We start from the raw sequence: 964,296 nt of genomic DNA, 5'->3' as shown, positions 1-964,296 counted from the left end.
TTAATAGAGACACCTTGAATGTTAGGGTCGGAATGATGACAATAGCAGGCATAGAATAACATCTATTGAACGCTTTATGTCCATGGGACTCTGCTAAGCACTTTTTGTGATTTACTTCAATTCAGGGGCCTTGTGAACCACGTGCAATTATTCATTTTATTGTCACTCATACTGAAGATGGGGCACGATCTGAGGAGCTCAATTACTTGCTGAGCATTTTTGCCACCGATCCATATTCCCCTGGGGCCCTCCCGCCCAGCACCCTCCTTCTAAAGGGAAAACCGACTCCCAGAGAAGAAAATTTAGATGCTCCAGTTCTCACAGTAAAGCCAGGACACCCTTTCCCCTTGCCTCCTAGAGTCTTAGTCCTCCAGCTGGAATGGGAGAAGATGGCATTGGGTATCTTCTCTTGGCCTTCACTTTTGTTGCCCAGTTAGATGGCCAGGAATTCTGTGGTTTTTACAATAGATGGATAGAGGGTTGGCAATAGAGGATTGGGCATTCCAGTCAAAGAAGCCCGCTTGCCAAAGAGCTTTACTCCTCCTTGCAGATAAGCCAAAGGATGTGAAGAAGGAGAGGAGAGGACACAAACTACCATTTATTGAGTACATACTGAGAGCTGACACTTTGCAAAGTGCCTTACTTTTAAAATTAAAATTAAAATTTAATCCTCCCAACTACTTTTTGAAATACAATGATTAAAAACTAAAAAAAACTTGCTGGGCGCAGTGGTGTGTGTCTGCAGTCCCAGCTACTTGGGAGACTAAGGTAGGAGGCCCAGGAATTTGAGGCTGTATGTGATAGAGTTTGTGAATATCAACTGTGTCAGAGACATTTATCAGAGCGCGACAATAAAATAAGGCGGAGATCTACTGGGCTGCATTCCCAGGAGGTTAAAGCATTCTTAGTTGCAGGATGAGATAGGAGGTTGGCACAAGATATAGGTCACAAAGACCTTGCTGATAAAACAGCAGGCAGTAAAGAACTTGGCCAAATCCCACCAAAATCAAGATAGCAATGAAAGGGACTTCTGGTCGTCTTCACTGCTCGTTATATGCTAATTATAATGCATTAGCATGCTAAAAGACACTCCTGCTAGCGCCATGACAGTTTACAAATGCCATGGCAACATGGAAGTTACCCTATATGGTCTAAAAAGGGGAGGAACCCTCAGTTCCGGGAATTGTCCACCCCTTTCCTGGAAAACTCATGAATAACCCACCCCTTGTTTAGCATATAATCAAGAAGTAACAGTAAGTATAAGCAGCTGAGCAGCCCATGCTGCTGCTTTGCCTATGAAGCAGCTATATTTTTATTCCTTTACTTTCTTAAACATGCTTTCATTTTACTTTCTGGACTCTCCCCAAATTCTTTCTTGCACGAGATCCAAGACCCTTCTCTTGGGATCTGGATGGGGATCCCTTTCTGGTAACAACTGTACTCCAGGCTGGATGACATAGTGAGACCCATCTCCAAAATAAAATAAAAATTTTAAAAGGTGAAGAAGAATTCACACAAATTCAAATATTGGTCCTATCACTTGTTAACAAATTGGGCAAATTACTTCATCTCTCTAATTACTTAAAAAATTTCTTTTTATTTATTTTTTTAAGATGCAGTCTCACTCTGCTTCCCAGGTTGGAGTGCAGTGGCATGAACAAAGCTCACTGTAACTTCAAACAGCAATCTGTGGGTAGGGCGGTGGCTACACTGTAGTCTCAGCCTGCTGAGTAGCTGGGACTGTAGGCATGTTGTTACCATGTCCAACTAAGTTTTTTATTTTCTGTAGAGATGGGGTCTCACTTTGCTGCCCAGGTTGGTCCTGACCTGCTGGCTGGCTTCAAGCAATCCTCTGCCTCAGCCTCCCAAGGTTTTGGGATTACAGGCGTGAGCCACTGTACCTGGCTGTCTCTCTGATTCTTGTTGAAAATAATAATGCCTGCATTTCACGGGTTTGAGATGGGGATTAAGTGAAAAATGCAAATAAGGTAACATCGCGGTCTTAATGTTTGTATTCTTACATGGTCTGAATTCAGTATTGAGAGGTGGGGCTTTTAAGAGATGATTGGATCCTGAGAACCCTCCCCTCATGAATGTATTAATTATTCATGGTTGATGGTTTAAGGGGTTAACGGATTAATGGATTATCACTGGACTAGTGGCTTTATTAAAAGAGGCTGAGGCCAGGTGCAGTGGCTCACACCTGTTAATTCTAGCACTACGAGAGTCAAAGACAGGCGGATCCCTTGAGCCCAGGGGTTTGAGGCCAGCCTGGGAAACGTGGTGAGACCAGGCAAGATGGCTCATGCCTGTAATCCCATCATTTTGGGAGCCCAGAAGTTTCAGACCAGTCCCAGCAACATAGCGTACCCAGTTTCAAGTGTTCTGTTAAAAGCAACAGAAAATGGACTATGACATATGTAACATATTGTCTGGCATATATGTAGTGATCAGTAAGTGATGATTATGTTTATTATTTGGATTGTTATTCTTTTTTTTTTTTTAATTTGAAATGGAGTCTCACTCTGTACCCCAGGCTGGAGTGCAGTGGCGTCATCCTGGCTCACTGCAACCTCTGCCTCCTGGGTGTCAGGCCTCTGAGCCCAAGCTAAGCCATCATATCCCCAGTGACCTGCAAGTATACATCCAGATGGCCTGAAGCAACTGAAGATCCACAGAAGTGAAAATAGCCTGAACTGACAGTCCACCATTGTGATTTGTTTCTGCCCCACCCTAACTGCCCAAAGTACTTTGTAATCTCCCCCACCCTTAAGAAGTTTCTTTATAATTCTCTCCACCCTTGAGAATGTACTTTGTGAGATCCACCCCCTACCCCAAAACATTGCTCTTAACTCCACCGCCTATCCCAAAAGCTATAAGGACTAATGATAATCCACCACCCTTTGCTGACTCTCTTTTCGGACTCAGCCCGCCTGCACCCATGTGAAATAAAGAGCCGTGTTGCTCACACAAAGCCTGTTTGGTGGTCTCTTCACATGGACGTGTAAAACACTGGGTTCAAGTGATTCTCGTGCCTCAGCCTCCCGAGTAGCTGGGATTACCAGAGTAGCTGGGATTACCAGCTCATGCCACCATGCCCGGCTAATTTTTGTATTTTTAGCAGAGATGTGGTTTTGCCATGTTGGCCAGGCTGGTCTCGAACTCCTGATCTCAAGTGATCCGCCTGCCTTGACCTTGGATTGTTATTGTTATTCTTATTGTAAAGTAAAGGAAGAAAGCTTATGTATTTAGACATTTTGCCTAAGGTCATTATTTGGGATCAGACCATAGGTCTAATTAAGTAAAAGATAAGGAACCACATGGCACCAATCAGACCAGATTTTGGTTCTAGATTTTATGTTTGATTTACTATTTTGAGTCCAGATTTTATGTTTGTTGTTCAGAAATTTTTTTTTTTTTTTTTTTTTTTTTTGAGAGACAAGGTCTCACTCTGTCGCCTGGAAGTATAGTGGCGAGATCTCACTCTGTCACCCAAGCTGAAGTGTAGTGGCATGATCATAGCTCACTGCAGTCTCCAACTCCTGGGCTCAAGGGATCCTCCTGCCTCAGCCTCCTGAGTAGCTGGGACCATAGGCCAGCACCAAAACACCCAGCTAATTTTTTTATTTTTAAATTTTTTGTAGAGATGGGTTCTCACTTCGTTGCCCAGGCTGGTCTCAAACTCTTGGCTTCAAGCCATCCTCCCACCTTGACCTCCCAAAGTGTTGGGGTTACAGGCATGAGCCACTTTGCCTGGCCTTTATTTATTTATTTTCATACAAACATCTTTCTGAGCTACCAGGAATATGACATGGCAAGTCAGAATCCTGAATGGCATACTTAACCTGCTCTTCTTCTTTTATTTCCCGTTATTACTCTGTCCCACACAGAACCTTAGATATTCTAAAATGGTCCTGTTTTCCACAGTTTCACTGGATGAGAGTCATGATTTCTGATCTGACGTGGCTTCAAAGAATACTCACTATTTAATATGATTTGCCTGCTGCTTCTATAAATCTTATGGGCACACCAAGTTCTCTGACGTCAAACATATAACTTTTGGTTGTTTCTGGCTTCTCTTTGATGGTATCAGCTTGGGATTCAAAGGGGAAGTGATACGTATGCCTCGTGATAGGCTGGCCATGGTCTGAAAGGAAGAAGAGCTAGAAATTAGAAGCCATAAAAATTTGGGTAAGTTTTGGGCACAGGCTCTTGCTAGTTTCTGTGGCCACACAGATGAGTGTACACATGGATGACTTAGCTTAAAAGTTAGGCTATACACCTGTGATATTACTAGAGTTAGTCATCTGTTTGCTGTTTGTTCAAATATGAGACTACTCTTCAGTCTGTTATGCCAGAAAATCACTGAACTTTGAATAGTGAGAATTCCCCTCTCAGATCAGCCATAGAATTGCTGTGTGACCCTGGGAAAGTCCTTTTTCTCTCTGGGCTTCAAATTACCCATCTGCAAAATAAGATGACTATTGGAGACTTTTTTTTTGTCTTTTTGAGAAGGAGTCTCACTCTGTCACCCAGGCTGGAGTGCAGTGGCTCGATCTGGGCTCACTGCAAGCTCCGCCTCCTGGGTTCATGCCATTTTCCTCCCTCAGCCTCCGGAGTAGCTGGGACTACAGGCGCCTGCCACCAAGCCCGGCTAATTTTTTGTATTTTCAGTAGAGACGGGGTTTCACCGTGTTAGCCAGGCTGGCCTTGATCTTCTGACCTCGTGATTCGCCTGCCTTGGCCTCCCAAAGTGCTGGGATTACTGGCGTGAGCCACCGTGCCCGGCTTTTTTTTTCTTTTTGGAGATGAAGTCTTCCTCTTGTTCCCCAGGGTGGAGTGCAGTGGCGCGATCTGGGCCCACTGCAAGCTCCTCCTCTTGGGTTCACGCCATTCTCCTGCCTCAGCCTCTGGAGTAGCTGGGATTACAGGCGCCCGCCACCACGCCCGGCTAATTTTTTGTATTTTTAGTAGAGAGGGGGTTTCACCATGTTAGCCAGGCTGGTCTCGATTTCCTGACCTCGTGATCCGCCCGCCTCGGCCTCCCAAAGTGCTGGGATTACTGGCGTGAGTCACTGTGCCCGGCTTTTTTTTTTTGGCGGGGGCGGGGGGGACGAAGTCTTCCTCTTGTTCCCCAGGGTGGAGTGCCATGGCTCAGTCTCGGCTCTCTGCAACCTCCGCCTCCCAGGTTCAAGCGATTCTCCTGCCTCAGCCTCCTGAGTAGCTGGGATTACAGGGGCCTGCCACCAAGCCTGGTTAATTTTTGTGTTTTTAGTAGCGACGGGGTTTCACCTTGTTGGCCAGGCTGGTCTCAAATTCCTGACCTCAGGTGATCCGCCTGCCTTGGCCTCCCAAAGTGCTGGGATTACAGGTGTGAGCCATGCTGACTGGCCCAGAAATTTCTTTCATCTCTACTTTTTGAGTTTCACTAAGAACCTGTTCCCTTTTCAGGACCAATGTGAAATGTGTTCAGCCATGTGTTTCCTAAAGTTTTCACCAGTGTGATTGAAACTGACAGGTCATCTTGTTTTAGTTTGTGGCCACTCTTCCTTCTGCAGCCCCCGTTGGCTTTCAGCCCCAGTCCCTCCTCCTAGCACCATCTGGTTAATTGCATTTTCTCTCTTTTCTAGCGTGTCCTCAAAACCCATTCCTGGCACAGTGAATGCGGGAGCTGGGAAAGCATCTAAAGGGGCCAAGAGACTGTCTTCTTGTCTCAATATTTATTGTCTACGAAACACAATAAATCCAACCCATCATGCAAAATGATAGAGGAGACCTGACACGTCTTCATTTTGCCTTTACTGAGCGGGTATCCACAGAGACAGGTGGTGAGTTGTACCTAATGATGACTATAGGTCTCCTGGTGTGAATAAACACACACACACAGCCCCTACACATCCTTCAAAGCCCAGATGAACCTTTTGACAATGGATTCTATCTCTAATTAAATAGTCGAGAACATACTTCAGTCAGTCATTGGATCCACAAACTCAAATAAGCTAGGGGAGAACATCATGAATATTAGCATCCTCAGTCATCATCCTTGTCATCATCATCATCATCATCATCATCATCATCACTATCATGATAGTGGAAGCATAATTTAATTCAAAAATACTAATTAGGCTGTAACTATCTTCCAGGCAGTGGAGTACCTGCTGGGGGTGGAGAGAGGTGAAAAAGAGAGAAACAATATTTAAGTTAACAAATCAATAAACAAGAATAGGCTATAATAAGCGATGTGAAGGAAATAATCAGGTTGATGTGCTAAAGAGTGCCTGGGGCTGTGGAAGACTGGTTGGGGATGGGGGCTTTATTTTAGATTAGATGGGCCAGGGAGGCTTGTCTCAGGAAGTGGCGTTTAAGCTGGGACCCATGCATATTGCTGGGGAAGTGTGTGCCTGACAGAAATATGACTGGTCCTGAAGGTAGCTTTTTTTTGAGGAACAGAAGCAGCAATGTGTGAGGAGTAGAGAGTGAGGTGTGAAGTGATAGGAGATTAATCAAAGAGTTGAACTTGCTGGCCCTTGAGGACCACCTGAAAATTTTAAGCAAGGAGTGACTTGTCCATGAATTTAGAGGATTATTTTGGCTGCTTTGTGGAGAATCAGTGGATGGGAGAGGAGATATGACTTGGAAATGAAAAGACTAACAGACTCCCATCCTTCTCAACCCACAGAGAGTTAGTCACCAAGTCTAAGGGGTTCCCGGAGCACTCCAGGAATTGTACAGGGGCTTGAATCATTATGGGAGCAGCAGAGACGGGGAGAAGTGTTGGATCAATAATTTCATTTAATAGTTGGGTGTGGTGGCATGTGCCTGTAGTCCCAGCTACTCAGAGAAGGTCAAGGCAGGAGGATTATTTGAGCCCAAGGGTTTGAGTCCAGCCTGGGCAATGTAGTGAGATGCCATTTCTTAAAAAAAAAAAAAAAAAGAAAGAAAGAAAGAGAAAAAGACAAAAGTGAGAATTTGTGTTATGTCAGATATTAGTGAAGGATGAATATTAGTAAAGCTGAAAAAGGTTTGAAGAAGGTTAAAAAAAATGAACTTCATTTAATTCACGTTTATTGAGCTCTGACAGTGCACCAAGCACTGTTCCAGGGATTAGGGATATGGAGATGAATGGGACAAGACCCCTGCCCTCCTGGAGCCTACACTCCAGAGGCAACATAGGTAGTAAACAAGTAGGCAGCAGTATAATACCATTTTAGATCATATAAATGCTATGAAGATGATATAGCAAGATAAGGGGACCAAGAATGATCGGGACTGTTTGAGATGGAGTGGTTGTTGAAGATTAGTTAAATTGGATGGATGGGTATGGGGAAAAGGAGGCAGGAAGGGTAGGTTTTAGGGTTTGGGCTTGCGCTTTGGAGGAGACAGGTAGTTGTGTCATTTACTAAGAAGGGAAGCCTGGAGAGTAAATAAGTGGTTGATTCTCCCAGCCACTCCTCACCTCAGGTTGGGGATGCCAGGCATGTTTTGCCACAGGAGTCAGCTGGTTTCAGCAGTTGGTGATTTTCATCTCAGAGGCCTGCAGCGTGGGTGTCACAGACTTCTGCTCTGCCCAGGAATGCGTCCTACCAGGCATTTCCTAGGGAGCAGTGAAGAGTCTCTCCCTGGAGTTCTCCTCTGCCTGACGATCCCTGCCTCCTGGCACCTCCACCTCAAAAGCCCAGTCTCATCATTCTCCCACTCTCTCTTCATTTCCCTAAAAGCCCTGTTTCAGCTGCTGGTTCCAGCCACCACCCACTTGCCCAGCACAGAAAGTTAGGAGTCATTCTCGACTCCTCCTGCCCCCTCACAGTGCACATCCCACTAGTCACCGAGTCCTCCTGCTATTACCTTCCTGTCTCTTCCTTTCTATCCAACCTCACTGCTCTCAACTGAGCACCAGCCTCTGCGTCTCTCATTTATACTCTTAAAGACCCTTTCTGGTGGGCATGGTGGCTCATGCCTGTAATCCAGCACTTTGGGAGGCCGAGGCTGGTGGATCATTTGAGGTCAGGAGTTCAAGACCAGCCTGGCCTACGTGGTGAAACCCTGTCTCTACTAAAAATACAAAAATTAGCCAGGCATGGTGGCACGCACCTGTAATTCCAGCTACTCAGGAGGCTGAGGCAGGAGAATCGCTTGAACCCAGGAGGCAGAGGCTGCAGTGAGATGACATTGCACCACTGCACTCCAGCCTGGGTGACAGAGCCAGACTCCATCTCAAACAAACAAACAAACAAACAAACAAAAAAGACCCTTCCTGGCAGGTATGATGGCTCATGCCTGTAATCCCAATGACTCAAGAGGCTGAGGCAGCTGAGGCAGGAAGATCAGTTGAGGCCAGGAGTTCGAGACCAGGTGGGGCAACACAGCAAGACTCTGTCTCTAAAAAATAAAAAAAGACTCTTCTTGCTTCTTGCCTGGCTTTATCTGACCAACCCTCTTTACCCATGCCAGAGAGAGTTTTCTCAATAGCAAACCAGAATGTATCATTTTCAGGGCTTAGGACTGTGTCTTTTGCCGACATGTTGTCTTCAAGATAAAAATCCCAGCTCCTGAGCCTAGGATATAAGACCAGTCATCATTGGCTTCTGTGTATCTCTTTAGCTGCATCTCATCCCTCTACTCACCCTTCATTATATGTTCCAATCAGACAAAAGCAGCTTCTAGCAAACTAAATGCTTGCTGCTGCCTGATGTCCTCACCCCTTTAACAAGTGGAAGACTCTCTCTTTGAGTTTCATTGAATGCATATTTCTACTTTAAAACCCAACCTAGAAATCCCCTCCTCCAGAAAAGCTTCCTCTCTTCTTTGCTACTTCTGGTCCCTGTATGTGCTTCTAGTTTTCTCACTCGCTGCAAAATAATACAGTGATCCGTTTACTTGCCTGTCTCTTTCACTTCCAGATAAGCTCTTTGAAGGCTAGGATTGTGACTTATTCTGTTCAGTGTCCCCAAGCCTAGCAGAAGATCTGTCCCCAAATGGGGACTTACAAATAATTAAATTGGATGGGTGTTGGCCCAGGTCCTTCACATGCAACCTGGAAAGTCTTATTCTTGTAGAAACTTCTAGAAACAAATAATTAATGACAACACAAGCAGTTTAGCACCTCTCGTAGGAATGAATCACAGTATTTTAGAAGGGTGGGACTAGACAGTGTGGCCTAGGAGCCATCATGTACTTCCTCACACGATGTTTAATCAGGGGCAGCTCTAATTACAGGTGGCCCTCTTCCTGGGCCTGGGATACCTTCTAGTGTATTTATCAAGGCTTCCTTCAGGTTAGAGTAGTTAAAAACTAGGCATTGTAATCAGGCAGAATTAGGTCCCAATCCCGGATTGGTTGTGCAACTTTGGAGTGGTAACTTTGCTTCTCAATTTTCTCATCTATAAAATGGGGGTAAAAATGGCTCCTTTGCCATTGAGACCTTGTGAAGATGAAATCACTTCATGTATCTAAAGTGTTTAACTCAGTACTTGGCATTGGGAACAAAAGAGTGGGCTCGATGTTGACTATTAGACAAAAATTCATGATGACATTTAAGTCTCATTGTAAGTATCACTTCTACCCGCAAACAGATTAGATTACTTTCTCAGATAAGTGCCTGCTTTACTTTCTCAGATAAGTTATTTATGTATTTATGTATGTATGTATTTATTTATTTATTTTGAGACAGTCTTGCTCTGTCATCCAGGCTGTGGTACGATCTCAGCTCACTGCAACTTCCGCCTCCCGGGTTCAAGCGATTCTTGTGCCTCAGTCTCCTGAATATCTGGGATTACAGGCGTGTACCACCACACCCAGCTAATTTTGTAATTTTTAGTAGAGACGGGGTTTCACCATCTTGGCCGGGCTGGTCTCAAATCCTGGCCTCAATTGATTTGCCCGCCTCAGCCTCTCAAAGTGCTGGGATTATAGGTGTGAGCCACTGTGCCCGGCCCTCATAGAACTTTAATACTTTTATTTATAGCATTCATCATGATGTCATTTAGTCTGACTTCCTCACTCAGCTCAGAAAACTCCCAGAGGGCATGGCTGTCTTTTTTATTGTTTACCATTGTGTCCTTAACTCTTAACACAGTTCCTGGTACAGAGACAGTTCTGACCGAATATTTGAATAAACAAAAGAATGAATGAGCAAACCTTTCCTAACGGCTGCTGCCACTAAAGATCTTAGCATGGTGTGTGTGGTGGGGCTATTCAGTGAGGCTAAAAGTGAAAAAGCTGGTAGAAAGCCCATGGTGATAGAGAATGGAGGAAGACTGATTAGGGAGCTCCTCATCAGTATACGGAAGGACTAAGAGCACATAAGGACAGGACCATAGAATTCCGCATCGCAGGATTTTTGAGGCTGCCACTGCCTTAGGCTGTGAGGCTAGTGCATATAAGAATAGTTTGTACTGTTCTGCTGTGGAAATCAGGGCTTTTACTGAAAGCTTAGCCAACTAGCCAGCAAGAATAGCTTTCTGGAACTTAGAGCCTTGTGAAAATTCCCAAACTGAGGATAATTCCAAAAAAGATTTTCTTCCTGGCTTTGAAAAGTGGGATATACTTTTTAAAACCCCTTCTTCATCTATGATACAGATTATCTGGCAGTTCCTGTGCTGAGGTCCACAGAAGGCAGGAAAGAAGGGGCCAGGAATAAATCAGGTGCTTCATATAAAGACCTCAACTAAGGAATAAGAAGAGTAAGAAAACAACACGTCTTCAAATAACATAGTTTCCTTCAACACCGTTTCATTATAATGTTGATGAGAAAAAAAAAAATCTCTTCCCATCTGGGGCCACTGTCTGTGTGGAGTCTGCACATTCTCCCCATGTCTGTATGGATTTTCTCCAGGTACTCCGGCTTCCTCCCACTAGGACGCCATCCCAAAGATGCACACCTGAGGTTAATTGGTGCGTCTGAGAGGTCCCAGTGTGAGTGAATGTGGGTGGGTGTGTGTGAGTGCGCTCTGCAATGGGATGACGTCCTGCCCGGGGCTGGTGCCCACCTTGTGCCCTGAGCTGCCAGGATAGGCCCCAGCCACCCAGGACCTTGAACTGGATTAAATGGGTAAATAATTCTCTTATCTCTTTTTATTAATCTTTCCTGAATGTCTGTATAGCTCACATTTGTTCCAATGTTTAACTTTTAGAAGTGTTTTGAGTCTTTATGCAGAAGTTTAGTGATGATTTTGTTACCAGAAATATGACATAGGAATTTAACTCTTGTTTGTATTAATTAGCCTATGGCCAAATTGGTTTCCTTATACATCTTTTTTTCCTGAAGTCACCGTTTCCAAGATTTTATTGACAATGTTAAGTGAGGACTTACTGTACAGTGTGGGGGTCAGATTGCAGCAATGCTATTCAAAGTGTGGTACACAGATGGCTGCTGATCCCCAAACTGCTTTTGGCTTCCAACGAGATATGGAGCAGGAGGTAAGTCAACTGCATAACTAATCATACTGTTTTTAGTTCAGCTGCTATTTTCTTCTCAGCAAGACTTTCTCCATGAAGGTAGCATGGCATTGATTTACATTTTGACAGGTTGTCACTGCCCTAGGCTTGGACCATTAACAAATAGTTCACTGTAAAGCTGCTGTGAGCAGCTCTGGTCTGGAACATGGGCTTTGGAATCAGTCAGAGTGGGCTCTACCACTTAAGCAAGTTCCTTCAGCTGCCTGAGTTCCCTAGTAGAACACAAGGAAGAGTGTGGATTCTATTCCACAAGCAATTCAAAGCCACTGGGAGGTTTCAAGTCAGATCATAAACTTTCTTGTGAACTATGTTAAAGAGTTTGGACTTTGTTCAAGGAAAAGGGACCCACCAAAGATTTAAAAGCAGGGAAATGTCAGGATTAGAACTGTATTTTAGGAACTCTACTCTGGCTGTGGTAAAGATAACAGCTTAGGTGGGACAGGAGGCAAGAGACCAGCTAAGGGAAGGCATTCTGGTGGTGGAATGAGAGAATAAGCTCAAGAATGAGTGAATTCATCGCATTTACTAGATAACAAGCTTCCCTGTGGCAGGAGCCTCACCACCTTTTGCTTTGGATGTTCTTCAGCACAAACTTTCAGTTTTTGTGTAAGTCAATTTTTAATTCACATTTAACTGGCAGAAATGACTAGCTAATGTAAAATCAAGCTAGATTCTTTGTCCACTCTAGAGAAGTTGAGACTTTGTGTGCAAGGCTGATCTCGCTTATGGTACAGAAGTCTGTCTCTTTTACCTTGTTTACTTTTTGCCTGTTTACCTTCACACCCACTGATCCTCAAGGTTAGCAGATGAGTAAGTTTCCAATAGCAGCTGAACTGGAGTGATTTCTATCTGGAACCAAACAAATAGCTAGACTCTGTTTGGAATTTCTGCTTCCAGAGTTATCCAGCCACAGAGCCTGTTGCACAAGGCAAACTGGCACTTGCCCAGCCTGCCTAATAGAATTCTTAGTACTCTTACCTAGAAGTCCTATTCATTATTTGAGGCCATGCCACTCAACACCAGCTCAACCAATATCAATGACCAAGTAACAATGAAGACAGCTATATGTTGAGCACTTAGCACTGAGTTAAGGAATTTACATGCATTTTCTGATTTTTTTTTCCTTGTCACACAGAATGTTTTTATTTCTGCTAATAGATTCCTTATGATTTGAGATACATTTAAAATATATTTTTATTATACTTTAAGTTCTACAATACATGTGCACAATGTGCAGGTTTGTTACATATGTATACATGTGTCATGTTGGTGTGCTGCTCCCATTAACTCATCATTTACATTAGGTATATCTCCTAATGCTATCCCTCCCCTGACCCCGACCCCATGACAGGTCCCGGTGTGTGATGTTCCCCACCCTGTGTCCAAGTGTTCTCATTGTTCAATTCCCACCTATGAGTGAGAACATGCAGTGTTTGGTTTTCTGTTCTTGTGACAGTTTGCTGAGAATGATGGTTTCCAGCTTCATCCATGTCCCTACAAAGAACATGAACTCATCCTGTTTTATGGCTGCATAGTATTCCATGGTGTATATGTGTCATATTTTCTTAATCTAGTCTGTCATTGATGGACATTTTTGGTTGATTCCAAGTCTTTGCTATTGTGAATAGTGCCACAATAAACATACATGTGCATGTGTCTTTATAGTAGCATGATTTATAATCCTTTGGGTATATACCCAGTAATGGGATGGCTGGGTGAAATGGTATTTCTAGTTCTAGATCCTTGAGGAATCACCACACTGTCTTCATAATGGTTGAACTAGTTTACAGTCCCACCAACAGTGTAAAAGTGTTCCTATTTCTCCACATCCTCTCCAGCACCTGTTGTTTCCTGACTTTATAATGATTGCCATTCTAACTGGTGTGAGATGGTATCTCGTTGTAGTTTTGATTTGCATTTCTCTGATGGCCAGTGATGATGAGTATTTTTTCATGTGTCTGTTGGCTGCATAAATGTCTTCTTTTGAAAAGTGTCTGTTCATATCCTTTGCCCACTTTTTGATGGGGTTGTTTGATTTTTTTCTTGTAAATTTGTTTAAGTTCTTTGTAGATTCTGGATATCAGCCCTTTCTCAGAGGGGTAGATTGCAACAATCTTCTCCCATTCTGTAGGTTGCCTGTTCACTCTGATGGTAGTTTCTTTTGCTGTGCAGAAGCTCTTTAGTTTAATTAGATCCCATTTGTCTATTTTGGCTTTTATTGCCATTGCTTTTGGTGTTTTAGTCATGAAGTCCTTGCCCATGCCTATGTCCTGAATGGTATTGCCTAAGTTTTCTTCTAGGGTTTTCATAGTTTTAGGCCTAAAGTTTAAGTCTTTAATCCATCTTGAATTAATTTTTGTATAAGGTGTAAGGAAGGGATCAGTTTCAGCTTTCTACATATGGCTAGCCAGTTTTCCTGGCACCATTTATTAAATAGGGAATCCTTTCCCCATTTCTTGTTTCTGTCAGGTTTGCCAAAGATCCGACGGTTGTAGATGTGTGGTGTTATTTCTGAGGCCTCTGTTCTGTTCCATTGGTCTATATCTCCGTTTTGGTACCAGTACCATGCTGTTTTGGTTACTGTAGCCTTGTAGCATAGTTTGAAGTCAGGTAGCGTGATGCCTCCAGCTTTCTTCTTTTTACTTAGGATTGTCTTGGCAATGCAGGCTCTTTTTTGTTTCCATATAAATTTTAAAGTAGTTTTTTCCAATTCTGTGAAGAAAGTCATTGGTAGCTTGATGGGGATAGTGTTGAATCTATAAATTACCTTGGGCAGTATGGCCGTTTTCACGATATTGATTCTTCCTATCCATGAGCATGGAATGTTCTTCCATTTATTTGTGTCCTCTTTTATTTCACTGAGCAGTGGTTTGTAGTTCTCCTTGAAGAGGTCCTTCACATCCCTTGTGAATTGGATTCCTAGATATTTTATTCTCTTTGTAGCAGTTGTGAATGGGAGTTCACTCATGATTTGACTCTCTGTCTGTTATTGGTGTTTAGGAATACTTGTGATTTTTGCACGTTTATTTTGTATCTTAAAACTTCACTGAAGTTGCTTATCAGCTTAAGGAGATTTTGGGCTGAGATGATGGGGTTTTCTAAATATACAATCATGTTATCTGCAAACGGGGACAATTTGACTTCCTCTTTTCCTAATTGAATACCCTTTATTTCTTTCTCTTGCCTGATTGCCCTGGCCAGAACTTCCAACACTATGTTGAATAGGAGTGGTAAAGGGGGCATCCCTGTCTTGTGCCAGTTTTCAAAGGGAATGCATCTAGTTTTTGCCCATTCAGTATGATATTGGCTGTGGGTTGGTCATAAAAAGCTCTTATTATTTTGAGATACGTTCCATCAATACCTAGTTTATTGAAAGTTTTTAGCATGAAGAGCTGTTGAATTTTGTCAAAGGCATTTTCTGCATCTACTGAGATAATCATGTGGTTTTTGTCTTTGTTTTTGTTGATGTGTTGGATTATGTTTTTTGATTTGCGTATATTGAACCAGCCTTACATCCCAGGGATAAAGGTGACTTGATCGTGGTGGATAAGTTTTCTGATGCGCTGCTGAATTCGGTTTGTCAGTATTCTATTGAGGATTTTTGCATTGATGTTCATCAGGGATATTGGTCTAAAATTCTTTTTTTGTTGTTGTGTCTCTTCCAGGCTTTGGTACCAGGATGATGCTGGCCTCATAAAATGAATTAGGGAGGATTCCCTCTTTTTCTGTTGATTGGAAGAGTTTCAGAAGGAATGGTACCAGCTCCTCTTTGTACCTCTGGTAGAATTCGGCTGTGAATCCGTCTGGTCCTGGACTTTTGTTTGGTTGGTAGGCTATTAATTATTTCCTCAATTTCAGAGCCTGTTATTGGTCTATTCAGAGATTCAGCTTCTTCCTGGTTTAGTCTTGGGAGGGTGTATGTGTCCAGGAATTTGTCCATTTCTCTTAGATTTTCTAGTTTATTTGTGTAGAGGTGTTTATAGTATTCTCTGGTGGTAATTTGTATTTCTGTGGGATCAGTGATGATATCCCCTTTATTGTTTTTTATTGCATCTACTTGATTCTTCTCTCTTTTCTTCTTTATTAGTCTTGCTAGTGGTCTATAAATTTTGTCGATCTTTAAAAAAAAAAAAACCAGCTCCTGGATTCATTGATTTTTTGAAGGGCTTTTTGTGTCTCTATCTCCTTCAGTTCTGCTCTAATCTTAGTTATTTCTTGCCTTCTGCTAGCTTTTGAATTTGTTTGCTCTTGCTTCTCTAGTTCTTTTAATTGTGATGATAGGGTGTCAATTTTAGATCTTTCCTGCTTTCTCTTGTGGGCACTTAGTGGTGTAAATTTCCCTCTACCTACTGCTTTAAATATATCCCAGAGATTCTGGTATGTTGTGTCTTTGTTCTCATTGGTTTCAAAATCATCTTTATTTCTGCCTTCATTTCATTATTTACCTAGTAGTCATTCAGGAGCAGGTTGTTCAGTTTCCACAGAGTTGTGCAGTTTTGAGTGGGTTTCTTAATCCTGAGTTCTAATTTGATTGCACTGTGGTCCAAGAGACAGTTTCTTGTGATTTCTGTTCTTTTACATTTACTTAAGAGTGCTTTACTTCCAACTATGTGGTCAATTTTGGAATAAGTGTGATGTGGTGCTGAGAAGAATGTATATTCTGTTGATTTGGGGTGGAGAGTTATGTAGATGTCTGTTAGGTCTGCTTGGTGCAGAGCTGAGTTCAAGTCCTGATATCCTTGTTAACCTTCTGTCTCATTGATCTGTCTAACATTGACAGTGGGGTGTTAAGTCTCCCATTATTATTGTGTGGGAGTCTAAGTCTCTTTGTAGGTCTCTAAGGACTTGCTTTGTGAATCTGGGTGCTCCTGTATTGGGTGCATATGTATTTAGGATAGTTAGCTCTTCTTGTTAAATTGATCCCTTTACCATTATGTAATGACCTTCTTTGTCTCTTTTGATATTTGTTGATTTAAAGTCTGTTTTATCAGAGACCAGGATTGCAACCCCCACTTTTTTTTTTTTTTTCTTTCCATTTGCTTGGTAGATCTTCTTCCATCTCTTTATTTTGAACCTATGTGTGTCTCTGCAGGTGAGATGGGTCTCCTGAATACAGCACACTGATGGGTCTTGACTCTTTATCAAATTCGCCAGTCTGTGTCTTTTAATTGGGGCATTTAGCCCATTTACATTTAAGGTTAATATTGTTATGTGTGAATTTGATCCTGTCATTATGATGTTAGCTGGTTATTTTGCCCATTAGTTGATGCAGTTTCTTCCTAGCATCAATGGTCTTTACAATTTGGCATGTTTTTGCAGTGGCTGATACTGGTTGTTCCTTTCCATGTTTAGTGCTTCCTTCAGGAGCTCTTATAAGGCAGGCCTGTGACAAAATCTCTCAGCATTTGCTTGTCTGTAAAGGATTTTATTTCTCCTTCACTTATGAAGCTTAGTTTGGCTGGATATGAAATTCTGGGTTGAAAATTCTTTTCTTTAAGAATGTTGAATATTGGCCCCTACTCTCTTCTGGCTTGTACGATTTCTGCCAAGAGATCTGCTGCTAGTCTGATGGGCTTCCCTTTGTGGGTAACCAGACCTTTCTCTCTGGCTGCCCTTAACATTTTTTCCTTCATTTCAACCTTGGTGAATCTGACAATTATGTGTCCTGGGGTTGCTCTTCTCGAGGAGTATCTTTGTGGTGTTCTCTGTATTTCCTGAATTTGAATGTTGGCCTGCCTTGCTAGGTTTGAGATGTTCTCCTGGATAATACCTTGAAGAGTGTTTTTCAACTTGTTTCCATTCTCCCTGTCACTTTCAGGTACACCAATCAAACGTAGATTTGGTTGTTTCATATAGTCCCATATTTCTTGGAGGCTTTGTTCATTTCTTTTTACTCTTTTTTCTCTAAACTTCTCACTTTATTTCATTAATTTGATCTTCAGTTACTGATACCCTTTCTTCCACTTGATCGAATTGGGTACTGAAGCTTATGCATGCGTAATGTAGTTCTCGTGCCATGGTTTTCAGCTCCATCAAGTCATTTAAGGTCTTCTCTACACTGTTTATTCTAGTTAGCCATTCATCTAATCTTTTTTCAAGGTTTTTAGCTTCCTTGCAATGGGTTCGAACATCTTCCTTTAGCTTGGAGAAGTTTGATATTAATGACCTTCAGAAGCCTACTTCTGTCAGCTTGTCAAAGTCATTTTCCGTCCAGCTTTTTTACGTTGCTGGTGAGGAGCTGTGATTTTTTTGGAGGAGAAGAGGTGCTCTGGTTTTTAGAATTTTCAGCTTTTTTGCTCTGGTTTCTCCCCATCTTTGTGGTTTTATCTACCTTTGGTCTTTGATGTTGGTGACCTACAGATGGGGTTTTGGTGTGAATGTCCTTTTTGTTGATGTTGATGCTATTCCTTTCTGTTTGTTAGTTTTCCTTCTAACAGTCAGGCTCCTCAGCTGCAGGTCTGTTGGAGTTTGTTGGAGGTCCACTCCAGACCCCGTTTGCCTGGGTATCACTAGTGGAGGCTGCCGAACAGCAAATATTGCTGCCTGAAAGGCATCCCTGAAAGGCACCTGGCTGTCTGAGGTGTCAGTCAGCCCCTACTGGGAGGTGTTAGGCTACATGGGGGTCAGGGACCCACTTGAGGAGGCAGTATGTCTGTTCTCCAAGCTCAAACACCATGCTGGGAGAACCACTGTTCTCTTCAGAGCTGTCAGATAGGGATGTTTAAGTCTGCAGAAGTATCTGCTGCCTTTTGTTCAGCTATGCCCTGTCCCCAGAGGTGGAGTCTACAAAGGCAGCAGGCCTCACTGAGCTGCGATGGGCTCCACCCAGTTCGGTCTTCCTGGCTGCTTTGTTTACCTACTCAAGCCTCAGCAATGGCGGATGCGAGCAGTGAGCAAGGCTCTGTGGGCGTTGGATCCGCCGAGCCAGGCATGGGATATAATCTCTTGGTGTGCCGTTTGCTAAGACCTTTGGAAAAGTGCACCATTTGGGCGGGAGTTTCCTGTTTTCCAGGTACCAGCTGTCATGACTTCCCTTGGCTAGGAAAGGGAAATCCCATGACCCCTTGTGCTTCCTGGGTGAGGCAATGCCCCGCCCTACTTTGGCTCACCCTCCGTGGGCTGCACCCACTCTCCAACAAGTCCCAGGGAGATGAACCAGGTACCTCAGTTGGAAATGCAGAAATCACCTGCCTTCTCCATCGATCAGGCTGGGATCTGCAGACCGGAGCTGTTTCTATTTGGCCATCTTGGAATGGAATCTGGAGGTCATATTTTAAAACTGCTACAGTCTGTCTCTGACCACACATTTTATATTTGTCCTACATATTAAACTGCCATTGTCCCATCTTGGGACATTCCCAAACATCTCTTTCTTCTCAATATTTTTTCTAATATCTTCATGACATTCAGTCTCGAATATCTCATGCCATCAGGTTTAGGCTCGAAGTCCAGGAACTTGTGTCCTATATCATTTCTATGTATGGGTGAGGTATCTTGAGTGTGACTCCTTACTCATAGCCCTTAAAGAATGATTCTTCTTGATCTGAAGTCCTGTGAACTAAGACAACAGGTTATTTGTCATCCAAATCCAATGTACAATGGTGGGATAAACATCAGAAAATTGCAGTAAACATTTCCAGTGAAGAGAGCTTGCACTTTAGGTCTTCCCCAGAAGCCATGCTCCCTTAAAAGAAAAAAAAAGAAAAAAAAAAAAAAAGAACATTTGCATTCAAAAAGGAGAAAATAGCTCACATCTGTAATCCCATCACTTTGGGAGACTGAGGCAGGTGGATCACCTGAGCTCAGGAGCTCAAGACCACCGTGGGAAACATGGCAAAACCCTGTGTCTACTAAAAATGCAAGAAAATTAGCCAGGCATGGTGGCACATGCCTGTAATCCCAGCTACTCGGGAGGCTGAGGCACGAGAATCATTTGAACCTGGGAGGTGGGGGTTGTAGTGAGCTAAGATCGTGCCACTACACTCCAGCCTGGGAAACAGGATGAGAGTGAAACTCTGTCTCAAAAAAACAAAAAACAAAAAAGAGAGAGAGAGAGAAAACAGGAGGTGCACAGCAGTTGCTGGTTTGTGGCAATTATGAAATCCAGTCAGGCACATGTTGCTGATTCCTTGATCACAGTCCAGTTCTACTCAGTGATTCTCTACGGCTCTGCCTTCTGGGCTCTTGGTTCCCCTTTCTGAATTTAATCTTCCTTTTTCTAAAACGTAACCTATATTTCCCCCTGGGTGGTTTTCTCAGGCTCCTTTCTGCTTATAGAAGTTTTGAGATTCAAAGCTCTCTTTTCACCTTGTACTGTCTCCTTCCCTTTTAGTCTAAGCAGCTTCTAAAACACTGAGAATTTTTTGTGATTCTTACTGGGGTTTCCTCCATTGGGAAAAAAGCCGTGACCTCACACCTTTTTGGCTCATATGAGTCCTTTCTGCCTCAGATTCGTTTTGAGGCTGCTGTGGGACAATGCCCTTAATATTCTTAGAAATCCAATTGTTTAATAAAGAGAAACAGTAAGCACCCCTTAAGCTTCTCAGAAGGATTTTGTCAGTTTTAAAGGGTTATTGAGTTAAAACTTTCTGTGCTCTTAACAAGAGATGCTGTGCCCACCCTTTGCTGGGAAGATATTTCTTAATTTGAGAATAGTTTGCCCTCTGGAGAGGCTGGGAGTGAGAAGTAATTTCATTTTCAAACCCCAAAAATCTGGGCCTTTTTTTTTTTTTTTTTTGAGACAGGGTCTCACTCTGTCACCCAGGCTGGAGTGTAGTGGTACAATCCTGAGTCACTGTGACCTCCGTCTCCTGGGCTCAAACAGTCCTACCACCTCAGCCTCCCAAGTAGCTGGAACCATAGACATGTGCTGCCTCACCTGGCTAATTTTTTTTGTATTTTTTATGGAGACCAGATATAGTCACGTGGCCCAGGCTGGTCTCGAACTCCTGAGCTCAAGAGATCTGCCCACCTCAACCTCCCAAAGTGCTTGAGCCATCTTACCCAGCCTCTTTTTTATGCCCTCTAAATTTTGCTTGAAATCCAAACAGTTTCATTTTTTAAGCTGCTTTTTTTTTTCTTTCTCATCCTCTGACTCTCATAAGTTGCTTTTTCTCATTTGCCTGGTACTATAGGCAGCTTGGCTAGGTCATCATATTTGTTAGGTACATTTCCTGCTTTCCTACATCACAACTGACAACCATGCCTCTACCTTCCACCATCTCTGAGGGTCCCCTTTCCCCTCTTTCCAGTAGCATTTCCCTCACTTCCCTAAGGTGTCTGCAAGACCCATTAGGCTTCACTAACATGATCATCAAGGTCCCTCAGCTTCTACCTGCTGCTAAAGCACAAAGATGATGCTACATATTTAGGTTTTTGTTATAGTAGCAACTCACTTCTAATATCAATTAATATTGGGTTCCAGTTATCTGTTGCCACCTAACAAATCACCCCAACCTTAGCTCCTTAAAATAACAACAGTAATTTGATTCTTTCTTTTTTATATATACTTCATGTTCTAGGGTACACGTGCACAATGTGCAGGTTTGTTACATATGTATACATGTGCCATGTTGGTGTGCTGCACCCATTAACTCATCACTTACATTAGGTATATCTCCAAATGCTATCCCTCTCCCCTCCTCCCAGTAATTTGATTCTTACTGCTTCTGGTCCTCAGGCTTGGCAAGGTTGTTTAACCAGTTCTCACTCAGGGTCTCCCGTGAAGTTGCAGTTGTCTGGCTGGGGCCAGCGTCATCTTGAAGGTTAGTGCATGCTAACTAGTTGAATTTTTCCTCTGGGAATTTGTAACTGAGATATTGACAGACTAACCTGGTTAATAAGGGGAGCTATGCTGAGAGGCCACGTGGACTTTTAGAGTTAAAATAGGGCTGCATTTGTTATACTGAGCTGTGCGTAAGATGGCTACCCACAGGAAATCATCTGTTAGGAGAGAAAACTGAGATGCAGCGATGACAGAGACCACAGGGTACTCTGATTCCTGGTGGCTTTGTAAGCCCATAAGTCCTGGCTGTGTTTGGTTTCTATCATACCTCTGCATTCCTGCCATAAACTCCCATTTTGACCTGAGTTAGCCTGAGGAGGTTTCTGTTCCTGGCATGCAACATATTGCCTTCCATGGAGCCCTAGAAGGACATTTTGAGGATCTTCATTATTCTCAAGGAGTGGTGGGGAGGAACAAGCATGGACTTCAGGGGCATTAAGTCATACATTCATTTATTAATCCATTATTAATTCAAGAAAGTCTTTATTGAACTTCAGTTAAGTAATAACTTACACTAGGCACTGGACACATAGAGGTGAACAAAATGAACAAGGTCCCTGTCCTCATGGAGCTTACAGTCTAATGACAATCACCCAAAGCCAAATTCAAATTCCTCCTCTGCCAGTTACTAGCTGGGTGAAATTCCCACTGAATTGAGAATTTCATTTTCCCGTCTGGGAAAAATGGGCATCACTTTGTGGAGTTGGGATGAAGATTAAATTATGCGCGTGTGTGTGTATGTGTGTGTGTGTGTGTGTGTAGATCATAGATCATGTGGCACATGGAAAGCCCTTACATGTTTGAGTTTTATTTCCTGTTCCTGTTCTCTTAAATCAGGGTTGGTATCTTGGGCAGGGTAATTCTTTGTTTTAGGGCCTGTCCTGTGCATTGTAGGACATTTAGTGGCATCCTTGGCTTCTACCCACCAGGTGCTAGTAGCTCTACCCGCCAGCACAAGTTATGATAAGCAAAAATGTTTCCACATATTGCCAAATGTGCCCTGGGGTGGAAGGCAAAATTGCTCCCAGTTGCAAACCACTGCTTTAGAGAAAATGCCAGACATTTATGCCTAAAGCTGCAGACCCCAACATCCACCTTTGCACTTCACTTCCCAATTCGTATTACAGGGCGAAGTGTCAGAGCCCCAGCATTGAGAAGTAGTCAACTTGTGGGTTTGTAAAAAGAATTTACCAACCACAGTATATGCTTGAAAAAGGAAGGTTTATTAGAAAGAATGCTGCAGAAGGGTGCAGCGAGGCACCTCAGTGATTTTTCCTTAGGGGTACTTATGGACCTTAAAGTGGGAGCTTAAGGGTAATTTAGACCATATTAGCCACATAGGTCATGATAAATGATTACATTTGTAGACATTTTGGTGCCTTAATGTCAGCAAGGGCTGCACAATGAGTTTCAGCATGGCATTCCAGAGATGCATAGAAATTCTAGTTTTACTTATAAGTTTTTTTGGCGGGGAAAGGAATCTGGAACCGCATGCTTGCTTAAGATACTAGAGAAGTCTAATTACTTCTAATTTTCCCCAGGTAAGGAATTTTGCCTTCAGATGGCCTGTTTGATAGTCACCAGATGGTCTTTGTTGCCTTTTAAATTCCTCGGGTTAGGAGTTTTTGTCTCGGGGCCTGTTCAGTGGTCACCAGGTGATTTTATTCTCCTCACATATGATTCCTTTTCCCTAGGTTTTTGCCTCCTAAACCAGCTGACATGAGGAGGAAAGTAGATACCAATGCCAATTTTGTAGCGCTAGCATTGCAGAAAGGAAAATCTACATAGCCTCCTCCCTCCTTCCATCTCTGAGGCCGAGCCCAGTCCTGCCCTCTTAACTACCTCCAGTGATTTCAGCAGAGAGGGACTGTTGATCCACCCTGGCGTAAAAAAACAACAGGCTTGGCCAGATCTGATAGGGCAGAGAAACCCGAGCCTTTCCCCTGTGCCTTTCACATGGGCCCCAGCTGGGGATTGAGGGTCATGGCTTTGGTGGCTCTTAGCTGCAACACACTGGTTATTGCCTGAGGGAGAGGGGGAAGGGGTTCTGTTTCCAGAGGCTGTTCCAGAATTTCACAATACGGGAGCCATGGGCAGAGCAATCTGATTTTGGTAGAAACTGAATTGGCTTGGTAAGCACATAATTGACCCGTAGATTGTGTTATATGACTATAAAAAAATCTTAGTTTTCTTAAAAAAAAAGTCTTTATTTACACTTTATATAAAATTGAGGGAAAAAATGTTTATGTTAAAGATTATGGCCGGGCGCACTGGCTCATGCCTGTAATCCCAGCACTTTGGGAGGCCGAGGCAGGTGAATCACCTGAGGTCAGGAGTTCAAGACCAGCCTGGCCAACGTGGGGAAACCCCATCTCTACTAAAAATATAAAAGTTAGCCAGGGGTGGTGGTGCATGCCTGTAATCCTAGATACTCGGGAGGCTGAGGCAGGAGAATCATTTGACCTGGGAGGCAGAGGTTGCAGTGAGCTGAGATCACGCCACTGCACTCCAGGCTGGGTGATGGAGCGAGACTCTGTCTCAAAATAAATAAATAAATAAATAAATAAATAAATAAAGATTATAGTGGTAATAATTATTTCATCTGAGGTTGGGACATTTTTTCAGCATTATTTTACAATCAGACCCTGTGGGGTAGTACTGGCATGGTTCTTTGACGCTCTATTTTACCACTTTCTCCTTTGTTCATTTATTGACCACCTTGCTATTTCTTGAACACCAATCTCCTTCAGGGCCTTTGCACTTGATGTTCCCTTTTCCTAGAACATACCCTGTCTTAGTCTGATCGGGTTGCCATAACAAAATACCACAGACTGGGTAGCTTAAATGACACCAACTTATATCTCAGTTTCTGGAGGCTGGAGGTCCAAGATCAAGGTGCTGGCAGAGTAGGATTCACTCTGAGGCCTCTTCTCTTGGCTTGTGGGGAGAGGAAGGTGAAGTGATGGGACACTCTAGTGTTTCTTCTTATGCAGACGCTGGTCCTGTTGAATCAGGGACCCACCCTTGTGACCTCATTTAACCTTAATTACTTTTTTTAGAGGCCCCATCTCCAAATACAGCCACGCTAGGAGTTAGGGCTTCAGCACATGAAGTTTGTGGGGACACAAACATTCCTTTCATAACACTCCATGTTAGACCCTCAACTATCTTTGTCCCTACCTTGATTCAGCTCTTGGCCACCTACAGTACATCTTCTCCTGTTTTCCTGTCACTGTCTTTCTCCTCTGCTTTTACTGCCTGGCACTACCTATAATTATTTTATATTTTAAAAAATTGTGCTTATTGTCTATCCCTACCTCCTAGGTTCGTATTAAGGATTATATGAGCTAGCCTAAATAAACTATTCATTCAACAGATGTCCATTAAGTGCCTTCAACGTGCAAGTCACTACCATAGGTTCTAGAGTTACAATGGTGAAAAAAAGGCAAACGTCTTCTCTGCCTTCACATAGGTTATAATATTATGGGAACATTCATTGAACACTTACCAAGTGCCAGGTATGGTACTGAGAGTTCACTTAGACTATTTTGTTTGGTCATAAAAAAAAAAAAAAAAAAAAAAAATCCTATGAGGGAGGTCCTATTGTACTAAATTTACAGAAGGGACAATTAAGGACCTGAATTGATGAGCCACTTTTTCAAGTTCATCACTAGTTCAAGGTCTAACTAGAGCTGGATCTTGCAGTCTGACTTCAGAGCTGATGCTCTTGACTGGCCCGCTAAACTGCAAGTAGAAGGCACGGTACAGCACAGAGCACATTTGAGGAAATGAAGCAAAGTCATATATGGCTGTAACCTCAACGTTGGAAGACATTTGGCACTGATTATTCTCATTCACCATGAGTATTCTGCACCCACAGATGCATATAAAACTTGTATGTACAAGATAGATATTTTGAGGGATTATTAAGAATATTATTAAAAATCATTGCTGTGGGATTCCTTTACTTTAGAGTGTGCAATAAAAAAACACAATGGGGCTTCAGAGGTGGACAGACCTGGTTTCAAATCCTTATTTTACCACTTAATGTCTTTGGAACCTTGGGCAGCTTCTGAGACTCAGTGTTCTTATCTGTGAAATGGGGATAATAATACCTAGTTCACAGAGTTCTAAAATATCCCTGCAAATAAAGGATACTTAATAAAAACTAGCTACCATTTATTACGTTATCATTTTCACAGTGCATTCAAACTATTATTTGGGTTTTAAAAATACTGACTTTACAGAAACATCTGTATTACATAAAGTGAGGCCAATCTGGAAGAGTGAGTTGCATAAATTGATCACTTAGAAGCAGCTTCTTTTCCATCAATTCCCCTGAGCACCTCTAGGTAATCCCATCAGTCCTCAATTCCCTTTCCCTGAAAGTATCTTTGGGACTGGTGCCCTGCCAAGGTTCTGGGGGTCGGAGGAATCCAGGTCCCTTGGCCTAGTATGTGACTCTTCTTTTTGCTTTCTGTTTCGACAGGAGGGAGTCTGCGCCAGTGTTAGTAGGTTGGATAAGAAAGTAGTGAGAAGAGGGAAAAAAGAAAGATTTGAACTCATGTCCATGCCATCCCAGTTCTCATTAGAGCTACAGAAACTAACTCCTTTTGCTCAGGACCAAAAAAAAAAAAAATTAGAATCTCACCATCATTGGGTTTGTCAGACTGCATGGTACCCTGCCTTTTTTTCTTTCTTTTCTTTAACTTTTAAGCTCAGGGGTACATGTGTAGATTTGTTATGTATGTGTCATAAGTACCCTACTTTTGTCTATGGGTGTGTAGAAAGCAACTGTGGGTTTCATCTGCCCAATATCCATTCTTACTTCTTGGAATAGTAATTTGATTTTTTTTTTCGTGGGGGGGGGGGGGGCGGTGGGGAACAAACCTTCTCCTACTCTCAGGCAGGTAAGTGTGTGACCAGGCCAGGCAATCAGCATGTCCTGTTTCTCTAGTCACAGTGATTCAAAAATGGCAATGTGAGCCAAAGTTGGGCCAAGAAGGCTCAATTTTGATGCTTTTACTAGTCTTTTTTTCTCCCAGGGATGCTAAACTATGGGGATGAAAGCTGCTTCTCCTGCTTTAACCCTCTGGAGAGAGCTTACCTTGGAGTGGAGCCAATGAGACAACAGTAAAACCAACCAGATGAGAGACCCATGCTCATAATACCATTTGAATTCTTCCGTCTTGTTTTCAGTTATTTGAGCCAGTAAACCCAGTTCCTCTGGGTTTTGTTGGTGGTATTCTTTTGTGTTTGTTAAGTCAGTTTGATTTTGGTTTATGACACTTGGAATCAAAAGAGTTCTGAGTCATAGATCTGACTTTCTGAAAGTGGAGTGTGTGGAGGAGGCAGCCAAGACAGGAGGGGGTCTGAAAGCCATGCCATAGCAGGAATTCTTAGGGTGCCTAGCAGTGTTAGGCCTGAGGGAGAGGAGATTTCCTGTCTAAAGGGACTGTCACTGGGCAGCCTGTCTAGTCTGGTAGTGTGCTCCCAGGGAGGCAGAAGTAGACCAAGGAACCAGGCACAGTGGCTCACGCCTGTAATTCCAGCACTTTGGGAGGCCAAGGCGAGTGGATCACTTGAAGTTAGGAGTTTAAGATGGGGCTGGCCAACATGATAAAACCCTGTCTCTACTAAAAATACAAAAACTAGCCGAGTGTGGTGGCAGGTGCCTGTAGTCCCAGCCACTCAGGAGGCTGAGGCAAGGGAATCACTTGAATCCTGGAGGCAGAGGTTGCAGTGAGCTGAGATTGCCCCACTGCACTACAGCTTGGGTGACAGAGCAAGACTCTATCTCAAAAAAAATAAAAAAATAAAAAAGACCAAGGAGAGGAGGTTAAAGAGGAGCAGATTCTAAGGATGTTACTTCCAATAGTAATTGCTGGGGTAAAGATGGGATTTCCAAGTCTGGGAGGTTACTAGAGCTGTCTGAGGAGAGCTGGACTGATCTAGCCAGAAATGTGACAAAACTGGGAGGGGCACATTTGGACTGACTTTGAGCTCCCTTTCTATTTTGGGAGTTTCTGGTGGAATGCAAAAATGTTTGACAATATCATTAAGCCTGGAATATGTGTAAATAAGCCAATATTTCACTAATACAAGGTCCCTTTGTAAGGACTGTGTCGTGTTCCCTCCTCCAGCTTCCATGGTAGCATAGGGCAGGAGGAAGCCGGGTAGTGTGGCAAAGGCCCGAGGGTCTAATCCTGAGTTGTCATTTGCTAGATGAGTGCCCCTGGGCAAGGAACTTCCTCTTGGTGAGGTTGAGTGTCCTCTCTGTAACATGGAGCCCCTGTTACCCACATTTAGGGTGGACCCAGGCACTGGCCGTAAGGTATGTAAAGCACTTGCCAGATGCATGGGCCCTGCTCTGTAAATGACAGTTGTTATTATAGGTGTTTCACACCTGCTTATGCAGTGGATGGGCAGAGGTGTCAGGGAAGCACTGAGGAGACAACTCCTGACAACTGACAACTAGTTTCAGAGAGGAGCTGGGTTGAGGGCAGCTGGGTGCTGCTCTTGCTGCAGGACGCACCATCCTGGTTCTTGCTGCGTTTGCGATTTTTGTCCTTGGGAATTCTAGTTTTTCTTTCCTGATGAAGTTGGACCCAGTTAAGCTTCCCTAAGAAGCAGAGTCTGACGCAGGGACTCATGTCCCAGTGATGCACTGGGTCGGTGCTCTGAGGGGGAGGGGAGGGAGCAGGATCAACTACCTAATTTGTGAGGTCTAGAGCAAAATGAAAATGAGGGACCCCTTCAAGAAAGAAAAGAGGGAAAAAGAGTGTCTTCTTCTTCCTCTCAGAAGCATGCGGCCCTTCTGAACAGCTGACCCTATGTGACTGCATGGGTCTGATGCTCGTGAATCCTGCCCGGGGATGAGAGAAGGGGATAGGGCAGGGAGAAAAAGCTAAGCAAGAATGCCGTCTCACCCAAAGACTAACTTCAGTCTGATCCCATGGGGAAACTGAGTGCAATATATACCACAGTGTTAGTCTCTACTCCAGGCAAGGGGCTGGCCTCTGGTACTTCCAGACCCCGCAGTCATTGGCCATGGTCTCATAGGCTGTGTAGGGTACAACTTCCCTAGAGAGATGGCTCCTACTTGGCTGAGGGCAATTCTCCAGTGAAGGGAGCAGTTATCAGGTGTTATCAGCTAACACAGAAGCTGGGAGTAAGTACCCAGGTCCAGGAAAGGGCATCTGAATTGGGCACCAAAAGCAACCACTATAATCCACTTCTTGCATCAATTCAAATTGACTTGCTTCTCACGTGAATTTTCCCCATGCCTTCCCAGGATTCCTGGTTAGTCACAATTCCGGGAAACCCCAGGGAGGGAGAGTGGGAGAAATCACAGCACTCATTTCTGCAGTTGTTTCCCCTGGCATCACAGATACTCATCATCTTTTTCCTCCACCACTATATGAGGTTTCCCACCCCTCTGACTGGCACATCTGCTGGTCTGAGCGGCTCTCCTGGTGGGTGTGAGTTCCTGTTTACCATGCCATTGTCAGCCCGTGGTTGTTGTTTCTATTCACAGCTATACCAGGGCATAGGCACACACAAGACGCCATGGAGCACCTGAGGGCCAGGCATGTTTCTTCCTGCTCCTGTGATGTAGCAGCAGTCCTACCTCTTCCTTCTCATCAGGGACATTGACCTCTGCCAATGTGGCAATTCCTTTCTGTGTCTGCTTATCTCTGGCCCAAGGAAGCCAAAGTGACCAGGCAGCTGTAACTTGAAGTTTAGTGGGACTCTTACTGTGCTTCTTGGTGGAAACATTTCCCCACTGTGTAAACAGGACTTCTAGACATACAGAGAGTACAATTTCAAAAACAGAAAGCATAAATTTCCCGAGTGAATCCCTGAGAGTGGTGTCATTCTTTGTCTGAAGACCCATATTTCCTGCTTGTGGGGGACATGATACCATACAATGGCCACTGTTTTAAGGTATACGCCATGCCCCATACACACAGGGTTTAAATCTCTGAGCTCGTGTTTCAGTTGCACCTTCAAGTGGCCATTCCATTACTCCATCGGGCTGGCAGCTTCTGGATGGTGTGGCACATAGTAGGACCTCATGGGCCCACCATAGCACCTGCTTTGCTTTAAGTCTGCTTGTTAAGCAATATTATTCAGGACCCCATGTGGGTAGATCAGATAGCCTATGAGCCCTTAGACGGTTGTACTGGCTGAGACAGTGTGGGAAGGAAAGGCAAACCCATTCTTGGAGTTCTGTAACAGCATCTCCTGCAGAAAACAACCACCATTGAGCTTCTCATGACACTGTTGGCTCCTTGCCCACACATTTCCTATCTCCTTGGTCAATGGAGAGCCCTCCTGGCCTTCCCAGGGCCATGGTCACCTGGTGGGTTTTTCTGTCTCATTCAGGAGGCCCATTCTAGCATGCCCATTTCTCTGAGCCTTTTCATCCTTCCCTCCACTTTGCAGTTGTAGTTCTGGCATCTCTACTTTGTTCAGTGTGGGTCATTACTTCTTCCATCTTTTAAGAGTCATCTGGGCAGCACATCTGAAACATCCCCTGGGGCCCTTGCCAGGGTATTAGATCCTGTGACACTGGAGAGAGTCCCTGCACATCAGCAAACTCTACCTTACCCAGTTAATATTTCACCCCCCTTGAGGCATCCCCCAGAATCCTCCACAGTCACTCCCACCCCGCCCCGCCACTGCAAGTTTGGGCTTGTACATGTTGGTCAGGTCTGATATATAATCCCTTTCTTTCCAGAGGAGGCCCAGTGTTTCCTGTGTTGATCCGGGCAGACACTTTTCACCTGGGTTATCAGTTTGGTGGCTAGGAGAAGAGGTGGGGCCAATCCGGAGGGAGGGCAGCATTGTTTTGTAAGGCAGCTACCCTATTTAAGGCCTCTGCATGGTATTCCAGTAAGATGCATGGAGGTGGGGGTTTTATCATCCAGCAGGGGTTACAGGGACACTTCTGCAGTTTCAAAGAGTTCAGGAGTACCTGGAGATTCAAAGTTCTTAAGTTTATACCTTTAAATAGCTCCTCCGTAGGTTCAGGGCCTCCTCTTTCGGTATTAGAGCCTTGTGTTTGGTATAAAGACACATGCTTTGCTGGTAATTGGCATTTGTTGAAGTCCTGCCACTCTTATAATGCAGTCCTGTGCTTGTTCTTCAACTGTGCCCACCCTCCAGCTGCAGGGGATGAGGGTCTCCTTAAATGCTGCCAAGTGGGCTGCTGACTCTTAGACTTTGCTTTAAGTTGTTGTCCAATGTGTCCATCATTTTTCTCTTCAACAAACCAGCACTGCTTAGCAAGCCACTGAGTTCCACACTCTATTTGTTCACAGTCCCCCTGCCCCTGACCTCTCAAATGCCAGAGAGGCCGTATCAGCTCATGCACCCCTTCCAACGTTACCTGACCCTGTTCACCAAGAGCGAAAGTCTTAGCCCCCCACGCACTGGGGCACACCAGGGACTCTCAATAGTGCCAACAATGATAAGTGCTTACTGCCATCTTGTCAGAGAGGGACCTAACCACAGAGTTTGCTTCTCAGTCACTCCTGGTACCAATCGTCTTGGGTTGGTTTTCCTAAAAGCAAAGCCTGAGATGGGGATTGTTGTTAAAGTGTTTTTTTTTTTTTTTTTTTGCAAAAAAAAAGTGGGGTGGAATGAAGGAAACAAGATAAGACTGGTGAAAACTAAGCTTTTCAGAATGTGGCTTCAGTGGGAATCTGGTTTTAGCCTGGTTTCCCTGTGACTCTCTGGAGCACAAATGGTGCCACAGAGATGGTCCCAACTTAAGGTAAGCTAGCCTGCCTTTTCTGTCTCCCAATGCCAAGCGGTCCTTGGCCCTGTCTCCTGCCAAGGAGCACAGATTGTATTGTTCCTTTCTTCTTCAAATCTGTCATAGGAGAAAGGAAATCCTCCGCCTCAGGGTACAGAAGCTCCAAGAAGAGGTTTGGCCTTTGGCCCAATTTCTCTGGAAAACGCTTTCAGGTTTGAAGACATTTTAATTCATTGTGACACCACGTCACTGATATGCTGGGATGGTTGTTGGCATGGGGACAGTGAGGAGGCCTGGCAAATGTGGCTGTGGAGCCAGGTTTGCCCTGTGGGATCAGTCCTATAGTTAGATAGTCACAGACACCCCAGGGAATGTGTTTTTTTTTTTCTTGATTCCTGGGATGTTCAGTACATCTTCAGTAATTATTGACTGAGTTAGAGAATCAACATGAAACCTGAAGAACTTCGGGTATAAGAACCAATTTTATGCTTTTCAACCAGATGTTCTGGGTAGGCAGGAGAGGCAGGGATAGCAGGGAAGGAAGAGTGTATAGTGTTCAAAGCCTGCTCCTGCAGGCCTGGGTTGAAATCCCAGTGATGATTCTTAGCAGCAGCATGACCTTGGGCAAGTGACGACTTTTCTGAGCCTTGGTTCCCTCTTCTGTTAAATGCCGATGAGAGCTACATCTACTTCATAGAGTTGATATGAGGATGAAATGAGATAACACATGAAATATACTTAGGGATCATGCTAGGCATCTAGTGACTCCTGAGTAAATACTATATTATTATTATCATTTATTTGTTTATTTATTTATTTTGAGACAGAGTTTCGTTCTTGTTGCCCAGGCTAGAGTGCAATGGTGCTATCTCGGCTCACTGTAACCTCTACCTCCTGGGTTCAAGCTATTCTCCTGCCTAAGCCTCCTGAGTAGCTGGGACTACAGACACTCACCAAGCCTGGCTAATTTTTGTATTTTTAGTAGAGACGGGGTTTCACCGTGTTGGCCAGGCTGGTCTCGAACTCCTGACCTTAGATGATTCACCCACCTCAACCTCCCAAAGTGCTGGGATTACAGGCCTGAGTCACCACATCTGGCCATATTTTTCATGAGACAGGGTCTTGCTATGTGGCCCAGGCTGATCTCAAACTCCTAGCTCAAGCAATCCTACCTCTACCTCCTGAGAATTCTGATATTGATAATGAAGTGTTATCCGAATTTCTGGGGGCAGTGGGGATTCTGGAGGCAGCATGATAGAGTGGAAGAAGCCAGTACCTTGAAGTCAGAGAGAATTGGCTTATATTTCTGACTCTACTACTTTCTGGCTGTGTGACTATGGACAACTTACTTCCCTTCTCTGAGCCAAGGTGTTCTCATCTGCCAAGAAAGAGTCTTATACCTGTATTGCAGAATTTTGGTGAGTGAAGCATCTAGCCCAGGTTATAGCTCACAATTGGCACTCAAATAATGCCAATTATCTTTCTTCTTCTCATTTTACAACTACATATTTAGCCCACGCCTCTGTCTACTCACATGTGGCTTGAGGCCAAAGCTGGCAATTAGCCTTTTAAGTTTCTCAAGGATAGGAAGGTAGGGCCCGCAATGAATGAGAGCATTCATTAAATGCTAACTTTAGAAGGCAAGGTCCTCCTGCATTCCAGGAAGATGTGTATTAATTGGAACAGAAATATGCAGGATGAAATAAACAAAGACAAGAGGCTTGGAACTGCCATCTTAACAGCCGGAGGTGTAACCCGTCCTTAGGACTGTCTGCTTCTCCTAATCCTTAATTTTGACGATGATGAAAGGAGGGAAGATGACACCAGCTAGTACTTATTGAGCACTTATTCTTTTCTAGGCAAGGGGCTACCAATTGACATGCCATATTTCTTTTAATATTCTTAAATGAGGGAGATATAACCATCCCTATTTTACAGATAAGGAAAGTGAGTCACAGAGAAGGAAACTTCCAGAGTCACTAGCCAGTATAAGGCATGCTGGGATTAGGATAGAAGATGGCCTGAGTACAGAGCCCCAGATCGTAAGCAGCACCCCATATATCACATGCACTTTCCTAGAGTCAAAACGCAAAGCGAATGCCCTGTGAGAGGGCTTCTTAGAGAAATATGGAATCTGTTACCACTTTTATAAAAAGGTGTTTACCTATCAGCTATACATCTCTCCTAAAGGGAATAATTTTTGAAAATCTTTCATACTGTTCTTAAGAGGTTCCTTTTTTTTTTTTTTTTTTTTTTTTTTAGACAAAGTCTCACTCTATTGCCCAGAAATTCTCCTGCTTCAGCCTCCCAAGTAGCTGGGATTACAGGTGCCTGCCACCATGCCTGGCTAAGTTTTGTATTTTTAGTAGAGATGGGGTTTCACCATGTTGGCCAGGCTGGTCTTGAACTACTGACCTCAAGTGATCCGCTTGCCTCAGCCTCCCAAAGTGCTGGGATTACAGGCCCTAAGAGTTTTTTTAATGAGTGAAAAAATATCTATTTCATATGGTTAATAGACTGGACACCTACAGTGGCTTCTTAGTCATATTGAGATATTACTATCTCAGTTGTGAGAAGAAAAAAAATCACTTAGAAAAAGGAAAAACTTAGGAGTGTCATCTCTGGTTACTAGGAAGGATTGTTCTTCTATTTTACATTTTTTAAAAATTCTGTGGGTTTTGTTTCTGATGTCGGTAATCAGGAAGCAAAAAGTTAAAGACAATTGGGGTAAAGGATCTTCTATGTTGTGAGCAATTAGAGATCTATAGCTGTATGGAAAATAAAAACTTAGAGAACCAAATGATGCAGACTGTGGGGCCCAAGAACCTTAGAAGCTTTTCTTGTCTGTCAAGATAGGCTAAAGCCATGAACAAGCGTGCCTTTAGAACAAGAAATTTTCACTAGGACATTCACAGCATTACTGATGACTGAAATCGCTTCAAGTCCAGTGAATTATTCTTTTTTTTTTTGAGACGGAGTGTCACTCTCTCGCCCAGGCTGGAGTGCAGTGGCTGGATCTCAGCTCACTGCAAGCTCCGCCTCCTGGGTTCAGGCCATTCTCCTGCCTCAGCCTCCCGAGTAGCTGGGACTACAGGTGCCCGCCACCACGCCTAGCTAATTTTTTGTATTTTTGGTAGAGACAAGGTTTCACTATGTTAGCCAGGATGGTCTTGATCTCCTGACCTCGTGATCCGCCCGCCTCGGCCTCCCAAAGTGCTAGGATTACAGGCCTGAGCCACTGTGCCTGGCCTTCAGTGAATTATTCTAGCAGGCCTAGCATGAGTACAAAGTGACCCAGTTGTGAATATTCAGGGCTGGGAAGCCACGAGGGGAAATTGATGTTGGGGACAATCTGTAAGAGCAACAGGTTCTCATACAGATGAAAAGCCAGGGAGAATGGTGGGCTGCTTCGCACCAGCTAGTTTTCTGTATGTCCCCAGAATGTCTAATGTCTTCTCACAGTAGAGCTCTTAAAGAAAAGCTCTGTTACCTTTTGTTGAAAATTCTGGGCTCAAATGCTATAATTTAAAGAAAAAAACTAATATGCCCAATACTGACCTTTGCAATACTAGGATACAGCAGGGAGTAGGGTAGGATCTCAGTGGTCATAAACTTTACATTCTAGGTATACATCATTTTTGTTAAGTCAATAGAGATTGCATTACACAAACTAGATAAATATTCCCTTTATTCAGCCAAAAAGTGTGTTACAACACTTTTCTGCAGTGGTGTGATCATAGCTCACCACAGCCTTGAACTCATGGGCTTAAGTGATCCTCCAGCCTCAGCCTCCTGAGTTGTTAGGATTACAGTTGTGAATGACCGCATGTGGCCCTCTTTTTTCTTTTGTAATTAGCTTTTCTTTCTCGTTAATGAAGTGCTTCAATTTTTGGCATTTGCTTAGTTTTCAAGGTACTTACTGCTTTTTGTTCCCAGTGTTTCTACAGATTTGTCAAATGCCTATCAATAACATTTATAAATGTTCAAAGACATCAGATCATCAATTCCATGCTTCTCCCTTTCTCCACACCCCCCAAGAGACCTCTCTTCTGCTTCCCTACGTCTTCCTTCTCGAATCTAACCAACTAATACGTGCCACATGTCTGTGTTGGCCCTCTATTTTCTCTTCCACTGTGTTCCTGCACTCCTTGTACATTTTTCATGCTTCCATAAGAAAGATTGCTTGAGAGACCTTGCACAACTAAGTAGGTGGCTGGACTTCCCTCACACTTGATTGATAGCTTGGCTTTGCGAGAGGTCTTGATTGAAAATAATTTTTCATAAGAATTTTGAAGCCTGTTGAAAAATCTGTCGCAATTATGGCTCCCTTTCCTTTATATGTGAATTTTTTTCTCTCTCTGGGTTCTTTTAGGATTGTTTCTTTAGCCAGTAAAGAGATATTTCACAATGATGAACCTTTGGGATGAGTCTTAAATTTGTTTTGCTTGATGCTTTGTAGAATTTTTCAATTTGAAAACTCATTCAATTCTGGGAAGCTTAATTTACAGCAAAAGCTCTGTTAATTGACTTCTACTTAATTGCCTTGCTAGATTAGGCCACACCTTCTACATTTGTTGTAGTAATTATATCAACTAGTTAAATGTTATATCTACCAATTAATATGAGTATGAAAAGAGAGTTGTTACCATGAAAACAAAGCTGAAAACATTGGAAGAAATTGATGAAGGCAAGTTGCTTATGTAAAAAATGGAGAAAATAGAAATTCTAGAATAATTCAGCTCTCAAGATTACTTCGAAGGTGGCTTTAAGTTCTTGCTCTTCTTTAAGTCATCGGAAAATTGAAAATCTAAAACAACACCACTATAGAAAACACACTGGCAGATACAGTTAGCAGACCCATACTAAAAAAAAAAAAAAAAAAGCCTTGGCCTTGAGTGAAAAGATTGTGAGTGAATACACATTAATGTGGTTTAAGGTAAAGAGAAAATACTAAAATACTAAAAGTGCAGAAAGCTGGCAGATACTACCTTAAGCAAGTGATCAAAGTTGACATCATGAATACTGGGTGGAGCTGACATCATGTACTTCCTGATGGGGTGCACTGAGCACCACACTACGTCATTTCACTGGTACTTCTGCCAAAAAGGCAAACCTTCAACCTAATCACAAGGCCACATGAGATTAACACAAGTTGAGTGACATTCTACAAAATATCTGGCCTGCACAATTAAAAAATATCAATGTCAAGAAGGCAGTGAGCTGGGCGCAGCAGCTCATGACTGTAATCCCAGCACTTTGGGAGGCTGAGGTGGAAGGATTGTTTGAGGCCGGGAGTTTGAGACAAGCCTAGGCAACATAGTGAGACCCCTGTCTCTACCAAAAATGAAAAAACAATTAGCTGGGCATGGTGGCACATGTCTGTAGTCCCAGCTACTCAGGAGTCTGAGGTGGGAGGATCTCTTGAGCCCAGGAGTTCAAGGCTGCAGTGAGCTATGATGGTGACACTGCATTCCAGCCTGGTAAGAGAGGGAAACCTTATCTCATCATTAACTTCAACAATGGGCTGATTAAAGGACACTAAAGAGGCATAACAAATAGATGTAATATGTAATCCTGAACAGTTTTAAAGAACATTTTTAGGACAACTGATAAAATTTGAATGTGGGCTGTAGATGAGATAACAAATAGTATCATATCAATGATAAATGTCCTGATTTTGATAAATATACATGATTATGTATAATCCTTGTTCTTAGGAAATTCACCCTGATGTATTTAGGAGTAAAGGAGAATAATGTCTCCAACATATTTTCAAAGAGTTGAGACAGATAATATAAAAAAACAGAATTTTAAAGCAAAGCAAATGGGGCTAAATAGAAACAATAGGTGAATCTGGGTAAAAGGTATACAGAAGTTTTTTATATTGCTCATGCAACTTTGGGGTAAGACTGCAATGATATAAAACACAGAGTTGCAAAAATGCTTAAGGTAAATATTTATTATGCTAATCTACTCTGACTAACTACTTAAATAATCTAATTTTCTCTTAACTGACCAACCTTGGACCTTCCAGGGCAGAGTAGAGTATGGTACCACGAGAATGTTTGGGATCAAAGGTTGCATGTGGGAGAACAGAGCAATGAGATTGAAGAGAGAGGCAGAGACCAGATGGTAAAGATACTGTACTGAATTTAAAGGACTTGACCTTTGGTGAGCTGCTGGAATATTGTTAAGCATGGGAGTGATGTGAACCCATTTATATTTCAGAACGATCACCTTGGCAACTGGAGTGCAGAATGAATAGGGGAGGGAAGGGGAAGATGCAGGATCGAGGCTACTGGAGTCATTGAAAAGAGAAATAATTGGGTCTTGCATTAAATTTGCGGCAGTAGAGATAAAATGAAGTGGAGGGATGCATGACCCTTCAGAGGTGGAATCATCAAAGGGTAACTGACTGAGGAGTAACCTGGAGGGAGTGGGAGCACTACATGCTGACTCCCAAGTTGCCTTCTTAGGTCACTGGGACATGATGATACCATTAACCTAGTGATGCAGGATTTTTCTTGGTCACTCTGAGGGCCGGAAACTTCTGGTTGGCAATGCCCCTCATGAGCCTTGCTGGAGTACGGGCCCATGGTAGGAGAGGCCCTGACTACTCTGGTGCGGATCTTGTGGTCGCAATGACTGCATGCTCAGCCCATGGTGGGAGGAAGTGTGTTAGTGAGCGAGTATGGGGTCTGGCCAGCTGCTCTAGGATCTGGCTCCATGTGGGGCTGTAGCTGGACCAGGCAAGTTGCAAGTGACTCCCATGGTGAACTCTGGTGTCCAGACAAGGGGAACATGGTGGTCCCAAACAGGGGTGCCTGTGACCCTGAGGCCCCAGAGGGGATGTGACAATAGCTCTTTCAATCCCACCATCCACAGCCTGATGGATGGCAGTGCGTTAAGAGCTCTCTGTCAGTCTCATCACCCTGCTCTGGTGAGCGGCCCAGAGGCTTGTTCAGCCCCAGCACTGCTTCCTGTTGCATGGGGTGGCTGATGGGCTATAATGTTACTGCCTTCTTCGTAGGAACTTCAGCAGGGTCTTGAGTTCTTGTCCTGCATCCAAGAAGAATGAGGATATGCTGATAGCCACGGGTAAGCAAGGTGAAGAGTTTTTTATGGAGTGGCAAAACAGCTCTCAGCAGCGAGGGGACACGAGGATGGTCTACCACCCAAAGTTGGGTGGTCTCTCTGTGTCCCAGTGTGGCTGAGTTTGGGGTTTTTATAGGCACATAATCGGGGAGGTGTGGGCTGTAGGTAGCATTGGAAAAGGCAACATTTGATTGGTTCAAAGCCATTCAGAAAGAACCAACTGGGAAAGAGCAAGTAAATAGGAATGCAAGTTCTCTGGTCCAGACTTCATCCTGAAGCAGCAGCTTGGTTTTCAGGCTTTAAACTGTCTTTGGTTTGAAGGTGGGGTTTTACCAGGGGCCCATCGCTGTCTACCAAGGATTGCCTCCTGTCACTATCACTAGCAGGGACTTCAGTAGGAGAAACAGAGTTGGGGTGGAGTGGGCAGGTAGGGCAAAGTGATAACTTCTGTTTAGATCATGAGGAACTGAAGGTTTACTGGACATTGGTGGAGTGAACATGAGGTTATCTGCAGGCCATCCTCTTCTCAGTTCATGGCACACCAAAAACGTGTATGTTAGAATTGATGAGTGTGAAACTTCTGCCAGATTTCTTTCTGGTTTAGCTCTACTGATTTTCACTCCCATCAGTAGTACAAAAGGATTTGTTGGCATTTCCACGTATCCTTGCCAACACTGGTATTTTCTGACTTCTAAGTTTTTGCTAATCTGATGGATATATCTAATGTTAGTTTATATTTCATTGTTTGCAGTAAGTGTAGGCTTTTTTTTCTTTCTTTTCTTTCTTTCTGTTTTTTCTTTTTTTCTTTTCTTTTCTTTTTTTTTTTTTGCTTATTAGTCACTCAAGTTTCCTCTTTTGGAAATTGTCTAGGTATACCACTTGCTTTTATTTTTCTATTGGGTTTCCAGTTCTTTTCTTGGGGATTTCAAAGAAGTTTTGGAGTATTTCAGATAGTAACTTCTTATCAACTTTAAATACTACTAGTATCTTTCCTAATTTGTCATCTGTATATTTTGCCTGTAAAATCTCTAAGTTTGATGTAGTCAAAATGTAGGATTTTTTTTTTTTTTTCCTAAAAGATGTGTGCTTTTATTGGTTTATCAGGTCCTTCCTCACAGGTCACGCAGATATTATTTTCTATTAATTGTATAGTTATGCCTTTCCCATTTATGTCTTTAATTTTTCTGTAATTCACCATTGCATATGGGGGTATGCGAGCATCCAACCTTATTTTTCTAGGTAAACTGGTTTTCCCAAGATAATCTCTAAGAAAATCTTTCCATTTTATTTGTTATTACATAACAAATTCTCATGGACCTATTTTTGAGCTCTCAATTTTGTTCCATTGGTTTATTTCTTAACACTGAGGAAAGCAAAAATCATCTGGTGACCATACAGCAGCCATGGAGACAAAAACTCCTTATCTGAGGAATTTGGAAGTATAACGAAGGGAGCAAAGACCACCTGGTGGCCATCAGGTAGGCCATTTAGAGACCAAAAAAACTCCTTATTTGAGGAATTTTAGAAGTATTTAGGCTTCCCTATTATCTAAAGTCAGCACCTGGTTCCAGGCCTCTTTTCAACTTAAAATTTGTAGTTCCAGGCCTCTTTTCAACTTAAAATTTGTAAGTAACTAGAATTTCTATACATCTCGGAATGCACGCATGGCAAAACTCATTGTGCAACCCTTGCTGACATTAAGGCATCAGAATGTCTACAAATGTAATCATTTATCAGGTAAACTACCCTTCATCTCCTGCTTTGAAGTCCATAAATGCTGTTAAGAAAAATTCACCATGGTGGGCTCAGTTCTTTCTTGCTAAGGCACCCCCCTGCACCCCATCCGTAGTGTTCTTTCTTTCTAATACAACTTTCCTTTTTCAAACCTATACCGCTGTCAGTAAATCCTTTTTATCAACCTGTAAGTCGATCACTTTCTGATACCAGAGCTCTGATACCTCACCTGGCAAACACCACCACACTGGATTAATTATTGTGATTTTAAAATATGCCACCATATCTAGTAAGGTAAGCATCTCGTCCTTGCTGTTTTGTTCTTCCCAAATTTCCTTAGCTATTTGTAGACGTATATTTTACCAACCACTTATAGGAGACATACTTACTAGATCTTTTTTAAAATAGGCCAGGCATGGGCTGGCTGCAGTGGCTTATGCCTGTAATCTTAGCGTTTTGGGAAGCTGAGGCGAGTGGACAATTTGAGGTCAAGAGTTTGAGACCAGCCTGGTCAACATAGTAAAACCCCATCTCTACTTAAAATACAAAAATTAGCCAGGCGTGGTGGCACACACCTGTAATCTCAGCTGCTTGGGAGACTGAGACATGAGAATCACTTGAACCCAGGAGGCAGAGTTTGCAGTGAACTGAGATTGATCCACTGTACTCCAGCCTGGGCAACAGAGCAAGACTCTGTCTAAAAAAAAAAAAAAAAAACGGACCAAGCATGGTGGCTCATACTTGTAATCCCAGCACTTTGGGAGGCCAAGGTAGGAGGATCACTTGAGCCCAGGGGTTTGAGACCAGCCTGGGCAACATGGCATAACCCTGTCTCTACAAAAATTAGCTGAGAGTGGTGACACATGCCTGTGGTCCCAGCTACTTGGAAGGCTGAGGTGGGAGGATCACGTGAGCCTGAAAAGCCAAGATGGTGCCACTGCAGTCCAGTCTGGGCAACAGAGTAGGACCCTGTCTCAAAAAAATAAAGTAAAAATCCAATAGTCTGTCTCAAAGCAGTGAGTTTACTTTGATTGAAACTAAAATTAATATTATATATGGATTGATTTCTATATTACTTCACATTTACTAAACTTTATTTTGTATTTTTTCCTTTTCTGCCTTATATTAAATTGAATTTTGTCCTGTTTTGAAATGTATCGTCCTATTTTTAACTAATTAAGACAAATGTGTGTGCATGTCTTGTCTAACTTTTGAAAAACTTATCAGTATTACTATCTTCTCCTCTTCTTCTTTTTCTTCTTCCTCCTCCTCCTCCTTTTTTTTAATGTTAGAGGCAGAGATTTGCTATGTTAGTTACCCAGGCTGGAGTGCAGTGGTGCAATCATAGCTCACTGCAGCCTCCAACTCCTAGTCTCAAGCAATCCTCCCACTTCAGTCTACCAAGTAGCTAAAACTACAGGCACACACCACCACACCCAACCAGTTTGTTTTATTTTGGTTTTTGTAGAGACAGCATTTTGCTATGTTGCCCAGGCTGGTCTCAAACTCCTGGGCTCAAGCAGTCCTCCTACCTTGGCCTCCCAAAGTGCTGGGATTACAGGTATAAGCCACCAAGCCTATCGCTATCTTCCTTCTGAACAAGACAACTATGTTAGCATGCATCACTTCCCTGTTCTCTCTCTCGGCCCCACTTCATTTCTCTCTCCCTGTCCCTTGCCCAGCTATGACAGTATTGTCTAGATTTTTAGTTTTGAATTGCTAGGGATTGTAATGATATTGATTTTTTTTCCAGAAAGCATCCATCTCGCCAATATAATTGTTAATTTTATGTGTCAACTTGGTTAAGCCACAGTACCCAGATATTTTATAAAAAACCAGTCTAAATGCCACTTTGAAGGCATTTTCTATATTTTTCTTTTTCTTTTTTTATATGCAGTGGCTAGTTACTAGATTGAAGATATTTTTTAGATTAACATTTAAATCAATAATATACAGGAAACACAAACTTTACTATACTCAACTCTTCTGATACCAGATGTGTGGGAGTTTTTCCTACACCAATTCTGCAATTCTTTAAACACCAAAGGGGTATCCTAAAACTCAGTTATAACACTATTCAGCGTTAGTGCAGACTCCAAGGTTGAGAGCACAAGATTGCTTCCCACTTCAGATGCCAATTGCAATCTGAAGTGTCCCAAGGTTACCCACACTTCTGTCTGATTTAGCTATAAATTGAGGGTCTACACAGCCCCCTCCTCAGCTTTGATAATTTGCTGTGCAGGCTCACAGAGCTCAGAGAAACACTTAATGCTTACCGATTTGTTATAAAAGATGTGACCAAGAATACAGAATAGCCAGATGAGGAGGTACATAGGATGCTGTCTGGAAGGGTTTCAAGTGCAGGAGCTTGTACCCAGGGTTTTAGGGCATGCCATCTTCCCGGTACCCTTCCAGCATGTGGATGTGTTTACCAACCCAGAAGTTCTCTGAATCCTTTGATTAGAGTTTGTTTGTTTGTTTGTTTGTTTGCTTGCTTGTTTTTGAGACTGAGTCTTGCTCTGTTGCACGGGCTGGAGTGCAGTGGCACCATCTTGGCTCACTCTGCCTTCCGGCTTCAAGTGATTCTCCTGCCTCTGCCTCCTGAGTAGCTGGGATTACAGTTGCATGCCACCACACCTGGCAAATTTTTTTTTTGTATTTTTAGTAGAGACAGGGTTTCACCGTGTTGTTCAGACTGGTCTCAAATTCCTGACCTCAAATGATCCACCTACCTCGACCTCCCAAAAAGCTGGGATTACAGGCATGACCACTGCACCCAGTCTCAGTTTGGGTTTTTGTTTTTCGTTTTGTTTTGAGATGCGGTTTCACTGTGTTGCACAAGCTGGATTCAAACTCCTGGGCTCATACGATCCTCTTGCCTCAGCCTCCCAAGGAGGTGGGACTATAGGTACACACCACCAAGCTCAGTTTAGCAGTTTTATGAGGCGTGATTAATTAAGTCATTGGTCATTGGTGATTAAGCTCAATCTCCAGGCCCTCTCCTCTTTCTGGAGGTGGGGTGGTGGAGAAAAGGGCCTGGAACTTCCGGCTCTCTAATCATATGGTTGGTTCCTTTGGCAAACAGTTCCCCCTTCATCCTTAGGGGCTTTCCAAAAGTCACTTCATTAACATAAACTCAAGTGTGTTTGAAAAGGACTTGCGATAAATGACAAAAGACACTCTCTTGACCTTTCACAGAGTTTTAGCAGCTCTGTGCCAGGGGATGAAGACCATAAAATATATTTCTTATTATATCACAATATCACAAGTTGACTTTGAGTCAAGCAGGTTACCGTCTATAATGTGGGTGGGCCTCACCCAATCAGGTGAAGGCCTAAAGGGAAAAAATAGTGGTTGTTCCCTGAGGAAGGAGGAATTGCAACTCCAGACTACCTTAGGACTTGAACTGCAGCATATGGTCTTTCCTGGGTCTCTAGCCTGCTGGCTTGTCCTACAGTTTAGATTTGCTAGCTCACATGATTGCATGAGACAATTCCTTAAAATCTCTCTCTCGTTCTTCACACATGCACATATTTTCACACACACAAATCCTGTTGATTCTGTTTCTTTAGAGAGAAAACTTTTTTTCCTAAACTGTTAGAGAATGGTGTAACCCTGATTCTAATTCTACATGTAAGATTTAGGGTTTGGGCTCTCAAATCTGACTGGCTGGGTTTGAATCCTGTCTCAGTCACTTACTACATGATTTTAAAACATTTTTAGTTGAAACATAATATACATATAAAAATATGAGCAAGGCTGGGCATGGTGCCTCATGCATGAAGTCCCAGCACTTTGGGAGGCTGAGGTGGGAGGACTGCTTGAGACCAGGAGTTTGAGACCAGCCTGGACAGCATAGTGAGACTCTGTCTCTACCAACAAAAAATAAAAAAATTAGCGAGGTGTGGTGGCGTGTGCCTATAGTCCTCGTTACTAGGGAGGCTGAGGTGGAGGATAGCTTGAGCTCAGGAGTCCAAGGTTGCAGTGAGCTGTGACTGTACCACTATACTGTAGCCTGGGCAACAGAGGAAGACCCTCTCTCAAAGAGGAAAAACAAACAAACATATAATAAGGGTACAGCTTAATGAATTTTCAAAACAGAATGCAAAAGGAGCATGATAAAAAACTAGAACATTACTAGCACCCAAGAAGCTACCCTTATGCCCACTTCCAGTGACTACTCATACTCAATAAAGGAAACTACAATTGCTGACTTCTAAAAAAAAATAGATATGCGTCACCAATTTTTGTACTTTATATGCAAGGAATCATACAGTGTATATTATTGTATCTGTCTTCTTATGCTCAACCTTTTGTTTGTGAGATTCATTTATGTGGTTGTATGTAGTATGTTGTTGTGTAGTATTTGTGTATAGTATTTTATTATGTGACACACTAAATTTACTAATTCATTTTACTGTTGATGAGTATTTGGGTATTTTCCAGTTTCTGCTTGGTTTGCCATCATGAATAGAGCTACTATGAACATTCTAGTACATGGCTTCTGGTAAGCATAGGTGGGCGTTCCTGTTGAGTATATAACTAGGAATCGAATTGCTAGTTCATGAGGTATACCTATTTCAGCTTTAGTTAGTACTGCTAAACAGGTTTCCAAAGTGGTTGTGCCACTTTTTACCCCCATCTCCAATGCATAAGAGTTTCAGTTGCGGCTGGACGTGGTTGCTCACACCTGTAATCCCAGCATTTTGGGAGGCTGAAGCAGGAGGATTGCTGGAGCCCAGGAGTTCGAGACCAGCCTGGTCAACATAGGGAGACCCTGTCTCTACCAGAAAAAAAAAAAAAAAAAATTAGCTGGGTGTAGTGGTCTGTGCCTGTAGTCCCATCTACTCAGGAGGCTGAGGTGGGAGGATCCCTTGAGCCCAGGAGGTCGAGGCTGCAGTGAGCCATAATCACTCCAGCCTCGGCAATAGAGCAAGACCCTGTCTCAAAAAAAAGTTCCAGCTGCTCCACAGTCTCGCTTACATGTGATATTTCTCCATCCTTTTCATTTGAGTTGTTCTCATTCTTTTCCCACCCCCAGCTTTATTAAGGTATAATTGGCAAATAAAAATTGTAGATATTCAAGGCATACAATGTATAATTGACAAGTAAAAATTATAGATATTCAAGGTATACAATGCAATGATTTGGTATGTATATAGATTGTGAAATGATTACCACAATCAAATTAACATATCGATGACCACCCATGGTTACCATTTTTTTTTAGTGTATGTGTGATGAGGACACTAAAGATCTACTCTCTCAACAAATTTCAAGTAAACAATACAGTACTATTATCTATAGTTACCATGCTGTACATTAGGTTCCCAGAACTTATTCAACTTACCATTGAAAGTTTGTACCCTTTGACCAACATCTCCCCATTTCTTCCACCTCCAAGCCCCTGGTAACCACTGTTCTACTCTATGCTTGCATGAGTCTGACTTTTTAGGATTCTACATATAGGGAAGATCATGTGGTATTTGTCTAACCATTCTGTTTCTGGTGAATTTGTATCTTGTGTTTTTTGTTTGCATTTTCCTGCAAGGTTGAAAGTTCCAAAACTGGCTGGTCATGGTGGCTCATTCATGCCTGTAGTCCCAGCACTTTGGAAGGGAGGATCACTTGAGGCCAGGAGTTTAAGGTCAGCCTGGGCAACATAGCAAGAACCTGCCTCTACAATAAATAAAATAAAAAAGAAAGCTTCAAAGTTGAATACCATTTCATCTGTTTATTAGACATCTGGGTATCCTGTTTTGGAAAGAGATTTTTTTGTACCTTTTTAAACTGGGTTGTCTGTTTCTAGTTTATTAAGAAGTGGAAGCTTAGCCTATTTGAGGACTTCTTTTCTGATATTGGTATTTAAAGGTATATACTTCTAAGCATTGCTTTAGCTGCATCCCATAAATTTTGATATACTGTTGTTTTTATTCGGTTCAGAATGTTTCTAATTTGTCTTGTGATTTCTTCTTTGACCTATAGATTATTTAGAAACATGGTTATTTTCCAAATATTTGAGGAATTCCCACATTTCTTTCTGTTATTGATTTCTAATTTAATTTCATTGTGGTTGGGGAACATGCTTTGTATGATTTCAATCCCTTTACATTTGTCAAAACTTGTTTTATGGCCTAGCATCTGCATTAGGTTCTAATTGACTCCCAAAAGCTCTGAGCTTAGCTCTTTAGCCTCATGTACCCCTAACCTTAGGATTCAGAGAGTGTCTAATGAGGAAAATCAGGTGTGTCTGAGGCTCTTCATGTTCCTGATTTTGTCACTCAAGCCTTACGCATTAATGGAAAACTTTGATCCAGTCTTCAGCCCATGCTCAGATTTGGCAACTGTCCCCAGGGGAAAATGTCAGTTGCCAATTTGACCATTCTCTGAACTATTCTCGTTTCTCTGGGATTTTTAGTCCATCTAGTCCTTACTGCTTCCACAACCCTTTGACATCTTTAAAATGTGATTTTAAAAATTTACTTAGGTCTTTTGTTTTCTAAATAATATATATATATATATTTTATAGAGATGGGATCTCACTATCTTGCTCAGCCTGGTCTCAAACCCCTGGCCTAAAGCGATCCTCCCACCCTGGCCTCCCAAAGTGCTGGGGTTACAGGCATAAGCCACCGTGTCCAGCTTGTTTAGGTCTTAATAGTTGCTGTTAGTGGCAGTGTAGCCTGTTTCAACATCCAATAGCCTGCCCAGAAGGGGAAGTTCTTTACTTTACTGTGCTATTTACTCACCTTTGCTTCCTGTGTGGCTTGCAGTGTTCCCCTGGATTTATTTCTCTTCTTGCTAGAATGCTACCTACAACAGTATTTTCATGGAGGATCTTTGGGTGATACAACTGAGGCTTGTCGTGTAGATTAAAATTTTGGGTTTGATGTTATTTTCCTTTAAAGCTTTTGAAAGTATTGTTTTTTCTCATAATAGTATTTCCCACAATCACCCCAAATTGAAAACAACCTAAACAGAGAACAGATAAATAAACTTTGATGTATTTATACGACCAGATACTACACAGCAGTGACTCTAACTGCTGATGATTTTGCCTCCCCAGGAGACATTTGACAATATCTGGAGGTATTTTTTCGTTATCACAACTTACATGGGAGGGAGAGGATTGCTACTGGCATTCAGTTGGCAAAGGCTGGAAATGTGGCCGAATACCCTGCAATACACAGCATAGTCACTTACAAAAAAGAATTTTATAGCCCCAAATGTCAACAGTGCCGAGATTGAGAAACTGCTATACATCAATGGGAATCAATGAACTATTGCCACATAGATGGATCTCACATACAGAATGTTGAGCAACAGAAGCCTGATACAAAAGAGTAAAGACAGTATGCTTCTATTTATGTAAAATTCAAAATCAGAACAAAACTGACTCATGGAGTTAGAAGTCAGAATAGGGTTTTCTTCGGGGGGAAATGGTGACTGGAAAGGGGCAAGGGGGACTTGTTGGGTGATGGTAATGTTCTCTTTCTTGTGGGGGTTAGTTACACAGATGTGTTCACAATGCGAAAATCAAGCTGTACTTTATGATGGGTTCATTCTCTCTCTTTCTCTCTCTGTCTCTCTCTTTCTCCTCTCTCTCCCTCTCCTCTCTCTCCCTCTCTTCCTCTCTCCCTCTCTCCCTCCCTCCCTCTCCCCCTCTCCCCCTCTCCTTCCCTCCTTCCATATGTATAATACTTGAATAAATTTTTTCCAAAATCCCATTGTTTGATTTTAAGAGGTGATCTGCTCTTTCTCTCTGAAAATGTTTACATTTTCTTTTTGCTTTTGATATTTTGAAATATTAATATAATGTGACTAAGAGTGAGTTTATTCTTACCTGTTTATCCCTTTATAAGATCTTTTAATCTAAAGTCTTTCTTTTTTTCTAATTGTGGGAACAAATTTCAGTTATTGTTTTTTTAAAATGTTTTCTGCTGGGTGTGGTGGCTCACACCTGTAATCCCAGCACTTTGGGAGGCTAAGGAGGGAGGATTGCTTGAGGCCAGGGTTTGGTGACCAGCCTGGACAACATAGTGAGACCTCATCTTTACAAAAAATAAACAACATTAGCTGGGTATGATAGCATGCACCTGTAGTCCTAGCCACGCAGGAGACTGAGGTGGGAGGATTGCTTGAGCCCAGGAGTTCGAGCCTGCAAATGAGCTGTGATTGTGCCACTGCACTCCAGCCTGGGCAACAGAGTGAGATCCTACCTAAAAATAAATAAGTAAATAAATAAATGTTTTCTTACCTATGTTTAGTTTTTTTCTCCTTCTAGGCTTTTAAATTTTTTTTTGAAGACAGGATCTCACTGTGTTGCCGAGGCTTGTCTTGAACTCCCGGCCTTGAGCCATCCTCCCACCTTGGCGTCCCAAAGCTCTGGGATTATAGGTGTGATTCACCACACCTGTTTCCCTTCTAGGATTTTTACTATCTACATGCTGACACTTCTACTTCTCTCCTCCTTATTTCTTAAGTTCTTTTTTTAAATATACATTTCATACTCTTTAATCTTCAACTTTCTCTGGGTGATTTTCTTGACCCAAACGTTCATCTCACTAATTCATTCTTTAGATTTCTTCATTCTGCTGTTTAATCTAGTAAGTTCCTTTTTAAACCCCATTATATTTTTCATCTGTTTTTTTCACAGGTATATTTTGACCCATTGTTGCTCATTGTTTTTCAATATGCATTTATTCTTGAAACATTTTATAAACTGTGATCTCCTGGTTTGTCTTTGAAGATATTTATTGTGCTTGTTTTGAACTGTGACCCATCAGCTGTGCTTTACTGATTTTTAATGTTTTTCTTTCTTTTTTTTCCAAGACAAGGTCTTGCTCTGTCATCCAGGCTGGAGTGCAGTTGCACGATCACAGCTCACTGCAGCCTCAACCTTCCAGGCTCAAGTGGTCTTCCCACCTCAGCCTCCTGAGTAGCTGGGACTGTAGGTGCGCACCACTATGCCCAGCTAATTTTTTAGATTTATTTTACTTTTTGGGATGGAATTTCTCTCTATCACCCAGGCTGGAGTGCAGTGGTGCAATCCCGGCTCACTGCAACTTCTGTCTCTCAGGCTCAAATGATTCTCATGCCTCAGCCTCCTGAGTAGCTGGGATTACAGGTGCCCACCACCACTCCTGGTGAATTTTTGTATTTGTAGTAGAGACGGGTTTTACTATATTGGCCAGGCTGGGTCTGGAACTGCTGACCTCAGATGATCCACCTGCCTTGGCCTCCCAAAGTGCTGGGATTACAGGCATGAGCCACCATGTCTGGCCTTAGTTTAAATTTTTTGTAGAGATGGTCTTGCTATGTTGCCCAGGCTGGTCTCAAACTCCTGAGCTTGAGGGATCCTCCCACCTCAACCTCCCAAAGTGTTTTGATTACAGGCATGAGCCACTGGGCCCAGTCTCCATTGTTTATTTTCCATCCTTTTGACTTTTTAAATAGTATTTCTCCCACTCAGATGTTATTTTACTTTATGAGCCCAGACACACTAGCCTTCCCCTGGGTGTCTCACCTGTCTGGTAATATGTGTCCAGGAGCATGCAGGGACGGGGAAGGGTGGGCCATGGCTTGTGTTCGGCAGTGTTGAGCATGTGAGTATGTGCAGCAGGATGTGGGCCTCGGGTGATCTCTGGCCTTGCAGCCTGAACCCAGGCCTGCTTATTTCCCTATCCTTGGGAGGCCTTGCTGTGCTTTACTGTTGGACACTGCTGTTTCCAAGAGCTGTCATTTTTTTGGCTGAAATCTCCTTGTCTCCTTGGCTAAGGGGATGAGGAGGAGTGGCCAGAGCCAGGCATTCTGTGTATACCTGCTGTTCTCTACTCTTGAAGCCCTGATAGGCATGCAATTCCTCCCCATCCCATGCCCCCAACCATGGAAATGGGGGAGGGAAAAGAGTGTCTCTAAAATCCCTTACAGTGTCTCTAAAATTCCTGAATTGGTGCCTGCCTGCCCTCTTATTTTCTGAGCTGTTTTCCATCCTACATTGGGACCCAACCATCTTCTGGCTGCCCAGGAGATAATAGTTTTTATATCGTTTCCTCAGATTCATGAACCTTCCTGGCACCTTCATGATTTCTCCAGAATTGGACAAAGGGGAAGGAGCCAGCAGCCCTTGTTTATCACCTTTCCAGAAACCAGAGTGGTCATGAGTCTGGACTTTAAGAGCAGCCTCTTCATGGTCATGTGACCTTGGGCTAATCCCTGAAGTTGTCAGTGTCTCAGTTTTCACATGTATGAAATCTGAATAATTATCTGCTTCGAAGGCTGTTGGAAGGCTGGCATAGCATGGGCACCTGGTATCTGTTAATAAACATCCATTGTTGTTGTTATGATGTCATTTGGGCAGGGTGCTGAGGTTGGTGGTTGGATGGTAGATTTGAATGTCATTTCCCTAAGGGAGTTAATAGAGTAAGGAATAAAGGAAGCTTGGGAAGTGGCTCCATTACTTAAGGGTTAGTGGAGGGAGTAAGAAAATAAGATAGAGAGGGAGGGTGTAGCCTGCCAAAGGGAGAGGCCAGAGGCCAGAGAAAGGACACTCTTGAGGTGTGTGTAGTGAGCCATCCTCAGGATCATATGCCCAGCAGAAACCAGCTTTTTTTTTTTTCCAGTCTATTAGTCTATTGGAATTTTCAGGTAGATGCTCTCTGGTGAACTTAGATCAGTTTTAGTGGAGAGAAGGGGACAGAAGCCAGATTGCACTGACTTGAGAAATAAATGGGAGGTGAGGAAATAGAGACAAATATAGACCTTTTCCCAAAAATGCTTGGCTGTGAAGAAGAGAGATTAAGGCAATAGCTGGCATGGGTGTCAAGTCAGAAGAAATGCAAGTGGAAGAAATGCAAACAGAGAGTCAAATCATGAGTGAACTTCCATTCACAATTGCTTCAAAGAGAATAAAATACCTAGGAATCCAATGTACAAGGGATGCCAAGGACCTCTTCAAGGAGAACTACAAACCACTGCTCAGTGAAATAAAAGAGGACACAAACAAATGGAAGAACATTCCATGTTCATGGATAGGAAGAATCAATATCATGAAAATAGCCATACTCCCCAAGGTAATTTATAGATTCAATGCCATCCTCATCAAGCTACCAATGACTTTCTTCACAAAATTGGAAAAAACTACTTTAAAGTTCATATGGAAACAAAAAAGAGCCTGCATTGCCAAGACAATCCTAAGCAAAAAGAACAAAGCTGGAGGCATCACACTACCTGACTTCAAACTATGCTACAAGGCTACAGTAACCAAAACAGCGTGGTACTGGTACCAAAACAGAGATATAGACCAATGGAACAGAACAGAGGCCTCAGAAATAACACCACACATCTACAACCATCTGATTTTTGACAAACCTGACAGAAACAAGAAATGGGGAAAGGATTCCTTATTTAATAAATGGTGCCAGGAAAACTGGCTAGCCATATGTAGAAAGCTGAAACTGATCCCTTCCTTACACCTTATACAAAAATTAATTCAAGATGGATTAAAGACCTAAATGTTAGGCCTAAAACCATGAAAACCCTAGAAGAAAACCTAGGCAATACCATTCAGGACATAGGCATGGGCAAGGACTTCATGACTAAAACACCAAAAGCAATGGCAATAAAAGCCAAAATAGACAAATGGGATCTAATTAAACTAAAGAGCTTCTGCACAGCAAAAGAAACTACCATCAGAGTGAACAGGTAACCTACAGAATGGGAGAAAATTTTTGCAATCTACCCATCTGACAAAGGGCTAATATCCAGAACCTACAAAGAATTTAAACACATTTACAAGAAAAAATCAACCCCACCAAAAAGTGGGCAAAGGATATGAGCAGGCACTTCTCAAAAGAAGACATTTATGCAGCCAACAGACACATGAAAAATTGCTCATCATCACTGGTCATCAGAGAAATGCAAATCAAAACCACAATAAGATACCATCTCACACCAGTTAGATTGGCAATCATCATAAAATCAGGAAACAACAGGTGCTGGAGAGGATGTAGAGAAATAGGAACAATTTTACACCATTGGTGGGACTGTAAACTAGTTCAACCATTATGGAAGACAGTGAGGCGATTTCTCAAGGATCTAGAACTAGAAAAACCATTTGTCCCAGCGATCCCATTACTGGGTATATACCCAAAGGATTATAAATCATGCTACTATAAAGACACATGCATACGTATGTTTATTGCGGCGCTATTCACAATAGCAAAGACTTGGAACCAACCCAAATGTCCATCAATGACAGACTGGATTAAGAAAATGTGGCACATATTCATCATGGAATATTATGCAGCCATAAAAAGGATGAGTTCGTGTCCTTTGTAGGGACATGGATGAAGCTGGAAACCATCATTCTCAGAAAACTATTGCAAGGACAGAAAACCAAACACTACATGTTCTCACTCATAGGTAGGAATTGAACAATGAGTACACTTGGACACAAGGCAGGGAACATCACACAATGGGGCCTGTCATGGGGTTGGGGGATGGGGGAGGGATAGCATTAGGAGAAATACCTAATGTAAATGACAAGTTAATGGGTGCAGCAAACCATTAGGGCAAATGTATACATATGTAACAAACCTGCATGTTGTGCACATGTACCCTAGAACTTAAAGTATAAAAAAAAAAAATAAGGATTACCCAAAGACCTGGAATCAGTAGAAAGAGATGTCTGGGTTAAGATAAGGGGTTGTGAAGACCAAGGTTTCATCATGCAGATAAAGCCTCCAGGTAGTAGGCTTCAGAGCTCTTGCCAGACCTAAAAAAGTTCAGATTCTTAGTTAACTTTCTCCTGGATCAGGGAAACAACCTGGAAAGGGAAGGGGCTTCTTTACAGAATGCAGATCTTCCCCTCAAGAGATAGCTTTGCAGGGCCGTTTCAAAAAATGTCAAATAAATATATTTTGGGGTAAAATACTTTAGTTTCTTTCAGGGCCTGCTATCTATCGTGTGATACTATACTAGAGTCAGGCTGGAATTTGATGTCTTATTGCTAAAGAAAAGTCTTGTTTTGTCAGTCTTAACTTCTGAGTTTTGATGTGAATGCTGATCAGCTGTGCCTGAATTCCAAAGGAAGGAGGATATAATAAGGCATATCTGACCCCTGCTTCCCATGATGTCCTGAACTACTTTTTCAGTAACTTTGGAAAGCCCTTGGCAGAGAGGAGGGGTCCATTCAGTTGGTTGAAAGGCTTAGAGTTTTATTTTTGGTTTACAAAGTCCAACCTCAGCTGAGACAACTCATTCTCAGCATCCTCCTTCAGATAGCCCCAGCTTAGAATGACCTCAGGACTTCCAACTAGTATCCTCTTCTCCTTCTAGAATTCTCTGGGGGGTGACTAGAAAGAAATATAGTGCTTAGCTCAGAGCCAAGACATTTCGGCAGCTTCCTCTCATTTGTGACACTCATGTGCCAATATAAGGATGGTTGCTGGGTCAGCCTGGGCCTGGTCTCCGGGGATATGGCCCTTCCAGACCTCCACTTCTCTTGAGCTTCCAGACTTCCGGCTGTCCATCACATGGCCTGTTATCCCTGGCCAAGGAGATGGGGTAAAAGAGCAACCACCTAAGTTGCCAGTGCTGGGTCCTGGAGCCTTGAGACTTATTGCACTTAGGCTTAGCTGAGAAAAGGATTAAAGATGTGGGGAAAAGTCATAAGTTACCACACTTCAACAGAGTGTGTGAAATCTCAGTGCCACTCAGACAGCAGGCTGCAGAGTTGAAGTGTCTCCACCCTCCCTGAAAGATTTCACAGAGCCCATGGGCACATCCACGAACCGGCCACATGCACAAACAAGGCCCCTCTTCTCCAGTCAGCAACCCAAACTAAGACAGGATATACTCACATTGTTAGGCCTCTTGTTGAGAAAGAGCTTAGATCTGTTTTGTCAGGCAGACCTAAACTCTTATTTTATTTTTGGTAGATACTGGGTCTCACTATGTTGCCCAGGCTGGTCTCAAATTCCTGGCCTCAAGCAATCCTCCTGCCTCAGTCCTTCATAGCGCTGGGATTACACCCAGCCACGGGGAATTTTTTTTTTTTTTTTAAGAGACAGAACCTCTTTTGCCTAGGCTGTAGTGCAGTGGCGTAATCATAGTTCACTGTAATCTCAAACTCCTGGGCTCAAGGGATCCTCCTGCCTCAGCCTCCCAAGTAGCTGGGACCACAGGAGCATGCCACCACACTTGGCAAAAAAAAAAAAAAAAAAAAATGTATAGAGGCAGGGTCTTGCTATGTTGCCCAGTTATGTCTTAAATGCCTGGCTTCAAGTGACCCTCACACCTCAGCCCCCAAAGTGTCAGGATTCAGAGGTGAGCCACTGCATCCACAGACCTAGATTCTAGGCCTGGCTTTATCACGTACCAGCTGCGGGATATGTGTGTGGTGCTACCTCTCTGAGCCTCACTTTATCCTTGGAGATAACGGTATTCTAAAGAGTGTTTGTATTAAGAGGCTGAGGCAGGAGGATAGCTTGAACCCAGGAGTTCAAGACCAGCCTGGGCAACATGGTGAAACCCTATCTCTACAAAAAATATAAAAATTTATCTGGGCATGGTGGTGTGTGCCTGGAGTCCTAGCTACTCAAGAGGCTGAGGTGGGAGGATCACCTGAGGTCGAGGCTGCAATAAGCCATGATTGTGCCACTGCTGCATTCCAGCCTGGGTGACAGAGTGAGACCCATCTCAAAACAAACAAACAAACAAAACAAAAAGGGTGGTTGTAAGGATGAATGGGATAACACACATAAAGTGACTTTCATAGTGCCCAGAAAGAATAGGCACACAGGTTGCTTGCTTTCCTTGTTAGCTCTTCCCCACACCAATGTCTCTAATAGTATTCATGGGTCAACCACTGCTTGTTGGGAAGAGACAGGAAGGGAAGGTTTCTGCCCCACACTCTTGTAATACGTGCAATTCTTCCCAGCCAGTCACTCCCAGTGGGGAATGCCTTCACCTGCAGAACTAGTGGGGATGACACCATGTGGGGCACCAGGGGCCAGGTGTGATGAAGATTGAGAGGCCATTGCAGAGGCCCAAAGAGACAGGCAAAAACTCATGACCTGAAGGATCTGGCTCCAGGCCCTGTCCTCTAGGGCCCTTTGTGAAATCTAATGGCCTCCTCACCAGATCCCCTGGCTCAGACTTCGCCTTGAATCCATCTTCCACACTGCCCAGGAGAGAGCTTTCTACAACACTATCCTGTTCATGCCTCTCCTCTTAAAACCCTTTAGTGGCTTCCTAGTGTTTAGAACTGTGTTTTTCAATCATGAGTTATGACGCTATTTGTGGGCTGTAGAATCAATTTAGTGAGTTGTAACCAGGATTTAAACTATTTAATAGGCTGAATGCCAGCCTGAATCACATGTAATTATTGCTCTGTGAAACATTTATTTCAGAGTTTAAAAAACATTAAGTATATATTCTAAGTGGGAATTTGAGACACCATATTTGACACGTGATTTAGGATAGTTTTAACATGCTGTCAAATACATGATGATTTTAAACAACTTTGTATTGGGTGTAACATGTATCCAGTAAAGTGCACAAGTCTTAAGGGTACAGGTTTATGAATTTTTACTTATGCATACTCTCATTTAAATCAAGATATACAATGTATTTTGTACTTTTGGTACCCCAAAAAGTCCTCATGCCCCTTCCTAGTCAATCATTCTGACTGCTATAACCATCAGTTAGTTTGGCCTGTTCTTGAACTCCATGTAAATGGAATCTAAGAATGTATACTTTTTGGGGTTTGAGTCTTTGGCTCAACATTATGTCCATGAGATGCATTCATGATGATGCAGATAGACGTAGTTTGTCCATTTTCACTGTTGTATTTCATTGTATACACACACCAGAATTTAATGATTCAGTTCTCCTGTTGATGGACATGTGGGCTGTTTCTCAAATTTTTGGCTACTATGAACAAAGCTCTTGTACATGTCCTTTTTAAATTTAAATTTAAATTTTATTTTTATTTATTTTTTATAGATGGTGTTGCCCAGGCTGGAGTACAGTACAGTACCATGATGATCGCTCACTGTAACCTTGAACTCCAGGGCTTGAGAGGGTCCTCTTGCCTCAGTCTCCTGAGTAGCTGGGACTACAGGCATGTGCCACTATGGGCCTGGCTTCTTGTACATGTCTTTTTGTGGACATAGCCACTCAATTCTTTTGTGGACGTATCCACTCAATACTATCAAGAATAATTTTCTGAGTCACAGGATAGATATATGATAACTATGAAAACTCCCAAACAATTTTCCAAAGTGGTTACATTTGAGACTTATACGTACATATTTCTATGTGTGTGTGTATATATATATATATTTTTAGACAGGGTCTCACTCTCTTGCCCAGGCTGGAATGCAGTGGCGTGATCTTGGCTTATTGCATGTTCCACCTCCCAGGTTCAAGCGATTCTCCTGCCTCAGCCTCCTGAGTAGCTGGGATTACAGGTGCCCACCACCACGCCTGGCTAATTTTTGTATTTTTGGTAGAGATGGGGTTTCACCATGTTGGCCAGGCTAGGATATGTCTATGTATTTATGATGTATATATACATACACGTGTGGTCCAGGTGGCCATGTTAAATACTTTTATTATTATGGGTCTTGGTAAAAAAAACAGAAACAAGCGCAAATAAACTTTGAAAGCTACTCATTAGAGGAAAAAGTCAAATTCCTTAGCACTGCTTAGCATGCCTTACAAGGCTGGGCATGGCCAGGCATGGTCTGCTGCTTCTCTCTACTGCCTCATCTACCGCCCACTATTCCAGGTCTCTTCTCACTTGCCTGACAATTTTTTTTTTCCTCTTCCTTGTCTGTGAACTCCAACTTGTCCCCCAATATTCGTTTCTAATTTTAGTTTTTCCAGGAAGCTTTTCCTGGCCATCATTTTCTCCTCTCCCTTTTAGCCTCTTTATAACTGGCGCATCCTTCTGTCCTAATGCCTAGTGCCTTGTATTCTGCCTCTCTACCGACTCGTTTCCTAATTCATGAGCTCCTGCAGGAAAAACTGTGATCCATCTTTGGATCACAGTTTGGAGCCCAGGGTGAACACTTGTTGTTTGCCTTCCTGCTTCCATTCTTCTTAGTTTTAGTAACAGCTTCTAATTTTAATCTGGGGTGTTACCTTGCGTTCCTTCATTCTCTATCTAGGTAGCTCAGATGTGGTCCCATTCACCTATCAAAGAGATGCTTGTGATCAAGGTCTCAGTGTATCAGAATATCCCATCTCCCTGGCTATACAGCTTGATTGCCTGGCTACTTGGAAAGGTCTTTGGGAGGCACAAGCCACATTTTCTTCTCCATCCTCTGCCACCGTGTGGTCTCTAGCCCATTGTATATTGGGCTAGGACTGGTCCTGTGCTAAAGGACTTTACATCTTGGTATGGTTTGACTGTGTCCCCAGCCAAATCTCATCTTGAATTGTAGTTCCCATGATCCCCATGTGTTGTGGGAGGGACCCAGGGGTAGGTAATTGAATCATGGGGGCGGTTCCCTCCATGCTCTTCTCATGATAGTGAGTGAGTTCTCATGAGATCTGATGGTTTTATATGGGGCTTTTCCCCCTTTTGCTTGGCACTTTTTTCTTCTGCTGCCGTGTGAAGAAGGACATGTTCCTTCCCCTCCTGCCATGATTGTAAATTTCCTGAGGCCTCCCCAGCCATGCTGAACTATGAGTCAATTAAACCTCTTTCCTTAATAAATGACCCAGTCTCAGGTATGCCTTTTTAGCAGCACGAGAATGGATGAATACACATCTCTAATTTCATTTAATTTTCACAGTAGCCCTGTGAAGTATAGATGCTATTATCATCTGCATTTACAGGTGAGGGCTTGGGTTCAGGGAGGTTAAATGGCACATGGCTAATTCACTTGTAGAACTGGGACTTAGACAAAAAGCTCAGAGCTGCTTTTGTATAAATGATACAATATAAAACATTTCTATATTGGGAGCAGATGGATGAAGAAAGTAATTTTTATGTGTGGGTAAGTTTTCCACAGGTGTTGCAGGAGTGGGCCCCTCCCTTTTTTCTAAGCATTTAAAAAATGCTATCTGATTATTTTTTTGGCCTCCACTGTTTCTGATGATTAAGTTATTCCTCAGTATGTAATTTATCTTTTTCTCTGGATATTTATAATTTTTCTTTATCTTTAGTCATCAGTAATTTGATTATGATGTGCCTAGACATGGTTTTCTTTGTATTTATCATATTTTTGGTACTTTCTGAGTTTCTTGAATCTTTTTTTTTTTTTTTTTTTTTTTTTTGAGACAGAGTCTTGCTCTGTAACTCAGGCTGGAGTGCAGTGGCACTATGTCGGCTCACTGCAACTTCTGCCTCCCAGGTTCAAGCAATTCTCATGCCTCAGCCTCCTGAGTAGTTGGGATTACAGGCGTGTGCCACCACACCCAACTAATTTTTTGTAGAGAGGGGGTTTTGCCATGTTGGCCAGGCTGGCCTCAAGTAATTCCCCCTCCTTGGCCTCCCAAAGTGCTGGTATTACAGGCATAAGCCACTGCGCCTGGCTTGAATCTCTTGACTGAATTTTTTTCTATTGAATTTGCAAAATTTTTGGCCATCATTCCTGCAGTTATTTTTTCTCTCTCTTCTTCTGAGACTCTGATGCATATGTCAGACTACTTTAGGTTGTCCCATTGATGCTCTGTTCATATTAAAAACATTTTTTTCCTTTATGGTTCAGTTTGAATAATTTATATCAAACTTTCTTCTCTTATACTTTCAGAGTATCCAATATGCTGTTATTCTGTCATGAATTTTTAAGTTTAATTGCTATATTTTTCAATTTTTGGATTTACATTTGGCTTACTTTTTAGAGTTTTCTTATTTCCCTTATAATCACCAGTTCTTCTTCTGTCACATTAATCTTTTCCTATAAGATTAAAACAAATTTATAGTTATGTACTACATAATGATGTTTTAGTCAGTTATGGACCACATATGACAGTGGTCCCATAAAATTATAATGGAGCTGGAAAATTCCTATCACCTAGTAACACTGTGGTCATCATAACGTCCTCACACAATGCATTACTCAGGTGTTTGTGGTGATGCTGGTGTAAACCTACTGTGCTGGCAGTGATATAAAATTATAGTGCATACAATTATGTACAGTATATAATACTTGATAAAGATGTAACTATACTATACTTTTATTGCTATTTTATCATGTACATCTTCTAGTTGTGAAAAACAATTTTACTGTAAAATGGTATGCTGTGTTACACCAGCAGCAGCTTCATGTATCTTGTGTTTTATTGTATTGTGATATATGTAATCGTATATCTTGATTGCACAATTTTCTCTTGTATGTGATTTAATCTCATTTTGTTTTGTTCATTGTGGGTCCCTAAGCATACAAGATATCCTGCTAATGTTGTCAGTAGGAGGCCACAGTGAGTAACTGACCTGGAAATGAAATTAAAAGTGATTAATTAAGGGACAGGCACAGTTGCTCATTCTTATAACCCCAGCACTTCAAGAACCTGAGGTGGAAGGATGGCTTCAGGCCAGGAGTTCAAGACCAGTCTGGGCAACATAGTGAGACCCTGTCTCTAAAAAAAAAAAAAAAAAAAAAAAAAGAAAAAATTAAAAAAATGATTAAGGACTATGAAAGTGGAAGATCAGTGATGGTTATTTCTTGCCAGAAAGGCATGCCCCATCGACCCTAGCTACGATCTTGAAGGACAAGAACAAAGTGACGAAAGCTGGCTGGGCGCAGTGGCTCACGCCTGTAATCCCAGCACTTTGGGAGGCTGAGGTGGGTGGATCACTTGAGGCCAGGATTTTGAGACCAGACTGGCCAACATGGTGAAACCACATCTCTACTAAAAATACAAAAATTAGCTGGGTGTGGTGGCATGGACCTGTAATCCCAGCTACTTGGGAGGCTGAGGCATGAGAATCACTTGAACCCAGGAGGTGAAGGGTTCAGTGAGCCGAGACTGAGCCACTGTACTCCAGCCTGGGCAACAGAGCCAGACTCTGTCTCAGAAAAAAAAAAAGTGATGAAACCTGTTAAAGGATTTGCTTCATTGAAGGCAATGAGATAACAGAAATTTGGGAAGTGCCTCTATAAGATATGAAGAAACTTCTGATGACCTGGGTTGGAGACCAGGCACAGCAGTGTATCCCTCTCAGCACTATGACAATCATGGCCAAAGCACAAAGTTTGTTTGCAACGTTCAGAAAAAAGGCCGGACCTGACTACAGTGTTGAAGTATTGCTAGCTCTGCGTGATTTAAACAATTTGAGCATCGTAATTCATTACATATTGTGAAAGTGAGTGGCAAGTCTGTGCATGCTGATGTGAAGGCAGCTGAAGAATTTTTGGAAACTCTAGAAAGGCTGATTGTGGAGGAAAATCACTTGCCAGAGCAAATCTTCAATATGGATGAAAACCCCCTATTCTGGAAATGGATGCGTGAAAAGACTTTTATCTAGAAGGAGGCCAAGTCAATGCCAGGTTTCAAGGCTTTTAAGGACAGGACAACAGTCTTTCTTGGAAGCAATGTTGCAGGCCACAAACCGAAATCCTTTGTGATCTGGCACAGTAAGAACGCCAGGGCCTTCAAGCACACCAGTAAGCACACTACAGGAGCAATAAGACGTCACAGATGACCCAGCTACTCCTGAATTGCTATACCAGTGAAATGAAGTACTATTTGGAGAATAACATATCTTTCAAAGTTTTGCATATTGTTTATAGGGTTCCCACACATCCTCCTTTTATTGGTGATCTTCATCCCAACACCAAAGTAGTGTCTCTCCCTCCAAACATCACCTCTTTGATTGAACCAATGAATCAAAGTGTTATATCAGCTTTTAAGGACTGCTACTTGAGGAAACCTTTGTCCAGGCTGTTGCTGCACCTGAGGGAGAGACTGAGATGACAATGATGCAAAACTGGAAGGATTACAACAGGTATGATTGCATCAAGAACCTTGGTTGGGCTTGGGGTGATGTCACCAAGAAGTATGTGAATGGCATCAGGAAGAAGACACTTAGCGTTCCTCCATGACTTCAAAGGATTTGCCAAAGATGAGGAGGTTGCAAAAATCAACAAGTTTGTGGTTGAGATGGCAAACAGCTTTAACCTGGGTGCAGATGAGAATGACACTGAAGAGCTCCTAGAGGTGGTTCTTGAGGAATTAACTAAGGAGGAATTGTTGGAAATGAAACAGGAATGCATAGCTGAAGAAGAGGCAAGAAAAAAGGAAACTGCATGTATTAGTCTGTTCTCACGCTGCTGTAAAGAACTGCCCAAGACCGGGTAATTTATAAAGGAAAGAGGTTTAATTGACTCACAGTCCCGCATGGCTTGGGAGGCCTCAGGAAACTTACAATCATGGCAGACGGCACCTCTTCAGGAGTGGGCAGGAGAGAGAAGAATGAGAATACAGCAAAGGGGGAAACCCCTTATAAAACCATCAGATCTCGTAAGAACTCACTCATTATCACAATAGTATGAGGAAAACTACCCCCATTATTCAATGATCCCCACCTGGTCCCTCCCATGACACATGGGGATTATGGGAACTATAATTCAAGATGAGATTTGGGTGGGGATACAGCCAAACCATTTCGCTGCAGGAGAAGAAAAAGAAGAACCCCCAAGAAAATGGACAGTGAAGGATTTGTAGCACAAGCTTTTGCAGACCTTAGCAAGTTCCTTTAAAAGCTTGGAAGCGTGGAGGCAACACCAAACAGTTTTCTTTTTTTATTATAATTTTTATTTTAGGTTCAGAGGTACCTGTGCAGGTTTGTTACATAGGTAAACTGTTCATCATGGGGACTGAAAAATTTTCATTAATAGAAAGGAATGGTGTATAATCTGCTTACAAGGAAATCTATGAGAAAAAATGAAACAAATCAAGTAAATGACCATAGTCATATTTCTGAAAAGAGTGACACCTCCACAAGAAGAGCCTCAGGCAGGTTTCTTAGGCGTTATTCCAGAAGAAGACATTTGTTATCATGGGAGATGCAGCTGTGTGTTATTGCCATTGAAGACCTTCCAGTGGGACAAGATATGGGGGTGGAAGGCAGTGACATTGATCCTGACCTTGTATAGGCCTAGGCTAATGTGTTTGTGTCTTAGTTTTTAACAAAAAAGTTTAAAAAGTAAAAAAAATTAAAAATAGATAAAAGGTTGTAAGGTTTATAAATATTTTTGTACAGCTGTTTACAGCTGTTTATGTTTTGTGCATGAAGCACAAACACATTATTTGGTAATTATTTTGTAATAAACAAGAGTAATTTATGTAATAAATAACACATAATGAATAATTATTAATAATCAAGATTAGTACTAATATAATTAATATATTATAATTATATGATTATAATTATACTATAATAATTAATATACCAATTAATATTAATTATTTTGTAATAGCATTTTGTTTATGTAATAAATTATAATATATAACAAATAATTATTACCAAAGAATATGTTTGTGCTTAAAACACAAACACATTCAACAGCTGTACAAAGATATTTCTTTATAATCCTTATAAGCTTTTATCTATTTTAAATTTCTTTACTTTTTAAACTTTTTAATTAAAGTTAAATTATTACAAAATAATTTGAGTAATTAAATAATATAATTAATATTTTTATTAATTAGAAATAATTATTTTGTTTTCACTTGTATTTTGTATTATTTATATTTGTATTAATTTTACTTATGAAATTACTTTAGTTACAAAATAATTATTACAAAACTTATTTTAAGCACAAACACATTATTTTGTAACAATTAAGAGTTAAAAAGTTTATAAAGGAAAAAAGTTATAATAAGCTAAGTTTAATTTATTATTGAAGAAAAAATATTTTAAAAATAAATTTAGTACAGCCTAAGAGTATAATGTTGATAAAGTCTACAGTAGTGGACAGTAGTGTCCTAGGCCTTCACATTCACTCACCACTCATTGACTCACCTAGAGCAACTTCCAGTCCTGCAAGCTCCATTCATGGTAAGTTCCCTTTACAGGTGTATCATTTTTTTATCTTGTATATCATATTTTTACTGTAACTTTTCTATGTTTAGATATTTCTAGCTACATAAATATTTGTCATTGTGATATAATTCCCTACAACATTCAGTAGAGTAACATGCTGTATAGGTTTGTAATCTAAGAGTGATAGGTTATACCATATAGCCTAGGTGTGTAGTAGGCTGTACTATATAGGTTTGTTTAAGTATGTTTGATGATATTCACACATAAAATTGCTTAATGATTCATTAAGCAATGATTGTATTGTCATATTTTCCTGGCTGTTCATATGCTGTATTTTTAAAGTTTTTTTTCTAATTTTTTTCAAGGTCCTTGCTATCTCCAATATCTGACTCATCTTTGGGTCTGCTTCTATTGACTATTCTCATGACTGGCATATTTTTTCTGGCTATTTGTATGCTGTATTAGGCCATTCTTGATTTTCTATAAAGAAATATCTGAGACTGGGTAATTTATAAAGAAAAGAGATTTAATTGGCTCACGGTTCTGCAGGCTGTACAATCATGGTGCCAGCATCTGCTTGGCTTCTGGTAGGGTGGGGCTCAGGAATCTTACAATTGTGGCAGAAAGCGAAGGGGGAACAGGTATCTCATACTGCAAGAGTGGGAGCAAGAGAGAGTGAGGGGGAGGTGCCACACGTACTTAACAACATCTCTCAAAAACTCACTCACTATTGTGAGGACAGCACGAAGCCATGAGAGATCCACTCCCATGACTCAAACACCTCCCACCAGACCCCACCTCCAACACTGGGGATTACATTTCAACATGTGATTTGGATGGGACAAATATCCAAACCATATCATATGCCAAGTAATTTTAAAAAATTGAGCCAAGGTCTCACTATATTGTCCAGGCTGGTCTTGAACTCCTGGGCTCAAACAATCCTCCTGCCTTAGCTTCCCCAGTAGCTGGCATTACAGACATGTGCCATTGTGTCTGGCTTATACTTTACGTTTATTCTATGTAGCACACTTTAGAATCTCTGGAGTTTGCTATCTTGCTATGAAAGGCATTAAGTTTTGCCCTAGTAGATGGCTAAATCATTGACAGACCACCTTAGTCCTATGGAAGCTTAGTTTTAGCCTTTATTGGAGTGGATCTCTTTCAGTTTTGTCCTTATTCCTAGGGTATAGACCTAAATTCTAAGATGTGGTCCTTATTCCTAAGGTGTGGCCTGGAAAGTGTTTCAACAAAAAGGGCGCTGTGTCTACAAAGCTTCTCTATTTTGGCAGGGTTTGACTCTTTAGTCTTGCTGCAGTTTCTTGCCTCTAGGAAACTTACAGTCTCACCCTGCGTATGAACTGTTTAGCAGTCAGCCAAGGATTCGAAGAGAATTGGTACACAGATTTTAGGGCATCCCTTCCGTGGTTCCATCACTTAGGATTAAGATTTTTCTCCCTAAATTTCCAGTCACTCTATTCCCCATGCAGGGTATAGACGGGGACACACCTTCAGGGGAAGAGCCAGTGAATGCAGCTCTCACTCAATGTGCTTTCTGCCTTTCATTCAAGGGTTGGATCCCCTCCCTTTCTGCCTTCTTTTGGTTGCTGTACAGTGCTTTAAAGCAATTGTTTTTTTAAACTATTTTGTCCAGATTAGATAATTGTTACATGTGGGAGGGCTAGTTTGATAAACTATTCTGATATTACCAGATCCTGAACCTCTCCCTCAATTTTCACCCTAGAATCTCAACACCACTGACTATGAGAGCACTAAGAAGCCAAGGAACCAATGATAAGAGCCCTAAGTGAAAGTCACCAGGGTTAATCGGGAAGAGGCAGAATGATATAATGGTTAAGGACGGGGCTTTGAAGGCAATTTTGGTTTTGAATCCCAGTCCTGCCACTTATCAGCTGTGTGATCTTTAGAATGATGTTTAACGGATTGAGACCTTGTTTCGCCATTTGCCATTTTCTTTCTTTTTTTTTTTTTTTTTTTTGATGAAGATTAAATGAAATGCTTAGCACCAGACTTGGCAAATAGTAAGGGGTTAACCCACGATGGTCACTATTATGACTAGAGAATGATATGTTCTTTCACAGGGGGGCTAGAAGGAGAGGGACACAGGGCTAAAGGATTTTTCCAGACAGCAGATTGGTGCCTTCTATTGGGACTAGAAGTCTTTGCCTCCAACTCTAGACGTTCACAGTTGTTTGGAAATAAGCAAAATTCCAAATCTCAGAATTTTCTTCTGTTCCAGTTAAGACTTATCAAGGGCTGGAGGGTCTGAACTAGATACATCAAAAAATTTAAAAGTGATGAGATGATGGAGTTAAACAAACTGTCCTGAACTGCATATCCAAAGACAAAAGCTAGGAGATGACAAAAACTGTCCTGAACTGCATATCCAAAGACAAACTGTCCTGAACTGCATATCCAAAGACGAAAGCTAGCATACCCCTGAACCCTACTGCAATGTATATTCCCTCCCTCCCTGAGACCTCCAATCAGAGACAAAATGGTCTTAATGACTAAACCCAAGTATATCTTGATTTTTTTTTTTTTTTTTTAGACAGGGTCTCACTCTGTTGCCCAGGCTAGAGTACAGTGGTGAGATCACAGCTCACTGCAACCTCAACCTCCTCAGGCTCAGGTGATCCTCCCACCTCAGCCTCCCCAGTAGCTGGGACCACAGGCATGCACCACCATGCCTGGCTAAGTTTTGTATTTTTTTTGTAGAAATGAGGTTTTGCCATGTTGCCCAGGCTGGTTTCCAACTCCTGGGCTCAAGCATTCCACCTGCCTTGGCCTCCTAAAGTGTTGAGATTATAGGCGTTGAGCCTCTGCGCCTGGCCTGGATTTTTTTAAGGAGGTAAAATTCACATAGTAATTCACCATTTTTACAAGTATGAAGTGTGTAACTCAGTAACTTCCAGGACATTCATGGTGTACAACTATCACTACTAATTTCAGAACAGTTTCATCATCCCAAAAAGAAATGCCAAACCCCATTAGTCACCCCCATTCCTACTTCCTCCCAGTCCCTGGCAACCACCAGTGTGCTTTGTGTCTCAATGGATTTGCCTACTGTGGACGTATCATATAAATGGATATGTGGCTTTTTGTGTTTGGTTTCCTTCACTTAGCATGTTTTCAAGGTTTGTTCATTGCCTGGAATTATTCGGATATTCATTTTTATATAAACCCCCGTGTCTTTTTGACTTTCCAAGTGAACTTCTTCCCAGCAGGGCTTTCCTATCTGGACCCCAGAGCTTTGGTGAAATGTGTAGTAGTGCACACAGAGCAGGCAGGGGCACACTGACAAACTTCTGCTTGACAGTCTGTTTTTACACCCTATTAACAATGCTCTTGAGGCTCCACTATGTAGGACAGTCTCCTTACCTCAACTGCTATCAAAAGATTTATATCTTTCTAAGGTGCCAATTAAATCCAACAAGGTAGCCGGGTGTGGTGGTGCACGCCTGTAGTCCTAGCTATGCAGGAGACTGAGGTGGGAGGATCACTTGAGCCTGGGAGGTTGAGGCTGGGCTGCAGTGAGCTGTGATTGCACTGCTGCATTGCAGCCTGGGAGAGAGAGCAAGACCCGGACACACACACACACATTCCACCAAGGTAATGTTGTGTAGGAGGAAGTACCTGAGCTTTTGAGTCAAATGTATATTTGAATTCCACTTCAGAGACTGCATACAGGTTTGGGGAATTGGAGAGAGGAGACCTGTGCCCGCTTTGCAGGTGGAACCTGGGAAAGGGGCACATACACGAATCTTTTCCTGTGCCACGAGATGGCACAAAAGAAGTAGGGGTGAAATAGCTGCTCCATCCTGGGTCGGAGTCAGCCTTGAAGAGTTCCCAATACCCTGGGTAAGGTTGGAGCAGTAGAATGATTCTTCTGTGTGTCTAAGAGTAGCAAACAAGTGGGTGAACAGCCTCAGCTCTACCTCATTTCTTTCTTTCTTTTTTTTTTTTTTTTTTTTTGAGATGGAGTTTTGCTCTTGTTGCCCAGGCTGGAGTGCAAGGGCGTGATCTCAGCTCACTGCAACCTCTGCCTCCCAGGTTCAAGTGATTCTCCTGCTTCAGCCTCCTGACTAGCTAGAATTACAGGTGCCCACACCATCACACCCAGCTCATTTTTTTATTTTTGATAGAGACAGGGTTTCACCATGTTGGCCAGGCTGGTCTCCAACTCCTGACCTCAGGTGATCCACCTACCTCGGCCTCCCAAAGTGCTGGGATTACAGGTGTGAGCCACTGTGCCTGGCCTCTACCTCATTTCTTGTAGTGCCAGCATGGCATAGCGGCCTCCAGGTGTCCCCAGACCTCCAAGGGGAGCAGAGTCGTGACATATATACTCTGCAGACCTGGAGAAGATTTGCTGCAGAGACAAAGCAAATGTAGTCTAGACGGCCAGGCCATCTCAGCAGCTGGCGTGAATGTATGAAGACAGCAAGGAGCAAACATCTTCACAGGATGTAAGGCACCTGGAACTCAAGGGGTATCCTGGAGAAGGGAAACGCCAGACACTGAACTGAATGAGATAATTAAGTTTTTGCTATGACGCAGGATGGGGGCTCAAAGTAGGAATTACGTTTAATTTAGAAAAGGCAATGTATATTTTTAGTATTTCTAAATAAGAAGGCTGAGAATCCTAAATTTAAAAAAATAAAAATTTTTCCCTCACTGTACTTCATGACACTTGAGTTCATTTTCTGCTCCTGAAATAGGGAGGGCACCTCCCTCTGAAAACATTGTCAGAGAAAAATGTCCAGGATTGAGCAGATGCTTTGAAGAGGCAGAACGTTCTTAGCTTTAGGGGGCCAACCAGCTGGACCAGGGCACAATTCTTCAGCCAAAGCTCCTAGGGAAACTGCTCTAGACATTCAGCCTGAGGCATTGGGTTGGAAAGCAAGGGGTTAACTTAGTATCAGCTGTGTTCTGTTCTAGAACATCTCTGTAGCTCTTGCTCGAGCTGCAGGGCTTCCTTCCTCATCCTACTCCACCCCCTCTTTTTTCCTTCCCTCTTTCTGTTTTTCTGAGGTGAAGCTTGAATACCATAACATTAACCATTTTAAAGCATATAATTCAGTGTCAGTACATTCTCAATGTCTTGCAACTATTACCTCTATCTAGCTCCAAAATATTTTTATCACCCTCAAAGGAGACCCACGAGATAGTCACTCCCAGTTCCATCTCCCCCAGCCCCTGGCAGCCACCAATCTGCTTGCTGTCTCTGTGGATTTACCTATTCGGTACATTTCCTATAAATGGAGTCACAAGATGTGGCCTTGGTGCCTGGCTTCTCTCTTCGTACCTTTTGTACCCTTCAGTCCTATCTCTTCTCCCTGAAGCTTTGGAGCCCACCCAAGTAGTCCGTAGGTATTTCCAGACTCCATTTTCCAGGAATTGGGCCAGAGAAAGAAAGGAAACAAGGTCAGAGGGCTTGGGGGTGGCAATTAAATCGGCTTAGGAAAAAAGAAACCCAGCAGTTTCTGATCAGGCCCCAGCAGCTGAATTTGGTTTGGAGGCCAATTATCTGAGGCCCACGAGGTTTTAAGTACCATGGCTGGGCCTTCTGTGGCAGGCCACGTGGAAGCTGGGCTTGCCCTGGCTCTTGACTGGAAACAGATGCTCTTATGCCCAGGAAGCAAAGCTGAGTTTCGAAAAAATGCAGCTCGACTGAGACTGTGGTGTGGCTGGATTTTCACAAAGCAGTATTTATAATCAGGCAGAAAATCATGGAGAAACAGCTAAGGATCAAGTTGCCACTTAAATTCCTAGCAGCTACAACTGGCCATGAGAACTGGTGAGGTTTCGGAGACACACATCATAAAGTGTGGGCCAGGTTGGGTGCTTCTCTGATTAATATCACGGCAGGGTTTTGGAACTGTAAGTGGAGGAAATTGTAGGGGGAGGAAGTTGGAGGTGGAGGCTTCTCTCAAACTGTGCGTTTGGTTAGAGATGGCTGGTAACACGCTGCTGGCTCTCTGAGCTCTTTCTCTGGCTTCGATAATTTTTCTGTAGTGCTAAAACCTACTCCCTTCAGTTCCCCAGGAGGGAGAAATGGGTTGGAGTTACAGAACATATTTTGAGCGGGCTCCCTCTGGACTTTGTTCATGCAGGATGGTCTTATTTATCTTGATCTATGAAGGTTTGTCCAGTGGTGTATGGTCTCTGAAAATCACACCATGCACCTATCTCTCCTCTCTCTAATATTGTTTATGCACATTAAATTGTATAAAACTGTATGATCTTGGGCAAGTCACTTAAATTTTCAAGGCCTCAGCTTCCTCAAATGAAGACATTAGGTTCTGCAGTGGGTTGCGTAGTGTCTCTCCCAAAATTCCTGTCCACTTACAACCTTAGAATGTGAGTTTATTTGGAAATAAGATCTTTGCAAATGTAATTAAGGTAAAGGAATATGGGATGAGATTGTGCTAGATTAGGCTGAATCCTGAATCCAGTGGAAGTATCCTTATAAGAGACTGAAAAGGACACACAGACACAGGGAAGAAGGTCATGTGAAGGCAAGGTAGGCAGAGATGACAGCAATGCATCCACGAACTAAGAAAGTTAAGCATGGCTGGTAGCCATCGGAAGAGAAGGTAGGAGGGAGGCATGAATGGCTTCCCTCTCTCAGTCTCCAGAAGGAAGCAACCCTGCCGGCACCTTGAATTTTGGACCTCTGGCCTCCTGAACTGTGAGAGAATAGATTTCTGTTGTTTTATGCCAGTTTGTGGTACTTTGTTATGGTAGCCCTGAGAAAGGAATACAGATCAGATACTGTTTCTAGGATTAATTGATACCTCTATGGCACTTAGAGTTTTTACAAAATATATTTACATAAGTGTATCCCTTATAAAAATGTATTTATTTTTTGAGACAGAGTTTCGCTTTTGTTGCCAGGCTGGTGTGCAGTGGCGTGATCTTGGCTCACTGCAACCTCCACCTCCTGGGTTCAAGCAATTCTCCTGCTTCAGCCTCCCAAGTAGCTGGGATTACAGGCATGCGCCCAGCTAATTTTGTATTTTTAGTAGAGACAGGGTTTCACTATGTTGGCCAGGCTGGTCTCACCTGCCTCAGCCTCCCAAAGTGCTGGGATTACAGGTGTGAGTCACCATGCCCGGCCATAAAAATTTCTTATAAAAAGTTCTTGCCAGAAACTTTTCTGGGACAGAGGTACATTTTATCAGGCCACCTGCCCGCCCTCCTCCTCCTCTTTATTTTGCAGATGCTCAAAGAGTGACATATCTAGTGACATAGCAAGTCAGTGGCAGCCCCAGGACTCCAGTTCATTTGCTTTTTCTCAAGTGCAGGCGAAGGTAGAGGATATTGGTTACATTGCAGTGGCCCCTATCAGCTGAACAGTCCTAATTGTCCACGAAGATGTATATGGACGATGCTCCTCTTGGGCTAAGGCCTGCCTAGCCTATGAGACTCACACCACTGATCTGGGCCACCCAGACCCACAACCTCCTGTATTCTTCAGATGTGTGTCTGGCAGCCTCTCCTCCACCTATGGAAAACGTAGAATAGAGATCATTGTTCTCATAACCAAAGGTGGGGCAGCCTGGCAGAGTGGAAAAGCATGTGCTTTTAGACTCAGCCGACCCACCCAGCTCTGCAGTTTGCTAGCCGTGGAACTCCAGGCAATGACCCTTTTCTCTAAGATTCAGGTTCTTCATCTAGACTATGGGGATAACAACCCCTACCTTGCAGAATTTTTGTAAGGAATGGGAATAAACGTGCAAAAACTCTGGCACATCCCAGTCACTCTGTAAAAGAGAGCTGTTCCCATTATTTTCCCCCATAGTTGCATTGGCTTTACTCCAATGCTTACACAAGGTCTGGTTTCAGTCTTCCAATTAATTAACTCGTCAGCTTTCCTTAATCCCATGAGTTCCAGTATCTTGCACAAGATATCCTGTATGTGGGAAAGAGTTCAACAACAGGCATTCATCAAGGGCTTGTTATGTGCAAATCATGGTGTTGTGGTGGAAAGGACATGGCACTGGGTTTAGACCAACCTGGTTCAAATCACCTCTCTGCCATCTCCTAGCCATGTGATTCAGGTCTTTCTCACTGCTTAAATGAGGACAACTGAACCTGCTGGCAGCTTTGCTTTGGTCTTACACAAAAGGATGTGTATAAATGTGTGATCAAGAGTATGTGCTCGATGAATGTCAGATTTTTCATCTTGTTCTGTGAATTCACCTTCTCACCTGTAACTAGGCAATCTTCCACTTCTCTAATCGCTGCTCTTACATCCTATCATCCACCATCAAAAGGATATAGGAGATGAAATCATTTTCAAAACAAGGTCGCTGGAGAGGGGTCACTCTGAGATACACTTCAAAGGTGAATGAATCCCTCTTCAGCTAGTTATATTTCATTCTACAACTCAAAGTAAGGTTTAGCAGCTATTCTCTTTTTCCCTCTCCCTCCCTCAATTTAGGAGAACAGATATATTTTAGGCTGGGTTTAAAAATTTTAGTTTTTTGAGACAGGGTTTTGCTCTCTGGCCCAGGCTGTAGTGCAGTGGTGTGATCATGGCTCACTGCAGTCTCGAACTCCTGGGCTCACGTGGTCCTCCCAAGTAGCTGGGACTACAGGTAGGCATCACTATGCCCAGCTAATTTTTAATTGTCTTGTAGAAACAGGGTCTTACCACGTTGCCCAGGCTAGTCTCGAACTCCTGGGTTCATGCAGTCCTTCTGCCTCGGCCTTTCAAGATACTGGGATTTTAGATATGAGCCACTATGCATGGCCTAAATTTTTAATTTCAAATGAAAATAGCATTTTGGGTCCAATGAAGAAAGTTTCAGGCCAGGTGCAGTGACCTGAAACTTTGGGAGGCTGAGGCTGTGGATCACTTGAGCCCAGGAGTTTGAGACCAGCCTGAGCAATATGGCGAAACCCTGTCTCTACAAAAAATTAACTGGGCATGGTGGCACATGCCTGTAGTCCCAGCCACTCTGGAGGTTGAGGTGGGAGGATTGATTGAGCTAGGAAGTGGAGGTTGCAGTGAGCCGAGATCATGCCATTGTATTCTAGCCTGGGCAACAGAGTGAGATCCTGTCTCAAAAAAACAAAAAACAAAGTAAGTTTCATAGACTTATTTTCAAGAATGTTAGTAAGAAACAGTGTTTTTTGTTGTTGTTGCTAAAGTATCTGTATTTATCGCTTGTATTTATTTGGTATACTGGAGTCCACAAAGTAGCTATACCAGCTTTATTGCATCATATCAATATCATATCATATTTTCTTAAAAAACTATGGTAACTATTGTCTTATTTTTGCTGGTCCAGGTTCTGTTCCCTCATTTCCTTGGGGAAACGCTTTCTCATCCCCAACCACGTGTTTCTCATGTGACACAGGCTTGTCCAATGAGTGCTGTTTATTTTTTTATTTTTTCATAGCCCATGGGTGCTACTAAAATTACTGTTTATTGACCCTGCTGTTTCATCCAGTGATGGACATTTGCCCCAAGGCAGGCTAATCAGAGCCAGTGAGACTCAATTCTGGGCTCTCTCTCAGAAGCACTGGAGATGAGAAGCTCTCTTTCCCCTGGGCTTGAAATTGGTAGTATCTACAGCTTTCAGTCTGCAGCTGTTGGGAGTCAGTTTGCCTGTTTGCATAGGAGAGGCTTCCTGAGAATGAAGTCAAGGCAAAACAAAGCCAAGTATGCACAAGACACCCTGAGCTCTTATGACAGTGTATGAGCTCTAGGATCCAAACACCCATGTCTGATGCAGTAGGAACTACCCTAGGTCTTCCAGTTACCTGTCTCAACATGTTCCTTTTTCGCCTTAAGTTGGTTTGAATTGCTTTGAGCCTCTTGTAATCTACAGAGCCTTGATGATGTCAGTCTTGTCGTTCTTGTTTCCTAGATAGAGAAACTGAAGTTCACATTGACGTTGCCAAAGTCAAGCAGCAGGATGCAGGGGAGGATGGGGTAAACCACCTGCCCCCTACACACTGGGCAAGTGGACCTGGAGGAGATGAGGCCTGCTCCCTTAGAATCTCCCTCAACCCTGCTCTCAAGCCCCATACGCCTGCCTCAGCCTCCTGAAGCGCTGGGATTTCAGGCATAAGCCACCGTGCCTGGCCTAAATTTAATTTTTAATTTCAAGTGAAATTAGCATTTTGAGTCCAGTGATGACAGTTTCAGGCTGGGGGCAGTGGCTAATGCTTGCAATCCCAGCACTTTGTTCATCTCCTGTCCCCCTGCAGGGACTGGTAAATAAGGACATTTATAGTGTAAATAAGAGCAGCTTCTGTCCCTGCAGCACCTTACAAGGTTACTCTGAGTAGGCTAGATTCCTCTGCCAACCAGTTAATCCTGTCAGTTACTAGAGTCGATTTAGCATCCCTGGATGTATTTTTTTTTTTTTTTTTTTTTTTTTTTTTGAGACCGAGTCTCGCTCTGTCATCCAGGCTGGAGTGCAGTGACACAGTCTCTGCTCACTACAAGCTCTGCCTCCTGGGTTCATGCCATTCTCCTGCCTCAGCCTCCCAAGTTGCTGGGACTACAGGCGCCTGCTGCCATGCCCAGCTAATTTTTTGTATTTTTAGTAGAGACGGAGTTTCACTGTGTTAGCCAGGATGGTCTCAATTTCCTGACCTCGTGATCCGCCCGCCTTGGCCTCCCAAAGTGCCGGGATTACAGGCGTGAGCCACAGCGCCCGGCGGATGCATCTTGAAGTTGAGCTGCTTGTGGCTTTTGAGTCATGATATCTTCACTCCCCTTTGAACCACCATAAAGAAATCCTTAGTCCTCATATCTTGATTTGAGAACCCAATGATCTTTGCCTCCTGCCAGGGCTGCAATGAAGGGTAGAGTTCAGGAAATAGAAGCATAGCATTTTTATTTATCCTGTTCTCTATTTCTCTGTCAGCAGCAGGTCCAAAGGTGAGTGTCACATGCTCTGCCATGCCTTATGTTGCCTAAGCATATTAAATCCAGAATCCACTGCTCTGTATCTATTTTCAGTGACCAAGTGGTAAGGACAAAGAATGGCAGAAAGGATCACGGTGGTCCCCCATTGCGAGAAACGTCTTGGTCTTAGTTTTCCATCAACAATGGTGCTCTGGCTAGGTGTGGTGGCTCACGCTTATAATCCCAGCACTTTGGGAGGCCGAGCCATGTGGATCACCTGAGGTCAGGAGTTCAAGACCAGCCTGGCCAGCATGGTGAACTACTAAAAATACAAAATTTAGCTGGGCATAGTGGCAGGCACCTGTAATCCCAGCTACTTGGGAAGCTGAGGCTGGAGAGTCGCTTGAACCTGGGAGGTGGCAGTTTCAGTGAGCTGAGATCGCACCACCACACTCCACCCTGAGCAATGAGAGCGAAACTCCGTCTCAAAATAAAGCAAAACAACAACAAAAACAATGGTATTCTAAATACAGGTATAGACCACCAGCCTGCCGTGTATTCCAACCCAGGCACCCTGAGAAGCTTACTATTTGTTACCTATTTAGCACTCCAACCTACTTCCTTCCTTGTGAGTGTGATTCTACCCAGGTATTCAGGGAAGGGTCTGATTTGGCTAAGCCAGGGTTTCTCAAACTTAGCACTATGAACATCTTGGGCAGGATAGTTCTTTGTTGTCAAGGAGCTGTCCTGTATATTGTAGGATGTTTAGCAGCACCCCGGTCTCTACCTACTAGATGCTAATAGCACCCTGTGCCCCAGTTATACAATCAAAAATATCTGCAGACATTGCCAGATGTCTCCTGGGTGAAGTCAACACTTCTCCCAGTTGAGAACTTCTGCTATAGATTGATATAACAGGGAATTTGAGATAGAGGGATATACATCTAGGTCCCAAATCTGGGAGGAGGGGCTCCTGAAATAAACATGGGAGATGGACACTGTAGGTTTCTTGACAATAGCTCCTCCTGGCAGGAACACCCAGGCTGTCTGAAATGGTGTGTGTGAGTGTAGAATCCACTCCCTACCTATTTCAGATAAATGCACACTAAAATGTATAAAACTATGTCAAGGGCATCTTTGCTGGAGGCTTAGGGCCCCCAGTCAGTGTGGCCTTGTCTTGCTCAGGGAGACCTGAGGGAAGAAGGCGCAATGGGCTGGGGGCCACAGAGTCTAGCCCCTTTTTTAGCACCTGGTGCCTCTGCTGCCCACCAGTGTCTTGCTCTCAGAGGGGTCTCCACAGGGCAGATGGAAAGCCATCTGCCAGGGAAGTGATGGTGACCTCCTGCTAGCCAGTGGCAGCCTCCAGACCCTTAGCAATCCTCCTTCTAAAAGTGCATAGCCCTTGAGGATGCCTGAGGGCTGAGAGGCTGAGGGGCCTGCTTGCCCCTCCCATCTCTGGGAGCCCCTCTCATGCTGTCTTGCCCAGGCCATCCTCTCTGGCTTCCTAAGTTGCTGAGGCTGCCCGCCTCCCTCAGATGACACCCACACAGGGCAGATATCTAGCAAGTGCCGCAGGGCTAGGTTCCTTCCCCTTCCATTTCTTGGTATTTGCTCCACCCCATGTCCCAATTCCTTAGGGAGGCCTTCTCGACCCCACTGCATGAAGCACCCACCCAGCTATTCTGGAATGTCTCCTCTTCTTTATTGGTGGAAGTGAATTTACCACTATTGGATGTTATCTTATTTGTTGATTGGCACATACCCCCTCAGTTAAAGTTTAAACTCCAGGAGAACAAGGACTTGGTCTTGATCATCTCTGGAGTCCTCAATGCCTAAAACAGTCCCTGGCACATAGTAGAGGCTCAATAAATACTTGTTGAAGGAACCGAAAAAGGAGAAACTTAGGCATTGGAGTCCTATAAGGAGGAATATTCCTTCCCATATCGGTAGAGTGTTCTCTTCCTTTGAACTGGAGTGGCTTTCTCCCCCATGACCCTTGGCACCTTCTGTGGCTATACGGACCACATCCTCTGCTGACCCTAAGCTGTATGTTGGGTCTTCTCTTTGATGGTTCTGGGGAGCTCTGGATCCATTTTTCTCACTTCATGATCCAAGAAACTGATTCTTTTTTTTTTTTTTTTTTTTTTTTTGAGACGGAGTCTCGCTCTGTCGCCCAGGCTGGAGTGCAGTGGCTGGATCTCAGCTCACTGCAAGCTCTGCCTCCTGGGTTCACACCATTCTCCTGCCTCAGCCTCCCGAGTAGCTGGGACTACAGGCGCCCGCCACCTTGCCCGGCTAGTTTTTTGTATTTTTTAGTAGAGACGGGGTTTCACCAGGTTAGCCAGGATGGTCTCGATCTCCTGACCTTGTGATCCACCTGTCTCGGCCTCCCAAAGTGCTGGGATTACAGGCTTGAGCCACCGTGCCCGGCCAAGAAACTGATTCTTTCATCTAATTCCACACCAGACTTTCCCCAGACCCCATGAGTGCAGTCATCTTTGTTCCAGGGGGTTTGAAAATCAGGGGTAAAAATAAAGCAGACACCACAGAGCCGGGCTGAGTTATGGCAGTCATGAGAGCATCTGATAGCTCCTCTGTGACTCATCCATTTATTTTAATGACATCTGAATATGACAGTATATTGAAAAAAGAATGCATGTTATTTATTCCATACCAGGGAAGTGGCACTATAACACTGTTTTAAAAACATTTTTAAAAATTTCCTATTAGAACCTATCGCTGAGTTAGAAAAACAAGCTTTGCCAAATGCCCGATTATGCCTTTACTGGTCCTGCTAGCTGGCATGTTTCACTAACTTTCCTATAGTGTTTCCTTTGGCACCGTTGAGCCCACGCTACAAAACACGAACAAGTCCCACCAAATCACACTATGCCCTCAGCTTCCCCATCATCTGAGGCTACACCAGGAGACTGTTGTCGAGGAGGCAGAGGACACCCTCTGGGCCATTAAGAAAGTGTTAGAGGGTCTAACTCAGGCTTCACTCTGCCTGGACACCCACTGTGGGGTAGCAGGAAGAACTTTGGCCTGGGTGGACACCTGGGGTTAATTATCCGTGTGTTTTTGGTCTATGATCACTGCATTCTTCCATTTGTTCGACCCTCAGTTTTCCTGCCTACCAGTAATGCCCTACGACTCCTTCAGCTCTATCTGGGATCTTGAGTCTGAGGGACAGGTCACGTGTTACTATGGGCTTCTGCTCCCAGCAAAGGCAGTGGGTGACTGCTTGACCTTAGGGTTCAGTCTGGTGATAGCTTTGTATCTGGTAAAGGGAAAGGTTAGATCAATCCTGGTCCTGGCCTTTCCTGAAGGTCACCCTGGGGCTCTTTTCCCCCCTTTTTTTTTTTCCTCTGAGCTTGGGAGTTCTCCCTCTTCTTGCCCCTCTTCTTGTCTTTTCGAAGCCTCAGACTTGAGTTCCTTTCTATGAGATTGAGAAGGCAAAACCGTCTTCTAACAAGGGCCTTTTGGCATGTCCATAACAGCAATAACAACAGTAATAATAACAACAGCATCTTACATTTAAGGTTTTTAGTTTACACTTTACAAAGAACTTTTAAGTACAGAATCTCATTGGCCATCATACGGCCCATTGGTTGAGTCAAAGAGACCTTCTTTTCCCTTTCCTGAATCCTGCTCAGGGGGGACACAGCGTGAGCGGCCTCTTCTGCCCATGTACATTGCCACACAAACACTGAACCACACTTTTTCAGGAGCAAATTAACTGAACTCTTCCTGCCTCGTGGAATGTCCTGTTTCTGCTCAAGGAGAGAGAGTTTTAATCATCATTTGTTAGAGGAACCTCATTCAGGGAGTATTTTCTTAATGGTCCTTGCATTTGGCATTTCTTAAAGTCAGGGCTTCCAAACTTGAGGGAGAAGGCTCAGAATTGTAAGGGACACACCTGGGCCTTTTGCTGTCTTGGTCGATGGGGGCAGGATTCAGGATTGGGCCCGGGGTCATGAGCAGAGGGAGGTCTCAGGTTCCTTGGGAAGGCAGAGGGAAAGCTGGCAGCCTGTTGAGTCCTCCCAGAAAGCCAGTGACCCTGGGCGGGGCTCTTGAGAGGGCCGGCTGAGTAGGCTCCAGGCTGGGTGGGGAGAGGATAGCAGGGGCATTGGTGGTGGGATAAGGCTCAGATACACCTGCCTTGGGGGAGAGGGGGGTTGGGCAGGGTGTTGGGAAGATCCCAGGACCCTCTTCAAGAGCAGAGCTTCTAAGCTACCATAGACATTTGTGATCCATCTGGCTGGCAGTGTTTTCTAGCCACAAAGTAAACTACAGGGAGCTCTCAAGTCCATTTTGGCTGACAGCTCTGTCTCCTCTTTCAGGCGTTTATGCTGCCACAGCTGTCTTCCTAAACCAGAGCTTGTCTTGCTCTTCCCTTCCTCAAACAACCCTGCTGGCACCTGTGGCCTGTTTAGCATGCAAAGCTCTTTGCGGTCAAAACCCTGCCTTCATATCTACCCCATTTCTGTTTGCTCCTCAGTGTGCTTCCCATACTCTTGCCACCCTAGATTTTGATTCTTTCCCAAACAAGCCAGGCCTTGCCATATCTCATTGCTTTTTAACAGGCCACTCCCAGGAAAGTTCAATTCCCTTTCCCACCTCTGGCAAACTCCTGTTCATCCTTGAAGACCTAGGACTAGAAATTCCCTCCTCTGGACAGTCACTTCCATCGCTTATATTGCCACTTGAGAGCGCCTTGTGTAATAAGGCAATTGTCCATTTTTATGACTGTTTTTGTCACAGGCTGTAGGATCCTCAAAGGCAGGACATGTTCGTTTCCCACGAGAAGCAGGATGGTTTAGTGGTTGAGTGAGCAAGTTGGGTCCAGATCCTGGCTCTACAGTTTATTAGACATTTACTCTTGAGCAAGTTCTTTAACTTCTCTGTGTCTCAGTCTACTCAACTGTAAAACGAGTTAATAGTGTTTTAACTACATGGTTGTTTTGATAATTAAATGAATATATATCTATTTCACAATTAGAGTGGTATCTGATGTATAATAAAGTACTAAATAAATCTGCTATTATAATAATGTTTGAAACAGGCTGAGCATAGTGGCTCACACCTGTAATCCCAGCATTTTGGGACTCTGAGGCAGGAAGTTGACTTGAGCCGAGGAGGTTGAGGCTGCAGTGAGTTATGATTGAACCACTCTACTCCAGCCTGGGTGACAGCGCAAGACCCTGTCTCAAATGACAACAAAAAACAAAGCCATCATAAGGCATAGTACCTGGAACATAATGGAGATTTACATGCATATCTTTAGATAAATTCCTCAGCTATATCCCTCTCTCCCTTCTCTTCATCCCCTCCCTCCCTTCCTTCTTTCCATCCTTCTTCCACTTGCCTCATGTTTCTCCATCTTCATTTCTTTTCTTTCTCCCTTCATTATTCCCTGAGTCTTTGGCCCACCATTGGTCTTCACAGAGCAACTAGGCTCCTCTAGGGACCCTGAGGGCTGAAAGGTCCAATGACTTCCAAACTCTTCTCCCTGAAACTCCTATAGTGGAGGCTCCTGGGGGAAGGAGGGATGATGAGAGCCAGGGAATTGGTGTGAACGGCTGAGCCCTGGAAGATATGTGGCTAACCTGATGGGGTGGAAGGGGGCAAATGGGAGGGAGGGAGGGAGAGACTTGGAAAGAAACAGGGGCAGGGAAGTCCCCTTCAGGAATGGAGGCAGAGGCTGGATAGGCTGCCCTTGATGCATAAGCCCTGGTCTCTAGAATCTTTCCAGATACTGGGGAGGGAGAAAGAGGAGTGAACAAGGCAGAACAAGAGCAGGAAAAAACATCATCTTTCCTTTTCCGGCAGGGCTGCTCTGATGGATTTAAGCTGCCTGAATCACCTGTGCTCACCCATTCTAGAGAAAGAATCTCAAGCTTTGGGTCTGGACTTCCGGTCTGGCTCCTCCACTTGTGTGTGGCTTAAGGCAAGTTCCAGAGCCTGTGAGGGCCTAAACTTCCTTCTTAGTGAACTGGACTCTACTCCCTTATCCTTCCCAGGGAGGCAAGGATTGCATAGATAAAATAAGGTAGAGTTTGGATATGCATTGGAAGGTGTCACAGATGGGCAAAGGGTCTCTGTCATCATGATGGTCACCTGGAGGATCAGGTGGCAGAGGCCTATCTTACAGCAAGAGCCTCCAAGAACCTTCCATAGTTGGACATCTACTAGTGCTGTGGGCAGGCTTGGCTCCCAGTCTTCCGCTTCCCAGAAGGGCTACCTTCTCTCCTGGGATACATTCCAATGAAAAATTACCTGGAAGGAGGAGAGGGGGTCAGTGCATGGGTCCTGAGGAGACAGCATGATATTCCCTTCCCTCACCTCCTCTAGGAGGACCCCTCTCCTGGGGAGGAGCAGGAAAAATAGCAGCTGTTTTAAAATTTGGTAAGACAGTTCCAGATGAAACCTGCAGCAGACTTCAATAGTCAGTCCTCGATTGGAAGCCAGGGCCAGTCAGGAAGGAGAAGAGGGGTCCCCCAGTGGGTTCAGACCCTGAAGGGGGGTCTGGGACAGACAGGGACAGCAATATTTGTGAGTGGCAGTGAGACTGAGAAGGCCAGGGCTCAGCAGCTTTTCCTGGAAGAACTGGGCATCTTGGGCACTGACATCCAGGACTCCAAAAAGCTGGGTAATTTTAGGGGAGGAAAAAAAAGGGAGTTAAAAAACAAGAAACAAAGATCTTTTCCTTCTCTCTCTCCCTCTTATTTCTTTTTCTGATCTCAATGAGCAGCTCTTGGTTTACTGCCGACATAATAACGTTTCATAAACATGAAAACGTCTTCCTCCTTCCTCAGGCTATCATTCTTTATTCTTATCCTTTTGTTTTAAAGCATTTTTATTAGTCTTTTTTTTTTCTTAAACTTTTAAACAGCTGTTTATAAAAACACAACAAATACAACACAAAACTTGGTAAAAATAACTCACTATATGGTACATATACTCAGATGGTGTGATATATTTATATAATAAAAGATGAAAATAGTCACTTTCCATAATAAAAATAAGTTCTATTTTTTTGTTTATTTTACAATATACTTAATATTCTCTTCTTCTTTAGCTTCCTCTCCAGCTTCATATCCTTCATGCTGAATCACCAGGGGGTTCCACACGGCTGTCCCAACCCCACCACGCTGGAGTCCAAGAGGTGGCAGGCAGGCGGGCAAGGGCTTAGGAACACCCGAGGCAGCCGCACTCTAAGTGTCTCTCCACCTCTTCTACAAACGAGGAGCCGTCCGTGCACTGGAAGACGTATTTCCGTCGCTTGCTGCGGGTGGGCTGGCAGCACTGGGGCCCGCAGCCCCCATGACATTCCATGATGGGCACCTTGGAGGCTGTGGCACATGATGCATAACCTTTCTGGCGGCGGATCACCTCTCGGACTACTTGTCCCAGGCACGGATTCTCTGCAGAGGGCATAAAAGGGCATTGGTGGTCTAGGTGGCCAGCGGGACCGTCAGCAGTTCCCAGGTAGGCTGCTTTGAAATACTTGTGCTCTGAAGACCATAAGAATGTATTCACTCATCCATCTGCCCACTGTCTATTTTACAAACAGGTACCTTTCCTGTACCAGGCTCTCTGCTAGGCTTACACCTAAGCCCTGAGGATATAAAGATGACAAAAACAGGCTTGTCCCTTCCTTCAAGAAACTTAAAGTCAAAAACTAAAACTAGATGAAGCAAACTGGTAGACCGTGGGCCAAATCCTGTCCCCAGATCAATTTTGATTACCCTACATATGCCTAAAAATTAATTAAATGCCAACATTAAAAAAGCAGGAGATTTCACCTGAAAATCTAGATTTCTGCCTTCCTTGAAAACCAGGAGGTCTGGCAGAGCTGAGCCTGCAACCCTGCGCTGCAGTGATGGCTGAAGCTGAGTGCTTTAGATGGGGCAGGTTATCTCCAGTTTGCCCCAGTCACCACCACTCCCAGTAGTCTGTCTCTCTCAGCCTAGAGTCTAGATACTATTTAAGTGAATATATTTCATAAGAAACTGAGGTAGATGCTATAAAGAAAGGGAAGATGTTCACACAAGAACATACAGTATATGTTTTTGTATGCTGTAAGACATTTGTATGCAAAAGGCATTTGACCTGGCCCAGGGGCCAGGGAGGCTTCTCTAGGAAATGAGCCCGAGTTGAGATCTGAATAAGAAGCAGGTGTTAATGAGGCTTTGGGATGAGCTTTTCCAGAAGGCCTAGAAATAACTGCAGGGCGGGAAAGGGCACCCTCGTATCTGCTTAAACACTCTGGACCCTGACCCACCTTTTCATTTCCACCCCTCTACTGTCCTCACTACAGTGGGAGAATGTCTGCAGCAAGGCACCTGAGGAAGGGAGCCGTGACCCTTGACCCTTGACAAGCAAGTCGCAGTTTCCACGTCTGAAAAATGGTAACACATTTTCCTGTCCTTCCAGCAATTCCCAGGCTGTTACGAGCACCAGAGGAGATTGTGAAGGAGAAAGGGCTTTCTGCATTTTAAAGCTTCAGGTGTTGTTAAAAGTCTTTAAAATTATGAGATTGTTAAAAGGATTAGAAAGAGGTTAATGACTGTGTGCATGTGTGTAATATGGGGAGAGAAGGGGAGCGTAGATGGGGCAACATGCTAATGACTGAGGGGAAGGGATTAAGCTGCTTATACTGCCCTGACAGTTTTTCTATAAATCTGAAATTATTTCAAAATAAGCTATTTAATAACATTTTAAAAATGAGTTTTGGTTAAGAATAGTATTTCCTGTAGGTATAAAATGTGGAAAAGTCCTCAAGGGACGGGGTGGACTGCCTGGGATCCTGGTGGCAGGGAGCAAAACTTCTCAGTGTCTGTGCAGGAGAAAGACCCCCCAAGGTACGACAACTATTTTAATATTAATATGATTTTCCTTTGTTGAGCTCACCTCAAAATTACATGATAAAGGGGCCAAGATGAGTAATTTGATGGTTCTGACTAGGTCAGACCAAAGAACTGGCTTCTGCTGACCCAGTAAGGGCAGGAGGGTTGGATGGAGGCTGTGGAGCAACGTCCTCTGCTTGGATACATATGCGAATCATTGTAAAACGCAGGTTCTGACTCAAAAGGGCTGGGGTGGGGCCTGGGAGCCTGTGTTTCTAAGTGACTCCCAGGTGATGTCAATGGTGCTGGTCAATGTCAGGGGGCCACGCTGAGTGGTTAGGGTTTCATTAGCTTTGAAGGCATGGCATCTCAAGGGCCAACAGCTGGAAAAGAGGAGAAAAGAACCATCCAGACTAGTCATGTGTTCTCCCTGCAGAGGTCCACTGAGGACCATTTTCTATACTTGTTTCATCTTTAAAAAGTCCATGCTTGAGAATCTTAACTTTGGCAGTATAAGTTATCTGCACTTTTGTTTTTTCTCGGAGACAGGGTCTGTCTCTGTCACCTGGGCTGGAGTGCAGTGGTACATTCATGGCAGCTTCAAGCTCCTGAGCTCATGCGATTCTTGCACCTCGGCCTCCCAAAATGCTAGGATTCCAGGTGTGAGCCACCACTCCTGGCCCTATCTAGATGAGGAAGTGAATCACAAGTATGCTGCTCAACGCCATGCAGATTTGAGACAGGGTCTCACTCTGTCACCCAGGTTGATCTTGGCTGACTGTAACCTCCGCCTCCCGGGTTCAAATGATTCTCTTGCCTCAGCATCCAGAGTAGCTGGGATTACAGGTGACCACCATGATGCCCAGCTAATTTTTGTATTTTTAGTAGAGACAGGGTTTCACCATGTTGGCCAGGCTGGTCAAGGTCATACAGGTTCTAAATGACAGCTTGGCCTTCATCGTGACAATGTTGCTTCTGACTTTCCATCTCGCGTACTCCTTCCAACAACCCTATAAGGAAGCACAGTAGCCAGCCTCCAAGATTGCCCCCAGTGACTACCCCCTTCTGCTACTGATGCCCTTTATGTGGTCCCCTCCTTCACTGAATGCACCTGACCGACGTAACAATGCAGTGTGTTGGAAATGACAGCATGAGTGACTTCCAATTGTAGGTCATATAAGACATGTGGCTTGCTCTGTCCTGGACTGTTCACTCTGGGACATGCCAGCTACCCTGGCTCGAGGACCCTCAAAGAGCCTGTGTAGTGACTCATGCAGAGCTGCAGGGCAGAACTGGGACCTCCCACCAACAGCCAGCACCATGGGAGTGCAGCACATTGGAAGCAGATCCTGCTGCCTCGGGTTAGCTCACAGAGAACTGCAGCCCTGGCTGTGTCGAATGCAACCCCGAGAGATCCCAGCTAGGCTCTGTCCGAATTCCCAACCCACAGGAAAAATGTGGGCTAAAACAATGTTTTTTGTGGTTTTGAGCTGCTATGGTTTGGGACTAACTTGTTATACAGCACTAGATAACTGATACAGGAAGGTGTAGCATTGCCTCCGTTTTCAAGTTGAGGGAATTGAGGCTCACAAAGTGACTGAACCAAGGTCATGCAGCCTTTAAGTGGCACAGCCAGAACTGGAACTGAGGTGATCTGGATATGAAGTCCAACTCTGACCCCCACTTCCTCCCTCCCACAGGCACAGCAGACCCACCTTGTTGGCAGTGCTCGCCGCTAAAGCCGGGCTGGCACAGGCAGTAGGGCTCCCCTTGGTCTGAGATGTGGCACTGCCCATGGTGACACTTGAAGGCTGAGCAGGCGTTGGCAGAGTCATTCTTGTTGTCACACAAGGCCCCTCCATAGCCCTCGGCACACTTGCACATGTATGAGGTCCCGGTTGCCACACATTTTCCGTGGTTGCAGCTAGGGGCAGAGAGGAGGATGAGAAGGGAACTGGATCAGAGTTGGTGCTGCTGAGGACTCCCTCTGTCTACCCAGCCAGGGACCAGGGGACCCAGAGCTGAGTACAGTCCAATAGCTTTCTCCATTTCCTAGGCTGAGAATCTCTTTTCTTAACCACCTTGCTTCCCCTGGCCAGCCAGCCAGAAGCCTGCGAGTGTCACCCAGTGTGAGCTGTCACCACAGCAGAGGCTGGCTTGCTGATGTACACACACACCCCATGCAGCCAAGTAGCAAACAATTGCTTGAAAGAATCTAGCCATTCTCTAAACATTTAAACTGCTTTACCATCTTAAATAAGAATTACTACCACCCCACTACTACCAGCAGGTACCCCTGGCTATGTACCAGGAATTGTGTTAAGTGCTTTACACCCAGTATTGCTCTGAATCACAACCTCTTGTCTGCTGCTCCTACGCAGTACCTTTCACCTGTGGGAAAAAATGAAGGTAAAGCCTATATTCTGAATCACGACGCATCACTGCCCCTATTGGAATGACATGCAGAGCCAGGATCCATGTTATAGAGTCAAATACACACACACATATGCTCAAGAGCAACACAAGAACCTCAAACCCTTTATAGCTGTCCCTTATTCCTGATCCAAAAGATCATTTCCTGGCTGGTTCAGCCAACCACATTTCCAGTGTTGGCTCTGGTGTTAGTTTTGGCTGATTCAGGTTTCTTAACGCTGATAGTACTGGGTTTCCTATATTTAGCATGATGCCTGTCACATAGTAGGACCTCAGTAAATCTTTGTTGAATGAGTAGTTGCTTAAACTATTAAATGTGGTTTGATGTGTGGTTATATACACCTCTTGCCTTGCACAGGCTGAGTCTGCCCACGTGGGCGCCTTTTTCTAAATCCCACGGAGACAGCGGGGGCTCACTGTGGCTCTGGACATGTTCTAAGGGCCACCTGGCAGAGACGAGTGTTTTGAGCAGGGCCCTCTTATGCTGATCCCTCCAAGCAGGTCTTGCTGCTCAGACGTGTAAGCTCAGTCTCTTGACCTCTGAAGCAGTTACACTTCCACAGATTCTATCTGCGGTCTGACTGCAACTCCTCCAGCCTCCAGTAGTGCCTATTTCTCAGGTGAGGTAGGGATTGAGGCCATGCTGGGAGCCCGAGCACACAGCCAGGGCTCCTGGGACACTGACCTGTGGCCAAGGCAGGGGTCCCGGGCCTCCTGGTCGCAGAGTGGGCCGGTCCAGCCCGGGTGGCACTCACACACCACGCTGTCCTTCTCCACGGAGCGACACAGGCCGTGCTTGCACACGGTGCAGGACTTGCAGCCTGGTGACACCCCCAGGGACTGCGGCGGGAGGGCCTTGAAGTCCTGCAGCTCATTGTTGATGCGTACCTCGTGGATGCATCCGTGGAAGCCGCCGAGAGGCCGGTCCGTGCCCTGGCGCAAGGCAGAGAGGCCGGTGGAGGTGGGGATGCCTGTGGGAGAGGAGCCAGGACAGTGGCCTGAAGACCCTCCCCTGCCACCCTGCTGTCCTCAGAGAAAGCGCTTTTCACACATTCATGGCTAGAACTGTGGGCCTCTGCTGTTTAAATGAGGTTAACGGGCCAAAACCTCGGACCTCGTCCATATAGGGACATGCATCTTTGGTCCTGCACTGAGACTCCTTAAAAAAACGTGAATTTGTTGCCAATATGTAATATTAGAAAATTTCCCATAAAAATTTGTATATTGGATTTCCCTAGAAAAATATGAGATGATCTGGTCACCCATTGCCCTATGACCCCACTGGCTGAACCGAGGGGACCGTCCCCCCAGCATAGGCAAGTGCACCAAATAACCAGCTGTCCCCACCAGGCTCCTCGGCCCTTTGATCCAGGCCTCACAAGATAAGTCAGGGCAGGCGAGCTACAGCTGAGGAGAGAGCTGCTTCATCAATGAAACTTTAGGGTTCATGGTTTTTAGACCAGTTTGCTGCCTTATATGCTGTGTACCCCTCTTCTCAGGGTCTTCAAGAGACTGTTAGTAAAGACTTAATTTGCTTTTCAATAATTGGTACTTTTGCTCCCCTTCTACACCTTTCCCTGCCCACCTTCTACAGTTGAGAGCCTGGGACTAGCCTGGAAGCAGGGCACCCAGTTCTGTTCTGGCTGCAGGCGGGACACAGGGCACGGTCCTCCTCCAGGGATAAGTGGTGTCCCTTCTGGGGCTGCCCTCGGCCCAGAGCTTTCCCTGGCTTCCGTGTCTGTGAACCACCCGTTAACAATGCCCTCTCCTGCGCCCGTGCTCATCTCTGCAGGTGGACTCTGGGTAAAGTCTCGGGAATCTTAGGATTGAACGAGCAGTTCTGGTAGCTTTTTTCACACTTAACCCTTTGAGAACTATTGGTGCAGGGGCTGCATTTCAGGCCCAGACTCTGCCAAACTGATGGCTACTTTTTTGTGTTTTGTTGTCATTGTTGCTGTTGTTTTAAAGACAAGGTCTCATTCTGTCACCCAGGTTGGAGGGCAGTAGCACAATCATGGCTCACTGCAGCCTCAAACTCCCAGGCTCAAGCGATCCCCCGCCTCACCCTCCCAAGGAGGTGGGACTACGGGTGCTCACTACTGTGCCCAGCTAATTTAAATATTTTGTAGAGATGACGTCTCACTGTGTTGCCTAGGCTGGTCTCAACTCCTGGGCTCAAGCGATCCTCCCACCTCAACCTCCCAAAGTGTTGGGATTACAAGTGTGAGCCACTGCACCTGGCCTACTTCCATTTTTGGCCTTTGATTTTAATCTCAAACTTGTTTTTCTACATTCATTAATTGAACCTCCCAGGGTTTGAGGAGGTGGCAGAGCAGAGGGAATATGACCTGATGACGGCAGACTTCAGCAGAGCCTAGACTCTGCTTCCATCTCCTGCCTCCCCCTTCTCACCCCTTCCCGTCACAACGTGTAGTTTCCAGGAGTCCTGTTCTCTTTCCTGTCCAAGCACCTGTCCTAAATTCTCTTTTCTCCATGGCCTGGCTAGTGCTTATTCACCCTTTTAGAGATCAGCTTCATTGTCCCTTCCTCCAGGAAGCCTTCCGTGATTGGCTTTGGCAGTGGCCTGGGTTTCAGAACTGGAGCACAGAGGGCCAGAGGGAGGTAGAGGTGGTAGGGAAAGAGAGCATTACCTCCAAGGTAGAGGGGGCTGTTGATGCCCACTGCTGGCTGCTTCTGGAGCTTCCCCAGGCTCTTGGGAGTTCCTTTGTCCACTACCAGGTTCAGGGTCTGGTTTAACATCACCAGCTCCACACTGTGAAACTGCCCATCATTCACTGTCTCCACGCTGGCCAGTAGAGAAGGGGAGAAAGCCAGAGAGTTCACTAAGTGCCTTTCATGGCTGGGCCCTGGGCTGTGGACTTGACCTGCATTGCTTACATTTTGTTTTACTTTTTATTTGGAAACAACTTTAAACTTACATAAGTTGTAAAAATAAAAACAGTACAGAAGATGCTTATTACCCAGTTCCTCCCATTACTTTTTACTCAAATGTGCTTATGGTTTTTTCTCTGCATTGTATATATACACACACACGTTTCTGAACCATTTAAAGGTAAGTTACATACATCACAGCCCTTTATCCTTAGATTCCTCAGTGTGCATTTCCTAAGGACAGAGATATTCTCTTACATAAGCACAGTGCAGTTGTCAGCTTCGGTGAATTTAACATGGATGCCGCACTGTTATCTAGTCTATTATCTGTATTCCAATTCTGCATTGGACCCAATAATGTCCTTTACAGCATTTATTTCCTTCCCGTCCGAGATTTAGTCTAGGGTCAGGTATTGCATTTGGCTATCATTATTTGCATTCTTTTCTGTTATTTCATAGAGTTAAGTAAACTCCATTCATAGACCACCTTCTCAATTCCTGCTCTACCTGCATGCTGCCTTCGACCACTATTTACTCAACACACTGGTTCTTTTCAATTGCCCAATTTCCCCCTTAAATATCAGTAAGGGTAAAGGTTAGCATTGTTCTAAAAAACAGTTCTGGTGTGATTTTTATTTTTTTTAGTACATATAAAACAAACTCTCTCACAGTTAAAATTTCAGCAGTTTGCTGTTGTTCCCCCTAAAGTAACCTCATGTACCACCAGTGGTATGCATGCCACGTTTGGGGAAATAGTGCCTTATAATACTCGTGCTAGGTAAGTGTGGGGAAAAGAAAGAGAGATCAGACTGTTACTGTGTCTATATAGAAAGAAGCAGACATAAGAGACTCCATTTTGTTCTGTATTTGAGATGCTGGTAATCTGTGACCCTACCCCCAACCTTGTCCTTGCAAGAGACATGTGCTGTGGTGACTCAAGGTTTAACGGATTTTGGGCTGTGCAGGGTGTGCTTTGTTAAACAAGTGCCTGAAGGCAGCATGCTTGTGAGAAGTCATCACCATTCTCTTAATCTCAAGTACCCAGGGACACGTACACTGCCAAAGGTCACAGGGATCTCTGCCTAGGAAAGCTAGGTGTTGTCCAAGGTTTCTCCCCATGTGATAGTCTGAAATACAGCCTCGTGGGAAGGGAAAGGCCTGATCCTCCCCCAGCCTGACACCCGTGAAGGGTCTGTGCTGAGGAGGACTAGTATAAGACGAAAGAAGGCCTCTTTGCAGTTGAGATAGAGAAAAGCATCTGTCTCCTGCCCATCCCTGGGCAATGGAACATCGCGGTGTAAAACCCAATTGTATGTTCTGTTTACTGAGAAAGGAGAAAACCGCCTTAGGGCTGAAGGTGGGACGTGCTAGCGGCAGTGCTGCTCTTTATGCACTAAAAAGGTTTATGGAGATGTTTGCATATGCATATCAAGGCACAGCACTTTTCCTTAAACTTATTCACGTCACAGAGATCTTTATTCATATATCTTACTGCAGACATTCTCCCTACGATGATCCTATTATCCTGCCACGTCCTTTTTTCTAAAATGGTAAAGATAATGATCAATAAATACTGAGGGAACTCAGAGACCGGTGCAGGCGCGGGTCCTCTGTATGCTGAGCGCTGGTCCCCTGGGCCCACTTTTTCTTTCTCTATACTTTGTCTCTGTGTCTCATTTCTTTTCTCTAGTCTCTCGTTCCACCTAACGAGAAACGCCCACAGGTGTGGAGGGGAAGGCCACCCCTTCAGGTAAGTGTGTTATCTCTACTTCAGACATGAGGAAACGGTAGCTCAGGGAGGCTAAGGAATTTACCTAAGGCACCAAAGTTGGTAAATGATAGAGCAAGGATTTGAACTGCCGTCCAGGTCAAATGTCGCTAATCTGAAAATCTCCAAAAGCTCACACTTTTTGAGTGCCCACATGAGGCTTGAAGGAAATGCTCATTGGAGGATTTTGGATTTCAGATTTTCAGATTAGAGATGCTGAACCAGCATAATGCAAGTATTCAACACTTTGGGTTCCAAAAGTTTTGGTTATGGGATATTCACTTTTTTTTTTTGAGATGTAGTCTCACTCTGTCACCCAGGCTGGAGTGCAGTGGCACGATCGTGGCTCACTGCAACCTCCGCCTCCTGGGTTCAAGCAATTCTCCTGCTCAGCCTCCTAAGTAGCTGGGATTACAAGCTCGTGCCACCACACACAGCTAATTTCATGTTTTTAGTAGAGATGGGGTTTTTACCATGTTGGCCAGGCTGGTCTTGAACTCCTGACCTCAAGTGATCCACTCGCCTCAGCCTCCCAAACTGCTGGGATTATAGGCATGAACCACCATGCCCGGCTGGTTATGGGATATTCAGTCCGCACATCCCACTTCCTCATGCTGCCTCTAACAGGGCCAGCAGCCACTCACCGAGGGCCCAGATGAGCCAGACGTGGTGGTGCTAAGTGGTTCACTTACTTGAACCTTACAAAAATTCTATGAAGTGGGTGCCAGATATTCTGTTTCACAGATGAAGACACCAAGGCCCAGAGAGGTTAAGTGATTTACCCGAGGTCACCCAGCTAGTACAGGCAAGAGACAGAATTTGTAGGCAACACTTTTGTCTCCCAAATTCTGCTCTTTCCAGCGCTCTACCCTCAGCAGGGGCTGGGAGGGAACAGTGGTGGGACATGATGGGAGTTGGGGAATGTGACACCTCTTCCTTCCCTGAAGCTCTCTGAGGAGTAGACTGAGCTCTGTCTTATCTATTCAGGTATCAGGGATACATAAGGAGGCTCCCTCTCTCCTTGAATTCTCCCTGACAAATCCCTGTTGGCTCCAACAAGAGGATCCCGGCAGGGGGTGGCACTGATTATCTAGGCAGGCAGAGGACCGTTTCAGTGACTCACTCAGATTTAGAAATTTCAGCAGCCAAAAAGGCAAGAGAAATGCTTGGGAGAAGACAGGCGAAATTGGGGTATAGTGAAGAAAACAGTCCATTCTAGCCCCTTACTGCTGGATGGAACCATAACCAATCATAGGAACAGAGCATCCCAGTCTCAGTTGCCTCCTCTGTGAAAGGGGAATCATAACCTCACAGAACTATCATGATGTTCAAATTAGAGAGGGTACATGAAAGTGCTTTGTCACCAGGCATGGTGGCATGTGCCCGTATCACTAGCTCCTTGACAAGCTGGGAGGTTGAGGCAGGAAGACCACTTGAGCCTAGGTGTTCGAGTTCAGCCTGGGAAACAGCACAACCCCTATTTCTTAAAAAACAAAAAAGCACTTTGTCAAGTACTGGGAAAATGTGAGCAGTTATTTTAGTGTTATTTAGAAGACTAACAAGGACCATTGCCTGCAAAGCTAGTAATCCCCGCTCTAGTGCTGATCCCTGGGAGAAGGTGATGGCAGAGGACACGCAGGAGCCCAGGACCCACTCAAATCCATTGGGAAATTTCTCCTCCCACTCATTCATCCAATATCCACCCATCCATTCAACCACCCATGCTTCCTTCCCATCTATTCTACCTGTTCACCCATCCACCCTCCTCTCCATCCATCCACCTAGCCATCTCTCCACCCACCCACCTACTCATTTATCTACCCTCTTCATTCATTCCATCACATCCATCCATCCTTCATCTACCCTTCATCCGCCCACCCACCAAGTGTCTGCTATGGGCCACCTCGTCCTGGGTGCTGTGGATCAGTGACAGGGAAGTTAGGGTAACTGCACTCACAAAACTTCCATTCCACTTTCCTTAGCCTTTCCTGTGAATCAAATGACAATGTATCAATGTAAGGTCTAGCCAAGAGATAGGATAGTGGGAGGTGGAGTGGTGGGTAAAAGAGTCCACCGAGGAATCTGGTTTTGTGATGGGGATCCAAAAAGCCCTATGAAGGTAGAGCTATTTCTGTTTCAGAAGCCTCCAGCTGCTCCAAGTTGCAAGCTGAGGGCAACGCAGAGGCCTGTGATCCTATGGATGGGCTGGTAAAAGCAGGAAGGGGAGGGACGAGGGCCCCGTGCAGAGACCATAAACTTGTGACCTTGAACCCTCACACAGTTTTCTAACAACACATGCAAAAATATGCAGGTGTATCCCACAGCGTCCTAGAAATAGATGCTATTTGGATGCAAATGAGCTCACCACCCTGGAGGTGTGTCAACAGATGCTGGGCAGCCACCTGTCAGAAAGGGAGCTGTCAAGAGGCTGCAGCTCAGGCATTCCCTTCCAACATTACGATTCAGGGAGTCAGGGCAGCTGTTTTCCCATTATAGACACACACACCACCTGCTCCTGCCTGGCAGCTGGCTCCAGGCCCGACTCTTTCTCCCCTTCCTGCCATCCCAGGTGCTGGTGTGTGGCCTCCAGGGGTACCCGGCCTGGAGACAGTGGTCTGGCAGAAGTCACAGATCAGAGTGGGCTGTGTGGTCACTGGCTTCTGCCCTAGACAGAGTGCTGGGTTCTGCAGTACCCCAGCGCTGGGCTTCCTGGAGGGCCTCATCTCATGCCCACATGGGAGAGTCCTACGTAGGCTCCAGGTATAGCCTTCAGCCAGGTCATGCTTTGTGGAGAGAGATCTGGAATCACACTGGGTCTGTCAGCTGAGGGACCCTGGGGAAGTCACACCACTTCTGTAAGCCCCTGTTTCTGCTTCTATTCAATGAGTTTTATATTCATTTTACAACATTGGGTTTTTTTTTGGTTGTTGTTTTTAGTAAGAGACAGGGTCTTACTCTGTTGCCCAGGATGGATGCAGTGGTGCAATCGTTGCTCACTGCAGCCTTGAACTCCCAGCTCAAGTGATCCTCCCGCCTTGGCCTCCCAAAGTGCTGGGGTTACAGGTCACTGCACCTGGCCTACACTGCATTTTGTTTGTTTTTGTTGTTGTTTTTTTTGAGATGGAGTCTCGCTCTGTCACCCAGGCTGGAGTACATTGGCGTGATCTCAGCTCACTGCAACCTCCACCTCCCTGGTTCAAGCAATTTTCCTGCCTCAGCCTCCCAAGTAGTTGGGATTACAGGTGCCCACCACCATCCCCGGCTAATTTTTGTATTTTTAGTAGAGACGCGGTTTCGCCATGTTGGCCAGGCTGTTCTTGAACTCCTGACCTCAAGTGATCCTCCTGCCTCGACCTCCCAAAGTGTTGGGATTATAGGCGTGAGCCACCATGCCTGGCCCTACACTGGTTTTAATGGGCAGTACGTGGCCACCGACACCTAGCAAGTGCTCAGTGAAAGGTGGAAATGATGACTCCTCGACCTTACTCTGGGCTTGCTGGAGCTGGGTGTGGCAGCTAGTGGGGTGGGGGGGTAGGTTCGTGAGCCCTGGAAGAGCCTGCCTACGGATTTCACAACCTTACAGCCACCCAGGGCTTTGAGTCTCTATACTCCCACTGGCTCATTCCCATTTCTGAGGAGGGGACTCTTGTGAGTCCCATTTTAGGGAAGGAAGCTAAGTAACCTGATGGAGGCCACACTGCTAAGAAGTGCTGGAACTGAGGTTCCAAGTCAGGATTGCTTCCAAATCCAAACCTCCCACAACGTTATCTATGCCAGTAGGTCCTCATGGGTTAACAGGTCTCTTCTTCCTGGCACCTTTTAACCAGGTCTCTTGGATATAATGGCTGAAGCCAGTGTTTTTCAAACTGGGTCCCTGGAGGTTTAGGGTAGGCAGTGCTAAAGGCTCTGGCTTTTTACCAGCATCCTTAAGTCAGGATTCCTCCATTTCTACTTGCCTTAAAAAAAAAAAAAAAAAATCATGGCTGGGCACAGTGGCTCACACCTGTAATCCCAGCATTTTGGGATTACATCCTTGAATTCTCCCTGACAAATCCCTGTTGAGGATTTGGGAGGCCAAGGTGGGCAGATTACGAGCTCAAGAGTTCAAGACCAGCCTGGCCAACATAGTGAAACCCCGTCTCTACTAAAAATACAAAAAAGTAGCCAGGCGTGGTAGCGGGTGCCTGTAGTCCCAGCTACTCGGGAGGCTGAGGCAGGAGAATCACCTGAACCCAGGAGGTGGAGGTTGCAGTGAGTCAAGATTGCACCACTGCACTCCAGCCCAGGCAAGAGAGCGAGACTCTGTCTCAAAAAAATAAATAAATAAATAAATAAATCATTAAATCTTAGCCTTTGAAAAAAAATAATGGGAAAATGGCTTTACTGTGACAAAAGTCGAGAAAAAAATGGAAAAAACAGTAACAGTAAAAACAGTAACAACCTAAGGTTCACGCTAAAAGAAATATAGTGATCCCAAGCCCCAGTAATTAGTCTCCTGGAGAGATATCTAAGGATTTCAGGGCAGAGAAGGGGGCTCTGAGGGTCTTCCTTATTATCTGCTGGGCCAGACTGAACTGGTGCCAAGTGGGAGGTGGAGAGCTCTGGAGTCGTCAGGGTGGGGTTGGATGCATCCTGCCTGGAATTGGCATGACCACAGGCATTGGCCAGAGTGGCCTGTGGCCTTTTTGCCTTTGCTCTTATTTATTTATTTTTGAGATCGGGTCTTGTTCTCTCACACCCAGGCTGCAGTGCAGTGGTGCAATCACAGCTCACTGCAGCCTTGACCTCCAGGGTTCAAGTGATCCTCCTGCCTCAGCCTCTCAAGTAGCTAGGACCATATGTGTATACTACTATGCTTGGGTAATTTTTTAGTTTTTGCATAGATGGAGTCTCACTGTGTTGCCCAGGATACCCTCAAACTGGGCTCAGGCGATCCTCCTGCCTTGGCTTCCAAGAATGCTGGGGTTACAGGCATGAGCCACCATGCCTGGCTTTCTTTTGCTTTTAATGATAATGGTGGATACGTGTTAATCTCCTAGTAGAGGCCAGGCATTGTGCTACCCTATGCTAAGCAGTTCACTTGTATTCCTTTATTTAACCCTAACAACCCCCAGGAAGGAGGCACACTGTTTCCTCCATTTTTCAAATAAGAGACTTAAGGCTCAGAGACTTAAGGTGCTCAGGCTGAAGTCTTAAGGGACTTGAGGGAGGGAAGGTTTGTTATTCCTCTAGGTGCTGCTTGCTCTAACCTGAATGCTGAGTCGTGACCACTAGGTGGCGATAGAACCTCACAGTAACAAAGAGTTCCTGGGATTTCGGGTAGGCAGCAAGCAGAGACCTCAGGCCCCACTGCAGCAACCCCCTACTCCTGTAGCACAGCCTACACTCTCTCTTGGCTCTGTCCTTCATGTCCCGGAGCCTGCACGGTGGAGAGCTGGTTTGGATGGAAAACTGACCTGGATTTAAATCCTAGTTCTGCCACTTACTAGGCTTCTAACATGACACTTCTCATGCCTAAAACAGGAGTGAGGATCCAATGAGACAAAGACCTTGGCAGTGGATAGGATTGTAGAAATCAAGACTCAAGAGCACGCACTGCGTTGCATTCAAAGAGCACACCCACGCGGTGTTTTAAAGTGGTTAACATTCAAAAACTTAGATATCTAACATAGAAACCCCGCTGGTCCCGCTTCTCTTGATAATCTGCATTCCCGCATGGCAGCGTCTGCTGGAGCTGAGGCCAGCCACTCCTCTGGATGGGGCTCCAGCCTCCAGGCTACTGCAGCCCCCACCACTTCTTATGGGGACTACAGCCCATTTTCCCCATGTCTGTTACCTATGTGGTCATTCGGCCTTGCTGGCACTTGAGTCTGGCCTTCTCACAAGTCTCAGTGCCAAGGAATAGTGAAGTCTGTCCCCATTCTGGGCCAAGGAGGGGCTCAGGTGGGCTTTTCTGTATATTTGCCCTGGGGCCTGGAATAGAATCTTCATGTTCCCTCGTCACCATTTGTGATTACGGCTGTGCAGATGAATAACATCGGGCATGGACAGAATGGAGACCATGGAATCTAGCCTGCAGGTCCCTGCTGGGAACCCAGGCTGCCGTCCTCACTCTGAAGCTGGTCAGTGGGCCTTAGTGGGCCAAAAGCTGCCAACTCCCCTGATTAGAACAGCTTTGGTTGGGCTCCCTGGCTCTGGCCCTGAGGCCAAGGTGGCCTTCCTGGGTGGCTAGAGGTTATTGCACTGATGCTGAGGAAGAGATCTCATTTTTTGTGACTGAACTGGCCTCCTGGTCCCCTCAGCTGCTGGTCAGCTCAGCCTGTGCCCTCCATTAACCCGAGCCCTCCCATGTGACTTCCATGCAGGCTGATGGGGCCTCCTCCTCCCCAGGGCTTCCTTGCTGCTCAGCCTGAGAAAATGCTTTTGAGGCACAGGTCATGTCTCAGCTCAAACACCACCTCCTCCTCCCAGGTCCTCCAAACAAAAATATTTGTTCCTGGTGGGCACAGTGGCTCACGTCTGTAATCCCAGCACTTTGGGAGGCCAAGGCGGGCAGACTGCTTCAGCCCAGGAGTTCAAGACCAGCCTGAGCAACATGACAAAACCCTGTCTCTTCCAGAAAAAAAAACCAAAATTACATGTTGTGATGCACACCTGTAGTCCCAGCTACTCAGGAGGCTGAGGGAGGAGGATCACTTGAGGCTGGGAGGTGGAGGTTGCAGGGAGCTGTGATCATGCCACTGCACTCCAACCTGGGTGACACAGTGAGACACTGTCTCCAAAAAAACCCAAAAAACAAAAAAATCTTTGCTTCATCCTTGGTGTTCCTGTAGCATGACCCCAGGGTCTCCAGTGAGCATGAGCTGATTCTGCTGTGCAGCCACTGCTTGTTGATATGTGTGTCTTCCTCCCTGGACTGTGTGTGTTTAGCTCTGTGGCCCCTGCACTTTACCTAGCCCAGGGTCTGGCCCAAACGTGGGGCCTGACAGATGTGGAATGAGTGAGAGTGTACTACTGGGAACAGAAACAGGGCTGCCTCAGGGAAAATGTTCGGAAGCAAAACCATTTTAATATGGAATTGCTAGAGCCTTAGGCCCCTGAGGATTGTAAACTGAATGAAGGATACTAAAGATCTGTTACAGGCTCAGCATGAAGATCTAGGCCAGGAGTGCCAGGGCATCCTTAGCTGGGTTTCCCCACGGCTAAGACAGAGCCTGGTGTCTCTCCAGGGCCACCTACCTGCTCCAACTCACGGCTCCCTGACAGCAGCTTCTGGACAGCAACTCTCTGACCTTCCATTTCATAACTCAGCACAGTGCTGCGACACTCCTACCAGCCACACCAGCCCTTTACCAAATCACCAGCCCTGACGGCTAACGTTAGCAGAGGGCAAAGGCTGGGCTCTGCTTGGGAGGGCCCCCAGCTCAGGGCAGGGCTCAGCTGCTTCTGGAAACCTGGCTTTAACCTTCTGTCCTCGACATGTCTGTGTAAAGGCTTAATTTGCCAAGCACTTCCTCCAGTGTTATTTCAACCCTCAGTGACTGCCCTACGAGGTATATCCTGCTATTGCTCACATTACAAATGGGAAGGGGGAGGGGGGTAAACTGAGGCACAAAGAGGCTGAATCACTTGTTCACATCTGGATTCATGCGATAGCAAATGCTTCACAGGCTGCCCTGGCCCTGCCTCTTTGGCTCTCTGTCCTCGCCACTTGGCCAGGACCCATGGCTCCAGGGACACAGATTAGGCGGTCCAGGCTCTAGGGAGACCACTAGGGTGAGCTCTTTCTTCTGGTGTCCACTGTGCCCAACTGTCCTAACCTGCCTGGTCTTTATCCACCTTCCACCGGGAGCCTCCTGCTCTGGTCAACACTCTTTTCCTTGCCCCTCGTCTGTCTTTGCCGACCTCCCGGCATGGCTCGTCCACCTGTTCTCTCTGCTCTCACAAGTTCTTCCCTTTCTTCGAGGCCCAACTCAGACCGCTCCTTCTGCAGGAAGATTTCCTGTGGAAACTGGTGTTTCTTAGACGTGTGCATTAGAATCACCTGGAAGGTTCTCTGAAGCACAGGTGTGTTGGGGCCAAGCCCTAGGGTTTTGGATTCAGTAGTTCTGGGGTAGAGTCTGAAAGTCTGTATTTCTATCATGTCTGCAGGTGATGCTGGTGCTGCTGCCTCGGGGACCACACTTTGAGAACCACTGGTTTTAACCAATGGCTTTCAAATTGGGTTTGTTGGATCATTTATCAGGGGCCTTGACAACAGCGTGTGTGGAGGGGGATCTTTGCTTCAACCCTGCAGGGTGGTTTTGCTTCTAAGTATGTATGATTCTTAAGTTCAACATAAGATTTTAATGGAAGAAAAGATTTAGTTAGCAGGGAAAAAAAAAGTCTGAAAGTTGCTGCTCTTCACCAATCCCTGTGAAATGTGCTCTTGCCTCTGACGGGACAGTGTGGCCTCTCTTTTGTACTGTGTCTTCCCTAAGATTTGGCTCTCCTTCTACTGGTAGTTTGACATGATTTTAGGTGTAACACAGACATTTTTAACTTTTAGTAGTCATTCTTATAACTATTATAAAAATATAACTAAAATAATTTTTATTGTAATATTTAGTATTTAACATATCCAACTAGCATATCTGTGATTCCCCAGATGATCATTCCTGAAGGAGCAGCTATATGCAAAAAGTGAGTGGTTGGCTGGGTGCAGTGGCTCACACCTGTAATCCCAGCACTTTGGGAGGCTGAGGTGGGTGGATCACCTGAGGTCAGGAGTTCAAGAGCAGCCTGGCCAACATGGTGAAAACCCATCTCTACTAAAAATAGAAAAATTAGCCAGGCATAGTGGCATGAATCTGTAATTAATTCTAGTTACTAGGGAGGCTGAGGCAGGAGAATCACTTGAATCTGGGAGACAGAGGTTGCAGTGAGCCGAGATTGCTCCGTTGCACTCCAGCCTGGGCAAGAGAACAAGACTCCATCTCAAAAAAAAAAAAAAAAAAAAAAAGTGAGCAGTCGCAAGTTGCTGTAAGGCAGCATCTGAGGTGAAAGTCCAGCTGCTACACCTGTCACACACAAGCCAGGGTGGCTGCTGGAGAGGCTGAAGTTTAGGAAAAGCTGCCCTTCAGAACGGTTTGAAAGTCACCTAAGGGGTGGCCCTGCTCCCTCAGTGCCCTTGAGTTTCTTCCCCTTGAGTTGCATGCTAATTGTCCCCTGTTGTCTTTCTTAAACTAATGAAAGATTAAGATGACATTTCGAAAAGGGCACCTCATTAAGCAGCCTTGTCCCCACTGCAGTGCGCACTCCCGCACAGTAGCTAGCTGCCTGTTTATCTTATGGTGATGAGGTGTCACCTCTCCTCCGCGGGCCTGCCTTCCTCTGCCTCTTCCTCCGACACGCCTTTCTCCCTCCCACCCGCCACTCGGCGAGGAGGAAGTGTGTGTGCGCGCATGTGCATGGTAGGGGCGGGGAGAAGGGACACCCAAGTTCTCCTGAATCCCCCTTCTGAGTTGCAGGCCCAGAGGCAGAAGGATATGGGGGAACACACAGTGGGTCAGGAAGGAGAGAGGCCCTTACCTGTACACTGTGGTTGGAGGGGAACTCAGGCTGTCATAGACCAGCCGCACGTGACCCTGGTACAGCTCCAGTGCCAGGGGGTCATTGTCTCCTTTGTAGAGAAGGATGCCGTTGTCCTTGTCAGTGGCCACCTGGAGAAAGCAGCCAGGGTGTGTTAGTAAGGGCTTACCTGAGACTGAACCTCCCCTGCCCATCTCACAGAGCCCTCTTCCAGGCAGCAGCTTCTGAATCTGTGCTGCATCTAAATTCACGTGCATCTTTCCTCCTCCGTCTAGTCAGTAAATCCCCAGAAGGTAAGGCCTCGACTTACACCTCAGCAAGTGCTGACTGAACAAACCAGTTCAACACATTTTTACTGAGTGCCTACTGTGCACCACTATGTTCATATATTTATGTATGTCAGGAGGCCCGAACTCTAATCTGCCCTCTCCCTCTGTTGCATAACGTGATCCCGCCCAAGTTTAGGCCCTTCTTTAGTTTCTCTGTATAAAGTAGAATAATAAGGCTCTTTTTGTTGTTGTTGTTTTTGTTTTTGAGGCGGAATCTTGGCCCAGGCTAGAGTGCAATGGCACAGTCTTGGCTCACTGCAGTCTCTGCTTCCTGGGTTCAAGCATTTCTAGTGCCTCAGTCTCCTGAGTAGCTGGGACTACAGGTGCATACCACCATACCCTGCTAATTTTTGTATTTTTAGTAGAGACGGGATTTCACCATGTTGACCAGGCTGGTCTTGAACTCCCAACCTAAAGTGATTCACCTGCCTTGGCCTCCCAAAGCACTGGGATTACAGGCGTGAGCCACTGCGCCTGGCTAATAAGAGTTATAAAGAAAATGCTAACAATGATAATTAATTCAGTGTTTGCTAGGAACCAGGCACTATGCTAATAGTCATCTGGGGAATTAAAAAAAAAAAAAAAATTCCAGTGTCTCGACTTCACCCCAGAACTTGCGGATGTGGCCCAGGCAAATATAATTTTATTATTTATTTATTTATTTATTTATTTATTTATTTATTTTTTGAGACAGAGTCCTGCCCTGTTGCCCAGGCTGGAGTGCAGTGGCATGACCTTGGCTTACTGCAACCTCTGCCTCCCAGGTTCAAGTGATTCTCATGTCTCAGCCTCCCAATATCTGGGGTTACAGGCATGCACCACCACGCCCTGCTAATTTTTGTATTTTTAGTAGGACTGGGTTTCACCATGTTGACCAGGTTGGTCTCGAACTCCTGACCTCAAGTGATCCACCTGCCTCAGCCTCCCCAAGTGTTGGGATTACAGGCGTGAACCACCACACCTGGCTGAAGATAATTTAAGAAGTTCTCGAGGTGATTCTAAAGTATTGCCAAGGCTGAAAATTGCTGGTTTCAGAAGTTGCACTCATAGCCAGTCACCCGGAATGAGATTCTTGGATTAGTGGATGGGCCTCAGACAAGGGGTTTTGTCTGTCTTGAACTGAATCCCAATTCCGCAGCACAGCGTCTGGCGTACAATATTTGAATGCATATTTTCTGGAGGATTGAGTGAATGAGGCTGGAAGTGGGGGCTGCAGTTTGCAGCAAGAGCTGGTCAGGAGTTATCTATAGAACTCTCTGGATGAGTTGGTCCAGGTGTCTTCAAGCTGAGTGTTGTCCCTGATGGTGCTTTACTGCTAAGATGGGGCATTCCAGCAATTTTCTGAACAAATCAGAGCTTGGGGACATGTTGAGGTCCTTCCAAGGGCAGGGCAGGGTGGGACACACCTGTAGGGAGATGTTGGCCTGAGGTCGGACCTTGGCAGAGGCCAGTTCCACATAGGAGTCCTTGCCCACGAAGTTGACGGTGATAAGCTTCTCGCATCTGGGGCCGGCGAAGCCTGGTGGGCAGCGGCAGGTGGGCTCCTGCTGCACCACGATGCACTGGGCCCCGTTCTGGCACTCATATTGGTCGCACGGGCTGGTCTGCAGCAGGACCATGGGTGGCGGGTGCTCGCAGAAGGGTCCACTGGAAGGCGGGAGAGAATGCGGAGGGAGATAGGAGAATGGCCAAGAGGAGACAATCACAGTTACTCAGGCCAAAGAACCTTGAGCAGAGAGGTAGAGTGAGATGGGAAATAACACTAGTTCTAGGGGCTACTTCCAGCCCTGCCACTAACCGGGGCAAGATCTTTTCCTTCTCTAAGTCCCACATTTCCCATTTTTAAGAGAGTTGGGGTAGCCATGGTGGCATGAGCCTGTAATCCCAGTTACAGGGGCAGATCGCTCAAGCACAGGAGTGCGAGTTCAGCCTGCGGAACAGAGCAAGACTCTGGCTCCAAGAAATAAAATCATGGAGTTGGACTAGAGTAGAGGTCCCTAAATTTCAGTGTCATCAGAATTGCCTGGGGGTGATTTCTTAAAAGAGCACATTCCCACCCTTGGAAAGATGAATGGACAAACAAAATGTGGCTCATCCGTCCAATGGAACATTGTTCAGCAGTAAAAACAAAGGGAATTCTGACATACCCGACAGCATGGATGAATCTTGAGAACATGATATACTAAGTGAAATAAGCCCGATAAAGGACAAATGCTGTGTGTGGCCATTTAGATAAAGCATCTAGAGTAGCCAAATTCATAGCAACAGAAGTAGAATAGAGGTTACCACTGAGGAACCATCATGTTTATTCTCCAGCCTAGAAAGAAGATTCTGGTCAGTATGGCCATGTGGCTACCTCCACCCTGTAAGCTGGGCTTCGAAAGTTGGTGGCATCTTCCATTAGTTGGAATCCTACCCAAGCATGACAGACATTACATGAGCTGAACCTAAGCCCGGCTTTCATGTGGAGTTGCCACAAGTAGCTCTTCTCCCATCTACAATGTGGGATCACCAATACCTGCTCTATTTCCCTCATGTGGACATGTAAGGACTGCAAAGGTGTCAGGGGAATAAAGGCATCACCCAGAACCAGGGCTACGGCCACCTGGGCCTGAGTCTCCACCCTGGCCACCTTAGCCAGTCAGCCCCAGCCCCTGCCACCTGGCCCAGGCTGTCTCTTTCCTGAGGTGCCCTGCTGCCTTACCTGAAGCCCTGGGGGCAGGTGCATGTGTAGCCATTGATTGTGTCCATGCACTGGGCCCCATGGCGGCACTTGTGGGCCACACAGTCATCATTGTCTGTCTCACAGAGCTTCCCGCTGTAGCCAGGGACACACTCGCACCTGGAACACAGGCAGAGGCAAGGCTGTTCCTCAAGGCAGGGCCAGCTTCCAGGCAGTCACTCTCCAGCCACCCTCAGCAGATGACTGCTCCCCATCTCTTCTATCTACCTAAGTTCCTTTGGGATCTGCAAAGCCTGGCCCCACAGCAGGTTTCCCTGGTGGCCCATGGCCTTTGTTCCATTCATGGTGGGGTGAGTCTTATATTCCAGAGCCAGGGTGAGGAACACAGGGGTGGACTCATCCAGCTTTTGGCTTGGATCTGCCACTTCCTACATGAAACTGATGTTCAGTTTGGTCCTTCCTTTGGGTCAGGCACTGTGGTATGCCCCTTTCTCTGAGTTCTCATTGAGGCCTCCCAGGACCCTGTAAGGGAGGGTCTACCATACTCCATCGTAAGGAAGGAACCAGAGGGCAGAGAGCACTGCAGGCACTTCCCTGAGGATCCCCATACCCCCCATCAAGTGATAATACTTAGTTCACACTTGCGTGTCAGAAACTGTTCTAAGTGGATCAGTCACTCATTACCTCTCTGTGTTTCAATTTCTTCATCTTTAAATGCAATTGATAAATAACTCCACCTTTTATGGTTGCTTTAAAAATGATATGATATGCTTTGTGTAGTGCATTAAACATTAAGTAAATATTCAACATGACATGTAGAAGATGATATGATACTGTTTGCACTCTGAGATTCAGACCAGGATGAGAAAGGCAAAAATCTCTTCTGCCTTAATAAGTGGCTCATATTACCTGGGCAAGAGGATGGGAACACCTGCTCCACCCACCCCAGGCCCTGCACACCAATCTGGCCCTTCCTAAAAGAGTGGTGCGTCAGCAACTCCATTATCGCCCCTTCTAGACAAGGTTTAAAACCTGGCCAGAGGAAGCCACCTTGGCTAAAACCTGGTCTGCTTGAGTGTGGGCCAGAAACATGTATCTCTGGGCTCCTCTGTCTGGGGCAACATTCGGGCAACATTCATCCGAAATCCCACCATAGAAACACACCCGAAGGCACCGAGGGGCTGAGTCACAGAGGCTTAGGTGCACCCACAGGCACATATAAGCAAATGATTACTGGGGCTTCTGCCTTCTGCAAAGCCTGTGTACCTTTGTGGGCCCAACAGCTGAATTCTAGTGGGCAGAGTAAAAACAATAGCCACAACCTATCCAAGTCAGAGGTGGCGGCGGCATGGCAGAAGGAGGCGACACAGGCAGGGAGGTGAGAGCAGAGGGAGCGAGCTCTCTGGGAGGTGAGGGCGGAGGGAGCGAGCTCTCTGAACTCTTAGGCTATCTGAAAAGCAGCCCCATTGGAGAATCAGGGCAAAGGGATGGTCCTCCCTCATCCTCGTCCTCCCTCTCCTCTTTAGGAATGGATAGAAGTGGTGTGGAATCCACATGTGGCGACCCCATTGGCTTTGGGGTTGGCAGAGCATCGTTGGGGTTGGCAGAGCATGACGCAGGCTGTAGGTTCATAGGTAGGTAAGACACAGAGCGGGTGACGTGTCCTTGACTGGAACAAGTGCCAGAAACTGAGGACTTACGGGCCTAGGCTCAAAAATTGAAATCCGCTAAGATCTGACCAATTCATCTTTACTTGACTGGCAAATTTGAAATACGTAACCTATTGCTGCACTAGAAGTACAAACTTACATGTTCAACCAGAGTCTTTTAAGGAAACACATGGAGAATGCCTTCGAGGGGCATGTGCTCAATATAGCACCATGTATACTTCTGCTACTGTGTCAAACTTGGCCCAGGTAGGCATCCGTGTGTCTCCTGAATTCTAAAAAGTAGTCTTAGAGCAACTTAAGCTATTTGACTTTCTCCAAGGCAACGATAGCTGGCCAATACTTACAGCATAAAATCCAGTATTTTAAGCCTGGACTTCGAGGCTACTGGTGAGGTCTTTATTAGGAATTAGGGAAGCTATTCTCACTCTCAGACTAAGCAGTGGAGGTCTGGAGGCAAATGTGTTAACCTCCTTCTTCTTTTAAAATGCTGCAGCCCTCTCCATACCAGCAAGTCTCAAACTTTAATGAGCATACAAAACACCCAGGGATCTTGTTAAAATGTGTCTTCCAATTCAGGGAGTCTGGGTGGGGCCTGGGAACTAGCATTCCTAACAAATGCCCATGTGATGCTGATCCTGCTGGTTCAAGAATCTCTGGTAGCAAGGACCTATATAATATTTCTCCATCAACTAAACAGAGGCAGCTGGTGCTATAACCTGCATTCCCTGTTGTTCTCAAATGCTTGCCTTTATCTTTCTTCCAGTTAAAGTGTAAAGTTTATGTATTTTAATATGTGTTGGGTCTATTGATTCTGCACAAGGGGGAGTAACCGAGTGCTGTCCTTGGTTCCAGGACATCTGGAGTCTCTGGATTTAGCTGAGAAATCAGTCAGGCCCAGACTGATTCACAGCTCCATCCCTTTATATGTGTGTGCAAAGGTGGCTTATGTCACTCCAGTGAGCCTCATAAAATGTGAATGAGTTTCTACGTTCTAAGATTGTTGGATGTCGGATAATACACCTTGCCTGACAAATAAGAAGTTAGCAGTACATGCTAGTCATTGTGATCTTTCTTTTGGCTATTGTTATTTTCAGTATTATGGACAGGTAGTATCTGCCCTTCATTGAGATCTCATTGAGGGAGGGAACGTACAAGGAGAACTCCAAGGATAAACATCTTCACACTTGGGCAAAGGTCACCCTGACTGTGTATCTCTTTGGCTAATATCCCTATAGGCTGCCACAGGATATGAGCTGTTTGGTGATGGGAGATAAGGGAGATAAAATGATAAAATGTTGCACTGGAAGAATTTTTGATTTAAACACATTTTAATGAAAACCTAACATTATTGAGCTGGCCTGTAGACCTTCTCAAGATAATGACGTCACATATAAATACAATATCTCAAGATTATGAAAGCTAGACTGATTTCGTTCTTTCCTATATTGTCCTAGAACTCAAGGGACTTTGGTTACAATAGAGGTTTCTAGGAATAAGTTCTGGGGATCATAAAAACCGGGCAGTGTTAGCTCTCCAGCACTCCAACCCCACACCTGCACCCTTGACCATGTCTTTTTTTTTTTTTTGAGACAGAGTCTTGCTCTGTCACCCACGCTGGAGTGCAGTGGTGCGATCTCCGCTCACTGCAACCCCTGCTTCCTGGGTTCAAGCGATTCTCCTGCCTCAGCCTCCTGAGTAGCTGGGATTACAGGTGTGCGCCACCACACCTGGCTAATATTTGTATTTTCAGTAGAGACGGGGTTTCACCATGTTGACCAGGGTAACCCCTAGACCACTTCTGACCAGCGCTGGTGCAAGCCTGTGTCCTCTGAGCTTGCTGTCCACTCAACCAAGAGGCAATTTATCTCCTCTCCATGGGCAGATCCTCATTCCCTGCCCCTTCCCGGGCATGCCCAAAGCACGCTGCTTGCCAGTCTGGCCTGCTCTGCTTTGGGTTCACATTTGCATTTACACATCTCTTCCCACCCCTTACCCCTTCATTCTTCCCTGTCCCCTCACAGTATCCCATACTTGGTTAAAGATCAGCAGTAAACTGAAGTCAAATCTGGGGGTGGAAGTAGACGGGGAGGTCCTGTGAGGCATCTCTCACCCTTGTACTCAGGTAACTCGACCGCCTAAAAGTCCCCCTGGCATATCTGACGGGGCACAGGGCAGATGAGGTAGGTAGGAATGGGGTAGACACATGGAAGGGCTGAAGCTTCATTTGGTCTCACTGAGCAAAACCAGAGCCTCTTGGCATTTTCCCTGGTGATGAGCTCTAGGCTTGTGATGTGAAAATAGAAAAGGGAGACATAAGAAAAGACATGCTCATGTCTGCCTCTCACCCTTACTTACTCGCTTCTTCTTTCCCCAGTGGGGTCATCCTTCCTTCTTTCAACCCATCCAAATTCCACCCACCCTCAAGGGTCACCCACATTCCGTTCCTAAAGGGGTGGGGCTGCTTCTCTCCTCCAGCAGGCTCTTCCTTCCTTAGAACCCCAGCAACACAGCCCGAATCGTGGGGCCTAGAACTTTCTTCTTTCCTAAATATTTACTCAGTGTCAAATCTTCCTCTCCTAGGTCCATGGCAAGGGCCTTGAGGACAGGAATTAAAACCATCTTCCAATCTCCACTACATTGCACACAATCAAGATCTGTGGTCTGATGGGTGGGCTGGGGAGCAACAACTAGAACTCCTGCTTCTTAGATTCTAAGATTCTAAGAGCTTACAAGTTCAAGTTTCAGAGATTCTCTAATTCTAAATTTCTAAGATTCTGTGATTGGACTTTCTGAGATCTTGGGGTTCCCTGAAGTCCTAAGTTTTACTGTTTAGACTCATAGTTGCAAACACTCCCAGAGTCTGAGAACTCTCTGCCCTGTGACTGAGAACAGGACAGACTCTGGGTGATGACAGCTCCTGGACCCATTGAGACCTAGAGCATGAGCTTCTGCCCCCCAGAGGCTGGAGATGCCACTGGTGGGCATTCTCCTTAAAGACTTGTCAGCACAGGCATGGAGCTCTGGGCCCAGGGCCCTCATCCCTAGGGGAGGCTCTGTAAGGTCATTTATGGGGTCTGCTAAGGGAACATCCTGGGGTCTCTCCAGTTGCCTTGGACTGACTGTTTTCCAAAACCCTGACTCCTTGGTGCTAGTGGCTTCCCTCTGGTGTTAGAGATTGCTGGGGAGAAGAAGGAGGCAGCTGTGTGCAGAAGGCAGGACTGGGGTCGGGAAGAATGTTTTTGGCCACAGAGTTCTGGGATCTCCCTCTTGATGTCAGAAAACCCCCAGTCTCAAAGGTCTCATGATCTTCTCCAGAAGAGGCAGTGGCAAAAGTTTTCATGAAGGAAGGTGAAAGGAAGAGGTGAGTACAGGGCCTGGGAGGGATTTCCCAGGGGTGCCATTGGATCCTCAGCCTCAAGAGCTGGATGGCTTTCTCCTGAGGCAGCCTCTCCATCCACCCTGAGGGCCGCTCACATGCTCCCCTGGCTCCTATTGGCTCTGCTGCTTGCCATGGAGACAGCTCCGCCAGTGGCCATGCTGCTGGACCACAGTGCTCCTGTCCCCTTCCCCTGCAACAGGTGCATAAGCTGAAAAACTTGCTGCAGACTGGAGGGGCAGCATACTGTGAAGGCCGCACATGGAGAAGGTGACCAAATACGCTTTAGACTCTGCTTCCCCAGTGGAATTGCTCTACTTCTTTAGCTCTGGAAAGGAGGGATATGCTGAGAGCACTGGGAAGTTGGTGGGAGAGGAGAGGCAAGGAAGAAGGTGCAGGGAAGAGAAAGAGTGGATCTTTCTCTGTCTGTCTCTCTCTCTCCCTACCTACCTGTCTATCTACAGAGACTTAGAGACGCCCACAGAAAGACAGAGGCACGCATAGGGAAACAGAGACTGAGAGAATTAGATCATGGCTGAATCAGAGACACAGAGAGGCACATGACAGAGAGAGAGAGAGCATGCAGAGAGACCAGAGACTGCCTAAAACCTAGACTGTTAGAGGCAGAGTTTTCATGGACTCTGTGCTGGGGGCACGAAGCCAGGTCTTACCTGAATCCTTTGTCCAGGGGGATGCACTTGGCCTCATGCTGACAGAGGTTCAGCTCAGGCACACAGTGGTCGATCACCTCGTCGCAGAGCTCACCTGGCACGGATGGGGGAGATAGCTCAGGCCTCAGGCAGGGTAGGCATACCCTGGCCAGAAGATCAGAGTATTGGGGGGGATATCCTGGCCAGAAGATCAGACTCATCTAGCCCCCGGTCAGGTGGGCATGGACGTCAGGAGTCCTGCCTTCTCACTCCTTGTGTATCCTCCTGCACCTCTGCCTTGGTTTCTTTGGCAGTGACCATGGGAAGATTCCAGGTGTCCGCCTGGACACTGTCCTAGTAACACTGTCCTAGCATCACCATTTGGCTGTTTTACTTGATCTTTCAAGGGCAGGGGCAGGTGCAGCTGAGAGCACAGGATGCCTGGTCCTGACTTTGGGCCATGCTTATTCATTTGTTTTATTCATTCCACACTTATTTACTGAGCACCTCCTGTGTGGCAGGCCCTGTGCCAGGTGCTGGGGACACAACAGTGGCCAGGTCCTGTCCTACCCACAGCTTATTTGGGAAGGTCTACAAATAAGCAGGCAATTACAACACAGACTTGTAGGTGTGAACAGAAGGGCAAACTTTGTGGAAGCACCAGGGGGACCCATAGCCTCCCCCAGGAGGTCAGAGGAGGCTTTAGAGACACAGACAAGGCTTAGCAGCCCAGTTCACCTGTTATAGATAAGTAAGCCCCTTGGATTTTTCAGGGAAGGAATATGAAAGGAATTTGAAGTTCTGGTCTCTAGACACATTGCCTTTGAAGTCTGCAGTGCTACAAAATACCTAATGGATCATAAATACCCAGGGATGGCCCTTGCAGATAAGCCCCGAAAAGCTTACACCACCTGAAAATGTGTTTTAGGAATGTGGGGGAGGGTGGTAAGGCAGAACAGCAGCTCCCAAGCAACACCAGCTTTTAAGATCTGAGTTTTGGGTTTCCTCAAATTCCACTTGGTCAAGCCAGATGGAGAATGATCTAAGAGAGGGAAAGGTCTAACCATGAACATTCTCTCCAGGAGTGGAGTGGGAGCAGGGCGGGCTCCTGCTCCCAGGGTGTAGGCAGGTAGGTCGAGAGGGCTGGCTGCAGGGTAATGAATAACAGACAGCCCCTAAGTCTGTTCTTTGCTGTGGGGGGGACAGGCTGACTCCAACCATGTCCTGGGAGGGAGCACTGAACGCCTCCCTCTCCAAATTTTGCCTTCAGCCTCTCAAAAGCACAGAGGGCACTGTGTTCCTGAGAAGCCTCCTCTTTCTTCCTTGTCATCTGGAGAGACCCAGAGAAGCAGACAAGCGTCTGTGTGGGACTTGCACATTTTCCGGGACAGAGCAAACCACCAAGCCTCATTCTGTACCTGGGTTTCCTGGGAATGAATTCTGGTTGACACTTCCTAGCTGCTTGACCTTGACGTTGGCAGTTGTGGACATTAAATGAGATTATACAAGCACTCACTGTCAGGACCAAAGTGCAACAAATCAGCAGTGCACCCTGGTCAACAGCAGACACCAGGTAGGCCTCAACTGAGGCAGGAAACCACTTCATCAATGCCTCCTCAGTGTCCTCCTGCTGCCCATCTGCCTGCTCGAAATTCAGTTCAAGCCCCTCCCCTGCCACGAAGCCTTTGTTAGAGCCCCACTGCCGTCTCCATTTTCACTACTGGGATTTCTGTCATCTCTCTTCCGGCACTAAGCTGATTCTTCTTGACCAATGACTCTATACAGTGATTCTTCTCATGGACCAGAAGCCCCTGTGGCTGAGGGCATACCTTAGACTTCTTGGTCTCTCTAAGTGGCTAATTTAGTAGTCTGTATACAGTAGGTGCACAGTAAGTGTTGCCTGTTGCTAATGCAACTCTTGGCTACAATTCCACTCTCAGAAGATGAAAGACGGAAGGGGAGGTAACCCCTCAGCAGTTTTCTTTTCTTTTCTTTTCTTTTCTTTTTTGAGACAGTTTTGTTCTGTCTCCCAGGCAGGAGTGCAGTGGCAGGATCTCAGCTCACAGCAATTCTGCCTCCTGGATTCAAGAGATTCTCCTGCCTCAGCTTCCCAAGTAGCTGGGATTACAGGTGTCCACCACCATGCCCAGCTAATTTTTGTATTTTTAGTAGAGCTGGGGTTTCACCATGTTGGCCAGGCTGGTCTCAAACGCCTGATCTCAGGTGATCTGCCTGCCTTGGCCTCCCAAAGTGCTGGGATTACAGGTGTGAGCCACCACACCCGGTCCCCACAGCAGATTTCCATACACTCTTCCAGCACAGAAGCTTGTCTGGGGTCCTAGGAAGCCCAGGATTATTACAGCAAGTGGTTTTCTCAATTGGTGGTGGTACGTTCCTGCAGTTTCAAGAGTGTGCGTGCTTGGGGATAGTGTCTGTTGGGCTGGAGGCTTGATAAAGGTATGGGCTATGAGGGATAATGGGAGCCATTTGGCTTCCTTCTCTGCCATCTTTAGGGATGCTTCTATTCATCTTCCACAGCTTCCCACCACCCACTTTACTCCTGACATAAAAGCCTAGTTCCAGTAGTCCAGGGCATGGGAGTCCCTGAGCTTCCCCCTCTTCATTTTCTCCTTGCCTTAGGCTGGTATTTCCTAAAAGTGCTTCTTGCAACACAAGATCTCTGGGCTGGGAATAGTGTTCAAGGGTGGGGTAAGGGGAAAGCTCTGAGATCAAATACGTTTGGGAACTGCTGGGTTAAACAAACAAACAGCTTTCTTTAAAGCAGGAATTTTCAGAACCTCTAATATGCTAATTTGTATCATGGTACACCAAGAAGAAGGTTATTATTATATGCAGTACTTCCCAAACTTCTTGTCTCATGGGGACTTTTCCTCAAATTCATGCAATTCCAGTCTGGGATATGCTACTTTTGGTTGATCTCATAACAAAGCGGGCTGTGTTTGCACCAAAATTGGTAGCATTTTGCTTCACAATCTAATGATATATTTAACTGCCCTATTTAGGGGCTATTAATGTAGGAAAATAAAGGTACTGTGTTTGGGGCATGGGTGGGTGGAAAGATCTTCCTGAGGAATGATCTCTTGTGGGAGCCTTCCTGGATTCTCTGGCTGCGTTAGGTTTCTCCTCTGTGATCCCACACCCCCAGGGCTTGTAGATGTTATGTTCTCTTTCTAATGAATCCACGCCTCTGTCCACCAGACTATAAACTTCTTATGAGAAGGAACTCTGTCTTGGTCATTTTTGTATCCCTAGCTCCCAGCTGAGTGCCTGGAAAATGTGGATTTCAAGAGATGGTTGACTAGACCTGAAGGAAGCATAAACACAATGCAAGCACCTCTCTGCCAGCCTCAAACACCACTGGGTCTACAGGGGCCCTAAAGGAGGGAAAGGCCAGCAATGAGATGAACAGCAGCTAAAGAGCCTGGGACTCTGTTTCAAGTGGGAAGGAGGAGTGATTTGCTGGTGGCTGGTGGTGGAGGAGACGGAGAAGCAAACAGGCCTTTGGGGAGCCCCTCCTGGCATAGCACGGTCTTGGGGTCCTAGTCTCTGTCCTCAGGCAGAGAGGAGGAGAGTCCCTGGAAGAAGTTAAGAAAATGGTATTCTAGCGACACCCCTCCACCCAGCCATACACGCAATCATGAGATCCTTACCCGTGTAGTTAGGCGGGCAGACACACACGTAGTTGTTGATCCCATCCACGCAGGTGGCATTGTTTTCGCAGTCATTGTCCTCACAGTCGTCTGGGTTGATCTCACACCGCTGCCCCTCAAAACCCAGAGGGCAGGAGCAGCTTTGGGATGTGTGGGGTGAGGAACAGGGGAGTCAGGGGTGAGGGAGAGAGGGGTTGGAGTGGCAGAGAGGAAGACCGGGTGGGAAATACAATTAGTTTCTCCTTCAGATGAAGGTCTGAGAAAGCACTTTGGACACATGAGACCTTGGGGCCCTGAGCAGGAAGACGCTGAGGAGCCTAAAAGCTCATTTCATCCAACCCCATCTCTAGGCAATGTTCTGTCTCCCCTGGCCCATGCTGGCTGCCTCGCTCCAGGGCTACTGTCCGCCGACAAGGCCGGTGTCATCACTCCCCCAGCTGGAAGTGGTTTCCTGGATATGGCTTAAATTCTTCCAGCTGTCCTCCAAACCGCCCTTCCTTCAGTTCTTCTGAGGCACAATCGCTTTTGCAGGTAGAGACAGCATAATACACATCCTCCTTTAAGTGATTTTTTTTACTCGACGGCAGCCCTTCTATCTCAGGGTCAGGGGGTGGGCAGAACATAATGGCCAAGGTCCCAGACTCTGCACCCGGGTTTCCTGGGGATGAATTCTAGTTGATACATTCTAGCTGCTTGACCTTGACCCTGGGTGGTTGTGGAGATTGAATGAGATTATACAAGCAAAATGTTTAGAAGAGTACATAGCACATAGAAAATGCTCGGAACCCATTAGCAAGCTTTGGTTCTACACAAAATCACCCTACTTCCTTAACTGTTCCTCAGGGATGCCATTTCTCCCCATCATGTATTCCTGCTACTTCTGAGCCCCTCCAGCTTCTGGGGGACGAAGGCTAGAGTGGGAGGATCCCTCTCCTGCCAAGAGTGAGGCCTTCGGGTCAACTTGGCTTCAAACACTGTGGACCAGCAAGATGCATTTCCTTCACTTGCCTCTACAGTATTACATCTCTTGGACAAAAGCCTCAATTGCCTGCATCTCTGCCTGATCTTGGTCATATCCCAGGACTGGGCGTGCAAGATCAGTTAGAACAAATAAAGGCTGTGCGGAAGGGGTGGGGGTGGGGGCCGGAGTGAGCAGCTATTTGATTAAATAAATGCTGCAATGAATCTCGATCCTTCCTTGGCCTAACCCGTTGGTCAGGGATTCTCACTCCATCTACAAGTGTGCACTTCAGCTTCAGACCTGGAATTTCAGGTTCCAGAGATTACTCTGATTTGGGATTTAGCTAAAAAAAGTAAACTATACTCAGCTAACAGGCAGTGAATTTCAGTGATCCTAGAATCCTCCTTAATTGGTCTCCTTTCTGTGACTGAAAACTATATCACATTTTCTACAAAAGGCCAGGGGCCTCTCGGGTCTCAGCTTTTGGGGTACAGCAAAATGACTAATTCCTTTTTCCTGTTAGGGACTCTGGGCACTCAGGAAAAAGGCTACTTCTTCAGAGCCAGACAGAGGTTAGGTTTCGGAAAGTCCTAAACCATGGTGTTGCCCGTTTGTTTTCCTACAGACCAGTTACTTTGGCTTCCCCAGAGCCTTAGGGCTGCCTGGCAGTGAGATATGGTGGCTGGTCAAGGAAAGAGAGGTTGCTAAAGGAGTGACGGGGTGGAAGAAGGCTGATGTCTCCCTGTCCTCATTAGAAACCTTGGAAAGCTGTCGAGGAGACTCCGGGAGCCATGAGTTGGTTGTGGGGATGAGAGCAGACCTCGTCTCCTGTGTTGGTCTTCTGTGTGGCCTGCTCCGCCAGCCTTTGCTGTTCTTGTGAGCAGGCAATGCAGCAAGATTAGAGAAGCATGTGTATGAGGAGGCTGGTGATGCTGATGACTCAGATGTGTTAATGGGTTGAATTGGATATGTTGAAGTCCTAACCCCGAGTACATCAGAACGTGATCTTATTTGGAAATAGGATCTTTGCAGATGTGATGTTAAGTTGAGGTCCTACTGAAAGAGTGTGGACCCCTAATCCAATATAACAGGTGTCTCTAAAAGCAGATGGCCATGGGAAGGCAGACACAGGGAGAGCACTGGTGACTATGCAGGCAGAGAGAGGGGTGCTGCAGCCACAAGCCAAGGAATGCCAAAGATTGCCAGGAACACCGGAAGCCAGGGAGGGACAAGCAAGGACCCTCCCCTAGAGACTCAGAGGGAGCACGGCCCTGCTGACACCTTGCTTTGGAACTTCTATCCTTCAGAACTGTGAGAGAGTAAATTTCTGGTGATTGCAGCCACCCAGTCTGTGGTTGTTATGGAAGCCCTAAGGAATTACTCTAGAATGGAAGAGGGGAGCAAAAGGGAGCTTCCTGACAAGCACCGCTCCCCTTCACCCGCCAGGTGCTGGCCCGATGCAGAAGAGTTTCCCTACTCCTTGAGGAGTGCATGTGATCTCTCCCATCACTAGTAACTGGCGCATTGCCTTAACCTTCCACCCGATTTCCCTGATCCTGTAGATCTGGGCCCCTTTCTTTTTCCTCTAAGTTCTAAAAATATTTTCAGTTCATCTGAAACTCTTCAACTAAAGACGGAAATGGGATATTTCTGCTCACTCGAACCTCCAGCTGAGATGGAGAAACACAGTTGCCTGAAGCAGGGAGCTCTTCCCTCATCTGACCCCCATCTCTTGCCTGGGTGGGGCAGCCCAGGCTGTGTGCCCTGGAGGGGTGTTTCCTGGCTGGGGTCCCGTGGCCACCTCCATATTTCTCTGCACTACATGAGCCGGCAGGAGTGGGTGGTTTGGCTGACTCCAGGCAGGAAAAGGAACTCTGCCTTGAATTTCACTTTTCAGGAGGCAGAGCTTGATGGAGCTGGTTTGGCAGGTGGACACATGGGTAGGTGGGTTCCCTGGGGAAGAGAACCGGGAGCCCAGAACTTGATTTCTTCCCCAGACCACACAGCAGCCTCTGGCCAGAGTGCTTTTGATATTTAATTGGTTGCAACTTGAGCTCTAAGACACCCACACATGGCTTGGCATGGGGTGCCCCCACCTTTATTGCCAAGGGGCTGCCGCCCCCCAACTGGCTCCTCAGAGATGCCAAAGGAGCCCGTTTTCCCAACAGTCTGTTTTTGTCAGGGTCACAGGCCAGTAAAACTTGGCATCTGAAAGCTGCTGGGGAGGTGGAAGCAGGAAGGGGTCCTGAGGTTTGGGTGGAAGCCTAATCCCATTCCTAGGACAGGGAGGAGAAAAACCTAAGTGGCTTCTATTCCCTTTTCTTCTTGAAATGTTAATGTCAGGAAGGAAAGAGGACTGGAGGTGGGCTTGGATGATCCAGGAATGAGCATCAGGAGATATGGCCTAGGGCAAGTCCATTTCTATGCCTCAGCTTCCCTGTCTGTTCAATGAGGATAATACCTACCTACTGGATAGGGTCATGTAGGGATTTAAATGAGATAATACTTGACTAGTTGGTACCTGGCAGAGTAAGCATATAATCAATGCTATTTATTTTATAACTCAGAAAAGCACGGTGGAAGTGCCAGACTGGTGGTCTTTAAGCCTTCACCCAATCCTTCTCCGACTTGAGCCAGCAGCGGACACCTCCCTTATAGGAAGCATGAGGTTGGGACCTGGTTTCAAATCCCTGTACCAATGCTTAATGTAACTCTGGCAAAGGATTTGTCCCTCTGATGCTTGAACATCCTTATCTGCACGGTGGGGATAAATTGTCCTTCCCTTACAGGGTACGAAGAGCCTTGAGATCATTCCCATACAAGGCCAGTACAGCACAGACCCTGGGCATGCCCTCGCTGGGTGTAATCTCTGCTTCTTTAGCCTGCCCAGGGAGCCCTCCAAGGTGAGGGATATGGTTTGGCTGTGTCCCCACCCAAATCTCACCTTGAATTATAATAATCCCCAAATGTCAAGGGTGGGGCCAGGTGGAGATAATTGAATCATGGGGGCAGCTTCTCCCATACTGTTCTCATGGTAGCGAATAAATCTCATGAGATCTGATGGTTTTATAAATGGGAGTTCCCCTGCACAAGCTCTCTTTTGCCTCCTGCCATACAAGATGTGCCTTTGCTTTTCCTTTGCCTTCTGTCATGATTCTGAGGCTCCCTAGCCATGCTGAACTGTGAGTTCATTAAACTTCTTTATAAATTACTCAGTCTCAGGTGTGTCTTTATTAGCAGTGTGAGAACAAAATCATACAGTGAGGGAGGCCAGGGGTGAGCTGTTACCTGAACCCATCCTTGTGGCTGTCACTCAGGTGGCAGGTGCCTCCATGCTGACAGGGGTTCTGGATGCAGGTGTTGATGGGCACAGTGCAGTCCTTGCCCTGAGGAGCAAAAGAGGGAGAAGCACCTGGTTAGGGGGCCTTCCGGGGCTGCCATGGCCCAGGGGACTTCAGGGGTTCCAGCATGCTCTGGGAGGAGGCTGGGGAGATGACAACAAGCAGCCCCTGGGAAAGGCCTGCTGTGTGACTTGGAGCCCACCCATGGGAGCCCTCACCCCTAGTCACTGCACAGTGAGAAGGGGAAGAGTGATGAGAAGCCCAGAGTTCAGGCTCCAGCCTCACTACTTCGCCGACTTTGCACCCTTCTCTATCCCAAACTGCAGGGCAAGAGCCCAGGCTATGGATTCAGGCAAAGCTGAATTCACATACAGCTGGTTTCACATTCCAGCTCTGTCCCATCTGGCTTGGCTGATCGTGACTTCACAAAAGCCTCTTGACCTCTCCAAATCCACCTCACGGGGTTGCTATGAGAATTAAACTTGAGCTTTCACGTAAGGAAAAGGTTACACAGTGTGTAATCCACCTAGAGCTTAGTAGGTATTCTGTAAATGCTAGAAGGGAACATTACCATGAGCCTCACTGAACCTTAAATATAACCCACAGCTTGAGTAGGGAAGAAGGCTGAAGTGTGGCCAGCAGACCTTGTCTCCTACAAAGTGACGACCTCCAGAGAACCATCCTGGATTGATCTGCAGTAGGGTCCAGGCTTTGGTATTTATTCTAAAGTTCTGAAGGGAAGCCTAAGGTTAGGCCAGGTGGGAACCCTGGCACTAGAGAGCTCAGGGTGGTGTGGGATTCTTTGGAGCAGGCCCCTCTGAAGGGGATGTGTGAGCTGAGAAGGAGCCAACTGCATGGAAGGTGGGGAGAGGAGCGTGCCAGGCAGCAGGAGCACCGAGGGCAGCGGCCCTGAGGAAGGCAGCTCCAACGTAGAGACTGAGCTGCAAGAGACCCACTGTCCCAGGGAGCAGCCCAACTCTTCTTGGCCTTCTGGCTCCTGCTTCTCCCTTGGGAGAAGACCAAGCTCACCCAAGTCTTGGCACGCAGTCCCTTGCAGGACCTGGTAGCGTGGGGTCTGGGGAGGCTACTGCTGCATCCTTTCTGGGCCCTGGGCTCAGTGGCTTGGCACAGACCAGGTGGAGGTGATCATGGGAGCCCGCCCACTGCCACACCACCTGCTCGCCATCTGCCTGAGAAAATCCTCTTCCCTCTTCTGCTGTTGCCGGTGATGTGATGGAATGGAACTGGGGCCTCCTGGCTGTGACGTCGCAGCCAACTGGGCCGATGGCCTTAGGCCCAGGACAGCCTCTGCTGTGGACCCTCTCAAATGCCAGCCTCAGGCCCATCTCTAGCAGCTGGAAGGCATGCGCCATGTCTGTCTGGTTCCCTTCGTGCCCTGTCCCAGCTAAGGGGCCAGTCCGAGGTTTCTTGGAGGGGGACAGGGAGAGTGCAGTTTGGGCTGGTATCTGGTTTTATCCTAAACCATAACAACACAGGGCCCCTTTCTGAAAGTCGGTGTGGAATGGAAACTGTAATACTAATTCTCACTCACATTGCTGAGCACATTTTCCATTCCAGGCCTCATGCTAAGTGTTTTATATTCATGATTGTATATCATGTTCACAACAACCTATGAGATTGGTGTGATTGTTATTACACTCATTTTTACAGACAGGAAAGACAGACTTAGAAAGTGAGGTAATATGGCCAAGATCGCACAGCAGTAAGTGAAACGGGGAGCAAGCAGCTGAACCCAGGCATCCAGCCCAAAGTTAGTGCTGGGAGCCTCTATGTGGGACCACTTAGCCTGCCCCTCTCAAAACACACGTTCTGGGGGCACGCAGATGGGAGTGCACATTCTAAGCTGGCTGCTGTGTTCCTTGAGGAAGTGACTAGTTCTCTCTGAGCCTTGTTTTTACCACTTATGAAATAGAAATAATACGACCTACCCTATGGGGAATTAGTTAATGGTTAGAAATCATATATATGTAAGACGTCAAGCATGTAATGGCAGTTCCATAAATAATAGCGATGCTGCTGCTGCTGCTGCTGCTGCTTGGGGTCTGAGGCAGGGCTGAATGTGAGTAACTAAAATACTTTTTCAGGTCTTTGGTTGGTGCCAAATAGTTCCAGAGGTGCATATGTGGGAGTGGTGGTGGCCAACACATGGACCATGAAGGGCAGGACAAAGAACCTTGAGAAGGTCAAGGCAAGACCTCTCCAGCCCCTGCCTGGGCTAGCCCCTGCTCTGGGGAACTGGCAAGTACCAGTGACTTCAGGTCAAACCCTCCCAACGGTGGCAGTGGCGGTGGTGGTAGAGGTGGTGGCAACTCCTACAGCCTTTCACGCCAAGCACAGAAATCCAGGAGACAGAGCCTAGTGCTTGATGACATGGTAATTGGGCCTGGAAGTAGGGATTTCTGTCACTTACATCTCCTTGAAAAATAATCACTATTGCCAATGCCTGGCTAATTAGCCTGATTCAATTCTCTTCAGCCTCATTTTGCTCAAATCTACCAGATCTGTGATGCTCCGTGGTCCTCCACCACACTTTCTACTCCTCATCCCACTTTGTGTGTGTGTGTGTGTGTGTGTGTGTGTGTGTGTGTAGGACATGGCCAGGAATCCTGACTGGCTTCCTTTAAAACAGGTGTCACCAACCCCTGCGCCATGGACTGGTACCAGTCCCTGGCCTGTTAGGAACTGGGCTGCACAGCAGGAGGTGAGCAGACGGGGCGGGAGCATTACCACCAGAGATCCGCCTCCTGTCAGCTCAGTGGTGGCGTTAGGTTTTCATAGCAGTGCAAGCCCTATTGTGAACAGCGCATGCGAGGGATCTAGGTTGCTCATTCCTTATGAGAATCTAACTAATGCCTGATGATTTGAGGTGGAACAGTTTCATCCGAAGACCCTGATGAAGACCCTAGTTCCGTGAAAAAATTGTCTTCCATGAATCTGGTCCCTGGTGCCAAAAAGTTGGGAATCACTGCTTTAAAAGACACTGGGGGGCGGGCGCGCTGCCTCATGCCTGTACCCCCAGCACTCTGGGAGGCCGAGGTGGGCAGATCATAAGGTCAAGAGATTAAGACCATCCTGGCCAACATGGTGAAACCCTGTATCTATTAAAAATACAAAAATTAGCTGGGCATGGTGGTGTGTGCCTGTAGTCCCAGCTACTCAGGAGTCTGAGGCAGGAGAATCACTTGAACCCAGGAGGCAGAGGTTGCAGTGAGCTGAGATCGTGCCACTGCACTCCAGCCTGGCAACAGAGTGAGACTCTGTCTCACAAAACAAAACAAAACAAACAAACAAAAAACACTGGGAACAGCTACCCTCATTGGAAACCTCTTTTTGAGATGGGACCGGGAGTGCTGCTCTAAGTCCTTACTACTCAAAGTGTGCTCCTTGGACTAGTGGCACTGGCATGTCCTGGGAGTTGGTAAAAAATGCACATTCTCAGGACTGACCTCGGATCTAATGAACTAGAACTTGCATTTTAATAAGCTCTCCAGGTGATTCTTTTGCACACAAAAGTTTGAGAAGCACTGTTCTGAGACACTGAACATATGTGCCTGAAACTAAATGGCTGAAACAGAATCAGCCAACAGATATATATTTTTCCCCCAAATCTTAAAATAGTGGCAAAATAATGACCCTTTGTGAAGTATCTACTGAATCCTGGCACTGAGGTAGGCAAAGTACACACATAGCCCCTTTTCATCCTTCTAACAGCACTGCATGTGAGTATGAGTATTCTCAGTTACAGGTGGGGAGAGAGTAAGGCTTAGGGAGAATCTGACTTGGATTGTGAGTGTAGAGATTTTCTTGCAAGAGATAGCTGAGTTCTAGTTATAGCTCATGCACTTCCTAAGTGTGAGAGCTTGGGTAAATTATTTCATCTTTATGAACCTTAGTTTCTTCATTTATTAAAAGAGGATAATAAAACTTATTTCACAGGGTAATTAAGAGTGCTGCAAGAGATAATATGTTTACACTGCTTCACAAAGGCCTGGCATTATAGTAGATGAAGAGTAGTTCCTACCAAATGTTACACAGTGATTCCTGTGCTTTTTTGTAACATTGTGGCTTCCCAAGGTCACACAGCTAGTAGACGGGAAAATGGAGATATCTGGAAATAGGTAGATAAATGCCTGAACTTTGAGCTCGGTTTTGCAGGCATCTGGGGATTTCTGTTAACTTAGCCACTCATGCAGAACTACCACCTCAGTCGCTCTGTTTGGGTGGGCTCTAACCCCGGCAAGAAGGAAAGCAGGAGGGACATACTCAGCACAGAGAATGTGATGCAACCCTCAGTTAAAGGATCCCTTGGGTTCAGCCTGCCCCATTTTACGGCTGAGGAAACTGAGGTGGGGAGAAGAGCGGCATCTGTCCAAGGTCATGCATCCTATAGGCACAGGCTCCAGAGGGTCCTGCTTGGTGTTCTTCCCATGGCTACATTCTACTTGTTTCTAACCTGGCAATTCAGACAGGTCCCCAATCTCAGCCCCTGCAATCACTGCACTTGCCAACAGGTAGTGAGTGCAGTGAACAGGAGCACAGCTTCTAGAGTCAGTTGGTTCTGAGCTTTGAATCCCAACTCCCTTACCTACCATGCTCAGTTTCTTCAACTGTAAAATGAGGGTCATTTTAGGAACTGTATTCTAGGACTCTGATGAGGAGTATGCAAGATAATACATGTACTTTATTTAGTCTACTGTCAGTACATAGTAGGTACTCAATAAATGCTGGCTCTTATGTTACTGTTATTATCATAGTTATCATCATCATCACCATCTGTACCATTAGCACCATTGCCATCATCAACACCATCACCATCATCACCACTGTCACCTTTGTCATCATCCATCCTCACTGATACCATCACCATCATCACGTTCACCAACATCATCTTCACCATTACCATCAACGTCATGCATCCTAGACCTGCCTGGGCTCAACACTTTCCTCAAGATCAAAATCTCTGTTCAAATTCTTCTAAAATTGACATGATGTTCAGAATCTTGAGAACAAAGTTCAAACAAGTGGCCTTATCCTGCAGTAGCCCTGCAGATACTCTCTTTGCCCTGACCCTGACAGTCAGGTCATGCTTCATAGTGCAGTCAAGTGTAGTTGGAAGAAGCCTGGACTTCAAACCCAGCTCTGCTACTTTCAGACTCAGGCCAGTTTTAAAGAGAAGGAAGCAAGAATCAGAATGTGAACAGTTTACCTTCTCTTTAGAATAAGGATGATACTACCCATCTCATACGCTGATTATAAAAGTCAGAGAAGAACATAAATGCATAAGCTCCAGATGAGTGCCTGGCCTTTATTGATGACTCAAAAGAGAACTACACTATGTATGGAATTGAGAATGTTACAAATGCAGTCACAGTTCTAGGAGAATGACTGAAGTTTCTTGGCAGTTCACAGAGACATAGACTGATAATCCTGGATCAAACCAGCAACATACCACCTGCTACTGATGCCCTATTCCACACCCAGGTATGAGGGACCACCATGCAAGGGTAAAGGTAAAAGGCAGCAGTATGCCGGCTTATTGAGTGCTTACTGAATGCCAGGTATCGTCCTAGGTGTATTGCGTACATTACTGTACATTTGATTCTCACGGCAAACCTATGAGACAGGTCCTAGTTTGCAGCTGGGAAGACAGACAAAATTACTAGCCATGGCCACACAGCTAGTAAAGGACAAAGCTGGAATCCACACATGCTTCTCTGTGTAACTGCACAGTCTGAGTTTTCTCTGCTGAATGCATACAACAGAGTTTGAGAGGATCCACACACCCTGAGGATGTCTGCTGTTAATCTCTATTCTCCCCTCCTATTAATAACATTTTGTGTGTGTGTGAGTGCCCTGTGACTGTGAATTTATAACATTCTCAGTTCCATACATAGTATATTTCTCTTTTCAATCCTCAATAAAGGCCAGGTATTCATCTGGACCTTATACATTTATTCTCTCCTCTGATTTTTATAATCAGCGTATGAAATGAGGGTGCATGAGTCTAGGACTCCGTGGTAAGTTTAAGGCTTTGGAGGTGGCTGGTTTCAAAGGGAATCCTTTGGCTCTTTTGTCCCAGGCCCATAGGTGGCACTCTGACACTATCTGCTAGAAGCAAGCCATAGTCTAGAAATAATCAGGTCGTCCCATTCCCCAGAGTGAGGCTGCCTCTAAGCCTGTCACTACACACACACACAATCCCCCTGGGGACAGAGACCTGGGGATGCCAGCTCTCTCTCACTCCACCTGCATCAGATGTGGGCATTAGACAGGCTGCCTGAAACTCTGGGCTTGCATTTGGGGTGGTGACCTGTGCGATGGACTCATCCAGGCTGTCCCTTGGAGAAGGGAGGGTACGCAGGGCGTGGTGCCCCTCTCTAGGGCCAGGGCTGAAGGAGGAGCCTGAGGCATGAATGTGGGGGGCAGGGCCTCCAGCATACCTTGTAGCTGTAGGGGCAGGCACAGCGGTACAGCTCCACAGGGTCCTGGGTGCATGTCCCGTTATTCTTGCATGGGCTGGAGAGGCAGGCATTGCATTTGGCCGCAATGTTGATGTCCACAGGCCCTGGGCAGCAAAACCAGAGTACTGACAGCAGGTCCTGAGTGCACTCACTGCCACACCTCCCTTCCCCTCTGCTTTGGGCCCTCCCTCAGCCAGCGCCAGCCCCTCCCCAACTCCACGCCCAGATGGCAGCTGGCTCTCCTCAACCAGCACATCCAGTCCAGCTAGCGTCCCATTAATTCAGCCACTGTCCAGTGAGGAAAAGTCACAGTGGGACATCATTCAGAAACACTTCTGCAGTCAAATCAATTACTGTAATTAGCCTGATCCGATTTTGGTGCTAATCTGCAAACAATGCACCATAATTAGAAACCCCCTGTGTATCTTTTCACATTCCAGGAAGCTCCGAGCCCAGACTCTACTTGGACCTCCCATTTTTCTACCCACAAATACCCCTCCCCATGGAACAGTCTGTGCCAGGCTAAGCAGAGCATAGTGCTTGGGCCAAAGGCACACAGAGGAAGTCCCCCCTGGAAAACCTTGGAAGAAAGAAATGGATGGCCCCAGAGGACACGGCAATGATGTTGACAATGGATGGAGAACTGCTCAGGTCCATGTGACATCTGTGACCATTTCAGCTGTGCTTGCTTTAGCTGCAAGCACTGGAGGGAGATCAGGCTCCTCCACAGAGCTTTGCAAAGGGGGCTGTGTCCTGCTGCTGCAGCCAGCTTTGACAATGAGCCCTGGATAAACAGGCCATACGTAGTGTCAGCACTATAAACGACCTTGGGGCTAGCAGTCATCAACTTGGAGATGGGCTGAGATGAACTTCAGTGAGTGACCATTTGTGGATGAGTAAACAGAGTGGCCTGATTGAGTGCCGGTACTAGGGGGCTCAACCCGGCTTCACAGTAGAATAGGAAGACTATCTGTCTTGGTTTGCTTGGGGCTGAGGGGGTTTGCAGGACACAGAGCTTTCAGTGCTAAAACCAAGAATGGCCCAGACAAAACCTGGATGACTTGGCTGCCTTACACTACCAGCTACAGTGCTTTTGTTTTTTGAGATGGAGTTTCACTCTGTTGCCCAGGCTGGAGTGCTGTGGCGCAATCTTGGCTCACTGCAACTTCCACCTCCCGGATTCAAGCAATTCTTCTGCCTCAGCCTCCCGAGTGGCTGGGATTACAGGCTTGCACCGCCACACCTGGCTAATTTTTATATTTTTAGTAGAGATGGGGTTTCCTCTTGTTGGGCAGACTGGTCTTGAACTCCTGATCTCAAGTGATCCACCTGCCTCAGCCTCCCAAAGTGCTGGCATTAGAGGCGTGAGCCACCATGCCCGGACCCCAGCTGCAGTGCTTTTAAAAGTCCCCACACCCAGGTTGTACCCCACACCAATTTAACCAAAACCTAGAGGGTGGAGCCATGCTTCAGTAATTTTAAAAGCTCCTATATGATTTCCAAAGTGTGCAGCCAAGATTGAGAACTATACGGTTCTTGGCCTAGGTGAGCCTCTGTAGTATCAGATCAGGTATCTTAGAAGCAGGAAGAGGAAAATTAAAATTAGCTTTAAGCCAATGGAATGTTTCTCTGCTTGCAGCAGAAGTGTGGGACACACTCAAGTTTGAGAGGGTAATTAAAGTATATCTATATATCAAAATAAGTATTACACCTCTCAGAGATGAGCAAAAGATATTAACAGACAGTTGTGTATACAAATGAGAAGTAACTTTTTGATAAAAAATTCAAGTTCACCAATAATCAAAGACAAAAATAAAAGGAGTTTTTTTTTTTAACCTATTGAATTAGCAAGGATGAAAAATAAGAGAAAATAATGACAGAGTCTAATGAAAAATGCAATCGAAGGATGCTATTGGGAATGTAAATGGGTTTAACCCTTTTTGAAAATCAATTTGGCAAAATGTGTGAAGACCTTAAAAATAATAATATACTTTGATTCAGTAATTTCTGTTCTCTGAATCTTATCTGAGAACGTGATTTCAAATAGAGAAAGATCTTCATGTGTCAATGGTAAGAAAAAAAAAATGGAAATACTCTAAAGTTCAAAACCAGAAATAGATTAAGTAAGTGGTAGTGGAATATTGTGGCTTGATGATGAAGACTGTGCATTGTGGAATCAGATAGACCTGGAAGCCTGTTAAGCCTTGATTTTCTCATTTTTAGAAATGAGGATAATATTAAAAGCTGATCACATAGAGGCATTACAGAATTAAATAAGCTGTTATATGAAGAATGAGAAAAAAAATACACAAGAAGGTGCCTAACATCATTCCTGTTGCATAAGAACTCAGTAGTAGTTTGTTGTTATAATAATATGATCAATAAAAAAATCACATGTACAGTAAGTTTGCGGGGTAAAATGAGAAAATGCTTATGTTTTAATAATATTGGATAAAAAAATGCAGGTTGGGAAAGATTTTTCTCAAGGCCAGGTGCGGTGGCTTATGCCTGAAATCCCAGCATTTTGGGAGGCCAAAGCAGGACGATCATTGGAGATCAGAAGTTTGAGACCAACCTGTGCAACATAGTGAGAACTTATCTCTACAAAAGATGAAAAAAAAAAAAAAGATATTCTCCACTATGGAAAGATATGTACAGAAAGAAGTCAGTGAGGACATGTGTGGCAATGCCAGCAGGGGACTTGGAGAGAATGACACTTGGCCCATTAGATGAGGGTCCACATCAGCGTCAGCATCTGACCCTCTTCGTGTGGGACCCATGGAAGAGACAGGGTGAAGGTTTCTGAAGCCGCATCTCTTGAGATGCCCTGCTCTGACAGGTTGCTGGGAACACAACAGACCTCACAAGGGACAGGGGAGGGTGGGGTGTGGGCGTCACCTACCTTTGCACTGGAAGCGGTGGGTTGGGGTGGTGAGCAGGAGCCTGTCAGCCATGGGCTCAGGGCTACTGCAGCGGGCGATGCCAGGCTCCTTGTACCCCGCCTTCACCCACTCTGACAGCCACCGAAGACTGCAGTCACAGTGGAGTGGGTTGGTTCCCAGTGCCCTAGGAAGCAGAACAGGAAGTCAGGGCCCCCTGCCCAGCTTGGCCCGTAGGCTTCATATCTTCAGCTCTCTGGAAATGCATTTTCAGACTTTGGCTAGGCTGGAGGTGTCCAACATGGGGCCAGCGGAGTAGCCGTCTCCACTGTGGCAAAGTTAATGTCTCCAGAGTGTACTTCCAATGCTGTGGATGTTTCAACTCCCATCCCAGCCCCTTCCACTTCTGAGGAGTGGCTCTCACCTACGCAGTTAAGACTCACTCATCAACTCAACCCCATCCTAGCTCCTTTAGGGAGCTTCCTGGATCTCTGGCCACCTGATTATCTGGTTCCCTTGTCCTGCCAAAGGGCCCACTGGAGGATATGCTCTGCAGAGACGGTTCTGAAACCCAGCAACCTAGGAAGCAGCTTCAGACTACTTGACTGAAGAATGCAGGGGAGGAGGGTTAAGTCCAGTATAGACATCTCCAAAGTTGACTGGGAAGAAAATACTAGAAATTGTTTTTTTAAAAAAAATTGTATCTTTTAACAATTCTATTTTTGAAAGTTTTAGAATATGCATATGTAGTATATCCATCTTATAGTGTATGCACACATTATGAAAATAATTAAATACGCATATAGAAGGAATACAGATTTGAAAATGTTCACCGACAGAGGTGTATAAAAAAATGTAGAGATCCCTGATCTGGGGAAGAGAGGTCTGGCCTGGGAGTGAGGGAACCTAGGTTCTAGTCCAACATCTCACTGACCTGATAGTCAACCTTCAGCTACTCAGCTAATATTTATGGGCCTCAGTGTTTCCTGTGTAAAATAAGAAGGGAATACCTGTTGCAGAGTGCAGAGTGGTTAAGAATATGTGCTTTGGAGGCAAACCTGGATCTGATCCTGGGCCCTGCCATCTGCTAGCTGTGCCATGCTTAGACACAATGTTATTATATATAATAAAAGGATAAAAATGCCTTACAGCTGCAAGAAATAAATCAAAAACTTATCTAAAGTGTTCAGCCCATAGTACATGTTTTCTATTAGTTCTTATTAAATATTTACACTGTTTACATAATTGAGGATTCCTTTGAAGGCTTCTGAGGTGGGGAACAAGACAATATGCATGGTGTGGATACATTCTTGTAAAATACACTGTATGCATAAGGAAAGGACATATGCCAAAATGCTGACACTGATGACATTGTCGCTGACACTTCCATGCTTTCATGTTTTGAATGCGCACTGGGGAGAAAGACCGCTACTTACAGATGGGATAGAGATGTGAGGTCGTTGAAGGAGCCTTCAGGAACACTGGAAATGTCGTTGCCATGGAGGGTTCTGAAGCAGAGGGCACAGGTTGGAAAGTTAGCATCCAGTAATTTGAATTTAGCACATTTTCTCAGCGTCTCCAGTACCTGGTCTTGCCACCCTTCAGTTTTGCTCAGAGCCCCACTGCTCCTAGCAGTGGCTGCTGCCCCCTTTGCTTTGTTCTATGCCCAGCTCAGCAGCAAGGATGGAGGGAGTAGAGGGTTTGGGGAAGAAACGGGTGGACTTTTCAATCTGATAGACCTGAGGTGAAATCAGAAACCAGTCTCTTTTAGCTGTGGAACACTGGATAAGTTATGTCACTTTTCTGGGCCTTCCTTTTTGCAGCTGAAAAATGAAGAGACATATCTACCCAAGGGAGTTACTAGAGTTTCAGAGATCATGTGAAGAGCTGTGCTTAAGACCGGAAGTTCTGGAGCCAGGCTGTGTGCAGTCAAACCTGACTTTGTCGCTCACCAGCTGTGTGACTGAGGGCAAAGCAATTTACCCTCTCTGTGCCTCAGCCTCTGTTGTAAAACAAGTATGAGAATAAGAAGACTTGCCACGGAAAGTTGTCATGGGTCTGTTAATCCATGTAGAGAGAGCCAGCATTTTCTAAGTGCTAAATGACTAATCAATATTAATATTTGTGAAAGAGTCTTGAAGGGTATCTGGTATCAAGGAGCTCAGTAAATTAGTTCCCCTCGTATTTACCTAAAGAGATCTTAAGGGGGTTGAGAAATGCTACCAATCCCAGCTTCGGTGACAGAGGGAGGGGGTCCTCAGCTCCCGAGGAGAGTCTCTGGAGCAGAACACTCACTGTTATGGAAACAGCTTTGGCATCAGCCACACACATACACGAGTCTGGCACTTGTGCGCACCTGAGTGCCTCTTCCCACAGCATGTCAGAAGGGCTGGGCACCCCACCTGGTATTAATCATGCCTCTCTCCACCCTGTGGTGTAGGCAGCTACGAGCTATTCTCACTTACACAGTGGTGCCATATACTAAGCCTTCCACAAACGCCTGGAGGATAGGTGCATGAAAAAATTCAATGAACACTGCTCCGTGCTCAAGTAGCAACACGAGCAAATCCACAACACATGGATTATAGTCTCCATTAAAGGATTAATCATCAACTGCATAAAAAAATCTGCAAATTCATAGAAACTCAAAGGCTTCTTAGTGACTGATGGGCACCATCACCTGTGTTGGCGATAATCACCCTTCAGGGTAAGGACTAACAACTTTATTGCAGACAGAGAGTCCTGGTAGAACAAAGAGACAATTAGTGTTGACAGTGGAAGTACAGATGGAATAATAACGAATGAATTTGCTCTTCTTCTCCCTTCAACTGAAGTTAGCTTGCCCTTGGTCTTCAACTGACATAGAGACATGAGCCTAATTACTCTTGATAGAGAACAGTGGCTCTCACACTGAGTGAGCTTTGGAAGCTAGTAAATATGCAGATTCCTGAGCCCCACTTCCAAAGGTTCTGATTCAGTGGGTCTGGGGTGGGGCCTGAGATTCTGCATTTCTGACAAAGTCTGAGGTGATGCTGATGCCAGTAGCAAAGGGTTTAGAAAGATCTGTCCTTTTGCTTTAAGGCAAGGCCCTTATTTCTCTCCTCTTTCCATATAATCTCCTCTTCTCTTTCTCCTCTTAGTTACCCTCTGTGGACATCCTCATCACCATCGGCTCCTTCCCCTCCCACCTCACAGTTCTCTGGTGAAATTCGCAGGGTGAAAGTGAACCTCAATGCTTAGGCAGTTAGGACAGCAGGAAGAAGGCAAACAGCCATCCAGAGTGTTCATGATAGCTTCTCGCCTCCCCGGGGAAGGAAGAGCTAGAAGCACTTCCTAACACTTTGATCAGCATCATTTAGCCTCTAATTCATGAGGCTATTTATGAATCATACCAGCCCCTGCCTGCTATTGACTTTGATGGCTTCATGGCTGCTTGCTGTTTTGCATATGCACCCAGCTTCATTGTTAGTCATTTCCAAATGAGGCCTAATTTTAAAACACCAGACGACCCAAGGACAGCTTTAGCATTGTGACACCTGCAAATCAGGCTCCATTCTCCACTAAAAATACAAAAATTAGCCGGGTGTGGTGGTGGGCACCTGAAATCCCAGCTACTCAGGAGGCTGAGGCAGGAGAATTGCTTGAACCCAGGAGGCGGAGGTTGCAGTGAGCCGAGATCGCACCATTGTACTCCAGCCTGGGAGACAAGAGCGAAACTCCATCACAAACTAACAAACCAACCAACCTGCAGAGTAACAGGAATGTAACTTACTAGGACAACTCATTAAATCTGCCTACACTGCAGGTTCTCCATCCTGGTTTGGCCCCCAAAGAAGTACTCTTGCCTGTCAAACAACCATCCTAAAGGATGCCAGAGAAGTGGAAGAACGAGTGCTCCTTCCCCTTTCTCCTCCCCTTCTCCCTGATGCCTCCCAGGGGCTGGGCTGGCCAGCAACTGTCAACTCTCAGTGACTCATCTTCAAGCACTTGGAACTCCTCCTCCTCACCTAACCCTTAGGGGATGTTAAAGGCAAACTTAAGAATTTCAGAATGCGGATGAGGGCATCACCAGGGCAACATTAGGGCACAACCATTCCTCAGTTCTGGGCCGCATGAACCTTGGGTCTCTGAACCCCTAAGTCCTACAGTTCATACAATGAACAGTGGGAACTATCCTCATTCTAAATGTGGGTAGGGTTGCGTGAATTCTCTTCTGAGCGGGCTAAGCTGTTCCCAGGTGATCTGGGGGTTAAGAACCAAAGGCTCTGGAGTCAGCCTGCCTGGGTGTGAATCCCTCCTCTGTACTGGCTGTGTGAGCTGAGACAACTGACTTTTGGTTTGTCAGATCTTTTGGTTTCTCAGATTTTTCATCTCTAAAATGGAGGAATTCTTAGTAACTACATATAGTAGACATTTTTAGGGGGTGTGGGTTTCTCGGTATCAATGCTCTTTTCTGTAGCAGTTCCTCTGTTTTCTACTGGGGATCACCATGCCCCACCTCTTGGTCCCAGTGGTTTGGCCTCTGTACGAAGCGATGGCTCAGGTCTGGCCAGTCACAGTGATTGGTGTGAGGTTGAGTGTGCAACCTAAGGGAGCCGAGGAGAGACACTTCTGGGGCTTTCTCTGGAACGACGAGGACAGAAGCAGTTTAATTTTGTGGGGCGGCTAAGCTACTAGAATGTAAACTTTTAGCCCATCGGGACCCTCTGTGTCTTAAACAGAGAAAGACTGCCTGAGAATGAAATCCACTTAGGAAAACAGGGCTGAGAGGCAGAGACACATTTCTTTTTATTTTTTATTTTATGACTATTTTTTGAGACAGAGTCTCACTTTGTTGCCCAGGCTGGAGGGCAGTGGCATGATCTTGGCCCACTACAACTTTTGCCTCTCGGGTTCCAGCGATTCTCCTGCCTCAGCCTCCTGAGTAGCTGGGATTACAGATGTGCACCACTATGCCTGCCTAATTTTTGTGTTTTTAGTAGAAATGGGGTTTTGCCATCTTGGCCAAGCTGGTCTTGAACTCCAGATCTCACAAGTGATCCACCTGCTTTGGCCTCCCAAAGTGCTGGGATTACAGGAGTGAGCCACTGCGCCCGGCCTACGTACTTCTTTTTCAGACAGTCTCACTCTGTTGCCAAGCTGGAGTGCAGTGGCATGATCTCAGCTCACTGCAACCTCCACTTCCTGGGTTTAAGCGATTCTTCTGCCTCAGCCTCCTGAGTAGCTGGGACTATAGGTGTGCGCCCACTAGGCCCAGCTAATTTTCGTATTTTTAAAATTTATTTATTTTTTTAGTAGAGACAGTGTTTCACCCTGTTGGCCAGGATAGTCTCCATCTCTTGACCTCGGGATCTTCCCGCCTCAGCCTCCCAAAGTGCTAGGATTACAGACACATTCTGACAGTGTCATTGCAGTGCCTGCATCCAGCCCTAGAGCCCGGTATCTTCCAGTGCATTCTTCAGTTATCTGAGTTGATACATTCTCTTTATGCTTAAGGTGGTTTGAGCTGATTTTCTTCCTCTTTGCCCAGGAGGAAAGCTAATATACCGCTTCATAAGCTAGCTGTGAGGATGGAAAGACTGGATGCCAGGGGTTCGGAAGCACTCAGTCACATCAGCTATGACGATTGTTATCATTGTCATGACTCCTCCTCCATGTTTTTGAGTGGATTTTGGGGCCAGTCCTCTGGGAGTTACCCACATAGGGTAGAAGCCTGAAAGTGCGCAGCTTGTATGTCAAAGGCCACGGTGAGTCCTGTGACCTGATTCCAGGACTGCAGAGGAGACACTGCATTTTGGCAGAGTGGTGGGTGCCTGTCCCCTTTCTCTCTGTGTCTTCCATTTCACCCCACTCCTCAATTCCCATCAGAGGCCTCTCTGGGTGAGGAAGAAAACACCTCATTTTTACATAGGCCAGCTCCCTCCAGTCTGAAATGGGTGCAGATAAAACAGATGCTAGTCTGCGATGGGGAGGCAGGTAGAATGTGGTAGAAAGAGCACTGGGCTAGGAGCCCAGAGGTGAGTCCCAGCCTTGGTTCTGCCTGTGCCTTGGGGCTAACTCAGCAGCATCTCTTCCCACTCCTGCCCCCAGAAGCCACATTGCAGCCACACCTGTGGCTTCTTGTGATTCCCCCAGTGATATGCCTTTCCTGACTTCAGGGCCTCCGTCCAGGACATTTATGTTCTCCTGGCCTAGAATGTTCTTCTCTCCCATCCCTACTTAGGTAACCCCCTCTGGTTTCTCAGTCTCAGTCCTTCCTGGAAGCACAAGTTAAGAAGAGTGATTCTGAAAACAAATAGTCTCGGGTTTAAATTCCAACTTGACTACCTACTGATTGCATCACTTTGGGCAAGTTACTTCATCTCATTCAGCCTCTATTTACTGATCTGTGAAATGGGGAGAACAGTGGTACATCCTTCACAAGGTAGAGGCTGACTAAGATAACATAACCAAAGCACTTAGTCCTGTGTGCGGCGCATAGCCACGGTTTGATGAATGTCAGTGGTGATGATTAACCTTCCTTTCAGAAAGCTTTGGGTGGCTAAGACTGGGTTGCGTGCCTCTCACTTGCACCCCCATGGCTCTTCTCTCAGGTATCACCTTGTATTGTAGTTGCTTATTTACTTACTTCTCCTTCTAGACCAAGAGCTCCCTGAGGGCAGCAATTGTGTCTCATTCACATTCTGTTTTCTTTCCCCCTTCAGAGTTAAGCACAGCAGCTAACGCATAGCAGGTATTCAGGAAAGGATGAATAAGAGAGTGATCTTGAACAAGTCACTAAACCTCTCTGAATCTGTCTTTTCTTTTCTTTTCTTTTTTTTTTTTTTTTTGAGACTGAAACTCGCTCTGTGGCCCAGTCTGGAGTGCAGTGGTGCTATCTCGGCTCACTGCAAGCTCGGCCTCCCAGGTTCACGCCATTCTCCTGCCTCAGCCTCCCGACTAGTTGGACTACAGGCGCCCACCACCATGCCTGGCTAATTTTTTGTATTTTCAGTGGAGATGGGGTTTCACCATGTTAGCCAGGATGGTCTCCATCTCCTGACCTCATGATCCGCCCGCCTCGGTTTCCCAAAGTGCTGTGATTACAGGTGTGAGCCACTGTGCCTGGCCTGTCTTTTCTTCTTATACATGAAACGTTTGGACAGAAAAATTTTCATTATTCACTCTTCAATCCTAAATTCTGCAGTTAAACTTTTGTTTATTGATTTTCATTTTAGAGATGTCAAAGTGCCAGCCCTGGCCCATGGTTGGGAGGCCACAGTGAGTCACCTTCCAGCTCTGCAGAATTTTTCTGATGTTCTAATTCCTGGTCAAAAGTGGAACAGAGTTGCCTGGTAAGGGAGTGAGCTCTTTGTCTCAGAAGGTAATCAAGCAAAGGGCTTCTTTCCATGGATGTTTTAAGGAGAATTTAGGCAATTAGTAGAGCTGTGATGAACAGCCCCATGTGTATCAACAGCACAATTCTCACTTCAGGGACTAGGAGCTAAAAATACTGAGGATGGTGAATGATAAAGGATGCTGAATGATAATCCCACTGGCTCCTTCATGGGCACACACTGAAATTGCCTGCCAGAGCTAACAGATTCCAGGTGGCCCTCCTGTGCCTGGGGCAAGACAGTTGGGACCACACGCATACAAGGCATGTGACTTGGTGTGGGGCAAAGATCAGGGGATGCATGGATCCCGTAAGAAGGATGAGGATGTCCACAGGAATGTTCTCTTTTTGCTATTTTCAGATTCGGAGCCAAGTAGAAAAAGCATTTTTCATACAATGTTTTGTACTCAGGGCTAAATGACCACCCTCCTGTTGTGCTCTCCTGAAATGTATTCATATCCACCCATACACACACACACACACACACACACACACACACACACACACACACTCCCTCTCTCTCTCTTAAATGTCAGTTTTCTCTTCCTGCTTCCCAGATCACTTTTTGGCCTTTGTCTACTCCAAAACTAAACCTTGACGCTCATTCTTCTTCCTGCTGCAAACACCCAACATCTCTGGGTCTCTGGTCATTTCTGAAAGTTTAATTAAAAGAATGAAACCCCTCAGAAATGGGGAGGAATATATAAATGTTCAAATGCAGTTGTAGATAATGTAATTCTTGATTTTAAAAAGCCAATCTTTCTTCCAGCTCCCTCAGTTGTAAATATGTTACCATCTTCATTCATCTTTATTGATTTATTATTATTTTTTTTAAACAAGGTCTTGCTCTGTGTTATCCAGGCTGGAGTGCAGTGGCTCAATCACTGCTCACTGCAGCCTCCACCTGCCTGCCTCAATTGATCCTCCCACCTCAGCCTCCCGAGTAGCTAGGACTACAGGCACACACCACCATGCCTGGCTAACTTTTGTAGTTTTAGTAGGGACAGGGTTTCACCATATTGGTCAGGCTGGTCTTGAATCCTGACTTCAGGTGATCCACCCGCCTTGGCCTCCCAAAGTGCTGGGATTACAGGCGTGAGCCACCCTACCCGGTCTTCATTCATCTTTACCTTTGCCTTCATTTGTTATAAAAATGACTTTATATAAACATTATCCCATTTTTTTCATTTGCTCTCTCACAGTCTTTCTTCATAGGTATAAATGTTTACAAGTTATAACTGTAACACATATACAAGTTAGGTGTATGTCTCCATGTAGCGCTGTGCGATGAGCGCTTCCCCACAGTGCTATCTAGTTTTCGTCTTTGCCTCTTTTAATAATTGCACTTCACTGACTGGTTGCCTCATGGTTTCCTTAAACATTTCCCCACTGTGGCCCTTGTAGGTAATATTTAAAATTTAGGTTAAAAAAACCAGTACAACAAAGATTTTAATGCACAGAACCTTTCCCTCATTTTGGATGATTCTTTAACCTAAATTCCTAGGTGTGTAATTAGTGGGAGAAAGGATACAAATATTGTAAAAGAAATGTAGCCTATAAACATTTTTACTTTCCTGAATTGGCCCTTAGGCAGAAAATCGTTGCTCCCCACTGAGGTAGATGGTTGGACTGAGGTGCTCTAAGATCCCTTGTTATGCACAAAATCTCATGATTCTAAAATGATGATGTTGAAAGCCTATTCTTTTTTTTTTTTTTCTTTTGAGACAGGGTCTGGCTCTATTGCCCAGGCTGGAGTACAATGGCATGATCTCAGCTCACTGCAACCTCTGCCTCCCAGGCCTAAACCATTCTCCCACTTTCGCCTCCCAAGTAGCTGGGACCACAGGAGTATGTTCCCATGCCTGGCTAATTTTTTGTATTTTTTGGTAGAGACAGGGTTTCGCCACGTTGCCCAGACTAGTCTTGAAGTCCTGGGCTCAAGCAATCCTCCTGCTTCGACCTCCCAAAGTGCTGGGATTACACTTTGGTGTGAGCCACCACGCTGGGGCAAGCCTACTCATTCATATTTCAAGAAGTGCCAGCATGTTGTATGGTTACGTGTACCGCTGATGAACTCATGGCAGTAGTAGTGCCGGGCTGGGGCAAACAAGATGTCGAGGAAGGAGAAAACCCTGGCCAGGCTGGTGGTGTTCACCCCATCACCCCCACCACCCCAAAAGACAGACAGATGGACGGGCAAACATTTTCTCTCCCTCTTACATATTGATTTGCCTCAACCATCACTACACTAATTATGGACAGATGCATGCAGATTCCTTCAAATTGGCAGGTCCCACCTACTGGCAGCGAACCCACGCACAGAACTATTAGACTGGGATGGAAGACAATAGGTTGGGATTGAGGGGGAATGGTAGGAGAAGGAAGGGGGAGCAGGTCCGTCTTCAGCCCTGGCCAGTGATACGAGCCCATCTCCTGCTGTGTTCAACTGGAAACAGGGAAATGGTTGTGCTGATGTTTCCATTCTCAAACTCCCCAGAGAAGGTGGATAATAAATAAGTGACAATAACAGATTGCACACTGTCAGCGCGGGCACTTCTTTGCCCCCAGAGAATTGATTTTTAATAACAGCGCAGATGACATGTGGCGGGAGTTGTCGCTGACACCGGTGTTTTGTGGGCCTTAATAATTCACATCAGCCCAGAGACTCCGAAATGGACTAGCTTGTTGGGTGCTGTTTGTGGATTGCTACTGAGCTCTGGAAAGGGCCCCGGGTCCCAGGAGGCTGGATTCCGCAACCTCCTACCTGCTAGACCTTGGCCAGTGACTTCACCAGTCTGGGCCTCGGTTTCTCCAAAATTGGGCAGAATTGTCTTGGTCTCACAGCACTGTTGCAAAAGGTTAGAGGAAGAAAACTGTCCCATAAAATATGTTGATCACCATTATAGTAATAATGATCTAGAAAGTCAGGAAGTTGACAGGTTTGGGGGCGGAGTATCTGGCATCTCTGTTTTCATGAATAGCATTCAAGGGTGATATTCAAAGGACCAAAGGAATTCAAAGGAATGTGCTAATAAAGAAGCAGCAAGATGGGAAAGCACAAAAATCAGGAGTTAATCAGGCCCAGGGTTGGGGGTGGTGGTGGGGTGCCTTCCTGCCCTAGCAAGCTATCATATAAGAATAATAACAAGTGAATGTTTCTTAAGCATTTACAGTGCCAGAGCTGTGTTAAGTACTTCACTTACAGTATCTCATTTAATCCTCATAAGACCCCGTGAGGCAATTACCATAATTATCTGATTTTATGGATGAGAAGACACTCAGCTACCCATGTGTAGGACAGGGCCAGGCAGGCAAGGAGAGCGGGCTGGGTGTGGGGGTTGCAGCCTGCACGACTCTGTTTAAAGGGGCAGGGCTGCTCAGCCATGCAGGAATGCAGAGGCAGGGCCCTGGTATGGCCAGGTCTCTCAATTTTCCAAAAGAATATAGAGGGTGGGATTTGTGCAAGAAACCTCCTGATATTTAAATGTTGACAGCTTATTAAGCTTTGTGGTTTTAAAAAGACACTCTGTGAGCCAACCCCACAACTGCTAACTAATAGCTGTCTGTGAGCTGGACGGGGCCCCTGGGTTTCCAGCTTGTGATCTCTGGGGTAGGAGCTGTGTTTCCATGCAGAGGTTCACCATGCTGCATCGCCCCTCTGAGGAAATGACTGTAAACAGAATGATGTCGAAACGTGGCTATGGCCACACACTATGCCCAAACTAGAGGGCAGGATACAACTGCATATCCTAATCCTCACAAGGGAGGTGCTATTGATCCCATTTTACACATAAAGAAGCAGAAGGTTGAAGGGGCTGAGTGATTTGCTCAAGGTTCCACAGTGGTAGTGGGCTGGAGCCTGGGAATGGCAGACTCTCAAGGGTACTCTCTCTACTCCACTGAGCAAATAAGGGTACTGGGTAGGAAGGTGTGTTTGGGGGTGGAGTGGGCTTTGGGCAAAGGAGAGTGGGGAAGGGGAGTGCTTAGTCTGCTTCCTGCTGTCACTCAGCAATGTGTAAGTCAAAATCAGCACACTGGGGTACTCACAGCACTCGCAGGGACCGCAGCCCATTGAAGGCATGGACGGGGATGCACCTCAGCCGGTTGTAGCTCAGGATCCTGTGGAAAAGGAGGCACGTGCCCTGTTGTGTCTTTCTATTCACTACCATGCATAGATGCACTGTTCACGTTGTGAAGCAAAGCAAATGGTTTATCTTTTTAATGTTGATATATTGACAGAACATCCCCTAAAGGGACAAGAAACCTCTTCACCAATCCAGGAAGTGCACTGGCTTTACTTCCTCAGTTTACTCAGGTTCTGTCGCAGGCTGGTTTTCTAACCAGCTTGCTCATCACCTCTCTCTCCTGTCCAATGATGAGTGCTCACAATGTACAAAGCTAATGGGAAATAAATGGGTCTGAGCAAAATACAATTGTGTAGGAAAACCATTTACTGGGAAAGAAAATTCACAAACCACAAAAGGTATTCCTAAGACAGGCTTCTTCAGAAGCGATGAGGTTCTAGTTCCTCTCTAATTGCCTGGACAGTGGAAGGCTTCCTACTTTATCTTCCTTCTGATGATTAAGGTCTGTCTTATGCTAGGGCAGCCACAGGCCTGAGGGTCATTAGGGCAGAAAACCCAGTCCTGCCGGGAGGGAGGGAAAGAGTGACCATCTCCTGCTGGGCCCACGGGCATGGTAAACACAGCATCTCAGCGTACTCACAGAGTGGAGAGGTGAGACATGTTGCTGAAGGTGTAGTTGGTCAGCGTGCTGATGCTGTTGTTGCTCAGGTCACTAGGAAAAGTAAAACAGAGGGGCCATGCTTTTGTCTTTGTTGCATCTGTAGGAGGCCATTCCCAAGTATCACATACCTGCCATCCACCCACCCATCTACCCATCCACCTATCCACCCACCTATTCATTAATTTACTCATTCATCTATCCATCCCACTGCTGGCCTATTTATCTACTCTCCCACTCACCCATCCGCTTGCCCATCCATCCATCCATCCATCCATCCATCCATCCATCCATCCATCTATCCATCCATCTACCTACCCACCCACCCACTCACCCATCTACCCCTCATGTATTTATCATATTTATCCCACACACTCACCTGCCTGCCTGCCCACCCATCCATCCATCCTACCCTCTTTTTCTCCCTCCCACCATTCATCCACCCACTTATCCACCCGCTCATTCATCCAAATGGTCATTTTCCATTCAAACACTTATTCAATCATTCAAGCAATTGTCGTTCATTTATCCATCTTTTCACTTATGCAGATAGTCAATCATTCAGTTACATGACTATTCATCCATTTCACTGTACTAACAAAATATGATAAATAAAATAACAATCTCTCCTTGTTTTAGTACTTTTTCCCCTGATTAATTCTTTTCACTGTTCCTCTATCCCCCTTCTCTTCTGACATTCATTTATTCCATCTTATCAGGTTCTCTCTTAGGAGGACTGAGGTTGGTGGGAGTGCAGTCCTCTGCCAGCTGCAACCTTGAGCTTCCCTGCGGGGATAAACATCCAGAGCCGCGGCAATGTTAGCTGCACATTAGAATCACCTGGGGAGCTTTTAAATCCTCTGATGCCTGAGTTCCATGCCCAGATATTCTGATTTAATTGATCTAGCATGGGCTTGAGCATCAGTAGTTAAAAAAAAAAAACAAAACTGCTCAGGTGATTTCTCTAATCAGCTGACGGTGAGGACCATTGCTTCACAGCAGTGGTTCTCAACTGGGGGCACTTGTGCTCCCTCAGTGACATTTGGCAAAGTCTGGAGATATTTCTGGTTGTCAATACTGGGGGAAGTATTACTGGCATCTAGTGAGGAGAGGCCAGGGATGTTGTTAAACATCCTATAATGTCTATGACAGCCTCCCAACAACCAAGAATTATCTAACCCCAAATGCCCATAGTTTCGCGGTTGAGAAATCCTTATCTAGCGGCTGGTTTCAGGAGTTTATAGGAATCCAGCCCACAGAGAGATGGTGTTCTTTCACCTTTTCTCAGTAGGTCTCCTATTTTCCCAAGGGTAAGTAAGTTTACCAGTAGGTCTCCTACTTTCCCAAGGGTAAGGGAAAGTCTCCTACTTTCCCAAGGGTAAGTTGGTTCACAACTTGCTCTTTCATTCTGCAAGAACTCCCACTCTGCCTTTGTAGACTGGCTTCTGGTCCTCCTAAGCAGACACAGGCATCTTTCAATTACCACTTGCATCAGCCTGCAGCTCTGTTTTCTCTTACCATCCACTTCAGTTTCCTGAGCGACCCCAGGAGGGAAAAATAAACACCCCACCCAATACTGGGCTCCTTACATAAGCGTCAGGTGTCGGAGGGCGGACAGCTCTCTGGGCACAGCTGTTAGGTGGTTTCCTTCCAGGTACCTGAAAGAGGCGCGGAGTGACAACACCTGAGAAAGAGACACTGTACAAATTCTCACCTTTTCAGAGAAGCCTCCCTGACTTTCCAGGCTGGATTGGGTCCCTCTTTTACTCTTAGAGCCTCCCTCCCCCACTTCAAAGCATTACTATATTTGTCATTTAATATTTATTTGATTATCAAATTAATGACATTTTTTCTCCACTGGACTTACACATTTCATGTTGGCAGGATTCTTGTCTAAAATTGCCCACCATTGGATCCCCCTGTGGCTGTTTACGGAGCTGATACATAGTAGGTATTCAATAAATATTTGTTTAATAAACAAAGCACTCATTTTATACTCAGCCCTCACAATATCCTTATGTGGTAGGAAGTCACAGTTGAAGAAAAGTTCAGAGATGTTAATACACTTGCCCAAGGTCATGCAGCAAGCAAGTGGTTGAGCTAGAACTTGAACCCAGCTCTGACTGTAGTCTTACCACAATTCCACACTTAGCTTCCAGAAGCTGTTGGGAGAACTGAGCCAGGCATGATTCATTTTAAGAACCCTAATTCAACGTTGACTATCTCTGATGTACATTTGGAGACTGAGGAAATGACAGAGATAGCACTGTACTACAGTTCCCAGCAGAAGGACCACATGGCAGGAAGGGACAGGGGTTCAGAGTGAGGGTGCACCCAACAGATGGGGACTCCTTCCGGACAGGCAAAGGCTGAGCCTAGACCTGCCTGGACTTCAGCATCCTACACTGACCTGCTCACCTAGGATGAGGCCGCCTCCTCAAGTGTGGCTTAAGACAAGAAAGTCTCATTGCAATTATGTAATCATGAATTACCAAGGTTATTCCCACCTATAAATAAAAGTTAATGCTATCCTCAAGCGGGGACAGGCCAATTCCTTCACCCCCACCCTTGCTGTAAACCCCTTTCTCCAGGCTTTCTGTTGCTCTCAGGACAAAGCTGAAGAACATTTAAGATGGTTTACAAGAACTGCTTTGATCTCCTTGGTGATCTAAAGCTCCCATAGCATCTTCTAAGAGTCAACACATAGCCACTGCTGTCCATTTGTCAAGTGTCTGCCTTAAGCTCCATGAGGCTAGACCTAGGTCTATCTTTTGCTAGCCCGGTGCTTCTCAAACTTAACATACATGCAAATCACCTGGAATTGCTAGACCACAGATTCTGACCCTAACTCTGGGGTAAGGTTGGAGAATCTGCATTTCTAATGAGCTCCTGGGTGATGGTGGTGACTGCTGGTCTGCAGACCACATTTTGAGTAATAAGGTGCTAGCACACTACCTGGTGTGCAGTAGATCTACCGCAAAATGACTGAATGGGATAGAAATGGGTTAAAACAGAATATGGGTCAAGGTGTCAATGACTGAACCAGCCTTAGCTTTAAGGCCACATTGGAATGTACATTATCTTACATTATCTTTAATTGTTTAATTAAGACCAAGTAACTTTCCTCCTATGGCTGGCTCCTGGGGACTCTCATGGCAGAGGATGCTGGACTGGACCTGATAAGGTCTTAGGTGGCCATGGCATATTGGACTGATGTCCTTTAGGTTTGATCCTTGGTTGTGTACCCATTATGGGCCAAGAGCTATGCTAAATCCTGGGGGAAATACAAAGATGAACCAGATTCCACTTCTGTCTCAGGGAGCCTAAAATTCAGTCATGCACATGCTTAGATTGTGCCCTCAGACAGAAAAGCCAAGAGAAATGCATTCATTCATGCATGCATTAATTCAGGCACAAGTATTTATTGAACGATTATGATGTGCCAAGTATCGTATATACTGGGGAACAAGATAGCCATAATGCCTGCTTTCAGGCAATTAAAAATCAAATATAGGTGGAGAGGGAGAGGGAGGCAGGGAGGGAGGGAGAGGGAGGGAGGGAGGCAGGCAGGGAGGGAGAAGGATGCAGGGAGGGAGGGAGAGGGATGCAGGGAGGGAGGGAGAGGGAGGCAGGGAGGGGGCAGGGAGATGGGGGGAGAGAGAGAGTGCATGCACGAGAGCAAGCAGACAGATGTATAAAGAAATATAAATTATGAATTGCAATCTGTGCTTTCTGGGGAAGGAACAAGGAAACACCAAGGGGCTTACTGCAGAAAGATGCAGCTGAGGGGCCAGCTGTGGTGGCTCATGCCTGTAATCCCAATACTTTGGGAAGCTGAGGCGTGTGGATCACTTGAGGTCAGGAGTTTGAGAACAGCCTGGCCAACATGGTGAAATCCCCCTCCTAAAACAAATAAACAAACAAACAAACAAACAAAAACCCAAAAAACAAAAATACAAAAAATACAGCTGGATGTGGAGGTACATGCCTGTAATCCCAGCTACTCACGAGGCTGAGGCAGGAGAATCGCTTAAACCCAGGAGGCAGAGGTTGCAGTGAGCCAAGATTGCGCTACTACACTCCAGCCTGGGTGACAAAGCAAGACTGTGTCTCAAAAAAAAAAAAAAAAAGGAAAAAAAAGAAAAGAAATATGCTGGCCAGGCACAGTGGCTCACTCTTGTAATCCCAGCACTTTGGGAGGCTGAGGCAAGTGGATCACTTGAGGCCAGGAGTTCGAGAGCAGCCTGGCCAACATGGCAAATCCCCATCTCTACTAAAAATACAAAAATTAGCTAGGTGTGGTGGCACGTGCCTGTAGTCCCAGCTACTAGGGAGGCTGAGGCAGGAGAATCGTTTGAACCCAGAAGGCCAAGGTTGCAGTGAGCCAAGATGGTGCCACTGCACTCTAGCCTGGGCAACAGAGCAAGACTCTGTCTCAGGGAAAAAAAAAAAAAAAAAAAAAAGGAAGATGCACAGCTGAGGAGGACATATTTTAAGATGAGGATTGATAGGTGAAAAGGGTGAAGACTTGGAAAGAGCAGGGGAGGTGGAAGAGTCTGGCAAGAATGCAGCCTGTGGACAGTCCAGAGCTTGAGTTCTGAGGCAGAGAAGGCAGGTTGAGGGGCTGAAGTCTCGTGGGCCAGGAGAGGACAGTGGGAGACAGGGTAGATCACGCTGAGGCCTTGGAGGTTATTTTATTCAAAGCACAATGACAGGCCTTGACTGCAGACAAGGGCAGAGGGTGGTGTTGCAGAGCTTCCTCGGGCCTCTCATCTATACTCACCCTCTGCCCTCCCCGTGTGAAAGGCTGTGGGGCATTTGCATTCTGAGTGGATGCTTGCCCTATTCCGCAGCAGGGGCAGGGGCTCAGCTGGTGGTGGGAAGGAGCAGACACCGGGATGGGGTACTTGTCTAGCTTATTCCTTTGGCCAGGGAGACTCTGCTCTGTGCAGGCTGAAGGAGGGGAGGATAAACTGTTGGGCCATCATTCACACAGCTGCAGGAAGTGTTCTGTGGACAGTGTGGCTATGGGGAGCTTGGAGGCAGAAGCTGGAGGAATGAGCAGGACAGGCAGAGGGGCGCTGGTCCACGGAGCATCTCCTCTCCAGGGAGATCTGAGGGAGTTGCTGGGAAGGGGGTTGACCTGAGATTGACAGCGGCTTCCCACCTTCTATGCTGCTCATTCTATGCTGCCACTACTGGGGCCCAAAGACTGGCTTAGTTTGCATGTAAATCTCCAGCTAAACTTTACCACCACTTCAACTAATAATGGTACCCTAAATCACTGAGGATGTGATTATAGAGACCACTGATCCTATGCCCTGCTGACAAATTCATACAAAGATCACACTACCAAAGGGACTCAAAATCAAAGCCAAAGTACCTTAATCAACAACATATATACATCCTCAGAGAACATTCTCCCCTACAAAACCAATTTCAAACAATTAGAACAAGTGACTGTGACACCATTTGTGCAGGAATCCAAGGAAGGACACAGGAAATATGAAAAAGCAGGGAAATATGATGCTACCAAAGGGCCACAATTGTCTGGCAACAGATCCTAATCAAAAAGAATTCCTTGAAATGCCAGGTAAAGAATTCAAGATGTTATTCTTAAAGAAGCTCAATGAGATGCAAGAGAAATCTGAAAATGAACACAAAGAAATTTAAAAATCAATCTAGGATATAAATAAGAAATTTCCAAGGAGACAGGCATCTTAAAAACAAAACAAAACAAAAAAAACAATGCCAAAGCCCAGGTACAGTGGTTCATGCCTTTAATTCTAGCACTTTGGGAGGCCAGCAGGAGGATTGCTTGAGCCCAGGAATTTGAGACCAGCCTGCGCAATATAGTGAGACCCTGTCTTTACAAAAAATAAAAAGTTAGTTGGGCAAGGTAGCATGTGCCTGTGGTCCCAGCTACTAGGGAGGCTGAGGTGGGAGGATTGCTTGAGCCTGGAAGGTCAAGGCTGCAGTGAGCTGTGATCACACTACTGCACTTCAGCTTGAGTGACAGAGTTAGACCCTGTCTCAAAAACAAAAACAAAAATGCCAAGCAGAATTCTGAAACTAAAAAATTAATTGAAGGAAATACAAAATACATTAGAAAATTTCAATAATAGACTACAACAAGCAGAAGAAAGAATCTCAGAACTTGAAGACAGGTCTTTTGAAATAATCCAGTCAGACAAAAATAAGGATAAAAGAATAAAAAGAATGAACAAAGACTTTGAGATGTGTGGGAGTAAAGTGACCAAACTTATGTATTGTTGATATTATCAAGGGGAAAAAGAGAGAAAAAAGTTAAACTTATGAATTGTTGATATTACCAAGGGGGAAAAGAGATCAAAAAGTTTAGAAAACGTATGTGAGAAAGTAATTGATGAAAATTTCCGAAGTCTATCAAGAGAGTTAGACATCCATTTACAGGAGGCCCAGAAATTTTCAGGCAAATACATTGCAAAAAGAATATCATTATAGCATATTATATTAAGAATGTTTAATATAAAAGTGAAATAAAGGATTTTAAAATTAGCAAGAGAAAAGCATGGAGTCATATACAAAGGAAACCCCTCAGACTAACAGAAGACTTCTCTCAGAAACCTTACAGGTTAAAAGAGAATGTGATGGCATTTTCAAAGTGCTGAAAGAAAAAAAAAACTGTCAGCCAAGAATTTTGTATTCTGCCAAAGTAAGCTTTACAAATTAAGGATAAAGTCCTTCCCTGACAAGCAAACACTAAGGGATTTGCCACCACTAGAGCGATCCTATAGGAAATGTTCAATGAGGTCTTAAATGTGAAAATTAAAGGTCAATATTCACTGTCACAAAAAATCATGAAAGTAGAAAACTCACAGTTCATATAAAACAATTATACAAAGGAGGAAAAGAAAGGAATCAAATGGCAACACCACAGAATTTCACCAAACCACAAAGACAGAAAAAGAAAGAAACAAAGAATTTATAAAACAACTTGAAAACAATCAACAATGTGACAGGAATAAAGCCTCACATATCAATACTAACCCTGAATATAAATGGATTAAATGCTCCACCTAAAAGATACAGATTGTCAGAGTGGATAAAGAAACATGATCCAACTATATGTTGCCTACAAAAAACTTATCCTACCCATAAAGATAGAAATAGACTGAAAGTAAAGGGGTGGAAAAAGATATTCCATACAAACAGAAACCAAAAGTGAGCAGGAATAGCTATACTTATATCAGATAAAAAAGACATATCACATAAAACAGTTAAAAAAAGACAAAAAAGTTCATTATATAATGACAAAGGGAACAATTCAGCAAGAGGATGTAATAATCCTAAATATATACACAACCAATATTGGAGAATTCAAATATACAAAACAAGTAATACTGGACCTAATGAAAGAAATAGACAACAATACAATAAAAGTGGGGTTTTGGTAACACCGTACCGACAGTACTAGACAGATCACTGAGACAGAAAATTAACAAAGAAACACTGGACTTAAATTGGACTTTAGGCCAAATGGACTTAATAGACATTTACAGAAATTCTACCCAACGACTACAGAATATACATTCTTTTCACCAGCACATGGAACATTCTCCAAGACAGACCACAAGCTAGCCCACAAAACAAGTCTTAACACATTAAAATACCTGAAATTACATCAAGTATTTTCTCAGATCACAGAGGAGTAAGGCTAGAAATCAATAGCAAGACAAACTTTTGAAACTATCCAAACACATGGAAATTAAACGGCATGCTCTTGAACAACCACTGGCTCAACAAAGAAATTAAAACGAAAATTTTAAAAAATCCAAATGAATGAAAATGAAAAAACAACATACCTGAACCTATGGGATACAGCAAAAGCAGTGCTAAGAGGGAAATTAATAGCATTGAATGCCTACATCACAAAGGTAGGAAGATCACAAATTAACAACCTAACATCACACCCCAAGAAACTAGAAAAAGAAGAACCAAAAAACCCAAAGTTAACAGAAGAAGAGAAATAACAAAGATCATGGTGAAACTAAGGATTCTAGAATGAACAACAAAACAGAAAAGAAATAACAAAAATCAGAGCAGAACTAAATGAAATGGGGACCAAAAGAACAATACAAAAGATTAACAAAGAAAAAGTTGGTTCTTCAAAAAGATAAACAAAATTGATAACTCACTAGCTAAACTAACCAAGAAGAGGGAAGATCCAAATAAATACAATCAGAAATAAAAAAGGAGACATTACAAATGATATTTCAGAAATACAAAAGATCATCAGACTATTATGAACAACTATACAATCACAAACTAGAAAATCTAGAACAAATGGATAAATTCCTGGAAGCATGCAACCTCCTGAAATTGAAACAGGAATGGTAGAACTTTTGAACAGTAGACCCTTAATAAGTAGAGAGACTGAATCAGTAATACAAAATATCCCCCCCTAAACTGCCACCAAAAAGCCCAGGACCATAAATCCAAAGATGGATTCATAGCTGAATTCTAACAAGCACACAAAAAACTAATATTAATCCTCCTGAAACTATTTCAAAAAATTGAGGAGGAGGTAATTCTCCCTTACTCATTCTATGAGGTCAGTATCACCCTAATACCAAAACCAGACAAGGACACAATGAAAAAAGAAAACTACAGGCTAATATCCTGGATGGACATAGGCATAAAAATTCTCAAAAAAATACTAGCAAATTGAATCCAACAGTACATCAAAGAGATAATAGACCATGATCAGGTGGGATTTATTCCAGGAACGAAAGGATGCTTCAATATACACAAAGGTATCACATAAACAGAAATAAGGACAAAAACCATATGATCATCTTAATAGATGCAGAAAAATCATTTGATAAAATTCAGCATCCCTTCATGATATAATTTAGCAAACTACGCATACAAGGAACATACCTCAAATAATAAAGGCTATATACCACTAACTCACAGCCAACATCATCCTTGAAAAAAGTTGAAAGAATTCCCTCTAAGAATCGGAACAAGACAAGAATATCCACTTTTACCACTCTTACTCAACGTAGTATTGGAAGTCCTTACCAGTGCAACCAGCGAAGAGAAAACAAAAGGCATCCAGATTGGAAAAGAGGAAGTCAAATATTTCTGCTGATGATATAATCTTATATCTAGAAAATAAACACTAAATATTTGACCAAAAAACTCTTAGACTTAATAAATGAATTCAGTAAAGTTTCAGGCTACAAAATGAATGTTTAGAAATCAGTAGCATTCCTAAACACCAATAACTATCTAGTCAGGGACCAAATCAAGAAGGCAATCCCACTTAAAAAAGCTAAGACAAGGACAAAAACAAAAACAAAAACAAAACCCTAGGAATATATTTCACCAAGGAGGTGAAAGATGTCTATCAGAACTACAAAACACTGATGAAAGAAATTGTAGACAACACAAACAAATGGAAAAACATCCCATGCTCATGGATTTGAAGAACTAACATTGTTAAAATGACCATACTGCCCAAAGCAATGTACAGATTCATCGCAATCCCTACCAAATGACCAATATCATTTTTCACAGAATTAGAAAAAAAATCCTAAAATTCATATGGAACCAAAAAAGAGCCCAAATAGCCCAAAGCAATCCTGAGCAAAAAGAACGAAGCTGGAGGCATCGTATTACCTGACTTCAAATTATATTACAAGGCCATAGTAACCAAAACAGCACAGTACTGGTATAAAAATTGACACATACATCAATGGTACAGAACAGAGAACCCAGAAATAAAGTCACGTTCCTACAACTAACTGATCTTCAACAAAGTCAAAAATATACACTGGGGAAATGACACCCTATTCAATCAATGGTGCTGGCAAAATTGGATAGCCATATGCTGAAGAATGAAACTGGACCCATACTTTTCGCCATATAAAAAAAATTAACTCACAATGAATTCAAGGCCCAAATGTAAAACATGCAAATATAAAAATCCTAGAAGAAAACCTAGGAAAACTCTTTTGGCCATTGGCCTAGGCAAAGGATTTATGACTAAGTCCTCAAAAGCAAATGCAGTAAAAACAAAAATTAAAAAATTAGACTTCAACTAAAAAGCTTCTGCACAGCCAAAGAAACAACAGTAAACAGACAACCCGCAGGATGCGAAAAATATTTTTAAAGTATGTCTAAACAAAGGTCTAATGTCCAGAATCTATAAGAAACTTGACAAGAAAAAAAAAAAAAACATTAAAAAGTGGGCAAAGGACATGAATAAACATTTCTCAAAAACACACATACAGTTAGTCCAACATATGAAAAATGCTCACCATCACTAATCATCAGAAAAATGCAAATCAGAACCACAATGAGATACCATCTCACACCAGCAGAATGACCATTATTAAAAAGTCTAAAAACCACAGATTTTTGGTGAGAATGTGGAGAGAAAGGAATGCCCATATGCTGTTGGTAGGAATGTAAATCGGCACAACCTTTATGGAAAACAGTATGGTGATTTCTCAAAGAACTAAGAATGGAACTACCATTTGATCCAGCAATGCCACTACTGGGTAAACACCCAAAGAGAAATAAATACTACATCCAAAAGACACCTGCACTTGTATGTCTATCACAGCACTATTCACAATAGTGAAGATATGGAATCAACCTCAATGTCCATCAACAGAGGATTGGATAAAGAAAATGTAGTGTATATTCATGGACACAGGGAGGGGAACAACACACACCGTGGCCTGTTGAGGGTTGCGGGGCAAGGGAAGGGAAAGCATTAGGACAAATACCTAATGCATGCAGGGCTTAAAACCTAGATGATGGGTTGATGGGTGCAGCAAACCACCATGGCACATGTAAACCTGCATAACAAACCTGCACATTCTGCACATGTATCCCAGAACTTAAAATAAAAAAATTAAAAAAAAAAGAAGATGTGGAATATCTATATACATGGAATACTACTCAGCCATAAATAAGAATGAAATCCTGTCTTTTGCAGCAATGTGTATGGAACTGGAGGCCATTATCCTCAGTGAAATGACTCAGAAACAGAAAGTCAAATACTACATGTTCTCGCTTATGAGTGGGGGCTTGACAATGGGTACACATGGACATACCAAGTAGAATAATGGACACTGGAGACTACAAAAGGTGGGAGGGTGGTGAGGGCTGAAAAACTACCTGTCGGGCACAATGTTCAGTATTTGGGTAATGGGTACACTAAAAGCCTAGACTTTACCACAACACAATATATGCATATAAGAAACCTGTACTTGTACCTCCTAAGTATATTGTTTAAAAAGTCAACTGACTGTAGATATTAATTGCATTTACAAAATACCTTCACAGTGACATCTAGACCAAGTGTGTGATCAAACAACCAGGCACCACAGCCTACCCAGTTGAGACAGGAAATTAACTGTTAGAGCCCTGCCTCCTGTCTTCAGTTCATCTTTTATCAGACATTTCCTTGACCTCTGGTTCCAACTCCACTGGCCTTAACCTTCCTAAAATGCCCCATCCCTTCTGATCGGGGGCAGGTCTTTGTACGCAGTAGTTTCTCTTCTCCCTCCTTGCTGGGTTTACTCCTACAGATGCATGGATCTCAGCTCCAGCATTACTTCTCCAATATCAGCTTCCACACCTACCGGTGATATTACAGATTCCCAAAGCATTGGCTGTCTTTTCGTCACAGCATTTGACCCCCATGGTGACATCTTCCGTGTGATTCTGTGATTAATGTCAGCAGAACCATGTCTGCTTGGCTCACCACAGCATTCTCACACTCTGCCTGGCAACAGTAGATGCTCAGGAAACGTCATCTGTGTGATGAAAACCCCTAAACTCCTCAGGGAGAGCTGCATTTGGCACGATGGAGCCAAGCAGAAGTTGCTTTCAGTGCAGAATGTCCCCAGCGACCTGGCAGCACAGCTCAGAAGACTCAGAATCAAAGCTTTCACATCAGAAATGCAGATGCAGTGGTGGGGAGAGCTCTCTTTGTAACAAGCCCTTCATGAAAACTCTGAACTCCAAAGTTGTGTGTAGCCTGCAGCCCAGGCTCCCAGAGGGACCCTTTCAGGAGACTGCCCTCTTGCCCCACCAGCCTTAGAACTGCCTGAGTGTTTCTGGCAGGTCAACCTTTGCATTTGACCTGCATTTAAATGCTCTGTTTCAGCCCCAGTGCAAACACACAAGGGCACATCTGCCTTGCATGAAACTCCACACAGATCTCTGTGAATGGGTGTTCCCCATTCCTGTTGGGAGCTTTGTGGTGCTGACTGATGCCCCACAAAGAACTCAGACCAGCTGAATGTCCACGGAGAAGGAGGGAAGTCACCTTCCCAGAGACTCCACTCCAGGCCAGAATTTCCACTAGAGTGCTGGAGTGATGTGGGGAGCAGCTCAGGGGTCAGGCCGCTGAGGCTCACATCCTGACTCTACTATCTAACAGCTGTGTGACCTTGGGCAAGGTACTTAACCTCTTTGAGCTTACATCTAGTCACCTGTAAAATGAACCTTATAATAATCACCACCTTGATGTAATTCTGAGGATTAAATGAGAGTCTCTGTGAACAGTTCTCAGAGCAGTACCTGGCACAGTGGTGGCCAACACATTTTAAATATACATACTCACGCACATACATATAGATAGATACACATATGCATGCATGCACACACACACACACATGTGTGCACGCACACACACACACACCTCCATCCAATAATACATGTAGCTTATTGAAAGATAATGTTCCTCTTGCTGTTCATTCTCTTCTTCTTCCAGGGTAGTATTTCTAAAATGAGAATTGGATCATGCCACTTAAAATTCTTCCTAGATTCCTGCATTTCTCTTGGAGGCAGCTCTCCCTATACCTACAAGAACTTACATACCCCTCCCCAAGCTTTCAGCACACATCACCGTCTTTGTCATCCTATTTGCTCCATCTCACAGCCTTCGTGGTTTCTCGAATTTAAGATCTTTCCCCCTTGATGTCTTCATAAAACATGTTCTTTCTACTCTGTTTCCCTCCTTTACTTTCCTGGGAAATCCCCCTCTACTCCGTGTGTAAAATGCCTGATCTTCTGGTCAGCTTTCTTACTGCCTTTCTCCCCTACTCTAAGTTTCTGAGAAAGGGGATCTTATCTGTTATGGTAGCCACTGTATCTTCAGCTGCCTCCACTGCGTCTGGCACAATGAACTCAATGAACGGATGAGTGAAGGGAGCCTTCTCGGCTCTCGGCCTGTGCTCAGGCCGCCCACGGCCCCTCCCACAGATGGCTGTGACTCTCCGATAGTATGAAGTGTCCTCTACTGGTGCCATCTGCTGAGGTTTTCTCTGGGCCAGGGCCTGTGCCAGGACTCGTAAGTGCTGCTGTGCCCAGAGCCGGCCCACCCTCCAAAGATGTGATCAACCCCTCCAGCTGGCTGGAGGCACATTTCAGTTTCTCTCCCTGGGCCAGGGAATGTCAAGGATGTAGTCAGTGCTGGGCAGTTGTTCTATTAAGTGCTCTGGGGAACGGGGGAGATATAGAAGGCAGCAGGCTCTTCTCGGGCAGCAGCTGGCCTTGCTAGAGAAGGCCCAGCTGTCGGGATGGACATGGCCAGAACCACTGACAGGTACCTATAGCCTCATGGCAGGGGGCCTGGGCTTGCCTTCTCCCTGCTGCAATGCAGATGTCAATTTTCAAGAGGACCCATGTAAGTCCCTAGCAAGCCAGGCCACTGGGCAGAACACATAGAGACTTGGGTTTCTGCCACAGGGAGAACTTGGGGTCAGATGGAGCTGGGCTTGAGTCTATACTCTGCTGCTTATTGGCAGTGTGATCTTCAAAGATTATTCAACCTTCAGTAGCTCCGGTTGTCTCATCTGCAAAATGGGAATAATGACACTTGCCTTGAAGAGTTGTTAGCAGGCTGAAATGAGATTACCTATTAAGAAAACCCAGCACAGCATCTGGTACACAGTAAATGCCCTAGAAATGGTAGCGATGGTGGTTTGCCGCATAGACAGGACATTCTTGCTTGCTTTCTTAAAGGCCAGGTGGGCAGAATTTCCTGGATTCCTCCCTTTCCAGAGCACATACTGCCTGAGCCACTCCCTTGTGCTTGTCACCTGCTGCGTCGTGCTCCCCCTTCTCCTGCCTGCATATCTCCCCCAGTAAAACTATGGATGAGGACCAAGCACCACTGAGCTTTCTGGACCCCAGACCTCCAGCCCCTAACTCATTGGAACCCACACAGTGCCAGGCCAGGTCTTTCTTGCTTCTTCACCCAGTGCATTCTTGCCATCACCTCTTGCCACACTCACTCTCAGAGAGTTGCATCGCAGCCCTGTGCCCTCCTACCTGCTGGTTGAGCCCCATCCCTTTCCTGTCTCCTGTCAGTGCTATGTGTGCACACACACACACACACACACGCACATGCATATGTACACTGCCAGACTGCTTCGCACGATGTTCTCAGACCTCACATCCAAATACAAATCCCTTCTTCCAATAGTTGTGCCTAGGGGGAGCTGTGTCATCCTTGCCCCCTCCTCTCCTTGGGTTATCAAGTTATAGGACAACAAATCCATGTTCATGGTCCTTAGACCAAAAATGTGTCTAAACATCGTGGATATTAACCAGGGGTGGATATGGGGGAACGCTGTTCACCAGCACCGGATTCTGAATTTCTTCTCTAGCCCTTATGAAGATGTAGGTTTTGCAGAGTTTGTTTCCAGAACCAGGAAACCTGATGTTTGTAAACATTTCCAAAAATGGAAGCAAGCAGATTTTTAGGTTTCAGTTCTAAAACAGTGAGGTAAGCTTGAATTTAAAAGGACAGCTGCACAGCAATCATTGTACTTTCTGAAGGCAGCGAGGCCCTGCCTTCGCAGAGAGTATTCCAGTGACTTTGAGGGCTGAGATGTCCTGTATTTGCTTCTGTCCTGCTTTCCATAAGATTCTGTAAGCTTGCCTTTTAAATTAGGAACTTCGTGCTGACTTAGAGCAGTTATCTGTCTCTATCCATTGCCCACCAATGTGTAATGACCAGAGTGGTTCTCAAAGTGTCATCCATAGACCCCTGGGGGTCCCTGAGGCTTTTTCGGGGGTCTATGAGGCCAAAACTATATTTACAATAAGGTTAGAATGTTATTTTCCTTTTGCCCTGTGTTGACGTTTGCACTGATGGTACAAAATTAGTGGAGGGTAAAACTGCTGGCACCTCAGTACGAATCAGGACATCACTACCAGATGAAACCAGCGGTCACTGTATTCTTCACCTCTGTGCGCTTGCAGGTTTTACAAAAACCAGGAATGCCCTTGATGAAGTATCAAGAATTATTGTTTGTATTAACGTTCAACTCTTGAGCACACCTTCCTTTAATGTTCCATAGGATAAAATGGAAGATGTGCACATGCAGCACGTTAGTTGTCTAGAGAAAAGTACCTGTGTAATTGAGTTGCAAGCTGAACTAGCTGGCTTTTACATTTTTTCATGGAACACTGTTTTTTACCTAAAAGAAAGACTGGCAAACTCATTGCTCAGACATGGCTATTTAGTAGATAATTTCTTGAAAATGAACAAAGTAAGCCCATCACTTAAAAAAAAGCAACTCACAGTATTTGTCACCAATGATAAATTCGTGCTTCCAAGTAAAAATTAAAATTTTGGAAAACTTTTCACTGCTACATTGAGCTTAACAACCTTCCCTCACTTAAAGACTTTTCTGATGAGATCAGCAGTGATGTCAAAGGAAATTATTTAAAAATATGTTGTATAATGAAATGTGTTAGCATTTGGAAGATCTGCACAACTCAGTGAACCGACATTTTCCCATTGACCAACACATGTTACAAGACTGTGCACAGGGAAAGTTCCATTCAAACTGTAAGACAGATTGGTAGAGTTAATGTAACAGAGGACCAAAGGTTCACTGGTACGGGGGCAGGTTCCACACTACAGCTAGCCTTTAAGAAAATGCCACTTGTTGAGCTTTGGTCTTTATGAAAGAACACCCATAATTATCTGAAAAGGCTATTAAAGTATTCCTCCCTTTTTCTTTCGTTCTTTTTTCTTTTTTTCTTTTTGAGACAGAGTCTCACTCTGTTACACAGGATGGAGTGCAATGGCATGATCTCAGCTCACCATAACCTCCGCCTCCCGGCTTCAAGCGATTCTCCTGCCTCAGCCTCCCAAGTAGCTGGGATTACCGGCGCCCAACACCATGTCTGGCTAATTTTGTATTTTTAGTAGAGACGAGGTTTCTCCATTTTGGTCAGGCTGGTCTCAAACTCCCAACCTCAGCTGATCCACCCACCTTGGCCTCCCAAAGTGCTGGGATTACAGGCGTGAGCCACTGCACCTGGCTCCTCCCTTTTTCAAATACATTTCTGTGTGAAGCCAGATTTCTTATACTTCACCCAAAAAACATAAAACAACAAAGTGAATGGTGAAGCAGATATGAAAATCGAGCTATCTTCTAGGAAGCTAGATATCAAAGAGATTTGCAAAAATATAAAACAATGAAACTCCTCTCATCTGCATTTCTTTTGGTTTGTCTTAAAAATGTGCTTTTTACATAAACATGTCATGGGTATATAATAGCTACTTTGAAATGGAATTAATGCATATTTTAACATTTTCTCAGTGTTAGTTTCTAATATGATCAATATCAATAACTATAACCCACATAAACACAGGTTCTTGGAGTCCTGGATGCTTTTGAAAAGCATAAAGGAGTCCTGAGACCTAAACATTTAAGAACCTTTGTTGGAATGGGCATGAGCACAGGATTTGGGGTCAAAGAGGGCAAGTGGTACTGTAGCCCTGCTTCAAAGAGCACTTGCAAGACTGAATGTGGGAACGAGGCTCCGTTTGGCTTGACTCACCCAGCGTAGAATTGAGAGGAGACTGTGAGAGAAGGGCCAGTGAGGGTTTGCAGAGGGCTGACTGGAGAAAAAAATCACCGCCTGCTTGGATGGTATTGCTGGGGTCTTGCATGCTTGCAACAGACTCTCACACCCTGCCCTTTAGAGAAATGCTGGGCAACTTTGTTTTTGCTTCTTCTCAGTGAATTAAACTTAATTTTGTTTTGTAAGCTGGCAGCCCTGCCTGAGATAACTAACGATGCCTGAGGGAGCTGGAAAGCTTGCATTGGAAACCCTGGATCCGGACTCAGCCAATGTCCCTGAACCAGAGGCTCCCGGCCATAATTCTCCAGGTCTGCCAGCTTTCACTTTCTTTGACACTCATTCTCCTGCTTACCCCCCACCCTCCACCCTAGGAAGACGGTTTGGGGACAGAAGTGAGGGCTGCCTTCCTCAGTGCACTTTGGAAGCCACGCCTGGCCAAGGGGAAGTGATACCATTTCCAAAGCAGAAAATCAGGTCTCCTCCCAAAGTGCTGAAGTTTACTTTATAATTGCATGCAATTATCGTTGTTATTTCAGTGTCTGTTCCACGAGCTTTGGGAAAAAGCATCCATGGGCTATCGTCATGGCATTTCTGTCCTTTGACATGTGTCACTTGGCACTCAATTGGCCCAGGAAGGAGAGTATAACTGGGTCATTCTCTGCAGCTCCATCCCATGGCACAGCCCGGTCCAAGGGAAGGGCAGGAAGCTCACTGCATGCGGGGGCATTTGTGTACACAGAACTTCAAGGGCATGACCCCAACTCAAACCCACGGTGGACATGAACTTTTTAGCAACTTTCAAGACCTCCCTTCCTTCCCTTGGGCTGGCAGCCCTAGTTTCAGTTTCTCTGAGCATTGGGAAATGCCTGGACCTGAGAGTGAGGCCCAGTTTCTCTGGAGCATTGGGAAACACACACTCAAGAATCCACGTGCGGCCGGCATGGTGGCTCACGCCTGTAATCCCAGCACTCTGGGAGGCTGAGGCGGGCAGATTACGAGGTCAGGAGATCGAGGCCATCCTGGTTAACACGGTGAAACCCCATCACTACTAAAAAATACAAACAATTAGCTGGGCATGGTGGCGGGTCCCAGCTACATGGGAGGCTGAGGTAGGAGAACGGTGTGAACCCAGGAGGTGGAGCTTGCAGTGAGCGGAGATAGCGCCACTGCACACCAGCCTACCAGCCTGGGCCACAGAGTGAGACTCGGTCTCAAAAAAAAAAAAAAAAAAAAAAAAAAAAAAAAAAGAAGACAAGACAGATTCAGAGAGGTTTATTTTTCAAGATCATTTTCTTATTCATCTTTTCCTGAATACCTGCTATGGGTTAGTTGCTGTGCTTAACTCTGAAGGGGGAAAGAAAACAAAATGTGAATGAGACACAATTGCTGCCCTCAGGGAGCTCTTAGTCTAGAAGGAGAAGTAAGTAAATAAGCAACTACAATACAGGGTGATACCTGAGAGAAGAGCCATGGGGGTGCAAGTGAGAGGCACGCAACCCAGTCTTAGCCACCCAAAGCTTTCTGAAAGGAAGGTTAATCATCACCACTGACATTCATCAAACCGTGGCTATGCGCCGCACACAGGGCTAAGTGCTTTAGTTACGTTATCTTAGTCAGCCTCTACCTTGTGAAGGATATACCGCTGTTCTCCCCATTTCACAGATCAGTAAATAGAGGCTGAATGAGATGAAGTAACTTGCCCACAGTGATGCAATCAGTAGGTAGTCAAGTTGGAATTTAAACCCGAGACTATTTGTTTTCAGAATCACTCTTCTTAACTTGTGCTTCCAGGAAGGACTGAGACTGAGAAACCAGAGGGGGTTACCTAAGTAGGGATGGGAGAGAAGAACATTCTAGGCCGGGAGAACATAAATGTCCTGGACAGAGGCCCTGAAGTCAGGGAAGGCATATCACCGGGGGAATCACAAGAAGCCACAGGTGTGGCTGCAATGTGGCTTCCGGGGGCAGGAGTGGGAAGAGATGCTGCTGAGTAGCCCCAAGGCACAGGCAGAACCAAGGCTGGGACTTACCTCTGGGCTCCTAGCCCAGTGCTCTTTCTACCACATTCTACCTGCTTCCCCATCGCAGACTAGCATCTGTTTTATCTGCACCCATTTCAGACTGGAGGGAGCTGGCCTATGTAAAAATGAGGTGTTTTCTTCCTCACCCAGAGAGGACTCTGATGGGAATTGAGGAGTGGGGTGAAATGGAAGACGCAGAGAGGAGACAGGCACCGACCACTCTGCCAAAATGCAGTGTCTCCTCTGCAGTCCTGGAATCAGGTCACAGGACTCACCATGGCCTTTGACATACAAGCTGCGCACTTTCAGGCTTCTACCCTATGTGGGTAACTCCCAGAGGACTGGCCCCAAAATCCACTCAAAAACATGGAGGAGGAGTCATGACAATGATAACAATCGTCACAGCTGATGTGACTGAGTGCTTCCGAACCTCTGGCATCCAGTCTTTCCATCCTCACAGCTAGCTTATGAAGTGGTATATTAGCTTTCCTCCTGGGCAAAGAGGAAGAAAATCAGCTCAAACCACCTTAAGCATAAAGAGAATTTATCAACTCAGATAACTGAAGAATGCACTGGAAGATACCGGGCTCTAGGGCTGGAGGCAGGCACTGCAATGACACTGTCAGAATGTGTCTGTAATCCCAGCACTTTGGGAGGCCGAGGCGGGCAGATCCCGAGGTCAAGAGATGGAGACTATCCTGGCCAACAGGGTGAAACACTGTCTCTACTAAAAAAAAAAAAAAAAATACAAAAATTAGCTGGGCGTGGTGGCGCGTGCCTGTGCACCCTGGAGGTTCATGCCATGTGCTAGTCTAAGAAACTGGCATGTTGAAGTTCTGTCCCCAGAGGCATTATTAGCAGTGTGGATCAAAGAAACACTCCCTGGAGGAGCCTGGGTTGTGTTCTGTCGCTTACACCTGAGGGTACTGCGTACCTGGTTTTATTGCACTTTCCTTTATTGCACTTTGTAGATATTGCGTTTTTTAAAACTTGAAGGTTTATGGCAACCCCGCCTCAAGCAAGTCTATCAGCGCCATTTTTCCAACAGCACATGCTGGCTTCTTGTCTCTGTGTTACATTTTGGTAATTCTCACATATTTAACACTTTTTCATTATTATTATACTTTTATGGTGATCTGTGATTAGTGATCTTTGATATCTCTATTGTAATTATTTTGGGGCACCATGAACCATGCCCATCAAAGATGATGAATTTAATTGATAAATGTTGTATGTGTTCTGACTGCTCTACCAACTAGCTGTTCCCTATCTCCCTCTCCTCGGACCTCCCTATTTCCAGAGACACAGTACAATATTGAAATTGGGCCAACTAATAACCCTACAATGGCCTCTAAGAGTCACACATCTCTCACTTCAAATCAAAAGATAGAAATGATGAAGTTTAGTGAGGAAGGCATATCAAAATCTAAGACAGATCAAAGCTAGGCCTCTTGGACCAAATAGCCAAGTTGTGAATGTAAATAAAAAGTTCTTAAAGAAACTTAAAAGTGCTAGTCCAATGAACACATGAATGATGAGAATGACCTATTGCTGATATGCAAAAACTTTTAGCGGTCTGGATAGAAAATCAAACCAGCCACAACATTCCCTTAAGCCAAAGCCTAATCCAAAGCAAGGCCCTAACTCTCCTTAATTCTGTGAAGGCTCAGAGGGGTGAGAAAACTGCAGAAGAAAAGTGTGAAGCTAGCAACAGTTGGTTCATGAGGTTTAAGAAAAGAAGATGGCAGAGCACCATGGCTCATACCTGTAATCCCAGCATTCTGGGAGGCCAGGGTGGTGGTGGGGAGCGGATCATGAGGGTCAGGAGATCGAGACCATCCTGGCTAACATGGTGAAACCTCATCTCTACTAAAAATACAAAAAATTAGCCTGGCGTGCTGGCGGGCGCCTGTAGTCCCAGCTACTGGGGAGGCTGAGGCAGGAGAATGGCGTGAACCCAGGAGGCGGAGCTTGCAGTGAGTCGAGATTGCGCCACTGCACTCCAGCCTTGGTGACAGAGCGAGACTCCATCTCAAAACAAAACAAAACAAAACAGAACAAAAAGAAGCTATCTTCATAACAGAAAAGTGTAAAGTGAAGCAGCAAGTGCTGATAGAGAAGCTGTAGCAAGTTATCTAGATGATCCAGCTAAGATAACTGATGAAGGTGGCCACACTAAACAAGAGATATTCCATGGAGACAAAAATCGCCTTTTATTGAAAGAATATGCCACCTAAGACTTTCACCGATAGAGAGGAGAAGTCAATGCCTGGTTTCAAAGCTTCAAAGGGCAGGCTGACTCTCTTGTTAGGGGTCACTGCTGATGGTGACTTGAAGTTGAAGTCAATACTCATTCACCATTTGGAAAATCCTAGGGCCTTTAAGAATTATGCTAAATCTACCCTGCCTGTGCTCTAGAAATACAGCAACAAAGACTGGATGATGGCATGTCTGTTTACGGCATATTTTGCTGAATATTTTAAGCCCATTGTTGAGACCTGCTGCCCAGACATAAAGATTTCTTTCAAAATATTACTGCTCACTGACAATGTACCTGGTCATCTAAGAGCTCTGATGGAGATGTACACACAAATTAATGTTGTTTTCATGTCTGCTAACATAACATCCATTCTGCAGCCCATGGATCAAGGAGTAATTTCAACTTTCAAGTCTTATTATTTAATAAATACATTTTATAAGGCCATAACTGCCATAGATGGTGATTCCTTTGATGGATTTGGGCAAAGTAAATTGAAAACCTTTTGGAAAGGATTCACTATTCTAGATGCCATTTGAACATTTGTGATTCATGGTAGGAGGTCAAAATAGCAATATTAACAGGAGTTTGGAAGGTGATTCCAACCCTATGGATGACCTTGAGGGGTTCAAGACTTCAGTGGAGGAAGTAGCTGCAGATATGGTGAAAATAGTGAGAATAAAATTAGAAGTGGAGCCTGAAGATGTGACTGAATTGCTGTAATCTCAGGCTAAAACTTGAGCAGATAAGGAATTGCTTCTTACAGATGAGGAAAGAAATTGGTTTCTTGAAATGGAATCTACTTTTGGTGAAGATGCTATGAACGTTGTGGAAATGACAACAAAGGATTTAGAATATTATATAACCTCAGTTGATAAAGTAGAGCAGGGTTTGAGAGGATTGATTCCAATTTTTTTTTTTTTTTTTTTTTTTGAGACAGAGTCTCACTTTATCACCTAAGCTGGAGTGCAGTGGTGCAATCTTGGCTCACTGCAACCTCCACCTCCCAGGTTCAAGCCATTCTCATACCTCAGCCTCCCCCATAGCTGGAATCACAGGCGTGCGCCACCATGGCCCACTAATTTTTGTATTTTTAGTAGAGATGGGGTTTCACTAATTTTTGTATTTTAGTAGAGATGGGGTTTCACCGTGTTGGCCAGGCTGGTCTCGAACTTCCGATCTCAAGTGATCCACCTGCCTTGGCCTCCCAAAGTGCAGGCATTTCAGGCGTGAGCCACTGTGCCTGGCCTTGACTCCAATTTTAAAAGAACTTCTACTATGGGAAAATGATGTTAAACAGCATTGTGTACTACAGAGAAATCTTTCACAAGAGAGTCCATCGATGTGACAAACCTCACTACTGTCTTATTTTAAGAAATTGCCATAGCCACCCAATGTTTGGCCACCACCCTGATCAGATAGCAGCCATCAACATCAAGACAAGACCCCCCACTAGGAAAAAGATTACAACTCGCTGGAGGCTCAGGTGATCATTAGCATTTTTTAGCAATAAAGCATTTTTGAATTAAGGTATGTACATTGGTACATTGGTTTTTTTTCAACACAATGAGATTGCACACTTAATAGACTACGGTATAGTATAAACATAACTTTGATATGCACTGGGAAACCAAAACATTTGTGTGACTTGCTTTATTGCAGTTTGTGCTTTATGGTGGTCTGGAACTGAACCCACAATATCTCCAAGGTATGCCTGTATGTGCTAACCTGGCCCAGAAAAGGGGATGTGCATAGGGCCTGGTAAGAGAGATGTCAAAGTCAAGCGTCAGATGTGTGTGGTGTGGTGGTGTGTGGTGTGGTGGTATGTCGGTGTGGTGTGTGGGTGTGGTGCTGTGGTGGTGTGTTAGTGTGGGGTGTGGGTGTGGTGGTGTGTGGTATGGTGCTGTGTGAATGTGGTGATGGTGTGGTGTGTGGGTGTGGTGGTATTTGGGTGTGGTGCTGTGTGGGTGTGGTGGTGTATCAGTGTGGTGTGGGTGTGGTGTATGTGGGTGTGGTGCTGTGTGGGTGTGGTGATGGTGTGGTGGTGTGTCAGTGTGGTGTGTGGGTGTGGTGGTGTGGGTGTGTGGTGTGTGGTGTATGGTGTTGGTTTGTGGGTGTGTTCCTGTTCGGGCACTTGGGCTGTTCCTGTTGCCTCTCCCTGGCTCTGCCCACTCCTATGCAGGGCCTTTGCTTATGTAGCAATTTCAGCCTGGAGCACCACCTCGCTCTAGCATCATTTCCCCCAGGGCAGCTTTCTTAGAGCTTCCTGTCTCTGTCGTACTTCTCACTTTGCATGTCCTAGCAACCTTGTACCTCTTTTTTTGTAGCGTTTTTCACAGTTGTCACTTCACATGTGCATCTGCAATGATCGCGTGAATGTCTACTTTCCCTAATACTATGAGCCCCGGGAGTGGAGGGGTCACACCCATCTTGCTCGCCGTTGTCTCTCCAATGTGAGCAGAGTACCTGACACCTGAGAAACCTGGTCAATATGTGTTGCGTGGATGAGTGAAGGAGTGGATGGATGCGAGTGTGCACATGGTGTGTGTTGGTTGTGCGAGTGTGTGGTGCTCCTCTGGTCCTAGCTGCAGTGTTCCTGGTGCATTCCAGGGAGGCCCCCTCTCTAGGGGACTGCTTCGTCCTTCTGTCTGTGCTTTCCAGGGGGCAGAAATAGGATTTTCTCCATAATATTAAGAGCCCTTCAGGAAGAGGCTAACACCTTTTTTGTTAAGCTGGGAGTTTCTGGTGCAGAGACAGGACCTGAGGAGTCAGTGGCAGGAGCTTGGGCTGTGGAATAAGAAAGCTCCTGTTCTGAGAATGGATGGGACTCAGGAGCTAAGACCTCATCTGTAAAATGGGGCCTCATGTTTGACAGGGCTGTTTGAACTTGGAAGAGGATCCTATTCAGAAAAGTGCTTTGTAAGCCACAGCGCCCGCTGGACAATGTTTTCACAATTATCCTGTACTGCTGCTGGGATCAGACTAAGAGACTGCTGAGGAGTCTTAGGAAGAGGGTGTACAGAGCAGGGGTTTCAGGGATGATATGGAAAATGAGGCAATAACCTCCCACTTATATTCAGGGTATCTTTAGGAATTATGGGGTCAGAGACTCCTCTCCTGCCAGGCAGAGGCACTGGGGGAGCCGTGTTTCCTGTGCCCTTGTCAAAGCCCATGGCTGCCATCTTGGTGAGGGCTGCACTGCCATCTTGCTGGGATCCATTTAAGTAGGGTCTCCCCAGGGCAGTTTTGCCATGTTGCCTTGCTTGAGATTCTGGGGTAAAGCATGGAGGATGCTGCTGGTGGTGAGACGACAGTGTGCTTGGAGGCACTGGGGGTACTTACAGCTCGGTCACATCCTTGGGCATGCCTTTGGGGAGGGCGCGGAGCCCCTTGTTGCTGCATCGCACCACTGTCTCCACGCAGGTGCACTGCTCCGGGCAGCGCGGGCTCAGCTGGCAGCTACTCTCGTCGTTGCCTGTGGAGAGCCCCAGAGAGGGTGAGCGTTGTGGGAGATAAGCCCCACTGGGGGGCACCAGTGAGCAAGGCTGCGTGTTCTCCGCAAAGACAAGTTGTCCCCTGTCCCAGCTGTGTGCTAGAACCAGGAATAGGGTACCTGCTGGTCTCATCCGTGGTTGGTGGGTGTCGCCTACCTTCTACCTCATTTGAGGTAAGATGAAGACCATCAAGGAGGCTCAGCAAGAGTAACAGGAAAGAGGTCACCATAACCAGATCAGGAATAAGCCCAATTGACTGAAGGAGTGCTCAGGGGGAGGGGGCAGTCTTGTCTTTTCGCTTCCTCTTTCTCCTTTCCTTCTCTCCTCCCAAAACTACATAGTCCCTCCAGGGTGGTGAGTGTGTCCCAAGCCTCCATTATGCCTTAATCTCAGCTAATTATCTGTCTCTAGATAACCCAAAGTTGATCAAGTAAAGAACTGTGCTGGCTTGAATTTATGCAAATAAATAGGCCCTCTGGGATCCTGAGAACCAAAACCTCAGATATCCATATCCCCAGCCAGTGACAAGACTTTTCTTGAAGTCTGTTTCTTATGAGTACATACTCTGAGTCTCATCATGATGCAGAGAGGAAGACTGAGGCCAGGGCTCCCATGTACAGTTGTATAGGTTGTGCACTCCACAAGGGTGCCATATCATTTAAGGGGCACCAATCTCACTGTGGACATGATAGATTAGTATATGTGGTATAACAGTGTTCTCATAGACGGCAGTATCTCATTTTAATGAGCAGTGTCTTGTCGTACTGAAATCAGTATATTATGACAGATTTCTAACCGATGGAAGTAAAATGACTTCTGAAGTGGGCACCTTCTCTTAACTGGCATGAAGGAGGCATGTGGGCTAGCAGCAGATCTGCAAAGCTCTCCAGAGCTCCAGCTGCGTGCCCAAAGCAAAGTGGAATCAGATCTCAGGGAGTATCTGATCCTTTATCTCCGCCATCTTCCTTGCCTTCCCAGGGCCTTCCCTACAGCCCTCGACCCCCAGCCTTCTCACCGTCACAGGTGAAGTCCTGGATGGCCACATCCTGGATGGGAATCTCCTTGAGGAAAAATGGCTTCTGGCACCTAGGGTTCCCACTGACAATCCGCCTCTTCCTTAACCACTTGCCGAGCCAGGCCAGGTGGCAGTTGCAGTTGAAGGGGTTGGACAGGAGGTTTCTAGGAAGAGAGAAGGGTGCTTAGTCTCCACCCTTCTACTGTGGGAGCGGCCCTGAGATCTGCTGCCCAGAGCCCAGCTCTCCCAGTCGGGAAGGAGGAGGTCTCACGAAGGAAATGTAGGCTCTTCCCCAGATGCAGTCTCTGCGAGGGTCTCATTCCAGACCCCCGCCACTGATGGATGTGACCGTGGTCTCTCGTCATGCCCTCCCTTGTATACCAAGCCCTGGCTGTGTGAACTGCCTTTGGGTCCTTAACAGAGATTTACCACGAGAGCCTTCCCACTTGCTACTTTCCTTGCTGGGAACCCGTATCTTTACAGGTTGCTGGCTGGCTTCTCCTCATTCTTTAGTCCTTGGCTTCAGTGACATTTCATCAAGGAAGCCTTCTCTGAGTCCCCCATATCAAGTGGGACACTTCAGCCCTATCCTATCGTTTCCCTCATTCCCCTTCATTCTCCCCGTAGCACCCATGGGAGTGTGCAATGATTGGTTTCTGTGCTCGTCTTGCACCGTGGACTCTACATACATGAGGGTGGGGTCTGTTTGCCTCTGCATATCCGGAAACTACCGTTATGTCATCACAGGCCCTTTATATGCATCTGTGGCCTGACGGAGAGATGAGGGGATGCTGGCAGCTATCCCTCTATCCCTTCATGAGTGTTTACTACAGGACTGGGATCATGCCACGCGCTTTATAAATCCATTGTCTCATTCATTCCTGTCACAGCAACCCCAGGAAGGGGTAACATTGTCTTCCTTTTCTCACATGAGGAAAGTAAGGCTTGGGGAGCTTATGTAAGAGGGGCAGACAGCCCTTGAGTGGCCGTAGGATGATACGGCAATGAAGGGCTTGCGAGTGGCTGTTCCAGGGTTGGAGTCCAGGCTCTGACACTCAGTAGCTGTGAAGCGGGGCAAGTTACTTCACGGGTCAGAGCTGGTTCCCTGAATGCTTTGACTGCCCCTCTGGGCATCTTAGGTGTCTTTGGATTTCCAATGTGGAGGTACCTCGAAGAGGCTAAACATGGACTAAAATGGACCAGCTCACTGGTGTTAGCTCCCAACCCACTGTCGCTCCTGTTGATGTCACTCATTCGATTCATTCCTCTACTGAACAATTATATGCTGGGCTCTGCTTACGCTCTTGGCACAGATCTAAACATTAAGGATACAGCAGTGAATGAAGCAGTCACATATCCCTGTCCTTCGGGATCTTATACGGTGATGGGCAGATAATATATGATTAACAGCAAGTTAGTAAATGACACAGTATATTAGGCCATGGTTAGTGCTATGCAATATTAGGGGGCAGGGCTAGAGGGATTGGGGTTATGGCAGAGGGGTGGAGCAGGGTAAGGCAGGTGACACTTGAGCAAAAGTGGAAGGGAGGGAGGTCGGGGGGAGGGAGGCCGGGGGAGGGTGTTCCAGGGAGTGCAAAGTTCCAAGGTGGGAGTGGGCTGGGATCATGGGAAAATGGCGAGGAGCCCCGTGAAGCTAGAATGGAGGCAGGGAGGGGACAGGCAGGGCATGAGGGGCCAGATGACGTGGGGCTGGCCTTTAGGCCCTCCTCTAACTTCGGCTTTGATTCCAAGTGCAATAGACATAGGGCAGCAACAGAAGGTGCAGCAGCAGCCCTTCCTTCCGCCTTCCGAAGGGTCTTCGGGGAAGGTTAGAGAGGGGACAATGAACCAGCGACTAAGGATAACAGAGCCACATGGAAATACGATGAGCAGCTGTAAAACACGCATGTGTTGAGCACTTTCTACACCTAGGCCCTTGCTGTGTGTTTTCAGGCATCACCAGATTCAATCCTCATAACCATCCTAGGAGGTAGATTATGCAGAAGGGAAATGGAAACACACAGAGATGCAGTCACTTTCCCAAGGTCACACAGCTAACAAGAGGCACAGCCAGGATTTGAACCTAGGAAATTTGGCTCTAGAGTCTTACCCATTATTCCACAGAGGCTCCCTTCCCACAACAGTGCACTACCCGGGCAGGAGCACTCCTTTAGGTGCCCAGAAAGCTGGGTTCTAATTCTGGTTCTGATACCCACTGAAGCAGCTAATGGCACCTTTCTGTTTTTTTTTTTTTTTTTAATTAATTAACTTTTTTTTTTTTTTTTTTTTTTTTTTTTTTTGAGTTGAAGCCTCGCTCTGTTGTCAGGCTGGAGTGGAGTGCAGTGGCACAATCTCGGCTCACTGCAACCTCCGCCTCCCGGGTTCAAGCGATTCTCCTGACTCAGCCTCCCAAGTAGCTGGGACTACAGGCATGCGCCACCACGTCCAGCCAATTTTTGCATTTTTAGTAGAGACGGGGTTTCACCATGTTGGCCAGGATGGTCTGATCTCTTGACCTCGTGATCCACGCGCCTTGGCCTCCCAAAGTGCTGCGATTACAGGCGTGAGCCACCAAGCCTGGCCACCAGTGACACCTTTTTAAGCCCCTGTCTGGTGATGTTACTGGTCTACTTTAAGGTTCCAGTCTTCCTAATGTGCTCTGGACAAAGACCAGATGGTCCACAGCAGTCCTGCAGCCTGACCCTGGCTTCCTCTCCAGCCTTGCCTCACGTCATGCCCTCCCTCATTCAGCGCTGTGACCATGCTGGCAGATGTTCAGTCCCATGTATTTGCTCTGTTGCAACCAACCACAGGGCCCTTGGACATGCCCTTCCCTCTGAAGGAACTGCAATGTCCACTTTCTTCAACAGCTAACTCCCACTTGCCTTCCAGAATACAGCTCCAGTTTTTCTCAGCAAAGCCCATGTTTTTTTGTTGTTGTTTTTTTTTTTGTTTTGTTTTTGACACGGAGTCTTGCTCAGTCACCCAGGCTGTTATGCAGTGGCATGATCTTGGCTCACTGCAGCCTCCGCCTCCCAGGTTCCAGCAACTGTCCTGCCTTAGTCTCCCAGGTAGCTGGGATTACAGATACTTGCCACCAAACCTGGCTAGCTTTTGTATTTTTAGTAGAGAAGGGGTTTTACCATGTTGGTCAGGCTGGTTTCGAATTCCTGACCTCAGGTGATCCACCCACCTCAGCCTCCCAAAGTGCTAGGATTACAGGCATAAGCCACCACGCCTGGCCTTCCAGCTTGGGTTTTCAAATCACTGCGGATCTGCTTTCTGTGTCAATTCACTATGCTGTGAGCTCCAGGAAGGAGGGGCTGAGCGTGTGCAGCCTCAGCACCTAGACGATGCCTGGCACATACAGAAAGCCTGACGAGTTTTTAAGTGGACAGATGGATAGATGAGCTTGGCCAGAGGTAACAGGGAGCTGGGAGGAGAGCGCTCTGCAGAGTGGGACTCCAGAGTGCGTGGGCAGTGGACCCAGGAGAACTTACATGGTGGACAGGGAGACAAGCGTGGTGAAGGCTCCAGGGGTGATGGTGGTGATCCGATTGTCATAGAGGGAGAGCAGTCTCACCGAACTCAGGCCGGCAAAGGTGTCATTACTCACACAGCTGATCGAGTTACTCCTCAGCATCCTACAGGGAGAGGGGTGGGGATGAGAGAGCACAGGCACGATCTTTTCTGTCCCAAATGGTGCCACGGTGGCGAGTGTGTGTGTATAGGTGAGATGCTTTTGTCGATTCTAAGCTCAGTCCAGCCACATTGCTCAGGTTTGTCCTGTGATAGCAGGGACTGGAGCCCCACTGGGGCTGTGTGTATTGTGTGTGTACATTGTTGTTGGTGCATGCTTTCTTGGAAGCACATGTCATGCATATGTATGTATACACACACATATTGTGTGGCTGCTAGGGTGTGCACACGTATTTTTGGGAGGAGAAGAGAGAATCAAGAAGTGGTTGTAGCTATCAGTTTGTATGTATGTGTGTGCCTGTATGTGCCTGTTTGTGTATATGTTTATGTGCATGTTGCAGGTGTCTGCATGTATCATTTTTATAAAGGTCCTTATGCTTATGTTTGTGAGTCAATGTGTGTTTGTGTGCCTCCTTCAGCGAGTTTCTGGTATGGATCTATATATGTGTATACATGAGAGTGGGTGACTACGTTGGTGTGTGTGAGTGTGTATGCTGGAGGGGGTTCAGCATGCTAAATTCTTTCCCATCCAAGGCTGTGGAATATCTGATGACTCTGACTCCAGGAAGAGAGGCAGAGGGATTCGGCAGGCCGAGACAGCGCCTAGGTCCCACTCGCCTTCATAGTCTGTCTCTAATTCCCCTGCCCTCTCATCTCCCTCTGGGTCTTGGCCCAGGCCCCACCACAGGAACTCACAAGGTTTTGAGGCCACTGAGGCCACGGAACATGCGCCCATGCACTGTCTCCAGCTGGTTCCCCGTCAGCATCAGCTCCTGCACGCTGGCTGCTCCATCGAAAGCTCCCTCTCGCACCTCCTTGATCTTATTGTTACTCAGGTTTCTAGAAGGAAGACACAGAATAGGGGAGAATCAAAAAGAGCAGACGGTCTTGATACAGGGAGGGAATGACCTGCCCTGCAGCTGCTGGGGAGACCGAGGACTGGATGGTGGAAGGAGCTTAGTCTTGGGCTCCCTGACCTTTGGTCTTCAGCATCTGGTCCAGGGAGCAGGGACTCCGGCCCTACACAGGTGAGGCTACCCTTGTGAAACAGATTGCCTGGCCAGTGGATGAATGGAGAAAGAAAATGTGATGTATATACACACAATGGAATACTATTCGGCCATAAAAAGAATGAAAACCTGTCATTTGCAGCAACGTGAATGGCACTGGAGGTCATTGTGTTAAGTGAATTGAGCCAGGCACAGCAAGGCAACCATCATATGTTCCTCCTCATACGTGGGAGCTAAAAAACGTTGATCTTATGGAGGTAGGGAGTAGAAGGACGGTTACCAGAGGCTGGGAAGGTTAAGGGGAGATGAAGAGAGGTTGGTTAATGGGGAGCTAAAAGGAATAAGTTCTAGTGTTTGATAGGGTGACAGTCACAGTAGGCAATAATATATATTTCAAAATAGCTAGAAGATTTGAAATACTTCCAACACAAAGAAATGATAAATGTTAGAAGTGACGGATATCCTAAATCTCCTATTTGATCACTGTACATTGCATGCATGTATCAAAATATCACGTATCCCATAAATAGGTACAATTGTTATGTATCAATTTAAAAAAGTAGACTGGATGGGATTTGAAGTTTTTTTCTGTGGAATTGTCTTTTCAATGCCCTGGGGGACTAACAGAGTTAAAATAGTGGCTCTCAAACTTATTTTCTCTCTTCATTAGAGATTCTCGCTAAGCACTAATTTTCAAGAGGAAGGCAGGAGAAAAATATAAAGCATGCCCCCAACTCCTTAGGACTAGGGCATTTGTGGAACTTCTAGCTTTCTCACCAGTTAAGGATCCCTGATACAAATGAATAGGTGCTTTCCAGTTACTACTTGTTGACCACTCCTTATGTAGGCACCTCATGAGGGATCTAACCAACACAACCACATCAAACCCTGAAAACAATGGCTGTCAGACTGATTTATTAATTTATTATTATTGTTCCATTTTATGGATGATGGGACTGAGGTTCAGAGAGATTAACTAACTTGCTCGCAGTCACGCAGCTGACAGAACTGGGATTTGAAGCCAGGTTTTCTGGCATATCAAATGTACTCCATTTAACCTTTTTTTTCATAAGTAAGTATTTCTTTGGCTATGTGGATATTACTTCTTTGCAAAATTCAAGATTTTGGATATTGTATTTGCTTAAAGTGAGCTTGGTCCTATCAAGCCCTCAGTGCTGCCATTTCTTTCTTTTCTTTTTTTTTTTTTGAGATGGAGTTTTGCTCTTGTCGCCCAGGCTGGAGTGCAATGGCGCAATCTCGGCTCACTGCAACCTCTGTCCCCGGGTTCAAGTGATTCTCCTGCCTCAGCCTCCTGAGTAGCTGGGATTACAGGTGCCTGCCACCACACTCTGCTAATTTTTTGTATTTTTAGTAGAGATGGGGTCTTGCCATGTTGGTCAGGCTGGTCTCGAACTCCAGACCTCAGGTGATCCACCCACCTCGGCCTCCCAAATTGCTGGGATTACAGGCATGAGCCACCGTGCCTGGCTGGTGCTGCCATTTCTGAGTCTGCCCCTGAGGTCTGAAAGCAGCCCTTCCGCCCGAGGCTGCATGCTGACATCCTGCACAGACCTCACGAGAGATCAGAAGAGCAAGCAGATGCTGCAGAGCCATTAGCACCGCGAGTTCCCAGTTCTCCCTAGCAGGGTTGCTGGGGGCTTCTGTGGACCATCAAAATGCCCGGCCCTGGAAAGCATCCCTGGCCAGATGGATGAGCTGAAGGTGATGACAGTGTTTATACTAGCTCAGGGGAGAGTCCAGCCTCCCAAGCAGACAGCCTATTCAGAGCCTTGCATGGGGAACCATCTTCTGCAAACAAGGAAATCACAGGTGGAGGTGGAGCCCGTGAACTCATAGAGCACACGAAAGCTGGTAGAATTGGCGGGCTCAGAGATAGACTAGGACCATTTTACTGCTGAAGATACTGAGCCGCAGAGCAGGAAGGCACTGCTCCAGGTCCCAGAGCACCGGAAGGGGATCTGGGACCACACACACCAAGTCCCTGGTCTGCGCTCTGGGCAGACCCACAGCGATGCCGGGGGTGAGGCTTCCCTTAGGGACTGACTTGCAGCAAGTGACAGAGCTGGGGGCTCAATGCAGGCCGCCTTCCCTCTTCCCAAGGAGGGACCAGGCCCCAGGGCAAGGCCATGCCTGCACTTGTGGCCAGGTGTGGAGGAAACAGTTGGTGCCTTGGTTCCCTCCCTGCTCCTCGGCATGACCCCGTTCTCCTTCTCTCCTTTCCATCCTGCCAGGAAAACAGGAGTGAGCATTCCCAGCATCCCTCGCCCAAGGTCTGAGACAGCAGACTCACAGACTGGATTTCCACTCCCTGCCTGGCTCTCCTTTAACTTGGCCAGTTTTCTTATAAATCCTGGTAGCCCTGGTCTGGGATAACCCAGGAATGAAGGTAATGCACTGGGGAGACTGCAAATTACCTCCAAATTAGACGCGGGAGGAGAGATAAAGGCTCTCCAGCAGCTGTAACTCACCCGAATGCCAGAGGAGAAGGCTTTTGCTCCAGAGAGTTGAGCTTCTTGCGGGGGTTAAAATACAAGGGATGGGCAATGAAGATGAGTTAAAGCAGCTATGAAGTGGGAGGGTTCCCATTTCCTGACATCTGTTTCTTTAAATGAGCAAAATTAACATCACATTACTGTAAGGTTTGTGAATTGGATTTCCTCAGGCTGGGAGAATGGAAAACAGAAGGAGAGTAAAAAAGAGGGGGATAGAATTTTCCAGAAGAGCTGGCTGCTGCCGTCTCTCCATCCATCAAAGCACCGCTCACAACTACAGGCAGCAGTAGCTGAAGGACAGAAAGTGCAGCTTGGGGCAAGCACTCCAGAAACAAAACAAATGCACGGAGGTTTTCTAAGAGCCCTATCACAGTCTCAGAGCAGTATCTTACTGATGATGACGCAAGTCCCAGGAAACCACAAAATGCAAAGCCAGGGCCACCCAGGGGGCCTCTCTCCATCTTCGCGTTAGTCCAGAGCCCCTGAGGGTTTCTTGGTGAGGGTTAAGTGCATTCTGTACAGATTCCTAATCTGTACTGTCTGGCACAGGGTAAAGTGTTTAATTTGTGCTCACTGCTAGCTATTATTATTATTTTTATGGCCTTGCATGCAGACACGTTCCATATTTGTGCTACTCCCAGGCTCCTGAAAGTGTCTGGGTGTGCAACCCCTGTTTTAAATATATAACCAGCTACTCTGGGTCACTCAACTCAGATGCCCTCTCTTGTCTTTCCACACCCAGTCTCCCCAGTACCACAGCCATGTCTTTCATCTTTATTGCCTCATATTTCTGATCCTCATAATAACTTATAAGGAAGATAGATTTATTCCTATTATGTAAATGATGAAACTAAGGCTCAGAAAGGCTAAGGACATTCCTAGTGTCACATAGCTGGGAAGGGCAGAGCTGAACTCAGAACGCACACAGGCTTGTCTGCCCATTTTCCCTCCACACCTGGACTTGTGACAGCTCCTGAGAAGAGGAAACATTCGGCAGCCCTCACCTTTATTCCAACATGGCAAGTACTGGGATGAGCTGAGTGACATCTGTCCCTTTTGATGAGATCTAGGCCCACACTTTTCCAGAGACCTCACCACTCCCTTTTGTTGCTTGGTTGCTGATGCTGGGAGTTCGTTGACACTTATTATGTGTTTGTGCTGTTGTTTTCTCGGGCGCACAGAAATATTCCCTATACTCATGTTCCTATCAAAACTGGGAGGATGAAAGGCTCAAAGTGCTTGAGTTTCACCTCAAATGGGAGAGTACATATTTCTTCACAGAAGCAAACACTAGCAGATCCTGTTCAGTAGATAAGCTGGCACTTGGCCAGCTTGATTCATCTTAATATCTGCTCACGCCCATAGGCCTGTAAGTTTCTGTCTTCAGGTTAAAAACGAAGTGTGCGTTTCTCTGGGTTGAAATAAAAAGAATCATTCCTGCCAGGTGATGGCTGATGCTTGTGTTGGGACCCTGAAGCTAGTGGGGCACTGGACCCCAGTGACAGCCATGATCCTCACCCAAGTGTGCCCTCTCTCAGCCGGCCCCCCAACATGCTCTCCACTGCTCCCCGTTACAGAGCAGTCGCCGGAGCCATGACCAAGGTGGTGGCTGCAGGCAGGGAGTGAGGGAGGGCGGGAGGGAAGCGATCTGAGTAGCACCAGTGAGATCCAGATGCTGCCCAGGGCCTGTAAGGCCTCTGTCCTATTTGTCGGCAGGGAACGCATGGGTGGGAGCACGGGGAGCAAGAAAGAAACAAGGTGGTACAGTCCACTCTCTTTATAGGCAAGCATCCCTAACCAGAGTGTCCAAAACTTTTTGAGGGCTCATATGATGCCACAAGTAGAAAATTCCACACCTGACACCTTTGCTTTCTGAAGGTTCAATGCGCATTAACTTTGTTTCATGCTCAAAATTACTAAAAATATCGCATAGCTACCTTCAGGCAGGCTGTGTTTACGGTGTATATGAAACGTAAGCGAATTTCGTGTTTAGACTTGCCCACTAGCCTCATGACATCTCATTGGGTACACGCAAACATTCCCAAATCCAAAAATATCTGAAATCTGAAACACTTCTGACCCCACGCATTTCAGATAAGGGACACTGAAGCCGCACTCGCAGTAGTTATGTTGTACACAGTTGCTGGGAACACTGCATTAGTGAATACCAAAGCGTTGCTCTTTGGGGAAATACAAGTTTAGGGTCCTGTGAGCCTCTGGTCTCCACATTTTAATCAACCTATCAACATATAACCTTATTATATGTGTGCTTCTGTTTAAAGATACCTTATTTCACACATACGGCTGATCCATAACGTTGAACTCATGACCAGCAGCACTATAACTCAAGCTCTCAGGCACATGTCCTCTGGAAGACACATCACGGCCTTTGCACGCTTAGGATGGCTAGACGGCCCTTTAGCACTGTGTCTGGGGGGCGCATTTTAAACAGCAAAATCACCAACAAAAACCTCAAACATGCAAAACACATGGCACTGAATATAATGCAAAAGGACGCTGGCTGACAGCATGAGAGGTGACAGAAGAAGGCAGAGCGTGGCCTCACTTGACCCCAGTTGGGAACATGGGTGTAGGTGACTCCGTTTTTTTTTTTTTTTTTTGCTGTTCTGTGCATGCCCGAGAATGACAAAGGCATGGAGAGTCTTGACTTTGGACTTACACAAATTTTAGCGAATTCTCAAATATGGAATCCATGAATCATGAGGATGGACTTATTTCCCTGGTTTTCACGGCAGACCTGAACTCCGGGGCCAGCAGGCATGAAGTTTGGGGTGGGGGAAGGGAGAGGGGCTAAAGAGAAGAGTGCCCGCCTGGGGATGAGATGGTAAAGAGCCTCCCCTTCTGTGCTGCTACCTCTGCTGGGGGGCCCGGAAGGGAAGACGAGGAGAAGCAAGCCAGCCTCACACTAGCATGATTGCAGGTGGACCCAAGTCTGAATGCCAGCTCTGGGACCCGTTAGCTGTGTGGTCTTAGAGAAGTCACAGAAACTTTTTGAGCCTTGGCTTCCTCACCTGCACAAAGGGGACTGTGAAGCCAGCGCTGGACGGGTGGGTGAAGACTCAGTGAGACAATGCGTGTGAGGCAGGCAGCATGGTCCCTAGCTCAGGACAAGGACTCTACTGGTCCACCAACATCATTCTCATTACCTTTATGACTAGGCCCAAGCCTAGTCAGGGTTAGGCAGGGAGAGGGTTAGGATGATGTGCATCTCTGGCAGTGGAGAAGCCAATATAGGTGTGCAGGCCCTTGCCTAGGCCAAGGCACGGTCAGACCCACGAACTCCTAGACGGAAACCCATTGTGGGAAGCTGCTGGCATGTTCACTCTGATGTGTATCAGTGATGCGGGGTCTTTTGATTCCATTTGAAAACAGACATCTAACTGTCACCACACAAAAATCGCCAAATAGCATAGACCTTAGACACCTGTGCCACATCACTAGTCCTTACCTGAGTCCTACACACTAGCCCTGGGGTAGCTGTTGGATGGGGTGTAGGGGTGGGGTGAGCAGAGGGTCCAGGGTGGGGTCAGGGATGGTATGGAATGCTTGCTCTGTATAACACTCAACTAAAACCATGAAGCATCACTTTGGTCTGTGTCTATGTGTCTTGTTTCCTAACAGAGGCCACAGCGGGGCTGAGGAGGAGGCTGGGAGGGGCTGGAGCAGAGGCTGGGGGAGAGGCCGGTTCCCTGGTTCCTCTTGTCTAGAACACAGGCTCTGGCTAGAGAACAGAGGCTGCTGCCAAGTTCCTGAAGTTGACTTACATTTTCCGCAGGTTGGGCAACTTCTTGAAGATGCCAGTGGCCTCCAGAACAGATATCTCATTGTCATTCAGTCGCCTGTGTAGGAAGCAAGAAGATGAGTCACAGGTTAACTGTGGACAGGGCCCCTCCTGGCACTCCCCATGGCTTTGGGTGCACTGGCGCCTGAACCTCACACCCAGTGAAGGTCCACAGAGCCATTGGAAGCTTTGACATCAGTCCCATCGACAGAGGGGCCCAGCAGCTGGGGGAGGCATATGCAGTGCTGCTTCCTCCTTCTCCTGGAGGAAGTCTCCTTTGGCTGGGGTGTAGGGGACTTTCTGAGTACTCCGTGTGGGCATGCGTTGTTTTCAGCACCCATCAATTACCAAGTATCTGTTTTCATTTTGTGGACATATCAATGACAACTTAAAATCCCCAGGAAGGCTTCTCCAGGGTCTCCCAATCCTCCAAGCCCTTCAGTTCCTCCCTAAGTACTTCCCTCTACCTGGAGCAGCTCGGGAACTTCACAGGTGTTCAGGGAGAGCAGCAGGGCAGGGAAAGGGGCCTTGCTGTTTCCTCTGATGACTTGTGAAGTTAGAGAGGACAACAACAATAAGAATAATGAAGACCACAACCACTCATCCGGGGCTTACTCTGTGCCAGGATTCAAGATGAGTTCCACGCTTGCATTCTCTTTCTTGGTCTCCCCAGCCACCCTAGGAGGTAGGCATTAATTATCTCCCCCATTTGACAGCTAAGAAACTGAGTCTCAGGTCCGAGGAGCAAATGGCCTAATCTTAGGAAGCCTGCCAGAGTCAGGTGTCAGCCCCACGTCTGTCGGTCCCCACATGCTGTGCTTTTGTCCTCCACGAGGCTGTAACTTTTAAAAATTTTTTTTAATTAAATTTTTTTTTTTTGTTTCAGAGACCAGGTCTGACTCTGTGGCCCAGGCTGGAGTGTACTGGTATGATCATAGCTCACTGCAGCCTCAAATTCCTAGACTCATGTGATTCTCCTGCCTCAGCCTCTCCAATAGCTGAGACATGGCTCATTGGAGGCTCAGATATATTTAATCATTCTAGTTGTTTTCTCACTTCGCTACAATTCTTTATTTAGCACCCAACTTTCTGGTTTTACTGTAAGCTCCATAAGGGCTGGCAGGGACTACCTGCTCTGCTCTGTTGTAGAAACTGGTGGGCTTAGCATGATGCTGGCTCACAGGGGGTGTTCAGAAAATATGTGTAGAATGAACATTTGCAAGCAAGCTGTCCACAGGAGATGCCTGGGTATCTACCTTCAGACCAGTATGGGAAAGACAGCCAAGCAGCACATGACTGAGCCAGGAAGGGGTCACCTCCAGGAGACCCTGCCCACGCTGGCTCCAGGTGGCTGGTGTGTGGGGAGGAGTAGTGAGTTCATGCCGAAGTTGGACTTACAGGTCGGTGACATATTCAGGGAGGTGGCTTGGGATGCGGGCCAGCTTCTGGTTGGAGCAGTCCACAATAGTGCCCTCGCAGCGGCACTTCTCGGGGCACACGAGGTCCATGAAGCACTCACTGCTGAACCTGCTGCGGTAATCCTCGGAGCCTGGGAGGGGCCAAAGAGGGGACGTCAGTGTCACCCAAGTTCCATGCAGAGCCCCAGGTTGTGGGTAGTGGGGGTGGGGGACAGAGATGGGCGAATGAGTTGGGGGGTGTTAGGGGTCAATTAACAGACATGGCATCGCCTTTGCTATATGGGCACCTTGCTGGTGCTTTCTCTGCCCCCAGCCTTACTGCCTCCTTCCCATGGATCTTTGTTATTCATCACCATCCTCAGGGAGACCAGGCTCAAGATCTGTGGGCCCTTATGCTTTTGGGGGTGACAGATCTTTTTGAGAAGCTGATGAGTTATGAATGTTCTCCTTGGGGAGGTGATCCTTGGTGCAGGTGTACAGAATTCAGTCTACAATTTCGGGGAGGGGGCGCTACCTGCTCCACGACTCCTATCATTCATGGACCCTCTAAATGTTCATGAAAATCCAAATTACAAGATTTTGATGATGCTTTGATGGGGACTATGCCAGGGGGAGGGACAAATTATGGGAAGGGGTTGCAAACTCAGGGGCCTTTATTACCCCAGCAGGTAATAAAATGAGTACAGGCCAAGCATTCGGCAACAAATGACCATCGACACTTGGCTGTAAGATTGGGAAGACAACAATGAGGGCTGGGAACCTGGGGAATTGGAGCCCCAGCCTTAACGCTTGGAAATTTGGCTCAGAGTTGCCTGATGTTGCTTTGTTTTTGTTTTTTAAAAAGAGAATCCATATAAACAATATTGGTAATAAATTCCAATTTAAAATACTGTGAAGATGAGCAAAATGTATCTGAGGGTCAGATTTGGCCTCTTTTTCAGAGCACATTCTATGTAACTATAGTGAAAGGCGAGTTCCGATGAGCTAAAAGTTGGTGCTGAGATTTGCTTTTCTGAAAAGGAATTTCTCCCAAAGTTGCACAGTAATGGTAACAGGACCGACAACGTGGTGTCTCTGAGAGATGCCTCGGGGAGTTGCCTCAGTGATCACAAAGGATCCCTGGGCACCTGGGAAAACTTCAGTGAGACCTTGAATCATGCTGGTGGGAACTGAGGGAGCTCTGGTTCTCCCACCAGACATAAGCTTATTGATGGGGCCGGGTTTCCTTCATCCTTTCACCCTCAACATTTCACTAGCACAATGCGAGGCACAAAACAAGAGATGGGTCCACATTTGTCCAATACACAAGTGGGGTGTCATGAGTAACTGCGTGTCCTCTACATGAGTATTGGGAAGTGTTTCCGAGAATGTGAACATTATTTGTTTGCTCCACTAGGTGAGGCAACTTGGTGATTTTATTTGCATTAGGAGCATTAGCTTTTCATGGATTTTAGCAGAAGGGAGCACAGGCTTGTTCAGGCCTTGGCAACTTACTAGTCTCAGTCTCTCTCCATGTAAAATGGGAACCAAATAACTGCCTTTATCTTCTAGGAGCTGTTGCGCAGATGAAAATAAGATTAAGGAGGTGGAGAACCTCAGGAGTTGTAGGGATGCTTGTGACTCTAGCACTTTTTTTTTTTTTTTTTCCTATAACCTGGCAGAATATTTGGCAGCTCAGAGGCTGTGAAAACATGAGTGTAGCTAGCAGTAACAGTGGCCATTTACTGAACATATACTGAGCTGGACACTATTCTTCCCATATCAAATGAATGATCTCATTTAATCCTTGCAACACTCTGAGGTTAGGATAACTCTATTTTATAGGCAAGGAAACTGAGGCCCACAGGTCACTCAGTCTGGGCAGGCTGCTGCCTGGCTCCACGTGGTTAACATGTTTTGCTGCAGACGTGCTGCTCCCCAAAGGTTTTCCCAGGTCCCTGTAGGAATGATCATATAGCCAGACTTGGTGCAGGTGGATTGAATGGGGTATTTTTCCACAGTGGGCTATGGTGGGGCAGGACACAGATCTCTTCCACCCTCTTAGTCGTGCACACCTCGTATGATAGCCCTGTGGTAATTACTGACTGAGAATGAACTTGGTGGGTCTCTGATTCTGAAGTGATACTACCTACCTAAGACAGGGAGTCAGAAGCCTACACCTGTCCTCCTTTCCTTCTCTGCTCTCTCTCCATCCCCGTTCCTCCATCTCCTCTTCTACCTCTAGGCTTGTGTAAGCAAAATCTGTGGACACATCCCCACAGTTATTCGAGTGGCTTCCTGGTTCAATGTATTATGTAAATCTCCTGCCCTTGGCTTGCCAGCTTCGTTCCACTTGGTAACCCTGACCTGCACCATTTTCTTCCAGACCCATCAGCATGCCGAGTCCTGGGCAAATTTCATTTTGCAAACCCTGTTAGATGACTACCTTCTCTTGTCCTCTGCACCAGTGGATCCACAGAGTGATGGCACGAAGGGGCATTACACACACACACAGAGATTTTTCCTTCACAACGTGTCTATATTGGGATCCTTGTAAAGCGAAGGAACCCTGACTGCTGATTAAAGGCAGGAAGACAGGAGGAAGCACGGTTTGCTCTTCAAGGCGATGAGCCTGAAGGCGTGCACCGGCTGGGCTGTGGCTGGGGACAGCCGCCTATTAAATGCATTTTCATTTTAATCAAGGTGAGAGCAGCCTGTAGTTAGCAGGAATCGCTCTCAGTAGTATAGTTAGATTATAACTGGTGGACCTCTGCAATGGAGCCGCTGACCCATTTTAATGAAATGATTTTGCAATTAGATTCGATGGACTAATGTGTTCTTTCCAGCATTTTTCCCCCTGCTGTTTTTGTTATTGCCCTGGTTTGTAATAACAAGGGGGTCGGAATGTGATATTTTATAGAAGTGGGAGCCAGAAATGTTAATAACGGCGTATGTACATAACCGAAAAACTTTGTTCCCCAGTCAGAGCCAGCCCGAAATGCCATCTCCATCACTTCATATTTCATTACCGAAACTACCCAGGGTTTCTCGGAGCCATTTGTTATGCCTAATGCTCATAACTACCCAAAAGTATTTTTAACTTTTCCAGAGCTTTAAAAGTCAATTTCAATCTCAATGCATATTTGTCACTGCCAGAAATACTTAGTAGTAGAGGACCAACTGCAATAGGCTGTTGCTTCTTCTCTTTGGGGTGAGTTCAGACAGAAGGGATCCCAGAAGATTTGAAGAAGGGCCATAAAACTCAACCTCGCTGAAACCGGCCTTGGAAGAGCTGATGTCATCTGGCGTCTTGCCTGCTCCTGCCCCTGGAGCCCTCCTCCCCTTTCGCGGGCAGCTCAGAACAACGACACTTGGTATGTGATCACAGACAAGCTTTAATAGTCGGGGGCTGGGGGTAGGAGGTGGAAATTCATAGCAACACAATTTTATTATACATCCCTGCCCTACAGCCACTTCCCAGGAGGAATACTTGTCACATTTGGATGACCAGGGGTGTGGGACAGGTAGGGAGCCACGCTCCCATGCTTTGAATGGACTTGGCTGGGCTGGGATCAGAGGCCAGCACCAGGTCCAGGATGGCTGCTGCCATCAACAGTATGCATTTTGTATCATCCTTTGGGCAGCCAGTTTGCTAACTGGGAGTCATAAATTCATTGTTATCTGATCATCATGACCTTGCTAACTCACATGTCCAGAGCACTCCTCCCTTATTCCCAATATCCCTAAGATGAGGGGAATAAAGGAAAGGAGGAAAGAAGCAGAAAGAGGAATTGGGGGGAGCATAAGGCCTGTCAGGCCTCATCAGCTTGAAAAGACAGTGACGTGAATAAGCAAAGGGTCATAAGTGATGAATGATTCAAGAGAACACTGCCAGGCACACAGACATCCACTCATGGGCAAGGCTGGGGGACCAGCTGCCAGTGGCTGGAAGATGCCAACTGTTTTACTAGGAGTTTGGTCACCAGTTGGGCAGGGAGCTGTCCTAGTAAGCTATCCCCATTGGAGTCTATTACGAGTGCAGCCATCTGCCTGAAAACAGAGGGAAATACCCACGGTCTGAGGCTGGCACTGCCTCATCACAGCCTGTGGCTGTGGGGCCAGTAAAGCACTGATGGAAGGGCACCATTATGGACCCACTCCCAGAGGCCTGGTCCCAGCCACGTTGGGGGCAGTGCCGAGGGCCTCAGAATGCCCCTCTCTGTGAGGTGGGAAAGAGAACTTCTCCAGGCTCAAGGATTTGCTCTGTGTTAAAGGGGATCTTTGTATGTCCATGCTGGAGAGGAAGAGCCATTTGAATAATGCTTGCTTACTCAAGTTCTTTCTACTAACGGATGAAAGTCTGAAAGGGAGAGTTTAAGCAAATTTCAAGTCCCTATCAAATCGAGGTTTTTAAATTTTCTAATTCAAGGGAATGGGGTTGTCCACAGCTGGGAAGGTGGGTATTACAGCAGTACAGTGCAGCCACTCTGGAGTCAGATGTCCCAGGGTAAGTTAGTTAACCTCTCTGAGCCTCAATATCCTCACCTGTAAAATGGGACTTTAGATTTTGTGAACATGAAACAAGGTAATAATGTGGAACAGTTCACTGCCTGGCCTATAGCAAGCACTCAATGTTAAAAAATTACTCAGCAATGGTTGGGCTCCTGGTTCTGAGGGGTAACCTCAGATAGAGGCAGTAATAAGAGTCACACCTCATGATGGGGGCCCAGGGCTCAGCTTCTAGTTCTGAGCTGGGCTAAGGTTCCCACCTTAGCTCTCTCTTGCAGGATAGGACAAAGACTCCAGGATAGGAATGAACAACACAATCTTCTGGTTACACTGCGTCTAGGATTATCAAGAAACAAGCAAAATAAGAGGTACCAAGATCCCTCTCTTTATTATCAGAGATAGCAGGTTTCCACATCCACACATACTCCCCTCCCCTGAAACAGAAATAGCACCAGGTGAGGAGCCCAGCACCTCCATGTTAACTGTGCTTTGAAGGTCACAGAAACACACTGGACTTTAGGTTTCATGGGGTTCAGGGACAGCATTTTCATAAAACATGGGAGTGAGGTTCAGAAGGAACCTCAGGTTAAACCCAAAGTCTCAGACTCACATGAGTTTCACCCATTCTCAAGCTCACATTCCTTTCAAATAAAGTGAATACCAATAAAGGTGGTGGTGGGAGGGGCAGGGGGTCACAAGTAGTAGTAATTCCCCTTTGGGTTAGCTGCCACTTGGAAAAATGACCTTGGGTTGGGACTCTCCCATGAAACCATGGGGCATATGCCTTGGGTATACTCATTCCTTTCCAATGGAAGAAGAGACACAGTAGTTTCTGAGCTTGAACCTAGTTATTACTCCTTGTCTGGCATCTAGACTAGATTTGGGGGAGGGTGACTCCATTTTGTGAAAGAGATGTGGATACAGATCTTAGCTGGGCCCCATGGTGCTTCTCCAGACCCATTTCACACTGTATCTGCATCCTTTGAGACTCCTACCCTCCTGCCCTTGGTGAGTTGAGACTGGGAGAGGTGGGTCTGGCAGGTGGTGGGCTGCGGTGCTCCAGAGCAGAGGAGAGGTGTCCAGCGGTGGTGGCGGCGGTGGCGGGCCATGCTGCAGGAGAGCACGGTGCTTTCCGCGGTGCTTGACAGAACCATGTTCCGTTTCCATCGTTCCACCACATGGTTAGATCAAGCACAAAGGAAAGCCCCGCAGCGACTGGTCAGAGTCAAGGTCAGGAAGCAGCGTCAGAGAGAGGACAGGAGCGCTCAGAGGAAGCAGCGTGGAGAAGCGGAAGCCGGAGCAGGCCCCCACTGAGCGTGATTAGTATCAGGAGTGGGGTTCCACTGGAACACTTCCGAAGATAGCAGCCCTGCTGCCCTTGTGCCCCACCCCAGGGGAGACACAGTAGGAAGGGAGAAGAACAGGAGGCAAATCACTGGATGCCCATACTCAGGAGCTTCAGGGCAGCATGGTTCCTTCCCAAGGAAAGAAAGAACACTCAGACATCTGTGATCCTATCACATGCCTGAATTGAGCCTCTAAACTGTAGTCACACCAGTTGGTCTGACAAGACATTAAACTTAGCAAAGCATCTTCTGCATGCTTTACAACATAGGCCCAATTCCCCAACAGCTGAGTGGTTCCACCACAGTCGTTCTAGTCCCTTAAATCAAGAGACAATCCACAGTTCCCAATGGTCTAGCAAACCTTCAATGCTCTTCTTTAGGAAAAAGCCCCCTTTGACATTCCACAATTCAGGAGTCTCCTTGATATCCTTTGGGGTCACCAGAAATGCTCTGGCTGATAGATACTTATCCCAGATCATTTGAGGTTTAATAGAGGAGTAGTGTGGTGTCAAAAGAAAATACATCTCGGCCGGGCGCGGTGGCTCAAGCCTGTAATCCCAGCACTTTGGGAGGTCGAGACGGGCGGCTCACGAGGTCAGGAGATCGAGACCAGCCTGGCTAACATGGTGAAACCCCGTCTCTACTAAAAAATACAAAAAAAACTAGCCGGGCGAGGTGGCGGGCGCCTGTAGTCCCAGCTACTCGGGAGGCTGAGGCAGGAGAATGGCGTAAACCCGGGAGGCAGAGCTTGCAGTGAGCTGAGATCCGGCCACTGCACTCCAGCCTGGGCCACAGAGCCAGACTCAGACTCCCTCTCAAAAAAAAAAAAAAAAAAAAAAAAAAAAGAAAATACATCTCTCTAGCCAGAGAGAAAGACAGGAAAACAAATGGGGCCTTAAGGTTTGGACTGAGGAACCTGCAATCACAGTTGTTGAGAACACCGACTTTCACAGAGATGGTGGCCAGTGCACCTCGTGATGAAGGGCCTCTTTCAGACTAAGAGAAGGAAGGAAAGGGAAGCCAAGGGATGAGACTGAGGGGAAGACACTGAATTCTGGGATCCTTCTTGATCTCTCCCTTGAGTGGAAATTATGGGAGTGAACAGGATGAACTAGTAACCACTGTCAGGATGCCAAGGACCCAGGTGAGGATATCCAGTTTTTATATTCCTATCTCTGATAGATCAGAGTCAGTTTCCATGCACCTGCTGACTTGGGACTTCCTCCCACTTGGCATTAGGCTGTAGATGTGCATCTTGAAGAAACCGGAGCTAAGGTCAGGTGACTGAGACCCTCCCTGCCTCACCTCTGACATGAGAACCAGTATCAACATTCTTCCACTGTGTGTTTTTGGGACTGGGCATATCCTCTAGATGGTCTCAGCATCTCGATGGTGCATAGGTTGTCTGCCATGATGGACCAGTTAGGAAGAGCCAGCCCACAGCTCTGGGTCTGGCCTCTCCTCCTTCCTAAGCTCTCCCATCACACGCACTAGAGTCAGCCACTAGAATCTGGACTCCACTCCACTTTGACACCTAGACATGCAGGGCTCTGTGAACACTGTGGTTCTGGGACTTCAAATTTGAGTTTGATTCGGACCCTGGTACCAGAGCAGGGGAAATCCATCTTGTTCCTGCAAACCCCCACCCTCACCAAGCCTTAAAATCTAATTTTCTTTCTCTTTGGTTTCTTTCTACAAAAAGAAATGGAGGGATTTGTAGGTAAATTATCAAGTTTTCACGGTATGTCCGAAGTCCTGGGTTTCAGATCTTGCCCTGAAAATAATACTCAATATCTTAGATAAGATTTTTCTGCTACGTGGACCTCAATTTACCCATCTCTAGAATAAACTGGATGGCCTCTAAGGTCTCTAAAAATTCTGTAGTTCATTGAGAGCTATCTTGCTGTTTGCCGTCTTTGGACACATTGTGTCACCACCCTCCGTACTTTTCAACAAGAGAGTTTCTTCTCACACAAAGCGGGGAGGCGTAAGGGAAGACAGACAGCACCCTACAACTGCCAAGTGCTCCTGGGGGTAGGCTTGGGGTCCCAGGCAGCCAGACGGAGCCTTTTCAGGAGGACTTAATCTGATGGTCAGATTACCCCAGACGGCAGCATCCAACCCTAAGCTGATGTTGCTGCCCAAGGCGGCGGATGCAGCTGATAGAGAGGCAGACACAGGCAGCTGGGAAACCAGACGCCCTGCCTAAGGAGGGGCAGGATGTGTTACGGAGCAGCCCTCAAATTGCCTCCTAATTACATCAGCTGTCTTTTCAATGGGGGTGCTTTTAGGAGAAAGTAAAATGCAGAGTTATTATCTGTCACATCCAGTCTGTGTCACCTGCCCCCCTTCTTTCTTCTGGAGCTTCCTGGAAACACAGAGCTTTAGATCTTTTTTTTTTTTTCCCCTCCAAGGCCAAGGCAGGTCTGGAACCCCGTGTTTCTCAAAGTCAAGGCCTTTGGAGCTCAGCAGTCATGCTTTCTTGGCAACAACATAAAATAAAAGCATATAGAGTGCTACGTGTCAGGCTCATGCTAGCTCCAAACATCTCTACTTTTTAGGAATAATCTTTCTGCTTAGCATTGGTTTTCTTTTTTTAAAAAGGTATCTTAGAGTCAATCCAAGAACCCAGCTCCTTCTCCCTGTTTCTTTTTTAAAGTGTTCAACCACCCCTCCCCCGCATAGGAAAAGCAGCCAGGATCCTGCAGGTAGGAAGATAGTGGCAGAGCTAGAGTTAGAACTAAGTTCTACTGCTTCCTAGGTCCACTTTCTATTTTCCTTTTCTCCTCCTTAGTTCTTTCTGTAGCCCCACCCCCATCTTGCCACCGCCAACCACAGTCATGCCCAGAAAATTGCCAAGACTGTGTTCCTGGGGAGACACTAGTCCTTGGATCCTGCACTCTTTCCCTGCTGTGCCATGCAGGGCCGCAATATCCATCTGGGGTCCAAGGTATTAACAGGATACTTATGAGACCAAAGGGTCAAGGTTGGCAGATAACACCCCGCCCTCCTGTGGCTCTCACTGCCCTTCTTTTTGGGTACCACTGCTTGGCAGAACTAATTAACTCAACCCTGGTCAGAAAGGGGTAGGAATAGAGGCCCAGGTCGGCGTGAGTCATGGGGAAAGGCCCTGGGGAAAGGATGATTGTGCCTTGGGTGAGATTTTTGTCCCAGAGATGTTGCTGGGCCCAGGAAGGAACCTGAGGACAGTGTTCAGGGAGTGGGTAGGGGTGGGAGCATGAGACCAGGGAAGGAAGTCATCCAAACAGCTGATTGTCCTCCCCGAATACTCCTTCTCTCCTAGATGCTGCGTGGTGTGAGGAGCCAAATGAACCTGAGGTTTAGTCCTGCCTCCGCTGTTTGCTGGCTTGTGAACTTAGAGTGCCCCTTCACCTCTAAGTCCTCAGTTCCCTCTCCCATAGAGCGAAGGGCTGTCCTACTGACTTCCGAGGACCACTGGAAGAAGCAAATCCGACTAAAAGCCCCCAGCACCACGCTCATCACAGGTGAAAGATGGCTCTTGTAAGTGACATCATTATTCTAGGGAAAGGAAGCTGGTACTAACTTTTCACAGTGCCACAAAGTCTCTGTATTATCTCCAAGCCCTCCCAAGGTATTTGTTTCTGTTAAAAAAATTTAAAGAGCTAAAGCTTATCATTCTGGAGACACGGACTAAAGAATTTGACTTAAAGGACAAGAAGATGTTGTTAAGAAGCACAAGTCTGCCCACTGGTCTTCTCCCAGTGACCTCTCCCCTCACTGGCATTCTCCCCTGGGAAGACTCGCCTGCATCTGAAGCTCCTGGGCAGGGGGAGAAGCACTGCTCTTGCTGCCGCACACACTGTGAGGGTTGGCTGTAACCCACCTCGGCACTTCGTGCCATCAGTCTCTCATCACTGGGTGCACAATGCAGTTTGGTGATTTTTTTTTTTTTTTTTTCAGTAGAAAAGGACACAGATGATAGTAATTTTTAACTGCCTGTTCATGTAGCTGTCGGGTCAACGAGAGCTACTTCTCTTTCCAAGATGGGCTGAGAATTCCCCTGCTGTTCTCCCCCACGTCCTTCCTAGGTGCAGTGAGAAGGAAGGTTTCTAGAGAGATCCTGGGCACTGAAGAACAAGGCTTTGTTTCTTCCCAAGCACGACTCTTTACTGTTCTCTCCATATTCAGAACAGAGTAGTCTGGGGTGGAGGAGCTAGTTAGTGAAATGTTTTTCGTGAACATGTGAAACCTATAATATACTGGGGCCAAAGGGCTGCACCACGGTCCGTCTCCGAAGGAAGTGGGAGGTCCCCAAGATTACACACCGTCTGTAGCCTCGCCTGAGCTATATTTATTTCTCTATTTGCCCTTTGGGGAGCACACTTTGGAAACGACAAAAATAAATCTTAGCTTGTAACAGGCACATGTGCAAAGGCCGCCCCAGCCCCACCTTCTGTTTAGCTCTTGGAGACGCACTGATGCCTGGGTTCTGTCTCCCCTGCAACCGTCTCCCCCTCCCCATGCTTTTATTGTGTGTGTATGTGTGTGTGGGTTTTATTTTAAATCCATAAGGTAATTGGTTTTCTGCAGGGCTAACTGAATTTCTCCAATTTAATTTGCAAAGATGCTCCCCAGGAACCATTACAGCGCTCGCTGTCCTCCAGATTGGATTATTGGCCTCTCTGGGGCTGCTGCATTCTGAGTCAGAAAGCGGGGCCCAGCCCCGTAACCTGATTACCTGAGCAGCGGAACTTCTTGCTCTTGATCTGGCTGATGCGCTTGTTGGCGAGTCGGCGCGGGCTGCTGCAGCGGGCCCCGCTTGTCTCAATGGGGTTGTCCTGGAGGTAGTCGGCCAGCCACTTCAAGTGGCAGTCGCACACAAATGGGTTTTGGGCTAAGTGGCTGCGAGAGGGATGGGGCTGTTAATCAGGAGTGACCCGTGGCGTCTTGCTCCACCACCACCACCCTGCCTTGCGCTGGGCCCTGGCAATCCACTGCAGGGATTGGTCTCCCGCCTCATCGCCCCAGGAGGCCTTGGGGCGTGCTACTTTCAGACAGGGCTTTCAGAGGGGGTCTGAGGCCCGCTGTCTGCAAAAGACAGTCACAGATGCAGCTAGCATCTGGTCTGGGGAATCGGTCTCCCAGCTCTTCCCACCTGGGGCAGGATCCACCACCGATCGCTTCTACTCTCACCCACGCCAATTCTGACAGGCAAAGCCAGTCGCAGGCTTAGAGTTTGCACTTAGGGTAGAATGCATTTTATTTCTCCAAGCTCAGTGATACCAGGCACATAAAGCAGCTGGCACGGCGCCTGGCATATGGTGGGTGTTCCATATATAGTAGCGGGTATTGTTGTAATTATCCTTATCATCATAAGAGCACCATGGGTCTTGCTTCCCCTGGCTCGGTAAGAAAAACCGTGAAGCACCGAACACAGTGTTTGGCACGTGGTCAGCGTCAATATATAGCAGCTGCTCTTACTGTGTCTTGGTTCCTGTCTCTGGCTACAGGGGCAACAAGCACCAGATGACTTACAGGGTCTCCAGAAGCCCCCAGGCTAATTGCAGACCTGGGCATGGGGCCGAGGTCTATGCCTGAGGCTGGAGCCATCAAAAACTGGGCTGAAATCTGTACTTGGAGGTCATCTATTTAACTGAAATATTTATGAATACCTTTAGTGCATGGAAGTGGGGAAATACTGCCCAAAGAGGAAGAGTGCCCACCTCAGAGGCTTGGTTCTGCAGGGTGGAGGGGGTTAAGGGCGGGCAGGGGTGGGCTATTTGCAGAAATGGAGTCTGCTCAGTGTACATTGACCGCAGGCGTTACAAGGGTAGCTCAGGACCTCCTCCACCTGGATTCAAAACCTGCTCCTTACTAGCTGTGTGACCTTGAGGAAGTTACCTAACCATTCTATGCCTTGGTTTCCTTACATAGAAACGAGGGATAGTAACAGCACCAAGTAGGGTCCTTGTGAGGCTTAAGGGTTTTAAGACAGGGTAAGTACTCCGTGTGGTGTCAAGCACAGCGTAAGTGCTTGGTACCGATAAGCTATTCCTGTTTTTATTATTCTAGCTTCACTGCAGGTTCTAGAACCCTCCTGGATGTGCTCATGCTGCCCTTATTTGGGTGTTTTCCATGATGGGCATGTGGGGTCTCCCGCTGCTTGGGCACCCACTGGCACCTGAGGCAGTGTACTCACAGCGTCTGGATGGACTGCAGAGGGGCAAAGAGCCCCTTGCTGATGGTCTGCAGCTTGTTGTCATACAGGGAGAGCAAGTTGAGGTTCTGCAGGTCCTGAAACGTGTTCACCCGCAGGCAGTTGATCTTGTTGGCATTGAGGAGGCTGCAAGCAGAAGAGAGCCTGGTTAATTCACTAATCCTGGTAATGACCTGCGGAGTAAGGGTTGCCTCTGCAGGGGATGGGCTGCAAAGCTCCCATCACTCATCCTTGCAGCCTTCAGCTCCTGCTGCAGAACAGAAAAAGAGAGAGACCTGCCTTCCTGTGTCTACCAAAACCCCGAACACTCTGGGCACCTGCACACACTGTCACCACAGATACTACGCCACACACTGCTCTCACTTGGCACATGCTCTTGCACCTATGACCTTGAAGGAAGACCTGAAAAGGCACCCTAAATGCCTCACTTTCTGTTTTAGGATTCAGAGCTTCCAGGAATCGGAAAGGAAAAAAAAAATCATTTGGCATAATTGTTTTAGAGCTGTAGTTGACTGACTACGGGCAATTTGATTCAGAAAATTCCTTACAGTTCTTTTGGATCACTGATCCTACTGGAAATCTGATGAAAGTTATAGGTCGTCCTCCTGAAAAAACTGCATTTATGTGTAGGCAGGCACATGTGCATACATATGGATTCTGTCATACACACGTGTGCACACCCACACAGAGCAGAGCCCCATGTGGTTTGACCTTGGCCCTTTCTCCAACCTCAACCTAACTCTACTCACCCCAAACTCACTACCCTTGAGGGCCACCACTGCATTTTTTTTTTTTTTTTTTTTTTTTGAGATGGAATCTTGCTCTTGTCGCCCAGGCTGGAGTTCAGTGGTGCAATCTCGGCGCACTGCATCCTCCACCTCTCGGGTTCAAGCAATTCTCCTGGCTCAGGCTCCCGAGTAGCTGGGATTACAGGCACACACCACCACACCCAGCTAATTTTTGTATTTTTAGTAGAGACCGGGTTTCACCACGTTGACCAGCCTGGTCTCGAACTCCTGACCCCAGGTGACCTTCCTGCCTTGGCCTCCTAAAGTGCTGGGATTATAGGTGTGAGCCACCACGCCCAGCCCCCCACCACATTTTCGATCCTCAGACACACCAGAATTTTCCCTAGGACTTTTGTCACTGCCTCTTTACCTTCTTTCAGCAGGGCTGCCTTCTTTTCCTGCTTTCCACTGTAGCTCAAATGTTCCCTCCTCAGAGAAGCCTGCCCTGACCCCCTCGTCTACAATGAGACCCTCACTCTGTTTTCGTCTCTCACATCCCCCTGTTTATTTCCCTCCTGACACTCATCGCGATTTGTGATTATAGGATATTTATCATTTACTTTCCACACAGGATTAGGAACTCTATAATGGCACCAATGACAGTTATTCTATTCCTCCCTTTCTTTTCAGTGCTTATTCTTTATTAAGATGTATACTAAACTCCACATGCAGCTTCAAGGGTCTCACTTCTCTGAGGCGGCACCCATCCCTCACCCCTTCCAGGGTCAGCCTCCCTATCCACGAGGAAGCTGTTTTTAGTTCTTCAGACTCCCTAAAAAAGCATCATAGGAAGCTACCCTTTGGGTGGAAGTCTGGGAAAACAGAGGATGCCATGAGGGTGACAGGCAGTTTTCAAGAGCAGGGCTGGCAAGTCAAGCACATTGAAATCCTAAGAATTACCTTTACTGATCCTAGACTGACTAGGTGTGCCTTGCAGTCGATGTAAAATCATTTCTTACCCCCTCTCAAATGAAACTGGGGGAAGGGGAAAATAAACTAACCAGCAGAAATGTTGAATTTCAAAAATTTTACTTTCAAGGCTGGCTCAGGCCCTCCCTGGTGGGGAATGACCCATGAGATCCATGCCAGGCTGGCCTGCCTCAGGAGTCTCTCCATACCAGGACCCAGGGGGACTGCAGTTGGCAATGGTGGGGCTGTCCATGGTGCTAAATCACCTATGCCACCTCTCCCTTGCTGCAGGCCCCATACTCCCCACGGTCCCAGTGCACCCCGCGTGTAGGCAAGCAGCTGTGGCAGTGACAGGTGGAAGAAGAACTGCCTGTTTAATCTGGCTAATAATGGGCAAGGTCCCAAGGGTTCACACAGATGTCCTCCTGCCTGGCAGTGGGAAAAAAAATGCTCATACTGCTAGAATACTGTGTTTTCCAAAGTGCTTTCCCAATGTCCCATTATTCTCAGAACCTGACTCACAAGTGACAGGGGAGGAAACTGAGGCTGAGAGTTTGGCGGGTGTTTTCAAGGTCACACACGTTTCTAGGGAGCATGAGAGAAGTGGTTACGATAATTGAGGTCTCTAGAGGGCTCAGTTTCTTCTTTATGAATGTCTTGTCTACCCATCCTATCGGTCTATACTCTTTGCAACTTCCCTCCCCATTGCAAATTCAAATTCCTATGCTTTGTGTATTAAATTTTAGTCAATGTCACTGCATTTTGGGGGCATTTGAAGGAAATGTGATAGAGCAGAGAAACAGGGAGAAAAGCTGGAGGACTCGACAGGGCTCAGCAACCAGGGCTCAGGAATGGACCCTTCACACACACAGTGTTTTGATTTTTTTTTAAAGTACACACACGGTAAGTGTTTTGTTCTAAACCTTGACATTCAGGGCCTTCTGAGTACATCATCTTGTCAGGAAATACTGAACTATTCAGTACATAACAGGTCAGAGGTGCCTATCCAATGGCCTGAGGATGGAATCCTTATTGCAACATTTTGCATCATGCCACATAAATAAAATGTGTTTATTCAATCCTCTTGTGTTTTAAAAATTGGAAAATTTCATACAACACACACACACACACACACATACACACACCCCCCACACCAAACCACATTTCTATTTTCTCTTGAAAAACAAAATTCAGGAGCTCAGGCAACCCTAGGTTCCCTGGAGGCAGCCATGGAGTCGCCCCCTTTAGATACGACATATGCTCTCTATTTGCCACAGTCCTCACTATTCCCTATTGTGTCTCCTTCACTAGTTTACTTGACCTTCCTCGCCTTAGTGGGCATTTAGGTTTGCAACCCCAGTGCAGATTCATAAGCCCAATTGTAGCAATTGGTTCTAGGGCATATTAGGCACTAGACAAGGATGATGGCCACGGGGAGAAAGAAATGGCAACTTGACTTGCCTTCATACACATGGAATGCCACGCTGGCAATCCTTCTCGCTCATGAGGCCTATTTAGCCTCTTTTTTTTCTCATCCAGATGCTCCTTTGTTTCCTATTGCTCCTAGATCTCTCAGCATGGGATGTTACTTCAAATAAGTAAGGCACCAAAACAACCCAGGCTGGCAGAATTACTAGGCAAAGATAGCCCAAGGCGCAGAGCTCATGAAGCATGGAGCAAAAGAAAACACAAAAGGGCAGAGTCTCCCGGTCACTCATTCTCTCCCGGGATGCTTGGCTCCCTCAGGCAAGGTGCGTAGGTGCAGAGAGAGATAAAATTAAGCTGCTTATCCAGAATTAGATGCTGAGGGCAGCCTCACTGGTCCCCAGGATCAGCAAGATCTAACAGCCTATCCCTGTGCCCTGTTTCCTTCGGGAGGAAGGCTGGCAGCTAGTCAACTCGGCCTGGCTTCCATGAAAGGAGCTCTTGGCTATCTGGTACGTGGACAAGAGCTGGAGGGGAATTTTAAAAGCATCATATTATGGAGCAAACAGAGAGTAAACAAACATTTGAAATGAGGTTTAGCAGTTCTATAAGGAATCCTGAACACAGGCCTCCCTCTTTCACCAGAGGGATGGGTTCTCCCTCTGTGCAGCAGAGATTCCAGGATGCCTTCTCTGTCCTGGTTCATCCCCATTTCAGGAGCAGTGGTGCAACTGCTGTGTGAAATGATAGTAATTCAGCATCCTCTCTAGAGACTACATCTCTGTGTGCTTTTCCCAGGCAGTTTCCAGGCACTATCTTATTTAACCCTCACAACGGCACTATGATTATCTTCATTATTCTGATAAGAAAACTGAGGTTCAGAGTGGTGTCGGACTCAACCGAGGTCCCCCAGCAATAAGTGAAGCTCCAGCCTGTTTCACTCCAAAGCCACCTCTTATCTACTATTTAAAGTCTATATTCTCTTTTCCATTTTCCCTATGTGTGAAGAGCAGCTATTTTTGCTAGCCTTGACCGTCCCTGGGTGTGCTTCAGGTGGACAAAGGTCTGGTTGGGTTTGGAAGACCCTGCTTGCCTCTTGGGAGTGCAGAGGCATCTGAAGTCCTCCTGACTGTCAGGAGGGAGCCTCAGCGTGGGATGCTGATCAAGCCTTCATTGCTACAAGGTGGCAGGTCCTTTACTGAGTGGCTGGCACCTGTACGAGGCAAGGCTTTCCCCTTCAGAATCACCGACTGAATGCCGATGTGGGAGCTGATATGCCTGGCTCTGCGCTCCCCTCACTCTGAGCAGGCCAGGGGACAACCGTAGGACAGAGATAATAGCAATAGCACACAAGGTGGGATGTCCCAGCTGGCGTCATTCAAGAGGCTGCCTGGTACTCAAATTGACAACTGTGACATCCCAGCCAAAGACCTCACCTCAGCCCAATCTGCTGGTGGGTCCAGTGAGTCAGGCTGGACTGCCTGGTGAATTCTGTGTTCATCAGTATTTCCCCAGAGCAGATCCAATGATCTTTTGGGGCCACCTGCTCCAGATCTATCTCTCAAAGGACCCTTGGAGATCATATAAATGAAAAGAGAGGGAAGGCTGAGATGATCCAACTAGGTGAACCACAACCACCAGGTGAACAGCAGGGGCCACATGGCCTAACAGGTAATGCATATTAAACACTTCACAAGGCCAGGTACCCCCATTTAATCTCCCTTTGACAGGAGACACTTCTGGGACTCAGAGAGCTTAAATAACTTTGACCAAAGTTCCACAACCCGTAAGAGGTAGGACAGTATTTGGACTCATGCCATCATAGCCCAAAGATTTTGTTTCCAATCATCATGCTGCCCTGAGAGCCAGTCCCCTCTCACTAAGGGCCTGAGGGAGCCATCTGAGGCTGACGGGAGGTGGTGGAGGCACCCTGTTTGTAGCCACTCCCATCAACACAGCAGGTGATTTTACAATAAGGCAGAACAACAACAAAAAGAGCCGTGCTCCCGTCAGAGGAAATTAAGGAGAGTGGCACATTGGAGAGTGGGAGTGCATGTACAGCACCTTCTAAATTTATTTCCAAGTGTGAGCTCTAGGAGGCCCTCTGCCACCCCCTGCCTTGGAGCACTTTCGGCTGCCACATATGTTCCATGTCAAGAGGTATTAGCACTCAGTCCATTGACTAACCAGCATAGCTGTGCTGCTGAGAGTTCTTGCTTTCTGGGAGCTGTGGCCTTCAGGAAAGGCAAAGCAGAAAACAGAAGCCACTGGAAGTCAAAAAGCTAGAGCTGGAGGAGGAAAATGAAATGCCCATGGGCTAGGGAGAACCCTCGTGACTCAAGTCTTTCTGCTAGGGGACCAGGGCTGGCCTGTGCAGAAAAGTCCCAGGTGTTCTCATCACTAGTAGCAGCTTCCAGCTTCATTCGTTTGGGGTCCAGGTAGCATGGGGAGATGGCCCACAGGGGGAAAACCAGGTCCATTTTGATCCACTAAAAGGATCCACCACACCCAGGCTTTTGAAAAGTCCCGTGGGGAGAAGATCGCTGAGCCCCACTGTTAGCTACTGCCTTTGCTCTGATCCACTCTACAATGAAGGATCCCCCCGGGAGCCCACAGGCCTTTTTTGCAAAGTTTGGAAAACACAGACATCTGGAGTCAGGCTTAATGATCAATTGCATCAAAATCACTTTGGCAACTCCAGCAATTCACATGTTGACTCAGTCGCCCAGGGCAATCATTCTGGTGGCATTTATATTCTCTACACTTGACCAAGGGTCTGTGGAGGACACTGGTCATGTTGTTCCTCCCACTTCTATGGTATTTGTCTAGAAATGCTGAAAGCATATTCCAAACTCCAGAGAGCAAGGCCTCCTCAGAAAACCAGTGCCAAGAAAGAATGCGGTGGCCCTTCCGGGAGAATGGATGAAGCTCAGAAAAGACTGTGGATGAGAAGATGGGCCCAGGCTCCTGCCAAGAAAGATGCTCTGCGGGCCTTCTTTTCCCAAAACAGGGATGGGGAGTCTGTTTCTGCTTCATGAACACTCAGATGCAGATACACAACAGGAGAAAGATGGCACCAACAGGCATCCGGCATAACACTTTCTCTAGCTCCTTTAGTAGGAGAATTTATAAAAAGTGGGTTATAAAGGCTCTTTGTTATTTAAAAAAGTGTTCTGTGTGTCCCTGGAAGTAGTTATCACCTCTACACATTGGCATGAACTCCTAGTGAGGACACCAACTAGGGGAGCTATTCTGTACCCCTAATTAAGCTACAGGATATAGAGCCAAACCTCCCGCATTAATATGCCTTCCTTCTTTTTATTTCTCTAGTATTAATCCTCTGTCATGCTGAATTTCTGTATCTATTGATTGTAATAAGGACCACTCTCCCACCTTAGAACATTATGTTATCATCCTTTCCGTATAAAATGTGGGGATTAATTTAGTCCTTCAGCAACCTACTAAGGCTGGATGTGGGGAAGAACCCAAGGAGAGCTGATGCCATGAATTCTGACCCTGCCCAGAATCTTCTCCATGCTTGAAAATGGGTGCTCTAGGTCACATCTTGCTAAACACCCAAGGGGAAGAAGGAGGAGCCCTCTAAGTCCCAACTAGGGGCAACAGTGACTCTTCCCTTCTCTCCTATTGGTGACTGCACTGCTTGTCAATGGCTGTGGGTTGTCATGGCGATTCCTGAGGCAAGAGTAACCAGGCATGCAGCAACACCATTGGGCGGCCTGTCTGAAAAACAAGACTTCTTTCTACCCCAGATACACAGGAGGGTGCTAGGAACGGGCTGTAAGCCACTGGGTTTTCCTAAGGGAAACAGATGAAAGCTGAGATTCCCAGAGACCAGAGAGGGAGAACTATGATTTGGTTACCAGATCAAGTGACCTCATCTATGGTGACTTGCCCATTCCTTCCCTCATGACTGTTAGGGTGGTAACTTTCCTATCTGACTGCCACATGGTTACCAATCAGTCCTCTAAATGGGGTGAACCATTCATTCAATGACTAGCATGGATTCCAGAATTTAAGTCTACCCAAGGGCTTTCCAGGTACACAAGAGAGGAAGAACCCTTCCCTCAAGAACGCATTGCCAAGTCAGTCTGCTTCTTCTGCTGGAGAGAATTCTCATTGTCCCACCTCGACTGGGTCTCTAAGCGCAAGCAGCTCCTTGACTATCCTCTCACAGGGATCAGGGCAAACATTAGTGGGCTGACAACAATGAACCAGAGAAAGTTCCACGGACACAGAGCCGTGAATTATGCTGAGCCATAACAAAAGGAGGTGATCTGCAGTTCAGCAGCACCCTCTCTGTGGCTTGAGCCATTGAGAAATTCTTGCTCTGCATATCAAAAAACTGGCTCTGCAGATCTGCCCGTGACTGGGTGAAGCAGACGTTTCTGGATGGATGTGCTGTGGTTAAGGCATGGACTGCCCAGGTTCCAATCCTGGCTCCATCATGCTAAGTGACAATGGTCAAGTCACTTAACCTTCAGTTTCCCCATCTGTAAAATGGGCCTTTCCACAATACCTTCCTCTTAGCATTGTGGTAAAGATTAAATGAGATGATGCACATGAAATCGCTTAGCAGTTTCAGGTCCTGAAGCATATTAAGTATTCAATAAATGTTAGCTGCTATTATTAGCAGAAGTAGTTCTTATGAAACAGCTGGTGGGGAAAAGTGAACTATAGGGAGTGAAGTTTTGCTCACTGCTCTGTAATTGGCATGTTGCTTGGCAAACTCCGAGCGCCTCAAATGGTCTTGTCTGCCTTCCAAGAAAATTAAACAACAGGTGCTAGAGTTGTCTTAACTTATTCCAGCCCGAAGACAGTCTGGTTTGGTTTAAGACCACCTGGAGCGGGTTTAAAAGCTTCCACCTCAAATGACTGCCCTCCCCACTTAAGTGACTTTCCTATGCATGTCATGTGATCGATGAGCACTAAATGAATGCTCCTTACTCCCTGGAGGGGAGCTGTAACAACGCAGCTTGCAGCTGTCCATCAGCGGAGGAAATGACAGCCTTTTCCTGCTTTGGGGAGGATGGACCTCTGAGCTACAAGGTGAGGGATCTCAGGGCACGATGGCTGGCTGCCCACAGAGGATCACCATCTCCACTGATGTCCCAGAAGCCTATGAGCCTGGGTGGGCAGGGGAATGCAGAAGAGCAAGACCGTTCACCCTGAGCTTCCAGTGAGGAGGAAGACAGGTAATTTCTCTAATAATTGAGCTGCTCCCACCCCTGGAGTTGGGATCATGTGCCAAGTGATATGTCCTGTTCTCACCTTGGGTTCTGAGATGCCTCCATGTGGGATATTTCAATTCTAAACATCCTTCCTAGTGTCCAAATGGGCACCAACTCACTTCCTAGCGGCCAGTTTTAAGGACGGAAGCTGCCAGATTACCTTGCATCCCCCAAAGACAATAAGGGTTGCTAGTAATAAACAATAAATGTGTGTTTATACAATGAATGGCTGCAGGAACTGAACACGTTTAGGATTAATTATAGGAAGACATACTAGCTATTTTCAAACATCTGAAGACGATGATAACAGACTTTTCTGAGTTTTCTAGAAACATTACTGATGTTTAGTATAAGAAAGAGCTTCCTCACCTTCCAACTAGGCAGTGAGGACTTATCAGAGGAACCATCAGCAAATGAGTGACAGGAGGATTTGTGAGAGCGTGCATGGGAGGGATTCCTGTCCTAGCCAGGTAGGAGGCTATGCTTGGAGCCCTGAGATTCCTTTGAACGCTAAGATTTTGGAACTTAAACTGAAGGGGGTAACTCTTGTGAGGCTCTAGGGGACCAAGGACAGAATATCATGTTTAGGACAGCTGAGGCTTGTTCCTTGTGGATGCACTTACTGCAGCCTCCAAAAAACGGAGACGTTCTCTCCAGAATGGCCAAGAATTTTGGGCATTTGCCCAAAGGAACACACCAAGAAAAGCTCCCAGGAGGCTGGCTGTGTACATACTGGACTGGGCAAGTTTGATAGGATGGCCAAAAAGTCTAGAGGAGTAAGGGAAGTGGGGAGGCAGGCAGGAGAACCAACTAATGTACCCACTTTATTACCGCCAGCATCACCGCAAGTGCCAGAAAGGAAATCTCCAGCGCCACTTCGTGTGGCAGAGGCAGTTCAGCTTTGTGAGTACCCATAATTTGAGAGATGGAGTGAGAAGAAAAAATGCAAACCTCTCACAAAGAGCCTCTGAGTCAAAGGAGACGAAAATTACCCTGACTACCAGGGTATTCTAATCAGAGCCTTCTTATCAGTGTCTCCAGTCCAACAGGGAGAAATCCAATCTACAGTAGGCTGAACACTAAATTAGATCGAATCAGGGCCTGCTTTCCAACCACCCAATGGCAGGTCAAAACCCAGTGACAGCTATTTGAGTCCCAGTTACTGGTTCTTTCTGGTAAGGCCTGCCTGAGTTGTGTCAACTCTTGGTTTCAAGAGAGGAGAGATGCTTCCTCTTTAACCCAAGCTACTTGATTCCACCTGCTCAAAACGGTGACATTAAACTGGAGTTGCCTTCCCAACCCATGCAAACTCCTGTTAGTTCTATTAACCTCATGACTGCTATCAGCTTGGAGCTGAGATACACGTTTGTTTTTTTTTTAAATTTTTTTGAGGGTTTCTTTTTTTTTCAGTTTTAAAAACAACTTTATTAAGATATAATTCACCTACCATACAGTTCACCCATGTAAAGTATACAATTCAGTTTCTTAGTATAGTCACAGAGTTGTATAACCATCACCACCAACAATTTTAGAACATTTTTATCACCCTGAAAAGAAACTCTGTATCCCTAAGCTATCATCGACTAGTTTCTCCCTTTTTACTTAGCTCTAGGAAACCACCAGTCTCCTTTGATTGGAGATACACATCTTTTTAAGTATACATGCACTGTTCTAGGCACTGGGATGCACATTCTGTGTCTCCTTAATCCGTGCAAAGTCATTTTCCTTCCTGCACACAAACACAGATTATAAAAGGAAAATCACACCAGCTTGGTGGAACACAACACTGCCAAATTCACCTCAAGGTGGATACTATTGATACTCTTCTTTCAAGGGATTAATAGCTACAGTTAACTAGCCTTATGGTGGCAGTTATAATGTACAGTTTCTTTGCTACAAGCAAAGAATACCATCTGTGAAACACCCATCTCCCTGCAGAGCCCTGGCCTGTTATTCTAACACATAGCCTTAAAAGCCCACCAAAGGCTGGGACCATTGAACGGAAATGTGCCCACACAGAGACACACAGAGTGGGGCAGACAGGAAGGCAGAGATGAGGGAGATGCAGAGAAAGAGACTTTTCTCTCTCTTGCTTTCAGCTTCACTGAAACAAGCCTCGTTGCTGATACGACAGATCTGCTCCCTGAAAACTTGCTGGGCATCTCATGCCTACATAATTCACATTATTGTGTGTTCCGGGAGAATCTGTCCAGAGCTGAGTCTTAAAGGACATGGGAAGGGTAGAGGAAAGATGTAAGAAAGGGCTGGAGGAAAACTCTCACTTCCTCCTTGAAGAATCCCTGGGCATTAACCACATAAGATGCGTCCCTTGTTCTTCTCTCCTTCTTTGCTCTTGTGCCTGCCACCGCTTTGGAGCCCCAGCTTGAGCCCTGGCCCGCAAACCCATGCGGTGGGTCATCTGAACTGCACGTGGGAGGCGGGGAGGTGCCAGGCCTCTTCCTCACTGCCTGTGACTTGGAGGTGATTTTAAAAAGACACACACACACCCCTGCAAACATACATCATGTGCTATTCAGAGGACTGGGAGGTTTCTGAATGAAGGGCATGGCCATGTAGGTTCTTTTCCGGTTTTCATACCTATTCTGCTGTGTGACTGGGGGAGAGTCATGTACCTCTCCGAGAGTTGGTCTTCTCCATTGCTTAAAGGATGCTCAAGATCAGTTCCTAATACCTAGAGGAACTGTGATGGTCACAGAGCAAACGTGCACAGGCACGCACACACACACATACACACACTCCCACACCCATGGTACATGTGTGTAGATGCTATAGCTGCCTCATCACAAATCACAGATGATTCTACCAGCACAGAAATTAAACTATACTATGAGCTAAATTCCTTTCCTTCCTCCTCCACATCAGAGTTCAATTATCTTCTTCAAACATTTAAGCGCAAATGACCAGAATGAAATAAATGCAAACAAATAATCCCTGAGCTTAAAATTCGAGGCAACAACCCTTCCTTTAAATTAAGTAAACACTCCCCTCCACCCTGTCTTTCCCAGATGGAGTTACATTGGTGACTGATTCTGCTCCTCTCGAATTATTCCCCCCGCCCCCACCCCTCTTCAAGGTCACATGTCCATCAGCAGCTCTGTCTCAGCTTTAGTACTGGAACTTAGTATGTGAATGTTTTAGTTCCCTGTGTTCTTAGCACACTACTGAAAAATGTTTTTCTTTTTGTTGGATTTGACTCTTTCCTAATTTCTAGTCCCAAACCCTGTGCTTAGTATCTTCATGCCTGGGCCAGGGCCCTCAGCTCTATCATCTGGGTTTGTGCACACTGACCTCAGTCTTCCTCTGTCCACTCGCTGGCTCTCCTTTCACAAAAATAGGAAATGGGGGTGAAGCGTGGACAGCTCAAAAATTTTGTTTCTCTTTGTCTGCACATAGTCAAAAGAACTCTCCAGAGCATGACTCAAAGTTTTCAGGTGGGAGCCTTCCAACAGTACCAAAGACACAAACAGTGACAAGGTTCCTACTCACAGCAGCTGTAGTGACACCAGCCCATCAAACAGTCCCTTGGCAATCTCGGTGATCTTGTTCCCATAGAGGACCCTGAAAGAGAGAAGGAGAAGACAGCAATCACCGCAGATGTGAGGCCACCAGAACCCAGTCCTGCAGGAAGCCATCACCTCGGCCAGTTCTGGGTATGAGATCTCAGGACAACCCCTTCCACGGCCTGCCTAATCCCTTCTCATCAGTGAGACAGAGGCAGCCAAGAGCAGCCAGGGGCTGGAAGGGCAGGTTGTCTGGGAGGCAAGGAGAAATGGGCTCTATCCTGCTCCATTCCTGGGCAACCTAGCCCAATACATAATCCCCAACAGGAAGAAGCGGTCTCTTTGTGGTATCTCCCTAAGCTGCTAATATGACTCACACCCCGGCAATAAATACACAGTGTGGGAGACTGGCCCTGTGTCTTCAATGGGTATTGATCAGGTTGAGCCCAGCCTACAGGACGTTTCCTTTTAATATCCCTTTGCATCTTAGGAATTCCTAAGCTGAGTCATTTAATCATCCATCTAGACAGGGCTTTGTGCATCTGGGGTCATCTCCAGATGGTGCAGGGACTGCTGAGTCAAGGACTGGCTCTCAGGAAAAACTAGGGAGCTTTGCTGTCTCACAGTAATGGCAGCTTTTACTTTCTATCCACTTTTCCTATTCTTTGAGTTCCAGGAACCTAGGAACTCAGAACCCTTTTACCCCTTTCTCCTACGGGCCTCCAGTGACCCTCATACTGCTGTCTCTGATTCATGGGTCTCGTCTTTGGTGTCTTGGTGAGGCCTGGGGAGGAAGGCTACTGGGTCTGCCACTCCAGCACAGTGCTCAGGGGCATCTCTGCGCCTGGCCCTTGCTGGTACTCTGCACAGGCACCAGAGAAGCTTGGCTGGCCTCTCTCCGCTCCCATCCACAGCACGGGCTTTGCCGTCTCTTGGGTCCAGCCTCCTCTGTGAACCAGGGAACTGAGCATGGGAGAGTTTGGTTGTTTTTCTTAAGTCCTCTCCAGAGCCCTGAAGTGCACTGACTGCATGCAATATTCCATTTTCACTCGGATCGCAATCCAGGCTGTTATCTTTCTTTGGGGAGACAAAATATTAGGATGCGGAAATGGTAAATGGGCGCGATAAACCAAATCCCCCTTTTCCAGACGCCACTGGGAGTGAAGAGTGAATGTCTCCGTCAGCCTACGGGTGTGTTTCATTAATGTTTCAACAAATTAATGACTAAATAAAAGTCAGCATGATAGCTCAGGCGCACATTTGTAATTCATATTAATGCCCCACCACTCACTGTGCCAAATGCAGTAATGTCCCTGTCTGCCTGTCTCAGCTGATGTCAGGACTTCTAGGGTAGCAGAAGCTGGGGGGCTTGGGGCAGAGGGGTCCTCACACCACCTGCCATGCCTTGGGAGGGCAGGCTTCTGAGCCCAGTGCATCAAAACCGCTGGGAGTGGAGGTGGGCTGAGGCTCTCCTGCCTGTGTGGTCACCTCAGGCATCTGGGTGTACACCTGTCTGACTTCCCATGCCAGGTCTTGCCTTGACTACCTTCTTCTTGCCTTTCAGGTCTGAGGTCAAACATCTCTTCCTTGGGAGATGTCTCTGTAATATTTTAATGTTTTATACCACCTCTTACCCTATTTTAGTTTCTTCATATCACTTCTCTTTATGTCATATTACGTTACTTAAATATTTATTTAATTTTAATTTTTTCTGCCTCCCTCCCCTGCACCTCCCATTTTCCTTGCATGTAGGCCCCATGAATGCAGTGACGTTATATGGCTGTTCATGACTGGGTCTCTAGACCCCAAAATAGAACAGAGTCTAGCACAATAAATATTTGTTGAATGAATGAATGCACACACAGGTAAGGAGTAAAGGCTCTCCAGCCCTTTACCTTGGCTGCTCCTGAGCTGGGATTAGGTGTGTTTGTGTTCAACTTTAAGCTCTGTCAGGCCAAGGATCCTGTGTGTCCAGTTCACTGCCATACTCGCAGTGCCTATAATACTGCCAGTACACAGTAGGCATCTACTGCGTGGATGAATGAATACATCGGGAGTGAGAGGTGCTTCACTTAAACAATGCTCACGTGTATTTCAGAATCGGGCAGCAGCATGTCAATTTCATGTTTGGCAACCAGATTTTTGAATTCCTTTTCCTACAAGACAGGAAGCACCTCATTGCCCTCAGACTGTCTCCAAATCCTGGCTGAGGGAAACCAGACAAGGGAAGAGAGAGGGTGGGGGCAGAGACAGGATCCTGGTGGCAGACGGCCCCTCTCCCTTCTCCTCTGTGATCTTCAGCACAAGCAGACACTAATCTCACACATGGTCCCATCTTTGATATCCCAGCCAGATGTTCTATTCGATAAATGAAACTAATTTACTCTGCAAGCAGCAGGCAACAGCTGAATCAGAGACTTCCCAGTCCTCATCTCCTTCCCGGTGGGATGGGGCCAGGTGGGGGGAAAATGTGCATCTTGTTACCTGTCCACTCATAAATTAGGTAAACAGGTTGCGTGGCTGCATAGAGAGGCAAAATATAGAGAGACTGATCAAGAGTGTGGGTTCTGGAGTCAGACAGCGTGGGTTCAAATCTTGCCTTTCCTACCTGTTACTGTGGACTTTGGATAAGTTACATTTCTGAATAAGTACATGGTTGAATAAAACAAGATTTTTTTTGGCATATTAACTCTGTGCCAAATACAGTTTGTGGTGCTAGGGATACCTCCATGAACAAAACCGATAATAATCCCTGTCTCGGTGGAGCTTAGATTGCCCAAGTTCTTTAGCTGTAAAAGCGAGATGACAATATATTTTATATTTTAGGCTGTGGTGAGGACTAAACCTGACAGACTTCTAGAACAGTAGCTGGTACCCAGTCAATGCTCAGTAAACGCTGCTAATTATCGTTTTACTGTACACATGATCATCACTGGATATGTTAGGTGGGAATGGGATCACTGTCCCTGTCCTGCCTACTAAGAAGCATCCATAGAAGGCTCAAGTGACTTCCCTATGCCACACACGAGTCACTGACAGAATGAGGACATTCTATACCTTCCTGCCTGCAGGGGTCTCGGAACCCCTGGTGGGTGAAGCTTTGCTTCCCACCAGTGGGTTGCCTATGGGTTTCAAAATCAAAGACAGGAAGGGCTATAGGATGGGGTGGATTTTTTTTAGGACAATGGCCATGAGGGTAGTCTGGAGAGAAAGCCTGAAAATCAGCGGAAAAAAATGAGCTCCTCACTTGGCAAGGCCATGCAAATGGGTGGGATGCGGTAACAAACACGCATCACCATCTCTCCTTACACCAGAAAGACAGCGCTGCGGTGGCATGTGGGGAGGGAGCGGGACATGAGGTGGGAGGGGGATGTGAGGTTGGAGTAGAAGATGCATTCGAATTAGAAGCCAATAACTGGGAAAGCTGCTAGGCACTTAATCAATAAAAATAATGCATTTGGGTTGTAGAAATATTCCCCAAGATCAATTTCCCCTGAAGAAATATTTGTTTCTTTTACCAGGTTGCCACAAGTGTGTAAGGGAACATAAAGTCTTGATAAACACCTCCTGAAAAATACAGTCGCATCTCTCTTCCCTCCAGCGCCCCCCTCCCCACCACCCTCAGCCCTCGGCTCGGGCCCCACTTACAGTGAAGTGAGTGATTTCAGGCCCTGGAAGGCATCTGGAGCAATATCCGATATCTGATTCTTGCTGATGTCTCTGAAAACATTAACGGTAAAGTCTGAGAACGTGGCTCAAAGGTGCGATAACGGTCACTCCTAAGTGTGAATCAAGCATTTCAGGCATTCAAAATGGTAAGAATTAATTAATCAATCAAGCAATTCATTTATTCACAGTGCAAGAGAAGGAGCTTAAAGAGCCTTCAGTTCAACTATCTCATGACAAAGTGCACCACGTTTACATCACTCTTCTTGGTTTTCAAAGAACACTCACCCACGGCATCTTGATCAGGACACGAAGCTGTGAACACGTGAGCCATCACTTTGTAGGTGGAAAATAGAACCCAGTCAAATTAGGGCCTTACGTCTCATTACCAAGCAATGAATGGCACAGATGAAACAGGAACCGGCTTCACCCAACCAACCACAGGCCAGGGTTCCTGTAGGCATCTTCTTGCCTCATGCCTCAGCAGCTGCTCATTTTTCTCCCAGAAAGTCCTGAGTCATTTCACCTCCCCAGTGACTTTTCCTCCCTGACCTGAAAGGAGGTTTTGAGCAGTGACTTAAGTCTCTGTCTGGTCCAGTGCAAGCTCTAGGCTGTGTGATATAAGCCCATCCTGGGATTCTCAGGGGACACCTTGGAGATGTGGGCTTGTCACTGGCTGGCAGTGTGTTCCTCACCCGGGAGCAAACCCAGGGCATGAGAATGTCCCAGGCTTTGGATAATGTGAGCAAGAGGGATGCTGTGGGCCGGGAGAATTCTATTAATGCTGGGCCTGGGGCCTGGGGCAGCTAACCTGGCTTTGCAGGTGCAGAGGAATCTCCTCGACCCTAGCTCCTTCCCAGAGGCCCTGAGGCTGCTCAATTGCTGGCATCCCAGTGACTTCTGAGAACCCAGACACCAGTTCTTGCTAATGGCCCTTCACTGAGGGGAAATTCTTTCTCTTAGAGTCATTAGCTCAGGGATGGCCTCTGGGCTCCTGTCACTGGAAGGAGAGATGCTCCAATTTCCTGTGACATCAAACCTCTCCAGTTCTTTTTCTTTAACAAAATAAATCAATGGGTCTTGGAAGGTCAACAAGGAGGTGAGGAGAGAATATGGAGAAAAAAAGCACAACAGAGCAGATTCTTAAGCAATTGACTCCAGCGAGGCCAGACACTCCAGCCTTCCAGCCTCTTAAGCACATGCAGTGGGAATCTTCCTGAGCCTGTTTCCTTCCTTCTTCTAATAGACTTCAAAAGAACCACACCACAACCTTTGCTGAGGCCTCTGCTTCCTCCCCTCCCTGCCTCCAAAGCTTATACTTTGAACGATATTTCACAGGTTAAGGCTTCTTCAGCACAGCTGTCTGGTTTATCCCTTTAGCTGGCGAAATCACCTCCAACAAATCCGCAGATTGCGCTCACAAACTCGTCAGCTTACATCGGGCTTTTCTTCCGAGCTCCGGTTTTGTTTAAGGGTCTTAACAAGCAAATACTGTGGATTATCCTAATCTTACTTGCCCTCAGCGTGGCTGCCTATGCAAAGCATTCCAGGCAAGCACGAAGGATCTGTTCAGACTGGACTAGCGGGAAGGCCTGTGTTGTCTTTTTCCCCCCCCGATTATGAATTGTCCCTTCAAGGTGCTGAGACCTCTAGTTGCAAGAGGAAGCTCTGTGGCCATCAGGGAAACCCTCTGCTTTAGCTTTGGGAGGGCAAACTGGTTTTCAGTCCATGACTTGACTTCTGGACCCATCTCTCCCTACAGTATGAGGTGAGATGCCTCACGGTTTGGAGGTGATGGACAGGGGAAATCGGAGAAATGATAGATAGTTTAGCTGGGAATTGACCTTGGTCACTTTGTCTTTTTTATTTTTATAAAAACGGTATATTTAGGCTGGTCCAAAGGTAGTGAGTTCTCTCAATGGATTGTTCACAGTCAGTTACAGATCAAACTCCTTGTTCTACTCTTTCCTCCTTTTTCACTACTGTACTCAACTAGTCTTTTAAAAACGTATACATATTTGGGGTGCAACACAATGTTTTGATATATGCTTTCATTGTGGAATAGCTAAATCAAGCTACTTAGCATATGCATTACCTCACATGCTTATCATTTATTTGTGGTGAGAACACTTAAAATCTATTCTCTGACCTATTTTCAAGTATAAGATACACTGTTGTTAACTACATTCACCATGTTGTATAATACAATGGATCTCTTGAACTTACTCCTGTCTACCTGAAATTTTGCATCCTTTGGCGAACATCTCCGTTATCTTCATCTCCACCCCACCCCTGCACCACCAGCCTCTGAACATCACCATTCTACTTTCTGCTTCTAAGAGTTCAGCTCTGTTTAGATTCCATGTATAAGTGAGAACATTTAGCACACTTTGTCTTAATTCTTAATTCTGCAAGAAGGAAACAGCAGCCCTGAGAGGTGAAGTACCTGGAGCCCTAAGTGACTGGACACAGCCATTTGGGCACAGAGCAAGCATCTCAAGCCTCCTATCAGCTCAAGGCCCCCTCTGCTCTTCTGTTGTGATGGATGTACAACACAGGGCACTGAGGTGGAAGGCAGCTGGGAGATGGCTCCAGTTGCCCACTGACCTCCATGCTTGACCCTGTCCCTAGCCACAGCAGCTGCCCCTAGAACTGATTCTGGGCACTGGGATGACTCTTCACCAGTGCTTCTCAAACCTCATGAGGGTGTAGATTAAAAATGCACTGCAGAGAGTCTGATTTGTAGGCTGGGAGGTTGGGGCTAGGAATCTGTATATGTAACACATCTCCAGGTGATTCCCATGTAGGTGGTCCCTAGGTCATATACTTCAGGCCACGATGTTTTAGAAAATGGTCTCAGACCCACTTTGGTCCTCTGGGGCTTATAAACTGGATGACCAAGAAGGGGTAGCTTTCCCAGACTGTTTGGAATAGAGGTGGCAAATTCAAGTGCCTACAAATGTCATGCAGGGAATATAAGTGTGAGACACTAGGAAGTCCTGGAGCTTGTGGAACAAGTTGCTCTAAGAGCATGTAAAAGAAAAGAACTCCCAACACCCCATTCTGGCACAATAATAGATAGCCCAGGTGTCAGGCCTACCAGTTAGTTAACCAAACTTGCAAGACCAAGGGGCTGCCTCTAGTGCTTTTCACTGCTTCTCTGTGTCTTCTCTGCTTTGATATAGGTTGAGTATCCCTAATCCAAAAATCCAAAATCTGAAATGCTCCAAAATCTGAAACTTTCTGAGCACGGACATGACGTCACAAGTGGAAAATTCCACACCTGACCTCATGTGACTGATGGGTTGCAGTCAAAACTTCGTGTCATGCATAAAATTATTAAAAACTTCATATAAATTACCTTCAGCGTATGTGTGTAAGCTGTATATGAAACATAAATAAGTTTCATATTTAGACTTGGATCCCATTCTCAAGATATCTCATTACCCACGAAAATATTCCAAACTCTGAAAAATTCAGAACTCTGAAAGGCTTTTGGCTCCAAGCATTTTGGATAAGGAATACTCAACCTTTTAGTTTGTAGTAGGAATGCTTTTTATACTAAGGTGACCACTAGGAATAGGCAGAGACAAAGCCATTCATTCAGGGAGAATTCTTTCTTTTTCTCCCTCCTCCCCTTTCTTCTTTTTTTTTTCTTTTTTGGTAAGAGATAAGAGCAGGATGTGGTTCAGCCACAGTTGAGCGGGGAACTTCCTTCTGTTAGTTATTAGGGATAAACTGGTCATGTATATTTAGGAAAAATTAGGGTTTTGAAATCCATTCTCATCAGGGACCCTACCTCTCCCAAGCCATTGATTGCACTTCAGTCTAGGTTTCTGAAGTTCCATTAGTCGAAAATTTTTAAGTGTGCTCTCTTCTCTATTGCCATCCTCTTGGGGGAAAAAAAGGGCATCATAATAAATATCAGTAGCATCATAAGTGATCAAAAATTAAATTCACTTTCCGGGTCGTGACTGAGAAGGTCTTATGAATTCTGAATGCACAGATCATGGCAAGTCCAATAGGATGGAGAAGGAACAGTAAAACATAGTCAAGCTTTAAATTACCTGGACTTCACAAAAAATTAGAGCAGTAACTTAAATCATGCAAGAGATATAGGTTGGGGCAGTGACTGAACTTGTCATTTTTCACTGAAATTACTATCTGGCTGCATAATCAAGCTGAGTTTTAAAAATGAATTGGGGGGGGGTGCATGGAGAGCAGGCTGGGGAAGCAGGGACACCAGGAGATTAATGGCCCGAGGTTTTAAATATTAAGGCCTATATTTATACAGCTCCTCCAGCAGGAATGCTGCCAAGGGGAGGGAAGAAGTACGTGCTTCGAGCTGCCTCATTATGTTGGTTTCCACTTCTGGAATTGCACCAGGAGAAAAGCTTGTTTGGTTTGGATTTCCAGGGAGATGGGAAGTTGGCTTCCTGAGATCTGAGGGTAAAGCCTACCAATGCCACTGTTTCTCAGGGATATTTATTTTTAACATAAAAGGAATCAGCAGACACTTAACCTCTTTAATGTGGGCCCTCCCACTCAAGGGAAAGCAATGAATCAGCCTCGTGCGGAAGGAAGAAGCAGGACCGAGTCCATGCATATTTCTACCTGACTCTCTCCTTCCTCTGTAGGAGGGTGAGGCGCAGGGAGGGGGGCGGTGTGCAAAAAGAGTAAGTGGAATGAAAACAGCAACTTGGTTACTGGGCTCTACTAAATGATTTCCTAGCCTGAAAAAGGGAAGGAGTATCTGTCCAGAATTTTAATACCTGAGATGGCAATGGTTGGGCTGTTTCTTAATCCTACTGGCTTCCCTGCAGAGCCCCCAGCTCTGAGTGACTCACAGAGCAGTGCTCAAAGTCGTCATGGGATGGGGAAGAATGATGACATTGTCACATGGTGGGGATGAGGGCGGTGATGCAATGGTGCCGTCCAAGCTGCCGTGGTGAGGAAGGAACAGCGGGGTTGGTGTCACCGGGCATCGATGTGATGCAGTGGTGGAGTGATGTGACTTACAGAGCTAACGGGGACGTAGGGGGTGCTCACATGTTGACCATACCCTCCAAGGCTTCTCATTTCATGCAGGAAGAACAGAAAGTCTGTGCCATGGTCTAAGGATGCATGTGATCTAGTACCAACCTTTCCAACACAAGCCCCATCCTCTCCCCTCACTCGTTCCACTCCTTGCTATTCCACAAACCATCGACACATGCTCCCTCAGGCCTTTTACTTGCTTTTCCTGCTGCTTGGGACAGTCTTTCCTGAGAGCTCAGGGCTCACTCCCTTCCTTCTTTTAGGCCACCTGCATGTAGAGACTTTCATGGGCACACCTACCTAAAAGACCCTCCCACCATCACTAATACTCTGATTTCTGATATTTGTTTCTGTATTTTCTGTGTTCTCCACTTGAATGCAAGCTCCATGAGAGCAGACTTAGTTTCTGTTCACTGCTCTATCCATAGATCCTTGCTTGCAGCAGACATTCACTCAGTATTTGTTATATGAATGTATGCAAGGCTACAGGGATGTTGGTGACGGTGGTGTAGACAGCTGTGGGGCCACTGTCACGTCTCTGCCGAAACTCCTATTTTAGGTCCACATCACTGAAGCCAAGGGACAATAAAAACAGTGATATGGATTTTCCAGGCTAATTCATCTCTACCTCCCACACAGATAATTTTACTTTGCTTTAGTTGGAGAGGCTCTTAGCACTATATGTCCAAGCCCACACACCTCACAATCTTCAGAGAACGCTTCCACGTCTTACCACCCAGGCTTAGGACAGTGTTCCAGCTCTGAAACAGAACTGCCCAGGAGGAATGGACGTGGTCCATCACCTGGACAGATTGCCCACTACACGATGCAAACAACCCCGGAAATTGAAAACATGTGGGCTCATTTCTCCACAGGGGAAACTCACATTCGCTTCAGTTTCTTGTACTGGGTGAAGGCTCCTGCAGGGATGGATTTGATGGAGTTCTGTTCTAGGCGTCTGGGAAACAGAGCAGAGAAGAGTCAATTAACCATCCACCTGTCAACAAGTGGTCACTGAGGGCTACTGTGTTCTCTGGCCTTAAGGACAGGGAGGTCTCTCTTATCACAGGTGCACGTTCTGGTTGTGGGAGCCCAGACAAAACACTGCAGGAGCCAGAGAACTCAGGTCCTAGTATGTGGAGCACCTGTCCTAGGGTCTAATTCTCTTTGAGAAAGCTGGAAAGGATGACCTTTCCTTGAGGATTTTTGATTCTTGCTTATGATAAACTGCCTTTGGTGGCAGCTGTTTTCTTCAGAGAAAGCTGTACCAGTAACCAAGCAGAATGCGGAATAAGTCAAAGGGATAAACAGGAGGAAGAGTAAAAAGAGATGGACCATGGGCCAGCAATGCTTATCTGTCATGGAACCATGTCACTACTCAGTTAAACACTCAGCCACATTGCTAATGTGGCAGAAATGTCAACGGTTGACTTCATTTCTGGGCTTTTCCATGGGCTGTTTAAATACAGTGCAGGAACAGCCTTAACATCTTTAGGCTCCCAGCCTGACATTCATCAAACTGGCTCCCTGACATCCTGCAAGGCCCAGGGGCCCAGACTGGACCACTCCCTTGGGCTGCTGCTGGAATCTGTGGCTTTAACCTCTTATGAAGTTTCCTGAAATGCTTCCTCTCCTATTACTTTGAAAGGAACAAGAGACGCTGCAGGCCCAGGGCCCAGAACTTCCTTGGAAGAGAAGGGGCTGTGGGGAATGAGTGAGCATTTCCATTCTTTATTCTTTCATCTCTCAAATGACTTCCTGTCACCAAGAACAGGTGTGGTGGGAAACAGGCATGTGGAGGAGGCGGGGTGCTCTATTAGGGGTGATGAATGGCACCCCAGCCCAGGCTCAGGATCTCATCCTCATCCATCTCCCTTCTCTCCAAGGTGCAGATCTTTTCATCACCTCCTCATTTGGCCTTGATGCTCCCCAAACCCTCAACTGGGAAGACACACAAAAATGTGTGGCAGGGGATGTAGCGGGAACAAAAGGGATAGATGGGAAGAACGGGCTCCCTTGAAGCCTACAGCTAGTGGATGCACATTTCTGGCTGGGATGAACCCATTCATCTTGAAGAGTAATCCCCGCTGCAGAGTAGGGGAGACAGTCGTATTAATTTGTGCCTCTGCGATCTCATCTTCATTGGGGGAACGGAGTATTTGTTACTGGAACCGCTAATGGAGCAGTTTGCCAGCAATTTTCCCATTTCAAACAACATCTCAGCTGCTAATGTGGAATGGTTTGTCAGGCCAACCCATAACACAGACAAATCACTCTCCAGGCAAAAGGAAGGGGGAAAGCGGGGAGAAAGGGGAAAGGCGGGTGAGAGGAGAGAGGGAGTATCAGGACATATCATTCTTGGCTGCCGGATGAATAGAGTCTACAAATGAGACTGCCACGGTCTATTAACAATGCCTTTGTACCCTGCTGGAGGGGGGCGGGGAGTGCACTTTACCAGGAGCACCGTCACAGACCTGGCTGGCCAGCTCACAGAGAGCCACAAAAGCTTGCCACAGGGTCTCAGAGACTGTGGGCTACTGGATACAGCCACCCACAGAGACAGCAGACTCGAGGCAGCCTGCCTTGCCTGAGAAGTTCCAAGGACATGCTCATTTTCCAGCTGAGCATAGAGTTCAGTAGAGATTTCTTAGTCAAGGCAGCAGCTCCATGGATCTCTGGGGCTGCCAGTCAGGTGGTGCGTGCTCTCCAGGAATCCCATCATTCACCTGCCACTGTGGCAAGGGATTTCAGCTGGATGATGCCTCCAGGGAAAGCCACTGTCTGTAACAATGGCAACCCCCTCAGTTTTTGCAAGAGGAGCCACTGCTCCCAGCTGCTGGCCAATGAGCCTATGCAAGTCAGGCCAGCACCGGGTGTGAGGTCTGCGGGCTCTCTATGCAGTTCCTAATCAATTACCCTCCATCTTAATGATGGGTGCAAGAACTGAGGGAGAGATAAATCAATGAACATGATGTGACGCTGGCCCCAAGGAGTTGGAGAATCTGGTGATAGAGGCCAGCCCAAGATGGTGCATCACAGAACCAAATTTTATTGCTACCATAATAAACATCAAGAGCCATCATTTATGGGGTCTAGTTGACTTTGTCTATTATCCCTTTTAATCCTTCCACTTGTGAGGTAAACCATATTGGCCCAATTTTGCAGATGAGGAGAAGAAAACCTAGAGAAATCAAATAGCTTGTCCAAAGTGACAGGGCCAGGAACTGGCAGAACTGATATCTCTGTTTCTATCCATTGGATACGCTGCCTCTATATACTTGTGAAAATGGAGGAACTGAAGGGGACTTTCTCAAAGTCACAGAACAGTTTCAGGGATTAGGGCTCCAGGACTCACACACTGAGACATCATGTGGCCTCTGTGGAAGTAGGTCCTCAGGGAAAAACTGCAGGAACCCAGAGAAGATGAAATATAGATGTGAATATACATAAGACATGCAAATGGAGTGCAAAGATGTGGCTTCCAAACACAGAAAAAAGAATTCCAGGCTTAGCCTGTTAAGCCTGGCAGAGATCTTGCTCTGCATCCTGCACACTTGCTCACTTTGCCTTTTGGTTTTCTTTTCTTCTTCTTCTTCTCCTGCTTTTTTTTTTAAGAGACAGAGTCTTGCTCTGTCGCCCAGGCTAGAGTGCAGCGGTGTGATCATGACTCACTGCAGCCTTGAATGCCTGGACTTAAGTGATCTTCCCACCGCAGCTTCCTGAGTAGATAGGACCACAGGCCCATACTACCATGCCTGGCTAATTTTTAACTTTTATTTTTGTAGAGACAGGGTCTCACTACATTGGCCAGGCTTATCTCAAACTGCTGGCTTCAAGCAATCCTCCTGCCTCAGCTCCTAAAGTGCTGAGATTATAGGTGTGAGCCACCATGCCTGGTCTGGGTTTCATTCTTGTCTGCAGTCACTCAGCTTCTCAGGCTGTTTTGGGCACTGGCTGAACACCCAGCCCCTCCCAGAGTGCCAAGGCCATTGCATGATGAGGGTCAACCCTACCCAAGGAGGCAGCAGGAATTTGTCTGCGGTGGGAGCGTGGTTGTGAACACTTTGTGTACCTTCAGTGTAAAGCAAAGGAAAGGGAAGGGATAACCATCACCACCACCACCACCACCACCACCACCACCACCACCACCACCACCACCACCAAGAGCTATGATGGATCAGGTGCTCAGATATTAGACACCAGGCTGAGAGTTTCACATGGTTTGTCTGACTTAATAGTTACATTCTATGAGGCAGAGCTTATTGGTTATTACCGCCTCCACATTAAACATGAGAACATTGAGGCCCAGAGAGATTAAGTCACTTGCCCAAATTCACAAAGTCAGGGAGAGGTAGAGTTGGGACTCAAAGCCAACTTCATCTGATTTCAAAGCCCAAACTCTCAATCACCAGTCTTTGCTGAATACCATTTGGAGCTGAAGGACCTTCATTTTCTTAGTCCTTTCCAGCTCATCCATAGGGAAAATGGCCCCTTTGTCATGGGAGCAAGGTTGGAAAGTGTGCACACATGTGTGCGTGTTCACATGTGTCTCTGTGCAGCAGGTACGCCTGGAAGGCTTTGCACTTAGCCTAGTCCTGTAACCTAGAACAAGGATGCAAAGGTCCACACTCCTAGTGTGAAAAACTCAATGGAAAGGACAAAAAGAAGCATTCACATCAGCAAAAACTGTCACATTTAGGGATGGTCTGAAGCCAACAGCTGATTTAGGTCTCTCTTAACTGGCACATGTGTCTTTCTTTGTCTGGTAAACATTCTTCAGGCTGCAAACTGATTTAATAGAACTAGCATAAAAACAAACATACAAATCAAACATCTGAGTGTCTTCCCGCACCAGCAAAAACAATGGGAACATCTGATGGGGATTTCAGCCATTTGTGCTCTGTATTGATTTGCCCTAGTTCCTCACATGCTTCCTTAATGATCTGCCATTTGCAAACATGTGACTAAACACAATATATTTCTAGCAATACAGAAGTCAACATTATGTCAGGGAGACTGGCAGGGGCATGGCCGGCACAGGGGCATGTCAGCAAGTCACCTGGTTAAAAGGTCCTGGAGTGTGTGCAAACGGTGGTGGTGGTGGTGGTGTTGATAATATGATGAACATCTACCATTTATTGAGGGCTTCTGATATGTCAGACACTGTCTTCCTCATACACTGGCTCAAATTATTTTTTTCCAACAGTACTATGAACCAAGTAGTATTATTAATATACCCATTTTACAGATGAGGAAATAATGGTACAAAGAGGTTAATTTTCCTAAGGTCAGATAGCTAGTGAATGGTGGAGCCTGAGTTTGAATCCAGGTTGGTCTGGTTGAAGTGCCTGTGTCCTTGACCCTTAGGCTATCCTGCCTCCCACCTAGAAGACACTTTTGTGGTTTCTTAACTCTTTCCCATATCTCTCAGCCTTCCTTGACTTGGGAACTCTTGTTAGGATGTCCAGATCATGCTGAAGGAAGGAAGCCCTTTGTTTATTCTTCCTCTAAGTCATCCTGGGCTAGTTGGATGAACCAGACAACTCAGACCCCAAAGGTTCAGTTCCTAATGCTTCCCTATGTTGGAAGAAGGCTGAAAAGGAAGGTTCCTTTTAAGGTTATGCTCTGGACCCACCTTCTGGGGAAGTCCCTTTCTGGCCTCTCTCTTTCTTTACCATTGGTCCTCATGGTTCTTCAGAAAGGTAGACTGTTGGCTGGGCACGGTGGCTCATGCCTGTAATCCCAGCACTTTGGGAGGCTGAGGTGGTTGGACCACCTGAGGTGAGGAGTTCGAAACCAGCCTGGCCAACATGGTGAAACTCCATCTCTACCAAAAATACAAAAAATTAGCTGGGCATGGTGGTGGGTGTCTGTAATCCCAGCTACTTGGGAGGCTGAGGCAGGAGAATCGCTTGAACGTGGGAGGCGGAGGCTGCAGTGAGCTGAGATCACACCATTGCACACTCTAGCCTGGGCAACGAGAGCAAAATTCTGTCTTAAAAAAAAAAAAAAAAAAAAAAAAGAAACAAAGAAAGGTAGAGTGTCTTAGACTCTCCCATCCAGTTTATATGTTTGATCCACAGAGAAGATGAGGAATGTAGGCATATCTGAGAAAAGCTATTCCCAACCTGTGCTGTGTGTAGACACCTGGAATTGCCTGCAGAAAGCAGAAGTACAGACACAGCACAGAGCAAGATTTGCTTTTCTTATTCTGTGCATGTGCTCAGGTGCCACAGAGGAAATTATTTTTTTGTCTTAGAAAAAAATGGATGAAGAATTGCATGGGAACTTGAGACTAAATCATTCTGTGATGACACATACATATACATGTGCATAGGTTTTTGCTTTCCGCATTTTTTTTAATAGCTTCGAAACAGTGCAGTGTGCTCACTTTCTCCATGTTATGTTATTTAATCTACACGGGAGATTTCTAGGTAGGTATGACGACCCCCTTTATGCAAAGCGGGGAACTGAATGAGGCATGGAGATGTTAAGGAATGTGCTTTAAAGTAAGAGGCAGAACAGGGATTCAAACCCCCCGAGTATGGATCCCAAGGCTCTGTTCCCAGCCACTCTGTCTCATCAGCTTCTCCTTCATACCACCTGCTCCCATGCCACACTATCAACCCTCCTTCCATGTGGCAGTCCCACACATGGAAACCTGGTGCTCTCAGAAAATCCAAGAGTCACTGATGTCTATGATTTCTAGAACATTCCAGCTCTTTGGTTCTGTTAGCTAGTTTGTTGTGTTTTTAATTCTGTGTGTCTTTCAAAACCCCTGGAAGCTGGTAAGAATGGAATATTTGCTATTGTTAAGTGGCTGCCTCCCTATCTCAGAGAGACAATGTGGTTAAGGTGGGGCAGGGGGAAAACTGGGGCCATTTCCCCCACCAGATGCTCTCAATTATGACTGGACATGGAAATCTGTCCATAGCCTTTCTTCATGGAAGACATTTAGCTTCCATAGCGGAAGATATGAGACACGGGATACCACCATGGGGAGATACAGAGCAAAAGTGGGAGAAGATGGGACTCTAAGGACAGATGGTCCCTCCAGAGCTTTTGAAGACTCATAAGGGCGTCTGAAGACCACAGAGCAGAGGAACATGTGGGTCTCTGGGGCTTCCCATAATCTAACCCTGCTGGAAGCCAGAGCTGGTTCAGAGAACCGACAGGGTGCAGCGAGAACGGTGCCATTGGTGGGAGCTCAGCTTCGAAGAAAATCTGCAGTGAATCATCATTTCGCTGTGGGTTCTCTGGAAGAAAGCTATTTTTAGAGGAACTGGCTCTGGTATTCGGGGACACCAGCACACACTCCTCTGAGCTGCTTTGGCTTGGGAAGCATCGGAGAGAGTCTGCAAGACTGCTTTGTGTGAGAGAAAGTCAACTCCCTCCCCTTCCCCTAAAGTTGGGAGTGCAGAGCCCCTCCCAAGGTTAAGGCAATTTACGAGAATTAATAGTGCTAAGGATTGAGAAGAGGGAGTGGAGAGCTTAATATGGTACCAAACATTCCTAAGGAGGAAGGACAAATCTGGATTATATAGGTGGCCATGGACAAGGGGTGGAATTCTCAATAAGAAAAAGAAAAAAAAGCCACATTTGGATGTCTTTGGAATGATAAATCAGATACCTCCTATTCATCCTGGGGTGCATCCTGCTGTTTCAACTCTCTGCTCCCTTTTTTCTCATCTTCCCACCCATCTGCTGACCTGTCACATGACAAAAGACTGTTAGGCCATCACACAGGTCCCCAGATACATGGAAGAAGCAGGATCCCCCCTCCAACCCACTCTCAAGTTCTCTCTTACATGTCACCTCTCGAACTTCCCTATCCAACCATAGAGACTCATCGCCTCTGCTTTAATTTTTCAGTTTCATTTTATCACAGAAGAGGAGGCGGCAAGCACAGCAAGAAAAGTCCTGGGCAATCCATCTGGTGGACCGTGGGTGCCTGATACACAGGGGCAGTCTTATTTACATATATGAATACATTTGCATGAAGATGAGCTACTCCCAGGTTCAAGTCATAATGCAAGTGGCAAGTCTAGTTCCAGAACCTATTCTCTCAACCATAACCCTTCAAAGAACTGACCCATGTTTATGGAGGAATCTTTTGTGTAGGTAGCTCCAGCTCCTAGGATGTGGTTTCTAACCATTGTCATCATCCTAATAAAGGTCGTGGTGATAGTTGTAGTAGTTGCCAGTGTGAACTAACAACAAGCATTGTTAATATAGTATATCCTATGGACCAGACACAATGCTAAGCATTTTACTATATTCATTCACCTAACTTTCTTAAGAACCAGTAAGGAGGTGCCATTAGCCTCTGCGTTTTGCAACTGAGGAAACTAAGGCTCAGAAAAGTTATCTGTCCATGGCTACAAGGCAGAGTCAAAGCTGGAATGCATGTCTGCTGGGATCTACAGTCTATACTCTTAACTTCTTGGTTGGTTGTCTCTGTTTATTTCTGGAAACACTCTAGCTAGGATGGTCATTCTCAGACTTTTGGATTTCAAAGACTAGGTGGTGACAAGACCTTTTATTTGGCCAGTTATGGCAATCTGTGGTGTGTGTACTATGCAATACACATAAATGATAATTATACAATAATTACACATATATAACACACAGACTACTCTGTCTTCAGTGGTTATCATTTTATAAAATAAAAGACATTTTTAAAAACAATGATAACAGAATAAGGAAGTCCAAAAACTTAAAGGATGCTCCCTTAAACTGAATATTTTTGCTCAATAGAAAAATATCACATTGTTCTTGTTTTTCTCACTTTACCTGATATCAGGGAAAAACTCAATCATAATAGACAGGCTTTTGGCAATTACTGTTCCAGCTTGTCAAATTGCTTTTAAACTTCAACACATCCAGGTGTGAGTCCAACCTTCCAGGTATGGTCTGGCCTGCACAAAGCCCACCTCTGATGTGATTATCTGCAATTTCTCTCTCCTGGAGAGCTGAGCTGTGCATCCATAAGGTCCAAGCTGAGAGTATAGAGATGTGAAGTGGAAGCGGGGTGGCAGGCCCAGAGCCCCTTAATCAGGGCTGGGGTGGGTTCACTGGCTACAGCCTGGCTACCTGGACTGGACTCTTTCATCAGACTGCAGTTTTGGAACCTAGCCAAGGGACAGTCTGTGGCTGCCAAAGAGAAAACATAAAACTTGGCAGATGGAAGGAGAAAAGAATACGATGGGGCAGGGAAGGAAAGGAACGATACATAGGAATCTGAAATGAGATGAGGGCTGGTGAGAATTGTCTTGAACATCCACTGTGGGAGGGCCAGAGGCCCATTGTGGTGTGGATGGTGAGGGAAGGGAAGTGAAGGTTAACTGGGTGGAGAAAGAGACGGGCGGAGGGGGGAAGAGAAGAGGGAAGACCGTGAGTAGAGCAAGGGGGAGAAGGGGAGAAATGCATCAAGGGAGGGAGAAAATGATGAAGAGGAGGCTGGGCATGGTGGCTCATGCCTGTAATCCCAGCACTTTAGGAGGCCGAGGTGGGTGGATCATCTGAGGTCAGGAGTTCAAGACCAGCCTGGCCAACATGGTAAAACCCCATCTCTACCAAAAGTACAAAAAAATAGCTGGGTGTGGTGGCAGGCACCTATAATCCCAGCTACTTCGGGAGGCTGAGGCAGGAGAATTGCTTGAACCCAGGAGGTGGAGGATGCAGTGAGCCAAGATTGTGCCATTGTACTCCAGCCTGGGTGAGAAGAGCGAAACTCTGTCTCCAAAAAAAAAAAAAAAAAAAAAAAGAAAGAAAGAAAGAAAGGGAAACAGTGCAAAAAGGAAAGAAGAGGGCAAGGATAGGAAAGAGGAGGAATGATGGAAGGAGGGAGATATTTAAAGTAAATTAGATAGTATGTTGGAAGGCCATAGGAGGAGCAGGAGAGGTAGGTGAGGACTAAGTAGATTCTGTAGAGGGAGAGCTCTCTAAAGCTAGAGCACTGGACCACAGGGACCGAAGGAGAGGTGCATAAAAACCCTAAGGGAATGAATTGTCAGTGTTTGTGGAAAGGAAGGCGGAGGGCCACAGAAGGCGGGGATGGCAGGAAGAAAGGACTCTTTACTGACCAGCTCCTGCCTGCCAGATGGTATGGAGGCACGGGTTGTGTCTGCTAGGGCTGGAAAATGAGACTGTAAAGGAATCAAAGAAAAGTTGGCAAAGTAGGTGAAGAAAGAAGAAGTGAAGACTCCACTCTACTGGTAAGTCATGTGCTTCTTCCCATTTCAATCAAGGTAAAGCCAAAGTCTTTAACACATCCCAGGATGTGGCCCCTCCTTACCTCTCTGATCTCATCCTGTTACCATCCCTTTTGTCTACTCTACTCCAGCCACACCGGCTTTCTGGAGCATCCGGCCCACTCCAGCCTCAGGGCCTTTGCACATGTGATTCCCTCAACCTGTAATACTCTTCCTCCAGATAGCCATTTGGTTCTCTCGCTTATTTCCTGTCCTTTTCTTGTTTTATTTTTCTCCATAGAATCTACCTTCTGACATGTTATCTAACTTACTTTACTTTGCTGCTCATTTATCCCCGCCACCACTAGAATGCAAGTGTTATACAGGCAGAAATGTGTCTGTTTTGTTTGTTCCTGTCTTTCCAAGCACAGAACAATGACAGGAAAACAGTGGGCTCACAACAGATGTTTACTGAATGAATACAAGAATGAATGAAAGAGTCAATGGCCCTCAATTGGAATGCAATAGGAACAGAAGGGCACACACAGGGAAGGGGAAGAGGAGGAGGAAGAGGAGGAGGAAGAGGAGTAGGAAAGAAGAAAGGGGGGAGATTAGGACAAAGCAGAAAGGCAAGGGGAATATGTATCTTTTATTTGGGGGGATTTTACTGAATGATGTTCTCAGTAGAAGGGTTCCATATAATGATCTTTTTAATCAAGCCAACTAAAGGTGAAGGCAGAAAAATGAAAACAACAGTTGCTATTTAAAGAGTAATCTTGAGGTCAACGTTGACTGGCCCTCTACTCATTTTAGAATGAGATACTGGCCATTTTCTAATGTATGAGGGGAGAGTGGACTAGACCAAACTATGTGGACAAATACATTTTACTGGAATTTTTGACATTCATGTATACACAGAGACATACACAATCTTGTGTCGTTACCTAAAAAAGATCTAATCGAGAGGACAAAAATCACATCTGAGGTAATTAGGAGCTCAGTCCTCCTCTCAGATAATGGTAGCTAAGAAATGAGTGAATCATTTATTTACGTCCTGCTACTTCCACCACTATTTTACAGAGTACCTGCCCATGTGCAGAGGACTGTATGAAGTGCTCCACAGGTAGTATTTCATTTAGTTTTCACAATGACCCATTGAGGTGTCATACCATAAGTATCACATTAATATAGGTGAGAAAACTAAAGATGAAAGAGACGTTATTTTACCTGATGTCACACAGCTAGTAAACGGTATGGCCAGGATACAAATACAGTGTGACTCTAAGGCGAGGATTGGCAAAGTCATTGGGATGGGCCAGACAGAACATACTTCAGGCCTTGTGGGCCATGCAGTCTTCTGTGACAGCTGCTCAATACTGCCATACGAGGTATTCAAAAACATTTTATTTACAAAAATAGGCGGTGGGAATCCTTGGCCCCAGGCTACAGCTTGCTGATTCTGATCTTGAGTCTATGCTCTTGACCACTGAGCTATCATAGCTGGGAAAGTGTGGGAGGACAGCAAAGAGATTCTTGAGTGTTTTTAATGGTTAGCTCCCACAGCCCCACATGCTGATGGCCTAGTGGGTGATCGGCTGGGACAGGGAGCTGAACTCGCCAGGGACAGTTGTGGGGAGTGTCAGACAGGTGCACTTACATTTCGACGATGCCCTCTGGCAAGTTGGCAGGAATCTCCGTCAAGCCCTTCCCTCGACAGTCCACGATGTTATTGCTGCACGTGCAGGGCGAAGGGCAGGAGATGGAGTTGGCATTGCAGGATGGGGGCTCCGAGTGGGGGGCTGTGGAGCCAAGGCACAACAGTCAACTTATGTCAGTGTCAGGAGCTGCCTGGGCTTCTGTGTGCTTAACCAGCATCCTAAGGGCACAGCATGACCTGACAGCCGTCTGAAAAATGATCACCAGCTGACATCTCCTGTCACCTGGGAGACACAAGTGCCACAGGCTAAATATTCAGCAAAGAGGAGAGAGTCTGACCTTCACCTCGTTGTCTGAGTTGCTCCACCTGCTCTGTTGCCCTGTCATCTCCATCTTTCAGAGAAAGAGGGGCCCTCAGAATCAATCACACATGAAAATACGCTGCTAGAATCCAAAGAGCTTACGATGGGACCACTTTCCCAAGGTGCATCTTGGGTTCTGACTTTTAGCTGGTGACTGGATGCTGAGTGTAAATATAGCTTTTAGACCTTTCTCTAGTGGCTGCAAGCCACAGGGCTACCAAAACCAGGTGGTAGAATTTCCCCATTTGGGGCATTGATGTTGTCGAAGTGTTAATACCCCCATCAGCAGCTACACCCAAGGCATTTCCAAATGGCTTCTATGTCTAGGGAACATGCAAATAAAACCTATCTCACCTGAAAAAAAGGTGAATAAGTTACTACATATTTTGAAGCCAGCTGTTAATTTTGTTTGAGGTGAGAATCAGTGTGAATTTCAAGCAAAGTGATAGAAAGCCAAGCAAATAGTACCCAAGGAGCTCATTTAGAAAGCCAAATGTAGATAGACATATCCATTACTAACCCAACTCAAGACTCAAAGAGTCACCAGGAATCTAAATCACTTTCTCTGGTGGTCACATTAAATCCTGAATACAAGAAGTAAATGCAAATATTTTAAAGACATTGTAAACATTTTCATGCTATGACTATTCCCTCAAAGTGAGGTAAGACTCTTAATCATATGGTTAGCTTTCCAAATGTGGATTTTTTGGTCCAATATAGAAGCTCAACCCCACATCCCTCCCAGGACCTCATCCCACTGCTGCTGGATGCAGCCAGTGGGGGTTATTTCAGTGCCTTTCCAGACTGCCCTCAGGGAAAAGAGCCATGACTGAGACCAAACTTAGATGAGGTCTGCAGATTGCCTCACTGCTTGGACATGGGGCCTCTGGCTCGGGGCTCTTAATTGTAGATTAAACACAGAACATGAAAAAAGTCTGCAGGGAAAAAGTGATTTTTGGTCTGGCCCCTGTTCACTGGAGAAACTGAGTCTGGGAAGCCAGAGTGGGTCTAGCTATTGGGGTTGAGCCAGACGACCAGCTGAACCTGGTGTCCTATTGGGACACCGAGGCTTCAAACAGAGGGTCGTGCTCTCCGCGTTCAATAGTCCTCATGGGCCCGAGAGTGGATCCTCCTGTAGGGGCTCCAGTTGATATCTACAGCTTAATTTGGAACGTTCACCTTCCCAGTCAACCCAATGACCAAAGATTCTTACTTCCCTCGACCTCACTTACATATACACAAAACAAAAACTGAGAAAATGGCCTCAGAGTGGGGATGTTCGAGAAAATATTCTTGGCCAGGGTACATGGACCTCCAAGTTGCCAGTGCCACACAAGTGGATCTAATGGAGACCACGGAAAATGCCAGAAAGATGATGACTTACACTAAATTCCCAGCTGGAACATTCTCCTAGAGAGAGTGATGATACTGGCTTTCTTCCAAACTGGGAAAGCCTTTACACTTCTCAGAAAGTGGAAACCACAGAGAGCCAACCTGTAAGAGCCTCGGCTCAGGAATGGGAGAGTGTTGTAGCTGACAGTGTGGGCTCTGGGTCCCACCGCCTCTATCTGATTCCTGGTTCTATCACTTCATCCTTATTTCCCTGTGCCTCAGTTTTCGCATCTGTAAAATGGGGAAAATAACAATACTTATTTCATAGCATGGTTTTGTTGTGAAGGCAAAGGTAGGTAATGCCTGAGACATCTTTAGAAGAATATACAGCACAGGGTAAGAGCTTGGTAATGTTCGTTGTTATTATTGGGTCTGCTGTGCCGCAAATTGTCTGTAAGACCTTTGGCAAATCACAGTACCTCTCTCTGAGCTTTTTTTGGTACCATGTCAGTGAATAAGGAGTTTGGATTGCATGATTACTGAAGTTCTTTCTGGGAAGGAGTGAAAATACCTAACATCTTTACCTCCTCTGCTCCAGCTCTCTTTGCAGACAGCAAAGGGAATTCTACAGTGTGAAAGGCTCCCATCCCATCACCCACATCAAAGGGAGGTTGGGAGCGGTTGGCCTCAGATGTCAGGGTGTTTGAAGTACAGATGGCGTTCCCTAAAGAAAACTGCCAAACCTGGCCTTCCACATCAAGAGAAGAGCACACCTGACAAAGCCAGGGAGAAGCCCCACACTTGGGACACCTTCCTGTTTGGAAATGTCAGGAATGGGAGTCTGAACTCTTGCGTTTTCCATCTGTTCAGGCGGAGGGACTGGACAGCCCTCCCTCTTCTGATCTGTGAAAATATTACTTGAATGGGGTGTGTCGGAAAAGGGGAAAGAAAGATGCCATATCCAAGGGCTTATAACGGCGGTGGAAGTTCTAACACGGAAGTCTTCCAAAAGTACCCCTTTCTGACTTCCGTTCTGAAATTAATTCTGTTTTAAACCAGACCCAGGGCACAGCCTTGAGTCCCTCTGGGAACTCGCTGGGTCTTCCGCAGGGCGAGTCCCATTCTGTTTGACTGTGTGTGCTACATTTCGAGGGATGCTGTCAAGGCAAAAAAAGTCTTTGAAAAAGATTCCTTAACCAGGTCACTAACAACACCTTTAATTACGCAGAGAGAAGCAATGGTAATTATAGCCTCCGATAGCACCCTGGGCTGGCAGCTCACCAGCCAGGCACTCACACATGGTGAGGACAGTTACCTTCCTGTTTCAACAGAACACTCCTGGCTTACAATGAGGTTGAAAGATGGCTTCGTTTTCCCTAGAAACATTCTCCTGTGATCAGTGTCCATGGACCAAGCCCACTCCCTGTGGGCCATGGAGAGCTAGATGGCAGAAGTCCCTCCCCTTTGCTCCCTGTCTGGACTGAGATTGGAATGTAAATTCCATAATGGCAGTGTGTTTTTTTCAGTCTTAATCACTGGTGTACTCTCAGTGCCTAAAACAGAGCTCCATACAACACACGGACCCAGAAGCATACCTTGGCTAAATGAGAAGATGAGTACATGAAGGACACCAGCCCAGAAGCCTGGCAGATGTGGAGGGGCTAAATGTCACAAAGCTACAGAGGCGAGCCTTCCTTCTGGAAGGGTCCTGAGGGAAGCTCCCTGAGTTCTGAGTACCTGGGCTCTGGTAGGTAGGATGAGCTGTAGAATGGGGAGGTGGAGTGGCTGTGGGAGATGGGAATCTGTCTGCAGCTGTCTTCTTTCCACCACAGCTTTCTGTGCTGGCAAAATCACTTGTCCAAGACACCTGGGGCCCCTCTGAGCCCATCTCACCTGCACAAGCCAGGGTGTCCTAGGCACTCTACTGAGCTCTGTCAACAAACCCAGCCCTTACTATCCACACATGTTGGGGAAGGTAGAGGCAGCGGATTTCCAAGGAGGACAAAGTAAGGAAACACCTATCATTTTACCCAGCAAATTATGTGACTGTAAGCTGGGAAACAGAGGGGAATGGGAATAGCAATTTTATATTGGGATAGAAGGAATCACTCTCTGTATCTCTGATGAAAGGGGAACATCTGTCTGCATGCACATGTGTATTCGTCTTGTACAGCATGCTCTTACGGTGGTCTCATGACCCACACTGTCCTTGAGCGAGCCTATCTACTGGCAAGAAAGGTGGCCTTAACTCAGAGCACAGTGATGCACTAGGCTATAGAACCCGTGTCATAAGATGTTTTGCTTAGGAGCACGTGGACTTGCTCTTCGTGTCTTCATTGTGAAATAAGCGTCCACGCTATCTGTTCTTGGAGCTCTTTCAGTGGCACTAAAATGCTGCTCTGCTGAGGCGGATTTCTTCTCCAGAAAAGGGGGATGGGGATGCGGCTGAAGTACGTGTCTCCCCTCTGGGAGGTCTTGGTCACCACTTTAGCTCTGGGCTGTCCATCTGAAGCCAAAGCTGTCTCTGGACCAAACAGGGCAGGACAGCAACTACAATTCCTAACCTTCAGATGTCTTTAAGGCCCCCTGGACCACGGCCTGATGACTTCAAGCGGGACAGAGCAGAGCCTGGGACAGTGGAGGCCCCTCCCAGCTCCTCACTGATCATTAGCGGCGCTGCCTCCGGTCCAGGGGACACTCAAGTGAGTAAGAGGGGAGGTGTGCGTCTCCAGCCCAACCTCTCACAGGGCAAGTCCCTGCAACCACTCGCGTGGGTATTGTGCCTGGTATCCCATCTCTGCTGCTTGTATAACTGCCCCTGAAGTTATCAGAGGGAAGAAAGACTGAGCCATAACCAGGGACCTGGCTCCTGCCCAGCCACTTTGTTCTCCCAATTGGTAAGATGGGGATGATGATCACGCTGAAAGCAAAAGGCCCTAACTTGTCTGCTGAGATAAGTGGGAAAAAGACCACCGAATTTCAGACTTAGATGGGCCCATAGAGATGGCAAGGAAAGAGAAGCCCTGAGAGAGGAGGGGACTTGCCCAAGGACACAGTGGGGGCCAAAATGAGAGTAGCCATCAGTCTCATGATAGCAACTAACATGCAGTCAATGTGTACTATGTGCCAGACACTGCCTTGAGTGCTCTGTATATATTATCTTACTTGATCCTCATAAAACCCATGATTTAGGTTCCATTCTTTTTTTCTCCCTTAGCATGAGATGAGGAAACTGAATACGGAGGTTAAGCAAACTGCCCAAGATCATAAAGCTAGCAAACAACAATGTTTTAATGTTTAGCCCTGTGCTCTTCTTTCTCTGCCAAAAGGAACCCCAAATTCTTCTATTTATTGCCATGAAATTGAAAACCATCAGAGTCTTGGAATCTCAAGAGGTAGGAAGAGCGGGCTCAGGGACTGAGACACAGACTGTGTAAGCTACACTAGAGATGATCAAACACTCTTGTGTTAGAGCTGTGTTTATTTCTATCTTTAAAAAAACCTCATCCACAACGAGCTATCACCCCATCCCGGTTAGAATGGCTATTACCAAAAAGACAAAAAATAACAAATGCTGGCACCAATATGGAGAAAGGGGAAATCTTATACACTGTTGGTAAGAATGTAAATTAGGACAGCTACAATGGAAAACAGTATGCAGGTTCCTCATAAAATTTGAAACAGAAGTACCATAGTCAATGATTCGACTATTGGGTACACATCCAAGGGAAATGAAATCATTGTGTTGGTGAGGTATCTGCACTCCTATGTTCATTGCAGCATTAGTCACAGTAACCAAGATATGGGATCAACCTAAGTGTCCATCAGTGAATGAATGGATGAAGACAATGTGCTGTATACACACAGTGGAATACTATTCAGCCACAAAATATCCTGTCATTTGTAGCAACATGGATGGAACTGGAGGACGTTATGTAAGGTGAAATAAGCCAGACACAGAAGACAAAATACCACATGATCTAAGTTATATGTGGAATCTAAAAAAGTTGCTCTCATAGAAGTAGGAAGTAGAATGGTGCTTACCAGGGCCTGGGGAGGGTTTTCGGGAGGACATAGGGAGAGACTGATCCACAGACACAAAGTTACGGTTTGAGAGAAGGAGTAAGTTGTGGTGTTCTAGTGCCCAGTAGGATGACTACAGTTAACAATATTGTGTTGTATATTTCAAAATAACTACAAGAGAGCATTCTGAATATTCCCACCGCAAATGTATGAGGTGACAGACATGCTAAATCCTCTGATTTGATTTTTACGTAATATATACATATATTGAAACATCACACTGTACACTATCAGTATGTTCAATTATTGTGTGTTGATTCAAAACAAACAAAAAAAAATTACAGAATATTTTGAAAGTCCGAACAACAACAAAAAACCTCACTTGGTAAAAGTGCAGAGTCGAAAGCTCCTATGGCCTTGTGAGCATGTGGAAATAAATTAATTCCAGTATTCAAATTAAGCATCCTTACTGGCCTCTGGCCTTTCAAAAGCCAACAACAGACTGCGATGACAATGGGACTTGAGCAATTATGATGAGAATATAAATGAACGTGATTTAAATACCAGAGGCATGATAATTTTGGGAATGGCTAAATAAACCTAATAATCTCATTCCTGCAATGTCCAATTATGGTGTTTTAATTAAAACTTCCTAAGGAGATGGGTGGCTGGTCATGGCTTACCTTAATTATCTTTGTACTTAGTAACTAGTCCCAAATTTTATAAAAAAGATGACAAAAAGGGAAAGTTTCTTGTTTCTAGGGAGATAAGCATATTTCATTTTTAATAATAAATGAAGTGCTTATTGAGAGGCTATTAGGTTCGAGCTTTGTTCTAGGCATTTGGGGCACCTGAAAAAGTATACGACGTGGCCCCTCATTACTAGAAGACAAGATTAATGTCTGTAGGAGAGGATATCTCACATTTAAGGCCAAGGGCAGGAAAGTGTGAAACAGATGGACAAACCAATGGGTTCAAAGATATTCAAAGCAAAGAGATAACTGATTCAGGAGGTCAACTAATAACCCTGAATTACAAATTATGACTGGTAGAAACCCTTCCAGATTAAGGTACCAGAAAATTAACACGTGGAAGATAAACCCTACAATTTAAACCCTCAAATAAACCCTTTAGATAAGGATGAAAAAAAAAAAAACTCCAACAAATTGCAACTCATGTAACATGAACTTCTTCTCTGGTCTATGATCATGAACTTTGATAAAGTTCTGGTCTGGTTCAGGCCACAAGCAACCAGACACCTCTAGACGTAGGACCCTAACCTTCCTCTTGAAAGAAGAAAAGTTCACAGAAATCCTTTCAGCAGAGGCTGAAGGGAGCCAAGTAGTCAAGTTGTATAACACAGGGAAAAAAATTAATAAAAAAATAAAGATCTATTTCCCCACCCTTGTGAAAAATTCCCAATAGTCTCCCTAGAGGAAGAAAATAAATGCCTTCAACTGGAAAGGTACAATTGACAGAGGAGATGAATTTTGCCAAAGTGCACTGCTAGCAAATTTCTGGGTTAGCTGAAGTGATAAGGAGCCCATATCCAGGGCTTCTGGGGAGAAGAAGCTGGGCTCCAGACAGCTGGATTTAATTCAAAGGGAGATATCAGGGACTTGGGCAGACAGAGCCCTCACGGGCTAAGCGAGATAAAGCTCTTTCCTGTCTCTGGAGCCATGTGTTTGGTGAAATTTTCGATACCATTTAAAGGCTCAGGGAGCTTTTCTTATGCTGCCTGGATGGGGACTGCTGGTGATGAAGCTATGCCCAGGGATGGCTTAATTGGTACCCCGATGCCTCTTTTCCTCCCGAGTGGATGACCTCTATTTTGTAAGAGAAGTTCTTGTCTTCAGTTCTTGACTGAATTTCTCCTCCTGTGGTTTAACAGGTGAATAGCTTGAATGAGGGGCATTTGGGGTTTTTGCAGTTAAAAACCACCACAGAGCCGAGCGCGGTGGCTCATGCCTATAATCCCAGGATTTTGGGAGGGCGAGGTGGGTGGATCACCTGAGGTCAGGGGTTCGAAAGCAGCCTGGCCAACATGGTGAAACCCCATCTCCATTAAAAATCCAAAAACTAGCTGGGCGTGGTGGCAGGTGCCTATCATCCAGCTACTCAGGAGGCTGAGGCAGGAGAATCACTTGAACCCGGGAGGCGGAGGTTGCAGTGAGTCAAAATACTGCCATTGCACTCCAGCCTGGGAAACGTGAACGAAACTGTCTCAAACAAACAAACAAACAAACAACCCACCACAGACAGGTCCATACAAAACAGTGTCCTTCAGGTGCCTTGTAGGGCTCAGGCATTGGGGCAGGACTGGCACTGTTGGTGGTGGCGTGTGGAGTGTGGTCAGTCCTTGAAGATAGCTCTTCTCCTTAATGTCCTTCTCTAGGGCCTCAAAGACTGACCACTTGTGTTTTAACTGCACACTCGCAGACTGAACCTTCCTCCACATTGCTTCCTCTCAAGGTTTTGTCACTGTCTCACAAAGTGCATTCAACAATTTTTGAAAACGTATTAGGTTGGCACAAAAGGTGCAAAAGTATTTGCAGTTTTTGCCATTCAAAGTAAAGACAAAAACCACAATTATTTTTGCACCCACATAATAGCAGAAGTTTTCGGAGGGCATGTTCCACATTCACCTGACTCTTGATAGTGGGAGTTCAATCTTCATGGATGTTCAATGCACTAGAGCCCCCAGACCTTTGTATCTGACCTTGACCTTTTCAGAGAGTGACTCCTCATGGCATTCTAGTTTGTAACCCATGGGAGCCTGCTCAGGCACTTAAAGAATCCCTCACGCATAGGGGTCTCCATATGTCCCTGCCCTTAATTCATACTACAGGTGAGAGGGTGGAGGTTAACAGCATAGGCATGTCTGGAGTCTTTGGACTACACTCTCATGTTCTTAAAAGACACCTGGCTTCATACTAAGAAGCTCCAGGGACCATCACAAGCAATGGGATTAACTGCTATAAACAGAAGTGGATCAAGGTGCTCCCACATAACTATGAACCTGTCTGCTGGACCTAGCCTTTCCAAAGGAGAGAGTGAGCCATTCAGATTTCCTGGACTTTGGAGGGTCAGCCTTTCTCCCACGGTTTGGGATCCTGACTGCTGCTAGGTGAGCAGCGTCTTGCCGCACTTTGACGGGAAGGTGCTCTCTGACGAAGCGGCGTGTGTGGTCATACACTACATTAAACCTGGCACTCACCTGTAATGATGTGTTTTATCATTCTAATTGGTTTTTCTCACTACCTCTTGGATGACTCCTGCACTGTATAATTATTTCTTTCACTTATGCCGATATTGCACCCTTTGCCGAATAATTACTGTAATTATAGTCACTATATTTGAATTTGGTGACTGCATGATAAATGGTTTTATTATATGTGTTTGATGGGAAGTGATTTCTAAGTGGGCGTCTATAGGAAGTTATTGAGGTACTGTTTGAGACATGTTAAAATATTTTCAGATAATAAATAACATGATAAAATAACAACAGGACAGGAGGAAGTGGCAGAGAATGAGATGAACTTGAATTCAAGGAAAATTCTTGTGAATCGCAGTGTGATCTAAGAGCAGAAGAGGCCAGACAGTTTGTACTTCTGGCCATACTGGAGTCCAGCAGCCCAAGCTAAGGCCCAGTAAACCCTTAGTACTGAAGGTGGGCACCAGTTTAGAAAGCTGAGAGAAATGCAGAGCCCACAGTGGTTAAGCTCCCTGGGGTGCTTGTTCCCTCTTGCATGCTAACTCCCCAGGCTCAGCCTTTAGAGGACACTGGGCCCCAATTCCAGAACTGGCTTCCTGAAAATCAAAATACCTCTTTGGGAAATTTCTCAACTGAATGCTTTCTGTTTGTTTGTTTGGTTGGTTGGTTGGTTTTTTTTTTAAGGACGTCAAGGAATTAGCTCTACTTACTTACCACAGAAAAAGGAAGAGTTGGTGAGAATGGAAGGTGTCAATGCAAAGTAAAAACAAGTAAAATTTGGGACCCTAGTTTTATGTATTTATTTTTTTATTTTTGAGACAGAGTTTCACTCTTGTGGCCCAGGCTGGAGTACAGTGGCGTGATCTTGGCTCACTGCAGCCTCCACCTCCCCGGTTCAAGCGATTCTCCTGCCTCAGCCTCCTGAGTAGCAGGGATTACAGGTGCCCACCACCACGCCCAGCTAATTTTTGTATTTTTAGTACAGACGGGGTTTCACTATGTTGGTCAAGCCGGTCTTGAACTCCTGACCTCACGTGATCCACCAGCTTTGGCCTCCCAAAGTGCTGGGATTACAGGCATGAGCCACCGCACCCAGCCACGACTCTGTTTTAAAGCTACATCCCCTGGGAAGATTTTCCTGGGTTACTCAGCCACCTTCCATCCGCAGAGATCTGAGTTGTCTTCAGCTATGTGTCTGCACCATTCTGTTTTCTGTGCTACACAGGCAATCTGTGCTTCTGTAACATCTCCATCACCCACAGATCAAACTCTTATGTTTGCTCAGCACATTTTGTGGGCCCACTAAACTAGAATAATTAAGCTCCACTTATTTAGCTTTTACCAAGGGCTACGTATTACGCTAAGTGCTTTATATGCATTATTTCACTTAATTCTCCCACCTGTTCTTTGAGTTATGAACTATTATTATTTCCATATTGTGGATGAGCAGTAACTTGCCAAAGTCACACACCACTAAGGGACAGAGCTGAGATTTCCAGCCAAGCAGCTGACTCCAGAGCCTCCATTATCTTGTCTTCCAATTTCTATGAGCAATGGGACAACAGGAACGTGTTTAGCAGATGCTAGAACACCTCCATTATACCTGTTTCCATTTTGTGTGTGGCTCAACAAATGTTCGATTTCTTAGTATCAATGGACTAGGGGGCTGAAAAAGCAGTTCATGAATTCTTTTAGCATTTCCCTTTACCAGATGAAAAGAGTTTCTATTTTAAAACCCTTTGAGGCACATTACAGCTCTTTAAGTGACTACCGAGTACTGAGGATGACCTATGGGGTTCCTTCCACACCAAGCTCTGGGCTAGGGTATGTGTTCGAGGTCAGGGTGATGTTGGGGGAGCTCACGGGTGGGTGGGTCATAGCACAGGAGGGGAGAGCAGGTAAGGCATCCTCACCTGGGCACACGTACTCCTTCTTCTGCACATCTGCCACGTTGAAGCCCCTCAAATGCACGGGAGCCATGCAGAGCGTGAACTGGCCAACTGTCCGTCGCTGTCGCAGCCAGTCCGAGAGCCAGGCCAGGTGGCAGTCGCAGTACAGGTGGTTGGAGTGGAGGCGCCTGGGAGAGGGTGGGACAGAGAGAAGGGATGATCACAGAGTGAAGTGTGGAGGCTGCCACTGGTCAGACAGAGTGGCCAAAACCCCTGCTGCCCCTTTCTCCAGTGTGAAAATCCCCAGGAGTCTAGGGAAGCACTTCCCTCTGCACTACCAAAAACATGGGAGCCCTGACCCTTTTACTGCCAGGTCACATCCAAAGGATACCTCCAGGGTTCTGAGCAATGCCTATTTCTTAATAGCAAGTCTATCCTCTTTTCTTTTCACTCAAGCAAGCCTCAGCGCATAAGAGAAGGGGAGTGACATTATCACAGAGGCATTCTGATTGGAGTCAAACTTACAAAAGGGCTATTTATTTGTAAATTTCAGCACTTTAGCCAGCATGAATTACAGGTTGCTTGAAAGGCGCTTCTCAATCCCAATGCCCCCACCTCCAGTCTCATGTAGCTGAGAGACGCTGTTGCCTTCACCTGAGTTGTTCTTCATTCCCCCACTAAGTGTCCTTTAATAAACCCACGGTGTGTAATGCTTGTGGGCTTAAAACCAGTACCACTTTGTGTGCACTAGCTGGAGTAAGCAGGCTGCAGACAGAAGGGACATTTCTGGAGGATGTACCTTCTTTCCACCCTCCCACTTAAATAAGGTGTTGTCTGTATCAGACTCTTGCGATCCACAGCCATCTCTCCACAGTGTCCTCGCTTTCCTTCCCGTGTTCAATCCTGTCTGGTGCATTTGCTATTCTGACTGATTCAGGTACAGCTGAAAATATTTTCTAACCAGTTCTAGGATGCTTAGGCTTTACCCCTCTGGTAGCTGTGGTTCTGGATGAATTTCTTGCCCCTGAGTAGATAAGAATCCCTGGAGGGATCTGTGTGTTTCACTTCTGAGGGGAATCTCATTGGGTTAAGTGACTTGAACTTCCTTTCCACTACCAGGGAGGCAAACTAAGGATATCCAGGGGCTTCTAAAGGTTCTTCCCCAAGGTCTCTCTATCAGGGGTTTCCCACTTTCATGTTCCCTACAATCCTAGGTCATTAGAAGCTGGTCGTGGGTAAGTTTTCATCACATCAGCTTATCATGTACTTGGATTTCGGACGCACATTTTAAATGCCTAAATCCTGGACATGCTAATCAGCTAGCAGGATCTAAAGACTTTCAAGTAGTCTGGGTCAAGTCAGTTATTACTGAATGTCAGCCCTGTGGAGAGGCTCAGGCCCCCTCCACGCCTGGAATAGAGAGAGCTGAAGGGCTCTTGACCACGCTCCACTTAGTGTAAGGCCAACATTGCCAAACATTGGCCAAATGCAGCTACCTCCTGCTGGATGCCAGCAGGGCCTTCCCACCACTGCATGGGCAAAAGCCTCTCATAGGCCTGGGCCACTGAGGCCTTGGTTGCCCCGGGGGGCTCCAGACCCCATCATATCAGACAGATTAAATGAACCTATATCCCATATAAAATGTAATTTTTTTTCTGCTAACAATTTTGAAAAAGACTTTTATGATTTTGTTTCAAAAATAATTAAGCTGGATGTAATTTTCTTTTTGCATTTCCCAGTGGGCTGCACACACTTTCACAGGCTCCTGGGCCCGAGATACAGTGAGCACAATGGGTCCCACGCAGTTCTCCCCTTTGAGTTTGAAAGCTTCGAGTTCCTAAGCTGAAACAAGCGCTGCTTCCTCTTAGCCTGGACTCTGGAAAGAAGTGAGACAGGTAGGAAGGGGTTGGTGAACCAGAATCCTAAGCTGGTGGGAAGGACCCCGGTTTTAGGAGGGAAAGTAAAACCTCTGTTTATTCATTAAGCATTAACCACTTTGTGCCAAAAACAGAGAGGAGGCTTGGCAGTGGACTTTCAGCCGATTCCAATTTCCTAAAAGTAGGAAGAAAAGGAAGGGGTTCCATGACCAGTACGCCCTCACCAGGTATAAATGTTGCCCAAGGAACACGGCAACGGTAGGTCTGTCTGGGACAAAGCAGAGCACAGGCTGCAGTGGCATGCGCAGGCTGAGGTGCTGTTCTTTTGTGTGCCAGGAGAAGCAGAATCTTTTAATGAGCGTTTGGCTTTTATTTGGAAAGGTGGTTGCCCTCTTGTGCAGTGAGGCGTGGAAGCTGAGGCAACAGGGATTCTCTACGAGCCAAGGAGCAATGGGTGCATGCGGCGGATCACAGATCAATGCAAACAAATGCCCGTCGGTTCCGATCAAGGGTAAGAGATCAATGGAACAACAAAAATGATGTTTAGGTAAGTCAGATCCTTACTGAGCTGATTAATTTATGGGATAATAAAAATGTCAGAGGCTTCCCTTTTGGAAGATTCTATTAGGTTGATCCTTTCTCAATCCTGGCTGGCCGGCCCCAAGCTCTCTCTCTTCTTAATCTTGCTACAGATAGTTCCGATCCCTTTGTCCCTCTTCATAGAAATTTTTCTCCTCCCAAGAGCACCAGAGAAAAGAGGTGACCCAAACTGAATTGGAGCCATCAGAGGGCTCTCGTCAAAAGCCCAGGGCAATGGAGCCCAGGGTGGTGGACAGACTCTGTTCCCTCTTCTTGGAATTGTATCCACCAGAAACGCTAAAAGAGTCAAGCTGGGTAGATTCTTGCCTTTCACAACATGTTTGGGAGAGCAAGTTAAGCAATATCATCTCAAATAGTAATATAAAAAGAAAAATAATCGTAATGAGCATGAAATTAGAGCTTAGGCACGGTCAGGGGTAGCGCTAATCCTCTTGAGTGAGAAAGGACATTATTTTAATTACTTTCAATAATTTTGGTGAGGTGTGATGGCAACGACACAAGGGAGGGTGGCCTCCCTTCCTCTCTCATCCCCCTTCCTTTGTTCACCTGGCAACTGCTCTTCTCCTTTTGTTCCTGATGAATGGCCTGAGCTCAGGCTGTGATGGCAAACTGCCTGTCTGACATTGGCTCCATGCTTTCTGACTTTGACTTTGGGCAGCAATTTAATTCTAGGCCTCAGTGTTATCATCTGTCAAATGGGGATATTAGTGGTGCCTTCTTCCTAGGGCTGTTGTGAGAATTGAAATGATTCATGGGAAGTGCTTAGTACAAGGCCTGGCATGTAGCAAACCACTGAAGAAATGTTCACTGTTATTACAACGGAGAGGAGACCAGCTCCAGACTTCACTCTCTTCCCAGCCCTTAGCCCTGCATGGACAAGGCTACAGTTTCTCATTTAGATACCGAAGCACTGAGGTGGCTAGTTGGGTCTTGCATGTTGTTCTGCAATCTTTTGCTGATGGACACATCATATTCCATGCTGATGAAAGCACCTCTACAGAACATAAGGTGAATGAATACAAATGCCAATTTATAAAAGGTGCCTTTTAGCCACAGACGCTAAATTAAATTTCCAGCAAATCCTTTTAGAGAGGGTCAGTGTTCATTTTCTATAAAATGTGGCTTTCTGAATTCAATATAAAAGCTTTCCTTTAGAAATCCCATTTATGACTTCCTTCCTCTCTCCTCTTCCCCGCTTCTCCACCACCACCAGCCGTCCCCCCCAACCCCATACACACTTTAATTACAGTGAAGGGGGATTAGTCAGCTCAAGTCTCCAGGGAGTTCTGTACAGAGCCATCTCTGAAATTAAACTAAAGAGAAAATGGCAGCAGGCAGGGAGCAAAGAGAACAGACGAGATTGATTGATTGATCTGAACTCATCAGATGAACGTTCAGGATGGCAGAGAAGAATGACAACAGAAACCAGTAGAAAAAAACCCTCCTGTTCTCGTGCCCCTCCCTACTGCAGCCCAAACAAAGCACCCCAGATCCAGTCCTAACCCTGTCCCCACAACTCCTAGGGAATGAGCCCAGCTTCTGTTATTGCTGCTCCTAAACTGAAAATGACAAAGAAGGGAAGGATAAATCACAGCAACAGCTCACAGGAGCTGGACGGCTGATTCCTGCAGGTGAGAGTCATTTTTCTTCGATGCAACCCACTTGTCTGGGGTAATACAGGCCCAGCACCCTGAGGCGCACTCTCGGCTTCTTGCCCAGAAGCCCTGGGCCCCACTCTTCCCCAGCTCATTTGTGGTTTGCTGGGAACTTTGAAGAGGTCTTTGAAGACCAAATGGCTTCTTAAAATTCCATTACTGCACTATCCTATTTTAAGAGGGAGGGAAAAGAACAGATTGTCTTGGCTGAGTTATGCTATTATATGAGGGATCCAGGGAAGAATTTGGGAAGCAAAGATGGAAGCAGGGCGGCTCAGATTATTATTCTTTATAATAACTAGTATTTGTCGTGTGCACACCATGTACCAGGCACTTTACGTGTTAAACTGCACTTCATCCTCACAGCAACTTTGAGGTAAGCATTCATGAACTCACTTTCCTTGAAGCATAGACAAATGAAGAAACTTGCTCAAATTAAGTGGCAGAGCTCCCATTTAAACTCAGGCCTGACTAACTGCAAACTCTCTGTCCTTCTTACGGTTCTCTGCATTGCCTCTTTATATAAATTGCTTCTTTGGTCTTTATCTTTGCCTGAAGATAAAGTTGCTTTCTCATGAATGCAGTGGTTCTCAAACTTTATGAGCATTAACGTCTCCTGGAGGGCTTATGACAAACGGATTGCTGGGTGCCACCCCCAGAGATTCTGATCTGGTGTGTCTGGTGTGGGGCCTGAAATCTTGCTTTTCTAACAAATTCTGGGTGATATTGATGCTGCTGGTCTAGGTATCCCACTGGGGAAGTTCTGCTGTAAGGATTTCCAAATCTCATGGATTCTATGTTGCTCAGGGAGCACAGATCAGATGGCTGCTTGGAACTTTCAGTCCAGATTTCTGATCATGTGATAATAATGTAACAATCAATATCATTTATTGTCTACGGCTTGCCAGGCACTTTAAATATCTAATATCATCTGATCCTCACCGCCATCCCTATTTATAGAGGAGGGAACAGAGGACACAGAGCTAATAAAGGGGACTGCAGGAATTCTAGCCCTTGGCCTTGGTCCTAAATGCTTTTGGCTGACACCCTTGGGAGCTGGCTCTTTCCCTGACTAGTGTGATGCAAATACCACCAAAGCTCCTCCAACGCAAGCCAAGTATCAAGTCTGAACCTCTCTGGAAAGGCTGACAGAATCCACTTACAGAGAAACTTACAAAGAGGTTCCTGCCTGGGAGCAGAGGGGAACTCCCCAGGTAATAAGAGCACGAGAACTGCTCTGGGTATTTGGTCACGATGAGATTTGTTTCCTGAGTATGCACCCTGGAAAACTTAAGCCCACCTAAGACACTAAAGGTAAAGAACCAAGTATGAGAATGACTGCATTCTAATATCAGAATATCATCCAGGGAGCAGGTGAGCAGGGAAATGTGGTGGGTGGGGACTGGGTGGGTGGAGAGAAGGAGTGACTCTTCCTGTACTGGTCATTCCCCAGGGGAAAACCATTGTAACCACTGGCAATGTGACAGAACTGCCGAAGTTACGTGATATTAGCTAAGCAAATGGTGAATCATTCGGTCAGAGTTCTATATGTTTTGTGACAATGTAAAACTAATAATCTTTTCTATCAAGACGGAAAACATGCGCACAATACAGGAAGAATTCCCACAGTTCCAGGGTAAGAGAAATGAGTCTGCCTGATGCAGAACAGTGGTTCAGAACCATGGGTGGTGGCACTATGACCTGTCTCTGCATCCACCCTCACTCGCCAAGGCACCCCTCGGTTAATAGCAGAATAAGGAGGTATTTGAATATAGGAACCATCTGCATAGTCATAGCATGGTAGGTTTGACGAGCAGCTTAGAGTGCTGCACTTTGGGGATGAGGTAGGGAGTAAGTGGGAAAGATGCATAGACTTTTTACTCACAGAGTTCGGATCTTTGGCATGTGGTTGAAGCTGGTGACCAGGATGCGACTGATGTTGTTGTTGTTGAGGGTGCTGTGGAGATAGAGAAGGGAGATGGTCAGCCAGGGAGCATCGGGGGAGGCGCCAAGATGCTTGTAGAAGGTGGGGGGAGGGATGGATGTGACCACAAGACCATGAGTCAACAGTCATGGCCTGGCCAGTGAAGCAGCTGAAGACAAGTGGACAGATCTCCAGACGAGAAGAGCATGTCTTGATTTTTTTATTCAGGTGGAGCCCTCCTTCCCTCTACTGCCCTCTCAGGACTTGCCTACCCACCTTGAGTAAGAGTATTGCTTCCTGAAACCCTCCTATGCACTGAGTGCTTCATTATAATATCTCTAATTCTTACATCTACAATGCTGGTTACCTATTCCTGTCCTCAGTTTACAGAGAAGGAAACAGATATGCTTAATAACACACAAATCTACAAAGGTGTTATCCTCATATTATGGATGAGGAGGTTTAGCTACAGAGAGGCAAAATCAGTTTTCCAAGAACAATCACTGTAAAGCTCTGGAGATGGGATCTGAGCCCAGCACGACCTTGCTGCATTCTCCTTGTCCCACCCATTGCATGTGTTGCCCTGCACAGGATGCTGTGGGGATAAGTGATTCCATATTTTCTAGGCATCTTCTGACTCTTTCAACACATCTAATCTTTTTTGTTTTGAGATGGGGTTTCGTTCTTGTTGCCTAGGCTGGTGTGCAGTGGCGCAATATCGGCTCACCGCAATCTCCACCTCCTGGGTTCAAGCTGTTCTCCTGTCTCAGCCTCTCAAGTAGCTGGAATTACAGATGCCTGGCTAATTTTTGTATTTTTAGTAGAGACGGGATTTCATCATGTGGGCCAGGCTGGGCTCGAACTCCTGACCTCAGGTGATCCACCCCCTCCCAGCCTCCCAAAGTGCTGGGATTACAGGTGTGAGCCACCGTGCCCGCCCTTCAGCACATCCAATCTCAAGTAAGTCTGTGAGCTCTGTGCGTCTCTTCTTTCTGGTGCATCTCCACGACCATGAATGAAGCTCCTGTGGTGCATGTTAGCACTGACAGGTACTTTTGTGCAGGGAAAAGCAAAGAGAAAGGTGTGAGATCTATAAATGAACTTAACTGAAATGAGGCTGAAGAATGAAGCCAGGCTATAGACAAGTGCCCAGGCTTACCCTTCTGGAGAAACCTATTACGGAAGCCTAGGGAAAGCGTGGCAGCTAAGGAAGGCCATCTGCAGAGCAGAAACATCATGTAGCAGGAGGGCCTTTTGCATCAGTTACTTCAGTGACTACCCAGGTGGAGAGACACAATATGTGGGAAAGTCAAGCCTAGCTCTCAGCTCCCTGACCCCACACCTGTCTCACTGTACCTCCCAAAGAGGAAGAGTTGGTTACAGCCCTTGGTACAATCCCTCATGGTGGCCACTTGTTCCTGTGCCCTTCTTTTCTCCGCTCCTCCCAGAACCACATCAGACATCCCCTACTCAACAACCCAATTCCTCTTACCCTCTCTTAGGCCTCCATGGGTCCCTACTGGCCCAAGAAGGACACTTTCTTTGGAAGCCTTCATGGATTAAGCCAGATGTCTTTTGCCCTTGGCTTTTGGTAAACACATGATCTTCTTCTTAAAATGCCCTATACATCATATATCTGCAAAGACAGGACCATTTTCTATCCTGTGCACTACTATAGCCTCACGTCCTGCTCTGTACATGGTTGAAATCAAATCCTACTACTTCAAATTGTGTGGCCTTGGGCAAGTTATCAACATCTGTTATCTGCAGGTTCTTTATTTGTGGGAGGAGACAGGTAATGGTACCTACCTCACAGGCTGGTAAAAGGCTTAGCATGGGGTATGTGCTCAGTAAGTGGAGGTCACTGTGTTACTGACATTCGTGGAGAGAATCTAGTCCTGGCCTGGCCTATTATATTCCCCCCTACTCCAACCCCCATGGAAATAGAAACAGAGGTTTACCCAGCATACAGTGCCCCCCATACTCTCCATCCTACCCAAGGGGACCTGTAACGATTCCTTCTCCAGCCCCTTGTGACCCCAGTCCAAAGCAGGATTCCAGTGACTACACCTCCCTTGCCCCAGACTATTCCTGTAATCGCCCACATCCACTTAACATCTGCGTGGCAAAAGGCACAGAACCTAATTCTTTTTTCTCCCTCCCTCCTTCCCTCCCTCCCATATTTACGGTGCACCTGCCATGTGTCTGACACTGTTAGGCATATGGGATGGTAAAGAAGAATGAATAGACAAAATTTACATTGCCTACTTCTGCCTACTTTGTAACTTCACTAACTTACCAATGCAGGTATTTGGCATTTTATGAAGTTGAGCCCACTTAGCTGTTTTTTTTCATGTGACTTCTTTTCTGTATGTGTGTATGTGGGGAGATGCTCAGTGGGGGATAATCTATCCTGCCTCTGTCCATCCAGAAAGACTTCAGAATATCCCATCAAACAACACTGAAGAATTTGTCACTGCTATCAGACCAGGCACTCTGCCTTGGCAGGGAGCTTCCTGGGGGTGAGGGCTATGCTTCTCTCCCCTTCCTCATTGGATTAGAAATGCCTCCAGGACAGAAATGATGCCTCCATTTCACCTTCTGTCCATTTCAGAGTTCCGGGCTCCACACTTAGGGGAAACCAAGTTAAGGTTGTTGACTGACCACCAGACAAAAAAATCTGAGCATCCTCCCTATTGCAGAAAAGGGGCTTCTTTCCAAGCATGCCCAGTCATTCAACATCAGGTGGAGTTCACAGCCCGGCTCTAATTTAGCTGAATATACAGTACAATTATAAGCAGGACCTCGACTATAACTGCATCCGGCTGTAGTCCGGCAGCGATGACTTATTAATGTATTACTACACTGATATTTAAATGTGAGTCGTAATGAGGGCTATAAAACATTTACGATAATAGCAATTATTCCAGAACCAAAATGACTAAACACAGTATTCAGACTTTCATGATTTGCTGCTTGGGGCTGGCCAGCCCGGGGATGTCAGAGGGTTGGTAACCTCTCAGACGCTGATTGCTACGGCAGCTACAGTTTTCGTTTCCCTAATAAACACAGATTTATTTGATTTCCAGTCTTGGCAGCTTTTGCCCACACACAGAGCACTGCATTCTATTTGGTTCTTGTGCCGCTGCCTAAGTAGCTGGCATTCAATGAAGGAATTGTGCTACAACCCCAATGCCAAGGAGAGGTGGTGAGCGTGGACCTTGAAGGCAGAGACCTAGTTTAGACTGGCTCTGCCACTTACAGCCTATGCAACCACGGGTAAATTTCTTCATCTCGTTACGCTTCCTCCTTTGTAACATGGAGATAATAATAGCACTGGGCTCATAGAGCTTTAGTGGCAATTAGATGAGATGTTACTGATAACTGCTAACATTAACTGAGAGCTTATTATATGCCAGACGGGCTCTGAGCTAAGGGTACTGCATTGTATCGTTTCTTTTTTTTTTCCCGAGACAGTCTCACTGTGTCGCCCAGGCTGAAGTGCAGTGGCGTGATCTCGGCTCACTGCAACTTCTGCCTCCTGGGTTCCAGCAATTCTCCCTGCCTCAGCCTTCCCAGAAGCTGGGATTACAGGTGCCCACCACCATACCCGGCTAACTTTTGCATTTTTAAGTTGAGACGGGGTTTCGCCATGTTGGCCAGGCTGGTCTTGAACTCCTGACCTCAGGTGATCCGCCTGCCTCAGCCTCCCAAAGTGCTGGGATTACAGGTGTGAGCCACCATGCCCAGCCTGTATTGTTTCATTTAATTCCTCCAATTATCCCACGAGGCAGGGACTTTTGATATCACCTCCATTTCATGAATGAAGCAAGTAGAAGTGCCAAGATTTGAATCCAAGCAAGACTGAGTCCAGGAATGAGGCTTGTGTTAGTTTCCTAAGGCTGCTGTAACAGATTACCATGAATTTGGTGGCCTAAAGCACCACACATTTATTCCCTTACAGTTTTGCAGTCAGAAGTCTAAAATGAGTTTCTGGGGCTGCGTTTCTTTCAGGGGAGAATTTGCTGCCTTGCCTTTTGCAGATTGTAGAGGCCACCCACGTCCCTTGGCTCGTAGCTGCTTCATTGCATCACATCAACCTCTTGCTTCTTTTTGTTACTCCACAATTTTTAAAAATATATATTTGAACACAACTCCAAACAGCCATTGAAGCCTCTTCCTTCTGTTGTCACATCTCCTGCCACTCACTGTGATCTCCACTTACTGGGGCCTTCCTCTTACAAGGCCCCTTGTGATTATCCTTAGAGCTTATCTGAACAATCCAGGATAACTCCTCCATCTCAGGATCCTTAATATTGTCCCATGTGCCAGGTCCCTTTTGCCACGGAAGGCAACATTCACAGGTTTCTGGGATGAGGTCATTGACATCTTTGGGGGCCTATTAGCCCAATGCCAGGGTACTGAGATGGGACAAGGGCTCCCCAGGAGGGATAAATACATGAAGATTCACATAATGGATGCTCCAGGGGTTGGCAAACAACTGCCCACAAGCTTAATCCCATCCAATGCAGCCGGTTTTTGTAAAAATGGTTTTACGCATTCACTTCTGTATCGTCTATCTGCTTTTGCATTACAATAGCTGAGTAGTTGACACACAGACCATATGGCTTGCAAAGCTAAAATATTTTCTATCTGGATTTTTATAGAAATTTTGTTGGCCCTTGACTGCTGTAGAACTGAACCATCCTGTCTCTGCCTTTGTCGGTGATTAAATGTGACATGCTAGGCAAGGCACATAACTGCTCGGTAAGAAGAGGGGTTTAGGTCAGAGGCATTCAAAACTTAAAAACCACAAAAAACATTTTCAGGAAATCCCAAGAGGCAAGTAGTAGCACTGGGATTCAAAAGCAGGCAGTCTCACTCCTACCTTGGAAGATCAGTCCCACTGTTTCCAGAACCTGCAATGCCGTGGTGGAATCGAAACCTAGGGGAAGGCCCTGCTCAAGAGAGAGTACAGGTGAATCTACCTTGGGCTATGCATGGAAGGAACTTGGGCAGCGGTTCTGAAAATGTGGTCTCCAGACTGGGTGCAGTGGCTCATGCCTATAATCCCAGTACTTTGTGAGGCCACAGCGGGAGGATTGCTTGAGCCTAGAAGTTTGAGACCAGCCTGGGCAACATAGGGAGATGCTGTCTCTACCAAAAAAATAAAAAATAAAATAAATACATAAAAAAATAAAAACTAGCTGGGTATGGTGGTGAGCACCGGCAGTCCTAGCTACTTGAGGCGCTGAGGTGGGAGGATCACTTGAGCCTGGTAGGTCAAGGTTGCTGTGAGCCAGGATCATGCCATTGCACTCAGCCTGGGTGACAGAGTGAGATCCTATCTCAAAAACAAAACAAAACAAAAAAAAGAGAAGAAAAAGAGAAAAGAAAAAAAAATGTGGTCTCTAGACCAGGCCCATTACCTGGTAATGTGTTAGGGCACAAGCCGCTACTGAATCAGGAACCCTGGGGTGAGTCCCAGCCTTGTGTGTTTAATGAGCCTTCCAGAGGAGTCTCATGCAAGCTCATGTTGGCAAACCATTGAACTAGGGGAAGAGCTAAGAATAGAGCCTTTACTTAAGCGTAGAGGGTAGTATACAGGATGCTGTTTTGCAGCAACTGGGACTGAAGGCCTCTTCTGGGGCAGGCACGGTGTTTCCCCACTTAGGAAGAAGCCCAAGCTCTGAAATGATAGACAGTCCTCAATGGAGGTGGCTGTAACCACCCTTGGAGAGCTCCAACTTGGCTTCTGCCCCTGGCTTCCACTGTTCCCTTCTGAGTGTCAACGTGGGGCTCTCCATTGCATCCCTCAAGATAGCCATCTTTGATCTGGAGGAGACACGTCCAGCTGCAGCCACCCCACCCTGGCAACCTTAATAAGGCTGACATTTCCCTCTGTCTCCTCCGATTAGGCCATCGCTTTATCACTCTGTGCTTTCCTGGCTCTGGGTGTAATCTGCGTGTTGTGTGTCCATAACACCATGTAATTGGCTCTAATGCAACAATATTATCTGCGAGCATGTATCACATAATTGCAAAACCAGGCATCTGCAGTAAGTGTCACTGTAGCCTCTCTGTGTGCCAACCTTCCTGGGGGTATTCTTGGAATCCCTCCTCTTCCCGTCCACATAGGTGGGGATCCAGACTTCCTGGGTCCAGACTCCCTAGACCCTCTTGGCGGGCTGGCCCACTCACGTCCTGTGTCAAGGCAGGTAGACTTCTGTGTAAGTCTACACAAGCAAGGTGGTTCCCTCCTTAATGGCCCCCAAGAAGGAGACTCTTGGTGAGTCATCAGCCACCATGACGACAGGATGTCTATTTAATAAAGTGGGCTGAGAGATGCCCTGAGTTGTACTTACAAATGTGGGCATCCAATGGCCAGCATGGCAAGCCTGGAAGAAAGCACGATCTCTACCAGTGCCTACAGTGAATTAACAGAGGTGGATGCAGCCAAAGTACCAGACTCCTTTCCTGAAGAGCAGCTGAGTGTGTAAGTGCTGTGGCCGGACCCTGTGAGAAACACCTAAACCACAGGCAGGGGACGATGTGCACGGAGGGGCTCTGGCATGTGCGGACCTCAAGGGGGACTCACTGCTGGCCCTCCCTCTTGCTTGGCTCAGGCAGGGCACGAGAAATGAAACTGCGGACGTTGCAGGTTCTTGGGGCTGTCCTTTACATGCCAGATCTCCTCTCTGGCTCACAGGTCAAAGCAAGCCACTCTTCTCAGTCTTGCTGGGCAGCTGCTGATGGGCAGCCACCATGGGACCAGGAATCAGGGCCTACTGCTGATGACCAGGCCCTACGACACTCTACCAGGTCCTATGAGTGTGATTGTTATCGGCTGACTCAGCTCTATTTGAATCTATATGGATGACTTCTCTTTGTGGACTTGGCCCCAGGAGAGCATACACTGAATCTCATCCCCACTCTCTTAACCTCACTGAGGTTGAGAGGGGCATCCCCAAGCCTCCTGCTCAGCCCAGGGCCTCCATCCTTGGCACCTCCTCCTAAGTACCCTATCATTTTTAAGTGAAACTCCCTTTACTGTTTCCCTCCTCTCCAGGTTGAACTTGCCTTTCTCATCCAGCTGTACAGTGCTCTGATGTGCCTGGGGGCTCTAGCAAGCTCCAGAAACCAGGAATAAGAACGATGCAATAAAGCATCTTTAGAGAAAACCTAAGCAGAATGGTATAGGTTCTCCTGTGAATACACTACTTTCCTCTAATGAGCCAGAGTAGTCAAGGATATTGCTTTGAAGTAAGCTTGCCAAAATCTTCCAATAAAGGTATCTATGATGTTCACAATAGCAGAAATAATGCTGATACTATTTATGATGTGTTTACTAAGTCCCAGCACTAGCCTGAGCACTTTTCATACATTATCTCATTTAATTCTCTCAACACTCCTGAGATATTATTACTTCCATTTGGAAGCCCAGGAAATGACAGAAACTCTGCTCAGATCTCACAGCTAGAGTTGTGGAGCCAAGATTCAAAGCCCAGAGGTGTGATACCAGGACCTATATTTTTCATCACTACACAAAACTGCCTCTCACAGGATTGTCTTCAGACAGACAGATGTCACCTTTCCAGCTTCCACATTTTTCCAAGGTGGAGGCGAATCACATGAGTTTGTGACGGACCCATCCTTTACTGGTCCCTGAAGTGGCAGGGACCGTGGTGTTGGCCTCACTGCTGAGGCTGCTACAAGACAACAGCATCACACAGCCCTCCTCCTGTCCGAGGAGCAGGGAGAGCTCAGCTCAGAGAGCGAGGCAGGTAGGAGAGGCAACGCGAGGAGCAGGGAGAGCTCAGCTCAGAGAGCGAGGCAGGTAGGAGAGGCAACGCGAGGAGCAGGGAGAACTCAGCTCAGAGAGAGAGGCAGGTAGGAGAGGCAACGCGAGGAGCAGGGAGAGCTCAGCTCAAAGAGCGAGGCAGGTAGGAGAGGCAACGTAGGAGAGAGGACAACCAGGTCCTCAAAGGCGTCTAAGGTCAAGGTTTGGCTAACACGTATCAGTGTTGCCAAAAGCCTAGTGGCCCTTACTGTTGGATGGGTTGACTGGAATTTTTAAGAAAACCCTGTAGAATAGAAAGTACAGATCTGCCTGCTCCTTAAGCAAAGCTTCTCCTTTGCTTGTTTGGAGTGGGCGATGGGTCTCCAAGGGCATATGAGGCGGGAGGAATACGAGAGATTGGTGGGGGTGGGGGACAGTGGAGGGAGAGGTGAGACAAGGGTGGGAAGCCATCTCTTTCGCATTACCTGCTTTCCTGGACTATCCTGGGTGCTGCATATTACTGAGTTCCTTGATCTCCCTGTGGACCGTTTAAATTAAAGCTCATAACCATTGTGTGGGCATATAATGAAAACAACTGATGCTGCACTGATTAGTCCATTACTCTCAACTGTTAGAAAACATAATGATCTCACAAGGGGCCTTATTCACTGACGTATAGCAGTCGAGCTCTCATTTGACACCTCAAATTAGCAGCCAAAGCAATAACAGCTGGGGTTTTTGTCTCAATATTTGTACCCGACTCTAAAGTGATTTGGCACCGGGTGAGCGTTATTTTTAAACACACAGCTCTCACCGCCAAGTAACATTTTAAATGGTCTCCAGGTGTCATGTAAAACCTACAGAAATAAATAAAAACAATCAGCTGCCAATTTGGGCCTTTGATAATACAGATTCCTTAACAAAAGGGCTTGTCTTTGGTTCTTCTTTTATTATATATTCATATTATGACGGGCAGAAATTCACCTCCAACCATTCGGCAGAGCCTCAGTGTTCAAAGAAAAATAATGCCTCCGAAAATGTTAAAAGTGGAAGATCAAAAGAGAAAGATAAATCCTCAAATCCCATCACTACTCAATCAGATCCTGTGTTTGGGGTCTCTGAAGAACTCCTTACTCATTTATTGAGGTGATCACAGATACTGCCTAGCAGTGACTCAGAATGGCTCAACTGCCTTCCAATGATGGAGTTTATTTTAAAATGTACTTTAAATGACATGTGAATGAGATGGCCTTGGTCTCCCAATTCTGTTTTTTCATCTAGAGCCTGGGACCATGGACAGTCTTGACTTAGAAATCAGGCAATTGCCAACGTGTCCACGGATGCAAGAGTGACCTCCAACTTACATTACTGGACCGGTGAGTTTGCAGTTGAAAAGGGAAGAAACAGGCAATTTCCACCTCAGCTGCATTTGGTGCCTAGCCCAGTAAGAGAGGAAGAAGAGGGACATTTTGAAAATATCCATGAACGTGTACACTAGGCGAGGACAGACAGCAAGTCTGTTTCACGTAGTTACATAGCCAGGCCCAGTGTTTGGTATGTAGGAAGGCTCACTGTTTACTGAAGGGGTTGGCGAATATCAAAGCATGAACGGTCATGTTTTTGGCATCTTTTGATACAAATAAATTTCCACTCTGAACGGCCTTCTGGGCTAACCCAGGAGTACAAACACAATTGCTATGGGAGTGCGGTTTGTCATATAAGTGAGAGAGCTGCGCTGGGACTGTTGTAAACCCAGCCTTACTAAATGGGATCCTCACTTCTTGTTTCAAGAGACTGTGCTATGCTGGAATGGGGGTGCAGCATTGCCAGTTCTTCCCTTTTGTTGTTTTTAAAGAGAAAGCCAGACGTCTTGAATTTTCCTATGAGGTCTCCTGGTTTTTTTTAATATTGGCAACTAAATCACCTTGAGTATTAAAACCCACAAATGAAACACCTGGGGGCTGGATCTGGCTTGCAGGTGCCAGTTTTTGGCCTCTGAACCAAACAAATTAATTCGATAATTTAAATCAGAAAAAAATATTGTAAGAAAATCAAAGTGCTGGGACCATGGACAGTCTTGACTTAGAAATCAGGCAATTGCCAACGTGTCCACGGATGCAAGAGTGGCATTATGGCATTATGGTGAAATGTGGTTGAAACCTTCCCTCTATACTGCAACTCCCAAAGGGCAGCCACCAGTGATGAATTACCTTTAAATGATTGTAAATTATTCAATGTTTCTCCCGCCGCAACCATTATTACTTGGGGACAAAGAACCCTGAATAAGTTTCTGTTTCTAAACGTAAGACTGTTTTCCACCAGGCAGGTGAGCTCTTGTCTGGTTTTTGCATGCTACTCATTAGTTCTGTGACCAAACATATAGGTCACTTTTTGTGGACAGTTGGAACTAAGCCACTTCAGAGCTGTTAGGAAAAGCTGCACAGGGTGCATGAAGCTCTGTTCCTGGGCTGAGATGCCAGAGAGGTCCTGCTTTTTATCCTCTGATATTTGCAAGCGAGGGAGTCTCCCAGGGAACTGAGTGCAATTTACAGCTTGGGCTATTTGGGCTCAGCGATGGGCAGAGAACTCTAGTGCTTACTCAATGGGTTTCTGGTCAACCCCAGTAGCCAGGGATCAGTGATGTGGAATCTGGTCTCTTCCAGACTGCCATCTGACTGGATAATCTACTGGGGCACTAGAGTGGCCATTTCCTAAGCAATGGCCAAAGGCCCGGAAGGCCCTGGAAAGGGAGGGTGTTGTCCCCATGCTGAATGCAAAACGTTCCCTCTAGCAAAATGCTGGAGATGTAGAGCTGATGGCATGAACAGGACATGAAAGCTGGTTTCACTTACTTTTGTTACCTGTCTGCTAATACAGGGGCAAGCAGACAGCAATAAAGAGAACCGGATAAAGAGCCAAAAGACCTGCTTTCTGGCCTGGTTTTTCCATGAATTTTTCCTATGGCTGTGGGCAAGTCATTTAACCTTTGTGGGGGAGTTTCTTTCTTTTAAATGAAGTGGTGGAACCAGCTGACCTCCAGGGTCTTTCTAGCCTAAAATTTCACTCTCTAATTCCAATTGGGTTGGTGCTGGCTCTAAAATAGCATTTCCGGACTGGGAATCGTTTTCCAGATGTTAGAAGAAGTGGTCATGGATGTCCAGATCTGCCCAGCTCTGCACAAAGACAAGACATCTGGCCAAAGTCTGAAAGTCACAAGTAGCCCCCAGTGTGTAGCATGTGAAAACAGTTAGGCAGGGTCAGCTCTTTTTCCTTCTCTCTTTATGCAAGTACCTGGCTCAGCTTCTGTGGGGTTAACGGGCTTGGTTCCCTAACCGGCTGCTGCATCTCTAGTGTACCTATGGAGACAGGAGGGGCTCAGACAAGGGGGTAATTTTCCTACCCAGTTGACTTTGTGGAAGTCATTTGCAAGGCTGTGAGAAGCAAATAATGGGGATCAGGAAACGAATTTACACCTAGACGGTTTCATTTTGGTGGGCCATGGTTGCAAGGATCACACTCCTGGGTTTTGATAAAAATGGGTCTTTTGTGGGTATAAGACCCAGGTGTTTAAATTTACATGGAGAAAGGGCTGGGCACGGTGGCTCATGCCTGTAATCCCAGCACTTTGCGAGGCCGAGGAGGGCAGATCACTTGAGGTCAGGAGTTTGAGACCAGGGGGATCCAACATGGTGCAACCCCGTGTCTACTAAAAATACAAAAATCAGCCAGGTGTGGTGGTGCACACCTGTAATTCCAGCTACTCGGGAGGCTGAGGCAGGAGAATCACTTGAACCTGGGAGGTGGAGGCTGCAGTGAGCTGAGAGCGTGCCACTGCACTCTAGCCTGGGCGACACAGCGATACTCAGTCTCAGAGAAAAAAAAAAAAGATGGAGGTGGAGGGTGAGGGGAGTGGCAGATATTTCAGATTTACTTTTAGAAAAGACACTATTTAAACATTCTTAATGGATGTGAAATGGCTGGAGAGATTTGGAGCAGGACCGGGAAGCAGGCCTGGTGGGAGCTATGGTGATTTGCAGAGCATGCCCTGTCCAGACAGGGTACCCACCCATAGTTCCCAACTTGCACTGTCCAATAAGGTAGCCATGAGCTACATGTGGCAATTCACATTGGAATCAATTAAATTTAAATGCAAATTTAAAAATTCAGTTTCTCAGTTGTGGAAGATGTACTTCAAGTGCTTAAGAGTCATGTGTGACCAGGGGCTTCCATCCTGGATAACACAGAGATGTAATGTTTCCCTCATCACAGAAAGTTCTATCGGACGGCACTGCTGGAGAGATCCTAGCCACAGGCGGGCCCAGGGTTGGCAAAGCTGCTAGATATTCACTGGAAGTTGAATTATAAACTTTTACACAAAATTACTTGAGTTTTAAATGTTGGCAACAAATTCTAATTATTTGTAAACATTCTAATTATTTGTAAACAAAAAAAAAATTAAAGGAAAACATGAAATCCCACATCTGTTGGTTTTATTCAACCCATGGGCCAGCAGTTGGAGTCCTCTGATTTAGTTATAAGTCAAAAGAAAATGGACTCTCTACAGCTTTTTCACAATGAGTTTGAAGAATCCAAATATGACCTTGGAGAAATGGAATCATTATTTCCTTCATCCCTCCTTCATCCACCATCCCTTACTTCAAAAAACAAAAAACACTGTTTTTTTTTTTTTTTTTTTTTTTTTTTTTTTTGCTGGGTGCGGTGACTCATGCCTGTAATCCCAGCACTTTGGGAGGCCAAGGCGGGCAGATCACTTGAGGTCAGGAGTTCAAGACCAGACTGGCCAACATGGTGAAACCCCGTCTCTACTAAAAATACAACAAAATTAGCCAGATGTGGTTGGCGGGCACCTGTAATCCTAGCCACTCGGGAGGCTGAGACAGGAGAATCGCTTGAACCAGGGAGGTGGAGCTTGCAGTGAGCCGAGATCGCGCCACTGCACTCCAGCCTGGGTGACAGAGCAAGACTCTGTCTCGAAAAAAAAAAAAATGTTTTTGTTTTTGTTTTTGTTTGTGTAGAAGTCTTGCTATGTTGTCTAGACTGGTCTCAAACTCCTGGGCTCAAGCAATCCCCCAGCCTTGGCACTGGGATTACAGGCGTGAGCTACCTCGCCTGGCCCATCCCTTACTTTTTAATACCTTCAAAGATAGGAAATGAAAGCTCAGGGAACAGTAGGAATGTTGCTCCAATTCTTCCCAGCCTTGTGTCTCCATCGCCTTCTCCACATCATCCTTCCTTCCATTAAGCCAATGAGTAGGAGAGGGTCAAACTCCTGTGAGAGCTCCTAGGATCTTGACTTTCAAGACTCAGGTCTACAGAAAAGCAGACTCTCGGCCACAGGTAAGCTGAGCTGTCCAGTCTTGGGCATCCCTGGTGGGAATGGCAGCAGCCGTGGCAGGCAGGTTTGGCTGCTCAAGAAGGACAAGGCTCCCTGGCTTGGAGGTCCATGAGTATCATGGGATGAGCGCTGATCTAGAGGCAAGATATTCACTAAACATGCTCAAATACTGGTCACCAAAGCCCCTGCTGGGAGCTGAGGGGATGGTGAAAGGGCAGAGGCTGACCATCAGGCAGGGGCACCTTTGCAAATTAGCACAGAAGCCTGGTCTTGGGAGTGAACTGACTGCCGTAGGCATGTGGCTGCATTTCCCCTGCCCTCCTGAAAGAATACTCTGGAATCTTTCTTCAAACATGCAGAACTATTTTTCCAGTTTGTTCTAGGTGGGACAAAGCATTTCAAAGGATTGCTCCCAAACCAAGTTTGTCAAGTCTGAATTCCAGTGCAGAGACCCGGCAGCTGGAATCTGTGGCCCCTGGGAACAGCAAGACCACCAAACTTGCCGACTCCACCTAAGTGCTACTCACGGGAGAAGCTAACAGGTGGTTTGTTGATTCAAGACCCTTTGCTGATCAAAAACAATTCAATTATCTTCTCCAAATCCTCTTAACCCAGGAACATACACCAATACACTTTCAACTTCAGAGATGAAACTAGCTTTTGGTTAACAGGAAAGTGAAATCAACTAGAAATCACAAGTTTCCCCCAGATTCTAGGTATTTTAAAGGTGGAAGTGCTACTTATTTAAATGGAAAAAAAAATTTAGATTTCAAAGTAATGCTTACTTTTTCCTTAAGCTGGGGTTCTCATAACCAAGCTAGTCACTTGAAGAGCATGACTGTCATGGAACTTGGAGTCTGGATAACTAAGAAGGAGGTGTGTGTTGAGTGGCACAAGAACATTTATAGAAAACCCAGTTCCTTTCCTAGTATTCTGGGGACTGAATGGAAGTTACAGATGCTTTCTACAAAGTGTAATTTCAATCCTGATTGCATGAACATATCACAATTTACAGTACAGTACCAAAAGAAAAATATCTGGAGATATTTTAAGACTTTCATTAAGCAATGACAGTTCTATATTCAAAACTATGTCATGACTAAACACCCTGATAAAATGTTTGTAGCTCCCAGAGAAACCCAGGTGAAACATTTTATAAATAAAAAAAATGAGTCTGGTCTCTGTTTGTAACACACCAATTTTCACTGTAGCTCTGATTTTGTTCCTTATTAAAATGAGAAAGAAAGATCACCATTTAGCCAGAGAAATGCAAAATCAAAGGTAATGTGAAAAGTGGACTGGTTCAGTAAAATACTACGCTGTTCAACATTTAAAATGATTCTAGGACAACCACATCTTGTTCTGTTCAGTGACAAGTCATAACAGGGACTCTAGAGACTGGTGGTGTGGGCTTCAATTCAGTTAATTAATTTCAACTCGATTTGGTTCCACATACTTTAACTGGCCACCGAGTACATGCCAGGCATGAGTGAGGTGTAGATATAAAGCAGAGAAACAGTACAGAAGTATTTACCAACTTTACTTATTATGAGCGTCTTGATTGGGAGCCTGCTATTTGCTAGGCACACACCAGCGACATCTCTTTTAACCCACACAGCTATTCTCAGGAGTGGGTATTACAGTTTCCATTTTTCAATAAGGAAAGGAACCCCAAACCACCTAGTCTGGTAAAGATGAGCTGGAAGCTGGTTCTATGAGAGGACTCCAACCCCTCCAAAGCTCAACTATGGCTCCATACCTTCATGTCTGGGGCAGTTTTGTGGACCTGGATCTGATACTGATAAAGCTGAGGTCATAAATTTAGACCTAAGCACCCCGTGGGTCAGTGTTTCAATAACTATGGTTTCTGAATTATTCTGGGCATTCACTATAGACAATAATCTCAGTAGTGCATATAATTGTTTCTATGTATGTGTGTTCTGGTAGATGCTTTTAATTTTAATTTTTGTTAAGAGCAGGGGCTCAGATATCAGGCAGAACTGGATCTGAGTTTGGAATGAGTAGTCCCCTTGTACTTGCCACTGTGACTCTGGGCAAGTCAGTCAACTTTTCTAAGGATCAGTTTCCTGACTGGTGAAATGAGGCAATTCCTAGGATGTGCCTCATAAAGTTGTGGTGAAGATTTAATTGAGATGCCTCATTCTACTGACTCGTCACGGTGCCTGAAGATGCTCAAAAATAGAAGTAGACTCTCAAAAATAGATGCTCAAACTTGGAGGCTCTAACAAGAATAATATAATCATAGTAGTAATTGTTGTACCATGGTACTATATATTATTGCTACATCATTATTATTATTCATTAATCCTCCGGCTCTGCATCCAGAGGAAGCTCAGCTGAAGTGGCCAACACACTGCGACTTGCATTAAACTCTGGGTTCTCTGAAGTGGGCAACATTGAACACCCTAATACCCTGTACCAGGACACCAACCCCGCTCTAGGAGACTGAGCACACCCTGACCTAGGTCTCAGGACTGCTGTCAATTTGTTTCCACTGCCTTCCTCTTGTACTAGAAAAGGACCTTTTCCCCATTCACTCTTCTGCGTCTACCTGTGTGGTTCTGCGTTAGGCCACATTGAACCCACCAGGATATGACTGAATTAGAACTACCCTAAAAGTCTGGTTAGTTCTGCTATTGCTTTAATTCTCGAATCTCTCCTCTCTAAACATGGGCTCGGCGGCCTCAGTACACCAGTTGATCCAGGGGCCTGGGGAACAAGAACCAGGGCAGGTGGGGTGGCTCTTGTGATGAACAGCTAGAGTCACCTCTTATTTTTCACCCTCATAGGCATAAAACCAATGACAACTGCCATAACCTCAAACGCAATTTGGAGACTAGTTTAACCCTTGAGAAGAGCTTCTCAGAAGGTAAGATGCGACGGATTCGTGACTGCCTCTGGGGTGTCCTTGCTTAGGTTCGGGTGTCCTGGACTCCACGTCACTAAGCTCTCTCTGTGTGCCCAACTCCACCACGCTGGTGAGCTCTGGCCTATGGAGCTCAGACCACCAAGCACCTGCTCACTTCAAGCTTTACTGTACCCAGCGCCCAGCACTGTGCTGGCCACACAGCGTGTCTTTGCTTCTTGGATGGGTCAGCACAGGGGTCATGTGGGCTGGCAGTTAATGTAAATGGGTAGGGGTCAGTGGCAGAATGGGGTCTACATGCCCCATCCAAGAAGGACAGGTGCTCCCCAGCCACAGCTGACTGCAGTGCGGAAATGCCACCCCACAGTTGCCAGTGCTTCTGGTTTTTCCAGAGAAGCTGGAAATCTGGACTTTTATGTAAGATATCTCAATGTTTAAATGTGAAATGCTCATCTCAATTTTTAAAAAACATTACGCAGGACAAAAGAAAAATCTCATCTATGGGAGCAATATGGTCTGTGGCCTACTTTGTAGCCTCTGGTTTAAAGAGAGCTAAAAGCTGGATCATTCCTTGATTCTGTCATGGACAAATGTGTGCCCTACCCCAATTTCCTAAATAACACCCAAAACTAAACGGTGGGTTTTGAAAGGATGAACTGTGCTTGGGATCCCCAATCTTACCAGGGGATCCCTTCTGAATAATCTAACTGCATGGAGGTGCCCAGTGTGGACAGAAACACGGGTCAGGAGTCCCAGATTCTAAGTTCCCCTGTTACCGCGGACTCGCTGCTGACCTCAGGCAAGTCTCCCAGCCCAGGGCCAGGCCTAGGGTGAGCCAAGACAGGTGCTCAGGGTGCAGACTGCTAGGCTGCTTGGGCCTCTCTCCAGTGCCTACTCTCTATGTCTTAATCTGGACAATGAGCGGTCATCCTGGAGACACCGAAGATCCCACCAGTGCCAGCCTATAATAATGTCAATGAATTTCTAAAATTGGCAAGTGACATAAGTGGGAGTGAGGGCTTCCAAACAGCACACGCTGGTTATCTATGGACCTGTTGGGATCTCCATGACATTTAGCTGGCACCAGTGATTTCTCAAGGACAGACCAATCACTGGGAGATGAGAGCATTTTCAGGATGTGTTTCTGTTGTCTGTGGTCCGGCATTTTTGACAACGTATTTATTGAACTTCTGACTTGCTACCTTTCATCAGGACACAATGTCCAAAAGGACTTTTTATTCTCCTATAATACTATTGAAAAACAATTCATGACATATGTTATTAATGAGGTTTTCTCATTTTTGTTTAATTTGTTCTTACTTTTTAAAATTTTCATTAGAGTTAAGCATTTTTTTTTTTCTGACCCACGATGGCACGTTGGGCAGGGAGGTGCCACTATAACTGGTGAAATGCCTGGCCATCCTCAGCCTGGCTGGTATGGGCTAGAAACCCAGGGCTCAGAGCACCAGCACAGCGCGTCCTGACCCCACAGAGCCAGGAATGCAGTCCTGGCATATTCAACTGCAGTATAAGCATAACTTACCTGGAGAAAACCTAGTGTGTGCAAACTGCTAAAAGCACAGAACAGGTGGAGATTAAAGGGCAATGATTTTAGTAACAGCAGAGGGTCTGACTCACAGAGGCTCAGTCCCTCAGTTAAGAACCTTAAATGCCACAAAGCTGAGGCTGTATTTTTTTAGTGGGGGAGACAGGTCTGGAAAGCAGAGCCCCCAAACTGTGGAGTGCCGAAGTCTATGGCAATGACCACAAGAGGGAATAAATCATCTCTGGGACGACAAGTATATCAGTGAAAAAGCAGGATGAGTTCCTTACTCCTGCAGGTTTGATTTACCTTCAACTTTGTGGGCACCCGTTAACTGGGTGAAGGGAATGACAGGGCCAATTTCACAAACCTGTGAAAGGCTCCAACGTTCTCCCCAGCGGGATTGTGAGTCATTGCTAGCTTGCCTCCATCAGTTCTTGGAGGCCAGTTCACACCATCCTGTAGCCCACACCCACCGTACTTCAGGGCAGCCAATCACCATGACAGCCTTGGCAACATGCATCCAAAAGGCAGCTTTGTAAAATGGTTAGCACACAGGCTCTGCTGCTAATTAGGTAAGCAGTTACTTGGCTTCTCTGAGATGGGCTACTTTTTTGGTAAAAGCAGGGTGATGGTAACAGTAGCTCTATTGAGAGATTGTGAGGATGGCAAGAGCTAGCGCATGTAAAAGCACTGGTGGTATCACTGGGCTTGAGTAACTGCTAGCTATTTTCATTTTCCTCATTATCCCTCCCCCGTAGTGGCACGGAAGGCCATGAGAAGTTTCACCGCCCATGCTATGCTTTTCTTCTTACTTCCTGGAAAGAGGAGGGGATGGCTCCTTTCCCTGTCCACCATACTCTGTGCTGGGCATCCGCCATTGGGAATGAGTCAAAAATGAGATTGAAGTGCGCAGATTTCAGTCTTTCCCAACCTTGTACCAGTTCATTTCTCCTCATAGTCGGTGGCTACCTCTCAGGCTCACCTCCGATGTTCTCATTCAATGTAACTGGTAAAACCATCGTCGGCCTCGATGGAAAGACGTTTTATGGTGTTTCCATCCACAGGAGGGATGGAATAACAGGGTTATGGCATGTGAAATACTTCTATTTGCAGTTGACATCCATAAACTTTCCTTAAGTTAATTTGAGAGCTTTCTGGGACAACTAATGTGTCTTTCCTTGATTTCTACTTCACGCTGCCTAATGTCAGAGAAAACACACCCGAAACATTATAATTTATCTTCTTAATTTGCAGACATTTAAGGTTTAGATACGTTAAAATGCTCTTTCTGGGGATAGGATGTTTTGAACTCTCCTCTTTCACTCAGAAACGTATCAAGCTAATGTGTGATACTGTCACTGAGTTCCTATTTATTATTTCATTGCCAGGATTCTTTATGGTGCCTAAATTGTGATTACAGAGAAGCATTATAAAATGTCAATGTGTGGATGAGATTTGGAAGGTCCTAGGGGTGGGGAGGGGAGGTTCTTTAAATGGAGATGTCAGCTCCAGCCAATTTCAGAATGGCTCACCATTAAGATGGATGGTTTAAAAGCCGTGTGCCTCTGCTGGAAATTAAAAACCCACGGAATAACTGATTATGATTAATTTTAAGTACTTAGCCATGTGAAGCCAAATGAGAGTGTCTTTAAAACAAAGCTATTGATCTGGCTTTGTTTGGAATTGAGAAGATAAGCTAATCAGATCCTATGGGCTCTTTGCAATGATAGGGAATGAGAACTTTGTTTTTTTTCTTTTAGTCACAGGTTTTTAAAGCTTCAACTTGGAGACACCTGGTGCATCTGGATATCTTTTTTTTTTTTTTTTTTTTTTTGTATCTGAGTAGAGGAGAGCTGTCCAAATCTGTCCTGGGCAAGGGCTTGATGGGGGTGAGGGTGTATAGGGGCAAAAGTTAGGAAAGTAGAAGGGATGGCACTTATGAGAGCCCTTCCTATGTAGTACCCACACTGGCTGTTTTTAAAAGTTGAGGAGATAGACTCAGAGAGATTAAGACACTTGACCCAAGCCCCACCTAGGTGTGTCTGACTGTAAAACCCTCTCTTCTCCCTCAGACTGCCTTCCTGGTGAGGAGAGACAACACCATTCCTAGCACAGAAAATGAACATGAGGGCTGTCAGGTTGTCACAGCTGTTTCGTGGCAGCTGGTGACTTCCATTTCCTGGTCTCTTCCCAAGGAATTTTCTCATCTTTCTCATCCTCTCTGTCAAGGGAAGAAAAAGGTGATGTGCTCTGAGCAGCCCTTCCTACAAATGCTATTTTGCAGGCAGGGAAAATCCTGCCTACCCTTCTCAGCCCCAGCCTCCTGATAAGAGGAGTCCTAGGTTACTAAATTTGGGCTGGCATCCTCTCCCTCGCAGACAGGCATTTGTTGCTGGTTCCAGGGTCAGAGTTTGGGTGAGGAGAGACAATCTATTTCAGAAATGACAATCTGACCTCCCTGACTGTGGGTCCTGTCTTTTCTGGACCGGGAATTCTCAGCTTTCATCTGATTTCAAGCAGCTTGCAGCATCAGCATCCCCTTTTATTTCCCGTGATTCCTCTTGGAATCACCTTCCTCTCAAACAACGTGGCGAGGCTCTCTCCAACCCGTTGCTAGTGTCTGCGGGGCCAGGTGAAGAGGAAGGCGGAGGGAAGACCTTTCACTCATTCTTTCACATACAAAGGAACGTTTTAAAATACTCATTCACTTATTTATCTGGCATTCATTGATTCTTCTGGAATCAGAGATAGGTAACCTGCGACTGTGTAATTTCTTATTTTTAGGAGGATGCTCGAGAAACCCCACTCTGCTATCAGTCACTGGCTAGAATCGTACCATGGGAATTATTTTTAGAACCAAGCAGCTACAGAATTTGGAAAGGGGCAGTCACTCCCAAGACAGAGCAACCAACCCTTTCATTTTACAAATGAGGAAACTGAGGCTCCCAGAGCCGAAGAGACTTGCCCAAGGTCACACGACTAATCAGTGGCAGAATCCGGACTCGACCACACGTCTCCTGACAGAAGGGACACAAGTTCTTCTGTGCTGTACTGCCTTCCTCTCTGGGCTTCTCTGAATCAGGGACAGCTAGAAGTGTAGCTTTGGTGAGAATAACCAAAATGTTTTCTTACACAATTCAACTTTAGTTTGAATGACCCCAAGATGACTCCTAGCTGACTTTCCTACTGGGAGTTGGGTTTTCTTAGTTCGACTCATTTGAAAATTCAGAACTCAGAAAGGCAACTACACATTCTTTCTAGACAAGGTGCGTAGGGTGGGATTATGGGGAAGGGGCTGCTTCCTCTCATCTCCCCCCATTGCCCACCCCCACCCCCACCACCCCTGGCCCCTTTAAGGTCACGGTCACTGTTTAAAGTTTCAACTGAAGCCTGAGATGAGATTCCAGGAGCAATAGCAATGACTGGGCTTTCCCAGGCTGTGTGGCGTTCCCCTGCCCTGTACCAAGGTCCCTTTCTGATTCAGGTAATTCCAGCTGTCCTCCTGGCACTAACCTCTCTCTCTCTGGCCCCAACCCCGGACCCTGTTTCCCAGTGTGCCCGCACTCAAACACACTGTCCCTGATGCTGTGGCAGGCTCTGGGGGGGTCTGCTCCAGCCCATCTGTTTCTCCCAGCAACAAATACTGCGGGAGCACTGGGGGAGAAGGAGAAAGACTCGATTGAGACTTAATTAGCAGGAACCCCAGTTTGTGGGAGGTAAGAAATCACACTTGGCTGCCTGCAAACACTTTGACCAAGGTGAGCCGGAGGGATCTCCTGGTTCCCAATTTTAATAGCACTGCAGCAAAAGACCAGAAATGCATCCACACAGACCCTCCTGTACATACTCTCCCCCTCTCTCCTCCCCACAGGGACACACACACATACACACATATGCACGCACACACAAGGCAGCGATCGCAAAATCAACTCACAGGATCTCCAAATCGCGCAGCGCTCGGAAGGCTCCATCTTCAATGCAGCTGATGTGGTTGTTGTCCAATTGCCTGTGGAAAAGCAGGGGAGAGCATGAAGGCTGAGCGGGGGGCAGCGTGAGGGGCCGGCGGCCCGGGCCACCCGAGTGCCTGTCCCTCCACCCCCTTGCAGGCGCTGCTGGTCCCTGCCAGGAGCTCGTGCAGAGCCAGCCTGTCTGCCACGCTGCTCCGTCTCTCCTCTCTGACTGTCTGAGAGAACTACACAGACGAGCGCACCAAAAGGCTGTCAGGTCTCAGTAAATATTAATTGCGCATTTTTTTTTTTTTTTTTTTTTTTAAGGCAGAAGGGAGTAATTTCATTACATTAGGGCATCCAATCCATTACGAGCTCTTACCGTCATGTCACTGAAACAATTTCATTAAGCTAAAGGCCTGTAAATCATTGGAGGTCACTGCTCTGCCCTCCGCGACCTCCCAGAATGCTTTTTTCCTCTCTCCCGTTCCCTCGTCTCCCTTTTACTGGAAGTTGCAGTCTTCTGCTCTGACACAGTGCTAAATCTCAAGGCTTTATCTGCCCAAGAGCGGCAAGGGTGCATGGGGAATATACCAATTCCAAATTAGACTCAACTAATCTAATTTTATAGTCTTTTTATTATTCTAAGCACCACATGTCTGTGGTGGTTTGATGCCTCTGTGCATTGTTACGGGTCCCATCTGGTAGGTCATTCTATTGAAGCATTTTCTGACTAAATACAGATTCCCTCAAACTGCACTAACCATCATCAACATTAAAGAAATTCATTGAGGGAAGCGTTCATGAAGAGGGGAAGAAGGAATATCGTTATTGCCTTAAAGATGTACCACTTTGATTTAAATTGGGGAGAATTAAATGCACCTATTTCCAGACTCCTTTTTTATTTCCCTTTCCATCCTGTGAGCATGAAAATAATGTCTCTTAAAAAGATGCCTTGACTAATATACATTCTAGTTGGAGACTGAGCTATTTTAGTTGAGGGATAATACATAGATACCGTTTTTCTAAAAAATTAAAATATATATAATGTGTAAGTCAGGATATCAACTATGATCACACCCCAACTTAAATATCATGTATTATATATATAACCCATTTTATTCCTTAAAAAACCATAAAAAACAATAAGATGTTATACAGGAATTGGTTATTGACACCAGATTGTCGTACTCTGTCCACAGCGCACACCATAGTCTTTGGGGCTGCGGGTCAGGTGAAAAGAACTATGGCTGTACTAAAAAACTCCAAGACTCTTAATTTTCTCCACCTCTTAGGTGGAAGGTTTTCCTGGTGTTGGAATTTTCATGTGTTACTTGAGCTAAACGATCGCAGAACAACTCTCCACAAAAGATGTGCCAAAGCTACCTTTGGGAACCCTCTCTCAGGGCTTTATTTTCTACTGAAGGAAGGCAGGATTAAAATGAAAATACTATTATCTTTGGAAAAGTATCCAGATGTAGAATTGTATAAATGCACACAAAACACAATAGAGTGATGCCGTGCATTACAACAGACAGGCTCTGTCACAATATTATGGGGAATTATTAATATATCATCTCAATAGATGCTCATGATACAAGATTCAGATATTTAGAATAAAAGAAAAAAACAATCCACAGGCATCTCGAGAAGCAGAAGCACATTTTTGGTTGGCGAGTTCTGTATCTAGCGTTCAAAGTTCTCAATGATGCCCACTCACAGAGTCTCACCGCGTCCTCTCGACCCCTAATTCTTCTGGAGCCTTTCTTCACATGAGTTTGCTGAGCCTCTTTTTCATAGATTTCTCGCAGTGTTGGGGCTGCCGATTCCCTGCAGAGGTTCTATGAAGGCAGTCTAGTCCTGCTGCCCAGTTTCTAGATTTATCATCAGCTCAGAGGCCGGTGAATCAACAACCCCTACCCCACGCCAAGGCCACCAAACCTTACCAAGCATAAATGCAGTGGAGCTGGCTTTTGGCTCCAAGAAACTGTTCAATGAACATGCTGAATTCGGCAAAAATGGCACCATCCGCCTAAGTAGAAAAGGATCTAAATCATCACACTGGGAAGTCTGGGGTGTGTAGAGATGGCAGTTTGTGGTGCATCGGTTTTCATGCAGACATTTCATAAAGGTCCTTGCTATTAGTATATTATTTATTTACTGGATCTGTGAAGCATTTTCTATTGCTTTTCTTTTTGAGAACACCAGAAATCAAACAGGGGACTCTAAATGTACAGAATTTTATGTGGAAAGAATGGAATCTGCAGGGAAGAAGAAAATGCCGTAGAACGAAGAGAATAAACCACAGTGGTAGAAAAAGAATTAAAAAGTATGTGGTGAAGGGAGATAGCCAAAAGATTTTTTAAAAAGACTAAACACACGCTACTCAATATCCCATCGCAGTCCTGCTACTCAGCAAACTGAAGTGGTGGGACAAGAGTCTTTGAGAGGGCTCTGATCATTTTCAGGCTAAAAGCAGAGACATCTAATACGTTACTAATTACGTGACGTTTAAATATTTTCAGTGGGTGGCACAAGTTGACATCTAGTTTATTTGCAACAGGGAAAACTGAGCTTTACTATAAGCATCTCTGTGGGTGTATTTTATAGACTATTTTAAAACATGAAACATCAAAATTTAAAATATTTATGCAGAAGTGTGCTTTTCTAGAAGACATTTATTATAACTGAGATTGCCTCCTTTTGTTCTAACCACAGATAAATGAAACAGACAGGGTATTCCAGTCGTGATGGTCAAGCAGCCATTCTCAAGACAAGATGCCCCATTTGTTACCGGGGTCTTTAAGGGTTTAACACCTATGGGGGCCCCATAAGGTAAACAAAAACCACAGCAGTTACTCCACTTCCCAGCTCTTATATCTCCATGGCGCCGAGCATCAGCGTATTTGTAAAAAGCCCAATTGATCGTCCATCAGCTTTCCTGATATTTCATGCAAATACCCTAGGTCTCTAAAACAAAGTAAATACACACTTGGTTCAGACAGGTTTCTTTTTCTTTGCAAAATGACACCTCAGCAACATAAAAGTGAGTCCTGACACACAGGAGAAGGGAGGCAAAATAAACACAAGCCCAGCAATTCTTTGAGGATGGTGGAGTGGAGCGTTACTAAACACACAGAGAACCTTCCGAAGCTGAGGCCAAAACATCTGACTTAGCAGTTTGCTTCTGGGGGCTGATGTGACCACAGGCCGCTGATGTGTATTCTAAGCTCTCAGGTCAAAGGTCCATATCGTGCCTTTGAAAGACCTCCTTCAAAGACCCTCTCAAAAACAAATCAACAAAGCCCATTGCCTACCTTGCAACATGCACGCCATCACTTGGGAGGCATCTGCAAAAAGGGCTTTGGAAATGTGCGCAGAGAGAACTCAGCAGTTGGAGGATGCCTGAGGGCTCTCTCGATTTTTCCTGGGCCATAAGAAGTGTATTTCCCACAGCTGCTGAATCTTTGCTTCTTATCATGCAACATAACTTACCCCCGTGCCTAGCGCAGTGCCAGCCACCTCACAGATGGTCACCAATGGCTGCAGAATGAGTCCTTCCAGGAAGAGGTGTCAGGGCTGAACCCAAGCTGTATGGAATAAAGTTCTAAGCCATATCGTCACGACTGTGGCCCTGTGGCCCTTCTAGTGACAATAAAGACTGAGCACTCCTACTGTGCCTGGACAGGGCTAAGCACTTTCCCTGCTTCCTTGTCTTTCTGAGACACAGACCTCTACCAGGGAGCCCTTGGGAAGGAGACTTGGAATAGAACAAGATTTCTATGGGTCCAGGATGAAGACGGGGAACAGGAAGGCAGGAGATTTTGGGAAGCCTGGCTATTGTTTTAGAGGCCACTATTATTGTCCTCTACTTTATACGGGATACTCAATTTGATTTACACTCCCCTGTCTCTGAATAACCCAAGAAGCTCCAAAACATTTCATGATATTAAATTAACTGCTCTAATTCCCCCAGGAAGCTCGAATTTCGGCAAACAATATGAGTGCTAAAATGATACCAGAGTCCATTTAGAGAGGAATCCTCCGACAAGCACTAAATGCAGACTTCCCGAGAGCAGCTTTCTGACTACTGTATTTTTATACTCTGAGAATATAAACAAGGCGGAAAGGAAAGCCAGCGTGAGTGAGGACTTAAAATAATCTCCACAAACGGCAGACTGGGAGATAGCACTTTTGTAAGAATTCCCATTAGTAAGCATAATATACTCCTATTATCACAGTTCATCTCTTTCAATTACAATGTGAAATTTCATAATTGAAGCAGGATTAGAAATATTTTTGTGCTTCAAAAATTAAAGCAGCCTATCTAAATCCTTTACAAAGGGTTAAAAAACTGGCTACAATTTAAAAAGCTTCTAACTATCTCCCAACAATAACAAAAAAAAAAAAAAAAGAAGAGATAAAGAAATGTATAATGTATAAAAAGAAAAAGAATTTTTTTTTTTTAAATTTAGGATTTCAGTGATGCATTTAAGTTCCCATGAAGAATGCCTTGAAAATAGACATCTCCAGAAATAGGCTTTGGGTATCTGGAAGAAAAGCCGAATTCCAAACTAGGTATCTACATGCAAGGTCTGTATCAGGGGATACCCATCCAGTTGTTCACTCCTCATCCAGATGTTCTGGGGACCCAGCATCTCATCAGGTGGATGGTTAAACTTCGCCTGAGGGCACTGTCCCTCCAGGGGCCCCCAATCCGGCAGCAGCGTTCCGCTCTGAGCGTTCTGTTCATGTTCCTCCACATGCTACATGGGAGAAGTAGCTGAGGCTCAGCACCCGTTAGAGTTTAACGATTTGCTAATTTCTGAATAAAGCTATCCCTACCAAATGTGCCAAATAAGCGTGGGGACTTCTGTATGAAATTCACAAGGGAAGCCTTACTAGAAACCCAAAGCAAGTCAACAGTCATGAAATCCAACAAGGAATTAACCCGTAAGAGTAAGACAGTACTATGAGATGTTCACACTATCTTAGGTACTCAGGATGAAGAATAAAGTATGAGACATTCTTTGAAAATATTTGGAAGAAGGTTGCCACCTTTGGCTTTTACAGCTCAATTATACTGAAAGGTTTAAGGGAATTTAAAAACCTAAACTATAATAATTTGAATTCATTTTTGACGAAATACACATATATTCATCAATGTACATATTCAAGGTATTCTTTTTCTAGACTGAGGAGAAACAGAATGTTTTAACTATAAAAAGAAAACCAGGGGAATCCCTACTTTCATGAAACAAGGCAGAAGACAAAATGTGAAACAGCCTTGACGTGCTATTTCTTTCCTCCCTATTATCCAATTGTCCTTTAAGCAGAGAATAGGAAATCTAGAAGCGCTTTTGAAGGTTGTTTTTTTATGACAGTTTAACATTCTAAAAAATCATTATTGAAGAACAAATTATAGAAGCATTTGTCTGCTGCTAGCTGGGGTCTTTGAAAAAAATAAAGCTCAAGGTTATTTTAACTGACAAAAGGAAAAAAAATTATCTTCAAAAGAAATGCATATACTTCATATAACTGAGTATTGGTTACACCTCCTCAGACAAATCAAACACTTGATCTAAGCCGCAGTCTGCTAATGAATTGTCACTGCTTCTCATCATTAGAGGGTTACTGTAATTCTACATTAAAACAACATCTCAAATGAGCAAAAAGAGGGGAATCTATCATTTTGCTCATTTTGCACACTTGCCCACCAGACCCTACAATACATATAGATATTTACTGATCCATGAATTATTTAAGTATCCACAGAGACCCCTGTCTCTAAAACTGACAACTCTATGCCTATTTTTCCTACATATGTAGTTACATGTAATATTGTATCCATGTAGATACAAATATATATAACTGGTAAAGCAATTGTTGACCTCTGACATTTAATGTGGTACGGCCAGTTATATTTACAGAGATATTTAGCTAATTGATTGTTAGCATTCCAAAGACTTCAACCAACCAAATCTACTTTGTAAAGGACAAAGTCCTAGCTTAATTAAGCTCTCTGATCAGAACAGCCTGCTTAGAACTTAGCTGAAAATTGAACAAGTCTATTTCAACAAATGTCGTTATGCATGCTTTGCCACATAGCTAGCACGACACCTTCTATTTCGTATAGATCATAATGCCGTTCAACATATGCAACTTCTCAGCAGGAAAATAACTGCATCCACTCCAGTAGATGCTCCTGAAAGCAAGCTCTGCAATAATGCAAACAGTGATGATGGATTAGCCACAAAGAGGCACACCAGACCTTAGAGAATAAAGAGGTGTTTTACACATCGCTGGGAAATATCAATAACTTCACTTCTATGTTTACATAGTTGCCTGTATGTTGGGCATTTGGCAAATGAATTTGTGTTGAAAAATGCAGGAGGAAGATCCCTGCAAACCAATTTAGCATTAAAGATAGTTACGGGGGACAAGCAGAGATCCCACTTAATTGTGGCGAGTTTAAATTGGAAACAAATCTCTGGCATTTCTAGATAAATAAAAGAACAATAATAACAAAACAAACAAATCCAAAGCAAATCAAATGAAAACACCCCATATTCACAGCGAGAGTATCATTTGTTTTCCAGCAACTTTTAGACCCGGGGACCAAGGAAGTTTGGTTACTGTTTGCAAAATGTGCTGTCACACTTTGAGGCTTGCCTCAAATCTACCCTCATCCTGTGGTCATCCCCATGTTAGGACCAAAGGGTTTTATACCTAGGTGGACAAACTCCCCAAGGTTTGCCTGGGACTTTCCCTGATTTAGCATTGAAACTCCTGTGTTCAATCCTGGGAAACAAATCAATTCCAGGCAAACAGCGATGGCTGCTTACCCTGTTATACCCCATGGGACTGACTCAGTTGAAAGTAGATTTATTCTTGACATTTCATTCCCTCAACCATATCCCTCAACCTTAAAATGTCTGTTGACTCACAAACCCAGCTTTCAGTTCTGTTGGCTCTAAAAGGCTCCTCACTGCAGCTTCTGTAAAATGGGCTGTCCCTGTGCAAACACACCCATCATAAGGCAGGGGGAGTCTTGAAAGTCACTGAAACATTGGACCTTGTGTTCTCTGCCTTCCTCATTGGGAATCAGAATTTCTTTTTAAGAAGTATCAGTGTTTTACTCGCCGGCCTTGCTGATGTCATGAATACTCAGAGGCTGGACAAATAAATGGCTGTCTCCATAGTGATTGGGGCAGGTTTGTGGTTTCCCTAGTTACACTCTTGAGCGATAACCATCTGTGGTTCCTCCCCGGCAGAGGCGCAGGAGGGAGGAAGAAGCGAGAAACTGGGAAGATGAAATGTGCTTTTGTTAACGGGCATGAAAAGTTATCTCCCACATCTCTGTTTTTTTCTCTGTTTTTCTAAATCACCCAGCACAAACTATAGTGAGGTAGTTTTTTTCTTTTCATCCCCATAGGGGTTTCAGAAAAATCTTCCCACTGGGCTCTAAAGATTAAACGATTCCAGCTGTGTGAATATGACCACTAAGCAGGAGCCAGAGCTGAGATATTTCTTCCTGGATGGGAGGTCAGTGCCCAGGTGAGATGTTCGTTTTCATTCAAATACAAGATTGCAAGCATCCCCACTCTGGGTCCAGGCCATGAATCGGCCCATCCTGGGGAGCGCTCCCTGACAGCACACTGAGACCACATCATCTCCTTCAGCCTTGAGAGATCTTTGTTTCCCTTTAAAAACATCACATAGATTGCTCTTCAAGAAAATTAAGGTTTCCTTGAATTTATTCACATTTCCAGCCCATACTAACTCACCCTTTAAAGGCTCTCATTATTGACTAGCCGTTTTTTTTTTTCCTTATAAAAATGGAAGACTACGGCTTGTATAATTTGTAACTATGCAAACTGATTCACATCCATGCCCCCGAGTCTCAGTTGTTTTTTAAAAAGCAGATAACATTTAGTCCAAAAGGAATTTTTGTGTATTAATGAAATGTGTGCACTCTGAAAATGTATTTGTGGCATTGCTTAATTTTATTTGCTTTAAAACAAGTAATATTAAATTTAGGAATTCTTTTTTACATAATCTCCAAGCTCTCTTTCAGCTCTGAAGTTATATGACCTGAAATTGGTTTCTTATGAAATTTTAAAAACATTCTTCTTCATCTAACTTAGACCCTTCTGTGATTGGAACCTCTCTCTTTATCCCTTCTTCTTCCATCCCAGACCAAAGAATCTATTATTTGAGATATTCAATATAATCTTTCTGGACTAAGGGCAGTTCAGCAGTTCAGACTCACAAGCTTTTCGTACTTCTCCTGCTGTTATGAGATTGCAATACAAGAAGCCACCAAAAACCTACACCAAAGAAAATACAAATTGCTCCCTTACTGAAAGAAGGATACCAATGTGTGCACATACTCATAGTTTCCATAGTTGAGACAACTAAGGAGAGAAATTGCAAAATTTAATCTCATTTCTCGGTGGCTACTTCCAAGTAATAACCAATCAAGTAATGTACCACCTAAAATAGTCAAATGCCACACCATCTATGGCATATAAGTTCTTAATCTTAACATTCCATAATCTGTACACAAACCTTCAGTGGCTCCCGTGGCTGACATTATAAATTGTAGCAATCACAAAACCATCACAACCATGATAATAATTGCACACAACATTTATTCAATGCTTATTAAGCATCAAGTATTGAACTGAGCACCATTTAAATGTCTTATGCCTGTCTGATCTCACAATAATTCCTACCGAAGAAGAAAGCGAGGCATTGAGAGCTACGTCTTTAAACTTGGCATTGAACCCAGTTCTGTCCATGTCCACGATGACTGTAAGAGATGCTGCTCCTCTGGAAACAGCCTACACTCCTTAGCCTGACCTTAGGACCTAACTCCTTAGCTGCACCTCTCTCTGTGTAATACATGAATGCACCAAGTACTTTCATGTTTCCATGTTCACTTATGCTTGTCCTTGCCCTGTTTGTGAAATCCCTCTCCATCCATCAAGACCTTCCACAAAGGCCACATACCCTAGGAGACCTTCCTGCACAAACTCAGGCAAAATAAACTGCTCTTTCTGAGTTCTCGTGACCCTTCGGTCATCCCCTCATTCAAGCACTTACTTCACACAGTAGGACGAATTGTGAATACAGGAGAAAACAGAGGTTCAGAGAAGTTGTTATGTAGCATCAAAAAAGGAGCTTGGCTACTACATTGGAGAGTCAAGTTCAAACCTGCCTTCCCAATCCAGGAGCCTCAGGGCTCACCCATCAGGCTATTTCACCTTTCTCTGACTTTCAAAATACAAAGACAGGGAGCCTAATATCACTGTGTGGGTGTAACTCAAGTTATTGTAGGCTGGGAAGAGGATGGTGAGAAAGCCAAATTTTAGTCTCAGTATTTGTCACTGGGAACTAGTTGCTTTCATTGGCCTGCAAAGTATCTTACTCAGAAGATGGGGTTAGGGGTATGGGATTGGGGGAGCAGCACAGTCAACAGTGTCTCCACCACTGCCTCTTGTGTCTCTCAGATTCCTTGGGAGTCCCGGTCCATTTGACTTTTAGGGTCACTGGGGATGGTAACTGATTTTAGCTCCAGTCACAGAGGATCATGGATGGGTGCCTGCACCTTGAGAGGATGCTTCAATTCCAGGTCATCTAGTAGGACCCAATGGGTGGTCTTCCGACCAGGCTGGGACAGCGTAGTGCGCTCTTGGGCACAGGCATGGCCTCTCTGGAGAAATGGTTCTCTTTGCTCCAGGCAAATGTGGTAAATTACGCCGATTTGAATCCATCATTTCTGGGCATGGCCTTCCCCAGAGGTGATAAGGCTTGTCTTCCAAGGGTATACAAGCCGCAGGAACCAAAGGAATGGGACAACAGTAACCAGATTGTGTCGTAGGTTATTCAGGGTGAGTGGCCATTAGCGAGGCATCACTCAAAGGTATGTCTGTGGCAGCAGAGGCCAATTAAAACATGTTTTGTAAGTTCAGTGTACGGGGGATATCAAGGTCCTTGTAATTAACTGCTGAGAAAAGGAGCATCAAAACTCAGCAGCACGTGCTGTGCTGATAGCCGCTTTCGATCTAGCTAACACGCAGCATGGAAATACTCTAGAAGAGGCCAGTTTCCTTTTCTTTACTATTATTTTTGAAGAATAATGGATGCCTGAACTTATCCGCAACAGGAGAGCGGGTACAGTCTCTGTTTCACACACTACTGTACCTGGCCCACAGTGCCTGGCACACAGGAGGTACTCAGTAAAAAGCCCTAGGATCACATGAGATTCCACTTCACACGCACTAGAAAGGCTATAATTAAAATGATGAAAAACAGTAAGTGCTTGGTGAGGATGTGGAGAAACTGGAACACTCTTACATGGCTGGAGGGGATGTAAAATGGTGCAGCTGCTGTGGAAAAGTTTGGTGGTTCCTCAAAAAGTTAAACATAGACTTACCATATGACCCAGCAATTCCATCCCTAGGGATATAGCCTAAGGAATTAAAAACTGGTGTTCAAACAAAAACTTGCACACAAACGTTCACAGCAGCACCATTCACAATAGCCAACACGTGGAAACAGCCCGAGTGCCTGTCAGCGGATGAGTGGATACACCAATTGTGGTACGTACACGTAAAGGAATATTATTCAGCCACAAAACAGGAATGAAGTACTGATGCACGCGGCAACATGGATGACTCTTGAAAACATTATGCTAAGTGAAAGAAGCCAGACATAAAAGGTCACCTATTGTGTGATTCCATGAATAGAAAATGTCCAGAACAGGTAAATTCATAGAAACAGAAAGCAGATCAGCAATTGCCAGAGGCTGGGGGCAGGGAGGGAATGGGGAGTGACTGCCAAGTGGGTAAGGAATTTCCCTTGGGGGTGATGAAAATGTTGTAGAAATAGATAAAAGTGTACCATCCCCACTCTCTTTGCCTAAACTGACATTTTTTTCCCCTTGAGTCTTGAGTGATTTTTGGGAGCCTGAGGCGGGTGGATCGTGAGGTCAGGAATTCGAGACCAGCCTGGCCAATATGGTGAAACCCCTGTCTCTACTAAAAATATTTAAAAAATTAGCCAAGTGTGGTGGTGGGCGCCTGTAGTCCTAGCTACTCAGGAGGATGAGGCAGGAGAATCGCTTGAACCTGGGAGGCGGAGGTTTCGGTGAGCCAAGATCACACCACTGCACTCCAGCCTGGGTGACAGATTGAGACTCCATCTCAAAAAAGAAAAAAACAGGCCGGGCGCGGTGGCTCACGCCTGTAATCCCAGCACTTTGGGAGGCCGAGGCGGGCGGATCACAAGGTCAGGAGATCGAGACCATGGTGAAACCCCGTCTCTACTAAAAATAGAAAAAAAAATTAGCCGGGCGCAGTGGCGGGCGCCTGTAGTCCCAGCTACTCGGGAGGCTGAGGCAGGAGAATGGCGTGAACCCGGGAGGCGGAGCTTGCAGTGAGCCGAGATTGCGCCACTGCACTCCAGCGTGGGCGACAGAGCGAGACTCCGTCTCAAAAAAAAAAAAAAAAAACAAAACAAAAATAAATAGATAAAAGCGATGGCTGCACAACACTGTGAACGTACTAAATGCCACTGAATTATACTTTTAAATGGTTAGTTCTATGTTATGCGAATGTTACCTTAGGAAAGGAAAAAAAAGTGAAGATTGCTCTTTCCACGACAGGCAGGAACTTTATGAGACCATCCCATTTTGAGGGTGGTTTCCCTCCGACGACGTCACAGTGAAAGACAGGGAAGCCTAGGATCTGTTCTTACACGATGAGATAGCAACCCTGATTCTATCTGGCTGTGAAAAGAATAACTTGGCATTGAAGAGCAATGCAAATGAAGGAGAGAAGCATGAGGAAACTGAATTCACCTATTTTGGGGGATTATTTATAACAAATTTTAGAACTCTCTCCCCCAGCTTGCTTTGGGGATACTCCCAATCACTCAAGATTCATGGGGAAAAATGTCAGTTTAGGCAAAGAGAATGAGGACGGTAAACTTGATGGAAGGAGAAAAATCACCTGCTAGGCTCCCAAGTCCAGCGTAAAATAGTGTGGGATTAGCCACTGTTTTGTATTTTCCACACCACTGCTCCTGCTTTTGCATCAGTAGCCAGCACAGATAACTCAGTAGATTGCATTTGCATTTCAGAAGCCGAGTTCCTCGTGTGTGTGTGTGTGTGTGTGTGTGTGTGCACGCGCGCGCCTTTGCTCAGACTGGTTCTCTTAAAAGGGGAGAAAGGAGGCCAGGCTGTTACCCTCACTCAGGGCAGTGAGGGAAGTGCCTCTGACCAGAAACCCCTGCTTGCAGAGGCTGCTGGTCTGGGTGGGCTATGGACGCACGACGGCTCCTGGGGAAGAGATGGTGGGAGGGCCTGGTGAAAATGGTGAGTAGTTTTCCCTCATGCTGTCTCTAAATTCTCTCTCAGGACTCTCCGGAGCAGCCAAGTCAGTCTCGCTGGCAAATCCAAAAACATCTGGGGGACCCACAGAGATGGTTCCTACTTGGGTACCACCTGGGTGAAGGCCAGTTCTGCCCACAAACTTCTGGGTCCAGAGCTCTTCATTGCAGCTACTTCTACTTAATTGGCTGAAGAAATTTCTGAAGAAATTTCTAATTCCTTCCCTGATTCCAAAAGGGGAAATAAGGGCATTGTTCACACTTCAGAACTGAGGATGAGAGCCACTGTTCTGGGGGAGGATAAGAAAGAGGGATTTTCTTTTATTCATTTGCCAGCAGTAGAGATTTGTTTTGTTTTGTTTTTAAGATGGTGTGGTTTAGTGGAAAAAATACAGTTTGCTCAGGAATCAGATGCTAAGGATATTTGACCTTGTTGGACTATGGCCTAACTTCTCTGGGCTAAAATTTCCCTATTGGTAAAGCAAAGGCAAGAAATAGATGATTTCTATGGGCCCACAAGAGCTGACATTCAGCGCTGCTGAGTTTTCATTTAGTCCCTGAGTCTGTCCTCACATGAGGTTTTTCTCATTTTGTTGTTACAGGTACTGTCTGAGGAGTCAGATTTTATTTTTAATGCAGTACATTGAGAATGTAAGTGTAAATCTCCTCCTGTTTGGAACAGTTAAGACAAGGACTCTCCAGGGGGTCAGAGGTCTCAACAGCAGGGCGGAAAAAAACACAAGTATGAATGAATGTGGTATTAACTTCTACCAAAGCGCTCCACGGAAAACCACCAACCTCAAAAGCCCTCAACGGTGCCCATCAGGTAGAGATTCACGTAGAAGTTCTTAGGCGGGACAAGACCAGCTTTCCAACTTCTGGATGCATACGGGGTTAGACACAAGGTGTCAGGCCACTGGGGATCCTGCTACTCCATCTCTTGGAGATGCCTCTTCTTCCTGCTCAGCTCTTCTGTGTCTTGGAAACAGCATATTTTCCTGTTCCATTTGTCACAGAAACAGCTTTTAAAGAGCATTCAACAGTGTTTCCAGCATTCAATAATTTCATAGCTTTTAGAAAGCTAAGACTAGACTCCCACATCTACTGGAAAAATGAGAGTCTAGAAGTGGCGAACAGTGTCTGAAGGCAGAAGAGGAGAAAGCCATCTCCAGGGATAGTCCCAAATGGAGCGACTCACTGAGAAGTTCCGGGAGATGCAAGGGCAGAGAATGGGCCTTCCAGGACTTTCCCCAACATTCCCCAGTAAATTACATTAGAAATGGGCCACCCCACTCCTTTGTCTCTTTCAGAAATGATCTTTGGACTTGTACTGCCCTTTCTGGCAAGTTCATTCTACTTTTCTATCCCAGTTAAAGGCTAGTTCTCTTATAAGCCTTGGTTTGGGAAAAGTAAGGTCCTTTCAAGTAAGACTTGGGGGGGAAAATTCCTTGTTTCCAGATCAAATGTGTTATTTTCTCAGCCATCCAAAAGCCACTTACATAGTGCCCTGGACTCTATCCACAGACTCCCCTGCAGCAGCCTTCCTTACGCATTGGGCACCCAGCAGCTTTCTGAGCTCCCTCAGCTGTTCCTGGCCCTCGGAAGCCTGTCCCTGATGGATACAAATGGATAAGCTGTGTCTTCCTATACTTCCTTCAGCTCCCTCATTCTGTTCTTTGCTTTAAAATGTTCCATTTCAAGTTAATCACCAAAGGTTTTGATTTTCCACCCTAGGTTACTCACAGGCATTCTTGGCATTTACATCTCAGGGACTCAGCACATCCCCATCAACCATATTATGCTTTGGTTCCTAGGCTCCTGGGTGGGCTGGGTGCAGGGGGGTGCAAGATCCACACATGAAATGCCAAAGTGGGTGGCTGCTGCTGCAACCCTTCTCTAAACAGAGAGTGAGGCTTGCGGTGGGGTGGACACATAGTCTTACAACATGAGTGATGCTATCTCTAGGACTTCAAAGCAGAGAAGTCTGAACCCACCCGATCAGGAAAGGTTGGATAATCAACGCTAACGTTTCCTTTGCCTGTGATGGATAGCCACTTTGGAAATATTTTCCATCCTGACTTTTCCTTGGGTCAGCACTGCGGCAGAAGGAGGGGGTGGAGAGATGGGGTCTCTCTTGGTCATGATGTTCTATACTAACCCCTCCAAGAAGAGAGAGGCCCCAGAATTGTCTCTATACAAAAGGTTTGCATTAACTGTAATGAAGCAAATGACAAAATCAATAAAGTGGGAATTGCGTGGCTGTCATAAAGATGATGTAAATCCAGGGTTCACGATGGTTATGAAGCTATTTAGAATTGTAATTAAAACCAGCACCATTTTTTTTCAAGATAAAAGCCCCTTTGACAACCATAAATGCAAGCTACAGGAAATTTTCAACAAATATATTCAAAATTAATGTATGGCACAAAGATGGCATAAATTAACCGAGGATAATCCATAAGCCCAGGCTCCAGAATGTAAGAGCACTGAGTAAAGAGATTTCGATTTCACGTTTGGTTTTCAAGCAATGTGGTTTTCAATTTTAATCAAGTTAAAGCTTGACAGAGCACTTAGAGACTCTCAGTGAATGGCATATTTCTGACAACTACTTTTCAATGAGACTAAAAATGCTGTCTCTGTATTTGCCCAACTTGAGATCTGACGGCATTTGCTATTTTATGCATCCCACACATTTCAGAACAGAATTCAGGAGCGTGCATGTAGGAGATGACCTTTTTGTTTTATTTGGGAGTGGGAGTAGGACGGGGAGGGAGAGGAAGCGGATGGGCTGTCCAAGTCTTCCAGTCCTAACGAGTTATCTTCCTTGGACTTATTTTCTGAGCCCTGATTACCAACTTTAACACTGAGATTTCTTGGGAAACATTCACCTACTTACTTAGGTATGATCCTACCTTCCTCTTTCCCTACCTATCCACGCACCTAAATTCAGAACATCACCGTTTGCCTTTAGATCATTAACAAAATCACCTGCTATGAACTTCAACTCTGCTGAAGGAGATTCCAGCCCTCAGGGTGGTTGCAGCTATAGAATTGTAACATGCCACTGTTGAAAGTGATCTCAGAGATTATCAGATGCAAGCCCATAATTTTCAACAGAAGAGGAAAGTAAGGATTAGAGAGAAGAATTACTTAAAGTCCTAAGATAGCATTTGGCAGAGAAGTAAGGACTTGATTGCTAACCCCTTGGGTCACACTGTTTAGAGACGAGTGACACCTGATACACCAGTAAAAAAAGTAAAGCAATAAAAGGTGATTAAATTATATCTTCAAGTCTGAAATGCTACTAGAACTCAGGGATGCTTGACTCTTTCATTCCATCTGGGGCTTCAGTGTGGTGAGAAGTGGAGGGATTGAGGAGTCCCAGGGATTTAGGGGCGTATTAATTATGTTTTTAAATTTTCTCTACTTTAAAATAGTTTGACATCTTGTTGGGGAAGGGAAGGGTTCTTGGCATGGGAGAGACTGCCCCTTCCAGAGCTAGCTCATTCCTAGAGACAGTAAACAAATTGCCAGTGAGCCTATCTTTCATATACAGACCAACTAATCCCAAGTCCATATCCTAACCACCAGCTGTATCTAGCTCACACACCAAGCCAGCCTCTACTCTGCCCTAAATCAACCCAAGGCTGTATACAGGACGACTAGGAATAGCCCTTATGCCCCAAGGCCCACGGGAATTATTCAAACTAGCCATTCTTAAGCCGTTTCCCCTGCCCTGCCTTGCCTTTCCTATGAAACCTCAATAAAGGCTTTGGCCCCAGCTTTTCCCTTGCTCCTGTTTCTGCATTCTGCCCGACTCTGGTGCTTCCCCTGCGGCTCTGAATGACATGCTGTGCCACCATTTCTAGGGACCAGTGAGTAACAGTAAACTTTCTGTAAATGGCATTGACCTGTCTGTATCATCCATCAGTCGCCTTTACAAATTAAGACCCAGACACAGACCAAGGGAACCTAGGTGCTGGTCTTGCCAATTGGCCACATGTTTAAAAGGAGAAATTGGGACCATATGATGTATTTCTTAAAGCCCTCTCTAGCTTGGTAAGTCTATGACTTTCAGTAGGGCAACCTGAATTCCACGCAGTTCCCCCGGCCCCGCTCCCCCACCTCGGCCCGCCCAATTTGCCCCATTTCAATAGGCAGTGAGGCTGGCTGCAGTAGAGGAATTGCATGCTAGCCAAACCACTTATTATAAAAGCACATCTCATACCTGCCTTGGTAGTAAAATGGGCAAAGAAAGGAAATCATTTCAGGAAATCTAATTGCATTAAGGAGCTGATTCCAGAAAAGGGTCCTGGCTTGACATACCAAGACGACTCATCTTCCGTGACAACAAACAATTCACCAGAGAACATTTGCACATCCACAACCCAATTGTATGGGTTGACAGCAAGTTCCCCAAGCTGCACGTGGACCATTCTAATGGCTGGAAAGGTGTAAATGGTATGAAGCAATTTCACAATGGACCCAAATGGAAGTTCAGTGCTAGTGCTCACTTTAAGATGGCCAGAACATGTAAAGAGAGCCCAGGAAGGGTTAAACTGTTCAACTTCGGAGGCACACAATAAGGAAGGGCTTAGCTTGGGAACCTTGGTGTTTTGGTGTGCATGGCAATGATGTACCTCTTTCAACATTAGCAGCTGCTTAGCAGCAGTGAGAGCATCATTTAATGGGGCCATAGGAGATGTAACTACAAGAGACCAACACTGTCCTTAGAGAACAAAACAAGACCATTTCTGAAGCAGAGCTAAAGCTGAGAATCTTGGCTTTGTGGTCTGTTTATTTTTCATGTAGCTGGAAACCATGTTTAAGGCTAACACCGGGTCAAAGGAATCTCTTGAGATATTTAAGGCATGATACAAAAGCATAAGAATGATACATCGGATTTTGGGGACTTGGGGGAAAGGGCGGCAGGTGGCAAGGGATAAACACTACACACTGGGTGCAGGGTACACTGCTCAGGTGATGGGTGCACCGAAATTTCAGAAATCACCACTAAAGAACTTATTCATGTAACCAAACACTACCTGTTCCCCGAAAACCTATTGAAATAAAAAATAAGGTATGGGCAGCAAAAGGCAGATTAAAGGGAATGGGGCCAGGGACATTCTGTTTAAAAAAAATTTTGGAAAGCTCCTTGTATTTCAATTCCTGTGAAATGTCTTAAAAGTCAAGTACAGAAAACTCCAGAAACTAATTACAGTTAATTGAAATGTTACTACATGATGGTGTCCTTCTTACTCTTATTGCTTTGGGTTGAATCACCATTACTCAGCCACGACTCTCTCCCTATTCATTTTTCTCTATGCAAATCCTAGAGATCACTCAATAGAACACTGGTTTTTTGTTTATTTGTTTGTTTTGAGATGGAGTTTTGCTCTTGTTGCCCAGGCTGGAGTGCAATGGCACAATCTTGGCTCACAGCAACCTCAGCCTCCCAGGTTCAAGTGATTCTCCTGCTTCAGCCTCCCAAGTAGTTGGGATTACAGGCAGCCACCACCACACCTGGCTAATTTTTGTATTTTTAGTAGAGACAGGATTTCACCATGTTGGCTAGGCTGGTCTCGAATCCCTGACCTCAGGTGATCTGCCCGCCTCAGCCTCCCAAAGTGCTGGGATTACAGGCATGAGCCACTGCGCCCAGACTGAACATTGGGTTTTATTTTCTTCATTGTCTGGTGTAGGTAACAATGTGGGCTGGGAGTGCAGATGGAGATGAATGCATAAAACACCTATTCTATGAGCCTGAAGGCATCCATGGACCCAAATCACATGCAGTCTGTTGAAAATGACCCAAAGTTTGATTTGCCAGATGACTGAATAATGACTCAATATTTGTATTTTTCCAATGAATCAATTTTTTTCAGTGACCATATGGAGCCAGGAGCATACTTTGAACTTGGGTGTGGAGTCTTTTTTCAAGAAAGAAGCAACTAAACATTTATGGCTTTGTGAGCTGAATATGCTTAAGTAGACAAAAGCGATATTCAGCCAGTGATCTAATTGACATTTTACTTGGGCAAGAGAACTGGGGCCGGCCCAATGGCAGGCAAATTCATTTTCCAAAGGTCATGGGGTTGGCTTCTGGTGATTCGTTGTTGAAAGATATCTCAGGGCTGGTCAAGGCCACAATCAGAAATGCCCGTTGAATACAAATAATTCCCTTCATTCAAAACTGACAGTCACAGCCGTGGGTCAATGTCTATGCAAATGGTAATGATCATGGTTTCCAGTTATGGAGGGTCAACCGTGGCAGAGACAGAGGCAGTGTGGGGCATGGCCAGCTCAGAGTCCTGTGAGTTCTTGCTGGGAAAGTGCTCTCTGGCATCAGATGCTGGGGAATCAAGTGAAATGGGGGCACCCCCATTCTTTGGGCTGAGATCAGATGGATTTAACTCATAAAATTGTTTTATATTACACAAATATATGCACATGACAAAAGAAAATCCAGAGAGATCAAAGAGTATGGAATGAAAAGCAATACCCTTCTGCCCTGTTCCCCAAGTTGAGAAGTTTGCCTTTCCAGAAGCAATTACTGTCAGCATTTCCTATGAATTTGTCCACAAATATTTCACATATATAAAAGCACGTGTGGGCCAGGTGCGGTAGCATGCCTGCAATTCCAGCACTTTGGAAGACCAAGGCGGGTGGATCACCTGAACTCAGGCGTTTGAGACCAGCCTAAGCAACATAGTAAAACCCTATCTCCATAAAAAATACAAAAAAAAAAAAAAAAAAGATTAGCTGGGTGTGGTGGCATGTGCCTGTAGTTCCAGCTACTGCAGGGGCTGAGGCAGAAGGATCGCTTGAGCCCAGGATGGGGTAGGTTGAGGCTGCAGTGAGCCACTGCACTCCAGCCCGGCTGACAAAGTGAGACCTTGTCACAAAAAAAAAAAAAAAAAAAAAGTACATGTGAACAAATACAAGCATAACGCTTGAAAACACAAGTGGTAAAACACTGTACAGACCATCTGCACCTAGTTTTCTCATTTATGAGCTCTGGATATGTTTCATATTATATTTAAAGATCAACCTCATTCCTTATAACAACTCTACAATAGTTCGGTGAATGAACATACCATGATTCATTTGCCTTGGGTCCTATTGGCGGGAATTTAGGTAGCTCCCAAGACATTTTCTCTGCAAATAACACTTACCTAAACATCTCTGGGGACTTAAATGAGATTATGGCTTTTTTTGTTTTTTGTTTTTTTTTGAAACGGAGTCTCGCTCTGTCGCCCAGGCTGGAGTGCAGTGGCCAGATCTCAGCTCACTGCAAGCTCCGCCTCCCGGGTTTACGCCATTCTCCTGCCTCAGTCTCCCGAGTAGCTGGGACTTCAGGTGCCTGCCACCATGCCTGGCTAGTTTTTTGTATTTTTTAGTAGAGATGGAGTTTCACCGGGTTAGCCAGGATGGTCTCGATCTCCTGACCTCGTGATTCGCCCGTCTTGGCCTCCCAAAGTGCTGGGATTACAGGCTTGAGCCACCGCGCCCAGCCGCGAGATTATGTTTAAAGTAAATTTATCAAAGTTAAGTTGATAGATTGAAGAATATGTGTATTTTCAATTTTGGTAGCTGTTGCCAGATTGCCTGTTGAGGGAGTTATACCAATTGGCATTCCATTCCCACCGTCAGTGTAAAAGACGGCCCAACACCCTTAGCCAATTTAGTATCCTCTGAATTCTTACCAAGAACTCAAGAAATCTCTCTAATCACATCTAAATTTCATGGGAAGGAGTTGAATACGCCGTCTGAAGTCAAGATAACCATGAGTCATATGTACTCATGTAGGCTTTCTTCGCAATTTACATTAGTTTTCTAAGACAATGGGATAGAGGACAGATTTTCCCTACTCTGGTATTTGCCATCATTGTTGTTAGGTAATGTTTGGTCATTGTAGAAATATTAGAAAATGGATAGGGATGGTGGCTCATGCCTGTAACCCCAGCACTTCGGGAGACTGAGGTGGGTGGATCACCGGACGTCAGGAGTTCAAGACCAGCCTGGCCAACGTGGTGAAACCCTGTCTCTACTAAAAATACAAAAATTAGCCAAGCGTGGTGGTGGACACCTGTAATCCCAGCTACTTGGGAGGCTGAGGCAGGAGAATCAATTGAACCTGGGAGGCAGAGGTTGCAGTGAGCCAAGACTGTGCCATTGTACTCCAGCCTGGACAACAAGAGTGAAACTCTGTCTCAAAACAAAACAAAACAAGAAAAAAAAGAAAATGGGTAAGGAAAAAATATAAAATCACTCTTAAGTATTTACACAAGGGAAATGAAAACTTGCATTCACACAATGACTCATCTAATTCAATGTTCATAGCAGCTTTATTCATAATAACCCAAACTTGGAAACCACCCGAACGCCCATCAACAGGAGAATGGATAGACACACTGAAGTATACCCATATGCTAGAATACTACTCAGTAGTAACAAAGAACAAATTACTGACAATACGACATAGGGTGAATTTCAAAATACTGTGCTAAGTGAAAGATGTTAGCTGCGTAAGGTAACATACTATGTGATTGCATTTCTTTCATTTATATGAAATAGTTACACAGGCAAAACTGTAGTGACAGAAAGCAGATTGGTGTTCGCCAGAGTCCATGCATGGGAGAGAGGACTGACTGAAGACAGAAGGACATTTTGGTGGTAGTTACGTGGCTATTCACTGGTCAAAATAAATAGAACCATATAGATGAAATGGATGCATTTTTTAGGTAGATTAAACTTCAATAAAGTTGATTTAAAAACTAAAATCATCTAAATTCCTATCACTTAGAGTTGACAGTTGCTACCATTTGGTTTATGTCCTTCAGACTTTTTTCCCCATGCAAATATATATATAAAATCATATTCAAACTTTTAAGTGTACCTTCTATTTTATTTAATTAAATGGGAACATATGATTTGATAATCTGCTTTGTTAAACAAAATACTAATAATATATTGGTCAGATTATTTAATGGTTTAATTCCTTATCTCAAACTGTTATCTCATTCCTAAACAGCTTCACCTTCTCCCACCTACCCCAACTGCGGTACAGTAACCCAATCTGAGGAAACTCTGTGAGTCTTGGCATCTCTTTTTCAAGACAGCTTTTTCACTTTTTCCTTCTCTGTATAAGATGTGTGGATTAAACTGGCCCGGGACAGATGACAGCCAGCTCACAGTCTAGCCGGGGTCATGTTTCCAAGGTGCAGGTGGAGTCGGCATTAGCTGAAAGCTGGGCCAGACTCCATCCTCAGCTTGTAGGGCACTCACACGGAGAAACCCAAAAGGGCTCCAAAGAGAACCAGAGGTCCTCCACCCTCTACTGTTTGGAGAAAAAGCATCAAAGTAACTGAAAGGCAGGCTTTGTTCTTTGCCTTTGTTCCAGATGAGGCCCTCCCACATTCTCCATTGTCATGATGTGGGACCTCCTTGGCTGACAACATTCTAAGGGATTGACAAATTAAGAGCAATGAAGGCTTGGATATTAGGCACAAAGGACTCAATGTGAGCCACAACCATTGCCTGTCTCATCCCCACTCCTGGCCAGATGCTGAACAGCACAGGAAAATCCAACACAGACAACAGACACTTGCCTTACATGCGTGGAAGTTCCCCCCTTTTTATTCTCAGGCCTCTTCACTCTCATTTTAATTTTGGATTGATTTCCCCCCATTGTTTTAAACACTGTTAAGAGTGAGTCACATTAATGTAGATTCATATTTTGACTCTGCTGTGTGACCTTGGACAAACTACCTAACCCTGCTGAGTCCGAGTTTCTTCATCTTTTAAAGGATAATCCCACCAACCCCACTGGGTTGTTAGAGCAATTAAATGATATAAGAATAACAATTAACATTTGAAGTGCTTACTACGTGTTAGTGCTAACTCTTTTACAAACATTGTCTGCATTAGGTACTACATTTAGTCTCTATGAAGAAACCAAGTTTAGTAGAGAAGTTAGCAATTGGCTCAGGACTAGTGGGGAGTCTGAGACTCGAACCCAGATCTCTCCTCATTTCAATGCCAAGTCTGTATTCTGCATGCCAGTGGTTCTCAAAAGTTACAGAATCAGCTGTGGAACAGTTTAAACATGTAGATTCCTGGCCTTGACCAGAAATTAGGATTCAGTTAGTTGTTAACAGGGCTCAGGAACCTGCATTTTAAATAAGGTCCAGGAGGTTCTGGAGCAGGTGGTTTTCAAACCATGCATGGAAAGGTTGCCCGTGGCTATGGAAACATTGCCCGTGGCTACAATGAAACTATGCAATTATTACTTTACCATTATGAATTTAAAAAACAAGTGCAGAAAAATTCTAGAGTAGGCCAGGGAAAGGAACTGTAGGACTCATGAGTCGTTGACTCTACTTGGTTCTCAAAGAACAGGCAATCAATGACAGAGTCGAGATGGCGCTGGTGACAGAGAGGCACACAGATGTGCATGTATTGAGGAAACAGTCTATCTAAATAAACGATGATGAGTCAAGCTGAAGAATGTGTTGGTCCCTCAGTATTTGGAGTCTTTGGGATGCTTCAGTGAAAATGACCAGTGGTGTGTGACTTTGAAGAAGTAGGGCAAAGTCACTCACTTCTGGAACATGCCAGGGCCATACCCTGATGTAGGCAGAGTCCTCAGCCTCAAAACACTACAGGATGGAGTAGAAAGGGAAGTTCAAGTCCAGGAACAGTGCTCTGCTTTGTGCATTTAGCAATGGCCCATGTGAATTGGCTTTGGGAAGATCTGCTCCCATATTTGCCTCCCCCCAGCCTTCTTGATTGCCACCATTAGAGTCACTTTTTCAAGGCGTCAGCAGGCAGTTGGATTTTAACTGATTCAAGGAATTATGGCATCGAGACTTGCTAACATATTAGCAAGATTATTGACACCTGCAGCTGCAGGAAAAACCACCAGAATCTTCCATTCACTTCCTTGGCCTGCAGCAGGCTCACCCCAGGGACTGCAAGGCATGACCTACATCAGAGGCCAGTAGTTGAATGGGACCCACAGATGGGTGGATTTGGCCAACACAGTATGGACACTTAGTGCTTAAGAAGATTTTGCATTAGGTGCCAACATCTCGAAATCAAGTAATTTCAAATAAAATGTTAAATTTCTTGTTTCTGAATCAGAGAAAATCCCAAGACTACCAAACCCAACCCCAAAACGCTCCCTCTCCTCTAACCTCACAAGCCAATAGCCCAACCGTAAGATAATCTCTCTGTGCATCAATAAGGATGAAGGATCCATGAGGATGGGGGTGCAGAATACTAACATTGCTTTTATTGAGCATCTACTTTGTGCCGAGCTCTACCGACTAAGTCCTTTCCACATGTCATCTCATTTGAATTATTTATTTTCTGAGTCGGGTCTCACTGTGTTGCCCAGGCTGGAGTGCACTGGTACCATCATGGCTCACTGCAAGTTTGAACTCCCAGGCTGAAGCAATTCTCCCACTTCAGTCTACCGAGCAGCTGGGACTATAGGTTCATTTAACTTTCACATTAAAAATTATGGCTTGGCCGGGCGCAGTGGCTCACGCCTGTAATTTCAGCACTTTGGGAGGACAAAGGGGGAGGATCATGAGGTCAGGAGTTTAAGAACAGCCTGGCCAACATGGTGAAACTCCATCTCTACTAAAAATACAAAAAATCAGCTGGATGTGGTGGCAGACGCCTGTAAGCCTAGCTACTTGGGAGGCTGAGGGAGGAGAATCTTTCGAACCCAGGAGGCAGAGGTTGCAGCGAGCTGAGATCGCGCCACTGCATACCAGCCCGGGTGGCAGTGCGAGAATCTGTCTCAAAAAAAAAAGAAAGAAAAAGAAAGGCAAAAATTATGGTTTGGTTACAGGTTAATCATCCTTATTTTATTGAAAAGGAAATGAAGGCTTAGGGAGGGGAAGCAGTGTGCCCAAGACCACCAGCCAGCAAAACAGAAAGAGAAAATCTCAACTATTCTATTGAAGAATGGGGTCTTTCTGGGATAAGAGGTGGCCACATATCAGTGGGACTCCGTAGAAGCTTGTAGGACTAATGGAGCAGGCCCCCTGCAGATAGGAGAACATATACTATGTTTAAGAGGGAACCTGCCACTCTGGTCGGCCTGTTGTTGCCAGGCAGGACTGGGCGCCCAGTGTTAACACATTTCATTTCTCCAGAGAAGCTGGAAATCCAGATTTTCAAGCAAAATTTACTGATTTTTGAAACCCCATAAAAAGAAAATTGAACTTGTCTGGAGGTGGGATTTGGACTACGGTTTTTGCCTTTCATTTCTTCTCTAATCTTAGGCAGTATAGCAAAGCGAGTGGTTCAGGTTATAGGTTCTAGATGTAAACTGAGTTCAAATCCCAGTTCTGCCTCTCAGTGACTATGTGACCCTTCACTTTTGGGTGCCTCCGTTTTATCTTCTGTAAACTGGTGATGGTAATCATTAGCTTGTCACCAGGATTAAGTGAGATAATAGGTAGAAATTAGTAAGAACTGTGTGCGATGTGCAGTCGGGACTTGACAAAAGCTTATTACCTACCAAGAGGGAATGTCTCTGTTTGAGGCTTCATTCCTTCCTTGACGCAGCCTCTGTTTATTTGGTGTACATGTCAGCAGTGGGAAGATATGTTCACCTGGGGCTAAATCATGGGCTTTAGTAGTTATCTCAGACAAATACCCCATCTCTGAGCCCAAGAAATGGTGTTGTCTCTATTAGCAGAAAAAGGAGTGCAGCCTTAAAAACAGAATGCTAATTAGCTGGGAAATCTCAGAACTGCTACTGGACCATGTGCTGTATATACCAAACCTTATCCACTGGGTATCTATGTGTCTGGCTAGGAAGTTTTCCTGGCAGACACAGTACCCAAGAACTGATCATTGGCATTTAAAAGTAATTTAGGCTTGCGCACTTGTGCCTCGGGGACTGCTTACAGAGAGAACTTTAAAGGAGAATGTTAACAATGGCAAATAATAGCTGTCGGTGTAAATGGACACATTGTAACACGTCCATTTATAGAGCTGAATGCTTGTGGCAGACACGGAAGCTCCGTGCAGGCACGGCAGGCGCTATGCATATGGATGTGTCAGTTCTGATACAAGCCTGCTCTGAAACATCCGCTCCAATAAAAGACCCACACGTACCGTGAGCAGTATTGTGGCAGAGATCTCAGGCTCTGAAAACCACTGTCCTGCACCCTGCACAAACAACTTATTTATTCATCTAGCAAATATTTTTGATGATTGGCTCACCATGTCTTCACATGCGTCTCTAATAATTCTCTTTCCAGAACTGGCGATTGCCCCCAGATGCAAAGTAGTTTATCTGGGGCTACAAGAAGGAAGGGAGAATGGGCAAGAAAGTCAGTTAAACTTAGCCCTGCTGCAGAAATCCCTAACCTGAAATATCTGAGAACTTTCAAAAGCCCTCAGCCCCATTTCAGGTAATTACCTTCCAGTCAACACCAACCCTTCTCCTTTCCTTTCCTCCCACGGTGAGCCCAGCTGAGACCCTCAACCTTGGAGTCAAGCTTCCAAAGTCCAGCTCTGAGACCAGAGACCTGGCATTATTCTGATTCTCTTCTCTGCTGTCCCCACCTGGTACTGGCTTCTTGACCCTGCCACTGAATTTTATCTCGATGACCAAACCTAGCTCCTTCCTGGTGGAAGATGACCTCAAAGAACCATTAAACTTTGCAATATGAGTAGAACTGAAAGATTATTTATCAAGTCCAGTGGTTTTTTTTTTCAAGCCTTTTTTCTCCCCATTAGGCTCTCTGTGACACAAAATCTCATGTCGCACACTAATGTCTAAAAGAGACAATTTAAATCTTTATCACTGTTGAAAAGTAACTATCCGTGGGCTCTTGAAGCACCAGAGTTTCTCAGAATACAAAGTGAAATGCACTGATTTTATGTCAATGATTTATTTTAATAGAAGAGGAAATCCAGATGACAGGGTTGGGTGACAGCCTGAGGGTGGTTCTAGTACTGCTTTCCCACGGCTGCTATAACAAATTACCACAAACTGAGTGTCTTAACACAACACGAACTTATTGTCTGAGAATGCTGGAGGTCAGAAGTCCTAGATCAGTTTCACTGGGCTCGTGTCAAGGTGTCAGCAGGACTGCGTTCCTTCTGGACGCCCCAGGGAACAATCTGTTTTCCTGTCTTTTCCAGGATGGGGCGGTCCTCCTTCCCTGAATCACATGGTGTTTTCTCTCTCTCTGCTTCCAGCACATGTCGTTTTTCTTATAAAGACCCTTCTGATTATATTGGATCTCCTCAAATCATCTAGGATAATCTATCCATTTGAAGAAACTTAATTCTTAATTTGTAATCCTTTTTGCTATGTGGAGTACACACTCACATATGTTACAGATTAGGATGTAGGCATTTTTAGAAGAGCCAATTTTCAGCCTATCCTAGGCAGGCAGCGGTTAATAGCGGAGCTGGGACTCCTGAGTTCTTTTGGTCTTTTCCATGTCTCGGTGTGGACAAGAGGAAGGGACAGGGCAGGGAAGTTAGACCCTCTTTTTCTCTGGCCTACTTTATATCTAGCCCATTATAATGAAGCCATATGCCGGAACACGTCAGCCCCACTGAAAGAAATAACAGAAGGAGTGATGAACTTAAATATTTTTACTAGGTAGGGAGGGTCATTTCAGAGCCAGGAAACTGTAAATATGACTTTTTTCTTGGGTACGTATTTGTCTAGGAAGGGAAGATTTAGTCTCTAAGATGTGATAACCTGGGCCTAATTAATTCTCAGAGATGGAATAAAAGCAGCAATAATAATTACTAATCTTCAAACCAACATCATAAAGGGGGATAACATTATTTCCACTTAACATATGGGTTAACTGAGGCTAAGAAGGAGGTATGCAATTTGCTTAAGGTCATAAAGGTGGTAAGAACCAGGGTTTGGACTGCAGGCAGCCTGACTCCAGAGTCTGAGCACTTCACCATTATGTCAACCTCCTGAGAGTTTTTATAGGGAAGCACAGCTCCAGGAATGGGCAAGTCTTTGGACCACGGGTCTTTTCTCTGAAGGAGAGACTTTCACACTCATACACCTCACACTGTGGCTGGGAAGTTGGGTCAGGGCTTGGCTGTCCTGCTGACTTGCTCTATGCACTTTGACACATGGGAGTCACTCACCCTCTTTCAAGGAAGAAAAGGGAGACTCTTATCTGAGAGTATGAAAAACCAAATAAATATAAGCTGTTGTGAAGATGAAAGAATTTATCTGCATGATTAAAAGCTCACTCTTTAGGGCTTGGGGGAATGGAAGGAAGGATGAATAGGTGGGACATAGGGAATTTTAGGGCACTGACACTATTCAGGATAACACTGTAATGGTGGATACATGTCATTACACACTTGTCAAAACCCATCCAACATACAAACCAAACAGTGAACCCTAATGTAAACTAGGGACTTTAGTTAATAATGTATTAATATTGGCTCAGCAGTGGTAACAAACACACCACACTAACGCAAGGTGTTAATAGTAAGAGAAACTGTGCGTTTGTGTGTTGGGGGTATATGGAAACTCTCTACATGTTCCACTCAATTCTTCTGTAAACCTAAAAATGCTCTAAAAATACAAAAATGCTCTAAAAATTAGTCTATTCACTTTTTTTTAAGTTCATACTTTCTTTTCTTTTTCCTTTTTTTTTTGGGGGGGGGACAGAGTCTCACTCTGTCACCCAGGCTGGAGTGCAGTGGCACAATCTCAGCTCACTGCACCTCTCTTCCCAGGTTCAAGTGATTCTCCTGCCTCAGCCTCTCCCAAGTATCTGGGACTACAGGCACCTACCACCACGCTCGGCTAAACTTTTGTATTTTTAGTAGAGACGGGGTTTCACCGTGTTAGCCAGGATGGTCTTGATCTCCTGACCTCGTGATCCACCCGCCTCGGCCTCCCAAAGTGCTAGGATTACAGGTGTGACCCACTGTGCCTGGCCAAAAGTTCATACTTTCAGACAATCTTGATGGTCTTCTTGGAAATTCTGTCCCAACTGTGACCTTCATGGCCTGCTCCTACCTTGGGTCTTGGCCGATACTAAGCCAGAAATGCTTTTCCAACATTCCCCATGGATCTGTCTGTATCTGCTGTTTCCTTTTTCACCAAATCTCAGGGTTTTTCCTGGCCAAATCACTCAGAAAAACACTGCCTGAGAGGCCACACTAATCTTGGGATCCCACTGCAGCCTTTCCATGACCAGCTCTGTGGCCTTGGGAGAGTTTCTGAATCTGAGCCTCCATTTCCACCTCTCTATCTAGAGGATAAGCAACTTTTCCCTAGTGGTCCTGCAAGACTGTTGTGGTAATTAAACAAGATAATACATATGGCCCGGTACAGTGACTCACACCTGTAATCCCAGCATTTTGGGAGGCTGAGGCAGGCGGATCACTTGAACCTAGTAGTTCAAGACCAGCCTGGGCAACATGGCAAAACCCTATCTCTATAAAAAGATAAAAATAAAAATAAATAAATAAATTAGCTGGGTGTAGTGGCTCACACCTGTAGTCCTACCTACTTGTGAAGCTGAGGCAGAAGGATCGCTTGAGTCCAGGAGGCAGAGGCTGCAGTGAGCCAATGTCCTGCCACTGCACTCTAGCCTGGTTGACAAAGCTAGACTTACTTTCTCTCTCCCTCAAAAATAAGATAATATACATGAAGGCTGTGTGAAAACCAGAAAGCAATGTACAAACGCGAGACACATAGTTTCTCCCTCCTGGACTCCTCACTAGTATTTTCTCTATTTTATAGACTAAGAGTTGAGAAACCTGCCCAAGCTCACACAGGTAGTGAGAGACAAAGCTGAAAAAAAAAAAAAATCAAACCTGATTCCAAAACTCATACTTATAATCACTATACTCACTTGGCCCCAATAAGATAAAGAATCAGAACACCAACAGATACTAGAGTCTCAATGTGTGATCTCCACGTTAATACTCATCTCCTCCTAAGTCCCTTACATTCTCTGTGGAGCTAAAAATCACGAGGCAAAGACTCGGTCCAATGGCAAATGTCTCCTAAGACCCCTGAGTCCTACTTTGAGGGGGTCAGAATCACTGTGCCTTTTTGCCAGAGTATATGAAAGACAGGATTCTATTTTATATGCTTGTTTGAAACACCTTGCTTGCTGTGCATTTAGTGCTCAAAGGGGTTAAATACTTGCGATGAGTTTAAAAAAAAAATCGTCCACAAATCAAATTGTCTCAGATAATAAATTGCAATGCTGGATTTAAAATAATGGTCTCCATTATCCTGAAAAAACATCAATGCTTCTCTGGGCTCCTTCTTGCTGCCTTGATTTTATTCTTCTTTGCTAGGATATAATCATGCCCCTTCATTCATTCACTCATTCAGGGTTTCAGCTATTCCCTAAAACTGGAAACTCTTTGTTCTGCAAGTCATTTATTCCTTTGCTTATTGATTATTGAGCATCTACTATGTACAGGCACAGGACTAACTCTTGAAAATAGAACAATGAAAAAGGCAGACTCAGCCTCTCCTTTTACATAACTTACAGGCTACAGGAGGAGGAGGACAGCTGAGTAGACAGTTATAACACAGGGAGGAGTGTTTTAGGAAATATGCAGAGTCTGCCAGAAGACCTGTTGTACTGTCTATGAAACTGTGTCATCTTGGCCTAGAAGAAATTCTACTTGTCATCAATGTAACTTCCAATCCCAGGCAGAATTTCTGGGATGGGGCATTTACTACTACTCTCTCCTTGCTTTTAGATAATACTGTATGTGCCTTTATCAGACGAATGGAGTCAAATGTACCTGTTTCTTCTACTATTTTTCTAATTTCAGGAAATTTAACTAATCAGCTGGTATTTATCGAGCACTTATGCTATTGGCCCTGGGGCAAATAGAGAAGAGTGCCCTGGGGCATGCTTATCCTATGATATATGCTTGCTGTGTATGTCTCCCCCTGTAGACAAAAATTCATAGGAGCAGGACTGTGTCTTACTCATCTTTCTTAAGATTTGCTTCAGGTCTGACAAGAGTAAGGGCTCAGTGGTAATTTGTGTAAGGATGAATGGAAAAAAAGGAAGAGTGGAAGAAAGGAAGGAAAGAAGGGAGGAGGACAGGGAGAAAAGGAGGGAGGAAGAAAGAATGAGAGGGAGGAAGAGAGGGGAGGAAGGAAAAGAGGAAGGAAAGGAGGAAGACAGAAGAGGAAAAGAGAAAGCGGGGAAGAGGGAAGAAGGGAAGGAGGAAGAGAGAGGGAAGAAGAGAGGGCGAAGGGAAGAAAACAGGAAAGAAGGGAGGGAGAGAAAGAAGGAGGAAGAAAGAGGGGGAAGGAGGGAGAAATGAAAGAAGGAAGGTGGCCCGGCATGGTGGCTCATGCCTGTAACCCCAGTACTTTGGGAGGCTGGGGCGGGTGGATTACCTGAGGTCAGGAGTACGAGACCAGACTGGTCAACATGGTGAAACCCCGTCTCTACTAAAAATACAAAAAAATTAGCCAGGTGTGGTGGCAGCCACCTGTAATCCCAGCTACTCGGGAGGCTGAGAGAGGAGAATCACTTGAACCCAGGAGGCGGAGGTTGCAGTGAGCCGAGATTGCGCCACTGCATCCCAGCCTGGGCAACAAGAGCAAAACTCCGTCTCAAAAAAAAAAAAAAAAAAAAAAAAAGAAGAAGAAGAAGAAAAAGAAATGAAAGGAGAAAGGGTGACAGGAAGAGAGGAAGGGAGCGAGGGCAACAGGAAGGAATGAGAGGGAAGGGAGGATAAGAGGGAGGAAAAAAAAAGAAGAAAGGAAGGGAAAGAGAAAGGTGGAGTGAGGCAGTCAGGCAGGGAGGCATGACCCCTTTCTTTAGATAGCATTTTTGGGTAGCACTTAGCAAACTGGAGCCCAGTGCAAGTTCCTCTAGCAGCAATTCTGAACCTGACACTCTCAGCCAGGAATGCAAAGCAGGGAAGGGTGGGAAACTTGCTGCTCTTTGGGAAGATGATGAATCTGCATGGCCTTGCCTCAAATGAGCAGATTTTCCTAAATCCCCCTTCAAGATGCAGCACCCCTTGTGATGAGAGCCAGGAACTCTTCCTGCATCAGAGCCGGCTTGCGCTGAAGTACGCCTCTGTCTCTGGTTGATAAGCCCTGGTAACAGGCACTCAGCTCCCCCACCCAGCTAGCCCCTGAGTCCCTGCAGTTTGACTCTGCCTTTTTAGATCCACTTTACCTGCTCGATTTAGGCCTCCCATGATTTCTGAACAACTGCACAAGTCTCCTCACTACCCACACAGCTTCAGTCTCTGCCTCTCAGCAATCCACGCTCCCCACTGCTGCTGGAGCTGTTTTTCTTAAGTGAAAATCTGATCATGCCACTCCCCTATTAGGAACCCCTCAATGAACCCCCATTGCTCTATGGATCATGGGGTTCAAGGTCCTCCCTTCCTGAACCTCCCCATCTCCCTAACCTCATTGCTCTTTATTGCCTTTCTTGCTAGCTATACTCCAGTCACAAATCTCCCACAAGCATCAACTCTTTCACACACCTCTATCCCTTTATATATGTTGGTGAATTTTCACACACTGTTCCTTCTGCCTGCAATATCTTTCCCCTAGATGAACTCCTATGCAACCTTCAAGACCCAATTTATGTCATTTCCTGAATGAAGCCAGAATGAGACCTGTCTCCCTCGGCTTCCGCACATAGTTGTCCTTACCTCCAACGAAGCCTTAACCCATGTCCCATGACTGCTGGTTTACTAATTGATTCCCTCACTAGTAAACTTAGTTTTGTCATCTGGAAAATGGGAATATCATTAGACTGTGAGTTCTTCGGATACGAGAATGGTACCTTATTCTTTCCAGTACTATTCTTACACAATAATAATACTACTATGGTATATTATTTCTATGGTACAGTATATATACTTTTCATATAAAACATTTTAACAATGTGTATGATTTCTGATATGTAACAGGCCATCGGCAAACACCTGTGAAATGAATGAACAAAGTCATTCTTTCAATACATTTCTAGTCCACTTTACCCTCTGCCATGAACCATTTGAGTACTGGGGATGCCGCAGTGATTGAAACAGGCAGGATATCTGTGTACACAGGTTTACTATGTGCATCCAGAGACAAGTAATAACAGGATAACATCAGTAACAAGAAATAAATGAGGTAATTTCAGAGGGTGAAAAGTGCTCTGAAGAAATACGACTGGGTGATGGGATAGAGTGGGAAGGCAGTGGGGGACAGTAGGCAACATTTGAGCCGGGACGTGAAGGATCAGAAGGAGCTGGCTGTGTGGAAGTCTGAGGGTGTAGCATCTTATGTTAAGGGAGCAGCAAGTGCAAAGGTCCTGGGGCAGTAAGGAGCTTGGGATGTTCAGGGAATGTAAAGGAGCATGGGAAGCATGAGATAAGTGACAGCACCCAGTCCATGTACAGCCTTGCAGGACAAGACCAGGAGTGTGGACGCAGTGACAAAACAAATGGCTGCCAAGATGAGCAGACAGAGATGCTACCGGTGAACGGGTGCTGGTGTCCCTCCCCACACCTCCCTCATCCTCACATGAGATTACCGCCTGCTCACCGGGGCGGAGACAGCCCTCATTAATCTCAGGAAGCAGGAGGGTAGACGCGGGCGGTGCGGCAACACAGACTAACTAGAGAACACAAAGGCTGCCTGCCCAGCTTTGTTTTCAAAGCGTCAATTCCGAATTCTGCTAGCTGGCAGAGACAGGGGTTATTGATTTTCCCTTCTGGAATGCATGTCCTACAGAGTCCTCGCAAATAGAAACTGAAAAACAGAGGAAAACATAACTGCTGAGAAAGACAGGGCAAGGGGACATTTAAAAAAAAAAAAACAATCTATACTGGTTTTTGTCTTTTTCTTATTAGGCTCGGCTGGATTGTGGTCTGTCATCTCTCTTGTTTTCCCAATTCATTTCCTTTGGTTCTATCTCTATGTCTTTCTATGATTTCTTTTTCTTCCTCTCCTTCTTTCTCTTTTTCGCTGTGCCTTTGTCCAGTACCTGGCACAGTTTCTGCATACAGTAGGCATATCATAGTGGTGTGATGAGTGTTGCTCTCTGCAGGACAGTCTCTCTAACGGTCTCTTTCTTCGTCCAGATAGATCACTTCGTCCATCGAACTGCCTGTCTGTCTTTAAATACAGCACCTCCTGCCCTTCTAGGCAGGTAGTGGAGAATGAGACCAGCCCATTAAACCAGCTTTCAGTAATTGCGTAGAGTGGCATCCCCAGATAATTACTTTCTCTCTTTTCTCTGGAGAAGCAGGAAGCAATTAGGGGCCTCCTTCTGTGGTCTGGAGGGGCAGGTGTCCAGTCCCTTCGTTGAGAGCATCATGTTAGTGGCTCCTCAGGTCCACAGGGCTCAGAGGCCGCCTGCATCCTTTCTCTTGGCCCTGATAAAAGTTGCACGCTTGCCTACTTGCTTAGGTGAATAGGGACTCTGCTCTGCAGCAGCTTCTGTGGTCCCTTTATTGGTCCTGTTTGCTGGCACGGCTGTGGGGAAAGGCACCTGGGTAGATGGAAGCGTCCACAGTGGAAGTCCAAAAGATGGTTGGGCGTGTTACTGACGGTAGGTTAGTTCCAGAGGCCTAGGCTTAATTTTATCTGCTGACTTTTACCAAATTATACACATTGATGAAAACTTAATTTTATGTGGAAAATGTGGGTATCACAGCTTCTTCTTCTTCTTCTTCTTCTTTTTTTTTTTTTTAAAAGACTGAGTTTCACTCGTCTTCCAGGCTGGAGTACAATGGTACGATCTTGGCTCACTGCAACCTCTGCCTACTGGGTTCAAGCAGTTCTCTTGCCTCAGCCTCCTGAGTAGCTGAGAGTATAAGTGCCTGCCACCACACCCAGCTAATTTTTGTATTTTTAGTAGAGACAGGTTTCACCACGTTGGCCAGGCTGGTCTCGAACTCCTGACCTCAGGTGATCCGCCCACCTCGGCCTCCCAAAGTGCCGGGATTACAAGCATGAGCCACCGCGCCTGGGCACAGCCTCTTCTTTCTTGAAGGGAAATGTCAGTGCAAGCAAAGAAAATAGATGTCAGAACTACAAAAAAAATTTTTTTAAACCAGATAGTTTTTGATTTTCTCCTTTTAATAAAGCATATGGTGTTACACATAGGCCCAACTGGTTGTCATTTTACATAGCATGCAGTTTGAAGCTGGATGTGCCAGCAGTTCATCTTCTGCTCTTTAAGATAATAGTGGAATGGTGTGAATTCCCTGGGCTCACCCACTGGGGTGGAATAGGCTCGGGGCTGGGGAGTGGTTCTCAAACAGGCTGATGACAAGGATGTGCATCTCTGAGATTTCAAATTTGTTATTTATCATTCACAAGGTAGACAATCTCCATAATTGAGGACTGGTAGTAGGAGGAGTGTTTCCTTAGCAGGTTTTATAGAAATTTAATTTGTGCTAAGTGTCTCCTATTTTCTATGTGCCGATGCATATTTAAACACACAGCTTCATTATCACCTCTGTCCAGACGCTTCCCCTCTATGAAGCATCAGATCCTCAGCTCAGGTCCTATAGCTCTAATTACTCACATGAGTTTTTCTCTTGGGCTGTAAGATTATTTAATCTGACTCCCTCTTATTAAAACCAAGGAAGCTGAGGACCAGAGACATAGCGCGGCTTTAGCGAAGTCCTTCAACCAGCAGGAACTGGACGGGATGTCAGGTCACAAACTTCCTCACACAGAGAAGATGCTCTGTCCACAATGCTGACGGAAGACGTGACAGCACTTCACACCCAATGTGATTACAAACCAACTCAGGATCTTCCAAGCTCGGCTCTTGCTCCTGAACTTTCCATTTCTGTGAAGTGGAAGCTCCAAGAAGACAGAGCTCACAGATTTACACTGATACATCTTAATCCCTGCCGTCTTCCCCAGAACTAGCACTTAGAAGGAACTCAAAAAACAGTTTGATGGGCGTGTGAATGAATGATTATGAGAATTTGCCGTCATTCTCTGTGTTGTCTGAACTTGGAACTAATCATTTTTCACTTCTTTTTCCATGGCCTCTAATAACTCACTGACCGCCAAGATCTGTTGATTTTGTCCCCAGGGACTGCTTACTTTGGCCTCTTTCTCCACTTCCGGCTGCTCTCTCCCGGGAGAGTGTGAGAGAGAGATACGAGCATGAACCCTCACATTGGACTACAGCCTCATCTCCTGCCCCGACCTTTCCTTCTGCCACCTCCTCCTGTCCTCGGTTCCTCTTCCAGAATAAATATTTTCACCATGATCTGTCCCAGGGCAAAAGCCATCCACATTCTTAGTGTCTACATCTAAAGCCCATGCTCCTTGCAGTCAAGGCTCTCCAGCAACCGGCTTCCACCTCTTTCTAACCCAATCACACACTCTTCTGCCTCCGATCCCTCCACTCCACTCCCATGAAATGTCTGCTGGAAACACACCTTATACAGTTTTGCCTTTACACTTTGCACGCACCATCTTCATTACTTTGTGAATTCTAACCGCCATTCAGGCCCAGCTACAGTCTTTACTATTGTAACAAAGGAATACAGGAGCAACAGTAGTTAGACTTTTCTAAACACCTTCCACGCATCAAGCATAGGACTGTTATTCATATGCGTTACTTTATCAACCTCCACAAAAACCCTAGGAGGTAAGTCCAACTATTATCCTCATTTTATATAGCAGAAACCTAGGCTTAGAAGTGTCAAGTAACGTGTTTAACATCACAGACTCAGAACCTAGAACACACGGAATTCATACATACGTCTATCAGACTGCCAAAACCATGCTTCTAACCACTAGGCTACATTGCCTAAAGCTGGCTGTTCCTTCTGAGCTCTGAGAGCCCCTCGTTACGTACAGCTACTCATTAGCCAACTTTCATGTTGACTGGTACTTTACTAAACATTTTCTTGTATGTACATGATTCTTGTCCCCAGTTTCACTGTAAGCTACTGGAGGACATGAATTGTACTTCTGGGGCCTTATGGGTTCTGCCTGACAAGTGCCTGCTGACTGAACTGATTAGAAGTACACAGTACTCAATTCCCCTTAGGTGTTTTTGGTTAATTCATCCTTTAGGCAGTGAGTTCACTTCCCTTTCCTTCTTCCCCGAAGCCCAGCTGCTAGTAGTGAGTATAAACAAAGAGAAGACCCTCACTGAGTTCAGGATCCTGAGTAATACACATGTGCATGACTCAGAGGGCGGGCTGATGGTGGGTGCTGGAGTGACTTAGGAGTCTGGGCTTGTAGAATCTTGAACCTTTTAAGTCCTGAGGCCTTTGCATAGTTAGAGATATTATAAGGAGGGGAAGAGACCCTGTAAAACGAAATCTGAGAAACCCTAGCAACTATTAAGAACCATTGTGGGGCCGGGCGTGGTGGCTCACGCCTGTAATCCCAGCACTTTGGGAGGCGGGTGGATCATGAGGTCAGGAGATAGAGACCATCCTGGCTAACACGGTGAAACCCCATCTCTACTAAAAATACAAAAAATTAGCCGGGCGGGGTGGTGGGCACCTGTAGTCCCAGCTACTCAGGAGAGGCTGAGGCAGGAGAATGGTGTGAACCCGGGAGGTGGAGCTTGCAGTGAGCCGAGATCGTGCCACTGCACTCCAGCCTGGGTGACAGAGCAAGACTCTGTCTCAAAAAAAAAAAAAAAAAAAAAAAAAAAAAGAACCATTGTGGGATTATTTGCTTTCTTAACAATCAAAAACATAGCTGGTAATTAACTGTCCAGCCCTGCTTATACATCAATACAATATGTTCTTTTTGGTTAATGGATCCATTTAAAATTAGTGTCATGAGATCTGGCCGATATATCACTTTATATACGCAAAATGTTCTTTCGGGGCTCAATCATCAGAAAGCTGGTTGACCTTGAGTTAGTCACTGCCCTCTCTGGGCCTCCATTTTCTTGCCTCCTGACATTCTGGCAGGCTAATTAACATAGTTGTTTTTGGTTCATGTGAACAGTCTTGAGTTCTTGGACTGCATGGAACCAAATGCTAGAAAAGCACTCTGAAATGTTAAAAGTGCCAGTTCAGGATGAGAGAAGAAGATCTCTATTTATTTAGTGGTTTTGAAGGTTTGGCTTTTCTGTATCTCATTTTCTCAGGAAGATATAAACTCTGGAGGCTATTTCTTGAGAGAAACCTATACCTGTCCTGCAAAGGAACTCCCATTCTTTGTGGCTGTGGCTGCTCTACCCCGTCCTCTCCTGCTCTTGAGAAAACACCCTCAGAAGCAGCAGCGGGCGGCCTCCTTGTCCTCGAACCCCTTGCAAAGTCCTCTCTGCTTCTCCGTTCCTTCCACCCAGCCCCAGAGACGCCTCTGCCCTCTTGTGTGCTTTGCATGTTAAACACCAAAAGCTTTCCGCTAAGGCCACAGGGGAGGCAGATAACCTGCATCTGGAAGCCATCACCAGCTGCCTTCAGTGTGCCAGTAAACTAAAACCTCTGCATTCATTATAGGGAAAAGTGACAATGTCTTTTTTTTTGAGCCTCCCTTAAGACGTCTCAAATTGAATCTGGGGCTGCAGAGAAGGTTACTGGGCAGAAGTGCTTGCTCAGCCAAACCAGACCGTCTTCCCTATCCCTCTCCAAAAGCATGTTCCGACCCCATGGGCACAATGGTTTAGGCAGAAAATTCAAGGCATAGTCCTTGTAGGGACCCAGGAATCACAAATAAGGGGTCAGTAGTAGAAGCCAGGTAGGAAATAGTCAAAGTTCAAAAATGTCATGCTGGAATAGTCCTGCCTCTTGACTGTGGTGACAGCTGCACGAATCTGCACGTGATGAAATCACACAGAACTACACATGCCTGCGCTCACACAGGCGTACGCAAGTGAGTACACGTGGAGCTGTGAAATCTGAAAACTAAGGTCTGTGGGTTGTACCAATGCCAGTTTCCTAGTGTTGATACTGTACTGTGGTTATGTCAGATGCTACCATTGGAGGAAACTAGTACACGGACTTGTTTACTATTTTTTGGAACTTCCTGCGAATCAAAAATCATTTCAAAGTAAAAAGTATTAAAAAAAAATCCTAGGGCAGTGGAAGTGGATCTGGCTATGTCTCCCCAACTTCCTGACATACAAGTCTCCATGCTGTCTCTCAGGTGCCGATGACGATGCTATTAATAAGAGTGAGAGCTTCGGCACCATCATCATCAATGTTCCAATTGATTGACCACGTGCTATGTATGAGACACTAAGATACTTCTTTCTTTTAAACACTTTCTCAGTTGCACAAAACATGCCCACAAGGTTACCATCCCCATTTTACAGAAGATGCTAATGATGCTGGGCAAAGCTGGCTTGCACCAAGGGCCAGGCTCTAAGTCACCAGGCACTGAGGCTCCAGTGCTTATATCTGGGGATGACTAACCAGCAAAGTACAGGTTTCTGTGACACTATTGTGGCATCCAACGTGTGTTCCCTAGAAACCACTCGAGCACAGCCCTCAATCTCATCTCTGAAGGCACCTGGACCGCCCTCCTGTCCCATCCCTCACCCTCACTCTGGTCAGAGAGCCCGAGTTAGCCACATCTGTAGTGAAGCAAGGAAAACATCACTTACAGGTTCTTCACATCGGTGATGCCGCGGAACGCCTTCCTCGGGATCCCCTGGATCTGGTTTTCACTCAAATCTCTAAACAAGAAGAGAAGAGGCACACTGCGTTAAAGACCCAGGCTGTCTGGATCTGCATCTCATTAAATGATAACAATCCCCCCCACCCAGGCTGCTGCCTCTGCGGTCAGAGTGTATGGGGGCTGCTATAAGCATTCACATTGTTCTTCTAGTGATGGCCTTTGCTGAAATGGTTACCAGGCAGAGCAGCTCGCCTCCAGGGCGGGCTCTGTGGGTGGTCTCGCACCTCCAGGCCACGAGCCAAGATGCTGGCTTATTTGTTGCACATACTGCACCCAATTCTCTGTTTTCCCACCTCCCGGAGACAACCCCCTGCCCCCACTCCCCGCCCCTGCTCCCAAGCCCCACAGGCACTCCTCCCCCACTGTGGGGTCAACGCCGCAGCTCAATCTCCCGTCTCTCAGGGCTGTCCTCTGCTGCTCAGGACAATCTGCCTTTGTCATGTGGGATTGCAACAGAGCCTGCCCATTCTGATTTTCTGATGTGGGATGACCACTTCAGCTTATTCTAGAGAGTCCCAGAGATTCCTGGGGGCCCCTGGATCTTCTTAGTGACAGGCATGATACATTCGAATTGCATTTCCACAGATCCATCCGAAGTGCGGGTCCCACAGGCACCTCATCTAGCATTAAGCAGTGCCAGCATGTTGCTTTAAGGAGGGTCAGGGATACTGTCAGGTCCCACAGCTGGCTAAACCTAAGTCTTGTCCTGGGCTGTAAGCCTTCCCAAAGCCTTATTTCCTTTCTAAGAAAGAGACAGGCTTGTTTGTTTGTTTTGCTTCCCACTTTTAGTTTTTGCTAGACCAAACATGTGCACTTGTTTTCACTCAGAACTCAGGCCTGCTTGGATCTCAACAAGTAATCAATCTGTAAAGACCCATCAGGCCTCCAGAGCGTGCAAACCGGCCCTGCAAAACACTCATGCCAGGCCTCCTTCCTGGCTGGTCCCGCACAGCCACGGGCTGCAGAAGCCTCTCTGAGGACTATGGCGTGGCGGGGGGCGCAGAGCCAGGGGCTAGGGACACAGCGAGCTCTTTACACTTTCTTCAGATATAAAAGGTGTGTCACACACACACACACCACTATATATACGCAATTATTTTTTAAAAGAACACCCGAAAAACCCTCAAATATAAGGTAAAAAAAATTAACAATGCAGATCTAACTACTGCTACCAATCATGAGTTATACATATAAAATTCCACCAATATAACCTCATAATATACAGTCTAGTATAACCTATTATTCTTGCTTGCTATATTGAGAACATCTGTCCCTGTCATTAGTAGCGCATTGATACCAACATTTTTAATGGCTGTATATTGTCCAATTGTATGAGTGGCTACATGGTCCCAAATCGTTGGGTAGGCATTTATTTACTTGCTATTTAAAGAAACACTAGGGTGAATTTCTCTGCGTGCACATTTTGGGGATACTTGTCTAACTATTTCCTTGGTATGGGGTCCTATAAGGAGACCTTGCTGGTCACAGGTTAAACGGGTCCTGAGTTGACCTAGAGACAGATTGTACCTGTGGACACTCCCATGCTGATTTTCCAAGGGCACCTAATCAAAAACTTTAGATGACTCCAGGTATATTTGGCAGGAGAGATCAGACGACTGCCCTCCACTAAAATCCGGGCAGTCTAAATGAACATTTTGCAAAGAGGCAGGAGGGAAAAGAGGAAACAGAAAAGAGGTGTCCACTTTTTTCTGATCTCCCATCCCCTGCTGAGACAAGCCATGTGCTCTGAGCAGCTAGCTAAAACGAAACTTGAGGATCATCTGGGGCCACTTTTAGGCCCACAAAACAAGGCTCAGACTTGGGGTAGAGTGCAGGTGTGAGTACTAGTGGTTTCTGGGGCTGAATAACAGGGTGCTCCCCATCTCAAATCCACTTTCCTCTGTCTGCAACCGATGTAAGTAAATTCAGATGCACAATGAGCCCTGTCTCAGGCTCCCCCAGCCAGGCCTGATTCAATGAGCTGGGCTCCAGCCTGGAGTCCGGGCGCTGAACAAAGCCCATGATGACAGCAGAGGTCAGGTGGTGTCACCAAGGCCACTCAGCTGCTCTCCATCAGCCTCTGGAGCAGGGGCCCAGGTCCTGTCATCCGACTAATGCAATTTCCACCAGGCATCTGGGCAGCACCCGAGGCTCTGGAAGTCACAATGAGTCCAGTCTTTTCTGCCAAATGAAGCTGGTCTGTAGGCCACCGAGCCTTTGCCCACTACCCTCCCAGGCTTGGCTGCTCTCTCTGGCGGCTCTGGAAGATGAGCCCCAGTCACACTTTTGGAAAATGGTTGATGTGATCAAAATCAGAGGCAGGGGCAGCAAACAGGAGAGAGGTATAGAGCTGTCAGCTTGAACCACAGCTGGAAGCTGGATGAGGGGGCATGTATCCAGTAATGCACTAACCTTGTTTGAGTAGACAACATCCCAAAATATACTGGGAGGAGCAGCAGTTGTACAAAGGTTCTGGTTTGCAATACGGTGGGATGAGGAGAGGAGAGTGATATTTAAGCAGAAAAATCTGACCATGTTACTGGGAGACCTCCTACACAGGCAAAATCCTGCACTTGGGTGGGGCAACGCTTTGGTTTCTGTTCACTATTTTCTTGCTGTAAATATAACCAGCCTTGCTCCTACTTTAAGGAGCCCAGTTAAAACACAGCTTTTTTTTTTCCCCATCTCCCTGTCACTGCTTTTCTCCTGTCCCAATTGAGCAAAACAGTAGATTGTAGGGAATTTATCTGTTCCCCATGACAATCTGCTTGTAAATTTTATTAATTTTATTTTCCATTGAGCCTCTCTTCTCCAGCTAACAATACTGCTGCCATCCATCTGCAGGACTGTATATTGATTTCATAAATACCTCCAGTGGGCTGACAAACTGACAGCTTTAATGGTGTTACTGATGGGGCGTGGAGGAGGGTTCAGGGCTGGGTGCTTCATTTTCGGTAACGGTCCCTTCACAATTATCACAGGGCCTTTGTGAGAGTTTCTAATAGTGTGTTTATCTCAGCGTGGTGCCAAAGCACGGAGCTATTGTTAAGTACTATCCTTGAGAGAGACAAGAGCCACCATTTTCCACTGACACTTAAATAAAAATAACAAAATCTATCCACAATGCCCAAGAGCCTAGTGCTGGCCAATTGCTTGTTGGGGTTTTAGTGCCTCCCCTTTCATGAGGGAAGCAGCTCAGGGCTGAGGAGGGCAGAAATGCTCAGAAGTGACCCGAGAAGGGGATTTTTGGTTTTTTAAACACTAGAAGAAAGGTATGAGATTGGAGTAGGGTGCATCTGGGTAAGTAAAGGAAGATGGCTGGTGGGAAAGGCTTTCTTGGTTGGGGAGTAGGGCTAGGAATTGGGATGCCTTTTTAAATAATTAGGGTTCTGAGAGAAAAGGAGAACTGCATTAGCTAAAGTGCATTTTCCAGCTTCCGGAAAATGATTAACTGACCGATTATTCCATCCAAAAACACAAGACCAAAGAGGACTTATTAAGGAGACAGTAAGTCAAATAGGAGTTGGCAAGAACCAATATATCCCCCTTCCAGCCACCCTCCCCGCTTTTTAATTTACTAAAATGCTTTGGACACAGATTAACTTTCTTCACAAATTTATTATTGCTTCGTCTACCTTGAAATGGGAACTGCAGACACTTTGATAAATGGATTGAAAGCCTGTCTAGTTCCAGTGGAGGTTTTGAAATGCTTCCTGGGGCCCTCCCTGCAATGTCAGACATGCTTTGTTCTCGGAGGAGCAGAGAATGACGGTTCCCACCTTCACCCCTACCCCTGCAAGACTAGGAGCAGGAACATGTTCTCCTCTTTGCCCTGTTGGGGACAATGCACTTGTCTTGGTCACATTCATGCTACCAGGAAATCCTCTCTGTGTTAAATGGCAGTTTGTGGAGGGACTTTGATCCTAGATGTCACTCCCAAATTAATTCTGAAGCTACAAAACGGGGCTTGGAAGCGCCTCAAAACTTGGAGATTTGTTGTTTCTGAAGTGGGGGGGGGGGGTTACTTACGAGCTGTATGATCATTCAAGTTATTAAAATGCTCTTTGCCTCAGTTTCCCCATCTTTACAGTGGGGATGTTAGTGTTACCAACCTCAACAGTTAATTGTGAGAGCGAAATGATTACATGTAGAGCACCGTGTGGAATCATTTGCACGTTAGTTGTGTGAATCTAGTCAATTGCATAACTGTCTCACATCTCCAGCTGTCAAATGGGACTGCTTTCCTAAGTCATATGGATACTGCACCCAGAAATATCACAGTCCCACCTGGAAGTCTATACAAGTGCCATTATGACATTAAACTACAGCTTGTAGTGCTCTGCAGAGCACTCTGCACAGCATCTAGAACACTGTAGGCACTCAATGAATAGCTGCATTTCCTTTTGTGTAGTTTCCTCCCATTTAGCATTGGATTGACATTGCTGAAAATGTCCTTTTTCAGCATCCCCAGGACATATGCCTTCAACTCTACAAAGAATAAGACACATAAATGTTGCTGTACTCTTTCCATAAAATCTGAGGGAGGGATTAAAGTTTCTCTCATCTATCATCTGGACAGGGGTAGCCATGTTTGATTCTAGATTCTTTTGGATAAAACGGGAGAGCTGGATTCAGAAATAAAAGGTCTGTCTTGTGTGGGATTCTCTCAGAAGCAGACACCGAGCCAAGGACACGGGGGTTAAGTGATTGATTAATGAAGTGCTCCCGGGAGAGACCAGTGAGGGATGGAAACCGAATGGAAAAGGCAAATAAAAGTACAATCAGGTGAAGTCTTGGCCTTAGTCCAATACCATGGGGAACTCCTGTCTCTGAGCAAGGAAGCTGGGCTTTTGCAGCCTTGCAACAGACGGTCCTTGGTTAGGGACCACTCAGGAGAAATGTAAATTCCCAGGCTCTGCCTGCCCTCCATGAATGCTGGGGGTGGTGACTCCAGCACCCCAAGGACAGACTGCTGAAGATGTTGCCAGCTAGGAGACTTTAGCAGTGAAGTTCAAAGAAGCAGGTGATAGGATCCAGTAGCAATAGAAGGAACCCAAGGAGATCCACCCCAAAGTATTCCTAAGGCGGCTTCGGGAATAGGTCTGAATCTACAAGTCCTCAGCAGGTTAAAATATCACTCTCAAAAGATAGCATATCTAGGACCGAAGATCAAGAGGCTACATGGGAAACTAACTGACCAAAGAACATGGGAACAACCCAATCTGGCATCTGATGAGATTTACACTTCTTTGTCTACCTCCTCAATCCCTCTGCACTGAGACCAATGTGGTGTCTTTTCAGTAACATTAAAAAAAAATTCCATCAACTCTTGATTAGTTAGGCTAAAATAGGGGATGATCTTAAAAGCATTTATATTTGGAACCATTATTGGATTTGTGATCAAGGCAATGGATTACCATTCTGATTCTCTTTGGCCTGAATATATATTTAAATTACTTTCACATTCTCTGCCTAGTAGGAGGATACCTGCCCATTGGTGCATTCAGTATCAATCAAAACTCATTTAGGGATTTAAAAATTTTTGATGGATAATCTACGAATCTAAAATTTCCTGTACTCTCAATAATACTACCATCTTACATAAAGCTGCAGTCTTTGCTCCCGCCCCCTGAACTCCAACTTTCTAATATATAGTAACCCGGTGACACATCGCTCTGTGCTAGGAACTAAAGGGACAGACACTGTTTTGCTTACCTTATTTTATACAGCAGGAGGGACAAACATGCAGGAAAAATTATCCCCTGGGGATTCTACAATGTGGACTTCAGGGAGGATTTATCTTAATAGGTACATCTCTTCTGCAGGCAATTTATCTTAATAAGCAAGATTATATGTTTGCAGTTGGGTCACTGTCAAAATCAAATGAGCACCAAGCATATGTCCCAGCTAAGCTCTGGTACCTCCAGCTGGGTGTCTAGTCAATGGCAGCCTTTGTCTGAGGAAGATTACAATGGAGTAACTGACTCATTTCCTGAAAGAACTACCACCTATCTCAGGGATCCAGGGAATCAAAGTATCAATGGGGGACAAAAAAACGCCCATTATTTCCCACTGCTCCAGTTGTGTTTCTGAATATTTCATTGCAGTGAGAGCTTACACTGCGTGTTCCCTCGATGTTAAAAAGTTACTGGATGAAGGATATCAATAAAAGCTCTTTCTGCAATCCTTCCCTTCACAAATTCATCAGAAAAGTCCTGGCCATGCCATTCAGATGTTTAATACTGACAGATTAAGTGTCAGGTCAGCTGCTCATTTCCCAAAAGAATGAATTGAATACCTACTATGTGTTCCACTATGGTTGAAGTTGAGATCGAAAAGTGGATAGTCCCAAGTTTCTGTCGTCCTGTAGTTTACATCCTTATTTATCCCAGATAAATAGACTCCCTTACTTTTACAAATATAAAATAAACATCTAGACACCTCAAAAAGTGAGAGCAAGGATGGGTGGTGGCTCATGCCTGTAATCCCAGCACTTTGGGAGGCTGAGGCGGGCAGATCACCCGATGTCAGGAGTTTGAGACCAGTCTGGCCAACATGGTGAAACACCAACTCTACTAAAAATACAAAAATTAGCCAGGCATGGTGGTGGGCACCTGTAATCCCAGCTACTTGGGAGGCTAAGGCAGGAGAATGGCTTGAACCCGGGAGTGGGAGGTTGCAGTGAGCTGAGATCGTGCCACTGCACTCTAGCCTGGGTGATGGAGCGAGACTTCATCTAAAAAAAAAAAAAAAAAAAAAAAAAAGAGAGAGAGAGAGAGCACCAGTTTCACTGTTTCTTCCTTTTTATCCAGAAGAAAGCTTGTCTCTAAACTCACACTATGGGTTGCTCCAGACACCAAGCAAAAGATTTTATAGTTTATTTTAGTCGGGGCCCAAAATCTTTTTAAATTTTCAGAAGGAAAAGAGAGAGATGCCACTCTGAATCACCAGGACTCACAGGGAATGCAGGCTTGTTTCATCAGGTACTTTGGTTTTATCTTTCAAGGTGGACAGTTTGGGAAAAATCAGAACAGTACAAAGATATTATCAAGAGTTGGGATGGTACCGGGCAGTTGTCATAGAAGAATGTTCTGATCAGATGGACCATGAACCCTGCTATGAGAGCAAAATAAACATTCATTCCTGTTAATTTTTTAAAATTTAAAGTGAGAATAGAACTGTGGTTATGTTTTCTTTCATTTGTGTCTTTATCTTTGAGAGATACATACTGAAATAATTAAGAATAAAACGATGATCTCTAAGTTTTGCTTCAAAATAATATAGGAGAGGAAGAAGTGGCAGAAGAATAGATGAAACGAGGTTGGCTGTGGGTTGATATTTATTGGAGCTAGGTGATAAAGTACGAGGGAGGTTCATTTATCATCTGTGCTTTGCTTTTATGTACGTGTGACATTTTCCGTAATAAAAAAAGCATGCAGATTCCTGGGGTCTATGCCAGACCTATTGAATCAGAAACCCTAAGGATGGGCTTGAGTCTAATTTTAAACAAGTTTGAGAACCATGGGTGGAATGATTATTGCATCGGATTAGGTGCTAAGTTCACATCCCGGTTCTGCTACTCAACAGGCTGTGTGTCTTTAAGAGTACCAGTTCAATTCTCTGAACCTCAACTTGCACTTCTAAGAAACTGGGATAGGCATCAGAGGTAATGGACAAGCGAGTGCTTTGTAAACTCTAATGCAGTATATAATGCAAATTCCTATCTTCAGGTTCTAGCATGAAGTTCACAAATATAGCATCCTACTACCTTAAATGTTAAAGTCTAATTTTAGGGAAAATTTTGGGAGCAGGATGCAAAGGCCTCCTGTGTCCCAGACATGAGACTGCTGATGTTGGACAAAATGCCTGTGGGATAGGCAGAGTCACAGGAGAAGGCTGAAGTGGGGAGAATGATGACATTTAATCTGTATTTCAGAAATCCACTCAGGAGCCCAGGGAGGCTGACCTAGAAGGGTAAGAGTTCACGGATGGCTACACCCTCCTCTGGGAGCCAGAGACATGGCAGAAGAAAACCAAGCACTTTGTCCTTGGACTCCTTCAAGCTTGAAGGGGAGACAGGTTGCTGGGATTAGGACATTCCTGATAGGGCCTCACAGACTAGGGATTCCCTAGTTTTCTAGGAAGGCTGAAATCTGGAAGAAATCACTACAGGGCAGGTGATGAGCAGGGTTGAGCAGCCAGGCTGAGAAACAGTCCTGGAGCGGTGACTGAGGGTGAAGGCCTGAGGTCCAAGCACTATGAAGATAAGACACTTGGTCCCAGGGGAGCATTCTGACCAAAGGGAAAAAGGAAAAGAACCTGTCAGGCTGCAAGCTTCTACAAAAGGCTACAGATGGAGTTGAGGTTATGGGTTTGCTCTGTGACTGGTTACCAATGTGAGTGCCTGTTTTGTCTCTTTCTGGGCGGCTGTTCCAAAGATTGCAAACTCAAATGCTTCAGGGTTGTGCAGGTAAAGTAAATGAGGAGGTCAGGCTGCATGTGGACAACAGGAGTAGTCAGAAAGTGAGCTGGGGATGTTATTTCAACAAAATCAAAACAAAATAATTAGCCTCTGTGCCGGCCAATTGGATGCTTCACCCTGGGAAGAACTTGACCTGCAGGTTCAGATTTGTGGCCATTGAGGATGTAGACTGTCAACTCTTCAGGGGCAATCTGCTAATTCCAGAACAGCACTGTCCCATGAAAATATATCACAAGCCAAGAATGCAATTTAAAATTTTCTATTAGCCACATTAAAAAACAGTAAAAAGAAACAGTTGAAATTAATTTTAATATGATATTTAACTCAATATATCCAAAAGATTGCCATTTCAAGATGTAATCAATATAAACATTTATTAATGAGATGTTTTACATTCCTTTCTTCATACCAAGTCTTTAAAGTGTGATGTGTATTTTACACACAGCTCAATCTAGACTGGCCACATTCTGCGTGCTCAGTGATCACACATAGCTAGTGCCTACTGTATTGGACAGTATGTTCTAGAATAAGGAACTTGATGCTGTAGCTGCATGGCATCTCATTGCCAAGGGAGGGAAAACGTCTTCAGATGTTGGAACCAATCTAAGGAGCCTGATACAAGACTGCTTGGGAGGTTTGAGTATACAGATAGGAAATGTGGAGGAAAATCAGTCAAGGTTGAAAGCCCTGAATCCAGGGCAGAAATCCATGGTTTAGAATATTCCATTCATTCAGTCATTCCTCCTGTGAACAAATAGCTCTTTGCAGCCATAGGATTTAATCTGAGTTTTTCCAAACCACCACTCTTCCAGTACTATCAGGGTTAACTGATGCTTCCAGTCCAAACAGAAGCTTTCTTCATTTAATTATCATCTGCAACTCCAACTAAGGCTCTTTGTGTTCATGAAACAGCATTATAATTGACTGATCATCTCCAGCAAATGGGACAGAGGCTGAGCTTCTCAACAGCTCACTAATCCCTGGGATTATCTCAATTTAGCGACATGGCAGTTAGTTACATTAGATGGGATTGAGGAGCTCTCATTATCAGCCCAATTATGCCCTCTGTTCTGGTCCAGGCTTCCCTGTGTCACTAAGTGGTCCAGGAAATATCAGTGGGGTTCCAACCACAGGCGTCTCATTCCACAGTGCCCGTGTACCTCATTATATATGCTTCAGGGGGTACAACTGCGATTTTGGTGTTTTCACATAGTGTGCAGAAATCTGGTGCTGAAAATCATCTGATTGTAAAGATCTAATTATGTACCTGAGATAGTCCCCTGCCAATTTTGGGCCCAATGAGAAGTTCTGGTTTAATTTATCAACCTTGGTTGGGTGTGGACAGGGGGCTTGTTCACCTGATTCAAAAGGATGGAGACTGGCGTTTTGTTTGGTTTCTTATTGTTTGAAGCTATGTGTCTGCCCAGTGGGATTTGGGAAAGGGAACCCATTTCTATACAATTTATCCTCCTCTGAGGCTGACATACTGGTCCCCACCCCCTCTGTCCCTCTTCCTTGGCAGCCATCTGAGGTTTTCATCCCTAATTTGATTGTCGTAGCTGACACTGTCAATCTGAAATCCAGTAGCATGTCTAATGCTGGCTGGACAAGGGGAAGGCAGGGGGAGGAGAGGGGGAGGCAAATTCATCTCGAGAAGTAGCTTTATGTAAATTGATCCTTTGGCCCGAAAGCTGGAGCCAAGCATTTGCTGATGAATTGGAGAAGCGTCCTTGTTCCCGTGTCTTCTGTAGAGAGATGGCCCAAATTGAGTCCTCTCTTCTTCACAAAGACATTCCCATGCCAAAAAGCTTTTGCAATTAGGAGATGAAATCTTGTGAGTGAGGGGGAGGTATCGGGGCAGGGGAACGTTTATGAAATTGTTCTGAAATGAAGTGTGTGCATTTGGCCTGCTCTGTGATTCACTGCAGACCTGGGCACCCTCATTTGCCTCCTAGCCTGTGGCCTGATAGCCTAGGTTCAGAGGCATAGTATCCCATAGGTGAAGATCTACTTAAGTGACAATTAGCAAAAATTAAGGGGATGGGGAGTGTGCTTCTAACATGTTTTTCTTAAATTTATATTCTTAGTTACCATTTGGGCCCATTTCTGTTGGTGTCAGGAAGGAGGGGAGTGAGGCTGATCGATTCAACCTTTTTTCTACATCCTCTTCTTATCTTTTCCTGAAAAATAAAGCTCAAATCAAATGGCAGATTGTCCACCAACGCGGTCTTTTTCAACTCAGTAACTTGTCCCAGGGCCCTGTCATATTTGACTTTATCAAAAAACTTATAGGCAGAGTAGCTACCTGGGCACAGGAAAGAGTGAGTTTGGTTCTGGAAAGGTTGCTTGCTGCTTCACCATGCTGACTATGTGGAGGTTGGCAATGAGGTGTTTTATGATGGCTCTCGGACTAAATTATTAGCTTCGTGTAGGCAGGAGCTTTTGCTGAGCGTGAGGCCTGATGCATAGCTTTAAAAATATTTGTTAAGTGGATGGAAAAAATAAGTGAACATGATTTTATGCCATTTCTTGGTCCATGGATGACTGAGAACGCATCTCAAGCTATGGAAATCTTTTTCCCCCCCAAGTCCAGTCTGTCCCTTCGGATTACAAAGAGCTCTGGCTGTCCTCCTCCATCCTTCTACCTCTACAGCCCTGGTGGCATATCATGCTTGAGAACTAATGTTCCTAGAACAGGCTTGTGAACTAAGGAGCCACAGATAAAGCCTTTGACGGGGAAAGGTTTAGTGAGCTAAGCTGAGGCGTGGGAATGAGCAGTTACAGTGGGAAGGCAGGCGAAGTGGACAGATCACTTGACTTTTCAGAATACAGATTAAACCTGGCCTGCGAGGGTACAATAGATTTGGAAAATGCATTCAATCCAGAAAAGGGCTGTGTGCCTGACAGTGTTTCATCTCCAAGAACAACTTCTCCCCTCCTCCTTTCTGAATTCTGGCACTCATAGAGATTAGGATAATACAGATAATGAAAGTCAGGTGCAGAAGGAGATACTTTAAACAATAGCCTCCAGGAGATGTTAGAAGGGGGTCATTGGCAGTGAAGAAGTTCTGATGATCTTTGGGATAATCTACCCTGTGATCTGACTCCTTCCAGGCAAATTGTCTAAAAGCTCTGGAAACCCTCCCAGAGGCTGAAGATGCGCAGAAATAAAGTTGGGGGTGGTAGTGAGGTGAGGAGGTGAGAAAAAGAGAGGAAGTCAGAGGGCTAAGGCACTGCAGTTTGGGAGATGTTGAAGCCACTTCCTAGTGTCTACCCCACTGTAACCTTAAATGTTCAGCTTGATCATGTAGAAAGGATTCTTTGAACATTGCTCTGGATCTGCCTAACCCTAATACTCTTTATGATATGGCACTAGAGTTCCTCTTATGTGGCCCACTCTGCTCCACCGAGGAAATGTGAACATGCCAGTGCAGGGTGGGGAGGGGCTGTGCCTGGGCTGCGGCTGCCCAGAGGCTGGAGTTTGGCAGCAGTGCTGCAGCTCGAGGACATGGGGCTTGTATACGCCTGTGCTTTCTTGTAACTTTTCAGAAGACCATTAAACAAGTGAAACCTCAATGGTAGAGGTGAGATGCTATCCTGGGGCCATCTGCCGATAAAATCGATATGCTTCAGAAAGGCTCAAAATTATCTTCCACCAAAGCAGCAAAGCAATTCAGCAAGACCTCAGCACCCTGAGTTGCAAAGCTGGCCTCTGGAAGCCCAGTAACGGATGAAGTATATAGGAGCTTAAGCCATTAAGCTATGTTAATACTATAGAATGATGTTTCTCATCATGACCCCCTGCACTATTTATTGTTCCATTCAAAGCAATTACAGTTATTGCTAATAACTCACACCTGTGGATGTGCTGCTGTTGAATACAGGAGAATAGATGCTGTTCTCTTGCTTATTTATGTAAAAATGGATGCAGTTCAATAGATTTACACCAAGTTGGAAGTTAACACTAATAATTAATCCCAGACCTGTTTCTGGCCATTAGCCTGAAAGGCACTAGACAAGGGACATGAGCGCTGGGAAGACCCAATGAACTGCAGAGATGAAATTCATTAGTGACAAATGTGAGACTGCTGCCACTAGCCTCGTGCCAAATACAATCAACTGCCCTGTCCCCAGCAAAGAGAAAAGGACCTCTGAGGTAGGAGGTGGGGGGTGGGGGGTGACTTCTAAAACACTTCCCTTGTGTTTCTGAGACTATTCATCCACTATAGCCCAAGCCGTACTTTTCTTGGTAACTCCACTCCTTGCCTTACATGCCTGCTAGAAGTCGTGCCTATGGCCAAGACCCCAGGAGGCAGTGAGGTATCGTAGTGAAGGCATAGCTTAGGAGCCTAAAAGACCTTGGTGTGAACTCCAGCTTTGTCACTTGCGTGACTGGGCCTCAGTTTTTGCATCTGTATAATGTGGACCATGAAAATACCTATGTGGTGGAATTATTATAAAATAGTTCATGAATTTTGAGTTCATCACATGCTGTGTTGTTCACAAAAAGCACTGGATAAGTACTGATTGTTAACAGTCCTTGTATCTGTTCAAGTCAGCATTCAACACTGTGAGTAAAAGAAAAACCCTGCCTTCTTGCCGCACAGAATATTCCAGAAGAACACTAAAACTGTAAAGCAGCAACTCCAGGTCAAGTTCAATACGAAAGAAAGTAGTCATTGGTTTCCACTTAGCCTGTCATGCCTCAAAGTTTCCTGGGTCCTGCAAGGATACTCTCTCTCGTGGAATCTACCACAATCTCCCAAAGATGGCGAAGATGGGAACACAGGCTAAAGCCGCCCAGCCCCTATGAGGCTGGTTGGAAAATCGTTGACTGTGCAGCAATTGCTGTGCAGAGGAGAAGTTGACAGGAGACTCCCACAAAGAGGAGGGAAAAGAAGGGGGGCCTGAAGGGCGTCGGTGGGACAGTGGGAAGACACTGGGAAGTGGTCCCTGCCCAAGTACAGGATCTGGGCCAAGAGTAGAATGTTGGTCCAGCCGTTCTGTGCAGACTCAGGACAAGTCAAAGTACCCTTCTGCCTTCCAAAGGAGGCTGAGGCCTGGGTGAGCTTCAAACGGGTCCAGAGCCGTGCAGGTAAAACCATCATTACGCAAGGTGGGAATGGGAGGTTCATTTGCCACCACTGAAACAAATTCCTCAGTTGTGGCTACTCTCTTTGGAGAAGGAAATCCTCACAACCCTGGTTAAAGCTGTCTTGGGGCTTACATTTCAATGAAGCGTCATCATTACTAGGGTGACTACAATGTACCCAGGGTGTTAGGCATTGCGGGTCAATACTAAGAAAATGAGAAGATAGTCCCTGGGAATGGACAAGCGGGGCAACAAGTATGATGTCACCTCTGCAAATGGACCCAGCTGCTTGAGGCAGGACTCAGTGGGTATCTTTCCTCTTTTCCATCTCCAAACCCTGTGGAGGAGGCTGCTCCAGGAGCCAGGGACGGACCAGTGAGTCAGTCTCTGAGTGCTGAGGCGCTGAGTCCATGAATGTGTGATCCCTTTAAAGATAGACAGATATAAAGATGAGATAGAGAGAGACAGAGAGAGGGAGAGAAAGACAGTTAAAGAGGGAGACTGACACAGTGAGACAGAGACAATAAAACCAGAGAAAGCAAAAGAGAAAAAAAAAGTCAGAGACTGAAACGCACATACACAGAGACAGGTATTTCACAGAAGAGACCGTGAAAGGAAGAGACACACAGAGAAAGACACGGATATGGGGCAAAGAGAAAGAGGATGGAGACAGGTGCACATGCACACACACACACGTATGCACACACACATGTGCACACACACACACACACAAAAGAATGGACATACAGAGACAGGCTGAGAGAACCAAAGGGAAAGGTGCAGGCAGAAGTCAAGCAGGGGTGGGGCTGTAGACAGAGGTTCTTGGAAAAGATCTTAGCATTTGAGCCTCCCCAGGATCTCCTCCTGACGTTCCTTTGGGGATGAGGACGTGCCATCCTCCCTGGACCTGCGCTGAGCTCAGGTCTTTGTGCTTCAGCCCAGCCTCGTCCTCCGAGACACCCCCAACCTTTGCATCCAGCCAGAGGGGAGCTCCCCAGAACAGGGGGAGGTCGGCTGGGACTTCCCCTAAGCTCCCATCTCTAGCAACTCCAGTCCTTCCAGTCCCCCTCAGCTCTGGAAGCCAGAGACAAGGTTTTGGCAGAGAAAACTTGTGGTTTCAAACTTTTTACATTACAAAGCGAGTTTTTAAAAGCTCCATAAAATTTCAAGGCACATACTTAATGTTCAAATGGCAGAATATATCGATTCTGCCCATCCTCTAGTATCTTAAGTTTACCCAGAGGACCATTTTATTTAATTAACTTGGTGCTTTATTAATATAAATATTCTCCTATTGATCATAAGAGGGCCTGACAGGCACTCAAGCTGGGTATACATCACCTTCCCTCTGAGCAGCGCCACTTAGAGGAGTGGCTGGCTCGAAATCAAGGAGAGTGGCAGGAAGTGGTCCCCTGGGATGTCAGGCACAGATGAATCTATAGCATTTTTATGGAGGGAGACTTTTTTTTTTTTTTAAAGATCCAGCTCCTCGCTTCTCTTAAAGCAGAAAGCATATGGAAATGAGATATAAAAATGGTCTTGGCTTAGCGTATCAATTAAGCATGTCAATACCTTAATTAAATCGTTCAACAAATGAGATTTATACCAATGAATATGTTTTATAGTTATAATAGCTTTTTTGGCCACTGTTCAAAATGTCAAATAAATCGTGAAAAGGGGATTAAAAGAGGACATAATTGACGTTCTGAACTGTAGCCAGTTTTTTTCTTCCTTTCTTTCCCCTCATTCATGTGATTTTTGGAGAATGTATATAAAGTAATGGGGCCTATAATGGCTTGGCTTTGTAAGAGTCTTTTTATCCTTCAATTCTAATCCTTCTTATCAACTTTTCTAAGTCTCACACCATTGAACCTGCAAACGCCCTCACTTTCTTCTGGTCCTTAGAGCTTGCTTTTTAATAACATGCAACCAGAGCTCCCCAGTACACCCACAGAAAGGAGAAGTACAGCCTCCGCCCTGACAAAACCCCAAAGAAAACAGGGTGTAAGGTTAAAAGGCATTACGTGAGAAGGCTACTACCATAACATCCAAATATTTGGGTAAAAGTATTCTTAATCTCATTTGTAAAAGTCAAGTCTAACAGCATATTTTCTCTAAATGAGCCAGAAAGTAAAAATTCTGGCTTCTCTTTTCTTCTCCTACCCTTTTGCTCTCTCGGTTTTTCTAAATCATTTATTCATCAGTTTATTTCTGTAGATAACCACAGTGTATTATCTTAAGAACAGAAAACAAAGAGAAGAACTTCTAGACAGGTACAAACCTAAAAACATAAAAAGTGTGCTGGATGTGGTGGCTCTTACCTGTAATCCCAGCACTCTGGGGGGCTAAGGCAGGAAGATCACTTGAGGTCAGAAGTTCAAGACTAGCCTGGGTTCATAGGGAAATTCCATCACTACAAAAAATAAAAAATAGCCGGGCATGGTGGTGTATGCCTATAGTCCCAGCTACTTGGGAGGCTGAAGCAATGGGATCACTCAAACCCAGGCGTTTGGGGTTACAATGAGCTATGGTAACCTCCAACCTGGGTGACAGAGTGAGACCCTGCCTCCTAAAAAAAAAAAAAAAAAAAAAAACCCACAAAAAGCAAAGATGACAAGTACGTGATGCTGGACATTTGTACTGCTGTTGTGGATCCCTTCCAATAAATCAGAGACAGAATGAAAATAAGCATTGCCATGTAGGTTCAGAGTTATTATCAACAGTGATGATTGCAATAAAGAGAAAGAAAGAAAAGAGTATAAATTTCTTCGAGGCCTTCATGCAATACTTCACAAATATATTTCAAATCTTGGTTAAATGCTTGAGTTCCGAAACCTTAGCCAGGCCATTGGATGGAACATTGCCCCAAAGTGAGATGACAGGAAGCAGGAAGTGAGCACCCCTTGGACTTCTGTGCTCTGTGATGTTCCTGAGGCCCTGGCCTATGAGGCTGTGTCTGTGGTCTCTCACCCTTTCACCACTAACCCCCTCCCAGTTCCTGAGGAGTGGTGGCTCCACACAGGGGCCCCGGGAAAAGAGAAGCAAGAATATTCATTCTCTGTGAATAGACATTTTGCAAAAGAAGGCATACAAATGGCGAGAATATATACCAAAAAAGTGCTCAAGATCACTAATGCAAATTAAAACCACAATGAGATATCATACCCCAGTTAGAATGGCTAATATTAAAAAGTCAAAAAATAACAGATGCTGGCAAGGATGTGGAGATAAGGGAGAACTTATACATGGTTTGTAGGAATGTAAATTAGTACAACCTCTATGGAAAACAGTATGGTGATTTCTCAAAGAACTAAATTAGAACTACCCATTCGATCCAGCAATCCCACTATTGGGTATCTACCCAAAAGAAAAGAAATTATTATATAAAAAGACACTTATGGCCGGGCACTGCGGCTTATGTCTGTAATCCCAGCACTTTGGGAGGCTGAGGTAGGCGGATCACCTGAGCTTCGGAATTTGAGACCAGTCTCGGCAACATGGTGAAAACTCATCTCTACGAAAAATACAAAAATTAGCTGGGTATGGTGGTATGTGCCTGTAGTCCCAGCTATACAAGAGGCAGAGGCAGGAGAATCGCTTGAGCCTGGGAGGCAGAAGTTGCGGTGAGCATAGATTGTGCCATTGCACTCCAGCCTGGGAGATGGGAGTGAAACCCGGTCTCAAACAAGACAAAACAAAACAAAAACAATTGCACTTGTATGTTTATCTTAGCACTATTCACAATAGCAAAGATATGTAATCCAATCTAAGTGTCCATTAATGGATGATCGGATAAAGAAAATGTGGTCTATATACACAATGGAATACTATTCGGTCATAAAGAAGAATGAAATCATGTATTTTGCAGCAACATGGATGAAACTGGAGGTCATTATTGTAAGTAAAACAAGTCAGACTTGGACAAATTTCACAGGTTCTCACTTAAAAGTGGAAGCTAAACAATGTGTACACAGGGACATAGAGTAGAATGACAATGGAGCCTCAGAAGTGTGAGGGGGTGGAAGGCGGCTGGATGATGAGAAATTACTTAATGGGTACAATGTACGTTACCGGGGTGACAGATATCCTAAAAGCCCTGACTTCATCACCCTGTGATGTATGCATGTAACAAACTTGCAGGCCAGGTGCGGTGGCTCACACCTGTAATCCCAGAACTTTGGGAGGCCGAGGTGGGCGGATCACGAGGTCAGGAGATTGACAGCATCCTGGCTAACATGGTGAAACACTGTCTCTACTAAAAATACAAAAACAAAATTAGCTGGGCATGGTGGCGGGCACCTGTAGTCCCAGCTACTCGGGAGGCTGAGAATGACGTGAACCCGGGAGGCAGAGCTTGCAGTGAGCCGAGATGGCGTCACTGCACTCCAGCCTGGACAACAGAGCGAGATTCCGTCTCAAAACAAAACAAAATTGCACTTCTACCCCATGGGTTTATACAGATAATAGTAATAAAAAGAATCTCCATCCTCAACCCAACAATCCAGTCAGTCCTGCCAGTTTGACTTCTTTTGCTGACATCATCTGGCCATGATTAGGGAAGAGGACCAACACCCCAACTATTATTGGATCCTATTAAAAAGGAAGCATCTTTTCTTCAGAACCTGTAATTCTCAACAAATTTTAGAGCTAAAAGGTCCAACCATCTTGGTTTACAGATGAGAAAATTGAGTCTCCAAAAGAAAAAGGACTCGCCCAAAGTCATATAGCCTAAAGCAAGAACACAGTCCTGACTGTGTGGAGCACTCTGATCCTCCCTGTATGTCTCTCTGCTGTATATAAAGAGGGCAGTGTGTGAGGGAGATCTGGGTGGAGCAGCTCATCTGGCTAACTAGGCAGGTGCCCTCTCTCCTTGGCTACCTCTTTGCCACATGCTCTGTGACATTTGAATGGACAGTCCTCCTAGTGCTCTGCCCATAGTTGAAATGGATATTCTTTGAGATGGAGTCTTGCTCTGTCACCTAGGCTGGAGTGCAGTGGTGCGATCTCGGCTCACTGCAACCTCTGCCTCCCGGGTTCAAGTGATTCTCCTGCCTCAGCCTCCTGAGTAGCTGGGACTACAGGCGCGTGCCGCCACGCCCAGATAATTTTTGTATTTTTAGTAGAGATGGGGTTTCACCATTTTGGCCAGGATGGTCTTGATCTCTTGACCTTGTGATCTGCCTGCCTTGGCCTCCTAAAGTGCTGGGATTACAGGTGTGAGCCACCACGCCCGGCCTGAAATGGAGTCTTTCTAGATCCATGTACCCGTCCATTCATCCAAATATCAACGAACATTTGTTGAACAATGTATGCCAGGCACGGTGTCAGGCAAAAGGGATAGGTGGGGAACATTAGAGATCTTTTTTTATAAAATGTATAGAATTGTAGGGAAGATAGACGTAAGAAAACAACTGTATAGATGAATGTTTATACTTTTGTTACGTGCTGTAAAGAAGTACAAGATGTTTGTATGATGGGAATATGCATAATAGGAGAGTTCAATCCATGAGAAGCAGTCAGAGGGAGTAAAGTTTAAACAGAGATGTGAAGGAAGAGAAGGAATTACGCAAGGGAAGCGTGTGTGTTAATGGGGGACTGATGCAGCGGTTCTCAAAGTATGGTCTCTAGACCAGCAGCATTTGTATCATCTAGGAACTTGTTAGAAATGGAAATGCTCAGATCTAATCTCAGCTGTTCTAAATCAGAAGCTCTGGGGTTGGGGCACAACCACCTGTGCTTTAAATAACCCCTCCACATGACGCTCGTGAGCACCAAAGTTTGAGAACCCACTGGTGTACAGCTTGCTGGGCAGCGGGGACAGTGCACCAGGATTCCAAGGTGGTTGAGCACGTGACATACATGAATTTGAGAAGCAGATGAAGGTGAGTGTGGTTAGCATGGGGCAGGGGAGGCTGTTGAATGAGAGTGGGGGTAGTGGCTGAGTGAATGAGAATGGGAATAGTGACTGGTTAGGAGGACAGGAGGCGATGGGCAGATGGGATCATATTTGGATATGATCTGAGGACGAGAAGGAGCCATGGAAGGGTCTCCAGCAGGGGAGAGCTTAGTTCTTCATTGACTATTGATGAGAATCTGTAAGCCAACATCACTTAATCAGCAGACCAACAGGCACAAGTTTTCCTTGTACTGATTTGAAGAGCCAATTAAAAAATAACTGATATTTCAGCTAATTCATATTTACATGTAAATTTTCATTTAAAAAGTCACAGACTGGCACTCTCTCGCCATATTCCTCTTCCTCGTTTAGTTCTCTGCAGTGAGGGATAAGCCATGGGTCTCCACATACGCATAGGGCTGGAGACGAAAAGACAAGGAATTCACAAGCAGCCGGGCTTCCTGGGGGTGCAAACCTGGTGTCCCTGGAAGCCGAAATTCCTGTTCCAGTACAGTTTTCCCTGTCAGGGCTTTACTTATTTTGGCATTTTCTGATGAGTTATAAACCTCTCGGCACCTGTGTTTCATTAGAGGTGAGAGCTGGATCCCATTCTCTAGATCAGAGGGCTGAGGCTTTGTGGCATGATGCCAAGGTCACAGTAAGCCAGGGCAGGACCCCCGACTTGCCTGCTCTTTGTTCTACCTGCTCAGGTAAAAAGAGGACACCTGTGGGGGCACGGAGTGAAGAATGGGGGCAGCAGGGTCTTCAGGAATGGTCCTTCTGCTGTGCATGCACAGTTGGAACACAAAGGCCTGTCTCTGGCCCTCCTGGAGGGCCCTGCCCATCTCGTTCCTTTCTTCTCCTGTTATTGTCCCTGACCCCCTAGTATGATCCTCCTCTACAATCCAGAAAGATCAGAGAATCATGGTGGCCCCTCCCAGCACCTCGTTCACTGGTTTCTGAACTATTATTAAATAATCCAACGTAGAATTGCTTTGTCATATGGGCATTTCCATTAAACCTTGATGGACAGAAATGATCACACTGAAGCTTCCCTGATCCAAGTGGGGACACTCTGTGGGGTGACAGGGGAACTGAGTTGGTTGAACCCCAATAGCTTAGAGCACTTTGATGTATTTTGGACTTTACCAACCCCTTCAATTTACTACTGCGGAGGCTGAGGCACGAGGTCAATACCTTGACTGAGGCCCTTGGCAAAGTGGGAACCGAAACCGAGGCCCTGTGGCCCCTGTGTAAACTGCCCTCCTCACTCTCCTCCGTTCCCAGAAGCTTAGAGATGTGCCAAGTAGGGGAGACAATGAAGACTCCAAGTTGTGTTCGCCTGCGCTTGCTGACTACCATGCCAACTTGGGGACCACACATTCTGGATTCAAAAATAAACTTTCGTTTCCCTCCTGGACTTTTCTGCTAAGTTTGCTTCTGGTAGAAGACTGGTGAGAAGGTTCCAATGGGGGAAAAATACCCAAATAGACTATTTCTCCAGTCCTGATAGTCAGTCTTTGGGTATTCACAGCAGTAAATCAGCTCCCCTCAGAGACACAGTTACAAAATTTCAAAGCTTCTGCCTCTCCTCTGTGGGGTGAATCCAGAAAACCTTATTTTAGAAATAATAATAATAATACCTCACTCATCCTTAACTACTTATCACGTGCTAGCATGTTTCTAAGCCTTTTGGCATAGTCTTCAATGTCCCTTTCTGAACACAGTAAACACTCCCAGACTTCACTGCAAAATGCTAATTCCAGCTCTGGGGACAGGAATGACGGCAGGAAGGTGAACTGCTACGGAGATCATACGTTTCTGATAGACATGTGTGTGCAATTAGAGAAACCCCAAACAAGACGAATCAGGCCTCTGGTCTCCGGGGGAGGGCAGTCTATGCTAGTTTCAGAAGCACAAGGACGTCACAGGCTGCCACAGGAGTTCTAGACATTCCTGGGGTTTCTCAATGTTACAAACTCACAGCCTTCTTTACAAAGATGGGGATGTCCGGCTGGGTGTGGTGGCTCACGCCTGTAATCCTAGCACTTTGAGAGGCTGAGGCAGGCGGATTGCCAGAGCTCAGGAGTTCGAGACCAGCCTGGGCAACATAGTGAAACCCCATCTCTACTAAAAAAAAAAAAAAAAAAAAAAAAATTAGCCGGGCATGGTGGTGGGCGCCTGTAGTCCCAGCTACTTGGGAGGCTGAGACAGGAGAATTGCTTGAACCTGGGAGGCGGAGTTTGCAGTGAGCGGAGATTGCACCACTGCAGTCCAGCCTGGGGACAGAGCGAGACTCCATCTCCAAAAAAAAAAAAAAAAAAAAAAATGCGGATGTCCAAGCCCCGCTCGTCAACAGGAGTGCACCCATGAAGCACTATAAGAGCATAATCCCTTTCTGTCCTTTTTCCTCCTCCATGTTGCTGGTTGATCAGGTACAAATGTACCTAGATCTTCCCCAGTCAGAGGGCCTTTTTTCTTATTTTTGTCAACACCTGTATGCTTGCTGGTGCAGCCTTCTTCTTTTGAAAATTGTTTTTTCATTATCAAGATGTCCTTAATATTTTGTTAATCAGAAGGCAAGTCATTCAACAGTAGCGAAGTATGATCATGTGTCTGCAAAGAAAAGGCCACAAAGGTACTGTGTGACTATGAAATATGAGGAGTCATGGTTCAGGTCTGTACGCAGACTCAGAGAGGTGAACACATCTACTGTGTGCTCATCTCAACTTCAAAACATCACAGGCAGGTACTGCTATTCTGGTTTTACATATATAGACACTACAGCTCAAGTACTAGGCGACTTTCCCTAGGACACAGAAAAGTGGTATTGGAATTCCACATGGCTGTCTGCCTCCAGAAACTCGTATACCCCTTGCTGAACCATGATGTTTCCTTGGAGGAGCCTGGGTTAGCACGCCTGCCCTGCCTTTCCACCATCACCCAGTTAGAAAGAAGGACAGATTTAGGCACACGTGGGCACAGAGATGATGTCTAGACTTTTTGACTTTGGAAAGAAGAAGACAGTATCTGCCTAGGTTAATATTATCAATCATTCTGGAGTGCTAGGAAGCAAAGCATTAAAGGAGGTGAAAGTGAAAGAGATACGAAGGTCTATTGAGGACTCAGCTGGAGCTGTAAAAACACCAAGCCCTGAACCCTAATTATCAGCAAGCCTGAATTTCCACCCCACATTCCATGGAGTCTGCAAAATAGGGTAGGTGGTGTCTTTTTTCAAAAGGAAAAGATCACATTCCTCTCCCCACCTTACCCAATATTTTAATGTTCAAGAAAGGAAAGAAGAATGAAAAGAAAATCTGAATATATCGTACTACACTATTATACTTAAAAATACAGTAAGGATTAAAACTGCCAGACCAAATTAAAACTAATGACTGGTTTGGCGCGACCCTTCCTTACCTTTGCGTTGCCCATTGTCTCTAGTGATAAAAGAACACCACAGGCAATTTATTGGGAGTTATTCTCAAATGAATTGTATTTGCTGAGAAAAGCACATTTAGCATTTGGTGATTCATACATGGGAAACATTATTGCTCTGGAAAAGAGTTGAAAATAAGTGAGATTTAGAGCTCAGAGAATGAAAAACCAGAGAGTTTAATTAAAAAAAAACCAAAATGCATCCATTATGTGTTTGTGCATGACTGTGAATTTGAACGCAAGTGCATCAGAAAAGGTCTGCTGAGATCCCAGACGATCACAGCGGTTACCTCTTCATGGATAAATGGCTTTGGGAGAAGAGGGTTTAGTGGGAATCTTCTATATTATTTTATTCTGAAATAGAGGAAAAGAAAAATTTCTGGCCAAAAACATGTACTTTATAACTCTAGATATTTCTGTATTTTAAATCATTTTAATAATAAAGTGTTTATAGGTTGTGTGTGTTGGAAAGTTGAAATTCAAGGAGTGATTGCATTTTTGAAGTGCTCCTTGCCCATGGGAGCAAGGTAGGGATTTTTAAATTAATTAATTAATTAATTAATTTGAGATGGAGTCTTGCTCTGTCGCCCAGGCTGCAGTGCAGTGGCACGATCTTGGGTCACTGCAACCTCCACCTCCCAGGTTCAAGCGATTCTCCTGCCTCAGCCTCCCGAGTAGCTGGGACTACAGGCGCCCACCACCACGCCCGGCTAATTTTTTGAATTTTAGTGGAGATGGGGTTTCACTGTGTTGCCCAGCCTCGTCTTGAATTCCTGAGCTCAGGCAATCCACTCACCTTGGCCTCCCAAAATGCAGGGATTATAGGCATGAGCCACCACGCCTAGCTGGGATTTTTTATACTTTCTCACCAAGTCTTTTAAGTATCTGTGCTCCATGTGGCTGATGACAGCCTTTCTGCCCTCCCAAGCCCTGTGCCAGTGTAGAGCCACAGCTTTGGGTCAGCTTGGAGGGGTAGTCTCAGCCATAAGGCCTCACACTGACAAGCAGACCATAAGAGCCTAATTCCTGTCTATCCTTTTTCCTCTTCCATGTTCCTGGTTGATTGGGTACAAATGTACCTGGATCCTCCCCAGTTAGAGGGCCTTTCTTTCTTATGTAGTAAAGTATAATCATGTATCTGCAAAGAAAAGGCCAGGAAGGTAGTGTGTGACTATGTTAAGTGCCATCAGTCACGAGTTCTGGGTTTGTGATAAAATGAATGACTTCTATTTTCCTCTTTTTGATGACTGGTCATGTCCAATCTTGCTTCAGTAACTTCAATGACTATGTATTATATGTATGATAAAGAAATGCATTTATTATTTCCTGAAAGAAACACATATAGCATAAGGACATTCTGGAAAACACAGGAAGGTAGAAGCAATTACCTGTAGTTTTTCTATTCAAAATAACCACTGTAAACATTTTGCTTATTTCTTTCAGTCTTTCTTCTACGGATAAATCGTGTGTTTATACGTGTGTGTGTGTGTGTGTGTGTGTGTGTGTAGAGAATGAGGCTTCATTACACACACACACATATATGTATATATATATCTCTCTATATATCTATATATATAGAGAGAGAGAGAGAGAGAGAGAGACAGACAGACAGAGAGAGAGGTGGGGGGCTTCATTTCATATTCTTTTTTCACCAAACATCACAAACTGGGTGGCTGTGCACAGGAGAGGCAAGCAGACTTTCATTTTATACCCTTTGATATCTTCTGAATTTTGAATCATTTGAATGTAATGCCTATTTTCCAATAGATTAAAATATAATTCCATACTGCAGTAAGCATTTTCCACGCTGTTGCATTTTGAATACTCGTCTTTTTAAATGGTTGCATTATATTCCTTGCAAACATTCTGGAAGGGACCGTGACTACGGCAGATGCTTAGCAGTGGTAGACCGGCCACCTGGGTCATCCTGACCTTCTCATACCCTTGCCCTTTCCTAATCTGTCTGAATGCCATGCAGTCCACCGTTTGGTCTGCAGAAGAGTGAGGGCAGGTTTCCAGCAGAGATGATGTCACCCTGTGGGAATGAATTGTGATGTCAAGACAGATGAGCGGTGGAGGAGGACGGGAGACACTGAAGAGCCTGAATTAATAGTGTCTCCAATTCCCAGACCTTTCGTGGACTGCACTGCTAAACTGAGAAGGGACACAGTGCTCTGGATTGATTGTTCCTGAGGTGGCTCCAGGGACTTCTCCCTGCTATTAAGACAAGGGACTTTGGAACACCTTTAATCAGGGTAACAAACTGCAAGGAAACAAGGCAAAGACCTATACTTAAAAGCAATTCTGAAGACCAGCAAGCAGGGTTCATTACAGAACTTCTTTATCCTGAAATCATATGAAAAGTAGACTAGATAATAAAGTTCACTGCAACCTTCATTACCCTATACCATATATTACAAATGGTGAAGGTGTTCAATTCCTACTTCAACTAAAAATGCTTCCCATGGTAAGACCCGAGGAGGAATGGCAGAGGTTTCTCACGGAGAGACACACACCTTACAAGTCCATTGTAAGAGGGCCCTGAAAAATGCTCATAATGCCTACCTATCCCCTATTTGGATGTGTGACCGCCCTTACAGCTGTGAAGGTGACATGAAAACCACTAGGTGCTCACCAGGCTTCTTGCATTTTCGCCAAATAGAACAACTCAAAGGCTCGTCTATGTGGACCCATGTCATTCGCATAGGCATGTGTCCTCTGGTCACACATCTATCACGCCTGCAGGCATACGTGAACAAACAGCAGCTAGGACAGCAAGGGATACCCCCGAGCTGCTCTCACACATAGGACTGATATTTTGGGCATAGTCCTACTTTTTATGGATTCCTCCTTTGCTTACAGCATGTGTTGGAAACTGGTGTTTAATTTGGCTTGCAAATTCTAAAAAAAAAAAAAAAAATACGAGTCAACATTTTATAATCAGGAAATTCACATAAACATCTATCTGGATTTTTGGTTTCTTTTGCAAACTCCAGATATCCATCAATTTAGGTCCTCTCCCCCAGGGCACAAAGCTTAGTGGCAGCCGCCCTCTGTAGAAGGTACAGGCAATTCTTATTTCCAGTTCAGCATCGCCCACAGGAGTCCCTGTTGCCTCCTAACACTAAGGCCTCTGTGTCCACCGCCATTTATCATTGAGCTTGCATTGTTGTTTTTCTTATCGTAGAGAAATAATTTTATTATGCCTGCCCACTTCACTCAATTACTTTACTTGAAGACATTTGAGTGGTAATCCCTGGCCTAGAGTTTTGAGAATAGAGCCTGAAGATTTATTTAGGCATTATAAGAAGAAAGAGACACAAAGAACAAAACGATACCTCCTGCTTTCCTCTCCACTAGTCTCCAAACTCAGCTCCTCCCGGCAGCAAACCTGGGTTTCTGGTCTGGGTTTGAGCACATTCTAAGGGATTGAAGCTCACCATCCTTTGAGCCGAGATCTCTGGACTTATCTCTTTAGACTCGGCTCTGCTTTTCAGGTTTAAGTCTGAGCCACATCACATTTTAGAGAAGCTTTTCTGTCTCCCAAAAGAAGCCCACCTTCCTTTTTGCACGACCCGCTTTAAACCCATTCACTAAATTTGTGACAAACGTGCAGCATTTCCCTTCTTGTTAAACGTGGACAGAGAGGTACATGACTCCAAAGCTGAAAGTAGCACATCATCAAATGATTGTGTGCAGGACCAAACCATCTGGGCTGAAAACAAGCTTCTTAAACGAATTGTCTTCTCCCCTTGATGATGGATCACATTATTTAGTTCTTCGGCTGATTCAGTCTAGCTATGTAGTGAAGTCTGTGTGTTTACACAATATAGAAACTGAAGACTCAATGTAACTTTCTCTCTCTGTTGTCACAGAGCAATCATCCTTAAGACTCAAGTATCTAAATGAACAATTTCTACTACATAAACTCACTCCAGTCGTTTAAAGAAATATTTTCATACATAAACACATACATACACATTTACATAATCACTTACATGCATCTGTATATTTACATACTCGCACACACACACATATTTGGCCATACATCAGTGATGGATTAAACCATCACAATTGCAGCTGGGTACGGTGGCTCACACCTGTAATCCCAGCACTTTGGGAGGCCAAGGCGGGTGGATCACGAGGTCAGGATATTGAGATCGTCCTGGCTAACATGGTGAAATCCTGTCTCTACTAAAAATTACAAAAAAATTAGCCGGGCGTGGTGGCGGGTGCCTGTAGTCCCAGATACTTGGGAGGCTGAGGCAGAAGAATAGCGTGAACCCAGGAGGCAGAGCTTGCAGTGAGCTGAGATCGCACCACCGTACTCCAGCCTGGGTGACACAGTGAGACTCTGTCTCAAAAACAAAACAAAACAAAAAAAGATAAAAGAAAAAAAAAAAACCATCACAATTTCAAAGTGAGATGGCCATAACAAGCATATCTGTATACTTGATCAGAATTCCTTCTGATAAGAGAACCTCTTTTAAAACACAGTTTATGCTTTGTGTCCTTCAGAAGGGCAGCTAGAGCCCCACCTATGAAACTGGAATGGAAATCACAGCCCTCATGCCTCTTTTGTAAAGAAAACACTAATGAAAATATTAGACCTTAGAAATGGGGAGAGCAGCCTATTGTTCTGTACCAGGTACAAAACCAAAAGCAGAAAAGCTACATTTAAAACCAAGCAGCCTCTCGACGGGTTTGATGAATGCCAGCCTCCTCTCTCTGCCCCAACTCTCTTCTCTCTGCCCCTTCCTCTCAACGTCCCAAGACAAATACTGCACATTAATTAAATACAAAATGATTATTTAAAAACACTTGTGAAGGAATAATTATTGTGCATATAATAGATATATGTATGTTAAACTCCTATGCACACATTTTGAATGACGTACGGGGTCCTGGAGCTGCCAGTAGCTATCCTATTAGCGTTCACACCCCTCCCCCTCCACCCAACCTTTCCGCACGGTCTCTAAATGCTGGTGTGACTACCACACACAAGAGAACAACTGCATTGTGGATTTAAATGTACTTTCTGTGACTTATCATTAGCTCCCAGTGAATAAGCTTTTAATGAAGAATCTCTGATTAAAAAACAGGGTTTCACAGTATCTAAATTAAATGCATAGCTTAAGAAATTATTTCTTGAAACCGGCTTGCCACATGCAAGTCATGTTAGCATAATGAAAATACTCTGGCAGCAAGAAATGCCATCATTTAATCATCCTTCAGTTACCCTTCTAAATAATTCCAGTCCAAGATTTTGGAATAAGGAAGGTTTATAGTAGATGGCATATAAGACGTCGGGATCATAGAGGGAAATCCAGCAGTTTAGAGCATAGCAAATTCAGGTTCAAGTCTGAGTCACATTACATTTTAGAGAAACCTTTCCCTCATGTGTCGTAGCTCTTTCTTGCCTCAATTATCTTAGAGAGTCTTAGAAAGGATTTGATAGAATAATGTTTTAAAACTGCATGAAACCTACACTGCATGAGTAAAATGTTGCCTGCGCTGAACTCCCTTTTATTTTTTGCATTGACTTTCACTTACACACAATCCACTGCCATGTATGAAGTAAAGTTGACCCCTGAACACCACGAGCTTGAACTGCACTGGTCCACTCATATGTGGATTTTCTTCCACCACTGCCACCCCAAGACAGCAAATCCAACCTCTTCTTCTTCCTGCTCAGCCTACTCAACGTGAAGATGAAGATGGAGGTTTTTATGATGACCCACTTCCATTTAACCAACAGTAAATTTATTTTTTCTTCCTTATGATTTTCTTGATAACATTTTGCCTCTAGCTTACTTTACTGTAAAAATACAATATTTTAACACATTTTATACAGTGTATTTACATACAACAAACAAAATATGTGTTAATTGACTATTTATGTTATTGGTAAGAGCCTACTGTTAACCGGATGCCTTAATAGTTAAGTTTTGGGATCATCAAAAGTTATATGTGGATTTTCTACTGTGCAGGAGTGACGGTTGGTGTCCCTAACCCCTATTTTGGTCAAGGGTCAAATGTATATAGTATGCACCAGTTTTTTCACCTTCTCTCAACTTACCAGAAAAGAAAACCAAGGATCCAAGAGGTCGGGGAAGCTTCATGTCACAGAGCCAGGAAGTAGTAGAGTCAAGAATTGGAACTAGACTATGTGACTCAGAGCTCTGCCATGAGCTATACTTTCTTTCTCTTTCCTCCCATGTATACTTACATAGAGCCAGCAAAGTTTGGGTGTGTATTACACACATACTGAACACTGATCATGCATTATACACTTGAATCCTTACAATGGCTCTATGATGTATTTTATATGTTTTATGAGGAAACTAAGGTTTGCCCATGGCCCCTCCACAAGTGGCCAAGCTGGGCTGTAAACCTATTTCCTCTCCACACCACCATCCTCAAACTTTCTGCACAGCTCCCTTACTCCGTCCTTCTCACTCCCACTGCTCTGGTCCTGTTCATCCTTCCCCCATACTGCTCTCCCTCCCCTTTGTGCCCATCCAGCCTGGATTCTGTTGTTATAGCTCATTTGGTTGAGGTATTCCAACCTGCCTAGCTGGTTTCCTGATAGAAGATTTTCTTTTGTATTCTGAGGCACTGAAAGTCTAGGAAGACTCCACCAGCCTTGAATTCTAGACCCCTGCTACTGATGAGTTATTTTTGGCCTTTTCTCCAAAACTTGACTGCAAGTTCCTTACTGCTTGTCTGTACTGCCCATTGCACCCAGCTAAGTGCTCAGCACTTATTAGGTTGGTGCAAAATTAATGGCGATTTTTGTCATTAGAAGCAGTAATGGCAAAAACCGCAATTAATTTTGCACCAATCAATACATACAGAGTTCAACAGATGCGCCTAGTAAGTCAACTGGCTGCCCTTGGTTTGAGAAGCACTACTAACGCCCTCATATTAAGTGACCAGAACACCAGATTAAAAAAAAAAAAAAAAAAAAAGGGTACCATTAGCTTTTCCCTAACCCAGGTGATTTATTCAAACACTCAAACTTGTTGATAAATTTAATATTAAAGAATATATGTCCATGATTTAAAAAATAATCTGGCTGGGTGCTGTGGCTCATGCCTGTAATCTCAGCACTTTGGGAGGCCGAGGCAGGTGGATCACCTAAGGTCAGTTTGAGACCAACCTGGCCAACGTGGTAAAACCGTCTGTATGGTGGTGGGCACCTGGAATCCCAGCTACTCAGGAGGCTGAGGCAGGAGATCGCTTGAACCTGGGAGGCAGAGGTTACAGTGAGCCCAGATTGCACCATTGCATTCCAGCCTGGGAAACAAGAGTAAAACTCCGTCTCAAAAAAAAAAAAAAAAGATGTAAAATGAAAAGTAAAACCCATATATTTCTCCCCCACCCTGACCTCTGGTCTCTTCCTCTAAAGATGTTAATATTTTCTTATATATCTTTCTTTAAAATGTTTGTGCATATACTGGTATATATACATATTTAAAATAAGCACAATTAAAAAAATACACACTGTTCTACATGTTCCTTTTCTCACCTAACTGTGTATCTTACAATATCAGTACAGGTAACTCTACCTCTTTTAAATGGCCACATTCTCTTTCTTCATATAGATGTGCCATAAATTATTAACTGGTACCCAGTCGAAGGTTGCTTCCAGTTTTCTGTGAGAACAGTGAACTTCAAGGTACACATGTCTTGGAATATTTTGTGAATATAGTTGTTAGAAAAGTTCCTAGCACTGGGAGTGCTCAGTCAAAATGGCGATATGCACTTAAATTTTTGATAAATACATTGCCCAAGGGGGTCTCCAGATTAATTAGGTTGCACTAATCTTATTTATTTGGAGTAGTTCACGTTGACTCTATAGATCATAGTCCCAGAGGAAGGCCTGGAACTAGAGCTAATATTGTGGGCAGCCTCTGAATCCGCCCAGGGTTTGGAAAAAATTAAATCACGGTCAGAGAGAACCACAGTGGCAACAGCAATAGGCTTTCTTCTACACACAGAAAATGCACAGCATATGCTAAATGGGCACCGTCCACTAGCTGCTGCTGCCATTACCGGACTTTTCTGGGAGCATCTCTTGGTAACTGAGGATGAGACCACTGGTCCTCCTGGGAAGGAGGATATTTGGATTCTATTCTCAACTCTGCCACTCGTTTTGCTATTCCACCATCAGCCAGTCCCTTCTCTTTTCTGTATGGTACTTCTGTGCTCTTTTCTGTACTGTACTTCTCTTTTCTGTACTTGTTTCTCTTTTCTGTCATTTCCTTATTTATGACATAGGTGATTGGACTTGGAGCCACAAACTCACATACTCACAGGGACATGGCAGACAACCTAATCCTGTGTCTGGGTGGGGAGAGTCATTCATAAAAGAACACATGCCCCATCTGAGGATAGAGCCCAAACTCCACTGTAGAGGACACTGGGGGGTAAAAGTGTAGGCCTACTGTCACTAGAGTTCCCAGGTTTCCACGGGAATCCAGAAATATGGATTGTATGCAAAACTGCTAGATTTCTTTTCCTTGATTTTGTTAAATGCTAGAAACTAATTCAAACATTTAACAAATTCTATTTATATTTAGCATATAAAATCCATGAGTTCATAATCATACTCAAAATGTGAAAGCAGGAAATACTTAATTTGTCAAAAGAGGTAGCTTTTAGCAACTCTTTATTTTGAAACTTTAAAGGGGAGAATTAAGCCTTTATCTGGTCTTTCCCATAGTAACTGTACTTCAGGGTACCACATAGTCTGGGTTTCTGAACTTTGCTTTTCATATGAATCGTGATGAATATATGTAAATAAAGTGTGGAAAAATCATTTTACAACCTCTAATTAAATAACTGATCCAGGCAACAGTCATCAATGAACGCTGAAACCTTGAAGTTAAAGTTTGATTCTTAGGATGCCAAATTATCAGATGATCGCTGCTAGTGAGGGTAGACAAGCAACTTTACAATAGAGGAACTGATCAATCTCGGCATGACAACAGTGAACCAATCGAGAGGTGCCTCGTACTAATTGGTTCACTGTTGCCAGGCCAAGATTTACCAGTCCCTCTATTGTAAAGCTTTTCTATCCCAATACATTAATAGTTGTTATAAAACAGCATTTTATATACAAGCTATAACTTTAAATATATTTAACGTTTTATTACGCAAACATATCCAAAATATAATTTCAACAGATAATCAATTTAAGATTGTTAACGAGATACTATGCATTTTTTTTGAATACCGTTTTGGAAATCCAGTTTGCATTTTATACTTACAGCACACCTTAATTTGGACTAGCCATATTTTAAGTACTCATCAGCTACATGTGTCCAGAGGCTGCTGTATGGAACTGCATTGTTGTGGACAAAAAGAGGCCTAACAAGTAAATGTCATGTGTGAACTGTGTATAGATTGTAGTTTAAACAAACCAATTGTTGGAAAACATTTTTAGGACAATTGAGGGACTTGTAATACGGACTGCATATGGGATGACACTCAGGAATTAATATTCATTTTTTTAGGTATGATAATAGTGTTATGGTTTTCTTTTTTCATTATACTTTAAGTTCTAGGGTGTATGTACACAGCGTGTAGGTTTGTTACATAGGACATGTTTTTACTTTTTGGTGAGGCATACTGAAATATTTAATAAAGTGTGACAATGTCTATAATTTAAAATGGCAAAATCACAACCACCACGCAAATAGCAAAATATTTATAATTGTTAAATCTAAGTGGTGGGCATATGTGGAGCCCACATTTGAGTGATCTCTAAGGCTCTTTTTAGATGGAAAATGTTAGAATGCCAGCTGCATATTGTGCCTCTGAATGTCATTGCTGTAGGAAGGGAGACGCACACAGAGCAAGCACCACACTCTTACTCCAACAGAGCTCTCTCCTCTCCTCTGGAGGGAAGGTCTGGGAGAACCTGCAGCTATGGGAGGCGCTTCGCTCTGCAAGACAGAGCTGCTGCTAAGGCATCAGGACCCAGTGAAGACAGGTCCCAGCCAAGTGCGGAGACAGAGGGGCGGGGCCCTGCAGGCGCCAAGCACGTCACTTACTGGACTCAGCCAGGATGCATCCAGCACTGTCCTTCATTAGCGCTAATGGAATTTCAAGGTCAATGACCAGTCATAAACATCAGCCCTAAATTAAGTGTATCCCAGGCTCCTTGCCCAGAGGATTATTTCTTTTTTCTTAAAAGCCAAGTTGCTTGGGAGTTAGGAGAGTGTCAAAAATACAGTTAACCTTTCAAGATAAAAACATTATCAATTCCATTGATTTAGATCACAACTTGCTTCCACTTAACTCATCAAAAAGGATTGCCAATTTAAAAAATAATGTATTTCTCAGTCTTAAGGAGATTCTTCATTTTTTCCCTTCTTTCTCCAGGCAACTTTTCTTCCAGCTCCACTGGGGAAGCCGCATACAGGTAGATTGACTTGGGGCTGGCTAGATTGCTGACAACACCAAAATGCTGCACACCTCACCCACGGTGCTTTGTTTTATTGATAGCGGCGCCTCTCCCTGTCATTTCTCCCTCTCTCCTTCTGAACAGCTGGGAATTCCTTGTCATACAACATGACTAATATGTTCAGCTTCAGAGGTACAAAGGAGACGGAAATAAATGAAGGGATCGCTAAATAGGAGTTTTTCTATCCCTCTAGTGGGATGATGAGTAACTAGGAACAGACAGCGACCCAACATCATTGCATAATAATCATCAGGTTGAGAGTCTGAGAGACTTGAAAAGAATCTCAAGTCAATACCCTACCTAAGGTCAAGTGTAAGGTGAGCTTTGGTTCCCAGACCAGAATCAACAGCAATTCCTAGCCAAGTCCTAGTCTTACTATACCTTGAGACTTACGAGTTGGATTTTAACTGCTCTGAACCACCCTTCCTGCTCTGCTCTGGTCCTGGGCATTGTGTCTCAGCCCCAGCTTGTGCCCTTGCCTACCTCTGAATCTGTGTGTGGCACTACAGGCACGGAAAGAACTGGTCCCCTGACATAAATCTCAGTCAAAGTCCTTGTTTTTATTGATATTCCATGCTGAGGAATTCCAACCAGTACTCCAAACGAGACACATCTTGATGCAGACAGTAATGACAATTTTTTACAAGACTGTATTAAAGAAAGATGGCCACAGCCCTTCCCCCTGTTTCTGGGGTTCCCTGTCAGCCTTCTCTCTAAAACCTGGAGTCTGTTGTAATGTTTCCTATTTCCCATCAAAAAACACAAATCCAGTATTGCTTTTATGTCCATATTATCTCTAGAAGCACACCCTCCAATTGGGAAGGTTTTGGCACGTTAAAATCTAACTCCTCTTTGGAGAAGCCAAGGAAATCTTTGCAGCAGTATTGTGTGATTCTTTTTTCCCCAGGCTGAAAGGGTGAGCTTTATCAAGCTAATACAATCTTCTCTCCCAGGACAGACCAACTCTGACTTAAAACAATCTGTGAATAAATAGCTCGGCCTTCCCCCAAGTCTCTCTCCCTTCATCTCAGCAGAAGAAAGAGGGAGTATGGATTATCATTTTGATTACAAATATATTTCTATCTAGAGGAAGATCTACAAAGGGCTAAAGTCACCTCTATAAATTTAAACAGTCTTCAGTTAGCCCTGAAGAGTTAAATCCTCCTCTCCCCGCTTTTTTTTCCCCAACATCCTGGTGCTTCAGAGATGTTATATTAGACAGATGTCAAGTTGATATAATAAACAGCAATGCCAAATCTAATGAATTAAGGGAAAAGAGAACCACATGCTGAGATTTTCAGATGAAATCAGGTAATGACAGGGAAGAAAAATGAAGCTGCATTTAAAAACGGCTTGAGAGTCCAAAATTCAAGGTGTGGAGAGACTCATAGCAGGAGAAATTTCAACTGCGCACTGCGTTCATCTCACATATATATGCATTTCTGCCTGATGTTCTGACTTGGGCAAAAGAAAAAGAAAATGAAATTTAAAGGGTCCCTGGGGCTAGTAATACTTTGATAAGGGAAGTTGGTATATCAGTTGTCACTGAGGGCCCCAGCCTGGTTGTCAACGGCTGCACTAAGGTGAGGGTTTGAGAAGATATTTTATAAGAGGTTTGTGAACCCGATTTGTGTTTCTGACAACTTCCTTGCACTTGCCATTAATTATACTCAGGTGGAAGAATTCAACTCTTAGTGGTTTGGATCCATAAACAGACATGTGGCTATGGCCTCCCTAAGCATCAGTGTGACAGTATAGCATTTGGGGCCTGGATAAGAGAGAGCTCTTCTTAAAGTTCTTCAGGAAAGGAGACATTACAGCTGTGGTGACACATTCAAGGTTATACAAGGATAATAAAATTCTACTTTTTGTCTAGCTCAAAGAACTCTGTATTTAATTTATGCCTGTTTCACTTTTTCTTAAAAATTTCTGCAGACGTATCAACATCCTTCTTCAAAGTCAAAAAATCCTCACCATACATAACCACTTAGCAATACCTATTCATACATAAAACGTTAATGCCCTTTGCCCCAGACATTCCACTTCTGGAGATTTTATCCTATAGATATACTAGTAGTAATACGCAAAAGATACATAGGATACTTTGAGGCAGGCGGATCATGAGGTCAGGAGATCAAGACCATCCTGGCTAATGGGATGAAACCCCGTCTCTACTAAAAATACAAAAAATTAGTCGGGAGAGGTGGCAGGTCCCAGCTACTCGGGGGGCTGAGGCAGGAGAATGGCGTGAACCCGGGAGGAGGAGATTGCAGTGAGCTGAGATCACACCACAGAATTCCAGCCTGGGTGACACAGAGAGACTCCGTCCCAACCCCCCCCCCCCCCAAAAAAAAAGATACATAGGATATATACAAATGTAATGAAGTTTGTTGCAGCATTGTATTAGCAGTAGTAGAAACAATTTAAATCTCTATCAGTGATTACCTTGTTAATGTTACACTAAATTTGAGTGCACTTAGCTACCAGGACACCATGTCGTTTATAAGAAAAAGAATCATGTTTTGAGATGGAGACATAACTATGATATATTGTTAAGCAAAACAGTAAACTTTAAAATGGTATGTAACCTGATTCCATTTGATTCTGCCGAGAAACTCTCTGGAAAGAGATTTAAGCTTTTAATAATGGCTACCTTTGTATGGAGGAATATGTGGGTGTATGGGAGCTGTTGTATTGCAAAATTAGGTAACATGTGATTGTTTTTAAAAACACAAAGTACATTATTAACTTTATTATAAAAACTTTAAGAAATGTCCCTTGTCTAACAAAGATAAAGTTACACTTTAGCCTTTTCTTTTTCAAACTCCAAAAGCCTTACTTTTTCGATTCTAATAGTAATAATAACATTATGTTTGGGATTCTACATATTTGTCATATCAGGTCACTTTTTCATTGATTAAAAAGTGAGAACACATAAAAAAAGGAATCTTCTTTGATGCCAGGTTTTGATGTATGTTCAATTTGATACTATTCAATATGTTTTCTTCTATTCTAGTACCTTCCTCTGAGAAGAGTTAATGTCAATATTCAGCAGATATAGTACTAAGTTGTTTAGAGGTGTTCGAATCAAGTGAGGTTTTGGGCTTCTACTACGTGGAAGTGAGTATTTATTTTTTTCTAGAAGGGATCTCTAGCATCTTGTGTTGCTGAAACATCAGGCTCTCTGCAACAATGACCTTCTGTCTGGGATATAAAGGCTTTTTGTGTATCTGATCCTCATTTGGGCAGAATTCTAGAAGAGGACAATAAATAACTACAAAATAAGGAAGTCAGTCCTGTCTATGGGTAAGCTATGCACACTTACCTGATTCACCTAGTTTTTATTTTGGTAGTCAAGACTTTTAGTGAGCTGGAGCCTCTGACCCCTTCTCGGCAGTCCCCATGTACAGAGGCCCCTTATCTACGGACTTCACCAGGTGGCTGACTCCCTTCTTCAGGACGCCTCACACGTAAGGAATCACAGCAGCCACACACGTCTGGGCTAATTTTGCTGAGAGCAAGGGCAACAACTTAACTAGAGGCAGGGAGGATAATCTCAGAATGAATTATTCACCAGTGAGACCATCACGGCGGCACGGAGGGAATACAGATGCCCGCTCTTGGGCTACAGCTCCCCGACTTCCTTATTCAGTATTAATGCGTCTTTCCAGCCGGTATGAAGAAAGTGTATTCGCATTCAGGCAGCTTCCGCCCTGGTTCCAAAACTGCTGCTTCTCTCTGCTTCTGGTTCAGGCTTACTTCTCTTGGATGGGTGAACTTCTCTTTTGACTTTTAAGTTCTCTTTTGTACCAGTCAGTCTGTCTCTGCTTCTTTCTTTTTCTAGCTTATTTAAACTCCCAGTCTCTCTCCCTATTTTTTTAAAAAACAGGAATCAGAAATATTACCCACTAAGCTTTCCATGCTGTACTCACTGATAGATTAGATATAGGCCATTGCATAAATACCCACCACACATTGCTCATTCCTTCATTTATATCCTACGGGATAACTGCTTGCAGCCTTACTATAGTGACACATTGCTCTGCTCCTTGAGTTGTTAAGAGGTTTAGCTTCTTGGCTAATCTGGCTCTGGAGTCAGATTGCTGGAGTTTAAATCACAGGTCCCGGATTTAAAACCCTGATTTTTTTCCCCCTTAAAATCTGTCTATTTTGACATCATCTGTCATCTGACATGTGGAAAGGAAAATGATAGAAAACTTCTGTCCGCCAGGACACTTCTCTGCACATGATCCTGCACAGAAAATAGCTCTCCTTTCCTTGCTGTGTTCTCCCCGGCCTTCTACAAAATGCTTATAATCCCGCACTCTACGTTCCTGAACACTCTACTTCTCTCAAGCTTCCACTCCGAGGCACATACCCAGGCTCATCCATTCACCTCACGTGCAAAATGAAGAGGGCAATTTTCTGTAGTAAAGATATATGGGAGAAGCCAACCTCAAGTTCACATCCGTTAAAGCATTTCTCTGTTGGCAACATTTTTACAAGCCTCTCAAAGCTATATGCTTAATTAAAATAAAAGGGTGATATACATCACTGCACCAAGTCTTTGCTGATATAGAAGAAGGAAGGGGAAAAATGAGTGCATTAGTTCTCTTTTATTAAAAGAGTTATTTCAGCATGACATCTCAAATAAAGACTAGCCATTAGCAAAATTAAAAATTAGGTGAAGTTGATTTTGGGAAATGTACACATTTAATGCCTTCCTCTTGCCTCTGGCTGCGTCTCCTGTCCTGGCTCCAAGCTGTTCACTTTCCTCCCACTCCCTCAGGGAGCATCCTTGATCTTCGAGTTCCCAAAACTGATTATCATAATGATGGAATGACTAGTAGAAGGAGAACAGTTTGTTTATAAATGCTATCCTTCTTCAAATTAAATAAGAACAAAAAGGCTGACCTTTACTGAGCACGTACTACATGTGAGACACTGGTCTGAGCTCATTTAATTATGAGCTCATTTAATTATGTAAATCACTCTTAGGAAGTATAAGGGAAGAAAAGCAATATTTATGGAACACCTGCCACATCCTAAATGCATTATGGGAGTTTTCTATATTAATCCATATGCCAACCATGCAAGGTTTTTATGAAATGAACTCCATTTTACAGATGAGCAAACTGAGGCTCTGAGAAGTTAAGTAACTGGCCCCGTGCTGCAGTGTTAGTAAGTCGAGGGGCAAGGTTTCAAACTGCAAATAATTAATTTCAATTCTGTATAGAACACAAGAAGTGGAAGGTGGGAACCATAGCAAGTAAAAATCTGTAGAGGTGGGAACGTGCATGATGCATTTGAGAATAGGCTGACCAAGATGAAGGAGCCTGGAAAGAGGAGAGAGAGAGAAAAAGGGCACAGATCAGAGCTGGTCTGCAACTGCAGATGGTGGAGTGCTAGGGGAAGGGCCAGGAGCTTCAGTTTGGAGGGAATGGGCAACCATCAGAAGTTTTTCCAGCAGGTACACAGGAACACAGCTTCATAAGCTTGATCAGGCAGTGATGTATCAACTGATTATAAGGGAGATAAGTACACAGGTAAGAGGTCTGGACCTGAGACGAAGAGGGCTCGGCTAGGGCCAGGCACTTGTGTTGAATATGAAACTACCAGTGCTGCATGCTAGGTGAACTCTCACTATCCTAAATGCAGGAACTGAAGTGATTCCGACAAACATTTTGGGATTCCCTTAATACCTGAACATAAGTAGCGGAAGTCTTGGCATCTGAACTCAGGAACTGAGTAGATGTGGAAAGCAAGGATACTTTCATTAAGAGGTGTTGAGTAGCGGAGTTACCAGATCATGTGCCTGACTAGATGGGAGTAGTAGGGACTTGTAGGAAATAAGGAGTCAAGAATCATTCCAGCTCAGAGCCTTTAGGACTGGGGCAATGACAGGTGAATCCATACCAAGAAGAGAAATGCCTTGATTGAGAATGTTTTGGGGAAAATAGTTTAACAAACCACAGGATGGGAGATAAAAAGAAGGGTGAGCAAGCTAAGCCCAAGAACATCCCATGAGTCAGTTCTAGGTGTCAGTCTTGAAGCTCCCCCTCCCTAATCCTTATATCTGGCCAATCACCAAATTCTAGCATTTTTACTCCCAAATATCCATTCAATCCACTTTTCAGCTCTACTGGCAGTATCCTTCCCCAAGCTACCATCCCTTCAACCAGGCTACTCAAATCCCTCTGCTTCCTGCCAATTACCTTCCATCCTTAAGTCACAGGGCTCTTCACAAACATAAATATGATTAGATAACCCCCTTCCTAAATATCTCTTTTTTTTTTTTTTTTTGAGATGGAGTCTTGCTCTGTTGCCCAGGCTGGAGTGCAGTGGTGTGGTCCCAGCTCACTACAACCTCCGCCTCTCAGGTTCAAGCAATTCTCCTGCCTCAGCCTCCCGATTAGCTGGGATTATAGGCACCTGTCACCATGCCTGGCTAATTTTTTGTATTTTCAGTAGAGACTGGGTTTCACCATGTTGGCTAGGCTGGTCTCGAGCTCCTGACCTTGTGATCCACCTGCCTCAGCCTCCCAAAGCACTGGGATTATAGGCCTGAGCCACCGCGCCTGACCAATATCTTTTAAAGGCTTCTCAGTGTCCTTAGACTAGGCCAGGCATTGGCAAACTATGGCCTATGGGCCGAACCCAGCCTGCTGCCTGTTACCGGAACACAGCCATGCTCAATCATTTACGTGTTGTCTACGGCTGCTTTTGCACCACAACAGCAAAACGGAATAGGGTGACTGTCTGACCTGCAAAGCCTAAAATAATATCTGGTCCTTTACAGAATGGGGTTGCCAACCGCTGGACTAGACAGAAGTCCGTAGCCTGGTCCACAAGGCCCTGCATGATCTGACCCCTGCCTACTTCTCCAGTCTCTCTTCACACCTCCGACCCTCCTGCTGTCATTTCAGTCATGGTGGCAGACTTTGGGCCACTCACAGGAGCCACAGACATGGAGCTAAGTGGTCATCTATTGGCCTGGACTGGTCCATGTATTTCTGGGGCACAGACTTTTGGGATCCAGAGTACTCCTTGCCCCCAGTCTTTGCCTGGCTTCCTCTTCCTGTGTCCTACTTCTCTCCCTTCTAGGGGTTGGGACCCAGGACCCTCCATCTCTCTCACTCCTCCCCTCTCAAACCCTTCTTTTACAAAAGGAGCCCAAATCCACCACTCATACCACAGTTCAACACAAGCCAGTATAATCAATACAGGAACATTTAAGGTTTGTGTGAGGCTGGAGTGCAGTAGCACAATCACAGTTCACTGCAATCTTGAACTCCCAGGCTCAAGCAATCCTCCCACCTCAAAATCCCAAGTAGCTGGGACTACAGACACACGCCACCATGCTCTACTGATTTTTTTTTGTACTTTTTGTAGAGATGGGGTTTTGCCATGTTGCCCAGGCTGGTCTTGAACTTCTGAGCTCAAGCAATCTGCTGGCCTTGGCCTCTCAAAGTGTTAGGATTACAGGCGTGAGCCACTGCACCCAGCTGCATTTGGGTTTTGAGCCTTGTTTCTAATTGGCAAAATTGTTTTCTTCAAGAAATCAATGAGCAGGTAGGACTCTGCAGAGTAGAGGGGAGAAAGAAATAATGCATCCCTGAGATCTCATCATAAGATAAGCAGTTGCCTCCTCCATTAAGATGAAATCAGCTCCGATTTCAGTTTCAGAGTCAACCAATATTTATCGAGCACCTTCTAAGAACCAGGAACTGTGCTAGGAGTGTTAGCTTGTTATTTTCTGTTATCCTCCCGAATCCTGTAAACCAGTCTGGGTTTGGTTGCAAGTAACAGAAGCCATTATAGACAGTTTAAGCGGGAAGTCCAACAATTTGGTAAGCATCTGTCAATTCTGTAGCAAAAGGGATTACATGCTGACAAACTGTTGAACGGGCTCAGGGAGCAGGTTTCAGTGTGCACCTCTGGAAGTAACTTGCAGGAACAGCCCTGCAGAACTGACCCACCAAGGGAGCTGCTACTATGCACAAGCTGGGGAAGTGGGAAGCAGCCACCCCAGCTGCCAGATCTGGAATTCAAATATCTGAGCTGCCATGTGGAGATTCTGAATCTATATCCAGAGCTGTAGCTCCAGAGCAACACCATGACTTGCACCAGCAAGAGGGTTCCCTGGCAGGTCTCCTCTCTTCCCACCTAACTCATTTCTCGATTCCAGTCTTCTACCATCACAGGCAGATACTGAATCACAGCCAGAGCCCTGGATGCAGAGGAGTCTGGGGACTGTCATTTTTGACATTCCCATCTCTGCAGGACCAGAAGGTAGATGAGAAAGATGCCACAGTAGATATTGAATAAGGCAATCTGTAGTCTGCCCTGTAAAAAAAAAGTGGGGTTGTTTCCTTGATTTTACAAAAATGGAAGCTGAGCTTCTGAGGGTGAGGTGCTCTAGGTTTGCCAACTCTAAGCTCCATTGCTTTTTCCAATAAAAGGAAAGAGAATGTCATTTGTTATATTTAAAGGCAGTGACAAGTGAGGTCTTAGTCCCCTTACTACCAAAACAACACATTCCAGAGCTCAGCTGGCTGCTGAGAAACTTATGAGAGTCAAAGGACAAGGGACAGCCCAGGAACCCAGTCAGGTAGAATCCTGGAATCTCCACTGTTTGTTTCAGCATCTCACTACTCAGAAAGTGATCTACTGAGGGCATGTTTTCAACCAACAGGGTTCTCAGTGACAACACTGCTTTTCTCTTGGGAGCGGTGACTTGGAATTCAGGGTAGCCAAAAAACTACAAGCTATGGTTCCCAGAGCAGGATGGATGTGTCTGTCTATCCAACTGGGGGGAAAGGTGTGGGTATGAGGTCCTGAGGAGGGGCTCATTTCTCTAAGAGAGAACATATATCTCCGATTAGAGGGACTGCAGTCTTCGGGAGTGAGTAGACAGTAATTATTAATTATTCAGATAGCCATTACCACTGCCTTAGTTCTAGCTCTCATCATTTCTCAGCTGGACCATCACAAAACCAACTCCCTGGGAGCCCTACTCTGTGTTTCTACCAGTCAATTCATCTTTCCTACTGCCAGACCTATATTTCTACAATCTGGATCTAACCGTGTTAAAGCCCCGCTTAAAAACCTTTTAGCTTGTCATTGCTTAAAAGATAAATCCCACTCAACAGCAACAACAAAACAACATGATTAAAAAATGGGTAAAGGACTTGGATAGACTCTCCTATGAAGAAAACATACAAATGGCCAACAAGTGTATGAAAAGATGTCAACATCATTAATCACAAGGGAGATACAAATCACAATCACAATGAGACATCAACTCCCACCTATTAAGATGGCTACTATTGAAAAAACAAAACAAGTGTTGTCAAGGATGCAGAGAAATTAAAATCTTTATGCACCGTGGGTAGGAACGGAAGGCAGTGCAATTGCTTTGCAAAACTGCAAAGCATGGTGGTTTGCAAAAGTATGGTGGTTCTTCAAAACATTAAAAAACAGAATTACCATATGATCCAGCAGTTCCACCTTTAGGTATAATTGAACGCAGAGTCTTGAAGAGATATTTGCATACCTAAAACAGCATTATTCACAACAGCCAAAAAGTGCAAGCAATGCAAGTGTCCACTGATGGATGATGGATAAATATGTGGTATATACAGATAATGAGATATTACTCAGCCTTAAATAAAAGAAGGAAATTTGGACCCATGCTAATGGGTAGAACCTTGAGAATGTTATGCTAAGTGAAATCAGCCAGTCATAAAAAGACAAATACTGCATGATTCCACTTACAGGAGTACCGAGAGTAGCTAAATTCACAGAGACAGAAAGTAGAGTAGTCGTTTCCAGGGTCTGGGGGTAGGAGGGGATAGGGAGTTTTTGCTTAATGGGCACAGAGGTTCAGTTTTGCAAGATGAAAAGAGTTCTGAAGACTGGTCGTACAATGTGAATAGACTTGACACTACTAAATTATACACTTAAAGATGATTAAGATGGTAAATTTTATGTTATTTGCATTTTATCACAATAAAAAAAAAGATAAAGTACAAGGTGCCTAGTGTGGCATTCAACACCGGAGATCCCTGGGCTCCAATCTGCTCTTAGACTTCACCTACTGCTTCTTCCTAAAATCAGCCAACCAGCCATTCCTGGAGCTCACCATGCCCATTCACGTCTCTGTCTCCTTGAACTGCTCTACATTGTAGGGACCCCGCCCTTACCGTGTAGCTTGTTTCTTCCATGACATTTGTCAGAACTTACAATGACATCACATATGTCCTTGACCATCAAGATTTTGCCTGCAAGAATGTAAGGGCCATGACATAGGGACATGAAATATTAGCACATACTTTAGGACTCGGTGCCTGTGATGAACTGAATAACTGAGGCATGTTGAACATCCAGTTCAAATGTCATTTCCTTTCTTCAGCTTTTCTCGGCTGCCCTGGCAGGATGGATCTCTGCTTTATCTGGCTTAGTTTGTCCCTTTTTGAGCTGGCAGCACATCACCTACCCCACTGCATTCCAGTTAGCGTGGATGCAGCTATTCCTCACACCGGATGAAGACCTTCAAGTCAGAGACCATACATTTTTACGTGTTACCTTCCCAGCACCCAGGAGAGTGCTTGACAAATACTAGGTACTCTTTGTTGAATGTGGCATGTTCCAAACTTTTGCAATGTTTTTCACCTTCAGGATTTGCGTCATATTTACGAATACTCTTCCCTTTAAAATTGGCTAATATGTTAAAAATTGTTTTAAGAAGAAAATAATTTAAGAAGGAAATACCAGTAAAAATAAAGATTTTAATATGCTAGTTGTATTTTTCTCTATTATGCATTAAATGAGTAATGATTACATTTTAAAAGGTTCTTCTGTATGGCACTGAAATTATGACTGTCATTATTTGAAAACCAGTGGTTTAAACAAGAACCACCTTGAGTCCTCACTACTTGGGTGTCCCTTGAGGATCTCTGGCAAGGACCAGGTTTGGGGCCAAGCCCCAGGTAGGCAACAAAGGCTGCCGTGTATGTCGTCTCTGCCCACCTTCCCTCCCTCTGCCTGGAAAAGTGGCTCAGTAGGTCACTGCCTGCCTCTTTGTGTATGTGCAAATCTTTCTAGAAGGAGGAAATGCCAAAAACCTTTAAAAATATCTCCAGTGTTTAACATTCTACAGTCTTTTCTGGAGGACTGAAATGTTTTTAAAAAGCATTTAGGCAGGAATGGCTGTAGTTAATATTGTAGGTACTACTTTACTTAAAATAGCACCTTTAGAGTCAAAGCACTTTCATACCTGTTTCTCCCATTTTCATGATATTTCTGGAAGGAAGCTGAGAAGTAGGCAGAATTTTACGGATAGAGAAAATAACCCATGCTGAGATAATCCAAGCACCTCTGCTCAAAGGCCCTGGGTTAGTCTGTTTCTGCCTCTGGGTGTAAGACTCTTCCCATTAGGTTATGTATGACTGGCCCAGATTCAATAATGAATAATTATTTATAAAAATGTTAAGTAATAACGATGATAATATAATAGCCAACACTTGGTGGACACTTATTTCCAGGCATTGTTCTAGGAATCTGTTCAATCCTCACAACCACCTTGAATTGGTCACTTTAATTGTGTCCATTTCACAGATGGGGAAACCAAGGCTAGTAGAGTTTGGGTGACCTGCTCAAGGTTACACCAGCAAGTACCTCCCAACTCTACCTTAAACCCACTTTACTCCCAAGTGTAGAAATGTTATTATTAATGTTCTATAATAATATTAAGAACTGCTATTACTGTTGCTGTTATAATGGAGATAGCTAACATTTACTGAGGACTTAACATGAGCCAAATGCTCTGTTAAACTTTTTATTTTATGTGATTTAAATCATTTAATCACCATGACAATCCAATGAGTAGCTGCTATCATGACCTTCATTTTACTGATGAGGAAACTCAGGTACAGAGCAGTTAACCAACCGAGCAAAAGCTGTTCATAATTACACAGAGGTAGAGTTAGAATTCAAACCCAGGTACGCTCTGGAATCAAGGTCAGCATGGGCCAGACAAGACCAGAAAGAGAGGGTCAATTCTGCACAACTGGAAATGAGACTTCTTGGAATTAAAACTTTCCTCGGCTAATCTGGAGGGAGAGCTGTCTCTGTTGAGTGGCAGGTTATTTATCTGAAGTCTACCTGAGAAGTCTATTTGTACATGAGCAGATAGTAAAACCTAGCACCTACGGGGAAGGAAAATGAATGGGAAACTGCAAACAGTTCATACTGGCTCGTGGGCTGTAGCTGAAAGAAGGTGCCGTGGAATGCATATGGGCACAGGGAAGTGGCGTGGGCCGGCCTCCACAGCAGAGGAGGCGGGCGCTTCCCCAAAGCCAGGCTCCAGCTGGCCTGCCTTATTCTGTGGGGTGTCCTTCCTCGGGGACCACACCTACCTTTGAGCTCAGTGTCTATACTTAAGGAAGGCAGACTTAGAAGAGCCTCAGTGAGTCCAGGGACTTGCAGCACAAGTCACTCCCACGAGACAGAGGTGAGGTCCTAGTCAGTGTCACACAGGCCAGGGAGGTCTCCCCTGCATTCCTGGGGAGAAGTGGCAGTCCAGATTTCTGGCCATTTCTCTAGGTGAAACAGCACCTCGGGGAGTAAGGACTGGGAATTTAAGTGTCTTCAAGTGATTCTTATCCCTCCTACCTTTGACACCCGAAAGTGGGTAGAGCAGAGCCATCAGTGAGGAGGAGAGTAAACCCTTGGTAATTTTCTCTACACAAGCGTGCCAGAGAAAAAGGTGTACATTCATGCAAACAGTAAACATAGGAAGACACGCTTGGATGCTGAATGGTTTGCTGTTTGAGGCTCTGAGGTCAGGCAATCTGGTTTCCAATACGGACTCTGCCATTTCCAGCTGTGTGACTTTGGACAAGTGATTTAAACCCCTCCCAGCCTTAATTTCCTCATCAGGGCAGTAGAGACAGTAATTACTCCTACTGTATGTGGGGAGGTTCTGAAGAGATAAAACACGCAGAGGGCCGAGCTTAGTGTCTGGCACATAATAGGTACTCAATGAATACAGACCCTTAGGACAGTACTGCTGTTATGATTAGGAAGGAAGTCTGCGGCCTGGAATCCCTCTCCCTCACGTCTAGAAATAAGCCTGGAGGGCGCTTGGCAGCTGACACCTGTGGCTCAGTTCACGTGAGAAGCTAAGGTCCAGTTCTGGAAACTCTCAAACCAGGAGCCCCCCAAAGGCCTGATCCACCCAGGACACTGAGTCCCTTGGCCACTTTCTTGGTGCCACATGCCATGAGTGATGTGCCTCCTAGACAATAACTCGTGAGCTTTTGGACCCAATGAAGATGAAACATCCTATTTCAGAGGATAAATACCGCAAATCCACAGAGAGCCTGCAAAGCCTCCTGGAGTGCCATAGGTCTGGCAATGCCACTGCCTTCGACTGCCCCTCTCCTGATAACCTGCTGACAGCCGACCCTCCTGGTCCCTGTCAGGGAAAACTCAGGGGACTCTCTCTAATCATCTTATTGGTATAGCCCATGATTTGGCAGGAAGTAAACAAAGTCATAGATCAAACTCCCTAGGGAAGTCAGAGAAGCTGCTGTAAAGGTGCTTGAAAGAGAGAAAGAACACATTTAATTTCATGTTCCCCTTAATCTGATGTTATGTATAGACTGCCTTTTACCTGGAAATTGCCTTTTCAGAAAAAACAAAACAAAACAAAACCAAAATCTGCAAGATGAGGGAGCTGGAATAACAAATAGTTGACTGACTGATCTTTCTATCCATCCATCATGCAAACGTTATTGTACATTGTTATGTGCAAGACACTGCAGGAGTATCTGGGGATTTAGGGGTGAGCGAAAGCGAGACATGGCCTCTGGTGTCACCGAGCCTAAGGTTGAAGGGGGAGAGTGACCTTTCCTCTACTTGCCCCCTCTGCAAAAATCTCAAGTCACAATTTTAGAGATCGGATCAAAACTCTCTTGGAGAAGGAAAGGGAGAGGGTGTACTGAGTATAGGATCAGGGGATAGGACCTAGGCTGGGTGCCGAAGGGTGGGTCAGGCAATCTCATGGCTGCAGGCCCAGCCTCCCAGCTTTAATAGCTCTGTCCCTACATTGTGCTAACTAAGTGTCAGTGAATAACACAGTGACTCATAGCAAGTAGGTGTATGGTGAGGGTGTCTACTAGCACACACCATGCACAGGAAGAACTGCCCATGATATTCTGGCCTGAGTTGACTCCCGGAGGTTCCTTTGCAATAATCACTTTAGTAGCTCCCTACAGATGTTTGTGTCACGTACCCAAGAGCTGAAGCCAGACTTTAGAAAATGCTCCTTGACACTCTACTCTTCTGAGTAACAGAACGGTTGGGGAGGGAATCCTACCTCCCTCTGTAGTGAACCCTGACTCTGCCAGGTCTGTAGCCATCACAACTGTAGCCATCACAATGTTCCGGATGGGATGGTGGTTTCAAATATGGTTGGATTAAGACCATGCTTTATCACTAAGAACCCCAGGCTCTTCATAAGATGGAGGCTGCCCCCTGCAGGGGTTGTGGCTGCCATATGCCAGGTGCTCCCTGGTAAGCAGCCGGGACCTGTTTGGACCATTTCTCCCCAAATGCCAACTCCCTATCCATTCCTGACACAGTTTTTGTTGTTGTTGTTGTTGTGTTTGTTTTTTGTTTTTTTTGGCACAAGGCACTATATATTTCAAATCATTCTTCTGGACCAGATAAGAAGAGGAAAGGGAAGAGGGGAAAAAGACACACGCACAGACATACACACACACACACACACACACACACACAGATTTCTTCTTTGTAATCGTTCTCTTTCCGTAGAAGACAGAAAGAGTAGGAGGTAGGAGGAACAGGAGTCCTTTGCTTTCTTGGTTTGTAAAATTTTTCAGTCAAGTCCTAGTGTACTCACGTCAGTCAATCAATTTATATAAAGGTAGACATTATAGATAAGCGACTGCCCAGGGACACCCCGTGGGGCAGCCTGGTGGGCAGCCAATGAATTTGGAAGGAAACCGGCCTGCGGTCAGATCCCAGCAACTCCATATCCTAGCTGTGAAACCCTGGCCAAATTCCTACCCTCACAGTTTGTTTCCACATCTGTAAAATGGGAACGCCTGCCCCATAGGGCTTCTGTGAGAATTAAGCACACATCTAAACCACACTGTGCATGTAAAGACCAGCAGCCTAGACTATGATTTGAGTATCGCCCCACCTAGAGCTGAACATTGACAACATCCATAACCTTATGTGGTAGTCTGGCCCATAGGAAGAGCTCAGTCAGCAGCTGCTGCTATAAGATACAGTCCCCGTCTTCGGAAGCTTACACTGTAACTGAGCTTTCCACACGAATAATACTGGCAAGCATACCAGGGAAAGAGAAAGCACTGCCAGCTTACAGAGGTGAACGATATTCACTATCAATGGATCAAGAGAGGCTTGTGGGATTGAAGAGAACACAGCATTAGCAAAGATGCAAGGCGGAGATGTGCAGGGGGTGGTGAAATAGGGAAATGGGGCTGAGGGTGAGGGTATTTAATAACATTAGCATATGAGAAAGGACTAAGTCCTTAGCCCACTAACGGTTTCTGATCAGCATCTCTGCTAATTCTTTTTTTTTTTTTGGTCACTTTTTTTCTTTTTTCATTATTACACTTTAAGTTCTAGGGTATATGTGCACAATGTGCAGGTTTGTTACATACGTATACATGTGCCATGTTGGTGTGCTGCACCCATTAACTCGTCATTTACATTCGGTATATCTCCTAATGCTATCCCTCCCCACCCCGCCCTCCCCACAATAGGACCCGGTGTGTGATGTTCCCCTTCCTGTGTCCAAGTGATCTCATTGTTCAATTCCCACCTATGAGAACATGCAGTGTTTGGTTTTCTGTTCTTGCAATAGTTTGCTGAGAATGATGGTTTCCAGCTGCATCCATGTCCTTCCAAAGGACACGAACTCATCCTTTTTTATGGCTGCATAGTATTCCATGGTGTATATGTGCCACATTTTCATAATCCAGTCTGTCACTGATGGACATTTGGGTTGATTCCAAGTCTTTGCTATTGTGAAAAGTGCTGCAATAAACATACGTGTGCATGTGTCTTTATAGCAGTATGACTTATAATCCTTTGGGTATATCCCCAGTAATGGGATGGCTGGGTCAAATGGTATTTCTAGTTCTAGATCCTTGAGGAATCGCCAGACTGTTTTCCACAATGGTTGAACTAGTTTACAGTCCCACCAACAGTGTAAAAGTGTTCCAATTTCTCCACATCCTCTCCAGCACCTGTTGTTTCCTGATTTTTTAATGATTGCCATTCTAACTGGTGTGAGATGGTATCTCATTGCTAATTCTTAAAACAGCTAGAGGAGGCCAGGCACGGTGGCTCACGCCTGTAATCCCGGCATTTTGGGAGGCCAAGGTGGGTGGATCATGAGCTCGGGGGATCGAGACCATCCTAGCCAACATGGTGAAACCCCATCTCTACTAAAATACAAAAATCAGCCTGGCATGGTGGCAGGTGCCTGTAGTCCCAGCTATTCAGGCGGCTGAGGCAGGGGAACTGCTTGAACCCGGGCGGCAGAGGTTGCAGTGAGCCGAGATCACGCCACTGCACTCCAGCCTGGCGACAGAGCAAGACTCTGACTCAAAACAAACAAACACAGCCAGAGGAGGTAAGAGCTGTGATTCCCTTTTTAGGTATGAGGAAACTGAGGCTCCAAAGAGCTGGGTACTTTCTCCTAAAAGCGTGGTTAGGAAGTGCTGGAGCCAGAACTTGGGTCTAGTGTCTCTAGCTCTGAAGCACTGGCGTGAACAAAGGGTTGGAGAGAAAACAAGGATAATCTTGGGTGAGACCCTGGAGGTCATCAAAGGCCAACGGGAGAGTTTGGATTTTTATTGAACAAGCAATAAAGGAAAAGAAGGTCTTCAGCACAAGAGTGATGTGGTAACAGATGATTTAAGAGGAGGAATCTGGCTAGGAAGGACTGAGTGGCCCATGGAATGCGGAGGGGCAAGGAGGAGGTCATCCTTCATTTATTATTCAGCCAATACTTCTCGAGCAGGGTACTAAGCTGGTGCCGAGTGCCCAGTTCCTCCCTTTCTGACTGAGAGCTTGCACTCTGCTCTAATAGGCAGTAGTGGCTCTGGAGTTGTGACAAGTACACAAACTGCAGTGTTCCTTAGGGAGTGATGGGCTCCACCTGCTGCCCGGAAGCCCACCAGGATTTCAGCTTTATTGTCCTCTAAAGAGATCCATTTGCCAAAGAGGGAGAGCCCTCCTGGTAGACGGCACAGCAGTAATCACCTGCCAACAACTCCCAAAAGGCATAATTAACCTATGGGAAGCTCCCGCCTGAGGGAAGAGGCTGGAGAGCTCAACAGCCTGATGATTTTGAGCCACCCAAGCCTGGCTTTCCTCCTTGCTGGTTGAGGTTCTACTTAAATAGCCAGTCTTTAAATGATCCAGTCAATGATTCACATTTTCTCTGCAGGGAGTGGAATTATGAGAGAAAAATTGTTAATTCATTTACTCATTCATTAATTCTATTGATAATTACTGACTGCATTGTGGGAAGAAACAGAGGACAATCTTACAGTGTCTGCCTTCTGTGGATGTCAGGCTGGTGGGAGAGACAGGCTGATACCACAAGATGATGGGAAACGTATGCGGCTGTGGGAGCACACAGGATCACAGCAGCCGTCCTACTAGAACTGACATGCAAGTTCAATCCCAAAAGAAGAGTAAAGGCAGCCTCTGAGACTGGGGAGGAGTGCTGTAGGATAGAGGAGCACTTGTGTAAAGGTCTGGAGGCAAGAGAGAGTCTATTTTGGGAATTAAAACAACAAAGCATGCTGGCTATTCTTGAGCACTTACTGCGGGTCAGGCGTTACGTTAAATGCTTTATGTATGTTACCTTACATATCTTTAAAAACAAAACAACAAGACCGGGCGCAATGGCTCACGCCTGTAATTCCAGCACTTTGGGAGGCCGAGGCGGGCAGATCACAAGGTCAGAAGTTAGAGACCAGCCTGGCCAACATGGTGAAACCCCATCTCTACTAAAAAAAAAAAATACAAAAATTAGCCGGGCGTGGTGGCGTGCACCTGTAATCCCAGCTAGTCGGGAGGCTGAGGCAGGAGAATGGCGTGAACCCGAGAGGCGGAGGGAGCTGACATCGCACCACTGCACTCTAGCCTGGGTGACAGAGCAAGACTCCATCTCAAAACAACAAACAAAACAAAACAAAACAAAAACAAAAAGAAAAAACCCAACAACAAAAAAGAAGAATAACCCAATTAAAGAGGTATTGCCCTCATTTTTCAGATGAGAAGTTGAGACTCAGAGAGGGTAACTAACTTGTGTAAGGGCTCACCCTACAATGTGGTGAATTGGGATTCATCTTCTCCCTCCAGGTCCTAAAGTCTGAACCACTACACTGTGCATTGAGGGCCTCTGGCCACAGCCCCTCCAGGAAGCCTTCCCTGACTTCATCAGCCTGCAGGGATGATTTGTTCTATTGTGGTCAGCTCTGGATTCCATCTTATCTCTACAACCAGAGAGTACCTTCTTCAAAGGCAGGGAGCGCAGCCTCCATTCTGTTGTTTCAGTGTGTTAATTCATTCCTTTAATTATACCATAGCACCCCAATAAGTATTAATGGATTGACCATTCTTAGGTCATGATGCCACACTGATGAAATGATCCTTTTGAGTGGAAAAGTCTGTTGGATCTACACATGCCTCTAACTCCTGGCCAAAAGGAAAGTCTGAGTGCATTTCAGCTTTCATGGTGTTTTCATAAATAGGGATATATAGGATTACAATGAGTAGGAAGAAAAGAAAGCTTCAGCACAAATCATGACATTCTGTTCTAAGCTCTTAGGGCTCTGGAGAAATTCAGAACAATCCCATCACCGTGCCCACAGACAACTGTGGTACGGTTTCTTTGAGCAACATCCTTTGTATTTGTGTCTGATTTTTGTTTGAAGAATATTCTTTCCAAGATGGCAAACATTAAAGAAGCAAATGTTTATATTTGTCTGGCAACTGAAAAAATGCATCAGACTGAAAGCAAATTTCAAACAATGCAATGAACCTGGCCTACCAAATAAAGGCTCTGAAATCCCATAGTTGTAATTAGTTTCCCCTGCACAATTAGGGCTGCTAGCCTAGGGAGAACCACGTGGATGTGAAATTAGTGAAACGAACAAAGAGATTCTAACCAAAGTTGGCTCATGGCATTAAGGTACTTGGATCCCATTACTTCTAGACAGGAAATCAACATCCATTAGGCCAAGACCAAATGCTGCACCAGCTCATTCACGTGGCTTCCTGGGCCACGGTTTTTCCCTTTTTTTTTTTTTTTTTAGATGGAGTCTTGCTCTGTCACCTAGGCTGGTGTGCAGTGGTGCAGAGTTCACTGCAAACTTTGCCTCCTGAGTAGCTGGGATTACATGCACACACCACCACGCCTGGCTAATTTTTGTATTTTTAGTGGAGACGGAGTTTCACCATGTTGGTCAGTCTGGTCTCGAACTCCTGACCTCGTGATCCACCCGCCTAGGCCTCCCAAAGTGCTGGGATTACAGGCGTGAGCCACCGCTCCCGGCAGCTTTTCCTCTTAGAGCAAGTGACCAGTGAAAGACCTCCCAAGCTACGGTGACCACTGAGAAAGAATGAATCTCCCCAGAAGGGAGAAAATGAATGATAAAAGCAGCTGACATTATGCTGGAATAACAAGCAGAGCAGCTTTCCATATCTGGTGACTTCCTGTACTGGCCTGTTCCCAGACTGGGTGACATGCTAATACTGACCCTTAATGGGTACAGGGTGGTTGGTGTTCAGTGAAGCGAGGGGCACTGGAATCATTCAGTCATTTAATTGGCAAATATATACTTAATGAGCACCTACTAGGTGCTTGTCTCATCCTAGGAACTGGGGCTACCATGGTAAAAATTTAAGTGTAATCCCTGCTGTCCTGGAGCTTCTACTTTGGGGGATGTACTTAGAGATTAAACAACTGTACAAATAGCTTGTTAACTATAGCTGGACTTAGTGCAATGAAAGTGAGTTTATCACACAAGGCAGTGTATATGGGGGCAAGGATGCAATCAGAGAAGGCTTCCTGAAGGAAGTGACACCTGAGCTGGCATTGGAAGAATTCGCTGGTTGGGGACTCAACCAGGTGAAGTTGGGGGGAAAAGCTCATATGAAGCCTTGGAGTTGGAAGGAGTCCAGCATACTGGAGGGGGAGGGAGAAGGTCAGCGCACCCAGAGCACAGAGGCCAGGGGGTGAGTGCTGGGGTCAAATCACCCAGGGCCCTATAAGGCCATGTGGGAGGATTTTCAATTTCTACCCTAAGAGAAGGGAACACCATTAAAGTGTTCTGAGCAGGGGAGTGAGGGATCAAACACTCATTTTGGAAGAGAGACATCCACTGTGGAAAATGAATTGAACAAGGAGAAGAGTGAGTGAGTGAGGAGAGAACATTGAGGAGGGAGCAGTCCAGGCAAAAGGTGGTGGCAGCCTGGCCTTGGAGGGTGGCAGAGAGGCAGAGGTGAAGTGGACTGAGTGTACACCTACCAGGTCCAGTCAACTAGGGAGATCAGATAAGGGGTTGGAGTAAGGGGCAGTTGGATCTAGATGGCATTGGCCTTGTGCAGCAGAACGGGAGGCCTGGCATTCTCTGAGCCTGCGAACCTGGAGGCAACTAGGATGGTGGTAGAGGGCATCACAGACCTGGGTGACGATCCTGAAGGAGTTGGCCACTCATTCGCTGCATGACTTCTGGTGAGCCACATAGCTCTCCATGCACCTGTTTTCTTTTCTGAATAATGGGAATCTTAACAGCTACCCTGTATATTTTTAAGGACTAGAATAAAGAATGGTGTCTAGCACAGGACCTGGCAAAGAAAAGACCCTAATAAACGATAGCAATTATAATCATTATGAGTATTTTTTTCCCCAAAGCAAACCCTCAGATTCACACTAAAGTTTCTGATCAGAAATACCTTAGGTGCAACTTCCGACTTGCAGAATGCAAGTATACAATGTAGTCATAAATCTAGGGGCTCCATCCACATGGTAGATACTGTGGATCTGAATATTTATTACATTCCCTTTTCCTCAGAATACGGCAATAAATCTTGTTCTAACATACCAATATATCACAACAATTTTCTGACAGGTGGGAGTAAACTACTTGGAGAAAGGGTGAACTTCTTCTGATACATAACATTTGCTGTGTTTTGCCCATGATGACAGAATATGAGGCAAAGAACATATTCTGGCTAAATACTAGGCAAATAAGCATCCATCCTCACCAAAAAAATCCTGCCGGCATTTAGGTGCTATTCTATGGATAGATTTTAATGATATGGATAGATCTCTAACTTTCACAGAGAATGTTTGATTCTAAGAGCAGACATCAGTGTGTGAGAGAAAGTGGCATTTAAACAGGAAATAGGAAAGAAATATATAGAAAGTGCCTAGCATATTGCCTGGTACTGAGGAAGTGACAAATACATCCTTGCCTGATTGTACGGTTGCAACAGTGGCCAATGTTGATACTGTTGCTTTCTAGAATAAATATTCATACATGGGTATCGTGGTTTATAAGAGTATAAATTCAAGGTATTTAGATACAGTGATTTTATTTTGAATCTCCTTCCCCTTCTGCCTTATCCTTTTCTCTATACAGTGATGATTATTTTTTTGAGACAGAGTCTTACTCTGTCACCCAGGCTGGAGTGCAGTGCCCCGATCTCAGCTCACTGCAACCTCCGCCTCCTGGGTTCAAGCGATTCTCCTGCCTCAGCCTCCCCAGTAGCTGGGACTACAAGGTGTGTATCACCACGCCTGGCTAATTTTTGTATTTTTAGTAGAGACAGGGTTTCACCATACTGACCAGGCAGGTCTCAAACTCCTGATCTCGTGATCTGCCCGCCTCAGCCTCCCAAAGTGCTAGGATTATGGTTGTGAGCCACTGTGCCCAGCCTATACAATGATTATATAGAGATCTACCCTGATTTGGAAGGCAGAGATACTTGTTCACAGTGGAAGGCATGATAGAGTTACAGATCCACTGCAGGACAATGATATGGAAAAATCTCACCACCGGGTACATAAAACCCTGCAGGCAGCAAAGGAACGGGCGCCTCAGGAGAAGCATGCGAGGAGCCGGAAACACAGACCAAAAGACAACCCAACGCAGACAAAGCAGCACCAGGTCAAATACAAACCCCCTGGGCAACTTATGTAGCCGGGCTGTGGGTCAGTGCTATGATTGATGAGAAGAGGCCTTCAGGTATCACTGCTGGGCTTGGGCACATTTTACCAAGGGAAGCCAGCATCATCAGGCCTCTGAATCATTACAACAGGTAATAGGGAAGAGCACAGATGTATACTGGATAAGGAATTCCGGCTAGAACTGCTGTCTGGTGAGCATAATAGATCCCACAAGTACAGCAAAACTTACAGGTTCTCACACTTCAGAAATTTGGAATTTTTGCTAACTCAGAAAGGCTTAAGATTATCTAAGTAGATTCTATAGAGGAAGGCTTGGCTAAGCAACTTAACAATGCAAACAAGATAGAGGAAGACAAGTTTCTAGAAAAACCAAGCATTGCCAACACATTCAGCAACTTTAAGAGTTCTCCTATAAAATAAGCTTCCTTAAGCACCTTGACTGGTCACAAGTTCACTCTCAGATGTACATAATCTTAAAATGCAAACAAATGGCTCTTTTTCATAGATGCTCTATAATCAAGACTTTCCACAGATGCACATTGTCTACTTTTATGCAAGGGACTTTGGTACACAAATTGGAAAGTAACATTTAAGACCACATTTTATGCTATCAGTGTTATTATCCTTGTCTTAATCATAATACCAGTGGCTACCATGTTACTGAACACTTTCCATGTGCCTGGCACCGTGTTAAAGATTTTGTATATATTACTTAATTTAATTCTATTATCCTATTTTTTCCACTGTTTTAAAAATGAGCCAACTGAGATTAGCAGTTAAGTTATATAGCTGTGGTTACCTAGGTAGTAAGTAGCAGAGATGGGATTGAACTGAACTGGGCTAACTCTAGGGCCCAGGCTTTCAGCAGATGGTAATACAGTGGGGGAGGATAAAATAAAAGATAAATAAAACTGTCAGGCAATAAATGATAAGTGTCAAATGAGATGCGGGTGATAAATGCTAACAGAGGGTAATAGCCCTTGGTAAGTGCCATTAGCTGGTTTGGTAATAACAGGTTTGCTCTGTTCAAGTCTTCATCTTGAAAAAGTATGATAGCAGCCCAGGGCTTAAGAACAAGTATACTGAAATGATGGACTGCTTCTGGATGGTGCTTCTATAGTTTGTCATATTGAATGCCAGATGTCACTAGTTCTTTGTGCAGAGTGGTGATTCCAGAGAAAGAAGGTGATTCCCCATAGCAGCAAATCAACAGTTAAGAAGAACCACATCTCTGAACATACTTCCTATTATTTCTGTTTAAATGACATAGCTGAGAGCAAAGAAGAAAAAACAACTCTATCTCCTAGACACAAAAAATTATAAAGTATCTTTATCATTTTTTTTTTTTTTAAGTAAAAAACATTTAGAGCAACTAGAGTCTTCAGATTCTTTTATAGCCTGGTCTATTTTGCAAATACCAACCATCGTATTATGGGTATCAACAAGACAAGGATGATTTAGTCCCAACTTGAAGATGTGAAATAAAGTACTAGGCAGGTTGCATTAAATCAGTCCTGAAATGAATCTTCCAGATATCAAATCTGGGCTTTTCAGGACAGTTTTATTTGCTAATATGCCTAATAAATTGAAAGCTGCCAGTGTTGTCATGAGATGTATATACCCTGAAAACCATAACCAATGTGAAAATGCCAATCTGCAGCAACCAGACGTGGCAAAGGACAGGGTTTCCAGGAGGAGGGTGCGCGCTGTGTTGAAGTGAAGATCCGGCTGGCATGCCCATTTCTCCAGATGCAACCACTCAGGATTCCCCAGGACTGTTGTCATTCCTGAGTTACAGAAGCAAGAGAGACACAAGGCTCTCAGATAAAAGCAAACCAGGCCACAGGACTTGGACAATGAAAACCTAGTCAATTTTAACTTTTGAAACCTTTGAAAGACAATATTTCTGTTTTAACCTGTAGCTTATTTGTTTCTCCTTATTTTATTTTCAGGCCTCTTAAGTCATCACCAATTTGTCTAAAATTTAATTTTCTTCCACTTTTTGAGGGGCTTCCACAAAGTTTGGGATTGATGACTTTCTTATCTCTTGTCTACCCAGCATTCTATTGAATTCTAATTGGTCTGTGGCTGAAATCAAAGATATTAGGGCCATCCATCTCTCAGCAGGAAGAATAGCAGAATCGAAGGCAGAGCTGAGTTCAAACTCTGGCTCTATATACTCCTTAGCTTAGGTCATTTCATCCTTCCCACACCTCCTTTTCTCAGCATCTAATGGGGTAAAACACACTATTTCGTAGGGCTGTTTTTAGTATGAAATGGGACACACTTTGTAAAGTTCTTAGCTTGTGCCTGGCACATAGTACCTGTTCAAGGAACTATTGCTGGTATTATTTCTGCACTGTACCTAAGTATTGAAGAACAGCAGGGGATACAATTCTCCTTATCATACATTTGGGGTTCAAGACTTGTTCCAAAGTGGAGAAATGGAAATCCAGCCTCTGACTCGCCCTTTCAGGTAATTGAAAGAGGAAATTAAAGTCTGCACCTTAAAATTCTCACGGATCATGATAAAAGGCTCATGGAAAGGGTACAGAATCTGGAGTTAGACCAAAGGAAGGTTAAGCACCAGGTCTATCTGAGCGGATTTCAGAGACCCTCTGAACATAACTTTCCTCATCTGTATAATCATGATAATAAAATACCTACACCTCATGGTGTTTGTCAGGGTCAAATAAAATTATTTACATGAAAGAGGTCTACAGACTGTTAAGCTTTGGACCCATCCGTAACATCCCCTTTCAGCACCCAGCACTGGGCCTGGGGCATAGCAAGGAGCCAATTGAGAGGCTGTCACCTTTCCTCCAGCCACCACATCTGCATCTTTTTCAGTGTTGCTGTTTGGGATGAAAGGGAGGAGTGGGGTCAGGCTAGTCTCCAGGGAGGTCACATGACCCAGGCCTGGCCAATCTGAACAGTACATCCCCCAGAAGCAGTGACTTGTTCAGGGATGGGCAAATGACCAAGCTGGGCCAATAAGAATAAGCTCCAGAACCTTTACAGGAACTATTAGAAAAAGAAGCTCCTTCCTTTATCTGCCAAACTCCATGCTGAAGAGGGTAAATGAAAATGCTGAGAGCCACCATGTAAAAACAGTCTCAGTAACATTATTGAGCCACTAGATCCAGCCTTGCCTGGAGTCCTTGAATTTTTAGTTTTATGAGCAAGTTTCCTTTCTTTATTAAAAAAGCCATTTTGAATTAGCGTTCCATTATTTGCAAATGAGAATCTCGACTATACTTCAACAGTAGATATTGTCTTTAACTTTGTTCTGTAAGCTAGATATTCTTTAAGAAGTAAAAATGTGTGCAAAATGTATCTATGCCCATTTCTTTCTGGGGAAGAGGGGTAGACAGAATCATTAGTCTACAGCATTCTAGATTTCTGCTTACACAGAAACCTCTCTCTTTTAGCAAATTGGCGTCTGGCCTAAACTTTATTATAACTATACTATGACTATATACACTTACTAAATCTAAAGCCTTTTAAATCATTCCACATTTCCCTTGGCCTTTCCTGGTATCTTAAATTGCTGATCACCAAATGGGCCATAAAGATGGCATTAGACATTGGCTGGTCTGGTTTTGCCTTTCAAGGCCTCTGGAGTTTGGGGAGGGTGACCAGAGCCTAGGATCAGAATGGTAAATAGAGACCATCTTACTAGCCAATGTCTGACTCCTGATGGCTGCTTGGCAATTTGTTTTGAGATGCTGCGGAAGTCCAGGCCTAGGCTAAGTAGGAAAGTGTGTGATGATCCACTAACAATGTCTGCAATGGGCAACTGGCTAAGGGGAGGAAGTTGAGGCACTGCTGATCCTAACAAACATTTAGAGCTCAGATTTATCTCTTTAGAGTTTTAATTCTTACTAGTTCACCCAGGGGGAGTTTGAGGCCCAAGAAAGTAAGGTGCTAAGATAAATTATTAATATAAAAGATTGATTGGTAATTTACATCTTTCCACTGACACCAATATCCACGTCCCTAATCCCAGGATCCTAAAAGGAGCTGGGACTCTTATTCTAGGAAGATGAAATGATCAGTTTTCCTAAAGCAGGACAAACTGTAGTGAATACACCAGAAAAAGGGTTTGGAATAACTTCCAGAGAACAGTTCCATGGTGTTGTCTACATGTAACATTTTCCTGAGCTCAAGAAGAAGGAGAAAAAAGTACTTACCAAGTAAATTAGTTGTTCAAAACTGATATCTGATACAATTCTCATAGGGAATAGAGAAAGAAAACTGATCTCAACCAGCTGGTGAATCCAAATAGTCAACTGTCACGAGCTGACCATACTTTGTGTTTAAAATATATGTGTAAACTGGATTCACGCTAGGCGAGGAATAGCAAATTTGAGTAGTAATCTCAGTTCTGGGACAATCTAGCTGGGTGACCCTAGATTAGCTTCTCTAAGTCTCAGTTTCATTATCTGTAAAATCAGTATAATAATGCCTATTTATCCCAAAGCATTGCTGTGTAGGTCAAATGAGAAATGTGCAAGTGCTTTGTAAAGCTAGGAAGCATTATGCAAATGCAAGGTATTATATGAGTGAACACATACTCTCTCTATATGTGCACATATACACAGTTTATGAATAATATATGAGCTCCCTGTGTCTCAGATCCATTTTGATCAATAATCTCACCTCCATGCTCACACAGAACATTAGGGACAAACACCTTGAATTAGTGCTTTGACAATAACTACAATGGCATTGAAGAATCGTGTTGAAAAAAGGAAAACAAACAGGAAACTGCTGACAGTTGCTTTAAGCCACAGACTCCATCTGAACAAAACTCCTTGGTGAATCCCTAAGCAGTAATTCAATAAACAAAGCCATTCACTCGGTTTTACCCCCACAGTCCTTGGTGGCCCAGCAGCGCACATTCTGAAGGTTCACTTTGTTATACACAGTCCCCATCCTAGGACTAATCTTTTTATAATGAACTTAATCCAGTTAGAACTCCCTAGAATGGCCACATGTCAAAGTAATTGGATAATGGCCTGAGATTTTGTAATTATTCTTACTCTTCAAGCAGAGCTGGTTTGAGTCTGCCCACCCCTCCTATCGCTGACAAGCCTTTCCAATGATAAAGCTAATGCCAACTGGTGGGGAGAGTCAGACAGCTCTGTCTAGTGGGGCAGGGTGTTAGCAGGGGAGAAGTGAGAGAGAGAGAAAGGGAAGAGAGGTGGAGAGTCAGCCATTCCTGGTAGACTATCTGTCTCTCTTAATAGGCTGCTCCTTGCAATCAAGAAATGCAGACTTCTGAAGGCGTAGGTGTCTCTGCACCATGGGGAAGAACAATTAACCCAGTTGAGAAAACGGTTTTGAACAATTTTGCAGCTGCTTGGGCACTGCTTCCCTTCTCATTTTCCAATTTACCTTTCCTCCACCGAAGCATGCCATACTTGCCTCTGCTGTCCCTATTACCCTACGGCAAAGACACCACGCCACTTTTGGGGTAGTAGTCCCAAAACAATGACCTGAAAGAGGAAGTACGGGTTGAGTCAGTGAATATGGAGTTAAGATGCCCAAAGTGTTCCCTAAAAACAGAAAATTCAGCTGTATAACAAAACTAAAAGGGTACCTTCCACCTCCCAGTTTCTCCATTGTCTATGGGTGAAAGTCATGAGCAAGTCTGGGCTTGCCATCCCCTAAGCTACTTTGTACGGTGACTTGATGGCTCTTTACTATCAAATGGGCCTCTCAGTTGTATCCCTAACTTACTCGGAGGTGAGAGCAGTGGCCCCATTCGATAAACTCATGCCAACTTTGCGAAGGGTCTGTCCCTCCAGTTGTATCCCTAACTTACTCGGAGGTAACAGCAGTGGCCCCATTCGATAAACCCACGCCAACCTTGCGAAGGGTCTGTCCCTCCAGTTGTATCCCTAACTTACTCGGAGGTAACAGCAGTGGCCCCATTCGATAAACCCACGCCAACCTTGTGAAGGGTCTGTCCCTCCAGTTGTATCCCTAACTTACTCGGAGGTAACAGCAGTGGCCCCATTCGATAAACCCACGCCAACCTTGCGAAGGGTCTGTCCCTCCAGTTGTCCACAGGCTGCTGATGAAATAGACATGAGTATCAGGACCCCAACTGAGACTGACCTGTGACACCCGAGGAAAGGAAGAGGAAGGAGGAAGGAGAGGCCCCAGGGTGGCACCTATTCAGCTCAGCAGATCGGCAACACCGACACTCAACTTCTGGAAAGAGAATGGGACCCTGCTAGCTCATGCCCCTCAAAGTCACATCACACTGACACATATCAGGGAGTTGCTTTAATGACTGACCACGCAAAATTACATTTCAGAGAAGAAAACCAAAGGGAGATCAAAAGCTTCTTGATTGGTATCCACTTTTTTTTTTTTTTTTTGAGACAAAGTCTCACTCTGTTGCCCAAGCTGATGTGCAGTGGCGCGATGCTCACTGCAACCTCCACCTCCCAGACTCAAGCGACTCTCCTGCCTCAGCTTCCCGAGTAGCTGGGACTACAGGCATGCGCCACCAAGCCTGGCTAATTTTTGTATTTTTAGTAGAGACAAGGTTTCACCATGTTGGCCAGGCTGGTCTTGAACTCCTGACCTCATGATCTGCCCACCTCAGCCTCCCAAAGTGCCAGGATTACAGGCATGAGCCACCACACCTGGCCCAGAATCCAGTCTTAAGGCAAGAAAGATGATCACACATTCTGGTCTGGCCTCTCCACAGAGGTTCTGTGTCTCTGCCTGGACCCCTCTCCACATGCTATACTTTTAATATGTTCTAAGTCTGCTTTCAGTTATCCCAAATATATCAATACTGAGAGAGAGAAAACAATCCCGACTGCTTTAGGGCTAAACTCGGGTGCTTCCTCCTCCCAACACATGCAACAAAACGCATGCATGTGTGGCTCTGTGAAGAGGCAGCCAGCATCTTAGGGAAACCCAAAACCATGTACAAAGACAAGAGGGCATTGGCTCCATTAGGCCTGGGCCAAATATCTCTTGATTTGCTCTAATCTTTGGGCTTGTGCTTAATGTCATGATTGGATTAGAAACAAGATTTTCCTCCCAGGCTATGGACTTGGAAACTTCTTCGCGTACTGTTTCTAAATTCATTGTTACAATCATAGCCGCACTCTACGTACTAAGTTTTATGTGCTGTATTCTATTTAATTCTTACCACAATGCTATGGGGAAGTCACGTCAAATGTAGGTGGTAGCAATGAGGCTGAGATGAAACGATTTCCCTGAGTTTACCTGGATGGTTTTCAATGAGGCTGGGATTGGGACTTCTGTCTGTGCTTGTAATCACTACACACGTTGACCCTTTAGCTCTTTCTTATGGCTGCTGATTTGAGAACCTGTCCAAGGGCCTGAGAGACCAAGAGAGGGGACTCAGTTGACCCCAGTCCTCTCAGCCTCTCCAGCCTCTTTGTAATAGAGAATCAGTCCTTTCTGCAGGACCTACAGGACCAGACAGCCTTAGTATCACCCACAGATGCGACTATGGGGCAGCACCAGTGGGCTGGGGACATTGGGCCCCAACTTCCCAAATGCCTGCAGACAGCTTGGGCCCTGCCTTTTCCTACTGTGCCTCCCCCAGCCCCAAGGGGCAGCTGCTTTTAGGGAGGGATTCTCATGGTCCCATAGTGTTCCCCAGCTCGTTCGCACAGCACAACAGTGACATCCAGGGGAGAGGCTTGGTGATGGCAGGGACCGCCTGGCTCCAGCATCTTCTGCAGGTTTCCGGGCTGATTTGCAAGCACAGGCTCTGAATCATCAGAGGACCGGCATCTGAGGGCTTGTGGGTCCACAACTCCCTCTGCAGCCTGCCTGGGGTCTTTCAACACCGGACACACGCTCACCCCCTAGCCTGGCCCTCATCCCTCGTTCTCACCCCTTCCCTACTCTTTGCTCAGTTACTCCAGGGTTTAGAAAGGGTGTCTCCAACTTGACCTACTGTAACACAGAGCCGCTCCCCTCCCCTTCGAACACCTCTCCATTTGCAGAGCCTTTTATCAGCTCCATCTGATGACAGAGAACAGGTTTCTGGAACTAAAAATTAGCTCAGTCTTTTTTTCAAAGAGAAAAGATTTCACAATTAAATGGTGAATGTACGGGGGTGTATTGTTATTATTACTATTATGTCTCACACTAGCATTTTCTAGTTTCTATATATTGTGGTGTCCCCTTTGTTTTGATCTGCACGAGTCAGTATTGTCTATGGAAGTAAGGAACATACACTGCACATAAGGAATTAGACCCTACACACACACACACACACACACACACACACACACACACACACACACACACACAAATATGCAAGTATTTAAACATCTAAACAGAAACCAAGGGCAATATAAACTAGATGGCAGAAAGAAACCCAGCGAGAGAGAAAACAGATGCTTGCCTCTGCTGGGGGACATTTTCTGGGAGAACATTTGGGCCAATGCTGCCCATCACCTTTCCATGGCCTGTGGGTGTCATCTCCGCAGACTGCACTCTGGGATGTTCCCTGGGTCCCTCGGGAGCTGCAGGGAGAGCTGCCTTCTGCCGCCCTGGTGCCTGGGCTCCACTCCCACAGGCCCCGCTCACTACTCTCTTTGGCCAGGAGGTGGCAGTGCAGAGATGAAATGGGACTGTGGCACGCAAGGGAGGCATAGGAAGAAAAAAACAGGCGGGGATCGTGGGCCTTGAGCATTTCTGTCCCACAGCTGTGCGCAGGTTAGGGGCAGGGCCACCTGGGTCCTGGCTGACAGAGGCACCAGGGCTGCCAGTGTGAAAAGTGGGGGCCCGGTTCTTCATACGCTGAGCTGGCTTGGTGGAACCCTCCTGGAAGAATGTGCCCCACATGTAGGGCATGAGGCTGGATGCAGACCCAAGGACTGGGCAATGGGGCAATGGGGAAGGAGAGCCTGAAAGGTAGTTTTTTTTTTTTTTTTTTTGAGATGGAGTCTTGCTACGTCACCCAGGCTGGAGTGCAGTGGTGCAATCTCGATCTCGGCTCACTGCAACCTCTGTCTTCCGGGTTCAAGATTCTCCTGCCTTAGCCTCCTGAGTAGCTGGGATTATAGGCATGTGCCAACACACCTGACTAATTTTTGTATTTTTAGTAGAGATAGGGGTCTCGCCATGTTGGCCAGGCTGGTCTCGCACCCCTGACCTCAAGTGATCCGCCCACCTCAGCCTCCCAAAGTGCTGGGATTACAGGCATGAGCCACCATTCCTGGCCAAGTAGTTGTTATTATTATTATCCTGAAAACTGCCGCCCGCAGGAAGGGCAGTGAATGACTGTGTGCCACCCTTTCCCTTCTCTGCCGGACCTGGCACGCCGCCCCAGCAACACCCCTGCGTGGTCCAGGGCCTGATGCCCTGGGGGCGCACAGTGGGTGCCTGCCCACTATTAATAGTCATGGCAACAGAAGGGCACTGGCACAGCAAACGGGGGCTGTGGATTTTTGGGTTCAGAGGAGACTCAGCGAAGGAAGAGGCTCCATTGGAACAGGCAGTGTTTAGGTGTGATGTGATTTAGGTACGTACAGAGAACAGAGCCGGAGACTGAGGGGGCTGCAGACGGATGTGAGGCTGCAGGTAGCAGCTCCCTCTCAGTACCTGAGAGAAACGATCGTGAGGTTGGGAGACACTTTGCAGGTCCTTCTGAGGCAGGTGTCAGTGGTGGAATTTTCCATTTCTGGAGATTTTTAAGAAAAGGGAGCTTTAGTGGATTGATTGCACTGCAGGATGCGGGGCTGAGAATTTCAATTGTTTTTTTCCCCCCAATTAGCAGATGTTTGTCTCACCAGCTCTTGCGCTAGGAACAAAGTCTAATGTGACCCTAATATTTGAAGCATATACATGGATTCTGATTAACCATGAAGAAGGCCAGAACTCTGTTATTAGGGCTGCCCCCGGGTTATCATTCTCTCAGCCAGGATAGTGTCAAAGGCATCTGTGAGTGCCACAGGGCTCTGCTCAAGCGGGTGTGGAAACCATCGGTGGGGACTAACTGTCGGGGCCTGGGATTTGGTCCTGTCTGGTCATTTGCTGGGTCAACTTTGGGTCTGTCTTCCCGAGCTATGAAGGGAGGAGTGTGGACTAGCTGAGCAGTTCCCACACCTGGCTGTCCTTCAGGCTTTTCTGCAGAGCTCGTTAAAAACACAGAGTCCCATGCCCACCTCGCCTCTCCAGGATCAGAACTTCCTGGGGCATGTGAGCATCTGTATTTTTAATGAGCGTGTCTGGGGACTCTAACAGTCAGGACAGCACACCCCTGAACAAGCTGACCTGTGGGGTGAACGGAATTTCACCTGCGGGTGTTCCGAGGCTCTTATCTCCAGGCAAACCTAACTGGATTTGGTTAAGCTAAGCTTCTCTTCCGGTAAGTGTCACTGAGCATGGGCCACAGACAATCCCTGCAGTTATGGGGACTGTTCGCCATCTTCACAGACAGTCCAGGAGGAATGAAACCATGAGAAATTCAAAGCAACTGGGGTCTCCATGAAGTTCCCATCTGTAGTATGTCATACACGTGTGGTTCCATGAAACCTCAGTCCTGGGAACATCGCAGAGATGGTTTTGCTCTTATTATAGCCAGTCCATCCTCTAGAGAAAGATTCCTTTCAGAATCTTTCAAAAGCATGTGCTGTGACTAGATATACAAGGCCAGAAACAGCTGACCAGTGTAGGCAAAAGACCTAAAGAACAACAGTCAAATATATCATGGTAATTTTTTTTTTTTTTTTAAGGCAGGGGCTCGCTCTATTGCCCAGGCTGGAGTGCAGTGGTGTGAGATTACGGCTCACTGCAGCCTCAACTTCCTGGGCTTAGGTGATTCTCCCACCTCAGCCTCCTGAGTAGCTGGGACAACAGGCACATGCCACCACACCCAGCTAATTTTTGGTAGAAATGGGGTCTGACTATGTTACTCAGGATGGTCTCAAAGTCCTGGGTTCAAGTGATCCACCCACCTTAGCCTCCCAAAGTGCTGGGATTACAGGTGTCAGCCACCGTGCCTGGCCAAGGTGAATCTTTTCTAGGTTTAGATTCAGAAACCAGTGTGTAAGGTGAGGTCACAGCTAGTAAAAATTACCCTTGAAAGTTCCTCAAACCACTGACAAAATACAGCATTGGATGGTTTTGAATATACATACAGTCTTTGATTTAAATATTTATCTCCCACCCCACGCCACCCAAATTCATATGTAGAAGCCTAATCACTAATGTGGTGCTATTTAGAGGCGGGGAGTTTGGGAGGTGATTAGGTCATGAGGGAGGAACCTTCATGAATGAAATTGTGTCCTTATAAAAGGGACCTCAGAGAGCTGCCTCGTCCCTTCCACCATGTGAGGAAGCAGCTGGAAGGTACCTTCTATGATCCAGGAAACACCCTCAACAGACACCAAATCCTCTGGAGCTTTGATCTTACACTTCTAACCTCCAGAACTGTGAAGAGTAAGTTTCTGATGTTCTAAGTCACCCAGTCTATGGTATTTTGTTATAAGAGCCCCAGTGGACTAAAACAAGCTCTGCATAGTCATATGTGCATGTTAATATATAAAGCAGAGGTACAGAAACGTTTTCTTAGAAGGCCAGTCAATACTTTAGCCTTTGTGGGCTACATACACAGTCTCTGTTGCCACTCAATTCTGTTTGTAGGAAAAAAGCAGCCATTGATAGTATGAACGAATGAGCTCTGTTTCAATAAAACTTTATTTACAGAAACAGACTGTGGGCCAGACTTGGTCTAGGGGCCAGTTTCCCAGGCCATAGTTTGCTGAACTTCTGTTACAAAACACAATAAAGAGGGGGAAAACCCATTTTACAAAAAATACCTGCCTCAAAACATTGCCATGTAAGGATGTGAAAGTAGGTCTGAGGAGCCGATTCATGTTTTTACCTCAGGCTTACCCTGCACATACACTGAACAAAATGGCAAGTGCAATCAGCCAATACATAAATGATTTATCTCCCTCTCACGGCTAGCACAGAGTTGGATTCCACAAGTTGCATACTAGCCTTCACGATTCGATATATAATATAAAAACAAACACCAAACCTGGGCCAGGCACGGTGGCTCACACCTGTAATCCCAGCATTTTGGGAGGCCAAGGCCAGTGGATTACTTGAGGTCAGGAGTTGGAGACCAGCCTGGCAACATGGTGAAATCCCATCTCTACTAAAAATACAAAAATTAGCCCAGTGTGGTGGCACACGCCTGTAATCCTGGCTACTCAGGAGGCTGAGGCAGGAGAATCACTTGTACCTGGGAGGTGGAGGTTGCAGTGAGCCAAGATTGCACACCACTGCACTCCAGCCTGGGCGACAGAGTGAGACTGTCTCAGAAAATGAAACAAAACAAAACCCATCAAATCCGTTTAATTTCAGTGAGTCATAGTGTATCTTACAGATTTAGCATACAGTGCATCTAAATCATGGGGGGCAGGAAGAAGGAATATCACACATAAGGCTCTGTCCCTTTATCTCAGGAGATAACAATTACAAGGAGAAAAATTGGCCCCAGGTAGAAGATCAGGCAAGGACAGCCATTGGTGTGGGGGAGGTGGGTTCAGGCTATGTTTTTCTCCCAGCATTCTGCAAGAGACTAGCACCCAAATGGTCAAGGCACGAAGGTTCTTGTGAAACCCTTACAGATACTTGGCCTAGTATTTAAGGCATAGTGACTTAATGTCAACACTGGTTAGAGCAACAACTGATTCCCAGCTATAAACAATTTTTATTAGTAAGAAAAATATTGCTTCTGACTACAAGAAGGAGTTGCAGCATTTGATGGGAAAATCCAAGAAATGAGCTCCTGCCCTACTCCTTCTAGGAGGGAACCCTCTTTATAATAAGGAGGTTCCTGCAGTCCAAAGCCCGACCCAGGCCTAGCCTCATCTGTTGCTGTCTGTCTATCCCTATAAAACTGTCTCAAGAAGAGAGACCTTTGCCAAAGAAAGATGCAGAATAAAGACACCCATGATTTAAGGTCTTTGATGCACAGGGCTGTTAGGGATGTAAGAAATATATGGTGCCACCCCAGAGAAACCAAGTAGGAAGGTCACTCTGACTTCCCTCAGCCCTAGCATCCATGCTTACCACCCCGGATCCCCACCTCGCCTGGCTGCTCAAGCCTGTCTTGAATCTTCTAGTGTTTCTTGGGGAAGTAGGAGGCAGCTCCAAAGAGTTAGGAAACAGATTTGATGAGAAATATTCCCCCAAAGTTCCCAAGTGCTGTGGGTTATAAATGAAGCCATGCATCATGGGGCTGCCTGTAATATTTTATAAGTGGTATTGGAAAACCACCTCTAATAAACTTGGGAGAAGATGGATCACCTTTCTGAAAACGCAAAAAGGGATGTTGTGGGCATAAATATATGCAAAGACCAGATTTTGATCCATCCTGAGTTAAGAAGGCCTCGTTCCTCTTTTCTGGCATTCCTGCTGTTCCAGCTGTAAGAACTTTATTACTGGAGCTCAGCTCATGTCTACATTTCAGGCTGATTGTTGGCACCAGCGTCACATCTGGCATTACTTCCCCCAGGTGGCTGCATTCTGCACCAGGCACCCGGCCCTGTCACCCTCAGAAGTCCCCTCCAACACTTGCCTACAATCTCAGAGAAGAAAGGAAAATGCTAAAAATAAAAAATAAAATAATAGGGGAGAAGGCAAAGGGATTAAAAAAAAGAAAGGGAGAGAACAAAAGGCAAAAGGAAATACCATGAAGAAGAAAGAAAGGGCAAAGGTAGTAAGGAAAGGAAAAGTGAGAGGAAGCAAAGGGAGTGGACAAACCCATGAATGGGCTGTCCCAATTGGAGGCTGTCTGCTCTGATACTTTTCCCAGAGATTAAGCCTTGTTAAAGATAAAAGTTATTCAGGACCCTTTTATTCAGGACCATTGCGATGGGTGTGGGACCACAGCAATGAGGTTTTGCAGTAGGGGAGAGAGATTGGGCTCAAATCTGAATACAGTGTGGGCAGGTGGAGGTTTACAGCCAAAGAACAGGGAGGGCGTCAGCAGATGGAAAATGACCAAGAGGACGCGTCAGGGGTAAAGGGGGGTTCTGGCTAGAGCCACCTAACAGGGCTTTTGCTGAGGACAGGCCAGGGAGACCAGACATCACCTGGGGGATTGTGGAGGATGAGGACCTTGATCAGATATCAAGGGTGGAGGATTCTAGCTAAACAGGCTTAGTAGGATTCTTGCAAAAATTAGACATGAAAGTCCCAAAGTCAAGGCCTAGTTGGGAAGAGGACTCAAAGGATCCTGACTAGAGCTTGGTCATGGAGAGAGATTCTTGGTCAGTATAACCCAAATGGATGCTTCTCCCACACTAATGGCTGCAAGCAAATTAGTGCGACCTTCATGCATTGACTTAGCAGGTATTTCTGAGCAATTTACTATGCCCATCTCATCGGTGCCGTTGTGAGGATTCAGAGAAATAGCAAGTGCTTAGTAAAGGGCCCGCCACCCAGGAAGGACTTAACAGCATCTCAGCTACTATGATCATCCATTACTCCTCAATGAGCCTACAGTTTAGTGGGGAAAGGGAGAATATGTCAGAATATTACATTCTTGGCCCATGTCTTTATACAACACATCACTTAGAAATAGGAACACACAGCTGGTTCTCCTCCGTAAAGTGAAGCTAATGATAACTATCTCACAAGGCTGTGGCAATTAAGTGAGAAATTGGTGCAAAGCACTGTACAGGTCTCCAGGCACAGAGAAGCACTTCATAGCCTGTTACCACTGCTGCAGAGCCCAGTGCCTGGCAGATGCTTGATATAGCCTTGCAGGATGAAGGTAGGTGCTGAATGCATATTCACACCCACACTGTCTTTTGGGCTCCATAATTTACTCTTGGCCCAGGGAATTGGGGCCACAGAATCAAACATTTACTGTGCACAAAGAGCTCTCATACATAAATATTTATTTGCCCTTCAAAATGTTTTCACTGCTGCCGGCGGCTGAGCACTGAAGAAATGCTATATTTAAGCATCTGAGTTGACGGCTTCTAGAATACAGCCATAATAGGCCCCCAAATAGGCTTTTCCTGTGGAGCTGGGAGCTGAGAACATTTTACTTCAAAGGTGTCATTTCTGCTCTGGGGAAACAGGTGTCACTCCAGAGCCCAACAATTTCTGGAGAATGGTCTTACTCTAGATGATCAAGCATCGGGAGGAAGGAGGCAGTGAAGGGGGGCAGAATGCTTTGGCACTGGTTTCTTCAAAGTATTTGACCTTGGGCAGGTTACTTACCCTTCTGAGCCCTAACCACTTAGCAACAAACTGGGAATAATTACCTCAAATGTTACCAGACTGGAGGAGGGGAGCACAGATAATGGACACAATGTGAGAGGGCTGTATCCGGCACTTATGAGGCTCTCCAAAACAGTTAGCTATTATAATCATTAATCTATCATTATATATATAATTAATAATTATTTGTTAGAAATACTGGCTTAGTTTTGGGTGGGGCCTGGGGAGCACAAACACTAGGACTCTCCAAGAGTAAAGGAAGAACACTCACTCCTAACACCTGTCAGATTCCTAGCTCACAGCTTTAAGCTGGTTAGCTCCTGCAAAGCAGGTTCCTGGAGATAATCTATCCGTAATCAACATAATACTTCAAGGTTTTCATTTTACAGATGACACAAGTAACACTTGAAGGAAGGATGCAGCCTTTCCAACGTCATTTGAAGCCAAGGTTTTCTGTCTCCAAAGCCTAAGACCCTAGCACTCAGCGAGCTTAAACTCAGACTAATTGGGAAAGTAACTGTTTGGTAAACTGATGAGTAAAGAGATTGTTTAAAGGCAACATTCTAGCTGATTGTTGCTTTGAGAGAATGCAGGTCACGGTGGCCAGATCTTCTGAGTTTTCAAGCAAAATGAACGCTCTGGAGTTTCAATGGTGAAAACTTTAGGAAACGTGTCTATGTGTCAGATTTAGCCTCACGTCCAAAGTCTTCCAGGTTCTGGCCTCATCCCTCGACCTTTTCTTCCAGAGACTTCAGAATGTCTTTGGGCATTCCGGAGGAAGGCCTGTTCCCTGGCTACACAGTCCAGGCCACCTAGAGGCACTCCTGGCCTTCCCGATGGTGGGGCGGGGGTGGTGAGGGGGGCAGCTTACCAGGTGTTGCCTATTTAATTTTGATGTACAGATTTTAACAAGAGCAATTTATAAGTTTGACATTGTCAATGGTGGTCTGAACGGCTGCTCAGACTAATACAAAGGCTGCCAGAACCCATTAGCAAATCAATTGGGTAGTGTGGCATTTTTGAAAAGAAAATTATTTTTCTATTTTTGCAGGTTAGACAGCAGTGCTCCCTGGAGGCTCTCCCAAGGGGGACTGTGTGGCTGCCTTCTCTAAGTTGCAAATATTAATGGTCAGGACTCAACTGCTCCCTGCTGTCCCTCCCCACAGCTCTGCTTCTCCTCTCTTCCTCACCTCCAACAGGCTCAGCCTCTTCACTCACTCCGGCTGCAGGTGTTTGCTGAGTCTCTTCTATGGATCAAGCTGGCCCTGAACCTAAGCCAAGCGGAAGGAATGAGCTCAAACCCCATAGCCCTGGTGGACACACTTCAGTACCCACCGAGGGCAGGTGAACTGGTGCCTGCAAGGGGGCAGGCTTGGGAGACCTGTCACTGTTGAACCAACTTCCAAGTCTTTGTTGAGCCCAGAAAGCACAATGGCCTTAGGCCCACTGCCAAAAGACTCAGGGTAAGAGCTGGGAATTGAAAGACTGTGTGTTGAGGTGAAGGAGGGAGATGCAGCCCCACACAGTACCCACAGGGAGGAGATCTCTAATGGCGAGTCTGTTTAAATTTTGCATTGTGACATGTGATAGAATCTCCCTTCCTGCTCCCACCAGAATGTCTCCATTAGGAGCTATGACTTCAGGCTTGGGGATGCCATGCCTGCTGAATATGGTCTTCCAGTGCTAGAAGATGGAGAGGAGAGGCCAGCCAACAAGCATCTGGGCTCTGTCCATAGCAGCAAAATGAAAGGGCAGCGATTGACTGGTCTGGTCCAATCCCAACGCTGGATGCAGCCACACCATCAACAAGCAAAACTCATTTTGAGTTTTAAAGGGGAAAATATAGACAAATAGCACTTGTAAAACTAGAAAATAAGCAATAAACTTTCCCAGAGAGAAATCAGTTCCTTTCCACCTCATCTCGAAGGTAACGGTTGTCTATCCCCCACTTCACATATATCCAGTGTTGAAAGTAACATTACAACAAAAGTCATCTTCAAAACCAGCCCTTTATTCTAAAGGGCATAAAAGGCCAGTAGCGTCTCTGAGAAATCAGAATACTAGAAAGTTAAGGTAAAGATGTTCTCCGTATGTGAGAAGAGGACAGCTTGGAGAAAACTGTCTACATTTATGTAGGCAACAGTAAGACTGACACAAAGTACATGTGATGAAATATTTAGATTTATTTAAAAAATCAAATTATCTTCTACCTACAATGAGAAGGCTCAACCACCTGATCCATAAAGAATCACAGAGGGGCCCAGGCATGGTGACTCACACCTGTAATCCCAGCACATTGGGAGGCCGAGGCGGATGGATTGGGAGGTCAAGAGATTGAGACCATCCTGGCCAACATGGTGAAACTCCATCTCTACTAAAAACACAAAAATTAGCTGGGTGTGGTGGTGCATGCCTGTGGTCCCAGCTACTTGGGAGGCTGAGGCAGAAGAATCACTTGAATCCAAGAGGTGGAGGTTGCAGTGGGCTGAGATAGTGCCACTACACTCCAGCCTGTCCAGCCTGGTGACGGAGTGAGACTCTGTCAAAAAAATAAACAAATAAAAAAAAGAATGAGAGTGTAGCAAGATTTTGAAATACTGCTGAGACACCCACAAGATCAAGGCCTAATTTTACCTCTTTCCAGGTCTGCATATTCTCTTCACCTCAAGGCATTATTAATCTCAGCCTCCACATCCACTTAAAAAAAAAAAAAAAAGGTGGTGGCTCACACCTGTAATCCCAGCACTTTGGGAGACCAAGGCAGGTGGACCACCTGAGGTCACGAGTTCAAGACCAGCCTGGCCAACACGGTGAAACCCCGTCTCTACTAAAAATACAAAAATTAGCTGGGCATGGTGGCAGGTGCCTATAATTCCAGCTACTCGGGAGGCTGAGGCAGGAGAATCGCTGGAACCCAGGAGGCAGAGGTTGCAGTGACCCGAGATGGCGCCATTGTACTCCAGCCTGGGCAACAAGAGCAAAACTCTGTCTCAAAAAAAAAAAAAAAAAAAAAATAGGGGTGGGGTCTGGCTATGTTGACCAGGCTGATCTTGAACTCCTGGTCTCAAGTGATGCTTCTGCTTTGGCCTTCCAAATTGCTGGGATTACAGGCAAGAGCTACTGTGCCCAGCCCCTTCAGCCCCTTTTAGTGTGTTGACCTTGGAACTGGCTGTGAAAGGCTTCGTGTTTCTGTGTCTTGTAGACCAAAGTGACTCAGACTTCAGTTTGCACATACATCCCCCAGGGGATCCTGTGAACACGCAGATTCTGGTATAGGAGGTCTGGGGTGAGGCCCAGCACCCTGCATGTCTGGCAAGCTCAGGTGACGCTGATGCTGCTGCTTCCCAGGCCCGCTTTGAATAGCCAGGGCCTAGCAATGATTGCCATGCCTGGTTGTGTCTCAGAATCGCTTGAGGAGCTGGTTAAAGCAGACAGCTTCCAGGCCCCGCCCCCACAAGAGGTCCTGATGACACGGTCCTGGGTGTGTGTTTTTAATAAGCTCCTCTGGTGATTCTGTTGCACCCTCCACTGCGTGTGTGTGTTTGGGGTTGGGGGGGTGGGAGGGCCACAGGTGCCACCGCTGCTCGATCTGCTTTGGCTACTCATTCACTGTATGACCTTATCCAAGTCACTCAATCACTCTGAGTCACAAGTCGTTCAACTCATGCACTGGGGTGGGGGTTCTATAAAACAGCCCATTTTGGTTAATGAAACATCATTAGCCAAATTTTAAAACATAGGAATCATCATTAAACCATTTCATTTTCTCTCCCCACTACCCAAATGTCTTTCTGAAATGTTTTTGAGAGACTGCTAAGAATTGTTGCCTTCATACCTGTCACTAAGATAACTCCAGTATATTGAGTGGATAGACTAGTGTGATCAATGAAGCATTCTTATTAACCATATATGGTCATCCTATAAGCCATTTACTCATCATATATTTCAAAGGATTAGGATGTAAGAAAACCCACTTAGCATCAAAGTTTTATAAAGCTATCACTGATTCAGAAAACCTTCTAGTGGTGAATAGGGTTTCAAGGACCTCATTATACATGCACATCAGTTATCTTACTGGAAGGATAGTTGGTGAATAGTCAACAACTTGAGGAAACTGTGTGGCATTTTATATTTTAAAGATATATTCATGTCCAGCTGCCAGTTTTTTCAGAATTTATTATATGTCAGCCACTGTCCTCCAGGTTTTATATGCATTCTCTCTTATTCCTCACAGAAACCTGTTAAAGAGGTATTATCACCCCCACTTTACAGATACAAAGCTGAGGTCCACAGAGGTTAAATGATTTGCTTAACGTAAGCCAACCATCATGTGAAAAGCTGGTGTTCAAACCCAGACCTCTCTGCCTGCACAGACTATGCCCTTCATCACCATCCTACGCTTCCACCTTTCACTTCTACCACAATCTTTGACACAATCCACAACAGTTCTTTGATATAGATTGGGAAGACTTTTCCCCCTATAGAGAGAAGAAGGATTTGGTAGGAGAAAGATTAGAAGGTTGCCTGCAAGGGGCAATTCAATGGGGTGTGTGTGCTGTGGGACAAGGTGTTGTGTGTACGACATTCTTTTCTTCGAACTCCATCCTTCCCCCTCCCAATACATAATCTAACCTAACCCCCCTTGGATCTCCTTCCTATCCACATGGCTTATGAATGAAGCTCCACCATGAGTGGTATGGTACCCCTTTTACTTCCATTTGGCCAAGGGTAATGAATGTGTGTGACAGAGGGTCCCCCCTCTCCTATCCATGGCAGGCATTGCTAATCAATTACAGCTCTTTCCTTCAGGGAGCTGAATGTGGCCGTACCACCCTTCCTGGCAGATGACTCCAGCCAGTCAATTTGAGCTGAGATTTGAAAAGAATGTGAAAAGGCTTTTCAGCCTTAAGCCTTACACACAGTAATAGAAATAGCATGTAGAAATGGTGAAGTAGAAATACCACATATGTGAGAACTCTGAAGCCTGGGTTTTAATCCTGGCTCTGACTCCAACTTGTGACTTTGTGCAGGTTATGTCTCACTCTGGGCCTCAGTTTATCCATCTGTAAGTGAGGAGGTTGGCCTGTGCTATAGAGAACTTAAAGTCTCTTCCAAGAACAACATCCTAGGTTCTGACAGGTGTTCAAAGCCAGATGGAGCTCATCAGGGGAAAGAAAGGCCCTGTCTGTGTTGACATGACTGTGTGACCAAACCTGTGTAAGGAAATATCCCCACACGTAAAAACCACCCTGGAGAGCCCACTGTGCCTCATTGTCTGCGTCTGTGCAGGATAAAGCATCTACAAGTGGAAGAAAAAGCAAACACAATGTCATTTGTTCACATTATGAGAAACCACCTGTCAGAGGCCCCACCTCCAGGCTGCCTGGAGTAGGTGGTCTCTGCAGATGAGAACTTCAGATGTGGGGGGCCAGGAATTCATCCTAAGTGACATAGGAAGAGGGGGTCTGGAGCTTGAGGACACAGCTGCTCAGTTCTTCTGTAGCTCCCAGGCCCCAACTATTTCTCTTCCCTTCCAAGCTGGGAGTCAGCTTGGAGTTGCTTCTCCTTTGTTGAATTGAGACATTCAGGACCCTGGCTGTGGCATTTCATGTCACCCCAGATGATAACAGCCAACATTGACTGAGTTATCGCAGGGTGCCAGGCGCTGTGAGGTGCCTGGACTCTTCTAACAGTCCTGCGAGGTAGGAACTACTCTCATCCTCACTTTAGAGCTAAGGGAATGAAGGCTGAGAGAGGTTAACTTGCCCAAGAAGGCACAGCAGTAAGAGACAGGGCCAGGAATCAGTCATGGGCAGGCAGGCTCCAGAGCCCCGAATTGTAGCCATATAACATGGCTGGTGGCTCCAGAGAGTCTCAGGCATTTTGTTGTATGTTGTCTATGCAGCACAGGCAAATGACGGTCTTGCCTTTTGGATTTAACTGTAGGAGGGCAGGGGCCATGTCTTACTCATTCCCCTCTGTACCTGTGGCACCTGGCGTACCGCATGGCAGGTAATAGTTGGTGCTTAGTGATTCTCTGGATAACAGATGCACACATAGATGAGTGAGTAGAATCCAGAAGGTAGAAGTTAAGGAGCCATGCCTCTTCTCTGAATTATAAACTTCTTGAAAAGGAAGAATTTAAACTATGTATTAAATGCCTACTAGATACCAGGAATTGTTCTAAGGGTTTGCTGTGATTGGTTTCTTTTTTTATTTTATTTTATTTTTTTATTATTATGCTTTAAGTTCTAGGGTACATGTGCATAACATGCAGGTTTGTTACATATGTATACCTGTGCCATGTTGCTGTGCTGCACCCATCAACTCGTCAGCACCCATCAACTCGTCATTTACATCAGGTATAACTCCCAATGCAATCCCTCCCCCCTCCCCCCTCCCCATGATAGGCCCCGGTGTGTGATGTTCCCCTTCCCGAGTCCAAGTGGTCTCATTGTTCAGTTCCCACCTATGAGTGAGAACATGCGGTGTTTGGTTTTCTGTTCTTGTGATAGTTTGCTGAGAATGAGGGTTTCCAGCTGCATCCATGTCCCTCCAAAGGACACAAACTCATCCTTTTTTATGGCTGCATAGTATTCCATGGTGTATATATGCCACATTTTCTTAATCCAGTCTGTCACTGTGTGATTGGTTTCATTAATCATCATAACAACCAAATGAGATGCAATCCCATACCTCCTTTACATGCAGAGGAAGCTGAGGCTCTAGGATTATAGTAAATCGTTCGAGATCACACAGATTTAAGTGGCAGACCTGGGATTCAAACTCAGGCCTATCTGACTCCAAAGTGCCATAATCATTCATGTCATTCCATGATAGGAGGCATGTTCTTATTAGTGTGAGTCCAAAATGAAACCACCCTGGCCGAGAATACCTTCTTGGGTTGGATGACAGCTCAATGACAGGAAGTGGTGGCTGCTTTCTCAGTGTCCCAGATAATGCTAAGATTCTAAGGCAGGGCCAGCAACACAAACCCCGGTTATGATTGGTGGAAGGAAGCTATCTGGGGCTCCAGCATGGTTTTTCAGTCATAGAACCTACAGCTGGAGCTTTATTAGTTTGCCAATGCTAATCCTACTTTAGGAATAAAAGTAGGGGCATCGTACTCAGGAAAGATCTTGGACTGAGGCTAGGGGCCAGGAAGCAAGGCTTTTGGCAAGAGCCTGTGTCCTAAGAACTGACAATTTGGGCTGTAAAGATGGCTAGAAATCTAACCAGCCATTGATCTTAAAAAGCTCCATCTCCTCACCTGTGTAATAAGGAGTCCATGGGTAATCGCTAACATCCCCTCCAGCTCAGAAAATCTTCATTCCCAGAAAGCATTGCCATTCCTTACCCTGCTAAAATGTCCAGTCAGAGACCACTGCATCTTTGACTGGATCAAAGCCCTGGTAGAAAGGAAACCCCTAGGTAACAGGACACAATTACTAAAGACTATCCAGGTGCTCACTGCAGGAGGAAATAGCCAGTACATTGACTCATTCATTCAAAAGACATATATTTCATTTCAACCATGTACCAGACATCATCTGAGAGAACTGATGAACAAACATCACAAAATGAAAACAAAATTAACAAAACCGAAAACTGTAGACAGACTCTACGCTATTTCTTGCACCAAGACTGATGAGCAGGGTGAGAGTGGGAGGTGAGAACCCATAGCAATCAAAGATTAATCAACATTCATAATACAAGCAAATAATATAAAACTGTCATAGCAATAAGTGCTTCAAAGACAAAATGCAGAGTGTTATAGGAGTTTAGAGAAAATTGAGCTAATGAGGAAGCCAGATGCTTGATCTGAGAACAAGGTGAAGAGGTACCAGGGAACAGAATCTTCTGTGCAGAGAGAATAGTATGTGCAAAGGCTCTGTGGCACAGAAAGCAGGATGGGTTGGTAGAATCGGTAAAAGCTCTGTGTGGTTGCAGGAAAAGGTAAGATGAGTTTGGAGAAGAAACAGCCACGGGGCCTAACTACATATATTTTCTGTACCATGGTAGAAACTTCTATGTTTATCTTAAGAGCAATAATATACTATTTAAGGTATGCATGCACGGATGTGTGTGTGTGTGTGTGTGTGTGTGTGTGTGTGTGTGTGTGTGTGTGTGAAAGAGAGAGAGTTGGTCAAAGCTGTGCTTTGAAAAGACCACTCTGGGTATTATATGGAGAATGGACAGGGCAGGTCAGGGTGTTGTGACTGAGTCACAGAGCCTGGTGATTCTGTTGGCTCCTCCATGGTACAGGATTGTAGCATTCTTGCTGGGCAGAATTGTGGATTCTGTCTAGATTCCCTGGCTATCTACCTGCTGGGATCGTGCCTCCACCAGCATCTCTGGGCAGCTTCTGTACCCATGGGGGCTGGGTGGGAGCGGGCTTCAATGTCCCACAAGGCTCAGGGCATCTCTCAAGTGGCAGTCACACTGAGATGCAGCTTCCAGATGAGGAGAACACAAGCATTCTGCCCTTCAGACAGGACCAGACAGTGAAATTCTGCCGTAGACATCAAACCACACCCCCCACCCCACAACACACACACACACACACACACACACACACACACACACACACAGGGACCCTACATATCTGTCAGAGACTTTTTTCCCTGGACAAATGATGATTTATGGGAGGCTGTTCTGTTTCCCGCCTTTCTCTTGCTCTATTTTAGGAGAATATAACCAGACCATGTGTTTTTGCTTAGCCTGACACATTCCGAGCAAGCTTTCTATATTCTGTGTGCTGATGAAAGGTCTTTGCTTAAGAAGTAGAAGAAAAGAAAAGAAAAAAAAAGTGAGCCCAACCCCCATCTCCCCTGGTTGGCCAAAGGAAGGTCATTATCCATACCCTGGAGTCCCATTGAGGCCCCCCAGGGCAGCCTGAGCTGGCACTTTTATGACCAGACTCTGGGGTAGACCAACACTCCCACACACTCCACTTCATGGATGAAGAAAGCTAGGAGGGATGAAAGGTGGGTGCAGTGGCTGCCTTTTAGCTTCTCAGACTCACTAAGCACTTTCCCTCCTTGGGGCCTTTGAACCTGTGGTTCTCACTGCCTGAAATCCTCTCCTTCCCACTCTTCACACTGCTGATTGCTCCCCTCCCTCAGGGCTCAGCTGAAATCACAACCCTCCACAGCAGCTGTTTCTTCCCCATCACTCCATCCAAAGCAAGTCTCCCCGAAACTGTCCATCTCAGCACCCCATTTGTTTCTTTTATGGCAATGATCATACATGGTAATTATTACATTGAGTTTCTTTCTTACTTTAGCTTTTTGCTTCTTTCATTTAGCCAGAAGTTGGCGAACTATGGCCCATGGGGACAATCTGATCCCACTGCCTGTTTTTGTAAATAAAGTTTTACTGGAACGCAGTCACTCATGCTCATTTCTTTTCTTTTTGAAATGGAGTCTCGCTCACTCTGTTTGGCCAGGCTGGAGTGCAATGGCGCAATCCCGGCCTACTGCAATCTCCATCTCCTGAGTTCAAGCGATCCTCCTGCCTCAGCCTCCTGAGTAGCTGGGATTACAGGCACGCACCACCACAGCAGCTGATTTTTGTATTTTTAGTAGAGACGAGGTTTCTCCACGTTGGCCAGGCTGGTCTTGAACTCCTGACTTCAAGTGTTCCACCCGCCTTGGCCTCCCAAAGTGCTGGGATTACAGGCATGAGGCACTGTGCCCCACCTCACGTTCATTTCTTTACAGAGTGTCTATGGCTGCTTTCACCATACAAGGCAAAGGAAAGTGGTTGTGACAGGGACTATACTAAGCCTAAAATATTTACTATCTGCTGTGTTACAGAAAAAGTTCAGTGATCCCTGGATTAGACTGTCAACTCCACAAGGGCAGAGACTAAGCCTTGCTTGTCTAGCAGTGTGTTAGGTACCTGCCTCAGAGTCTGAACCATCATAGGTGTCTGATAGGCAGTTGCTGCCAGACAAACCCTTGCAAATGCCAGGTTGGAACTGTCGAGTCAATGACCAAGAGGCTGGCCTTCATTTTCAACCCTCGGGCTTGCTTTTGTTGGCTTTATTTAAGACTTGCCTTACATTTAGTTTAAGTTAAAACCAGGAAAATATATTTCAGTTTCCTAACATAGTGCCTTAAGCAAAATAAAAGGCGAAGTTTTAAGGGAGGAGGGATCCCCTCCAACTGGATTTTAAAAGACCAACTGAGCAATAAATATCAACAATTCTGATTTATGAGGCCACAAGGAGTTATCCCTAGTTATAATAGCAAGCTCAAAGAAGGCAGCCCAAATGGACAGAAATGCAGGGGGCTACATAAAAGCAAATAAAATAAAATAATTTACTAGTTTGATTTTCCTCCAAGCAGGCAAACACTTCCTGCTGATAAATGGTGAGCATTTGTGCAAATCTTAATAAAGCATTTGGGAAAACATTTCTGTAGCACCATCAAGATTTTTTAAAAAGTCACCCAGTCATGGGAAAATATTAGGAACGATTTAACTGGACATAGTGATGGAATACTTTGACAATTATAATTTGATCAGAGACATCCAGTGTGGATTTATGTGAGGGAGAGTTTAATACCTAACCTGTTGGAAGTAAGTTTCCTGGATGAATTACTACCATGGGAGATAAGAGAGAGGCAGATATTTACATGCACTTCCAGAAAGCCTGGGGCATAGTTTTACCTATTATTGGCCAACAAAACATATGAGGAGAGATTAGGATCCTATTAAACACATAGTGCCAAAGCCCAAACTCATTTCGTTTTTCAAGCTGGACAAAAGGTAAGAAGTCAGGTGGACTGAGTGAAACTTACTGTGTATAAATAAAGCGCAAACCGAGAAAATGTAAAATAATCCAGTTCAACATAGTCAACCTTTGAGCCTTCGGGTCGCCTAACAGTATTTGTTTTGAATCTTTTGGCCCAGATGTTATAATTGAGGCAAAGATATAACATAAGCCAGGATGAGCATCAAAGAAATTGTAGTCAATCTGAGTTGTTAGTAGCTGAAGCCTCTGGAGATAAGCAAAGGGACCTCTTTACCATAAGGCATCCCCGCTCTGTATCACCTGCACACACTCCTTAATACATTTTCTGATGCTCACTAGGGCCCTTAATACATTTCCAGCGAAGAAGGCTCTAAAAGATAGTAGGTATGGTTGACGTGTCCAAAAACAGTCTGCAGATCATAACCAGGACCAGAACCAAGACTAGGGAGAGGTGCGTGAGACGCACCCAGGGCACACCTTTAAGGAAGCGCTCAGTTGCAGTTTCCGGTCCTGCACTTCCACATCCCTGAAAGAGAGACGGCCTCCTTAAATGGTGCACCCTGGGCACCTTGCTTGTCTCTGCACAGCCTATGTTGTATGTGGGACTTTGTTTATCTCAGAACAATTGAGCTCACCTGGGTCACTCTCAAAGGGGAAAAATGAACTCCTTCATTTAGGGTACTGTACTATGAAAGAGAAAACTCCTAAGATTAGAAATATCTATTGGAAGAAAAAATGGTTAGAACGTAAGATATAAGCCTATTCTCCTGGCATTTGAGAGATAAACATGTTGTTTAGGCGACTTTGCTTACTTCAACAAGGAAAGATACTCAAACACTCTAAGTGGATCTAAAACAGAAAGATGGATTTTGAAATCATAATAGCTAAGAAGCCAACGTTCAGGCTTTGATGGGATCTTTGCTCTTATTACTCTCAAATATGGACTTGAGACAGTTATAAAATACTAACTTACTTTGCCCATAGAGCCCAAAAATACATCTTTGTGGTTGTCATTGCATTTTGACCAATATTAAGTTAGTTTAGGAAAATACAAGTTCTGCATATTCACTCATGGATCTCTTCTGGTGTATGTTTTGCTCATCCAAAAAGAACTTCACGCCAAGGGCACTTTGACATACCAGTGTAGCAAACTGCTATTATGCGCCTGCCCTAAGTACAGACAGAATTCTTCCCTATCACTTATCAGCAGTGACACCTAAAAGTTCACTGTCTCTCCGAGGGCAAACTTTCCACTTGATTCTGAGTTGGTGCTTCTGGTTCCTAGGTAAATAGCTCCACAATTCCAATTAGAATGTACTGTGATGTGTCAGCCTTTCCAATTGTGAACTCACTCCAGCACACAGACTCTCTCTCTCTGTACTTCATCCTACCCTGTTTAGTGGGAGAAATAAGATCTGCTTTCTAAGCCACTAGACGGGAAGACCTCAGAGCCTAGTATCTCAACAAGGAAAAAGAAGCAACAGCGTGTGGTTCTCTTATCTGAGGCAGGCCAAAGCTTAGGCAGTCATAATGTGCAGAAGTGCCTGAAGAGATGCTATATTGATTATGAGATATGATTGTGAATTTTATTACCTTCTGGGAAAAAATAGGAAACATAAAAGCAAGAGTTTTGTGCCAGATGTAAGAACTAAACTCTGTGGCTATCTGATTAGCAATAGAGACATGTGCTTTGAATGTGAAACACTTGTCTCCCCAGGTGAGCTCTCGATCTTATCTGTGCCATGTATGTCAGATTTTTATATGCCTGCTCTTCTCAAATGAGACCCAGATGAAGTTCAGTCGTTTGCCTAGAAGAGTCTGAGAGGGTCACTGGATTTTTTTTTTTTTTTTTTTTTTAATTTTAGAAGCCAGCATGATTTTTTTATAAGAGAAAGGCAAAGCTTTGGGACTTTTCTTGGAATTGAAGGGGCAGCCTAGGTCAGGGCACCAGGTGGTATGAGACTGAAAGAAAACTAAGGGGATCCATCCTGGTGCTGCCTCTTGGTATGCTACCATGGGACTGCCCTCCTTGTCTTTACAATGTCAGCTCTGGGGTCAAAAGCTTCCTCTTGAGTCTACATGTTACACCTGGTGGCAAGAGACTCTCCTAGTCACTGCCCTCACGCATATCTCAAACGCATCCTCCAAAATGTTGTTTGATTCTGCAGAACCTATCTCTGGGCACTCGAAATATCCCCCATGCCTACTCCTTTTCTGTCTGGAGAGTTCCAAGGGAGATGTAAGTCAGAGTTAGGTCATAGTGTTCCTTCCAACCTCTCAAACTTTAACAGCATCTACCATTTTGTTAAATGATGATCCCCCATGAACGTGAGGACAGAAAGAGACAGGTGCTCTCGTGCATTTCTGGAAGGAATATAAACCGGTAATGTCTTTCAGTTGGGCAATTTGGCAATATATCTCAAAAGCTCTTAATGTGTACATAACATTTTATTTAAGAGCTTTACTCGTAAGGAAATAATATGACAAAGTCCCTCAAAAATATACGTACAAGGATGTTCCCTGGAGCACTTTGGATGATGGAAAAAATTGAAATCCACCTAAATTTCCCAACTGTAGGAGCTGGTTGTCATGGTCCACCCACTACAATGGAAGAACAATAGCTATTAAAAAGGATGTTATTTATGAACTTGGAAAAATGCTCCATATATATTTTTAAAGTGAGAAGGTAGGTTTCCAAAGAGTACACATACTATAATCCAATGCTATAAATGTGTGGGTGCGTGTGTGTATAAGAGAGACACACACTGGGGTAAAATTGCACCAAAATATTACCAGTGATTATTTCTAGGCAAGCAATGATGAGTTTAAACTATTTTTCTTTTTTGGCCTCTCTGTCTCACGTAACTTCTCTATAGTAAATATACAACACTTGAGTCATAATTTTTTCTAAGTTGCCTTGCATTCCTCTGGCACAGCCATCTCAAATCTTGGAGGGATTTTTCATTCCTTTCATTGCACCTGTCCCTCTACAATTACAATATCTGGTGTGGTCAGCCTTCATCTGCAGGAAGAATAAAGCCTTGGGTTCCTCCTCTACTTCCTACCATGCAAGGCTGGCAGAAAAGATGATGTCTGCACACTCCAGTGGAGATTTTAGACACTCTTGTACCTCCTGCTAGAACTTCTGTGCCTGCACCAGATTCTCTTCCCAAGCTTTGCTCACCTGCTCTGGCAGGCGTCCAAATTCCTTCCTCATGGCTCTCCCCAGGCCTTGGAAATGAGAGTGGGTTTTTAAGATTCCTCACCATCCTCCTCCCTGAACATAAAGATTAAGAATGATTTATCTCTCCCCTCCCATTAAATATGCCATTCCTTCTCTCCAATACTCTCTCCCCCTCTGCTTTCCCGGGTCAGCGGGGCTAAGGAAACTGCTCAGCACCATCCTTATCAGCAAGCTTAGCGCCCCCTCTCCCCGCATGCCCTTGCTTAATCGTTACTCCTCTTGGGTCTCCCAACACAATGTGTAAATCTTCTCATTGCCTCTCCCTGTTATCCTGGAATTCAAGCTCATTCTCTTCCCAAATATGGCAGGCATGGGAGCTCCAGACTTCACACTTGGACAGCAGCAGAGAGAGGAATCCCACCCCTGTCGTCACCTTGGCAGACACCACTCTTTGCTGCCATCATTGTCAACAGCCTCGTGGCCAACTTTGGAAGGGGTCTTTGTGTCTGGCCCTGTTGGGTTCATTACAAAGGGAATCCTACTATGAACCTAACTGTGTATGCCCTTTGAAAGCACCTGTCTTCAAGGAGCTTAAAATCTCACTGGGGAGATATGACACAAAACTTAACATGCTCATCCAGTAGCAATCTGCCTCCCACCTCACCTGTCAACCAAAACTGGTCTTCTAAAGCTAAGAGTACCCTCTCTTGTTTACCAAATCCATCTCCTAACTTCACACTCTCTTGGCTACACACCTCTGTAGGTCTTTGCCCTACTGAGCATGATCTACATGAAACTCAGGAAAATTTAAAGGCTTTGAGACTAGGTCTCTTTTAGCTCTTTCTAGCTGTGTGACCTTGCACAAGTTACTCTACCTCTCTGATCTTCATCTATAAAATGTTGACAATGTCTAATGTGTACTGATGATTTCAGAAGCAGAAGGAAACCCAGGTGGAGTCTACGAATAGGGCTTTGCCCTATTCATATCTGGCTTGGTCTGGAGGAGTTTTGCTCAGAAAAAATTCCAGATTATTCTCCCCCCTCCACAAGATACACCAAACTTGAAGTAATAATAATAATTAATCATTTTGATGTAGAGTCATTCTCATCTTAACCAGCAGAGAGGAACAATGTCATGTGAGGAGTAAAATGAAAGAACTGTTGGGTGTTTTTGTGTTTGGTTTATCTTACCCCACTGAGCCGATTCCTCTATTTTCTCTTTAAACAGACACAGTGGAGGCAGTTAAATGAGCCTCAACCAGAATGCAGACAAGCAGGGAGTCAATTTTAGGTTGTGATGAATAAATTATGCAGAGGTTTTTGGCTTTAATTTTCTCCTCAGTTGACATGTTGTACTTTGAGCTGCCTACTGCCCAGGAGTCAGCGTTTAACTGGACGAAAATAGGCAGAGCTAACCTGTGCAATCCTTGGCCATAGGCGGTTCTGTTGCTGACATCTACATTACCCCAAATTGCAGGGCTTTATTTGTTTTCGTTTTTCTCCTGTTGAGGGAAAGAACAGCAGGAAGAGAATCCCTCCCTCGCAGGTCATCCTGAAAACAGCCATAAAGCTATCAAGAAGAAAAGCAACTGGATGGACGGGGTTGCTCCGCTCAATCTGGCTGATAAACTCAAACACATCTAGATGGTTTTCTGACAGGTTAGGAGCTGACAGCTTGATAAATGGGAACGAGACACCTTGAATTTGTTGGTGACAGGTGCAGTTTCCATGAACTTGCTTTCTTTCCCTATAGCAGCCCCAGCTCCTGGAGAGGGGGAAGGGAACACTTGGCTCAGGCTCACTTTGGGGCTCTCAAAACTAACAATCTCGTGGGAATGGAAGATTCATTAACAGCAAGCTTAGCTAATTTTTTCCTCATCATCCTTTAAGAAGCAAAGACAAGGCCAGGTGCGGTGGTTCATGCCTGTAATGCCAGCACTTTGGGAGGCTAAGGTGGGCGGATCACGAGGTCAGGAGATCAAGACCATCCTGGCTAACACGGTGAAACCTCTTCTCTACTGAAAATACAAAAAATTAGCCGGGTGTGGTGGTGGGCACCGGTAGTCCCAGCTACTCAGGAGGCTGAGGCAGGAGAATAGTGTGAACCTGGGAGGCGGAGTTTGCAGTGAGCCGAGATTGCACCACTGCACTCCAGCCTGGGTGACAAAAGTGAAACTGTCTCAAACAAAAAAAAAAAAAAAAAAAAAGAACCAAAGACAAAACAAACAACAAACAGATCCTCTGAACTAAAACAGTGTATGACAGTCCCAAGGCAGATTTGTGTAGGAGTCCAGCACTGAGCTGCTTTATGGCCACAGATTACATTGCTTACAGCTGTCATAGCATGTGATGGCATTTTTTTTGTGGGGTATCTCAAACTCACTCCTGCCCCCTGCCCTATTCTATGTAGTTTCCTACTCCTCCCCTGAAACCAGAAAGATCCTCTTTTTCTTACTACAAAGAGCCTGGATCATCACCATTTCATCGCTTCCTGGCTATGTTACCTTGGGCAGGGTATGTAATATCTTTGGGCCTCAGTTTCCTTATCTGTGAAATACAGAGTCATTTATTCAGCAAATATTTATGGAGGACTTATTTTATGCCAGGCATTTTGCAGGCATCAGCTTTGTAGTCATAAACCAGGTAAGTCCCTCCATGAAGAGTTTGCATGCTGGTGGACCCATCTTCTTTATTCATCTACCCAACAATTCATTCCTAAACACCATCCACAGGCCAGATGTTACTTTAGATGCTGGTGATTCATAGTAAAGAAGGCAAGTTTCCCATCTTGTGGAGTGTATGTGTGTGGAGAAATTGTACAAATGAGACTAAATGAGATGTATGCAAGGAAAGTACACTATTAGCACATTGCAAGTGTGCACCATCTAGTGACCGTTGTCCTATTATCGTCATCTTCAGTATCTCCATGTGTGAATCACCCGAGATCACTGTGACAGACCAGTTGTCCCGACTGTGGACACGTGCTTTTCATGCTTTATGCCTGCATTACACATTTGAGAGGTTGGGTGGATCTAGTCTGAGGACAACATGGCCAGGTGGTAGGAGGTTCCACTGCACCATGCAGGGACCAGAGGTTCCACTGTACCCCACTGTAGGAATCGTTTCCTTCATTTTGTTGTCTTTCTACATGGTTATACCTAGTATAAACTGAAACACATTGGATTTTTTTCTTTTCCTGGACGATCTGCCCCTTCCCACTCCCAATCCAGAAACAGACTTCATAACTGCACCTCATGGTCAAATGTAAACTTTAGCATACATATTTTCTGAGTCCCAGGATATCTGTCTTCAATCATTGAGAAGTGGATTTTGTTTTTAATAAAAAATATTCAATAAATATCTGTAGAAACAAATGCATAAGAAAGATGTACAGATGTTCACAGCAAATAAGCTGAAAACCAGAGCATCCCAGAGCCCTCTGCTCCATAGAAATGTCTGCTTTGATTCTCTTTCCTCTAAGGGAAAGCCTTTCCACCTTCTCTCTCACCCTCCCTCCCTTGAGCATCTTCCATGAGCAAGGTTCTGGAGCTACCACCTTCTAGGTTCCAGGGCTACCTTCTAAGTTCTGAGGCTACCTTGGGGAGCGAGAGAGTTCAATGGAGTTAGGTTATAGTTAGGGAGATAGGGAACACATAAGACTACATGTAGAAAAACTGCAAAAAATAATTTCTGTAAAAAAGTTGTTACATAGTCATGGTGATGGGAAGTATTTGGTGGAGGCCATATTAGACAGGGCTGTGAGGAAGGTCCCTCTGGGGAGGTGATGACTCTTGAGCTGAGACCTGAAGGGGATGGCTCCAGTGAGAAGACCTGGAGAGGCATCCAGGCAGAGGCATAGCAAGCACAGTTGTCCTCCCAGTGGATTGGGGAAAGAGGAAGCATCAGGCAGAGAATGGTGCAGGATGAGGTTGGGCAGGGTAGGGGAAGCCAGGTAGAAGCATGATCTTGAGGGACCAGGTAAGGATTCAACCTGGCTTGTTGATGGGCTGGCTTCAGGGCAACGTGTGTGTGTGTGTGTGTGTGTGTGTGTGTCAGGGAAGAGATAAATAAAAAAAGAAAGAGTCTTAGGTTTTTGGCTGGAGCAACACGTGGACTATAGCGGACCCTTTTCCTAGGATTGCCTTAGGGCCATCTTGGTGAGGACGCCCTAGACCTTATGCTTGAATCTCAGTTTCCTCACTTGTCAACTAAGCGGCTCTGAAAAGTTACATCACATCTCTCTCAGCCTTGGTTTTCTTATCTGTGAAAATGGTATATTACCTTTGAGGTTAGGGATGAGGTAGGGATGACACGAGATGGCCACTGGGAAGCACTCAGTGTGGAATGAAATCCTAATGAAGGTTCCATGTTGGTCAGATTCCTTTCCTTCCTTCCTCTTGTTGTCTTTTCTAGACTCATACCTGTCTCTGCCTGTTCTAACTTGGAGTTAGCTTGTTGCCTCACATTGGGTGTGAGAAGCATGCAACATTTCATCCACACTTCAGGGCAGCTGTTGTCACTCTGCTCTCTCCTTCTGTTCACAGGTCAAATGCATTCTTTCCCAAGTCCTTCCGTCCCCCCAGGCCGTGCCACAGATATCCCTTACATGGATTTTTAGGTTTTCTTCTCCTCTCTAGGTGTAAGTTCCTGGTAAAAGCAGAGATGAAGTGTTTAGCTAAGTAAAATGCTGAGAGTAGCTGGCGCAGGCTTTCCTTAGATGACCTCTGAAATTCTTTCCAACTTCCGGATGTTAAGCTCCAGCTTGACATTGATTCTGGGCATTGTCTTTGAAGAGCCCACAGGCAATAATGGGTCAAAGACAGGTCCCCCATGCCTTGTTTCCATCATGGCCATGAATGTAACTATAGTTTTCTAACTGCTGTCTTCTGACCCGTGCACAGAAGAAAAACCATCTAAAAATAACTTTTTTCCCTCTTTTTCATTGAAAAATTTTATTCTTCTTCTTATTATTATTATTATTTTGGACACAGAGTTTCACTCTTGTTGCCCAGGCTGGAGTGCAGTGGTGCTATCTCGGCTCACTACAACCTCTGCCTCCCAGGTTCAAGCGATTCTCCTACCTCAGCCTCCTGAGTAGCTGGGATTACAGGCGCCCACTGCCACACCCAGCTCATTTTTGTATTTCTAGTTGAGACAGGGTTTTGCCATGTTGGCCAGACTGGTCTTGAACTCCGACCTCAGGTGATTCACCTGCCTCAGCCTCCAAAAGTGCTAGGATTACAGTCATGAGCCACCAAGCCTGGCCTTCACTGAAAAAATTTAAACTGCCTTATTGAGATAAAATTTACACACCTTGTAATTCATCCATTTAAAGTATAGGATTCAGTGGTTTTAGTATATATGCAGATGTGTGCAGCCATCACTGTCAATTTTAGATAGTTTTCATTACTTCAAAAAGAAGCCCCATATCCCTTAGCTACCAACTCCTATACCCTCTTCCTCCTACCCAGCCCTGAGCAACCACTAATCAGGACTCACACTATGCCTACCTCACTGTTAGGAAGGATTGTTCTTAATTGACAAGGAAGACATCTTAAATATTAGCTCATTTCAATCCTGAAATGGGATATGCTTAACACTTTGTATATAAATTCTAGACATTTGTAATGCAATTCAACAATGTCAAGGGGGAAAAGTTGGATTCCTCACTAATGGAGATTTCATGAAAAATACGGGTAATTATAAAACCATAATTATAAAGGATCTCATTCTCGTGTTGTTTGGAACACTAAATTACACATTTCTTAAAAAACTGGCATCTCTCTCTCTCCACCCTACCTATCTACATACCCATCTAAATATTCTCAGAGTTTGCTCTGAAGTTTGAAAAATTATATCCAGAGAGGTGCAGCATCTTGTTCAAGCTCACACAACTACTTTGCAGAGGAGCTGGACCGCCCCTTAAGTTCTCTTGCCTCTTGGTTCACTGCCTTCTCCTGCTTCACACTCTGCTGAAGTCACATCAGTAAGGGCATCTGACTCATGAAACTCAACTATATTGCTCAGCAAGAAGAGAAACAATCTTTGTTGACCCCATTATTTTTCCAGTTCAAACTAGATCTTGGCCTCTACCACTCCAGGAAAGGCCAGATCCCAAAATAAAACAGACTTTTAAAAAGTAAGTTCCTGTTCGGCTTCTGAGTTTTGAAGAGACCAGTTTCTAGAGATTTAAGGGTGACTGAAGGGGTTTTCAAGGGTACATTTGACTGCACAGATTTTCATATCACTGTGGTTTTAGATCTAAAGGTCTGCATTTAATAGACTGTATTGTATTCCTTCCAAAAGTTCCTTAGAACTTTTCCTCTTAGAAGAGGCTTTCGGACTCTGGAATCATCTTGAGAAGAGGAGGGGTGGCCCTTTAAAGACACCAGTTCAGAATGTGGTCACTTCTCTCTTTAGGGAGGGGCTGTCACCCACCAACTCTGCCCCAGGTCCTCTGCCGAATAGGCTGAGTCTCAGCCATGCCAACCTCTCCTCCAAAATACCCTGACTGTCTAACTCCCAAGCATCTGATCCCAACTGTTGCAGGGGGTTCAGGAAATCCCCAGAGGAGGTGACCCTGGTCTTCCACGTGTTAGCAAACTCCTGAGAATGGGGAAAGGACTACAAGCGGCCCTTCTAGAAACCCTCCTCATTTGCTAGACTTCCTCCCTAAGCTTGGGGGGCTGGTCTATCACCATTCTTGCTCCCAAGATCGACCACACATAACCACAGCATCCTCAGACTGGTGCTCCGGGCCGGTAGAAAAGTCCCCACAAGGGGCACACGGACCCCCCTACTGAGCAAAAATGCAGCTGAATGTAGAAAGGGACTTCCTGAACATAGTGCTTTCCTATATCTGACAGATGATGTCCCCAGCCAGTCCCTCCACAGCCTACACAGGTGTAGGTGGAGGAGCAAGTAAAGTGGATGCAAGGCTCGCCTCACCTGCCCAGGAAGCCCTGCAGCCACCGGGCTCTCCAGAGCATGCGGTAGAGCAAGGACTGAGGCTTTTCCTAGGGAACTCTGCTTCTGAAATCCTACTTCTGCTGAAAATAGATCAGTTCATACATCATCAGGGCCAGTCTCACGTATGCTGTCCTGTTCTGGACCATGTCACTCCAGCCAGGAAATCCAATCCCTTTTCCTTCATTTGTGAACATCACACCTCCACACAGACACCCCCACACACAGACATCCACACAGACACACCTACACAGATACATCTGCATAGACACAGCCACACATGGGCACGTATCTATATACCTACACAGACACCCACATGGACACACAGGCACACACCCACAGGATGCAGGCTCATGTGAAGGTTGTATAGAAGGAAAGAGATTTAAAAATAAATTTTAAGCATCTTTGTTCTAAAAAAATGCAGCCACTTTTTTCTGCAGGATTCTGTTTCTCACATTCTTTCCTGGATTTTCCCCTTTGCTTCCCTCCTCAGAAGTCCTCTAGAAACCTGTTCCTCACTCCACCTCCTTCCATTTCATTAGGCAGAACAATTTAACTGTGCCCAATCGCTACCTCCGAATGGAGTTCCTACTTTTGCCACGCATCCAGAGCTATGGGCGGGCGCCCTGATCTCACTCCCACCCCATCTCCTGCAAGAGAAAGGGAGCAGTGCAGAGATTAACTTCTACAATCAACTCTACCCCTGTAAAAGCCAAAGCTGGGAGGGTCGATTTTAAACAACACTAAATCTCTCTCCATAAACCACCAACTTCAGCCTTACCCTGGCCCAGCAGCTCCATGACCTGTGAGAGTAATACAGGCACTGCTGGATACCAGGAGCCACTGTGATTCTCAATGCTTTCACTCATGATCTCACTCAGCCCTCCAGCACTCTTATGAGGTAGGTGCTGCCATTACCTACTTTTATAGGGAGGGAAACTGAGGCTCAGAGATACTATGTAACTTGCCCAAGGTTGTTCCACCGGGGATCTCCCTCAAAGTCCACTTTCTTGACTCTTCTGATACGCTCTTTTGCAAACTACAGGTCACTGATTCAATCGTTCTCCATGCGGCTACAGAGCCAAACTTCCTGGGAAACTGAGTATCCACAATTTTCAGGTGGGTGTGTAGGAGCTAATGGGGCCACAGATGCTGTGCATACCACTGCCTAATCGTTGCTAGAGAGCCTGTTCAACCTCAGAGAATGTAGCATTCCATGCTAACCATCATTTAAAATTCCTGCAATAAATGAAAATAATAAACACAGAGCTGAGACTATAATTCAGCTAGCCTCGCTCCCAAATGAAGCTGATTCCAGATAGAAAGCAGATTTTCATATTTACTGTATGTGACAGCTGCAGGAATTAAATGAATCATCTGTCTATCTCTATTGCCTTGTTCCTCCTGTGCTGGGTGCATCTATCCCTGGGGTTGTCTGTCTTCCCATTCCAGGAAGACAGATCAGTGTAGTTTCAATTATTAATTCCATGTTTGGATCACAGTAACACCAGTTCCAGTTCAGTGACCTGCAGTTCCTATTGATTTAAGTGATGAATTATCTACACTGCAATGTATTATTAACTTTATTTTGTCTCTTATTCCTTCCGCATTCATGCATCAAAATAATAAAGCACCATTCACAGGCTAAAAGGACCCTTTTCCCTTCTCATATTTCCCATAAGGGCGAAGCCAACACACACCAGGGAGGTAATTACACAGAGCTGGGGTGGGGTCTGGACATTTATTTTACCTCTGAATTATTTATCTCAGCTGTGAATTTGGGGGAGGGGATGGGGGGAGGTCCTCAGTGGGGAACAAAGGGGCCCAGGAGGGAAGTTAACAAAGACAAGTGACGATTAGAATCTGGGAGATTCAAAAGAAATGAAATAACCTCAACTCAAAAGTTTAACTTCTGGGAGTCAATCTGCCCATTCTGATAACGGTGGGAGGACAGGTGTAGGAGTGGTAATGACAGTGGCACAGTGTGAAGGGAAGGAGGCAAGAGAAGAGAGCACCATCAGTTTCTCCTGCCATCTCTTTTGGATTGCTCTGCCTGCCCCATCGCAAGACCTACCCAGCAAGGTCAGACTCCTGTGAGACATGGATTCATGAATGTTTGGCAGAAATGTGCTGGCCTTATGGCTAACTCACCACTGTCTTTGTCTTCTTTGGGTAAAAGTACATCCTCCTATTACCTTTTGAGAAACTTCCTTTCCCTGGGTATAGTCTGGTAGGACTATCAATCCAGATGCCCTACCTTGCCCTGATCAAATGCATGACCCAAGCTGGGTCAGTGAGGTTCTCCCTCCAAGACATTTGAAGTACAGACAAAGGGCACAAAAGACCGAGTGTAAGTGGCATCTGTTCACTAGCGCTGGTGCCTGCGTCTGACTGTTGAGCAATTGCTGCTCTCAATACCTTCTGAAGATGATCTGCAAGCCTTGTTTTTCAAACTTCCCTTTGATTCTAGATGCCCCACCCCATAGTCTTTCAATAAATGCCTTTCTTTTTTAAACCAAATTTGAGTGTGTTTTGTTGTTTTCAACTTAGAGAACTCTGGCTAAGCAGCCAAAAGACATAGCTGTATCTAAAGTGTCCCTGAGCCCTCAGAGACGGAAAACATGAGGAGGGAGAGGCTATAGATCTTGTCTACACCTCTTCTGCCAATCGAGCAACAATTGCATCCACAGGGAGATGGGCAGGAGGTGAAGTGAAGGCATTCCTCTGTCCTCTCGCTCCCATTTCCAGTTAGAACCCGAACCCAACCTCCCAGCCTGCAGGATTCCTGTTGGGGCAACTCCCAAAGTCAAGGAGTCTGAAGAGACACCCCATCTGACAACCCCACACAAAGAGAAGACCTCAGACGGGGTTGCCTAGGGTCAGGCACCCCAGGAATCCCACCTATGAGCCAAACCCAAGAGGAAGGAGAGACACCCAGGACCTCCCAGTTTGAAAGTGAAGGCAAAGCGGCTAAGTGCGTAGAAGTTTCCATGCACAGACAATTGGAGGATTACCTAAGGTCTCATTCCTAGTGCTATTAGACTCAGAAATGGCCTCACCTATGACTGCTCCCATTTTGTGACTCACAGCTCTCCACGCTGCACTGGTATGAAACAGATGTTGTGAATGTTTTATTGTAGTTTCCAATCGCCACCCTTCATTCATCTGATTCAGACCTAAGAGCCTTGGGCTTTCCTTTCTTTTTATTTCTCCTCCTCTACCCTTTGATTTTAAGGGCCTAAAGGTGAACATCTAACAGGCAGAACCTGATTCTGCCTCTCAACCCAGCCCCTTACAGCAATGGAGAATAGCCCAGCAATGCCCGAGAAATGAGTTCTTTTTCTTTCCAGAACTTCACCAAATAAGGAGAGAAGGATCAGAAAACCACTGTGATTAGATTATATGGAAGAAGGTCAAAGATTAAAAATCCGCTGCCTCTCATTATTAGAGGAGGGATGACAGATTCAGACCAGAGCACAAAAGAAAATACATTATTTCAAAACAGGATATGAAACCCAGTCCCAGGTGATTAGTCTCTGTTAAGTAAATTTACTATCTAATCTTTTAACTGTCTTCCGAAATTGCTGGTCCAACATTCTCTCCCTCCTCCATTGGAAGCTTAAACTTGGGCGGGTGCTGTCATCCACCCTGAGCTCCAGCAGCACCTTAATGGAACAGGGAGCTCATTTCAGGGGGGTGGGGGTGGAGTGGCTTGGGTGGAAGGGTCTGTAAGCGAAATGCACCCTGTAATAAAAGCAAGATGCATGCACCGCAGACCAGCCCGACTGGAGGCAGGACGGGGATGGAGGTTGGGGCAAGAGTCCTGGCTTTGGTTTCAGAGCCAGGTCCATCAATGAGGAGACTATCCTTCGACCTCACTCCAGGCTCATCCCGGGAAAACTGGACTCTTCTCTTTCCATGCAGCCCCAAGGGGCCCACATGCCAAAGAATCTCATGCTTCGGGGTTGTTCTCAAACCAGACCAACCTTCAAAGCTTTGATTTTAAACGAGTGCTGCTCTGCAGGCCAAATATCACAGGCCTATGTTGGGCCCCGAAGAGGACAAGATGTGCACTTGGAGGCCAGACAGGCTCGCAACACCATCCAAGCAATGAGAAAACAAAGAGAAAACAAGACACAGTGGAAAAGAGGATCTGTTTTCCCAGTATCTGTCTTGGCTGGGGTACTACTGTCAACATGGCATGCAACAATCAGAGAGGCAGAGGATATCAAACTCAAAGCAACTCTTCCCCTGTTTACCAGGAGGAACTCCTTTTTTCTGTACTTCACTATTTTCTCGTCTGTTTAGTCTAAAAGGCTGAACTATTGCACAAAGAAAGTTCTCTCCAAGAATGAGTTTTCCAGAGAAAGCTCTTCAGACAAGGGCAGTGTGTGAACCGTTCTCCGCAGCCTGGAGAATGGGGTGTGTGTTTAACAGAAGGGGGCTGGGGCCGAGCAGGACTCCCTGAAGGATTCCCAAGGTGCTCTGTTTGTGTGATTTATCCCTTCTGGAAAATCCAAACATACAAATGTGCCTGCTGCAAAAGCCAGGGCAGACTCCAGGACTCAGGCTCCCACACAAAGCTAACCACATACAGCTTGCCTGCCCTGGAGGTTTTCTCTATTTTAACCTTTGTAGGTTTTCAACCAAAACAGATCAAAGGGAGGTGCATGTAGTTTTGCTGGGGATCAGCAGACCTCATTTCTCTCTCTCTTCTTAGCTCCTAGGCTCACGTCACAAAAAAAAAAAAAAAAAAAAACCCTGGGAGAATAGGAACTGGGCAAAAAGGGGCTTCCCTCAGCTCCCGGGATTTCAGAACCAGACATTGTCATCCTGTTCACCAAGCAGCAAAAACACACAACTCTGAGGTCCCACACTTCAGAGCAGTGGACACAACCCTCAAAAGACTCCAATCCCAAACCTGTTTATCTAGTAATCATTTGTTTGTGGAAATTTTGTTCACATTATAAGAGTGCAAGACCAGTTCTGCATGCCTTTGAAACTCCAGCCCCCACGGCCTCTCCTCCCCGGCTAAAATGTTCCATGGAGTGGTGCCCGGGTTCTGAGATGCGTGTAAAAGTTGATGGAGAAGGCAGACTGAATTAAAAATGCATCCTTGCTTATACAGCGTTCCAAAATGACCGAGGGGAAGGTTGCTTCCCACAGAAGGCTAAAAATGCATGATTTTATCTGAGTCCCCAAACGGTCCTATGAAGTAAATGCTTTTACTTTTATCCTTTTGTTATACAAGGAAATTGAGGCTCAGAGAATATCAGTTTTTGGCAAAGGCCACCCAGCTTGGTAAGTGGCAGAGCAAAGATTAGGATCAAAGCCTGTCTTTCTCCACACTCCAAGCTCTTTCCATCTCCCACAACCTTTTGACTTGGGCAATATGGCAAGGCTTCAGGAAGGTCCCAGAATATTCCATGCCCTTTGATCCAGGGCTACAAGGCTAAGACCTTAACCCAAGAAATACTTATGAAGGTAGACAAAAATAGATTTACAACTATATCAGCAGTAACACTATTGATAACAGCAGATGTTTGGGGGAAAAGCAATTACATGGTACTGATAGAATTTAGTATTATATCCATACAATAGATTACTATGCAAGTATTCAGTCATTAAAGACACTAGGGTAGAAGAATAGTTAATGATGTGGGAAAATGTTTACAAGGTAAAGTGAAAAAAATCTGAGTATGTAACCAAATGTCCATCAAAAGCAATGGTTACTCTCATTTTGGTAAATCTATACAAGGGAATACTATGAAGCTATGGAAAGTAAGGATTTAGTTCTATACAAGTACTGACTTAGATGAACTTCTTCTTTTTGCTAATTTATATTTTTCCCAAAAAGATATTTTTTAAAAATAAGAAAAAAAACATTGAGAATATTCAACATTCACATGCAAGGCACTATTTAGAAACTATCTCAATGTAAGATTTTGTTATTATGTGCACAATGCTGATATGAGACACAAGCAAAGTTGCTGCAACTTATGTAGCATGTAATTTGAACCACACGTCAGTTTATTCATTAATATGCATTTGGCTCATTGTGGGGTGTGTGCCAATAGGGATTGACTATGCAACAGTTCAGATTTTGGTAAATGGGGGTAGGGGACAAAGAGGGTGGGGATTGGATCTGAATAGACAAGTGAAGTTGACAGATTCCTAGGATTGCAATGAGGCTTGGGGGCCTCAAGGATGGAGGCAGGAGGATCATTCCCTCCTCCTAAGCAGTAGCACCAACGCATGTGGTGGGGGTTCCATGCGCAGACCCTCCCTTATGCCCATCAAAGTACAACAAATCCTCACCCAGAGGAGCCAAGAGTAGACCTAATCAGCAGGCACTGATCCTGCCAATGCTCCCTGACTTTCATTATTGTAGATAGAGCTGAATGGGTTATCCAGGACTCCAAGCACTGCTGCCCCCAACCCTCCTGCCCTTTACTATAATAACCATAAGTCTTAATTTCTTCTTTGATCAATAACTCCATGTCTGAATTCTAAAATACATCATCTGCTCTCATATTCCTCTGATAAATGGTTTGAATTAACGTAAAGCACATTATTCTTAGAGCCTTGGCTTATTGTATCAAAGACATCTGGTTTCCCAAGAAACTTCTAGGAGCCTGGATGTTTAAGGGCACTGAAGGCTAAGACTGGAGTCCTGTTAACTCTTAGGTGATCATTGCCAGTCCAAGAACTGTTGATTACCAGTCCCTGAAGACATAAACACTGAAGTTGAGAGTATCTAAAAATGATAACAATGTGACGTTGCTGCATTTGTGTACATGATAGTACCCACCTATACATGATATTAACCACCACACTTTCCATGACCCACATGCAGAGTTCTGTAATTCTTTCCTTTTTTCTAATTATGTGCATTCTGATATTTTTTGAAATGCAATTTTGTGCCTGTTTAATCTAATAATTAAATATTTGTGCTTCTATTCTGTATATCTGCTATGGTTTGAATATTTGTCCTGTCCATAACTCATGTTGAAATTTCCAATGTGGCAGTATGGAGAGATGGGGCCTTTGAGAGATGATTCATGGATTAATGCATTAATAGGTTATCATGGGGAGTGGGACTGGTGGCTTGATAAGAAGAGGAAGAGAGATTTGAGCTAGCATACTCAGCTCTCTCCCCATGTGATACCCTGTGCCACCTAAGGACCCTTCAGAGAGTCTTGAACAGCGAGAAGGTTCTCACCAAATGCGTCTCCTTGACCTTGGACTTCCCAGCCTCCAGAACTGTAGGAAATACATTTAACATCTTACAAATTAACCACCCTCAGCTATTTCGTTATAAGCAATAGAAAACAGACAAAAACAATATCTCTATTTCATTTTTCTAGTAAGTTGTTTTTATAGTATTTTACAAATGTATTAGTTTATAGGTTGGAGTCTTTTAAGAAAGAAAATCCATCTCCAGAGATAACTGGGGAAGCACTAAGTAGGTTTGGGCCTGTGACTTATGGGCTTAGTCCTCACAAACTTTTTATTAATTAAGACAATCAAGAGTGGAATAGAGCTGATATTTGGGGTACAGCCTTGTCTCTGAACTAAAACTCTAGCTGAGTGGTGCTTTGAAGGATCATCAGGGCCTTCTAAGACTCTCTTTGGACTAAACTGATGGACGGTTAATGGATTGAGATAATTCTGGAGTATAATCTAGTTATTTTATGCCAAGGGACTCCTGGTTGTTGTACCGGCTTTGAGATCTTTATTTCAAACACAATCATTATCCCCACAGTCCCCTGTTGCCTTGTAATTTCACTGAAACTCTTAGCTTCTTTTGAGAAAGAATAATCATGCATTTTGCCATGTTGTTGAAGTCATGGAATAGTTAAAACTGAAAGGCAAGAAGGGGTCATACTGCTGACCTGAAGACCTGGGTGAATTGATGCTCCTGTCTCAAGCCACATTGCCATTCTCATTCAAGATGGATTTGAACGTCAAAAGGCTAAGTCAGATTTCCTGATATCTACTGGCTCCAGAAAACTTAGCGATCAAAATATCACTCTCTGTACGATAAAATGCGTCTCACTTTGTAGAGATCTCATGAGCTTTATCCCCCAGGTAAACTCCCCGAGATCACCTAAAGCCAGGGATTTCCCTGTCTGGTGCCAATTTATCTTTTCACATAAATCAATAGCAGGTTAGTGCTACAGTTTTCTTCACCTAAGCCCTGCAATTCCTTCCCCTCGGATAGGAGAAAATATCTTCTTCATCAGAAATATCACAAATCCTCAGTGGGACTTTAATGTCTGGTTTCTCTGCAGCTAAGATTCTTTTGGGGTGGTGGCACACAGTGGTGGAGAAGGGCAGAGGATGATGTTCATTCTTTGTTGTCTTCTAAGCTGTGAGCCCCAAGCAAAATCACATAAGTGGCTCTGTGCCTCAGTTTCCTCATCTGCAAAATGGGGGAGCCTAACTCCTGGTATTATGGTAAATAAAAATTAAATTATAAAGCAGTTAGAACAGTGCTCGGCACACAGTAAACATTAGCTGCTGTGTACTTATTTAAAACAGTATGAGCTATTTCCAAAAGGTTTTTGGAGGTATGATTTATGGAAAATAATGGATAAAATAAGTATTAACATAAATATTGTAAAATGTACTTGTAACAAACTAGAATAGTACTTGATTTTGAAACTGAGTATCATAAAATGAAAAATAATGATAGAACTTTAAAAATTTTCAAGGGAGGAAGGAAACAGCAAATCTCAAGTGAATTTAAAATGCTGGTGAGCATGGGTAGGGGTAAGAACTCAGTGTTGGGACTGGCTGGGCCGTCGGTGCCTGATGCAGAGCTCCTCAAATTGCATCGCCCTGTTTAACAAGGAACTGGTTATTCAATCTGCGTTTCCTAAATGAGAACCAGCTACCCCATCTGAATTGCCCAAATTCAATTAACTCACCTGGCATGCTTCCTGTCAATACCCTCTCTCTCGGCTGGCTTTGTCTTTTAACCATTATCGCCTCTGATCGTTGTGAAGTTAAGGGCCTCCAAGCTGTCTGAATAAGACCAACAACAGGGGAAAGCTTTTTTCTAGCCCCAGTGAAATATCAAGGTGAGGTTTCATGGGGCCTAATGACCTCTTGCTGTGAAAATGTCAGGGTAACTCTGAAAAACCACTTGTGCCCTACTTTTCCAAGGGGAAGGGCCCATTTTACACAGTTTTCTACTCTTCAATGGGCTACCTTCAGAATTTAGAGGCAAACAAATTGAATAGAACGCTGATTATCGGTTAAGTGTTAATAAACTGTGAGTTACAGGAAAAATGGATACATCACAGAGCAACATCTCAAACTTTAGTGGCCTTATCAACCCAGGCTGCTTGTTAAACACCAGATTGCTGCTCTCTGCACCTCCCATTCTGAATCAGGTCTAAAGTAAAACCTCTATTTCTGCACTTTCAAGCACCCACGTGATTATAATAAACTTTAAGAAGTAATGATCCAGAAATATCACACAGGAGAGAAATGCTAAGAGGAAAGCAACAAGAAACTGGCAAGGGAGTCATCGAAAATTTTCGGGCCATTTCTTAGAATTACAGTTACTTGATGACCCAACTGTGCTCACCTTGAACTAGACATGAATTCTCTAAGATCAGGGATGTTCAGAGTTCTTTCCATGGCCACCCTGGGCTTTGTACCTTGCAGGAAGAGTTCAATTCCTGGGTGGGGAATTAAACTGAACCTAAAGATCGCTTGAACTTTTTCCACAACTAGCCCAGGAGTCAGGACCTAGTTCCTTGTACCATCTGAACTGAGCCATGAATATGCCATCTTGGCTTCCAAGGTTATCCTGCCCATTTTTCTGGACTTCCTAAGATCTTGGATCGTCATATGAGATTGGGCTTCAGCAAACTCTGAACTGCTGTGGTCATCAGCAAGTCCTCAGAGGAGCAAGCCAGATGCAAGGGCTTTGCTTCCGGCAAGGGGAGTCTGTGTCCCAGTGATGACAAACTAAGGAGAAAAGCAATCATGGTGCATGGAATCAACCGAGTGGTTCACTGCTTGCCTTCCCCGTGCTTCTTTCCCTGTGTTTTACTGCAACAGCCTCATTTTTATTTGCAGGTCCACTCCTCCCCAATTTCAGTTCCTATGCATGGTGGGTGGAGCATGCGGTCCTAGGCCAAGGCAATTAGCATTTCTCATTCTCTGTTCCATGACCATGCTGTAGCCAACGGGAGCACATGTGCCCACAGGAATGTGGGGACAAAGACTCACCTTGAACCGGGAGGCTGTGAGGTTTGCACCTGTGGTGGCCGTCTTGCCACAGTGAGGGGAGGGCACCTCTGCAAACGGACCCAGTGCAGAAAAAACAAGAGAAGGTAAAGGAGGGATGATGGGGGAGGCAGGAAGAGAGATACAAAGACAGAGTGTGGTGGTTGTATTTGAATCCCTGGTTAAATCACGCCTGGGAGTGCCCCACTCGCAACCTTTTCAGACCCATAAGTCAAGCATCTCTTTTTAAAGGGAACTTGGGTTTGCTTTCCCTAAAACCTTGTGACTGAAAGGTACTTCACCATGTAGTAAGGCTTTTCAAATGAAATGTCCAGCCTCACGAAGAAATGCCTTCTATAAGGGGCTGACACTGAGTCTTCTCAAAAGGCATATGCATTCAGTTTACGAAATCAGAACGCATAATACACCTCATACTTTTCAGTTCTTTCATGTCTCTTCTTACATCTGGTTCTCACAATTCCCTGACAGTACTAGATGCTAAGTAGGCAAATTTCACAATGTAGGGAAAAAATCATGATCCCTACATGATAGAAGATGAAATTGAGGCCAAAAGAGGAGAATTAACCCCCTTGAGGTCGGTCAGTTAGCAAAGGAGCCATGCACTGCACTTCCCAGTGGTGTGGATAAGAGAAAGGAAACATTTGGACGGTGGGGCCCTTCTTATGTGGCCTCCATAGCCCTCCTCTCCCTTTGGGTACCAAGATGCTTTTCAGCTCACATTGGCACATTGGTGGCTGCGGGGAGAGGCTTCAACATATTCATCAGCAAAAACATAGGCATCCAGGCCCCCATCTCCATTCCCAGTGTCCTCATCCATCCCACCCCTGCACACTCTCTCCTTTATCATAGCTTGCATGACTTGGACCATCCAGGCATGCTGTGAGCATGGCCCTCCCTGCCTGTGTTAGTGGGATTTTTCTCCACCGGTATACATGTAGCGGTTTTAGCACAGGCTTGGAGTCAGAAGGACGTGGGCTCACATTGTGACTCCCTTATTATGAATGTGACCATGGGGGAGTGACCACCTCTCCACGGCTTAGATTCCTCACCTATAAAATGGGGGTCATAACAACAAAGACCTTGCAGGGCCTTTGCATATTAATTATATACACACACACACACACACACACACACACACAAATATATATATAAAGCCTTTAGCGTGGGTTTAACTCATGATATACACATTGTTTATAAAGGCTAATATTTAGCCAGGCGCGGTGGCACGCATCTTTAATCCCAGGTACTCAGGAGGCTGAGGCAGGAGAATCGCTTGAACCTGGGAGGCAGAGGTTGCAGTGAGCCAAGATTGTGCCGCTGCACTCCAGTCTGGGCAACAGAGTGAGATTCCATCTCAGGAAAAAAAAGGCTAATATTTATCAAACACCGACTTGGCTAGTTTATTAATGGTCACTAAGCTGTAGCTCTCTCTGTTGATCTGATTCCTACCCATCCTTCAACAGCTACTTCAAATCCCACCTTCCCCTTAACCTGGAATCCTGACAACTCTGGTTCTCTCTCCCTCTTACTCTGGATTCCACTGCTTTTGATGTGAGTCACTCCATGCTTTGCATTCTTCCATTATGTTCACCAAGTTAATCTCTCCCACATATTCACAATGACCTATTTCTTCCACCCAGACGATCTATGTGGTCCTATTTTTCTATTCACGTTAATCTCTCTAGCAGTATAGCCTTGTGGTCCAGACCATGAACCTTAGGGCCAGCCAATCCTGGTTTCAAATCCTAGCTCTTTGCTGTGTCACCTTAAAAAGGTACTTAACCTCTGAGTGTCAGTTTCCTCATCTGTAAAATGGTGATGATTCCTACCTGTCAGGGTTGTTAAGCACACTGTAGAAGATATTACACGCAAACTGCTAAGTGTATTTATTTATCACGAGCACACAGCAAAGCTCTACCCTTGCTAACATAATGATAGTCTTAGCCACACAAGCATCTAGCTCACTGCCTCATACCCTACAGGAACTGAATTGATTTAAACCCAGAGGCATTTCTTCCTCTGTGGTTACCTGCACTTTCCCACATTCCCACTCATGGCCACAAGGTGGCAGCCTATCCATTATGGAGGAAGCTTCTATTTCCAGAAAGGGGAAAGGATGAAATGATTTCTTCTGGAATATGTAGATGACTTCTTTTTCGGTGGTGGGGAGGTGGGGGGACTGAATATCCTCATAGGCCCCGGTTCCATTTTCTGAGAGTGCACTACCTATACACACGGGACCAGCGTGGCAGAGCTGACGCAGATCAAACACGTCAACTGCACGTTAAGGTGTTCTCTTCTAGGGAATGTGGTCGGAACCTGTCTGCCCCCTTCTTTCAGCCAGACTCCATCAGGAAGCCTGTGGGGTTTAGCAACCTCCCCAGGCTGGGTTTCCCCATCCTGCACCTGTATTAAGGTGTCAGGGAGTCTGGTGAATGGAATGTACACGTGCCTATGGTGACCATTTTGTCTGGAACTTTCTGGGTTTTAAAACGAGAAGCCCTGTGTCCTGGAAAATCCTTCAGTGCTGGACAAGCACAGATGGTTGCTCACTCTAGGGCATCTCTGCTACATCTCCGCTGTAACTCCATGGATATGGTTTCCCTTTTATTCCCATTGAAAAAGAAATTGTGGACGCGCAATTTGCCAAAGTCCTACAATTCCATAATTTTATATTTGGAAGGGAACACAGACAACACTCAGATTCCACATGATGGAGAGAGTGGAATGGTCCTGCCCAGGTCACATGGCTGGGCTGGCAGGGAAGGACCCAGATCCTTGAGTCTCACTCACAGCTCTTTCCAAGGGCTCCCGACCACTTGGAGCCGCAGGGTACAGGAGCAGGGTGTGTGGCTTCCTGGACGTTCCCTCAAAAGAGCTTCTGGGAAATAGCAAAACAGGGCAGAACCCAGGAAGACTGGGAGATCTAACTGAAAGCAAACTTCCAACCAAATACTTAGGGATGCAATTAATGTGCATACATTATATAAAAGTGTGAACAGGTGGGATTTAAATTTCACCTGGATGGAAAATCTTTATGGATCTCACTTTGGCACACTGGAAGAGAATCAACTAGGAGTCCCCCCTCCAGGGGCAGGCAGCACTAGAATTGAGCCTCTAAAGCCTTCCTGGGTTTTGCCTCCAGAGAAAAGAATCAGCAACTCTCTCCTGGGATCTCCTTGGCACACCACTCTCATTATCTCAGTCAGGCCAGCATTTGTCCTCACTGTTCACTGCAGAAAGCGAAAGCTTCTAGATGTACTTTTATTAACAAACCCTGCTAAAGCAAACTCCTGCTCTCAATGTTATTGCACGTTTACATCTTCACAATCTCAACCACGGCACTAAATTAATTTGCCTCAGAGACACACCACTGAATTCAAGTATTTTATCAGAAAGATACACCAAATACAGGAAAGTTTTGCGGAACAGAATAGAAAGAAGGCCTCTTTTACAAAGCCATGAAAAGCAGGCAAATCCATACATGACGGAATATGGTAAGCATACAACCTTAAGAAATGATCTTTTGTTTTGTTTTTGGTTAGGAATTCCCACAAAATAAAATTCTTATTAGTAACAAAAACTTTAAAAAATTGGTTTTCCAAAACAAACTTGACAGGGAAGGAAAGTACCTATGAGAGGAAGGAACCACCCAAGTGATTCTTCTACAAAATAGAAGATGAGCTGCAAACTCAGGCACAGCCACCTGAAATGAATTTGCTGAAAACACAGCAGGAGACTTGCAGCAAATTTTCAGGTGGGATTTGCCAACTTGTTTCGTTCCTTGGGGTAAGGAGGAGAGCCCGAGCAGAGGGAGAATGTGAGGTGTGACAAGTTCCAGTTAATGTCTCTGCATCTAATGTAATTCTGAAAGTTCTAAAGCACGAGCTAACTGTATCCTAAAAGAGTGAGGCAAATCTGAGCAGTAACCAACATCCACCAGAATGGAAAATGTAGGCACAAACTAGTGCAAAGCAGGGCAAAGACCCGGGAAAGTAATTGGTAGTCCCTGTTCCCATAACTACCCTAAAATGGGAAGATCAGCGAGAATGAACAAGAAACGTAGAAAATCAGCTCAGAGATCTGGATTTTCATCCCAACGATGCCAGAAACCAGGACGGGACCCTGAACAAGTTCTTCACCTATCTGAGGCTTCATTTCCGTTTTCTGCAAAGTGAAGGGGTCAGGTTGAATATCCCCTGAGGTCCCTTTTATCTCTAACAGTTCTGTGAATAAATATGTAGCTGGCACATTCTAGTCAAGAGGTTAAGCTGAGTAAACAAGAAAGTCCAGGTCCTACCAAAAAAATTCCATGACTGCCTCTCCTGCCTATTTATGTGGGGTCAGAACAGGGCCCTCTTCTCAGGCCAAGCTGGCAGATTCTTAGCTCCGTTCCCCTAAAGATGTAGGAGAGGATGGGATTGTCTAATGAACCCACTACAGTCCAACTGAGGCAAGATTTCTACGTCAGGGTCCATCAGCATGTCCATCTTGCACCCTTGGCAACTGCAGCTTTGCAAGGCATAGCCACGAGCCACCTTCTCTTCCCACAATCTCTCCTCTCTTCCCTGCAGCCCCAGTCAACAAAGGAGAGCATCACAGAGAAGGGTGAGGGTGGGACAAGGTACGAAACTCCAGCCCCAGCTCTGACACCTTTACAGAAAGCCTTTGTTTGAATGCCAAACGTTTGTTTGTTTTAAGTGATTCAGATTCGGTGAGATCTTCTCAATTCTATTTCACTTTCGCATGGTGGGTTTCACCTCTCACTCTACCTTTCATGAGCACCTCACAGCCTTAAAAGCATTCTCTCAAACTTGATGAGAATAAAAATATTTAAAACAATGATCTCCCCGCCCCAGCCTAGTGTTGAAACAGCAACCTCTAAAGGGAGAGTGAAGGGGACCCAGATAGGTTATATATTTTTGTCCTGTAAACAGAATTATACATTGAATAGAGCCTCTGCAGCAGCCAAGGGTCTTCAAACTCATTTGAAAAGCAGGGGAACCTTCTGTTGAATGGAGCTGTGTGCAGGTACAGGGACCTCGGGCAGGTCCTGTCCCTCTCGGGCGGGTTAGGAATGTCCCTCAGCTGACTGCCGGGTCAGCCTTCAAGAATGCACTCCAGGGAGGCCTTAGAGAAAAACAAAATCCAAAAACACTACATTGTCCTTGGAGAATAACAGCAGCTATCATATATGGCTTGTTGCCAAGTGCCAGGCCCTGCACTAAGCACTTGTTTGCATTTGCCCCTTTCATTGGCCACTGTCACCTTGTGGGATGGGAATGGTCATCTTCATTCTGTGAAGGGGGAAAGTGAAGCTCAGAGAGGTAAAGGAATTTATCTGACATCACACAGCGAGCAACTGGCACCACTGGGAGGTGCTTTTATTAGATACTATACTAGAAGCACTTGCTTCCCATCAAGAATATCGAACTATAGTAACTCATAATAGCTAATGTTTTCGGGAGTGGTTACGATGTGCCCAGGACTCTGAGCTGAGGGTTTCGTCAAGATTGTCTCTTTTTTTGTCCTTCCAAAAACCTTATCAAGCAAATGGTAGTTGTCGTCCCATTTTTGAGCTAAGGACACTGAGGCTCAGAGGGCTCCAAAGGAGGAAGTGTCTGAATCGCTCCAAGGCCTCAGCTTTTACCAGCATGGGGCAGTCACCTGCCTGGCTGGGAAGCAGGTGGAGAGCCTACAGCCCCAGGCTTGGGTGGGGACACGGTAGCCCCAGGTGCTGTGTGGGCCTAAGCCCTCTAGAAGCCGGGCTGGGTCACAGGCACCACAAAAGTGGCTTCCCATGTTGGCCTCCCCACTGCCCCCACCACCCCCAGCAGCAAACCTGTAGGCAGGAGCGGGGAAATGCCAGCCTGGGGAATGCAGTGCCCTGGGGATCTGTCAGGGAGGATGAGGGAAAGCCTCCCTCTTCTCTCAGAGTTTTTGCTCAGGACCCCCAGGAAGATTCTTTTCAGTCATTCTAGCCGGCAATTGTTTTCAAAGGCCTGCCCCAGAGACCGGAGAGGAGAAAGTGCCTGTCTCAGAATGGCCACCCTGGCTTGTGCATTACCATACAGAAAAACAGCCCAGACTCCACGTTCGCCTCTCCCCCACACATTTCCCTCTTGACGCCCAATTCCCGTCAGTCTCTGACCCAGCAGCCTGGGGTGAGGAGCTGGGGTGGGGGCAACGGCAGACCCTTTCAGGGCCTGAGAGGCCCCCTGACTGGCAGGCATTGATTTTTTAATTTTAAAAGCAAAGTAAACAGCAATAGAAAAGGGCCCATATAAGAACTCAGTGTGTAAGTGGGACCTGCCTCAGGCAAATTCTTCTAATTTTCCTGAAAACAAGCGTTTTTACCCTTTGGCCCAAAGCCATTGCCTTTGCCATTAGACTTGGCCCCTGCCCCACCCCCTCTCCTGGGCCACCCGTCTGTGTTTGAGAAGCGACCTCCTGCGTTTCAGTCAGACGCTTCCTACGGGCTGGTGAAGGTTTCTGGAGTTTGCTTACACCCCAGCCAGTGAGTCTGTGGAAATCCTTCACAAAGTACAGGGCAGCCTTCTGAACGGGGAATGGGGAGTTTAATGACAGATGCAACGACCCTCAACTACATGTGAAGGAGGAGAAAGAATTATCATGACCGAATCCTGTAGAATTCTGCTGAGGTTTACTTTTACTTTATGCGAGGGCTAATTAAGCTGGATTTAGAAATAGGTTATTTATTACTGTTCCGTAAATAGAATTATAGGTTGAATAGAGCCTCTACCTCAGCCAGGGGTCTTCAAACTCTTTTTAAAAGCAGGGGAACTTTCTGTTGAATGGAGTTGTGTGCAGAACCACAGCATAAAAATGGACGCAGAAGTTCTCTGACCAGGATGGGAAGGCAGGCCTGGGGTCCTGCTCAGGTCTGGAGGGCACCCATTTCCTGCAGCCATCTGCCCCCTGCCTCAGTCCCTGATACGTTCTGTTGAACCTCAGGGCTCCAAGGGACACAGTCTGAAAGACATTGCTCTAAATGAATCAGTGCTGCGTGGAATGTATTTTCTAGTCACTGCCTCCAGGATTACTGAACATGGAGGGGGCACTGTGGTCTCAAATCCCAGGAGCATTAGCATTTCCGTTTTCATGTAGGTTGACACAGTGCTCCCTTGTACTAGAAAACGCCAGTGGGTGTTAGCAAAGGCCCTTTACACGCAGAACAATGAGCCCGGAGTGAGGCGCGAGCTTCAAAGCCGTCTCCTTATGGGAAAGGGTGACGCGGCACTGGATTTACCCCTGAGCCTCTCTGGAGTGTAAGCTTCATGGGCCTGAGTAGGTGGCTGTTTGGGTCGGCTCTTCTCAGTCCCCAAATGAAAATATCCTATGGGCTTATTTGAAGCCTCGGGTCTGACCTTTAGAGATGTATCTTCCTTCCCAAACTGAAAACACACATTTCCTCTCCGTCTCCTAAGAGATTGAGGAATCCCGAGATGTCAGCCAAGCGCAGAACAGCCAGGTGCTCGAGACGCTGCTGACGGGCTGCTGTGACTGCACAGGACTCAGGGCTCTGCACTCTCAGGGGCGCTCCTGGTTGGGAGGAGAGCACCCACGTGTCAGGCCTCACTTGCCCAGGCCATGCCCAGGGTGCCCCTGGCTTTTTCAGAGACTCCTTCTGTCATCTCTCTGAAGCAGGCAGGACAGATGGAAACCCACTACACAGATGTGGAGAACAAGGTATTAGGAAGTGAAAGGCCAGGGGACAAAATCCCCCAGGGGTCAACCTCTCTCCGTGGGCTCAATGCGCTCCCACAGCCTGCTCTGAAGGCCCTTTTGTCTTACAAGGATTTTCCATCCTAAGTGACTACAGGATTCTTCTCTCACCTACTGAGATTTATGGCAAGAGTTTCTGTTTTCTCATATACTTTCTAGTAAGCAGGAAAAAAAAATCCTGACTAAATGATGACAGGCAGAAAAGAAACAAGACACAAAGTGAAGACGGGCATAGAAGTCCATCACCTTGTTCCTGGTCAGGGGCCACCATCTCTTCCTCACTGAGTAAACGGTAGAGCCACGTGATCAAAATCATCCCGCTTTCTCCCCATTCTGGGGAAAGCCCTTGGGGTTCTCTTGATGTTATAACATAATACAAGTAAAACAAAGGCAAAATACAGAATTTACAGAATGTCAGTTTCTAGCAGCAGCTAACAGACGGCTTCTAGAGTCAATGGGAATTGCAGGATGCCCAGGATGGGTATGAGGGACACAGACAAGACATCGGGAGCCAGGGTCCAGTTGTGACCTTGCCCCTGACTGGCTCATTATGTGGCTGTAGGAGGAGATGGCGAAGAAGAAAAGGACTTTACCAGGCTGTCTGCAGACGCCCTTGTCCTAGAGGCACTGGAGTGGGACAGCTGCGTGGCTCCTTGGAAGACTCCAGAACCCCCTGGACTGTAAGAGTCACGCCCCTAAAGAATAATAGGGTGAATGGAATCCTCAGTGCTGGGATCGGGGGGAACCTCTGCTGTTGGAGCTGGTGAAGACCCTTTCTCAGGGCTTCTGGGGTTTACTGAGAATCAAAGGCATCCTCTGGAATCCTACAGAAAAGCAGCCCTAAGGTTTACATGGTCCTATACATTTATTTTCCATACTTTTCCTACCTGGAACTTGCTCATACCCCATAAAGGTGAAAGGTACCATCCCAGGATTTCGTTTTCTGTCCATCTCAATCCCCTCTTACTCCCAACCAAATTATTTGTTTACATACCCACACAAATCCCATCTTACCTCCAAGACTAACAGCTTTGCCATTCCTTGGTCAAAACGGTGACCAACAGAATAATAGTATCTAATGCTACTAACCTGTACCAGTGTCTGGCATTCTTTTTTTTTTTTTTTTTTTTTTTTTTTTTTTGAGATGGAGTCTTGCTCTGTCGCCCAGGCTGGAGTGCAATGGTGTGATCTCAGCTCACTGCAACCTCCACCTCCCAGGTTCAAGTGATTCTCCCACCTCAGCCTCCTGAGTAGCTGGGATTACAGGCACCCGCCAATCACACCTGGCTAATTTTTGTATTTTTGTAGAGACGAGGTTTCAGCATGTTGGCCAGGCTAGACTCGAACTCCTGACCTTAAGTGATCCACCTGCCTTGGCCTCCCAAAGTGCTGGGATTACAGGCATGAGCCACTGCACCCAGTCGTGGCATTCTATTTTGCATGTACTGTCTCCTATAATGCTTGCAACAAGCCTATGGAGTTAGGAGCTATTATTATGCCTATTTTTCCATAAGGAAACTGAGGCACAGTGAAATCTGGTGTCTTGCCTTAGATCACACAATCACTAGGGGATATAGGCAGGGGTCAAACCAGGTGATCTTACTTAAGAGTCCCATCGTCCGCATGTCACTCTACCACAGCATACATACTGTACCTTCGGATCTCCACGGTGCAACCAGCAAATTGACACAGTATGAGAGCAAACAAAGCCTTCCTATACTCACAGCAGAAAAACGTTCACAAAGGAGCTGTTGAAGGCTGCGCTACAAAGGGGTAGTGTGGAGTAGAACAGGGAAGAATTAGCCACTTAGATCATCCAACAGGATGGACACGCCGAAAGTCACTTTGATTCTGCCATCAAATTAAGAACATGATTTTAATAAATGATTACATTTAGTATCGATTCCTCATTGTTATACCTTAGTCATGCTCGCACAAGCTAATTCTGAACCTAGTTTGTCTTCCCTGGGTGCTCAATGATGAAGTGATGAAAGAAAGTGCTTTTAGTTGTGTTCGTTGGTATGGGGGGAAAAAACCCAAAACCTTGGCTAATCTACTCTGAGAAAACTGAGAATCATCAGTATCAAGAAGATTCTTCTCCTGAGAGGAGCCCCTTGACACATTTGCAAAATAAACGGGTTTCATTAGTCAGATGAAAACAGTTTCCAGGGATTGGGAACTTGTGGTTTCTGACGGTAGCTTCCCCTGCTCCCTCCGCCTCCCTGTCTCCTTTCTGGCGTAATTACTCACCTGGCAAACCAGCACCAAGCTGGGACCTTCCAACCCTGCATACAACCCAACTCTTCGGTGGCAAGGCCAGCAGCCCACTAGACATCTGGGTCTCTGTTCTCATACAAAGCTTGAGCACCATGGTTGGTTTCCCTGAGAAGTTTGGCAATTGCAGCCAATTCCCAAAGCACTGGTATTCTTTCTGGTTCCTCTTGACCAACCATGAGCAACCCCATCACCCTGCCACCCCAGGACATTCAGCTGGCGACCATCTATCTATAGAGACACGTGACACTGAAATCAAGGATGTCCACCACAGCACTTAGCACGGGGCCAGGCACAGGGCAGGAGCTCCACAAAGCTCAGTGTGGCTGGTGGCAGCTGGGACAGGGAACGGCATGGGGAGACTTCTGTTGCTGGAAGAAGCTCTTTCCTTGAAGGGAGGCCTTTGCCCTTTCAGAGGGAGAATAAACAGAGAGGCATTAGGTCTGCAAGCACAGCCCTCGCAGAGCCTGACCTGCAGGCCTCCTCCCGAGAGACACATGATTTACCTACGAAGTCAACAGAGGGATATCTGAGCTACAACTATCTTTTCCCATTTCACACCAGGGTGACATTAAATGGTTCCATTTTCAGTGGATGGGGGAAGGGAAGAGGGGAAAATGGAGCTAAAGTTTCATTTTTAATGAACATCAATAAAATATTCTTCCCTAGGTACACAGTCCCCCGGCCCCAAACCTATGCAAAAGAAATAATCTACTTCTTCCAGTGACTTTGGGCTTGCTTGCATATATCTGGGGCTTTGGATATAACGTCAAGCCCTTCGTGATGCCACAGTAAATTCAGAAACACATAAGAAGCTGTTGATTTCAATCCCCAACAACTCTTGGCTTGTAGAAATTTCGCCGATGAATGTGAGAGCAGCGGATTTTTTAGTAGCCCTCCATACATGGTCATGTCCCTCTCGGCTGGCCAGTGACTTGGCATCAGGTCATCCATCCAATCCCCAGGTGAGGTGATAGGAAGTGGTGCTCCTGACGGTGAGGGGCCCCAGCTACCAATATTTTTACGGCTTCCGCTGGGACATAAAAGCAAGTGAGTCTCAGGCCTGTCTCAGGAGGTGGGTGGCCTGAGCCAGGTGGACTGGAGGAGTGATGTGCGGGAGAATGTGGCTCATGGTCTGTTGACATTCAGGATCCTTTCAGCTTCTGCAGGACCATCTTGACTGCTGCAGGTCTATGTGAGTGGCTCATCCTCACACCTGTCAGGCCGGGTCAGTGCACTCTCAAGAAATGACGATGAAGTGGGGGACCAACCACCTCACTGGCCAAGAATCCTGTCTCCTGTGGCCCTCAGTTTTATGCCTGGTGCACTAGGGGACTGTGACGCATCGCCTGCCCCTTCTCTAAGAGTGACACCTGTACCTTCCGAGACACATGGTCTGGAAGCTGGTCCTGAGAGGTCACATTGGGATCTGGGAAAAGCTGGGCTCAGAGGCTTCCTGGGGATTTGGAGGGTTGGGAAGGGGCAAACCCTTCCACTGAGAATTTGTGTCAGATTTAAGCTCTGTTGTTTTTCCTACCCCATCCCCCCACTTTAGAGAGAGAGACTGCAATTATTTTTCTGTACCCCCTGGAAAGAGGATTTGGGGTTCTAGCTTTGGGGAATCAAGTTCTATTGTGAAAGAATAGAATTAACTGAAGAGGGAGGGGCTTCTCCTCCAAAACTAGAAAGAGATGGGGGTAGAGGGAGGTATGCATGGGGTCCAAGGATTTGGGAGAGGCAAAAGACCCCACAAAGTCATGGCTGTGTGGCTTTCTAGAAGCCTTGCCCCAAATTCCCTTTCTCATCCAAGCCCAGAAATGCAGACCTGCTGCATGCAAGAGACCTCAGTGGGCCTGGGTGATCTGGGACTGCTGATGTCCATCCTTTGTTTCTGGTCACCATGCAAACTCCTAACTCTGCTGGGAGGGATGCTGGAAGGAAACAGGAGAGAAGGCCTAGATAACAACTGGCATGGCGTCTCCAACCAGCGTATGAGATGGGGATTCGAGGGTCAACATCAGGTTCAAAGGAGTGGTATTTCTGGCACACCTGAGTTTGTCCTTGGCACTTCACACCCACCACAACCCTTGCATGGCTTTATCTTTGGTGTCTATAAAGAGATCAGGGGTCTATTCTTCATGTAATAACCTTTCCTAGAATTTGAGGCCAAGCTCTCTCTCCCGGTCCCATGTCCTCTCTCTCCCTCCATCTCCCCTTCCCTCCCTCTCTCCTCTGTTCATATTCAAAGCCAGGTGGAAGCTCTCAATAATAAATTGTGGGAGTCACTTGGGACACAGGGATGGCTGCTGATCTCACAGAGTTACAAGAAAGAAAGTCATCCAGATTGGCTCTAGAGTAAAATGCCACCAGAAAACGTATTTGAAGAATGAAATACTTTGTCATGGTTTAAAGGGACACATTCATTTCATCCCTTCTTTGTTTCTTTTCAGCCGTAGAAAGGACAACCAGCAGCACCTCTAAAATGCTTCCAAAAGGTCTGCTTTGTATGCAAGGTTGTAGGTATTTTAAACATCCAATCAAGGTTATTCTTCTAGTTATAATGTTTTGATGCCACCCCATGTACTAGTAAACTCTGAAGGTTAGAACTAAGAAATGGGCCAGGCACGGTGGCTTATGCCTGTAATCCCAGCATTTTGGGAGGCCGAGGTGGGCAGATCAGAAGGTCAGGAGTTTGAGACCAGCATGGCCAATATGGTGAAACCCTGTCTCTACTAAAAATACAAAAATTAGCTGGGCATGATGGCGCATACCTGTAAACTCAGCTACTCGGGAGGCTGAGGCAGGAGAATCGCTGGAACCCGAGAGGCAGAGCTTGCAGTAAGCTGAGATCATGCCATTGCACTCCAGACTGGGCAACAGAGCAAGACTCCATTCCAAAAAAAAAAAAAAAAAAAAAACCAAAAATGGAAAAACTAAGAAATGGCCATTGGATAGGGTGAAAAGCTGTGTCCTCAAAGTGTGGTTCCCAGACCAACAGCATCAATGTCACCTAGGAATGTGTCAGAAATTCAAATTCTTGGGCCCTACCCCAGACCCACTGAATCAGAAATTCTGGGAGGGGACCCAGAAATCTGTGTGTGTGTGTGTGTGTGTGTGTGTGTGTGTGTGTGTGTGTTTTGAGATACACTCTCGCTCTGTCGCCCAGGCTGGAGTGTAGTGGAGTGATCATGGTTCACTGCAGCCTCAACCTCCTAGACTCAAGTGATTATCCTACCTCAGCCTCCCAAGTAGCTGGGATTACAGGTATGCATCAACACGCCCAGCTATTTTTAAATTTGCTTTTGTAGAGACAGAGTCTCACTACATTGCCCAGGCTGGTGTCGAATTCCTGGGCTCAAGGTATCTTCCTGCCTCTACCTCCCAAAGTGCTGGAATTACAGGTGTGAGTCACCCTTTAGGACGTAATGAATGACCCTGCAAGTACGAGAGCCTCTGCTAATGAGTTCAAGACCTCTGGCTCTGGAGTGGGATACAGTCGGGTTTCAATTCCAGGTCTGCAGGCACAGATCTGCAGTAGTTCATCTTGTGCTGCTGGCTTCACTTCTCTTAATTTGGTTTTCTGATCAGATAAATAGTAATAATTATCCCCACCCCATAAGGTTGTTGGATCAAATAAAACAGCACAGCTACATAGAGCCTTGTGTGGGTATTTTGGGGTACTGAGTGATAACCAATCATACCCCCATCCCCTTCCAATCCAGACCCATGTGAAGCAGGCAGATGGAGACCAGAACATGGGCTCCACTGCTGATGAACTCCTCTGAAGGACTCAGGGGTCTGGTACCCACCTACCATTGGCTTCCTAGTGCTGCCTCCCACAAACTTTGGACAGTGTCCCTATAGGGTGAGAGGGTAAAGGTCTGCAGAGGAGGTACATAGCCCAAGTCCCTACCTCATACCATCAAAGCCCAGGAATGTGGACAGAGGATATGCAGCCATAGAACTCACAAATGCAGCCCTGGCTTCACCACGGAGGGCTGGCCCTGGGGCTGCAGGTACTGAGTGGACGCCCACCTGGGAGCTTTTGCATGGGAAGCCCCATGCCAAAGTGGACCTGCTGGATTGCTCAGTCGTTCCTCTTGAGCTCGATGGCCTTGTAGCTCATGACCTGGAGTAGGGAGACGACCCAAAGACCCTTCATGGTTTTTGCACTTGGGGTCTGGGTATCCCCATCCTTCTTTGGAAATCAAGTAATCCCTGTCACTTGCTAATATCAGTGCTCAACAAATACTACGATCATTACTGACAACAAAAAAATCACTGTTCAACAAATGCTGCGATCATTATTAAGAAATTATGGCCAGGCACAGCGGCTGTAATCCCAGCACTTTGGGAGGCTGAGGCAGGAGGATCATGAGATCAAGAGATTGAGACCATTCTGACCAACATGGTGAAACCTCATTGCTACTAAAAATACAACAATTAGCTGGGTGTGGTGGCAGGTGCCTATAGTCCCAGCTACTCGGGAGGCTGAGGCAGGAGAATTGCTTGAACCTGGGAGGTGGAGGTTGCAGTGAGCCGAGATTACGCCATTGCACTCCAGCCTGGGTGACAAAGGCGAAACTCCATCTCAAAAAAAAAAAAAAAAAATTTGCAAAGGATATTAACATAACCTTTTCTGAAATGGAAAGTTCTTTCAGTTGCATCAATGCTTAAGTCTACAATGAAGAATTACTCAAAGAGAAGAGCAATAAAAGACTCACAGAAAGTGTTCAATAACCTAAAAACAATAATCACAACAAAAATTTTACATAAGAACTCATAACAAAAACTGAATGGTGTTAGAAGTCAGAGCATGACATTAATAATATGATACAGAGTTGAACGTCATAGATCTGGTCAGTATCAAACTCACTGAAGAATGGTCAGAAATTACCTTCATACGAACAGCAACAGAAAGAAAGATACATGCCTGACAGTTATTAGAGCTCTGAGCATATAGTAAACATCTGATAAACACTGATAGGCTGGCTATTCAGTTACAACAGTCCTGACAACCTAATCTTGAAGCATTATTTAATTTATACTAGATGTTCTTCATTGGGGTTTTCAGTTCTGAAGTCTCTCTCAAATAACTTTTCCTGCCAAGCTGTTATTTGAGTTGCTTCGGAAATCTTTCTTAGTGAATTCTGCACTGAGTGGCTCCCCTGGAAGAAGTTTATTACTTTGTCATCTTATTTGTTAGGAAAGTTGTGATATGACAGAGGGACATAAATAATCCCATTCAATGGAAAAAAGATGATGCTTTCCTGCAAATCCATAGTACTTTTCACATTTCAAACCACTTCCACATTTATCCAAATGCTTTGCTATTTTTATAAATGAGCATCTGATGAGGATAAAATGAAAAAAAAACCATTCTCAGCCAACCCTGTCTGCCCTTTCTGAGGAAACTTCTCACCTCCAGCTCATCGCCATTGTCCATGTTTTGAACGTATGTCTTGTCTGCTTTATCCTGAGAAAAATGAAAAGTTCTCAAACCACCCCCACATATTAATTTGCCATCAACTTTTCCTACTAAGTACTTAAAATTCACTTTCCGCTTGAAATGAAAGGAGAGGCACCCATCTTTTGAGTTTGGCTTGAACAATAAAAATATTTAGAAAAAAACTCCATCAAATAATGACAAGAAGTACAGGCATATAGGCTGTTCACGTCTTTTTTTTTTTCCTCCTTAAGTGTGCAAAGGAGCATTTTGACTTGCTATGAGAGTGGGAATGAGAAAGTGAAACAGACTAGAAACAGGCCAACTTCATTTTTCTGTCAGCATCTCACGACAGGCCAAAGATAAACCTCATAAACTGTGAAAAATGAACAATTCTTGGTTCTGATAACCTAAGCTGGGATGAGAACCAAGGAATTAATATCTCTGGAACCCAGGAGTTTATCTCACTTGTTTTTCAATGATTAATCCCAAACTTATCCCATTTTTGTCAACAATTCAAACAAGCCAAAAGAAAAGTTTTAGACTCCTGGCTACAGCTCCTCTCTTAGCCTACCCTTCCTAGTGCCAAGTGAAGCGGCAATTAACCAAAGACCCCCTCCCTTCCACCTTTTTTTTTCCCCTTGACATACAGAATTGCAGGGCAGCAATACTTCAGAGAAGGGAGACATTGGTGGGAACTGCAAACAGTAGGTTTTTAGAGCAGCGAGAGGAGGGGACTCAAAAGAGGAATAGGGAGCATGGGGGTATGAAGGTAATTATAGGAAAAAGCAATGTGGGTGGTATGGTGGCTCACTCCTGTAATCCCAGCACTTTGAGAGGCCGGGGCGGGCAAATCACGTGAGGTCAGGAGTTCCAGACCAGCCTGGTCAACATGGTGAAATCCCATTTCTACTAAAAATAAAAATAAATTTTAAAAAAATTAACCAGGCATGGTGGTGTGTGCTTGTACTTCCAGCTACTAGGGAGGCTGAGGCGGAAGAATCACTTGAACCGGGAGGTGGAGGTTGCAGTGAGCCGAGATTGTGCCACTGCACTCCAGCCTGGGTGACAGAGCGAGACTCCATCTTAAAAATAAATCAATTAATTAATTAATGAAAAAGCAAAAGCAATGGGACATCAATGAGTACAGATGGGATGTGGGGCAGACAATGAAAAGAATGGTCTGGCAGGTGAAGAGTTTCAGAACTAGGAAATAGTGGAGATGACATCAGGTGGGAGGATGGACTTGCAAACCCAGTTAGAGAGTGTGGACAGAATGTGATGGCCACAGGGAGCCATTGTGTCGTCTAGAGCAGGAAAGTCACATGGAGTGAGTGGGTATGAGAATGGCAATGGTGTGCAGGCCACCAGTGGAAGAGACTAGAAACAGGGGCTCTAATGTAGAAACATCTCAGTATTTGGGACAAGAGGGGATGAGGGCTACATTTTTCCATGTTTTTCTTCCTTGATCAAAGTATTTCCCTAACTCTAGCAGTCTCTTTTCACTATTAGCCAATTTTGCCATAGAGGCACAAAACTTGTACTACCGTTCACTTGTTCTACCTTATCCACTAATGACTCTTGTTTACTTAAACATCTGTTTTATCCTCACCTTGATCTGCAATGTCTGCGAAATTACAAACTTGGTATATTAGTTACTTACAGGTTTTAACTGCATGAAAACAAGTATATGCCTAGTAAAAGAAGAAGTTTGTCTGAATTTTACTTAAAATCATCTCAAACTACCAGTGGGGCACTTATTCTTTGGGGGAAGGCTGCCTTCGCTCACAGGTTCTTAAGCTTACTGGGGTCACAGATTCCTTTGTTTATCTACTAAAATCTACAGTCCTTTTTTTTCCCCCAGAATACTCATGTGTCTGAGCACACACAAATAACTTTGCACGTCATTTCAAGTTGTCACTATTCCTTGGATTAAAACTCTTCTGACTTATCTGAGGCTTGAAGAATATGGGCCCTAGCTTCTGGGCAGACCAGGGCACTCAGCACACCCAAAGCTCACTGTGGCCTTGAAGTCCTACGGAGTGTCTGCAGTACCCTCTGTGGGAGTCTGACCCTGCTCGGCTTCTAGAATGTCCTGTGGTGAATGCCATTGTTAACGTCTCCTCCAATACCCTAGTTCTTTTCAGAGGCTCCTACCAGAAAATTGCCATGAGGAAACTCTATGGCATTGGTCTGCAGGGGCCAGAGTGGACGAGGTTGCACATGTGTGTGCACACACATATGCACACACACATGAACACAGGCTCAGGGCAGAAGCTGAAGGAGTGAGCTGTGTATTTGTGCCTGGTCTCCCAGACTTTTCTGAGAGAAGAGTTTGGTCTCACCCGTGGCCTGTGATTGCCCTGTCAAATCAATTTGGGAGACTATAAAGATATAAAAGCTGAACAGCACCAACAGGAGACTCTCTTTTTTTTCCTTAAGGCTTCTTGCCAGATATAACAAGAACAAATATGAAATGGCTTCATATTCCAAGCATGAACTAATGGTAGGGCTGCGGCTGATAAGTAAAGAACAGCTAAACAGGCTTTGACATGGTGACTCTGGAGGGGGCAGCGTTCTCGCTGGAAGTGGGGATGTGGGGATTTAACGGGGCTGTTGCGGAGGGAGCTGTCTGGAAGAGGTTCCTCTTCCATAAAAAACCCAGGCCCCTGCTGACTGATTCTCACGTTAGGAAAACATTGGTAAATCATCAGCATAATCCAAGAATTATTCCCTTCCTCTGCTCTGCGCACGAAGGCCCTTCTTTTCTTATCTGTTTTTAATTTTCTTCATGGGTGCCGTTCCTAGTCCATTAATTGAAAGGACTTTTGGCTAGAAGCCCATGACTGTTTTGGGGAAAAAAAAAAAAAAACAGAACAACACAAAACCCGAAGGGCTGATATTCCATGCATCTCAGAGAAATAAAAGTGGATGGGAATGGTTCCTTCGGGAGTCCCTGTTAGGTTCGGTTCTGCCATGCCTGGAGGCACAGGTAGGGGGACCTGGCTGCCTGCACATCTTCCCCCAGCTGGGCTGCCAGGGTAAATCACTGGCTTTCAGAATGTCCTCTGGAGAAAATAAGGTCATTACAAGGCTTTTAAGATCAACCATAATAGACTCCCTCCAATTTGTTTTTCTTCGGCTGCTTTTACTGAGCCCTCTGGGCCTTCCTCCAAGCGCTGAGTATGATACTGTTCAGCATAATGCAGAGAGGAGAGAAGGGGCTGTGGACTCAGCTCAACAGACCTGAGTGAAAATTCTGCCTTTGCATCTCCCGAGCTATGTAGCTTTGGGAATACGGGTAACCCCTCTGCTATGAACTGCATGTTTGTGTCCAACTAAAATTCATGTTTGAAAGCCTAACCACCAATATGATGGTATTTGGAGGTGGAGCCTTTGGGAAGTAATTAGGTACAGATGAGGTCATGAAGATGGAATCTTCATGATGGATGAATTCCCTTATAGGAAGGGTCCAGAGAGCTTGCTTTCTCTAGGCCATGTGAGGATACAGCTAGAAGGCAGCTACATGCCAGGAAGAGGGCCCTCCCCAGAATCTGACCACGCTGGCACCTTGACCTTGAAGTTCCTAGTCTCCAGAACTGTGAAAAATAAGTGTCTGCTGTCCAAGCCACCCAGTCTAACGTACAGGCATACGTTGTTTTATTGAGCTTTGTTTTATTGCATTTCATAGATGCTGTGTTTTTCTTCCTTTTTACAAACTGAGGGTTTGTGGCAACCCTGCATCAAGCAAGTCTATTGGTGTCATTTTTTTCCAATAGCAGGTGCTTTGTGTTTCTGTGTCAGTATTTTTAAGCAATAAAGTATTTTTTGATTAAGGTATGCGGATTGTTTTTAAAACAATGCTGTTACACAATAGACTATGGAATAGTGTAAACATAACTTTGATATGAACTGAGAAACTAAAAAAATTGTGTAACTCACTTTATGGTGATATTCACTTTTTTTTGCAGTGATCTGGAACAGAAACTAATATCCCCCAGGTATGCCTATATTCTGTGATAGTAGCCTGAGTTGACTACAATAGCCTCTGAGCTTCAGGTTTTGTGAAACCCAGAATCTAATGTCTGCATTATGGAGTGGCTATAAACACCTGATGAGATGATGCATGTCAATTGTAGAGGAGAGCTCCTGGCCCACGGCAAGGTGAATGGTAAACATTAAAACCAGTGTGGTTGCTATGATCATCAGCAACACCACCAGCATCTTCCCTGATGATCTGGGCCAAGGTTGAATGAGAATAGAGACAATATATTCAACTCAGTTTAATGCCGTTTAGAAAGGATTTGTAAATGGCACTCATGATATTACCAGTATGTATATTCCTAGTTTCATTCTTCAGCTACATAATCAGGATATAGCAAAGGACACAGCTGTAATATTCATTCATTCAACAAATATTTACTATGTTCTAGACACTTTACTAGAGTTGCAGGTACAGCAGTAAGCAGGGCAGACACAATACTTGCCTTGCTGGTGAGTACCTGTGCCTTTGGAGCTCTGGGGAAAATGCAGCACAAAAGGCTTCAAAGGCAACCTGTGTTATTGCTCAAGATTAGTGTTGCAAACAAACAGCAGCACATAGAAGTCAGCAGGGCCATAGGAACTTCAAGTTTATACTTTTCCCAAAATGCCCATAGAAAAGTCAACAGGCATTTGCCGTCGAATCTTCAACAGGCATTTCCTCAGTACCAGGCATGGTGCTAGGCCCTTGTCCTTGTGGTGGACAAGGCAGGCCCAGTTCCAGCCTTGCAAGGCCTCATAATCTAAGTGAAAGGGGACACGGAAAAGAAAAAAATCATCCTACCAAGTCGTAACGCCTGGTCCCCAAGGCCACTCACTGCTGTCTCACTGTACTTCAGGGCCTTGCAGCATAACCACCAACCAGTCAGGTCATCCTCTGAATGTGGGTCTAGGGTAAACCTTAAAGCATTCTCTTCTCTAATACTCTATTTTATTTATAGGATAATACAAAAAGCAAAAAGTTAGCTTTCCTCACCTAAGAGATGGGACAACGAGAGAGTTGGCAGATCTGGATTGTATTCTACTGTCCATATGGCTGGTTCCTTCATCCCTTAACAACACGACTCCCCACAGAGCCATGAGGAATCTGCCCCTCCCTTCCCTCTTTCTTCACTATTCCCCAGCCTCCCACATTACACACAAGCTGTGGTCTGGGACCAAGAGGGTTTTGTTTTTTAAACAGTTAAATCTTTCATTGCAGACCAATTAAAATTTAAAGATTTTCTCTCTCTCTCCCCACTTTGCGTTCTCTCTCTTTCTCTCTCTCTCACACACACACACACACCTCTCTAAGCACAAAGAGCTGGCAACAACCTAGTGTTTACTATTAGAAACAGGATTTGAAAATTTAAAGAAAGAAAAGTTAATTCTTCACCTCGATTTGTCTTTTCCTCCCCAAAGTTCCCTAAATGAGAGATTGCTTTACCAGGAAGCCTGAGTGCCTCCCACCCAACTGTTCCTGTTGCTGGACATGGGCCTTTTTGCAGTGTTTGGATACACATGTGGTGCCTGAGGCATGCTCTGGGCACTTGGTAAGCCAGGCTACTCTCATCACGCAGCCCTGCCCACCCCACCCCCTAACTGCCACCTGGAATGTGGTTAGGCTCCGTGTCCCCACCCAAATCTCATTTTGAACTGTAATCCCCACGGGTCGAGAGAGGGACCTGGTGGGAGGTGACTGGATCACGGGGGTGGTTTCCCCCATGCCGTTCTTGTGATAGTGAGTAAGTTCTCACAAGAGCTGATGGTTTTATAGGGCAGTTTCCCCTGCTCTTCTCTCTCCTGCCACCTTGTGAAGAAGGTCCCTGCTTCCCCTTCTGCTATGATTGTAAGTTTCCTGAGGCCTCCTCAGCCATGTGAAACTGTGACTCAATTAAACTTTTTTCCTTTATAAATACCCAGTCTCAGGTATGTCTTTAAAGCAGTGTGAAAACAGACTAATACAACCTGTATACTGCCAAGTCTCAGTATTTTAGATGTTTTTCTAGTCTGTCATCATGACTCATTGACAATTCCAGGGGCTCTGCCCTGATCACCAAGGATGAAGGGGTGGGACATCAGGCAGTCCCTCTGGCCCCAACCTTATTCTACGTGCTTTTTGATCCAAAACGAATAGATGTTAAAATAAAATTAGGTTGAAAGTGTCTAGGAATCTCTGGATAGGTAAGTATATTTGCGTGACACGTACCTGTGTGTGTGTTAAGTGTGTATTTTGGATTTGGGGTGTATAGTCTGTGTGTGTTTGCCTACATATACTGTAGCCTATCTGCTTCACTGAACATATATTGACTTGCTCTGCTACAGTTTTAACTATCTTCACTTTCTCCAAGTAGAAAGCCCCTCCTAATAGCATTTCTTCCCAAGAATAATCAGAACTAAAGATGGCCTTTACCTAATGCAGTTATAATGCATGTACACACATGCACACCTTTTGCCTTTAGAAATCGGGCTCCCCATGACTTCTCTTGCTGAAGCACTCAGGGCCAAAAAAGTTATTGCTAGATGTTAATTCAGACACTAATCTACCCTGTGAATTTTTCTTTTCCCTATTGCCTTATAGGACACCAAACAGAGATCTCCTTGCAAAGCAGCCAGCCTGCCTGGAGGTCTGGTCCTGAGCTTCATGGAGCCCCATCCCTGGAGAACCAGACACTTTCTTTTGGGATTACCAGGTAGAGGGCCATTGTTCTGCCATGATGTAAGATAGGCTCCCAGCTCTATGTGGCTCTTGGTGAACTAATGATAATTTTATCCTCCTCTTGGGTAAAGTTAACACAAGGAAAGGTGAAGATTAAAGGCAAAAATAAGATCAATTCTTTGCAATGAAAAGAAATCACCTCTGGGAGGATGTGAGTTAGAGAAAACATTGGATCTCATAGAAAAAGGGATCTCTAGACTCATGAAAAAAAGCAAACGATTCCTGTGGGCACTAATCTTTGGGTCACCACATAATCTGTGGCCATGGAGCTGCCAGGCTGGGAGGAGGCTCCAAGACAAGGGCCTGACTTCCCTAGCCATGCAGAAAAGCACAGGGGCTTGGAGAAGAGGCCATAACAATAGCTAGAGCTGGCATCAGGAAGGAGCCAGAGAAATCCACAGACCTCTTGGGCAGGTGGGTCCAGACCAGACCAGACCAGACCTACGGTCCTGGCTAGCTCTACCTTTTTATTGACAAAGAGGGGCTCCTGGCTCAGCTACTGACTTCCCTTGTGAGTCTAGATGAGCCACATGGTCTCTGTGTCTCACCATCTGTTTTTTTTTTTTTTTTTTTTTTAACTTTTTAGTAAAAATAGAGACAGGGTCTCCCTATGTTGTCCAGGTTGATCTCAAACTTCTGGACTCCAGTGATCCTTCTGCCTCGCATCCTCTTTTTCAAATGGAAAATATTCCTGCCCTTCCTTTGCCTCACAGATAAACTATTTTGAAAGCAATAATAGCAAACATTCACTAAACCCTTATTATTTTCCAGGTACTGCAGCAAACACTTGAACACATTTTCTCACATAACCCCTCCAACTACCTCATGATGAATGTATTTACATGCTGTCATTATTTGCATTGAACTGATGAAGAAACTGGAGTTCAGAGATTAAGTAATTTGTGTGAGGTCACACAGCTGGTCGGGCTGGGATTTGAACCAAGGCAGCTTGACCTCTGCACCCAAGGTAACATTTCAAGATGAGCCAAAATTACAATTTTTTTAAAAAAGAGAAACCAGGAAAGGTTAATTAGGAGGAAGCAATTATCTTGGAGCACAAAGCAAGTGCACAAGGTCCTCGAAAGGTATTAAGCTAGAAGATGGTTTTTCTCCTCTTGAAACTCCCCTTCTACATCCATGTCCTCCCCTGCACCTTTAGAGACCAAGAATCTGCTAATTCACTTTCCAGATCCCACATAGCTGTGTCTCTGGGTGACCGTAACTTGGGTGAGTCAGCAGACAATCTCTGTAAGGCTCTCGGAAAGATGTCATTAGTGAGAAATGATGCTAAATGTCACATGTGGGAGTCTGTTTGCAAACAGGCTCTTCCCTCCTTGCCGAAGAGCAAGCATTCTGTGTTGCCATCAGCTCCTTTCCAGGTCACCTTTCTGCACCAGGCCCCCTGGCCCCACCCAGACACTCATGAAGAACAACCCTGCAGTAAACCAGGGTAGGCATGTTTGGTCTGTCGTTATCACTGACAGCAGCTACCTTTCCTAAAAGGGACTTAGGTTACAGATAGTGAAAGCCTCATAGCTGATTGATGCTACATCCCAACGTCAGGTTAAGTAGCTGCACGCCACCAAAACAAGTTAAATGAGCATTCATTGAGCACTTACTTCAGGTAAGACATCAGATGTGATAAAGTATATGCCTATCCCTCCCAGAATTATAAACGTAGGGCAGGAAAGGACTGAGAAAGGAACGCTGTAACATACGATATAATTAAATACATGCTAGATGAACATAATTTTAATGATGGCTGGAACATATTTTGAACTATTAATTTATATTTATTTTTCATCTATTTTCTGTTCTTGTTCCTCAAGCAAGTAGCCCAACAGCCTTGTCTTCATTGCCTCAGGGATGGCAACTTGCAAAACAGAAAGGAAAAGTAGCATGCAAGACTCCTTGGCTTTGAAATGCCAAAAGCTGTTGTCCAGAGGTGAACCGATGGAGTTTTAGAGGAGGAAGGAGGCTAACGAGAGTTTGTGGGACAAAGTATAGTTGGGTGCTTTGCAAAGGGGACCTAATGTCATGAATTTTGTCTGAATAGGACCCTAAAAAATGGCAGTGTGGAAAGTCTAGGCAAACACAGGACCAGAGGTGACTTGGCAGCAACTTCTCAGGTACCCAGTGTGACCACAGAGAGTTGCTAGCCCTTACAGTGCCATATGAACAGGGATAAGGGGAAGGGGCAACCCATAGTTAACTTGCTTGGTTGTTCCTTTATTTTAATGTTGCACAAGTCCCTAGAACTATGGCCCAGACTGAGGGTGGAACTCAAGCGATTTTGACCATGGATTCCTGGATGGTGGCCTGGAGGGGTAGGGCTAAAGTTGCCAATGAATTATAGGATGCCCTGTACTGGGTGTCCTGTGTTTTTATTTGCTAAATCTGGCAGCCCTAAATATATCATGAAATAGAAATTAAGTTGACAAAATGATGTGGACTAAAACTCATACCTGAGTTTGTAAAATTGAATCTGTGGAATGAGATTCATTCCTCTCAGAAAATAATGCCTTTTGGTCAGGTGTGATGGCTCAAGCCTATAATCCTGGCACTTTGGGAGGCTGAGGTGGACAGATTGCCTGAGCTCAGGAGTTCGAGACCAGCTTGGGCAACACGGTCAAACCCTGTCTCTACTAAAATACAAAACAATTAGCCAGGCATGCGGCGTATGCCTGTAGTCCCAGCTACTTGGGAGGCTGAGGCAGGAGAATTGCTTGAACCCAGGAGGCGGAGGCAGAGGTGGAGGGTGCAGTGAGTTGAGATCGTGCCACTGCACTCCAGCCTGGGCGACAGAGCAAGACTCTGTCTCCAAAAAAAAAAAAAAAAAAAAAAACAAAAAAAAAACCCTTTTATTTTTAGAGTGTTTTACGGTATGAAGCCCCTTCACATGGACTATGTCATTTGATTCTCCCTATAACCTACTGAGATGAGAAATGTGAGTCTAATTATTTCCAGAAAGAAGAATAGGGCTCAGGGAAGTTAAGTCCACTGAATACTAAGTCTATACAGGCCGAAGCTATAACCAACACCTGCTTCAGCCTCCAGTCCAGCTCTGCTCCTGGACCCTGAATTGCTTCTGAGTCCCAGCCTGGCCCAGGCTCCAGCATCCCAGAAATGACATCACCGAGTTCAGTTCCAAAGTACCTCTCAGAAGCCTTTGTGAACCCTGGAGTTTTTGGCATGTCTGACTCCACATTACTGCTCTCCAGTGTGTAAAAAAGCCAGAACTACGAAAAGATTTAATTTGGAGAGGTGACCACAGTGAGTCTCCACTGCTTGTGGCTTCTAGGCAAAATTGTAATAGCTCTAGCTACTAATGCTCTGGCTTATCATCTTCCAGGCCAGGTGACACCTATCTACACATAGGAAGATGGCTTCATTCCTCTGCGGCTCAATGAGGACAGTGTGGATGGTGATTTATGGAGAAGAGAGCCGTGCAAAGAATGAGGCCAGACTTTCAGGGGTGCCTCGTAGACCCCTGAGGAGGAAGGCTGAGGAATGCACTGCCAGCACACTCAAGACAGTCGTTTGCCGGGGGAGAGGAGGGGCCCGCTCTGTCAGAGCTCGGGGTTTTACACATCCTAAAATCTTTACTTATGGACATCAGGTCAAAGGGAAGGGAAAACACTCAACCAGACTTGAAAAGTAACCTGATGTTATTGTCAGCAAATGCACTGCAGCTGTTTTTGCTATTACAAAAGCTGGTACTTTTTTTTTGGTTGTTAAGTATGAATCTGGTAGGAAATAGAGAATACGATTCTGGAGAAGCCCTCTGTATAGCACTGCCCACTTTGATAAAAATATCATTTATTCACTCAACATAGGGACTTCAAACACAGAGTAATATTCTTTCTTTCTCCCCCCCCCCTTTTTTTTTGTTTAACTAGGTGTTGGAAGATAGGAACCAGTTTTATTGTCATTTTTTATTCTTTATAACTTGATATGTTATAAATATTATTTACTATCTACTAAATAGTGAATACAAATGATAACTCTTCACCGTTGATGAAAGTCATGTTTGGGGGGTACCGGAAAGGGCATCTTGTACATTGGGAGATGAGACGAGGATTTTGATGATTGACTAGAAGACTTCATTTTGTAATAATCCTGAGGCAAAATGGCATGAAGCTCTGCTGACCTGTGATAACTGTGTGTATTTCCTTCCAGTGTCTCACCAACTGGCAGCCACCCACTTCAGGTGTGTCAGTGGAAGGATGCCACCTCAAAGGAGATGGGACCAGCCTTGTGTTGGGGTCAGGATTCTGGCCACTGGATCTGGGCAGGAGTGCTCTGCTCAGAGTGCAGTGCTCATTCTTACGAGGCTGAACTGCTAAAGGTCAGCAGGACTAAGCTCAGCGCCAGGATTCCAACTTCCCTTCTTCCGCCCCAGGTCTGGCAACTTGTAAATGTGGAGGCTCTGCTAAGCACTGGGATTTCATTAAGGGCCTCGTTAAAATTTACTAGAATCAAATAAAGAAAAGATCCAGCCTTGGAAATCATTCTCCACGCTGTCTCTCCTTCTCACCTCTTCTCAACCCCCATCCCCCACACCACTTATTCATCCAGGAAACCTTTAACAACTGAGCTAATTCTGGAAGGCTGCTCATGTCGGATATCTTCAGAAATCACTTTGGAAAACGCCTTTAGGAAGGTAGGTCACCTCTTTCCATTTGTCTTATGATGGCAGGTCCAGAGCTTACATGAAGAGGCAGTGAAGCAAAGACGTAGAGAATATGGACTCTTCAGTCACACCTGGGATGAACGCTGGCCATCACCTACTCTCGGAGGAGCCTGGGCCACTTATCTAACCTCTCTGAGGCTCCCTTTCTACATCTATCCAATGAGAATAGTGCTACTACCCACTGTATAAAATGTTGACAGAGTTCAGCAAAATAATGCAGGTTAGCTGCTTAATCCAGTGTCTACCACACAGCAAGTGCCAAACATGTGAGGGATTAAAAAGGGGTCCTTTACTAGCACTGGCCATATCCCCATCTTATCATTTTATCCTCCATTGAGCAGAGTTTCTGCCAGGTGCAGGGGACAAGGGAGAAGAAAAGACATGCACATTTTCCTGGACTTCAAAGTTGTCCCATCCTTCTGTGATGTCATAATTTGAGCTGTAGCCCACAGATGTGAACTCCAACAACCCCCAAACCCAGTCCTCACCTCCCACATGCTTTTCATCACCCGCTCTCACACCCCATCTGGGGCCTCTGCTTCCATCCTACCATTTCGCAAGCCTGGCCAACTCAAGCTCCACATGCTGCACCCAGAGCGGCCCATCTCTGGGTCAGATAAGCACGTCAGGGCTCCTAGGATGGAAGACAGGAAAACCTCTTCTGGGGGAAGCCGAAATGGAGCAAAATGGGACCTAGGAAGGGACAGCTCTTTGGTTTTGTAATTAAAACTGAAACCCGATCCTTCTGCTCTCAGAGACCTGACCACAGGTTTCATTTTTCAAAGGGCTACCTGGATGCTTATTAAAGGCCAACTTGTGCCCGAGATTGGGTTACTCCACTTTCAGCAGCTGCTTGACCTCTGCCTCTTATGCCCGTTCTGAGGTGAAGCCTCATGTGGAATTAAACCCGGGCTAAATAGGTGGCCCAGGGCAGCCGGGGCCCCAGGCAGCTCCTCGAAAGACAAATGTGTTTTGAGCAGGCCTGGCTCCTACTCATTCAGGTCTCTGCTCAAATATTCATTCACCTGCCCTCCAAACCTACAGTTACATACCTCTTCCCTCTTTCTCACATTGTCGTATTTTCTCATGCCACTTACTCTAAAATGCTTGGTTTATAGATCTGCATACTCGCTCTGGCTTGCAGGCCTCTAGGCTGTTGGCTCCCTGAGAAGAGAGACTGCCTGTCTTGTTCACACTATAGTTCCTGTGTGTGATAGTTATTGCACTGAGTGGATGAGGGAAAGGATAAAAGAGTCATAAAATGCCTCACAAAAACTTTGAGGTCTGCCTGACTGGTATTACAGAGAAGCTTGTATAATAGAGAATGTTTAGAAGGAAGGAAGGAAGGAAGGAGGGAAGGAGGGAAGGAAGGAAGGAAGGAAGGAAGGAAGGAAGGAAGGAAGGGGAAGGGGAGGAAAGGAAAGGAAGGTTGGTTATGTTTTCACTCTTGGCATCTCAAAGCTTTATGACACACTCATGGAGTGAACATAATCTTTGTGGCATGATACAAAGGGACTGAATCACTCAAGAAGATAATTTTATCTGGTAGTATCACCTGCCTTTATACATTATACATATATTCTTATTCTCTCTCTCCGGCTATATATATCCAGAAAATTTTCTGAACCAAAATTGGCCAGGGCCTGAATACCTAAGTACATGGAGTGGAAAGTCAGTATAAATTTGATGAGAGCCAGGAAACCTGAAATACTGCTAAGGGAGAGGATGGTGAGGTGGAGAGGAGGAAGAATAGCCACAGCCAGGGCTTTTCTGTGGCTGAAGCCTAGGACAGACTTAGACAGGTCAAGACCAATGTCAAGCCGGCTTTCTCCACGCGGACACACGCACTTTCCTTGGCTCCTCGGAGCTGGAAAACAGTGCCTTTTGCACACAGGAATGAAGGGAAGGAAGCAAAATAGGGCAGAGAAGGGGGGCTAGCCCTGAGTGTAGGAGCATTAAGAAGCAACCTCAGGCTGGGTGCGGTGGTTCACGCTTTTAGTCCCAGCACTTTGGGAGGCCAAGGCAGGTGGATCACCTGAGGTCAGGAGTTTGAGACCAACCTGACCAATACGGTGAAACCCCGTGTCTACTCAAAATACAAAAATTAGTCAGGTGTGGTGGTGCATGCCTGTAGTCTCAGCTACTCAGAAGGCTGAGACAGGAGAATTACTTGAACTCAGGAGGTGGAGGTTGCAGTGAGCCGATATCGTGCCACTGCACTCCAGCCTGAGCAACAGAGCAAGACTCCGTCTCAAAAAAAATAAATAAAAAAATAAAAATAATGCAACCTCAGAAGGTGGCAATAATGACCTTGTAGATTGCAAAACCAAACTTTCAGGAAGGCAAAAAGCAAAACCTTGTCATTGATAAGGGTTATTCATCAATTACAAACCAACTAACTGGACAAAAAAACAAAGCAACACCATCTATGAGTTGATATATTTGGCCCAGCCTAGTTTTTCTGTGTATTAGGAAAGGACAAAACAAGAGTGGCTCTGGTTCATCCCCTTGTCATCATAATCATCCCTCCCTCCCACCCCTCCCCTACAGGGCCGATTTTATGCTCAGGAGGTAAAGCGTCCTCTTGCAAGAGCAGGTTGAGAGCCTGCTTTCTGCTGACCCTGCATCCGGCAGGGAAGCTCCTGCAGGTGTGTGTTAATGACTGTGGGGAACTCTGTGTAGGGACAGTTCCAGGAGCCACTCAGCAACGAGGTTCCAAAAGCCAGGGTTCACCAATATGCATGCATTTGTGCAAGCATGGACAGCCTGGAGAAGTTTCTGCTGCAACGGTCCAAAAGTGATACATAACCCATAGCTGTGTAACTGCACAATTAACTTCTCTGGAACTTTCTAGCCTTATTGATAACATTAAGACATGGGAATAGATACTCTCTAAGGATCTCTCCAGTTTAAAACTTTTATAATCTTATGAAAAATATTACTCTGGCCAGGTGTGGTGGTTCATGCCTATAACCTCAGTGCTTTGGGAGGCTGAGGCAAGAGAATTCAAGACCAGCCTGGGCAACATAGCAAGACCCCGTCTGTACAAAAACAAAACAAAAAAAAGCAAAAACAAAAACTAAAAATTAGCCAGGTGTGGTGGTAGGTACTTCCCTGTAGTCCCAGCTACTTGGAAGCTGAGGTGGGAGGATTGTTGGAGGCAGTAGTGAGCTATGATCATGCCACTGCACTCCAGCCTGGCTGACAGAATGAGACTCTGACTCAGAAAAATGCACACACACAAATTTCTCTCTGCCCCTCTGCTCTTCCTGTCCCATCTCTGCCTTTCTTCTTTCTTCTCTTTGTCAAATCTCCTTCATCTGCCTCACAAAGGCCAGTGAGCCCCAGCCGCAGACCAGGGAAGCCAGCAAATTAGGAATTTTCTTCACAAAGTTTTGAGTAGCGGTTTTTCCCACGTGCTTCTCAGGCTGTGAGATAAATCCCCAAGTCTCCTGTTGAGTGCTGAGTAAGAAAAGCCAGGCAGTCTGCAAGCAAAGGTCTCCTGGTTAAGTCCCGGGGCTACAGAGCAATAAATACAGCCCCTGCACCAAGACACTTGGTCTAATACAGAAGCACATGTGCACACAGAAATGCAACACTTCTGCTGTAGAAATCAAGACACAGCTAACGGGTGAGATGACCAGCAACGAAGGTATCATGCTGATTACTGGGGAAGCGATTTTTATGGATCCAGAAAGCCTTCCTAGGAATGGGGATGTAATATGCAAGTTTTTAAAGACTAATAAATGATATTATCATTATTAAGTGTGTCTATTCCTATTTATTGAGAAGTCACTCCATTTGGGACATATCCATCCATTAAACATATATAATACATGTGATTCTTATTTCTGGAGCACTGTACACTATGAGCTGTGCTAAGCTCCTCATATACATGTCTCATTTCATCCTCACAGTAACACAGCAGATCAACCACAGCACAGTGTTAAGGGCATCTTAATACTCATCTGGATTCTGCCCTTTTTCTGTGTATTAGGAAAGGACAAAACAAGAGTGGCTCTGGGACATGCCCTTGCCCCAGGGGCTTGCACCGGCTTTGGTTCACTCCCCTAATGCAGACAAGGGACTGCTTCGTGATGACTTCAGTGTAGATAGGAATCACCCCAGGAGCTTGTGAAAAATGTGGGTTTGGGGGCGTCCCTGTCCCAGGGATCTGCCTCAGTTGGCTGGGGTGGGGCCTCAGCTTTTTGATCTATGAAATGGGACAAATAATAATATAGACCTCATAGGTTTGGTGTAATTTTTCAGTTAAAAAATTATGTAAAGCACTTAATACAACATTAGGAACATACTAAATGTTCTATAGACGTTATTTTTTGGAGTTTGTATCATTTTTACACATATCGCTACTCGAATGTCCAGAGAGCATTAGTGACTGACTGATCCCAGGTCCCAGAGCAAGAGTGGGGTTCGAATCCTGCTCCGTCTCTAAGCTCCATACTGTGCTGTTCCCTGTGATGTGAATTATTACTGCAGAACTCTAGTGTTCTTGATAGCAATTGCTTTAAATCTTCAAATAACTCAGTGCTTTGCGTGACTTGTCCTGTAGTCTGCCTTTAAAAGTCATTATGGATCTTCAGTTAAAATCACTTTGCCCTAGAAAGAGGTCAGGCAAATTCATGGCATAGACATACCTTAATTAAAGTTAGACATCTATGGCCTTTCCTTTGAGGTAGGGAGATCAGGCTGCTTCGTGTGTTATCATCTGTGATTCCACATAGTTGACCTCCCTACCTATCCCCACTCTGGACTCTCCTGGGACACTCCCTTCGACTGCTTCCCAACGCCCAGCTCACATCAGGCACTGAAGGTCCCTAATACAGAAATGTTGAGGAAAGAGCTAAGAAGAGCATGGCATGAAATGCGGCTAGAAAGACACGAGACCTGGAAATGCTAGCCGCTCTCACCAAAGGCAGCTCCTAAGGAAAGGAAAGCAGCCACCTTGGCAGCGTGAGGAACATTCGTAACACTTAGGCCAGGGCTCGCTGGAAGCAGGGCTGAAAGGAGCAGGACAAATTGCAGCCAGTTCCTTTGAGTCAGCTGATGCTTCCCATAAGCCTCTGCGCAGCAATGGGCTAATCTCCCGTAGCCCACTGGATGGATGACCTTGAAGGTGCACGCTGCAGCAGTAACTCTAAAGAGGTGTCAAAAGGGGTGTGAAAAAGCAGCCCAAGGAGGAAGCTTGTCTGTAAGTCTGTCAATAAATATTGTCTACGAGAAAAAAAAAAAAAAGCTGAAGGAATAGCTTAGTGTGTTCAAGCATCTCCTAAGTCTTCTTTGGTTTATTAGCTTTTATGAGGAGGATTCAGAGTCAAAGACAGGAAAAATGGGCTTAAGCAGGAGGAAAATTCCAGCAGGGCAAAGAAAGTCCTTTTTTAAAATAAATAAATAAATAAATAAAACACAGGCTGGTAAGATTGCTAGATTCTATTGCTGATGAGGTTATGGTTCTACCCATACATCTTCAAGAAGGAATTCTGACACAAAACAAATCTGCCACCCCCGCTCCCCACCCTGAGAAGCCTGCATGTATCCTATTTATACTAGTTCCAGAGTTACCTGCAACATTTATACTGTCTGCATCAGAATCACCTGAAGAGTTTATGTTAAATACAAGTTCTCAGGCTCCACCCCAGACAACTGAGGCAGATCCTTGGGACAGGGACACCCCCAAATCCACATTTTTCACAAGCTCCTGGGGTGATTCCTATCTACACTGAAGTCATCCAGAAGCAGTCCCTTGTCTACATTAGGGGAGTGAACCAAAGCCGGTGCAAGTCCCTTTCAGCTTGAATTTTCTGAATTCATACATTTTACCAAATCCATCTGGAAAGGGCACTAAAATAAAAATACAGGCTTCTTTTTCGGGGAAGTGAGCTGCTCAGTTGCCAGGGTATCAGCCTGAGCCCAGAACACTGCCAGACCTCTGAGTCAAAGAGGGTTTAACAGCCCATTTTCATAGACAGACAGGTGAGAGGACGTCATCCCAGAGACATGGGGACTCAAGAAACATGTAGATCTGTTCACAGCTAAGGGCACATTTCCATGCCAAGAAATCAGGCATGAGCACAAGAGTCCTATCATCTACCAGAAAAAGAAATCTTTGGGTCATTTTTTTCCTCTCTCTTATCTCCGAGTTGGGTGGTGAACTGTAGAAACACGGTATTGATTTGCTCTTCACTCTTCAATGCTTTGCAGTCTTCTTGTGAAGGGAATTTAAAATATCTCCGACAACTCTGGTAGATGACTGGCTATTTCTAGGGAAAAGCAGCGGGTCTGATGGCAGTTTTCCTTTTCCTTCTGTTTTGACTACATCTTTGGAACGGGAGCACGCTGACGGCTGTCTGGGACTCCTTTCCCCAGGAACTCCTGCAGTGGCTTTCTCAAGGTCACTTAGAATGCAGTTTTGCCTCTCTCTGCTGGGGTGCCCATTAGCACCCTGCCTTGACAACTAGTCACGCCCCGAGTCTCCAGGCCAATTTGCCTCCACCATTCTGGGTTGCTGGGCAACAGGAAGGAAGCCTTGTACAGGGCTAAATCTTTCATAGACAGCAAAGGGAGAACTTTGAGCTGCATCCTGGGAAGGAGAAAGGAAGGGACATGGCATTCAGAATTGGGATCTTCCAGCTGTGTCAACTCATTCCACAAGACTGCGGATCTCTCTTGCCAGTGCAAACACTGTGCCTTCTCAGACCTGGGGGTCGACCTTTGCAGAGGAGGGAAGCAAGTGATGGAATGCCTGAAAGACGCCAAACTGCCTGCCGGGTCACAGCCTAGTTTGAAGTCTTGGCTCTCTGCCCCTTGCTTTGCATTAAATCATGGGTTGCACCATAACACAAGCTGTTAGTTATAAGTTAGAGTCCCCAGTTAATTCATTAAAAGAATAAATTAGGAAGACTTGTAAGATCACTCACATTCCCTTGTATTTTGATAGCTTCCTTGAAGGTAAGAGTTAGGCTTACCGAGGTCCGTGGCTTTGCATACGCACAGTACCTTATTTCTCACGTATTCCAGAGGCTCATAAGTAGCTACATCCACAAATGTCAGAAAAACTGATGGCTTGGCAGCAATTAGCAAATTATGACCACCTGCTACCTCTACCACTTGCTTAAAACAAGCAGGGGAGCATATGGAAAATGCAGATTCCTAGGCCCCAACCCCAAAATACTAAGGGTGGAATCCTGAAATTTACATTTGAAATAAATGTCCTCTTCCTATAGCTATCACTCTTTTCCTTCAAAGCGCAGCAGAAAACATTTCTCTTTTATAAAGGATTAATTAAGTATGTTTGAGTCCTTTTATGTCCTCTTAATATATTTTCTTTCACTGCCTCCAGCAGTGAAAACAGACATAACTTTTTCAGTTCTTTGCAGATGGTTTAAAATGCTCTTTGTTCTGTGTTTTGCTTGGGAATAAGTGTTTTCCCTGGGCTACAACAGAGATGGACAAATAAAGGCCATTTCTCAGGACAAATTTGGCCACTGCCTGTTTTTATAATAAAGTTTTATTGGAAGTCCTGCCATTTAGTTTTTTTACATATTGTCTGTGGTTACTTCATAGTATCTTGGCAGAGGTGAGTGGTTGAGAGAGAAACAGTATGATCTACAAAGCCTAAAATGTTTTACTACCTGGCCTTTTACAGAAATTTTGCCAAATGTTGGTTTAGAAGGGTAGTGAGAACAAACCCATTTCCTTGTCTTCCTGGCTACATAGCTAGGACTACATCTCCCAGTCTCCTTTGCAGTTAGTCCTGATCATGTGACTGAGTTCCATCCAAGGAGAGGAAATTGGCCTGGCTTGGTCCATGAAACTTCCCTGAGTTGATCCCCCATGATGCCGACAAACCTAGCACTGAACCTAGAACACCTCCTGCTGAAGGTGGCAGAGCCCTTAATGATTACCCTTAATGATGAATTGAGTAAAGGAGTTTGGGAATCTGGGTCTCTTAATGATTACTTGGAAGGAAGCCACCTACTCATTAAGAAAAGCCATTTTGGTCTTTATATGAGCGAGAAATAAACCTCAATCAATTTGAGTCATTATACATTGTATTAAATTCATTTGTTACAGCAGCTGAATTAATTTAACTTAAACACAGAGCCTCCTTCCTTAGGTTAGAACTTAGAGTTAAGGAATGAAATCTTCTCATTCAGAACACCTTTAGCATCTCCAAAAGCATGGATGGTGGGTATAGGGATTGCTACCTATGTAAAGCAGAAAGAGAAACACACAGAACCAGAGAGGACAGTGGTCGCAGAAACTATTTTTGCCTGAGGTCTCTACTCACTTTCTAAAATATCCACGTAATGAATTTGTCTTCCCCATCACTGACCAGTAGATGCCCTGCCACACACAGTGCTAGAGCAAGAGAACCCTTCCTCCAGGAAATCATTATTTCCAGGGGAGATGGAACAGTGAAGTGTCAGGGTTAGAGTCCTATAGAAGACTATGAAGTAGGGAGGAAAGTGTTCTGAATGGAGTGTGGCAGACCTGGCTTTCAGAACCTTCCAGAAATGAACTGTGTGCTTAAGGCAAGTCACTACCCTTTGGAAGCCATGACTTGCTCATCTAGAAGATGTAGTTCTTCTGTCTATAGATATATAGATGTCTACACCCTGGAATGTCAGCACCAGACTGGATTTTAGCTACAACTAGCTCAGAGGTTTCCAAAGCAGCTTCCGAGGATGCCTGTGATTTGTCAGAGGTGACTCAGTATCTTAAGAGATGGGCAAGGGGCAGGTTCCAGACTGCCCACGAAATCAACTGGAGCAACATGAATTTTTGTGTTTATGGTGAGACAGTATTTTTTTTTTTTTTTTTTTTTTGAGATGGAGTCTCGCTCTGTTCCCCAGGCTGGAGTGCAGTAGTATGATCTCAGTTTACTGAGACCTCCACCTCACCGCTTCAAGTGATTCTCCTGCCTCAGCCTCCAGAGTTGGTGGGATTACGGCACCAGCCACCACTCCTGGCTAATTTTTGTATTTTTAGTAGAGACAGGGTTTTGCCATGTTGGCCAGGCTGGTCTCAAACTCCTGAACTTGGGTGATTGACCTGCCTCGCCTCCCAGTGTGCTGGGATTATAGGCCTGAGCTACCGTGCCTGGCCAAGATAGTATTTTAAGATAGTAACCTATGTGTTTCATGCTGCTCCTTCCAAGACATGCATACTCCTTTGTATCTAGGCAGACCAGAAATATCCCACCTTTGCCTTAGGGACCAATTGTCCCAGCATAGCATAGAAAATAAAGACATTAATTCTTCGTCTCTCAGTTTCAAAATTCTAGACTTGCACTGTTCACCATGGCAGCCTCTATCCACATGGAGCTATTTGAATTTAAGTCAATTAAAATGAAACATTCAGTTCTTTGGTCATACTAGACACGTGTGACTGTGGCTATTGTAATGGAAAGTACACATATAGAACACACCCATCATCACAGAAAGTTCTATTGGACATTGTAGATCTAAACCCTGAATGCGCTCAGAGTACACTTGATCAGTCAGAATTAGGAATCTCCCTCCACCAAAGATTCCTCCAGTTGGGGAAAACATCAGGGGGCAAGCCTCTGAGAATTCCCTTGGCTCCATGCTGCTGCAGGAGCATTCAAGGAGGGACGGCTTCATGATGGCAAGGAGCAGCATTGTCTGAAAGACAGCCTTTGAGAGTCTCCCAGAGCCGCTGAGGAGGAAGGCAGTAAGTAAAAGGATGATTTTTTGTGCCCTCGAGAATTGTAGGGAAGAAGCAAATAGAGAAAGGGTTATCTCATTGGACACCAAGGTGGACAGACTTAGGTTCCATGAACGAGATCCCCACTACCTCCTCCCTTAGGCTGGGCACTGCTACACTCTCTGAAACTTGGACACAGTCCTGGAAAGGAGGCAGAGGGATTTGCAAGTGCCTGTGATTTAGTTTTTGTGAAAAGGGAAACATGAACATGAGTGAGAAAATGTTACAAACAATACAAGTCACCTTTCTTGGATACAGACACTTGCAGACTGAGTTTTCACTCACTATGTATTTCCTATATTTGCCTTGTACAAAAATGATCCTGCAGCCGAAAACAATGAGATTGAAAACTCAACGAAAGGTTGAGCCAGAGATGTGTGTTTCTCATATCTAAATGCATCTTACTAAATGTGATATTTTTGGGGGGTAACAGGCAAAGGCAGGAAGAAGTTTCAGGCCCCTCTTGGTTTTAGATGAAACTCTGCGTGAGAACAAGTGGTGGCAATCTCCACTGTGTGCCCTGACCTCCTCCCGAAGGGAGCAAAAGCCAGGCCAAGAAACAACAGAGTGAGAGCTCTAAGCTCAAACATGTAAGTACACCCAAAAAGGACACACCCACCCCAGCTTAGAGCCCTGCTTTGTTCTACAAGAAAATGGGCAAAAGGTGAACACGTATTAAGAAAAAATATATCACCATTTCACCAGGAGTCCAGTATTGTTTGTACTTCTAGTGCCACCCACTCTAACATGGTGTTTTCTATGTATATGATATTGCCTAAGGAAACGGAAACTCTAACTTCCTTTATCCAAGCTGCTATCTTTCTTAATCAGGTTATTATTACACCAGCCATATTTTTATCCTTTTGGATGTCTTTTTTAGGAATTGCATGAGTGTGTACATGCATATAACTAGGTACAATGCCAACACACTGACGATCCTGAACACTTAGGGTTTGGTATGAGCTCCTCTGTGAGGACCTAGTGCTGCTATGCAGAGGAGTGAGCATAGTTGTATGGGTGGGTTTGGGGTTTGTTTTCCTCTGTTACTTGAAAAATAGCTTTTTGTGTGTGTGTAAAAATTTTTTCAGGACTGTATTCAAAGAAAAAAGAGGGGTGGAATTTTCATTAAAAGGATAATTGTAAGACTAAAGCTCTGTCATCTGTTTTTGAAACAGCTCTGGGCCTCTGGGTTGGAGGATGTGTGCATTGAGAAGAGGCCTACAGTAAACTCTCCCCAGACTTCTGTGGACCTAGGAGGCTTCTGACTTCATAGGGTCATTCTCCTTGCTCGCTCTCTTCCTCATTCCTATTGTATTTTTAGCCTCTGTTCTTTTTTTTTCCCACCCCAGCTACCTGATCTCACTCTTCTGTAATCTTCAACCTATCTTCTTTGCCCTAAACTCCTAGGCTCCCCCACCTACATTCCACCACATTGAAGGGCTTACCTGCATGGTGCCAGCAAAGGTAATAACACTGGGATGGGTATGTGTGTAGGGGCGGGAGTGGGGCATGGGGTCAGGGGTTGAGTTTTATAACTCTGTTTTACCTATCTCTAAAGACAGAAGTGAGCTGGTATTATAAAGTCAGATACGAATGAAAGATTGAGGCTGGGGAAAGGGAAAGAAACCTTTTTCTTCCCAGTGGAAACATCTGCATGCTACAATTGGAGAATGTGATTCTGCCAGCAGGTCATATTAGGGTTGTGTCCTGAGCTATGGACCTCATGCATGCAATTCTCTTTCTCAAAACATAGCTTCGAGGTAGGCATAATTACTCCCTTTTGGTGAATAACCAGTACAAGGACTAGAAAGGTGAAGAAGATGCCAGTCACCCAGCTGGTAAGCCTCTGAGCCAGGAACTTAATCCCAAGAGCAGATTATTGAGTGTGAACACAGTACTGGAACTCAGCAACGTGGAAACTGCAAGATGGCCAGTCCACCCTGGGAGGAAATAGAGTGGCATTTGAAAGGGATACGATGATGGCTCTTATTTATTCATTACGTGTATGACCTGAGGCAGCAGGGCTGGAATTTGCCTGAGATCCTGAAGTTTGAATCTTCATCTAGTATACTACCCTGCCCACAACATGAGCTGTGGGCAGACATTCTCTAACTTTAGGAAGCAAACTTTTCCACTGGGGAGAGAAAGCTATCAGTCAAAAACTTCTCACTGGGCAGGGGGTGCGCATGCATTTTTCCCACCAGAAGTTGCTGAAATGTCTGGGAGACTTTTAAGGTTGACTCGGCCATGATCCTACTCCAGATCCTGCTGCTTCCTTGGTTTCCAGAGCAACAGCGCAGGATCGGGAGAACATGCGTGGTGTCAGATTTGGACAGGGAGGCGAGCAGCAGTGTTTGTCGGTGGGAACGGAGTGTGACACACACAGCCTGGGCTCCGTGCCTTGCCCAAGCTGTCACACGCACCACATCCTCCAGAAGCAGGGTGATAACAGCCTGGAATCCACCAACCCCTTGCCTGTCTTTAAGGAAGAATAGCAGCGATGGGGGAAAGAGACAAAATAAGGAAAAAGGCAGAAAGAGGAGACATTGGTTCAGCTTGAAGAAATTCCTACCCTGATGTACACAGTATCCCCACAGGGCCACAGGATTAGAGAACAGCTGCCGCTCCCAAGGTCTCCAGACACCTCCAATCCTCATGACTTGGACAACACTTTGCAAAATTAAATTACTTCTCATCGGGAAACTGTTCGTTATAATTGGGGCCGGTAATTTTTCAGAGACCAGGTCTGAATGGAACTGTGGGTTAGGGCAAAGTATAGGAAGAGTCAGGAAGCAGTCTCAATCTCTTCAGTTAACGAGCAGGTCCCAAATCAGGGAGGGATGTTTAGAAGAGACCTTTCTGGATATTGTTCTGGAGTCAGCTGGAGAGTTAAGAGAGGGGATTAAAATACGTATATATATATCTTGAATCCATCTGGAATCTTAAAGAAACTATTATTCAAGGAAGGAAAGGGATGAATTCAGAAATGGCTCCAGCCCCATAATAGAAAAGGCAACTTAAGACTCTGGAGTTCCCAGCTTGTACCAGAAAGGAAAGGGATGAATTCAGAAATGGCTCCAGCCCCATAATAGAAAAGGCAACTTAAGACTCTGGAGTTCCCAGCTTGTACCAGAAGGTACTTACTGAAAGTCTCCTTCCAACATCTCTGGCCTATAGGTGATTCTGTAGACGTGATGTGCAAGAAACCAAATCTGTTGGGTCCAGAGAAGAAGCAGAGAGGCTCAAAACCATTTTTCCCAGAACAGATGGTAAATTCCTTGCTCTTCTTTCTTTTCTTCAATCTTGTTCTCTCATGAACGTCTTTTGCAAGATGAATTCTGTGGAATCCGGGAGCCTCAATCCATATCTGGTAAAGATCAGGCATATAGAAAACTTGGATCTCTCTGCTGTAAGGAATCTAAGAGATGCGTGAGATCAACTCTTCTTTGTACAGAGACAAGCATACAGCTCTAGGGGCCTCCTAGAGTCATGGTATGCAAATAATTAAACAAATGGTTTAACAGCAATGTTGTCAGGAAAAGAATTTCCAATTCCATCACCATGGTGACAGTTCATCAAAAAAAGTCTACATCTAAAAATTGCCTTCACTTGGCTGATGGAAAATAATAAATAAGGCTCCCAGGGCCTGCACTTTCTATTATCTATTACTATCAGCCTGAACTCTCCCCTAGTTCCGCCTTTAAACCTGGCTTGGCCCTAGCATGGCTATAGCCACCTGTGATTTCCCAGGATGCTTAAAAGGTGAGTGGCTAATTACCCAAATCCTCCAATCACCAGCTTGTCTCCTCTCCCCATGCTCTTGCTGGCATCCATTAGCCTTTGATCCTGGGTTTATTAACTGTCCACAGCAATTTCATAGATGGGGCATTTATGAAAATGACTCTTAAACTCCTGGGTGCGGTGACTCCCTGGCAGAGACTGTCCAGCAGGAGAGGAGATTAGGATGTTCTGAGAACTGAATCAGAAATGGGCACCTGTGACTTCCTTCTGTTTGAAGGGAAATGCCACAGCTTAATTTTTATATTAAAAATGAAATTATATGAAGGCATCCTGAAATAGACAAAGTATGTTGTTTTGCCATTTCTAGGAGAACTGCAATCCAAGCAAATGTGGTGGGTGTGAAGCTTTCAAGAAGTTGGGTCAATAACAAGGACTGAAAGAGGAGCATCAATTTGTAAGTTCAGGAATGTCTGCTCCATCTTTGCAGAGACAAGCACATATCAGGGACCATCCAAGTCCTCTACTGTGGACTACGTGAATCATGACACAACCACACAATGGAACACCGTGCAGGACTATGATATACAAACTGCTGAAGATCTAGAGTTATTGACATGGAAAGATGCCCACGATGTATTGTTAGCAAAAAAATAAGGCGGCAAAACAACATGCATAGCGTCATCCTAGTTACAGTGTATCTTTACATGTGTATGTATATAAGGAAAAGAGTAGAAGGCTATATACTGAAATGTTAATGACTGTTACCTCTGCCAGCTTTTTTTATTTTTATATAATTTTAGTGCCTAAAAAATATTTTATGCAGTGAGCTTGTATGAATATTATAATCAGAAAAAAAACCACACCAAAACTCTAGAGCTACTTTTAGATCGACTTTTCAAGAACAAAGGATAGGTACCAGGTCTCTACTGTACCAGACACTGTGGTGGAAGGCAAAATTTTAAAACTACATGGTCCCTGCCCTCAGGGGGCTTGAAGTCTAAATGAAGGGATATTGTGTGGAACAACACAAAACTTACCAGCAAGTCATAGATTCTTAAGAGTAAAAGAATGAAACATTAGATGACAGTGGATTGTGTTTCCTTGGGTAGACAGACTTAGGATGGTGGCTGAGTAAAAGAAAATCGAGGTGCCCATCCCAGATTGGTGTAATATTGGCCAAGTTGCTCATGTGCTCTGGGATTCAGTTTTCCCATCTGAAAGTAGAGTTAGTAACAGTAGATGAGGTAAAGCACATAGCACAGGCTACATTCAGAAAATGCCCACCTTTCTGATTATTTTATCATTCCCACCAAGGGCCTGGAGAAAGTGAGTGTGGGAACGACTTTAGACGGAAGAAAGACTAGCCTTTGTTATAATATTTCTTGATGCTCACAGTCATGTCCCTTTTGAAAAGACACTTCCTCTAGCGTGTTTAAACAAGTATTTAAATTAAATGGCATTCATTTTCCCAGGGACAAGCAGAAGTCTGGCCCACACTTCTCCAGCACAATGTAGTTTTTACTGTAGTGCTTAATCTGTTGATGACTTAATCTGTTGATGAAGCTAATCAATGGTTTTCCCCGCTTCCTAAGCAAATGACTTGCTCCACTCCAATCAAAAGGCACCTTTTATCTGATTCCTTTTCACTCAACTCTCTACCGTGACCCATATGCCACTTCATTCCACCTTCCCCTCCTGAATGGAATAAGCCTGGTCCAATTTGCTTGTATAAACAGAAGGCCGAGGCAGGCGGGGGACGTCACTTGGCCGCAGCGGTTCTGCTTTTTATACATTCCTCCTGCCTTGTTTCCTGAGACCTTTCAATACAGCCAGACTTGGAGGAGAGTTATATTAAACAGTTTGACTCCAAACCTAAACAGCCCCTGAAGCATTAGTGGTTCAAAGATCTCCTGGTGCATTTATGAAAAGCCATTGATCTGGGAAGAGGTGTTAGAGGACTTGAAATGCACTAAGAAAACTCCTTTGCTGGCAGGAGGCAGAGTGGTTTTCATTAAGGAACTGCCCTTTATCTCGTCACATTACTGACCTGCTGGAGCTGAGACGAACTGCTTCCTTTCACCTTTAAAGGAAGCTGCCTCTGGTCAGAAACTACGATAAGAAAGCATTCATTTTTAAGATGCCCAGAAACGACAGAAGTGTGGCACTGTGGTGGCTTGGTTTTCTGAGTTTAATCCCCAAATATTCTTCAACTTACAAACTTTGTGAGCACTCTGATGCACAGAAGCCTTAAGAATGCCAGGGGTTATTTCTCCAAATGTTTGGTTATTAGTGATTGGGAAAAAAAAAAAATCTGTAAATTATGTACTTCAGAGCTCGGGGGACTTGAACTATCACCTGGAACTGTGTCTACTCTTAACTCAGGGCCATACATGTCCCAGAGGACCATTGGTCAGCTTCAGGGCTGTGTAGGCTGCCACAAATCCCATTGTGTGCTTACCAGCTGGGTGAACTGAGATGAATTCTCTTGTCTTTGCCATGGTTTTCTCATCTAGAAACTGGGCATTATGACCTCCTAGGGTTCTTGCAAGGATTAAATATAACACATGGAAAGTGCCTTGTACAGTGCCTGGCACATAGTTGGCACTCAATAAATACTGCAATCATCATTGCTTGTTATTACTATATTATTATTCAGGCAGTCTAAAAATTGTAAGTGATATTTTGCATTTATTTGCATGTGTCCACTTTCCTAGGAAGAGGTCCATATATTTCATTTTCATTTTTCCCAAAAGAAGAAGAACCACTAAGCTAGCTAGACTAGTAACTCCTTTAATTGATGAGTAAAATCCTACCCAGAGGTTTAAGTATTTTTTTCGGCCATCATATGGTAACGCAGAAGCAAGGCGAAAGCTAGAACCCAAAATCTGTTGATTCACTGTCTACTGCTTTGCAAAAATTTTGGAAACATTAGCAAAAGCAGCCCAGGCCTTGCACAAATCTGGCCTATAAATAAATGTAGAATAGGACTGGACATATATTGGTGGCTTCAAGGCAAAGGGAGTGTTCAGGGGTCTGGAGGTGTGTGATGGCTGCGGAGCTGTGAAAACACCACTTGACACGTATAATCAACAGAAGAGGGGGTGTGCAAACCAGACAGGGGGAGGAATGGGTGGGGACTCCAGGAAGAAAACACCCCAGTTGCAAATTCCTCTGCATTTCCCATGCAATAGCAAAGCAAGTTGATCCCATAAGCTATCCATAAGCTTTACCAAATCCAAGAGGATCTATGCATAGCTGACTTAGGAAACAGTAGATACTTTTTGAATTCTAAGTGATTGTATCTCTTTCGCCAAGAAGACACAGCCACAGGACTTTGAGGTTTGCACTCTTTTTGTGTGCCAGGTTCCTTAAAATACTTTGATATTTTCCTAGTTAATTTGTTCTCAAAGGGAGGCCCTGGGCCAGCACTATAGCTGTCATTGGGGGAACTTGTTAGAAATGCAAATTTTGGGTCCTCTCCTTGGACCTACTGCATCAGAGACTGTGGGGTGGGGCCCAGCAATCTGTTTTAACAGGGTTTCCAGGTAATTCTGGTATGCACTCAACTTTGAGAACCACTAAGTTAATTGGTGTGGCACAGAAACCAAGCAAGAAATGAGGGCTTGAAAAAGCCTTCCAGCAACTGAATCCCTAGAATACATTTTTTGTTTGTTTGTTTGAAACAAACTGGAACTCGATTAGTAACTTAGATCTTCCTGTGTTTTGCAAACAAGAGATCTTGGAAGGAAGTAGAAAATCAATTTCAAGGCCTTTCATCTCAGTTACAATGACACATTCATTTTAGCATCGTGTGGGGAGGGAGGGAAGGAGAGAGAAGGCAGGCAGTGGTTTGGTTTGTGGAGAGGAATACACAATTCCAATGGAATCCACTGTAATTCAGGGGCAATTAGCATCTGCACATTCTCCATCCATGAGGCTCCATTAATCCAGTTAATCCTCATCTTCTAATAAAAAACAAACATCCTTGAGTGTACTTGGGATCCTTTTAACACGTTCTCCCCACCTGAATGCTGTCCTCTGCCTTGTAATCCAGGGCTTTTAGGAACCACTTCAGCTTTTGGAAAGGGGGGAGCTACCCACCACCTTGGCTGGGTCCTGCCAGCCCCTTGGAAACCTGCCCTCTCCTAGGCTGCACCCTCCCCTGAAACTTGTTCTTTGACTAGACCTGCCCTCTCCCTGCTATTATTTAAGTCATTCTTGATACTTCTTTGCTATTCTGGGCAGCGTTCCCTGACGACTTTCTGACTGTCCCTTGGCTAAACACACAAGTGCTTGGATAATACTAATGCCTTGCATTGCTAAGTCACTTAACTGTTTCCAAAGGCCTTTCCTAGTCCACTTTTCATTTGATCCTCCAAACTATCATAATATCATTACTATTTCTCCACTTCCCACCCACTCCCACCCTCCCTCTGCAATTTAGAGATGGGGGTCACTGAGGCTTCCAGAGGTTTTCTGACCTGCCAAACCTGCATAGCTAGTAAACGGATGACAAGGTAGGTTCAAACCCAGGTCTCCCGATCTGCAGGCAGAGAGCTATTATAGACCCTGTTTCTTTCTGACCACCCACTTAAATCCATAATGCCAATGAATAATGCATTTGTCCTTTCACTGTGTTTATGTCTTTGGAATGTCTTTGTATCTATGGAAATCAGTGCATCTTCCTTAATTTAGAAGCCGCTAAGGAGAAGAAATCCTATCTGTGCAATTCAGGTTCAAATAATACTGTAAAGTACTTCTACCTATTCAAAATATTTTCAACTTTATTTTATTCTATCCATAAAACAATCATATGAGTTAAGGAGGATAAACAATATTACATCTATTTAATGGTAAGAAAACTGAAGTTTGGCCAGTAAAAGCAACTTATTGGCTCAGTAGAACGTGGTATGGTTGGGAATAGAATACAGCTTTCTAGTTTCTGGTGCTGTATTTATCTATTAGATATGTGGTTTTAAAATTGTGACCCTTGGGCTATTGTATGCTTCCTCGTGGAAAGGCGAGGTAGGCAGGGCTCAGGGTATTCCACCACTGGTTTAACTAAAAGCTTTCCTCTCCTGAAAAGCAGCTTAGAAGGCCCTGACAGGCCCTCACTTCCTGTCTCCAGTATCCAGCTTAGCGGTAGTACTAGTCAGGTGTAAGCAGTGGCTTCAGGATAATATCCTTGCAGATGGCCCCGGTAAGCCTAGAAGTTTTTGCAAGCATTTCATACTTCCTGGCTTGTAATCAGGGTAGGCAGTGAAAACTGCACTTTGTCCTCAGAGTAGTAAAGTTACCCCTCAGCCATTTCATATTCTGTTCATTAATTCAACAAATATTTGTTGAGTTACTATGTGCTAAGTACTGTGTTTGTGTCTGGGACTAGAGGGGTAGAAAAAAAATATGGAGGTGATTTCACCTCTACCCTCATAGAACATGCCTTCTGATAGATCTGGAACAGATAATCTCACCAATAAATAATTCCAAATCGTAATAAAAGCTATGAAGGAAAGATCTGTTTGTTGTATGAAAGTAAGGAGCGGGATCTCACCCAAACAGGTGGTCAGGGAATTACAGCTCACGGAGGTTACACCGAAGCTAGGTTTTCTTGGAAGAGCACACCTGCTGCACGGAACGGCACTGTCTAGCATGATGCAGCAAATGTTTGCCCTGGTTGAGAAATCCAGAGGAGATGCAGCTGGCTGGGGCCCAGTGAGCAAGGACAGTGGCAGGAGACGGGAGACGGGGTCAGGAGGAGCAGGGCATCGAATTTATGCACAGCAAGTTAGGCACCCGTTGCAGGGACTTAAGTAAGAAGTATCATGATTGATTGACAGTCATGATGACTTCGGCTATTGTCTGGAGAACAAATTGGAGCTGTTCAAAAGTATAAACAAAAGAGCTGGGAGGAGGTGATTAGGTGGTTTTCCTTTGTTACACAGTTAGAGGTGCCCTTGAGGGATTTTGTAAATGAATGTGGAAGAGAGAGCACACAGCATGGACAAGACTTAGAAGAGTAAGCATGGTAGAAAATAAAAAGCACTACTTTGGATTAGGTGATGTGGTTCCAATCTTGCACCTCCATGTCCTGGATGTGTAACGTAGGACAGCCACATAACCAATCCCTCTGGGCCTCATTTTTCTCATTTGTGACAAGGGGCTAATAATCCAAACTCAGCAGGTTATTAGGATGTCTAATTAAATAATGTCAGTGCAAGTCTTCTGTGAATGGGAAGGTACTGTGAAAATACAGGGTGTCGTTATCATTAACCATGTCCATATATACAAAGTAATTATAATTATAGCTCTGAGTAAATATGAAAGAACATTTTTTATCTCTGTATCCTGAAAACAAGTTACTGGAAACCAAGATTTTTGTGTTCTTAGAAGTTTGGATTTGTATTTCATAAATCTACCTTTTTGATGCTAGAAACTTTACAACTGATGAATAAAAATCACTTTAACCTTTAGAACAATCACATTTGGTCAGAATTATAAAATAATCATATTTAGTTCATATCATGTCTTCCAAGCCTTACTCATTGATGTGCCAGTCATTTTTTTACCATATATGTGTAAATAGTAACTTGATGTTTTACTTAAGTTGAATTTATATAGATTCCCCCCCACGTTTTAGTTTTTTTTTAATTTCAATGTAAAGAATACTACCTGTGAAGTCACGGAGTTCATCTGCTAGTTATTTTTTTTGTCCCAATTCACATGAAAATAGTTGGAGGACTATTAACATATAATCTAAACTATTTAATGGGACCTCATATAACACTTGTGGTGAATACTATGCTTGGGAAACAAAAGCGTATTCTATTCATTTTGTAAAATGAATTTTATTGTGTATATTGTATATCCCATGATATGGGATACAAACAGATAGTAAAAAGATACCATAGTGAAGCAAATTAACATAGCCATCATCTCATAAGTATCATTTTTTCCTTGATTTTTTTTTTTTTTTTTTTTTTTTGTGGCAAGAGCAGCTGAAACCTACTCCTGTAGCACGAATCCCAAATACAGCACAATTTTCTTATCTATAGTCTTCCAGTTGTACCTTAGGTCTCCAGACCTGGCCATCCCCTCTATCTGCTACTTTGTACAGACCTCCATCTCCCATCTCCTCCCTAGCTACCCGCTGCCTGGTAACCACTATTTGTTCTCTGTTTCTGTACATTTGGGTTTTAGTTTTTAGATTCCACATATAATTGAAAATAATGCAATCTTTTTCTTTCTGTGTCTGATTTATTTCACTTAACACAGTGCACTCCAGGCTCATCTATGTTGTGGCAAATGGCAAGATCTCTCCTTTTTAGGGCTGAGTAATATTCCAATCTATACATATACCACAATGTATTCATTTGTCTGTCACCAGACACTTAGGCTGTTGCCTGTTTGCTGTTGTAACGCTGCAGTGAACATGGGCGTGCAGGTCTCTTTATGAGGTGGTGATTCCATTTCCTTTGGGTATGTGCCCAAAAGAGAGATTGTTAGGTCATCTGGTAATTTTATTTTCAATTTCCTTGGAATTTGAAATACTATTTCAAATTCCAAGAATATCCATACTATTTTACATAATATCCATACTATTTTACATAAATGCTGGACCAATCTACATTCCCAGCAACAGTGTACAAGGGTTCTCTTTTCTCCATACCTTCACCAACATTTGTTATCTTGTGGCTTGATAGTTGCCATCCAAATGGGTGTGAGGTGGTATCTCATCTGGTTTTGATTAACGATTAATTAATGATGAATGACATTGAGCACCTTTTCATATACCTGTTGGCCATTTTTGCATATTCTTTGTAGAAATGTCTATTCAGGTCTTTTGCCCATTTTTAAATCGGGTTATGTAGTTTTTCCACTATTGTATGAGCTTTTTTTTTTTCTTTTTTTGAGATGGATTCTCACTCTGTCACCAGGCTGGAGTACAGTGGCACAATCTTGGCTCACTGCAACCTCCGCCTCCCAGGTTCAAGTGATTCTCCTGCTTCAGCCTCCCAAGTAGCTGGGACTACAGGTGTCCACCACCACGCCTGGCTAATTTTTTGTATTTTTAGTACAGACGGGGTTTCACCATGTTGGCCAGGATGGTCTTGATCTCTTGACCTCAAGATCCACCCACCTCGGCCTCCCAAAATGCTGGGATTACAGGCGTGAGCCACCGTGCCCAGCCTGTTGTATGAGTTCTTTATGAATTTGGGATATTAACCCTTTACCATATATACATCTTGTAAATATTTTTCCCCAACCCATAAGCTGTTTCATTTTGCTGATTATGTCCTTTGCTATGCAGAAACTTTTTAGTTTGATGTGGTCTCATTTATTTGCTTTTGTGGCCTGAGCCTTTGGTGTGATATCCAAAAAAAACCTGTCAAGGCCAATCAATGTCCAGGACCTTTTTCCCCGTATTCTCTTGTAGGAGTTTTACGGTTTCAGATTTTACATGTAGGTCTTTTATCCATTTTGAGTCTATTTTTTTGTGAGTGGTATAAGCTAAGGGTCCAATTTCATTCTTTTACATGTGGAAATTCAGTTTTCTCAGCACCATTTATTGAACAGACTATCCTTTCCCCATTGTGTCCTCTTGGTGCCCTTGTTGAAAATTAGTTGACTATTAAACCATTCATATTCTAGGTCTTTTTCAATATAAAATTAACAGGGCCTTCCACTGGCCCAGTGGTGTCTTGGAATCCCCTGGAGTGTTTCTAAAAGTCATGAGGCCCAGCTAGACGCCAGATCAATTAAATAAAAATCTCAGTTCATGGGACCCAAGCCTCAGTATTTTTAAAAATTTCCTATGACCTTTTTTTTTTTTTTTTTTTTTTTTAGACAGAGTCTTGCTCTGTCACCCATACTGGAGTGCAGTGGCTTGCAATCACTGCTCACTGCAGCCTCAACCTCTCCAGGCTCAGGAGATCCTCCCACCTCAGCCCCCTAAGTAGCTGGGACTGCAAGTGCAAGCTACCATGCCCAGCTACTCTGTGTGTGTGTGTGTGTGTGTGTGTGTGTTTGGTAGAGATGGGGTTTTGTCATGTTGCCCAGGCTGGTCTTGAACTCCTGGGCTCAAGTGATCTGCCCACCTTGGCCTCCCAAAGTGCTGGGATTACAGGTGTGAGCCACTGGCACCCAGCATCCCTAAGATGATTTTATGTGAACTGAGACTGAGAACCACTGACTTAGATTCTTGGATGCCTTCTAGAACTTCTAGGATTAGACAAATATTACGGATAGACTGTAAGAGAAGAACCTGGCTGTAGTGGAGACAATCACTGTTATGTTATCCAGAAGAGAGGGCCATCTTGATCAATAATAGCAATGGTAGTAGTAATACTGCTACTACTGATGGCAACATTGAAGGCTAACTTTGTCAGTATTCTTCCAAGTGCTTTATAAGAATTACTTCATTTATGCCGGGCGCGGTGGCTCACGCCTGTAATCCCAACACTTTGGGAGGCCGAGGCAGGTGGATCACAAGGTCAGGAGATTGAGACCATCCTGGCTAACACGGTGAAACCCCGTCTCTAATAAGAATACAAAACATTAGCCAGGTGTGGTGGTGGGCACCTGTAGTCCCAACTACTTGGGAGGCTGAGGCAGGAGAATGGCATGAATCCGGGAGGCGGAGTTTGAGGTGAGCTGAGATCGCGCCACTGCACTCTAGCCTGGGCGACAGAGCGAGACTCCATCTCAAAAAAAAGAAGAAAGAAAAAAGAAAAAGAAAAAGAATTACTTCATTTAATCTTCACAACAAGACTACAAAGTGAGTACCACAATTATCTATTTCCAAGATAAGGCGTCTGAGGCCCAGAGAGGTACAGTCACTTGCCCAAGGGCACACAGTACTAAGTAGTAAATCTGGAATGAGAGGCTCCCTGAAAGCAACCACAAATTTCTATCCTTTCTTGATGGTTTGCTACTTGAAACAATTAATATCGTAGAGTCTTAAATCCTGTTATGTCAACTCCAGAGTCTCCTTTCTCTGAGCCTTTTTATTAGACTTCTTTCTCCATCCCTAATTTTACAGATGAGCACATTTTATCGATGTGAAAATGAAGACCTATAAAGACTGTCCTATTTCCCAGGTCATATAACCAACTCCATGTGTGGTCCTGTCAAAGTGCCCTGACTTCTTTCAAATATGCTTTTTCTCATCTGAGTTGCAAAAATAAACCCATCTGCCTTGTAGCCATTAACACTGAAAGAAGAAGAGCCATCCAAAGGGTTGGGTCCTCATCGCCCTTGCCTTGGAGAAAGCTCTAAAGAGAGGGAAGGATGGTTTCCAGCAGTCCCTGAAGTGACTTTCCTCCTTTGTAGGATCCAGTTACACCCAGCAGACTTCAGTTTGAATAAACAGAACTGGATGAACACACCTAGGGAATCTTTGAGGCCAGCCTCAGTTTTTAACATCCAGCTACAGGGAGGTGAGAGAAGCTTCAGCCAGTTGTTTTCTAAAAGGGAGATAAAGAAACCACCCTCCAATTATGCAGCAAATTCTGCTTCACAGTTGAATAAGGGGCATGAAATCGGATGTTTTTCAAGCTCAATATAAAGCAGTGGAAAACCTACCTCCCCTCTCCCCCATAAAGAACATCTAAACGCACGGCATTTAATTTCCGAATTGGGCAATGTTCTTTTTAAGGGAAATGTTAAGCAGGGATTAGAGACACGTTGGGCTGTGTAACTCTATCCTCAGCCCTTTCATTGTTAATAGTATTTTTTTTTTGGCAGCGTCTGTGCAGAGATGTGGGAAAAACCAAAGTCTTATGTAAATGAGAATCGACACACGCTGATAAACCAAACGCCAGACCTGAGGTCTTAATTACACAGGAGTCTAGATGTCATAATGAATGCAGCTTATTGACGTTCAGAGATTTCACTCAGTATTAAGTTGGACGACCTTCTTCCGGGACCAGAGAGCAAAGCGCTGGTTTCTCATTACCCAGGACCCTGTTCACAAATGGCAAAGAGCTGTGTTCATGCCTAGACACTTTTCTGGGGGGAATATATCCCTGAACCACAACACTTAACACTTGCTCACAATGGGACAAGCAAAACAAGATGTTTTCAGGTGTGGGCCAAACCACTGCTAATTGACCAAGGGCTCTTCTGAGCAGAGGTCCCTAATTGCACCCTCTCTCTCCACTCAGCCCCCACCTCCATCATGCCTATTCTTGTAGTCTCATTCATTGCTTCTAAGGCATTGCCATGGGCACTATCTCAACTTCAACAACAAATACTCCTGTGAGATACATAAGAGCATTAGTCGTCACTTTTTAATGTCAAGAAACAAAGTCAATAATTACTAAGCATTTATGTTGCTGAAGATGAGAACACTTGGCAGCTTGGGCAGCTCACAAAGCAGCTCCTGGTAGACTAGGTTTACTGGCCCATAGCTTTATTCGTTAGTTGAGACTATGGCTGTTATCCTAAGCGGCACAAGCTCTGTTTTTAAAGGGAGAGAAGGCTACTTTCAGGCTTGGGCATAACCAAACAGTGCTCAGTGGGAGTCAGGTTCTTTGTCTTGAAATAGAAAAATAATACACCCTTTCCCTCCACCTCCACTAATTAAAGTGTCAGGATGGAGCCCCAACACTGACTTGACACATGACATGATGTCTCGTGTAATTGGACGTGTTTCACGCTAACATCAAAGCCTCGTCAAGGATGATGGAGCGAGATGTTTAGTGCATGCCTGTTGCAGTCTGACATATAACTCCATCCAGCTTCATTCACAGGCTCTCACTCACCAGGAGATTAACCCACTAGGCTGCCGAGTGAGAAGGGACAGAGCAGGCCCTGACGGGAGGCCTGGGATGCAGGGGAAATCAAAACAAGTCCACCTGCTTAAGGAGGACTGCTGCACTGTGACCTCATCCTCCGGACATCTGTGGCAAGTGTTTCCACAGCCACTGATGTGGCACTGGGCCATTGACAGCTGCCTTATGATATTCTTTTTCACAATTGTGTTTACACTATTGTTTAACAACTTTGTATAATAATCTCTTTTCACTCCAAATAAACCTTAGTGCCTGGAAGGCCAAGAGTATCTTCGGTATGCGTCTATCCTAGTAAGCTTCTCGAATGATAGAGTTTTTTTTTGTTTTTTTAAAAAATTTCCAATCTCTCATGTGCCAATACTTTTGTATAATTAAAATGTCAGAAAAATGAACATGGACTAGAATGTTTTAGTAGTGTCAAATGACCATAAATGTGTCTAAACGTTTAATGTCAATTTCTCGTCCTAGACGAGTAACACACAGTTTGCTAACTGGTATGAGTCTATGGAGCTCATTTGATTATCATTAAACCAGAACAACTAGAATGCCTGGTACAATAGGGAACAAAGAATATCTTCTCAATATGGAACTGCTGATCGAATATGTGTATGAATTATAACATATATACACAAATTATAATGTACATATGTAGAATACATTTCACACTAAATACTGGTATATGCACATACATTCAATCCAATTATACTTTAAACCACATTATATGTGTAAATAAGAAGATGGGGTTACAAAAGGAAGACCTATACCTAGGTTTTTAAAAAAGTGCATTAGGTAACGAGTTGGCACCATGACGCACTCTATGGGAAAGTACAGGTGGACGGGGAAGAATGACTGAGCAGTGCCTATCCTGTGCTCCATGCTGTAATTCTCCAAGCTTTGTGTGGGACTGGTGCTCACACCCATATTTACCCAAGAAGCAATGAAGCTCACTGAGGCTCTGCAATTTGCCAAGGTCACTCTGCTATTTAGTGATGGAGATGGGATTCAGGTACAGGACTGTCTGGCTCCACAGCCTGCGTTCTGTGGCACCACATGAGTTCAGTGGTGTCACAGGGAACTATGTTTTGTTCATATTACAGAGAGTATGAAGAGAATGGATGTGTTCCTACCTCCCCCTCCAATGGCCTGGGAAGGTTTTGAGTGAGAACAAGTCCAACTGATGAACTTCTAGGAAAAGTTTACTCCCTCCTAAGAAAAAAGCATGGAGAAAAGATGACCTCCTTCTTCAGCTGGAGATTGAAACATTGGGATAGGATGGCCAGGACATCCCCCAGCTATTTTAGACCCAGTTTGAGGATGGTGTTGCAAACTGGGAAAGGGAGCACACCAAGATGACCACGAAGAAACAGAGGAAGTACATTACCCTAAGGGGTACAGGCTCTGCATTTAAAGAGAGAGGAGGCTACTTTCAGGCTTGGGCATAACCAAACAGTGCTCAGCAGGAGTTAAGTTCTTTTTTATTTTTCTTTTGAGACGGAGTCTCGCTGTCACCCAGGCTGGAGTGCAGTGGCCCGGTCTCGGCTCACCACAAGCTCCGCCTCCCAGGTTCACGCCATTCTCCTGCCTCAGCCTCCCAAGTAGCTGGGACTAGAGGCGTCCACCACCATGCCTGGCTAATTTTTTTGTATTTTTAGTAGAGACGAGGTTTCACTATGTTAGCCAAGATGGTCTCAATCTCCTGACCTTGTGATCCGCCCGCCTCGGCCTCCCAAAGTGCTGGGATTACAGGCGTGAGACACCACACCCAGCCAGGAGTTAAGTTCTTTGTCTTGAAATAGAAAAACAATATACCCTGCCCCTCCACCACCGCTAATCAAAGTTTTAGGATGGAGCCGCAACACTGACTTGAGACATGACATGATGCCGCGTGTAATCAGGACATCTTACAGCTGGAGCATCCCCTATCGAACGACTCCTTATTACGTGACACAGTACATTGTCTTATTAAAACGAATTCAAACAGGGACTGTTCTGTTACTTGCAGCCAAAGGCACCCTACCTAATGCAAGCTCCTCAGGGCACAATACAATACTGAACTTCACTATCCTGTTTAACAAAAGCCAATGTTTGATTCACATTGTTGAGTCAGAATTTCGAAGGACGCTATCATTTAGCGTATAGCAGCAACCATATAGCAGCAACATATATTTTTGAAATCACGATTTAAAATAAAATTTAGATGCCATGAGACCATTGAGATGAGACATAAAGAGTTTAACTTGGAAATAAAAACGCCCTCACAACATGTGATGTAATTCCTACTGACTACATTCAGGGTTTCATTCAACTTCTGGGACAGAGTATATCAAGGCATGTGGAATCACAGCCCATCAGCTCTGTTTAGGCATTCCCCTGCTTCTTCCTGCATGTTTACACAACTTTAATACTTTTCTATATTGGCTCAATAAAGCATTTTTCTACTGAGATGGCATTGCTCGTCTGTATTTATCCCACAGCGAGGAGGCTAAGTTATCTTAACAGTCCATTTTGGTAACTGTAAAGCTGACAAAATTGTGCATAAACAGCTCAAATATTTCTTAGGAAATAAAACTGGAAAGAAGAGGCCCTTGTTTCAACCATTTAAGACAGTCTTGCATATTTAGAGATTAAAGATAAGGTATGGGTTTCTTCTTTCAGCTAAAACCTCATCCCCACCCTGCCCTTGACAACTTAATTTCCTGTCCTCTTTGGGAGACAGACGGATGAATATTTAGAGTAGAACATGATTGTGATTAAGCTTCCAAATGTATCTTCATCTGGATTCCAGCTGGTGTGGCATCTCAATTACTCCTCCATTCCCCTATGGAACTGTCTTATTGATGTAGTAAGCTTAGCATGATGGCACTGGATTAAAAATCTCCTAGGACTCTCCAATCTTCTCACCTCAATCAATTATCCCTTAATGAAAGGAAAAAAAGGTCTTGTGCATATACATTATGACCTGTAGAATCCTACCAATAGGCATCAGGCCATTGCTGATTAGCTACCCATAAAGAGCAACAATCTTTCTTAGAGCTGGCTCATTTCTCCTACTCCCCACCTCCGCAAATGATGATCAATGCATTAATGTGAGACTGATAAACTCTGAAGAAGGCAGTGATTCATACATGTACTATCAATACAATATGAAGAGAGTTGCAAAAATGTTCAGCAGCCCACAATTTGTTTACTGGATGAACATTCCACATTTGTCACTGTTTCCATGATTCCTAGTATCATATGCCCAAACTCTGGTAGGTTTCAGAAGTACAATATCATTCAGATCAATTCTGATACCTGGAATATTCACCTATTATTTTTTCAGTAACACTTCTTTTGAGACATGGCCCCAACTACTTTACATGGCTCTGTCATTCATTTGCTCAATCATTTATTCGACAAACATATACTGAGCACTTAGGCTGTATGCTGAGCACTGGGGGTAAAGATGTGAACAAGACACAGTCCTTGTTGTCATGGATCTCAATCTAGTAGAGGTGACAAACATTCACACAGGTCATCACAACTGAGTATGATGAGTGCCGGATGGAGCTGAGTACCAGATACTATGGGAGTACAGCAGAGTGGCATCTATCATGGATTTGGGTTGACAGGGAGACAGCAGGGAGGGCTGTTCAGAAGGCTGTTCAGAGTTTTTCCTCTTGTCTATTACATTTACAGTGTTCTCAGCACTTACACTAAAGCTTCTATAGAAGAATTAGTCCTACAGTGCCTGTCCTTCCTTCCTTCTGAAATGTAGTTATATAAGTAAATGTCAGATATTCTTCAATTCTGATAACATAATGAAATGTTAGGAAAGAAAGGCAGGCTTAAAGCTATTTTCTACTTTTTTTCTGCTACAAATATATATTACAGGAGTTTGAAGAATGGAAGCAATCTGTGTAGATTGGAGTATTTGGGAGATGCCTCAGAAAATAAAGAGACTGAGTTTGCTCTCTAAGGCGAACAATGAAGTCAGTACTTTCCACTTCTGTTAGACAGGACCCTATTTCCAGCAATCAGACACATGAAGATAGTTCCTCTTAGGAACCCAAGTGGATAGGTATAGGGCCCCAAGATCCCTTCCCGGAAATGAATGGGAAAAAATAAGCTATTAATCTCTTCCCTCATTTAAATATTACAGTTCTAAAAAAGGCACTTCTCTGTCAGAGTGAAGTATACTTCTCCCACCTGTCTTCTTGGTTTGATGATTGCATGTATAGTGCTGTACACAGGGCATAGGCAAGGAAAATGGAAGAGGAAGAGTGGACATCGTAGAACAGTCCAGTTCATAATGGTCTGTTGGAGAATTCTCAAACTCCCCAGAATCACACTTCCAGACAGTGACAAACAGAGCTCCTCAATACCTTCATACAGAAACAATTTAATCACCCTACACATTAGAAAAAGAGTCCTGAGAAACCAGAAGAGGTTGGAAAGGTATTTTGGAGTTCCAAGAACTCACGAAAAATTAATCCAACCCTCAAAGTCAGCACCAGTAAGGACTGTTCTATGTAACAAAAAGTTCTCAGCTGCATTATTTAAAACATTGCTTTGGACTGACCAAATAATTTCAAAGGCTCCACTCTTTGCAGTAGATGTTATTAAAGACGGATGTGCTAAAAGGGTCCTCTCTATCAAATCCGGTGCCCATCTGCTCTCCCAGGGTTATAATTGAGATCCTTATTACAGTGAGAGCACTTTTGCTTTCAATTTAACCTAAACGTTTTTGTGAGATTTCCCTTCAAAGCCTGATGGAGAACAAGATTAGTGAAATCAGCTCTGTTCTCCCAGGAGCCACTAGCTCCTTTGACTCAGAGACCTTGGAGCTCCCTTATACACTACAGTCACATCAAAGGGGCATTTTGTTGTTTGTTTGTTACACCAGCATTTGCCAACCCAAGAATCAAGCTATTTTTTAAGTAGAGGCAAGAGATGGGGGTGCTGGGCTTGGGATTCTGAACAGGTGTGTAACATTTTAAGAAATCCTGTTATTCAAAAATAAGCTATAAAAACAAGGAAAACTGGAAATGATCTGTCTATTTACAAAAGAGGGCTCACTATGGGCTTCCTTAAAAATCAGCTCCCTAATCTAGTTAATGTTTCATTACCCACAAAACAAATGGGTGTTTACTTGCAACATTTTTGGAATACATCAATTATTTATAGAATGAGACATCTTCCGTACTACTACTAATGGCTTCCTTTATTGAATGCCTCCTATTTATGTGACTGTCTCTGTACTGACACTTTATATAAGTCATCTCATTTACTTCTCAAAACAGCCCTGTAACCTACATATCAGAATCTCATTTTATACTAGAGAAAAAAATGACTTACCCGAGGTCATACAGCCAGCGCAGAGCTGGGATTCAAAGGCAAAGTCAGTTTTGCTTTGCACTTCACCGTTTAGGTCTTGTTAGTAATGAGATTCAACGGTCATATTCCAAAACCTCATTAATTTGGGCTGGTTGAGACATATTATAGTTTAAATTTGCTAGAAAAGTTTGAATTACAAAATATCCACAGATTACCCACAAGTACACATAATGAGTTGGTAATTTCACTGTTTGATGCAGATCCTTCAGGACTTCCTTCAATGATAAGAATAATTGTAAGTTATAACCCCAGTGTATAAAGGCAATAGAAACACCCAACTAAAATGCATGAAAATACTTTGTTCCCTTAAGTTGGTTAAGGATAACTTGATAACTTGCCTATCAAACTCTCTCTTGAAAACATTTTATATGAGATATGTTCAAGGGATCATGAATTTTTGAGTAGTAGGCCTTGACGTGATTATGTTCTGATTTTAATTTCTTTTAAACAAGAGCTCTTTGTATATTTCATTAACCCCTTGGCTTAGCAATAAAGAGAAACAAGAGATTGTGAGAGAAAGCAATGAATTTCTCCACTCCCCGCTCCAGTTATCTGAGCAGGAAGAGTGGCTGATTTAATAGAGAACAGCTATCTCTGCCTTACCAAAGGTAGGCCTTATAATTAGCAAGCAGCAGTGAGAGTCATCTGAACTGGGAGCTCAAGATTGGGATGATGCAGACTCTGGTCAAGTCAACAGTAAGAATGACATAACTATGCCAGAACATGTTAAAAAGTGTTCATATCTTCCTTTCCATTCTAGGAAATATTCTGGATCCCAGATCAGAGGAACTTATTCTGATAGCAGCTTATCCTGAGTAGAGAGAAGTAGTAGACAAAGCCTAGAGTGGCCAAATCAATGCACAGAAGCAAGGACACCACCTCACACCCACCAGGATGTCTATGCTAAAAATGAAAAGGACAATAATAAGTGTTGACAAGGATGTGGACCAACTGAAACATGTGTACATTGCCGGTATGAATATAAATGGCGTGGCCATTGTGGAAAACAGTTTGGCAGTTCCTCAGAAAGTTAAATAGAGAATTACCATGTGACCCAGTAATCCTGCTTCTATGTATATACCCAATACAACTGAAAACATACATGCACATGGAAACTTGTATATCATTGTTCACAGCAGCATTATTCCTGATAGCCAAAAGGTGGAACATGCAATGGAATATTATTCAGCCATAAAAAAAGAAATGAAGTATTGATACATGCTGCATCACAGATGAATCTTGAAAACATGCTAAATGATAGAAGTCAGACATAAAAGGCCACATACTGCAGGATTCCATTTTTATGAAATATCCAGAATAGGCAAATCCATAGAGACAAAAAGTAGATTAGTATGTGCCAGGGGCTGGAGGAAGGGGGAGATGGGGAGCAATTGTTAATGGGTAGCAGATTTCTCTTTGGGGTGATGGGACGCTCTGGAATTAGACAGTGGTGATGGTCACACAACATAGTGCATAGACCAAAAAGCACTGAATGATATTATTTAAGATGGTGAATCTTAATGTTAAATTATATCTCAGGAAAAAAGAAAGGGCCAGGGTTGCTAGAAAGAGAATGTCTCCAAACAGGGGGGCTTCCCTCTTTTAATTCAACTGGCTTGCAGCCCCCCGCTCTGTTTCTGGGCCTGGAGAAGGATAGTGCTTATTGCTGCAGTTTTTGATCATCAACAACAGTGTAAGCTTCCTTAGCTCCCCACTGCTCAGACTTCTCACTCTGAAGCAGCAGCTTTCTGTCCATTATGGGATGAGAACTTCTCCTCCATGGTTCACAGGTTTCTCTGAGACGAGGCAGCACCAGAGATGTGGGGTCACGCTAAGGTTTCATACAAGAACTTCAAGTATTCAGCAGCAGTGGGGGATTGCACAGCTTAAAGGGTTTTAGACCATTTGTGACAGCAACAGAAGATGACAATGCATTCCTGTTGTGCCCTGCTATGCGAAGCAGACCTTAATTTGAGACAGGGATGGGGGTTGGGAAGGGTGACTCCTATAGGCTGGAGCTGCTGGTGAGATGAAAACCCTAAACATGCAACTCGGGCACAGCTTCACTTGCGACTTCCTCACTGCCCGGCTTTCCCTCACACCTAGAAAATCCTCTGAGTTGCTGCTTCAACAGGCAGCAAAAAAGAACTTCTATTGTTACTTCAAAGACTTTCTCCAAGTGTAGTCCATGCAGAAAAAAATAAAAAGAACTGAGATGATGTAGTTTATTTCCTAGAAACACTGGTATTTCAAGACCTGGGTGCACTATCCACACTTTCCAGGGCATTGCCTGACACATCGTAAGTACTCGATAGATGATTTTTACTGAATGAAGGAATGAATGAATATGTGTATATTGAGTATTTACTATGTGCTAGGTGCTGTACTAAGTTTTTACATCATTATCACATTTTAAAGGCACAGAGGTGTACAGTGACTTGCCCAAAGTAAAACAGCTTGTAAACTGCAGACCCAGGAGCCAAACTATAGCAAGCTCTTCCATCCTACAGGAAGCATTCTCTGCCTAATTAAGATGGGTTAGTGGCCTATACTCCATGTTCCTATAGCACCTAGTGGGTCCTCCTATTTTAGCATCCACCATGTCAAACTGTTAAGTTTGTGCTCACTTTTCATTCATTTCACCCACTACATTTGGTGAGCGCTTAGACGCAGTAACTGACTGTGTTTTGTGCATTGCTGTATCCCTAGGGATACAACAGGCACAGTACTTAGTATATCACTCACTACGGACATATTGAATTAATGATTGAATTTATCACTTGATGAGTGCGAGTTACACAGACTGAACAGGGAAGCCAGAGTATGAGAAGGGTTTGATGATGGGCAAAGAAGTAGGAGAGAGTGAATGGAGGGAGACCCCTTCCCTACCCCCAAAAGGTGCCTTATTTTTGTGCGTCAGTATAGGTAAAGAGGAGGTATTGCCTAGAGGGACTGTAACTGGCCAGGAATCACAAAGCAAATGAGGGGGCACCAGGGTCTGGCAGTGAAACATCTGTACAGCACATTGTGAGCGCCAGATGAAAGGCATGCATAGAAAAGCAAAGATCACAGCACTGTTTCTGCAGAAATGAAACATTCCTAAACTAACACAAGAAGGGAGGTGAGACTCCAGAATCAGACACACTGCAGAAGATATAGATTCCCTTTGACACTGCTTTAAAAGCAAGTCAGTAGCTAAGTAAATAAGAATAAAATGCGAGAGAGAGCAACATTCACTTTGGATATTTAAAATGTCTCCAGATCCATAATCCTATCCCTACACTTGGAGCAGATCGGAACTGAGAGGTAAACTGCACATTTAGGAAGGCATGAAGAAAGCCACGAAAGGGTTGAGAATCACTTTCTCCTTGCTCTGTACCAAAAATACATTCCTTTTGTGTACTGGAGACTGACTGTTCAACAGAGAGCAACAGTGTCCCCCAGCCTCCCATAAAGGTAGGCTTGCTCTTATCTATCTTCCTCCATTGCAGAGCATGTTCTTGAGAGTATTATGAGCTCCGTGTGTGTAAAATTAAAATCAAAAGTGATTTATTCTTAGAGATAATTCTTCTCCTCCCTTTTCTGCACCCTTCCCCAGCACCCCCCTGCTCCAGAGCCCTCTCTCTACACCTGGCCCCTACTCAGCAGCTGGGAGCCTATATCAGACTGCCAACAACACCATTTGCTTTCTATATTCTAGACTCTTGCCACAGGGTGTCTATTCTGGCCACAATAAAGACATACTAATTCTGACATTACTTTTACTGTCAAGTTCATGAATTTAAGGAGGATTCAAGTTCTATTTGTAGACTGGAGAAGCAAAAACAAAACCAAAAAACCCCCAGAACAATGCATAGCTAAAAAATATGCTTCCCCACCTGGATGTCCTGCAGATGCCCCCAACTCAACAGGGCCAAAAGTGCACTCAGTGACTCCTCCCTAGCCACCTTCTCGAGCCTCCTCTGGATCCTCCTGCAACCATCCTCCTCATCCTGGTGAACAATGTCCCTCATTTACCCCACTGCTTCAGCTAAAACCCTCATATTCATTTTTCCCTTGACCTCTTCTCCCCCTTTCAAATCTGTCTCCAAGTTCTGCTCATTTTACAGCTGAAATGCCTTTTGAAGCTAACCATTGACCCCATCTCTGCTACCCGCTGTCCTAACACAGGCCCTTATTCCCATCTTTATTGGGGTCTCTGCCTTCAGTAGTCTCCAGAGGTCTTCACGGCACACTGGAGGTTCCATCAGGAGACTCCAGGTTCCATCTGAAGACCTAGATGGAACCCACCCTTCCATCTAGCCTTATGTCCATCATCTCCCATGATCATTCCTTCAGTCCAGCTGGGCTGACCAAACTCCCCCGACTACACTGTCACTCTTTGAATAAGTTACGTGCTTTCATTTTGGGGGCCTTCATATACAATGCTGTCTTTTTTCTTTTTTTGGCTGGGATACTTGTTCCCCTCACTTCCCCAGCTGCTCTTCCCACTGTACTCTGGCAGACCAGGCTGTAGCTGTAGGTCTGTGATGGTCCTCAGCCTGTTTTCCTACAAAGATGCATCATCACGTCCTCTTCTAGGTCCCGAGCAGCTCTAGAGCAGGAACTAGGTGACAGCCATCTCTGTCTCACAGAAACTCAGCATGGTGACACAAGCATCGATTAGATGCTTGTGGAAGGACAAAAGCGGGAGGAAGGAGGGGGAAAAAAAAGAGAAAATCAAATGGAAGAAACTATGTCAGACTCTTCTCTGTCACTGCTCTCAAGATCCATTAATTGCCCCCAAACCTCAGTTTGTTTCTTCTGATGTCCCTTGACTAAAATTCAAGCTAGAAAGGAGAAACTGTTGAGGCTGAAAGCATAGGCTTAGCAGCAGACAAGCAAGGTTTAAATACACACTCTCTGACGATGGGTGGTCTTGAATGGCTTCTTGAACCCCTCCAAGCCTCAGATTTCCTCATCCTTATATAGAGAATCATAAGCTTATCTACATAAAGCTGTAATATCTGACCAGTGGGATGAGGTATAAAGCATTTTCATAACAAACCAGGCATAATGGAAGCATTCCACAAATGCTAACTTTTGTTATTGTTTGTTATTACCGTTTTTATGACCTTTTACTGAATAGAGTCCTCAAGCTCTAAGATAATCTCTGCCTCGGTGAAGCTGGTAATTTGGCTAGGGTGCCAGATCAGGTGTGACAATAAAGAACACGGATTTCCTTAAACCAGCCACAACAGAACTCAGGCATCACCGTCGGCGTAGCCATTCACACAGTAGTTACCTAGTTTGCCTTACAGACTTCTTCCAGTGTTGCTACCAAGTACTCAAAATAGCTTGTCCTTTTTGAGTATAAAAAGCAACATCATACCCGAGTCCCAGTAAAGTAATACACATTAAATGCCACACAGAGTTTTTGCCTCGGATAATAATAGCCATATTAAGTTGTTATAGACATTGCCTCTATCTCATCTCTGGAGGTGGTATAGGATTTTTCTAGAATGAATCACAGTCTGGGAAAGCAAACCCAGAACCCTTACGCCATTGGTTCAGCTGCTTGGAAAAATTCCCCACTTAATTAAGAGATTGTTCTTAATTAACCAATGGCGTAAGGGGTCTCCGTTCAAAATACGGAGTTTCAGATTAGGCTAAGCAATGACCAGCCCAGAGCTTTGGGAGAGGCCCCTGGAAGCTGAGAGTGATGCCACAACCAGCATAGTATTGGACATTCAGGGGATGACTGAAAATCCTGGTTGACTGAATAGAGAGAATAGTTGGGCAGTTTCTTTGAGAAAAGTCAATAGCCTGTGAGCGGGGCCAGGGCTACGGCAGGCAGGGCCATTACCTATGTCAGTCAAGACCTATGTCACACGAGCTTTTTGGGGCACACACAAATGTGTAGAGTTGGAAAAAAATACATTGACCCCAGTGTACAAAAAATATGAAGTTAAAATGACAAGAAACAAAATAATAATTGTTTCTATTTTTCTGTATGCTACATCTAATGTGTGATCTAAGTGTAATTCACTATGTTTGACATGGTGGGGGAGGGGACTCCTCCAAAAATAAAGAGGTCTCGGGGCTTTGACAGGTGCTAAAGTAACCAGAGGAGGTCCGCAGGAATCAACCTACATATTTACTGGAATTCAGTGTTGCTTTGCTTAACTTTTGTTCTCTTAGGTTATGTTGTTAACGTCCCTCCTGCCCACCTTCCCCCAACACAGCAAAGCTACATAGATAAGACAGACCAACCAACGACAGCAGTGGAGAACTGGAAAGAATTATCTGAAATGCAGAGAGGTTGTAATTTTTCAAACAGCCAGGAGTAGAACAGCAGAAATTCTCTAGTTTCTTTCCACGACATGCAGCCTAGGACCCTAGACTCCCTGCAGGATGCTGGGCGGCTTCTAATTGTCTGAAGATTTATTGTAGCGGTAAGGACAAGCGACATTAAGATACATAAACTGGCATTTGGGGTTGACAAATGATAGGCAACACACATAAATTTGCTAGACAGAAACCTAAACTCTAAAGTGGGTAGAAGAGAAACAAAATACAAGCGTTCTGTAGTTCCCAGGGTGGGTTTGTGGTATTGTTTTTATTTGCTGTTGTTGGCTCTATTTTGGCCAGGAAATGCCACTATAAGCATTTGATCTTTACTAGGGAGGTGCTGGCCTTGTAACATCAGACTTGGACACTGGTTTCTGGGTAGAGTTGAGCCATCTATTTTTTTCCTGGCTGCTTCCCCTCCTCCCCATTTCTCCTCTAAGTAAATGAGATAACTCCAGAAAGAGATAAAAGAAGAGGTGTGTAGGAATAGGGGTGCGTTTTCTACAGTCAGCAACAGAGCAGAATAAACACATCAGCAGGCCCTCTGCTGGACCACTGCCGGATGTGAAGGAGTCTCTCACTGTTCTGCCTACTTAGTGCCCAAACCTAATTAAAGCAGAGTCACTCGACAGTTAGGAATGCAGCACTGTATCTCCTTATGCACAAATCCCCAACGTCTGTGAGCTTTCTTGAGAGTGAACCTTGAGTTTTATTTGCCCATTATCAGTCATCCCCATCTTATTTGTCCAAAACAAAATCTCATCTCACTTCCTCTGATGTCACTTTACCCAGTCTATCCACTCATCCATCCCAAAATTATCCTATCTGACCAACTTACCCAGCACAAAGTTGGCCTCTGTTTCTTTGCCACAATTGGGTCTGTGCCCAGAAAATTGGTTCATTCATCAAATATCTATTCAGTGTCCATGGTATGTCAAGCCCTGAGCTAGGTTATTGGAATATGGTGAGCAGCAAGACCAACACTGTGTCTGCCCTTATGAAATTTATAGTCAAATAAAATGCCAATTAATGTTAGGATTTGTTTAACCACTGCCCCCTTTGAACTGGATACTGCGCAGTCTGTAATAGCACTTTTTTTTTTTTTTTTTGGCAACCATGTAACACTTCACATTGAACTTGCTGCCAACTGTAACATGTAGATTTCCTTTCTGACGAGGAGGAATACACATGGAAAGATGCCATAGGTATCACGGCGAGATCACATTCCCCCTTTCTAGAAATTTCTGTGTACCTGGGACACAATAGGCAGAAATATGCATTGAATGAATTTGTTGGCACTATTTCTTTTATGTTTCACATTTAGATTCAGCAGCATTCCAGCGCTCTGCTGTCTTATGGACCCTGGTTGGTTATCTGACACAACTTCTCTCTTACTGGCTTTTGTTTTATCTGAAAACGTCACTAGCAAACCATCAAGATCTGCATCTAAATCACTGCAAAAAGGAGATGAAAAATTGAAGGTTGGCTGTACCAGGAAGTTCATGTCAACTTCTAAACTTGTTGTCAGAAGCAATAAAAGTAGACTTTGTGGGTCCTTCAGAACCGGAAAGGAAAAGGAAACCAAACATTCAAGGGATCAATTTAGATTCACAAAAAAAAGAAAGGAAGGAAAGTGAAAGCCAACCAAATTAACTCTAGTTTGGTTCAAAAATACATTGCCATTTTAAAACATTTCTAGTCTTCTTTTTTTCCCCTCTACAAGATACTGTAAGGCTGTATATAAAAGAGTAAATCAGAGCTGTGGGTGCTGAATCTCGATTCTCATATTTAACTTTCCTCCTGCCCAGGAGTGACTCCAAGAAGGAAATGAATTCTCAGTGGGAGACCCTGTAGTTGATTAGCTTTTACCTTCCAGAGGAGATGTCAATCATGTTAATTGAAATCAATAGACAGCTGTTCAGGGGCCCAGGATAATTAAGCAAGTCATAAAGGGTAGAATTAGAGTTCCCTTTAAAAATTAAAAGGGATCCCACTGTTTGCTAACATTTTAAGCCACTTTGGCTACCTAAGACCTATTCTGATTTAAACTCACCGATCACAGAGCAGCCAACTTTTGTATGGGCAAAGAGTTATGCTCATCCTGTGGGAAAGTGGAAAATCCACCCTGCAGAAGTGAGCTTCGAGTCTCCACTGCATTCCAAGGGGAGCCTAAATTTGTGGGTGTTAGGGCTTATGAGCCAGGTTGTTCTACAGCACTGGAGAGAGGGGGAGAGACAGAAAGAAAGGAAGAGAAAGAGTGAAAGAGGGAGAGACAGAGAGAACACTAGCACTGTGGGCTCTCATTCATTTCAAGCTTGCACACCTTCGTGTCCCCTAACCAACCTACAGAATCCATCATCTGCAACCCAGGTTTTCCTGGAGGGCAGCACAGAGAAAACTTCACAGGACTAGAAGGAAAGACGATGTACTGAAGGCAAGTTACAATAACTGGACATCCCCAGCCCCCTTCAGAAAGATGCCCCCGCCCCGGCCCTGGCCAGAGAACTTCTTCACAGAAATGCATGTGCATTTTTATTTCCCCTTTAAAACTTGAAAGGGAGCTCATAGACCCTCATCCCACATTTGGTTAAAGACAGAGAGGGCTCCTTCACCCACATGGAAACATGAAAAGAAAATGAAATTCTGTCCCAAGGCTTATGATTTTTTTTCTTTCTTTTCCTGAGTCAATGAACGCCAGATGTTCTCACAAAACATCTTCATATCTACAGGACGGCCGGTGAAAGTACTATTTATTATTGCTCAGAGGTCATGAGGCCACAGCAGAGTTATAAGAAGGCTGTGGTCACTCTCTGTGCCTCCTATAGTTAGGAATTATTTGTGGCAAGAGTCAGAGAGGGCTCTTCTTTCTACATAATTTACTTCCCCAGGGCCAATTAGCTGGGTCAGATTAAGAGCAGAGGTGGTTTTCCCCCTCAGGCAACAGAAAGCTTGTCAAAGTCAGCGAGGCCATGCAAGACTTCCCAACTGTCAGAAGAACAAGAGGGAAGGAGAATGTCAAAAAGAATATGGAGTGTGAGCAGCAGTAAGCCTGTCTGTCAACAATGTGTAACATGTGGTAGGACATATCCTCTGTGGCCTTGTCCCTGACAATGTCTCAGCCCCAATAAACCATCATTCTGTTGCAGTCCTCTGAGGTTGAACTGGGTTCTAAGTGGAAGGAAGGTGGATTTCACTCCACGCTACCCAAGCTACCTCTCAGACCACTGCTGAAATACTGCATCATCACCTCTGTCTGGTGCCTGCAAATTCAATCGGCCTTTTCCTGGAGAGCACCCACCCTCCCTCACTCCACTCTGTTTCAAAGGATAGGCGGATGTTGCAGAGAACCACCACCTCCAGGTAAACAGGCTGAAAGGCACCGATGCCCACAGGAAAGTGGGCCGCGTTTGGTCTGGACATCAAAGAGGTTGAGCAATCGGCACCGGATGAACCATGTCAGAACAAGACCTGGATTATGAGGGCCAAAGAAGAAGGTGTTATACCTGTAGGGTCTGCTGCTTCCTGTGCATGCTAATGCTCTTCTGAAATAAGCTCTGTAGCTAGAGTTGGGAGTTGGACTCCCTTTTCTAAGGATTTCAAACCAAACAAGACACTATTGATTCCAACCTGGCTCCAGAATGAATGAAGGGTCAATAGATTAGGCTGGGAAAACAGGTTTCCTTCCTTTTCCTCCACAAGGAAAACTCTGGTTGGGTCTGTGGCTCTAGCTTTTAAGAGATGAATTGAGTTCAGTCACTTGATTTTCATTTCCGCTTCTGGTCTAAACTCGGAGGAAGCTAATGTTCCCTCTTGCTTTACTCAGGCAGTTGCCTTTTTTTGTTTTGCCATTTCTTCCTCTCTAGGGGAGTTCTTCGGGCTACTAAAATTCCTTTGAATAATGTGCTAAGTATTTGTAGAAAAGAAACAGGGACCTTGGGTTTTGTCTTATATGATATATCCTACATTTCAATGAATAGTTTCACCCTCCACCGGATTGCACAAACCAAATACATGGGAATCTTTCTAGATTACCCTCTCTCCTTTAAGCATTTACATCTGTTTAGTTTCCACCATTCACTGAATCCAACTCTATTCAACTCTGGAATTCCCCGCCCCCTTCTTTTCATTCACTCCCTGTTACAGGTAAATTATGTACCCGCCAAAAGATTATGTTGTGGCCCAAAGCCCTGGTTCCTGTGAATGTGACCTTATTTCAAAATAGGGAATGGGTGCAGTGGCTCACGCCTGTAATCTCAGCACTTTGGGAGGCTGAGGTGGGCAGACCACCTCAGGTCAGTAGTTCAAGACCAGCCTGGCCAACATAGTGAATCCCCATCTCTACTAAAAAAATACAAAAATTAGCCGGGCCTGGTGGTGCACACCTGTAATCCCAGCTACTCGGGAAGCTGAGGCAGGAGAATTGCTTGAACCCAGGAGGCAGAGGTTGCAGTGAGCCAACATAGTGCCACTGCACTCCAGCCTGGTCGACAGAGTGAGACCCTGTCTCAAAAAAAGGAAAAAAAAAAAAAAAAAAAAAGGGTCTATGCAGAAATCAAATTAAGGATATTAGTGTGGGCCTTATTCCAACATGACTGGTGTTCCAATAAGAGGAGGAAAATGTCATATGAAGAGAGAGACACTAAAAAAAAGGGGCAATGTGAAGATAGAAGCAGAGATTGGGGTGACGCAGCCACAAACCAAAGAATACTGGGGGTGGGCTACCAGAAGCTGGGAGAGGCAAGGAAAGATCCTTCCCTAGAGGTTTTGGAGGGAGCCTGGCCCTGTCCAACCTGGATTTTGGACTTCCATCCTGCAGAACTGTGAGAGAATATGTTTCCATTGCTTTTAACCACCCAGTTTGTGGTGATTTGTTTCAGCAGCCCTAGGAAACTATTATACCCCTCTTGTCCAGGCCAATCGGGTCTCTTTCTCAAGGACCAAAGGTCTCTGTCTCCTTTGTTTTCTCCTCTGATACAACCTCCCCATCATGGCCAAAGTGATCTTCCTGAAACGCAACCCAAAGTCCCTCCCCTTCTTACAAGTTTATAATTGTTTCAAGGTAAAGTCCAAGCTCCTTAATGTTACAAAGGCCAGTCCCACTCCAGCCCGTCTCTGCCTCTGCTACAGGGAATCCTTTACTCCAGGCATGCGGAACGACATCTGCCAGGCTCTCTTGGGCTCTGAATATTTGCTTTTCCTGTACTTAGAATACTTCGAGCCCCTGTTTGCCTAACTCCTACACATCCTCCAAGGTTCAGCTCAAGTTCTATCTCCTTTTGAAGGCCTCCCTGGATTCCCCTGGCCTACGGGTCCCATTTTCTGAGTACACAATGCACATATTTGTTCTGGTTCTTCCCACATTGAACAGGTATCATGGAATTTTCCAGATCTTGAATTCTTGGAGGTCAGAGGCTGCTCTGTGGCCCCCATGTCTAGCATATGGGCTGGAAAATAGTAGGAAATTTGTAAATTCTTATTGAACAGATGAATTTATAAAAACGAATGACTGGATCACTGGTAAACTTCAATATGGTTGTTGCTCAACTGGCAAAGGAGACCATCAGTTTTGGGGAAAAAAGGAGTAGCCCAGTCAATGAACAAGTTTCATGAGGATGCCAGCCATGAGACAAGTGACCCTCTAGGTACCATTGATACAGCTGTGAATAAGACCAAGTCCCTGCTTTCTTGAACTCTCTATTGTAGATTAGAAAGATGGATAGTAATCATGTAAACAATTATATTTTAGGAGATACGCGCTAATAGAAATGAAACAGAGTAATGCAAAAGAGAGTGACTGGTTAGGAAAGGCCTGTCTGGGAGGTGACATTTGAGATTAGAGTTGAATGACGTACAAAGTTGAAAGCAGGACACTCAGGCCAAGCTTGAGCAAAGGTCTGGAGGCAGGGACATCTTGACCTATTCAAGTAACAACAAAAAGGCCAGGAAGAGGCCAAGGCTTAGGGAGAGAGTTGGGCAAAGGTATGAAATAAGTTGGAGAAGGCCAGGCACTGTGGCTCACACCTGTAGTCCCAGTACTTTGGGAGGCCGAGGCAGGCAGATCACAGGTCAAGAGATTGAGGCCATCCTGTCCAACATAGTAAAAACCTGTCTCTACTAAAAATACAAAAATTAGCCAGGCATGGTGGCGCACATCTGTAGTCCCAACTATTCAGGAGGCTGAGGCAGGAGAATCATTTGAACCCGGGAGGCGGTGGTTGCAGTGAGCCAAGATTGCACCACTGCACTCCAGCCTGGTGACAGAGTGAAACTCCATCTCGAAAAAAAAAAAAAGAAAAAAGAAAAAGAAAGAAGGAAGTTGGAGAAGTAGACAGTATTCAAAACAGGGAGGGCTGTGTTAGCCATCATACGAAATTAAGAATTTTATTCTACATACAATGGAAAACAAGAGAAGACAGGCTTGAGTAAGAGGCATAACATGATCTGACTTTGGTTTTCAAAAGACCACCCTGGCTTGTCCTTGAATATAGATTATAGAGGGGCAGAGCGGAGTCTGGGAGTCTGGTTAGGCAGGTTTTGTAGAAGTCCAGGAACAAGCTAAAGGGGCTGAGAGGAGGCAGTGGAGTGGGGGTATTCAATCTTCTCTTCTCGGGTAAAAGCATTATGCAGAAGGGAGGTCTCAGTTGGTTTGGAACCTTTGCTATTGGCAGTCAAACCCTCATTTTTTTCATAAGCTCAGTGGATGAGGACAGGGTGCTGACTTGATTCACAGGCCTTGTGGATTCTTGGCTGGGCAGGTTTTCTGGCAAGAAAAAGTATAGAGTGCAAAAGATTCCTCAATTATTATGCCAGTTTTTGTTCCTTCTGCAGTCCATTAAATATATATGTTTATACATACTTACATGCCCATCTGCTGCCTTCCCAAACCACCTTTGCAGAGACCCAGGCATAACTGATTTGTCTTTTCAATGCACATTGTTGAGTGATTTTGACACCACATTGCCATCGATAGGTTTGACTTACAAATTATTTAGTGCTTATAATGGATCGTTGGCCACCTCCCAGACATTCATAGCTGGGAATCTCTTTAAAAAAAAAAAAGATTAAATGAAGTTCATAGTGACTTCAGCATTAACTGCTGGCTTCCAGGATTCATGCCTATTTGAGGCAGAATTCCTACTGTTCCTGCAGCTGTGGATTTCATGGTTTCTACTTTATAATCACTTTAAGAGACAAGGGAGCAGACTGGCGGAGCTGATGGTGCCCTGTGGCTGACTTCACAGTCCTGTGGAGGAAAAGAGAGCCCTAGCAGGGGAGGTGGCCCAGGGCCACAGAAAGAATACTCTACCAGAGTCCAAACACTCACGTGTTCTTCTTGACTATGGCCCCCACAAGCTGTGTGACCTTGGTGGATCTCTTAACCTCTCTGAGCCTCATTTTTCTCAGCTGTAAAGTAAGAAAATGCTATCGGCCTTACCTGTCTCCATAATGACAAGAGCGGGCATGTTGTAAGTGAAATGAATGGTGTCAATATTTTTAAAATATTACCTAATGTATTTCACTTTTTCTGGTAAGCAAGATCTTCCCTTATGTCCTATCTGCCATTAAGGCCACATTGAGGTTTGATATTCCAATAAAGGGAAGGGTAGCTCCCACATGTAACCTAGGGAAGTTGAGAAGGAGGGTCTAACATAGTTATAAGTTATCTTAAATGGGAAGGGAAAAATATGCTCTTCTTGTCCACAGGGGAGAAATTCAGAGTGGATGAGACTTAGGGGAGAGGGGAAGATGTCCAGTTTCCCCAAAACCCTGAGCTGAGGTCTGGAAAGATGAGGCATGGAAATGAGAAGAGGCTATACAAAGTCCCTTTCCTTTTCCGGAAGCTCGCTTTGCCTAGTGGCCTGACACCAGCATGGGGCAGCCAGGTAAGCTCAGAAATGCTGGTGTGATGAGGTTAAGCAGAGAGAATCCAGAAATCAAATGCAAAAGCAGTGTCTGAAAGTGCCCATAAGCTCCCAGAGGGGGATGTAGAAGGTGGCTAAGAGTAGGAAGTCAGAGGGCCTACTAGGAAGCAGGCATGTGAGGACCTCTCAGTAGAAGCAGAGGAAGGGATATGCTGGGGTCTGGACACGGCACCGGCAGAATGTAGGTGGAACCCAAGGGCAGAAGGTGGAGTAGGGTTATCCTGACTCCCCACAGCACCAGGAGAAGGGACCACAAGTGCCTCAGCCATAGGCTGAGGTGAGAAAGGATGCACCAGCACATGATAAGGCTCACACTCCACACTCCACCCTGCCGTGTGGGGCGACCTCTGTGACTTCTTGGTTAGGAAACTGAGGAGTGCCCCTGAAATGCTAAGCATTCACCCCAAAGAGAATATCTAACCCCAAAAAGTCCACTTAAGCAAAAAGACACAGCTTTCTTTTATTGGGAGGGTTTAGAGTTTTCTCCCTCCCCTTTTGGCAGATAGAGGCTTAAAGTCAAGAGGAGATCGGCTACAGAAAATACCGAGCACCCTGGTTGCTTGCCCCAGCGTGTAGTGAGTTGTTAAATAATCAACCTCACCCTGTAAGGTATAAAGCATGGAATTTCCTACAGTGTCAAATGAGACAAGCACTATTGCAGATGCAGGGACTGCTGTGTTCTTGCACAGAAGGTCTTCTCCTCACGTGACTTCTCAAATATTCTGCCTATTAAAATCAATAGACTGCTTCTCCCCGAGCCTTGTGACATCCACTGTGTTAATGCCATGGGGCAAAGTGCAGATGAAAATACCATCACAGCCTTTCTCCCCACTAGCATTCCAACACCAATTCTTTGTCCACCTGCTAGATTACTGTGCTGCTTAGGGTTCCGGGAGGGCCACCCAACAAGGGAAGCCAGGAAGCTGAGTATGGTTTCCATTGGAAAGGCTAAGTTAGAAAGAAACTAGATCTGAAAGGTAAGGTAAGAACACAGGTCAAGTAGGCAAGAGCGGCTCAGGACACATTTGAAGGGATATTCGGGAGACAGTGGGGAACAGGGGCCTGCTGCCTGACATATGAGATACAGAAAAAATTCAGAAACAGCTTGTTGTGTTTTATGAATGCAATCCTGCACTTTAAGTTTTGAGAAACTGTTTTAAATATTGAGATCATGTCACAGTGTCAAAAGCATTCCTTGTGGCTGCTGGTCTGTGGTTCTGTCCGAATGCTTTCCTGTGTGGGGACAGGATGTGAAGCAGTTTGGCTTTCTATGGATTGTATTCATTTCTAATTCTGTTTCCTACTCTGGATATACCATACCTCAGTGAGTAAGTCCTCTACTTCTCTCTCCTTTGATGAAATCTAAATGGAAAGCTGAGATCAGAAGAAAGACTAAGATGCCTCAGGTTTGGAAAATGCGTCTCTCAGGAGGAGGACTTCCTGCTGCTCCAGAGAGTAGCAAGGAGGAGAATCAGAATATTCCAGGCCAGGAAGCCACTATTTTGGGCACCTTTGCACAGACCAAACATAGCGAGGATGTTGCAGTGTCCAAAGCCAGGGACCCAAATGCTGGAGAGTTTGCCAAGGGAGCTGAGGAGAAGTCCTGAATTGGAGGGTTTATTTACAAGCATGAGCTCCAAGAACACTTGCTTTCATCCTTGAGCTGGTGCCAAGGGAGCTAATCGCCAGCTCTAGGCATCCTTTGACTTCTTGGTAAAGAGTCACTGTCAGAATCCTCCTGACAAACAGAAACCTGCAATTTCTTTGGCTGTGAAGACCAAAAGAGAAGACCACAGAGATGCTATGGAAGACACCAAGTGAAAAAAAGGCACTGTTCCCACTCTAGGAGCAAAGTGGAGCAGAGACAGGCAGCTCACCCTTCACACATACTGGAGAATGATAACACCAAAGGTGCATTCTTTAAGCACCAGACACTGCCCCAGGCTCTTTGTAAGCTTTACCCATTCAATCCTACAGCACAGCCTGCCGGGTGGGGGTAGGATCCCCACTTTATCCAGACCTTGAGTCATTTACCTGAGTTGCACTGCCAGAAAGTAGAAGGGCAGTGATTTGAACCCAGTGCTCCTGGTCCCAAAGCCCCTTCTCCATATCCACACTGCAGAAGCCTCAAACGGGCCTCTTCCAGCCCACACATGTAATTAGCATGCCCAGCACAACATTAAAAACAATTTTTTTAATTGGTTGCCAACATTTTAAAGATGTGAGATTTCACCCTTAAATACTAAATGTCTGACTTGGCTTAAAATAAAATGAAAAGACCTGAGTCTACCAGTCCCACGTTGCCACGAGGCCCAGCAGGTTGAAGGCTGAGGAGGAGCTGCCCTTTGAAGGGGAACAGACTCCATTTGGCTGGGGCTATCGTCTGAATGTTTAAGTTCTCCTCAAATTCATATATTGAAATTCTAACGCCCAAAGTGATGTGTTAAGAGGCAACCGGGGTGTGAGCGTCATTAGCTGGGAGTCTGCATAGGCTCTGTGTCTCCTCTTGTCTATTGCACCATGTGACACAGGGTTGGTCCCTGCTCCTGGGTGAATTTCAGCCTGAGGCTGATTACCAGGAGCAGAGCTCAGGCAGAGAAGTTCTGGGAACAACAGGATGAGAGAGTGCTCATTGGGCTGTGTGGAACAGTGTCCATAGCGGGTCTGAGTCCACTTGGAGCCGGATTTAGAAAACTGAATGGCTGACCAAGTGCCTCTCGGAAAATCATGGCCCCTCTAGCTGTCTGCTCATGCGGAATCTCTTTCCCAGCCTAAATGGAACCTTTAGTGCCATCCACAGGGGCCGTGGGGTCAGAGTCAACAGGACTCAAGTTCTGCACAGTTGCTTCCTGAGCCGGGTGTTTTTGAAAGACTTTGTCACCTCCCTGCACCCCGGTTTCCTTATTGCAAAGTATGAATATAAAGAGCATCTACCTTGTTGGGATGCTGTGGGTATTCAATGAAATAATCCACTAGCATGGTTCTAGAATAAATATTCCATAAACAGAAGCAATACTTACATTTTCCCATGAATGTTTTCTTCCTGACTGACTTAGAGGGATTTTCAACTTAGCCAGGGTAGAAGATAACCCTTTACTATGGTGTCACTGGGGTCTCTTCAGCAGCGTGGTCCAAGGGGCCAGGGACAGTGAAGCTCTGACCGATGTCTCCATGTGCTAGAAGATGCTGTGTGGGTGGCTGGATGTTGACTAGAGGCCTTCCCTGGACCAGAACCCAGGTTTGCTTGCCCCTCAGGTCTGTATTCACTCTTCATAATTCTCCCCTCAATCAGCCACAACTATGAATGCTATTCTTAGGCAGAGGCCGAATATCCACCCCTCAGCTCCCTACTATCTGCCCATGGTTCTGATCTCTGAGCATCTTCTTACCACCCAAGGTGAGGACTGGTGGAGAGACACACCTGCGTGGCACCTGATCCCGGGCCCATCTCTACTTGACCTTACTACAAGGGTTCTAACTGAGCCATGCCCAGGATGCAGGGAAGGTCCGGGCTGGCTTTGTTTCTGTCGTATAAGCCATGCACGACACAGCGCAAGGATGCATGAAGGCCTGGACTAGGACAACGATGAAGCCAGCATCACTGGGATGCTTCTGGCCCTTCCTGGGAAAATGCTGGATCATCATTCATCTCAGGTCATGAGATGTTTCTCAGGATACCCTGAGAAACAACTCCCTTCCCTCCAGCCGAGGTGAAGATCATGATGATAGAATCATTCCCCATCCCACTTCCTCCCCTCTGGGGCCAGAAAGGGAACCAGAGAGACTGAGTCTATCCCACTGCCTTGGGGATAGCTGGAATTTACATCACTCCAGAAAGAAATCCAGACAGTTAATTTGACAGACATTCACCACTCACCCTTCTAAGTAGAACCTCTAGTGACATAAGATAAACCTACCCCATTTGTTTAGTGCTTATTAAGGCTTTGGGTGCCACATGTATGCTACACGGACACCTAGGAATAGACCTGGGAACTACTTAACCCTTCTCCTTACCTTCATAGCGTAGGCAAGGACTCACTGTCTTTGAGTCCCCGCCTTGGCCCTACTCTAGAAGGCCTGGCCTCTGCCTCCCTCTCTGATTTTATCTGCCCACTTCCTCTGTCCTCACTCACTGTGCTCCAGCCGCCTTTCTGTCCCTTCTACTTTCCAAGCCTGTCCTGTCTTCTTGCTCCTGTCATTAGATACTAGTGTATCATCCTATTGCATTGTCTTCCTATTTTACACTTTCTGGAACCTGGTTCATTTACTCATGTGTTTGGTTTGTATGGTCTCTCTCTCCTCCAAACAGTGTAAATTCTGTAAGAGCACAGATTCTGCCTGTTAGGTTTCTTTATCCATGAGTCCCCCTCGCTCAGAGTTGGGCCCAGTAAGTTATTGTGACCATCATTCCCCGCTTCATGTTCCTTCCCTGCCTTTCCCATATGGAGAAATTCTCCAAGTAGCTGGGGAAGAAAAAGACCTTTAACCAAGAATGGCAGGAATGTCCAGGAAGGTGAACAGCACCAGCAAGAGGCTGTGTGTGTATGTGCAGGTGTGTATAAACCTGCTCAAAATCAAGCCTTTTCTAAGATGTTTCTCACATTTTGTAATAGAAACTTTTCTTGTTTGAACTCTTTTTGAAATGTACCTGTTGCTGCATTCAGTATATTTGTTGGTCTGCCAAGCTTAGCCATGAAGCTTGGATAAATTAGCACGTTGTCAGCTGTAAAGACCTAGAGGGACGAAGTTTGTGATCGTAAATGCCAACAGAGCCCCCGTGCCAGCCCTGCACAGAGGGCCACAACTGGTCTTAATGCCAGGTGCATTACGGTCAGTGCATGATTCAGGGCAGACTTTGAGGGTCAGTCCTGCATTGGTCAGTTATTTGCTTTGATCACCTCTTACAGGCTTGCCCCTTGATAGCCATGAGACCCAGCACTGGAAGGAGGGGCTGGAGGTTTCCTTCCTGCCAGGACCAGATGATCCCATTCAGCATTCCTTCTCTTAATATCTCTACTCCTTCAGTCCTTCCCGCATTCCCCCGATTCTCCTGTGGCTGACAGGAAGGGTAGGGACAGATTTCCTGGAACCGAGGCTCCCAAGCCCTGCTGCTTTCTGACCGGCCTCATGGGCACGCCCCTCTGGTCTTTACACCCTGCTGGGGATTACTTGCTCCACAATCTGTTCCACCTGTGGCCACAATTGACTTCCTCCCGTGTGCGTGCGTGAGAAACAGGGAGATCCTAGTGAAAGTTTTATGTGTGTGATGCGGACACCATAAATCAGGACCCTGGCAGTATTTAAATCTGTGAAATGTAAAGGGAATTTAAATAACAAGTCAGCCACACAGGCAGGTGGCCCCTGAAGCTCCGGAATGTTCATCTCGCGCTAACAGCTTGCACATTTATATTATGGTACGAGAAGCACTGAGCAGAAGGAGTGGAAGGTGTTAACAACTACTGCAAAATATTTCTTTAAGGATACATTTCCTCCATTTCCTCTCAACATAAATTCTGACAACACAAATGCCGTATTTATGCATGAAATCGTGTATCTGGGAGGACTGCTTTTAATTTATAGAATGATTTGAAAAAGTAGTACTTTAATTTATACCGGGAGTAGTTGGTTAATATGATGTAATTAGCAGGGTAAATTATTTTCATAAGGGAAGGGCTTAAGGCCTAAAATCAGTCCATTACAAATGAACACCTTTCCATTCTGCTTGGTGCCAGAAAATTGGATTCTGTTGCTCTCCTTTAAACAGATAAACAGATGCTCTTTCTGGGATTATTAAAACCCTGTGACCCACCTCTGACTTCCTGAGAGGACTCTAACTGAAGTGGGGAGGGGAGGCAGAGGGACAGAACAAACATTCTTTGCCTGCTTGAAGAATTCTTGGCTCCGAGCCACTACCTCTTAATTCTTTGGGTGGCTGAAATGGAAACTTGTCTTCTCTGATTTAGTCCAATAAAAGCAATGGCGGTCACATTGCTGAATGCCCACTACGTGTGAGGCCCTATAATATGCCAGGATTTTTAGATATGATCTTATTTGCCACTCACAAGACCCAGCGTGAGTAGTGTCCTTTTTCTTTCTTCCTTACAGAGATGGAAACTGAGGCCAGGGATGTAAAATGACTTGTTTTAGGTTACATAGCTGGAAAGTAACCGAGTCAAAATTTGAACCTAGGTTCTTCTGCTGCCAAATCTCACACACTTCACATGCAATGACTGGCTGTGTGATGAGTGTTACCGCTTCCCATGCTGTAAGTCTCCTGTGACTGCAGCTACAAGAAAGGTCAGTCCGGCTCTTCTCTGCGCATCTTCTGTCCCGAGACACCAGATTTCCTTCAGTATTGATTCAATTCTAGGAGCACTATGTTCTAGGGATTTGCTGTTGATGAACCCTTTTGAATATTTCATATAGACTCCCAGAACATTATACCTACGAGGGACCAAAGAGATTTTCCAGCCCGACCTCCTCATTTTAATGAAAGGGAAATAAGAGCTTCAGAGACTTTTCCCTGGCAATTTTGAAACTAGAACCCAGCCTAATTGCTTACCTTGACACAAGGAGTTTTGACCTTTCATTCCCACTATTTAATTTTATCCTCAAAACTTTGCCTTTGAGGAAGGTATGGAAATTATCAGTATGGTCCTTGAAGAACCAGAAGCACAGAGAGCCAAGTTCACATGGTTAAACAGTCATATGTCATACTAGTGGAAAAGTGCGAAGTGAAACCTGCAGATACCACCTAAAATGCTCAGAGGAGTCCTTAGAGAATCTTAGGTGTGCATATAAAGTAAGACTCGTGCCCTTTTCAAACCTGCTTCAAACACAGTCACTGCTGCCCTCCAACTGTTTGATGAACATTCAGTATCCGTCTTGGTGGCAGCTACTGTCTAGTGTATCACGCAATGTGCTAGAATAAAAAAATGATAGAAGAAATAGTCCCCATGTGATGCCACATGGATAATATGGAAGCCATCACACGGAGCAGGGCCCAAGATCCATGTCAAAGTCCTTGTAAATCCATTCCCCTCCACTTGGGCAGCCCCTCTGAAGTGTTTGTAGAGTTGAGCCCATGTCCTGGTGTCCCCAGAAGTTCTACACTTGTGTCTCCGGGGAATGAATGGGAGGAGCCTGGCCACCAAGACAATCCTCTTTTGAACTTGACCTTTGTCTTCATCACATCAGACACCCTGCTCATCGCTAAGGAATGTGAAGGCCCTGTCACCCTCCCAAAGGCATCCCTGGGTCCTGGGAGCACTGCTATTCCCATGCCACTGTGAGGCAAGGAGGGCAAGATCTCTGCAAATCCCCCAAGATAGCCCATTCCATAGGAGCTGGAAGGCTTCTTCCCAACATAGCATGCACCCCTGCTCCTTTGTCCCTTCAGTAAAGAGGGAGGAACAGAGCGTGAGGGAGACCCTTATGATTCCATCAAGGCTACTCCAATTAGATATCACACATATAGTCTCTTAAATGATAATGGTATCTCTTAATGGCTGCCATCCTTGTGCCAGGCACTATGTTTTATGAACTTTATCACGTTTATTACTAGCAAAAAGTGTGCAAAGGCAGGTGCCATCCCAGTTGACAGATGAGGAAACTGAGGCTCAGAGAGGTGCAGTAACCTGGCCCAAGCTCACAAAGCTAGTAAATGGCAAAGCCAGAACTCAAACACAGTCTAACTATAATAATGCAAATAAAACCATAGCTGGCATTGAAATTTAAAAATGATTTTTCAGCAGTCTGGAATTTGTTAAATTATATTCTGACTGCAATGATACCACTGCAGCGCTACCATTATATTTCTCCAGTCCCAAGCTCAGGGTCAATCCTATCTTCCCCGTTACTATGAGGTCACACAGACAGTAAGTGGGCAAAAATTAGGTTTGGTAAAGTAGGACCATCTGAATCCTTCAAAAGATAATCACACCAAAATTAACATCACAGCCCAAAATGGGCAAAGAACAAGAGGAGGCAATCTGCAAAATAAGAAATTCAAATGGCCAACATATGCATGAAAAAACATTCAAGTTGCATGACTGAAAAAAGTGCAAATTAAATCAACCACCATTCCCTGTGCCTTGAAACCTAGAAAAATATTAATAACAATAATTCCCACTGTTGGACAACATAAGAAGTAATCAATCCTCATACACTGCTAGTGGAAGTTTACTTTGCTCCATCTTTCTAGAAGGCAATTTGGTACTACATAGCAAAAACATTAACATTCTCCACTCCCTTTGACTGGCATGTAAAATTTTCACCCAAGGAAATAATCGTGGTATACTCAAATATTTTTTAAAAAGGATATTAATCGAAGTGTTGCTTATAATACAAGTCTTAAAATCATCTAAATGTCCAACAAAAGGCAGAGATTAATAAATTATGGTACATTTATATAATGACCTACTTGGCTGAACTTAAAAAAGGATTTTGTGGAAGACAATTTAATGAAAGACAATTTAATGACATGGAAAAACATTCAAGATATATTGCTAAGGCAACACCATGATCCCTTTCCTGGAAAAAAAAAAAAAAAAAGAAAGAAAGAAAGAAAAAGAAATACATGCCTAAAGACAAGAAGAACAAACACACAATATTGACAGTAAAACTAATTGTGATGATGATTCTCTTCCTGTTAGGCATTTTCAAAAAATTCCACCATGACATCTTTGTTTATGAAACATCTATATTCTTAAAAAGGTAAAGAATGACAGATGAATAGGCCGGGTGCGATGGCTCACGCCTGTAATCCCAGCACTTTGGGAGGCAGAGGTGGGTGGATCACCTGAGGTCAGGAGTTTGAGACCAGCCTGGCCAACATGTTAAAACCCTGTCTCTACTAAAAATACCAAAAACTAGACAGGCACGGTGGCACACACCTGTAGTCCCAGCTACTCGGGAAGCTGAGGCAGGAGAATTGCTTGAACCCAGGAAGCAGAAGTTGCAGTGAGCAGATTATCATGCCCTTGCATTCCAGCCTGGGCATCTCAGTGAGACTCCACCTCATAAAAACAAAACAAAACAACAACAAAAAAGAATGAAGAATAATTACCCCACATAGGCAGTGTGGTTCCTGGGACAATCCATCCACCCCTGTGCCTCTGCGGCAAAAGGCTGGGGGGCTGAGAAGTGGATGCTACAAGTTGGAATTCTCAGTCCAATGCTGATGTTGCGGAACCTCTGAATGAGCCTTTTGCAGCTCATAAACCTCCTGCTACTTGGGCATCCTGACTTATGCCCTCACTAGTGACCTAAAGATCCTTGGGGAGATATTCCCGTTGGGTTAGAATTTGAGACATCAGAGGAGTGAAATGGAGGGTGTTTCAAGCAGCACCACACACAGTATCAAGACACAGGCTCCGATAGCTGGCACTTTCTGTCCCTTGCGCCTTCGTATGTCTGCAGGCTCCCCAGCCTCCAACTCAAAATAACTGCTGTGCTATGCACTGCAGAGAAAGAGACAGGCTTAGGCCAGCGGCTGCTAACACTCAGGGCATCAAACTGGGCTGGAACACTTGAGGAAAATTATTTAGTTATGATAATTATTAGCTGCTTTTAATCACAATAATGAACTAATACAGCAGTACTTATGCTTGGGAAAGTCAAAGAGGATCCATTAAAAATCTAATTAAAAGCCAGTCCTTAAGAAGAATCATGGCTTATGTATCTCTCTATTAGGTAATATAAACTAGTGAACTGTGCAGCTTGGAAATTTTCCACCAGTGAAGCTGGTAAGCACTATTCCCCTTTCAGTTGTAAAAGTACAATAAATCTGTTGTAAGGGAACTCTCACTATGTTTTAAGAAGACAGATGATGAGGGAAGAAAAAAGAGAGGAAGAGAAAGAAAAAAATGTTAATATAACATTTCTTCACTTATATCTTGCCATTTTCCAAAAAAAAAATGTATGAAACAAGTATAGAAAAATGTATGAAGAGCAGTCTGTTGGTGAATAGACTTTGGGAAATAGACTGGTTAAGAATTTTTTCACCCGTCAGCCAGGTATTGAGCTGGGCACTGAGGTAAAGAGACTGAAGTATAGGAGAATCATGTAGACCGCTAAGACGAAGGCTGGGGCCAAGTCAGAACACCATGTTGATCACCAGAGGGTTTTGTTTAAGGTGGGCTGCATATTATACTCAGCTTCCTAGTGGCCAAAGCAAAGAGAAAATTTCCAAACATAGCAGTCAGTCATTCTATAGAAATATAATCCTTTCTGGCAACTCAGGGTTGACAGAAATTTCTTCAGTGAATCCTGAAAAGGACAATGTTCCCAACAATGCACGTAGGCCATCCCCCAGCAAGTTTCAGGATGGCTTCTTGTGACATCTCTGGGCACGAGCATGCACTATGCACACACACCACCACCCACCCAGCTTGAGAAGCTCTGCCACAGTGCCTTTATCATACTCATTACAGGAAAAACCCTCTCCACTGTCCACATTTTAAAAGCCTCAAAAATCCATAATAAAAATCCTTTTATTATGATCCCATAGGAAAAGTTTACCTTCTAAAGTAGTGGAGACTTCGTGGCAATTAAATTTCAATTAATACAATTATTGCGTGTTTCTTTTAGGTCTTTACAACACATAGAATAAATAAGTGGATAGGCACGAACCCTACCACAATCAAGTAGAAGGCACAACTAGGAAATAACAAAGCAGTGGCTGCCCTTTATTGAAAAGCATAGATGTAGACTATGTGCTCTATGCAAATTATCTCAGTTAATCCTTGCAGCAACCCTTAGAGGTGGTAACAATGACCACCCCCAATTTACACTTGAGGAAAGTGAGTTCGGCACACATTAAGGGGGCACACAACTCCTCAGTGCCTGAGAGGGGCCTTGAATGTGAGTCCGACTCCAGAGACCGTCCATCGCTGCTGGATACCACTTCCAGGTGCTCCGATATCACAGTGGGGAGAGAGGAGTGACATGCGCGTGACAGGTGAAATATGAGGAAGAGGAACTGCCTTGGAGGGCCCCAGAATGCATGTCCCAGGAGATCACCCTCAGAGTCCTATTAGGGTCAGAGTTCAATCCCCATTTGTTCCACAGGTAGGGAGGCAGGCAGGCTGTGAGCACTTCCCACGTACAGGTCCTCTGCAATTCACTAGTGAGAGAGGGCCCTACCCTGGGTGCCGAGGGAACTCAGACCTATAGGAATGGTTCCCTAGAGGCATGCCCAGGAGTCTTTGCAAGCATTGGACACTTAGCACACCCTATGTGTGGTAAGGTTATTACAAGGTTATGACAGGTAGAGGCAACATTATGTGCAAATATTTATACATCATGACCCATTGGGGATCACCAAGAGGTTTGATATGAGGAAACGAAGTAGGGGAGGGAAAGAGAGGAGGTAGGGAGATGGACAGATAGACACACAGAGTGAATATGAAACAAACGGAGTGTGGGGAGTGTGTGCATCATGAGAACAGAGAAGTAGGCAGGCACCAGACCAGACCACAGAAGAACACACACAATGCTGAGAGTCTGGGTAGTGGGGAACCCTCAGAAAGATCTTCAGATGTTAAGTAGAGTCAAGTCAAGCTCCAATGGAGGTTTCAGAAAGGTTACTCCACCTGCAGTGCAGAGGATGGTGGGATGCAGATAGGACAGCTGTAATAGCCCAGGCACAAGGTGACAGCAGTGGGAAGAGAAAAGGAAATGAAAATAAAAGTGATATTTGGAAGGTAGGATCAGTCTGATTCGATTTTGGGTAAAAGGGAAGGTTGAGCAGAATCCTAGGGAGCTGGCTGAAAGGTGACAGGCGACACAGAGAAAGGGGGATTCCGTGGACTTCAACAGGTGGTATGGTGGGCTTTGCAGTATATTCCAGTGAGGTGTCCATGAAGTCACTGGATGTTTCTGGGATTGGAGGCGCATCCTAGGGAATCCAAGTAATGGACTGAGTGGAGATTTCCTCTGGAGAGGCTGCTGCTATCATTAAGCTCCAGTATACATATCTAACTCCAGTTCTGGCCCAGATGAAGAGAAACTTTTTGATGACCACACGCTCTGTATTGAGTAGAATCTCAGGTTGTCTCTTGTCACTGACCGTATGTTGCAAAGAGGGCTAAAATCTGAGGTTTTGGCTAAAACTCTCACTAGGGAAAAGCAAAAGGCAAACTTGAACTAATTACTCTGCCAGTCGAGACGACCTTTAGAAACAAGTTTGAACTTTTGTCAGCGTGTTATCGGTATTTCCATCAGGAAGTATTTCAACCAGCTAATGTTTGCCAACTGGGAGGACCAAGTGTTCAGTTCAGCATCAGGGTTTCTGTGCTAATCTGACCTTCCAAGGTATTTAAAGATGCAAAGGCCAGATTCATCACTTGAGTTCCCAGATCTATCGGCTGAAGGCCATAGTGCTCTCTACCAACATTTACCTAGACTTGCTCTCTACCTTTTCCTCAAAAAACAAAACAAAACAAAACAAAACAAAACAAAACATCTTGAAGCCCTAACTTCCGAATTAACCTTAAAAAAACATTTAGAATCACATGTTGCTGAGCCACTTTAACCGTCATCAACCTTTAACCTTAAAAGGAAGCATCCATAGAGGTTAGCCACTTGGTCCTTGGAGACAGAATACTGACTTTGAATCCTGGCTTTCCCACCTCTTAGCTGTGGGACCTTGGGCAGATACTCAAACCTGCCTCAGTTTCCCCATCTGTAAAATGTAACAGAACGCACTTCACAGGTAACATAATTAAGAGGCTAATATGCCCTGAGTCTTGAGACTGTGCTTGTTACAGGCTGTGATTTGTGATTAGTTTTTGATAAGTGGGGTTATCGTGATCAAAACACCTTTATTACACTTAATCCCCCAGAAGGTGCCATGGTGGCTTCAGTCCCTGAATGGGGCTCATGTAATGAACACAAAACTGGGGACTATGCTTGTTTTTCTTCTTCTTTATAAACAGAAGCAACCAATAAAATCATTTCTACATAGCCTAGTACCTTCAACTATATTTCTCTAAGAAGCATCAGCAGGAGAAATCTAAAGTTTAATTAAACTCTTATTTTGGGCAAAACAAAGAGGAGAAAGAGCCTTTGAAGGAAAGGTAGTTCATAAAACACTGATTACTGTGGTGGAGGGCACCCAGAGTGATAAATGACTATAGCAGAAAAATGTATTATAAGAGGGCTTTTTCTCACTCTGGAAGTTTCTTTCTTGGTTTCAGCCCCTCTAATGAAGCTGTGCTGTCTATTTCCTCCCAACAACGCCAGCCTCCACTTCAGGGAAGTTTTTGTGGCAGTGCTTTGACATGGAATCTTTGCCGTGTGCAAGTCTAGAATCCAATTCGTGATTGCAATGGAAACTGCCTGGCTGTCCCTTTCCACCACATAGACCCTGTGTTCTTGAGCTACCACAATGACTGCTTGGCCTCTTGTTCAGGAAATAGCCACTCTTGCCTTATCAATTCCTTGTGTGAGTGGTTAGGAGGATGGGATGGGGGGTTAGGAGGCTGGGATGAGTAGTCAGGGCAGAGGGATTGGGTCATTTTGGTTTCAGGAAGAAGGGGAGAAATGATAGGTTCAAGACTCTTGGAATGTCACAGAGAGACAGCAGAAGTTAACAAAAGCTCCCTTTGACATTGCTTGGATATAAGTTAGCTTGAGCTGGAACTAGAACAATAGCTCAGTTTTGATTCCCAAATAGCCAAAGAGTCCTTTATGTATGAGAATGACCACATCAGGATTCCAAAGCCAGTTAGGGGGAGAGGAAGATGGTCCCCACATGCAAGTATTGCACCAAATAGAGAGGTCTTCCTACAGTGATGGGGGTATGGGAGTATGGTGGTGATGGTGGTAGTATCCAGGCATTTAAGAATGTTCCAAGGAGCAGGAGAGAAAAATAATAAACTTAAAAACTTGAAAATGCACTGGCATCAGACTGGGAGACAGGAGACTTGAGATTTATCTTCAGTGTACTGCTTTGTGACCTTAGAGAAGTCACATAAGCTTTCTGAACCCTAGATGCCTCATCTGTCAAATGAGGCAAATAAATATCTGCTAGTCCTTCCCCCAGTGGGTGGAGAGGAGCAAATGACTTCAGGCATGGATGACTCTGCACAAAGTCAACTCTCACATTATTCATTCCAGGTCTCTCCAGCTCCAAAGGGACTATGAGGAAGGGTGAGTACAAATGAAGATGTGACTTATTATTCAAGGTTGAAGAGTCTCAGATGGATCAAACAGAGCCACCATGCAAGTGCTGGGTCTGGCCTGTCTGAAGACATTTTATCATCATTTTGACATAGCCACCCATGGAGGAGGTTAGGGATGTTTCTAGACTCCAGCTGGGCAGGGTCAGCATAGAACAATAGGGGCGCAGCCACGGAAGACAGAAGCCATACCAGATCTTCTGCTCGGCTGGAGGCAATGGCCAGAGTAATCCCTCAGGCAGCCTTATGCCAAATCCTGGTCTTAGCATCTGGGAGCTCTTCCTGCCACCTTTAGTCACTCTCAGTCTCCAACACGCTCCTTCTTGCAAAGCAGCATTTCACTCTGCGGGAGACCCAACTGTTGCCATAAAGGTTGCCCGCCACTTGCTGAAATACCAGCAGCCTCCACAGCAGATCCCAGCCTACCTCAAATACGTGGGTAGCTTCAGGTGGCCAGAGACTCATCTAATAATTACAGCACATTCATGTAATATTTATTGGTAAGTGCTCACACAGTGCAGGGAGAGTGCAAACCGTGAATCCTTCAGGCCAGATCCTTCAGGTCCCTTGTGATGCTTTTCTTTGAAGGTTCCTTTTCGTACACTGCCACCTCTCTTTTCCCAGTGCCTTCCTGTTACTTGGTTTCTCCATGTAACAAGGGACGGGAGAGACCTTAATACCCTAATTCTCATATACTTCCAGAAGCATTAGCACATTAAACGACTAAGAGGGCAATCCTCAGCCCAGCAGGATGAACACCTGGTGGTCCAGTTGGCCAGTCAGGCCTTGGATATACAATAATCACACCATGCTGCACAAGGTCCAATCTTACACAAGCCCTCATCCTCGTCAACAGCCTCCGCTGTCATTCTTTCTCATCTTTTGGTACTGTACCTCCTTTTCCAACATTTGGGGAATTCTCCATTCTCTGGGTCTTGGTGGGAGGCAAAGTTGCCTTCTACAGTAGAATCAGACAATGTCAGTGATATGATTTGGATGTTTGTCCCCTCCAAATCTCATGTTGAAATGTGATCTCCAATGTTGGAGGTGGGGCCTAGTGGGAGGTGTTTGGGCCTTGGGGGTTGATCCCTCTTGAATGCATTGGTGTCATCCACATGGTAATGAGTGAGTTCTTGCCCTGAGTTTACCTGAGAGCTGGCGGTTTAAAAGAGCCTGGAACCTCCCCACAACTTTGCTTCCTCTCTTGCCATGTGATGTGAAGGCTCCCCTTTCACCTTCCACCATGACTGTAAACTCCCTGAGGCCCTCACCAAAAGCAGATGCTCGCACCACACTTCCTGTACAGCCTGCAGAACTGTACACCTTTATTGCAATGCAACTGGACTAACACAGACAGATGTGTGCTTTCCCAGACTCTCTTGCAGTAAGAGGGACACACCACTGAGATTTTACTAATCAGACAGAACAGTACCACAAGGGGATAAGGAGTGAATCCCTCAAAGAAGTGGGGATTTGGAAAAATCCTTTCTAGAGACAGCAGCTGGTTGAACAAGATTAAATTCTGGGGCAGTGGTGGATGGAGGGAGCAGTAGTTTTCAGAGCCCCAGGTGGATGATGTCTAACATGTACCCTATAATCTCTGGAGCTGGGTAGGGGCAGCAGTGTTACCCTCACAGGGCAAGTCCCCTGTATTTTGGGTATTGTTGCTAGCTGGGTGGTCTCCAGGTCTCATTTTCCAGCTCTCTGAGAAATTCTGTAGGCCACCCAATATCATTTTTAATGCATTCCTTTTCTGCTTAAATCAGCTAAGTCAGATTCTGTGGCTTGAGTGTGTATCCTGAGTGATACAACTCAGGTATAAATGACATTAATAATAACAGTAGTTATTAATCATAATAATGATGATGATAGCTAGCATTATGGAGTGTTTCTACCTTCTATGCACTGTCCTAAAAGTTTTTCAATTAATAACTCATGTATTCCTAAAACACATCCTATGAAGTAACCATCAGAAACCCAATTTTACAGATGAGGGAGTAAAAGCTTGGAGAGGTGAATACCTTTCTGAAGGTCTCAAGTTTCACCTTTTCCTTCTGCTGCCTCCTAAGAAGCAGACTTAAGTATGGAATTCAAAATTAAAGTCAGCATACCTGGGACTCATAACTCTGGCTCCTTTGTGTTTGGATCTAGGGTGAACATTTTTTACGGGGGAACATTTACACTTCCCAGCAGAACCAAACTGTGGCTGTGGCCTTGTTCCTTGGTCAGCCTTGCTGTAAACAGTTGAAGCAAGACCTGAGGGTGGGACAAGGCCCCCAAGGGCTCCTGTGGCTCCAGAGGCACCTGAGGGCTTTGGAGCCTTAGGATAAGCTAACTGCTGGGAAGACAGAAGGTGCACTCTGGAAATGTCACCGCTGACCTCTTAATCACCATCCTGTGATTGAATTAATTAGGCTGAGAGCTCTGCCATTGAGCTGTTCTCACATCTGGAGTAGTTTTATAATGCAGGAAACTGATCACAGAAGGCCAACTGTCAAGAAGGAGAGTCAGATATAAACATAATACATCACCAAGAGACTCTGCTTATGGCTGGGTCATGATTCGTAACCTGGGAGTGATTGATTGTCTTCTCCTTGTTCTAATTTTGGACCAGACATTTTGGGATGATGGTTGGGTTTGACATTTTAGTCATCTTTTCTTATTCCACAAGAAAGTCTAAGTAATCGTGACTAGGGTAAGAAGGGGAGGAAAGAGGGGATCTGTTGATGTCAGGATTTTTATATTTATTTTTTCTTGAAGCAACAACAATAAAGTACATATGTACGGGAATAAAGCGTCTGCGTCAGGGCTGAGTGAGGACCTGGAGCTTTCTCTGTTGGTGTGTTTTGGTGCTGTGGTGTCTGTGCCTCTAAATCCTGGAATAAAAGCTGTATCCTAAAATATTGTGAAGTTGAAGGCATTTTGTTAAGAAACACTCGCTTCTAAAACTCAGAGTGAGGAAAGTGTTTACTGGAGTGGGCTATATGAGAGCTTTCTTCAAGGAAATTTGTGATGGGTTGCCTGAGCCTGGTTCATGCCTAGCAACATTCTAGGTGGAAGCACAAGAAAGACTTGGCTTCTTATATGCAGATATAACAATGAAGAAAAGAAAATGATGAACCACAGCACTCTCTTCAGAGAATTCCCATTGCCTTTCATGCAAAATCCTACATGATCTGGCTCTTCTGTGCTTCTCTCTTGGATTTCATCTAGTACTTTCTCCAGCCATGCTAGTGAAGACAGACCTTCTGTCTATCTATCTACATAGTTTGACTGTCTGTCTACTTACCGACCTATCTAGTTTGTCTCTGCAGGCTTTAACACAGCCAATACCTGCCAGAAGAGTTGGGGGACAGAATCTACATCTTGGGGAGGGGTGATGAGCTCAATTCCCAGTCTCTTTGAGAATCTGCAATGTGGTGAGAGGTGTTGAGGGAAGTTTCCTTAACAACCTGAGCCCCCCTGTTCTCTGTGTGAGAGTGAAGGTGGCCCACCAAGGGCAGGGCCCTCAGGGGAGTTTCATTCAGAAGATGGGCCTGGTGGTGACTCCTGTCCTTGGTCTGGCACTGGCCAAAGTGAGTTGCTGGGGGATCACAGGAAGGAAGATGCATTGAGTTTTTCCAATAGTTTATAAAGAGTGCTATTCAAAGCTCAAGGAGTTGAGGGCCTTTTCAGACTTAAAAGAGATCAGAGAGACCATATATTAGCAACAGAGATTGTTCAGGAGGCTGTAATTATAACCCAGGGCTGCCATGTAATGGGCATTCAGTAAATATTGGTAAAATGAGTGACTTCCCCAAGTCTCACAGCAAGAAAAGCAGCACTACAGCTTCCCTCTCCATCTCCCTGCCTCCTTTCTTCCACTATCTTTGCCTTGTCTCCACAATCATTTCTTTCTCTCCTTTCCCCCTTCTCCCTATCTCTCTCTCTCTAGCTTGCTAAAACTTCTTTTTATAGAACAGGAAGGAAATTGTCGAAATGGATTTCTTTTTTTTCTGATCTCATAGTTACTTTAAGAGGAGAGAGAGGGTGGAAGAAATTTGTCTTGAAAGCCTAAGAGAGACAGGGAACATTTTATAACTCAGTTTTTGGAAATTCTAGTCCTTGAAAACTCTAGAACTGATTGTAGGATGTAGTTGAATATAATCTTTCCCAAGAATATTCTTTTTAAATTCAAAGACTTGAGCTAAGCCAAAATAGAATCTAGTTCAATTCATCGAGTACAGGACTTGATAGTCAATCAAGTGCTAATCAATTGATGAGACTTGGGACAAATAAGTTCTTAGGATATAATAAAAATATGCCCCAATTTTATACAACTCTCGCAAAACAAAAAACAAAACAAAACAAAAAAAACAACAAAAAAACCTCTCTCTCTCTCTCTCACACACACACACCCCCTAGAAGGATAAACAGTTGACCCTTGAACAAGACAGGTTTGAACTACCTGGGTTCACTTGTATATGGATTTTCTTCTGCTTCTGTCCCCCTGAGACAGCAAGACCAAACTCTCCTCTTCTTCCTCCTCCCCAGCCTACTCCATGTGAGGAGGATGAGGATGAAGACCTTTATGGTGATCCATTTCCATTTAATGAATTGTAAGTATATTTTCTCTTCCTTGTGTTTTTCCTAATAACATTTTCTTTTCTCTAGTTTATTGTAAGAATACAGTATGTAGGCTGGGCGCAGTGGCTCACACCTGTAATCCCAGCACTTTGGGAGGCTGAGGCGGGTGGATCACGAGGTCAGGAGTTCAAGACCAGCCTGGCCAAGATGGTGAAACCCCCATCTCTACTGAAAAAATACAAAAAAATTAGCTTGGCATGGTGGCAGGTGCCTGTAATCCCAGCTACCTGGGAGGCTGAGTCAGGAGAATCACTTGAATTCAGAGGCTAGAGGTTGAAGTGAGCTAAGATCACACCACTGCACTCTAGCCTGGGTGACACAGTGAGACTCCATCTCAAAAAAAAAAAAAAAATACACTAATATATACATATAACATAAAATATCTGTTCATTCACTGTTTATGCTATCAGTAAGGCTTCTGATCAACATTAGGCTATTAGTAGCTAAGTTTTTGGGGAATCAAAAGTTAAACAGAGATTTTTTACTGTACAGGGGGTCACCACCCCAAACCCCTGTGTTATTCAAGGGTCAATGTATATCAAAATGTCACGGAGAGATGGATTATCTCTTATATGTGTTCTTTTCTACATTTTCCAAAATTTCCAGAATAAACGTCCACAACTTCCTTAATTACAAAAAAAAGTGTCATTGTAAAAGAATATTACTTTAAAAAATAGCAATACTTTTTAAGTTTCCTTTTTTTAGGCTGTGTCTCCACACACAGCCAGTTTGTTGCCTGCCTTGCCAAGTTCATTGACAACCACAATCTCCAACCCACACAGGATCAAGATTCAGCTTAAGTCTGTACATTGAAGAATCCTAGGAAACTTTGCTTTACTTTCTAGGGGCATGATCTGGGGCCTTGTGTTCATTTTGCTTCATCCACAGGAGTCACAAGCTGTGCCTACCCACTTCTGACCTCAACCACCCACTGCTTCAATTTAGACACATCAAGTTACAAATACAGGGTTCATTGATAAGATGCTTATGTCCAAATGCAACGTCTCCCCAGGCCCAAGTCCAACCCAAACCAGTCAAAAGATTCACTGGCTTCCTATTCTCCTTCCTATGCTCTTTGCTTCTGGTTTCCTCTCCACCTTCAGGTTTCATGTCATTTTGTACCTAAGGCATGTCGGGAACTCTGGGGGCTGCTTTCACAAATACATTTCTCCTTGGATACCCATCACCAATAAAGTGAAGATTTGTATTTCCATCTTACTGAAGAGGAACCTGAGGTTCAGAGTAGTCAAATGACCAAGCAGAAATCACAGACACAGTGGGGGAATAAAAGGCCAGTCTCCTGCAAACCCAGCGCCCTTCCTACTTCACCAACTCCACCCTTTTCCTTGTTACTCTCCAGCTTCTCCCTCCTATCACCTTCCTTCCTTCACCCTTCATCTTCATCCTTCTCAGAAATATGTCTAAAATCAGAAAAAAATGAGCACTAATGAAAATAACTGTGCTAGGAGCTTTCACACACAGTATCTCAATATATAATTTCAGCTACTCAGTGTGGTAGGTGATGTGTACTCATTCCAATATTTATTGAACACCAATGGTGTGGCAGATATCATACTAGACACACCAAGTGAAATAAGGAAAACAAACCCAATTCCTGTCCTCAAGGAGCTGTAGCCTAGGAAATATTCCTATTATTTGTTTTCAAAAGAGAAATAAACTAAGCCTTGGAGGAATTAGTTTTTTAAATGCCATAGTTCAAACTCAAAATCCTTTATTACACTGGATTTTAAGCTTTCTCATGGCACAGAATTCTGGAGGAGATCGGAAAAAAAAATTGCTTCCTAAAATTCAGTCTCTGCCTTTAGTTCCCTAAACAAGAAAGAAGAGGAGAGACAGAGACAGGAAAGCAGATCCTTGGTCCCTCATCCTACCATATCTCAAGGCAATGAATCACTGAAGAATTCCCTCCTTTTCTATCTGGGAGAAAAAATGCTTTAAGGAGCCCCAAGTTTTCAGGCCAGAGTTTGCCTAGGTGGTTGTGTAACCCAAAGAATCAAAGGGATGAGGCTGTTGTTTCACATCTGCCTCCTTTCAGCCCTCTTTTGTTTTCAGATCTTACAGTTCTAGCTAAACAAAGAAGTGCTCCTTCTCATCCTTGGTCTCCAGGCAGAGAAAATGTCAATTTCTTCAGCTGAAACGAAAACTCCCACTGTCCAAGTTAAAAGAGCAGGGTCAGGGATGGGATCCCAAACTTTGAGGTGGAAGATGGAGAAAGGGTGGGGGAGGAGGGAGGGAGGAGGAGGAAGGAGGAGAGGGAGAAGGGAAGAGGAGAAGGGAGCAGAACAGAGGAGGAGGAGAAGAGAGGAGGAGGAGGAGCAAGGAGGAGGAGCAAGGAGGAGGGAAGGGGAAGAGGAGGAGCGAGGAGGGAGGGGCGAGAAGGGAGGAGGAGGGAGGAGGAAGACGAGGGAGAAGGACCAGGAGGGAGGAGGGAGGAGGAGGAGGGAGGAAGATGAGGGAGGAGGACCGGAAGGGAGGAGGAGGGAAGGGGAAGAAGAGGGAGGAGGAGGAAGGAGAAGGAGGGAGAAAGAGGGAGGTAGGAGGAAACGTGGAGGAGGAGGAAGAGCAAAAGGAAGAGTGAAGAAGAGGAGGAGGAAGAGGAATGGCAAAGGGAAGAGAGAGAAGAGGGAGAAGGAAGAGGAGGAGAAGATTATGCATGATAATCTCCCTGTTAAAACTGGTAAGAAAGACTTTATTTAAGGGGGGCTACTGCAACGGGGGTTTGCACAGGGGAGAGAGATGGGCCCAACTCCCAATATAAGGACAAGTGGACACGTATAGCTAAGGAGCAGGTGAGAGTCTGGTGGCAGGAAAATTACTAGGAGGAAACATCAAGGCTGGGGGATACTAGCCAGACCCACTCAACAGGCTTCTTGCTAAAACTGGACTAACTGGGCCAAAGACAGGGCCCGAAGTCAGCGCCTAGTCAAAAAGGGGCCTCAGAGGAGCCTGACTCAGGTTTGGCTAAGGAGAGCGTGTTTGTCATTGGTAATAAAAATAATAGCATTTCACATGTGTTGAGCCTTTATGTGCCAAGCACTGTGCTAGGTACTTTTGCATATATCTCGTTTAACCCACAGTAAGAAAATTTGGGGAGGTGGGTACTATGATCACCTCCACTGCCAAGGCAAGGAGTCTGGGACTGGGACACATGATTTGAGTTCCCACATCCTATGAGCCGGCGCTTTAATCCCAGGGAGTCTGGCTCCAGAGCCTGCCTGCACCAGCTGTGTTCTAGGGCTTCCCAGGTGAGAGCTATAAAGCACATGGTAGATGCCTAGTAAGTATTGGTCTCCTCTTGAACACCTCTGAGGAAGCTGTTTTTTGCAAACCTGGCCCCTTCCCCAAACTCTCAGCCACTCTACCGCACAGCCACCTCTGTGGCCGGGGCTGATCTGTCTGACTTCCATCCTGCACGCTGCAGTGATGTCCTCAGCCGGCTGCCCCTCTGCACTGTCGTGCTTTCTTACTGTGCCTGGATACCCAGGCAATTTAAAAGTACGTTGACCCTAAGAACCTCTGCTCTGGAGAGCATTTGTGCTTGACTTCTCTGAACAACCATTGTTCGTATTCCATGGTTTTAAAGAAAAAAGAAAAAAAAATGTGAAAAACCAGGTACCCTGGAGGAGCCAACAGGATAACCCATGAGCTGTCACATGAGATAGGAACAAATGCACAGAGAGGTCTGTGGCTGTCCCGCCCCCACCCCCACTCCCGCCTGCTTCCCCAGGGCTCCCCACTCCAGGACTTGTTTATGGTCTGGGGGAACAGGGAAGGACAGGAGCCAACTCTGCACAGTCACGAACGGCCTGGGCCAGGCCTGGACGGCCAGGTGCCTGCCACTTACAAGCAAACAGTTTTCTCAGGTTGAACTCTGCCTCCTGCTCTGGGGCCCCCTGGAGGGGTGCAGTGCTTTTCTCTTTCATTAAACAAAGGTAGGGGGTACACAGCCGGGTGGGAAGGAGCCTGGGAGGGGGAGAGGAAGGAGGTTTCATGCAGTGCAGCCAGCAGGGCAGCTGGGCCTCTGCCTCCCAGGCTGGGCCAAATGGAACCAGAGAGACCCACAGGTTCATAATTCATCTTAATGAAGGGTCTCCGTAAACCTGCCGTGCCCTGGGGTTTCAGCAGGAAGCTCCTGGCCATTTTGCTGACAAGGGTCCCCAAATGTGCAGGTGCTAATGGGCTCCTTTCCTCCTGGGGTTTTTATGGCATGTTTTGGAGCAACTGGACGCTTTAGAGTCTCAGGGCCCCCGAGGAGAAGGGGACGCTAGACTGCAGGGCTTGCTCTGAGAAGGTCCCAGAAGCCTCCAGAAGCTCTTCCACTGAGTGGCACATGGGCCTCTTAAGCAGACAGCTAGAGGAAGGCATCAGTCCCAGCAGCAATTCACAATGGCAGTAGGAGGTTAGACAGAGCAAATTATATTCAAAGCAGGCAATAACCCCCAAATTTATTTAAAAAATGTATCCCAGGCCAGACCCTGTGCTTTGCTCTTTTACATACACTGTCTCACTTATTCTTCATAGCAACACTGAGATGGTATTAGCGGCCCAGTTCTTCATTTGAGAAGACCAAAGCACAGAGGGGCTAAGTGATTTGCCCAGGCCCACACAGCTGGGTTGTTGCTGAGCCAGCATTTGAAACCAGGTCAGCCCGACTCCAGACCACCCCCCCCCGCCCCACACCATAACAGGTAGTGACATTTTGCTTATTTGTTATCCTGTTTAACACAAACAATTCTGAGATGCTTATTATTAGCACATTCTGCAGATAAGGAAAACAACTCAGAGAGGTGTAGGGACATGGCAGTCAAGTGTCCTTAGCAGGGACTCCACAGTCTGTACCATGCCAGCAAAACAACCCTCGAGTGGAAGCCATGTGGCAACCACGCCAAACAAACCCCTGCTTTCTATGCCGAGTCTAAAGCCTTCAACTTTTTCTATTTTTCCGCCAATGAAACTCACAGACATTGAAGACACACGGCTCATATATTATGCTTTGATTGTGTTTTTTAACCTACAGAGCTTCCTGTTTAAGTTGCTGGCCAAAGGCCCAGTTACGATGATGTTGGAGTAAGTTTTTAAAATCTCATATGCCTTACTTACTTTCCGAAGAGTAATGAGATAGCTTCTTTAAAAAATCACACACAAAGCCACCTCCACCAACTGAATTGTAAACTCCTCAAGGGCTGGTGTTTGTCTCTCTACGCTCTGATTCCTACTCTTCCCACTCCGATGCCTGGATTTTTGAGGAATACCTGTTTGTACGTGCATGTGTCTCTCTCTTTCTCTACCTACCTACCTGAATCATGTGGTATAATTGTAGGAATGACTGCATCAGAGGCAAAAGATTAAGAGTTATCACAACTTGCCATTTAATTGGTTCAGCACATCCTGGCAATCATGAAGAGTAGAAAAATAGTAGATGAAGATGTGATATTGTTTAATACTTCTCTTTTGTAAGAGCCATGTTTATCTTTTGATCATGATTGGTACCTTATATCAGCAACTGTATGCAACTTCACACTCCTTTTGGCTAAATTTATCCCTGCCCCTTCTCTGCCTCAATAACACCACTCACACATTGACAAATGTGTTCCCAGCAGTTCAATACAGGGCAAATCCACAATTTGAACTTATGCATCTTTCTTACAGCTCCAAAGCAAATAAAGTGATCACAGAATCTGAAACACTGATCTTTATTAAATCTCTACCATATGTAACATGTGTTATTCAAAATAAGAATTTGGTCTCCTTAGTTGCTGGTGAGAAGAAACATCATTACTCAACACAATTTGGGAACTAACTGGTCACCTCAGAAGCGGAATGGATCACACAAAGGCCTCCAACCAAACTAACTTCATTGTTGACGCGATTTCTATTTGCATTGACAGGTATTTGCATTTACCTGTCAAATACATTTGGAAATCTGGATACATGTGTGAATATACACACATGGGCAGAAGGATATCTACCTATTCCCTCAACAGAGTCATACAAAAAGACTCTCTAGGTTAACTGGGAACTTAAAGCTTTACTGGTCTAACATCTCCCCTCCCCCTTCAAAGCACACACATCTGAAAGTGAAACAGGGCTTTAGGGAGTGGGGGCAGAAGAGATCCACACCCACCCAGGCTTAGCACTTCTTGCAACAGGTGATGGTGTTGAGGGCTATCAGCACGCCTTAAACTTACCATCCCAAACTGATGAGATTGAGGTTGCAAACTGGCAAACAGGAAATTGTCCCTGTGATCTCCTGCTCTTCAAAGGGGAGCCTCTCCAGTATGTGTGTTTGTCAGTTCAGAGTTTAATTAGCCATCTATATGCACTCAATCTGGGCTCAGCGGGGAAGACCAAACACTGTCAGGGCTGCAGTCAGCCATCACAGGCCTCTGGGCAGCACACAGCATGGCTCACAGCTGTCCACCAAGGAGCTGGCATGCAGCACCCTCTAGGATTGCTCCTTCCTCTTCCCAATTCTCAGCGCCCCAGGGGGTGACCTGGAATGCTTCCTGTTTGTCTGGCAATTAAAGAGGCAGAGCTCACTAGCTACTTAGAATACCCACCTGGAGCAAACTGTCCCTTGTGGTTAGCTCTGCTTGCCTTTCTTAGTAAACCTGCTCTCTCACAAACCCTGTACCTCACTTCCTCTGCCTGGTACTCTCTTCACTTGGAGGGCAGTCTTCACCTTACCAGTGACCAGGATCATGCTTGGCATTTGTTCTTTTCCAAAAGTGTGCTTGAGTGTAAGAATCAAAAGAATTCTGGAATCCTCAACTCTTGTTTCAGTTTGGCCAAGGGCAGGATATTAGAGACTCCTAGACGATATGGTACCAGAGTCTGCAGCCTGCAGCCTAGGCTCCCTCACACACACCTCTGTTGGTTGAAGCCATGGCTTGCATTCCAAAATAGGGATATTTCCTTTTTTTTTTTTTTTTTTTTTTTTTTTGGAGACAGAGTTTCGCTCTTGTTGCCCAGGCTGGGATGCAATGGCGCGATCATGATCTTGGCTCACTGCAACCTCTGCCTCCCAGGTACAAGTGATTCTCCTGTCTCAGCCTCCCAAGTAGCTTGGATTACAGGCATGCGCCACCATGCCCTTTTTTTTTTTTTTTTTTTTTTTAATATTTGGTAGAGACAGGGTTGCACCATGTTAGGCTGGTGGCGAACTCCTGACCTCAGGTGATCCATCTGCCTTGGCCTCCCAAAGTGCTGGGATTACAGGTGTGTGCTACCGTGCCTAGTCTCAAAATTGGGATATTTTACACACATGAAATCAAATGTTCAGTTTCTTTTGAAAAACAAAAAAACCAGAAGCTGTAGCAACACTGGGTCCATACCCCTGGGTGACAAACTTGGTTCTGAGCAGAGCAGGGTTACCCTCTTTCAGGGGCCAGACCACAGCATGCTGTTGGATAGGTTGTGTGTGCTGAGGGGACTCAGAGGGGCTCAAATCAAAGCTGGGCCAACTTGGCTTCCACTGGGAGGAAGGGGCCCCTTTTCCTAATCCACACAAAGGCTCCCATGGGCCAGGGGAGCCCAGTTCCCTCCACTCTCCACCTGACCAACCTCACTCATTCATGTTACCCGTGTCTCCCAGCAGGAGTGTCTAATCCCTGCTATCGACAACAACAACCTACAGCTATAAACGTTTTACAAGTCTAACAGCACCAGCACGTGGAGAAGATTTCTACCCACGCCTTGGAGAAAATTCCTACTGGGTTACCAACCACATCCAATTTTCTGTAGACCCCAGGTTTCTTTCTTTCTTAAATTCAGCCCTCCAACTTCCACTGGGGTTTACTTGCTTCCTGGGCTCCTGGAAAAACACATCTGACTCTCAGAGCCAGAGCAGGTCGGCTGGAAACACATGTGGCTTATTACACTGCTGAGTTATAAAGAATGAGAACGGCTGGTCCAGTTTCTTTGTGGAGCAGCCTGCTGTCTCTGAGGCTGTCAGCAACCTTGGGCTTCTGCTTTTATGACATCTTCTGACCCAATGAGCAGACCTGGGCAATAAAATGCAAATCATTCCAGCAGTCAATTAATCCCACTGAAATCCCTTCAACTAACACAGCAGCAAAGGGGGGTGGGAGGGGTTTTTCTCTCTGGTCTTGCTCTACTCAGAGATAACCTGCAAAACTTAAGGAACTTTTAATTGTCCAGATCCAATCCAGTTCCCCAAATCCAGGCCACATGCATGGCTGTTTAAGCCTTAATGAAAATTAATGAAATGGAAATAAGAAGGAGGTTACCGCTGTGAATCAGAACTGTTTGGTGTCAATACCCAAACCCAACACAGCCTGCCCCAGCTCAGCAAGACAAATCGTCGTCTTAAAGGGACCAGCCAGAGACATGCAGTGCCTACGCTCTGTCCTCTCTCTCATTTCTGGAGTAATGAAAGGTCCATGAGTTCGTGAAAATCTCTTCTGTGATATTCACAGCTGGGTGGATCGCGTGCAAACCACAGGCAGAAATGACATGCGTGTTGCTAGGCAGCCCCATCTTGCCACCTTTCAAAGATGGTCCAGTGTTGGTGTCTTTGACCTCCATCTGACTCAGCCACAGAGCACCAGCTTGCAGCACTGAGAGTCAGCAGCACCCTTTACTCCATGAGGGCTCCCCAAATCACTTTTCAGAGGCCCTCATTTTCCCTACAGCCAGCTTCCTCAGCAGAAATGCCTACCCTCCCCCCTCCAACGTGTCCTTCAGAAGCTCTTGCGGTCTATATAACCGATTTTTATTCTCCTGTGAGAATGATCAAGGCACAAACACCTCTTTCTGTTTTTTAAGAGCATAGAGGTTACACAGGCTAACCACCTCATTTTACACATAAACAAAATATAAATGACTGGCAAGAGGGCAAGCAGCAAGGACCAGAACCCAGGAACTGGCAGCCACTATTGTAAGTTCTGAAAGTGTGTTGGTGAATGCATTGTTTGGATCTCAGAATGATTTCTCTTTAAAGCTTTTGACAAGTGTTGGCCAGACTCCCAGCCCACGGGTATCTAACTAGTTAATGCATGTGTTCTGGAATATAACACCAATGAGATTTCTTTATCTATTTCTAATTGGTGGTTGAACAATTCAACCTGAAAATTCATTTGTAAAAAGAACACATGAACTATACATGGCCTGACTAAAAATAAAAGAAATGCACATTAGAACCATTCAGAGATAGTATTTTTTTCCTTGACTTCACATATAGCAAGGATGAAATTTTAAAAATCATCAAACTGATGTCAGTATTAGCATGGATTCAGTCAAGCTGTACCTCTTAACTCTTGCTGGTGAGAATGAAAATTTGTGCAAATGTTCTGAAAGCAGTTTGGTAACATGGGTCAAGAGTTTTAAGAATGCCCTGTCCTTTGGCCCTTAATTCATCTCTGGGAAATCTCTCCTAAGCAGAAATGTGGACAAAGGTTTAGGCCCAAATGTTCATTTCAGCACTACTGGTATAATTAACTATGCCCTTGACTACTGTCTAACAAGGGGACACCCAAAGGAGAAGTCTGTGTTGGGCAGGATGATGGTGTGAGAATGCAAGTTTGTAGAAGTTAAGAAGTGAGAAACTGCTGAGCATAAAAGGAAAGGGCTGAAGATTAGTACTATGCAAAATGTAGTCCAAAAACTAGAGTCTATCTTGCAACTACTTACTAGCCAGCAATAAGAGTCAGCAATACAGCAATTGAGTAAATATTTAGCAGCCTGACATCTTGCACCCTCCCAGCATGCTATTTTGTATTTCATAACAAAGCAAAGCAAAACAAAACAACAAAACGACTTAGCTTCTTCCCTCAGATATTCTGCAAAGCACTAACTGCTAGGGAGGCATACTGCGGGGGTTGGCTGCAGCGGGGGAGGAGAAGACAGAGTCCAGAAGGTGGTGAGAGAGGTAGAGGACAGAAGTGTCTACTGTAGATTTTCAACTATATTTTGCTGTGAGGTTGGTAATGCTGCCATCTCCCAGGTAGGTCTAGGGCATTTGTAGGCAAATCTCTATTGCCTGCTGTTGATTTCTGGAGCTGGGCTCACTTTGTAGGGATGTGAGGCAGTGCTTTCTCTTGCTGCTTCAAGAGAAAAGTGAGGTCAGGACTAAGAATGCACCCCTGGCCTCTGCACATGGGGGAGCTTTTATTTCAGTGTACAATTAGGAACGACCTATGTGCGTAACATGAGAAGAATAGTCACCTAAGGCGTGGTGCAGCCACTCAGCGCAATATTATATGATTTAAAACATTTTCAAAAAGCTTTTAATAACACGGCACAATGATCTCAGTATGTTTTTTGTTAAATGAAAACTCAGAAAACCAGCAAAGGTTTTTGTAGTATAGTTACAACCAATAAAGAAAAAACATTGCTGGCTCACGCCTGTAATCCCAGCACTTTGGGAGGCCGAGACGGGCAGATCACGAGGTCAGGAGATCGAGACCATCCTGACTAACATGGTGAAACCCCGTCTCTACTAAAAATACAAAAAATTAGCCGAGCGTGGTGGCGGGCGCCTGTAGTCCCAGCTACTCGGGAGGCTGAGGCAGGAGAATGGCGTGAACCCGGGAGGCGGAGCTTGCAGTGACACTCCAGCCTGGGTGACAGAGCAAGACTCTGTCTAAAAAAAAAAAAAAAAGAAAAAAAAAAAGAAAAAACATTGCATATGAAAAACTCAAAGGAAATAGGTCAAAATACCAGTAGTAACTGGTGACATCCTAAGTGATTTTTCCTTTCTTTATACTTTCTATATTTTTTATAATTTTCACAGGGAGGAATGTATACCTTTGATAATCAAAAGTAAGTGTTAGTGAAAGGAAAACAAATTGCTCTGTAGACCAACATACTGAGTTCTAACTTGGCATCCCCCTACTTTCCTCCATTCTCTTTACCTTCCTACCACCATTTTCTCTGGACTACCTATAGGCCAGGACTTTCCTCACTTCTAGAATATGGGCACACAGGAGGCAGGAGGGCAGAGGTGCCCCTAGCTGCCAATGTCTTACAACTCTCTGCATGGTAGCCATTCCCTACCGCTGTTTTCTTGACCAATTTACTCTCCAGATTCTCTAAAGTAGGAAACAAAGGACAACTGCTTTTGAGAAGGTGGGGACTGAGCAACTCTATCTCCTGCAGTGTGTCAGCTGGCCGTATGGCTTGTGTGCTTGTGTTCATAAATGAGCCTGTCCTCCCTCCTAAGTTGGTCTTATCTTAGCCAGCTGGTTCATGGTGTTTCAGAAGACACAATGCGTATTATAAAGCATCCATCATCAGGTAGTCTGCAAAACGCTGAGATCCCTACTGTCTCCTACTCCCCTGTCAAAGTTTTTTTTCTTGGAATTTTTTTTTTTTTTTTTTTTTTTTTTGCCACAACAACAGTGACAATAACAATGACAACAGAAACAATTGGCATAAGAATAGCAAACCCAAAGAGAATCACAGCATAAAACCCTTTCCATAGCAACAGGATTTCTGAGCCAGGGATTTACAACTAGTCCAGGAGTGAGCAAGACTGGTCAGAGGAATGCAGTATGGAGAGACTGATAATTACACCACAACCATGACTTGGGACAAGGGCCTCTCCAAGAATCAGACTGAGCACTGGCTGCTGCACCTGGCTGTGCGTCCAAATCTCCAAGGAGCTTTGAGGAATACCGATTCCAGGCCCTTCTTGAGAACAGTTGACTCTGGCTGGGCATGGGGGCTCATGCTTGTAATTCCAGCACTCTGGAAGGCCGAGGCAGGCAGATCACCTGAGGCCAGGAGTTCAAGACCAGCCTGGCCAACATGGCAAAACCCTATCTCTACTAAAAATACAAAAAAGAGCCAGGCATAGTGGCGCATGCCTGTAGTCCCAGCTGCTCGGGAGACTGAGGCAGGAGAATCTCCTGTACCTGGGAGGCAGAGGTTGCAGTGAGCCAAGATTGTGCCACTGCACTCCAGCCTGGGAGACAGAGCGAGACTCCATCTCACACACACAAAAAGAAGTGCTGACTCTGATTCTCCAGTGGTGGGGCCAGGGAATCTGTGTTTCATACGGATGTGCCTAGGATTCTGACGCAGTAGCCCTGTACCATGATCTGCACACAAATGCTAATAAAGAAATGGAGGACCCCTTCCCAACCAGAGCCAGAACCTGCTTCATCCTTCATGCTTACCATCCACCATGTGTGCAAGGTGGGAGGTGGAGGGAGACAGGTCCCTTTGTGCTAGAAAATTCTAGAAACCTCTTCCTGAGAGTGTCTAAAGCCTGAGGTTCTCTTGCATGGCTTCTGTGTCCACCACGTGTTACTTCATTTGTTGGAAAGAAAACTGGCTGCTCAAAGTCCAAGGCAGGGTTAGCAGGGGTGCTGTCCATCCCCGATCTCCTGTGGACAAGCTAAGGCCTGTCTTAGGTAGCTATTGGCCTGGAATACATTCCCCTCTGCTCCAAGCAAACAATACCATTGGAACTCCTTTTCCCAAACCCAAATCCCGTGCACTCTGACTACACTCTGTGCCCCTAGTGGTGAATCCTTCACTCTGGCTGTGGGTTCACCAGTCATACTGACCTTTCAGACCCTGGAGACCTCTGTACCTCTCAGATCTCAGCAAACTTCTCCTCCTCAGGGAGCCCTAAGGACTCTCCATCCTGGACTGGAGGTCCCATCACTGTACTTCTCTATAGCTGTCACATTTTCCCATCACACAATTGCCAGTGTTTGTAACCACAGATTTACTTGACTGATAAGTTGCTGAGTGACTTTTCCGCTTGGCCAAGGGTTCCACAGAGGTAGGGGCTGTGTGTGTGGCTCACCACTGTGACTCATGGCACAATGATCCTTCCTACCCTAGGCTACATCCTTGAATCTCAGTTTGGACTTGGCATCATTCAGGGTCCTACCAAGAGAATCAAAACCACTTCAGGTATTTCCTACAGGGAGAATTTAATGCAGGGGAGTTGTGTATGCAGGTGTGATAAGAGAACTGAGAGCCCAACCCAGAATGCCAAGACATCACACAGATAAGCAACAGCAGGGAGCTGTTCCCACCTGTACTCTAGAGGGATAAAGAGAAGGGTGATGCTATAGAGCCCAGGGGCCTGTGTGGCAGGAGATGAAAATACCAAGGTGACACAGTCATTTCCAGAGAGGCTGTCAAACCAAAGAAGAGGGTGAAGGGGAGGAGGGAGGAAAAGAAAGCAAAGGAGGAGGAAAAATAATAGTAATAATAATAGTAATCTGCTTCTTCTTTCCAGTGCCTCCACAACCAGTCTCCCATGAATGACTCTCCTTGTCAGGACCTGGATGGAAGCCAGCTGACATGCAAGCCTGGGAACTGCAGCCTGCAGAGATCAACAGCTCCATGGAGATACAGAGCAGAGCAGGGAAAGAAAGAATGGGTCTGAGGCAAACAGGCCCAAGTTCGGCAGGCCTTGTCCTCCAGGAAGCCTTTCCCGCCCCACCTCAGGCTGGAATAGGGGCCTTCGTAGGCTGAATGACGGCTCCCAAAAATGTTCACTTCTTAATCCCTCAACCCTGTGAATATTACCTTACATGACAAAAGATGTGACCAAGACGTGTTAAGGATCTTGAAAAGAGAGACTGAAGCTGGGTTTTCTGGATGGGCTTTATAGACAGACACACAGAAGAAAAGGCAATGTGAAGACAAGACAGAGGCAGGATGGAGATGATGCCACCACAAGCCAAGGAATGCTGTCAGCTGCCAGAGCTGGAGGTGACAGGGAACAAACTCTCTGCTAGAGCGTCCAGAGGGAGGACAGCCCTGTCCACATCTTGATTTCAGAAGTCTGGCCTCCAGAACTGTGAAAGAATACATGAATACATGCGTAAGCTACAAGTTTGTGTACAGTGCTCCTCCATCATGTTCCCAAAACAGCATCCCCCGCTTCTGTCCCGTGCCCATTGTCCTTTCCCACTGAAGCAGCTTATTGTACTGTCTTATCTGTCCTACCAGACTGACCTCCTTGAGGGCAGAATTAGATCTTGGAGAGAGAGAGCCCTAGTTCTCAACACTGTGACGGGTATATAATGGATGACAAATAAATATTAACTTGACTTTAGGTTTTAAGTCACACTTTATCTTTGATCTCTTATTCCTTCATATTGTTCAAATGAAGAAGTTAATACAGTCTAATATTTCTAGTCACCTAAGGGGACTCTACACAGCACAGCTTCCTACCCTATAAGCCAGCCCTTACCTCCCAAGGCCCTGTAAGGGATGCATTATTGCTTTAGGTGGCAGAAAACGCAGTGTTCCCAGCGGCATCGTTGGTCCCATTCTTCCTACCCATTCAACCTGTAATCCCTGACAATAAGGGGGAGCTATGGAGAAAAAGACACCTCTTCCATCCTGCTTTTCTCTTGAGTCATGCAACTCACGGCCATGGGCCAGGTCAAAGTTCCTCTGGAGTCCCCCATGTTAACAAGCTGGAAGCTAAACAGCACACTGTTGTACAGCATTTTTCTGAGTAGTTAATTAACGAAAGGATAAGCTACCTTGACAATCACTGAAGCAAGCAGCCTCACTGTGCAGTTGTCAAGAGGAATGAGATTAGTTTCCAGGGAGACCATAGGGAAATGACAAGGAGGGCAGGCTTGATGGGGCTCGTGGTTTCCTCCGGCTGCTCCTTGCCTAGCTCTCCTTCTCCCCACAGTGCAGGCAGGCGTGTGCAATGCCTTGTGGCAAAGCTGGACCGGCCTGATAATCAGTTATCACCCAGTGCCCTGAACATATTTAGAGTCCGCTCACAGATGGCACGGGCTGGGCCAAGGTCCTTCTGGAATCACATTGCCCAAGGTTGACAGCCTGGGATGGTAACGTGTCCCAGAAATCACTGAGAAGCCCCCAAAAAAATGACTCAGGGTGGGCACGGTGGTTCATGCCTATAATCCCAGCACTTTGGAAGGCCGAGGTGGGCGGATCACCTGAGGTTGGGAAGTTCGAGACCAGCCTGGCCAACATGGTGACACCCCATCTCTACTAAAAAATACACAAATTAGCCAGGCCCGGTGGTGGGCAGGTGTAATCCCAGCAACTTGGGAGGCTGAGGCAGGAGAATTGCTTAAACCCAAGAGGTGGAGGCCACAGTGAGCCGAGATCGTGCCATTGCACTCCAGCCTGGGCGATAAGAGCAAAACTCCATTAAAAAAAAAAAAAAAAACAGACCCAGAGGTAGGCAGGGTTGGTCAAATTAGATTCAGACTGACCCACAGAGTGAAGGAGAGGAGCTGTGGCCATTGCTAGGGACCAAGGATGGTGAGTAAATGGCCATGAGGAGTGGCAGCGTTTCTGGGAAAGGTCATATGGACCATAGTGGAGATGTGCCATTCTATTCTGTTCTGTTCTACTCCATTGTATTCCATCCCATTCCATTTTTATTTCTTGCTACCCAAGTCTCAGTGAGAGTTGTAGTCTACCCTCCACTCCAGAAGCCAAAATGGTCAGGTCCTCACTTCCCTCGCCGCCTCCGTAGTCAGGGTGCAGGCATGTGACCTAGGCTCAGCCAATCAGATACACTAGCCTGAGATTTTGAATCTGGAACTTTTGATGAAAAAGCAGTGTCTGTCGGCATGCACAATTCTTGCAGAGATGGCAGCGCAGTCCATTTCTGGGGCAGAAGTGCTGGAGTGAGTTGTCCACGTCCAGGGCCAGCATCCAGGGGTGGCAGTGACCTTCTCTCCATCCTGTCCCTTTGTGGTTTTGGTGTACCCACTTCCTTTCTTCCCATCCCTGTCCTGAGCCCAATTCTTCAGATCTCCAGCCATTCTGACACCTACCTGTTTCATCTTTTACACATCAATTTGCCATCTACATCAGCTAGCATGGGCTTACATTCCTTAGAACTATTATGCTGACCTGATACACAGTGTGTAGTGGTTTATTTCTAAGTGGATGGAGGAAGTGCAGAGAGCTTGCTGTGTTTTATCCAGAGCGGAGTTCTGGAAAATGGTTTTCAATGTTTTTACTTCTGTCACAAAACAATAGGTTGGATATATTTGTTAGGCCTCTTTAAGGGGCAAAGTGACAGAAACTGGTTTAAGAACAATGGGAATTTATTTATAACTGTAAATTATGAGGGTTAGCAGGACCCAGGTACAGCCGGATCTGGCGAGGTAAGTATTATCAATAATTCATCTCTCTTGGTTTTCTCTTTACTGGTTTCATTCTTAGGTGGGTTCTAGTCATGACCTGGTTTCCGGCTTCTCCAGGATTGTACCCTAACAGCTTAGCAATTATTGTAGGTTAAAGAGAACCCTTTTCTCTCAAAAGGTCCAGCAAAATTCTGGAACTGATTATAACTGGGCAAACTGGAGCCAGGATTTGAGTCCAGTAAATCTACACCTTGTATTCTTATTCTTTTTGTCAATTTAACTTAATATTCAAAAGAACCCAACGAGGTCCTGGGGCAGGGGCTTGGGGTGGGGGTGGGAGACAGAAGCTGATTGGCCCAGGTCTGGCTTGTTCTGCGGGGTCGAGTTGATCATTCCTGAGAATGTTCTTAGATTTCTCTGCAGATCCTTACATCCCTTCCTGCCCCAACTTACGGGAAGCAGAGTTTTACAGCAGAGTAGCTCATGGATTTTAGTCTGTTTTTATTTTTATTTTTATTTTTATTTTACTTAATTAATTTATTTTTTTTTTTTTGAGACGGAATCTCGCTCTGTCGCCCAGGCTGGAGTGCAGTGGCGCAATGTTGGCTCACTGCAAGCTCCACCTCCTGGGTTCACACCATTCTCCTGCCTCAGCCTCCTGAGTAGCTGGAACCACCAGGCACCCGCCACCACGCCCGGCTAATTTTTTTTTTATTTTTTAGTAGAGACGGGGTTTCACCGTGTTAGCCAGGATGGTCTCAATCTCCTGACCTCATGATCTGCCTGCCTCGGCCTCCCAAAGTGCTGGGATTACAGGCATGAGCCACTTCGTCAGGCCTAGTCTTTGTTTTTATAATAATATATTATTGTTAAAATTTATTTGCATCCCCCATTAGCTGTGCCAGATATAAGCCAGGCTATTGATTATAAGCTGATGCTCCATTCATTCCTCACTGTATAAAAAAATATGTAATTGATCAAGTGTGATGTACTGATCACAATTGTAATACAAGCCATCAAGTGTGATCTTATAAGGACGGCCTTGAACAGGCCTTATGAATTTTTATTTCGAGTAAAAATTATTTTTTTAAAAGTACTAAGAATAGAAATAATACGTAAATAGAAGTAATACCTTTCTCCCTACCTAATGTTTATTAACAGTATACTATGTTCCTGGTACTGTTTTCAGCCTTTCCTATCTGTGAACTCACATCATGGTTCTAACAACGCTATGAAGTAGGAATGAATGTTAATCTCATTTATAGATGACGGAACTGAAAAACAGAAATGTAAAGAAATTGGTCCAAGATCACACAGCTAATAAATGTTGGAGCCAGGATTTGAATCCAGTAAATCTGCACCCTGTATTCTTTTTGTTAATTTAATTTAATATTCATAAGATCCCAGTGAAGTCATTACTATTCCTATTTTACAGATGAGGAAACAGAGGTTCATGAAGTTAAACCACTTGTCCAAGGTCATGGTGCTAATAAAGATTTTGAGCCAGAATTCCAACCCAAATTGTTTTTCAAAGCTACAGCCCCGGCCAGGCGGGGTGGCTCACGCCTGTAATCCCCAATACTTTGGGAGGTCAAGGCGGGTGGATCACCTGAGGTCAGGAGTTTGAGACCAGCTTGGCCAACATAGTGAAACCCCATCTCTACTAAAAACACGAAAAATTAGCCAGGCATGGTGGTGCACAGCTGTAGTCCTAGCAACTTGGGAGGCTGAGGCAGGAGAACAGCTTGAGCCCAGGAGATGGAGGTTGCAGTGAGCCCAGATTGCATCACTGCACTCCAGCAGGGGAAAGAGAGCAAGACACAGTCTCCAAAAAAAAAAAAAAAAAAAAAAAAAAAAAAATTACAGCCCTTATCCACTCACTATGCCCCCTCCAAATCTACTACAAATCCCCTGTGGGCAGAATAGAGTGCTGACACACCAAGGTGTAAAGAATCATTGCTTTAGGACAGAAGTTGGCAAAGTGTGGCCCTAACCTGCCACTGCTTTGTAAATAAAGCTGTATTAGAACAGAACCATTTCCATTCATTTATTTACTGTCTACAGCTGCATTTGCATCACAACAGCAGAGCTAAATTGCTGTGACAGAGACCACATGTCCTGCAAAACCTACAATATTTACTATCTGGCACTTCATAGAAACAGCTTGCTGGCACACCCTAGCCTGGGGAGGACCCAGGATGGTTCATGACTCTCTGGCACCACCTTAGACCACAGGGACCAGGAGGAGGACATCTAATGACTGCTTCCCTAACAGCTAATCAAAGACATGAAATTTGAAAATAATCTCTGTAGTTTTGAAACTTTATCTCCCTGCCCTTCTTCCCCTTTCTGCCAACTATTCCAAGGCAAACCCTTGTTTCAGTCAAAATCCCCTGATCTAGCCATTTAGTTTCTTCTTATTCATTGTATAACTACTGCTCATCCCAGGAAGCACATGTAAATTTTCTTCCATCGGAACTAATCGCCTAACGTTAAAAATATGAATGCAGAGTCATCCTGCACCAAAAGCCACATGAGACTGGCACATTTACATGTTATGGCAGTTATTTTAGAAGCAGGCATTTCCCCCCCTAATGAAGAAAATCCAAATCCAATTGTCCAGTCAATTTTAGGAAGCCCTGAGAAGCGTAACAAGTTCTCTGGTCCCCTCCTGTTAGGACACTGAAGAAATTAAAAACTAAGGTGTGAGAGTACTGAGAAGAATAAAGCTCCCCCGCTGAGTCTGGCAGGCCAGACGGAGGGGCTCTGTCCAGCCTTCGTATGTAAGCATCCATGGCCTTCCCACCTGATATCTCTCTCTAGAGTGGCTCGCTGTGGCATCACGTGTAACATTTTAAGTCCCCAGGGGGCCCTCAATGTGAAAAATGACTTCCCTCCCATGCGTCACCTTCTCCTGCCTTCAATGAGCCACACTAGTATGTGTCCTCACTGTCAAGTGGCCTTGCTGCCTTTCTAGCCCACGATTGATTGGCACTTGCGGTTCTTTGACATCACATTCCTACCCCATCATGGCAGCCTAGCAGAATTACACCCATTCTTCGGCCTTCTGCCCAAGTATCTTACGTTTTACAAACAATCCTTTTTAAAACAATTTTAACTACATAAGTACATGAATGCATTCTCCTGATCATAATGCATTCTGTGAAAGTACTGCAGATAGGGCTGAAGTCTCTACTGACAAAAACTTCTAAGCTCCATTCCTCCCTCAAGGCAAGACAAGTATTATCTGTCCATTGCATATTTTTCCAGGGTCCCTTCTATGCATTTGCATATTTACATATGTACTGTGAGAAAATATACAATATGTTTTGCACATTTTATACAAATGGTAAACATCTTTGCCCTTTTCATTCAACAATCCCTACTGGAAATTTTTCCACATTACTCAATGTAGATAGAATGCATTCTTCTCCACTGTCACAGTGTAAGTATAGCATTCTTTTTGTGATTGACATTTAGATTGTTTCCAGCTATTTGAGAGTAAAATAATGATGTTATAAACATCCTTGTCTACGACTCCTTGTGTACCTGTGTGTGTCTCCAAGGTAGATTATATATGATTTATTGTTTCCTAATTGTTTAGAGCAGGGGTTAGCAAATGTTTTTCTGTAAAGGGCCAGATAGTAAATATTTTGGGCTCTGCAAGTCTTAAGGTCTCATTCACAACTACTGGACTCTGCCCTTGTGCCTGAAAAGCAGCCATAGATATGTAAATGAGTGGGTGTGGCTGCAATTTAATAAAACTTTATTTACAAAATAGTTTGCTTGTGTTTTACCCACAAAAGAATGAAAGGAAGATGGACAGAATTTGACCCAAAGTCATAGTTTGCTGTCCCTTGGCTTAGAGCATACCTTCCAACAAGCACATCTGTGTTTTATGGATTAGGGATGGATCTAGGGCATCACACCACAGCACCAATGGCTACTGGTATACACTGAGCCACTGAGATGTAGCCCATCGCTATGGGCATGATCTCATTTAGTCCATTCAACATTCCTATGTAGTAGTAGAATCCATACTCCCACTGAGTCAACTGAAGCTCAGTGATATTAAATATTTAAGGTCACACAGCCGGTAATGAGTGGAGCTGAGATTCCTTCCCAGGTAGCGTGACTCCAAGCCTGCATTTTTAACCACTATATTACAATGTCATCCTACTGTTAAAGGGAGAAGGGGTGGAGTGCAGACAGGTCACAAGACAGCTAGTCCATCATTTAAGCCCCAGGTGGTTGTAACAATGGTTGTTAGATGCTTCTGGTGCACCATTTCCCCAGGAATATGCACAGATAGTTTGTCTGCAATTTCAGGTAACAGAGCTCCTGAGTGCCGTGCATGAACCTCGGGTTAAGATTCCTTGTTAGGACTCATGAAACTGGGAACCTATTCAGTGTTGAAATATTACCATTTGCTGTCTCTACCTGAAGCATGCACTGTTCCCTGCCTATAGGGCCAAAAAGCTGTAACTTCTAACTCCTCTTTCTTCCCCACTTAGTCCATTAAGTGTGAGATACGGTATTACAGTTTGCTTGTGTTTCACCCACAAAAGAATGAAAGGAAGATGGATAGATTGATAGATGGGTGAGTAGATAAATGGGGAAGAGGAAAAGGAGAGAGGAAATGGGAGAGGAAGGAAGGAAAAAAGGAGGAAGAAAGGTAGAAGAGAAAAGGGAAGAAGGAAGATAGGAAAGAAGGAAGAAAGGAAAGGAGGGAGGAAGGAAAGGAGGGAGAAAGGAGAGAAAAAACAATCCCACTGTGAACTGTAGATGCATTTTCAAAATTGTATTTATCCAATATGCTTTCACCTTTTTGGGACGGTTTGGGGAACTGTTAAAACTATCAAAGGCAGACTACCGGGGAGATGTTTATTCTACGAAAAGAGTAGTTACAGGATGATGTCAGCTTAGCAGCCACAGACATTTCTGGCCATAGGGGGCCATCGGACGAAGCAGTCAGGCGCAGCAGCAGTAGCAGGAGGGCTGTCAGGTTGACACTGGTACCTTGGCGCTTGCTCTGTAGACCCCCCTACAAAGGTTCCAGATGCTGCTCCTCATCTGCCCTTTGTTGGGTCCAAACCCTGCTCCCCAGGCACAAGTTGGAGGATCAAGTACATTTTCCAGTCCGTTTCATGCCAACTGAAAAGCTGAGACCTGCCAAGGCCTGAGCTTTTAAAAATATAAGTGGGGAACCCCCAGGGAGCCTGAAGCAGGAGCCATTCAAAATATTCTTTTTAAAAATTTTTAAAATATACTTGACAAGTGCTTTCTCCCCATTTGGGGAAAACCTGTCAGAAAGGATGCCCAGAGCAAAGGGAAACTCTGACCCCAGGCAAGTTGCCTGGGCCTTCCCAATGGGTATCCCTGGGCTCCAGCTTGATTTTTTTTGGAAAGCAGGCTTCTTCTCACATGCCTTAGGGTTAATTATTCAGTCACAAATTACTCCAGGAAGAACTTCTCTTTCTATGGAGCCAAGTGGCCAAGTGTCTTTCTACAAAAAGAACCTCATCCCTTTTAATGTGGACACCCCACACCCAAATCACACATGTGTGTGTACACACACAGTATACACGCAACCAATAACTATGCACAATCATAGGCACATTTTTGGCCTAGATGTGAATCCGCTCTTAGTAGATGCAGAAGGTTTTTGCTCCCAAGCCCACAGCCTAAGGAGAGATGATTTTTATGACCTTAAGCTAGAATCTGAACAAATGCTGGGATGCACAGAGGACTCCATTTTATCAGAGGGATCTCCATCTAGTCCACACATTGCATGACGCTAGTCAGATGTTCGCAGCTCTGACAATTCCAGAAAGAGAGATGCCGTGTACAGTTTAGTAGACATGAAATAGCTCAGCAAGCACACGCAAGAGCAAAAGTGGATGAAATGGATGACATCGACGTGCCCACCTACAAATGTGTCAAATGATAGGAGGGTTAAGTGTAGATGGTTTCTGATGAAGATGTCATTTGATCACACGTCTCCTTTACTGGATACAGTCATTACAATGGGATGATTGTTCAGGTGCAAGAGGCAGGATTCACATTTTTCCAACCTCTGTGTACTTTTCTTTCCCAGAGGAGCATTTCTTGAGAAGCAGGAGGAATTCTGCTGATTACATCTCCAGCACAGCCACATTCCAGTGGGTAGGAGGGTCACACACCTGGGCAGGCAGAAAAAGGCCGAAGCACTGAGATCCCAGGTCAGATCTCAGATGCCTGCACCCTTCCAGCAGCACAAAAGCTCATAGCCTGCTCCTAGTTGCCTGGTGGCTACTGGTGGCTACATCTATGACCTCTGCTTGACCCTCCAGAAATTCCCTTGAGGATTTAAAGCAAGCATCTTCCGTACCCCAGCCCCTCTCCCCAGTGTTCTGTCACCTCACCTTCTTCTGACCTATCCCCTTCCTTGTTTCTGGAGGGATAAAACAACCTGAGGAAATTCTCTGCTCAGCAAGAAATATGCCTCTCAGGCTATGGCTTGGTGTTGGCACGAAATAGACAATTTGCAGGCACAGAAGCCCCCAAGACAGTGGCCTTGACATACAAACCTGGCAGATGGTCTCAGGGTATCTCTGGGGGCTGGTCCTATCCTCATGCTTGTGTGACTTGTTCATCATCCATTCAATTGTTCATCATTCCTTAATTCAATGAACACTTCCTTCCTCCTAGCTCCCATTCCTTCCCTTCCATGTGCTAGACACTAGGGATGCAAAAAGAATCACTAACACATGTTTAGCAACTACTGTGTGCCCTTCACGGTGCTGACTGTTTTCTAGATTTTATGCCATTTTATTCTCATAACCTTTTGATTAGAAATGATTATTAGCCCTATCTTACAGATATGACAATTCAGCCTCAAAGTAGTCACACAGCTATTAGGTGCTGGAGCTGGGGTTGAAATCCAGGCAGTCTGACTTCACAGCGCATCCTAGTCCTAACCATGCCATATCCTGACACAGAATGCTGGGCAAGACCTCAGTGTGTGCTCATGGTGTAGTAGGCGAGGTGGCTAGGTAAGGGGAGGATGGCCACATGATGTAACAAGTGCTACCAGAGGGGAATCTAACCCTGCATTATGGCAGGAAGGCAGGCAGTGTTGCAATAAGATAACATCTAAGGTGTGCCCTGAAGGCAAGGAGGGCATCTGCCAGCTGGAAGAGGCAGGTCCAGGCCCACTTGCCGGGCTTATGTGAACAAAATCAGACTGACCATGAGCCAGAAAGCAGTTTCTTTCCTGGGGAGCAGATGTCAGAGAGATGACTGGCCTTTAGCTTGGAACACCTTGTTCCACTTCACCTCTACTTATCTCATCACCCTGCCAAGTCTCTCTCTGGCACTGCTAATGCTGGGGGTAAGTGATAAAACAGAGTAGAGCGTGCGGCCTGTACAAACAGGTAGGTTCAAGCCAGTAGAATGAGGGATCCAGTCCAAAGCTAGAAGAGCCTAGGAAGAATGGTGAACACGGAATCCCCTTGGGCCCAAGGAGACGGTGATAAACACCGTGAATCAGATGGGAAGGAGAGGACAGAAAAAAGCCCTGGACTTAACAGTTGGGATTAGTCCTGACAAAGTCACATGAAGGATTTGTGAACTTGTGTCAAATCCTTCAAACTAGATGAGGCTTCATTTACCTATTAGTCAAATGGGGAAAATGGTACCCACTTCCCAGGATTGTCACAGCACAAAGGCAAGAGTGGAAGAAAGTGCTTTGTAAATGGAAGCAGGTGAAGAGTTTCCCAGAATAAAGGAGTCAGGAATATGGGTCCATGCTGTTACTTAGGTGAAGGAGAGATTGGTGGTTCAGCCAATGAAAATAATGCTAAACCATTCCTTCCGATCCTGAGGCGGGGCACAAAAGGGACACAAACACACTAAAAGTGTTACTAAAAGTAACCTTACTGTAACCATCTGCCCCAGAGCCTCCACACTAAGTCCACGGTGGTGGGAAGACCAAGTAGACACTGGGTTATTCCATCCTCCAGAGCCCCTGTGACCAATTCCAGGCATCTCCATCCTCTCCATCTTCACCAAAGGAACAGGGATACCTCACAGTTTAAGAGGCTGACTCATTAGGGTTCTCTGGGGTCGCTGGCAGATGACAAGCTGATGCAGGAAAATCCCATGTGTCAACAAACCCTGCTGGCAAGAGAATGCTAGTTGCTGCCTCTCAAAGTGTCCTTCTGTTTTTTTAAAAATAAGTAGCCCAGAATGGGAGTCAGAGTGAAAGCTGACCATTGGAGTCCTCCCTGGGCTCATCCTGCCTACCTGGTTTTGAGTTCTATTTGCTTTAAAAAAGAATAGTGAGTTAATACTTAGCATATTTCATTTTGTCCTGAGTGCCATGGGAGGCTGAAATTAGTGTTTTCACTTTGATGGTCTTAGAGAGAAAAGGAAACTTAGCTGTCACCTTCCAAGAAGAAAGCCGTGAATGTGGGCATCTGGAGGCAATACGACTTTGGTTTTTGCTGCACAATATTTAGTCCAGAAGAACAGCCCACAAACATCCCACCCAAGGTCATTACAGGTCCTTTGAATGGTTCCTCTTCACAGGACAGGACGTGGGTAAAGGTGAAGTTTGTTTTCAATGCCTTAGTGTGCCCTCTAGACCTCCCACCATGGAAACTTGCTGTTGGGAGAGGTCCCCAGTCTCATTCACATTGAAACGTGTTAAGAGATTAAATTATTATCCCATGCACAGTGCAATAGGAATCTAAGCTTTAACTACTAGAATGGAGATCTTCGACTCCATGAGACTCATGAATGCTCAGCCATCTGCCTCCATGACTCCTTGGTCTCCTTGGTCTCCTTGCCTACACCATGCCCCCTCAATTCATTCTCCACAACGCAGCCAGAAAGAACTTCCTCAAATGGAACTATATTGATCATTTCATTGCTAAAAGAATCCCTCAATAATCTTGAATCAGTTTCAAGAAAAATGATCCTACCAGTCATACCCCTCTCTGATCTCAACATCTGAGTGCCCCAATATGCCTGGCTACTGTTTGCAATATGCTCTGGCTACCCTCACCACAGGGCCTTTGCACATGTTATTCCCCTCTGCTAAGAGTTTCTTTTATCTTCTTCTCCACCCCTCTAACTTTCTATACAACCTTCAAGACTCAGCTCAAGGATTCTCTACTTTTCAGTGGGCTTTTAAAACATCCCCTCTACTCCAGACTGGATAACCTCAGAGATCCTGGCCTTACCCGGCACTAACCATTCAGCACCGCAGTCCTAAACTTATTTGTCTTTTCCAGCAGAATGTGAGCTTCTTGAGTGAAGTGACCCCTGTCCTATTCACCTTGACCCTGACACCTACCAATGAATATTCACTCCATGAATGAATCCTGTATTCTTGAGGGCAGTCAATTTGCCCAGTAGTCCCGAGAAAGTCACGCCACTGCCTATGTGGAGCTGGCCAAAAGGAAACGTGTGTTGGGCTGAGGATAACTGGGGACATCCCCTGCCTGAAGGGGACAGTTGAAATCACTCCCATTTTGAGGCCACTGCAGCCAAATCTCCTGACTTTTCAAAGAACATAGACATTTTTGGATTATATATATCCATGTTCATGAACATGAACATATATACAGTCGTCCCTCAGTACCTGTGGGGGACTGCTTTCAGAACCCACCCCTAGGACACCAAAATCCATGAGTGCTCAAGCCCCTCATATAAAATGGTGTCATATTTGCATATAACCACTGCACATCCTCTCACACACATAAAATTATCTCTAGATTACTTATAATACCTAATGCAATATAAATGCTATGTAAATATTTATTATATATTTTAAAATTTGTATTATTTTTATTATCGTATTATTTTTTCCCAAATATTTTTGATCTGCAGTTGGTTGAAACCATGGATAGGGAACCCATGGATACAGAGGACAAGTGGGTGTGTGGGTGTGTGTGTGTGTGTGTGTGTGTGTGTAGGTAGAGAAAGAGAGAAAGGGGGAGAGGGATTTATTATTAGGAATTGGCTCACCTGATTTTCAAGGATGGAATATCCCAAATCTCCCACATTAGGGAGAGCAAGATGTTTTACTCAGTCTACAGGTTTAAATGTTAATATCATCCTGAAATATCTTCCCAGAAGCCCTCGGAATGATGTCTGACCAAATACCTGGGCACCCTGCAGCTGAGCTGAGCTCACATACAAATCACAGGTCACCTCTCTTCTAAATCATTGGATTTTCAACTTGTTTTAACCTTAAGAAACCTCCTTTCTTCTTCAAACTGCATCTTCCCTACAACTTGACTGGGATAATAAAAATTATAATACTAGTAAATAACCATCATAACATTTCTGCGTGATTACTTTGTCCAGGCCCTACTCATGGTATTGTACATGCATTAACTCATTGAACTTCCACAGGAATCCTGTGACATAGGAACTATTAATTATTCTTCCCATTTTACAGAGGTAGAAACCAGAGCACACAAAAAGAATGGTTAGATAATATATTCAACACAAAGCCGCTTGTAAATAGTGAAAACTGCTTTTGCACCCAAGCAGTGGGATTTTTATTTACCCATTACATTGTGTAAAATAGACAAGTCAAGCCTGTTTTATTTGAAGTGGAGGTTCAGGTTCCTTCTTCCAGGCAATGTCCTGGAGTTATAGCCTCTGAGAAAGGGTTTGAAAAGTCCTGGCCCAGGCAATCCTCCGAGTCTGTGAGAAAAACTAAGCCGAGGATATGCTGTGGTCCTGGCTGCATTGAAAAGTCAACTCTGCCTGGTGAGTTTTGAAAGCAAGTGGCTGTCAGGTCCCCCAGTTGTCCTTTGGGCTGAGGCTTTTCCCATTCTGGGTATATTTTATTTCTCTTTGCAAAATGCAGGGATTAAGTTCAAAGCACCTTCCCTAGGGTGGCATGCTGTCACTGGGAGGTGGGCCGGTCTGCCACTTTCCTAGGTCCAGGGTAGAACTGCTTGCAGCCTACAACATAGGAACTTTCTGAAAACATGGCCTGGCATCCCCCTTCCACCCACCCCCATGTCTACTCACCCCTCGGGCCAGGGCAGGCCTGCTCAGGCTGGGGCTCACCACCCTGCTCAGATGCTTCAGCTGCTCTGTGCTAAAGTTTCCTCCAGACCCATCTGTGAACTCTGGACACACTCATTCCCAGGGCTGGCTACAACTTGTCAGGGATCCTGTTACTCCTGAATCCAGTTTCCAAAAACAATAGTGGGACCAATACATTTGCCCTCATTAAATTGGCCCACAACATGCTTCTCACTTAATTCTCTCTATTTTGCTTCTTACCTCTCCTTCTCTGGGTTCCACCCCTCAAAGCTCAATTTGGAAATACCCTTACATTTGATCTGAAGGTGGGTCCTTTGCCAAGAGGTGCACCCATGAAGCCACGCCAGGAAGGAGCCGACATCCATGAAACCACCTGCCTTTTGTGCATGTTTACATCTAAGCCTCAGTGATGGAAAATGCCCGAAGAGCAAACAGGCAAGAAATAAATAAGCCCACGTAGAACTCCAGGGCAGAGGAAGCGTACGCTCGGCTCAATCACATTTTCCAGTTTCCTCTTGTATATTTTTCCTGACATCTTTGCATAGGGTAATTCTGATGAGGTTTTCACCTGTCAAAATGAAAAGGCTTTAAAACTAACAGCCAATTTCACACAGGGGTCCTGTTTAATCTTAAGTCAAAGAACCATTGAATGCATTGATGAACTTTGGGTCAACAAATGGATTGGCGGGTCAGCTTTCTCCTTGGAAACGGGGCGCAGCCATTCATTCCACCTTGGGCCAAGCCTCCAGCCTTATCATCTTCTCCTGGTCATGAGTTTTGGTGATTTTTTTTCTCATATTTTGGAGAGGGGCACTTCGTGGATCCACTCACCCCTATGTCTGGTCTCCTGGCAACCAGGGAATCATCTGGGAGCCAGACAAGGTTGTCACACCCCGTTCAAGAATCAGCAGCTCAAAAGAAAACTCTCAGGGGCAGAAAAGAAAGAAAACCAGAGATTTATCAGTTTTTAGGAGCTGGGCTAACCTGCCCCACATTCTGGGTCTGCCCTTCCAATCGTTTCCCCTTCTTTCCAGGGTATGGCATTTTGAAAGAAACATGCACGCCATTTTCATGTCAAGAGAAGAATTAGTGTCTCAGAAAAGCCTCAAGTACGATTGCATGTAATTGTTTTATAGATGCTGGCACAGGTTCAGGGAAGAATGGGTTTTTAATACCAAATCTTTCCATTTCCCTTTGTTTGCCTGTGATTTGTGGGCTCTGTGAACGGCAGGTTTCTGGCAGATCCACAATTTCGATTTCTCCTTTGTTTTCTCACGGCTCGTGGGTTCAGGGTTTCTTTTATTTTTTCCATGCGTCACAAATACTGTTTAATGTGGGCGGGGGACGGCTTCCCTCACCCTCCCCTGGAGACACATCATTTGGTTAAACCGCACATAAATTTAACCTCTCTCCAAAGAACTATTAATGATTCTAATGCACATATATGTACATGCTTGCACAGATCGAGAAGGCTTTTCTTTTTCCTTTTTAAACCAAGGAAATACCCAAGGTACAACTTCTCACCCCATCTTTATCCTCATGGAAAAAGCAGTTTTCAGGCAAAGAAATGCAGACAGGCCATGCTGACTGTGGTGAGAACACACTTGTCCGAAGTCACGCCAAGCATTACCAAGGTTGGAGTTGCCTTTGGGGTAACAGGCAGCTTCAGGGTCATCAGGCCTGTGCAGATTAGACACACTCACCAGACAATATCCCTGAGGCCATCCCTGGATAAACCAACATGCTCCAGAGCAGGGAAAAGTAGAAAGCAGGATTCATCTGTTATTGTTCAGCTCCCACTTATAAGTGAGAACATGCAGTGTTTGGTTTTCTGTTCCTGCGTTAGTTTGCTGAGAATAGTGGCTCCCTGCTCCATCCATGTCCCTGCAAAGGACGTGATCTCATCCCTTTTTTATGGCTGCATAGTATTGGATGGTGTATATGTGCCACGTTTTCTTTATCCAGTCTATCATTGATGGGCATTTGGGTTGATTCCATGTCTTTGCTATTGTGAATAGTGCTGCAGTGAACATACATGTGCGTGTATCTTTATAATAATGATTTATATTTATTTGGGTATATAACCAGTAATGGGATTGAGGCGTCAAATGGTATTTCTGCACATAGACACATGGGGGGAAACAAAACACGCTGGAGCCTGTTGGGGGTGGGGCGGGGGGGGCGGTTGAGAGCATCAGGAAGAATAGCCAATGAATGTCTGGCTTAATACCCAGGTGATGGGTTGATCTGTGCGCAAACCACTATGGCACATGTTTACCTATGTAACAAGGCTACACATCCCACACATGTACCCCAGAACTTAAAAGTTGAAGAAAAATAAAAACAGGATTCATAGATCAGAATGCAGAAGCCAAGGGTCCTCTTTTAAACAGGTGTGTCTGAGAAAAATCCCTCTGGCTGCAGTTTGGAGGGGAGACCACAGAGCAGCTAGCGCTGGGACTGTTCAATAGTATGAGTGACTTGTGATGAGGGTCTGTATCAAGGGCATGAAAGGGGAGGAGAGATGAGGGAACTCAATGGAGATTTCTGTCAAGTGAACCCTTCCTTAGTATCTCCAATGCAAAGTGAGTCATTTTGATGTGGCCATATTGCTACAATCATTCCAGCGCCAAAATTGTATCAACATGTGAAACACTCTTTAAAAAAATCACCATTATTGAATCTAACCCTCATCATCCCTGATGCTTCACCATCTCTGACATCCTTCTCAATCTCTGTTTCAGTTCTGAGCTTCCCCATCCCTGATGCTACTGTACATACTGCATCCCCTCCCTGTCTCCCTGTAGCATACAAAGGCATCCTGTCTTGCTAGGCATCACAACGGATACTGATAATTTACTAACTTCATTTCTAGGTCACGTCAAAATGACCCTGTGTCAAAGCAGTGGGCCAAATATCACCCATCCTTATGCTGAACTTCAATTAAAGTAAAAGTCCTTCTGTTTTTGCAGATGAACCTGCAAAAGAGAGAGAGCTGGGGAGAGAGTAGTACCCAGTAGAATCTTTAGCCAAACCCAGCTTCGCTTAGCATTCCAAGGTCACCCGCATCTAGGGACAAGCTGCAGGAGCAGGTGAGATGCTGCCAAATGTATCAGAGGAGGCAGCACCTGGCAGCCCCTAATCCAAGGCCGCCTGCCCTGTGCAGGAAATGGTCGCTGCTGGGTGTCCTTGCAGCCACTTCAGCCAGACCTTCCTTTGCTTCTAATTAACACTGAGCAGGCTCCACAGTCCTTGCCTCCTCATGGCTGCCCATATGGCTGGACCCTGCTCCCGGCTGCTAGCAGAAAAGATGAGTGAGGCTGTCTGTCTCCCTCTCTCTTTTTCATAGATCAACCCTGTGGCTCACACTTCTCCCAGCTTAAGCTTGTATTCCCAAATGTGTAGGTGTTGGGGAGGTGGACAGGGTGGAAAATCAAGCTTCCCTCTTGATTTTATACACCTTGATGCATTTCTCAGTTTTATTTAATTTCATAAGAGCTGTGGTCTGCATACCTCCCTGGAGCTAAGAGCTGTATAGCACTGGTCTTTCATTGCAAGTAGATGTGGGTTTGACATTCCTAAAGGCTTGAAAAAAAATTATTATTCTAAGCTTTGTGCTTTGAACATGGTGAGCCAATTGGTTCGATTTCTGCGTGGTGATAACCTTTCCCAAGGGGTGACAGCCCCAGGGAGGAGGCATGGCAGGGCTTTTTAGAATGACAAATGGGAGGCCCTGGCCATGCTGGGATCACAGGGAGCCTGGGAATGTGCAGAAGGCTTGGAGCCTTTCAATCCTCCTTGTTTGGGTCTGGCTGCCCGACTTCAGCTTCGGTAAGAACCACCACCTGGCTCTCTTGCTCCAGCCCAATTTGCCTTCTTTTAGTTTTTACAATGTCTCTTGCACATAAGGGCCTTGGCCCGTGCTGTGTCCTCTGCCTGTACTACTGTTCTAACTGCCTCCCCTCATGCCCTAGGCTTGGCTAACTTTCCTTTTCCTTTTAATTGCAGCTTGAGAACTCCTTCAGAGAAGCCTTCTTGACCTCAATGATCGGGCTGAGACGCTGCCCGGGCTCTCCCACCACCAGCAGGATGTTCTGCTCATTCTTCACACTTATTTTGGCTATTACTTCCCCTTAGACATGTAATGCTTCAATCCATACCTCTTTCCCCCAGCAGACCAGACCATAGTTCCTCACCAAAAGCAAGAGCCCTGCTTGTTTTTGCCCCAAGGCATCTGATGCACGTTCTAAAACCCAGTAGCTACTCAACGAACATGTGGAGTAAATGAAGTCAAAAGTTCTCCAGGTGGAAGGCAAGGAACAATTACTCCCAGACAGTGGGAGACAGTGGGAGAGAAGAGCCTTCAGGGCCAGGTAACCTGGGTTCAAGTCCCGGCTCTGACATTTGGATGCTGGAGTCACCACATTTGAGAATGGATCTCTGGCAGATCGAGAGAGAGCTGGCAAAACATACTCCAAAGACCACCAGCACAATGGATCACTGGCACGCATTCTACCATGGATCCAAAGACCAGAGGAATCTTTCAGAGAGCTGTTCCTCCAGGCTAGGGAAGAAGGTGGGTTGGAGAAGAGGTAGAGGCAGAAGAAGGGCACAAAGGAGAGACTGGCTCAATTGTTGTAAGGGTGAACCATGGCAGCTTCGGCAGCTAGAGATGACTGGAGGTATCTGGAGGTCTTGAGGAATGGTTGAAGCCACGGCTTGGTGAAGGACTCCTCTTAATGCTCTTGGTGGATGGGGTAGCTTTGAGAAGGAAGTCCCTCTACATGCCATACTTCAGAAGGAAGATGTCCAAAGGCCACCTTCGTGAAAGCCACCTCCTCTTCGCTGCACACGCTCACTACTCTGCAATGGAGAAGCTCCATGAGGGTGGATGCTCTGTCTGTCTTGTTCTCCACTGTGTTCTCAGCACTAAAACACTGCCTAGCACAGAGTGGGTACTCTATGAATCCTGGCTGAATGAAGAAAAGACTAGTCAGTATCCTCATTCATATGCTCTTTTAGGCCTCTGTCTGTGGTGGACAGGCCCTTGGGGGGCCTCCTGATTATTTTCTGCCAACTTGTGTCCACATCTTTGTGTGATGCCCCCTACTTGAGTGTGGGTAGGACCTAAGACTTGCTTCTCACTGAGATGATATGGCAAAGGGGATGGGATGTCACTCTTTTGATTAGGCTAAGTTATATACCAAAGGCAGTAGGAAGTCACTCCTAGGATTACATTATGTTATATGGCAAAAGTGATAGAATGTCACTCCTGTGATTAAATTAGATTGCATAACACTCTGTCTCAGAGGACTGGAGAGAGATTCTCCTTGTTAATGTGATGAAGTAAGGCATGAAGCTCACTTGGCAAGGAAAAGCAGGCTACTGCTAGGACATGAGGGTGGTTTCTCACCAACAGCCAGCAAAAAGTGGGATCCTTAGTCATACAGCCAGAAAGAAATGAATTCTGCCAACAACTGAATGAGCTTGGAAGAAGATTCTTCCCCAGTCGAGCCTCCAGATGAAATGCAGTCCAACCAACACCTCGTTTACAGCCTTGAGAGACCCTGAGCAGAAGATCCGACTACACTGTGCCCAGACTTCTGATGTATAGAAATGTGTGATAGTAAATGTGTGTTGTTTTAAGCTTCTAAGTTGGTAGCAACTTGTTATAAGGCAATTGAAAATGAATACAGCCTCTAGACCTTTAATCACACTTTTCCCTCTCTCTGGAAGAACAAAACTAAGGGATTCTCATGAGACGAAATTTAGGCACCACTATCTCCAAGAAGACTTCCCTGTTTCACTCTGCTCTCATCTTAGAAGTCTCTGGTCTGTGTTCCTGCAAAGCTCCCTATGTTTTCTCTATAATACTTTTGATGCTATGTTGTCCCTTTCTGTTTCCATATTGACTTCACTCACAAGACTCTGAGCTCTTTAAGAGGCCCTGGCTACCTTCTGTTTTCTCTCCTCCCTTCTACCTTTGTCATATGGTTTTGAAGGGCTTACAGTGTGCCAGTTGCTGAGATGTGAATTCAAACAACAGCAGGAACATCAAGATCCTTTCTTCATCCTCATGGAGTATCTAATCTAATAACAAGGAGACCTAGTAATCCCAGAATCACTACACCCGTGGAGCATTACACTTGTGGATAGATGTCAGGAAGGTGGCATATGGCCAATCACAGTGCCTGTGACCTAGTGAGCCAGGGCAGGGAAGGCTCCCTGAAAAAGGGATAGAGTGTGAAAGGTGGAGAGGACATGAACAGTAGAGATGAGGTGAAAAATGGCCTAGGCATGGGGCAGTTTACAGCAAGGCCCTGTGAGGAAAGATGCACGGGCAGTTTGAAAAACTGAAAGTCAGTGAGGCCATGACACAGAGAGGGCAAAGGCCTGTGGGACAGGAGCAGGTCGTCAGGACAGTCAGAACAGATGTGCGGCACCACAGCCCATGTTACAGAGCTCAGTCTTTACCCGCTTGATGTGCACTAGAGAGTTTCCATCGAGAGGGTGACACAATCCCATATGAACTGTGAAATAATTACTGTGGAAAGTGAACAGTTGGCTGTAGAATAAGGGTTTGAGGGTAGGGTGAGCTACGCTGCAAAAATGGGAGACCTGTTAGGAAGCTATTACGATAGTCCAGGTAAGAAATAACGTAGCCCGGTGTTATGCGTTGAATTGTGTCTCCTAAAAAGACACTGAAGTCCTAACCTCAAATATCTGTGAATGTGACCTCATTTGGAAATACGGTCTTTACAGATGATCAAGTTTAGATGAGGTCATTTGGATGGGCCCTAATCCAATATGACTGTGCTGGAGAAGGGGAAATTTGGGCACAGAGACAGACATGCATAAATGAAAAGTGATATAGGGTACAGGCCTTCTACAAGACAAGGAACACCTGAGGTTACCAGCACTAGGAGAGAGGCCTGCAACAGAACCTCCTTCACAGCCCTCAGAAGGAACCAACCCTGCCAACACTTTGATTTTGGACCTTCAGCCTCCAGAACTGTGAGACTATAAATTGCACCTACTTTGTTACAGCAGCTTTAGGGAACTCATACAGTTGGCTTAGGTCAGGGTCAGCAAGCTTTTTCTGTAAAGGGTTAGACGGTAAATATTTTTGGCTTTGGGGCCATACTCAGCTGTGCAGTTATAACATGAAAGTAGCCACAGAAGATAGGTAAGCATGAGTGTGTCTGTGCACCATTAAGACTTTATTCACGGCTGGGCGTGGTGGCTCACACCTGTAATCCCAGCACTTTGGGAGGCCGAGGCAGGCAGATCATCTGAGGTCAGGAGTTCAAGATAAACCTGGCCAACATGGTGAAATCCAATCTCTACAAAAAACACAAAAATTAGCCAGGTGTGGTGGCAGGCGCCTGTAATCCCAGGTACTCGGGAGGCTGAGGCAAGAGAATTGCTTGAACCCAGGGGATGGAGGTTGCAGTGGGCCAAGACCATGCCATTGCATTTCCACCTGGACAACAAGAGCAAAAACTCTGTCATAAATAAATAAATAAATAAATAAATACACAAATAAAATACTTTATTCACTAGAACAGGCAGAAGGTTGATTTGACCAGTGTGTACTGCAGTTTTGGACTCTGGGTCTAGGGGACAGTGATGCAGATGAAAAGGAGAGGATGCTATACTATATATCTGGTGGTATCCTCTGCATCTTGGGTCTCCCCTATGTCTAGCTTAGAGTCGACTTCAGCCAGGGGCTCAGTCCATGTGGAACTCTGGATCTAAACTCACACTGGATGAATGGGTCCTTCGGGCCCAGAGCAAATGAGGGGGTTTGAGAGATGGTTTCAAATGTCTCTTTCAGGACTAGCATTCTGGAGACTGCTGATGGGGAATGAACAGTATTTCTGTGTCCATGTGTAGTGTGGCTTGTTACAAAGTAGGTGCCCCAGCCTGAAGGCTCAGTGGGGGCAGGAGAGGCACCGGGGTTATGCACAGTAGCTCCCTTTGTCCTGACACACAGCACAAAGCGGCTCTTGCTCAGTGCCTGCTCCTGATGCTGGTGATAATGGCGCTGACAGTGAGGGGCTCTCAGCCTGAAGGTCATGCAGTTGGTGGAAAGACAGCAGCTTTGGAGTAAAATCCTTGATCTGCCACCTCTTGGCTGCTTGATCTTGGGTACGTTCCTTAATTAAGTTCTCTGATTCTTTTCTCACTCATCAGAGAGGAGAAAGCACAGTGCCAGGCACAAAGCAGACCCTCATGACATTTTAGTTTCTCCTTCTTCCATCTGGAGGCTCTGGGGTCAGCATCCCAGGTTCAAAGCCATCCCAGGTCACTAATGGTGTGAGCTTGGGTGAGTGACTTTACCTCATTTTTGCCCCATGGTGGAGCTGCAAGGCATACTTTCTAGCGGACCTCGAAGTCTGCTCTTCACCCTCTAGCCTTCTCTGAGCCCTGGGGAGGATAATTTGCATGGACTATATTACAAGCTTCCCTTGGCTGCTGACTTCTAGAGGGGGGCGCCCAGTAGGAGTCATGAGCAGGAGATCAGAGGGCCAGAGGACAGAAGTCACGTATCTATCCCCTGACTCCTCTCTGCTGGGCCGTGGTTGGGAAGTGCTGAGTTCCCAAAAGCCACAGCTTCTGTTGGGTGGCCCTTTTGCCATGGCTACTGCTCTCAACTTGTCCCAATAACCTCTCCTTCCATGAACCCCTCAGGCCTAGGGGTGGATGTAGCTTCCTGCGGGTGCTACTTCCTCATGTTTAACCATCATTCATAAGCACCTATCACCCATCTATTTGTAAAAATTCCCTTCCTGAAACCCTCTTTCAAAATTATTTTTCATTGTGGCAAAGTGTACATAGCATCAAATTTAACATCTGAACGATATTCAAGTGTATAGCTCTGTGGCGTTAAGTACATTCACATTGTTGTGTAATCATCACTACCATCCATCTCTAGAACTGTTCTCATCCTGCAAAACTGAGACTCTGGACCCATTCAATAGCAACTCCTCATTTGCCCTTCCCTACCTTCTCCTCTAGCAACCATTATTCCACTTTCTGCTCCCGTGAATTTTCTACTCTAGATACCTCATGTAAATGGAAACATATAGTATTTGTATTTTTGTGACTAGCTTATTTCACTTGGCATAATGTCTTCAAGGTCTATCCATGTTGTAGCCTGTGTCTGAATTCTTCCTTTCTATGGCTGAATAACATCTCATTGTCTATCTATATTACATTCGGTTTATCTATCCATCCACTGATGGACACTTGAGTTGCTTCTACCTTTTGACTATGTAAGTAATGCTGACTGTATAAATGATGAATATGGTTGTACAAATACCATTCGATCCTCTTTAACTGGCCTCTTGAGGGTTCCATCTGGGTTCCTACCACGACCCTCACTGATATATTATATACATCTAGTATCATCATGCCATTTTTATTTTTGAGACGGAGTCTCGCTCTGTCTCCAGGCTGGAGTGCAGTGACTCGATCTCGGCTCACTGCAACATCTGACTCCCTGGTTCAAGCGATTCGCCTGCCTCAGCCTCCCAAGTAGCTGGGATTGCTGACAAGTGCCACCATGCCCAGCTAACTTCTGTATTTTTAGTAGAGGCGGAGTTTCACCATATTGGGCAGGATGATCTGGATCTGTTGACCTCCTGATCTGCCCGCCTCAGCCTCCCAAAGTGCTGGGATTACAAGCATGAGCCACTGTGCCGGGCCCATCATGCCATTTTTAACAATTGAATTAATCAAGTGAATGTGTCAGTGCATGGCACACGGAAAGCACTCAATAAGCGTCAGCTACTGTTACGATTAGGGAGGTTTTCTGGGTATGGCAGAGACTCTTCATCCTTAGCAGCAGCTCAACTACCCTCCCCCACCTAGCTGGGTTAGGACCATGTGACTGCAGTCTAGAGAGTGGAGTGTGACCAGAGTAGGACATATCCCTTCTAAGAAAACCTCCCTACCTAATTCTTTATGCCTTTTCTTTTTCTGTGGGCTAGATGCCCACCTGGCAAGAAGGTCCCGGATGCCACGTGTTAAAGACAGCAGAGCCTCCATCTGCCTGGGTCCCCTGATATGTGAACAGAGGAAAGTGCTCATATTATCACCCCTGTTTTACAGATGATGAAGCTAGAAGATTTGGTAACTTGCCCAGCAAGTAGCAGAGCCTAGATTAGAACATAAGCAAGCAGCCTGGCTCAAAGGTCTGTACGCCTCAACACTATTCTACACTGTCTCTCTCAAACTTAGGAACAAGCCTTAGCAATTAGATTTCCCTTTTCTTGAACAACCCCCAGACTCAGTCTAAACTCAAGATTGCTACAGTGGGAGTCCACGGAGCTGAGCAGTACACCACAGGCCCAGGGAGTCCTGGTGTGACACTGCAATTTAAGGACATTTCAATCCCCAGCGGTGCAGGCTGGGGAGGGTCATGAGGAGGGAGGGAAACAGACCTGTGCCTGCAGCTGCTTTCTTGGCCACCTCTGTCCTCCTCCTTGGTGTTCTTTCCTCTTAGGGCTGGTGGCCTGCTCTCACCACCTGGGAAGGAGTCTGGAGAAAGACGGGTCCTCCCTGGCTCCGTGGCGGCAGAGCCGGGATTACCCACTGACATTATAGCTGGCAGCCGTGGGCTGTTGGCACCCTTTAAAAGAACACGATGGCAATTTTCCAGCTAAATTCTCCCAATTAGGCAGTTAGAGAAACATTATCCACCCCAGCATAAAGCTGATGAAATGGAGGAGGAGGGCTGAAGGAGGGGTGCTAATCTGTCTGCATTGGATCCTACGGTTTAGAGAATGTACATATTTCCAGGGGTGCTCTGTATTCCTGGAGAAGTTTGCAGGGGTCTGATGAGCTGCTTGGGGGCAAACAGGTGATTCCAACTCGGCCACCTGAAGGGTCTTATTCTTCTAAGCAAGGAATACAAATCGTTCTCCAAAATCCCAAAGCTTTCTCATCTCTGGTCTGGACTGAGTAGGTAAAGGGAGGCATATGAGCAGAATTACATAAAGTCAGAGCCAGAAGGAAGTTTTTACTTCCCCACCCCACCTAGACTCAACACAGGGACTGGGAAACAGGTCCATCAAGGAAAGCCCAAGCTGTGACTCAGGCCATGATTCCTGACGGTTACTCGTAGATACTAGTAGAATTCCATGGTTTTCTCATTTACCAAGGCTTTCTTTCCTAAATGCAGGCATTTTTCAGCCATCGTCATATTTAATTCTTATGATAACCCTGATAACTTATGATAACCATAATATTCTTATGATATTCCTGTTGTCCCAATTCGCACATGAGGAAACAGACACAGGCACATGTATGGAAGCCAGGCCAGGGAGGGATTCCACAGGCAGACCAAGCCAATGTCCAGCCCCTCAGAAAGGCCCCGGATCTTGTTGCCAGAATTCCTAGTCATCAACACACACTGATTTAATGACGATAACGATAATCATACATTGAGCACTATGCCAAGGGTAGAAACCAGAGTATCTAATTTAATCCTTATAAGTATTTTTATAAAATAAGAGTCATCACTCCTCACACTGCAAATGAGTGAAACTCTGGACTAGAGAGATGAAGGAGCTCGCCTGTGGTTGGATCATGTGGTGGCATCCGATCCTCACGCTTGAGCCAGTGCTCCTGACAGCCATGGAAGGCCACCCTGACTTTGGACAAGGGCCACCCAGCATATCAGGCACAGTGTTCCCTGCAAAGGGGTGGACAACAGTCCTTGCCCTTAGGGTAGATACTCTATAAAGCACCTAAACCAATTAGATAATAACATAAACCAGTGACAAGTTCCTAGCTAGCCAATGCCAATGGAGTTCAGAGAAAGAGAAAGAGAGAGACTCCCTGGGGCTGAGGCTGTCAGGGCTTCTCTGTGAGAGATAAGGATATGGAGAGAGAATTATTGCAGGACAATAATTATTGTTTTTATTACTATTTTTGCATTTATTATTGTATTTATTATTGCAATAATTATTGCAGGCAAAAAATCATTACTGCGGGGCAGTCCAGGTAAAGCACTCTGAGCAGAGAGGTGAGCAGGGAGCTGTCCGAAGGCCAAAGAGCTCTTTGGTCTAGTTCCCATGGAAGAAGAGTGGGACAGGAGATCATAAACATGAGCGAGCTCATACTGTGTAGGGATGCGGATGTCAGGATACAATGTTAGGACTGTATCATTGGCAATAGGGAGCCTTTGAACAGTGGGAGGCAAAGTACCAAGATATCTCTCCAGGATGCATGACCTAGTTATGGTGTTCAGGATGAATCTGAGGACAGAAAACCCAGGATCCCAGAGACATTGTTAATAAAAGGAAGAGGACATTATGAAAGCTGTGCTGACAGAACATGGCAGCTGACTGGAAAGATCTAGGCAACCATGCCTATTATCATCACTGACAAGATGATAGTCCATGCACATGATCCTTCCATTAACTATGTTTCCTTCTACCACAAGTGTTTCTTCCCCTCAACAAAAGGTTGAGGTCTGAGGGAGAACCAGGCTAATCAGTGCTGCATCATGAGAAGAGGTTCTAACTGCTTGGCACCAGTGCTGGGGAAAAGTCCTCAAGCATGAAGCAGCCTCATGTCCTCTGATTCCCCCGCAATCATGCCCTACTTGTTTATAGGGAATCTAATAAAAAGCAAGGAGTAGCTGATTGTTGAGGTTTCCCTAGGCCAGCCTCAAAGTCCACAGAGCCTTTCAGATTTACATAACCCTTCAGGGAGGGCTTCCTCTCATCCTCATCCCTCATTCACTCCCACAATATCCGGCAGGGGGCAGGGGGCAGGGGGTTTGAAAGGGTTGGCTCCACTGGGGACACACAGCAAATCAGAGGCTGCCCAGGTCTATCCTGTGAAGCGGCGGGAGGCAGCAGTCCTTCTTCATTCATCACAAGCAGTGTGGAATGAGAAAGTACCAAGAGACGTGTGTGCCTGCGCTGTCCTAGGGCACCCATAAAAATAGAGAAAGCACCACTTTATAAACTGCCAGGATACATAACTCCACAATGGACTTACAGTCTATAAAAAGCACGGCTCCATGCCCGGATTGAGGAGCTGGAAGGGCCACACTGGAAGTGAGTGAGCAAAGATTATGTGAAATGACGTCCTTGGGCCCTTCGTGACAATTACTGTGTATGTTCTCCCCCGTCCCCTCTCTGCCCCCCTCACCTCTTCCCAGCCCGATTTTGCCCGTAGTTCTAAAAAGCTATGGCTGTTTCATTGGGACTTGGCTCAGGTCTGCCAGGAAATGCAAATTCAGGACAGAAATAGTGGAATTTGGACACGATGGCAGAGCCAAGCTGCTGCCAACCCCAGCGGTACCTCAAAGTTTGATGTGGGCAAGAGGAATGGAGGATTTCTAGGGACTAATAGAAGGTGTTAGCCAGAATTCTGTTTGTTTAAAAAGTCTCACCCAACCTGTACCAGGGTTCCCGTTCTTTGGAGACATTTAACAAACTCTATTCCCTGTGACCCAAAGGGGTCCCTGTTCCCAAAAGGAGAACTCTGTCTCTACTATACAAGGTGAATGTCAAATATTGCCAATGAAGTCAGAAGTAGACTGAAGATATTTGAAAACTCTAGGTTCTCTCTTTGGCCCTTTACATGACACCCAAGAACACGCCACAGTGCTTCCTAAGCACGAACTAGCATAATAAAGAAAAGATGCTCTCATACAGGCCCAGCATTACACACTAGTACAATGTTATGGTTGCCAGAGTCCATGATGTGTGCCTTTCGCCTTTCCACTTGAATATTTTTGAAATGTGGCCGGGGGTGGTGGTTCACATCTGTTAATCCCAATGCTTTGGGAGGCCAAGGCGGGAGGATCACGTGAGCGCAGGAGTTCAAGGCTGCACTGAGCTATGATCACAATAATGCACTCTAGCCTAGGTGACAGAGTAAGACCTCGTCTCCAAAGAAATTTGTTTAAATGATTTCTTGAAATGTGCACATTTGCAATGCCTGCATATAAAAGAGTCTGTAGTTCCTCAATAATTTGTATTAGGATTTTTATTAGATATGTTGTATGTTGCATTCTATGGAGCATATATGGAGGACACGTGTGTGCTGAGGGTGGAGCTAAGACCATGCATTGGTTGGTCGTCTTCTTGAATTGGTCTCCCTAGTGATACTGGTTGAAGGTGCCTAGTGACACTGGCTGAAGATGCCTTTTAGTCTTTGGGGGTTCCTGGACTTTTGAAAGGCCAGGTGAGACCAAGAAAGGGAAAGAAAATTCTGAGTTAGTGGTTTTGTTCTGCTGCTCTCAGGTCTTAGGCAGAACCAAGTCAAGACCCATTGTTAACCCAAGGGAAAGCGGTCAAGGCAGTCTGTTCTGGTTCTGTAAAGAAGAAATGACCCAGGAATTTGTAGGATCCATAGGTCTGGAGGATTTAGGACCTTGGCTGTCACTAGATGAAACCAGCAGTTGTTAACAAGGAGAGGTACTGCCATTTGGCATTTTCAGGAACCTGTTTATGTACAAACCTGCCACTCTGATAGTGACTCGCTTTAAGAGTAGGGAATACTCTAGCTACCTTTTCACCTGGAGTGGTACTGATGGTATTCTTTCCCTGAGGATATACCCCTTGCTGCTAAAGTCCCAGAAAACAGGCTGCAGTCACATAATTAAATTTTTTTTTTTTTTTTTTACAGTTTTAGTGGTATCCTCATTTTATAAACTACCATTTATGACCACTTATTGTGTGCCAGGCACTATGTGAAAGTGTTCCACATAGATTATATTTATCCGTAAGTGTTAAATTTTTCCCAAATTCCCACGACCAGTTAGTCCAGAAGCTCATGTTTGAATCCATGCCTGTCTGGATCCAAAGTCTGTCTACTAAACCATGATACTTGGACTGCTTCTGCAGCTTTTAAAAGCATCAAAGCTGACATATATGGAAGTCAAAGACTCTGACCCAGAGCAAAAGTCTTGGAGTTCCACCAAAACAGACTTCTTCAGCCTTGTCACGCAGATGACACCTGGAACCTATTCAAAATTAAATCACCCAAAGGAACAATTCCCCAGCCTGGACACTTGTGGGTCTCCTAGGAAAGAGCACCCCCTAGACTGAGTTTCTGATCTTCCTGATGGTTTGATAGAGGGACCTCCATATGCATCAAATCTGGTTACACTGCTGATGACTAGAAACTGTTATCACGCTGATTAATGCTGCCATTGTTCAGAGCAATAATTAACCCAGCAGGAAGGACTAAGGGGAATGAAATAGTGGCTAATTCATCTCCAAGGAATTGCCAGGTGATGTTTATTTCATGAAAACTGGAGGGAACCAAACACACAATCATTTTTCTTTAACGTTGACGTTTTCTGTCTACCAGGCTGGCAGCAGTGGCAGCAGAGCTCTTCCATATCCAATTTCAGGTGAACAGTCAGAAAAGACTCATGCAGGAGGAAAGGGACAGAAGAACATGTCTTTGGCTAAACACCCAACTGTGACATGCTGCCTCTGTGGGTCTCCTGTCTTTCCTCCAACCTTAACATCTTTCTCAAAAGCCAGCGCTCACCTGAGTTGCTAATTAAGTAATTTCCTTGTTTGTCTGACTGCAAGTTTTTTTTCTTGCAGCATTGCCAATTGGAAATGGCTCTAAATTATGTCAACTCATGAAACTACACCAAAGACAATCCTATCATATCCCTCATTTGTCATATTACTTAAAGAATAAAAAAAGATAAGCCAATGGATGGGAGGCCAATAATAACCCTTTTCATCACAAAGCTCTTCATAGCTCTGTTCATGAGCTTTCAAATCCAGCCTTGGATCTGGCTATTTAAAACCCTACTCCATGTGCAAAATGGAACAGAACCAAGAAGGATAGCTTCTCCAGTAAGAATATAAGAAGAGTGCTACCTTTCTTCCCATTTAAAATTAGACTTAATTTGATCTTGAGTTGATCAAGCACAGTTGATCTTGATAAACAGTCATTGTGCTGGGTTTCAGGATGATGTGTAAGTCTCAAAGGCAACAGGGACCACATTTTCTAGGCCTTCTCCATCTTCCTCATATAGTTGCTCCAGGAACACATGCTTTGTAGAAATCCTGTAGGAGGGATGTGATTTCTGTCTAGTGCCATCCAACAGAGTTCTACACTTGGCCTGGGAGGAGAAAGGGGATGTGATGACACAGCAGAGAAAGAGGCTTGAAGATGCTTCACTGTTGCTTTGAAGACAGAGGAAGGGGCCTTGTAGTCAAGGAATGTAGGTGGACTCTAGAATCAGGAAAAGGCAAAGAAATGAATTATCTCCTAGGATTTTAAGAGTGAATGTGTGGCCAGGCGCGGTGGCTCAAGCCTGTAATCCCAGCACTTTGGGAGGCTGAGGCGGGTGGATCACGAGGTCAGGAGATTGAGACCATCCTGGCTAACATGGTGAAACCCTGTCTCTACTAAAAATACAAAAAATTAGCCGGGCCTGGTGGCGGGCGCCTGTAGTCCCAGCCACTCGGAGGCTGAGGCAGGAGAATGGCGTGAACCCGGGAGGCGGAGCTTGCAGTGAGCCGAGATCGCGCCACTGCACTCCAGCCTGGGCAACACAGCAAGACTCCGTCTCAAAAAAAAAAAAAAAAAAAAGAGTGAATGTGACCCTGCCAACATCTTGATTTCAAGCCCAGTGAAATCCATTTTGGACTTCTGACCTCCAGAACTGTAAAATACTACGTTTGTGTTGCTTTATGCCACTAAATCTGTGGTAATTTGTTACGACAGCAATAGGAAACGAATACATCAAGTAATCTAAGGACTTGCACCTTGCACACAAGCCTGTTCTGTGCCCACCTTGAGAGCTGCATCCTACCTGTGCCCAGCCCCCAACAGGTCTTCTATTTTCTCTATCATAGTATTGGTTTAGTGGCCTCTGCAATCACTGACCCACCACCCACATCCCAGCATCCAGCTAGCCTCCTTCTTCCTGCTTTAGAGGTGATGGGTCTAATCCTAGTGTTTTGTTCACAGGATTGATGCCGGACCCTTTCTTATAAGCCCAGCCCCCATTCCTTAGGAATTTATCATGAGATCTCTTTCCTCTCTAACTACTCACTACACGGAACATACTGTATTTTCCCCATTTAGCAATAAGGAGGCTAAAATTAGAGAGGTATTAAATGGCCAAATTTACACACCTAGTACATGGTAGGGGCACGATTATAACCTAGACCTGCATAATTCCAAAGTCTATGTTCTCAAGGATTCTTCAATATGGCCATTCTCATGAGCCACCCCTCTAGGAGACACCAGGAGCTGTGGCCCAGAGCCTCACCTCTTAACCCCAAAGACACAGGATGAAATGTAGGAACTCCAATAGCTTAAACCTTTCTGATGAGGGTCAAAACTGACTTAATCTCTACTTGATTTCATTCAAGAGAGGGCTAAAGTCACATTCTCATGTGGCATAGTTTGTGCGGCTTTAGACTCATCGGCCACTAGGGTTCCAAAAAGAACCAGCCCCTGCAACCAGTGATCACCTGACTCTTCCAGAGGGTTCCCCTGAACCCAATGTCCTGTCTGTCCCAAGTATTTACTGACATGGAGGCTGCCCTATCCTGTCAATATTCAGAAGGGTTTCGCTTCCATAGTTAACCAATGTTCGAGGGATCATTCATTCTGATATTCCTGGTTGCTCTGTATTTAGTTTTGGAAGTCATTCGATGAGGTGAAAACAATCTTATCATTAACATTTTAAAAATGCCATTATCAGTAATAAATGGAGGCATTTATGAGAGAGAGAGAGGACAACCAACACTTCTTCCTGTTTTGAAGGCTTTTCCTCTTGCAAAAAACTTTTCTGTAAGGCATCCTGAGCTAGTGGTTCTTGTGCATAAAACCATGCATGGGGTTTAACAGCAGGAAGAATCCTAGCCATGAACTAGAGATGACAGCATCCAGGACAATGACGCACATGTGGTTATGCAGGAGCTGCTGTGAATTCCAGTTTAGTGCTCCTTTCTCAACTCCAAGTCACTACCCAACACTCCAATTTAACTGGTTTCTCAGAGAATTCCAGTTAATAAGTTGCCCTGGGACACTCACTCAGCTTACCAAATGGTAGCTCCTTTTACCATCCCCCAAATGTAGGGGCAACTTCCTGTTGCTTTCCATTGAACTGAGAGTGAGGAGTTGGCCAGCTTGGCCCCAGACTGCCCTGCAGATAATGCTGCTTCTAAATTCCATTTCCCTAGGGCCTATGTTTAGGTGCCCCCAGAAAGAGGGTGTTCTGAAATAGAACTCAAAGTGAAGGCTGTCACAGGATCATGGGAAACACACTCAGTTATTACATACTTAGACTATACAAGCCAAGGTCTCAGACCACACTCTTGAGAGGAGAACCCAGAATAACTATTTGGTTGTTCATAAAATGGTCATTATTCTAACTCTGAAATTAAAACAAGGCCATCCAAGTCTCTGGGGTCAGGAATGCTATTTCTGGAAGGTGCCTGCCTTTCACATGTGCATCAAGGCCCTGGGCTCTTGCACCTGGAGTATTTTTTGACTCATCACAGCTTTTCTCTGACTTGAGGCAAGAACCGTGGGAGCCATTTGGTTCTATCACTTTTTATTTACCAGGTGTTTCCAGCTTACAGGCAATTGTCTCTGTAAAGCTATACCAGTTTCCCCGCAAACAACAAAGGGATACAGATTGAAAAGAGGATGACACCATCCTTCACCCCAGAGTATAGCCACATGGTCACGGTGTCCCTTTATTTTACGTTACTGGTAACACCATCATCACCTCCTAGAACAATGAAGGCTCCCTGCATCCTACTGGCACCACAGCGTTACTTGGGTTTTCCACTGGTCAATGTCTATTACTGACCTTTCAACATCAAATATTCTTGCTTCTCTCCCAGCCCATCCCCATCCCTAGGAAATATGGATTTAGGCACATAACAGGATAGTAGAAAGGTCCAAAGAAGCTCATTCTTCTACAAAATCCTTGAACTTTACCTACCCCTACAGAAAGCTAGTTCTAAAATCCAGACCTGAGTATAAAGAATCCTGATACATGTAGACTGAGAAATAGTTACTCTTTATAATACAATATGGTGATTATGAGATGGCCAAAATGATTAACGGGAAAAATACATATGAGGGATCTTCAAAAAGTTAATGGAAAATGTTTATTATGAAAAAACCATGTATGGATGTAAAAAAGATTTTGCACCAAAATCAACTTGTACTAACTTGTTACAACATGTCTGAACAGGATCTAGTTTGAGGTACTAAGAAAGATAAGATATCAGTTTGTAAAGAATCTCTATCAGAGCAACATGAATTCTGCTAAAATTGAAACAGGAACATCAAATTTATGACAAAGCTTTAGTAGAAGAATGGTGAAATCATTGATGCTTTACGAAAAGTTGATGGGGACAATGCCCACCTCCCAGTCAGTTTACACATGGGTAACTCATTTCAAGAAGGAATGAGGTGATGTTGAATATGAAGCCCACAGCAATAAACCAGCTATATTAATTTGCCAAAAAAGTTCATCTTGTTTGTGCTCTAATTGAAAAGGACTGATAATTAACAGCACAAACAATAGCCAATGCCACAGACATCTCAACTGGTTCAGCTCACACAATTCTGACTGAAAAAATAAAGTTGAACAAGGCTTTTACTTGATAGGTGCCAAAACCATTGTGCCCAAATAGGCTGCAGGCAAGAGCAGAGATTTCAGTGGAAATTTTAAACAAGTGGGATCAAGATCCTGAAGGATTTCTTCTAAGAATTGAAATGAGGAGCAACATGGTTTTACCAGTATGATCCTGAAGACAAGGCACAATCAAAGCAATGGCTATCAAGAGGTGGAAGGGGTTCAGTCAGAGCAAATGCAGACTGGTCAACAGCAAAAGTCATGGTGACGGTGTTTTGGGGTGCTCCAGGCATTTTGCTTGCTGATGTTCTAGGGGGCCAAAGAACCATAATGTCTGCTTAATATGGCAGTGTTATGAGAAAATTAGCCAAAGCTTTAACAGAAATACATCCAGGAAAGCTTCACCAGAGAGCCCTTCTCCACCACAACCACGCTCCTGCTCATTCCTCTCATCAAGCAAGGGCAATTTTTCAAGGGTTTCAGTGGGAAATCATTCGGCATCCACCTAACAGTCCTGATTTGGCTCCTTCTGACTTCTTTTCACTTCCTAGTCTTAAAATCTGGAAAGGGCCCTCTTTTTTCTTCAGTTAATGTAAAAAAGATGGCATTGACATGGTTAAATTCCCAGGACGCTCAGTTCTTTAGGAATAGACTGAACGGTTGGTATCACTGCTTACAAACGTATCTTGACCTTGAGGGAGCCTGTATTGGGGAATAAACTTTATTTTTTAACTTTTAACTCCATCTTCCTATGAATTTTTTGAAGTCCCCTTATATACACATACATACACACATAGACAAGCAGGGTTGCTGTGAGCAAATCCAGTATCATTCTGTGGATTAGAACAAGACATTCCTTCAGGGAAAACTGGAAACAAATTCCCTTTCCTCTGGGCAGACACTGACCCACGTCAGAGATGACTTAAGAAGCAGATCAAAGAAGGGATTGATTCCAGATCCCACTTCACCCCTTCTAAACTAGGTGCTGGAGCAGTGCTCTATACAGCAACTCTGGAGAGAAGTACAGACACAGATATGGATATAGGTCAAGATTGCTAGAACTAGAGTGATTAAAAGCCACTAAAAGAAAGAAGTTAAATCTTTATCTTTTCAAGGAAATAAGTTGGAAAACAGGGAAACCTCAAAGGAAAAGTAATTACCTCAAAAAGTAAAAACCTCAAAGGAAAAGGAAAATATCACTGAGAGATCATCCCTATTTAAATGTTGGTTGTCATGCTTTCTATTCTTCTTTTTAAAATGGATACATATGGAGAATACCAACGTGGTATTGTACTGTACCTTCTACTTCATGGCCTTTACTTTTAGCCTATTACATCCTGCCCTCTTCACGTATGAGCTAATATATATTTCAAGCATCCCTTGTAACAGAAATCCAGCATTCTCTTGACCTATTATACATTTGGCCAATTCTATGGTCGGAACTTCAGGTTAACTAGGTTTCTTTCTTTCTTTCTTTCTTTCTTTCTTTTTTTTTTTGAGATGGAGTGTCACTCTGTCACCAGGCTAGCATGCAGTGGCGCAATCTCTACTCACTGCAACCTCCGACTCCCTGGTTCAAGTGATTCTCCTGCCTCAGCCTCCCGAATAGCTGGGATTACTGGCATGTACCACCATGCCCAGTCAATTTTTGTATTTTTAGTAGAGATGGGGGTGGTTTCACCATGTTGACCAGGATGGTCTCAATCTCCTGACCTCATGAGCCACCTGCCTTGGCCTCCCAAAGTGCTTGGGATTACAGGCATGAACCACTGCACCCAGCCGCAACTAGGTTTCTTAATTCCTGTCTTAGCCACCTGCGTGCCATGGAAAGCCTCCTCCCTGGAAACAAAAGCAAAGGAATCACCAAGTCTTACAGTTAGGATGGAGATATGGCTTATTAACAGAAAGGTGGAGAAACGCCTTTCTTTGGGAAAATATAACCAGGGGAGCTTGTTCCTGACTCACAGTGAAGGTTTACCCTGAGTCCCACTGGTCACTCGGCCTTCACCATGAGACAGGTCCCTGGCTTCCACACTCACGGAGCCAGATGCCGTTGTCAGAATCCAGTGACAAACGGCAGCTGGCTGAAGCTGAGACAGCTTGTTCTGCACCCCTCTCCCTGCAGAGCATCCCCTCCTACCACATTTTTCCCCCAAAGCAGAGAGAGGGAGGAAAAGAACGTGACTGCCGTTTGTGCCTAGGCACTATCTAATTCCTGCCAACAAACGCATTCTTTCCATACCTGTCCATCAGCTTGAGAAGAATGAAGCCTGGGAACAGGGGTTCACATTTCCTGAGCAAAGTTCTTTATCTTTCCTCAGGTAGAGACGAAACCAGCTTGCTACAAGCTGAAATATACTTCCAGCCTGTCTTTAGTAAGAGTACCTCAACTCCTCAGGGACTTCATTTTGCAAGCTTGCTTTTTAGCTCATCTCATGGTGGCATGTTTGCACTGAGACCCACAGACAGAAGGGGCCCATGGAGTTATTGCAAGAGATGCTACATTTATCTTAGAAAGTCGGGCTTTGCTGGCTTCTAGCTCTCCAATGGCACATTGTTAGACATCAAAGGACCTTGTAGGACTATCTTCCTGTGCAGGATCCTTTGATAAATTTTTATTTTAAAAATCATGTATTTTAGACATCCTATTTATGTTCTGAAGTGACAAGTGCTCTGGAAAAATTTAAAAAGCAAATGTATTTAAATAAAGAAGAGACAGAGAGAGGAAAGCAGGAGAGAGAGAAGGAAAGCAGGAGAGAGAGAGGAAGAGGGGCAGGAGAAAGAGAAAGAGAGGCGAGACCTCATGCAGGGAACACCATGATGTTGCTAAAGGGTAAGATATTTTGTAATCCTCAGAGCCTCTTTCCTCTCTTGTTACCAATTAACAAAAGAAGTCAGCATAAGAGAAATGTCTTTGATTCATAGTCAAGTGACTTTAGTGGTGACATCATGAAAAGCACAACTTAGACCTGGACTGGGTGGCCCTCTCAAATGACATCATGGTTGACACTGCCTCTCACAAGCACTCCATCATCTGCTTTGCTCAGACACAGGCTCTGCTCTCTTGACATGACAACATTAACCATTGGAGGCACCAGGGTGCAAGGGGCAATGCTGGAGATGCCTGAGTCTGCCAAATTGTCTAGCTCTTTCTTCTAATCAGGCTAGGGAGGCAGGCCCTGCTAAGTCAGAGCCCAGAGGTGACAGAAGGAGACAGCATTTGCCAGAGGCTAGGCCACAGATAGGGATCACTTCAAACTTGGTTCTTGATTGCCCAGATTTTTCTCCCCCACTTAACCAAATGACCCCATGATCCATTAGTCACTCTTTACTGAGATCCACTGGGAGTCATCAGGAATTCACGATCCACATAATTACAATGAAAAGTCTGCATTGACTTCAAGGACTCAAGTAATTTATGCAAAAGATTCCCCAGATGACTTATGGTTTCATCATCAGAGAGCTGGTCTGACAGTTACTCCTGTTGATCAGACAATTTGTTCTTCCAACCCTACTTGGAAGCCATTTCAAGATGGTGCCCCTCACACCCAGTCATCATCACAAGAAAAGGAAAAAGAAAATGTTCTGTATGAGGCTAAGAGTACCAATGAGGACAATCAGAAAAGTCAAGTCATAAAATCAAGGGCTTTACTCTCCAATGCAGAGAACAGTAAAATAGGCACTGCCCTTAAAACTGCTAGAAACTTGCCAGAGTACACTTTCAATTATTCATCAGAAATCCCAGTGCTTCCTAATTACTATAAGGAGGCAGCAGCTGCTAGGCCCATGAGGCTCCACACAAAATGCTTTGTCCAGGCACAGACAAAATGTTTTAGTTTTGTGCCCTGAGCTCAAGTTGAATGATTTTCAAATTGAATGTGGAGTGGTCATCTTTGTCTAAAATCGGAGCAACTTAGAAAAACAAAACCGGAAGAAGACAGTCAGCATTGAAGCATCAAGTCTCTGGTAAAAATAGATGCTTTCAAATGGGTTTCTCTAACTCTATTGTCAAGCAAATCAGGGTCTTTCTGGGTCAGATGCTATTCTGGACATGAGAGCAGGGGCTCGGGTTTTGCTTGGTCTCTTATCTTCAGCATCTGGCACTGTACCTGACACCTAAAGTTGTGTGAGTGAATGAATGAATGAAATCACAACTTCAGTTTTGTGGCCAAGTCAAAGTTCATTTAAGTTGAGAGAGCAAACAGTGACATAGGGCAAATTAGGAAATTTAGCATTATTACTTGGCTTCTATGGAGCTCTAATAAGAAGCATTTCTCCTCAACCCCAAAATGGATCAAAAACCTTAAAAATGTTTATAACATTTGACCCAGTAATCCCACTTTGGGACTCTACTTACAGAAATAATCTAATAAATAAGGAGGGAAGCATCCTATTTTGAAACATTATTTCTCAAGGCATTAAAAATTTACCAAATGTACCATAGAATGATTAGGTGAACTAAAGATTATTTAAGTGAAAAACTTATTTATTTAATAGTTATTTAAAAGAAACAGGTAAAATGCTTATGATGACATTGAATGAAAGCATATTAAAAAGCATGTAATATAATGTTCTTCAAAAAACATAAATAGAAGAAAATAGGCAAAATGTCAACAATAATTTTCTTTGGGACAAGGGTCATGGATAATTTATATCTATATATGTATACATACACATTTATATATATACATATATATAAAATTTACATGTGTGCATATATAAATTTTTTAAATTTGTCCAAAACACTGCCGTAAGAAAGCACTTGGCTCTTCAGTAGCTTCTAAGAAGGAAACCTTTTTCTAGGCTCTTCCATCCTGTAGTGTAATGCTATATATCTTTATTTATTTATTTTTTCTTAAGGTGGAGACTCCCTCTTTTGCCCAGGCTGGAGTACACTGGCACAATCTCGGCTTACCACAACCTGTGCCTCCCGGGTTCAAGCTATTCTCCTGCCTCAACCTCCTGAGTATCTGGGATTACAGGCTCCCACCACCATAGCCGGCTAATGTTTTCGTATTTTTAGTAGATATGAGGTTTCACCATCTTGGCCAGGCTGGTCTTGAACTCCCGATCTCAAATGATCCACTTGTCTTGGCCTCCCAAAATGTTGAGATTAGAGGTATGAGCCACTGCGCCCAGCCTATATCTCTTTTAACCAAGAACTTGGATATTGTTTCAAAGAATTCTCTGATCCCTTCATGTTGCCAGCCAACATGGACAGTGGACCTGGTGAATATAATTACTAAGTTCTCTCTCATGACAGCATTGTAGAATCCAGGTGACTGCAGCTCACACTCATCTGCTTGTCACTAAAAGAAGGCTTGTATTTGGAGTTACTGGAAATAAGAACTGACTTTTGAAAGATATGTATACTCACAGGCAAAGTCGGAGCTGGGGGAGGAGCCAGCAGCATCAAACCGTGGTTATAAGACACTTGGAATTGGACACAGCAGGGGAGCGGGGGTTATAATTCCTTGGTAAGCTGCTTGTTCATCGGAAACCTACAATTTGCCACACTCTGCAAGCACCTGGCCCGAAAGGCCATGCGTCACTCCACTGTTTCCCTGTGATTTTGCACCAGGAAAGCACCCAGCCAGCAGGGTGGGAAAGATGCCCCTCTCTAATGTGCTGACATGGCAATCAAATCCAAACTCTCTTAAGAGATATTTGTATTAATAGTTCTGTAGGCTGGGTGTGGTGGCTCATGCCTGTAATCCTAGCACTTTGGGAGGCCGAGTGACAAGGATCATTTGAGGTAAGGAGTTCAAGACCAGCCTGGCCAACATGGTGAAACCCTGTCTCTACTAAAAATACAAAATAAGCCAGATGTGGTGGTAGGTGCCTGTAATACCAGCCACTCAGGAGGCTGAGGCAGGAGAATCGCTTGAATCTGGGAAGCAGAGATTGTAGTGAGATGAGATTGCGCCATTGCCCTTTAGCCTGGGCAACTAAGTGAGACTCCGTCTCAAAAAAAAAAAAAAAAAAAAAAAAAAAAGTTCTCTAAATTCTTGACACTACCCCATTTGGACATTTGAGATAAACTAAAAATAAGGTCAAGGTCATGAAAAACAAGAAAAAAACTGAAAAAACTGTCACAGTAAAGAGACTGAGGAGATATAGCAACTGAATGCAACATGGCACCCTGGAGTAAATCCTGGAAAAGAGAAGAGGATATTAATGGGAAAACTGGTGATATCCAAATATACTTTGGAGTTCTGTCAACAGTAATATACAAATGCAAGTTCCTTAGGTGTTTTTGTTTGTTTGTTTGTTTGTTTTCCCATGAGATGAAGTCTTGCTCTGTCACCCAGGCTGGAGTGCAATGGCACGACTTTGGCTCACTGCAGCCTCCACCTCTTGGATTCAAGTGATTCTCCTGCCTCAGCCTCCTGAGTAGCTGGGATTATAGGTGCCCACCACTGCGCCGGGCTAATTTTTGTATTTTTAGTGGAGACAGGGTTTCACCATTTTGGTGAGGCTGGTCTTGAACTCCTGACCTCATGATCTGCCTGCCTCAACCTCTCAAAGTGTTGGGATTACAGGCGTGAGCCACTGTGCCTGGCCAGTTTCTTGGTTTTGACAAATGTACTATAGTAATGTAAGATGCTATTAATGAAGGAAACCAGACTAGGGGTATAGGAGTATTCTCTGTACTATCTCTAAAACCACTTTGTAAATCTAAAATTATTCCAAAATAAAAAGCGTATTAAAAAAAAAAAAAAGTCATGACCTCCAAAGAAAATTAGGAAGATGAGGAATGGTATTTGTTATTAGGCTCAGCAGATATCCTGGTGGAACTGTAGAAAGAGTTAACAGTGAGATCATTTGATTCAAAACTCCCTTGTTCTCTTTGGTGGGAACCCAGGTAAGTCACTTAAATTCACAGAATGTCCATTTCCTCCTCTGTAAAATGAAAATAGTAACACCCGGTTGACAGAGCTGTTGTAGGTATCATGCAAATAAGCATCATCAGCGTAGTGAGCTTGTTCATTTACTGCAGAATCCTCCCTGCCTAAAACAATGCCTAGCCCAAAGTAGGTACCTGATAAATATTTGTTACATGAGCGAATATATGAAAATAGTTCCTTATGTCATCCACTTCAATACATTGTTGCTGTTAATAATGACATTGAAGCCTCATTAATCTGTTTAAAAACAATCTGAAACATGAGGGAGGGATAAATACATTCTAGTATATGAATATGGAACACTACAAAGCAGTTACACTAGACTGATCATGTATCAGCATGACGAGCTCAACATAATGTTGAATGAAAAATGTACGCCACAGAATGACAGAGTATACTATTTATGTATAATGTTTGAAAATATACAAAATGTTGCAATATGTGCCACATATAGATACTTACTTAAGTGGTGAAAAAAAAAAATCAAGAAACATGGACCAGAAAGTTCACTAAATACCCAGCAGTGGTCGTCTCTGGAAAAGGGCAGAGTGCCCTTTGAGGCACAGCCAGGTCATAGGAGCAAAGAGCCTCTGGGTTTCAAATAACATAGCTATCGACAGTTCTAAGATTAAGTTAGTTCACCCACTGGATGCATTAATTATCTGCAACTACATTACTTAGCTGTTAAAGAACACACAAAAATGCACAAGTTAAAATAGTAAAACATAAGAAAATCTGTTTGGGGATTAGTGATTGTAAATTGCATGCTTGCAAGGGTAGCCCAGTGGTTCTCCCAGTGGAGTACCTGGACCAGCACCATCCATATCATCTGGGAGCTTGCTAGAAATGCAGGTTCTCAGGCCCCAGCCAGACCACCTACTGAATTTTGAACTCTGGGAGTAGGACCCAGCAATAGGTATTCTAACAAGCCCTGAAGGTTATTCTGATGCTTACCTCCAGACGAGAACCACTAAATTAGCAGGGTCTTCTGAGAAGGGCTCTTGTCCCACTGAGCCCTAAGTCTCTTTTTATCTCTGACTTAGTTTATCTTTTAAAATACAAATCTGGTCCAAACGACTTCTAAATTCTTTCCTAATTCTGCAGGTTTATGATCATGCACCGACTTGGAAAGCTGTTAACTTTTAACACCTACTTTCTCAGCTTGGAAAAGGCAGGCCAGAGGTAGTTATCTGTACTTCTTACTATCCTCCTGCTTGGCTGACTCTGTGGCTTAGCTATCTCTAAACCATTCACAACCCGATTCTTCCTTGCCTTCCTCTACAATTGAGGCTGTAAAGCTAAAACATGAACTCTCTGTACTTCCCTTGCAGAACATGTGAAGAAGTACTGGCCACGGAGATCTGAAGGAAAGAGTTTAGCTTCTTAAGTATCAAAATCTAGAGAGAGGGCGCTTCACAAGTATCACTTTTGTGTAGCAGCTGTCTTCCAAACCTAAAGATGAAGCCACATGGTAAAGATGGTGGCCTAGGCAGACCGAAGGAGCCTGGGTCTTCTACACCATCCTAGAAGAGCCACATCGGTTCTATTCTGCCTTCCTCAGGACTCAGAGCCCTGTTTCTTCAAGCCACTGTAGTTAGCTTTTCTGTTATTGCAGTTGACCACATTCCTGTTTGAAGTCCAGCACACAGCAGGCTCTAAGGAATGCCTGTGGATGATAACAGGGTAAAGAAAAAGGAAGGAGGAAAAGGAGGAGGAAGAAGTAGAGAGGTATGACAGAGGGCTGAAGACAGCCAAGTGAGATTCCTGAAGACAGGAACCTCAAAGTAGTAAGATCTGAGCAAGTTTGTAAAGGGAATAAGGGCCTGAAAGAGAGGAAAAAGAAGGCATGCCAAGTCTGTATTTACACGAGAAACTGTGTTATATCCATTAAAACACAGGGTTGAGGTGCCAGTTAGACATATTTTGATACATATTAAAATGAACATACAACTATTAAAATTTTTTTAAACATGGTCCATGTGCCACCAAAAATCATCTTGCGAACCAACAGAGATTTGCCTGGCACTCAAATGAAAGGCTGACTTATGCAAATTCCTGGGCCAGAGGGTTTGCAGTTTCAGTAGATCTGAAATAGCAAAACATAAACTGTAACGATCCAAATCTAAGCTTGTGTGAACTAAGCAGGAACCAGGACTTCTCAAAGAGTGTGTTCTATATCAAGCTGAAGGTCTGTATGTCTATTCTCTTTATTTTCCTGAGATGCACTACATTTCTTGGCTAACCCCAAGTATACAAGGAAATACAATGCACACAAAGAAGAAAGAACGGCTCCCACCTAGCTCTGGGAAGATTCCAGTGATCTCTAATCACTCTGGACATTTATTTTATACTCATAACAGGGTTGTGCAAATATTTTAAAGGGCATTTGCTATACTTTGAGGTATATAGCTGTGTTGTCAGGCTTTTTTTTTTTTTTAAAGTATGACTTTTGGTGTTCTTTTTATTTTCAAGCCATTACTTTTGTTCCTATTCTACTCTCACAACATCTTTTCTCTTCGCAACTACCTCTTCAGTAGAGAGACATAGACAACTGTTTCCTGTGTGTGGAGAGGCAGTTACAGGTGCATCAGCTGTGACGATGGCTAGCAAGAGGTGCCTGCAGTTTTTGATCTGCACCTCATCCTTCTTTTCCTTCTTTTACCCAAGTTGAGATTTTATATGTCTACCCATAGGCAGGAACTTCCTCTTTCTCCATTCCCTTTCCCTGCCTGCATCCCTCAAGCCCATTATCTCTGTGGGCATGGCCCAGGCACAAGCCTGCTTCGCTTTACAGTGTTTGTCAATGCACTCTGTGAAGGACATGCCACAGTCGTGGTTCAACTTCTTGGAATCTTGAGTGGTGAGAGCTCACCTTTGCCACCTCCCCATGAATGCAAAGCCTGGAGCCTGCTGGTCTACAGCCCACAGCTGTTGATCTGTGTCATCTATGCGTAGAGCCATGGGAGTTGACTTGCCAACAGTCTCCATGGAGAAGGGCACTGGTTACAAGAGAAGTCACTGAGAGACATGCTGACGTATCAAAGGATGCTCAAGGTTGTCAGGGATCACTTTCCTTCTCGAGGTGGGAGAAAAATAAAATCTTTATAGTAGGAGCTAGATTAAGGGGGAGGGAGAGGCAGAATGAGAGGGTGAGAATGACATCTGTGTCAACTGTTTATTTTGGTGATTGTCTGCAACTTGCAGGCAACATGGCTGAGCAAAGCTGTCATGGAAACACGATTTCGTTGCAGATGACAAGTTGGCATAAAGACAATGTAGGTGTAAAAGAAGTATGGGAAACAAAACTACCTGTCAGGAAGGCAAAGGGAGGAAAAAAATCTACCCTCACATACTTTCCCATAATTAAATGTCAGATGTACACAATGCAGTAAAATAATTAGCATGGCATAATTACTGTTCCGATGGAGTCTTGTGTATATGCCAAACAAATTGCTGTACTAGAGCACAAGCTGTTAAAACAAATTGAGTTACTTAATTTTTACATGTAGCAGCCTGTTTTATCATTTCCTAAGATGCAAATGTTTCATTAATAATGCAGTTTTTCTAAATGTGCAAAGCTTTGGGCCATTGCAAAGGCAGATCCTCTGGCCTTCCTCTAGAGACTATAGATAAAAATAAACTGATTCCCCTCTTTCCACAGTTATCTGCTGAAATCTCCTCTCCACATGGTAGCCAAAGGGATATTTTAAAGTCATAAATTAGATCATGTCACATCCCTGCTTTAAGATTTCTCGATGGCTACTCACCGACCTTAGAATAAAGTCCAACAAGGTCTAACAGGAGTGGGATCATCGGTCTCTCTGCGACCACCTGGGGCCTCTCTCCCTCTCACCATGCTACAGCCACACTGGCTTGCTTTCAGCTCAGGTTCAAGTCTTCTTGGACCCGAGGTCTTCATGCTTGCTGCTCCCTTTGCCCAAAACACTACTCCCCCACTCCTTCGTCTTCTGTCCTCCCTTTCTCCCACTGCCCCAGAGCAGCCTCATTCTTTTCCATAGGACTTGACTTAAATTGTGCATCCTCAGGGACACCTTTCCTGACCACCCTACAAAAAGTAGGCCCTGATGGCGGGGAACATCACACACTGGGTCCTGTTGGAGGGTTGGGTGCTGGGGGAGGGACAGCATTAGGAATAATACCTAATGTAAATGTCGAGTTGATGGGTGCAGCAAACCAACATGGCACATGTATACCTATGTAACAAACCTGCACATTGTGCCCATGTACCCTAGAACTTAAAGTATAATAAATAATAATAAAAATGTAGGCCCTGACCCTCCATGCCCCAGCTGGTCCGCTAGAACTCTCAGCTAGGCCCCTCTGTGGCATTTATTGCAGCTTGGACTAGAATTTTATATGTAATTTTTTAAAATTTGCATAATGCCTACCTCCTCCACAAGACTAAGCATCTTCAGGGCAGAGTACAGCTGTTTTGCTCACGACTAAATATCCAGTGTCCAAACAGTTTCTGACATATAGTAGCTGCTCTATAAATATACATGGACTATGTGTTGTGACACTGGGTAAATCACTTCCCTTCACCATGCATCTGTTTTCCCCTCTAGCAAATGAGAGGGTGGACTTGATCAGTGTTTTTTTGTTTATTTGTTTTTTGGAGACGGAGTCTCGCTCTGTCACCCAGGCTGGGAGTGCAATGATACAATCTTGGCTCACTGCAACCTCCACCTCCCGGTTTCAAGTGATTCTCCTGCCTCAGCCTCCTGAGTTGATGGGATGGGATTACAGGTGCCTGCCACCATGCCTGGCTAATTTTTGTATTTTTAGTACAGATGGGGTTTCACCATGTTGGCCAGGCTGGTCTTGAACTCCTGACCTCAGGTGATCCACCTGCCTCGGCCTCCCAAAGTGCTGGTATTATACATGTGAGCCACTGCACCCGGCAGATCGGTGCTTTTTTAACCCATGAGTTGTTCTCTTTTCTTGGGTTCATGAGACCAATTTAGCAGCTGTCAGGACAAATACTTGCAAAACATGAAATAGCACAGAAACTATCGGGAACATAGAAACGATACTTATCCTCACCACCAGTCATGCCTTTTATCACTGGTAGTGAGGACATTTATTGTTTCATGACACTCTTCTTCCAGTATTTATATATGCTTTTGTTTCCTGAGTCATGATATAAATTATACATATCTTTTTTCTGTGGGACACACACACACACAAAACATCAGAAAGTCGCAAAACACTGGAAGCTGGAAAATGACAGAACTAGGCAATCTCCATGGGCTCTAAGCTTGCTTCCAGCCTTGGCCTTCTAAGATCCTTCTCCCCACAACCCCTTCACCACCAATGGTAGGCCAGTAAAGTTTTTCTAAGTAGGACAGAATCACTCTTTGCCCCGAGGAGCCTGAGAAGAAACTTTAGGCCACAGCCTTGGTACACAGAAGAAAATGTCACCATCTCATCCTGTCTTTACCACCCCTCACATTACAGATCACTTGTTTATATCACAGACATGGATACACAAACTCCTGTCTTCTTTTCCAACCCTGCAACCTCCTAGGACAGTCTCTTGAACATAAGGAAACGGGTCAGAAAACCAGAAGGGGAGAGCTAGAAATAAAGTTGTTTCTCCCTTTTCCTACCAAATAGGAGCTGGACTGGACGTCACAGTCAGAAGCCAGCTTGAGGGGAGGGGGACAATCACCTCTCCAGATCAGGCCTCAAAAATCGTGGGCTTTATAGTAGTTTCCATCAACATGGGAAACTTAAGAAAAAGTAGCATAAACTACGAGACTGCAACAGCACTGGTGATTTTAAAGACTCTTAAATAAAAGGGAGTCAGGGCACTGCCTTTTATAAGCGCCTGCTACCCTGCCCATTAAAGGATGGGTGTTTCCCAACATCTCCCACCAACCCACACAGCTGAGCCCCAGCCACTCCCTCCCAAAGGCCTCCTGCCACTAAGCACAGCAGCTCCTCTACTCTGGACAGAGTGGAGGTGGTAGCCAGAACTTTGCTGTTACCACTCCTATGACTGTGAATGGTCCCTTGACCAACCTTGCTCCAGAAATGGCAGGAAACAATAGTCGTGTCGAGGGTCAGGCTGGATGACGTGTCAACAAGGCTATGGCGGAAACCGCTAACCTGACCATCATGAAGGTTACACTTGGTGACCTCTGGCCCCATCTTTCAACTCCTAAAAACAAGCCTAATGCCTCATTATGGGCCTGGATTTGTCTTTCCCATTGGAGAACGGGCCAGGGAATTCTTCTGGCTAGGAGGAGGCTGTGTGTGTTTGGGGGTGGGGCGTGTGTATGAGTTGAACCATTATAACCCAAGGAGCAAGCCTGGGGATCTGGGACCCACTTTTGCTTTTAGGCCTCTGGACTTCAGATCCTAGCCACCCTATGTGTTTCTTTTCTATGTCTAATTTTTAAAAATAGAGATGGGGTCTCCCTATTTTGCCCAGGCTGGCCTTGAACTCCTGGACTCAAGTGATCCTCCTGCCTTGACCCCCCATAATGTTAGGATTATAGGAGTGAGCCACCACACCTGGCCAGTCTCTTTGTCTCTTACCCAGAAAACTTCACCAAGGGTGAGTATGATTATGCATGAGCTTCTTAACTGTGGACTTCCTGATAGTTTCTCATGACAGGTCTGCTGTGGCAGACTCCTCAGATTTGGACCATCAGGCCTTTCAAAAGCACAGGAACATACTTTACCTTGCCCAACTCTATGGACGGGATAGGAACTTACTGGACATTTCCTCATTGGAGTCCAATGTTCATTCTCCCCTTCTCTCTCTCAATCTCCCCCTCTTCTCTTTCTATCTCTATAGACACACACACACACACACACACACACACACACACACAGAGAGAGAGAGAGAGAGAGAGAGAGAGAGAAACAGCTTGCTTCAAAGCGGGAAGCAGGGGAAGGGTATCTATTTCTGGCAAGCTCCCTGAGGAGGCCTCAGGGGGCTGGTAACTTATCCCCCTTGCCTTCTCCTATCAATGCAAATCTCTCCTCTCATTAGCCCACCCTGGATCTCAGACCACCTTCTCTGCTCAGCTCCTGGCCAGGATACCCTCCTGACGGGCTTTTCCTGGCTTACTTCCCTTCACCCACATCCCCCAAATGGCCACTTGCCCAGGTGTCTCTGACTTTGGTGTCCTGGGGAATGACAACTCTGACTGCCTTTAAGCCGCCTCACACAGTGCCACATTAGGGCCACAGAGACCCTCACATCCTCGCCTTGCTCCCACCCAGAAGCCTAGTGTGAACAACTATCCCCATTTGCCAAGGACTGACAGGGTTCCCACAATGTGAGACTTTCAGTGCCAAACACACAGTCCCTTACAAAGCAGGATGAGCTGGTCACACCACAGCAGCCTAGAGTCTGGTCTTGACCCGTGGGCTCCTTTTATGACCTTTTCCTCATCTCCAGGACTCCTGGGCCCTTGTCTCACCTCTCTCTCATTTACTAGTTCTCACCTGGCCCCTGAGTGGGACACGTGATTTAACAGAGAAAGGAGTCATGCAAGACCAAAGACTATCAAGATAGACGCCTGGGTTTGAATCCTGGCTCAGCACATCTGTGGGCCAATTACAGAAACACTCTAGGCCTCAGTTTCTTCATCTGGAAAATGGGGCAATAGCAGCAGATGCTGTTGGTACACCACCCAATTCCCCTTTTCTGGGTTGGTGCATTTGACTGCGGCTGCTGTGAAGTTTGGCTAACAGCTCAGTATAGCCCTTGCAATATGGGAGCTCTCCCATAAATGCATGGGACTTATACCCCACCGTGTCCTGGGTGATGTGACCTACAGCCAGTGACTGGTTGACAAAAGAGAACAGAAGCCCTGCCCCCTTGCCTCAAGTGAGAACAGATTTGTGGTGCCATTCACATGGGTCCTCCTGTGGTATCAGGCTAAGGCTAGACTTTTTCTGCAACCATGTATGTGCCAGGCTTCCTCCCCTGTCGTTTCCTGCTTCCTCCATTTCTTTAACCCTTTTCCTCTAGAGCACTTCCTCCACAAATCACTTGCACAGGAATCCCTGGTTCTGGTTCTGCCTCTGGGAGAATAACCTAAGACACCTGCCTTATAGAACTGCTGAGAAGATTAAATGAGATAATGTCCAGAAAATGCTTATGTCAGAGCCTGGCACATGTGAAGTTCCCACACTGCAACTGCTCTGTCCTGATGTCTGGGATAGAGCTTGCCCCATGGCACTGCAGGCCTTGCCTGTTCTCTCTTCTGTGGTTCCACTCGTGCTATTTCGTGCCCTCACGCACGGCACACTTGTATGGCATACCTAGCACCACATTCTGGGTATCCCACAATCTCTGACTTGCAAGTCAAGCAAGTGCTTTGCAATGAAAATGCCCTAAGTGACATTATCATGGGGAAACTATTCTGCTTTAAAGCGATCACTTGAAAGCTCCAGGACTATCCTAAGAGGTTGCTCACGATTGATGGCCGTGGACAACTGCTGTCCACATCCAGCCCCACTGCTCCAGCCTTTCTTGGAGACCTTCTCCAAGCCCAGACCCTCTTTTCTCAGCTTCCTGAAGAGATCACAGTTCTTTTCCTCATTTTTCACCAGCATGTCTCAAGACTGGAGGCAAGTCCTCTGTCACTGGTGATTTCTCCCTGGGTACTACTGCCCAGTGCCATGAGCACCAGCCTTGGAGGTAAGATTGTTCTCTCAGAGTCCTAAAGTTGTAGGAAGCCTTTCTTGTGTACCTAGCACTGTGCTCTTAGAAACAGAAGAACTACAGAAAAATACGAGGTTTGGTCCTTGTCCTCAAGAAACTTAGGGTAGGCCAAAGGATCCAAGAAGCACTATTTATTGAATGAGAAGAATGGTGATTAACAAAATGGAACATTTATTGAGCATTTACTATGCATCAAGTTTTTGCAAACTACTTTGTATGTGTGATGTTATCTAATCCTTACAGCTTTTCCATCATCATCATCATCCTAATTGCTCAGACCTCTGAAACATCAAGAGGTCAGGGAGCATGCCCGGGGTACACAGCTAGCTTGCAAGAGCAGGATTCATCCCAGGCCATCTGATCCCAGCCCCACACTCTCAGCTACTAAGCTCTACTCCTTCTAGCACTAGCCCACTCCCCATGGGCTCCTACTTGAGCAATCAAAAGAAAACATGGGTATAAGGAACAGAATTCCAGAAAAGTTGCAATGAGTGAAATACACCAGGAAATAGTTAGTGATGGAAGGAACATGAGGCACTGACAACATCATACAGGGCCAAACTGTGAGACTGAGGCACTTCTGGGAAGAATGGGGGCTCCTTTTCCACTCTTGTCAGCAGCTAGTAACCCCCTCCATCCCTGCCAAAACAGAATGCCACTGAAGAATGCTACAAGAGAAGGCAATCTATCTGCCAGCATCCCAGGAACCTGTTCTGTGCCAGATACCCTCCCGAGCAAATATTGATATATTAACCGCAGCTCAAACACTGTAAGTGCAGCTAACATGCCTCAGTAGGGAGGGGCGGGCTGGCCTGCTGCCACCTCTCCAAGGCCTTCATCACAGCCAGAAATGGGTCCTTCTTCCTAGCGGAGGAATCTCTGCAGGGCCCTTGAACCAAAGCTGACTGGGAAGCAACAGTCCAGGGAATGCTAAAATAAAGTTCCGACGATGGGCAAGTGGCACAGGCAGCTGGGGATGGAGTCAAGGTCTGCTCATAAAGAGCTCCGGGGTCAGGCATGGTGGCTCATGCCTATAATCCTAGCACTTTGGGAGGCCGAGGTGGGCAGATCACGAGGTCAGGAGTTCAAGACCAGCCTGGCCAACATGGTGAAACCCGATCTCTACTAAAAATGCAAAAACAAACAAACAAACAAACAAAAAAACATTAGCCAGGCATGGTGGTATGTGCCTATAGTCCCAGCTACTCAGAGGCTGAGGCAGGAGAATTGCTTGTATCTGGGAGATGGAGGTTGCAGTGAGATTGCACCATTGCACTCCAGCCTGGGCAACAAGAGTGAAAACTCCATCTCAAAAAAAAAAAAAAAAAAAAAAAAGAATCATGCAGGCAGTCAGGCACAGTGGCTCACATCCACCTGTAATCCTTAAACTTTGGGAGCCTGAGGCAAGAGGATCACTTGAGGCCAGGAGTTTGAGTCCAGCCTGGACAACATAGTGAGACTCTGTCTCTACAAAGAGAGAAAAAAATAGCTGGGCATGGCTGTGTGCCTGTAGCCCCAACTTCTCAGGTGGCTGAGGGAAGAATCTCTTGAGTCCAGGAGGTCGAGGCTGCAGTGAGCCATGATCATGTGGCTGCATTCCAACATGGGTCACACACTGAGAGACCCTGTCTCAAAAAAGAATCATGCAGGCCAAAGTTTAGACCAACCATACCCCTCTCCCACTCAAAACCTCAGTGGTTCCTCACTGCCTTCTAAATTAAATATAAAACTCTTTAAATCTGGCCATCACCCTAACAGTAGAACCCTATCCTTGAATCCAACTGCATCTTGTCATCTTCATGCCCTATGCAGACTGATCCTCTTGCCATATCCAAAACAACTCCTTTTCCCACCGCCATAAACCCAACTTAAGTTTTTTCCTTTCTTTTTGCTCTTGTATTGATCAGAATCTGACCTATCCTTCAAGACTCAGCTCGATGCCACCTGTTCCAAGAGGCTTTCACTATTCCCTTTATTTGGGGGTCCTTTCTCCCTCAAAATAGAACAGAAATAGAATTAAGTCTACACCGACATGACCCTCCAAATCACGGAACTATACACAAAGACATACTGACCATGACATCGCCCCACAAATAAACAAAAACAAAACGAAACTTAAATCCACTGCAACGAAGCTGATTTTAGGATCTTAATTCTGCCTCTTGCCTTGCCACCTCCCCATCTTTGAAAAGGTTTTGTCCAGGCCTGAGGCCTCAGAGACCTGTAAGATTTTTTTTTTTTTTTTTTAAAATAAAGTCAGATCATGAGGGTGCATAATTCCATGGGGATTTCCCATCCGTTGCATATTCACTGTGAATAGAAGCTAAAACTCAACCAGTTAACTTTATTTATACTCTGGATGGAGCTTTCTCTTTTAATAAAACAGAATCCGTTAAGGATTATAAACAAACAGTGTTTTATGAACTAAAACTGCAGTGCGCTAGTCACTCAAGGGTAAAAACAGGGCTCTGGGTAGCTCAGCCAGCTATAAATAAAGATAAGGCCCTGCCAGGCAGGGGCTTGGGCAGAGTAATCGCTGACTCCATAATCAGCTTCTCCCCTCTTCCTTCAGGCCCACAAATCACTCGGGTGTTGGGTCACTGCCCACTGGTTTCAGCCCAGAGACAGAGTGAAATAGCAAAGCAGTTCATTAGCTCTAAGACTGAGAATATAAACTGGGACTCCTGGAACGACGAGGTTCCAAGTCAAACTATGGTGCGCCAACCCTGGCACTTGCGCGGCTGGCCGAGCTGGGTCAACAGAACCCATAGGGTGAGCCTGTGCTACACTCTGGACATAAGCTCTAACTGGGGGGTTTCGCTAATGTTCGTGTCTCTGCTAAACCTTACGACCCTCAATGGGAAAACCTGCTCCTACCCCACACCTACTCCTCACTCCAACCACGAGGTGGGGACTGTCAATAGCTCCAACTCAGCTCTTGGCCACAGTAATTGGTCCACATGACAGGTATGTGCTCCAAGCTGAGTCAATAATCTATGATGGAGATTGTTCAAACTGGAGCTGGAAGAGAAGTTTCTTTCCAGGTTGGTCAGTCATAGAAGAATATGTCTTTGGCGCTGCCAGAGGCCACCTTTCTTGCTATGTGAAGGGAGCCCACCTGCCCCAGGAAGAACGATGCTGAGATGCAAAAAGAAGCAGAGAGGAAAGGAGGGTGGATTCTAATAGCCAGTAAGTCCCTATTTTTAATGTAAGTTGTGTCTCTGCCACTTTAACCCAAAGAAACCTTATTAATACTATGTTCAGCTGAAAAGCAGATTATGAAACATTTAGTAACTATAACATCATTAATTTAGCACCTACTAGGTGCTAGATATTGTACCATGCCATTCAGTAATAACAATGTAACTGTTGTTACTATTTATTCAGGATGTACAGTTTGCTAAGGGCATTCCATGGAATGTCATTTAATCTAAATACCACCGATAGACAATCTCACCTTCCTTTTGCAGATGTAGAAACTGATTCTTAAAGAGATTAAATACTTTCATCAAGGTTATGTGGCTAAAGGTTAGTGTAGCTAGGATATAAACTCAATCTGACACCAAAGTCGATGCCCTAACCCCCACACTACATTGCTGCAGTATGATTTCAACTTTGTTTGCATAAACAGTATGTATGCACTGGTCAGGTGGAGGGGCTCACGCCTGTAATCCCAGCACTTCGGGAGGCCGAGGTGGGCAGATGACCTGAGGTCAGGAGTTCAAGACCAGCCTGGCCAACATAGCGAAAACCTGTCTCTACTAAAAAATACAAAACATTAGCCAGGAATTGTGGTGCATGCCTGTAATCCCATCTACTCAGGAGGCTGAGGCCTGAGAATCACTTGAACCCGGGAGGTGGAATTGCAGTGAGCTTAGATCGTGCCATTGCACTCCAGCCTGGGTGACAGAGCTGGAAAAAGAAGAAGAAGAAGAAGAAGAAAAAAAAATAGTATGTATGCACATGTGTGTGTGACGCATTCATTAATATGTATCAGGGAGACAGAAAGTGAGAAAGCACTCACAATGGGCAGAGTCACATGGGTCCATGGCAAAAAGTGGAGAGAAAATACAGAAATATCAAAGTAGAATATCCTATTCTCTCACGCTGCCAATAGGTAGTGTAAGTTAAGGACTATGATTCCAGCTTTGACTGCACTGTAAGAGAAAAGCAAGGTGCATGGTCAAATCTCCATGGTGTAGACGAGACAAGGGGATACCATTTTTATTTTATGGATAGGAAAAATGAGGGCCATTATGGTATCTCTGCTTCTTCCCACTGTCTCATGACACTCACCTCGCCCAGCTCTGTGCCGTTTATTTTCCCATCTTTGAAGGTCACACTCATTCCTGTCTCAGGGTCCTTGTACATGTTCTTCCCTAGCATTAGAATGCTCCTTCCCTCCCATGTTTACTTTGCTGAGTTCCACTCCTGATCTCGGTCCCCAGGTCCCTTTGTTGGAGTCATCTTTCCTCACTACTCTCATGGCCCCTGCTTTATGTTCCCGTAGTCTCTGTACTTTTTGTTTCGGAAATGTTTCACTGCTTCTAATTATTTATTTGGGTTATTGCTTCATTAACATCCAGCTGTCCCATCTGAGTATAAACTCTTAAAGGCATGGAACATGCTAGTCATGCTCACCATTTCATCCCAAGTGTCTAGCACAGGGTCTAGATGCTCTCAATAAATGTTTGACAAATAAGTGAATGATGGAAAGTGTGTTTAGAATGACACTGAAATAAAAAGTGGCCCTAACGTGAGAATCCTCAGGAAGGGTCTGGTCTCTTCGGGAAGCCATGTCCGCCACCCAAGGCTCTGGGCCACTGAGCTCAGTCCAGGCCTTCTGGCTGACTTCCATGGCAGGAGAATGCATAATGGCCAAGACCTCAAAACGCAAGACCCACAAGATGCAAAGTCCTGCAATCTGGGCAGAAAAAGTTGGGCTTTGTCCCAAGCCCTACCCTGCAACAGCAGAGGCAGCTATGAATTGAGAAAAGAAACAGCAAGATGGAAAATGTGGCCTGCCTGGGACAATGCAAGCTCCTTCCCTCCCTCCCTCCTTCCTTAATCTGCCAAGGAGCACCTTTTACATCCAGCCTGATTATGTTTAACCATGGGCTTTTTGTCCTCACCTTATAATTACCGCCATTTTAAACCAAGTCACAAAATTAATTGCCCCTTAATGAAGGAGGGTAGCAATTAAGGGCAGTGAACCTTGTGAGGAAGGAGAAACACATGTTTGTTCGAGGTGCATCATCAGGAGCCCGACTTTAGAGGCATCGTCATTATGGTTGTAATTATCTTCCAAGGCTGCGTGACACCTCCTTAGACCTGACCAGAATTGCCGGGCTCTGGAGAAACCCATTGTTTCTTCAGAGTTAATTAGAGTCCAATTTGGAGCTTCCTGTCTCCTGCACTAGAGAGGAAACACAATTTATTATTGCTCGATGCCCACTAGGTCTGCTGAGGACAGGGGCCTTTCCGGTAGAGACATTGCAGGGCATGTCAGTTTCTTCCCAGGTCAATGCTGCTTCTAAGGTATACATGTGCAGATGCTAGAGATGTCCAAAGCTGCAGGCAAACCCCACAGACCTCCACTTAATGAGGCTCTCCATGTAAAAGGAAGCACACCTACGTTATTAGCCTTCTAGTAAATCAGCTACAATTAAGTTCTTTATAGCTAAGGGGCCCAGCCACATTCATTGGGCTCCTTGTCACCCGTTAGCAGGGCTAATGACCTCAGATGGCTAAGAAACAGATAGGGATGCTCTGTATGGATAAAACTGCATACTCATACATGCAGAGTAATAACCTATTGCTGCCAGCTTCTGGGCTCAAGTCTCAAAGCTGAAGATGATAACATATCAACAACAACAATAACAGCTAACACATACTGGCTAGGCACAGTGGCTCACGCCCATAATCCCAGCACTTTGGGAGGCCAAGGTGGACAGATGGCCTGAGGTCAGGAGCTTGAGACCAGCCTGGCCAACATGGTGAAACCCCGTCTCTACTAAAAATACAAAAATTAGCCAGGCGTGGTGGCACACACCCCTTTAGTCCCAGCTACTCGGGAGGCTGAGGCAGGAGAATCACTTGAACCCAGGAGGTGGAGGTTGCAGTGAGCCGAGATTGCACTACTCCACTCCAGCCTGGGCAACAGAGCAAGACTCTGTCTCAAAAAAACAAAACAAAAAAACAGCTAACACATACGGAGATCCTATCACATGCCAGGCACTTTTGATTCTTACAAGAACCTTATGAGGAATGTATTACTAATATCACTCCATTTTCTAAGGACATGTAATTAATAAGTGGCAAAACAAGAACACTAACCCAGGCAGCCAGGCTGCAAGGTATTTGTTCTTAACCACAAAACATATTCCCTCTTAAGCATAGGCTGGTGATGTTGCAAAATAAAACATGACTCAGTGTTTGGCCCATGGTCCTGCTAACTAATGGCGCTTTTCTCTTTCAAACGAGGGAATCTGCTGCCCTGACGGAGCCTGATGCCTCCCGGGATTCCATCAGCTGCAGGGCTTTCATCGCTTCATTTCCCCTGGTTCTGGTTTGATGACAATGGCTTGAAGTTCAAGGCCCTTCACAAGCCAGCTGGCTCTAGCCATCCCTTCTGACCTCCACACCCCCTTCTCTGTTATCCACCTGCTCAGATCACCCGGCTCCTCCTGCCTCCACTGCCACCTGCACACCTCTCATCCACCAGGGTGCTCTCCCTGCTTGTCTAAGCTCTTCCAAACCCGAGTGACACACCCCCAGAGTTGACACCTGTGCCAAACACCCAGCTCACAGGGCCCCCCTTCTTCCTTCAAATCGATATAATCCTGAGGGCTTTTAGGCCTCATCTTGCACATATATTTGCCTAGCTGATATTTACAAGAACGTTTTCTAAATGCATGGTACCAACTAATTATCTTTTTATGCAGCAGAATCCTGGAGCTGCCACTTACTAGCTGTGTGAACTTGGACAAGTTGCTTAGCTTCTTTGTGCCTTAAGTTTCCTCGTCTGTAGAATGGAGATAATGATTGTGCCTATCTCATAGTGTGGTCTGCAGTTAACACAGGAAAACTACTTAGCCTAGTGTCTGGCTCACGGTAAGTGCTCGCTAAATGCGAATTGTGATTATCTGTCATACTGGATTGACAGCTCCTTGAAGATTCAACCATATCTGATAACTCCTATGCAGCCTCCACAGCGGGCCCAGCACAGGGTAACTTCTGAGGCTAGATACATCTTTAGGTAGATACGCCTTTCACCAAATTTGTTCCAGCCACACATCAGAAAAAATGTCAGAGGGTCTGGCACATAGGACTTTGACAAACACATAAATCAATATTTTAAATGTTTTAAAAATATTTTGAGATGGAGTCTCTCTCTCTTGCCCAGGCTGGAGTGCAGTGGCATGGTATCAGTTCACTACAACCTCCACCTCCTGGGTTCAAGCAATTCTCCTGCCTCAGCCTCCTGAGCAGCTGTGACTACAGGCACATGCCACCATGCCCAGCTAATTTTTAGTACAGACAGCATTTCACCGTGTTAGCCAGGATGGTCTCCATCTCCTGACCTCATGATCCACCCGTCTGTGCCTCCCAAAGTGCTGGGATTACAGGCATGAGCCACTGTGCCTGGCCATAAATCAATACTTGATGGTACTTTGCACATTACAGCACTATCCACAAGGTTAGGTGGTTTTATCATTAGTATTGACGTGCAAGTATTTATCTTTCTATGGACTGATCTGAGAGTTCTTGGCCCTCTGCCCCTTTCTCTCTAATCCAACTGAAGAGGGCCAGGATGAGAGTATGGAGATACCAGGGGCCTCCTGCTTTTCGGTAGAGGGTGTCTGGTGCAGCCTGCGCCAGCTATCAAGGATCCCTGGGCCCTAGATGTCTAAGAAGTAAAACCCTGCTGATGTTGACTCTCTCACCATTCCACCTACTGCCATGAAAACAGAGCTCTGTGCCTTTCCCTTTTCCTCTGTCTTCTCTCTGCCCCTTCCTTGGTTGGCGCCCTGTACGCCTGAAGCCAAAAGGAAGCCCCCTTTCCTTCTTAGAGAAAGATTCCAAGCAGATACGTTCCTGTCCGTTTTTGTAGGTCAGGGAAAGAAGAGGTGTGGGTTAGCAGCTTTGGAAGTCAGCCATCGTATCTCCATGTACCAGGTTCCAATCTAAGGTCCTCCCTTCCATGCAGCTCCAAGCCCTTCCAGAGTAATCCAGGCCTCAGTCACTATTGCTGCTTATGTTCAGGGTCAGAATTTTTCATGTTTGTTTTGATGCCCCTGGAAAACCTCAATGGGTTTTGAAAAATGTAGATGGTCCCAGCAGCCAATGCTGGGCCCGTATTTAGCCAATTTAACTTTGCAAAATGCTCCAACTATACACATGCTTGGGCTGCTGCTCAGAGCTCTTTTTAAAAGGCCGAAGAGGAAATAAAAATGAATGATGATGACAAAATGTCCACACGGGTAGAGAAACAGAATAGCCTGAAAGCTCCAGGGCAGGAACTGACACAATTTAATTAACTATTTGGAATAAACATGTTTGGTGCTGCTAGCAGAGCTGTTTGTTTGCCTTCACAAAATCATGCTTTTAATAAGTCTGAGATTAAACCTTCCAGAGAGTAATTAAATGCAACACCTTGACTTGAAATGTTAGGAATGGCCAAGCAGGCATAATATTTTCTTTGCACATTGTTCCGTGGCTGTCGTCATCTCATATAAACAATCCCTGACCTCGGTTATGTGTTGTATAAAAATTGTTACTAATTGTGATTTGGCATTGGTGCTCAATATAAAAAGTATATGCCTTAAATAATGTAATAAATGTTTAACAAGGAAATGGAGTGGATAAAATTTAAACAGTAGTGGAGCTGACACATTTAATTATATCCTAGAAGTCATAAACTGTTCTCCAAGACAAATCAGTGATGTTTGTGACTAACAGTGTCACCTAAAAAAAAAAATCACAATACCTGCCATTTATTGGAAAACCTTATCCCAGACGTTGTGCTCAATGTACATCTACTATTCACAGAAGTCCTTTAAAGCAGTATCGTTATTCCCATTTTATAGAGGAGAAAACGGAGACAGAAAACCTGCGTGACCCTCCAAAAGCTACAGAGCTATTAAGTGGAGGAAAGTGAGATTTGAAAGTCAGATCTCCTTAACTCTAAAGTCCATGGCCACAAGCTAGTCCGATCTCCTAAAACAGAAGAAACACAGCCTGGGAAATTCTAATCACACACTAATTGCATGACAAATTCAGAGGAAATGACACTAACAGATTCTATTTGATTGCTTATAGAAAGGCATTTTTGTAGTCAATGATTGTTCGGGGGTAAAATTATCGTAAACCTTCTTGTTAGAAAAGAAGATACAGCCTAAACTTATGAGAGAACACAACATGAGCTGTTTTGTTTTGTTTTGTTTTTTTATCTTGTGGTAATTCTCCTTGATTAATTCCAGCTCTAAAATTCTGTTCCTGCATCTGCACTGCAGACTGGCTCTTCACCTCTGAGGGCTCTGCAATGATTGACTTTTGACTTTTCAAATCCATCAGTAAGAGACCCAGACTCCGGAGACCCCTGGTGCACCCTCTAGTGGTTACCCGCACAAGTCATAGAACCAAAGAAACCGGGAGGGGAAAGAGGGCCACCGTTTAACTACTTTCGTGAACACTGGTGAAAGTGAACAGGAGGCAACTGATGTTCCACAACTTGAAAGATCAAGGGCATGAATAATGTAAAATGGTTTTTAAAATCTGGTTACACGATAGTGTCCCGAACTAGGACAATCTTAGGGCACACACTCATGATCGAATTCCAACAGATTCTTCTCTCCTGAGTCAGGTGAGATGGTCAATGTTAGCTGGTCCTTACTTCAGCAGAATTGAAGCTGTAGACACAGGGGATGTGATGGCATGAGATGGCTGCAGCATGCTAGATAAGACCCCCTACTTTTGTTGACTTCCCTCCATGCCAGGAAATATGCCAAGTGCTATTACTGCATATCTCCTTTAATTCTCATTTGATCATTCCTGTTTTACAGATGAAGACACCGAGTTTCTGGCAGATAAAATAACTTGTCCAGCATCACACGGCCAGTGTGTGGGATTTCAACCCTGGACGTTAGATGCCAAAACCAGGCTCTTTACACCATTACATTTTGATGTGCAATTGGATATTATAAATATGCCTTATATGAGCAACAAATCAACAAATAATTAGTTTCTGTTTTATGAAGACCTCTGCAAATTAGCAAGGGTTTTTCTGAATCTGCTCCCTGCTCCAACCCCTAATATCCTGTTGTAGTCAAGATCTCTAAGTTAATTACTACACCAGGCACTTCACGGCAGAGATAAACATCACAGATGCCTTGTGTGCCTGCCGTCATGATCTGGTCCAGGCCAGGTTCACAATGGCTAATGAGGTTAAATATAAAATAAGATAAGGATAAAGCTGTGAGGCTGTGCAGGTTCTCTGAGACATGCAGAACACTTGGGCCTAAACAAAGGTCTAAATAAGGAAGAAAAAATGGTCTCTGTCCCAGACTGGGATTGAGGAACAATTCCCCATTCTATTTCACTCATACACACATACACACACACACACACATACACACACACACACCCTTACCTCATATAGGGATGTACAGGCTTTGAATGGAGTAATGGAGCAGTAATGTCTGTTTTGACGGCTCTGGCCCCACTTCGCCTTTTGGAGGCACTAGGATGAAGAAGGTGAAAGGCTGACTTAAGAGTCAGGTAAACTGCCTCCTGCTGTGTCAATACTAAAACATTGTGACCCTGAACAAGACCTTGAACAAGAGTTCACATCTGCATAAGAGAGGTCTTATCTACTGGTTTCCAAAGGATCTGGGGATATGGAGCAGGATCCAGCCTTCACTCTGTAAATTACTCGTCATCCTTAAAAACCCACCCTTACACGTAGCTTGGGAATCAGTAATTTGATCTCATGCGGAAGATACCGGAAACATCTGTTAAAATTAATTCTCCAGTAATTTGGAAAGATCAAAACTCAACCTTTTCCGACTCTATGAAAGGGGGTCCTAAGCTCTCTGCAGCTGGACTTCCAGATAAGAAGGATCTAGTAGGGAGGAAAAAAAAAAACTCCAAAAATACAACCTGGGACTTGGGATCCAGGTGGCAGTTCAGGAATCAGGGCTGGAACACAGAAGAGAAGTGTAAGGGACACCAGGATTGATGTTTGAAACAGAAGCAGTGACCACCCCCTGCTTCCCACTGAGCAAGCCATTCCTTGCCTTGCCTTGGCCATCTCTCTCTCAGCACAGCAGGCGGCCATTTCATTAAATGCATCATTTGCAGCCCATTGCTGCCTGGGAGTGTATTTCCCTCTACCCTGAGTGGTCCTGCTTCCCCTTTTATTGGGATCAAACCTCCTGCTCTCATTTCTGAGACTTCTCTGGGCTCCATCCATAGTACCACTGGGATGTGTTCTAATGGCCTATCACACTGAAAGCAGAGCACTCCAAAGAGCTAACTCACTTTAAAAGCCAGCCTGGAATAACAGCTTTGGCAGGAAGAAAAATCAATGCTGGGACAACCCTCCTGTCAGGGACCCAAATGAGCTTCCTTGAGAATACAGAAGAAAGAATTTGAGTACTTTGTCAGCCCTGGGAGAAGACATGCTGGCTGCCTGTTCACTTGGCATCAGTGTCATCTTTCTTGGAAACTTTATTTAGTGAGATGACTGGGCCATTTGCTACCAACTTCCCAGGCTCGTGATCAGAGCAAGCCAGAGAGCCCAGCGCTGTAAAGTACTAGGGTCGGCTCCTTTCAGCCTCTGAAAGGCCTGCCTTCCTCACTAAGTAAGTGGGCACACCCCTCAGTGATCAGGAAAAGATAAAGAAGCAGAACAGCAAAGCGGTGAAGGCCATGGAGATGCCAAATCTGAGTTCAAATCCTGCCCCTGCTTCTTACAAGCTGAGCAACCCTGTTCAATCATTCTGCCTTAGTTTCCCATCTATGAAATGCAGATGATCAGAGCACCTGTCTCAATGTGTTGTTTGAAAAGCAAACAGAATAAAGCTTGTGCAACACTTAGCTCAAAATGAGATCTCAATGCTTGCTGTTGACATCATCATCGTCATCATCATCTTTATTATTATGGCTGAAATGTTAGTAGATGAATGTTTCCTTGACCAGGCAACACTGGACCCAGAGAGGCCATGTGATTTTGGTACAAAGAGCCCCAGGTTTGAAGTCAGGGGGCCTTGGTTCAAATGCTTGCTCTGTAGCTTCCAGGAAAACCACAGCACACACAAATTTAAATTGAGCAGATTCAACTATGTGCATTTCTCACAAAGAAGAAAGTCAACAACTGAAATGGTCACCTGCCACATCACTCAGAAAGCAAATACCGGCAGTGAGCATGGAAGGGGAGACTCGAACCTGCGGATCCCTCAGCTCCTGCACATTTCCTGCATGCATGCGTCTCAGCAGACTGAGTATTAAGAAACTTGACCTCTAAATGTAAGTCCACTGAATGTGGCTGGTAGTCCACTGCAGGAACTAATCTCTTCCAGCTCTTCTGGGGCAAAGTGTCTGGGCACCGCCTTGGGGGGATGACTTGCAGCATTTTGCAGGGTAATTTTGACCACATGTACCTTTCTGCCTTACAGGCAAGTATAGGGGCTGAGAGTCTACTTTAGAGGTGTGTGGGCGTGTCACATGGTGAACGTCAAGATCCTCATCAGAAAAGTGGAAGACAGCAGGTCTGCCCAGTATATCCAGTACCATCAGTGATAGAAAATCTGTCCATGTGTTTTGTAAACCATACTCAGAAATACAGGGAATAATTATTTCCTTCCCTGACACTGTGAGTGTCCTAGTTTCAGAATCAGAGAGTGAGGGGCTGTAACGACACCTACCCCTGTATGTGACATTCCCAGAGCGTAAGAACAGGCACTCCCACCTGGACCCAAGGAAGCAGCCGAAGGGGGCTTCCCCTAAATTAAGTATAGCCTGGTTTCGCTGTGAGTCATTCTCAGCTCTATGGTCTCCAGAAGGGTGGCACTTTCCCTTTTACAGGTTAAAAGCATTCTAAAAATACCTTCAGAAGGCTCTGAATGTCCCCATAGTCATCCCTGCTCTGATTTCAATCCAGTTCACATTTCTCATAGTGTGTATCTGGATAAGACATCACTTTGGCTGATGTGGGCTAAGTTCAGAATGCACAGCAGGATATTGACAAGTTGCCTGAAATCAAGCTATGCTGCCCACCCCTCACTCCATCTGGGCCAATGGGGAGGGCAGAAGGAATCCCCAGCCCCACCCCACCCCCACCCCACACCCATCGCTTTGACTTAAATTCCCAATATTTGGCAAATGGACGAGTAACGATTTTCTCTCCCTGAACAACCCTTGAAATCCACAACTTCCATGTGCAATTCTCAGGCTTCACACAGCAATGGAAAGCATATTGGGTAGCTTTCAGGTGCTTCTGCAGAATTTGAATTCTCTTAACAAGTATTACAACCTGTAAACTGTGGCAGTGGACTGTATTTTATTTGAGCAGCAAAGTGCTATTGCAAAACCCAAGTTTGCTGTCTTACTGTCTCTACAAACAGACTGTCAGACAATACTCAGATCCTTGGCTTTTCTTAAACATGCAGGCCTGCGTTTTCTCTTTGGCTCCAGGACAGGCTGAACATCAGGCACAGACTGCTTGTAGTCTGCCTGAAGGGCTTGTCCTAAATCAGCACAAGAAGTTAATTATCTCTTGGGCAGAGGGGATCTTGGGATTTCTGCCTTGCAGGCCGGGACTCCCCAACATGAATGCTGCTTTGACTCTGATTCTAACCCTTTCCTTTAGCTCAACTCTTGCCTTCAGTGCCCAGTCTCTCCTTGAACTCTAGTTCTGGTTATTGGCTGCAGATGTCTTCCTTCGGCCAGACTCCATCAAGGTGAACTACTTGGCCACTTAGTTCAAGTTCATGCATGGGGTCCTACTCTGAACCCCACCCCCACAGCTGTAACCTTGACAGGCTCCTCTGATGCTGCCAGCCTTTTAAGAGCTCTGGGTAACACAGACTCTTAATGTTTCCATCATTTTGCTCTGCTTCTATTACTTCTAATTGTACTTCCCCATGCTGCTGGCTCCTTGGCCATACCCCATACTTCCTGAGTTCTGCCTGCTGCCATCCTATAGGTGGGCATGACTCTCTGCCCCTTCTGCCTAGTCCTAGGGCTCTAGGTCCAGCTCCTGCCTGGCAGACACATCTCATTACTGAGAACAAGGCCATGCTCAGGTGTGTCCCGAGAGAGGGACTGTTGAGTTAACAGCATAGGCTCTGGGTCAAACCCCAGCCCCAGAGCTCCATTGGCTGTGCACACTTGAACATGTTCCTCAATCACTTTATTCCTCATTAATAAAGTCAAGATAGCTTCATGGAATTATTGAGGGAATTAAATTTATGATGAATATAAATTTGTAATGAATATAAAGGCTAGCACAATGCTTGGTACTTTTTAAGTGCACTGTAAATGTTAGTTATTGTGTGGTGTGGACATTCAAGAATTCTAAAAACTTATTTTGAAATATGTAGCAAACTGAGAACAAGGACCAAAGAAAATAAGTGCAATCAGCAGAACTTTCTTCTTGAATGTTATAAACTCATCGAGGCTTTTCCAAATTAACCTTCAAAGCAATCTCAGACCAAGCCATCTTTGGACTACATCTCATGGTGAAAAGAATGCTTTCCTCAGGAACATTAACAGAAGGAATCATCTAAAAATCAGTTCTAAGAATCAAATAGGATGACAAAGTTGAAGACAGTCATTTTGGCTTACCAGCTTCACCAAGACCTGGTTAAAGTAATGACAACGTGTACTAGAAGTTGCAGTTTTTGGTAACCTCGCATCAACAGCTAGTGTTTGAGCCAATCAACCCTGTGTCCGTGAGCCAGATAAGGGCCAACTTGCCAAGCACATCCACATATTTTCCTTAACAAAAGGACAATATACTGAAGTCTTCCCTATCAACAGTCAGCTTTTGGAGGCTGCATTCCTACCCAGACAAAGCAAGACTGTTCCAACCACTGTCAACACCTCGGTGTCTGCAGCTGATAGTGATCCAAGTCTTTTTCCTGGCCTAAGTCACGTTTACATAATTCAACATCATGCACAATTTGGATCTGAAATTAATTATTGAAAACCCCACTGCCCCACAAGCTGCTAAAGGTATAAACGTTTTGTCCTAGGTAAAAATCAAAGCACTTGGAGCAAAAGATCCCCAAATACAAAGAGATCTCAATTCTAACGTAGATACAGGGCTGGGACTGGGAGAAGGTAGAGAGAAAATATGAGCCTGAGTCTTTGCTCACTGCAGTGAGTCTATACTTCTGGATAACTTGGGGAACTTGGCCCTTTGGAGGAAACCCAAGGCAGAACTCTGAGGCTTTTCCTTTTCTTTGAAGTAACAGTTTGCAGGGGACATGGATCTGACTAAGACATAGCCCTCCAATTCTCCAAGTCACAAATGTAAATTGACTTTATCTTTTCTAAAGGGACAGAAGTGGCCACAGATAGGAAGAGAAGTTGCCTGCGCACCCTGGTTAGAAGGGCCACCACTACTCCTTCTCTTCAACGTATGCACTGCTCAACCTCGCCTACAGCAGCACATCCCACAAGCTGCCTCTTCAGGACACCAGTCAAGAGAGCAGTGCTCCATAACAAAACGGATCCATGCTGGGGTGAAGCTGAAAAACACTGAAGATTTACAATGTACATCAGCACATTAAAGGTTCTTCAAAGATTCCACAGTAAGTTATTTTACTTATTTTAACCTAGTATTTCTCAAACGTGTTTGAAATGTGACCATGAAAACTTATTAATTTCTGACCCCATCGAAGCCTCAGGAAACATTCTGGGGAATGTCAGGCTCACTACTATAAGATATCCAAGTCATTCTCCTAACTGGTAAAGAGAAAACCAACAACTTGCATCCTATCTCATTCCCTTCTGACAAAGAGTGAAAAATTAATACAGTGGGGTGAAGAGAAGCCTCTGAAAACACTTTTTCCTCTAAGATGATGCCTCCCAGAAAGCCACAGTATACATACACACGTGCACAGGGCCAAGTAACATCCTCTTTAATGGCCTTTATGACCCTAATGAAGCATTCCCTGATTGATCTCTCATCCCCAATGGCTAATCTGACAAATGAACTCTCAGCCTGTCAATAGTCCTCCTGTTCCAGAAGCCTGGTCCTAGGATCTGCAGGAGAAGTATTCCCTGGCTGTGGAGATGGGAAGGCACATCTATGCCCATTTCCTGCCCTGTCTGGGCTGTTTTCTCCCCTTGATGGAGAGCATCTTCTACCTCATTACTGAGGGACACCAGGCAGTATCATTAAAAATACTCACTAAGAGATTGAAAGGTAATCATACATGAGCAAACGATGATGCAAACCACCAGGTGGCTCAAGTCTGCTCTGTCAGAACCATTGAGGTACCCGATGATATACATAAAAAGCTATCCTAGAGGACTTCCACTTCTGGAAAGATGGTGTAGATGGGCTTTTGCTTATTCATCACACTGAGTTGAATTTAAATCCCTGAGCATTATACAAAACAAACACCAGAAAACTCTCAAAGGCAGGAGAGCAGAAGGCAGGCTGGCAAGGGACTTGGGACCTGAGGAATGACACAGATGGTGGTGAGTTCTCTGGGTTTTCCTTTTGCTTCATATGTCTCCAACCTGGCAGCTTAGTAAACAGAAAAATTGAACACAATAATCACTTGACTCTAATGAGATACCCCCCACACACACACAAATCTGCACCCACAACATCCACCAGCACTGGCTAAATAGGGAGCCTAGACAAAGTACCCCAAGCCCCTGCTGGGGTAATATCAGAGAAGGATAAGTAGGGAGCTGGGACTTTGAACTTTGCTGAGGAGTGATGAAGTCCCTCCAAACAATGTCAGTAGAAATCCCTCAATACAATGTCAGCAGAGACTGTGAGGAGTGGCTGGCCTTCCATGCCCACTTGGCAACAGATAAAAGTGCCCCTCCCCTGTGACATAATCGTGGGAATGATGTCAGAGGAGTACTATGGGAAGTCAGTACTTTCACCAGCACCCAGCAGTAAAAAGGCCACTCCTGCCCCTTTTGCCCTGAGGTGTTGGGAGGCCATGTGGGAAACAGTAATAAGGCATGCTTGCCCTCCCAGCCAGGTGGTATCAGCAGACACCCATTGAAGAGCTGAAATTCCCACACCTACTCAGCAGTAACAAATATCCCCTCTCCCCCAGGTATCAGTGGAGGCCAAGTAGAGAATTTGGATTTCCACCCCTATCTGGCCATAACAAGGCAATGCCTCCCTTCCCATGTCAGAGCAGTATCAAAAGCCAGCTAAAATAGAAGATTTAATAAGATCCAGAGTCTCATAACATAATACTCAAAATGTCCAGTTCCAATAGAAAACCACTCATCATGCTGTGAATAAGAAAAAATCAACTTGGATGAGAAATGACAATCAAAAGATGCCACCACTAATTTGGATTTTAAAACACCCATGCTACAAATGTTTTTATGAATAATAAGGAACATGTTTGATACAAATGAAACACTAGAATGTCTCAGCAAAAAAACAAAGAAAAAAAGAACCAAATGAAAATTTCAGGAAAAAATAGCCAAAATAAAACATTCAATGAATGGGTTCGTTCCACAGTAAAACTGAATGTAGAACAATAAAAATTACTCAACCTGAATAACAGAGAGAAAACAGAATTAAAACAAAAAATGAACAGAGCCCCAGGGATCAAACACTTGTATAATCAGATATCAAGAAGAAGAGGGAGAGAAAGGATGGGGCTTAAAAAATACATGAAGAAATAATGGTTGAGACATTTCTAAATTTGGAAAAAGAAACCTACAGATTAAATAAGGTGAGAAGATCCCAAATTGGATAAATCCAAACAAATCCATGCCAAGACACATCATAGAAAAATTTCTGGAAAAAACAAAATCTTGAAACCAGCAAGAGAGAAACAATACTTTACTGACTTACCTACTGGGGAAAAAGAATTCAAATGACTGCATATTTCTCATCAGAAACCATGAAGTCCAGAAGGAAGTGACACAATTTTTTTCAAGGGCTGAAAGAAAAGATCTGTCAACCCAGAATTCTATATCCAGCCAAAAATATCCTTTGGAATGAAGGGAAAATCAAGAAATTCTCAGACGAAAGAAAACTAAGAAAATTTGTCACTAGCAGATGGCCCCTAAAAGAAGGCTAAAAAAAAAAAAAAATCCTCTAAACAAAAAGAAAATGACTATTAGAATATTCAGAAACAGGAAGAACAATGGAAAGAGTAAAAATATGGGAAAATATATTTCCTTCTTAAATTTCCTAAATTATGTTTAGTGATTAAAGCAAAAATTATAACACTGTCTGGTGTCATTTTTCAATTTATGTAGAAATATTTAAGACAACTGTATTGTAACAGGGGAGAGTAAAGGAACATAAAGGGAAGTGAGTTTTCTACACTTCAGTTTAACTAATAAATTGTCAAAACCAGTAGAATGTGGTAAGTTATGCATATGTAATACCTAGAGGAAATACTAAATATGCTATACAAAAAGAGAATCAAAAACCTATAAATAAATCGAAATGGAATTCTAAAAAATGTTCTTGTAACCCACAAGAAAACAAGGAAACTAAAAACAGAACAAACAGAAAACAAAAAATAAAATGGCAAACTTAGCATTCCAATAATTACATTAAATGTAAATGGCCTAAATATACCAATTAAAAAACAGAGACTGAGGCCGGGTGTGGTGGCTCATGCCTGTAATTCCAGCACTTTGGGAGGCCAAAGCGGGCAGATCACCTGAGGTCAAGGGTTCAAAACCAGCCTGACCAACATGGCAAAATCTTGTCTCTACTAATAATACAAAAATTAGCTGGGCATGGTGGCACATGCCTGTAATCCCAACTACTCAGGAGGCTGAGACAAGAGAATGGTTTGAACCTGGGAGGCAGAGGTTGCAGTGAGCTGAGAGTGCCATTGCACTCCAGCTTAGACAACAAGAGTAAAACTCCATCTCAAAAAAACAAAACAAAACAACAACAACAAAACAGAGACTGGTAGAGTTTTTTTAAAAAGCATGACCCAGGCCAGGCACAGTGGCTCATGCCTGTAATCCCAGAACTTTGGGAGGCTGAGGTGGGCGGATCATGAGGTCAGCAGATCGAGACCATCCTGGCTAACATGGTGAAACCCTGTCTCTACTAAAAATATAAATATAAAAATATTAGCCAGGCGTGGTGGCAGGCGCCTGTAGGCCTAGCTACTCGGGAGGTTGAGGCAGAAGAATGTCATGAACCTGGGAGGCAGAGCTTGCAGTGAGCCCAGATCGCACCACTGCACTCTAGCCTGGGTGACAGAGCAAGACTCCGTCTCTTAAAAAAAAAAAAAAAAAAAAAAAAGCATGACCCATATGCTAATGTGATATAAGCAAAAGGTGCTACATGGCTACATGGCTACTTCCCTTAAAATGCAACCAGCACATGCTGTTTCCCATTTTTTGTTTTTCCTTCATTCTGCCTCTTAGAAAATGTATATAATGGCTGCCATTCCAACTTAGACTACTGGGATAAGGCCACAACATAGGGATAATAGAACAAAAAGCTAATCAACCTGGGCCTCTGAGCACTTGGTAGAGCAGAACTACTATACCAACTATAGATTTCTTAATTGTAGATTCACAGAGAAAAATAAATCTCTACTTTGTTTAAGCCATTACTAAGGGGTTTTATGTTCCTTTAGTTGAACTTAATCCTCACTGATCCCAAAGAGTTGTACTTACTGAAGGCTATTATATGTCTATCATGGTGTCATGCCATTCAGAGAGATTATTTTAATGGTCTAAGGAGCAAGACACTACTATTATCTTCCTTTTATAATGAGAAAATTACTGCTCAGAGAAGTTAAGTGACTTGCCCAAGGTCACACATCTCATCTGCCCAGTGTGAACCTGACTTGTCTAACTTTAAGGTCTAGGCTATTAACTTTACATTGTAAATGAAATCCAGTGAAATACCTAAGAAAAAAGAGACTTGTCCATTCCTCTTAGCCTGGGTGAAAGGCTTCCTTTCACAGTCACATGGGGCCATGATGAGTTCAGAAAAACCTTTAATTCATCAAGCATTTCTAAAGAGTTAGCCAAGATTCTTTTTGAATTTATCATCCTTTTGGACATAATTAAGCAATTAATCAATCAGTCCCCTCATTCACTCAACAAACATTTATAAAAGCCTCATGGTGCCAGGACTTGAGATAAGCTAGAGGAATGAATTAAGTGATACAACCCTAACCCTCCCAGCATCCCCAGTGTGAGCTGGGCACTGAGCTCATTTACTTTCAAAGTTGATTTTTTCCACATTTCATTGCTCAGCTCCAAGCCAAAGATGTCAAACAAGCAAACCACGTGAAGCCCATTCTCCCAGAAGCCCCATTGTTCCATCCACCTACGCTTTGAGGGATCCAGGTCAGCATTTCCCTTTTAGCTCTCTAACATGGCAATGGGAGACTTTGATGTCTCACCTTGCAGAGAAAAGAAAAAAGGGCAGAAAGACTTCAGAGATGGTGGCCAAAAAAGCTTTGAGATGATGCGAATCCCCAGCGGCATGGCTTGGTCTTTCCTCTATGTTGTTCCTTGGAATGAAAAGCGGATTTTTCTAGCTTCTCTCTCACTCCTACATACGTCCCCACCCAGCTCTCAACTCCTGGCAGTGCCAGCACTCACATCTAGGGATAACAGTTAAAATCGCCTCCTCCTTCTCTGACAATGAAATACGGCATACCATTTGGCATCCCAGCGGTGCCCCAGTCTCCTGACCCCTGGCAGGGTCCCAGGGGATTTGTGGTCGGCCGCTAATCAGAGCCCTGGCCATAGCCATTTCCCATGACATAGCTGGAATTCTCCCACTGCCTGCCTTCTCAGCTTCAGTTACTCGGCCACGCTGAAACTATTTGCTCCCCTCCCACCCTGTCCATCACTGCCCCTTCCTTGCGCCGAGGCTCTGTACCCGCCTGCTGGCTAGACTCCTGAGGCCCTCCATGGGAGAGCTGCAAATCTCTCTTCACTTTTATTACTGACCCGCATCGTGCCGCCTCCACTTCTTCAGCCTGAAGGCCTCTTTAAAGCACCGTCCTCTTGAGCAATGATAAACCTCGGTGCCAGAGATGTTTAAAGAGAAACAGTCACTCCCGGCTGACCATATTGATATCAGAAGGGAGGCCAAGCATGTGATTTCAAAGCTGTGGTCATAAAACAGTCTTTTTTTTGGTCATGTATGGTTAATCTGCCTATCAACTAGAAAAATAATCTCCCTGCCCTTTTGTAGGGCTCCTGGGAACGGGGAAGAGACAGGCCAGGCACTGTCTACTGTGGTAGCTGAGGGTGTGGCCTCAGGAGCCATGCTGTCTGGATGATAGCCCAGCTCTGCACACTTTCTAGCCAGGTGACCCTGGGCAAGTCACAGACCATCTCTGGGCTTCAGGCCCCTTCTCTGTACAAGGAAGAAAACAGAGGGACTACTACCTAGGCTTGTTATGAGAATTAAGTAAGTTCATATTTGTAAAGGGTGCCAACATGTGTCTAGCACATATAAAGTGCTGTATCTGTATTTGGTAAAGAAATACTACGTATATATGGGATATTCAGTTAATTTTCACAACAACTTGTTGATGTTATTCTGCTTTCATTACATAGGGTGCTACTGGGTCCTTGAGAGTTCTAGAAACTTGCCTGTGGTCAGTCAGTAAGCCACAGAGATGGGATCTGAATTTGGGTTGTACTTCCCAATATGACAGCCATCCTCAAAGTGGGGTCCAAGACCTGCTGGGATCTTGGTATATGTGCAAATTATCCAGCCCCATGCAGAACCACCGACTCAGAAACTGGGGGGCAGGTTCAGCGATTTGTTTTAACAAGCCCTCCAGGAGACTGGGATGCAGAGAGTTTGAGATGCCCTGTGTATTGCCATGTTCCCCTTACAGCAGGAGGAGAAGTTCTTTTCCTTCCTGTCTAGGTTGTCAGTACAAAGTGAACATGAGCTGCTCAGACCTCTCAAACAACGCACAGTCATGCAGGTCTTCTGGGTGAAAAGTGCTGTGCCAGATGCCATGGGGACACAAAGAAATGTGAGCTTCTTGCCTGCAGAGCATATTCCCTAATTATCAAAACCAGACAACCATGTGTGCAAAGTTATCCAACAGCACTGACCACACCAGGAGTCAAAGCATCCGTGTTCAGAGGTTTGGGGTCAGACAGAGCTCGCACCATTCCCAGCCCCAGATTCTTATGAGTGGGGCTTTAATGAAGTCAGGTAACCTCACTGGGCCTGGCTCCCCTTACCTTTTCAGGCTGCTGTAAGGATAAAATGAAGTTAGGGCAACGACCTTGTATGATGCCTGGCACATGGTATGAGGCTTAGGTGCTATATGGCCAGGGTTATCATTAAGATCTGTCAGCCAGGTGATACAGGATTCACTGTCAAATCATAACAGGAAGGCAAGGTAGGAGTGGGGAGACAGTTTTAAGGGAGAAAGACCTGCAGGGAATGGGGAACTTGAGCCAGATTCCAACACAGAGTAAGTATCTCAATAACAGATAGGAGGGAGAAGAAAATGGTTCCACTGATCATTAAAAAAGGGGTCGGGCACGGTGGTTCGCGCCTGTAATCCCAGCACTTTGGGAGGCCGAGGCGGGTGAATCATGAGGTCAGGTGTTCGAGACCAGCCTGGCCAACATAGTGAAACCCCACCTCTACTAAAAATACAAAAATCGGCTGGGCATGGTGGTGTGTGCCTGTAATCCAAGCTACTCAGGAGGCTGAGGCAGGAGAATTGCTTGAACCTGCAAGGCGGAGGCTGCAGTGAGCCAAGATCATGCCACTGCACTCCAGCCCAGGCCACAGTACGAGGAAAAAAAAGGAAATGAAAAGGTATGCCAGGCTAATAGTCAAATTCATCTGATTTACATGACTTTCGCTTTGAACATGCAGACTCCAATGCATGAAGCCTAGGTTGAACCGGGGAATCCAAATTGCACTTAAGATACATAAGTATCTTAAGCCCAACACAGGCTTTCTGAGCCAGGCTCTGTTTAATCAACAGGTGTTTGGAACGAGGGCTGTGGACATCACAGTGGTTCCCTTTTCCCTAGTGTCTCTCTAGAGGAACAACGAAAATGCAACTTACTATGTGTGGAAAAATGACTGAAAAATGTTTAAGTTCTGATTTATCCTTGAGGCTGGAAACCTCACCAAAGTGATTAGACAGATAGCATGAGCTATCAGCCCAGATAAAATCTGGATATTTTATCATTGCAGAGGGCATATCGGGAAATACTAAGGAAGTCCAGGAACGATCTAGGTTCATTCTACTGGACAATGGAAGGAAGGGTGACATGATCACTCCTGCGCTCTTCCAATCTTACCACTTTCAGGCTAGTTTCTCTGTAAAACTCACCAAGGCAAATTCCTCATACTTTTGCCCCATTAGCTCCTCTGGGCCTAGGCAGAGGTGACGCTTGTGGGCCCCCAGTGAGCACAGCCATAGGGCAGAGGGCAGAAGGCAGAGGGCAGAGGGCACAGGGCAGAGGGCAGAGTGCAAAGGGGAGACCATGAAAGACGGGCAGTGGGTCCATCTCCCAGTGAGCTATGATAGACTCCAACCCCACTCTCACCCCAGTGATTTATGTTCTGGAAGGATTTTTGCAAATCAACATGTTTTGGCTGCTCCTTTTCAAAGCCAGGAGAAAGCAACCCAAGACATCTAAACAGAACCACACATTCGAAAGTCTGGTCGATTGTTTTAGAATTTCTGTTGCAGGGCCTCCAAGTACCATCCTCGGACTCCCCATCAAGACCAGTAAATACAAGCCAATGGGAGGGAAAATGGGATCTTAAATATTTCCGGTTAATTCAAGTCCCTTGGAGAAAGCTTTCCTTCCCAAGGTCCCATTCTAGCACAACAGGGTGGGAGTCTCAGGACCACAGCCCCTTTTCCTGAAGAAGCAGCGGAGTCTGTGGTTCCATTTTACTCAACTGTTGTAAGTAGAAATTATCCTTGAGGCTTCAGGGTGTGCTTCCACTCTGGGTGGGATGGTGAAGGGAGTGATTTGTCTACCACATTACTCAGCCCCAAAGTATATATGCACTGGGGTAAACTTGGCTTCTGCGTTTTCCCATTCTCTCCGGGCTGTTCTGTCATCTCTGTGAGTCAGCCTCATCCTGGGCCTTGCCCGCCAGACCCTCCAGGCCCTGGCAGTTGTTTGGTTTGGGGCAATGACAGTGGCCTTTCCTGCTGGTATGTGGAGCCATTGTTCTCTAGGTCCATGGCTGCTTTTATCGCCAGCATTCCTACAAGCAGGATTAACAGATCTGGGCCTGTCTCACTGGGTTGCTTTCCACTTCAATTAAACTGCAAGCCAACAACACGCCCTGCTCTCAGGCTTCCCAGGCAGGGCTGCCCTGCTGGGGTGGCATGCCAAAGATGGGGGCAGGCTCACATTCCCTGCAATGGGATGCCTGGGCTTCAGCCCCAGTAAGCGGCTTATTGCTGTGCCAAACTGGGGAGCCACACCTAGGTTTCCTCATCTTTCACACAGTAATGATAATGCATGGCCTCCTGGACTCTAGGGAGGGATAAGGGAGGCAACATATATAGGCAAAACAACTAGCAGAGTGCCTGGCACATAGTAGCTGCTCAGGAAATGCTAGATCCCTTGCCTTTGCTAGGGGAGGGGGTAACTAAAGGCACCTGCCTTGCTACCCAACAGGGATTGGAAGAAAATGATGCAATTTATGCAAAAGTATGAGAAACCTCAGAAGGGCTGCATGCATACGAGAACTTTTATAATCCAGGTGTGTGTAATGGGTCTTAACTTGTGCCTAGGCCAACCTAAAAGAGCGATCCTATTGTATGCAGTCTGCTAACAGAATCAGAAGACACTTCTGTGGCCTTCCTTTCTGGGTAGCTGGAAAATGCTTTCAGAAAGCCAGAAGTAGGGGGAGTGACAGCAACAGCTTCATCGCCTAATCTGCTAAATATGAAGATAGCTAACATTTATTAAGCACGTACTATGCGTCCTCCACTATTCTAAGTGCGCTGCATTTATTGTGACAACATTTCATCCATATGACCCTATGACCCTATTTTTTCATGGATTCATTCATTTGATAGATTCATTCATTCAATATTTTCCCAAATATGCATATGGCTCCTTCCCTCACCTTATTCAAGTCCTTACTCAAGGGTCACCTTCTTGGTAAAGCCTTCTCTGGCTACCTTATCTAAAATTCACCCCACCCTTCCACCGCCAAAGACAACTGCTTTGTGTAAGTTTTCTCCTTAGCATGTATCACTGTCCAACACACCAGTTGCTTTATGTGTTTACCTTGTCTATCAAGTGCACTCCCACTGGAATGGGAGTCCTATTAGAATAGGAGACCCCTAAGGACAGGCATTTTGCTCTTTCATTCCCAGCTATGTCCCCAGCACCTAGAACAAAATAGTGTCTGAGTGCCTAGCTCTGAGTGAGTGCTCAGCAGATATTTGTCGATGGGATGAAACCTAAGAGGTAGGCACTATTCATATCATCATGCCTATCTTACAGATAAAGAAACAAACAGAGAGGTTAAATAACTTGCCCAAGGTCACACAGTAAAGATCAAAGCCAGGATTTGACTCCAGAAACCAAGCACTACCTTCCTTCACCTTTCTATCTAAGACTAATGCTACTAATCTGTTCTCCTCCTCCTCATCTTCTGGGGTCACTGCCTTTGTTTTCTAGCCATCTTTGCCATGGAGACCAATGACTCCCCTCAAAGTTCTTGTTCATGCTGGGCTGCAGAATCATTTGCTGGCACATGTTCTTAATGAGAAAACTGCTGCCTGGTGAATTATTCGCTCAACGTGTTCATGCTCAGATGCTTCATTTAGCAGCGGGCACATCAAGGCACACGAGAGCCATATTACAGTCTGCAGGGCAGTGGGCTGAGGTGGCAGAAATAGCGAGAGTCCCCGAGTCACACACGTCTCGGTCTGTATGCTAGTGAGACCTCATCATAACGCAGCTGTGGGATCTTGATCAAGTCAGTTCACCTCTCCTGGCATCTGTTTGTGGTGAGGCTCATTCAGCACATACCAGAAGGGTGGGAGCTCAGCATGGTATTATTAACCATGCCCTCTTCCACCCACCCAGTCCATCCCCACTATCACCTTCCTAATGCTATGGGCCTCCTTGTTTCCAGTTTCTAGTTTATTTCAGTTATTGCCCAAAAAGCACAGGTGAGAGAAACTCCGGAATGGAAGAAATGAAAAGAATGATGCCTCCTATCCAGACAGGCCTGTGTACGCCCCCATGTCACTTGGAGAATGTAGAATATTCTCCAAAGTGACTTCCCTTCTACCTCCCCTATCCCTGTGTTGATAACAATGTTTGGCCGGGCACGGTGGCTCATGCCTGTAATCCCACAGTGCTCTGGGAGGCTGAGGTGAGAAGACTGCTTGAGGCCAGGAGTTTGAGAACAGCCTGAGCAACCTAACGAGACTCCTCCATGTTAAAAACTTTAAAAAAATTAGCCAGACATGATAACATATGCCTATAATCCTAGCTACTTTAGAGGCTGAGGTGGGAGGATTGCTTGAACCCAGGAGTTCAAAGCTGCAGTGAGCTACGGTTGTGCCACTGCACTCCAGCCTGGGCAACACAGTGACACCCTGTCTCTTAAGAACAAAAACAAAAACAAAACAAACAAAAACAATGATACTGACCAACATGAACTGAATGGCTTCTTGGTTCCAGGCCCTGTTCTAAGCACTTTTAAAAAATAATTCACCTAATCCTCACAGCAATACCGTGAGCTAGGTACTATGTTCATGCCCATTTCACAGATGACAAAACTGACACTCTGAGAGGCTAAATAATCTGCTCTGGTAAGGAGCAGAGGGTCGAAACCCAGGCAGACTGGTTTCTGGTACCTGAACTTCTGCTTCCTCTACCCACTTCCTAGCACCCTCTGCCCAGCCCATCTGCCACCCAGCGCCCACTCAATGATGCTCTGGCTACACTATCTAGAGATAAGTAATGGGGGAGGAGGGGCGGAGGGTAGGTGAATTCTGGAAAGTGCCCTGGCCTGAGGGAAGGTACATACATCTCTCTCGGAACTCTACCTGAGAGTTTCCTAGCCTGTCCACTCTGGGGATCTGAACTTTCATGTTCTGTTGAGATTTCTGGCAACAAAGACGGGCACGAACATGAGAATTTCCTGTGGGGGCTCCTCCTCAGCTCTTCAAGCATTTCTCCTACACCGTAGGTCAACAGAACCCAAATCCCTCACATCCTCCTGGGCCCTTCACTCTAAGCACGGGTCAGCCCCTTCCTACAATCTTGTAGTAATGAAAACAATTTCCAGAAAGTAGGCTATGCATCTTACAAGACTGTGATTTAGTATTATATCCAAAACTGCGCACTCAAATCATTCTTAATAAGGTGAAAAATAACTTTAAAAAATAATAAATATTCTACAATCTTGTCTTCTATTGTTCTACGACTGCAGAATACCAGCTCTCTGGGGCTGCTCCACAATCTGGCTTTAAGTTCTCCCCTGCCTTGGAGCCTTTTTGACAGGGGAAAATGCACTCCACTAGTCAGATGATAAAAATAGCAAATGTTTACTGAGACAGTGTTAATTAAATGCTGTGCACTGTGCCGGGAGCTTTACATGCATCATCTCATTTAATCTTTACAACAGCTCTATGAGGTAGGTGTTAGAGTTGCTACTTCAAAACCAAACCAAACCGAATCTCTGGGAAATTAAGCAGCTTGGCCAAGGACCCAAAGTGACAAAGTCAAGATTCAGACCCAGATCTGTCTGGCTTTCATACTCTTAAACCACTCAGTTACACATGATCCCCTTCAAGGCCTCAAACCCTCAGGGATGCTCTCATGACTGATGGCTGAAGTCTGAGCTGCCTGCATCCTTCAGGAGGAACAAGGGGAAATGGGGGCAAACTGGTGCAAACTATGGAGAAGTTCCTTGATTGCTGGCATATGGCCAGTGGCCAGAGACCCTGCTGGGACAACAGACTGGGGACCACTCCACTCTATGCTGCTCTCCCTCCACCAAAGCACTGGGGAGCCTGCTTAAGAGGCATTCACTTAGGATTCATCCCAAGCCCTGTGATCTTGGAGCAGGGTCAGCCCAGAGAGGGGCATCTTTTTCTAACTCACATACAGGTGTTGTAAGTAACAGCAGCATTCTGGTTGCCTCCAATCTCTGGTGCTGGCTCCTAACCTGCCAGATGAAGAGCATGAGCTCCATGGGAGTGACAGCACCTAGGGAATGTGCTCCGTTTCCTGTCCTGGGTCCACAGCATCCAGGCCTAATATATCCACAGATGCCTTTTCTGAGCTTTTCTGACCTCAGAGTCATGTTCAATATATTACCCTGAGCACTGTTTATCTAATCCGAGTGGGCATCCAGGACATAATCTCTTTGCCAGGCCTAAACTAGAAGCTCTCAAAGGCTACTTCCAGATTAGTATATCATTGCATGGCTTGTCTACATATGAAGTGTATGAAAACACACATTTTTTTCTGAAATAAATAATGGAATCAGCTTTCAATAACATAACTCAGGAAAATAAACGAGCTGGCTTCTCCCAGCCTTTCCATGTGAAAAGGTCTGAGCCCAGGGGCCCTTGAGATGTTAAACTGGGTAGAATGGTAGAAGTTTTCATGGTTCTGAAAATTAGAGGGGGGATCCCTGGCAAGGAAAGTCTCCTTACCACAAATTGGTCCCTATCAGAGAATTGCTACTCAGTTCAGATGGTAATTAGCACGCCCCAAATGACTTGCCAGAAACAATATAACTAAGACTTGGAGACAAGAGAAGACTAAACTTGAGAGAGAAGCTGCATCACCACAAAAACATGATCTGACTGAGGAGATGAAATGAGGTAACTGCTTCAATTCAAAACAGATCTACCCATTGCTCCAAACCCTCTATTTGCAAAGCCCCACCAGGCAGAGAAGCTTCAAGGCCTGATCTTGACCGGGTGATGCCAGAAGCTGCAGGGACTGGCCACAGAGCCCAAGTCCAGCCCTCCCCTGGGGTGGAAGCCTGTGATGTGGGCAGGCAATTCAGGAATGCCCTTCCTTGCAGAGAGAACAGTCCCTTCGGACAAAAGGCTTCTAGGAGGGATGCCATGGAGGGAACCTCCAGACACTTCCTGAATGCACCCGGATGAGGGATGTGGCCTTGCTGGATGGGAGGTAGCAAATGTGCTATGAAGATCAACTGATCACACCGACACCCACATTTAAACACCTCATGCCGCCTCCACACCCGCTGGCTTTCAGATCCTGGAAAGAGCATCTGAGGACCACAATGTTACTAGGCACCCTATTCTTTGGGATGAAGACCGTGATGTTGGTCCCATCTACTTCTCAGGGGTAAAAAGACTGTGGAAACATCAAACAGAGGTCCAGAAGAGTCATAACTTCCAAAGGCAACTGAGGAAAAGAGAGCCCTGCTAGAGGCCTGCTGTTCCTCCTGAGGAGTAAGGAAGAGTCCTAACAGCCAGCCTGCCTCAGCGGCCAATTGCTGGCCCTGGGCTTGCGGGCTTCAGTCACCTCTTCTGTGAAGCACTGTTGGGGAATGAAGACGGTTGTGTCCCCCAAGCTTAAAAGACTGCCCATGTGGGACAGTGAGACTGATGGGAATGGAAGCAAGCTGGAGACAACATGCCCCTCTAAAGGCGCTCTGCAGGCTGTTACCTTCCAGGACACCGAACCCTGTGCTGCTGCTGCCACCAGAGCTCCCAATTTGGGGACAGGAACAAACAATCTGAATTTTTATATAAAATCTCCCCATTTTTAAATATAATCAGTTCATTTTTTTAAAAAAATGGTATGGGCCAAACATTCCTGTTGGCAGGAATCAACCTGTGGGACTGCCATTTTGTAATCTCTTTCATTGAAAGGACAGTTTCAAAAGAGGGAGAACAAGGGTGGTTTTTCCAAATCCTTGACTTTGACCAATCAGGTGGCCCAATTAAAAAAAAAAACAAACAAGTAAATTAACCAGCTATTCTGTGCAAAGTCTTCTTGGCAGACATCATGGTTACCAACCATGTAGTTGGGGAAGAAAAGGCAGAAACAGAGGGAACATCTTGCTTAATAACACCAAAATGAGAAGCAGTCCATGAAAACAACGCCAAAGATATCACAAAAGGTGTGACTGATGTGGTTCTGTTGACCATGCTGAGGAATTCAGGGCACAGATGAACAGAGAGTCTTCTGTGAGGAGAGATGGCTGCAGCATTTTCACGGATTGAGGAGGATTTGAATCTCGAGGGTTAGATAACATAGCTAGTGTTTACTGAACACCAGGCATTGTGCTCAACACTTTGTAAGGATTATTTCATGCGATGTTTGCAATGACTTAGAACCCTCACTCTTAAGAACCATATGGCACTGTCTCTAGACTTGGATGATCCTTGGGAAAAAAGGCAAGGCATCCCAGGCAGGGAGAATGGTCTGGAGCAAACGTGTAGAGCAGCAATGGGCAAAATAAATGTGTGCGGGGAGGTGGAGGGAAAAAGTACAAGTGTCTGTTGCAAGTGTCCTTTGTGCTTGTGTGTTTTGTACAAACATCCAACAGCAAGATTCTAGAGGTCGTAGCAGCCCCAAGGCTAGTGTGGCACTCCCTAGATCTGAAAGCCTCAGGAAAGAGGTTTCAGCCAAGGATTCGGACTCCCAACTGGAGGTACATAGATCAGACCTCAGTCCTGAGCAACACGATGGCAGAGCAAACAAGATCCCTGCCCTGAGGCTGGAATGCAGCCCACCCTGTGAATACATGAATATTCACTGCTTTGGAGAAGCTGCTGAACATTTGCAGACATCTACCTCAGAGGACTCAGCTGGGAAAAATTCACTCTATCCCTGGAGGAAAATGGGGTGGGGTAGAGAATGGGGATGTTGGATTCAGAAAGAGATTTGAGTTCCAACAACCCACCCAGAATGCCTAAGGGGCCTACAGCTATTCTCTGTCCCCTTGGGGCTAGAGGAATCTGCCAGAAATAGAGTTGAGAAAGTGTGAAGGGTGGTGGGCAAAGAGTGAAGGAAAGAGGGCAAGTTTAGACAGTGTAGGCATGGAGGGGATATGCCACCATTCTTCTAGCAAATCAGAAGAAACTTCGGGAAGGAGGTAGGGGGTTAAGAAAGCCTCTGAAATGTTTTTCAACTTGAGTGGAAAAAAGGTCCTGGAGAGGAAACTGGGTGCTATAAAAGGACTAATAATAACAATAAGGTTCTCAAAGGCCATGTCGAGATTGAAATGAAATGGGACCACGGAATTGCCAACCTGCATTGACCAATCTTTGGTCCATTTTGATCACCATGGGGTTCCCAGGAGAAATATCAGATTGTCCTCAGATACTTATTTCAGGGTTCTTTTATGTCAGTTTAACCTATGAATTAACCTAATATTAAGAAGTCGTAACTTCCCATTTTCTTAACACCAGTCCTATAAAACTCAAGTCCCACCAAATGCATTCGAAACACAGACTCTACAGTCAAAAGGTGTTTGGGAACTAGCTGCGTATTTACTTTCACGTCTTAGAAATTCACAGTGCATATTAACATGGTAAATACCCTGAGAAGTCCTGCAATCAAGAAGCCTTCCATACTTCCTTTAGCACAACATTTTCTGAATTTATTTGACCAGGATCCTTTTGTTGCTGAACACCCATTAAAATGAACGCATTTGGGAAACGCACATCTAGACATTTGGGAAGCTGATGTTCACATCCGCCGCCTCAAATACCTCTGAGGTAATGAATTCCATAAAATCGACATCTGCTCTTACAGCACAACTTCCCATTCATGCATTTTTTCCATTTTTTTAAAAAAAATATTTTAGCACTGTACTAAACCCTGCTAATAAAAAATAAAAATACAATTCCCTGCTCACAAGAAGCTCATAGTATGGTGGGGAAGGCAGTTAAAGCACCAGTCTCAGCGTTGGAGTATGACTGATGCTCAATAATAGTTTGCCTGGGAAGCTAGAGCTAGAGGATGTCTTTCTAATAAATAAGACCAGCGAAGTCTGGGAGGGCTTCCTAGAGGAGAGATGAGCAATGAATTTTAAAGAACGAGATTCAGCCTGTAATCCCAGCACTTTGAAAGGCCCAGGGGTGTAGATACCCTGAGGTCAGGAGTTCGAGACCAGGCTGACCAACATGGTGAAACCCCGTTTCTACTAAAAATACAAAATTAGCCGGGTGTGGTGGCACATGCCTATATAATCCCAGCTACCTGAGAGGTTGAGGCAGGATAATTGCTTGAACCCAGGAGGCGGAGGTTACAGTGAGCTGAGATCACGTCTTTGCACTCCAGTATGGGCAACAAGAGCAAAACGCCATCTCAAAAACAACAAAGAATGAGATTCAGCTGGACAGCAGAAAGTGAGAGGATGGTTCCAGGTATGAATGAGAAGGCATAAAGATACAGAGAAGAGAAAACATGGTAACTGAACTGCAAAAGGCTAGGACTGAAAGGAGTATGTAACGAGTGAAAGCTGGAGGGAAAGGAAGAGGTGAAATCTAGAATTCCATCGAGTCCCTTGACTGTCCTATAGTCTTGCCAAGCTTCAAGGATGCTGTCTCCTAGATCTGAAAACAAGGGCACGCCCTTCCTGAGTGCACATTCCTTCCTCACATTATTTCCCCAGTCTTATGATTTCAAATTTTCTAACCCGGGCAGTTACCACAGCAGTCTTGACATCTCCTCCACTGTATTAAATGCCTATCTGTAGCTCCCTGAGGTCGTTCCTGAGAATAGCTGCAGATGTGTTTTTCCTGTTTTCAGAGGACAAGGGAATTAAGTTGTATGGCACTCTGGGCCTGACTTTGGGCTTGAAGAAGTCTGGCATTCTGGATAGAAGGCTGACTGTCATATTTTGCATGCATCCTGCTCAGAGCTCCTGCTGGCTGAGGTGTGTTTGCTCCAGTCTCTGTGTGCCTAGAATCCATCTCCCTTTCTTTAGTAACCAAAGGTGGGCATGTGATGCTCACTCGGCTCATCCAAGACCCCAGGCCCCATTCACAGTGAAGCGTCTAGGGAAAGGCATGTGGCTCAAGCCAGGCCCAATAGGAGTCCTTCCCTGAGGGTTTTCTGGTATAAACAGTAGAGAAGACTCTTCTCTGGTTACAAACCTGTAAGGATATGGTGCCAGTCTGCCAGGGTTTCATCACGAAGGCACCTGAAAGAAGCTGCAAGATGCAGAGGTGAGATTTGGATGGAGACAAGACCTAGTGGGCTCTGAGCCTGGAGTCTCTCGGGCCATCCTATTTCAAGGTTTGGCACTGCCATTGTTGTTGCTTGTTGGTTCATTTTCCCTCATCCTGCGTTTCTTTAATTTCTGTCAATGATAATCCTGAGAGTCCTAAAAAACCCAGTTCCTCTAGGATGGAAGTAATCAGACCCCATGAGACCACACACGGCCCCTGCGATAATTCCTAGAGTTTCTTTCCAAGCAGCTGGGGTGACATTAGAAAGGTAGAGGAAGTGAAGAGAGCATCTCTCCTTCCCAGAGTGAAGACAGAGCATCTGATATGTACAATCAGCTTCCAAGTTGGAAAGACTCTTGTTCTGGTTTTGTCTTCATCTCTTAACTCTTAGATCACAAGTTCTAGATCACAAGTTCTTTAAACTCTTTCCCTTGACATCAAATGGGATACCATTAATACCCTCCCTCATAGGGTTGGGAAGATAAATTGAGGATGCTGGAGAAAGAACCTGCCCAGCACATAGTATAGTACAAAACACTGCTAATTTTCTTTCATTTTAAGTTCTACTGAAGGCCAACTCATCAGTACGTCACAATCTATGAAAAATCCAGGAGAGGAGATATCTGAGCTAAGAGCTTTCCCAGTGTGATCAAAAGAAAAAAAAAGTGACAGCCTGTCCTCACCTGTCCCCCCTGCATATTTCCAGATCTCTCTCTCTCTGCTCTTTAACCCATGGAGCTGAAGCTCAACAAAGACGAATGATTAAAAAAAAAAAAAAAATCTTCCTCTTAAATGGAACTCCCTTTGACATGCATATGATGAAAATACCCTTTGCTCTTTCCACAACTGTTTGGCTGTTCTTGGCTCCTGACTGTGTGTTCCATAAATGTATGTTCATTTTAGATGGCAAATGCCTCAAAGGCAGAAGGTGGGTCTGCGGATCCCACTTCCTGCAGAGCTCAGAGGAATACCGTAGACAATGAACAATGACGGCAGTGATGGAAAGCTTAGGTCTGTGTCTTAGTCATGGGAAGAAGGAACAAAATGAAGAAGGGCCAGATGAGCTCTTAATATGAGTCAGAAAATAGACTGATGCTTACAATACACCATTATCCTTGACTATCTCCACAACTCTGGCAGTTGCTATATCCATTTATGCAGTGAATACTGAGGCTCAGAAAAACAAAATTATGTGCCTATGTGGTGGAGGTGGGATACGGTAGTCTGACTTCATATCTGTTCTGTGGTTTCCCCTCTTCCCACTCCTAGTACACAGAACAGTTAATGGGTTAGGCAGATTGGGTTATCAGCGCCACCATCGAAATTTTAGCTTGAGCAAATTATTTATCATCTCTGAGCCCCATTTCCTCTATAATAAATGAAATGGTAATACCCATTTCCCAGGATAATTATGAAGATTAAATGAGATTCTGAAGATGATGGCATTTAAAGCCCCTGGTGCTTTGTAAGCGTTCAACAAATGATAGTTGCTGCTACGTGGTTGTGTTATTGACTATCATTTCCACTACATCTTCTCGTCTTCCTAGGTTCACAGCCCAATGACTATTTTGCAAGAGGTATTTTGGTCCCTGTTTTCACCCTGAGATGTCTGTGGCTTCCACAGACAAGCTGGTAACACCTGCAGGCCTTTCCTGCACACCACCTTTCCTACACCCGGTTCTAAAGTTCAGGGCAACAGAATCTGGCCCCAGGCTACCCCAAAGCCTAGAGAACTGCTCCTGCAGGGTGTGAGAGCCACAACTATGTTTCCATGTTGGCTGCAGCAGGGCTGGTGACTTCCACGTCCCCCATAAGGAAGCCAGATGGACCTTGCTCTAACTCCAGCAGTCAGCACTGCTCAGGCAGCAAAGGCCATGAAGTAAGCTCTTTATCACCCAGGGCTGCTTCTCTTCAGCTTTTCTGTTGTTGTTTGATAAACATTTGTAATGTTTCCCAACAGCTAAAGTACTTTCGGGCCTGCTCCACCACCAGGCCCACAGTGAGTGCAGACTGAAGGAAACCAAGTCTCCCCCCACTCCTCCCCTTGCTTTCAGTGCCTCTGCCTTGGCTGCTCACATGTCTCTTCTCAGCAGCTCCTTTGCAGAGAGAGGGAAGGCCTGGATAAGTCCTCCCCAAGGAGGCCAATGCCTTCTTCCTTCTTTTTCTCAGGAAACAGCGAGGTTTACCTGAAAGAAGGTAGAATTTAAAGGCTGACAGGCAAGGTGTGAATGCCAGGTCTGCGATTTCTTCGCTGAATGAGCTTGCCTAAAACACCTTTCAGAGTCTCGATTTTCTCTTCCGTCAAATGGATTTCTAATACTAGCCACCAGACTGTGGAGAAAAGATGCAATGAATAGAGGCGGAAGCAATACAGACTAAGTGACAGCCATCCTAGATCCTTTCAAATTTCCTTGCTATGGCATTGAATTGTTTGAAAGACATTAAGAAGAGTGATCTAAATTAATCCCTCCATTTCCATATAAAATATTTGACAATTTTTTTTCTGGTAGAATAAGGATCAGAGATCAGCAACATTTTTCTGTAAAGGGCCAGATTAGAAATATTTTCCACTTTGGGGGCTGTATAGTCTCAGTCACAACTATGTAACTTTGCCCTGTAGCACAGAAGCGGCCATGTATCATATGTAAATGAATAGGTGTGACAGTGTTCCAATAAAACTTTATTTACAATAGCAGGTGGCAGTGGGCTGGACTGGCTCACAGGCTGCAGTCTGCCCAGCCTTGGGTTTGGAGCTGGTGAAGAGCATGCCCCTGGCCAAGCAAAGCAGAGGGCCAACCTCCCTCTTTCTGCCAGCTCCCTCTTAGAAATCCACCTGGAGGGCTCCAGAGGCAGAGCCCATGCAAGCCACTGAAATCCCCCCTCTGCCTTTGAGAACTGGAGGTTTAGATTTATGGGCATGACAATTTGTTTCACATAATTCTGTCAGTAATTACATCGACTTCCACCAGCAGCCATTAGGTAAATGATTTGGCCCTTTCCCCTGAGTAATATTTTCCCCCACTGAAATAAATGGAGGGTGCATTTCTCTCCCATAAGTTAAGCATATTATTTGCCTCATCACACAAGGCAAATGCAGTAGCTCTGAGCTATTAGTCTATCACTGCAGCAATCAGACGGCCAGGAGCCAGAAGTAATTTACAACAGGGAAGTAAACAGGGCCCCAGATAAATAAATAAGAGACCCGGGCTGATCTGAGGCCTGAAAAGATTAAGTAATGAGAGTATCTAACGAGAGATTTAGTGCTAAGTGAACTAGGACCAAAGCAGCATCCCATGGAGGAATGAAATTATATCACTGGAAAGAGATATTATTGAAGTCCCTCATGCTGAGCAGGGAAATCAGCAATTCTTGGGAGGGGAGGGCTACCATCATTAGCATAGCAATTTGGGACTCTTCACTGGAGTCTGGCTAATTAGCTGCAGGTAAATGAGTTATATATGGTAGGTAAGCAGGGGGCAGTGACCCTACCCACCAGGAAAGCCTGGTCAGGTCCTCAGTGGTTGTGGGATTCTAAGTACCAGACTGGGGTCTTTTCTTAAATACAAAGGCTCCTTATAAAGGAGAAGTAACTATCTGGGATGGAAAAGAAAATGATGCTGATACAAAGCTGACTTTAGCTTTTTAACTTCTCAAATGCCTAGAGGGTGGAGACTGGGCTCCTAATGAATTGTCTTCCCTGGAACTGCTGTGAGCTCTGGGAAGCAGTCTCTGTCACCCCCACCTCAAAGAGACTCCCTTTCTCTTCCCTTCCTTTGGATGGCACTGCCACTCTTCCTTTGGATGGCACTGCCACTCTCTCAATAGCAGGGCAGAATCTTTAGGGAGTCATCCTCCAATTTTTCCTTCTGATTGACTATTCTATTGATTCTTTCCTTGGAATCACTCTCATGTGAGGTTTGTCCTTTCAGTTCCCTTCTTCAAGCAAAAAAGTACATCATGACAGCAACCACGTGGAGGCAGTCCTAGTGCTTTGGTAGAACCACTCACAATTTTTCTACAGGTGAGAATGGCTAATCCTTAGTTTCTGCAGCAAATCTATCACCAGTATCATCAACATCCTTTTCTTAAAAAAGTAACTGCTATCCCAGCTGATCCAACCCAGGGAAGCATCAATCTTTTACTTCTTGTAAGCTAAGATTCTGTCTTCTGTGATCCCCCTGTCGCTTAATGAAAAATCATGGCTAAGGTAAGCAGGTACCTTTAGGCTGTGCCCACAGCAACAAACCAGAAATCTGAGTGCTGAGGTTTGTGAGTCCCCCACTGCTCCATGCCTCCGTTTCTCCAACTGTAAAATGAGGGCATTGCTATAGAAGTTCCAGAAGGTGCCATTCAGCTCTGGCATTCTATGAAGGTGGCTTCTTACCCACTGAGCGGTTGCTGTAGAGACAAGAGCTTACACAGAGCTTGGCACAGAATGGAGAGTCACATGTGTGATCAGAGATTCTTCCAGCTGCCTTGGGAGGAGCCAGAAAAAGACTAAAACAAACCTGAGATATACCGCACCCCACCACACACACACGACTCTTATTTTCTTTCTTTCCTTTCTATTACCATATCTCTATCTTTAGCACCCCATTCCCTATTTAATTTTATTGTTACTGTTATCTTTTCTTCCTTCCTCCCCTTCTTCCATTCTTTATGTTTTCTTCCTTTCTTTTGATTCTATAACTCTTCCCCCCGACCCGATTCATTTAATATATCCTCACTCATAAGACACCTCTTCTCTTTCTTATGACATGGATTAAAGATAGTGATGAAGTCAGGTTGTTCCTAACAGCAGCCTCTCTCATTGACTTTATTGCTCTTGAGCAAATAAAGAGAGTCTCAAGAGCTTACATTCTTCAGTGCAAGGTGGGTGACGGGCCCATGATTGATGGTAGCTTTGCAGAAAGGAGAAGTGACAGGTAGGGATGGCGGGGGGCGGGGGGCAGGATGTAGGAGAAGAACAAACAGTAGGTTGGTGGTACAGCTTTATACAACACCAAGCCCGAGTGTTTCAGAGTTAGTTTGGAAAACATTAATATTTTGTTGCACCAGTGTGGTTCTGGTTCAATTATTTTAGAAGATATGGTTCATTTCAGGTCTGGACTAATTCACCAGAGGTATTTCAAACAACCTCTGGTTTAGATCTCAGATCAAGAAAAAAAATAATTTGGAGGTTTAGGTCAATGTTCAATAAATTAGTGAAACCTATTCCTTTTTCTTTTTTTTTTTTCCAGACCAAGGTTTGGTTTTTGTTTGAGTCTCCACAGGTTATTTTTGTAAAGCCTTCACTAAGTTGAGGCTTCCAATAGCTAGACAATCCCTTTCAATGTCTATTAGAAGTCAAAAAATCAATGAGGCCTGGAGATGAAGCCAACACAGCTTATCTTTTCATTTCACTGTATCGCAGAATATTATTCCCAGATCTTTGAAATAGCATCAAAAACAACATTCCCCTCCCCAGCTCTCAGTCTCAAGCACTGGCTCACATCTGCTTGAAGAGGATTCTAGCATGGGCTGTTTCTTTCTCTTTGGTGGGAGACCCACTGTTGGAGTATGAAATCCTCCCGCACTGGGTTAGTTTTATTCTCATTTGTGTGTGCTTGTGTGAGTGTGCATGAGCATGTGTGTGTGTGTGTGTGCGCGCACACACGCTGTTAACTAGTCATTCTGGGCTTTTGCAGGGCAACGAGGAGAGAGCTCTGGTTTGGAACAAAAGGCACCTTTGACCATATAGTGAGAGGGAATAGCAGATTTTGGAGAGACCAGGTTCCTTCTCTCATTTGCTCATTTCCAGAGTGTGTAGCGAGTACCCACCATGTGCTAGATGCAGTGGTAGATGATTGACTGTAGAGTCAACAGAACAGATAAAATCCCTGCATTCAAGAAGCTTACAATCTACTAGGGGGATGAAAGAGCAAAATGCAAACAAGTAAACAAATAAATGAGCAAAAAGAATTTCAGGTAGTGATAAGTGCTATGAAAAAATAGAGCAGGATCATCTTGTAGACAGTGACCAATAAGGAAGGGGACCATGACTGCAGACAGGGTTGTTAGGAGAGGGTTCTCTGAGGAAGTGATGGCTGAGCCAGGGCTTGAATTTCAGGAAGGATCTGGCCACACTGACATTTGAGGTCAGCATATTCCAGGCAGAAGGAACAGCAAAGCCAAGAAGAGAATGCAATTATTGGAGCAACAGGAAGAAGGCTCATGATGCTTCAGTGTGGTGTACGTGGGGAGGGTGGCGTGAGACGGCACTAGGATGAGTACCAGGGGCCAGATGATGTAGTGCAGGAGCTTAGGATTTCTTCTCAGGACTATGTAAAGTCACTGGAACTTTTAATTGGGGGAAAGAGGAGATCCAATTTGCCTTAAAACACTAATGGCGGCTGTTCGATTGACAGTGAACAACACAGGAATAGGAGATGCAGCAGGAAGATTACTGAGGTCCTTGAAATCCAGCCAGAAGGACTGCTGGTCCACGGTGATGGCAACAGAGACAAAAGGTGGTGAACACATTGGTAACGCATGGTGAAGACAGAGATGGCAAGTTCTACCCAATATGCACATCACTCACATCAACAGCCCTCTACTCAGGGAGGAACTGGAGAACGGAATATTCCCTGGGCAACTCTGTCTTTCCCTGCTGCTTCTTTTCCAGCCCCATTAGACCTAATGATCTCCCATCTTTCACTTTTATTTAAATAAAGGAGGTGTCACACATAGGGAAAATGATCTGCAGAGAATACCATTAGCAATGGAACACCTAACAATTATTTCCTAAGATAATGTTGTTCAACAGCTACGCCCTTGAGAACTGGTGGTTGGCAACGGTCTGCTCTGAGTTCTAACATGAAATGAAAGTCTGCGAAGGTCTCAGGTGGAAGCCTGACCCATGCACATCTCTTCCAGGGAAAAGAGAGCTCTCCCTGGAGGCCAGAAAACATTTACAGGAATAATTTACCGTCTCTGACACAGATCTGCCACTATCATCTCTATGGACCAAAAACACCAATTATGAGCCAAGATGTCAAAGAGCCTCTCTCAACCATCACTGTGGCTGCCTTTCTAATCCCTAATATCTCACCATAGCATTGCCCAATAATTTGAGTTAATTTAATAGTCAGTGTCTAGCACTAAAGTGAAATTATATCTGTGAGTTGATTCAGCAGCCCAAAAAGGATTTTCATTTATTGGTCTGGGATTCTCCTATAGAGAGAAGGTTTTATGTGTGTGTGCATGGTATGTTAGGTGTATGTGCCTGTGCTTTTAACAATAAGGAGTCAGAGTGGGAGATAGATATAGGAAGAAGACTATTAGAGCAATGATATCAAGAAAACTGATGATTCTGCATTTCTCTCTAGATTGCTAACATTGGTTTTCATCTTTTAAAAAGTATTAAAGTTGGCCGGGTGCAGTGGCTCACACCTGTAATCCCAACACTTTGGGATGCTGAGGTGGGTGGATCACGAGGTCAAGAGATCGAGACCATGCTGGCCAACATGGTGAAACCCTGTCTCTACTAAAAATACAGAAAAATTAGCTGGGTGTGGTGGCACGTGCCTGTAGTCCCACCTACTCAGGAGGCTGAGGCAGGAGAATCGCTAGAAGCCGGGAGGTGGAGGTTGCAGTGAGTCAAGATCGTGCCACTGCACTCCAGCCTGGTGACAGAGCGAGATTCCATCTCAAAAAAATAAAAAATAAAAAACAAAAAAACAAAAACACACAATTATTGAAGTTAGATTTATCTGAGAATCCTGATCCACAACACAGTTTCATGAATCCCAAATGGAATGAGGCTGAGATAGAGGAGATTAGTCCTAGGTTATCCTTGTACTCTCTTCAAAATCCAGTTTTCTTCTTTAGACTGAGCATTTTTACCTCCAAAAGTCAAGATGCTCCCTTTATCTGGAGAAATGTTGGCATGATTCAACATATATTTCAATCAAAAGCTGACTCGTTGACTAAAAATTCAAGTCCAGAGCCCCAGACACACCGAGAGGCCAAACCATCAGTTCAATAGCAGGATATTCCACTTGACCAACCATGGGGAGAGTTTCTGGCTATGCAACAGGCAGTGCTAATCAAGGGGCGGCGGGGCACACTTCTAAGCAGGCTTCATCACCATAAGCAGGGTGAGGAGAATTAGAAAAGGAATGATGGGAAGAAAGAAACATCATGAATAAAACATTAGAATATTATTCTAAACCATGAATCAAAAACTCAGGTCCAGCACACCAAATTCAGGCAAGGAGCGTGAAATTGACTTAAATGTCTCCATTTCTATTTGGTTTGGACAGTGCTGTGTTATCATAGCTTTGCTGTTGTTAATATTGCATCAACACTTTCATTACAGGCCTCAACCTCCAGGACTTTGTAAGTGAACTGCAAACCTTACAAACGGAATTTAATGTTCAAATCCAGGATACTGAATCCATAGGAAAGCCAGAAGAAAGACAAAGTTACAGATGTTTTTGGTGATTTGAAATTATGCTAGAATTTGGGGCATCAAATTAAAATACTATTTGTCCCCTGGAGGGATTCCCAAATGTTGCTTGAAAATGAGAGATAATTAGGCTCTTTAGAAATGTTTCTGTTGATGCTGAATGTGGTTCAAGAACAAATATTTCAAGATTATTAGATGTGGGTACATTTGTATCATTCAGACAACTGAAGAATGTGTGTTTGGGTTCTGCTCACCTCAAAAGGTTGTTATTTTTCTATATACAATGCAGTATTTCCCTGATATTTAATTCCATGGATAGTTTCTAACTCCAGATAAAGAGGATGAAGAACCCATGGTATGGGTGAAGGCTGGCTTCTGGTCCTCATTCTTAACAAAGAGATGACTATTTCAGCACCCTTGATGATGCCACAAAACCTTGCCTAGGCTGGCCAACCCCACCACATGTCACAGGGTGCTGAGAGCAGCACTAGTTTTGTGCAGAAAGGGCTCAGCTGTCACAGTTTCAACTCCGCAGGTGGGTCCCAGCCAAGGAAGTCTGAGAAAGAGCCAGGTGGCAAGAAGCCCACACTTACACCCACTGGGCTCAGGTTAGACATTTCTGAGTTCTATATTCAGCATCCCAACCACCAGCACATTGGAGTGACACACACACAGTAGGTGTTCAACAATGCTTTAGTTGTCCCTGGACACACACTTCTCTTCCTAGAAATGGGGCAGGAATGTTAACAGGGAATTGACTGAGTTCCAAGTATCAGCTGGGTGTTTGTTTTATTTTTCCATTTTCCTAACTCACTATTTTCATGTGTAGTAAAGGAGAGTGTACTGATGTATGAAGGCTTTCAGCTGTATGTGCGAGGAGGTGAGCTTGTCTTGCCATCAGCTGTTCAATGTACCACCAGGGCTAAGATTTAGGAGGTTTTTCTGAAGCCCTTACACATACAACCCTTTCTCCCTACATTCCTCCTTTCCTGCAGTGAGTGATTCAGTTGGTCCTAGATTTCACCATTATCTCTAATGGTCCAGTGCTACTTAATAAAGGTTGGTCTGATTTCCTTAAAGGATGGCTTTTCTCACTCTGGTCCATGCCATGACTCTAGGATGATACAAATATCTTCAGAAAACCATCTTGGAAGGCCCACCAAGTAAACCAGCAAAAACCCTTACCTTCAAACCAAAGAAAATACTAAATCCATGAAATCACTTAAGCCACCCTTCCAAAGAGAAGGAGATTCAAAATGTTTTATGCAGCAACCTATAAGAAACTCATTTTGTGGGATGTTTCACATTCCAGCCCATGGTTTATTCCCCCATATATCCCTGCCAGTAATATCAACCAGATGTGGCAAAGAAGTCTGTGCAGAATTGTAAAAATTACAAGCATATTCTGTAATTCCAAAGCATTGTAAAGTCACAGTTTGGTTTTCTTTCCTTCTTAAAAAAAATTTAAAAACAATTTCCAAGCTGGCAGAATGTACTTCTCAGTACAAGTATTGCCTGATCACTTTAGAAAACTCTTCTGCTGGTCCACAGGGCTGAAGAGACAAAAAACGTAAAACCCAACTCTACCTTTGATAAATCGTAGGGAATTTAGAAAGACCTACTTGCTAGCATGTATTTAGGTCTATAAATCTTTTTCTTTCAATGTTTCAAGTATTAATATCCTAGATCTCAGATAGGAGCATGTGCTCATATATACTCGTAGGAGCATATAAGTTCAAAATACTGAACCATGAAAGCTTCATAAATTTACGATTGTTATCTCTCTCTCATTCAAGATGTGTTTTTGCATAGAAAGAACACCACAAGGTAGGGGAAAAACTCACAGGGAGCAAGAGGGTGAGAAAGTCAGAGAGACCTGGCTTCACTTCTGGTGAGTGAGTGAAACTCAAGCCCAGTTTCATCACCAGTGTAGCAGACCTAAAAACACCTTTCCTGCAGGATTCTTGGGAGGACTGAAGGAGTTGGCATCAACATAAGGTACCTAGCATACATTAGGTGCTCAAAAGATGTTTGGTTCCTTCCTTCAAAATATATAAAGTAACAGGGGCTGTATGAGATCGATGTTTCTTAAAGTATGCCCCTAAGTGACACATAACAAAATCACCTAGGGTACCTATTTATAAAGTCAAATCCCCTGGTCCATTCCAAATCTAATGAACCAGACTTCCTGGATGTGTGGCCTGGGATACAGCATTTTAACCATCGTTTCAAGAGATTTGCTTCTATATGCTAAGTTTGAAAACCAACCATAGGCTAGGTCCTTGCTCTGCTGTGGTCCTAGGCCAGCACCATCACTCGGGAATCTGTTAGAAATGCAGATCTTTAGGTCACACTCCAGACTCACACCATCGGAATTCACATTTTAACAAGATCCTTAGGTGTTCAGATACATACTAAAGTTTCAGAAGCACAGGTCTAGATTGCTATTCCCAGCTCAAAAATTCTGTAACGCAGAATCTACAAGGACATTTAAATGTTAACCTTGTTATCAACTCTGTGGTAAGTCCACAGGCTTCTATGCTCAGCTGGACACATCCTATCGGAGGAGAGGGATGACACCTCCCAGACCTTCATCCCTGGTACTGGCTTCAGATACTACAGAGAGAATGACTCAGCACCCACCATAATCCATTCTCTGTCCACACATTGAAGCAAAACCTGTCTTCAAAAGCATGACAAACCCTGGAATTGATGACATGTGCCATAAGACAAACACAAGGCTGGCCTCACTGCAGCATTCAGCGTTTGAGGGAACAGGGAGAAAAATCAGGAAATGGGGACTCAGTGTGCAAGGACATTTTCCATGAGCTTCGGGTGGTTGTGTCCCTGAAAAACATCACCCCACGTATGAGATGGTGAAGCTGGTCTTGCCATCCCTGGCCTCTGAAATCCGGGCCGGCACACAAGGGAGCAGGTCTCTGCATCCAGCTTCACGCAGGCGGGCAGTCTCTGAAGCCCCCCACCAACCTGATGGATTGGTTTTTCTGTTGTGCTATTATCATTTCACCACATCAGATAACAACTCCACTGGAAAATTGGGTAGTATGGTTTTTGTTTTCTCCACTGGTTTTTCACTTTTATAGCACTGTTTCACATCAATGCAGAGTTTTATAGGGACACATATTGCATGTAGTTATGTTTTAAAGTTTAGTGCTGAATTGGAAGACTAAGGTGGCTGCAAAGGGCTCTGTGAGTAGCAGAAAGCACTACCTAGAGGTGCACGGCTCCAGTCATCCAACAACTCGGAGCTCATTTAGGGCTTCATAGAGATAAAGGAGCTGGCATTCACTGAATTCGTAACTAGGCGCCTGGCACTTTAGTTACTACTTCTCAGAAGTACAGTACAGGAATCATGGTTAGGAATGTGGGCTCTGGAGTCAGGCAAGCTTGAGTTTCAACTTTGGCTCAGCCAGTTACTGGCTCTGTGACCTTGAGCAAGCTGCCTAAATCTCTAGGCCTCTGTTTCGGTCTCTCTAAAATGGGGATAATATCATGTCTACCTCTGACATCTGAGAGGGAGTGAGAGAATATAGGTGAAACGCTTGGCAGAGCACCTGACCCCTAGCAAATACACCACACACATTTGGGAACTGATCAGGGCTGAATTGCCCCTGCCCCCCACCCCCGAAAGGCTTATGTGGAAGCCCTAATCCCAATACCTCAGAACATAACCATATTGGAGATCAGGTTGTTAAAGTGGTGATCAAGTTAAAATGAGGCCAGCAGGGTGGAGTCCTAATCCAACATAACTGGTGTCCTCATAAGAAGAGGAGGAGACACCAGGGGTATGCTACCACAGAGGCACGACCACATGAGGCGGCAGCAGGGAAAGTGGCTATCTGCAAGCCAAGGAGAGGGGCGCCAGGAGGAACCAATCCAGCCAGCATCTTGATCTCGGACTTCTGTCCTCCAGAACTGTGAGAAAATACCTTTCTGTAGTTTAAGCCACTCAGCGTGTGGTATTGTGTGATGGTAGCTGAGCAAGCTATTGTAGGAACTATGATTAGCATTCCTATTGTATAGCTAACCAACACAAGACTGAAAACAGTGAGGTCACTTGCCCAGGGTCACCAGAAGGGGGGATTCAAACCCAGGTCTGTCTGGTTCCCAAGTTTCTGATCCTTGCTTTAATATTGGACTGCCTCAAAGAAACATGAGATCATGGTTCTGAATGCAGCTTCCAATTTGTGTGGGCTTGGAGCATGTACACACGACACCTGTGATAAAAGCAGAAAATGGTGAATATGAAGAGGCAATGCGCACTAGCTGAGATGAAAGTTCAGAGGAGGACTCAGCCCTGGGAAGCAAGTTCCCTGGAAGCTGGAGTCTAGCAGCCTTGAACTAGCAGGCTAGCAGGCGGGGTTTCACCATGTTGCCCAGGCTGAACTTTCTGGTGGGGAATCTGCTCTTCCATGATAACAGCGCCAGTGACTCGGGGCTAAGTTGGTTGGCCACATTGCTATAGTTTTTGGGTGCCTGGGGATTAACTTTCCAAGTCACTTGCAACTCCACTGCCCAAGTGAACGACAGCAGGTTTAGCCTCAGTGGCATTTTTTTTTTTAAGCTGTCAAATACCTCATAGAAGGGAATGGAGAATAGATAAGCCCTCCACCTGGCTGCAAGTACAACTGCTTATGCAGCTATGGGTTTTTTGTTTGTTTGTTTGTTTTTGAGACGGAGTCTCACTTTGTCACCAGGCTGGAGGGCAGTGGCGTGATCTCAGCTCACTGCAACCTCTGCCTCCCGGGTTTTCAAGTGATTCTCCTGCCTCAGCCTCTGAGTAGCTGGGACTACATGCGTGTGCCACCATGCCCTGCTAATTTTGTGATTTTAGTAGAGACAGGGTTTCACAATGTTGGCCAGGATGGTCTCTATCTCTTGACCTCATGATCCACCCACCTTGGCCTCCCAAAGTGCTAGGATTATAGGCGTGAGCCACCGCGCCTGGCAGCAGCTGTAAGTTTTAAACCATTACCAAATATGGAACAGACTATTTGAACCTGAATCTGGGATAGGTGGGCCGAAAGGAGCCCCTTGGACTGCTCATCCTTATATGGCAAAGATAAACTTTTTTCTTTTCTTTTTTTTTTTTTTTTGAGAGACAGAGTCTCGCTCTGCCACCCAGGCTGGAGTGCAGTGGCACAATCTCAGCTAAGTGCAAGCTCCACCTCCTGGGATCAAGCGATTGATCCTCACCTCGGCCTCCCGAATAGCTGGGATGACAGGCATGTACCACCATGCCCAACTAATTTGTGAATTTTTAGTAGAGACAAGGTTTTGCCACATTGGCCAGGCTTGTCTCAAACTCCTGGCTTCAAGTGATTGGCCCGCCTCGGCCTCCCAAAGTGTTGGGATTACAGGTGTGAGCCACCGCTCCCGACTGCAATGATAAATTCTTAAAAAAAAAGTTGTGAACCATGTGTCCCTCAGCCCCCACGAAAGCTCTCTAATCTGATAAAACACAGAGGGTATATTTTGTTTGTTTGAGATGGAGTCTCACTCTGTCGCCCAAGCTGGAGTACAGTGGTGTGATCTCAGCTCACTGCAACCTCCATCTCCAGGGCTCAAGCAATCCCTGCACCTCAGCCTCCCAAGTAGCTGGGACCACAGGTGCAGGCCACCATGCCTAGCTATATTTTTGTATTTTTGGTAGAGGCGGAGTTCACCATGTTGCCCAGGCTGGTCTCGAACTCCTGAGCTCACGCAATCCGACTGCCTTGGCCTCCCAAACCGCTGGGATAACAGGCATCAGCCACTGCACCCAGCCACACAGGGGATTTTAATCACTGTTTGCATCTTGCCTTCTGCTCCTTCTAAAGAATTTCTGGCAACATTAGCCAGTCAGCCTTTAAATAACTAGAAATCTTTCACTGTCTCTCCCATGGGTAGGTTAAAGAAAAACCTGGAAGGGGATGGCAAAGGGAGAAACTAATAGCCTATAGGCCATGCAAGATCATGCTCCATCCTGTCCTCGCTAGATGAAGCCCAGAGAGGCCAAGTAACATGCCCAGGGCCACACGGCTTACAGGTAGAAGAGCCAGCATGACGACCCAGGTCTTCCCACTCCAAGTGCAGTGCTCATCCAACCCTCCTCTAATTTGGAGACTGGACTCCTTCCCTAGGTGCTGCAATGTTTATACTACAGAGCCCAACGCCTCAGCGTATGCACTGCTCTCATCAGCTGGCCAGTCAAGGTCAGCCATGACCATCTTCCATGCAGTATGTACTATGTGCTTTGTTCAATGCCAATTTTTTTCCCCCAGATAATTCCTATTTATCCTCACAACAACATGGAGAAGTCATTTCTACCCCTGTCTATGTTACTGATGAAGAACCTGGGACAAGAGAGGTTAAGTAACTTGCCACAGGTTTCGGGACACACAGTGGGCAGTCCCTTAACCCCTTCACTTGACTGCCTCCTCCTGTCCTCTGCTCTGGGTCAGGTGCTGCAGTAGCCTGGAAAGAACAGAAGCCCAGTCTCCACACTTGACCATGATCTATGTCAGGATGTCAGGGGGCAAATATTTACTGAGTGACCCAAGTATGGTAGAGACCTCACTGGGCATTTTGCAGACCACAGCAATATAAGTTCAGGGCACTTCCAAGATCTGGGATTTCTGGGATTCTATGGCTCATGCTCTGTGTGTTTGAACAGCATAAGAGGACAGATACCCTGCTAATACACACATGGGTCAGATGGTACTGGCTGTGAGGATGGGTACACAGAGGGTAGCCAGCAAAGTCCTAAGGGAAACCCTCGGATATATGACAGGTCCATCACCAATCCTTTTGAGCATAACTTCAGCTGCCCATGGTAGTTAGCACGGCAGTGTGGTATGGTAGAAAACATAAGGAATTGGCAGAGACACAGATGTGTACCAAGTCCTAGTTCCATTGCATTCTAGTTATACAACTATGGGTAAGTTAGATACCCCTAAGCTTTAGAAATAGATTTAATAATGATTCTCTTTGCATGATTGTTGTGATGGTTAAGTCTAAGCATTGAGGCAAAGTGCCCAGTACAGTATTGCTTCTTAGATAGATGGGATATATAATATATACATATATATATATATGCAGTAATATGCAGTAATCTAAACTTTGAGCTTTAATTTCCTCATCTATAAAATGAGAGCATTGATTGAGGCTTAGGCAGGGAACTCCCAGTAGAGACAAATGCAGACTCTGGAGTCAGGTTACCCAAATGTGAACCCTGGTTCCGCCACTAAGTAGTTGTCTGATATTGTTCAAATTCTTTAACCTTTCTGTACCTGTTTCACATGTATAGAACAATACTAACCATAGTGCCTATCCCACAGAGTTGTCAGGAGAATCAAATGAGTTAATAGACATGAAGTGCTTAGAACAGCACCTGGCACTCAACGTGTTTGCTAGCGCTATTACCTATCTGGAAGTGCTATTGTAAGGATCCAAAGTACTCAAAGCACAGGGAACTGCATATACAGTGGATGCTCAATACACTAGCAGACATCTGTTGTTTTCGCATTTCACATCCCTGATAACAGAATTACTCTTTACTGTGGGGAGCCCATTCTCTAAGCAAGTGGGATGAACACAGCTTGATCATCAGAGGACACCATCTCATTAGCAACACGGATTGGCTGGGACATGGGCATATACGACCAAGCTAAGTAATCAGTGTCTACCCTCAGTTCTTTCCAACAGGAACATTGACCAAGTCCTTCTTCACCAGGATCTCTGAATTAGTGCATTTGAGTCTTTTTCATTAGCTCACAACAAGTCCACAGTTCCAAGGGAGTGAAGGAGAAAGATGAAGACCTAATGACATTACCAAGACCCTGGACCCAGCTGTTCCTGAAGCCATTCATAACTACTACTGCTCTTCTCAGCTATGTGAATCAATATATTGCCTCTCTGGGCTAAACTAACTTCTGTCACTTGCTAGTGAGTGGTGTTATAGTCACAGCATAGGTTCTCATAAATATTATTTCCCTTTTCATTACTATTCAAAGCCTGTTTTTATTACATGACTATAGACTTTCCAAGAGATATTCTTTGGATAAATACAAAATATTAAGTAGTTTTGCCTGAACGACAAATTAAAAAAGTAGTATCAAGAATTGTTTATCCCACATGGCATACTCTGGCATAGCCAGCCACATAGAACCCACATTTAGCATGAAAAATGCCTCACTGTGTCTATTGAGATGCAGTGCTCTTTTAAAACAGAGCCAGTGGCATATGTATACACACTCATGATTGCACAGTTATTGATTTCTAATTTGTACCCTGCTTACTTCCAAAAAGGAAGTGGAGTGGCTGACAAAATAAGACAAAGACACAGAGGGCCATTAAGGAAAATCAAAGATCAAGCCCAGGGAGAAAAAGGGATTGCTGATTATAGCCCAGACTTGGGTTAATATAGCTGCTTCAATAAAAAAAAAAAAAAAAAAACTATATTTAGCTCTCAGCTTTTTGGCAGCCATTCAAAGTGTGTCATAATAGGGCACACAGAGAACTGGACATCCTTCATGTCTACAGCTCAGCACCCAGAACAGAGGCCATGCTGGAACAGACACGCAGGGAAAACCTTACTGAATGAGTGAGTGAATGAATAAATGAATGAACAGTGGATAAAAGAATCAAAGCTCACCAAGGGCACTGTTTTTATCCTTAGGCCTATATCATTCATTTATTCATCTACCCATTCAACCATCACTGACTGAGTGCCTACGTGTGCCAAACTACACCCGGACAGGGACCCAGCAAGAGATGGATACCAACATGAGTCAAATGTCATCCCTGCCTTCCCAGCTGCAGCTCTCTGACTTGAAGCAAAAGCTCAGCGTAATTGACCTCAATGCTTATCACAACTCCTAGTCTCTTCGTGCCTCCCAGAGAAAGGAGATCAGAAACTGAGGTTGTAAAGATGGGAACTGTAGGAGTAATAATAGTTGCCTTGGTGCTTACATTTATAGAGCAACTTAAAAAAAAAAAAAAAACATGCACACCATACAATCTCACTGGATACTTACAGTTCCTCTACAAGGTAGGTAAAAGGGAGGAGAGGGTATCTCCCTTTACTGATGAAGATATTTAGATACCAAAGGAAAAGTGACTCTTTCAAGCTCTCTCAGGACATGGCAGAGGACATAACTCACAGGTTCCTCATGCCCACGTCCCTGGCTCCCAGAATTTCAGAGACCCGTTATCACCACTTGAACTTCCTACTTTGCCTGGATCAAGACCAGCTCTGCAAAAAACGGCCATCACCTGATAGCCATGGGAAGGTTTCTGCGAGCAAGAACCAGCCCACCTGAAAACCTGCAGCAGCTGGGATGCTCAGACCCCACCCACATAAAGTCATCCAGCATTCCAGCCTCACAGGTACCTTCCCTTTGCCTTTAAACTGATGCTCATTTCTCAGATGAATAGTATATACTCTGCTGCAGTACTTAGTTAAGAGCAGGTTGAAAGGTGCAATGCAGTACTGGGTGGAGAGATGGTGATTATGTGAGCATCTAAGGGCAGAGCTATACAAGGCAGGGGATGTTACAAACCAGGGTGGTTTCTGGTATGCCTATTTGGCATAGCTGATCCAGCTCTTCTGGACCCGCCGGGCTGCTGAACAACGTTTCCTCTGCCCCCATGCCCATCCAGGCAGACCCAGACTGGAAGAGTAAAAAGGAGGGTATAGCCTTTCCTACATTTAGCAAAGTCAGCTAGGGCGACTGAGCCAGAGGAACGGGGCACACAGCAAGAGGAGACCCGACAAAGTTCAGATGTGTCCTAGAGAGCACAAGCAAGACCACTGCATGACTAGAATACCAGACAACTCTTGCCTGTTCTTGTTTCAGCAAAGTGCCCTTTTAAAATAAATTTATGTATATAGTCTCTGTGTGTGTGTGTGTGGCTGTGTGTATAGACATATATAAATATATATTCCTAATTCAGAACTCCTTCGTAAGTGCACACACTGACATGTGTTTTGTGTTTCCCAATTTATCCCAGAGCCTGTATGCAGTGTTTGGCTGCACAAGTAGGCATTAAATGCAACCATTGGGAATCAGAATGGTGGCCACAACGTTGAAGCCTCCCTGCAATGTTAGAGTCTTCCCAGCCAGGCTGTAAATCTTGCTACCTGAATGCAAAGCCATCCAGGACTGTGTCGCTTCATTCAGAAAGGTGAGCCTTGGGCAATCCAGTACACCCCATGAACTGAGTCACTACCAGCATGATTTCGGGTTCACTGTCAATAATTTAATTAGCACTTGCCTGACATCTGCAATACATGAATCACAGTCTCCACTGTCACCTGCAACTCCAGCTCCTGGGCTTCCAAACTCTCCCACTGAATAATAGAGGTATCTCCAACTCTCCCCTCTCCTCATTTTACCCTGGACCACTGAAAAGGATAAAGCAAAATTCAACATGCTTCTTTCTTTTCCCACAAAATCATAAACCCCCAGACCCAGGGTTCCTCGACTGGCAGCGCTAGGAAGTGGGAAAAAGGAAAAGACAGGAGCTGCTCCAACCAGCAAGGTGATAAGGTTGCCGTGTTTGGTCCAAACCGTTGTCTTCTGAGACCACTGGCAGTCTCGCGTGAATAAACCTATCTCAAACCCCACCTCAGGGAATTTCCCTGAAGTGAGTTCAGACCCACAGTAAATGGAAGCATCTCCTCCCTCCTTGCAAGGCAATTCATCGACTACTACACATCACTAGTCCTCACTGATCACACAAGCCGCCGATGTCTGAGAGAAGGAGCAAGAAGTCAGGCCTGGAAGTGTTTGGGGGTGGACGTCATGCCAAAGCCCTGCTCCAAGTCTCTATGTCAGGGCCTAACTGCCAAGCTCCACACGGCACGGCGCTCCACAAACCACATCCTCCGTGTCACCAAAGCCAGGCAAGGCACAAGGTAGAGAACACAAGGCAACTCTACTCACAGTCTGGTGAGCTTCGGCGTGCTCTGGAAAAGCAGTTCTGGAAGGACTTGGAGCTTATTCTTGTTCAGGCGCCTAAAGAGGAAAGAGAATGGAAGGATGTCAAGGGGACATTAAACCAGATCAAATGTATTCAGATACCACTTTAATCAATCAGTCAATCAATCAGTAGGCATTAAGAGACTCTCTACATCTTTCAGTATGGGCTGCTCAACACATGTAAGGTATATTCCCTGTCGGTGGGGCTTAGAGTCAGATGGGGAACGCAAAGCAAAGGTCAGTCAAAAGTAAAAACACAGCACACGCACTGTGCTGCCACACCTCCATCAGCTGTGATCTTGGACAGACATCACTAATGGATCACAGTATTCCTTCCCATGGACCCCAGACAAGACTTTTGAACTTTTCTCGCCATGAGCTCCATGTAGCTATTGCTGACTGATGGAAATAGCATGTGAAATATGACCCTAAAAACATAAAGGGGCCAGGCAGAGTGGCTCACGCCTGTAATCCCAGCACTTTGAGAGGCTGAGGCAGGCAGATCACGAGGTCAAGAGTTCAAGACCTTCTTGGGCAACATGGTGAAACCCCATTTCTAATAAAAATACAAAAAATTAGCTGGGCATGGTGGTGCATGCCTGTAGTCCCAGCTACTTGGGAGGCTGAGGCAGGAGAATCGCTTGAACCTAGGAGGCAGAAGTTGCAGTGAGCTGAGATTGTGCCACTGCACTCCAGCCTGGCGACTGAGCAAGACTGTCTCAAAAAAAAAAAAAAAAAAAAAAAAAAAAAAAAGAAGAAGAAGAAGAAAAGAAAAAGAAGAAAAAGAAACCATAAATGAAATATCAGAGGAAATATTCAGGATCCTAAACAGTGATCATGGGAGCAGATGGCAGCTGCTTTAGGAATAGAGAAGAGGGCATGGCAGATCCCCTTGGATTGAGGAACAAAATGGAATTCTGGCCATCTTGGCTCTGTGGACCAGAGTAGGGTTCCACTGTGAGTTTTGTGGGTCGGTCCTTGGCAATTTTGCCTTTGTGGGCTGCTTTCTCCATCAAAAAAATTTTTCATATTACATTTTATAACTATGTTGGTATAAATGCAAATATATTAACATTACATAACATTTCTACCCAAAAGTTCATTTTTGTCTTCCAATATTAGAAGAAATTAAAACATTTTCATGAGCCCCTAACAGTATTGTAAGACCCTTATCACTGTCCCCACTGGGACTCATGGAGAAGTACGCGCTGGGTCAGGGACCAAGGTCTGGGCATGAGGTGGGGCTTGTGGCAAAAATCAGCCCGGTAGGGATGGCTCACATTGGATGTTGGCCAACAGAGCCAATCAGTCTCTCTTAAGCATGGTCAATGCTAAACACCCACAGAAAGGCCACCTGAGTTTTTAAGTGACACAGAGTCACCATTATGATCTCCATGAAGGCTGCTTTCTTGGGAGCATTAGGCCAAGAGAGAGGCCCTGTTGCATGCTAGCCCCACGCCCTTCTGCCCTAGTGAGGTGACATAGCCTAGCAAGGGAAATGGGAAGCCACCTAAACCATGGTTAAAGCATACACCCCACAGTCCCCAGAATTCTTCAGAGCCAAAGAGCAGTTCATAGCCTGATGAATTTTTCTACTTAGAGTGAATTGAGTATGTCCTATTTATTACATGGTATAACTATATGATCCCCATCTGAGAGCTAAGCAAACTAAGGAATAGAAAAGGTGAGCTTCTCCCTAGCTCCTGGCCCCAAAGCCCCGGCCCCCTTCCCCTGCCACCAAGCAAATATGCTTCCCTATTTGGGATTTTGCTCCCATTTCCCCTCCCTTTCTTCCTAGGTCTATGGACAACAACTTTAGAGGGATGAGCGACTAGAAGGAGGTCAAGCAGGACAAAGCATGGGAGAGAGAAGCATTGAAGACTTCACATAATAAGCTCACTGTCAAGAGGGTGCTACTCAGTCTGACAGCCATGCAGTGAGTGGGTAAGCATTGGGCAGGGATGCCATTCACGAGACTCCTGATTAGGAGGAGGCAAGGAGGAAGGGTTGGAAAGTTGGATAAGATAAGCTCTAATTCCCTGGCCACCTCTGGGGCAGCCTGACTCTTGTTTTGTTTTGCTTGAGATGGAGTCTCACTCTGTTGCCCAGGCTGGAGTGGAATGGTGCAATCTCGGCTCACTGCAACCTCCACCTCCCAGGTTCAAGTGATTCCCCTACCTCCGCCTCCCCAGTAGCTGAGATCACAGGCACGCACCACCACGCATGGCTAATTTTTGTATTTTTAGTAGAGACGGGTTTCACCATGTTGGCCAGGCTGTTCTCAAACTTCTGACCACAAGTGATCTGCCCGCCTCAGCCTCCCAAAGTGCTGGAATTGCAGGAGTGAGCCACCGTACCTGGCTGAGGGCAGCCTGACTCCTAGCCCAGTGCTTTCTCTTTATTTTTAAAAAATTTCTGTAAAATCACGTATCATGAGATTTATCTTCTTAGCAATAAAAAAACTGTACACTAAAAGTGTAGTTAGTTCAGTAGTGTTGAGTATATTTACATCATTGAGCAACTAATCTCCAGAACTTTTTCATCTTGCAAAACTGAAACTCTGTCCCTGTTGAACAACTCCCTGTCTCTCCTTCTCCCAGCCCCTGGCAACCACCGTTCCACTGTCTGTCTCTGATTTTGCCTGGTGCTCTTTGACTGCTTTTTGTATGTTCCTGTCACTAAAGTAGAAAAAAAAAAGTGGGGAATTCTGGGAAGAGCAGGATGAGGCAATATCTATTTTTATGTTTTGAGTGGTTCCCATGTTCTCAGTGATAACAGGTGGAAGCCATTGGAACTGGAGAAGGCTTGATGTGATGTCTTTGGGATTCACTGGGGCCGGGCACAGGTCTGGCTATATTGTGCTCTTGTTGTGAGATCTGAGGCAAACTATCTAGCCCTTTGGACCTCAGTTTCGGATCTGCAAAATGGGTTACGGTGAGTCTTAAATGACACAGTGTCTATGCAAGTGTTCAGCACTGCAATAAGAGCATGGCAACAGTGATGATAATGGTGCTGACTGAGTTCTACATGCATGTCAAACGCCATGCCACGCGCTACACAGGCAGAATCTCAACTGCAGCAGTGCTCATGGTAGGTGTCATTAATCCTGTCTCATACAGAATGAACCTGAAGCCTGGGGAGGTCAAGCCATCCCCAAGGCCACAGTGTCAGGAAGTGGGAGTGGCAGGATTTGCACCCAGTCGTTCAGACTCCAGAGCTCTAGTTCTGAACCACCATGTTACTCGAAGCCTTTCAATAAATAACAGCTCCCTATCCCTTTCCCTTTCTTAATTTTTCTGTTTCTTTTCATCCAGAGTTGCCACTTCCTGCAACCCATCCAAGGCAATGAACCACTCTGTGTACATGGGCCTCCCTGAAAAGGAATTCTCTTGGAGGTCCCCAAGGCAGGAACTGGGTCTCTATGTGGGTCTGTCTGGACCCACCCTCTATTGTCACAGCTGTACAAGCCTTATAAGAGTTACATTCAGAGAACCAACACTCCAGTCTAGGCAAAAATCCTAAAACCCAGCCTGCCGCTGTCTGCAGTGAGTAGGGTGTTCAGTTTGCTGAAAACCCTAAACCAGAGTTGAAGCTAAAAATAAAACCAGCTTGGCTCCAAGGCTCCTGGAAGGGAAGGAATCATTTTGTTTTTTGCCGGTATTTGTGGCTGGACAAAAATAAAAATACAACCAAATTTAGTCAATTGTGCTCTGCCCACTGCTTCATAAACCCTGAATGAGGATTCTGGGGAAGATGGGTGGGGCAATCCCAAAAGCCTTGGGGCCTTTCCACTTGAGCTTGGGCAGGTCGCCTCCTGGTTCTCAATATCAGAAGGAGCTAGATACTGCATTTCCAGGTAACTCCAGGATCTATTCATATTTACTGAGTGAACAGCCCGGCCTGGAAAGTCTTCCTTGAAAAGGTGATGAAGGCTCCATGCTACATAAGGTATGCTTCCCATGTGGCCGCTATGAAAGCAGCCCCTGAACAGAAAAATGAACAGAATGAGATGTGCTGTTCTCCTGGTAACAGGAGATAAACAGGTAAGTGCCGGGTGCAGACAGTGGCTATTGGCCACGGTGCACTCATGCCATCTGCTGTTCTGTTACTCTGGGCCCAGAGGTGGAGATCTCCTGCCATAGTTCAAGCTGGAAGTAAATCCACGATTACTGAATGGAGAACAGGACTGAATGTGACTCATATGAGGACAGAACTGAAAAAGTCAGCAAACGAGATGTGGGCCAGGGTAATGACAGGATAAGGCCTTCCTAGGTATTCCCTCTCCCGCTCAGATCAAAACTCCTTCTCAGCCTTCCTATAGCAACAATGGGGAGCACAAAGGTAAAAAAACCAACTGGCTGCTGAGTTGCAAAGTCACACTGATTTTTCAGCCAGAACTGAGAAGCACCAAGAAATAGGCCCTTGTCTTTGTGGAACCACTAAAGGCCTTTCTGGATGTACCTGGGTGTAAGATATAATTAGAAATTTTTGCCACTTCATTGAATTCATCCATGTATCCATTCAACCATTCATCCATCCAACTGTTCATTTATCTGTACATCCAACCACCATTCATCTATCCATCAACCCATCTACCCAAGCATTCACTCACTCATCCATCCAACCACCATTTACCCATCTATCCATTCTTTAATTTCTCCAGTCATTTTTTTCAATATGAACATACAAAAATGAGTAAGATACAGTCCCTTCTTTTAAAAATGTCATATGCTTACTGTAGAAGACAGACCTGAAAACAAAAAATTGCCATGATCTTGAAAGCAAAGGTGTCATGGGAACACAGTGAAGCAGCAGCTAACCCAGTCCTTGTTAAATGAAGACTTCCCAAGGAAGATGGTTTTGAGTTTAGTTTTAAAGGATGACTAGGACTCCTTAAGGAGACAGAGATGGAGAGTTCTAGACTGAGAGAGCAGTACATGCTCTGTACTCCATGGAGGGCCAGGAGACAGAGGAGCATTTGGGAAGCAGGCTGGCATTGCTGGAACGCAGAGGTGACCTGCCAACACAAGTGATGAAGGTGTACAACTAGGCAGCAGTCATACCACAAGGGGCCTTTTTATCCATAATAAAGAATTTGGGCTTGGGTTTTTACAGACAGTAAGAGGGAGACAGAGAAAGGGTTTGAGCAAGGGAGTGATACTCTGGTTTGAATTTTACAAAAGTTCTCCTGGCCAGGCACGGTGGCTCACGCCTGTAATCCCAGCACTTTGGGAGGCCAAGGCGGGCAGATCACAAGGTCAGAAGCTTGAGACCAGCCTGTCCAACATGGTGAAACCCGATCTCTACTAAAAATATGAAAATTAGGTGGGCATGGTGGTGCACATCTGTAATCCCAGCTACTCGGGAGGCTGAGGCAGGAGAATCACTTGAACCTGGGAGGCAGAGGTTGCGGTGAGCTGAGATCACGCCATTGCACTCCAGCCTGGTGACGGAGCAAGATTCTGACTCAAAAAAAAAATATATATATATATATATATACACACACACACACACATACACACACACACACACACACATCTCCTGAGTAGCAGTAAGCCCGGTTTGGAAGAGGGTGAAATCAGAAGCAGGAAAACCAGTTCACAGGGTTCTTGGGTAACCAGTGTCTCCGTGTGAAGACTTGGTTAAGGATAACAGTGTGGCTGAAGTGTAGGAGAGAGAGGTGAGTACAATCAACTGGGTTTTGTGACAGGATGTACGTGAGGACTGAGGGAGTTACAGGAGTGCGAGTATGAAAAGTGGCTCCAGGATGAGTAATTGATCAGTCAAATTACCAATCCCTAATGAAAGGAATAGAGAAGGGAGGAACACCGTGTGGAAGGTGGTGTGTTTAGATTCAGGATTTCTGTAACACTGAAATCTCTCAAATATGTTTTGACAACTAATAGCAGCAGCTAGTAATAACACTAAAACCATGAGCCAGGTATTGTACTGAGCACTTTACATGCACTACCTCATTTAATCTCCATGGAAACACTCAGAGGGCCAGCGCTCTTAGCATCCCTGTATTTAGGAAATACCAGCCTAAGAAGGTTAAGAACTTGCCCAAAGTCAAGCTTGACCAATGTGATAGTTGGTGGGACTTGAACCCAGGTGCCTGCTGCTAAGCCTGTGCTCTTACCTACTATGTGTAGTGAGAATTCTTAATTTAGCCCTTCATTATAAACTGTCTTATCACCTACGTTTCAAAGGCTAAAACTGGGAAATACAACTAAAAATTCCTTTGTGTCCCAACAGTAGCCAACACAGCATCAGGCACACAAAGAACCTTCCAGAAGGGCCTGCTGAATTTCGTGAATAAACCAAAAGGTAGGAAAGGCCAGCTAGGGGAGCCTGATTAATCAATAACCCTGGTGAGCTGGGAAGTCACACTGTATGGGGGTAAACAGGGCTCCCAGAGCACCTGCCTGAGTCTCTCTTCATCCTTCAGAAACTTCTTAGAGACTCGGCTTTCAGAGGTATCAACCTCACTGACAAGCAAAGCGAGCAGGGGGAAGGGCACACTACTTCCCCTCCTTCAGGAAAGGGAAGGGGTGAGGGGCCACCAGGGCCTGGGTATGGTCCTGTATATAAGTCCCCTTCTTTCCTCAGGGAGGTGTGGGATCTCAGCTGCCCAATCAGGCCTGAGAGAGGAAGAAAGTTAAAGTATGCTAATCCCTACAGGTCACCAGGGCTGCTTGCTTTAGTAACGAACTCAATTGTTTCCCCTTCCCCAGGCAGCTTCTTAGGCAGCCTGAATTCTTTCTCAGTCTGTTGGTACTTTCAGAAACACTCACATGTCTCAACAACAAGAACCCAAGCAGTTTTGTTATCTAGAGCAGAAGCTCCATGCCACTCCCAGTGGAGAGAGGGAGAGGGACAATGCTTCCTGCCAGCTGCTGCTCCAGGCCAGCAAGAAACCAGGGATGATGACTACAGGCTCTGGGCAAGGGCAGAACCAAACTTCACAGGCCTCAAACATCAGTTCAGAGATGACATCATCAACTATGAAGATGTACAGATGTCAGTATAAATCACGGGCAAAAAACTTGAACTCTGGAGAGTCAAAAGAGCAGAGATCCTTGAGGTGGGGCTGTTCCAACTTGTTGTTTGCTGTAGTCACTGAAGGCCTCTTACTTGCTTGGTTTCCACACCTGTCTAATAGCCAGTTTGGACTTTTTTTCCTGGTATGCAAATTTTCATAATGCAAACTGGATCTAATCTGACCAATTCAATAAGGAAGCTAATTTGTAATGGTTGTTGGTTTATACCAGTGTCATGATCAGGAATGGCCCCCACATGTGAGGCAGGAAAGCCTAATGGCTTACAGACTCAATACCCATGGCCATTTTAGTTGAATGATGCTATTCTTTACTTTTGTGGCTTCCCTTTTTTGGAGGGACAAGCAGCTTCCTTGAGATATAATAGAGCTTCCTTACAGTAAGTGTGGACCAACCCACAATTTATTTTGATGGCTTAGCTGCGAGTTGACCTGAGATTTGTCTTCCATGGTATTCAGTATTTGCTCAATGACATTTAGACTAGCTTACGCTAGTTTTTAAAATCTGTTATTTTTTAGTTTGTAAGTTCTGAAAGTCCTAATAGCAATTAAAAACCCCTTTATTTTTGACATTTCTGTAGGATAAATAATTTTGTGTTCGTATTCTAAAATTCTGATCCCTAAGCAGTTTTTTTTTTCCCCTCATTGAAGTTGTTTGCAAAAACCCTTTTAAAAAATAACCTAAAGATTATTTTAGGAACACAATTATTATGTAATAGCAAAACATGTACCTCATGGGATATCTGAGAGGGCTGAATGGTTTAACATCTGTAAAGGGCTTTGCAGTGTTTCTCAAGGGCTCAATAAGTGGTAGCTGTTACAGCTACTGTTATTATCATTATAATCATCCCTAGATGTCCCAAGAGGTTGGAAATTCAGGAGATTTATTTCTCCTTCGTAGATGACTGTATTGGTCAGCAAGGCAATAACAAACGAACTCCAAAATCTCAGTGGGTTAACACAATAAACACTTATTCCACACTCACGTAAAGGGCTTGTTCCATGTGGTATGATACCTTAGAGAAAATGTGGTCTCCAAAGCTGCTGTTCCAGGGGAAGAGAAGGAAGGAGGAAGTACATCAGCTCTTAACTCTCTTGACCCAGCAGTGACTCATACCACTTCTCACATGATTGGCCAGAACTAGTCACATGGCACAAACCTAGCTGCAAAGGAAGCTGGGAAATCTACAGGAACACTTGGATATTTGGTTGAGGACTATCTTAACAACCAGTATGCCTTAAGCATCAAAACAGCAAAGATCTCTTTATCAGCCAGGCACAGTGGCTCATGCCTACAGTCCTAGCACTTTGGGAGGCCAAAGTGGGGGGATTGCTTGGGTCCAGAAGTTTGAGACCAGCCTGGGAAATATAGTGAAACCTCATCTCTACAAAAAATCCAAAAAATTTGCTGAGCATGGTGCCACACACCTATAATCTCAGCTACTCAGGAGGCTGGGTGGGAGGATTGCTTAAGCCTGGGAAGTGGAGGTTGCAGTGAGCCAAGATCATGCCATTGCACTCCAGCCTATGCAACAGAGCAAGATCCTGTCTCAATAATAAATAAATAAAATAAAATAAATCAAAAAATCTTTGTCCTTGTCCATCTATCCATCCATCCTTCCTTTTTTATGTTCACATAGGGCACTTACTACTATGAGCTAAGTGTTGTGTTAGGTATTTTATCTGTATTATCTCACTTCATCCTTAAAGCAACTCTTGAAGCAGACACTGCTATGGTCATTAAGATAAGGAAACTGAGGTACAGCAAGGTTATGTAGTTTTTCCAAAATCATACAGCCCAAACTTAAGGCTTGAACAGAGGTCTCTTGGACACTAAAACCTGTGATTTTAACCCCCTTGCCATTCTGCTTCTCTAACTTTTTGGAGCTTGGTCGACAAAAGGCTGCCCAATAATCCCAGGAGGGAGGATAGAAACAAAGAATATTTGCTGGCCCTGCCTCTCTGGTTTCAGAAGAAGGCTGTGAGAGTCTCAGGAAATCCCTGCCCTATTTATGTGGTTCTAGAGAACTCTGGGGGCTTGGTCAGGATCACATCCTATTGAGATCCACCTCAGGACTCAGTATGAAAAGAAAACAAGCACAAAGCACCCCCCCAAACCCCAAAACACACATACCAAACAACCTCTTTTGACCTTTCCTGTACCTCACATTGGATTACTTTTTCTCCAACGACATGACTGTTAGGGAAATGTAGGGTACATAATGGTCTGAGCCTGCCTGGCCTCTGACCCCTGCCCTGGCTACTTCCACATGCCCCTGATGCCCAAATGCCCCTGCATCCAGAAGACCTTGATTTCAGGAGAAAAGAAGGGGGTGAGGGAGAAGATAGACAAGAGTCCTGTCTACGCAGCGGTAGAAAATCACTGGCTCTGCAGAGAGTGGGCCAAAAGGCACTGTGAGTCCTCTAGTTCCAGGATGGCTGACCCACAGGCCTAAGTAATTTTTGCCTAGAACAATGCAGGGGAACCCCAGAGGCCGTAGCCAACATGTTGCTTTATACAGGACTAAAGTCAAGGGCATGGGTCTCTGGGGATCCCCAGAAGATTGTACATGGGTATATATTAGTACACTGAGGGCTCAGACTCCAAGAAAACATATCTAGGGTGGAAGAAAGCACACATTTATGCATGCATGTGAATGTGCACACACACACACACACACACACACAGAGCAGATAAAAATATACATGCAACTTAATAGTCATTTATAACTTCAGAGCTGGCCAGACCCATTTCAGGCAGTCAGACCACTTGGTAATCACCAAAGCTCCATCCCTATAGTGACCTCTTCCCCACGACATCTCATAATGGGGCCAACAAGGCAGACAACTCCCCAGATTCAAGAATCACTCCTGGATCTCTTTTGAGATTTTCTACTCTTGCAGCTTTCCCTGGATCAGAGTTGTTGCACATGCTCTTCCCTTCTCTGGGAATGCTCTTTACCCTGCTACCAGGATAACAGCCGCAGAGGTGTTAAGAAGTAGTCAAATTCTATAAATAATTTGAGGGTAGAGCAGACAGGATTTGCTGATGGATTGGAGGCAAGGCAAGAGAGAGAAGGAGAGTCAAGGATGAGGCTGATATTTTGGCCTGTGCATCTAAAACTTTGGAACTACTGTTACCCGAGATGGGGAAGACTGTGGGTAGAGCAGGGGGTGGGGGGCAGATTTGGATATGTTAAATTTGACATGCCTACAAATATTCCCAATTATAGATGCCCAACAGATGATGGGATATACAAATATGGGGCACTCAGGGATAAGACCAAGATAGAGAGATGTAGGTGGTAATTTAAAGTCATGAACCTGGATGTGGTTACCATGGGAGATGAAGATAAGGCAAGAGGAGTGTAGACTGAGTTCTGGGCTACACCATCCAGAGTGAGGAGGAAACAGCTCCCAGTGTGGTGGGGGAGAAGCAAGAGAGAGCAGAGTTGTGAAGGTCAAGTGAAGGGAGAGTTTCAAGGAAGGAGGGGAGTAGGGAGGGAGGGAGGAATTGGTTAGCCAACTTCTGCTGAGACACAGAGAAAGATGAGGATAACATTGGGTTTAGCAATGAAGAGCCCACTGGTGACCCTGCAAAGAGCTGCTTGGTCCAAAGATGGGCATGACTTATTAGCAGGAGTGGTTCAAAAAAGAATGGGGGAAAATAAAAAGGAACAATGATGCTGAGACGTCTAAAATAAAGGAGAGAGAAAATGGGTTGATAGCTAGGAGAGAATGTGGTCAAGTGGGAGTTTATCATTTATTTAAGATGAAGGAAATTGTGACATGCTTCTGTGCTGATGAGAATGACACAGAAGAGAGGCACATTGATGATTTAGGGGAGGTAGGAGAAAAATTTTAGAGTGAAGCTCCTGAACAGGCAACAGAGGTAATTCCAGTGTACAGGGATGGCAGTGGCCTTTGGCAGGGTCAGAGACGGGTCACCTGTGGCAACAGCAGGAAGGCAGAAGTCAGGGGACAGGGGGTGGCAGATGTGGTGGTGTGTATCTGTGGAAGGTCTCCTTCCGATCACTTCTGTTTCCTCAGTGAAAAACAAAGCCAGATTCTCAGTAGAGGCCAGGGAGAGAGGAGGAGAGGTATGATGACTGAGAAGGAAAGGTGAGACATCGCTGTTTAGGAAAGGCTGGAGCGTTACCAGGCAGCAGCCAATGCCCATTTGAGGTTAGTGATCATGAGCTGTGAGTGAGATTCGTCCACAGAAGCATGTGTTTTTCTTCAGCAACATTCAAGTCCCCTGGGTGAGAGGGTGCAAATAGAAGACTGAATTCAGCCAAGGTTAGGGCGTTTCCAGGCAACTATGATGGAGGAAGAGAGGGGCTCAGGAGTTGAGGGAATGTGCTTAGAGTAATTATGAAAATGAGCCATGAAATCTATGCTGAGTAATGAGGGAGGGGGCCTCATTAAGCGGGTAAGGGATGGTGACAAGTGACACAATCTATGAATTATACGCCTCTGCAGGGTCTAAGAACTCTTGGACAGGGCATGGGGCTGGGGCTTACTTAGGAAGGCCGTACTATATAATTCTAGCTCTACCCTAGAGCTATGCAACTTCATGTAAACCACAGCCCTGGTTTCCTCCATCAACAGGATCAGTGGGTTGGATGAGATGAGTCCTAAGATGACCTATTCTATTCTTCTTATTCTGAGAGCTGGATAGAATATTTGAATTTTAAGTCCCGTTCTTAATGTATTGCACAGCGTTAGGATTTAATATCCCTATGCCTTGGTTTCTTTACATCAAAATGGGCAAAATGATACCTACCAGAATATCCATTCAAATGTGTAGTGCCATGAGAAGAAAGATTTTTATCTGTTTTGTTCACTGCCACTTGAGCCTGGCAACTAGTAGGTGCTCAATAAATATTCATTGGTTAGTTGGTTGGTTCATTGGTTGGTTGAATGACTAAATGAGTGAATATCTACTCCACTTATCTCACAGAATTAGAGGAACATATGAGCCAAAGAAGGCAAACTTTGTGAAGAACTGAAAGTGCTATGAGTTGTGTACTGCTGCCCAAGACCTCTGTGCTGGCTTTCACTCCAGCTGTTAAAACCGGAGGATTTCATGAGGCACCTTCTAGAGTATCACAACCAGGTTACTGAACAGTCACAACACAATAGCACAAATCAAACACTTGGACCCATATTGCTTGAAAGAGGGTCCTGAGAGTTTGGAGCAAGAGGCTCAGGTCAGCAGTTTTGTACAGCAGGGTGAGGGAGGCAGAGGCAGCTTCAGAACAGAGTGAAGCCAGAGTCAGGGCGAGCGTCCTTACACCAGGTGGGGCATTCACATAAGGTTTCTATATCAGAAGAGTGAGGGGTGCTATTAATAAAAGGAAAAAGTGGATGGCCCCTAAACTCTAACTTTCTCTTTTCCATGCTGCCTGGGAATAAATATAGAAGAACTATGTTGAGGGCAGGGAAGAGGGACTGAGAATGAGTTAGCCTCATTCTGCAAAAGCACACTCCATCAAGACATTAAGCAGGCCTTGAGTAGCCTATGGTTAATATCTACTCATTTTTACTAGGAATTAAGAGAAAAATACTTCAGGCAGTTCTTAGGATTTTTCTCCCTTTTTAAGACCCCCAAAACAATGCAGCAAAGCTGGTTCTAAATCAGATGGCAGGAGCACAGTCCACCACAGATTCTCCATGTTCTCTCTGGGTTATTCTAGGCCTTTCGTCTGGGTCTCCAACCCTTCGACCCACAGGTAGGAAACTGACAGATGCAAATTGAAATAGAAATACTCTAGCTAGTAGATGTCAGAGAGGGCAGGTGCAACTCAGCACAAATTTTCTGGAAGTGCGCTGTTTAAAAGTGATCCTGTTTGAACCCATTGGCCTTTTCTTTTGTTCTGAGTTAGTTCAAAGTGACAAAAGAAGTCCTGACAGTAAAAGATTCCAACATTGCTAGTTTGTGAATGACAAATTTCTCTTTCATTTTTATTCTCAACACTCGAAATCTGCAAGATCTGTTAATGATGGTGTGCCTCTCTGTGTGTTTATCTAGGCATTTACATCTATATTTACATATACAGCAACAACAAAAAAAGTTCTTTTAAGCCTTTTCTGGCATAAACCAAATAACGCAGAGTAATCATCTGTGACCAATTCTCATCTATAACTAATTAGAATTTTTGTTTTCTCATAGCATTTCCTCCGATTCAGGTCCAAGGTGTTTTTGTTATTATTTTTTCCTAGAAAAGGAAGATACCTGGATAATATGAGAACTGTAGGATGGAAAGGGAGCTGGGTAAAAGGGAGAAAGGGGCACTTTTCAGATTGTATTGTCACTTCGATCTGATTGAATCTTTTCCTTATTCCTTTTTTTTTTTTTTTTTTTAATGCTTTTCCAGCATGGGAAGGATTTCTCAACCCTCTGGCTATTGCATTTGAACTGAAGTCTGCAGAAATAGTTTAAGAGCCCCCGCTCACCTCGCTCACTCCCACCTCAGGCGAGCAGTTCCACATCCCAACCACAGCTTTGAGATCCCATCCAAACTTGCTGGCGTCTCAAACTGAATCCCAGATGTTCACTTAGCGAAAAATAAATGAATGGCCCAAGCCGTGGACTGAAGCAGGGACCCTCACAAATAGATTCCAGGTGTGTTGGCCTCTGGACCACTATCTTTCTCTGTTTTACATACACATACACACACACACACACACGCACACACACACACACGGCACCAATTCCATCCTGAAAAGAATTCAACATCATCTCTAAGTTAGAGCCAGTATAGGATGAACAGAGGTAGTTACCTAACACAAATAACATATTTTCAATTGTGGATGAAGGCAAAGGGCTCCACATTCACACTCCTTTGCCTTCAATAATCAAAATCATGATGTGTTTGATGTTCAAACTCATCTTAGGCTTAAAAGAACTGAGAATGGCTAAATGATCTGAATTATCATCACTGTTCATTATCCATCTTAGCCGCCTTCTTGTATTCCCCTGTGCTATGGTCCAAATGTTTGTGTCCTTCCCCCACTAAAATTCACATTCAAAATTCAACCACTGAGATGATGGTATTTGGAGGTGGGACCTTTGGGCAGTGATTGGGCCATGAGGGTGGAGCCCTCATTAATGGGATTAGTGCTTCCTTGCATCTCCCAAATGTGAGCACATAAACTAGAAGGCGCCATCTATGACCAGAAAGTGGGTTCTCACCAGACACCGAGTATACTGGCACCTTCCTTGATCTTGGACTTCCCATTATATATAAGCCACCCAGAGTATGCTATTTTGTTATAGCAGTTGGAATGGACTAGACTACACAATTCTTATGTCAAATTTAACAAGCACCTACTGTTCGCTTACCTCAGGGCAAACAGGGAAGAAAAAAAAAAAAGGAAAGATCTGCCTCAACTCACAGTAGTGTTTTGAAACATCAAAATTCCAGTTGCTAGCTTATAAATTAAGAAATTCATATTCTGTGAAGAAAGTCAATGTGTAGCCTGATGGTAATAGCATTGAATCTATATGTTATTACTTTGGGCAGTATGGCCATTTTCACGATATTGATTCTTCCTATCCATGAGCATGGAATGTTTTTCTATTTGCGTCCTCTCTTATTTCCTTCAGTAGTGGTTTGTAGTTCTCCTTGCAGAGGCCCTTCACATTCCTTGTTAGTGGTATTCCTGGATATTTTATTCTCTTGGTTGCAGTTGTGAATGGGAGTTCACTACTTTAAATTTCATATGGAACCCAAAAAAGAGCCTGTATATCTAAGAAAATCATAAGCAAAGAGAACAAACCTGGAGGCATCATGCTACCTGACTTGAAACTACACTAATAGGCTACAGTAACCAAAACAGCATGGTACTGGTAACAAAACACATATATAGACCAATGGAACAGAACAGGGGCCTCAGAAACAACTCCACACATCTACAACCATCTGAGCTTTGACAAACCTAACAAAAACAAACAATAGGGAAAGGATTCCCTATTTAATAAGTGGTGTTGGGAAAACTGGCTAGCCATATGCAGAAAACTGAAAGTGGACCTCTTCCTTATACCTTAGACAAAAATTAAGATGGATTAGAAACTTAAAAATTAAGATAGATTAAAGACTTAAATGTTAGCCCTAAAACCATAAAAACCCTACAAGAAAACCTAGGCAATACCATTCAGGACATAGGCATGGGCAAAGACTTCATGACTAAAACACCAAAAGCAATGGCAACAAAAGCCAAAATTGACAAATGGAATCTCATCAAACTAAAGAGCTTCTGCACAGTAAAAGAAATTATCATCAGAGTGAACAGGCAACCTACAGAATGGGAGAAAATTTTTACAATCTATCCATCTGACAAAGGGCTAATATTCAGAATCTACGAAGAACTTAAATTTATAAGAAGAAAACATACAACCCCTTCAAAAAGTGGGCGAAGGATATGGACAGATGTTTCTCAAAAGAAGACATTTATGCAGCCAACAAACATATGAAAAAAAGCTCATCATCACTGGTCATTAGAGAAATGCAAATCAAAACCACAATGGGATACCATCTCACACCACTTAGAATTGCGATCATTAAAAAGTCAGGAAACCATAGATGCTAGAAAGGATGTGGAGAAATAGGAACACTTTTACACCGTTGGTGGGAGTGTAAATTAGTTCCACCACTGTGGAAGGCAGTGTGTCAATTCCTCAAGGATCTAGAACCAGAAATACCATTTGACTTAGCAATCAATCCCATTACTGGGTATACACCCAAAGAATTATAAATCATTCAACTATAAAGACACATGCATACAAATGTTTATTATGGCACTATTCACAATAGCAAAGACTTGGAACTAACCCAAATGCCCATCAATGGTACACTGGATAAAGAAAATGTGGCATATATGCTACATGTGGAATACTATGCAGCCATAGAAAAGGATGAGTTCATGTCCTTTGCAGGGACATGGATGAAGCTGGAAACCATCATTCTCAGCAAGCTAACCCAGGAACAGAAAACCAAACACCACATGTTCTCACTCATAATTGGGAGTAGAACAACGAGAACACCTGGACATAGCAAGGGGGAACCTCACACACCAGGACCTGTCGGGGGTAGGGGGCAACGGGAGGGATAGCATTATGAGAAATACCTAATGTAGAAGATGGGTTGATGGGTGCAGCAAACCACCATGGCACATGTATACCTATGTAACAAACCTGCATGTTTTGCACATGTATACCAGAACTTAAAGTATAATAAAAAATAAATTATAAAATTCAATGTTTACTAAGTGCCTATTCTGTGTCATACTCTGAGATACAAAATTCAGTAAGACCTCCTCCTTAAGGAACTTGCAATCTAGCAGGGAAGTAAGATAAACAAGATAAGCCCCTCAGTGCCTTGTGAACATGTGATGTGTGCCACAAAACACAGAAGTTGTGGGAGAAATCTTTATGGCAAATAGCTACCCATGGCACTACATAGTGAGGGTTGCATCACAACCCAGGCAATGGACATAGAGAGAGATTAGAGGTAAGACCAGATTGGTAGGATGAAGGTATAGGGCCTTCTGGGAAGCCAGTGGGTTCCAAAATGCAGTTGTCCAATCTCTCAAGATTTCAGAGGGCAAATAAATGAACAAAAAAATTTTATTTGCATTATATTTTTTGTTTTTTTACAAAAATGCATAACTCTCTCATGGTCATTATTTAAGAGAGGCCAAGGAAAAAGAAAGGAAGTTGACAAAGTCAAATTAAAGAAAATAATTTGAGTAAAGGTATTGCATGAATTGACAAAAACCATGAAGAAGGTACAGAATGCACTGGCATTTGAAAAATGCTGTGTTGCTCAGGAGCTGGTCACTGAAGTTTCCTGGGAAGGACTGGCATGAAGAAGGTCAGCTAGTAGGAAGAGAACTTGGGTAGTGGTATGCAGAATGTGTTGGGTGGTGGGGGTGAAACTGGAGTTGAACACGATGAAGACCATTGTGTGAATCAAAGGCGACCAGAGGTAGGAATGAATGAATGAAAGTAAGAGGAGAAACAGGAGACAAGGCAAAACTTAGTGGCAAACGGAATGAAGACAGTTAGAATAGAGACAGGGTGTGGAGACTGGTTCACTGTTTCCAATTCTACTCTAGTAGAATTATACACCCAATGGTTTGGCCGTGTGATTTTGCAGTATCCTCCATTAAAATGAGAAGTATATATTTCCTTGCTCCATTGATGTTGGGTGTGGCCATGTAACTTGATTTGGTCAACAGAAGGTTGGTGAGTGTGATGTGAGCAGAGATTTTAAATGTGCTTGTGTGACTTGGCTTGATTTCATCTCTTATTCCATTTGCCATCAAAAAATATGCCTTTGATAGCCAAGAAGCCAAACAGAAGGAGAAGTCACAAGGATATTTCTGAACCCAAATCACAGGCTGAATCCAAGCCCAACTGAGCCCAGCTAAGACCATCTGAAACAGCCAAACCTAGCCAACCCATGACCCACGTACAAAGAAAATAAATGCTTATTTTTGTAAGCCACTGAGATTCTGAGGTTGTTTGGCTAGAAGGGAAAACTGACTAATGCAGAGGAGGAGGGATTGGGTTGAGAGTTGCAGTAGTCTCATGACAGGTTCCCCTATTTCTGCTTTTGCTCCTACATCCCATTTTCCATGAACAGTTAGAGTGAGTGTTTCAAAACTCATGTTAATCAACTCATTCCTTTGCTCGAAAACCCCTCAGTTCCTCCCATGTCACTCAGTGTAAAAGTCAAAGTGCTTGCAATGGACCATATACACTTACATGATCTGTCCATCTCCCTATCCCTTTACCCCTCAAAATTCACCTCCTACCACTCTCCTACTTTCTTACTCTACTCCAGCCATGTGGCTTTCCTGCTACTCCTGGAACACATTAGGGTGCACCTTCCTTTGGGCCTCTTCCTTGCTTTTTTATTCCTAGAAAACACACCTAAGAGCTGACATCTTTTATTATAGTATACTTTAAGTTCTGGGGTACATGTGCAGAACATGCAGTTTTGTTACATAGATATACACGTGCCTTGGTGGTTTCCTGAACCCATTGACCCATCACCTATATTAGGTATTTCTCCTAATGCTATCCCTCCCCTAGTCCCCCATCCCCTGACAGGCCCTAATGTGTGATGTTCCCCTCCCTGTGCCCATGTGTTCTCATTGTTCAACTCCCAGTTATGAAAGAGAACATGAGGAGTTTAGTTTTCTGTTCTCATGTTAGTTTGCTGAGATGATGGTTTCCAGCTTCATCCATGTCCCTGCAAGGGACATAAACTCATCCTTTTTGTGGTTGCATAGTATTCCATGGTGTATATGTGCCACATTTTCTTTATCTAGTCTATCATTGATGGGCATTTGCATTGGTTCCAAGTCTTTGCTATTGTGAATAGTGCCACAATAAACATATGTGTGCATGTGTCTTTACAGAATAATTTATAATCCTTTGGGTATATACCCAGTAATGAGATTGCTGGGTCAAATGTTATTTCTAGTTCTAGATCCTTGAGAAGTTGCCACACTGTCTTCCACAATGGTTGAACTAATTTACACTCCCGCCAACAGTATAAAAGTATTCCTGTTTCTCCATATCCTCTCCAGCATCTGTTGTTTCCTGACTTTTTAATGATCACCATTCTAACTGGCATGAGATGGTACCTCATTGTGGTTTTGATTTGCATATCTCTAATGACCAGTGATGATGAGATTTTTTTTCATGTTTGTTGGCTGCATAAATGTCTTCTTTTGAGAAGTGTCTGTTCATATCCTTCACCCACTTTTTGAGGGGGTTGTTTTTTTCTTGTAAATTTAAGTTCCTTGTAGATTCTGGATATTAGCCCTTTGTCAGATAGGTAGATTGTAAAAATTTTCTCCCATTCTGTAGGTTGCCTGTTCACTCTGATGATAGTTTCTTTTGCTGTGCAGAAGCTCTTTAGTTTGATGAGATCCCATTTGTCAATTCTGGCTTTTGTTGCCATTGCTTTTGATGTTTTAGTCATGAAGTCTTTGCCCATGCCTATGTCCTGAATGGTATTGCCTAGGTTTTCTTGTAGAATTTTTATGGTTTTAGGTCTTACATTTAACTCTTTAATCCATCTTGAGTTAATTTTTGTCTAAGGTACAAGGAAGGGGTCCACTTTCAGTTTTCTGCATATGGCTAGCCAGTTTTCCCAAAACAATTTATTAAATAGGAAATCCTTTCCACATTGATAGTTTTTGTTAGGTTTGTCAAAAATCAGATGGTTGTAGATGTGTGGTATTACTTCTGAGGCCTCTGTTCTGTTCCATTGGTCTATATATCTGTTTTGGTACCAGTATCATGCTGTTTTGGTTATTGTAGACTCTGTTTGCAGGTGACCTGATTGTATATTTAGAAAACCCTACCATCTCAGTCCAAAATCTCCTTAAGCTAATAAGCAACTTCAGATACAAAATCAATGTGCAAAAATCACAAGCATTCCTATACACCAATAACAAACAGAGAGCCAAATCATGAGTGAACTCCCACTCACAATTGCTACTAAGGGGAAAAAAAAACCTAGGAATACAACTTACAAGGGATGTGAAGGACCTCTTCAAGCAGAACTACAAACCCCTGCTCAAGGAAATTAGAGAGGATAGAAACAAATGGAAAAACATTCCATGCTCATGGATAGGAATAATCATTATCGTGAAAATGGCTATACTGCCCAAAGTAATTTATAGATTCAATGCTATCCCTATCAAGCTACCATTTACTTTCTTCAGACAACTGGAAAAAAACACTTTAAACTTTATATGGAACCAAAAAAGGGCCTGCATAGCCAAGACAATCCGAAGCAAAAAGAACCAAGCTGGAGGCATCAGGCTACCTGACTTCAAACTATAGCTGACATCTTTACTTCCTTCAGATCTCTCTTCAAATATCCCTTCCTCCAGGAGATCTTCCTTGACCATCCCATTAAAACTGCAACTCCATCCCTGAGCTCTCTGACTCACTCCCCTGCTTAATTTTTTTCAAAGTGATGATCTGACCTATTATACATTTTACTTTTGTGTTTACTGTCTATGGTCTCCCACTAGAATATAAGTTCCATGTGAGTAAAAACTTTTTTCTCTTCCTACTATACTCCCAGAACACTAAGAACAGTGCCTGGCACATGACCCAATAAATATTTATTAAATAAACAAATCAAACAAATAGCCAGGTATCTATTCTAGAACTATGTGCATAATAGTGATGGCTTTGACAGACTCAGAAACTTGGAAGGAGAAAGAGGTGTGGAATAAAGTAAGAGTGGCCAAATGAAGCTACCAAGATAGCAAGTAATAGGTCAAATTTAAGGAGCTAGCAGGCATCATCACTTGGTGGTGAGAGCTAAGCCATGAGCATTGGGAGAGTCTGTCATTTACTACTCAGAGTAATTGACTAAACTCACCAAGTCTCAGCCTTCTCACCTGTTAAATGGAAAGAATACAAACACCTCCTTCCCAAGGGAGTTGTGAGAATTAACTGAGATCATACAAGTGGCTCTGTATTCTGCCTGATACAAAATAAGTGCTCAATATCTGGTTCCAAGTAAGTTGGCAACACCCGCTTCATGGAGAGCCCATCAAGGGGGAAAGAAGATGGCCCAGGCAGAGTTTGCTCTAAGGCAGCAGACAGCAGAAGTCAGGGCTCAAGAGAAAGCACTGTGTGAGGCAGTAATTATAACAGCTCCCATAAGGGCCTTAAAGGGAAATTGGGACGTGGAAAGAGAGAAGAGGCAGAGGAAAACTCAGGAACTGCAGTGAGGAAGTGGGAACAACCAAGGCTTGTCTGGGAAACTGGGAGGAGGCCAGGGTGGCTGGGAGGGTCCTCTGGAGAGACAAATAAAGTTCCTAAAGGGGAGGTGAGGGCAAATCCGTGTGTGAAAAAAGTGGGTAGAGGAGATGGTGGTGGTGGAAGTGGGTGGAGTTCTTTAACATCAGGATCCTGAAGCTGGGTATTACCCAACATTTAACAGGGACTCCCTCGTTGTCTTCAAGAGTAAAATGAATGGGATATACTCCTCTGCAATGAATCCAACGTGACATCTTCTGTGGGTATCCCAAAGGCATCTTCACCATGGACACTGTCATCTCCCTCTATCCCCAACCTGGTCCCCATCTCAGAGAATGGCTCCTTGCTCATGCTTCCTTCCTTTTCACTTGATATTCATGATGTGCAATCAATCGCTATATGCCATGAGGTATGCCTCTTTAAATATGTCTCCAAACAGTCCCCTTCTCCTAACTGCATGGCCGTTCCCCTGGTCCAGGCTGCCATCCTCCCTCCACATTACTGAAAGGGGCACTTCCTTGCCTCCAGTCTCATTCCTCACCCCTCCACTTAAGCCTTAAATCCACCTTTCTTGCAGGAAAGAATGATCTCCCTACAATACAAACTTAATTTTGTTGTTTTTCTGCTGGAAATCCTTCAGTAGCTCCCCATTGCCCTCAGGAAATCATCAAAATGTTTTAATCCTACCTGCAAATCTTTGTGTCGTCTGTCCTCTGCCCTCTCCCCCAGCCATGATAAACTTCCTTTAGTTCATGAACAACTCCTTTACTTCTTGAACATAACTTGCACTCTCTCACCTCTGGGCCTTTGATGATGTTGTTCTATCTGAAATACTTTTCCCTTCTCCTCTACTTTATTAACTCGAATTCAGCCTCTAGGTCTCACCAAAGAGGGCATCTCTTCTAGGAAGTCTGTCTGATCTTCCTGTCTACTCCAGAGTCCTCTGTCATTATTTTACTAGAATTTTCTATTTATTTGTTTCTTTCATCACAGAGTGAATGAAGGGTAGGAAATGCTTTCTGTAAAGAGCCAAACAGTAATTACTCTGGGTTTTGTAGACTCCATGGTGTCTGTCAGCACTACTCAATTCTGCTAATGGAGTGCAAAAGCAACCATAAACAATACATCAGTAAAGTAGTGTGGCTGAGTTCCGATAAAACTTTATTTATAAAAGCAGGCAGTGGGCCGAATTTGGCCCATAGCTGCAGCTTGCCATCCCCTGCCCATCTCCCTGGGCCAATCAGAATGCTTTGTACATCAAAGGAGTTCCTAAAGATTTCCTGAATAAAGAAGGAAAGATTGAATAAACATTTGAATAAATAAATGATAAATTTCAAAGGTCAAGTGCTAACCTTATTTGAAAAACTTTTTTCCTAGAATCAAATTCCTATTTTAGGAACTGTCTTTTCTTGTTCCCTCATGTCTGAAGCCCATCACCATCATCATCATCATCATCATATTTATTGAGTACCACTCTTTTAAACATTTTACATTGATTAATCTATTTCACGCTCAAAATAACCCTATGATACTTCAAACCTATTATGAGTTCATGCCTATTATCATCCCTAATTTACACAGGAAGAAATCTTAGAGGGGTTTCTTAAAGACACGGCTGTGCCTTGCCCTTGGCCAATTCCTCTTTTCCTAGAGACCCTCGCTCAGTGCCTGGAATTCAGCCCCTGACTGGCTGGCCTGAATCCATGCCTCCCACCTGCCTTGATCAGCTCACACACTGTGTCACCAGCCTGGGGTCGGATGGCTAGTGCAGATCACCTGTTCACCTAACTCTCTAACTCCCTTATCCACCATCTCCAGGTCTGACACTGCTTTCCTGTGTCCAATGGATTCATCACTGCTCTGGGCCCCAGTGACCCTTTGAGCTCCATTCTATCCCTTTTCCCTTCTCTCACTGTCTTTCTGCCCTCTAAGGAAGTTCTAATACCCACCTGACACATTTCAAAGATTAATGCACAATGGATTATATCTAGAACTTGAAAAGTGTGAGAAAAATCCAAGAGATGAGAAAGGCTCTGATAGAAGCAGTAGCAAGCTCAGCAGTCTTCCTACAGAGATTCGGCCAATTACCGAAAACACTTCCTTTGGCTGAAAAGCTCACCATTGAATCAGACTTGGAGAAGAACGTGCTGTCATGTTAAACCCCAAAGGGCCACTCTTTGCTCTGAGCCCTGATTTCATCTGTAATTCCTCGATGGTTATCTGAAGTATGCTACCTGTGAGGATGTAAGGGCTACCAACAAAAGCAGATCCCTCATTGAGAAGCTGGAGGCAGCACTTTCAGCCCGAGTTTGTCTTTTCTCCCTTTTCCGGACGTGGGTCTTTATTTGTCTGTCATCCCAAATTCAGCAGCCTGCAGCAGTGCTGGTTTGAAACCGACTTATGAGCCGATAGGTATTGCTACGAGATGCGTGGCTTGGATGTTAATTGCTCATTAGCCATCTGTGTGTGCTGTACCTCAGTTAAAAGACAAGAGAAAGAATGTGAACCACTGATACCTGGGAGTCCAGCTACCGACACACATGGAAACCATCCGGGGAGACCTCAGGTTCAATCACAGCTTGGCCACATATTTATTCCTCACTAAAATAACATCTGGCTTTCATTTTTTGGTGACAACTCGTTTGGACAAGACCTTGAGTAGGTTAAAAAAAAAAAAATTGACTTTCTACCCTTCCCCCAGCCTTGGGGAGCTAAACTTTAAGTTCCTTTGTGAGTCAAGGGTGTGAATAAAAAATTGGTGTGAGGACGGCAAGCAGGGTGTAAACAAGGAGTTATTTGTTTCTTCTTATTAAAAGACAATGACTCTCTCAAGAATTCACACACTCCCCACTTGTAAGCAGGGCAGAGTTCTTGGGGAGAATACATAGCAAATTATGTGTAGGTCCCAGCAGCTCACAGCTGAAGTACTTGGCAATCCTAGGGCTTGACTTTGTGGCCGAGGGACTGGGACCCCAGTGTCGGATGAATGGGTTTGGGAAGCATGTTTGAATTCTGTAGTAATCCAGGAGAACATGACACCATTGCCACAAACACTCTACAGGTCTGACAAAGAGCTAGTGGCCCTGATCCAGCCTGGAATTCCTGGGGGCCCGTGGTACAACGCAAGTTCCCGAAAATCGGGGGCATTTACCTCCTGGGTTCTTTACTGCATGCTCAACACCAGTGTCTGCTGCAGTGGGTAACAAACCAGCGATTGCTGAATCAATGAGCATATGAATACAACACACAGGTCGCTCTGTGATTCTAACCCCTACCTGTGGCCACATCTTCCAAAGTACACCCACAATTCTGAGAGGTGGGAGGTCATTAACCATGTGGTAAAAAAGGATCTTTGAGACAAAAAAGACAACATTCCTCACTGGCTGAACCACACAGAACATAGAGGGAATGGCAGCCGCTGTTTCCTGGCTGTCCAGCTAGGGCATTTCTGAGGAAGAAATGGGTGAGGTTGCACAGAAAGCAAGACCTCTCGCAGAAAATGAGACTTTTTTGTCTCACATCCAAACTTGAAATTTAATTCAGTGTCTAACATGTGCAGAGCATGTTGCAAAATGCTTTGGAGGTCTCAGAGTAGTGAAGAAAGAAGAGGGTGTCTGCTCTTGGACTTTCTTGAAGATATTTTCATAGGCCATGCTCCTTTCTACCAAGGACTGTTTGTACCAGCTGCTTGCTTACCGTATGTCCTTCAAACGTCCCCATATTCATTTGAGTCACTTCAGATCTTTGCTTAATCATCATCAGCTCAGGAAAGCCACGTGATATCACCTTTGCCACGAATTGGTAAGTGGATGGCTGCCAGGTAACTGTGCATGATGTCACACCTTAGACCCAGCAAAACAAACTAGATAACAAAGCCAGCCAAGGCTATGTGGCTTCCTCGTTGAGAGCATCGTGACTCAAAACATGGGCCAGAGACCAGCAGCATCAGCATCTTCTGGGAGTCTGTGAGAAATGCAGCACACCTCAGGCCATGCCCCAGACCTGCTGATTCTGACTCTGCCTGTCAGTCACAACCACATCTCCAGGTGGCTGGCAGGAACATTAAGGGATTGAGAGTTTAGAGCTCTGCAACTAGATTGCCTAAATTCTGGGTTCTGCAGCTCACTAGCTCTGTGACCGTAGGCAAGTGATTTAACATCCTTAAAACTCCATTTCTTCATCTAGGCAAAGGGAGAAACTTACAGCGCTAACTCACTGGGTAGTTCTGAGTCTTGCTTAAGATCATGCATATAGATGTGGTTAACACAGAGCTTGCAGCTGGTAATTGCTGAATTAATGTTACCCATGATTATTAAAAACTCAGTGTTCAAGGCAGAATGCAGGATGCTGGTCCAACTGACTACTCTTTAGGTAATGAGATGTTTAAAAAGGGATACAATTGGTATAATTAAGATGAGGCTGCCACCAACCCAGCCACGGTCTCCAGCTGCAATGATTTATCACTGAAATGTTGGGAGGCTCCAATCCTGTAAGAGTAAGTGAACCAGATCTGGCCCATCCTCTTAGACTTACAGTTCAAGACAGACAAGATTAGGTCCAGAGCCAATGTAAACAACAGAATGGACCCTGAATCTCTCTCCTGATTAGATCAGCAAACACACCAGGGCTGTTGCCTTAGGACACATTCCCCTAGGACAGAGGCAGATATGAAGCAGCTCCAGCCCTGCCCAGGGGTAGTTGATGATCAGAAGAAAAAAGACCACAGGAGAGGACTGTCCCAACTCCAGCACAGACCACAGCCTCTGCTGACAGGCAGAATAAGGTTCCAGTGTAACAGTAGCAACTCCTAACCTTCCTTGAATGCATTCTGCCAGTGCTATAAGTATACTAGAGGTTTTAATTAATTTAATCCCCCCACCATGGCTATGAGGTGCAGACCATTACTAACCTCACTTTACAGATTATAAAATTGAAGCTTGGAAAACTGAAGCTACATGCCATACAACTCATCACACTACTGGTGAGTGGCTGAAATAGGACTTCTGTTAGGTGCAGAATGCACCTCTCACCTTATCTGTGCCTTCCTCAAACAACACCCACCTGCTATCTGTCCATCCTGTTTGGGTGGGGAGCTATCCGAGCTGCCCAGAGGTGGCAGGGGTGGGCCCTGCTGAGGAAGGCAGCAAGGGGCTCACCCTGCGACCCAGAGATGCATGACCCTGCCCAAGGGAGGGCTTCTCATCTTACTCAGCCTCAGTTACAAGCCAGTGGTGACACATTCCAGGGTGCCTATTCCTATCCTGAGATACAGCCCCATGGAAATTCAAAAGATGAAATCACAGAAGCAGTTTATTACCCACGTATAAAGACAGGCATCTGTCAACAAAGGAACATGATCATAGCTGAGTGTTCCGTGAGTGGATTTTCCTTCGTTGCTCTCAAAGCCTTTTGAGATCTGGAAAAGTCTCCAGTGGCCAAGACTTGGCATTCTATGTGTGAGAGACAGATGCAGAATCAGACATGGATACTGTGATTCGCTGCTGCATGCCAGCATCTTCAGCTCACGTCTGCTCACTCACACACCAGGCAGCCAATCCCAATGATGAGGATCCTGTCCCATCCCCCAGTTCTCCAGCAGTGTCTCCTGGCTCCCCTCCTTAGACCCAGCACCACTCTCATTCTTGCAAGCCACCCCACTCATGGCTTTCCCATTCACCCCCTGCCCTGTCCTTGGGACCCCACATTGCTCTGGGCACTGGTCCCATAGGGGGGATCCCCAGGCAGAGAGGATACTAAAATCAACTCACTTGCAAACAGGCCCTCTTCCTCACAAACTGAAGATGGATCCTAGCCAAATGGGGGGGAGAAAAAAGCCTTATATTTGGACGTTTAAAAAAATCCATGTAAGGAAAATTTTCAAATCGCTGAAAAATATTCAAACTACAGTAGGCCTTGGGGATATGTATTTATTTATTTTTTTGGCTAGGGGACCTCCTGAGTTTCTTTAACCACACCAAATAAATGATTACCTTCTCCATCTATGGATAAGGCTGTCTCTGATTGGTATATGAGATCATACACATATATATTCTCTCCCTCTCGTAAGTTTGTAAAAGAGTAATTTCTGGAAGCATATAAAAGAAGACAATAGCTACATTTGGAAAGAGGAACCAGAAATTGGGTAAAGCAGGAATATTTATCTTTTATATTATCTTCTAATCCTTGATAGTTTTGCACCATGAATATGTAATACCTTCTACTTTCAATTTCAAAAGTAGTCAATAGTAACAATAAAAATATATGAACTTGTTGAGAGAAGTATGATCATCTCACATGCCTGCTCCAAACTGGTTCATCAAACCAACCCTACTCCCAAAGCTTGGTGCAGATGTCAGCCAACATGGGACACAGTGCCCTTCAGGTTACTGGATCTATACAATCCTCCTACCCCCAACTTCTCCCTTCTGTACCAGTCCCTTCCGGCATCTGACCCTGCACTTGGTTCCCATTTCCAGCTCTCACTCTTCGTGTTAATCAACTGATCTGGTTTCTCCAGACAAAGTGCTTTGCCCCATGATGTGCCCTCAGGCTTTTTCTTAGGGTGGGACATCCCTGAGATCCCTAACCCATAGGAGCCCACCACAGTCATTGCAAGGGCTCAGGATTCCAGAATCCATTTTCACTATCAGGGAAATTTGCCTTTGCGCTAGTTTCTGATTTCTTCATAGAATCAAACTTAAGCTCTTTTAGAGCTCAAAGTGCAAAAGCGAATCTACACATTGAGGTTTGAAATCCTGGCTCACGCCAACAGAAGAAAATCTCATGATTTGATTAGAGCAAATATGGCTCAGAAAATTCGTGCTTTCTCTCTGGCTCGGGCTCTTTTGTTTATGCACTGTTTCTTCCCATTCAACAGGCTGTCATTATGTGAGTGTCAATACACTGGGCGGAATCGTGGACATGATATATCAGTGTTGAGGGCTACCAGAATTAGAACATAAAGACCACTTAACTCAGAACCAAATCAGGGAGCCCACAGATTAGTCACCAGAGAGATGCCAAGACAATGTTAGTCTACTCAGTGCACTCAACAGTATTACACATCTGAGTGGGTGTTAGGCTCCCCCAGGGGCGCAGGGTGGGATTTATTCACTGCTTCTGTTGCACGGGTGGGTGGTCATTACCCCAGCTCCTCTCAGGTGGAGTGTGACATGCCTCTAGACATCGTTCGCCCTCCGCTCCTCCTCTGACTCCCCGCCAGCCATCAGTTCCTAGTGCTGTGTCTGCCTTTCACCAGGTCTTGGCATCCCTCTCCCAATGCCAATGCACAGAATGGGATGTGCACACTTCACTGGGAAGCTCGTTTCTTCCCACTATGTCTCTGCCTCATCCAGACAGTCAAGGTTGCAGAGATTGCTTTACATCTTAATGATACTGGGAAATACATAGGATGTAGAGAGATTGCTTTACATCTTAATGACACTAGGAAATACATAGGATGTACAGCACAACAATTTCATTAAAAATCCATTATGGCTTGGCTGTGTGGTGAGCCATGCAAGTTAATGACCAGGTGTTGTCAAATACTCAAAAGCCCTTGGCTTACCTCCTTGAATAATAAACTGACTTGGGTCCTTGGGGATGTGTGTTTAAGTACACCTAGGATGGCGGCTTTTGAGATTTTTAATCATTCACATACTACCTTGTTATTCTCTCTATGTATTCTCTGTATTATTTAATATATTTTTGTGAATTAATTCCCATTCATTTTTACTCAAACATCTTCTGTACCCTTGTCCTAAGCAAAAATATCCATAGGGTCATGCATTTGAAAATCTGTGTATCTAGCATACATCACCAAAAACAATCCATGAAATTATTATGCTGGCTACATCTTGAAGCACGTAGAAGGAAAACAATGACTCAGAAGTCAATAGACTCCATTGTGTCTTTTTATTTCCCACCATTGCTAGCGAAGAATCATATACACAGTACATGCTCAATATCAATTTGGTGATTATTGATTTGCTCTCAGGTGACAATTACAGGTAACAATTACTTGTCAGGATTGTGATGAAAGAAAAAAAGATAGTTCAGGATCTAATCTAAGCAAATTATTTCCCTGATTTCTAGGCCTTGAGACTTGGAAGCTACTGAAAAAAACATCTCAGCCCCAAACTTCTTGGTTCAAGTAGAAGGGTCTAAGAAAATTGACAAAGCTATGCCATAACTTACTTTTAGTAAAACAACAAAACACTCAGGAAAGCTTAGCTTGCAAAACAATGCAGAATGTTTGCTTTAAGTGTCCTCAGGAGGAAGAATGTCTCCAGATCCAGTACTTTCATGCAGAGTTGGTATACGCATGGCCATCACATGAATGCAGGTTAGCACTTCAGCCACTGTCACCCAGACAGAAGCACCAAGAGCCATGGTGAAATCTCCCCAGCCCACTGTTGACCAAAGTTGGTTGTTAACCAGAATGGCTGAGGTATGGGAGTTCACTCAACAAGGCGACAGATGGTCAAAACCAAATGGGAAGGTCTGCTTCTCACCGGAGAAACTAGACGCTACATGGAAAATTCCACGCCACAGTTCAAAGGGGCACTGTGACCTAATAAATTTAGCTGCATGGGTTATTAAAGGCAACTGTAAATTCAGCCCGAATTTTTTTTCCTGTGCTTTTCCCACAACTGAAACACATGTTAAACCAGAAAGAATTCCCAGGGAAGCTCAGTGCCTGTTTTGATAGCATCTGACATACCATGTGCCAGGATGAGAAATACCTCTGTAAATGACTTGTTGTCAAAACCAAGATCCCAGGAACACCGGCCTAGCTTCTCTGCAGAAAGCCTTGGAGTGGCGATGCTATGACCTCTAGGTAAAGAACGAGTGACTGAATCTGCAGTCTGCAGCCAGCCAGAGTTGGGGACCTTTCCTTTTGTTGGCTGGTTCTAACACCTAATCTCACCAAGGAACCTCTGTTAGAGAGTGAATAATTCATGTGCTCTTCTTCTATGGCGTTTAGCAGCGTAGGTGTCCTGCCAAGTCAAACAAAAGTGATAGAGACGTGCAGTTAGGGATTAGTGCAAATCAGGACTCCTACCTGATGGGATTTAGCTCTGTTCAGGCCTCTATACTGCACCCTGGGTGATCTCAGGGTCAGAAAACCAAGTGCAAAGGCAGGGCTCAGGCTTGAGTAAGCATCACATTGGAGTCATAGACATAGCCTGTCTTTTATTTCTCCTTGAGCTTTTCAGGAGAGACCTTTGGAGATAAAAAAGATTTTGAAATTCCAAAATTGATGTACAAAATGGGTCCCTGTCAAATAAATCAACCAGGAAAAACAAAACCAGCAAAGAGATTGCTTTTTTTTCCAAGGGCTGACTCAGAGATCTGTTTCTGTAGAAATGCCTGTGAATCTGTCTTCCGGACCATCTGCAGGAATATCATGGAGGGAAAGGAGGAGGCTGCAGGCAATGGGGAGGGCTGAGAAATGGGTCCTTCACCTTTGTTTGTGCCTCTAGAGGTTGTGCACAAAGTACACAAAAGAAACAGGCTTTTGACATTGTAATCACACCTAGTCTTTTACTAAGCAGTCTTAAGAAGACACGTCGGATTAGGAAATGGCAAGATCATTAGCTTTGAAGCTAAAGAGAGCTGCTTTCAAATCTTGCCTCCACTTCTCACAGCAACGAGACTTTGGCCTCATTTAAGCTCACTGGGTCTCTTTTTTTTTTTCTTTTTAAACTGATAGAATGGGATAATGTGCACTCCATAGAGTAATGGTAAGAATTAAAACAAGAAATATATGTTTGTCAGGCATATAATAGGATATCATAGAAATTAGATGGCATATAGAAAATTACTATGACAGGAGATCACCCAGCTTACTAACATACTGTATTTATTCCACCTTGCTCCAAATGGTTTGTCCATTTTTATTATTTATTTATTTATTTTGAGATACAGTCTTGCTCTATCACTCAGGCTGGAGTGCAGTGGCAAAATCACGGTTCACTGAAGCCTTGACCTCTGGGGTCAAGTGATCCTCCCACCTCAACTTTCCAACTCGCTGAGACTACAAGCGTGCACCACCACATGTGCTAACCTTTTGTATTTTTGTAGAGATGGGGTCTCACCATGTGGTCCGAACTGGTCTTGAACTCCTGAGCTCAAGTGATCTTCCCACTTCAGCCTCCCAAAATGTTGGGATTACAGGCATGAGCCACCGCACTCAGCCAGGCCCATTTTAAAAATTATTATTATTCTTTCTTTATTGGAGAGAGTGTCGCTCTGTTGTCCAGGCTGGAGTGCAGTGGTGCGATCTTGGCTCACTGCAGCCTCTGCCTCCAGAATTCAAGCAATTCTTGTGCTTCATCCTCCTGATTAGCTGGGACCACAGGCGCTGGCCACCATGCCCAGCTAATTTTTGTATTTTTAGACATGGGGTTTCACCATATTGGCCAGGGTGGTCTCAAACTCCTGGCCTCAAGTGATCCACCCATCTCGGCCTCCCAAAGTGCTGGGATTGCAGGCATGAGCCCCTGTGCTTGGCCCATTTTTTAAATTAAATGCACACTTTAAAATATATAATTCTTAAAATCTATGTATTTTATGTAAATTATACCGTAAGAAAAAAGTACTTGCTACTAACAAGGATGCTCAAAATGATAGGCTGCTGAGAATGCAGCAAACATTTCCTAAGCACCCGCTATGTGACAAGTCCTGTATGACAACCCGGGGAGAGGCCAAGGCTCTGTACGAAGTGTTTTACAGACAGGTGCGTCACTGGGACAGGGGTGTGGCCTCACAAGGTAACTACTAGAAGTAGTTCTAGATGCTTACCATTCCTACTGCAAGTGGGTGGGAAGAGAGCCGACTGAAGAATAACCCAGCAAGATCTCTCTAACTGGAGATGTAAGGACAATGGTGGGGGTAACACAGGGCTCCCAGGTCTGGCTGCCCCTCTCTCAGTGCTCTAACTGGATTCCAAAGCAGGATGCTACTCACTCTCACAGAAAACATCACCAAGTGTGGGTTCCGGCCAGGCACGATGCTAGGTGCCAGTGATACTGTGCTTAGCACAAATATGTGGTTTCCCTCTCAGAGGCCTGATAGTCTAAGGAGGGAGAGAGATGCCAAGCCAACATCACTAACGAAGGCCCCATAAGAATGTATGAGACCGGAGTGGGGCCATACCTGAGGGGCAGGAAAGGGTTCCCTGAGGAAGTGACTGTTTTGAGTTGAAAAAGGAACGGCAGTTACCACAGAGGAGAAGACGGGGGTGGGCGGTGATTTCCCAGTAGAGGGAAAAGCAGAGGTGACACTCGAGAGGGAGGCAGAAGCTCACTCTGGCTGCTCTAGTGCAGAGTACATTGTCTGTGGGGCCAGAGTGGAAGCAGACAGGGAAGAGAGGAGGTCTGCAGTCCTTCGAGCAAGAGAGGATAATAGTGTGGATGAGGTCAGCCCAGTGGATAAGGAGGTAAGGGGAGAGGGAGAGGCCAACCGTAGAAGGCAGCTCCCCCATCTCAGCTCTCTATACCCCACTTTAGTGTTTGCCAGCCCCTGGGTGTAGTGATACAGATGTGGAATCCCCATCCTTATGCCCACTAACCACTCACAGCTGGGAAGCAGGTGCTCTGGAGACACAGAGCTGGAGAGAAACCAGAGCTCTCAGGAAACCAGGGAGAGGAGTAGGGGGCAAAGCCAAATGGCTGGGGTTCTGGGGTGGAAAGTCTCTTGCTGAGGCATACCTTTGGGTGACCAGATGGACTCCTCTGCAGCCCCTTTTCTTCCCCCGACCCTTCCCACTTCCAGGATGGAACAGAAAGTGGCCTGATCACCACTACCCCCCTACTCAGTCCGGTCACAAAAACAGAGTCCCTGAAGGCCCAGAACACACTAAAAGGGGCCCAAGCTTTGCTCCCAGGTAGCAATCTCTGATCTGTGGGACTAAAAACAAATCAGGTGTCTTCACTGACATTGTTTCCTCATCTGTCAAATGCTGATAATAGTTCCCACCTTGCAAGATAGCTTAGAGAATGAAATCAGACAGTAGATATAAAGCACCAAGCACAGCATGAGACAGAGCAGGTGTTTAATAAATGTCAGCATTATTCATGCATTCTAGGGGCAAAGTTAAGGCCAGAATCAAAACCCCCCACCCCATATTATCCTCAGTTCCTTCTCTCACTCTGTCTTTATCTATAGAGGTGGTAACAATGGGTCTCAAGAGGCTCAAAGACTCAGGTAAGATTCACTTTCAGTTTTTGCTAAAATTCTGGCCTAGATTCACTTCTACATTTACAATGTGGGACACTGGAGGGGGGTATTTTAACGTCTGCACCAAAGGGGATGCCTCAATGAGATACACACTAAGGCTAGACTGACAGTGACTTCGTCTGCACATGCCACACCCCTCAGCTCTGCCTCCTTCAGTCATGTCACTAAAGCCCCCACCTGGTGTGGGGGGGGGGGCTCACTAGCACGGAAAAGGGCGGGTTCCAGGCAACCACAAGTCTACAAGATAATGGCTAAGTGGGAGGTGTGGAAGCCACAGAGGAGACACAGCCACCCTTAGTGGGCACTGGCGTATATAGGAATGGGAGTTACAGACTTAAGCATGAGTTAGGGAATAGCTGAACAGTCCATCTTCTAATTTACACTTGCTTACATTCTTGGACAATATTTTATATACTAAATTATGCCACATAAATCTGATAATCAGGATGACGATGTAGTTAATGGTTAATGCATTTCATGGGGGATTTACTTTGTGTCAGGCACTTTGCTAGACGCTTTACATGCATTACCTTAATTAGTCCTCTCAACAACTCAGCAGTAGGTATCAGGTTGGTACAAAAATAAGTGTGGTTTTGTGATTACTTTTTTTTTTTTTTTTTTTTTGAGACAATCTCCCTCTGCCATCCAGGCTGGAGTGCAGTGGCATGATCTTGACTCACTGCAACCTCCCCCTCCTGGGCTCAAATGATTCACCTGCCTCAGCTTCCCCAGTAGCTGGGATTACAGGCACGCACCACCATGCCCAGCCAATTTCTCTATTTTTAGTAGAGGCAGGGTTTCACCATTATCCAGGCTGGTCTCAAAGTGACCTCAGGCGATCCACCCACCTCGGCCTCCCAAAGTGCTGGGATTACAAGTGTGAGCCACCACACCTGGCCCTGTGCCATTACTTTTAACGGCGAAAGCTGCAATTACCTTTGCACTAACCTAATACTTCTATTACCCCCTTTTGCAGATGAGGAGATGAAGGCATGTGCCTAAGTCTGCACAGCTGGTAGAAAAGAAGCTGAGATTCAGACAGGGGGAGCCTGAGGTCTCAGCCTGTGCTCCTCATCTCCAAGATGATTTCTAAAATATCAGCATTTTAGCAATACAGGTGGGAGCACTCTGCAATCTTCCAGAGGGGTTCAGTGCCAACTTTATCTTATTTGATCCTAGAGAAACATGTCTAAGGAAGCGCCCAGGTTCCCAATGGAAGGCCTGATGGCATGCTTTTTCTAGAAATGACCATGATGGCCCTACTGAATCAATTATAAATGGTACATTTGTGCATTGTACGGTATACGGTTCTCTGGTGTGTACATATATCAAATAAATAAAGCAGTACGAGAACCAATCACATACATTTAATTGCATTTTATTTACTTAGGAGCTCCTGGGAGAAAAACCTAGCAGTGCTGAAGAGCGACTGTGGGACTTTGAGGAAACTGCTGGAAGAATCTTGGGGAGAGAGCCTGAGGCCAAGAGCCAAAAAGGCCTCCCCAGGAGGGGAGTTGCCATTTAAGAGAGATTTTCTAAAGTCACCGAAGCAGGAGAACATACTCTGAAAACACAAAAGCTGCCAGGAAATGAAATTACTGGGTGACAAGGAGTGACGACCGCCAGGAGAAATTCTCTAAGTAATGACACGAGTGCCGTCATCAGGGGCCTCAAACTGTTGGAAGAAAGGCAGCACCAGAGCCTTCCTGGACTTGCTTTAATACATTTAATGTATCAATCCCTCTACAGTACTCACATCTTGGAGACAAAGTGTTTAACAACATATACTTCATGTGTGCTTGCTTGATGCGTTTTGGTCTCTGGGCCTCTAAAACGAAGTTGAACACTCAAAATATAATTTTTTTTTTAAACAAGAGAATTAAAGCATCCTGGAATGTCTTCCTTCATCTTCCTGCTCTGAAAGCTCCTAGGAATCTTCCTAGTCAGAACCTTAATTATGGAAATTCTCATTTATATTATGTGATTTATTTAAAGCCTTGTCTTTCCAAGAGAATAAAATCCTGGTTTTGAAGCACCTCTCAAAATAATTTATTCTTCTCCACTGACTAACTGCTTTGGCCAGAAATCATGAATTTATAGTACATTATGCCAAAGCAAAACACTCTAATAACTTAATCAAACATTTAAAATCCAGCGCACAGCCATATAATATACAGAAGCAGTTCTCTCAGCTCTCTCGTTAAAGGTCAATCACCATTTTTATTCCAAACCTTCACATCTTGGAGAAGTCGTGCACACACACACAGATTGAGAGAGAGACAGAGACAGAGAAAGAGAGAGAGGAAGACATAAGCATTTGGAGATACAAAACTTGGCTGACATATACCCAGGCTCACAATTCTCCTTGTTATGCTTTGAAATGCAGGAGTCGATCCTTCAGCTATTTTTTTTTTTTTCAAATTCTAGCAAAAAATGGGATCTAAAGAATAAAACGAAACTAAAAACTCGTTTTTTTGATCTTCACGACATTGAGGGGAAAGAGAGAGACCTAACTCTCAGCAGATTAATGTGGGCTTACCCACTAAGGATAGTAATATAGAAATAAGAACGATAATTTGCATTATTTTGTCTGTATGCCTTTTTAGAATACTTTAACACATACATACTTTCTGACAACACCCTCGTTCCTATCAGACATAAAAGACTATTAAGTTCATTTTTCAGATGAGAAGAAGCATGCTTCAGCAGTTTCTGATGGGAGAACAGGGAAAGAATGCCAGTTTGGTATGTATTTGGCATGGGATGTTTGACCTAAGAGATGGACTAAAGCCAATGAGTAAAAATGTATTTAGCGTACTTAGTCAAATAAATTCCTCTCTCTCTCTCCTTATTCATCACTCTTGGGCCGTGGTGATGATGATGAGGCAGAGGAGCGGAGCTGAAATCACTGAGTGATGACTGTGCCGATCTCGAAATGAAGCACTTCATATGGGTAATCTCATAAGAGCCTCATAAAGTGGGTTAATGGAGGCATGGCGTACATGCATTTAACTTGTAAGTGAACCTGAGCATAGGCATCCAGCAAAAATTAAGGGGGAAGGAGTAAGAGAAGGTGAGAAATTCAAGGTGCCAAAGATCCTACAGTCATTCTTCTCAATGAACCTGTGCCCGCAAATGACCCTGAGACGAGGGATGTGAATCTGCTATTCCTGCAGTCTCACAGTCCTCATCTGCTGCCTACTGTATGAGCATTTCATGGAGTGTAATTTCAGTAATCAAAGGTACTTCTCAGCATACATGGCCCCTACATGTCTTGTTTATAGGAGCTATACCTGTCAATCATTTTGAATATATTCCATTTTTATCTTCCATGCTAACTCTACAAACAGGCCTCTCTTTAAAAGTTAACTCCACTGAACAACAATTAACCCCATTTAACAGATGATACTCGCAGCTGCTAAGAAAGTTGCCTGGAGTCTCATGACTGGTAGGTGAAATGAGAACATTTTTCCAGATTCAAATCCAGGTCTATCCTAACTCTAAAGTTCAAGCTCTGAATCTCTACATACTTAGACTAGTTCCCACCAAACCCTCTCTCTAAATTAGCAGATCTAAGGGGCTGTGAAAACTTCCAGAGAGTAGCCCTTGCTGTTCTTGCTCCCTATACTGAATGAACCCAAGTTCATCATTCTTTGTCAAGCTGGTGGTCATGATGTACAGTCTTATTTGATCTTCAAGATTTGATTCATGTAGTGCTTCTTCGGTGAAGCTTTCCCTGATCTCACTGGTGGAGGTGATCACTTCCTCTGTACTCCCAAGGGTTTACTATCTGCCATGTTAAAAAGTATGCATTTATACACCTGCCTTCCCAGGGGACTATAAGCACCTGGAGGGCAAGAGTTCCACTGCATTCTTCTCAAAAACTCTAACATAATAACTGGTAGACAGATGCTCAATAAATGACATGAAATTGAATTGTCTAATGCACAGGACAAAAAAAAATTCCTGCAACCCCTCTCTGGAGGTAGGTGGGCTGCTGTGGAGTGGGGTGAAAGAGGACGTTGTGGGGTAAAAGTCTGAAAACACCTGTCTCATAGAATTGCCAGGAACATGTAATCATTTTTGGTCTTGCCTGCTTCGGGGCTGCAGTCAAATGCTTATGAGCATTTACTGTGGGTCAAAAACCACCTTAACTCTTTGCATGTATGCTATCTAGTTCTCCCAACAACCCTCTGAGGTAGATAGGTAGATGTTTTATAGATGAGGAAATGAAGGGTCAGAGAGGGTCATTAATTTGCCTAAGGTCAAACAGCTAGTAAGTGTGGGCCAGGACTCCAGAGCTCATGTTCTTTACTGCCCTGGTATACTTCCTACTCAGCTGCTTAAATTCTTGCTACCACTAAGCCTATATTCTTGAGTATTGTTCTCAAGGGAGACAGCTCCTAGATGACACTTTGAAGGTTTTAGTCTTAAGTTTTCCAACAACCTCCTCCTCCTCTGCCTCAGCGCCCTCAACGCACCCAGTGAACAGCGAGCTTTGCGGGAGGGGATCTCGCTGGGCTGGCCCATCACTAGAGACCCACTATCTTGCCTAGGCCTTCTGATGGCCTTGAACATCTTCTCCAGTTTTTATGTTCCTTCTAATATTTCTCCAGTTTGGTGGCTTCCCTTCATTATGACTTGCAATTTTTAAAGAACTAAGGGAAACTACATTCCAAGCTGGAAGTTTTTACTTTAAAAAAAAAAAAGGAATCAGAAAACAAGCCAACCAAAAATCATGTGTGTCAACAGTGGTGTCTCTGGTGTTGTAGCTTACACCTACACAGAAACTGGGGTATTTTTCATGGACTTAGACTAATTTCAGTGTAGACGCCGCAGGTGATCCATTTCACAAAGAAAAGGCTGTCCATAATTCTGAGTTAATAACAATGTTAGGCTTTGATGTTGATACAAATGAGGCCCAATGGAGAAAAAGCCATATTCATGGGCTGCTTGGGTATCTGGTCTCTGAACGATCAGCTTAAGGAACATAATGCACATAACACAAGCTGACTTCTCTCTACTGGGAGCAAAATAACTCTCGCAGTAGTTTAAAAGAATATATTTGCCACACATATGCATTTAAACATGTAATCTAATTATTTGTTTCACATCTAATGAAAGAGTAAATGGAACTCTGGGTTAGAGCTAAAAAGTCATGGTTTTTCTGTTCTTTGGATAAATGGAGCTAACACACCAAGGCAACTTAAACTTTAAACGTTGCACGCCACATTAAAATTTCATGAAAGTCAAATTCCTTTCTAGCCTATTTCCTTTTCTGTAAGAGGAGGAAATTGGATAATCCAATATCTCAGTCTCCTTCCAACTCCTGAAGGTTATGTTTTCTTTTCCTGGTACCTGGATTCACAGCAGTCCTGGATTCAAATCTCAGAACGGTAAATTTCTTTAACTTTCCGACTTTCAGATTTTTTCCTCTGCAAAAATGAAATTTTAAAATATATACATCTTAAAAAGTTTTTAGTCACAAAAATGGTCAAATATACAGAAAAGGATAAATGTATTTTGAGTATCCCATACCCACTACTTAGATTCAACAATTATTTTCATTTTGCTACATTGTTTTATTTTATTTACCGAACTATTTTAAAGTACAGCAGACCCTTGAATAATGTCATTTCCTTCAATGTCCCTTCATTGTAACACTGATTAGGAAAAAAATCGCTTCCCAGCTGAGACCACTGCCTCTGTGGAGTTCCCATATCTGTATGGGTATTCTCACAGCTTCAATTCAGAGTCATGCATGAAATTTGGTTGTTATATCTGTCTCGAGTCTCTTTTTAAAATAAATTTTTTGAAGTATAACACGTAGAGAAAAATGTACAAATCAAATTTGTACAGCTTGAAGCATGTTCACCCACTGAACAGATCCATGAAACCTCCACCCAAATCAAGAAACAGCTGATGACACGCTCCAGAAATCCCTTAGCGCCCCTCTCCATTCACAACTCCCCATTGCTTAACACCACCTCGGCTTTTAACACCATAGATTAGTTTTGCCTGCTTTTGAAGTTTATACAAATGGAATCAGGTAATATATATTCTTTTATGTCTGACTTTTGTCCCTGATTATGCTTTGAGAGTTACCATGTGGTTACAGATAGCAGTTTTTTTGCACATTGTTTTCATTTTCTACCAGTCAATTCCATTACGTGAATACACCACAATCTATTGATTTATTCTAACATCAACGAGTATTTGGCTTATTTCCAGCCTGGGGCTATTACAATTAGTGCTGTTATGAAAATTCCTGTGAATGTCTTTCAGAGGGTATGTACCCAGGAGTGGAAGGTACACGTATGTTCAGCTCTGGTTGGTACTGCCCATATTCGAGAGTAACTGTATCAATTACTCCCATAACAGTGTATGGTAAATGCAGTTGTTTCACTTTGTCACCAACACTTGTTATTTTAAGTTTCAGCCATTCCAATGAGCATGTGGTATGTGTCATTGTGGTTTTATTCTATATTTCCCTAAAGACTAACTACACACTAAGCAACTTTTCATATGATCATTAGCCATTTATCTTCTTTTGTGAAGTGTCCAAAACTCTCACCAATTTTTTTTACTGAGTCATTTGTCTTTTTCTTATTGATTTGTAGGAGTTCTTCTCAATTCTAAAATAAGTCCTTTGTCAGTTATATGCACTGCCAATATCTTCACCCACTCTGGGACATGTTCTTTCACTCAATAATGTATTTTGGTGAATTAAAGTTATTTATTTTAATGTAGTCCAAATCATCTTTTCTCTTTAGTGTCTACTGTGCCTTGTTTATGAAATATCAACTACCTCAAGGTCATGAAAATATTCTGTTATTTTTTTTGAGATGGAGTCTTGCTCTGTTGCCCAGACTAGGGTGCAGTGGTGCAATCTGGGCTCACTGCAACCTCCGCCTCCTGGGTTCAAACGATTCTCCTGCCTTAGCCTTCCAAGTAGCTGCGATTACAAGCACATGCCACCATGCCTGCCTAATTTTTGTATTTTTAGTAGAGATGGGGTTTCGCCATGTTGGCCAGGCTGGTCTCGAACTCCTGACCTCGGGTGATACACCCGCCTCAGCCTCCCAAAGTGCCGAGATTACAGGTGTGAACCACCACTCTCAACCAAAAAATATTGTTATTTTCTAGAAGTGTCTTTATTTTCTTTCTACAATCCACTTGTAATTGATTTATGAACGGCATGAGTAGGTATCAACAGAACAAGTTTTCCATATGGTTACCCAATTACTTTAGCACAATTCATTAGACAGACCATCCATTTCAGGTGGCCTCACAGAGCCACCTTTGTTACAAATCAAGTAATCTGGGTCTTCTAGACCGTCTTTGCTTTTCTTGGTCATTTGCATTCCTATATAAATTTTAGCATCATCTTAATTTCCACAACAATCTGCTGCTGGCATTTTGATTAGGACTGCACTGAATCCATCCATCAATTTGGAGAGAATTGCCATATTTGCAATGTTAAGTATTCCAATACATGAATACCATGCAACACTCCATATATTTGACTCACCTTTAATTTCTTCCAGTAATGTCTGTCTTTCTGTGTTAAGGCCTGTGCATCTTTCATTAGACTTCTTCCTAGGCATTGGTATATATACACACACACATATATATACACATTTACTTTGAGACAGTCTCACTCTGTCACCAAGCTGGAGTGCAGTGGCACAATCTTGGCTGACTGCAACCTCTGCCTCTCGGGTTCAAGCGATTCTCCTGCTTCAGCCTCCTGAGTAGCTGGGACTACAGGCACGCACCACCATGCCCAGCTAATTTTGTATTTCTAGTAGAGACGGGGTTTCACCATCTTGACCAGGATGGTCTTGATCTCCTGACTTCATGATCTGCCCACCTCGGCTTCCCAGAGTGCTGGGATTACAGGCGTGAGCCACTGTGCCCGGCTGGCATTGTTATTTTTTTGGTGCTATTGTAAACATAGTTTTTAAAAATTTCCCAATTGTTTGTTGTTGGTATACAGAAATAGTATTTTTTTTTTTTTTTTTTTTTTTTTTTTGGTGTATTGACCTGTGTCCAGTGACCTTAGAAATCTACTTAAGAATTCTGATAGGAAGAATAGCTAACGTGTGCTGGGCTTAATACTTAGGTGATGGGTTGATACATGCAGCCTTTGTGCACCTATCAACAATCTACAATCTAATGTGCCACCATGGCACACATTTACCTATGTCATATGTACCCCAGAACTTAAAATTTAAAAAAGATTTATGATAGTTTATTTGTAGATTATTTTGTGTTTTTCATGTACTCAATCGTGTTGTCCGCAAATAATGACATTTAAATTTGTTTTATTCCAATCTTTATATCCATTCTTTTTCCTTGGTTCTGTGTTTTTTGGCTCCTCTCTCTTCTTCCCTCCCTTTTCTCTCCCTTCTTTCCTATTTTTCGAATCATTGCCAGAACAAGAATTTTCAATACAGTATTTAATAGAAGCTATGATGGCAGAAATCTAGTTCTGTTAGGAGAAACATTTTCAATATTTCACCATTAATGACGATGTTTGTTGTAGGGCTTTTTTTGGTAAAGAACTTCCCTTTTATTCTCAATATGTAAAATGTTTTTAAATCACAAATTAGTATTGAATTTTATTAAACACTTTCTTCAGTATCTGAGGAGAGGAAATGACTTATTTCTTCTGTTAATGTGATTAATTACATCATTATTTTTGAAACAATAAAAGTGCATTTGTTGTTCATGTCACAGTCAAATGCAGGTCAGCAGGGGCCCAGGATCCTTCTACTTTGTACCTCTACATCCTCCTTAGAGTGCTGTCAATTTAGCCAACATAGGGAAAGAGACCAAGTATGGGGGATCATGAAGGGCATGTCGCTTCTACTCTCATTCCATAGAATTTCAGACACAGTCACATGTCTGCATCCAACTTCTAGTATTTTCGGAAGCGTTGACTGTGTCTGTCCTTATACCAATGTCTCTCCAGTCTTTTGGTTGTATGAAGCTTGTTGTTTTTGTTGTTTTTTCTGAGACGAAGTCTCACTCTGTCCCAGGCTAGAGTGCAGTGGCACAATTTTGGCTCACTACAACCTCCACCTCCTGGGTTCAAGCGATTCTCCGGCCTCAGCCTGAGTAGCTGGGACTACACGCGTGTGCCAGCACACCTGGCTAATTTTTTTTTTTTTTTGGTAGAGACAAGGTTGCACCATGTTGGCCAGGCTGGTCTGGAACTCCTGACCTCAAGTGATCCACCTACCTCAGCCTCCCAAAGTGCCGGGATTACATGGGTGAGTCACTGCGTCCAGCCTGAAGCTTATTCTTTGCAGAATCCTTAGGAAGTGTCCATGGGCACCACGATGCCTAAGTTCTTGAATGTTCGTAATAGGTAGTCTGCAGTCACTGGACTTGAATGTCAGTATGGCTAAATAGAAATGCTATTGTTCACATTTTCTTTAAGTTATTCACTTGTATTCTGACATAAGATTTTGGCATCAAAAAATAGGCAAGAAATCCAATTTTCTTTCTTTACGAGTCTCTGATTGAATGCTTAAGGACTTTTTCCTTTAAAATTTAATAGTTTTATTAGAACATATTTTGTTCTGACCCTTCAGAGTTGACGTTTCCAAACATTTAGCGCACTTCCACAAGGTATTTTCTAATCAACTTTTAAGAACATTTTCTTGAATAGTAATTATCAGTACTATCAGTTTTGCTTTGTTCCATTGTTTTCTTCCTCAGAGATTCCTAAGTTTGTTAGAACCTCTTTGCCCAACTCTCACTTTGTCTTAAATCCCTTTATCTCTGTATTAATTTCTTGTTGACTTAAGAATACTGCTTTCCATCTTCTATTTCTTTTAAAGCAGTATTTATCCCAGTTATTTCTTTTCGAAATCCATCTAGATTAAAATATATGTATGTATTTTTGGCATAAAAAACATTTATTTTGCTCATAAGTCTATAAATCAGGCAGGGTTTCATGGGTCAACTTAAAAAAACCTTTTTATATTAGATTTTGATTTACATAAAAACTGGGAAGATAGTATTGAAAGTTCTCATATAGCCCACACCCAATTTCCCCTATTAACAACTTATATAAGTATAATACAGTTGTCATACTTAATGAAGCAATCCTATTGCATTTATTATTCACTACAGTCAATATTTTTTTCAGATTTTCTTAGTTTTTACTTTTTGTGTTTGTTTCAGCATACCATCTAAGATACCACATTACATTTAGTCATTATGTCTCCTCAGGCTCCTTTTGGCTGTGACAGTTTTTCTGATTTCCCTTGTTTTTAATACACAGTTTTGAGGAGGACTAGTCAGGTATTTTTTAAGAAGTTTCTCAATAGAGATTTGTCTGATGTTTTTCAGGTAAGACCGAGATGATGGGTTTGGGGGAGGAAGATCACAGATATAAAGTAATATTTTCGTTGCATCATATCAAAGGTATCAAATGATTTATCAGTGTTGACACTGACCTTGATCACTTGGCTAAGGTGGTGTGTGTCGAATTTCTCCACTGTAAACCTACTGCCCACTCCCTTCCCTTTTCACATAGTACTCTTTCGATGGAAGTGTCCATGTGAAGTCCACATTTAAGGAAGGCCACATTTAAGTTAGGTTCAACCTTCTAGAGGGCAGAGAACCTACACAACAAATTAGTGAGAATTATTCTGCATGGCATCTGTCTCTTCATTCCATTTATTTATTCACTCATTTATTTCTGTGAGTATGGACCCATGGATATTTAAACTTGGTTAATAATTCAATACTTATTTTGTTATTCAAATGGTTGCAGCTTTGGCCACTAAGAATTCTTTGTTTGCTTTTATGTCCTTTTGACATACTCCCCAAATTGTGGGGTTTCACATTTTGTTTTGAGCACTCCCTTTATGGCACAACAACATTTCTCACCCTTAGAATAAACCATTTTTTCAAGATGCTTTAATTCCTTTTTGTGGGAAAATGATTTTAGAAACCATCAGCTGGGTGCTGGGCATGCTCATTGCTACTCCAGTGTTGTTGCTTCCAGGCCCTCTTGCTGATAAAGAATTTTTTTTTTTTTTTTTTTTTTTTTTTTTTTTTTTTTTTTGAGACTGAATCTCACTGTCACCCAGGCTGATTCTCCTGCATCAGCCTCCCAGGTAGCTGGGACTATAGGCACATGCCACCACACCTGGATAATTTCTAGTATTTTTAGTGGAGACGGGGTTTCACAATGTTAGCCAGAATGGTCTCAATCTCCTGACCTTGTGATGCACCGATTTGGGGCTCCAAAAGTGCTGGGATAACAGGCATGAGCCACCACACCTGGCCAGAGCAAGGAAATATTTTTTTGTATGTTAATTCATATAAATACACATATCAAAAAATGTTTCTATGTATATATTCATCTATATTAAAAGTATCTACAGTAGGCTAAACATGAGTTAATACTGATGTCTCAACTAGTCCATTCCCACATAGATTATTCTAGCTTTCTCCATTGTTTGTTTCTAACCACCCATTTCAACAGCAAGAAATCTATCCTCACCATCCACCATCTATTGTTCAATTCCAGTATACATGTACAGTGTCTCAGAATTGTTAACACATACCCCCAGGGGAAACAACCTTATCAACTAGAGTACAGTTCTGTGCAGTTCCTTTTGCCTTTAGTCTTACAGACTCCACTCATTTCCACAGCTTAGGTCAGCACCTTTGCTCCCTCACTTCAGTGAGGCTGATGCATACATTCATCACAGTCTGCATTCCATTCTGGGATACCCCACTCTCCTACATGACTTTTTAAAAATTTGCATGCATTATAGTTCACTCTGTGTGGTAAAATTTTATAGGTTTTGACAAATGCATAGGGTCATGTATACACAATTTCATTATCATACAGCATAGTTTTACCATCCTAAACCCCACCATCCCCCACTGTGCTTTATTCAACTTTCGGTTCCCTCTTCTCCTCTGAATCCCTAGCAACCACAGATCTGGATTGTATAAGACTGTGTTTAACTTTTTAAAAAACTGCTAAACTGTGTTCTAAAGTGGCTGTACCATTTCGTATTACTGCCAGCAATGAATGAGAGTTCCTGCTACTCCACCTCACCAGCAATTAGCGTTGTCAATTTTTAAAATGTTCACCATTGTAATAGGTGTGTAGTAGTATATCTCACTACATACCTATTTGCATCACCCTAATGAAAAATGATGTTGAGTACGTTTTTGTATGCTTACTTGTGAGCTGTATATCTTCTTCGGTGAAGTGTCTATTTGAATCTTTTGTCCATTTCTTTCCTTTATGGGGGAGAGCAGTATCTTTTTACTATTGAGTTTTTAAAGCTCTTTGTATATTTTGTGTATAAATTCTTTATCAGATACATGTTTTGAAAATATTTTCTTCGTAGTTTTATATTTTACATTTAGGTCTATGAATCATCTGGACTTCAATTTTGTGTAAGATATAAGATTTGTATCCAGATTCATTTTTCTGTATCTGGACAGCCAATTGTACCAGCACCACTTGTTGAAAATATTATTCTTTCTCCATTGAATTATCTTTACACCTTTGTCAAAAAATCAGTTGACTATATTTGCATGGGTCTATTTCTGGGCTCGCTATTCTGTCACCTTGATGTGTGTGTCTAATTTTTCACCAATATCATGCTGTCTTGATTACTATAGCTTTACAGTAAGTCTTGAAACTGGATAGTGTAATTTCTACAAGTTAGTTTTTCTTCAGTATTGTACTGGCAGTACTTATTTTGAAGTACTTCTATTAAGTTCTTTGAGTTCTTCACCCCTCCTTTCAAATCCTACATTTCTCTTATTAGAGTTTTTAAAATTTAGATTTGTGTTGTTCTCTTATAATTTTTTAAATTCTTCTAGCCAGTTTTGAACTATTATAGTTTATTTGTTTTGTGGGTATCTCCTTTTATGTTTTCATTATTTCTAAGAAAGTTATGCTTCTCATACCTTTTCTAATGTAAAAACCTTTATATGGGCTTCAATCACAATCCTTTTAACTGCTTATTTTTTAAGTGAAATAAATTTCCCTGTAGTTTTAGAATGGAGGGGCGAAATAGCTTTTTTTTTTTTTTTTTTTTTTTTTTTTAAGCTTTAAGACTCTAGAGCTCATTCTTGTTTTTGCAAAGCAATGAGAAACATGGCCTTGTATTTTCCAAGATTTGACTCTTCTGGTGAATTCTAACATACTTCTCAAGGAGTTCTCTTTTTATTTCTACCATTGTTCCTTTTCTGATCAACTACTCCCAGAAGTTTCTTACCAATGTTAGACCTTTCCTAGGAAAAGAGCCTCATTTTCATTTGAAGAATGTATAAGCCACAGAATGCTCCAAGTATTATCAGTCATTATTACATCATGGTTCCTTTGTACTGAACATGAATTGGATCTGATAGAACTCCCTTCTATATTTGGCAGCTTTTCTCAGATTGGCCACCGTTTTCCAATGAGTAGAGATGGGTAATTTAAGGTATGCATTCTTCTCAGGGTCCTAAGAACTGTAGCTGTCTTCCCTCTGCTTTCTCCTACACAGATGAGATACCACAACGGTCTTGAAACCATCTATTGGGGATTCACTGAATTACTGTTCCAACTAATTTTATTGTAGATGTTGCATATGTCTTTGGTTTTGCTATCCTAGTTGTTCAGCATGTTTTTATTTGAGAGGTGAAATTTCCACTATTAAACCAACCTTGCCTTCTTTGAATAAGCCAGATTTCGTTGGAATATATTATCCTTTTCAGTATAACTGAATTCATTTGCTAGTATTTTGTTGGGAAATTTGTAAAAATATTCATGAAAGACATTGGTTTATGTTTTTTCTTGAAATGTCCTTACTGGGTTTTGTTCTCAAGGTTATGCTGGCTAAATAGACAAATGTTCATTCTTTTTTAGAATTAGTTTGTATTAAGTTGATATACTTTATTCCTTAAAACTTTGTTAGAATTTTTTGCTAAAGCCATCTGAGCCTAGTTTTGATGAAATGTTTTAAATATTTAATTTCTCTAATTGATATGACAGATTTTCTATCCCTTCCTGTTTCTATTTTCAATTTCATTTACTCTTCAAAATCATTGAGATAAACTTGTCCAAAGGCTGCTCTTATTATCACTTTAATGTTTATAATATCCATAGTTACATCCCCCTTTTTATTCTTCATGTTGGTAATTTAGTCTTTTGTTTTTTGATATGTCTTGTCAGTCAGTGTCTGTAATTTTAGGTGCTTCAAGAATTAGTTTGGCTTTTTAGAATTTTTCTATTATACATTCATTTCTATTTCATATACTTCTGCTCTTAATAATTTCCTTTGTTCTGTTTTGTTGTTCTTGCCCTAACTTCGTAAGAATATTTTAATCAAGATATGTACTTCTTTTAAAACATGTACTATACATAATATATACCATAAATTGAATAATATAGCTTAAAGGCTCTAACATTTTCCTCTGAGCATAGCTTTGGCTGCAATCCACACATTGTGACACATTATATGTTTATTAACATTCAGAAAAATATGTTCTAATTTCCACTGCAGTATGTTCTTCGACTCAGAGTATTTAGAGGTATATTACTCAATCTCCAAATATTTTGGATTTTTCTAGTTTTTTAAATTAACTTGTTGATTATTCCTGCTGTCAGAGAACATGCTCCATATGATATCCTTTGATATGTGTCGACTTGCTTTCTAGATCAGTACATAATAAAACTTTCATATGCCCTTGAAAAGATTTCTATTCTATGTTGCTTTAAGTGTTCTCTATATATCAATTACATCAGGCTTAAAAATATTGTTATTTAATATTCTATATTTTTACTAAGAATTGTATCTCCTTGTTCTATTAATTACCAAAAAGTGCATCTTAACTATGATTATAAATTTGTCTATTTTTTTTAGTTCTGTCAGTATTTGCTTTCCATATTTTCAGGCTATGTTTTTAGACACATACAAATACAGATTTGGTATATCTTCCTGGTTTATTTCCTATTTTACCATTATAAAATTCTCTCTTTATATCTAATATTTTTCTTTAAATTCTATATTATCTTTAATAGAGTGACACTAACCTTTCGGTTAGTGTTTTCATGCTATCATTTTCATTTTTTTACTTTCAAGTTTTCTCTATCCATATGTTTAATGTTATTATTTTGTAAAAAGCATATGTTTGGTATTTTTAAAATACACTCTGACAATCTATGTTTTTTAATTGGAGAATTAGTGCATTTACATATAAAGTAATATGATATATTCAGGTTTAAATGTATCATCTTACTGTTGATTTCTATTTGTTCTATGTTCCTTTTCCTTCTCTTTTATCCTTCATTTTAATTAACTACATATTTTGTATCACACTGTGCTCCTTTTCCCTTGGACTATCATAATTTTTTGACTACTTTTTTTAGAGTCTATGCTACAGATTTCAACATACATCTTTGACTTAATAAGGCAATAAATATTAGCACTATGAATTCCTGAATAATTTAAGAATCTTAGAACATTTTAATTCCATTGACCCTTCCAATTTTGTGGTACTGCTTCTATTATATTCTAAGCTTTTTTTGAACTTAAAAGTTGACTCCCATGTTTTTCTTGACATTGACTTTTTGAAAAGACCAGAGCAACTGTCTCAAAGAATATCCCACCTATAAAATGTGTTTGTTTCCTCTTGGTTTAACTCTTTCCTCTATCCCATACACTTTCTGGAAACCAGAAGTGAGATCTAGCTAAATTAGGCTTAGGTAAACATATTAAGCAAAGTACTTCATAGGTTATACTTTGAGTTTTATATTTTATCACATCACATTTTATAATTCTAACTTCATAATATTCTCACATAGATTCCATGAGATGGTATACGTAAAGTGCCTGACATGTTATCTGACATAGGATAGTTAAAGAGCAGAATTTCTCAGTTTTGGCACTAGTGACATTTTGGGCTGAATAATTCTTTGTTGTAGGGCCATTTTGTGCATTTAAAGATGTTTAGAGATACTCCTGTGCTCTATCTGCTAGGTAGCATCTCCCAGCTGTGACAATTAAAAATGTATCTAAACATTACCAAGTGTCCTCTGGAAGACAAAATGAGGCCCAGCTTAGAATCACTTATATAGGACAAAAACTCAAGTGTTTTAATAAATATTCCTCAAGCAGTTACTATCATGCCTTGCTCAAGGCTGTGAGATTAGGAGCTAAATGGGACATGAATCCTGACCTCAACATTCATGGTTCTGAGAAGAAACAATCCAGAAAACAGGGAATTAAAATATGGTGTCATAAGTGCTGTGATAGGAAGACACCTGTGTTATGAGAATAGGGGCACCTAACTCCGCCAGAGGCATAGGGTCCTTTCACGGAGGAATAGGGAATTCTGAATTGAGACCCAGAGGACAGACTTCCTTTTCCTTTCCCAGGAAGACCCAAGAGAACAAACCAATAATGACTACTCAGAGTGGAAATAAACCCTCCAGAAATGAAGCATCATAACCCCTAATATTTCCAGGCTCTATCTTAGAATATGATCAATAAAGATTTATCTATTACCAAATACAGAGACACAGATAAGGTGAGCCAGGAGTAAGGGCTAGAGATGGCACAATCCACCGTCATCTTGTTAATAGCAAATGTATTATGTTTTCCAATTCCACATCCCCCCGTCTGTATGAAAACAGAATGAATAACCAAAACCAGATTAACGCCAATCAGGATTAATGTCACACACATCCCTTCTTGCTAACACTGAAAGGTATTATGAGAATGACCATTCAACTGTGTATATGAACCCAGTTGCCTGTGTTTCCAATCTTCTTCCTGATTAAGTACTTCTTCAGATCACTTGCAGTAGAAGTCAGAGATTGGCTAGCTGTTCACTAAGCCTGTTTCTTCTGCTTCCTGGGCACACAGCTCAACCATCTTTCCTCCATCCTCTGCAGTTTCCTGTGGCCACATGACTGAGTTCTAGCCCAAAGTATGTGAGACTGGAAGTGACATGTACTTCTTGAAATCTGAAAACCTCCCACGTGAAATTTTTCATGCTGTTTTCTCTTCTCCTGGCTTGATGCAGACAAACATTGTCACCTTGAAAGCCAAGATTTAAGGAGGGTAAAGTCGAGGAGAGGAAGACGACTTTGTCCCTGAGTCTCCCTTGGAGAAGGGAGGCCTTATCAGCAATGCCCATATTGAGTTTTAGATGAATAAGAAGTAAACGTCCACTGTGTTAAGTCACTGAGATTTGAGGGTTTATCTAGCACAGCAGCTAGCATTACCCACCTAATACACCAACACGGAGAAATAATCAGGTTTCCTCTGCAACTGTAATCCATTCAGTTCCCCAGACATGCATGGGTATTTCAGCCTTGTTCACCAAGCCAAAGAAAAGAGGCTTTGCCAAAATATTTCACCAATACTCCCTGGAGTTAAATGTTTAGATGAGAGGTTACTCTCAGGGCCCTTACTAAAGATCACACTTCATCTAATATCTGCTGCACATGAGTATGGAATAACATCATCTTTCATGTCAGACAGAAGTGGCTTTGAATCTTGGCTCCCCTCTTGACCATTCCTTGACTCAGTCTCTCTGGGTCTGTTTCTTCATCTGTAAAATGAGGGTAATTACACCTCATAGGAATTTTGTGGCAATAAAAAATACAAATAGCATGTAAAACACTAGCATAGTTCCTGGCATGTCCAAGGTACTCAATTAGTTCCTTCCCTAAAACAAGGAAATTAGTGAATTGGGAATTTTCTTCACTCTTCTAATCAGTAGACTAAGGAGTGGCCTTTTCACAAAGGACCATGTGTTGATCTTTGTGTAGAAATGCTGAATATTTCATACAAAGGAATCAGGTTCAACAAATACTTTTATGTTCTCTTTGGTCTAAATAAGAACTTGAGAGTTAAGAAACTTAAAAATAAACGTGTAAACAGAGACAACATTCAGTCTTTTTATAACCGTTTTCCCTTGCAAGAAATAAATGTCATATTTTCAAACCAACACCAGCAGAACATATGCTGGGATTTGACCCAGAAGGAGAACAATGAATGAGACGGTTCACACAACAGAGAGGGAGGAAGGCATTTTTCTGGGTAATACTAATTGATGTGCAATGGGGACCTTCGCTGTTCTTATGTGGCCCCAGATAAATTGATTCCGGCGGAAAAGATGGCACATCTCAAAGCTAACTAGTCAGGGGCAGGCACGCCACCTTACCCAAGCCCACCTCTGTAAATGAGATTTGGCAACCAGACAGGTAAACAGAGCACAGTTCTTCTAAGGAAGCCGGCAGAGCTGTGAGCTGTTGCAGCTTCATCCTTTTGACTGCAGGAGAAAGAGGCTGAAATGTCAGGGCAACCAAGATTCAGAGAGAACTTTGAAGAGAGCCACCCACCAGCATGACTAAGTGCTCTTGGGGACAATCCCTGCTCAGAGGGCAGAAAGCAAATATCCAGATGTTATGAGCTGCCAGATGTGATTAACAGAGGAAAGGTGAAGTCGCCTACTTAACCATCTGAGCAGCCCTCCTCAAAGTCATCCGAGAGTTTTCTGCAAAAGTATTCATCAACAAAACAAATGGAGGCTCCAACTGTCTTCCATTCCCATCCCTTTTCCTCTCTCCCTCTCATTGAGTCAGAACAGTGGCCTATTTTTAAACCACTGGCAATGCATTCTCTCGTGGAAACGTGGGGGCTTCTTGACACAGGCTGATGCTCACTCACAGGAGATACAAGCGCACTGAAGGCTGCGCCCACTCACCAGTCCTTCCTCTCCCACAAGAGTGGGGCAGAGAACACTCAGGGAGGAGAGGGCCTCAGGAGGGAGCTTCTGCCCGTGCAGAGGAGTAGGGAGTATCTGATGCCGGATTTCATGACAGGGTAACTGCAGGCTTCCCTCCTCCGTGGAAGGGAAGGCTTACACTTGGTTAAAAACCAGCCCCTTATACAGGTACCAAGACAGAACTCAAGCCTGAGAGGAAGGGAAACAAACCCTGGAAGCTGATTCTAGCAACTTTTACAGAAAAGGAGTGTAAGTAGATCTCAGTGTTTCTTTAACATGCATCTAATGTGCCTTAAGTATAATAGCAAACATTTTATTAAAACACTGGAGACCTTTTTAAACAAGGTCATAAGGCCAATTTACAAAAAAAAAAAAAAGCACTAAAATTAAAAAACACTTTAAGAAAGGAGGTTGTGCTGTACTTACAGTCGCTCCAGCTGCTTCAGGTCCTGGAAGGCGCCTCTCTCGATGACGCTGACCTGGTTGTCTTCCAGATGCCTATAATCACAGAGACAGCAATGACTAAGGACAAAGCTGGGCTCAAGGACCCTCATACTAGGCTTTGTGCCATGCAGGTATGGTCACTCAGCCCCTCCCATGATCGTCAGGGTCCCTTCAACTGGGATCAGTCTGATGGGACAAGATAACTCATATCCCAGCTTGGTGTCACGGTAACCAGGGTTTCGCCGCCTGCACACTTCTACCTGACAGATTGGTTTCCATGCCTCTATTTTAAGAATGTTCTCAGCAAATGTCCCCCCAAGCACTGCAGGATGTTGCGCAGAAAAGGAAGAGGTAAAAGCTGCTCTTTATAAAAACCACACATAGATTCAGCATCTCTTCCCTGGGAACTCCCTCCTCCAAGGATTCAAAAATACTTCATTGAAAAGGGCCTTCCCTCCTCACCCTAGTAGAAAGGGTGAGGCTATTGTGAAACGATTAGCTGTCCCTAAGAAAACCAGCCTGGTCCCAGCAACTCCTCTCACTGAGAGTCCAGCTAATCCCAACCTCATGATGATGGTCCTAAAAGATCAGGCTCCCTCCCTCTAGCCACACGCTTCACTCACCCGCCTAAGTTCTCCAAGCAGGTGATTACAAATCCTAAACATTCTGTGTAAGTGAATTGGGTTCATGCATGCAGTATATCCAAAGAATTCAACATATAATGAAATGTGTGTTTCCTTAACTTAAAAAAAAAAAATGGCCACTTAAATGGATGAGCTGAACAGCAGAGAAGAGAAGCAATGAAGCTATGTAGCTTCCATTGGGGGCTGACCTTAGGCTGGGAAATGACAGATTGCACATGGTGGCTGAATGGGACTTAGCGTGGATGCATTGTCATCAGAGAATGTTTCTTTAGAAAGTGAAGTTTAGGAAGGGCCGTGGATTCCTCTGGATTACACAGGAGGAGAGGTGCGCACAAGCACCTAAACAAATGGCAGATGGAGAGGAAGAGCAACCCTGGGAAGCTGGGAAGGCTGCATCTTCATATCAAACTGAATGCTCCATGACAGTCTGTCCCTATTAGACGTTTCATAACCTCCTGCACTTCTCAGCCTTAACAATTGGACCCTTGTGTTTGGTTCCCAAGTCTATTTTCCCCACTGTGCCTAAGGAGCAAGAAGATAGACATTCTGCCCATCATTGTACTCCCAGTCCTAACACAGTTGCCTAGCACAGCAGGCACTTCATCAACGCTTACTGAATGAATGAAACCTACAGAAGACTTTGGGCCACGGCACATACCGACTGTATATGTGTCTGGGACAGGTAACTGTATTTTGTTTGGGCTTGATATTTTATATTTTTGTGAATTTGTTGCCAACAGTTGAAAATCAGGATATTTCACGTGTATACACACCCATACCCCACAAAAGAAACTCCTTTTGAAAAATCAGCTCTCACATTTCCAAATATCAGTTGACCAGGAGTAGAACGTCAGGCGAGGGTACCCAGCCCCACAGTTTGCCATGTCCTCATCCGCTCTGCTTCTCACATTTCTATTGCTTCTGGCCCCTCACAAGCTCCTCACTTAACAGCTGTAGAAACGATTGAAGGGAGAGGCTAAAAGACTTGCCCGAGGAGAAATTATTTATGCCAATTCCCACAGCCAGGTAGGGTGGGCCTTCTAACTCCCACTCTGGTGAGCGTACCAGATTTAGTTTAGAAGCCCTGTTTTGCTTGCACATTAGCTGATGATATAAGAGTGGGTTAACTAGTCAACCTCTCTGAGATTCAGTTTCCTCATCTGTAAAATAGAGAAAATACAACATTGCAAAAGTTCCTCGAGAACAAAAATGAAATAAGGGAATCATGTAGCCCAGGTTCTGCTATATGATTAGAGGCTTAAGAAACGCTGACCAGGTGCGGTGGCTCACTCCTGTAATCCCAGCACTTTGGGAGGCTGAGGCAGGTGGACCAGGAGGTCAGGAGTTCAAGACCAGCCTGGCCAACATGGTGAAACTCCATCTTTACTAACAATACAAAAATGAGCTGGGTGTGGTGACACACGCCTGTACTCCCAGCTACTCGGCAGGCTGAGGCAGGAGAATTGCTTGAACCCAGGAGGTAGAGGTTGCAGGGAGCCAAGATGGCACCACTGCACTCCAGCCTGGGTGACAGAGCAAGACTCTGTGTCCAAAAAAAAAAAAAAAAAAAAAAAAGAAAAAGGCCTGGAGCAGGGGCCCACGCCTGTAATCCCAGCACTTTGGGAGGCTGAGGCAGGCAGATCATGAGGTCAGGAGTTCGAGACCAGCCTGACCAACAAGATGAAACCATCTCTACTAAAAATACAGAAAGTTAGCTGGGCATGGTAGCACGTGCCTGTAATCCCAGCACCTCAGGAGGCTGAGGCAGGAGAATCACTTGAACACAGGAGGCGGAGTTTGCAGTGAGCTAAGGTTGCGCCATTGCACTCCAGCCTGGGTGACAGAGCAAGACTGTCTCGAAAAAAAAAAAAAAAAAGGTTTTTCCCTTGTCTTCCTTTTCCATTCTACCATATGCAAGGAGGGCCTTGGAATGCTAATAGTCTCACACTAGCGCATCATGCTAAATAGGGTCCCACTTCAACACTCATGACTGGGGGTTTCCTGAGCTAAGTTTTTACTATCCATCCACCAATCAAATCAATCACAGACTTTGTAGTCATTATTTCCTTGCTGGATAACAAGGAGCAACTCTAGGGTATTGTAAGTACCACATTCCCTCTGGGTTTCTGAGGGAGCCTAACTCACCCCTTCTGTAATGAATCTTAGTTCTATGCTAATGAATCTAACACTTCAAGTTTCTTTCAGAGAGGGGAAGAGAAGAGATGCAAGGATATCTATATGAGATACACCGTTTCCACCTTGTGCAGGCCCTGGAAAGCTGACTTATTGGCTTCATCAAGAAGCTGGGTTTTTTTTCCTCCCAAGACAAGGTCTCACTGTGTCACCCATGCTGGAGTGCAGTGGTGCAAGTTGCTGGGACTATAGGTGCATGTCACCATGCTCAGCTAATTTTTTTTGGTGGGGAGTAGAGATGGAGTTTTACAATGTTGCCCAGCCTGGGGAGCCCTGCCCAGGCTGGTCTCAAACTCCTGAGCTCAAGCAATCCAGCCGCCTCGGTCTTCCAAAGTGCTGGGATTACAGGCATGAGTCACTGTATCTAGCCATCAAGACCATCAAGAAATTTTTTGACTTCTGAATTCCTGTCAGGTTCAGCCAAAGAGAGGCACCAGCAGGAGATCAGAGGGTGGAGGAAGACTGTGGTTGGGAGACTTACTCCTCCACCCCTGCCAAGCCACTTCAGGCTGACTGCATCCCTCTACCTAACGCTACAGCTCCCTACTTTTGCCAGGCTCTGATAACCACTTCCTCCCTGTGCTCCCTGAGGCCCAGGGCACAGTAGTGGCCCCGTTTTGACTCTGGCCTCAAGGAACTGCACTCTCTCCTCTAGGTTTCTCTTCGCCTTGCCCACACCTCTAAATAAGTCTTTACTTCACTCTCCTCATTTGCCCTCTTTTCTGCTGGGACCCTCACTGCCAGGTATCTACGTCCCTTCCAGATCTAATTCCTAGTTCCATCAGTGTCCAGCCTAGAACCTGGCAATCAGAGGTTCAACAAATCAATATTTGATGAATAAATGGATCAGTGAACGAATGAGCTAAGATCCTCCCATCCAGACTTCTGGGCTGAGATGCAAGCCAGGAGCAAGCACTAAAAGCCATTGATACCTTCCCTACATTTTCAGACAGGGGATCCAGGAAGGGCTGGACATCCAGAAGGGCTGTCCACGGATGGAGTCTGTTCTGAATTAGAACAGAGCCTGTGTTCATTTTCAGCTCTTTTGCAATTTTTTTTTTTTTTTTTTTTTTTTTTAGCTTTAGCACTGGATCAGGATCAGAAATCGCCCCCCTTGTGATGATGGCTGGGGTGGAGTTTAACTTTTTTATTAACCCCGTTTGGGATAAAGCTGGCTCCCACATTGTGAGCATAGCAGAGCCCTTAGACTACCAAGAAATGAAACATAATTTATACCATCAGAAGAGACTTTTTCCTACTCCCACCCCATGGGAGAAAAAAAAAAAGGTCCTGGGCAATTCTTCTATCTTCTCCTTAAATGCTCTTCATTTGGGGAAAATCGCCCTGGGTTGAGACCGAAGTGCCTCAATCTCCATTTTATCTGCTTTTGCCCATATTAACAGTTTGACATAGAAATGGGTGGCCAATTATTCAAGACTACTGAATCTTTTCTAGCTTCTCTAGAAATTGTAAATAAGAAACAGATATGGGGAATGTGCCAAGGTGTGAAAAAAATCTTTTAAAAAAAGATAGTTGTCTAGGTTACTCAGCTAAAAAGAATAGATTGAGGAAAAATATGGTAAAAATGTCTGGATATTTTATTGGTGTTAGTTAGAAAGCATTTCAGCTATTCCACCAGGCAGATCCTTTCACAGTAATAAAGGGCCACTTCAATGGGATTGTCTTTGAGTTGATAAGGAAGATAATGAAACAGAGTATATTAATAGTCTATGGGGGGGGGGTTAAGGGAAGGCTTTTTGGCATTGCTTATCAAAATAAGAGAAATGTACCAATTAACTGAAAAGATAAACCGTAGTCAAAGGAATGTTGCAGACCATCCAGGGGATACTAAAACAATCTTTTGTGATTATTTTAAACTTTCTATTTGCAGAGAGCAGACACGAAAATTGGAGTTTTTATTAGTCTTTCTGATGTAACGCTAAGAAAATCAAAGGGTTGTTTTTGACTTTGTTAGAAAACGAAGCATTAGGTGAAATTTCTGACTTGTAATCTCTCACAGACGCAGGGGAAATAAATTTTAAAAAAATAAGTGAGAAGGTAAACAAGCGTCTGTTTGTTAACCTGGCAAATGACATAGAATCAGGAGTTGTTACCTATACCTCTTCAATAACAATCGCCCTAAAACTGAACCATGGAATCCCCCCACCCTGATCCCAGTCTCGACTCTGATCCACGCACACCTTGTCAGAACTACCAGTCACTTGATAGACACATGGCTGCTGAGGCAAAAGACTTGGCACAGGGCGTGCCTTCCCTTTGAGGTTGGTGAGAGGAGAGTGTTCGAGACCAAAGATGGAGAACATGTCCATGTGGAGAGCACCTGCAAGCTGGAGGCCCAGGATTCAGATTCACCATGTCTCCATACATGTGTACGTAAGGGAAGCTCAGACAAGCCCCCACATTAACAGTGCTGCATTTACAAAATGGGTAGACTATCATTGTCTTAGTTTTCTCAGCTTTCTATAATGCGAATACACAGCGGCACTGCATGGAGGTTAGAAAACACAGGGTCCGGGTTCCAATTCCAACTCCTTCAGTCACCTGCTATGTAGAGTTGGGACCACTTACCCTATCCATGCCTCTGGTTTTCTCTGCTACAAATAGGGGCTCATACTAATGCCCACCTTGTTTGTTACCACTATGTAATACTGTGCTGGGCCCATCAAAGTATCAGGTCCATCGTCATTACTAACAACTCAATCAGAAAATAAAAACTATGTTGTAAAATTAATGCTTCACAAGTAATCCTGAGAATAATCAGAAAATGTTACAACAATGAAGCACTACATGTATAACTATGAGAGCTGAAAATACTTCTAACTACGTATTCCCTATACTGCAAATGAGAAAACTGAAGCCCAAGGAGGAAAAGTAATCTGCCCAAGGTTTCATGGGTAGCTAATTCTGAATCAGGACCAGAGCCTGGTACTTTCTGAACCAAGTACAAAATTCATTCTATTTATTATATAGGGCTATTAGTAAAAAGGAGGTAGCTTCAGGTACCAAGACTTTAGCTATTACTTCTAGTAACAATTTGTCAGCTAAGATTTCATGGCATACAAATACCAAGGCCAATTGGCCCAGGCTGTACGTCTTGCCTGGAGCCATGTTTATGGGTCAAAATTAACCAAGTAAAGAAGGAAAAAAAAAGATCTAAATTGTTTTTTCCTGTACCTCTGAATGTCTTAGACTTTTCGACAGACAAGCACTTGGGAAGTTTCTTATCACTCACAGACTTAAGGATGGATGAAAGTGTTCAATATTCAGCAATGAAACCTAATATTCCTTGCTCCCCCAGTCCATCAATGCCCATCTCCAATTCTGCTACCTGTCTGCACAGCTGTGGGTGTTCAGCAAGGGCCCTGACCCTTTCTGATGCTCTCCTCCCCTCCCCTCCATTAAGCTACAAGACAGATAACTTTTGTCCCGATTGCTCTTTTAATGCACAGGCTGGAGAAGAAATTATCATCTCTATGGAAGGGAAGCATGGTCAGTCAACCTGACATCGCTGTCATCCTAGAAGCTGGGCATGCTGATTTATTCGTTCATAGCCTTCCGCTTTCCCTATCACTAGAACTAAGTTCTTCCATCGATCCAGCTCAGCCAGCAGCATCCAGACATGGACTGTGATACCCGTGAGCACGTGGGTACACTAATGAGGGGCTTTCTGCTGCAGAATGGTGAATTCCTGTTGTCCAGGGCTTGGGAGCGTGGTGTCAGGGGCAGTGGAACATTTTTTTTTTTTGCAAGGCTGAAGAGCTAAAAATGAAAACGCACCCGAGAGCCATCAACTACTTACAAGACTCGGAGGTTCTTGAGCCCAGCGAAGTCCATCTTGGTGATCCTGGTGATATTATTTCTGTCCAGGTCACTGCAATGGAGAGCAAATTCAGGTCAGATTTTTGTGGGTTACAATCACGGTTTATTTAATCCAGACTGGCTTGGACTGAAGGGACATTGCTTGTCCAGAAGGCGGCAATTCTGATGATTAACGATATCCCTTGAGCATGCCCGGCTAACCTTAAGGATATTGTATGGAATAAACCATTCATTATGCACATAGCAGAACTCTGTTATGTTTAACTGCCTGCCTTCTGTGGTCCCTTCTTTAGGTAACACATTTTTTTGTTGAAGTTTCCCCTCCCCCAAATCTCAGATCATGTCATACAAATGGGGCTGACCCCTCTTCCCAGCTCTAGGCACTGGCATCTGATCCAGGCCAGGCTGGTAAGTATCTTCAGTCTCCCTGACCACAGCAATTGTTTCAGAAATGCCTAAATGACTCAAAATCCCAATAACTGCTTATCTGCTGGGATTGCTAAGCTGTTCAGGGTAGCCAGAAGCCATCTCACCACCACAAAAACAGTGAGCAGATGGTGCTCTCCTATGAATGTCCAGACCCACTCATGCCTGAAGCCAATTACCTCTGTATTTTGAGAGTGTATGACCCATTCTATCCCATCTCTCCTACATTTTGATTTAAACCAGTTTGAGTTGAATTTTCTATCACTTAAAATCAAAAGAATTTGCCTGACTTTGGTATGTAGCTAGAAACTAACAAACAAGACAAAAATTGTCTATTTTCCAGCTACTTTGCAAACTCCCTGAGGGCGAAGGACATATCTCATTTAACTCCATACCCAACATGGTAGATAGAGTATGTGCTTGGCACACAGCAGAGGTAACTTCACTCATTTCACATGTTAGGTAAAGACATTTGCATGGATTACTCCTGCCTCAATTTACAGGCTTACGCTCCTGAATATAGCCCCAAAGAGAAGGATTTGCCATAGAAGAGCTGAAGTGGTGGTGGTGATATTTAAGTGAGGGTGGAGGGCAGCATGGATGATGGAAAAACAGTTCAGAAAAACTGAAGTCACGAATGAGCCTGTGAACAACTGCATGAATATTCCGTGTTCACTAAAATAATCTAACAAGACTGAATGCCAAAAAAAGGAACCATGAATAATACGCTACAGTTCTCAATAATAGATGCTGAATAATTGATCTCTACAGATTATGCCCTCTTTAACCTTCACTTTTCAGGGTTTTGGCCCTTGGACTTTCAACAAGGTATCTGTGAATTATCTTTTCTTTCTGAACATTTTTATACTAAGAGCCATTTTTCCAACGATGAATCCCCATCCAAACGTTCATCTCTTCTTCGTTTTTCCTAGTCACTTCCTAAAGATGCCACCCTGCAATTATGCCTCCTTTATACAGTTGCATAAAATGAACAGGGAAGGAACTCAGATTCTAGCACTTTATATATAAAAAAAAATCGAGTTTGAGGAGGGATTACTTTCCTGATATCAGACATAATACTGAAATAAAAATCAAGTGAGTCCTTGAGTAACCTCGCACAGGTACCTCCTCCTTTTCTCCTTGAGTTTTCCAGTACCTAAAACAGCATCAAAGTTGTTTCTGAACTAGCTTGTGATGGAGAAAAGCAGCATTTAGACTTCTCTGGCTAATTTGAGTGCTGGTTTAGGGGAAAAAAAAAAAAGCATAGCAAGAATTACCCAGGAAAATAAAGGGTTATCCATGCAGGGATGGGAAACCTGCAGACAGAAATCTGTACACACTCCAAAGCATCACACGTGTTCTTCTTACCTCCCATCTGAATTCAGATGGATGTTTGGGGACCTCGACAACTGTGAATATGACAATGCAACTAAGGGTTTAATTACCAGGACACAGCATGGTATCTCAGCAGCTTGTGCCAGCATCTGCAGCACCAATATTTTCAATGAATATTTATTATGTCAAAGCACACTGAGTGCACTGCTGAAATGCTGAGGATGTGGCGGGGGGCAGAGGGTGTGCTGTGGGACCGTCTCTGGCACAGCATTCGTGTTTGGGAGCTGAGCTTCAGAGGCAGGCAGTCCTGAGCTTGAATCCCTGTCCTGCCACTTACTGAGTGATCTAATGGCAGTGCACTTCATCTCTGAGGTGCAGTTTCTCCATTTACAAATGAGGCCGACAATCTTGACCTCAGGAGCTTTGATGAGGGTTAAATGAGATGATGTACACACAGCACTTATCTAGCACTTGTTAAGCGCTCAATCACGGCAGCTATTACTGTAATTAGTTGAAGCGCATCTCTCGCATCTCAACTCTGAAATTTCAGTTCACCAACAGAAGCTGACAGCCCCATACCCCAAACTTTGTGCCTATAGATGAACCCTGGGGTCCCCAAGACACTCCTCGTTGGTGTGCTCTCTTCCTACAGGTAAAAAGAGGGGTCTATTTTGTGGCTGAAAAATAGAATAATGGGGCCAAGAGTGCCCCCCCAGCCCACTGCCTGTCCTTTGCAGCATTTCTGTGACCCCTCTTTCCATGGTATCTGAGTGCAAGTGACACAGGGACTACGGAGGAGGAAAGGGCTCTCCCCTCCCACTGAGCTGTGCTGCCTGCCTCTGCCCACCTCCCAAACACACATACTCCCAGGAAGGCCAGGGAGCACGGGGACTTTGAGGTGAGATACCGCTAGCCCCCAACTCCACACAGTCGGGTCTGGGTGAGTTTGAGTAACTTACTTTCCTTCTCCAGGCCTGCATGCTCTGCAGGAGCTTTGTCTCCTACTTGCAGGCCACGGGATGATGAGAAACACAAAGCTGGGGCTTCAACACACATGGTTAGAAATGGGAATGGATTACACTCACCCTGAGGAGAAGCTGCCTGTCCCAAGGCCAGCCCCCACTGTCCCTGCCCAGGTTCCTCCAGACCTTTATGACCTTCAGCTCTGGCCTCAAGGGAGTCAGTGTATATCAGCCTGGGATGGGTTCTGAACTGTCAGCAGGAGGGGTGATCCTGGATGGGGGCCAAGGACAGTGTCCAGATGTGGATGTGAGAAGTGTGGTGGTCTCCAAACATGTCTGTCATTTCTTTTTCTTTTTCTTTTTTGATACACTTGCTATCAAGGGGTGATATCTATGCCAATTTCCCTTGAACTTCAGCAGGCTTTGAGACTGCTGGACAAACAAGACTGTGGCAGAAGTGATGCTGCAAAGCTTCTGAGGCTACCTAGAAGAGGCAATAGGGGAGGGGCTCGCTCTCTCACTCCCCTCACTTGCACTGCAGCCTTGAGCTGCCATATGAGAAAAGCAGATGATCTGAAGCCTCCATGCTGGTGAAACCACATGGAGGAGGAGGAGGAGAAGGAGGAGGAGGGAGAGATGCTAGGCTTGGCTTAAGTCTTCCAGCCCAGAGGTCAGGCACATTAAGTGCAGATTCCTTTGGGACTCAGCCTCAGCCACCATCTGGTTGCAACTTATGAGAAACTCTAAGCCAGAATCACCCAACTGAATGAACCACTCTTGAAATCCTGACCCACAGAAGCTGTAAGAGGTAACAGTCATGTACCATATAGCAATGTTTCAGTCAATGAGGACAGCATATCCGATGGGGGGTCTCATAAGATCATAATGGAGCTGAAAAATTCCTAGTGACATCGTAACGCGACGTATCACTCACATGTTTACGTGATGCTGGTGAAAACTCTACCGCACTGCCAGTTGTATGAAAGTACAGCACATGCAATTATGTACAGTACATAATACTTGATAATAAGTGACTGGGTTACTGGTATTTACTATGCCATACTTTTATCACTATTTTAGAGCATACTCCTTCTACTTATTTTAAAAAAATAGTTAATGGTAAAACAGCTTCAGGCAGGTCCTTGAGGAGGTGTTCCAGAGGAAGGCATTGTTATCATAAGAGATGACAGCTCCTTGTGTGTTACTGCCCTTGAAGACTTTCCAGTGGGACAAGATGTGGAAGTAGAAGACAGCGAGATGGATGATCCTGACCCTGTGTAGACCTAGGCGAATGTGTGTACACAAGTGTCTTAGTTCTTAATAAAAAAGTTTAAAAAGTGAAAAAAATTGTAGGCAGGGTGCGGTGGCTCAAGCCTGTAATCCCAGCACTTTGGGAGGCCGAGACGGGTGGATCACGAGGTCAGGAGATCGAGACCATCCTGGATAACACGGTGAAACCCCGTCTCTATTAAAAATACAAAAAACTAGCCAGGCGTGGTGGCGGGCGCCTGTAGTCCCAGCTACTGGGGAGGCTGAGGCAGGAGAATGGCGTAAACCCGGGAGGCAGAGCTTGCAGTGAGCTGAGATCCAGCCACTGCATTCCAGCCTGGGCAACAGAGCGAGACTCCATCTCAAAAAAAAAAAAAAAAAAATTGTAAAAGTAGAAAAATGTTTATAGAATAAGGATACAAGGGAAGAAAATATTTTTGTATAGCTATACAGTTTGTGTTTTAAGCTAAGTGTTATCATGAAAGAATAAAAAAGAAAAAATTAAAAGTTTATAAATTTAAAAAGTTATATAGTAAGCTAAGGTTAATTTACCATTGAAGAATTTTAAAAATATTTAGCATAGGCTAAGTGTACAGTGTTTGTCAAGTCAACAGTAGTGAATAGTAATGTCCTAGGCCTTCATATTCACTCACAACTCACTCACTGACTCTCCTGGAGCAGCTTCCAGTCCTGTAAGCTCCACTCATGGTAAGTACCTATTTAGGTATACTATTTTTTATCTTTTATACTGTATTTTTGGTTTTGTGCCTTTTTTTGTATGTTTGACATATTTAGCCAGGCATGGTGATATATATCTATAGTCCCAGCCACTTAGGAAGCTGAGGTAGGAGGATTGCTGGAGCAATCCAGGACTGGGCAACATAGCAAGACCCTGACTCTTAAAAGAACAACAAAACAATAGGTATATCTAGAAACATAAACACTCACCACTGCTCGGCACTGTGTTACAACTGCCTATAGCATTCAGTAGAGTAACCTGCTGTGCAGGTTTATAGCCTAGAAACAATAGGCTATAACCATATCGCCTATGTGTGTAGTAGGCTATACCTCCTAGGTTTGTGCAAGTACACTCAGGATTTTCACACAACAATGAAATTGCCAAAGATACATTTCTCAGAATGTATCCCTGTCATTAAACAACACATTACTGTACCGAAGTGACCACTGTGTCTTAACCCATGAAGTTTTGGGGTGATTCATTGTGTAATAATGGAGAGGTGGGACAGAAAGGAGGAGAAAGCCACCTTCTGAATACTCAATATTTACCATCAGCAATGGAACCCTATTCACATGGCTTTTGGTGGCAAGGCCTTTCTGAGACTTGTGTGCCACCTCTGAGAACCTCAGTCCTGTCATTATGGTCAAGGATGGCTCACGGGGGCAGAAGGCTCCCAAGTTATTCTGGGGATGAGGTGAGAATTGTTCCTTCTTGCAAGCTCAAAGGAGTAAAGCCTGCATAATTAGAGATGCCCATCCCTCCAAGTGGGGCTTAGGATACCATGGGAATCACCTATGGTGTTACGTTACTAATCACAGTAATGAATATCATTCACTGAGCATCGTGGCAGACTGGCGAGTTGTTTTGAGTTGTGCTCAAGACAGAGGGAGAAAGGTTTCGTGGACAACCCAACAGTCTGCCACAATACTCAATGAATGATAATCATGGACAATGCACCAGCCTGAGCATACGGATAGATTACATTTCCCAGCTGTCCTTGCATGTATGTGCAACCATGTGACTGAATTCTCATCACTGTTACAGGGGTGAAAGTACTATATGCTACCTGCGGGCCTGAGGAGTAAAACTTCCTGCCCCTTCCTTCACACTCTCTTCTCTCATCTTGGGTGGGATTCAGTAGATACACTGGAGGACCCCAGGGATGGGAAATTGAAAGAGCCCAAGTCCCTGAATGACTGCATGAAACAGAGGCCTCTCCTCCTTTGGTCCCCCCACTGCCCACACCTCCCCCTCCGCCCGCGCACAATCATTTACACACATTAAACTCAGACCTATTCAAGAAATAACTCCTAAACCACTGAAATTTGAAACTATTTGTTATGGCAGTCTACAGTGGCAAATAAAGTATCTTTGATACAATAGCTTTCTATGCTTTTTTTTTTTTTTTTTTTTTTTGAGATGAAGTCTCACTCTGTCACCCGGGCTGGAGTGTGGTGGCATGATCTTGGCTCACTGCAACCTCCCCCTCCTGGGTTTCAGCGATTCTTCTCCTGCCTCAGCCTCCCAAGTAACTGCGATTACAGGTAACTGCCACCACGCCTGGTTTTTTTTTTTTTTTTTTTTTTTTGCATTTTTAGTAGAGACAGGGTTTCTTCATGTTGGCCAGGCTGGTCTCAAACTCCTGACCTGAGGTGATCTGCCCACCTTGGCCTCCCCAAGTGCTAAGATTACAGGCATGAGCCACCACGCCCAGCCTTCCATGCCTTCTTCTCTTTGCAACAGTTCTGAAAGGTAGATATTATCTTACTTCAACAGATTAAAATGCTGTAGATCAGCCTTAATAAAAGCTGATATTTGTTGGACCCATACTATGCACGAGGTACTGTGCTGAGGACTTTGTGTTCGTTTATCTAATCCAGACAGCAACCATATACGGTAAGTACTATTATCTCATTTTTCACATGAGGAGGCTGAAATTTAGTTTCCCTCATCCCCACCCTAAGCTTAGACGATTATTACCAATAAAGAAATTTAACATGAGTTCACATACCAGGGAAGTAGGTAATGCCAAGATTTGAACCGGGACTCTCTGAATGCAAAGGCCATAGTTTCACTTATCACATCCTACTGCTCATCTACCATTAGAGCATTTTTTATACTGTATCAGGTTATCCACTGAATTTTTTAAAAGAATGCATAAATAAATGCACAAACATAATAGAATTTCCCGCTCCTGTGCTTTGGAGAAAAACAAAGACATACCCACAGTAGCTTTGCTTCCCTCACTCCAGCCAAGACAGCACATTTCCTACCCTGTCTCCCAGTGAAGTCCTGGCCAGGGGAAGTGACTGAGCCGCTCTGCAAGCTCAAGGAGGAAGAGCTTTCTTGCTGTGTTTGCCCCTATCTGGTTTTGGTCATGTTAGTCAGCATCTGCCATGTTGCCTCTATAAACAGGCATCACCATGGTAATTTGGATTGTTTTCCCCCATCCCAATCAGTGAATCATAAACCAATGCTGAGACTTGGAGCTTTGTGGTATTTTCACATCTGTTTGACACCTTGGGTGGGGTAGGGAGAAAGAAGAATTCAGAACAACACTGGAAAAAATGAAACAAAAATGACATTTTCTAGGTCAGGCTACTGGCCTTATCTTGGCACATGTGTATCCATACCCTTCTTTTTATTCATTCTGTGGCATTCCTGCAAAATTTTCTTCTGGCTGTGGCACATCTGGGAAGAGCAAGGAGTGAAAAAACAGCCCTCAGCGGAAGCATAGTGTAGGGAAAAGGGCTTCCATTATAAATTCAAACGGTGTGGATTTGAATCTCAACCTTTTTACTCCTTAGCCATGTGGCTTAGAGAAAGGCACTTAACTTTATGGAACTCCAGTTGTTGTTGCTGTGACTTTTGTAAAACATGACCCAAGATACCACCTCTGTCAGATTACCATGAGGCTCAATGGAGAAAGGTTTTGTTTTTTGTTTTTTGACAGAGTCTTGCTCTGTTGCTCAGGCTGGAGTGCAGTGGCGCAATCTCAGCTCACTGCAACCTCTGCCTCCCGGGTTTAAGCGATTCTCCTGCCTCAGCCTCCCGAGTAGTTGGGATTACAGGCACCATGACCACATCTGGCTAATTTTCATATTTTTAGCAGAGACGGGGTTTCGCCACGTTGTCCAGGCTGGTCTCAAACTCCTGACCTCAGGTGATCCATCCTCCTCAGCTTCCCAAAGTGCTAGGATTACAGGCATGAGCCATGGTACCCGGCCAAGGAAGTACTTTCTAAACAGCATTCAGAGTGCTTAATTTTTCACCCACAGGCTACAACTGGTAGGGAGAGGATGCAATGATGTAGCTTGGGATAGACTTTTAAAAAGATGTTCATCTGTAATGGTGAGATCTGTGATGGTTAGGGAGCACACCATTGCTCAGACCAGACTTTTAAGACTACCTGTCCCCTGTACACTGAGTGTTTACAATACTGCCTTCGGGGTTTCAGGAAAGAAGATCGGGTCTCAACACGAAGTAAACCTGTAGGGGCTACCACACAATGCAGTCATTCCTTATTTCAAGGATATGCAGGCAAAGTTAACTCAGGTTGGTCATGATATCTAGGAGATCCTTGTGATGGGTAGGAGGCTGAACTACATGACCTATGGAGTCCTGTCAATAACTCTGTAACTGTCATCTTTCGGGAGCCCAGAGCCAAATGAATTTTTAGAAAATGAAATATAGCTTGGTCCTTGTTCTCAAGGAGCCTGGAGTCTAGTTGAGGAGATATGCTAAGACTCAGGAGATTCTTAGAGCTAACAAGGCAAGAATTTGCAAAATGAAACATTAAGAGATGTGGTCTAAACACCAAGGGGAGTAGGCAAGCAGGAAGTCAGAGAGAAGACCTCCTGCTCCTGAATAAGCCTTTCAATGTGTGACGACTCCACATTCAAGATCCCACAGCATAGCTATCTCGATGGATTGTTCAGTTACAGATTGCAGTCCTTGTTCTACTCTTTCCCCTCCTTCTCACAACTGCACTTGAGTAGTCTTAAAAACAAACAAACAAAAAACCAACTTGAAAAAAATTCCATAGTGTGATTTGAGGACTCCTACTCAGGAAAGGGGTATGAGGAGCCAGAATTAAGAGGCCCCCATAGCACTTCCTGACCCTTCATTTACCACCAGCAAAGAAGAGGTTCCAACCAAATCAGAACAAGTTGGCAAGGAAGCAGTGGCCTCAGTTTCAGTTATGCACTCACTACGCTTTCCACCTGAATGGACCACATCACAGAAAGGGCAAGGTTCTGCGCTTCTTTGCTTCCCTATGAGCTAAGCAGGGGATGGGGGAAGGATCAGACTGAGGACAGGGTATTTATCCTCCCTGAGAGCTCACCCAGGTTAGCTAGTTTTGCCACCAAAGGTTACAGTTGCACTTTATGAGTGTCCATTCATTGGTTCCAGAACACTTTTCTTCCTCCTATTTCTTCTGGCTTAGAGGTGATACCTGCTCCATTGCTTCTGTGGTCTTGGGTTCTATAGCATCTATCTGAAACATACCCACACCTCTGAAATGATCCCTGTGTAAATAAATCAACTCTCCTGGAATATTCCTAATTTGAATTTTCTACCTGTTCTCTATTTCTTACTGATATACCATTCATTCATTCAACAAGTCTTCACCATTAAGTTTCAGAAATTGTGCTAAATGCTGGTATATATCTATAAACAATAGCGGCATAGTCTCTGCCCATAAGAAACTCAGAGTTGAGAGAGGAAGAAATAAAGGAGCAATTACCATCGACTATGATAAACACTCTATACCACAGGTTGGCAACCTTTTTCTTTAAAGGCTAGATAGTAAATAATTTGGCTTCCGCCAGTTATGTTTTCTATCACAACTATTCAACTCAGCTTTGTAGTGTGAGAGTAGCCTTAGACAATATATAAATAAATGAGTATGGCTGTGTGCCAATAAAACTTTATTTACAAAGACCGAAGGCTGGATTTGGCCCAGGGGCTGTTGATTATAGACTCCTGCTGTATACTATGCCAGAGGCATAAACAAAAGCTTACAGAAGAGTATGGAGGAAGGAGTATGGAGTAATTAGGGTGTAGGGTCAGGGGAAGCATCCAGGAAAAGATGACATTTTAATTGAGACCTCAAGAAAGAGCTGGCTATATTCAGGTTGGCATGGGAATATTTAAGAGAGAAAAAGAATTCTAGGTTTAAAAAAAAAAAAGCATGTATAAAAGCCTAGAGGCATTGCCTCAGGATAACTGCCAGCAGATTTATTTGGCTGTTATAGCATGTTTCAAGAGAAACACAGGTTTTTCCTTCCTTCCTTCCTTCCTTCTTTCTTTTCTTTCCTTATTTCCTTCTTTTCTTTCCTTCCCTCCCCCTCTCTCCTTTCCTTAATTCCTTCCTTCCTTCCCTCCCCATCTCCTTTCCCTTTTTTAAAAAATCCCTCCCTCCTTTCTTTGCTTCTTTTCTTCCTACAACAAACCTTTATTAAACACTTACTCCAGACCTGGCACTATGCTGATGGCTAAGGATAGATGGTAAAACAATAGCAAAGAAGTTCCTTTTAAAGAACTTTTATTTTTTTGCTGAATGTGGCAGACAGATTCTAAGGTGGTCCCCAGTATCACCACCTTCCCCTCTGCTTGAGTGGGCAGAACCTAGAGACCTGCTTCTAACCCAAGGAACACAAAAAAGGTGGTCAGATGTCACCTTTGTGACATGTTACATGGGACCACAATGCCCGTCTTGCTATAGGACTCTTTCTCTTGCTGGCTGTGATGAAGCAGGTGGCCATGTTTGGGAGGCCCACATGCCAAGGAACTGGAGGCAGCCTCTACCCACAACCAACCAAGAATTCAAGACAACCAGCAGGAACCTGAAGCCCTCTAATAGACTGTGAGGAACTGAATTCTCCCAATAACCTTGAAAGCTTGGAAACAGGTCCTTCTCCAGTCGAACCTTGAGATTAGACCACAACCTCAACCAAACCCTTATGTACAGCCTTATGAGACCCTGAAGCAGAGGGCACAGACAAATGGAAGGTGCTGAATGTGTGTTGTTTTAAGCCACCAAGTTTGCTACAAGATCATTATACAACAATAAAAAACACGGGGAAGATAGGCCACCACAAATAAACAAGGAGACTACAGATTGCAATATGGGCATAGCTAGGAAACAGTATAGAGTGAGGTGAAGAGAATAAAGATGTGGTGAGAGGCAGTGAAGGCACTGCCCTCTCTGGGGTGTCCAGGAAGAACCTCTCTTACAGAGTGAGATTTGGTCTGAGACTAGAAGGAAAAGAAGGATCCAGTTGAAGGGCAGGCTGAAGGGAGATGTTTCCAGGTGGAAGAACAGAAACAAAAAGGCCCTAAAAGAAGAAAGCAACAAAAAGGTACAGGTGATGGCAGCAGAGTGACACTAAATGGGATCACAGAGGCAGGTGGTGTCCAGACTGCAAGGCATCTATGGGGCTGACAACATGCCTGGGGACTGGAACCATAAAAGGGGCCGAGCAGTGAAACCACCGATTTAACAGCCCTCAGCCTCATTCCCCTGCCATCAATCCTGCCAGAAGTTTCCCCCAAATGTCAATTTCATTCCACAGCTCAATAAGAAGGGGGTTCTCATTACTGCCCTCAGCTTGCCTCATTTAATTCTTCCTTCTTTATAGCCACAGACATGTATTGAGCACCTATCAGATCCAGGAACTGTGCTAGGCACTTCATTGGCACATATATGTTCCTGCTGTATGCTGACCTCAGAAGCCCTCAAAGTCCTGCATCCATTTAAATCCTACTGCTCTGTTACGGGCTGAATTGTGTGCCCCAAAAGATATATTGAAGTCCTAACCCCAGCTACCTGTGAATGTGATCTTATTTGAAAGTAGGGTCTTTGCAAATGTAACCAGGTTAAAATGAGGTCATTAGGGTGGGCCCTAATCCAATAGGACTGGTGTCCTTATTAGAAGAGGAGACAGGGCTGAGCACAGTGGCTCACACCTACAATCCCAGCACTTTGGAAGGATGAGGCAGAAGGATTACTTGAGGCCAGAAGGGAGTTAGAGACCAGCCTGGGCAACACAGCAAGATCCTATGTCTATAAAAGAGAAAACTAGCCAGGCATGGTGGTACTTGCCTATAGTCCCAGATACTCAGGAGGCTGAGGTGGCAGGATTGCTTAAGCCCAGGGGGACTGAGGCTGCAGTAGCTATGATTGCACCACTCCAGCCAGAGTGACAGAACAAGACCCTGTCTCTACAAAAAACATCAAAATCATAAAAAGACGATGAGACAGACATGCAGGGATAGTGTCGTGTGACAACAGAGGCAGAGACTGGAGTGAAGCAGTTACAAACCAACGAACGCCAAAGGCTGCTGGCAAACCCAGGAGCCAGGAAGGAGCAAGGTCCTCCCCTGCAGATTTCAGAAGAAGCCTGGCCCTGATGACACCTCGATTTCAGATTGCCAGGTTCCAGAAGTCTGAAAGGATAGATTGTTGTTGTAAGGCATCAGTTTGTGGTACGTTGTTATGGCAGCCCTAGGACACAGATACGCCCAATGTTCAGGCTTTGTCGGGCCCCACACGCCCCCTGCAGCCTCCCCCAGCTGCTCCATCTCATGCTGGCTTCTCCCTTCCCTGAACTTCTGAACTTCTGGATCATTCAGCCTCTCTCTGCACAACTCATTTCGGTCTTTCATCACGTTTCCTTGCACCTCTTGTGCTGCTGCCTGTTTCCTGTGTGTTTGCCTTGTCTCCCAAAGGACCTTGAAGAGGATACCCCCCAACTTCCTCCAGACACCTTGGAGGAAGACACTCAGAAAAGTGTGCACTAGGTTTCTCAGGATGGAGAAACGGTTTTTTTTTTTTTTTTTTTTTTTTTTTTTTTAAAACATTTTACATTTTGCTTATCAGTATTATCATTGTTTTCTGGAGTAAACATGTATCACTCAATGCACCGCCTACCTTCCAAAAAAAGCACTGGAAAAAAGGAGTCCAGTTAACCTAAGACTCTCCCCATAGATAAAGTGGCCATGCAGTTTAAGCCATTCGAGACTCTGGAATTTTAGCCATTTGGCCAAAGGAAGATGCTTTTTGGTTTTTTGGGGGTTGTTTTTTTAGACAGAGTCTTGCTTTGTCTCCCAGTCTGGAGTGTAGGGGTGCAACCTCGGCTCACTGCAATCTCCACCTCCCAGGTTCAAGGGATTCTCCTGCCTCAGCCTCCCGAGTAGCTGGGATTACAGGCACGTGCCACCATGCCTGGCTAATTTTAGTAGAGATGGGGTTTCACCATGTTGGCCAGGCTGGTCTCAAACTCCTGACCTCAAGTGATCCACCCACCTCAGCCTCTCAAAGTGCTGGGATTACAAGCATGAGCCACCGTGCCCGGCCGGAAGATGCTGTTTTGTGAGCCCAAGGGTAGATCTTCGAAACTGCTCACATCAGGCTGTCCTAATGGGTGTCTTCCTCTGTCTCCTCTCCCCAGTCCAAAGGACCTAATGCCACCCACTCAGCTACCCTGATGAAAGAGAGAAACAGCATGTGTTCGAAAACCATCAAATCACCTTCCAACCAGGTCAAGGACAGCAGTGTTTCCCTTCGGATCACCCTCCTACGGCTCCCATCTCATGCTTTACCTCTCCAGACTCACACCACAGGAGGCATTATTAACTATTCTGATTTTTTGCACTTCGTTCTCATCTGTTACATAACCACATGCAAGTTTAAAAACATACACGCATTTGGGAAAGAAACGAGCTGAATTTGATTTTAAAAACTGGCTTCACACTACTTCAGTTGTTTGGGAACTAAGCCTCTCTGGGCTAAATTTTTGGCTTGGCAACACTCTCGCATATATAATTTTACACCTGCAAAAGCTTGCAGCCAACCCTGTGCAGACAGCTACCTGCAGGGAGAAGAACGGGCCAAACAGAGGGGCAACCCGGGTGGTTGGATATGGTCATGGTGAGGGCATGTAAAGAGAAGGAGTGGGCGTGGGGTCGCTATTCTTTCATGCCTTGCAGCAGGAGAAGCAGGAGGACTCCCTGCCCCTGTTTTGCTCAGTTCAGCTCCATGCTCCAGGAAAAAAAAAAAAAAGAAAAAAAAAAAAGCACACAACTACTCTTTGCTGGGAACAGAAGAAATGAACTTGCAAACCAGTAGCCCACCGGTGAGTTCTGGCCTGCAGACCTGCGTAGTCTGGTTCTCACTGTGATTTTCACATATGCAAATTAATTGCCAATTTGGGAGCATTTCAAATACAAATCTGCAATTCTGGCTTGTCTCCAAAAGTCAGCCCATCAAATAACCATGGAGTTTTTGTGGCTACCATAGGCTGGTAGTAAGAGGCAATTACCCACTTTGCATAAGGTACATGCCTGCAATTCACCAGTCCACCTGATCTGATTCCCTCACTCAAGTTACCTGCTTAGTCTTTTTCGGCAACAGAGTTTGAGATCCCTGCTGCCAAACATAACACTTAAGATGGCAGGCCCTAGAATCAGATAGCCTGGGCCCAAATCTTAGCAAATAGATCTTAGGCAGGCTACTTAACTGATCCCTAAGCTTGTTTCTCCATCTTAAATGACCATAATCACAGTACCTACCTCCTAGGATACTGCAAGGATTAAATGAGATGGTATGTATAAAGTGATTCTAGCCCAGGGTTGGTCATGCAGTAAATACTCAAGAAGTAACCGTCAATTGGCTGATTATTATTCAGGCAAAATGTGAGCACAAGTAAGAAGATGATGTTGGCAGGACCTCGGTGCTTCTAACACAAAGGTGCACCTGGTCTAATCCACAGCCCCACCCCAAATCTCCTTCACCCACTTCAGGCACATCAAAGCATCTGCAGAGACAGTGCTCCCCTTCCCAGCCCTCACACTCAGAAATAAAAAATCCTTCCTAAATTCTTCCCATGATGACTTAAGGCAACGTATTCTTTTCTCAGCACTAACCTCCAGGTGGTGACTATTAGTCCAAAAGTTTCACCTTCTATGTCCCTTATTATCATGCCCAGAAATCTCAAACCCTTCCAAACTCCTTGCAAGGCCTGTTCTCAAAACACTTCCCTGCACTGCATAGGAGAGCATGTGATAAAATGGCTCCTCCAATCACTGGGAGGCAGGAAACAAATCCTAGAAGAGACCGGGGCCAACCTTTGGAAATGTGGCAAGAAGTGTAGGGAATACAGTATGGCAAGGATAGTGCTCTGTGTTCACCAAACTGTTCCATTCTCCTCCTAGGCAAACAGCAAGATTAAATTTCCTGTGCCCTTTGCATCTAAGTGGGACCATGTGACTGAGTTCTGAAGAAAACGAATGTGGGTGGAAATAATATGTGCCATTTCCAGGCAAGGCTATAAAACATCCTGCAAGCATGACACTCTCTTTCCCTTTCTTGTCTTCATGGCATGTAGAGATCCTGTGTCACAAAGGGAGGGGTCCCCCAAAGGAAAGCAGCCTGGGTTCCTAAGTGACAATATGGATCATAAGCCACCTACCACCACCCAGAGCAGCTCTACTGGACTGTGATATGAGGAAGAGGAAGCAATACAGCGTTATAGTGTTTTGTTACTGATACATCTGGGCTTATTTGTTGCTGCAGCTTAGCCTTGTCTATGCTAACTGAAACACCTATCAATATGGCATAGTAGGAAAGAATGGCCCAAGTTAAGTATCCATGATCTTTATCCATGCTAATCCACAACATGACTTTGTAAAATTTTCCTTCCTCATCTTTACAAGGAGGAAAAACTGACTGATCCCCTAAGGTCACAATAATTCTCATGGGCTTTGGACCCTAACACACATTACCTTAAGCAATGTTTTTAAGAAGGTCACTTAACTCCAGTCAATAGAGGTACAAATGCTGCACCCAGCCAACATCAAGGTCCAAATCACTTTCTGCTATTTACTATGCAAGAGCCAATCTGCAACGAGTGTTTACCATGTGCCAAGGACTATGCTAAACACTTCACATTTGGGGCCTTTTTTAATCCTCACAACCAGCCTATGAGGCTGATGCTATTTATTAGTCTCATTTTATTATTGAACAAATCGAGGCACAAGGAGATTAAGACACCTGTCTATGGTCACAAGCTGAGAAGTACCAGATGAACAAGGGTTAGTGGCTGAAAATCTAGCAATCAACTTGCAACAAGTAAATACAGAGTCCTAAAGGGTGAAAGAGAAATTGAAATGACCTAGTCAGAGAATTTTAGTAACACACCCAAAAATTTTAGCTAAACTAATAAACTTCAACTTATTGGGCTCCAGGGCCATATCTGATTTATGTTTGAATCCCCAAGGCTCAGCACAATACCTGGCACATGAAAGGCGCAAATCAATATCTGTTGAATGATTGATGTTAACTTGAGCTCTTTATTGACAGTTTTAACTGAGTTACATTTGCCCTTAATTGACAATGGCTTGAGATCTAAAGTTAACGTACTTCACTTATACCAGTAAATCCCGGCATCAGTTAGAACTGGAATGACCATGTGATTTATTATCCAAACTTGAATACTTTTGCGAGTTAAAGGGGATGTCATTATTATATCACAGAAACAGGCAAAGATTGGGACTGTCTTGAGCAGATCAACACAAATGGTCATTCCCAGCTAGAGCCACAAAATATTCGCAACAGGAGTGGGTGACAATGGAAGTACTCACATGGGGCCTGGTTGCCCACCATGTCTTTGTTCTTAAGGAGACCTTCTTCCTGTCCACTTGGGCTGAAGACCACTTCTAAGTCTAAGTCTACAGCTATTTGCAGGACACATCTTGGTTAAGTGTCATTCTCTGAATGGTGCCCACCTCCAAGTCCAACCAGCCACAAAGCACATACACTATTAACTTTTAATATAGGTGCATTAATCACTTTAAGAAAACGAAAGAGCAGCCCAAGGAATGCAATGATTGCTGCAGGAATATAAACATGCACTGCACTGGAACAGACTACGTACTTTGTATAAACACTAATAAAGTGAGTTCAGACTGAGCTGTGACTTTAAAGGAAATTCTTCCCCATAAACATGTCCTGCCATGCCCTAATAACTCTTTAATTTGATGCACATTTGGGAAGGATGATGCTAAGTAATCACAGAATAACGTTAAGGTCTGTTGCAAAGGAGGAGTGGCAGAGGGGGAATGTGATGCAACTTGGTGCTAACACCATGCACCAGAGAGTTGGCTTCGTTGCTCATTTCACACATGGAGGGAATTTGCCGAGTGACATGCAGGAAATCAGAGACAGGTCTCTGCAGGTTCAACCCAAGGAAATTCCGAGTGTCATCTGATGGCACCACATAAGACTCCTAGCTAGTCATTTTCCTGCCTGTCTTCCCTTGCTGGAGACAGCAGAGGTGGCCCTCACTTCAGGCGGAACTCTCCAATTTCCAGATCAAGGCTCTTCCAATTTTAATGAGATAAAAATCCTTGAAAGCAGAGAACCTTTCTTACATATCTGGGCATCACCCACAGAACAGACATAGCCCCCATACCCATGAGAGAAGGCAGCATGGCACAGAGTCGAGGAAAACTAGACAGCAGCTGTAGCATCAGGCCTCAAGTCCCAGTTTCGTTACTACTCGTGTGTTTTGGGCAAACCACCCTTATCAGCAAAATGGGTTAGTAGCACTTGCAGAACCTCAGAGCATTTTTGTGATGCTCAAGTGAGCCAATGCAAGAGAAAGCAGTTTATAAATTTTTTAAAAAGTTGTACTGCTGGAAAACTATAATGATTAATAATAGTTTTCCCATGTATTGATTTATCATGTCATATCAGGCACCGTTCATCTCCCCTGAAACATCACAGGAATCCTATAAGGCGGGTACTCTTATTATCACCATCATAGTATATTATTATGAAAACCAAAAATAGTATTTATGAGAAAGTGAGCTCCAGAGAGGTTAAATAACTTGCCCCAATTCACACATCTTCAAAGTATTATCCACAGAGTAATGATTCTGGAGGACAGGCCTGGATGGTCTGAGCTCCCTGCTCTGTGCTATAAACTCTCAGGAAATTGAAGGCACCCAGTTTGTTTCCTTTATTAACCTGTATGCAATAAGGGCATGGGCTGTGGGGGTTCACCTTCATGTCTCCAGGACCCAGGTAAGAACTAGGGAGGTAAACCCTTTGGATCCCATGACTGCAGATCCTCCTCTCCTTAACCACTCTGACGGTATACCAACTCTTGTTGACTCCACGCAATGGGCCTTGGCCAATGACATAGCTGATGCTGACTTTGGCCAGGTGCTTGGCACTGGACTCCTCCACTCTCTATGGTTCTCCACCTTTACTGACATGAGAGGCCTCAGCCTAATGCCCCAGCTGCCTGGAAATGTGTCCCCAAACAGCCAGGCAGGTCCTCTGCACTCACCAGGCTCATTCCAAGCGCCATAACTTTGCTCGGGCAACTCTCCCATCTGTAATACCCTCTCCCATGGATCAAAATGAACTGCAGATGTCAGGAAGCTTGGCTGAGGAATGTGGACCTACTTCAGTAGAGTGACGAAGATTTGTAAAGGAAGAGAATGCAGTCAGACAGCGGGACCAGAGTGAGACCACCAATCCCATTCAGGCAGAAGCCACTTCCCCCATCTGGCACTGATAAAATGCCAAGGGACAGGAGTTAGGGAGGGAGAAGGGCCCATCTGCTTCTCCAACCAAAACTTCACGTCCACTCCCAATGAAGACAAACCTCCTTTCATCATTCACAAAACCATAGCTTGCTTATTATGACAATTTTTAAAACTTCTGATTATTCCTTTGAGAATTCAATTTGTTTCCTTTGCAAGGAGGAAACAATTCTCTTCTCAGTTTGGGAGGTGGGGACATTTCATTTATCCTAAGTGGGGAAATCTGTTTCCTATTACAAGTCACGTTCTGTAGGTCTCTTTGTGAAAAATAGATCTCTACACTTTACATAAAAATGAAAATTCTCTTTAACAAACATGAAGACCCACAAGAGGGAGGCTCCCGCCTTCTTCTCAGCCATTGCCACAAAGATTGGATTCCCATCCCTTGCTCAGAAAAATTTTTACTCTTTCCCCAAAGAGCAGCAGCGTCCCCAACTCATCCAGCACACCTGAGAGAGTATAGAGTAATTCAATCAGTGTTTATAAATGGCAACTCAGTGCCAGGACCGAGTCCGATTCTAAGAAGGCACAGATTAAAATAAATACATCTTGCTCCATATCGCCGCACACCAAGACAGGGGTCAGCAAACTATAGGCCACAGGCCCGATCCAGCCTACTGCCTGTTTTTGTATGGATTGGGAGCTAAGAATGGTTTTTATATTTTTAAATGGTTGGAAAAAATCAAAAGGATAATATTTCATGACACATAAAAATTATATGAAATTCAAATTTCAGTATCCATAAATACAGTTTTCTTGGAACCAAGCCGCACTCACCCATTTATACATTGTCTATGGCTGCCTTCACGCGACAGGGGCAGAGTTGCATAGCTGCCACTTGGACAAAGAGACCCAGAGCCTAAATATACATGCATGACGTGACCCTCTGCTGACTCCTAATCTAGGCGCTTATATAATCTAGGAGGGTCAAAACAAAGTGGCAGTCAAAAAATAACAAGAATAACAATCACAACAATAGTATGGTGGATGAAACATAATGGTTAAAAGTGTAGGTTCTCACTCTGCATCAGACTGAAGCTTATCCTGCACTTGCTGGACAAAAGTAGCGACATGACTCTGGGGAAGTTATTTTAACTCTGTGCCTCTATTTCCTCATCTGTAGTATGTGGATAATTTGTAAAACGGGTGTCCTCTTCCTTAGGTTGGGTTGAGAACTGGGCAAAATGATGCATGTCAAGTGGTTAGAGCAATGCCTAGCTCGTAAGTGCTCCATCTCTTTGCTCTTATATTTTGCCAGTATTGCTGCTCACAGAACTCCAGGGGGCATCGCTCAATGGTATACAGTGAAAAATGGCACACCTGGAGTACATCGTGTGAATGGTGGCCCAGGAATTCAGCAACGTCGTGGTCCTGACTGTAGCTGATACCACAATGATGCTCAGAGTTCTGAGGAAAGGCAGGAGAGCAGATACACATTCCAGATGGAGGCAGGAGGTCCCGTGTATTTTTATTGCCACGTCATGTGCTACTCCATTATGAAAGAGGCCAACTTCAAATGAGCTATGGGGGGCTCCAGTGCAGACCCACAATGCCCATGCCTGCCTTTCTCCCAGCTCACGGCCCCTTCTCAGTCATCCTGAGATGAGTCTCCTACACTCATTCCTGCGATTACACCTTGCTCCTGGTCCCTCAAACTCTCAGACAGTGGGCTATTTTAAGCCTAAATTAAAGGCTCCTCTCTTGAATGGCTGCAATTTTAGTCTGTGGTTTGTTTACTCTGACGTGGCCTGGGGCCATGGTGCTGGTGCATGGGGCATTGCAAGGGGGTAGAGGGTTTCAGGAAAGAGGCAGGGGCTTTGCAGGAACAATTTCACTGCAACACACTCTACGGAAAACACAAGCACAGGGATGAACAATTAAAAAGAAAACAACTGTGGAGTATGCTACATATCTAGAGAGAGATGCTCAAAATAGCATCATACCAGAAGAAAGCCCTGGAAGCTACACAGTGCTTCAAACCCCAGAGAAAAGCACTTGCCACTCCCATTCCATGAGTCTAAGTCTCCTTTAGCCTCTCAGAGGAAGAACCCTTGGGGCAGATACAGGCCTTTTTATCTACAGAGGCCTTGCCATAGACCCTATCATCATGGGGTAGAGCTCTGAGGCTGAGACCACATCGTAGGCTTTCAGGGTATCCCAAGGGACATCTGCGTCCATAGACTAGCAATGGGCAAATGACCACAGTGCTGGGGAAAAGCACGCAGGTGGGGACAGAGGGAGAGTAGAGGAAACTGGGCAGGTGCAGGGACAGAAGCCCATCAAGCTCTCCATATCAACGTTCTCTGCCTGGGCAGTGCCTGAGCTATAGGAGGCCCATGGGTAAGGGGGCTTAGGATCCCACTTCGTCCCTTCTCTCCATCTCTCACTTCCCTTGCTTGTAAAAGGACAGGAGAGAAATGAACCTTCATGTCACATTTGGAGGGCAAAGTCCCTGTTCCATTTGCAACCTGACCACACCCCTCCACCCTGACCCACCGTCCCAGGTTAAGTCTTGATTTGCCTAGTTCTACTCCGGAGATGTCTCAGCTGCTTACGCAATGTTGGCTCCTCAAGCAGCTGCTGGAGGGGGAGCTGGCTCCAGAAGAGAACACATCCGTTCCCTCCAGGGTAAGAGGAGTCCACTTGGACTTTGAGTTTGCAGAGCCTTGCACAGACATGAAGGAGCCCTTGGCCCACTAGCGGGGTGCCCACCACCCAGAGTGACTGGACATTGCGTGTCACACTGGCTGCCCACCACTGAATTCCACCAGACAGGCTCTTGTTTGGGTGCCAAAGAGGGTTCTTTAAAAATGCCTTTTGCTGGGCATGTAGTCCCTAGTTCATCAAGGTCCTTCTTACTTCCTAAGATTTCACAGGCAGCCCACTTCACCCATTTATATTACCTGTCTGGCCCTGGAAGGTAATTGGATTTAACTGCAGACTTCATAATTATGAAATGTTTTCCAACCTAGTGTAAAAGCTCTTCTAGGAAAGAAACCAAGCCCAAGAATCAGTCCTCACTCTGGTGCCCAGCACAGTGCCTTGCCCGAGCTACTGCTCAAACAACAGTGGGGGATTTGAATGCACTAATGTGATTGTGTCTCTCATTCACAGCTTCCAAGACCATGTGAGAAGAGAAATGAGAAGGGAAGGGAACAAGAAGCACTCACCCCATCATCCCTCTGCCAGACTTGATCCTGCAGGTCTCCTGAAGTGGACCCCCGCTTCCAGGGACAGAGACGGAGGTGGCTGCAGGTGAGCCAAACCTTGGCTCCAGTAAAATTGAGAGCAGCTGGTACTTCTGAATCCTCTGGTCCCCCGGGACCCGGGCTGCTTGCACGAAGGCAAGTACCAGCCCTTTCCCCTTTCTCTTCTTGTCATGCTTAATTACACTGGGATTGTGCTGAGTCAAGCAACCTGCTGGGGCGGGGGCCCAGGCATGACCTTTCCCGTTGCTCTCAGCCAGCTCATGGGTCTCAAGTAGCCGTGTGTGTTTCCACCAAGAAACCCAAGAATCAACTCAGCACCGACACACACGGTGCCAAATGCTAAGCCCCACACCTCAGCCCTTGGGAAGACGGCCCCTTCTGAACCGAGAGAGAACAAAAAAGCCTTGCAACAGCCATACCACCTGCCTTCAGTCCACCACCCCCTGCCTCTAGCCTTGAAACAGAGCTCCCTCACCGTGGAATGTGGCACCCAGCACTCGGCCAAAGGTGGCCACAGGAGAGGGAGGCAGGCACCCTTGATGCTCTCAAGTATCTCTGGCTTTGCCAAGTTTCTACCTGAGGCTTGGCTTTCAGGGCTTTGTATCCTCACCTCAGAGAGAGAGATGATCACTCTGTACATTCAAGAGGCGTGCATCGCTACCCACTTCTCTGCACACATGTACATGTGTGTGCACATACACAGCCTCTGACAATGCCCAGGAGAAAGTCATGCAGCCAAATGCCCTGGTCAGTGATTCCCAGGCTTGGCTGCAAATTGGAATCACCTGAGGGAGCTTTAAAACTTGCTGCCCAGGCCACACTCCAGACCAACTAAACCAGAATTTCTGGGGATAGATACCAGGAATAGTATTTTAAAGGCCCCAGGTGATTTCAATGTGCAGCTAGGATTGAGGATCATTGTTGGAGGTAAACAGCAAGCCTTGGAAAATTCCATCCACCAACTTATGCTTTGAGGCTGAGCTTCCAAGCTTGAATCGGGCTTAAGATAAGGTAAACCCTCAGGCCTTTGGCCACAAGAACCAGCTAATATTTACCAAATATCTAGTGTGTGCAAGGTTCTGCACAAGGTCCTTAGTGTGAAATTCCTGATGCCAAGGAGCTTAAAACCTAAATGGCAAAGCCTAAGAATCGTCACATTGATACAAAAACACAATATGGTATATAAAGAAGTGAGGGTGCCGCTGAACAATTCAAAATAATCCGGAATAACAATTCAAGCAGCCTTGTACCAGGCACTGTAAAATACTAGGGGAACAACAAAGGCAGAATCCCTATCTTCAAAGAGCTCAGACAGCATCATAATCCCCCAGATGGGGTTCCTGGACCAGCAGTATCAGCATCACCTGGGAACTTACTAGAAGTTCACATTGTAGGGCCTCATCCCAACCTACTGAGTCAGACCCTTTGCAGGTGGGCCTATCAATTTGCGTTTTAACAAGCCCTCCTCAAGTTGGAACCACTAGTCTAGAAGACTGATTTATGCTGTGGGAATTGGGAAAAGGAAGACATCTCCTTGCGCTGGGACTGATGAAAGCCCTGAAGGATTTGAATCCTGGCTCTGACACTTACATTTCAGGAAAATGAAAGGCAACTACTTTAACCTCCTTATGCACCTATTTTGTCAAATCGAAATAAGCAATAAGTTTTAGAGGCCAACCATGCAGAGTTGTATAAGAAACAGATAGGATAATGTGTAAAATTCACTAGTACAGTGCCTGGGGCCTAGTCAGTAGCCAGTAAATGATGTCTAACACTAGCAGCCACGGTGCAAGGGGGCCGTTCAGTACATGAATGTTGATGGAATGAAGAAGGAAAGAATGAACTGATTCACACATGACTGATGGGAACTGGATTTGGCAAGCCTGGAAAAGCAACAATCTCTGTGCAAATAGGGAGATCGACGTGATAGGATAAGGGCTTCCAAGACTGAGTGATGAGAACACATCTCCAGTCTTGAGACTGGCATCTTCCTGGCTCAGCCTCCTTCCTGCCCATAACCCAGGGTGTTGCTTATGCACCTGGGCTCTGCAATCAGACCATCAGGATTCAAATACATACTAGTTGGGTGGTCTTGGGTGAGTCATTTAAATCCCTTAAGCCTCAGCTTTTTCTTCTGGAAATTTGATAAAATAAATAGGCCCAACTTCATAGGGTTGTTGTGACAATTAAACATGATACTGTGTATAAATCAGCTTGATTCTTTGAATATAATAAGTGATCTATAAACGTTAGCTCTTTGTATCATGGCACACAACTGATGCTGCCTTAACCTCTGCAGAATTAGCCTGGGCTGAAAATTTTTCAAGCCAACAAACATCAGTGCGCTTGAATGCCAGATCCATTAACACAAAATGGTTGTCAGGCGCCTTCTTAATAGGAGTAGCTGCTGAGTTTGGGTGGCTACACACCGGTTGTAAGTACTTCTCATGTATAGGTGCTGAACACATAAACTCTGGGACAACAGGTAACAGTGCACCCATTTTACAGATGAGGTAACTAAGGTTTGGTGACCTATCAGTTATACGACTTCAAGTGTCAAAATGAGATTCAAGTTCAGCCTTAATTCTCAAACCCAAGCCTTTCTACTGCTGTAAAATCACCCAGCCTTCCCTCAGAGACGGCCTAAAAACTTTTCCAAACAAGGTTCACCTAGCTGCAGTGTCAGAAGGCCAGACTTTGTCCTGATGTCACCGTGTCACACACAGCATTGGAAAGGGATTGTATTAATCTGTTTTTTTACACCACTTATAAAGACACACCCAAGACTGGGAAGAAAAGGAGATTTAATTGGACTTACAGTTCCACACGGCAGGGGCGATCTCATAACCATGGTGGAGGGCGAAAGGCACTTCTTACATGACGGCAGCAAGAGAGAAATAAATGAGGATGCAAAAGTGGAACCCACTGATAAACTCATCAGGTCTCATGAGACTTATTCACTATCACGAGAACAGCATGAGAAAGACCAGCCGCCATGATTCAATTACCTCCACCTGGGTCCCTTCCACAACAGGTGGGAATTCTGGGAGATCCAATTGAAGCTGAGATTTGAATAGGGACACAGCCAAACCCTATCAGGGATGGAACTCAGAACTGAGCCTGGAAGAGGGAAGTCACGGGTGGGCTAGGGTCAGGATGGTGGAGCCTGCAGGAGATAAGGCTCTTGGATTGTAAAACTGGTCCCTCTTGCCAGTGATAAAGGGTGTACACGTGTGTCTGTACATGTGTGTCGGTGCATGTCTGTGTGTATGTCAGTGTGTGGGCTGTGAGGTAGGATGGGTCGGGGGGTGACGCAACGTCTTGCCTCCTCAATCCAAAAATGGTGAGCTAAGCCTAAACAGAGAAAGAGAGCAATTGAATGCAACACAAAATTCACGTCAGCTTTTAGAAACCATTTTCTTCTTCTGAAAGAGGCTTTCTGGCCCATCAGACAACAGTCAGATGACTCCCTTTTATCTCCTCCCAGGTCTATTTCCTTAAAGGCCAAATTGTAGTCTTCTTTCTTTTTTCTCCCAGATGCCAGCTGCGACTCTGCTCACAGCCCAGGAGACCTGTAGACCCACAGTGTCTCTTCCTGATGATTTGAACTGTGTCGTCAATAAGCGGAGAAAAGTGTGGCTGGCCTCCCATCTTCTTCCGAGAGCTGCTAACAAAGATTCCTGGAGTCCATGACCAATTTGAACTTCATCCTCTATCCTCTTTGGTACAACTGGTCCAAAGAGTCGCTGGGATGCCCTTCATTGGAACAAAGAGGATACTTCCTAATTGGGATTCTGAGATTTTGCAACAATTACGAACAATTTACCCTCCCTCAAATCTTGCATTTACCTGCAAGGAGATATGTTACCTCCAGCTGACCCCACCTGCCAAAAATATTACTGCATGTTCATATTTATCATCTTTGTGTTCCACAGTTGCCATGGTAGTAAAATTTACACTCAGGAGCCTCAGTGCCATTTTCAACTACAAATAGAATGATTATGTTCCCAGTTTGGCTTGGCAAAAACAGAAATGTGCATCCACTATAGGCCGGGCTGTGTGCTACACATAAGGTCTAGGGGCTGAGTAGATGAGAAAAGAATTTCTATAATTTTCCTCCTCTATAAAGCAGGCTTTTTGTTTCTTTTGTGATGAGATTTTTTTAAATTGTGGTAAAATCTGTAAGTTTTGCCATTTTAACTATTTTTAAGTGCACAGTTTAGTGGCATTAAGTACATTCACAATGTGGTGCAACCATCACCATTTACATATTTCCAAAACTTTTTCATTGCCCCAAACAGGAACCCTGTACCCATTCAGCCCTAACTCCCCATTCTCCCCTCCCCAGCCCATCACCACCTTTAATCTACTTTCTGTCTTTATAAATTTGCCTATCTGGAAATATGCTGGACATTTCATATAAGTGGAATCATATAATATCCTTTTGTATTTGGGTGATTTGACTTAGCATAATCTCTCTTTTCTTTTCTTCTTTTTTGAGACAGGGTCTCACTCTGTCACCCAGGCTGGAATGCAGTGGCATGATCACAGCTTACTGTAGCCTCTACCTCCCGGGCGCAGGTGATCCTCCCACCTCAGCCCCCTGGGTAGCTGGAACTACAGGTTTGCACCACTATGCCCAGCTAAGTTTTGTATTTTTTTTTACAGATGGGGTTTCAGGCAGGTCCCATGTTGCCCAGGCTGGTCTTGAACTCCTGGGCTCAAGCGATCTGCCTGCCTTGGCCTCCCAAAGTGCTGGGATTACAGGCGTGACCTGCCACAAGAGGCCAGCATATTTTCAATGTTCATCCGTGTTGTTGCATGTATCAGAACTCCATTCGTTTTTAAGGTTGAATAATACTCCATTGTATGTATATACCACATTCTGTTTATCCATTCATCTGTTCATAGACACTTGGGTTGTTTCCACACTTTGGCTATTGAGAATAACGCTGCAATGAAAGTTGGCATACAAGTATCTGTTTGAGTACCTGCTTTCAATTCTTTTGGGTACATACTTAAGATTGGAATTGCCAGATCGTATGGTAATCCTATGTTTAAATTTTTAAGAAACTGCCTTACTGTTTTCCATAGCAGCTGCACCATTTTACGTTTCACCAGCAATGTAGGAGGGTTCCAGTTTCCAATCACACTTGTGATTTTCTGGGTTATGTTTTGTCTTTGACTATAGCCTTCACAGTAGATGTGATGAGTCTGTTTTTTGTAAGAGCAAATGTAAGAAGCAGTTTGTTCACCAGTGCACGAGGTGCACATGGGTGCATGGAATATAGCTTTGGTGAATGAATAAATGGTCTCTCCTGCTTGCAATATTGTAACATTCCTTTGGATTTGGTGTCCTGCTCAACTTTTCCCTGACTCGCCTGTTGACAGGATTTGGAACTCCCATACAGAAGCCCAGCAACACAGAAGAGACCCAGGCAGCAACTCAGATCACAAATCGGGGGCTTTCCTCCAGCGACCATCTGTTCCATCTTTCTGCATGTTTCCATGCCTGGAAATCAGTAAAACCTGCTGCTTTACAATCAGGAAGCCCACTTGGTAACACCTGAAAAGTAAGATAAGCTATAGAGTGTTGTGACTAAGAAACCAAAGCAGTGGGCTAAACAGACTGGCCTGAATTACAGTTCTGCCTCTTGCCATGTGTGGATTCATGGGAAAACTATTCATCCTCTCTGTGCCTTAACTTGGACTTAATCCTATTCTTGTGGGCACTAAAATGAATCAATAAAGGCAGTTAGCACAGTGCCTGGCACATTGTGAGGTCTCAGTAAAAGCTGTTATTGTTACTATAACGCTCCAGTATTAATGCACAGACCCAAAGAAAACCCTGCTTCTGCTACTTCCTCTGACCCCCCAAGATCCATGGGAAAACAGAAGTGGCTCCAGAATGAGAGGGCAGACTCGTAACTTCATTTCCTTCATTATTTTCCAGGTACAGAGCCAAGGTTTGAGACAAGGAACCCCTCCGCCATGTTTCCTCACATGGGCTACCCATCCCTCAAAGCTCATTTTGGCAAGGGGTTTAGGGAGAGAGCAGGGCCATCACCACCAGCCTCTCCTGCAAGGCCCAGAACCCACACCTCAAGGGGTCTCAGAGAACTTTCACTGCATTAAAACCCACAGATGAGACTGGAGTCGGTTAAAGTTTCCAAAGAGAAGGTTGATGGACAGGCCAAGAACTCATGGTACGGGGGCTGTACCATGAGGACCTGGGAGAAAATCCAGGAGGAATGAGCCATGAGGCTAGGCAAGGTGGTGTTTCATGTTGGCAGCACCATAATTCTTACATGTAGGGAAGACAGCAGCATTCGACTTGGCCTGACAGGAAGCTTAGTGTTAGACTGAAGCATATTGAAAATATCAAAGTCCCATGGAATAAAAATATAGCTTCTGGGCCCAATACTTTACCTGTGTGTAACTTAAAAGCTTTATTGGACATGGAGACCCTCTAACCAAAATCAAGTGTGAGTGAAGGGTGGTGAAGGAAGGAGTATCAAATAGCAGGGCCCTGCAGGTGTGTGTAGAATAACAATAGATCCTACTTATTGAGCAAGGGGCTAGATGCTTTCCCCACACCCTGTCTCATCAGCATGGAAGAGCAGTACCTTGTGTTAGGCAGTGTTAACCCCATTTTATGGAGGAGGAAACTGAGGTTCTGAGTTAAGAACTAGCTGAATAGGTATGCATACATACAGAAAACGAAGAGAAAGAGAAATTTCTGTGACTTACATATATTCCATGTTAGGATGAACTCTCTGAAATTACTACTATTCCACCTTTTCTAACAACAAAAATGACAATTCCACAGGTTTCAACCTAACATAACATTATGTAAATAATTTAATAAGCTAGATATAAAGTATATCATCCATGTCATATTTTATTCATTTTATAATGTTATCTATAAATTATATAATATGCATAAGAGGAGAAGGCTTAGTGGTTGGTTGACAAGGTGGATTCTTGAATCAGATTCATGGGAAAGTTGACTCCGTCACTTGTCTCCTCTGGTGCCTTTGTTCCTCATCTACAAAATGAACTAACCATAGTACCAACCTCACAGAATGGTTGTAAGAATTAAGAAAACACAAAGTGCTAAAACTGTGCCTGGCACATGCTACTTATTAGCAGTCATCACGCTTGCTTTTGTTCACTAATTCCTTGCAAAAATCCTTGGCAATCATCAGTGCTACCTTCATTTCACAGTGAGAAGCCTGAGACTCGGAGATTTGCCCAGGATTATACATCTAGCAAGGATGCATCAGGAATTCAAACTCAGGTCTTTCTGAGTCCCAAATCCTGCTGTTTCTTGTAAGCTGCCCAGCTTCCGCTGGGGGTCTCCTTGTGCCTTCATTTGCCATTCAATGAAAGGAGAAGTTGGACCAGCTGACTTTATGGTTCCTTCCAAAAATCCTCATGCAAGGAGGTGATATCAAAGCAGCAGCATCAGAAATAACAGGATCAAATGCTTTTGGTCCCGCTGAGCACAGTATCCTTAGCCATGTGGCCAGAAGCATTCGATATTGAGGGTTCCAATTTTTTTTTTTCTTTTCTGCTATTTCTTTCCAGCCTCCTCAGTACATTTCCTAATTAATCACTCCCACTTAATTTCCTAAAGCAATCACATCCTCCCCACAGGCAAGCGGCCTCGTCTCAGGCAGAAGCACACACACCAGCTGGCCCCTCGGCTATGTGGGAGTGTGTGAGCAGCCCTTGGACACAGCCCAAAGAGTGGCATAGACACAGGAAAAATGCAGTCTGGGAAGCTACACTCAGAGGACACTCTTGCCATTCTGGCGACATGTGGGTTTCCTGGTGAGCAAAAGGGACACTGAGATTTGGTTCTTCAAGGAAAGCCTAAGGTGCAAAAGATCCGCTGGCGCGTCTCAGAATGCAGGCAGACTCTGCCAGTGGCTGCTCGGTGATGCCGGGCAGGGCTTTGCTGGCCAGGTAGGAGGCTCAGGTCTGTCTCCCTCCCAGCTTTGCTGATGACTTGCTGTGTGACTTTGGGCAACAGCTTTTCTTTTGTTGAGCCTCAGTTTTTCTATTTTTAAAATGAGAACAGTAATACACACAACACAGTGTGGTTGTAAGAAAGGAACCACAAATAAAATGGCCAAGAGGAACTGGACAGATGAGATCAATGAGCGAAACTGGATCAAGCAAAAGAAAATCAACATAATGTCAAATGGCAGCTGAAGTACTGTCTCAGCGTTGGGGTCACAATAGGGAGTGGTGGGGACTGCAGTGAAATGGAGACACACCCATCTAAACACCAGTCAATTACCACCATAGAGCCAAGCTGAGCTTCTGTTGCTGGATTTTATTTTAGAAAAGAAGCTAGAAATAGATTTTTATATGTATTCACCTAATCTTATTATAAAATGGTGGGGGGAGGCCGGGCGCTGTGGCTCACGCCTGTAACCCCAGCACTTTGGGAGGCCGAGGCGGGTGGATCACATGGTCAGGAGATTGAGACCATCCTGGCAAACATGGTGAAAACCCATCTCTACTAAAAATACAAAATTAGCTGGGTGTGATGGCGGGTATCTGTAATCCTAGATACTTGGGAGGCTGAGGCAGAAGAATCGCTTGAACCAGGGAGTCAGAGGTTGTAGTGGGCTGAGATGGCGCCACTGCACTCCAGCATGGCATCAGAGTGAGACTCCGTCTCAAAAACTAAATAAATAAATAAATAATTGGTGGGGGGAATTTGACATAAAAAATTACATAAGTCATTATTACTGTTACTATTAACTTCTCTGTAACTCAGAACCCCCATCTGAAACAATGGATGTAAAGATTCCTGATAACAGTCTGCTCCATGGACATCTGCAAAAATTTCTGAAGGCACTACAGAGATTAAACACTGTGTGCACACAATTATGTTGCTTTATTAACTTAAGCATACTTCATTGACATTGGGCTAGCCAGTGTTTCTTAACTGGAGGTAATTTTTCCCCCCAGGGGACATTTGGCAATGTCTGGAAACATTTTTTGAGTTGTTATGAAACAAGGGTACAGCTGGAATCTAAGAAGCAGAGGTCAGAAATGTTGCTAAATATAATGAACAGGACAGCCCACTAAACAATAAAAATATCCAACCCAACATGTCAATAGTACTGAAGTGAGAAAGCCTGAGCTATGTGGAAGCTTCCCCTTGCATCCTCTCTACAGAAAGAACTTTTTGAAGATAGAGACTTGGATAGGTTTTGCTGGATATGGGAGAAGCCGGCAGGTGGGAGAACCAGCATCTATAATTATCTCTTCTATGAGGCTCAAGGCCTTGCTTTCATTCTGCCTCCTACAGCCTCTTCTCGTCATTGTCTTAACAACTGTCACCTCAATATATTTCACTCAAAAAAATCTGTTGAAGATGCGCAGGTCAGAATATAGGCTCTGGGGAAACTGTGGACTTATGAGATGAACCGTCTGAGCCAAGGTCACTCAGCAAGTTGCAGGGCAGACCTGGGAGAGAATTCTCCTGGGTCCTGGTCCAGGTCCCTTAGGAAGACATCACTCCATTTTGCTGTTGCCATGGTAATTATAAATCAATTTTGTCTCTCCATTAAAGCAGTTACTCCATAGAACGTTCTCACAAAGGATTGTTGAACTTGCCCTAGTTATTCCAGGGATGTGAAAGTAATCACATTTTTGTATATTCTATAATTCTGGCTACATTTATGATTGTCCTTCACCTATAATGGTGAGGTTATACTGCATCGTGGTTTTCATGCATTGCTATGACTACTCCAAACAAAGAAAACTGTGCTAGAAGCAACAGCAAGCGATTCTGGTTCACCTTAAGAAAGGACAGGAAAGGAGAACAGAGTGACTTCTATCATCCTTACATTATGCTAAATGTTTTACATATCTTACCTCATTTATTCATCCCTATAATTTGAAGAATTTCTTGAGGTCAATTTTCTCAAACACTGCTGTACATCAGAAACACCTGCAAGGTTTACAAAATCCCAACATCCCAAAAGCACCCCCAAATCATTAAATCCCACTCTCTGGGGATCGGTCTGGGCATCAGTAATTTTTTAAGTCTCCCCAGATGATTGCAATACACAGGCAAGTTTGAGAACCAGGGCTTCATGACTCATTATCCTTATTTTACAATGATGCTGACATCCTAAAGGAAAAATGAACTTGCCTAAGGGCACCCAGCTGGTGAATGGTGAAACTGTGATTCAAACCTGGTCTGCCTTTCTCCAAAGGCCATGCATAATCTTTCTCATTGTGCCATTTTCTCCCCAGAAGTTTGTTGTTTGTGGCTTTCTCGCTCATTTGGAAATTTGGTTGCAATCTTGTGAAGTTGAGTGAAAGGGAATTCTCTAGAAAGCTATCAGGAACTCCTGGATTCAATGTGCATCTTAAGAACAGGTCTTGGGGGGTGGGAGGGAAGCAGGCATAGTCTTGTCTATGCTTTTGAAGGTGCTTAGATGAAATGGAAAACCATTATGTCCAATCTCTTTGTTCCTCTGGTCAAGATTTCAGTTCCAGAAAGAAAGGATCCAATTGACCTGACTTGGGTCATAAACTAGCCCTTGACTAGCAGAGACCAAAAGCCCTGATCAAAAATCTGCCAGACTGTATATCCCATGGGTGCAGAAAATGACATCCCAATAATGAAAGAAGGGCTGCTGCTAGGAAGAGAGAGGGAACAAGTCCTACGCAGCCAGAAAACAATGCATGTCTACTACAATGGAGGGGACTGAGAGACTTATGACAATTTCACAGCTACACGATGATCCCAAAGTCAAACTCAGCAAAAACCCAGAGGTTCATCCAATCAAAATCACTAAGACAGATAAGGATCATTCAGAAGAAATATGCCACTGGAGAAGTGGCCATGGAATGACCTCAAAATCATTTGCAAAATGTTGTGAGGTTTGTGCATTTTTCTAAAGACAAGATAAATGTCTTTTATCAGATTATTTAGACTCTTAAAAAGCAGAAAAGATAAGGTTGGGGCTCCTGGGAGGTCTTAGGGAAGAAAACAAGAAGCTAGTAGTCAGTGGTTCCTGAGAGAGCTTCAGATCCCAGGAACTACCCGGGAAAATGAACCCCCATGACCTGGCTTGACAGCACAAAGACAAGGCTGGTACAGTTTGCTGAATTTGAGCCAATAGAACAATGCTTAAAAGAAAAAACAAAAACAAAGGCACTGACAAAAGCAGACACAAGGTAAGAGTTAACATGTTTGCCCATGGTTGCACAGCAGCAAGGGACAGGATCTATCTGGTGAGGAAAGAAAATGTGAACTTCTGAGCAAAACGATTATCACTGGAGGAGGCCAGGGGATCTCTAGGGTCAGAAGCCAATAGGGACAATTAAAACTCAGCTGTGGATGTGTCAAAATAGAGTACTGTCCCAGGCAGCTTACTTGGGACCCTGAGCTCCTTTCCAAAGGGCTTGTTCTCTATCCCATGAGGGTATCTTCCCAGATCTAGGCATCAACAGACACTGCCATGAGGAAACTTGATAAATGAAGCCATTGTGAGTTTATTAGTATTACATGAGTCACTGTTCGGTGCATAAATTCATGGACAAATCAATATACAAACAAAAGAAGAAAAATTGTTAACTGTGGCTAATATAGGTACTATTTCAAGTCCCTACAATGTGCCAGGGTCTGAGACAGAAGCGTTACATGATGGGTCTGAGATAGACGCTTTTCTCATCTCCACAATAACCCTACAAGACAGTTACTATAATACCCATTTTACAGATGAGGATCCTGAGACCCAAACAGATGAAGGGACTTATCTACATTCACACAATGAGAAGTGATGGAATTTGAAACCAAGTTTGTCTGACTGGAGTATCCAGGTGCTTGCCACAATCCTACACTGCCTCACAATATCTGTAATTTAGTTAGAGCATTGACTGCGTGTTTTAGGCATTTTGCATTTATTATCCTTAGTTCTTACAACAATCCTTGAGATAAGTATTACTGTCTTTATGTCTTTTTTTATGAGAAAGACAAGTAATTTTTCAAAGAGCACATTTTGAACACAGATTTTTTTTTTTCTTGGAGACAGGGTCACACTCTGTCACCCAGGATAGAGTGCAGTGGTGCAATCATGGCTCACTGCGGACTGACCTCCTAGACTCAAGTGATCCTTCCCACCTCAGCCTCCTGAGTAACTAGCACCACAGGTGTGTATACTATGCCAGGCTAATTTTTTTATCTTTATATTTTGGTGGGTGTCAAACTCACAGACTCAAGTGATCCTCCCCTTAGCCTCCCAAAGGGCTGGGACTACACGTGTGAGCCACTGCACCTGGCCCTGAATACAAACTTTTGAATCCAGATCTCTTTGGCGCTAAGCTCCTGGTCTTTCCACCAAACCTGCTGCCTATCCAATTCTATTTGATTTTTGAAAATATGTTGATTTTGCCTTATTTTCACAAGCATTGTACTAAGCTTCTATAGAGAAATGCCAGCTCCTGTCCTCAAGGAACTTTTTGTCTACTTCAGAGATTAGATTATATGGTACAGAAAAATGATGATGATAACTATATGGCTGTGGAGGTTTTAAAACATAGCTGCAACTTCTAAGAGACTTCTTCCATGGAGAGATGGCCCCTACCCTTGCATCTGGGCAAGCTTGTACTGTTCAGAGCAACAGAGCAGAGGAGCAGAAGGGGTACTATGTTGCTTTTAAGGCTCATTCATAAAAAGCCATGCTACTTCTGAGTTGTTCTGAGTTGCTGCACACCTCTTCTCGGAGTGTGGAGCAACCATGTGAGAAGCTAGACTACTCAGAGGCCACCATGTTGTGAGGAAGCTCAAGCCACATAGAGGTCACATGTGTAGGCGGTCAGGTCAACAGTTCCAGCTGAGCCCAGCCTTCAAGTCATCCTAGCCTAGGTGCCAGACATGTGAGTGAACAGCCTGCTCGTGATTCTAGCACCCAGGTATTCAAGTCTCCCCTGGTCATTCCAGACTTTGCAGATGATGCCTCAGACTGTATGAAGCAGAAAGAAGCCATCTCTACTGCACTATGTCCAAAATCCAGACCTAGAGAATCATTGAGCATGATAAAATGGTCGTCACTTTAGAATATTAAGTTTTGGGGTGGATTATTAAACAGCAAAATATAGCCATGATAATGGCTTTTTGAGTGATTATTTAATGCCAGACACTGTCCTCTAAGCTTGACATGTATTACCTCATTTGATCTTCCTAGTAAGCCAGGGAAGCAGGTTACTATTAAAGACCATGCCCAAGATTACTTAGCTACTAATGGCATTCAAAACCGGGTCACACTAACTCCAGCATCAAAGCATCAATAATCTAAACTGCTATACTACAGAGGAAGCAAAATTTTGTCTCTGAATAAAACCTACAAAGCCCCAAGCCAATCAGTTTTAAGAAACACTAACTGCTATTTTTTTAAACTAAACATCTTTTTTTTCCCTTAATTTCAGAAGGCTTACTGTGGAGCTGAGCTAATTATTTGAGCCTTAATCAAGGACCAGCCACTCCCCGAAGCAGCTGTCCTGGCCTCTCTCTTGCCTCTAGAAAGTCTCTTGAGTTAGACGGATATTGGCTCAGGTCTAAACCCCAAATCCCAGCCCCTAGAAGTGAGGATGCATAGGGCTGAAAGGATCCTTGGAGATCATCCAGTCTACTTCCCTCATCCCCTTTAAAGATCAGGAAACTGAGGCCCAGGGAGGTCAAATGACTTGTCCAAGGTCACACGGTGTGTCAGAGGTACGGCCAGGTCTCCAAATTCCCAGGCAAGCATTCTTTCCACTACACCATGCTGCAGTTGCTAAAAATTCCCCAGAGCCGCCTCCCTCGGCCCTCCTCTTGACAAAGCTATTTTCCCCCCACACAACTACACACAGTCACATTTGGCAAGAGGTGCTATCAGCCCTGCTCTGCTCATGAAATGCTGCTTTGCAATGGGGCCTCTTTGTTCGTTAGCAACACAGACAAAGAAAACTGTAGTGCAGTCTTCTTGGAAGAAGATGTTTCTTGTTTTGAAGACGGGAAGAGAGCTTCCTGACAACATGGCTTGAATCAGCATGCAGCTCCAGTCAGGAAAGAACCCAGAGGAGACTTGGGTCTTTGCAAAATTTCTAGAATGTACAAGGAGGGCACACGGCAGGGGGAAGCTTATGGGAAATGTTTCAGAAAGTACTAAAATGTACGCCTAAACAGAGTAAACAGAGCAGATTGGTTACCATCTTGTGCTATGAAGCAATTAGAAGGGGAGGGGTGTTGGTGGAGAACTAGAGTCATTAAAAGCTCCATGAAGCAACTGGCCTTCCCATTTTTGAATTCCTGCTCCAGTCCTGGTTCCCAGTGTTCCTTCCCTTGCCATTCTCTTCAGCTGGGATCTTCCCTCTCTAGGCTTTAAATAAGCTGCAGGCTTGGTGCTGAGAGCCCTCAGGATATGATCTGCCATCCCGAGTCACCCATCTGGTGCCTCTCCCCTCTGCTTCCACATGATTCCCTTATTTTTTGTACTAGATGTGGTCCCTCTTCTGTCTCCCTAGCTTCCCAGACTGGCAGAGGCTTCCCATGGCTCTGCATGATCATTGCACAGGATGAGGCAGAAATGAAGGCACCTTTTCACAAGGGCAGACCACACCAGGAAGCTGAGGTCCTCTCTGGTGACCTTCCTAATCCATTTCCCTTTGGAGATGGGCTGAGATCAGTGGGGAGGGAGTAGACCAGATGATCTCCAGAGATACCTCAAAAGCCTGAAAATCTCTTGGCTAGGGAAGGCAACAAGAGGGGGAGGAACAGAACCAAGTTCTGTGGCACAAATTCAGAACTTGTACGCTGGCAGCAGATGGAAAGGGAGGTGCCAGCTTCTAGCAGGAGGGGATGTGGTGGACGCGTTTCTCAGGGCGGTTGCAAGCCACAAGTCTTGCATTCCAAAGGACTGGGTGAATGCTGCCTGAGAACCTGCCTCTGACACAGCCACAGCATAGGTCTCCAGGCACCAGGTGAGATCTCCAAAAAGAAACTCCACTGGCCAAGTGAAGGTTCTTAGACCCTTTCCCCCACAGCAGGGTCTTCCCCATCGCCTACCCCATGCTTACGCAAACCTGACCAAGGCACAAATTTTATTCCAAATCCCTCTCCCTCATTTTTCACCAAGGAAAATTCCTCCTGCTGACTTAAACCTAAGAGAGAAAAATAAAGATAATACCTCCTCAGGGAAACGATTTCCTAGCGGTCCCTTGCAGCCCAGGAGGGGAAGGGAAGCTGGCCCCCTAAAGAAGGCCCTGTATCTCCTCATGGCCTCAAATGCTGCTGTGCTGTGTGTCAGTGTTTATGAAATGCTTCTCAAATAAGGTCAGTGTTCTACACTCAGTCCAGAACAGAGTTAGGACTCTAATAAAATGCAGAACTTGTGCTGTTCGCCAGCTAGCTGCAGAGGCATACTTGAATGCTTTCTCAGATACAATTGTTCTCAGATTAATATTTTCCCCATGAGTTTTTTTTTAATTCCACTTGTACTATTTTTTTATGACGTGTGAGGCTTTCTATATATTTGTACCCACTAAAATGGATGAGGGGGACTTGCTTTTATCATTGATTCCTGAGGGTTTGGTGCTACATCCTTCATGGTTCTAGCATTTTTCCCAATCCATAAATCTCCCTGCTCTGAACCTAGCATGGTAGCCTTTGCCTTGTCAGTCATTTGGAGGGAGAGACAGTCTAGACTAACTCTGAAGTTAGTTTGAGCTGTTGTAGTTATCAGAACATTTCACTTGCTTTATTCTTTGTGGTAGACACCCAATAAATGGCCCCTTTAAATGGTTCCATCCTTCATGGATTCCCTTATTTGGTCCTACTGTCTTAGACACTGTCACTTATTAATAAGCCAGTGCTCTAAACTCCACCTGGTTAAGCTGCTGACATCACTGGTGAGAGGTTATATTTTAATTTGTAAAAGATGCATCTTGTTAAATGAAAAGGAAACTGGAACAAGAGTTTGAAGACATGGGTGACTCTGAGCAAGGTTTTGGAGCTCCCTGAGTTTCTTCATCTGTAAATGAAAGCTTCTAAAATATACCCTGATCATCTTCCAGATATAGGATTTAGTGGTTCAATTCAGATATTGTGGGTGGACTCATTAAGGTATTCGCATAGCACTAAATTTAGAAGGCATTTGGAGACATCTGATCTCATTTAAACCTTGCATCAGCCCCCTGAGATGAGTGTTATTTCCCCCATTCCAAAGGTTATAGATGAGACAATGGAGACCGCAAAGGTACTCAGACAGGTGGGGCAGTTAGAAAGTGACAGAAGCCAGGATTCAGCCTAGGTCTTTCTACTACATCCAAATTGTACTCCCCACTGGCTTCCCACTAATTCCACTTAGAATCCCTATACTCAGAACACTTTCTACCTATATTCTAGAGCTGGGGAGAGAAGAGGAGGAGAGAAAGAAAGAATGTCAGCAAAGCACTAGATAGTCTAGAAATTTCTGCAACCCATTTCTGAGCAGGACAGCTCTCCAATGAGATCATCACTGCTGTGCTTCTTAATCACAAAATGATCTGTCCTATTTGGGGTACAGGGAGTTCAGGAGTATGTCTAAGTAATTCATCATTTAAAGAGTCCAGCCCTGGGGCACCTTTGCATGCTACCCTGGACATGATAAAAGATTTCAAATAGCCATAAAAATGAAGTCTGATGTTGTTTCCAGGGCAGAGCTCTGAGTTCATTGCAAGTCTCCAGTCTCCAGTGAAGGTCCAGGCCATGAAATCCAATTTCAGGACGTGGGGTTCTGATGGTGACAGTCTAAATTCAATACCAAGACTGTGGAGAACTACATAGCGGGCAGTAGAGGGCAAGAAGCCAAGCTAGAAGGATTAAGGCAGGAGCCAGGAGCAGCTAAAGCTCAGGGAGAGATGCAAACATGCATAATTCCATGGCCAAGTCATAGCACTCTGATTAGAAGAGGGTCATGGACTCCACAGCATGCAGACATACCTGAGTTAGGGCACTCACTAGGGCACATGCTAGGGTATACGCTAGAACACACACCAGGGCATATGCTAGGGCACACACTAGGGCATACACTAGGACACACACTAGGGCACAGGCCAGGGCACACACCAGGGCATATGCTAGAACATACACTAAGGCAAATGCTAGGGCACACACTAGGACATATGCTAGAATGTACACTAGGGCATACGCCAGGGCACACACTAGGGAATATGCTAGAACGTACACTAAGGCCTATGCCAGGGCACACACTAGGGAATATGCTAGAGCACACACTAGGGCATACACTAGGGCACATGCTAGGGCATACACTGGGGCACACACTAGGGCATATGCTAGGGCACACACTGGGGCACATGCTAGGCCATACGCTGGGGCACACATTAAGGCACACACTGGGGCACATGCCAGGGCACACACTAGTGCATGTGCTAGGGCATACGATAGGGCATATGCTAAGGCACACACGAGGGCACATGCTTTGGCGCACACTAGGGCACACGCTAGGGCATACACTGGGGCACACGCTATGGCACGTACTAGAGCATATGCTCGGGCACATACTAGGGCACACATTGTGGCACATGCTATGGCACACACTAGGGCACATGCTGGGGCACACACTGGGGCACATGCTATGGCACACACTGGGGCACATGCTGGGGCACACACTGGGGCATATGCTATGGCACACACTAGGGCACACGCTAGGGCACACACTGGGGCACACGCTAGGGCATGCACTGGCGCATACGCTAGGGCACACACTGGGGCACATGCTATGGCACACACTAGGGCACATGCTATGGCACACACTAGGGCATACGCTAGGGCACACACTGGGGCACACGCTAGGGCACGCACTGGCGCATACGCTAGGGCACACACTGGGGCACACGCTAGGGCACGCACTGGCGCATACGCTAGGGCCCACACTGGCGCATACGCTAGGGCACACACTGGGGCACACGCTAGGGCACGCACTGGCGCATACGCTAGGGCACACACTGGGGCACATGCTAGGGCACGCACTAGGGCATACATAGGGCATGCGCTAGGGCGTACACTAGGGAACACACTAGGGCACATGCTAGGGCAAAGGATGGGTATACCTGGTAACAGACAGGAGCTGGAGAGGTAGAAAAACCCAAGAGGGAGGCAAGGTGGGTGGTTAAGTGTGCTGGCAGACTTTCAGGAGCCACAAGATACACTGCTGCCAAAGTGCAGAATGAATCACGGGTCAGGAACCAGATTGGCATTTAGGACAAGAGAAGAGGAGTCTGAGCCCACACAAGCAGTGATATGGCCGTGATAAGTGCAGTCACACTCGACTCCAGCCAGGATATATCTTATGTACATCCTGTTGGAACAGGACCTGATGCCAGGGCAGGTGGAGCCCTGAGATCCTAACTGAGAGAAAACAAGTGGTGCATCTAACTGCAAAGGAAGATGACTCCTGCCAACATTTGAGTAGATGCTTGAGGGGGAAAATACTACTCAGCAAGATTCATCAGAACTACTCTTGGAGGGTGTATCCCCTCAAACCTGAAATTTAAAAAACAGTCAGTGGACACATACCATGGAGATTTTTTCCTAAGATTTGGATTCTGTTCTAAACATCCCCATGAGATAAAACTTCCCAAAGTGCTGCTGCCATCATTTTAAGCTGGGCTCAGGAGCATCTAATCATGAACTTCTGTGACTGTACCATGGTCCCATTCCTATGTACAGGGACCCTATTAGTCTTCAAGCTCCGAAACAAAGGCCACCTATTTCCCCAAACTGGACATGATGGCTCTGTTTCACCAGGTGTCCAGATCACATCCTTGACATTCCTCTAGATGCTCTGCATCAAACAGGGGCTCCTTGATTTAAGTTGAACTCATCATGTTCTTCTTCTAGTTGTTACTTGAGAATGGAGTTTAGAAGACAGAAAAGGAGGTTGACTTGAAAGATTCTGAAGGAATGACATGACCGGGGGTTGGCGTGCAGCCTCTGAGACCAGCCTGGCTGGATGAACCCTGCCTCTCCTGTTCCTGACTGGGGATGTCATTTCACCTCCCTGATATAGTTGTCGCATCTATAAAATGCAGACAGTCCTCCTGCCTACTTCACATAACTCTTCGAATAGGAAATGACTCCATGCGTGTAAAGTGTAAGAGCAGTGCCAGGCACAAAGAATGGCTCAATAAATGCCAGCTATTGTTATGGTGATGACTGTTGTTGTTGTTGTTTATAGAGGCTTGGGGACCCTGTAGGCCTCGGTCCCCTATGCTTCATGCTCCATCATGTCTGTTCCCAGAACTACTCCAGAAAATGTGCCCAATGCCAATGAGTACCCAAGATGCTAAGAGAAATCACTGTGGTTAAAAACCTGAAGCTACCTGAGCTCTGCTATCGGCAGAAAGGCTCAGTCCCTCAGGCTAAACTTTTTACCAGGAGGGAATAATACATATATACATATACATTCAACATACACACACATACATGCGTCATATCCTGTGCTGGTGGGACTTGTGGTACTAGCCTAATAGGACAAAAATGAAGCTAAAGTCATGATGGAAAGTTCCATGAGAAACCAAGAGTATAGAGAAAATTTAGCAAGCTGAAGAATTAAGCATTAATGGGAAATTATTCCAGAGAAAATATGAACCAACAGGACCCCAGGGAAAGAAGATGCTACAAGCCAAGAAGACCTCAACATTTTTTTTCCATCCCAGCCAGAAAGAATGGGGCAATGTATTTATGTAATCCAAATGCCAGATTGTAGAAAGATTTCGAAAAAAAACGCACAGAGAACTCTGCTGATTATATTGACAACTTGGATAAAGATCCATAGGGCAAGCTCATTAAAATTGCAGAGGAAATAAATAGTGGGAGATGGGGAAAGGAGTAGTTAATTGCTAGATGAGGAAATCGAAATAGAAAATGCTCCTGAAAAGCTGATGAAATGAAATGATTTGCCAAAAGTTAATTACGATAAATGCAAAGTGTTGCACTTAGACTCCAAAAAGTCAACTGCACAAGTCTAGAAGGGGGGACAACAAACTAACAGCAGGGAAGGCTGGGGAGATATGGGGGTGTCAGGCAGCTTGGTCAAAATGAGCCCACCCAGGGCTGTGGCTGTCCAAAGTGAAAAGGTTCTTTTGAATGTGCTGGCTGATAGAAGTCAAATAAAACAGTGAGGGCGTGGAAGGTCTCCTTCTAACTAATGCAGTCGGAGAAGATTGGAATCCATTTAGAGGAAGAGAAGTAGGCATGGAGGACAAGGTGTATGCCCAAACCATATCACATACAGAACAGTTGAGGCGATTGTAAAAATGTTAGGAGACTCGGGTAAATGGGTGGTGAGAAATACCACAGCAATAAGACTTCCAAAAACTTGTCATTTGGAAAAAAGATTATGCTTGCCCTGGGTAATGACAATCAATAAGAGATAAGTCCAACTCCCACACAAAGGACATTTTCTTATTAGGACTGTGTTTTTTAATGGAATAAATTGCTTTAGGAAGAACTGAGCTCCTCACCACTAGATATCATCAAGCAAAGGAGGCTAACTGACCACCTTCCCTGAAATTGTGCTGATGGAAGACCAGCCTTTGTGTGGTTGGAACTTGGACAAAAGGACCTCTTCCAACCCCGATGATCCATATTTTTCTTCATGAAGCTTCATCCTGATCATGCTCCGATAGGAGGTCTACACTCAGTAAGACTTTTGATCATAATAACAACAGGAATATTGATAGAGGGAGCTCTTGGTTCCAGGCAGCCTATGTGGATTAATACAGCATCCTTTGAAGGGAGTATTATTATTATTCCCATTTATCAGATGGGAAGACTGAGGCCCATCCAGCTAGTAGATGACAGAACCGGGATTTGGGTCCCAGAGTCTCGCTCTAGTGGCACATTTTCCCATCTTCTCTGTCCACTCAGTACAGAAGGTTCTAATCATGCACCCTTTGGCCAGGGTTTCACTGTATCAAACATGGTACTGACAACACAACTATGAAGACCACAGTGAGTGGGGAAGAAAGGTTAGCCTCTCAACAGGCCAGCAGTCACAGTAGTTACAGATCACAGTCCAGGCCTGCAAAGCAGAGAGGTCAAGGACTCATGAGCATCCAACCTTGGCAAGGTTGATTTGAATTTAAGGATGGGGAACAATGAAGAACGGAGTGCACAGGGAGCTCAGCACAGTGCCAGGGCACCCTCTGCAGCCACCCAGCTTGGGATTAGCAGTGGTCCAGAAGAGCTAGCTCTCTGGGAATGCCTCCACCCCTTGTTTTTCCTTTCCTTCCAGCAGTTCTAAAAAGGGTTAAGACCACCTTACATAATGAGGGTGGAGCCTGCTAGTAAATACAGCTGTCTCAAGTAAAAGCAGTAATAGAGGCAGACATGGGAAGTCAGTAAAAGGAGGTATTTAGGGAAAGATAGAAGGAATGAACATTGAAAAAAAAGTCAGGGCTAAAAATTCCCCATGAAAACCCACCCCCAAAAAATAAATAAAATACATTCCTTATTTAAATATACCACAAGGCAACACACCCATGGGACAGACCTAAACCACTTTCACCATAATTCCCCTTCTATGGAACAGAGGCCGACCTGGGCTTTGCTGTAGGGGCAGGACCAAGAGCAGAGAGAGAAAAGGAGGGGCCCAGCCAAGAGGGTACTGGGCACAGCCCACAGGCAGGCAAGGAACTTGCCTCCACAGGGCTCTGGGTTGGAGCAAATTTGGGGTGGGCATCTCAAAGCTTCCAACTGGACAGGGCCTGAGATGAAGATATAAAAGTAATAGCCATGGTCACTAACAGGAATAGTTTAGGGAGGGCTCCTATGGTGCAGTCACACATTACTTAATGATGGGGATATGTTCTAAGAAACTCATCATTAGGCGATTTCGTCATTGTGCAGACCTCATAGAGTGCACTCACACAAGCCCAGAGGGTCTAGCCGACTACACGCCTAGGCTATATGGGATAGCCTATTGCTCCTAAACTCCAAACCTGCATAGCATGTTACTCTACCGAACACTGTAAGCCACTGCGACCCAATCGTGAGTATGTGTGTTTCTAAACATACCTAAACATAGAAGAGGTACAATCAAAATATGGTAGGAAAGATAAAAAAAATGGTACATCCGCATAGGGCATTTAGCAGGAATAAAGTTTACAGGACTGCAAGTTGCTCTGGGTGAGTCAGTGAGTGAGTGCTGAGTGAATGCGAAGGCCTAGGACATTACTGCACACTACTGGAGACTTTATCAACATTAGACACTTAGGTGACACTACATGTATTAAAAATAAAGTGGTGGCACTATGATGTTACAAAAGCTACGACATTACTAGGCGATAGGAATTCTTTAGCTCCATTTTAACCTTACGAGAGCACCATCCTCTATGTTGTCCACTATGTCATTTTATGTAGCACACGACTGTACTGTGTTAAGCACTTTCCTGTATATTATTTCATTTAATCCCCCCAATAGGGAAGATTCATCATACATACTTTACAGTTAAGAAATCACAGAGGGATAAACAATCACAGCAATGAGTGAACAACACAGTAGGAGCCGTGCTGAGCGCATTACAGGGACTGCCTCAGGTTACGTTCACAGCATCCCCATGAAGACAGTGCACTTATCGTCCTGGTATCACAGGTGTGGAAACAGGTACAAAAGAATTAAACACACTGCAGTCAACAATAGTGTAACACGCCCACAGTGCAACAGCAAGATGTAACAGAGCTGCAATTCAAGCCCGGAGTTTTCTGTCTCCAGAGCGCCTGCCCTAACCACAATGCTTAGGGGTTGGGAACCTTCTTGCCACAGCCCACATTGCCAAGGTGAGAGATCCTACAGTTGCAACCCACTACTCGTTCTCACTTTCCTGGGGAGACAGAACTCTGTGACAACAAACAATACCGGAGAGAAAACAACATAACAATCAAAATGGCAAAAACGCAGAACTAATAGAAAACCCAGATGATCAACAAAAGCAGAACTTATCAATTAATACAAGAAGAGCAGCAATCAAAACCCACAGAGCGCTCAGGATGACGCTGATGAGTTCCTGATTAGAAAGCCCTATGGTTTAAGTGCTCAGGATTTCCAGCTCTTTTCATGGGCATGTGCACAGTAGGAGTTTTGCAAGGTTGCTAAGCAATGCCTGGCAACCAGACTCCAGAGCAGATCACTCAACAGGAGTCCTTGGTAACTCTAGTAAGGCAATAAATATTAGTTCATAAAATCCAAATTTTAGATACCCTTAATAACTCATGACATAGGTTACTAGTAAGGATCCCTTAGTTATTCACCAGAATGCAGATATGTAATGGCCCATCCTTCACTTGTAAGAACTAAAGAAAGACTTCTAGTTTTGAGGTTCAATATTCCTTTATTGAATACACATTTGCCGAAAACCTACTGTGTGCCAGGCACTGTTCTAGACACTAGGGAGGCGGATACTGACAGTCCCCCCAATGGACTATAACCCCTAAGAAAACCACTAAGACTATGCAAGAATTCTGCTTTCACGAAAATGAGGCCCAGAGAGGTAATGCAATCTGTCCAAAGTTGCACAGCACCCTGGAGGCTAGACCGGTCCACTGGAGGCAGGTCCACTCAGCCGCTCCTTAGTCTGTCCAGAAGGGCACTGTGTTTCCCTAAAAGGCCACATCACCATGGTTGACCCAGAGAGACCCCATGATTCACTAGCTTGTCCCTGTCTTCTAAGTTGACCCTGAGGGCTGGAAGTACCAGGACACAGGCCTTGGCTACTGAGCATCTTGGAAAGTCTCCCACTTGACCTCAGGACCTCTGTGGTCAAGTGAGGGAAAGCCTATGACATGGTGTCAGTTTTTATTGGACCAAACCACCGGCAAAGCTAGCCGTCATCTGGAGTGATGGAGAAAATTAAGTTACCACATTCTCACGTTTCAGCCTTTCGCCCGTTCTCCTTCGCAAACAGGAAATGTTTATTTAAATATAGCAGTCTCCAGCATGTTCCAGAGCCAAGTGAAAAACCAAAGATGTCCACTCTTGCCCCCACTCCACCGTTCAGGCCACCCCTCACTGCAGTGAGAAGTGGGCCTCTGCCTGCCTCTAGGCAGGAGGGCAAGATGGGGAGAAGTGGCCCCACGTGAGAGTTCATTTTCATCTGCCTCCTCTTTTTCCAGGCTGAGATTGTGGTTGGAGAAGAATTACATCTGTGGGCTCCTTTTGTAGTCAGAAGGGTAAGTGCAACATCTGTTTACTCTGTGCTCCATGGTAAATGTTTGGTTTCAGGCACCGCCATCCACTTCCTCTCCTCTCGTCCTCTATCTTTGCTGCACGGATAATAAATTACACTGAATTCTTCTCTGCATTTATTTAGCTTTCTTGTGGGTGTCACCTCCTCATGGAGGGGGAAAAATTGTCAGTAGTTTACAAAAGACAGAGAGTTTCTTCTTCTGCGTGATGTGCTGACATTATAGGGAATACCTTGGAACATGGACCCCCAACTCTGATTCTGGCTTAATTATGAACAATTCAGGCCCCATTCCAGGCCTGAAGCAAAGTCCAAATGCTGAGCACATTATCCCCACTCAGGTTTTCCTTAATGTCGTAACACAAGGTTTCAGAAGTCAGAAACATCCAGAGAAGCAATATACACAGACACACACACACACACACACACACACACACACACACACACACACACATCCCTTCATCAAAGGCTTTTTGGGAGGCAGAGTACCAAGAATGGAGAATGGAGAAAATGCTGTTTCTTTGTTTTAAAACACAATTTAAACATGTGAGATCAGAAAACTGGATTTTAGGAAGGTCCTGAGCATCTGATGACAGTGCTGACAAAACGTGCCCTATGGCAAAATGAACCCTGGGAAGTTCAAAAGGCTCACCAAAGCAAGTTTCCTTCTATCTTTTGCTTACATTCTTTACATTGAAGTGCTGGTTTTCTTCTGTATATGCAATGATTCTATATACAGTTTCTGGAATGCAGTAGAGGCTCAAGTCATGTTTGTTCTCAAACTCCTAGGCTCAAGCAATCCTCTCACCTCGGCCTCCCAAAGTGCTGGGATAACAGGCATGAGCCACTGCGCCCGGCCTCACGTAATGTGTGTTGAATGAATGAAGGCAGGAATAAATGAGTGATTCCTCTCTGAAGAAATCCTTGGCAGAGCATAAAAATGCCAAATATCCCCCAAGAGTTTTCAGAATTGAAATGTTACATCTGAGTTGGCTGAGAGAGAGTGTGGTGCAGGATTTTGGTGGTGAAAAACTGCTGGTGGACTGCCCTGAAACCCTGAAGTGAACCTGACCCAGCTTGCTCCTAAAGACTGTCCCCGATTCCCAGGGAGGAAGGAGAAGAGAATGAGATACCATCGCGGCAGCCCCATGCGCCCTAGCCAAAGTGGCACCAGTGACCACAACTGAGGCAGAAGAGACCAGAGATATCAAAGCAGCTCCTGCTCTCCCACTGCCTGTGAAGGACTGCAGCAGGGGGCCTATGGGAACGACCAGGACTCCAGTCTCTGCCCTGTTTCTCCAGTTCTAGAGTTGGTGGGTTGCCCTGAGCTGCACAGATCTCCTACAGGAGATGACTGGGTGGCGTGCTGGCATGGGTGCTGTTCCTGCAGCTCTGGAAAACTTCCTATATACCAGGAGGAAAGGGACTTACTCTCCTTGGTTTCCCAAACATGGAGCACGGTTTTGAAGATGGAGAAGAAGTAGTTTCAAGATCCCAAGCATCAGAGCTAACATCAAAGTGAGCTGAACATTTGCAGGGTATACCAGAAGCAGAAGCAACAGCAGCCTGTTCTAAGATCCAAGCCCAGCCAGAAACCTGCCAGGACTGTCTGTTTATAGATTGTGGTCCAAACTGACCCTTGTTCCAAGGATGACCAGCAGAGTGATAAGGGTTGTGGGCTTAGGAACCAATCAGGCTTGGATTCAAACACTTCACTAGCTGCATGACCTTGAGTAAATGACAAGACGACTTAACTGTAAAATGGAGTAATAAGCATTGCCTATGTAACTAACAGGACTGTTGGAGAGATTCAATGAGATAATACATGTACACAAATCAAGGCATGCAAAGCATTTATCAAACAATAGCTATAGTTATTATTTCACTAAGTCATGGGGCTAGCACTGGTGTGACAAGGAGGGGAACTTAGTTTACAAGTTGCAGGTATCTAAAAATACCACTAAAACAAGTTTTGCACTCCTATGGACTAACATAATGTCTGAATTAAGGTGTGAAAAACTGGATTTTGGCCCCTTTATTGCCATCAACTTGCTGTGTTTTCCTGGGCAAGTCATTTTATACTTCCAAGCCTGGTTTTCGACATTTGTTAATAATTCGGCTCTCACCCTTTAGGATTCTGTGGTTCAACCCAACAAAACAATCATTGCACTTGAGGGAAAAAAAAAAGTTTTCAGCCAAAGGAAAAAGAGAGAATCAGGAATAAGGAAGACAGTTCTGCTGAGTCTCCACCCAGAGACGCACAAAGAAGTGGAAGAGAAGAGGAGGTGGGGTGATAGGAGGTGACTAACAGGAATAACACACTCTAGGACAATGCTTGTCATCACTACCCTCTTCCAGCCTGAAGTCAAGAAAGCAGAGTGGAAGATCCAGGTGCCTACCCCTAAGGCACGTGAGGAAGGGGAGAAGAGGGAGAGCAAGACACGAAGGGGAATCCACCACACTACAGCAAACCCTCACCCACTTCTCGGCTGGGTTCCCAGTAAGGCTCCCACCCACTCCAGCGTTTCTCCCCCACTCCCTTACCCCACCCCAACTGCGGACTAAGAGGAGCCCACCCCGGAGTCCAAGTTTTGAATCTGGTCCGAGGATCAAAATGATAAATGTTTCCAAAACGTTGACATATGAAAAGTAAATATTTGGTTGCACAATTGGGGCTAAAACTAGGGTCAATCCACCCCATTCTGCAAGCGCCTCTCCATTCGCTGCCAAGCCCAGGATCCGAGGCTGAGTGCGGTTTGTAAGATTATAACGCTCGGTCTCATTTGAAGAGCTGTCAGCATTTCCATTCTCCGGCCCCTTCGTTCGGGGAGGCATTTATAACCGAGCCATAAAAAATTCACCCGGGTCTGCAACTTGGCATCTCCCAGACTGCTTTCCAGGCAGAGCGGGTTTTGCGAGCACCCACTCTGAATCTGTCCAGTTCCTCAGAAGTTAAACCTTCACCCACACTCTCAACTTTCCTTGCAAGGGCAGCCAGAGAGCGGCTGGCCCATTCTGATCTCCAAGCAGGTCAACAGTCTCGGGCCCTCTCTCCCGCCTCTGCGCCTTGACGGCCCATCATCCTATAGCTTTCTCCTTCGCCCGCCCCCCTTTTTAATGAGCGCAGACCCCTGACCCTCACCCTAAGACCTTGAGGCTGCAGTGCTCTTGCCTCCCCTCGCCTCTCGCCAGCTACTCCTCGGAAGCTGTCAGCGGGCCCTGCGTCTGGAACCCTCACCCCTGGAGAAGCACTGCTCTTGGCTCATCGCGGGGGATTTGGAGACCTCTCTTTCCAGATCGGACCAAGCCTACAGACTCCCAGCTCGGAGAGCGAGGGATCCTATCCAGGAAGGGATGGGAATAGAGACTGCATCCAGGGAGGTCGAAAGGAAAGGAGGGATCTGGCGCCTGGGGCCACCTCGGTGGGACCCAGGTGGGTGGCCCGCGTGGGGTGGGGCAGGGGTACTCACAGGCGCTCAGCGTTGCGGGGGATACCCCGAGGAACTGCGCGGAGGCCCAGCCCGTGGCAGTCCACGCTGGCGGCGGAGCAGGTACACTTGGTGGGGCAGGCGACGGCTGGGGGCCCACTCAGGACGCTCGCCAGCGCCAAGGCCAGCGCTAGGCGGGCGCGCACGGCAGCGCCGACCCCTGTCCACCCGGGGGCCATGGTGTGCAGGGCCCCGCTCCCGGAGGAGGCTGCCTCTGCGGGGCAAGACGCGTGGAGCCCGAGGAGTCGCGCGGGGAGCGCGGGCGGCCTGGGGAGCGGGCGGCGGAGTTGGCGCGGAGGAGGGGCGAGCTCGGCGCTCAGGCGCACGGGGCGCGGGCGGAGCGGGGCGCGCCGGGCGGCGGCGGCGGCAGCGGCAGCAGCAGCAGCTCCATCGGCGGGGCCGGCGCTGCCCCGCTGCGCATCGCTGGGAGTGCCCAGGTGCGGAGCGCCCCCTGGCCCCGCTAGCCCGCGGGCCCAGTTGGGGACCTGAGGCGAGCGCAATGGGGCGTGGCGCCCGGGGAGGTCCGGCTTGGGGCTGAGCTGGGGTGCGCGGCGGCGGCGGCTGGGGCACGGGGCGGCCGGCTGAGCTGGCCGGCGCTTGCTCTCTCCATTCACTGAGCAGGGCAGACACCGGAGACGCGGGGCCCACCCCTCCCGCCCCCCCTCAAAAAAAACGCCAACTCCGCCTCCCATTGGCTGCGCCGCGCGTCATGTCGACTAAGTTGGGAACTTTGCTGGAGCGACCGAGAGCCTGGAGGGAGGAGGCAGTAGAGGAGGGAGAGAGAAGGAACCAGGGAAGGAAAGGGGCTCGGCCAGCAGGGCCCCAGGAAAGAAACACTGAAACTCATTCACTGTTAGGAGCCTAGGACGGATAAGGCTCCTGACACTTTTTTTTTTTTTTTTAATTCTTGCACTGAGCTGAGCACTCTACTCATATTCTTTACTTAAGTCCACGATCTTCCAAGGGGGCATCTGAAAACAGCTCAGAGAAGTGAAGCGACTTGCTGGAGATCGCACAGCTGCTAGGGACGCCAAACCATGGCACTGTCGCCCACGAAGCCGCTTCCCTACAGCACCTAGTACTCATGGCAAAGATCCGCAATTTTGCGGTTGACACCAATGTACTCCACAGCTACACACACACACACACACAAACACACACACACGGTGGTCCATGTTGTTGAGGTCACTGGTGGCAAACCTTACCCGGAAACTTGCCCTGCTTTGCCCAGACCCAACGCTTGGTGGGCTGCTAAAAGTAGTGATGGCAGCGACTCGGACCCCTGGATTGACAATGCCTTCTTCCATCCTTGGGTTTCTGCTTCCTGACTGGGTGACTCTGGGCCAATCGTGTCATCTCTGAGCTTTCATTTTGTCAAATCAGGGGCCACAGTCCTGCCTGGCCTCATCTCCCTGGGTTGTTTGGAGCATCACAGAAGATAACGTGTTTTTGCAAAAGTCATTCGCAGATGAGGCATCCCTTCTGTCCCCAGCGCCTTCTTTCTTCCAGCGCCCGCTTTAAATTGACTAGGTCTGAGCTTTTCCAGATGCCAGTGGGGAGGGGCGCGTGCGTTAGAGGCCCCATAAATACTTGTAGGAATGATTCTGTTTGTTTGTTTGAAAGGAAAGGGCAGGAACTGCAGGAAGTATTGCCCAGATTTCCTTGAGGTCCGCTTACACTGAGAAGGCCTGAATGAGCCCTGCATATATATACACACACACTGGTACCTACATATTCACAGCCACTCACACACTTTCACATACTCAGGCTTACACACACCCATTTACACACACGCAATCACACACACGTGCACATGCATGCTGGCTCGCGCGCGCACACACACACACGCACACACACAGTGACAACTATACTCCTGAGAGCGCTTCTCTTTTCTTTCATAAGAATGCTATTCTGATTTCTTCTACCTCATTTTCCTTCAAGGAAACTTTCAACTACTTGACCACATCCTGTGAATATATAGTAGAGTTGCACATTTATTGTATTATACTTTGCAGATTTTCAGTCTTAGCTTCGGGCACCCAGTTGCGCGCGCACACACACACACGCACACTCAAATACACACACACGCACACTCAAACACGCGCGCGCACACACACACACACTCGAGTCCTTTCATCATTCATAAACACATTAGGTGCAATTTACTGCTGTTATTCTTGGGAACCGCTTTCTGCACAGATGCTGTTGTCATCGCCCCCTGGTGGCCGGCGAGGGTCTATGCTCCGGTCCTCAGGGTGACTTCAGCATTTAAGAACTCTAAACATCCTTTTCCCCCTTGCTCTGAAGCTCTCCTCCAAACCTTGAACCAATTTAGTACCAGGACTGAGGCAGATGAGAGAACCGGGCAAGGGCCCAAGGGCACAAAGCGTCTCAGACTGTCTGGAGCAGCAAAGAGTAGGGTTTTCTTTGTTTTCCCAAATGCATGCTAGAGCATGTTTTGCAATCCCTTCGGGCTGGGCCTGGATCTGTGCTCTGGGCGCAGTGGGGGACTGTGTTTTCCATTTAAGCTGCTCAGAGGGTTTCATGAGCCAGACTATATCTTTAAAGGGCTTTATAGGCATTCAAGTGTGATTTTTCCTGGGAGAAGCCCCTTAGAACAGATGGCAAGGGTCCTTCAGAGTCAATCATCCCCTAGGAGGAGGCAAGTGGGAAATACTTGAGGGGCCCAGAGCACCAGGATACACAGAATCATGGAGTGTTTGGGCTGATACAGCCTTAGAAATCACCTAATCCAACATTTCTACAAGTGCCTTCTGATGACTACTGGTTCCACATGTTTCATCATGGGGGAGAAAAAAGTTTCCTTGGGAAAGATAGATTGAGAAATGCTACTCACCTTCACCCCTCTTCAATATCTGCATCAGAGATGAGTGTTTTTAAGACCCTGAGAAGTCCTGCTATAAGGAAACCAGTTTAAGACTTATTTAACCCAGTTTCCCAGTATACAGGACCCCTTTTCATGTAAACTGGAAATTCTCTTGGAACATACGTTGAGACCCCAAATAGTTCAACTCTTGTATTTTACTAACAAGGAAGCTGAGTTTCAGAGAAAGGTGGGCATTTATGCAGGGTCACCTAGCTAATTAGTGAAATAACCAGAGCTAGGACTCGGGGCTTCCGGTGCTGAAAATGTGGCTCCGTCCACTCCCTCAGCTGATTCTGGGGCATCTGCAGAAGGCGGCAGCCACCCCATGGAGGAATTATCCTCTTTGGAGAAGACTGGGTACATCGTTAGGAAGTCAGGCTATTGTTTAGAACTTTCTGTGTCCAAAGGCCAAAGGTGGCTTTACACTCTGTGGTGTCATTTTTACAGTTCCACAAAGTCCCTGGACAACTTTTGAACTTTTCCCTTTACTTTTCCATAGGCTTTTCAAAAGCAAACTACTCGCCCATTACTGCAAGAAACCCCATCTCAAACTTTCTCCTCAACCTGTGTTTCTCAGAAGCAAACTACTCACCCATTCCTTTAAGAAACCCCATCTCAAACTTTCTCGTCGACCTGTGTTTATCTCCCTGTGTAAGGTACCACCCTACACGTGGCCACCACAATCAGCTGAGGTTTTCTGTTTCCAACCAGCCAGATTAACCATTTGTGCTCACCATTCTCCAATGAATTCTCCAGATCTACTCTCTGCCCACTGTCGGAGGCAGTTCTGTTCCTCAGAACAAACAAAAAACTTTAACTTATTGAATTTTCAAAAAAAAAAAAAAGACTTTTAAAGAAAGCCATGGATAGCATACAGAATCTAAGGAAAAAATTGAAGATGGAGGCTTCAACAAAGACAAGACCCAAGACAGGATCTAGGTGCCAAACCCAAGATTTCCAAATTCCCAGGAGGGAGCAACGGATTGTCCTGACTTGAGTCACGTAATCTCCCTTTTGGCCAGAGAAGACAAGAACTATGGGTGACAGTTTTATGGAAACTGCACTCAGCTGGGCAGGTAGGAGTCCTGCTCTCAAAGGAAAATCCAGGAGCTATTAGCTGAAAAGTGGGTGGGAGTATTGAGAAGGCAAAACAGCTCAAGGAATTTTCCCTCTCTCATACACCACAGCCATTTAATTCTTCAGTTCTGTTCATTCTTCCCCATGACCATCTCTTGACTGTATCCCCTCTTCATCTCTGGTCTCCTGCTATTGTTCAGATCCTAGTTTCATGCATAGGTATTGCTCACTGGCCCCCACATAATTTCTCTAACTTTATTTCTTAGTTTTTTGCTCCACCAATCCATCCTTTGCCCTGATGATCCAAGGATGTTAAATACAGACCTGACAATGTAATTTTGAACTCTGGAGTTGTTTTCTGCTTCTTCCACCTCATCTGCCACTACTCCTCCACATCCACTCAATACCCATTCCAGAACATCCTTTCCTACTCCAGAGTCTATCTACCCCAGAGTCCGTGTAGCATCCTCCAGTTTAGAAGCTGAATCCTCTGGACTTGTTGGTCCAGACTATTAGGTTCTTGGAGATAGTGACCCTGTAACCCTGTGTAATCCAATTTTTTGAAACTTGTATTATAAAAAGTTTCAGGCGTATAGAGATGTCTAATCAAGTTTTGCAATCTTGATATCTAGAGGTGCAAATCTTGGTATCTTGATGATTAATAAATGAATACATGAATGAATGAATAAACAAATGAATGATCTTCCAATCAGCCAGCTTATTTTACATTCTCCTATTGTATTTTTATTCATTTTCATCAGTGTTACTCAATCTTTTGGGGGAAGGGGTGGTTACATTCTTCTAGAATGCTCTTGCAAATGATACACATTGCCCACCCCCACCCCCAATTCTGATATATTTGCTTCACCCCATCAAGACTAACAATTTGAGCTCATTATTCTCCAATTGATTCTTCAGATCCACTCTCTGCCCACTGTCAGAGGCAGTTCTGCTCCCCAGGAAATTAACCTTTACAGACTGCATCACCTCAACTCCCTTGGATCCAGCCATATGGGGAACTAGCTCAGAGAGCTAGAGGAGAGAGGCCAAGGCTTCCTCCATAGGACTACAGTTTGTCAATGGCTGCCTTTCCCTATTGAAGGTCATAGGTCATGTCCAACAGCTGTCTTCTTCAGCTATGGGTCTCCTTGGAAATCACTGCCATCCCATTACGCCTTCAGAGGACAGGAGTGGAAATAGCTTTCCACTGCTGCTAAACCTTGGGCATTCCATCCCTTATTGATTTATTTTCTTTTTTCTTTCTTTCTTTCTTTTTTTTTTTTTTTGAGATGGAGTCTCACTTTGTCACTCAGGCTACAGTGCAGTGGTACAATCTTGGCTCAATGAAGCCTCCACCTCCCGGGTTCAAGCAGTTCTCTGCCTCAACCTCCCAAGTAGCTGGGATTATAGGCACCCACAACAACACCTGGCTAATTTTTGTATTTTTAGTAGAGATGAGGTTTCGCCATCTTGGCCAGGCTGGTTCTTGAACTCCTGACCTCGTGGTCCACCCACCTGAGCCTCCCAAAGTGTTGAATTACAGGCGTGAGCCACCGCGCCCCGCCCCCTTGTTGATCTCTTAACCCTGCCTCACCTTTTCATACAGTCCCTTTACCAAACTTTCTTCAGGTGCTCCTTTGAATTATCCATTTCCTACCAGGGACGCTGAAACTGACACACCACCTCACTGAGCTGCTGAGGCAGATCTCGAAGGAGTAGGTGAACAGGAAGCGGTAAGAGAGAAAATGAAACCCCCAATTTGAGATTAAGACTATGATCCCTATTACATTTTCCTGGGAGAGAGAATAGCTCATGTATGTGAATTTTAGGTCATTTCTGGAGAAATGGCCTAAAAGGGGTAAGGAAGTGGCCTAGGAAAAAATACCATCCATTGGACCTAGAAGGACAGAAGGACATTGTTTTCTTTTTTTTTCTTTTTGAAACAGAATCATCTTGCTTTGTCGCCCAGACTGGAGTCTAATAGAGCAATCTCGGCTCACTGCAACCTCCGCCTCCCGGGTTCAAGCGATTCTCCTGCCTCAGCCTCCTGAATAGCTGGGATTACAGGCATGTACCACCACACCCAGCTAATTTGTTTTTGTATTTTTAGTAGAGACGGGGTTTTGCCATGTTGGTTAGGCTGGTCTCGAACTCCTGACCTCAGGTGATCAGCCCATCTCAGCCTCCCAAAGTGCTGGGATTACAGGTGTGAGCCACAGCGCCCAGCCTGAAGGACATTGTTTTCAATGCAAATACTTCTCTCTTTCTCCCCTGAAAGAGAATGAACAATAAAGGTTTATTGCCAGTTAATCTATTGAGCCTCCCCAAGGGATAAGAACTACTCTGAATACAAAAATGTTTAACGAATGAATATGTAACATAAATTTGATAAATGAATATTAAAATAAGTAACCTATTGATATGGTTAGGCTTTGTGTCCACACCCAAATCTCATCTTGAATTCTAATCCCCATAGTCCCCATGTGTCGAGGGAGAGACCAGGTGGAGGGAATTGAATCCTGGGAGTGGGTTCTCCCATGCTGTTTTCATGATAGTGAATGTGTTCTCATGATACCTGATGGTTTTATAAGGGGCTGTTTCCCCCTTTGCTCCGCACTTCTTCCTGCCACTTTCCGAAGAAGGTGCCGTGCTTCCCCTTCTCCTTCCATCATGATTGTAAATTTCCCCAGGCCTCCCCAGCCATGCTGAACTGTGAGTCAATTAAACCTCTTGCCTTTATATCCAGTCTCAGGCAGTTCTCTATAGCAGTATGAAAACAGACTAATGCACTTATCATGAGGAAGACGATCGAGCAATAAAACCTTTCAAAATCTATATTCAACTGTATCGGCAACTATTAATTGGCCTTCTGCTGTAACCGTGTGATTATGGTTCCGAATTTTCTTGTTTGTATATGAGCTTGCTTTCCTCAATACACTGATTTTTTTAAGGGGCAGGCACATGACTGAAATGGACCAAGCAGAGTCCTTTCCTGGGATATTTCCAGCTGAAACTGGAGGAAAAGATCTAGTCCTTCTAGGGCACTAAAACTGTAGCATGTGAGGAACAGGAGTGAGCAACCACGTGGCCCAGTCGAGACTAACCATGGTGAAAGAGACTAAAATCGACCCATCTTCCAGAAGTGTAAGTGGCATTCAGCGGAATTTACCAATCAAATAAACATTTATTGAGAACTTTAGATACAACCACAGCTGACAAAAATCCAATTGGGAAGACAAAATTAAGATACATGAATGAAGAGAAAAGATATGGTATATAACTAAATGCTAAGTGATATGGGTCACGTAGTAAGTGCTACACAAATTCTGAAGACGGGGAAATCACTTTAAGCTGGGAAGGAGGGCTGAATAATTCAGTCTGGCGTTTGAAGGGTTTGCTACCGTCAATGAGAGGGAGAAGGGTTCTGGCATTGGGAGAAACAGAGGCAGGGTGGTAGGAATAGAATAGTGTTTGAGCTGCGAAGATGGCTTTGAGAATGTGGAGTATAAGAGAGTTTGGAGCACATTTCTATTTGCCTAAGAGACAATTGGAGAAAAAAAAGTTTTGATACCTAATTTGCCCGTGACTGTGGCTTGGCTGCCTTGCTTTAGAAACTGGAGGACTCTGTGTAGAGGCAATGGCTCTGACTTTGAGAGGTGATACAAATTGGAATCCTGAGAAAGGAACCAGAAATATGTCCCCAGTTCAACTTTGCCCTGGTCTGAGAGGAAGCCAGATGATTTGGGAGCTCTTGGTTCTCTAAACTGGTGCAGCAAGAGGCAAGTCAGCCAGGTGTGGGGATCAGGCTCTTGGTCCTCAGAGCCAGAGTGCTGACCCGAGAGGCCTGGCAGACAGATGAATGTGATCACGGACCTCTCCAAATTGTACAGGGAAGATTTGTCTCATATTTGAGCAAAGAAAGAACTGTCACTAGGGAGATGGCTCTCCAATTTGAGGAACATTAATCACCTAATTAACCAGAACACCTGCTCATAAAAATGGTCCCACCCAGGGAATCAAGTTAAACAAAGCATGAGGATGTGCTGCACAGACTTAGCTGTGGCATCTGTATCCTTGGCTGGCCTCCTTGGGCACTGAGGCTCACAATACTCTCCAGCCAGCTGCTGGGCTTGACAGAGGCTTCCAAACACCAGCCTTGTTTAGCAAGCCGCGATTAGTGAAAAACTCAGAGAACTCCTCTTGCAACTTACCTTGAATCGTGGATACTGGTGAAAGTGCTGGGCGGTATTCTGAGTGTTTTGCATACATTAAGTCTCTAATACAACAACCAAAGGAAATCTCCTACTGTTGCTGAGGCTAGTGTGATGCTCACAGATCTAGTTTCTTCTTCTGGGCACATGGGAAGACTGCATTTCCCAGCCTCCACTGCAGTGAGGTTGGTGCCATGTGCCTCATTCTGACCAAAGAAGCATGTGCAAAAGTGGTGCATACCACTTCCGGACTTGGTCTTGGAAACTTCTTATGCAATCAATACAGTGCTCTCTCTTTGTCTATTAGCTGGACACATAGAGGGGATTCGGGGAAGGATCCCAGGGTGTCCTGAGAGAATGGCAGAGATACAGAAAGAAAGGCCCTGGAATCCCTAAATCACCACATAGAAGATGGTGGCCAAACAGTCTGTACTATGAGAAAAAACTAAACTTCCCACTGAGATTTGAAGGTTTGAATCACTGATGCAATCTTGGCAATTATGTTTCCTCAAATCACACAGGACCAATCTTAGAGAAAGCTGCTACCTATGTGGTATGATTTCAGAAACTTCAGGAAATTCCTCCATCCCAAAATAATACCTCCTCCTATTGGTTAATCATTGACATGCTTTTAATAAGGAACCCTCATTATCTGTTCTTTACTTACCTTAACATTCCTTCAACATATATTTGTGGAATACTTTTTAGGTGCAGATAATCCTGGAAGTGTTATGGTGATGGAAAAGTAAACATGGTTGCTATTCTCGTAGAATGTTTTATGGGAAACAGATGTAAAACAACCAATTACACAAGAAAATTAATACATACTTACAAATTATAAAAGTTAGGAAGGGAATGAATGGGGTGATGTAATAAAGATAAATAGAAATTGGCAAAGTTTCAAAAAAAGTAGTCAGGGAAGGAGACTTAAAGTATAAAAAGAATCTAGCTATGGCGTGTGAGATATGGAAGCGAGTAGGTCATTATTCTAAGAGAGACAACAGCACATGCAAAGGCGTTAAAGTATGACTTTGATAGCTGGAGAAACATAGGAAAGGCACTGTGGTTAGATCCTAGAAAGGGAAGGAGATCTGTTCTTGGAAGGTTAGAATTATTTCTCCTTCACTATTGCATTGAGCCCAGTATACATGAAGTACTCTGGTGAGTGACATTCCTCCGTTCATTTGTGTATAAGAAGGGAAGCCTGGCCAGGTGCGGTGGCTGACGCCTGTAATCCCAGCACTTTGGGAAGCCTAGGCAAGCAGACCACCCGATGTCAGGAGTTCAAGACAAGCCTGGCCAACTTGGGGAAACCCTGTCTCTACTAAAAATACAAAATTAGCCATGCGTGGTGGCGGGCACCTGTAGTACCAGCTATTTGGGAGGCTGAGGCAGAAGAATTGCTTGAACTCAGGAGGCAGAGGTTGCAGTGAGCCAAGATTGTGCCACTCATAGCCTGGGTGACAGAGCGAGACTCCATCTCAAAAACAAGAAAAAAAAAAAAAAAAAGAGAAGCTTAAACTTTTGGATGAATCTGACTTGACATAGAGTCTATTGCAGTTTTAGAAGTATTTGAATACAGGGGACTGATCAAAGGCAATCTACTTAGAGGATTGCTATGAAAGCTATCTTGTATAGGAGCATGATATTTTCCCACAACTTTTAAGCTTTTTGATGTGGCTCAGGGCAAGGGGTTGGAGTTGATGAAGACCACTGCGGCAGGAGATTAAAGCCCCTCTAGCCCTTGGAGCTGCCATCTCATTGAAGGCATGGACATTTCTATAAAATATTTTATTGTATACATTTCCATTTCCAAAGTTTAGCTAATGGCACCATCATCTACTAAGATGGCTAGACCAAAAACTTAAATGTCATCTTTAGCTCTTCCCTTTTTTCCTCTTAACCTATCCCACATTCATCAGCTCACCAAGACCTGTTGATTTTATTATTATTATTATTATTAATATACTTTAAGTTCTAGGGTACATGTGCACAATGTGCATGTTTATTACATATGTATACATGTGCCATGTTGGTGTGCTGCACCCATAAACTCATCATTTACATTAGGTATTTCTCCTAATGCTATCCCTCCCCCATCCCCCAACCCCATGGCAGACCCCAGGGTGTGATGTTCCCTGCCCTGTATCCAAGTATTCTCATTGTTCATTTCCCGCCTATGAGTGAGAACATGCAGTGTTTGGTTTTCTGTCCTTGCAATAGTTTGTTCAGAATGATGGTTCCAGTTTCATCCATGTCCCTGCAAACAACATGAACTCATCCTTTTTTATGGCTGCATAGTATTCCATGGTGTATATGTGCCACAGTTTCCTAATCCAGTCTATCATTGATGGGCATTTGGGTTGGTTCCAAGTCTTTGACTTCATATGTGGTAACATCCACCCCTCCGCCCCATACCTGTCATCTGGGCCCCTTAACTGGCTTCCCTGCCCAACGCCTGTCCAGTCATATTTTCCAGAGCCTCTGAGGACTTTCCATGACTTACATGACTTAAAGTCTGAGGAACACACATGGTAAGGAAGGATCTTTGTCAAGTGTTCTCTTCCCCGCCTTTATCTCCTGCTTCATTCTTCACCAATTCCTATTCCCACCTTAGGCTGAGCTATGGAGACTCAACGTTTCCTGAAAGTGTTGAGGGGTTGATGGTTCACCTGTGAACTTCCCCCATGCTCTTCTCTCTTTTATGGATGCCCTTGCCCACCTCCTCCCTCTGACCACAGTGTCCTGGTCCTTCCCACTGCGGCCCATGCATCAACACATGTGTGAAGCATTTTATACTTTCCTCCCTATTAACTCCCCTGCCATATTAGAGACTTCTTCATTTGACCTGTGGCTATATAAACCTCTATCATTACATTTCTTCCATTAATCCTTACACATCTTCCTCCTTCCCCACTTAGACTGTAAGTCTCTTGAGAAATGAGATGTGATTCGCCAAACTCCTCATGAGAATTGTCCATCCTCACTGGATCCAATTCCTCTCTTCTCATTCTTTCTTGATCCCACTCCTTCCAGAATTTCTCCCTAACACTTTACTGAAACTGTTCTATTCAATGACCTCCCCATCCTTCTAGGTAAACTGGGCCAAAATTCTTGGAATTACCCCTCATTTCTCCATTCCTTTCTTACTCAACATCCAAAAAAATCAGCAAATCCTGTTTATTTTTTCTTCAAGTCCATAATCCAACCATTTATTTTCATGTCTGTCATTACCACAAGTGACTGTCATTCCTGGACTGGATTATAGTAATAAACTCCCAACTCCTGCCGCCATCATTCCCTACCTTCTGTAGTCAACTTTTAACCCAGCAGTCCTGTCATGATAATATATATGTCAGATCATGTCATTCCTCTGATCCAAAGCTTTCAATATAGACTTCTGCTTCTAGCTGTGATAGCATAATGGAACTGGATTTATTCTTCCACCTTAAACAAGAAGAAAAACTGGACAAACTATACAGAAAAAAAGTTTTTTTGGTTTTTATTTTCCAAATGCTGGAAAATGGGAAGTGCATTCCTGAGCTCTCTAACATGACAAATTAGGTGAGTTGTATGATGATAATAGCTTATTGTCTAGAAATAATTTCCAGGATGCAGTGCGGGGAGGATTCAGCATTCTGTCATAGTTGAGCAGACAGAGATCAGAGGGTCCAATGTGTCTAGAATTGTAAGATAGCATACCTGAAAGATAGGAGCTAAGTGGTAGGAGGGTTCCAGAGATCTCCAGAGAGGTTCCCTTGAGTGTTGGCTGAATATGTGTGAGGGAAACCCTATGAGCCTGGGAAGAAAAGACACTTAAGATCAGTAGCCTGAATAATTCCCAGAATTCACACATGACTGATAATAGTTCGTGTTTTCACCAGCCATAGTAAGAAACCCTCATAATATTTAGGGCATTGGGTAAAAGCCTCAGAAGAGTGTTGCCTTGTAGTGGAGTTAAAGACACCTTGGACCCATCCTAAAAAAAATATTTAAAAACAAGCCTTGACAGGATGCAATTGATTTCATGTAACTTAACTGTGAGATGGAACAAAACGCTATACTCCTATTTAAAGAAATATAGCAAGATCATCCAACAATTTAAATTTCACAGTGACTGACATCCAATCAAAATTATCAGGAATATGAGGAAGCTTGAAAATATAACTTATTAAAATGAAAAAAATAGAAACAGACTTGGATATTGTAAAGATGACATTATTAACAGACAAGGATGTTAAAGCAGCGATTATAAATATTCTTCATAAACTTAGAAGGTAAGAAAAAATGGAAGATACAAAAGAGAACCAAATGAATCCTGTCAAAGCTAACACATGGATGAACTTTGAGGACATAGTGCTAAGTAAAATAAGCTAGCCACAGAAGGACAAATCCTGCATGATTCCATTTATATTAAGAATCTAAAGTAGCCAAACTCATAGAGGCTAAAAGTAGAATAGTGGTTGCCAGGGGCATAGGGTAGAGAGAACTCGGCGAGGGGAATTGTTGTTCAATGGGTATAGAGTTTCAGTCATACAAGATGAGAAAGTTCTAGAGATCTGCCATACACCAATAGGCATATAGTTAACAATACTGTACTGTACACTTAAACATTTGTTAAGACAGTAGATTTCATGCTATGTGTTTCTATTATCACAATAAAAAATTATCAAATGGAACTTCTAGAGATGTAAAATACAATACAGGAAAATAAATTACACTGGATAGAATTTACAGCAGGTCAAATCTAGCAGAAGGTCTTGAATTCAGGATTTAGTTTAAAAAAAAACCTCCAAAAACCCGTCTTGCAACTTAATTATAAAAGACCAACAGACAAATTAAAAATTGGCAAACGACTTGAAGAGACACTTTAGCAAGAAGAGATATGAAGAGTTACAAATAATGAACAGATGGAAAGATGCTCAAAATTATTAGCCATTAGGGAAATGCAAGTTAAAATCACAGTAAGATGCCACTCCATAACCTCTAGAAGGACCAGCATCAAAAAGACTGAAGTTTGGGTGAAACAGGAACCCCATTAATTGATAGTAGGAATGAAAATGGTACTACTACTTTGAAAAACAGTTTCAATTATGATATCGCATGTTAAACATGCACTTATACAATTCAGCATTTCACTCTAAGTCCTTACCAAAAAGTATATAGGTATGTATGTCTACACAAAGTATATATACATATGTCCACACAAAGATTTATATATGAATGTTTATAGTAGCATTAGTTATATATGAATGTTTATAGTAGCATTATTCATAATAGCCAAAAATTGGAAAACTTCTATGTGTCTATCAACTGATGACTGGATGAAAAACTAAAAATGATTTATTCATGCAATGGAAAACTACTCATCAATTAAAAGGGATAAACTCTTGATACATGGAATAACGTGGCTGAAACTCAAAAGCATGATGTTAAGTGAAAGAAGCCAGACACAGAGACAAGATTACACACCATAGAATTCCATTTATTTGAAATGTAAAGAAAAGGCAAAACTATTGAGACAGAGAGCAGATCAGTGGTTGCCTGAGGCCGAGGGGATGGCGGCACAGACAGTGGAAACTGCTAACAGGCATGAGTGCGCTCTTTGGGGCAACACAAGTGTTCTAAGGCCGGATTGTGGTGATAGTCACATGAGTATAAAAATTTCCTAAAACTCATCAAACTCGGCTTAAAATGAGTGACTTGTATTACATGTAAATTTTACCTTATAATAAAGTTGTTTAAAAAGGTAACTGTTTAAAGTAAAGTAACAATGTACCAAGGGGGTTATAACAGGTGTTAAAATAAAGTATATGAAAATAACAGCACAAAGAACAGGAGAACAGTAATGGAAGTATACTGTTGTAAGGTTCTTACGCTGTAGGTAAAGTGGTATGATATTATTTGAAAGTAGACTATGATTAGTTAAAGACATATGTTGTAAACCCTAGGGAAACCATAAAAAATAAATAAATAAAGTAAGGACATATAGCTAAAGCCAATAGGGGAAATAAGATGAAAACATTAAAAGTTCTCAATATACCTAAAACAAGGTAAGAAAATAAGGAAAATAGCAAGGACAAACAGATAGGACAAATAGAAACCAAACAGCAAGATGGTAGATTAAATCCCATATAGCAACAGTTACGAAACATAAATTATCTATAAAATCTAATCTAAAGCCAGAGATTGTCAGATTGGATAAAAAAGCAAAACTCAACTGCATGGTATCTATAGAAAATCCACTTTAAAAATAAAGACACATACAGGTTAGAAGTAAAAGTATGGAAAAGAATACAGCATGTAAATACTAGTCAAAGAAAACTAGAGTGGCAAATATTAGACAAGCAGATTTTAAAATAAGCACCATTCCTATGGATAAAGAAGGACATTTCATAATGATAAGGGAGTCGATTCACCAAGAGGACACACAAATCCTAAATGAGTATGAATCCAACAACAGAGTTTCAAAACACACGAAAAGACAAATTAGTAGAACAAAAAGGACAAACAGACATATGCAGAATTACAGTTGGAGACGTCAACACTCCTATTGCAGTAATTACTGAAACAAGTAGACAAGAAATTGGTAAGAATCTATATGAGAGACTTGCAAAACACTAGCAACCAAATAAGCCTAATTGACATTTAGATAACTTTTCTACCCAGCAACAGAAGAATAGACATTATTTTCAAGTCTACTTGGAAGATCCAGATAAATAATAGTCTGAAGCACAAAACAAGTTTCAATAAATTTAAAAAGAGTGAAATTATATAAAAATGTTCCCTGACCACAACAGAACTGAACTAGAAATCAAAACCACAAAGATATGTGGAAAATCACCAAAAATTTTGAAAATTAAATAACGTTCTTCTAAATAAATCATGGACAAAGGAGAAATCACAAGAGAGATTAGAAAATATTTGGAATGGAATGAAAATGAAAATATAACATATTAACATTGGTGGACTGAAGCTAACATGGCATTTAGAGGGAACATTAAGGCATTAAATCTTTATATTAGAAGAGAAGGAAGGCTTAAAATCAATAACCTAAGCTTCCACATTCAGAAACCAGATAAAGAAGAGAATGTTAAATTCAAACTAAACGAAGTAAGGAAAGAATAAAGAGCAGAAATCACTAAAATTGAAACAGAAATGCAATGGTTTTGAAAAGCAATGAAATCCAAATTGGCTCTTTGAAAAGATAAATGAAAAAAATTTAAATTCTAGCCAATGTAGTTATGGAAAAAAAGAGAGAATTATCAATATCAGGAATAAAATAGGGACTATTCCTACATTGTCAACTAACATTAAAAGACTAATAAGAGAATATGATGAAAGGTTTTATGCCAAACATTAGATGGAATGGAAAAATTCCTCAGAGGACACAAACTACAAAAACTCACTCAAGAAGAAATAAATAACTAGCCCTTTATCTATTAAAGAAATTGAATTTATAGTTTAAAAGCCTTCCCACAAAGAGAATCCAAGCCTAGATAGTTTCACTGGCAAATAGAATTAATTTTACACAAACTCTTACAGAAAATAGAAAAGGAGAGAGCACCTTTCAACTTATTAAATGAGGTCAGAATTACCCTATCAAAACCAGACAAAGACATCATAAAAGTAAAAATTATATACCCATGTCCTTCATAAAATTAACTCAGAAACCTTTACCAAAATGTTAGAAGGTGGAATGCAGTAATAAATAAAAGAGATGATATATCATGATCAAATGTTGTTTATTCCAGCTGGGAAAAGTTGATTCAACATTTGAAAACTAATCAATATCATTTAGTTCGTTTAAAGACTAAAAAAAATAAAAAGCATATGATCATCTCAATAGGTGCAAAAAAAGTATTTGACAACATTTCACATGTATTCATGATAAAAATTCTCAGAAAGCTAAAGGAAAAGGGAACCATCCTGAAACTGAATAAAGGATATCTATAGAACACCCTGCAGCTAATGTATATAATAATGCAAGAATGATGGCTTTCCTCCTAAAATCAGAAATAAAGGCAAGGATGTCTAATTTCACCACTCATTTTCAACATCATACTTCAGGTTTTAGCCAGTGTATTAATATGAGAAAAAGTAAAAAGACATACAGATTTGAAAGGAATACATAAATCTCTATTTACGAACAACACAGTGATCTACATAGGAAATCCCAAATAATCTGCTAGGTGACAGCTGTACAAAAAGAATGAAATCATGTATTTTTGCAGTGACAAGGCTGGAACTGAAGACCACTATCTTAAATGAAACAACTCAGAAATAGAAAGTTAAATACTGCATGTTCTCACTTACAGGTAGAGGTTAAATAATGAGTACATGTGGACACAGAATATGAAATAATAGGCACTGGAGACTCAGAAGGGTCCAGGATGGGAGCAGGAAGAAGGATGAGATATTAATGGGGACATTGTTCAAGTAATGGTTATACTAAAAGCCCAGATTTCACTACTATACAATATCTCCATGTAACAAAACTGTTCTTGTGTTCATTAAAATTATCCAAATAAAACTTTTTGAAAAGATTCTACTGAGTTCAGTAAAGTTGTTGTATATAAGAAGATATGGTCAATGTATGCAAATAAATTGCCATCTTAGATACTGGGAGCGAATAACTGGAAATTGAAATTACAAAACAGTGTCATTTACAATAGCATTAAAAGACATGAAATATTTAGGGGAAAACTAAATATGTGCAAGATTTGATGCTGAATATGACAAAATTTTGATGAAACTAAAATGAACTTATAAAATGATTGATGTAACTGTGCTTATGCGTTGGAAGATTCTATGTTGTTAAAATGTCAATTTTCTCAAATTGCTCTATATGTTCAATGTCATTCCAATGAATATCCTAACATAATATTTCTTTTTGGAAATTGACAGGGTATTCTAAAATTTATATAGAAGAACAAAAGAACTAAAATAGGTAATTGTGAATAAGAAGAACAGAGTTAGAGGATTCACATTACCTGGTTTTAAGACTTCTCATAAAGCTATAGTAATCAAGACAGTGTGGTATTGGCTAAAAGAGAGACACAGAGATTGAGAGAATAAAGCCAATATAATAGCAGCCTACAGATTGGGAAAAGTATTTACAAACTATATATCTGGTAATGGTTTAATATTTAAAATTCATAAAGAACATATACAACTCAATAGTAGAAAAGCAAATAATCCAGTTAAAAATAGACAAAGGACCTGAATAGACATTTTTCCAGAGAAGACATAAAAATGGTCAACATGGATATAAAAAAGTGTTCAATATTATTAATCTTTAGGAAAATGCAAATTAAAACCCTGTAAGGTACCACCTCACACCCATTAGGATGGCTATTATCAAAAAGTCAAATGATAAGAAATATTGGCAAGAAGACGTGGAGAAAAGGGAACCCTTCTCAAAAGGGAACTTTTGGTGGGACCGTTGATTGGTGCACCTATTATGGAAAACGGTAAAGAGATTTCTACAGAAATTAAAACTATAACCACCACATAACCTAGTAATTCCTCTTCTGGGCATATCCCCAAAGCAAATGAAATCGCCATCTCATAGAGATACCTGCTCTCCCATGTTCATTGCAGCATTATTAGCAACAGCCAAAATGTGAAAACAACCCAAGTGTTCATCAATGAATGGATTTAAAAAATGTGGTGTATATATATACATACATACACACACATATATATATGTATGTATACACCATGGAATATTACTCAGCCTTAGAAAAGGAGATCTTGCCATTTGCCACAATAAGGATGAATCTGGAAGATATTATGCTAAGTGAATAAGCCAGACACAGAAAGAAAAATCCTGCATGATCTCACTCATATGTGGAATCTGAAAAACAAAAGAAAACAGTCGAATACACAGAGATAAGACAGTTGTTACTAGGGACAGGGTTGGAGGGAAGAAGCAGGAAGATGTAGGTCAGGGAATGCAAAGTAGTAGATATGTAGGTTGAACAAGTCTAGAGATCTACATCCAACATGAAAACTAAGCGCTAAATGTATAAAAACTTCTAGAAGAAGACCCAGAAAATCTTTTGAAGCTTGAGTTAAGCAGATTTTTAAAATAAGATACAGAAAGCACAAATCAAATCAGAAGAAAATAATAAAGAAACTAGAGTTAATCAAAATTTAAAACATCTGTTCTTTGAAAGATATTACAAAATAAGAAGACAAATTACAGACCAAGAGAAAATATTTGCAAAACATGTATCTAACAAGGGGTTTGTGTCTGCAACATATAAAGAACTCTCAAAAATCAGTAAGACAAGCAACTCAATAAAAAGAATGGGTAAAAGTCTGAATAGACACTTTATCAAAGAAGAAATATAGATGGCAAATAAACACATAAAAAGAAATTAAACATCATTAGTCATCAGGGAAATGCAAATTAAAACTACAGTGAGATACCACCACATACCCTTTAGAATGGCTAAAACGTTAAAAGTGCTATTGAAGATGTAGAGTAACTGGAAGCTTCCTGCACATTACTGATGGGAATGCAAAGTGATAACATCTTTGGCAGTTTCTAGTAAAGTTATGCATTCAGCTGCTATATGACCTAAAAAGCCCAGTCCTAGTATTTTAACCAGGAAAAAATGAAAACCATATGTCCACAGAAGACCTGAATAGAGCTGCTTATAGAAGTTTTATTTATAATAATTAAATGATAGAAACAACTCAGGCCGGGCGCGGTGGCTCACGCCTGTAATCCCAGCACTTTGGGAGGCTGAGGCGGGTGGATTACGAGGTCAGGAGATCAAGACCAGGACCAGCCTGGCCAACATGGTGAATCCCCGTCTCTACTAAAAATACAAAAATTAGCTGGGCATGGTAGCGGGCACCTGTAAGCCCAGCTACTCAGGAGGTTGAGGCAGGAGAATCATTTGAAAATGGGAGGCGGAGGTTGCAGTGAGCCAAGATCACACCATTGCACTCCAGCCTAGACAACAGGGTGAGATTCTGTCCCCCGCAATCCCCTCCTCCTCAAAAAAAAGAAACAACTCAAATGGTCTTCAACTGGTGAGTGGACAGCCAATTTGTGGTATGTTAATTTAATGGAACATATCTTAGCAGTAAACATAAAGCATTGATACAAGCGACAACATAGATGAATCTGAAAAACATTCTGTTGGAGAAAGAAGGCACAAAAGTTACAAATTCTCTTACATTTATATTGCATTCTGAAAAGGTGAAAAGCAGACCCAAAACTAGATTTTTGCTTGCTAGAGAGTGGTGGGGAGGAGAGATAATAGGCTAGAAAAAGACACAAGGACACTTGCAGTGATGGAAATGTTCTATAGCTTAGTTATGATTTTAATTACACAACTGTGTACATTTTTCAAAATTCATCACACTATACTCTTAAAAAGGACACATATTCCCATCTGTAAATATTTCAATCAACCCGACAAAAACAAACAAAACTCACCTAAGCCTCAGTTTTCTCATTTTAAAAATTGTAGCCACTATTATTATTTTCTTAAAAATGATCCTGTTCCATGGAAATACTGTCTTGGTCAGGATTCCTAAGTCATTGCTTTGATTATCATTTGCCATTTTGTGTCACTGATAAAGAAAGATAAAACACATTTATGACAAACATCTATTACTGTGCTCCATACATACTGGTAACTTGCATAACACGTAAATGAGTATGACATTTAATAAAAGAAACAGAAAAGAGTCAATAATCTTTTCAGAATACCAGCAGACGCCAGACTCCAGACCATGGTGAGAACAATTTGCTTTTGAATTCATGCCCTGCCCTCTTTTCTTACTTTGCAATGGAATGTTTGTTGACTGGGTTGAAGAAGAATTCTAAAAAATGTTACTGTTTATTTCTCACGGCCTAGGAGGTATCAGGGTGCTGACATACAGTAGTGTGACTTGTAAATGCATTTTCATAGCTGATAATAATTACTCTCAGTAATTGAGTCTGTTTTGTGATTTCTTCCCTTTCATTTTCCCTGGAATTACTCCCTCACTGGCCCTGAGAACTCAACCTGTGTTTGCAGCCTATTCCAATGGTAACAGTAATTCTCGTTGCCTAAACTTAGTATCTAACACCTGCACAAATGTTCAGCCCCCAAATGTCCTGACTTGTCTCATTCTATGGTCCCAAATTGCCACTCATTTATTTCAACAGGAGACAAATACCTAACCCTACCCAAATCTGGATTTTCTAAATCAGACCTATCTGGAAACTGTACCACCATGATCATTATTTTGCTTTTAAATAATAATATAAACAATAATAATGATGATAATACTATAGCAACCATGACCATTAATTGAAAGTTGGATTCAGGACAATCCTGGACACTTACACCTAGCCCTTATGACTATCACACGACATAGGTATGATCTCCACTTCACAATGAGGTATTGAAGCATGGTGTGTCTCAATAGCTTTGCCCAGACCACATATCCAGTGAAGGGCTGATCTGGGCTCCAGCACAGGTCCGACCGCAGAGTTCATGCTCTTTTGCTGGTTGAGGAGGATCAAGAGCTCACCCTGCCTATAAGCAAGGATATATTGGCCCCAGGAATTAATTTGGGCCAAGCTTTTAGAAGACGAAAAATAAATGAGACTTCAAAAAAGTACTTTGTTCCTATGTTTCACGGCAAAGAAGAAAGTTTTTTTAAAAAAAGAAAAATTACTTTGCAAAACTTTTTAAGCTAGCCACTGACAACCTTAAGATTCCCTCTTCAATTACAACAGAGCCCAGTCTCCAGACAACTGCTTCCTCGATGACTGCTATTGGGCAACTGTGGTGGCAGATTGGCAATTATACACACATATGACCCTTACCTATATGCAATCCATGGCAGACATCATTAATCAATCATAGCAATCTCTGCCATAGAGCCCATAGCTAGTTCCCAGTGATTCTTATTATTCTGCTAAAGCAGCTTCCGGCAGTTGATTATCATTGAAAGATAAGTTAAAAATCACTTACTGTCTCTGTCCTAGAGGAACTTGTTTGGCTTGTATTTTGATTCTTGCCTTCTACAGGTAAATTGGAGAGGTGGCAGATGAATTGGAGAGGTGTCATCTTGGGACTAGTGTACTTTGAAACCTCTCTTCTCAGAGATTCTGTTCATACAGCTGCTCTCAGGATCTGTTAGCCCCCAGAACACTGAGGCAGTATCAAGCAACCAGGATTGTATGCACCTAGTTCTATATGTGCAAAGCAAAAAGGTGGGCAAGAATTCAACTGTACCTAGAAAGATAAAATCTAGGCATCAGTTCCCAACCCTGACTATACACTAGAATCACTTAAGGGAGCCTTTAAACAATGCAGATTCCCAAACACCATTCTAGATTAATAAATTTCACATCTAGCTATATGTCCCAAAGAACTGAGCAATTCCACATCTAGATGTAAGTGTACATATGTGCACAAAGAAGACATGTAAAAGTATGTTAATTATAGCATTGCTTGCAAATGCAAATTATTGGGAAAGCCTAAATGTCCATCAAAGTAACACATAAATAAATTGTGATGATACATACAGTGGAAAACTATGCAGCTGTTTAAATTAACAAAAGCATCATGTATCAACATAAATATAATTTTAAGACACAAGTGAACAACAAAATTAAAAAATATGACAGTATATTATGCCATTTATATAAATCTTAAAAGAAGCACATTTAATTCCTTGTGTTCTTTATTGGCACATTCATATGAGCAAAAGAATTAGAAAATAGAGATGTAAACACTAAGTTCTGGATAGTAGTCACCTGCTGAGAAGGTGGGAAGGCAATGGGATGAGAAGCTTTAACTCTATATAGAATATTTTACTTTTTAAAGAGTCTAAAACAAATGTAGCTAAATATTAATATTTAGCAAAAACGATCAATCAGTTCAAGAGTGTTTTCATATTATGTTTACATTTTTATATGTGCCAAACTACTCCAACATAGACATTACTGTGTGTGCTATTAAGATCAAATGAGATGTCTGAAAAGTCATTTTCACAGTGCACCATAACTGGCAGCCAATAATTGGTCATTAAATGGTGGATAGCTATATTATGAATTCATCAATTATACTTAAACATGCTCAAAACATTCATCATAATATATTTTAATAACATATTTGAAGTAACTTAAATCTCCAATAATAAATTGTTGTGTAGCATATAGTACATTTATTCACGTAAATGGACACATGAAAAATTATGTAACCATTGAATTGATGGTTTTGGAGATTAACTCTACGGAAAATGCTTAATACTTAATATTAAATGAAGGAAACAATATGTAATATTGGACACAGATGTATATCTAATTATGAGAAAACTAGTGTAAAAATTAACATGAAGCAAAACTCCGGGAGAGGTGAGAGAATTATGGATGGTTTGTCTTTTCCTCTTTTTGTAATTTTTTGTTCTAATTTCTTGTGGTTTACAACATTAAAAAATCAAATAGAATTCATATTTTTCTGGGTAGCATCCAAAGAATATAGTATCACGTGATTCATTCTCTCAGAGAACTGAGAGTCTGAGGGAGAAGCAGATATACACACTAAATTTGAGGATAACGATGATGATGAGTTTTTGAACACTGGTTTTTGTATTTTATAAAATCTGTACAAGTTATGAATTATTATTTATAAGTGAGAGTCAAAAGATATATGTGACTTTCACATCCTCTCTCACCTCAAATGCCCTAAAAACACATCTCCCCTCTCTTCTCTCCGTTGTCCCAACTTGGTTCCTATGTCACTGAGAAAACTGAAGCCATCACAAGGGAACGTCTGTAGGCTCCTTCCAGCACACCCAGTCACTTGCTAGATTTCCATCCATAGACTCTGACTTCTCACCTGTGTTTGAAGTAGCCTTCTTCTCATCTAGCTGAGCCCTGCACCCCCTACCTGCATACCAGATTTCATCTCCTCTCTTCCCTTATCATTCTAGCAATTCTCTTCTGTCTTTTCAATATAATTAAATTTATCTACTGGGCCTTTCCCTTCAGCAGAAAAACATGCATTTTTTTCATCCCATCAAACTCTTCTTGATTCTACCATTCATCACCATCTTTGCTCCATTTTGAAAAGAAGTTTTCTAAAAAGCTTCTTCCTGCGAAAGCAACTCATTCACCGCTGCACTGAAAAAGGCTTTCATCAAGGTCAGCAATGAGCTCCATGTGTTGCTGAATCAATGGTCAGTTCTAAGTTCTCATCTTGACCCATCTGACACAGTTGATTACTCTCAATACACTGTCTTCCATCACACTCTTGGGTTTTCCTTCTTTTATGCTGAATATCCTGCTTTGGTGTCTGATGCTAGTTCTTCTGGTTTCAATACTGTAAACACAGATGTCCTATTGGACATTTCCACTAGGATATCTAATGGAAATTCCAGACTTATATTTAAAACTGAATTCCTGGGCTCCCCTCTAAAACCTCCTCTGCTTGTAACCTTCCCCATCTCAGATTATGGCAACTCCATCCTTCCAGTCTTTTTGCCCCAAAACTGTGACATGTAGTAGGTGTTCAAACTAGTGTCCTTGAATGAATAATCTAATCAGCAAGTTGCCTGAATTCACATGCTGGGCAATAGAGGTGGGTATGTCTGACTCTAAAACCCAAGCTTCTCCATTAAACCCATGCTAAGACAAGTTTTTCATATACTCAGCGGAAACCATTTATTGAGATAAAACTTTAAAAAGAATGACAGGCATGTTATATTTCAAAAGACCCTTAGAAAACTCTGCTTTCACTCCAAATGTGCTTTGGAAAAGTCTCTTCACATCTTTAACTCTGGGTTCAGGCTTTGTGATTCTGAAGTTAGGTCATTGCAACCATATCACGTACGCAGGAAGGAGCTTATGATGACATTTCTACCCATTGATCTTTGAACTCAGGCATGTGAGATTGGTTGTCCACGAAATGGAGTATAGGTCAGAAAATATGTTATGGTGACTGGAGTCAGAGATGGAAATATCTTAGCTCCACGAGTGTGGGAGCAGAGTCCTTAGTGAGCAGAGCCTAGGACTCAGGAAAGCAGTCAGGGGCATCCTTCAGAGTGTGGCCTTGGAACTAATCAGACTTAGATTAGAGACCCAGCTTTGTCATTTGCTGACTAAACGACATAGGCAAGTTACCTAACCATTCTGAGTTTCACTTTCCCTATCTGCAAAAAAAGGATAGTGATAGTACCTACTTCATAGAACTGTTGCAAAAAATATATATACAAAGAACTTAGCATGGTGCCATTTACATAGTACACTCAATAGATAGTGGTTCACAATATTAATGTTTGTATTCATTTCTTCCCAATAAATGTGAGGTTAGTTGGAGAGTTTTGTAGATGCACTATTGCTAAAAGACTCAATGTTTTATCAAGAACAAAGTGAGCATATTCACTCACATGACTCCTATCCAGCACCATATTAGATGTCCTAACCAGTGTAGCAAGGTAAGAAAAAATGTTTTCAAATTAGAAAAGAAGAAGTAAAACTATCTCTATTCACAGATAGTATAATTGCTGTCTAGTAAATGTCAAAGAATCTATTAAAAAGTTACTAACACTAATATGTTGTTACAGGATAAAAGAACTCAAAAATCAATTCTTTTTCTATATACTAGAAATCTTAATAGGAGTATAATTTACAATATTATCAAAGTCATGAAATAAATACATAGACATTTAATAAAATTTGTGCAAGATCTATATGCTAAAACTAAAAAAAAACTTTAAAATACTTTTAAAAGACTTAGAGAAATATTCATATATCAAGATCATGTATTGATAGATATAACATTTTAAAGATATTAGTCCTTCCCCAAATTGACATATAGATTTAATATAATCTCAGTTGACATTCTAGTAGAAAATGATAGAAGTTGTAGTTTGTAAGTAAAGGCAAAGGAATGAAAATAGTCAAAACAATTTGAAAAAGAACAAGGTTAGATAATGTACACTACCTAATTTAAATACTTAATATAAAATTACAGTAATTAAGACAGCATGCTATTGGTTTAAAAGTAGACACATAGATCAATGGAATAGAGAGTTTAGACACAGACCCACACATGTATGATCAACTGATTGCCACAGAGGTGTAAAGGCAATTCAGTAGAGAAAAAGTCTTCTTAACAAACTGTGGCAAAATAACTGGACATCCATATGAAAAAACAAAATCAAGACTGAGAAAACCTCCACCCATACATTGCATCATAAACAATGAAGTCAAAGTAAGCATAGACTAAAATGTAAATCCTAAAACTAGAAAATTGCTAGAAGAAAGTATAGAAGAAAATCTTTGTGATCTTAGATTAGGCAAAGATTTCTTATATATGGTATCAAAAGCATCATATATATAAAAGAAAGAAATGTAAAAATTAGGCTTTGTCTAAAAGTAAAACTTCTGTCCTTCAAAATACAGTTAAAGCAATCAAAGGAGAAAACAACTCTACAGAATGGGAGAAAATATTTGCAAACGTTGAATCCACCAAAGGTCTGATATCCAGAATCTATAAGGAACTTACACAAATTTACAAGAAAAAAAAAACATTAAAAAATGGGCAAAAGACATGAACAGACACTTGTCAAAAGAAGATATACACGTCGCTAAAAAGCATATGAAAAAAGCTCAATATCACTGATCATTAGAGAAGTGCAAATCAAAATCACAATGAGATACCATCTCACACCAGTCAGAATGGCCATTATTAAAAAGCCAAAAAATAACAGAAGCTGGCAAGGTTGTGGAGAAAAGTGAACACTTATACACTGTTGGTGGGAGTGTAAATTAGTTCGACCATTGTGGAAAGCAGTATGGTGATTCCTCAAAGAGCTAAAAACAGAACTACTATTGACCCTGCAATCTCATTACTGGGTATATAGCCAAGGGAATATAAATTCTATCATAAAGACACATGCACATGTATGTTCATTGCAACACTATTCACAATAGCAAAGACATGAAATCAACCTACACGCTCATCAATGATAGACTGGATAAAGAAAATGTGGTACATACACCACTGGAATGCTATGAAGCCATAAAAAAATTAGGTAATGTCCTTTACAGGAGATGGACCTAGAGGCAATTATCCTTAGCAAACTAACACAGAAACAGAAAACCAAATACCGCATGTTCTCACTTACAAAACATGAAAACACATGAGCATATAGAGGGGAACAGCAGATGCTGGGACCTACCGGAGGGTGAAGGGTGGGAGGAGGGAGAAGAGCAGAAAAAATAACTATTGGGTACTAGGCTTAGTACCTGTGTGACAAAATAATCTATACATCAAACCCTCATCACATGAATTTTCCTATATAACAAACCTGCACATGTACTCCTGAACCTAAAAGTTTTAAAAAAAGAAAACAACCCAACAAAAAATAGGTCTTGTTAACACTTAACAAAAGAAGTATACCAATGGCAAACGAGCACATGAAAGGTGCCAATTAAAACTGTGGTGGCTCATGCCTGTAATCCCAGCACTTTGGGAGGCCGAGGTGGGAAGATCACCTGAGGTCAGGAGTTTGAGACCAGTCTGGCCAACATGGTGAAACACCGTCTCTACTAAAACTACAAAAAAATTAGCCAGGTATATTGGTGGGCTATTGTAATCCCAGATACTTGGGAGGCTGAGGCAGAAGAATCTCTTGAACCTTGGAGGAGGAGGTGGCAGTGAGCCCAGATCATGCCATTGCACTCCAGCCTGGGTAACAGGAGCAAAACTCAGTCTCAAAAACAAACAAACAAACAAACAAAACCCCTGCATTTAAATATGACTACACACCATTTCGGGAAAAAGTCGATAATACAAAGTGCTGGTAAGGCTGTGGAGCAACCAGAACTCTCATACATTGCTGGTGAGAATGCAAAAATGATACAGCCACTTTAGAAAAATGTTATCCAGGTTTTTTGTAAAGTTAAATATATACCTGCCATATGACCCAGCACTATCGCTCCTAAGTTATTTACCCAAAGAAATGAAAACACATGTTCACACAAAATTCTCTATCTAGATGTTTATAGCAACTTTATTCATAAATACCAGACACTGGAAACAATCCAAATGCCTTTCTACTGGAGAAAAGGTAAATAAACTATATTATATCCATCCAGTGGAATACTACTCAGCAATTAGAAATGAACTACAGATATACACCACAACGTAGACGAATCTCAAATGCATTACTTCAAGTGAAATAAGACTGTGCAAAAAGGCAATATTCTGTAGGATGTCATTTATATGACGTTCTAGAAAATGAAAATTATAGGGACAGAAAACAGATCAGGGGTTGCTGTGGACTTGTATGGGAGGAGGAGTTGAACACAACGTGGCATGAGGCGTGGCATGAGGAAATTTTGTGTATGCGATGGAACTATTCTACATCATGACTATAAAAGAGATTGCACAGCAGTATCCATTTGCCAAACCTCATGGAACCAAACACTAGAAAAGAGAATTGTACATTATGGAAACTATACTTCAACATACCTGAGTAAAAAAAAAATTATCTTGTTTGACTGCTATGTTTCTTCATCAGCACTTAAAAATTGTTACTCAACTGCCTTTTATCCTCTATCATTGTAGATAATGGTATTTGTTGGTTTAACTATAAGATCTCAAGGTATGTATCTATTTTCATGTTTGTTATCCTGCTTTCCAAATCTGAGGAGTCACATATTTTATTAAGTGGGGAACATTTTAAGCATTATCTCTTTGAATATTTTATCTCTCATTCTCTCTATTCTCTCTTTATGGAGCATTTATTATAGATGAAATTTATTCTTCACATTTTTAAAATCCTTTTTAGATTTTCCATTTTTGTATCTTCCAGTTGCATTCTGAAGAATTTCTTCAGATCTATTTCTCAATTTTCAATTCTCACTTTGGTTGTGTCTGACCTGTTTTTTAACCATGCCATTGCCTTTTAAAAGTAATACTTTTAATTGAAATATAGCATACATACACAAATATGCATAAATCATAAATGTCAACTCAAATAAATTTTCACAAGCCACACTGTGAAATCAGCACCCAGATCAAGAAACTGAATGTTGCTAGCACCCTGCAGACCCCCTTTGCACTCCCTCTCAGACCTCCTGCCAAGGCAACAACAATTTTGACTCTAACGCCATATGTTAGTTTGACTAGTCTTTGAACTTAATATAAATGGAATGTTCAATCTGAACTCTTTGGTTTCTTTTATTCAACATTATGTTTGTGAGAGCCATCATATTGTGTGTAGCATTCATTTCTCGTTGTGGTTTAATATTCCATTATATTAAGATGCTACAGATTATCTATCGCATATTTATGGACATTTGGGTATTTTCCCGTTGAAGCTAATTATGAAGAAGGTCATATGGACATTGTCGTACACATCTTTTGGTGCATATATCTCTGCCTCTCTGTTGGGTATATATCTAGCAGTGGAATTGCTGGGTCACAGAACAGAAGGATTTTTCCATTGCTGGTGTGACAAGTTGCCACAAATTTAGTGGCTTAAAACACCATAAATTTACTGTCTTACTGTTCTGTAGATTAGAAGTCCAATAAGAATCTCACCGGGCTAAGATAAAGGTGTCATCAGGGCTGCCCTCCTTTCTGGAGGCTCTAGGGGACAATGTGTTTCTTTGCCTTTTCCAGCTTCTAGAGACCACCTGCGTTTTTTGGTTCACTGACTTTTTGGCTGACTTCCTTCAGCAATTTTGGTCTGGATTCTTCTCACTCTCATCTTGTTCTCTCTTCTGGTTCCTGCTACCATTTTTAAGGACCCTTGTAAATGCACCCACCCAGATAATAGAACAGTCTCCCTATTTTATTTCTCTAATGACTAATGATGTTAAACACGTTTTCAAAGCTAATGGGCCTTTGAAAAGCTTCTTTTCTGAAGTGCCTACTTGAATCTTTTGCCCATTTTTTAATTGAGTTTTATATCTTTATTATCAATGTGTATGAATTCCTTAGGTATTATGAATACTAATCCTTTGTGAGACATATGTACTGTAAATATCTTCTCTCACTCTATAACTTGTCTTTTCACTCTCAAAGTGTTGTCTTTTGACAAATAGAAATTCTTAATTTTAATGTAGCCCAACTTTCTTTTATTGTTAGTATTTTATGATTATTCTAAGAAATCTTCACCTACAGATATTCTTCCGTGTTTTCCTTTAGAAAACTTAATTTTTATATGTAGATCTATAATACATTTGGACTTTCTTGTATAATACAAAGTATAAATTAAAATTCAGTTTTCTCATATGGGTATCCAACTGATGAAAAATTAATTTTTGAAAATACACTTCAATTCCCACTGCATTTCAGTTTTATCTTTGCCATAAAGAAGTAAACATAGATGTGTGTATCTTTCACTGACTTTTCAATTTGAAATGCAATGTTTTTCAATTTAAAAGCTCTACTAATTTATTTTTCAAATAGTTTTTTTTTCATATTTCCCAAATGGTATCCTGTGTTTCTGTAAATGGCACTTTAAATATTCAAAATGCACTTTTTAATATACTCTCTATCAAATAGTTCTATTATTTGGGCTTCTGGGCCACTAATTCTCAGTTTGTGTCTTGGCTGTCCCCCTCATAGTAGATTGCCTCCCTGTGTAGTTTTAATTTTTATATGTGAGCTTATTTTCTTTCTTCCTTTTTTCTTTCTTTTTTTTTTTTTTTTTTTTTTTTTGAGACAGAGTTTGCTCTGGAGTGCAGTAGCAGGTTCAAGTGATTCTCCTGCCTCAACCTCCCGAGTAGCTGAGATTACAGCATGCAGCACCACACCTGGCTAATTTTCTATATTCAGTAGAGATGGGGCTTCATCTTTTTGGTCAGGCTGGTCTTGAACTCCTGGCCTCAGGCAATGCACCCATCTTGGTCTCCCAAAGTGCTGGGATTACAGGCGTTAGCCACCACGCTTAGCCTGTATGTGAATTTATTTTCAATGAGCATGTGTGTGTGCGTGTTTATGTACAAGAGTCACACACAACATGAGTTCTGGCTTAACACATGAAAGTTTATTTTTCTCTCATGCAAAGTCTGAGGCTGCCTTCCAAGCAAGTGATTCTGTGATCCAGCTGTTTCCATCTAGTGGCTAAACTCTCTCAAGATGCAGCTGCCACTGTCACTGAGGAATGAAAGGGAAAGTGGGAGATCCCATGCCTTCTCTTCTATGCTTCAGTCCAGAAGGGACTTGTGTCACTTACATTCCATTGCCTAGAAACTGTCACATGATCCTGGCTAATTGCACATGGCCAGAAACATGGGGGAGCACATAGATATTTGGTGAGCAGTAAATGTCTCTGCTCTTCTAATTACCAAATACTCTTTTGCCTGCTTCTTCCCAGTCAAGCCCTTCTCTGCTTGAACGGGATCAGATCTAGACATGGCTCCTCTGAGTTGGGGGCCTATGAGCCACAGAGACAAGATATCTACCCCTCCATGCAAATACAAATATCTGCCCCTCTCCTCAACAGAGTGGCAGGACACAAGCAGGATAATCTCAACAAAATCATTCATTCAGAAGGGGTGAGAAGAGAGACACACAGCAGTCATCAGTCTGTAGCAATTTTGAGATGGCACTGGGCTGATGCTGTGAGGGCCCCTACAATGGGAATGATAACTCCTTGATTGTTATATAGTTTTCTTAGGAATGTTCCATAATATCAGGTTCTTGGGAGGTGAGTTCTCCCATTTATGGTGTCTACTGACTCTCCCTCAGGACGGACTGCTTTCTTACCTGTGTGTAAGTTTTGTTTGTGAACTGATCATCAGTAGGATTTATGCTTGTGTGGGTGTGCTAGTCAGTCCCATGTACCCCAAATTGTGACAGTGTTTCTGCCAAGTGCTTCTGGGAATCCATCAGTCCAGGACTGTTTTTTTCGAAACATCAATTTCTTATTTGGAGATGTCTATGTTATGCAGGTGGTGTAAATTTAGACTCATACTCCCCTAAGCACCAGTTGTGGATTTGACTTCCCATTGAAAACTTCTGACCTCTCTGAGTCACAGGACATTTGGTTAAAGCCTCTTTTGTGGCCTTCCCAATCTCATTTCCCAATTCTCTTCCCAAAAGTATTCTGAAGGTGGGCTGTATCCTTCCCATCGATGTATTTAGACTTTTGCTATTTATGTACGTGTCTAAAAAATGGTATATAGTATTGATATGTCATTTAAATTTGTACTCATGGCAACATATTATGGCTATTTTCTGCAACTTGCTTTTTTCCTATAAATATATTTTCAAGATTTAAACATGCTAATAAATATATATCCAGCTCATTCATTTCAGTCATGTGTAGTATTCCCCTGTAACTCAACTTTTTTCCATTTCTCTGTTAATGATTTTTTTTTTTTTTTTTTTTTAAAGACAGAGTCTCTGTAGCCCAGGCTGGAGTGCAGTGGCATGATCTTGGCTCACTGCAACCTCTGCCTCCTGGTTTCAAGTGATTCCTGTACCTCAGCCTCCCAAGTAGCTGGGATTACAGGCGTGCACCACCACGCTCAGTTAATTTTTATATTTTTCGTAGACTCGGGGTTTCACCATGTTGACCAGGCTGGTCTTGAACTCCTGAGCTCAAGTGATCTGCCCACCTTGGCCTCCCAAAGTACTGGGATTACAGGCCTGAGCCACCGCGCCCAGCCTGGAATTTAAATTGTTTCCAATTCTTAGCTATAACTTATAATGCTGAATAAATATTCTTTGTACACATTTGTAGAAGGGTATTTAGGCTCTATATTTAGTTATGGAATTACTGGATCATAGGATATAGAGATTATTAACTTTATTAACAAATTACTGTTTGAACTGGTTGTGCCAATTTATAGTCATAAGCATTTTAATAGAGAATATAATGTTTGTTGTCTCTTCAACATCCAAGCCAAAACTTGATTTTGTTCAACCTTTTAATTATTTTCCATATGACAGATTTAAAATGTTATTTCATTGTAGTTTTAATTTTCAGTTATAAGGTTACTATGAGGCTAAGCTTTTTTCCATTATTATTTGCTTTCCAGGTTTCTTCTGTAAATTATCGAGTTTTCTATCATGACTTGGCCTTTCCTTTATTGATTTATGAGGAAGTTTTACATTTTTTTATGTAGTCGTTTGTCAGCTCTGCGTATTTTAAGTGTTTTATCTTGGACACCATCCTTAGAGTCCTAGGAAACCCTTACTTGGTTGACACGTCTGGAGTTCATTGGCGAATAATTTATTGCTCATGCTTTTCCCACATTGCTACGGTGTGGTGCAGGTGACATTTCCATGCTTCCCTAGAGTCCACACAGACACTGCACTTGTAGCTGGATTGGTTTACTTTGTTGACTTGTATCTCTCTGGTACTCCTGACTGCTAGCAGGATCCAGGGTACACCACTGGTCACCCTAGACTTGCTGAAGTCACTTCACCCGATGCCATCAGAGTGAAAGCGAAAAATGCTGGAGGCTTAAAAAAAAAAATCACAACGTGAGCCACAGCTCACTAGCAGCCAGGGGAAAACAAACTACAAGCCTTCTACAGACTGGAAATGGTGTCTCAATTCAGGACCACTGAACAGGAAGCTTTTCATTTGGCACAGGAAAATTACAAGTCATGAAAACCATTGCACTAGGTTTCTACCACAAGTTGTAAGGTTTCATTTTGAGAGAGCATCGTAGATGTACGGGAACAATTTTTATCAGAGCCACTCCAAAGAATAATAAGGTATTTCTTGGTTGTTATTTAAAGAGCACCAGAGAGCCACAGGCAAAGGCCTTCTTTCTTCTCTCCAAAACCTCACTATCTCTACAGATAAAAAGATTTGACATTTTTTTACTGTTCTCTTTTCCTCTGACCCATATGTCCCTATTTGTCCCATGCAATTTCCATCACTAGAAACACTTCTCTGGTTTAGTTCTGACTCTCAAACGTATGTCACAAAGTGCTCTAATAGGTTTCCTATGAGGTCCAGGGGCACAGGTCTAAGTATTTTATAGTCATAAAAAACATTTGTAATTATCATGTTTTATCTCAAATTATTAAGTGAATTTTGTAGTCTACTCCCTATTATGTCTGGATTTGACTTACTGACAATTCGATGTATTTGAAATTTAATTTTCAGGTAAGTTGAAGCTCCAGGAATAGACAACAAGTGTATCTTTTGAATAGCCTCCAGTTAGTGTATAAAAATATCCATGGGGCTATGGTTCTGGAGCAAAGGCTTTCTCTAGCCATCTGTATTGCTACTCTCTAGGACATACACAGGACATCTCAGTCAGATGGTCTATTTGTTGTCCTTTGAGCTTGCTACACTATTTATTATGTGAAGGCGTTTATTGACACTATTTTCCAGAATACTTATCCTTCTCTTCATATCTCTGAGAACTTGAAGACCCTGCTTCTGTGACAAGATTTCTTCAACTCATGGAACTTGTTCCTTCTTCTATGCTCAAAGTGTTTTATACCTCCTTTGGCTGAGAATTTAGAGCATCCTGTCTTATATTGTTGGTAACTACACTGTATACATTTATCACTTACTGGACAGCACTCTCCTCAAGGGTGGATCCACGTCTCAGACATCCTTGTTTCTCCTGGGTTTAATTAGGACAATCCTTTCTAGTAGTAAGCATCTACATTTTTGCCAACTCTGTAAGTATTTGTAGACCAAGATGAGATTCGTTGCTGGAAGGAAGGAAGGAAGGAAGGAAGGAAGGAAGGAAGGAAGGAAGGAAGGAAGGAAGGAAGGAAGGAAAGAAAAGAAAGAAAGAAAGAGGAGAGAAGGAGAAGCTGACATTGATTGAGTGCCACCTATGTGTCAGGCACCATGCAAGCAGCAATAACACATGATACACATCACACTCCATCTTTACAACGACCCTGTCAAGTAGCTGTCATTGTTATCACATTTTATACACAAGAACACTGAGGCTCTTAGGTATAAAATAACTCCCAAAGATCACACTGCTATGAGAGCTGGAACTCCAGCCCCTGACTCCCTGATTCTGGATTTTAAGTTCTTACCTTTTAAGGAAAAGAAGGACAGGTGAGGCAGACCCATTTAACACAGGTGACGGAACTGGAGAAAGGAGCCACGCAAGATATTACCTGTGGTCAGTGGGACAAGGTGGTGTTCTTTCTAATAGACAGAACTACTCCTTTCTAGGAAGAGAGTAGATGCTTTCTTCTAGAAAGGATTGTGCTAATTAAGTCCAGGATGGACAAAGAGGTGTGAGATCTGGACCTGACCTTGAGGAGCATGTGGTCCAGTGAGTGATAAATGTGTAGAATACAGGAACCAACAATATAAGACAGTGTTCCAGGCTCCAGTTGGCATCATGAAGCAGCAGAAAAGCCCAGGGCATTGGGGAGAGGGCAAGAAGAAGGGGCACCATTAAGCCAGCAAGGGCACAGCATTCCAACTTGCCTCCTTCCCACTTGGCCTCCAGCTGTTTTGAATATTCAGTTCCTCTCTCTCATGTGGCCATGCCACAAAGAACATGAATTCCCCAAGAACCCACTTCCTATCTTCCAACTGACCCCTTGCAGAACCCAAACTCCCTCCCAGTCTGTCAGTCTGATACCATGCTTGGCCACAGCAATCGTGCCTGCTCAGCATTTTCACAGATGGATACTATTTTCCAGAATGGAGTGTGGAAAAAAATGGTATTTTTTTCTTCTGCCATGATAACATCCCCAAAATTAGGGGGAAAAAGTACCAGAACTGATATTTTACAAGGTCACACTTCATTTTTCCTGGCTTGATGCAGCCCAGGGCTGAGAATCTGTTTTCTAAGAAGCTTGTGGGGACACTGGGGACTATCTGGCAGGGTCTGTGCCCTCAGAGTTTGGTAACTCTTTTACAGGGTCTCCCTAAATGGGAGAATGTAAGATTGCAAAGAGAGCTAGTATAACATCCAGCTGGCCAGGGAGGATTTGTCAGATCAACGAAGGCTCATTCTGATCATTCCCTGCTGGGCTTCCTAACGCACTGGGACACTCAGCTGAACTATCTATTAAGAATATTTTCCTAAGTCATTTGTGTTAGATTATAGGCTATAAACCACTTATTGTTGCCTGGCCGCCATAAATGTAAAGCAATCATTTTTAATGCAAGCAGCTGTTGGGCTGGCTTCCCCAAGATGCTTCGCCCAGGGACTCAGGTTCTGCTGTATTCCCCTTCATCAAGTGATTTCTGATTGTTTTTCTGCTCTGTTGCATACCACACACGTGGTGGTGGTGGTGGGGGTATACATCTTCCTTGCAGAGCTTTGTTTGGATGCAGGATTTCTAAAAATATCCAAAAGAAATTGATGAGGGAGGGGAGTGCAAGTTAAGTTGTATGAAATTTGATGAGTTGAGCCCTAACCATAGTCTCTATTAAAAAAAAAAATAGAGCACAAACCCATTTTGTGACCTCCAGCCATAAAATATGGGATCTTGAATTCTACTTATTGAAGAAAAATTCGTATCTATTTATTGAAGACACACTTCTATATCTTTGTATATTTATTGAAGATATATATTTTGCAATTATATTTGTTTGGGATTTTGGATTATATTTTTACTTGCAAATTATTTATGAGGGTCTATAATGTACTAGGGCACCATGCTAGATATTAAGAACATAAAGGTGAGTCAAAATTGACATGGTGCCTGCTTTCCTGTCTCTTTGTCCAGGAGAAGAGACAGACTGCTCAAATTATTACAGAAATTGCTATATGGGATATAAAGGAAATTGAAGGAACCAGTAAAATGCCTAATCTAGTGATCCATGAAGATGCTCCTAATTAGCAGTTGAGCTGAGACACCAAAGGGTGAATGAAGCTAACTCAGCAAGGGAGAAGGGTAAATGAAGTAGAGATTTCTAGGAACAGCAGCTGAGCTGAGACACCAAGGGTAAATGAAGCTAACTTGGCAACGGAAAAGGGTAAATGAAGAAGAGATTTCTAGGAAGAGGTGGGAATGAGCATCATGCATTACAAGAATCCAGACGACCGGGCACAGTGGTTCATGCCTATAATCCCAGCACTTTGGGAGGCCGAGGCGGGCATATCATGAGGTCAAGAGATCAAGACCCCTCCTGGCCAATGTGATGAAACCCTGTCTCTACTAAAAATACAAAAATTAGCTGGGTGTGGTGGCGCGTGCCTGTAGTCCCAGCTACTCGGGAGGCTCAGGCAGGAGAATTGATGAACCAGAGGCAGAGGTTGCAGTGAGCCGAGATGGCACCACTGCACTCCAGCCTGGGCGACAGAGGGAGACTCCATCTCAAAAAAAAAAAAAAAAAAAAAAAAAAAAAAGAAGAAGAAGAGATTTCTAGGAAGACTGGAAGGTGGGAATGAGCATCATGCATTATAAGAACCCAGGGAAGGACAGGGTACTTGATGCAGAAAGGGAGGCAGGGTCTAGACCTAGCAGGGGCTTGGGGGTGTCTTAGTCAATTTTCTGTTGCTTTGTAACAGAATATCTGAAACTGGATAATTAATAAAGAAAAGAAATTTATTCTTTACAGTTATGGAGGCTGAGAAGTATTTAATACAAGGCTGAGGGGCCACAACTGGTGAGGGCCTTGCAAGTGCAGACTCTCTGCAGAGTCCCAAGGTGGAACAGGGTATCACATGGTGAGGGGGCTAAGCATGCTAACCCAGGTCTCTCTTCCTGTTCTTATGAAGCCACCAGTTCCACTCCAGTGATTAACCCATTAGCCCATTAATTCATGAATAGATTATTCATTCATGAGGGAAGAACCCTCATCATCCAATCACCTCTTAAAGGCTCCACCTCTTAATAGCACTACATTGAGGATGAAATTTCAACATGAGTTTTGGCGGTGACAAATATTCAAACCATAGCAGGAGGCTATGTGAAGAAAAGCTTGGTCCTCATCCTGAGACCAACAGGAAGCCACTGGAGCCTGAAGCAGTTAAGGCCTCAGAGGGAAACTGCTGGTTTCCTCGAACCATACTTAAGTGATGTGTTGGAGATAATTTCAAGAAGGCATTATTTTCATGGGTGTGGGTGGAATTAAAGGAACCCGGGAAGAATGTTGAAGCACTCAAGCAAAGCAACATCGAGAAACCATGCTCACCTCTTGGCCTGAAGAAGCAAGACGAGGAAACACGGAGAGCTGGGGCTGGAGAGGGCCCACTCTGCAGGAGCTGTGGTCAGGGAGGCTCACAGCAAACGTCAGGACTGCAGCATTCTGGTGGGAGTAGGTACTTCACATTCTTTCTGCTGTTGCCCTCTAGTCCCTGCTGGATCTTTTTATTGGCTGAATCCAAACAGAAACCAGAAAGAAGGAGCCATTAAAATCAGCAAGCCCTCCCCCAACAACCAGGGTGTAAAGCAGGGCAGAGAAGGATGGGAAGTGGCATTGGATGGGCAAGTAGAGAATAAAAAGCACAGAAGGCTTTCAGGCTGTGAGTGGCATGATCACATTTGTATTACAAAATAGATCATTCTGACTGCTCTGCAGAAAACTAACAAAGGTTAAGAGCAGGAGGACTTGTAAAGTGGCATCTATAGCAATCAAGGGAGCAATTATGAATGGCAGCCTAAGCCACAGTGGGGACCAAGTAGATGGAAAGAAGTGGACCAATTTAAGGATTTCTCACATGGTAGAGCTTGGCCAAGACTGGAAGGAACTTGGCAGTCTTCGAATTGCACCCATCCTTTGTTGTGAGATAACTGAGGCTTAGACAAGAGAAGAGATTTGAGCCAGAGGTAGAGTTCTTCCCTCACCTTTTCTACTACATAGCCTCTGTCAAAATATTTTGCCTGGATAATACCTTGCTTCTTCATTTTTATTCTCCAGGACAAATTCCTTCCTTATCTAAGTCCTCTGAAGGTCACCTTGGCAATACTCACTCCTAGAAACTTGACTTTATCTTCCTGACTGTAGGTTCTGTACTCCATGGCCTCCTTGCTGGGAAGACCTGAACATTCGCTGCCTCATAGAGCAGCACACCCTGAGCTCATCCCAATGGCTGGATCAGGATAAGCAAAGAGTGCTGAGGAAGCAGTGAGCAGCCTCTTTCCATCTTTATTTCCATTAGTAAATAATTATTGGATGTTTACTCTTCTCTGCACAACATTTAAATCTCACAACCATACATAGAGATTATATATATATATATATAATATATTATATATATTATATATATATAATATATTAGATATTTTATATATATATATTATGTTTCAACAACTTATAACATATATAAGGTCCACAGTTGGTAAGTGGAAAAGCCCAGACTCAAACCCAAGTATGCCTGCCTCTAAATGTCCATGTTCTTAACCACTATACCATACTGCCTCTCACATACATGCACAGCACTATGTTAGGTGCTCCTGTTTGTGGTATGAGGTTGAGCGGGTTGGTTGGAGACATCAAAAAGTAGGAGGTGGTTCATAGTCACAGATGTTCCAGGTAACAGCTTTAGCTGAACTTTACACCGGCAGCTACTCAAGCCTTCAGATGACCGCAGCCCCAGCCACCATCTGACTATCATTATATTGAGAAGGCCAAGTGACAGGCACCCAGACAAGCCCAGTCAACTCAAGAACTGTGGGAGATACTAATAATTTTGCTTTCAGACACCTAAATGCGGTTCATTATGCATTAACAGAGTCAGGACCCAAGATAAGGTCTCTTGTGGAAACAATATGTAGACAAATGAAACATAACCATACCACACATACACTTCTACTCCCAAGAAATTGTTAATATAAAGCTGTTTTCCTGGTAGTTTTCCCTTCTCTGCACAAATGTGCATCCTACTAGTTCTTGAGCCCAGCCTCCTTCTTTCATCTGCAGGGGTCTTGCTTCCTCTGAGGTTCTCAGTATGCAAGTCAGAGGTCAGTCAGGGAAAATGAGAGCTCATTGGTCCACACCCCTCTGCCTCCCCCTCCTTCTTCACAGGTAAGGTACAGTTCTCCTTCATCTGCTTTTCCAGGTGCATCAATCAGCACGGCACTCCCTCATCTGTCTCCACGAGGCTCCCCTGTCCCCAGTCTCCCTGCAGCCAGATGGCACTGGAGCTCTCTGGAGGAGGGCATCTCATGGACATGATATGATATTGCAGGTTCAGCCCATTCTATGCCCCAGGCTAAGGATGACACAGATCAGATTAATAAGTGAGCTGCTGGGCAGCTCTTCAGAGTACCAATCTATGGGGGGCAACCAAAATGTCCCTGGAATAAAATTCATGTAGGGAGCCAGTTAACTCAGGTCTCTACCCGACTGCTGACAAAACTGTTGAAACATAAATTGGTTTGGCTGCAATTAAACACTCCCTATGGTTACCAGCCAAACTCTGTTGATATTTTTGTGTTAGGTGCATGCGATTTACATGGTGTGTCTAAGGCCTCACAACTAATTTTGAGAATGGCCCTCTGAGAGTTCTCCGTAACAGTTTAGCCTGCTGACAATCTGAAACTAAAATATTCATGATGCTGTCTATGCTCTTTAGTGCGAATAGTTTATTAGAATGTCTGAATTTAAATAGTTTAATATGCCTCTCAAGAAATTGTCTAGTTCAGAAAATCACATGTAATATGTACATGGAAAATAAATCTTTATTTTGAACATAAAAAGCATATACTTTTATTACATATTTCCATTCCTACTAAATGTTGAACAGACATGCAAGAAATAATAGTGTAAAGAGGCCCCAAGTTATTCACCTCACATGTACCTGTCTCAGTCTGGCCTGGATGCAGTGCTGGGAGGCAGAGGGGCAGAAATTCAGGGAAATTGTGCTGGAAATATTTTCTTTCCACTTGCATTTATTTCCATTTAAAATCAGATCAAAGTAAATCTTCAAAGTAAATTTAACATGGAAATGAAGTAAAACAAAACAAGAAATAGTCTCAAATATTAGCCAGGAAGTGGGCAACAGCAGATCATCTATTTGGCTTTGGGGTTTTAAGAGACAGTGTGTGCTGGTGGCATGAATAAGAACCTTGGATTTTTTTTTTTCAGCTCTGTGAGATAGATCCAGTTCTTCCTGCTCTAGTCAATACTTCCTTCATTCTCTCGCCAATCATTCTTTTTCTCCTCTTCAAATAAGGAAGTATTAGACTTTCCAGCCGTTGGGGGTGGGGACGTCTCCCTGCTGCATGTTTCCTGTGTGCGATCTCCAGATCACAGATGTGTTACTCCTGGTCCTCCAAGCAGCAGCAGCCAAGCTTGGATTAGACATACAGGAGATTTATGGAGGAAGTGTCTGTGAGGGGAACAGGGGAAGAATCAGAGGAGGCAGTGAGTGCTGCCAGACTGCAAGACAGGTCTGATCCTGAGAAGGAGACAGGAAAGGAAGCAGGGTTTGAGAGAGAGTCTCACAGTGCAGCACAGTGCTAGGGAAGTTTCACCAGTGATGGAGGGTTTTAGAGCAACTTATCCAGTATCTCACAGGAATGGGTCTACCTTCATATCCCTCTTGTGCTCAACCACTGGCAGACAGCAGCCCAAGGGAAGTAAAGCCTAGAGCATACACTGTCATGGATTTGGAGCAGAGCAGCTGGTGGTATCTGCCAGTTATGGTCTCCATGGTGCAGAAGGAGATCTAAGTGGTACATTTTCATGGCCACTGCAGCTCTAGAAGCCACACTGTAGGAGCAGCCCACAGATGAAAAGGAGAGGGGAGGGAGGAAGAGAGATACCAGCACGATGCCGGGGGGTCAAAGACCAATATGACCCAATTTTGCCGAGGGCCCAACTCACATTTCACAATGCAGAGTATTAACCACTATACATCAAGGCTCAACTCACTTTCAAATGAAGAATGCCACTCTTGTCAGGTTTCTGATTCCTGAATCCCGGGCCAGCATGAGAATCCACTAGTTCAACTACTGCAGGCTAGCCTGGAAAGCATGCATCGTTTATTACATTTTACCTAAAAGCAAATGTGATTCAGGTTCCAAACAATCAATTTTCAATTGGCCTTTGGGGGATGCAGACATTCAAACTCAGGTGATCATCAACAATAAAGTATTTCGGTTCTCACGATGGCACAGCCATCATCAGAGAATACCAAAAAGGAGGATAAGATATCTATCTTTATACACTGAGAATGCTGCATGGCAAAGAAGCAGCAATTCATTCTTTTCAGAAATATTTACTGAATGGCTTATATGTTGTCAGGAATCGTCCCAGATGCTACAGTAGTAGGTAGATTTATTTGAGAGTGTTCAAGAATGAAGAACTAAGAATAGGTAAACAGAAGCCACAGGGAGCAGGATTTAGATTTAAAATAGCAAAGGATATCTTTAACAAATTTAAGAATTCTGTCGTCAGATTAAACACACACTACCTTCCATTGAGCTCACCAGCCTTTGCTCACGTGGCTGTCACTCCGTGGATCACACCATGTTCCAGCTATTTACAGATTTATTTCCCTTGATAGTTTGCAAAAATCCCTGCAGGATTAGGAGCAGATGCATTAATTAACTAATTAAATAATTAACTCATCATTCGCATATTTATTCAACAAAGGTTTGTGAATGCTTTGTCTGTGCCTGCTGTTGGTATCTGGGGAGGCCAAGATAAGTAAGATACAATACCTGTCCTCCAGGAGCTCACAGTAAGTTAGGGAGAAAGATGGGGAGATATCAATATAATCCTGCGAAGAGCAAGAGCATCAAGCAGGGAATAACTGACTCTGCCGAGGGGGCAGCAATGAAAAAATTAATCATTGAACTGATGACTCCTGTGTGACATTGTGAAGGAAGAACAGAAGTTATCTGGGGTTCTAGCTCTAGTTTCTAGCACAACTAAGTTCCCAGTTCATCTCTGCAAAATGAATGAATGAAGATGAATAAGCAGAGTGTGACTGAGGGTATTATTTTCCTAATCAGCATCTACTGCTGGTAACAGTTCCTCACCCCGGCTCCAGAAGTGGGCTTCTGGCCCAGGCTTCGCCAGTCAAACAATTGAGCAGGTACTGGCCACAGCTATTGGTTCAGGAGAGTGGAAGTGGTTAAGGTCGTTCTAGTGAGACACATCCCGGGACTTGGTTGAGTGGTGGGAGAGCACAATCTCACCTTCTGCTGGACCTGGAGCTGTAGAATGTCAGCCAGGGGAATCTGGGGGCCACGTGACAAGGACAAACTCTGTCTGAAGATGAAATTACATAGAGAAAGCATGACTGGGGGCTGAAGAGAGAGAGAAATTGGGTCCTGACGACATTGTTTTAGCTCCTGGATCCAGCAGTATAAGAAGTGTGTTTCTCCCTTATCTGCTCTTTAGGTAATCAATAAATTACTTTGAGGCGGGCAGCATTTAAGCCAGCTGAGCTGACTTTTCTGTTACTTGCAACCTAAAGTGTCTTGACCATAGGACGGGATCCTTCACAAAGTATGGAGTTCTCCATTTCCAACATGAGTCACATAAAATCACTAGCCTATCAGAGAAGGAAATGCTGTTACTGGGGAACCCTAAGTCCTTGTAGCCTTGCTGATTGAAGCTGGAAATGAGGCTACTACCTGAAGCAAAAAAATGAAAAAAAAGCAAAAAAAAAAAAAAAAAAAGGAAAAGAGAAAGGCAGGAGGGAGGAAATCTGTATCATAACACCAACCAGACTGCCCAGCAGGCTTTTAATAAAGGCTTGGTCTGTTTAGCCTAAAGTTTTATTTCAGAATGACTATTTAGTTTCTGCATTTTGGGTGAGGGACAAAATTAACCCAAACCAGAGAGAACTGACACACATGCAAAAGTGGTCAAAAAGAATTAGTGGGAGGCCGAGGTGGGCAGATCACAAGGTCAGGAGATCGAGACCATCCTGGCTAACACGGTGAAACCCCGTCTCTACTAAAAATACACAAAATTAGCTGGGCATGGTGGCAGGCGCCTGTAGTCCCAACTACTTGAGAGGCTGAGGCAGGAGAATGGCTTGAACCCGGGAGGCAGAGGCTGTAGTGAGCTGAGATCTCGCCACTGCACTCCAGCCTGGACGACAGAGTGAGACTCCATCTCAAAAAAAAAAAAAAAAAAAAAAAAAAAAAAAAAAAAATCAAGTGTGTGCAGATTCATTAAGAGAAAGAGACGTGGTTGCTGAGAATAGTATTTTTCTTTCTCCTCTTGTCTAAGCGCATCATCTAGGGAGGAATTACTGCCAAAATTCAAAGTCCTCCCAACTTCTTGACAAACACAAACATCCTCCCCATGGCCCCAACTTTGGCAGAGACCAGAGGTGAAAGTCCCCCCGTCCTCAATCCAAGGATTTGAGTCAAGAGGCCAAGAAATCTGTACAACACATCCAGGGCAGGAGAGCAGACGCTGAATGCGGCAAAGCCTGGAATGCAGAAGAATGAATTCCATGAAGCAGAGATACAAATAAATAGCTGATGCTGGAAGACAGCGTGTCTCCTGACTGTTTGGAAACCACTGGACTCCGGTTCTATTTACAAAGATATATCCTACAGAACCAGTTTTCTCTGTTACTACTTGAGTCCACATTACCAACATATCCCAGGCACCAGTGGACAGCAATCGAGATGTGGGTCCTGGGCTCTGACCTCTTCACTGAGTTCATTCTGGCTCTGGGTAGAGACAGAGGCAGAGTGATTTTGTGTTTTCTACTTTCAATAACTAGGGGGGAAACAGACCCACAGCATTCCTCTAGGTTTCCACCCCTTCTCACCTTCCTATCGGGTTTCTTCTTTCTTGCCTGCCTGCCTCCCTGGCCTTCTTTGCATCCCATCTTAGCAGAAAGGACACTCTTCACTAGTCAAGAGGCATAGATGTTTTAAGTGGTTTAAGCTTTGCCAGTAACTGGTTGTTCAACATTAGGCAAGTTATTTAATTACCCTGGACCCCAGTTTCCTCATCTGTAAAATGGGCTTAAAATGTTTGCCCGATTTATGTTCCTTAAATACGAAGAACTGGGATGTGCATGTGGGTATTAAGAAACCTGAGATATATTACAGAGAAGACGCACATTTAACTTTTGTTTTGCCCAGCATGGCTCAAATAAATTTGAAACAAAACATCTCAAAAACAATCTAGCCACATTCTCTCGCTATTCTCTGGTATGCAGGTTGAGAAATGATTGTGGCAGATACTTGAATTTGTGACCTCAACTCGCTTTTTGCCATCCTTCTGTTTAGAGAGGTTAGGAATAAAAACTCTATTTCTCAGGCTTCCTTGCAGCTAGGGTTCTGCATTTGGATTAGATTTTGCTACTTAGATGTACTCATGCAAGAGAGGGGAGAGATTTTCATTTCCTGCTCAATCCTGATGATCCGCTGACCTTGATGATCTCTCAAGCCTCATCCAACTCTGTGGGATGTCGATGTTTCCTTTATTGGCCATATCTTCTCTTAGGAAAAGGGCTTCTTTAGATACAGTAGTTCTAGTTCATTTCTTCTCTTATGAGTTGAAATAGATCCCAAGAAACAGTTCCAGGATAAATCAGGAGAGAGTAAATGCTAGCTGGAATTCATCTTTCTCTGAAGTTCCCATCATTTTTTACAGTTCATTTCTGACTCAGTAAGATATAGTTCATCCTTCTGGGGTCTTGAAGCAAGTCCAAAAAAAACACAAAAACAAACAAACAAAAAAAACGACTTGCAAAAGAGTTAAAACTATAACCGTAGTGCCCCCATGGGTCCTCTGGTAGCCATTTTGAGGCCAGACTGAGCCGGGCACACAGAAACTATCCCTCCTCTGAACCCCCTGTTGTTAATTTTATAGGCATGATTGTATGTCTCATCACATACCAAAACTATCTTAAGTGGTGCTACAGTAGCTCTGAGAAGGCAGAGAGCTAGGTCTGGCTCCCTGATAACTCAGTAAGCAACCTTGGTCAGAACAAATAACCACGCCATCCCTTGGGTTCCCTGGTCTAAAACTGACAAAATGCCATTTTCTCTGGCTGCTAGGACTTTAGACAAATGGGAGACTCTGTAGTGCAATGAATTTTAAAGCTAAGCTTTTAAAGTGGGCTTCAGATATGACCATGGTAAAACCTTACTTTGACTACGTAGAGGTGAAACATGAGAAGTTAGACTCACCAAACATGGGACAGAGAACCTCTAGGTGGCCCATTCTTTGGCAAAATTGTGAGGTGGTTAAAACTTGCCTTTATCTTCTTCCAAAAGAGAAAAACTCAGTTTTTCAACTTTTAGGACCAGAAACTTTCCCCCACTCTCCCTCTGCCCCTTAGAATTCTGCAGCAAGGCAACTCTGTCCTGCCTCTCAGAGAAAGAACATATATTATAGAAAGCTAATTTAACCTGAGGCTGTGGTTTCAACCCTGGCTGCTCATCAGGTCTGGAGAACTTCAGAGAGCACAGATGCCAGGGCCCCACACCTAGAAACCCAACTCAGTTGGTCTTGAATGGATCCCAGGTGTACTAACTATTCAGAAGCTCCCATGGGTTGGGAACCATAGGGGTGTTGTTACCTAAGAATACTTCTTCAAATAAGATCATGGAAGGGGTTCCAGGGATAAACTCGTCTTGCTCCACTCCTACTCAGGGTTTCAAAAAGCAAGTTACTGCCATTCACTTTGACTTGTAAGCTTCAAGGTAACCAAATTCAGAGTGTGGCTCTTCCCATAAATAAGAAGCTTGTAAAATCTTGCAATAATGCCAAGGTTAGCTCATGATGGAGCTTATGTCTAGTAGCTTGTGCCTGGTCCTGAAATTCTGTGCCCACTCTGGTTACTTGCTTGATTAGATTCAGTTATCCCACACTCAAATACTCCCAGAATCGAATTCTCATCTCTCTGCCTGGTGTCCTGTTCCTCATCTAACCTTCCAGTACTAACCTCATGGCATCAAATAATGACAAACACAAGGGCTTTGAGTTAGAACTTGCTCAATCTTGACTCCATTGCTCTGTAACTCAGGATTTCTTGGGAAACTTATTCAGAGTATTGGGTTCTTCATCTGTAGAGTAGGGGTGATATTACCTATTCTATTCAGTTTCAGTTTTGACACATAGTAAATACTGAATAAATGTTTGGTCCCCTTCCTCCAACCTCATTGTTCACCTTTTACTGATTTCCACCTATTGTCTGTCTCCCAGACATCAAGAATGTGATGAGTAACTCAAAAAATATCTATTAGGATTTGGGGTATCAGTAGGAAGGTGTTTTAGGGAAAACAATAACTTTTTGTTACAACTGAAACAACAGCCTACTGGTCCCCACGAACTTTCTTAGTTCCCACGTAAGGGATGTGACCATGACACTGAGGACAGTCAATGACAGTGCCATGACAGTGTCTGTCACAACAATAATAACAAAACACAAGGGCTTTGTGTTTGGGAATGGGGAAAATAATGGATGTAGTGAGAGGAGTGAGCTGATAGTCACTTGCGGGAAGCTGAAAAATAAACCCAGAGAAGACCTGGAAAGGACAGACAACCAGATGTCCAACTAGGAAGCAAAAATCTTGGCTGGATTCTGTTTCAAACCACATAATCTGAATTTTTGGAAGAAAGCATTAAAAACAATAAATTACCCCAAATGGCAAAGTTAGGATTCAACTGCCTCAAACTGTAACAACTTAGGCACTTGTAAAAGAGAAATATTCCAGATGGCAAAGTGGAAGGATGAATTATAGGAGAAGGAAGTGGCTAATATCCTGTGCAATACTCTGAAACAATACAAAAAGAGAACCTTCGTGAAGGAACGGGCTGGGGACCCCAGTGTTTCTGGGGGACAGAAATGGAGTGCCATTCAATCAGGGGCAGCTGACCCCACTTGGCAGCCCTGGATGCCTGGGGCTCAGGCATGATTTCAAATTGTTTTCTGTCTTCCAAGTGATTCTGGAACAAATGGCTCTGGTGGCCTCAGGGGCATGTCTGGAGTGACCACATGAAACTTCCAGGGCTTTGATTTGGCGTGGTCCGTCTGGCTTCACTGCCTCGTTCAGGGTTCAGTGGCCTAGATATGATTTCAAATCTCGGTTCCTTTTCATCTTCTACCTCTATTTATAGGAGGACACTCCAGCCCTCAAATCAATGGGATTGAATCTGAACAGTAGAACTGGAGGCAGTCCAGGGACTTTGACTTTAGTCTTGTGACTTCTTAAAAGGTAGACCACAGACCAGCAGTCTCATCATCACCTAGAAAATGACAGGAAATGCAGCAACTCTACTAAATCAGAATTCATATTTTAACACAACCATCAGGTGTTTTGTGTACATGTTAAGGTTTGAGAAGCAATGTTCTAGACGATTTAATAGGGCAAAAGGATTTAGTCGGTCCATAAAGATTCCTATAACCATCAGAAAGGACATTGCACTTTGAGGTGGTCTAATCTTTCCAATAATGATGCATCTCAAGGAGTCTGCAAGTGTCCTAATAGCACTGCCAAGATTTTGACCCCAGTACTAATAATAAATGCCTTTTAGTTGGAAGTTGGGCCCATAAGCACAAGGACATGTTGTGCTCAGTCTCAGCCTCAGCTACTCCATTCTACTGTTTCTCCTCATTCTCTCATAGAGCCATACATCCCCACGGGAAGAAAGTGACAGAATAGAAGAAAGATGCACAAAACCCTCTATTGGTTTTTTATCACATAAAAAATATCTGGATTCTTCACTATGGCCTTATAAGGCACTTCCTGGTTTGGCACCTGATTACACCTTCCATTTTATCTCTTACCCTCTCTCACTTTGCTCCAGCCACTTTGGCCTTCTTTCTTCCATGAACATACCAAGTTCATTTCCAGTGCTAAGTATTTTCAGTCATTGTTTCCTCTATGGCAGGGGTCACCTACTACCAGGCTGTAGAATGGTACTGGTCCATGCCCTGTTAGGAACCAGGCCACACATCAGGAGGTGAGCGGCAGGTGAGTGAGTGAAGCTTCATCTGTATTTACAGTCGCTCCCCATGGCTCACAATATCACCTGAGCTCACCTCCTGTCAGATCAGCAGCAGCATTAGATTCTCATAGGAGTGCAAACCCTACCGTAAACTGCACATGTGAGGTATCTGGGTTGGGTGCTGTTTATGAGAATCTAATGCCTGATGATCTGTCACTGTCTCCCATCACCCCTAGATGGGACCATCTAGTGGCAGGAAAACAAGCCCAGGGCTCCCAATGATTCTGCATTACGGTGAGTTGCATAATTATTTCATTATATGTTACAATGTAATAATAATAGAAAGAAAGTGTGCAATACATGTAATGTGCTGGAATCAACCCAAAACCATGCCCACCCTCGCCCCCATCTGTGGAAAAACTGTCTTCCACAAAACCAGTCCCTGGTGCCAAAAAGGTTGAAGACCACTGCTCACTGCTCTTTGGAAATGATCTCTCTGTCCTTACATCTTATCATTGCTAGGTCTTCATAATTCAGGTCTCAGCACAAACGCAGTGTTCCTAGAAAGACTAGCCCTGCTACACCATCTAAAATCCCACCCCACCTTAACATCTGTATCACATTATGCTGTGTGATGTTCCTCAGGGCACTTAATATTACTTGGTATTCTCTTCTTTATATTTACTGGTTTAATTTCTCTTCCCCACCACATATAATATAAGCTTTATAAGAGCAGGAAAAAGGTTCCTCTTATTGATTGCTATATCCCAAGTGCCCAGAACAGTGCCTGACAGAGCAGTTATTCAAAAGATGTTTACTAGATTTGAGTAAATGATGGGGCTAGGTTAAACTATTGACTTTTGGATTATCTGTGCATTCTTGTGTTTCCTGCTCTAACTATTCTACTTATAACCACAGACAACTCAAAAGGACTTACATGGTAGAGCCTGAGTTAATGATACTTTTGGTCTGGCCCATAGGATTGAGATAGGCCACGCAGAGTTATTTCAGAGCTGTGTGGTATTTCAATCCAAGATTGTTCTGTGAACTATGATAGACTGCCTGCCCATGCACAAGGTACTTTCATATGTAAAGGAGAATATTACAAGCTTTCTGACCTTAAAGGCTTCTCCTTAACTAGGCAGACAGGCAGATAAGCAAATGGTTTTTATATAATGTGAAAAGTAAGTTCAAATTATGGATGGACAAAGGAAGAATACAAGTTTAACAAATGGGGGGTGTTAGAGATATTTTCCTAAAGGTAGTGATGTCTGTTTGGAGTTTTAAAGCACACATAGGAGTTTGCTGGAAGCACATACAGGTATTCAAGGGAAACAAAATGGCACACACTAAGTTATAGAGGCAAGAAAGAGCCTGGGGAACTACAATAGTTTGGTAATGCCAGAATGCAAAATGTGCAGTTCAGGCTGGCAGAAGGAAATGAGGCTGGAGTAGGAGCCAACAGGCTTGTAATAATATATGTCCTTGAGGTGCTAGATCCACCATATGTTTGAGGTCAAATACAAATATCTCAAATATCTTTCAGTCTAAAAGAGCTAACAATGAGTTGAGCTGAGAGCATGTTGCAACCTCCAGCCCCCCTTTGTACTCCCCTCGGGCACCATGAGCACCGTGCCCAACAATCTCAAAAGCCCCCACATGCTGGACCCATTAGGCACTACATGCTCCACTGTCTGAGTCATTTCCCCTCTGCCAATGGTGACTGAACCCAGAGGAACTCTCCACTAATTGAATTTGAGATGACTCACTCTAAACTGGGGACTCGAAACTCGGAAACCTCGGTAGCAATACCTTTGGCAGTAAGATTCTTGGGTCATTTTGTCCAGCTCGTTGTCTGGGGAGCCAGTAGGAGCAAGGGAATGCAGTGGGGGTATTTGTAGGGGAGGAAGGTGGGAGGCAGGGACTTTGGGCTTTCTTAGAGACCTGGAAAGAATAAGATCATCCACTGCATGTCATTGTTTGAGCTCCAGCTGGTAGCCAAGAGTTTAAAAAAATGGCATTCGAATATGTTTTGTTTGGCACACCTAGTTTTGTTTACAATATTTGATGCAGTATTTTAAAAATAAGGAGCTTTTACATTACATACTACATTTCTGATTCTATTAAAGCATTGAAAGACCAGGCAATAACCCACTGCAAGTGAAGAATGGATATCCCTGGTACAGACGGTGTGCTTCTTAGGTTTCCAGAGTCTTCACCCCAATTTTTACATTCCGATGCCTCTGCACTTATATCCAGAATGTTTCACTTGTGTAACATTCAAAGGTCTTTTGGGCCCTATGGCATTTGTGTTTGCAAAGTCTGTTCTGAAGCTACCAATGAGGAGACAAACTCTGATGACAGTTTTGGTAACAGAGGAATGGACCTCAAAGTATTATCTCTTTGGCAAATTTCATCTGCTCAGTGCTCAGGAATTTATTAGAAAATAATGCAATAAAAGGGTGGGCATGAAAGTCACCAATCTCTACCTCCCCTACTTATTCTATTTTGGCAGAATATATAGAATACATACTGAGGCCAGGGTTACATGTATTATCTTACATTTCCCATCATAATTGCTTCATGGTATGTACTTAATGGATGCTCATTCAATGCATAGTGAATGGAATGTCATTGCTGGTCCAAGTCTGGGCATCTAATATCCCCTCCCAGGAGACCTGGCACCCACAACACTGCATGGAATGTTTTTCTTTTTGTCCATCTATTCATGTTTCACTGCTCCCCTTCCTTTCATCTGTACTCATCTGCCTGCTCTTCCCCAAAGCTTTCAAGGACTTCCCCAGACTGGCAATAGTAACCTTCTCTTTTCTATTCTTTATCAGTATTTATTTGTTTTTGTTATATAACTTCCCAAGTCTTTGTTTCATTTATGAGAAAATAAATATCTAATTCATAAGACCAATATATGCATTGTGTCTGGAACATGGTGAAAATGGTAATTGCATTTATATTTATATACTTACATATTGCTTACTTTATGCCAGGAACGCTTTCAAGCATTTTGCATATGTTGATTTATTTAATCTTTGCAACATTGCTATAAGGTAGGTACTGATGTTATAATCTTCATTTTACAGATAAAGAAGCTGAAGTAGAAACAGATGAAGTAACTTACTCAAGGAACACAGCTAATAAGCTCTAGAGGTAAGCACAGCTAATAAGCCTTTAAACCCAGTAAGCTGGACCCAGAGTCTACGGCTCCACCCACTAAGTAAAACTGCCTCTCTTCTGAAGTGAGGTCTACACGTATGGTAGTATGGTAGTATCCTTTGGGTTAGAGATTGCAAATTGTCCTTCAATATCCATTCTCACCAGTGCTATTTTGTATTTTTAATCACACACAGCCTAATTGAATCCTACTTGCTTTTTTGTTGTTGTTGTTGTTTGAGATGGAGTCTCGCTCTGTTGCCCAGGCTGGAGTTCAGTGGCTGTATCTTGGCTCTCTGAAACCTCTGACTCCCAGGTTCAAGTGATTCTCCTGCCTCAGCCTCCCAAGTAGCTGGGATTAAAGGCACCTGCCATCATACTTAGCTAATTTTTGTATTTTTGTAGAGATAAGGTTTCACCATGTTGGCCAGGCTGGTCTTGAACTCCTGACCTCAGGTGATCTGCCAACCTTGGCCTCCCAAAGTGCTAGGATTACAGGCGTGTAATCCCCATCATGCCTGGTCAAATCCTACTTGCTTTTAAAGCATGATTTGACTAGCAGAAGAGAAAGGCTGAAAAGAGAAGTCTCCAATAATAGAACGAGTATAGTAAAGCCTTAGAGGTGGGATCCTCTATCCTTCCTTCTCCTCTTTGAAAAATAGCTTTGTCAGCAGATCCTTCCTGAGAGTTCTTGACCTTCCAGAAGTACCATAGATCCAACACAGATGAGTAACTTCCCTGAGGCCAAGTCGCTTGGAACTATCTGAATGCAAATGGCCCTGGTTTTCCATTTCATCAGTTTTCAGATAGTACGAATTCTAGCACTAACTTACCTGAACACGTTTGGTACACACTCTCGTTTGTCCTTAGTTTCTCCATCTGTAAAATGAAGGACTGGAAGAGACCACGAATGGCAAACAGGCTTGCTTTTGCAGGCCATACTCAATCGATTAGTTGTATTTGCTGGGTGTACTGCATCCCATAAGCAAAATTTGACCAGAAATGTCTGCCATTGGAGAGAAATGTGTGTCAGCATATTTGCCTCCCTACGTTAGATGATTCTCCAGGCTTCTACACAATTTTATGTTTATATGAAAACAGCCACAAAGGGAAAAGAGGACAATAAAACAAGATATATGAATAATAATGTATTGTACACTTGAAATTTACTAAAAGAGTAGATCTCAAGTGTTCTACATACACACACACAAAGGTAACTAATGAGATGATAGGTATTAATTAACTTGATTGTGGTCATCATTTCATAATGTATACATATAAAAACATCATGTTTTATAACCTACATTTATACAATTTCTGAACTATACATCAATAAACCTGGAAAAATAAAGATGTATAAAAAAGATTTACAAATAAGATTTTTAAAAAAGGATTGTGAGGAAACAAAATATGACAGTAGAATTATCATTTTTACTAGAGGCAGTAAAGAGTAGAATTAATATTGCAGAAAATCAAATCAATAATAGAGCTGACAAGTACAAAATTTTAATGCAGAGAAAAAGAGCAAAGTGTGAAGTTGGGGGCCGGGCACGGCAGCTCGCCTGTAATTCCAACACTTTGGTAGATCACCTGAGGTCAAGACCAGCCTGGACAACGTGGTGAAACCCTGTATCTACAAAATGCAAAAATTAGCTGGGCATGATGGCAGGTGCCTGTAATCCCAGCTACTCATGAGGCTGAGGCAGGAGAATCACTTGAACCCAGGAGACAGAGGTTGCAGTGAGCCAAGATCACGCCATTGCACTCCAGCCTGTGAGACAAGTGAGACTTTGTCTCAAAAAGCAACAACAACTATAACAAAAACAAAGTATGAAGTGGGGCAGAAGGGAGATGGATGTGGTTATAAAAGAGCAGCACGGGTGATATTTGTGGGGATAAAACTGTCTTGACTGTGGTGGCGTATACATGGACCAACATATGTAATAAAGTTACACATAACTAAGTATTACACTAAGTAGTACATACGCTTTCACGCACTGTCACCCAGACACTCATACCCACACCAGTACAAGTAACACAGAAAATCTGAATAAGATCAGTGGAGCATGTAAATGTAAACATCCTGGTTGTGATGCTGTACTGTATTTTGGCAAGATATTACTCTGAGGAACCTGAGCAAAGGGTACATGGGATGTGTATGTATCATGCCTTACAATTACAATGTGAATCTACAATGATCTCAAAATTTAAAAATTAACAAAAAGAGAACAAAGTCATAAAGACATAAAGAGAGAATTGGAGACAAGAGATTAGAGATTCAAGGTATGAACAAAGAGTGCTGTAAAATGGAGCCAGAAGCAATGGTCAAAGGTAAAAAGAGACTGAAATGTTTCTGTGCTGAAAAAAATGTCAATATTCAAGGATTGAAAAGACTCACTAGAATCTAGGCATAATGAAAGAAAAGAAATTGATCCTTAAACACACTGAGTCAAACTTTCTGTATTATAGGGATTGCAGACAAAAATGGCAACCAGAGAAAATAGCCAAGAACCAAGATAGCCCCGTGGGCAGCCCTGGGGGCTACAGTGGAATCTCGTAGCCAGTGGTATTGATGGACCCCTTGACTACATCAGTTGTTTTAGGGGATTCTTTCCCCCTTAAAGCTCTGGACTGTTGACAAACCTGAAAAAGATGCTGAATCACAGGTATTGCATGAGAAACATTTGCACTGAGAGGGAGATTGGATAAATTTCCCTAAATCATTTCCGAATGATTTCTTACCATTCATAAATAATTTCTTTAAAAATGACAAAGGTATCCAGGCTGGCATGGGGCTTAAAGAAAAAAAAAAAAATGAAGGTGACTTTTATAGTTCCTAGTTAGATATGGATCTAGGTACAAAGCAAATTCAATCATTCCTGTACTTTTCCTCAAAAACATTTTTAACCTTGGCCAGGCACTGTGGCTCATGCTTGTAATCCCAGCACTTTGGGAGGCTGAGGCGGGTGGAGCACTTGAGATCAGGAGTTCGAGACCAGCCTGGTCATCATGGTGAAACCTCATCTCCACTAAAAATACAAAAACTACCTTGGCGTGGTGCCACACAACTGTAATCCCAGCTACTCAGGAGGCTGACGCATGAGAATTGCTTAAACCTGGGAGGCAGAGGCTGCAACGAGCCCAGATCGTGCCACTGCACTCCAGCCTATGCAGCAGAACGTAAAACAAACAACATAAAACAAACAAACAACATAAAAAACCATTTTTAACCTTAATGCAGGGTACTCCATCAATATACACTGATGGACACTTAGTAGGTAGAAGGCACTAGAAATAGACAAAAGTATTCAATCAGGCATGCCCCCACCCTGAACAGCCCATTACAGATGTGCACAAAAACCAATAAGAAAAACTATGAGTTATTGAGTATTATTTGCATTCTAGACACTATATACATATTTTATATATTATTTAATTTAATTATTCCAATAATTCCTTTGAAGGCAGAATTGGGATTTTACTTTATGTTTGTGTGACCCAATATGTGCTTTTTTACTGCCCACCATTTCTCAAGATAAAGGTCAAATCATACAGCCATTATGACATCTTCTCTACACATGTACATATTCATCATTAATTCATTCAACAAATACTTACTGACATCATATACATACCAGGCTCTCTGCTAGGTTCTGGGATAAATGATGAGAAAACAAGACAGGAATCTATTCTCAAGGAGTTACAAGTGTAATGGAGGAAACTGGTATTAATCAAATAATCAAATGCATGTAGAACTGTATGTGTCCATAGCAAGGGCTAAGAAGGAAAGAGACATGTTGCTTTGAGGCCCTGTAAGGAACAGATTTGACCTGGGCAGAGACTCAAGGAAGGTTTCTCCAAGGAAGTGAACCCCACTGGAAGAAAGGCACTCCAGGAAAGGGAAACAGCATGAGCAAAATCTATGTGGTGGGAACGAGCATGAAAGGACCACTGTAGTGGGAGTAAGGACGTGTGCTGAAAGATGAGAATGGAAACTAGCAAGATCCAGGGCATGCCAGGGCTTGAGGCCCCCGTAAGGAGATTGCCTTAATCTGAAGAGCAAGAGGAAGTCATGGGAAGGGTTCAGGAAAAAACTGGTAGTGAATTTTCAGTCTTTGTATTGCCTTATATAAGTCAAAGCTGTTCACGCATACATCTCAATTATGTTCTGTCTTACACTATTTCTTGTGACACCAAATGACACAATCTCATTTTCCAAATTAGATGGGAGACTCCCTAGAGGTTGGGGATACTCCTTAAATTCCAAATTTTTCTTGGGTTTAAGACTCCCAAGTAAGAAGTATGTTTGTTGTTATGTTCTACTAAAAAAGAGAAAATGCTGCCGATTAGACATGCCATCAAATGGAAATAGCATCTCTATTTTGGAGATTCAAAAATGTGAAATAATGTGCACTTTTAGCTCAATGAAATATTACATATATTTTTGGTTCCCTCATAACGTCTAGGACAGAGCTGAGCTTGTCATAAGTGGAATGAGAAAAGTATCAGACTTCAAATGAGAAGACCGAGCTGGCAGCCTGGTTCTGACATATACCTGGACAAGAATGACTTGTTTTGGGACCCAGTCCATTCCTCTGTAAAATGGCCATATGACCCCTGAGGGTCCTCCCAGCTCTGCTTCTTCTCCATGCAATAGTTGCCTGACAATTATCTCTAGTAAGATGTCTTTGAGGCCTTTCTTTGCTGGAGAGAACTCCTGCAGGAAGCTGCAGTACTCCCTGATTCTTCTCCAGGTAGGAAGTACTGAGGAACAGCCCTAAATTAGAGACAGAAAACTGAAAGCTCAAGAAATCTATTGACCAAGGAAAGTTTGTGCAGGTCTGATGTTAACCAGAAGTTGGGAGCAAGGCATGAGTTGTATTATGGATAGAACTGTGTCCCCCACAAAATATATTATTAAAGTCCTCACCTCCAGTATTTGTGAATGAAACTTATTTGGAAATAGGGTCATTGCAGATGAGTTAAAATGAGGTCATTAGGGTGGGTCTTAATCTAATATGACTGGTGTTCTTATAAAAAGAGAATATTTGTTCTTGTCCAAAGTTGATGAAAAGCCCAGGATCAGATGGATTCACAGTCAAACTCCATCAAATGTACAAGGAACTAAGACTAATCCTCCTGAAGCTGTTCCAAAAAAATGGAAGAGGAGGGATTTCTCCCTAACTCATTCCACAAGGCCAGTAAATCACCCTATTATCAAAACCAGAGAAGGATGTAACAAAAAAAGAAAACTACAGACCAATATCCCTGATTAATATAAATGCAAAAATCCTCAACAAAATACTAGCAAATCAAATCTAACAGCACATCAAAAAAGAGAATACACCATGATCAAGTGAGTTTTATAGTAGGGATGCAAGGATGGTTCAACATATGCAAACCAATAAAAGTGATACATTACATAAACAGAAGTAAGGTCAAAAAACATGATTATCTCAATAGATGCAGAAAAAGCATCTGATAAAATTCAGCGTTCATTTATGATAAAAACCCTCAACAAACTACTGATAGAAGGAATATACTTCTACACAATAAAACCCATATATCACAGGCCCACAGCCTACATCATACCGAATGGGGAAAGTTGAAAATATTTCCTCTAGGAACTGAAACAAGACAAGGATGTCCACTTTTACCACTCCTATTCAACATAGGACTACAAGTCCTAACCAGAAAAGTCAGGCAAGACAAAGAAATAAAACGTACTTTAATTGGAAAAGAGGAAGTCAAATTCTCCCTGTTTTCTAATGTTATGATCTTATATTTAGAAAAACCTAGCTAGGTGCAGTGGCTGTGACTATAATTTCAGATTCAGGAGGCTCAAGCAAAGAGGATGACTAAGGTCAGGAGTTTGATACCAGCCTGGGCAACACAGCAAGACCTTGTCTCTAAAACAAAATTTTTTAAAATTAGCTGGGCATGATGGCTTATGTCTATAGTCCCAGCTACTTGGGAGGCTGTGGTGGGAGGATCCCTCGAGCCCAGGAGTTCAAGGCTACAGTGAGCTATGATCACACCACTGCACTCCAACCTGGGCAACAGAGCAAGACCCCATCTCTAAAAAAAATAATAATAATAAAATAAATATAAATAAAATGAAAAAAACCTGAAGACACCACTAAAAAATTCCTAGATTTGATACATGAATTTAGTAAAGTTGCAGGATACAAAAATCAATGTGCAAAAATCGGTAGTATTTCTATACACCAATAGTGATCTAGCTGAGAAAGAAATCAAGAAAGCAATTACATTGACAATGGATACAAAAAACAAAATACCTAGGAATAAATGTAGCCACGGAAATGAAAAATCTCTACAAGGAAAGCTACAAAGCACTGATGAAAGAAATTGTAGATGATACAAACAAATGTAAAACATTTCATGCTCATGGATCAGAATAATTAATATCAATAAAATGACAACAGATTCAGTGAAATTCTTATCAAAATATCAACTTCATTTTTTTCACGGATTAGAAGAAATAATTCTAAAATTCATATGAAACCATAAAAGAGCCTGAACAGCCAATGCAATTGTAAGCAAAAAGAACAAGCTGGAGGCATCACATTACCTGACTTCAAATTATTTTGCAAGGCTGTAGTAACCAAAACAGCATGGTACCAATATAAAAATAGACAGATTAGTGGAAAGGAATACAGAGCCCATAAATGAAGCCACATATTTACATCCAACTGATCTTTGACAAAGCAGACAAGAACATACATGGGGAAAAAGACACCCCTTTCAATAAATGGTGCTGAGAAAACTGGATATCCATATGCAGAAGAATAAAACCACTCCTATCTCTCACTACCTAAAAGAATCAGCTCAAGATGGATTAAAGATTGAAACATAAGACCTGAAATTATAAAAATACTAGAAGAAACCATAGGGAAAATTCTTCTGGACACTGATATTGGCAAATAATTTATGACTAAGACCTCAAAAGCACAGGCAACAAAAACAAATATAGTTAAATGAGACTTAATTAAACCAAAAAGCTTCTACATAGCAAAAAAACAAAAAAAACAAAACAAACAAACAAAAAAAAAAACAACAGAGTGAACAGGCAAACTGCAGAATTGGAGAAAACATTCACAAACTATTTATTCAACAGGAGACTAATATCTACAATATATAAGGACCTCAACAACAACAACAAAATCCAAATAATTTCATTAAAAAGTGGGAAAAGGATATGAATAGACATTTTTCAAAAGAAGCCACACATATGAACAATAGGCATGGGAAAAAATGCTCAGCATCACTAATCATCAGAGAAATGCAAATTAAAACCACAATGAGATATCACCTTACTTCAGTAGGAATGACTATAATTAAAAAGACAAAAAAATAATAATAATAACCAAACAGATGTTTGTGAGGATGCAGAGAAAAGGGAACACTGTTGGATTGTTGGTGGGAATGTAAATTAATACAACCTCTACCCATAATATGAACTCTATCCATAGTATGGAGATTTTTCATAGAACTAAATATAGAACTACCATCGATCCAGCAGTCCCACTATTGACTATCATTCCAAAGGAAAAGAAATCAATACATCAAAAATATACTTGCACTCGCATGTTTATCACAGCACTATTCACAATACCAAAGATATGGAATCAACATAATGTCTACCAACAGATGATTAGATAAAGCAAATGAGGTACATTTATACACTGGAATACTATTCAGCCATAAAAAGAATGAAATCATGTCTTTTGCAGCAACATAGATGGAATTGGAGGTCATTATCTGAAGTGAGACAAGTTAGACACAGAAAGTCAAATACTGCATGTTCTCACTCCAAGTGGGGGCGCTAAAAATGTGTACATGTGGATGTAGAGAGTGGAATGCCAGACAATGGAGACTCAGAAGGGTGAGAGAAGGGTGGATAAAGAGAAAATACTTAACGGGTACAATGTATGTTGGGTACAATGTATGTTATTCAGGTGATGTATACCCTAAATGCCCTGACTTGACCACTACACAATCTATGCTTGTAACAAAATTACAATTGTACTCCATATGTTTATACAATTAAAAATAGGCTGGGCGTGGTGACTCATGCCTGTAATCCCAGAACTTTGGGAGGCCGAGGTGGGCGGATCAGGAGGTCAAGAGATGGAGACCATCCTGACCAGCATGGCAAAACTCCATCTCTACTAAAAATACACAAAATTAGCTGGGCGTGGTCACAGGTGCTTGCAATCCCAGCTACTCGGGAGGCTGAGGCAGGAGAATCACTTGAACCTGGGAGGCCGAGGTTATAGTGAGTCGAGATTGCACCACTATGCTCCAGCCTGGTGGCAGAGCGAGACTCTGTCTCAAAACAAACAAACATACAAGTAAATAAATAAAACAAAATTCAAAAACAGGAAAAACAAAGCAACAACAACAACAACAAAAATCTGCCAGCCATAGAAAGCTTCCTGTAGGTGGATCCAGCCCCAAGGAGAAAAGATTACAACTCTGCCCTTTACAGAAAGCAGATCGTAGGAGTCTTACCTTGGTAGCAGGTGTTAAGGAACAAATACAGATTCGAACTCTAGTTCTATGACTGACTCACTAGCTATGTGAGTTTGGGCAAGTTACTCAACCTCTCTGAACCCATTTCTTCGTCAGTACAATGGGGATAATAATAACCTGTCCTACGTGGTTCTCATAAGGATTAAAAGAAATAACCATTAAAAATGATGACATCTGCCATTTTTAGAGCACTGGCTACATGCCAGATTCTGTGCCATGAACTTTATATATTATTTCATTTCTTCTCACAATGATACTGTGAAATAGGTATTCTTAATTCTGCCCAGTTTACAGATGAGGAAACTGAGACTTGAGGACATGAAGTGACTTGCCCAAGGCACACACATAGCTGGCAAGTGGCAAAGTCAGGATTTGAAAAAAAGGGGAGTGGGGCAGGAATTTGGATACAGACAAACACGTGCAGAAGGGAGAGATATGAAGACATAGGGAGAGTGTCATCTATAAGCAAGGGATAACCTGGGGGCACCAGAAGGTGGGAAAGAGGCCTGGAACAGATCTTCCCTCACAGCCGTTAGAAGGAACCACCCCTGCTGACACCTTGATTTTGGACTTCCAGCCTCCAGAACTGTGACGCAATATGTTTCAGTTGTTTAAGCCACCCAGTTTGTGGTACTTTGTTTTGGAAGCTCCAGGAAACAAATACAGCTGTTTCTTAAAACAAGTGTTTTGACTGGGCACGGTTGCTCATGCCTATAATCCCAACACTTTGGGAGGCTGAGGTGGGCGGATCACCTGAGGCTGAGTTTGAGACCAGCTTAGCCAACATGGTGAAACTGTGTCTCTACTAAAAATACAAAAATTAGCCGGGTGTTGTGGCGTGTGACTGTAATCTCAGCTCCTTAGGAGGCCAAGGCAGGAGAACTGCTTGAACCCAGGTGGTGGAGGTTGCAGTGAGCTGAGATCACACCACTGCACTCCAGCCTGGGCGACAGAGCAAGACTCTGTCTCAAAAAAAGGAAGTGTTTTACTGCAATGATTTAGTGTTTCTCACTTTTCATCCTCCTCTGCTTCTGAGAGAGTAGCAGATTATCACAAACCAGGGGGCAGAAATACATGACACTGTGAAGAGGATAAAATTCGTTCTCAACCTTTCCACATCTGCTTTCTGCACCTGACAATTCTTTCTCGTGCCTCTGACCTCGAGCATTCAGTATCCCATACTGACTGCCTCCTCATAGCTAAGAATGCCTCTGGGTGTCTTCCTCAGCTCTGCTGAAGTCAGTTTGCTATACTGACTTCTCACAGCTGGAAATTAGAAGGTGTTTGTCTGTGGTTTAAGAAAATCTCCTTTCACTAGGAACTTAAATCAGTCCTGAAAATTAGGGAGCAATCAGGGGAATGCAGAGTTTAAACATCAGATGTCACCTTAGAGACAACCCATCAAAGGGCTTCTGACTGATCCAAGGTGTGGATTGAGGCCTGAGAATTTTTATTTTTAAGTTCTCATGGGATGAGATTCTGGGACCACTTTCTGTCTTTCAATTCAGAGGTTCTGTATATCAGGTGAGCAGGCTTCTCACCCTGTTCAATGAGAAGGAATTGACTGCAGCTCAATACAATTGTTCTTATCCTTGGCTGCACACTGGAATCACCTGGGGAGATTTAAAAACCCACCATAGAGTCTGATTTAATTGCTCTGAGGGGCAGGCAGAGCACTGGTGTTTTGCAAGTTGCTGAGAGGATTCTGCTGTGCAATCAGGACTGAGAATCACTGTCTTCATATTTACAACTCTCTGATTATGGGTAAGTTATATAAACTCGTGGTGCTGAGTTTTCTCATCTATATAATGAGATGGTAATGATACTTATTATAGTTTTGGTGACTATTAAATGAGTCAATCAATTTAAAACATTTAGAAATATGCCCAGCATTTAGTGAATGTCACATGAGAGTTGGCTGCTGTTGTGATCGGCATCACAGGAGTTGTAGTTAGTGTCTTCTTTCCTTTCCTCCATTCCTTTTTTTTTTTCTTTTTACATGCTCTGATTTTCATGGACTCTTTTTACATGTTTGCAAGATTTTAACTCTGTTGTAGAATGGGCTATATTAAAGTCACCAAAATTAAGTAGGGCCGCCACCCCCCTTTATCTCCTCCCCCAACCCAGTAGAGACTGCCCTGTTCTTTCAGTGAATGTTGTTTAGTGGAAAGAGCACCGTACTGGGAGTCAGAAAATATGGATTCTTTCTTAAGATCTAAATTCCAAACCACTCTTTTAAAAAATTAACTGGCTGTAAATGTGAGAGTTTTACTGCAGGACTCTCAATTCTATTTCCTTGAGTTATAAATCTATCCTTATGCCAGTGCCACACTTCTGATTAATATACCTTTGTAGTAAGTTTAAAATCAGAAAGTGTGAGTTCTCCAACATTGTTCTTTTTCAAGATTCTTTGGCGATTCTTGTTCCCTTGCCTCTTCATATGAATTTTAGAATCAGCTTGTCCATTTCCGAAAAGATGCAAGCTGGAGTTTTAACAGTGACTGCATTGAATATATGAATCACTTTGAGCTGTTTTGTCATCTTCACAATTTTAAGTCTTCTGATCTGAGAATGTGATGTGTCTTTATACTTATTTGGTCTTTAATTGTTTCAAAAATGTCTTGTCATTTCCCAAGTACAGTTTTCCACTTATTTTGTTAAATTAATTCCTAAGTATTTTAGTTTACTTATTTTTTACTGCTATTATAAATGGAATTTTCTTAATTTCATTTTCAGACTGTTCATTGCTAGTACATGGAAATACAATTGATTTTTGTATATTGCTCTTATACCCTACAATCTTACTAAATTTGTCATATTATTCTAATAATTTTAGCAGGTTCTTTAGGATTTTATAAGATCTGTTTACAAGATTATATCATCTGAAAGAGAGTCAGTTTTATTTCATCCTTTACACTGTGTATGTTTTTTATTTAACTTTCTTGTCTAGTTGTACTGGCTAGAGCCTCCAGTACAATGTTGAATAGAAGCGGCAAGAGGGCTGGGCACAGTGGCTCACACCTGTAATCCCAGCACTTTGGGAGGCCCAAGCGGGCAGGTCACCTGAGGCAGTAGTTCGAGACCAGCCTGGCCAACATGGTGAAAACCCACCTCTACTAAAAATACAAAAATTAGCCAGGCGTGGTGGTGCGCACCTGTAATCTTGGCTGCTCAGGAGGCTGAGGCATGAGAATTGGTTGTACTCGTGAGGCACAGGTTGCAGTGAGCCGAGATCACGCCTGGGTGACAGAAAGAGACCCTGTCTCCAAAAGGAAAAAAAAAAAAAAGATGCAAGAGAAGACATCCTTGTCTTGTTCTTAATATTTCGAGGGAAAGCACTAAGTTTTCCACAGGTATGTATCATGTTGGCTGTGAGCTTTTTGTAAATGGCCCTTATCAGGTTGAGAAAGTCCCCTTCTATTGCCAGTTTGTTAGGTGTTTTTATCATGAAGTGGTGTTAGATTTTCATCAAGTGCTTTTACTGCATCTATTGAGATAATCTTATGTTTTCTGTTTTTTATTCTATTGATATGTATATTTCATTATTTGATATTCAGATGTTAATCTGGTCTTGCATTCATAGGTATGTCAATGCTTTTTTTTTTTGAGACGGAGTCTTGCTCTGTTACCCAGTCTCCAGTGCAGTCCTGTGATCTCAGCTCACTGCAAGCTCCACCTCCCAGGTTCACGCCATTCTCCTGCCTCAGCCTCCCAAGTAGCTGGGACTACAGGTGCCCACCACCATGCCCAGCTAATTTTTTGTATTTTTAGTAGAGACAGGGTTTCACTGCGTTAGCCAGGATGGTCTCAATCTCCTGACCTCGTGATCCGCCTGCCTCAGCCTCCAAAGTGCTGGGATTATAGGCGTGAGCCACCGCACCTGGCCTCAATGCTCTTATATATATATTTTAAAACCGCTTATTATGGAAAATTTAAAACATATACAAAGTAGAGAGAATAATATGATGAACCCCCAGATTCAAGTATTGTCAATTCCAGAGCCAATTTTATTCATCTATACTCCTCACTTTGCTCTGCCACATTGGATAATTTTGAAGGAAATCCCAGCAATTATATTTCTTCATCTGTTAATACTTAAGTATAGGTATCAAATGTAAGAGACTCTTTTAAGAGATACATAGTCATAAGAGCATCCTTGTATTAAAAGATGATAATTCTTTAATATAAAATATGCAGTGCATGAACAAATTTCCCTAATTATCTCACAACTTTTAAAAACTGTAAGTCGAGATCAAAATAAGGTCTATATGTTAAAATTTATTCATGTGTCCCTTAAGTCTCATTTAACTTATTGGATCACATCAACATCTCTTTTTTTTACATGATGAAATTGGATAGCGTGTCTGGTAGTGCTTTCCATAGTCTGAATATTTCCAATTTCATTCCCTTGGTATTGTTTAACATGATCCTGTGGACTTTGTATTTCCTGTAAACTATTGAGATTTAGATACTTAATCAGACTCAAGTTTGATTTTCTGGTAGTAATATATCATGATAATACTGTGTACTTCCATTTGGAGATGGCTTATTTTTTGTGATGTTAGCAGCTATTAACATTGCATAAATTCATCATTTCATTAGGGGTTTAAAAATGGTACTATTCTAATTTTTCCTCTAGGTTTATGTAGCACTTTTAATTTTCTACAACTTTAAGAAAAAAATAAGGATGTTTGAGGGAGTGAAGTGGCACATATTGGAAGGATTCTAAGGTTTCTGAAGGCGCCAAGGCTTCATGAAGGACTATCAGAGCCTCAAAAGCTGTAAGGAATTATGCAGTTTCTCTTTCTCGTCTTTTCCCCCAGCCTCAATCCTATTCCTCTAGACTTAAATTGTTTAGCTTTTTTATAGCCAACTAGACTGCCACACAGTACCTGACTTTATATCTCCACAGTCAGAAGCTTACCAAGTTATTGTGCAAGGATTTTTCAATCTTGGATTCCCTGTCTGACATTATTTTATTGGTCCAGCTTGGGCCAATTGGCTATGACTCTTAGAACATATGGTAAAGTCACACAGCACAAACATGCCACTTAGGGGCTAGGTGAGAGACAGTTCTTAGAGAAAAAGATACTTCAAAATATTGGTTATTGGTATCTGCTCCTCCCAAGTCAATCCGTAAGTTCAAACCACCATTTTTAAACATTGATGAATATCTGTCTCCCCACTCTTACCCTCCCCATTTCTCAAATGAGATTTAGATTCTTATATAAAATTGCCACCTAAAAATATGACTTAGAAACCCTGCAGACCCAAATCTCAACATATGGAAGACATCATCTTACCACCAAAACTTGACCCTCCCTTCTTATGCTCTATCATAAGATGAAACTTCATCAATGCCATGAACCAAATAAAAAATGTGAGAATCACTCTAGACTCTCCCCTCTACCACAACCACGTTCTTCTCATCTCATCCTCCCTCTTGCCAAGGTCGCTAATTCCATCTCCTCCAATATCATTTGTATTTGTCCTCTCTGCCCCATTTCCACCACTGACTATGGCTTTAGTTAGTATCCATCCTTCTAACCTTGATTACTGCCACAGCAACCTAACTGGACTCTGGGTTTTGGAAAGGTCCTTTTTCAATTAATCTTCCATACCACTTATAACAGCCCTCTTTCTAAATGACAGTTATAATCATTTCACTTTGTTGATTACAATCCTTCAATGACCACTGTCATTTTCAGAATAAGAGTGCAAACTCCCTATCTCAGCAATCAAAGTTCTTCACCATCTGGCTGCTGACCACTCTGCCCTCATCACTCTCTTACAGTAAACATATTATGTGGTCATGCAGCAGCATTTGCAGTTTCCCAAATTTGACAAGTTATTTGATGCATCTTTTGCTTCCTTTCCCTCAGCTGCTTCCCCTATTTGGCATGCCTTACCTCCCCTTACCAGTGCTTTTCATACAACCAATATCTAGTGCCTGCTCAAAAGTCAACTCAAGCTCTATCTCTGTGAGAAACATCCTAGGAAACATGTTTAGCTTGACTTTCTATCTGCAGCGCTTAGCCCAGTGCCTGGTATAAAGTCTCAATACACATTTGGAATATTCATAAATTGAAAATCTACAGTTGAATCTTCAGGCACATGTGCCTGGGCTTGTTGCAGCTCCATTTTGCAGACATTCTGGGCAATGACTACTCCTCTGCTCTTCTGTCATCATAGGATTCCCCACAGACTCCTCTGACGGCTTCTCTTGGCTCAGTGTGTCTCAGGGCACTGACCACAGCCTCACAGGGGTAATCAGATAGCCTTGAGGTCCAGCTTTGCTGTTAGGCACCAATTCACAGAGAAGGGAGACTATGCAGGCACAGAATAACGCAAACAGATTCCTGAGATCTCCAAGAAGCACAAAGAGTGTCTCTTTGGTTGATTATGGAAAAGTCTACACTCAAAGACTCATCTCTTAAGAGTTTAGGGTTAGAGTCCTTGCCTTTGCTGATACCTGTAGCCCACATTGATCCCTTTCCTGACTATCTTGAACATTTCTCTGTCATTCATTTTAGTACTTGACTATATTTTATATAACTTTCTACTTATTGTCTAGTTTCTCTGTTTCATGTAAGCATTTTGTAGGCAAAACCAAAAACAACAAAAATGCCATATTTCTCAATGGGAGAGGTGCCAGAAACCTGTAGAAGGATAAATGTGCTGATGTTTTTAAGAAACAAGAGATGATTCTAGAATTTATAAACTTATCATGTCTACAAACAAATTATTGAAAGGTAATTTGTGAGTATATTTTTAAAAGAAACTCACAGGGGGCCACAAGGTTCACTGAGGACAAATTACAGCAAATAAAACTAATTTTATTTTTCAGTAGAATTTCCAACTTAGTAAACTAAATTATAACAATAATTCCTATCAATTTGGGGCTTTATAATACAAAGCGCTTTCACATGTATTATCTTAGCAAGGTATCATGGCTTTGTGGAAAGATGATGGAATTTCAAGCAAGACAGATATGAGTTTGAGTCTTGTGCTTTACTTCTCTGAGTCTCTTTTTTTCATTTGTATAGGATCTTCAAATCATATACAAGAATAAAAGATAATCTATGTTCCAGTCTAGTTACTGAAACACAGTATTTGCATTTTATGGAGAATCTGTTACAATTATTATCAATTCTTAATTTTCTCAATAAATGGTGAGGAAGGGATTAGCGTTGCATTTTTTTTACATATGAGCAAGTCAAGGGTAAGTTAAAGTAATTTTCTACAAGACACACGACAAGTGTGTTAAAGAACAGAGATTTGCATCCTTGTTCTCTGCTATACTCTTTCTCCTATGCCATGGGGAAATGAGATCACCTTCTCGTTTCCTCATTTTGCAATCACTGAGTATGTGAAATGGTTGAGACCTATGAGCTGGATGTCATTAAACGGTGGAAGGTTTATAGCCATTTCATGGACCAGACCCCCATAATGTTGATCAAAACCCACCTGGATGTGGGTAGGGTGAGCTCTCTTTCACCCACAGAGCTCTGGTTTCACCTATCCTCTTCAACAATTTAATTAACTGACAATTCCACAAGAAGATATAACAATGTAAACGTAGAGCACCTAGATTCATAAAACGGTTACTGTCATACCTAAGAAAAGAGATAGACAGCAACACAATAACAGTGGGGGACTCAACACTCCACTGACCACACTGGACAGATCATCAGGGGAAAAAATAAACAGAGACACACTGGACTTAAACTACACTCTAGAACAAACAGACCTAACAGATATATACAGAACATTCTACCCAATAACTTCAGAATATACATTCTTCTCATCAGCACATGGAACATCCTCTAAGATAGACCATATGATAGGCCACAAGTCTCAATAAATTTTTAAAAACCAAAATTATACCAAGTATCTTCTCAGATCACAGAGGAACAAAGCTAGAAATCAATTCCAAACTGAATCCTCAAAACTATACAAATACATGGAAATTAAACAGTCTCTTCCGGAATGATTTTTGTGTTTATAATGAAATCAAGATGGAAATTTAAAAATTCTTCAAAATGAATGCTAACAGTTGACAAAGTTGTCAAAACCTCTGGAATACAGCAAAAGTAGTACTAAGAGAAAAGTTTATAATGCTAAATGCCTACCCCAAAAAGCAGAAAGATCACAAATTGACAACCTAACATTTCACTTCAAGGAACTAGAGAAATAAGAAAAAACCAAACCCAAAAGCTACCAGAAGAAAAGATATAACAAAGATCAGAACAGAACCAACTAAAATTAAAACAAAATACAAAAGATCAATCAAATGAAAAGTTGGTTCTTTGAAAAGATAAACAAAATGGATAAACCACCAGCTAGATTAACCATAAAAAAGAGAGAAGAGTCAAATAATCTCATTTAGAAATAAAAATGGAGACATTACCACTGACAACACAGAAATACAAAAGATCATTTGACACTGCTATAAATACCCCTATGCATACAGACTAGAAAACCTGGAAGAAATGTATAAGTTCCTAGAAACATACAACCTCCAAGCTTGAATCAGGAAGAAATAGAAATCCTGAACAGACTTATAACAAGCAGTAAGACTGAATCAGTAACTTTTAAAAATCTGCCAGCAACAACAACAACAACAAAGCCCAGGACCAGATGAATTCACAGCTGAATTCTACCAGACATTCAAAGAAGAAATAGGACCAAGCCTCCTGAAACTACTCTAAAAGACTGAGAAGGAGGAAATCCTTTCCAACTCATTCTATATTAGCCTCTTTCACTCTAATACCAAAGCCAGGAAAGGATATAACAACAACGACAAAAAGAAAACTACAGACCAATATCTCTGACGAATATAGATGCAAAAATCCTCAACAAAATAGTAGCAAACTGGATCCAACTGTACATCGAAAAAATAACTCACCATGATCAAGTGGGTTTCATCCCATGAATGCAGGGATAGTTCAACATACCCAAGTCAATAAATGTGATTCATCACATACACAGAATTAAAAACATAAGCCATATGATCATCTCAATAGACACAGAGAAAGCATTTGATAAAATGCAGAATCTCAGAAAAGCATTTGATAAAAACCTTCAAAAAACTAGTCATAGAGGGAACATACCTCAAAATAATAGAAGCCAAATATCACAAACACACAACCAACATCATACTGAATGGAAAAAAGTCGAAAGCATTTCCTGTAACAAAGAGAAGAAGACAAGGATGTCGACTTTCACCATTCTTATTCAACATAGTAGTGGAAGTTCTAGCCAGAGCAATAAGGCAAGAGAAAGAAATAAAAGGCATCCAAATTGGAAAAAAGGAAGTCAACAATATGATCTTATACCAAGAAACTCTAAAGACTCTTACAAAAGACTCCGAGACTCGATAATGAATCAAGTAAAGTCTCAGATTATAAAATCAATGTACATAAACCAATAACACTGCTATATACCAAAAAGGACTAAGCTGAGAATCAAATCAATAACTCAATCCCCCTTTCAAAAGCTACACACACAAAAATACCTAGGAATATATTTAACCAAGGAGATGAAAGATCTCTACAAGGAAAACTACAAAACACCGCCAAAAGAAATCATAGATGACACAAGCAAATGGAAATACATCCCATGCTCATGGATTGGAATAATTAATATTGCTAAAATGTCCACACTGCCAATAGCAATCTACAGATTCAATGCGATCTCTATCAAAATACCAATGTCATTTATTCACAGACTCAGAAAAAACAATCTTAAAATCCACATGGAATCAAAAAGAGCCTAAATAGCAAAAGCAATCCTAAGCAAAAAGAACAAATCTGGAGGCATCACATTACCCAATTTCAAATTATACCATAAGGCTATGGTAACCAACACAGCATGGTACTGGCATAAAAGCAGGCACATAGACCAATTGAACAGAACAGAGAACCCAGAAATAAAGTCAAATACTTACAAGCAACTGATCTTTGACAAAGCACAAAAAACCATAAACTCTAGAAAGGACACCCTATTCAATAAATGGTGCTGGGAAAATTGGACAGCCACATATAGAAAAATGAAACTGGATCCCTATCTTGCACTTTATACAAAAGTTAACTCAAGATGGATCAAAGACTTAAATCTAAGATCTGAAACAAAAATTCCAGAAGAAACCTAGGAAAAACTCTTCTGGACATTTGCCTAGGCAAAGAATTTATGACTAAGGCCCCCAAGGCATATGCGATGATAATAAAAATAAATAGGTATGACCTAATTAAACTAAAAAGCTTCTATGCAGCAAGAGAAATGATCAACAGAGTAAACAGACAACCTATAGAATTAGAGAAAATATTTACAAACTATGCATCTGACAAATAACTAATATCCAGAATCTATAAGGAACTCAAATCAGCATAGGAAAAAAAAAACAATTCAAATAAAAAGTGGGCAAATGACATGAATAGACATTTCTCAAAAGAAGATATACAACTAGCCAAGAAACATATGAAAAAATGTTCAACAACACTAATGATCAGGGAAATGCAAGTTAAAATCACAATGAGATACTGCTTTACCCCAGCCAGAATGGCCATTTTTGTTTCTTTTGTTTTGTTTTGTTTTGTTTTCTGTTCCAGGGTACATGTGCAGGATGTACAGGTTTGTTACATAGGTAAATGTGTGTCATGGTGGTTTGCTGCACCTATCAACACATCACCTAGGTATTAAGTCCAGCATGCATTAGCTGTTTTTCCTGATGTTCTTCCTCCCTTTGTCCCACACCAACAGGCCCATGTGTGTTGTTCCCCTCTCTATGTCCATGTGTTCTCATTGTTCAGCTCTTGCTTATAAGTGAGAACATGTGGTATTTGGTTTTCTGTTGCTGCATTACTTTACTGAGGATAATGGCTTCCAGCTCCATCCATGTCCCTGCAAAAGACATGGTCTCGTTCCTTTTTATAGTTGCATAGTATTCCATGGTATATATGTACTATATTTTCTTTTTTATTATTATTATTATACTTTAAGTTCTAGGGTACATGTGCATAATGTGCAGGTTTGTTACATATGTATACTTGTGCCATGTTGGTGTGCTGCACCCATCAACTCGTCAGCACCCATCAACTCGTCATTTACATCAGGTATAACTCCCAATGCAATCCCTCCCCGCTCCCCCCTCCCCATGATAGGCCCCGGTGTGTGATGTTCCCCTTCCCGAGTCCAAGCGGTCTCATTGTTCAGTTCCCACCTATGAGTGAGAACATGCGGTGTTTGGTTTTCTGTTCTTGTGACAGTTTGCTGAGAATGATGGTTTCCAGCTGCATCAATGTCCCTACAAAGGACACAAACTCATCCTTTTTTATGGCTGCATAGTATTCCATGGTGTATATGTGCCACATTTTCTTAATCCAGTCTGTCACTGATGGACATTTGGGTTGATTCCAAGTCTTTGCTATTGTGAATAGTGCCGCAATAAACATACGTGTGCATGTGTCTTTATAACAGCATGATTTATAATCCTTTGGGTATATACCCAGTAATGGGATGGCTGGGTCATATGGTACATCTAGTTCTAGATCCTTGAGGAATCGCCATACTGTTTTCCATAATGGTTGAACTAGTTTACAATCCCACCAACAGTGTAAAAGTGTTCCTATTTCTCCACATCCTCTCCAGCACCTGTTGTTTCCTGACCTTTTAATGATCGCCATTCTAACTGGTGTGAGATGGTATCTCGTTGTGGTTTTGATTTGCATTTCTCTGATGGCCAGTGATGATGAGCATTTTTTCATGTGTCTGTTGGCTGTATGAATGTCTTCTTTTGAGAAATGTCTGTTCATATCCTTTGCCCACTTTCTGATGGGGTTGTTTGTTTTTTTCTTGTAAATTTGTTTGAGTTCTTTATAGGTTCTGGATATTAGCCCTTTGTCAGATGAGTAGATTGCAAAAATTTTCTCCCATTCTGTAGGTTGCATGTTCACTCCGATGGTAGTTTCTTTTGCTGTGCAGAAGCTCTTTAGTTTAATTAGATCCCATTTGTCAATTTTGGCTTTTGCTGCCATTGCTTTTGGTGTTTTAGACATGAAGTCTTTGCCCATGCCTATGTCCTGAATGGTACTGCCTAGGTTTTCCTCTAGGACTTTTATGGTATTAGGTCTAACATTTAAGTCTCTAATCCATCTTGAATTAATTTTTGTATAAGGAGTAAGGAAAGGATCCAGTTTCAGCTTTCTACTTATGGCTAGCCAATTTTCCCAGCACCATTTATTAAATAGGGAATCCTTTCCCCATTTCTTGTTTCTCTCAGGTTTGTCAAAGATCACATGGCTGTAGATGTGTGGTATTATTTCTGAGGACTCTGTTCTGTTCCATTGGTCTATATCTCTGTTTTGGTACCAGTACCATGCTGTTTTGGTTACTGTAGCCTTGTAGTATAATTTGAAGTCAGGTAGTGTGATGCCTCCAGCTTTGTTCTTTTGACTTAGGATTGTCTTGGCAATGCAGGCTCCTTTTTGGTTCCATATGAACTTTAAAGCAGTTTTTTCCAATTCTGTGAAGAAACTCATTGGTAGCTTGATGGGGATGGCATTGAATCTATAAATAACCTTGGGCAGTATGGCCATTTTCACGATATTGATTCTTCCTATCCATGAGCATAGTATGTTCTTCCATTTGTTTGTGTCCTCTTTTATTTCACTGAGCAGTGGTTTGTAGTTCTCCTTAAAGAGGTCCTTTACATCCCTTGTAAGTTGGATTCCTAGGTATTTTATTCCCTTTGAAGCAATTGTGAATGGAAGTTCATTCATGATTTGGCCCTCTGTTTGTCTGTTACTGGTGTATAAGAATGCTTGTGATTTTTGCAAACTAAATTTGTATCCTGAGACGTTGCTGAAGTTGCTTATCAGCTTAAGATTTTGGGCTGAGACAATGGGGTTTTCTAAATATACAATCATGTCATCTGCAAACAGGGACAATTTGACTTCTTCTTTTCCTAACTGAATCCCCTTGATTTCTTTCCCTTGCCTGATTGCCCTAGCCAGAACTTCCAACACTATGTTGAATAGGAGTGGTGAGAGAGGGCATCCCTGTCTTGTGCCAGTTTTCAAAGGGAATTTTTCCAGTTTTTTCCCATTCAGTATGATATTGGCTGTGGGTTTGTCATAAATAGCTCTTATTATTTTGAGATACGTTCCATCAATACCAAATTTATTGAGTGTTTTTAGCATGAAGGGCTGTTGAATTTTGTCAAAGGCCTTTTCTGCATCTATTGAGATAATCATGTGGTTTTTTTCTTTGGTTCTGTTTATATGCTGGATTACATTTATTGATTTGCATATGTTGAACCGGCCTTGCATCCCAGGGATGAAGCCCACTTGATCATGCTGGATAAGCTTTTTGATGTGCTGCTGGATCCGGTTTGCCAGTATTTTATTGAGGATTTTTGCATCAATGTTCATCAGGGATATTGGTCTAAAATTCTCTTTTTTTGTTGCATCTCTACCAGGCTTTGGTATCAGGATGATGTTGGCCTCATAAAATGAGTGAGGGAGGATTCCCTCTTTTTCTATTCATTGGAATAGTTTCAGAAGGAATGGTACCAGCTCCTCCTTGTACCTCTGGTAGAATTCAGCTGTGAATCCATCTGGTCCTGGACTTTTTTTTGTTGGTAGGCTACTAATTATTGCCTCAATTTCAGAGCCTGCTATTGGTCTATTCAGGGATTCAGCTTCTTCCTGGTTTAGTCTTGGGAGAGTGTAAGTGTCCAGGAAATTATCCATTTCTTCTAGATTTTCCAGTTTATTTGCGTAGAGGTGTTTATAGTATTCTCTGATGGTAGTTTGTATTTCTGTGGGGCCAGTGGTGATATCCCCTTTATCATTTTTTTATTGCGTCTATTTGATTCTTCTCTCTTTTCTTATCTATTAGTCTTTCTAGCGGTCTATCAATTTTGTTGATCTTTTCAAAAAACCAACTCCTGGATTCACTGATTTTTTGGAGGATTTTTTGTGTCTCTATCTCCTTCAGTTCTGCTCTGATCTTAGTTATTTCTTGCCTTCTGCTAGCTTTTGAATGCGTTTGCTCTTGCTTCTCTAGTTCTTTTAATTGTGATGTTAGAGTGTCAATTTTAGATATTTCCAGCTTTCTCTTGTGGGCATTTAGTGCTATAAATTTCCCTCTACACACTGCTTAAATGTGTCCCAGAGATTCTGGTATGTTGTTTCTTTGTTCTCATTAGTTTCAAAGAACATCTTTATTTCTGCCTTCATTTCATTATGTACCCAGTAGTCATTCAGAAGCAGGTTATTCAGTTTCCATGTAGTTGAGTGGTTTTGATTGAGTTTCTTAGTCCTGAGTTCTAGTTTGATTGCACTGTGGTCTGAGAGACAGTTTGTTATAATTTCTGTTCTTGTACATTTGCTGAGGAATGCTTTACTTCCAATTATGTGGTCAATTTTGGAGTAAGTGTGATGTGGTGCTGAGAAGAATGTATATTCTGTTGATTTGGGGTGGAGAGTTCTGTAGATGTCTATTAGGTCTGCTTGCTGCAGAGATGAGTTCAATTCCTGGATATCTGTGTTAACGTTCTGTCTCATTGATTGGTCTCACGTTGATAGTGGGGTGTTGAAGTCTCCCATTATTATTGTATGGGAGTCTAAGTCTCTTTGTAAGTCTCTAAGGACTTGCTTTATGAATCTGGATGCTCCTGTATTGGGTGCATATATATTTAGGATAGTTAGCTCTTCCTGTTGAATTGATCCCTTTACCATTATGTAATGGCCTTCTTTGTCTCTTTTGATCTTTGATGGTTTAAAGTCTGTTTTATCAGAGACTAGTATTGCAACCCCTGCTTTTTTTTGTTCTCCATTTGCTTGGTAGATCTTCCTCCATCCCTTTATTTTGAGCCTATGTATATCTCTGCATGTGAGATGGGTCTCCTGAATGCAGCAAACTGATGGGTCTTGACTCTTTATCCAATTTGCCAGTCTGTGTCTTTTAATTGGAGCATTTAGTCCATTTACATTTAAGGTTAATATTGTTATATGTGAACTTGATCCTGCCATTATGATATTAACTGGTTATTTTGCTCGTTAGTTGATGCAGTTTCTTCCTAGCCTTGATGGTCTTTACATTTTGGCGTGTTTTTGCAATGGTTGGTATCGGTTGTTCCTTTCCATATTTAGTGCTTCCTTCAGGGTCTCTTATAAGGCAGGCCTGGTGGTGACAAAATCTCTAAGCATTTGCTTATCTGTAAAGAATTTTATTTCTCCTTCACTTATGAAACTTAGTTTGGCTGGATATGAAATTCTGGGTTGACAATTCTTTTCTTTAAGAATGTTGAATATTGGCCCCCACTCTCTTCTGGCTTGTAGAGTTTCTGCCGAGAGATCTGCTGTTAGTCTGATGGGCTTCCCTTTGTGGGTAACCCGACCTTCCTCTCTGGCTGCCCTTAAGATTTTTTCCCTCATTTCAACTTTGGTGAATCTGGCAATTATGTGTCTTGGAGTTGCTCTTCTCGAGGAGTATCTTTGTGGCGTTCTCTGTATTTCTTGAATTTGAATGTTGGCCTGCCCTCCTAGGTTGGGGAAGTTCTCCTAGATGATATCCTGAAGATTGTTTTCCAACTTGGTTCCATTTTCCCCTTCACTTTCAGGCACCCCAATCAGACGTGGATTTGATCTTTTTACATAATCCCATACTTCTTGCAGGCTTTGTTCATTTCTTTTTCTTTTTTTTTCTTTAGAGTTCTCTTCTCGCTTCATTTCATTCATTTGATCCTCAATTGCTGATACTCTTTCTTCCAGTTGATCGAGTCAGTTACTGAAGCTTGTGCATTTTTCACGTATTTCTCGTGTCATGGTTTTCATCTCTGTCAGTTCATTTATGGCCTTCTCTGCATTAATTATTCTAGTTATCAATTCTTCCACTCTTTTTTCAAGATTTTTAGTTTCTTTGCGCTGGGTATATAATTCCTCCTTTAGCTCTGAGAAGTTTGATGGACTGAAGCCGTCTTCTCCCATCTTGTCAAAGTCATTCTCCGTCCAGCTTTGATCATTGCTGGCGATTAGCTGCATTCCTTTGCAGGGGGAGATGCACTCTTGTTTTTTGAATTTCCAGCTTTTCTGCCCTGCTTTTTCCCCATCTTTGTGGTTTTATCTGCCTCTGGTCTTTGATGATGGTGATGTACTGATGGGGTTTTGGTGTGGGTGTCCTTCCTGTTTGTTAGTTTTCCTTCTAACAGTCAGGACCCTCAGCTGTAGGTCTGTTGGAGATTGCCTGAGGTCCACTCCAGACCCTGTTTGCCTGCGTATCAGCAGCAGAGGCTGCAGAAGATAGAATATTGCTGAACAGCGGGTGTACCTGTCTGATTCTTGCTTTGGAAGCTTCCTCTCAGGGGTGTACTCCACCATGTGAGGTGTGGGGTGTCGGTCTGCCCCTAGCGGGGGATGTCTCCCAGTTAGGCTGCTCAGGGGTCAGGGACCCACTTGAGCAGGCAGTCTGTCCATTCTCAGATCTCAACCTCCATGTTGGGAGATCCACTGCTCTCTTCAAAGCTGTCAGACAGAGTCGTTTGCATCTGCAGAGGTTTCTGCTGCTTTTTGTTGTTGTTGTTGTTGTTGTTGTTGTTTAGCTGTGCCCTGTCCCCAGAGGTGGAGTCTACAGAGATAGGCAGGCTTTCTTGAGCTGCCGTGAGCTCCACCTAGTTCGAGCTTCCCAGCGGCTTTGTTTACCTACTTAAGCCTCAGCAATGGCGGGCACCCCTCCCCTAGCCTCGCTGCTGCCTTGCGGTTAGATCGCAGACCGCTGTGCTAGCAATGAGGGAGGCTCCGTGGGCGTGGGACCCTCCCAGCCAGGTGTGGGATATAATCTCCTGGTGTGCCCATTTGCTAAGACCCTTGGTAAAGTGCAGTATTGGGGTGGGAGTTACCCGATTTTCCAGGTGCTATGTGTCTCAGTTCCCCTGGCTAGGAAAAGGGATTCCCTTCCCCCTTGCACTTCCCAGGTGAGGTGATGCCTTGCTCTGCTTCAGCTCTCGCTGGTCAGGCTACAGCAGCTGCCCAGCACCGACTGTCCAGCACTCCCTAGTGAGATGAACCCAGTACCTCAGTTGAAAATACAGAAATCACCTGTCTTCTTTGTCGCTCGTGCTGGGAGCTGGAGACTGGAGCTGTTTCTATTTGGCCATCTTGCTCCGCCCCCACCATATTTTCTTTATCCAGTCTATCATTGATGGGCGTTTGGGTTGGTTCCATGTCTTTGCTATTGTGAATAGTGCTGCAATGAACATACATGTGCATCTGTCTTTATAATAGAATGACTTATATTCCTTTGGGTATATACCCAGTAATGGGATTGCTTGGTCTAATGGTATTTCTGGTTCTAGGTCTTTGAAGAATCATTGCACTGTCTTCCACAATGGTTGAACTAATTTACACTGCCACCAACAATGTAAAAGCATTCCTATTTCTCCACAGCCTTGTCAGCATTTGTGGTTTCTTGACATTTTAATAATTGCCATTTTGACTGGCCACTACTTGTGGTTTCGGTTTGCAGTCCTCTAATGATCAGTAATGTTGAGCTTTTTTCATGTTTCTTGGCCGCATAAATATCTTCTTTTGAGAAGTGTCTGTTCATGTCTTTTGCCCACTTTTAATGTTTTTTTTTTTTTCTTGTAAATTTGTTTAAGTTCCTTGTAGATTCTGGATATTAGCCCTTTGTCAGATGGATAGATTGCAAAAATTTTCTCCCATTCTGTAGGTTGTCTGTTCACTCTGATGATAGCTTCTTTTGCTGTGCAGAATCTTTTTAGTTTCATTAGATCCTATTTGTCAGTTTTTGCTTTTGTTACAATTGCTTTTGATGTTTTCATCATGAAACCTTTGCCTAGGCAGAATGGCCATTATTAAAAAGTCAAAAAAGAATAGATGTTGATACAGATGTAGTGAAAGGGAATTCTTATACACTGCTAGTGGTAATGTAAATTACTACAACCTGTATGGAAAACTATGGAATTTTCTCAAATAACTAAAAGTAGACTTACCATTTGATCCAGCATTCCCCTTCCACCCAAAGGAAAAGGAGTCATATGAAAAAGAAAGAACAAAGACACTTGCACATGAACGTTTATTGCAGCACAATTCACAATTGCAAAGATATGGAATCAACCTAAGTGCCCATCAACAATGAGTGGATAAAGAAAATGCAGTATGTGTATATGTGTATATACATATATATGTGTATATATATAGTATATATGTAGTATATATAAATGCAGTACATATGTGTGTGTATATATACACACATATACATGTATATATACTGCCTTTTACATGTGTAAAATAGTATTGTATGATACATATATACATATATATGTGTGTGTGTATATATATTATGTAATACTACTCAGCCATAAAAAAAAAATGAAATAATGTATTTTGCAGCAATTTGCATGGACTCAGAGGCCATTGTCCTAAGTGAAGTAATTCAAGAATGGAAAACCAAATACCACATGTTCTCACTTATAAGTGGGAACTAAGCTATGTGTACACAAAAGCATACAGAGTGGTATAATGGACATTGGAGACTAAGAAGTGGGGATAAGGATGAAAAACTACCTATTAGGTGCAATATACATTACTTGGGTGATGGATACACTAAAATCCCAGACTTAACCACTCTACAGTTCATCCATATAACCAAAAACCACCATCGTACCCCTAAGGCTACTGAATTTTTAAAATGTTTTTAAAATTTAATTAAATGAATTGAGGGTGTCCTCAATCTGTGAATGGAGATAGTAACAAGTAGATAACATGCTGGATATCAAAATCCAGATTTACTTTTAAAGCAAGCGGAAGAGAAAAATGGATCACAATAAGGAGAAGAATTTTATCAGAGATAAAGAAAAAACATCCTAACCTAATGTACAGAATGGTGACTATAGCCAATAATAATGTACTGTGGCGGGGATCATGGCAGACGGGAGGCAGGACTAGGTTGCAGTTCCCACTCGGACAAAGCGAGCAGTGTGTGGAGGCTCACATCATGAACTTTTGCTCCAGAACAACTGCAGGAATAACTCAGGAAAACCGAGAGAACCCACAGACTCTAAGATACCCCAAATACTGTGAGTACCCAAACTGTGGAAGTGCGAGAGGGAGATTATCCACCCCTGAACACACACCCTCACTGGGGAACCTGAAGGTCTAGATCACGGGAGAAGATTCTGACCTTACCCGGAGCTGAGTCAATTTAGAGCACCAAACAAAATACTGGGGTAGAGGAAGCAGCAGAAAAAGCCCTGTGGGCTTGCTGGATCCCCTAGCAAGCCATTTCTGCCTTGCCTCACAGGGTCCTTGGGGTGGGCTGCCCAAGGTACTGGGAAAAGGCCACAGGGAGAAGGAAACCTCCAGCTGCACTCTGTAACAATTTGAACCAATCGAGAGGTCTCCTGGCTAGAACTCAGGGGAGGGCGTGAATCCCGTGTGCCGACTCCACAGGTGGGGTAGCAGGAAAGTCCCACTTGCTTTTGCAACTGGGAGGGGGGTAGAGCCTGGGACAAGTTCTCCGCCCTGCTCACCCAGTGCCTGGAAACAGACTCGGTGCTATTGGAGGAGGGGCACAGTGGGAGTGAGACCGGCCCTCTGGGTTGCATGGATACTGGGCGACTGCTGGCTGGCTTTCCCCCACTTCCCTGGTAACCTGCATGAAAAAGTAAAGGCAACTGTAATTGTCCAGGGAACATAACTCCATTGACCTGGGAACCACACTCCCATTCCCCACAGTAGGCACACCAAGCTGTGCCCAAGGAGAGTCAGAACTCAGACGCACCTAGCCCTGCCCCCCACCTAATGGTCCTTCCCTACCCACCCTAGTAGCTGAAGATGAAGGGCATATACTCTTGGGAGTTCCAGGGTCCTGCCAACTGTCTGTTCCTCCCCATTCTACCACAGCTGTGGCTCTCTTGAAAGTGCCACCTCCCAGCAGGAGGCCAACCAGTACAAAAATAGTGCATTAAACAACCAAAGCTAAGGCTCTTCAGAGAGTCCATTTCACCTCCCTGCCATTTCCACTGGAACAGGTGCTGGTATCCACAGCTGAGAGATCCAGATGGCTGACATCACAGGATTCTGTGCAGACAACCTCCAGTAGCAGCCCGGAGCCTGGTAGAATTGCTGGGTGGCTGGATCAAGAAGAGAGATAATAATCAGCTGAACTACAGCTCAGCTCTCAGGAAGCCACATCCCTAGGAAAAGAGGAGTACTACATGAAGAGAACACTCCATGGGACAAGAGAATCTGAATAACAGCCTTGAACCCTAGACCTAGAACCCTAGGTCTGACAGACCCTACCCAAATGAGAAGAAACCAGAAAACCAACTCTGGTGATATGACAAAACAAGGTTATTTAACACCCCCAGAAAATCACACTAGTTTATGAGCAATAGATCCAAACCAAGAGGAAATCACTGATTTACCTGAAAAAGAATTAAGAAAGTTAGTTATTAAGCTAATCAGGGAGGCACCAGAGAAAGGCAAAGCCCAGTGTAAAGAAGTCAAAAAATGATACAAAAAAGTGAGGGGAGAAATGTTCAATGAAATAGCATAAATAAAAAAACAATAAAAACTTCAGAAAAAAAATGGATGCACTTATAGAAATGCAAAATGCTCTGGAAAGTCTCTGCAATGGGACCAAACAAGCAGAAGAACTTCAGAGCTCGAAGACAAGGTTTTCAAATTAACCTAATTCAACAAAGACAAAGAAAAAGCAATGAGAAAATATGAACAAAGCCTCTAGGAAGTCGGGAATTATGTTAAACGACCAAGTCTAAGAATAATCAATGTTCCTGAGGAAGAAGAGAAATTTAAAAGTTTGGAAAACATTTTTGGGGAAATAATAGAGGAAAATTCCCCCGGCCTTGCTAGAGACCTAGACATCCTAATACAAGAAATTCAAAGAACACCTGGGGCCAGGCGCGGTGGCTCACGCCTGTAATCCCAGCACTTTGGGAGGCTGAGGCGGGTGGATCACAAGGTCAGGAGATCGAGACCATCCTGGCTAACATGGTGAAACCTCGTCTCTGCTAAAAGTACAAAAAATTAGCCAGGTGTGTTGGCACATGCCTGTAGTCCCAGCTACTCAGGAGGTTGAGGCAGGAGAATGGTGTGAACCCAGGAGATGGAGCTTGCGTGAGCCGAGATCACACCACTGCACTCCAACCTGGGTGACAGAGTGAAACTGTGTCGTAAAAACAAAACAAAACAAAATAAAACAAACAAAAACAAAAAAACAAAACACCTGGGAAATTCATTACAAAAAGATAATTGCCTAGGCACATTGTCATCAGGGTATCTAACGTTAAGACAAAGGAAAGAATCTTAGAAGCTGTGAGACAAAAGCACCAGGTAGCCTACAAGGAAAACCTATCAGATTAACAGCAGATTTCTCAGCAGAAACCCTACAAACTAGAAGGGATTGGGACCCTATATTCAGCCTCATTAAACAAAATAATTATCAACCAAGAATTTTGCACTCAGAGAAAGTAAGCTTCATAAGTGAAGAAAAGATACAGTCTCTTTCAGATGAACAAATGCTGAGAGATTTCGCCACTACAAAGCCAGCACTATAAGAACTGCTAAAAGGACCTCTAAATCTTGAAACAAATCCAGGAAACACATCAAAACAGAACTTCTTTAAAGCATAAATCTCACAGGACCTATAAAACAAAAATACAATTTAAAAAACCACAATGCATACAGGCAACAAATAGCACGATAAATTGAGTGGTACCTCACACCTCAATACTAACGTTGAATGTAAATGGTTGAAATGCTCCACTTAAAAGATACAGAATTGCAGAATGGATAAGAATTCACCAATCATCTGCTGCCTTCAAGAGACCCACCTAACACATAAGGAATCACATAACCTTTAGGTAAAGGGGTGGAAAAAGACGTTCCATGCAAATGGACACCAAAAGTGAGCAGGAGTAGCTATTCTTATATCAGACAAAACAAATTTTAAAGCAATAGCAGTTAAAAAAGACAAAGAGGGACATTATATAATGACAAAAAAGCCTTGTCCAACAGGAAAATATCACAATCCTAAATATATATGCACCTAACACTGGGGCTCCCAAATTTATAAAACAATTACTAATAGACCTAAGAAATGAGATAGACAGCAACACAGTAACAGTGGGGGACTTCAATACTCCACTGACAGCACTAGACAGGTCGTCAAGATGGAAAATCAACAAAAACAATGGATTTAAACTATACCCTGGAACAAATAGACTTAACAGATATTTACAGAACATTCTACCTAACAACCGCATAATATATATTCTATTCATCAGCGCATGAAACTTTCTCCAAGATAGACCATATGATAGGCCACGAAATGAACCTCAATAAATTTATGAAAATCAGAATTATATCAAGTACTCCCTCAGACCACAGTGAGATAAAACTGGAAATCAACTTCAAAAGGAACCTTCAAAACCATGGAAATTAAATAACCTGTTCCTGAATGATCATTGGGTCAAAAATGAAACCAAGATGGAAATTTAAAAATTCTTCTAACTGAAATACAGTAGTGACACAATCTATCAAAACCTCTGGGACACAACAAAGGTGGTGTTAAGAGGAAAGTTCATAGCCTTAAATGCCTGCATCAAAAAGTCTAAAAGAGCACTAAATGACAATCTAAGGTCACACCTCAAGGAACTAGAGAAACAAGAACTGACCAAACTCAAACACAGCAGAAGAAAGGGAATAACTAACATCAGAGCAGAACTAAATGAAATTGAAACAAACAAACAAAATACAAAGGATAATGAAACAAACAAACAAAAAAACTGGTTCTTTGAAAAGATAAATAAAATTGATAGACCATTAGCAAGATTTACCAAGAAAAGAAGAGAGAAGATCTAAATAAGTTCAATTAGAAAGGAGATGGGAGATACTACAACTGACACCACAGAAATACAAAAGATCATTCAAGGCTGCTATGAACACCTTTATGTGTGTAAACTAGAAAATCCAGAGGACATGGATGAATTCCTGGAAAGATACAACCCTCCTAGCTTAAATCAGGAAGAATTAGATACCTTGAACAGATCATTAAAAAGCAGTGAGATTAAAATGGTAATTTAAAAATTACCAACAAAAAAAGTCAAGGACCAGACGTATTCACAGCAGAATTCCACCAGACATTCAAAGAATTGATATCAATCCTATTGACATTATTCCACAAGATAGAAAAAGAGGCAATCTTCCCCACATCATTCTATGAAGCCAGGTCATCCTAATACCAAAACCAGGAAAGAACGTAACCAAAAAAGAAAACTACGGGCGGGCATGGTGGTTCACACCTGTAATCTTAGCACTTTGGGAGACTGAAACGGGTGGATCACCTGAGGTCAGGAGCTCGAGACCAGCCTGGCTAACATGGTGAAACCCCATCTCTACAAAAATACAAAAATCAGATGGGCATGGTGGCACATGCCTGTAATCCCAGCTACTCGGGAGGCTGAAGCAGGAGAATCGCTTGAACCTGCAGGGTGGAGGTTGCAGTGAGCCAAGATCGCACCACTTCACTCCAGCCTGGGTGAAAAAGTGAAACTCCATCTCAAAAAAATAAGCAAAGAAAACTACAGACCAATATCCCTGATTAACATAGACGCAAAAATCCTTAACAAAATACTAGCTAACTGAATCCTACAACATACCAAAAATATAATCCACCATGATCAAGTGGGTTTCACACCAGGCATGCAGGGATGGTTTATATGCAAGTCAATAAATGTAATACACCACATAAACAGAATTAACAACAAAAATCACATGATCATCTCAATAGATGCAGAAAAAGCATTCAACAAAATCCAGCATCCCTTTATGATTAAAACTTTCAAGTTGGCTTCATCCCTGGGATGCAAGGCTAGTTCAACATATGCAAATCAATAAAAGTAATCCATCACATAAACAGAACCAATGACAAAAACTACATGATTATCTCAACAGATGCAGAAAAGTTCTTCAAAAAAATTCAACATCACTTTATACTAAAAACTCTCAATAATCTAGGTATTGATGGAACATATCTCAAAATAATAAAAGCTATTTATGACAAACGCACAGCCAGTATCACACTGAATGGGCAAAAGCTGGAAGCGATCCCTTTGAAAACTGGTACAAAACAAGGATGCCCTCTCTCACCACTCCTATTCAACATAGTATTGGAAGTTCTGGCCAAGGCAATCAGGCAAGAGAAAGAAATAAAAGGTATTTGAATATGAAGATAGGAAGTCAAATTGTCTCTGTTTGCAGATGATATGATTGTACGTTTAGAAAACCCCATTGTCTCAGCCCCAAGTCTCCTTAAGCTAATAAGCAACTTCAGCAAAGTCTCAGGATACAAAATCAATGTGCAGAAATCACAAGCATTCCTATACAGCAATAATAGACAGAGAGCCAAATGAGTGAACTCCCATTCACAATTGCTACAAAGAGAATAAAATACCTAGGAATATACCTTACAAGGGATGTGAAGGACCTCTTCAAGGAGAACTACAAACCACTGCTCAAGGAAATAAGAGGACACAAACAAATGGAAAAACATTCCACGCTCATGGATAGGAAGAATCAATATCGTGAAAATGGTCAGACTGCTCAAAATAATTTATAGATCCAATGCTATCCCCATCAAACTACCATTGACCTTCTTCACAGAATTAGAAAAGCCTACTTTAAATTTCATATGGAACCAAAAAAGAGTCCATATAGCCAAGACAATCCTAAGCAAAAAGAACAAAGCTAAAGGCATCAATCATGCTACCTGACTTCAAACTATACTACAAGGCTACAGTAACCAAAACAGAATGGTATTGGTACCAAAACAGATATATAGACCAATGGAACAGAACAGAGACCTCAGAAATAACATCATACATCTACAACCATCTGACCTTTGGCAAACCTGCCAAAAACAAGCAATGGGAAAATGATTCGCTATTTAATAAATGGTATTGGGAAAACTGGCCAGCCACATGCAGAAAACTGAAACTGGCCCCTTCCTTACATCTTATACAAAAACTAACTGAAGATGAATTAAAGACTAAATGTAAGGCCCAAAACCATAAAAACCCTACAAGAAAACTTAGGCAATACCATTCAGGACAAAGGCATGGGCAAAGACTTCATGACTAAAACACCAAAAGCAATGGCAACAAAAGCCAAAATTGACAAATGGAATCTCATCAAACTAAAGAGCTTCTGCACAGCAAAAGAAACTATCATCAGAGTGAACAGGCAACCTACAGAATGGGAGAAAACTTTTGCAATCTATTCATCTGACAAAGGGCTAATATCCAGAATCTACATGGAACTTAAACAAATTTACAAGAAGAAAACAAACAACCCCATCAAAAAGTGGGCAAAGGATATGAACAGACACTTCTCAAAAAAAGACATTTATGCGGCCAGCAAACATATGGAAAAAAAAAAAAAAACCTCAAAACCCCAATGAGATACCATCTCACACCAGTTAGAATGGTGATCATTTAAAAAGTCAGGAACAACAGATGCTGGAGAGGATGTGGAGAAACAGAAACACTTTTACACTGTTGGTGGGAGTGTAAATTAGTTCAGCCATTGTGGAAGACAGTGTGGTGATTCCTCAAGCATCTAGAACCAGAAATACCATTTGACCCAACAATCCCATTACTGGGTATATGCCCAAAGGATTATAAATCATTCTATTATAAAGACACATGCACATGTATGTTTATTGCAGCACTATAGCAAAGTGCTCACAATAACAAAGACTTGGAACCAACCCGAATGCCCATCAATGGTAGTCTGGATAAAGAAAATGTGGCACATATACACCATGGAATACTATGAAGCCATAAAAAAAGGATAAGTTCATGTCCTTTGCTGGAACATGAATGAAGCTGGAAACCATCATTCTCAGCAAACTAACACAGGAACAACACACACAAAAAAACCAGCACCACATGTTCTAACTCATAAGTGGGAGTTGAACAATGAGAACACACAGACAAAGGGAGGGGAACATCACACACTGGGGACTATTGGGGGTTGGGAAGTTAGGTGAGGGATAGCATTAGGAGAAATACCTAATGTAGATGACAAGTCGAGGAGTGCAGCAAACCACCATGGCACGTGTATACCTATGTAACAAACCTGCATGTTCTGCACATGTATCCCAGAACATAAAGTATATCTTAAAAAAAAACCTCTCAGCAAAATCAGCATACAAGGGACGTACCTCAATGTAATAAAAGCTACCTTTGACCAAACCATAGCCAATGTAATAATGAATGGGGAAAAGTTGAAAGCATTCCCTCTGAGAACGGGAACAAGATAAGGATGCCCACTCTCACCACTTCTAGTCAACATAGTACTAGAAGTCCTAGCCAGAGCAATCAGACAAGAGAAAGAAATAAAGGGTATCCAAATTGGTAAAGAGGAAATCAAACTGTCATTGTTTGCTGATGATATGATTGTTTACCTAGAAAACCCTCCAGAAAGTTCCTACAACTGATAACAAAAATTTTTAGCAAAGTTTCTGGATACAAAATTGATGTACACGAATCAGCAGCTCTGCTATACACCAACAGTGACCAAGCTGAGAATCATATCAAGAACTCAACCCCTTTTACAATAGCTGTGAAAAATAACATACTTAGGAATATACCTAATCAAGGAGGTGAAAGACCTCTATAAGGAAAACTACAAAACACTGCTGAAAGAAATCATAGACGACACAAACAAATGGAAACACATCCTATGCCCATGGATGGTAGAGTCAATATTGTGAAAATAACCATACTGCCAAAAGCAATCTACCAATTCAATGCAATTCCATAAAATTACCACCATTGGCTGGGCGTGGTGGCTCACGCCTGTAATCCCAGCACTTTGGGAGGCCATGGTGGGCAGATCACGAGGTCAAGAGATTAAGACAATTCTGGCCAACATGGTGAAACCTTATCTACTAAAAATACAAAAATTAGCTGGGCATGGTGAACGTGCCTGTAGCTACTCAGGAGGCTGAAGCAGGAGAATCACTTTAACCTGGGAGGTGGAGGTTGCAGTGAGCTGAGATCACACCACTGCACTCCAGCCTGGCGACAGAATGAGACTCCGTCAAAAAATAAACAAACAAAGAAACAAAACACAAACGAACAAAAAAAGCCCCACCATAATTCTTCACAGAACTAGAAAAAACAATCCTAAAATTCATATAGAACCAAAAAAGAGCTCATACAGTCAAAGCAAGACTAAGCAAAAAGAACAAATCTGTAGGCATCACATTACCTGATTTCAAATTATACTATAAGGCTATAGTTACCAAAATAGTCTAGTACTGGTATAAGAATAGGCACATAGGCCAATGGAACTGAATAGAGAACTCAGAAATAAACCTAAATACTTATAGTCAACTAATCTTCTACAAAGCAAACAAAAACATGAAGTGGGGAAAGGACACCCTATTCAACACATTGTGCTGGGATTATTGACAAGCCACATGTAGGAGACTGAAACTGGATCCTCATCTCTCACCTTATACAAAGATCAACTCAAGATGGATGAAGGACTTCAATCTAAGACCTGAAACTAAAAATTCCAGAAAATTTAGAAAATTTTCAGATAAAATACACTTTATTTCTTTTAAATGTTTTATTTCCATAGGTTATTGGGGAATAGGTGGTGGTTGGTTACATGAGTTCTTTAGTGGTAATTTGTGAGATTTGGGTGCACCCATCACCCAAGCAGTATACAGGGCACACAATTTGTAGTCTTTTATCCCTCACCCCCCTTCTAGAAAAATTCTAGAAAATTCTAGAAAAACCCTTCTAGATATTGGCTTAGGCAAGGATTTCATGACAAATAACCCAAAAGCAAATGCAATAAAAAGCAAAGATAAATTGCTGGGACTTAATTAAACTAAAGAGCTTTTGCGTGGCAAAAGCAACAGTCAGCAGAATAAACAGACAACCCACAGAGTGCGAGAAAATCTTCACAATGTATACATCTGCAAATGACTAATATTCAGAGTCTATAAGGAACTCAAATTAGCAAGGAAAAAACAATCCCATCAAAAAGTGGGTTAAGGACATGAATAGACAATTATCAAAAGAAAGTATACAAATGGCCAACAAATATGAAAAAATGCTCACCATCACTAATGATCAGGGAAATGCAAATCAAAACCACAATGTGATACTACCTTACTCCTGCAAGTATGGCCATTAAAAAAAAAGAAAAAATAATAGATGTTGGCATGGATGTGGTGAACAGTGAACACTTCTACACTGCTGGTGGGAATGTAAACTAGTGCAACCCCTATGGAAAACAGTGTAAAGATTCCTTAAAGAACTACAAGTAGAACTGCCATTTGATCCAGAAATCCCACTATTAGGTATCTACCCAGAGGGACAGAAGTCATTATACAAAAAAGATACTCGCACACGCATGTTTTTAGCAGCACAATTCGCAATTGCAAAAATGTGGAACCAACCCAAATGCCCATCAATCGACAAGTGGATAAAGAAACTGTGGTATACATATATACAATGAAATACTACTCAGCCGTAAAAAGGAATGAACTAATGGCATTTGCAGAGACCTGGATGAGACTGGAGACTATTATTCTAAGTGCAGTAACTCAGGAATGGAAAACCAAACACTGAATGTTCTCGCTCATAAGTAGAAGCTAAGCTATGAGGATGCAAAGGCATAAGAATGACACAATGGACTTTGGGGACTCAGGGGGAAAGGGCAGGAAAGGTGGTGAGGGATAAAAGACTACAAATTGTGTGCACTTTATACTGCTTGGGTGATGGGTGCACCAAAATCTCACAAATTACCACTAAAGAACTCATGTAACCAACCACCACCTATTCCCCAATAATCTATGGAAATAAAAAATTTAAAAGAAGTAAAGTGTATTTTATCTGAAAAAATAAAAATGAAAAATAATAATAATGTACTGTGTACTTGACATTTGCTAAGAGAGAGTTTAAGTATTCTCACTGGACACACACACGTGCAGGTGCACCTACACATGCACACATGTGCAAGGTAACTGTGCAATGATGGATATGTTAATTCGCTTGATTGTGGTAATCATTTCACAAAGCACACACATATCAAAACATCACATTGTACACTTTGAATCCTTGATACAGCTGAAAAGAATAAAAAAGAAAAAAGAGAAAATGTCCCATATTTATAATTAAAAACATTAAATTTCATGAGAATAAAATTGGAGAGACATGGCTTATCAGCAGTAAATGTGAAAATGACTTTGGGATTTAAGTTGATTGCAAACTCAGTATGAATCACCAATATGGCATGTCTACCATTTAACTTTTGGCTGCATTCTAAGAAGCTTTGCATCACATATAATGAAGTCGATTGTCTCAAAGTGCTCCGGGCTGGTCAGTTGGTGCCTCACAACCCTGTGATGTAGGCATTATTTCATTTACAAAAGAGCCTGAAGCCACCAAATTTGCCAAAGGCCAAAGGACTACATGATGGAACTGGCTTAATAAACAGGCTAATTGGTGCTAGGACATGGGCAATACATTTCACATGCATAATATATTTGAATACAACAATGGCTTGTGATGGCTTTTGTTATTTATCCCTTTTGTACAGATGAGAAAACTGAGACGGAGGTAGATAAAGCAACCTGCTCAAGCTCATAGTAAGTGACTGAGGTCAGATTAAAACCCAGGACTATTTGATTTAACCACTGAGCTATGCTGCCTCTCTCAGAGAAACAAAGAATTTTCTACCAGTGAAATCTTTTAAAAAATGTCTCAAGTGGTTCAAGTAGAGGCCGGTGGTCCCCGTGTGTGGGTAGAACTGTAAACTGAGATACTTGGAAATTCCTAGCCTTTATGATTCTGTCCATTTAGTCTTTGGAATGCATTTTTCACAGGATGTACTGAACACCAACTCAATGCTAATCAGTAAGCAATTGTTGACCTGAGTGCAATAGAACTCCACTTTCTAGAAGGGGACCAACTCGGTGCATTGCTGTGGGAGTTGTGGCTTTGCAAGTGAGCTTTCTAGCTATTTGTGTCAAAGCTGAATGAGAGGGAGGCAGGCTTCCCAGCGCAGCTAGCAATTAGAGTTCAACCCACAAATTCCTGCACTGGGCTGGCTGCTTTTGTGGGAAGGACAGGAAAGGAGGCACCTTCAAGGGACAGTGGAACAGAACAGAGGCAGCAGCGGGTAGCAGCCCCAGGAGCTGTGGCCACAAGAACAGCCTGGACAGCTGGCCTCAGTCTTGATTTGGATAAAGATGTTTATTCTGCTCTGCCTCCCAGGCCTCTCCCTTCCTGCCCTAAGGGCCATCCACTGGAGTGACTGACGAGGTGATTAATTAGATACAGACTCGCAGACCCAGCCAAGAAGTGTTCTCAGACAGGTTCACATGGGGGGTTAGAGATATCCTGCCAGCAGCACTATATAGATCACCTCCCTCTTTGCCCTCTCCTGTAGTCTAAAGGTCATGATCCATGAAAAAGTCTGAATCGAATGCCTACCACCCCAAGGTGATGCCTGAGCACAGAATTAGCTGGTGTCGTGGAAATGGTGATGTACAGAGCGTGGAACTCAAGGCTTGATCGTTGGGGTGGGAGTGGGGGGATCCCCGGGAGCCAGTGCTCTCAGAGGATCAGGCATAGATTGTCCAGTTGGTTTCTGGAGGGAGTATAAAAAGGCCCTCTTGCTCAACACCCACCCCACTGTTTTTCTTAAATAAATAAACAAACACTCAAATAATCACCTCCTTGGTCAAAGCAGTGGTTCTCAAGCATTTTCATCTCAGTTCCCTTTTTACTATTAAAAATAATCGAGGACCCCAAAAAGGACTTTTGTGTCATAAGTTTTATCTCTCCATATTAACCATATTTGAAATTAAAACTGAGAAATTTTAAAAATAAAAATGTATTAGTTCATTTAAAAATAATCCACCATTATATATAAATATAAATTATTTTTTCAGAAAAATAATAACTATATATTTTCCAAAACAAAAATATTTGGCAAGAAGACTGGCATTGTTTTACATTTTTGAAGATCTCTTGAATGTCTAGCTTAATGGGAGGCAGCTGGATTTGAATATCTGCTCCTGCTTTCAATCTGTTGTGATATGTTGTTTGGGTTGGAGGTTATGAAGAAAGTCTGGCCTCACACAGTATGTAATTGGAAAAGAGAGAAGTATTTCAATAGCCTCTTTAGTAACTGTGGAGATTCTATTTTTTTTTTTTTTCTTGAACTACACCAAACAGGTTAGTTGCACTGTGGGATCTGCATCCATATTGGTGAACTTCTAAAACTCTGTTTTGTTTCATTAAAATCTAATGAAAACCTAGGCAATATCATTCAGGACAAAGGCATGGGCAAGGACTTCATGACTAAAACACCAAAAGCAATGGCAACAAAAGCCTAAATAGACAAATGGGATCTAATTAAACTAAAGAGCTTCTGCACGCAAAAGAAACTATCATCAGAGTGAACATGCAACCTACAGAATGGGAGAAAATTTTTGCAATCTATCCATCTGACAAAGGGCTAATATCCAGAATCTACAAAGAAAAACAAATTTACAAGAAAAAATCAAACAACCCCATCAAAAAGTGGGCAAAGGATATGAACAGACATCATTCAAAAGAAGACATTTATGCAGCCAACAGACATGAAAAAATGCTCATCATCACTGGTCACCAGAGAAATGCAAATCAAAACCACAATGAGATACCATCTCACACCAGTTAGAATGATGATCATTAAAAAGTCAGGAAACAACAGGTGCTGGAGAGGATGTGGAGAAATAGGAACACTTTTACACTGCTGGTGGGAGTGTAAACTAGTTCAGCCATTGTGGAAGACAGTGTGGTGATTCCTCAAAGATCTGGAACTGGAAATACCATTTGACCCAGCAATCCCATTACTGGGCATCAAACCCAATTATAAATCATGCTACTATAAAGACACATGCACACATATGTTTATTGCAGCACTATTCACAATAGCAAAGACTTGGAACCAAACCAAATGTCCATCAGTGATAGACTGGATAAAGAAAATTTGGCACATATACACCATGGAATACTACACAGCCATAAAAAAGGATGAGTTCATGTCCTTTGTGGCGACATGGATGAAGCTGGAAACCATCATTCTGAGCAAACTATCACAAGGACAGAAAACCAAACACCACATGTTCTCACTCATAGGTGGGAACTGAACAACGAGAACACTTGGACACAGGGCAGGGAACATCACACACCGGGGCCTGTCGTGGGGTGGTGGCATGTGGGAGGGATAGCATTAGGGGAAATACCTAATGTAAATGACGAGATAATGGGTGCAGCAAACCAATACAGCACATGTATACATATGTAACAAACCTGTATGTGGTTTGTTCTCTAGAACTTAAAGTATAATAAAAATAAATAAATAAAATGAGAACTATTAGTTTAAAATAAAATCTATTCATCTGTCTTGAACTGTGAATGAATCCTTTTTGGGGAGAAGGGCTTAGAATTTTATTGTTGGTTTACACTTCCATAAATATTTTGTACTAAAAACTCTATGAATAGGTACTTGGATTTCTGCAAGTATAAATCCCAGAGGTAGGACTGCTGGACCAAAGACATGTTTTTGTTTTTGTTTTTTAAATTCTCACAAACAGCTATACAAATTCACATCTACACAAATGATGGATCGGGGCACCCCTCTTCCCACATCCTCACCAGCCCTTGTAGTTAGCAGTCTTTTTAATGTGCACCAGTCTGATGGATAAGAAATGGCATCTTAGTATGACTTTAATTTGTATTGTCCTGTTTACTAGTAAGCATCTTTCCGTCGGCTATGAGTTTGTTCTTAATTTGAGTTTGTGAGACAGAATGGTATTTAAGTTTGTGAGGCAGAATGGTATTGATGATGTTAAGCGTATTTGTTGGCTCTCTGGATTTCCCATTCAACTGTTATTCCTATCCTTTCCCTGTTTGTTTCTTCAGGTTTGTCTTTGCACTATGAATGTGCTGGAGTTCAGTGCAGGGTATTTATTTTTGACAATTTTTTAAGTTCTGGAGGACCTGTGCAGGATGTGTGGGTTTGTTACATAGGTAACCATGTGCCATGGTGGTTTGCTGCACCTATTACCCATGCATGATTTTCTAACATCAAACACTGACCATCTGAAAATTACTGATTTTCTGAGTTATGTAGATTTTCTAAATGTTGACACAGTTCATTGTATAATATAAAAAAAATCACATCTATTAATATCACCACTGATCTTACCAGAAAAAAAAATCTGTAAGTATTGGGAGACTGCCAAGCTCACAGTGGCAGATACAAATTTTTCAAAATTCTAATTTTTGCTTGAACACTCACATTTTATCATTGACATCAAATGCTGTCAGTAGCTTTCCTTGAAACGACAGGCTCACTTTGTTTATTTTTGAGAAAATGTCTGCCAAATACCCAAGTCTGAATAACCAGTTGGCCTGTCAGTCATTTTTTCATGAAAAAAAAAAAATGGTATTCCATGACAATAGTGGCTAGCTCAACTCACAACTCAATCACACAAGTGCTTTCCCTCGAAAATTTGTTATGCAGCACAAGTGCTTTATGTTTGCATCCCATTTTGTTGCAGAATAAAAAGCATATGCAAGGGTAGAGATGCAATAAAATTAATAATGTTTACTGCTTCATCATAAATATTCTTAAAAAATGGACTTTTTCCTCTATGAGGATGATGTTGATGAATGCAATGACAGTTGAGTGCCACTACCTTGATTTGTTAAGCTGGCAGTTAGATCCACCATTGCTTTTTCACCATTAGTGCAAATGTTAACACAGTGAAGATGGCAAATAACATCTAAGTATTACTAAGAACATAGTTTTGACTTTGCAGACTTCCTGAAAGGTTTTTAGGGCCCTGGAGACCCCAGACTGTACTTTGATAACTGTTGAGCTAAAGTGTTGAAGAACCTTATTAAAATGCAAATGTCATCTAGAAGGGATGAGTAAAAATATAAACTCTTGGCAGTCACTGACAGCTTCGTGTGGAGGCAAGAGAATGCAGCAAGGCTGACCCTCAACTTTAGGAGTCATCTGAGTTAGAATACCAAATTCCACACTTTCTAGCTCTGTAAATCGTGTAATTTTTGAGGTCTCTCTCTTTCTTTGTGTCTGTAAATGAACATAATGATCCTAAACCTTTATATTTGCTAAAATAATTTAATAGATAGATAAGGGAGTACCTAATGCATAGTTTGTATAATTAACTCAACAATTATTCACTGGTTTTATAATTTGTGTTCTTATAACCTAGTAAAAGTAGGATAAAATATGGCTAGTTTTTTATGGGTTTGGGGAATTGGAAGCTTCCTGGAAGTCACAGGGTAGATATTTCCTGAGTATCAACCAAGATGAGCCTTCTAGGGAGTACACAGAAAAAGGAATGAAGAAGGGACTCAAGGGGTTCCACTTTTTCATGCATTCATTCAGCAAACGTTTGATGATCACCTACTGCATGGTAGTCTCCAATTTTGTCCTAAGAAAGGCCACAACATGATGACAGTAACTGGTAGGGTAGACAGGATGTTGGACTCAAATCAAGGAACCTGGCTTTTGGTCACAGTTTTAAACTGGCTGTGTCACCTGGGGCATGCCCTTTAAGTTCTCTGCAATTCTGTTTCCTTGTTCACAAAATGGGAAAGATAATAAATGCTTCACTGTTATGTTTCAAAGAATAAATGTAAAATGCGGTTAAAGTGGTCTTTCATTTGTGGTGGCTGTGGTTCTTGAAGTGACTCACTTTTTGACGTCTTGAAAAGCACCATCACATGGAAAAAGGAATCCTTTCTGACTTTTTTTTTTGTTTTTTTGAGACAGGGTCTTGCTCTGTCACCCAGGCTTGAGTACAGTGGCTCAATCATGGCTCACTACAGCCTTGACCTCCTGGGCTCAGGTGATTCTCCCACCTCAGCCTCCCAAGGAGGTAGAACTACAGGTGCATGCCACCATGCCTGGCTAATTTTTTGTATTTTTCTGTAGAGACAGGTTTTCCCATTTGCTCAGCCTAGTCTCAAACTCCTGGGCTCAAGAAATCTGCCTGCCTCAGCCTCCCAAAGTGCTGGGATTGCAGGCATGAGCCATCGCATCCAGCTCTTCTGCTTCTTGATCTCGTTGACTCTAAATTAGAATAGTAATACCTGCCTCCTTTTGAGGGGTCTTAGGATGTATAGTATCAAGATAGTTCATATGTAGCACATAGTACGTGCTCAACAAATAGCTACTAGTTATGATTTTGTGGTCGGACAGATATACCTCCCAAGGAAGCTGGCATATAGTAAGCCAGGATAATAAGTGAAAGAGAAAAACTTTTATTACAATACCAAATAAAACACATACCTGCAAAGATTTAATATTGATGGATGAAAGTTCTGATCATTTAGAAACTCATTCTGTGGCTAAATCATGGTAAAGGCATCTTCTTCCCTTCCTAGCTCCATTCTCAAGATGTAACCTCCTACCTGTAAGCAATGTTGGAAGCAAAAGAGTTGTATATGTGACTAACTGTGCTGCTCAGAGCAAATGATTAGGCAGAATCTTGGTGAAAGATAAGAAGTAAACATAGGGGAAACAAAAGAATTGAAAGGATTAAGAAAATACGGGAGCAGACAGACAAAGTGGCACCTAAAAAGGGATGTGAGATGCCTCTGTTGACCACTGGGACATGCTCCATGGAGCACCCCAGCCTACAGCTGATATCCCAGGCCTGTCAGATGAGCTGGATGGCACAAGAAGCCTTCTCCACTCTCTACCTCACAGCAGAATGTGGATGAGATGGGAAATGCTACCTAACTCAAAGACCAAACATTCTCCTGGATTCCTCATAGGAGCTTGGCAAGCTGGCAGTTAGTCTATTTGGTTGTAGACTTTATTTTATGATATTTTACAACAAATATTCATATAGCATTTGCTAAGTTCCAGGAATTACTGTGATTCCTTTATGCATATTAATGTCTGTAATCCCCTAACAACTTTATGAGATAAATCAGAGTGCCTATTTTATAGATGAAGAAACTAAGGCAAAGTAACTTGCCTAAAGTCATTCAATTCTTAAGGGGCAGATTCTCATGAGTCAGAGCAGCAAGCCCCAGTGTTCAGATGCCTAACCACCCAGCTCTACCCTTACAAAGGGAGCAAATAGGGACTTCAGTGATTTAGATGCTGGTGACAGTGATCAATGATGATGTGATGGTGAGAAGGAGGAGGATGGTGCTCATTGTCAAGGCAATCTCTGCACCACAAGATCTACAGACTGCAAACAAAATGAATGCTATTCTCAGTCTTTAAAATGAAAACAGTGTGTTTTAACTCCCAGCTTAATGTGCTGAGGGACCATCTGATGTCTACACAGGGGCAGCTAGGTGGAATAGGAAAGTGAGACAGCTTATTAATACCTTCTTCCCCTATCCAACCTGTTTCCTAAACTCCTCATCCTCCCCAAGACTCCCCGCAGGAAGCAACTAGGCTCACCAAGTTGCTGCCACTGGAGCCCCTAGAGATGGACTTCCAGGAACCAGTCATCTCCTGCTAGAAAACAAATTGCTGGAGGATGGGAGGAAGAGAGATGTGAATTGCATTCGCTTGGGGTTTCTCAGCATGAAATGAATTTTTGGAGTAGATCTAAAACTATAGTTCATGTGATCCAGTGTAACCAAAAAGCCCCCAGAAAACCTTCTTTACTGTAGCTGCTTCTCAAAGAACTCCCTTGTCCAAGAACAGCACTTGGAGTGCTGTGGTCTCCCCATCAGACTCTAGTCATCCAACACTGAAACTGCCTGCTCACCATAAAGGGAGATGAGAAAGAGCCCAAGAGGGTCATCTCAACCTAAAGCTGGAGCCCAGAATCCATGACAGTCCAATTAAATCAGGCTTCCTGTGGGTAGGACCACCATTCTTTTATAAAAGCTCTCCAGGTGATCTCTTATGATGACAGGCACTGATAGACAAACTTAAAAATCCTTCTGCACAGCGAGGACTATTCCCGTAGCTTTCTGGTCACTATGAAAGGCTTCCTAGTAGAAGAGGAGGGGTCATCACAGCAGCATTGAAAAAAGGCCAGCCTGTGGAGTTCTGGGTTTAAATTCTGGTTCAGATAGTTATATTATATACTGTATAATTTAGGCATTATGTTTCTTGGGTACTAAGAAACATGGCAGAGACAAACCAGACATGGGATCTGTCTGGAAATGAAAGGGGCCTGGGGTGGAGCCCAGGTTCTTCTAGTCACCCATTAACTGTGTGACTTCACATCTACATCTCTTCATCTGTAGAATGGGTATGTGATTCCTCTCTTGCAGAGGATTGTGGTTTGAGATGATAAATTCTGTAAGTTCAGGGCTGAGCATATGGTAGCTATTATTACAAGGACTTTAGATGTTCTTACATAATCTCCCCACCACACCCCACCAGGCCTGTGGGGTCTGAGATTTCTAAGAAGTTGGGGTAGGCAGGGGCTAGATTTGAGGTAGATTTGAAAAGATCACTGTAATTACTAGGAGCAGCATGCAATTTATACAAAGTATGGAGAGGTCTAATTTACCCTTTGGGAAGACCCCTGTGGCTGCTGTGTGATGAGTAGGTTGGAGATGGGTGAGAATGGAAGCTGGGGGCTAGGGTAGTAGTTCTGGTGGAAATGCCCGAGGTTCAGAGGAAGGCAGTGGCAGGAAAGATGCATAGATATTGTCTCAGTAAACGAGTTTTGAAAGTAGCATGGGGAAGTTTTGTGGAAACATTTCAGGTGAGAGCAAAAAGGCAGCTTAGCATGTTTCCCAGGTTTCTGGTTTGGACTCCTGGGTGGAATATGGGTCTATTTATCAAGACTGGAGAATGGTTTTGGAGGGCAGTTAAAAGTTGAGTTTTAGACACGTAAACTTGGAGATTCATGTGAGTTATTAAGTTGAGAAAACATATAGACTGTTAAGCATGCGGTGTGAAGCTCCAGGGAGAGGACGGGACAGGTGATACACGTTTCTCAGTCATCTTCATAGAAATGGTGCGAATCCGTGAGGACGACCAAGCTCATCTAGGTGAGAATAGAAAGGGAAAATAGAAGCACAGGAAAGGAACTCAGGATGCATCCCTGCAGAACACTCAAAGAAGCTTGCTGTGCTTTCTATGCAGAGTGTAAATTCCCGAAGGTCAAGGACTGTATCTTATATACTCCTTGGCTCCTATTGCCTGACACACACTCACCAAATATTGAATAAATGAATGAATGAATCAACCAATTAATGAATCAGTGAGTGGATGAAATCGCCAAAAATATCTCTCATCCATATAATCCAGACTGGGGGTGTCCACATGTGTGTTTGTATTTTATGTGACATAGGAGCAGAGAGTTTTGGAGGGAGGACCCAGTCCCTGGGCCAATATGAGGGCTCTTGGTCATTCAGAGAATTATCACTACTGTAGTTGCATGGCTCCCACTGTCTTGCCCGAGGAAGTTATTCAATGTTCAGGCCTCCACACAGACAGGTATTTAAGGCATTAAGAACAAAAATGGTTTCATTTAATTACACACTTTCAACCCATTGGTTCTATTTAATGAGGTTCATCTCTTGAGACACTTTAATCAAGATTCAAAATAATCTTTTCTGAATGAGACTGACATTTCTGCAGAGACCAAGGTGGGGGCTAGTTCATCTGTGATAGCTGTGACCCCCTGCCTGTTTCTGGTCACCTCTTCATGCCCTCTCTGAGCTGTAGCCTCACTCCACTTTAAGATTCAGTGAATTCTCCCATCACTTCTTGTGCAGCTGGCTCCCACAAAGCAGCAGTTCCTCTCCCAGGCTCCCTTTAAAAAAAAGCCACCAGCCACCTGGTTTTGATTTGCTAATAATGGTATATTAGAGACCCAAAAGGAGGCTATTGAGGCACAGTGGAAAAAAAAAAAGAAATTATAAGGAAGAATGTTCTAGCTGGTCTCTTTTCTCCTGCCTCTGGGTGGGACAGGAGAGCAGTGCAGTGGTTAAGAACACTGGGTCTCAAGCCAGCATGGCTTGGCTTCTTGCCCTCCTGATTCTTAGCCGTGGTACCCTGAGCACATTGTTTCATCTCTCTATACCTCAGTTTCCTCATCTATAAAATGCAGAGAATAAAGTTACCTATAGCCTAAGGCTTTTTGGAGGAGGACATGAGATCATGTGTATACAATGTGTTTAGCACAGTACCTGCCCCAAAACAAGTACTCACGAAATATACACAATTATAGCTGAAAATGTCCCAGGTTCCTTGTCTTTCAAGCCATCAGTTATGAATACAATCTCAAATTAGCATTCTAGGTACCTTCAAAGCTGTCTACAGAAATGATGACTGGTGGACCAAAACTGGGGCTTTCCCAAGTGACTATTATCACTCTGGAGCTCTCTGATTGCTTTCTGACGCTTTAAAAAGTCCAGGTCATATCTTGACATCCATAAGCAATCAAGTATAGATTTAAAAGTAAGAATGAAACATTAATAGAACTTTCTTCAACAACATGCAGATTAAGAAAACACGTTCATCACTTAGAATGGGAGTCATGTGTCCAAGGTGTCTGCATCCCATCCCTGGTGCAGAATATTTGCTGGACTAACAACTAAGGATCCTACTGGTGCATACATATGTAAATTAAACCTCTAGCTGCCTGAAACACCTTGAGGGATAAGAAATAACAGACACCATGTTATTCATGTCTAGCATTTATATTACATGCGGGGCTCTATCTAAGCACCATTCTGGAACTCTATTAGGTACATTTTTTACATTACAAAAACTGTTTTCTTGGATCTTGCCATGTTCCTTCTGGGAGCTCTATTCCGAGATAGATATTAACAAATAAAGCTTGTTTAATGAGGACATCCAGGAGACAGAAGGGTTGAAATCATGTCATAAATATGTGGCAGGGGCCCTGTTAGGAAGATAATTTTGTTGTTTAGGAAAATATTTTGATAAATAGCTTTGGTATTGAAGATAAGACCCTGTGGGCATAGCTTTGAAGGAGAGAGCTCTGTGTAAGTAATGAGCAGGAATTTGAACGTTGTTAGAGAAAGGAGTAGGAAGTGGGGAGAGTAATGGAGAGGGGGAACTAGGGCAATATGCTAGATGATATGGCCTAAGGAAAAAGGCAAATAACTAATTCCTGGTGACAGAATGGATAAGGGATTTGAAGAACTATAATGTCAAATATTTTATTTTCAAATTAATTATTTGGCAGCAGAAATTGCCTCTATTACCACCATTGGTAAACTCTGCCATGCACCCAAAGGCTCTGTGAATACAGTTTAGAGATTCAAGGGACTGAGTATCACTATGTCAAGATGGCCATGTGGAAAGTTGAGAAAATCCAAGGCAAAATAAAAATAAAAATCCACACATAAGCTCTGTGGAATTAGGAACCCAAAACAAGGGGTCACCTTAAGAACATAAATCCCCAGGAATTCACAGAAATGTTGATTTGAGCTTTGGATTTCCCGCAGGATGTGGGATAGGAGGCTCTAGCCAATTTTATTTAAATCTCAAAGGACAAAGTATCCTCTGTTGACATCTGGTTTACATGAGTAATAATGCAAGTTGCTGGCATATCTGGCCTGGAATGGAAGGTATCAAGTAGATCTATGAGCTTGAGCTGTAGTACAATATCTGAAAAAAGACTAAGGGAAAAACAAACAAACAAACAGAAAACATAACATATTCCATGTACCTCCAGAATGTAGAATCAGTGCTAACACTGAATTTGCAGATCATTTGCTTTATCATAAAAGAAGACTTTTCTAAGAACAAGAATTCTCAACAATAGACTGTGTTGCCTTGCAAAAATGGTGAATCAATTAATTGACCTCCCTCTTTGGATGTTCCCCCAGAGAGGAATCCTTCACTGAATCAGGTTGAATTAGATGACTTTTAAGGTCCTTTTATAACTCTAAGATTTAGGTGATTTTATTTTTAAAAATATTTATCTGAGACTGTACTAGGCACTGTGTTAGGCACTGAGATGTTATAACAGTCGAGATAGCCTACCCAAAGAAGAAAATGGTCTATTGGAATCTACGTTCTTTTTTTTTTTTTTACTTTTATTTTCATTTCAGGGGTACAAGTGCAGGTTTGTTACATAGGTAAACTTGTGTCATGGGGGTTTGTTGTACAGATTATTTTATTACCCAGGTTTTAAGCCTAGTACCCATTAGTTATTTTTCCTGATTCTCTCCCTCCTTCCACCCTCCACTCTCCAAAAGGCCCCACTGTGTGTTGTTTCCCTCTATGTGTCCATGTGTTCTCATCATTTAGCTCCCACTTATAAGTGAGAACATGTGGTATCTGGTTTTCTGTTCCTGTGTTAGTTTGCTAAGGATAATGGCCTCCAGCTCTATCCATGTCCCTGAAAATGATATGATCTCATTCTTTTTCATAGCTGCATAGTATTCCATGGTATATATGTACCACATTTTCTTTATCCAGTCTATCATTGATAAACTAGGTTTAGATTGATTCCATGTCTTTGTTATTGTGAATAGTGCTGCAATGAACATATGTGTGCATGTGTCTTTATAAAAGAATGATTTATATTCCTTTGAGTATATACCCAGTAGTGGGATTGCTGGGTTGAAGGGTATTTCTGTCTTTAGGTCTTTGAGGAATTGCCACTCTGTCTTCCACAATGGCTGAACTAATTTACACTCCCACCAACAGTGTATAAGTGCTCCTTTTTCTCCACAACGTCACCAGCATCTGTTATTTTTTGACTTTTGAATAGTAGCCATAATGACTGGTGTTAGATGGTATGTCATTGTGGTTTTGATTTGCATTTCTCTAATGATCAGTGATGTTTAGCTTTTTTTTAATGTTTGTTGGCTGCATGTATGTCTTCTTTTGAAAGGTGTCTGTTCATAAATGTATCTGCCTTTGTAGCCAAGTAATGATATTGAGTACTACTGCATACCAGGCATATTGCATAATTACCTTATCCAATCATCCCATCACAGCTAATTACTATTTACCATTTTACAGGTGGAGAATATAAAGTTTAAAAGTTATGTAAGAACTTACTAAATGTGTCAATTTGGATGACTAATTAAACTTTCTTTGCATCTATTACTTCATGGATTTGTTGTGATCATAGCGAGTTTAAACATGTAAAGTATTTAATAATTCATGTAGGTGATTATAATTATACTTTACTACTGTCATTATTGCATAGTTTTAATAGTGAAACTTAAATGGAACATAAGCCTAATGCATTCAGATTGCCTTGGCCTCACACAGAATGGGGCAGGACGAGCAGTGAAAGAGCTTGGAACCCTTTATTTCTCTTGAATAGGAAAGCAAAAGTCACTGGATATGGGAGGACAGGTATCTGAATCTGCAAACTGATACTATCTCATTTCAAGTCTCACTAAATTTGGCAGTTACTCCTGCCAACAGAGAGCTCTCAGCTGAAAGATGAAAGATGAAGAAATTAAAGTACCCCCATAAGCTTTGTGACCTTTCATTTATTCCATATTTTGAGAAATTAATACACTGTGTTGCCTCTCCTATACACCATGTAATCTTGGAGAGTGTTAAGTAGATGAAGACTAGAAAGACCAATAGGATTTATTTTCCAGCAGACACAAAAAATAAAACACGAGATAAAAAATAAACCAGACAAATATCTCTTCTATAGTCAATGGATAATTAGTTAAAACTTTTTAAGAAGTAGAAAAGGGTTCAAACCATTCTTTAATGATTTCTGCCCATCCCTCCTGATTATTTTAGCCGCAGAAGTAAACCTGAACTAGGAAAATGTTTTCTTTCAATTTGCATAACTTAAAGTTCTCAATGAAATGCTAATTATATGATAATTTTTCCTCCTGCAAAAGAGATTTAATAGTTGCTGCATAGATGTAACAATTAGTAAGATGTTGTCCTTGCTAATAATATGATGATAACAATAGCTATTTTTAATTAAGGGTTCATTATGTGCCACATATTTTGCTAAATATTTTGTTTATATATCATTTGGGTTCTCACAGATCAATATTTATGGACCCTATTTTATAAATGAAGAAATAAAATTTTGTTGGGTAATGGTAGATTAAGCAATCTTCCTGCTGAAGAAAACTTTTTAAAATTCTAGAAGAAAATGTAAAACATATTCCTCTAAGAACATCAAAGAGTAATCAAGTTGGATTAGAAATATTAGGCAAAGATATGAGAGAAAACAGACATCTGAAAAGTGAGCCTATATTTGGTCCTCTTTTAGCCCAGAGGATATTTACTAATGTGGGAGAAGTAGATGAGAGGCTGAGCAGTACTTTTCACAGTATCATATAGGGTTAGGGAAACAAAAGTTGAAATCCAGGGCTTGCCAAAGTTGGGAGTCCTTATAAAATATTCTACAGCAAGGATTGGGACCTGGAAGAACTTGATCCTAGAAATAATCACAAAATCACATTCATATGGAGTGCACCCTGGTTTTAAGTCATTTGGGTGGCCTAGAAAATTTCAAGCCCTAAAATTGAATTCAGATGATTTCATATTGCTATTATCCCCCACCCCTACCAGTACCTGGAAAAAAACAAGTGAGAATCCTCTCTGGACAAAGACAACAGCATGATAGTCATCAAATTATTTTTATAAATTAATTATTATATTCAATAGCCAGACCACAATCAATAACAAGCCAGAAAGAGATAAGAAAACATTAAAAAAGAAAAGCAGAACAACAGAAATGGACCACAAGTACTTCAAATAATGCAATTTTCAGGCATAGACTTTAAAAACAATGAGCTTACTATTTCTATAGATATGAAAGTTGAATTTAAGGTAATTAGCAAAGAACTGGAAATTATGAAAGCTGGCTTAGCAGATTTGGAAAATAACTAAAACCTGTAGAGATGAAAAAGGGACTCGTCGGTTGTACTCAGCAGTCTGTTAAATACAGTTGAAGAGAGATTTTATAAACTGGAAGAAAGGTCAGAAGAAACTATTCAGAAAACAGCATGAGGAAAAATGAGTATATAACACAGGGAAGAGCAGGTAGGATCCTCAAGGATATAGTCAGGAGATCCAATATACCTGTAACTGAAGACCCAGAAGAAATAGGAAAAAAGAGATAATGGCTGAGAATGATTTAAAGTTGATAAAAATATTAATATACAGATTTGAGATATACTAATAAGTCCTAAGCAAAATATAAAAATAAGCCCATGCCGAAACACATTATATTGAACCTTTAGAAAAGAAATATTTTTTAAAATAACTAAAGGAAAACACAGATAAGCTTTAAAAGAATAGCAATAAGAGTGACAGATAAGTTTCAATAGCAATCAGGGAAGCCAGCAGAGTGGAATGACAGCCTTTTATTTGCTTTAAGAAAATAATGCCATTATAGAAATCTATTTTCAGCAAAAATTATTTTCAAGAATAAAGGTGAGAGAGGAATTCTGGGAAGATAGCTATAGTGATGGCAGTGAGTGTTTTTCAGTCTTTCTAAATCATTTTACAAAAAATAGAGCAAGTGAGATTGCAAAACTAAGAGACCAAGAACAATATCTACAACAAAAATAAAGTATAAGGTATCTTCACTTACCCAAGACACAAGTGATTTGGATGGTTAGCTACCGGACATGTGTGGTGTAGCATGTATATAAGAGAAATCAGAGGGAAGCAACAGGGCATTTGATTGTCCTGAAAAGAAAACCACAGGATCCCCAATAGTTATTCTCTGAAAAGTGTGAGTCCAATTTGAGATTTAGGAGCTTTAACTGGGAAGAATTTTCACATTACAATTGACAGTTGCAGGCAAGGGACCTGTGGTAAGATTTCAATCGCTGGAACAGCCAGACCCCTACAGATTCTCAAAACTAACCAGCTCAAGGTTTCTTTCAGGACGAAACCCCACACTAGAGTAAAACTTCTATAAAAGATTTCAAATTGAATACAACAGGATCAAAAAGGGCACAGGAAAGTAAAGAGCCAGAAAGTAGGGGAAGGATATAAAAGCCAGGAGGTCTCAGGAAATATGAGGCCATTTTTTTTTAACACTCTACAAAACAACGGAAGGAGGAACTCTTGAGTAGCAAGCTTAGAAAAACTATACTGATTCACTCTTCTTCCTAAAAGTTCAGTAACACAAATTTCATATGAAAAGAAGAAAAACAGGAGAGAACATTAATCATTATCCATATGAAGTTATGATGAAAGAAATAAAATGAAGAGTATAAGAACATTTCTACAGATGCTGAAGATACACCACAAAGACATGTCCACAAAGATTGTGACCTAAAATATCAAACCAAACTACAAGAGATTAAGAAAACCATCAAAGATATGAAAGAAGAGCAAATAATAGAAATCTTAAAACTCAGAAATAAAGTGACAGAATTCCAGAAAGAATAAAAAATGAAAACAAATGTATTTCAGAAATAATGATTAAACTACAAAGAACCCAAGAGCAAACAAAATAGAAAATGGCTCAAGAGAACTAGAAGGTGAAAGGGGGAAAAATATATCTAAAGTGAAAAGACTAAAATTATTTGACAGAAAATAAGAGAATGGAGGTGACGAATCATATTAAACTATAATTTACCAGATGCAGTGGCTCATGCCTGTAATCCTAGCACCTTGGGAGGCTGAGGCGGGAGAATCACTTGAGTCCAGGAGTTTGAGAACAGCCTGGGCAACACAGTGAAACCCCATCTCTAAATAAACAGAAAAAATAAAAATAAACTATAATTCAAGAAAACTTTGTGGAAATTGAAATAAAGAGACATGAAAACACATATTGAAATGACACATTACTTAGCCGGGAAAATCAAAACTGAACAACCAATACCAAATGTATTCTAGAAAAACAATAGAACCTTATAGAAACAGAAAAGTTCCTTTGAACATCCAGACAAAATTATGAGGTCACTTATTTAAAAAGTCATACTGTCATTTGATATTTCAATAGCTATATTTTATGCCAGAAGACAATGGTATATTTAAAATTCTCCTGTAGGAGAATATGAGCTGGTTATGTATCCAGTTAAACTCTCTTTCAATGATAAAGGCCCCAAACAAACCATGAGCATGTAAGAATATTATTCTCATTGGTACTTTTGAAGAAGGTACTAGATGAGAAGCAATAACCAAAATTAAGAGAGAGTTATTGGCATAATACGGATGGAACTGATCATCTGTAACTTCTGTCATCAAAAAAAGGGCAATCTGATATTATGCACCTCTTAATGCATATTATCATTATCACTTAATATCATGCCTAACTGGGAAGGCTTGTTTTCATATTTAGGTCTACAATCCACCTAGAATTATTTGTGTGTGTGTGTGTATTGTGTTAAGATAGGAGTCAAATTCCTTTTTCCCCATGCACATATCTAATTATCCCAGCATTGCTTATTGAAAATGCCATCCTTTCCTCCCTGCTCGGCAATGACATTTGGACATAAATCAAATAGCCATGTATTGTGCAGCTCTGCTTCTGTTATGCCCAGTCATTGAATCTGAATCCAATAAATTCTTTAGATCTAACTATCAATTTGTGGAAAATACAAGAGAGAGAGGAGCATGTTAAGTGACACTCCAGAAAGGCCATCAGCAAAAGCTAAGTTAATGGGAAACTATGCAAGATTAGTAACTGTAGCTTCAAAAAATAAATTACAAGAAAAGAAAAGATCTATGAAGATAAAACTACACGTTAAAAGAATTAAAATTTTTATTAACCAATTATGATGTATAGACTTCATTAGGATCCTAATTCAAACAAACAAACTGGAAAAAGATGAGGATGAAATATAGACATTTTCAGACCAAAGAGACAATGGAGAGAATTTGCCACTAGTGGGTCTGCACTAAAGGAAATAGTAAAGGCTGCTGTTCAGACAGAAGGAAAATAATGTGCAGGAAGGGTCAATGCACAATGAAAATGGTAAATATGTGAGATAATCTAAATGAAATGACTAAAAAAATTAACAAGATCAATAAAAAAATCAACTGCGTTTCTAAATTCAAGCAGCAGTTTGAAAATCAACTTTATAAAAAGATGCCATTCATAATAGATTTTAAAATATCAAGTTTCTAGGAATGAATCTAACAAATATCTGCAAAACCTCCTCATAGAAAATTATGAGATAATTTTTTAAAAATCCTAAACAGATGGAGATATACCTTGATTGTGAATTAGAAGACTCATTATTGCAAAAATGTTCAATTCTCTCCAGATTGATTTTGCGTTAAAAAAATCCAAATTGTTTTCTGTGGAAATTTTAAATATGATTTAAAATATAAATAGAATTTCAAAGGGACAAGAAGAGTAAGACAACTTACACAAGGAAAATAAAATGGAAAGACACTCTATTGGACATTAAGATTTATTATAAAGTTACAGTAATTAAGATAATGTTTTAGGCCAGCCGCGGTGGCTTACACCTGTAATCCCAGCATTTTGGGAGGCCAGGGCAGGATCCCTTTAGGCCAGGAGTTTGAGACCAGCTTTGCCAACAGGGTGAAACCCTGTCTTTACAAAAAATACAAAAATTAGCTAGGTGTGGTGGTGTGCACCTGTAATCCCAGCTACTTGGGAGGCTGAGGCACAAGAATCACTTGTACTCGGGAGGTGGAGGTTGCAGTGAGCCAAGATGGTAGCCATGCACTCCAGCCTGGGCAAGAGAGTGAGACTCTGTCTCAAAAAAAAGAAAAGAAAGGAAAAGAAAAGGGAAGAGAAAAGAAAAGAAAAGAGAAAAGAAAAGATGATGCTAAAAGGTAAAAGATAGGCAATATCAAACGTTGATGAGAATGGAAAGCAACAGAAATTCTTATACACTGTCGGTAGAATTATAAATTAGCACACATTGGAAACATTTCTGCATTATCAACAAAATTTGGACATAATGCATGCCTGCAACCCAGCAATTTGGAAATCCATGCCCAAGTGCCCCAGGAGACCAGGACAAAATTCACAGCAGCATTACTTATCATGGCCCCAACTGAAAATAACCCAAATACCCATTACAAGTAGAAGGTCTACACAAATTGTGGCATATTTATACAATGGAGTACTACAAATAACAAGAACAAATGAATTATAGCTACATACAAAAAGGAGGCTGAATCATAAACATAGAGGAAAATAAGCCATGCACAAAAGAATACACGCTGCAGAGTTCCACTTAACTATATTCTAAACAGGCAAAACGAACTACAGTATTTGGGAATATTTAGGTGCAAAACTAAATCCTTGCAAAACTAAAGAAATGCAAGGAATTCCATCATATAATTCAGAATTGTGGGTGTATTTAGGAAAGAGGGACAGAGTGTAATAGATAAATGGGACAGAGAGAGCTTTTAAGGTACTGGTAAAATTCAATATCATGCTCTGATTGGTAGTGACCTAGGTGCATTCACTTTATATGAATTCACTAAGTTGTATACTTATGTACATGTATGTTTTATATGTTTTTTGTATGTCTATTTCACATTATACAGTTTTAAGGGGTTTTAAAAGAAGATAGGAAATCAATGCTCAGAGATTTTGAGTTTTCAAAGGAGATATACCCATCAACTCAAGGCTGCCCTGGTTTTCCTAACCCCTGAAGCCTGCACTCTCAAGCACTACCTACAAGTTGGTCATCATCCAGTAAAGGATACTGGTTATATCTATAATACAAGAAAGAAAAGAGACAGTGATATCAGAGAGGTAGAAGGAGAACCAAACAGAGGAAGAGATCGGGTCAAGCCAGCTATTGGAAGGGATATAGCACGTACAAGTCCAAATGGCCACAGCTTTAGATTCTCAAAGCTACCAGGCTGTATAGATGTGTTCATCCTAACCTCAAAGGATAAACATGATGCCAGTGTTGCATCTGGTAGCCTGGAGAGACAGCCTCTTCAGCACTCTCTGAAACAAAGGTAAGACTTATTTTCAGAATAAGCAGCCTGGAGAACAACCATTTCAGACCTGAGCACCCAAGTTTTTCACAAATAGGAAATCATGCCTGCCATGAATAAACCTTGCCACAAAATTACAGTTCTTTTCAAATTACAAAACATTTAAGAAGGACCAGCTCTGTCAAGTTCTCCAACAGGTGGTGTAGACATGACCTAGACTCATGCCCATTCTCAGAAGGACAGTCTAGCAGGTGAGTTGCCACATTAACACATGAATGCCTTTTAGAGGGACTAGTATTATCATGGAGAAAGATTAGAAGGTACTAGGGGAGTGGATACATTCTACCTGGGAGAGCATGGAAGGGATCCTAGAAGAGATGGCATTTGAACTGGATGTTGAAGGATGATTTGGTTTCTACCAAATCTAACAATAGCTTAATGAGTCGAATGAATGATCCATATGGATTAAGTTTCTTCTGCAAATTTACAGATGACCTCAAGGAGCAAGAGGGAAAACACGTGAGAGTAACCATCTCTAGAGAGCAAATCAAACCTCGTGGGACTAGAGGGAGGAGACTGGGAGCTTAAAGCCAGCTAAAAACAAATCTAGATGACCCCCACCCAGGCCCTCTTCTTCTCCCCACTCTCAGCCTGAACCTCCACCCCAATCTTCATGTTTTTTCACAGGCAGCCAGAAGCTTCTGAATCTTCCTTCTGCTTCACAGAGAAGTGACTCACAGCAATAAAAACCAAGAAGAAAGGAGCCCTCCATAAATAAAAGGGAAGGATCAGGACCAGCATAAAGCACCCAACTCTCCTTTCTATGAAACAGATAAATAAAGCAATACCAACAACCTAGAAGTGATGTGCCTTCTATCCACGTTCCCTGTCACATGCCCAGGTGTCTTCACTGCGTCTGACAACACGGCAAAGCAGAAACACTCACCAGTTCCTGTCATTCTGGCAGAGACATGGTGTAATTTGCAGAGACTTTTTTCAATGCCCTCCAAAACCAGCACAGTTGGCCCATCTCCTATGAAAAGAACACTGTTTGTAATTCATACAGTGCATCTGGATTGGAGGGTTCCACCTTGATTTTTTCCCCCAGTAATCAGACCTCTGGAAACTTCTGGATCTGCTTGTCTCATAGGCAGTGTTTGTAGTTCTTTTCAAATTACAGAACATTTAAGAAGGACCAGCTCTGTCAAGTTCTCCAACAGGTGGTGTAGACATGACCTAGACTCATGCCCATTCTCAGAAGGACAGTCTAGCAGGTGAGTTGCCACATTAACACATGAATGCCTTTTAAGGGGACTAGTATTATCATGGAGAAAGATTAGAAGGTATTAGGAGAGTGGATACATTCTACCTGGGAGAGCATGGAAGGTATCCTAGAAGAGATGGCATTTGAAGTGGATGTTGAAGGACGATGTGGTTTCTACCAGTTTCACAAGGGGAAGGGCCAGTACAGATAGAGGCAAAAAATGTGCAAAGACATGGGTACTAATATGATATTTGTCCTAATTCTAATTTCAATTCCAATTGGTAATGTTCATGCTAATTGTAATTTGTTGAGGATTATTGTGAGTTGGGATGCTATACCAATTTCTTTACATTACTTGTTTTATTTAAATCCTGTAAAGCCCTTATGGTATACAATTTATTATTATCATCCCCATTTAGATAAGGACCTATGGTTGGAGGAATCAAACTCCTGGCACTTGAGGGAACCTGGATAATGAGATATTGAGGCATGTATTTCGGCACTAGGTTACACTGCCCTTGGAGGTATAGGCACCCTAACCAAGAGTGGAGTTAAGATTCAATAAGGAAGATAATCCAATATTTAGAGCCTTTCCATTTCTCCTAGAACACCAAAGAGATGAGAAGGAAGATGTGTGAGTGGCTCTTTAAAAATGTATCTGCACTTGTGAAGAAATTCTTTCTTGTAGGAAAGAACTAAAGAGAGGTGTGGAATAGCGTGCTGGGCGTTGATAGAGTGAACAGAGATAGGTTCATACAGTTCCAGAAAACTAGACCTCCAGGGGTCAGATCAGCAGTAGCTAAAAATGCTATTTTACGAAGCAGGCAGGAATCCTTGGATTCATTAGCTTGTGCATATAGAAATAACTCTAAAAATGATTTAGGTAAACTCCTGAATAAAAATCAATATGTTTGGGATATAAAGCTGACATCAAGAATATACATGTCTACTTGGGCCTCAGTGAGTCTTGTCCCTGCCAGCCTGTCCTGTAACTATGGAGAACAGAGAATGGGGAAACCAGCTTCAGAGACTCCCATAGGATAAGGCTGTGTCTTTAATTTAGGACATTTATAAACACCTTTTAAAATTTTATGTTTAACTGACAAACAATAACTGTACATATTTATTGGGCACATATGATACTTGATACATGTATATGACATGTAATGATGAAATCAATGTTATAATTTGTGTTGGGCACATTCAAAATTATCCCTTCTAACTACTATGAAGTATACAATAAATTATTGTTAACTATAGTCACCCTGCTATGCTATACAACCCTATAACTTATTGCTCTAACAGTAATTTTGTCCTTGTTAACCAACCTCTCCCTATCCCCAGTACCCTTCCCAGACTCTGCTAACCACAATTCTACTCTCTGCTTTTATTAGCTCAACTTTTCTAGTTCCCACATATGAATGAGAACATCTAATATTTGTCTTTCTGTGCCTGTTTTATTTCACTCAACATAATGTCCCCAGCCTCATCCAAGTTGCTGCAAATGACAGAATTTCATTATTTTTATGACTAAATAATATTCCATTGAGTACATATACCACAGATTCCTTATCCACATACCTGCTGATGGATACTTAGGTTGATTCCACATCTTGTCTATTGTGAGTGGTGCTGCAATAAACATGGGAGTGCAGATGTCTCTTCAACATGTTGACATCCTTTCCTTTGGATATACAGCCAGTAGTGGAATTGCTGGATCACATGGTATTTCTATTTTCAGTTTTTTGAAGAACCTTTATACTTTTTTCTGTAGTGGCTGTACTAATTACATTCCTACCAAAATCAGTGGGGTTTTGATTTGCATTTCCCTGATTATTAGAGATACTGAGCATTTTTCGTATACTTGGCCATTATTACGTCTTCTTTTGAGAAATGTCCCTTTGAGACCATTTGCCCATTTTAAAAATCAGATTATTATTATTATTTTGCTGTTGAATTGTTTGAGTTCCCTATATATTCTAGATATTAATACCTTATTGGATGATATCCAATTATTGTAGAGATCTTTCATCTCTTTGTGAGTGAGTGTGAGAATATCCCCCTGTGAGTAGCATCAGGAGGCCCAAGGAGGAGAAAGAATCTGGGGCTTGATGCAGGTAACTGCCACTAGCATTAGAGGCCTAGCAAATGTCCCTTGCTCAACCCCATGAGTTAGCAGTGCTTTGTTATGGTGAATATGTATATATGTGGGGGTGGGAGTGGGAGTAGAGAACTTCCTTTCCTCTAGACTTAGCAGAATTTTGAAGAAGAAGGGTGAAATTCTTCTTCTCTGCACAAAGGCCTTTCCTCAGATTAGGATGCCCCAATAGGCAAACTCCATTTGAAAATGACCTAATCTAGAAATTGTCATTTCACCAAAATGAAAACTGACCCTGGGTCCTGTGTCAGTGAGATAGGGCATGTCTGTACATAACTGCACCTACACGTGTGCTGTGAACACAGCTGGAGAGAGACAGTGCCTTGGTAAAAAGAGCCAAGCCCTCACTCCCTGTACTCACAGGAACACACAGTGAGACTGTGGAGGAAGAGTGTTTTTTATATGAAAAATAGCATTTATTATGTATATATTTTGTGCATGAAATATAGCATTTATTAACACCATACAAGCAGAGCAGTGAGGAGTGCTTGAGTCACAAGATTGAGAAGCCCTCTTCCTTCTAGCACCTTCTCCTTAGACCAGCTAACCTGCCATGAGACTGTTGTGTAGCCATCTCCACCTCCTCATCTTCGGGGAAGGGGATGAAAATGTCTGTGTACTACAAATGTAAATACGTATATATATGCAGTATATATACATATATAAAAATGTGTATATATACGTATATAAATGTGTGTATATATATATATACACACACACAGTAGGCCCTCCATAACCTGAGGTTCCACATCTGCAGACTCTACTAACTCTGGTCCCTGCTACTCAGGAGGCTGAGATGGGAGGATTGCTTGAGCCTGGGAAGTCAAGGCTGCAGTGAACTATAATCATGCCATGGCACTCCAGCCTAGGGGACAGAGTAAGAACTGTTTTTGATGGATTTGGGGCAGGTCTTTGAAGCTGTGTTGCCTCTTCTCAGCACTTGGTTTTCCTCTACCTCCAAAGAGAAACTTGAAGCCCAGCCATTGCAATGGGATACAGCTCAGTGATTCTCTCCGACCCCATGAGGAAATAACTTGTCTACCCATTTCAGACATGTGTCCTTTCATTTGAACCTAAAATATTTCTGGGAAAATGACATCACAATTTCATTTGAAAACTCTCCTCGGTGTCCTGAGAGGAAGTTCTTCCAGTTGTCCACTTGCAATGGTAATCCATGTCCTTTCCCTAAGTCCTTGCTGGAAAGCATGGGTGGACTTTATTAAGCCATTTGTCGGCATTGACTCCTGTCACTAGGTAATCATGATCCAGTCAGCATTTCCTCATATCCTGCCTGTCAATAATTAATCAACCTCTCTTGAGAGCTCTGAGAGCTTTGATAAGCTTAAGTGACAATATCCAGAGTCAATCTTGTCTGACTGTCAGGTCTAAGATTCGCCTCACTTCCCTTGCACTATGAGAGGCCATTCCTGCTGAAATGTGGAGATACAAACTAGTTTTTCTCATTAGGAAATCTAGAAATCTGTGTTTTCAACTACTCATTCATTCTACTATCCTATCTGTGACCTGCTAACTTGTAGGATGACTAGAGCCAAGTTGAGCCTTCCAAAATCACACTCAAGAGACAGAGAGCTGTTCAGGCCACTTTGATGGAGCCTGGTGGCATTTCAGGTTTTGCAAACAAAATACTGAATCACTTCCACGCACTCAGGCATCAGCATCACAATTTGAAAATGGCATCATGAATTTGATGCAGGAGATGGGTCCCTGCAAAGCTGGGAATGTGCAAAATTTTTGGAAACCAGAATTAATTTCCCATATGGATTGACAACCACATTTCAAAGTTCCTAAATTTCTGATTCATTGTGGTCAGTCTTAGGTTTCTCTCCAAATTCTTACTCCATCCCATTCCTAGATGAATAGTTAATTTTATGAAAAACAACAATAAAAACCCAAACTTTGTGAAACTGGTGGTGGCCTCTACTAAAGAACAGATTACTTTCATAAAGGAAACTCTTTAGGCATAAGCGATGAAAATAGATATCTCCTATTACAATGATTCCCACACTTTTAGATTTTACTGAGTAGTAAAATGGCCTCAAATATTTTAAGACTGACAGAGGACTGCCAACATTTTATTTTGCCAAGTTAGGATATTATAAAATAAACGTTAAAAACAAATAAATACCATTTGCAGTTATCCTTATTTCATAATAATAGATGGGATATCTTAACACCGAAATGCAAAAAGGCTATAATCTCAAAATGGATTAAGAGATGATAATTGGCATTAGTGCACTGGTTTTTAAATAGAGATTTTAAAAGTTTTTAAATGTTAAAAAATTGCAAGATACATTTAATTTGTGGTGTTATTTTGAACGCAATTTATTTTTTTGGTACAAGTGTGATCATGTTAGGAACACACATTCACCAGAAGTACATAAATAGAAACTCAAAGCTTCAATTTTTGTTTTTATCATAGACCTTATTTAAAATCCAGGTTGAACCATGCACAGTCCGCTCACGCCTGTAATCCCAGCACTTTGGGAGGCTGAAGTGGGCGGATCACGAGGTCAGGAGATGGAGACTATCCTGGCTAACATGGTGAAACCCCACCTCTACTAAAAATACAAAAATTAGCTGGGTGTGGTGGCATGTGCCTGTAGTCCCAGCTACTTGGGAGGCTGAGGCAAGAGAATCACTTGAACCTGGGAGGTAGACATTGCAGTGAGCTGAGCTCATGCCACTGCGCTCCAGCCTGGGCCACAGAGTGAGACTGTCTCAAAAAAGAAAAAATAAAAATAAAATAAAATCCAGATTGACACAGGCATGTGGACCTAAGTGGAAGCGATATGCCTAATAATACCATTTCTCTCAATAAACGCTGTTGTGGGTTGAATTCCATCTCCCAAAGAGACATGGCAAAGTCCCAATCCCCAGCATGTGTGAATGTGACCTTGTTTGGAAATAGAATCTTTACAGATATCATCAAGTTAAAATGGGGTTATACTGGATTTGCGTGGGCCCTGGTCCAGTGACAGGGGTCTTTATAAGAGAAGGGAGGGGGACACAGAGACACACACAGAGGAAAAACAGCCATGTGAAGATGGAGGCAGAAATTGGAGTGATGGGTCTATAAGCCAAGGAACACCAAGGACTGCCAGCAACCACGAAAAACTACAAAGAGGCGGGAAAATAGTTTTCCCTAGAAGCTTCAGAAGGGGCACGGCCCTATCAGCACTGATTTTAGAATTTTGCTTTTCAAAACTATGAGACAACAAATTTCCTTTTTTTTTTTAAGCTGTCCAGTTTATAGTAAATTTGTCACAACAGCCCTAGGAAACTAATGCCAAGACTATCCTGGGTGAACTAAAGAAGCTAGGAAAAATAGCCCCTCACTCTCTAGTTCCTTGCTCTGTCTTCTTGCTACGTGGTCAAAAAAAGAAGAGCAGGGAAGGTAACCAGGGGTCTCAGCAAACAGGGGTTGCAGGAAAGTGTGCCCGTTCAGCAGAGTCATATGTGGGGACAGAGGTTTGCAGGGCTCTGGTCACTCTCAAGAAGTAGAAATTTACATAAAAGGATTGCAATAAATTTCATCCCAGATCAGCATTGGTCATGAGAGTTTTCCCAAATGGTGAAAAACAAAACAAAACAAAACAAGCAATCATGACAAAACAGCAAGAACACTGTGCCAGTTCCCATTTTCACGTAGTAGATTTTCTTGAAGCAAGGCACCCTTGAACTGAAACATCCCATAGACCAGGAAGTCTCCTCTGGAAACCTAAGCCCAAATGGCCAAGACTGAAAAGAAAACTCCAGGGTCTGTGGCCTTCTGGGTGAAGAATTATCCTCCTCTGCCTTACAGGCTCTTCAGCTGCCTTCATTAACCTTAAGTTTCAGGCAGAGCCCAGCTGTCCCCAGTGGTGATGGGGCAATGGTCTTTAGGGGGACCACTGTGCAGGCCATTCAGAGCACTTAAACAGCCCTATCAGAGCAGCCCCTGGACCAAACACAAGCGTTCCCATCTGCGTTTGCCTTCCTCCACTCTTGTTTTTAGGCCTAGGGAGGGTGGTATCTGTCCAGAGGCTCCTGGGTTATGGAATGTATTTAAATGCCTGGTTCAAAACCTCATCCACCTCTCTCAAATTTGACAATTGTTTAAGCATTATTGCTTGACTGGATGCAGATGTTCGGCTCATCTTTTGTTGGGAGGAGTACTTCTTTAGAAGAAGGGAGAAAATTGGCTTTTTTCTTCTTTTTTTTTTTCAGACACATATTTTATCTTTATGTTTGTATCAAGGGCTGCCAAGAGATGCATCTGGTCCCCAAATCAAGAATCTCACACTCCTCCTCCCAACTCACAGCTTTCCAAGTGTCTTTCTTTGTGATCTCTGCCCAAGCAAGCTGTCGGCAGAGCTCAATGGACAGATGACCAACACCTCCTGAAAGAAAGCGGAGCCCATTCTCATCAATGCCAGGAAGAACAGCACCGAAGGCACTTTTAATGTCATCTCCTGCCTTTTACTTTTTTTATACAACTCATTTTCTGATTAATATTTTCAGCAGCTAGAGCAAATGCCAGTTTAATTAAATTTCCACACCATCCCCCCTTTATCCAATTAGTGGGTTCACTGGCTCCTCAACAACCTTCAGCGTCTGCATTTTCAGTGAATGCTCAGTTGCTTTTGGTTTCGCCAAAAAAAATCTGTTACATATTAAGTTATAATAAGGTATAGGCAATTATAGTAGCAGCAGGACAAATAGATTTGTATGGTTCATTACAAGGGATTTCTGGAACATACGTAGTGTAAATAACCAGTTTCTGGGGCAAAGCATATTCTGGAGGAGAATATTTAAAAAAAAAAAAAGATCGGAGGGGAAGAGGCCATTATTAGTTACGATAAGAAAGCTGTGAATATAAAGAAATTCTACCAGTTCAGTAGCTCTCTGTTATTTCAACACAAGAACCAGAAACAGAAATAAATGATGAAGGGACTTTCCATGGAAAATGGGTGGTGATCTGTTTTTCACTGTTTTTCATATTTAGAAAGAAATAGTAAATAATACCATTGTCATTGCCTTAGATGTGACTGAACAAACAAGGAAAACTAACCCAAAGGGAGCATCTGATATGTGATAAGCCATGTGCCCACACTTTGCCCTTTGCACACATTACCTCATTTAAATCTCATGACAACCCTGGGAGATATTAGGGTGAGATACTGGAATGACAATTTCATAGAGTTTACCCTAATAGCTATTGTTTTATAAAGGAGAATACTGAGGCTTATGAAGTTGGTAACTGCTCAGGGCCACCCAGCTAGTAAGTGGCTGAGTCAGAAATACATTATGGGTCTTTCTGGCTCCACAGACAGTGCTATTTCCATGATACCACTCTAGGCCAAGAGACTATTCTAGGGTCAATGCATAAATAAAGTAAAAGAGGAGCCTTCCTGCCTGCAACAATTTCAGAAATGTTAGAGAAGTTCCTCTCCTAAATTAATTAATATATTGGCTGATGAACATCACTTAATACACATTAGATTATGCATCATGTCCAGCAGATCTTAGTAATGAAGTAAAGGAATGGCATTCCATTCCACTTCAAGGGAAAGAAAGGGGCTTCCGTAATGGGAATGAAAAGGTATCAAAAGAAATGATAGATTAGGGAAAGCAATATTGCCTGAATTTACATTTTTTTTCTAAGTAGACCCAAAACTGGTTGACCTTAATGACTCAGCTCTGCCTCAAGGATGTAATTTTTTTAAAAATCTGACATTGGGAAATATATCTTCTTCTTTACTATACTTAACAAAGATACTACTTCCTAAGAGCTGCACCTTCAACCTTGAGAAATCTTGCTCTTCCTGTCACCCAACTTATCTCTAAGCCATAAGCATTATTGTTTTTATCTTTAAAAAAAAACTTCCAGGAAGGTGGTTCTTCAGCACTCTTCAACGTTCCATATGGAGAACTATTTTTCAACCAATACCACTCTGCAGAATCCATTTTATGATTCCCAGATAAATGCACGGCATTTTGCCTAATTCTTCAGCCCACATTGGAAAGTAGGATTGAAAAATCCCATATAAGTAAATACTCCATGAGTTTATACAGGCTGAAGTCACTGAGCTCAGAATATTACCCAGCTCCCCAGAGAGCCTACTGCAGCATGTGAACCATGGCTTTAAAGAGATGTACCAAGATGCTGACCTCTTTCCCTTTGAGAAACAAGGGTGGGAATGGAAGATTCTGAGCCAATGCTGGTCACTGGGATGGGTAGAGAGTTGGGCTGAGTGAAACTTGCATTCAATCTTAGAGGCAGGTCAGCTGGAAGCAGATGCCAGCAGCCAACCTGGCAGCAGAAATCTGGCTGTTCTCAGGTGGTGAGCAGTGTTTTCTGTCTGAATGGGGCTTGGTGGCATCAACATGAGCCCACCTGCTATCTTTTGAGCTCCGTGTGTCCACTTTCACTGGCTCCTAATTTGCCTCTTCCTCCCAGGGAAGCAGTGCAGTGAAGTGGGGAGTGCTGGATTTGGAGTACTGAGAGATGAGTTTTCTGGGTCTCTGACTTCACATACTCACAAAATTTTTAATCAATCCATTTTTAAGGTCTCTGTTTCCTCATCTCTAAAGTAAGGAAGGGGTCCAGAATTTATAACCCATTCTCCTTTCAAGCACTGAGATACATGAGTGTATTCTCTGAGTCATGGACAACAAAGGCCAAGGTTAAATTCCAGGATTCATAGAGTCTATTCTAATAGAACTCATATGTGGCAGAATTTAAAAAGCTGCAAACTGGATATAAGACATAATAAGACAGAGGGACTGAAACTTACCTCTCTGGACTCCTGGTACCTTTAGAGTTGCACTACTTTATTATCAAATCCTATGGGCAAGAGGAAAGGAAAAATAATTTGTATCAGACATGTCTCCTAGAGGGACCTCCCTACCCATGGTTGTATTGAGAAGGCAAACCTGGGTCGCTATGTTGAATGCTATTAGGCTCCACCCGAATCTAGCCATAACTGATGGGACAGGGTCCGAGAGAGCAATCCATGTGCTTTCCAGTGAATCTTGGACCAAGCAGAGTCCTCCATCAAGAATTTAAAATTTGAGAACTGGATGATTAAGCCAGTAAGAGTAGGGACAGGAACTGAAACAGTATCCTGGAAAAGTGTCTACAGAGTCCAGGGGCAATTTTCAGGGTGGATCATGAGTAAATTAAAGCTATGAGGGAGCATAAGTTATGGGTGAGCAAAGGAGTGGTCCTGTGGTACCAGAGATGGCCCTCCCAGTCCACCAGTCCTCTTGGCATTCATGCCCTTTCATAGTCCTCTCACTTTGAATTGGGACTAACCCTACAACTGGTCAAACATGGCGGAAACAACAGAGCATGCCTTCCAAAAATAGGCGGTAAAAAGCCTTTCAGCTTCCACCTGGGTATCTTGGGATGTTCTGTTAGAACCCAGCTGCCATGCCAAGAGAAATCCAAGCCACATGGAGAGGCCACACAGTTACTGGAATTGGCAGCCTCAGCTAAACTCCCAGCCAACAGTCATGTGAGAAGGACACCTTGCAAGTCTAGCTAGGTTGAGCCTTCAAATCAATCTAGCCCCAGCTGCCACCTGACTGCAACTACAAGAAACACCTTGAGAAAGAAGTACAGAGTGCAGTTAACCCACAGAGGCATGAGAAATAGTGATAATTGTTCTTTTGAGCTACTCCATCTGGGAGTAGTTTGTGGCATAGCAACAGGACCATAGAGAAGGAAATCGCCATAAATATTAGGTTGGTGCAAAAATACCTGTGGTTTCTGCAATTACTTTTTGTGGCAAAAACCAGGATTATTTTTGCACCAACATAATATATATACCTACTATTTACTCACAAAATTAATTTTTTTTTTTTTTTTTTTTGAGACAGAGTCTCACTCTGTCACCCAGGCTGGAGTGCAGGGGCGTGATCTCGGCTCACTGCAACCTCCACCTCCTGGGTTCAAGTGATTCTCCTGCCTCAGCTTCCCAAGTAGCCGGGATTACAGGTACCCACCACCACACCCAGCTAATTTTTGTATTTTTAGTAGAGACGGGGTTTCACTATCTTGGCCAGGCGGGTCTTGAATTCCTGACCTCGTGATCTACCCGCCTTGACCTCCCAAAGTGCTGTGATTACAGGCGTGACCCACTGTGCCCGGCCAAAAAAATGTTTTTAAAACAGAGACGATATTGGATGGACAGAGAGAAGACACTCTCCAAGACAGATATTGGCGCCCAAGATTTCCAGTCCTCAACAGAGCCACATCTGTCTTTAAAACAGCATTCTTTTATTTGAAGCAATCTGAGGGGATCTCTTGTCCTTATTACATAAACAAACCAACTAAAGTCCAACTGGAACAAGACAGAAATAGATACCTAGTGAGTAGAGAGTCTAGGACAGTGGTTTCTGGAAGCTAGTCTATGAATAATTACTTGCACAAACAAGGTTTTTACAACTCTGTAATGTAATAAGAAATATAAAAACAATGGAAGAATTTATGTTCATGAACCTAACTTTATTCACACTAATAAAGGCAGCCTGTAAAATGATCTACTCTGAGAGTCTGAAACATGAAGCAGAAGAGCATCAGATCCCCAGCACCAAGCGTTACTCATCAGATTCCTGGTCATCAAGAGATGGAGACATTTATGTCTCTCCCTGCCTCTCCTCCCCCTATCTTCCTTTTTCTCCCTGTAAGTCACAGAAATGCAACGGCTGAGAATTGCCTTTCCCTTCCCTTCCTGGTCAGCCTGTACTCTGCTTAGGGAAGAACTCTTACTTCCGCTATGTTATGTCCCTTTTCCTCTCTACCCCGGAACCATGGCTAGGCATCAATAGCAGATGGCAAGAAAAGGAAAAACAAATATTGGGGAAAGGGAGCGTATGCATAGCTTTTATCAGAGTCAAAAAAGAAGCCCCCAGTATGACAGGTGGAGAATCTATTATTTCTCAATGCCTTGGCCTTGTTCTAAACTTTACCTATATTTGAATAAGATAAATAGATAGATATCTGTTAAACAAGATGCCCTCTCCCATCTAGCTCCTCCAACACCTCACATGGTGTACATTACTGGAACTCAGGTAGCTTAACGGCTGCTGCTTTTCACAAAGACAAAAGAACAGTCCTTCCATAGACTCCACCTCGCCCAAGGTTACAGAGAACCTGGAGCTGGGGCCCATGGAGTTCCCTGCCAGCCTTCTCTTAGGTAGGAGATCAAAGCCTGGGCAGAGAGCCTGCCGACCCTGATTTGCATCATGAAAGTCACCTGTCCAGCTCTGCCCCAGAGGCAGAGAGATCAAAGCTGGGAGGGCAGCTGGGAGTAGGGAAGGAAATAAAATATTGATTTAATGAGATGCATGGTAATTCTCCCCCATCCACCTTCTCAGTAATGAAAGTGAGGCTGTGAAGTGACCATTATCCATGCTCCTTCCATGAACCCACATTAAGGCTCCCACTTGCCCTGCCATATGGGCCTCATGCAGCCTTTTCCAGAAAAAGAAAAACAGGAGGGAAAAGACTGAGAGAGGCCATGCAATCAGATGGTTTCCCAAGCACCTCCACCACCTTGGTGGAAGTATGCCATAAGGAGGTGTGTTCTGAACTGTTTCAGTCCCAGTTCAAAAATAATTACATGCAGAAACTCAAAATCTAAAACAGATAAAAGAGCATCTGCTCAAAAAGACGTGGGGGAAGGGTACTCTAGAGCCCCGATGCTTCTTCGCTAGGAACTGAAGCATCCACAGAGGACAAATGGAAAATGACTTTGCTAACTTTGAGAATTTATATTGCTGAAATGCTCTGAAGTTTACCATACGTGAGCTGGACTTCAATTAAATGGGGTGAGGGTGGGCAGAGATAAGAATAAGAAGGTATGTCAAGCTTGGTGGCAAGTTGAGATCTTAAAGCAGCAGACAAAACTCAAGTAATGGGCATATTTTCTGGCTGGAAAGGCAAAGGGGGGCAGAGACATATTGATTTCAAGGTCTTGGGGGAATTCTCTGTCTGAAACTCCTGCCGAAGATGACGTCATTGACCCTCATCAGAGGCCGGGCCCTAGGGAGCTGTGGCTCACCACAGAAGCAGCTACAGTTTCTGTGTAAGAGAAACCAAAGCCCTTTTGGCCCTGGCTGCAGAGTGTGGGCGGGCAAACGGAGGATTTAAGGATTAAGTGGTGAAAATGTTAAGTGAGCACGGGCTCCTTATTCATTGTCTAGATTTTAACATCTTTCAGCTTCTTTACTCCAATACCCAAGAAGGACCGTTTATGTGTTTGTTCATCATATTTCTTAAAATATGATTAAGTTTGTCTTTAAAAAAAACTGACCTCTCTCCCCAAGATAGTTACCCTGGTGCCATTTGCCATCTGGTCAATCTGGTTTCCAACTGAATTCGACTTGCCTAGCCACCGTGAACTTCTTACTGGTTTCCAGCCATGTCAGGACCTAAATGAAGGGTGCTTCATCCTTTATCCTGTATATGCACATCATGCTCTTCACAGATGGTCTTTCCACCTTTTTACAGCAAAGTACTGCCATCAACAACAGGGAATTTGGGATTCTGGGTTCAAATTCCAGCTCTACGATTTACTGGTTATGTGACTTTGGGAAGGTCATTGAAACTCTCTGAGCCTCAGCTTCTGTATTTATAAAATAAAGCAAGGATGAAAAGAGACAACAGATATGCAGCTATCCCAGCAAGAGTTGTCATTTGCCTGGCGAACTCCAACACCATGCTTCAACATGGAGCTCTGGGGAAACAAGCCCTGAGAATCGCCAGTGACCGGGGGCTCACTTCTTCCCAAGCAAGTGTCTGCATGGTTGATAGAAAGTTGCCATCGCATTGCAGCAAAACTGACTTCCACCAGCAGATGCCAAGAAGTGAGCACGCCCCACTTCTGTCACACTGTTTAGGGGAGATAGACCATCTGCTGCCCGAGCGTGCCTGACTCCCTCCTAAGGAGTCACAGTGGAGCCAGGAGGATGAAATTTGCCTCTTCGAGATTCCATGTGGATCCAAACAGGAAGAGAAAGTCGCTGAAGGTCTCCTTTTCCCCTCTCTCTGAATCCAACCATCTCATCTCCAGTAATGCAGCAGCCCAATGATTTTCAAGCCCAGTTATTCCTGACACCTTTCATCTAGGCCCAAATGTCCTTTCTTTGCCAAGAATCCACCCAAAACATCTGGAGCTCTGAAGGTAAAGCAGGTATATTGAATGCTAGAATCTAATTAAGGAAGGAGAAAAAAAAGAACCCTTAGAGATAGCCTGAAGACTGGCTGTGATCCAGAGGCCTGATGGGCTTATATTTGTGGGGTCTTGGGGTGATGGGGTAGAATGTTCCAGTGGGCAGGATGTAGACAGCAAGAGAAATGGAGCCTGCGACATTCAGGGTGTCTGTCCCCAAACCCAAACCCAGCAAGGGGAAGAGCTGGAACCTCCATGGTATTAAACTACACAAAAGCAAAAGAAGAGACCAAAATAGTATGATAGAGATGTAAAACAAGATGGCTCTGCAAATATGTCTCAGTAAGAAGAATTTTCTTGGCTTCTGATACTTCTCAGCGCTCCCTAGGATCCCGCATTTTCAGCAGACCATGAGCCCCAAAACACCTAGGCCACACAAAGATATCATTCATTCATTCATTCATTCATTCACTCACAAATCTGTATTGTAGGTCGAGTACACTGCAGACACTGCTCTAAGGCACAGTTAGACACAGTCAAGAAAACAGATGACAATTCCTGCCCTCATGGAGCTTACATTCTAGTGAGGCATTCTTGTCTGGCTAATGCAGAACACATCATTGAGATTCAAGGCCAGGATTCATAAACCCAATACATCCAGGGGCTGGACAGGGAACAGCCACGGGCAGAGTGATCCAGTTGCAAGGTAATAGGGAATGGCATGGACTGTGGGGACCAGAAATCTCATACCTCATCTAAAGGAGGAAGCTGCTGTTTGGTTCCAGGCCATTGTCTCCACAAAAGAATATAATGTCATTGCTTCCAGATTTTCTGGTTTTTCAGTAGAAGTAAAAAATCTAGAATTCTGTGAAATTATCCGATTTTTAAAACCTGGAACAAATCAAACTAACCATATGTGACAACCAGTTCCCATCTGAGAGACATCTGCTCGTGACTCTCACTCTTGATGTCCAGTAGGGATTGGTGGGCATTGAGGGATTGAGTAGATCAATTACAAAACCTGGATCACAAAGACATGGTCTCAAAGCAGCTTCACCCTTTGCTACCAATGTAGTAAGGTGACTTTTTAAAGGCAGGTCATTTGGACTCCTGAGTCCCCCTCCTTTTTTTAAATCTGTAAAACAGGAATAAAATCATAGAATTGTTATTCATTACAGGGTTCTGGCAGGAAGCAGGTGCACATTCAAAGGTTTCAAGTGAAGGAGTTTAATTGTTCTATTGACAGAGGCATAGACAGAGGTCAGTGGGGAATGTCTAAGAGCTGATGAAACACCCTGGGACTAGAAATACCAGGGAGCCATTACTACGCCTGGCCTGAAGGAGTAAAGGGAGAAGAAGATCCCAGATTCTGGTGAGAGATGAAGGGCACTTGGCAGGAACTGTGGTCCTAAAGGGATGACAACCCTGCCAGTGCTGAAGGAATAGTACCCCTACCTGACAGTCTATCCTAATCTCCTGCTGCTGCCTCTTATTGGCCCTACCAATCTAGAAGCCAGAAGGCAAGCAAGCTTGGGTGGTGTAGTCTGCAGAGCTCAGTCTCACCGGGCACAGATCAGGGTGAAAAAGAGCAGAGCAAGAGTCAATGGATCTGGAAGAGCACACAGTTGTCCTTTACATCTCCTTTCAGTTGAGTATGCAACAATCCTTTTTCTCACTCTCTCAGCATCCTAGGGGGAAATAGTCTGGTGGAGTCCTCTCCACTCTACCTCAAAAATGCTCATGACTTTGAACTTGTCAAGCAAACTGAGAAGTGCTCAAAGGGTGATTTTTCTGGGAAAGGCTAGGGCATACACACTAGATTCCCCCATGGAAGGGCTGGGCTCTACGCAAACTTCAGAGCTAAAGTCACAGTTGGTCAAAATGATTAATTATGAGGACTCGTCTTCATTTCAGGTCACCAGGATAGGAGGCTTGCCAAAAAAGAATCGAGCGAGGGAAAGAGCCCACTCAAAGTGAGGAGGGGAAGGCAACGGAGTGGTGGGTGGCAGGCTGACCTTCTCTATTGCCACCTTGGGCTGGGAGTAGAGGGCTGAGTAAGAAAAAGTGTGATCCAGAAAAGCTAAACCTCAAGCAACACATGTGTTAGGCTGTAAGTAACTGAAAACTCACTGGTGTAACCAAACAAATCCGGAGGTTAGGGCAGTGATCAGTGTGGCCTGAATAGATCTGTGCAACTATGGCTGTGGGTCCTGCCTTCTTCCACATGAGGCTTCCTCCTCTGGCTCATCATGGGAGGGCTGCCGCAATCTCAGAACTCCCATCCAGACATGACAGTATCTAGAGGGAAGAAAAAATTTAGCTTGTGTTAACTCAGAAAGCACGCTCTTTTTCAGATGCATCCTTGAATCAGTTCCTCTAAGAAAATACCACATGATGATTGCCTTAGGTCTGGTTATGATAAACAATTTCTATAGCAACAAGGGTGGGTGTGATTTCTCTGACAGAGTGACAATTTTCTCAATTCTCTCGTGGCTGGTACATAATTAGTACTATTTAGATGTATAGGAGAGAAAATAATTCATTACTTACAATGGATGTCTGGGGGCATTTAGACTTAATTCTCTTGATGAACCCCATCAAAAACAATCATCAAATTTCAGTCTTTTTTAAAAACAAAGGTTTATTTCTTATTTATGCAAAGTGTCCAGTGAGGGTTGACGCGGAGTTTTCTTTGCCCCAAGTCTCCTCCCCTAGAGACCCAGGCACATAGAGCTTTCACCATCCAGAATGTCCTTGTTCGTCAGGGCAGGAGGACAAAAACTAATTTTCACCCGGCCACGTAAGCTTCCACCTGGAAGTGACATATGTCAATTTCACTCAGTGGAATTTTAGTGACCAAAGCAAGTCACACAGCCACTTCTAACTTCAAGGCAGTAGAGCAGTGTAACTTTATGCCTAAAAGGAGGAGAAAGCAAGTTGGCAGTGCATATTAAGGAACTAAAGGGAAGTTTATATGCTTCTTCATGTTAAACCCTCAGGAAGTAGAGACTCAGAAAATGATTTATGTACAAACATGTATGTTGAAGCACTGCATATACAGACAAAAAATAAAAACAGAAACTATCAGAACCTCCAACAGTGGGGTAATTCTTAAATAAATCAATCTAGCCATAGGAGGGATAATTTTCTCATGTTCTAAAGTGTTGCTTTTGAAGAGTATTTAATGATACAGGAAAATTCTCACAATAAGTTAAAGTGAAGTAAAGGATAAAGAATTGCACTGTTTTATTAATATTAATATAAAAATAAAGTACCAAGAAAACAGGCAAAGGAAACATACTAAAATATTAATGATGGCTATCTCTACATTAATGTTATTGTTTTCTTTGTGCTTTTTAATATTTCTTTAGTTCTCTATGCAGATGAGTAAATTTTTAAATAATCAATTTAAGAAGATTATTTAACATAGAAATATATGGATGTTTATCACAGTAATTTTTGTAATAGCAAAAATTGTAAACATCTAAAATCTACAAGAGGGAGTCGGTAAAAAATTACAGTTCAGTCAAATAATAGATTATGAAGAAGCATTTAAAAATTAAGATCTATTTGATCTGCTATGGAACATTTGCTGAGATATATTAAGTGAAAAAACATGGTGCAGAAAAGCAGGTATAGTATACTGCCATGTATTTAAACGTGTATGCGTACACACATTTTTTAAAAGAATGCACAAAAAACTGCTAAAAGTGGTGCCTTTGGGTGGGGATAACTAACAGACTGAAGAAATGACTCATAGCTGTCTGTGGAAGGATGACTTTCAACTTTAAGTCCTTTTTTTTTAACCCCATGTGTGCATTATTTGACTTCTATTTTATAAAAAATTATAAACAAATAAATAAATCAGATGCCAGCTCTGGCAGATATGTCATAACTGCAGGTTACCCTCCCTGCCCTTTTCCTGTCTTTAGGCTATTTCACTCAATGCCTCAGTCCTAGGCTGGACCGTAGCTACAGTTTAACAAGGCTTAGGGATTGAAAATGAATTTCATTGATCTGTCTGCCATTCTGAGCACAAATAACAAAGGGTCCCCCAAAGTTGTCTGACTCAGGTATAGGAAATATCCATCATCTTTTCACCTGGGCTACAGGCAGCTGACACTTTTCCCAGGGATCCATGAGCTAAAAACACACAGGCCTCCACACGGCTGATAGTCAACAATTCCTGCAAATAGTTGACATTGTGGGCCCATGCCTTTGTGTCTGCTCAGAACCATTTAATTCTTGGGAGTTGCTTATATTCATAGATATCGAACTGGACCAATCACTGTAGATAACTTCAGGGTCAAACTTTCTGAAGATAGAGCGGCACCAATACGATACAGGAAATCCAGCTCCCAGCCCCCTGGAGCAAGGCATTAGAGAATGGCTTCTGTAGTTCCATGTCCCAGGACAAATTTGGTGACAGGACAGTCAAGAGTAGAAGAGATTTTGTACCTTAACTTTGTTCTGAAATTAGGCTCTGTAGTTCTCTAGGCTTTGGCCTTTCAAACTTCTCCTAGTACGGCCAACGCATATGTTCCCTTATTCCATCTCCACTGGGAATGGGTTGTGATAAGTGTTACTTATTCATGCAGCAAATCCCTGGTCCAAGCACTGGGGATATACAGTAGTAAAGAGATCCAAGTAGGAAACAACTCTGCTCATAAATTATAAAAAAATTTAAATATATAGGATGACACAAGTGCTATGGAGAAAAATTAAGCAGAGATGTGGACAGGAAGTGCCAGAAAGAGGCCTCACTCCAAAGATGAAGCTCTGGTGAAAATCCGAGGGCAGCAGAGAGGGCCTTTGACATTGTGAGCCCAGTGTGGATATGGGGGATGTGTGTTTTGGGAGAAGTGGCTGAGTTTTACCCCTAGTTTGGCAGAAGGTAGAAGTAGTCAGCCAGAGGAGGAGCAGAAATAATGTTTCAATATTTCTGCAATAAAATGTTTTAAAATTTTATTTCTGAGATCTGAATAGTTATGAGAAATAATATAAATGTTCAGCAGCAGTTATATCATGGTATAAGCATGAAGTAGACTATAATCTAGTCACTAACAACCCTGGATTGGCAAGAATATTCAATAAGGTGGGATAACACACTCAAAGTAAAACATTGAGTGGGAAAGGCAGAATGCAAAATTATCATCACATTTGTCATGCTCACTGTAATAACCTAGTGTGGCACCCAGAACACTGGTTGGTACATAGTGGATATGCAATCAATAGTGATAAATAGCTGTTGATTAAGTTAATTGCTGAGCATAAGCATGGTGGAAAAGTAACTGGAAGAAAATGCATCAAATTATTAACAGTGGTTGGCCCGCAGTGATGAAATTCTTGATAATTTTCACTGGTGAATTTTAAAGCTTCCCAGATGATTCCAATATGATGCCAGGGTTGGAAAGGACTGTTTTACGCAAGTCCGATTTTATTATCTGAGGTATGTGTTTCAATCCTCCGTGCATAGATAAGGAACTGAAGTTCAAAGAGGTGAGGGTCAGCTTGCCCAAGGCCATAAGGTAGGCAGTGAGAGAGCAGGTGATCTAGCCCCAAACCTTATGGAACTCACTTAGCCTGCTATTTTTACTTGAAACAGCTGATACCCAAGGAAAGCTCTGGGAGGACTTCCCCATGGCACAGACTGGTCACTGGTGAGTCAGTACTCAACCTGAAGTTCCTACACAGTGTTTGGGATTCTTTTCAGACACCTCATGCTGTTGAGACAGGGAGAGCAGATGGCAAGAAAACATCACAACTATGACAAGGAGTTTCACCTCTGATCAAACTCGGTCAGAATTCCAGGTCTGGTTCCATCTAGTCCTACCTTAGTGAGAATGCAGAGGCTTCCCACTCATGCCAGAAGCTGACCTCTAAGAGTGCAGCATCCACCCTTCTCTTCAGGATACATGAGAATCCTGGGAACCCATTAAATAAGTGTTGTCTGCGTGGGGTGCCTGAATGGAGGCCAGGTAACATCTTAAGCACAATTATTACTTGATTATGGGGACTATCTGGCTGATGATTGGTCATCCTCACTGGGTGACAGTGACACAGACAAATGGGTGCTACCTTGGCTGCTATTTAACTCTGCCAATGAGTAGTTTCTGCTGTGTTGGAAGCTCCTAGTTCATCATTCTCTAACTGTGCGGTCTCCCTCGTTTTTCCTCAACCCAACTGCCTTTAGTTTTAAGGTAGGAAAACTGATCTAAAGGTATCCACTAGAAACTTCCTTCCATCTCACCTTTTGGAAACAAATAGCATAGATTTTTGTGGGCTTTGCTTCTTGTTTCTGCAGTGGGTGACTCAGGCCTTGTGACAGAAACAAGGTGGAGGATGGACAAGCCTTCAGGGTTATACTTCTCTTGTCTTATTGACTCAAATGTAGAGAGGAAACCAAGATGACTGGCAAAGCAATACCTCCCTGTGACAAAGGCAACAGGCCAAGAACCTCAAGGTAGTTTTTAGAATGCTTCTTTTTACCCCTGGGTGATATATGTGAAAGAGAACTGAGTATTGTCAATATTATTGCAACTATTATCTACTGTAGTCTATTAAACTAAAGCTTAAAATGAATCTTCTGTCTAGAAGCCAGCCCCCCCCCCCAACAATTGATTTCCTTTTCAGGCAGGCCAAAGAATTCCCTTGGAAGGATAAAACTACCAGGCAGTCTGAGCTGGATGGACCACGCTAGTGCAAATGCAAAAGGTCACCGTTGGACTTGGCCAAGCTGGTTAATGTCAATAAGCTGGAGATCTTGCAACTTCAGCTTCTGTATGTTGGGCAGTACACCTCACCATCAAGCCTGGGCCCCCATCTCTGCAGCCCGTGCTGACCCAGCTTGTCCCACTGAGAGACCCCTTCTGAATTGTTCACATGGGAACCTATCCATCCAGAGTTCTCAACATAACAAAAGCTCTGGTCAGGCCTTTTTGTAAGCTAGGCTTTTTCTGCATATAACCATTTACAGATTTGAGCCTTTCCCTCCTTGATACGTGGAAAAACAATAACAGAGAAGCTCGTGAAATTGCAAAATCATGGAACGCAATTCTCTGTACCCTTTCTACAGGCACACCCTCTCAGCTCCATGAAGGAGCCCAATTCTTTGTTGTTCCCAGGGCTTTTTGCCAAGAAGTGAACTTCAAAGAAATAAGATCATAAAGATCCACATATCAACAAGTCCATAGAAGCCCCTGGGAATCTCATTGGAATGGGAGACCTAACATATCCTAGACATTAACTTCCCCAGGCATTGGCTCAAGCCAGTTGAGAACTTGTCTTTCCACTAAAATACATGCCTTCCTGGGAAAGGTTCTGTTCCTGGTTCGGTATCAGCATCTCTTTGGGAATCTGTACTGTGTATGCAGATTGTCTCCATTCAAATCCAGGTTCCAGCACTTATTAATCAGATGAAGTCGGGAATGTTCACCTAACTTCCTTGGCCCTCAGTTTCCCCATCAGTAAAATGGAAGATAGTAATATCTATCTTACAGGGTGTTGTAGGTAAATGTACTTATTCTATTCCTTAAAAGTAGGATCTAATCAGGAACTGTACTTAGGCAGAACAGGATCCTTCTGGGGAAAAGCAACGAAGAAGAAGGTAGAAAAGGATACATTTAAAAAAAGAAAAGCTGGGGACACTGAAATTGAAAGGCCATCTTCAAATGGGGCCCCAGGGATCAGCTGCCGACAAGTGCACAGGCCCAGGTAATGATAGGGACACAGGTACCAGTGGAGGATAGAGCACTGGCAGGGTGTCAGGGAATGCATGAGTGGCCTGAACAATGGTCTGCAACTTTAAAGGGTTCAATGTACATTAACATTATAAACATAATGAATGCCACTATTATCCTAAATTTGGAAGAATACAAATAAAAGTTTTGTAAATCAATACTTCTACTATCCACTGATCATTTCAATGTATTTCATTCCAGTCTTTTCTGCCATGCATAACTTATAATATTCATTTTGTCCTGCTTTATATCCAATTTTATCTATATTGGAGTCATATTTTAAACTACTTTTTCCCACTTAATACAGCTTGAGCACTTTTCCCTCATTAAAGATGGCTTCTAAGGGCTATATTATATTTCATCATATGGATTCATTTATCCAATTCACTGTAAACATTTAGGCTGTTTCTAATTTTTTATTATTGCAAATCACACAGCATTGAGCATCTATGTACATAAATCTTTATGTGCACATCTGATAACTTCTTCAGGACAAATTCCTAGAAGTGGAATTACTGGGTCAAGAGTTACACTCGTTTTGAAGAACCTTGATATATATTGCCCTGTTTCTTGCTATGAATGTGCACAAACAGGTATGAAACAGTCATAAGTCAAACACCCTTTCTTCCTACCTCTATTTTCTTGCCTTGGTTAAATCCTTCTCATACTTCCATACTCAGCCTGCCTTACCCTATCTTTCCAGACTGGTTTATGTGTCCCTTTGTCTATACTCCTGCAGCTCTTGCCCTTCCCTCTTATGTTGTATTTAGCATGCTATGTTGCACTTGCTGACTTACATATACATCTACCTGGCTGGACTAGAAACACCATCAGGGTAGAATAATCTCTATAGTCCTGGCACCTGGTGCAAGATGGATGCTAAGTCCATTTGTGTTGCTATAAAGGAATCCCCGAGGCTAGCTAAGTTATAAAGACAAGAGACTTACTGGCTGACAGTTCTGCAGGTATAGCACCAGCATCTGCTTCTGATGAGGGCTTCAGGCTGCTTTCACTCACAGCAGAAGGAGAAGGGGAACCATTATGTGCAGAGACCACAGAGATCACATGGCGAGAGAGGAAGCAAGAGGGTGGGGGAGGGGCCAGGATCTTTTTAACAAACAGCTGTCATGGGAGCTAACAGGGTGAGAATTCACTCCCATGAGAATGGCACCAAGCTATTCATGAGGGATTTGCCTCCATGAACCAAACACCTCCCACTAGGCCCCACCTCCCAACATTGCCACCCTGGGGATCAGATTTCAACATGAGTTTCAGAGGTGTCAAACATCCAAACTACAGCAGATGCTCAATGGATTGCTGGAGTAAGTGCAAAGCAGGCATGTGTGTGGGCTGGCACCAGATGGGAGTGCATACAGTGCACAACTCTGCTTCTGTGAATCGGCTCTGTCATAACCACTCTGGGTAATATGCTCTGGGGCAATGCTGTCTGTCCTTCCACTGACCTCTGAGCCACTGAAAATGCTGGTCTGGAAATATTATTTCATCTCTCACAGAAGGCTGACCTACCTGCAAGATTGAGGAAAAAATCCTAAAGGCTAGTTTACTAGAAGCCAAGACTCTTAACAATCTTGACTCCTGGTCAGAGGTGCCAGGAGAAAAGGGCCCTGAATGGCCCACAGCAGGCCATTAATGAGATCACAGATTCTTAATGTTGAAAGGAAACTAAGAGACTACCTTGGGTTACAGCTTAGTATACCAAGCCCTAGAAAACTACAGATAGCAATAATTATACCATAGTGGTGTTGTAAGAACTTAAAAAACAAAGAATTTTAAGTCCCTGTAAATATCTGATAGGTAATATTTGTTCAACCAATGGGATTCATTCATTCATTCATTCATTCGTCTGTTTAGCTAATATTTACTGAGTGTCTCTTATGTGCCACAGTCCAACAGCTAACATATGATAGTGATCACATCTGGTGTAACCTGTTCTGGGAAATGATAAAAAGACAACTGAGATGAAATGGAGCAATATCCTTTTGATCATCGTGGGGTCTGTGTTTTCTCATTAATGGAGGATGCTTCCCTGCTCCAAGCTGAAAAGCTAGCCATTCATTACATTCTACCAGCTGCCACCTACAGCTGGTACAGAAATGTGAGGGGGCCAGCTTGCTATTCCAGGAAGAGCAGACGCCCCTGAGTCACGCGGACCTGGGTCTGAATCTTAGGTCCATCGGTTACTACTTCTGTGACTGCGGGAAAGTCACTTTGCCTCTCTGGGTCATGGCTTCCCCATCTGTAGCACGGGGCTACTTGGCATAGATTTGTGGAAAGCAGGCCAGGCACAGTGGCTCACGCCTGTAATTCCAGCATTTTGGGAGGCCAAGGTGGGTGGATCACCTGAGGTCAGGAGTTCTAGACCAGCCTAACCAAAATGGTGAAACCCCATCTCTACTAAAAATACAAAATATTAGCCAGGCACGTTGGCACACGCCTGTAATCTCAGTTACTTGGGAGGTTGAGGCAGGAGAATCACTTGAACCCCGGAGGTGGAAGTTGCAGTGAACTGAGATCATGCCATTGCACTCCAGCCTGGGCAACAAGAGTGAAATTCCATCTCAAAAAAAAAAAAAAAAAAAAAAAAATGATTTGTAGAAAGCAGAATAATCGCTCCCTAAATATGTCTACACCCTAATCCCCAGAACTTATGAACATGTTATCTTAAATGGCAAAAGGGATGTTGCAGCTGTGTTAGCACTTTGAGATGAAGACATTATCTTGTATCATCCGGGAGGGCCAATCTAGTTATACAAACCTTAAGAGCTGAGAACATTTCCCAGCTGTAGTCCTAGAGCGTGGCAATGAAAGCAAGTATGGAGAAACAGTAGCATGAGGAGGACTTGACCCACTGTGGCTGGCTTTAAAGATGAAGGGGCCACAAGACTAGGAATTCAGGCTGTCTCTAGAAGCTGTAAAAGAGAAGGAAATTGGTTCTTGCCTAGAGTCTCCAGTGCATCCCTGCTGATAACCTTGATTTTAGCCCAGTGAGACCTGTGCTGGACTCCTGACCTAAAGATAAATTTGTGTTGTTTTAAGCCACTAAATTAGTAGTAATTTGTTACAGCAGCAATAGAAGACACATACAACTTTATGTGATTGTTATAAGTTTCAAAAGTCACCTTGTCTTTTGGCTTGTCACCTAAGCGGCCTGCTACACATCTTTATTTATGGTCCTCTACAGTTATCCAGGCCCTCAGTGAGCTTATGACAGCCTTTGCCTGCCTGCTTCATGACTACTCTGCCCAGAACAAAGGCTTCTTGAAGGAGAGTAGGAAATGATTATTGAAGAGAAATGCTGTTTGTATTCAATGTCTCAGAATAAGGGAAGCAAAGGAACAGATAAACAAGAGTCTCTTAATTACAGATGATGGATGTGTGCTTGGCCTCTGCTCTCTGCCTTCCATTTCTCACCATGTCACTGAATCAGCAGCAGCAGCTGGCACAAGCTTCTCTCCCTGTGGCCAACCAAGAGCCTGGCTCACAGCTCCAGCCTCCACCTTTCCCTCCGAGGACACACATCTCCCCTCACCCCACCGGAGGTGGGCTCCGTAATGGCTTCTTAAGCTTCAGCACACACATGGGCCAATTACCTAGCCCTGGGTTCAGGTTTTGGTGCTGCCATGACTTCGTTATGTGGCCTTGGGTAATCATTGCACCTCTTTCTGTCCTGAATTTCCCTCTTGAGAATTAAGGGTAACTCCTTTATATGGTTGGTCAGAGCATGAAAACAGATAAATTTGCTACTTGCTTTAATATAGTGCCTGTCATATAGATGTTGCCAGTAAATGGATTCATTTACCCAAGAATATAAAAGCAGTACTAAACAAATAATATGTATGTATATACAAGCAAAAAATATATATTACATAAAATATATCTATATTGTTATATATAAATATCACAAATAGAAAATATGGATATATATATAAATATAAGAAATGAAAAATAAGATCTAGGGCTTATATTTAAATTTTTCACAGTTCAGTGGGGACAAGATGGGTAAAATAGGCAATTATAAGGTAATGTAATGACGGCTCAAACAGGAGAAAGTACCCAGTATTGTGGCTTCCAAGAGGAGAGGCAACTAAATCCAGTTCGAGTGAAGTTTGGGTGAAGTCACTTCTAAACTGAATATTTCAGGATTAACAGGGATTGAGTGGGTAAAAGACAGAAGTAGTAAGTAGTATATGCAGAGGAGACAGCAAGTACAAAGCCCTAAGTCTAAGGAGAATACCAGAAAGAAATCAAGAAATGGACATAATTTAATATTGCAGTGTTGATAGAGAAGAAAGAATAAAATAGGTACTTATTGATGTAACTGCTCGATATGGGTATGACTATTATTATTAGATGTGTCAGACAAAACACATTTTTACAGTATGCATAGTCTAATTTCCTCCTTTACCCACCAAAGAAAATTCTGGTTGCCACCCAATCCGGTCCCTTGCCTTTGCTTCCTGAGACTTAATGGTAAGATTGAGGTAATCAGTGAAGCAGAGGCACGCTGAAAGAGGAAGGGTAATTCACCAGAAGGATAAGAACCTAAGGGGAGAGAAAGATCAGTGGTGAGGGACAAAAGTAGTCCAGTTCTTGCATTTTTTTAGGAAGCTGTATGGGTGGGCATGGTGGCTAATACCTATAATCCCAGTGCTTTGGGAGGCTAAGGCGGGAAGATAGCCTGAGCCCAGGAGTTCAAGACCAGTCTGGGCAACATAGCGAGACTCTGTCTCCAAAAGAATTTTGTTTTTTAATTGGCCAGGCATGCTTCCTTGTGCCTATAATCCCAGCTACTTGGGAGGCTGAGGCTGGAGGATCATTTGAGCCCAGGATTTCATTGCTGTAGTAAGCTATGATCTTGCCACTGTACCCCAGCCTGGGCCACAGCATGAGACTCTGTAAATAAATAATAAAAATTAAAATAAAATAAAATAAATAAAAAGTTAAAAGTTGTAGTAAAGATTCAAATTAGTTTCAACATTTCCATCTGTTCTTTGAATTTGATTCCATGCCAAGAGTGAACTTTGCAGAGCCCGGTTTTAAATAGCTTTCACTTCTATAAATAAATCTGAACCTTCTCTAGCCATACAATTTTATTAATTGTTCCTTTAGAGATAGGTTAGAGAAATACATATCTCTAACCCTTTACTGATGTAGTGTGTCCTACCTGGAATGTTTTCCCTATTTACATAAATCCCTCCCATTCTTTAAGGCCTATTGCAGGCTCCCCATGAGCTCTGTGAAACCTGCCTCTTGGATGAATTTAATGCATTTGTCTCTGTATCATGGACTTAGTTCTTATCTTCCAAAAATCTTCATAAGATCAAAGGAAAACATAGAGGAAAATGCATCACCCGTTAAGACTACTGCCCTAAAAAAACAATTATTTACAACCATCTCTTCTAATCCTTTACTGTAGGTATATATAGATAATCAGTAATATAATCACAGTAGAAATTCTGATTTCATCTCCTAACCTTCTGCCTTACAATGCTAGTGACTTTTTATGTCTATGTCTAGAGCATATCCCTCTATGTTTTTGGCTTTTACATCTCATGGGGCCATATAAGGTTATAATCTTAAATCCTTAGGAAAAAGCAATATCTCAAGTAGAGATAATGCCCAATAAATGTTCAGTGCTCCCTTGAGTAGCTTTTTCTTTTCTTTCAAATCTCCCCAGCAACTTTGCAAAGGTCACCGACTCAATCACCTCTAGGAGCCAAGCATATTTTAGAAATGAATCAAACAGTAAGGCGATATGGACAGATTCAGTAATGTGCTGGAATGATTGTTCATCGCTTGCAAGAGCTGGTCATTATCAGGTCATTATCAGCTGGGGCGTCAGGAACTTTGTGAGTCAGTTTAAACAAATCTTTTATTAACTTACCACTAAATACATTATATTATAAATAAATTACATATATTAAATAAATTATAAATAAATTACATTAAAAACAAAGATAATAAATACTCAAAAGTCACCACTTCCTAATTATTTTACTAAATGTTGCTCTGAAGGTCATTTGTGTATACTGTATCTGTATAATGGACATGCCGTATGACGCTATATAACCCTTCATGTGTCTTCGCAGTTCCTCATTCAGGGATGTTACTTTGGTAGATTGAAGCTGGCTATGGTGGGAGTATGTACATTATAGAAAATGGTAAATACCATTAATCTGGGTGTGGTTTATAGTTTTTTCGATTCTCTAGACTCAAGAGAGTGATGAAGAAAATGTCATGAATGAAGATACAACTTAAAATTGTCTTATGTGTACGGTTGTTACCTTCCAAACAACACAAAAACTACTGAGAGAATGTTCTTCTAGCATTCAAAAACCATCATGTGATTCAGCATAGAAGTTATGTCACTGAAGAACAAGTGAAGTTCTTCGATGCTGGATACAAGACAGGATGTCCAGTTAAATATGAATTTCAAATAATCAATATTTTTAGTATAAGTATATCCCAAATATTGTTCAGAGAACATTCATACTAAAAATTTAGTTGTTCATCTGCAATTCAAATGTGGAGTTCCCTTTATATTTATTTGCTAAATCTGGCAATCCTAGACATATATCTTTACTGTTTCATTTTCATCGTATTTGTTAACATAACCAAAAGCATCAGCAGTCATATTGGAATTATGCTTGTTTGTCAGTTGTAACCAAAGGTCGTCTGTGGATATAAAAGTCTGATAGCAATCATCAAAATAATTCCACAAGAATCAACCGGCTATATGAGAATTGCAATAAAGAGTATTTTATATGGCATTGTTTATAAATTTCTTGCAACATATCCTTTGTATCAGTAAAATGTATAATAAACTTACATGTGTATGTCTATGTGTGTATATACACACTTTTTCATTTTTGGAGATTTTGTCATTAAATATTTATCAGCAAACCACTGGAGACAGTGAGAGAGTGGTACACCACCTCTTCAGAACGCATACAAATTCACTTTTCTAAACACTGTTCTTCCAAACCAAACTTTCTCACCTATTGTCTTCCAACTGTTCTTTTGCTATGCCAGACCTAGGACAGGTCAAAGTCAGGGCCCCACTGAGTAATAATGATGAAGCTCGCACTGTTGAGAAATCAATCATCTCCAAAGCATCTGAGCACAAACAACTGAAATAAGTTTTATCTCTGCTTAAAGGCTAAGTTTAAAAATAATAAAGGGAGGAAGAGGATCATTCCTCCCTAACCCCCACCCACCCCCTTTGTGAGCCTAATTCCATCATCTGAACTATTAAACATTCACTTCCGTCTCCACCCAATTACCCACCCAAGCTGAGAGGCATCTCTGGGTGCCACCAGGCTCTGACATATGGGACTCATAACCAGGAGCAGATAGTATCCCCATTCTTGCCAGAGTAGTGCTACATCTTGGAAAGATTGATACAGTTGCAAGACTGCTTCTGCTACTATTCTTTCTGACTAGAGGCCACACGGACCATGATTAGGGCAGCTATGGGGCCCAAGAGGTCCATGGAATTAAGAGTTCTTCTCAATTACAGTTAAATGCATGAAGAGCAGGAAGCACAACAATGAGGCAACATCTTTAGGTCGTCCCATCCCCAGAGAGGCAGATTGGCAAGGGCAGAAAGGAAGACAGGCTGGGCCTCCAATCCAGATGACTGGAAAGAGCCAGGGGCTCCAGACAGGCTGGGTTTCCACATTCCAGGGCTTAGCTCCGCTCCCACTTGGTTCTCATGCCACACACTTGCTTTGTGTTAGCAACAAGAAAGAATCCACAAACTTTGGAGCAAGGCATACTCTGTTGCTTATTTTAGGCTTGCTCTTCTGTCTTTCTCTCCTCTCCCCTCCCTGTCTTCAGAATGAGCAAAGACACAACAGAAAAACATGTAAGAACAGAATCTCAAGTTTTAAGTAGGGGAAAGAAATTAGTAGAAGCTGGGTCCTAAATGTAGGACATTAAACTTCTTATTTGGGTGTAATTATAATATTGCACATAGTATTAAACACTCCTCATGGATATATTCCCAACTCTAAATCTCTGTTCTAGGCCAACATTTCCCAAAGTGTGTTCGGATAGCTGTTTATGCATATTTTATGGAAAAATGGAGGAACAGTTCCATAGTCAAATAAGTTTGGAATATTTAATGTTAAATTTTTAATTAGATGTGTTTGCCGCAGGACTTCTCAGAGACTTCGATATGCAGATGTGCTTTGGGAATCTATTCACTGGAGGGAAGCTCACCATGTTTCCTAAATTTATTTCAGTGCAGAATCCCTTTCATGGAGTATCTTGTAGAACTAGTATTCTAAAGAAGAGATTTATAAAATGCTACTAAGGCTCCAACTATTTTCAATAGCTTCCCATTAATCAGTGATCAATTTACCGTTCAGATTTCCATGACTTTATTCACCTACTCTCTTCTCTCATCTTCAACTATCAAATGATTTGTCTTTCTTTGAGATCCTTTAGGTGCTCTCAGAGCCTCCATCATAATTCTCTTCTCTCCTTTCTTTGTTTGCACAAGACTTTCTCTGTGCCAATGCCACTACCATCACCATAAGCTTTGGGAAGGCAGTGGAGCTTGGTGGGTGGGGTAGGGAGTGGAGGTGGCCTGGACAAGAAGCCAGCAATCTGGAGTCAAAGGCCAGCCCCACGTGACCTTGGTCACGCTACTTCACCTTCTAGAGGCTTAGTTTCCTCCTATCTAAAATGGAAAAAATAATATTTTTGTCACAGACCCATTGTGAGGACCTCATGAAAGGGTTTCATGAAAGTACTCTGCTATCATAAAGTGAAACTGAAAAATTATCATTTGCCTCTTTTTTCCTAAATTTATTTTATCATACGAATCACCTGGGGCACTTATTACAAAGAGAGATTTCTCTGAGTAATCTGTTTCCATGACTGGGACCTAGAATTGGTAATTTTAACAAGCTTGCCAGGTTGTTAAATCAGAAGAATTTAGACAGCACTGAATTATCTGAAAGAAATTAGAAATAAATGGTGATTCTGATAGCAAAAGCTACAGACAAGTGGGAGATAGTTGGCTGCGGGGTGGGAGGAAGGTAGGAAAGCCAAACACTACAGGTCTCCTCTTACTGATTACACCAGGTAGGTGTGTATATATCCCTTCGTTGGCCAGAGCTTTATTGGATATTTGAACTTTGTGCAGTAATTCTTGGAGTATACACTTCTGAAACTATATTGTGAAGCACCCCACTGGTCAGGATTTCTCTAAAGTGGCCCTGATTACTTCTTCATTTGAATCTTGAGTCTTAAAAAAATCAATTATAACCTATGGATCATCATAGACATCTTCATTCAAGAAATCAATTTCACTGCATTTCTAATTAAGGATTTGCTGGGCCCAAGAAAAGGAATATATCTATGCACCTCCTGGTGCCACATAAGGCATTTATAACTCTGTATATCATTGTTGAGGTCTTTATGAATGACCAAAAGAGAAAAAATGACCCATCTCTGAAATAATCTCTTTGTTTGTGTGTATTCTTTATGCTTTCTCCATCTAAGAGCTGGGATTACTTTGGGATTTTATGTCTTCAATAGAGAAGTAAAGAAATAAAAATGATATTTGCTTTATTAAAAATAGAATCAACACCCCAAACATAAATTCATTATTTATAGAAAATCCCCTTTTTGTCAAACCACCAACAGAGCCTCTATTGCAACTGATTTCTTTTAAAAGTTCAAATAAAAGCTGGGGAAATCTTGTAGCCATTAGACCGTAATCTGTATGAATCACCAATTTGTTTTTCATGACTTTTTCTGCATTCCTTCTATATTTTGCAGTTTATTTTGTTCAATGTTTTCAGCAACAGCTTTGCCAAACCCCAGAATCGAGAAGTCATCCAAGCAGTGAGTGTGTGTGTCCCACTCTGCAAGCTGCTTGCTCAAGTAACAAGGCATACGTTTGACTTCTCTCCCTTCTCGTTCTTTTCTGTCTGGTTACAGGGACAGGCAGAGAACAATCCAACCTAAACACTGATAGGTAAGGCCTTAAACAGTTGAGGATGCCACGAGAAAATTCCAAGCATTTAGGACCCTTTCTTTTCCAACTACTCAACATGCATCTTACGGACACTGAGGCCTTTAAAAAAAAACAAAACCAAAAAACTGCAGTTGTGACCAGTTGGCAGCGGCCACACCGTGGCTTAGTTAGTGCAATAAATAGTTTACTTTAACTTAGCTCCAGCCTACTGAGTCTGTCTCTTCCACTCTGATACACAAACAATCTACTTTTTATTTACAAATATTACACATCTGCATGTGAAACCACACTCTCTCTTGTGAAATAGATATTTATTTCTCTTTCTCCTAACGTGGGGAACTAGTTTGGAAGTAAGTTAATCAGATCAGCCCTTTCACTGCACTAAATATACTGGTATTTCTGGATCTATCCTAGTGGTGGCAGTAGGATGAGTACCAAGTTTATTCATTCAACTATCCATTCATTAATCCAGTTATTCATTTATTCATTGTGTAAATATTATTAAGTGCCTATTCTGTGGGGCATAGGCATTGGGTTAAGTAATGGCAATTAAATACATGAAGTCCCTACTTTGGTGAAACTGTATGGTCTAATGAGAGAAACAAACATTAAGTAAATGATTTTATATACATATATATATTTTTTTCATTTTAATTCTAATAAGGGATGCAAGGAGAATTAAAGGGAGCTATGAAAGTTCATAAAAAGGGAACTAAAACCATGTATTATATGATTCCATTTATTAAAAATGTTCAGAATAGGCAAATCTGAACAAACAGAAAAAATAGATCAATGCTTGCTTAGCACTGAGGAGAGGGACTAGAGGGGTTGGGAATGATGGCTAAGGAGAGCAACAGTTCTTTTTGGGTTAATGAAAATATTCTAAAAGGGATTGTGGTGATGGATAGACAACTCTGTGAATACACTCAAAGCCATTGAATCTCCTTTTCTCTATTCAATACTACCTTTTTTGGTGCTGGACTCATTCTCAGGGTACTCCCTGAGAATGTGTACCTGCCTCATTGAATCCAACAGCTTAGCAACCCAATGAATAGTGAAGGCCTTAGTTATCAAGCTCCACCAAAGCTCCAAAGTAGGACTTCATGGGTCGGAGCTGGTAATGTCACCTACCTCTGCATCATTCATTTGTTGGTCAAGAGAATGTGGTACCAGCATGGGTCACACGCTTATCCAAGGAGATGGAGTCAGCTCCACCAAAACCTTATGCTCTAAGAGTAGGGGAAGAGATGGTTCTGTTACCAGATTAAGAGAGGCTAGGCATGCAAAAGCAGTCGACAGCCACCTTGGCCAGTTTCCTCTTGCAGTCTTGGAATCAAGCATTTATCTTGAGGGGCTATGGCCCTTCCAGATACAGACTCACTACATTTCAGCTGCTGGATGCAGCCTGCAATTGCTGGATCATTCAAAATGTCACACAGAGAGCCTTGCGCTCTTAACAAATTCTATTACTTAGTTAAATACAACAACAACAAAACAGTCACTAGCTATAAAGTAAGACTTTTTAAAAGTTACTATTTTTTGTAAACTGACTTACACAAACATATTAATAATTCCAATTTGCATTGTGGGTTTGAGGGGTTGTTTTATGATGGAAGGGGAAGTTGGGATTTTTGTTTGGTTTGATTTGCCTCCTATGTGCATAATCAGCTTCTGGGAGCTCTGAAGTTCCAAGTGGTGTGTAATAAAAAGTAGTCAAGTCACTTGCATCTTAAGATATTTCCACTAACAAGTGTAGAGGAATTATAGGCAACACATTTATCTGCTAATTACTGTCATATGAAATTTGCTTTGCTAGCAGGAAAATAGAATCACACAATGATGGCAAATTCATGACAGCCATGTCTCGCTCCCCTCTCACATGCAAATATAATGGTTCTCTTTTCTACTGTGATCAGATGTGATCTCAGAATCTTCCTCAGCACCAAGCTTTTGGGACCCATCACCAATCAGGTGGAACTGGAGACCTGGATGAGCTGTATGAGCGTGGGAAAGTTATTAAATCTTACGAAGCCCTAGTTAACTTGCTTGTACTTAACAATAAACTTGCACTTGATAAAAGGTAGTTATGATTAGAATTATTATTATCATGATTGCCTTCAGATTATACCAAAAAAGAATTGCCTTTGCAGCTTGTCTCCATGGGGTAGCGGTGAGGAGGGCAGGCAGCATCAATGATTCTCTTTTTTGGTTTATTTCAGACTTTTTCAATGCCTCAGAAAGAGAGTTCCTGGTTACTAGGAAATGTATACTTTCATGAGTGGCCAAGATGAGAACCTCCAGAAGAAAAACTGCACAATTCTGTAGGTAACCACAGAAGAAGATACTGTCCATTCTGTCTCTCAGTGTCCTTTACACAATGACTCATGTGATAAATGCCTAAGTCTGGTTCCAGGAAAAAGTTTGTCTCTACAGAAAAATGTGTATGTTTTCCATTGTCATACAACCAAAACTAAGTAACCCAAGATGTTTCCACTCCTTCTTTGCTGCCAGAAAGCTTGTGCCAAGATGTATTACCCAAGTGTTATAATTAGCCCCAATCAGGTGCCTAAAGCCATCAGCTTCTTTTGAATCTTTCAGACAGTTCCAGTTTTCTTTTACCCTTGAATGGTTTATTTTATGGTGATTGAAGCTGTTTCTTCAGTCTCTCTGGAAGAGCTGGGTCACCTGACATTTTAATGTCTCTTTCAACTACAAAATTCTATGAAGTCTTCAATATCACTCAATCATTAGAGGAAGATGATTAGTTCTAAATGGAACTTATAGCCTCTGGTATTCCAATAAGTGGAGGAGAGACGAAGAGATTTAAAATGCATTAAGAACCTAAATAGGCTAAGTACTCTAACACTCTAGTGTTCTTAAGCTCACCAGCCTGAGAGTACAGATGTGACCATGTTGACATTTGGAGCCACATCTGCAGCTCAGTGTCCCCACCACCCCTGGCAAAGAAGCAGAGATTCAGAGATTGATTATTCCTGGGAGTCAATAGCAGTGTCTCATGAGAATTCCATGTTCTTGGGATGTTGCTGTCATGAATACAGAGTTTGTCAGCTGGGCATGTTTCCATCCAGTCAACCCTCACTGCTCCTCTGGTAGGCTCTGACCTACCAAGAATGACGTCTTCTGAAAAAAATCCCAAACATGCAAACCAGCAGAGATGCCAAAATATTGCTATATATTTTCTTTCCCTTGGTGCCGTTCCATGAAGTAATGGGAAAACCATCTCCCCACTCTTTCCAGTGGAGTAAAAATGGGTATAGTATGGGCAGAATTGCCCATGAAAAGAATATCAAGGGTGAAGATCATTGTTTCTAGATCTGAGCCTTAAGGAGCTTCAACTCAAGCTGGCTGGGGAGGCAGCAAAGGAGACTGAAGAGGAGGAGCCAGAAAGGTGGGAACAAAATGCAAGAGAGGATGGTGTTGAAAACTCTGAGAGATGAACAGGTTTCACACAGGAGCACCAAACACTGCTACAAGCGTTATTAAGCTTTCACAGCACCAAGAGGCCAATGCTGTCCCTCCCGTGTTGCAGGTGAAGAATCTAGGCTCAGACAGATTAATGTGGTTTGCCCAAGAGCATAAAGCTGGTTAGCATCGGGATGAGACTCAAAGCCAGGTTTGCTGTGCTCTGGCCATGACACACCTGTGTGAGATGGATTGCAGAACACACCTTTTCTGTTCCTCTAATCTTGTCAATGTTTATTTCCCAAATGTACAATAGACTATGTTTCCATGATTATGCTTCCAAAGTCAACTTCTCCCTTTGACAAATGCCAAGGACAGCGACTGAATGGCTGAATAAATCAGATGCCCATCCTCTTATTTGGGCCATGGCAACAAAGAGGAAAGAACTTACAGGGTAGATTTGAAACTGAGATAGGGTTTGGAGGTTTCTCTTTTTAATGTTATATTCTACCAATATTCTAGCAGATGTAAATATGCTTCATAAAATTATAAAGCATATATATGTGTATATACATATATATATATATATGGGATTATCAGGTTTATTGGAGCATGAGAAAAGAATGGATCTTTGGGGATTCGGTATTTGCTTATTCTAGCTACAAGCCAACATCAATACATAAAGCAAGATTGAGAAACTCTATAATAATATTCTATTTTTACTGAGAGAAGTCTCTGCCCATCTGTGTCATCTGTGTGACTGACTTTTTTTGGAAGTGGGGTGGATTAAAAAGACTAGAAATACTCTGAGAGTTAAGAGAAAAAACACTGTTTTGAGGGGAAAAGCATATTATCTGAATATTTTTCTAGGTTCTGGCCTTCCAATACTGCAGCCTCCTTGACTCTTTAAAAAGGGGCCAACAGTATTTTGAAGCTCCTAGGAGCAAGCTGGAGGAGGCTCGGCCAGCCTGGGCCCTCAGCCTATGCTGCTCCTGAGTTCATTAACATAAGACATGTATTGAGGCAACTGATACTACCAGGAAGCTTTATTTCCCCAGAATCACAGGATAGTTAGAGAGGGTAAACACCCTGAAGACCTGGTCAGTGTTTTTAATATTTTTTTAAGGATATGGAACCCTTTGTGTGCATGTGTAAATATAACAAGTTGAAAAATATTATCTTCACATTTGACGTCTTAATCCCTCTAAGAGAGGAAACTATCATTGTTTAAAAAATACCTTGGTAAACATGCCTGGGATATGACATCAGTCGGAGCCAAGACCTCAGAGGAGAAAGAAGACAAACTATTCTGGATAAGAACAGAGGAGGGACATGGGCAAATTTTTGTTTTTGTTCCTGAATGGGACGAGGACTGGTGAGTGAGGGGGAAAAAATGGAGACAGGACTGAGAAGAACCAGAAATTAAAATAATAGAAGTAATAGCCTGACATGTACACATATATGAGATCTATCTATCTGTCTATCTACCTATCTATCATCCATCAAGTATCTATCTATTTGCATATATAAGCTATAATATCTGGCTCTTTTCTAATCGTTTTACTTATATTAACTCATTCCATCTTCATATGAATTCAAGCAGATACTATACTACTATAGCTCTCATTTTAAATATGAGAAACTGAGGCACAGAAAGGCTAAGTAACTTGCCCAAATCCCACAACTAGCAAATATGGAGGAGTCAAGGAGTAGGGGAAATGGCATCTTAAAACCACAAATGTCAGCTATTGAAGTTAATTTGCCTTGCTCTATAAAATAAAACTGTTTTTACTTCTTCCCCCTCACCCGTATCAAAAAATGCCTTTTGTAAAATCTGCACATGTTTTGGGTAATCGTGTTCATTTTTATGGAATCCAAAGAAAGGACCCATGTCTGGGCCCAGTGCAATGTCAAAGGGCGATCCAGTGACCTGAGAGACAGGAGGGGCCGTGAAAAATGTGCTCTGATTCTGGGAACTCTGAGAGTCTTGCACGGAATTTTGAACTTTGGAATTGGTGGATTTTAAGCAATTTAAACAAGATCTCAGGAGGCAAGGAAAACCCAAATGACATCTGGGAACCCTGATGGAAGCAGAGCTCCTCTGGTTGAAATGGGTGGGGCAGTCCCCTATCAGGATGGCCTCCCTCCTGCCCTAATGGCAGCCCTGAGGTCACTATGCAGATGCCAGACTCCACTGACTTAGAGCTCTTATTTTACCCATTATCAAGCTGAGAGGAAGGAAGGACTTCGTTTTTACCCTAAGAGGCTATAACTGGCTTGTTTAATTTCGTCCCAATCAGTGATTTAGAAAGAATAAAAACTTTTTACTATAATTACTAATATTTAAAAATGAGGGAATTTTGTATTTTAAAGGTCAGCTTTCTTGTTTGTCTTGAAAATCTGGACACCCGTGCTGTTTTCCAGCAGAAAAACACTTCACCAAAGGTGGGTCACACCGCCACCTTTGCAGAGGGAGGCGTGAAATTTCCAGAGTAGCCGGGTCTCCACTCTACCAGCTGTAGTTATTTACTACCTGATCAGGGGTAGAATTTGAAGCCCCTGCTGTAACACACAGATGACAGAATTAGTGCCAACTCAGACTTGCACCTAAATTTCTGGCTTCCTTGTTCAGAGTTTTTCTGTATCATAGTGATCAGATCCCAGAACCAATTTTTTTTTTAAACTAAAGTATTCCAGTGCCTAGTATAGTACTTGGCACGCCAGAAGAACTCAATACATATTTCTTGACACACAGATACATGGGTGGATGAAAGCTCGCAGTGGCCAATGAGCAAAAGGAGATATATCCCCATTTCTCTTTCCTCACACCACTAACACCAAAGAGCTACACAGAGGACAAGGGTCCCTGTTGATTTTAGTCCTTTAAAGAGAATCTGCAAGATATACTATTCTATCAAGGCCTGAAGCTCTCCATCTAAAGAAGAAATGCACCACCTCTTCTTAAGTATCAACTGTTCCAGCCAGTTCCCAAGGTCATGCTTCTTGGACTCTGGACCTGAAGAGGACAGGGCAACTCAAGCCAAAAGCAGGCGTGTGGGCAACTCAGAGGGGTTTCAAAAGATAGGGTGGAACTCCAGGAAAAATCTCAAGCGAAGAAGAAGATGAATCATCATGATAAACCCCAGATCCCACAGCACAGCTCTGTGCAGCTCTGCTGTTGGCTGGGTTGTATTTTAAGCCTTAATTATTATTCTTTTATGTTTGCAGTCTTGGAGCCTTGCTATTAAAGTGCTTTCAAATGTTTGGGAAGTCAGTGGTGTTTAAGTTTATCCTCTTACTGTTTGGATGACAGGAACTATTTGTAAACGGAGCACCCTGCCAGTTACCAGCATTTATTTGCAGTTATATCACTAATGTTTTTGAAACTTGTGTTTATCTATAATTTGACACATCAAGAGGACTTTTGCTCTTGGCCCAAGCTCCTGCCAAAGCAAAGGGTTATGTGTTAAAGTTGCTTTCATCAGACCTTCACAGACCCAATGGTCGACTCTCACACCTCCCTTGCATCAGGGTTACCCAAACTGAAGTTAAGAAAGCAATTAAACACATATGTGACAAGTTGGAGAGCCCAAGTAATAGAAAAGGGGGTAGGGGGTGGAGGGCAAGCTCCACTTGCAGTAATGTTTTAAATAAAGGGCTGTTTTCAGAGAAGCTGGCTCTGATATCCACAAAGGCAATTTGGCAGAAGACCTAGCAACTCTCATCCACCTCTGTACTGATTATGATGATTGCCCTTTGCTTTGCTTCGAAACTCAGAGGAAGCTGTGTCGGCACCCGGAGGCATCTGTTTCACTCTGCTTGCTTACCCACCATTGCAGTTAAGCCCTGGGAAATCCTATCTTGGCCGACATGTGGAGAAAAGCTCTCAGTTGGAAAGACAAATGCTTTTTGTGATGGATTTTGAAAATCACAGTACTTCATAGCTGGAAGGAGACCCTCAGAGATGATCTAGTCCAAACCCCAGCTTATCTAATTCATGTATTCATTCAACAGATATGTGCCAAGCTGCTTCCACATGCCAGGCACCATGCAGCACGATGGAGAAATACCGCAAACCGAACAGACAGACAAGGCTCTACTTTCATGCAGTAAGTAAACAAATACCATCATCTCAGGGAGTGCAAACTTGTTTGAAGAAGACAAAACAGTGTACTGTGCTAAAGAGTGATTGAAGAAGTGGTTCTTTAGATAAGAAGATGCTGAGAGGAGGCAATGTTTGTCCTGAGATTAAATGATAAGAAACTAGTCAAGCAAAGATCTCTGAGAAGGTAGACAGAGAAAACAGCAAGTGCAACTGAGAGAGAGCAAGCCTGGTATGCCACAGAGCAGAAAACTCGAGCTTATATGGTGAAGTTGGAGAGGAGCAGGGACCAGGTATGTCCAGGGCTCACCCTGGAGCCCAGGGTGAGGGGTTTTATCTAATCCAAATGGAAGCATGAACAGTAACAGGACTCAATGGCTGTCATACAGCAGATGCAAGCACGGGTCTCTCCACCCCTATTTGGGACTTTTCAACCAGTACATGTCCCTAAAACAAAAGCTGCTATCCTTTCTCTCCTATTTTCTCACCAGATTTGTGCTTCTAGGAGGCACTGCATATAGGAAAATAAGGTTTGGCATAACACAGAGGAATTAATCTATGAATATGTCGCTCTCATAATGAAAATTACTCTTGATTAAAATGATCTCTCGGCCTGAGTTGTTTTATGTTTGTGATGGTTAATATTGAGTGTCAACTTGATTGGATCCAGTGAGCAACAAGTAGCAAACGGATTGGACTTGTTGGTGAGACATTTGTGTACCAGGGGATAGGAGATAACTCCAACTAAAATTCAGGGACCTTCTACCTCAGTAAAATTTCTAGCAGTCCAATGGTGTAGGGCATGTTGAGATAAGACTTCTAAGGAGAAGGATAAGTTGCTGCATTTGGCCCCTCCTACAACCAAGAAAGAGGCACAATGCCTAGTGGGCCTATTTGGATTTTGGAAGCAACACATTCCTCATTTGGGTGTGTTATTCCAGCCCGTTTGTTGAGTGACCCAAAAGGCTGCCACTTTTGAGTGGGGTCCAGAAAAGGAGAGGGCTCTGCAACAGGTCCAGGCTGCTGTGCAACCTGCTCTGCCCCTTGGGCCATATGACCTAACAGATCCAATGGTGCTTGAGGTGTCAGTGGCAGACAGGGATGCTGTTTGGAGCCTTTTACAGTCCTCCATAGGTGAATCGTAGTGGAGGCCTCTAGGATTTTGGAGCAAGGCCCTGCCATCTTCTGCAGATAACCACTCTCCTTTTGAAAGATAGCTCTCGGCCTGTTACTGGACTTTGGTAGAAACTGAATATTTGACTATGGGTCATTAAGTCACCATGCAACCTGAATTGCCTAACATGAACTGGGTGCTTTCTGACCCATCTAGCCATAAAGTGGGTCATGACAGCAGCATTCTGTCATCAAATGGAAGTGGTATATAGGTGATCGGGCTCAAGCAGGTCATGAAAGCACAAGTAAGTTACATGAGGAAGTGGCTCAAATGCCCATGGTCTCCACTCCTGCCACCCTGCCTTCTCTCCCCTAGCCTGTACCAATGGCCTGTGGGGAGTTCCCTATGATCAGCTGACAGAGGAAGAGGAGACCAGGCCCTGGTTCACAGATGGTTCTGCAAGATATGCGGCCACCACCCAAAAGTGGACAGCTGCAACACTACAGCCCCTTTCTAGGACATCCCTGAAGGACAGCGGTGAAGGGAAATCTTCCCAGTGGGCAGAACTTTGAGCAGTGCACTTGGCTGTGCACTTTGCTTGGAAGGAGAAATGGCCAGATGTAGTACAACTACATACTGATTCATGGGCTATAGCCAATGGTTTGGTTGGATGGTCAGGGACTTGGGAGAAGCATGATTGGAAAATTCATGACATCGAAATTTGGGGAGAGGCATGTGACCTCTCTGAGTGGTCAAAAGTTGTAAAGATAGTTGTATCCCATGTGAATGCTCACCAAAGGATGACCTCAGCAGAGGAGGATTTTAATAATCAAGTGGATAGGATGACCCATTCTGTAAACAGCATTCACCCTCTTTCCCCAGCCACCCCTGTCATTGCCCAATAGGCCCATAAATAAAGTGGCCACGGTGGCAGGGATGGAGGTTATGCATAGGCTCAGCAACATGGGCTTCCATTCATCAAGGCTGACCTGGCTACAGCCACCACTGAGTGCCCAATTTGCCAGCAGCAGAGACCAACACTGAGCCCTCGATATGTACCATTTCTTGGGGTGATCAGCCAGTTACTTGGTGGCTGATTGACCCAGACTATCAAGATGAAATCAGCCTACTACTCCATAATGGAGGTAAGGAAGAGTACACGTGGAATACAGGAGATCCCTTAGGGCGTCTCAGTATTACCACGCCCTGTGATTAAGGTCAATAGAAAACTACAACAACCCAATCCAGGGAGGACTACAAATGGCCCAGACCCTTCAGGAATGAAGGTTTGGGTCACTCCACCAGGTAAAAAACCATGACCCACTGAGGTGCTTGCTGAAGGGAAAGGAAATACAGAATGGGTAGTAGAAGAAGGTCTACTCAATCAATACCAGCCACAACTATGTGACCAGTTGCAAAAATGAGGACTGCAATTGTCATGAGTATTGTCTTATTTTGTTAAGAACACTTGTGCATGTATACACTTGTACAAAGAAAATATCTTCATTTTATTTCCTCTATTTTTCCTGCATCATGGGACATAAGATTACTGACTTTATGTCATCATTTAAGAGTTGTTAACTTTACGTAACAGCATTTAGATTAAGGATTAGTGCACTTCCGATTGTACGAAGGATAGCCGTATTATTTTATGCATAATCGTGACCTTATTATTGTCTTTATTTGAAGATTATGTGCGATTTCTGGAATCTGTAATACATTCAGGTTGACAAGGGGTAGACTTGTGATGGTTAATATTGATTGTCAACTTGATTGGATCAAAGGATGCAAAGTATTGTTGCTGGGTGTATCTGTGAAGGTGTTGCCAAAGGAGATTAACATCTGAGTCAGTGGACTGGGAGAGGCAGACCCACCCTCAATCTGGGTGAGTACCATCTCATCAGCTGCCAGTACAGCTAGGATAAAGCAGGCAGAAGAAAGTGGAATGAAGACTTGCCAGGTTTTCTGGCCTTCATCTTTTCTCTCGTGCTGGGTGCTTCCTGCCTGCGAACATCAGACTCCAAGTTCCTCAGCTTTTGGACACTTGGACTTACACCAGTGGTTTGCCAGGGGATCTTAGGCCTTCGGCCACAGACTGAAGGCTGCACTGTCAGCTTCCCTACTTTTGAGGTCTTGGGACTTGGACCAGCTTCTCTACTCCTCGGGTTGCAGACGGCCTATTGAGGGAGTTCACCTTGTGATCATGAAAGTCAAAACTCTTTAGTAAACTCTCTTCATATATACATCTGTCCTACTAGTTCTGGCCCTTTAGAGAACCCTGATTCATACAATGTTCTTGTTTCTCCATGTGCTTTTCAGCATTTCCCATTCTCTCTGATCCAGGTTAATAGGAGAGGAAAATTCCCATCCCCAGCATTTCCCAAACTTCACTAATTTGTGGATTAACTTTAGAGGTTTTGCCATATCTGTGGCTCATATTTACTATTTTTTCACTTTTTGGTTTTTGTAAGAGACAAGGCCTCATTCTGTTGCCCAGGCTGGAGTGCAGTGGCATGATCACAGCTCACTGCAGCCTTAAACTCCTGAGCTCAAGCAATATCCTTGTCTCAGCCTCCCAAGTAGCTGAGACTACAGGCGCGTGCCACCATGCCCAGATAATTTTGTATTTCTTTGTAGAGATGGAGTCTCACTATGTTGCCCAGGCTTGTCTCAAACTCCTGGCCTCAAGCAATCCTCCTCCCTCATCCTCCCACAGCAATGGGAGTACAGGTGAGAACCACTGCACCTGGTCCTTTTTTACTGAATATTTTTATTTAAACTGTCTTATTATTTTAAAATTCTTTCTACCTGCCCCAATTGATAGCACTCATAAAATTATGTTTGATATGCTAGCCAGATTGTTTAATTTTATTGCATTAAAAAGTAAACACAATATTATAGTTTAAAAGTTTTGGCCTTTGTACCAACTAACATCATACCCTAAGGGCATAGTTTTTAGGGGAAAACCCCACTTCTTATACTTAATAGAGGGCATGCTCTCTAAGAAGGTAGGGAAGTAAGATTCCCTCTCTGCTTCTCTTTTATTTTTTGCTTCTAATATAAACATTTAAGCCAACTTCCAATTGCTGCTCTTATTTCAAGTATAGAATGTACAAAATCCAGCCTGGGCAACATGGTGAAACCCCATCTCTACAAAAAACAAGAAAATTACTCAGGCATAGTGGCATGCCTGTAGTCCTAGCTACTCAGGAGGGGAGACTGAGATAGGAGGATCACCTGAGCCCAAGGAGGTCAAGGCTGCAGTGAGCCATGATTGTGCCACTGTACTCCAGCCTGAGCGACAGAATGACGCTCTATCTAAAAAATAATATTAAAAAAGGAATATACAAAATCACCAGAATATCTTATTTCTGAAAAGCATAAGAAACTATGAACTCTTCAACTTCCTCGGAAAGTGCCACCTGTAAGTGACTACTGTAAGTAACGTGGGAGAAGAGCAGACAGAATTCTCTCTGGACAGGCATCACTGAATGGCAGAGGCATGCGTGTGCCACCGAGCAACCATAGCCAACATTCATCAAAACTAAGCACATTTTAAAAAATCTTCAGTGTGAAAATTCAAACTTTTACAAAAGTAAAAGAATAGTATCTCATGGACCCATCACCTGCCTTTAACAATTAGTAACTCATGGCCAATCTTGCTTCATCTTTACTCACACCCATTTCTCCCTCCCAAGTATGTTACTGAGAGGCAAAATCACAAACACGGTTTCATTTCACCTGTAAGGATTTCAGTATGTGTCTTTAGAACGAGTTTTATTTTGACTAGGATCATAGTACCAGTAGGTCGCAACAAAACTAAAAATTCCTTAATATCATAAAATAATTAGTGTTCAAAACATAACTTTTTACCATTGTTTTGTTCAAATCAGGATCCAAACAAGATTTACTTAACCTATTTGATTAGTATCTTCGTAAGTAATTTGTAATCCATTGTCCCCTCCTCCACCTTTTTCTTGTAATTTATTTGTGAAAGAAACGTGTCCTTTCTGTGTCCTGAAGACTTACTCACATTGTGGGTCTTTTTCGATTGCATCCTTGCAGTGTGCATTAAACATATTCCTCTGTTCTCTACTTGTTGTTGAATTCCAGAGCTGTTCTGTCCACTATGTAGGCACAGGTGCTTATCAAGCACTTGAAATACCGTTAGTCTAAATAGGGATGTTCTGTCAGTGTAAAATACATACCAGATTCCAAAGACTTAGTTTCAAAAAAAGTAAAATATCCACTAATAATGTTTATACAGATTATATGTTGAAACAATAACATTTAGTGTTGGGTTGAATAAAATTATTAAAATTAATTTATACTTGTATCTATCTATTTATTTAGTTAGTTTTGGAGACAAGGTCTCGCTCTGTCACCTGGGCTGGAGTTCAGTGACGCAATCATGACTCACTGCAGCCTAAGCCTCTGGGTCTCAAGCGATTCTCCTGCCTCAGTTCCCCAAATAGCTAGGGACTACAGGCATGCTCCACCACGCCTGGCTAACATTTCTGTATTTTTTGCAGACACAGGGTTTTGCCATGTTGCCCAGACTGTTCTTGAACTCCTGGGCTCAAGTGATCTGCCTGCCTCAGCCTCCCAAAGTGCTGGAACTACAAGCATGAGCCACTGCACCTGGCTAATATCTTTTTATTTTTAATGTGGCTATGAGAAACTTTAAATTTATATATGTGGCTCACACATTTTTATTGACCAGCACTATGTGAGAGCCTTAATCGGGTTCAGATTTGATGCTTTGGCAAGAATATCTTGTGTGTACTCTCTAATATATTATACCAGGGGACACAGAATGAGGTTGTCTTTGTGTGTGTGTGCAATGTTAGGATTGATCAATGGGTCCAGATGTTGTTAGCTTTATCCATTTATCCTAAAACTACCTATCAGACTGTCACGTAACAGTCTTAGCAGCCATTCATAGTTATTGTCTTAAACAAGTTTCTCAGCCTGAGTATATGGACATTTAGGGCAGGAGAATTCTTTGTTACGGGATGCTGTTCTGTTCATTACAGGACACTTAGCAGTTTCCCTGCTCTCTGTCTACTAGATGCCAGTAACACTTTTCCCTGCCTCTAGACAGGACAATAAAAAAGTCTCTAAGACATTGCCAAATATGCAAAATCACCTCCCAACCCATCTCCCCACCCCCAATTTAAGATACACTTGGTCTAGAGCCATTATCTCACAAGGGCCAAACATAAATTGAACCTCTTCAGTGATGTCTTCCCTAACACTATCTTCCTACAACCCAAAATTAACCATCTTCAATGTGCTACTTCCCTAGCACTGTGTTGCTCTCTAGGAGCATTTATTGTATTATTTCACAATTGTGAGTCTGTTTTCCTCTCTAGAATGTAAGTTCCTCAAGGGTAGCCTCCACACCTATGTATTCTACTGTCCAACAAAACACCTGTATGAGGGTTCATGGATTAAATGCCAAGTAAAGTTAAGAGCCAAAGTCTCTAGGAGTTCCTTGGCCCATCAAGTAGAAAAGTGGGACCACCCATCCAGTTCCTCAGTAACCATTTGTGGAATTTGCCTATAAGAAGACTCTCAAGTCAAATGTACTGTTTTTGATAAGAAAATTAGAGTCATATCTGTCATCAGACTTGGGAATTTATTCACTTATTCAAGAAACATGTACTGGACACGAACTACTGGACAAATGCTTTTCTCAAAACTAGAGATACAGTGAAGAATAAGCTGGAGAAGGTCCTCCCCTGCAGACGGTATATCCTAATAGTAAAGAGTACTGCTAGGGGCCAAAAACCAGATACAGAAATAAATACATAAATAAGCCAGAGAATCTCAACTTGGGATATAAGTGAATAAAGAAAATAGACAACATGAAATGCTAAAAGTATGAATAGGAAAGCAACACCACTAGACAGATCGAAAAAATGAGATGGGAAAAGCCACAGACAAAGCAGGAAAGAGAATTCAAGACAGAAGAAAGAGAAAATCTCAGGGCTCTGCAGTAGAAAAGAGCAATCTGTGTTCAAAGTGCAGAACATCTGGCCTATGGGTCGGGGTGAGCAGAGCACACTGAGCAAGAGGCTGTGGAGCATGACAGGTCAGAGGCATGGGCAGCACAGTGTGGCTATGGTCCAGATCTGGGCTTTATTCGAAGAGTGAGAAGCTATTGCACAACTGAAACCATGGATATCAAATAATATGAGTTACATATTTTTAAAATAACAGCTTTATTGAGATATAATCTACCTACCATATCATTCATCCTTTTAAAGAGTATAATGCAGTGGTTTTTAGTATGTTTACATACTTGGGCAACAATTACTGCTATCTAATTTAGAACATTTTGTCACCTTAAACAGAAAACCCATACCCATTCACAGTCTCTCCCATTCTCTCCTACTCCCAGATTCTGGCAACTGCTAATCTCCCTTTTTCCCTATGGATTTGCCTGTTCTGTATATTTCATATAAATGGGATCAACAATATGTGACCTTTTGTGTCTAGTTTCTTTCACTTAGCACACATTTTTCATGGTTCATTTATGTTATAGCATGAATCAGTACAGTACTTCATCCCTTTTTATGGCTGAATAATATTATATGGTATGAATAGTTCACTTTATTCATCTGCTGATTAACATTTGTGTTGTTTTCGCTTTTTGGCTATTATGAAAAATGCTGCTATAAACACTTGTATACAAGTTTTTTTTGTGAACATACATTTTCATTTCTCTTTAGGTTTAAAAATGGAATTATTGGCTCATGTGGTTAACTCAATGTTTAATATTTTGGGGAACTGCCAAACCATTTTCCAAAATGGCTGCAAAATTTTACAGTCCCACCAGCAACCTATGATGGCTTTACTTTCTTCACATCCTCGCCAACACCTATTAATGTCTGTCTTTTTTATTTTAGCCTTCTTAGTGGGTACAGAGTGATATCTCACTGTAGTATTGATTTTCAATTCCATAATGACTAATGATATTGAGCATCTTTCCATGTGTCTCTTGGTGGTTTTACATCTTCTTAGAAGAAATGCTTATTCAAATCATTTGCTCATTTTTAATTGGGTTGTCTTTTTATTTTTGAGTTGGAAAAGTTCTTTATATTTTCTAGATAAAAGTTCCTTATCAGATTTATAATTTGCAAATATTTTCTCCCTTTCTATAGGTTGTCTTTTCATGTTCTTTTTTTTTTTTAATTTATTTATTATTATTAAACTTTAAGTTGTAGGGTACATGTGCACAACGTGCAGGTTTGCTACATATGTATACTTGTGCCATGTTGGTGTGCTGCACCCATCAACTCGTCATTTACATCAGGTATAACTCCCAATGCAATCCCTCCCCCCTCCCTCTTTTCACTTTCTTGATGGTGTTCTTTGAAGCACAAATTTTTAAAATTTTTATGAAGTTCAATTTTCCTATTTTTTTCTTTGGTCTACGATGCTTTCAGTGTTATATGTAATAAGACTTTGCCTAACTAAGGTCACAAAGATTTAATTCTATATTTTCTGCTAAAAATGTTATCGTTTTAACTCTATGTTTAGGTCTTTAATCCATTTGAATTAATTTTTGTATGTGATAGGAGAAAGAGATCCAACTTTATTTTTTGCATGTAGATACCTAGTTGTTCTAGCATCATTTGTTTAAAAGATTATTCTTTTCCATTGAATGCTCTTGACATCTATGTCAAAAGTTAGTTTAGCTGGGCGTGCTGGTTCATGCCTGTAATCCCAGCACTTTGGGAAGCTAAAGCAGGCAGATCACTTGAGCCCAGGAGTTCAAGACCAGCCTGGGCAATCTGGCAAAACCCTGTCTCTACATAAAAGACAAAAATTAGCTGGGTGTGGTGGCACACTCCTGTAGTCCCAGCTACTCAGGAGGCTGAGGTGGGAGGATCACTGGAGCCCAGGAGGCTGAGGTTGCAGTGAGCTGAGATTGTGCCACTGCACTCCAGCCTGGATGAAAGAGAAAGACTCTTGTCTCAAAAATAAAACAACGAAAAAGAAGTCAGTTGACCATAAATGTGAGCGTTTATTTATGATTTCTGAATTCTATTGAATTAACCTATTTTTTGCCAGTACCACACAGTCTAGATTACCATAGATTAGTTTTGAGAAGTGTAAGTCCCCAATTTTCTTCTTTAATTTCTTTCAACAGTGTTTTATACTTATCACCGTGTACATCTTGCCTTCTTTGTTGAGATTATTTCTAAGTATTTTATTCTTCTTGATGCTATTGCAAGTGGAATGTTTAAAATTTCATTTTGGATTGTTCATTAGTAGTTTATAGAAATATGCATATGCTGCAACCTTCCTGAACTCATTTAACAGTTCTAATAGTATACACTATTCTTGTGCTTGGTCTTAGGGGTAAAGTTTTCATTCTTTCACCATTAAGTATGTTAGAAGTACAAGCCAGGTGCAGTGGCTCACACTTGTAATCCCAGAATTTTGAGAGGCCGAAGCAGGAGGATTCCTTGAGCCCAGAAGTCCAAGACCAGCCTAGGCAACATGGAAAAAACCATCTAAAAAAATTTTAAAATTAGTCAGGTGTGGTGGTACATACCTGTAGTCCCATCTGTGCTGGAGGCTGAGGTGGGAGGATTGCTTGAGCCCCAGAAATTGAGGTTGCAGTAAGCCATGATCATGCCACTGCACTCCTTTTGAGACCCTGTCTCAAAAAAAAGTCTGTATTTTTTAGATGTCCTTTATCCAAATGAGAAAGTTTTGTTGTATTTTTAGTTTGTTAGGTGTTTCTGTCATGAAAGGGTGTAGTATTTTGTCAATACCTTTCCTGAGTCAATGGCATTATCATGTGTTTTCTGTTATTTATTCTATTAATATGATGTATTACATTGATTTTCATATGTTAAGCCAACTTTGCATTCTTGGGATAAATCCTACTTGGTCATGGTATATAATCTTTCAAATATGTTGCTGGATTCAGTTTGCGAGTATTTGTTGGGAAATTTTTCATTTATATTCATAAGGGATATTGGGCTGTAGTTTTCTTGTGATACTTCTGCCTGGTTTTGGTATCAAAGTAATACTGGCTTTACAGAATGTGTTAAGAATGTGCTCCTCTAAATTTTGGGAGCTTGCAAAAGGTTGATACTAATTATTTTTAGACATGGTAGAATTAAAGAGTGAATCCAATTGGGCTGGGCCTTTCCTTGTGGGAATATACTATTATTACTAATTTACTCCATTTAGTTATTGTAAGTCTACTCAGACTGTCTATTTCTAAAAGTTTGTCCACTTCATCTGTATCATCTAATTTGTTGATAGATAATTGCTTGTAGTATTGCTTTATGATACATTTTATTTTGTTAAGTTCAGTAGCGATGTGCCCGTTTTCTTTCCTAAGTTCAGCAATTTGAGTCTTCTTTTTTCTTGCTCTATTTAGCTAAAAGTTTGTCAATTTCATTGATCTTTTCAAAGAATCAAATTTTGATTTCATTGTTTTGCTCTTTTCTTTTTTTAATCCCTTTTTTCCTAATAATTTCCACTCTTATCTGCATTATTTTCTTCCTTCTGCTAGCTTTGCATTTAGTGTGGTCTTCTTTCTCTAGCTTCTCAAAGTGACAATTTAAGCTCTTGATTAGAGATCTTTTTAAATATCAACAGTAACAGGTAAAATTTCTCTCTAAGCATTGTTTCACTACATCCTGTAAGTTTCGGGATCTGTGTTTTTGTTTTCATTCATCTCAAAGTTTTTTTTTTTTCTTCTTGCTCTGTCTCTCAGACTGGAGCACAGTGGTGTGATCTCAGCTCACTGCAACTTCCACCTCCTGGGTTCAAGCAATTCTCCTGCCTCAGCCTCCTGAGTAGCTGGGATTACAGGTGTGCATCACCACACCCAGCTTTTTTTTTTTTTTTTTTTTTTTTTTTTTTTTTGTATTTTTAGTAGAGACGGGGTTTCACCATGTTGGCCAGGCTGGCCTCGAACTCCTGACCTCAGTGATCCACCTGCCTTGGCCTCCCAAAGTGCTGGGATTACAGGCATGAGCCACCATGCCCAGCATCAAAGTATTTTTTAATTTCCTTCGTGATTTCTCTTTGGTTCATTGGTTATTTAGGAGTGTGTTGCTGAATTTCCACATATTTGCAAATTTTCCAAATTCCCTTCTATTACTGATTTCAAATTTCATTCCATAATGGCCAGATAACATATTTTGTGTGGTTTTAATCCTTCTAAATTTGGGGGATTTTATGGCCTAAAATATGATCTACTTTGGGGAATGTCCCACATGCACTTGAGAAGAATATCTATTCTACTACTATTGGGTAGAACACTTCTATAATTATGTATTATGTCTACTTAATTTATACTGTTTTTTAAGTCTTCTGTTTCCTTTTGATTTTCTGTATAGTTGTTCTAGCTAGTATACGGTATTGAAATCTCCAACTATTATTGACAAATTACCTTTTTCTCCTTTCATTTCTATGAGTTTTTGCTTCATGTGTTTTAGGTTGTGTTGTTAGGTGCATATATGTTTGTAATTGTTATGTCTTCCTCATCTACTGACACTTTCATAATAACAAAATGTTTTTCTTTGTCTCTAGTAACACTTTTTTGTCATAAATCCTATGTTGTCTGATTTTAGTATAGTCCCCCACCTCAGTTCTCCTGGGTTATTGTTTGTATAACATCTATTTTCTATAACTTTATTTTCAACCTAGTTATGTATTTGACTCTACAGTGTGTCTCTTTTGGATAATGTACAGTTGAAACATGTTTTTTAATCTATTTTGCCAATCTTTGTCTTTTGATTAAAGTGTTTAGTTAATTTACATTTGATGTAATTACTGACAAGACATGATTTGCATCTGTCATTTTGCTACTTGTTTTCTACATGTTTTATGTCTTTCTTGTTTATCTATTTACCATTACTGCCTTCTTTTGTCATAAATAGATATTTGCTGCAATACCATTTTAATTCTCTTCATTTTCTTAACTATACATATTTTTAAGTTAGTTTTAGTGGTTGCCCTGACATCTAAACTTAAAATAATTTAGTTCAGATTAATATCAACACATTTTCAATAATATAAGAAAACTTTTTCTCTAATAAAGCTTCATTTTTCCCCTTCTTTACGCTCCTATCATCATACCAAAATTACGTATTTATGTATTAAAAGTCCATCAACAATGATTGCTTTATGCGCTTGTGCTTTAAGTCAAATAGGAAAAAAAGAGTTACAAACAAAAAATACATTTATACTTTCTTTTATATTTACCAAGGTAAGTGGTAGCTATGTAGGCTATGTAGTTATCATTACTCGTGTTCTTTATATTTTTTTGCATGTGTGAATTCAAGTTACTGTTTAATGTTTTTAAATTTCAGCCTGAATGACTTTCTTTAATATTTCTTGTAGGACAGTCTGCTAGTGACAAAATCTCTCAGGTTTTGTTTATCTGAGAATGTCTTAATTTCTCCTTTGTTTCTGAAGAATAATTTTCTGGTTGTAAAATCTTGGTTGGCAGTCTTTCTCTTTTAGCACTTGGAATATGTCATCTCAATGCTTTCAGGCCTCTATATATTCTGAAGAGAAATCAGTTTTAATTATTATTGAACATCCCTTGTTGTTTTTCTCCTGCCTTTTTCAAGATTTTCTCTTGGTCTTTCAACAGCTTGACTATTACGTGTTTAGATATGAACCCCTTTGAGTTTTTTTCTGCTTCAGATTTGTTGAGCGTATTTGAAGTGCAGATTTAAATGTTTTTCACCAAGCTTGAAGAGCTTGTTCTATTATTTCTTCAAATGTTCCTTCTGCTTCTTTCTCTTTGTCTCTTCTTTCTAGGACTCCCATAATGGGTATGTTGATAAGCTTGAAGTTTCCCACAGATTTCTGAGGCTGTGTTCATATTTTTTATTCTTTTTTCTTTCTTTTCTTAAGTAGTTAAACTTTGACGTATCTTCAAGTTTGCTGATTCTTTCTTTCCCTAGTTAAAATTTACTTTTGTGCTCCTCTAGTAAACTTTTCATTTCAGTTACTATACTCAATTCCAGGATTTCTATTTTTTAACAAATAATTTCTATCTCTTGATTGATATTCACCAGTTGGGAGATATTATTTTCATACTTTACTTTTTACATGGATTCTTTTATTTCTTTGAACCATTTTATAACAGCTGATTAAAGTCTTTGTCTAGTAAGTCTAATGTCTGGGATCCCTCAGGAACAGTTTGTATTTACTGCTTTTATTCTTATGAATGAGCCATACTTTCCTGTTTCTTTGCATATGTCATAATGTTTTTTGAAAACTAGACATTTAAAATAATATAACATAACAACTCTGGGAATCGGATTCCAGTCCCTTCCCAGACAGTTTCTATGTTCTTGTTTAATGACTTTCCAGGACTAATTCTGTAACATCTGTATTCTTTATTGTGTGCAGTTCCTGAGGTCTCTACTTGGTTAGCTTAGCATTCAACTAATGATTCAACAGAAATTTCCTCAAATGCCTTGACCCAATATGTCCCTCAGGTGTCATCAAGAGGTTCTGTATTTGTGTTGGGACATGTTTTCAACACCCTAGTAGTTAGCTTACAACTCTGCTTTAGCCTTTGATCTTGATTGTGAGCCACAGGCGTGAGGTTAGTGCCTTCTCATGTCTTTCCTAGACATGTGCACTGCCCTGCATATGCATAGCCAAGAATACGTCAGGTCTTTTAAATTTCTCTATAAACGTCTCATTCCCCAATTTTCCATTTTAAGGTTTTTTTGTTTTTGTTTTTTGTTTGTTTTTTGTTTTCTGTAGTCTCTTGTTAGCCCCAAATGGTATGGACACCTCAGGCAACTGTGATGTCAATCAATTGCTACTGCTTGTTTTTGATAAATTCCCCAAAGATAAGGCTGTCCATACAGAGCAGAGCTCTGCATTAGACAAATAAAACAAGCCCTAAGATTGGATCTTTTTACATTTTTTTAAAGTCAGGTTTATTGTGGCATATTCATATATAATAAAATTTACTATTTTTTTTTAAATTTATTTATTATTATTAAACTTCAAGTTGTAGGGTACATGTGCACAACGTGCAGGTTTGCTACATATGTATACTTGTGCCATGTTGGTGTGCTGCACCCATCAACTCGTCATTTACATAAGGTATAACTCCCAATGCAATCCCTCCCCCCTCCCCCCTCCCCATGATAGGCCCCGGTGTGTGATGTTCCCCTTCCCGAGTCCAAGTGATCTCATTGTTCAGTTCCCGCCTATGAGTGAGAACATGCGGTGTTTGGTTTTCTGTTCTTGTGATAGTTTGCTGAGAATGATGGTTTCCAGCTGCATCCATGTCCCTACAAAGGACACAAACTCATCCTTTTTTATGGCTGCATAGTATTCCATGGTGTATATGTGCCACATTTTCTTAATCCAATCTGTCACTGATGGACATTTGGGTTGATTCCAAGTCTTTGCTATTGTGAATAGTGCTGCAATAAACATACGTGTGCATGTGTCTTTATAGCAGCATAATTTATAATCCTTTGGGTATATACCTAGTAATGGGATGGCTGGGTCATATGGTACATCTAGTTCTAGATCCTTGAGGAATCGCCATACTGTTTTCCATAATGGTTGAACTAGTTTACAATCCCACCAACAGTGTAAAAGTGTTCCTATTTCTCCACATCCTCTCCAGCACCTGTTGTTTCCTGACTTTTTAATGATCGCCATTCTAACTGGTGTGAGATGGTATCTCATTGTGGTTTTGATTTGCATTTCTCTGATGGCCAGTGATGATGAGCATTTTTTCATGTGTCTGTTGGCTGTATGAATGTCTTCTTTTGAGAAATGTCTGTTCATATCCTTTGCCCACTTTTGGATGGGGTTGTTTGTTTTTTTCTTGTAAATTTGTTTGAGTTCTTTGTAGGTTCTGGATATTAGCCCTTTGTCAGATGAGTAGATTGCAAAAATTTTCTCCCATTCTGTAGGTTGCCTGTTCACCCTGATGGTAGTTTCTTTTGCTGTGCAGAAGCTCTTTAGTTTAATGAGATCCCATTTGTCAATTTTGGCTTTTGCTGCCGTTGCTTTTGGTGTTTTAGACATGAAGTCTTTGCCCATGCCTATGTCCTGAATGGTACTACCTAGGTTTTCCTCTAGGATTTTTATGGTATTAGGTCTAACATTTAAGTCTCTAATCCATCTTGAATTAATTTTCGTATAAGGAGTAAGGAAAGGATCCAGTTTCAGCTTTCTACTTATGGCTAGCCAATTTTCCCAGCACCATTTATTAAATAGGGAATCCTTTCCCCATTTCTTGTTTCTCTCAGGTTTGTCAAAGATCAGATGGCTGTAGATGTGTGGTATTATTTCTGAGGACTCTGTTCTGTTCCATTGGTCTATATCTCTGTTTTGGTACCAGTACCATGCTGTTTTGGTTACTGTAGCCTTGTAGTATAGTTTGAAGTCAGGTAGCGTGATGCCTCCAGCTTTGTTCTTTTGACTTAGGATTGTCTTGGAGATGCGGGCTCTTTTTTGGTTCCATATGAACTTTAAAGCAGTTTTTTCCAATTCTGTGAAGAAGCTCATTGGTAGCTTGATGGGGATGGCATTGAATCTATAAATTACCTTGGGCAGTATGGCCATTTTCACGATATTGATTCTTCCTATCCATGAGCATGGTATGTTCTTCCATTTGTTTGTGTCCTCTTTGATTTCACTGAGCAGTGGTTTGTAGTTCTCCTTGAAGAGGTCCTTTACATCCCTTGTAAGTTGGATTCCTAGGTATTTTATTCTCTTTGAAGCAATTGTGAATGGAAGTTCATTCCTGATTTGGCTCTCTGTTTGACTGTCACTGGTGTATAAGAATGCTTGTGATTTTTGCACATTAATTTTGTATCCTGAGACTTTGCTGAAGTTGCTTATCAGCTTAAGGAGATTTTGGGCTGAGACAATGGGGTTTTCTAAATATACAATCATGTCGTCTGCAAACAGGGACAATTTGACTTCTTCTTTTCCTAACTGAATCCCCTTGATTTCTTTCCCTTGCCTGATTGCCCTAGCCAGAACTTCCAACACTATGTTGAATAGGAGTGGTGAGAGAGGGCATCCCTGTCTTGTGCCAGTTTTCAAAGGGAATTTTTCCAGTTTTTTCCCATTCAGTATGATATTGGCTGTGGGTTTGTCATAAATAGCTCTTATTATTTTGAGGTACGTTCCATCAATACCGAATTTATTGAGCGTTTTTAGCATGAAGGGCTGTTGAATTTTGTCAAAAGCCTTTTCTGCATCTATTGAGATAATGATGTGGTTCTTGTCTTTGGTTCTGTTTATATGCTGGATTATGTTTATTGATTTGTGAATGTTGAACCAGCCTTGCATCCCAGGGATGAAGCCCACTTGATCATGGTGGATAAGCTTTTTGATGTGCTGCTGAATCCGGTTTGCCAGTATTTTATTGAGGATTTTTGCATCGATGTTCATCAGGGATATTGGTCTAAAATTCTCTTTTTTTGTTGCGTCTCTGCCAGGCTTTGGTATCAGGATGATGTTGGCCTCATAAAATGAGTTAGGGAGGATTCCCTCTTTTTCTATTGATTGGAATAGTTTCAGAAGGAATGGTACCAGCTCCTCCTTGTACCTCTGGTAGAATTCAGCTGTGAATCCATCTGGTCCTGGACTTTTTTTGGTTGGTAGGCTATTAATTATTGCCTCAATTTCAGAGCCTACTATTGGTCTATTCAGGGATTCAACTTCTTCCTGGTTTAGTCTTGGAAGAGTGTAAGTGTCCAGGAAATTATCCATTTCTTCTAGATTTTCCAGTTTATTTGCATAGAGGTGTTTATAGTATTCTCTGATGGTAGTTTGTATTTCTGTGGGGTCGGTGGTGATATCCCCTTTATCATTTTTAATTGCGTCGATTTGATTCTTCTCTCTTTTCTTCTTTATTAGTCTTGCTAGTGGTCTGTCAATTTTGTTGATCTTTTCAAAAAACCAACTCCTGGATTCATTGATTTTTTGGAGGGTTTTTTGTGTCTCTATCTCCTTCAGTTCTGCTCTGATCTTAGTTATTTCTTGCCTTCTGCTAGCTTTCTAATGTGTTTGCTCTTGCTTCTCTAGTTCTTTTAATTGCGATGTTAGAGTGTCAATTTTAGATCTTTCCTGCTTTCTCTTGTGGGCATTTAGTGCTATAAATTTCCCTCTACACACTGCTTTAAATGTGTCCCAGAGATTCTGGTATGTTGTATCTTTGTTCTCATTGGTTTCAAAGAACATCTTTATTTCTGCCTTCATTTCATTATGTACCCAGTAGTCATTCAGGAGCAGGTTGTTCAGTTTCCATGTAGTTGAGCGGTTTTGATTGAGTTTCTTAGTCCTGAGTTCTAATTTGATTGCACTGTGGTCTGAGAGACAGTTTGTTATAATTTCTGTTCTTGTACATTTGCTGAGGAGTGCTTTACTTCCAATTATGTGGTCAATTTTGGAGTAAGTACGATGTGGTGCTGAGAAGAATGTATATTCTGTTGATTTGGGGTGGAGAGTTCTATAGATGTCTATTAGGTCTGCTTGCTGCAGAGATGAGTTCAATTCCTGGATATCCTTGTTAACTTTCTGTCTCATTGATCTGTCTAATGTTGACAGTGGAGTGTTGAAGTCTCCCATTATTATTGTATGGGAGTCTAAGTCTCTTTGTAAGTCTCTAAGGACTTGCTTTATGAATCTGGGTGCTCCTGTATTGGGTGCATATATATTTAGGATAGTTAGCTCTTCCTGTTGAATTGATCCCTTTACCATTATGTAATGGCCTTCTTTGTCTCTTTTGATCTTTGATGGTTTAAAGTCTGTTTTATCAGAGACTAGTATTGCAACCCCCGCTTTTTTTTGTTCTCCATTTGCTTGGTAAATCTTCCTCCATCCCTTTATTTTGAGCCTATGTATGTCTCTGCGTGTGAGATGGGTCTCCTGAATACAGCAGACTGATGGGTCTTGACTCTTTATCCAGTTTGCCAGTCTGTGTCTTTTAATTGGAGCATTTAGTCCATTTACATTTAAGGTTAAGATTGTTATGTGTGAACTTGATCCTGCCATTATGATATTAACTGGTTATTTTGCTCGTTAGTTGATGCAGTTTCTTCCTAGCCTTGATGGTCTTTACATTTTGGCATGTTTTTGCAATGGCTGGTACCGGTTGTTCCTTTCCATGTTTAGTGCTTCCTTCAGGGTCTCTTGTAAGGCAGGCCTAGTGGTGACAAAATCTCTAAGCATTTGCTTATCTGTAAAGGATTTTATTTCTCCTTCACTTATGAAACTTAGTTTGGCTGGATATAAAATTCTGGGTTTAAAATTCTTTTCTTTAAGAATGTTGAATATTGGCCCCCACTCTCTTCTGGCTTGAAGAGTTTCTGCCGAGAGATCTGCTGTTAGTCTGATGGGCTTCCCTTTGTGGGTAACTCGACCTTTCTCTCTGGCTGCCCTTAAGATTTTTTCCTTCATTTCAACTTTGGTGAATCTGGCAATTATGTGTCTTGGAGTTGCTCTTCTCGAGGAGTATCTTTGTGGCGTTCTCTGTATTTCCTGGATTTGAATGTTGGCCTGCCCTACTAGGTTGGGGAAGTTCTCCTGGATGATATCCTGAAGAGTGTTTTCCAACTTGGTTCCATTTTCCCCCTCACTTTCAGGCACCCCAATCAGACGTAGATTTGGTCTTTTTACATAATCCCATACTTCTTGCAGGTTTTGTTCATTTCTTTTTCTTCTTTTTTCTTTTGGTTTCTCTTCTCGCTTCATTTCATTCATTTGATCCTCCATCGCTGACATTCTTTCTTCCAGTTGATCGAGTCGGTTACTGAAGCTTGTGCATTTGTCACGTATTTCTCGTGCCATGGTTTTCGTCTCTTTCATTTCGTTTGTGAGCTTCTCTGCATTAATTACTCTAGCCATCAATTCTTCCACTTTTTTTTCAAGATTTTTAGTTTCTTTGCGCTGGGTACGTAATTCCTCCTTTAGCTCTGAGAAATTTGATGGACTGAAGCCTTCTTCTCTCATGTCATCAAAGTCATTCTCCGTCCAGCTTTGATCCGTTGCTGGCGATGAGCTGCGCTCCTTTGCCGGGGGAGATTCGCTCTTATTTTTTGAATTTCCAGCTTTTCTGCCCTGCTTTTTCCCCATCTTTGTGGTTTTATCTGCCTCTGGTCTTTGATGATGGTGATGTACTGATGGGGTTTCGGTGTAGGTGTCCTTCCTGTTTGATAGCTTTCCTTCTAACAGTCAGGATCCTCAGCTGTAGGTTGTAGCTGTAGGAGATTGCTTGAGGTCCACTCCAGACCCTGTTTGCCTGGGTATCAGCAGCAGAGGCTGCAGAAGATAGAATATTTCTGAACAGCGAGTGTACCTGTCTGATTCTTGCTTTGGAAGCTTCCTCTCAGGGGTGTACTCCACCCTGTGAGGTGTGGGGTGTCAGACTGCCCCTAGTGGGGGATGTCTCCCAGTTAGGCTACTCAGGGGTCAGGGACCCACTTGAGCAGGGAGTCTGTCCCTTCTCAGATCTCAACCTCCGTGTTGGGAGATCCAGTGCTCTCTTCAAAGCTGTCAGACAGAGTCGTTTGTGTCTGCAGAGCTGCTGCGTTTGTTATTGTTTACTGTGCCCTGTCCCCAGAGGTGGAGTCTACAGAGACAGGCAGGTTTCCTTGAGCTGCTGTGAGCTCCACCCAGTTCGAGCTTCCCAGCAGCTTTGTTTACCTACTTAAGCCTCAGCAATGGCGGGTGCCCCTCCCCCAGCCTCGCTGCTGCCTTGCCGGTAGATCACAGACTGCTGTGCTAGCAATGAGGGAGGCTCCGTGGGTGTGGGACCCTCCCGGCCAGGTGTGGGATATGATCTCCTGGTGTGCCTGTTTGCTTAAAGCGCAGTTTTGGGGTGGGAGTTACCCGATTTTCCAGGTGTTGTGTGTCTCAGTTCCCCTGGCTAGGAAAAGGGATTCCCTTCCCCCTTGCGCTTTCCAGGTGAGGCAATGCCTCGCCCTGCTTCAGCTCTAGCTGGTCGGGCTGCAGCAGCTGACCAGCACCGATCGTCTGGCACTCCCCAGTGAGATGAACCCAGTACCTCAGTTGAAAATGCAGAAATCACCGGTCTTCTGTGTCGCTCGCGCTGGGAGTTCTAAAATTTACTATTTTAAGTGCACAGAATAATAAGTTTTGACAATGCCTACACTCATATAACCAATGCCACAATCAAGATATAGAACATTTCCATTAGCCCTAAAAAGTTCCCTTTTTCTACTTTGCAGTTAATGCCCTCTCCTAGACCTAAGTCCTGGAAAACATTGTTTCATTTTAGTTTGACCTTTTCTATAATGTCATATACACAGGATTATATAGTAGGTAGTTCTTTTTGGGATATACATTTTTTTAAAGTACATTCCCCTGCGTTGTGGAGAATGAATTGGAGAGAGCCAACAGAGGAAGCAGTGAGAAACAATTAGAACGCTATGATCCTAGTCCAAGTGCAAGCTGGTGGGAACTAAGGTATATTGGTAACACAAGATGGTTGTGAACTCTACTGAAGTGGGGTAGAGGGAAATAAGAGTTCTAATTTAATCACATTGGAAACATTTTAGGTTAAGAAAAAAAATTATGCTCCCTATAGCAAGCTATCAAAACTTACATACTTTAAAATATAAGACCATTTATCTTTTCTCATGGGACTCAGAGTTCCCCACACAAATACCCATTTCTACATGCACTCAAGAAAATGCCACTATCAAGCAGCTCTATTGTGGACTGTATATCTATGAGCAGAGTTCTAAGTAGAGCTTTCATCTTCTCCCCCAGTACTGACAAGCTGCACAGGAGACACTCTGCTTTGCTAATCTTCCACTTAAGACAGGACCTAATTAGGTTGTCTTCTGGCTTTGATCAGAGAAGGTCTTTGGAAAGTTTAACAGGTCTAAACGACTCAATTGCCAGAGAGAAACCAGCGTGCCAAAAATAAAGCATTAACCAAAGCCAAGAAAACAGTGTTGGCTGAAACATGGCTTGGTATGGGGCGCTAGGTATTTCAAACAGCTGAGTTTGATGGAAACAATTAGGAACAGCAGTAATTGCCTGTCAGGCAACATTGCCATTTGCTGAGGACAAAGCTGATACATTTAGACACAAAGGCTGCTGGGACCTCCATTGTAGCCTTTCACTTTTGAAGATTGTCTTCTGGTTTCCATTACAATGAAGCTCAAACTGCCGGCCCCATTAAAATGTCAAGGTGGGAGGGAGGGAGAAGGTCTTGAAATAAGTCTTTCAAGGCTATTGCTATAGTTGGTTTTATTTATGGAGTAGGGTTCCTGTACACACTTATTTTACTTTTTCTTCACCTTAAGTGATGAAAGAACCAAGTCATTTAGCCCTCATCGCCAGGGAACTGAGGAGCCAAATTTTGATCTCTGCAGTTTCTCAGGGGACAGGACAGTGGAGGGGTGCAGTCAGGTCACACTCTGCCCTTATCTGTTCTTCCCCATACCTGGAAGAGTAAGTTCAGGTGCTCCATATAAACTATTCTGCAGAAGTCCCTTAGCCCATGACTTCCAGCCCTTCATAGAGCTTTAAATACCCATTCCACAATTAGAAATCTTGTAGCAATCTGGAATTCCCCTTTTCCTCCCTCTGTTCAGAAATGCCCTATCATAAACAGCTGCTCTCCCATTGGATTATTTGTAACCCAAATTCTGGGTCAAGGAAAAGAGAAAGGGTGTCCATTCTAGGTCTAGAAAGGCTATAATGATACATGCAAGGTATCTGTGGGGAAATATAAGTTCATTAGTAAGGAGTTCATTGAGATGTCTGCAACTCAGGCACATTCATGGTCAGTATAAGCACTGTCAGTATCAAAGTCACTCTTCACTTAGGACATAACTGAAATAAAACAAAACTGAAATGCTGATCTGGAAGCCTAGAGACTGGGGTTTCACATTACTTGTCTCTAAAAAGCCATATGCCCCTGAGTACAATTTTAACTTTGGTTTTGAACTGAATACCCAAGGCCTAGAAGACCACCCAGCACATAGTAGGCTCTTGGTAATTAACATTGGCCAATTAAACTTTTTTGAACCTCAGCGTACTGACCAGAAATAGGGGATTTTATTAGTTTTCTGAGGCATCCAGAACAATGTACTACCAACTAAGGTGGCTTAAAATAATAGAAATTTATTCTTTCAGTTTTAGAAGATAGAAATCCAATACAAAAGTGTCAAGAGGGCCATGCTCCCTCTAAAATCTGTAGAGAAGAATCCTTCCTTGCCTCTTCCTAGCTTTTAGTGTTGGCTGCCAACCCTTGGTGTTCCTTGGCTTGTAGCTGCAACATGCCAAGTTCTGTCTGTCATCACATGGCATTCTCCTGTGTGTCTCTGTGTCTTCTTCTTAAAAGGGCACCAGTCATATTGAAATAAGGGTTCACCTTACTCTAGTATAACCTCATCTTGACTAATTACATCTGCAACCACTCTATTTCCAAGTAAGGTCTCATTCTGAGATATTGAGGATTAGGACTTCGGTATAGCTTTTGGGAGTGCATCACCCAACCCCATAACAGGGATAATTCCAGTTGTCAATCCATCTCATCATTTATTACAAGGACCCATTAAGATAATACATGGAAAAACTCTTTAGAAATAACAGATTATTATTCACATGCCTAGAGGAGTTTCTTCTCCATACCATTTACTGTGAGGATATAGTAGTATGTCATAAAACTTAAATTGTCAACTTGGATACTTAATAGGACTTCATAATTCTATTAATATACATTATCCCTCTTTAGCCTGCAAAGTGGGCAGGGCAAGAACTATTATCCCATTTTAGAGATTAAAAACAAAACAAAACAAAGACTGAGATACAAAATTAAATGGCACGATCAAAGATATACACAATGACAGCAGAAGAATTGGTACTAGATCCCATGGTGTCAGCCTCCCATTTGTGACCCTTTTGAGCCCATCATAATGCTGAGATGACAATTTCTCCCTGAAGCCTTCATTTTTTCATCATTGCTAAGGGACTTCTGTTCAATTGGATCAAACTTGGCTGTATTGTGGTACTGAAGATGCAAGGTGGGAGAGAAGGGGATGATGAAAAAAGGGATGAGAGTAAGGAGTAATTACAATGAGTAGGTGAACTAGCAACTCAGCCAACAAGGAATGAATTAAGTGTGGTGTATAAGATAATTAGCAGTTCTTTAGTGCAGGAAAATTGCTACCAGCTGTTCATAACCCAAGAATGAAGAGCTAATCTGTAAACGGTTATCTGAACAACCAGGGAGTCAGCTCCAAAATGAAGCTGTGCCTCAGGGCCTGAAGGCTATGCTTTATTGTCCAGAAACAGCCTTGCCCTGGGACGAATCCATTACACCCATTAATCGCTGTTACACACATTACTTGTTCTAGCCACAAGCCCCTTGAGAATGTCGAGAATACCGGGCCCAGGGTCTGTAGGAGTCAGACCAAAAGGGATAAATAGGAATGTCAGAGTCCTGAAATCCCAGGGTTCCTCCTCAGTGTGTTCCTCCCACTTTCTTCTTTGTAGCCTAGTCAAAAAACATGATCTTATCCACCAACAATGCCCATTTCTTCATTGAATTTCCCTGCCTTACCCCAGACAGTCTGACACATCTTCAATTTGGCACACTAATGTAGCTGCTCTTCTGAGTTACCCAAGAACCTTCAGAACAACAACAAAAAGAACACAGAAGAAAATGTTATGACAAGACCCTGAAATGTCTTGTCACACTGATGGCAAGAACACCGTCTAAGCTTGAGAGTCATGTTAGAAAGTCAGGAGTCAACTCAATGAGGCTTCCACTGACTAAAGTGGAATTGAACACTGATATAAATCATATCACACCAAGAGATTAAAACACTTTGAATATGTCAAAAATCCATGAGTTCATAAGAATACTAAAACCAATATTCATTGTCCTCTTTGGAGCTTCTGGGGGACCAATACGTTACCCTGAGAACTGGTAAATAAAGGGAAGAACCAAGCATCCAGACCTCTCTCCTGTGGAACTGCACCTCAGATACTAAACAGGTGATGGAAGACTTCTCTAAAATAAATGAAGAAGAAATTATATTACCCTTTTGCAAACTCCTAACTAAATAAGAGATACAGGCAAGGATCAGTGATGGCCACTAACAACACAAAAAGAGAGACATTGAGACATTATGTTTCTCTTGATAAAAGTACCATTCACTTTACCTGTAAAGGATCTTTGTCATATCAGATGTAGCCTCTAGATTTAACTACCAATGTACAGAAAATGCAAAGAACAGGCCGAGCACAGTGGCTCACACCATAATCCCAGGACTTTGGGAGGCCAAGGCAGGCAGATTGCCTGAGCTCAGGAGTTTGACACCATCCTGGGCAACATGGTGAAACCCAGTCTCTATTAAAATACAAAAATATTAGCTGGGCATGGTGGCACATGCCTGTAGTCCCTGCTACTCAGGAGGCTGACGCACGAGAATCACTTGAGCCTGGGAGGCGGAGGTTCAGTGAGCAGAGATGATGCCACTGCACTCCAGCTTGGGCTACAGAGTGAGGCTCCATGAGAAAAGAAAGAAAAGAAAAGAAAAGAAAAGAAAAGAAAAGAAAAGAAAAGAAAAAAGGGAAGGGAAGGGAAGGGAAGGGAAGGGAAGGGAAGGGAAGGGAAGGGAAGGGAAGGGAAGGGAAGGGAAGGGAAGGGGAGGGGAGGGAAGGGAAGGGAAGGGAAGGGGAGGGGAGGGGAGGGGAGGGGAGGGAAGGGAAGGGAAGGGAAGGGAAGGGAAGGGAGGAAGGAAGGAAGGGAATGGAAGGAAGGAAGGAAGGGAATGGAAAGAAGGGAGGAAGGAAAAAAAGAAAGAAAATAAAACACAAAGAACAGAGAAATATGTCAAATGACACTACAGGAACACAGTCAGAAAAATCCTGAATGTGAGAAATACCATAGGACAAGTGATTTGGTTTCCTCAACAAATAAATAATTAGGAGGGAGAAAACAAAGGGTGACTATGATAAAGTGAATTATTGGCCCCCATTCTTCATCCCTTCCTGCACCCATACCTATACCACAGCCTCACTGTGGGAGGAGTGTACTTCCCTCCCTTTGACTCTGAGCTTGGCAATGATATTTGCCTGAGTAATTGGATGGAATGGAAGTGGCAGTGCACAAGTTCTGAGCTCAGACCATCTTGTGCTCCTGCTCTTGTCTTGAGAAGAGCTTCCTTTGGATAGCTGTTGAGCCTTCAGCATGGACGGTGAGCATCTCAATGACAATAAAATGCATTGAAGACAAGAAGACACAACCCGATATTCTAGACAAGATATATGTTATAAATTGAACATGTTCCCCTTTTAGTCATATTGTGAAGTCCTAAGCTCAGGTGTAATGATGTTAGGAGGCAGGACCTTTGGAAGGGGATTAGTTCATGAAGATGGAGCTATCCTTCCTGAATGGGATAAATGTCCTCATAAGAAGAGACACACACAAAAGTGCTTGCTTCTTTCTCTCTCTGCTCTCTGATATATGAGGATGCAATGAGAACGCAGCAGTCCACAAACCAAGGAGAGGGCTCTCAACCAAACACTGGATCTGCTACCACCTTGATCTTGGACTTTCCAGCCTCCAGAATTGTGAGAAATAAATGTTTGTTGTTTAAGCCCCTCAGTCTATGGTGTTCTGTTACAGCAGCCCAAACTGATTAAGACAACATACAGCCCCAATAAAGAGACAGCTTCCCCCCGAGCCTAATACGCCCCCACTAATCTGCCACCACCGCTATCACCACCACAGTCATAACTACATTTATATTTCCTGACTTTTCTGCAGATGTAATGAAACCAATGGAATCAGAAAGAGTGACGTATCTCATTCAACTTCATTATAGATTAATTTCAGTTGCCAATCTTCAGTGACTTGAGTACCAAAGATAGAAAAGCACATCAATTGGCCCCTAGGACAGAATCCTTTCCTCTTAGGGCAGAGAAAAATAGAGTTTGTTATCACCACCACCAGGTTAAAATCTTTATGTGGAATGTTTCCAGGCAGAGACCTGAATGTGTAAAGAGGAAGAGACAGCTATTTCTTACTAGCAGCTTTTCTACAAGAAGAAAGATTGCTTTTCTAATTTGGGATATTTATTCAGGTCTCCACTCTGGGCTCTTCCCCACAAGAAGTTCTAAGGAAGCATGTAGGTCCATGCCATCAACTGGGAGGACCTTGGAATCCAAACGTTGGGAGGTTAAGTACCAAAAACATGTTCATCAAAAAGGTAGAAGATGTTCTCAGTTGACTCTTTTAACTTTTACGAGCTGAATTTATTTTTGGAAGGTTTGCAGCCTAGATTTTGGTGGGGAACATATAATAAGATTATCTGCTGTAGGTCTTCATTTTCCTGCCAGAGAAAACAACCGGGAGAAACCCTAAAATCCAGGCCCACACTCAGCCCTTAGCACAGCTCATAAACTCAAACCATCAACCCAAGAAGTTCCAGACCACTTCAATTAGCAGTCAATCCAGAAGTTCCAAGTATGGAATGGTCTCTTCCATTCCAGCAACTTCAGAGCTTATAAACTGTGGCAAGTTATAATTCCAAAAATGGCTACAGCAATATTTCTGGTCCCATATACTCTTCCAGAACTTTGTAACTCCCTATCAAGAGGTGGGATCTTTTTCTCCTCCCCTTGAAACTGGGCAAGACCTTGTGACTGATGTGATGAATGCAATACAGTGAAAATGGCACTCTATGGATTCTGAGGCTAATTCATAAAAGGCTACCTCTCTCAAGATGCTTGTCCTTGGAACCCAGTCACTATATGAGAAAGCCCAATCAAGCCCATGTGGAGAGACCATTTGGTGAAGCCCATGTGAAGAGGAACTGAGGCCTCCAGCCAACAGCCAGCATCAACCACCAGGCATGAGAGTGAAGAAGCCTTCAGATGATTCCAGCTCCCAACAAATGAGTCTCCCAGCTGAGGCCCCAGACATCCTGGCACAGAGCAAGTTACCCCTTCTGTGCCCTGTCCAAATTCCCAACCCATTCAATCTACAAGAAAGCAGAGTTAGTGTGTAAACTCAGACTCCGAATCTCAAAAATCTCAAGGACCAAAAGCAGTAGTGTCCTGACACTCCTCTGCTGGTATCCAATCACAATTGTATTGACCTCAGCAATGTGTGAATAAAATGACCAGAGGCGTTAGCTCAGGCTGGAAGAAAACTGAGGCCATGCTTTGAGTTAGTAAGTTTTTGCCCCTTTAGAAGAGAGTCTTAAGGGGCATAAACTGGAAAAGTCAAGAGTGTCATGGTAGCACAAAGTAGGGTCGTGGTCAGGCATGGTGGCTCATGCCTGTAATCCCAGCACTCTCAAAGGAGGATTCCTTGGGCCTAGGAGTTTGAGACTAGCTGGGGCCACATGGCAAAATCCCATGTCTACAAAAAATATAAAATTAAAAAATTAGCTGGGCATGGTTTTGTCCACCTGTAGTCCCAGCTACTCGGGAGATTGAGGTGGGAGATCACCTCAGAAGCCTCAGAAGCTGCAGTGAAATCATGCCACTGCACTCCAGCCTGGGTGACAGGAATGAAATCCTGTCTTAAAAAAAAAAAAGAGGGGCCACGAGCGGTGCTCATGCCTGTAAACCTAGCACTTTGGGAGGCCAAAGCAGGTGGATCACTTGAGGTCAGGAGTTAGAGACCAGCCTGGCCAACATGAAGAGACCCCATCTCTACTAAAAATACAAAAATTAGCTAGGTGTGGTGGTGGTAGCCTATAATCCCAGCTACTCAGGAGGCTGAGGCATGCGGATAGCTTGAACCCAAGAAGTGGAGGTTGCAGTGAGCCGAGATTGTGCCACTGCATTCCAGCCTGGGCGACAGAGCGAGATTCCATTTCAACAACAACAACAAAAAAAAAAATGAAGAAAGTAGGGTCATACGGCAGAGAAGAGCCTCCTAAGGAAAGAGTACACAATAGTGGAATCAGAAAAAAGAGCAGAGAGAACCAGATGCCCACATGAGAAGAGTCTTCAAGTTATATAATACATTGCTTAAAATTCTAATCTGTAAGTTTGAATCCCTAAGAAGAACAAAACAGTGCAAAAGTAACTTTTTTTTCTCAAGGATTACCATATCCCCAAAACTTTCATTTATGTTATCTCAATTTAACTTTATAACTTTGTGAGATATTTACCATTTTTATCACCATGTTCTCTTTTTATCTTTTATCATAAAAGAGTTTCATTGTAAAAAATAAAAAAATAGACATCTGAGAGTGAAAATAAAGATTTTCCTACCTAACTCAATTATTCTCCCCATTTCAGAAGTGCCTACTGGTGTGCTACATCTTTGTAGATATATCACAGAAGTTTTATGCCTTTCTAGAGCTTTTTCTTTGTGCTCACAGTTTTTTTGTAAATATAGAAATACTTCTATATTTACACATATATAGCTATTTAAGGAACATAAATGGATTTATACTATTTTTGTGTGTTTTGCTTTTGCATTTAATAATATACTATGGACAGGTCCCTTGTATCAGCACATATGATGCTAACTCATTTATTTATTTATTTATTTATTTATTTATTTATTTATTTATTTATTTTGAGACCGAGTCTCACTCTGTCACCCAGGCTGGAGTGCAGTGGCGCGATCTCGGCTCACTGCAAGCTCCGCCTCCCGGGTTCCCACCATTCTCCTTCCTCAGCCTCCCGAGTAGCTGGGACTACAGGTGCCTGCCACCACGCCCGGCTAATTTTTTGTATGTTTAGTAGAGATGGGGTTTCACCATGTTAGCCAAGATGGTCTCGATCTCCTGACCTCATGATCCACCCACCTCGGCCTCCCAAAGTGCTGTGATTACAGGCATGAGCCACCGCACCCGGCCGCTAACTCATTTCTTTATAAAAAGTTTTTGGTATTCCAAGTATGGATAAACCATGAAATTATCTAGTTTTTCCCTCACTGATGGACCTAACTTTAGGCTATTACATATAATGCTGCAACAACTATCTTTATACTTATATTGTTGGACACATGTAGGAGTATTTTTATATGATCAATTCCCGAAGTATTTTGATATGATGACTTCTGGACCAAGGACATGTACATTTTAAATGTTGTATTATTCTAGTTTTTAAGATAAGAAAACATACTGAGAGGTTAAGAAACTTGACCAAGGTCACACAATTGGTAAGTGGCAGACCCAAGATTCAAACCCAAATTATCTGATTCCATGTGTTTGCTACTATATCATGCTATCTGGAAAGACCCAGATAGCATGAATCACAGCCAATGCCTATTAGATGCATCCTTGCATTTTCTTAAACTTGTGCCTACTCTTCAGAAAGTGTTTCACTGTGAAAAATAAAAAAAATAGACATGTGAGAAAAAGAAAACTTCTTTTCCTTTGGGAAAGAATAAGGGAAAACAAAGCTGTGATTTTAAGCAAAGAGGTTTACTTTGCATTAGTCAGGGGACATTAACTGCTATAACAAACACCCAAATATCAGTAGAAAACACACCAACAGTTTATTTCTTGCTTGTGTCACAATTCAAAAACAGAATGGTAGTGGAGGGAGGACCTCTGCTCCATGCAGTCATTCAGGGACCCAGGCTCCTTGCACATAGTTGCCTAAGATTCTGGAGCACTGCAAAGGACATAGACAAAGTACCACTCTCTTAATCACCTTGGTTTGGAGGTGTCACATCACTTCCACTCAGATTTCATTGGCAGTACTCAGTCATATGTCTGAACCAAACTTAAAAAAAAGTTGAGTATTAACATCCAGCTGTGTGCCCAAGAGGAAAGAAAACATGGTTTTGATGGGCACAGAGTATTGTCTCTACCACAGTGAGGAATGAGAGCACATGAAAAAAATCAACTTGTATTGAGCAATTACTATATGCCAGAAAATGCTCTAAGAGCTTTCTTGTAGGATCTCATGTGATCCTCACACCAACTCTGAGGTAGGGACTATTTCCTCGTTCACATTTTACATATGAGGAAACTGAGAAACAGGGCTATTAAGTTACTTGCCTAAGTTGACACAGTCAGTAAAGGGTAGAGCAGGATTCAGACAGACTAGCCCAGGGGCCACACACCCGGGAATTTCTTTGCATAACCTTTTAGTTCTCAAATCAGCTTCTCTTTTCTTGAAAAAACCAACAAGCAGCACTATTTGTGTTACAAAAACAGTTTTACATACAACTTTTTTCATGTAAATGTATATGAATTTGTTCCATGAATGTTCTTTATTGCATCCTGGCCTTGACACAGGACCTAATTAATCATCTCTTTGGTTCCCCCATTATTCTCTGTGGCAACCACAAATCCTTCTCTAAAACGAAAACCTTCAAATCTGGCTCCAAGAGGAAGGCTGGGGGAGAAAAGGAGGGATCTTGTTCCTGTTTGAATCGATTGTTTACTTAACCCTGTGGCTGAAATATAAACAATTTTTTTAAGGCTAAAGAGAGAATTAAATTATTTCAATATAATAACTGAGAAGGGATAGAGCCAAAGTCTGATGAGGTCTAAATGTGCATGAAAGCACCCACTATTTTTCATACTCTTTTTCTTATACACTGTGTTAAAAGTGTGGAGGGAGAGAAAGATGAAGGGAAGGGTGGAGAAAGAGAAAGGGATGAATAAGAGAGAGAGTAGGAAAAGTGAAAGAGAAGGAAGAAGTGAAGGCAGCTCCAGGCACCTTGCCCAACTCCTTGGAGATAAAGTTAATGTTTGTTCACTTGTCTGAATAAAACAAAGCTAGTCTGATACTCATCTGGTAGTCTCAGTTAAGTCAGTACTGAAATAGTTGTAAACTGAAAATACTGAAAGATTTGCACACTGGTTGGTTAATATCCATTGCTTCCAGCCCCGTGAGAGTTCTACCATCACACTGGGTGCTTGGTCCATCCCCCATGACCAAGATGTCCACACCACCCTGCAGCCAAAAGAGTATGCCTAATACTGCAGGGAGCTCCCGGGGCCTCCTCCAGTACCAAGTGGGCATTGACCAATCTTCCTGCCCTACAGGTTGTAAAATATTTTAAATATCACCCCTATGCAGAAATCCTTATTCTGCAGCCTGAGAATGAGGTTGCCATTCTCCCTAGTCTTCCTCTCTTTGTTCACTCCTAACTGTCACTGGTTGAGCATCTGATGGTCTGAGAACAACAGTCACCAGGTCAGTCTGATGTCAGCAGTTAACTTGCCTTTGGTCCCATGCTCTCACTGCCCTGTACTCAAAACGATCATAGCTAGAGGGGATTGTGTGGGCATGGAGGCAATGGACAGGCTGGGAAAGAGTGGGGGAATGGGGCAGGGTCACTGTAAAGTTTTGAGGGTGAGAAGAAAAACCAGAAGCCTTTTTGTTCACATTAAAAAAAAATCCATATGACTCCCTGTTTTGGGTGCTATACAGTTTATATGATGTCACACAGTTTGTAAAACTCACACACATGATCTCACTTGATCTTCATGCCAAATCTTTTGGTAGGCAGAGCAGGGGTGATGATTCTATTTTCACAGAAAAGGAAATATAAGTCCAGAGAAGAGATGTGACTTGCTGAGCCCTGCAGCTAAGATTTGAACTGTGGTGCGTAGATGCCAAGCCCAGCTTTGTTAGGAACGAGCACTTGTTACCACGTTCTGCATTTCTCATTTTCCTGCCTGCTCTTTCTGGCAGTTGTGAATTCCATTCCCAGACTGAAGAGGGTCCAGGCTGCTTAAATTTCATACCAGCAGCTCACCACTCTCTCTGTGCACTTTCCTAGGGACCACAGAGGGGCTGCCAGATGGTCATCACCTGAGGCCTTATGAATCTCCAAATGGCCTGACCTCCAGGGTCCAACTCCATTTAGGGCCAGGCTTGACTATGAGGTTACCGAGGAGAAACTGGGGACTATCTGAAGTTCCCAAGAAGAGTGATAGGCTTGGGTCTGACATTAATCAAGATCCCTGGATTTGTGTAGCATGTTACTCGTTTTGATTTTGAGGATGAAATATCATATTCAATATTAATATTTCATCCTCATCCTTTCATAGGTCTTTCATAATAACCATGTGAGGACATCAGAGGACACGTCATTACTAACATTTTATAATTGGAAATGGGATCCAAACAATATTCATTGATTGACAAGGTCACACATGATGGGTGATTGCAGCCAGGCTGTGGCTCCAATGTTCTGGCTCCCTGTCCAATGCTAATCACTGCCCTGTGCCACTTACTAGTGCACACGTAGCCCATGTCCTTCCAGGGAGGAAAGAGGCTGTTTGGGTAGAAAATGCTGATTCTTAGCTGCTGACTCTGTCAGCACAAAGAGAGTGGGACTGCAGATGACCTCCAACACTGAATAAACCAACAAGGATTCATTTAACGTTTGAGAACATATTCTCAGTAAGAAACCTACCTTGTCCACCATATTTTATTCTGTTTTAATAAAAAGTAAGAAAAAGCTGGGTGTGATGGCTCATGCCTGTAATCCCAGCACTTTGAGAGGCCAAGGCAGGTGGATCACTTGAGTTTAGAAGTTTGAGACCAAACTGGCCATCATGGTAAAACCCCATCTCTATAAAAAAAAAAAAAAAAATACCAAAATTATCCTAGTTCCAGCTACTCAGTAGCCCAGAAGGTTGACGCTGCAGTGAGCTGAGATGCTGCCTCTGCATTCCAGCCTGGGTGACAAAGTGAGACTCTATTTCAATAAAAAAGCAAGAAAGGGGCTGAAAAGAAATGAATATTTACTATCTCTACTACATTATTTCATTTAGCCATCATAACAACTGTTATGCAAAAGTATTATCATCCATTTCACACAAGTGAGGAAACAGGGTCTGAGAGGTTATATACGATATTTTGCTCAAAGTCTTGTAGCTAGAATGAGTCTTCCCAAAAGCTCATGCATGTTAAGGGGTCCCCCCTTTTTTGGGTGCAGCTTTGCCATTTGGAAGGAAGAATATGAATTCTGGCTCTACCGCTTAGATTTCTTGTGATCCAGACTAGTTATTATTTTGGTCCTGGAGAATAACTTCTCTCCTTTCCAAAATGCAGATAAGATAACCTCCTTTCCAAGAAGGTTATGAGGATTAGCATCAACAGCTAACATTTTTTGCAAGTTTTCTAAACACTTTTTCTAGGTCCTTTCCACCTATTATCTTATTAACTGCTCCAAGCGTCTCTACGGAAATGAGTACTACTTTTTCAGCTCCAGGTCCCAGGTGAGAAATCGGAAACAGGGCATTGAAGAGATGCTTCCAAGTTAGGAGCCGGAATTGCCAGTATTTGAAGTCAAGGCATCTGACTGCACAGTCCACACTCCCAACCACTGTGCTCCATGGCCTCTCTGATTTAAAATGACTGACACATAACAGGAGCTCAATAAAGAGGGTCTGTTATATCATCGTGATGGCTGGTAGCTGACGTGATTGGAAGGGATCTTTCACCAGGACCAACCCACAAAACAGCTCAACATACCCACATCAGGAATGTAAATGAGGGAGGAGCACCGAGTCCTCCACAGACAATGGAGGTGACATGGTTTGGATGGGTGTCCCCTCCAAATTCCATGTTGAAATGTAGGCCCCGGTGTTGGAGGTGGGGCCTGGAGGGAGGTGTTTAGGTCTTGGGGGCAGATCCCTCATGAGTAGCTCGTTGCCCTCCTTGTGATAGTGAGTTCCTGCTCTGAGTTCATGTAAGACCTGGTTGTTTAAAAGAGTGTGGCAATTCCTCTCTCTCTCTCTCTCTCTCTCTCTCGCTCCTTCTTGCCACGTGACACGCTTCTCCCCCAGTGCCTCCCCTTTCACCTTCTGCCATGAGTAAAAGCTTCCTGAGGCTCTCACCAGAAGATGCTAGCATTATGCTTCTTGCACAGTCTGCAAAACCATGAGCCAAAATAAAATCTCTTTTCTTTTTAAACTACCCAACCTCAGGTATTCCTTTATAGCAATGCAAAACAGCCTGTTCCAGGAGGTGAGGTAGGCATTGGCCTCATAGCCCCCAGGGATCCTACTCCATTACTAACAGGTTTGAGCCTCCCATGACATTTTTTCCTTCCTAGGCTTGGATGGCAGAATAATCTTAAGGAAGTCAGCATATGTTCTAGAAACATTCAGAAGACAGAAGAGTCTGTTATGAAAGAACAAAGTACTTGTAATAATAAATTGAATGTTACATGGACACACCCAGACATATACACACACACACACACACAATTTTTCTTCTCTCTTTCTCTCTCCCCCGACTCCCCTCTCTCATACTTTGCAAACACACTCCCCAGCAGCTGGTAAGCTGTTCCCTGTCCTCCCACTCAGCCGAATGCCAGTTGTCCCTCCATCCCAACCCAGGCTCTCATAATGGTTTCAGCTTCCAAGAGACAGCTTGCCTCAAAATGCCATCCAGTCTGGCTGCCAGGGGAAGCATGAGGACTTATCCAGCAGAGAGGGACAGAAAACACGACAGCCAGAGCCCTCACGCCAGAAGAGCTCTAGGAACGTGAGCATCTGTGAGGTGCTTCTGCCCACAGGTGAGGCTGTGACCTCTGAAAATTACCAGCCTATTAAGGAATGTTTCATGAGGCAAGAGGGGTCTTCCTCATTAGCCACTGGTCTCAGCCTACCTTTCCAGAAGTTAAATGTAGGAGAGAAATCACGCATTTTATATCACTTGTATGCATCTTGTTTCTCTCAATGGTGCATAATAAACACCTCATTTTGTAAAGTAAGGCAATGTATTGCCAAGTTACCAAAAAAAAAAAAAAAATCAATTCAAAACAGCTGAAAAAATAACAAAATACATTGGCCCAGGCAGCTGAAAAGTCCCAAGGTGTCACATACAGACAGCAAAGCTTAATCCAAGAGCTCAAAAACGGTCACCAACAACTTAGAACCTTGCATCTCTCTTTTTACCTTCTATGGTGTTAGCTTCATCCCTGTGCCCCATTCAGACCACTGAGAAAATCATTGTAAGGCAGGTATACTCCCACCCCAGTTTTGTCACTTGCAGCTGTATTTAGTTATGAAAGTAATCAAAAAAGTACAAGTATGATGAAAATGAGAATTGTGCTTCCATTTCTATAAAATAATCTTAAAATAATCTAACTGTATGTGTATATGTGTTTACATGTGCATGCATGTGTGTGACTGTATATGCATGAAAATGCAGGAAAAGATACATATCAGGTCATTAAAATTGTTTACCAGGGGTGGGGAAGTAAAGACCAGGAAAGGAGGGCGAAAGACTCAGGAGAGGAAAAGTTCTTGATAATAACGGTATTTACGGTATATATAGAGTTCTATGGATTTTCCCGTGTTTAGAGGCTGCCCACATTCCACAACTCCTGGCTCTTCCGTCTTCAAAGCCAGCACTCGCTAGTCAACTCCTTTTCATATCACATCACTCTGATATCAACGCTTCTGCCTCCCTCTTCCACATTTAAAGATCCAGGTGATTACATTTTTGCCTGGCAATGTAACATATTCACAGGTTCTGGAGATTAGGACAGTGATGTCATCAGGATGACATTAGGATGTCCCTGTCCCCCAACCTATGAAAATGTTAAATTTCATGGTGACAGGAGTTAAAGCAGCAGATGGAATTAAGGCTGCCATTATTCTACCTTTTATACATTATGATCCCATTTGTACAAATGTGGATGCATAGATCCATAAAGTGACAAAGAGGAAATGCATGTATATATATGTAAAATAGCAAAGTGATAAAGTGGAAGATGAGTCATCAGAATTATAGTGGTTCTCACAGGGAGTAGAAGTCAATTCACTTCATGTTTTTCTCAAATTTTTATGCAGTTTTTTTATCTGTTTGATTATTTATAAATCTGGCCAAGTGCAGTGGATCACACCCGCAATCCCAGCACTTTGGGAGGCTGAGGTGGGAGAATTGCTTGCTATTTTGCCCAGGAGTTTGAAACCAGCCTAGGCAAAGTATCAAGACCTCAGCTCTACAAAAAAAAAAAAAAAAAAAAAAACTTAGCTGTATGTGGTGGTGCATGCCTGTAATCCCAGCTACTCAGGAGGCTAAAGTGGGAGGATCCCTTGAGCCCAGGAGATTGAAGCTGCAGTGAGCCGTGATTGAGCCACTACACTCCAGCCTGAGTAACTGAGCAATACTCTACCTCAAAAAAAAAAAAAAAAAAGCAAATTTATGTACAGCAAAAAGCAACAAAGCTTGTTTCATTGGTGAAAATCATCAATTTTAGTAGGGCGTGAGACCTGAGTTCCCTCAAGTATCTGAAGCACTGGATCTGAAAGGTCTATGAGAGACGGGGAGTCGCAGCCTCAGAGGAACTTTGTACTGACTAGATGCCCCTCCTGCCAAACACTCTTCTTCTGTACACAATAGGAGATAGTGAGCCAAAGCAATAGAAAGACTCCCATCTGCTATTAATCCAATTAGAGAGATTCAAAGCCAAGTAGAACATGCAGACTGAGGGATGTGCAGAAACTACTTTGCAGCAGCTCTGCATGGAGCTGGGGGAGGCAGGGAATGAAGGCAGCTCTGTAGGTCTCAGAATACGCACCCCGGAGGAAGTCACTTTCCCCTCCTTCCCCAACAGCCTAGTTCAAAATGTCTACTCATTTTTGGGATCCTTCAGCTGTCCCTTTCCACATCCTTGGTCACTCTCATGCACGTCCTTTTCAACTTGTCCCTCTCCTGGTCCCAAAGGGCTGGCGTACCAGCAGCCCTCCAAGAGCATCCTCCCCACATTAATTCTTGCTCTCTAGAAGACAACCTGCAACGTCAGTGTTCCCTGGATCATGAGATATTTATTAAGCGTTCAGTGAAACATGATTCTGTGGTCAAAACTTTGACCACAAGTTTTCTGTGGTCAAAACATGGGAAGACAGAGCTAATACAATTAAATTCATTGTTTCTCTGCAGGACACCCCAGAGGCCTTGAAATGCTCATGTGCCCTGCATTGCACGGCAATACACCAGGAGGTGGCTGTAGTAAGCAGTGAATCCACCAAACTGTGGGATCAGGTTATTAAAGGATAACAGGTGAAATTATTGCTCCACATGCTAGAAACAGTGTTAAAGGCCTCTCTGTGATAGTAGGGCGAGTTAAGAATTTAATCTTGCAGCCCAAAAGAGCCTTACACACCATCTTGTCCAACTCCTTTATTTTAAAGCTTAAGAAAGGCACAGAGAGGGAAAGTAACTTGCCTGAAGTTCCACAGCTAGTTACTAGCAAAGAAAAGAATCTCTTTCCAATGCTCTTCCTTGCTCACTATTTTATACCATCCCAAGTTACATCTACTAAACACAAAAAGGAGGTACCTCTCATATGGCACATCTGTGGGAGATCACAGAGTACCCCTGGAAGCTTTAAGCCTTATCTGAGTTGGAATATTGGCTCTGTTACCTACTGAAGGCATTTTAGACATCATGGTCAAATGGTGGGTTGTTTTGATTTGTGATGGTGTTTGGACAGTAGGGCATGTAGAATTGTAATGCACCTTAAAGATCCCTTCATCCAACATTTCACATGGGGCATGAATGTTACCTATAGAAATCCAGAAAAGTGATTATAGTGTTTTGTAAAACTGCCTTATTAAGATTTGATATACAATCAACTATCCATTATTAATAAACTACTCATTTACAATTTACTACATTTTGACACATGTATACACCCATGGAACTATTACCATTATCAGAACAGTCAGTATATCCACCACCCCCAAATATTTATTTTTAAAAAACAATTTTTTTTAATTTTTTTATTTCTATAGGTTTGGTGGGGAACAGGTGTTATTTGGTTACATGAGTAAGTTCTTTAGTGGTGATTTGTGAGATTTTGGTGCATCCATCACCCAAGCAGTATACACTGAACCCAACTGGTAGTCTTTTATCCTTCATCCCCCTCCCACCCTTTCCACATCCCCAGAGTCCGTTGTGTTGTTCTTATGCCTCAGCATCCTCACTGTTTAGCTCCCACTTATGAGTGAGAATAATGTTTGGTTTTCCATTCCCGAGTTACTTCACTTACAATAATAGTCTCCAATCCCATCCAGGTTGGGTCCCCAATCCCATCCAGGTTACTGCAAATGCCATTAGTTCATATGTTTTTATGGCTTAGTAGTATTCCATCATATATATGTGAAAAGCCCTTTGTCAGATGAATAGATTGCAAAAATTTTCTCCCATTCTGTAGGTTGCCTGTTCACTCTGATGGTAGTTTCTTTTGCTGTGCAGAAGCTCTTTAGTTTAATTAGATCCCATTTGTCAATTTTGGCTTTTGTTGCCACTGCTTTTAGTGTTTTAGACATGAAGTCCTTGTCCATGCCTATGTCCTGAATGGCATTGCCTAGGTTTTCTTCTAGGGTTTTTGTGGTTTTAGGTGTAACATTTAAGTCTCTAATCCATCTTGAATTAATTTTTGTATAAGGTGTAAGGAAGGGATCCAATTTCAGCTTTCCACATATAGCTAGCCAGTTTTCCCAGCACCGTTTATTAAATAGGGAATCCTTTCCCCATTTCTTGTTTTTGTCAGGTTTGTCAAAGATCAGATGGTTGCAGATGTGTGGTATTATTTCTGATTCCCTTTGAAAACTGGCACAAGACAGGGATGCCTTCTCTCACCACTCCTATTCAACATAGTTTTGGAAGTTCTGGCCAGGGCAATCAGGCAGGAGAAAGAAATAAAGGGTATTCAACTAGGAAAAGAGGAAGTCAAATTGTCCCTGTTTGCAGAAGACCTGATTGTATATTTAGAAAACCCCATTGTCTCAGCCCAAAATCTCCTTAAGCTGATAAGCAACTTCAGCAAAGTCTCGGGATACAAAATCAATGTGCAAAAATCACAAGCATTCTTATACACCAATAACAGGCAAACAAAGAGCCAAATCATGAGTGAACTCCCATTCACAATTGCTTCAAAGAGAATAAAATACCTAGGAATCCAACTTACAAGGCATGTGAAGGACCTGTTCAAGGAGAACTACAAACCACTGCTCAATGAAATAAAAGAGGACATAAACAAATGGAAGAACATTCCATGCTCATGGATAGGAAGAATCAATATTGCAACAATGGCCATACTGCCCAAGGTAATTTATAGATTCAATGCCATCCCCATTAAGCTACTAATGACTTTCTTCACAGAATTGGAAAAAACTACTTTAAAGTTCATACATAACCAAAAAAGAGCCCACGTTGCCAAGACAATCCTAAGTCAAAAGAACAAAGCCAGAGGCATAACGCTACCTGACTTCAAACTATACTACAAGGCTACAGTAACCAAAACAGCATGGTACTGGTACCAAAACAGAGATATAGACCAATGGAACAGAACAGAGGCCCTCAGAAATAATACCACACATCTACAATCAATTCTTCTTTGAATGTTTGGTAGAATTCAGTTGTAAATCCATCTGGTCCTGGACTTTTTATTGGTAATTTTTTCAATTACCATTTCAATCTTGCTGCTTGTTACTGGTCTGTTCAGGGTTTCTAATTCTTCCTGATGTAAGCTAAGAGGGTTGTATGTTCCAGGAATTTATCCATCTCCTCTAGGTTTTCTAGTTTATGCATGTAAAGGTGTTCATAGTAGGCTTGAATGATCTTAAGTATTTCTGGGGTGTCGGTTATAGTATCTCCTGTTTCATTTCTAATTGAGCTTATTTGGATCTTCTCTCTTCTTGCTACATCTTGCTAATAGGCTATCAGTTTTATTTATTTTTTCAAAGAACCAGTTTTTTGTTTCATTTATCTTTTGTATTTGTTTCTTTGTTTGTTTTAATTTCATTTATTTCTGCTCTGATCTTGGTTATTTCCTTTCTTCTGCTGGTTTGGGGTTTGGTTTGTTCTTGTTTCTCTAGTTCCTTGAGGTGTGACCTTAGATTGTCTATTTGTGCTCTTTCAGATTTTTTGATATAGGCCTTTAAGTCTATGATCTTTCCTCTTAGCACCACTTTTGCTGTATCCCAGAGGTTTTGATAGGTTGTGTCACTATTACCGTTCAGTTCAAAGAATTTTTAGATTTCCATCTTGGTTTCATTGTTGACTTAATTATCATTCAGGAGCAGGTTATTTAATTTCCATGTATTTGCAAGGTTTTGAAGTCCCTTTTGGAGTGGATTTCCAGTTTTATTCAACTATGATCTGAGGGAGTACTTGATATAATTTCAATTTTCTTAAATTTATTGAGACTTGTTTTGTGGCCTATCATATGCTATCTTGGAAAAAGTTGTATGCACTGATGAATAGAATTTACATTCTGAAGTTGTTGGGTAGAATGTTCTGTAAATATCTGTTAAGTCCATTTATTTCAGGGTATAGTTTAAATCCATTGTTTCTTTGTTGATTTTCTGTCCTGATGACCTGTCTACTGCCATCAGTGGAGTACTGAATTCCCTCATTATTATTGAGTTGCTGTCTATCTCATTTCTTAGGTCTAGAAATAATTGTTTTATAAATTTGGGATCTCCAGGGTTAGGTGCATATATACTTAGGACTGTGGTATTTTCCTGTTGGACAAAACTTTTTATCACTATATAATGTCCTTCTTTGGTTTTTTTAACTGTTGTTGCTTTAGTTTGCTTTGTCTGATATAAGAATTGCTACTCCTGCTTGCTTTAGGTGTCCATTTGCATGGAATATCTTTTTCTACCCCTTTACCTTAAGTTTATGTGAGTCCTTATGTGTTAGGTGAGTATCCTGAATGTAGCAGACACTTGGTTGGTGAATTCTTATCCATTGTGCAATTCTGTATCATTTGAGTGGAACATTTAGGCCATTTACATTCAACATCAGTATTGAGATGTGACATACTATTCCATTCATCATGCTATTTGTTGCCTGTATACCTTGGGGTTTTTTAATTGTATTGCTGTTTTATAGGTCCTGTGAGATTTATGCTTTGAAGAGGTTCTATTTTGATGTATTTGCAGGAATTATTTCAAGATTTAGAGCTTCCTTTAGTAGTTCTTCTAGTGCTGGCTTAGTAGTGGCAAATTCTCTCAGCATTTGTTTGCCTGAAAAAGACTATATCTTTCCTTCATTTATGAAGCTTAGTTTTGCTGGATACAAAATTCTTGGCTGATAATTGTTTTGTTTAAGGGGTCTGAAGATAGGGCCCCAATTCCTTCTAGCTTGTAGGATTTCTCCTGAGGAATATGCTGTTAATCTGATAGGTTTTCCGTTAGAGGTTACCTGGTGTTTTTGCCTCACAGCTCTTAAGATGCTTTCCTTTGTCTTGATTTTAGATAACCTGATGACAATTTGCCTAGGTGGTGATCTTTTTACAATGAATTTCCCAGTGTTCTTTGAGCTTCTTGTATTGTTTTCCAAACTTTTAGATTTCTATTCTTTCTCGGGAACACCAATTATTCTTAGGTTTGGTCATCTAACATAATCCCAAACTTCTTGGAGGCTTTGTTCATTTTTTTAAAATTATTTTTTCTTTGCCTTTTTTAGATTGGATTAACTCAAAAACCTTGTCTTCGAGCTTTGAAGTTCTTTCTTCCACTTGTTGCATTCTATTGCTGAGACTTTCCAGAACATTTTGCATTTCTCTAAGTGTATCCTTTATTTCCTGAAGTTATGATTGTTTTTTACTTGTGCTATCTATTTCACTGAAGATTTCTCCCCTCATTTGTTGTATTATTTTTTTAAATTTCCTTAAATTGGACTTCACTTTTCTCTAGTGCCTCTTTGATTAGCTTAATAATTGACCTTATGAATTCCTTTTCAGGTAAATCAGGGATTTCTTCTTGGCTTGGATCCATTGCTAGTAAGCTAGTGTGATTTTTGGAGGGCATGGAAGAATTTTGTTTTGCCATATTACCAGAATTGTTTTTCTGGTTCCTTCTCATTTGGGTAAGCTATATCAGAGGGATGATCTGGGGCTTAAGGCTACTGTTCAGATTCTTTTGTCCCACCAGGTATTCCCTTGATGTAGTACTCTCCCCCTGTTCCTGGGGATGTGGCTTCCTGAGAGCTGAGCTGTAGTGATTGTCATTTCTCTTCTGGATCTAGCCACCTAGTAGGACTACCAGGCTCCGGGCTGGTACTACGGGTTGTCTGCACAGCGTCCTGAGATGTGAACTGTCTGCAGGTGTCCCAGTCATAGCTACCAGCACCTACTCTAGTGGAGATGGCACAGGGTGAAGTGGACTCTGTCGGGGTCCTTTGTTTTGGTTGTTTAATGCACTATTTTTGTGCTGGTTGGCCTCCTGCCAGGAGGTGGGGGTTTCAAGAGAGCATCAGCTGTGTTAGTATAGGAAGGTTCAGGCAGTAGGCAGGTCCTGGAACTACCAAGAGAATATACCCTTCAGCTACCAGGGTGGATAAGGAAGGACCATCAGGTGAGGACAGGGTTAGGCATGTCTGAGCTCAGACTCTTCTTAGGTGGGGCTTGGTGCGGCTGCTGTGGGAGATGGGGGAGAGTTCCCAGGTCAATGGATTTCTATCCCCAGGAGGATTATGGCTGCCTCTGCTGTGTCATGCAGGTTGTCAGGGAAGTGGAGAAAAGCCAGCAGTTACAGGTCTCATCCAGCTCCCACACAACCCAAAAGGCCAGTCTCACTCCCACTGTGCCCTCCAACAATAGCACTGAGTTTGTTTCCAGGCAGTGGGTGAGCAGGGCTGAAAACTTGCCCGGTATACAGGCCTTCCAGCTGTGAAAGCAAGCAGGGCTTTTGCGCCTCCCTGCTTGTCGAGTCTGCATGCTGAATTCACACCCTCCCCCAAGTTCTGGCCAGGAGACTTCACATTCGGTTGGAATTGTTACAAAGTTCAGCTGGAGGTTTCCTTCTCTCTGTACCTTGCATGTGCCTCTGGCAGCCCTCCCCAAAGACCCCTGTGAGACAAGTCTGAAATGGCTGTCCTGGGGACCCAGAGAGCTCACAGGGCCTTTCCCACTGCTTCCTCTACCCCTGTATTTCACTTGGCTCTCTAAATTGACTCAGCCCCAGTTAAGATCAAATCCTTCTCCTGTGATCTAGATCTTCATGTTTCCCAGTGAGGGTGTGTGTGTGGGGGCAGATAATCCCCCTTTCCCACTTTCACAGTTTGGGCACTCACAGTATTTGGGCAGTCTCCCGGGTCCTGCAGGGGCAGTCTCCTTCCTTCAGAGTGTCTGTGGGTTCTCTTGCCTTTCCTGGTATGTTCCTGCAGTCGTTCTGGAGCAGAAGTTCACAATGAGAGTCTCCACACACCGCTCTGAGTGGGAGGTGCAATCTAGTCCTGCCTCTTATCTGCCATTTTTCTCCCACCTCGCAAATATTTCTTTATGCTGCATTGTAATCCTTCTTTGTTACCCTCCTGACCCCTCCCGCCCAGGCAACCACTCATCTGTTTCCTATCACTGTAGATTAGTTTGCATTTTCAGGAGTTTTGTGTAAATGGAAACATGCAAGGTACTTTTATTTTAGCTTGCTTTTTTTTTTTACTCAGCATAGCTATTTTGAAAGCTATCAGTACTGTTTCCTGTATCAATAGTTTACTCCCATTTATTGATAATTAGTATTCCACTGTATGTATATATGACAATTTGTTTATCCATCCACCTGTTGATGAACTTCGGGGCTGTTTCCAGTTTGGGGTTATTACAAATGAAGCTGCTATGAACATTCATGTTCAAGTCTTTACACAAACATATGCTTTTATGTCTTGGGGAATATCTTAGGAATAAAATAGCTTAATATTTAAGTCATATATTTGATTTTTTAAGAACACGCCAAATGTTTTCCTGAAGTGACTGTAGCATTTTGCATTTTGCAACAAGAGTGAGTGACAGTTCCAGTTCCTCTACATTCTTGGCAACACTTAAAAAGGCTTAGTCTTCTTAATTTTAGTCATTCTAACAGGGGTATATCGTTATGGGTTTAATTTGCATTTCTCTCATGATTAATAATATTGAGCATTTTATTCATGTGCTTATTTGCCATTTGGATATATTCTGTGATGAAATGTCCTTTCAAATCTATACCCATTTTTTTAAATGGGTTGATTTTTTTTCTTATTGTTGAGTTATGAGAGTTCTATGATCTCAATACAGGTAACTTATCAAATACATGCTTTGTAAATATTTTCTCCCAGCTTTTGGCTTGTCTTTTCATTCTGTTAACAGCAGATGTTTTTTAATGTTGATGAAGTTGAACTTATCAAGCTTTAGTTTTCTTTTCTTATGATGTCTGTATCTTACTCTAGGGTCAGGGTAAGAATGGCATCAAAGAGTTAGTAGGGAAATATTCCCTCTCCTTTAATTTTCTTGAAAAGTTTGTGTAGAACTGTAATTATTTTTCTTCCTGAAATGTTGGTTGAATTCATCAATAAAGTCATCTGGGTTTGGATGGCTTCATTATGGGAAATTTTTAAATTACAAATTCTATTTTCTAAATATATTTCAGATATTAAGGTTATCCATTGCTTCTTGATTGAAACTACTTTGGTAGTTTGAGTCTTTTAATAAAAGTTGTCCAAGTCTTCTAGGTCATTCAATGTACAGTGTAATGTTGTTCATCATATCCCTTTTATAATCTTTTGAATATCTGTAGGATCTATAGTAATGTTACCTCAGTGGTTCCTGATATTTGGTAATTTGTGATTTTTTTTTTCCCTGAGCAATTTGGCTACAATTTATCAATTTTATTGATCTCAAAAAAATTTGTTTTCATTTATTTTCTCCATTGCTTATTCCATTTATTATTTATTTCATTGATTTCTGCTTGAATCCTTATTATTTCCTTTCTTTCCTTACTTTGGTTTTAACTTATTCTTATTTTTCAGGTCTCTAATGGGAGAAGCTGAATGCACTGACTTGAGACTTTTTTCTTTTCTAATGTAGTAATTTGTTGCTATAAATTTTCTCCTAAATATTCCTTTTAATGCATCCCACAAACGCTATGTTGTGTTATCATTTTCCTTCAGTTCAAAATACATTTTAATTTTTCCTTTTATTTCTGTTTTGTCTCATAGGTTATTTAGAATAGTGCAAATTAGTTTCTAAATATTTGGTGATTTTTCACTTATCTTTTGATTATTGGTAACTAATTTAATTTCACTGTAGTCAAAGAACATACTACATATGATTTGAATGCTTTTAAATTTATTGACTTGTTTTATAGCCTAGAATATGGCCTATCTTCATAAATGTTCTGTGAACACTTGAAAAGAATATACATTGTGCTGTTGTTGAGTGGAGTGTTCTGTAAATGTTAATTAGGACAAGTTGGTTTATAGTGTTATTCAAGTCTACTATATACTTGCTTGCTTTCTGTCTACCTGTTCTAAAATTATTGAGATTGAGTGGTTTTTCTCAGTGTAATTGGGAGTTTTTTTTTCCTAGTATTTTTTTTTACCAGTTTTGCTTCATGCATTTTTTTTTTTTTTTTTCCTTGAGACAGTGTCTCACTCCCAGGCTGGAGTACAGTGGCATGATCTTGGCTCACTGCAACCTCTGCCTCCAAGTTTCAAGTGATTCTACTGCCTCAGCCTCCCAAGTAGCTGGGACTATAGGCATGCACTGCTACACCTGGCTAATTTTTGTAATTTTAGTAGAGATGGCATTTCACCATGTTGGCCAGGCTGGCCTTGAACTTCTGACCTCAAGTGATATGCCTGTCTTGGCCTCCCAAAGTGCTGGGACTACAGGTGTGAGCCACTGTACCCAGCTAGCTTCATATATTTTGAAGTTCTATTATTACAGGTATATACCCTGAGAATTGTTATAGCTTCTAAATTATTGGCCCCTTTATCATAATAAAATGACCATTTTATCTCTGGTAAAATTATCTTCTCTGAATTCTACTTTGTCTAACAATAATATAGTCACTCTTTCTTTTGACTAGTGTTAGCATGGTATATCTTTCCTATTCCTTTACTTTTAAGGCATTTTTGTCTTTATAGTTAAAGTATGTTTCTTATAGACAGCATCTAGTTGTCTTTTACTGAATCTAAAAATCTCTGCTTTTTAAATGGTGTGTTTAGATCATTTACATTTAATGGGGTTAGTGATACAGCTAGGCTTAAGTCTGTCATCTTGCTATTTGTTTTTTATTATATTTGTTTAACTTGTTCCTTGTTCCCCTTTTCCTTTTCTTTATACTTCTTTCAGAATAAATATTTTTATAATTTGCATTTGTTTCATTTTTATTTTTTGTTGGCTTATTAGCTATAACTCTTTTCTTAATTATCTGTTGCTTTAGGGTTATAACATACAGGTTTCATTTATTATAGTCTACCTTAAATTGACATTATAATTCTTTATGCATAAGACTTTACAATAGTATACTTCTTTCTGTTCTTACAGGCTTTTTTCCATTTCGGTCATACATTTTACCTATAGCTATGTAATAAATCCAAGAATACATAGCTATTATCATTGTTTAAAGAATACATTTTTTAAGTGACATTTACTTAGTATGAAAAACTGTATATAATTACCCATTAGAATCTATATCTAATTCTTCTCATGTCTTTGTGCAAAAATTTCCATCTGGTATCATTTTTATCCTAAGTTATTTTCTTTAAAATTTCCTGTAGTGCAGGTATTCTGTTGATGAATTCTTTCAGTTCTTACATGTTTGAAAAGGTCTTCATTATATCTTTAGTTTTGAAAGATATTTTTACTGGGTAAATAATTATGGCTTTAAAAGTTTTTGTTTTTTCTTTCAGTGCTTAGAGAGATTATCCTACTGTCTTCGTTATTACATTTTTAACTAAGAAACCTGTTGTCATCCTTATCTATGTCTCTCTGTATATAATGTGCTTTTCTCTAGCTTCTTTTAGCATTTTTATTATCAGTTTTGAGCAATTTAATTATGTTGTGCTTAGATATCATTTTTTGCGTACCTTTATATTTGAGTTCATTGGGTTTATAGTTTTCATCAAAATTCAAAAAGTTTTGGCCACTAATTAACTCTTAAAAAGATATTTCCTGTTCTCCTTCAGAGACTTGAAGTACATGTATGCTGGCTTGTTATACTTTTTCCACAGCTCACTGATATTCCCTTTATTTTTAAAATTCTTTTTTCCCTAGTGTTTCATTTTAGATAATTTCTATTGCTGTGTCTTTGAGTTCTTCTACAATGTCTAATGTGACATTAATCCTATGCATTGTATTTTCATCTCAGACACTGTAGTGTTTATCTCTAAACATCTGAGTTGGCTTTTAAAAATATCTTCTATGACTAACTAACTGATGTGTTCAATCTTACCTCTAGATTTGTGAATGTACAGGATACAGTTATAACAATGTTTTAATGTCCTTGTCTACTATTGTTATCATCTGTGTCATTTCTGAAGCAGTTTCAATTGGTTAGCTGGTAATTTTGGTTGAATATAAAACACTGAGAATTTAACCTTATGGGCATTGGATATTTTTGTATTCCTATAAATACTCTTGAGCTTTGTTCTGTGAAATTCTTAGGTTAATTGAAGAGAGTTTGATCCTTTTAATCTTGGTTTTAAGATTTATTAGGTGAAGGCTCAGGAGGCAGGACAAGATGGTGGAATAGAAGACTCCACTGATTGTCCTTCCTACAAGGACACCAAGTTAACAACTATCTACACACACAAAAAAGCACCTTCATAAGAACCAAATATCAGGTGAGTACTCACAGTACCACAGTACCTGGTTCTAATTTCATATTTCTGAAAGAGGCACTGAAGAGGTATAAAAAAGAATCTTAAATTGCCAATGCCACCCCTCTCCACCCCCAGCAACATGGTACAGGAAGCTTCTCTTGTCCCCAGGGGGAGGGAAAACACAACGATTGTGAGGTATTGAAATCAGGGCTGTCCTGTTAGAGCAGAAAGGAAAACCGGACCAAACTCAGCTGAGCCGATGCCCACCCTCAAGGCAATCTAGGCCTTAAGGACTGCAACCCTTAGGCCAGGACTAGTGCTGAACGGGGCCCAGAGACAGTGGACTGAGGGGGGCATGTGACATACTGAGGCACCAGCTGGGGCGGCTAAGGCAGTACTGGCATCACCTCACCCCTAATCCCAGCTTGTAGCTCCAATAGAGAGCTCTCTCTTTTGCTTGAGGAGAGAATAGGGAAGAGTGGGAAGGACTTTATCTTACATCTTGGATACTGGCTCAGTCACGGCAGGATAGGAGACTAGTTGAGTTGCGAGGCCCTCTTTCCAGGCCCTAGCTCCTAGATGACATTTCTAGACACATTTTGGGCCAAAAGGGAACCTGTTGCCTCAAAGGAAAGGACACAACCCTGGCAGCATTTTGCCTCAAAGGAAAGGACACAGCCCTAGCAGCAATTAGCATTCACCTGCTAATTGAAGGCCTGTGGGCCCTGAATAACCAGCAGCAATGCCCAGATACTGTATCTAGGGCCTTGGGTAAGACTCTCAGACTTGCTGACTTCAAGTACCAGCAAAGCCACAGAGCTCAGAGCAACAAGTGGCTCTAGGGGTACCCAATTCCAGGACTTGGCTCTTGGATGGAATTTCTGGACTTTCCCTGGGCCAGAAGGCAGTCCACTACTCTAAAGGGTGAGTCTCAGGCCAGGCAGCCTTCACCACAGCTGACTGAAGAGCCGTTGGGCCTTATAGGAACACTGGTCACAGTCTGGCAGGACTCCACATTGGCCTGGGGTGGCAATGGCCACAGGATGAGGCTCCTCAGGCTTTGGAAAGGGGAGGGAAGAGTGGAAAGGACTATATCTTGTGGTTTGAGTGCCAGCTTAGCCACAATATAATAGAACACCAGACAGACTTCTAAGGGTTTTGACTCTAGTCCCTGGCTCACAGATAGCACCTCTGGACATGCCCAGGGCCTGGGGGAACTCACTATTCTCAAAGGAAGGACACAGGCCTGCCTGGCTTTGCCACCTGCTGGCTGCAGAGCCCCAAGGCCTTGAGTGAACATAGGCTATAGCCAGTGCATGGTTATAGCAGGGCTTGGGTGAGACCCAGTGCTGTGGCTAGCTCCAGATCTAATCCAGCACAGTCCTAGTGGTTGTGGCCACAGGGGTGCTTCTGTCATACCACACCCAGCTCCTGGTGGCTCAGAACAGAGCCACCATTTACTGGGGAGAAAGTAAGGGAAGAGTACAAGAGTCTCTGCCTGATAATCCAGAGAATCCTTCTGGATTTTGTCCAAGACCATCAAGGCAGTAACTCTACAAGTCTGCAAGAGCCATTGCATTACTGGGCTTGGGGTTCCCCCTAAAACAGATACAGTTTAGATCACATCAGCCAAGTCCTTTTGAATATATGGAAAGTGTTCCCAAGGAGAACACATACAAATAAGCCCAGAATGAGAAAACTACAATAAATACCTAACTCTTCAATGCCCAGACACTGAAGAACATCTACAAGCATCAGCATTACCCAAGAAAACATGACCTCACCAAATGAACTTGAGGTCGGGAATTCAAGACCAGCCTGGCCAACATGGCGAAGCCCCATCTCTACCAAAAATACAAAAATTAGCCGGGTGTGGTAGTGTAATCCCAGCTGCTTGGGAGGCTGAGGCAGGAGAATCACTTGAACCCAGTGGGGCAGAAGTTGCAGTGAGCCGAGATCGTGCCATTGCACTCCAGCCTGGAGAACAAGAGCGAAACTCCATCTCAAAAAGAAAAAAATAAAAATAAATACATAAAATGAAGTGAACAACATAGTGAAGAGATAACCCAGAAAATGAGAGAGAGTATTTGCAAGCTACTCATCTGACAAAGCATTAATAATCAGAATATACAAGGAGCTCAAACAGCTCCATAGGAAAACATCTAATAATCCAATTTAAAAATGAGCAAAAGATTTAAATAGACATTTCTCAAAAGAATACACACAAATGGCAAACAGGCATTTGAAAAGGTGCTCAACATCACTGATCATCAGAGAAATGCAAATCAAAACTACAATGAGATATCATGTCACCCCAGTTAAAATGGCTTTTATTAAAAAGGCAATAACAAATACTAGCAAGGACGTGGAGAAAAGGGAAACCTCATACACTGTTAGTGGGAATGTAAATTATTACAACCACTATAGATAGCAGTTTGGAAATTCCTCAAAAAACTAAAAATAGAGCCACTGTATGATACAGCAATCTCACTGCTGGGTATAAATCTAAAAGAAACTAAATCAGTATATTGAAGTGATATCTGCAGTCTTATGTTTGTTGCACCGCTGTTCACAATAGCCAAGATTTGGAAACAACATAAGTGTTCATCAACAGATGAATGGACACAGAAAATATGGTACTTAAACACAATGGAATACTATTCAGCCATAAAAAAGAATGAGATCCTATAATTTGCAACAACATGGATGGGACTGGAAGTCATTATGTTAAGTGAAATAAGCCAGGCACAGAAAGACCAACATTGTATGTTCATACTTATTTGTGGGATCTAAAAATCAAAACAATAGAACTCATGGAGATAGAGGGCAGAAGGATGGTTACCAGAGGCTGGGAAGAGTAGTAAGGGGTTGGAGGTGGGGATGGTTAATGGGTACAAAAAATTGTAGAAAAAATGAATAAGACCTAGCATTTGATAGCACAACAAGGTGACTATAGTCAATAATAATTTAATTGTACTTTGAAAAATAACTAAAAGAGTATAATTGGATTGTTTGTAACACAAAGGATAAATACTTAAGGGGATGACTATCTCACTTTACATGATCTGATTATTACACATTGCATGCCTGTATCAAAACTAAAAATAATTAAAGAATTGAAAAAATATGTATTAGGTGAAAACAGATCACCATTGATTGTAGGGCTAATTTACCATACTACTAGATAAACTCCTTCTGAGTACTCTCCCTCATGTTAATACACAATTAAGTATGAGGTTTTCACTCTGGTTGGTAGTCCTGACACTACTTCCAGCCCTGTATATATAAGCCCTGGTGTCAGGTGAATTTTTCCTTGGTTTGGGGGTAGTTTTCTTGCATGCATTGATTAGTGTCCTTCTGAATACTCAAGGGGCACCCTCTGAAGTTCTTTTTCTGTGCGGTTCTCTCCCTCTGGTAGTTCTGTCCTGTGAATCCTAGCCGCCTCGTCTCCCAGATTCTTCACTCCATCTATTGAACTCATAGACCCCAGAGGCACTGCCAGGGTCTCCAGAGGTCCCTCCTCTGGGCTGAGGCCCTAGAAACTTTCTCAAGGCAGGAACTTGGTGCAATTTTAGGATTTGCTTCATTTGTTTTCTATCCCACATGCATCATCATCCTTTCTTGCCTGATACTCAGTGTCTTTAAATTTTGTTTTATAATATTTTTCTGTTTTGTTTATGCTGTTGTTTCACGTGGGAGGGCAAATTTGGTCACATTTATCCTCCATTAAGTGAACATGGATGTTCCCGATTATAGGATTTCAATTAGGCTGTGCCTCCTCAGTTTTTCACGGGTATTGCTTCTGTTCACTCTTCAAAACTTCATGTTTTCCATGCAACTATTCCTCACCTCATCTCTTTCTCCCCAAGAGATCTTATTCCAAAGTTACAAGCAAACCCATATGTTGAATCTCAAATTTCCATTATCATCTCAGTCTATCTTAATTCCTAGACCTATTTATTCAATGACTTACTAGTCATATTTTTCTAGATTCCCATAAGCTGCTTGAACTCAATATGTAGAAAATAAATAGCCCCCTCCTACAAGTTTCTACCATCCCTGTATTTAAACCTCCCTGTAGCTTTCATCACACTATTTGCAGCTATTTTTTATGTTTTTTTTTTGTCTTTAGATTGTTAGCAGAGCTTATGTTTGTATCATTTTTTTTAGCACCTAGCACAACTCCTGAACTAAAGAGCTTCTCAATGAATATGTTGAATTAAATTAAATCCTACATACAAGGGAAACTGTCAGAGAGAGGAGAGAGAAATAATTTAAGAGAAACTCTATCACACTGAACAGGATCTGCCTTGTTCCTGAAAGGATGGATTAGAAAGGAGATCCAGTGTGGGGCACTGTCTGACTTCCTGTCCCTGGCCACTGTGAAGGAGATACCATGGAATAAGCAAGGATAGAAAATTAAGTGTAAAGAATGGAAGGAAGCCAACTTTCTGGGCTCCCACGTGATAAACACTGCTGCTTAGAACCATGTCCAAATTAACCACTTTTATTGCTCCCTTCTGTGCTGAATATGCTTATACCAAATGCATTATACATTGCTTTTTGAAGTGTTTTTGAGTCATTTTAGGCAAAGACATTTCGTCTCATCAATCATATTATAAATTCCAACTAGACATAACAATGCCCATTTTCTTGGTAGTTTGGAAAGACTTTAGGAGCAAGGACCATGGCTTTCTTAAGAGACCAGGTGCATCCCAAGTAAAGGACCATGACTCTCCCGGGGAAAGGTAGTGCCCACAAGTATTGATTATCTATGCAAGAAGTGGCGATGCAGGGCAGGCTTGAGGTCTGCAGCCACAGCTGGTCATAGCCTAATTTCACCACACTTTCCCTATTCATGTAACAATCCTACTCCCATCACACTGAGGAGCTGGGCTGTTCCACAATGGCAAATCTAATTCAGCTTTGCCTAAAGCTTGTTTGCCAGGGAAATCTTGGCCCAGCTCCTCTGGACACAAACTCCCTGGCAGAGCATGTCTGTCTGTCTTCGGGGAAAGTTCTCAGCATGTTCTGCTTCTGTTCAAACTGACTGGGTGGAGCTAGAATCAACAGGGGATTTGGTGAGCAGGCCAGGCAGGTGTGAAGGCTTCTTTCAGTAACCCAAATATTAGAAAGTCTTTTCAATCATCTTGTCTGGTGCCCAGGTCTGGTTCCTCTCAGAGAAGAGCTGGAATGGCTCAGCCCTCCAAATTCCAAGACCCAGCATTATAGAGAGTGTGAAGTAATCAGGCCCGGCTTAGAAGACTATTAGTTATAAAGAACAGTCCAACTTCTCAGCAGCTACATGGTACTCACATCCTAGTCTAATAAAGTTTAATAGATTCTTCCAAATTGGAGATATAAGGCCAAAAGTGGCTTAAAATAAAGATTCTAAAATGATGTTTAATACATTAAAGCAACTATGGGATAGCATCATTTGCCCAAATTGACAAGCTTTAAAATGGATAATATCTAGTGTTGGCAAAAGGCATGGAGAAATAATAATTCTCATATACTGTTAGTAGGAATATAATTTGGGGCACCATTTTTAAAGGGAATTTTTGAAGTGTCTGTCAAAACCTAATGGGAGTGTATGCCTTTCAACCTAACAATTCCAGTTCTAGCTATCTGCCCTTGAGAACCACTTTCATATGTGTACAAAGATACACATGTAAAGATGTTCATGTCCCGTCTCTACTAAAAAATACAAAAAAACTAGCTGGGCGAGGTGGCGGGCACCTGTAGTCCCAGCTACTCAGGAGGCTGAGGCAGGAGAATGGCGTAAACCCAGGAGGTGGAGCTTGCAGTGAGCTGAGATCCGGCCACTGCACTCCAGCCTGGGCGACAGAGCGAGACTCCATCTCAAAAAAAAAAAAAAAAAAAAAAAAGATGTTCATGTCAGCATTGTTTTTAATGTCAAAAAGTTGCAGGTAATCTAAATCTCTAGTAGTAAGGTTAAGACGAAATTATTTCCGGTGCATCCACATTATGAAATATCATATGACACTGAAAAGAATAAAGAAGCCCTTTATAACATACAGTCTCTGAGAGACATTGCTAAATGACAAAAGCCAATACAAAGCAAGATAGATAGATGATCATGCTCATGCAAAACATAAAAGAACCTTGAGATTCTATGTCTATGTATGAAATGCATCTTTGCAAGGCAGCACATTGAACTGTTTACTGTGGTTAACTCTGGAACCCTGAGCAAGTGAATGGATACAAAATGGTCAGAAAGGGGAATGGGAAAAAAGAGAGTTTTCAGTTTTATTCTAAACTCGTTTTGAAAGGTAAATAAAAGAAAATGACAGCAAGAAAAATTTTGTTGTATGTGATGTTAAAGAAATGGGAGTTCAGGTGTTTTTCAGAAGCAGTGTTTCTCAATTCTGGCTATATTGTAGAATATATATATATACACACATATATGGGAATAAAGGAAATATACTGGGGAATATATATATATGAATAAAGGAAAAACCTATCTTAACTCAGGTACTGTAGGAAGCAACCCTGAGGCAAGGATTAAAATGCTGACACTTTATTTGGGTGGCATAAGCCAAGTGTAATAAAGATAAGGAAATACATGGGCCAGGAAAGATGCTAAGTTTTGTTATGGGGTATTTCTTTGCTGGCCAACACTTCATAAAAAGTCCTGAAGAGACAGAGCAGAGACACAGCATTTGCTCAACAGGACTTCTCCAGATATATGCAAGGAGAAGCCACACCTTGGAACAGTCCACAGAAGAGAAAGAGAGAGTAATCTATCACCCAGTTCTCTCCTGTCCCCACTTTCTCTTCAGTCAAGGTGAGCTGCTCCCTGCCTCATCTAGCTAATGGCTGCTCTCAGAACGTCAGATCCCCTGTCTTGAAGTAGGACATTTATCAAAATCTACATCAAAAGAGACATGACTTGGGGTACCATGAGCTCAGAATATGGGTCTCGAGCTGTGATCCTAGGATTTTGCCTTGAGCTCCAGCCAACTCTTGGGAGGTGGGGGTTGGAGGGGGTGGGGGGAGTCGTCAGTAAGGGTCAGCAAAGACAGAAGCAGTAGGACATGGTCAGAGAGCCAGGAAGAGCCTTCAGAAAGATGGGAGAGATCAAGGGAAGCTTAGAAGGTACATAAAGCTTGTGTCCATTATAATTCTGACCCTATCTCACCCCTGAACAGTTAAATCAGAAGGTCTGGAACTTACAGTATTTTAAAGGATCCCTAGATTATTGGAATGTTCAGCCAGGATTGAGAACCACTGCTTTAAAATTCCTGTCCAAAATAACCATCTGGTGCAAATTTCATATCATGGTGCCCCATTTTTCTCCTTTCAGTAAAAAATGACAAAGCCACCTGAAAGGACATCTTAGGCAGCCATTGTGCCTCAGAAACTTAACTTATTTCAAAGTAGGTTCTGCAAGCGTTTTATGACCTTGACTTTCTGTTAGCCAAAGGCCACAGAAAATCTTGATGTAAAACAATGAAATTTTCTACTAGGCTACATTTAAACAGCAATTTTGCAAACGGTAGCAAGAAACAGCAGGTTTCTCGGTCAGGCTAAATAGGTCTTTTTTGAAAAAGTAATAATCAGTTCACTGTCTTGGATTTAGAGGGCACATCCTTCCTCAAAACTAACAATGTCACATTTTATTTTCTTCACATAAATTGTGCTCTAACCATGTGTATCCAGATGAAACCAAAACATAAAGTGACTCCTTAAGCTTTTCCTATAAATTTATTTCCTTGTACAAACCTTCATTTTTTACATTTTATACTCAATCTATTGTATGCTGATTTATATATGGATAAAGAGTAAGACGCTGCTCAGAAAAGAAGTTAAATACTGCAATCAAATGCAACTTTCTTCAAGGCCTAATATTATTGGAATGCCTTTGCCATCACCCCTTCGTCAGTTCAATGACTTCAGTAAAAATGATCATAAGTGATAAGAAATTTGGAGTCTTCCAGGAACACAATATAAGCAGTACCCTGAGAGAGAATGTGTTCTTGGTTATGTCACTTCTCTATCTAGACACAGTTTCCCCAGATGCAAATGAGGGGTTGGGTCTTGAAAATGTTTTCAGTCCTTCCAATTCTGAAATTTTACATTTCTAAATTCTTGGATAATTTTCCCTATGCCTCTGTCAACATACACGCTTGGCTGTGATTTCTGCCCACCATGTCTCCAAAGACTTAGTAGAGAAAATATATCTCAAAATAAAATGATCAAAATGCCTATTTGAAACAAGCTCACATACTGGGTGCACTATATGCTGCAAAATGATGGAGGAAGATGTGGAACCCTCCTGCTGGGAACTTATATTTCATTCCAAGTTATTAGCAGATAAAGGGAAAAGGGATCACAACAGCAGAACCCAGGTGTTTAGAAAATGTATGCAAACTAATTTTTTTTTTTTTTTTTTTTTTTTTTTTTTTTTTTTTTTTGACACAGAGTCTCGCTCTGTCACCCAGGTTGGAGTGCAGTGGCGCCATCTCGGCTCACTTCAAGCTCCACCTCCCGGGTTCACACCATTCTCCTGCCTCAGCCTCCCAAGTAGCTGGGATTACAGGTGCCCACCACCACGCCCAGCTAATTTTTTGTATTTTTAGTAGAGATGGGGTTTCACCGTGTTAGCCAGGATGGTCTCGATCTCCTGACCTCGTGATCCGCCGGCCTTGGCCTCCCAAAGTGCTGGGATTACAGGTGTGAGCCACTGTGCCCAGCCCCAACTAAATTTTTTTCAAGTATATATTACAGTTTTGGGGTTTCAAAGATTATATTTGTTGATGATGGTCATAAACTAAACATAAATTTTTTAAAATCCCAAATAATGATCAGGATACAATTCTTTTTTTAAAAAAAATCTTACGGAAATGGGGTCTTGCTGTGTTGCCCAGGCTAGTCTTCAACTCCGGGGCTCAAGCAGTTTTCCCTCCTTGACCTCCCAAAGTGCTGGGATCACAGGAGTGAGCCTCCATGCCTGGCCAGTTTCCAATTCTTAATGTGTAAAGCATCTCCTTCCATCTGTGTCTATACATATCAGCCAAAGAGCTTAGTGATACCTACAACTCAGATTCACGGAGTACTAGAAGCCTTGATAGAGAATGTGCGTGTGAAGACCATGTATTCCCATAAATCCTATTTCGCATTCTCATAGTACCTTCTCCTTTTGCGGTAATTTAAAAAATTATCTGTAATATTATTTAATATCCAGTGGATTATGAGAATCATGAAAATGGAGGCAGAGGGTCTTATTTACTTCTGATTTTTCTGCAAATAGCACAGTACATAATGTACACCCATAAATATTTGTTGGGTAGTTGGGTGAGTGAATAAACGCACAAATAATATCTACTTCCAGAAGAAGATTTGAGGTGACTCACCATAAAGTATACACTGACTGTTTTAAGGACATTTGATTAAGATCCATGTAATGGTGGAGAAGGGAAATATAATTTGCTCATAACCCTTTCTTGAAGCTGCTTACCACTATTAAATACATTTTTTTAAAGAGCTGCCTTTTATTTTATTTTAGGTTCAGGAGTCCATATGTAGACTTGTTATATCAGTAAATTGTATATCATAGGGGTTTGGTGTACAGATTATTTCATCAACCAGATAATAAACATAGTACCCGGTAAGTAATTTTTTTTAATCCTCCCCCTCCTTCCACCCTTTACCCTCCACCCTCAAGTAGATTCCTGTGTCTGTTGTTCTCTCCTTTGCAATCCATGTGTACTCAATGTTTGGCCCCCACTTATAAGTGAGAACATGCGATATTCAGTTTTCTGTTCCTATGTTAATTTGCTTAAGATAATGGCCTCCATTTCCATCCATGTTGTGCAAACGACATGATCACATTCTTTTTTATGGCTGCATAGTATTCCATGGTATATATGTGCCATATTGTCTTTATCTGGTCTACCATTGATGGGCATTGAGGTTGATTCCATGTATTTGCTATTGAAATTTTAACTGGGAAATTCTAACACTGGGACTTCTGGTATCTAAGGTATAAAAAGTAAACTTTATTATGAGCATATAAGAAAAGCATACTGTTTTCTGCCTAAACAGAAGAACATGAAATCAGAATTCATTTGCAAAGTATTTTAAGGAATAATGGCTAACCTAATGGAAACATTGTCACTCACTTCACCTGAACTCACAACGCAGCAGTTATGTGAGTGTCTGACAGTGAGCCAGTCCTCACACACGTTTTTCCCAGGTAAACTGTATTTGGCAAGCATTCCTTTAGCCTGATCAGGACCTTGTTCAATCCAAATTGTTCTGATCCACAGCCTTTTAGTAGGCAGCATTCTCACGGATGTTGAAATCAAATAAGTGCCTTTCTGATACAGCAAAACTAGAGAGACAATTTTAAGGTACTCGTGTCAAGTGGGAGGAAAATTCATTTCTCAGCACATCATTGAAAACCAAATGTCCATTTCCAAATATGTCACAAATTGCAATAAAATACAAAGAGGCTCTTTTATAACTGGTTTAACTCCAATGCTCAAGAGCCCTAATGTCAAGAATTTCATTCAGGGTAGTTGAAACTTCTATGGGTAAAATGGAACCCTGCTTTGATAAAATATTTAATATAGTTTTATGCAGATTCACGAATGGGAAAAAAAAGTCTATTCTAACAAAGTGACTGGAGGTACATAGGAAAACCTCAATATTATACTACATGTGTAATTTTATGTAGTCCTCTCACTAACCTTGGTACATGAGGATTATTTATTTCCATCTTACAGATAAAGAAACTGAGACACATACACATTAATTAAATTGCCCAATGTTACAGACCAGTAAGTGCCATATTAGGTACTTAAACCTATTTATTTTAGACTACAAATTTCATGCCCTTTTTAGTACACTATTACAGCCTTCAAGAAATACAGATTTTATTGCTTTTTTTTTTTTTTTTTTGGTGGGGGGGAACACAAGGTCTCATTCTGTTGCCCAGGCTGAAGTGACGTGACACAACCACACCTCGACCTCTGCAGCCCCAACCTCTTCGGGTTAAGTGGTCCTCCTACCTCAGCCTCCCAAGTAGCTGGGACCATAGGCATGCACCACCATGCCTAGCTAATTTTTTTTATTTTTTGTAGAGACAGGGTCTCACTAAGTTGCCTATACTGGTCTTGAACTCCTGGGCTCAGATGATCCTCCCACCTTGGCCTCTCAAAGTGTTGAGATTAAAGGTGTGAGCAACCAGCCAATTGCTTTTGAAATCCCAGACTACCTGGCATGATTAACTTGGGAGACTAAAAATACTTCCCTTCATATGGTTAACCTTTAACAAATGGCTAATTTCTCAAGCACAGTTAGTAACACTGGCAACAATGGAAGCATCTATGGATATCATGTCTCTACTCAAAAGAGTCTATTGATGTCAGTAACTATGTTAACAGTAAGGATGATTTTTGCTGCAAGTAACATAAGCCTCAACTAAACGTATCATCACCAATAAGGAGGGTATATATTATCTCACAAAACAAGATATCCAGTGGCCAGGCAACTGCAAGGCTAGGTTAGGGTTAATTCAGCAACTCAGCAATATCATCACAGGAGGTGATATCCCTCACTCAACCACGCTATCTATCTTCAACATAGCTGATAATATTATCCCTTGTTTTCATAATAATACTTGTTGAATGCCTGCTATATTCCAGACAATTCTAAAGGTTTTATAATCATTAATTTAGATGGTCCTCTCAACACTCTTATGAAATAGATACCATTATATCGAGGTGGGTAGAGGCCCTTTGTTGTCACAAGGGTCTTCAACAATGCCAAGTACCAAATGCAGACCAAAAGAGGACCAGTAATAAAGAGAAGGGGTGCTGTCTCCCATGTGCTTCTCCTTTCCAGAAGCCACCCAGCAGACTTTCTCTAAGGTTCCACGGTCCAGTTAATCACTAGTAAGAAGAATGGAAAGTATCACAACGACTTTAAGCAAATCAGGATTCACACAGGCTCCCCAAGAGCAGGGTTCTCTCTTTCTCAAGCACATGGCCACAAAAAGAGGCATCCAAACCAAATCTGAACTCTGACAGAAAGTATGCCACACTACGGCTAACTTCACCTCTAGCTATAAACGGAACATCTTGAGGCACAGTCATGGTTGATGGGTTTCTTAGAAAAGCAAGATGGGAAGCTGGAGATTTAAATGACTTGCTAATTTCACTGATAGGTACTGGAATAAGTGTCCTGCTTCAGCAATTGTAGAAACACTAAGGAAATCTGGGAACTGGGTTGAAACAAACAAAAAAAGCATTGGCTCCTGCAGGAGACAAGGTCATGGTCTGAGTTTCACAAGTGTAGCATTACTTAAAGTAGCACCATTTGGATTTTACAGACATGGGGAAAGAAGCCCCAGTGTGACTGTAAAGAGTGCTGCAAAAGAGGAGACATTCCTAGTGGGCTACACTGTGCTATGTTAAGTAGAATTTACTGGATGTCCCCCACCACTATGCCTCCAGCAATGGCAGAGCTCCTTCAAGCTTCATGAAGATATATGTGTCTTTTTAATGCAACAGCTAAAAACATGTATGTCTTCAAATGTAGACAGTGCATTTAAATGTGTGTATATGTGTGTAAAAATTTGCCCAAACTGCAGATGCCTTACTGATAGGGGCTGAATTATGTCCCCCGCCAATATTCATATGTTCATTGTCACCCTCAGTACCTCTGAATGTGACTGTATTTGGAGAGAGACCCTTTAACTGAGTAATTAAGGTAAAATGAGGTCACGTGGGTGGGCCCTATTCCTATAGAACTTAGTGTCCTTATAAGAAGAGGTGATTAGGACACAGAGAAAACAGACCCGGGAAAGACCACATCAAGAAAAGGGAGGAGATGGCCAAGGAAAGAGGCCTCAGAATAAAGTCAACCTTGCCAACACCTTGATTTTGGATGTCTAGCCTCCAGGGGTGTGAGGAAGTACATTTCTGTTGTTTAAGCCAGTTTGTGGTATTTGTTGTGGTAACCCTAACAAACTAATATACTTACCAATTTGCACAAGACAAAACTGTATGTGGAATGTTTCATTTATATTTTACAAATGGCTGGCTTGCCCTTAATTTCTCCTTCCTGAGTGTGTTATGGAATGAAAGCTAATGTCATTGAGGCTCCAAATATCTCAACTGAATCAGATCAACTGATTCAGTTGGGTACATTGTGTAAACATCAATCCTTTAAACAGCCCTAAAACATGGTCCAAGCAGCTGCTTCCCCCACTCCACACTCTGGCTCTTGAATCTAGGGAAGCATTTTTGGTCATCAACATGGACATATGACTTAGCTCCCCTTTTTTTCCCCTAGCCCCCAAATTGGAACATTTCACAGGAGCGATGGGGAATGAAATGGAAGTACTTTACACTAATCATCTTGCAGAGAAAATCTTAAAATTTACCTTCAGCCTTTTTCTTCTCTCTCTATTTTTTTTCCTTAAAATTGGCAACTTTGAAAGTCATTACTCTTCTCTTTCCCCAACAGCCTTCACCCTGAAGGCTTATCCCCTCTAGCTGCCCCCAGGAAAGCTAAATCTCCAGTCCCTCTCTCCTCTGTTTAGTAGCAAAGCCTCTCTTTCACTCTTTCAGAACTTGGATACCAGATGATAATACCGAGGCCCTGAGATCCTAAAGTGAATTTATCAGAGCATTTTCTCAACAAAAGCCAATGTTTCAAATAAGAGATTCCGATATCAAGTGTTGAGAGAATAAAATTTCCCCATCTATATGAGAGAAGGAAAATAAAAAGAACGGAAATAAAAGAAAAGGTGTTTGAATACAAGAATGTTACATCCTACAATTTTCTTTTGTCAGAGAAGAGAGCCTGGTGTTTTGTGCCCTGAATAACTAGACAAGCTTACTAGTCTAGAAAGACTAGACTGAAAAATCACATAGCTCTGCCTGAGTGGGGGTCAGCTAATCCCACTCCCAGAGAGAGAAAAAAAAATGTGTTTTCTTTTTGAATTAACATTAACTCGCATTAAACACATGCACACATACACAGTAAAATTATATTTAGAAATGTTTTAGCTCTGGCTTCTCAGCAGGGGTAAGTGCCTCAATTTCCTGCAAATCATTGTCAAGTGTCTAGACAGGAGAAGTGGAAGCAAAGATAAGAGATCCTGAATTTCAACAGAGGGGCCTTCAAGCTAAACCGAACTCAGCTGTGCTTTTTCACTTGGCAACACGCGATAACCCTCTGATAGTCACATATCTTACATGTTGCTTTTGACTTCTGATAAGAAAGAGGAAAGTGGGAAACAATGATGAGAGCTGATGATAAGCACTCGGGCTGGCATTTGCCTCGGTCTTTTTAAATTAACTGACCCCCAGAGGAATCCCAAACCCTACAGGCCTATCTAGTATCTGGAGAGGTTTATGAGGATTTGAAGCTACAGATGAAGATGAACAATACTTTAAAGGGTTTGTGAATTAGCACCTTAAATGTAAATACACCCCTAAGTCAATCACACTTTGTAGCATTCCCAAAGTCTCAATACCCTTCCTGAAAGCAGGTTTTACAATCTCTTAATCTTTAAGAACCGGACAGGGCCTAAGAAGTCAGCAGCAGCTCATAGATACCACGTTAGATTCACCATGGGAATACCCGAAATCAGTAGCAGTTTCTTCCCTTGCAAACATTCATAGAGTATTTGAGGACCTCATCTCTCACTGTGCGGCAAGACTCGGACATGCTCATGCATCCATACATCCGTCAACTACTGTTTTTGAGACCTTTATTGAATAAGGTGGAAGTTAAATTGGTGTTCCAGAATCAGGTTGCCTAATTTGAAACTCTGCCTCTATTATTCACTAGCTGTGTAAATTTCAGAGTTGGTTGACCTCTTGGACCTCACTTTTCCTATCTGTAAAATGGGGATAATGACAAGACTTACCTCTTAGGACTGTTGTGAGAGAGAGTTATAGATGCAAAACACTTAGAACAGCATTTCAATATACGGTAAGTGCTTAATGAATTTAAATTATCTCTCTTATGTGCCAAACACAAGTCTTTGGTTAGTCAGAAGATGAAAAGATGAATGAAAAGAATATTTTAGGGATGATGGTGAAGAAAAGAAGCTCACCAACTGCTTAAGAATTAAGAGTCAGCACAGAGGTACCAAGTCAGATCCTAGTACTTTTCTAGATTTATAATACAATATCTCGCAAGACAGTGCTAACTTAGGCTAAACTTAGAACGAATCATTAAACAGGTTGTCTGTAAGTTCAAAGAGAGAGAGATCACCGTGAACTGAAGGAGCAGACAACACTTCATGAAGGAGGCATGACTTGTCCTGGGCAGTGTTGCACAAGTAGGATATAGATGAACAAATAGAGGAGGAGGTTACTGGGAAAACAGCAACAAAAGCAGAGAGGCAGATATGATTGTGACATACGTTGCACTGAACATCTTGCACTAATTTTCAGTGGTCAGTGCTGTGACTGGCTTCCTACTACCCTAATCCTGTGCCTTATACCTTTAGGTGGCCTCTGCACAAGCCCCAGGCTACCTCTGGGTTCATCCCGTCCGGTACCTCCTGCACACCCTCCCCCAGGTCAGCCTTTTCCAACACTGCTGCCCTCTTGTCTCTAGCCTGCCTCTAAGTATTCAGTGCTTGTCTGTTCCCCCTGTCTCCCACCTCTATTCCTACCTCATTGCTTTCAGGGCAAAACCAAGCTCCTTAGTCTAATAGTCAACATTCTTCAGAATCTGAAATTGAACTGCTTTCAGTTATGTCTCCTAGCATACTTTTCTCATCATTTTTCTGACAATTCTTCCATCTAGGCCTCTATTTCCTGCTTCTATCCAAACTCCAATGAGAAGTTACTTCCATTCTCCCCTCAACCATCAAATTCATCATTAAATCTGCAGATAATGTGTAAACTTTCTGATTCTTTGTCAATTTCCTAATTCTTTAAAAACGTGTTGCTATCTTTCCAATCTCTTTGCTAACATCCCTAACCCACCACATGTTCTCACTCTTTTGAAGTCACAGAGCATGTCTGTTCCACTCAGCAGGCAAAGAAATTTGTGGTATTCCTTCAGCTAGAATTTTATATTGTTATTTTAATTGAAAGGAGGTTAGCTAATTTTTTTTTTTTTGAAATCTTGGTTTTCAATCTGGACTTCCAGTTCCTCAAGATCAGGACTTGTATCTGATTCTTCTTCTTGCAAGCACAGGAATTGATTGACTACTAGGGATGATGGGAACCAGGGATGTCAATTTATAAGACTAATTTACACTATCTAAATGGCAATAAGTAAAGTATAAGAAAAGGTTGGATTTCAAGATTGGTAGGTGTTAAAGAACAGATTTCTTGGAAAATAGATCATGAGATTCTGAGGTTTTTGTTGTTGTTGTTATTAATGATGATGATGATGTTTTGAGATTCTGAAATGTGCATTCAGAAAGTTACCACGCTTGGGATCAACACCTCTGGAGGATGATGGACAAGAGATAAACGACGAGGCAGAGAAAAAAGTAAGAAGTTGATTTGTGATGTAGTTTTAACAGTCTTCATTCAATCTCATAGGGAGCTCTGGACCTGGGGTGATCATCAGATTGTCTCAATTGAAGCAAAGGAATCAGGTCTTTGTATGACCACTAAGACCACTCTTTGGATGTGGGGTGTACCTGGGGAAAGGAAATAACTTTGAGCAAGACAACTGCTTTTGGCAATTCCATAGGAGGGATTCAGGTGTGAGCAGTCAGGAGCCAACACACCTAGCAGCTAGAGGACTGAGTGCCTTGTTCCTAAAGGCGGAGTCTGAACTCTACCATAGTATCATCCAGCTCATGACAACAGGAGCTATTGACTTTTTAATCTTAACCTCTGTGCTTGACACTCAGCTCTACCTGGGATCATTCTATTCCCTGGTTATTGTGTTCTATATGCTTAATCTGACTTTGTGTTCCTTTGTAGATCAAAAATATACTCCTTCACAAATCTTCCCTTCCTTGTAGTTTCTTATTCCACTTATCAAAAAGAAAGAATCAAAACTTGTTTATTAACTGGACCAGTAAGTGGTCAGTGTCCAAGTTATCAGCACTTGCTCTGGAATCAGATAAGTAACTGACCCATCAAATAATTTTTGCAATCTCCAGTGAAGGGCCTCCCAGGAGAGTCAGCTTCCATGGTCCATTTGAAACAAGACTGGCAAGATAGCGTTGGGGTTTCAGCATTTCTCGGAAACGCCAGCTGTCCAAAGACTTGGAAATGTTGAGAAGCCAACAACAGGATAGAGCTAACTTAATGTGGAAAGAAAAACTGACTTAACAAAGGACAGCAAGGGGACTGTACTAGCCTGCTGATTCATGGCTGCCTTGGAGGGCTGCTGCTTCCATTGGGATGGTCCTTCCCTCCAATCTGCCACCCATGCTACTTCTCATCTTTAGATGCTCTGGAGTGGTTGTTGTTGACACTGATGATGATTTGTGACATTTAACAAATGCAGAAAAGAGTCAAGAATAATAAACAAACATTTACATATTATTAACTTTTTTGTCATATTTGTTTTTGTAGTTTTGTTTAAAAAGTGAAAAATAGTACAGAAAAATTCAAATCTCCTCCATTACCACTTTCCATAGGCAAAAGGGATCATAATCTTAATGTGTATCTTCCCAGTTTATTTTGAATATTTTAAATGTGCGTGTTGATATCCATGAAAAATACAAAGTATTGTTGTGTGTGGTTTTTCAGCTTACATAAATGGTATATACCATGTGCTACTATGACTTGATTTTTTAAATTCATTCTTTTTTTAGAATTTTTACATTGCTATATGTAGATTTAGTCCATTGATGGACATGTAAGTGACTTCCTAGATTCTCCTTTCTGTGCATTTTTTTTTCCTGACTTCCTTGACAGGTCAATATGAATGAAATGTCTTTTTTTCTAATTCTTGCTGAAATTTAACAGGCCTCCAGAGAAGAATTCCTGCAATATCTTTGCTCTTTGCCCCTCTGCCTCAGCTGTGACAAGCACCAGGTTCTGGTTTCTAGAATTCCCATTGTTTTCTGAGTTGGTTCTGTCAACAAATTTAACTCCCAGCCAGACCTAAGGCACAGATTGTGGAAGTGATTAATATGGGCGAAATGAATACAGTACCTTGGGCTTCAAAATAAAAGTGGAGCTACTTTTGGGAATCTATCCCAGAAAAATAATTCAAAGAAAGAAAATAATTTATATAGGTGAAGATTGTTATTATAGAACTATTTTTAATAGGGAAAAATGAAAAATAACCAAAATGGTCGACAACAAGAAGTTCTTGCATAAATCATGGTATGTCAACTCCAAAGAATATTATTCGTTCCTTTACAACGATGATTCTCAAAACTATGTATTAGGTGGAATAATGAAATTGCTCTTTCTAGCTCAAAATAGTTGTGTATCAGCAATTTTATGCCATTCACCTTAAGAGTAACAGAGGAAAAGAGATGATGGTATAATGTCAGATGAAAAATACAGGAAGCAAAATTACATCTACAATATGTGAAAGTATCTTTGCATCTGGATAAGAACTTGAGGAGAACAACAAAATTTAAAAGTTACATTGAGGAAGGGGAGTGATAAGGAACTAAACTTATCAAACTTACATGTCCAGGATCTTATATAATAAATTATTTCTTTACCACCTCCACCCCCCTCAACACACACACAAACAGGAAGTTGTTATTATTGCCACACAGAGATGAAGAAACTGGTTCAAAGAAATTTAGTCAATTGCTCAGTGTTATAAGTTGATGTAGCAGCACAGCTGGAATTTGCATCTAGGTCTCTTTGATTCAAAGCCTGAGCTTTGCCTGTATCCCTCTCTGGAGTGATTTTAAAAAAAAATCTTTATAGTCCTCATATTATTTGTACAATAAATAGAAATTCAAACTAAAACTTCCCGAAGCAGGAAGGGATAAGGAAGAAGGGTAATGAGGCATCTTCCTTGGTCCCCTTCGGGTCCAGAGTGGCACGGCACCTACCAAGACGGCTCTTTGATTTTCCAGCTGTGCCCTTAGGGTTCCTCGTATAAAACAAAAGGCTGCTGGGAAGAAGGTGACAGTCAACAGGCACAGCCTATTGAATCGGGAATGAGATGAGCCTTGAATCGGGAATGAGATGAGCTGTGTACTGCCTCAGGCCGCTTGATCAAAACTCTTGAACAAATATATCTCAGCTATTATGTGAGGCTATCAAGAGCAAGCTGACACCCTGTGCAGGAATGTGGATGTTCTCAGGGAAGGGGCACGGTGCTAGAAGGAAGGACTTCTGGGTTTCTTGATGCAGTTCCTAAGCAGACATGTGACCTTGGGCAAGTCACCAAGGTTCTGTTTTCTCATCAGCCACATGAAGACTTTGCCTCTTACACTTCTGTTTCTCTGGTTCTTTTTCCTATCCAGAAAGAAGAGTTTTACAGTCTATTACTACCTGGAGAAATCACGTGTCACACATCTCAGTGTTGAAGGAAATGCTTATTCCTCTTACCTTCACTCTTTCAGAAAAGAGGGGACTTCTGCCCATGCTTCTCTTCTCTCCACCCACTAATGTGGTCACTACCCCCTGCCCAGTGAATTCTCAGAAAGGCCAGGTCCTGGATCTAATGAGTGGAGATGCTCTACCACAATGGTACACAGTCCACTCTCACTACATCCCACTTGCCGGCAAGCAGCCTGTGTTGCACCCTCTGCTCCTGTTGCCAGGTAGAAAGCATGCCAGGCCAGCTGTGCATACCTGGAGTTTTAGCCCCCTCCTCAGTTTCCTGTCCCACCAATCACCAGGTAGTTCTTGCTGCAGCCTTCCAGATAGCTGTCTGCCTAAATAACTGCTGTACAGACACTGAGAGCATACCCAAATTTTAAACTTGGGGCATAGAAAAGAGGAAGTAGACTCGTTGGGATTTGAATTAGGAAGCCCAATGAGGACTTCAAATTTCAAGTTCTTATCCAGCCCCAAATTTGGAGTTCATAAAATTGATACTGATCCTGGAATTTGATTATCTTCAACCTCTGCTGGCTGCTAGTAAAGAACCCAGAAGAGAAAATAAATTGCTAATGGGCATCCTCAAACCTCAAAAACAGAACCAAACCATGGAAGAAATGCAAGCCCGGGTTCAGGCATAACCTCTTCATCAAATTGTTACTCGTTGGGAGAGAAAGAGAGGGTCAGACGAGAGAAGGAAGAAAAGTGTATGGCAAAACTGAAAAAACATTTCCACAACTGATGTTTTCAAAGGACAGAGCTGAGTTCAAACCAGAATGCTGAGCCTGAACTCCAGGACCTACAGGGAGAGGGCAAATGTGCATGAATGAGCTAAAGCCTTCTAGGTGTGTGTCCTGGCTTCCCTGGCACCAGCACACACAGAAACAGGGCAGAGGTAAGATATCTAACTCTGTCTATGAGACCGCATTGGGAGGTGGGGTAACCTGATAGATAGGTGAACTACCTTCTGCCTTAGAGTACCTAAAAACCAAATGCCACCATCACCACATCTGTGATTTGTGAATATAAGCAAAGCTAAAACATGTGCATCCTCAGTTTCCCAACTACAAAACAGGGATCATAATATGCCCCCCACAGGGTCGTTAGGAGTATTTAATAAGATAATCCACCTCACATACTAGCACATCTGGAGAGCTCTACAAACATTGGATTCCCCTCCTGACACACTGGACCCGAAATTCCAAGAGGGCAGGGACCATCGCTGCATTTACTAATCAGTAGCTCCCCAACTTCTTACCTGGTGCTTCAGAAAATATTTATTGCTGTTATTGATACTATGGTATTGGAAAAGGGACTTCATCCTCCCCAGACCACCTTTCCCCCTTATTTGAAGCCAGCTAAATACATTGCTGAGGGAGGGCCTCTTTCTTTCCTACCTAAAGATCCTGTTTTTCTATGCTGCTTCAGGAAGTGTCATGGTATGGGGAGATAGGAATTAACCCACGCCAACCAGACTAGAGCTTTGGTCTGATTCCTACTCCCCAAGATGGGGCCCGCAAAGCAGCATGCTACACACTTGCTTTGATTTGATTGATACCATTTAATTTGATTAATTTGATTTCATCTGATTGATTTGCAAATTCCTTTCTTATTTCCACCCCCAATTCTGCCACATTCAAGGGGGAGAGAACAACCAGGAATCAGGAGATAATATCCAATATCAGAATAAGTTGGGAGTGGCTGGAAAGGAAGGGGCATCTCTCCAAGGAAAGACTAGAGGAAGAGATACTGTTTCCAATCTAAATAACTTACTTTTTGAGGATAAAATTTACCCATTTTCTTATATCCAGACTAAACAGTTGGTGATGAGGCATTTGGGGCCTGGAATCCTGTCGGTCAGAAGGAAAATTGAGTTTCATGCGTGGTAGACCAGAGCTAGCAACTCAAGTAAGTTCCTAGTTGCCACTTAGGATCTGGGTTCTCAGTAGGCTGTAGGTAGTGTCTTTTGCATTAACTATCCTGTGGCCCCTAAGTTTCCACAATCACACGACACCTTTGGTGGCCATCCCCCTGGTGACTGTCTGCAGGCCAGTGTAGCATCAGAAGCATCTTGGATAATTAACAGATGTGCAGTCAAGTTTAAACATTGAGGCCATCTGTCTAGACAGCTAGGCAAACCTCTTTACATCTCCCATGAGCCCTGCCCTTTGCCTCCCTCCCTCCAGCTGTGGAGATGACTGACATTCCGGAATCCTGAGGAACGTGTACCTTCTCGCATGGAATCTTAAAGCAGGAGAGGGGGAGAACTAAGTGGGGACCATAGGACCTCCCTGCTATGAAGGGCTCACAAGGGAGAGAACCTGTTCAAGACCTCACAGTCTGTGACAGAGTAAGAACTTGAGCCTAGGTCTTCCAACTCCAAAGCCAATGCCATTTCTACTATCTGGCTTGGACACTGAGGAACATTTTGCCATTTTCCACACTTGATGGAGTACTGACATTCTGTGAAAACAGGACTTATTAATCCATCTTCTGCACCTACTGCTGAGCATTAGAGGCACTTAGAAGGCCCCATTCATTAGAAGTCCACATCTCATGGATAGCAACAGTCGTCCACCAGGCAACTGGCTTCAAGCATGGAAAATAAATTCTTTATTAGTTTCCTCAGGCCACTGCAACAAAGTACCATAAACTGAGTGGCTTAAGCAACAGAAATGAGTGTCTCACAGTTATGGACACTGGAGGTTCTCAATCAAGTTGTTAACATGGTTGGTTCCTGAGGGCTGTGAGGGAAAGCTCTGTTCTAGGGCCCTCTTTTTGGCTTGTTGTTGGCTGTGTTCTCCCTGTGTCTCCACACTGTCTTCTTTTGATGTGTGTCTGTCTCTGTGTCTGAATTTCCCCATTCTCTAAGGACACTAGTTCTACTGAATTATTAGGGCTCACCCTAATGACCTCATTTTAACTTGATTACTTCAGAAAAGCCCCTATCCCAAAAAGATTACATTTTGAGGGACTGAGTGCTAGGACTGCAACATATGAATCTGGGAGAGGAGGGAGGCATGGTTCAACCTACAACAAACTTTAAACCAGTGTTTCCCAAATTTCAGCCATTTGCGTATCATCATCACACTTTTACTCTATTCACATACCATGCATGTGACTCACCTTTAATATTTATACATCACCTTGTTTTCATAAAATAGATTTATGTTAAAAGGTAGCTTTATCTGTTGCATGAATGGTAAGCCAATGCTTTTCCAATGTGTATTAAAATAATTATGAAAATTTAAAAGTTCTCATAACTAACATTATCTCCTGTATCACCATTGGTATGCATATCACTGTTTTGGAAACACAAATCCAAATGGTTTATGAGTATGCAGGTTTGCACACATTCCACATGAGATGGGATCCCATTTGTCAATGGGTATTTTGTTAAATGAGGCAAATTCCATTTAATTTAAGAGGTAGTAGCTCCCAAAGATCCAGTATTGCAAAGCAATTCTCAGCATCTCTCTAACCTCACAGGAACAGCCCACCCAGCTCTCTATATAGTAGTGACATGAGAAGATTCTAAAAATGGGAAAGCAGGGTCTCATTCATCTCTCTCTTCTGTAGGGATTTGTCTATCTGCTGTGAGTGACACATAGGAGAGCTACGGAATAGTGACATGGAATAGTAAGATGGGGTCAGGTATATTCAACCCTGAGGCTCATTGGCTAATTGTTTTCCAAATGAGTTGTTGACCCTTCTGCTGTTAAAGGATGGGGGTGGATAGCAGTGGGCTTGGACATCATCTCCATTGTCTTCCCAGCTCACTTCTTGGACTTCAGACCACTGGACAAATAAAGCCAGAAGAGCAAATATGCCCCTGGAACCCTCCACTCCCATGGCAGACATGACTAATTTTTAATGACCACTTTTCTAATAAGCCATTAAGGATCTCAAAATTCTTTTCAACACAACAATCTGGGAAGCCACTACCAATTTTTCAGCATTGCATAAAGAGAGAAAACCAAGAGGCCAGTCCCTATTGGGTGGTTTAGACTGCTTTCTCTGTCTCCAACAAACAGTTGGAGCAATCCTATGGATAGCCTAGAAAAAGCTCTTCACACCCCTGTTATCCTGTCTTCTCTACTCCCTTCCCAACTTTGTCTTCTTACTGTCTAGGACTCAGCTTGAAGGCACCTCTCCAAAGAGACCCTCTTTTCCTTCTTCTTCTTCACTAACTAAATAAATGCCTAAATGCCTCCCATCATTCTTTATCTCAGGTTTTTGCTGGATTGCTTCATACAATGTATTAAGATTTGTGATTATGTATTTGCTGGGGCACTTATTTTTTTATTTTTACTTTTAATTTATTTGACTTGTTTTTATTACACTTTAAGTTCTGGGGTACATGTGCAGAACGTGCAATTTGTCACATAGGTATACATGTGCCATGATGGTTTGCTGCACCCATCAACCCATCACCTACATTTCTCCTAATGCTATCCCTCCCCTAGACCCACTCCCTGACAGGCCCCAGCGTGTGATGTTCCCCTCCCTGGGTTCATGTATTCTCATTCTTTGACTCCCATTTATGAGTGAGAACACGTGGTATTTGGTTTTCTGTTCTTGTGTTAGTTTGCTGAGAATGATGGCTTCCAGCTTCATCCATGTCCCTGCAAAGGACATGAACTCATCCTTTTTTATGGCTGCATAGTATTCCATGGTGTATATGTGCCATATTTTCTTTATCCAGTCTATCATTGATGGACATTTGGTTGGTTTCCAAGTCTTTGCTATTATGAATAGTGCTGCAATAAACATACCTGTGCGTATGTCTTTATAGAATAATGATTTATCATCCTTTGGGTATATACCCAGTAATGGGATAGCTGGGTCAAATGGTATTTCTAGTTCTAGATCCTTGAGGATTCGCCACACTGTCTTCCACAATGGTTGAACTAATTTACACTCCCACCAACAGTGTAAAACATTCCTCTTTCTCTACATCCTCTCCAGCATCTGTTGTTTCCTGACCTTTTAATGATTGCCATTCTAACTGGCATGAGATGGTATCTCATTGGGTATCTCATTGGTATCTCATTGCATTTTTCTAACGACCAGTGATGATGAGCTTTTTAAAATATGTTTGTTGGCTGCATAAATGTCTTCTTTTGAGAAGCATCTGTTCATATCGTTTGCCCACTTTTCGACGGGGTTGTGTGTTTTTTTCTTGTAAATCTGTTTAAGTTCTTTGTAGATTCTGAATATTAGCCATTTGTCAGATGGAGAGATTGCAAAAAGTTTCTCCCATTCTATAGGTTGCCTGTTCACTCTGATGATCGCTTCTTTTGCTGTGCAGAAGCTCTTTAGTTTAATAGATCCCATTTGTCAATTTTGGCTTTTGTTGCCGTTGCTTTTGGTGTTTTAGACATGAAGTATTTGCCCATGCCTGTGTCCTGAATGGTATTGCCTAGGTTTTCTTCTAGAATTTTCATGGTTTTAGGTCTTACATTTAAGTCTTTAATCCACCTTGAGTTAATTTTTGTATAAGGTGTAAGGAAGGAGTCCAGTTTCAGTTTTCTGCATATGGCCAGCCAGTTTTCCCGACACCATTTATTAAATAGGGAATTCTTTCCCCAATGCTTGTTTTTGGCAGGTTTGTCAACGATCAGATGGTTATACATGTGCAGTCTTATTTCTGAATTACCTATCTATTCTGTTCCATAGGTCTATTTATCTGTTTTGGTGCCAGTACCATGCTGCTTTGGTTACTGTAGCTTTGTAGTATAGTTTGAAGTCAGGTAGCCTGATGTCTCCAGCTTTGTTCTTTTTGCTTAGGATTGTCTCGGCTATGTGTGCTCTTTTTTGGTCCCACATGAAGTTTAAAGCAGTTTTTTCCAATTCTGTGAAGAAAGTCAATGGTAGCTTGATGGGGATAGCATTGAATCTATAAATTATTTTGGGCGGTATGGCCGTTTTCACAATATAATATTGATTCTTCCTATTCATGAGCATGAATGTTTTTCCATTGATTTGTGTCCTCTCTTATTTCCTTGAGCAGTGATTTGTAGTTCTCCTTGAAGAGAGGTCCTTCGCATCCCTTGTAAGTTGCATTCCTAGGTATCTTATTCTCTTAGTAGCAATTGTGAATGGGAGTTCACTCATGATTTGGCTCTCTGTTTGTCTGTTATTGGTGTATAGGAATACTTGTGATTTGTGCACATTGATTTTGTATCCTGAGACTTTGCTGAAGTTGCTTATCAGCTTAAGGAGATTTTGGCCTGAGATGGTGGGGCTTTCTAAATATATATTCATGTTGTCTGCAGACAGAGACAAGTTGACTTCCTCTTTTCCTATTTGAATACTCTTTATTTCTTTCTCTTGCCTGATTGCTCTGGCCAGAACTTATTAATTATAACAGTGGGAGACTTTAACACCCCACTGGCTTCCCTGGCTCTTAGAGCCTATTCCATTCTGCTGGTACTTTCCTTCTACTGTTTACAGTGGTCAGTCTCCCTAGTTAGATTGTTGTTGTAGGAGCAAGTGACATTTATGTCCTATTCAGTTTAGTACCACCACATCAAGCACCCTGTCCTAGAGACATGAGAAGTGGTTTAGCTTAATTTATTTTTCTGATTGTCACATTCTACGTGCTAAAAAGAGGTCACATTCACAAATTTCTTATTGCAATGTGCCTGCTGTAGGCCAGGAATTTTGTGGAGATTTAAAGCTACCATAATATTGAGGATGATGAGGATAATACTAATACTTCTACAGTGAATAGCGGTTATAATAGCTAACAGTAATTGAGTGCTTACTATATGCCAGGCACCATTATAAGCACTTTACATATATTATCTCATTGAATCCCCATAACAAACTTATGAGGTAGTTATTATTATTAAGCCCATTTTTCTAATGAGAACACTGAAGTACAAAGGGAATAACTGCACCATGGGCCCTGCCTTTGAGCAGTTCATGGTCTGGTGGGGGTTTAGGATGTAAAACGGTGATGCAGCTGCTAGTGATGATATAATACTAATAATAAACATCATTTGAATACAGTTTTAAGTAAAAAAATAAGAAGACTATACATAAGACAGAAGAAGATTTGGCAATCATGTGAGTGGTGTGTGTATGTGAGCGAGGGTAAAGATGCAATTTAAGTGTAATACGACATCTCAATTAGATGAATGAGGGCTTCTTCTCTGCATAAATTTAATGGATGTGACCCAGTGGTGTTGATGAATGTTTAACAACTAGATTTCCAGGTGTAGTTGCTGATGAGTGTTGGTTGATATTTGCATTTACACTAATGAGTAAGATGAAAGTGAAATATATAATGAAAATATATGTCAAAACTTCATTTGTTTGTAAAGGATCTGAGTAACTTTTTGCTGAACTGGGCAATAGTTTTCAAACATTGGAAGAATATTTCCTCAGGCTTTTCTGCTATTTACAATGTAAAAACTACATACGCAACCACTTCCTCCCCGCCCCGCACCCCCCACCTCCCCTCCACCCCCTCCCCCACCCATCACCCAGGCTGGAGTGCAGAGGGGCGATCTCAGCTCACTGCAACCTCAGCCTCCCAAGTTTAAGCAATTATCCTGTCTCAGCCACCAGAGTAGCTGGGACTATAGGCACACACTACCAAGCCCAGCTAATTTTTATTTTATTTTATTTTATTTTATTTTATTTTATTTTATTTTATTTTTTGAGACGGAGTCTCGCTCTGTCGCCCAGGCTGCAGTGCAGTGGCAGGATCTTGGCTCACTGCAAGCTCCGCCTCCGGGGTTCATGCTATTCTCCTGCCTCAGCCTCCTGAGCAGCTGGGACTACAGGTGTGTGTGCCACCACACCCGGCTAAATTTTGTATTTTTACTAAATTCGGGGTTTCACCATACTGGTCAGGCTGGTCTTGAGCTGCTGACCTTGGGTGATTCACCCGCCTTGGCCTCCCAAAGTGCTGGGATTACAGTCATAAGCCACTGCATCCAGCCCACAACCACTTTTAAGTTAAATCTGCATTATTAACATTTTCTCTATCACTAGCCAGTTACAGCTCATGGGCTCCTAGTTTTGGAAAGTTCATTAGCTTACTGTTTTTTCATTTCTTTCCCATTTTTAAAGAAGTATAAAATAGGAGGAGGAGAAATGATGGGGTTCAAGTCATTATTACCTTTTAAAATATAAATTATTCCATTATACATTTACAAAATTTTATTTTTCATGTCTGTGTTAGTAACTGGCTCGCAACATGTTTGAAATTTTAATTACCTCCTGCAGACCAAACAAGCTGACCTCAGCATACCACAGTGTGATCACAGAGCAGCTGGTCGTCCTTGCTATTAATGTTGATGCTACAGAAGTCTATATAGTCCTGTAAAGTAGGCAGGTCTTTAAAGAGGATATTCATTACAGCCTTGTTTATAATTGTGAAGATTTAAAAATATATATCTAAATACCCAGTGACAAAAGAATCAATAAATAAAACATTGTATATTTGTATTATGGAATTCATTTCATGCCACAGTGATAATGCATTAACTAGCTCTACATACATCAACATGGATAGTCTCTAAAACAAAATGGGCCAGGTGTGTGGTGTGCATCTGTAATCTCAGCACTTCGGGAGGCTGAGTAGGTAGCATCACTTGAGTGCAGGAGTTCACGGTTGCAGTGAGCTGAGATCATACCACTGCACTCCAGAGCAGGACCTCATTTCATAAAACAAAAACAAAAACAAAAAAGAATAAGAAAAAAAGTGTCAAAAAGGAAAACTTAAGAAAATGCACAGATGATGATTTAAAGAACAAAGAACACAAGCCTATTATTTATGAATCCATCAATGTGTAGTAAAGGTATACAAACATGGAGGGGGAGAGTACCTCCCAAATTGTGCTACTGATATGGAAGTGCTGGGTAGAGAAGGGCGTGGTCCCTTTAAATGCTACAGAAGAGAGGAAGGGAAGGGCTGAGTAGAGGAGGGCATGGTCCCTGTCTAGGGCTCCACCTCCAGGCCTGTATCCAGGGACCTAGGTGAGGACAAGCATTTTTGTTTTCCTGCCCAAATGTTGCATTTCCCAAGACCACCCTGGCTTGCCATGCCCCTATCCTGTGCTTATAAAAACCCCTGAGAGCCTAGCAGGCAGACACACAGACAGCTGGATGTGGAGAGGAATGCACTGGCATAGGAGCACAGCAGCATGCTGGCAGACCACCAACTGGCAGAATGACATGGAGTTTGGCCAAGGCAGTCAAAGGAGATCCCGGCCGCCGAATGGCCCAACTCTAGAGGAAAACCATCTCCCTTCTGGCTCTCCTATTTGCTGAGAGCTACTTCCACTCAATAAAACCTTGCATGCATTCCCCAAGCCCACCTGTGATCCAATTCTTCTGGTACACCACGGCAGGAACCCCAGGACACAGAAATCCCTCTGTCCTTGCAATAAGGCAGGGGTCTAAGTGAGCTGACTAACACAAGCCAACTATAGATGGCAAACTAAAAGAGCACCCTGTAACACACACCCACTGAGGCTTTGGCTGTAAACCCCTAGACACTGCTGTGGGGTCAGAGCCCCATGACCTGCCCATCTGTATGCTCCCCTAGAGGTTTGAGCAGCAGGGCACTAAAGAAGCGAGTCACAACTCCATCGCACACTCTGCGAGCGGGGTAACGGAACCTTTCCCGTTTCATATCAGTTAGTTGCCTCTGTGGGTTTAGGGAGAGTAGGAGAGAAGTGAGATGGAAAGAGTGAGCAAACAGAACTTAAACTTGATCTATTTGTAATGTTTTGTCCCTTTTTTAAAAATTAAGCCAGTAGAAGAGATCTCAACAATATTATATGGTGGGAATAAGGGTGCTTGTTATATTATTATCTTTTTTTAATTATATAAATGTAATTTTTAAAAAATCTATTAATGTAACTTAGAAGACTCAAACCTATCACTTTAGGTCCTGAGTTGTCCAGCATACATCATCTGAAAAGAGTTTTCCTCCCATCCCACAATATCTAAGCAAGAGGAGGACACATACCAGTTTCCTGATGGCAAAGCATAATTGTAGAACCTATCTCAAGCAGCAGCAGCCTGTGTAATGCAAGTCCCTCGAAGATGTGCCATCTTATTTTAATCCATGTTGAAGTATCTGGTTTTACAAGTTGGGTCGTGAATGGTCCTCACTGCCTACCCAGTTATAGTCCAAAGTACAGCAACCACTCAGCCCTCCCATGGCTGTCTTTCCCCTACATGGGGTTTCCTTCCTCTGTCATGTCCATAAATGCAAACTGTATGGTGCTTACTCGTCATGCTCCAGGATCCAGACCTGCTTGCTCTCTCCTCAGAACTCCAATTGAGGCTGGGATTTCCCAGCCACCGCTAAAGAAATGCCTGTTTGCCACAGATGCCTTAGTTGGAGCTAGAGTGTTACCCATTGGAGTCCTGCTCACTCCAGAAATAGGCATCCAAACAGGGTCACAAGAGCCTGGGATGTCACCACTTGTTGCTGCCCAGGTCAAAATTCAGGGAACCTGAGCAGTGTGAAGAAATGTGACTGGGGCAGAGCTTCCTGTTTGTATTGCTGACACCGCAAGTGTTGCCAATCACTATCACAGTGTCATGGTGGTGGTTTGATTCTGACTGTTTCAATTCATTCCTGCCATCTGTGTTCTACGATTGACGTCCAATGCATGCATCAGGACAAGTTCTGGTGCACCTGTCAAGTCACAGCTTCTTTTAGCCACCAGTCCACTGGCCCCAAATCATTCTAACACCACGATGATTTTACTTCAGGGTGTAATAATGCATTCCTGCCCCCAAGGACTTAGCAAAGACCAACTGCAACTTATCCTGATTGAGTTCAATTCCTGTGGGTGTCTAGTAAGAAAAGTTTCAAATGCCTTCCTTCTAAAAGGTGCTTAGGCTCCAAATGCAAATATACCCATCCTATTATTTAAGCCTTCCAGCTCCAACAAGAGTTCTTCTGGCAAAACAAACACTAAAATATTTCAAGGCACCAGCTATAAAGAAAAGGCTTTACTTCCATCTTTTCATTTAGTCCTCACAACAACTTTAAGAAACACATGCTCTTCATTGGCCCCATTTTACAGAGAGGAAGAATGGAATACCAAGAGGTAAAGTTACCTTTCCAAAGCCACATTCTTATTAAGTGACAGAATTAAGATGTAAATTCAGAAGTGGCAATTGCCTTCTTTCTGTCCAAATTGAGCTGCCTCACAAATCCTTTCAGTGCCATTTCTCTGCTCCTCATTCCCTGCCACTGCACTTTTCCTTAGTTGCATTAAAAGTTACCTACTACATGGGTGACAAAATAATCTGTACACCAAACCCCCGTGACCTGTAATTTACCTATATAACAAACCTGCACACACACCCCTGACCCTAAAATAAAAGTTTAAAAAAGCTAATTAAGTTAAACCTCTGAGTCCTTTCCAGGATCTCAACTTCAATGAAAGAAAATGCATTTTTAACTTTTAAATTATTATGAAATATGCACACAAAAGAATATATGCAACATACATGTAAGTTACAATGAATAGTAGTTGTATTAGGGTCCACCAGAGAAGCAGAAGCATTAGAAGATTATATATTTATACACACACACACATATATATATATATAGTGTGTGTGTGCATGTGTATAAAATGAAAAGATGTGCATATATTGTGTGTGTGTGTGTGTGTGTGTGTGTGTGTATAAAATGAAGAGATGTGCTATAGGAATAGACTCATGTGGTATAGAAGTTGAGAAGACCCATGACCTGTACTCTGCAAACTAGAAAACCAGGAAATCTGCTTGTGTGATTCAATCTGAATCCCAAGACCTGAGAATTGGGGAAAGGGAGGTGTGATGGCCCTGGTCCTAAGTCCTGGTCTCAATTCAAATGCCCAAGAACCAGGACCACCAATATCCAAGGGCAGCAGAAGACAGAAGTCCTGGCTCAACCAGAGACAGCAAATTGTCTTCCTCTTATTTATTTTTGTTTTATTCAGACCCACAATGGATTGAACTACGGTTCAATTTTGAATGCCCAGTGGCGTTCACAAGGGAGATTTTCTACTGATTCAAATGCTAAACTCTTCCAGAAACACCTTCACAGACACACCCAGAATAAAAGGTCATATCAGCTACCTGGGCACCCCTTAACCCAGTCAAGTTGCAATTAACCATCACAATAGTAAAGCTAGAACATTACCAACACTCATGTGCTCCTGCTCAATCCTATCCCAAAAGTAACCATTGTTGGGCTTTAGGCTTATCATTAATTTTTTTTAAATGTTTTATGCATGTATCCCTAAATAATGTATTATTTTATTTTTAAATGAGCTTTATATAAATAATATACCATATGTCATCTTTCATGACTCTTTTTAGCATATTATTGATTTAACATGTAGATGGGTATTAGGCAAAGATTAACAAGTCTGACAATACCAAGTATCAGTGAGAATTTACAGCAACCTGCACTGCTAGTAATAATGTAAATTAGTATAAGCACTGCTATGGATTAGATATGGTTTGTTTGTCCTTACCAAAGCTCATGTTAAAATTTGATCCCCAGTGTAGTGTGTATTAATCCATTTTCATACTGCTGATAAAGACATACTCGAGACTGGGAAGAAAAAGAGGTTTAATTGGACTTAAGTTCCATATGGCTGGTGAGGCCTCAGAATCATGGCAGGAGGCAAAAGGCGCTTCTTACATGGTAGCAGCAAGAGAAAATGAGTAAGAAGCAAAAGTGGAAACCCCTGATAAACCCAACAGATTGCATGAGACTTATTCACTACCACGAGAATAGCCTGGGAAAGACTGGCCCTCATGATTCAATTACCTCCCCCTAGGTCCCTCCCACAACACATGGGAATTCTGGGAGATATAATTCAAGTTGAGATTTGAGTGAGGACAGAGCCAAACCATATCATTCTGCCCCGGTCCCTCAAAATTTCATGTCCTCACATTTCAAAACCAATCACACCTTCTCAACAGTCCCGCAAAGTCTTAACTCATTTCAGTATTAACCCAAAAGTCCACAGTCCAAAGTCTCATCTGAGACAAGGCAAGTCCCTTCCGCCTATGAGCCCATAGAATCAAAAGCAAGCTAATTACTTCCTAGATACAATGGGGATACAGGTATTGGGTAAATACAGGCATTCCAAATGGGAGAAATTGGCCAAAACAAACGGGTTACAGGGCCCATGCATGTCCAGGCAGTCAAATTTTAAAGCTCCAAAATGATCTCCTTTGACTCTACATCTCACGTCCAGGTCACGCTGATGCAAGGGGTGAGTTCCCATGGTCTCGGGCAGCTCCAACCCTGTGGGTTTGCAGGGTACAGCCCCCCTCCTGGCTGCTTTCATGGGCTGGTGTTGAGTGTCTGTGGCTTTTCCAGGCACATAGTGTAAGCTGTTGATGGATCTACCATTCTGGGATCTGAAGGACGGTGACCCTCTTCTCACAGCTCCACTAGACAGTGGCCCAGTAGGGGCTTTATGTGGGGGATCTGACTCCACATTTCCCTTCCACACTGTCCTAGGAGAGGTTCCCCATGAGGGCACTACCCCTGTAGCAAACTTTTGACTGGGCATCCAGGCATTTCCATACATCTTCTGAAATCTAAGCAGAGGTTCCCAAACCTCCATTCTTGACTCTGTGCACTTGCAGGCTCAAAACATGTGGAAGCTGCCAAGGACTGGGGCTTCTGCCCTCTGAAGTCACAGCTCAAGCTGTATGTTGACCCCTTTCAGCCATGGCTGGAGCAGCTGGGACACAGGGCATCAAGTCCCTAGGCTGCACACAGCACAGGGACCCTGGGCCTGGTCCACAAAACCACATTTTCCTCCTGAGCCTCCAGGTCTGTGACAGTAGGGGCTGCCATGAAGACCTCTGACATGCCCTGGAGACATTTTCCCATGGTCTTGGGGATTAACATTAGGCTCCTTGCTACTTATCCCAAATTTCTGCAGCTGGCTTGAATTTCTCCCCAGAAAATAGGTTTTTCTTTTGTATCACATAGTCAGGCTGCAAATTTTCCAAACTTTTATACTCTGCTTCCTCTATAAAACTGAATGCATTTAACAGCACCCAAGTCACATCTTGAATGCTATGTTGCTTAGAAATTTCTTCCACCAGATACCCTAAATCATCTTTCTCAAGTTCAAAGTTCCACAAATCCCTAGGGCAGGTGCAAAATGCCACCAGTCTCTTTGCTAAAACATAACCAGAGTCATCTTTATTCCAGTTCCCAACAAGTTCCTCATCTCCATCTGGGATCACCTCAGCCTGGACCTTATTCCATATCACTATCAGCATTTTGGGCAAAGTGATTCAACAACTTTTTAGAAAGTTCCAAACTTTCCTACATCTTCCTGTCTTCTTCTGAGCCCTCCAAACTGTTCCAACCTCTGCCTGTTACCCAGTTTCAAAGTCGTTTCCATGTTTTCAGGTATCTTTTCAGCAATGCCCTACTCTACTGGTACCAATTTACTGTATTAGTGCATTTTCACACTGTTGATAAAGACATACCCAAGTCTGGGAAGAAAAAGAGGTTAAATTGGACTGACAGTTCCACATGGCTGGGAGGTCTTAGAATCATGGGGGGAGGTAAAAGGCACTTCTTACATGGTGGCGACAAGAGAAAACGAGGAAGAAGCAAAAGTGGAAACTCCTGATAAACCCATCATATCTCATGAGACTAGACCAGCCCTCCTCCTGTTCAATTACCTCCCCCAGGTCCCTCCCACAACACGTGGGAATTGTGGGAGACACAATTCAAGTTGAGATTTGGGTGGGGACACAGCCAAATCATATCATGGTGGTACTGGAAGGTGGGGCTTAGTGGGAGGTGTTTGGGTCATGGGGTTGGATGAATAACTTGGTGCTGTTTTTACAGTAATGAGTGAGTTCTCACGCTTGTGAAGCTGGATTGGTTTTTGGGGGAATAGATTACTTCTTGCAAGAATGGGTTGTTATAAAGTCAAGATGCCTCTTGAATTTGGTCCTTCTTTGCATGTGCCTGCTTCTCCCTTGACTTTATCCACCGTGTTTTGACATAGCACAAGAGGCTTCACCAGAAGCTGAGAAGATGCAGATGCCCTTGTACAACCTGCCGAACTGTGAGCCACATAAACCTCTTTTCTTTATAACTCAGAAATTTCTTCATAGCAACACAAAATGAACTAAGACAAGCACTTTGGAAAACAGTGAAACATTGTTTTGTAAGATTGAACAAATACTTTTGCTACCTTCCAACAATAACGATTTCTCTCCTACGCCCATGCACCAAAATTTTGTGTATATGCACTAGAAGACAATGCAAGCATGTTCCTAGAAGCCTTGCTCATAATAGCATGTAATGAAGTACTTTTGACCTTGGGGATTAGTCATATGCCCTATCTCTGACTGAAGTATTATTGAACTAGTTAACATGTTATTTACCTAGGAAAAGACTTATGAAAAAGTGGTTTTCTCTATCTTATTAATAGTAAAGCAATTTGGACTGGTATGAGGCAAGAATGTGGCTTTTGTGATTGCTCCATGTCTTTAGACAAAATGTTGTTTAATGCTAAACTCTAACTCTTGAAATCAGCATGGTTGATGTCCTCACAATTTAGCAAGAAGGTATCTAAATTCATTTGTCAGAGGTTGGAAGGGGTGGCAGAGGTGACAGAAGAGGCAGATTGATAGAAAATGAAAAGCTTATAGATTAAGACCCATGATTATCTCCCTCCCCTCCCTCCATCTTTTGATCATCAAAGTTTGTCTCCAGTGCAGAGAACTATGTTTGTTGAGTCTGAGAAATTATTAGATTAATTTAGAAGTATAGAAATTATGACTTCATATTCAACTCCAAAGGGTCTCTTCCTTGGAAGAAGAACTGACAGAAATTTGAGGCTTGACCTTTTCCCCCAAAACATTTTTGGTAAACAGAATAATTCATTTCAGACTTTACAAATGAGCCATATAAGCACAGAATTCCAAAATCTAACGCTCCCTCAGAGTGACTGTCTGTGCTTAACGTGCAATACAGAGATATGCTGCACATGTACAAATACATCAAGTGTTAGATACTCCAAATTGCAAAACAAAATTCAGTAGTTGTAAGTGGATGTCCCATTTCTGCCCTTCTCCTCTAATTGCCAGCAGAAACTCCATGCCAGCTTGCCCCAGAACTCACAGCAGGATGCCCCTGCACTTCTGAAATTTCCCAAAAGAAAAGACTTATCCCCCAAGAGGTTAAGTGGCCTGCTCATGATCTCTGGGGGAGCAGTAGGGTTGAGACCAGGACCCAGACCCAAGAAAAATTTTGTTCCTAATCAGGCTGTTTCCTGTTTCTCCGCAGCTTTTGTATGCAATTCTCTGAAAAGGAAATGCTTTGTTTTTATTTGTTGTTTTGTCTCCACTACTTCTCAGAATGCTTCGAGAGCCCTTCTTTATTTGGCTTCAGCAACATTGTTTGCATTTTCTTCAAATGAAAGGGAGCCCTGACAAGTTCACCTGATAACCTCATCACTGCACATACATGAATGCCAATTACCACTCAGAAGACTAGTTTAATCCTCACTTGTCAATAGTTTCCTTCCTGATAACACTTCCCACAGATTCTATAGATGGCTAGCTGGGCTCTGAGGTCCACAGAGCAGACAAGAAGCTTCCTGCAGACTGAAGGGGAAGCTTTTCACAAACTTGCACCACTTCTACCTCCTGTCCTCTCTGTCTCCTTTAAAGAATAGTCACAGACTTAGAAGCAGTTTTTCAAGTACTAACTGCAGAAAGGCATGCAGGGGGCCCCATTAAAAATGGCAAGAGGATGCTTCTAGCCACTCTGAGGACTTCAGCTTTTTTTCTGCAGAGGACACAAGAGAATGAGAAATTCTCATTGTCCTGGAGAAGAATGTGACATTTTACGGCCTACCCTCCAATGCATCATATACTATATGTGTGTGCCCACACATACCAGATCGCATCTAAACTGTCCTTTAAGATGTGAAGTGGTAGAACCCAATACCTTCATTGTGGTTTGAGAGTGACTGTATTGCAAAAGAGTCTTCATCGTTTAAAAAGAAAAAATGTTTCTGTAGAGGTAGGGTGACAGTAACACGGGAGAGGTAGGGTAAAGAAACTAGTGCCATAAAAAACTCCTGAAAAATTCAGAGGGATACTTAGAATTCAAGGCAAATTGGTAATTTACCTCTCACTTAATCTATTTGAATATTCTTTGCATCCTGATTCACTGCGGTAAATAAATCTGTTCACTTAGCCCATGCCAGGCGGGATAAGTGCATGACACACAGGCCAAAACACAGGAAAGGAGAAGGCAGAGAATTCCTAATTTTTCAGAGGAGTAATTCTCCCAACATCCTGCAAGGCTGTAACATGAAGATGTCCAAGAAGACCTAGAGACCAGCTGAGAAGCCCTTAGTCCCACAGGCTGCCCTGGGCCATTTCATATTGTACATCCTGCCTTTCCCAGAACCCATTACTCCAGATCCAACTGCCTCATGTTCTCCCTGATGCTTCCAATGTGCTAGTGAATTAAGCAAAAGCAGACGGAATTAAAAGACGGTCTTTTGTGTGGATGAACAAGGCGGAGGAATTGGATGTCAAAATCAAAGTGCAAAGATAAAAATATTTCTCAGGCTGTAGGTGAATGCATTTGCAACTGTGTACAGAAATATTTCTCCCAGGAATCTTCAGGAAAAAACACTGGTTGAGACCTTGACCAGCAGCCCTGTTACCGCAGAAGGGGTATCTACATTATTCCTGGCAAAATAACTACGAATATATAGACCCATTCTTAAAGAAGGAATGATTTCCACAGCTCTAGGCTTAAGAAAACCCATACTGGTGAATAGGTTGGAGACAGGAATCCAAACCCTTTCCTTCTTGGTGCTTCACATACTTGGAAGAGGGATACTGGCTTCCTCACAGGGATTTTGTGAGTAAAGAATATACATGAGGTGACAATGTTTCAAAAAAGACAAGGTGCCACATAAATGGAACATCTATAAGCTAGAGCAGGAGACCTGAGCCCTTAATTCCCAGATACACCTCAGTCAACCAAGAGCAGCTGGTTATGAAGCATGGACAGTACCCTTGGACAAGTAGCCAGGTAACAGGAGAACAGATCTGCTTTTACTGAATATGTACTGAGTGCCACACATTATGCTAGAAATCTTTTACCCACCTACCTCATTTAGTTCTTGCAAAACCACTGCAAGAGTACTTATTACCAGCCCTACTTAATAAAAGAGAAGCTTGAGTGTGGTGGCTCACACCTGTATTCCTGGCACTTCAGGAAGCTGAGATGGAAGGATTCCTTGAGGTCAGGAGTTTGAGACCAGCCTGACCAACAGAGCAAGACCACATCTTTAAAAAAAAAAAAAAAAAAAAAAAAATTCCAGGTGTGATGGAGGCTGAGGCAGGAGGATCACTTGAGCCCAGGAGTTTGAGACTGCAGTGAGCTCTGATGGCACCACTGCACTCCAGCCTAGGCAATACAGTGAGACCCTGTGTCAAAAACAAACAAACGATAAAAAAAAACTAGATGAGAAATTGAGGCTCAGATTGGAGAAGGACTTGGCAAGTGAAGGAAGCTGGTAGTGACTGCCCTTCATATAGGAGACTACAAATGCCAGGTGCTCACTTTCAACACCTCTCCCACCTAGAGTGTTGGTGTGTGCCCCAATTCCCGTGGATATGACCTGAGGGGGATCTCTTGGGGGATTATATGAAGATTTACTCCCTAACAAAAAGTATGCACTTTCCTTCATTGCACATGCTCACCCTTCCCACGACATTTGGAGTTGTTGCATCATTCCACAGCCACGATGGCAAACATCACCAACTGCCACTATTGGGACCAACTGTCTATGTGGGCTACAGAAGTGTCGTTGTGTTGATACACAAAGGAAGAGGGACAAACAGGTAGAGGAATGTCCTATGACTCTGACCCACTCTGAAGCAGCCCTCCAGTGTCCGTATTGGCAAAGAGCAAAGGGAGCTGCTGCAAAATAGAAATGTGACTTCAAAGTCCCAGCCACAGCATCATGGAGCAGAACACAGAAAGCAGTACTTGAAGCTTTAGACAGTAAGAAGTGCAAAGGGTATGTTAACTTTTCAGGGCTGCCATAACAAATTACCACAAATTGGGTGACTTAAAATAACTGGAATTTATTCTCTCACAGTTTCTGAGGCTAGATGTCTGAAATCAAGATGTTGATAGTGTCATGCTCCCTCGGGAGGCTGTAGAGAAGAATCTTTCCTTGCCTTTTCTGGCTTCTAGTGGTAGCGGGCAGTGCTTGACATTCGTTGGCCTATAGCTACATTGATCCCATTTCTGCCTCTGCCCACATGGCCATCTTCCTTTTGTATGCCCACGTCTTCCCTTGGCCTTCTAATAAAGATATCAGTTATCAGATACTCTAATTTAATATAATCTCATTTTAACTAATGAGCATCTATCAAATAAAGACCTATTTCCAAATAAAGTCAAATCCTGCGATCCAAGGCAGACAGAAATTGTGGAGAGGACACTACTGAACCTAATACAAAGGCTTTAGTCTTTTGTGGCAGGGTTGGAAGCCAGGAGGAGCCCAGGGCTGGAGTGAGACTTCATTCACTGGATTATCTGTCTGAGTAAGTGGTCAATAGTATAGCAGATCCCAGCAAAAAAGGCATTTGTATTTCTCTAAGAATACAAAGCACTTGGGTGGTGGGAGGGACAGCATCAGGAAAAATAGCTAAGGGATGCTGGGCTTAATACCTAGGTGATGGGATGATCTGTGCAGATCTGTGCAGCAAGCCACCATGGCACACGTTTGCTTATGTAACAAATCTGCACATCCTGCACATGTACCATTGAACTTAAAAGTTGAAAAAATAGAATACAAAGCTCTTCCTGACTGCTCGAAGTTCAAGGTGTTGGCTTTTTCAAATGGGATGCAATAATCTACTCATTTTCCAAGATTAAAGCTAGAGAAAAGAATGAATGAATGAATGAATGAATGAATAAATAAATAAATGAGCAAAGTTAATATTTGCTGGAAAATATATGGTACAGGTGGAAGGAATGAACCCATATTGAGAGTCCACCATGGGTCAAATTCCTTGCATGGAATCTCTAAGGTCTGGCTAGCTTAAAAGCAATGCCAGCCTTGCTATCTGCACTTGATGAGGAGATGGATCGGAAAGCAGTGGAGAACACAGGACATGTACTGGTAACTCTGAAGTGTGGTTCCAGCAAAGGGACACAGAAAGCATTAATGTAGTAACTTCAATAACACAAGGGCTAATAAATAGGAGAGAGTATATTTAATACATTTAAGTTCTTTTCAAAGAAAATGTTTCCAGGCCATCTGGATTCAAATCCAGGCTCTGACACCTATCACCTGTGTACAAGTGCCTTAGCCACTCTGAGCCTCAGTTTTCTAATCTGTAGAATGGGAATAACAACAGTTTTGTTTTGGTTTTTTTTTTATTATTTTTTTGAGACAGTGTCTCGCACTGTCGCCTGGACTGGAGTGCAATGGTGCAATCTCAGCTCATTGCGACCTCTGCCTCCCAGGTTCAACCGATTCTCCTGCTTCAGCCTCCCAAGTAGCTGGAATTACAGGTGCCTACCACCACGCCCAGCTAATTTTTTGTATTTGTAGTAGAGACAGGGTTTCACTATGTTGGCCAGGCTGGTCTCAAACTCCTGACCTCGTGATTCGCCCACCTTGGCCTCCCAAGGTGCTAAGATTACAGGTGTGGGCCACCGTGCCTGGCCCAACAACAGTATTTATCTCATAGGTTTGTTAAAAGAATTGAGTTAGTTGGCCAGGCACAATGGCTCACGCCTATAATCCCAGCACTTTGGGAGGCCAAGGCCAGCGGATCACCTGAGGTCAGGAGTTTGAGACCATCCAGATCAACATGGTGAAACCCCATCTCTACTAAAAATAGAAAAATTGCCTGGGTGGGATGGTGCACACCTACAGTCCCAGCTACTTGGGAGGCTGAGGCAGGAGAATCTCTTGAGCCCAGGAGGCAGAGGCTGCAGTGAATTGAGATCACGCCACTGCACTCCAACCTGGGCCACAGAGTGAGACTCCATCTTAGAAAAAAAAAAAGAAAGAACTGAGTTAGTTAATACTTGTAAAATACTTAGAACCGTGCCTGGCACATATGTTAGATAAAACAGTGTTTGTGAAATACATATTGTAAGTGGCATCAGGGCATCAGGCAACTGTCTGTGGGGTTATGATGAGATCCTAAATGACTGTAATTTGTTGGTCGTGCCATATTTATTTATGTCTATCATATGAAGTTTCCTTTCAGAATATTTTAGCAAGGGGTCGGTGTGAGTGTGTGTGCATGCACACACATGTTGCGGTGGGGCAGGTCAGGTTTCAGAAAAGAGAGCTGACAAAGATGGGTCAGTCCAGTGAAATTGTGCATTTTCCTTCCTACTACATCTTTGGGAAACCCACTCATACACATGAATCACAGGGTCATAGAACTCCTTGAAGTCTGATAAAGACATGACAAGAGAAAAGAGGCTCCTCTCCTCCTTTGGATGAGATGAGAACAGGAGGTTGCTAGCTGCCGTCTTTCCCATCTTTCTCAGTCTGTGTAAAAGCCTACCTGAAAACATCTAGTGGGAATCTAAGGCAAGAGATGAGAGAAAGAAAAAACTCCTTCATAGCATTTGATCCCCTGGATCAGACTGTATCTGATGCCCCTCCTTGCATATCCCAGTAACAACATTCATTAATTTTTCTTATATGTATACATCAATTTGGGCTGGCTTTTTTTTTCTTGTGCTACCAAAAGAATACCATCTGATTTGCTTGAGTCATTCAGTGAAGTTATTTTGAATTTTAAATGGACACTTGGGTAAATAAAAATTATGGCATTCCTAAGAGATAACCAAAGCTCAACCCAAGAATCTCTGACTTAAGCTTTCCACAATCTGGACACACATTTGGAATTTGGCTTCTTCATGGGAGACCTACTCACACATTCTATTTCTCATAGAGTTTGCACTTACCTCTGGGCCACTGTGGGGTGGCCTTCCTGCCCAATCAAGTCATGCCCCCAGGTCCCTGCACCAGCATCAGCCCACTTAGAAATCCAGGAAGGGCAACGAAGCAATCAGTGTCCCAATTGGCAGACTCAAGGGGAAGACTCCTGACCCCTGTGTCCCATCAAACTTCACAGTGCATTGACTTGATTTATGAAAAAAGGTTATGAAAGCATGTAAGAGCTCCTGCTGGAAAGAAAATTATCTGTATAAACAAAGTGTTATGGGAATCAGGGAGGCTGCATGCGGGAAAGGTCATTAAAATAAGAAAAAAACTGGCATATCAGTCTTTTCTGAATCACTAAACTCACATGAGAGAAGTTAAATATCTTTATATCTCACTGGTTTCTTTTTGATCATTAGTCCTTCTAGCTCACAAGGGGACATTCACAGATGCTGAACTGTGGAGTACTTTAAATTAGAGGGAATTTCTAAGACATCACTTGTGAAGTTGGATTTTTTAAGGAGGGTTCAATTAGAGAATGTTGGGTAATACAGAGCAGGCTTTGGAGTCCCTGGGGTGTTATTTTCTCTTCTACAAATGAAAGACCAATTTTTTTCCTTTGCTTCATTTGACAGGATTTGATATTTTCCACTCTTTCTCCTAATGAGGGGAATACACAACAATTACACTATATACAGTGGTATACTTCACAGACATGGTGTTCAGGCTTTGGGTTAAGAAAACAAATCCCCTTAGTAGATTAGTTTGTATTAAAAATCTTTTTGAGCTAGGGCCAGATCCTCCCATGAAAATCATACTAGTAAACACTTGGTTCCATTAAGATGTTTTACTCAAGTTTAGTTCTCGGAGCCAGATTCTTTTATTCTTAAGAAGAGTTTTGACAGCCAAGTTCAGACTACTGATCCATAGTCTTCAAGCACATGAGCAATATAATGTGCCTTTGATTCCCCCCTTTATTAGTTCTTTGGAACTTTAATTGTGGATCTTAAAGACAATGAGATTAAACTAAATGTTCTCAAAAGTTGTGTTTGGAATGTATAATTAGGTGCAATTAAGTGGTAATAGAAAGATAATATGGTGGTATTTTAGCCAAGGACCTTAGCACTACCTAAATTCTTGCCTTAGGTGCACGATTACTTCTTTCAGAATATCTCCAAGGGAGATATTAAACAAAGCAGACAAAGTATAAGGGCTTTGACCCCAAATGCCAAAGTGGAACTCAAGCCGTCTGGGCTAGAATCCATAGAGAGCTTCTGTAGTCAAGCAAGACAGGTTTGAATGGACTAGAAGCAAGTGGAAAGACTAGTCTGTCTGAACAAAGCCTAACTAGTTGTATGTTTATTCCTGGGAAGCCTTCAGTGCCTAAAGCTGAACTGGGCATTCTTAGGATCTAGTTGAGAAAAGCATCCAAAAAGAGATGCTTGGATCTCCTCCCAGTGCAACAGGACCAGGTCAGTGTACCACCCAGAAGGAGAGGAGATGGAGCTTTTCATGCTGTACAGTGACTCACTCTGCCCAAAGTGGCTGACCCTATTCATAATTCCCCTTTTGGCAGGTGGAGGAAAGGGGTTGGCATGAATGAGAGAAGAGTTGATGAGCTCTTCTCCATTCCTAGAACTAAAATGTAAAAATCCTTCATATTCTCACAATTGTATATGTTAACATATGTCTTCTTGCTTTCTTTAGGAGACCCACTATCTCAATTGCATTAGTGTTGTCTTTATATAATGCCAGACATAATTCATATCCAATTTGTGGATTTGGACACATAGTAGAACAGAAAAAACTGTGATATGTGCTAGAGCCCCCACATATGCCCAAAGTCCTCCAAATCTATTTAAAACACAATCATGCTGTGAACATCTATTATTTTGCTGTCTGGAATCTTGTAGTCTTTTTTCTGGTAGTGATACCCCAATTTCCTCACTTTCAACTCATGTTCCTAACTCAAGAGTGGGGTGGATGAACCAGATCTGGCCAATCAAAGTCCTGATGTTTTGTGGCATCAGTAATCAAACCAAAGCTAAGTACATGGGCTAACCTACTCCAATAAGAGTGGCATTTTCTCTGGAAATACTAGAATAAAGATGCTCACTTTTTAAATTGGATTTTAACCTAGAATCATGCAGTTCCAAGAGCTGATAACAGTAGTCTTTCAACCATAAGAAAGAAATCACAAAGAATAGAGAAACATAAAAGCAACATAGCTGAGAAATGTACAGGAAAAAAATGAGTTCTGGTGACATCATTTGGGCTCTTGGGCTCTGTATCAAGCCATATCTGATGCTGTTATGTTCCTAAATTGCTTGACTTACAAGAGACAATAAATTCCTTCCCATACTTAAGCCAGTTTTGGTTGAATTTTTATCTGTTATAGACAAATAAATGACATGAATGTACATTTTATAAAAATTACTCAGGATAAACTAATAGTAAAGGATGAAATAAAGGCAATTCTGTAAATTCTCACAGTAATATAAAAGTTAGAGTTGAAATTGAGTACTTACTGTGTGTCAGTCCCTGTTTTAACTTCACTGTATGTTTTAACTCATTTAATCCTAACCACAAATCTATCAGGTAGTTGTTACATTTTTTCCTTTTACAGATGAGGAAAGTGTGGCATTAAGAGGTCAAGAAAACTGCCCAAGATCACTCAGTAATAAGATGGCACTCAAATACTAACCCAGGCAATCTGATCTCCCAGAGCTTGAGTGTTTAACTGCTACATTTTATTGATAAGAACCTCTCGCCACCCACCCCCTACCAAAGATACTTTTAAACACCAGCTATAAAGGTAACTGAGTTACCTTATTGGTGTAAAGATTAAAAGGTGGCCTTACTGTGAAAATAAAGAGCCTCTTTAATCTGTATTACAACTGGAGTCTTCTTTATTAAGAGAATGTTAGCATGGCCTTGAGCATCAGTCTGTTCAGTCCAGCCACAAAAACTGGTGTTTTCAAATCTTTTTCTGTGAGATGGGTAGTAGGGAAGGAATATGTCTTAGTCTGTTCAGGTTTCTCTAGCAAAATGCCTTAGATTGGATAACTTATAAACGACAGAAATGTATTGCGCAGAGTTCTGGAGGCTGGGAAATCCAAGATGAAGATGACAGTAGACTTGGTGTCTGGTGGATGCCCATATCTCATAGATGGCACCTTCTATGTGTGAGCACATGGTGGAAGGCACCAGGGAGCACGCTCTAACTTCTTTTACAAAGGCACTGATCCTATTTATGAGGGTGGATCTCTCATGACTTAATCACTCCAAGGCCCCACCTCTTTATACCATCACATTGGGTATTAGCTTCTCAAATATGAAAGCTGAGGAGATTCAGACATTCAGACTATACATGGTAGAAGTCAGAATATGGGGCAATGGGGCATAAAAAAGAAGACTTAAATTTCCAGCTGTCTTCACATTCAAAGGGGTCCCCTCCTATAGGGTAGTTCAGGGCAGTAGTGCCATCTAGCAGGGCCAAGAGTGACGGTCAAAAGCAGTCAGATATATTACCAGAGACCCAAGTAATCAATTTATTGGCAGCAGGCCCTTCAGCTTCTGTTACAGGCTGAATTGTCTCTCCACTCCCCCCAAAAATGCACATGTTGAAGCCCTAACCCCCAGTACCTCAGTATATGACTGTATTTGGAGATAGAGCCTTCAAGAGGCAATTAAGTGAAAATGAAACTATTAAGGTGGGCCCTAATCCAATCTGGACTGATGTCCTTATAAGAAGAGGAGCTGAGAACAGAAGAAGAGACACCAGGGATGTGCAACTAGAGAGAAAAGGTAATGTGGGGATACAGTGAGAAGGTAGCCATCTGCAAGCCAGGAAGAGAAGCCTCAGAAGAAATCAAAGCTGCTGACACTCAATCCTAAACTTTTGATCTCCAGATTTGTGAGTAAATAAATGTTTGTTGTTTATACCACCCAGTCTGTACTACTTTGTGATGACACAGCAAACTAAGACTGTCCCTACCTGATGGTTCAGAGTAAGAGATGCACAGTCAACCACAAGGCTGGGAGCTCTGCATCCACCTAGATAGGGCTTATTAAAATCTAGGCAGGATGCCATGGCTCTCAGCCAAATAGAGAACTAGAATGCTGATCAAAATGCCTAGGTAAAAGTGAAATTGCAGGAACAGGCCAATGCACAGGGCTCAAAAGGCATTAAATCTGACATCCAGAGTAAAATCCTAGCTCTGCTTCTCAGTAGCTGTGTGATTTTGTGTGACTTTAATAACTCTGAGCCTGAGTTTCCTCATCTATGAGGCTCCTTAACTCATGGAGGTAGCACGGATTAAATTAAAGGAGAGAATGTGTGAGATACATTTAGTGCAGTTCCAAACCATGGTTGGTACTCAATAAATAGAAGCTATGTGGTAGCTGAGTTTTGGTAGATGACACGTGCCTAGGTTTCACTCTAGTTAGAATCTACAACTTTATACCTGGATCACTGCCCAGTCCTGGCTGGTGGACCTGAGCCTCTAGGCTGTCTGTCTGCCTGGGTAGAGATTAACTTCCCTATTGGGTTGTGCTGCAGTTCAAGGTCCATATCTGAGCAGGCTGAGAAAGCCAGGGCTGAGATTTTTTTTCTCCATGCCCTTATACATAGATAAATCTATCCAATGGGGTCATCTTTGAACAAAAAAGGACAAAACCAGGCATAAATTCCAACGTCCTGTTTAGTGCCACCTTCGAAATACCCTGTCCCTCTAGATCTCCCTTGAATATTGGCGGAAGAAAGCTCCAGATGAGGAAATGCAAGAAATAGTATGCAAGGAAAGGATTATCATTTTGATAAGTAGATGTCATTTGCCTAAGAAACAGCTTTTGAATAGTCAGAAACAAACTAAAAAACAGCAAACTAGAGCTGCACATCAAAAATGCCCCAGACCACTGCTACAACAAAATTTAAAATATCTTTTTAATTAATTATGATTCTAGGAGAGGAGATTTCTTAAATGAAAGCTAGATTTTAAACCACTTATTGAAATTCAGTCATGTTGCAGGGGTGGGTGGGAATCTTTTTTAAAGACATTTCCATCAAGGATGACTTTGCTTACTGTTTTATGTTTTGTTGTTGTTGTTGTTGTTTTTGAGACAGGGTCTCACTCTGTGGCCTAGGCTGGAGTGCAGTGGTGCAATCACAGCTCACTACAACCTCCACCTCCCAGGCTCAAGTGATCCTTCTCCCTCAGCCTCCTGAGTAGCTGGGACTACAGGCATGCACCACCACGCTCAGCTAATTTTTTTAAAAAATGTTATTAGAGAAGAGGTCTCACCACAATCCGCAATTCCCGGGCTGGTCTTGAACTCTTGAGTTCAAGTGATTCTCCTGCCTCAGTCTCCCAAAACGCTGGGACTACAGGTGTAAGCCACCACGCCTGGCATTTGTTTACTTTCACTGCTGAGTAAGAAACCCATTTACAATGCCAAACTGGGATACCAAAACTGATCCTGTTATGGCAAATATCGTTGCCCTGGCCTACAGACTATTCACTGCAAACTATATTTAATAATAAACATTTGCAGAACCACCAAGAATGGAAAAACTAGGAATGCCATTTCCCATTCAAAGGTCTACAGGAAACCAAATGGGAGACCCACACAGTGGAGGAGGGTCTCTGCTGTTGAACTTGGTGGAGTGTATACTTAGCATATCTCAAGGGAGGATGGCTGGAAGTGGGTAGGGGAGGAGGAATCAGAATCATGGGGGAGTCAAAATAGTCACCAGCAAAACAACTGCAGATGTCAAAATAGAAGGGTAAGACAAGGAAAGAAATTGAGAGGTGAGTAGCAGCCTTAGCAGACATGAACCTAAAGCATAAGTGGGAGAGAAGTGGGAAGTCAGAACTGGGGCTGTGAACAGGGCATACCACCTTTCTTTATGAGGTTGGGTAAACAAGGAATATAGGGCTGGACATCAACTAAAATCTATTTCCTGACATGCATTGTTGGGAAAGCCTGTCTTACTGAGAGACTCAATTATTGTACAAAGCCATCCAAAGGTATTCTAAGTGGTGTGCTGACTTTCCATAAGAGTAAAGAAAATTTTCAATGTTAGTGTTTATGCCTACAACATTACTGCAAGCTTTAGTCCTAAAAATTGAAACTAACTGAGAAATTTAAAAACAGAATGACTATAAGCCAGAGGCTGCAGATTGGGTATCTATGGACTGAGTCTATCTGTGCTTGCCTTGCACAGTGTTTTTGAAAATGAACTACTTGCAGTTCGAATGGAACTTCCATTCCTCTGGCTCTACATTTTATACAGACATACCTCATTTTATTGCACTTTGCTTTATTGAGCTTCACAGACATTGCTTTTTTTCTTTTTAATACAAATTGAAGGTTTGCAGCAAATCTCCACCAAGCAAGTCTATCAGAGTCACTTTTCCAACAACATATTCAGGTCTCTATGTTACATTTTGGTAATTCTCACAGTATTTCAAACTTTTTATTATTTCAAATTTTTTATTGTTATCTGTTATGGTGATCGGTGATCTTTAATGTTACTATTATAATTGTTTTGAGATGCTGCAAACTACACCTTATAAGACAGCAAATTTAATTGATAAAAGTGTGTCCTGTCTGCCCAGCCAACCAGCTGCTCTCCCATCTCCCTTTCTCTCCTTGAGCCTTTCTATTCCCTTAGAAACAACAAAATTGAAATTAAGGCCAATTAATAACCCTATAATTGCCTCTAAGTGTTAAAGTGAAAGGGACAACTGATAATTGAAGGAAAGGAAGAGAAGATAATTGATGAAGGTGGCTATACTACACAACAGATTGTCAATATATTAATAGCTGAAACAGCCCTTCATTAGAAGAAGACACCATCCAGGACTTTCACAGCTAGAAAGTATAAGTCAATGCCTGGCTTCAAAACTTCAATGGACAGGATACTCTTTTGTCAGAGCCTAATGCTGCTGGTAACCTGCAAAGTTGAAGCCAATGCTCATTTGCCTTGCTGAAAATCCTAAGGCCCTTAAGAATGATGCTAAATTTACTCTGTCTGAGCTCTAGAAATGGAACAATAAAGCCTGGATGAAAGTACATCTGTTTACCAGTATGATTTACTGAATTTTTGTCCTTCTTTTGAGACAGGGTCTCATTATGTTGCCCAGACTGGTCTTGAACGCCTGGGCTCAAGTGGTTTTTCTGCCTCAGCCTCCAGAGTACCTGGCATTATACACATGCACCACCATGTCCAGCGGTTTACTGAACATTTTAAGCCCATTTTTGAGACCTGCTGCAAAAAAAAAAAAAAAAAAAAAAAAAAAGATTCCTTTCAAGGTATTACTGCTCATTGACAATGCACCTAGTTATCCAAGAATTCTGATGGAGATATACAACATGATTAATGTTGTTTTCATGCCTGATAACACAACATCACTCTGCAGCCCATGGATCCACGGGTCAAGGAATAATTTTGACTTTCAAGTCTTATTATCTAAGAAATATATTTTGTAGGCCAGGCGTGGTGGCTCATGCCTGTAATACCATCACTTTGGGAGGCTGAGGCCAGTGGATCATGAAGTCAGGAGTTCAAGACCACCCTGACCAACATAGTGAAACCCCGTCTCTACTAAAAATACAAAAATTAGCAGAGTGTGGTGACATGCACCTGTAATCCCAGCTACTCAGGAGACTGAGGCAGGAGGATCGCTTGAACCTGGGAGGCAGAGGTTGCAGTGAGCCGAGATCGCGCCATTGCACTCCAGCTTGAGCAACAGAGTGAGACTCCATCCCAGAAAAAAAAAAAAAAAACAAAGACAGAAAGAAATACATTTTGTAAGGCTAAAAATTCCATAGTGATTCTTCTGATGAATCTGGACAAAATCAATTGAAAACCTTCTGAAAAGGATTCACCATTCTAGATGCCATTAAGAACATTCATAATTCATGGAAGGAGGTCAAAATATTAACATTAACAGGAGTTTAGAAGAAATTTATTCCAACCCTCGTGATGACTTTGAGGGGGTTCAAAACTTCAGTGGAGGAAGTAACTGCAAACGTGGTGGAAATAGCAAGAGAACTAAAAGTGCAGCCTGAAGATGTGATTGATTTGCTGCAATCTCATGATGAAACTTGAACAAATGAGAGTTGCTTCTCATGGATGAGCAAAGTGGTTTTTTGAGATGGAATCTACTCCTGGTGAAGATGCTGTGAGCATTGTTGAAATGACAACAAATGATTTAGAATATTACATCAACTTAGTTGATAACGCAGTGGCAGCATTTGAGAGAATTGACTCCAATTTTGAAAGAAGTTTGCTGTGGGTAAAATGCCATCAAATAGCATTACATACTACAGAGAAATCTTTCATGAAAAGAAGAGTCAATCAATGCAGCAAACTTCATTGTTATCCTAAGTAATTGCCTCAGTTACCCCAACCTTCAGCAACCACCACCCTGATTAGTCAGCAGCTGTCAACATCCAGGCCAGACCCTCCACCAGCAGAAAAAGATTATGACTCAGTAAAGGCTTGGATAATCATTAGCATTTCTTAGCAATAAAGTATTTTTTAATGAAGTACATTGTCTTTTTGGACATAATGCTATTGCATACTTAATAGACTACATTATGTGTAAGCATAACTTTTATTAGCATTGGGAAATCAAAAATTTCATGTGATATGCTGTATTATGATATTTGTTTTATTAGAGTGGTCTGTAACCAAACCTGCAAAATCTTTGAGGTATTCTCATGTATGTAGTGCGGTGATTTGAAGTAGGAGGAATTTCCACTCTAGGAGCCCTCTGAACTCTGTCCCTGATGGGTAGGAGGTTATTTCTGACATTCATTAGTCCTTTCTTTATTGGGTAAACTTATTAACAATCTGAGAGCACGATGATTTCTCTTTTTTACCCTTTTTCCCCTGACAAGGCTGTTTTGCATACCCAAAATTTCTTCTGAGAGCGGTAATTAGAAAATATATTTTGGCTAGAGATTGCAGCGTTGTTCTCCAATCAGTTTTATCAGTAATAATGCTGACATCTTGATCTCCATCTGTCTTACTCCTGTGTCATTTCTTAATTCATAATGAACTCAAGAGGAGGAGGAGGTTGTTGTTATTAATTGGCTGCCTCAAGCTCCAAGAGATTGCCAGCATTTAAACACTGGGAAATTTCATATAAAGATCTAGATTTCTGACATGTTAAAAAATGGATAATTTGGCAGGGCTGGGACATATTTCAACATGGTATCAACTGGGGTGAAGCTGAGTAATGAATGTCACCTTTATATGGGACATGAATTCTCCTGTTTGCCATAGTCTCCACCACTCCATATTACCTTACACCCAGTCATTTAATTTAGCCAGCTTGTCTTGGTATTTAAGTTTGCAATTCCTACTCTAATTATATAAATGTCCCTGTTTAGAAAATAGATTTTTTCTATGTTAGTGCAATCCTGATTATTGGATAGAATGGTTAGTGAAAAGTTTGAAAACCATTGTGTGGAAGATCTTATATCTGTAACTCTCATTGCTAAGCTAATGTTCTGGCATTCTGGTTCCTGATTCAGAGGAGCTACAGATCTCTGTTGTTTCAGCCCACTGCACCCCCAAGGTAACACAGAACTACATCAACTATTTTTTTCTACTTTTAGGTGAGACTGCACCTATCAGCTCAGGAAAAAAAAAAACTATTTAAAGCCCTATAGTTAAGAAAATTCCCCATCTATAGTTTATATTTTGGGTCCAGGCATTGTAGATTATATCTTTCTGGCCAAAGCAAAGTAGCGAATTGGAAAAATTATTAAACTAGTTTAAGCAAAACACATGTCAGATGACCCAGGTAATTTCCAGAAAAGCCAATGTTTTCTCTGAATTAGAGTACTTGGAGAATTGCCCCAACCACCTGTATTAGTTAGGTCATGGAGACTGAAACTGTGTTTTCACAACTAAAATAACTATAGTTGAACCAGCCATGGAGGCCTGTCTCAAAAACAGAATTTTGTGCATCACTGTGGATCAAATGACCCTTAACACAATCAGTTGTGGGGATAGTAAAGCAAATTAATTTCACTGTCCTAAAGCAATTTAACCACATTACATAGACATGACTAACATTAAACTTTTTCTCCCAGTTTCATTTTATGATAGCAAAATGACTAGTCAATCAACCAATTGCCTAACTCAGATGATAACAACAGCTGATTTGACATTTTTATTTAATTCATGGCAAGTTTGCAATTCTTTTAGATACTTATATTCTAGGTGCTACAAGTTAAGATTTAGCCTCCTTAATTATTTTTTCCTTTTTTTTTTTTTTTTTTCCCTAATCTCGTATTTGCCTCCTTCACACATCCTGCTTAGATGACTTTTAAATAAAGTTAAATTCCCCCATTGGATTGCTGTCTATGGGCTCTTGCCCATGTCTTTTCTGTTTGAAAATAAAGTCTCTCTTTTCGTTTACCTTCTGAAAATCTAATATTGCCTTTTTTTGTAAGGTGAGGCATCCCCTAATCATACCTGGAATCCTGGTCACCACAATATCATTCACTTTAGAAAATAAATAGAAAGTAAATATGACTCCAGATTTAAATGCAGGAACTTGAACAAGCACCACAGACTGGAGTGTTTGGCTTTATTTCTTGCTGTGAGTCAGAGCCAGGAGGTTCCCATTAAGGTGTATATGAATTATATTACTCTATGCTGAAGTTTGTCTATAACGTAATGTTGTAAGGCAGCCAAGTTCTTCCAGCAATCTCACGGACCAATATTCAAAACATATCAGTATCTCATTAGATCCTTCATTTGTAAAAAAGCTTTACATTCTACTCAGCAAGCTATAGTTACATAGATATTTTGTTTTAGGGTAAAGTAAAATCCATTTTAAATAAGCCTATTACTTCCATTGTATTGGTACCTATCAGGTTGTCACATTCATCTGGAATGAGTTGCCGTGAAAAGAGGAAATAAATGCACGGAATTATGTATGGAGTGTGCTTTGATATAGTTCAAAGAAATAGGAGGGGCATTTTCCAGGAAAATTTGTTCTACATCCCCATCACTGTCCAAAACCAGCAAAAAATTCCTCAAGCTAAGTCACATGGCAGGACAAAAACTGTTCAAAATAAGCTCAAACCATGAGGAAAAAGGGCAACAAGTATTCTCTCTTCAGCTTCAAACCTCTTTCTTTGCCTCTTGTTTCTCTCTTTTAAATGAATCCTTAAGAATTTTAGGCAAATATATATTTTTAAAAGTGCTGAAATTCAAAAGATTTAATAATGGAAGAAAAGAGTTGACTGCTAACTACCTCCCACATCTACTCCTTATTCTTCAAAAGCCACTTCAAATGAGAACTTGTGAAGACATCCTCATCAGTAAGTCATCTCTCACCCTAGTGTGTCACCACCTTCAGAGGTGGATGACCTGGTAAGAAGATGAAACATACTGAGATTCAAAAGCTCCTATGGTCTGATGGTCCCAGCACTATAGCTGGAAGGTCCCTTTTCTTGCCTTTCTTATGCTGGTGTTCTATGCTAAAAAGAGAGTGATTATTTCATCAACTCCAGAAGCGAGACATGAAGAATTAGGGCTGATAGAACTTGGAACTAAGGAATATAATCACATATTTTCTAGGAAGAGAAAAGGAAACAAACACACTGAAAAAGAAACCCAGCACAAAATGAAAAAATAACACAAATGTATTAAACCTTTAAAGAGTATATTATTGAGAGTCCTTAAAGAAGTAAACCTGTATTCTCCATGGTCATTGAGAAAAATAAAATAAAATGCCATCGATAGATCGGGAGAAGATAAGTTATATATTAAGCAATGCTTCATGATCAGGCAAGCATCTTCTTCCAAATAGGTCTTTAAAATTGAAATAATGATGATTTCTTGCTCTGAATAAGCCAGTGAATAAAGTCTCCAGCAGAACCAGTGCATCACATTTTCCTCCTCTTCTAACCTATTTAATAAACTCTCACTGCTAACTGGTGACAAATGGGTTGATCCTTGTGTGTTTGGCTCCCATCAAATGTTGCCATGCATTGTCTGTTTATACATGCCTTATGTCTTCTACTAGTTGGAGAGCTTTTGAAGGCAAGAACTCTAGTCTTGCTCATCTTTGCAAGGGTATGCTATGGAGACATCACTGTTAAAGTTTCAGTTTCTAAAGTGATATAAGGCAAAAGTCTTATCTGGCCAAATCATCCTTGGAAATCTCTTAGAAAGGGGCAATTTGGCAACTATGAGTCATTAAGTCCAACATGGCCAGGTTTCTCTCAGTGCTGGAACAGGCCAGTGTATCATTAAATCCTTTATTTTTATGAAGCTTTACATTCTACTGGTTTTGGTTGACCACCAGTTGGCTGGTGAGTAGGCTTATATTGTCTGAAAATATAAATATAAACATGAGTGTTACAAGATGTCTCAACTATGAAAGGTACACAAAGTGTGACACTGGACAAGAAAAGAGAACATTGTTGTCTCTCATCTCATTCTTTTTTTTCAGACGGAGTCTCACTCTGTTGCCCAGGCTGGATCCAGTGCAGTGACATGATCTTGGCTCACTGCAACTTCCGCCTCCTGGGTTCCAGCGATTCTCCTGCCGGCCTCCCTAGTAGCTGGGACTACAGGCACATGCCACCACACCTGCCTAATTTTTGTTTTTTTAGTAGAGATCGGGTTTCACCATGTTGGCCAGGCTCATCTCAAACTCCTGACCTCAACTGATCCACCTGCTTTAGCCTCCCAAAGGGCTGAGGATATAGGCGTGAGCCACTGTTCCTGACCTCTCATCTCATTCTTACTGCAGTCAGGATCCCATCAGGAAAACAGAAACAGAAATCATGCCAAGTGTTTCAAACAGAGGTGATTTAATATAGGAGATCAGTTTATACAGAGACTGGAGGGCTGAAAGAGCAAACAGAAAAAAACAAACAAAAAACACTGTTCAGGCATCTCTGGTATTTGTAGTTTAGAAAGCAGCTTCAACTCTTAGGGCTGGAAGAGTAAAAGAGAATAAATGGTGTTACCACGACACCATTTCTTGGGGGAAGGGTCTCCATAGAGCAGATTCTCCAACCACCAAGGTGT

General features: G+C 43.6%; 1 protein-coding gene across 1 annotated transcript; it reads right to left on the bottom strand.

The window, feature by feature from the left end:
• Nucleotides 1-76,289: 76,289 nt before the first annotated feature.
• SLIT3 (slit guidance ligand 3) lies at nucleotides 76,290-714,247 on the bottom strand. Its single transcript, XM_008015258.3, has 36 exons — nucleotides 713,613-714,247; nucleotides 664,305-664,376; nucleotides 657,630-657,701; nucleotides 605,290-605,361; nucleotides 297,368-297,439; nucleotides 258,386-258,457; nucleotides 236,844-236,915; nucleotides 230,851-231,014; nucleotides 220,008-220,149; nucleotides 209,044-209,115; nucleotides 203,103-203,174; nucleotides 199,441-199,512; nucleotides 187,545-187,688; nucleotides 186,084-186,247; nucleotides 175,510-175,660; nucleotides 174,095-174,169; nucleotides 167,483-167,626; nucleotides 166,588-166,731; nucleotides 163,088-163,251; nucleotides 161,921-162,053; nucleotides 138,997-139,065; nucleotides 137,390-137,461; nucleotides 136,712-136,783; nucleotides 126,726-126,797; nucleotides 125,313-125,476; nucleotides 122,390-122,514; nucleotides 115,876-115,973; nucleotides 111,627-111,766; nucleotides 107,977-108,070; nucleotides 102,281-102,418; nucleotides 100,983-101,223; nucleotides 99,248-99,378; nucleotides 87,669-87,823; nucleotides 85,703-85,988; nucleotides 84,300-84,508; nucleotides 76,290-81,159 (listed from the first exon to the last, which is right to left on the bottom strand). Exons 1-36 carry the CDS (start codon nucleotides 713,807-713,809, stop codon nucleotides 80,924-80,926), a joined length of 4,572 nt encoding a protein of 1,523 aa, XP_008013449.3. The 5' UTR covers nucleotides 713,810-714,247; the 3' UTR covers nucleotides 76,290-80,923.
• Nucleotides 714,248-964,296: the final 250,049 nt, after the last annotated feature.

This window comes from Chlorocebus sabaeus, chromosome 23, assembly GCF_047675955.1.
Source record: "Chlorocebus sabaeus isolate Y175 chromosome 23, mChlSab1.0.hap1, whole genome shotgun sequence".
Classification (NCBI taxonomy): Eukaryota; Metazoa; Chordata; class Mammalia; order Primates; family Cercopithecidae; genus Chlorocebus; species Chlorocebus sabaeus.
This window is presented reverse-complemented; position numbering and strand designations above follow the sequence as displayed.

Bases quoted from the DNA above. Each gene is read 5' to 3' on its own strand.
- SLIT3 (XM_008015258.3), bottom strand. From the start codon at position 713,809: ATGGCCCCCGGGTGGACAGGGGTCGGCGCTGCCGTGCGCGCCCGCCTA. The intron at 199,513-203,102 runs GTAAGTGGGGCC...TCTCTCTTTCAG, and splicing joins CTGAAATCACTCACTTCACT to GGTCCTCTATGGGAACAAGA. The intron at 81,160-84,299 runs GTGGGTCTGCTG...TGCCCTCTGCAG, and splicing joins CGGCGAGCACTGCCAACAAG to AGAATCCGTGCCTGGGACAA.